This window comes from Rhinoraja longicauda, chromosome 6 (genome assembly GCF_053455715.1).
Source record: "Rhinoraja longicauda isolate Sanriku21f chromosome 6, sRhiLon1.1, whole genome shotgun sequence".
In the NCBI taxonomy this organism is placed as follows: Eukaryota; Metazoa; Chordata; class Chondrichthyes; order Rajiformes; family Arhynchobatidae; genus Rhinoraja; species Rhinoraja longicauda.
In genome coordinates this window covers 48138455-48978454 of record NC_135958.1, presented here as the reverse complement: position 1 = coordinate 48978454, position 840000 = coordinate 48138455, and the positions used below count along the sequence as shown (strand labels likewise).

Genomic DNA, 840000 nt, shown 5'->3' with positions numbered 1-840000 from the left:
GCTGACGTTGATGGAAAGTTTAAGGAAAGTTTTCTCAGCAAACACAGCTTGTAGAGAACCTTGATAGACACAAAATGCAGGAGTAACTCAGCGGGACAGGCAGCATCTCTGGAGAGAAGGAATGGGTGAAGTTTCGGGTCGAGACATTTCTTCAGATGAGAGTCAGGGGAAAGGGAAATGAGAAATGTAGACGGTGAAGCAGAGAGAGATAGAACAAATGAATAAAAGATATGCAAAAAAATAATGATGATAAAGGAAACAGGCCATTGTTAGCTGTGTGCTAGGTGAGAATGAAAAGCTGGTATGACTTGGGTGGGAGAGGGATAGAGAGGGAGGGAATGCAGGGATTACTTGAAGGTAGAGAAATCAATATCGTACCACTGGGCTGTAAGCTGCCCAAGCGAAAAATGAGATGCTGTTCCTCCAATTTGTATTGAGCCTCACTCTGACAATGGAGGAGACCTAGGACAGAAAGGTCTGTGTGGGAATGGGAAGGGGAATTAAAGTGTTTGGCAACCGGGAGACTTCATCGCCCTGCCTTAAATCACTAATGCATGCCATGATGGTCAACTCACCCACAGCAGCCATGTTGGGAATTAGTCCCATGGTGTTTACTTTAGGTGTGCTGCCTCCCTATTGAGGATCTGTCTCCATAATTGGCACTAAAGATTATCTGCGTTAAAGGTTGCACTGCACGTTAATGAATTAGAGAACCAGGCTCTCTCACGACGGGACAGTGCTCTAGGGAACCATTCAGAAGCACAGTGGGTAGTGCATTAGAGCCCACCAACAGCAGAGTGCACAGTGGGACAGTGAATTAGAGAGTTGGCCTAGAGCACGTTGCACAATGGGACATTGAATTAGGAGGCAGCCTATAGTGGCGTGCACAGAGAGACAGTGAGTTAGAGTCTGCCTATTGATGAGTGCACAGTGAACTGGTGAATTCGAGTCTGCCTATTGCAGAGTGCACAGTGGGATAGGGAATTAAAGTCTGCCTTTATTATAGAGTGTGCAGGAGGCTGTGGGTTAGAGTGTGTGTGCTGCAGAGTGCACGCTAGGCTCCAGCCGCACACCACACCCACGTTCCCAAACCCGGCATCTGGACGCACACTTGCCCATTGGCCAGGCAGCACCCCAACTCCACACCAGACCAACTGCGGTTTGATCCTCGGAATGATTGGGTTTGACGGCACTGGGCCTAGTATGTAGGTTAATGTAGGTATGTAGGTATATAGGTTAATTGACTGGGTAAATGTAAAAAATTGTCCCTAGTGGGTGTAGGATAGTGTTAATGTGCGGGGATCGCTGGGCGGCGCGGACTTGGTGGGCCGAAAAGGCCTGTTTCCGCGCTGTATATATATGATATATGATATGATATATTTGCTGCAGTTTAGAAGATTGAGGAGGGACCTCATTGAAACTAAGACAATTGACAATGGACAATAGGTGCAGGATTTGGCCCTTCGAGCCAGCAACGCCATTCAATGTGATCATGGCTGATCATTCACAATCAGTACCCCGTTCCTGCCTTCTCCCGATACCCCCTGACTCTGCTATCATTAAGAGCTCTATCTAACTCATTCTTGAAAGCATCCAGAGAATTGGCCTCCACTGCCTTCTGAGGCAGAGAATTCCACAGATTTACAACTCTCTGAGTGAAAACGTTTTTCCTCATCTCTGTTCTAAATGGCCGACACCTTATTCTTAAACTGTGGCCCCTTGTTCTGGACTCCCGCAACTTAATGAATAGTGAAAGGACTGGATAGGGTGGATGTGGAGAAGATGTTTTCAGTAGTGAGAGAATCTAGGACCAGAAGCCATAGCCTCAGAATAAAAGGACGTTCCTTTAGAAAGGAAATGATCAGCCATGATCACATTGAATGGCGGTGCTGGCTCGAAGGGCCGAATGGCCTCCTCCTGCACCTATTGTCTATTGTCTATTGAGATGAGGAGGCATTTCTTTAGTCAGAGGGTGGTGAATCTGTGGAATTAATTGCCACAGAAGACTCTGGTTGTCAAGTCAATGAATATTTTTACGCCAGAGATTCTTAGATTCTTGATTAGAATGGGTGTCAGGGGTAATGACAGGAGAATGTGGTTGAAAGGGAACGTTAGATCAGCCATGATTGAATGGCAGAGTAGACAATAGACCTAATCCTGCTCCTATAACTTATGAACAATCAGGATGGTGCTGTATACTCCCATGTTATGGACAGGTTGCATTTGCAGTAAATCATCCATATCATGATTTTCCGTAACGCGAGGCCTCAACACAAATTGACAACGTTTTTTGCAACTTTATCATTTTGCATTTGCTTAGCTTTTTCTTCACACCTGAACTCGGTGAAGGGTGAACTTTTATTCTCAGTTATGCTACGGCAATGTGCCGATATGTCTCTCCTTCGAAGGCAGTCTCCATGGTTGGAAGATGACATGCTTCCCCTCTGTTTTGTTGGTTCTGAAGTGGGGGCGGAGCAGGGGGCAGCTGACGGGGTGGATGGGTGGGTGCACAGTTTGTGCTGCCCGTGTGGAGTTTGCATGTCCTCCTATGACCGCGTGGGTTTCCTCCGGGTGCTCCCGCATTCTCCCATGTCCCAAAGCCATGCGGGTTGGTTGGTCAATTGGCCTCTGTGAATTACCCCTGGTGTGTAGGGAGTGGATGAGAAAGTTGGAGTAGCAGAGAATTTGCATGAAGATGGACACTAAAAGCTGGAGTAACTCAGCGGGTCAGACAGCATCTCTGGAGAGAAGGAACAGGTGATCTTTTGGGTCAACCCAAAACATCACTTATTCCTTTACTCCAGATTTTTTAGATTTTAGATTTAGAGATACAGCGCGGAAACAGGCTCTTCGGCCCACCGGGTCCGTGCCGCCCAGCGATCCCCGCACATTAACACTATCCTACACACACTAGGGACAATTTTTACATTTAATTAATCCAGCCAATTAACCTACATACCTGTATGTCTTTGGAGTGTGGGAGGAAACCGAAGATCTCGGAGAAAACCCACGCAGGTCACGGGGAGAACGTACAAACTCCGTACAGACGGTGCCCGTAGTCAGGATCGAACCTGAGTCTCCGGCGCTGCATTCGCTGTAAGGCAGCAACTCTACCGCTGCGCTACCGTGCCGTAGCAGATGCTGCCTGACCTACTGAGTTACTCCAGCTTTTTGTGTCTATCTTCGGTTTAAACCAGCATCTGCATTTCCTTCCTGCACATAGAATTAGTATGAACGGGTGGTCACAATGGGCCAAAGGGCTCGTTTCCATGCTGTGTCTCTAAAGGAAAGTAAACTAACATAAACTAAATTAAAACACATTATCCTGCTTCTGCTCATCGAATTATTCTCCTATTCACTGCAGATCAGAGATTGAGGCAACAATGAACAGTTTCCATTTGGTTCGGAGAATTTCTGCATGTCAATGAAGTTCAAATATTTAGTGTAGAAAAAATTAATAAATATAAATTAGATTTATATATGCGGGATCATGAATGTTTTTGAACCTTTTATAATTTGAAATTATAAAACAATTGGATTATTTCAGCATCTGAATTTACAGATGGACCTCTAGGGAGAGTTTGGCTCATTTTCAGCCTGATAATGTGACTAGATATTCCTTTGTTAATGATTTTTAACCCTCAGCCAAAGTCAGGAATAAGGTGAAAGGATTTTATTAAACAGAAGTCTCCAAATCTCCTCCCTGTAGGCTGGGTTAATAATCAAAACACTGCAGTTGATTCCAATAAAGGCCATATTTTTAGGGGGGGCAGATATAACTGACATCACAGCTCAAAGAATTGTACAAATTATTTGATCTTGACATGTACACTCTATATATTATTGTCTTCATTGCTGCATGGTTGCTATATATACACCAATATTGAGTTATTTGTTAAAAGAGGAACAGGAGGTGGCAACTTGAAAGCATGTATCCCATTGAAAGTAGGTGCATGAGCTCCAACATTGTCCACATGTTACATCAACTATTCCAGAAGCCATGAACTGCCTTTCATCCAGCAGAGAGTTTAAGCAAAAATCAAACTGTTGGAGGAACTCGGCATGTCACACCTCATACGTGAATCGAACAGACAACATTCTCTGAATGGCGGGACTATCATATGTTGAAAGACTGGAGCGACTAGGCTTGTATACACTGGAATTTAGAAGGATGAGAGGAGATCTTATCGAAACGTATAAGATTGTTAAGGGGTTGGACACGTTAGAGGCAGGAAACATGTTCCCAATGTTGGGGGAGTCCAGAACAAGGGGCCACAGTTTAAGAATAAGGGGTAGGCCATTTAGAACTGAGATGAGGAAAAACTTTTTCAGTCAGAGAGTTGTGAATCTGTGGAATTCTCTGCCTCAGAAGGCAGTGGAGGCCAATTCTCTGAATGCATTCAAGAGAGAGCTGGATAGAGCTCTTAAGGATAGCGGAGTCAGGGGGTATGGGAAGAAGGTAGGAACGGGGTACTGATTGAGAATGATCAGCCATGATCACTTTGAATGGCGGTGCTTGCTCGAAGGGCCGAATGGCCTCCTCCTGCACCTATTGTCTATCTATTGACAACGTTTCAGTGTGGGAGATAGACACGCAATGCTGGAGCAACTCAGCGGGTCAGGCTCTGGAGAAAAGGACCAGGTGACATTTTAGGTTGGAGCCCTTCTTAGGGGACTCTTCTTCCAAGTCTAGAATGGATAGAAGAAAGAAAATGGTGAGGGGGGAAGGGTACGCCAAGAGCTGATAGTTGATAGGTAGATCAAGTTAAGGAGGGGTTCTTTGGCAGGTGAGGGAGATAAAGGTGGAGATAGGTTTTAAGGCAGGAGGTGATGAGTGCAGAAACAAAGGGCTGCAGATGGTGGAATCTGATAACCAAAGAAGGTGAGGCTTGAATATAGTTGAGAACGGTGGGGGGGAGAGAGTAGTGGACCAGAGAGGGGCGGTGGTGTGATGGGCAATGGGAGGATGTGAAGGAGAGGAAAGGAGCAAGGTGATAGAGAAGTGGGGTCGCGGGGCGAGTGGAAGAAAGGTTTGTGTGAGAGCACCTGGGTAAATCAGAAGGAGAGAGATGGGAGGGTTGGCGGGTTGACCTGAAACTGGCAAATTCAATATTCATGCCTTTTTGGGTTGTAGTCTCCCCAAGTGGAACACGAGGTGCTGTTCTTCCAGTTGTCTCGCGGCCACACACTGGCAATGGAGGGGAGTCAGACAAGAAGATGCCACCATCAGCTCTTTGTCTTCTCCACTTATCACCTCCAGCCTTTGTGACTATCTCTACCATTCTCTCCTCCACTTGACTAATCTGCCAATTAACCCCTCCTTACCTGGATCTACCTCACACCAGTTCTCGCCCTTGCCCCGCTCCTTCCCCTCAGTCTTTTCTACCAGCTATCTCCCCTCCACTCCAGTCTTGAAAAAGGGGTGCCAAACTGGAAATGCCATGGTTTCTTCTCCCTTACCAGACCCGACGAGTTGCTGCAGCAGTTTGTTATTTTTGCTTCTACGGTCTCTTGTGTCTTTAGTCTTTCAAGTAAGTTGTATCTGTACAGGGAAGGAATAATGAATGTGTACTATCAGCTTGAAACAGATTTGCAAACACATTGATCCCTTAGCTCAGCATGACTCTAGCTGTAAAAAGCCTGTGGCTCGCAATGTTTACACAATAGATCTGTAGCAGACAGTAGTTGATGATTTACCCACAATCAGTCAGTTTAATGCTCACTACTGCATAAAAGTTCTCAGATGCCCGCTTCAACCACGCCAAGCATTCAGCAATGGTATCACAAAATGCTGGAGTAACTCAGCGGGTCAGGCAGCAACTCAGGAGAAAAGGAATGGGTGACGTTTCGGGTCGAGACCCTTCTAATCCGGACTGATGTCAGGGGAGGGGGTGGGACAAAGAAAGGATGTAGTGGGAGATAGGAAGACAGTGGGAGAACTGGGAAGGGGGAGGGGAAAGAGAGGGATAGAGGAGCTATCTGAAGTTGGAGAAGTCAATGTTCATACCGCTGGGGTGTAAGCTGCCCAAGTGAAATATGGAGGTGCTGTTCAAGCTGTCAGCCATGACTGGCAGCAGAGACAGTTCCATTATTATGACCTCCCCACCACATTCTGACCACTCTAGTTCATGCTCCACTCCACAATCCCCAGGCAAAAACACACAGGCAACAGCTGGTAAAAGGTCAGAAAGAGACCACCATCAGAAAATGCCAACATCTCCACGGTTTGCAGAAATATACTTGTTAGACTTCTTCTTTCGTATGTCAACGACACCAATCAAAAGTGACAATTGGTGCTTCAGAGTACCGTAGTCGATGCTTTGCTGCAGATTTTACCAGTTCCGTAGAACTACCCAGGGTGGACGAGGAGGACATAGAGCAGCTCCCACCCCACCTGTTAGACAGTCCTCTTGGATTAATGATAGGGGTCTGAGGAAAATTATTAACCAATGTGCTCATGATGAGCAGTACCTAGGTACAGATCTGCATTTTAGCAGCCAACTACATGGACAAGAAACCTGTCCAAGCAAGTTTTCACTTGCAATCCGAACGGACAAAGGAATAACAAAGGAAAAGAGATCAACTCTCTGAAGCACCGGTTATAATGATCTTATTTAAACGATGGAACAAAATTCGTAAGCAAAAGAAGGATTTTTTGCAATAAGAAATATGACGCACACCAATCAAGATCCCTCAGAATAATAAACCTCCCACGAGACGTCGACAGAAACCTAATATAGAACTGAAAAAATTAAAAAATGCAGACGTGGGACCACTGAAATTGAAAAAAAAATACTGGAGGTACTCATCAAACCAGGCTGAGTCTGGAGAGGGAGAGAGAGAGAGAGAGAGAGAGAGAGAGAGAGAGAGAGAGAGAGAGAGAGAGAGAGAGAGAGAGAGAGAGAGAGAGAGAGAGAGAGAGAGAGAGAGAGAGAGAGAGAGAGAGAGAGAGAGAGAGAGAGAGAGAGAGAGAGAGAGAGAGAGAGAGAGAGAGAGAGAGAGAGAGAGAGAGAGAGAGAGAGAGAGAGAGAGAGAGAGAGAGAGAGAGAGAGAAATGGAGAGAGAGAGAAATGGAGAGAGAGAGAGAGAGAGAGAAATGGAGAGAGCGAGAGAGAAATGGAGAGAGAGAGAGAGAAATGGAGAGAGAAATGGAGAGAGAGAGAGAGAGAGAGAGAGAGAGAGAGAGAAATGGAGAGAGAGAGAGAGAGAGAGAGAGAGAGAGAGAGAGAGAGAGAGAAATGGAGAGAGAGAGAGAGAAATGGAGAGAGAGAGAGAGAAATGGAGTTCATGTTCCAAAACATTGTAGTTGTATCTGCCAATATCCTAGGTGGAATCATTAATTCCTTCCAATTCGCTCTCCCATTCATCATTCCAAACCAGCAAATCTTCAATTTCTTGTGCTCCTGCCCAATTACCTCATGAGAATAATGAATGACGTAATATTAACAGAGTGACTTTTATCAAGTAACAATGCATGCAATGAATATTTCTTCATTTGCACAACGATCTTATCGCCTTGTGTCACATGACTTGTATAACATCATTCATCTTGTGTATTAACTTTAAGGGAATGACTTAGAACACAGAACATACTACATGGCAGGAATAGGGCTCTCGGCCCATAATGCTTGTGCCAAACATGAAGCCAAGTTAACTCATTTATCTGCCAGCACATAGAAACATAGAAACATTGAAAATAGGTGCAGGAGTAGGCCATTCGGCCCTTCGATCATCCAACTCAGTATCCCGTACCTGCCTTCTCTCCATACCCCCTGATCCCTTTAGCCACAAGGGCCACATCTAACTCCCTCTTAAATATAGTCAATGAACTGGCCTCAACTACCTTCTGTGGCAGAGAATTCCACAGATTCACCACTCTCTGTGTGAAAAAAAACTTTCTCATCTCGGTCCTAAAAGACTTCCCCCTTATCCTTAAACTGTGACCCCTTGTTCTGGACTTCCCCAACATCGGGAACAATCTTCCTGCATCTAGCTTGTCCAATCCAACATGATCCATACCTCTCCATTCTTGAATATGCATGTGCATATCTAAAAGTCCCTTACATCACTATCATATCTGAGCCCACCACCACCCCCGGGCAGTGTATCCCAGTCCTATACCACCCTCTGTGTAAAAAACATCCCGTACATCACCTTTCAATGTTGCCCCTTTCACCTTAAAGCTATGCTGTCCAGTCTTTGACATTTCCACTCTGGGGAACTGGTTCTGACAGCCCATCTTATCTTTTCCTCTCATCATTTTATATACTGGTATGAAGTCTCCCCTCCAGCCTCTGACACTCCAGGGAAAACAATCCAAGTCTATCCAGTGCCTTCTTTTAGCTAATGCCTCTAATCCATGCAGCTTCCTGCTAAACCTTTTTCTGCACCCTCTCCAATGCCTCTACATCCTTTTATAATGGGGTGACCACAACTGTATGCAATACTCCAAATGCACCCCAATCAATGTCTTATAAAGCAGCATCATGAATTTCTGGCTCCTGTACACAATTCCACGACCAATGATGGCAAGCATACCGCACAACGTCTGTCTACTCGACCTACCCTGTGTTGCCACTATCAGGGTGGAATGGAGATCCCTCCGTACAATAATGCTGTCAAAGATCTTGCCATTAACTGTATATTTTCTCCTTCAATTTAACCTCCCAAAGTGCAATGCCTCACACTTGCTATGATTAAATGTCATCTGCCATTTTTTTCTGCCCATTTTTGTAGCTGATCTGTCCTACTGTATACCTTGGGTGACGTTTCGGGGCGAGACCCTTCTTCAGTCTGAAGAAGGGTCTCAACCCGAAACGTCACCATTTACTTCTCTCCCGAGATGCTGCCTGTCCCGTTGAGTTACTCCGGCACTTTGTGTCTACCTTCGATTTTAACCAGCATCTGCAATTCTTTTCCTACACTTCTGTATACCTTGACAGCCTTCCTCACTGCCTCCAACTCCAGCAAACTCGATGTCATCTACAAACTTACTAACCGACCCATCCACACTTATGTCTAATTCATTTATATATATATCACAATCAACAGATAACAAATTAATATGTGCATTATTTTATGTTTAATTGTGAGGACTAGATAGAGGATAATCTAAATGTTTGTAGGATAATACCTTCAATACCTTTCTCTGTGATGGGTTATTCACTTGTCTGTTACCCCCAGATTCTGTACCATGAGATGCTCCCCATTCAGACTGTTGGACAATGGTCCCTTGTCCACCAGGCTGTGAGTCCACACAGCCCACCACCACCACCAATACAACGTATATGATCATCTGCATGCCATTACTGCAGAACTTGACTGGCCAGCCTCAACATTATCCCCCACCTCAACCATTAGTAAGCCAGTTCTGAATCCACACGACCAAGTCACTGTGAATCCCATACATCTTCATCTTCTGGATCAGCCTATCATGAGCAACTTTATCAATTGCCTTACTAAAATCTATGTAGGCAATGTCCACCGTTTTATCCTTATCGATCACCTTTGTCACCTCCTCAGAAAACTTGATCAAGTCAGGTATAAAGCCAAGCTGATTGTCCCTAATTCGCACATTCACTTCCAAATGGGAGTATATCCTATCCCAAATAATCCTCTCCAAAAGCTTCATTATTCATGAACTTCGTTACTACTGATATGAGGCTATTCCCCAGATTCCCTCGGCTTCCCTTTTTAAACAAAGGAACAACATTGGCTTTGCTCCAGCTCCTCAGAACCTTGTCTGTGACTGGAAAAGATGCAAAGATCTTTGCCAAGGCTCCTGCCCATTGCCCTCCTGCCCTCTTCTCTTGTCCCTCCCGATGACCTGGGATAGATCTCATCAAATCTTACTATCGTACCATATCGTATTAAGCATGGAGATTTATCTACCTAAATGCCCTTCAAATGCACTGACACCACCTCCTTCTTGATTGCAAATTGCCCTTGCATATTAGTATTCTCCACACTTGGCCACAACGTTTATAATCGGCTCTTTTGATATTGGAATAATTTAAATCAGAAAGGCTGTGCATACTCTTTTCATATTCATTTTTGACAAACACAGCATTGATTAACGTGTTCAAATGCTGATTTGATTGTAGAGATGGCCCACTTTCTTGAACCACTGCAGTGCATGTAGTAAATGTATTCTAACAATGTTATTGACTGCATTTAAACCCAGTAATAATGTAGGGAAAGTTAGATACTTCAAAGTGGCCAAAGTTCTGTCTTAGAAAGGCACCTGCAGTTAGTGGCCTTCCTCTCCATCCCCTGCCTTCTTTTACATTGAGCAGGAACAGCAGGCTGCGTTTCCAGCTTGTTGCTTCCTGCAGGGCCAAGGGAGCTCTGTTAACAGGCTACTAGTTGCACTCAAAACGTTTCAACAGCACCAAGAAACCTTGGTCTGATTGTTTCACCATCTGTTGCCATTGCCTTGACTGCCATCCAAACTTCAAGGCAGGTGTGCTTTGCCACTGTGGTTTAATGAACAATGTGAGCAGAATGACAATGGTTGCACACGATATTTCACATGATAGCCTCCAGGGGATGGTGGTTGGCCTCAGACCGACATAAACCAGCCCGTGTTTGATGAACATCTGCAAATGGACCTCTTCCCATTTAGCATTGAGGAGAGCATCATGCCAAAAGCATCTGTTAATATCAACAACTAGATTTCTACACAGAGGCACCATATAGATATTAAACCCCTCGCCCAAAACCTGCATTCGGAAATTGTTCATCGACAACTTCATACATTTTTAAACAAAAATTATATTTTGTGATGCTAATGTTTTTTAATCAGACTAAGAAAACAGGCTGGTCATTATTGGAATCCTTTTAGATAAAAATCTGGAAGAAAACGCAAGGTACATCTGATGCTTTTTCCACCACACCTGATGACAATCGAAGACATCCAATTATCATTACCTCGGTTTATGTTAAAAAATATATATATTTATGTTTCAAAATATTTTTTTTTCAAATTAGCAAATAGCCTCAGATTGAGAAAGGTAGATGAGCTCACTATCCATGCCTCAGTTATTAATGAGGACAATCTAATCTGCAACATTATTGTAAAAGCTTTTCTTTAATTTCTCTGCACATTGAAACACCTCATTTGATTAATCACACATATTAAAGTATCATAATGTCTTAATCCTGTCCTAATGCCTCACGCGGGCAAAAGTTAAATAATATCAGAAACCTGTTAACCGTAGATAATGACTAAGCACAAGCAACCTTGAATTTAGACACGACTTTAGCCAGAGTTGTGGGATCAAAGTCACTGTAATGATTTGAATTAATGTATTTCACCAAGTTTCAAGTCATTTACTGAAAAGAAAACGCATCAATTTGTTGGCACATTGGTGCAGTTAGTAGTGCTGCTGTCTCACAGATCCTGTGACTAGGTACAATTCTAACTTCAGGTACCATCTGCATAAGTTTACATGTTCTCACTGGGACTATGTGGATTACTGGTGGATAATCTGTTTTTTCACCACTTCCGCAAGATGGGTATGTCAGTAGATTACTTGAACATTTGCCCTTAATATGCAAGTGAGTGATGGAACCTAAGGGGAGTATAGTTTAGTTTAGTTTAATTTAGTTTAATTTAGAGATACAGCGTGGAAACAGGCCCTTCGGCCTACCAAGTCCGCACCGACCAGCGATCCCCGCACACTAACGCTATCCTACACACACTGAGGACAATTTACAATTATACCAGGCCAATTAACCTACAAACCTGGACATGTTTGGAATATGGGAGGAAACCGGAGATCCCGGAGAAAACCCACGCAGGTCACGGGGAGAACGTACAGACAGCACCTGTAGTCAGAATCGAACCTGGGTCTCTGGAGCTGTAAGGCAGCAATTCTACCGCTGCGCCACCGTACTGAGGATGAGAATGTTGGAAGAATAATATAGAATTTATAGACAAATGGGTGTTGGTTGATGGCACAGCACAGATTCAATGGGCCGAACCTGGTCATCCCAAGCTCCATGCCTGCATGAGTGGCTTCCTCCAACTCTGTGTCCTCACGCATGCTTGCGACTTCTCCGTCTCCGGATTACTGCGATGCATCTTTATTTGAGCATTGAAGGCTGATATTTTAGTGTTGCCTTCCTGCCCCAGGCAATCCTGACCCAACATCAATATGTCCTCACCTCACCCATCTCATCTTTCAAAAATATCCACAAAATCGAAAAGTCACTCATGTGCTCCCCAACAGTCCACACCCGTCTCTCCCTCCATTTTGTCCACAGTGTCGACCTCTCTTCCTCCAAAGTCAGTGGATGCCTGATTGCTATCAATGCCACAACAGGTAGGAAATACAATATTGCAGGAAAAACAGAAAAAGTTACTGAATTGTTCTCGACTAATACTATCAAACATGTCCGCCAGAGACCTGACAGAAATATAAGTTACTCCTGAAAGTATTTTTACTCAAAACTTTATCATTAGGTTGTCAATTAATAGAATATTTAAAAATAAATTGCAAGTTGACCATTGTTTTATAACATCTAGGTCTTCTCCTCAAGATCGTTTCCTACTTCTACTCTCTCTCATCCTTTCCTCACAACCCCACCTCCCTACCCCCTCTCCCTACCCCACTCTAACTACCCCCCTCTCCCTACCCCCCTCTCCCTACCCCACTTCCTACCCCACTTCCCTTCCCACTCTCCCTACCCCACTCTCCCTACCCCACTCTCCCTACCCCCCTCTCCCTGCCCCCCTCTCCCTACACCCCTCTCCCTACCCCCCTCTCCCTACCCCACTCTAACTACCCCACTCTCCCTACCCCCCTCTCCCTACCCCACTCTCCCTACCCCCCTCTCCCTACCCGCCTCTCCCTACCCCCCTCCCCCTACCCCCCTCCCCCTACCCCCCTCCCCCTACCCCCCTCCCCCTACCCCACTCTCCCTACCCCCCCTCTCCCTACCCCCCTCTCCCTGCCCCCCTCTCCCTACCCCCCTCTCCCTACCCCCCTCTCCCTACCCCCCTCCCCCTACCCCCTCCCCCTACCCCACTCCCCCTACCCCCTTCTCCCTACCCCCCTCTCCCTACCCCACTCTCCCTACCCCCCTCTCCCTACCCGCCTCTCCCTGCCCCCCTCTCCCTACCCCCCTCTCCCTACCCCCCTCCCCCTACCCCCCTCCCCCTACCCCCCTCTCCCTACCCCCCTCTCCCTACCCCACTCTAACTACCCCCCTCCCCCTACCCCCCTCCCCCTACCCCCCTCTCCCTACCCCACTCTAACTACCCCACTCTAACTACCCCCCTCTCCCTACCCCACTCTCCCTACCCCCCTCTCCCTACCCCACTCTCCCTACCCCACCTCCCTACCCCACTCTCCCTACCCCACCCCCTACCCCACCTCCCTATTCCACTTCCCTTCCCCACTCTCCCTACCCCACTCTCCCTACCCCACTCTCCCTACCCCACTCTCCCTACCCCACTCTCCCTACCCCACTCTCCCTACCCCACTCTCCCTACCCCACTCTCCCTACCCCACTCTCCCTACCCCACTCTCCCTACCCCACTCTCCCTACCCCACTCTCCCTACCCCACTCTCCCTACCCCCCTCTCCCTACCCCCTCTCCCTACACCCCTCTCTCTACCCGCCTCTCCCTACCCCCTTCTCCCTACCCCCCTCTCCCTACCCCCCTCTCCCTACCCCCCTCTCCCTACCCCCCTCTCCCTACCCCACTCTCCCTACCCCACTCTCCCTACCCCACTCTCCCTACCCCACTCTCCCTACCCCACTCTCCCTACCCCACTCTCCCTACCCCACTCTCCCTACCAACCCTCTCCCTATCCCACACTCCCTACCCCACTCTCCCTACCCCACTCTCCCTACCCCACTCTCCCTACCCCACTCTCCCTACCCCACTCTCCCTACCCCACTCTCCCTACCCCACTCTCCCTACCCCACTCTCCCTACCAACCCTCTCCCTATCCCACACTCCCTACCCCACTCTCCCTACCCCACTCTCCCTACCCCCCTCTCCCTACCCCACTCTCCCTACCCCACTCTCCCTACCCCACTCTCCCTACCCCACTCTCCCTACCCCACTCTCCCTACCCCACTCTCCCTACCCCACCTCCCTACCCCACTCTCCCTACCCCACTCTCCTTTCTGTCTCTCGCCTCTCTCTCATTTCTCCTCAATTCCCCACATCCCTTTTTTTCTTTCCCGCCTTTTTATTACCTTCTCTGAGGCACCTCCCTTCACTTCTCCCTCTCTCCTCTGCGCTTCCTCTCTTTTTCTTCCCCTTGCGCTTCTCCCTCCCCCCGCCCCTCCCCTCAGCCTTTCACAATATCTTCCTCTCACCTTCTCCCTGTTTCCCTCTCCCTCTCCCTCTCCTGCTCATCATAACATATAACATATAACAACTACAGCATGGAAACAGGCCTGTCCGGCCCTACCAGTCCACGCCGACCATTCTCCCTGACCTAGTCTCATCTACCTGCACTCAGACCATAACCCTCCAATCCCCTCCTATCCATATACCTATCCAATTTACTCTTAAATAATAAAATCGAGCCAGCCTCCACCACTTCCACCGGAAGCCCATTCCATACAGCCACAACCCTCTGAGTAAAGAAGTTCCCCCTCATGTTACCCCTAAACCTTTGTCCCTCAATTCTGAAGCTATGTCCCCTTGTTGGAATCTTCCCCACTCTCAAAGGGAAAAGCCTACCCACGTCAACTCTGTCCGTCCCTCTCATAATTTTAAAAACCTCTATCAAGTCCCCCCTCAACCTTCTACGCTCCAAAGAATAAAGACCCATCCTGTTCAACCTCTCTCTGTAGCCTAAGTGCTGAAACCCAGGCAACATTCTAGTAAATCTCCTCTGTACCCTCTCCATTTTGTCGACATCCTTCCTATAATTTGGCGACCAGAACTGCACACCATACTCCAGATTCGGCCTCACCAATGCCCTGTACAATTTCAACATTACATCCCAACTTCTATACTCGATGCTCTGATTTATAAAGGCAAGCATACCAAACGCCTTCTTCACCACCCTATCCACATGAGATTCCACCTTCAGGGAACAATGCACAGTTATTCCCAGATCCTTCTCTCCACTGCATTCCTCAATTCCCTACCATTTACCCTGTACGTCCTATTTTGATTTGTCCTACCAAAATGCAGCACCTCACACTTATCAGCATTAAACTCCATCTGCCATCTTTCAGCCCACCCTTCCAAAAGGCCCAAGTCTCTCTGTAGACTTTGAAAATCTACCTCACTATCAACTACTCCACCTATCTTAGTATCATCTGCATATTTACTAATCCAATTTGCCACACCATCATCCAGATCATTAATGTAAATGACAAACAACAGTGGACCCAACACAGATCCTTGGGGCACTCCACTAGACACTCCACTAGACATCAGAATCACGTTGGAGCTCAACACCCTACTCTTGCCATTGGGCATCAAAGCAGCAGATGGCACCTCACTCCTGTTCACTGTGGCCACGGGGCACCCTAGTCCAACAGTGTACAGTAATGGCATGCAGATGATCATATACGTTGTATTGGTGGTGGTGGTGGGCTGTGTGGACTCACAGCCTGGTGGGCAAGGGACCATTGTCCAACAGTCTGAATGGGGAGCATCTCATGGTCCAGAATCTGGGGGTAACACACAAGTGAATAACCCATCACAGAGAAAGGTATTGAAGGTATTATCCTACAAACATTTAGATTATCCTCTATCTAGTCCTCACAATTAAACATAAAATAATGCACATATTAATTTGTTATCAAGACATTGATTGCATGTCTAAGCTCCAGTTAACACAAATGCTTCATTGCACTTATGAATGAATGCTTGTGCAATTACTTGTTCAGTGACATGAAATATTATTGACTCACCAATTATATTTGTGCTGAACTTTTCATTTCATGCCAAGACATTTCAAAACTCCTCCATATGTTCACATTCTATGCAAATGTGAGCTAAACCTAGCAGTATTTACAGTAGACTTTTATATCATTCACTTTTGCTAAATCTCCAAGGTGTGAACTGATATTAAAATTCCAAGATATAGTCATAATTCCCTTTAAATTGGTTTATTTCAGGGGGAAAAAAGCAATTTGCAATATAAAAACACCCAGCATTTATCTTGTCCTTAATCTCCACAAATTCATTCAAAGCTCAGGTTCACTATTCATCTGCCAAGTAAACTCTCATTTTCCATAAACAATTCTTGGGGAGAAGAGTGTAGCCATTATTCTTCGGGTTGGCAGAGTGATGCATCGGGTAGTATTGCCACCACACAATTCTATGCAGGTTCAATCCCGACGTCGGTTGCTATCTGTGTGGAGTTTGCACGTTCTCCCTTTAAGTAACCATGTAGGTTTCCTTCGAGTGCTCTGGTTTCCTCCCACATCCCAAAGATGTGCGGTTTTGTAGGTTAATTGGCCTATGTAATGTGCCCCTCGTGTGCAGGGAGCGGGTGAGAAAATGGCCTGGCATAGAATTAGCGTGAAAGGGTGATCGATGGTCAGCATGGACTCAGTTGGCTGAAGGGCAATCTAAACTCTCTAAACTCTAAACTCTAAACCAACTCTTAGTGCACCCCTTATGTGAGTGTTTGCACGTTGACTTCTCCAACTTTAGATAGTTCCTCTGTCCCTCTCTTCCCCTCCCTTTTCCTAGATCTCCCACTGTCTTTCTGTCTCCACCTATATCCTTCCTTTGTCCCGCCCCCCTGACAGCAGTCTGAAGAAGGGTCTCAACCCGAAACGTCACCCATTCTGACCTGCTGAGTTACTCCAGCATTTTGTGAATAAATACCATCGATTTGTACCAGCATCTGCAGTTATTTTCTTACCTTATGTGAGTGTCCTCAGTGAAGCTAGTGTTGTTAATTATCCAGGCCCAGTGCCGATCAGTGCCTTATCAATCGTTCATCACGATTCCTGCCTACAGAATTGCTTTGATAGCCAATTATCACGCATGGCCAAGATTAGCAGCTGTAAGAAGAATTAGAATGTGTTTGAATATCAAACAGTCACAAACATTCATTAAAAATAAAAAAGATTAAAAATAGACCTTTTTAATTCTTAAAAATGGTTTGAAAAATATTTTAAAATAAAACACTTAAAATCAATTAAATTCACTAGAAACAGGAACTGCAGATGCTAGGTTACAAAAAAGAAGCAGTGTGTTGGAGTAGCTCAGCGGATCAGGTACCATCTCAGGAGAACAATTAAATGCTCACATTATATCTATTTTTATAGAAATTAATTATCCTATGTTTACTCTTCACCCTTGCAGTCAATCTCATTTATTCAGTTGAATGATTTCTTAGTTGTTGTTCTGGATCTAACTGAAATACATCATGAACACTGGAATATCAGAAGTTCGCTCCTATTGAATGGAGAGTGCACATATGAAGCTAAATCAAATACTCAGTTCACGTCTATAAATATCTGCCTTTGTGCAGAGGTGCACAACTTTGTATAGGACTGCCAGCATTTCTGGGAAAGATTTAAGACATAGCATTTTTTGCAATCTTAAGAATGTCCAAAAGCACTCAGCAGGTCAATGAATTACTTCAGAAGTAATATTGCTTGTTACCTAATGGATGCCCACAGTGCAAGCATGTTATTTGTAGCATTGTTCTTTTAACAGCTAAGAAATTAATGAACAACTAGTCCACTTCCCTAACTTGAGTTGAAGAACAGATGTTAACCATGGGGCTAAAGAAGGGTCTCGACCAGAAACATCACCCATTCCTTCTCTCCAAAATGCTGCCTGACCTGCTGAGTTACTCCAGCATTTTGTGATACAACAGATGTTATCAGATCACTTGCCAGGCAACTCTCCTCTTCCACAAAATAGTTCCTAGGGAGAAGAGCCTGGCCATTATTCTCATCAATTGGACATCATCTCCTGCAATGCAGGAGACAAGATCCATCACTGAAGAGGGAATATTGTCACCCAGCCATGGCTGATGCTTTAGTGCAACATCTGTGAACATTGCCCATTATCTCCTATCACTTTTATGTTGATATTTTGTGGATTCCATGCACTCCTGGCTGAATTAACTTGATCGCCATTACATCTGTAATCGCTCCAGCTGCGATAAACTGCAAGGTCTAAAGGTTGTTAACCTTGCCCCAGGGCTAGTCGCTTTGCTGCGTGGCCTTCTTCTTTTATGGATGCTCTCTTGTGCACCTGAAAAGAAGATTTGCTTAGTATTGGGAAGAACCAGAATGTTTCAACAGTGCTGAGATAGGAATCTCAATTTACTGGTAACTTGCTGACCAATGAACATAACTGCTAATGCCAAACGTGCAAGAGAACAGCAGAGATGGAGACCTGTAAAGCACAATGGTGTATTGTCTGAATGATCTGACGTAGCCTTGCCTTTTGTATAATTTTACAGAGAAAATAAAAAATGATGAATGAAAGTCGATGATTGTAACATCATAATAGCTGCATTTGTTATGTAAATTTGAAATGTTCATGTTGTATCAAAATGTTGAAAGACTCAATTGATCATTTGGCTCCTTCTGACAAATGATCTACTTTAGTTAAACATTAATGATTCTTCAACCAACCTGAATTCACTAGGTAGCAATTGGGATGGACAACTGAGAATGTATTGGTCTCTAGTTAATATATGGCTCCACTGTATGTATGTGAATTTGTAGAATTTGGTTTGCAAGATTTTGTTGACAGATGAATGCGTTCTGTTTTATTATTTAAATGTGTCCACACGCTGAGCTAAAGAGAAAGGAAGTAGCTTTTAGAGAAGGGCCATTTTAATTCAGATTGCACGTGGTGTTCATATGTCAAATGCCGGCGTTTCCACTTCTGCAACCAGTCAGGGGACTTCAAACCCAAATTGTCCACAGCGTTGTCATCCATTCAATCTGAATAAGCATCTGCTTCACACAAAGCAATCTTGTAGCATCCATGCTCCAAGATTCCCCAGAGACAAAAATCACAATTTTTTTTACTTACTTTTGCAATCATTTACACATATCATAACATTAATACAATCGACAACAAATTGATAACATGGCTATGTTCAGTTATGACATGTTGGTATCTTCAAAAGCACAGTATATATTCTGTATAAATCTGCAAATTTTAAGCAATTAAAATGTTTGTTGGGGGAATAAGTTGCCAGAATTTATTTTTGCTTCACCTCTTTTTTCTTTGTTTCGCAGGTAACCATCACCATAATTACAATCACTTGGGATTGATCAGTCCCACTCAGACCCCCACCAATGGTGAGTGAAAGTATTTAGCGTTTTGAAGGCTAGGGTTCTTCCTCATTCCTTGTTCTTGTTGAGGCAGGTGGGGAAATGACGATGTGCTAGTGCCTGGGAACTCAATGGACCCAGGGACTAATCAACTCATCTCATATTACAATTAAAACAATGGCTGGGAATCGATAATATATCAGTGTTTGCGAAATAGTCTCTTTATTTTCCTCAACGCTGCTACTTCAGCACATCTTTGTGCTAGAATTAGGTAAGTATCATCGACATGGAATGAAGAATGAGTGGCACCATTCTCACTATGTCCCAATCTATTTTACAGCCAAATGATTGCATTTTGAAGTGAAATTATTACTGCATGGCAGGAAAACTTAGCAACCCATCTGTACACAGCAAGTACACAACAGTGAAATTAATACAAAGATAGTTGACAGCCACATTAAGGGAGAAGAATGAAGCTTCTAAATTGCCTTGCTTAAATTACCAGGAAGTTCATTGCACTATGTGCTTGTCGATTCTTGTTCTGGTGGAATCTTAACAGCTTCCTGCATTGATGGATTTGTGTCCTTACCAAGCCACCCATTTCTAATGTTCTTGATGAAGTCTAACTTTCATTGAAAAATAATAATTGGAAACTGCTTCAGCACCTCATGATGGTCAGGTTAATGTTAATAATCAGTTTTAAAGATCACTTCACACTTGAGCTTTTATTTTTTATGTTTATGCAGCAAATTTCTGTACAGGTTGATGTATCCGTGTCATTGTTTTTATTGAGGTATTACTCTCAAAATGTTTATTTGATTTTCCTAGTATAAACACTCGGTGTGAACCAGAGTTAGAAAAGGAGAAATGTATTGAACTACTAGACCAAGTAGACTCGTTGGGCCCAAACCTCTCCTGCATTGGTGCAGCACCTTCTCCTCTCCCTCTCTTCCCCTTCCCCCCTCCCCCTCACCTCCTGCCCCTCCCCTCCCTTCTCCCCCTCTCCCTCTCCCCCCTCCCTCCTCCCCTCTCCCCCCTCCCCTACACCCCCCTCCTCCCCTCAACCCCTCCCCCTTCTCCTCCCTCCCTCCACCCCCTCCCTCCTTCCCCCCTCCCTCTCTAGTAGATTTAAACGTTAAAATGTGAATAACTTAAAAAATATAACAATATTTCAATATGTCATTGAAACTTCTTCCATTAGCACCAAAGGGGTGACGGTGAGTAAGGTGGGCCTAAAATTGTCATGCTATCGTGTACCGTTTTGTTTGTAGTTCAGGAAAAAACAAACAAACAAACGAGAGTTTTAGTATATAGATGGTATAGAGATGAAATTCAACACTTAGATTCATAGATTCATTGAGTTACACAGATCAGAAACAGGACCTTCAGCCCAAAGTATCCATGTTGGCAAGGTACCAAGGTTTTCAGTCAGAGAGTGGTGAAGGTGTGGAATTCTCTGCCTCAGAAGGCAGTGGAGGCCAGTTCGTTGGATGCTTTCAAGAGAGAGCTGGATAGAGCTCTTAAGGATAGCGGAGTGAGGGGGTATGGGGAGAAGGCAGGAACGGGGTGCTGATTGAGAGTGATCAGCCATGATCGCATTGAATGGCGGTGCTGGCTCGAAGGGCTGAATGGCCTACTCCTGCACCTATCGTCTATTGTCTATTGTCTATTGTCTATTGTACCTTTATGCTAATCCTATTTACCTGCATTTGGCCCATATCCGTCTAAACATTTTCTATTTGTACCTATCCAAATGTCTCTAAAATGGTGGAACTCTACCCCCTATAGCAGTGTGTTCCATATACCTAGCTCCGTGTGAAAATATTGTCCCTCAGATTCCTTTTACAACTTTCTCCTTTCACTAGAAAACTTTTCATTCTAGTTTTCGACTACTCTACTTTGGGTAAAATACTGTGACTATCTACCCTATCTATTCCCTTCCTAATTATATAAACCTGTGTAAATGTACCCCTCAGACTCCTTTGCCCCAAGGTAAATAATTCCAGACTATCCAATCTCTCCTCATAACTCAGGCCGTCATTCGGTGAGCTTTTTCTGCACCCTCTCCAGTACAATCAAATCCTCTCTCCAGCACAGCACCCAGAACTGCATGCTATATTCCTAGTGCTGCCTCTGTGATGTTTTGTGTGACTGCAACATGACATTCCAACTCCTGGACACAATACCTCGGCTGATGAAGGCAAGTGTATCATACACCTTCTTCACCACTCAGTCTGCAGGTGTAGCCACTTTCGGGGAATTATTTAGTTGCACCCCAAGGTCTTATTATTCAGTAACACATCGCAGGGTCAGAGCATTTGTGACTATTATTCAACTCAATCTAGCAGTATCAACAGGACTAATATGTTTCCAAGGTCATTATATGGGAATATTTATAATTAAAAAATAATAAGGAACTATTGCTTCAGGGTGAGCACAAACAAATGGTTTATACATAAAAATAATCTATCTTTTCGGTATGCTGGCCTTCATCAGACAGGGTATTGAATTTAGAAGATGGGACGTTATGTTATAGTTGTACAGGACATTGGTGAAACCACAATTGGAGTGTTGTATTCAGGTTTGGTAATCCTGCTATCGGAATGATGTCAATAGACAATAGACAATAGGTGCAGGAGTAGGCCATTCGGCCCTTCGAGCCAGCACCACCATTCAATGTGATCATGGCTGATCATTCTCAATCAGTACCCCGTTCCTGCCTACTCCCCATACCCTCTGACTCCGCTATCCTTAAGAGCTCTATCTAGCTCTCTCTTGAATGCATTCAGAGACTTAGCCTCCACTGCCTTCTGAGGCAGAGAATTCCATTGAATGTCATTAAGCTGGAAAGAGTGCAGAGAAGATTTATGAGGATGTTGCCAGGACTGAGGGCCTGAGCTATACAGGGAGAAATTGGGAAAGCTAGGGCTTTATTCCTTGGAGCGCAGGAGGCCAAGGCGTCATTTTATAGAGGCGTATAAAATAACGAGGGGGAATTGATAAGATGAAGGAAGGCACAGTCTTTTACCCAAGATAGGGAAATCAAACACCAGAGGACATAGGTTCAAGTTGAGAGGAGGAAGGTTTGGTAAGGAACGTGAGGGGCAACTTTTTCACTCAGAGGGTGGTGAGTATATGGAACGAGCTGCCAATGGAAGTAGATGAGGTGGGTACAATAATAGTTATACGATACTTGGACAGGTACATGGAAAGGAAAGGTTTAGAGGAATGTGGACAAAATTTAGGCAAATGGGACTAGCTGAGATGGAGCATCTTGGTCGGCAGGGATAGGGAAATCAAACTGACAGGCCTGGTTCCATCCTGTATGACAATGTAAATTTATCTGAGCAACTTTGCTTTTTCCATCTCTTGTTGCACTGGCAGGGTCATTTTCATTGAAAATCTGGATGAGCGAGGTATGAAAAGTCATTGCCATATTTACGAATCTTCACATCAGAAAATAGAAATCCCTACATGCTCAACTATCTCCTCCGGCAGCTTGTTCCATACACCCACCACCCTTTGTGTAAAAACGTTACCCCCTCAGGTTCCTATTAAATCTTTCACCCCTCACCTTAACACTATGTTCACTGGTTGTCGATTCCCCTACTCTGTGCATTTACCCGATCTATTCCTATCATGATTTTGTACACCTCTCCAAGATCACCCCTCATCCTCCAGTGATCAAAGGAATAGGATCCTAGCCTGCTCAACCTCTCCCTGTAGCTCAGGCCCTTGAGCCCTGGCAACATTCTCGTGAATCTTCTCTGCACCCGCTCCAGCTTGACAGCATCTTTCCCATAAGATGGTGCCCAAAACTGAACACGATCCTCTAAATGTGGTCTCATATATAACTGCAACATGACTCCTCAATGTCTGTCCTCAATACTTTGACTGATGAAGGCCAATGTGCCAAAAGGCCAATGTGCCAAAAGTCTTTTTGACCACCCTATCTACCTGTGATGTCATTTTCAAGGGACTATATACCTGCACTCCTAGATCTCTCTGCTCCACAACCCAGCCAGAAGAATATACTCTGTGCCTTTAGTTCCTTCATAATGCTCCAAACGACATGCCGATTATTCAGTTGTTGGGGAATGGTCAATGTTCCTCATCAGCAGGCTGGCGTGACTTTGTTTGATTTGAAGCAGTGAGGTTTCATGGCACATGGACTCAATGCCAAGGATAAAACATTGCTGTTATCTGTAAAGGTGTGAGCTGTATTCATGGTATGGTGCTGGAGGCATATGAGGCATTGGTTAAACCTGACCTCGCATTCTGTCACACTTTTACTAACCTTTCTAAAATATCTGCAACATTCAAATTTTTTTATTTTTTTTAACAAAGTTTATTTCTGATTTTTATTAATACAGCTTTGATAATTCAATGCATGAACACATTAATGTTGATAAGTATCCCCCCACCCACCACCCCCCACCCGCAATACCATTCAATATACTAAACATAATTATTTTTTTTAAACCCCAGAGAGGAGGGAAGCAGAAAAATCGGAATGTTAAGACATATCAGGGACCATTCTAATATTTCAATTCCACTCTTAATTACATACACACATATCAAAGACGCTACCCAACCATAAAATTATCAGAGCCTAAAGCATCAATACAACTAAGAAAAGGTTGCCATATCAATGTAAACTTGTCAGCTGATTCCCTAACAGTATACCTAATCTTCTCCAATTTAATAAAATACAACATATCCCTAATCCACTGTGCAAATGTTGAAGGGTTACAATCTTTCCATTTGATCAGGATTTGTCGTCTGGCCACCATCGTGGCAAAAGACAAAAGATTTTGTTTATTATTATTTAATGCAAGATTTTGTGTTACCACACCGAATAAAGCAAGGGGGGCTGATGGTTCCAAAGATTCATTGGTAGTTTGGGAGAGCATATCAAATATTAATTGCCAAAAATTAGATAACTTAGGACAATCCCAAAACATGTGAATTAAAGTGGCTTGGTTCTGCCTGCAACGGTCACACGTGGAGTCTATATTGGGTGTAAATTGGGCTAGCTTAGCTTTGGTCCAGTGCAATCGGTGGAAAATCTTAAACTGCATAACAGTATGCTTCATGCATATCGAAGATGTGTATATACCCCCAATCATCTTTGACCAGATAAAGTCTGAAATTGTCATGCCCAGATCCCTTTCCCACTGCTCTTTTAGGGAGTTAAGACTTGTCATGTTTTCTTTTATTAGTAAAGAATAGATGTCACCTATCTTTCCCTTTCTGATTGATGTAATGTTATTAATTGAGTCACGATTAGCAACATCCCCATCAGCTGATGACATTAAAGAACGCCTACTCCTCCAAAAAGAATTTGATCTACTAACCACACAAAAAGCGGAGAACCTCTTGGTTAGGTCCCGCTATACTTACTATGAGCATGGCGATAAAACAGGGAGGGTCCTTGCACACCAACTTCGTCAAAAAGCAGCAAGTCAGGCAATCCCTGAGATCCTGGATGAATCTGGTATGATCTGTATGGATCATTCTGTCATCAACTCACGCTTTATGAGGTTTTACCGTAACTTGTATTCATCTGAATCGCTGAAGGACGACCAATTAATTAAATCATTTTTTGAAAGTGTTGAGATCCCTCATATAGACCCTGTGGCAGCAGCCGAGCTAGTGTCTCCGTTTTCAACAGAAGAAATTGAGATGGCCATTAGGAGTATGCAGTGTGGAAAATCCCCTGGATCAGACGGATATCCAACAGAATTCTTTAAGACATTTTCTAATCAATTGGCTCCCATTTTAAAATCTGTGTATAATGATTCCTTGTCAGTTGGTTCACTGCCTGAAACATTGCCACAAGCTACCATTTCACTTATTCTGAAAAAGGGCAAAAATCAATGGGAATGTGGCTCCTAACGTCCTATCTCTTTGCTCAATGTGGACAGCAAAATATTTGCAAAACTGATCGCTCGCCGTCTTGAAAAGGTTCTTCCAACAATAATCTCACCAGACCAGACGGGCTTCATAAAAAGTCGGCAATCCTCCTTCAACATTAGGCGCCTGTATAACATAATTTATAGCCCTTCCCCACCCGACAGATCTCTTATATCTCTAGATGCTGAAAAGGCTTTTGATCGTGTGGAGTGGGACTATCTATTTCATACTCTTGAGAGATTTGGATTTGGACCAATTTTTTAATCATGGATCAAATTTTTATATAGCTCGCCAATGGCGGCAGTACGTACTAATAATAATATATCACATTATTTCTCACTGACACGAGGGACAAGACAGGGTTGTCCACTGTCCCCCCTCCTTTTTGCGATTACAATTGAGCCGTTGGCTATAGCCTTACGTAGCAATAAAGATATTAAAGGTATTACAAGGGCAGGGTTGGAACATAAAGTTTCGCTATATGCAGACGATATGTTACTTTATTTGTCTGATCCTTCCTTATCTTTTCCTGCAGTTCTTAATCTCTTAAGTAAATTTGGCAAAAATTTCTGGCTACAAAATTAACACACAAAAAAGTGGGTTGATGCCCTTAAATCTGGCAGCAAGAGAATCCCTGTTTATACGTACGGTCCCGTTTAAAGTGTGCATGGACAAAATAAAATATCTCGGTATCTGGGTCACACATAAATTTAAAGACCTTTTTTCAGCAAACTTTCCCCCTCTCCTGTCCTCTATTAAAGAGGATATTGACCGTTGGGATCTTTGGCAGGTAGGATTAGACAATAGACAATAGACAATAGGTGCAGGAGTAGGCCATTCAGCCCTTCGAGCCAGCACCGCCATTCAATGCGATCATGGCTGATCACTCTCAATCAGTACCCCGTTCCTGCCTTCTCCCCATACCCCCTCACTCCGCTATCCTTAAGAGCTCTATCCAGCTCTCTCTTGAAAGCATCCAACGAACTGGCCTCCACTGCCTTCTGAGGCAGAGAATTCCACACCTTCATCACTCTCTGACTGAAAAAGTTCTTCCTCATCTCCGTTCTAAATGGCCTACCCCTTATTCTTAAACTGTGGCCCCTTGTTCTGGACTCCCCCAACATTGGGAACATGTTTCCTGCCTCTAATGTGTCCAATCCCCTAATTATCTTATATGTTTCAATAAGATCCCCCCTCACCCTTCTAAATTCTAACACTATAAAAATGAACATATTGCCCAAGCTTCTTTATATGTTTCAGTGTATACCAGTTTTTTAAACTAAAACGTTCTTCATTTCTCTGGATAGAAAGCTCTCTTCCTTTATTTGGAATAAAAAGAATCCACGTATACGCAAAGCTATACTACAGAGACCTCACCAGCAAGGGAGGGCTTGGACTGCCAAACTTTCAGTTCTACTATTGGGCGGCAAATATTAAAAGTATTAACTATTGGATGGAAAGAAATGTATTAACCACTGTACCTGACTGGCTAATTCTAGAGAGAGACTCTTGTAAGAACACTTCATTAGCCGCCTTATTATGTTCAGGTCTGCCATATCCAGAGCCTATTACCAAATACACTTCTAATCCAGTTGTTATTAATTCTTTAAAAATATGGAAGCAATTCAGACAATCCTTTGATATCTGTAAATTCTCAATACTTGCTCCTGTTGTAACGAACCATGCATTTCTGCCACCTTCGTCAGATGCTTCATTCAGTGCTTGGCTCAATCATGGGGTCTGTTCATTTGAAGACATGTTTATAAATGGTTTGTTTGCATCTTTTGCGCAGATTGTTCAGAAATTCAATATCTCGAGGTCACACGTCTTTAGGTATATGCAAATTCGCAGTTTCATATCTTCTAATATCACTCAATTCCCTTCACAGCCCTCAGACACACTCCTAGACTCAACATTCAAATTTTGACTGCATTTTTTTTTTTGTTATTCGTTTGTAGAATGTGAATGTTGCTTTAAAGGCCAGTTTGAATGTTTTTGAGTTTTTTGTCCATTGATATTTGCATTTGAGATAATGGTACTGTGCATTAATGACCCTGGCAAAGTTCTTCCACAATACTATTAGGCGGTAGCCCCAGGACATAGACGCAGAAATGGCAGATGAATGAGGATATTTTTCTGGATCATGATGATGTGCAGCTTGGAGGGGAATCTGCAGGTGGTGTTTATGCACACACTGCCCTTGTGCTTTGAGGGGTAGATTTTACAGATTTAACAACTGTTGTCCCAGCGACTTTGAGGATAACGACAGCATATTGTTGAAACAATGGCGGTCACGGCGGCGCAGCGGCAGAGTTACTGTCTTTCAGCGAATGCAGCGCCGGAGACTCGGATTCGATCCAGACTGTGTGACCCAGTGGATAACAAAATAAGTTCCCTGCAAATAGTTGATTCTGAATTGATTCCATGGACAGTAGATCACCACATGAGAAGCAGAACGTGCATGAGAGCACCTTCCTTATTTCCAGGTAGTGTAAGAAAATAACTGCAGATGCTGGTACAAATCGAAGGTATTTATTCACAAAATGCTGGAGTAACTCAGCAGGTCAGGCAGCATCTCAGGAGAGAAGGAATGGGTGACATTTCGGGTCGAGACCCTTCTTCAGGGTTCTGAAGAAGGGTCTCGACCCGAAACGTCACCCATTCTTCCTTGTTTCCAGAATACCCTTGCTTACAGATTTTAGCAAAAGTTGTTGTCATATTTTTTGTTCTGTAATAATTGGGTGCTATAGATATGTCACCATTACTGCAGCAAATGGAAGGTCGTTACCTTCACCATTTGTATCCACCCTCTTAGAAGTTCCCCACTCTGTCCCTATCTTATCACACACTCATTATTTTGTTCAGTTTCTATTTCTCAGCAGCCTTATGGAAGTTTAACAAAATAGCTCCCATCATTACCTTTATACTACTTTCCTTTTCTCCTGAAAATCCTTTAACCTGTTCCAGTTCAGTTCAGGCAGCATCTCTGGATAGAAGGAATGGGCGACACCAGTCTCTGAAGAAGGGTCTTGAGCCAAAACGTCACCCATTCCTTCTATGGAGTGATGCTGCCTGTCCCACTGAGTTACTCCAGCATTTTGTGTCTATCTTTGATGTAAACCAGCATGTGCAGTTCCTCCCTACCCAGTTCAATTCAGTGCATTTATTGTCACGTGCACCGGGCACAGTGAAAAGCTTTTGATGCGTGCTAACCAGCCAGTGGATAGACGATACATGTTTACAATCGAGACATTCACAGCGTACGGATACATGATCAGAGAATAATGCTTAGTGCAAGATAAAGCCAGTAAAGTCTGATCAAAGATAGTCCAAGGGTCCCCGATGAGGTAGATAGTAGTACAGGACTGCTCTCTGGTTGCGGTAGGATGGTTCAAATGCCTGATAACAGCTGGGAAGAAACCGTCCCAGAATCTGTACTCTTTACATAATGGGAGAGAGGAGAAGAGGGAGTGGCCAGGGTGTGACCCATCCCTTGATGATGCTGCTGGCCTTGCCAACACAGCGTGAGCTATAAATGGAGTCAATGGAAGGGAGTTTGGTTTGTGTGATGGTCTGGGCTGCGTCCACAATTCGCTGCAATTCCTTGTGGTCTTTGATGGAGCTGTTCCCAAACCAAGCTGCGATGCATCCTGATAAAATGCTTTCTACGGCGCATCTGTAGAAGTTGGTGAGGGTCGTTGGGGATAGGCCGAATTTCCTAAGCCTTCTAAGGTGTGCCTCTTCTTCTTCTTGCATTTGAGGCAGCAGAAGTTATGAAGCTGCTTCTGCTTCTGCCGTCTGTGTTTGTTGTCGTTCGCCTGACTGATGTCAGTTGGCAGGGCTCACCACAGGGAGGTCGACAACATAAGAACTTTCCAAGTCATGCTTCCATTAGACATGACTCACTTTGTACAGTTCATGCTGCCATTTATTTACAGTTCTTGTGCTTCCTCGGCTCTCTGCTCCAAATAATCGTCTGCTAATGTTACCGTGATCCTCTCACATTTCCAAAGCTTGTTCAAACAATAACTGCCAAGTAATATTGCAGCTGAGCTAAAAGAAAAAGGGACTTCATACATGAATAATACAGCAAATTGAGTAATATTCTACACTTTGGAAAGTTTTTCAGTGCTTTATGTTAAAAATTCTGCAATTCCTATTCTTTACATATCAGCATGAATGCTGATTCTTAAATTATATTGGTGCGTAAAAAAATACAAAACTGGTTATTCTCTGAAGTTGAATTGCCTGAGATGCAGTATATTACAATATATCTAATTTAGAGCTTCACTGCATCTCTGATTAAACAAGTCATGGTGTAAGGTAATGTTATGTAACTTCGAAGAGATTTTTTTTCAGCCTAAAAATCTGATTGTGTACTGCAACTTTTCATTGCACTCTGCAATTGATTTTTATCCCAAACCCAATTGCTTTCAGATACGGCAACAAAAATTCCTTGATGCGCAAACTGTGAAACCGAATAACATATGATTAATCTCATTTTTGCAATTTCCTACCGTAAATATACAATGCATAAATACTCCATGTCTTGGCAGAACTAGATCTCAGCAAGAGGTTGTGTAGGAAGGAACTACAGATGCTGGTTTAAACCAAAGATAGACACAAAATGCTGGAGTAACTGAAGAAGAGTAACTGAAGAAAGTTCTGAAGAAGGGACACCCATTCGTCACCCATTCCTTCTCTCCAGGGATGCTGCCTGTCCCGCTGAGTTACTCCTGCTTTTTGTGTCATTCTTCACGCTTGTTGTTCCACTGAGTTACTCTAGTATTTTGTATCTTTCTTCGCAAGAGGTTTATGGTTTTTACCTAAAAGATTGGAAACCCACTGAAGGAGGCATGTTGTGTAAGAAAATAACTGCAGATGCTGGTACAAATCGATGGTATTTATTCACAAAATGATGGAGTAAATCAGCAGGTCAGGCAGCATCTCGGGAGAGAAGGAATGGGTGACATTTCGGGTCGAGACCTTTCTTCAGACTGATGAAGGGTCTGCACCCGAAACATCACCCATTCCTTCTCTCCAGAGATGCTGCCTGACCTGCTGAGTTACTCCAGCATTTTGTGAATAAATACCTTCGAAAGAGGCATGTTCATCACATTCAGATTCCATCAAAATGAGTTGTTGTTGCTTCAGTCATGGTCTTGTTTTCAAAGATCTGTGATAACATACTCAATGATTGACCTCTCTGCCTAACACTGCAATTATTCCATTGCTCTATTGCTTGCCCTCTTGCCTCTTCCAATCTCCTTTAATCATCTCACCTGCTTCAGTCCTTTCTACAATCTCCCACCTCTCCGCCCACAATTTCCCAGCTACTCTCACTCCCTGAACTACTCTCCAGAGACAGTGCATTGCATTCAGCGACAAATGATGTTAGTGTCACAACAAACAATGTGCTGGAGAAACTCAGAGGGTTGAGCAGCATCTCTGAGGGGAGACGAATTGCCGATGTTTCAGCTTAAAGTCGAGTATCAGGTTAATGGTGCATTTGGAGGAGGGGAGCTAAAGATGCAACGCTGTCTTGGTATTAATTTCCGTTACACTCTCCTCCAACTGGCTTGATTATGTTCCCAGATCATTCTCTGTCCCTCTGTTATTAAGTAACACATTCCCCATTTCCCATCGTTTGCTGGTGAAAGAGGATACCCAGTTCTGAGATAAATGTTCACACTGTGAGATCAACTCAGTAAACTCTAACACTTTTTTCAGTCACAAAGCGCTTTCCCTTGGATAGTGTTGAGCATCCCTGACCATACCCTTGGCACTTGTTGTCACCAAAATTGTGGATCACTAATCAATGTAATGGGTAATAATTCTCCAAACTTATCAATGTTATCTGAGCACCAGTTTCTATTGTTATTTTCATCAGCTGAAATGGATGCAGGCTGATCATGCACATGGCAAGTCCAATGGTCATTTATTAGTAGGTAGACACAAAATGCTGGAGTAACTCAGCGGGTCAGGCAGCATCTCTGGAGAGAAGGAATGGGTGACGTTTCCGGTCGAGACTCTTCCTCAGAATGAAGAAGGGTCTCGACCGGAAACGTCACCCATTCCTTCTCTCCCGAGATGCTGCCTGTCCCGCTGAGTTTCTCCAGCTTTTTGTGTCTATCTTCGGTTTAAACCAGCATCTGCAGTTCTTTCCTACATTTTACAAAAGGCCTTATGTATTTAAAATTGTAACTTTGTGGTCAATTGCACTATTTGTGAGCCTTTTTTGAAAAAGGCTAGATTGTATTCTGTGGTCAATTTCATATAAATTACTCTAAACGGATTTTATATCAGAGTTCAAGATGTCTTGTATACCAAACTGAACATTACATTGAATGCCTGATTTTGTTTTTTCATTGTGTAAACTATGTTGTTGCTGCTTGACCTGGTGTGACTGATAAGCAGTCGTTGTTGAGAACTGACTTTCTCAATTCCTTCATGCATTCTGACACTGCTGAGGATGCAATGCTCAATTTTCAAATATGATAATTGGAGGAATAGTGCAGTGGCACCTAAGGATACCCATGCTTCCATGTGAGCTGTTGCAAAGCAACCCCTCAATTGGAAGCACAAGAAACTGCAGATGCTGGTTTACAAAAAAAAAGAGATACAAAGTGCGGCAGTAACTTGGCGGGTCAGGCAGCATCTCTCGAGAACATGGATATGTGACTTTTTGAGTTGGGACCTTTATTCAGACTGATTGTGGTAGTGGGGAGGGAGGGGGGGGTTAGAATGCTGGAAGAAAGTTAGGGACAGAAAACATCTGGTGTGATAGGTGAATGCAGATGAAGGGGGAGGGGGGGGTAGGTAGAAGGATGGACAAAAGCCAGAGATGAAGAGACAAAATGTGTGAGATAAGGATAGAAGAGGTGAGAATTGTGAAGCTGGAGGATGGGATATAAGTGGAGAAGGACGAGGGGAGGGGAAAGGGGAGAAATAGGTCTGTATCCAACTGGAGCACAGCAACGAGGTTGGGGGGAGGAGAAAGATGAGAGAGTTGTTCATAGGTTAGGTACCTGAAATTGGAGAATTTAAGGGCCTGTTCCACTTAGGCGATTTTTTAGGCGACTGCCGGCGATTGTCAAAGTCGTAGCAGATTGCTGAAATTTTCTTTTACCCGACGACAATGACCACGACAATGCCGAGTCAGGTCGAGATTAGACCGTCTTCGGAAACATCGCAAAATTCCCACGCTGTCAATGCTTCTCCGGCGTCCTAATTTACGCTGAAATCACTGACAAGTCGGTAATTACTTGAGAGTTTTGAAATATAACATCTTGCCCGGGTTGCTTGAAAACCAAGCTTCACGGTAACAAGGCATAAACTGGATTTACTTCCAGTTTACTAATAGCAGTATTAAGAAATTTAATTTAAAAAGTGGTTAAATGGATTTTTGAAAATGTACGGGTGATGCATATCTGGTTTCTGGGTTGCATATCTGGGTTGGGAGCCCACTTTAAATGTAATCACTGATGGCCATAAACATCGCGAAAATCCCCACGCTTACCTGACCGTCAAACTGTTGCCTCCAATCTATCTGTCAAATGTCCTGACGGTAAATAAATTGGTTAAACACAAGTATTTTATGTTATCTTCAAATGACTTTACTTAATTTAATATTATGTGCTTCTAAATACATCTAAGAGAACCTAGCAAACCTGGGGACAGCATGCGACAGCGCCCGCAATAAGCAACGATACCTGGCGACAAGCCAGCTGTCGCCGAGAAATTTCACTCCGGATGATTTCTCAGCGACGCGCTGAGATCCACTACGATTCTTGGAAGACTCCTCACGATCATGCCCACGACACCCCAGCGAACTGTCGGCGACAGCCTAGTCACCGGCAGTGGCCTTAAAATCGCCTAAGTGGGGCAGGCCCTTAAATGTTCATACTGTTAGGTTGGAAGCTACCCAAGAGGAATATGAGGTGCTGTTCCTTCAGTTTGCATGTGGCCTCACTCTGGCAGTGGAGGAGACAGAAAGGACAGTATGGGAATGGGAATGGGGGTTAAAATGGTTAGCAACTGGGAGATACAGTAGGCCTTGGTGGATTGAGCACAAATGTTTGGCGAAACTGTGTTTAGGAAACAGTTAGACAGGTGCATGGATAGGACAAGTTTGGGGGTGATATGGACCAAGCGCAGGCAGGTGGCACCAGTGTAGATGGGACATGTTGGCCGGTGTGGGCAAGTTGGGCCCAAGGGCCTGTTTCCACACTGTATCACTCAACGACTCTATGACTCTAATCTACGCTTGATCTCACGGATACAAAGGAAGGCACATCAGGATTACCTCATGCAGAAGATATGGTTAGAGGAGGTGCACATGAACCTCTATCTCACCTCATCTACTGTCCTCCATTGCTGGAGTGAGGCCACACGCAAATTCGCTTGGGTAATGTACAACCTAACAGTATGAACATTCAGTTCTCCAATTTCAGATTACTAACCTACTTCCAACCACCCCCTTGTCCTTTGCCCCCCCCCCCCCCCAACCCCCCACCCCCCTTCACTTCTCTGTCCCCCACTTGGATTCATACCTGTTATTGGTTCTTGGTTCTTGGTCCTCCAAAATATTCCAAATGGAATTTAAACTGGAGGTGGCGGAGTATGGACTTAAACAAGAAGGGCTTCTGGGAGAAGAGCTGCCTTAAATTTAGTTGCGTCTGGTTGAATAACTATAGTGGAGTGAAGACTATTCCATGCTTTAATTGTGCGAGGGAAGAATTAATTGCTGTACACATCTGTCTTGGTAGCTGGTATCTCAAATTGAATCGAATGCCCTCGTCTCCTCCTGATAGGTTTGGGTTTGGTGTAGATGTGGTAATCTATGTCGAGCTGACCAGTTAACGTTTTGTAAAAACAGGTCAAACGGTGGGCTTTACGTCTGGAGAGTGTTCCACCCCAATGAATTTAGAAGTTCGGTAACACTTGCTTCTCTCTCATAGGTATTTGTAACAAAACGAGCTGCCTGTCTTTGGACACGTTCGATAGAAGAAATGTTTTTAATTGTGTATGGGTCCCATGCTGCAACTGCGTAGTCCACATGTGGTCTAACAAGGGTGAAGTATGACTTCTCCTTGATAGAAATTGAACAATGCTCCTCTCCTTCCCTCCCCGCTTGTCCCCTACCGCCTACAATCCTTCCTCTGGATACAAAATGTGAACCTTTTCTATCCACCTATCACTCGCCAGGCTACGTCCTGCCCCCACCTCTCTTCCAGCTTTCTCCATCCCTCCCCCTCCCCCCCCCCCCACACTACAATCAGTCTGAAGAAGGAATGTCACCTATCCATGTTCTCGAGAGATGCTGCCTGACCCACTGAGTTACTGCAGCACTGTGTCCAAAATTGGAATGGCTTCATCGCCTTCGATGTGATTACTTGCAAATGCGTCAATACAAGATATGTCAGATTGTTTTCATGATGAGCGCATCTTTGGCTTTCTATGAACATTGAGGAAGCCTGTCCTTACTTTCACCACAGATCCCACTGCAAGGAGTCTGGGAGATTACAGTGGAACTCAGTCTAAGTCCCATTTTCCATAGATGGCTACAGTCTTATTTCCATTATAAAGTCCTCAAGGCAGTGTAACTGAGCAGGATAGAATGATGCTAAATTTGGTTAAATGGAATTGAAATGCAGCTGCAGATGCTGGTAGCCAGAAATAAAAACAGGGTTATGCTGGAAACACTCAACAGGTCAAGCAGCATCAGTGAAAAGAGAAACAGAATGAAAATTTCAGGCTGAAGACCCTTTGTCTAATTCTTCATTCTCACAAAGAGTTTTCCATCTGATATGTTAACTCAGTTTCATTTTCCACAGACACTGCCTGATCTGAAGAGTGCCTCCAGTATTTTCTGTTTTTATTGTAAATGTGGTCTTACTTCATGTTGAGATACCTTTCACGCAGCACTATTGATAGAGCACAAAACGCTGGAGTAACTCGGGACAGGCAGCATCTCTGGACAATAGACAATAGACAATAGACAATAGGTGCAGGAGTAGGCCATTCAGCCCTTCGAGCCAGCACCGCCATTCAATGCGATCATGGCTGATCACTCTCAATCAGTACCCCGTTCCTGCCTTCTCCCCATACCCCCTCACTCCGCTATCCTTAAGAGCTCTATCCAGCTCTCTCTTGAAAGCATCCAACGAACTGGCCTCCACTGCCTTCTGAGGCAGAGAATTCCACACCTTCATCACTCTCTGACTGAAAAAGTTCTTCCTCTTCTCCGTTCTAAATGGCCTACCCCTTATTCTTAAACCGTGGCCCCTTGTTCTGGACTCCCCCAACATTGGGAACATGTTTCCTGCCTCTAATGTGTCCAATCCCCTAATTATCTTATATGTTTCAATAAGATCCCCCCTCATCCTTCTAAATTCTAGTATATACAAGCCTAATTGCTCCAGCCTTTCAACATACGACAATCCCGCCATTCCGGGAATCAACCTAGTGAACCTACGCTGCACGCCCTCAATACCAAGAATATCCTTCCTCAAATTTGGAGACCAAAACTGCACACAGTACTCCAGGTGCGGTCTCACCAGGGCCCGGTACAACTGTAGAAGGACCTCTTTGCTCCTATACTCAACTCCTCTTGTTACGAAGGCCAACATTCCATTGGCTTTCTTCACTGCCTGCTGTACCTGCATGCTTCCTTTCAGTGACTGATGCACTAGGACACCCAGATCTCGTTGATACACAAGGAATGGCAGATGCTGGGTTCCAAACTGCTAGAGTAACTCAGCAGGTTAGGAGACATATTGCCAGACATGGTGCCTGACCCATAAGTTACTCCAGCACTTTGTGACTTTTTAAAATCAGACATTAATAGATGCCAACAAATATGCCAGGGAGGGTGTCCATCAAATGGAGATGTTCTAAACAGGAGATCATCTCAGAGTTTTGGAATGACTTGCTGACCACAGTTGTCAATAAACAATAGACAATAGGTGCAGGAGTAGGCCATTCGGCCCTTCGAGCCAGCACCGCCATCCAATGTGATCATGGCTGATCATTCTCAATCAGTACCCCGTTCCTGCCTTCTCCGCATACCCACTGACAGGAAATGAATCATTTCACATCACTACATATTTAAAAGGTCTGGTTTGATTTTCAGGTAAATTAAGACTGGACTGAAATGAATATAATATAAACCTGAAAATAGACACAAAAAGCTGGTAGCTCAACGGGACGGGCAGCATCTCTGGATAGAAGGACTGGGTGATGTTTCGGGTCGAGACCCTTCTTCAGAACTCCTGCTTTTTGTGTCTATCTTCGGTTTAAACCAGCATCTGCAGTTCCTTCCCACACATAATATAAACCTGTTTCCTTTATGGTTTAAAGTTCTCAGTTCTTCCATTCATTATGTAGAAAAATTGTGTGTAGCTTAACGTGGCAGCAAGTTGTAAATACAACTAATTAAATGTCCATCAGACATTTTGATTTACACCAGATCGCTCATGTGAAAAGCAAGCAATATGTAATTTCCTTTTGCGAAGACAGGCCATTAATATTTTGATATTAAGTTTATAACATTATTTCACTTCAGTTTTATATGGGGTTTTAGACCATTTCAGTTCTTTGTTTAACTAACTCTACCTGTTGTCATTTAAACAGCTCAGAAGAAGTCTCTACATCTCTCGAAACATATAATGGACAATAGACAATAGACAATAGGTGCAGGAGGAGGCCATTCGCCCTTCGAGCCAGCACCGCCATTCAATGTGATCATGGCTGATCATTCTCAATCAGTACCCCGTTCCTGCCTTCTCCCCATACCCCCTGACTCCACTATCCTTAAGAGCTCTATCCAGCTCTCTCTTGAATGAAGATTATTAAGGGGTTGGACACATTAGAGGCAGGAAACATGTTCCCAATGTTGGGGGAGTCCAGAACCAGGGGCCACAGTTTAAGAATAAGGGGTAGGCCATTTAGAACGGAGATGAGGAAAAACTCTTTCAGTCAGAGAGTTGTAAATCTGTGGAATTCACTGCCTCAGAAGGCAGTGGAGGCCAATTATCTGAATGCATTCAAGAGAGAGCTAGATAGAGCTCTTAAGGATAGCAGAGTCAGGGGGTATGGGGAGAAGGCAGGAACGGGGTGCTGATTGTGAATGATCAGCCATGATCACATTGAATGGTGGTGCTGGCTCGAAGGGGTGAATGGCCTACTCCCGCACCTATTGTTTATTGTCTATTGTCTATTGTCTATTATTTTTAAGTACCATGTCACCGATCAAATGAGTAATGTTTCTATTTGCATTTTAAATAATAATGATGAACAGACAGTGTGAAATCCTAATGCAAAACATCGCAGATTCTGGAAATCTAAATTTAAACAGGAAATAGTGGATATATTCAGCAAGTCAGGCAGCATCTGTGGAGACAACAAAAAAACAACAGAATTAACGTTTCAGGTCAGTGACCTTTCATTGGAACTTGGCAAGGTTAAAAGTTGGGAGGTCAGTAGAGTATAGAAGTTATTATTGTTGTTTTATTGGAAGCATTTGTGTGAAAAAAAACATGACAATTTTGTAGTTTTATGAACAGCTTCAATTTTAACACTTTTCAAAAAGGGCATTTAATTAAAAAGAGAGAGAAAGAAGGAAAACAGAAAGAAAAAAGAAAAAAGAAAAGGGGAGTTATACCCGACAACCCACCCATGTGCCCGCTCACCCAGCCCTACCAGTGATTTTGAATTGTGTTCAAATATTGTATTGTTTGAGAAAATCAATAAAAGGTGACCATATATTTAAAAATTGCTTCAGTTTGTATAGAAGTTGAGAGGTCATGTTGCAGTTGTATAAGACATTGATGAGGCCACATTTAGAGTATTGTGTTCGGTTCTGGACATCATGTTATAGGAAAGATGTTGTCAAGCTGGAAAGGGTACAGAGAAGATTTACGAGGATGTTGCCAGGACTAGAGGGTCTGAGCTATAGGGAGAGGTTGAGTAGGCTGGGACTCTATTCCTTGGAGCGCAGGAGGATGAGGGGTGATCTTATGTGGGTGTATAAAATCATGAGAGGAATAGATCGGGTAGATGCAGAGAGTAGGGGATCAGCTGACATAGGTTTAAGGTGAAGAGGAAATGATTTAATAGGAATTTGAGGAGTAACTTTTTCGCACAAAGGGTGGTGGGTGTATGGAATAAGCTGCCAGAGGAGGCAGTTGAGGCAGGGACAATTTCAACATATAAGAAACAGTTAGACAGGTACACGGAAAGGACAGGGATATGGTCCAAACGCAGGCAGGTGGGACTAGTGCTAGTGTAGCTGGGACATGTGGGCAAGTGGGGCCGAAGGGCCTGTTTCCACACTGTATCAATCTACGACTCTTAAAAAAAAGAAGTTTGAACCTGCATAGCAAAGTGGTAGTGCAGAGAGAAGAGAAGGGAATATCCAGGGAGTATTGAATGATCTGAGTAGTGATGGTGGTGGATAAAGAGGAACAGTAAAGCTGACGAAAAACAAAAAATATGTCTGAGAAATATGCAAGTGGCAGGGAAAAATACAAACAAAATAAATGCCTTGCCTTTGATCTTATTAAGAAATTAGACCAAGTGGACCCATTGGGCCCAAACTTCTCCTGCATGGGTGCAGCACCCTCTCCTCCCCCTCCCCTCTCCCCCCTCCCTCTCCCCCTCCCCTCCTCTCCCTCCCCTTCCTCCCTCCCCCCCTCCTTCCACCTCCCCCAGCTCTCCCCCTCTCCCTCCCCCTCACCCCTACCCCCTTCTCCCTCCCCATCCCCCTCTCCCCCCCTCTCCCACCCTCTCCTCCTCCCCATCCCCCCTCCTTCCTGTCCCCCCTCCTCCCCATCCCTCCCCCTCCACCCTCCCTCCGCCTCCCTCCCCACCTCCCTCCTCCCCTCCTCCCTTCCCCACCTATCCTCCCCCTACCCCTTTCCCCTTACCCTCCCTCCCCCACTCCATCCCCCTCAACCCCCATTATCTTCCCTCCTCCCTCCCTCCATCCCCCTCCCCCCCCTTGGAGATAGATTTAAACTTTAAAACGTGAATAAGTTAAAAAATATAACACCAATTTCAAGGAAACGTCTTCCATTAGCACCAAAGGGACGACGGTGAGTAAGGTGGGCCTAAAATTGCCGTGCTATTGTGTACCATTTTGGCTGTAGTTCAGGAACAAACAAACAAACAAACGAGAGTTTTAGTATATAGATGTCAGTGGAGTCAAACGCCATAGCACAGGAAACTGCTAAGGGTAGAAGAAGCTGAAGATATTTGGATAATGGTCTTTGGGTGATATCTGTCTCAAGGAACTGCTGCATCACTGAGAGCATATCAATGGAGCCATCCAATGCATCTAATCTTCTGAAGAAGGGTTGCAACCTGAAACAACACCTGTCAATTTTCTCCAGAGAAGCTGCCTGACCTGTTGAGTTACTCCAGCATTTCATGTCTATCCTTGGTATAAACCAGCCCCTGCATTTCCTTTTAATTACATCTTAACCTGCTACTTTTGCATTGTGCATCACATCATTCCCTTTCAACCATTTCTATGGAAACAATTCCAGCTCCTCCAGCCTCTTCAAGTATCTGAAGCTCTTCATCATTTTAATAGATGCCTTGTACCTAGTCTTTTGTGCATTCTAAAAACAACTGTTGATCCCATGTGAAGGAGGCAAATACATTTGTTATAATGTCTTCTGAGTTAAGACAGGCAGTGATTTCAATGGAAGACATCTAATCAAAGGCACCTTTGGTTATTTGAAGTGTTATCAATGCTATGCTTCCAAAATTTGTTAACACTAGAAATTGCAACTGATATGGTTTTCCTAAAAGCCTCTGGAAAATCTATTCCTAGGGCCAAGCGTAGGAAAAGTATACAGATCCAATTAAGCAGGTGGTGCAGCGGTAGAGTTACTGCCTTACAGCGCCAGAGACTCGGTTTTGATCCTGACCACGGCTGCTGTCTGCGTGGAGTTTGTATGTTCTCCCCGTGACCACAAGGATTTTCTCCGTGACCTCTTAAACGACCTTGTGCTTGGTCAGAACCCAAACAGTCTCTGAAGCTTTCTGAGTTTCCCACCCGGTAAGATTGCAGCGAGACAAATGGTTACAGGTGTATCCAAGTGGTCCAAAAACCAGAGAGATGTTGGGCAGAACTGCTTCTGATGCACCCAAGTGGAGGACAACTATGTCAGTGACTTACAACCGTAAACATGTTACCAAGAGTGGATTATGTAGGAAGGAACTGCAGATGCTGGTTTGTACCGAAGATAGACACAAAAAGCTGGAGCAACTCAGTGGGTCAGGCAGCATCTCTGGTGAAAAGGAATAGGTGACGTTTCAGGTCGAGACCCTTCTGCAGATTAGTGTGTGAAATATTGATAGAGTCTCAAAGAAAAGCTGGTTATATTTGAAAGCGAACAGGAAATGGGGTAGATGTAATATTGGTCGGGGTCAAATAATTTTTTTCAAGGTTTCACCACTATAATGGCTGTAGTGTGTGATTTCCAGTTCTTAGTGTGATTGCCATGTTAATTTGCGCAGTTCAAAAGGTGGCGCAAAAACTCAAAGTAAGGAATGTGGCTACTGTATGTTTTTTACTTAAAATATCTTTGCTGCTATTTAATTACTTCCTATTCGACAGGATGTTAGATCAAAATACCGAGTCAGGGTAACAGAATTGCTGGTTGATGAAATTATGAAATTTAGACACAGTATCTGAATCAGAATTTTGAATTACTGCCAGTCCAACCTCTCAATCAGATGGTGCAGACAAGATGTAATAAAAATGAAGTCCAGATACTGATTTATACCAAAGAGAGACACAAAATGCTGGGGTAACTCAACGGGTCAGACAGCGTCTCTGAGATGTTGCCTGACTTGCTGAGTTACTCAAGCATTTTGTGTCTATCTCTCGGTTCAGATGATATACATCAGTCAGCAAGCTGTGTGATTCAATTGAGAAAATATACTGCAAAAGAAATGAAAGCACCCAAGGTGCTGGACTTTCAAGCAAGTCACTTATCTGAAGAATTGAAAGAGTGGATGGAAGAATTTATGCCGTATCACGACCATGCCAGACAAATCAGAACAGGAGACGATGAAGGTCTTTACATTTAATTGGTCACACAGGCAGCGAGTTGCATCAGACCATAGAGATCTCAAATGGGAGCCAAGAGTGCAAGCCTATTGCAATCCTTCTTGGAAATGAAACAGTTGATCGTGCAACGAGGAGTAGGGAGAATCATTTATTATTTTCCTCATGGAGCAATGAGCATTAGCAGATGATTGCAATTTTGCCGATTTGAAGAACCAACTGAGCAGAAATCAGATTCTTTGTGGGCAAAAAAGACGCAGCGTGGTGGATTAACTCTGTGGGTCAGGCAGCATCTCTGGAGACACAGATAGGTGAAGTTTCAGGCCGGGATCAATGTTGTCCAGAGATGCTGCCTGGCCCTCTGAGATAGATACGCCAGCATTTTATGTCTTTTTATGTAAGCTCGGCATCTGCAATGCCTTTTGTCCCCAGGTGAGTAGTGGAAACCAGCTTGAGGAATTGCTTAGCGAGGAGATAGATTCAATTCTAGAAAGCGTGAATGGCATGAAAACCTATCTAAACCCAGGCTTTAAGAAGAAGTACAGGTAGTGTACAGGTGTCAACTGTGTACTGCACAGGTAGTTTACAAGAAGAGGTACAGGTAGTCTACAGGTGTCAATTGTGTACTGTACAGGTAGTTTGCAAGAAGAAGTACAGGTAGTGTACAGGTGTCAACTGTGTACTGCACAGGTAGTCTACAAGAAGAGTAAGAAAATAACTGCAGATGCTGGTACAAATCGAAGGTATTTATTCACAAAATGCTGGAGTAACTCAGCAGGTCAGGCAGCATCTCAGGAGAGAAGGAATGGGCGACATTTCTGAAGAAGGGTCTCGACCCGAAACGTCACCCATTTCTTCTCTCCTGAGATGCTGCCTGACCTGCTGAGTTACTCCAGCATTTTATGAATAAATGTCTACAAGAAGAGATATAGGTAGTGAATGATATGTATAAGAAAATAACTGCAGATGCTGTAGTGAATGAAGTGCAGGGTGCAGAATAGGGTATACATAGCCAAGGTGACCTGAATACTAATTAGAGTATTGTGAACAGCAACTTGAGCAGTTGGGAATCAAAAGACCTGCTTATGGGATAAACTGCATTTGGAAGATCATTTCTATAAACACTGCAATGATTAGGACATGGAGTGGATGAGATGAGTTTGTGCCAAGGGTCAAAATCGGAACAACAGCTGAGCACCTTTGTGCCTGCTATCAGATGAGGTCGTCTCCGTAGAAGGAACAGGTATAACCAATGTCACTTCAACTTAAATTGGGTGCAACATGCAAAGTCCCCCGGAAATCTACCATCAATTTCATGGCATTTGGCTAAATTCACTAAGTCATGGGCTACCAATTTATAACAAGACTTCATCAAATCCAGCAGTAAGATGCTCTCCAATGATGGTGAACCAAAGAATCATGAGAACCGAGAAGTAGATTTTGTTATAACCACACTTTAAAATATCGCGGTCTGGCAGATGAGAGGACAAAGGTAGATCGAGACTGCATCAGCACATTGCTTTAACTCAACCAACCACTTGAGTACTGCAACTCAGATTTATTTATTTATTTATTCGTATCATCGCACAGCTGTTTGCCAGTAGGGAGCAAATTTTAGTGCCACGTGGTTGGCCTCTGCATGATCCTTTACAGTGCGTGTGTCATGCAGCATGTCACAGCTCAGGAGATGTTCCATAGTCTGGAGGCCCCGTCTGCACTCGCAGTCTGCCGCATCTTCAGTGTATCCCCACTTCAGCATGTTCGATGTGCTCCTCCCCATGCCTGTCCCCAGTCTGTTGACACTGCGCCAGGTTATCCACGGTTGGTCGGAACCTGGTGGGAGTTTCTCAGCGGGATCGATTGCCGTGTGAATGTCAGATGAATATGCAACTGTGCTACATAGAAGTTGGTGACAGTGCACCTTCATATCATCTTCCAAATGTTCTCAAAGAGAAAATTAAAGCTCAGTTGTAGAGACACATTGAACTCATGATGTTAGTCCAGTGAATGTCAATAGACAATAGACAATAGGTGCAGGAGGAGGCCATTCGGCCCTTCGAGCCAGCACCGCCATTCAATGTGATCATGTCAAGAAATCAAGTGGCAAGCTAAAGATTGCCAAGGAGTGAACAAAACTCTGAAGAGGGGCCATTACCATTTGAAGATGACTTAAGATATTTTTCCCAACCTGAATGGTGTCCTGGATTCATATAGATCTTTAGTTTAGGGATACAGCATGGAAACAGGCCCTTCAGCCCACCGAGTCCATGCTGACCAACGATCACTAGTTATATGTTATCCCACTTTTGCGTTCTAAACACGGGGCAATTTACAGAAGCCAAGTAACCTACGAACCTGCACGACTTTGGAATGTGTGGGGGGGGGGGGGAACCCGAACACCTGGAAAAAACCCACGCAGTCACAGGCAGAACGTACAAACTCCTTACACCCGTAGTCAGGATTGGTACCAGACCTCTGGCGCTGTTATGCAGCAAATCTATGGATGCTGTGCCAGTGTGGAGACTTCACATTTAACCCATTTGTACACATTACTTGGTAGATGTCATTAAAGAGATATGACCTTTGGGATCAAAACACCACCAGAGAGATTTCTGCAAAGATTGGGTACTGCATACAAGGGTCTCCTCACTGGGGTAGACTGAGTTAGGTGAAGAAGAGAACAAGAGAGGGGGCAAAATTAGACTATGGGCAAAAGCTGAACGTCTTGCTCAACATAAGTAAAACATACATTTATATTACTATAGAAAGCTTCAAGAATTTTTCTTCAAATTCCTCTGCATTTTAACAGAGGATTTAATAAGTTGGCTAAAGAACATAATATTCAGTTCACTATTTTAATGAAGGACTTTCAAGTTATTTAATGTCTTTCAGAATTAATAAGCGTTTTGAACCACATTGGAGTTAGTTAATTACTGTTGAATTAAAAAGAAGATATTGAAAGTATTCAACAGATCTAGGGTGGAAAAAAGCAGAATTAATATTTCATCTCAATGAGCTGAAAGGTCACCTACACAGATAATTGTCTTTTTTTTTTCCTTTTCACAGATACTGCCTGAAGTGTAAAGTATTTTCAGCTCATTTTTACTTTTATTTTAGATACCCTGCAACTATATTGCTTTTCCCATTTCTTTAAAAGATGTGTAAGCAGTGGGAGCCACAGCAAACATCCACAAGCACCTAGTAGTCTAATTGACTAGATAATCAGTTGGAGTCATATTAGTTTAAGGGGTAAGTGTTGTCCAAGATAGAGAGAGAACGTCTGATTTTTCATCGTGTACTAAGGGATCTCTTACATCATCTTGAGTAGACAGATAGAGCACAGGGATAAATTGATGAGCACTGAGGTAATCTGACATTGACATCAATAATATGGAAACTAACAAATAGTATCAGGAGGGTTTTATGAGTGCAATAATCCTTTGTTCGCTAATGCCCCAAACTGCTAGTCTTATATCATTTTATATCTTTTATCATTTATTGTATTTATAGTACTGGCTATGAAACTGGATAGAAACATAGAAACATAGAAAATACGTAGGTGCAGGAGTAGGTCATTCGGCACCAAGCCAGCACCGCCATTGAACAGGATCAAAGGTTCAAAGGTCTTTTATTGTCACATGTTCCAATTAAGGGATAGTGATATGTGAATTACCATGCAGCCATACGAACCAAAAAGCAACAAGACACACAACTACATAAAAGTTAACATAAACATCCACCACAGCGGATTCCCCGCATTCCTCACTGTGATGGAAGGCAATAAAGTCCAATCCTCTTCCTCTTTTATTCTCCCGCGGTCGGGGCAGTCGAACCATACATTGAAGCCCCCGTATCGGGGCGGTCGAAGCCCCCGTATCGGGGCGGTCGAAGCCCCCGTATCAGGGTGGTCGAGGCTCCCGCGTCGGGGTGGTCGAAGCTCCTGCGGCTTGGAGTTTCCAAAGTCAGTCTCTGACCAGAGACCACGGGCTCTGTGATGTTAAGTCCGCAAGCACTCGTGGTTGGAGCTCAGAAGTCGATCCCTGGCAAAGGGATCGTGGGCTCTATGATGGTGCGTCCGCAGGCGATTGCAGTGGAGCTCTCAAAAGTCGGTCTCCAGCAAAGGCCGCCAACTCCTCGATGTTAGGCCGCAGTGCAGACGGAGATACAATATGGGAAAAAAATCGCATCTCCGTCGGTAAGAGATTAGAAAAAGTTTCCCTAAACCCCCACCCCCCCACATACAACAAGCTAAAGAACACTAAAAACATACATTTAAAACATACTATTTAAACACAAAGGAGGAAGGGACTGACAGGCTGTATTCGCCATTGCTGGCACCATCCAAAACCAGTACCCAGTTCCTGCTTTCTCCCCATGTCCCTTGATTCTGTGGGTAGGTTTAATAAAGCACTACTAGATGGATGAAAATAGGTTACATAGGATTATGGAATGAGAAAGTAAGATGGAAAAAAGTGGATAAAAGTACTAATAGAACGAGGTGTGAAGGACTGAAAGGTGTTCTACATGTGTCAAAGAGCAGATTATATTTACTTATAACCCAGCAACTTGGCCAGTGAGAATACCACTTCAATTAATAATTTTACCAGGAGCATTTTGCCGAACCTAACCTAAAAATATCTCCGCTGCGTAAAGCTCAGTAGCAGAGAGACCGAGATTCAGCAATATGAAGTTGGAAAGATCAGAAGAGTTGGTTAGGTATAGGATGAAATGCGCGACATCAAGTTTCGGGTTTGAAAGGATGCAGGTGGAATTGGGGCTTGAGATCACTTTCCTGTGTCGATGGGGGCTGAAAGCTCAATTAAATCATTTTGTGGTGATGTGGCTGTCAATCTTTCCTTTCAAATTGCACATCTCTCTCAGGGTGATCTTTTTATGGATAACGAAAATGCTCCATAACCAATCAAGAACAGCTGGGCTATAAACATGAGCATCTGTTAAAACTGTAAGGACTTTCAAGATGCTTCACAGAAGTGATCCTGGACTGAAATATTTACTGCTTTGAAGAAGCGTGAGAGGAAGGGTGGTTTTAACTGCAGCAAGTCAAAGGATCAAGGAGCTGGCAAAGCATTTCAAATGCGTATGCTAAGATGTCTGAAGACTTGGCTGCCTTCAGCTGGATCAGACAAATATAGGAGATTCCCCCCAAAAAAGACACGACGTGCTGGAGTAACTCAGCTGTTCAGGCAGCATCTCTGGAGAACAAGCTGGAAGGGAGGAGGGGGCAGGACAAAGCATGGCAAGTGATAGGTGGATATAGATGAGGGGGGGAGGGGTGTTAATAGGCAGATGGCTAGAAAAAGCCAGAGATGAAAGGCCAAAAAAAACATGAGATGGATAGAGGAGGTGTGAATTGTGAAGCCAGAAGAGGGAAGATAGGTGGAAGGGGACAATGGCGAGGAGAAAGGGGAGAAATGGATGCAAATCCAGATGGGGCTCTAGGAAGAGAAAGTATATAGGGCTTTGTTTGGAGGTTAATTACATGAAATTTGAAAACAGATTGTAAGTTACCCACAATCGGAATATGAGGTGCTGTTCCTCCAGTTTGTGTGCGTGTGGCCTCATCCTGGCAACGGAGGAGGCCCAGGACAGAAAGGATGGTATGGGAACGGGACGGGGAGTTAAATGGTTGGCAATTCGGAGATCCAGTAGGCGTTGGTGGACCGAGCGCAAGTGTTCGGTGAAACAGTCGCCTAGTCTATGGCTTGGTCTCGCTAATGTAAAGGAGCCCACATCTGGGGCACTGAATGCCATAGACGAGGTTAGAGGAGGTGTACGTGACTGTATGTCTCACCTGGAGGGACCACTGGGCTCCCTGGATGGAAGTGAGGGAGGAGGTATAGGGACAGCTGTTACGCATCCTGCGGTTGCAGAGGGAAGCACCTGGTGAGGGGGCAGTTTGGGAGGGAAGGGATGAGTGAACCAATGAGTTGTGGAGGGACCGATCTCTGCGAGAGACAGAAAGGGGGGGGGGATGGGAAATTGTAACAGGTGGTAGTGGGAGATCCCCAAACGACTCGCCAAAGCTGGAGAGTTAAGTGGGGCTGATTGTTTAGGGAGCAGGTGTTACTATCACTATCTCTATTACTATTACAACATTTAAAAGACATTTGGACAGTTACATGGATAGAGAAGGTTTAGAGGGATAGAGGCTGAACATGGGCGGGTAGGACTAGTGTAAATGGGGCATCTTGGTTGGCATGGTCAGGTTGGGCCGAAGGGCCTGTTTTCATGATGTATGACTCTATGACTATATCCTTTAAAACTCAAGATGATATGGGAGATTAAATTTCCCAAAGAAAGGCGTGCTCAAAATAGTTTACTTATTGAAAGTGCAATGCAGACAGAAAGTCTGATCTCTATAGACTACGGCATTTTCAGTCTTCATAGGTGAGAAGTTATTGTGTCATTGTCTACGGGCCAACAGACCCAAGGCTGATTGTAGGACTAGTGTTTCCTACTTGGCTTGTACACGATGGACAGAATGGCCCTCTCCTGTGCAGTGATTTTCAATATTTCTGTAATTATTCTGATTCAATGTACCGGAGTAGATCATGGAGTACTTCAAAACTCTTTGCATTCAAGGAGAGAGATGATAAAAACTAGGGTCGTGTTCCCTGTACAATGCATTAATTGCCATTGATCAAATGAGAGCTCCAGGCACCCACCAGCTATTGTTTCATGAATTATTTCACAAATTCCCTCCGGAAAAGATATGGGACCAGATATCACAGCATGTCTCGAAGATTCCAACTGGCAGCAGTAGTTTTTGTCCCACCCTATCATTTGTCCACAGTTCCTTGAAGATTTTCAGCAGAGCAGAACATAAACTTTTACATTACAGGGAGTGCAAAGCCTAGTTTTCGAACCTCTCTTCAAGACCAAGATTAAATTAGGAAAAGAGATTACATCCTTTCAGTACAACTGCACTAAATTCTCTCCAAGGCCAATATAGCCTTTGTAAGATCTCATGGTCCGCACTGCGTTCAGGTTAAGTTTAACGTGGGGTTCACATAGTTGGACCACACTTTGTACTCATAGCATTCCAGTCCACCAAATACAAAGGGCTTGTCCACTGATAACCGTTTTGCTTAAAGATGTCCATGATTTACAACCATCAATTGTTTAGAACTTCCACTGTTTGTGTTCTTTCACCATTTAGATAGCACTCTCTTTATTGGCCCAAAATGCATGACCTCACATTTCCCAATATTAATATCTATTCAGCACATTTTTTTCCATTTGCTTAATCAATGAATGCCCTGTAATTTAATGCTGCCATCTACTCCATAAGCAATGTCACCCATTTTGCATAATTTGCAAACTTCGACAAGTATCTTACTCTCCATTTGTGCAGGTCATTTGTAAGCATGGTGAATTGCTGTGGCCCACTGTAGAAACTGCTGGGTTACATCTGGTTACATCTTACCAACTCAAGTCAGTACATCTCTAACTCTCAGCCAATTCCCTAACCGGGTCAATAATATGCCTTCAGTTTGATGAATTTTAGGTGTAGCTATTAGCTGTGTTAAAAAAAAAGATGATGTAGGTGTTGAAATTTCACTTACATAACATCCATAAGCTGTCATATGTTTTTAAAAATACATAATTCTATCATATGTTTTAAAAAAATCACCAATCATGATGTGACATTTTTACAAACCATGCTTGCTTTCTCTGATCAGCTGAAAGGTGTTCAGCTGTTCAATGCTTAATTGTAGGCTAGTATACGTTAAGCAAACTGTTCTATAATTCACTTTCTCACCCTCCATGAATGAGTGCGTGTCATGTACAATATTTCAGACTAAACTAGCAATTCCCAAATCACATTAAGGAATTGGCAATGTGGGTAACAGCTGTTTTTAATTTCTAGGATGAAACTGGCCTTGGGGAGTTATTGCTCTTTAACATAGAAACAAAGAAACATAGAAACAGGTGTGATCAGAAGGAAGACAGAGATGCTTAGAGATGAAAGATTCAGCTCAGGGAATGAGTCCGTCTGAAGCCCTGCAGAACCTTGCAAACCTTGTCTGAAATCAGTCTGAAGAAGGGTCTCGACCCGAAATGTCACCCATTCCTTCTCTCCGGAGATGCTGCCTGACCCGCTGAGTTACTCCAACTTTTTTTGTCTACCTTGCAAACCTTGTGACAGCCACAACTCCAGCAGGACTGACAGCCTGGGCCAGGCCGAGACTACAACGAGGAAGGCATAGAAACATAGAGACATAGAAAATAGGTGCAGGAGGAGGCCATTTGGCCCTTCGAGCCAGCACCACCATTCATTGTGATCATGGCTGATCATTCACAATCAGTAACCCGTGCCTGCCTTCTCCCCATATCCCTTTATTCCACTAGCCCCTAGAGGTCTATCTAACTCTATTTTAAATTCGCCCAGTGAATTGGCCTCCACTGCCTTCTGTGGCAGAGAATTCCACAAATTCACAACTCTCTGGGTGAAAACATTTCTTCTCACCTCAGTTTCAAATGGCCTCCCCTTTATTTAGTGGCATTACTTTCTTCATAACCGATATTTTGTTTGCATGGAAATGGATGAATTATCATCCCTGTTTCAACAACAAACTTCGCATGTTCAGCTTGTTACTTTCTTTCTCGATGGTCACTATTGAGGTCGAGTGATTATCCACACATTTGGCATCATTATTTTCACACACAATATCACCATTATCGGTTTTCAGGTTGTTGATGAGAACCTTGTTTCCCTAATATCAAAGTCATCTGTTGATTTAATATCCCGAACAGATCTTGATATGTTTGAGTAGGAAGGAACTGCAGATGCTGGTTTACAACGAAGATAGACACAAAATACTGGAGTAACTCAGGGGGTCAAGCAGCATCTCTGGATAGAAGAAGGGTCTGAAGAAGGGTCTCGACCTGAAACATCACCCATTCCTTCTCTCCAGAGATGCTGCCTGTCCCGCTGAGTTACTCTGGCATTTTGTGTCGATCTTTAATATGTTTGATCCACTTTGGTTGTTCCTCGTGTTGGTCCATTGTTAATATTTGTGTTAGTTTATGAGTGCTTTATCTTTACTTAATTTGATCCTAATTTTGTGGTTGCCTGTTGCAACTTGATTTCTCTTGACGCCGGTACCTGTCGCCGGTTGACGTAGGTAGTCGCCAATGGAATTTACCGAAGTCAGCACCGGCGACAACCTACGTCACCTGGCGACAACCCACTGTCGCCAAAAATCTTTCAACATTCTGAAAATCCAGCGGCGACCAGAAAGACGCCACGACTCTTGGAGACGACTCACGACTGTACAGGTGACACCGCGGCAACCGTGTGGCCACAGCCTGGTCGCCTGTAGTCGCCTAAAAATTTGCTTAAGTGGGACAGACCCTTTACTCAGTTCCTAGTGCTATCCACAATGTCGCCTTTTGCCTAATTATATCTCATTTTATCTTCTCCCATGCTTGAGGACATTTCAGCCTTCTCATTTTGCTCTAACATTTTACCAAACTCCCTTATCGACCTTTCAATCTGGTAAATTTGTTCACACTACAGGCCACTTGCATCTATGCCTCACTAATGGTCACCTTATTCCACCCACCAAGATGACCAGTCCATTCAGTTTGTTCCGTTTATTTAATGGTTCCTACTTGGACCACATCCCCAAATCTATCCTCCTGCACTGATGTTTCACTTGTAGGTTTCTATTTTTCCCTCTCCTTTCATTTGAGCGGGAGAGGTTGGAGACATCTACTAAAGATGGATTGGAGGTGGAGGTATCTTCTATAGATGTGCTCACTTTTGAGAGCTTTGCAATCCATACACTTCCACACTCCACAGTCCAAACACAAAATCCATTTTGCCGTAGCAGCGCTTTCATTATTAATAATTTAGTTTTACGTTTAAAGCATGGATGAAGGATAGACTACTTAAGGTTTAGGTGTAAGTTTTTGGGAAATCATTTCTTCATCTTTCTCCTCAATATACACCAATCAGCAAAAACATTATGACCACTGACAGGCGAAGTGAATAACATTGATTATCTTGTGACAATGGCACCTGTCAAGGGGTGGGATATATTAGGCAGCAAGTTAACAGTCAGTTCTTGAGGTTGATGTGTTGGATGCGGGAGAAATGGGCAGGAGTAAAGACCTGAGCCACTTTGACAAGGAACAAATTGTTATGGCCAGACGACTGGGTCAGAGCATCTCTGAAACGGCAAGGCTTGTGGGGTGCTCCCGGTCAGCAGTGGTGAGCACCTACCGACAGTGGTCCGAGGAGGGACAAACCACAGACCGGCGACAGGGTGTTGGGCGCCCAAGGCGAGGGCAACGAAGGCTATCCCGTCTGATCCGAACCGACAGAAGGTCTACTGTGGCACAAGTCACAGTAAATTTTAATGGTGGTCACGATACACAGAATGTGTCACAATACACAGTGCATCGCACCCTGCTGCGTATGGGGCTGCACACGGAGGACCAACAGCATATTAGGCAGGTGGGCATAATGTTTTGGCTGATCGGTGTATATTGTCATCTTCCTAGATGGAATCCCTCATCCAAATTATTATCAGGTTTAGCTTCCAGGCTGGACATGACCATCTTGACTACCTGAAGATATTCATCTCCTTTTCAGATTCCAGAAAGTTAAACTTGTTTATTATGCATTTAATAAAGTGAGCAAACTCTTGGAATTAACATGGGAATCTATGCACATGTGTGCCTTTAGTTTGACGAGTTTTAGGTGTAGCTAACCAGCCTTGTATGAGGGACTTCATCAAATATATCTTCTAAAATTTCATTCATGTAATGAAGTGGATTCCTAGAGAGAGATAACAATGTGTTTGTTTGCTGTAACACAATTACAATTACAGCAAGCAGGTGCGCTGATTAAGTGATGGAATATTATTTATGTTCAAATGTTTCTGTAGCAAAACATCTAATCAGTGCATATGGTGTTATTCCCCAGCACGCAACCTGGTATCCCATCAAGTATAATAGAGGCATCGTACATCGTCATTCACAGCTCAGATTAGCAGTTGGTATTTATTTGTAATGTTATACTGCAGAGAAAAAGAAAATGACAATCAAAGCTGTAAATGTATTAGAATATAAAACAGTAGACCAGGACCAGACCCTTTGGCCCATCATGACTACGCTGAACATGATGCCAATTTAAACTAATCCTATCTGAGTGCACGTCCATATTCCTCTATTGTCTTTTCATCTCCCTGCCTAAATGCTTCTTAAACTTTGCTATCTATTTCCATTTGATAACATATCATTCCCCCTGGAAATGTAGTCCAGGTACCTATATCTTCTAGTTTTAGACAAACTTTTCTAGGGAAACGGACTCTGGGTATCTACCCAATCTGTGTCTCTCATAATTTTATATGCTTTCATCCAGTCACTTCTCAACTTGCTTTGCTCCAGCGAAAAACAGACCCAAACTATCCCTATCCAATCTCTCTTTATAACTCAAGCAATCCTTGCCAATCTGTATTTCTCAAGCTTAATCACATTTTTCCCCATAGTATGGTAACAAGAACTACACACAATAGTCCCAGTGCGGCCTAAACAACATTTCTGTAAATATAACATGGCGTTCCATGTGCGTATGCATGTGCTTCCACATGTATGCATGCACATATACATTTCAATGGTCGTCTTGACACGTTATTCCACAAAGTCCAACAAGCTTTAGTTATGCAGTGACCAGAATTAGCATTGTTCTTCTCCAACCATTGCACTATTTTACATTAAATGACATGCAAGTAACACAATCTGTTTCCTACACCAACTTCAAAATGATCATACTTGTAATTCTGTTTGTTTAAATTAAGAAAAATGGACTTTCAACTCTGCTGGAGTTCTGACTCCTGGAAGGAACAGAAGTAGTCCCAAAAAGAGGGCACAAAGTGCTGGAGTAACACAGCAGATTAGGACTGGCAATGCTTCGGGTCGGGAAGAAGGGTCCCAACCTGAAATATCATCTATCCATGTTCTCTAGAGATGCTGCCTGACCCGCTGAGTTACTCCAGCATTTGAGCAATATTTTTTCACTAGCAATTGGAGTACCATGTGTTTAGTTTAGTTTAGACTGGAGAAAGGTTTGTTGCCTCCCTGGTGCCATGGTCCAAGATGTTTCGAGAACATCCTCAAGAGGGAAGTAGTTGTGCATGTAGGCACAAATGATGTGGGTGAGAAGAGGATGATGTGGGTGAGAAGAGGAAGGAGGTTCTGCAACATGAGTATAGAGAACTAGGTAGGAGGCTCAAAAGCAGGACTTCCAGGGTGGTTATCTCTGGGTTGCGTCCAATACCTCGTGCTAGTGAGGGTAGGAACAGGGAGATAGGGGATCTGAATGTGTGGCTGAGGAGTTGGTGCAGGGGGCAGGGATTTAGATTTCTAGATCACTGGGATCTCTTCTGGGGCAGGGGTGACCTGTACGAAAGAGGTCACATTAATTTGAAGGGGACCGACATTCAGGCAGCAGGTTTGCCAGTGCTACACGGGTGGGTTTAAACTAGACAGTGGGGGGGGGTGGGGTCAACCATGTGGAAGCAGGTGCATGCAGTTAACGGGAAAGAGTGTGTAGGAAAGGTCACGTTTAAACTAACAGGGCAGGGGATGGGACCCAATGCAAGGAGACAGAGGGACATAAAAGGAGGACAGAAGGAAAAGGTAGAAGGGAGATAAGAAAAACAAACCGGAAAGCTTTGTGCCTTAATGCGAGTTAATTTGTAATAAGGTTGAATGTGCGGTTAGTAGTTAAGGAATATGATATAGTTGCAATTACGGAGAAACGGCTCCATGGTGATCAAGGCTGGCAGCTAAACATGCAGGGGTACTCAATATTCAGGAAGGATAGACAGAAAGGAAGAGGAGATGGGGTGGCATTGCTGGCTAAAGAGGAGATTAATGCAATAGCAAGGATGCTGTAGAATTGTATGGGTAAACCTGCAAAACAGCCAAGGGCAGAAAACGCTTGTTGGATTTGTACACAGACCACCAAACAGCAGTAGGGAGGTTGGGGATAGCATCAAGCAGGAAATTAGGGATGTGTGTAACAAAGGCACAACAGTTATCATGGGTGACTTTAATCTAAATATAGATTGGGCCAACCAAATTGGTAGCATTGCTGAGAGGAGGATTTTCTGGAATGTATACGGGATGGTTTTTTAAACCACCATGTAGAAGAACTGTCTAGAAGACAGGCCATCCTAGACTAGGTATTGTTTAATGAGGAAGGATTAGTTAGTGATCTTGTTGTGCAAAGCCCCTTGGGCAACAGTGACCATAATACGGTGGAATTCTGCATTAGGATGGAGAGTGACGGTTAATTCAGAGACTAGGGTACTGAACTTGAATAAAGGAGACTTTGAAGGTATGAGATGGGAATTGGCTAGAATAGAATGGCTAATTATTCTTAAAGGGTTGACGGTGGAGATGCAATGGCAAAGATTTAAAGACTGCATGGATGACCTCCAGAAATTGTTCATCCCTGTCTGGGGAAAAACTAAAATGGGGAAGGCGGTTCAACCGTGGCCAACGAGGGAAGTCAAGGACAGTGTTAAATCCAAGGAAGAGGCATATAAATTGGCCAGAGGAAGCAGAACACCAGAGGACTGGGAGAAATTTAGAACTCAAAAGAGGAGGGCAAAGTGGTTAATTGAGACGGGGAAAAAAGAGCATGAAAGAAAGCTTGAGGGGAATATAAAAACTGACTCTAAAAGCCTCTGAAGAAATGTAAAAAGGAATAGATTAGTGAAGTCAAATGTAGGTCCCTTCCTATCAGAGACAGGTGAATTTATAATGGCAAACAAACACAGTTAAACAAGTACTTTGGTTCTGTCTTCACTAAGGAAGACATAATCTCACAGAAATACAAGGGGACGGAGGATCTAGTGGGAGGGTGGAACTGAAGGGAATCCACATTAGTCAGGAAATGGAGTTAGGTAAACTGTTGGGACTGAAGACAGATAAATCCCCAGGGCCTGATGGTCTGCATCCCAGAGTACAAGGAGGTGGCCTGAGAAATTGTGGATGCATTGGTGGTCATTGTCCAATGTTCTCTCGACTCTGGATCAGTTCCTGTGGACTGGAAGGTAGCCAATGTTACTCCACTTTTTAAGAAAGGAGGGAGAGAGAAAACAGAGAATTATAGACCAGTTAGCCTTACAGTGGGGAAGATGCTTGAGTCGATTGTTAAAGATGTTATAGCAGCGCATTTGGAAAGCAGTGACAGGATCGGTCAAAGTCAGCATGGATTTATGAAGAGGAAATCATGCTTGACTAATCTTCTGGATTTTTTGTGGATGTAACAAGTAGAATGGATAAGGGAGAGCCAGTGGATGTGGTGTATCTGGACTTACAAAAAGCCTTTGACAAGGTCCAACTCAAGAGATCAGTGTGCAAAATTACAGCACATGGTATTGGGGGCTAGGGTATTGACATGGATAGAGAACTGGTTGGCAGACAGGAAGCAAAGAGTAGGAATTAACTGGTCTTTTTCGGAATGGCAGGCAGTGACTAGTGGGGTGCTGCAAGGCTTGGTGCTGGGACCCCAGTTGTTTACAATATATATTGACGACTTAGACCAGGGAATTAAATGTAACATTTCCGAGTTTGCGGATGACACAAAGCTGGGTGGCAGTGTGAGCTGCAAGGGTGACTTGGATAGATTGGGTGAGTGGGCAGACACATGGCAGATGCAGTATAATGTGGATAAATGTGAGGTTATCCACTTTGATGGCAAGAACAGGAAGGCAGATTATTATTTGAATGGTGTCAGATTAGGAAAAGTGGAACGATATCTGGGCTTGTACATCAGCCACTGAAAGCAAGCGTGCAAGTACAGCAGACAGTGAAGAAAGCTAATGGCATGTTGGCATTCATTACGAGAGGATTTGAGTTTAGGAGTATGGAGGTCCTACTGCAGTTGTACAGGGCCCTGGTGAGACCACACCTGGAGTATTGTGTGCAATTTTGGTTTTCTAATTTGAGGAAGGACATTATTGCTATTGAGGGAGTATAGGTTCACCAGGATAATTCCTGGGATGGCGGGACTGACATATGATGAAAGAATGGTTCAACTGGGCTTATATTCACTGGAATTTAGAAGGATGAGAGGGGATCTTATAGAAACATATAGAATTCTTAAAGGATTGGACAGGCTAGATGCAGGAAAAATGTTCCCGATGTTGGGGCAGCCCAGAACCAGGGGTCACAGTTTAAGAATAAGGGGTAGTCCATTTAGGACTGAGATGAGGAAAAACTTCTTCACCCAGAGATTTGTGAAGCTATGGAATTCTCTGCCACAGAAGGCAGTGGAGGCCAATTCACTGAATGTTTTCAAGAGAGAGTTAGATTTAGCTCTTAGGGCTAATGGAATCAAGGTTTATGGGGAAAAAGCAGGACCGGGGTACTGATTTTAGATGATCAGCCATGATCATATTGAAGGGCTGAATGGCCTACTCCTGCACCTATTTTTCTATGTTTCTATGTTTCTATGTTTCTAGTTTAGTTTAGTTTATTTTAATTTAGTTTAGTTTAGTTTAGTTTCGATACAGTGTGGAAACAGATCCTTCAGCCCACCTATTCCGCACCAACCAGTGATCCCCGTACACTAGCAGTATCCTGCACACTAGGGACAATTTACAATTAACCAATTAACCTGCAAACATATATGTCTTTGGAATGTGTGAGGAAATCAAAGAAAACCCACGACGGGTCACAGGGAAAGCATACAAACTCCGTACAGACTGCATCCATGGTCAGGATCGAACCCGGGTCTCTGGCACTGCAAGACAGCAACTCTACCGCCACGCCACCATGTCTACAGAAGAAATCCTAATCCTGGTTGTCTGCCCAGGGCAGCATGTTCTTATGACAGATTTGTTTGCTTTGCTCACCTAGTTGAGTTATGGGTGTAGTATCCTAATCTCCATGGTCACCAGAGAGCCATGTTGTCTCTACTGTACATCGGATCTATTTGTCATTGTCTGGCTGTTTTCCTTTTGAACCAAAACAAATGCTCTTATCTATAACTTCAGCCAGGGACATTTTGAAGTGCTGTCCATTGGACAGATGCACAATGGTACGATGCCAACTATCTGATGACAGTCTGCATCAGATACAAATATTCTGATATTTAGTAAGTGGCTGTGATGTCTCGATGCAGACATTTCTCACCGATGCACATGTGCTTTGCCATTCATACTGCAACGAGAAAAACATGATAGTCCTTATCACATTACAGTCATTGCGTTATACATGTAGAGTTTTTGGAGGTAGACATAAAAAGCTGGAGTAACTCATCGGGACAGGCAGAATCTCTGGAGAGAAGCAATGGGTGACGTTTCGGGTCAGACTGATGTCAGGGGAGTGGGCAGGACAGAGATAAAATGTAGTCGGAGGCAGTAAGTCTGGTTGGAGAACTGGGAAGGGCGAGGGGATGGAGAGAGAGGGAAAGCAGGGACTGTCTAAAGTTAGAGAAGTCAATGTTCATACCGCTGGCATGTAAACTACCCAAGTGAAATATAAGGTGCTGTTCCTCCAATTTGTGCTGGGCCTCACTCTGACAGTGGAGCAGGCCCAGTACAGACAGGTCAGTGTGGCTTTTTGGAGGTTGCCTTAGTATATATTAATATATTAATATATAATTGTTAATTATTAGCTCATTCATCCTTATGAAACAATGCAAAGTAATATTGAATTTTACCTTGATAGTTTCTGTTTGTCTATCTGCAGAATAGTTACCAATGCCAGTACTGCAATTAAATATCTCAATGTTTAATTAATTCTAAATATAAATAATTTACCGACCTGAATCATAGTTATGATTTGGTTTTCAACTTGTGCTTAATTTCCTGGAGAGGTCTGGGCTGTATTCCCTGAAGCAGAAGAGGTTAAGAGAGGACATGACTGAGATATGTAAAACTGTGAGTGATACAGACAGGATAGACTGCAAGAGAGATTCCCTGCATGAGAAGTAGATAAAACCAGAGGCCACAGATTCAGGGTGTGGGATAAGCACTTAGAAGGGTGGGACTGAGGGGTCCTTTTCACCCAGAGAGTGATGGATAAGTAGCTGGAATACTGAAGGCAATGCCCACCTTTGTTACTCAATGGTTGCAGTTAGTGTAACATAGTGGAAGCTGTGTAGCTGGAAGATTCTCACCAACCCCTCCAGAATCTACCATTCACTGACCCACCAGAGACGATTCACAATGGCCAATTAGCCTGCCAACCCGCGTGCATTTATGACGTGGGAAGGATCTGGAGAACCCAGAGGAAACCCATGCAGTCACTGTGCATTTGCGGCACGGTGGCGCAGCGGTAGAGTTGCTGCCTTACAGCGAATGCAGCGCGGACAACTGGGTTCGATCCCGAGTACGGGTGCTGCCTGTACGGAGTTTGCACCTTTTCCCCGTGACCTGCGTGGGTTTACTCCGAGATCTTCGGTTTCCTCCCACACTCCAAAGACGTACAGGTTTGTATATTAATTGGCTTAGTAAATGTAAAAATTGCCCCTAGTGGGTGTTAATGTGCGGGAACCGCTGGTCGGCGCAGACCCGGTGGGCCGAAAGGCCTGTTTCCGCGCTGTAACTCTAAATTAAACTAAACAGTAGCTGGGAGAACATGCAATCTCCATGCTGCCACATTATGCCATAGTCGATTGCTGCTTGGCAGGTTTGGTTAGAAGTATTTTGTGAGGCCATCAAGAATTAAGCCTTTTGGAACATACTATGTTCTTTCATCCTGCAACAATCCTGTAGAAGGGCGACATCAATTTGCAGTATTTCACCCTGAAGTGGACATCTATCTGAGTTTGTGATGGACTGATATTTGTCATTGTCAGATTCAGAAGGTACCTCCTAACTTTGTTATACAATGGTTGCAGTTAGTAGTATTATAATGACATTTTAAACTAATTAAATAAACGCAAGAGTTAAGATGGAGTTCGTGTCACAGATTATTTTAACCCATCTCCCTTTCGATTTACAAATAAAAATCATAACGTGGTTTAAAAATGTCCAGTGCACAAAGTGAATGAAAGGTTAAAAGGATGGTGAAGGGATCAAACTGCATGTAGATCATGTAGAGCAGAGGCAAATGATGGCAGGCAAGTCAAGCTGAGGATCGGGGCTCATGATTAAGGAAGAATGCCAACTGAGTGGAAGGAGTGTTGGTCACAGGGTGAGGATGGATTGTTCGCTGCTCCTGGGGTAATTGGTTGTCAATAGGGATGGTGTCAGTGGTTGGTGTGCAATGGTAGATATGAAGGTTGTGTCATGTTGGGTCTTTGGATAAATGGAAGACCAAGAAGGAAAACAGTGGACTTCATGCCATGTGCAGTATGCTCATTATTTAGAGATACAGCACGGAAACAGACCCTTTGGCTCACCAAGCCCACGCCGACCAGCGACCCCCGGACATTAACACCATCCTACACACACTAGGGACAATTTACACATACACCAAACCAATTAACCTACATACCTGTACGTCTTTGGAGTGTGGGAGGACACCGAAGATCTCGGAGAAAACCCACACGATCACGGGGAGAACGTACAAACTCCGTACAGTCAGCGCCCGTAGTTGGGATCGAACCCGGGTCTCCAGTGCTGCAAATGCTGTAAGGCAGCAACTCTACCGCTGCGCCACCATTATCTACCGCCCTTCCATTATCTCCCATTAGATTCTAGTTTCATTAAAATCTAATTATGATAGTACATGGAATATGAACAGTGGTTTTCTGGTCCAGAGGAGAGAAAAATTAACCACAATTTCAACTCATAGCTCTTATGAAACGCCACTCTTCAGGATAGGTGGAAATGTGAGTTTGATTAGCTCTGATTAACCATCTTAGTAAAAGAAAATAACTGCAGATGCTGGTACAAATCGAAGGTATTTATTCACAAAATGCTGGAGTAACTCAGCAGGTCAGGCAGCATCTCCCCTGAGATGCTGCCTGACCTGCTGAGTTACGCCAGCATTTTGTGAATAAAAACCATCTTAGTAAGGTCACTTGATCAAGATGACTGCCATGATCATCTGTGTTCATATGTACAATGCCTACCAACAATGGAGCAGAGGAGAGAAAATTGATTTAAATTCTGAACAAGGGTCCTTGACATAGCTTGACTGTTCCCTCCTCAGATGAGCTGCTGAGTTTTAGTTTAGTTCTGTTAGAGATACAGCCTGAGAACAGGCCCTTCAGCCCACCAAGCACATGCTGAACATCGATCAGTTCCATGTCCTACACACTGGGGACAGTTTACAGGAGCCAATTAATCTGCAAAGCTGTACGTCGTTGGAATGCAGGAGGAACTTGGAGCACCTGGAGAAAGCCCACGCGGTCACAGGACAACGTACAAACTCCACACAGACAGCACCCGTAGTCAGGATCCAACCCGGGTCTCTGGTGCAGCAAGGCAGCGACTCTACCGCTGCGCCACTGTGCTGCGCACTGCCCTTCTTCCAGTACTTTGTATTTTGGTATTAATCTAAATACTGTTGGTCTCTCACTTTACACACATCTTTTTTTAAATCTCTCTCCACAGAAAAGCCTCGGATGAATAGCATTCTTACATCTGCAACCGAGCCATACGACCTGTCTTTCTCAAGGTCCTACCAGAGCCTGTCACACCTTCCACCATCTTACGAGACTGCGGTCAAATCTGACATAAGCAAGTATTCTTCACTAAAACGATTAAGTAGGTGTTCCATGATCTGCCATTTGCATTCTTTTGCACCATACCTAGGATCTTGGATCTGGTAATTTGTTTTATTTTTAATTGCGACAAATCTCTTCGTTTTGTTTTGTTCTTTCCATGTCCCATACCTGTCACCACCCAAACATGAGTAGCAACTGTTCAACTTCATGGTGACCCATTTTCCATAGATGGCTACAGTCTTATTTCCATTATAAAGTCCTCAAGGCAGTGTAACTGAGCAGGATAGAATGATGCTAAATTTGGTTAAATGGAATTGAAATGCAGCTGCAGATGCTGGTAGCCAGAAATAAAAACAGGGTTATGCTGGAAACACTCAACAGGTCAAGCAGCATCAGTGAAAAGAGAAACAGAATGAAAATTTCAGGCTGAAGACCCTTTGTCTAATTCTTCATTCTCACAAAGAGTTTTCCATCTGATATGTTAACTCAGTTTCATTTTCCACAGACACTGCCTGATCTGAAGAGTGCCTCCAGTATTTTCTGTTTTTATTGTAAATGTGGTCTTACTTCATGTTGAGATACCTTTCACGCAGCACTATTGATAGAGCACAAAACGCTGGAGTAACTCGGGACAGGCAGCATCTCTGGACAATAGACAATAGACAATAGACAATAGGTGCAGGAGTAGGCCATTCAGCCCTTCGAGCCAGCACCGCCATTCAATGCGATCATGGCTGATCACTCTCAATCAGTACCCCGTTCCTGCCTTCTCCCCATACCCCCTCACTCCGCTATCCTTAAGAGCTCTATCCAGCTCTCTCTTGAAAGCATCCAACGAACTGGCCTCCACTGCCTTCTGAGGCAGAGAATTCCACACCTTCACCACCCTCTGACTGAAAAAGTTCTTCCTCATCTCCGTTCTAAATGGCCTACCCCTTATTCTTAAACTGTGGCCCCTTGTTCTGGACTCCCCCAACATTGGGAACATGTTATCTGCCTCTAATGTGTCCAATCCCCTAATTATCTTATATGTTTCAATAAGATCCCCCCTCATCCTTCTAAATTCCAGTGTACACAAGCCCAATCGCTCCAGCCTTTCAACATACGACAGTCCCGCCATTCCGGGAATTAACCTAGTGAACCTACGCTGCACGCCCTCCATAGCAAGAATATCCTTCCTCAAATTTGGAGACCAAAACTGCACATAGTACTCCAGGTGAGGTCTCACCAGGGCCCGGTACAACTGTAGAAGGACCTCTTTGCTCCTATACTCAACTCCTCTTGTTACGAAGGCCAACATTCCATTGGCTTTCTTCACTGCCTGCTGTACCTGCATGCTTCCTTTCATTGACTGATGCACTAGGACACCCAGATCTCGTTGAACTCCCCCTCCTCCTAACTTGACACCATTCAGATAATAATCTGCCTTTCTATTCTTACTTCCAAAGTGAATAACCTCACACTTATCTACATTAAACTGCATCTGCCATGTATCCGCCCACTCACACAACCTGTCCAAGTCACCCTGCAGCCTTATTGCATCTTCCTCACAATTCACACTACCCCCCAACTTAGTATCATCTGCAAATTTGCTAATGGTACTTTTAATCCCTTCGTCTAAGTCATTAATGTATATCGTAAATAGCTGGGGTCCCAGCACCGAACCTTGCGGTACCCCACTGGTCACTGCCTGCCATTCCGAAAGGGACCCATTTATCCCCACTCTTTGCTTTCTGTCTGTCAACCAATTTTCTATCCATGTCAGTACCCTACCCCCAATACCATGTGCCCTAATTTTGCCCACTAATCTCCTATGTGGGACCTTGTCGAAGGCTTTCTGAAAGTCGAGGTATACCACATCCACTGACTCTCCCTTGTCAATTTTCCTAGTTACATCCTCAAAAAATTCCAGTAGATTTGTCAAGCATGATTTCCCCTTCGTAAATCCATGCTGACTCAGAATGATCCCGTTACTGCTATCCAAATGCTCAGCAATTTCGTCTTTTATAATTGACTCCAGCATCTTCCCCACCACTGATGTCAGACTAACTGGTCTATAATTACCCGTTTTCTCTCTCCCTCCTTTCTTAAAAAGTGGGATAACATTTGCTATCCTCCAATCCACAGGAACTGATCCTGAATCTATAGAACATTGAAAAATGATCTCCAATGCTTCCACTATTTCTAGAGCCACCTCCTTACGTACTCTGGGATGCAGACCATCAGGCCCTGGGGATTTATCAGCCTTCAGTCCCATCAGTCTACCCAAAACCATTTCCTGCCTAATGTGGATTTCCTTCAGTTCCTCCATCACCCTAGGTTCTCCGGCCCCTAGAACATTTGGGAGATTGTGTGTATCTTCCTCAGTGAAGACAGATCCAAAGTAACGGTTTAACTCGTCTGCCATTTCTTTGTTCCCCATAATAAATTCCCCAGCTTCTGTCTTCAAGGGACCCACATTTGCCTTGACAATTTTTTTCCTCTTCACGTACCTAAAAAAACTTTTGCTATCCTCCTTTATATTATTGGCTAGTTTACCCTCGTACCTCATCTTTTCTCCCCGTATTGCCTTTTTAGTTAACTTCAAGGGACCCACATTTGCCTTGACAATTTTTGTCATCACCCATTCCTTCTCTGCAGAGATGCTGCCTGTCCCCGCTGAGTTACTCGAGCGTTTTGTGTCTATCTTCAGTTCTTTCTGCATCTGCAGTTCCTTCCCACACTATTGATTGAGCTCTGATTTTGTCACCCATGTTGCAAGGTTAAGGTGGCATGGCCGCTCAGAGCATACCACTGAAAGGCCCGTCTTTAATAGTGCACAATGTTATTTCCGGAAGCAGAAGCTGCCTGCTGTTGTTCAGTGTGCGGATAAGTTAATGTTCCCATCGCCTTAAAGGGATCAGGGACTCGGTTCCTTGATTTCTGGCCATTGAGGTAGAACCAGTGAGGAAACATCTCTCTGACTATGATGTATAATGGAGTCCATTCTACAATGTGAATGAAGCCCTGCATGGATTGAGGTATTTTAGGATTTTACAAAACCAACTTTCCTTAACGTGGTTCTATCTGGTAAAATATATTTACTCATGCTCATTACTGAATCTAATAAGTTTGAAATAAGGAGTCAAAATATATTAGCTAAAGTGTCTCCAAGAATTCAGCTGTAATAATATTAACAATAAACAGCATAAAACAAGAGGAATATAATATAATATAGAGAAGGAAATGTAAAATTATGAAAATGAAAAATGACATATAACCAAAGATAATTGTCATAGAGAACTGTAGAAAAAAACAGAAGGCGCTAAAGTGAATAATTAGAAGGCAAACAAGTTAAAGACTTCAAATGTTTAGGTTAATAAATATGGAAAGAACTAGAAAAAGTGTTGGAAATGCAGCAAAACCTTCAAAATGTGAAATTTTAGGGCACATAAAAAGGAAATCTTCAATATGTAGAAAGAAAACAAATCAAAGTAGATATCACTTTTTTAAGATAAGATTATCCCACATAATCCCGCAGTTGCCCATAAAATGAATGGACGATAAAAGAAAGATGTCTGCAGGTTCTAACAAATATAAGAAATTAGACCACGCTAACAAGCCAGGTATGGCGTAATCTGAGCTGCTAATAACATAGAAATAACTTCATTATTGCCGCTATTATGCAACCACAACTTTCTGAATTGTGGCTAAATTGTAAAGTTTTCAATTCTCTTATTGGTTTGAGCAGAATGGTCTGAAAGAAAGCAATGTTAGCATAGAAACATAAAAACATAGAAAATAGGTGCAGGAGACCATTCGGCCCTTTGAGCCAGCACCGACATTCAGTATGATCATGGCTGATCATCCTAAATCAGAACCCTGTTCCTGCTTTCTCCCCATATCCCTTGATTCCGTTAGCCCTAAGGGCTATATCCAATTCTCCCTTGAAACCATCCAGTGAATTGGCCCTCACTGCCTGCTGTGCCTGCAATCTGTCCATAAATGTGAATTAATTCAGATCTCTTGCTCAGAGGGGATGAGCAGTCACACGAGATACAAGACCAGCAAACCTTGCAGTACAAGTGTGACTTTACCCTGGAACATGACACCAAACATCTTGGGATTTATAATTGTGCTTTGCTGGCAAATAAATATGCCGATCACCTTTCATGCTGGACCATCAAGGGAGATGTACACTGCAGGAGGCCTGCAGTTATGCTGCTGATGCCTGACTGCATCGGCTATGTTTTTTCGTTTACTGTATATCTGTCCTCATTGGAAGCATTCCTGTCAGTATTTATCTGTTGGAAAGGCAGTTCATGCATCCCACTATCAAATGCACTCAAAGCTGCACATACCACTGCATGAATATCAATGGTAATCAAATCACAAATGACTGATGTATTACAGCAACAAGTCATGCATGTCACATGTGTTGCTTAATACAGTTTTAAATCTATCCAATTTAGACGTTCTGAACAAAATTGCAATTAAAGCTGCTTTCTTTACCACATCTAGAGCTGGGTTGGTAGTTCGTTTGAAAAAGTGGGTTTAAGGCAAGAACGTTTTTTCAGTGCTGTTGAAAATACTACAAACATGATATGGGATTTTATATGACACAGCAAAAGGTGATCTCTTCTTCTGAAGAAGGGTCTCGACCCGAAACGTCACACATTCCTTCTCTCCAGAGATGCTGCTTGTCCCGCTGAGTTACTCCAGCATTTTGTGTCTCTCTTCTTCTGACGATTGGCATCTAGTTTACATCCTTGGAATTTGACGGCCCCTTGTTTGAAATTTGGACCGCCCAGCTGAAAGTTGGATATGTAGCAGCCTTAATTGTAAATTAATACTATTCAGAAATGTCAAATAATTTTTGAGATTGCAATCTAAAATGTGCTTCTAACTCAACCCTACAGGTGAAAAGGAGATGGATGAGTACTACATGAAGAGAAGGCATCTTCCAGACTTGGCAGCAAGAGGAACTTTGGCTCTCCATGTTATCAAAATGAATCAGGAACACAGCAACCATAGAGAGAGGCCTAGACGGCCAATACGGGCCATGTCACAAGACAGGGTCCTGTCTCCAGATAGAGACCAGCCTCAAGAATGTGTCATGTCTTATGAGCGCATCCTATCTGATGAACAACTGTTGTCAGCTGACCGCCTCCAGTCCCAGGACCCTCTGCTCTCTCCGGACAAAGTCATGTCCCTCAAACGCACCGCATTCCACGAGAGGGCCATGTCCAGGGCTCTGTCTCAATCCCACACAGATGTCTTTGTATCCACGCCCATCTTAGATCGTTATAAGATGACAAAAATGCACTCACATCCCAGTGCCTCAAACTCTTCGTCCAATACCTTAAGTACAAATGAGACGAATCACACTGCTGCTAAGCGACATGCCTTTGCTTCTCGTCGACACAACACAGTGGAGCAGCTCCACTATATTCCAGGACATCACCGTAACTACCATACAGCCAGCAAAACAGAAGTAACTGTTTGATGGTTAAAAAGCCCATCGCTGATTCTACAACAACAAGAGTGTGGAGGGTTTGCCAGTAGGCCAAAGGACAATGGCACTGTCAGACTACACTAATTACTCGCACTCTCATTTCTGATATGTTATTTAGGCAAGCGTATTTGTTTATCTAAACAAAATGGCATACTATACAAGGCTTCAGTCTTTTCAGAGATACTTACCATCAATCCCTTGTTTTATTCAAGGTTTTCATTTTAGTTGGTACATTAGCACAACAGAGGGTGGCGAACCATCCCGGCCCACCTGACAGTTTCTATCAAAGGAAGCCATTTGGTATGGTAATCGATTGAATGAGCTCAGAGCAACAAAATCAAGGGTTGAATTTCTAGCCAACTCCTATTGCTACTTTTGGAAATTGAAATCATTTGTGTAGAAGAGACTGATTATTAATTTGGTAATTAGAATTTTTGAGTTTATTCAACTTAAAAGTGAAGGATACCATATCATCCCGAATAGTGTGTTTTAAAAAAAGTCCATCTTCTAAGCATGTACAGTGACATTTAATTAGACCAACACATAGGCGACCTTTTCATGACATAAAAATTAGGGGCAGAGCTGGCTTTTCTTCCATGCTTTATTTTTTGCCCCTTGGAATGGTTGCTTAGAATTCCAGGCCTAGGGTTGGTGAAATAGCTTCATTATAGAGAGAATACAAATTGCCACCATTGAGCATACCTCTCTGCCTCTTCCTACAAGTGGAACGAGTTATATGGTTTTTTTCTCTCTCAATGGTACGAGTTTTTATACGGAGTGGAAGAATTCCCAAGAAATCTGCAGCACTTACAAGATAATAAGTTTATTTCCATGAGCATGGGACTCTGTGAACGGATCTTTGAACCTGGGAGGAACTTCGTTTTTAAATCTCATGCATTATTCGCAAGTTTGCTTCTGACACATGAAATGCCACTCGGATAGGCGTTGAAGTCACTAATCATGCCAAAGAGATAGGCTTAGTGATGGTTTGAAGTGAACCTAACAAAGATTAATTATTTGTTTATGTTAATCACCTGGTGGTGGTACCCAAGAGATTTCAGGCATGCAGACAAGTTCGAGTTTTAGCAAACCATAGTTTGCCGAAGGTGGAGGAAACAGAATTTATCCATTTGTAATGTCATGAATGCCAAGTTGCATTGTTTTCTTGTATTCTGCCACTCCTCTGCCATGTGCAGGCAGAGGAGATTAGCTGATAACTTGGCATTGTGTGTGGCACGGACATTGTGGGCCAAAGGGCCTGTTCCATGTTCTATGTTCTATGTTTCCTATCCTGCTTCGCTTATATTTGTGCACTTTTTGTTCAGAGTATTTATTCTTCTGTGAAACATTGATTATTCATGTTTTAAATACTACCACTTGCCTTCATCGTTCCTCAGTTTTCTAACATGTTCTCCTCATCATTTCCTGCTCAGTTTTCTTCCCCTAGAGCACTAGTGAAGCTTCTAATGGTTCAGGTTGGACAGGCACCACACTCAAACTGTACATGCAGTGCAGTGGTGAGGACACTGGTCTGTACACAGGCACAATCTGATGGTGGAGTTCAGAATAATTAAAAACATATATAGAGTGCACAGGACTCTTGGGGTGGATCAGAAAATTGATATCCCCCACAGATTAGCATGTTAAGTATTCAGATCTACAGTTCACAAAATTGGTGGAGCCTCTGGATCTGTAAAACCAAGTATGTGTTGAAAATTGTGATTTGCAAGTTTGAAGCTATATATAAATATTGGACAAGTGCTGGCCTGCTGAGGCATGTATTGTATAGTGTTGAATGATTTTTAAGTCATTGAATGGCTTGTGGTGACCTTACATACAAGTGGACGAGATCGAATAGTGTAGCAGTGGTGTGATCTGTGTTATATATAGGTGGCCTGGAAATGTACTTGGGAATTTTTGTGCAATGTAGGCCAATAAGTAATAATTACCTAGTTAGCTATGGATTTTATCTTCATTAGCAAGTTCCTAAAAAGTGAATCCATCACTAGTAAGAAATATGATCAGATGATTATGTGAAACCAAATGTTATTGTAACTATCTGGGTACTTTCAGATCATCTTAGGCTCACACACATCTCTTGTCATAATTCCTTTGCATTGTGTATGAAGTTATAAAATATCGGCAACATTACGCACTATCCAGCAATATTAGTGAGATGCCACCTCATTGCAATGCAACCAAATAAGGGATATGAAAGAAAATTTGCATTTGTTTTAAAAGTAAAGGCGGAACAGCTTGCATTGTAGACGGAGAAGTGTGGTCACAGTCTCATAAATCTTGTGACAGACATTTGGCCACTCATTTGCCACGGTCCTGGTTCAAATCTTGGTTTTCACCACTATTTAGAATGACGTCTTTTGTGGAGTTAGACAGGTTAGAAAAGAAAGTTGCTGGCATATTTGATGAATGCATCTTGAAAGGCATGAGGCCCAATGAAGTCATTAAAGATGGTAATAGTCCTGATGCAAAGCCATGTTGACGACAGAGAAAATACATTCATTGTCCAGGCTAGCTGACTCAATGATTTTGTTTAGTCACCAGTAAAGTGGAGGGAGTGCAAAGAAAGGAAGAGTTATTTCTTTTACAAAAGGATTAATCCCCAGACATATTTTCCTCTTTTGTTGATGCTGCTCCATGGGCCAAGTGACTTTTCTTTTTAATACTTTAATTCTTGTGGGTGTAATTAGTCTTGAGGCTGACAGTGTGAGGAGCTAATTACTTATGGTATCAAGATATCGGTCAACTTCGATGTTCAAGTCGTTGCAGTGAAATGGAAGGCCAAGCGTAAAAGCAGCCTGAAAGAGAAGGCCAAAGGTGACAGTGCGATCGGTGTGCACATTGGTGCCCGTGTCATAGTGATTACGCCCTTCACAGATCATGTCAGTCACAAAGCAAGAAAGCAAGGGCAAACTATTAATCAGTTGCTAGCTCATCCAGAGTATCAGTAAGATAAAAATTGCAATGTACATAGCAAAAGCCAAAGTGGGGGAATATACAAAGTTGGAAGAAGATTTGTAGTTTTTAAAGGATCTAATACACTACTGTTATACTTTGTATATTATCTGTAAATAACACAGTGACACCAACTAAATAAAATTGATGCTTTCAAGCTAATGTACATTTTATTGATTAAAGCACAACAAAAGTTACAACTTACTATTTAGAAGATGGTGTTGTAGTCCATCGACGATGTTGAAGTGTCGCAAGTCTTAAGTGAAAGTGTTAAAGGGGCATTTAAGTTGTTCCAGAGTAAAGTATGGAATTTACAGAGAGAAGATTATAGACAGGTGCCGTTGAGAAATAGCATTCCAAACACCAATCTGTGATAAATTTAGCATGAGATGCAGACAGAGTAATCGTTTGATTAATCCCCAAATAATGGAGTCATCCAAACCCGCAGTTGATTTAAAAATTGAATAATTGTATTGTAATTAGTTGGGATCTCTAACCATTATAAATCGGATTCTCGGATAGCTTCTTGCCAGCAAAGGCTGCCAGAATCAGCAAAGGTGACTCCCTGTTGATGTGACCCTGCTTCTCCCAACACTAACAAATAAAGCAAACTGGCACCAGTTGGATGTCTCAGCCCATGAGTGGCTACTCTTGACAATCACAAAAGCTCCAAAGGTCTACGGTGAGAATAACACCCACCTTTCAATGCTTTTGGATGACAACCACCTTTTAAATGATTATTATCCATCCCGTCTTACGGAGATAATTGCAGCATCGATCGTGACTGTAATCAGGGTTTCTACTAGTTAGAAAATGTTGGACTTGGAATGCCTCCAATTTGTTCCAAAACTAAGCCAGCTTCACAACCCACCATTTATTATTTTTAGAGTTCTCTTCACTGAGACATTTACACCATAATGCTGGTTCTTTTTTTTCTTCTTCTTGTTCTTCCAGGACCCCTGTCTTATTTATTGCTTATTCTGTGGGCTGTGGGCTGTGGGCTGTGGGCTGTGGGCTGTGGGCTGTGGGCTGTGGGCTGTGGGCTGTGGGCTGTGCACCTGAGCTCTCCAGTTTCTGGTGGGACCACAATTGCCCTGAGTCATGCACTCATTCAGCTCCAGTGTATTGTTTCCTTCCCCGTTTCAGTTTGGTCTCATGCTTAATGCCATGGCCAAGATCTCCTGGTTACAACAAGGCTGGGATAAGAAGCTCCGAGGGCCAGATAGGTGACCTACATAAAGGACGGCAGATCTTTTTAAAGGGCGGATCAACTCATGGTAAATTCACTGTGGACTGATTCCACCGACGGAGCAGGAAAGAAGAGATGTGATTTCATTATTGAGAGAATATCGCACAGTGATCCAAGCATCAGTGATACCAAGCTGCAAGCTATGACTTGATTCAAAAGAAGCATTGTGGAATGAACTGCAGAGGGAGAGTGCAACATGCTGACACCACAATACTGCAGTCTTGCATGACTGATCAGAGATTAACTTGCTGAACATTGCAAACTGCAGTACAGTCCCGAGGAAGAGTGGGTAGGAAGAGGTACATGAGGCAGATAATTCATTATGATCTCACCACACATATCCAAGCAGTCAACAGTTCGCCATCTGAATGTTACCAACCAGCACATCGCGCACACACACAGGGATCATGAAAGGTAAAGCAAATTAACACCGGAACATCAACATATGCAGCATATCCTGCATTCGCATTGCAATGATCAGTCTCTAAACAGGAGTGGCAGTGAAAGCAAAGTGCCATGGGCTTTTTCACACGGACAGGTTTGTGTGTGACTGGGCTGGCCGCTGTGGTCGGCGTGGTAACTGGGAGGTGGGGGGGGGGGATTGGGGGTCAGGCAGTTGAGCTGTGCCTGATAGGGTACAACATCCTTCCTTGGGATGACCACCTACAGAAATCTGCCTGGGAACCAGGAATATGGAAATAAAGTAGTGGATGATCTCCTCATATAAGGAAAGGTAAGTCTGCAGGGAAAATACTGATCAGTCACTTTTTCAGAAGGTGTTAAATAGTAGATTGTGCAACTTTGTAATCGGACTGTTAAGGGTTCATCTATTTGTGAATTTTATATTACGCTACCATGTAATCTTGTAGATTAGCAAACTAGTTTGATAAAAATTGAAGTAGGTACACCACAGAGAAAATATCCTGTGTGTGGTATAACATTTTGGTGGAGGGTGGGCTAATGAAGGCCTGAATTGTACCTTGAGAGGTGCCGTGATTATGCTGACACAAGGAACTGCAGATGCCAAAATCTTGAGCAAAACACAAAGTGCTGGAGAAACTCAGTGGGTCAGGCAGCCTCTGTGGAGGGGGTAGCGAGGTGACTTTCTCCCCCTCAGATCCTGCCTGACCCGCTGAGTTCCTCCGGCACTTTGCGTTTTGCCACGACTACGGTGTAACATTGGACATGCTGGGAAGCTTTTAGAGTTACTGCTCTAAGTGGATACAGTTCAAACCTGGGCAACACATTTTCTTTCCAAGTCCTGCAATGGATTTGTGGCTTTGTTTGATGGAAACTGTTATCTTTACTACATAGTGGATGCACCCCCACCTTGGGAAATCTGTGACACTTTATGTTCACTCTACTTACTAATAATCCAGTCCAGATGGCTTGTGAGGCCTGCTACAATAGTATTTCTTTCTGCCTACCTTCCCAGTTTAGGATCTGTAGCAACCAATCAGCCTTCTCACCGTATATAAACTTGGGTGAAGTTTTATATCCACAGTTTTGAACTAGCTTCAGAACCAGTTGCAGTGTGATAGCTAATTATCTTGACTAATAAAAATTATACAGATTAGAGTTTTATGCAGCTCGTCTTAAACTGGCTATGAGACAGACCATCGTTACTATTACATTTTTACTTTAGTAGCGACAATGGATTTGCTAAGAGAGAGAGGTGGTGATTTTGTGTTTTTGGTCATTTTATGGATTGTTTATGGTAGTATACATAACAATGTACCTTTGTAACTGTTACTTTGCAAAAACTATTGGTTGAAAATTGAGTAAGCTTCAGGATGAGCAGTACTTCACTATTTCTCTGTAACTTTAATTGTTGTTCAAATTACCTGTAAAAGCACATTCTGTGTGTACTGTATACAAACTGTAACAAGTTTAGTAAAACTTATATAGTCTTAAGGACATTTTTTCACTTTGTCAGTTACAACTATTTATGGATTCAGTAAAAAAAATTAAACCAATTTAAACAAAACAAAAAAGTCTGACGTTTAAATTGTTTCTGTTTCCATTAACGTCTCCGGATTTCACCATTTTGAGGACTCTTTTGGCTCTGCTGATGGATTCTGCTTTCCCAGTCAGGTTCACCCAGGTATCTATTGAGACCGCACTGTTAAACCATCCGTGACTGTGATTTAGGGTTAGGGTTAGAGTCAAGGATTAAACTGCGGTTCAATGGGGTGGAGACAGAGTGCAATGCAAGTTATTTTAACAACATAAAGATTGATCCTTCTAAATAACAGATAAAGGGTTTAGTTTAGTTTAGTTTAGCGATATAGCGTGGGAACAGGCCCTTCAGCCCACCAGGCCCGCACCAACCATTAACACTAGCCTACACCAGGGACAAATTTTTACACTTACACCAAGCCAATTAACATACAAACCCGTATGGCTTTGGAGCGTGGGAGGAAACCGAAGATCTCGGAGAAAACCCACGCAGGTCACGGGGAGAACATACAAACTCTGTACACCCGTAGCCAGGATTGAACCCGGGTCTCTGGCGCTGTAAGCGCTGTAAGGCAGCAACTCTACCGATGCGCCACCGTGCCACCAGGTGTGATTAAAGTTGGCATTTTTGACAGGTCACAACAGCAGTTTAAGTATCGAGTGTGGGTCCCAGCCTGACTATGCAGTGAGACAGCAAGGCTGCCCTGAAGGTGGTGATCTCATTGTACTTAGAATAGATGTGCAGTGTTGCAGTTCTTTGGTAGGGTTTCCAAGCCAGGTGATACAAAGTGCTCACAGACTCCCCTGAGTTGAATGGGTCACGGAAGTATATTTGCATGTCTCGAGATAGTTTTAAATGTAACGATTTTTGTGCAGTAATTTTGTGCGTGAAAATTTTTGATTATGAATTAGTTTTGAGCTAGAAACAAATAGAGCAAGGTCTCCCAGAGTCCCATCACTGTTGCAACCAACCCTGGAAACCCAGATGTCCCATTTCTATTTTAAGTTTGGTGACATCAGCCAAAGCTCATTAAAATTAGTACCTGTGACAAATAAGGTATTTATTCACAAAATGCTGGAGTAACTCAGCAGGTCAGGCAGCATCTCAGGAGAGAAGGAATGGGTGACGTTTCGGGTCGAGACCTTTCTTCAGACTGATGTCAGGAGGGCGGGACAAAGGAAGGATATAGGTGGAGACAGGAAGACAGTGGGAGATCTGGGAAGGAGGAGGGGAAGAGAGGGACAGAGGAACTATCTAAAGTTGGAGAAGTCGATGTTCATACCACTGGGCTGCAAGCTGCCCAGGCAAAATATGAGGAGCTGTTCCTCCAATTTCCGGTGGGCCTCACTATGGCACTGGAGGAGGCACATGACAGAAAGGTCAGACTGGGAATGGGAGGGGGCGTTGAAGTGCTCGGCCACCGGGAGATCAGTTTGGCCAACGCAGACCGAGCGCAGGTGTTGAGCGAAGCGATCGCCGAGCCTGCGCTTGGTTTCGCCGATGTAAATAAGTTGACACCTAGATGAGGTTGGAGGAGGTGCAGGTGAACCTCTGTCTCACCTGTAAAGACTGTGACAAACCTGTGACAAATAAAATCACTATACTCCTTGCAAATGTTCTATTTTGGACCCCTCGGCGCCAATGGGTTAGCATTTTATTCCTTAATGAAAACTGTGATTCCATTTTTCCAAAGAAATGTATTTGTGTATTTCTAATCACAGTATAGGCAGGAGCACATTCACCTTAAACTTGTGGCTTCAAGACACGCTCTCGGCATAAGTATCCAATTCAGGACAGCAATTCATCGCCTCATCGTAGCCATCATTGGACATCAACCCGCAATGAGCTCTCAAAATGAAAGATAGACAACAGCAATAAGAACAACTTTCATTGAAACATTACCTGTAAGAATGCTGTCTCTCACATAAAGCTAGGAGCACAATGTTTAAATTCATTGGAGATTGTTTAATGAATGCAAGGGTACAAGAAATAGAGGTGGGAGTAAGTCATCCATTGGAATCATTTTCCTGTTGTGAAAATGTCAAAGATTAAGGTTGGGTGAGGTTAAAGGGAGGAACGTTTAAAGAAGATGTGCAGGGTGCATTTTTTACATAGAGGGTGGTGTATGCTTGAACGCACTGCCAGGAGTAGTGGCAGAAGTAGACATGGTAGCGGCATTTAAGAGGTTTTTAAGTAGGCGCATGAATATGCAGGGCATGGAGGGACACAGAACACGTCAAAGATTAAGGTTGTGTGAGGTTAAAGGGAGGGACTCTGTGTAAGCAGGGGACAGCTTTAGTCCTAAAGGTGGGATATTTAACAGTGGAGAATCTCACTGACAAAGCACTGAACACAGCAATCAGACAGTGTTGCTGGAATTAACCATGTAGCAGCATGACGAAGCATGCTGGGTGGGTTGAAGGGGCTGCTCCAGTATTGTACTGTGTTCAATGGCTCTGCCATTTAATTAAGACCTTGGCTGATTCTTTCTTCAGCACCACTTTCCTGCACTAAACTCATACCCCTTGATTACTTTAACATCTAAAAATCTATTCATCTTTGTCTTGAAAACACACAAGTGACTGTGCCTCACAAGCCCTGTAAGAGGGAAAATTTCAAAGCTTCTTCATGGTGCTACATGGCTCATTCCAGCAGCACTGTCTGATTGCTGTGTTCAGTCCTTTGTCAGTGAGATTCTCCACTGTTAAATATCCCACCTTTTGGACGAAAGCTGCCCTCTGTTTACACAGCGTTCCTCTCTTTAACCTCACACAACCTAAATCTTTGACATTTCCACACCAGGAAAATGATTCCAATGGATGACTTACTCCCACCTCTATTTCTTGTACTCTTGCATTCATTAAACAATCTCCAATGAATTTAAACATTGTGCTCCTAGCTTTATGTGAGAGAAAGCATTCTTGCAGGTACTGTTTCAATGAAAGTTGTTCTTATTGCTGTTGTCTACCTTTCATTGATTCCCCATTTTGAGAGCTCATTGACGGATGATGTCCAATGATGCTATGATGCCATAAATACTTCTTCACCCTCTGGATGAAGAAATGTATGCTCTCCTCTGTCGTAGATGACTACCCGTTGGTTTGGGACCATAACTCCTGCTTCCAACCAAGGGGAACATCTAACCTGTCAAGTAACATCAGAATTTTGTACACTTCTATGAGATCACCTCTTGTTCTTTTAAACTCCAGTGAGCATACATCCAATTTGCTTACACTTTTCTCCTCATACGACACACCAACTTTCATCGGTTACTGATTGTGCACCCTGCCCAATTTTCATTGCTATTAATTTCAATGGAAGAAAACGACTGGGAGGATGTACAATAGACAGCCAGCCCACTATCATTTTATTCAAAGCTAGTTTATTACAGCTGCTGATACAAACCTTTATTTCTCTAATAAAAAGTATTTATATCAACTGGCACAGCAGTGCTCCACCATTCTGAACTGCAATAAAATTGCAGGCAAAAATAGAAAATACTGGAAAATCTCAGCAGTTCAGGCAGCACCCGTGGAAAGAGAAACAGTCAACGTTTCGTGTCTGTGATTCTTTGTTTCAGGTTTTTGGCATCTGCAGATTTGTGTTCGATTTTCATCAACTATAAAATTGCTCCACACATTCTTGTAAACATGTTTACACCATTGTAGCTTCCCATAGCCCCGCTAACCATTTTTTAACACAGATGTGTTTTATTAGAAATAATAGTGGATCTTTGAATATAGCATGATATATAATCGTGATATTAGGCTACTAAAACTGGTTATAATTTTTAACAAAGATTGACCTTTGAGAAAGCTTCAGCTTGCAAATGAAGATAATACACACATTGATATCATTGCACTGAAATACCTAGAAAATTCAAGTTGATAATTAGTTCACATTCTACAATTGGCTGCACAGTACAATGAGAGGAAAAGGTCAATCTGTGTGTCTCTATATGAGATGTCAGTGTGTTAATGAAACACTTTTTGGACCCAATGATTTCAGCTGGTTAGATGGAAACTAAAGCAGTTTCTGTAGCAATGGTATACCATACCCAGACTTATTTCACAAAATGCTGGAGTAACTCAGCAGGTCAGGCAGCATGTCAGGAGAGAAGGAATGGGTGATGTTTCGGTGACATCTGTCCCACCCCCTGACATCATTCTGAAGAAGGGTCTCGACCTGAAACATCACCCATTCCTTCTTTCCTGAGATGCTGCCTGACCTGCTGAGTTACTCCAGCATTTTGTGAAATAAATACCTTCGATTTGTACCAGCATCTGCAGTTATTTTCTTACCGTACCCAGACTTAGCATTGCTGCTCTTACAGTCAAGTTATGTTTCTTGACCCAAGAGAAAAGGTTGTCAATGTGGCAGTGAGTTATGCCCATATGTATACGTGCTCGCAAGCTGGGCCCACACCATTGAAAATTCACAAAAGAACTTTTTGGGCACCATCCTAATGCCCAATATACCCCTGTGTTGTTGCTTCCAATTGTGATTCCAAGTCAAGTCGAGTTCATTGCCACATGCACAAGAGCGGTGGGTTACAGGTACAATGAAAACATTCCTTGTGGCAACATCGCAGTCTGATAGACTCAGACGAACACGTAAAACATCAGACAGATGTAAATTGTACAAGATAGTGAAAATAAAAACGCAGCAAACATAAGACGTTAATGAAAATCACGATTAGAAAAGAGGTCCATGGTAGTGCAACAGATGATCCTCCGTATCCCGCTACTAATGGAGGATTAGGGTCATGCTGGAGGGACTCTCTGTAAGCAGGGGACAGCTTTAGTCCTAAAGGTGGGATATTTAACAGTGGAGAATCTCACCGACAATGCGCCGAACACAGAAGCTGGCAGCAATCAGACTGTGTTGCCGGAATTAGCCATGTAGCAGCAGGAGGCAGTGTTTGTTCACGTGTATACATCTGCTCCGAGTCTGACCAAACTAGTCCCCTGCTCACAGTTTCCCTCTCCCACTTCCTCCTTCTACTTAAGCTAGACACAATATCCTATCCATGTACCTGTCCAAAAGTTTCATAAACGTTGTGATACTATCTGTCTCAACTACTCCCTTCAGCAGCTCAATCCATACACCCACCACCATCTGTGTGGAAAAGTAACCCCTCAGGTTCCTATTAAATCTTTCCCCCCTCACTTTAACCTATGTCCTCTGATTCTTGATTCCCCTACTCTGATCATGAGACTCTGTACATTCACATGATCTATTCCTCTTATGATTTTCTACACTTCTATAAGATGATCCCTCAACCTCGTGTGCTCCAAGGAATAGAGACCTAGCCTGCTCAACCTCTCCCTAGAGCGTCCTGGCAACATCTTCGTAAATCTTCTCTGCACCCCTTCCAACTTGATGATATCTTTCCTATAACACGGTGCCCAGAACTGAACACAATATTCTAAATGCGGCCTCACCAACGTCTTATATAACCTCCCAACTTCTATAATCAATACCCTGACTGGTGAAAGCCAATGTCCCAAATGCATTTTTGACTGTGGTGCCACGTTCACCAAACTATGTACCTGCATTTCTAGATCCCTCTGCTCGACAACACTCCCCAGAGCCCTACAATTCACTGCATGGGTCCTGCCCATCTTAGACTTCCCAAAATGCAACACCTCACACTTCTCTGTATTAAATTCCATCAACCATTCCTCAGTCCACCTGGCCAATAAATCAAGATCCTGCTGTAATTTTCGACAACTATCTTCACTATCTGCAAAACCACCCACTTTTGCATCATCTGCAAACTTGTTAATCTTGCCATGTACGTTCTCATCCAAAGCATTGATATAGATGACAAACAGTAATGGGCCCAGCACTGAACACTGAGGTACACCACTAGTCACAGGCCTCCAGTCCGAAAAGCAACCTTTCACCATCACCCTCTACTTCCTTCCATGAAGCCAATTTTCTACACATTATTAAAAGTACCATTAGCAAATTTGCAGATGATACAAAGCTGGGTGGTAGTGTGAACTGTGAGGAAGATGCTATGAGCTTGCAGGGTGACTTCAAGAGAGAGCTAGTTAGAGCTCTTAAGGATAGCGGAGTCAGGGGGTATGGGGAGAAGGCAGGAACGGGGTACTGATTGAGAATGATCAGCCATGATCACATTGAATGGCGGTGCTGGCTCGAAGGGCCGAATGGCCTCCTGCTGCACCTATTGTCTATTGTCTATTGTCTATTGACTTGGACAGGTTGTGTGAGTGGACGGATGCATGGCAGATGCAGTTTAATGTGGATAAGTGTGAGGTTATCCATTTTGGTGGTAAGAATAGGAAGGCAGATTATTATCTGAATGGTGTCAAGTTAGGAAAAGGGGACGTACAACGAGATCTGGGTGTCCTAGTGCATCAGTCACTGAAAGGAAGCATGCAGATACAGCAGGCAGTGAAGAAAGCCAATGGAATGTTGGCCTTCATAACAAGAGGAGTTGAGTATTGGAGCAAAGAGGTCCTTCTGCAGTTGTGCAGGGCCCTAGTGAGACCACACCTGGAGTTCTGTGTGCAGTTTTGGTCTCCAAATTTGAGGAAGGATGTTCTTGCTATTGAGGGCGTGCAGCGTAGGTTTACTAGGTTAATTCCTGGAATGGCGGGACTGTCATATGTTGAAAGACTGGAACGGCTAGGCTTGTACACACTGGAATTTAGAAGGATGAGAGGGGATCTTATCAAAACATATAAGATTATTAAGGGGTTGGACACGTTAGAGGCAGGAAACATGTTCCCAATGTTGGGGGAGTCCAGAACCAGGGCCCACAGTTTAAGAATAAGGGGTAGGCCATTCAGAACGGAGATGAGGAAAATCATTTTCAGTCAGAGAGTTGTAAATCTGTGGAATTCTCTGCCTCAGAAGGCAGTGAAGGCCAATTCTCTGAATGCATTCAAGAGAGAGCTAGATAGAGCTCTTAAGGATAGTGGAGTCAGTGGGTATGGGGAGAAGGCAGGAACGGGGTACTAATTGAGAATGATCAGCCATGATCACATTGAATGGTGGTGCTGGCTCTCCTGCACCTATTGTCTATTGTCTATTGTCCATTCAGCTATCTCTCCTTGGATCCCGTGGGATCTAATCTTCCAGTGCAGCTTGCCACGCGGAACCTTGTTGAATGCCCTCAGAAATCCACGTTTACAACGTCTACAGCTCTGCCTCCATCAACCTCTTTGGTCACATCGTCAAAAAACTCAGATTCATAAGACATGATCTCCCAGGTACAAACCCATGCATTTATATATCCTATCCCTCAGAATACTCTCTAGTAATTTGCCAGCCAATGATGTTAAGTTCACTGGCCTGTAGATCCGAGCTTTTTCTCTGCGGTCCTTCCTGAACATGTGCCAGCCTCCAGTCTTCCGGCGCCAGGCCTGTATTTAATGACGACTTATAAATCACAAACATGAATGGGATATCTTTTTCAGTTTCATTACATTCTCACTCATAATTTCAGCCTCGCTGAGATGCCTGAACAATAAAATGGAATTGAAAATCAATGGCATAAAATCCGCCATTATTTCCCTAGGTCCTCCACATGTCTGATTGTGTCACCACATAGAGGAGCCCAGGTTTGCACAGTAACGCAGAAAGCATGTCATGAAGATTGCAACCATTTCCCTAAGGTTTAAATACTTGCATATGACCCATGCCAGAAACCTAGTGTGTGTAGGATAGTGTTGGTGTGCGGGGATCCCTGGTCGGTGCGGACTCGGTGGGCCGAAGGGCCTGTTTCCGCGCTGTATCTTTAAACCAGCGGTCTCCAAACTGTGGCCCGCGGGCCACATCCGGCCCACCACGAGATTTTATCCGGCCCGCAGCAAGCTCAGGCAGCGGGGACTGGAGGCAGAAGCTGCCGGCGAAGGTTCACTCGGAGAGCGGATCACCACCGACCCAGAGCCGGGACAAGGCGAGAGATCGCAGCGCCCCCTCGAAACCTCCCTTCTCGCCGCCGCTCAACATGGGGAGAGGGAGTCGGGGTAGAAGGAACAGCGGGTGAGAGTGGGAGCGCAGGGAGGGGGAGGGTGTCAGCGGGCGCTGCTCCCTCCCTCCCTCCCTCCCTCCATCCCTCCCTCTCTACCAGCGCCAGTGAGATCTGCGCCGCTCCTCCACTCTCTTCCCCGGCCCCGTCTCCCTCTAACGCACCGAAAAACGAACAAACACGAGTGAAACTTCCCTCCTCGTCGCTGCCACCGCCGCTCACCCCGGGGATGCAGGGCTCCTGAACAACAACTACACTTGTGTTTGTTCTTATTTCGCTGCGTTAGAAGGAGACGGGGCCGGGGAAGAGAGTGGAGCAGCGGCACAGATCTCACTGGCGCTGGGAGAGAAGGAGGAAGAGAGAGGGGAAAGAGAGGGAGGGAGCAGCACCCACAAGTGGCGGCATTCCTTCACCGGATCCTCTGACACCCTCCCCGCGCTCCCACTCTCACCCGCTGCTCCCTCTACCCTGACTCTCTCCCCCCCCACTCTCTCCCTTCCTCCCCCCCCACTCTCTCCCCCCTCCCCCCTCTACCCCTCTCTCTCCCCCACTGGTGGTGGCTGCATTTTTTCTGTTTTATAAATAATTGTATACCTACGGTATATATATATTCCAATATTACAAGCTCTTTTTAAAAATTGAATATTATTTATTTGTTGCCATATAAACCTAATGTCAACTAACCTATTCTAACCCAACCTAGTTTAAACTTTCCTAATCTAATCGAACGTAACCTAGTCTAAACTTTTTTGAGTTCATTAGGTTTATAAAACTCACACTTCTTTATTTTTTTCTACGTCCCGCAAAAATGTGCCAAATATGTAATGTGGCCCTCACGCTGAAAAGTTTGGAGGCCCCTGGTCTAAACTAAATTAAACAGGCTACTCTGCTAGAAGCAGGCATTTGTTGTGGGTTTGAGGATGAGGTGAAGAATGAATGCCAGGGCAGCTCTCAGGTAGGCCTCCTTTCAGGTAAGCACTCACCTGGCTCCACCTCAGGCCTCTCACTACTTACTCTCATCGACCTCTAATGCTCTCAGGGTGCAGCTCTTGTCTGATCAGCCAGGCCAACCAAACCACCTCTGACCCAACAAGACCAAACCCAAAAACCGATCTCACCCCTACCCACCAGTTGCATTCCCATTCATTAATCATGTCCCCCCTGACAATGCAACCTAACTCTGCCTACAAATCTATTGACTAGAGACCCTACTCATTGACGTTCAACCCCTCTCCCATCCATACCCACTGCTAACTGATCTTAATCCATGTGTTCTCTGCCATTTTGAGATACTTAATAGGATAACTTTGATTTCCATAGGCCCCTTTACCTGTCAAAAACATCTCCAGTCTACCCTTATGTTTCCTGACTTTTCCACTGTCTCTGGAATCTCTCGTTGATTGTCCATACCCAGGGGGGAGGGGTTAACAAATTGTGAATATGAAGATGAGGTAAAAGGGAATACAGGAGATATTGCAAAAGACTCTCGGAAGAATGGGAACAGAAGTTCTAGAGGGGAATAGAAATTAAGGGCAGGGCCAATTGTGACCGATGTGAGAGGGGAGGTAAATACAGAAGTTAAAGTGTTGTACTTAAATGCGCGTAGTATAAAAAATAAAGTGGATGAGCTTGAGGCTCAGTTAGTCATGGGCAAGTATGATGTTGTAGGGATCACTGAGACATGGCTACAAGAGGACCAGGGCTGGGAACTGAATATTCAGGGGTACACAACGTATAGAAAAGACAGACAGGTGGGCAGAGGGGGTGGGGTTGCTCTGATGGTAAGGAATGATATTCATTCCCTTGCAAGGGGTGACATAGAATCAGGAGATGTTGAATCAGTATGGATAGAAATGAGGAATTGTAAGGGTAAAAAGACCCTAATGGGAGTTATCTATAGGCCCCCAAACAGTAGCCTCGACATAGGGTGCAAGTTGAATCGGGAGATAAAATTGGCGTGTCAAAAATGTAATGCGACGGTGGTTATGGGAGATTTCAACATGCAGGTAGACTGGGAAAATCAGGTTGGAAATGGACCCCAGGAAAGAGAGTTTATAGAGTGCCTTCGAGATGGATTCTTAGAACAGCTTGTACTGGAGCCTACCAGGGAGAAGGCAATTCTGGATTTAGTGTTGTGTAATGATCCTGATCTGATAAGGGGACTAGAGGTAAAAGAGCCATTGGGATGCAGTGATCACAACATGATAAGTTTTACTCTGCAAATGGAAAGGCAGAAGGGAAAATCGGAAGTGTCGGTATTACAGTATAGCAAAGGGGATTACAGAGGCATGAGGCGGGAGCCAGGCAAAATTGACTGGAAGGAGGCCCTAGCAGGGAAGACGGTAGAACAGCAATGGCAGGTATTCCTGGGAATAATGCAGAGGTTGCAGGATCAATTTATTCCAAAGAGGTGGAAAGACTCTAAGGGGAGTAAGAGACACCTGTGGCTGACAAGGGAAGTCAGGGACAGCATAAAAATTAAGGAGAGGAAGTATAACATAGCAAAGAGCAGTGGGAAGACAGAGGATTGGGACTCTTTTAAAGAGCAACAAAAGTTAACTAAAAAGGCAATACGGGGAGAAAAGATGAGGTACGAGGGTAAACTAGCCAATAATATAAAGGAGGATAGCAAAAGTTTTTTTAGGTACGTGAAGAGGAAAAAAATAGTCAAGGCAAATGTGGGTCCCTTGAAGACAGAAGCAGGGGAATTTATTATGGGGAACAAAGAAATGGCAGACGAGTTAAACCGTTACTTTGGATCTGTCTTCACTGAGGAAGATACACACAATCTCCCAAATGTTCTAGGGGCCGGAGAACCTAGGGTGATGGAGGAACTGAAGGAAATCCACATTAGGCAGGAAATGGTTTTGGGTAGACTGATGGGACTGAAAGCTGATAAATCCCCAGGGCCTGATGGTCTGCATCCCAGAGTACTTAAGGAGGTGGCTCTAGAAATAGTGGAAGCATTGGAGATCATTTTTCAATGTTCTATAGATTCAGGATCAGTTCCTGTGGATTGGAGGATAGCAAATGTTATCCCACTTTTTAAGAAAGGAGGGAGAGAGAAAATGGGTAATTATAGACCAGTTAGTCTGACATCAGTGGTGGGGAAGATGCTGGAGTCAATTATAAAAGACGAAATTGCTGAGCATTTGGATAGCAGTAACGGGATCATTCCGAGTCAGCATGGATTTACGAAGGGGAAATCATGCTTGACAAATCTACTGGAATTTTTTGAGGATGTAACTAGGAAAATTGACAAGGGAGAGTCAGTGGATGTGGTGTACCTCGACTTTCAGAAAGCCTTCGACAAGGTCCCACATAGGAGATTAGTGGGCAAAATTAGGGCACATGGTATTGGGGGTAGGGTACTGACATGGATAGAAAATTGGTTGACAGACAGAAAGCAAAGAGTGGGGATAAATGGGTCCCTTTCGGAATGGCAGGCAGTGACCAGTGGGGTACCGCAAGGTTCGGTGCTGGGACCCCAGCTATTTACGATATACATTAATGACTTAGACGAAGGGATTAAAAGTACCATTAGCAAATTTGCAGATGATACTAAGTTGGGGGGTAGTGTGAATTGTGAGGAAGATGCAATAAGGCTGCAGGGTGACTTGGACAGGTTGTGTGAGTGGGCGGATACATGGCAGATGCAGTTTAATGTAGATAAGTGTGAGGTTATTCACTTTGGAAGTAAGAATAGAAAGGCGGATTATTATCTGAATGGTGTCAAGTTAGGAGGAGGGGGAGTTCAACGAGATCTGGGTGTCCTAGTGCATCTGTCAATGAAAGGAAGCATGCAGGTACAGCAGGCAGTGAAGAAAGCCAATGGAATGTTGGCCTTCGTAACAAGAGGAGTTGAGTATAGGAGCAAAGAGGTCCTTCTACAGTTGTACCGGGCCCTGGTGAGGCCGCACCTGGAGTACTGTGTGCAGTTTTGGTCTCCAAATTTGAGGAAGGATATTCTTGCTATGGAGGGCGTGCAGCGTAGATTCACTAGGTTAATTCCCGGAATGTCGGGATTGTCGTATGTTGAAAGGCTGGAGCGATTGGGCTTGTATACACTGGAATTTAGAAGGATGAGGGGGGATCTTATTGAAACATATAAGATAATTAGGGGATTGGACACATTAGAGGCAGATAACATGTTCCCAATGTTGGGGGAGTCCAGAACAAGGGGCCACAGTTTAAGAATAAGGGGTAGGCCATTTAGAACGGAGATGAGGAAGAACTTTTTCAGTCAGAGAGTGGTGAAGGTGTGGAATTCTCTGCCTCAGAAGGCAGTGGAGGCCAGTTCGTTGGATGCTTTCAAGAGAGAGCTGGATAGAGCTCTTAAGGATAGCGGAGTGAGGGGGTATGGGGAGAAGGCAGGAACGGGGTACTGATTGAGAGTGATCAGCCATGATCGCATTGAATGGCGGTGCTGGCTCGAAGGGCTGAATGGCCTACTCCTGCACCTATTGTCTATTGTCTATTGTCTCAGCCCCGCCATTGATCTTACTTGATATCCTTTTGAACATCGAATGTCTCAGGATTTCGGCCCAGGACAGCGAGTGGCTTGGAAGGGAATCTGCAGGGGATGGTACTCCCATGTACCTCCTGTACATCCTGTAGATAGAGTTCAAAGGATTGGATGCTGCTGTTGTAGAGGCCGAGGTGAGTAACTGCAGTGCATTTTAGGAATAGTGTACACTCAAACCACTGTGTGGTGGCAGTGGATGAAATGAACATTTAAGTTAGTTGATGAGCCAAGCAAGGGAACTCCTGTATCCCAGATGGCATTGGGTTTCTTTGTCGGAGCTACACTCACGGCAGATAGTGGAACATTTTGGGGTGGTAAGTGGTGAATCACCTCCGTTTAGTGTAGTTTAGTTTAGAGATACAGCATGGAAACAGGCCCTTCGGCCCACCGAGTCCGCGCCGACCAGCGATCCCCGCACACTAACACGACCCTACACACTGGGGACAATTACAATCTTTGCCAAAGCCACTGAACGGACAAACCTGTACGTCTTTGGTTTGCGGAAGGAAACCGGAGCACCCGGAGAAAACCCACGTGGTCACGGAGAGAATGTACAAACGCCGTAAAGACAGCACCCGTAGTCAGGATCGAACCTGGGTCTCTGGCACTCTAAAGCAGCAACTCTACCAGTGCGCCCCTAAGACTACCTGCCCTCCAACCAATTGTGTAGCCACAATATTTATGGTCTAATTTAGTTTCTAGTGAGTAAGCTTATGATGGAGAACTCAACAATGCCATTGAAATTGTTAGATTCTTGTAGGAAATGGCCATTGCCTATTACATGCCAATTGTTAAGCAATATTTCATTGTTGCTATGAATGACTTTGTTTATGTGGAGTTATAATTGGATTGGAACATTGTACAATTAAGGTCAGAGAGGGAATAGTTAATGGAGACGTGCAGAGTTTTTTACACAGAGTGGTGGGGGCCTGAAAACATTGCCAGAGTGTTGGTGGAGGTAGACACAATAGTGCCGTCTAAAAGGCTTTTAGATAGGTACATAGAAGCGCAGGGGATAGAGAGATATAGATCATGCACAGACTGATGAGAGCAGTTTAACTTGGCATCATGTTCAGCACAAACACTCTGGGCCGAAGGGCCCATTCTGTGCTGTACTATTCTACGCTATATGTAATAACCAGTGAACAACCCCCTGCTTCTCACCTTATGATGGAAGGAATGCCATTGGTGAAGCAGGTGAGAATGGATGGGCCTAGGACACTGCCTTTCGATCCAAAGCAAAATTGAATCTGAATTATAATAGTCTAAAGGCCGAGTCGCAGGTAGATAAGGTGGTCAAAAAGGCTTTAGGCACTTTGGCCTTCATCAGTCAGAGTATTGAGTGTAGAAGTTGAGCGGTCATGTTGCAGTTGTATAAGACGTTGGCGAGACCGCATTTAGAATATTGTATTCAGTTCTGGGCACCATGTTATAGGAAAGATATTGTCAAGCTTGAAAGGGTTCAGAAATGATTTACGAGGATGTTGCCAGGACTAGAGGGTGTGAGCTTTCGGGAGAGGTTGAATAGGCTGGGTCTCTATTCCATGGAGGATGAGGGGTGATCTTATAGAGGTGTATAAGATCATGAGAGGAATAGATCGGGTAGATGCACAGATTCTTTTGCATAGAGTAGGGGAACCAAGGACCAGAGGACATAGGTTCAAGGTGAAGGGGAAAAGATTTAGTAGGAATCCAAGGGGTAACCTTTTCACACAAAGGGTGGTGGGTGTATGGAACGAGCTGCCAGAGGAGGTAGTTGAGGCTGGGACTATCCCATCGTTTAAGAAACTGTTAAACAGGTACATGGATAGGACAGGTTTGGAGGGATATGGACCAAGCGCAGGCAAGTGGGACTAGTGTAGCTGGGACATTGTTGGCTAGTGTGGGCGAGTTGGGCCGAAGGGCCTGTTTCCACACTGTATCACTATAACTCTATGACTCTAAATGAAAACAAATCTTCCAGTCAAATTTAAACTATTCAAATCTATCCATTTGTCTTTTTAGATTTCCTGTAACTTAGTCTCGATTTAAGTCCATTAAGACTTAATGTGGTTATTCACAAAATGCTGGAGTAACTCAGCAGGTCAGGCAGCATCTCAGGAGAGAAGAAATGGGCGATGTTTTGGGTCAAGACCCTTCTTCAGTCTGAAGAAGGGTCTCGACCCGAAACGTCGCCCATTCCTTCTCTCCTGAGATGCTGCCTGACCTGCTGAGTTACTCCAGCATTTTGTGAATAAATACCTTCGATTTGTACCAGCATCTGCAGTTATTTTCTTAAGACTTAATGTGGTAGTCTTTAACTGTCCAATGAGAAACCCAGTACTATCATTAATCATTCCCCATGTTCCTTATCATGATTTACAACATTTCCCTTAAGCCAATAATGTCCATTGTCTACCAGAGTCAGTGTTAATGCCATCTCAATACCTTTTGCACCCACAGTCTATAATGGTTATTAATGTTAACAAGAAAATAACTTGTCAGTAAATATAGTGCGGCTGACTCAGAGTTGGAAATTAGCAAATGGGTAGGCTAGCCAATACATCATGATTAATTTTAAAGATACACCATCTCTGAGCAACCGTCTGTAAAATTCTCACCTTGACACTTGCATCAGAATTAAAATGGGCTTTGGTGTCAAACAAATGATTGGATTTCCAGCTTATATTTCAGATGGGGAAACTGCATCTTAAAGTGTACAAGATTGTTGCCTGGGTTGCTTTGTCCTCGGATGGAATTACAGTAAACGGTTACGAGTGTGGTACACGGTTTATTCCTTGTGAAATATCCTGCCAGACTGTCAAACCTGGTCCCACACCAATTCACACAGATTTCACAGCATGCCACATTTTATACCAGGATTTGTAAACCATTACATTTGGGTCGGTTCAAAAAAGACGAAAGGAAATGACAGCCACGTAGATATAATTGGCCAAGCATATTCTGCTGATATGGATAAAGACAAACATAATTATCTTCCAGTAGTAATGGAAAAGATCTCTTTCTGCACCTGCATCATATACATTTGATATATAGACAGTACCGCTATTATCTGCTTTTTCCATCATCCATCAGGTGTCATTGGAAATTATGAAGCTGGTATCTACACTCTTTAAGTGTCTACATTACCTCTCTTCCTGGTGTTACACTTTTGTCTCATTTCTTTCCTTCGCTGTGTCCTCCATCTCATCACTCAGTACTTGATCTGACCACGAAGTACACTATATTATATTCCTTGGAATGTTGTTGCAGACGCTTTCTGAAAATGAAACAAAGTACTGGAGCACGTTCTGTCCTTTTGTGCATTAACCAGCATCTGCACTTTTTTGGTTCTACTTTCTGGAAATGCTTGTGTGTGTTATTTTGTTTCCATAGAAATTAAAACTAATATGCCCATACTAAAAATGAAATGATCTTTAAATAATACGCCTAATGCAACTGCGAATTTCATTGCAAGAACCTATTTGGTTCAGTTTAGTACATGATAATCTATATACTAAAACTCTCGTTTGTTTGTTTGTTTGTTTGTTCCTGAACTACAGCCAAAATGGTACACATTAGCGCGACAATTTTAGGCCCACCTTACTCACCGTCGTCCCTTTGGTGCTAATGGAAGAAGTTTCATTGAAATCGGTGTTATATTTTTTAAGTTATTCACATTTTAAAGTTTAAATCTATCTCCTAGGGGGGGAGGGAGGAGGTGGGGGGACGGGGGTGGAGGGAGGGATAAGGGGGGTTGAAGGGGATGGAGGGGGAGGGGAAGGGGGGAGGGGAGGGGGAGGCGAGGGGAGGGGAGGGAGAGGGGGAGGGAGGGGGAGGGGAGGATGGGGTAAGGGGGTGAGGGGAGAAGGGGGAGGGTGAGTGGGGAGGGGAGAGGGGGAAGGGGGAGGAGAGGGTGCTGCACTAATGCAGGAGAGGTTTGGGCCCAACGGGTCCACTTGGTCTAGTTACAACTAACATTGCCTCTTCCAACTATGAAGTGTCGCCTTCAATAGACAATAGACAATAGGTGCAGGAGGAGGCCATTCGGCCCTTCGAGCCAGCACCGCCATTCAATGTAATCATGGCTGATCATTCTCAATCAGCCATGCATCAGCATGTTCTTCAACATGCAGCCTGACTCCAAACTCAAGGTTCCTTGTCACTTTAGTTCTCCATCCCAGGTTTCTTTGTTGTTGACCTTCCACAGGTCAATACAGAGGTCAGGAAACAGCATCTCATCTTGTCGAGCACGTTGCAATCTTCTAAACTTAGCACTGCATGTGGGAAATGGTGGAAACATTCAGCAAGTCAGGTGAAGTCAGGCTGGTGGAGAGTAAAAGCAAAGTAATGTTTCAGGTAGTCACCTGTACAAGGCAGTAAGCGATGAAGTGCTTCCTGCAACTGAAATGGTCAATGTTCTGTCACTGCGTGACTAAACCAATTTCTCAGCTGCTTCCATCAGTGTTTAAGCTGAAAATGAAAAGCTTATGAATCAGGTGCAGCGCTTGACTGCGTGGGAACTGCCCTGCTCCGATTTCAAACATCTTTAAGTTCCAGTGCATAACCAATGCACACATATTTCAGATAGTCTCTTCTGCACAGTTCATTGGGACTGCTCAACGCCTGTCCGATGAGGCATTAAAACCACACGCCAACTGCAAGACTGCAGTTCAGAAATTCAAACATCACTGACCAGGAGTAGGTGAAGAGTCAGCATGAGGTGTATACTGTCAACGTACACAACCCAGCCATCAGAGTGATGTTTGTGACCACACTCGGGCATTACAACATGGCCTCACTCATGTAGATGAATGTAATGCTTTTTTTCAACAACGGGTCCATGATGACTTGTTCCGCCCCGTCAATAAATCCTCCCATGGCCAGGACTGACAAGCAAGCCAACATTTAGGCCTCAACTACCTCCACTTAAGAAATGACTGATGATTTATTTAAATCCTGCTTCTGGAATCCCGCTGTGCAGATATTACCATTGTATTTACGATACGATATGATACAATGCAATAGAACTTTATTTATCCCAGGAGTGAACTTGATCTGCCAACAGTCGTAACGACACAAAATACATGAAACATGACATTAAAGTGGCGAGGAAAGACTTTGGGGATGTGCAAAGATTGAGGAGGAGGGGGAAGGGGAGTCAGTCTCAGCGTCAATCCACCCCACGACAGAAGGGGGAGGAGTTGTACACTTTGATAGCCACAGTGAAGAAGGATCTCCTGTGGCGTTCTGTGCTGCATCTTGGTGGAACCAGTTTGTTGCTGAAGGTGCTCCTCAGGTTGATCAATAGACAATAGACAATAGGTGCAGGAGGAGGCCATTCGGCCCTTCAATGTGATCATGGCTGATCATTCTCAATCAGTACCCCGTTCCTGCCTTCTCCCCATACCCCCTGACTCCGCTATCCTTAAGAGCTCTATCTAGCTCTCTCTTGAATGCATTCAGAGAACTGGCCTCCACTGCCTTCTGAGGCAGAGAATTCCACAGATTCACAACTCTCTGACTGAAAAAGTTTTTTCTCATCTCAGTTCTAAATGGCATATCCCTTATTCTTAAACTGTGGCCCCTTGTTCTGGACTCCCCCAACATTGGGAACATGTTTCCTGCCTCTAACGTGTCCAACCCCTTAATAATCTTATACATCCTTAATAATCTTATACCAGTGTGTCATGGAGTAGGTGAGCTGTATTGTCCAGGATGCTCGGCAGTTTGAGGAGCATCCTCCCCTCCAAGACCACCATGAATCCATTCTCCTACGTTAATACAAATGCTACACCTCAAAGTGATAATTGTCAGTGAGGAAATTCTGAAATGATGGAAAGTGTAGTATATATATGCATGTAAAATCCAGGTTTCTTTATAAAGTCCACATAAAACATGGTAGACACAAAATAGTGGTGTAACTCAGCGAGACAGACAGCATCTCTGCAGAGTAGGAATGGGTGACGTTGCGGGTCGAGACCCTCATGAAACGTGGTATTGTTCGAGCGGCCTTTACAGTGCAGAAATTGTAAAGTAATTGCATGAGATATTTCTGAAATGCAATAGTAAACAATATATAATCTGCCTGTTTATATATAATGATCAATAATTCATGGCTGTAGAAACATCATATGCCACAATCCAAAAGCTGCCATAATGTCAATAGCAATGTACATGTAAATATGCAGAGTAATGGAGTTAATTAACATACTGCATGGAATTACTAACAGCCAGGATTTTGCAGTGTTTTATTTTCGAGTTTTCAGAATCTCAGAAACCGATGAAGTATGAATTTTAAACCAGCGTGGTGCTAAGTCAGATTACAACAAAACAAAGCTGGAAATGTTGAAGGCTCTTCATCATCAACCTGGAACTCTAACCTTGTTCCTCTCCCCACAGATGCTGCCTGGCCGACTGAGTATTTCCAGCGTTTTCTGTTTTTATATCAAATTTCCAGTTCCTGCAGATTTTTTTTTGTTTCATTCTGTTGCTCTGAAAAAAGAGGTAGTAAAATGCAATAATTAATTAGAATGGGGCCGTTCTAATATGACGTTTAGAGGAGCTTCTGTAACTAACTTCCAGATTTTGTACTGGAAAATGCTTTGTGCTAATTGAGATGTAGCCATCTTTATTAGATTATTCACCGAACCCGTACTGATAAACACTGGTAAATCTGCAGTAAAGCATAGAAACATAGAAACATAGAAAATAGGTGCAGGAGGAGGCCATTCGGCTATTCGAGCCAACACCGCCATTCATTGTGATCATGGCTGATCACCCATAATCAATAACCCATGCCTGCCTTCTCCCCATATCCCTTGATTCCACTAGCGCCCAGAGCTCTATCTAACACTCTCTTAAATCCATCCAGTGACTTGGCCTCCACTGCCCTCTGTGGCAGAGAATTCCACAAATTCACAACTCTCTGGGTGAAAAAGTTCCTTCTCACCTCAGTTATAAATGGCCTCCCCTTTATTCTTAGACTGTGGCCCCTGGTTCTGGACTCCCCCAAAATTGGGAACATTTTTCCTGCATCTAGCTTGTTCAGTCCTTTTATAATTTTATATATCTCTATAAGATCCCCTCTCATCCTTCTAAACTCCAGTGAATACAACCCTAGTCTATTCAATCTTTCCTCAAATGACAGTCCTGCCATCCCAGGGATCAATCTCGTGAACCTACGCTGCACTGCCTCAATTACAAGGATGTCCTTCCTCAAATTAGGAGACCAAAACTGTACACCATACTCCAGATGTGGTCTTACCATGGCCCTATACAACTGCAGAAGGATCTCTTTACTCCTATACTGAAATACTCTTGTTATGAAGGCCAACATGCCATTAGCTTTCTTCACTGCCTGCTGTACCTGCACGCCAACTTTCAGTGACTGGTGTACAAGGACACCCAGGTCTCACTGCACTTCCCCCTTACCTAACCTGACACCATTGAGATAATAATCTGCCTCCTTGTTTTTGCCGCCAAAGTGGATAACCTCACATTTATCTATATTATACTGCATCTGCCACGCATCTGCCCACTCACTCAATCTGTCCAGGTCACCCTGCAACCTCCTAACATCCTCTTCGCAGTTCACACTGCCACCCAGCTTTGTGTCATCCGCAAACTTGCTAGTGTTACTTCTAATTCCTTCATCCAAATCATTAATATATATGGTAAACAGTTACGGTCCCAACAGCGAGCCTTGCGGCACTCCACTCGCCACTGCATGCCATTCTGAAACTCTTTGCTTCCTGTCTGCCAACCAATTCTCTATCCATGCCAACACCCTACCCCCAATACCATGTGCTCTAATTTTGCTCGCCTATCTCCTGTGTGGGACCTTATCAAAGGCTTTCTGAAAGTTTAGATGCACTACATCCACTGGCTCCCCTTCATCCAATCTACCAACAGGTAGATTAATACCAAAATTACACAAGACAATGCTTTTCTCCCTTGGGTCAAACTTTTCCAAACAAGAACATACTAGTTTTAATTCCTCATATTTGCAGAACATGACAGTTACTAATCCTGGTTTGAAGTAGATTTTACAACCCACAAAAAGTATCCAGGGATTCTTCTTCCCACAAACCTATGAGTCAAATGTGAATGGCCAAGTCATTCTTATGACTTCTGTTGCCACAGCAGGTATCTTCATTCAGAGGTTATATTTGCTGATGAGGTTCGGTAATCTTTAGCATAAGGGCCGAAATGCCTTTTTCCGCGCTTCATCTCTAAAGTCTAAAAGCCTAAAGAGGAGTGCCGTCCTGCTAAGGTTAAATCAAGCAAGGATAGCACACTGCCTTTGCCTTGCCCCCAATGTAATGTTACCACATCAGCGTCACTTACTTTTCGCTGCAACCTGTCCTGGCAATATCACCAGTAGTCAATCGTTACGTGTGGGAAGGAACTGCAAATGCTGGTTTACACCGAAGATAGACACAAAATGCTGGAGTAACTCGGCGGGACAGGCAGCATCTCTGGAGAGAAGGAATGGGTGACGTTCCTGTTTGAGACCCTTCTTCAGACAATCCCCCCATCGTTGACCCACAAGCTCAAGGCCTGGTGATGGATTCATAATGCTTCAAGGCATTTACATTGTCCAAAGTACAGTCAAGAGCAGCTTGTCATCTGTTGAGCTGTTACCAACTTTTTTGACCCCACAGATTATGCTGTGTAGGAAAATAACTGCAGATGCTGGTACAAATCGAAGGTATCACAAAATGCTGGAGTAACTCAGCGGGTCAGGCAGCATCTCAGGAGAGAAGGAATGGGTGACGTTTCGATTTTAGATTTAGAGATTTAGATTTAGAGATACAGCGCGAAAACAGGCCCTTCAGCCCACCGGGTCCGCGCCGCCCAGCGATCCCCGCACATTAACACTATCCTACACCCACTAGGGACAATTTTTACATTTGCCCAGCCAATTAACCTACATTCCTGTACGTCTTTGGGGTGTGGGAGGAAACCAAAGATCTCGGAGAAAACCCACACAGGTCACGAGGAGAACGTACAAACTCCGTACAGATCGCGCCCATAGTCAGGATCGAACCCGAGTCACCGGCGCTGCATTCGCTGTAAGGCAGCAACTCTACCGCTGCGTCACCGTTTCAGTCCGAAAAGTCACCCATTCCTTCTCTCCTGAGATGCTGCCTGACCCGCTGAGTTACGCCAGCATTTTGTGAAACCACAGATTATGTTCAATGTTTCATTTTCAATTTGAAGTTTCACATTACTTCGTGTCGGAATCCTGGAAGCAAAATCGATTGGATGTTCTACACCTGAATTAAATCTCTGCACCATGGCGATGTGAGCTGCATCACCAATGAGTCTCCGAATCCTAATTTGCTCATCACCTGCTATTCAAATGTCAGTGGATCACTGACATTTAGACATGGCCTGCTCCAGGATTGTTAAATGCTCCATTAATGTAGGTGCTAAAACCAGGATATTGCTCATGAAGTTAACAACAAGGCCCAGCCCTTCATGACTTCGTGAGCCCATGCAGATAATGCTGGAACATTGCTAGTGCAGTTGAAACTCATAGGCTAAGCAATGTCATTTGTACAGTGGTGCAGGTTTGACTCTGACTCCGGTCTGTACAGTGCTTTGTGGTTGCTAATGCTAAAGGCTTGGTTCCAATGCCTGGTGTGCAAAGGATAAAACCATTGACTGAGGAAACTTTCATCTACCAAGGTAGAAGCTAAATCCTCTCAATTAGATAATAGATATATCGTATTTTTTGTATTTATTCACAAAATGCTGGAGTAACTCAGCAGGTCAGGCAGCATCTCAGGAGAGAAGGAATGGGTGACGTTTCGGGTCGAGACCCTTCTTCAGACTGAGAGTTAGGGGAGAGGGAATCAGGGTCTCGACCCGAAACGTCACTCATTCCTACTCTCCTGAGATGCTGCCTGACCTGCGGAGTTACTCCAGCATTTTGTGAATAAATACCTAGAGATATGGAAGGATACAAAGAACATGTAAGGTGTTAATAAATACCTTCGATTTGTACCAGCATCTGCAGTTATTTTCTTACATAGATATATCGTAGCTTTGATGCAGTGATTGATCATAACCTTAGGGTCCCCACACACAGCCTCAAAGTTGTGTCTTGGCTTGGGCGCACTACACAAGGAGCTGCATGGCCATTCCTCCTGTGCACAATACAACATCATGTCTCACCACACGATCCAGTTCATTCTTCATCGCTTCATTCACAGTAAAGAGCACAGGACCGGTGGCGCAGCGGTAGAGTTGCTGCCTTACAGCGAATACAGCGCCGGAGACTCAGGTTTGATCCTGACTATGGGCGCCGTCTGTACGGAGTTTGTACGTTCTCCCTGTGACCTGCGTGGGTTTTCTCCGAGATCTTCGGTTTCCTCCCACACTCCAAAGACGTGCAGGTATGTGGGTTAATTGACTGGGTAAAATGTAAAAAATTGTCCCTAGTGTGTGCAGGATAGTGTTAATGTTCGGGGATCGCTGGGCGGCGCGGACTCGGTGGGCCGAAGGGCCTGTTTCCGCGCTGCATCTCTAAATCAAAAAAAAAAAAAAAGCCAAGGCTGAGGAATGATGGGAATGGCCTCAGTGTTATTATGCACCTTTGCCCTGCCGATCCTTTATCTTCACGTAACGGCAGAAGCACAGACAGACACACAAAGCTGGAGTAACTCAGCGGGACAGGCAGCATCTCTGGAGAGAAGGAATGGGTGACGTTTCGGGTCGAGACTCTTCCCCAGTCTGAGCCACTGAGTTACCCCAGCATTTTGTGTCCATCTTCGTGTCCAACACTTCCTACAGCACATGTTGTGGAACACTCTTGCTTTGTGAGGTGAAGATCTTTACCCAGTTGCATTTGATCTTTTCCAGCCAGATTTGCGCCAATAGGTCAGGTTGTCCTCCTTCACTCCCACCAGAGATAAGACCAAACCTCTGCCTCTACGCTTCACTTAGGCTTGAAACTCTCGCACAACAGGAGCTCTGCTTCCTGCAGAGAGCAAGAGGTGAATGCGTGATGGCTGTAAGGGACAAACCATAACTTCTTTATATGTATGACCTCTAGCAAGAGTGACACAGATGCCCAGTATCCAACCTCATGCCCATTGATCTTCCTGTCTGGTGCATCTAGAGGTAACTTCCATCTCTGTGCCTTTGAGCTGTGCAGCGAGTTAATAACCCACGTTGTTCTCAATAGATGTCTAAGACATCAGTCTGAAGAAGGGTCTCGACCTGAAACGTCACCCATTAGACAATAAACAATCAACAATAGGTGCAGGAGTAGGCCATTCGGCCCTTCGAGCCAGCACCGCCTTTCACTGTGATCATGACTGATCATCCAAAATCAGTACCCCGTTCCTGCCTTCTCCCCATACCCCCTGACTCCGCTATCATTAAGAGCTCTATCTAGCTCTCTCTTGAAAGCATCCAGGGAATTGGCCTCCACTGCCTTCTGAGGCAGAGAATTCCACAGCTTCACAACTCTCTGAGTGAAAAAGTTTTTCCTCATCTCCGTTCTAAATGGCCTCCCCGTTATTCTTAAACTGTGGCCCCTGGTTCTGGACTCCCCCAACATCGGGAACATGTTTCCTGCCTCTAGCGTGTCCAATCCCTTAATAATCTTATACATTTCAATAAGATCCCCTCTCATCCCTCCAAATTCCAGAGGATACAAGCCCAGCCGCTCCAGCCTTTCAACATATGGCAGTCCCTCCATCCCAGGAATTTACCTTGTGAACCTATGTATTGGTGGCTGCTTACCCTGTGTTTGCTGATGAAACAGGGTAGGCCCACTTCATGTTTTGGCACTTGGGGTTACCTCCTGGTGCTTTCTTGACTCTTTGAACAACACCCCTGGTTGCGTTAGAATGGCATTCTAACTCCTTGGTATCCTTACACACAAGTTCCAAGCCCAGTGCAAGATTTACAAGCTGCCTTGAAAATCAGATCCTCTTCAGACAACAGTCGTTTCTGATGTGTAGGAAAGAACTGCCGATGCTGGTTTACACCAAAGATAGACACAAAATGCTGGAGTAACTCAACGGGACAGGCAGCATCTCTGGAGAGAAGGAATGGGAGACGTTTCGGGTCGAGACCCTTCTTCAGACTGAGAGTTAGGGAAGAGGGAATCTAGAGATATGGAAGGGTACAAAGAACATGTAAGGTGTTAAAAGGACAGATTAAAGCAGAAGTGTTCAAGGAAATGTAGAATGGTTCATAGTTAGCTGAGGGGAAGCATACAAACAGTAAAAGTAAGCTGGAGGACTGTGAAAATAGTAGGAGAATTAGGATGGGAGAGGGACGGAGAGAGAGGGAAAGCAAGGGTAACTTGATGTTAAAGAAATCAAGATCCATACCGCTGGGTTGTAAGCTGCTCAAGCGAAATATGAGATGCTGTTCCTCCAATTTGTGTTTGACCTCACTCTGACAGTGGAGGAGGCCCAGGACAGCTTTGCGAAGATCACAGGCGAGTTGATATCCACGGATTTCATCTCAGAACCCATCAAAATCACAGGAGCTTGCCAGCTACTGCAAGCAACGATGTAGTCAGCAGGAGTCTCTTCATCCTTTTGGTGCTGACAATGAGATCTGAAACATCTGACAAAGACAATGGGCTTGAGATTGAAATGTTCTGACAGCATTTCAACCAGTTCTGTGTTATATAAATCCACCAATATTGTACTGCAACCAACATTTTGCTAAGTTCAAAATTTGTAGAGCCCAAAACAACAAAGAATGTATTTGCGTAGGAAGGAACTGCAGATGCTGGTTTACACTGAAGATAAACACAAAATGCTGGAGTAACTCAGCAGGACAGGCGGCATCTCTGGAGAGAAGGACTGGGTGATGCTTTGGGTCGAGACCCTTCTCCAGACCCCTCTTCAATGCATTTGTCTGTTTCTCACTTGTTTTTATCATTTATTGCTAATCCACTGGTCACAAATTTCCAAATGAGGATTAAAGTTCTCAGTTGATCCCTCAAATTGTGGCACCCTTCCGGTTGTTACCATTTTATTGCTCTGTACTTTGTTTTTAACAGAGGACTGCAGTCACAAAATGTTGCTGGCTACACGTGCACTCCAGAACAATGGCATCGGTTGTTTGCAGTATCCGTTTTGAGTTCATTCTCCTTCATAACCACTGTAGTAACTTCAGTGGTCGTAATACAGAACAGTGTTGCGGTGCTAATTGTTTAGGTGCCGGAGCTGTCACTGGTGCCAAAGCGGCCGCTGTTAGATTCCCCACTAGTTAAAGTTCCCCACTGTTTATTTTGGCTTTTTTTTACAGAGGTGTCGGAGCGGCGCTCCGCTGAACTCCGGCAACACTGCACTCCGCTGATGCAGAACAAGCCTGATTCGTGTGGTGTGTAATCCAGGATGTAGCCGCCCCACCCCTTAACTGTGCTAAACCGAAGGTAGACACAAAATGGTGGAGTAACTCAGCGGGTCAGGCAGCATCTCTGGAGAGAAGGAATGGGTGGCGTTTCGGGTCGAGACCCTTCTTCAGACTGATGTCAGCGGAGGGGGCGGGACAAAGATAGGATGTAGTCGGAGACAGGAAAACTGGTGGGAGAACTGGGCCTTAACTGTGTTATGCTCCACCTGGTTCAGCCTGAAGAAGGATCTCGACCCGAAGCATCACCCATTCCTTCTCTCCTGAGATGCTGCCTGACCCGCTGAAGTACTCCAGCATTTTGTGAATAAATGCCTTCGGTTTGTACCAGCATCTGCAGTTATTTTCTTATATTACTCCACCTGGTTGCACTGTTTGCAAAAATGAACTTCACTGGACTTCAATACATGTGACAATAAAGTGCCATTAAACCACTGATTACCTCTTTTCCAGCATCCTCCCTGCTACCACTGTCTGAAGAAGGGTCCTAATCCAAAATGTCACCTATCCATATCTTCCAGAGAAGCTGCCTGACCTGCTGAGTAATTTCAGCACTTTGTGATTTCTTTATAGTCACCCTTTTTCTTCTCCTGACTTCCCCCTGCTAGTTCAAGTGACGAGCAGTATGGTAATGTAAAGGCAGTCCAACACACAAATGTACATCAATATACCACAGTCTGCTCGTAATGAACTGCAGGACGCACTATTAGTCCCAGCGTGCTGAAGATGCAGAATCGAGGACCAGAGGACACAGGTTCAAGGTGAAGTGGCAAAGAATTAATAGGAACCTGACAATAGACAATAGACAATAGACAATAGGTGCAGGAGTAGGCCATTCGGCCCTTCGAGCCAGCACCGCCATTCAATGTGATCATGGCTGATCATTCTCAATCAGTACCCTGTTCCTGCCTTCTCCCCATACCCCCTGACTCCGCTATCTTTAAGAGCTCTATCTAGCTCTCTCTTGAAAGCATCCAGAGAATCGGCCTCCACTGCCTTCTGAGGCAGTGAATTCCACAGATTTACAACTCTCTGACTGAAAAAGTTTTTCCTCATCTCGGGTAACTTTTGCACATAAAAGAGTGATGGGTGTATGGAACGAACTGCCAGAGGAGGTGGTGAAGTTGGGTGAACTCTCCCAAAGTTTAAGAAACTTTGAACACACTAAGTACATGGATAGGACAGGTTTGGAGGGATATGCAGCAAACGTGAGCAGGTGGGACTCGTGTAGTGGGGACATGTTGGCCAGTTGGGCCTGTTTCCATCTTGTATCACTCCATGACTCTATGACTCCATGACACTCTCATTTGATGATAAAATATGGAATATGATCTGTCCCTTATGAAAATCCTTACTTCTCCCTGTTCAGCCCTGAATTAACAATTATTTCACAACTATTTTGCAACAAATGTGTGCTCAGTGAATTAGAACCCAGTTTTGCCATAGACGTATACATCTTTTGCCCCCAAGTCCTAATGAATATTCAGGCGCACCATTATTTTAATGACCATTTCATTGTGAACACATGCATTGAGATTCTTCTCACACCCTGCAGAAACTGTACAGGGAATACTGCTGCCGATTTTTCCTACCTTAATATTATATATTTCTACCCTAATTGATCCAAATATGCCCTTCGCTCAAGTAAAACTGTCCTCTTGCAGAATAAAATATTTGCTGATCTTGGTTTAATAAGGTCCCTGCGTCAATGAAATTTCTCCTCCCATTTTAGTTGCCGATCCACCATTCCAACATAACTTTCTTTTCTCAAAATGAATATATGTTGTCACAAGAGTGTTTGGTCAGTCTTAGGTTTTTAATGTAGTTACAAGCACAGAAACCACCGCGTTGGCACCGACCAGCGATCCCCGTACATTAACACTATCCAACACACACTAGGGACAATTTACACTTGTACCAAGACAATTAACCTACAAACCTGTAAGTCTTTGGAGTGTGGGAGGAAACCCAAGACCTGGGAGAAAACCCACGCAGTCACGGGGACAATAGACAATAGACAATAGGTGCAGGAGGAGGCCATTCGGCCCTTCGAGCCAGCACCGCCATTCAATGTGATCATGGCTGATCATTCTCAATCAGTACCCCGTTCCTGCCTTCTCCCCATACCCCCTGACTCCGCTATCCTTAAGAGCTCTATCTAGCTCTCTCTTGAATGCATTAAGAGAATTGCCCTCCACTGCCTTCTGAGGCAGAGAATTCCACAGATTCACAACTCTCTGACTGAAAAAGTTATTCCTCATCTCCGTTCTAAATGGCCTACCCCTTATTCTTAAACTGTGGCCCCTTGTTCTGGACTCCCCCAACATTGGGAACATGTTTCCTGCCTCTAACATGTCCAACCCCTTAATAATCTTATACGTTTCGATAAGATCCCCTCTCATCCTTCTAAATTCCAGTGTATACAATCCTAGTCGCTCCAGTCTTTCAACGGAAGAATGTACAAGCTCCGTACAGACAGCATCCAGAGTCGGGATCGGACCCGGATCACTGGCGCTGCAAGGACTGTAAGGCAACACCTTTATCGTTGTGCCGCCATGCCGCCCAATAAGAATCTGATGAGGGAGAATATAATTGCTTTTACTCCCTGCTGACAGGAGTTAATTGATTTACCCACATCCATCCATACCAGTGCACCTCCAATGCAGTACTCCACTGTAATCCTTCCGGAAATGTATTGCGAGGTTGTAAAACTCCTGTCATTTTTTCATTAATGGAAGACTTTAGGGTGGCACGGTGGCACAGCGGTAGAGTTGCTGCCTTACAGCGATTGCAGCGCCGGAGACCCGGGTTCGATCCCGACTAGAGGTGCTGTCTGTACGGAGTTTGTACATTCTTCCCATGATCTGCGTGGGTTTTCTCCGAGATCTTCGGTTTCCTCCCACACTCCAAAGACGTACAGGTATTAGATTAATTGGCTTGGTAAATGTAAAAATTGTCCCTAGTGTGAGTAGGACGGTGTTAATGTGTGGGGATCGCTGGTCAGCGCGGACCCGGTGAACAGGTTGATTGGTTATTTGACCATTGAAAATTGTCCCGAGCATGTAGATGGGCAGTAGAATATGGAGGGGGGGGGGAGGAGGATCTGATGGGAATGTGGGGAGGATAAAACAGGATTAATTTCAAATTAGTCTCTCTAAACTAAACTAAACTTTCATTATAAAGCAGCCTAATGCTGTATACCTACTGACACTTTCACACTCAGATTAATATCTGGGCTGATTAAACATCAGATCATTCGGCACAATGCAGCTGGTAGTGGCAGAGACCTGGGTTTAACCCCAATCTCTGCTGCTGTCCGCATGGAGTTTGCTTGCTCTCCCTGTGATTTCTTCCAGGGTCTTAGATTTCCTCTCATTCCAAACATGAACAGGTTGATTAGTTATTTGACCATTGAAAATTGTCCCTAGCATGTAGATGGGCAGTAGAATATGGGGGGGGGGGGGGGGGGGAGGGGGATCTGATGGGAATGTGGGGAGGATAAATTTCAAAACAGTCTAAATGGGTGGTTGATTGCTGGCACAGACTCGGTGGTCTGAAGCAGTACTGTTTGACACTCTGACTTTAACTTTATATGCTGTTGTAGGTTGAATCGGATGAAAGAGAGGAGGATTATGGTGGGGATATGTCCGTATCTCATCCCCCCCAGGTCCCAAGGCTGGAGAAGAAGGTCTTCCTCGTTGTAGTCTCGGCCTGGCCCAGGCTGTCAGTCCTGCTGGAGCTGTGGCGGGAGCTGCTGGAGCTGCTGGAGTTGTGGCTGTCACAAGGTTTGCAAGGTAGACACAAAAAGTTGGAGTAACTCAGCGGGTCAGGCAGCATCTCTGGAGAGAAGGAATGGGTGACGTTTCGGGTCGAGACCCTTCTTCAGACTGATTTTCAGACAAGGTTTGCAAGGTTCTGCTAGGCTTCAGACGGACTCATTCCCTGAGCTGAATCTTTCATCTTTGCGCATCTCTGCCTTCCTCCCGACCACACCATGAACTCACCTCTGCTGTTCCCTATTCATCCGTAACATTGCAAACTCACAGGCGATCGCACCTAAACAGAAACAACGCTTCCCAGAGGAGACGAATGAAGACATGATGTCTAACACTACCAAGTACCAGTTCAGACACGGACACATTGGGATTCAAGCAGGCAAGCGTTTAATGTAGAGCAACACCAGGCAGTAGCCGTCTGCCATTTGACCAGAAACGGAACCACTGTGTGATAGTTCCATACAGAGGTCTCACGTTAGAACTAACCTGGTGGACTAATTAAAACTAATTTCACCCAGTTGTAGTGAAGTGTCTTTAACCTGGGATTTTAATTGTTTCCCTTTCCACTGATGATACATGACCTGATGGGCAGCATTTCTATTGTTACTTCAGGTTAAATAATCGTTTGCCATATTTGTAGGGTCACATTTTGTGCAAATTGCATTGCATTTGGCTCTGAGGTGAAGTGAACAGTGACCAAGTCTATACAAAACTCCAAGGTTAAAGCCTTTCAGGATTCTGTCCTTCTGATCTGAGTTTGAAGAATATTCTAATTCACAAACAAGGGAGAAGCCTAGTAACCACGGAAGTTAGAGATTCGACGGAGAAAAACTAATTCCTATTGTGACCTAGATTTGTGAGCATACAGTATGAACCTGTGATGCCAAGGGATTCAATGCATTGTACATGACTTATGGATGACTCAAGCAGTATTTCTGCAACTGAACTGTATCTGCTTCCCGCTCTCCCATGGCTTCACTGTCATCTTACAACATCATCATTCAATATCCAACTTCGACAGTTGCGCCATATAAAGCATTTTATTCAGGATGCATCACAGCACGGTTTGGGAACAGCTCCGCCCAAGACTATCCAAGAAATGTGAGAGAATTGTGGACGCAGCCCAGACCATCACACAAAGCAGCCTCCCTTCCACTGACTCCATTTATACAGTACGCTCGCTTGGCAAGGCAATCAGAGCCTAATCAAGTATTAGTCTCACCCTGGCCACTCTCACTTTTCCCCTCTCCCATCAGGCATGAGGTATAGAAGTGTGAAAATGCACACCTCCAGATTCTGGGACAGTTACTTCCCTGGTGTAATCAGGCGACTGAACCATTCTATCAACAACTGGAGAGGAGTCCTGAACTACCATCTACCTCATTAGAGACCCTCGGACTATCTTTAATCAGACTTTACTGGACTTTATCCTGCACTAAATATTATTTCTGTTTCTGTACACTGTGGACGGCTCGATAGGAAACATGTATTGTCTTTCCGCTGACTGGTTAGCACGCTACAAAAGCTTTTCACTACCTTGGTACATGTGACAATAAACTAAAGTAAACACTAAAACATAAATCTAGCTGCATCTTCTTCAGACCAATAAGCTTATCTCTTTAACAATTAGGCTTGCAAAAACTTGTTGCATTTTGTGTCCTCCCAATTATTTTCAATAAACTCTCCTGAAGAACACACTGGTTTACAGCCAGAGGAACTCTGAAGTAACTCATCGGGTCAGGCAGCTTTCCACAAATACTGCTTGACCCACTGTGTTACTCCAACACACTTTGCTTTCCTCCAGATTCCAGCATCTGCAGTTCCTTTTGTCTCCATTTAAAATATATTTGTTTAGTTTTAGTTTATTTTAGAGATACAGAGCGGAAACAAGCCCACCGAGTCCGCACCGGCCAGCGATCCCCTCACATTAACACTATCCTACACACACTAGGGACAATCTACACATACACCAAGCCAATTAACCTACAAACGTATTTGGAGTGTGGGAGGAAAACGAAGATCTCTGAGAAAACCCACGCGGTCACGGGGAGAACGTACAAGCTCCGTACAGGCAGTACCCATGGTCAGGATCGAACCTGGGTCTCCGGCGCTGCAAGTGCTGTAAGGCAGCAACTCTACCGCTGCACCATACCGCAGGTGTATGGATAGGAAAGGTTTGGGGAAATGGGTCAAACACAGGAAATAATATGAGCTCAGATGGGCATCTTGGTTAACGTTGCCAAGTTGGTCGGTTTCCTTGCTTTATTACTCTATGGCTCCAAAAGTAGGATATAGGTTCTTACAAATTTGCAATTCTATTACTGCAAGGCTGGGGTCAACTTCACTGATTACAAATCCCAGGTTTAAAACAATTGCTGACAGGCAGAGAAAGCCAGTTTTGATTTTAATTTTAATGTTGGGTAATGTAAACAGTTATTTTTCCTCTTCCATAATCCCACCTCAAGAAAAGCAAGAGCAGTATTATTTCGGAAAGCAATTTTCACGTAGCTGTTTGCAAAACACGTGAAGGACTGATGAACTGTTTGCTTCACTAAAGCTCATTGTGCTTTATTATGACACAGAAAGAGGTGAATCAGCCAGTGCTATCCCTCAGCAAAATAATTCTCATGAACGCCTTTCGCCTCTCCCTATTCCCATGCATTCCTGCAACGTATTCTCTCTCACCTGCTCATCAACATCCCTTTGACCACACATACCTGGAGCAAACATTCACACGAGCCAATTAGCCTACTGGCAAATCTGTGAGACTTGAGAGGAATCCAGCAGTAATCCTCTTGTCACAGATTGAACTTACAAAGTCCACACGCGATCAGCATCTGAGATCAGGAATGAACACTGGGTCACTTGAACTGTGAGGTAGCAGAGCTAACTGCTGTACCATTGTGCCACCTTTTGGAATTTGTGAGGTGGGGTATTCTCCCTGATATTCCTTCCTCAGGTGTTTTGTATTTTATCTACCCCCTGCTAGACTTCTGGTCCAGGACTTGCAATGAGCTCAGTATATTTGAAATAGCTAACAACCTATTTCTACTGGCAATCGAGTGGTGATAGAAACATAGAAACATAGAAAGTAGGTGCAGGAGTAGGCCATTCGGCCCTTCGAGCCTGCACCGCCATTCAATATGATCATGGCTGATCAATCAACTCAGTGTGCTGTACCTGCCTTCTCTCCATACCCCCTGATCCCTTTAGCCACAAGGGCCACATCTAACTCCCTCTTAAATATAGCCAATGAACTGGCCTCAACTACCTTCTGTGGCAGAGAATTCCACTCTGTGGCAGAGAATTCCACGATGTTCCACTGGTACAGCTCCTGGCTCTCGGGTGGAAGGTTGCAGCTTTGGGATTCACAAAAAGACCTAAGCCCACAGTTTACTACGATATTCATGCGGTGTGATGGAGAAGGCCTGGAGTAGCACGTACACAGGTCTTGAGCTGAGAAATTAGCCAAGAGTCCTCAGCTTGAAATTGGATGGTAGCGACCTGCAGGTTCAATGCTGTACAACTGAATTGCAATGCTTTCAGAATTAAATTAGTCGGAGGGTGGTTAAACTGTGGAAATCATTGCCACAGAGGACATCAGTGGAAATATTTAAGGCAGAGATAGGCAGATTCTTGATCAGAATGGGTGTCAAGGGTTATGGGGAGAAGGCAGGAAAATGGGATTAGGAGGCAGAGATCAGCCATGGCTGAATGGCAGAGTAGACCCGATGGGCCGAATGGCCTAATTCTACTCCTACAACTTGTGAACTTGTGAAATTACAAAAATTCCTCCATTCATCAAATTCAAACCATTATTTCTCAATGTGGAAAAACAAGAGACTGCATGGCGGAACTGTTATACGTTGAAAGACTGGAGCGACCAGGCTTGTATACGCCGGAATTTAGAAGTATGAGAGGGATCTTATTGAAACATATAAGATTATTAAGGGATTGGACATGTTAGAGGCAGGAAACATGTTCCCAATGTTGGGGGAGTCCAGAACCAGGGGCCACAGTTTAAGAATAAGAGGTCGGCCATTTTGAACTGAGATGAAGAAAAACTTTTTCAGTCAGAGAGTTGTAAATCTGTGGAATTCTCTGCCTCAGAAGGCAGTGGAGGCCAATTCTCTGAATGCATTCAAGAGAGAGCTAGATAGAGCTCTTAAGGAAGCGGAGTCAGGGGGTATGGGGAGAAGGCAGGAACGGGGTACTGATTGAGAATGATCAGCCATGATCACATTCAATGGCGGTGCTGGCTCGAAGGGCCGAATGGCCTACTGCTGCACCTATTGTCTATTGTCAGATACCGGTCGGTCCACCATCGCTTTGCTGGCCACAGGTGATCCGGCACCTCCTTTAATCTGGACAAAATTATGAGAGTGCATTTGAAATCTCCCACGTAAGTCTCCTTGAAAATGTAGCGCGTAGGCCAGGTGAGGCGGCCGATTTCAACCTCATCGGGACTACTGTGCCCATCGTCGGGTTGAATTTGCCTCTTGCGGTCGGGGCTCTTGGAACTCGGGCCTGGCTGGAGCCGGCAGATCCGTTCCCAAAGCCAATTTCCGCGGCCAACCTTGCGGGCCTCTATCTCAGTTCCCCAAGGCCAGGATCTCTATTGGTCCAGCAGAACAGATAATACAGCAAGCCACTGGAACCACGAGTGCCGGAAAATCAGATTCATGGAAAATTATGATGCTATTGTAACCCCTAGTGATTGAAATTTAAATATGTAATTTAAGGTCTCCAGCCTTCATTGTAATTTGCAAACATTTGAATGTACATCTTTGATGCCGTGGTCTGAGTCTTCAGTGATGCACCAAATATATTCATGTTAAAGGAGCTAGCTGTGTTGAAGCCAACAAACTGAAGGAGAAGAAAGGGGCCATGGAAAGGCCAGAACAGCACAAAGAGTGAAGTATCAGATCGTAATGATCTAACATCCCTTCAGGGAGAGAGAGAGTGAAAGAAGGAAACAGCAAATGAATGTAAGAATGGTAGATGGACAGGAGAGTTTAGTTTGGAGATACAGCGCGGAAACAGGCCCTTTCGGCCCACCGGGTCCGCGCCGACCAGCGATCCCCGCACATTAACACTATCCTACACCCACTAGGGACAATGTTTACATTTACCAAGCCAATTAACCTACAAACCTGTACGTCTTTGGAGTGTGGGAGGAAACCGAAGATGTCGGAGAAAACCCACGGGGAGAACGTACAAACTCCGTGGAGACAGCACCCGTAGTCGGGATGGAACCCGGGACTCTGGCGCTACATTCACTGTAAGGCAGCAACTCTACCGCTGCGCCCACCATGCATCATGAAGAGAAATATTGAGAAAATCTTGTACTGTAGATGACACACGAGATTAATTGTATTTTATCATGCATTGCGTGTTCCTTGATTATAACATCTTATCTCTGATATTCAAGATGTCTCCATTTCACCTTCTGCGGAACTGCAGAATGACTCAGCACATCTGGAAAATGAATTTTGTGAAACGTTTTGAGATGTTTTGAAGTTTAAGGCGCAAATCCTTGGCTGAAATACTTTTAAATCGTGTAGTTGTTGCCCAATTATTTCATCTTCTACAGGCAGGATCATACATTAATGCATAAACTCCCCGTTTCCAAAGAAGAGAATCACATTTCTAATAACCAAAGGAACGTTGTAGAAAGAAAATTAAAAAGGAAATAAAACAACTAACAACTGCATGTTTGTTTCCAGGTCACGAACTATCATTTCTGTACTTCTTTTTGAGTAGAAAGACGAAATGAGTGCAAAATTCTTTAACATCTGACAACAGTTTCCATATCACTTATTCAGTGTTCAGTGGTGAATGTTTCTATGAAGGCAAGCATGCAACCAAAATTATATCTTGGGTGCAAATGCAAATATACATTCATATTATTTTATACCTTTCATTGGCTTATAATGACTCCATTATAACAATATGGAAGTGGTAATGCCATAGCTAATGTTCTCAATGTCAGCTGCAGTCTGTACCTTTTATACCTTATAACTGTGGGACCCAGGAGAGGACCCTCTAGCCCTGTGGTTTGACACACGGCTTAGACTCTAAACCTGGATGTTCAAGAAGATGAGTTGAAATTTCAGGTAAGTGCATTTTCCCACTGAATCCATTTACAACAGCAGTGGGTAGGTTTATAACATTTTGGACTACCCATTTAAGTCAACACCTCCAGGGCAGATGAAAACACTGCGAATAAACGGTCATTGACCTCACAAATCGAAGATAGTGGGAGACAAACTGGTATAATTACTATCACAGTGGCAATGGTGGCATGACGGTCGACTTGCTGCCTTACTGCCTTTGCAGCGCAGAAGACCCAACTAAATCCCAACTACCGGTGGTGTCTGTACGGAGTTTGTACGTTCTCCCCGAGACCACATGTGTTTTCTCCAAGATCTTCGGTTTCCTCCCACACTCCAAAGACGTACAGGTATGTAGGTAAATTGGCTTGGTGCATGCAAAGATTGGCCCCAATGTGTGTAGGATAGTGTTAATGTGCGGGGATCGCTGGTCGGCGCGGTCCCGGTGGGCCAAAAGGCCTGTTTCCGTGCTGTATCTCTAAACTAAACTAAGCTAAACGACTGTCATGTGCTGAATAATAATGAATTAAATTCTCTTTTTTTACAATGAAACCAAATCTGTGTATCACTGATTGACAATTAAAAAATAAACGAGAATCACAAAATCCAAATAAACTCATTTTTATCTGTAATCATAATTTTTATAGAAAGCAAACATTTCAGATATTTTGTGACCAACCATTTCCAGACCTAAGGCTCTGGTTTCATTAGATAATAAACAGAAAGTTTCAAGGTCATCTTGAAAGGTTCTACAGTTAGCACTGTCTCATGAGGCAGCCAATGTCATCAAAGACCCAAGCCACCTTGATCACACTCTTTTCTCACTGCTACTATTGGGAAGAAGGTCGCTAGGAATCATAACCATCAGATTCTTGAACCACCATCCACAGTAAGGGGCACGGTGGCGCAACAGTAGAGTTGCTGCCTTACTGCGCTTGCAGCGCCGGAGACCCAGGGTCAATCCCAACTACGGGTGCTGTCCGTACGGAGTTTGTACGTTCTCCTCGTGACCTGCGTGGGTTTTCTCCGAGATCTTCGGTTTCTTTGGTTTCCTCACACACTCCAAAGACGTGCAGGTTTGTAGGTTAATTGGCTTGGTGTATGTGTAAATTGTCCCTCATGTGTGTAGGATAGTGTTAATGTGTGGGGATCGCTGGTCGTTCCGGACGGTGGGCCAAAGGGCCTGTTTCCGCGCTGTATTTCTAAATTAAACTAAACTAAACCCTAACCACAAGTCTACTGGAACACCAAAACACTAATGCATTTTGCACTATTATGTCAGTGTCTTTTTCTCGTGTCAGTACATACCAGTATGACATTGTGACGCCCCTTAAAAGTTAAAAACACGATTTTCATATTTTTAGGATTTTTATCTTACAAAAAGATTACTAAATTTAAGAGATAACGTTGATTAATGAGGTGGTCAGGCCGTTAAACAGTTTAAACAGGTTATACAGCTTGTCTATAATGATCTACTGTAGACACCAGGTGCAAGGAATTAGTGTTCGGGCATCTTTTGGTCTATAACAAAAACACTGCGCTGATTACTATTGATTTATTGTATACTTTATTTATGTTGTTGTTGCGTCCAATGTCCCTGTAAAGCTGGAGCAAGTAAGAATTTCATTGCTCAGCCAGTTATATAGAGCTCTTAAGGATAGCGGAGTCAGGGGGTATTGGGAGAGGGCAGGAATGGGGTACTGATTGTGAATAATCAGCCATGATCACATTGAATGGCGGTGCTAGCTCGAAGGGCCGATTGGCCTCCTGCACCTATTGTCTATTGTCTATTGTCTATTGCCATTGTCCTGGTTCATATCCGGTGCTTTTGACAAGTAAACGCTCTTGAAAAATTGAACCCTGAAACACATTTTAAATGGTAATTAGATGGAGGCACAAGGAACTGCAGATTCGAGAATCTTGAGCAAAAAACAAAGTGTTGAAAGAACTCTGCGGGTCAGGCAACATCTGTGGTTGATGCTGCCTGACTCAGTGAGTTCATCCAGGCCTTTGTTCAATGATGGTTACTTCTTCATTATTGACAATTGTTCCTGCCCACAAGACCAGCAAGCTGGTCCAGGAACTCAATGCTTTTGTGTTCAATTTGACACAGGTTGAAAATAGTCTTGCAATGAATCTGAATTATTTATTGACACAGGATTCTTAATATGTGAACATTCAGTTTCTGTCAACATCTGTCAACATCTCAGCTCCCTCCTCAATGCTGCTGGCTTTGTGAACCATCCATGATGCCGTCCATTTACATTGGTGTGACAAGGTTCAACGTTATCAGCTGCAATGGGTACAATTTCTGCCTTTCCCAATCCCAATTTTGGGAAGTGTGTTTCACCAGGATTATCTTCCATGATGCCACATGTTGAAAATCCATTGGTTGTTATCATTAGCTTCAAAAATGCATGGAAAAAAAGCAAACCTGGATAGTTTCCTGTTTTGCTGCATGTGTGTTTTCTCCAAGATGCTCATTTCTTGAAGCAATGTTTAGACTGGATTCCTGGCAGCTGATTATCTTCTGAGCAAGCATGATGCAATAAAAGCATTCCAAAAAAAAAATATATATATATATATATATACATATAACTTGGTCCTTTGCCTGGCTAATTGCAGGGAAACTGAGTGGGTGAAAAATGTGTGATTTTTAGTCCTTGGATGTTCGGATGAGCTGGGCAGTTACCCATGGGAATAGGATCTAATTACCCATGAGGAATAAGATCTTGCATATCTGGAACCATGAGGAGCAATCAAGATGCTGAAGCCATGAAGTAAAGATTGTTGATGTCGTCCAGGCCTATTGCTTTGCTGTATGACTAGCTGTCAAATGGCTTAAAGCAACTTCGCTATTTAAACCTGCTGAATGATAAATAAACTTATTTTTTCCGATTTCAGGCATGCATGCAACAACAAAACGTGATACCACATAGTTTGATTGGTTCCCTCAGCTGCAATTTAGTCTTTGGCATGGTCAGTTTTGTCTACCGCGCATTTGCAGAAGAAGCCAGTTTTATCTGCATCAAAGATATCAATATGATTCTTGAATATGTTCTCGAATGTGCTTATGCCAAGTCATCTAGACTTGAAGTGCCTCTAGATAAACTATCCTCAGAAAGTTGTTTGCAGAAGAGATTTGGTTACAATTTACATCACAGTAACAAGCCGTGCTGAGGCTGAAGTTGTCAACACCAATTTATTTTGCAAAACATTCAACATTCCCCACCAAATCTATTTTTAATTAAAGCTATGCTGGGTTGGAAATGAATGTATTATTATACTAAGTGAAAATTGTCTTCTCCAGTTCTAGATCTTTGCATGTTTGTATTTTTTTAGTATTGGTATTCCCTTCTCCACTCTGATATTATTCTCTCATCTTCTCCATATGCAACCACTTATGTTTGTCATGGTTTTTATTTTTTTTATGTGTTCTCCCTGTATAAAACGCTCACCAAACTTACTACTTGTTTTCCAGTGATTGAAAGTTAAATTTTCTTTCCCTGCCATGGATAGCTATGATTTGCATCTGTAGTTTAAGGCTTAACTCTGACCCCCCTCCCCACTACTCCCAAAGCAAATTAGCTATATAGAAATTCAATCTCACACAAATGTATTCCATGAAACCTACATTGTACTCCCAAGTGTGGTGAGTTCCATGTGTTGAGAGCTAGTTATTGTATCCAGCTTTGCAGTTTATTCTTACTCGAAGACATTGGGCAGAAGCAAAGACCAATTGTCAAGATATCAAGGTGCAAGTTGAGTGGTCAAATTGGGATGGAGTTTAGATTAGTTTAGTTTAGAGTTTAGGTTAGAGATACAGCGCGGAAACAGACCCTTTGGCCCATCGAGTCCACACCGACCAGCGATCCACGCACATTAACACTATCCTACACACACTTGGGACAATTTTACATTTACACCAAGCCAATTAACCTACAAACCTGTACGTCTTTGAAGTGTGGGAAGAAACACACGCAGATCTTGGAGAAAACCCACGCAGTCATGGGAAGAACGTACAAACTCCATACAGACAGCACCTGTGGTCGGGATCGAACCCAGATCTCTGACACTGTAAGGCAGCAGCTCCACCAATATGCTACGGTGTTGCTCTGGTACTGGGGAGTGTTGTAGAGCAGAGCGATATAGAAGTGCAGGTACATAGTTCCTTGAAAGTGGCATTATTGAAAGTGGGATACTGATTGGGATTTCACTGCATGGCCAACAAAGGCAGGATATTGATATAATACAAATAAAAGAATACTGGAAGAACTTGGCAGTCCAGCAGCATCTGTGGAGAAAAGAGGTGTGAGCTGACATTTTGGGTCGAGACCCTGCATCAGAACTGAGGGGTGGTATAGACATTGGTAAGGTGTTAGGTGGAACCAGATGGGGAAGGGGTTGAAGGGGAGATAGAATTGGGTAGGGGAGGGGATGGAGACATAAACTGGTAGGTAATAGCTGGGACCAGATGGGGAGTTCATAATGGGCAGATGGAATCAGGTGGGGGGGAAGGAACAAGGGAATGAACAAAAGAGGAACAAAAACTAGGTGGAAATACCAGTCTGTACAGGAGGAGAGTACAGGAGGTGCAGGTTATCTGAAATTGGAAGATCCAACATTCAGATCATTGTGTTGTAAACTCACCAAACAGAACATCAGATGCTGTTCTGATCATTTGTATTTGGCCTCTCCATAGCTAGAGTCATAGAGTCATAAAGTTGGACAGCGTGGAAACAGGCCCTTCGGCCCAACTTGTCCACACCAACCAACATGTCCCATCTACACTCGTTCCACCTGCCTGCAGTTGGCCCATGTCCCTCTAAACCTATCCTATTTATGTACCTGTCCAACATTGCGATAGTACTGCCTCAACTACCTCCTCCGGCAGCGCGTTCCATACACCCACCATCCTTGTTGTAAAAATGTTACCCCTCAAGTCTGAAAAACAACCTTCCACAATCACCCTCTGCTTCGTTCCATTAAGCCAATGTTCTATCCATTCAGCTATGGAGAATGGCATGGACAGGTGTATCAGCGTAGGATCGGGAAGAGGAGTTAAAGTGACATGCAACCAAAAGCTTGAGTTGACCATTGTAGACAGAGGATAGATGCTTTGTAAAATGGACTCCTGATCTAAGCTTGTCATCAGTGCAGAGGAGGCCCCATTGTGAGCATCAAAGGCAGTGGACCAGAGATGCTGGTGATCCTTTGCCTCAGCTTGAAAGGCGATTTCTGTCACTGGACGGTGGTGAGGGATGGATGTGTGTAGGTCTTGGTGTTTCATCTACTTTGGTTACAAAGGAAAGTAAATGCCTGGGCATGGGGAGATGTAGGTGGGATGTGTTGAGTGGACCATGAAATCCCAAAGAGAGTGATCCTTGCTGAGAGTAGAAAGAGGGAAGAGGTGAAGACATGACTGGTGGTAGGATCGCAGTGAACCTGGCAGAATTGATGGAGGATGATGCGTTGGATGTGGAGGCTGGTGGGGTGAAACATTGCTCCCGATTTTGCCTCCATAATTTCTGATTATTTTCTTCCAAGCTTTCATCAGATTAATTTCTGTAAGAAAGAAGTGTATCATGAAAGTTTAGCTTGAGTTTCATGCATTTATATTCTGCTCCACAGCAGCCGAGGATTTTTTAACAACCTGAAAGATTAATGTGTCACCTGCAAAGATTTGTGCATTTACGCACTCAGCACTTTCAGTGCGTGCAAGGTCTTCAGAATTTTGCTACTTCATTGATACTGTCTCTCCTTATTCTGGTGATCAAAGTGTATTTTTTTCACAATTCCCTGAGTTAAATTTCATCTGTCTTGTATCTTCCCAGGTTATCTTTAGTTTAGTTTAGAGATACAGCGCGGAAACAGGCCCTTCGGCCCACCAAGACCGCACTGACCAGCGATCCCCAAACATTACCACTACCCTACACACACTAGGGACAATTTTATAATTATACCAAGTCAATTAACCTACAAACCTGTATGTCTTTCAAGTGTTGGAGGAAACCGAAGATCTCGGAGAAAACCCACGCAGGTCACAGGGAGAACATACAAACTCCGTACAGACAAACACCTGTAGTCAGGAACGAACCCGAGTCTCTGGCACTGGAAGGCACCAACTCTACCGCAAGGGGCTAGCGGAATCAAGGGATTTGAGAGAAGGCAGGCACAGGTTACTGATTATGGATGATCAGCCATGATCACAATGAATGGTGGTGCTGGCTCGAAGAGCCAAATGGCCTCCTCCTGCACCTATTTTCTATGTTTCTATGTTTCTATGCCACCATGCCACCATGCCACCCCTCTGTACCTGTCCATCTATGTCACTCTACAGTCTGCTACTCTCCGCCTCATTGTTCAATAAATTTCTGGCGTTGGTGGACTACTTTGATAATCTATCCTGATTACCCAAGTTTAAGTTATTAAAATTAATGAAGAGTCAAGATCAAAGAGTGTTTCATTGTCATATACGGGACGAGAACAATGATATCCTTACTTCCTCCAGCATTATAGGAACAGTAACACAACAACAAAAACAAATAAATATACAATAAACAAATACAATAAAATAAATTATGTTGCGTGTAGGAAAGAACTGCAGATGCTGGTTTAAACTGATGATAGACACAAAAATCTGGAGTAACTCAGTGGGACAGGCAGCGTCTCTGGAGTGAAGAAAGGTCAAGACCCTTCTTCAGACTGGGACGTCTCGACCCGAAACGTCACCCATTCCTTTTCTCCAGAAATTATAATTTATACTCAGTAACTCATACATTTTTGTAGTAGGAATGAAGGCATAGATTATTTTTTATATGGGAAGATAATCCAGAAATCAGAGATGCAAAGGGACTTGGGAGTGCTGGTGCAGGATTCCCAAAAGGTTAATCCGCAAGTCGAATCGGCAGTAAAGAAAGCAAACGCAATGCTCACATTTATTTTGAGAGGACTTGTTTGCAAAAACAGGGATGTAATGCTGAGGCTCTATAAGGCACAGGTCAGGCCGCATTTGGAATATTGTGAGCAATTATGGGCACCATATCTGAGGAAGGATGTGCTGGCTCTGGTGAGGGTCCAGAGGAGGTTTACAAGAATGAGTAGGTTAACCTATGATGAGCGTTTGTCGGCACTGGGCCTGTACTCACTGGAGTTTAGATGAATGAGGGGGGACCTCATTGAAACATACATAATAATGAAAGGCTTGGAGAGAGTGGATGTGGAGAGGATGTTTCCACTAGTGGGAGAGTCTAGGACGAAAGGTCATAGCCTCAGAATTAAAGGACATTCTTTTAGGAAGGAGATGAGGAGGAATTTCTTTAGTCAGATGCTGGTGAATCTGTGGAATTCTTTGCCACAGAAGACTGTGGAGGCCAAGTCAATGGATATTTTGTAAGGCAGAGATAGATAGATCCTTGATTAGTACGGGTGTCAGGGGTTATGGGAGAAGGGACAGGATAATGGGGTTAGGAGGGAGAGATAGTTCAGCCATGTTGGAATGGCGGAGTAGATGTGATGGGCCAAATGGCCTAATTCTGCTCCTATCACACAATCTTATGATCTTGTGAACCAGACCATATTCGAACAAGCTGAAGTACAAAAAGATCAACCCCAGGAAAATACCAATATATTTCTCCCTCGAGTCTTAAAACTAATAATGTTCCAAATCTATTGGCAATATTACATGAACAACAAAGTATGGTGCTTTTATGATGCTTGAAAGTTTTTGATTTTTACAAAAGGCAGACTTTGGACTGAAAGAACTGAAAGGCATCATTTACTGCTGGACTATGAAATGGAATATTAACCTTCAAATGTCACAGAAATATGATGAGGTTTTTCTGTGCAATTTGAAAAGTCTAGAGCCTTTGGTTTGTGACATAATTCTTTCAATAATGATGTTTTACTGCAAATTGCTGTCTTTTGGTCATTTATCACCCATTAATCCCCCCCTAGGATACATTGAATGATTGCATATAATTTTCATGTACTTTTGAATGATCTTCATCTTCAAATTTTAATGTTACTGCGATAAAAGATATATGTGGTCCATAAATCCAATTCTTTCCTGATAGATTGTTGCAGCAGTTTAGATTTCCTCTACACCTTAGTTATTGATTTTGAAGTCCCTAATAATTAAGATGTCCAAGGAAACTAATGTGTGATCTGGAAGGTAATCACGTTTCCTGGCAAACAACAATGTGGTATTCCTCTCCGCCAGCTCAATCACACATGCTGATCGTTCAGCACCTAGAAAGTCACTGCTTGTCATATAATATCATGCATAGGATGCAGCACTTGTAGTAGGTGCGAGCATGTGCAGTGTCTGGTGCAAGGCCAAACATGTAGCCATGTCTTCACTTTACTGAGTTTATAACCATAAGTTTATACCTTCATAAGTGATAGGAGCAGAATTAGGTCATTCACCCCATCAAGTCTACTCTACCATTCAATCATGGCTGATCTATCTTTCCCTCCTAACCCCATTCTCCAGCCCCCTCCCCATAACCCTTGTCACCCATACCAATCAAGAATTTATCTATCTATCTCTGCCTTACAAATATCCATTGACTTGGCCTTCACAACCCTCTGTGGCAATGAATTCCACAGATTCACCACCCTCTGATTAAAGAAATTCCATCTCATCTCCTTATTAAAGGTATGTCCTTTAATTCTGAGGCTACGACCTCTGATCCTACACTCTCCCATTAGTAGGATCATAGAAACATAGAAAATAGATGCAGGAGGAGGTCATTTGGCCCTTTAAGCCAGCACCGCCATTCATTGTGGTCATGGCTGATCATTCACAATCAGTAACCCGTGCCTGCCTTCTCCCCATATCCCTTGATTCCACTAGCCCCTCGAGCTCTATCTAACAAGTGGAAATATCCTCTGTGCATCCACTCTATCCAGGCCTTGCACTATTCGGTCACTTTCAATGAGGTCCACCTCATCCTTCTAAACCATCGTAAAACAAATGGTTGTGGAACACATCCACTCCAGCAAGGTTTGAATACTCCGTTGTCTAAGCATGCTGGGATCAGTAATTGCGTTATCTTTTTTCTCAGAATGCCATCATGGACTAATAAAGAGAACCCCACAAAGAAGAAAAGAGATATAATGTGCAGGAAGGAACAGCAGATGCTGGTTTACACCGAAGTTAGACACAAAATTCTGGAGTAATTCGGTGGGACAGGCAGCATATCTGGGTAGAAGGAATGGGTGACGTACTCAATCCTTCTCTCCAGAGATGCAGCCTGTGCTGCTGAGTTCCTCCAGCATTTTGTGTCCATCTTTAGGAGAACTTTGATTCCATACGCACTGAGCATTGTTTTAATAGAAAGATTGACATCCATCAATTCATGTTGGGTGTAGTTTCAAACCAAGAGTGCCAATCTCATTCTCTCAAGCACAGACACAGGCATTTGCCTCTTTTCTACTTCAGACTCACCTACACACCAGTCCATTCATTCCATTCATCCCATCTCCCCATTGCTATCCCTCGAATCTCTCCCTAAGCATTTCCACATTGTCCTCTTGTGCACTGTGGAGTGATGGGGAGAAATCATTACTGGTAATGCGATTCTTCAACTATTAGTGTTAAACTAAAGTCATAAAGTGTTTCCAATTGATTCTAACCTCAATGCATTTGATTTAAACCTATCTGTCCATCATTTGGCTAATTTCTCACTGTTTAATGGTCAGCTGTAAAGCTGAGAATTTTAAACCTTTTTGAAGCATTTTAAGATTTTAGTTTAACACTAATGGTTTAAATCGAAGGCAGACACAAAATGCTGGAGTAACTCAGCGGGTCAGGCAGCATCTCGGCAGAGAAGGAAGAATGGGTGACATTTTGGGTCAAGACCCTTCTTCAGACTGATTACCTTCAGACAGATTTCAGTCTGAAAGAGGGTCTCGACCCAAAACGTCACCCATTCCTTCTCTCCCGAGATGCTGCCTGACCTGCTGAGTTACTCCAGCATTTTGTGTCTACCTTCGATTTAAACCAGCATCTGCAGTTCTACACAAGGAACTGCAGATGCGGGTTTAAACCAAAGATAGAAGTGTCTCGACCCAAAATGTCACCTATTCCTTTTCTCCAGAGATGCCGTCTGACCTGCTGAGTTACTTCAGCTTTTTGTGTCTATCTTTGCTAGCGACGGTGTTAGGCTGACAATAACACTTTCACCACTTGTTACAGGTAGCATTAGCATTCAGTTCTCTTGACGTCAAGGAATTTCAGGGGGAACTGCTTCTCGTTCACTTGTTGGAGCTCTAGCTCGTGTAGGAATTGCTGGCCTGTATCCTGCAAGGGTAGTGATGGGAGATTGCTGTCTCATGTCTGTTGCAACCAACTCTCACTAATTGTCTCCTGAGCTCTTTGATTGCCTCTTTAAACTCTTTGGAGCAGAGTCCCAAGCAACTGCAAGAGATGAATTAATAATGAAGGCAAGTGCAATCTTCGGTCTGTATGTGACAGGAAACAGTGAGAGAATTGTTCCAATCTATCTGGCAATTTTGTCCCCATTCAAATGAATCTCGAGGAAATATTTAATTTTAAAAATGAATAGGATGAGCATCTTCACCTGTCAGTTTTTGTAAAAGATAAACAGGAAAGAAGAAATTCCATCTTCTCCTCATGATGCAAGGTAGCAGAGTCTCTGGAACATCAGTATTGGTAATACGAGGGTAATTGGTTGAAGGTAAAGCAGAGAGAGAGATGTGAATTATAGTGCAGAGCACATCGTTCTGTTGACATCTAGCAGCAGCACTCAAAGTCGAATGTCACATTAAATTAATTCCTGTTTTTTTTTTAAATGGTCACTGATGCACTCCCATAGCTGAATGTTGAGATGGGAGGTTTGTTCCTACACATTTTAATTTAATAGAAAAGGAATGGAAAGTGATAAGAAAGGAGCTCAACACTGTAGGGAAATAGTTAGATCGCAGTTCCATTTGTAGAAAGTTATACGTTATCGTACCTGGTGGAAAAGGGAAATGAGGATTGGACGGAGAAAATCATCTTGGGGTAAGCTTATAGCTGAGGCCTTAAGATCAACCCAGAACTTGAATGTATTGACAATTTCTAAACTCTAGACGCCAGTAAGCAGGTGGACATTGGTAAATGATGGGAACCATCAATGGTGGTGAAGCCTCACTGTGGCGGCGAAGCCACGCGGGGTCGGTGAGAGCGTGGGGGGACCGCCGTGAAGGAGTGGGACGAAGAATGGACGACCCGGTGTGGGAGAATTGCTGTGTGGGGGGGGGGGGGGTGGGGGGTGGAGGGGGGGAGAGAACAAATGGAGGTGCCGACGTGCTTTGTAACTTCGTCAGTGCCGTAGGTGGCCGCTATTTGTATACCTTGGGTATGCAAGCAAAGTATCTCACTGTGCCTCGTCACATGTAACAATAACGTATTCCATTCCATTCCAACCATAACAATTAATCTTGTTTCAGAACTGGAAGGCATTGCCTTATCAATCAACAACATAAAAAGGACATTCGCTGGTAGATTTGAGAGGATGGTAATAGGACATTTGTAAATTCATCTTCCTTCTTCTACTCCAGTGATTTAAGTGCATGGAGTCACTTGAGTTATTACTGCACAGAGACAGGCACTTGAACCCAACTCATCTATACTGACCAAAATGCCTCTCGAGCTTGCTTGCAATGGGCCCGGAACCCTCCAATCCTTTCCTATTCATGTAGCTGTCCAAATGCCTTTTAAATGTTGTACTTGTATCTGGCTCTGCCACTTCCTCAGCTCTTCACACGGCTCTGCCTTCATCATCATAATCACATCCAAATTCATCTCCAAACTCCTGGACCTAGGAGTCAGTGCCCACCTCTGCCACTGGATCCTCAACGGTCACACCCACAGAGCACAACCAGTGTGGATATGTCACAATACCTCCCCCACAACAACTCTCAGCACCAGTGCCCCAGAGGGATGTATCTTTCACATTGAAGTCTGGCTCAGCCAGTGGCACCTAGGAATCGACTGGGTGACAACCAAGAATAGTTTGGTGACCACTGGAGAGACAGTTGATGGCACAGGAAGACGGCACAGGATGGGTTGGTCTGTGTATTTCGTGAGAAAGAAACCCAATAAGCTACGGAAAGGCCTTGTGCCATCAGGCAAGAATGAAATGCTCGGAGAAGGAGAAAGAGGTGCAGCGCACAGGCCTTGAACGTGGTGAGATGCAGGAGGAGCTAGGCCAGGACTCACCCCACAGAGCCCAGCCCCTCCCCGCACCAGAGTCTCCCAACCCCTGCACAGTGGTTATTAAGAGGCTTGATCCGTGGGCAGTGGCTGCTGGGACGTGTCGGGGCCTGATCAACCCCGGCTGGGTCGCCTGGGCGAGGGGGTCTGATGTTGTGAGACCCGAAACACCTGATGACCCCAGGTCACATCTCTGAGGATGCGTCCCAGCACATCCAGAGGATGTATCTTTCACATTCAGTCCCTGACTCTGCTCCCTGTATAGTCACAACTCTGCTCCCTGTATAGTCACAACTCTGCTCCCTGTATAGTCACAACTCTGCTCCCTGTATAGTCACGACTCTGCTCCCTGTATAGTCACAACTCTGCTCCCTGTATAGTCACTACTCTGCTCCCTGTATAGTCACAACTCTGCTCCCTGTATAGTCACAACTCTGCTCCCTGTATAGTCACGACTCTGCTCCCTGTATAGTCACAACTCTGCTCCCTGTATAGTCACTACTCTGCAGCCACATTCTGCTCCAACCCCATCTACAGGTTTGCAGACGACACCTGGGTGGTGGGCCGGGCAAAATGGAGCAGCGGTCGGAGATAGAGAACTTAGTAACATGGTGTCAGCACAACAACCTCTCCCTCAATGTTAGCAAGATGGAAGAGCTAGTTATGGACTTCAGAAGCACGGTGGAGTATGTGATCCAACCAGCATCAATGGTGCCGAGGAAAAGAAACTGCAGATGCTGGTATAAATCAAATGTAGACACAAAATGCTGGAGTAACTCAGCGGGTCCGGCAGCATCTCAGCAGAGAAGGAATGGGTGACGATTCAGGTCGAGACCCTTCTTCAGTCTGAAGAAGGGTCTCGACCCGAAACGTCACACATTCCTTCTCTCCCGAGATGCTGCCTGACCCGCTGAGTTACTCCAGCATTTTGTGTCTACATTCAATGGCGCTGAAGTGGGAATGGTTGAAAGTTTCAAGTTGCATGACGCAAATATTACCAACAATTTGTCACGGATAAACTACACTGAAGCAACAGACAAGAAGGCACACCATCGCCTTCACTTCCTCGTGAGACTGAGGACATTCACCATGGACTCCATCTAGAATTTATGCTGGCTTGGGAAAGCAGGCAACAAAATGAAAGATCTTTCCCATCCCAATCATTCCTCCTTCCTCCCACTGCCATCAGGCAGCAGTCTGAACGCAGGCACTTCCTGATTCAAGAAACTGCTTCTAGCTCTCTGTTATCAGGCTCATGAATTGTCCCTCCATACACTTGGGTACACCCTCGATGTTCCTCCACTTCATTGTGGACATTGGTCTCTTCATCTGGAACTGTTGCACCATAATGCTGAAAACACTGTCCTACACTCTGCAGCTTCCCCTTTGCTTTATCCATTACACTTGAGTTTGGCTTGATTGTAGTTATATATAGTACTAGACCAAGTGGACCTGTTGGGCCCAAACCTCTCCTGCATTGGTGCAGCACCCTCTCCTCCCCCCTCCCCTCTCCCCCCCCCCCCCCTCCCCTCCCCCTCCCCTTCCCCTCCTCTCCCCCTCCCTCTTCCCTTCCCCATCCCCTCCCCCCCACTCCATCCCCCTCAACCCCCTTATCCCTCCTCCCCTCCCCCCTCCCTCCCCCTTCCTCCCTAGGAGATAGATTTAAACTTTAAAATGTGAATAACTTTAAAAATATACCATCGATTTCAATGAAACTTCTTCCATTAGCACCAAAGAGACTACCGTGTGTAAGGTGGGCCTAAAATTGTCACGCTATCGTGTACCGTTTTGGCTGTAGTTCAGGAACAAACAAACAAACAAACAAGTGTTTTAGTATATCGATTATCCGACATGATTGGGCAGCATGCAAAACAAGACTTTTTGCCCTATTTTAGCGCATGGGGCAATAATAAATGTAAACCTAATAAACCTAAATCTGGCAGCTCAACCAATATAGCCACTACTCTCTGAATTAAAAAAACTTGTCATTATGATTCCCTTTAAATCTTTCCTCTCTTGGTAAAGCAATGTTTCCAAGTGTTGGACTCCCTTATCCTGTCCAGCCCCTCCCATATCTCAAGCCCTCCAGTCCTTGGGAATCTTTTCTACACACTTTTCAGCTGAATGGCATCTCTGCGAGTGGTAATGCATCCTAACAGAATACTTTCCAGAAAAGAAGTTGTTAAGAGTCGGTGGAAACATGCTGAGGAAGTCTTCTTGGTCTCCTTAGGAAGTACAGTTGTTGGTGTGTTTTCTTGTTTTAAAGTAGAGATGTTGGCGTGTTTTCTTGTTTTAACAGGTACTTATAAAACTCATCAAAGCCTCCACTTACTTAGAAGATTGAGGAGATTTAGTCTGTCAACTAATACTCTATTGCACTTCTACTGGTATGTAGTGGAGAGCATATTGACTGATGGTATCATGGCCTGGTTCGGCAACGCGAATGCCCTGGAACGAACGAGACTACAGAGAGTGGTGGACATTGCACGGTCCATTACAGATACTGACTTCCCCACCATCAAAGGGGTATATAGGAGGCATTGCCCCAAAATACAGACAATATTGCAAATTATTATCTGAATGGTGTCAGATTAGGAAAAGGGGAGGTGCAACAAGACTTTGGGTGTGCTCGTACATCAGTCACTGAAAGTAAGCATGCAGGTACAGCAAAGTTGTGAATCTGGGGAATCTTTCTGCCACAGAAGACAGTGGAGGCCAATTCACTGGATGTATTCAAGAGAGAGTTCGATATAGCTCTTAGGGCTAGACGTTAGATATAGCTCATACAGAATCAAGGGATATGGGGAGAAAGCAGGAACGGGGTACTGGTTTTGGATTATCAGCCATGATCATTTTGAATGGTGGTGCTGGCTCGAAGGGCCGAATGGCCTACTCCTGCACCCATTTTCTATGTTTCCATGTCATAGACCTACATCACCCTGGCCACGCTCTCATCTCTTAACTCAGTGAGTAGTGATCTTTTGAAACTTTCTGCTCTGGAGGGATGTGGAGACTTATTTTTCTCCAAGTTCAGATAGAAATGATTGGTTCATGGGAAGGAATATTGGGATAATATAGCAGAATGGCATTAAGGTAGATGGCAAGATGCCTCTTAAATATTGTTGCTGTTCCTGCCTCTACCATCTCCTCTGACTGCTCATTCTAGATACTCACTGACTGTGTATAAAACATTTACTTCTCAGACCTCTTTTAAACCTTCTCCTGCTCACTGTGAGTATATGCCTCTAGTTTTAGACACCCTCATAATTGTATATATGTCATCATGTCACCTCTTAGCTCTTTTGCTTCAGGGAAAACAGATCCAGCCTGTCCAATGTCTCCTGATAACTCAAGCCCTCCAACCCAAGTAAGATACGTGAATTTTTTCTGCACCCTTCCTACCTTAATCATGCCCTTCCCAAGCTGATGCGACTTGAACTGCACACGGTTCTTCAAGGGAAGTCCAAGCGATATTTTGTATATCTGTAACATGATGTCCCAACTCTACCCAACAAAGTACCTTGGCCCATGAAGGTAATCATGCCATGCATCTTGAGCAAAGAGAAAACTACTGGAGGAACTCAGCAGGTCAGGCAGTATCAGTGGGAGTGAATGGACACTCAATGTTTCAGGTAGGCCCTCACTTGCTAAATGTCCCTTTGCAGGCAGGGAGCCTTAACAATCAGGCTCTAGTTATGATGAGATATGATACGATGCCATATGATAGAACTTTATTTATCCCAGGAGGGAAATTGATCTGCCAACAGTCATAAAACACACAATATATGAAACATGAAATGAAAGTGATGAGTGGAAAGGATTGGGGATGTGCAAAGATTGGGGAATGGGGGGGGGGGGGGTCAGTCTACCCCACGACAGAAGGGAGAGGAGTTGTACAGTTTGATAGCCACAGGGAGGAAGGATCTCCTGTGGTGCATCTTGGTGGAACCAGTCTGTTGCTGAAGGTGCTCCTCAGGTTACACTGAGCAGGCACCATAGAGCAGGCCACATCATTCATAAGCACATGACCCGAGTCCCAAAACGGATGACCTCATGGACATGATTACCATTTGGACAAAGGAGTCGACTTATTGACTTTCTCAAATTGGTTTTGAAACAGTGAAACTTTTCCAGTAATTTATGTAAATCCCTGGCCTATGGAGAAGGGAGCAACCAGGAACGGCTCTGGAAACCTCAAATCCATTCCTCGGGCACACACAGACGGCCAGCATAAACAGTGGAAAGAGTCCACTGCCTTCTACTCCACAAACCCCCCACCTCTGGCAACTTTTGACGACGCAAATTGGACTCATCAGTCACCCCAGAACTCTCAGAATTGGTAAAGAAGCAAATCATCTTTGACTCCAAGGAAGAGCCTGAGAAGAGGAGTTCAACAGATCAACTTCCTTGCTTTGGTACAAGAAATTCACCGAAGAAAACTGTGTATGAACTAGATCCTCTGAAACATTTGTTCGCCTGTGCCTAATACACAGGTGTATAGAAATTCATCTCAATCTGATTGAGTTAACCAGGGTAAATAATAGTGGCTACATTATTTTGCTTTTGTATTCGGTTCAATTGAATTCCATGGCACTGAATTTCAGAAGCGAAGTGCGACATGGAACTGCTACAACATGGCACATTTAATGCGGCCAGCTTAATGTTTCCTCTGTGGTTTGGTGTCATTTTCTGTTTGATCATATTCCAGTGAAACGCCTCGAGGCATTTTGCAATATTAAAAGATGCTCTGCAAGTATAAGCTCTCTTTGTTGTTATCACATATTGGGCTATTGATCAGGAGACATGAAATCAATTCCTCCCATGACTACTGGTGAATTTAAATTCAAGTAACCAGATAAAGCTGGAATATATTGCTGGCATCATTAATCATTAGAGGACTTTTGCAAAACCTATTCTGTAATTCTAATGTCCTGCAAGAGAGGTAGCCTGACATTTTATTTCGGAGTCACGTGAGTGACTACGTGAAGACCCCGTCCAGCACGCATGCGCGACATTAGCGTTCAAGCAGTGTAGCGCGACGAACGGGAGTTCAAGGTGCTCCCGCTACAAATTGAAAAGTCGGGCCGACAGGTAAGTTTACTGTGGCCGTGAGTATTTTCCCTGTTTGTCTGCTTTATGTTCCAGACCAAAGGGAAGAAACTTGCAGCTCGCCCCCGTTCGTTTTCCGTTGAGGAACGTTCTTTGGAGGGGGGGCAAGAGGCGGCAGCAACTACCGAGCCGAGCCCAGCACCGCTAGTGCAGCCTGAGCAGCGAGCTGGAGGTACCTGCAGCCAGAACCGGGCGGTAGTATCCGACGATTCGGATGAAGATGCCACACCGCTACAGAGCGGCACTGGCAGCCGCCTAAGCCGAACGGCTTATGGAGCAAATGCTCCAGCGAGATCTGCTGAAGAGCAGCAGCAGACTCGCCAAGGGAGCCCAGGTACTCCCGCAGTGCCCTTTACGGCACTGGCCATTGCCTCACCTTCTTTTGAAGGCAGCATTGGCGACCAGGTCTGGGCTGGTCAAGAAGAGGGGTTGTTGGCTGAAGATGTCCGGAGTAAGCAGAGAGTACAGGATCAGGAAGAGCTGCTGGGTGTGGTCAACCGCTACGTGGTCATACCACGAGGGGGTCGGCCTTTAGAGCCGAAACTTGCAGCCAGCATTGACCACCTGTCCTCAAAACCCCTACAAAAACGGGTGGTCAATGAGGCTCTTAAACTATATTCAGCCCCAGAAAATTGTACATCATTGAATGTACCAGCTGTAAACAGCCAAATTGGGGACATTTGGGGCAGAACATCAGGAACCTGGAGTTGAAGCTCCAGAAAATCCTTAAACCCCTGACTGCAGGGATGACATTATATGCTCGGTCCATTGATGGTGTGGACATCTCCACAAATCAGCAAGATACATTAGCTCTGCTGTGCACCAAGGAAATCATCAAGCCTGCCCTCAACCCTAAGTTTGCGGGACTTTGCAAAACACCGGGTTCAGAACCTCCAATTCTGCTTTTGGAAAGGACCTTCCAAAAAAGGTGAAAAACCTAGAGGAAGAATCGAAGACCTTTGGTCTCGTAAGGGCAGGTTTTGGGACCGAGCAGACCTAACAAACCCAGGCGGCAGTACCTCACGGCGTCCACCAGTCGTAGACCACCATATGGGACTGGTGAAAGCTCGGGGTCCGCAACCATTCCCCGTAAGCCTTTTTAGGCCAGGGCCCAGAGCGGACCCCATGGAAAATGCGCCACCCCCAACAACTTCAACGGCAGACACCTCATCGCCCAGCGAAGAGGCAGAAGTAGCACCAGTAACCATGGAGGTAGGTGGGTCTGGTTCCTCTCAGCATATGAGCAGTAGGGCCTCTATACTATCAGGGGGGAGATTGCACTTGTTTTTAGATGCATGGGAAACCATCACTAATGACAAGTACATACTAAGCTGCATTCATGGCTATAAAATTGACTTTGTTCATGAAAACATTCCGCCAGTTCAGCATATACCCCAAAGGGTATTCACCCTCTCAGTCAAAGAGAAACAAGAGGGTCAAGCTGAACTTGTGAGGCTACTAGCAAAAGGTGTCATTGAAAGAACAAAACATGAACCTTTGGAATTTGTGTCTAATATTTTCACTAAAACTAAAAAAGATGGTGGATGTCGCATCATCATTGACTTAACTACGTTAAACGAGTCAGTTAAGTATACACATTTTAAGATGGAAACTTTTGAAACCGCCAGACTTTGATTTCTAGAGGGTACTTTCTAGCAGGCATTGATTTAAAAAATGCCTACTACTCAGTACCCATACACAAGGAGCATCGTAAATAGCTATGGCAATTTAAAACCTTACCAAATGGACTAACCTCCGCACCAAGGTTGTTCACTAAAATCTTAAAACCCGCCTTCGCATTATTGAGGAAACAAAAGCATATAGTCATGGCGTACTTAGACGACATTTTAATAGTAGCGAAAACCTTGGAGACAGCTATTTTCGCAGTAGCAGCCACCAAACGTTTGTTTGAAACTTTGGGGTTTGTCATACATCCAGATAAATCCAATTTTACACCGTCCACTACCATGGACTATCTTGGATTTACGATTGATACTGTTCGCATGTTGTAACTCTGACGAAGGGGAAAGCATCACAATTGACACTATCATGCCACGAACTACTGCATAAACGTCAGCCAACCATACGGCAGGTAGCTAGAGTATTGGTAAAATGGTAGCAGCTTTTCCAGCTGTTCAATTTGGGCCTTTGCACTACCAAAATTTACAAAGAGCAAAAGTGCACGCACTAAAGCAAAACTCAGGCCACTTTGACCGAGCTATGTATTTAACTGCTGAATCCATTCCACAGTTACAATGGTGGACAAGGAACATTAGGCTCAGTTTCCAGTCCCATAATAATCACCAACCCAGTATTAACCATTCAAACGGATGCAAGTGCTTTGGGCTGGGGAGCAACTAACATGCAATCCAGCACAGGGAGCAGATGGACTAATTCTGAACCATCTTGCCTACAGACACGGGGTATCAACTATTTAGAAATGTTGGGTGCGTTTTATGGTTTAAAAGCATATTCATCTAATACGGATCATGCACATGTCCGGTTGCAATTAGATAATACCACGGTGGTGGCTTATATCAACCACATGGGTGGTGTAAAGTCGATATCGTGTGACAAATTGGTCAACCTAATCTGGCAATGGTGTGTCGAAAGACATACTTGGTTACCAACAACTTACCTACCAGGTAAGCAAAATACAGTGGCAGACACCAGGTCACGCAAATTTAACGATAACATCGAATGGATGTTAAATCCCAAAGTATTTGCCGATATTACAAAGCAATATGGCACACCAGATATCGATCTATTTGCATCCAGGCTGAATCACCAGGCACCAACGTATGTCGCTTGGGAACCAGACCCTGAGGCAGCAGCAGTTGATGCATTCACGCTGTATTGGGGGGAAAATGTTCTTTTATGCCTTTCCTCCCTTCTGCCTCATCAGTCGGGTATTACGCAAGATTCAATTGAATTCCGCTTCAGGAATCTTGACCGTTGGAATTCCCCAGCAGTCCGGAATTATTAATCCACCCAGTGTCAGGCATTAGTCACCCGTGCCATGACAGAGTCAATCTCCTGGCTTGCAGATTCTAAAAAGATCTCTACTGGGCCTGGGACTGTCTGAGGACGCCATCAACATGACGACCGCATCCCACCGGGAGTCCACCAGGAGACAATACCTGACCAACATAAGAAAATGGGAACGGTATTGCTCCAAAACAGGAACTACCTACACTACAGCAACACCCACCAATGTTGTGGAGTTCCTGGTTGGATTACATCGGGAAGGACTCAGCTACAGCGCCATAAATACAGCCAGGAGTGCGTTGTCAGCTTATTTGGTTCCAGCAGCAGGACAACTGGCTTTGGGGTCCCATCCACTAGTAATCAAAATCATGAGGGGCATTTTGAACACTAACTCCCCCAGACCAAGGTACACTCAGATCTGGGATATCAGCATTGTGCTGACGTACCTTAGGGGATGGCCACCGCCCAGGGCACTCACGCTGGAACAACTTACACTGAAATCAGTCATGCTCATGGCACTAGTGTCAGCTCAAAGGGTACAATCCCTCCACCTTCTGAGGCTGGACAGCATGACAGAGTCATTGGACTGTTTCACATTCCATATTCAGGGACTGGTCAAACAAACTAGACCAGGTACCACGCCTCCAGTCATGGAGTTCTGGGCATATTCATCTGACCCACGGCTGTGTGCCAAGACCCATCTCGCCAATTACATAGACACAACATAGAACTTAAGAGGGAGAGAAAAAGCCTTATGGATAAGCCACAAGAAGCCTCATGGTCAGGTGACGAGCCAAACCATTTCAAGGTGGCTCAAGCAGGTGCTTAAGTCCGCGGGAGTCAATACCAATGTTTACAAATCTCACTCCACCAGGGCTGCATCTACGTCGGCGGCTAGTCGAATGGACGTGCCTATGGACCATATTCTGGCCAGAGCAGGATGGTCCTCGGAAAGAACTTTCCAAAGGTTTTATAATAAACCGCTGGCGCAACCTGCTACATTTGCAGACAAAATTTTAGAGTCTGCAGATAATATTTAATTTGAGCCCTGGGGAGCTCTCTGTTTTTTGTTGTCATTAATAAACCTTCTTTGTTCACAAACAGGGTTCTTGATTGCGATAACATACTTCCTCCCTCTAAGGTCTTCAGACAGTGAGTGAAGCATGAGCTGGTACACGGTTCGGAATCACAGAGCTTTGAAGTCTTCACGTAGTCACTCACGTGACTCCGAAATAAAATAGTAAGATTAAATGAGAACTTACCAGTTCGAAGTTTGATCTGTATTTTATGAGGAGTTACGATGAGGGATTACGTGCCCTCCGCTCCCACCCTCTTTTATACAGATCAACTGGTAATTAAGTTCTTATTCTTTCTTTACTATATTTATTTCAATCGTTGTGTTTTTTCTGTGAATCCACACCGCTGCTTTGAAGAATGTCGCGCATGCGTGCTGGACGGGGTCTTCACGTAATCCCTCATCGTAACTCCTCATAAAATACAGATCAAACTTCGAACTGGTAAGTTCTCATTTAATCTTACTATTCTATGTGGCTATAGACACACAGTAAAGTAGTTAAGATCGACACAAAATGCTGGAGTAACTCAGCAGGACAGGCAGCATCTCTGGAGATTTCGGGTCGAGACCCTTCTGTCTGAAGAAGAGTCTCGACCCGAAACTTCACCCAATCCTTCTCTCCAGAGATGCTGCCTGTCCTGCTGAGTTACTCCAGTATTTTGTGTCTATCTTCGGTTTAAACCAGCATCTGCAGTTCCTTTCTACACAGTAATGCAGTTAACTCTTAAATGGGTCTCAGTCATAAGATAAATAACAAAAGAAAATCAGCTTATGTTGATGTCAGTTGAAGGAAAGGTATTGACTAGTACACATAGAAAATCTTGCTACCATTCATTATAATGTGTGCTGTGGGATAATGTAAATACCGAACAATAATGATTGCACTAATCTCAACAAAATTTCCCCAAAATTTTCCAAAAGACGAATCAATGCAATGTTCATTTTCTGCAATGAAAATCTCTTGCAGTGTTCTTCGGAAGAGCAGCTGTGGATATATTGTGAAAACATACTGCTAGTTCCTCAGTCCCTGTCTATTGCCACGGAGATCTTACCAGCCCTTCACAAGTGAGCTTCTGAGAGCTCGGGAGACTTTGTGCCTGCTTTAGCTCCGAAGTTGGTGGGCTAATGTCGTGTTTCCAACCAGCTGACAGCCATTGTTCATTTTAAAAACACTGCCTGCTCTAAGAGTGCCTGCCCTTTTCATGTATCTGTACAATGTGAATGGCTCGATTGTAATCATGTATTGTCTTTCTGTTGACCAGTTAGCATGCAACAACAGCTTTTCACTGTTCCTGACAATAAACAATAAACTAAACCGAAACTGAGACTGAAAGTCATTCACTCCCATGAGTTGAAATCTTTACCTTAATTCCTATTCTATTACTTTTAGTTTTTGCAGAGAATCACTCTTTAACCTACTTCCTCCCAGTATCTGAAATACCCCAGTAAATGAGCATACATGGTCCACTCATTCACTGCTGCTTAGTTCACCTCCTAACAGCTTAGCGCTGGTATTCACTTCGAGCATTGAACATAGAACAGTACGGGTGCTCCTCAGCTTCTGATGGGGTTCCGTTCCGAGAAATCCATCGGAAACCAAAAGTATTGTAAGTCGAAATGCATTGAAAATGCGCGATCACGTGGCCGTAAGCGAGCGGTGGCTCGATTCAGGTCACTGCCGGTTTGCACCATCGTAAAGTTGAACTATCGCAAGTCAAACCATCGCATCCTGGGGAGTACCTGTATAGCACATCATTAAAAGGCCCTTCAGCCCACTATGTCTGCACAGAACATCATGCTGAATTAAACTAACCTCTTTTGCTTGCATGTGATCCATGTCTCTCCAGTCCCTGCATATTCATGCGCCCATCTCTTAATATATCTGCCTTTACCACTACTCCAGCAGTACATTCCAGCCACCTTTCACTGGGATGGCAGGACTTTCATATGAAGAAAGACTGCATAGACTAGGCTTATACTCGCTGGAATTTAGAAGACTGAGGAGGGATCTTAAAGAAACATATAAAATTCTTAAGGGGTTGGAGAGGCTAGATGCGGGAAGATTGTTCCCAATGTTGGGGAAGTCCAGAACTAGGGGTCACAGCTTAAGGATAAGGGGGAAGTCTTTTAGGACCGAGATGAGAAAACATTTTTTCACACAGAGAGTGGTGAGTCTGTGGAATTCTCTACCACAGAAGGTAGTTGAGGCCAGTTCATTGGCTATATTTAAGAGGGAGTTAGATGTGGCCCTTGTGGCTAAAGGGATCAGGGGGTATGGAGAGAAGGCAGGTACAGGATACTGAGTTGGATGATCAGCCATGATCATATTGAATGGTGGTGCAGGCTCGAAGGGCCGAATGACCTACTCCTGCACCTATTTTCTATGGTTCTATGTTTCTATGTAATTGATTCAATGCCATTGGATACCATGCCTGAAAGTGAGAAAATAAGAAATCACATAGAAACCATTATCTGAGTTTTCAGAAAATTGGGAAGTTGCAAGGTGGCACTGGAATGTGATGACTGTGCATGCTGATCCAGAAGAGAACCTCTTGTACTTATGTACAGTGTGATTTGACTGGGTAGCATGCAGAACAAGCAATGCACTGCATCTCTATTCAAATGACTATCTATAAACTAAAATAAACTTGCCCCTGCACATCTTTAAACTTTCTCCCTCTGACCTCGAAGCTATGCTCTTCAATATTTGACATGATCTTCCTGGGACGAAATGTTCCGACCTTCTCTCCTATTTATGCCTCCCATCATTTTCTATACTTCTATTGGGAGGCTCCTCAGCCTATGGGCGGTCACGGTGGCGCAGCGGTAGAGTTGCTGCCTTACAGCGAATGCAGCATCAGAGACCCGGGTTCGATCCTGACTACGGGTGCTGTCTGTACGGAGTTTGTACGTTCTCCCTGTGACCTGCGTGGGTTTTCTCCGAGATCTTCGGTTTCCTCCCGCACTCCAAAGACGTACAGATATATAGGTTAATTGGCTTGGAAAATGTAGAAATTGTCCCCAGTGGGTGCAGGATGGTGCTAATGTGCGGGGATCGCTGGTCGGCACGGACCCAGTGGGCCGAAGGGCCTGTTTCCGCGCTGTATCTCTAAACTAAACTAAACTAAAACAATCCAAGTTTGTCCAACCTCTCCTTCTAGCTGATACCCTCTAATGCAGGTAGCAGACTAGTAAACCTCTTCTACATCTTCTCCAAAGCTTTCACTTTGAAATTCTTCCTTCTATTAATGGAGCAACCAAAACTGCACGCAATCCTCCAAATCTGGTCTAACCAAAGCTTCACAAAGCTGCAACACGCTTCTCAAACCACTGTGGTCTTCAGCCAGATAGACACAAAAAGCTGGAGTAACTCAGCGAGTCAGACAGCATCTCTGGAGAAAAGGAATTGGTGACGTTTTGGGTCGAGACCCTTCTCCAGACTGAGAGCCCAGGAAAACGGAAACGAGAGCTATAGACGGTGATGTAGAGAGATATAGAACAAATGAATGAAAGATATGTAAAAAAGTAACAATAACAAAGGAAACAGTTAGCTGTGGCCTAGGTGAAAATTAGTATAGACAATGAGCCTCAACAAGACTACTTTGAAGCTGGTATGACTTGGGTGGGGGAGGGATGGAGAGAGGGGGGATGCAAGGGTTATTTTTGAAGTTAGATAAATCAATATTCATACCAGTGGGTTGTATGCTTCCCAAGCAAAATGTGAGATGCTGATCCTCCAATTTGCATTTGGCCTCACTCTGACAATGGGTGAGGCCTGGGACAGAAAGGTCAGTGTGGGAATGGGAAGGGGAATTAAAGTGATCAGGAGATCAGGTAGGTGCAGGCGGACTGAGTGAAGGTGTTCAGCGAAACGATCGCCCAGTCTGCGTTTGGTCTCACCGATGTACAAGAGTCCACAGCTTGAACAACAGATACAGTAGATGAGGTTGGAGGAGGTGCAAGTGAACCTCTGCCTAACCTGAAAGGACTGTCGGGGACCCTGGACAGGGTTGAGGGAGGAGGTATGGGGGCAGGAGTTGCATGCCCTGCGGTTGCAGGAGAAGGTTCCTTTTGCCAACTCCTTTTACTTTGGGCCTGGCATCGCATTGTCACTCCCTTTCACACTCCAATTTTCATCACTTTTATCTTCTTCTTAGATCAAGCCCAATATGATCGAAGAATTCCTGATTAGTTTGTCACCTCCACCACGTCTCCCTCACTATTCTTCCCGAGATGGCCAGAAAAATATATTAACAGAGTGAAAAAACCTGAGAGATGCCCCACTCGGCCATAATCAGCATGATTCATCACATCATATCAGGACAGAAACCCTCATGTAATATCCTCAGAGCACTGACACTGTTGTGCGCCAACCATCATTCAAGAAGGGTCTCGACCCGAAACGTCACCCATTCCTTCTCTCCTGAGATGCTGCCTGACCCGCTGAGTTACTCCAGCATTTTGTGATACCTTCGATTTGTACCAGCATCTGCAGTTATTTTCCTACACATCATTCCAGCTGTGATAACCTAATTCACTGCAGGATGAGGACAGACTTGGATCCTTACTTATCTTTAATGGCTCAGTTCCACACTAGATATTAAATTTACCAGGTAAATCAGCAGGGAATTAAAATGGAACTATTTTATAATGGGTAATGAAAAATAGATGCGGTGTAATAGTAGGGAATGTTATAATTTACAATTTTTTTTTTAACAATACTTGCATTGAATGTCCTGATAAAAATCCATTTAATATCACCACAGGGACCAAAGACCAAATTTATTCCATCTGTATGAAAAAAAAATTAGATAATGAATCAGTACAGTTCCAGCTTATTGAAAGACCAAACCAAGCACAAACAATTGAAACAACTTGGGCTGATTGTTGAAGATGCCACAGATGAGTTTGCAGGTATAAAATTACCCGTCTTCAAAATACTTTAAATACAGCAAATATTTTAAATGCAAAGCACTTTAAATGCAGCAAATATTTTCCAGCAGGACAAAATTACTCACTTTCCAGTGTGGCTGAACATTTGAGCAGAAGGTTTCAACAAACAACAGATCTGGAGCTGAGTACTTTTGCTGTGATAGTAAAATGGGGAAGAGATCAGTGTCTGGATGTGACAGTATGCATTTGAAGTTAGAACATGCACAGTAAAGGGCAGTTCAACAGTGATCTGGTCTCTCCTCTCATGGAGCGTGCATCAGCAGGAGATCTACTAACAGTGAGCAAGATCTTCAACCAAGCATGAAAGCAAAATCGTTCCTGTCTGAATGCTTGGCTCTCGCTCATATTGAAGTAGTTTGCAGTTAGGTCTCCTGTTGAAATTATTATTTCTCTGTACACATTCTGGTTATTGAATGGTTTCTCTGCTAAGGGAGTGACATGTTGTTGAAGAAGCAACTCTAACGAGGAGTCAGAGAGTCACAGAGTTACACAGCATGGAAACGGGCCCTTCAGGACAATTAATTCATGCTGACAAAGATATCGGTCTGATATAGTCCCATTTGACTGCGTTTGGCCCATTTATGTTTGCAGAGTTCACACTGAAAATAACTGTAAAAGACATGTGTATATAGCAGGGAAACAAGCCTTTCAGCCCACCTCCTCTGTGTCGACCAAAGTACCCCATCTACTCTTGTCCCAGATGTCCACATTGGGCACATATCACTCTAAACCTTTTCTAGCCATGTATCTGTGCGAATACCTTTTAAAAGATGTTACTTCACCTGCCTCAACTACTTCCTCTGGCAGCTTGTTCCATATATCCAGCCTACTGTGTAAAAGGTTGCCCCTCATGTTTCTATTAACTCTTTCCCCTCTCACCTAACCCTATGCCCTCTAATTCTTGATTCCTCTACCCTGGATAAAAGACTCTGTGAATTCACACTGTCTTGCCCCCCTCATGATTTTATACACATCTGCAAGATCATCCCTCAGCTCCGTGTGCTCCAAGGAATAAAGTCCTAGCCTGCTTAGCTACTCCCTATAGCTCAGGCCCTTCGGTCCTGACAACATCCTTGCAAGCTTTCTCTGGACCCTTTCTTGCTTAATGGTGTACAGCATGGTGACCCCCTAAACCTGAACACCATATTCCATGTCTGGCCTCAAAAATGTTATGTACAAGCATAACATAACATCCTAACTTCTATATTCAATTGCCCACTGGATGGATTTAAGAGAGAGTTAGATAGAGCTCTGGGGGCTAGTGGAATCAAGGGATGTGGGGAGAACACAGGCACGTGTTATTGATTATGGGTGATCAGCCATGATCACAATGAATGGCGGTGCTGGCTCGAAGAGCCGAATGGCCTCCTCCTGCACCTATTTTCTATGTTTCTATGTTTCTATGCTTTACTGCAGCTTTACCAGTGTTTATCAGTGCGGGTTCGGTGAAGAATCTAATAAAGATGGCTACATCTCAATTAGCACAAAACATTATAATTACTGGAATTTCCAGTACAAAATCTGGAAGTTAGTTACAGAAGCTCCTCTAAACGTCACATTAGAACGGCCCCATTCTAATGAATCATCGCATTTTACTACCTCTTTTTTCAGAGCAACAGAATGAAACAAAAGAAAATCTGCAGGAAATGGAAATCTGATATAAAAACAGAAAACACTGGAAATACTCAGTCGGCCAGGCAGCATCTGTGGGGAGAGGAACAAGGTTAGAGTTCCAGGTTGACGATGAAGAGCCTTCAACATTTCCAGCTTTGTTTTGTTGTAATCTGACTTAGCACCACGCTGGTTTAAAATTCATACTTCATCGGTTTCTGAGATTCTGAAAACTCGAAAATAAAACACTGCAAAATCCTGCCTGTTAGTAATTCCATGCAGTATGTTAATTAACTCCATTACTCTGCATATTTACATGTACATTGCTATTGACATTATGGCAGCTTTTGGATTGTGGCATATGATGTTTCTACAGCCATGAATTATTGATCATTATATATAAACAGGCAGATTATATATTGTTTACTATTGCATTTCAGAAATATCTCATGCAATTACTTTACAATCTCTGCACTGTAAAGGCCCTCGAACAATAGCACGTTTTATGAGGGTCTCGACCCGCAACGTCACCCATTCCTTCTCTGCAGAGATGCTGTCTGTCCCGCTGAGTTACACCACTATTTTGTGTCTACCATGTTTTATGTGGACTTTATAAAGAAACCTGGATTTTACATGCATATATATACTACACTTTCCATCATTTCAGAATTTCCTCACTGACAATTATCACTTTGAGGTGTAGCATTTGATTTAACGTAGGAGAACCCACCCCAATAACCTGCTGGGAGATGCACATTGGGGCATAAGGTCAGGGGTCAGAACCAGGGGCCACAGTCTTAGAATAAAGGGGAGGCCATTTAAAACTGAGGTGAGAAGAAACTTATTCACTCAGAGAGTTGTGAATTTGTGGAATTCTCTGCCACAGAGGGCAGTGGAAGCCAAATCACTGGATGGATTTAAGAGAGAGTTAGATAGAGCTCTAGGGGCTGGTGGAATCAAGGGATATGGGGAGAAGGCAGGCACGGATTATTGATTGTGGATGAACAGCCATGATCACAATGAATGGCGGTGCTGGCTCAAAGGGCCGGATGGCCTCCTCCTGCACCTATTTTCTATGTTTCTATGTTGCTATAATGCTAAACCTCATACTTATCTTCCATAAACTCCATTCTGCATTCCTCAGCCCATTTGCCCAACTGATCAAGGACCTATTGTAATTCTTGATAACCTCCTTCACTGTTTACAATACCACCTGTTCTAGTGTCAAGTGCAAACTTACTAATTATGTCTCGTCTCTGTTTGTCATCTATATTAATGATTTGGATGACAATATTGTTAACTTGGTGAGCAAGTTTGAGGATGGCTCCGCAATCTGTGGTGAGGCGGACAGTGAAGAAGATTATCAATGATTAAATCCGAATCTAGATGAGCTGGTGAAGTGGACCAAAAACTGGCAGATGGAATTTAGTTCAGACAAGAGTGAGGTGTTGTATTTGATAAATTAAACCATGACACATGAAATGGTAAGGCCCTGAAAGAGTGTTATAAAACAGAGAGATCCTGGGTATTGTTAGATATTTCACCTGTCTGAAGAAGGGTCTCGACCCAAAACATCACCTGTTCATTTTCTCTAGAGATGCTGCCTGACCTGCTGAGCTACTCCAGGTTTTTGTGACTGTCTTCGGTTTAACCAGCAACTGCAGTTCCTCCACACACATGCAGGTAGATATTTCTCGGAAAGTGGCTTCACAGGTAGACAAATGGCATTGCAGAGTCGCCCAGTAAATCACACTGACCAGCCTCCCCATCGGCTCCACCTGCACATCACACTGCCTCAGGAAAGCAGCCAACAAAATCAAAAGACATTTTCTCCCGGATCATTCCCTCGGTTCCCCTCTCCTGTCAGGCAGGAGATACCAAAGCTTGGAAGCACGTACCACTATATTCAAATACAGCTCCTCCCCTCCTGTTACCAGACTACCTAATGGTCCTCCAATCAACTGGGATGTAGTCCCAATCTATCAACCTACCTCATTGTGGACCTTGCGCTTTTCTTCTGTAACTGTAATGCGATAATGCTGGAACACTATATTCTGCACTCTGGTATTGTTCTCATTCCATCACCTGTTATACTTGCGTACTCATGTGTAATATGACTTGTGTAGGAAGGAATTGCAGATGCTGGTTTAAACCAAAGATAGGCTCAAAAAACTGGAGTAACTCAGCGGAACAGGCAGCATCTCTGGAGAGAAGGCATGGGTGACGTTTCGGGTCGAGACCCTTCTTCACACTAGTTAGGGATAAGGGAAACGAGAGATATAGACGATGATGTAGAGAGATAAAGAACAATGAATGAAAGATATGCAAAAAAGTAACAATGATAAAGGAAACAGGCCATTGTTAGCTGTTTGTTGGCTGATAAAGAGAAGCTGGTGTGACTTGGGTGGGGGAAGGATAGAGAGAGAGGGAATGCCGGGGTTACTTGAAGTTAGAGAAATCAATATTCATACCACTGGGCTGTAAGCTGCCCAAGTGAAATATGAGATGCTGTTCCTCCAATTTGCATTTAGCCTCAGTCTGACAATGGAGGAGTCCTAGGACAGAAAGGTCAGTGTTGGAATGGGAAGGAGAATTAAAGTGTTTAGCAACCGGGAGATCAGGTAGATATGATTGGACTGGGTAGCATTCGAACAATTCTTTTCGCCATATCTCCATCCACAAGACAATAACAAACCAATATCAATAACAATCCCAGATTTCAAATAACACCTTAGGTTTTTAATTCAGTGTTTGCCTCAGTTGTGCTATGCTTAAAAATCAAAGCATGTTCTTTTTTTTGGTGATATTTGCTGAACTAATTCTCCTTGAATGCTGGAAGATATTACAACCCCAATTTCCTGGGCATTCAGTGAGGAAAAGAGCACTTATTTCTTTGGAGATCTTTGTCTTGGAGATCACAGCTCCAGGCCTCAAAATCTTAGGAGAGGAATATGATAAATCTATCTTAAACTCCCAAAACTTACAAGAACTGCCTCACTCATAGTACCAGGCTGGAATTTACAGCATGTGTTGTTGGCACAACAGCGACCTTTCGGTCAATTAAGCAGCACTTTTGAGATTACTAACTTAAGCGTTATTTGTTTCCTGCGCTCTACAGATACTGCCTATTTTCTTTCTTTTTAATCCAAAATCTGCAGAGTTTTGCCAGAATTTAATTTCAGCCAAAATTTGCTAATAATCTATTCTACAAAGAACTAGACTGATGCTCTTTAAAGTCATTTCACTTTGGATTCTTTACAATCGTCAGTGGGCTTCAACTATCTGCACTGAACTAATGTTGGATCAGTATCCTAACAGACAGAACTAAAGGTCTCCGAAATCACAACTAAACAGCCGCCAACAACAAACCAAGTCTCTTTCAACTCCCTGGCGTCCTCGCTAATATTTATACCCCAAACAAAATATCACCAAAACAGATGGTCGGCTCATTATCTCAATGTGCTTCAGGGAGCCCAGTGTGCAGAAATTACTTGATGTGCTTCCTATAGTATACTGTGACTAGATTTGCAAAACTCTTTAACTGGCTGTAAAGTATTTATGCTAATCTGTAGTGAAAGGTGATAGATAAATAAAAATAAACTTTCCTTTTTGATTTCAGTAGAAATAGATCTCTAATCTCACAACCAGGTGTTGTTAAATAGGCCATGTTGAACGCCAGCCAAACTAGTTTACAGTCGGCTGTCCACATTTTCAAGAGGTCAGTTTAACAGCAATTTATCGAAATACTCCACTGTATTTCTTTATGGATTACCCCACAATATTTAGGTGAAATAAGTTTTGCCTAAGTTGCCTTTGTAAGTTTTTAATTTCTAAGTGAGTCCTTTCGTAATTGAGACCTTTACTGCTGTGAATTATTTTATTGGCAATCAAAAACAATCAATATTACTCAGGAACGAGAATTAAAGTGGGGCATATGTTCTGCTGCAAAAACATATTCTCATGACAAAAGGTTGTGGTGGTATTGGCATTGTTTACATTTTCTTTGCATTGTTTACACATTCCTTTCGCCAATATGTTCTGATTCTGTTTTTTCTATTCATTGGCATTCAATTGGAAGGCCAGCATTTATTGTCCATTTGTAATTAGCTTCTTGACTGGTGGCTTGCTCACCCATTTTAGATGGCAGTAGAGAGTCATCAATAGACAGTAGACAATAGGTGCAGGAGGAGGCCATTTGGCCCTTCGAGCCAGCACCGCCCTTCAATGTGATCATGGCTGATCATTCTCAATCAGTACCCCGTTGCTGCCTTCTCCCCATACCCCCTGACTCCACTATCCTTAAAAGCTTTATCTAGCTCTGTCTTGAATGCATTCAGAGACTTGGCCTCCACTGCCTTCCACAGATTCACAACTCTCTGACTGAAAACGTTTTTCCTCATCTCAGTTCTAAATGGCCTACCCCTTATTCTTAAACTGTGGCCCCTTGTTCTGGACTCCCCCAACATTGGGAACATGTTTCCTGCCTCTAACATGTCCAACCCCTCAATAATCTTATACGTTTCGATAAGACCTCCTCTCATCCTTCTAAATTCCAGTGTATACAAACCTAGTCGCTCCAGTCTTTCAACATATGACAGCCCCGCCATTCCGGGAATTAACCTAGTAAACCTACGCTGCATGCCCTCAATAGCAAGAATATCCTTCCTCAAATTTGGAGACCAAAACTGCACACAGTACTCCAGGTGCAGTCTCAATGTTGGTGTGTCTCGAGTTATACATAGGCTAAACCAGGTGTGGACAGTAGGTTTTCGTTCCAGAGTAAGTTAGCATCCATCCATCTACGAAGGATGATGGTGCAGCTTTGATGTTACCTCATCTACTGTATCCACTGTTCCAGGTGTGGACTCCTGTATATCGGTGAGACCAAGCGCAGGCTCGACAATCGTTTCGCTGAACACCCTCGCTCAGTCTGCCCAGACCTACATGATCTCCTGGTTGCTCAACACTTTAACTCCCCCTCCCATTCCCACACTGACCTTTCTGTCCATTGTCAGAGTGAGGCCCAGCACAAATTGGAGGAACAGCACCTCATATTTTACTTGGGCAGCTTACACCCCAGCTGTATGAACATTGACTTCTCTAACTTCAAGTATCCCTTGGTTCCCCTCTCACTCCATCCCCTCCCGCTTTCCAGTTCTCCGACCAGTCTTACTGTCTCTGACTACATTTTATCTCTGTGCTGCCTACTCCCCTGACATCAGTCTGAAGAAGGGTCTCGACCTGAAACATCACCCATTCCTTTTCTCCAGAGATGCTGCCTGTCCCGCTGAGTTGAATTACTCCAGCATTGTGTGTCTATCTGCAGCTTTGATGTTGTTCTGTTTGGAGAGGGGACTGTTTCATCTGTGGTTGCATTCCCTGTGGCTGACGAGGCCGATCCTTGACAAGCAGACTCCCCCACGGCTTCCATGGGTGAAGGTGAATTGGGGAGTGTGTTGCTGTTGCCTTTGACCATTGTGTGGAGTTGGCACGTGACCTCCAGTGCCTTGAAGCACATGCGTCGTGCTGCCTTTCCCTTTTAACTGTATCCCAGTAGTGAAACTTTGATCTTCCTTTTGGCCTCCGTGCATTGCCGTCCTCCCAGTATGGCACATCTTTGGGGGATGCATCCATTTTCCATCCAGTGTACATGACCAAGCCAGTGGAGACTCATCTGCTTGAGTGTCGCAGGGATGCTGGGCATGTTGGTCAGAGAGAGGACAGATGCATTGTGGTGATTTTGTCCTGTTAAGAGACTCCCGGGATGCTGCGAAGACAGCGGAAATGAAAATTTGTTCCCTTTCTATTCTTAATGTAGGTAAGTCGTCCAAGCTTCACTGCTGCACAGTAACATGCTCAACACGTGTGCATTGCAGACAGATATCTTGGTCTTGATTGCGAGTTTCCTGTTCTTCCATGATTAGCTTCCCAAAGGAGGTTGTTGCCGTTCCTATACATGATTTCTCCATCCAGACAGAGTCACTGTCGCTCCTGGTAGGTGAATTTGTTGACAGCACCATCGGAGTGGTAGTTAGGGTGGTATCAAGGGAGAATGAAGTGCCCTGGCCCATAAAACGTCTTTGTAACGCTGATTATTATTGGTATTTGCTGCAAGTATGAGATTGTCTGCCCATCAGTCCATGAGGTCCTTCTTCCATTGAGGTGATGAGTGCAGGAGAGCCCTTACAAGCACAGCTCTTACCACCATCTTTGTCTTAGTAAACCAGATGGAATGTTATCATATGCTGGTAGTTTCATTAATGATGCAAGGTTTTTATTCCAGATGTATTTAATCCCTTGAATTTCAATTCGCCAGATGGTGTGTGGTGATTTCATATCATATCCGTGAATCAATAATCCAAGTCCATGGATACTAGCCAATTAACCAAACCACCACATTAACATACCTCTATCCCGATGTAACCTAAACTCTACAACATACTCTCTTTCCCATTTATTTAATCTCTATAAATCTTGCATAATCTCCTGCATCAATGGCTCAATTTCACCACTTTAACATCGGGAGAATGTTTGCATAATATCCCCAGATCTCCAGATATAATCAGGAAAATCTCTCCAATGGGCATCATGTCCTCATCAGTGTTTATATCTCCAGTGCAGATTCTCCCAAGCACCACTTTCATTCCTGACTTCACCCTGCCACTGAGTGTGCATATTTAGAGCTTTCTTATATCACCGACTGCCTACTGCATTATAAGTAGGCACCGAGATAGCTGAGAAATGGCATTTCTGAATGTTACATAATAGAACACATTGCTTCCTACGGAAGCTGGGTGTGTGTGGGTGATTAAATGTTGGGTACTCTCACATAACGGGCAGCACAGTTACAGAAACTTCCTTTAGTTAATAAAGTAGAGAACAAATGCTCTACATTCTGCAAAAAGGTAAAAATTGTTGGTGATGGAAGAAAGGATGCGAATATTCTCCCTGATTGTCGCAAAGTAACCTCATCAGTGGATTGAAGCAGGCATCAGAACTCAGTGTTTGATCAGCAGTAACATTAGTGGACTCTGTTTGTCCCTGTTCTGACTCCAGGTTTCTCCAGTGAGTTGAATACGTAATCAGTGCCCGTTGTCCAGGTGTTAACAAAATATAAATTTTGATATTTGAGTGCCTCTATTGCACACAGTGGCCAGTCAGCAGGCTAGCCCATTGTACTGTCTCTGAGAGATGCTGCTCTGACTGAGAGATGCTGCTGTGACTGAGAGATGCTGCTATGACTGAGAGATGCTGCTGTGACTGAGAGATGCTGCTCTGACTGAGAGATGCTGCTCTGACTGAGAGATGCTGCTATGACTGAGAGATGCTGCTGTCCGAGGCTGGTCCATTTACATAGGAACATAGGCATCATTCTTTCCTGGAGCCCAGGTGTCGGCAAACAACCTGGCATGACTGCTGTACGTCTTCCTGCTGCCCCCACTCTGTATTTTACCCATGGTCTATCTGTCCATGTCCTGTTCGATGGGCCAGAGTGGATGGAGCCTTACTCTATATCCACTTCGTTCTGCAAATGGACTATTAGCTCAGTTCAGTAGAAACTTAAACTCAAAATTATATATGTCTGGGAAGGAACTGCAGAAGGTGAAGTTTCAAAAGATGAGAGAGTGGCTAATGTTTTACTGTTATTTAAGCAGGACAGTAATGACAAGCCAGAGAATTACAGGCCGGTGAGCCTAACATCAGTGGTAGGAAAGTTCTTAGAGGGGATTCTTAGGGCAGGATCTACCAGTATTTGGATAGGCATGGATTGATTAGGGATAGTCAGCATAGGTTTGTTTGTGGGAAATCATGTCTCAAGAATCTGATAGTTTTTTGAAGAAGTCACCAAGAGAATTTATGAGGGCAGGACAGTAGATGTTGTCTACATGGACTTTACTAAGGCCTTTGACAAGGTCCCACATGGTAAGCTCATCTGGAAGGTCAGAACACATTGTATCCAAAATGAGCTAGCCATTTAGATTCAAAACTGGCTTGGAGGATGGAATCAGAGGGCAGTTGTGAAGGGTTGTGGATGGAGTCCTGTGACCAGTGGAGTGCCTCAGGGGTCAGTGCTAGGCCCAATGTTGTTTGTCATCTACATAAAAAAACTACTTGGATGATAATGTAGCTAACATTGTTAGTAAATTTGCAGATGACACCAAAATTAGCTGTGCAATGTACAGTGAGGAAGAATATCCAAGTTTACAACAGGACCTCGATCAGTTGGGAAGGTGGCCAAGGAATGGCAAACGGAATTTAACTCTGACACAACTTGAGGTGTTGCACTTTGGTGTTTCAGACCAGGACAGGACTCACTGTATATGGTACGTGGTGGAGTGCTGGAGAGTGTTACACAACGGAGAGATCTGAAAGCAAAGGTACATGTTTTCCCTGAAAGTGGCGAGTCAGGTGCACATTATGGTGAGGAAGGTGTATGGCACACTTGCCTTCATGGGAAATGGGACTAAGTGTGATGTTTGGACATCATGATGCAGCTTGGCAAGTCCGTGAGACCGCACTTCACAGCTCACAGTCTTTTTCCCAGGGAAGAAGCTTCTAAAACTAGAGGTTTAAGACGAGAGGGAAGAGATTTAATTGGACCTCCGGACAACTTCTTCACCATATCTGGATTGGATAGTCCATATCCGGAAAGAGCTGCCAAAGGAATCTATAGGAGCAGATAGAAAGAACTATGACTTTTAAAAGACATTTGGACAGATATATGGATGGAAAGCCTTTAGAGGGATATTGTCCAAATGCAGTAAAATAGGACTAACCCTGAATGGTCCTTGGTCAGCAAGGGCAAGCTTGGACAAAGGGCCTGTTTCTGAGCTGTGTAGCCCTGTGATTATGACTCTGTGATTACATAACTGATGATTGTACCCTCGTGAGATGACCATGACTGAGACTGGCCATGTAACCCATCATTTGAAAGTTGCTCAGTCTATCGTCCGACACAGATCTGGGTCCATGCTCCTTTGCAATATCATGTGAAAAGAGTCAAAGTCCCTGGTCACTTGACATCAATGATGTTACTGAAAGCTTCAGTTTGCAGCAGGTGGACTGATCTATAAAACATAGGAAAATGGAAAACTATTTAATTTAAAGGCATGTATTTCAAACAAGTATAATTAATTGCAAATATATTGAAATAGATTTAATCATAGGCACTCGATTAGTTCAACGGTATTCCAGTTACAGATCCCAGAATTAACTCTGTAGGAAAAAAAACTGCAGATGCTGGTTTAAATCGAAGGTAGACACAAAATGCTGGAGTAACTCAGCGGGTCAGGCAGCATCTCTGGAGAGAAGGAATGGGTGATGTTTCGGGTTGAGACCTTTCTTCAGACTGATATCAGGGGAGGGGGCGGGACAAAGACAGGATGTAGTCGGAGTCAGGAAGATTAGTGGGAGAACTGGGAAGAGGGAGGGGATGGAGAGGAACAGCACCTCATATTTCGCTTGGGCAGTTTACACCCCAGCGGTATGAACATTGACTTCTCTAACTTCAGATAATAATAATAATAATAAGCATTTATTTTATATAGCGCCTTATCAGGTGCTCAAAGCGCTTTACAAAAACAATCAACATAAAAACAAACAGACAAACTATCCTAACGGAAAAGCGGCGAATAAACAACGCCAGCGTCCTCTCACGTCAGGGTCCGGCAGTAGACAACAAAAAGCACAGCACACAGATACAATTTTTACACAATCAGCCATCACAGTGATTGCTCTAGGCACACCCTCACTGTGATGGAAGGCAAAGAAAAGTCTTATCTCCTCCTCATTCTTCTCCCGTGGTGCCACGAGGTGATCGAGGCTCCCAACTTTTTGAAGCCCCCACCGGGCGATGGAAAGTCCCAGGGCCGAGCCGAGCAGGCCGATGAAGGTCCTGAGCCCCCACCGGGCGATGGAAAGTGCTGCGGCCGAGCCACGCAGGGTGATGAAGGGCCTGCGAGCGGGTCGATCGTACCTCGCGCTTCGGGGCGGTCGAAGCTGCTACGGCTGGAGCTCCCAAAAGCCGGTCGCCAGCCAGGGACCTGCGAACTCCCGATGTTGCAGTCTGCAGGGCCCACGGCCGAAGCCTCCGAGATGGTAAGTCCAGGCCCTGCGACCGGAGTCTTCAAGGTCGATCCCAGCTGGAGGCCGCCGACTCCACGATGTTAGGCCGTAGCGCGAACGGAGATACGACACGGTAAAGGTCGCATCTCCGTTGAGGAAGAGATTAGAAAAAAGGTTTCCCCCAACCCCCCCACCACCCCCCCACATACACAGAGTTAAAAATAGAACAAAACGTACATTAAACGATGACAATAGACAAAAAAAAAAAAAAAGACAGGGAGACTGCCGGTGAGCCGCAGCTGCAGAACACAGCCACGCCCCTTGATAGTCCCTGCTTTCCCTCTCTATCCCCTCCCCCTTCTCAGTTCTCCCACTAGTCTTCCTGTCTCCGACTACATCCTACCTTTGTTCCGCCCCCTCCCCTGGACATCAGTCTGAAGAAGGGTGTCGACCCGAAACGTCACCCATTCCTTCTCTCCTGAGATGCTGCCTGACCCGCTGAGTTACTCCAGCATTTTGTGTCTACCAGAATTAACTCTGTTCACCATGAAGGTAAAAGACGAGTGAAGCCTTTGGAAAACAGGGAGGGAAGGGTTAATCACCAGTGCAGCAAATGTGGATTCACTGAGCACATCAATTTGAAAAAAAAATCCTCAGTGGAGCAGGCAAGATACAATAGAATGCTTGAGTGACTGCAGAAGTGAGAAAGTTACAGAGGTTGAAAGCAGCCCCAGATTTCATTTAGATGGAGTATAAACAACTACCACAAATATCTTCAACTATTCCCTAATGGCTCAGTTGGGTGCACTTGAGACACCTGCAGACGGATTTACTTTTTATATTCATCCTAAGCTGGAATTGAGTAGGGGTACATCCTTTAATAGTGTCAGAAGCACTTCATATTGCATTTAAGACAGGATGAGTGGGAGCTAAGGTGGTTATGTTATCAGTCAATTTAGAAAGAGCTTTCAGCTGCCCCTGCCCTTGATGACCCAACACGTACTGTATGTGTTTGATGGGATACAAGCCGATGTTGCAAAAAGCCAGCCTGATCTCATTCTCCAATATGTCAAATTAATCGCACTGTAAAACGTGGAGGCCAAACGCCCTGATAACAGAGGAGGATAAACTTTCCGAAGAAAGGTCTCGACACGAAACGTCTGTCCAGATATGCTGCCTGGCCCGCTGAGTTACTCCAGCATTTTGTGTTGATCTTCAGTGTAAACCAGCATCTGCAGTTCCTTCCAACACGGAAACTTTCTGATGAAGGTTTAGGGAAGATTAGATGATGTGACTTGATAATGGAGAATGTATATGTGATACTCTTGGAGTCTGCATTTATTGATGTAGGAAACATGTTCCCAATGTTGGGGGAGTCCAGAAGCAGGAAACATGTTCCCAATGTTGGGGGAGTCCAGAACCAGGGGCCACAGTTTAAGAATAAGGGGTAGGCCATTTAGAACAGAGATGAGGAAAAGCTTTTTCAGTCAGAGAGTTGTGAATCTGTGGAATTTACTACCTCAGAAGGCAGTGGAGGCCAATTCTCTGAATGCTTTCAAGAGGGAACTAGATAGAGCTCTTAAGGATAGCGGAGTCAGGGGGTATGGGGAGAAGGCAGGAACGGGGTACTGATTGAGAATGATCAGCCATAATCACATTGAATGGTGGTGCTGGCTCGAAGGGCCGAATGGCCTACTCCTGCACCTATTATCTATTGTCTATTTTCTATTGTCTATTCCAGTTTTAGTGCAGGACTCAAGGACAAATGATTGATTGTCCTGCCCCTAAACATCCTAATTAAAACAGCTTTCCAACTGCAGAGTGGAGACACAAAAAAAACTGCAGATACTGGAATCTTAAGCAAAAAGCAAAAGGCTGGAGAAAGCCAGGCAGCATCTGCAGAGGAAATGGACAGATGATGCTCTGGATCAGGACCCTCTTCAGATTGATGGAGTGGAGGGAGAATGGGGGAAGAATGCTATTACATAGAATGTAATTTATGCACATGTAGTACTTTACAAATATTAAATATAATTTAAAACTTGCAAAGTAAAGAATAACTATGGACTCTAAAGTTTTTCTCATTTGTCCCATTTACAGATAGATTCCTGAATTATTTTTTATGATTTTGTGAGCTGAAGTGAGTTGTACTTCAGGTAGCAGAAACCACTAAGTTGAATCTCCACGACACTAACTGAGATCGGTTGCTGGATTCACAAACAAACTTACAGCATGATGGAAGGAATGAAACGGGTCATTTAATTGATTATTGAGGTGAGCATCTTACTGAGATTTCAGGCCATGACTTTGGTGAGGTGGGAATTGAGCAAGCCATGAAGTGCAAAATGCTCAGTCTTTGTGTGCAGTCATAGAGGCACAAGGTCTCACAGCACTGAAACTAGACCTTCAACATGGTCCCCTTTTAATAGTGAAAAGAAGCCCTTCCACCCAGCGAGCCTGTGCCAAACTTCAAACAACCATTTGAATTATTTTGTAATTTGGAGTCGGTTTTCCTTGTTCCTCGGCTCAATGCCGGGCAGTAGACGGAAGGAGAAATGGCCGATTACTCCACCTTATATTTAAGATAACAATTAAATCTACTTTGTCAAGTTCAATTAATTCAAAAAGATGTAACTTACCTGAAATGTACTCATCTCTTACTCCCCATTGAAGAGAACAGAAGTCAAAACTGCTGCAGATTTGACAGGCAGGCATCAGCTGGAAAATGAATAAATTGGCATTCTGTCTTTAGACCATGATGGGTCCAATGTCAGAGCCTAATTAGATGGCAGGTTAATGGAGTTTAGAAAAAATATCTACCGTTCAGGCCTTTTCCCAAATAAAAAATTAAACACCTTCTGATTGCCCTAACTATTCTGTTCAGTTTAGTTTAGTTTAATTTCGTTTAGTTTATCATTGTCCTTGTACAGAGGTAGAGTGAAAAACTTTTTTGTTGCATGCCATCCAGTCAGCGAAAAGACTATACATGATTGCAATCAAGCTGTCCACAGTGTACAGATACAGGATAATGGGTATAACATTTGGTGCACCATCAAATCCAGTAAAGTCTGATTAAGATAGTTTGGTCTCCAATGAGGTAGATGGGAGGTCAGGTCTGCTCTCTAGATGGTGACTTGGAGGTTCATCTGCCTGATAACAGCTGGGAAGAAACTCTCCCTGAATCTGGAGGGACAATCTCTGTTTTCAATATTCTGCATCTCTTGCCTGATGTGAGTGGAGAGTGGAGTGAGGCTGGTCTTTGATTATGCCTTGCCGAGGCAGCATGAAGTGTAAATGCAAGGGAGCAAATGAAATCGATCAATTATGAACATTACAAGCTCACTCAGTGCCTCAAGCCTGCCGTGTCATTTAATAAGATCATAGATGATGTGATTGCAACCCCTACTCAGGATAACTTTTCTTATCAAGTTCCAAAGAAACAAGACCTCATTTGCCTGCCTGAAATGAGTGGCATCTTGTTTTTAAAGAATTATCTGCTCATGCTAAATTCTCCCACTAGAGGAAATATCTTCTTCACATCCATCTTGTCAACACCACCTTGACTAAAACTTAGATAGACACAAAATGCTGGAGTAACTCAGCAGGACAGGCAGCGTCTCTGGAGAGAAGGAATGGGTGACGTTTCGGGTCAAGACCTTTCTTCACCAGTCTGAAGAAGGATCTCGACCATGAAACGTCACCCATTCCTTCTCTCCAGAGATGCTGCCTGTCCTGCTGAGTTACTCCAGCATTTTGTGTCTATCTAAGTTTTAAACCAGCATCTGCAGTTCCTTCAGACACTTGACAAAAACTTGTCGACTCTCACTCTTCTTAACTTTGGAGATACAGGAGACTGTGGATGCCTGAATCATCATGGCTAAAATACTGCTGGAGGAGCATGGCGGGCCAAGGGTCCGTGTGGAGGCAAAGGCAACAGACCTGATGTTGGATCTTGACACAAAATGTCGACCATCCCTTTACCCCTCCGCAGGTACTGCCTGACCCCTGACTTCCTCCAGCACCTCGTTTACTCTTCTTCAAAATCTATCTTCGTGAGGAACCTTGCAGTTCTGTTATAAATCTGCTCTGAAGTGCTTTCATTGCACTAATGTGCTTTTCTCAATGAGAAGGCCTTCACTGTACACAGTATTCCAGATGTGGTCTTGCCAATTGACCTATATAACTGAAGTATAACCTCCCTATTTTGTATTCAGTTGGCCCCAGCAGTAAGAAGTGACATTTTGTTAGCTTTACTAATTATGTGCTGTACCTGCATTCTGGCCTTTTGCAAATTGTTCTCCAACACATCCTAATTCTGCTGCATCTCAGGGCTTCCGTAGTCCCTCACCATTTCCTTTTTTAATTTTTCATGCCAAGTATTGTATAGTTTAAATGCCAGATATTTTGGCCACTGACAGACCCATCTGTGAGACCGCACCTGGAGTATTGTGTACAGTTTTGGTCTCCTAATCTGAGGAAAGACATTCTAGCCTTAGAGGGAGTACAGAGAAGGTTGACCAGATTGATCCCTGGGATGGCAGGACTTTCATATGAAGAAAGACTGGATAGGCTAGGCTTATACTCGCTGGAATTTAGAAGACTGAGGGGGGATCTTATAGAAACATATAAAATTCTTAAGGGGTTGGAGAGGCTAGATGCGGGAAGATTGTTCCCGATGTTGGGGAAGTCCAGAACCAGGGGTCACAGCTTAAGGATAAGGGGGAAGTCTTTTAGGACCGAGATGAGAAAACATTTTTTCACACAGAGAGTGGCGAGTCTGTGGAATTCTCTGCCACAGAAGGTAGTTGAGGCCGGTTCATTGGCTATATTAAAGAGGGAGTTAGATGTGGCCCTTGTGGCTAAAGGGATCAGGGGGTATGGAGAGAAGGCAGGTACAGGTTACTTAGTTGGATGATCAGCCATGATCATATTGAATGGCGGTGCAGGCTCGAAGGGCCGAATGGCCTACTCCTGCACCTATTTTCTATGTTTCTATGTTTCTATGTTTCTATCTGAATCCCTTCTTTGGAGGAACATTTATACAAGCTGGTATCATAATTCAGAAAGCTACATTTTCAGGATATTAAGATGAACTGGAAAGGTTGACAGGGAACAACTACAATGGTGGATTCTAGGTTAAAGAACCATTGTCTCAAACTTAGACCAGCTCTCCCATGTGTAGGTAACTAATCTTTCCAAATGCGAGTTTGGTATTCTGACCGATTCATGGTAATTGATCCAAGGCTAATTATTAATTTTAATTCCAAGATTAATATGTATTCGTTAACCGAAGGAATAAGTGAAATGGGACGAATGTCAGTATAAGGAGTTGGACCATAAATTAGTCATATTTTCATTGAATGACAGAACACAGGGCAAGAGGTTCTCATCCTGTTTTTTATCCTGTTTTTTGGGGCCAGATTTTACCGAGAAATGTCCACAGCGCTTTGTGAAAACACTAGCATTCGAATGTCAGTACATATTTTAAAACCTCTTGATGAACCAGCTCCATAACCGAATATAAACCTGTGGTGAGCTGGTGCAGAGAGTTTTCTTAAATGGAGAACGACAAGTTGGCGCAGCAGTAGAGTTGCTGCCTTACAGTGAATGCAGCGCCGGAGACCCGGGTTCAATCCCGACTATGGGTGCTGTCTGTACGGAGTTTGAACGTTCTCCCCGTGACCTGCGTGGGTTTTCTCCGAGATCTTCGGTTTCCTCCCACACTCCAAAGACGTACAGGTATGTATATTAATTGGCTTGGTAAATGTAAAAATTGTCCCAGTGGGTATAGGATAGTGTTAATGTGCGGGGATCGCTGGGCGGCACGGACCCGGTGGGCCGAAGGGCCTGTTTCGCACTGTATCTATAAACTAAGTGATTGAGGTGCAAGTATTTTCAATGTTTCTATTTGTTTCAGTCTATTTAAACAACCAAGTGTGTTAGCTTTTATTTTTCACGCTTTCAATTTTAATTATTGACAGTTCAATTATTTTTTTTATAATTTTTGGAAAGAAAACACTCTGAAATATTAGCTCATTATTTAATTTGTTGACAACTGGCTAAGCCAGAAGTGCAAATGTTCATGTTGTTGACATTTTTCAGCAATTTGGTAGATGGGGTTTGTTTTTAGACTCTCACCTGATGCAATTCACAAAGAGAAGTTGACATGGGACAACAAACCAGGTAATCGGCACGACATGTAGACCATTGGTGACCATGAGTGGTGAACCAGAGACTACAGATACTGAGGGAACTCATGAGTTAGGCAGCATCTCTGGAGAACAAGGATAGATGATGTTTCGAGTCAGGACCCTTCTTCAGATCCCGAAACGTCACCGATCCACGTTCTCCAGAGATGCTGCCTGACCCGTTGAGTTACTCCAGCATTTTGTAGCTATCTTTGGTAAAAACCAGCATCTGCAGTTCCTTTCTAATAGAAATAGTGGACCTAGGGGAGGTAGTCAATCCCCCCACCCCCGCCTCGTATTTGGCACTCGGGAGGCATGGGTGATTCTTCCTACTTTTCTGGTCAAACCTCAATAATAAAACATTGGAAGTTAGAATAGAAATGAACAATAAAAATCACTGCTTCTAACAATATGACAGGGGCAAGACCATTAGTAAGAAAGATAAGGGTGATTAAGACGAGAACATTGCCCTGAAGAATATTTGCAGCAACCTGTTGGAGCTGAGATCATTGGTTTCCAAGAAACATGACCATCTTTGTTGGTGTTGGGTGTTTACTCCATCCAGTACAGAGTATTCCCCGATCCAATTTCACAAAGGCATCCTTGTGCCACATTTCGGTAACTGCTTCTTTGATATCAAGGATAACTTCTCTCCTAACGTCTGGATTCAGCTTTTTGCTCAAGTTCAAACCTCGGCTGACACGATGCTGAGAGCTAAATTGTCCCAGAGGAATTAAAACGGAAGAAACTTGTCATTGTTGTCAGCACCATCTATCACTTTGATTGTGCTTGAAAGTAAGTTGATGGGGTAGTAATTTGCCAGCTTCTGCTTCCCATTAATAGGACATAACTTGGCAATTTTCCACTTTGGAGTGAGGTATGTTGTAGTTGCACTCATCTTATTCAAGTCTTCAGCATTGTAGCTCAACGGCTGTCAGTGTCACATCCTTTGCTGCATCCATTTTTTGATAGATCGTGGATTGAATTAAATTGGTTGGAGGCTTGAATCTGTGTTGATTGAGATGCCACCCTCTCCTTTTGAGGATGGCTATTCCATTAATGCTCATAAATTATGCTTTGCCCTCATTAATGATAAAGTTGGATTATTTTTCTCCCATTGGTTTAATTTAATTCCGTTTTTAGTTAATATATTCAATATATTCCTTTATTCGTCCCACACCTGGGAAATTTACAGTGTTAGGGTTAGGTTGTGACTAGGGTTAAGTTTAGTTTAGTTGAGAGATACAGGGTGGAAACAGACCCTTCGGCCCATCGAGTCCGCACCGACCATCGATCCCTGCACACTAACACTACCCTACACACACTGAGGACAATTTACACTTATACCAAGCCAATTAACCTACAAACCTGTACACCTTTGGAGTGTGGGAGGAAACCGGAGCACCTGGAGAAAACGCATGCAGTCATGGGGAGAACGAACAAACTCCGTACAGACAGCACCTGCAGGATCGACCCAGGTCTCCGGCGCTACAAGGCAGCAACTCTACCGCTACGCCACCGTGCCTCCCTCAGGCCACCCATTAGCTTTCAATCGGTCACTAGTACTTATGACTTCAGTGTGGCGGGACTAGGCTTTGATCCATTGATTTGAACATATTGTTCTGTATTGTTTCCGCAGCAGAGTAAATGCTGTTGCTTTATCCAGGTTTTGACCACATTTCTTGGTGTGCCTGGTGGCGTTCCAGTTTGGATGATTATGATGGCGGATGATAGAGGGGTCCACAGACTACTTTGTTTATAGTGTGGTTGGCATGTGTGAGTGCGGTTAGGTTTGTAATCATTCAAACAAATGGAGAAAATTGCCAAACAAACCTGATCTGTGCGCTGTGGGTGGAAAGATCTGGACAGTCAGGAGATGAGGCACAAAATGTAGAATAATAAGTCACTGGCTAGCATTGTAGAACCATGATTTATGTCCCTTTAATGATTTATGTTTCTGGTCAGTGATGGCCATGGGGAATTGAATAATTAGAGGCATAGAGGTGTACAGTACAGAAACAAGCCCATTTCCCCACCACTTTCATGACAACCTTTTTACCAATCCACATTTATTCCATTTGCCCATACTAGGTCTGTATCAGTTTATGTCTTGTCTATTTCAAGGTCTTCCTAAATGTCTCTTATACATTGAGATTGTAATTGACTTTGGCACCTCTTCCGGCAGCAAGCTTCAAATATCAAATGCATTGTGTCAAGAAAACTTTCCCCTCAAATCTCCTTTAAAACTCCTTCCATTCATCTTAAACATATATCCCCTTGTTTCTGATACCCCTGCCATGGGAAAGGGATTCTGACTATCTAGCCTATCTATGCATCTTATCATTTCTAAGGTGGTTAGACTTCCACGTGTTGGAACTTGTCATTGCCTGGAATTTGGGCAATATAAAGCCAAAGGTTCGGTTGGTGATGATTCAGTAATCAGTCAGTTTATATTTGCTCTGCATTTTATGAGACAATTTCCCATGATATGATAGATGTCTGTGTTTAGTTTGGTTTAGAGATACAATATGGACACAGGCCCTTTGGCCCATCGAGTCCATGCCGGCTATTAATCACCCGTTCACACTGATTTTATCGAAACGTATAAGATTATTAAGGGATTGGACACGTTAGAGGCAGGAAATATGTTCCCAATGTTGGGGGAGTCCAGAACCAGGGGCCACAGTTTAAGAATAAGGGGTAGGCCATTTAGAACTGAGATGAGGAAAAACTTTTTCAGTCAGAGAGTTGTGAATCTGTGGAATTCTCTGCCTCAGAAGGCAGTGGAGGCCAATTCTCTGAATGCATTCAAGAGAGAGCTAGATAGAGCGCTTAAGGATAGCGGAGTCAGGGGGTATGGGGCGAAGGCAGGAACGGGGTACTGATTGAGAATGATCAGCCATGATCACATTGAATGGCGGTGCTGGCTCGAAGGGCCGAATGGCCTCCTCCTGCACCTATTGTCTATTGTCTATTGTCTATAATTTTATGTAATCACATTTTTGCATCCATTTCGTACACACTAGGGGGCAATTTACAGAGGCCACTGAAACTGCAAACCCACATGTCTTTGGGATGTGGGAGGAAACCGTTGCACCCAGAGGAAACCCACACGGTCACAGTGGGAACATGCAAACTCTGCAGACAGCACCCGAGGTCAGGATCGAACTTGGGTTTTGGGCACCTTGCCGTTCACTGTTTGCTTGTACACAATATCACAATACAAGAGTTGTAACTTTACTGGAAATAAATGCAATAGGAGCCCAATCTCTCACTCCACTGTTAGGGTGGTGTTGGGTGCAGTAGCATTACCATCCACGAATATGCTCTGCCATTTCTGGATTAGACATGGTTTGAATAAAATTGGCTCGAGGATAACATCTATGGTGCTGGGGCCAACTGCAGTAGACCAAGTTGAATCATCCAATCTACACACACAGCTGAAGAAGGCTTTTTAACAGTTTTTAGAGATACAGTGCCGATCAGTGATCCCCGCACACCAACACTATCCTACACACGCTGGGACTATTTACAATTTTGCCAAGCCGGTTAGCCTACAAACCTGTACGCCTATGGAGTGTGGGAGGAACCCTGAGCTCCCGGAGAAAACCCACGCAGGTCACAGGAAGATCGTACAAACTCTGTACAGACAGCACCCATAGTCAGGGTTGAACCCAGGTCTCTGGCACTATGAAGCAGCAGCTCTACCACTGGGCCACCGGGCCACCTTGAACACTTTTGAGATGAAGGGCCCGGCTATGCGATCATTGGGAATGGCATTGTTCATGAAGCCTCCTCCTTGTCGGCACTGTTGTTGAGGTGCAGAATTTATGAAGATCTGCCAAGAATACTGAACTTTTGCTCAATTAATTGGATGTGAAAGTAACTCTCAAATGCCCTCCTGCTTATGGAATCAAGAAGTGAGCGACTTGCTTTATGAAACTAGTTTTTAAGAAATAGTATTTTATGACAATCTAAGTAATGTTGAAGTTTAGTTTCTGACCCAGCTTATTTTTATTAGGGTATTTAACAATAATGATTGTTAAGAGTGATAAAGGGATTTAGTTTGGCCTTCCCTTACAGTAGATAATTATTGCCTGTTACTTGTCAGCAAGAATGTCAATGCCCCAACCTAGTCTTTGTTTAGGTCCCTTGGCAAAGAGCCAGAACTGTTTGTTACAGAAGGAATTGTGAATGGAGTTAAACAATAGCAACATCCCCTTTTTGATCTAATGATGGAAGAAAGGTGTCTAGTTGAGAAAAGCCCTGGTGAGAACACCACAACAAAGACATCTTGTTGCAATGTCCTAGGATGAGAAGAATGGTCCCTAAAGCCACCATCATATTCCTTGGTTCTAAGCATAACTCCTACCAATGGAGTTACCTCAATTTTAGTGGGGCCTTGATGTCACATTATTTAATGCTCAGGGCAGTCAGATCTCATCTTTTCCATGGCTTTCGGCTCCTGGTCATAAATGGAGCAAAGCTGCAATGAGCAGAGTGGTCCACACATATGTCAGGGTTTATGGGGAGAAGGCAGGAGAATGGGATTAGGAGTGAGAGACGGATCAGCCATGATTGAATGGCGAAGTAGACTTGATGGGCTGAATGGCCTAATTCTGCCCCTATCACTTAGAAACATAGAAAATAGGTGCAGGAGGAGGCCATTTGGCCCTTCGAGCCAGCAACGCCATTCATTGTGATCATGGCTGATCGTCCCCAATCAATAACCCGTGCCTGCCTTCTCCCCATATCCCTTGATTCCACTAGCCCCTAGAGCTCTATCTAACTCTCTCTTAAATCCATCCAGTGATTTGGCTTCCACTGCCCTCTGTGGCAGAGAATTCCACAAATTCACAACTCTCTGGGTGAAAAAGTTTTTTCTCACTTCAGTTTTAAATGGCCTCCCCTTTATTCTAAGACTGTGGCCCCTGGTTCTGCCCCCTGACCTTATGCCCCAATGTGCATCTCCCAGCAGGTTATTGGGGTGGGTATACGGTGAGTGAAGGCACAGACGCTGATATTTGACACCATATTGCTCTTGATTACCAAAAGGACTACTGCATCAGGACTTGGCCAGCGATGTTTTGTTAAGGGGAAATAAGTGGGAAATGTTACACTTGATTGAGTACATTCCAGTATTGTAGCTGTATGTGAATAGCTTTGGTAGAAACACAGCTGGGCACAGTTCTTCAAATTTACGGCTGAGATGCTGTTCGGGAGCCATTTATTGACATTGTGTAGAGGGAATTGAATTGGCTGACACCCAGGTTTTGTAATGGTGATTGGCTCAAGAGGAGGTTAAAAGGTTTTGCTGGTCAGCAGGCTACAATTCCTTTTTGAATTAAAACAAATGAATGTGGGATTTGACAGAAATAGAAAAATATAACAGATGTAACGGAAATGTTAAAAATGACTTTCTTGACGACAAGTCGAAGAATAAAAAACAACGCAGAAGGATAACGGATAAAATAACAGAGAAATGAAGCCAGATCGGAAGAACATCTGGGATGATAATAACTTATAAAGGAAGTGAAAATAGGAATTGAAAAGGATTGAGATAAAGGGAAAGCAAAACAAGCACGAATAAACCAATCTAAATGAGAAAGGATACCATTATAATGAAAACAAAGGAAAAGTAGATGGACAACTTTGTGAAGGTTTATTGAGAAAGTGATGAGGACCTGACTGATGAGGACTTGTATTCTAACTTCAGATAGTTCCTCTGTCCCTCTCTTTCCCGTCCCCCTTCCCAGTTCTCCCACTAGTCGTCCTGTCTCCTACTACACCCTTTCTTTGTCCCGCCCCCTCCCCTGACATCCCTCGAAACGTCACCCATCCCTTCTCTCCAGAGAAGCTGGCTGGCCAGCTGAGTTACTCCAGCATTTTGTGTCTACCTAGGATCTGTATTGAGACCTATGCAACCAAATGATACAACCCAATTTTCACTGTGTTCCCTTCACTCAGATGCTAGCATTCCTAAATTTGTTGGCCATATGTTGAAATATTCCCGACTACCTTTATGTAAAAAAGCAGACTGACAGCATTCAACATCAACTAAATCCCCCTGTGTATCTTTTGAGCTTGTTCCCCATCTGCCTTTGGAGACACAACAGACCGTAGATGCTGGAATCCAGGGTAAATTACAAACTGAAGATAGACACAAAAAGCTGGAGTAACTCAGCGGGTCAGATAGCATCACTGGAGAAAAGGAACAGGTGACGTTTCCGGTCGAGATCCTATGCAAAATACAGACTGTTGGAAGAACTCATCAGGTCAAACAGTTCTCTGAAGTTATCCAGCAGTTTGCTTTTTGCTGCATTTGCCTTTGTTTGTTGTAAATGAGAAACAAGCAAATCGAGCAGCTTTAAATCTAGCAGGGCTATTTCACATTGCACCTTCTCTGCAGGAAGGGCCATTGTCTGAGCTGACTAATTGATAGATGACAGCCTGGGCACTTGCAGAGGGGTAGGTGTGGAATCACAAATTCTATTGTACTGGGGGAGGTTCGTTCTCCATGGATCCAGTGTCACTTGTGTACGATGGCATCTCACCAAACTTATACACGGTCGGTTGACAGATGGTGAGACTGTTGTGGTCCTTTAAACTCTGCTCAATACCAACATCCACAGTTACAGAGGCAATAATCTGAGCTTCCACGACAGTAGTTTGTTCCAGTTTCCACTGCAGCATGAGAAATTTGGTGGTTGTGAAGATGAAATATCAGCAAACAACACTGTTTAGTGTTTTGCACCAGAACTGTGCTATGGAAGTTTTCCATCAATTCCATGTCACAGAGCATAAGCTCCAAACTTTACTTAAAGATACGATAAAGATTGTGGTGGGCTCAACATTTCTTCTTATAGAGCTCTACAGCACAGAAGCTGGCTTATGCACAAATGGCTGGAGTAACTCAGCGGGACAGGCAGCGTCTCTGGAAAGAAGGAATGGGTGACGTTTCGGATCGAGACCCTTCTTTCTGGCCTGTGGCTAACCGTTACTTACCTGAAGTATTCCCATTTTCCTTTGTTTGGCAATGTCTCTCTAAACAGCATCTTAACCATGTACCTATCCAAAGGTCCCTTAAATATTATTTTACCCATTACTATCACTTTTGCGTTCAATATATCCACCACTCTCTGTGAGAAACTTGCCTTTCAGGCCCCCTTTAAATCTTTCCCCTCAACCATTAAATCTGTGCCCTTTAGTGTGAGACATCCTACCCTGGGAAACAAACACTGTGACTTCGCCATACCCTTCATTTTTTATATAAACCTCTCTAATCACAGCCTATGCTTCAAGTGGAAATCTCTAGACTATCCAGCCTCTACATGTAACTCAAACCCTCCTGTTATGATGCCAATCTTGTGAAGGAGGGAATTTTGTGATTGTATGCATCCTTTCCGGTTTAATGACTTCCTTCCCGATAGCTGGGAAACCTGAACTCCACACAATATTCCCATTTGTAACATGTTGTTCCAACTCTTGTTCTCAAGCCCTTGACTGAAGAAGGCATTATTGAAGGCAGTACCTCCTTCACCATCCTGTCTACTTGCGTCTACACCTTCCAGGAACTATGCACCTGTACCCGTACAACTCTCTATTCGGTAACATTCCCCATGGGTCTACCATTTACTGTGTAAATTCTGCTCTGGTTTCACTTGCCAACGTGCAACACCTTGCATTTTTCTGAGGTGAATTCCATCTGCCATTCTTTGGCACATTTTCTTGTTCATCTAGGTCCCATTGTAATCTCTTCACTGCCCACGATATTACCAATTTTGGGGTCATCCACAAACCGGAGGCATAGACTTTTTAAGGCACGTCTCACTGGCTTCTGCAGTCATGGGGAAAGTAAGCCACTGTGGCCTACCTGTGACAAAATGGCCGATGCATCAGTGCAATGGGTTAAATCAGCAATAACAGAGATACGATGCACCTGGAAGAAACGTAAGTCACTTTCACTGGGCTTCTGCTTGGGATGCCGCAGAAACTGTGATGTCTACAATTAGGGTCATCTGAGAATTAGGTCTAAAGATGGGGCTTGTCACGATATGAATGCAGGCAAGACTGGGCACAGCTCTGTATTGATAACCCTCCTTCATGTTCTCAAGCATCTTATCAGTTTCTCAGATGGCGGGAAAATGTCCCAAGCATCTCAGCACCTGTGTCTAAACGTTTCCCAATCACATTCCTTATCTGTGGCCTGTGGTACAACCTCATCCTCCAAGGAACTCATAAGTTAATGAGTTCATAAGTGATAGGAGCAGAATTAGGCCATTCAGCCCATCAAGTCTGCTCTGCCATTCAATCATGGCTGATCTATCTCTCCGTCTCTACCCCATTCTCCTGCCTTCTCCCCGTAACCCCTGACACCCGTCAACTCTTGCGAGACGTGTTACCCTTGCGTGATTGAAGCTCACTCATCTTTGATGAATTATTGGTTGTTGATCTCACCTCTCAACTCTCGGTTGGACAGAATCAGAGCTGATGGCTGGGACTGTCTTGCTGAAAATTACATCTGAACCATCTTCAAATGCAACGGTAAAGTGTTTGAAAGATGAGGAAGAAGTCAAATGTGAGGAAGAGATTTATGCTTGAGCCTAAACTTATTCTCTTACCACACAAGTTATTATTATTATTATTATTATTATTATTATTATTATTATTATTATTATTATTATTATTATTATTATTATTATTATTATTATTATTATTATTATTATTATTATTATTATTATTATTATTATTATTATTATTATTATTACTACTACTATTATTATTGTTATTATTATTATTATTACTACCACTATATTATTGTTATTATTACTATTATTACTACTACTATTATTATTATTATTATTATTATTATTATTACTACTACTATTATTATTATTACTACTACTATTATTATTATTATTATTATTATTATTATTATTATTATTATTATTATTATTATTATTATTATTATTATTATTATTATTATTATTATTATTGTTATTGTTATTATTATTATTATTATTACTACTACTATTATTATTATTGTTATTATTATTACTATTATTATTATTATTATTATTATTATTATTATTATTATTATTATTATTATTATTATTATTATTATTATTATTATTATTATTATTATTATTATTATATTATTCTCATGGGCTTTAGCACTATGGCACATAACCCGTACAATCACAAACATTTTTCCTTAATGCAAATAAAGGTATATTAATAATAGGGCTTTCCTCACGTGTGATAATCGCTCATTTCTCCCTTGCCCAAGTGCGAGTGAACATATAATTTCCTGTCTTGTTAGTCTCACAGCATCCCTTTTTCTTTACAGGACAATTAAAAAATGGTAGATTGATTGTGGCTTTCAACATGCTGAGAACCTCGAATAGAATACCAAGAAGATACAAGGAACTGCAGATGCTGGTTCTTGAGCAAAACACAAAGTGCTGGAGGAACTCAATGGGGCAGGCATCATCTATGAAGGGAATAGACACATAACATTTCCGGTCAAAACCCTTCTTTCAGACTGATCCATCTTCTTCAGACTGATAATAGGATTCCAATACTTTTCAATGACTCAAAGCAAAAGGCATTATCGTAATTTCAAATATAATTTCAAATTGTTATCTTGTTTAAATTCTTATATTGCTGTCATCTCATTCAATTCCTCAAACTTCAGATCACTATATTCATTTAATTCGGAGCTTCTGTGCACCCCTTGCCACGACTTCATGATCATGTGGCTCAGTATCAAATCGCTGGGCACACACACTGCCCAACATACAATAAGGACAGGGTTTTTTTCCGGGTGAAACTGTTCAAGTCGAAAGGGTCAGGGGACCAGGTCATCAGGTCAAGAATGCTCAGGGATTAACCAATCCTTGCACCCAATTGCTATGCAGGAGAAGGGAGGGAGAGGGAGAAAGCAGGGAAGTAAAATAGATGAAGGGATGTTGAGAGAAAGGGCGGAGGAAGATGAGAGCACGATATCACGAGAGGAGGAGGTGAGAAATGGATGAATATAAGTGGAAAGAGAGAGTGAGCAGTGGAGAGTGATGGAGGGATGAGTCTGTGTTGGTGTCGCTGCATGACCATCTGTACAATACAAAGTCTAAAATATATATTTTTAAACTTCTGTGCAATCTGTTCAATTAAATTATTAACAATATTCATGAGTTAATATGCCATTGCAATAATCACAGATATTGGCACCAATTCAATGACAAATTTAATTTTCACTCATTGCTCAGCTCCTGTCTATGCAATGTGATTAGGTGTGAAGCACAGTGAGACCTCTGCCTCCCTTGCTCATGTATTCTGTCATCCTGGTCATCCATGGACCACTTAGACTGATGGAGGACGACATCTTGGTATTTTGTGCACTCACATCCAGTTACGAAGGGCACTGGAAACCAAGGAATGTGAACAATGCAAAGTGTCACATGGTCAGATGGGGGTAGAACATCAGGGAGAGACTTGCTTTGCAATAAGGTGAACATTGACGAACTGTACACTGCAAGGGCCAGGAAGCGAGCGGGTAAGATCATCTCTGACCCCTCTCACCCTGGCCACAAACTCTTTGAAGCACTTCCCTCTGCAAGGCGACTCTGGACTGTCAAAGCAGCCACAGCCAGACATAAAAACAGCTTTATTCCACGAGCAGTAGCTCTACTCAACAACCAAAAGTCTGTAGCCTCCTTTTGCTCTGGTATTTTATTTCATTCTTCACATGTTTAAATTATAATGTTTTATTCTTAATTGTTTACTGTATATCATGTTGCTACTTGCGAGCAAAGCACCAAGGCAAATTCCTTGTAAGTATACATATTTGGTTAATAAGATTTATTCAATTCAATCCAATTTCAATTCAATTCAATTCAATTCAATTCAATTCAATTCAATTCAATTCAATTCAATTCAATTCAATTCAATTCAATTCAATTCAATTCAATTCAATTCAATACAGATCTACTGGTGGTGTGTATACGTAGAGATAAAGAGGCATATATGGAACTGCAGGGGACATTCCCATCAGGAATGACACACAGGAGCAGGATTCAGCAATAACATTGGAACCATGTACATCAGGATGTAGGTGAAAAGTAATTATATTCCACCGTTACCCAATGAAGTTATTTAACTATTTGTAATCCTAAACCCAGGAGCAGAGATCGCACTTCTGCTGCTGCGGACATCTGTAGCTACCACACAGTGGTGCAGCGGTAGAGTTGCTGCCTTACAGCGCTTGCAGCGCCAGAGACCCGGGTCCAATCACGACTACGGGTGCTGTCTGTACGGAGTTTGTACGTTCTCCCCTTGACCGCATGGGTTTTCTCTGAGATCTTCGGTTTCCTCCCACACACCAAAGACGTACAGGTTTGTAGATTAATTGGCTTGGTATAAGTGTAAATTGTCCATTGTGTGTGTAGGACATTGTTAATATATGGGGATCGCTGGTCGGCACGGACTCGGTGGGCAGAAAGGCCTGTTTCTGCACTGTAGCTCTAAACTAAACTGAACCAAACTACCTCCAACCATGTGTGCTTGGTGTGAGTGCTGGTTTCTCCCTCACATTATCAGGAAAGTCAATCTTCTGGCATGTCCTTACTCACCTCGACCTAGCATCTAACAAGGTCAATCCCCCCCACCCCTTCCCCTTGTATTCGTCCAATAGGTTTTACCAAACCTGTTGACTGGGTTTTGCCATCTGGAAAACCTGACACAAAGAGTCATTAGTGTAAGAAAATAACTGCAGATGCTGGTACAAATCAAAGTTATTTATTCACAAAATGCTGGAGTAACTCAGCAGGTCAGGCAGCATCTCAGGAGAGAAGGAATGGGTGATGTTTTGGGTTGAGACCCTTCTTCAGACCTTTCGGTCATGGGCCTCCTCCAGTGCCATAGTGAGGCCCACCAGAAATTGGAGGAACGACACCTCATATTTCGCCTGGGCAGCTTGCAGCCCAGCGGTATGAACATTGACTTCTCCAACTTTAGATAGTTCCTCTGTCCCTCTCTTCCCCTCCCCCTTCCCAGTTCTCCCTCTATCTTCCTGTCTCCACCTATATCCTTCCTTTGTCCCGCCCCCCTGACATCAGTCTGAAGAAGGGTCTCGACCCTAAAACGTCACCCATTCCTTCTCTCCCGAGATGCTGCCTGACCTGCTGAGTTACTCCAGCAATTTGTGAACAAAGAGTCATTTGGTCATTAATGAATTGATGAGAAACATTAAAAAAATATTCATCATTTAAAAAATGTATCATTTATGAAAACAAAAGCTTTGCAGAAATGCAAATGGTCAGGCTGCATTTTGCAGTATTGAGAGCAAATTTGGGCTCCATATCTGAGGAAGGATGTGCTGACTCTGGAGAGGGTCCAGAGGAGGTTTACAAGAATGATTCCAGGAATGAGTGTGTTAGCATATGATGAGCGTTTGACAGCACTGGGCCTGTACTCGCTGGAGCTGAGAAGGTTGAGGGGGGACCTCATTGAAACTTGCAGAATAATGAAAGGCTTGGATAGAGTGGATGTGGAGAGGATGTTTCCACTGGTGGGAGAGTCTAGGACCAGAGGTCACAGCCTCAGAATTAAAGGGCACTCTTTTAGAATGGAGGTGAGGAGGAACTTCTTTAGTGAATGGGTAGTTAATCTGAGGAACTCATTGAAACAGGGGGCTGGGGAGGCCAGATCAGTGGATATTTTTAAGGCAGAGATAGACAAATTCTTGATTAGAATGGGTGTCAAGGGTTATGGGTAGAAGGTAGGAAAATGGGATTAGGAGGGAGAGATCAGCCATGATTGAATTGCGGAGTAGACTCAATGGCCCGAATGGCCTAATTCCACTCCTATAACTTGTGAACTTGTGTGGGGAATCCCAACAAAATAATGGACTCCATGTAAATTCCAGCATGGGTCATAATTACAGTAGCAATGCTGTCCGAAGGTAATTATTCACAAAATGCTGGAGTAACTCAGCAGGCCAGGCAGCATCTCAGGAGAGAAGGAATGGGTGATGTTTTGGGGTCGAGACCCTTCTTCAGACTGATGTCAGGGGGGCGGGACAAAGGAAGAATATAGATGGAGACAGGAAGATAGGGGAGATCTGTGAAGGAGGAGGGGAAGAGAGGGACAGAGGAACTATCTAAAGTTGGAGAAGTCGATGTTCATATCGCTGGGCTGCAAGCTGTCCAGGCGAAATATGAGGTGCTGTTCCTCCAATTCCCGGTGGGACTCACTGTGGCACTGGAGGAGGCCCATGACAGAAAGGTCAGACTGGGAATGGGAGGGGGAGTTGAAGTGCTCGGCCACCGGGAGATCAGGTTGGTTAAGGCGGACTGAGCGAAGGTGTTGAGTGAAAGGATCGCCGAGCCTGCGCTTGGTCTCGCCGATGTAAATAAGTTGGCATCTAGAGCAGCGGATGCAATAGATGAGGTTGGAGGAGGTGCAGGTGAACCTCTGTCTCACCTGGAAAGACTGTTTGGGTCCTTGGATGGAGTTGAGGGGGGAGGTAAAGGGACAGGTGTTGCATCTCGTGCGGTTGCAGGGGAAAGTGCCCGGGGATGGGGTGGTTTGGGTAGGAAGGGACGAGTGGACCAGGGAGTTACAGAGGGAACGGTCTCTGTGGAATGCAGAAAAGGGAGGGGATGGGAAGATATGGCCAGTAGTGGGGTCCCGTTGTAGTGGAGTTGAGGGGGGAGGTAAAGGGACAGGTGTTTGGAGTTGAGGGGGGAGGTAAAGGGACAGGTGTTTGGAGTTGACGGGGGGAGGTAAAGGGACAGGTGTTTGGAGTTGAGGGGGGATTACGCCAGCATTTTGTGAATAAATACCTTTGATTTGTACCAGCATCTGCAGTTATTTTCTTACACTACCAGTAGCAATGCTGTCTATCACCCAGAACGTCCCGTACTTCTGAGTTTGGTGGCATTTTGGGTGGAAGTCCCAAACTGGTTCCAAAGTATGAAAAATAATGGTCTTTAGTGGGACAGGCAATAACGTAGGAGGATGCGTGTGCTGTGCTGAAATGATATATTTTTACTTCCTGTTGATTTTATAGAGACGCCCCCAAATGTCCACCATGTGTTTCAATAAAAAATGTTGTGGCACTTGCTTTACAGTTTTCTTCATCTCACCTCAGAAGAGTTAGGTGTTATTTGGTTAGTCACCATAGTGACCAGGAATATGTTCATGGATGTTTAAAGCAACTTGAAAGGGCCTGGTTTAAAATTTATCTTTGCTATTTCATTTTAGTGTAATTTGTTGGTGATGCTGACACCACTGAAAGCTCAGCAGCAGCTGTTTAGCAGGAGTTGCCATGGTAACAGTTAGTCCACGTGGGTGATGAAAGCAGTATAAAAGCTGTTTCAAATAAATTATTTCCAAACGCAATGGCTTTGGTTCCAGTCCTGGCGAGGGTGGAAAAGGTACTTAAATGCAGAGGTGTATTGATATATCCTGAGGCTGGATCTAATGCAAATAGGTTCAGCAAGTTTTAGCACCAAGGCCAAGTCAAGTCAAGTCAAGTCAAATTTATTTGTCACATACACATACTCGATGTGCAGTGAAATGAAAGTGGCAATGCCTGCGGGTTGTGCACAAAAATAATTACAGTTACAGCATATAAATAAAGTTAATAAGTTACTAAAGTCTACAGAGAGACTTGGGCCTTTTGGAAGGGTGGCCCAATCCAGTTCAGAGGCCACGCAAAGCTGGATTGCATAAAGCACACTGAAATATTTAGTAAGTTAAGTGCGAAGGATGATGTGCCAATTCAATTAGATGCAGAAGATTTGAATTGCTTAGGAAAAATTAGAGTGTGTTGTGTTACAATTAATCAAAATTAGATGCCAAGTTGTGTTGTAGTGGGGTCATAAATAAATTACAGCATTCTGTGACTGTATGATGGAAGCTGAGATTAATAAAGATTCTTGGCTTTATTGTCATGATTCGCTCTCCAACTGAATTGCTTAAATAATAAAAATGTTTTTTATGCAGTGTTACATCCAGGTCCAGAATTCCTCTCTAAAGCTCTATGCATCACAGAGTACTCAAGGAGGTGGCCCTAGAAATCGTGGATGCATTGGTGATCATTTTCCAATGTTCTATAAGACTCTGGGTCAGTTCCTGTGGACTGGAGGGTAGCCAATGTAACTCCACTTTTTAAGAAAGGAGGGAGAGGGAAAACGGGGAATTATAGACCAGTTAGCCTGACATCAGTAGTGGGGAAGATGCTTGAGTCAATTTTTAAAAATGTAACAGCAGCGCATTTGGAAAGCAGTGACAGGATCGGTCCAAATCAGCATGGATTTATGAAGGGGAAATCATGCTTGACTAATCTTCTGGAATTTTTTGAGGATGTAACAAGTAAAATGGATAAGGGAGAGCCAGTGGATGTGGTGTATCTGGACTTTCAAAAAGCCTTTGACAAAGCCCCACGAGATGTGAGCAAAATTAGAGCACATGGTATTGGGGTAGGGTATTGACATGGATAGAGAACTGGTTGGCAGACAGGAAACAAAGGCCGCAGTGGCTGTCCCACCTACAGTCTGGCTCGTCCTTTTCTTCTTTGTTTGTTAGTATGTGTTTAATGTATGTTTTAGTGCTCTTTAGCTTTGTTTTATGTGGGGGGTGGCGGTGGAGAGGGTTTGGGGGAAACATTTTAAAATCTCTTACCTCGACGGAGATGCGATTTTTTTCCGTATCGTATCTCCATCCGCACTGTGGCCTGACATCGAGGAGCTGGTGGCCTCTTGCTGGGGATCGACTTTGGGAGCTCCAATCGCGGGAGCCTGCGGATTTAACATCGCGGAGCTGGCGGTCCCTGTCGGGGATCGACCTCGGAGCTCCAACCGCGGGACTTTATCATCGCGGTGCTGGCTCGAAGGGCCGAATGGCCTACTCCTGCACCTATTTCTCCATTTCTTTTTCTGTTTCTCAGTCCCAATCAAAGATAATAGAGCAGAGCAAGATAGACCACTCGACCCTAAAAACCGTAGTGTGTCATGGTGCCATTTTAGTAGGCAGAAACTTGCAGAGACATTTAAAAAGAAAAATAACAAAAATCTGTGAATTGATAGATGAGATATATTCTGCATTTTTATGGCATCATCACACATACTGTTCCCCCAAAACACTGATTACACTGCGAGAGGCATAGCGAACAACGGGTTTTGCTTACTAAAATGGTGGACGTTACGCTCCTTTGCGTACTACACTTCAGTGTAGGCCATTTTGATGGAGTGCTTCATCTTGCTCCTCTAGTATCTTTGGTCCCAATCCTACATTAAGTGAGAGGGGCAGAATTAGGCCATGCAGCCCATCAAGTCTACTCTGCCACTCAAACATGGCTGATCTATCTCTCCCTCCTAACTCCAGTCTCCTGCCTTCTCCCCATAACCCCTGACACCCGTACTAATCAAGTAATTGATTACTATATTGCGATATACTATAGCATAGAACACTATATTGCTGATGTTATGCATGGAAGGATGGGTTAGAAAGGATATGTGGGATATAGACACAGCAATTATCATTTAGTGTGTTAAGGACATTCATATTTGTACATCTGTGTAAAATGTGTTTGTTTAATGCTCACTTAAAAAAATTGCAAGCTTTAATTCCTGTGAATACAGCATCTTCTACAAAAGGCACTAGATTTAAGTCTTCTTCTTCTTGCGTTTGAAGCAACAGAAGTTATGAAGCTGCCTCTGCTTGTGCTATCTGTGTTTGTTGTCGTTCGCCTGACTGAGGTCAGTTGACAGGGCTCACCATGGGGAGGTCGACAACACGAGTCCCAGGTTTAAGTCTCTATGTGTAGGAAGGAACTGTAGATGGTTTACACTGAAGATAGACACAAAATGATGGAGTAACCCAGCGGGACAGGCAGCATCTCTGGAGAGAAGGATCCTTCTATCTTTCTATCAGCCTGTCATGCTGAGTTACTCTAGCATTTTGTGCCTATGTTAGGTTTAAGTTTCACATAGATCTCATTCAGAACCCACACCAATGTTAAGTGAGTGGAAATAAGCAGGAATAGGAAGATTTCTTTAAAACTATAAACAATGAACATAATAACAAGGTATTAAATGTACATAAATTCAGAACCTTAAATGTATTATTTTTCCATATAAATCCACGAGAAGAAACAACGTCTAACTTTAAAAATAACTACTAAGAGGACAGAAATTTAAGTTAGTGTTCTGTTTGCCTGAAAATCTTTGACTTTGAAGATTTTAAAAGCACCATAACATGCAAGCAGGAATCTCATAATGAGGTTCTGTAAGCTGGGGATGGTAGGTGCTCTGCCAGTTTAAAGGAGAGTTGTGCTCAGCAAGAAGGATTGGTGGAAGATCATTAAAGATCTTGGAGGTTTAAATGAATTATTCTGTTGTGTGAAACACGCAGCCAAAACCTGTCAGGGATGACAAGCCAAGGATATCCAAAGTAATGTCCCAGGGAAGAATCTTCTTACAATTAAACCAATACGATTAGACAAAAGACAATATAGACAATAGACAATAGGTGCAGGAGGAGGCCATTCGGACCTTCGAGCCAGCACCGCCATTCAATGTGATCATGGCTGATCATTCTTAATCAGTACCCCGTTCCTGCCTTCTCCCCGTACCTCCTGACTCCGCTATCCTTAAGAGCTCTATCCAGCTCTCTCTTGAATGCATTCAGAGAATTGGCCCCCACTGCCTTCTGAGGCAGAGAATTCCACAGATTCACAACTCTCTGACTGAAAAAGTTTTTCCTCATCTCAGTTCTAAATGGCCTACCCCTTATTCTTAAACTGTGGCCCCTTGTTCTGGACTCCCCCAATATTGGGAACATGTTTCCTGCCTCTAACGTGTCCAACCCCTTAATAATCTTATACGTTTCGATAAGATCTCCTCTCATCCTTCTAAATTCCAGTGTATACAAGCCTAGTCGCTCCAGTCTTTCAACATATGATAGTCCCACCATTCCGGGAATTAACCTAGTAAACCTACGCTGCACGCCTTCAATAGCAAGAATATCCTTCCTCAAATTTGGAGACCAAAACTGCATACAGTACTCCAGGTGCGGTCTCACTAGGGCCCTGTACAACTGCAGAAGGACCTCTTTGCTCCTATACTCAACTCCTCTTGTTATGAAGGCCAACATTCCATTAGTTTTCTTCACTGCCTGCTGTACCTGCATGCTTCCTTTCAGTGACTGATGCACTAAGACACCCAGATCTCGTTATACGTCCCCTGTTCCTAACTTGACACCATTCAGATAATACTCTGCCTTCCTATTCTTACCAACAAAGTGGATAACCTCACACTTATCCACATTAAACTGCATCTGCCATGCATCCGCCCACTCACACAACCTGTCCAAGTCACCCTGCAACCTCATAGTCAATAGTCAATAGTCAATAGTCATAGCATCTTCCTCACAGTTCACACTACCACCCAGCTTTGTATCATCTGCAAATTTGCTAATGGTACTTTTAATCCCTTCATCCAAGTCATTAATGTATATTGTAAATAGCTGCGGTCCCAGCACCGAGCCTTGCGGTACCCCATTAGTTACTGCCTGCCATTCTGAAAGGGACCCATTTATCCCCACTCTTTGCTTTCTGTCTGTCAACCAATTTTCTATCCATGTCAGTACCCTACCTCCAATACCATGTGCTCTAATTTTGCCGTCTAATCTCCTATGTGGAACCTTGTCAAATGCTTTTCAATGCTAGTTCAATATTTTATGCACATTTTCATTAGTGACCTCTTTATTTACCCTAGGTTTCAATGCCTCACTCAGTCCTTGCCTGAGCTGAATGTCTGTTAAAATCCTCATTCAAGTCTTTGGGAGGTGGGTTTTGTTCGGTGTAGAATAGGTTATGGGGAAGTTAGTGGGACAGTTTCAGCATGCTCCTGGCTAACGTCCAAACTTCCTTCCATAAAAATGAGGTCAGACTCACAAATTCTATTCATAACATCACCATGTCACCTTTTTCCTTGCTGACCTAAGTAGATCCAATCCCTCCCAACCTATGTCCAAGTACAATCTCTCAAGATCTATGTCCAAGACACCTCTCCTGTGGCGTTCTGTGCTGCATCTTGGTGGAACCAGTCTGTTGCTGAAGGTGCTCCTCAGGTTGACCGGTGTGTCATGGAGGGGGTGAGCTGAATGGTCCAGGATGCTCTGCAGTTTGAGGAGCATCCTCCCCTCCAAAACCACCTCCCATGAATCCAGCTCCACCCCCAGAACGGAGCCAGCCTACCTGATGAGCTTGTTGAGTCTATTGGCATCTGAGGCCTTCGCCCTGCTGCCCCAGCACACGGCAGCCAAGAAGATGGCACTGGCTACCACCGATTGGTAGAACATCTGCAGCATCTTACTGCAGCCGTTGAAGACAGTGAATAACTCTGTAACCTGTACCACACTAACTAACACCCTCCCCCACCCCCCAACTTCCACCAACGCACGAGTGGTAACAAACCTGCATAAGTTCTTGGAATTTGGGAGGAAAATGGAGTATCTGAGGGAGACTCACACTGCTGCATGGAGAACCTCTAAACTCTACAATGGCAGCAGTGAGGGCAAGATGAAGTCCAGGCTGTTGGACCTGTGAGGTAGGGGGTTCCACCAGCTGCAGCCCTGTCGTATCCTTAACTCTGAAATCTTCTCCAACCATTCTCTTCCAATTCTATTTTTTTCATCATCTCCAAGTTTGTTAACTCCATTAAAGTGGCCATGGCTTGGATGCCATTGAGTGGTGCTGCACAATTCCTTCTCTTAACCGTTCCATCTCTTTACTTACTTTCTCTTCTCCTTTAAGATGACTGTTTGAGCAAGCTATTGGTAATTGGCTTTTTGTAAACTAGTAGGGGCTGCCTCGCCTACTGGCTGTCGGTCCTTTTCGAACTTTTCTTTGTTGTTTTGGTAAGTTTTAAAAGTGTGTGTTAATGTTCTCAGGTTTGTTGTTCTCTGGGGGAGGGGGTCAGGGACAAACATTTTTTCAATCTCTTACCTTGCCGGAGATGCGATTGTTTTGCGGGTCGTATCTCCGGTCACTCTGCGGCCTAACATCGTGGAGCTGGAGGACTTGCCTGGGACTGACTTTGAGCCCCACCGCGGGGCGTGGACTTGCAATCTGAGCTTACGATCCCTTGCCTGGGATCGACGTTCTAACTGTAGCCTTCAACATCGCGGAGCTCGCAGTATCGGGTTGAGACCTGTCGGGAGCTCCGAGCTTCACGAGGTTGGACTATCCCCGACCTGGAGTTGATCGCCCGGCACGGGGGAGCTGAGACCCCCCCCCCGATGCAGGAGCTTGATCGCCCCAATGAGGAAGGCCTGCCTCCGGCTACGGGAGTCAAGATCGTCCCGTCAACGGAAGGTTAGAGGTCCTCGACCACTAGAGGACAAAGGAGGGAGAGATTGAACTTTTTTTCGGCTTCCATCACAGTGAGGAATGTGAAGGAGTCACTGTAGTGGATGTTCATGTTTAAATGTATTTTGTGTGTCCTGTTGCTTTTTATTGTTATGAGTGTATGGCAAATGACATTCCTCGTATGTTGCAAAACAATCTTGGCTAATAAAGTATGATTGTGATTGTGATTGTGTTTAATTCTCCTGTGATCCTCGAGAGGCTGTTTTTTTAATGATTAAGGTGATGTACATATCCAAGCTACTGGTGTTTGAGGAAGACTAGTCACAGAATGGTTAGAATGCAGAAGATAACTATTCGATCCGTTGAGTATGTAAAGTACTGGCCCTATTTAAGTGCAATCAAGCTAGATCCAAACTGAGGAAGGGTCTCGATCCAAAACATCACCCATTCCTTCTCTCCAGAGATGCTGCCTGTCCTGTTGAGTTGCTCCAGCTTCTTGTGTCTATCTTTGTAGATCCAATCCTCTCCCCCTAGCAGTGTAAATTCGTTCCTTTCAGTTACTTATTCAGCTCCCCTTTGAACACTGGACTTGAACCTGTCTTTGATAATGCGGCAATCTTTCCAGACTCCAAACACTTGCTGTGCATGAAAGCTTTTCCTCGTGGCACTTTTGGTTCGACATCCCTTGATTCGTGATCTTTCCATCGCTGGGAAGTTTCTCTCTGTGTGCCCCGCCATGCTTTGAGATATCTCAATCAGATCCCCTCGCAACCTCTTCAGTTGCAAGGAGAACAGCACAATGCCACAGCAGTCACTGCCACTGCCCGACAGCTGCAGGGACCCTGGTTCAATCCTGACCTTGGGTGATGTCAGCGCATTCTCTGTCTGGCTGCATGGATTTCCTTCGGTTGCTCCGAATTTTTCTCTCACATCCCGAAGACTTGATGACAAGTTAATTTGCTACAGTGATTTAATTACAAGAAGAATTGAAAGGGGGTGAGACATGTGTGAGATATTATATGTTGCAGAGCACACTGAAAAAAGTAAGGAGAGCAGGTATGAGACTAACGTGATTGCTTGCTCCCCTGAGAGCTATGAGATACACATCGTGCACTGTTGGAGAAATAACTTCCCCACATCATCCACATAACTAGTGTTCCTCCTCCTAGAATCATCTTTAATCAGAGGGTGGTGAATCTGAAGAATACTTTGCCACAGAAGGCTGTGGAGGCCGTCAGTGGATATTTTTAAGACAGAGATAGATAGATTCTTGATTAGTGTCAGGGGTTATGGCAGTAGAATGGGGTTAGGAAGGAGTGATAGATCAGCCATGATTGAATAATAATAATAATAATGCATTACATTTATATAGCGCTTTTCAAACACTCAAAGACGCTTTACAGGGATTTCTAGAACATAGAGAAGTGAATAAATAGATAAATAAGTAAACGAGCAGAAAAAGGAGACAGAAGGTGAGGTGACGGTCAGTGGTTGAAGGCAGTGCTGAACAGGTGGGACTTCAGTGATGTTTTGAATGTGGTGAGTGTGGAGGAGTCTCTGACGGTTTGGGGTAGTGAGTTCCATAGGGTGGGAGCAGCGATGGAGAAAGCCCTGTCCCCCCAGGATCTGAGTTTGGTCCGGATGGGGGGGGGACAGGAGATTGGCAGCGGCAGAGCGGAGGGTGCAGGTGGGAGTGTGCCTGTGGAGGAGGTCAGTCAGGTAGGATGGGGCCAGGTTATGGAGGGCTTTGTAGGTCATGAGGAGGATTTTGTACTGGATTCTCTGGGGGATGGGGAGCCAGTGGAGTTTGTAAAGGACGGGGGTGAATGGCAGAGTAGACTTGATGGGCTGAATGGCCTAATTCTGCTCCTGTCACTTATGACCTTATGATCATATGATCGGCACATATAGCATTTATTGCAAACATTGATGTCAGAGAAATGTGTACTTTGACATGCACCAATGTCTGGAGAAGAGTCTCGACCCGAAACGCCACCCATTCCTTCTCTCCAGAGATGCTGCCTGTTCCGCTGAGTTACTCCAGCATTCTGTGTCTATCTTCGGTTTAAATGGGCCGAATGGCCTAAGTCTGCTGCTATCACTTATGACCGTATGATTTTAATGAAGCACTTGTGCATTCTCTCTGACACTTTCACATTTTTCTCAAACTATGTGCTTCTCTTTTGAAGCCCAGGATTATATATGTTTTTTTGTTAAACCACATTCTTTACTGTACCCTTCCACCTTTAATAAACTGTGAATACACAGCCAAGATGTACCTGCACTGGAACCTCCTGTAGAATTGTGCTCTTTAGCCTCTTCTCATTCTTCCCAGCAAAATATACCCTCCAGACCCTATGGGGCAATAGGGACCAATTTGCAAAATAAATGTGACAAGGACAAACTTAAAGCATTAGTGTGTAAAAACCGTGTGGTGCCGCGATGCCAGCCTCGCCTACAGTCTGTCTGTCTTTTTGTCTTTTTTGTTATTTTTAGTGTGTTTAAAAAGTATGTGTTAATGTTCCTGGTTTGTTTTATGTGGGGGGTCGGGGGAAACATTTTTTCAAACCTCACCGTAGATGCGATTGTTTTCCAGATCATATCTCCGGTCGCTCTGCGGCCTAATGTCGTGGAGCTGGAGGCCTTGCCTGGGACTGACTTGGAGCCCCACTGCGGGGCATGGACCTGCCATCGGAGTCGATTCCTAGCCTGGGATCGACGCTCCAACTGCGGCCTGCGGACTTTAACATCAAGGAGCTGGCAGTCTCGGGTTGAGACCGATGTCGGGAAGCTCCAAAGCCGCACGAGGTTCGATTAGCCCCGACCCGGGGTTGATCGCCCGGCGCGGGGGAGTTAAGATTCCCCCCTGATGCAGGAGCTTGATCGTCCGGACGAGGAAGGCCCAACCGTCGGCTAAGGGAGTCAAGATCATCCTGTCAACGGGTATAGAGGCCCCCGACCGCTGGAGGACAAAGATGGGAAGAGATTGAACTTTTTTCCGCCTTCCATCACAGTGAGGAATGTGGAGGAGTCACTGTGGTGGATGTTCATGTTAAAATGTATTTTGTGTGCCCTGTTGCTTTTTATTGGTATGACTCTATGGCAAATGAAATTCCTCGTGTGTTGCAAAACATACTTGGCTGATAAAGCATGATTATGATCGTGATTATGAAGATTTGAAAAGATCTGATAAAGTTGACAATTTCATAAATATTTCATATCATCCATTACATTTGCTAAAGGAGGGGATTTTGAGGGTAGAAAATAAAACTGCAGATGCTGGTTAAAAATCGAAGGTAGACGCAAAATGCTGGAGTAACTCAGCGGGTCAGGCAGCATCTCAGGAGAGAAGGAATGGGTGACGTTTCGGATCGAGACCCTTCTTCAGACTGATGTCAGGGGAGGGGGCGGGACAAAGATAGGATGTAGTCGGAGACAGGAAGACGAGTGGGAGAACTGGGGAGGGGATAGAGAGGGGAAGCAGGGGCTACCTGAAGTTGGAGAAGTCAATGTTCATACCGCTGGGGTGTAAACTGCCCAAGGGGATTTTGATATTGATTTCAGCAACAAGCAAGAATTTTTTTTGTAAAATAACCGGTTGGTAGTCTGTTCAATAACAGGATGTCAGGAATCAAATAAAGATGGCAGCTTGTTTAGTCACCGCGCCCTCACGGGGCATGAGGCCTGGATAACGGTAAAATGACATTTGGCTTGGAGTGCAGATGAATGTTATTAGGACTCGGTATGCATTAAAAAGAAAAAATCAATGGCAATTACCTTCTTGGCAGTCTGCTCCCTATTACTGAAACTCACCAAAGCCATTTGTATGCAGGTCGAGTGGCGAGATGATGCAATGTTACAGGTAGACACTCGACCCATCCTGCCTGCAACATCTATTGGAAAACACCAAACAATTCATTGCACTAGACTGCAGTTCCACCTTTTTTTATGTATAGATCCAATTTTCTTTTGGACGTTATTCATAATTCCGTTTATTAATAAATTTAGCCCAGGTTCTATCCCGACTTCCATGATTGTTGAGTGGAGTTTGCTCATTCTACCTGTAACTACATGAGTCTCCCCAACCCCCTCCATCACATCCTCCACAACATCGCTAAGATGATGCAGGTTGATTGCTTTGCTGGCTATTGTAAATCTCCCCCAGTACTTGGATGTATGATGGAGAATAAGGGCCGTTCATGAAAATGTGTGGATTAGTGCAGGATTGGTATAGTTTAGTTTAGAGATGCAGCGCGGAAACAGGCCCTTCAGCCCACTGAGTCCGCGCCGACCTGCAATCACTGTACACTTAACACTATCCTGCACACCAGGGACAAATTACAATTATACCAAGCCAATTAACCTACACATCTGTACGTCTTGGGAGTGTAGGAGGAAACTAGAGGTCCCTGAGAAAACCTACACAGGTCATGGGGAGAACATACAACTCTGTACAGACAGTGCCTGGGGTCTAGTCAGGATTAACTCTGGCTTTGCAAGACAGCGATTCTGCCGCTGTGCCAACGTGCTGCCCTGTGCTGATGCTGCCACTGTGCCCGTTTGAAAAGGTGCTTGGTGTTTGTTGCAGGCTCAGTGCGCTGAAGGGCTCTTTCCCTACTATCTGTTACTCTGCTGGTAATTCCACCTGCTTTAACCATCTATGGATTGTTTGATAAATGGAATTACAAACATGGAAACATAGAAACATAGAAAATAGGTGCAGGAGTAGGCCATTCGGCCCTTCGAGCCTGCACTGCCATTCAATATGATCATGGCTGATCATCCAACTCAGTATCCTATACCTGCCTTCTCTCCATACCCGCTGATCCCTTTAGCCACAAGGGCCACATCTAATTCCCTCTTAAATATAGCCAATGAACTGGCCTCAACTATCTTCTGTGGCAGAGAATTCCACAGATTCACCACTCTCTGTGTGAAAAAAACGTTCTCAAGTCAGTCCTAAAAGACTTCCCCCTTATCCTTAAACTGTGACCCCTTGTTCTGGACTTCCCCAACATCGGGAACAATCTTCCTGCATCTAGCCTGTCCAACCCCTTAAGAATTTTGTAAGATCCCCCCTCAATCTTCTAAATTCCAGCGAGTACATGCCGAGTCTATCCAGTCTTTCTTCATATGAAAGTCCTGCCATCCCAGGAATCAATCTGGTGAACCTTCTCTGTACTCCCTCTATGGCAAGAATGTCTTTCCTCAGATTAGGAGACCAAAGCTGTATGCAATACTCCAGGTGTGGTCTCACCAATGCCCTGTACAACTGCAGCAGAACCTCCCTGCTCCTATACTCAAATCCCCTCGCTATGAATGCCAACATACCATTCGCTTTCTTCACTGCCTGCTGCACCTGCATGCCTACTTTCAATGACTGGTGTACCACGACACCCAGGTCTCGTTGCATCTCCCCTTTTCCTAATCGGCCACCATTCAGATAATATTTCCGAATCTCCACCATTCAAACTTTCCGAATGCAAGAAAAGGACAACATTAAGTGTGGCCATCACCAGCAGAAACTATGACATGCCATCACAGATTCTTAATTGCACAATTACTGAGACCATTGAACCATTGGGAGATACCTTCTTTTGATTCTGACAGAATCAGACGAGCTAAAGGGCGACATCTAAGCAAATAATAGTTTTGATAAATTTCTAAGCAAGACTTGAAAATGATACATGTGCAGGAAGGAACTGCAGATGGTTGGTTAAAATCAAAGTGCTGGAGTAACTCAGCGGGACAGGCAGCTTCTCTGGAGAGAAGGAATGGGTGACGTTTCGGGGCGAGACCCTTGTTCAGACCCATTCCTTCTCTCCAGAGATGCGGCCTGTCCCGCTGAGTTACTCCAGCATTTTGAAAATGATACAGTTTACTGTAACTCACCAAAAATGTAAGTCCATTCATAAATACAGCACGAACGATGAAACAGCAACCGCACAATTCTTTGGTGAATGGTGTGGGCAGGTGATGGTAGGGGAAGCCAATTTCAGAAGGATCTAATTACATGGCAAAAGCATCAATATGAAAATGGCAGCAATAGCACAAACATGAATGTTAAAATGAATTAAAGTACAGTCACAATTCCCACCCATATTGAACCTGTGCCAAACTCTGCCAGAAGAGGAATGAAATTTGGATTTTTTTAACGCCAGGAATCTTTTTGATTTCAAGTATTGTGAAGCATGAGATTGATTCTCATGTAATTTTTAAAAAAAACGATCTTAGGTTATTGAATCTGGCAGAAAAATGGAGTCAAAGCCAAGATCAGATCAGCCATGACATGTAGGAAACAACTGCAGATGCTGGTTTAAATCGAAGGTAGACACAAAATCTTTGTCAACTCTATGTTTAAGCATTCAATAATCCTTAAACCCACCAAGATTGTGGCAGTGACAAAACACATTGATATCCCAAAATGCTGGAGTAACTCAGCGGGTCAGGCAGCATCTCTGGAGAGAAGGAATGGGCGATGTTTCAGGCCGAGACCCTTCTTCAGACTCAGGCTTCAGATCAGCCATGATGTTCTTTAATGGGACAGCAAACTTAGGGGATCTTGTGGCCCACATTTGCCCATATATCTTGCACTCATATTTGTATTTTCTTTGCTCAGTTAGCTGGGCATTCCTGAACGAAATCCTCCACTTACCATGTGGATCAGAAATAAATGTATATGTTGAACATTTTATTGTTTCTTTAATGCGGATAAAGGATAACTCCACAAGGGCGGGTGTGATCTGAGATTCCGAAAGTCAATGGAGTCTGCCACACAGAATGTATGGAACGAGGTAGGTAATACCCAGTGGGGCCAATGAGTCAAACGTCACCAGTCCTGTGTGAGGGAAGCATGGTGCAATGAATGAACGGTAGCGCAGCGGTAGAGTTGCTGCTTTACAGCGAATGCAGTGCCGGAGACTCAGGTTCGATCCTGACTACAGGTGCTGCACTGTAAGGAGTTTGTACGTTCTCCCCGTGACCTGCGTGGGTTTTCTCCGAGATCTTCGGTTTCCTCCCACACTCCAAAGACGTACAGGTATGTAGGTTAATTGGCTGGGTAAATGTAAAAATTGTCCCTAGTGGGTGTAGGATAGTGTTAATGTACGGGGATCGCTGGGCGGCACGGACTTGGAGGGCTGAAAAGGCCTGTTTCCGGCTGTATATATATGATATGATATGATATGATAACTGCAAAATGGCAGTGGTCCACTGGATAAATATCACGCCTTTATAAGTACATGTATTTGTGAGTTTGGCATGAGTGCCTGGCAGAGCTCAGCAAAGGATAGAAAGCCTCATTAAGGACGAGGCCGGGTCGGAGCCTTAAGGTCGGGTCGATGACGGGGTCTCGAGGTCCGGCTGCGGTGGGCGGGCCTCTTTGCCGAGAACAATGGGGGACCCAGTGTGGGGGAGGGAGGGGAGAACAATGGGGGTCCCAGTGTGGAGAGGGAGGGGGGGGCACCAAGAACAATGGGGGACCCAGTGTGGGGAGGGAGGGGGGGGCGTCAAGAGGGCGGGCCTCTTTGCCGAGAACAATGGGGGACCCAGTGTGGGGGAGGGAGGGGAGAACAATGGGGGTCCCAGTGTGGAGAGGGAGGGGGGGGCACCAAGAACAATGGGGGACCCAGTGTGGGGGGGGCGAGAACAATGGGGGACACAGTGTGGGGGGGGCGAGAACAATGGGGGACCCAGTGTGGGGAGGAAGGGGGGGGGCACCGAGAACAATGGGGGACCAGGTGTGGGGGGGGGGGGGCGAGAACAAAGGGGGACCTGGTGTGGGGAGAGGGGGGGGCGAGAACAAAGGGGGACCCAATGTGGGGAGGGGGGGGCAAGAATAAAGGGGGGTGCAGTGGAGGGTACAAAAAAGGAACAAGTAGGTTTTGAAACTTTGTTGGCTCTTTTGTGGCGACTCGTTTGTGCACTTTGTATGCAAAAACAAAGAGTTTCACTGGACCTAGCAGCGTACAAGTACAAGTGACAATAAAGTATCATCATTCTGAATGTTCCTTACAATACATGTCCGATAAAACACTAGATAATTTTAATTCTTCATTGTAGATAAATGTTATAATATTTTCTGGAAAGCCTTTATCATCTCAGTTAGACCTTGTAAATCATTCATCATCTTCAAATTTGGATGACAATCCCTTCTCCATTCTGGTCCGTTCTCCAATCATGAATAATATGCTCTTTGAATACAGAAAGGGAAGCTTCAGAAACTGTTAAATCATAACTTATCCTTCTTGGTACTTCTGCCAATCGTAGCATTTCTGAACCATAGGGTAATTAGATAGCAATTCTACCATTAATGGAGAGCTGTTTTCGCTTTGTACATTTGCTAGACTTTGATGGGGTCATTTTGATTGTAGAATCTTGGATCTTGTGTGTGTTCTTGGATAACATGCTCGACATAAATCTCTTCATTTTGACTTCAATGGGAATGAAAATAAAGGGAGATTTACTCCAGAGATTGGCTCACTAGCATTCAATCACAATGTTCAAATTGCCCCTATGTATTACGGTGGAGGCAAGACCCAACAGGTCACCAACGTGAGACTTCCTCCTCTGGGGATCTTATTTTGCTGCCCCTTCAGGCCTGACTCCAGAGTTAATCCGGATTTATACATAAAGATAAGCTTTGTTAAACATTGCATACGAAGCAGAAACATTCTTTGTGGGGATCCAAATCAAGGGCCTGGCAAATTTGAGGCACTTCTAATTTTCTAGGGATAAATTTTATTAACTGGAAAATCATAAGTGTTGTGAATTCGGAGTATTCACAAAATGCTGGAGTAACTCAGCAGGTCAGGCAGCATCTCGGGAGAGAAGGAATGGGTGACGTTTCGGGTCGAGACCCTTCTTCAGTGATGTCGGGGGTGGGACAAAGGAAGGATATAGGTGGAGACAGGAAGATAGAGGGAGCTCTGGGAAGGAGGAGGGGAAGGGATGGACAGAGGAGCTATCTGAAGTTGGAGAAGTCGACGTTCATACCACCGGGCTGCAAACTGCCCAGGCGAAATATGAGGTGCTGCTCCTCCAATTTCCGGCGGGCCTCACTATGGCACTGGAGGAGGCCCATGACAGAGAGGTCAGACTGGGAATGGGAGGGGGAGTTAAAGTGCTGGGCCACCGGGAGATCAGTTGCGTGCTGGAAACCACGAGGCAGAAGATGGAGGCGCAGGCAAGTCCCAAGGAAGCAGATGTGGCTGTGGTAGTATTCGGAGTATTGACTTCTCCAATCCGTGTGCCCTTTAAATGTAACTTTGGAAGTAGAATAATCAAAATGTGCACTAAAATCAAACAAAGTGCAACATAATGTGAAAGCATAAATCCCAACTACATTTTCATCAGCTATTCTGATATTTTCTGGCTAATAATATTTTATCATGAGCCCCAGATTTTATTTGAGACCATATATAAATCAAAACTTGCAAACTTTGTCCACTCGATAGCTCAGGGGTTTCAACTTGGATGAAATGACTCAAAGTTTAAGTTTGTTGTCTTGAGCAGGTAGATATGATATTCTGAGGACAGAAAATTAGGGATTGTGCCTTTGAATCAAAACCTACCTTTCAAAGGCTCAAAGAGAGAGGAAGAACAGAACAATGTACCAGTGATAAAATAGACAGATAAACTTTTTTTAAACTTTTATATTAACAAAGTGCACAACCCAAAAACATGTACAGAATTCAAAATAATATCTTCTTCATTTTAATATTTCCCACATTAATGTATAGCCAGGCTTTCAGCTGAATAAATCTTTATTTATTGACCTTTGCACCTTTCTAAACATTAGGGTAATTTTAAGTTGTTTTTGCAGCATTTTCTGAGTTTTCAGTTGACAGCCAGAGCATAAATGTCTTGAAAAATTTGTTTCCTTGCAAAAGAGCAAAGATCAAAAGAATTGCGATACCATTAAAATGAAAACTGGTCAAGTTTTGACTGGACCTATGATAAAGATTAAAGGCTATTTCATCTTCCAGGACTTAATATGTGGTATGTGGTCATAAACTGATTCAGCTGCCCTCCTGTTGTGAGATCTGAGACTGTTTATGCTGATCTTAGCTGAGGTAATGAGACAAATATGTTAGAATTTTAAATTATATCAATTTGTGTACATCAACTAGATAGAGATGAAAAGAATGGTCAATTATTCCTCATTATATTCTGGTCTAAAAAAATTGTTCTCCCTGATCTTTATTGACCAAAACCTATGGTCTGAACAGTAATTGAGCCCAATTTCTAATCCTTATCCAACACACATTGTTGGGGAGGGAGGTGGAGAGTGTACTTGCCCGAGTCTGCTTGCCCGAGATAATTCAAATGTTTAATAGTTGGATTTGTATTCATGAGTGAAGCTCCCAATCTGCACTTGTATGGCTGGGTGAGTGGAACAGTGGTGCATATCTCACCAGCACTGCCTGAGCTCAGTAATCATCTTTCTGTGCTTGCTGGCCTGAAAGGGTGAAATTGAGCTCTCATTGCAAAGTTACTACTTTGACTTTAAACTAGTTTGGCAGTCATCGTCTCGTGACTCACAAAATATGCCAGGCCAATGAGTGAAGTTGGTTCATTTAGTGACTAATGGGCAGATTTGACCAATGCAAGCTCCAATTTTGTCAAATTAACAGTCCAGCGCAGGCAGAGGCCATTCGGTCTGTTGTGCTTCTTCTGACATTTTGAAAAGGGTCATTCCTCACATATTTTCCTTCACAAGTGTACCTCAAATTCCACTTTGAATTTTACTGGCTCCATCACATTTTCAGGCTGCGCGTACGAGATCATAATCCATCCGTAACAACTTAAAATACCCTCTTTATATCTTTTACCAATTACCTTAATGTTTGTGATCACTTTGCAAGTGGAGACAACCTCTCATTTGTTCTATTAAAGCACGTCAGAATTTTAAGCACCTCTTGCTTCTGTTATTGTTTCAGCTTTGGCAGACATCCTAACTTCAGATGTCATTTGAATTTCGAGGTTTCAAGGTCAAGGTTTCAAGGTCAGGTTATTGTCACATGTACCAATTAAGGTACAGTGAAATTTGGGTTACCATGCAGCCATACGAAATGAAAAGCAACAAGACACACACCCACATAAAAGTTAACATAACCATCCACCACAGTGGATTCCACATTCCTCGCTGTGATGGAAGGCAATAAAGTTCAATCACCTTCCTCTTTATTTTATTTTGCACCCAGATCTCAATATGGTAAATCTCCATTACACCTTCTCTGAGGCCTTGATCTTGTGGACATTGGATTTGATCTATGGAACTGATACACTATAATGTTGAGAAATATATTCTATAGGACCTTGATGGTATTTATGTATGTTATATCTGATCTGTTTGGACAACAAAACTTTTCACTGAACCTCAACCACATGACAATAATAAATTAAACCTAAATATCCATCATAAAATCTGGCATTCAGAACTGGACACATTCTTCCCAAAGATCTGGCTGGAGATCATTGATCTGTAACATCGAACCAGGTTGTGCTTACTTTAGGCTGTCACTCCATGGAACCACCATTGAATCTGAATCTTTGGGCTTTAATCCACGCAGGCCGTGAAACCTGGAATTTTGGAAGTTAGTGATGGATTTTAGGCTGCTCACAAAATTCTCCAGCATTGGGCTGGGAATTGCCACAAGGGTTCTGCAGAGGTCATATCTTGTATAGGACCTAAGGCAGTGTGGATTTCAATGGGAATCGAAAGGTAACTGTTTAAGAGGCAAAGTGAAAGGTAACTTTGGACTTTAGAAAGATAAAGCACTGAGTCGATGCTGCCCAGCGATCACACCAGCACTATCCTACACACGAGGGGCAATTTATAATTTACCGAAGCCAATTAACCTACAAACCTGTACATCTTTGGAGTGTGGGAGGAAACTGGAGCATCTGGAGAAAACCCATGTGGTCATCGGGAGAACGTACAAACTCTGTACAGACAAGCACCCTTGGTCGGGATTGAATCTGGGTCTCTGGTGCTTTAAGGCGATAAGGAGATATTATGGAAATGTATAAGTCTGTACAGTCTGAAGAAGGGTCTTGACCCAAAACGTCACCCATTCCTTCTCTCCAGAGATGCTGCCTGCTCCGCTGAGTTACTCCAGCTTTTTGTGTCTATCTATGAGACGTTGGTTAGGCCGCATTTGGAGTATTGCAGTATTGCATGCAGTTTTGGCTGCAGGAAGATGTGGAGGCTTTCGAGTGGGTGCAGAAGATGTTTACCAGAATGTTGCCTGGATTAGGGGTGTTTGCTACAAGGAGAGATTGGACAGACTTGAGTTGTTTCCTCTGGAGTGTCGGAGGTTGAGGGGAGACCTGATAAAAGTATATAAAATCATGAGAGGAATAGATAGGGTAGTCAGTCATAGCTTTTCCCCAGGATGGAAATGTGAAAGACTAAGGAGCAGAGCTTCATGGAGATGTGTGGGCAAGTCTTTTACATGGAGCACCAGGGGAGCACCAGAAGTAAATGCCAGGGTGGCATTTAAGAGGCTTTTACATGGGCACACAAATATGCAGTGAATTGTGGGATATGGATCATCTGCAGGCAGATGAGATGAGTTTATCTTGACATCATGTTTGACATGGTCGTTGTGAGCTGAAGTGCCCGTTCCGTGCTGCACTGTTCTATGTTCCAAACTTCCACTCAGTTTAACATCTTATCTGAGAGACAGCATCTGAAACCATGATGGGTCTTCATCTTCTTCAGTGAACCCTTGGAGTATGAGCCATCTCCTGCATTCCAATCTCTTGAGTGAGGCAAGCTCACAATTTTATGACCCAGAATGGATGCCATCAACTGGGTCACAGCTGACACAAGCACGGTACCGCAGCGGCAGAGTTGCTGCCTTACAGCGAATGCAGCGCCAGAGACTCAGGTTCGATCCTGACTACGGGTACCGTTTGTACGGAGTTTGTACGTTCTCCCCGTGAACTGCGAGGGTTTTCTCCGAGATCTTCGGTTTCCTCCCACACTCCAAAGACGTACAGGTATGTAGGTTGATTGGCTGGGCAAATGTAAAAATTGTCCCTAGTGGGTGTAGGATAGTGTTAATGTGAGGGGATCGCTGGGCGGCGCGGACCCGGTGGGCCGAAGGGCCTGTTTCTGCGCTGTATCTCTAAATCTAAAAAAATCTAAAATCTAAAAAGCTGGAGTAACTCAGGGGGACAGGCAGCACCTCTGGAGAGAAGGAACGAGTGACATTTTGGGTCGAGACCCTTCTTCAGACTGGAGTCAGGAGAAAGGGAAATGAGAGATATAAACGGTGATGTAGAGAGATATAGAACAAATAAATGAAAGATGTGCAGAAAAGTAACGATGGTAAAGGAAACAGGCTGTGGTTGGCTGTTTGCTAGGTGAGAACGAGAAGCCAGTGCTACTTGAGTGGGGGAGGGATGGACAGGGAGAGGGGATGCAGGGGTTACTTGAAGTGAGAGGAATCAATATTCATACCACTGGGCTGTAACCTGCCCAAGCGAAATGAGATGCTGTTCCTCCAATTTGTGTTTAGCCTCACTCTGACAATGGAGGAGATCTAGGACAGAAAGGTCAGTGTGGGAATGGGAAGGGGAGTTAAAGTGATTGACAACCGGGAAAGTGAATTGACTTTGACCGGTAGAATGTTTACTGCGGTGGTGTCTTTTTGAAGAGACTCTGTCTTAGACAGTAGCAGTCGGTGCTCTCAATGTTGCCCTTTGTGCATCGCAGAGTCACTGGAGCAACAAGAGAACAAACAAGTAGGTTTCCTGTGATGGTAATGGTACAGTTTCAAGAATAACACTCAAGCCTTGAACTCCATTTGATTTCGGTGTTAAACTATACCAATGTATAGGACTTGCAAGTTCTCGGTTGGCCTGTGATCAGAAAGTATGGTGTCCCGCTGATATTCAGCTCACTGTTTATGGGCTCATTTCCCCACGTTTTGCAAAGGAAAGCTGTGTCTCGGTGTGGAACTTAAAGCAGTCAAAGGCACCGATATGCAAGAACAGCAGCAGATAACCTGGTGTGTATATGTACCGTTGCCCAGCATTCTGTGAGTGGTGAAGTTTACAGGACTGGTGAAATTCACTGATAACTGTAATCATTCTCAGCCAGACGTGGAGAACAGCCCAAGGAAAATAGAGAAAGGAGAAAAGTAGTAAATGAGCTGAGCTGCTTCATCTCAAGCAGATCTTCTCATTCACTGTTGATGTAACCGTTTGTATTACAGTCAGTTTCATAGCAGCGACTGTAATCACTGGAGAACAACCACTTAAAAATGAGATTCAGTTAAATGGGCCTCATTATTATTTAGTTGGAACAAATTGATGAATAGTTATGTTTGAGCTGTAAATTCATCACTGCCTACTTTTTTTATAATTACGGCAACCAACTGTAAAACTAATTTCACAACAGACTGACGCTTTATATATATATGTGTCTTACACCAAAGGCAGCATGTTACAATGTAGACAAATGATGGACTGCTCTTACTGAAAATAACATTTAAAAAGATCAGTCAATCTTATTGTTCCTCGTCAGTTTGCATTCTGAAGTGCACTTGTGGATGTCAGCCTGCTAAGAAAAACACATATAATCTAGTTGGTTCAGTAAAACCCTTCCCAGAAAGAACATTGGTCACAACACTCTTGAAAACTCAGGCAGCACGGTGGCGCAGTAGTGGTGTTGCTGCCTTATAGCACCAGAGACTCGGGTTCAATCCCGACTACGGGTGCTGTCTGTAAGTAGTTTATACGTTCTCCCCGTGACCGCGTGGAGTTTCCCCGGGTGCTCCGGTTTCCTCCCACAATTCAAATACGTACAGGTTTGTAGGCCAAAAGGCCTGATATAATTGTAAATTGTCCTAGTGGGCGTAGGATATTGTTAGTGTGCGGGGATCGCTGGTTAGCCCGGAACCGGTGGGCCGAAGGGCCTGTTTCCATGCTGTATCTCTAAACTAAACTAAAGAACTTTCACAGGTGTCAATTTCTGATGGACGATTAGACCATTTCCAACGTCAAAATCCAATGTACGCAATGGGGTAGAGGTGAATCAGACATTACTATGGCCTATGTTATCAGGCTTCTCAACTAGGGAGCAGTGTTCGATTCACTTTGATTTCATTGCAGACATTGGACTCTGTCTATGAAACTGTGGCGCGACAATGCTGAGAACTATATTCTGCCATCCATATCTTCCTCTTTTCTCGTCCTATTGTACTTGCGTTTGCCCTGATTCACCTGTATCCACCTATCACTTGCCAGGGTTTGTCCCGCTCCCACCTCTCTTGCAGTTGTTTGCCACCCCACCCTACAATCAGTCTGAAGGGTGCCAACATGAAATGGCACCTCTCCAAGTTCTCCAGAGATGCTGTCTGACCCCCTGAGTTACTCCAGCATTTTGTGTCTTTTTTGGTATTTATGTATAGTGTTATCTGATTTAAGTGGAGGGCATGCAAAACCAGGCCTTTACTCTACCTCTGTACTCCTCGGTACACCTGACAATAAACCTAAACCTATAAAGGAATGACAATTTGCTTTTACACCCTTTTCCCTCTTCTCACCCTTCCTTTGCTCACCCCTCCCCTCCCCGCCCCTCCCCAACATTACACCCAATGCAAAGGCACGGTGGCGCAGCGGTAGAGTTGCTGCCTTACAGCGAATGCAGCGCCGGAGACTCAGGTTCGATCCTGACTACGGGTGCTGTCTGTACGGAGTTTGTACGTTCTCCCCGTGACCTGCGTGGGTTTTCTCCGAGATCTTCGGTTTCCTCCCACACTCCAAGGACGTACAGGTATGTAGGTTAATTGACTGGGTAAAATGTAAAAATTGTCCCTAGTGTGTGTAGGATAGTGTTAATGTGCGGGGATCGCTGGGCAGTGCGGACTCGGTGGGCCGAAGGGCCTGTTTCCACGCTGTATCTCTAAATCTAAAAAAAATCTAAAACACTTTTGAGGTGTAGTCACATTTATAATGCAGGAACAGCAGTAGAGAGATTCAGTGGCTAATGTTGGGTATGAAAGATTCCCATTGATGCAGGAGGAGATCTACTGCTCAGCAATTGAAGAACAAGCAGCAGATTTAACTTGGGATGGTGTGAGAAGTGTTAGTGACAGAAAAATCTACAGAGATTAATATCGGGGAGAATAAATGGACAGGGATGGAAGAGTGAGTGGAGAAAGGGTGATTGTGGGCAGATTGTGCCAATTAATGCCAACCCTGCCTCCACATCTGCTCATTCCCATTCCTGTGTCATGTTCTAAGTTTGCCAGTGACTCGATGGAGGGAAACAAGAGGCAGCAGATGCTGGAATCTGGAGCACAAAACAGACTGGTTGCTGGAAGAACTCAGTGGGGTCAGGCAATGCCTGTGGAGAGAAACAGATGTCGTTTTGTGTCAGGACCCTTCTTCAGACATGTGTGGGCATATGTTGGAAGATAGACACAAAATGCTGGAATAGCTCAAAGGGGCAGGCAGCATCTCTGGAGAGAAGGAATGGGTGACGTTTTGGGTCGAGACCCTTCTTCAGACTGGAAGGTAAATCTGGTCCCAGAGGAGTTTTTAAATAACCCAAAATCTTGGGGTGAAATGCTATTTGATTACAATAGAACAATGTTGCTCTTCATTGCTTTAATCTGCAGTACAACATAATGACTAGGTTTAATCATTCATGTCCGAAATGATACAATTCTTCTCTGCAATCAGTATTTGGCTGCCATTGCAAGGTCATTATTTTCTTCATTTAAAAGTTTTTTCAATTCAGCCACTGACTGTGAAAACTGAAATCCCTTCATATCCAATCAGAGCAAACATCTGTGATAGAGTACCTGCCAACTAAACCAAATTGGTTAAAAGACCCAGCTCCTTTTTAGCTCCCTCTTCCAGAAGTCCCACTACGGTTCCAAAATCAGGGTATTGGAGAACTCTGTGTTCCACGCTCTCAAAGGACCTGCTTCAATATTATAAATGGGACACAAAATAAATTCAATTTTGAAGTGGTGGAACGATGGCTTTGTTGCCCCTTCATTTGCCTTCCGAGCAGGTGAACTCAACGTTTCAGATATGAGAAGGAAATTAAAATTTCAGATGCCAGAAACCTGGAACAAAAATAGGAAATGCTGAAATTCTCCTGGGGCGGTAGAGTTGCTGCCTTTCAGAGCCAGAGACCCAGGTTCGATCCTGACTGTGGGTGTTATCTGTACGGAGTTTGTACGTTCTCCCTGTGACCTGCGTGGGTTTTCCGGTTTTCTCCCACACTCCAAAGATGTACAGGTTTGCGGGTTAATTGGCTTCGGTAAAAATTGTAAATTGTCCTTAGTGTATGTGTAGAATAGTGCTAGTATACGGGGTGGTCGTTGGTTGGCATGGATCCGGTGGGCTGAAGGACCTGTTCCACACTGTGTCTCTAAACTAAACTACTCAGCATGCCAGAAAGCATCTGAACATGCAGAAACAATATAGACAATAGGTGCAGGAGTAGGCCATTCAGCCCTTCGAGCCAGCACCACCATTCAATGTGATCATGGCTGATCATTCTCAATCAGTACCCCGTTCCTGCCTTCTCCCCATACCCCCTGACTCTGCTATCCTTAAGAGCTCTATCTAGCTCTCTCTTGAATGCATTCAGAGAATTCGCCTCCACTGCCTTCTGCCAGTGAATAATTTAAGTTAAACTCTAATCATTTATCCCCAAACTCAGTATGCAGATATCCTTTAACATATTAGATACACAGTGCTAGGAACAGCCACGTGTGTTTGCGCTGATCGGGAGCAAGTCCACACGTCTGGATGTGATACACTGCCTCTTCAGGCTCCAGCGTTGTGTCATTCGTTATTATGTTCATTCCCCCACACACCGTATCAGTTGGAAGTAAGCTGTGCGCAATGGAATCAAGCAGTCCGACTGAATATTCTGCCATGCTTCTCCCTCAAAAACGCTTTCAAGAAATGGATGAACATTTTAAATTTGAGAATCAGACACCTAGACTTTAAAGATGCAGCGCAGAAACAGGCCCTTCGGCCCACCAAGTCTGCGCCGACCAGAGACTACCCCGTACACTCGCACTATCCTACACACGTGCGACAATTTACAGAAGCCGATTAACCTGCAAACCTGTACGTTTTTGTAGTGTGGGAGGAAACTGTTGGAGTGTGGGAGGAAACATTGGAGTGTGGGAGGAAGACCCAGTTTGAACATCCGCCCGGTGAATCGAGGAGCAGAGGACATACGTTTAAGGTGAAAGAGAAAAGATTTAATAGGATGCTGGCAGTAACCTTTCCACACAAAGGGTGGTGGGTGCATGGAGCAAGCTGCCAGAGGAGGTAGTTGCAACAGGGACTATTCCAATGTTTAAGAAACAGTTAGACAGGTACATGGATAGGACAGGTTTGGATGGAAATGGGCCAAATGCAGGCAGGTGGCACTAGTGTAGCTGGGACATGATGACCGTTGTGGGCAAGTTGGGCCGTAGGGCCTGTTTCCACACTGTGTCACTCTATGACCTGGAGAAAACCCACGCGGTTACGGGGAGAATGTACAAACTCCGTACAGAGCCATTTTCAGGACAAAACCGGGTCTCTGGCGCTGTAAGGCAGCAACTCTACCGCTGGGCCACAGTACCACCATAGCGCTGACACCATTAAAGTAGAGTTTAATGGAGTGAACCCGTTGTGTGGAGGTACCATGATTGAAGCATGGAGGTGTGTACTGTTACATTTACATTCAATCACTGCCTGACGTGCTATATTTGGAAACGTAGGGGGAGCAAAATGCCTCAGCTAGTAGAGCTGCTGCCTCACAACCTCCTCTCTGGGTTCAAGTCCAACCTCTGGTGCTGTTTGTGTGGAGTTTACATGTTCCCTCAATGACTACAAGGGTTTTCTTTCACATTCCAAAGATGTGTCGGTTGATATGTTCAGTGGGCACTGTAGATTTCTCCTAATGTATCAGGGAGTAGCGGAATATTAAAGGAGTTGAAGGGAATATAACATTGGATTAATTGACAATAGGTGCTTAATGGCCAACAAGGGCTCAGTGGTTCAAAGGCCCAGTTTCCATGCTGAATGACCACACAATGCAGCATGTGGATAGGCAGTCTTTTTCCCAGGGTGGTAACATCAAATACTAGAGGGAATTGATTTAAGGTGAAAGGGGGAAAAGTTAAAGGAGATTTGTGAGGTTTTTGTTTTACACAGAGTGTGGAAATGCCTAGGATGCACTGGCAGGGGATGGGGTAGAAGAAGATACAATCGTGACGTTTTAGAGACGTTTAAACAGACCCATGAACAGGCAGGGGACAAACTGATGCGGTTGACTGAAGGGCCAGTTCCTGTGCTGTACTGTTCTATGTTCAATGTATAATTGTGCCATTTGACCAAATCTTGGCACTTCACCCTGGATTCTGCCTGCCATTTTGAGTGAACTGCAGAGAAGAATCCCTGGACATCATCGTCCTGAGTTTTACCTCGCTCGCTCTTAGATTCGTGCTCACGTTTCAGACAAACAACAATGAATGGAACAGGGTGCTGCACTGTTGAGAGAGATATACATCAGATGAAGCTGGACACAAAATGCTGGAGTAACTCGTCAGGACAGGCAGCATCTATGGATAGAAGGAATGGGTGACGTTTCAGGTTGAAAAGTCACCCATTCCTTCTATCCAGAGGTGCTGCCTGTACCACCGAGTTACTCCAGCCGCATTTTGTGTCCATCTATGGTGTAAACCAGCATCTGCAGTTCTTTCCTATACATGTACATCAAATGAATGAATGAATGAATGAATGAATGAATGAATGAATGACTGAATGAATGAATGAATGAATGAATGAATGAATGAATGAATGAATAAGTTTATTGGCCAAGTATGTGCACATACAAGGAATGTGCCTCGGTGCTCCGCTCACAAATGACAACACAAACATACAGTTGACAATTAAGAATAATGCATAACACATCAAAACAATAAGGGTACAACATTACGGTCTAAACATGTGGGTGAAAATAAACCAGAGCAAAAAAGAGACTACAGACTTTGGTTATTGAGTAGAACTATCACTCGTGGGAAAAAGATGTGATGAGGTCTACCTTCAGGGGAACATATAAAACCCCATGGTATTATACACAGAGCAGGTGAGTACTGAACAATAAGTAAATTGCAGATCATCTGGCAATTTAAGCCACTGCTCCCACAGAACTAGCTGTGTTCATCTTGGATGTTGTGTTTCCCAATATTAGTGACCCACTTTGGCATAGTTTATTGGGCAAAAACTAAAGGTAGTCAGCATAGGTGGAACTTTACCTTTAAGCCAAAGTCTTCAGACAGCAAGTGAAATGACAGATGCAAATAAATTTAATTGGTTTCTGAGTAATTTAGATGAAATAAATCAACAGTATATACTTGCATAAGAACATAAGAAGCCCGTGATCAGCCTTTGAATTTATGCTAATGCATTTATTTTGGCCATACATTCTGAGTGTTATCGAATCTTTGATTTGCAGTTTCCTTAATTAACTATTCATATCTGCTTAATTTATGGAAGCTCACAAGTTACGAAGGTGAAATAGTCAACAGTTCAGTCACGGGGTTACACCATCCAAGTAAACCGTATCTTCACACTTTACATAAGCTGATGTCAACATACTGTGTTGTATTTACTCATTAACTTCACAGTGTAAAATCAGCTGAGAGCAAAGATCCAAATGTGCATCTTATAAAAGTACCTTATGAAAAGGCAATTAGAAATGGTTCTTTTTTAGAAAAGACATCTCTGGTGGCATGTCACAGAACATAGCATCAAGTTATATTTGTGCACGGTTCAAACAGGGTAATCACAAATAAAGTGCCATTGCTTGTCCCTAGTGTACAAAGCATACAGTTTTTGTTAGTGTATTTTTATACTAAAAGATATCTATTAATCTTTATACCAAAATAAGTGATCTAGATTGGATTGTGTGAGTTTTTTTTTGTTCTTGTCATTCTATCGACATTTGTGCAAACTCTTCTGCTTAAATTTGCAGTAGGAGGGAGACTCCAGCGAGCACCCACTTGGATGGCTTTTCCTTGGTCTTCAGATTAAAGGTCCAGACGAAGGTTGGGCCTCGGAGGCGCGTTTTGTAAACCGGACATGGATACACGCTGCGAATGTCCTGCTTGTCCACAGGAATGGCTTTGATGAAAATCACTGGCATTGTCGGGGTCAGTTCCTTCAGACGGGCATCGGTAATAATCCCAACCTGTGGGGAAAACAAAGCAGTTCAAATATGCATCACCTTAGGAAGCTAGTGGATATGAGGTACATACGTGCGGCACGGTGGCGCAGCGGTAGAATTGCTGCCCGGGTTCGATCCCGACTACGGGTGCTGTCTGTACGGAGTTTGTACGTTCTCCCTGTGACCTGCGTGGGTTTTCTCCGAGATCTTCGGTTTCCTCCCACACTCCAAAGACGTACAGGTTTGTAGATTAATTGGCTTGGTGAATGTAAAAAAATTCCCTAGGATAGTGTTAATGTGCGGGGATCACTGGTCGGCGCGGACCCGGTAGGCCGAAGGGCCTGTTTCCGCGCTGTATCTCTAAACTAAAACTAAATGACTAATAAGCACATGAATCGGTATTCAGTAAAACACAAAGTGCTGGAGTAACTCAGCGGGTCAGGCAGCATCCATGGAGGGAATAAATAGGTGACGTTTCGGGTAGAACCATTCTTCAGCACTACTCCACTGCAAAACCCCCAAAACACGAAGAAAAGTCCTGACCCAGAACTTCACCTATTCCTTTCCCGCACATATGCTGCCTGACCTGCTGAGTTATTCCAGCACTTTGCTCCAGATTCCAGAACCTGCAGTTCATTGCGCCAACATGAATCTATTTACAGGTACTTGTCAAACAGCCTCTGATCTTCAGAAAACTGGACCATTCTCTCGTTAGGTGTGTTGTAAAAATGTCCCCGTACTACACCAGTGACCACAGTTCCGAAACACCAAATTGGCCTCGAGAGCTTTGAGGCATGCTGAGGTGACGAAATGTACTCAGCAAATGCAATTTATTTCTTTATGTGATAACCTCTGAAGGAACAAGTGACCCCTCCACTTCTACAGGCACGACTCCAGCCAAGTACAGCTGCATCAAAAACGTGCTTCTACCAGGATTGTGCTTCAGAAGTGATTCTTCACACGAGACAGATTGTAAGCACTTGGCCAGGGAAAGGATTGCTCAGTGCTGAGCCACTGATAAGGTGCCAGTGGCTTATCAACAAAGCTGAAGCACATGGGAGAAAAGGGATATTGATGACATGGATAGGTTGGCTGGTTACAGATGCCAGAATGCCATGGTGAATGACTGCTTTTCACATGAGAGGAACGTGGATAGTGCCAACCCAGGAATCAGTGTTAGGGCATTCATTTTTTATATACGCACTACAATACGATAGAACTTTATTTATCCGAGGAGGGAAATTGGTCTGCCATCAGTCATAAAAACACAAAATACATGAAACATGAAATTGAAGTGACGAGTGGAAAGGCTTGGGGGATGCGCAAAGATTGGGGGGGAGGGGGTAGTTGGGAGAGGGGTCTCAGTCTCAGTCGACCCCACGATAGAAGGGGAGGAGTTGTACAGTTTGAGAGTTACAGGGAAGAAGGATCTCCTGTGGCGTTCTGCCCTGCATCCGGGTGGAGTTTTTAGAGATACAGAGTGGAAACAGGCCCTTTGGCCCACCGAGTCCATACCGACCAGTGATCCCTGCACATTGACACTACCCAACAACACTAGGGACAATCCTACGTTTTACACCAAGCCAATTAACCTACAAACCTGTACGTCTTTGGAGCGTGGGTGGAAACCGAAGATCTCGGAGAGAACCCACGCGGTCACGGGGGGAACGTACAATCTCCATACAGATAGCACCCGTGGTCAGGATTGAACCGGGGTCTCTGGCGCTGTCAGGCAGTAGCTCTACTGCTATGCCACCATACCATCCTATATACTGTATTATTGATCTAGACTTGAGGGTGCAAGCAACAATTTCTAAATTTGCAGATAATACAAAATTTGATAGTATTGTGAACTGTGAAGTAGTGATAGAATCTAAAATAACTGGCAAAAAGTTCACATATGTGGCAGATGAACTTTAATGCAGAAAAATGTCAAGTAATACGTTTTGGCAGGAAGAATGATGATAAGCCATATAGAATAAAAGGTATATGGCTTTACCTTTTAAGGATGCAGGGACCTGATGGCATATAAACATAGAAAATAGTTGCAGGAGTATGCTGAATAAGTAAGGCCCTTACTTATAAATAAGGCCCTTAAATAGTTGAATAAGTAAGGCCCTTATTCTTAAACTGTGATCCCTGGTTCGGGACTCCCTCTACAACGGGAACATTTTTCCTGCATGTAGCCTTAAGAATTTTGTATGTTTCTATAAGAATCCCTCTCATTCTTCTGAATTCCAGTAAATACAAGCCCAGTCGAACCATTCTTTCATCATATGTCATTCTCGCCATCCCGGGAATTAACCTGGTGAACCTACGCTGCACTCCCTCAATAGCAATAATGTCCTTCCTCCAATTAGGAGACCAAAACTGCACACAATACTCCAGGTGTGGTCGCACCAGGGCCCTGTACAACTGCAGTAGGACCTCCTTGCTCCTGAACTCAAATCCTCTCACTATGAAGGCCAACATGCCAGTTGCTTTCTTCACTGCCTGCTGTACCTGCATGCTTATTTTCAGTGACACCCAGGTCTTGTTGAACCTCCCCTTTTCCTACTCTGATACCATTCAGATGTATGGATGCATGTGCCGGATGCGGCAGGCAGGTTGAGAAGATGATTAATAAGGCATACACAATTCAGGCCTTCACAATTCAGGCAACTGATATAGGGTTTAAAAATGGAGTTCATGCTGAACTTAATGGAACTTGACTGCCTCAACTGCAATATGTGTTCAATTCTGCTTGCCTCATTATAGGCTGGATGGGAAGGCATTAAAGAGGGTTAAAAAAGATTTGCAAAATTGCTTCCAGGGATGATAAAAGACTACAGTCACAAGGCAACACTTAAGAGACTTGGGCTGCATTCTTTTGAGAAGCAAAGGCTGAGGGGAGTACATAAAATAATAATGAGCTTGGACAGTCAGAGTAGATGGTGGGGAGGCTGTTCCTGTCAGGGGCGAAGGCCTAGAGGCTGCTGGTATAAAACACAGGGGAATAGAATGAAAGACGTACATGGGGAAAGTCCTTCATGTAAAAGGTGTGATTGGAATCGGGAATGGTTGGCTTACAGCCGTTATGCAGTATAAGAAGGGCCCACGGCAATTTTCAAGAATTAATTAAGTTAAAATATAGCAAGGAAAACTTTGCAAGGAGGCAGAGAAATGATAATGCTTTGGAACTAGTGAGTTACTTTGATAGTAAACAGACCCGGACACAATGGGATGAACGGGCTCTTCTTTGCTATGAATCGATTCAGGTCCATTTTGATGGAAACACATGAGACCACAGATGTTGGAAAACTCGAGCAAAAAAACAATTGCTGCAGACTGAAGAAGTGTCCTGACCCGAAATATCATCTGTTCATTTCTTTTCCCCAGATGTCGCCTGACCCGCTGAATTCGTCCGGCCACTTTGTGTTTTGGTCAAGATCAGTTTTAATGTTTATTTACTATCCTAACTGATGGAGGGGTAGGAGAGGGTGCTGCACCAATGCAGGAGAGAGGTTTGGGCCCAATGGGTCCACTTGGTCTAGTTTGTTCTATATCTCTCTACATCACTGTCTATATCACTCATTTCCCTTTCCCCTGACTCTCAGTCTGAAGAAGGGCCTCGACCCGAAATGTCCCCTATTCCTTCTCTCCAGAGATGCTGTCTGACCCGATGAGTTACTCCAGCTCTTTGTGCCTATCTTCGCTTTAAACCAGCATCTGCAGTTCCTTCCTGCACAGTGATACTGTATTCCTACAATGATTATTACATAAGTAACAGTGTGGGACGAGAGAGAAGAATGACATTTCAACTGACACTGAACACTGGGCAACATTCAAGGAATGTACGGCCGAGGCAGCAACAGCCCTATTGTCCCCTCCAGTATCATTACGTGACTCAACCATGGTCCGAAGTTCTCTCAGGGTCAGAAGCGCTGCACAGGAATCTCACATCTTACTTGCACACGTTGACTGACAGGCTGGGATAATCAATGCAGAGGTTTGCAGGATTTCACCTCTGAGAGAATTGGTCATGTGTAACAATGCCTGTGTTTGGAATAAGCAAGTACTGCGAGACACACCGAGTATACGGTTGCACAGTCTCACAGTCTGCATGATGACGCACACTGGAGTCACAGCTGGAAACTGTGCAGCAACTAAAGAGCATGGCCCATCCAAGTGCATTGTGCAGGGATGTCTATTAATTCCCAACTACAGTGTACCGAACGCAATGTGTCATTCTTTAAAAAAAAACATCCATTTCTCTAACATTAAACCTACTAGAACTCTGCTCTTTAGTAATTCCTGCAAACTAGCCTGGTCTTAGTAATAAAAAGCATCAGGCTGACCTACAAATCATCAGTGATGCTGTATACTTTCATTAAATTGATCAGGGTCATGTTACACTGAGTGGGTATTGTTTTAATTGAGACATTTATGATCTATGATTTCAAGTCAACATAAGATTGAATTTCATGCCACTGAAAGCCTGGATCTATCACGCTGGTACATAATCCATGTCCATTAATTTGCCTGCCATGACATGAAATATAATGCTCTTGGAGAATCAGTGGGGAAGCTAGATTATATCAATGAGGAGACGCCAGATTAGTTCCACCAGCTTTGAGCTAAATTGCTGACCACAACCAAGGTGATGACAGAAACATTACTCGTGGCAGGAAATCACTGCAGAGTGTGCCTGGCCGAATGTGTTGCACACGTGGGCATCAACGATGGGGAGAATTGAATCCACTCTCACTCGCCAATTCTGGCCCCACCCATTGCCTTCACCTCTTTCTACAAGCTCTCTCTCTCTCTCTCTCTCTCTCCTCTACTCCTCCACTAGTCTGTGGAAGCATCCTGACCTGAAACGTTATCTGTCTATTTCTCACCACAGATGCTGCCTGAACTGCTGAGTATCTCCAGCAGTTTTTTTTTCTTTATCTCAAGCATTCCAGCAATTGCAGTCTCCGGTGTCTTCAGCTATACTCGCCTTGCCCCTCAAATAATAGAGGGCAGCACGGTGGCGCAGCGGTAGAGTTGCTGCCTTACAGCGAATGCAGCGCCGGAGACCCGGGTTCGATCCTGACTATGGGCGCCGTCTGTACGGAGTTTGCACCTACTCCTCTTGACCTGCGTGGGTTTTCTCCGAGATCTTCGGTTTCCTCCCACACTCCAAAGACGTACAGGTTTGTAGGTTAATTGGCTGGGCAAATGTAAAAAAATTGGCCCTAGTGGGTGTAAGATAGTGTTAATGTGCAGGGATCGCTGGGCGGCGCGGACCCAGTGGGCCGAAGGGCCTGTTTCTGCGCTGTATCTCTAAATCTAAATCTAATCTCCCAACCCTCAGCATAAAGATAATAATGTGGCTGATACGCAGAGAATTATTATCGCTTCTGCATCCCAACAATTTATTCATGTCTTCAAGTGGAGAATAGAGGAAGAAATAGAGGAAGAAACATTGAACGCAGGACAGTGCAGCACAGGAACAGGCTCTTCGGCCCACAATATCTGTGCCAACTATGATGCCAATTGAAACTAATCCCATCTGCCAGCGCATGGTCTAAATCTCCCCATTCCTTGCCTTGTTCATGTGCAATGTTTAAATGCCTCTTAAACGTTGCTATCATGTCTGCTTCCAACTGGATTTCACCTGGCAACACATACTCCTTTCTCAGATAAAAAAACATGCCTTGTAAATCTCTTTTAAACTGACCCCTCTCACCTCAAAGGAGAAATAAGCCTTGGACACCTGTCGGAATGAATCTTTTGACCTGATCCTTGATGTAGACCCTTGCCAGTCATCAGGCAGATTGTAAAATTGTGACTATTTGCTGAATCACAGGTACTGTCTCATTCTATGAATTGTAAAATTCCACCTCTCGTTCGTAAGCACATCCACACACAGTTGCGATAACAGGAAATTGTACACGCTCTTTACCTACTGATCTAGGTACATGCACAGGAACACATTAGTTATCAACTCTCTAGATAGAACACTGTTCAGTGTTTTGCACCAGAACTGTGCTATGGAAGTTTTCCATCAATTCCATATCAAAGAGCATAAGCTCCAAACTTTACTTAAAGATATGTATAAGATTGCGGTGGGCTCCACATTTCTTCTTATAGAGCTCTACGGCACAGAAGCTGGCCTAGACACAAAAAGCTGGAGTAACTCAGCGGGACGGGCAGCATCTCTGGTGAAAAGGAATGGGTGACGATGATCCTTTGATCCGTGTTTTCACACCTTAACCTTCCATGTCTCCATCTCCCCTGACACTCAGTCTGACCGGCAATGTCACCTACTCCTTCTCTCCAGAGGTGCTGAGTTACTCCAGCATTTTGTGTCTACCTTCAGTGTAAAGCAGCATCTGCAGTTCCTTCCTGCACACACTTATCAACTCTTTCAGGCCAAGTTAAAAATACACCTGGCAACAGATAAAAGCCATGGCAGTCCTCAAGATGAATGTGGCTGTAAATGTAACTCTCTCCAATGGACGCCAAGTTCATGCACATCCAAAGTCGGCAGTCCTGGTCGGAAGGAAATTAATGAATCTGTTTCTCCTCTCAGCTGAGGTGATATTATCAGACTTGCCTGTCCCAGACACTTTCTGTCAAAGGCTGAGACACGAGCAACAGTAGTTCTGAGATAGCAAACTGGCATATTTTGTCTAGACGCATTTATATTTCATGGTACTTCGGAGCTGGTGCCAACATGGTCCATGTTTCACTGCAGATCTTGACAACTCTGATCTGGACTGAAATTAATCAAAGTCATTTCAGGCAAGATGTATTGCTGACTGAACGATGTTTACTCACCTCCTTCCCCTCAGCACAACCCAGGGCAGGTAGAGCGATGGATAACTCTTACATCTCTCCAAAGGGATAAATGTCCAATATGGTATGATTTCAGGAAATTAGTTTCCTGCGAATATATCTCAGTGCTGTACCGTTCCCGCCTCGACCCGAAATGTCACCCATTCCGTCTCTCCCGAGATGCTGCCTGACCCGCTGAGTTACTCCAGCATTTTGTGAATAAATACCCTCATTAAATAAAGTCACTGCTTGGCTCATATAGGCACAGGGAACATCTCCATTGTACAGGAAACATTGGATGAAGGAGCTCAGATAGTCAAGTAGGAACATTATAATTCAGATACTCAACACTTGAACTTTGTAAAACAGTACAAAAGTACCATAACATTCTGCAAAGTAACCTTGTTATGAAAACTATAAATGCATTTAAATGATGCAAATACTGGAAAAACTCAGCAGCATTCATGGAGAGAGAAAAAGAGTCAATCTTTCAAAGTGACGATGTTTCCTCCAAAATATATGTTCAGACACCCATCATTGGTTGTGCATGCAGACAATAATGAAAGACATCGAAGGTAGACACAAAATGCTGGAGGGCGGCACGGTGGCGCAGCTGTAGAGCTGCTGCCTTACAGCGAATGCAGCACTGGAGACTCAGGTTCGATCCTGACTACGGGCGCCGTCTGTACGGAGTTTGTACGTTCTCCCCGTGACCTGCGTGGGTTTTCTCTGGGATCTTCGGTTTCCTCCCACACTCCAAAGACGTACAGGTATGTAGGGTAATTGGCTTGGTAAATGTAAAAATTGTCACTATTCACAAGGCAAAATAATCAAGATTACCACTGCCTTGATAACATGCAGGGTGCACTCCTGAGGACCTTCTTCGACACTGTGGTGGCGGCAGCCATTTTCTATGGAGTGGTCTGCTGGAGCAGCAGCAACTCAACTACTGACGGGAAGAGACTGGATAAACTGGTCAGGAAGGCCAGCTCTGTCCTGGGATGCCCCCTCGACTCAGTGCAGGCGGTGGGAGAGAGGAGGATGATGGCAAAGTTATCATCGCTGCTGGACGACTCCTCCCACCCCATGCAGGACACTATCACTGCACTGAGCAGCTCCTTCAGTGACAGACTCCTTCACCTCAAGTGCGTGAAGGAGAGATATCAAAGATCCTTCCTTCCTGCTGCCATCAGACTGCACAATCGGCACTGCTCCCAGAACACCCGTCAATAAAGATAATGCCCGTTATTTTTATTTTTTTAATGAATGCTTATTTATTTTTGCTATCCACTTTGCTGCTGTAACCCTGCAAATTTCCCCGTTATGGGACGAATAAAGTACTTATTATTATTATCATCAGTGAAACAGATGTATGACTTGTAGTTCACAGACACAAAAGGAACTGCAGACTCTGGAATCTTGAGCAAAGGACAAAGTGCTGGAGGAGAGCAGTGGGTAGCTGACAACCCAATAGTATGGACACTGAATTCCCCAGTTTCAAGCAATAACCTCCTCCTTCCCCTCCCCTCCCAACCCAGTGCATATACATTTCTCCCACCTTCTCCCCAACCCCCACCAGTCACCCTGCTCCTTTCACTTGCTCTGTATGTTCATCTCCCATTGCCCTTATCTCCTTCGTCCCCTGTTCCCTTTGACCCATACCCCTCCCTCCGGCTTTACATTTCACTTCTCTTCTTCTTTCCTAACCTGACACGCTTTTGTTCCTTCTCATCCCCAGCCTTTGACACTTGCTCCACCCATCTGCCAATCTACACCCCCTCACCTGTATCTAACTATCAGATTCTGCTCTGCCCCTGCCTCTCCTTTCCAGCTTTCTCCCCCTACTCCTGTCCGCCTGAGGAAGTATACTAATCATATCATCATATCATATCATATATATACAGCCGGAAACAGGCCTTTTCGGCCCTCCAAGTCCGTGCCGCCCAGTGATCCCCGTACATTAACATTATCCTACACCCACTAGGGACAATTTTTTTTTTAATTTTTTTTTTTTACATTTTACCCAGCCAATTAACCTACATACCTGTACGTCTTTGGAATCTAAAACTTGTTCTGCCCATTCCCTCCACAGATGCAGCCTGACCTGCTGAGTTCTTCCATTTTGTGTTTTGCTTAAGACTTGTAGTTCATTAGTTGCTCTGCCCACATCTCCAGCAATCTAAAGTCACCAAAGCCGAAATTGGTTTTGGAAAATTGTATGAAATAGACAACACTTCTGAAGAGGCCAGAATATATTTTTTATAATGGGCGATTGAACATATACCTATATTTTATGGCATTTTCTACTATAACTGTGTTTATATACAATAGTCATAGAACACAGAACAGCACAGTGCAGGAACAAGGCCTTCAGCTCCCCATGTCTGTGTGAAAGATGAGGCCAAGATAAACTAGAGTCATAGACTCATAAATTGATACAGTGCAGTCGCCCACACCAGCCAACAATGTCCCAGCTACCCTAGTCCCACTTGCCTGCGCTTGGTCCATAACCCTCCAAACCTGTCCTATCCATGTACCTGTCCAACTGTTTCTTAAACGATGGGATAGTCCCAGCCTCAACTACCTCCTCTGGCAGCTTGTTCCTTACACCAACCACTGTGTGAAAAAGTTACCCCTCTGATTCCTATTAAATCTTTTCCCCTTCACCCTGAACCTATGTCCTCTGGTCCTCGATTCCCCTACTCCGAGGAAGAGAGTGTGCATCTATTCCACACATTATTTTGTACACCTCTATAAGATCTCCCCTCATCCTCCTGTGCTCCATGGAATAGAGTCCCAGCCTACTCAACCTCTCCCTATAGCTCACACCCTCTAGTCCTGGCAACATCCTCGTAAATCTTTTCTGAACCCTTTCAAGCTGGATAATATCTTTCCTATAACATGGTGCCCAGAACTGAACACAATATTCTAATTGCGGTCCTACCAACGTCTTATACAACTGCAACATGACCTCCCAACTTCTATACTCAATACTCTGACTGACTGACTGACTGATGACTAATCTTATCTGCCTGCGCATGATCCAAATCTCACCATTCCCTGCATATCCATGTGCCGATGCAAAAGCCTCTTAAACCACCACCATCTTATCTGTCTTCACCTGCAGCATGATCCAGGCACCCATCACCCTCTGTGTGAAAAACTTGTCCTCCATATCTCCTTTAAACATCGCCCCTCTCACCTCAAAACTATGACCTCTAGACTTTGATACTTCCACCCTGGACTGTAGACTCACTTGTAGCTCATCAGTGTAGGAAAATAGCTGCAGATGCTGGTTCAAATTGAAGGTAGACACAAAATGCTGGAGTAACTCAGTGGGTCAGGCAGCATCTCAGGAGAGAAGGAATGGGTGACGTTTCGGGTCGAGACCCTGAAACGTCACCCTTTACTTCTTCATCAGTCTGAAGAAGGGTCTCGACCCGAAACATTACCCATTCCTTCTCTCCTGAGATGCTGCCTGACCCGCTGAGTTGTAGCTCATCAGTGCTCACGGCTGAACTATATGAGCGTTGTTCAGCAAATATCAGCTACAGAAGATATAGAAGTGTCGTGTGGCAATGGCAGTATAGCTCAGCAACACCAAAAACAGGTTTCCACTAGCCCACAACAGCAGAATTATCCACACAATACAATGTTAGTATCATAAAACACCATGGTGGCACTTGGAGTTGGATGGCATGACAACAATCTACATCAGCCATGATGCAGGGGAACACAGAACATACCTATTTGGAATGTGGATAGAATCTGCATGTGCCGTGGAACTGAAATACACTCATTTTGGACACAGTTCTATTCTTAAGTTCTATACTTAACAATTGCATAAAGTGCTCAGTTAAATTTTTTAAATAAATAAATGCCAACATTTTTGCAAATCCTCAGAGCGCATTGCTTATGTGCCTAAATGGAGCACCCATACACGCTGTAATTAAAGGTTAATCCATAAATAAATGCAAGCCATGTGCACATTTTTGGTGCAGTTGTGTATAACTAATTAGCTTCCTTCTATCAACTGGGGCTAAATCCTGCTGCTGCAATAGATCCAGTGGATGTGTCACAGCCGGTGAAAAGACAGCCCTTCTCCGAGGCCATTAGAGAAGGTTAGTTACTCAAATCATGCCTCCTCGTGATTTAAGCTCTAGGAAGCAAATGGAAACAAAAGATAATTGGAAGTATGTTTCATTGAAATCTATCAGTTACAGTTTTTGATGTGTATCCCTTTAGCTCAGTGAAGATGATCCATAAAGTTACCTTGGCTGCCTTGAAAGATCAATATTCCCTTTGTCACTTGATTTTAGTGTCAGCCTTCCCTTGGGTATAACAAAACGTTTTACAAGGAGTTTGAGGAAACCGGTTGATCTTTGAATGTACAGAGTATGTTGAAAGTGATTAAATTTAAAGTTTCAAGGAAAACAAAATTGTGGAGTTCTGCTGGCACTGTCGAGCACCAAATTACTAATGGAGTCAGCTAACAACAAGAAATATAAAAGAAAGCGACATGGTTTGGAAGGATATGGACCAAGCGCAGGCAAGTGGGACTGGTGTAGCTGGGACATTGTTGTCTGGTGTGGGCAAGTTGGGCTCATCACTCTATGACTCTATGACACCCATTGCTGAGGTACTGCAGGTTGACTCAAGATGCTGAGCTCCCAAAACCATAATAACCAGATATTCCATGAAGGAATTTATTCTCATATTTAACAGAAGCCCAGCTTTAACATGAGAAATATAACATTGATGCACCAAATAAATGCTATGAATTTAACATTGCTAAATCTACACTCTAGGCAGAGATTTATTCACAAAATGCTGGAGTAACTCAGCAGGTCAGGCAGCATCTCAGGAGAGAAGGAATGGGTGACATTTCGGGTCGAGACCCTTCTTCAGACAGAAGTCTGAACTCCAGCATTTTATGAATAAATACCTTCGATTTGTACCAGCATCTGCAGTTATTTTCTCACACTCTAAGCAGAGATAGTGAATAAATATTTGTTGCTAGGCTAAACACAGCTTTGATCAGTGATGGTGTGACATCAAATCTACCTTTTATCTAGCGCTGCAAATCTCCAATGCAAACATCACAATTTTTTCATAGGGACTTTAATTTGATGTTAAATATTCCTTTGCTTTTCCTGTCATAACCGATGCACAAAGTTCGATTAATACTAATTATTTTACAGCAGGGATAAAGAGTGGAAGCTTCCCCTATACTGAACAACAAGATGGACTTCACTTGCTGTCATGTGCAGTGATTGAGGTTAACAGTTAATGGGCTAGAAATTGCCTTTTAACAACAAAGCAACAACATCAAGGCTCACCCAAACATCAAAAATGTAATTGTGAGGTTCACAGTGTTTTCCTGTGTAACACTGCTCTGAAACTGACAGTGTTGAGTTCATGGAGCCGTATCATAAGCAAAATCACAATCATACTTTATTCGCCAAGTTTGTTTTGCAACATACCAGGAATTTGATTTGCCATACAGTCATACCAATAAAAAGCAACAAGACACACAAAATACATTTTAACATGAACATCCACCACAATGACTCCTCCACATTCCTCACTGGGATGAAAGGTGAAAAAAAGTTAAATCTCTTCCCTTCTTTGTCCTCCAGCGGTCAGGGGCCTCGAACCTTCCGTTGACGGGATGATCTTGACTCCTGTAGCTGGCGGTCTAGCCTTCCGCGTCGGGGCGATCAAGCTCCCTCATCGGGGGGATCTCAGCTCCCTCGCGCCGTTCGATCGGAACCTGGGTCGGGGCTAATCAAACCTCCTGCGACCTTGGAGCTTCCCGACATCAGTCTTTACCCGAGACTGCGAGCTCCTCGATGGTGAAATCCGCAGGCTGCGGTTGGAGCATCGATCCCAGGCAAGGGATCGCAGGCTTCGATGGTAAGTCCACGGCCCCGCAGTGGGGCTCAAAGTCAGTCTCGAGCAAGGCCGCCAGCTCCACGATGTTAGGCCGCAGAGCGACCGGAGATACGATCCGGAAAACAATCGCATCTCCGGCAAGGTAAGAGATTGAAAAAAACGTTTCCCCCGACCCCCTCCCCCACCCCCCACATAAAACAAACCAGAGAACATTAACACAAACTTTTAAAAACACACTAAATATAACAAAAACGACGAAAAGACAGACAGCCTGTTGGCGAGACTGCCATCGGTGACAGCACTATCCGGTGTATAAAATCATACAGCAAGGAAAAAGGCCTTTCAGCCCACTGAGTCCGTGCTGACCATCAAGTAAACTGTTTGCACTAACCCCGTTTTATTCTCCCCACATTCCCATCGACTCCCCTCATTTCTGCCATTCACATGCGTCTTCTGGGCAACCCGTCACCCTACCAACATGTATAGGAGGAACCTGTAGCACACTGGGGAAACCCACCCATTCACAGGAAGAGCGTGCAAACTGGAGATGATGATGATTGAACCCAGGTTGCTGGGCAACATGCAGTGGTCTCTCCTGATGCATTGCAGGTTCTCACTATTGGCAGCTAATTGGACAGGAGTAATCTCAGAAGCCAATTCTTGAAGTGAGCTACACCCCGCAAAGCAAGAAACACTTTTCCAGCCATTGGCGAGTGCTGCTACTGAATGAACGGATGGGAATCACAGAGGGACTGATGGTTTCATTGAAAAAAAAATAATAATAATGTTTTCAATTATTATAAAAATAATCTTTATCAACCAAAGCAGTGATAAACACCTACCACCAGAATATAAAATCACCAAATTATATAATCACTATATTTTCAAGTAACTCTATCAACATCCATGTTGAGGACACATTCCACCCCTCCGATCCTGGAGGGGTGCCCAGCAAAGATACTAGAGGAATAAGATAGACCACTCGACCCTAAAAACCGTAGTATGTCATGGCGCCATTTTAATAGGCAGAAACTTGCAGAAACATTTAAAAAGAAAAATAACAAATAACAAAAATCTGTGAATTGATAGATGAGATATATTCTGCATTTTAATGATACCATCACACATACTGTTCCCCCAAAACACTGATTACACTGCGAGAGCCATAGCGAACGGTGGGTTTTGCCTACTAAAATGGCTCCTTTGCGTACTACACTTCAGTATAGGCGATTTCAACGGAGTGGTCCATCTTGTTCCTCTGGTATCTTTGGTGCCCAGTGATCCCGGAAATCCCAGAGGGTGGCTTGGGAGTGTGGTTTCATGGGGCCAAACGGACTGGGACCCGCAAATGAAAAACAGTGAGCTTAGATGACATTTCCTTTGTGCAATGGGACAATTTCAGGTTGGCAGTCAAATATTATTAGCAACAGACTGCCGTTGATGTTAATAGGAAGACAAGAGGGCGATGCATGAAAGTCTGCACTTTACTGTCTATTGTGGAGGCAAAAGCTTGCCACCACTCTGCTAGTTCCTGTGAAGGAAAACCAGGTGAATCCTTCTCTCCCTGAATATGGATTTGAGGCACTTTCACAATAGAACAGTGGGCAGCAAATTGTAAGATATGACAGCTATTGTTGTGGTTCCCTGATCCTCGAAATTAAGACAGGCAACACGGAGAATTCTTCGAGAAGTTAAAAGCCTTTATTTGCAAACAACGGCTGGAACAATCAGGAAGCCAACCACCTGACTGCCACTTAGTACACCGGGCAGTCTATTTTTATGGGATTATTCCAAACCTTATCTTCATTACATTACCTCATACCCACACTCCTTTCTTCAATCATTCATTCTTTTGAAGTCCCCCTTTCTATCCCGCCACCATTAAATCCCAATTATTACTTTATCCTTATCTTAATGTTTATATCTCTTCACCTTCCGCCACCCATATTTCCCTGCTAGTCCATCCACCACATCCATCCATCACCCCAAGGCATATGTCTTTCCTTATCTTGCCACCATTATCTTTCATCCAACAAAGTTCAAACAATGTCGAAAGTTTTACAATGTAACAAAGTGTAAGGAATGCCTATGCTTAAATTTAACTAATATACAAAATACAACATTATCAGCAGCAGAACGTGTACGAATGCTGACCCACGGTGGATGGGCAGGTAGTGTAGAGAAAGCAGGGACTCTGCAACAGGACTTGGACAGGTTGCGAGAGTGGGCAGAGAAGTGGCAGATGGAATATCGTGCAGCAAAGTGTGGAGTCATGCATTTTAGTTGTAGGAATAAAGGCGTAGGCTATTTTCTAAATGGGGAAAGAATCCAGAAATCGGAGGTGCAAAGGGAGTTGGGAGTTCTGGTACAGGTTCCCCAAATAGTTAATCTGCAAGTCGAGTCAGTAGCAAAGAAGGCAAATGCAATGCTAGCATTTATTTCAAGAGGGCTCGATCACAAACACAGGGATGTAATGCTGAGGCTCTATAAGGTGCTGGTCAGGCTGCATTTGCAATATTGGCAGCTAGATAGATTCTTGATTAGTGCAAGTGTCAGGGGTTATGGGGAGAAGGCAGGAGAATGGGGTTAGGAGGGAGAGATGGATCAGACATGATTGAATGGCGGAGTGGACTTGATCGGCCGAATGGCCTAATTCTGCTCCTATCACTGATGACCTTATGACAAGTGAGCAAAACAGGCCTTGTGGCAGAATGATCGTGGTGCTGTGTCCATCTCCTGGCAGTAGCCTGGGCTCGTCTGCCATGGAACCTGAAGAGGGAAGCTGCCAAGTGCGGCCGCGGCTCATTCTCGAGGACCAGAGAGTGGGGGGTGTCAGCGACGGTTGTCGCAAGAACAAAGTGCCGGTAAGAGGATGTGGAGTCTTGCCTTCCGCGGCCTAAAGGTCGGCTGCAGGAGGCGCCGCCAGGGGCACAATGGCTGAAGGTGGCTTGTGAGGAGACGGGCCACGGTTCGCTGGACGATCTGGATCAAAGCAACGGCTGAGGCCCTGCGGCCAGGACAAGGGCCTGTTATGGTCAGCTACAGCTTGGACTATGAACGGAGATGGGGAAAAACTTTTTCAGTCAGAGAGTTGAAAATCTGTGGAATTCACTGCCTCAGAAGGCAGTGGAGGCCAAGTCTCTGAATGCATTCAAGAGAGAATTAGATAGAGCTCTTAAGGATAGCGGAGTCAGGGGGCATGGGGAGAAGGCAGGAACGGGATACTGATTGTGAATGATCAGCCATGATCATTTTTTTCCTCATCTCTGTTGAATGGTGGTGCAGGCTCAAAGGGCCGAATGGCCTACTCCTGCACCTATTGTCTATTGTCTATTGAAATGGCACCAAAACACAGCGTCTCTTGTATATGGTCTCAGTGGGCTATCCCTGGATGGGTGTGAGTGAGGTGTTGCACTTTGGGAGATTGAATGTAAGGTTGAATACAGTAAATGGTTTCGACCCAATACGTCACCCATTCCTTCTCTCCCGAGATGCTGCCTGACCCGTTGAGTTACTCCAGCATTTTGTGTCTACCTTCGATTTAAACCAGCATCTACAGGTTTTTTTTACTACAACTAATGAAATGCTTGGTGTAAAGCATCGTAAACGTTTGCGAATTCTGATGTTTGTGGAATAGTTTTGCACCAACTGGTCACTTGATTTTGTCCAGAAGCTGGAGATCATCACTTCCACCATGGATATATCGTTAACACCACCCACATACATTTATAGATTCAACCATGATACAGAGTCGATTGGCCAATGTTTCACCACATCCACATCCAAGTAAAGTGAAAGTTTAAGTTTTATCTGGTGTCACAACAAGCCAAGGATCGCTGAACCTATTGGAGTGTGTCGGGTCTCGATGTGGATTGGAGTGTGTCGGGACTCGTGGCACTGCAGTATCTCCAAACTGTAAACTCTAATTGGCTGCCAGCAGCCTTTCAGAACTGCAGCTATTATGGTAGCATTGTGTAAGAGAACTTGGACTGTCTAAGGCACAAAAGGTTGCCATTTGCGGTGTGTACTAGAATAACTAGAGTTTAGTTTGGAGATACAGCGCGGAAAGAAGCCCTTTCGGCCCACCGGGTCCGCGCCGACCAGCGATCCCTGCACATTAACACTGTCCTATAACCATTAGGGACATTTTTTACATTTGCCCAGCGAATTAACCTGCAAACCTATATGTCTTTGGAGTGTTGGAGGAAACCGAAGATCTCGGAGAAAATCCACGCAGGTCACGGGGAGAACGTACAAACTCCGTACAGACAGCACCCGTAGTCGGGATCGAACCCGGGTCTCCAGTGCTGCATTCGCTGTAAGGCAGCAACTCTACCGCTGCGCCACCGTGACCACCCTTTTGTGACATGAGTTAAATGATACATTTGATTTGGAACGTTTATTTTCTGGACATGTTTCTGTTGTCATTGATAGAAGGAAAGGACAATGTGGAACTGCAGGCAAGTTGGGAAGTAAGGATGCTATTACTAAAGTTGGGCTGACCACAGATTGCAGTGTACCAAAGGGCTATCAAGGCTGCCATCTCCCATCTTCTTCCTCAGCTCTGCGCTGTTTGATGGTGAAGTTGTGCCCCATGTATTCTTCCTTCAACCCTGCTAAGCCACATCCTGGTTGAATCAGGGTGAGGTTATTGCAGTGGTTGATCTGTCAGGTTTTATGCGGAAAACTGGCTTTGGTTGTATTTGTTCTCCGTGTGTGTGACTGGAGCAATGAAGAAATTATCACATTGTCAGCATGTTGTCTTTGCTGCCCAGCGGCCATCTTGTTGTTTGCCCTAACGCAAATGCATGCGACACAGTAAAGTGCTGGAGAATGAGGTTACCACGGCTACTGCCAGGAAACCACCCCTGAACTGCCCGGCTCACTATGGTCACCTGGCAGCTGGACAGTGAGGGAATGGAGAGGAAATGTGGATGATTTCAATGACACTCTCTGCCTGGGAAAGCCTTGTAAAAAAGCTAATGGCATGCTGGCCTTCATCACATGAGGAGTTGAGTATAGGAACAAAGAGGTCCTTCTGCAGTTGTACAGGGCCCTGATAGGACCACACCTGGAGTATTGTGTGCAGTTTTGTTCTCCAAATTTGAGGAAGGTCATTCTTGTTATTGAGAGAGTGCAGCGTAGGTTCACAAGGTTAATTCCCGGGATGGCTGGACTGTCATATGTTGAAAAAAATGAAGTGACTGGGCTTGTATACATTGGAATTTAGAAGCAGAAGATGGAGGCTCAGGTAAGTTCAAAAAAAGCAGATGTGGCTCTGGTAGCGAGTCTGAAGAAGGGTCATGGCCCAAAATGTCACCACTTCCTTCCCTCCTGAGATGCTGCCTGACCCGCTGAGTTACTCCAGCATTTTGTGAAATAAATACCTTCGACTTGTACCAGCATCTGCAGTTATTTTCTTACACTTGGAATTTAGAAGGATGAGAGGGGATCTTATTGAAACATATAAAATTATTAAGGGATTCGACACGCAAGAGGCAGGAAACGTGTTCCCGATGTTGGGGGAGTCCAGAACCAGGGGCGACAGTTTAAGAATAAGGTGTAGGCCATTTAGAACGGAGATGAAAGAAAACCTTTTTCACCCAGGGAGTTGTGAAGCTGTGGAAATCTCTGCCTCAGAAGGCAGTGGAGGCCGATTCTCTGGATGCTTTCAAGAGAGAGTTAGATAGAGCTCTTAGGGATGGTGGAGTCAAGGGATATGGGGAGAAGGCAGGAACAGGGTACTGATTATAGATGGTCAGCCATGATCACGATCAATGGTGATGCTGGCTCGAAAGGCCGAATGGGTGACTTTTGCACTTATTGTCTATTGTCTTCAATCTCTGCTTGCAAATCACTGGAAATATAGTAAACATTTTGAACAGCAGCTTCAGTTACCTGCTATATAAAACAGTTCCTTCTTATTATAACATCTCCAGCTCATCCTGGAAGTATTGAAGTTTAGTACAATGGTCACTTTAAGATTTAATGACAATGTAGTCCTTGCCGAAGATAGACACAAAACGCTGGAGTAACTCAGCGGGACAGGCAGCATCTCTGGAGAGAAGGAGTGGGTGACGTTACTCCAGCTTTTTGTGCCTACCTTCGGTTTAAGCCAGCATCTGCAGTTCCTTCCTACACAAGTGGTCCTTGCTCCGTACCCTGGGGCTGCACTTATGGTTTGAACCAGTGACAGATTTCAATGTGAGTGTTCTCAGTGAAGCATATTCTTCCTCACTGGGCTTTAAATAAGGGAATGACCCGTTGCATCTCAGATTGATTTAAAGTCATAAGATTCCTTCTCCCTTTCCTCCTTCGATTTGCTCGTCCGTCTTTGCATGCCCTGCGCTGCCTGTCCCAGTGATACACATTGTAAGGATGATGCTCACGATGTATCTATGTCTGGAAGCAGGGGCTTGTGCAGGCATCTTTAAATCAGCGCACTGTCGTCCAACACTGGCCGCCCTGACTGTAAATTTCTCCAGCTGAAACAACCGGATTCTGAAGCAAAGCAGCAGAAAATAAAATAGAGGAGACATGTCGTGATAAGCCGGGAACATTAGCAATGGCAAGATCAGTAATGGCTGTGGTTTCCACTCACAATCGTTTATGATGCCACACAAATTTGTGCAACAGCAAGATTGCTAAGAAGCTAATCAATAATGTACTGCAGAAAAATCTGCTGATACTCAGGGCATGTACAATGCAAGCTGCATTCAAATTGCCTTCATTATTTAAACTGCGCAACTTTTCACCAATCCCAGATGAGTAACTGTCCCATAAATGCCAACCATTCTTCCCTTGATGTGATCTAAGCATTTTTTTTAATGCCAAAGGTGACCTACTGGGATAATTTTAATTTTTTTTGAACTGTCTCTCAGAGAGTTTAAGTCAGATCTAATACAACACATCACAATTGGCTAATCAATTGAGTAGATTTAAAAAAAATAAAAATTTAACAGAGAAGTCTGAATCTTAGTTCCTACGTGACAATGTTTTATTTTCATTACAACTCACATCACTGCCCACTTCTTTCCGCTTCCCCTGTATAAGACGTTGGTGAGGCCGCATTTAGAGTTCAGTTCAGGGCACCGTGTTATAGGAAAGATGTTGTCAAGCTGGAAAGGGCTTACGAGGATGATTTACGAGGATGTCGCCAGGGCTAGAGGATTTGAGCTACAGGGAGAGGTTGAGCAGGCTGGGACTCTATTCCTTGGAGCACAGGAGGATGAGGGGTGATCTTATAAAGGTGTGTAAAATCATGAGGGGAATAGATTGGGTAGATGCACAGAGTCTCTTGCCCAGAGTATGTGTATCGAGGACCAAGCAACATAGGTCAAGGGGAAAAGATTTAATAGGAATGGTGAGTGTATGGAACAAGCTGCCAGTTGAGGCAGGGACTATCCCAACATTTAAGACACAGTTAGACAGGCACACGGATAGGACAGGTTTGTCGGGATATGGACCATACGTAGGCAGGTGGGACATGTTTGCCAATGTGGGCAAGTTGGGCTGAAGGGCCTGTTTCCACACTCTATGACTTGCCAATTGTATCGCTGTTTTTGGATACAGTCATACTGGTCATTTGCCTTATCTGCTATTATAAAGGTGACTGGTCTCCACGTGTGGCACCTATTTTATGTCAGAAGCTGATGGGATCAAGTGTATATTGTTGGGCATCATCTTTTTGATCGATGAAGGTCAATGGGGTTTTCCACTGAGGCTGAGAAGCAGATTCATCAAGGACAAATTTCCCCTCACTGCCCAGCAGAACAGACACCTCACTGGTTTTAACTCTACGTATGAAAATTGGGTGTGCTCTTGAATAAGCAGACAATCATTCCGCTGGACTGTCGCTCAACACCCATTATGACTAAGAAATATATATTTATTTTAGGACAGACAATGAAGGGAAGAATTTCCACTCTCACATGAGTGTCAAACAGAATGTTTGAAAATTTGGCACAAATAGTAATTAATTTTCCTGGTTTCCTACATTGATACAATTATGCATAATTCCAGGAGCAACCAAATTCAGTTGTAGTGCAATTCAACTTCAAGATATGCCACAGTTTAAAGGAATTAAACATTTTCACAGAAGGTAGACACCAAAAAGCTGGAGTAACTCAGCGGGTCAGGCAGCATCTCTGGAGAAAAGGAATAGGTGACGTTTGGGTCGAGACCCTTCTTCAAACGTCACCTGTTCCTTTTCTCCAGAGATGCTGCCTAAACCCCCTGAGTTACTCCAGCTTTTTGTGTCTATCTTCAGTTTAAACCAGCATCTGCAGTTCCTTCCTGCACTAAAAGTTTTCCCAGCTCCTCGAAAAAATCATTTCAAACTGAAGCCATTGTGAAAGATGGGGCTGGGGAGTAAAGTGTTGTAGAGTAAAGTAGATGCAGTGTATAGGAGCTCCTACAAACACAGGACAGGTGTTCCTGGACCTGATCCTTTGGCCATTTGAGGTGAAATACAGACTTACGACATGACAGGTGCACGAGAAAGATTGCCCTCTTTAGCAGGGAGTGCAAGTCATAATCCACGATTAATTAGCAGTAATGAAGTCAGGGTCAGATTGACCTTCATCCAGTGCCTACAATCCTTTGCTCTTGTACCATGTTAGCATCAATCAGTGTTCCGCGTCACAATGTGTTTGGGATGCAGGTCAGCAGACTATCAGTGCACCATTGCATTAAGCAAAGGATTACAGATCACATTTACATGTTATCTAGGGACTAACAGCCACGGAAACCCGTGATCCAGTGAGTACCAATACATTGCAGTGAATCATCTAGTTAACAAATGTAACAGCCCAGAGGCTCCATGCAATGAATTACAAAAATACATGAAATGTTCTCTGTCAAACCTCATTTAAATAGATTAGAAACTGATATGTCAGTTATAGAGTCATAGAATCATGCAGCATGGAAACAGACACTTCAGCTCAACTTGTCCATGTTGACCAACATGCCCCATCTCAGCTAATCCCTTATGCCCCCATATCCCTCTACGCCTTTCCTATCCACGTACTTGTCCAAGTGTCCTTTAACATAGAAACATAGAAAACATAGAAAATAGGTGCAGGAGTAGGCCATTTGGCCCTTCGAGCCTGCACCGCCATTCAATATGATCATGGCTGATCATCCAGCTCAGTAACCTGTACCTGCCTTCTCTCCATACCCCCTGATCCCTTTAGCCACAAGGGCCACATCTAACTCCCTCTTAAATATAGCCAATGAACTGGCCTCAACTACCTTCTGTGGCAGAGAATTCCACAGACTCACCACTCTCTGTGTGAAGAAATGTTTTCTCATCTCGGTCCTAAAAGACTTCCCCCTTATCCTTAAGCTGTGACCCCTGGTTCTGGACTTCCCCAACATCGGGAACAATCTTCCCGCATCTAGCCTCTCCAACCCCCTAAGAATTTTATGTTTCAATAAGATCCCCCCTCAGTCTTCTAAATTCCAGTGAGTATAAGCTTAAGTTTGGATCTGAACCGTGTGCCCATAGTTGAGTGAAAGAAATTGCATCTCCAAAGTTCAAAGAGCCAGCATATATAGGCCATGGCCACCCAATCAATCCCCTCAATAGTCACCATAACTTCAGGCAGCACATTAACTGGAGTTGGAAACAAACAACAGAAGGGCCTAAACAGATGGATGAGGAGACGTTTTTTTGGAAGAACAAACTTGCAGGCAGTGTTCGAGGGAGGAGTAGATGCCATGAATATTTAATAGCAGGTACGTCAAGCATTGGTAAAACTTCCAGAAATCACATTAATACCAACAGCTCAGCAAGGAGCTTTGGCAATACAGAACTGCCTGCACCACTGAGTGTAGGGGATGTCATTCAATTAAGATTTAATTCCCACAAAGCATGACAAAGAACTCAAGTGCAAGAGACTGTTTTGTTCCTTGCAAGTTTCCAGCCACTGATATGAAAATGATTGAACTCATGGAGCACAAACACTGCTATTAAGATAGCTGAGGACAGACAGTTTTTCTTTTACTTTCAATGTATATTGACTCTGTTTTAAATATTGAACATTTAACACCAACAAGATAAGAGTAGATATTATAAGAAAATAACTGCTGATGCTGGTACGAATCGAAGGTATTTATTCACAAAATGCTGGAGTAACTCAGCAGGTCAGGCAGCATCTCAGGAGAGAAGGAATGGGTGACGTTTCGGGTCGAGACCCTTCTTCAGAGCAGTTATTATGTCTTCTCTTGTCCCCATCAACTAAATATGGTGAGACATAAAGGCACCAAGGCATCCTGGTACAATTACCGTCAGGTGATAAAAACATGGAAGAACATTGAACTACAAAGTCAAAAGAGCTAGAAAAAACGGAATGAAGATGAAAGAATCACGTTAAATAAATATGCAAGGAAGAAGGGGGGAGTACCAGATAATGTCGAGAAAGAAATATATAATTGTTTTCCTTCCATTAAGCTGTTTATGCCTCAATATGTTACGCACCAGGATGCAAATGCTGTGGTCCTATCTAAGAAAGAATGCACGTCAAAAAGGAATTGCAATGACTTACTAGATTTACTGAGATGGTAGGTTAGCCACTGGAGGAGTAAATGAGTAGACTGACGCTGTATTATGTAGAATTTAGAAGAATCAGGGGAGATCTCACTGAATCTTACATAAATCTTAAAGGGTGTGACAGGCTGGTAGCAGGAGGGATTACTTCTGGTTGAGTCCCAACCTGAAACATCACTTATCCATGTTCTCCAGAGATGCTGCCATGACCCGCTGAGTTACTCCAGCATTTTGTATCTTTTTTGTAATTCAGCATCTGCAGTTCCTGATATCTCCTGAGTAGTTTAAGGAGATTTGAGAAATTTGTGAAAAAGGGAGACGCAGTTTAAGACATATGCAGTTTAGGACCTTTAACACTCTATGTCCCAGACAGCTGTGAAGTCTTGGCCATTGTGTTCATTATGGACATAAAGTGAATCATGTGGGGAGAGTACTACAAAATGGTGTTGAGATAAATAAGACATGTCCTTGATGAAAGACTCAATTATCCTGATGACTTACTCTTGCCATTATCTTCTTGTGTAGATGGGCACATCACAGATAGATGTGTTTATGTCTAGGTTTTAATTCATTAGAACAAGTTAAAATTAGAGGACAATCTCAACTCAGCTTTCCTTTGGGTCAATTTACAATACACTCAGGTGGCCAGAGTAGGAAAGAGAATAGACACTAAAAGCTGGAGTAACTTAGCGGGACTGGCAGCATCTCTGGATAGAAGGAATGGGTGATGTTTTGGGTCAAAATCCTTCTTCAGACTCACACACAATGCTGGTGTAACTCAGCAGGACAGGCAGCATCTCTGGATCAAAGGAATGGGTGATGTTTCAGGCCAAAACCCTTCTTCAGACTCACACACAATGCTGGAGTAACTCAGCAGGACAGGCAGCATCTCTGGATAAAAGGAATGGGTGATGTTTCGGGTCGAACCCCTTCTTCAGACACACACAATGCTGGAGTAACTCAGCAGGACAGACAGCATCTCTGGATAGAAGGGATGGGTGACGTTTCGGGTCGAGACCCTTGGTCCACATTGAAGTAGTACAGAGTGTCTTCCTGAGTTCAGGGTTAATCTATATTGTTGGTGAAGAATGAAAAGGGTCTCTCCTTTGCATCTAATTGAGCTTTATCTGCCCTAGGATACGAATACTAGACAATGATTGATGAAAAGTTATTTCAAACCACAACTAAAAATGAATAATGTAATATGATGATATCTGGAAGTAGATTTACATAAAATATGTTGGTTTCATAGGGAATGTCAAAAGGCTCATCATTACTTCAATCAATTTCACAATAGAATTGTGATACAATCTGCGATCTGTGGGAAAGACATCCAAATCGAAGGTAGACACAAAATCCTGGAGTAACTCAGCGGGACAGGCAGCATCTCTGGAGAGAAGGAATGGGTGACGTTCCGGGTCGAGACATCCAAATGTTTGATTTTATGCATTTCAGTCATTAATCAAGAGGCCTCACCAACAAAGATTACTGTGCTTAGATAAGTTAAATGTTGGGTAAATTGGACCAAGGAAACAGAGATGATCAGAAGTACATTGCTGGAGCTAATAACACTGAGCTGACTCATCTGCTGTCCGCTGTGTGATGAGTACCATCCACAGGGCCCATCTTTATACAGACTTTCTCATTAATAGCGGGTCAGGTTTGTATTTGTAGAGGTAAACTCTGTAGCACTTGGAGATGGGAATATTAATTCCCTGAGCAGCAACCAGGCATTTCTTCAATAAACTGATTTGTCTTATTAAGCTGTGATTTTTTTAAAAGAAGCATCTATTCAAAGTTTCATCAATGCACATGAATATTTAACTTAATACCCGATATGAAACAGTGCCATTGCTGTGCTGGCTATTTACTAAGTGATTCTAAATATCACATTGCACAGCACATCCCTCTGAGGAATTGTGTTAATCTGTACACCACAGAATGAATAAATACAATCTTTTGGTTGCTAAATGCTACGTAGAGATGATAAGAATGGATTGTCAAGTAAATTGTTTAAATCATTGTTTAAACATGAAATAAATGCTCAGGGTTACATTAATAAGTGAAAAATCAACACCATCAATGGATAGTGTTGGAGAAGCAACTGATGCACTCCAAGCTGAGAGATAATAGAGTAAGGAACACACAATGGCAGCCGTACTGTGTCGCAAATCACATGTGCTCCAACTTGATATGAATCCTTTAAACACTTCTCATTTACTGCAGATACTCCTGACAAATTCAAACTGAGGAGAATGTAGTTAGATTTAACTAGCAGAGCTCAAACTGGTTGTTAGAGTCAAACCAAATTCAAAGTGAACCATCAAGACATCTCTAAGTCAAGTATCATATCAAAGTTAGTGGGGAGTACACCTCCTTCAAAGCACGATGCCTCTGGCCACTCACAATGCCATCTCCTTCTGCCTCTAGCTGTGTAGCCGCTAGCCTCAGTCGCAAGTCAATAATAGTCGAGGTTCTGAGGCAGGGGGAGTGATAAAGGGGACAGGGTCAGGGTGTAGATAACCTCCTCTGCCTGTCTCTGCATTATGTAACGCTCAAAGATGTGGTGACAACACCACTCACAATCTTTGGAGTTTGGTGGAGTGAACTCCGATCTCTCCACAGATCTCATCAGGAATGACTCGATAGATCCATAACCTTGGGTGAATTTCTGTGGTACATCTTCTCTGATGTTTGAGATGCCTCCAACACCTACTTGGCCCCGGCGAGAGCACGACCGAGAGTGTTCCTGGCGAACGGGGGCCAAGCCCTCCTGTAGGCCCGGCTCGGCCCGGCCACCATGGATGTTGATGGGGGCCGCGCCGCGAGAGTGAGGAGAGACCCACGAGCAACTGCCGAGAACGATGGGACCGTTGGAGAGCGAGGAGGGCCATGGAGAATGATGGGGGACCCAGCAGGAGGGGGGGGGGGGCACTGCCCCATACAGCGGCAGGCAGTAGATAGAATGTTTGGTGAACCTTTGTAACTTTGTGGGCGCCAAAACATGGCCACACTTGTGTACTGCCTCGGTAAGATCTGCTACATGATTTTACCGGGTTGTATGTAAAACAAAGCAGATACTAGCTACCTGTGACAATAAAGTATCATTGAATGTACTGTATTCAAGAGAGAGTTATATATAGCTCTTGGGGCTAACGGAATCAAGGGATATGGGGAGAAAGCAGGAACGGGGTACTGATTTTGTATGATCAGCCATGATCACATTGAATGGCCTATTCCTGCACCTATTTTCTGTATTGCCATTCTACCTTTTTAATTCCCGGCCTTTGCCATGGCATCTCATGGTAACTTTGAAGTCAAAGGAGTGGTTCAAATTTAAGGCAGGTATGGAGAGTTTGGCACATCTCCTACGCTGAAGCAAAGTCTAACATAACATTTACTGGCCTTGAATGCATCTCCAATCAGCATTTAGCACACTGGCAGTAACAGATACACACAAGGAACACCCTTGTCTCAAGCACTCTCTTGACTATTTGGTATAAATCACATATGATATGATGTGTACTGAATACAGCTCTCCGTGGATTGTCACCTTATTGTGGTGGAGAAGCTTGTGTGTGGTCCTGAGATCCTGAGAGTGATGCCGTCTGGAGCTATGCTCCTGGTAGGGTCACCCATGGTGGTAAGGTCGAGGGGGAGGTCCCTGACAAAGAGCAATCCAACCAAGACCTCAACGGTAGAACAGGCGGAGGATGATGGCTGACTTTAGTGGAGCGTCACAGAGGCTGGGAAGGTGGATGAAGGCCGCAGTGGGCAGGTGCTACAGATGGGAAGGTAGACGCTTCCGCGCCCATGAGTCTCGGGCAGATGAGGCTCATCAGCCTGGGAAGACAGTCCATCTAGGAGAGGGAAAACTCTGATCTAAAACCTCCACTGCCTTGTGGCCATGTCCAGTCACGGAAAAGGCTCCAGGAGTAAACCTCAAGAAAAACCCAGTCGGAGTCCCGAAGGCAGTTGGTCATTGTCTACAACCTCGTTCTGGCAGCTCCTGCGATGGCGCTGGTGCCAAACTGTAACGGCTCTGCTGTTCCTTTGGAACGATCAGCGACGTGGAGAGGGGGGACGTGCTGCACGGACAACAGCCTGTCCTTCACATGACATCGCCCAGGCTCACAACCGACCGCACATGGACGCTGCTCTAGCCGAGGCTTGGACCAAGCAGCCAACAACCAGGATGCATCACCCATGGTCAGCCATGACCGAGAGGGGCCTTAGAAGATGTGTACTGAGATTCTTATTTGAATTCCGGTATTTCATACTATTTAGGAGAACGTTTACCATCTCCTCCCAGCCTATTCACCTTCCTCCACTTCCTTACGCTCCATGCTCTATTGTTGTTTATGATTTAGTTGATAACTTTGGCTTCAGCACAGAAGAACCTTTAGTTTGGAGATTCAGCATGTAACCAGGCCCTTTGGCCCACTGAATCCACCGTTCAAACTAGTTCTAGGGTACCCACTTTTGCATCCACTCCCTACGCACCAGGGGCAATTTACCGATTAACCTACAAACCCGCACATCTTTGGGTCGTGGGAGGGAACCAGAGCACCTGAAAGAAACCCCAGAGTCCAGAGGTAAATGTGCAAAACAGCCAGCAGCCACCATCAGGATTGAGCCCAGGTCTCTGGCGCTGTGAGGTAGCAGCTCTACCATCTGCGCCACTGTCCCAGAGGAAATGGCCTGATGGTTCCACAATGTGGCCTGCTTGACCATTCAATAAGATCAAGTCCGATTCTTGAGAATCAGGAAAGATATCGTTAAGCTGGAAAGAGTGCAGAGAAGATTTACAAGGATGTTGCCAGGACTTGAGGGTCTGAGTTGTGAACAAAGGTTGGGCAGGCTAGCACTGTACTCCTTGAAGCACAGGAGAATGAGGGCCAATCTTATGGAGTGCAGATGCTGGTACAAATTGAAGGTATCACAAAATGCTGGAGTAACTCAGCAGGTCAGGTAGCATCTAGGAGAGAAGGAATGGGTGACGTTTCGGGTCGAGACCCGTCTTCAGACTGATGTCGGGGGGGCGGGACAAAAAAAGGATATAGGTGGAGACAGGAAGACAGAGGGAGAACTGGGAGGGGGGAGGGAAAGAGAGATACAGAGGAGCTATCTAAAGTTGGAGAAGTCAATGTTCATACCGTTGGGCTGCAACCTGCCCAAGCGAAATATGAGGTGCTGTTCCTCCAATTTCCAGTGGGCCTCACATCCAACTGTGAATTGGAGGAACAGCACCTCATATTTCGCTTGGGCAGCTTGCAGCCCAGTGGTATGAACATTGACCGCTCCAACTTTAGATAGTTCCTCTGTCTCTCTCTTCCCCCCCCCCCCAGATCAGCCTCCCGGTAGGCCTTCTCATCGTTAGGTTAATTGGCTTGGTAAAATAGTAAATTGTCCCTAGTGTGTGTATGTGTGTGGGATGGTGTTAGTGTACAAGGATTGCTAGTCTGCTTGGACTCGGTGGGCCGAAGTGCCTGTTTCCACGTTGTATCTCTAAACTAAACTATGTCCTATCGTTTGAGAGTTTTCTGCGAGAAGTAATAGGACCTATTGTGCCATTCTCTCTTTGAAACTTTTGTTTACTGTAATCACCTTTCATTTCTCTGAAGTCCAGTAAGTTTGGAGCAATCCAGCTCAATTCCTTTTCACGGGAGAGTAAAATTAGGCCCTCCTGGGATCTGAAGACAAAAACTGTACACAAAACTCTAGACATGGCCCCACCATATCCAAAGCTGTATAATTGCAAGATTTTCAAATAAAGGTCAATGATCACCTGCCTCTGTAATTGTTCTGCATTCACATTCTGCATTTTTTAAACTTTCTAATCACATAGAAACATAGAAAATAGGTGCAGGAGGAGGCCATTCGGCCCTTCGAGCCTGCACCGCCATTCAATATGATCATGGCTGATCATCCAACTCAGTATCCTGTACCTGCCTTCTCTCCATACCCCCTGATCCCTTTAGCCACAAGGGCCACATCTAACTCCTCTTAAATATAGCCAATGAACTGGCCTCAACTACCTTCTGTGGCAGAGAATTCCATCACGATGTGCACCACCATTTAACAGTTGCTTACAATTGCAAATTAATGTTTACTATCCTTAGTATCAAAATGAATAATCTCATATTTTGATATACTTCATATTGTTTCCCAGTCATTTATCCTGTCTATTGCTGTTTGCAGCTGCTTTGTACCCTCCCCATAGCCCACTTTCCCATTGGCATTTGTATTGTTGGCAGAGTTATATTGTCATTACATCTAGGTCATTATATGAATTGTAAATAGCTGATCTCTGTGGCACTCCATGAGTGAAACAATCTGCCAAACTGAGAATTACCCAATTAGTTCCAAATGAAAACAAAAAAATTCAGAAAATATTCAGCGGATCAGGAAGCATTTGTGGCTTTTTTTAAATTTAGAGATAAAGCGCGGAAACAGGCCCTTCGGCCCACCGAGTCCGCGCCGCCCAACGATTCCCACACATTAACACTATCCTACACACACTAGGGACAATTTTTACATTTACCCAGTCAATTAACCTACATACATAGAAACATAGAAAATAGGTGCAGGAGTAGGCCATTCGGCCCTTCGAGCCTGCACCGCCATTCAATATGATCATGGCTGATCATCCAACTCAGTATCCCGTACCTGCCTTCTCTCCATACCCCCTGATCCCTTTAGTCACAAGGGCCACATCTAACTCTCTCTTAAATATAGCCAATGAACTGGCCTCAACGTCTTTGGAGTGTGAGAGGAAACCGAAGATCTCGGAGAAAACCCACGCAGGTCACAGGGGAGAACGTACAAACTCCGTACAGACGGCGCCCGTAGTCAGGATCGAACCTGAGTCTCCGGCGCTGCATTCGCTGTAAGGCAGCAACTCTACCGCTGCGCCACCGTGCCGAACTCACGTTAAGGGAACATGCAGGAAAATTGTCCGTAGAGAAAAATAGGATAGCTCCTTTATATTGGTGCAGACCTGCCACTAGTACAATGAATGAATGAATGCTCTATTGCCACGTGTGACAAGTCACAGTGAAATTTGTCGTTTTGCACAGCCAAGGTATGCAAAGAGTCACTACATAAAGGGTGCCGACAAACTTACAAAGTATCCCACACCAGGTCTTCCTTAATTCCCTCCCACCCCCTCAGCACCGCGCCCCCACGTTGGGTCCTCCTATTCCCCATCTGCTTTCAGTCTTTCAACCAATTGTCGACGATTATTTTCTGTACCAACATATGTTAACTTATTAAATACCTTTTGAAAATGCAAAGATCAAACAGTACATCTCCTGGTAACTCGTTTATGTACATTACTGGTTACATTAACAAAGCATTAGTATCAGATTGAAGTCCCTTTTATTAAACCAAATCATTAGTTATGAATTGTAGAAATTTACAACTAAATATATTTCTCTATCCATCTATCTGTCTGTCTGTCTGTCTGTCTGTCTGTCTGTCTGTCTGTCTGTCTGTCTGTCTGTCTGTCTGTCTGTCTGTCTGTCTGTCTGTCTGTCTGTCTGTCTGTCTGTCTGTCTGTCTGTCTGTCTGTCTGTCTGTCCCATCGGTTCATTTGTCCATCCATCTACAGTATTCTCTCTTTATTAATACTAATTACTTAAGCTCTTTTTATTTCTGGTATTGTCGGTTCCCCACCATGCATTTAATATGCATTAGAAACATAGAAAATAGGTGCAGGAGTAGGCCATTCGGCCCTTCGAGACAGCACCGTCATTCAATACAATCATGGCTGATCATCCAAAATCAGTACCCCATTCCTGCTTTCTCCCCATACCCCTTGATTCCGTTAGCCCGATGAGCTAAATCTAACTCACTCTTGAAAACAGCATTTTACAGTGAAAATGACCAAAATATGTGTTCAGTGGCCTAGTAATTTCTTTATTTGCCATTAAAATCTTCCTGTATCTATAGCTCATACCATCCATGTTACATAGGCAGAAAAGTCCTTGCTTTTTATATTTAAACAGTTTGTCCTCAAAGTCTATTTTCTGTCTGTCTAATAATGGTCTTCTGATACAGTATTCTAAGACTCTCGTAGATCAATCTCGTAGCAGGCTCGAAGGGCCGAATGGCCTACTCCTGCACCTATTTTCTATGTTTCTAAGTCTAATGTAACTGGTGACAAATTTTCTATGTATACTTTCAATACAGTACCTTCTTCACTGTCTTTGGTTAAATATAATTTTTACCTTATTGATAGAATCTGCATTTGTTTAGGGATTTGAATAGTTGTCTAAATATTTTGAATTGCTTACGAACAAACCTTACAACTTGAAGGTATCACAAAATGCTGGAGTAACTCAGCAGGTCAGGCAGCATCTCAGGAGAGAAGGAATGGGTGACTTTTCGGGTCGAGATCCTTCTTCAGACTGATGTCAGGGGGGCGGGACAAAGGAAGGATATAGGTGGAGACAGGAAGATAGAGGGAGAACTGGGAAGGGGGAGGGGAAGAGAGGGACAGAGGAACTATCTAAAGTTGGAGAAGTCAATTTTCATACCATTGGGCTGCAAGCTGCCCAAGCGAAATATGAGGTGCTGTTCCTCCAATTTCCGGTGGGCCTCACTATGGCACTGGAGGAGGCCCATGACAGAAAGGTCAGACTGGGAGTGTGAGGGGGAGTTGAAGTGCTCAGCCACCGGGAGATCAGGTTGGTTAAGGCGGACTGAACGAAGGTGTTGAGCGAAACGATCGCCGAGCCTGCGTTTGGTTTCGCTGATGTATAGAAGTTGACATCTAGAGCAGCGGATACAACAGATGAGGTTGGAGGAGGTGCAGGTGAACCTGTGTCTCACCTGGAAAGACTGTTTGGGTCCTTGGATGGAGTTGAGGGGGGAGGTAAAGGGACAGGTGTTGCATCTCCTGCAGTTGCAGGGGAAAGTGCCCGGGGATGGGGTGGTTTGGGTAGGAAGGGACGAGTGGACCAGGGAGTTAAGGAGGGAACGGTCTCTGCAGAACGCAGAAAGTGGAGGGGATGGGAAGATGGGGCCAGTGGTGGTGTCCCGTTGTAGGTAATGGAAATGTTGGCGGATGATTTGTTGGATAGGCTGGCTGATGGGGTGGAAGGTGAGAACGAGGGGGATTCTGTCCTTGTTACGAATGGGGGGAGGGGGAGCAAGAGCGGAGCTGCGGGATATAGAGGAGGCCCTAGTGAGAGCCTCATCTATAATGGAAGAGGGGAAGCCCCGTTTCCTGAAGAATGAGGACATCTCTGATGCCCTAGTGTGAAACACCTCATCCCGGGCGCAGATGCGGCATAGACGGAGGAATTGGGAGTAGGGGATAGACTTTTTGCAGGAGACAGGGTGGGAAGAAGTGTAGTTCAGATAGCTGTGGGAGTCAGTGGGTTTGTAGTAGATGTCAGTCACCAGTCTGTCTCCTGTGATGGAGATGGTGAGGTCCAGAAACGGGAGGGAGATGTTGGAGATAGTCCAGGTATATTTAAGAGCAGGATGGAAATTGGAGGTGAAGTGTACGAAGTCAGTGAGTTCTACATGGGTGCAAGAGGTAGCACCAATGCAGTCGTCGATGTAGCAGAGGTAGAGTTCGGGGATGGGGCCAGTGTATGCCCGGAACAGGGATTGTTCAACGTACCCGACAAAGAGGCAGGCATAGCTAGGGCCCATGCGAGTGCCCATAGCTAAGCCTCTGGTTTGGAGGAAGTGGGAGGAGTCAAAGGAGAAGTTGTTAAGGGTAAGAACCATCTCTGCTAGGCGGAGGAGTGTGTTGGTAGATGGGGATTGGCTGGTTCTACGATCGTGGAAGAAACGGAGGGCTTCGAGACCATCCTTGTGGGGGATTGAAGTGTAGAGTGACTGGACATCCATGGTAAAGATGAGGGAGTGGGGGCCTGGGAACCGGAAGTTATCGAGGAGATGAAGAGCATGTGAGGTGTCTTGGAGGTAGGTGGGGAGGGTTCTGTCTCCTGTGATGCAGATGGTGAGGTCCAGAAACGATAGGGAGATGTCGGAGATGGTCCAAGTATATTTAAGAGCAGGATGGAAATTGGTAGTGAAGTGTATGAAGTCAGTGAGTTCTGCATGAGTACAAGAGGTAGCAACCTTACAACATTTTCATCTTCTATAGTCATCTAGACGGCACAGTGGCACAATGGCAGAGTTGCTGCCTTACAGCGCCACAGACCAGGGGTTCGATCCTGACTATGGTGCTGTCTGTATGGAGTTTATACGTTCTCCCAGTGACCTGCGTGGGTTTTCTCTGTGTGCTCCGGTTTCCTCCCACACTCCGAAGACGTACAGGTTTGTAGGCTAATTGGCTTGGTAAAATTGTAAATTGTTACTAGTGTGTGTAGGATAGTGTTAGTATATGGGGATCGCTGGGCGGCATGAACTTAGTGGGCCGAAAGGCCTGTTTCCATCCCGTATCCCTAAACTAAACTAGCCCTTTACAACAACCTTATACCTGTAACAGCATGAACAGAAGGAAGGTATTCATCCCAACTTGCCCATGTCTGCTCCCAGGGGAAGAATCCTTTTCATCTCATTTCCTATTTCCTTATTTTCCTATACCCCTGCAATTAATTCTCTCAACTCAAGCCCATCAATTCCCCTTTTGATTTATGTTGCCATTAATCTACCTCAAGTGTAATTTACTAAAGACAATTAACCTACAAGCATATCTTTGGGTATCAGAGTACTAGGGAGAAATCAATGCAAATAGAAAGTGCAAACTCTGTGTAGTCAATACGTAAGATCAAGATCAAACTTGGCATCCAGCAGCAAGAACCAACAGTGTCTTAGCTTTAATTAAAGTTGTTTTCAGCTTCTGACTGAAATGTGGCGCTCTCAGACCCGATGCAAACTTTAGTCAGAGTTCGATCACGTTCCATAATTATGCAAGATTACTAATGAATCTAATCTCATTATGAAAGCAAGATTTAAACTTTCACATTTATTGGAATATTTATTGATGGACTTTCTATTCAACAAGTGCTGTTCAGACAAGTGGGTAATGATCTAACTGATGAGTCACATGGATGAAAAGTTGAAATCACATCAATTAATTAGCCCATTAAAAGGGGACCTTTACAAATATGTTAAACGCAATGCAATGGACATGTGTGAAACATAAACTTTGGATCTCAAACAAATGATGCATTAAACTAGCCAGCTGCTGAATTATCACACTGCAAATATATGTACATCTCACAACTGACAAGAAAAAAGGTTTAGAATGCAAAACAAATGGCCTTTGCTTTCCAATTAAATCCTGCTACGTGGACATCACTGGCAAGATGAGGATTTATTGCCGACACACAATTTCCCTTAGGAAATTGGTGTAAATCCACATTCTTGATCCCCTGCTGGGAAGATACTCACAGTGGTGCTACAAAGAGACTTATTTCTGAGCTACATTAGATAGTGTGTGACTTGAAGGTAGTGCAGTTTTCACTTGTCTTCAGCTCCATTCTTTTAGATGGTAAAAGTCAAAGGTTTGGGTGGTGCTGTTGGAGAAGGCTTGCTGAGTTTCAAAGGAGATGGTGGATAAAGTGAAGACCTAATGGCTGTTTTGCTGTAAACGTTGTTAAGCTGTCCGCATTAATGGAGCTGCATTCATCCAGGTAAGTGGTAACTGTTCTATCACCCTTGATTTGTGCCTTGTACATGATCGAAACGCTTTGAGCAGTCTTGGAGGTGAGTCATTCACTGAAGGATGCTTGGACTTTTTTTTACTGTTCTTGTAGCAACTGTTTTTTTAATATTATTGTTCTAGCTAAGTTTGTGATCAATAACTTCACAGGGGAGGGAGGGCGAGTTGGACACCCAATAGAGAGCTGGAAAATTAATTTTGTTTTGCTGACTTCTGCAAGATTTTCAATCTTTTTTTCATTTACTTATATCCACTAGCAAAATGCTAAAAGGTATAGACTGCGGTAAATATTGAGTAAGTGTCACAAGAAACAGCATTATCACATTGTAATACGCAGCATGAATGGAGGTGGGCATTTGCAGTGATAGACAAACAGCACTGGCCATAATCTCCCCAAAAATCAATTTAAGCCTATTGAGGATTTGTCTATTGTCTATTCTATACAGTATGCTGCAAAATGAGAAATAAGAATAAATACATTTTATTTTTGCATAAAGTAGACATCCTTCAACATGGGCTCTGAATCAAGCAAAAGAAATTCAGAATCAAGTACCCATATTAAAAGGCCCAGAAGCAATGTTGGTACTTATAAAGTGATTCCTATTGTAGTCCCTCCGTACTCAATTGATCTGTACCAATATGCAAAGAGTTCTCAGTTGCTTTAGTTGAACAGGATTTAAACTTCCAAATAAAGCCGGGTTAGTTACATACCCATTCAGAAAAACAGTGATGGTATTTCAACTTAATGGAAACAGTAGGGAAATGTTGCTGAGTACCTGTGAATCCCAGCGGGCACCCTCCATAAACAGGCCGTGTACGTAGGCACCTTCACGCGGAGGGCTGTTACAATCCTCACGGGTTTTCTTGGTAACATCACACTGCAGACACATCTTGTCTAAAGGCCACTCATTCTTCCGTGCCATAGATTGCATGATAGCTGTGAGGAAGGACTGTGGGTTGAAGAAGCCGGCAAGCCATACTGCAGAAGGGAGAGCAAAATCAGACGTCCAGGTTTCCAGTTCCTTAATACGACTGAGGAGATCAACGAACCAGTTGGCGAGCCCAGTCATCGTTGGGTAGGCTCGCTTACTCCACGAATCTGGTACTTGATCAAAGAAGATAGCATTTTGCAAGCTCTCCATGTCACTTGTCATGGTCAGCTCTCCCTAGATAAGATAAGGAAAGTTAAGGAGAAATCTAGTGGTAGTAGTTGACTAAGTATCATACAACAGCCTCATATTTATTTGCACTGTTTGTCACCAAAAAAGTGGCTCAAACTACAATGATGTTTGAAGGTATTTTCAGTTTTTGTTTTTGGCAATTCACCATTATACTATTTTACTTCTGTAACGTTGCGTTACATGGTGCCTTTATGAGACCACATCTGAAGTGTTGTCCACTGGCTTGGCATTATCTAAAGACAGGCTACACTTGCTAAGGGATTACAATTAAGATTCACCAAACTGATTGCAGGTTTGTCATACGAGAGGCTGAGTAAACTGGGCCTCCACTCTCCGGAGTTTCAAAGAAACTCATCGAAACGGACAAAATTATTATGTTCCCTTCACAAAACAGTACTTTTCACTGGTGGAGTACCCACTACAAGTAGTTACATTCTAAGAATGAGAAGCATGCTATTTAGGATAGAGAATTTTTCACGCCGTGTGGCAAGGTTTTGGAGAACTCAACGTAGACAGCACCCGTGGTCAGGATGGAATCTGGGTCTCTGGCACAGTGAGTGGGCAGCTCTACCAGCTGCACCACTGTACCCGTCGACAAGTGTCTTGATGCCTCTAAAACAGAATACTTTATGCCCTGATCATGCAGAGCAAAACACTGCAAATATGATTTTGCCCAGCTGGAACTTAAAAGCAGTCAGCACACTAAAAATGGTTTATATACGCCTGGGTCATACGAGTAAATGGTGATTCATAATTAAATCATCACTCTCTACCCATCTCAATGGGTGCAAACATGAGACTTGTTAAGTTAACAAGTGCAGAAGCCCAAAATGTGCTGAAAACATGTATGAGCTTGCACGGAGCTGGACTCCATGTGGGCTCCTGTAGCAAAGGGTCATCTTGCTGAAATCTTGCTACTTTGCACCCAGATAGTTGTGAATCTGTGGTTTTTCACCCAGTGAGTTGTGAATCTGTGGAAATCTCTGCCACAGAAGGCAGTGGAGGCCAATTCACTGAATGTTTTCAAGAGAAAGTTAGATTTAGGTCTTAGGGCCGACAGATTCAAGGGATATGAGGAGAAAGCAGGGAAAGGGTACTGATTTTGAATGATCAGCCATGATCACAATGAATGGCGGTGCTGGCTCGAAGGGCCTAATGATCTCCTCCTGCACCTATTTTCTATGTTTCTATGTTCCTATGAAATCTCCAAATGCTTAGGCTGGGGCAATCGCCTAGATCTCAGACCCAGTGTCGGATCTGTTATTCCTTTGATGTCAATGAGTTTGTGGAGCTGGGATTGAGAAAAAAAAATGGAAGGCAAGTTTCCATTCTTTGTTATTTTGGTTTAGTTTGAGAAAAAGGAAAAAAAACTGCAGATGCTGGTTTAAATCGAAGGTAGACACAAAATGCTGGAGTAACTCAGCGGGTCAGGCAGCATCTTTGGAGAGAAGGAATGGGTGACGTTTCGGGTCGAGACCCTTCTTCAGACTGATGTCAGGAGAGGGGGCGGAACAAAGATAGGATGTAGTCGGAGACAGGAAGACTAGTGGGAGAACTGGGGAGGGGGAGGGGATAGAGAGGGAAAGCAGGGACTATCTGAGGTTAGAGGTCAATGTTCATACCGCTGGGGCGTAAACTGCCCAAGCGAAATATGAGGTGCTGTTCCTCCAATTTGCGCTGGGCCTCACTGTGACAAATTCACCCTGACTGATGTCACAAATCACTTTCTAAAAATTAGAGATACAAACTAAGATTCACTCTAATAGGATTTATGTGACAAAAAGTAAATGAATACACTCGGAATGTATTTATTGTCACATTGTATTTCTTTATCCATGCACAAATGATGCAGCTTCACATTATATACAATCGTGAAACACACAACCTTCTAGGAACACAACATTCTTTCACCTCTCCTCACCTACAATGCAGGAGATGCCTCAATTTTAAAAATGAGTTTCAGCTTCATACTCCCATATCGGAGATTGGTTCCAGGTATTCAGCACTTCAGGAGAAGGCTCTCAGGTGCTGAACCATTGGAGTGTCTAACCAAGGCTCTACCTCAGTGTTCAGACTGATGTGGAAGAAACATGGCATTATGTAGCAATCTCTATCCGAATAAAACATTAATTTTCATGTCATTGAGGCATAGAGTGATACAGTGTGGAAACAAGCCCTTCGGCCCAAGTTGCCCACACCGGCCAACATGTCCCAGCTACACTAGTCCCACCTGCCCGCATCTGGCCCATATCCCTCCAAACCTGTCCTATCCATGTACCTGTCTAACTGTTTCTTAAATGTTGAGATTCATAAATGTTGTCTTTTCCCCTTTTCCTCCTCTGACCATCATACCAAATAGTCTGATTTAAACATTGTTTAAACTCGCTTTTAAACGTACCTTCTGTCCCAAGTCCAGCTCCTTGAGTGAGCGTTTGATTTCCGATGTAAGAATATTCATTCGTTCACACTCTTGAAAAGCCACCAGGATGTAAGGCGTCCTCTCCTCAGCCTTGCTCATCAGTTCTGTGACGTTAAACTCATCCGGTAACTTTTCCACTATCTCGTCCAAAGTTGCCTTTACCTGGAATGTTGGGGAGGGGAACTGTGAAAATCTCCACAAGATTGAACAGTGGTGGTTCACTGAATTACAGGCATGACTTTGGCTTTGCTGAAACCATTGGAACTTACTGCTTCAAAGGTGACCCACATTCTCCTTTTCACTTGATGCTGATGTATAACAATGGGATTATTGGCTTTTTTCTAGAGATACCGCACGGAAACAGGCCCTTTGGCCCACTGAGTCCGTTCCGACCGGCAATCACCCTGCACACTAGCACTATCCCACTCACTAAGCACAATTTACACTTATACCAAGCCAATTAACCTACAAAACTGTATGTTCTGGAGTGTGGGAGAAAACCGGAGCACCCGGAGAAAACCCATGTGGTCACAGGGAGAACGTACAAACTCCGTACAGACAGCAGCCGTGATCAGGATCGAACCCGGGGCTCTGGCGCTGTGAGGCAGCAACTCTACCGCTGCGCCACCGTGCCGTCTATTTCATAACAATTCATGAGTCAGTGCGATAGATTGTACAGGGGCTCTCCAGCTGCCCAGTCACACTCTATACATGGCCACATGCACTCACATTTTCTGGACGTACAAGAAAGACTGTCAGCCCTTAACGGGCACTTAGAGGGATTTCTATAGTTTGAATGTTGGCTAACCATTTTTTTTTTTAATGAGAAAGGGAAAAAGCATTAGCATGCCTTGACAATGTTAGCAGGATCTTATGATATGGAAATCATGCTTGCCCCAAACCTTTTGAAATTGTCGAGACTGTGTAGAATACATAAGCAAGAAAGGGCGATATGGTAAATTTGGACTTTTGAAAAGGTCTTGCCGAAGAGGTGAGGAAAATTGAATGCACATGGTATTGGGAGTAATATACTGGCACGGTTTGAGATGTGGTTGACAAACAGGAAGCAGGGTGAAGGAAGAAATTGGTTTTAGAGCAGGCAGTGTCTAGTGGAATGCCACAAGAATCACACTTGGGCTCCAAGCATTCAAATTATACATAATTGACATAAATGAGGGAACTGAATGAACAATGCTGAGCTTGCAGATGACAGAAAGTGAGGAGGTTATATGAGCTGTGAGGAAGATGCAGAGGGAGTGGTCTGATTTAGATCAGTGGAATGAGTAGACATGCATGCACAGCTAATGCTGTTTAATGTGAATGCATGCGAGGTTGTCCACTTTGGTTTCTAAAATAAAAAAAGATAGATTGTGATCTGCACGGCAAACGACTGGGACAAAGGAAGCAGAATCAAGACCTGGGTCCCCTTGGCCACCAATCACTGAAAATGAGCATTCAGGTGCAATCTAATAGGGAGGAATCAAATGTTATCTTGGCCTTCATTGCAAGCGGATTTGAGTAAGGGGAAAGGATGTCTTGTGCAGCTGGAAAGTGCTTTGGTGAAACCCCATTTGCAATTTTGCGTGCAGTTTTGGTCACCATATCTGAATGAGGGTGTTGCTGTCATGGAGGTGGTGTACAAGACCAATACATGGGATGGCAGATAGACATGGGTGAAGGTTAGAGTCTTAGATTCATGTGGCACAGAAACAAGACCCTTGACCCAACTCATCCACACTGACCAAGATGTCTAAGCAAGCTAAACACATTTGCTTAGGGGCTGGGCGGAGCCAGAGTACGGGCAGTTGGGTACGTGCGGGCATAGTGGGTGAACTGGGAGGTGCTGACAGAGGGTCAGCTAGAAGCTCCGCCAAAAGATTTATCAGCCATGATGTAATCGCCTGTAACTAGAAGATTAATACAAACTGTGTCGAAGTTATATCTGGCAATTCGTAACGATCGCATAGACTGTGGTAAGATATGGAATTTTACCTAGCAATTAATAACCAGTCGATGACAAGAGATATGCCAATATGTTTATTGCACCTTCAAATAAAGAAGACTAACTATTAAACGTCTGGGAGGATCTCTGTTATTAGTTGTTCGAGTTATTACGCTTATCGCTGACCCGGTCTATGCAAGTGGCAGCTTGGGAGCTAATTGAGATAGACGAGAAGCTGGCCGCTACACCAGGATTGAGCAAATAACCAATTTAGTTTGCATCTGACATGATGAAGTGTGATTTGCTGGAATCGCCGTAGACCTTTGGAAACACCAACTTTAGCTGATTAAACGAGTCGTTTACCTTTTCTTCTCGTGTGGCGCCGCCACCCTCTCCACCACTGTTGTCCCTGGGCTGCATCTCCAGCACGGTGCGGAAGAGCTTGTCCGACGTCAGCGTGAGGAACCCAATCTCCGCGTTGGGATGGAGGCCGTACAGGTAGGGAGACTCAGGTGGAAGCACATCATCGATGTACTGATGAGGAAAAGGAGCATTCAAAACAACCATCAGTGTCACACTCTGGATCATAATATCAATATTTAGAAAATCCAATAGTGAGGCCCACTGGAAATTGGAGGAACAGCACCTCATATTTCGCCTGGGCAGCTCACAGCCCAGTGGTATGAACATTGACTTCTCCAACTTTAGATAGGTCCTCTGTCCCTCTCTTCCCCTCCCCCTTCCCAGATCTCCCACTGTCTTCCTGTCTCCACCTATATCCTTCCTTTGTCCCGCCCTCCTGACATCAGTCTGAAGAAGGGTCTCGACCCGAAACGTCACCCATTCCTTCTCTCCTGAGATGCTGCCTGACCTGCTGAGTTACTCCAGCATTTTGTGAATAAATACCTTTGTTTAGGAAATCAGTAAACATAAAATCCAAAAAAAGCTGCAGAGGGTGGAAATCTGAAATAAAAACAGAAAATACTGGAAACACACAGTGGGGCAGGCAGTATCTCGGCAAAGAGCAACAGAGATTAATATTTAGGATCGAAGACCTTTCTAAGAGAAACCATTAAAATAGTTCTAAAGGGTCTCAGATGTAAAACATTGACTTTGTCTTTCTTTCGACAGATGATGAAAGTTTGCTGCTGAAAGTTTCCTGCACTTTCTGTTTTCATTTCATAAAACATTTAAACTGATTTAACATGGTGTTATCCAGGAGAGTACTTGAGTGGGAATGCTATCTTCCCTGGTTGTTTTAGTTTTAGTTTTTAGTTTTAGTGGTAGGCTTGCAGCATGGAAACAAGCCCTTCGGCCCGCTGAGTCCCTGTCACCCATCAATAACCGTTCGCAGCAACAGTTCTCTGTTATCCCACTTTAGCACCCTCTCCCTACAACACTAGGGGCAATTTAGAGTGGCCAATTAGATTTAGATATATTTTTTTGAGATTTGAGATTTTTTAGATTTTAGATACAGCGCGGAAACAGGCCCTTCAGCCCAGCGATCCCCGCACATTAACACTATCCTACACACACTAAGGACAATTTTTACATTTACCCAGTCAATTAACCTACATACCTGTACGTCTTTGGAGTGTGGGAGGAAACCGAAGATCTCGGAGAAAACCCACGCAGGTCACGGGGAGAACGTACAAACTCCGTACAGACGGCCCCCGTAGCCAGGATCGAACCTGAGTCTCCGGCGCTGACATTCGCTGTAAGGCAGCAACTCTACCGCTGCGCCACCGTGCCACCATAACTTACAAACCACACGTCTTTGGGATGTGGGAGGAAATCAGAGCAGCCAGAGGAAACCCACGAGGTTACAGGGAGAAGGTGCAAACCAGTGTCCAAGGTGAGGATTGAACCTGGGTCTCTGGCACTGTGAGGCAGCTGGTGGAGCTGCCACGGTACTCTCTCTCTGTATTGGTTGTGGCTGTATTAGCTGTGCAGTTTGCATTCCTTATTTAGGTATTTACTGAAGAGGTACATTCCGAGTTGACATTACACAGGTTGATGAGGGAAGTCATGCAGCTTTTTTAACAAATTCCCAGTCTGTTCCCATTTGCAGCAGCAAATCTCCAGCAGCCAATCTCCAGCAGCCAATCTCCAGCAGCCAAGCTGCAGCCTTACAGCTCTTTGCAAAAGCCCTTGTACAATCAGAGAGCAATTCAGCCTCATCATTCTGTCCTGGAGCTGGACCCACAGAGGCCGGTGTGTTATTGCATTTATGTGGATACAAGCTGTTGGAATGATGTCTGACTGTGCAAACGATGCAGGTTGATGTGCACCATTGCTATCCTCCATTAATTGGCCCATTATCAGTCGTTTGTGCCTCTGCTCCTTCGCCTTGTGAGCCAGAATTCATGAAAAAAACAATTAGAATACAAGAATCATAGGGGGGCTAAGTTTGTTAAGATCTAAAGGGAGGCGGCGTGGGAGGGTGTTGTGTGATGTGCAATTAACCTGCACTAACAGCATGCTGTCTGCTCATTTACATGACTTCAGTGGGCCGTCTAGTTCTAATCATCCTGCCCTTTGAGTGGGCTGAGCAGCAGCGGGCCAACATCACGAGTGGCTGACTGAGAGATGGCTCGCAAAGTTTAAAGACAGCCTCAACCTTTTAAGGAAGAACGGCAGCATGGTGGCGCAGTGGTAGAGTTGCTGCCTTACAGCGCCAGGGACCCGGGTTTGATCCTGACTACAGGCGCTGTCTGTACGGAGTTTGTACGTTCTCCCTGTGACCTGCGTGGGTTTTCTCCGAGATCTTCGGTTTCCTCCCACACTCTAAAAACGTACAGGTCTTTTAGGTTAATAGGCTTGGCAAAAATGTAAATTGTCCCTCGTGTGTGTAGGATAGTGTTAGTGTACAGGGATCGCTGGTCAGTGCGGGCGCGGTGGGTGGAAGGGCTTGTTTCTGCACTGTGTCTCTAAACTAAACTGCGATGATGCTGTTCAAAAAGCAAACCTGACCTGAGACACTGTATAACATGAGAGAGAGCAAGCTCTGCTGTGGGACTGAATGGAGGGGTTAAAAATTAGGAGAGACGTGCTCGGAAATCAGTTGTAACATTTGACTGTGAAGGTTAATGCTAAAGTCAAGCTTGGAATGGAGGGGCGGTATTGCAAGGAGTCCTCTGACCACACAGGAGTAGACAAGGTCACCATGTACGTTCAAACACCACATCCTGTCAACTACAATCAGAAGATAGACACAAAATGCTGGTGTAACTCAGCGGGACAGGCAGCATCTCTGGAGAAAAGGAATGGGTGACATTTCGGGTCGAGATCCTTCTTGTCCTGCTGAGTTATTCCAGCATTTTGCGTCTATCTTCGGTGTAAACTAGCATCTGCAGTTCCTTCCTATACAACTATCCAATTAGCCTTGGGTACTGCTCAGTGAGCTAAATCCATTTCATTTACCCAGGAAGGCTTTATAAAACAGGACTGACACGATACAAATCATTCATGTTTGGCATCACCCTCTCACATTCACACAGTTGCGTGTCTTTCAATAGATCTCACAACCGGCACATATTGTCAGGAATCTATGGAAGATGAGTCACCCAAATAGCATATTCCTCTGACTGAAAATGAGAGCCCAAATCAGGAGGAGAAGTGTACTGAGAGTCGTAACTCAGTGTCCCAACAGGCCTGGTGGGCTACTGGGATGGCAGTGCTGGGGTCACGGCTGCAGCCGCTGAAAACTGCTGACAAAATTTAAAGGGCGGCACGGTGGTGCAGCGGTAGAGTTGCTGCCTTACAGCGATTGCGGCGCCGGAGACTCAGGTTCGATCCTGACTACGGGCGCCGTCTGTACGGAGTTTGTACGTTCTCCCCGTGACCTGCGTGGGTTTTCTCCGAGATCTTCGGTTTCCTCCCACACTCCAAAGACGTGCAGGTATGTAGGTTAATTGGCTGGGCAAATGTAAAAATTGTCCCTAGTGTGTGTGGGATAGTTTTAGTGTGCGGGGATCGCTGGGCGGGGTGGACTCGGTGGGCCGAAGGGCCTGTTTCCACGCTGTATTTCTAAATCTAAATCTAAATCTAAAACCCAACAACCAGGGCATCACCTAAACCTCACTGGGATAACGCACCTAGTTCTCCTTTTCACATCAACTCTCCATCAATCCACTCTCTCTACCGTGCGGCACAGAGGGGCGTGGCAGTAGATTTGCCGCCTTACAGCGCTAGGGGCCTGAGTTCAATCCTGACTTCGGGTGGTGTCTGTACAAAGTTTGTACGTTCTCCCCGTGACCTGCGTGAGGTTTTTCTCGGGTGCTCTGGTTTCCTCCCGCACTCCAAAGACGTGCAGGTTTGTAGGTTAGTTGGCTTTGGCAAGTTGTAACAAAATTGTCCCTGGTGTATAGGATGGTACTAATGTATGCGGGGATCACTGGGCAGCGCAGACTCAGTGGGCTAAAGGGTTTATTTCCACGCTGTATCTCTAAAGTGTAAAACTGAAAGTGCAGATGATGGAAACGTGCACATTTTGCATATCAGCCTGGGCCACAACCTCATTTTACTTTTATGCTCAGAACTAGTGGCAGGAAAAATGCCCGTCCATTATTAATGGTAAAGCATCTGAAAAATGGTGTCCTATATATCAGTCAATTAAAGTAAACACAAGCGGTTAATATGGAGGAAATTGTACCTTGGCCTTCAAAGAGAGACCAGACTTTAAATATTATGTACAGAGAGGGAGTTGAGGCCAAATAATTAAGTATATTATTAAGGGATTGGACAAGCTAGATGCAGAAAACATGTTCCCGATGTTGAGGGAGTCCAGAACCAGGGGCCACAGTTTAAGAATAAGGGGTAGGCCATTTAGAACTGAGATGAGGAAAAACTTTTTCAGTCAGAGAGTTGTGAATCTGTGTAATTCTCTGCCTCAGAAGGCGGTGGAGGCCGATTCACAGGAAGCATTCAAAAGAGAGTTAGATAGAGCTCTTGGGGCTAGCGGAATCAAGGGATATGGGGAGAAGGCAGGCACAGGTTACTGATTGTGGATGATCAGCCATGATCACATTGAATGGCGGTGCTGGCTCGAAGGACCGAATGGCCTCTTCCTGCACCTAATTTCTATATATCTATGTATAATCATGAAGAAGATAGATATGGCTGAAAGCTAAAATGAGCAAGAGATATGGGGAGAAAACAGTAAGGTGTCACGGCTGCAGCCGCTGAAAACTGCTGACAAAATTTAAAGGGCGGCACGGTGGTGCAGCGGTAGAGTTGCTGCCTTACAGCGATTGCGGCGCCGGAGACTCAGGTTCGATCCTGACTATGGGCGCCGTCTGTACGGAGTTTGTACGTTCTCCCCGTGACCTGCGTGGGTTTTCTCCGAGATCTTCGGTTTCCTCCCACACCCTAAAAACGTACAGGTCTTTTAGGTTAATAGGCTTGGCAAAAATGTAAATTGTCCCTCGTGTGTGTAGGATAGTGTTAGTGTACAGGGATCGCTGGTCAGTGCGGGCGCGGTGGGTGGAAGGGCTTGTTTCTGCACTGTGTCTCTAAACTAAACTGCGATGATGCTGTTCAAAAAGCAAACCTGACCTGAGACACTGTATAACATGAGAGAGAGCAAGCTCTGCTGTGGGACTTAATGGAGGGGTTAAAAATTAGGAGAGACGTGCTCGGAAATCAGTTGTAACATTTGACTGTGAAGGTTAATGCTAAGGAATGTAGGGGCGGTATTGCAAGGAGTCCACTGACCACACAGGAGTAGACAAGGTCACCATGTACGTTCGAACACCACATCCTGTCAACTGCAATCAGAAGATAGACACAAAATGCTGGTGTAACTCAGCGGGACAGGCAGCATCTCTGGAGAAAAGGAATGGGTGACATTTCGGGTCGAGATCCTTCTTGTCCTGCTGAGTTATTCCAGCATTTTGTGTCTATCTTCGGTGTAAACTAGCATCTGCAGTTCCCTCCTACACAACTATCCAATTAGCCTTGGGTACTGCTCAGTGAGCTAAATCCATTTCATTTACCCAGGAAGGCTTTATAAAACAGGACTGACACGATACAAATCATTCATGTTTGGCATCACCCTCTCACATTCACACAGTTGCGTGTCTTTCAATAGATCTCACAACCGGCACATATTGTCAGGAATCTATGGAAGATGAGTCACCCAAATAGCATATTCCTCTGACTGAAAATGAGAGCCCAAATCAGGAGGAGAAGTGTACTGAGAGTCGTAACTCAGTGTCCCAACAGGCCTGGTGGGCTACTGGGATGGCAGTGCTGGGGTCACGGCTGCAGCCGCTGAAAATGTTAGAGGCAGGAAACATGTTCCCAATGTTGAGGGAGTCCAGAACAAGAGGCCACCGTTTAAGAATAAGGGGTAGGCCATTTAGAACTGAGATGAGGAAAAACATTTTCACCCAGAGAGTTGTGAATTTGTGGAATTCTCTGCCTCAGAAGGCAGTGGAGGCCAATTCACAGGATGCAATCAAAAGAGAGTTAGATAGAGCTCTTGGGGCTAGCGGAATCAAGGGATATGGGGAGAAGGCAGGACTGGGGTACTGATTGTGCCATGATCACATTGAATGGCGGTGTTGGCTCGAAGGGCTGAATGGCCTCTTCCTGCACCTATTTTCTATGTTTCTATGTATAATCATGAAGAAGATAGATATGGCTCTGAAAGCTAAAATGAGCAAGGGTTATGGGGAGAAAACAGTAAGGTGGCACTGAATTTGGATGATCAGCTCTAATCGTATTGAATAGCAGGGCCGGCGTACACTATTTTCTGTTTGCATGTTTCCATACTTTTCAGTTTAGATGCAGTTGAATAGCAACCTATTCAGGCCTGGGGTATCACTGGACTTGTCTTCACACCAACAGAAAACTACTTAGAATTTAGAGGATAACACGGAGGCAGGAACTGCAAGTGGTAAACAGTGGGCATAACTGGTCTTCAGCCAGGGAAGGAGGGCAGGAAGATTTAGGTTGTTGCTTTCCAGAGGACAAGGTAACAGATGACATCTGCTGCCCAGTATTTGGTGTGGAAAATCTCAATCGACTGAAGGAGTCTGATGTGTGTACATGGTGTTGGCACTCTGGAAAATCTATTAGAAAGCCTGTGTCCACAGAGTTAAGGAACACTAGACCAGGTGGCCCCGTTGGGCCCAAACCTCTCCTGCATTGGTGCAGCACCCTCTCCTCTCCTCCTCTCCTCCCCATCTCCCCTACCCCTCCTCCCCACTCCATCCCCCTCAATCCCCCTTATTCTCCCTCCTCCCCCCTCCCTCCCCCCATTCCCTAGGAGATAGATTTAAACTTTAAAATGTGAATAACTTAAAAAATATAACAACGATTTCAATGAAATTTCTTCCATTCGCACCAAAGGGACGACGGTGAGTAAGGTGGGCCTAAATTTGTCGCGCTATCGGGTACCGTTTTGGCTGTAGTTCAGGAACAAACAAACAAACAAACGAACGAGAGTTTTAATATATAGATGGCGTGGTCCAACACCATGTTGGCCTGAGCTTGGAGACCTTCCAGTATGATCAACTTCCTCGCACACCTGTGGGCGAGCTCTAGAGATGGTCACATGATGTCTGACTGCTGTGGCCAAGAAAACTCAAGACAGGTGAACTCCGATTCCCGCCATGATGGCTAAGGACTAACATGAACAATGGGAAGATGGACACAAAATGCTGGAGTAACTCAGCGGGGCAGGCAGCATCTTTGGAGAGAAGGAATGGGTGACGTTTTGGGTCGAGACCCTTCTTCAGACTCAACGATGGGGCTTACACAGTCTTGCGACAGATTAGTAGAACTTTTTAGCCACTGACCTGGCCAGTAACTCCATAGACAAACTGTTGTTCTCCTTCAAGAAGTCAATATTCATCCACCCAACCCCAGCATATCTTCAAATGATCAATCAGCCCTATTAGGCCAGTTCACGATGAAGCAGTGTGGCTTTGAGTCATGTTCTTTAGGGCCCAGCTGCTGGATGCAATCTTTGAAAGACTGTCAGCAATCTCCAGCACTGAACACGAGTGGATTGTCTTTAACCACAGGAGGAAAACTAGCAAGAATATTTCCCGGCACGAGTGACGCATGTAACCGTTGTCGACAAACACCTGCCGACTTGATTCACATGTTTTGGACGTGCCTCCGCCTGTCTAAATTTTGGACGGGGATTTTAAAATCCTTTAGGGATATATCCGGTATAGATATTCTACCCAATCCTCTTACAGCTCTTTTTGGTGTCCCTTCCGGAACTAATACCCCCCCCCCCCGATATCTAAAAGTAATTATGTCTTTTACTTCTCTTTTGGCTAGACGTCTTATACTTCTTAATTGGAAGCATGTATTGCCACCCACTCATAATAGATGGATCAAGGATGTGTTATATCACTTAAAGCTAGAGAAGATTAGATTCTCTCTCAAAGGTTCACAGGAAAGCTTTAAAGAAACATGGTTACCGTTTCTAAATTATGCAAAAACTTGAATGATTGTTTTAGAGAATGGGGATAAACCAAAGTGTTGACTGCTTATATGTCTGCCTACACTCTTCCTCCCTTTTTTTAAAACTTTGTATTTGTTTTACTAATGTCAATGTTTATCTCTGCATCTGGGATGGGGCGGGGGGCGGGGGGTGGGGGTGTATCTTTACGCGTATTGTTTGTTCATTGTTGAAATAATTGTAAAAACTAATAAACAGATTAAAATTTTAAAAAAGAAGTCAATATTCATCCACCCAACCCCAGCATATCTTCTTATTCACAAAATGCTGGAGTAACTCAGCAGGTCAGGCAGCATCTCGGGAGAGAAGGAATGGGTGACGTTTCGGGTCGAGACCCTTCTTCAGACTGATGTCGGGGGTGGGACAAAGGAAGGATATAGGTGGAGACAGGAAGATAGAGGGAGATCTGGGAAGGAGGAGGGGAAGGGAGGGACAGAGGAGCTATCTGAAGTTGGAGAAGTCAACGTTCATACCACCGGGCCGCAAACTGCCCAGGCGAAATATGAGGTGCTGCTCCTCCAATTTCCGGCGGGCCTCACTATGGCACTGGAGGAGGCCCATGACAGAGAGGTCAGACTGGGAATGGGAGGGGGAGTTGAAGTGCTGGGCCACCGGGAGATCAGTGGCGTTAATGCGGACCGAGCGCAGGTGTTCAGCGAAGCGATCGCCGAGCCTGCGCTTGGTTTCGCCGATATAGATGAGTTGACATCTAGAGCAGCGGATGCAATAGATGAGGTTGGAGGAGGTGCAGGTGAACCTCTGTCTCACCTGGAAAGAATGTTTGGGTCCTTTGATGGAGTTGAGGGGGGAGGTAAAGGGACAGGTGTTGCATCTCGTGCGGTTGCAAGGGAAAGTGCCCGGGGTTAGGGTGGTTTGGGTAGGAAGGGACGAGTGGACCAGGGAGTTGCGGAGGGAACGGTCTCTGCGGAATGCAGAGAGGGGAGGGGATGGGAAGATATGGCCAGTGGTGGGGTCCTGTTGTAGGTGACGGAAATGTTGGTGGATGATATGTTGGATCCGCTGGCTGGTGGGGTGGAAGGTGAGAACGAGGGGGATCCTGTCCTTGTTGCGAGTGGGGGGATGGGGAGCAAGAGCGGAGCTGCGGGATGTAGAAGAGCCTCCCAGCATATCTTCAAATGATCAATCAGCCCTATTAGGCCAGTTCACGATGAAGCAGTGTGGCCTTGAGTCATGTTCTTTAGGGCCCAGCTGCTGGATGCAATCTTTGAAAGACTGTCAGCAATCTCCAGCACTGAACACGAGTGGATTGTCTTTAACCACAGGAGGAAAACTGGCTCACGGCATTCGGGCAAGCAAAGGCACAATTGCAATACATGTGACAAGTCACAGTGAAATTCTTTGCTTGCATACCCAAGGTATGCAAATAGTCGCCCATGAAGGACGCTTACAAAGTTACAATTCCCCGCCCCCCCCCCCCCCCCCCCCCCCGTGCCAGGTTGTTGTTTTGTGATGTTCATGTTTGTTCTTAGCCATCATGCCGGTAAACAGTTTTCACTTGTCTTGAGTCTTCTTGACCGCAGCAACGTGTGATTACTTAACTTTAGTCATTCATGAGTTGTTTTAGTTTGATATATTTATTTTGTGATGGCTTTGACTTTTGCATTATGGACAAGTTATCAATGTGATGGTCATTAAGGGAGCAAGCTCAGCGTAGTGAATTGGTTTCAGCTTCTGACATTGCACTCAACAGTATTGCCAGCGTAACTAAGAGCCTGCTAAGGGAAATTAATCGTTGTCAACGTAGTAATACAGAGGAAATAACTGTGTACCTGATGGTAGCCATTGTAGTCGGAGTTTGGAGGGAGAGGGAATCCAGCTGCCAGTAGAACTTCTCCTTCCATCATCTCTGGTTTAATGAACTCCTCCAAGTATGTTCTGCACAGCCGCCTATCCCAGTCATCTGTGATGTGCCCACCATACATAATTTCACCAAACAGATAGCGCAAGTCATCATAGGGAACCTGCAATACAAGTCAATATTTATCCGAAATGGAAATTGCCGGAAATGTGCACCAAACGCACCAGCAGCTGCAGAGATAAAAGATTAATTTGTATCGCATTTGAAAATCAACCAAACATTACTCTGTCTTTCCTCTCCAGAAAAGCTATACGCCCACAGTGATTTTAATATTCAGCGTAGCACAATGTTCATTTCCATCAAAACAATTTTCTCTTCCATCCATTTTGAGCTCAGTGTTGCATCTCACAGCAACCATGTAGTTGTGATTGATATTGTCCCCTGAACATGATGCCAATGGCACAACTCAATCTATTTGCCTTTCGTCTCCAGCCTCAGATATGGAAGACGCATCTTTAAAAGAGGGGTTGAATCAATTTCCGAAGATGAGAGAGACTTATTTATTTCACAGACATTCGATGGGTCATCCATATTAGATTAAGGAAAGTAGCAGACTGCCCACTGTTCTTTCTACCAGCTAAAACCTCTCAATGAGACACACACATCTTCCTTCATTCAAGTTTGGTCTCTAATGTAGTACTAGACCAAGTGGACCCGTTGGGCCCCAATCTCTCCTGCATTGGTGCAGCACCCTCTTCTCCCCCCCCCCCCTCCCCTCTCCCCCCCTCCCTCCTTCCCCTCCCCCCACTCTATCCCCCTCAACCTCCCTCCTCCCCCTCCCTCCCCCCCTCCCTCCCCTTCCCTCCCTAGGAGATAGATTTAAACTTTAAAATGTAAATAACTTTAAAAATATAACACCAATTTCAATGAAACTTCTTCCATTAGCACCAAAGGGACGAAGGTGAGTACGGTGGGCCTAAAATTGTTGCGCTATCGTGTACCGTTTTGGCTGTAGTTCAGGAACAAACAAACAAACAAACGAGGGTTTTAGTATGCAGATGCAGTGAATAAAACTACACGTTTAGATTTTTCAGAGAAAGAAAAATGGATTATCGACCCTAATTTCCAAACACATTCAAAGGACGTTCCAGAGTGCCATGTGATAAAATGTGAACTGAATTCAGTCACCATAAACTAAATGGTCTGGTAATAAAATAGATCATTAAATATAACCATTTTCAGTAACGTTCTTTTTCAAAAGCATCAAAATGTCAGGTGCTTAATAGTAATTTTATTGGAGTTCAGTTCATCGATAAGGTTGTGAAAAAGAACAATACAAGGATCTGAATCCTTGTTTCCCCACAGAGTAGAAGTGTTCAGGTTTGGCTGAAACACAATATCCAGCATGTGTGGACACGATAAAAAGAAGGTTTCAAGATGTGTTATCAATGCTATGAGCACCTTCTTCATTCTGATTTATTTTTATCTTTGATTGTCATTCAGTGGGAAAAAGATTGAAACCATTTGTCCCCTCTTCCTGTATATGGATCAATCCATTAATCTTTCATTTCTAGGCCTCCCTGGGAAATGATCGGGGCAATCCTCTGCTGGCATTTGAGAAACAAATGGACAAATTTCACACCATGCACCTTTTATTGCTCAACTTGGTACAGATCAAAAAAAGATGAAATGCATTAAGAAAATAATATTCTCATCTTAACCAGAAATTGTAATGTACTCTGCTGCAGCAACAGCCCAGCAGACTGCACACGTTCTATCACATACTGCAGCCAGCGCTGATGAAGGACTGGATATTTTTATGAGAATAGTGATAAATAAAACATCAAAGTTTTCATTAAGAAAGTTTCGCGTGCGCACGCACGCACGCACGCACGCACACACACACCCCCAAAAGATCACAAGATCATGATAGGAGCAGAATTCGGCCCATCCAGTCTGCACTACCATTCAATCATGGCCGATCTATCTCTCCCTCCTGACCCCATTCTCCTGCCTTCTCCCCATGATCCCAGACACCCGTACTAATCAAGAGATTCCTCCACCAGGTGGCGCCAACAATGGCTGCCTCGCCAACAGTCTTCTTTGTTTTTTTAGTATGTTTTAAATGTATGTTTTTAGTGTTCCTTAGCTCGTTTTATGTGGGGTGTTTGGGGGTGGGGGTTTGGGGGAAACATTTTCTAATCTCTAACCTCGAAGGAGAAGTTATTTTTTTCTGTATTGTATCTCCGTCCGTACTGCGGCCTGACATCGAGGAGTTGGCGGCCTTTGCTGGAGGCCAACTGTGAGAGCTCCACCGCGGGTGCCTACGGGACTTTAACATCGCGGAGCCCGCGATCCCTTTGCCAGGGATCGACCGCTGAGCTCTACCGTGGGTGCCTGCGGACTTTAACATCACGGAGCTTGCGGTACTTGGTCAGAGACCGACTTTGGGAACCAAGCCGCAGAAGCTTCGATCGCCCCGACGCGGGGGCTTCGATCACCCCGACGCAGGGGCTTTGATCGCCCCGACGTGGGGGCTTTGATCACCCCGACGTGGGGGCTTTGATCACCCCGACGCGGGGGCTTCGACCGCCCCGACATGGGGGCTTTGATCACCCCGACGCGGGGGCTTTGATCGCCCCGACGCGGGGGCTTTGATCACCCCGACGTGGGGGCTTTGATCACCCCGACGCGGGGGCTTCGATCGCCGGCTGCGAGAGCTTCGATCGCCCCGATGGATGGCTCGAATGCCCCGACCGCATCCATTTTAAAATAAGGCTGTAACGTACCAAAATGTGGAAAAGGTGAAGGGGTCTGAATACTTTCTGAATGCACTATATCCCTGCCTAAAAAATATCCACTGACTTGGCCTCCGCAGTCTTCCGTGGCAAATAATTCCACAGATTCACCACCCTCTGACTAAAGAAACTCCTCCTCATCTCCTTCCGAAAGGAACATCCTTTAATTCTGAGGCTATGACCTCTAGTCCTAGACTCTTCCACTAGTAGAAACATCTTCTCTACATCCACTCTATCTAAGCCTTTCACTGTCCGGTAAGTTTCAATGAGGTCCCCCCTCATCCTTCTAAACTCAGATCTTCACAGATGTTACAACCTGTCACAAACACAGATCAGATTGTCTGATATTTTTTTTAGGTGCTTACTAAAAAAAAAAGTGTTGTCCATTTGCTTCTCTTTAAATAATCTTATGGTTACACGTCAGTTAAATAGATTCTGCGTTCAACATCTCATCCAAATCACAAACACAAAGCTGACCCATTTCTGCACTTTGTACCTTACATACACATGCTAGCTCACACCATGGCCAACATCAAGCTGAACTTCACTCAGGGCTATAACTGGCCCAAAGAGACATTAATGCAGCCAAGGTAAGAGGCTGTGTATTGCCATTATAAACCTTTGTCGTGTGCAGAAATGCAATGATATAAACACAAATATTTGGAGAACACCTTCCATTGATGCTTCCATGGAGTTCACATCATACCAGAACACAAATTTGAATGTTAATTTCACTCTCTACTAACAAGAAGAGTGCTTGCTGTTACTTGAAAGTAACTTATGTTACTTGACAGAAGTAAAGCATTCTGACCTTCAAAAGCAGACAAGGGCAATAAGAAAGCACATTTGCAAAGCACACGTGTTTACATGCATATATTTTTTAACATCCTTATTCTTGAAACCCAGGCTTGTATATTAACTGTGGAGATATGAAAACACATGCATGTTATAACTATGTATAAGGTTTTGTGACGGTCACACTGAGAAGCAAGATACAAATGTGCCCCTCAGCACACAGCATGTTAGCTTGTTGTGTTAATTATGCATGCTCTCTACTTAGTTAAGTAGGCAAATGAATGCCTGAGCAGCAAATGGCATTTGCCATGCTGGACTGATTAGGATGCATTAGGACACTGCTTTGGAACATTATTTCACAGCACTTTAGCTTCTCAGTTTTAGTGAAGTCCATAATGATTAGGATTTTCAGTATGCTCAAACCTCTGCTGTGGAATTCATCATTGACATGAAAAGCTTCCGAAAATATAAAAGCAGTTATCAGGTAATTAAGATGAGAAAAATTGAACTGAAATACAGTACTAGTATGCAAAAGGGATATATAAATTGATCGAGACTACATTGATCAATAGGTCCAACACCATTTCTTGCATCTATCCATTTCACAAACGGAAGTATTTTTGTAATTATTCAAACATTTCCTGAGATGAAATGATTCATACAATGACACAGCGGTAGAGTTGCTGCCTCACAGCGCCAATGGCCCGTGTTCGATCCTGACTACAGGAACTGTCTGTACGGAGTTTGTGTGTTCTCCCCGTGACCTGCGTGGGTTTTCTCCGAGATCATCAGTTTCCTCCCACACTCCAAAGATGTACAGGTTTGTGGGTTAATTGGCTTGGTATAATTGTAAATTGTCCCTAGAGTGTGTAGGATAGTGTTAATGTGTGGGGATCACTGGTCAGTACGAACTCGGTGGGCCGAAGGGCCTGTTTCCGTGCTGTATCTCTAAATTAAACTAAAACAACAGTGGCAAAATAAAGCAACATGTGCACACTTCAAAAAATTACATTAAAAAAAATGATACCCATTGAAATGTACAACATGTTCAAGAAGAGTTGCTGTGATAGTTACTGCGATACTGAGATGCACTTTCCCTTGATGCAGAGTGCATAACTAGTACATGATAAACTCAGGATAAGGGATCAACTGTCCAGGGCTGTATGAGGAGATCGTGATTCGCTCAGTGACTTGTGGCACATTGGAATTCTATAATCCAGAATATTGTAGATATTCTTTCATTAGGTCGCGTAGGGAAAAAAAAGGAAGGTAGACACAAAATGCTGGAGTAACTCAGTGGGTCAGGCAGTATCTCGGGAGAGAAGGAATGGGTGACGTTTCGGGTCGAGACCCTTCTTCAGAACTGCTGGTCATTAAATCAATCGGAGGATTTACGGCCACCACAAGAACGTACAGACCTTTAGACATGTTCTTGCGAAGTGGCAAACCAAATTCGACTGACCGAACAGCCCTTCCATGCTCCTGTTTTACACTGTCTGTTGACAGACTGCAAACAAAATCATCTCCATTCCAAAGTCATACTCTTGGATCATTGAGTGGCGACACACACCCATAATCAAAGGCAATGAAGATATCTCCTAAGTTCAGGTTCACTTACATTTATTACAGACATCAAAAGCAGCTGCATTTCATGGCTGTCGCTGAGAGTTTCACTGTGTCCCTCCATGAGGAAACCTTACCTAAGAAACCTGAAATTATAATGACATTGTCTGCCTGGGGAACTGCAGCATCTTAGACGCTTTTAAAAGGATTGCCACAGTCCAAGGTGCAAACTCGTTATTTTCATACCTTATGAATGTTTGCCTATCTCCCAAGGGCCTAGAAATTGAACAACACATTGTTAATTTTTTCAACATTATGTAATGAAATATTGATTATTTTCCCTCCAGAGTGAAACATGATAATGGCTTCTTTGGTTTGTTTATTTGTTCCAAGAACTTTGATCTGGGTCAGTAACCCTATTGTCTCTGACATGATTTACATTGTTGGGTCTTTCTGAGATAGACAATAGACAATAGGTGCAGGAGGAGGCCATTCGGCCCTTTGAGCCAGCACCGCCATTCAATGTGATCATGGCTGATCATTCTCAATCAGTACCCCGTTCCTGCCTTCTCCCCACAGCCTCCTCTATGGCTCACCCTCAAAAATCATCAGTAAACTTCAATACATTCAAAACTCCGCTGCCCGTCTACTCACCCACTCCCCGATCCATGACCATATCACCCCCGTCCTTTACAAACTCCACTGGCTCCCCATCCCCCAGAGAATCCAATACAAAATCCTCCTCATGACCTACAAAGCCCTCCATAACCTGGCCCCATCCTACCTGACTGACCTCCTCCACAGGCACACTCCCACCTGCACCCTCCGCTCTGCTGCTGCCAATCTCCTGTCCCCCCCCATCCGGACCAAACTCAGATCCTGGGGGGACAGGGCTTTCTCCATCGCTGCTCCCACCCTATGGAACTCACTACCCCAAACCGTCAGAGACTCCTCCTCACTCACCACATTCAAAACATCACTGAAGTCTCACCTCTTCAGCACTGCCTTCAACCACTGAAGGTCACCTCACCTTCTGTCTCCTTTCTCTGTTCGTTTACTTATTTATCTATTTATTCACTTCTCTATCTTCTAAAAAAAATCCCTGTAAAGCGTCTTTGAGTGTTTGAAAAGCGCTATATAAATGTAATGCATTATTATTATTATTATTATCTTTAAGAGCTCTATCTATCTCTCTCTTGAATGCATTCAGAGAATTGGCCTCCACTGCCTTCTGAGGCAGAGAATTCCACAGATTCACAACTCTCTGACTGAAAAAGGTTTTTCCTCATCTCAGTTCTAAATGGCCTACCCCTTATTCTTAAACTGTGGCCCCTTGTTCTGGACTCCCCCAACATTGGGAACATGTTTCCTGCCTCTAACGTGTCCAACCCCTTAATAATCTTATATGTTTTGATAAGATCGCCTCTCATCCTTCTAAATTCCAGCGTATACAAGCCTAGTCGCTCCAGTCTTTCAACATATGACAGTCCCGCCATTCCGGGAATTAACCTAGTAAACCTACGCTGCACGCCCTCAATAGCAAGAATATCCTTCCTCAAATTTGGAGACCAAAACTGCACACAGTACTCCAGGTGCGGTCTCACTAGGGCCCTGTACAACTGCAGAAGGACCTCTTTGCTCCTGTACTCAACTCCTCTTGTTATGAAGGCCAGATGACATGGACTCACTGCCAAAAACAGGACTAGGATGTTTACCAGGTATGTCCATGACTTATTGTCATCCTCTTGGCCTTCTGTGCATTGCAACAACTCTGCATCATCCCCAACCATCAGTCCGCACCACGCCCTGCTGAAAATGCCCATCCCTGATTCCCCACACCACTGATATGTGGTTTGTCCCCATCGCCCACTGATGTACAGCCTGTCCAAACCCTAAATCTAATCCAAAATGGCCGTTAGCATCCTACTGCGGTGCCCTTCCAGCATAATATCCATGCCGAACACAATGCCAAGTTGAACTAATTTCCTGCGCTTGATCCATACCCCTCCATTCCCTGCAACCACAAATTCACTTCAAAATGCTGAATTAGTTCTGAAGCACTTTATGATATTTTGAATGGCATCAAATCAATTTCAGGTCCTTTCTTCAGTGTTTGGTTAAACATTTCAAGTTCATTTTCTGAACTACAAATCTGTAATGGAATTACCAAGAAAGGATGGATTAATGGGGAGGGATAAAACGTACGAAAGATTTTATCTCATATCCAATGGGTTTCTCAAATAATATAATTGCTTTGCAAATAAAAAAGCCCTTACGTTTTGGATTATTTTCATGCTGAGGCTATGTGCTCAACCCTCAGTAACTCAGAAGGCTAACCTTCCTCATTGTATTAATGAATTAAAAGTTCACCAACCATTTTAAGTGTGCAGTGCAGTGAAGCCACTGCAGCCAGTGCCTGTGAAAATGGACTTCTATGTTATTGTTGCTCCCACATTCCTTCTGCTATTAATCATCTCACAGCTAAAGAGAACAAAGCTCCCTCTTGGTTGTCACTGATTACATTCGCTGGATGACTTCAAGTCTGCTCCCACAGAATAAAAACAATACAGAGTTATTTTATTTTTCACTTTAAGATGCCCATTGCAATAATACTCCATCATGGAAAACATCGAGACATTAAACTCGGAATTTGAACACAATAAAAAAACATTCTCGTCAGATATGTCCAGGCATATATTTGATCTGCTATCACAAACTTAATAGCTGGATTTAAACAAGTTAAAATCTTTGCACAAGATGTACCAGACACAGTTCTTTTAATGAACTTACTTATTCCACCTCAGTAATGCATAAAATAGCTATTTTAATCAAAATCAAACTCATCCCTGTCACCTGAGAAGAGAAGGGAGTGATATGAAGGATTAATAGCTCAGTAAAAATTATTTAGCATGCAAAATCAAAATCTCTCTGCTAACCACACAAAGATTTATTGAAGCTAAAAGTGAATGCAATGTTGCTAACATGTACTGTATAACATCATTCTAATAATGATATTACAATTCTTATTACACTGACTTGCATAGCTATCTAGACTACCATTCTTCCCACCCTGCTTCCTGTAAAGACTCTATCCCCTACTCCCAATACCTCCGTCTACGCCAAGGTGAGGTTTTCCATACCAGGGCATCGGAGATGTCCTAATTCTTTAGAAAATGGGGTTCCCCTCTTCCATTATAGAAGAGGCTCTCACTAGGGTCTCGATATCCTGCAGCTCCGCTCTTGCTCCCCCTCCCCCCATTCATAATGACAGAGTCCCCCTTGTCCTCACCTTCCACCCCATCAGCCGTCACATACAGCATATAATCCTCCAACATTTCCGCCACCTCCAATGGCATCCCACTACTGGCCACATCTTCCCTTCTCCAACCCTTTCTGCTTTCCGCAGAGACTGTTCCCTCCACAACTCCCTGGTTAACTCATCCCTTCCCACCCAAACTACCCCCTCCCCAGGTACTTTCCTCAGCAACCGCCGGAGATGCAACACCTGTTCCTTTACCTCCCCCCTCGATTCCATCCAAGGACCTCGACAGTCTTTCCAGGCGAGGCAGAGGTTCACCTGCACCTCCTCCAACCTCATCTACTGTATCTGCTGTTCTAGGTGTCAACTCCTGTACATTGGCGAGACCAAGCGCAGGCTCGGCGATCGTTTCGCTGAACATCTACGCTCAGTCCTTCTTAACCTACCTGATATCCCAGTTGCTCAGCACTTTAACTCCCCCTCCCATTCCCAATCTGACCTTTCTGTCCTGGGCCTCCTCCATTGTCAGAGTGAGGCCCAGTGCAAGTTGGAGGTACAGGACCTCATATTTCGCTTGGGTGGCTTACACCCCAGTGGTATGAACATTGACTTCTCTAACTTCAAATAGCCCTTGCTTTCCCTCTCTCTCCATCCCCTCCCCCTTCTCCCACCAGTCTTACTGTCTCCGACTACATTCTATCTCTGTACCGCCCACTCCCCTGACATCAGCCTCAAGAAGGGTCTCGACCCGAAACGTCACCAATTCCTTCTCTCCAGCAATGCTGCCTTCTGAGTTACTCCAGCATTTTGTGTCTGCACTCATTCTCATAACTCCATGTCCTGGGAAAAGTAAGTTCAATTGTCCCTCGGAGTTATGCATTAATTTTTATTGGTTACCTCAAATTTCTTTAGTTGTTATTTTAGCACATTATTTTACATAATTATATCTGTTTAAGAATCAATAGAAGAAATAGGGAGATAGTTTAGAAACTTCTCCAAGCTATAAAATGAGGGACTGAAACCATGCCCCATAAATGTTTATATAGTTGAGCCTTCAGACCCTCAGTTTATGGCTCGTGTTAAGGGAGTGCACTGTGAAAAGTACAGCATTTGTAGTGCAATTTTATACAACACAATCTTGTGAATGGGGGGACAGGCAGGATCTCTAGATAGAAGGAATGTGTGACGTTTCGGGTCGAGACCCTTCTCCTAACGTCACCCATTCCTTCTCTCCAGAGATGCTGCCTGTCCCGCTGAGTTACTCCAGCATTTTGTGTCTATCTTCGGTGTAAACCGGCATCTGCAGTTCCTTCCAACACAATCTTGTGCATCTTGAGATCTGTAAAATTAAAGCCCAGAAGATAATAGGCAGAAAGTTCCAGAAACTCGACAGTTCATTAGGATCTGAGAAGTGAAGGTATGGCATATGATTTTATATTATCTAGAAATTCTCCAGGGGAACAAAAAAATGTTCTCACTAACTCTCATCAATCATGATATTTGGATCATCGATTGTTCTCTGTTCTCTTTGAAGGTAATCTTCAGACATTGAATTCTTGAAGCGATCCCATAATTGTCGAGAAGAGTTGATCTCAGCAATCGTCAGCAAAACAAACAAATCTCTCATTGCTTCGGGGAGTCTTGTCCGCTCAGCATCTTCCATCGGCTGTTGCCAATGGTCGTCAGTTTGCAACAAACCTCTTTCTATGTAGACGTCTTTGAAGGAAGGAAGAATATGTCCGTCATGTGTCCTCGATGAATCGAAGGATACTGGCCCTTTTACGTGATGGAGAAGCAGTCTCAAGTAGTAGAGGTCACCGCATCTTGGAGAAACGGTATACACTCAAACGTTGGCTTCAAACATACCTGGAAGATCTTCCACTATCTTCCCAACCTTCCTTCTTTGCCATTTCTTATTGTTCCATGTGTAAAATTGGGGTACATCAGCGTAGTACAATAGACAATAGACAGTGTTCTTGCAAATTGATCTCGAGAACACAATTCCATGAATTCAGTTAAAGTTGTTCTTGTGATATCCTCATTTCTCACCAGCCGACCAGCATCGACTCTGATGACGACTTGTTGTTCTTGTGGTGGATGTACCTGGAGTCGGATGACAGCGGGGCGTCTCTCATGAGTTGGAAATCCAAGGAATGATCCCACTGCTTCCGACGGACCAATGTATCTGCCAGTAAAGTACTGTGCAATTTCATCATCCCTGTTAACTCCAAAAACTGTTTGCTCACTCCCCTTCAAGGTGTACTTGAACACGTATTTGACCGACTTTCCAGAGGAGCATATCTCAACGTTGATGTGACATTTGAACAACTTCAAGAGTTGAGCATTACAGGGCACCACCCATTCAGAAGTAATAGGTTGATCCCGGCGTCCTTCTTGATGTCCCTGAATCCTCCCATATCCGGAGATCGTCTCCTGTACAGAGGATGTGACTCATCTCCACACCTTGTGCTTTCGATAAACGGCTTTGGGAATCTCTTTCTGCATCTTCCATTCTTCCAACATGGAGAGGTGTGGTCACAGTCTGGTTCATGAACAGACCGCCCAACATTTGGTTTTACAAATTCATAATTTTGATGTCCAAAATTCAGAATTTTACATCAAATTTATAATATGGCACGTAATGCAACTTTTCAGCAAAAAAAGTACGCAAACCAAATGCTCATAGGCGATGTGTTACATTCATGTGTGAAAAACGACTATTATTTCCATTATTATTTCTTGGACTACATGTACAATGTAGGGAGGAGAGGGGGAGGGAGGAGTGGGGAAGGAGAGGGGAGATGGGGGGAGGGGGAGAGTGGGGAGAGGGGGAAAGGGGGGAGAGGAGAGGGGGGAGAGGAGAGGGGGGGAGAGGAGGAAGGGGGAGAGGAGGAAGAGGAGAGGAGGAAGGGGGAGAGGAGGAAGGGGAGAGAGGAGGAAGGGGTAGAGGAGGGGGGGAGAGGAGGAAGGGGGAGAGGAGGAAGGGGAGAGGAGGAAGGGGAGAGAGGAGGAAGGGGAGAGAGGAGGAAGGGGTAGAGGAGGAAGGGGTAGAGGAGGGGGGGAGAGGAGGAAGGGGTAGAGGAGGGGGGGAGAGGAGGAAGGGGTAGAGGAGGGGGGGAGAGGAGGAAGGGGTAGAGGAGGGGGGGAGAGGAGGAAGGGGGAGAGGAGGAAGGGGAGAGGAGGAAGGGGAGAGGAGGGGGGGAGAGGAGGAAGGGGGAGAGGAGGAAGGGGAGAGGAGGAAGGGGAGAGGAGGAAGGGGGAGAGGAGGAAGGGGTAGAGGAGGGGGGGAGAGGAGGAAGGGGTAGAGGAGGGGGAGAAGGAGGGGTGGAGGAGAGGGGGAGAGGAGGAAGGGGGAGAGGAGGAAGGGGGAGAGGAGGAAGGGGGAGAGGAGGAAGGGGGGAGAGGAGGAAGGGGGAGAGGAGGGGTGGCGGAGGAAGGGGGAGAGGAGAGGAAGAAGGGGGAGAGGAGAGGAAGAAGGGGGAGAGGAGGAAGGCGGGTAGAGGAGTGGGGGCCGGAGGGGGGTCGGGCGCTGCGCAAATGCGGGAGGGGTTTGGGCCCAGCTGGTCCGCCAGGTCTAATTAGTCTGTCCTTTACCTGCTCGGCAGCGGCTCCGGGGCTGAGCGGTGAAGGAGACGCCCGGGGTTTAGAGCGGGAAGATGAAGCAGCGGCAGCTCCAGGGCTGAGCGGTGAAGGAGACGCCCGGGGTTTAGAGCGGTGGCGGCGGCGGTGATGGCGGGGTGAGGGCTCCGGGGTTGAGTGGCGGCCATGATGGAGACGCCCGGGGTTTGGAATGGCGATGACGCTCCCCCCACTCGGGCCGCGGAAGCAAACGGGCGTCTGGCGGGAAGTGGGATGGCGAAAATGACGACCTTCCGCCCCCCCCAAATGCGCACGTTTTTTCTCCGAGATCTTCAGTTTCCTCCCACACTCCAAAGACGTACAGATATGTAGGTTAATTGGCTTGGTAAATGTAAAAATTGTCCCTAGTGAGTGTAGGATGGCGTTAATGTGCGGGGATCGCTGGTCGGCGCGGACCGGGTGAGCCGAAGGCTGTATCTCCAAACTAATCTAAACTAAACATCTTTGGCATTTAATGGGCGATTAGAAGATGAACAAAAATCAATGCCACGTTTACGCTTCACAATAACATCCATCCATCTTTCTGCACCTCACTCAATCAACATATTTCAGATTATAGGCTAAAGAACCAGAGGTGACAAAGTCACTGTGATCCGGAGTCCATGCCGGGAAGACTGGCGGATGCAGGCTCAATTATAACTCACAAGTCTCATTATAACATTGCAAGTTCTCTCATGATGAAATCGGTGTTTCATTATCCCGAGAGATTTTTGCAAAAAGCACGAATGTACAATTGGCACAAGAAAATGTGAACTAAATGTTAGAACTTACTTTTATTATTAAATTCATTTATTACACCCTGCAATGAATGATATAAAACAGAGGTGAGATTAGTAGGACAGCTGTTTTGAAGAATTAGCAAGGACATAATGGGACAAATAGCATAATTCCATGCACATGCTTTTATCCCCTCCTTTAAAATGCTATTTACCATATGTATATATATATATATTTTTTAATTTTTAGTAAGAAAATATCAGGGCAGCACAGCTAATAAAGCTGCTGTTATCAGGCAACTGAACCATCCTACCACAATTAGAGAGCAGTCCTGAACTACTATTGATCTCATTGAAGACCCCCGGACTATCTTTGATCGGACTTTACTGGCTTTACTTTGCACTAAACGTTATTCCCTTATGATATATCTGTACACAGTGAATAACTCGATTGTAATCCTGCATTGTCTTTCTGCTGACTGGTTTGCACTCAACAAAAGCTTTTCACTGTACCTCGCTCGGTACACGTGACAATAAACTGAAAAAAACTAACTAACTAACTACTGCCTCACAGCACCAGGGACCCGGGTTCAATCCTGACCTCTGGTGCTGTCTGTGTGAATTTTGGAAGATCTCCCTGTGAATGTGTGGGTTTTCTCTAGATGTCTCTCACGCCCCCAAAGACGTGCAGGTTTTTGTAGGTTACTTATCTACTGTAAAATTGCCCTGAATCGTTGGAGCATAAATGGAGTAACATAGAACTAGTAATGAAGGGGCGATGAGTGGCCTGCATGGACTTGGTGGACTGAAGGGCTTGTTTCCATACTGTATCTCTAAACCAAAATGTATCTTTACTTGTTTATTCTTTGGGTGTCAATGTGGATGGGAAGACTGACATTTATGGTCCACTCCTAATTATCCTCTGAAATGAGTGTACTGTTGGGAACAATCAACTCTTTTCTGATTTCTGTGTTCAGAGGGCAAATACGAGTTAATCAAATTGCTATCCCTGAAGTCGCATATAATACAAGGTAAGAATAGCAGAGTTCCTTCTCTGAGGGACCTTAATGAACCAGACTCGTTTGATGACATTTTTCTAGTTTATTGTCACCATTACTGGGATTCCTTTTCTTTACAGTTAAATTTAATTAAATTGCCAAGCCAAAGCATGATTGGAACTTGTGTATCTGGTCCCCAATTACTAGTCCAATACTATGTTCTGTTCTTCCACACCACCCTATTAATGTTATAGTTTAATATTGATACCAGAAATCAATTTGATGACTTGCGATGAGAACAAAATAGTAGGGTTTTTTTTAAAGGGAAGTAGTTAAATTGTTTATAACGCCTTTAAATTCCCTTTGTAACATCCCAAAGCATTCTCTAGCCAATAAAGTAATTTGAAGTGCAGTCACTGTTTGTAATATACAAAATACAATCGTTATTTTACAAGGCAAGCTCTCACACATTGAAGCCTTCTTCACAATCCACTCTACTCAACATAGATCTCAGCTGATAATAACAATTTTGCATCTTAGATCGGCACAATGCATGTTGTTATCAATAGAGTTAAAAGACATGCCAACCCTCCGCTACCTTTGTATCATTACCAAAAAATGAATTTCCATCCATTGGTATTTAATGAGGAAAAATCATCACTTTCTGATTTCTGTGCTCTGGATTCTGACATCTATATACTAAAACACTCGTTTGTTTGTTTGTTTGTTCCTGAACTACAGCCAAAACGGTACACGATAGCGCGACAATTTTAGGCCCACCTTACACACCGTCATCTCTTTGGTGCTAATGGAAGTAGTTTCATTGAAATTGGTGTTATATTTTTAAAGTTATTCACATTTTAAAGTTTAAATCTATCTCCTAGGGAGGGAGGGAGGGAGGGAGGGAGGGCGGGAGGGAGGGAGGGAGGGGGGTGGAGGGAGGTAGGATACGGAGGGTTGAGGGGGATGGAGTGGGGGGGAGGGGAAGGGGGGAGGGAGGAAGAGGGGTGGGGGAGGGGAGAGGGAGGGGGAGGAGAGAGGGAGGGGGTTGGAGGGGGGGTGGAGGTGGTGGGGGGAGAGGGGGAGAGGGGAGGGGGTGCTGCACCAATGCAGGAGAAGTTTGGGCCCAACGGGTCCACTTGGTCTAGTTCTTGATAGACAGCTGGATTTCTCAGGAGAAATAGGATAGGCTAAGACGTTTCCCCTTTGGAGCAAAGGAGGCTGAAAAGTGACATGGTGGAGTTATGAGAGACAGAGGCAGGGTAGATGGCCAAAGTATGTTTCCCATGGTGAGGGTATCTAAAACTCGAGGCCAGGTGTCTAAGGTGAGAGGGAAGAGGTTTAAAGGTGACCTTGAAGGTAAGTATTTTAGCAAAGTGCTGGTAGTACCGGGCCCTGGTGAGACCGCACCTGGAGTACTGTGTGCAGTTTTGGTCTCCAAATTTGAGGAAGGATATTCTTGCTATTGAGGGCGTGCAGCGTAGGTTCACTAGGTTAATTCCCGGAATGGCGGGACTGTCGTATGTTGAAAGGCTGGAGCGATTGGGCTTGTATACACTGGAATTTAGAAGGATGAGGGGGGATCTTATTGAAACATATAAGATAATTAGGGGATTGGACACATTAGAGGCAGATAACATGTTCCCAATGTTGGGGGAGTCCAGAACAAGGGGCCACAGTTTAAGAATAAGGGGTAGGCCATTTAGAACGGAGATGAGGAAGAACTTTTTCAGTCAGAGGGTGGTGAAGGTGTGGAATTCTCTGCCTCAGAAGGCAGTGGAGGCCAGTTCGTTGGATGCTTTCAAGAGAGAGCTGGATAGAGCTCTTAAGGATAGCGGAGTGAGGGGGTATGGGGAGAAGGCAGGAACGGGGTACTGATTGAGAGTGATCAGCCATGATCGCATTGAATGGCGGTGCTGGCTCGAAGGGCTGAATGGCCTACTCCTGCACCTATTGTCTATTGTCTATTGTCTATTGTAACTGGAATGATCTGCCAGAGGAGATGGTGGAGACTGGAATAGAGTAGAACTGGAAGAGTCAAAAGAAATCATGGTAGTCAGCATAGACACAATGGGCCGAAGGGCCTGTTTTTCTGCTGTGACTCCACAATTCCAAATCAAAATCAATGCAACTGTGAACTGGTCCCATGTTAAATAAGAGGGGGGAAATAAATAATGGAAAGGTGTTTCAATGGAGACCAAACACTGAACAGGTAAATTAGGAAAAAGGCTTAACAATCTCCTTCTAAATCTACTGCTAATATTTTCCAAGTACTGTAGAAAGAGTAACAACCCTGGGCCTCCATTCAAGAGATCATATTGCAGTTCACAATTGTGTTATGCTGTTACGTACAGAATGTGAAGAGGAGAAATCAGCCTAAAACAGCGACATTGAGGGGAAAGGAAAGGATACAACTTATTGAACAGGGAACTGTACAACAAGGAACGGCACAATGCCAAGGGAAAATGCTATTTGAAACCGTGTCTCACGTTTTCTCCTGAAGGAAGTAAGATGCATGAAATAAATATGACCATGTATAATTAATACAATGTCAACTGAAGGAGTAATTAATTTATATTCCAGATAAAAAGATTACAGCCAAGAGTTCATACCAAATATATAAATATACTGGTAGTTTTATATAGTAGACACCATTTCTTTGCACCAGATATCCAAATCATAGTCCATTTTTCATTTATGCCACTGGCAAAACAATTCAATACCATTAGGCAGAATTAGTACCAGCCGTGGCTCAGTGGGGACAGCATCTTCTGGGTTAAGAGAGCCAGGACTTCAAATCCTACTCCAGAGATTTGAAACAGATGTCAAGGCCGACAGTCCAAATTTAGTTTAGACCCGAAATGTCACCCATTCCTTCTCTCCCGAGATGCTGCCTGACCTGCTGAGTTACTCCAGCATTTTGTGAATAAATCGATTTATACCAGCATCTGCAGTTATTTCCTTATAGTCCAAATTTAGTCCTGTGTGGTGCACTGTCACAGCTGCTGTCTTCAGGTGCAAAGCCAAGTTGTTGTCTGCTCTCTCAAATGACTGGAAAAGATTCCAAAGCACCGAGTGGAAGAGGAACAGATGAGTTTCTCCAGAGAGGGATGGCCACCTATCATGGAGGTGCATAAGAATCCCTTCCATCAGAGAGTTGTGATTGTTTGGGATTCTCCTCCCAGAAAGCTGTGGAGGCCTAATCCTGGAATATATTCAAGGCTAAGATAGATTTCTTTTCTATCTGTAAATGTATCAGAGTAAATAGGGAATGGAATGGACAATTACACACATCCACAACCTTACTGCATGGTGGGACAGGTTTGAGGAGCCATTTAGATGCCTCTTACCTTCTTACGTACTCATGATCAGTGGTCTGGCCAATATTTTTATTTGATTAACATCCCCAAAACAGATTAGCCTGTTCGCTGATAAATGGCAGCTGTTCCATGCGGAACAACCAGAAATTCTCCTCATAAGTAGCAGCATGTTTGAACACATTCAGATGACTGCCAGCTTTTCATAATTCAGTTTAGTTTTAGCTTAGTTTAGTTTCTTATCACGTGTGCCGAGGTACAGTGAAAAGATTTTGTTGAATGCTAAACCAGTCAGCAGAAAGACAATGCCTGATTACAATCGAGCCATTTACAGTGTGTAGATACATGAGAAGGGAATAACGTTTAGTGCAAGGTAACACCAGCAAAGGCCAATCAAGGATAGTCCGAGGGTCACTAAAGAAGTAGATAGTAGTTCAGCACTGCTCTCAGGTTGTGATAGGATGAATCAGTTGCTTGATAACAGCTGGGAAGAAACTGACCCTGAATCTGGAGGTGTGCATTTTCACACTGCTATACCTTTTCCCTGATGGGAGAGGGGAGACGAGGGAGTGGCCAGGGTGCGACTCATCCTTGATTATGCTGCTGGCCTTGCCGAGGCAGCGTGAGGTATAAATGGAGTCAATGGAAGGCTGCGTCCACAATTTGCTGCATTTTCTTGCGGTCTTGGATGGAGCTGTTCCCAAACCAAGCTGTGATGCTTCCTGATAAAATGCTTTCTATGGTGCATCTGTAGAAGTTGGTGAGAGCTGTAGGGGACATGCCGAACTTCCTAAGCCTTCTAAGGAAGTAGAGGCGTTGGTGTGCTGTCTTGGTCGCTTCTTCAATGTGGGTGGTCCAGGAGAGGTTGTTGGTGATATTGACTCCAAGAATTTGATGTTTTCAACCATCTCTACTTCGGCACTGTCAGTGCACACTGGGGCGTGTGTACCACTTCACTTCCTGAAGTCCATCACTATCTCCTTTGTCTTGCTGACATTGAGAGAAAGGTTATTGTCCCGACACCAGGACACGAGCCTCTCAAATGTTGGCACATCCAAAGACCTCATTGGATTTTGACTACCACAGGAGATCACGGAGTAAAATATTAATAGAAAATTGCATGCTCTTAATATATCTTGCAGATGCAAAATCATTTTAACATAGCTACAGGCCTTTGAGTTACAGTCCAGACCTGAGAAGCACATTTCAATCAGCAATGTTCCCTGACCAGATAATTAAATTTTGAATGTCCTTGGGCTGTGTTCATTTGCAGCAGTTAGACGTTGTGCCTTGAAAGGCTCAGACTAGATTAAACAGTTTCACCTGAGTAGCACAATAATGCATGCCACATTGCAAGTTATAATTCTTCTGTCATTATAAAGCAGAATTAGCATTTGATTTACCTTGTATCATGTATAGTAAGATCCTCTAATGGAGAGAGAATGAGAGAGAGACTTTTTAAACAGAGGGTACGGTAGCTTTCTTACACTGTAATTTCATGGTTAGGATGTCAACTATGACATTTTTTTTTAAACTTATCAGTGATATTAGTGCTAGATATCCATTGCTCTCGAGGTAATTGCTCCAACATACGTTGCAGCAGCAGTTTGCGATGTTCAATGATATGCAGGATGTCTTTCTGAAACTGTGATAATTACAACAAATTATTGAGGAGACACAAGGCAGCAGTTGGCGTGTTCACTTGTGCTGTTTATGTTACTGAGCTTTCAACATACGCATACAGTTACTATTTTCAACGCTCATCTCGCTTTGAGTTTTTTTCTGAGCCAATGCAACAAAGATCTCTTGCAGCACTGATGGAAGTGTACTAAAACTCCAGTGTGCAAGCAGGCACAGCCTTGTGATGTGGAGAGGGTGTGCGTTTTATTTTCAGCAGACACATGCCATGTCAATGTTACAGGATGCATCTGTCTCTAAAGTAAAAGGCAGCATGTCTTGTTGATAATTACATAAGAGATACATTTTTAGGAATCAACTGAGCGTAGAGATAAAGCGCGGCACAGGCCCTTCGGCCCACCGAGTCCGCACCGACCAGCGATCCCCACACACAAACACAAGCCTACACACACTAGGAACAATTTACACTTGTACATAGAACATAGACATAGAAAATAGGTGCAGGAGGAGGCCATTTGGCCCTTTGAGCCAGCACCGCCATTCATTGTGATCATGGCTGATCATCCACAGTCAGTAACCCATGCCTGCCTTCTCCCCATATCCCTTTATTTCATTATCCCTTGGAGCTCTATCTAACTCTCTTTTAAATTCATCCAGTGAATTGACCTCTACTGACTTCGGTGGCAGAGAATTCCACAAATCCACAACTCTCTGGGTGAAAAGGTTTTTTCTCATCACAGTTTTAAATGGCCTCCCCTTTATTCTTAGACTGTGGCCCCGGTTCTGGATTCCCCCAACATTGGGAACATTTTTCCTGTGGATTAATTGACTTGGGTTTGTATACCAAGTATACAAACCAAGTCAATTAACCTACAAACCTGTCTGTCTTTGGAGTGTGGGAGAAAACCAAAGATCTCTGAGAAAACCCACGTGGCTCTGGGGAGAATGCACAAGCTCCATACAGACAGCACCCGTAGTTAGGATCGGACCTGGGTCTCCGGCGCTGCAAGGCAGCAACTCTACCACGCCACCCTTTAGTTGACAGGATGCTGATGTCATGCACTAGGCTCTGTACCTATTCTTGAAATGATGGTGACATGTTCTTAAGCTGTTGAAGTCTGTTATAACTGAATGGAATACTGGACTATTTCAGAGGGTCATGCACAATGAGTTTGTAGGATTCACATACAGACAGGTATTTCCTTTTCTAACTGATTTTCTGATGTTCTTCAGAGTAGAACACCATCCCATCCTTACTGATTCTATTTTACCACACACCTCCAAACCTTCTGAAGAGGGGTAACAGGCTATTATTTCATCTGTTCATGGTCTATCAATGCCAATGTTAATGCTGGCAGTTCCTGTACATCCCTAAGTCAAGGATCCAGTTAGGATTCACTGACATTGGCAGATCAGAAAAGGATAAGGGCAGAATTCCTTCCCTGGAGGATATTAAATGTATCAATGGGTTTTTATCTCTGTACTTGCAATGCTTCGACAAGCAAGTTTTCAATTGGACTTGTACCTTCCATTGTAAGGAATTTTGCCGAGTGATAGGTGGATACAGATGAGGGAGGATTTGATTCTGAATGGCCATGGATGAAAAGACAAAGGTATTGAGATGAGGAGGCAAGGTCACAAGGGGCATGAAATGTGGCAAGAGGAAGGAATATAGGTGGTAGTGATCGGGGTGAAGAGGAAGGGGAAAAATGTGTGTGCACTCAGGTGGAACACAGGGAAGAGAGCATAATTTGAGGGTCTGTGTGTGGCCTCACTCTGGCAACGGAGGAGGCCCAGGACACAAAGGTTTGGGGCCTGCTCCATGGGAACGGGGTGGAGGGAGAAATAAAATGTTTAGCAACTGGAAGATCCAGAAGGCCCTGGTAGACACAGCGCAATCGTTCAGCAAAACGATCGCCTAGTCTACGCTTGGTCTCGCCGACGTATAGAAGGCCACACCGGGAACACTAGATGCTGTAGACGAGGTCACTGGAGGTACATGTCAACCTCGGTCTCACCTGGAAGGACTGCTGCGGTCCCTGGAGGGAGTCAAAGTAGGAGGAAAGGGGACAGGTGTGACATCTCCTGCAGTTGTAGGGAACAGTACCTGTCACGATTCATTCCGAGCAGCTCCGTCACAGAGGACTCTGTGATCTACGGACTGTTCCCAGGGAAGCATTCGGAGACCGACATCGAGTGCTGCTGGATGGTCATCAACTCGGTGAAAGACGTTCTTTGGTCTGCCCGAGCTTTGTTGGCCTCCCAGCGGAGCGAGCTGTCCGTCAAGGAATGTTGCCGACTGGCCCGCTGCAGACTGCAGGAGTACGTGCTGAGGGACGCACTGAAGCTTGGTGCAGCCAACGCCAAGGCCCTGTGGGGGAGGACCACAGTCTAGGGGCCTTCCGCTGCTGGACATGGGGGGCAGGGTGTGGTGGAGATGCCCCTCCAAATAAGGGATACTGGGTTAATGTCTGTAAATGTAAGTAAATGTCTGTAAATTTGGAAGTGAATGCCTGTATCGAATGTGTAACCTCCGGAAATGTCGGATGGGTTTATTAAAAAAGAAGATGTTTTGTAAGCGATATTTATTACTTGAATAAAGTATTTTTTGATATAAAAACCCCCCCAAAAAACCCAGTACCTGTGGAGGGGGTGTGGGAAGGGATTGGTGAATGCTAATCATTTATCAATACTAATCAGTATCCATCTATTTTTCTCTCTCAACCCAATTCTCTTGCCTTCTCCCCATAACCTCTGACACCCGTACAAATCATGATTCTGTCCATCTCTAGTTTAAAAATATCCATTGACTTGGCCTCCACTGTCTTCTGTGGCAATGAATTCCACAGATTCACCACCCTCTGACTAAAAAAAATCTTCCTCATCTCCTTTCTGAAGGTATGTCCTTTTATTCTGAGCCTATGGCCTCTGGTCCTAGACTCTCCCACTAGTGGAAACATCCTCTCCACATCCACTCTACCCCAGCCTTTCACTATTCAGTAAGTTTTAATGAAGTCCCCCTCATCCTTCTAAACTCCAGCGAGTACAGGCCCTGTGCCTTCAAATGCTCTTCGTATGTTAACCGAATCATTTCTGGGATTATTCTCGTAAACCTCCTCTGGACCCTCTCTAACGCCAGCACATCCTTCCTCAGATATGGGGCCCAAAATTGCTCACAATACTCCAAATGCAGCCTGACCAAATGACAATGTTACTCCATATTTAACCTTTTGAGGAGGCTACTGTAATTGATCTTTATTTCCAGATTCAAGGTAGAGAAAAAAGGAATTTATTAGATATTTGTAAATATCATGAAAATATCTCATTTGATAACAGACTGCACACCAAAAAAAAACAAATGTATGTCTTTTGTATCTATGTTTAAAGTTATCTTCACTTATTCACTTATTTATCTTCACTTATTTAAAATTGGGTTAACTCGATGAATGTGGCATAGAGTCTTGGCTTGGTGATATCATCTTCTATTTTGTCGAGTTAATACAACCACTTCTAAATATAACAAATAACATTTTAATCCAAAAGTTTTTCCATATTAATTCCCCAATGACACTTATTCAATGAAAAATCATACGTCAATGATATTCAAATAAGTTGGCGCAGAAAATGAAATTCCTGAAATAAGCACAGGCTGGCAATCTCCAATAAAAGTGTAATTTTAAGTTGCAGCTTTCTGAACTCAAGCATAAATTTCTTCAACTTTAGGTTACTTGCTATTTATGTCGTTATTTCTGCTGTAAATGAGCCACTTGTGAGTTTGGCTCAGTCTACCGACTTGAATGCACTGTCAGGGGTGGTGGTGGAAACGGATACCTATAGTGGCGTTTAAGCAACTTCTACATAGGCACATGGATGTGCAGGGAACGGAGGGGTACGGATTATGCACAGGCGGAGGAGATTAACTTGACATCATGTTTGACATAGACATTCGAGAGGGGGGGAGGACCTGTTCTTCTGCTGTACTGTTCTATATTTTAGGTTAAGAGTGGACTTGATCGTGGTACATATAATTATGGGTGATGTAGACTGTAGGAAATGTTTCCCAATATGAGAGGTGGACAAAACTAGAAGAGATAGATTTAGATAAAGGGGCAAGAGATTAAGAAGTGATGCAAGGAGGACCTTTTTCATCCAAAGAGTCATGAATACCTGGAATAAACTGCCTCGGGGAGTGGAAGTAAAGCCGCTGATCGCATTCAAGAAAGCTGTAGTTGAGCACTTGAATTACATGGGCTTTGAGGGTTAAAGGCTGGGATGTGAGATTAATATGGTTGGGTGGCCATTTGTTGGATTCAATATGGTGGGCTGAATGGCCCGCTTGTCTGCTTTATGGCTCCATACGTGCACGAGTCTTCTTGCAGCTGCAGTCTAAACCTGATTAATGTTTTCTTGTACTTTGTTCTTACATCATTTGCTGCAGAACGTTGAGTAAAAGAGTCAAAGTTTGAAAATTCTTTCACTCAACTTTCTGCACCAAATCTTTTGCAGAAATGATTGAGTGAAATTTAGGCCTGGACTACATGAGGCCAAGGTGGAAACTTGAACACCAAATACTAGATTAAATGTTATTTACACAATTTATATTGTCTGAATATTATGCCTGAATTCCTGAAAACCTGGGGGGTGTCAATGTGATGGATGTCAGTGGCATGGAGTGAAGCAAATCCAAGCACAGATGTGCTGGATGAAAAGTCACATCCCTACTGTCAACCTCTGAATGACAGACTTACAGGAGCAATCCTCTCCCCCTAATCCCACCTGCAAAAATATGACTTAGACGAAGGGATTAAAAGTACCATTAGCAAATTTGCAGATGATACTAAGTTGGGGGGTAGTGTGAATTGTGAGGAAGATGCAATAAGGCTGCAGGGTGACCTGGACAGGTTGTGTGAGTGGGCGGATACATGGCAGATGCAGTTTAATGTAGATAAGTGTGAGGTTATTCACTTTGGAAGTAAGAATAGAAAGGCAGATTATTATCTGAATGGTGTCAAGTTAGGAGGAGGGGGAGTTCAACGAGATCTGGGTGTCCTAGTGCATCAGTCAATGAAAGGAAGCATGCAGGTTCAGCAGGCAGTGAAGAAAGCCAATGGAATGTTGGCCTTCGTAACAAGAGGAGTTGAGTATAGGAGCAAAGAGGTCCTTCTACAGTTGTACCGGGCCCTGGTGAGACCGCACCTGGAGTACTGTGTGCAGTTTTGGTCTCCAAATTTGAGGAAGGATATTCTTGCTATGGAGGGCGTGCAGCGTAGGTTCACTAGATTAATTCCCGGAATGGCGGGACTGTCGTATGTTGAAAGGCTGGAGCGATTGGGCTTGTATACACTGGAATTTAGAAGGATGAGGGGGGATCTTATTGAAACATATAAGATAATTAGGGGATTGGACACATTAGAGGCAGATAACATGTTCCCAATGTTGGGGGAGTCCAGAACAAGGGGCCACAGTTTGAGAATAAGGGGTAGGCCATTTAGAACGGAGATGAGGAAGAACTTTTTCAGTCAGAGGGTGGTGAAGGTGTGGAATTCTCTGCCTCAGAAGGCAGTGGAGGCCAGTTCGTTGGATGCTTTCAAGAGAGAGCTGGATAGAGCTCTTAAGGATAGCGGAGTGAGGGGGTATGGGGAGAAGGCAGGAACGGGGTACTGATTGATAGTGATCAGCCATGATCGCATTGAATGGCGGTGCTGGCTCGAAGGGCTGAATGGCCTACTCCTGCACCTATTGTCTATTGTCTATTGTCTATTGTCTATTAATAATGTGTGAGCAAGAACACATAACATTGAATTATGGACAATATTGTCTGGATTTTGGCAGCTAAGATCACACTGCGGAGAGCAAAAAAGGGGCTTTCATCCCACTCAACTACAGGTGCTCCTCAACTTACAATGGGGTGACAATCCGAGAAACCAATCGGAAACCAAAAATATCGAAAGCCGAAATGCATTTAACACGCGCGATCGCGTGGTCGGAAGCGAGCGGCGGCTCGCCATGGGTCGCTGCCGTTTGCACCGTTGCAAAGTCGAAATATCGCAAGTCGAAGCATCGTAAGCGGGGGAGCACAATGGTTGCTGGATTCAGTATCTGGTTCCACTATCTGGATTTCTCTTTAAACTTGAAATGATAATGTGCCAGCCCCACGACATACCCATTCCCCTCATACCATGCATTCATGTTTTACCTTTGCGTTCGCCTCCAGGTAATTATACAGCACGTTGACTGAGATGGTGAGATCGCCGGTGTTGAATGGATAAGAACGGTTCCAACCCTGCGGCCCAAATTTCCGTCTCTCTGCCACGACGGCATGGAAGTAGCAAAGAGCAAAGAGAATGCTCTTGAATTCATTTTCCCGTGCACACATTTCCAACGTGTCCTAGGATGAAGAATAAATACAAATTCACAGGGTATGCATTCTCAAATAATTACACTTTTCCAGGGAGTTTTGCCTGCTTTATCAAATGCATATAAGTCAGTACATCACTACTTACTGAAGACAAGAACATTTCACACCATTCTCTGAAAGATGCACGTCCCACTATATACAGACATTCTAAATATCTGCCACGGTAATAATCAATCATAATAGATAAAAAACAGAAATGGCCATTTCCTTGGATCTTATTTCCTTTTCCCAAGAGTATAGGAATCAAGAACCAGAGGACATCGGTTTAAGGTGAGAGGGGAAAGATTTAAAAGAAACTTGAGGGGTAATTTTTTTTTCCACACAGAGGGTGGTGGGTGTATGGAACGAGCTGTCAGAGGAGGCAGTTATTGGTACCGAGGCATGTTTAACAACTAAAAGACATTTGGACGTGTATATGGGTAGAAAAGGTTTAGAGCAGGAAGGTGGGGCTAGCTTAGATGGAACATCTTGGTCAGCATGGTCAAGTTATGCCACAGGTAGGGTTGCCAACTGTCCCGTATTAGCCGGGACATCCCGTATTTTGGGTTGAATTGGTTTGTCCCATATGGGACCACCCTTGTCCAATGTAGGTCCGGACAGTGTAGGTCCGGACAGTGTAGGTCCGGACAGTATAGGCCCAGACACCGTAGGTCTGGACCGTGTAGGCCGGACACTCTAGGCCCGGACAGTGTAGGTCCGGACAGTGTAGGTCCGGACAGTGTAGGCCCGGACAGTGTAGGCCCGGACAGTGTAGGCCCGGACAGTGTAGGCCCGGACAGTGTAGGCCCGGACAGTGTAGGCCCGGACAGTGTAGGCCCGGACAATGTAGGCCCGGACAATGTAGGCCCGGACAGTGTAGGCCCGGACAGTGTAGGCCCGAACAGTGTAGGCCCGGACAGTTTAGGTCCGGACAGTGTAGGTCCGGACAGTGTAGGTCCGGAGGCCCGGGCGCCGCCTAATGGAGGTTGCATAGCAACCCGCCTCCCGGCCCGGGCGTCCACCATTGGTGGAGCGGGAGCACGTGGCCGCTGGCTGGGTGAGATCACGTGGTCCGTGGGGTGGTGACGTCACCTTGTCCCTTATTTGGGAGTGAGATAGTTGGCAACCCTCACCACAGTGCCTGTTTCCGGGCTGTAAGACTCAAATCACTTCATCTCTTCTTGATGAATTACAAGACATAACATGTAACATGGGAGAGAGAGTTAAAAAGTGTCATACAGCTTATCAAACACCTTCTTACACAGAACATGTCCGATCATATGTACTTTTTGAAGAAAACTTTGGTAAAACATTTCTATTATCCCTATAGGTAATCAAACAACCTGTAAAAATCCCAGCTGTTCCAACATCCCCAGCATTTAAACCTGGTCCATTCCCTTTCACCATTAGGATTTACTTGATTTCTGCAATCAAATGCAGTAATCTACCATCTTCCATTTCTGCATAATCATCAATAAATGAAGACCTTTTTTTGTACTTGCTGGGAGTATCAAAAAGATCCACTCACATCATCTTCTACCTAGTGCAGGCATGTATTGAAAGAAGACAGAACTCAGTTTAACAGCAGAACGTTGGTTGGAATGGATCGATGGTGGACTAATTTATCAGACACAATCTGTTCTCAATTGCCAGCAAATAATGAGCTTTGCAGAAATCCGAACTTCCACCGTGGCCGAGCTGGAAGTATTTTAGCGTGCAATCATGATTTTTAAGTGGAGCAAGGATATGTGAGATTGAATGCTCACTGCATCCACAGAGAGCACAGAGGCCATCTTCACCCAGCAAGCGAGCAGAAAAAAAACAATCAAAATGCCTCTTCATTTTGTCCTATGTCATAAATGCACAAGTGTGCCTTGGATCAAATTTGGTTCTGATTTGCCTCAAAGTTAAGATTTTGCCAGACAGGAGGTCAAATGCACCCAGAGTACAAACTTAGGGTTCCGGTGTAGAAACATGATGTTGATGCAGGGCACCAGAGGACGAATAATCATTGTGAATTCATAGCCAGGCACGGGTTAGCACCTCACAGATGCTGGGGGGGAAATTGGAAGGATAAAAATTAATTGAGTCCAGAAAAAACATCGAAATAAAAATCAAAAGTCGAGACTTTATCCATCAATGTTATCTGTTATCTTCGGTGTTGGGGTGAGGGCATTCAAGGGCAAATGGCATTAAATTAAGGAAATAACAAAATGAAAGTTAGAAGGGAGAAGCAAATGATGGATTCTTAAACAGCAAAACATGTACTGCATAGATCAATGTAATGGCCTGGTGGAATGTGGAGACACCAACAGCATAATGATATGCTGGAACAAAGACGCACAAAGTACTGATATAGTAAAGTGTGTTCACACGGGCACAGTGCATCAATATATAAAGAGGAGACACCAAGAAATTGCAGATGCAGGAATCTTGAGCAAAACACACAGCGCTGGAGGAAATCAGCAGGTCAGTCAGTATCTGTAGAGGGTCATGAACAGATGACATTTCGGGTTCAGAACCTTCTTCACACTTGAGGGTCCCAACCCGAAATGTCGTCAGTCCATTCCCTCCACAGATGCCGTCTGATACTTTGAGTTTCTGCACTGCTTTGTATTTTGGTAATGATACACAAGTACACCGATCAGCCAAAACATTATGACCTGATGAGCCAAAACATTATGACCACCTGCCTAATATGCTGTTGGTCCTCCGTGTGCAGCCCCATACGCAGCAGGGTGCGATGCACTGTGTATTGTGACACATTCCTCCCGTGACCACCATTAAAATTTTCTGTGACTTGTGCCACAGTGGACCTTCTGTCGGTTTGGACCAGACGGCATAGCCTTTTCATTGCCCTCGCGCATCGATGAGCCTTGGGCACCCAACACCCTGTCGCTGGTTTGTGGTTTGTCCCTCCTCGGACCACTGTCGGTAGGTACTCACCACTGCTGACCGGGAGCACCCCACAAGCCTTGCCGTTTCAGAGATGCTCTGACCCACTCGTCTGGCCATAACAATTTGGCCCTTGTCAAAGTCGCTCAGGTCTTTACTCCTGCCCATTTGTCCTGCATCCAACACATCAACTTCAAGAACTGACTGTTCACTTGCTGCCTGATATATCCCACCCCTTGACAGGTGCCATTGTAACAAGATAATCAATGTTATTCACCTCGCCTGTCAGTGGTCATAATGTTTTGGCTGATTGGTGTATGTTCTTCCAGGTGTAAAGGACTTGCATTCTGTAATGTATTCACACCTGCTCAGCATATTAATACCCTAGAGCTTTCAGCATGTTAGATTAGCTAACTGGAGCAGTTTGTCAAAGGCCATCCAACTTGTGTCACTTTTGACACATGTAAAAGACTACATAGAGTTCAGCAACACCAGACAATAATGCTAATCAAACTGTCAAGGTAAGCTTAAATGATTCAGTATTCTTACGAGAGAGAAGAGGAATTACTGTGTCTGTGGCATAAGTTACCTGATTGAAGTTATCAAGGGCTTTGTGCAAGTTGGCATGCATTCCAGTTGGGGGCTCATTGGTGATTTTGATGGAGTTCTCCAAGATACCCTGGGGGATAATGTGCCCATCGGGTGAGGGGGCTGGCTCAGCACTGATGAACACACGGAAGTTCTCGTTACTGCCCTCGCTGTGTTCTTCCATTTTCTTCTCCAAGTTACTGAGCCACTTTGCAACCAGATGGATATTCTGCACAGAGAAATATTTAATCCGCAAGCATTAATTGGAAGGTCATATTTACATGTTCTCTAACAGTGTGAAAACGCACAGCTCCAGATTCAGGAGAAACACGTAGCTTCTTCCCAGCCATTATCAGTCAACTGAATCATCCTACCACAACTAGAGAGCAGTCCTGAACTTCTATCTACCACATTGGTGACCCTCGGACTATCTTTGATCGGACTTTGCTGGCTTCACCTTGCAATAAACGCTCTGGGGCAGCGGTAGAGTTGCTGCCTTGCAGCGAATGCCGCGCCGGAGACTCAGGTTCGATCCTGACTACGGGCGCCGTCTGTACAGAGTTTGTACGTTCTCCCCGTGACCTGCGTGGGTTTTCTCCGAGATCTTCGGTTTCCTCCCACACTCCAAAGACGTACAGGTATGTAGGTTAATTGGCTGGGCAAATTTTTTTTTTTTAATTGTCCCTAGGGTGTAGGATAGTGTTAATGTGCGGGGATCGCTGGGCGGCGCGGTCCCGGTGGGCCGAAGGGCCTGTTTCCGCGCTGTATCTCTAAAAAAAAAACAGAAGATTTTCACTGTACCTCAGTACATGTGACAATAAACTAAACAAGAACTTAATTAAAATGGAGCAGCTTCATAGAAATTGAGGTCACAGGATACCATATATGGGATGTTCATCCGTATACGTGAAATATTATGACTGTTTCTGCCTAACCCAGCCTCTCAGGCAGTAAGTACCAGCCACCACCATGGGCATGCAAATGGCTTCCAATCCCCTCTATTTCTTCAAATAACTAACTGAAGCCCCTTAGTTGATGATGTCACTGCCAAGGGAAATAGAATCTTGAATCCTTCCGATATACTAAGCCCCTTATAGTTTTATCCACCTCAATTACATTTTTATTGCCTTTTTTCTACATTCCAGAGAAAACCTCCACAGAGCAGTTAATCATGCTTCATAACTAAACTTCTCCAGCCTTACAATTTCACAGAAAATGAAGCAACATAAATATGAAAGTTACATTCCCTTTTTAATTCCCATTTTTATAAATGGAATTATTGCTTGTACACCAGCCACTCAATCATGAAGCAGGGAGGCCAGGTGTGGAGGTACATCTGGCTTCTCAGCTAAGCACAGTCCAGACCGTCAATGGGCACAGCGTGGAGTCCAGCCTTGCATGGGGAAGATAAGTGTGCTGGCATCTTACCTCGAGTATCTTTCCAGCTTCCAAGTTACAGCTCATAGATACAGAAGTTGAAGACACACTGTGCTTAGGACGGTTGAAGTGAAGTGAATCTCCAGAGCACTGCCACCACTAAGGAGTTTAGTATTTCCTCTTCACATTTAAAGTGCATGGCCCAGCTGGTAAAGCACCAGAGACCCAGGTTTAATCCTGACCTTGGGTGGTGTCTGTGTGGAATTTGCATGTTCTTGCTGAGACTGCGTCAGTTCTCTCCGGCTTCCTCCCCCATCCCAAAGACGTGCGGGTTTGTAGGTTAATTGGCCTCTGTAAAGTTCCCCCAAATGTGTAGTGTGTGGATGAGAAAGTGGGGTAACATGGAACCAGTGTGAATGGGTGATCGATGGTCACTGTGGACCCGGTAGGCCGATGGGCCTGTTTCCATGTTGTATCTCTCAACTAAACTAAGCCATCCAACATTTCATACAAGTGTTAATTCAGAAACCCAATGGTACAGTGTACATGCTTCACTTAAACATGGCTGTAAAGGTCTGATGGGGCAACATTGAACTACTTTGGTATTTGAATGGCCGCTCAAAAAGTATAGATTCACACCAGTACACACAGAAGGTAAGGACACAGTTGGAGTTATAGTTAGTTGCGTATTTTCTCACTTTCTTCTTATATAGAATGGTTACAGCGCAGAGAGAGGCCATTTGGCCCATCACTGGTTGTCTAACAGAGCAATTCACTGATCCTATCCACAGGCCCCTTCTCTGTCGCATTGGAGTTGTTTCTTTCCATCTACTTGTCTAATTCATTCTTGACGACCACAATGGAACTGCCTCTACACCTGCAGGCAGTGCATTCCAGATTCCAACCACACACTGCACAAAGAAGGGGTTTTCCACATGTCATCATTAATTATTTTCCTTTTTCGTTTATGTTTGTGGCCGCTAGACCTCAACTCATCCACCAATGGGAACAGCTTCCCACGATCCACTCTCTCCTTACCTCTCATCATTTTATATTCTAATACACCTCACCTCAATTTTCCCCATCTTCAAAGAAAACAATGGCAGCCTTTCTAATCATCTCTTTGTAACAATAATCCTTCATCCAAAAAAGACATTGTTGTAAATCTCCCCTGGACCCTCCAGCATGGCAGAATATAATTCCTATCATGAGCAGAATCGAATACAAGACTCTAGTTGAAGCTGGATCAGTGATTCATAAAGGCCCATGGGTTCCCTGGTTTTATACTTTGTACCTCCATTGATATCGGCCTGAGTGGTGAACATCTTCATCACTTGCTTCCCTGCCTCTTCCTCTCACCCATACTCCAGGTCCCCTGCATCTGCACTCCTTTTGGAACAGTACCTGTTATTCTACAATGACTCTCCTGGTTCTTCCCAGCAAAATGCATCACCTCACACTTCTCCTCATTTAACCTCATTGCCACTAATCTACCCATTCCACTAACTGCTGCAAATGGTCACAATAGACAATAGACAATAGGTGCAGGAGTAGGCCATTCGGCCCTTCGAGCCAGCACCGCCATTCAATGTGATCATGGCTGATCATTCTCAATCAGTACCCCGTTCCTGCCTTCTCCCCATACCCCCTGACTCCGCTATCCTTAAGAGCTCTAGCTCTCTCTTGAATGCATTCAGAGAATTGGCCTTCTGAGGCAGAGAATTCCACAGATTCACAACTGTCTGACTGAAAAAGTTTTTCCTCATCTCCGTTCTAAATGGCCTACCCCATATTCTTAAACTGTGGCCCCTTGTTCTGGACTCCCCCAACATTGGGAACATGTTTCTTGCCTCTAACTTGTCCAACCCCTTGATAATCGTATACTTTTCGATAAGATCCCCTCTCATCCTTCTAAATTCCAGTGTTCCACAATCTTCTTTACAGCCACAACAGCCTCAACCTTTGTGTCATTCACAACTTTAGAAACGATGACTTGCACCACTAAATTTAGGTGATTAATATAGCATAAACAAACAATGCATCTGACACTGATCTTTGGGGTTACTCTGATATTCACCTTCGTCCAGCCTGAATATCAACCATCATCATGATCCTCCATATCCCCATTCCTTCTCGCCTGTCCCGCTGAGTTACTCCAGCATTTTGTGCCTATCTTCGGTGTAAACCAGTATCTGCAATTCCTTCCTCCACATATCTTAATTTATCTGTTACTTAGCCGGCTTTGTTTTCAATGATATCAATGTCCCGTACAGTTCACCATTGATTATCTGCCTGCTCGGTGGGACTAGAACAAAGTCCATCTTACCACCTCTACCTCTCACTGAAACAATTGTCCATTCAGGCATTGTTTTTAATCATCCCACATATGATTGGACAAATGGATTGAAGTATTTTCAACATCGGAGTTTCAATTAAACAGACAGATTGCCAATTTACAAGTGACTCTGTGAGAGGTTTTCAGTTACGAGTTAATTACCAGATACTTATTCCAGTGCCAACCTATTTAACTGCCTCCAACTGCATCCAGAACATATGCTGGATGCTTGGACATTTCAATAACTCATCTTTTTTTCTCCAACCTATTTCCTCCTCTTTCATTTCTCCCTTTGCTGTCTTTTCATTTTGGGATCTGAGTGTCGATGACATGCAAGGCAATAAAAGAGCATCTGCAGCAATAATGAAACAACCTCTATGTTTTACCAACTCATAAAGCTGCAGGTCACAAAGGAATTGCCAAGAATTACATACTGATCCAATACATCAAAGGCTGCTTTTATGAGTTGACTGATGGGAGGTTACAGCCTAATAAATTGTCTTTCATGTAACGTGGAAGTGGATGTCAGTAGGCCTGACTTTTTCCTTGCTAACCTGGCATTAACATCTCTCATCATTCACACCCACTCACCCCTCTGGAAACCAAAAGACTTTGTCTAAGGTGCTGTCCCAGCATGTGATTCTTCATATTAATCAGTGGTTGGAGTGGTTGTAAAGTTAGCTACGGTGATATGGCCATGTGTCAACTCTGGTAGTTTCTCAGTTCATGCAGAAGACATTGTAGTGGTCCTTGCAGAGGTCTCTCAGGGTTAGCTTCAGTCTGAAGCTTTCATTCATTGTGTACATGAACAATGTATAGGAAGGAACTAACTGCAGATGCTGGTTTAAACCAAAGATAGACACAAAAAGCTGGAGCAACTCAGCGGGACAGGCAGCATCTCTACAGAAAGAACTACTCCTTTTCTGCAGAGATGATGTCTGACCGGCTGAGTTACACCAGCTAATTATATCTATCTTCTTCAAACTGAAGGGTCTCGACCTGAAACGTCACCTGTTCTACATAAACAACGTTGGTATCGCTGCTGGGAGATGATTAAGCTTTGGTGACGAGGCCATTTGGTTTTGATATCGCTTTTACCAGGAATGCAGTAACATAGAACACTGAACTGTTCTGCACTAGCAAAATGTTTGTGCTGAATGTGATGCCTCGTTAAACTGATCTCACCTACCTGCCCATGTTCCTCTATTCCCTGCACTTCCACATACTATCTACAAGTCTCTTAAACGGCACTACTGTATCTGCCTTCCTCAGCATCCCAGGCAATGTGCCAGGTCCCCAGCACTCTTTGTGTAAAAGACTTGCCCCAGCCATCTCCATTAAACTTCCCCCCTCACACTTTACAGCTTCAACCTCCAGAGTTGGACATTTACCATACGATAGAACTTCATTTATCCCAGGAGGGAAATTGATCTACCAACAGTCATAAAACACAAAATACACGAAACATGAAATTAAAGCAACAAGTGGACAGGATTGGGAATGTGCAAAGATTGGGGGGGGAGTCAGTCTACCCCATGACAGAAGGGGGAGGAGTTGTACAGTTTGATAGCCACAGGGAGGAAGAATCTCCTGTGGCGTTCTGTGCAGCATCTTGGTGGAATCAGTCCGTTGCTGAAGGTACTCCTCAGGTTGACCAGTGTGTCATGGAGGGGGTGAGCTGTATTGTCCAAGATGTTCCACAGTTCGAGGAGCATCCTCCCCTCCAAGACCCCCTCCCATGAATCCAACCCAAAAGATGCAAACCGTGACAATCACCGTGAGGGACTGCACATATCCAGAGACCTCTGAGGCGTTTCTATTAGTTGCATTAATTAGCATGCAACATGGGACAACCAAGTGGAGATAAGGGGGCGATCACTTTCTGAATTGGGTTCAGTGATAAATTGTTTGGTTTTCCATGTTTCACTGGAAACTATATTTTTCCTAAGGGCTTGTATACTCTGGAATTTAGAAGGATGAGGAGGGATCTTATTGAAACATATAAGATTATTAAGGGATTGACACGCTAGAGGCAGGAAACATGTTCCCGATGTTGGGGGAGTCCCGAACCAGGGGCCACAGTTTAAGAATAAGGGGTAGGTCATTTAGAACGGAGCTGAGGAAAAATGTTTCACTCAGAGAGTTGTGAAGCTGTGGAACTCCCTGCCTCAGAAGGCAGTGGACGCCAATTCCCTGGATGCTTTCAAGAGAGAGTTAGATAGAGCTCTTAATGATAGTGGAGTTAGGGGATATGGGGAGAAGGCAGGAACGGGGTACTGATTGTGGATGACCAGCCATGATCACGGTGAATGGCGGTGCTGGCTCGAAGGGCTGAATGGCCTACTCCTGCCATTCGACCTATTGTCTATTGTCTATTGCGTTTAGGGTAGGATTACAGTACAATGTATTGTGTGACAATGCAGATTGCTTCCAAAGGATCCACTTATGGGAAAGAGCACAGGCCTAAATTTTAATGCTGTTGCAAGCTCTGACTGGAAATTGCAATATGAACTAAATGGCCTATATAATCAATGGAGAACTCAGCGGACTTCTGATCATTCCCATAAGAAACCAAAGTTTCTGCACAAAGCATCAAAGAGCAAACAAGTAAACAAGAAGGAGTATTTTCTCTGTGATACTGCAAAGGCAGGCATGAATTTGAGCATGTTCAAAGCATCAGAAACTAATAAATCATTGAATTTTAACATTCATTTTCTTGAAATAAGGCAGACAAAATGTAGCAAATAAAGAACTAAAAACCTAAAAAGGATCTAAGGTTTTACAGAATATGGTGACAGAAAACATGGATGTCATTTGGACCATTGCAACAGTGGTAGCTCCATCTAAAAGGAAAATGCAATTAGTTCGACCCACGTTTTTTTCTGCACCCTATTTTCAGCAAGCATTTGCAATTTTCCATTCGCTACACACCATCTGAATCTATTGAAGTTCAGAAGATTATGACCAAAGTTTCTGTCATTTCCTCTCTTATCTCCTTCAAAAATGTACAGTGTATTCTATCTGAACAGAGTGACTTTAAGTACAATCCAAAGAATGAGTCTGAAGAAGGGTCCCAACCCAAAACATCACCTACCCATTGTCTCCAGAGACGTTGCCAAATTCGCTGATTTACTCCAGAATTTTGTGTTTGTCATTTGACCTTTCTGGGACCGATATTTATCAACTTTTATCCCGTCCAGAATCTCAACTATATCTTCCTTTGCTGACACTCCGATATCATCTTCCTCATTGTTAGAATTGGAATGAAACCTCTTTTGTATATAAAAATATAGGAACGGTTTCTGAGCCTTACAGGGCAATATGCCATTGTAAGGAGTTTGCCCAGAGCAACCTAATCAATCTGTTCATTTGCAGTGGAATACAATCTGAATTTAGAAAGATAAAATGCAAAGACCAACAACCCAACTAGAACTGCGACAATAGTTAAAATTGGTTTAGCCTTCCTAGTTTCTAATTTATCAATTGTTCTGGAGATAATTGTTGTTCATATGATCATCTTTTATTTGGACTTGGGTTCCATTTCTGGCAGCGCATCCACTTTGTGACTTTCCTGATCCAACCCTCCCCAACCTCTAGCCTCACACAACGATGGCCTCAGCCATATACACTAAAACATGAAACATCCTTCTTGTTATGGCCAGGTTTGTTTACTCCAGTGCACATCCACCCTGGTTCTCATCCTCCAACCTCCATAAACTTCAGCTCAACCTCAGCTCCATCAGCTGTGGAATATTTTGCCCTGTCTCAGCCAGCTATTTTGTTGATTGAAAGATACAGCATGGAATCAGACCCTTTGGCCCACCGAGTCCACGCTGTAGCTGCAAACTGGCCCCAGAGCAGAAGCATCCGCGGGCTGGAAACTGGAAGTGTTCTGAGCTAATTCTGCTACCACCATCGTCTACTGTACAAGTGATGGCTCCCACTGATTGTCGGCGGGAGCTTGCGCCCTTTTCAGGACAGACGATGACAGTGATGTAACATTTAAAACATAGAAGATGGACACGAAAGAAGAAGTAACTGCAAACTTGGAAATTAATTTCCCGAACCCTTGCATCTCTGTTTCTCCCTCCACTCCTTCGAGACTTTGCGTAATACTCTGTCTCTGTCTAAGATTTTGACTACACCTCCTCGTTTACCTCAGGTTTCATGTTGCACCATTTCCTATACTAAAGGCTTCATATAAATGCACATTTAGTTTTTTTAGTTTTAGAGATACAGCAAGGAAACTGGCCCTTCGGCCCACCGAGTCCGCACCGACCAGCGATCCCTGCACATTAACACTATTAACACAAGCGACAATTTACATTTATACCATCCCAATTAACCTACAAACCTGCACGTCTTTGGAGTGTGGGAGGAAACCGAAGATCTCGGAGAAAACCCACGCAGGTCACGGGGAGAACGTACAAACTCCGTACAGACAGCACACATAGTCTGGATGGAACCCGGGCGTCTGGCACTTTAAGGTAGTACTTCTATTGAGACACAGTGATATTATCCACATGATGGTTAAGTTCATGTTTTAATTCGTTAAGTACCTAATTACATGGAGGTTAGTAATGAGGGATAATGCTTCACTGTCACACCATATTACTGAACCTTTGGTCACCCCATTCTTTCCCACACTCAATGGGTAACTGGTTCTGGGCCAATTTCTCAGAATCATTTCCAAGCTGCTTATCTATTCAGAGACAGTTTTTCCATTTATATTTCTTCGGATTCATTCTTACAAGAAAAACCACTTCTCTGAACTGAATCAAATGCCTGGATGAGCAGAAAATCACAACACAAATTATAGAACATTTTCTAAACTAAGCACCCATTTTGAACAATCCTGGAAACTGAACAGACAAATGCCAGACAAAGGAAGTGCCCATTACAGTTTTAAACAGCAATTTAACTCAGAAAATATCCCTCCCGAGCAACACGGAGTGAAATGCTTAACTTCAATGAGCTTCTCTATCTAAAAGAACAACAAACTATTACGACGGATAATTGCAATGAGAGTTTGAGAATGGCTGCAATCTCCCCACTTTACAAGATAATACAACAGATTCGAAGCTTGGCAGCATGAACGAGGAGATGAATTGCACAGATTTTGCTGCAAAAACCTGATTAACAACTATCTTCCAACTGGCAGTTTGCAGTTGTTTAATTTACTTCTAACTAAGCAACAACATGTGGACAATTTAGCTACTCACGTAATGAATTGAATTGATTGTGAAATAATTGAACGGGTATTTCTGATAATGAACTTAAATTCCTGTATTCTGGTTTAGCACTTTCTTTCCATCGGCCACGTCGTTCTATTTAGTTGAGTTTAGTTTAGGGATGCCGTGTGGAAACACGCCCTTCGGCCCACCGACTCCACGCCGACCAGCAATCCCCGGACACTAGCTCTATCCTACACACGAGGGACAATTTACAATTCTTATCCAAGCCAATTTAACATACAAACCTGTACGTCTTTGGAATGTGGGAGGAAACCGGAGAACCTGGCGAAACCCACGCTATCACGGGGAGAACGTACAAACTCCGTACAGACAGCGCACTTAGTCAGGATCGAATGCAGGTCTCTTGTGCTGTGCCACTGTTATTCCGTGGTCGATATTTATCAAATGTTCAGGTTTGGTCTTTGCAAGCATTTCTCGGACTGCATTTGGAATTAGATTCTTTACACTAGAACTACAGCGCGGACACAAGGGTTTGTGTGCATCATATTGCACAGATCTGCACATGATCAGCTTGAGAAATTAGCAGTAACTAAATTGGAGGAAAGTACAGGTGTCTGAGGGATGGATCAATATGGATTCACAGAGTGTCAATTCTAAGGAACACGACGGTTCAAATTAAATGAATATCGTCCAGATTTCAATGCTATTGAGCAGATAGGGTGGTGGGTGTATGGAACAAGCTGCCAGAGGAGGTAGTTGAGGCGGGGACTATCCCCACGTTTAAGAAACAGTTAACAGGTACATGGATAGGACAGGTTTGGAGAGATTTGGCCAAACGCAGGCAGGTGGGACAAGTGTAACTGGGACATCTTGAGTAGTATGGGTATCAGAGGCTATGGGGAGAAGGCAGGAGAATGGGGTTAGGAGGGAGAGATAGATCAGCCATGGTTGAATGGCGGAGTAGACTTGATGGGCCGAATGGCCTAATTTTACTCCTATTCCTTGTGACCTTTTGAAATGTTGGCTGGAGTGGGCAAGTTGAGCCAAAAGGCCTGTTTCCACACCCTTTGGCTCTAAATCAAAATTGTATTCCATAGAGTAAAACAGTTAATTAGATAAAGCCTGGAGAACCAGTCTGTCATAATATGTTGGAACAGCAGGAATGTCTGATACGTACCTGCAAAATGACCCAGTGGCCCTCTTTGGCTGCCAGGTCAAGAGCCTGCTCAGCTACAACCTCCTGGCCCTGGCCAAGTGACACGTTGTGGAGGTTTCTGTTGTCAAATGTAAAACCCAGCTTTTTGCCTGCAGTTGAAGAAGAAATAATGAGAGGGCAGTACTCCATCCTTTTCCAATTCACTCATGCTAAAGTGATGACTCAGCATTTTGGTGTACACTCTCTCAAATAAAGATATTAAACACAAAAATATTAATGTGAAAACATTACTAAACATTACTGAACATTACACAAACAGAAAGTAAGGATGCAATATACTTTATGAAACTTTGAGAAATTATTAACTTTCATCGAAAATGATGCTGCCTGACCTGTTGAGTTACTCCAGCATTTTGTAAATTCTCCCCATGTATGTTCGTTCTTAGTTCCTGAACTGATGTACAGCACTTTGGTCAACGTGGGTTGTTTTTAAATGTGCTATACAAATAAAATTGACTTGACTTGACTTGACTTGAATGTAGACACAAAATGCTGGAGTAACTCAGCGGGACAGGCAGCATCTCTGGAGAGAAGGAATGGGTGACATTTCGGGTTGAGACCAATACTTTGTACGTAACTTTGGCAACTCATTGAAATCTGCCATTGGCTAAATTACAAAAGAGACACAAAGTGCTGGAGTAACTCAGCGGGTCAGGCAGCATCCCTGGATGGATGACCACTTGACCTTCTTCAGACTGATTGCGATGAGGGGGGGGGGGGGGAGAAAGTTGGAAGAGAGGATGGGCAGGACAAAGCCCGGTGAGTGATAGGTGGATACAGGTGAGGGGTGGTTGTTTCGAAGGCCGGAAGATGAAAAGATAAAAAGTGTGAGCTAAGGCTGGAAGGGTTACGGATTGTGAAGCCAGAGGAAGGAATATAGGGGGAAGAGCAAGGCGGGGAGGGGGAGAAATGGGTGAGAGTCCAAGTGGGGCACAGGGAAGAGAGGGAGGGGATGAGAAAAAACATAAAAAAATTAAAAAAGGTGGGGGGCATTGTTTGTAGGTTAATGACCTAAAATTGGATAATCCTATGCTTCTACCATTAGGTGTAACCTACTGCAATGGAATATGAGCTGCAGTTCCTCCAGTTTGTATGTAACCTCATGCTGGCAATGGAGAAGGCCCAGGACAGAAAGATCAGTTTGGGAATGGGAAGGGGAGATGAAATGGTTAGCGACCGGGAGATCCAGCAGGCCCTGGTGGACCGAGTTCAAGTGTTTGGCGAAACGGTCGGCGAGTCTACGATTGGTCTCACCAACGTAAACGAGGCCACATCGGGAACACTGATTGCAGTAAACGAGGACAGAGGAGGTGAATGTTCACCTCCGCCTCACCCGGAAGGACTTCTGGGGTCTCTGGATGGAGGTAAGGGAAGAGGTGTAGGGACAGGTGCTACATCTCTTGCAGTTGCAGGGGAAAGTACCTGGGCAGCAGGTACTTTGGGTGGGAAGGGATGACTGAACCAAGGAGTTGCCGAGGGATCGGTCTCTGTGGAATGTGGAAAGGGGTGGGGATGGGAAGATGTGACTGGTGTGGGGATCGCATTGGAAGTGGTGTTTATACTGGCGAATGATATGTTGGATGCGGAGGCTGGTGGGGTGAAAAGTAATGACCAGTGGAACTCTATCCTAGTTCCATTTCAGGGGGGAGTGGCAGCAAGAGTAGAACTGCGAGACACAGGGGAGACGTGGGTGAGGTATCTCTCTCCGACAGTAGGTGGGAATCCATGTTTACTAAAGAAAAAGGACATCTTGAATGTCCCAGAATGGAAAGCCATACCTTAGAAACATAGTAAATAGGAGTAGGCCATTCAGCCATTCGAGCCGGCACTGACATTCAATATGATCATGGCTGAACATCCAAAATCAGTACCTCTTTCCGGATTTTTCCCCATATCCCTTGATTCCGTTAGCCCTAAGAGCTAAATCTAACTCTCTCTTGAAAACATCCAGTGAATTGGCCTCCACTGCCTCCTGCCATCCCAGGAATTCCTAGTGAACCTACGCTGCACTCCCTCAATAGCAAGAATGTCCTTCCTCAAATTAGGAAACCAAAATTGCACACAATACTCCAGGTGTGGTCTCACCAGGGCCCTGTACAACTGCTGTTGGACCTCCTTGCTCCTAAACTCAAATCCTTTCGCTATGAAGGCCAACATGCCATTAGCTTTCTTCACTGCCTGCTGTACCTGCATGCTTACTTTCAGTGACTGATGCACAAGCACACCCAGGTCTCGTTGCATCTCCCCTTCTCCTAATCTGACACCATTCAGATAATAATCTGCCTTCCTGTTCTTGCCACCAAAGTGGATAACCTCACATTTATCCACATTATACTGCATCTGCCATGTATCTGCCCACTCACCCAACCTATCCAAGTCACCCTGCAGACTCATAGCATCCTCCTTGCAGCTCACACTGCCACCCAGCTTTGTGTCATCCACAAACTTGGAGATGTTACATTTAATTCCTTCATCTAAATCGCTAATGTATATTTGTAAACAACTGGGGTCCCAGCACCGAGCCTTGCAGCCTTGCACTCCCTCAATAGCAATAATGTCCTTCCTCTTGAAAGAAAACAAGTCACTTTTTCACATTCTCCAGAGGTGCTGCCTGACCTGCTAAGTTACTCCAGCTCTTTGTGCCTTTTTTTGTAAACCAGCATCTGCAGTTCCTGTGTCTACAATAACCAAATTACAAACTGATAAAACTTAGTTTTATAGAAAATTCAACATTCTTTACTTCCTCATTTAAGCCAGGAATATCTCCAGAGGTCAGTGTTCATGTACATGTATCGAAACATCCCAACTCAGACTTGACGGTCTGTAGATTTAATGCTGGGTTCTGAGCTTTACATACTATTCTTTTGAAGCAAAGTACAAGGATGGAGCACAATTGTTCAATTAGAACAAGTGCGCAGTTTACAACTGTCAAAAGCAAATTGTGGACAACCAAAATATGTTCAAAACTTTGAAGTGGATTTAAATCACAGCACTTTCAATCAGTCCAGAATTAAGACTTCGTGATGGTAGGAGATGCTCCACCTTCCCACCATTCTTCCCTTCCCACCATTCTGCGAGCCAGTCTTTCCAACTGAACAGTGATTCACTTGCACTCCTTTCAATCTACTGCACCACAATGTGACCTCCTCTACACTTGAATGAATGAATGAATGAATGAATGAATAAGTTTATTGGCCAAGTATGTGCATATACAAGGAATGTGCCTCGGTGCTCCGCTCACAAATGACAACACAAACAAACAGTTAACAATTAAGAATAAAGCATAACCACATCAAAACAATAAGGATACAACATTACGGTCTAAACATGTGGGTGAAAATAAACCAGAGCAAAAAAGAGACTACAGACTTTGGTTATTGAGTAGAACTATCACTCGTGGGAAAAAAAGCTGTTTTTATGTCTGGCTGTGGCTGCTTTGACAGTCCGGAGTCACCTTCCAGAAGGAAGTGCTTCAAAGAGTTTGTGGCCCGGGTGAGAGGGGTCAGAGATGATCTTGCCCGCTCGCTTCCTGGCCCTTGCAGTGTACTTGAGAAACAAAATGCAGATTGGGTGATCACTTTGTAGAGCACCTGCATTCAGTACATATATAAGGCCATAAGTGACAGTAGAATCAGGCCATTCGGCCCATCAAGTCTATTCTGCTATTCAGTCATGGCTGATCCATCTCTCCCTCCTAACCCCATTCTCCTGCCTTTTCCCTATAACCTCTGACACCTGGTACTAATCAAGAATCTATCTATCTCTGCCTTAAAAATATCCACTGACTTGGCCTCCACAGCCGTCTGTGGCAAAGAATCACACATTCTCCTCATCAAACAGGTGGCCTTGAGCTTACCATTGCCTGTAACTTAATTCACCGTCCCACTCCCACCTTACTGTGGCCCCCCACACTAATGCCACAAGGCCCGCTGCTTTACAGCGAATGCAGCGCCGGAGACTCAGGTTCGATCCTGACTACGGGTGCTGCACTGTAAGGAGTTTGTACGTTCTCCCCGTGACCTGCGTGGGTTTTCTCCGAGATCTTCGGTTTCCTCCCACACTCCAAAGACGTACAGGTATGTAGGTTAATTGGCTGGGTAAAGTAAAAATTGTCCCTAGTGGGTGTAGGATAGTGTTAATGTACGGGGATCGCTGGGCGGCACGGACTTGGTGGGCCGAAAAGGCCTGTTTCCGGCTGTATATATATGATATGATAACACCTCATCATCCAAGTGGGCACAACAAAGTCTTTTACATTCATTGCTGACTGTTTGAAATTTGGATAACTTGCTCTTTCTTTTTTTGTCCATATCAGAATTGGCTACCTCTACCATCTTGGCTCAGTATTTCCCTTTCTATTTGTATTGTGAAATGTGCTGGGCATATGCACAGCCTTGCAATTAGAACTCATTACCCACACGAAGAACCATAACCTGATCCAAACAGCTAGTCCAATTACTACATTAAGTCATTTGAATTCCCACTCTTGGAGATATTCCCTTTATTGCTGCCTGGGGTAGGTGGTGTGAGCTCCAAGGAGAGATTGGACATTTAGATCGTTTTCTGTGGAACGCTGCAGATTGTGGGAGACCTGAGAAAAGTACATAAAATTATGAGAAGCAGAGAAAAGATAGAGAGTTAGACCTTTTTTTCCCCAGGATGGTAATATCAAAGACTAGAGGGCGTAGTTTTAATGTAAGAGAGACAGGTTTAGAGATGTGCAGAACAAGTGTTTTTTTTACACAGAGGATGATGGATGTCTGAACTCACTGCCAGGAGTGGTGGTGGAGTCAGATACCATACGACACTGTACGATAAAACTTTATTCATCCTCAGAGGGAAGTTGGACACCCAACAGTCACAACGCACAAGGTACACGAAAACATGAAATTAAAAGTGCCAAAACAAAGAAAAGACCAAGTGACTGTTGTCTGGCTGCCGTGTGCACAGCGCCTTCACCGGAACAAACCGGAATGAGCAACAAACAAACAAACAAACAAACACAGACTTATCCCCAGGGCAGGGGATTCTAAAACTAAAGTTGTTCCCCCCCACCGGGTTGCCCTTTGTTCTCCCACCGTCCCTCACGCTGGCTCCCCATTGTCTCCCCCCCCCCCCCCCCCACGTTCCACCGCCGCCGAGGCTTCCCGCTGCCAGCGAAGCTCCATCACTGCCGAGGCTCCCATTGTCACTGAGGCTCCATCACTGCCGATGCTCCCGCTGCCGGCGAGGCTCAAGCTGCCACTGGGTCTCCCGCTGCCGAGGCTCCACTCGCCGCCACCGCCGCTGAGGTTCCTTCGACCCAGGCAGGCCTCGCCGCCCGGCTTCTCCGCAGTCCCCTGAGAGGCCTGTGGGCCGAGACCGGCCTACCGGGGCATGTTGAGGTCGTCGGTCGTCGCTCTGGGCGTCGGCGCTGTGGTTGTTCGTCGGGTGGATCGGGCCTGCGTGGCTCCCCAGAACACGGTGCCATTTAAACTTAAGGATGGTAGCATGGATATGCAGGGAATGGAGGTATATGGATCACATGTAGGCAGATGAGATTAGTTTATGTATTTAAGAGAGAGCTACTATAGATAGAGTTCTTCGGGCTAACGGAATCAAGGGATATGGGGAGAAAACAGGAACGGGGTACTGATTTTAGATGATCTGCCGTGATCATATTGATGGCTCGAAGGGCCGAATGGCCTACTCCTACACCTATTTTCTATATTTCTAGTGTAAGAAAAAAACTGCAGATGCTGGTACAAATCGAAGGTATTTATTTCACAAAATGCTGGAGTAACTCAGCAGGTCAGTCTGAAGAAGGGTCTCGACCCGAAATGTTATCGATTCCTTCTCTCTTGAGATGCAACCTGACCTGCTGAGTTACTCCAACATTTTATGAAATAAATTCTATATTTCGATGTTTATCGTGACAGCATATTTGGCATGGACTGATGAGCCTGTTCCTGTGCTGTACTTTATTTGCTCTATGTTATATTCTACCCCACCATCTCTGTTACTGAAAGATAACTTATTTTCTCTCTTTCCAATTCCAAATAAAGCGACTTAAAATATCAGTGACAAATCAGACTTGAAATATTAACCGAATATTCAAGATTCAAGATTCAAGATAGCTTTATTTGTCATCCAAAAAAGTTTTTTGGACGAAATTCAGTCACCCACAGTCCAACAATAAAAGCACTAAAATAGGCAGATTACACAATAAAGCATTAAAATAGGCAAATTACACAACCCCAAAAACACACAAAAAAAGAAACATCCATCACAGTGAGTCTCCTCCAGTCCTCTCCTCACTGTGATGGAAGGCCACAATGTCTTTTCCCTTCCCCTGCCGTCTTCTCCCGTGGTCAGGCTGTTGTGGTTCCAGGCCGCGCCGGACGGTCCGCAGCGGGCCGACCCAAGCCCCGCGATCCGGAGCGGGCGAACACGCTGCCGCTGTTGCTGCACATCGGGACGGTCGTGGCTCCCGACATTGAAGCCCCCGCCCAGCAGAGAAAAATCCTGCGGCCTATTTTAGGCCGCGCCGGACGGTGAAATGTCCGCGACCCAAGCCCCGCGATCCGGGGCGGGCGAACACGCTGCCGCTGCCGGAACTCCCGATGTCGGCATCCACGCGGCCCGAGCCTAAGGCGAGTCGCAGCCACTCCCGCAGCCTCCGAAGACGGCCGGCTCCGCTGATGGTAAGTCCGATCCGCGGGCTCTGCGAACCAGAGCCCTGGAGGCCGCCAGCTCCAGGAGTTGGGCCGATGGTAGGCCGCAGCAGGAACGGAGACAACACCCAGAAAACAAAGGTCGGGTCTCCGTTCGGAAGGGACACATATTTACAATTTTACAGTTCCCCCCCTCCCCCCCCCCACACCCACACATAGTACACAAACACAAAAACACAACATCACATCGACAATTAAGACACAAAAAAACAACAAAACACAAAGACAAATGGACCAGCCGCAGCTGCTATGGCAGCGCCGCCATTTTATGCCCAGCCTTCTAACTGTTTCGAGCATTTTTGTTTTTTTCTAACAATTCACTTCAAAGTTTTGAAGATGTTTTTAACACATTGATTGGGAAAGGTGGACAACTGAGGTAGACAACAGCCACTACTGCTGACACCTGCATGGAATATTGCACCAGCACATAACACGGTAGAACAGATGTCTGACAGATAAGCTGGGGAAGATGGTCAAATATCTGCAGCTTATCCAGTTAACCACTAAACAAACACATTTCATTGCTATATAATGCTTTCAAATTGTTTTGTTTTTTCCAGTAATTAACATTTATTTGTTCGGCTTTATTTCAGTTTTATCTCATGAGGAATTGGCAACAGAGATGCGTGAAACATTACCATGTCTTTCTACGTCCTTGAGCGGATCGACACCAGGAGACAGGATGAAAAACATCGGGATGGCCGGACCAGATTCATCAAAGGAGGTTGCAAAATCCAATGGCCTCCCCACAACATACTTGGTGCCCAGTCTTTCTTCAACAAAATCGCTGGGGAGATGAGGAGAAGTTTTTATTATTGTGTCACGCCACCCACCAACTCTGATGTTCGCCAGCGATCAAAAATGAATTCACATCTGTCAAACCTCCATCCACTGAAGGTATTGATCTATCAGTGTGGAGGTGACCTACATTCAAAGCTCAGTTCACTTGCTTGTTTCAGTCTGAGAATGTGCTTTTATTCCAAGGAACTGGTACAAGCAGAAAGTGCCGAATGATGCAAGTGTTGTCTTTCCTACTTTCTGAGGCTACCTTCCATGGATAATGATCAGAATTAGAGTGTCAAGAGGATGTACGTTATTGAATTAAGTCAAAGTATTTTCTCTGGATTTCTCATTGAATTAATCCCTCTGCATTCCATGAAATATTGCAGATTGTGCCTGTCAGCAGGTAAAGAGCCATTAAGGTATATCCATCACGTTTGCCAAATTCACGGTAAGCATAAGCAACTAACATCAGTGTTCTCTTGCATAACATAACATAACATAACATAACAACACTTTATTGTCACTCGGCACAACACCGAGCGAAATTTCAGCAGTCACACAAAATACAGCAAAAAGAAAAGAACACAGGACACCCGACCCCAACACAAACATCCATCACAGTGACTCCAAACACCCCCTCACTGTGATGGAGGCAACAAAAACGTCCCCTCTCTTCCCCCCGCACCCACGGACAGGCAGCTCGACCCCTACCGAGGCAAACGACACGCACAGCCCCCGCAAGGGGATGGAAGGCCCCCCGGCCGAGCCGCCCCGGGCACCGAAACGTCCCGCGGCCGCACCGGGCGATGTTAAGTCCAACGGCCGAGCCGCACCGGGCACTGAAACGTCCCGCGGCCGAACAGCGCTGACGATGTTAAGTCCAGCGGCCAAGCCGCACCGGGCACTGAAACGTCCCGCGGCCACACCGGGCGATGTTAAGTCCAGCGGCCAAGCCACACCGGGCACTGAAACGTCCCGCGGCCACACCGGGCGATGTTAAGTCCAGCGGCCAAGCACCGGGCAGTCAGCATTCTCAGCACTGAGGCCCCAGTCAGTCCCTGTTAGCCTCATTGTGCAGGCCATGTTGTTCAGTAGCCTGACACCAGATTTCTGAAACAAGTGATCCATTCCAGACTTTGTCATGGAAGAAGATTACACAGAGGAAAGTGAAAAAAAGATTGAAGGATGCTGAAAACTTCATTGAAGAAATGGACCATTCTCACTGATTCTTGAAATCCTCTGGCTGATGTGTGCTCCAAGAGGAGATGAAGCTTGCAGGATAGCATTATAGATCATGCATTGAGAGCACAAGGAAACCTTGCATGAGGGGCAGCAGCAGTGTACCACCTCACCCGTCACTCATCCTCCCCATCCCATGATCGGCCTTCTGCTCCATCCATGGAAGAACCTACAGTTCCCACATTGGCCTCACCTCAGAACTCAAAACATCAGGATGGAACTATGTTATCCTTGAACTGTGGGACTGCCTCAGAAAGGATAGTGGGATGAATTCTCAGACTAGTAAACGTTACTGGCAAATGGACCCGACCTTAATGTACGTCCATGAAATTGCCCACGGTCAGACACCAGGTCTACACCTAGGTTGTTTCAACAGACTCCTCCCTCTAGTTCCAAGGGGAATTGGGGTGGCATGCTGGCTCAGCGGTAGAGTTGCTGCCTTACAGCGCCAGTGACCTGGGTTCGATCCTGACTATGGGAACTGTCCACCTAGAGTTTGCACGTTCTGTGACCTTGTGGCTTTTCTCTGGGTGCTCCAGTTTCCTCCTACATTCCAAAGACATACATTTTTGTAGGTTAATTGGCTTCTGTAAGTTGTAAATTGTCCCTTGTGTGTAAGATAGTGCTAGTCTACGGGGAGCTTGCTGGTCGGTGAGGACTCGGTGGGCCGAAGAGCCTGCTTCCATGCAGTATCTCTAAACTAAACTACAAAAAGTACACTACAAAGTCTGATTAAAAAAATCCATCCCACCACTCTCGGTATGATCTCCAGTTGTGCTCAGCATCTGAGACAATCCACTAACAGTAAGTCAGTCTCTCAGACTGGCTAGGCCGGGCAAGGTAATGTATATCATAAATGCAAGGGTATTGATATAGTTGTAGAATCCTCATCCACATTTGAAATGCCACTTAATCAACCCTGTTATTATTGATGCCATTGTCTGCGTTATGAAGTGTTTGCAGAACCCAAGACGAAATTTAGTTTTGTACCAAAACGGAAGAATTGCATCAAAATAATCAGCAAAGCAATAGACAATAGACAATAGACAATAGGTGCAGGAGTAGGCCATTCAGCCCTTCGAGCCAGCACCGCCATTCAATGCGATCATGGCTGATCACTATCAATCAGTACCCCGTTCCTGCCTTCTCCCCATACCCCCTCACTCCGCTATCCTTAAGAGCTCTATCCAGCTCTCTCTTGAAAGCATCCAACGAACTGGCCTCCACTGCCTTCTGAGGCAGAGAATTCCACACCTTCACCACCCTCTGACTGAAAAAGTTCTTCCTCATCTCCGTTCTAAATGGCCTACCCCTTATTCTCAAACTGTGGCCCCTTGTTCTGGACTCCCCCAACATTGGGAACATGTTATCTGCCTCTAATGTGTCCAATCCCCTAATTATCTTATATGTTTCAATAAGATCCCCCCTCATCCTTCTAAATTCCAGTGTATACAAGCCCATGTTGTTTCAGAATTTTGGGGCACATAGTTTAACACTGTTTACCCATAATTTGAAATCACATTCATCTTAAGCTTTTGGGTTAAATAGTCATCAGCTCTTTCATTTCTTCATCTAATTAAGCTCCAAGGCCAAATCAACAATGAAGATTTGAGAAACCTCAACCCATAAACCATCATCAGTAAGGCATTATTGGCGAGGTTCATTAACAATGAAAGCCCCTGGTGCCTTTGATCTTACCGGACTGCATAGGTCATCCGGTCAGGGCGCAGAGCCCGCATCATGCACAGCTGCTGCAATGTTGACTTGTTCTTCCATTCTTGCGGAAACTTCTCTTTCTCTGGACATTCACACTCCACAAACTTCTTCCATCGCTTGGCAGAGCCTTCAATGTCACGGTCAAGGTTTCGAAACTCCTCCATCGATGCAAGAGCCTAACAACATAAACAGGTGTTTACTTGGTCCAGCAACAGCTTGAACTAGTTAAAGGGCCGCAGCGGTAGAGTTGCTGCCTTACAGCGCCAGAGACCCGGGTTTGATCTTGGCTACGGGTGCTGTCTGTACGGAGTTTGCACATTCTCCCCGTGATCGCATAGGTTTTCTTCGAGAACTTCAATTTCCTCCCACACTCCAAAGACGTGCAGATTTGAAGGTTAATTGGCTTGGTATAAATATTTTAAAATTGTCCCTAGTGTGTGTAGGATAGTGTTAAAGTGCGGGGATCACCGGTTGGTGTGGACTTGTTGGGATGAAGGGCCTGTTTACGCGCTGTATCTCTGAAAAAAGAATTACCAACAAGCAGATGATGCCAAAATATTGTGACACTCTTCTGCTGGATTTGCAAGATTGGGTTTTTAATGGCTGCCTGATCAGCGACTTGCACACGCTCCGTGAAGTTGCTACGTTTGCACAATACATAAGAACTAAAATCATTGCTCGCAGTTTGATCTATTAACAGGACACCTAAGGACGATTTTAACAGTACGGTAAGTGTAAGTGACTGGCAATAAAACTCATTGACACTTAACAATAATAAGTGCACTCATTGCTTTAATTAGTGAATTATTTTATGAGATGAAAAACTTTTTGTTATCACTGCTGTCTCTTTCCTCTCTCTCGGAACTTAATAGTTGACCTCCCTTCATTTTGTTTTAGTGTTTGTATCCTATTTAATAGAAAATTCAAACCTTTCTGTATCTCCTTCCTTCTCAGTTCTTCTGAGTTATCCAACATCTAATCAATACCCTTGTATTTATGGTAAAGATTAACTTGGTTGAGGAGATGTCCCTTTCACCCTTATCAGCTCCCACTGAATTAAAGCTGGAGCCCCTCTGACTAACAGCACTTGAACCTTGTAATCTTTGATTAGGTTGATATAAAGTTCTTGAGAAAATCTGGGTAACAGGGAGAGGTTTAAAAGGAATAATCACAAAATGATTTGCTGGCCTTGGAGCTTAATTAGATGAAGAAATGAAAGAGTTGATGACTATTTAACCCAAAAGCTTAAGATGAATGTGATTTCAAATTGATTAAAAAATACAGCTAGTTTTGGATATGTGTATAGTAATGATTTAATTGCCGAAGTGTAAAATTGGTAATTGTTTAATCTGCTTCAAGAGGCAGTCATCTATCATAACACAATATGCTTCCACAAACAGCTATGTAATAATGTCTAAAAAATATGTTTGCTGCTCAAAACACAAGGCGCTGGTGCAATTCAGCGGGTCAGGCGGCATCTGTGGAGGGAATAGATAAGTGACATTTTGGATCAGGACCCTTCTTCAGACTTCTAATGAAGGGTCCCAACTCCAAACGCTGTATTTCCATTCCCTCCAGCTGACCAGCTGAGTTACTCCAGCACTTTATATTTTGTTCAAGGTTGCAATATCTGCATTTCCTTGTGCCTCCATGTTTGCTGTTCGATTGATTTCCTGGTGTACTTCCTCAATTTCTAATCCTCAAGTAAATTTGGTAAAATCAATATACATTAACAACTAAAAAGAATCACCATGTGCTTAACTGCAGACAAGGAATGGTCATCAGCTAACGTTTAAAAGACTGAACTATTATTGGAGCAAGACGGACACAAAATGCTGGAGTAACTCAGCGGGATAGGCAGCATCTCTGAAGAGATGAAATGGGCTACATTTAATAATAATAATAATATTCATTTATTGTCGTTGCAACAAGTGCAACGAAATTAAAAAATAGCAATCCTGACGGTGCGTAAAAAACATATATGCAATAAATGCAAAACAAATAAATACCAATATATTAAATACAAAAGTTTTAACAGTCGGGTCGAGACCCTTCTTCAGACCAATACAGACCCCAGTCTGAAGAAGGGTCTCGACCCAAAACGTCACCCATTCTTTCTCTCCCGAGAGGCTGCCTTTCCCGCTGAGTTACTATAGCACTTTGTTCCTATCTTCAGTTTAAACCAGCATCTGCAGTTCCTTCCTACACTATAATTGGAGCAATGCAGTCCAAACATTTATCTTCTTTTATTCATAGAAAGTGAAAGTGGGGAAAATATGAAAAAAACATTTAGCAGAGTCTTATTTTAGGTTTTTTTTAAATCAACTATATTTTTTAAGAAACTGAGAATTCCCCCAAATATTTGTCACTAAGTTGTCTGTAAATCTTTGCAACTCTTTCCCCTCTTTCTTCTTTCCCCTGTCACCTTAAACCAATGTCTTCTGGTTTTTTATTCCCCCTACTGCATGCAAAAGATTCTGTGCATTCTCAGTGCATTTCCCTGTCTATTCCCCTCATGATCTCATACAGCTCTATAAGATGACCCTCAGCTTCCAGTGCTCCACGTTATAAAGCCCTAGCCTGCCCAACCTCCCCATATAGCTCAGGCCCTCAAGTCCTGGCAACATCCTTGTAAAACATTTGTCCTTCTCATGAACTCAGAATCATCCAAGCCTTCCTTGTTTGTCAAACTCATGTACAGTATCCTCAATATCCCGCAGCTCCGCTCTTGCTCCACCTCCCCCCCATTCGTAACAAGGACAGAGTCCCCCTTGTCCTCACCTTCCACCCCATCAGCCGTTGCATGCAGCATATAATCCTCTGACAGTTTCACCACCTCCAACGGGACCCCACTACCGGCCACATCTTCCCATCTCCACCCCTTTCTGCTTTCCGCAGAGACCGTTCCCTCCTTAACTCCCTGGTCCACTCGTCCCCTCCCACCCAAACCGCCCCCTCCCCAGGTACTTTCCCCTGCAACCACAGGAGATGCAATACCTGTCCATTTACCTCCCCCCTCGACTCCATTCAAGGACCCAAACAGTCTTTCCAGGTGAGGCAGAGGTTCACCTGCACCTCCTCCAGCCTCATTTATTGTATCCGCTGTTCCAGCTGTCAACCTCTCTACATTGGTGAGACCAAGTGCAGGCTAGGCGATCGTTTCGCTGAACACATCTGCTCAGTCCGTCTCAACCAAACTGATTTCCTGATGGCTCAGCACTTCAACTCCCCCTCCCATTCCCAATCTGACCTTTCTGTCCTGGGCCTCCTCCATTGTCAGAGTGAGGCCCAGCGCAAATTGGAGAAACAGCATCTCATATTTTGCTTGGGTAGTTTACACCCCAGCGGTTTGAACATTGACTTCTCCAACTTCAGGTAGTCCCTGCTTCCCCTCTCTATCCCCTCCCCCTTCCCAGTTCTCCCACTAGTCTTCCTGTCCCCTACTACATCCTATCTTTGTCCCGCCCCCTCCCCTGACATCAGTCAGAAGAAGGGTCTCGCCCCAAAAGGTCACCCATTCCTTCTCCCCTGAGATGCTGCCTGACCCGCTGAGTTACTCCAGCATTTTGTGTCTACCTTCATGTACAGTATGATTTGCTATATCTCTCAGTATGTGTAGCAATAATAAACCAGTACCAATATCAGTAAACCAACATCACATTTAGCCCACTGAAGTCTCGAAAAACCAGTTTATCTTCTGCAGTATACAATATGCAATAAATAAGTAGAGACCGCTGAAGAAATTGATGATGTTAGATCTGCTACAAGCTCAATGGTTGGATAATTTGGTGGGTATCACTGTTTATATATAAAAAACAAACAAAATAATCTAAATCTAACAAAGGCATCCTGTATCCTTGCAAAGAATTACATGACATCAAGGAAATCAGGGACAAAGGGGTGAGGGAGAGGCTGATGAAAGCGTTTCTTCTATTTCGGTAACTAAAATGGGAAAATGGAGTTTTGAATTAATGCCGATTAATCAAATCAGCAGTGTAAGTACGAATGAAGGGAGCTGATGTATCCAGTTTAATGAGTGTACATTGCTGGGATGATTTTAACTACTTATCATTGAGGAAATTTGGCAAAATCAATACACATTAACAACTACAAGAATGATTTGCTTGTGCTTTTCTGAAGAAACAAGGTCTGATCTTCAACTAACATTGTGTTGGGGGGGGGGGGGGGAACAAAGGAAGACCGGGCGTGGGGGACTGCCATGGGGGGAGGGGAGGTGGAGGGGGGAGGAGAATAAAGGAGGACCAGGCACAGGATATTTTGCCCTTTATGAGGTGACTCTTTGCATACCTTGGGTAAACAAGACAAAGGATTTCACTGTGACTCAGGTCCCCTTCAAATCTTTTCTCTCTCACCTTAAAACCATGCATCCTAGTTTTAGTCTCCTCTATCACTGAAAAAAAAGACTGATCATTCATCTTACCTTTGCCCCTCATGATTTAATATTCCTCTGTAAGCTTACCCCGCACGCTCCTGTGCTCCTGGGAGAAAAGCCCCAGTCAATCCAGTTTCTCCTAATAACTCAAGCTCATCAGGCCTGGTACCATCCTTAGTAAAACTTTCCTGAATCGATGCCAGCTTATTGAGCCAAGCAACCATAACTTCACACAATCCTCTCAGTGCAGCCTTACCAAAGTCTTGTACATCTGCAACTGTACTTAATTAGTTCATTTTATTTTTAATATCCCACAATCAATTCAGTTTTGTTTTGCACATACTTTAAAAAGTATGCCTGGATTACAAGGCCCTTGAGAAAGCTCAGTTATAACCTTCTCAATGCATTTGTACTGTCAGGGTCTGATTTCTGTCAGACTGCCATTGATGGAAGAAAAGTTTCTCCAAACACCCACCATCCACTTCCTAAATTTGTTTTTATTTTTCAGGAACTGGTCATTCCTATTGTCCATTAATAAACTATCAAATGAATTTCAGTACAATTTTAAATGGTCTGCATTATGTCTTGCTGCAAAGCTATTTTCCAAAAATCGAAAGCAAAATATTGAAAATATTTCATGTTTTGCATTATCTTAGCTTCTTGAGGGAATGTGGTACCCAATGCTGATGAGTTAAAATAAACTCTAAAATGTAACATGCAGCGACAGATTAATTACTGAGGGTCAATTATCCTAAATAAATTACACAAGATACATTGTCAAAACACTTACTGGAATCTGCAAACTCACTGAAATGAAAAGCTGGAGGTGCATTTTTATGGATCATTGACTAAACTCACCACCATCCATCCCTTGACTCTTCTACAGCAAGCTGGGAAATATATGCTGCTTTAATTGTGGCTGTACATCAGCCCTGTATTTTATTGCTGCAACATTGGTGACAATGTACTCATCTGTCAAGTCTCCAAGCTCAGGAATTCACTCCCTAAATCTCTCAGGTTCTGTACCTCTCTTTCTTCTGAAAGGCACTTCTGAAATCCTGTTTTTGACCAAATTATCATCACTTGCCCTACTCCCTCCCCACAGCTGGGAGGCAAATGTTGTTCCTGCGAAGTTGTATGATATTAAAAAATATTCTATAAATTCCAGCTCTAATTATGGTTTGGTGTCTCTGGGCCAATTCTATTTTTCTTCATTCTTTAATATAAAAATGATTTAAAGTGCTGCTTTGACATCACATTTTTTTAATCATCCATTACAATTTCCTCCAATTTGTTTTTAATAGACCCATATTCACCTTTTCTGCCTTTCGCTCATTATATATTTATTAAAAAATAGATGCTGTTAGCTTTCAGGTCATTTGCAAGATTTCTTTTCATATTTCCTTTCTGTATACCTTATTACTTTTCTGCAAATACCTGGCTGTGGTGAAATTACAGTCATAGAGGTGAAATCGTGACCTAGAAAGAGAGTTCTATGGTATATAAATTGGTTTTCACTTTCTTTAATGCAGTTAATAGAGGTGAATGCAAAGCGGGTATGTTTTAAATTTTTACATCAACATCATAAAGTTTATGTGTGCACAACAAAACACTATGATTGGATTATAGGTCTTTCAGTAATAACTGTGGAAGCAGGTTATGAAATTGAATTGATTAATTATATTCATACCATGTGAATATATGGATGAGATCAGGAATAAAGTAAGTGTGGGTTCTATATTCTAAGGATGAAACAACTTTGATGATGAGAAACATAAGGTGACAAGGTGGTGCAACTCTGACATATAAGGCCGCACGGTGGCGCAGTGGTAGAGTTGCTGCCTTACAGCGCTTGCAGCACCGGAGACCCGGGTTCGATCCCTACTACGGGTGCTTTCTATACGGAGATTGTACGTTCTCCCCGTGACCTGCGTGGGTTTTCTCCAAGGTCTTCGGTTTCCTCCCACACTCCAAAGACGCACAGGTATGTAGGTAAATTGTCTTAATATAAGAAAATAACTGCAGATGCTGGTACAAATCGAAGGTATTTATTCACAAAATGCTGGAGTAACTCAGCAGGTCAGGCAGCATCTCAGGAGAGAAGGAATGGGTGACGTTTCGGGTCGAGACACATCCTGAGATGCTGCCTGACCTGCTGAGTTACTCCAGCATTTTGTGAATAGGTAAATTGTCTTGGTAAATGTGTAAATTGTCCCTAGAGTATGTCAGGTAGTGCTAATATGCAAGGATCACTGGTCGGCACGGACCCGGTGGGCTGAAGGGCCTGTTTCTGCGCTGTATATCTCTAAACTGAACATAGAAGAAATGATATTTGATTGTTGCTGTTACAATGATGGTGCTTGTAAATTGACGGAGTTTTTTTACGATGCAGTGTTTGACAAACAAAGAAAATTACCAAACACCACCAAAAATAATAACATTAATATTTAATAAAGTGCATTTGTGGTTGTGTTAACATTTTCAGCTTTTGTTTAATAAATAACTCATGCCCTGCGCTATCCCAAAGCAAACAGCGATAATCACTGTGGGAATAATTGGATTACATCGCCTTTAATGCAGCTGAAAGAGGCTACTTTTATTTACAGTTGTGTCATAGAGTTGAATTGAACTGACTGCATGTACACAACAAATTGCTTCAATTACATTGCAGCTAATTCAGTAACATCTAGCCATGAATGCTTAAGGATGTAACTTATTCTCTGTGATTTGTTCTGGTATTTTTAACTATCTTGAAGAATAAGAATAAGGGCGGCACGGTGGCGCAGCAGTAGAGTTGCTGTCTGACAGCGAATGCAGCGCCAGAGACTCAGGTTCGATCCTGACCACGGGCGCCATCTGTACGGAGTTTGTACGTTCACCCCGTGACCTGCGTGGGTTTTCTCCGAGATCTTCGGTTTCCTCCCACACTCCAAAGACGTACAGGTATGTAGGTTAATTGACTGGGTAAATGTAAAAATTGTCCCTAGTGTGTGTAGGATAGTGTTAATGTGCGGGGATCGCTGGGCGGTGCGGGGACTCGTTGGGCCGAAGGGCCTGTTTCCGCGCTGTATCTCTAAATCTAAAAAAAATCTAAAAATTGTTTTGAAAGAAGGCACAAAGTGCCGGAGTAACCAAGTGGGTCATAAAGGCATACATCATAAAAGCAGGCCCTTCGGCCCAAATTGCCAACACTGACCAACAAAACTGATTGTTTTTTTGAAGACATGACTAAAAAGATCGATGAGAGCAGAGCTGTAGATGGCGTATATATGGATTTCAGCAAAGCATTTGACAATGTTCCGCATGGTAGGCTGCTCTGGAGGGTTCAATCTCATGGGATTCAAGGAGAGATAGCTGACTGGATAGAAATTTGGCTTCATGGAAAGAAGCAGAGGGTGATGGTGGAAGGTTCCTTCTTGGACTGGATGCATGTGACTAGTGGTGTGCCTCAGGGTTCGGTGCTGGGCCCGTTACTGTTTGTCATCGATATCAATGACTTGGATGGGAACATACAGTACATGGCAAGATTAGCAAGTTTGCTGATGACACAAAAGTGGGTGATATTGCAGACAGTGGAGCGAGTTGTGAAAAATTGCAGCAGGATCTTGATCGATTGGCTGAGGAATGGTTGATGGAATTTAATACAGAGAAATGTGAAGTGTTGCATTTTGGGTAGTCTAATATGTGCAGGACCTACACAGTGAATGGTAGGGCTCTGGGGAGTGTAGCAGAGCAGAGGGATCTAGGAGTGCAGGTGCATGTTTCCTGGAAGGTGGAGTCGCAGGTAGATAGGGTGGTCAAAAAGGCTTTTGGCACATTGGTCTTCATCAGTCACAGAGTATTGGGTATAGAAGTTGGGAGGTCATGTTACAATTGTATGAGACTTTGATGAGGCCGCATTTAGAGTACTGCCTTCAGTTCTGGGCACCAAGTTATAGGAAAGATGTTGTCAAGCTGGAAAGAGTACAGAAAACATTTACGAGGATGTTGCCAGGACTAGAGGGTGTGAGCTATAGGGAGAGGTTGAGTAGGCTGGGACTCTGGGGTGATCTTATAGAAGTGTATAAAATCATGATAGGAATAGAACGGGTAAATGCACAGAATCTCTTACTCAGAGTGGGTGAATCGAGGACCAGAGGACATAGGTTTGAAATGAAAGGGAAAAGATTTAATAGGAATCTGAGGGGTACCATTTTCAAAAAAAGGGTGGTGGGTGTATGGAACAAGCTGGCAGAGGAGATTGTTGAGGCCGGGACTATCCTAACGTTTAAGAAACAGTTAGACAGGTTCATGGATAGGACATGGACCAAATGTGGACAGGTGGGACCAGTGTAGCTGGGACACGTTGGCCGGTGTGGGCAAGTTGGGCCGAAAGGCCTCTCTCTACACTGTATCACTCCATGTCCCATCTACACCACACTAGGATTAAACCTTGCTGAACATATAAACATCCCCAGCTATGCCCTCGTCAAATCTTTTGGTCACATCTTTAAAAACTCAATCAGATTTGTGAGACACGACCTCCCACATACAAAACCTTGTTGACTATCCCTAATCAGCCCTTGTCCATGCATGTATATCCTATCCCTGAGAACACTTTCTAACTACAGATGTTCAGCTCACCGGCCTTTTATTCCCAGCCATCAGCCCTTCTTGAATAGCAGCCCTATATTTGCCACCCCCCAGTCTTCCGGCACCTTGGCTGTAGTTAATGACGACTCGTACATTTCAGCCAGGACTTCTGCAATTTCCTCTCTAGTTTTCCATAGTGTCTGCAGACATATCTGATCGGGTCTAGGAGTCCTGCCTGCTTTCATACACGTCAGGACCGTCAGCACCTCTTTGACTGTAATACTGACTACTCTCAAGGCACTTCCACTGACTGTCCCAAGTTCCTCAGTCCTCTTGTGCTTCTCCACAGTAAATACAGAGGAGCAATACTCATTGAGGATAGTTTCCCAACTCATGTGTCTCCACACAGAGTTGACTGCTCTGATTCCTGAGCGGTCCCACTCTCTCTCTCATTACCTTTTTTTCCCGTTTACGTACATATAAAATCTCTTTGGGATTGTCCTTAATGCTGTCTGCCAGAGCTATCTCCTGGCCCCCTTTTGCCCTTCTGTTTTCCTTTTCAGCTTGCTCCTTAGTTCCTGAAACTCCTCCAGGATACACTTGATCCCAGCTGCCCATACCTGTCCCATGCATCTTCAATTTCCCGCCGTTCAAGCTTCCTCACGTTTGCCTGTCTTGTCCTTCACGTGCATGTCTTCAGGTCTTGTCGGCACATGTTTAAAAACACCCCACATTCCTGACGTTCCTTAAGGGCCTGTCCCACTGAGACGATTATTTAGGCGACTGCCGGCGACTGTCAAAGTCGTAGCAGATCGCCAAAATTTTCTTTTACCCTACGACAATGACCACGACAATCCCAAGTCAGGTCGATACAAGTTACTTTTTTTGTGAAACTAGCACCTGGCTAAGAGATTACACCGTCTTCGGAAACATCGCGAAATTCCCACGCTTACCTGAACGTCAAACTGTCGCCTCCAATCTACCCGTCAAATGTCCTGACGGTAAATAAATTGGTTAAACAAAACTATCTTCTGGTATCTTCAAATGCCTTTTCTTAATTTAACATTACGTGCTTCTAAATGCATCTGCGACAACCTAGCAAACCTGGGGACAGCGTGCGACAACGCCCGCAATAAGCAACGATACCTGGCGACAAGCCAGCTGTCCCCGAGAAATTTCTATCTGGAATTTTTTTCCGCGACGCGCCGAGATCCGCTACAATTCATTGAAGACTCATCACGATCATGCCCGCGACACCCCGGCGAACATTCAGCGACAGCCTAGTCACCGGCAGTCGCCTTAAAATCGCCTAAGTGGGACAGGGCCTTTTTTCTTCAAACAACTGACACCAAACAACTTGAGCGAATCCCTTTCTCATTCCCTCAAATTTTGCTCTGCCCCAATTTAGCATTTTAACATGTGAGCCCTCTCGTGCCCTCTCCATAACTATCCTCAACATAATCAGAAACGGTCACTGGCCCCAATAGGCTCCACCACCACGAACACTTCATCCACTTGCTCCTCCCAATTTCCCAAGAGTAGATCAAGCGTTTAGATTTAGATTTAGAGATACAGCGCGGAAACAGGCCCTTCAGCCCACCGGGTCCGTGCCGCCCAGCGATCCCCGCACATTAACACTATCCTACACACACTAGGAACAATTTATAATATTTATTTTTTACATCTGCCCAGCCAATTAACCTACATACCTGTACGTCTTTGGAGTGTGGGAGGAAACCGAAGATCTCGGAGAAAACCCACACAGGTCAAGGGGAGAACGTACAAACTCTGTACAGACGGCGCCCGTAGTCAGGATCGAACCTGAGTCTCCGGCGCTGCATTCGCTGTAAGGCAGCAACTCTACCGCTGCGCCACCGTGCCGCTTGCCCTCTCACTTGTGGGGGCCTCTACATATTGCCGGAGAAAGCTCTCCAGAAACCTTTGAGGAATTGCACCCCATCTAAACCATGATCTAACACTATGATTTTCCCAGTCAATATTGGGAAAGTTAAAATCCTCTTCTACAACAACCTTACTTGACCTGCAGCTGTCTGCAATATCCTGGCACATTTGTTCTTCTAATTCCCGTTGACTATTCGGGGGTCTACACCCCCAACAATGCGACCATCCCTTTCTTGTTCCTCAGCTCCACCCATTTAGCCTCACTAGACGAACCGTCCGTAATGTCACCTCTGACACTGCCGTGACATCCTCCTGAACCAGCAATGCAACCCCCCTCCTCTTTGTTCCTCACCCCTGTCTCTCCTGAAGCTCCTGTACACCGGAACATTGAGCTGCCAGTCCTGCCCCTCCCTTAACTAGGTTTCAGTCATGGCTACAATGTCCCAGCCGCTCGTACCTATCCACGCCCTAAGCTCATCTGCCTTACCCGTCAGGCCCCTTGCATTAATGTAAGTGCATTTTAAACTAACATTCCTTCTTTGTTCTATCTTTCTCCTGCCTATTCTGTCCTCTAAACTTTCTCTCACCCTCCATACCAACTTCTAGCCTCTCACCTGCCTCTATCCTGTATAAGATCCCATTCCCCACCAAACCAGTTTAAAACCACCAGTGTAGCATTAGCGAACCTGCCTAAGATATTGCCACCCCTCCAGTTAAGGTGCAACCCATCCCTTGTACAGATATCCCTGCCCCAGAAGAGAGCCCAATAGTCTAGAAATCTGAATCCCTACCCCCTGCACCAATTCCTCAACCACACATTCATCTCCCCTATCATCCCGTTCTTACCCTCACCAGCATGTGGCAGTGGAACCAACTCAGAGATAACTACCTTGGAGTTCCTACTTTTCAGCCTTTGACCTAACTCCCTATACTGAAACTGACAACTTGCTTCCTTCTCTTATGTGTATCATTTGTGCCAACATGCACGACAACTTCCCGCTGCTCCCCCTCCCTTTTGAGCATGTCATCCAGCCGCTCCGAGACATCCTGGACCCTGGCACCAGACGGTCAGCACACCATCCTGGCGTCTTGACTGCTGCTGCAGAATTTCCCGTCTGCACCCCTGACTATAACCGGCACGGTGGCGCAGCGGTAGAGTTGCTGCCTTACAGCGAATGCAGCGCCGGAGACTCAGGTTCGATCCTGACTACAGGTGCTGTCTGTACGGAGTTTGTACGTTCTCCCCGTGACCTGCGTGGGTTTTCTCCGAGATCTTTGGTTTCCTCCCACACTCCAAAGACGTACAGGTTTGTAGGTTAATTGGCTGGGCAAATGTAAAAATTGTCCCTGGGGGGTGTAAGATAGTGTTAATGTGCGGGGATCGCTGGGCGGCGCGGATCCGGTGGGCCGAAGGGCCTTTTTCTGCGCTGTATCTCTAAAATCTAAAAAAAATCTAAAAAATCTATAGTCACCCACCACTATTGCCTTGCCTGACGTTGCCCTTCCTTGCTGAGCCTCAGTGCCAGGGTTGGTGTCACAGTCCTGCCTGCTTCCGTTAATCAACCTTGATGTGTCATCGTGAGCTTTTAAAATACTAACAAGGAAGTATAGATGCTGGTTTACAAAAGAAGACACAAAGTGCTGGAGTATCTCAGCGGGTCAGGCAGATCGATGGAGAACAGGGATAGGGGAAGTTTTGGGTCGGGACCTTTCTTTCTTCAGAATGAGGAAATCTGAGGGAGTCCGAAGAAGTGCCACGACCTGAAATGTCACATATCCATATTTTCCAGAGATATGAAGGAAAATAACTGCAGATGCTGGTACAAATCGAAGATATCACAAAATGCTGGCGTAACTCAGCAGGTCAGGCAGCATCTTCGAGAGAAGGAATGGGTGACGTTTCGGGTCGAGACCCTTCTTCAGACCCTTCCAGAGATTCTGCCTGGCCCGTTGAGATAGCCAGGCATTTTGTGTCCTCTTTTGTAAACCAGCATCTGCACTTCCTTGTTACTATTTTAAAAGTTCATTTGGAATTTCTTATTCCACCTTAAGCTAAGATCCAAGGTGGTTATCTTTCATATTATATATAACATAATGTTATATTAACACTGAGTAACTGCATCTCGTCTGTTCCAACACAGAATACGGGCGGGTGGCGCGGTGGCGCAGGAGTAGAGTTGCTGCCTTTCAGCACTTGCAGTGCCAGAGACCCAGGTTCCATCCCGACTACGGGTGCTGTCTGTACGGAGTGACCATGTGGGTTTCCTCCGAGATTTTCGGTTTCCTCCTACACTCCAAAGACATACAGGTATGTAGGTTAATTGGCTCGGTACAAAATGTAATATTGTCCCTAGTGTGTGTAGGATAGCGCTAATGTGCGGGGATCGCTGGTCGGCGCAGACTCGGTGGGCCGAAAGGCCCTGTTTCTGCGTTGTATCTCTAAAGTCTAAACTAAACTAAACTAAACATATACAGTGTGTTGGAAAGAACTGCAGATGCTGGTTTAAATCAAAGGTAGGGACTTCTTTACCCACAACGTCACCCATTCCTTCTCTCCAGAGATGCTGCCTGTCCCACTGAGTTACTCCAGCATTCTGGGTCTACCATATGAGAGTACAGCTCAGGAACACAATGCCTATGCCGAGCATTATACAAGGACCAGCTCATATCTGCCTGCACATAGATCCATATCCCACCATTTCTAATACTTTGAGTCAACAACAATAAATGCCAATGATATAAGACAGGACGGTGTGAAAGTTGCAGAAGGTTCTGCAGCAGTTGATTTAACTCTGTGTTTGTTGCTCTTGCCTTTTCTTGATGATGTGTTTGGGAATAGATGGCATGTACTGAAGCTAGTAGCTGCACAGTCTGGCAGCGGAAGAGTTGCTGCCTTACAGCGAATGCAGCGCCGGAGACCCAGGTTCGATCCCGACTACGTGTGCTGTCTGTATGGAGTTTGTACGTTCTCCCCGTGACCTGCGTGGGTTTTCTCCGAGATCTTTGGTTTCCTCCCACACTCCAAAGACGTACAGGTTTGTAGGTTAATTGGCTGGGCAAATGTAAAAATTGTCCCTAGTGGGTGTAGGATAGTGTTAATGTGCGGGGATCGCTGGGCGGCGTGGACCCGGTGGGCCGAAAGGGCCTGTTTCCGCGCTGTATCCCCAAACTAAACTAAACTAAACTAATGATGGAGGGAGTAAATTTCAAAGATAATGTGAGCGGAAGTGTGATGAACTGGGAACATTTCTGAGGAAACTCTTGACTTATATGTAAGGTACATGATTAGAAATAAATTAGAGGTCATTTAACTTTTTTTGCCAAGCCAAGACTTAATAATAGCAATCAGTTTCCCTACACGTACCTCACTATTTTCCTTTCCAATAGCTTAAAAGAGAAACTAGTTTTTGATGTTTTATAATTCTTTGTGCATCCAACTTTACAATGACCCCCTTCTCAAAGTCATAGTCAAGCAGCATGGAACTAGGCCCTTCGGCCCAACTTGTCCATACCAACCAAGATGCCCCATGTGGTGCTGGCTCGAAGGGCCAAATGGCCTCCTCTTGCACCTATTTTCTATCTGCATTAATCCCACTTGCCTGCATTTGGTCCATATCCCTCTTAACCTTTGCTATCAAGCATCCATTATCTTCTTGCAACTGTTTATACACGAAATCAATATGTTTTGTTGAGCATTCATCTTGGATCTTAAAAACAATTTCATGTAATATTTCAGTCAAGCGCCAAAGAAAATCTCTTTGACCTTTGAAACACAGGAGGATGAGTGGTGATCTTATAGAGTGTATCAGACCATGAGGGGAATAGATAGGGTAAATGTACTGAGCATTTTGCCCAGAGTAGGGAAATCATGAACTAGTGGACATAGGTTTAAGGTGAGGGGGGGGCAAGATTTAATATGAACATGAGGAGCAACCTTTTTTGCACTAAGGCTGGTAGGTATCGGTAGATAAGGTAGGAGAGGCTGGTACTCTAACAACAACATAAAATACATTTAGACAGGCACATGGATAGGAAAAGTTTAGAAGGATAGTGGGCAAACGCAGGCAGGCGTTATTAGTTTAGATCGAGCATGGGTACCGGAGACGGATAGATTGGTACCGGAGGTGGCACGGGCCGGAGGCCGGCTGAAGATGCAATGCCGAGAACAAACGAGGATCCGGCGTGGGGGAGGGTGGGAGTGAGGGCTGAGAACAAGGAGGGACCCGGCAGGTGGGGGCCATCGAGAACAAGGAGGGACCCAGCGTCTGGGGGGTGGGGCGAGAGCAACAAGGGACAATAAAATACATTGTAACATTGTCTTCTTTGCATACCTTGTGCATAGAATGCACATGTGCATGGAATGCACAACACGAATTTCACTGCGACATGCCACATGTGATAATAAAGAAACAATCAATAAACCAATCAATCAATCAATCAATCAATCAATGTTGGTCGGCATCGGCAAGTTGGGCTGAAGGACCTGCTTCCATGCTCTGCAACTCCATGAATGTGACAGCAACCTTTGGAGAAGGCATAACCAAGAAGGCCAGGTCTGGCTGATATTCTGGTTGATATTAATTGTCACGGATCTTATTCAAAGAGCACTGGCACCTTGCCTCAGTCCCAACCAGTGTTGCCGTGCTAATGGTTTAGGTGCCGGAGCTGTCACTGGTGTCGGGGCGGCCGCTGTTACTTTTCCCCGCTGGTTAAAATTCCCCGCTGTTTATTTTGGCTTTTTTTTAACAGAGGTGTCGGAGCGGCTCTCCGGTGAGCTCCTCTGATCAACACTGCACCCCTGATCCCAACTTCAATAAATACAATGAAATAAATGAACCGATCACTCAAGTCACTGTAACGTGTGAAAATTGTACATTTTGTCACTGGTTAAGGTCCCAATTGGGAAAGCAATCCTTAGTTTTGGTTTTTAATTGGTACACTGCGATAAAGGCACCTGTAGTTTGGGCCCAATAATGAGAGAGGAACACAGACACAAAATGCTGGAGTAACTCAGTGGGACAGGCAGCATGAGGTGAGTTACTCCAGCATTTTGTGTCCACCTTCGATTTAAACCAGCATCTGTGTTTTTTTCCCACACACGAGAGAGGAACAGCTACATATTTAGGATGGCCTGAGACTTGGAGGGCCTGCAGAAATTGGCGATCCCATCCATCTACTGTCTTTATTCCAATAGTGCATGGTAGAGACAGTGCATTTGGAAGCAGAGGGATTTAGGGAGTTGCCACAGTGGATTTTGGAGATGACACACATCACAGGCATGTTCTGGTGGGGCAGCTCAGTGTGTGTGTCTACGGCATTGGATGTAGAAGCAAATCCACTTCTTGACTGATGTTGAAGACACATTTATCCAGGTAAGTGAAAAGCACTACAGACTTGCCATGACTTGTCCTTCTCAGGTTTAAGGACATTTAAAGGGGAGTCACTCTGACCGCTTTAGTCAGTGGGTGGTGAATCTCTGGAAGCTGCAACAGAAGACTGTGGAGGCCAAGTCATTTGATATTTTTATCCCCAGGGCCATAGCTGCTATGAACCGGTCCTGCTGAGCCGGATGGCCACAACACATAGATCAACTTGCACTTTACCCTGTCCAAAACTGTTACAACTGTTTCGTTTCGTTGGGTTGCTGCTGTCTAAATTACTTAAATTATTGCATCGTATGGGAGGCGCATTCCCAATCTCGTTGTACCCCTGGGTACAATGACAATAAAGATATATTGTATTGTATTGTATTGTAAGGACGAGATAGATATATTCTTGATTAGTGCGGGTGGCAGGGGTTATGGGGAGAAGGCAGGAGATTGGGGTTAGGAGGGAGAGGTAAATCAGACATGATTGAATGGCAGAGTAGACTTGATGGCCTAATTCTACTCCTATCACTTATGACCTGCTCTTGTATCCACAATATTTTAACTGACTGATACAGGTAGATTTCTGGTTTAGATTTAGATTTAGATTTAGAGATACAGCGTGGAAACAGGCCCTTCGGCCCACCGGGTCCGCGCCGCCCAGCGATCCCCGCATATTAACACTATCCTACACACACCAGGGACAATTCTTTTACATTTGCCCAGCCAATTAACCTACATACCTGTACGTCTTTGGGAGGAAACCGAAGATCTCGGAGAAAACCCACGCAGGTCACGGGGAGAACGTACAAACTCCGTACAGACGGCGCCCGTAGTCAGGATCGAACCTCAGTCTCCGGCGCACCATTCCCTGTAAGGCAGCAACTCTACCGCTGCGCCACATGGTTAACTTCAGATGTTGATTCTGAGGGCGTCAACATTGGTAATATTGTTGAAGGTGAGATGGGGAGGAAGGAAGGAGGAAAGTACTCTCTTTTTGAAGATGGCTCTTGGATGGCATGAATGTAACTTGCCATTTGTAAGACCACCCTGACTGATGGCTTGGTCTTGGCATACACAAATTAGAGCAATGCATTTTATAAGGAGCGGTTAATGAGTTGTAGGAAAAGTGACTTTTACATCGGTCTGCGTACCTCAAAATAAACTTCATTGCTTTTAAATATCTGCTTGTTGTAAACGTAAAAGAAAATCCAGGTCTCTTTATTTGCAGAAGACACATGTTCCAAACAAAATGGCTCGCCCTCACCGATTCTTGTGTTGACAGTTTTTCCAGTTTCTAACTACTCGAAGAGCAGCAAGTCGTTGAAATTGGTCACAGATAAATAGCTGTTGGCATCATTGTGTAAAATAAAGAGACGGCGCTGTCAGTGAACAGATGTACAAGTCTAACCCTGTGTCTCCAAGGAACCTAAACACCTGGCAGTTGCTCATACAGATTAGTGTCAAGCCTGCACATCTACACAGCCAGACAAAACCTGCTAATTTTTAGCCACCGGGGAAATGCATACTTGTCTACCAATTTATCTTGGCTCCTAAAGATCTCCATATTAGAAAAATAAAACACATTTTTGTTTTCAAAACCAAAATATCAAATTTCTATCCTCAAAATTGGCCCTAAACTGCAGGTCAAGGTTTGGCTTTGGAGTTAACTCACCAAATTCTCAATATGAGAATTCCTCCACCAACCCATTTTTCTTATCAGCCTCATGTAGAAATGAGCACTCAGCAAGGCAACAAAACACAAGGCAAGATCAATATTAGGCTGGCTGGACCTGTTCTCCCATTCTACACGCTCTCCCCTTTACAAAACGGGACTGTTAAGCTCGCATGAAAAAAAACACTTGAAACATTGGCAAGTAGCACAAAACTAGTCTCTTTTTGCTCTGGTTTGTTTCACTCCCATGTTTAAACCATATTCTTAATGTTTTAATGTTTTATGCTTTATTCCTAATTATTTACTGTTTGTTCGAGCGGAGCACCAAGGCACATTCCTTGTTTGTGTACATACTTGGCCAATAAACGTATTCATTCATTCATTCAGCTAAGAACCCAACCCAATGACGGTGCAGTCCGAGGAAGTGTCTCGACCCGAAACGTCACCCATTCCCTCTCTCCTAGATGCTGCCTGACCTGCTGAGTTACTCCGGCATTTTGTGATACCTTCGATTTGTATCAGTATCTGCAGTTATTTTCCTACACCACAGTGCAGAAGTGGTTCAGTCACCTAGTTTAGAGATACAGCACAGAAACAGGCCCTTCAACCCAATGAGTCCATGCGACTATTGACCACCTGTTGGCACTCGCTCTATGTTATCTCACTTTTGCATCCGCTCCCTACACACTGGGAACAATTTTACAGAGGCCAATTAACCAACAAACCCATATATCTTTGGGATGCGGGTATCCTGCAGGATACCCACATGGTCACAGGGAGAACGTGCAAACTCCAGACAGATAACTCCAAGGTCAGGATTGAACCCGTGTCTCTGGTGCCGTGAGGCAGCTGCATTACCATCGTTCAAATTTAAGAAAATATATTTCTTGGGTCCTGAAGTCATTACGAAAGACTGCTGTCTGATAGGGAAGTTGAAAGAGTTACAATTACAACAAGTTTTAGAGGGATATGGGCTAAACATGGGTGGATGGGACTAGCTTAGATGGGCCATCTTGGCCAGCATGGGCAATTTAGACCGAAGGGCCTATTTCTGTGCTGCTTGACTCCAATTTTGCACCGAGTGTTATGCATGGTACCAGCACCCAGTCTTATGACCCATAAAATACTGAGAAAGTCATTGAAAACTGGTTGAGAAATTGTTAAGAAGACAAACACAAAATGCTGGAGTAACTGAGCGGGACAGACATCATCTCTGGTATAGAGGGAATGGGTGACGTTTCGGGTCAAGACCCTACTTCAGACTGAGAGTCAGAGGAGAGGGAGACACAGAGACTGCTTTCCTACCCAAACCACCCTAACCCCGGGCACTTTCCCTTGCAACCGCACGAGATGCAACACCTGTCCCTTTACCTCCCCCCTCAACTCCATCAAAGGACCCAAACATTCTTTCCAGGTGAGACAGAGGTTCACCTGCACCTCCTCCAACCTCATCTATTGCATCCGCTGCTCTAGATGTCAACTTATCTATATCGGCGAAACCAAGCGCAGGCTCGGCGATCGCTTCGCTGAACACCTGCGCTCGGTCCGCATTAACGCAACTGATCTCCCGGTGGCCCAGCACTTTAACTCCCCCTCCCATTCCCAGTCTGACCTCTCTGTCATGGGCCTCCTCCAGTGCCATAGTGAGGCCCGCCGGAAATTGGAGGAGCAGCACCTCATATTTCGCCTGGGCAGTTTGCAGCCCGGTGGTATGAACGTCGACTTCTCCAACTTCAGATAGCTCCTCTGTCCCTCCCTTCCCCTCCTCCTTCCCAGAGCTCCCTCTATCTTCCTGTCTCCACCTATATCCTTCCTTTGTCCCACCCCCGACATCAGTCTGAAGAAGGGTCTCGACCCGAAACGTCACCCATTCCTTCTCTCCCGAGATGCTGCCTGACCTGCTGAGTTACTCCAGCATTTTGTGAATAAATCGATTTGTACCAGCATCTGCAGTTATTTTCTTATATATTGCTAAGGCTGTTTTCATTTTGTGTGAAATGTAACTGCATGTTTCCCACTGGCTACTGCTTGTCGTTGCCTTGTTATTTAAGCACTGACTAATGTGACGCCTGTCAGATCTGATCTATGGCAGCTTACACACATCAGCATGAAGGGCCATCATGGTGGCGAGGGAACATTGGGGATGGGAGTTGGTGACAAGGGCGATCACGTAGAGTTGCTGCCTTACAGCGAATGCAGCGCCGGAGACCCGGGTTCAATCCCGACTGCAGGCGCTGTCTGTACGTTCCCCCATGACCTGCGTGGGTTTTCTCCGAGATCTTCAGTTTCCTCCCACACTCCAAAGACGTGCAGGTTTGTAGGTTAATTGGCTTGGTAAATGTAAAAATTGTCCCTGGTGTGTGTAGGATAGTGTTAATGTGCGGGGATCGCTGGTCGGCGCAGACCTGGTGGACCGAAGGGACTATTTCTGCTATATCTCTAAACCAAATTAAACTAAACAAAACTCTAGAGGTCCTGGGCAGTGCACCTCCGTGTGATGGCCAGCTCTGGGTGATCCCCACATCTTGAGAGATCCCTGGGCACAACAAGTATGGCCTAATGATTGCAATATCCAGTCACGAGGTGCAGAATACAGAGATGTTGCTACAATTATTGTCAGTAATGCTATGGACAAAAAGTAGAGTTTAGAAAAATGTGTCAAGCAGAAGATGTGGACAAAACATTGACATCCCAGCGAGGACTTTTGTAAGACAACTCTGTCAACTTGCTACAAGATTCACTCTTTGCTTTTTATGTTAGTGGAAAATGCAAGTCACAGGGTGCATCTTTAATAACCAGTTTCTGTTGACAACTGCTATACACTGGATGAAGTCACTTAATGCACATCTAATGATGGCCAAGCATCGGGTACACTAAGGTGAATCACACTTCACAATGCAAAGGCCAATTACCCAATGTCAGTCCACTGGGAGATGAACCCTAGTTCAATGTAAAGAGAGCAACACAACGTTTCTGCACAATGCACACACAGGCATGGCTGTAAATAAGTCCCGCTTCTAGGCAATCGATTGCAGTTCAACAGCACACGTGCCAGTATTTATCACAATCACTGACGTTTTGGATCAATGTAAGCTGCATATAAAAGTAAATTGTACAGGGCCTGCATAAATATTTAAACGTGAATGAAATGCCACTTACATTTTTAAAGGAGTGCAGTGAAGGCATCTTTTCTGTTGATTTTAGAGTTCACAGGACAAGTGCATGTTGACAACCTATAGGATTATGGGAGAACGGGGCATTCTGTGGTCAACCAACATCCTCACAGTCATTGTTTGCAGCAGGGGAGGCACACAATGCTGGAGTAACTCAGCGGGTCAGGCAGCATCTTGGGAGAGGAGGAATGGGTGAGGTTTTGGGTCGAGACCCTTCCTTGCAGCAGGGGAATTCATTAGATCATGATCAAGTGGCGGACCATTGGTCATTTAGTTCCTTCTTTGTCCACGAGTGCTGACGTCAAACTGTTGCTCATGCCCCTATTGAACATTGGCCAATTTAGACAATAGACAATAGACAATAGGTGCAGGAGTAGGCCATTCGGCCCTTCGAGCCAGCACCACCATTCAATGTGATCATGGCTGATCATTCTCAATCAGTACCCCGTTCCTGCCTTCTCCCCATACCCCCTGACTCTGCTATCCTTAGAGCTCTATCTAGCTCTCTCTTGAATGCATTCAGAGAATTGGCCTCCACTGCCTTCTGAGGCAGAGAATTACACAGATTCACAATTCTCTGACTGAAAAAAAGTTTTTCATCATCTCCGTTCTAAATGGCCTACCCTTTATTCTTAAACTGTGGCCCCTTGTTCTGGACTCCCCCAACATTGGGAACATGTTTCCTGCCTCTAACGTGTCCAACCCCTTAATAATCTTATACGTTTCGATAAGATCTCCTCTCATCCTTCTAAATTCCAGTGTATACAAGCCTAGTCGCTCCAGTCTTTCAACATATGACAGTCCCGCCATTCCGGGAATTAACCTAGTAAACCTACGTTGCACGCCCTCAATAGCAAGAATATCCTTCCTCAAATTTAGCATGATAAATCTAAGGTGCTCAGGTCTTCGGACCTGATCTATTTATTAGCCATGTGCTGAGTCTTTGTGCTTCACTGATCAATCTCTCACGACACTGGGAAATAATTTCAGCAGGCTAAGGGATTAATATATGAGTGTGGCCACTGTTTGCAATTATGCAAATCAGACAGGGACTGATGGAGCAAATATCAAAATGTTAAATATTATCTTGAAATGGGAGTGCTGCATGGTGTTAAGTCACTGAATTGCAGTTAGATGCCGAGCTTGATGGCGCAGCGGTGAGATTTTGAATTCTGGCCTGGCAGCAAGTTTACAACTTAATTTGGAACCATTTACTGGTCCCTGTAGCCATGAAACACCTAGGTGGCTGCAAAAATAAAGTCCTAGGGTCGCTCATGCCCTTTAAGAAAGAAAATCTACTCGCTGGCCTGAGGCTTGTATTCACTGGAGTTTAGAAGGATGAGAGGGGATCTTATAGAGACATATAATATTATAAAGGGACTGGACACGCTAGATGCAGGAAAAATATTCCCAATGTTGGGGGAGTCCAGAACCAGGGGACACAGTCCTAGAATAAAGGGGAGGCCATTTAAAACTGAGGTGAGAAGGAACTTTTTCACCCAGAGAGTTGTGAATTTGTGGAATTCTCTGCCACGGAGGGCAGTGGAGGCCAAATCACTGGAAGAATTTAAGAGAGAGTTAGATAGAGCTCTGAGGGCTAGGGGAATCAAGGGATATGGGGAGAAGGCAGGCACGGGTTACTGATTGTGGATGATCAGCCATGATCACAATGAATGGCGGTGCTGGCTCGAAGGGCCGAATGGCCTCCTCCTGCACATATTTTCTATGTTCCTATGTGACTCCATGCCCACCAATGCGATCAACCATTTCCCTGAAATATGTGCCCACATGGGGTAAGGAAAGCCGGTCATTATCAGTGGAGGAATGGGATGAACAATAGACGGTGGCCCTGCCAACAGTAGTGCCATACTCTGGGTGGATGCAGACGGAGATTGTAACTGAAACTGGAGGGCTGTGTGGATCATATTGCCATTACTGTTGTGAAAACAACAGGCTCTACAATAGGCTGGGAATTCTCTCCGCCCCACTGTCCCTCGAGAGGGGAAGATGAAAACTGACCCCATTGGGTTCTAGGGAATCGCTCTCCTCTTCAGAACTTGATGCACTTTTTGGAGAAAAAAAATGGAAATGCAGTGAAAATAGTCAAAGGCATTAAATTATCTATTAAAGGTTAGAAATGTGTACCTTAATGCCACCCCACGACTGGTTGGAAAGGAAATCGACGGGCGTGGACACTCCTGGTTGCGCTGGGTAGCGGAGCAGGAAGTCAAACTCTTTTGGGTTAATTTCTTTATTTGTCAGAAGTATCTGTCAAATTGAGGAAACAGAGAAAGACAGGCTTATGAATTAATGATACCATTTCATCTCACTGCTTAAAAAAAAAACCATCAACAGCGAGCAAAACTAACGGCTCCCAAGAACAGTTCATGTAAATTCACACCTAGTTGGATAAATCTCAGTTCCAGTCAGCTTTGAAGTAGGCTTGTTCCCATAGTGCTGTTGCTTTATATTACCATAATGACTAATATTCATAAATCTCGGATACTTGTACTCTGTTCCCTTGTGCATATCTTTTCATATTTCATTGTATCAGAGATATGCTTCCCAGCAACAGCATATCTCTGATACCATCTCATGGTATCAGAGAAATCAGTGAAATTAGGTTGTAAACTTGAATTTAAATTGTCTTGCTACCAAGGCCAGAATTCATAATCTTACCGCTGCATCATCAAGCTAAATGTCAGGCCTCTCGCACTGCTTCTAATGAGATTGTTCAGAGCAGCCACCCAGAACTAGGCAAGGTGGAAACACCACTAATTATCTCAAAGGCTCTCCGTTATTTTTGTGGATCAGAACATTCTAAAACACTATATTTTTGCACAATGTCATGTTTAAAAGTCGGAATTCGAGTGGAAATATCATTGGTCTTGCTGCATCAGAACCAGACATTTATGTACCCATCCAAGCAGTCCGAAGATGAGAGTCTTTTATTTTGGTTGCCGATCAAAATTAAACAACCATTGAATTATATAGGTGTTGAATTTCTCATGTTAATCCACTCTACTCTCACATCCCATCTTCTTATCTCACAATGAAGATAAGCACAAAAACCTGGAGTGACTCAGCGGGACTGGCAGCATCTCCGGAGAGAAGGAGTGGGTGACATTTCGGGTCGAGACTTTTCTTCGTACTGAGAGTCAGGGGAGAGGGAGGCGTAAGATATGGACGGGTAAGGTGTGAAAACGACAGATCAAAGCAGACGATGATCAAAGAAATGTAGAATGGTTCATAGTTAGCTGAGGGGAAGTGACAACGAGGCATACACACACTAGGTGACAAGGGGCAGCGTTTCTGACAGATTTGTAATACCCTTAAGACTGGGATAATGATGCCAATGTTGTGACTGCAACTGCAAATATTCAAAGACAGGTCCATTGAAACATTATCCTCACCTCCTGTTTCAGGTGAAGCTTGGTCTGCTATTTACTTCCATCATGACCTATTTTGTTATTATTTCAGATTTTCAGCTTTGCCATTTTACTCATGATTCAACACCATTCTGTCCAAACTCACAATAGGAGCTGACACATTTTGACAGTAAACATTGCTGAATTCCCAGTCTTGTCAAACCACTGCACACTGAACAACAAAATTGCATAACTCTATTTGATGCTGGGATTTCTATAACGGCTACAAACGACAGAGTTACACGTTGCTGTCCATGCCCGGAATCCCCAGTGTCCACACCCTCCTACGGAAAGCCCAAGCCAGATGGGCAGGCCATGTCATCAGAATGCCCGAGAGTCGACTGCCAAAACAGCTTCTGTAAGGAGAACTGTGTCAGGGCAAGCGCTCAGTAGGAGGACAGAAGAAACGGTTTAAGGACAGCCTCAAAGTGTCCTTCAAAGACATGGACATCAACCTCAGCACTTGGGAGTCTCTTGCTCTGAACCGTCCAACCTGGCATAGCAAGCTCACCACAGGAGCCCGTGCAGCAGAGAACAGACACACTGCAGAGGCCCAGAGCAAAAGCTACATGAATCTGGAATTCCACATTTTAAGAAAGGAGGGAGAGAGAAAACGGGTAATTATAGACCAGTTAGTCTGACATCAGTGGTGGGGAAGATGCTGGAGTCAATTATAAAAGACGAAATTGCTGAGCATTTGGATAGCAGTAACGGGATCATTCCGAGTCAGCATGGATTTACGAAGGGGAAATCATGCTTGACAAATCTACTGGAATTTTTTGAGGATGTAACTAGGAAAATTGACAAGGGAGAGTCAGTGGATGTGGTGTACCTCGACTTTCAGAAAGCCTTCGACAAGGTCCCACATAGGAGATTAGTGGGCAAAATTAGGGCACATGGTATTGGGGGTAGGGTACTGACATGGATAGAAAATTGGTTGACAGACAGAAAGCAAAGAGTGGGGATAAATGGGTCCCTTTCGGAATGGCAGGCAGTGACCAGTGGGGTACCGCAAGGTTCGGTGCTGGGACCCCAGCTATTTACAATATACATTAATGACTTAGACGAAGGGATTAAAAGTACCATTAGCAAATTTGCAGATGATACTAAGTTGGGGGGTAGTGTGAATTGTGAGGAAGATGCAATAAGGCTGCAGGGTGACTTGGACAGGTTGTGTGAGTGGGCGGATACATGGCAGATGCAGTTTAATGTAGATAAGTGTGAGGTTATTCACTTTGGAAGTAAGAATAGAAAGGCGGATTATTATCTGAATGGTGTCAAGTTAGGAGGAGGGGGAGTTCAACGAGATCTGGGTGTCCTAGTGCATCAGTCAATGAAAGGAAGCATGCAGGTACAGCAGGCAGTGAAGAAAGCCAATGGAATGTTGGCCTTTGTAACAAGAGGAGTTGAGTATAGGAGCAAAGAGGTCCTTCTACAGTTGTACCGGGCCCTGGTGAGACCGCCCCTGGAGTACTGTGTGCAGTTTTGGTCTCCAAATTTGAGGAAGGATATTCTTGCTATGGAGGGCGTGCAGCGTAGGTTCACAAGGTTAATTCCCGGAATGGCGGGACTGTCGTATGTTGAAAGGCTGGAGCGATTGGGCTTGTATACACTGGAATTTAGAAGGATGAGGGGGGATCTTATTGAAACATATAAGATAATTAGGGGATTGGACACATTAGAGGCAGATAACATGTTCCCAATGTTGGGGGAGTCCAGAACAAGGGGCCACAGTTTAAGAATAAGGGGTAGGCCATTTAGAACGGAGATGAGGAAGAACTTTTTCAGTCAGAGGGTGGTGAAGGTGTGGAATTCTCTGCCTCAGAAGGCAGTGGAGGCCAGTTCGTTGGATGCTTTCAAGAGAGAGCTGGATAGAGCTCTTAAGGATAGAGGAGTGAGGGGGTATGGGGAGAAGGCAGGAACGGGGTACTGATTGAGAGTGATCAGCCATGATCGCATTGAATGGCGGTGCTGGCTCGAAGGGCTGAATGGCCTACTCCTGCACCTATTGTCTATTGTCTATTGTCTATTGTCACACAATTAGGTTCAGAAAACCAACAATCTTCAGGTTTTTCCAATCAACCCGCACAAACTCTAATTCCACCTCAGCAACAGACTCAAAAGACGAATTTTTGCACTACCACAGACTTGTTTTCCAATTATCTTTTTTCATTATTGTCTTGTTTCTTTGTAAAGTCTTTTTTCTTTTTGCTGCCTTGGATCATTTATGTATAAATGATCACGGCGAATGGTGGCGCTGGCTTGAAGGGCCGAATGGCCTACGCCTGCGCCTATTGTCTATTGATGTTTTTGTGTATTGTCAGAGTCTATGTGTCTGTGATGCTCCCCAAGCAAAATGTTCATTGTAACTGTACCACATGGTACATTTAGAGTCATACAGCGTGGAAACAGGCCCTTTGGCCCAATATGTCCCAGCTACACTAGTCCCACCTGCCTGTGTTTGGTCCACATCCCTCCAAACCTGTCCTATCCATGTACCTGTTTAACTGTTTCTTAAATGTTGGAATAGTCCCTGCCTCAACTACCACCTCTGGCAGCTCGTTCCATACACCCACCCACCCTGTGTGTGAAAATGTTACCCCTCAGATTCTTATCAAGTCTTTCCCGCCCCTCACCTTAAACCTGTGTTTGTCAATAAATACTTGACAATTCCTTTCCGTCTAAACATCGTTGGTTACTTCAGAATTAATCAGTTGGGAATGCTGGGAATGGAGTGGTATCGATCATGTAGTGGCAGATGAGGTTCGTCTATCTTGGCATCATGTCCAATACAGACATTGTCGGTCGTGAGGAATGTTTCTGTGCTGTACAATTCTATGTTCTACTTTCTGCACAAATCCAAAATTTGACAGCAAGCACACACAATGTCATCGGAATTTGTTGTTAGGAAGAATAACCAAAATTTCACAGTGAAAAGGGCAGAACAGACAATAATAGATTCCCTGAAACTCTGAAGGTTAATGCTTGTGTCCTGCGCTTGATTAATTTGGACCAGGGGCTCAGTATTTCCCCTGTTATTTCATCCACATTCTAAATTAGGACAGAGGAGTTTTCTCCATAAAGGACCGTAGGATTGAAATCCAGGTTAATAGGGTAAGATTGAGAGCTGGAATATAGGTTAATGTTATTCGGGCTCTTTAGTCAAGCTTAAATAAGTCATTCAGGTTTGCTATAATTTAGACTGTTATAAAACGGGGAAGTGAGTAGGGAGCATGAATATGGGTCAGTGCAGAGGGGAACCCTACACTGAATCAGTGTTTGTTGTCATCCATTAACGACATGCCTTTGCACATTCTTCGCATACCGATGGGAAGAAGAGGAAGAATATTGAGGCTGAACACTTGTGTTGAGGAACCACTGTGGCGGTGGATTGATGAAGTACATTGAAGATAAGATTTTCAGCAAAGGACTGAATTCAGTGTCAGTAAATTTTTGAGAACACTATTTTTTATGCTGACGTGCCCTAGGCAATGTAACATGCTCCTCCATTTTAAACACTCCCGGCTCGACTACAGAGGCAGCTAAATGAGCATCACATTTCCTTTTGGACACATCTTTAATTTAATTTAAAGTACAATTTGCACTTTACCCTGTCCAAAACTGTTACAACTGTTTTGTTTTGTTGGGTTGCTGCTGTCTAAATTACTAAATTACTTAAATTATTGCATCGTATGGGAGGCGCATTCCCAATCTCGTTGTACCCCTGGGTACAAAGACAATAAAGATATATTGTATTGTATTGTGTTGTACAAGTACCTCTCTCCCTGTGCTGCTTTTCCAGTTTGATTTCAGCTGTGAAAATAGCCCTTGATAGTGTGGCAATTTAATTAGTATTGAATCATGGCTGATCTGTGCTGGACTGAACTCCTCAGCTGTGACTCAATTTTTCAAATAGACATCTATCTCTACTTTGAAACCATTTAAGGATCTCACCTCCATTATCTTCAAGCAATTCAGTACCCTCTTGGAGAAGATATTTCTCAAGGCATCGTTTTAAACTCTAGGCCCATTGTTTTGTAACTATGTTCCCTTGTTCATGACTCACCTACCAGTGAAAATACCTCAACACCCACCCTATCATATCCTCACAAGTTTGAATACGGTCACCCTCAATACTTTTAAACTCCAAGGAATACAGAACCAAACCTTCCAGTCTCCCTTGATAACATAATCTCCCATTGCAGTGATTAGCGTGGAGATCTTCCTTTGAACTGTCTCCAATGCCACCACACACGTCCGTTGGTGAGGAGCCACAACAATGCATACTGTTTCAATTGTGGTCTCACCAGCACCCTGTACAATGGTAATGAACCATTCAGCAAAACACAAAGTGCTGGAGGAACTCAATGGGTCGGACAGCATCTGTGGAGGGGATGAGCAGACAGTGTTTCAGGTCGGGACCATTTTTCAGGCTGATTGCAGCCGGGGAGAAAGCTGGAAAAGAGAGGTGCAGGAGGAACAAAAGCTGGCACGTTTGGTGGTTCAGATGAGGTAATGGAGGGTGGAGTAAGTGACAAATGCTAGAGGTGAAATGGAGACAAAGGGGTGCCAGATATGGAGAGAAGGGGAGTGGAATGTTTAGCCAGAGGGTGTGGCAGGGGAGAGGAATGTTTAGCCAGAGGGTGTGGCAGGGGAGAGGGGAAGGAGGGCAGATAAAAGGGAAGAGCACTTTTATTCACAAAATGCTGGAGTAACTCAGCAGGTCAGGCAGCATCTCAGGAGAGAAGGAATGGGTGACGTTTCGGGTCGAGACCCTTCTTCAGACTGATGTCAGGGGGGGCGGGACAAAGGAAGGATATAGGTGGAGACAGGAAGACAGTGGGAGAACTGGGAAGGGGGAGGGGAAGAGAGGGACAGAGGAACTATCTAAAGTTAGAGAAGTCAACTTGGGGATGGGAGCTCAGTGTATGAAGGAGGGTAAATGACAGGGTGACTAGGGTGGTGGGAGATGGTGAGAGACATGAGTGCAAACTGGGGTGGGATGGAGCACGAGAAGGGGGAGGCAATGGAGGAAGTCCAGGACAAAAACGCCAATATGGGAATGGGAAGTGGAGTTGAAGGGAATGGTCTCCATGGAAAGCTGGAAGTGATGGGAATGGGAGAGTGACTGGTGGTGTGATCACGTTGGAAGTGGTGGAAATGTCAGAGAACGACATGTAGGGTGCCAAGGCTGGTGGAGGGAAAGGTGAGGACCGGGGGAATCTCTATCCTGTCCCATCTCGGAGAGGGGGGAGAGGAATCAAGAACTGAACAGTGGGACACAGTGGAGACATGAATGTGGGCTCCGTCCACAACAGTTGCCAGGGTTTGAGGAGGTGAAACCTGTACTATAAATGCCCCCCCAGATATCTACCTGCAATTCATGCTTAATACAGAATGTCAACGGGCAAAGAGAAATGTGACTGAATAGTGTTCTCACATTGCAGCCTGGCTGAGATGGGCAAGATTTAGCATCGAATGGAAAAACGTTCTGGGCTTTAGTCAGAGGGTGGTGAATCTGTGGAATTCTTTGCCACAGAAGGCTGTGGAGGCCAAGTCAATGGATATTTTTAAAGGCAGAAATAGATTCTTGTTTAGTACGGGTGTCAGGGGTTATGGTGTTAAGCGGGAGAGATACAGATCAGCCATGATTGAATGGCGGAGTAGACTTGATGGGCTGAATGGCCAAATTCTGGTCCTATCATTTATGTAATATCTGACAGTGCATTTATCCAACAAGCCATTGGGAAAACCAAACTGCATCTTAAAGGACAACTAGTATGTAAGGAGAGTTCTGATGAGCTATCTGAATGCTGAAACATTGAATCTAATTCTTTCTTCACAGATGCTGCCCAACTCATTGGATAATTCAAGCAAATTTCTCCTTTTATTCTAGGATTCCAGCATCTGCAGTGCTGTTTCTTCCCAAGATTACACAAAGGGTGGTGGGTGTATGGAACAAGCTGCCAGAGGAGGTAGTTGTGGCTGGGACTATCCTAATGTTTAAGAAACAGTTAGACAGGTACATGGATAGGACAGATTTGGAGGGATATGGACCAAACGCATGCAGGTGGGACTAATGCAGCTGGGACATGTTGGCCGATGTGGGCAAGTTGGGCCGAAGGGCCTGTCTCCACACAGTATCACTCTATGACTCCATGACAAGGATTGCCTTGTTTGGAAAAGTGTTTAAATGAATAAGAATTAATAGACAATAGGTGCAGGAGGAGGCCATTCGGCCCTTTGAGCCAGCACCGCCATTCAATGTGATCATGGCTGATCATTCTCAATCAGTACCCCCATTCCTGCCTTCTCCCCATACCCCCTGACTCTGCTATCCTTAAGAGCTCTATCTAGCTCTCTCTTGACTGCATTCAGAGAATTGGCCTCCACTGCCTTCTGAGGCAGAGAACTCCACAGATTCACAACTCTCTAACTGAAAAAGGTTTTTCCTCATATCAGTTCTAAATGGCCTACCCTTTATTCTTAAACTGTGGCCCCTTGTTCTGGACTCCCCCAACATTGGGAACATGTTTCCTGCCTCTAACGTGTCCAACCCCTTAATAATCTTATACGTTTCGATAAGATCTCCTCTCATCCTTCTAAATTCCAGTGTATACAAGCCTAGTCGCTCCAGTCTTTCAACATATGACAGTCCCACCATTCCGGGAATTAACCTAGTAAACCTACGCCGCACGCCCTCAATAGCAAGAATGAGAGTTGCAGATCAATTCTTACATACCTGGAAGGTAATCTGAGCTGTGTAGATGAGTTTATCACATTCAAACAAGCCTCTTGTTGTGTACTGAAACACGGAAAATGTGATGCTGTCGATCAAGTGGACAACTCTCTGCTTGAGGACCTCATCAGTGGGTGCTCGTTTCACAGCCATTTGGAAAACCACGTTAAAAGCCTGGCAAAGACAGCAACAACTTATTCAAAACTTATGCCCCCAATGAACATTGTATTGCCATCTTTTCTGTAAACACATCAAACATCACAATATATTTCGCTTCATTTTCTTTGCTTGAATTTTATATCAAAATGTGTTTTTTTTAAAAAACATTCAATGAATAGCATGAAATCTCTTGGAATTAATTTTTGGAATCAAATTTCTAGAAATCACGAGCAGTCCTGAACTACTATCTACATCATCAGGACCCTCAGACTATCTTTGATCGGACTTTACAGGCTTTACCTTGCACTAAATGATATTTCCCTATCATGTATCCCGTGCAATGTGTACGCCTAAATTGGAATCATGGATGGTCTTTCCACTGGCTGGTTAGCGCGCAACAAAAGCTTTTTCACTGTACATCAGCACATGTGACAATATTGTATAAGTATAGTATAGTATAAAGTGCCCTTATTGTTATCCAAAAACATGTTTTTGGATGAAATTCCATTACCCACAGTCAACAATGAGAGGCAATAAAAAAGAAAGCAATAAAACACACAATCACAAAAACCGACATAAAACAAAATACATCCATCACAGTGAGTCTCCTCCAGTCACCTCCTCACTGTGATGGAAGGCCAGAATGTCTTCTCTCTTCCCTGCCGTCTACTAAACTAAACTGAAGTGATTTATTCACAAAATGCTGGAGTAACTCAGCGGATCAGGCAGCATCTCAGGAGAGAAGGAATGGGTGACGTTTCGGGTCGAGACCCTTCTTCAGAAGTGAACTCATTCTCTCTCCCATTGCAGTTCTGGTTTTCCGATTTCAACTATTTCCTATTTCCTTATTTCAGCTTATGCTTTCAATATAATTTTGTGAAAGGATTTAGAGATAAGGGGGAAGGGGGAAGGGGGGGGGGGGGGTGGACACCTTTAAAAAATCAGGATAGTTTACTGAAGTAGTTCATCAGCTAAATAGAACAGCAGGGAGCAAGGGAAATGCGTTGAGCTTGTACAGACATACCTTCAAGGAGAACTGGTACATGGGGTGGATTTTATTCAGGTCATTCATGATGAAGTATAAGAGGGAGGCTCGGCCAGCAGCTGGGCGGTAATGCTCACGTGCCTCATTGATCTTCAGCTCTGTTACCTTGGCTTCTTTTACCTGCATGAGAAAGGAGATGATTAATTGGTAACAACATGGTTTTTAATGAACAAAACAAACACATGGAATCTGTGAAGAGTCATTTGGGGATCACACTTGGAATACCACGTGCAAAGGCAAGGCTTAACAAACCCTCAGGATTTTATAATGCTATGCAGAAGGAATTGGTAAAAGCTGTGTCTCCAGGAACGCTTTAATGTTCACAGACCTATCTGGAAGAGCAGTGAAACGGAGGTAACAACCCAAAGCTGCACAGCCCTGTTTCCAAATCCCGCCCCCTCCCCTGACATCAGTCTGAAGAAGGGTCTCGACCTAAAACGTCACCCATTCCTTCTCCCCAGAGATGCTGCCTGAACCGCTGAGTTACTCCAGCATCTTGTGTCTACCTTCTCTCCAGAGATGTTGTCTGACCTGCTGAGTTACTCCAGCACTTGGTGTCTATCTTTGGTGTAAACCAGCATCTGCAGTTCCTTCCTAAACATTTTGGTAGAACTTACGGGCTGAAGATAACAAGATCTTATCTTGCTCAAAGGCTCTTTTCCTTAAGATCTGCATAAAATCACTCTTACAAATGATAACTTGTGGCTGGCACGTATTCTGATCTGGAAATAATCAGTGTGCTTAAGGAAAGCGGTCACCTCTGTGTGGAGCCACAGGAGATGGGCAAGGTCCTCAATGAGTATTTCTCCTCTGTATTTACCGAGGAAATTGATGAGGGCAGAGCTGTAGATGTTGTGTACATGGACTTCAGTAAGGCATTCAACAAGGTTCTGCATGGTAGGCTGCTCTGGAAGGTTAGATCGCATGGGATCCAAGGAGCGATAGCTGAATGGATAGCAAATTGGCTCCATGGAAGGAAGCAGAGGGTGATGGGGGAAGGTTGCTTCTCAGACTAGATGCCTGTGACTAGTGGTGTGCCACAGGGTTCATGCTGGGTCTGTTACTGTTTGTCATCTACATCAATGGTTTGGATGAGAACATACAGGGCAAGATTAGCAAGTTTGCTGTTGATACAAAAGTTAGGGATTTTGCAAATAGTGAAGATGGTTGTGAACGATTGCAGCAGGATCTGGATTGATAGACCAGGTGGGCGGAGGAATGGTTGATGGAATTTAATCCATAAAAGTGTGAGGTGTTGCATTTTGGGACGTCAAACAAGGGCAGGACCTACACAGTAAATTGTAGATCTCTGGGTAGTGTTGTAGAGCAGAGGGATCTAGGAGTACATGGATCTAGGAGTACTAGGAGTAGCATGGTTCCTTGACGGTCGAGTTGCAGGTACATAAGGTGGTCAAAAAGGCTTTTTGCACTTTAGCCTTCATCTGTCAGAGTATTGACATAGAAGTTGGGAGGTCATGTTGCAGTTGTATAAGATGTTGGTGAGACCGCATTTAGAATATTGTGCTCAGTTCTGGGCACCATGTTATAGGAAAGATATTGTCAAACTAGAAAGGATTCAGAAAAGATTTACGAGGATGTTGCCAGGACTAGAGGGTGTGAGCTATAGGGAGAGGTTGAGTAGGCTGGGTCTCCATTCCTTGGAGAGAAGGAGGATGAGGGGGGATCTTATAGAGGTGTACAAAATCAGGAGAGGAATAGATCGGGTAGATGCACAGTCTCTTGCCCAGAGTAGAGGAATCGAGGACCAGAGGACATAGGTGAAGGGGAAAAGATTTAATGGGAATCCGAGGGGTAACATTTTCACACAGAGGGTGGTGGGTGTATGGAACAAGCTGCCTGATGAGGTAGTTGAGGCTGGGACTATCCCATCGTTTAAGAAACGATTAGACAGGCACATGGATGGGACAGGTTTGGAGGGAGATGGACCAAGTGCAGGCAAGTGGGACTAGTATAGCTGGGACATTGTTGGCCGGTGTGAGCGAGCTGGGCTGAAGGCCCAGTTTCCACACTGTATCACTCTATGACTCTATGTTTGTCCATAAAAGTCTATGCATTTCTATCTAAGCATTCCTAATTTATATATTAATCTCGACTTGTAAACACCCTTTTTCCTCCTTGTCATTTCTATCTTTTGTCATTTACTCCATCCATCTACAAATCAAACCCCCCTCATCTGTAACCCCCATCATGTGTAACCCCCATCATGTGTAACCCCCATCATGTGTAATCCCCATCATGTGTAACCCCCATCATGTGTAACCCCCATCATGTGTAATCCCCATCATGTGTAACCCCCATCATGTAATCCCCATCATGTGTATCCCCCATCATGTGTATCCCCCATCATGTGTAACCCCCATCATGTGTATCCCCCATCATGTGTATCCCCATCATGTGTAACCCCCATCATGTGTAACCCCCATCATCTGTAACCCCCATCATGTGTAACCCCCATCATGTGTAACCCCCATCATGTGTAACCCCCATCATGTGTAACCCCCATCATGTGTAACCTGCATCATGTGTAACCCCCATCATCTGTAACCCCCATCATGTGTAACCCCCATCATGTGTAACCCCTATCATGTGTAACCCACATCATCTGTAACCCACATCATCTGTATCCAGCTTACCAGGCTTTGTCCTATCCCTACCTCTCTTTTCTAGCTTTCTCCACACCCCCCCCTCCCCCACTGCAATCAGTCTGAAGAAGGGTCCTGACCCAAATTGTCACCTGTCGATTCCCTCCACAGATGCTGCCTGACCCTCTTTGTTCTTCCAACATTTCTTGTTTTACTCTTCATCAATCGGCTGTTTGCTAAACGGAGCTCTGAGGGATATGGTAATAGGCTTTGGCAGAAGCGAAGGTAAATAACATGTTTAATTCCTTCCAGACTGGCTATAGTATTCATCCAAGTTCTCCAGAGGTGCTGCCTGACCCAGTATTTTATGTTTTTTTTGTATACTAGCAGTTGCAGTTCCTTTTTTACTACTAAGTATTCAACAAGTTTTTTTTACAAACAGACTGACATTTAATACATTCCCTTTCTCATCATAAGTCGCACATACAGGTCTGAAAGCATGGCTATTCAAATAACTTTCACTGTAGCTAGATTTGGCCTAACCTTCTCTTCAATCTCAGAAGCAGTCCTTTTAGTTGTCTCCAGGTTTTCTACCAAGGCCGTGTCTCCGAGGAAGTTTCCAGAGGCGGAGGAGAGGCGGGAAAGTAGGTTGTCCTCCAAGGTCTTCAAGGTGATTTTGAAGCCATTTTGCTGCTTTGTGAGGTTGGACTACACAGAGAGAGAAGAATACCACAGGGATCTCAGTCATATATTAAGACCATCAATTGTACCACAAGCGCAAAAGTTGCAGGAGAGCAAATCTTTTATGAAAGCCTCAGTCAATTAAAATTACAAATGACTGCAAAAATGAGGTTACTACATCTTTACCATTATATATCCATAAACAGAACTGTCCCGGCAGACCCATTGTTTCTGCCTGTTCATGTCCCACCAAACTTATTTCCACCTACCTCGACTCCATCCTACCCCCCCTGGTCAAATCCCTCCCCACCTACGTCCAAGACACCTCACATGCTCTCCGTCTCCTCGATAACTTCCGGTTTCCAGGCCCCCACTCCCTCATCTTTACCATTATATAAACCTTTGTCCCGCCCCCCTGACATCAGTCTGAAGAAAGGTCTCGACCCGAAACGTCACCCATTCCTTCTCTCCTGAGATGCTGCCTGACCCGCTGAGTTACTCCAGCATTTTGTGAAATAAATACCTTCGGTCTGTACTTTCATTCTACCATCACTCCTGTGACCTAATTAGAAGATCACTGCAATTATAGAGTGCAGAGTTTTTATTACTTTTGCTAATTAGAATGGGGTTAATAATATATTATTCATATCCTCATTGGAGTGGAATAACACTTTGGGGAGAAACAAAGCCATTAGTTTACATCTGTTCCAATATTAAAAATATTGAATGAGCCACAAATGACATTACCCAACAGTATATTTGAATTATTGCCTCTTCGGATTAAGAGAGGAGACAAAGGGAGTCCGACACAAAATCTACAACACAGACATGAACAATTTGTTCCAAATGGTCTATATTGGGATGCATTCTCCACATGAGCTTGCTCCTACACTAATTGCATGTTCATACACTACATCTGTAACCCACCATTATTACCTTTACTCTCATACATCAAGCTTCTTAAATGCATTAGTAATATCTGCTTCAAACAATCCTTGTGGCAGCACATTGACCTCCTTCTTGTGCAAAGAAGTTCATTCTAAATGTTTTTATTTGATCCGTTACTGATTATCTTACATTTATGGCCCTTTGTTCAGGAATAATACACAGGGGGGAAAAGGCTTGTTCAGTTTCTCTGATGTGCCAGTTCTAAATGTTAAAAGTTGCTATTGTGGCTTCTCAGTCTTCCTTTCCCTGGTAAAAGGAGTCCCAATCTGATTAATCTCGCAATTTTGGTTACTTCATGTTACATCTTTTCTGCTCTGTTTCAATTTCCTCTTTGTAGAGAGATCATAACTCCACATCATAGGCCAAAACTTGACATTATCTTTCTGCTTTTATATCTAATTGTATCTCGGAAAAAAAATGCTATCTTTCTTACACTCTTAATTAAAAGAAGCATGCTGCTAATTTTGGAGATTCCTGTTTCTGTATTTCTGCGTCTCATTAATGAAATCCCAGTAAAATGAATTTAGATACAACCTAATCACATTAACATGCCCTTAAGTAAAGGCATTTATATGATACCCGGAATATTTTATAATTAGTTCTGCTTCTGGATTCTTACCAGAACAGGGAGCCGAGGTATTGCTGGAAGCATTGACTGAGGCTTAATAAAGTCCCCAACAATTATTAGGTGGCTTTCGCAGATATGGAAGTAAGTGATGTGAAACACTGATTATCATTTTCCTTTTTGTACAGAAGCAACCCATCGCTGAAAATTAATTCAGCTTGTTAAAGCATCCAGGAGACCCAATTGCTGCCCAACGCTATTCCCACCAGATTGCTGGTCTCACAATAGACAATAGACAATAGGGGCAGGAGGAGGCCATTCGGCCCTTCGAGCCAGCACTGCCATTCAATGTGATCATGGCTGATCATTCTCAATCAGTACCCCGTTCCTGCCTTTTCCCCATACCCCCTGACTCCGCTATCCTTAAGAACTCTATCTAGCTCTCTCTTGAATGCATTCAGAGAATTGGCCTCCACTGCCTTCTGAGGCAGAGAATTCCACAGATTCACAACTCTCTGACTGAAAAAGTTTTTCCTCATCTCAGTTCTAAATGACCTACCCCTTATTCTTAAACTGTGGCCCCTTGTTCTGGACTCCCCCAACATTGGGAGTTTCTTAGTTATTAATGGTTTATCTCCTTGGGTAACATCCTTTGCCCCCACCAATGGGTAGGTTTGCTCTTCCTGGTATCATTCTTGTCCATCCCGATGTATTCAGAGAAACCTTCAATATCTTTTATCCCTGGAGCATACCCAAAATCTAACCTGGATCCCTTCTACCCTTAACTATGAGCTGCTCCTCAATAAAACCATTAGTAACTTATCAGTTTCCTTTGCACGCACAGGAAGTGCATCAATTTTGTTTTGCATTTCAAGAATAAGAGATTTAATAGATGAACTGAAATTTCCCCTAATTAAATATTTGATAACAAATAATAATCCCTGCAAACTCTACAGCAAATTTCTTTGCCATCTACTTTCTGGCAACAGTTTGAAGCTGATCGAGACCATTTGTAACCTCATACTTTACAGAATTGAGAATCCATTCTCTACTGAAGAGAAGAGGTTCACTATCCCACAATATGTCCTATTGTGGGGCATAATCACACAACCACATAACCCAGCATGTGCCTGCCTCAATTCCTTTTCTGGTTCTGATTTTAGTATAGGAGCAAGGAGGTCCTACTAAAGTTGTACAGGGCCCTAGCGAGACCGTACCTGGAGTATTGTGTGCAGTTTTGGACTCCTAATTTGAGGAAGGACATTCTTGCTATTGAGGGAGTGCAGCGTAGGTTCACCAGGTTAATTCCCGGAATGGTGGGACTGACATGTGATGAAAGAATGGGTTGACAGGGCTTGTATTCACTGGAATTTAGAAGGATGAGAGGGGATCTAAAAGAAACATAAAATTCCTAAGGGATTGAACAGGCTAGATGCAGGAAAAATGTTCCCGGTGTTGGGGGAGTCCAGAACCAGGGGGTCACAGTTTAAGAATAAGGGGTAGGGCATTTAGGACTGAGATGAGGAAAAACTTTTCACCCTGAGAGTTGTGAATCTGTGGAATTCTCTGCCACAGAAGGCAGTGGAGGGCAATTCACTGGATGTTTTCAAGGGAGATTTAGATTCAGCTCTTAGGGCTAAAGGAATCAAGGGACATGGAGAGAAAGCAGGAACGGGGTTCTGATTGAGAATGATCAGCCATGATTGTATTGAACGGCGGTGCTGGCTCGAAGGGCCGAATGGCTTACTCCTGCACCTGTTTTCTATGTTTTATGTTTCTAAACCAGGGTGACCAACCTCGTCCCTGACCACTGTAATATACTCCACCCTACATGTACATACCCCCGAGAGCTGGCTCCATTGCCATGTTTACATCCATACAGGCCTGGATTATGGAGACTTTGCTCATTATTACTTCAAAGTTACAACATGATGAAACTGACAGCAACCGCAGCATATCAACAAAAGTGCAGTGGATAAGGAAGGTTCAAATTGGTTAACAGTGATTCAATCAACTGTAGCAAGTTGCTGCCTTCTCCAGCTGAATCAAATGAAATCATTTGAGCAGATACGGACTTAAGCTAATAAAAAATCTGCCCTGCAATAAAGTACGTGTATAAGCCTACATTTTCTGACAAGATAAACGTTTATTTTTGTATTAACACCATTATTATTTACAGCAAGCTGCCTCTAACAAATGTCTTGTCTGCATGTGAATGTGTGTGTGTCTGTGTGTGTGTGTGTGTCTGTCACTGTGTATGTCTACATATGTGCACACACGCGCACAATAATTCTTCAATAAATATTTTGAAATGTTTGCCTTTTCCTTCCTACATTGCCGCCTTTGAAAAGACCATCATCTGATGAGCCATCTTATTAAGATCAGGGCCACTGGGTTTGGCAACATGTTTAACTTGCCTTAATGCAGCAAATATCCAAAAGAGGATATTCTTGTTACAGGTTGTTAGATCTACGTGTGCGGCTTGTTAGAAAATCAGCAACAGGTTCCAGAAGTTTGCTGCCGAAATAAATGAGGAGCTTCAGAGTTGCATGTTAATGCGACTGAATTCATTTATACATATCAGTCCAAGTACAAGCTACGCATTTGTAAAAAAACTGCAAGCCATTAGGACTGTAAGGAAAATGTATTCATGTCATCTGCCAACGTGTCATATTCTAATGGTTGTTGAATACATTAAGAAGCTGGCATTTGCTGCAATTCAAAAATAGAGGGATATGTAAATAGATGAAATGTTATGCTCAATGGAATGCCATTAGAAGAACATTTTAATTGAATTGGATATGAATTTGAAAAAATAAACATATTTATCCCACGTAATTGAAGAACTGTATTCAAGAAATGTGCAAGGTGACTGTACCTTAAGATGGCCATGTTCATTAGAGAGAATAAATTAATTTCAAATCAGTCTTAAATGTATTCCTTTCTAAATAGAATTATATTACACAGGGATAATGCCCGTCACATAGATGAAATATTGCCAGAGGCCATATCCAATCCTTTCATATTGCTTTTAACATATTCCTACTGCAACACTAGCAAGTTTGCGGATGACACAAAGCTGGGTGGCAGTGTGAACTGTGAAGAGGATGTTAGGAGGTTGCAAGGTGACCTGGACAGGTTGAGTGAGTGGGCAGATGCGTGGCGGATGCAGTATAATATAGATAAATGTGAGGTTATCCACTTTGGCGGCAAAAACAAGGAGGCAGATTATTATCTCAATGATGTCAGGTTAGGTAAGGGGGAGGTGCAGCGAGACCTGGGTGTCCTTGTACACCAGTCACTGAAAGTTGGCGTGCAGGTACAGCAGGCAGTGAAGAAAGCTAATGGAATGTTGGCCTTCATAACAAGAGGATTTCAGTATAGGAGTAAAGAGGTTCTTCTGCAGTTGTATAGGGCCCTGGTAAGACCACATCTGGAGTATTGTGTACAGTTTTGGTCTCCTAATTTGAGGAAGGACATCCTTGTAATTGAGGCAGTGTTGCGTAGGTTCACGAGATTGATCCCTGGGATGGCGGGACTGACATATAAGGAAAGATTGAAAAGACTAGGCTTGTATTCACTGGAGTTTAGAAGGATGAGAGGGAATCTTATAGAAACATATAAAATTATAAAAGGACTGGACACGCTAGATGCAGGAAAAATGTTCCCAATGTTGGGTGAGTCCAGAACCAGGGGCCACAGGCTTAGAATAAAGGGGAGGCCATTTAAAACTGAGGTGAGAAGGAACTTTTTCACCCAGAGAGTTGTGAATTTGTGGAATTCTCTGCCACAGAGGGCAGTGGAAGCCAAATCACTGGATGGATTTAAGAGAGAGTTAGATAGAGCTCTAGGGGCTAGTGGAATCAAGGGATATGGGGAGAAGACAGGCACGAGTTATTGATTGGGGACGATCAGCCATGATCACAATGAATGGCGTTGCTGGCTTGAAGGGCCGAATGGCCTACTCCTGAACCTATTTTCTATGTTTCTATGTTTACTGCGAAGATATAATGTTAAATGCATGCTATCTATCTCAACCTTGCTATTCTAGCATGGGCTGCATTAACTAAAGTACACTCTTGGCTTATTATCAAATCCATTTTCTCCCTAGAGTGTCCATGAAGAGATGATATTGATAGGAACATTTTGATTATCTTCACATGAATAAAACATCCTGGAATATCCACAAGTCATGATAAAGTGCATAAAAGTCGGTCTTATAACTGCAAAGGAAATGTGAAGCAATATATTTTTAAAGTGTCTCTTGTAGATCAAAATTATTCCATTATGAAACATTCCTTTCCACCTTTACATATTGAGGAACAGCTCTATCACCAACGTGGAGATTCTGGAATAGATTAGCCTGTATTGGTAGCTTAATCTATTGTACCACTGTCAGTGATAGCTTTGTTGACAAAGACTGCTCTGAAATTTATTCCTTGATCACCTTAGCCCAAAGATCCCCACTTTTGGATGCTGTGCACCAAGACCCCCTTAACTTCTAGCTTCTGAAGAACTTCCCATTCCGCTCTTGTGAGATATTTTCCACTTACCATTGCAAGTAGAATTTCTTGGTAGTATTGATAATTTAAAGCAAAGATTGTCAGCATCATTATTGTTCGGATAGAAACCTATTATGAACTGGAACAAAACTGCTCACACTTAAAGGGTAGGAAGCAACTGCAGATGCTGGTTTACACCGAAGATAGACACAAAAAGCCGGAGTAACTCAGTGGGTCAGGCTGCATCTCTGGAGAGAAGGAAAGGGTGATTTTTCGGGTCAAGACCCTTCTTCAGACCTGAAACATCACCCATTCCATCTCTCCAGAGATGCTGCCTGTCCTGCTGAGTTACTCCAGCATTTTGTGTCGATCTTCCTCATTTGTATCCACCTATCACTAGCCAGGCTTTGTCCTATCTCCACCTGTTTCCGTTTCTCCTCCTACTACGATCTATCTGAAGAAGAGTCCTGACCCAAAATGTCACCTCTCCATGTATCTCCAGAGAAGCTGACTTACCCACGAAGTCACTCCAGCACTTTGTGTTTTACATTTGATCAGTTCTGCTGGCAGTTCAGTCTGTCACCAGCATTCTTCAGCTTCAAGCGCTGAAAAGTCAGTTGTTCAGATGCAGTGGTCTGGAATTTACTGATGAACCCAGTGACTATTGCCTGGCTGTGCTCCATCACTGTACTCTGTATGGAGTGCCACGACATGGCAGAAGCTTGATCAGACCCCCTCATGCTTACACAAGGGAATCAGTGCACATGATCCGTGAGCATATTTATTTGAATGTATTGCCTGGCTGTGAGGAAGGCAGGCTGTAATCAGGCAAATCTTTATTTTTTCAATTACTTTTTTTTAAATGTAATGATCTTAAATACGTGTTTCAGTTGATTTCACTTCCTTTAAAAAAAAAATTATACTTTTTTAAAAATTTCCAATTTTGAAAATGCTTCTTCAAAACAAAGGGCCTCTTCCACGATCATTGGAAGACTCTGACGGGGGAGGAAGCCCAGGACAGAAAGAGATGCTGCCTGACCCGCTGAGTTACTCCACCATTTTGTGTCTATCTTCAAATCAAAGATGTTTAAGAACATTGAAAAAACATTGATAGCTTTCACTGGTGGTAAAGGTTGTGATCTGGGCTTTTCTACGTATTAAAGACTTCCAGGGAAGCTTCCTGGAATGAGATGTGGGATTCATTGTAACAGAAGGCTCTGGAGGACAAGTCAATGGATATTTTTAAGACAGAGATAGAGAGATTCTTGATTAGTACGAGTGTCAGGGGTTATGGGGAGAAGGCAGGAGCATGGGGTTAAGAGGGAAAGATAGATCAGCCATGATTGAATGGTGGAGTAGACTTGATGGGCCAAATAGCATAATTCTGCTCCCATCACTTATGAACAGATGAGATCGGTCTGAAATGATTGCTCTGAGTATTGCTGCTGGGTCAGTGAGGTCAGCCTTCTGGAGGTGGATAGGGAAAGGGGTGGTGAATGGGGTGGTGAAAGGGGTGGTGAATGGGGTGGTGAATGGGGTGGCGAATGGGGTGGCGAATGGGGTGGCGAATGGGGTGGCGAATGGGGTGGCGAATGGGGTGGCGAATGGGGTGGTGAATGGGGTGGTGAATGGGGTGGTGAATGGGGTGGTGAATGGGGTGGTGAATGGGGTGCCTCCCAGGAAAATCCCACCCTGTTCTCCATTTTTCATGGGTACATCCTGCACAACCAACAGGTGTCTCTTTACTTCTCATGCCTGCATCTGAAACCAGATCATAATTTGAGCTCATGCATCAATAAAGCAATGACACTTTAATCTGTCACAACAGAACAGCCACTGTTTCGTTCGAATAGGCTGAGAAGTAGCCAACTTTGACATTCCTCATTGTGAAAAACCAATTAAATTGTTATTGCCAGTTCCAGACATCAGGAGTAGATATGTCGTGGGAATGATAAAAAGCAATGTGTCTGCTTGGGGTGGGAACTAATTGGAGATCATCAGAACACTGGAAAAGTTATAAATCAAATCTGTTTTAAGCTGAAGGGAAAGGGAAGATAGGACAATGGGAATATCCATGGTATGGTTGAGAATGAAAGAGCCTGAATAGAACAAGTGATATTGGCAAAGCCTCAGGGAAGGTTCAGTGCTGGTAAATTGTTATAAAAGGTCATTGACCTGTAATTGTTATTCTCTCCAAAGATGCTCCCTGACTTGCTGTGTATTTCCAGCGTACACTGTTTAGGTTTCCAATTTCCAACACCTGCACCGTTTTGCATGTCTGGTGTTCCTGCATTTCCCCCCTTTTTTCCCATTTTTTCTTCCTTTCCTTCTCTTTCATTCACATCCTTCCATATAGGTCTCCTCAGGACAGATCAGTAATGATTAACACATCTTCACCACCCTCTCTCAGCCACTATTACTTGTGTGATTCAGTCATCGGTTTCCATCCATCGACGACATTCCTTTGTAAACACAAGAGACTGCAAATACCAGAATCTTCAGCAAAACGCAAAGTGTTTGGAGTGTTGGAGGAACTCAGCGGGCCAGGCAACTTCTGAGGAGGGAATTGACAGGCGATGTTTCTGATCGTAGACACAAAATGCTGAGGGTAACTCAGTGGGTCAGGCAGCATCTCTGGATAGAAGGAATGGGTGACGTTTTGGATCGAGACAACTTCTTCAGATCCTTCTGAGTTACTCACTGAGTCCTGTTGAGTTACTCCAGCATTTTGTGTCTATCTTCGGTGTAAACCAGCATCATCAGTAAACTTCAATACATTCAAAACTCCGCTGCCCGTCTACTCACCCACTCCCCGATCCGTGACCATATCACCCCCGTCCTTTACAAGCTCCACTGGCTCCCCATCCCCCAGAGAATCCAGTACAAAAGCCCTCCATAACCTGACCCCATCCTACCTGACTGACCTCCTCCACAGACACACTCCCACCTGCACCCTCCGCTCTGCTGCTGCCAACCTCCTGTCCCCCCCCCATCCGGACCAAACTCAGATCCTGGGGGGACAGGGCTTTCTCCATCGCTGCTCCCACCCTCTGGAACTCACTACCCCAAACCGTCAGAGACTCCTCCTCACTCACCACATTCAAAACATCACTGAAGTCTCACCTGTTCAGCACTGCCTTCAACCACTGACCGTCACCTCACCTTCTGTCTCCTTTTTCTGTTCGTTTACTTATTTATCTATTTATTTTCTTCTCTATGTTCTAGTAATCCCTGTAAAGCGTCTTTGAGTGTTTGAAAAGCGCTATATAAATGTAATGCATTATTATTATTATTATTATTTATTCTTACTGCCATGAACAGAGTTTTGAAAGAGCACGGTTAGATTACTTTACCTTCAACTCTTCCAAGTCTGGTCTTTCCATACTGACCACAGCAGCCAAAAGCTGATCCTCCAAGCCATCTCTCGTCACAGTGAAGTTAATGAGGGTACACTGTGCCTGCATTTCAGGCTGGTAATGGGGGTTCGCCAGCTTTGTGTGTAGAATAAGACGGAAGTTGGAATTGTATTCACATTCCTTGTCTCCAATTTTGATACACCTAGGTTGGAAAAGGCACACCATCAGTTCACGCACAACATCAGTAACATCAGTGTAATTGAATGCGAAGATACCAGCCAGAAAATCCATCCACCACTACCCTATCCTGTCCTGTCCCCAAGCACCAAAGCCAGTTATGGATCCAGTTGCCAACATGCTTCAGACTCTTTTACCTTCTCTCACCAAACCACACGGGACCTTGTCAAAAGTTCCGCTGAAGTCCATTTAAGCAATGCTTGCAAAACCATCGATTTTCTTTGTTGACTCTTCAAAAAAATGAGTCAGATTATAAGACATAATCACACCTGCACAAAACCTTGCTGACTCCTTCTAATTAACCCAGGCCTTTCCAAGTAAATAAGTTTCCCCAAGTAAACTTAGGGTGGCACGGTGGCGCAGCGGTAGAGTTGCTGCCTTACAGCGAATGCAGCGCCGGAGATCCGGGTTCGATCCCGACTACGGGTGCTATCTGTACGGAGTTTGTACGTTCTCCCCGTGACCTGCGTGGGTTTTCTCCGACACTCCAAAGACGTTTGTAGGTTGATTGGCTTGATAAATGTTAAAACATTGTCCCGAGTGGGTATAGGATGGTGTTAATGTGTGGAGATCGCTGGTCGGCGCAGACCCAGTGGGCCGAAGGGCCTGTATCTCTAAGCTAAACTAAATGTAAATGCTGTCCCTCAGAATCTTCTCCAACACCCTCTACACCCCTGATGTAAGTCCCACCGACTTGTAGTTTCCAGGCTTTTCCCTACTGTGGACTATTAGCTATCCTCCAGTCTTCTGGTACCTCTTGCATAGCTGAGGATGATCCAAAAATCTCAGTCATTTGCAACGTTTAAGAAGCAGTTAGACAGGTACATGGATACGACAGGTTTAGAGGGATATAGGCCACATGCAAGCAAGTGGGACTAGTGTAGATGGGACTTGTTGGTCAGTGTGGGCATGTTGGGCTGTCGGGCCTGTTTCCACACTGTATGACTCTATAATTCGTTGTCCCAGAAATCTCATCCCTTGCTACCTTAATATCCTGGGATAGATCACGTCAGACTTTGAGGATTTCTCCACCCTGTTGTGCTCCAATATTCTCTCACATTTCTTCCTTCCTGATACATAGTGCTCCAGAATAACAGCCTTAAATCCCTTCCTCCCTGTCCTGCTCCCTGGTGAACACTGATCAGAAGTATTAATATGGGACCTTGCTCTACATATAGCATATCATGTTGGTTCATGAGGGCAACTATTCTTTCTCTTACTTTAAATAAACTCAAAAGGTTCAAAGATTCTCCTTAATCCTCTTTGCCAAGGTCCTTCATGGCCCATTTTTGCCCCTGCAATTTCTTTCCTATCTTCTCTCCAATATCACGTATCAACTTCAAAGGACTCATTTGATATGCCTTTGCTTCCCTGATCAAACTTTCAATATTCTTTGTTAACAAATCTTGCCCTTTTGCTTCTTACTCTTGCAAGGATATGCTGATAAAGTTACCTCTGTGGCTCAGCACTTCAACTCCCCCTCCCACTCCCAGTCTGACCTTTCTGTCATGGGCCTCCTCCATTGTCATAGTGAGGCCCAGCGCAAGTTGGAGGAGCAGCATCTCATATTTTGCCTGGGGAGCTTACAGCCCAGCGGTATGAACATTGACTTCTCCAACTTCAGATAGTTCCTCTGTCCCTCTTTTTCCCCTCCCCCTTCCCAGTTCTCCCACTGTCTTCCTGTCTCCTACTACATCCTATCTTTGTCCCACCCCCTCCCCTGACATCAGTCTGAAGAAGGGTCTCGACCCGAAACGTCACCCATTCCTTCTCCCCTGAGATGCTGCCTGACCCGCTGAGTTACTCCAGCATTTTGTGTCTACCTTCAATTTGAACCAGCATCTGCAGTTATTTTCCTACAAAGGATTTTGATATCTATTATGTAAACGTTCAGCACAAAGGTTCAGAGCTCAAGTAGTTTTAATGACAAGATTGGGAGCTCAATTTATCCCACTTTTGTCTTGTGCTAGCAATCTTCTTGAAATAGATTTTGATGGATTCTGACAGAATTTGAGGTTGAAATGTTCTACACTAATCACCAAAGATGATTAAGAATGAAAAATATGTTCTTCTTAAACCTTTACCTGCCCTTTTTAATGGTTTCTCGGCCCAATAAAGGTCCCAGCACATGATCCACTGTTTCTTCAAGGTTTTCAATCAGAACCACTTCACCTGCTCCAAGGGCATTTTCCATTATGTCGAGGTAACTTAAAATAGAAAAACAGAAGCATTTATATATTTCTCTTCATTCATTGCGGTAGGAATCTACACACTCATTATAATGCCTATTGAGCTGCTATTATTCCTAACATAACAATTGGGTAGGCAGATCTCGAATGTGCGCAGGAGTGCAGAAGGATGAGGGGTGATCTTATAGAGGTGTATAAAATCATGGGAGGAATAGATCCGGTAAATGCACAGAGTCTCTTGCCCAGAGTACGGGAATCGAGGACCAGAGGACATAGGTTTAAGGTGAAGGGGAAAAGATTTAATTGGAATCTGAGAGGTAACTTTTTCACACAAAGGGTGGTGGGTGTATGGAACAAGCTGCCAGAGGAGGTAGTTGAGGCTGGGACTATCTCAATGTTCAAGAAACAGTTGGACAGGTACATGGATAGGATAGGTTTGGAGGGATCTGGATCAAACCCAGGTAGGTGGGACTAGTGTAGCTGTGACATGTTGGCCAGTGTGGGCAAGTTGGGCCGAAGGGCCTGTTTCCACACTATATCACTCTATGACTATGTTTGAATCTGACAAATATGTTCATTATAGTTTTAAATAGATAAATCTCTTTGCCTCGAGGTCTTTGAAAACATATCAACATTACAATATCTCAAGAAAACCACAATGAATCTTTTGGATTGGTTTAGAACAAATAGTTTGAAGCCATACCAATCTCACAGAAAACCAGTGCTGTACTTTCAAAATGTTCCCCGATTTCAATCAGTAAATATTCTGCAAAAAGTTCATAATTTTTTGGATGATCAAACCACTATCATCTATTGAAATTCCAGCTTTTAAGACAAATCAGTTTGATAGATTTTTTGGTATTAAGATAATCAAGGATGTGGGCTCAGTGCAAGAATATGGCACCAAGACAAAAGATCAGACATGACCTTATTGATGACAGAGCAGAGACGAACAATCTTTCAAGGAGAAGGAGCGGTTCATTTGTGCTTCTTCCAATTTGGTGTACTGCATTTGGTATTCACAATGCAGTCTCCCCTAAATTGGTGAAACCAAATGCAGATCGGGGGGGGGAATGTTTTGCAGAACTCGTGTTCAGTCATAAGGTCAAAAGGGTCTAGGAGTAGAATTAGGCCTTTCGGCCCATCACATTTACTACACCATTCAGTCATGGCTGATCTATCTCTCCCTCCTAACCCCATTCTTCTGCCTTCTCCCCATAACCTCTGACACCAGTACTAATCAAGAATCTATCTATCGAAGGTATCACAAAATGCTGGAGTAACTCAGCAGGTCAGGCAGCATCTAGGAGAGAGGGAATGGGTGACGTTTCGGGTCGAGACCATGCTTCTCGACCCGAAACGTCACCCATTCCCTCTCTCCTAGCTGCTGCCTGACCTACTGAGTTACTCCAGCATTTTGTGATACCTTCGATTTGTACCAGCATCTGCAGTTATTTTCCTACAAGAATCTATCTATCTCTGCCTTAAAAATATCCACTGACTTGGCCTCCACAGCCTTCTGTGGCAAAGAATTCCACAGATTCACCACCCTCTGACTAAAGAACTGCAGGTGCAACCATTGCCTACCACTTTGCCACCAAACTTCCCATTGCCTGCCACTTTAATTCTACATCCCGCTCTCTCCCTGACCCATTGTTCTATGGCCTCCTGCGCCACAAAACAAAACAATGAGGACAAATGCAAGCTTAGGAACAGCACTTTAGCCTCCACCTGTCCATGTTACAGCCTCTTGGACTTAATATTGAATTCTACAGCTTCAGGTCTCTTGAGCTCTCTGTCAGCATCGGTAGTTCATTGTGATAATGGCTTGTTTAGACTCAAGGGCCTGCAAAAGTCGGTTTACCAAAAATGGACACAAAGTGTTGAGTAACTCAGCGGGTCAGGCAGCATCTCTGGAGACTATGGATAGGTAACATTTTGGGTCAGGACCCTTAGTCAGATTCAATGCAAAGAGAATAAAATGGGTTAGAGTAGTATTAATGTAAACATGATCTCCAAAGACGTACAGGTATGTAGGTTAATTGGCTGGGTAAATGTTAAAAAAAAAATTTTTTTTAATTGTCCCTAGTGGGTGTAGGATAGTGTTAATGTACGGGGATCGCTGGGCGGCACGGACTTGGTGGGCCGAAAAAAAGACCTGTTTCCGGCTGTATATATATGATATGATATGATTGATTGTGCTTGATGGTTGTTGTGGATTGAAAGGCCGAAGGGCCTGTTCATGAGCTGCCTCCCTTATTTCCATTTTAATCTCTGACTCTTATTGTTGGCAGTGAATCCTACTAATTAGAAATATTTACGCCACTTAAGAACATCCACAAAAATATTTACTAGTTCATTTTCAATCTCAGTTTTGATAAGGCTATTTCACTCAGCAACCACAGAATTTTGGAGAGAATTCCACATTTTTCCTCCCCAATGTTCAAATGTGCGTCTTTATTTAACATTAATACCACTTCTTTCCCCGCAGATATTGCCCGCCCGTCTCAATTTTCGGTCCTTATTTCAGATTGCAACATCTGCAGTTTTTCAATTTTCTACATTTGTAATCCTTTGTCTGAAACTGTCCCCACCATACCAAAACAGATTTATCATTTGAAAGACTTTGATTAGATCACTCCTCATCCATTTCATCGCAGTAAGAGCAACCATAAAATGAATGCGCAGAGACTGATAAAAGGGCGATGAGCATCAACATTTCACTTTGCTCTGAGCTGGACAGGAAGCCAAGTCACATAAACATGAACCGCATGTCTGTCTTGGCGTGTGACAGGCACACCTCCTGGTGGCTGACAATGGTGAAGCATGTAGCATCTTCACCAGCCAGAGAACACTTCTTGCTGAAGGAGGAACAAGGAAGCCGTGAAGGGGCATCTCCCAAATTTGTACAAAGGACAACATTTCTCCAAGCTCCGCTGCCTGCCAGCAATGCACAAAAGTCCAATTGATTAATAAAGTACATATCGGCACAAGTGAGAAGGCAAGGCAATGTAAGCGCTGGGCAGGGGGCACAGCTGGCAGTGCTGCTGCTTCATAGCACCAGGCAATGGGGTTTGATCCTGACCTCGGGTGCTGTCTGTGTGCAGTTTGCACATTTGCGAGGGTTTCTTCCCACTGCTATGGTTTCCTCCCACATAAGGTTATAGGGGATAGAAACATAGAAAATAGGTGCTGGAGGAGGCCATTTGGCCCTTCGAGATTAGAACTAGGCCATTCAGCCCATCAAGTCTTCTCCGCCGTTCAATCGAAGACTAGACACAAAAGGCTGGAGTATCTCCACGCCTATTGAGGGCGTGCAGCGTAGGTTCACTAGGTTAATTCCCGGAATGGCGGGACTGTCGTATTTTGAAAGGCTGGAGCAATTAGGCTTGTATACACTGGAATTTAGAAGGATGAGGGGGGATCTTATTGAAACATATAAGATAATTAGGGGATTGGACACATTAGAGGCAGGAAACATGTTCCCAATGTTGGGAGAGTCCAGAACAAAGGGCCACAGTTTAAGAATAAGGGGTAGGCCATTTAGAACGGAGATGAGGAAGAACTTTTTCAGTCAGAGAGTGGTGAAGGTGTGGAATTCTCTGCTTCAGAAGGCAGTGGAGGCCAGTTCGTTGGATGCTTTCAAGAGAGAGCTGGATAGAGCTCTTAAGGATAGCGGAGTGAGGGGGTATGGGGAGAAGGCAGGAACGGGGTACTGATTGAGAGTGATCAGCCATGATCGCATTGAATGGCGGTGCTGGCTCGAAGGGCTGAATGGCCTCCTCCTGCACCTATTGTCTATTGTCTATCTCAGTGGGTCAGGCAGCATCTCTGGAGAAAAGGAATAGGTGACATTTTGGGTCGAGACCGAAAGGTCTGAAGAAGGGTCTCGACCCAAAATGTCACCTATTTCTTTTTTCCAGAGTTGATGCCTGACCCATTAAGTTACTCTAGTATTTTGTGCATGTCTTCATTTCACATTGTGTTCAGTGTCTGTGCTTTCCAGTAAAGTTTACAGTTTTTAACCTATTTGTTTAATGAGAAAAAGCAACCACTAATGTATATAATAATGTACAAGGACACATAAATTGTCTGACTACTCAAAGTCAGTATTAGAGAATGCCCACATCTTTTCCATTTTTGTTCTTTTCTGTGAATGAGAATGAGATAAAATCTTTTGTCCAGAATGTAATTACTTTGTACAAATGGAAGAAAATTACATGTAGGGCTGTTTTTAGAGGTTTTCATTTGGTACCCAAGCCTGCAAAACAATTTCATGCACAGTTTTAATTCTCCTTGTGACATATATAGTTCTCCAGATGCTCGGAGTTCATTTGCAGAGAGCAAAAAGAATCATTTTGAAACATCTTCTCGACATTTGCATTGCAGTGATTGATAATGAAATAGGTTAGGTTTATTATTATCATGCGTACTGAAGTGCAGTAAAAAGCTTTTGTTTGCATGCTGTCCAATCAAATCAGATAATATTATGTTTGAATATAATCAAGTCAACATAAGTAAAAAAGGCGGAGCGTAGAGAAAGATACCTGAATGCACAATGCAGTGAGACTTACACGTGGAAAAGAGACGATCAGCACGGTGGCGCCGCGTTAAAGTTGCTGCTTTACAGCACCTGCAGCGCCGGAGACCCGGGATCGATCCTAACTACAGTTGCTGTCTGTACGGTGTTTACATTCTCCGAGTTTTTCTCCGAGTTTTTCGGCTTCCTCCCACACTCCAAAGACGTACAGGTTTGTAATTGGCTCGATATAAACGTAAATTGTCCCCAGTGTGTGTCGGATAGTGTTAATGTGCGGGGATCGCTGGTCAGCACGCACTCAGTGGGCCGAAGGGCCTGTTTCCGCTTTGTATCTCCATACAAAACTAAACTAAGATTTTAAAGAGTAGGGCGATTGCCGTAGACGATAGTAGAGCCACCTTTGGGAACAGCATGCAGAGTTGCCATCTTCCAGTCCCATCCTACAGGTAAAATACTATACTTGATATCAACATTGTTACCACTGTCCATGCACTGTGTTGTCCATTTCTGATGAACCATGAGTTGGTTCATTTAAAATGCCCTAATATTAGTTAGAAACATAGAAAATAGGTGCAGGTGGACGCCATTTGGCCCTTCGAGCCAGCACCGCCATTCATTGTGATCATGGCTGATCGTCCACAATCAGTAAGCTGTGCCTGCCTTCTCCCCATATCCCTTGATTCCACTAGCCCCTAGAGCTCTATCTAACTCTCTCTTAAACCCATCCAATGATTTGGCCTCCACTGCCCTCTGTGGCAGAGAATTCCACAAATTCACAACTCTCTGGGTGAAAAAGTTCCTTCTCACAGTTTTAAATGGCCTCCCCTTTATTCTAAGACTGTGGCCCCTGGTTCTGGACTCGCCCAACATTGGGAACATTTTTCCTGCATCTAGCTTGTCCAGTCCTTTTATAATTTTATATGTGTCTGTAAGATCCCCTCTCATCCTTCTAAACTCCAGTGAATACAAGCCTAGTCTTTTCAATCTTTCCTCATATGACAGTCCCGCCATCCCAGGGATCAATCTCGTGAACCTATGCTGCACTGCCTCAATTACTAACCTCCATGTAATTAGGTACTTAACGAATTAAAACATGAACTTAACCATCATGTGGATAATATCACTGTGTCTCAATAGAAGTACTACCTTAAAGTGCCAGACGCCCGGGTTCAATCCAGACTATGTGTGCTGTCTGTACGGAGTTTGTACGTTCTCCCCGTGACCTGCGTGGGTTTTCTCCGAGATCTTCGGTTTCCTCCCACACTCCAAAGACGTGCAGGTTTGTAGGTTAATTGGGATGGTATAAATGTAAATTGTCCCTAGTGTTAATAGTGTTAATGTGCAGGGATCGCTGGTCGGTGCGGACTCGGTGGGCCGAAGGGCCAGTTTCCTTGCTGTATCTCTAAAACTAAAAAAACTAAATGTGCATTTATATGAAGCCTTTAGAATAGGAAATGGTGCAACATGAAACCTGAGGTAAACGAGGAGGTGTAGTCAAAATCTTAGACAGAGACAGAGTATTACGCAAAGTCTCGAAGGAGTGGAGGGAGAAACAGAGATGCAAGGGTTCGGGAAATTAATTTCCAAGTTTGCAGTTACTTCTTCTTTCGTGTCCATCTTCTATGTTTTAAATGTTACATCACTGTCATCGTCCGTCCTGAAAAGGGCGCAAGCTTCCGGCGACAATCAGTGGGAGCCATCACTTGTACAGTAAATGATGGTGGTAGCAGAATTAGCTCAGGACACTTCCAGTTTCCAGCCCCACGACGTGGACACTTCTGCTCTGGGGCCAGTTTGCAGCTACAGCGTGGACTCGGTGGGCCAAAGGGTCTGATTCCATGCTGTATCTTTCAATCAACAAAATAGCTGGCTGAGACAGGGCAAAATATTCCACAGCTGATGGAGCTTAGGATGAGCTGAAGTTTATGGAGGTTGGAGGATGAGAACCAGGGTGGATGTGCACTGGAGTAAACAAACCTGTGCGTGACAAGAAGGATGTTTCAGGTTTTAGTGCATATGGCTGAGGCCATCGTTGTTTCAGGCTAGAGGGTGGGGAGGGTTGGATCAGGAAAGTCACAAAGTGGATGCGCTTTGGACCCTCTCCAGAGCCAACACATCCTTCCTCAAATATAGTGCCCAAAATTGCTCACAATATTCCAAACGCGACCTTACCAGTGCCTAAGAGACTGAGCATTACATCCCTGTTTTTGTATAGAGGCCCTTTGAAATAAATGTTAGCATTGAGTTTGCTTTCTTTACTACCGAATCCTACACCAGCACTCCCAAGTCCCTTTACACCTCCGATTTCTGGATTCTCTCCCCATGTGGAAAACAGTCTATGGCTTTATTCTTACTACCAAAATGCATGACTCCACACTTTGCTACACTATATTCCATCTGCCACTTCTCTGCCCACTCTCCTACCCTGTCCAAGTCCTTCTGCAGAGTCCCTGTTTTCTCTACACTTCCTGCCTTCCACCTATTATCGTATCATCCGTAAACTTGGCCATAAAGCCTTCAATCCCCTCGCCCAAATCATTAATATACAACTTGGAGTAGCGGCCCCAGCACCGACCCCTGAGGAATGGCAGCCAACCAGAAAAAGCCCCCTTTATTGCCTCCCTTTGTCTTCTGCCATCCAGCCAGCCTGCTATCCATGTTCGTATCTGCCCTGTGATACCATGGGTTCTCATCGTCCTTAGCAGCCTAATGTGTGGCACCTGATTAAAGGCTTTCTGAAAATCTAAATAAACAACATCTACTGACTCTCCTTTGTCTCTCCTCGTTCAAAATTTCAAACATCTCAAAATTATGCGGGTTTGTATCTGGTTCAAAGGGCTTGTTTCCCTCCTGTATCTTTCAATTCAATTCAATTCAATACATTATGATGCAAAGAGGAGTTATAGTTATAAGGACAAAATTGGCCACCACATGTCAAAAAGCACCTCAGGTAAAAGTTTACAAGAAGTTCACCTTTTGACTTCTGCTGCAGGAAAAGTCCGGAAATTGTTATCTGTGGAATTCTCTGCCTCAGAAGGCAGTGGAGGCCAATTCTCTGAATGCATTCAAGAGAGAGCTAGATAGAGCTCTTAAGGATAGCGGAGTCAGGGGGTATGGGGAGAAGGCAGGAACGGGGTACTGATTGAGAATGATCAGTGACCGGCGACCGGAGGGGGTCGGCGACCGGAGGGACCGACCACCCGCGGAGGCGCGGCGACCGGTAAGGCCGAGGCACTGCGTACTCACCCAGGCACGGCGACCGGAGAGTCGGGACTGCCCTGGGCCCGAGGCAACGGCAGGGAGCACCTGTGGGCGGGGCCAGCGTGCACTGCAGCCAAGGCCCGATCGCACCGCGGTTACAGCAGCTGGGAGCTGCATAGTGGGAGCCCAGCGTTGCAGGCCCAGCAGTGCCAGCCCAACAGTGCCAGCCCAGCAATGCCAGCCAAATCATGGTGGTGGAGCATCTAGAGCCTACACTACGTTTGATCTCCACAGCAAGTCTTCTTGAAGGGAAGATAGGGACTGAAAAAATGAATAATTTGTGTTAATTATCTGTGTAATCTGTGTGTACTAAAAGATTGTTGTATTGCATTTGATGCTCTGGTATATATATATATATATGTATATATCTGTGGAGTGACCACCCGGAGATGGGTGACCGCCCGGAGATGAGTGACCACCCGGAGATGGGTGACCGCCCGGAGATGAGTGACCACACGGAGATGGGTGAACTCCCGCTGAGGCGTGACCACCACGAAGGCGAAAAAAACCAATTGTGTTTTAGTTGTGTTTAATAAATATATTTTAGCCCTAGAAAGATAAAGGAAAAACCCAAGCAAACAAAAGTAGACAGAACAAAGATTTTATATAAGACAAGGGGGATGTTGTGATATTGTAGGGACTACTTTATTGTATCACAAGGACTACTTTGTTTGCCTGTGTAGTAATGTGTATATAAGGTAATGATGTGATTAGGTGGCCACTGGTTCCAGGTGGCCACGGAATAAACAGCCTGGAGTTAAGCTCCAGCATTGTAACCTTTTACACACGTGTACTTGTGGTCCGTCCAGAGTCTCAACAAAGGTACAACAGGTACCGGACCACGAAGTACAACAATGATCACATTGAATGGTGGTGCTGGCTTGAAGGGCCGAATGGCCTACTCCTGCACCTTTTGTCTATTGTCTATTGTTAAGCATACGGAAAAACGAATAACTATAATAAAAAATAAAGTCCAGTGAAATAACAACTCGGGAGCATGCAGATTAAAAAAATGGAGATTTCGAGGAAGGGCTGTGTTAAGAAACAACAGACAGAAAGAAGTACAATGAACAAATGGTGTTAAAGCATATTCCTCTGTGATCAGTGTCAGGATCCGTCCACTGCCTTCTCTGACAGCTCACAGTGCACTTGTGAAATAATTTTAATTTGTTCTTGGCTCTTGCGATCAAAAGTTTCACTGAACAAACCAGCAAGGATTTGGAGTGCTGATGTCTCAAAATGTCATCCTGTGGCACTGGGATTTTAATTATCACCTGTCTGAAAATCAATATTATCCACAATTATGGATTTATTTTTGTATTGAGTTGCGCCACTCCAGAAGTTCAACCACGCACTTCCTGTCAGGTTTGTGCATGTGACATGTTTCCCTCAATGAATATGCAATAATGTAATGATGCCGTATAAGATTATTAAGGGGTTGGACACGTTAGAGGCAGGAAACATGTTCCCAATGTTGGGGGAGTCCAGAACTAGGGGCCACAGTTTAAGAATAAGGGGTAGGTCATTTAGAACTGAGATGAGGAAAAACCTTTTTCAGTCAGAGAGTTGTGAATCTGTGGAATTCTCTGCCTCAGAAGGCAGTGGAGGCCAATTCTCTGAATGCATTCAAGAGAGAGCTAGATAGAGCTCTTAAGGATAGCAGAGTCAGGGGGTATGGGGAGAAGGCAGGAACGGGGTACTGATTGAGAATGATCAGCCATGATCACATTGAATGGCGGTGCTGGCTCGAATGGCCTCCTCCTGCACCTATTGTTTATTGTCTATTGTCTATTGCCATTCCCATCGCAATGCTTGTTTTGAAATGCTGAGGATTTGAGTATAGGAGTAAAGAGGTCCTTCTGTAGTTGTACAGGGCCCCGGTGAGATCACATTTGGAATATTGTGTGCAGTTTTGGTCTCCTAATTTGAGGAAGGACGTCCTTGCTACTGAGGCAGTCCAACATATGTTCACGAGGTTAATCCCTGGGATGGCGGGACTGTCATATGAGGAAAGATTGGAAAGACTGGGTTTGTTTATTCACTGGAGTTTAGAATGAGAGGGGATCTGAAAGAGACATATAAAATTATAAAAGGACTGGACAAGCTAGATGCAGGAAAAATGTTCCCAATGTTGGGGGAGACAATGTTGGGGTTCCCAGGGGACACAGTCTGAGAATAAAGGGGAGGCCATTTAAAACTGAGGTGAGAAGAAACTTTTTCACCCAGAGAGTTGTGAATTTGTGGAATTCTCTGCCACAGAGGGCAGTGGAGGCCAATTCACTGGATGAATTTAAAAGATAGTTAGCTAGAGGTCTAGAGGCTAGTGGAATCAAGGGATATGGGGAGAAGGCAGGCACAGGTTACTGATTGTGGATGATCAGCCATGATCACAATGAATGGCGGTGCTGGCTCGAAGGGCCAAAAGGCCTCCTCCTGCACCTATTTTCTAGATTTCCATGTCTCTATGTTTAGGATACTGCAAGGAGAGACAAGATAATGTCCATCCACCGCTCATATACCTTTGGTCCAAACCTGACTCCAGTGGGTCCCCTTTAAGCTATTTACAATTTGGTTTCCTATGGGGCAACAAGAGCGCATGTCTGCACCATTGTCACAAGCCTCAGACAAACCCCCTTCCATCTACTGATCACCCATCCCACATCATTGCCCAACTCTCTACTGACTATCAGGCATCCAAAATGATTCCCAAAACAACCATTTGTGGAATTCTCTGCCACGGAGGGCAGTGGAGGCCAATGCACTGGATGAATTTAAAGAAGAGTTAGACAGAGCTCTAGGGGCTAGCAGAATCAAGGGATATGGGGAGAAGGCAGGCACAGGTTACTGATTGTGGATGATCAGCCATGATCACAATGAATGGCGGTGCTGGCTCGAAGGGCTGAATGGCCTCCTCCTGCACCTATTTTCTATGTAACTGCCCATCAGCACCGGAAACCCAAGTCAAGCCACCCCTTGAGCGATCTACTACGTGACAGAAGCATCTCTCCCACCAATCACATCAGTACTCAGATAAAAAGCCCCGAGCTAGTGCTGAACAGAGTCTCCCAGCTCCTAAACCCAGTCGGCAGTCCCAAGCTCCATCATCAGCAGGTGAGCCAAACTCAAACACTCTTCCAATTCATCACCTGCCCTCTGCATGTCATTGCCTCTCTTCCCCACAACCCCCAAAGATCTGCAGGCTCTCGTGTTTTGCATTGTGTGCATTGTATTGGTACAGCATTCCAAGTTAAAGCCTGAGGTGATACTGAAGTTCATGGTTATTGGTGCACCCTACAGTGACAGATTAGCATGCTGTTAAACACTCAAAGCAAAGCCTAGGCCTGGATGACGTTAGAACTTGCGTGCACTTGTGCTGTCAAAAACAATATTACAGAAACTGAAGAGGTTTTCCTTTTCCTTAATAATGTGAACCACTTAAATGGCAGTTTTACCTCAAAAGGTGAGGAAGGTTCTGGAAACAATAATCAAAGCCGAAATTATCAGTGACTTGAGTCGCATGTGTCAGAATGAACGGCAGATGCCGGTTTACACCGATGATAGACACAAAATGCTGGAGTAACTCAGCGGGACAGGCAGCATCTCTGGAGAGAAGGAATGGGTGACGTTTTGGGTCGAGACCCTTCTTCAGATCCATCTTCTGAGTCTGAAGAGTCTTGACCCGAAATGTCACCCATTCCTTCTATCCAGAGATGCTGCCTGTCCCGCTGAGTTACTCCAGCATTTTGTGTCTATCTTTGTAATACAATGTACTCTCAGTGTCCACAGCCGATGGATCCCCGTAATTACACTTCCATTGACACTATTTCCTATGCTTATGGTTCACATTTTGGAGAATGACTACCCTTATTGCTACATAGAAACATAGAAAACATAGAAAATAGGTGCAGGAGTAGGCCATTCGGCCCTTCGAGCCTGCACCGCCATTCAATATGATCATGGCTGATCATCCAACTCAGTATCCCATACCTGCCTTCTCTCCATACCCCCTGATCCCTTTAGCCACAAGGGCCACATCTAACTCCCTCTTAAATATAGCCAATGAACTGGCCTCAACTACCCTCTGTGGCAGAGAATTCCACAGATTCACCACTCTCTGTGTGAAAAAAAACGTTCTCATCTCGGTCCTAAAAGACTTCCCCCTTATCCTTAAACTGTGACCCCTTGATCTGGACTTCCCCAACATCAGGAACAATCTTCCTGCATCTAGCCTGTCCAACCCCTTCAAAACATCCCCACTACGGGCGCCGTCTGTACGGAGTTTGTACGTTCTCCCCGTGACCTGCGTGGGTTTTCTCCGAGATCTTCGGTTTCCTCCCACATTCCAAAGACGTACAGGTTTGCAGGTTAATTGGCTTGGTAAATGTAAAAAATGGCCCTAGTGGGTGTAGGATAGTGTTAATATGCGGCAATCGCTGGTCGGCGCGGACCCGTTGGGCCGAAGGGCCTGTTGGAAACATAGAAAATAGGTGCCCTTTGAGCCAGCACCGCCATTCATTGTGATCATGGCTGATCATCTATGATCACAATGAATGTTTGTGCTGTTTCCGCACTGTATCTCCAAACTAAACCATGCTCCCTGTCCGGGTTCATAGAGTCCCATGTCCAGATGTAACAGATTAAGAACATGCACGAGATATGGTTGATTGAACTCCTTCTGCACTTAATTTTATTTGATTACATTTTCCTGCACCACACGACGAAGGCAGGGACATCCTTAATCCTCATATTAGTTGAGCGTTTAAGCTGTTTGAACAATTACAGCCTGCGTGATCAGAATCAACACATTAAGTGACACATATTAAAAGATAATTAATTTAATTTTGTTTATGTTTATTGTACCAATTATAGATTGCTTCATTAATTAAAGAGACTCAACAAACAACAGGTTGGCAGTGGCAAAGGCAACCTGTACACAAAACAGGAATTCTCAAGGACAAAAAGGACTGGTTTGGTTAATACCTGGCCACACACCTACAAGCAAATACTTTTTTTCCAATTGCCCGATGTTCTTCAATAGTTTTAATCTCAACTGTATTTTAAAAGAAATTAACTTAAAATGGAAGGACACTAACACAGTGAAATACAATATGACAGGATTTAATTTAGAGTTGTCATAAACATCTGAATTACAATAAAATAACCCCCAAAAAAAGATCCAATTTTGGAATGTGCGAGGAAAATTCATAATGGATTCAGTCCACATTATGACAAGTATCTGAGGTATTTTATTCACAAAATGCTGGAGTAACTCAGCAGGTCAGGCAGCGTCTCAGGAGAGAAGGAATGGGTGACGTTTCGGGTCGAGACCCTTCTTCAGACTCGACCCGAAACGTCACCCATTCCTTCTCTCCCGAGATGCTGCCTGACCTGCTGAGTTACTCCAGCATTTTGTGAATAAATACCTTTGATTTGTACCAGCATCTGCAGTTATTTTCTTACAGTATCTGAGGTCTAGTCATTTCATTCATGTCCAATGGTTGAAGCTATTAGATGGACAAATTTTAAGGTAAATGAGCTTGAGGTAACTACGAACATTCACCAGGGCGTGAGACTGAAACACTAATTCCACTTCATTCTTCAATGATGGCGACCAGATAGAAACAGATTTTCACGACAAAGAAGATGAAAAAAAGGAAATTACTGACCCTCTCTGTCCAATCCGCACAACTCGAAGGCCTTCCCCATACTTGTTTTTGATCCACTTGATACCTTGCAGCTGGGGGTCGATCATAAGTGGCCAGCGTTCACAACTGGTGAGGATTGTGGCGTTCTCAGTGGACATTCTGTCGGCCGGCAGGCTCTCGTTCTGCCAGGTCGCCACGTCGGCATCATCCGTCAGCATCGTCAAGGGATCCAGTCCCGTGGTCACGGGGATTGGAACCTTGACAAAGGAAAACTGTCTTGAGAATCACGGCAACAACGCACACGACAAAACCTTTACATAAGCCTCTTCAATGATTTTCAATTCAGCTCAAAAAGCCGTGCACTACTAAAATCGTTTTTTCCTCTGAAGTCGCTAACTTTTGCCACTGCTCCATATTCTCAAATAACCCCTATTCGTGAATGCCCGCAGTCAGAACAGTCAGTCAGTGCACAGCTTCCAGTGATGATCATGACCTAAGGAACTCCAACTTACTTCACCAACTGAGAAAAATAAGGCGATATTATTAAAACACAGAGATTAAGAGAATGCAATAGATGCAATGTGTATGGTTTTCCGGAAAATGTTTTTATAAGAAAAGCATTTGAAAGTAATAAGTTGGCCTCTGAAAATGAATGTCAAGGAAAGGCCCACTGGTTGTTGAGGCCTATCCTGGACAATTGTGAAGGTTTATCCGTGCATCCCAACACCACCTTGTGTCAAACGTGAATTCTTAGGAGATTCATTATGACTCTCTGGAGATGCAGTGCATTCAGAAAGTATTCAGACCCCTTCACGTTTTCCACATTTTGTTACGTTACAGCCTTATTTTTAAATGGGTTAAATTCATCATTTTGTTATCATCAATCTACACACAATACACCATAATAAAAAAGCAAAAACAGGTGTTTAGAAATTTTTGCAAAGTATTTAAAAATAAATAACTGAAATATCACATTTACATAAGTACTCAGACCCTTTACTCAGTACTTTGTTGAGCCACCTTCGGCAGCGATTACAGCCTCAAGTCTTCTTGGGTATGACGCTACAAGCTTGGCACACCTGTATTTGGGTCATTTCTCCCATTCTTCTCTGCAGATCCTCTCAAGCTCTTTCAGGTTGGATGGGGAGTGTCGATGCACAGCTATTTTCAGGTCCCTCCAGAGATGTTCGATTGGGTTCAAGTCCGGGCTCTGGCTGGGCCACTCGAGGACATTCACAGACTTGTCACGAAGCCATTCCTGCGGTGTCTTGGCTGTGTGCTTAGAGTTGTTGTCCTGTTGGAAGATGAACCTCTGCCCCAGTCTGAGGTTCAGAACGCTCTGGAGCAGGTTTTCATCAAAGATCTCTCTGTGATTTGCTCCGTTCATCTTTCCCTCGATCCTGCCTAGTCTCCCAGTTCCTGCCGCTGAAAAACATCCCCACAGCATGATGCTGCCACCACCATGCTTCACCGTAGGTATGGTATTGGCCAGGTGATGAGCATTCAGGCCAAAGAGTTCAATCTTGGTTTCATCAGACCAGAGAATCTTGTTTCTCATGGTCTGATAGTCTTTTAGGTGCCTTTTGGCAAACTCCAAGCGGGCTGTCATGTGCCTTTTTCTGAGGAGTGGCTTCCGTCTGGCCACTCTACCATAAAGGCCTGATTGGTGGAGTGCTACAAATATAGTTATCCTTCTGGAAGGTTCTCCCATCTTCACAGAGGAACTCTGGAGCTCTGTCAGAGTGACCATTGGGTTCTTGGTCACCTCCCTGACCAAGGCCCTCCTCCCCGATTGCTCAGTTTGGCCGGGCGGCCAGCTCTATGAAGAGTCCCAGTGATTCCTGCTTTCCATTTAAGAATGACGGAGGCCACTGTGGTCTTCGGGACCTGCAATACTGCAGAAATTGTTTTATGCCCATCCCCAGATCTGTGTCTCGAAACAATCCTGTCTCGGAGGTCTACGGACAATTCCTTCGTCTTCATGGCTTGGTTTTTGCTCTGACATGCACTGTCAACTGTGGGACCTTATAGACAGGTGTGTGCCTTTCAAAATCATGTCTAATCAATTTACTTTAACACTGATGGACTCCAATCAAGTTGTAGAACCATCTCAAGGATAATCAATGGAAACAGGATGAACATAAGCTCAATTTTGAGTGTCGTAGCAAAGGCTCTGAATACCAAAGTAAATGTGATATTTCAGTTATTTCTTTTTAATTACTTTGCAAAAATTTCTAAACACCTGTTTTTGCTTTTTTATTATGGGGTATTGTGTCTAGATTGGTGATTAAAAAAAAAGAATTTAATCCATTTTAAAATAAGGCTGTAACGTAGCAAAATGTGGAAAAGGTGAAGGGGTCTGAATACTTTCTGAATGCACTGTATATTACATCCTCCAATTGAAAAGACTTATGAGGAAGAACTTTTTCAGTCAGAGAGTGGTGAAGGTGTGGAATTCTCTGCCTCAGAAGGCAGTGGAGGCCAGTTTGTTGGATGCTTTCAAGAGAGAGCTGGATAGAGCTCTTAAGGATAGCGGAGTGAGGGGGTATGGGGAGAAGGCAGGAACGGGGTACTGATTGAGAGTGATCAGCCATGATCGCATTGAATGGCGGTGCTGGCTCGAAGGGCTGAATGGCCTACTCCTGCACCTATTGTCTATTGTCTATTGTCTATTATATTAAAAAATATATCATCTAAAATTAGTACCCTGTTCCTGCTTTTTCCCCATATAGTCCTAGCACGAAGAGCTAAATCTAATTCTCTCTTGAAAACATCCAGTGAATTGCCCTCCACTGTCTCTGCGGCATGGAATTCCACAGATTTACAACTCTCTGGGTGAATTTTTTTTTCCGCATCTCAGTCCTAAATGGCCTTCCTCTTATTCTTAAACTGTGACCCCTGGTTCTGGACTCCCCCAACATCAGGAACATTTTTCCTGCATCTAGCCTGTCCAATCCTTTAAGAATTTTATATACACTATAAGATCCCCTCTCATCCTTCTAAATTCCAGTGAATACAAGCCCAATTGACCAATATTTTCATCATATGTCAGTCCCGCCATCCTGGGAATTAACCTGGTGAACCTATGCTGCTCTCCCTCAATAGCAATAATGTCCTTCCTCAAATTAGGAGACCAAAATTGCTTAGTACTCCAAGCGCAATCTCAATAGGGCCCTGTACAATTGCAGTAGGACCTCCTTGTTCCTAAACTCAAATCCTCTCTCAATGAAGGCCAACATGCCATTAGCTTTCCTAGGAGAGCTCATTGGCAATGCTTAATATTACATAGTAGGTACAAAAAAAAGCCTTATGGCAAAGGATGAAATGTAGCACAATGGATAGAAAAATGACTGATGCACTAAAAACGAGGGCAAACTGTCACAACACTGATTTAATAACAGGAAGCGTTGTACCATAAGAGCCAATATTGGGTTTGATTTAGCTCTTAGATCATGAGATGTTTACAAAACAAGGAACACAAGGAAAGGATTGATGAGCACAAAATAAATATAAATCAGTCTGAAGAAGGGTCTCAATCTTAAACGTCACCCATTCCTTCTCTCCAGAGATGCTCCCTGAGTTACTCCAGCATTTTGTGCCTGTCTTCGATTTAAACCAGCATCTGCAGTTCTTTCCTACACAGAAATAAATTAGTTTGGTGGTTCAGCTCGAAGGAGTTATAATTTAGCGTGAACAAATATCGGTGATGAAATTTAAGAAAGGTAGGGGCTAGCGGAATCAAGGGATATGGGGAGAAGGCAGGCACGGGTTACTGATTGTGGATGATCAGCCATGATCACAATGAATGGCTGTGCTGGCTCGAAGGGCCGAATGGCCTCCTCCTGCACCTATTTTCTATGTTTCTGTAACATGGAAGGAAAAAGAACAATTAATAGAGAGCGAGGAGTTTGAAGTATGGCTCTCGTTAGATGAAGAACAACATTTTCTTTTCATCAATGAGAAGTAATGATATTCTATCTAACGCTATGTAAAACAATTGTGTCCATTGGAGAAAGGGAGTTTGGGGTCAGTGAGTTTCAGACTTACAAAAACAACGTTATTTTTTTTAAATAAAGGATTTTCAAAGAGAAAGATGTTTTTAATAGCCATAAGTTTATTTTCTGTTACTGCAAACTAAAATCACTAAAGGTTGCATGTTCCATGGTTTAATTGAATATTATTGCATTATTGCCTATAGAGGCGATTATTTTTAATCTCAATGGCCTCCTGCAGTGAAGTGTGCCCTCAAGAGACTGGTTATTCTGGGGAAGTTACATGGAAGCAGTTTATTTTCCCTAGACTGTTATTTTTTCCGAGACAGCTTTGTTCTGTTCGTCAATTTCAAAAGTAACTTTTAAGTGGTTCTCTACTTTTAATAAATATTGCATTATAACCAATGTGGCCCGCATAATACAAATAGTGTTCCCTAATTCATTAACTGTGTTATATCCAATTCACATAATGAAAACACGTATTACATTAGAATTACCTGTAATTATAAAATGATGTAACTCACTGGTTAGAGATAGTTTATTTTAGTTGAGAGATACAATGTGGAAACAGGCCCATCGGCCCACCGAGTTCACGCCATCCAGCGATTACTCCATACACTAACATAATCGTACACACTAGGGACAATTTATAATTTGACTGAAGCCAATTAACCTACAAACCTGTACATCTTTGGAGTGTGGGAGGAAACAAGAGGAGCTGAGTATCGCAAGAGGAGTTGAGTATAGGAGCAAAGAGGTCCTTCTGCAGTTGTACAGGGCCCTAGTGAGACCGCACCTGGAGTACTGTGTGCAGTTTTGGTCTCCAAATTTGACGAAGGATATTCTTGCTATTGAGGGCGTGCAGCGTAGGTTTACTAGGGTAATTCCCGGAATGGCGGGACTGTCATATGTTGAAAGACTGGAGCGACTAGGTTTGTATACACTGGAATTTAGAAGAATGAGAGGGGATCTTATCGAAACGTATAAGATTATTAAGGGGTTGGATACGTTAGAGGCAGGAAACATGTTCCCAATGTTGGGGGAGTCCAGAACAAAGGGCCACAGTTTAAGAATAAGGAGTAGGCCATTTAGAACTGAGATGAGGAAAAACTTTTTCAGTCAGAGAGTTGTGAATCTGTGGAATTCTCTGCCTCAGAAGGCAGTGGAGGCCAATTCTCTGAATGCATTCAAGAGAGAGCCGGATAGAGCTCTTAAGGATAGCGGAGTCAGGGGGTATGGGGAGAAGGCAGGAACGGGGTGCTGATTGAGAATGATCAGCCATGATCACATTGAATGGCGGTGCTGGCTCGAAGGGCCGAATGGCCTCCTCCTGCACCTATAGTCTATTGTCTATTGTCTATTGAAACCAGAGCACCTGAAGAAAATGCATGTGGTCACAGGGAGAACATACCCCGTTCCTGCAGTACCCCATTCCTGCAGTACCCCGTTCCTGCCTTCTCCCCATACCCCCTGACTCCGCTATCCTTAAGAGCTCTATCCGGCTCTCTCTTGAATGCATTCAGAGAATTGGCCTCCACTGCCTTCTGAGGCAGAGAATTCCACAGATTCACAACTCTCTGACTCCATACAGACTGCACCGATAGTCAGGATCAAACCCGGGTCTAGGGCGCCGTAAGGCAGCAGCTCCACCTTTACGCCAGTTCTCCTGCCCTGGGTAAAAGCATTATCTGCAGTTTTAGGAAACTTACATTTTAATTCATTAGGATGGTGCAAGAGATAGGAAGTAACAGACATAAGAGGTAACTGGAGGGAAGCAGAGAAGGCCAAGAAAAAAAATTATCAGAGGCAGTTTAAAGTTATAAAGCATTTTGATGGTTTGAGAGTGACATATTTCCTATGGGTGGGAGGTCTGTGCTGAAAAATTCAAAACCATCGCTAACAGATTGAGGAAATAGATGAGTAGACTGTTTTTTGAAGAGGGTTATTAGAGCTTTACCATTCAATGCAGTAACATCGCAGAAAACAACACTGCTCAGATAAAATTAAGCATGGATTTGTGAGTTTTTCAGTACTTTACGTGACTAAAGAGAGCTACAAGACCCAGGTGGTGGGAATAGTTTTATACAGCTCTAAGGAAAAGCCAGCCAAGATCTGACAGGCAAATTACCTGGTCCAATATTCAACCTTCCAATACCACAAATGAGATCAGCGATCTTGGCACACAATGGGGATGAAACAATCAAACCTGATTAATCTGCATGGTTCAGGAATTTCATGGGCACGAAGTTCACGGCTAAGCCACTTGAAGGAGTTTTATTTTTACTTTCAATTAATGTAAACGCAGCATTGATCTTTTACTACCTGGTGTAAGGACAATGTCATTTAAGAGGAGCACAAAGAAAATCCACACAACATGCACATTTTGCTCACGGCTGAATTATTTTCTAAAATCTTACATCCCATGCCTGCCGGAAAGCAAGCTGTGTAACAGTGTTGTACTGGTTTTGCTAAGAAGACTGGGCTGTATGGCAGACATGTGCAAAATACTCAGTGCAGCAAAGACAGCATCATCACAGTTTGGCTCCCTGATCACATCAGTAAGGTGATTTCAATGCATTTCTTGGGTTGAGGGTATCACCGACATTTAGGCTTTATTGACCATCCTTAATCGTCCCTGAAAAGATGATAGCTTGAACTGATATTCCCCTGCAACAAGGTATTTATTCACAAAATGCTGGAGTAACTCAGCAGGTCAGGCAGCATCTCAGGAGAGAAGGAATGGGTGACGTTTCAGGTCGAGACCCTACTTCAGACTGAGGAAGGGTCTTGACCTGAAACGTCACCCATTCCTTCTCTCCTGAGATGCTGCCTGACCTGCTGAGTTACTCCAGCATTTTGTGAATAAATACCTTCGATTTGTACCAGCATCTGCAGTTATTTTCTTATATTATATATATGCCCCTGCAACAAAGGATTTTCCACTTTTCACCTTTTTCCCTTTCCACAGATACTACTGTATGACTTTCCAATCATTTCTGTTTTTTTATCTCAGATGTTCAGCTTCTGCAGTATTTTTTACTTTTCCTTTCCTGAATGCTATTGGAGAGGGACCTCCAGGAGGTAGAAGAGCAGAACATAGAGAAATCAATATTCACACCTCTGGGTTTAGTTTAGCTTAGTTTAGTTTAGAGATACAGCACAGAAACAGGCCCTTTCGGCCCACTGGGTCTGCGCTGACCAGCGATTACCGCACATTTAACACTATCCTATACCCACTAGGGACAATTTTTTTAAACATTCACCAAGCCAATTAACCTACAAACCTGTACGTCTTTGGAGTGCGGGAGGAAACTGAAGATCACAGAGAAACCCACGCAGGTCACGGGGAGAAGGTACAATAGTCAATAGTCAATTTTATGTGTCACATACACATAAATGCACAGTGAAATGAAAGATTACCCACAGTCCAACAATAAGAGCAATAAAAATAAGCAATAACACACACAATCATAAACCAACACCAAACAAAAGCACCCTTAGTCGGGATGGAACCCGGGTCTCCGGCACTGCATTCGCAGTAAGGCAGCAACTCTACCGCTGCGCCACCGTGCCGCTCTCAAAGTTGTAAGCTGCCCAAGCAAAATATGAGGTGCTGTTCGTCCAATTTGCGTTTGGCCTGACTCTGAGGAAGTAGAAGGTGATGATGAAGGAAGTACAATGCATTTACACGTGAGGGTGGTGTGGAACTTCTTGGGGAACGTGCAGGTGGTGGTATTACCCTGCAGCTGCTGCCCTTGCCTTTCCTGGCAGGTCATGGATTGAGTGGTGATGCTGAGGGGAGTGTGCGGTATATAAAGCAGCCACTGTGCGCACATGGTGGAGGGAATCCATGGACAGTGTGGCGATCAAATAGACCTCTATTACAGATGACTTGCAGCTGCCCTCACTCATTCAGGTGAAGACAACACGTCCTCATGCCCGACATGTGATTTGTGGAATATGGAAAGACTTTGAGGCATCAGGAGGTGAAACAATCGACCCGAAACGTCACCCATTCCTTCTCTCCACAGATGCAGCCTGTCCTGCTGAGTTACTCTAGTGTTTGGTGTCTATCTTTGATGTGAGCCAGCATCTGCAGTTCCTTCCTGCATATATACAAGTGAGGGAGGTTTCATTGGCAGATGGGTGGACAGAGGCTAGAGTTTGAAAAGAGACAAAAAGGATGTCAGATAAGACATGAAGAGTAGTGAAATGTAAAGCCAGACGATCATTACTCATACTTTATTAGCCAAGTATGTTTTGCAACATACAAGGAATTTGATTTGCCATAGCCATACCAATAAAAAGCAACAAAACACACTCCTATACTCAAATCCTCTCGTTATGAAGGCCAACATGCCATTAGCTTTCTTCACTGCCTGCTGTACCTGCACGCCTACTTTCAGTGACTGGTGTACAATGACACCCAGGTCTCGTTGCACTTCCCCTTTACCTAATCTGACACCATTGAGATAATAGTGATGCTATTGAACCACTGTTTTTTAATTTCACAAAATGCTGGAGTAAATCAGCAGGTCAGGCAGCATCTCAGGAAAGAAGGAATGGGTGACGTTTCGGGTCTCAACCCGAAATGTCACCCATTCCTTCTCTCCTGAGATGCTGCCTGACCTGCTGAGTTACTCCAGCATTTTGTGAAATAAATACCTTCGATTTGTACCAGCATCTGCAGTTATTTTCTTACACTATTGAACCATTGTAGTTAGTGTTTCCACATTCTATCATTACAGGCGATCGATACATACTTCTGCAACATTAATGTTCCTTGTTGCTTATCAGCCTATGAATGAACATTATGTAGGTGCTATTGTATGCAGTCATTAACTGCTTCATTCATTACAAATGGAATTTAAAACACTGGTGACATTAGCACAAATCCTCCATGATGATTTTACACCAATAAATGATCTTTGATGAAACATGAAGATTGTAGGATTTCTGCACGAATATCCCGGGGCACACATTATCGACTCCAACAACTAAATTGTGCCCTTTGCGTAGGGAATGACTTCAACCATCGGTGTGTTTTCCCCTCAAAACCCAACACATATGTTGTTTTGATCATTTGTCGACAAAAATAATATCATGGGGAGTCACTCCTATCTTGCTTTTGGAATTCAGCTCTTTGGTCTTTTTTTAACCAAAGCTACGATGAGGCCTGGAGAAGCATGGCCCTGCGAAACCCAACCCCAGCAGATGATTAGTGAAGAAACAAAGAAGCACAGGTGCCGATTTATACCAAAGACAGACACAAAGTGCTGGAGCAATCAGCGGGTCAGGCAGCATCTCTGGAGAAAAAGGAAAGGTGTCTGAAGAAGGGTCCCAACCCGAAACATCACCTACCCTTTCTCTCTAGAGATGCTGCCTTACCTGATGAGCTACTCCAGCTCTTCATGTCCATCTTTAGATTATTAGTGAATATGCGCTTTGTGAAAGGACTGTTGATAACCACTTTTGTCACTCTGCAGATAGCTGATTGTGGACTTCAGGAAGGCTAAGATCAAAGCAAAGGTTCCTTGGACCTGCCTTCATTGGTGATAGTGGTGGAGAGAGTCAGATTTCTGGGTGTGCACATCTCTGAAGATTTGTCCTGTTGCAATCACAAAGAAAGCTCATGGGTGCCTTCATTTCCTCAAAGATTAGAGGAGATTCAGCCTGCTGCTGATGACTCTATTGAGCTTCTATGGGTGTACGATAGAGAGCACACTGACTGGTTGCTTCACACCCCAGTTCAGTAATTTGAATGCCCAAGAAGGAAGGTGGCTGCAGAAAGTGGTGGATATTGGTCAATCCATCACGTATTGACCTCCACACCATTGATGGGATCGACAGGAATCACTGCCTGAAAGTAACAGCTAATATCATCAAAGACTCGCCCACCCTGGCTATGCTCCCGTCTCACTGCTACCATCAGGATGAAGGTTCAGGAGCCAGAGAATCTGACCTCCGGGTTTAACAACGGCATCAAGTTCTTGAACCACACTGCACATGACCACAGCCCAACCTCAGCAATGAACTACTATGGACTTTTTAAAGGTTGCACCAAGTACTTCGGGGCCTTAACTATTACTAGACCAAGTGGACCCATTGGGCCCAAACCTGTCCTGCATTGATGCAGCACCCTCTCCACCTCCCCCTCCTTCCCCATCCCATTCCCTTCCCCCCTCCCCCCCTCCCCCCCCTCCCTCCCCCTCAGCCCCCCTTATCCTCCTCCCCCCTCCCTCTCACCATCCTTTATCAAATGTAACAAGCCCAATGTCGCATAGTCAGCTGTACTTTGTGTCCTCTTTACATTGGAGGTCATCACTGTTTGTTGGCAGTATCTCAACTGGCATCCAAGTGTTGTGAGTTACTCGTATGCAAGGTCACTCCCTGGCACCTGATTCAAAAGAAAGGTCACTGATCTGAAACATTATTCTCTCCACAGATACAGCCTGACCACCTGAATATTTCCATCCCTTTTCGTTCCATTGAGGGTTTTTTTTTCGCCTTCTGTCAACCTGATTACAATCTGATTACAAATAAAATGAAGCATTAAAAAATTACAGAAACGTGGTTAAAAAAAAATAGAAAAACTAAAATGCAAAACACCAGTTAAAGATTATTGAACAAGCTTCAATTGCTTTGAGTGTCAGAGGTTGAGGGGGGACTTGATAGAAGTATTTCAAAAAATAAGCAACGACTGTCAGAACCATTTTTCCCCAGGGTGGAAAAGTCAAAGACAAGGGGAATTGCTTTAAGGAGATAGGAGCAAACTTTGAGTGGTGGGTGCCTGGAACATGCTGCTGGGTGTGGTGGTGGAAACAGATACCAATGTGGCATTTGAGAAGCTTTTAGATAGGCACATGGATGGAGGATATCGATCACATGCAGGCAGAGAACTTTAGTTGTATTTGACATCAGGTGGGCCCAAAGGCCTTTTCTGTGCCCTATGCTCACTGATAAGTGGTGGTGATAAGATGCAAATTTACAAGCAAATTATAGAAATATAGATTATAGAACTGCAAATGCTGGTTTACACCGAAGATTGACACAAAATGCTGGGGTAACTCAGCAAGACAGACAGCATCTCTGGATGGAGGGAATGGGTCGAGACCCTTCTTCAGACTGAAGGCTCGTTGTCACCTTCCCCTCATCCGATAATAAACCATTGTACATTTCCGTGAACATTGTCTGATTTGATCAAAGGTATCACAAAATGCTGGAGTAACTCAGCAGGTCAGGCAGCATCTCAGGAGAGAAGGAATGGGTGACGTTTCGGGTCGAGATCCTTCTTCAGACTCTGATTTGATCAGTTCTTTTCACACCTTACACGTTCCATATCTCTCATTACCCTCTCCCCTGAGGCTTGGTGTGAAGAAGGGTCTCGACCCGATACATCACCCATTCCTTCTCTCCAGAGATGCTGCCTGTCCTGCTAAGTTACTCCAGCATTTAGTGTCTATCTTTGAAAGAAATATAGGGTTTGTCAATTACGCAATATATTCAGAGAATATTGGTATCTACAGGGCAAAAGAACAACCTTGCCTTGAATGAAGGTGGCAAGCTGGGCTGAATCCGAGGCAGGGAAATGAGCTGGGACAACTGTAGCTGGTATCAGAGGGAGAAATGTTAGGAGAAGACCATCACCAGTTTGAAGAAGTGTGTAGCTTATGGACAACCTAACAAACAATCTCAGGTAAAAAGACATGTAAGTGGAAGAGGGATAACATCAGTGAAGTACAGAAGTCTCCACCACAAGTGGTTTCTGGTTTATAACATATAACAACATATAACAACTACAGCATGGAAACAGGCCTGTCCGGCCCTACCAGTCCACGCCGACCATTCTCCCTGACCTAGTCTCATCTACCTGCACTCAGACCATAACCCTCTAATCCCCTCTTATCCATATACCTATCCAATTTACTCTTAAATAATAAAATCGAGCCAGCCTCCACCACTTCCACCGGAAGCCCATTCCATACAGCCACAACCCTCTGAGTAAAGAAGTTCCCCCTCATGTTACCCCTAAACCTTTGTCCCTCAATTCTGAAGCTATGTCCCCTTGTTGGAATCTTCCCCACTCTCAAAGGGAAAAGCCTACCCACGTCAACTCTGTCCGTCCCTCTCAAAATTTTAAAAACCTCTATCAAGTCCCCCCTCAACCTTCTACGCTCCAAAGAATAAAGACCCAACCTGTTCAACCTCTCTCTGTAGCCTAAGTGCTGAAACCCAGGCAACATTCTAGTAAATCTCCTCTGTACCCTCTCCATTTTGTCGACATCCTTCCTATAATTTGGTGACCAGAACTGCACACCATACTCCAGATTCGGCCTCACCAATGCCCTGTACAATTTCAACATTACATCCCAACTTCTATACTCGATGCTCTGATTTATAAAGGCAAGCATACCAAACGCCTTCTTCACCACCCTATCCTCATGAGATTCCACCTTCAGGGAACAATGCACAGTTATTCCCAGATCCCTCTGTTCCACTGCATTCCTCAATTCCCTACCATTTACCCTGTACGTCCTATTTTGATTTGTCCTACCAAAATGCAGCACCTCACACTTATCAGCATTAAACTCCATCTGCCATCTTTCAGCCCACCCTTCCAAAAGGCCCAAGTCTCTCTGTAGACTTTGAAAATCTACCTCACTATCAACTACTCCACCTATCTTAGTATCATCTGCATATTTACTAATCCAATTTGCCACACCATCATCCAGATCATTAATGTAAATGACAAACAACAGTGGACCCAACACAGATCCTTGGGGCACTCCACTAGACACTGGCCTCCAACCTGACATACAATTGTCAACCGTTACCCTCTGGTATCTCCCATTCAGCCATTGTTGAATCCATCTTGCAACCTCACTATTAATACCCAACGATTTAACCTTCTTAATCAACCTTCCATGTGGAACCTTGTCAAATGCCTTACTGAAGTCCATATAGACAACATCCACAGCCTTGCCCTTATCAATTTCCCTGGTAACCTCTTCAAAAAATTCAAGAAGATTAGTCAAACATGACCTTCCAGGCACAAATCCATGTTGACTGTTTCTAATCAGGCCTTGATTATCCAAATAATTATATATATTGTCCCTAAGTATCTTTTCCATTAATTTTCCCACCACAGACGTCAAACTAATAGGTCTATAATTGCTAGGTTTACTTTTAGAACCTTTTTTAAACAAAGGCACAACATGCGCAATGCGCCAATCTTCCGGCACCATCCCTGTTTCTAATGACGTTTGAAATATTTCCGTCATAGCCCCTGCTATTTCTGCACTAACTTCCCTCAATGTCCTAGGGAATATCCTATCAGGACCTGGAGACTTATCCACTTTTATATTCTTCAAAAGTGTCCGTACCTCCTCTTCTTTAATCCTCCTAATTTCCATCACTACTCTACTTGTTTCGCTTACCTCACATAATTCAATATCCTTCTCCTCGGTAAATACCGAAGAAAAGAAATTGTTTAATATCTCCCCCATTTCTTCCGGCTCAGCACATAGCTGTCCACTCTGACTCTCTAATGGACCAATTTTATCCCTCACTATCCTTTTGCTATTGACATATCTGTAGAACCCCTTGGGGTTTACTTTTACATTACTTGCCAAAGCAGCCTCATATCTTTTTTTCGCTTTTCTAATTTCCTTTTTAAGATTCCTTTTACATTCTTTATATTCCTCAAGAACCTCATTTACTCCTTGCCGCTTATATTTATTGTATATCTCCCTCTTTTTCCGAACCAAGTGTCCAATTTCCCTGGAAAACCACGGCTCTTTCAAATTATTATTCTTTCCTTTCCACCGAACAGGGACATAAAGACTCTGTACTCTCAAAATTTCACCTTTAAATATCCTCCATTTCTCTATTATATCCTTTTCATAAAACAACAATTTCCATTTCACTCCTTTTAAATCCTTTCTCATCTCCTCAAAATTAGCCTTTCTCCAATCCAAAATCTCAACCCTTGGTCCAGATTTGACCTTCTCCATAATGATATTGAAACTAATGGCATTATGATCACTAGACCCAAAGTGCTCCTCAACACATACCTCCGTCACCTGACCCATCTCATTTCCTAACAGGAGGTCCAACACTGCCCCTTCTCTGGTAGGCACCTCTACGTATTGCTGTAAAAAATCAAAAATCAAAAATCCGTACGCCAGACGTTCTCAAACAATGAGAGTTTCTAAAAGGGAGATGACATTTGCACGAAGATAAGAATGGGCATTCAAAACCCCCTGGATGGCTTAAGATATAAAGGTTAACATGAGATAGAAGAAAAAAAGATCCAACACACACTAAAGTAACAGTTTGAGAATAGTAGAGGCCAACATAAAATGAAGCAAATGGCAAGTCTTTCATAAACACACAAACATTCGAAGGGCATTCAAAGAAAAGTCGATAACATCAGGGGCCATAAATGCTATTTGTTTCTGGAGACAGAATATGGCTGAGATAACCAGAGTCCACTAGAGGAGAAGATGTAGGTTAATGCAGCTGCAAAGGGGAGGCGGTGGCAGTGTGGAGAGGAAAATACACAGACAAAATAGCATGTGACTAAAGGTTAGCTATCTCATGATGTTAGGAGGCCAAAGTGATGGAAGTGTTACAGCGTCGTTTGAAAAGGGCAGCTGGATAAATCCAGCACCTGCAGAGGAGCCAGCTCAATGGCAACAGAGGGGTACAATTCAATCTTCCAGAGCAGGAGATAATGATCTGGGCAAAATTCATTGGTGCTTGTAAATGTATGAGCTGGCAAATGAAAATAATCACAGATTTGTTGCAGGTACTAATTAAGGAACAGTGAGGATTAACGAGGGTAATGCAGTTGATGACCTTCAGTGGGTCAGGCAGCTTCTAATGGTGAGCGTAACGGAGATAACATTTCAGGTTGATGACCTGACAATAAAGGTTCCATTCAATTACATATTTACAATCAGAGCACTGTGTAATGGTCAAAACACTTCTGAATCTTCAGAGTAGATATAAGGAAATGCAGATAGACCCAAAATGCTGGAGTAACTCTGCTGGACAGGCAGCATCTCTGGTGAGAAGGAATGGGTGACGTATCGGATCGAAACACTTCTTCAGACTGATGTCAGGAGAGTGGGCGGTACAGAGATAAAATGTAGTCGGAGACAGTAAAGACTGGTGGGAGAACTGGGAAGGGCGAGGGGATGGAGAGAGAGGGAAAGCAAGGGCCACTTGAAGTTAGAGTTAGAAAAAGCCTGAATAATTGCTCTCATGATCCATGGTGCTACTAATCAGTTAAATATATATTAAAGTCACGATGAACACCCCTGAATAATAATTAATGAAGGTAGCGCATATCTCTTTTAAAAGAGAGTTAGTTAGAGCTCTAGGGGCAAGTGGAATCAAGGGATATGGGGAGAAGGCAGGGACAGGTTACTGATTGTGGATGATCAGCCATGATCACAATGAATGGCGGTGTTGGCTCGAAGGGCCAAATGGCCTCCTCCTACACCTATTTTCGCTGTTTCTATGTTTCTTGTATCGAAGGTTCAACAAGAAAGTTGATATGGTCAAAGGTTGAGAGTAGTCAATCTCTTCTGCCATCAATTGGATCACTAAACAAAATAATTGTATCACTTGTGACTCTGGTGCGACACTTCTATATTACTGACCTGCACAGTGTGATAGTTTTACTCGGTATTGGGAGGAGATTTAAGTAATGTAACCTTGAGTGAAGTCAGGACAGAGTACAGTTGCTTATATAACCTCAGAACATAAAACACATGGAGGTTTGTGAGCAATGTGACAATTAACATTTTTAATATGTCTGCTTTTAAGGCATCAGCCTTTGGAGCCATGGCCTTAGGCTATGATGGTTTCTGCCATATTATTTTTTTCCATTTCACTGCCAAATAATGTGATAGAGCTATGATTTATTTCAAAATATGAAATTTACTTTTCCAAAAAGTTAGATTAAAATATATTATTACAATAAATATATTGTGAAATATATTGTATTTATTTATTTTTCCAGGTGGCCATTGTCGATCCATTATTTTCACTGCTCGTAATTGTGTATCTCAACACTTACCAACTACGTCCCCATAGGAACTACCACTGTATCTCGTAGTGGTTTCTGAAACAGTTTATCCAGAATAATGAACTCACTCCAAACTTATTACATCCATAAATCTCAGTTGATCACCAAAGCTGATGGTTGGTACACCACACAATATAGGGACAAATATTTTAACACTGTACAGTCAGTACATTGCAGAAGTAAATCAACTCTGCCTTTACAAGCTTTCAAATTGCATCAGTTTAATAATACTCTCTAACATATGCTCTGCAGGTTTATCCATGTAGAATAGAGTCAAGAGTGTTTTATTGTCATATGTCCCTGATCGAACAATGAAATTCTTACTTTATTTATTTATTTTTTTATTTATTTTTTCATATTTCAGATACAGCGCGGAAACAGGCCTTTTCGGCCCACCAAGTCCGCACCGCCCAGTGATCCCCGCACACTAACACTATCCTACACACACTAGGGACAATTTTTACATTTGCCCAGTCAATTAACCTACATACCTTACTTTAGCTCAGTTGTGGACATTTCCAAGTATTCATGTGTAGGAAGGAACTGCAGGTTAGTTTATTTTTAGTTTAGTTTAGAAATACAGCTTGGAAATAGTCCCTTCGGCCCACCGAGCCCACACGAACCAGCGATCCCCACACGTTAACACTATCCTACACACATTTGGGACAATCTAACTTTAAAAAAAAATATCAAGCCAATTTACTTACAAACCTGCATGTCTTTGAGGAAACCGAAGATATCGGAGAAAACCAACGCAGGTCACGGGGAGAAAGTACAAACTCTGTACAGACAAAGCACCCGTGGTCAGGATCGAACCCGGGTCCCTGGCTCTGTAAGGCAGTAACTCGACTGTTGCAACACCGTGCCCCCTGGTTTACATTGAAGATAGCACAGAAATGCTGGAGTAACTCAGCGGGACACGCAGCATCACTGGATAGAAGGAATGGGTGATATTTTGGGTTGAGACCCTTCTTACCTTTTTGCAAACATCACTATGTATCAAGAATAAGTACACCATGACAGCCTATGTTGGGCATTAACATAATTGAACGTAGATAAAACATCACACAAACCAAATAGCATTTATTCCTTCTAATAGAAAACCACCAGGAGGTTGAGCTCAAACCTGACGTCTAATCACACCTTTTGCCGACAGTTACAAACAATTTCTGACATCATCTGAAAAGCTTGATTAGATAAGGACCTTCCAACTTGTTATCAGTTGCCCATTTTTGCTGCCTGCTGAAGTAAAGTTAAATGGTTTGCAACAAGATTTTGAACCAAGGACTACATTATTCAGCTTGTCGGACTCCCAATAACAGCTTTAAAGCAATGTTATTTAGCTGTTTCAGTTTTAAAAAACCACACTCCATTATTCAGAAATTGGTACCTATTCAAATGGAGAGTGAGAGGTGCAATATGTATGGTAACTATGGTAACTATGGCAACCCAACAAGAGTCAATGAACACAAACAGAAACCTGTCAATTAACAGGCTCCATGAGAGCCCAACAATGACATCAGGTACAAATACAACCTAAAGTCCAATTATTGACGTTCTCTCGATAGAAAACAAACCCTGTAGAATTAGTTCTATTCTAAGGGTTAGTATCTATGTTGGCCAATTTGCATTTTGGCAGACTTACTGCAACCAGAACTATAAAAATACTTGGTAATCACTCAATATACTATTCCCTGTCACATTCTGCAACAATGATCTGTTTATACATTTTCTTTCTACCCAACCAAGGCAGATATTTGTCAGGAAATTATTCAGTGAGAATTTTAAACTTCAACAAAGCCACCAATTCAGCCTGATATCACTAAACTGGTTAAAATGATTGTGTCTTCTAAGAACGCTATAGAACAAATTAACTACAGTGTATTCAGAAAGTATTCAGACCCCTTCACTTTTCCCAATTTTTGGTACGTTACAGCCTAATTTTAAAATGGATTAAATTATTATTTTTTAATCATCAATCTACACGCAATACCCCAGAATGAAGAAGCAAAAACAGGTGTTTAGAAATTTTTGCAAAGTAATTAAAAAGAAAACTGAAATATCACATTTACATAAGTTTTCAGACCCTTTACTCAGTACTTTGTTGAGCCACCTTTGGCAGCGATTACAGCCTCAAGTCTTCTTGGGTATGATGCTACAAGCTTGGTACACCTGTATTTGAGAAATTTCTCCCATTCTTCTCTGCAGATCCTCTCAAGCTCTGTCAGGTTGGATGGGGAGCGTCGATGCACAGCTATTTTCAGGTCCCTCCAGAGATGTTCGATCGGGATCAAGTCCGGGCTCTGGCTGGGCCACTCAAGGACATTCACAGACGTCACAAAACCACTCCTACGTTGTCTTAGCTGTGTACTTAGGGTCGTTGTCCTGTTGGAAGGTGAATCTCCGCCCCAGTCTGAGGTCCAGAACGCTCAGGAGCAGGTTTTCATCAAGAATCTCTCTGCACTTTGCTCCATTCATCGTTCCTTCGATCCTGACTAGTCTCCAAGTTCCTGCTGCTGAAAAACATCCCCACAGCATGATGCCATCACCACCATGCTTCACCATGGTATTGGCCAGGTGATGAGCAGTGTCTAATTTCCTCCTACATTGGAGTCCTACAGTGGTAAATTAAATTGATTGGACATGATTTGGAAAGGCACACACCTGTATATATAAGGTCCCACAGTTTGACTGTGCATGTCCAATCAATTTAATTTACCACTGGTGGACTCCAATCAAGTTGTAGAAACATCTCATGGATAATCAATGGAAACATGATGAACATAACTTAATTTTGAGTGTCATAGCAAAGGTTCTGAATACTTATGTAAATGTGATATTTCAGGTTATTTCTTTTTAATTACTTTGCAAACATTTCTAAACACCTGTTTTCGCTTCTTCATTCTGGTGTATTGTGTGTAGATTGATGATAAAAAATGAATTTAATCCATTTTAAAATAAGGCTGTAACATATCACAAACATGGAAAAAGTGAAGGGGTCTGAATACTTTCTAAATGCACTGTATGTACTGACTATTAAGGGAGAATGCTATTATTTAAATGATTGGCAGAAATAATATGGGCGGCACGGTAGCGCAGCGGTAGAGTTGCTGCTTTACAGCGAATGCAGCACCGGAGACTCAGGTTCGATCCTGACTACGGGTGCTGCACTGTAAGGAGTTTGTACGTTCTCCCCGTGACCTGCGTGGGTTTTCTCCGAGATCTTCGGTTTCCTCCCACACTCCAAAGACGTACAGGTATGTAGGTTGATTGGCTGGGTAAATGTAAAAATTGTCCCTAGTGGGTGTAGGATAGTGTTAATGTACGGGGATCGCTGGGCGGCACGGACTTGGTGGGCCGAAAAGGCCTGTTTCCGGCTGTATATATATGATATGATATGATAATACTCCTTGAGTTTGTGACACCTGCATTTATTTATGACTTTACACTTTAGCTAATGGTGGAGCCCATATTTCAAACACAATCAGTCTCCCAGTTGAGATTTTTAACATTTTATCTTATACCTTATGCAAAACCATCTATTTGTGTGGGTTAAAATTCCTTCCTACTCTTTGTGATAGACTATTTATTCATTGAACATTTCTCATATTCCTTCATGCCTATAGTGGAACGGTCTATTCAATGGAAATTATGTGTCATTTACCCATGTCTGCTTCTAAAAAGATGTTTCTCCATGAATGTGTTCCAAACCAATGCAGTGAAATGATTAGGAGTGTGTAGGAAGGAACTGCAGATGCTGGCTTAAACCGAAGATAGACACAATGTGCTGGAGTAACTCAGTGGGACAGGCAGCATCTCTGGAGAGAAGGAATGGGTGACGTTTCGAGTCAAGACCCTTCTTCAGTGGAAGTCACAGGAATGGGAAATGAGAGATATAGACAATGTAGAGAGATACAGAACAATGAATGAAAGATATGCAAAAAAGTAACAATGATAAAGGAAACAGGTCATTGTTAGCTGTAGCTAGGTGAGAACGAGAAACTGGTGTGACTTGGGTGGGGAACAGATGGAGAGAGAGGGAATGCCGGGAATGCTAGAGAAATCAATATTCATACCACTGGGCTGTAAGCTGCCTAAGTGAAATATGAGATGCTGTTCCACCAAATTATGTTCAGCCTCACTCTGACAATGAAGGAGCCCTCGGACAGAAAGGTCAGTGTAGGATTGTTAAGGAGAATTAAAGTGTTTAGCAACCGGGAGATCAGGTAGGTCCAGGAAGACTGAGCGAAGGTGTTCAGCAAAATGATCGCCCAATCTACGTTTGGTCTTGCCAATTTACAGGTTTGCATTCTCCAATGAAAGATGATATCATGCAATCTTTTCTGAATCTACCAGGTACAGGAGGGTGCTGGGTTGACAGGTTCAGATGTTTCAGATTAACAAGAAAACGAAGGAAGCACCATTGACCATTTCCCCTCACAAGCCAGTCATTTTCATACGCTGAAGATAGACACAAAATGCTGGAGTAACTCGGCAGGACAGGCAACATCTCTGGAAAGAAGGAATGGGTGACGTTTCAGGTCAAGATCTTTCTTCCAGATATGTCGCCCATTCCTTCTATCCAGAGGTGCTGCCTGTCCCGCTGAGTTACTCCAGCATTTTGTGTCTATCTTCAGTGTAAAACAACATCTGCAGTTCCTTCCTACACATTTTCATATGTTTATGCCTATTATACACAGAAATATGAATCCAAGTCATGAAAAATTAAATTAATAAAGTATCAGAAAATTCTCCACCCCAAGATTTTAAATAGAGCGATGGAACTAATAATCAAATCATTATTCAAACAGATTGAAGCAAAACCCAGTCCTTTCAGATGGAGAAAAAAGAATTAAGATTGGTTGACTAGACCGTTGTCTGACCTTATATTTTGTTTGCACTGCCAGCAAGGATGAGCTGTTCATTACATTCGGTCCAGCCCGTTAAACAGAAAGTTCAAAGAAATATAGCAAAAAGCTCAAGTAGTGATCTAGGAAAATAACTGCAGATGCTGGTACAAATCGAAGGTATTTATTCACAAAATGCTGGAGTAACTCAGCAGGTCAGGCAGCATCTCAGGAGAGAAGGAATGGGTGACGTTTCGGGTCGGGACCCTTCTTCAGACTGATGTCAGGGGGGCGGGACAAAGGAAGGATATAGGTGGAGACAGGAAGATAGAAGGAGATCTGGGAAGGGGGAAGAGGAAGAGTTCGACAAATCATCCTCCAACATTTCCGTCACCTCCAACGGGACCCCACCACTGGCCACATCTTCCTATCCCCTCCCCTTTCTGCGTTCCGCAGAGACCGTTCCCTCCGTAACTCCCTGGTCCACTCGTCCCTTCCTACCCAAACCACCCCATCCCTGAGCACTTTCCTCTGCAACCGCAGGAGATGCAACTTTACCTTCCCCCTCAACTCCATCCAAGGACACAAACAGTCTTTCCAGGTGAGACTGAGGTTCACCTGCACCTACTCCAACCTCATCTATTGTATCCGCTGCTCTAGATGTCAACTTCTTTACATCGGCGAAACCAAACGCAGGCTCGGCGATCGTTTCGCTCAACACCTTCGCTCAGTCCGCCTTAACCAACCTGATCTCCCGGTGGCTGAGCACTTCAACTCCCGCTCCCACTCCCAGTCTGACCTTTATGTCATGGGCCTCCTCCAGTGCCATAGTGAGGCTCGAAAATTGGAGGAACAGCACCTCATATTTCGCTTGGGCAGCTTGCAGCCCAGCGGTATGAACATTGACTTCTCCAACTTTAGATAGTTCCTCTGTCCCTCTCTTCCCCTCCCCCTTCCCAGTTCTCCCTCTATCTTCCTGTCTCCACCTATATCCTTCCTTTGTCCCGCCCCCCTGACATCAGTCTGAAGAAGGGTCTCGACCCGAAACGTCACCCATTCCTTCTCTCCTGAGATGCTGCCTGACCCGCTGAGTTACTCCAGCATTTTGTGAATGAATACCTTCGATTAAGAAGTGATCTGGCATTGTGCTTTTGTTTGCAACATTCAGGTTACATGAAATCAGAATCGTGTTTAGTACAAGTATTCTGAAGCCAAGAATTCTAACATGAGAGCATGAATGTCTAGAAATTCCAGTGTGCCTCAGTGTATGAATGAGTAGTGGAAGTCTGAGCACACCTCAGATTAGTTTAGTTTATTGTCACCTGTACCGAGGTACAGTGAAAAGCCTTTGTGCATGCTAACCAGTTAGCGGAAAGACAATACATGATTGCAATCGAGCCATCCACAGTGTACAGATACATGATAAAGGGGATTACGTAATTAACCTTTAGTACATTCCAGTGCATAAAGTCCAGATTAAAGATAGTGTGAGGGTCTCCAATGAGAGTCTCCAGCTTTGTGCTAGGCTTGTCACTCCTAGTCTCAGTAATGCTTGAGGATCACAGCCTCAGCTGCCACACGAAGGGCTTTGCACCTTTGAGTTTTGTTTAGTTTAGTTTAGAGATATAACATGGAAACAGGCCCTTCGGCCCACCGAATCCGTGCTGACCAACAATCCCCGCACATTAACACTATCCTACACACACGGGACAATTTTACATTTTATACCAAACCGATTAACCTACAAACCTGTCCGTTTTTGGAGTGTGGGAGGAAACCAAAGATCTCGGAGAAAACCCACGCAGGTCACGGGGAGAACGTACAAACTCCGTACAGACGGCGCCCGTAGTCAGGATCGAACCCGGGTCCCAGGGACTCTGAGGCAGTAGCTCTACTGCTATGCCACAGTGCTACCCACAAATGAAAATGAGAACAGCACTGAAGCTGGATCTGTTGAGGGCCAGCCGTCTGGTCATCATAAGCCCATGAGGCCTGGGGCTACATTGGACTGGTAAAGAGATAAGCTTCAGGTAGAGATCCCAGCTCCTGTGGGAGTTCAGGGAAATCACTGGGTTAGGATTAGGGAAGAAGATTGACGTCGGCATACTTTGAGGAGATTTCACAGTGGAGCAGTAAAGGAAGGGGGTAGAGAGTTTCGCCGTGTGGTGCCAAAATGGCAACCTCTTCCACAATGTCAGCAAAATGAAGGAGCTGGTCATCAATTACAGGAAACGGGGTCGAGCACACATACCAGAGTCTGTATCAATGGTGGGCAAATGGAGATGATCGAGAGCTTTATGTTTCTCGGGGTAAATATCACAAATATGCCATGATCCAATTATATGTGACATCTGTCGAGGGGATGAACACACAATGGTTTGGTTCCGGATCCCTCTTCAGACTAATCTGAGTTTAGGGAAGAAACCTGGAAAAGAGAGGTGGGGAGGGTCAAAGCCTAGGGAGCCTAGGGAGCCTAGGGAGCCTAGGGAGCCTAGGGAGCCTAGGAAGTGAGAGGTAAGGGACGGGGGTAGGGGAGATTGGCTGGTGGATAGTTCGCTGACAAACGCTAAAGGTGAGAAGGAGAAAAAAGAACGTCAGAGAGGGAGAGAAGAGGATTGGAATATAAAGCTAGAGGTAGGGATATGGCTGAAAGGAAGGGGGAGTGAAAAAGGTTTTCCTCATCTCAGTTATAAATGGCCTCCCCTTTATTCTTAAACTGTGGCCCCTGGTTCTGGACTGCCCCAACATCGGGAACATGATTCCTGCATTCAGCATGTCCAATCCCTTAATAATTTTATATGTTTCTATAAGATCCCCTCTCATCCATCTAATTTCCAGTGAATAGATGCCCAGCCGCTCCATTCTTTCATCATATGACAGTCCCGCCATCCCGGGAATTAACCTGGTGAACCTACGCTGCACTCCCTCAATAGCAAGAATGTCCTTCCTCAAATTAGGAGGACTGGGAAATGTCCTCATTAGTCGGTGCACCACAATGATACAATTCAGTCATACAATTGTCACATCCACTGTATATATGCACTCTCACCATATGCGCAGTTCGAAAGCTAATTTTCAATGATATAACACTTCAGAAAGGGAAGCAAAGTTACATTTCAGGTCATCGATCTTTCATTAGAACTAGCTCCATTTCTCTCTTCTGATCTGCTGAGTATTTCCAGCATTTCTCATGTTTGCAGGTATGCAAGACTAGTGATTATGATTTAGGACATCACCCAAAGAGTTGGTTTAGTTGTCACCTGGCCATCTATCAGTATGCTCAATTTTTTTGCTGATGCATCCTTTCGCTGATATGAATAATGAAACACAGTAGCCGTTTGAAGTAATGTGCCAACCAAAAAGCCGAATTAATAAAGAATACATCTTCCAGGGAAATAAATAGATGATAGTGCCAGAGAAGAATAAATGAGATTTTTTGAATTATTAAAAAGGTATTGCACAGTCTATGATGCATTCTCATCTTTATTTCCATTTATCTGAATGATATGGTTTGGTAAAAGATTCATAACAAGCGAATTACACATATACTTAAAACAACGAATGGCTTTTCTCTTGATCGTGGCAGTTAATCTACTTACTAAAAGTCTTTGTTGCACTAGAATGTAACCGGCTTTATAAATAATTTCTTAATATCTGTGGTACAGTTTACAAATACTGCGTAGGTGTCAATGGTTTAAATTGCAAAGCCACTTTAAGTGCCGTTCCTCAATGGGAATACATTATGTGGTGAAGCAGAAATGACCACATTCCCATCATCCTCAGACTAACTTAATGAAGGTTTCCACACTCAGCTTCGGTGAGCACTGACAACTGGAACAGCCAGTCTTCTTCCAAATAAACACAATTCCACAGGATAATGCTGCCTAGGATTCAGCAAAATTGATAACTGCAAGGTAGCAACATGAGTAGTTCAGGTAATTGGATACCAATATCAGCATGGGAGAATACTGATTGTTCTGAGTCTGAAGAAGGGTCTTCATCAGTCTGAAGAAGGGTCTCGACCCGAAACGTCGCCTATTTCTTCTCTCCCGAGATGCTGCCTGACCTGCTGAGTTACTCCAGCATTTTGTGAATAAATACCTTAGTTCTGAGTCAAAAGCAATTAGCTGCCATAGAAATATAGAAAATAGGTGCAGGTGTAAGCCATTCAGCCCTTCGAGCCAGCACCGCCAATCAATATGATCATGGCTGATCATCCAAAATCAGTACCCCATTCCGGCTTTTTCCCCATATCCCTTGATTCCCTTAGCCCGAAGAGCTCATAGCCGATAGAGACTGGCATCCAAGATGGGTCATGGTGTTATTTCTTCTAAGAGGATATGATCACAAGTCAAGCAGGTCCAGTTGATAACCACACATTTCTCCTGGTATTTGGAACATGCTGATACCAACATCTACAAATCATCTCTCTACATTTTCAATGAGCAACTCTCCATTAGCACAATGCTCCATTAGCACAATGATAGATACTACTTTTTTGGAGTCTAATTAGATTAGTTTAGAGATACAGCATGGAAACAGGCCCTTCGGCCCACCGTTCACACCGACCAACGATCCCCGCACATTAACACTATCCGACACATACTAGGAACTATTTAGACTTATACCAAGTCAATTAACCTATATACCGTGAGGCAGGAATCCTACCGCTGCGCAGCCCTTCTTGGTTTTAAAAATGTACCATCAGAAACAAGGTGACAGATTTAACCGAGGGTGTTGCAATGTTACTTTTCCTTAAGTATTAAAACAAAAAGGTGAAGAATTGTGAAAAAAACATTGAAATCCAACTTAAGTCTCCAGGCATTTAAAACAAACATGTGTGCTGCTTCAATGTGCTGCTGCAGTCCATCAGTTGTCAGTATTAAATTTAGATTCCATAAATCTATTATGACGAGGAAACTACTGCAGATGCTGGTTTAAATCGAAGATAGACACAAATGCCGGAGTAACTCAGCAGGACAGGCAGCATCTCTGGAGAGAAGGAATGGGTGACGTTTCAGGTCGTGGCCCTTCATCAGACTGAAGAAGGGTCTCAACCTGAAACATCATAAAATCATTTATGACTCTCCGATTGGAAGTGCAGGTGCATGTTTCCTTGAAGGTCGAGTCGCAGGTAGATAAGGTGGTCAAAAAAGCTTTTGGCACATTGGCCTTCAATATGTCAGAGTATTGAGTATACAAGTTGGGAGGTCATGTTGCAGTTGTATAAGACGTTGGTGAGACCGCATTTAGAATATTGTGTTCAGTTCTGGGCACTATGTTGTAGGAAAGATATTGTCAAGCTTGAAAGGGTTCAGAAAAGATTTATGAGGATGTTGCCAGGACTAGAGGGTGTGAGCTATAGGGAGAGGTTGAGTTGGCTGGGTCTCTATTCCTTGGAGCGCAGGAGGATGAGGGATGATCATAGAGGTATACAAAATCATGAGAGGAATGGATTGGGTAGATGCACAGAGTCTCTTGCCCAGAGTAGGGGAATCGAGGACCAGAGGACATAGGTTCAAGGTGTAGCTGGGACATTGTTGGCCGGTGTGGACAAGTTGGGCCGAAGGGCCTGTTTCCACACTGTATCACTCTATGACTCTATAATGGAGATAATTCCCAGCGTGGACGCTGGAGACATCTCACAAATGGAAATCTCTCAGAGGAAAAATAAAAAAATACGTAAATAAGCTGTTAATAATGAAAATAGGCACAAAAACTGGAGTAACTCAGGACAGGCAACATCTCTGGAGACAAGGAATGGTTGACGTTTCATGTCCAGACCCTTCTTCAGTTAATAAGGAAAATGGATATCAATTATATTTGTCAGAATTTAACATCTACCAAGGAAGATTTGGGTAACTGCAACTAAATTACTGAACCACTCTTTTTGCAATGGAAACCCTAGAACAAGTCAAAGAAGATCAAAACAATCAACCCTAATGTCCTGGAAAGATAACACTTGTGTGTACCAACGATCCTTTCATGAACAAGCAACTCTAATTTTGCTGTAAGGCAGTGATAGAGGTGCTGCGAATGCAGCGCCGGAGACCCGGGTTCGATCCCGACTACGGGTGCTGTCTGTACGGAGTTTGTACGTTCTCCCCGTGATCTGCGTAGGTTTTCTCCGAGAACTTTGGTTTCCTCCCACACTCCAAAGACGTACAGGTTTGTAAGTTAATTGGGTTGGTAAATGTTAAAATTCTCCCTAGTGGGTGTAGGATGGTGTTAATGTGCGAAGATCGCTGGTTGGCGTGGACCTGGTGGGCCAAAGGGTCTGTTTACGCGCTGTATCTCTAAACTAACTAAACTAAACTAAACAAAACATCTGCTTGATATATAGACTATGTATAAAGGCTGATTCAACATAAAGATTCATCATGTAACATATTATTCACATTCACTTGACAAGGCAACAAGTGCATTTATATATTAACTATCGTCTGGGTTGCAATGCAATCAAAGTATTATTACATAGAACTTTCCAACTTCTACTTGAATAGTGAAAGGCTTGGATAGAGTGGATGTGGAGAGGATGTTTCCACTAGTGGGAGAGTCTAGGACTAGAGGTCATAGCCTCAGAATTAAAGGACGTACATTTAGGAAGGAGATAAGGAAGAATTTCTTTAGTCAGAGGGTGGTGAATCTGTGGAATTCTTTGCTACTGAGGCTGTGGAGGCCAAGCCAGTAGATATTTTAAAGGTAGAGATAGCTAGGTTCTTGATGAGTACGGGTGTCAGGGGTTGTGGGGAGAAGGCAGGAGAATGAGGTTCGGGTTTGGAGGGAGAGATAGATCAGGCATGACTGAATGCCGGAGTAGACTTGATGGGCCGAATGGCCTAATTCTGCACCTATCACTTATGACTTTACTCAATCTGTTCCTTACTTTGAGCTGCCCAAGATAAGGTTTCCACATTCCATCCATGAGATCTTGTCTGTACTTCTTGGTGAAGTAGCCGAGGTAGGAGACAAAGGCAGTGATGAGGAGCACATCCCCACAAAGCATGCTCTCCTGCTGCTTAAAGCTGGACACAGCCTCGGCCCAACGCACGTTTTCTGAAGCCAGACCGCCAACCTGAGGAGAACATACAGGATTAATAAAGAATACATTTCTAAACGAACAAACCAAAGCTCGACACAAGATGCTGGAGTAACTCAGCGGGTCAGGCAGCGTCTCCGGAGAGAAGGAATGGGTGACGTTTCGTGTCGAGACCTTTCTTCAGTCTATGCCCGAAACGTCACCCATTCCTTCTCTCCGGAGGTGCTGCCTGACCCGCTGAGTTACTCCAGCATTTTGTGTCTTAAACCAGCATCTGCAGTTACTTCCTACAGTTCCTTTTACCATTGAACCTGACAAAACCACACGTGGGCAATGAAAAACAAAAGTGCATTAACACAACAACCCAACCCTCATTGCAAGATGGAAATCATAAGTTCTTAGATTATTTATTTTTTTAGATTTAGATTTAGGACTTCCTTCAGATCTAAGAAAGGAATTAATTTGCACAAGTTTGGAAAGCACGTTGCAAAATCTATGGTTCCTCAATGCACTTTACAGCTAGCTGCAACTAAATCAGTTTCAGCACGGAATATTTATAACATTAAACAACAATAATACGGTTTAATTTTCATGATAAAGTTAATTTATGACTGCTAAAAGTCATAAAGTTAATTTATGACTGCTATTCTGAGATGAATGTTTTGATATTCTCGTTATAAAATCAGTAATGTTCATATTAAATACAGCAGTTGGTTAATAATCTGCACAATAACGTTTGCATTAGTTACCCTCTTAAACTGCTGATCATAAGTAGAGGAGCATGGTTTCTCTTTATTTCCTGTAAAGAATTTGGTACAAAGGTAAATCTGTACTTAGAGACATAGACTGATACCGTGTGGAAACTGGCCCTTCGGCCCAACTTGCCCACGCCTGCCAACATGTCCCAGCGACACTAGTCCCACCTGCCCGCGTATGGTCCATATCCCACCAAACCTGTCTATCCACGTACCTGTCTAACTGTTCTTTAAACGTTGGGGTAGTCCCTGCCTCAATTACCTCCTCTGACAGCTTGTTCCATTCCCCCACCACTCTTTGTATGAAAACGTTACTCCTCAGATTCCAATTAATTTTTTTCCCCTTAAACCCATGTCCTCTGGTCCTCGATTCACCAAATCTGGGCAAGAGACTCTGTGCATTTACCCGATCTATTCCTCTCATGATTTTATACACCTCCATAAGATCTCCCATCATCCTCCAGCACTCCAGCCCACTCATCCTCTCCCTATAGCTCAGTCCCGCCAGTCCCATCAACATCCTCGTAAATCTTGGATGGAGTGAGTGAGTGGAGGGGGGGGGAGGGGGGTGGGAGGGGAAGAGGGGAGGGGAGGGAGGTGGGGTGGAGGGATAGGGGTGGAGGGAGGGGGAGGGGAGGGGGGAGAGGGGTGGATGGGAGGGGGGGAGGGGGAGGGAGCGAGGCTGAGGGAGGGGGAGGGAGGGGGGTTGGGGGAGGGAGGGGGGAAAGGGGGGAGGGGAGGGAGGTGGGGAGGAGAGGGGTGGGGGGAGTGGGGGAGGAGAGGGTGCTTCACCAATGCAGAAGAGGTTTAGGCCCAACGGGTCCACTAGGTCTAGTTTATTCTAAAACTGAGCTCCGCCTTTTCCTTGTCAAATAATTTCTCTTACCTTACTACTATTTTGTACTTAACATATATCTCTGTTCTGGATGCTGTACTGAAAACATATTTTCATCTTGCAGTGAAACATTACACGTTAGAATTACATTATAATTTAGTAATATTTGAGAGTAAAATGAAATCTAATTCAGTCATAATAAATTGTAATTCCATATCTGTAGCAACTGAATTTTATGATGGTAATTAAACTCAACGTAAATTGCAGGGTTGAGTTTCTTGGCCAGTTACAACTATTCATTGCATCGTTTCGGCAAGCTATTGCCAAAATGATACGTCTTTTGAACTTTAAAGAAATTATCCCAGTGATTTTTGTGCCGAACGAAGATTATGAAATGGCAGGGCTTATTGGTTTATCAATACAAGCTTTACCACGATCAAAAGTGCCCTTGCGAATTCTAGTCTTGCCTTGATTAAGTCAATGTAATTCAGAAGCTTTTGCAACATGCCTCTTGTTCCATCTCAATCTCATCAAAGTGTTGGCAGCTGTACTACAAGAGGGTTTGAATCATAAATTCTGTGATTGTGACCTCTTGGATAGAAGACACTGCAGCGTTTTTGCTGCAGATCTGAGGGAATAAAGTGTGTGATTGCCATTATTCTTTTGGGACAAAGGTTCTCACTGGGATCACTCATCACTACTAGGGGCTTAAAGCTCCGGTCACTATTTTGAGCAAGGAGCAATTCACACTGTAATTGGAGTTAAAGGAGCTGGCAGAATCTATTCCCCAACAGGTTAAAAGGACACAGAATTCTGCCTCTCATGTTTGATCATGTGTGAACACTGCAATGTCAGCACATTGGAACCCAATTAAAAGTTATGTAGAAATGTAACAGTTTGTAGGATGCAGTAAAGTTCACCTGAATTCACCTCCTCTGAGCAGTGGCCAAGCATTTTATTGTGCAATCGAGTAAGAGAATACTCATCACAGAACTACTCTTCAAAGTCCAATGGTCCTGTATGGTCATGTGTGCCATGAAATTTGATTTACCATACAATACCAGAAAAAAGCAACAAGACACAAAACTACATAAAAGTTAACATAAACATCCACCACAGCGGCTCCCCCACATTGCTCACTGTGATGGAAGGCAATAAAGTCTTATCTTCGTTCCTCCTTATTCTCCTGTGGATGGGGCAGTCGAATCATCCACAGTCAGGCGTTCGAAGCTCCCACGTCGGGGTGATCGCAGCTCCCGCGTTGGGACGGTCAAAGTTCCTGCGGTTGGAGCTCCCAAAGTCGGTCCCTAACGAAGGGGCCGCAGGCTCCACGATGTGAAGTCCACAGGCTCCCGCGGTTGGAGCTCCCAAAGTCGATCCTTAACGAAGGGGCCGCAGGCTCCTCGATGTTAGGCTGCAGCGTGGACGGTGATACGATATGGAAAAAAAATCGCATCTCCATCGAGGAAAGAGATTTTAAAAAGTTTCCCCACACCCGTGAACCATTGAACCATCTTTAAAGCCAAATTTTTCAATGCAATATGAGTAGAAAAATAGACATAGAAACATAGAAAATAGGTGCAGGAGTAGGCCATTCGGCCCTTCGAGCCAGCACTGCCATTAAACATGATCATGGCTAATCATCCAAAATCAGTACCCCGTTCCTGCTTTCTCCCCATATCCCTTGATTCCGTTAGCCCTAAGAGCTATATCTATCTTTCACTTGAATACATCTGTAATTCCTGTGTCCATCGGGGTAGGCAGGTTTACTCATCAGGTGTTCATGAATCTCGGATGTCCATCGCATTGCTGCACAGCCAAGTGTTGATGATCAATAGCTGTGTTGAATTACCGACATCACTGTTTGTAGTCCCACCGGCAACACTAATAACTCTGAGCGTGTACCTGTGCAGCCGTGGAGTGCACAGGAGTAGAAGGGAAATGTATTGTACTCACGTCAATAATTGAGAACGAGGCAGAAATGCATCAAAGTTCTTCCACAGAAAAGCAAAAGTCCAAAAAGGCTTCAAAACCAACCATGTGGAAGAAGTTGTCCAATTTGAACAGATGTAGCAACTTTTCAGTCACACGGTCGATTTCTGACACCCCTGAATGTGGTTGTGACTGTCAATTATATTAAATTGCTACATGTGGTGTGCAAGTGCCAACTATCATATGTCTGCTTGCTCACAATCTACCGTTTTCAATTGCAATAACAATTGGGAGCTTGGAATGCACAGACATTTCAGGTACGAAGGACTTTTAAGTCTCCGCCTGAGGGAGGGAAGAATAAAAGTTATCTCCAAAACTGTGGTCCTGTTGACAGGCAAGAGACAGGGCCACCAATGTTAGATTGTCACGGCTGAATGTCAGCTAAATTAATCTGCAGTAGCTGAGCAGTCCAGGAAACATACACGTTACTGATGCGCGCAGAATCCTCGGGACAATAAAAGTTTTAGGAAGGAAGAGAGACACAAAATGCTGGAGTAACTCAGCGAGTCAGGCAGCATCTCTGGAGAAAAGGAATAGGTGACGTTTTGGGTAGAAACCCTTCTTCAGACTGAGAGTCAGGGGAGAGGGAAACTAGAGGTATCAAAAGGTTCAGAGCAAATCATAGCCGGCACCAATGACCAGGGAAAGGTGGAGCCCACAATGGTCCATTGTTGGCCGTGGAAGAGGTGATAACGGAGGGATATATGGATGCGAACAGTGGAACTGGCAGGACGACCAGGGTGGGGGTGGGGTGGGGAGAGAGAGAGGGAATGCAAGGGTTACTTGAAATTAGAGAAATCAAATCTCATGCCGCTGGGTTGCCGGCTGACCAAGCAAAATATGAGGTGTTGTTCCTCCAGTTTGCATGTGGCCGCACTCTGACAGTGGAGGAGGACCATGACAGCAAGATCAGAATGGGAGGGAGAGTTAAAATGTTTGACAACTGGGAGATAGAAACATAGAAACAAAGAAAAGCAGACATATTAAAAATGTTAATTGTCACATTGCTCACAAACCTCCATGCGTTTTATGTTCTGAGGTTATATAAGCAACTGTACTCTGTCCTGACTTCACTCAAGGTTACATTCCTGAAATCCCCTCCCAATACCGAGTGAAATTATCACACTGTGCAGGTCAGTAATATAGAAGTGTCGCACCAGAGTCACAGGTGATACAATTATTTTGCTTAGTGATCCAATTGATGGCAGAAGAGATTGACTACTCTCAACCCTTGACCATATCAACTTTCTTGTTGAACCTTCAATACAAGAAACATAGAAACAGCAAAAATAGGTGCAGGAGGAGTGCAACAGGTCCTTCGAGCCAACACCGCCATTCATTGTGATCATGGCTGATCATCTACAATCAATAACCCGTGCCTGCCTTCTCCCCATATCCCTTGATTCCACTAATCCCTAGAGCTCTATCTAACTCTCTTTTAAATTCATCCAGTGAATTGGCCTCCACTGCCCTCTGTGGCAGATTGTGTCAGCCAAGGCGGACTGAGCGTATGTGTTCAGCGAAACGATCATCTAGTCTGCGCTTGGTCTCACCGATATACAGGAGTCAAATCATAGAGTCAAATCATCATCCCCCTGACTCTCAGTCTAAAGAAGGGTTTCAACCCGAAACGTCACCGATTCCTTTTCTCCAGAGATGCTGGCCAACCCACTAAGTTACTCCAGCATTTTGTGTCGATCCTCCTTGTAAACCAGCATCTGCAGTTATTTTCTACATAAGGATATGGATGCTGAAGATATCTGCAGATGGTGTTCTATCCAGGCTGTGCAAAGGTTTAATGGAGCTTAGAATTGTGCAGCATTGAAACAGGTCCTTTGGTCCAATTTGCCTATGGTGAGCAAGATGCCTCATCTACGCTAGTCCCACCAGCCCACATCTGGTCCATGTCCCTCTAAACCTTTACTATCCATACACCCATCCTCAAGTCTGATGAAATGCCATGTAGTCATTTAAGAAAATGAAGAAGTGTGTCGCAGTTTGAGGTTAGGATCAATTCAACATGTGTTGATTGCAAACTGACCTCCAGTGATACAACTAGTTTTCTCTGGAGATGCATTGCTCAGAGATCTTGATGGTGGGGAAATGAAAGTGATAGCTGATTATCATGAAGAATGCTGTGAAAAACTGGCTTGAGCTAAAATCAATAATGATTTCAAACGTACAATGTAATCCCATTTACATGATCAGTATTCCAATCAGGGCATCTTGTTGAAACAGCACTTTGCATGTAACAAATCTCAGGAGGAGTATGTTCATCCAAACATTTTTTTGAAAATGAACTTGACACAAAGTTTATTTTTCCCTTTTTAGCAAATATTCATTCGTGGGAAGAAGGTGTCACTGCAAAATAGCATACATTTCCCATCCCCATATAATTTTAGGTTTGTAATACCCCACTATTTTGAACTTACATAACAGGTATGGAGAGGAGCTTCGTAAGTTAGTTAGTTAACAAGGTTAGTTAGTTAGTTCAGTTTGTTGTCATGTGTACCGAGGTACAGTGAAAAGCTTTTGTTGCGTGCTAACCAGTCAGCGGAAAGACAATACATGATTACAATCGAGACATTCTCTGTGTACAGATAAATAATAAATGGGTTAACGTGAATAACGTTCAATGCAAGATAAAACCAGTAAAGTCCGATCAATGATAGTCCAAGGGTCTCCAATGAGGTAGGTAGTAGTTCAGGACTGCTCTCTAGTTGGTGGAAGGATGGTTCAGTTGCCTGATAACAGCTGGGAAGAAACAGTCCCTGAATCTGGAGGTGTGCGTTTTCACACTTCTATACCTTTTGCCTGATGGGAGAGGGGAGAATAGTGAGTGGCCAGGGTGCGACTCGTCTTTGATTATGCTGCTGGCCTTCGTAGGTCGGTAGGTCTGGGATGAAGAAGGGCAGCAACACATATACAAGTCAGAATAGTGGCCTAGAGAGGAGTTTGCAGGTGGTGGATCCCCTTGACCTACGAGGCAGGTGATCTCAGGCTTCGGAGAACTCTTAAAGGATGCCTTGGTGATTTACTTCAGTGGATCTTGTAAATGCAGCCAAAGATGCAAGTACATCATCACCCATTCTTTCTATTCCATCCAACTATTTTATCTTCCTTTAAATTCGGTGGCAGACATTACCATAGATTTGGGTTCAGAAAACAAAAGATAACAAGCATCTCTCCCACCACTGACCTTCCTTCCACAACTATTTCCTCTGTGTAATTATCAATATAATTATCAATATAACTTTAAACTCTTTGTTCCTTTCAACACTGAAATATGGCATTTTATAGCCACAGTTTAAGAATAAGGGGTAGGCCATTTAGAACTGAGATGAGGAAAAACTTTTTCAGTCAGAGAGTTGTGAATCTGTGGAATTCTCTGCCTCAGAAGGCAGTGGAGGCCAATTCTCTGAATGCATTCAAGAGAGAGCTAGATAGAGCTCTTAAGGATAGCGGAGTCAGGGGGTATGGGGAGAAGGCGGGAACGGGGTACTGATTGAGAATGATCAGCCATGATCACATTGAATGGTGGTGCTGGCTCAAAGGGCCGAATGGCCTCCTCCTGCACCCATTGTCTATTGTTAATTTCTATACCAAATTCTACACTACTTCTCACCTTTCTAATCACCACCCAGTTACTTGTTCAGACTTAACCAAATAATTACAACTTTAACACTCTTCTTTACCGGGAGAGTGGGAGCCTTGGCGGCCATGGGGGCCACGACGGCAGTGGGAGCCTTGGCGGCCATGGGGGCCACGATGGCAGTGGGAGCCTCGGTGGCGGTGGGGCCTCACAGTTGATGATCGTGAGGGGGAGGGGAAGATAATCATAATCACATCATAATCATGATCATACTTTATTAGCCAAGTATGTTTTGCATTGGGGACCCGGCTTGGGGGACCGCCATGAAGAACAATGGGGACCCGGCTTGGGGGGACCACCATGAAGAACAATGGGGACCCAGCGTGGGGGGGGCATCATGAAGAACAATGGGGACCCAGCGTGGGGGGGCATCATGAAGAACAATGGGGACCCAGCGTGGGGGGACCGCCATGAAGAACAATGGGGACCCGGCTTGGGGGACCGCCATAAAGAACAATGGGGACCCGGCTTGGGGGACCGCTGTGAGGGACGGTGGGAGAACAAAGAGGGACCTGGCATGGGGACTGGAGGGAGGGGGGAGGCACTCTAGTTTGGAATCCCCTGACCGGGGGTTAAGTCTGTGTTTGTTTGTTTGTTTGTTTGTTTGTTCCGGTGAAGGCGCCGTGCACACGGCAGCCAGCCCACAGTCGCTTGTGTTTTCCTTTTTGTTTTGACTTTCAATTTCAAGTTTTTGTGTACCTTGTTGTGTTGTGGCTGTCTGCAGACCAATTTCCCTCCGGGGATGAATAAAGTTTTATCGGGTGGTATGGTACCACGAGATCCGCATGAAAAGCTACGAACATGTCCTCTTACATCTAGCTCCAGCTATTTGTCCATAAGTCTGAAGTTGCTTAACTTTCACTCATACCTTCCTCAAGACCCTATAGGGTACAAAGTCTAAACACAATCACATATAATCCTATGTGTAAACCTGCAGTACCTGGTATCACCTGCAAGACTTTGCAACAAGCTCCACTTATTCCAATCCTCCTTCTTCACACTCCTTTCCTTCAAGAGCACATCTGCCTTCCTAATCCTCTCATTAACTTGCAATCTGCACAAAGTCTATCCTTTTTGATAAGTTTCAATCTTCTCTCCTAATGCCTGCACTATAAATAATGCCCATGATCTATGAGTGGCTTTAAGACATTTATTAGATAAAAGCCAGTTAGTACTTGACAGGTATTTTCATTAAAAGCATTTATGTAAGAAATTATCATTCAGAATGCATCTGACTGTTTTTTGCCAACAATTTCATTTTACTTCTAGTTAACCCCCTTGCAAATATAAATCAGGGTTATATCACTGAAGTGAAATCTGGTTAGTCGATCACAATTAGAATGACCCCCCTTATCAGTGGCACAGTGGCACAGAGAGGTGGCACAAGGGGTGCACATGGGCACAGTGGTGCAATGGTGGAGTTGGTGCCTTGCAGCTCCAGAGACGCAGGTTTGATCCCAACCATGGGCGCTGTCCGAAAGGAGTTTGTACGTTCCGCCTGTGAACGTGTGGGTTTTCTCCGGGTGCTCCGGTTTCCTCCCACATTCCAAAGATGTGCAGGCTTGTAGGTGAACTGGTTTCTGTAAGCTGTCCCTGGTGTGTAGGATGAGAAATTGGGATAACATAGAACTAGTGTACAGGTGATCATTGGTCTATGCAGACTTGGTGGGTCGAAGGGCCTGTTTCCACGCAGTATCTCTAAACTAACCTAAACTAAGCATAACCAGAAAAGTATTAATGATGATGAATTTCTAGTCAATTACCGATTATGGTCAGAACTGATGATTTCTGTGTTCAGAGCATGAAGCTAGAATTTCTTCTGGTGTCTAATACATTGCTGTGCATAGAACATCATGGTCAATATCACTTTTTTTTTCACTCACTTTACTGACCGATACCACTTCATTGATCATGACCATAATTCTTCCAATTACTCTTTGATAGGAATAGTAAAAAAAAGGTTACAATATTGAAACAATTCAAACAGAATCAATACTGAAACCTCTTTCAAGGTATTAATATTCTGATAAATTGCTTTTTCCTGACTTCTATAGATTCTTTTAAAGCTTACAATATTAAATCATTCAAATAATATTGATGAGTCACTGTAGACTTGTTATGTTTCAGAAAATTCTGTGAGATGGCTATCAATGAATGGTTTCATTCACAAAGCAGTTTAAATGACCTCAGTTTCTTACTCATTATCTCTTCTTCCAGGGTGGTGAATGTAGATTAGTGTAATGGTGTCACTCATGTTATGTGTCGTGCTTTTGTAGTTACGCCCCATTAGCTTTTGAGTGACCACTGCTTGCGAGATTCGGGTTAGTGTAAGTGGAACGTGTAGGCGTGAGGTCGTGCTTGCTATGTAGTTAATAACGTCTTTGGATCATTATCCAGGTGTAAGGCTTCTGTTATTATACGGTCACCACAACATGGTGTCAGAAGTGGGATTCGAACCCACACCACCAGTTGGAGACTGTGGAATTCTTTGTCACTGAAGGCTGTGGAGGCAAAGTCAGTGGGTATATTTAAGGCAGAGATAGATAGATTCGTGATTAGTACGGGTGTGAGAGGTTGTGGGGAGAAGGCAGGAGAATGGGGTTAGGAGAGAGAGATAGATCAGCCATGATTGAATGGCGGAGTAGACTTGATGGGGCAAATGGCCAAATTCTGCTCCTATCACTTATGACTTTATTCTGATCATATTTCGTTTTACATTCCCTGCAACTGGATCCTCGACTTCATCATCAACAGACCATAATAAAGTACAAATAGGCAGCAATACGTCCTCTTCGATAACCATCAGCACGGGAGTGCCTCAAGGCAGTGTGCTCACCCACCTGTTCTACTCACTCTCTACCCATGACTGTTTTGCCAGACCAATTTAGTTCCAATTCCATCTTCAAAGTAGCCGACCACACCACCCATTGTTGGACGACAAATATAGATGACGATAAGTCAGAGTGTAGGAGGGATAGCGATCGACCGACCAAATGGTGCCAGAACAACAACCTTGCTTCGAACATCAGTAAAACCAGAGAACTGATTGTTGACTTTGGAAGGTTGAGGATCCATAAACGGATCCATAATCAATGGGACGGTGGTAGAGAGAGTCAAAAACGTAAAATTCCTGGGCGTGCATATTTCTGAAGATCTATCCAGGACCCAGCACATTGATGCAATCATAAAGAAAGCCGATCAACGCCTCTACTTCTTTAGAAGATTGAGGAGATTCAGTATGTCAATGAATTCTCTCTTGAATTTCTAAAGGTGTACAGTAGAGAGCATATTGACTGATTCTTTGAGATGGCATCTATGGATAGCACGGTGGCGCAGCGGTAGAGTTGCTGCCTTACAGTGCTTGCAGCGCCGGAGACCGGGGTTCCATCCTGACTACGGGTGCTGTTTGTACGGAGTTTGTACTTTCTCCTCTTGACCGCGTGGGTTTTATCCGAGATCTTCGATTTCCTCCCACACTCTAAAGACGCACGGGTTTGTAGATTAATTGGCTTGGTATAAGTATAAATTGTCCCTCATGTGTGTAGGATAGTGTTAATATGCAGGGGTTGCAGATGGGTGTGGACGCGGTGGGCCAAAGGGCCAATTTCCGCACTGTATTGTATATCTAAACTAAACTAAACTAAACCATCTGTTGTATAATTGTAAAAACATAGCATTCAACATAATCCGTTTCAGAACGCGTTGCCCAGCACCTGTTGTGGTTGAGGCTCGGCTAAATACACCCAGTGAGCACAGAAATGTTTGCAGGGAGGGAACCTTACCAGTCGATTAGCGAGGCCAATGGTCCGTGCTGTCGACTCGGCTTCTTGCTGACACTTCAGTTTATCTGCAGTGGCCTGTTCAAATTTTCCTGTTAGTTTAGCCAGATTTTCATTCAGTTGCTATTGAAGAACAAGGAAATAGACGTCAATCAGCATTACATCACTACAAAACAGGAATTCAGCAATGGAACAAAGCCTGCCTGATATTTTCTTCCCTCAATTTTTCATCACGTTTTAGAGAAACACAACTGTCCTCCATGAAACTGATTCTTATTATTTCATTCAAACCGAATGGCTGAAGTAGTCTTCGTATCACTTCCACCCCTTTACTTTGCCCTATATCGAAGATCACAGCTTCCTTTTCCATTACAATATGATCATAGGAAGAATGAAGGCAGCAGCAACATGATGGGCAGAGAGGCCTCTTTTGGTTTGGTTGGGTTGAGGTTCATTCTTGTCACATGTACCGAGGTACAGTGAAAAAGTTTTACTATTTGTAAACTCTGATTTACTATCCAATCAAATCAGATAATACCATATATAAATACAATCAAATCAAACTCAAGTATAATAAGATAGACCAAAAATGCAGGAGTAACTCAGCAGGACAGGCAGCATCTCTGGAGAGAAGGAATGGGTGACGTTTCAGGTCGAGACCCTTCTTCGGTATAATAGGTAGAGTGAAGTGAAAGTCTGATTGTATGGATGATAGTAGATCCTCCCTGGGGCCCTTTAATTGATCACCGCATTTATAATAAACAATGATGAAATGATTAAAATTCTTAAATTAATATTATTCTTATATTTCCCAGAGCAGCATGCTACAGAGGATCACCATTAAAAGCAGGCTGGACCTGCTGTGAAATGGAAGCAATACTGCACCAAAGCCCAGGCGTTTCTCCATGTATTGATGGGTTTAGGATTCCCACTCAAACGCAGATGTGCTGAGCTTGTTGGGCGGTTATTCCTGGCAATGTCCAGACGACCATCAAAAACCTGCAGCAATCCCCCCTCACTCACAGAGTGGGATCTGCCACCTAAACCTGCCACAGTAAAGCTGGCACAGCAACTATGAGTGCAAGGGGTTCAATAGAGGGGGATGACTACAACAGGCAAGGGAAACTATTAACTATTTCATATGTTTATTCTTTACTTCAATGTTTTTTTTATTGCTTTTATGTTTTCTCCAAATGATTTGAATTTTTTATAATTTTTAAAAATTGTAGTTTTGAATTGATATCTAATAGTTTTCAGTGTAAGAAAATAACTGCAGATGCTGGTACAAATCGAAGGTATTTATTCACAAAATGCTGGAGTAACTCAGCAGGTCAGGCAGCATCTCAGGAGAGAAGTAATGGGTGACGTTTCTGGTCGAGACCCTTCTTCAGACTGATGTCAGGGGGGCGGGACCAAGGAAGGATATAGGTGGAGACAGGAAGATAGAGGGAGATCTGGGAAGGGGGAGGGGAAGAGAGGGACAGAGGAACTATCTAAAGTTGGAGAAGTCAATGTTCATACCACTGGGCTGCAAGCTGCCCAGGCGAAATATGAGGTGCTGTTCCTCCAATTTCCAGTGGGCCTCACTATGGCACTGGAGGAGGCCCATGATAGAAAGGTCAGACTGGGAGTGGGAGGGGGAGTTGAAGTGCTCAGCCACCGGGAGATCAGGTTGGTTAAGGCGGACTTAGCGAAGGTGTTGAGCGAAGCGATCGCCGAGCCTGCGTTTTCAAATGCTTCTAAAGTCAGTGGTACTCAAACATTGGTGATAATCAAATGTCAGGGATATTGAGACAAGTGGCTGAATCTTAAGGGTTGTTTCATGGGGTCCGCTTGTTCCAGTCCCCTTAGGATGAAGCAACGTCACCCAAAAGCCCACTGTTGTGGTGTGGGCGAGTTGGGCCGAAGGGCCTGTTTCCACACTGTATCACTCTCTAAGTTGCGCAGGGCTGGGCTATTCAGGGGTGGCGTGGCTGGGAGTAGGCTTGCAATCATCTGCAAAACTGTGCTCTCACTGCACAGGTGGCACCAAGCACGCAGGCAGCAGCAGATGCAAGTTGCATTAATTCAACAGGACAGACAGCATCTCTGGAGAGAAGGAATGACTGACGTTTCGAAAAGTCACCCCTTCCTTCTCTCCAGAGATGCTGCCTGTCCCACTGAGTTACTCCAGCATTTTGTGTCTATCTTCGGTTTAAACCAGCATCTGCAGTTCCTTCCTACACGAACTGCATTAATGCGGGTGGCCAGTTTTGCAGCTTATGAAAAGTGCAGGCAGCAGCAAGCACAGCAGGTGCGAATGTTAAGTTTTGCTTAGTTTAGTTTGGAGATACAGCGCGGAAACAGGCACTTCAGCCCACCGGGCCCACGCCGACCAGCGATCCCCACACATTAATTAACACTATCCTACACACGGACAATTTGCAATTTTACCCAGCCAATTAACCTACAAACATGTACATCTCTGGTGTACGGGAGGAAATCGAAGATCTCACTATGGCACAAAACATATAAGATTATTAAGGGGTTGGACACGTTAGAGGCAGGAAACATGTTCCCAATGTTAGGGGAGTCCAGAACAAGGGGCCACAGTTTAAGAATAAGTGGTAAGCCATTTAGAACTGAGATGAGGAAAAACTTTTTCAGTCAGAGAGTTGTGAATCTGTGGAACTCTCTGCCTCAGAAGGCAGTGGAGGTCAATTCTCTGAATGCATTCAAGAGAGAGCTGGATAGAGCTCTTAAGGATAGCGGAGTCAGGGGGTATGGGGAGAAGGCAGGAACGGGGTACTGATTAAGAATGATCAGCCATTATCACATTGAATGGCGGTGCTGGCTCGAAGGGCCGAATGGCCTCCTCCTACACCTATTGTCTATTATCTCAGAGAAAACCCACGCAGGTCACGGGGAGAACGTACAAACTCCGTACAGACAGCACCCGTAGTCAGGATCGAACCCGGGTCTCTGGCGCTGTAAGGCAGCAACTCTACTGCTGCGCCATCGTGCTGCCCTCATCTTATGTCAAAGATGGTGGATACAATCATCAGACGGTGCAGAGATTTTCAACAGACCTTTACTAATGTTTAGAGCTTTTAAATGTTTCGATATAGCTTTTGTTTGAAGCCTCTGCATTAATTAGGTAGCACTGTCGAGGAATACAGTCCTGCACTCTGTGTCTATCCATGTGGTACTGTGATACATGTAAACATTGCCCTTTCTTTCTACTTACATTTATCTTGGCTTTTATGATAGTCAGCTTCTCCTTGGCAGCAGCTAGTTCTGCATTGGCTTTGCTTAAGGCTTTACGCTTGGGCTCAACATCACAGAAGACTTCATAAAACCTCACAATGTTGACAACCCAGGAGCAAAGGCCAGCAGCAGCAAGCGACTTGGATGAAATGAACTCCTGGTTGAATTCAGGATCGAGCATGTACGGCTGAATAGCTTTACGGCAGTTGTCATGGATGTTCTCCTTATCGAAGCTGATCAGGGACTCGAGGAAAGCATCCACTTTGGCCATCATAACCTTCGCTGCCTTCCAGCTACGGTCTTTGGGTATCTTGCCCCCGACAGCTGTGAGGACCAGCACGGCAGCTGTGACATTAGTCACTGCCGAGGGGGGAGAACCAAAACTCTTCAATTCGGTCAGGTTATTCTGGAAGAAAATGAGGTCGCAGATAAAACAGAATGGATTTTACTTTGTATCGAAACATTATGATCAATCTGAATGGGTTGCTTTGAGGTTCGGAAAGACAATCTGAATGTTGTATAACACGAATCACAAAAGCATGGTGCAATGAACCCCTCTAGTGGTAAGCCAAACCTCGACCGGCTTGTAAACTGAAATTGCCAAATCTCCACTCTATCTGACGGCCATTGATTACATCAAGATCAAGGAAATCAGAGACAAATGGTTAGTGAGCAAGCTTGTGACAACACCTGTACAAATGACCTAGTTTACTGCATCCAAAATCCTTTCCAAGCAAAATTAGTTTATATGAATATTGGGACAAAACATGACAAATATTTTGTGACATTGCAAATTAAACAGCAGTTAAAGAATATGATACAGTTGGAGTTACGGAGACATGGCTCCATGGTGACCAAGGCTGGGAGCTAAACATGCAGGGGTACTCAATATTCAGGAAGGATGGACAGAAAGGAAGAGGAGGTGGGGTGGCATTGCTGGTTAAAGAGGAGATTAATGCAATAAATAGTAAGGAGAAACATTAGCTTGGATGCTGTAGAATTGGTATGGGTAGAACTGCGAAACAGCCAAGGGCAGAAAACGCTTGTTGGAGTTGTACACAGACCACCAAACAGCAGTAGGGAGGTTGGGGATAGCACCAAGCAGGAAATTAGGGATGTGTGTGGCAAAGGTACAGCAGTTATCACGGGTGACTTTAATCTACATTTAGATTGGGCCAACCAAATTGGTAGCAGCACTGAGGAGGAGGATTTCCTGGAATGTCTAAGGGATATTTTTTTAAACCACTATGTAGAGGAACTGACTAGAGGGCAGACCATCCTAGACTGGGTATTGTGTAATGAGGAAGGATTAGTTGGTGATCTTGTTGTGCAAAGGCCTTTGGGCAACAGTGACCATAATACGGTGGAATTCTGCATTAGGATGGAGAGTGACACGGTTAATTCAGAGACTAGGGTACTGAACTTAAAGAAAGGAGACTTTGAAGGTATGAGATGGGAATTGGCTAGGATAGACTAGCTAATTATTCTTAAAGGGTTGACGGTGGAGATGCAATGCCAAAGATTTAAAGACTGCATGGATGAACTCCAGAAATTGTTCATCCCTGTCTGGGGAAAAAGTAAAACGGGGAAGGCAGCTCAACCGAGGCTAACGAGGGAAGTCAAGGATTGTGTTAAATCCAAGGAAGAGGCATATAAATTGGCCAGAGGAAGCGGCAAACTGGAAGACTGGGAGAAATTTAGAACTCAACAGAGGAGGACAAAGGGGTTAATTAAGAGGGGGAAAAAAGAGCATGAAAGAAAGCTTGTGGGGAATATAAAAACTGACTGTAAAAGCTTCTTTAGATATGTGAAGAGGAAAAGATTAGTGAAGACAAATGTAGGTCCCTTATAGTCAGAGACAAGTGAATTTATAATGGGAAAGAAGGAAATGGCAGAACAGTTAAACAAGTACTTTGGCTTTGTCTTCACTAAGGAAGACACAAACGTTCTCCCAGAAATACTAGGGGACCGAGGATCTAGTGGGAGGGAAGAACTGAAGGGAATCCACATCAGTCAGGAAATGGTGTCACGTAAACTGTTGGGACTGAAGGCAGATAAATCCCCAGGGCCTGATGGTCTGCATCCCAGAGTACTCAAGGAGATGGCCTTAGAAATCGTGGACGCATTGGTGATCATTGTCCCATGTTCTATAGACTCAGGATCAGTTCCTGTGGACTGGAGGGTAGCCAATGTAACTCCACTTTTTAAGAAAGGAGGGAGAGAGAAAAATGGGAATTATAGGCCAGTTAGCCTGACATCGGTTGTGGGGAAGATGCTTGGGTCGATTATTAAAGATGTTATAGCAGCGTATTTGGAAAGCAGCGATAGGATCGATCAAAATCAGCATGGATTTATGAAGGGGAAATCATGCTTGACTAATCTTCTGTAATTTTTTGAGGATGTAACAAGTAGAATGGATAAGGGAGAGCCAGTGGATGTGGTGTATCTGGACTTACAAAAAGCCTTTGACAAGGTCTCACACAAGAGATTAATGTGCAAAATTGGAGCACATGGTATTGTGGGGTAGGGTATTGACATGGGGGGGTTGGGTAGGGTATAGAACACATAATTTACTGTTACACAAGCTAATTTGATGTAAGAAGGTTTTATTCCGTTTCAAAGGTAAATTAAAACAAAAGTAACTAGGATAAGGTCAATTGGAAAAATCCCCTACTCTGCGTGCGTGTGTTACAATTACGACGATTATTGTAATGTGGAACTGAATGCAAGGTATGTTACACAGTGTGTCTGCAGTGAAGAAGATTGTAATCTTAATGCAACAACACTGACAGAGCACATTGATATTCCAGTCAAATGGCAAATGTCATTAGATGCCAATTTGTTCCTGATTGAACTGATACTTATATTATGCTTAACAATGTCCTTAGTTTGTCTTACTCTTGGAGATACATGGACTTTAAAAAATAAGTAATACAGGTTCCCGCAGGTGTATGTACAAACAGTTTTTGAACAGAGTAATGTCTCACAGGACAGGAAAGATTGAAGGGGCCCATAATCTCTCTCTGTCTTTTACTTAAGCTATGACACTGCCATTTTACTTAATCTCAGGAGACGTAGAATCACACAGCAAGGAAACAGGCCCCTCAGCCCAACTTGCCCATGCCGACCGAGGTGCCCATCTACACTAGTCCCATCTACCCATATGTGGCCCATATCACTCCAAATCAATGGCTCAATGGTTCCTTTATCATCGCATGTACCAAGGTACAGTGGGATTCCTGTTTTGCATACAGATCAGTAAGATCATTGCCGTACGCAGGTACAATGCCCATTAGGTACATAATGCATAGAAGCACACGGTGAGCCTATATGCATTAGTTGCCAGGTTTTAGTGCTATTTCGCACTCCCGACAGGCCATAAAGGCCCATTGCAGCCGTCGCCTCCATCCGAACATCCCTGGCCTGTTGTCCCACTCCCCGCCCAGGCGGTCCAACCTTCGTGCCCTGGGGCCGCCTCCCGCAGCCCACCACGAAGGCATGAAAGGTAAGACACCTCCCCCCCCCGGTCTTTCCTATACATGTACCTGTCCAAATGATCTTTAAATGTCGTTATAGTACCTGCCTCAAAGGAAGAGGAGAATGAAAGTGGCCTGACGAATAATGACTCTGTGGTGACTCCTGAGAGTTAGGCCACTCCTTGGCCGAACCCCCGGCACTGAGACTGACAGGGTCTGGGCACTGTCCAGTCCATGGGGTTTCCCAGCAGGGGTTTGTGGAGAGAGAGGAGAGTGAACATGTGTGCTGGCAGCTTCTTGCATTAATAAAGCCATCCCGACTGGACTAACCTGACGTCTAGCCTTATTTCAGGCTGAACCGATCACTCCCGCTACAACTCCACACTGAAGCAGTTATTCCCTGCCAATGCCCAGCTCAGGCAACATTACCCGACCCTCCATTCCAACTCATCTGCATCTTTATTGGATCGCTGTCCCTTTCCCCACTTATCATTCTGATTTGTCCCTTGGGATCGTTTTCTACCTCCAAACCATGAAGTAATTTCAAGGTGCCTTTCTTTTAAATTATTTTAACTTCTTACCTTATTCAGAGTGTTAAGTGCTTCCTGAGCTGCTAGAAGGGCAGGCTCAGCTTTTGTTAAATCCTCTTCACAGTCTTTCTGCGTTCGAGTGACTTCCCGGGCAATGTCAGCCACCTTCATTTCCTCCTGATCAGCAATGACTTTTTCTTTGCTTACTTTTTCTGTTTCAACTCCAACTACTTCAATCAGTTTATCGGCATCTTCATTCTTCTGCTTTAACTCAACCTCCTGGGCTGCCAGTTTAGCTTTGAGATCATCCACCTATTTATTGGAAATGAATAAAGGGATCATTATCAGGTGCAGTCACAGAGCACAGAAACCCTTCAAATATCAAAGACCCATTTGCATTAATGCAAACATCATTCTGAATGTTTTGCCATTCGTTGCCCTGACCAATATACTGTCTATTGTTCTCCTGCTATCTGTCCACGTCTATTGCTTTCCAAATGAATATTAGTATCTGGAGTTCATTGACACCAAACAGCCCCGGAACGACTCTCATCTCCATCACAACTGCAACAGGCATCCAATTGCTCATTAAATGATTTCCACTTCTATGATTGTACATCTTCATTGGATCTGCGATTGGGTTCAACTGGTAATCCCACCACCCAAATTATCCTGGATCAGCCAAACAATCTACTGCCTATTTTTTCCCCTGCTTTCTGTTCTATCAGTCTATGATATTCCAATGTTAGACAGTTGAAATATATTGTTACAGCATCTATTATCACTTCATATTCAACCTATGGCCAGAATTTCACCAATTCACTGTCTGATGAAGGGTCTCAACCCAAAACATTATCCATTCTTTCTATCCAGAGATGCTGCCTGTCCCGCTGAGTTACTCTGGCATTTTGTGTCTATTTTCACAAATCCATTTTTTGAATTTTGAATCATTGAGGTGTACAGCACAGAAACTGACCCTTAAAGCCTGCCTCATCCATGTACACTCCACCTACACTAATCCCAATCACTCGCCTTTTCTATACCTTTTCTTTCCAAGTACCTGTCCACGTGCTTTCTAAATGTTGTAATAGTCTCTGCTGCTATGACCTCTGTTGGTAGCACACTCCAAATGTTCACCACCCTCTATGTGGAAACCTTACCCCTCTCATTTCCTTTCATTTTCTTCGCCTCTCACCTTAAACCCGCGCCACCTTCTACCAACTCCTCTACTCTGAGACTGAGATATCTGGTGTATCAATGACCCTCATAATTTTGAAAGCCTCTTAAAGGTCATCCCTCAGCATCTTATTTTCCAGCTAGAATAGACACAAACAATACAATATAACTCTGATGTGTGGGAAGGAACTGCAGATGCTGGTTTACACACTGAAGATAGATACAAAATGTTGGAGTAACTCAGCAGGTCAGGCAGCATCTCTGGAGAGAAGGAATGGGTGACGTTTCGGGTCGAGACCCTTCTTCAGACTGAGAGTCGGGGAGGGGGTGTCTAGAGATATGGAAGGGTAAGGTGTGAAAATGACAGATGAAACGAGATGGTTGAAGGAAATGTGAAATGGTCCTTAGTTAGGGGAAGGTGACAAGGCAGTATACAAACAGTAAAATTAACCCGAAGGACAGTGAAACTCGTTGGAGAACGAGGGTGGGGGAGGGACAGCGTCCAACCCAGCATGGATATTGATTTCTCTAACTTTCTGCAAGTAACCCTTGCTTTCCCTCTTCCTCCATCCCTCCCCCACCCCAGTTCTCCGACTAGATCTCCCACAGACAAGGTACCCAGCCAGCCAATGCAGACTCCCATCTCCCATTCCCTTCCACCTTTAGGGGTACATCCAACAGCCTACACCACTGCTGAACAGCCAGGACAATCTTTAAACCAATGGTTTTGAACAGAATTCTCAATTAAATATAAGTACAGTAACGTAGACTGCAGTGATTTTGGACGTTCACTTAACAAATGCAGAGCATACTTCAATGTATGGACGTACATAGTAATCCATTCATATATGAAACCACGTGCTGACATAGTGCTACATGAGGCGCCCATGCCAGTTTGTCTAGTTGGCAATGGCAAAAGGTGAATGCTGTGTACTTTATGCTAGAATCCATGCACATTAGCAGCATGACTGGTGACCTTTTCCACATTGTCCGTGTTTTTCATGGCACAGAAAACTAACTTACACTCTTTGATGCAAAATCATGACCTCTTAAAGTTGTGCTGCCAGTTACTGTCAACGTGGGTGACCTGTGTGGAATGGTGGCAAGGCAGCCATTCTGTTACTCTGCTTTTCCAATGAAGACCTATGGAGATAGCAACATGCCCAAGACAGACACAAAATGCTGGAGTAACTCAGCGGGACAGGCAGCATCTCTGGAGAGAAGGAATGGGTGACGTTTAGGGTTGAGACCATTCTTCAGACTGAGTTTTGTTCCCGTTCAGTTACTCCGGCATTTGTGTCTATCTTTGGTGTAAACCAGCATCTGCAGTTCTTTCCTCAACATACCCAAGGCCCTCTCCAAACAAAGCTCCACAGGCATTACTCCAATCATAACTAAAAATGTTCTTTATTGCAATCAGATGTAACATCAAGAGAACTCAAACAAACAGACGAACAAAGACTTATGTAATGACATAGCATGAGTCTGGATGCTTCTTACTGGAAATACCCACTTTCTTGTATGTGGTCCATACATATAAGACTTGATTGCTTCATATGTACACCCATTTTGTCAGCAGAGATTAAATATGAATGTTATCACTTCTGTGCGCCAAATGGAGTTTGGGTGTACGGACACTCGATGCATGGAACTATGGGGCCAATGGTTTCATGACATACCATACACATTATAAGGTACAGATCACATTTAATGGTCGATTTTATGCCACACTTGTGCTATATCATTCATCTACCACTCGATTGATCTAACTTCATCTTGTGTTGTTCGTGTAAAAATGACTTGTGCACGATCTTTCACATGAAAGACTCAATGGCAAAGCAGTGTGAATATATTTCAAGACTTTCAGACCTTTACTTGAATTATTAGACATGGTAAGCATTTTTGTTCCCGAGATCACCACTACTTGGTTGTTTTAATTTCTTCTTTATCTCATTCACCTTTCATTTTCATACTTCAATAGTTTTGTTTTACCCTCAGCTCTCCACTCCTTGCACCACAGAGATGTTACCATGGAAACAACCAAAGTCTTTCTCTGAGGCACCAATTGTAAGAAAACATATTTTTAATAAGCACACCCACTACCAATAATTACAGTGCCCTCCATAATGTTTGGGACAAAGACCCATCATTTATTTATTTGCCTCTGTACTCCACAATTTGAGATTTGTAATAGAAAAAATCACATGTGGTTAAAGTGCTCATTGTCAGATTTTATTAAAGGCTATTTTTATACATTTTCGTTTCACCGTGTAGAAATTACAGCTGTGTTTATACATAGTCCCCCCATTTCAGGTCACCATAATGTTTGGGACATTCTGATTTATTCACAAAATGCTGGAGTAACTCAGCAGGTCAGGCAGCATCTCGGGAGAGAAGGAATGGGTGACGTTTCGGGTCGAGACCCTTCTTCATTCTGATTTTGTGAATAAATCAATTTGTACCAGCATCTGCAGTTATTTTCTTATAATAATGTTTGGGACACATGGCTTCACAGGCGCTGGTAATTGCTCAGGTGTGTTTAAATGCCTCCTTAAAGCAGGTATAAGAGAGCTCTCAGCACCTAGACTTTCCTCCAGTCTTTCCATCACCTTTGGAAACTTTTATTGATGTTTATCAAAATGAGGACCAAAATTGTGCTAATGAAAGTCAAAGAAGCCATAATGAGACTGAGAAACAAGAATAAAACGGTTAGAGACATCAGCCAAATCTGAGGCTTACCAAAATCAACTGTTTGGAACATCATTAAGAAGAAAGAGAGCACTGGTGAGCTTACTAATCGCAAGGGGACTGGTAGGCCAAGGAAGACCTCCACAGCTGATGACAGAAGAATTCTTTCGAAAATAAAGAAAAATCCCCAAACACCTGTCCGACAGATCAGAAATACTCTTCAGGAGTCAGATGCAGATTTGTCAATGACCACTGTCCACAGAAAACGTCATGAACAGAAATACAGAGGCTACACTGCAAGATGCAAACCACTGGTTAGCTGCAAAAATAGGATTGCCAAGTTACAGGTTGCCAAGAAGTACTTAAAAGGGCAACCACAGTTCTGGAAAAAGGTCTTGTGGACAGATGAGCCGAAGATTAACTTATATCAAAGTGATGGCAAGACCAAAGTATGGAGGAGAGAAGGAAGTGCCCAAAATCCAAAGCACACCACGGATTTACAGAGTTCTTTTGAGAAAGTCTTGGCAATGCATGATCTTGACAGTAGACACTAGGGCCGTGATAGCCACTGCAGCAAACAGTGAAGGGCCTGGTCGTGTCTAGTAGAGATTATTAAGGGGTTGGAAACATTAGAGGCAGGAAACATGTTCCCAATGTTGGGGGAGTCCAGAACAAGGGGCCACAGTTTAAGAATAAGGGGTAGGCCATTTAGAACTGAGATGAGGAAAAACTTTTTCAGTCAGAGAGTTGTGAATCTGTGGAATTCTCTGCCTCAGAAGGCAGTGGAGGCCAATTCTCTGAATGCATTCAAGAGAGAGCTAGATAGAGCTCTTAAGAATAGTGGAGTCAGGGGGTATGGGGAGAAGGCAGGAACGGGGTACTGATTGAAAATGATCAGCCATGATCACATTGAATGACGGTGCTGGCTCGAAGGGCCGAATGGCCTCCTCCTACACCTATTGTCTATTGTCTATTGTCTATAGAGCAATGCAGTTCTTGTATGGTGGGCTGCATTAACCTGGACCGTGAGTGCAGTTCCATTACATCCCCTTGTATTTTTAGTATTTTTTTTCTTCCAATAACCATTTCCAGTCGAGATGTATTAAATACAGAACAAAAGAAATACACAGATTAAAATAGTCCCTGACATGTTAATTCACCATATTTGTAATCAAGAAAGGAAACACAAGAGTGGTAGTAAAGGGCAACATGGGCAAATAGCCAGAGCAAGCAATACCAGAAGGCAGAACATGAATAAATTATGGGAATTAAAACTATTGAATCGATCAATCTGAACAACATCAGGCCAAGGTTATCAACAAATTATACCAGAGTAAAACTGTTCATCCTATCATCCGGATCTTTGATGGTGTTGGTCCGCCAGATCTTGCAGACTGATAGATGTTATTTCTCTTAATACCCTAATGCACTTTTAATTTACTCTTCTGTTAGGTGTTACACAGTAGTATAATAGGTTTTCCAGTAAACGTAATGAGATTCAATGGATTGGAGGAAATTGGGCCCCAGAAAGTTTCAAGGGAGTTCAGGAACTGGGGCCCTGGCATGTTTCTAGGGAGTGTGGTAATGGGGCCCGGGCCCCAGTGAATTTCAAAAGAGTGCAGGACCTGGGGCCTTGATAAGTTTCAAGGGAGCACAAGAACCAGGGTCCTGATGTGGTAAAGGGAGTAATTGTAGGAAGGTACTGCAGATGCTGGTTCACAGCGAAGATAGACACAAAATACTGGAGTGTTCAGCAGGTCAGGCAGCATCTCTGGAGAGAAGGAATGGGCGACGTCTCGGATCGAGACTCTTCTTCAGATTTAGAGTCAGGTGAGAGGGAGACTAGAGATATGTGGAAGGGTTAGGTGTGAAAACGACAGATCAAAGCCGACGGTGATCAAGGAAATGGAGAATGGATGATTGTTAGCTGCGGGGAAGGTAACAATGAGGCATACAATCAGCAAAATTAATCAGAACAGTGAAACTAGGGGGGAGGGGGAGAGAAGGGAGGGAGGGGGAGGGAGAGGGAAGAGGGAAGAGGGAAGAGGGAAAGAGGGAAGAGGGGGAGAGGGAGAGGGGGAGAGGGAGAGGGAGAGGGAGAGGGAGAGGGAGAGGGAGAGGGAGAGGGAGAGGGAGAGGGAGAGGGAGAGGGAGAGGGAGAGGGAGAGGGAGAGGGAGAGGGAGAGGGAGAGGGAGAGGGAGAGGGAGAGGGAGAGGGAGAGGGAGAGGGAGAGGGAGAGGGAGAGGGAGAGGGAGAGGGAGAGGGAGAGGGAGAGGGAGAGGGAGAGGGAGAGGGAGAGGGAGAGGGAGAGGGAGAGGGAGAGGGAGAGGGAGAGGGAGAGGGAGAGGGAGAGAAAAACAAGGGTTACTTGATGTTAGATACATCAATATTCATACTGCTGGGCTGTAAGCCGCCCAAGCGAAATATGAGATGCTGTTCCTCCAATTTGAGTTGGGCCTCACTGACAGAAAGGTCAGTGTGGGACTGGGAGTTAAAGTGTTTAGCAACCGGGAGGTCGCGTAGGCCCAGACGGACTGAGCTGCTGAGTCATCACCCGGTGAACGAGATGCAGAAGCATTGGGATTCCAAAACAATGAAAGAGCTGATAGCCACAGTCGGACATAGTTGCACAAGCAAATAATCAGCACAAAATTGAAGAGGGCAGTTTATTGTAAATTGATTTAACTTTTCTCTTTCGTTAATATGGAATGTTGATGATTCTTACTGCTATTTTTCTTTTCTAAAAGGAAAATAATTGAATATGCACCACCCCCTCCCCCGCCACCAAGTCAACATTTCAATCATCATCATGCTGCTGGCAAAATCCATTTTAACATTAATTACTAACAATAGGATGTCTAATCAAAGATTCATCAAACAGATAGCAAAAAAAAATCATGAGGACTTGTTTGGAGGACATCAGAAAGATAATACGAATGGCTGAAAATGTTAAAATAATGAAAGTAAGTTAATTTAAAGGCCTGATTTCTGGAAAACTGCACCTCTGTAAAACATCTACACTTTTACCATGATCCTAATACATTCACAGACATGAAATCAAAAAGCTGAGGTGGGTGCAAGACAATGCATATGAACAGATAACATTCAATAGAGTTCTGACTATAGTTTCACTCATGTAAAGGTGGATGAGGAGATACCTTCACTTTTGTCAGCAATGTAAGAGGATTGACATTGGATCAACTGCTCTGCCTGACTATATTGGTAACAATCAAAAGGAAAATCAAGTGATGTGTCCACTGGGCAGTGTTTTAAAATCATAGAGCTCAGAGGACCATCGGAACACAGCTACCAGCCTTGGAGGGCATCTACAACACACGATGCCTCAGAAAAGCTACCAGCATCCACAAAGACTCTTCACACCCCTGCAACAGTCTGACATCTCCCTCCCGTTTCTGGACCCTTAAATATACCTGGACTATCTCTGATATCACCCTCCCGTTTCTGGACTTCACCATCTCCATCACAGGAGAAAAACTAGTGACGGACATTTACTACAAGCCCACCGACTCGCACAGCTATCTGGACTACACTTCTTCCCACCCGGTCCCCTGCAAAAAGTCTATCCCCTACTCCCAATTCCTCCGTCTACGCCGCATCTGCGCCCGGGATGAGGTGTTTCAGACTAGGGCTTCCGAGATGTCCTCGTTTTTCAGAAAACGGGGCTTCCCCTCCTCCATCATAGATGAGGCTCTCACTAGGGTTTTTTCTACATCCCGCAGCTCCGCTCTTGCTCCCCCTCCCCCCACTCGCAACAAGGACAGGATCCCCCTCGTTCTCACCTTCCACCCCACCAGCCAGCGGATCCAACATATCATCCACCAACATTTCCGTCACCTACAACAGGACCCCACCACTGGCCATATCTTCCCATCCCCTCCCCTCTCTGCGTTCCGCAGAGACCGTTCCCTCCGCAACTCCCTGGTCCACTCGTCCCTTCCTACCCAAACCACCCTAACCCCGGGCACTTTCCCTTGCAACCGCACGAGATGCAACACCTGTCCCTTTACCTCCCCCCTCAACTCCATCAAAGGACCCAAACAGTCTTTCCAGGTGAGACAGAGGTTCACCTGCACCTCCTCCAACCTCATCTATTGCATCCGCTGCTCTAGATGTCAACTTATTTATATCGGCGAAACCAAGCGCAGGCTCGGCGATCGCTTCGCTGAACACCTGCGCTCGGTCCGCATTAACGCAACTGATCTCCCGGTGGCCCAGCACTTTAACTCCCCCTCCCATTCCCAGTCTGACCTCTCTGTCATGGGCCTCCTCCAGTGCCACAGTGAGGCCCGCCGGAAATTGGAGGAGCAGCACCTCATATTTCGCCTGGGCAGTTTGCGGCCCGGTGGTATGAACGTCGACTTCTCCAACTTCAGATAGCTCCTCTGTCCCTCCCTTCCCCTCCTCCTTCCCAGATCTCCCTCTATCTTCCTGTCTCCACCTATATCCTTCCTTTGTCCCACCCCCGACATCAGTCTGAAGAAGGGTCTCGACCTGAAACGTCACCCATTCCTTCTCTCCCGAGATGCTGCCTGACCTGCTGAGTTACTCCAGCATTTTGTGAATAAATCGATTTGTACCAGCATCTGCAGTTATTTTCTTATTCTACTTGTATTTTATTCTGTTTTAAAGCTGTTCCAATTTGTTTCATTGGGTTGTTTAAATTAATACTGACTAGCTAATTAATTTATTGCATCGTATGGGAGGCGCATTCCCAATCTCGTTGTACCCCTGTACAATGACAATAAAGATATATTGTATTGTATTGTATTGTATTGTATTGTATTGTATGAAGAAGCAAGGCTATCCATGTACTGAAAATCCAAAACAAATGCCGAAAGCTATGAAAGTAGCACATCAGACAGCGTCTGTGTAGAGAAATAAAGTTAAGAGTGATGGTCAACGACCTTTCATCACAAGCCCATTACTCAGTGACAGCCAGTAGACAGGTCTCTGTGCCATAAGGGGAGAGTTGCTGAAATAGATAGTCTGTGTTCCAATCTGAAAACCTTTCTCCAGACTGAAACAGTCAATGTGAAGTAGTCCGTGTGAGAAGGTGGGCGGAGGGGGTGGGGCACGAGCTCGCAAGCGATACAGGTGAACACAGGTGAGGAAAGGTTGATTAGTGTAGCATTATTCATCCTCCACCATTGGGCTGCAGATTATTCAAGCACAGCACGAGGAACAGCACACTAACACTCGTGAGAGAGACACAAAATGTTGAAGTAACTCAGCAGGACAGGCAGCATCTCTGGATAGAAGGAATGGACCCATTCCTTCCCTCCAGAGATGCTGTCTGACCCGCTGAGTTACTCAGCATTTTGTGTCTATCTTTGGTGTAAACCAGCGTCTGCAGTTACGTACTTCCTATACACCCTATCACACATTCCGCCTGGGTAGTCTACAATCCAAAGGCACGCAGTCAGATTTCTCCAATGTCAGGAAGCCTGCACACCCTCTGTCTCCTATTGACGCTGGTCCTCTGACACACACTCTTCTTCCCAAAACAGTCCCCGGCCCCATCTCCCCATTTATTTGCCCCTCGTCCCACTACTCCGACTGCTCAACATCCAATCCCTGCTCCCTCCGGATCCCCTCAGCATTCCCCCCCCCCCCCCCCCCCCCCCCCCTCCTGTCATTCCCATCTGCCACCATCTTCTACATTCAGTTCCGTTCTTCACCTTTGTTTCTGATGTGATCCCATAAGCTGCAGCCTTTTGTTCTCCAATCATCAGCTCTGAAACTCCCTAACTCCATTTTCCCCTCTCCAGCATGACCGTCTGCTTAATCAAGGGACTGCAGCACGGTGGCGCAGCGGTAGAGTTGCTGCCTTACAACGCCAGAGACCCGGGTTTGATCCTGACTAAGCATGCTGTCTGTACGGAGCTTGTACGTTCTCCTGATAAACTGCGTGGGTTTTCCCCGGGAGCTCCGGTTTCCACCCACACTCCAAAGACGTACAGGTTTGTAGGTTAATTGGCTTCGTAAAATTGTAAATTGTCCCTAGTGGGTGAGGGATAGTGTTAGCGCGCGGGGATCACTGGTCGGTGTGGACTTGGTTGGGCCGAAGGGCCTGTTTCCACGCTGTATCTCTAAACTAATTTAAACTAAGCCCTTCCTCATCTGTACCCACCTATCACTTGCAAGCCCCACCCCTCCTCCCACCTCCTTACACTTCCCCTTTATTCTGCCACTTCTTCTCTCCTCCTTTGTACCCCGGTCCTCTCACGCACACCCTTTTTAGATTTAGATATACAGCGCGGAAACAGGCCCTTCGGCCCAACGGGTCCGCGCCGCCCAGCGATCCCCGCACATTAACACTATCCTACACACACTAGGGACAATTTTTACATTTTACCCAGCCAATTAACCTACATACCTGTACGTCTTTGGAGTGTGGGAGGAAACCGAAGATCTCGGAGAAAACCCACGCAGGTCACGGGGAGAACGTACAAACTCCGTACAGACGGCGCCCGTAGTCAGGATCGAACCTGAGTCTCCGGCGCTGCATTCGTTGTAAGGCAGCAACTCTACTGCTGCGCCACCGTGCCTCCCTTCTTCCCACAATGGCCTCCTATCACCTGTTTCTCCCCCCACCCCCCACACTCCTCTGATTGGATCCCCTCCCCCCACAGCTGCCACCCCTCCCACCCTTCTGTGACCTTATCACCTTATTCAGTTCCTCTTCACACCAATCTGCAGCCTGTTATTCCGTGCTTTTCACCTCCCAACCTCTGTCCCCATCCCCTCCGTCCCCATCCCTGCCCTGTGTTTTGCCAATCATCCTCTCCCCATCCTCGCTCACTATCTCTTGCTCAACCGCTCCACCTGTCTCTTTATACTGGCTATTTCTCCTCTTCTTTTTCAGTTTAGACGAAGGGTGTTGACCTTAAACGCCAACATATTTTGGTATGAAGTATGAAGAACAATAATACAAAAACATTAATACAACTGGGTGCACTAGAGAAGACCAGAGGAAACGCACACTGAAGAATTTAGGAACAATTGAGAAGGTTGCTGAAACAATAAGAGCTTTATTGAAAGTTTAGTTTAGTTTAGTTTAGAGATACAGCGAGGAAACAGGCCCTTCGGCCCACCGAATCCGCAACGACCAGTGATCCTTGCATATAAATGCTATCCTACATATGCTAGGGACGATTTACACTTATACCAAGCCAATTAACCCGTAAACCTGTACGTCTTTGGAGTGTGGGGGGAAACCGAAGGTCCTGGAGAAAACCCACACTGTCACGGGGAGAACGTACAAACTCCGTACAGACAGCGGGATCGAACACAGGTCTCGAACACAAGCGCAGTAAGGCAGCAACTCTACCGCTGGGCCACCATGCCATAGTTTAGTTCAGTTTATTACTGTCATGTGTACCGAGACACATCTAAAAGCGTTTTGGTGCGTGCTATCCAGTCAATGGAACAACTATACATGATTACAATCAAGCCGTTCACAATGTACAGATGCAGGATACACATAAACAAATAGAGTACACGAGGCCCCACTACATTCTAAGGAGAGTGTCAAAGATGAACTATGGGCAAATATGTCAGAATCAAAGCTGAAAATGTAGTTATTTGGAGATAATGCAGAAACTGGGACTGTACTCACAGTGGAGATTCAGGAGATATTTGATAGAGCGTTCAAAACTAGGAAGTATTTCATGAAGTATATAAAGAGGAACTATTTCCAGCAGCAAAATGGCCAATACCCAGGGGGTGCAGATTTGAGATAATTAGTAAGAGATCCGAAGCAGCAGGATTGAATAATAATGTTTACACATCGTTAATATGGCCTGCACTGGGTCAAAGTAGTAATGGAAACAAATGGTGCATTTGGATCAGTTCTTGAATGGAAAAAAAATGCAGGATTGTGACAGGAATTAATTAAATGACCTCGTTCTGCCCTGTTTTGTTCCAACTTGCTTTATCGACATCACTTCGGGCTCTCTATGTACATCACTTGTGCTTTACAATTTGTTGTGGTATCTTGTCTGGAGCTCATGTGATAATTAGATACAACAGAATTTTAAGTAGCATGTTAATGATAAGGTAACACAGACTAATCCAGCACACTCTTATTAATGTAATCGTATGCAGGCTGTAATTATTGTATTCAAGGTCTGCTTCTCTTGCTGTTAAAATAAGCCTTGGGAGATTTTAGTACGTCAACGACACTATATAAATTGCATAAGAAGATAACTGCAGATGCTGGTACAAATCGAAGGTATTTATTCACAAAATGCTGGAGTAACTCAGCAGGTCAGGCAGCATCTCGGGAGAGAAGGAATGGGTGACGTCACCCATTCCTTCTCTCCCGAGATGCTGCCTGACCTGCTGAGTTACTCCAGCATTTTGTGACTATATAAATTGCAGCGGTTCTAGCAGAATGTGCAAGTGGAAGCTTGATAAATTGTGAAACCAAAATATAGAAATCCAGTGTTCAACAAAACAATAAACACTCATGGGATTCGAGTGTCAAGTATCAGGACATACATGAGAATGCACTCTGCTGGTGTGGATATTTCTTCTCCCCAGTTGAAAAAGAATTAGGGAGGCCACCCAAGTAATGATATCCTCGGACAATGAGGTAAACAATGTGATTAACAAAAAAAAGAATTCAAGATAAATTTGAAATCCAACATCCACGCATTTGGAAAAAGAAATGCAAGACTTTCATTCGCATTTCTCATGACTAAAGGATATTCTGGCCCTTTACAACTAAATTAAATATTCTGAAGTGCAGTCATTGTAAGGTCTGAAACATGGAAGCGCACAGGAAGTTCCCACAAATAACTATATAATAGGATGATAATTTATTTATATGACGATAGATGAGGCAACGTTGTAGAGTTTTACATCAACCCAAGAAGATGGAAGTGATCTTGGTTTAACCTTTTTTCCAATAGACAATAGACAATAGGTGCAGGAGGTGCAGAGAGTAGTGCGTTCGGCAGAACGCACCATGGGAACTACACTCGTCCCCCTGCAGGACCTATACATCAGGAGGTGCAGATCCAGAGCAAGCAAGATTATGAGGGACCCCTGCCACCCCAGTAACGGACTGTTCCAGATGCTACGGTCAGGCAAACGCCTCCGCTGTCACGCTGTGAAAACGGAGAGGATGAGACGGAGCTTCTTCCCACAGGCCATCAGGACTGTCAACTTTGATAACCCCAGAGACTAAATTTTTGTCGACACTTTTTGTGCTACGTTTAGTAACTTATTAACTTTATTTATATGCTGTAACTGTAATTCTTTTTGTGCACAACCCGCAGGCATTGCCACTTTCATTTCACTGCACATCGAGTATGTGTATGTGACAAATAAATTTGACTTGACTTGACTTGAGTAGGCCATTCGGCCCTTTGAGCCAGCACCGCCATTCAATGTGATCATGGCTAATCATCCACAATCAGTACCCCGTTCCTGCCTTCTCCCCATACCCCCTGACTCTGCTCTATCTAACTCCCTCTTGAAATTATCCAGAGAATTGGCCTCCACTGCCTTCTGAGGCAGAGAATTCCACAGATTTACAATTCTCTGAGTGAAAACGTTTTTCCTCGTCTCCGTTCTAAATGGCCTAGCCCTTAGGGAGGGAACTCCTTTGGAAGGACAGAGTGGAATGTCAGTGTAAATGTTCTGCTCAAGTCAATGTGGTGGAACTAAAGCCCAAAATGCTGACTAGGTCCGGCAAGCGATAGCTAACATGTACAACATTTCCCCAAGGGCTACTAACAGAGAGAATCATCAAAATAATGGACCTCTCAAACAATCAGAATGGGTTTTACCAACGATACGATACGATTCGCTATAATACAATAAAACATTATTCATCTCCGGAGGGAAATTGGACTGCCAACAGTCACAACACACAACCAGCTACACGAAAAATTGAAATTAAAAATGCAAAACAAGGACAAGCGACTGTTGGCTGGCTGCCATGTGCCGAGCGCCTAAACCTGAACGCACAACAAACAAACAGATGCAGACTCATCCCCATGGCAGAGGATTCTAACACTAAAGTGCCCCCCCCCCCACGCCGGATGTGTTTGTTTTAATCAATGAGTATAAGAAAATAACTGCAGATGCTGGTACAAATCGAAGGTATTTATTCACAAAATGCTGGACTAACTCAGCAGGTCAGGCAGCATCTCAGGAGGGAAGGAATGAGTGACGTTTCGGGTCGAGACCCTTCTTCAGATTTAATCAATGAGATCAGCTGCTGGATAAAATATTCACTCTACATTGGTGGAGTCAAATTACCTCCCTGAGTTCTGTGTGCCGATGTGTTTGGCCTATAACACTAAACACAAAAGGAGAAAGATGGCTCCGTATCGCAGTGCAAACGGGTCGCATTGTAACGTGTGCAAGCGTAGGGTTAAAATAATGAATTTTGCTGAAGAACCAAAACTTTAGTTCTTTGACGCAACAACCCATCAAAAGAACAGAAGGATAATTCACAAAATGCTGGAGTAACTCAGCTGGTCTGGCAGCATCTCTGGAGAAAAAGGATTGGTGATGTTTCGAGTTCCGACCCAAAACGTCACCTATATTTTCCTCCAGAGAAGTTGCCTGACACGCTGAGGTACTCCAGCAACTTGTGCCTATGTAAGGAACAGAAGGAGATGGCTTGGTTGTTGTGTGCTCTTTAAATGCGACTGGTTTCTCTAAATAAATGGGAGAATATCGAAGCTATTCTAGAGCCTGGAACACAACATCTCAACTGGATGTATAGTGCGACCTACCAATCTAAAAGCTCAAACCTGTGTTCCATTTGATGCTGTGCACATCTGCGCATTCAAAACTGTATTGCTCTACATTATTTCAATTTGTTATTAGATATATCCCTCATTTTACGAGAAGACCATACCAGGGGTAATGCCATGTCTGTTAAATTGGTTCAGGAGTCACAAGAAACTCTGCGGCACGGTGGCGCAGCAGTTGAGTTGCTGCCTTACAGCGAATGCAGCGCCGGAGACCCGGGTTCGATCCCAACTACAGGTGCTGTCTGTACAGAGTTTGTACGTTCTCCCCGTGACCTGCGTGGGTTTTCTCCGAGTTCTTCGGTTTCCTACCACACTCCAAAGACGTACGGTATGTAGGTTAATTGACTGGGTAAATGTACAAATTGTCCCTAGTGTGTGTTGGATAGTGTTAATATGCAGGGATCGCTGGTCGGCGCTGACCCGGTGGGCCGAAGGGCCTGTTTTCGCGCTGTATCTCTAAACTAAAACTAAACTGCAGATGGTGAAACCTTCAGCACAAACCTCTGACCTGCTGAGTTCCCTCAGCAGCTGGCTTTTGGTTAAGGAGTCCCCGACTGTACTGTGAAATGTCACTTACAAATAAACTGCTCAGCAACACTCACTTTAGATTCCACCTGGAGCACTGGGATCTCATCGTGAAATCATACAAGCACAGTGAAAAGAGTTATGTTCTTTGTGGGAGATGAGAGTAAGTGCTCTTTACATCAAAGCAGCATTTGATCAATTGTAGCATCAGGGAGCCATAGCAAAAGTAACAACAATAGGTAGCATGGGTAAAATTCGAGTTATATTTATCACAAATTTATCACATTTATCACTACTTCTGAGTGCTGAAGATCCATTTCAACCCCAAAGCCCAAGTTTCCATTTATTTCATCGCTGATCTTTCTTCCCTCATAAGATCAGCAACAGAGATGTTTGTTTATAGTTACAGTCTTCAGCTTTGCTGGGAATTCCTGAGGCATGAAAGCAGAACCATACAACATCCACTTCCGTCTGATGTGTGGCATGCTACAAGCGGGACACACCGTGCCACATGTTGATAGACACAAGAAGCCGGAGTAACACAGCGGGACAGGCAGCATCTCAGGAGAGAAGGAATGGGTGAGGTTTCGGGTCGAGACCCTTCTTCAGACCACACATTTAGTTTACAGATACAACATGCAAACAGGCCCACTGAGACCATGCTGACCATCGATCACCTGTTCCCCCTACATCTATGTTAATCTACTTTCTCATACACTCCCTACACACTATGGTCCATTTACAGAGGCCAATTAACCTACAGACCCGTATTTCTGTGAGATGTGGGAAGAAGAAACCGGAGCACCCGGAGAAAACCCGGAGTCACGGGGAGAACATACAAACTCCACAGAGACAGAACCCGTAGTCAGGATCAAACCCGGGCCTCTGACGCTGTATGGCAGAAAATCTACCACTGAGCCACCCACTATGCCTACCAATAGTGAAAGACTTTGCACATCTAAAGACATAATCTTCATCTATTGGTAGTAAAGAAAGCAAACTCAATGCTAGCATTTATTTCAAGAGGGCTTATATGCCAACATTCCCCAGGGCCCTCCATTTATTGTGTAATTCATGCCCTGGTTTGTCTTACCAAAATGCAACGCCTTGCATCTATCTGAATTAATCAGATCTCCATCTGCCATTCCTCATTTCATTGTCCCACTTAATCACGGTTCGCATTATCATCTTAGATAACCTTCTTCACTGTCCACTATATCACCAATTTTAGTAATCTGAAAATGTATTATCTATGCCACCTGCATTCTCATCTACATTCAAGATTCAAGATTCAAGATTCAATTTATTGTCACATGTACCAATTAAGGTGCAGTGAAATTTGAGTTACCATACAGCCAGACTAAGTAAAAAACAAGCAACAAGACACACAGCCACATAAAATAAAATTTAACCTAAACATCCACCACAGCAGATTCCACATTCCTCACTGTGATGGAAGGTAATAAAGTTCAATCATCTTCCTCTTTGTTCACCCGCGGTCGGGGCTGTTGAACCGTCCGCAGTCGCCGCTGCTGATGTCCAAGGCCCTTGCGTCGGGATGATCGAAACTCCGGCAGCGGGACGGATTGAATCTCTCCGCGGTATGGAGCTCCCGAGTCGGCCTCGTCTTACCAGAGACCCCGGGCTTCGCCGTGTTAGAGTCCGTAGGCCCCGTGGTTGGAGCTCTCCGCAGTCGATCCTCGGCAAAGGATCACAGCTCCACGATGTTAAACTCCGCGCTCGCAGCTTGAAGTGCCGGGCCGGTCTCCAGGAAAGCCCACCAACTCCTTGATGTTAGGCCACATTGGGGACGGAGATACGATACGGAGAAAAATCGCATCTCCATCGAGATAAGAGATTGAAAAAAAGTTGTTTCCCCCAATTCCCCCCACCCACCCTCCCACATAAAACAAACCAAGGAACACTAAAACATACTTTAACACATACTTCAAATAATAAAAGCAACAGAAGGACAGACAGACTGTTGGCGAGGCAGCCACTGCTGGTGGCGCCACCTGGTGATCTAAATTGTTACCATAATGACCAACAATGGACCCACAGCACCAACCATGCGTTACAAACTTCCAGTTTGTAAAACAAACCCTCCTCTACCACCACCCTCTTTTTCCTACTTCCAAACTAATGTTGTATCCAATTGTTAGCTCGGCCTGGCTCTCAAGTCATCAAACCTTTCAGAGCAGCCTGCCATGAGGTTTCTCATCAAAGACCTTTCTAAAGTCCATGTAGACAACGTCTAGCATACTGCCCTCAACAATCAACCTGGTCAATTCTTCAAAACAAATCAACCAAATTCATGAGGCCCAATTTCCCACACACAAAGCCATGCTGACTATCCCTAATCATGCTGGCTCATCCCTTGGAACCTTTCCAAATGCCTATAGATCCTGACTCTCGGGATCTATGAGAGATAGATCTCATAGATCCTGAGATACCCACAACTGATGTTAAGCTCACCGGCCTGTCGTTCCTTGGCTTTTTGCTGCAGCCTTTCTTAAATTGAGGCCTCTCATCAATAGCCTTCATTCCTTTGGCACCGCACCCTTAACTATCGATGATACAGAAATCGCTGTCAAGCACCCCACAATTTATTTCCTAGATTCCCACAACAACCAAGGATATGCCTGATCAAGTTCCTGGGATTTGTTTATCAGGCTCCTGGGGCCAATTTTATTGTCCAATATTGGACCTGAGGGTGGAAATTAATGATGCTCTGTCTGCAGAAGTCAAGAGTAAGCTTTATACGTAATATGACTTCTCTGTACTGATGGCTTGGTGGGAGTGAAGACTTAGCTGCAGCAGAATATCTTTGGAGTATGTGACTCACAGGCTGTCAGGAAGGTTGTGTCCAGTTGCTGATACATACTCCAAAAAGTGCACAAAGTGCAGAAACACCAGTGACCAAAAGAGTCTCCGGCTATCCATGCTACTGGTCAATGATCAATGTTCCCAAAATACAATCAGATACTGTAATCCACAGTGAGCGGCCATGGCAGTAAACAAGGAAGTCAGAGACGGGGAAAAAAGCGAGCACGAAATAACCTCGCTAAAAATACGTTAAGACCGCAAAATAAACACCCAAACGTCAAACACGGTATCGCAGTGAATGTAAACGTAACACGGGTGACATACACAAAAAAAAAAGAGATATAAAAACTACTCTACGAGCCGGCCGGTCACCGTACGAGCAGTGACCTGGAAGTTGTCAGCAACTGTTGACTTCAATGTTGGGAGACTCCACTCCCCACATTTCTACTATGACCACACCTGCTCTCTGCCAGAGCAAGGATCACCTGTCCTCCCCTTCCAAACTGCCATCCTCCACCTTTAATGAAAGATCCTCTGTGATTTCCACCACTTCTAACATCTCGCCACCACATACCTCCGATTTCAACATCATGAAGGGAAGATAGATTCCCACTAGCTTGATCTCGGTAACTCATCCATTCGTACCAAAAACAATTCCACATCTCCTGGATGTTTGCCCACATGTCCCTCCTCACTCTCACAGCGTGTTTCCTGTCAGCGAGCCGGACACACCGGGCAGGTCCGATGTCCACCTTTGGTGAGCCGGACCTACCTAAGGGGTTTGTTCCACTCGTCTGCAACACTCCCAGCCCTGCTGCTCGCTGGGAACTGGCGTGGGTGGATAAGGTGGTCAAAAAGTGCTTTTGGCACATCGGCCTTCATCAGTCAGAATATTGAGTGTAGAAATTGGGAAGTCATGTTGCAATTACGTAAGACGTTGGTGGGGCCGCATTTAGAATATTGTGTTCAGTTCTGGGCACCATGTTATAGGAAAGATGTTGTCAAGCTGTAAAGAGTGCAGAGGAGATTTACGAGGATGTTGCCAGGACTCGAGGGTCTGAGCTATCGGGACAGGTTGAGTAGGCTGGGACTCTATTCCTTGGAGAGCAGGAGGATGAAGGATGATTTTAGAGGTGTATAAAATCATGAGAGGAATAGATGCACAGAGTCGCTTGCCCGGAACAGGTGAATCGAGGACCAGACATTGGTTTAAGGTGAAGGAGAAAAGATTTAGTAGGAATCTGAAGGGTAATTTTTTCACACAAAGGGTGGCGGGTGTATGGAACAAGCTACCAGAGGAGATAGTTGAGGCTGGGACTATCACAATGTTTAAGAAACAATTAGACAGGTACATAGATAGGAAAGGTTTAGAGGATAATGGGCCAAACGCAGGCAGGTGGGACTAGTGTAGATGGGACATGTAGATCGGTGTGGGCACGTTGGGCCATAGGGCCTGTTTCCACGCTGTGTGACTCAATGAGGAAACGGGCAGACAAAGTTTACGATCGGGACCCATCTTCACGGGATCCCAACACGTCAATTCCCTCCACAGAAGCTGCCTGACACCTCCGGCACTTTGTGTTTTTTCTCAAGATTCCTTTTGCCTCCACATCACTTTATGAAGTAGGTGAGATTCAAGATAGTGAAAAGTTATTTCAGAACTGATGCCATGAAGTTCATTTTTTAAAGGAAAACAATCAATTTCTGGAATGGATAACTGTGCAATCCTTAAAAGAAGAGTTGGATACTTAATAGGAGAGTTTGGGATCTTTATGGATGGCTGAGTTGAGGTGGTCTTATGTGTCTCTATATATCTTTGCGTGTGCTGTGATCAGATGGCAGGTTGGAATGAGAAATATTGATTTTCCTTTACCCATTCAACAACCAGCACATTCAGGAATTATTTCAACATTTCTAAAAAATACTGCCATAGAATTTCAAAACAATTTAACAGGCTAATTGTGGAAAGTGTACAAACTTCTAATTTAAAAGCAAAGCAGCTGGAGTTCAGAGCCTTGAAATTAGGCTCTCCAAATATTAGTGCAAGAATATTTAACATGTGCGATACATTCTCCAAGGGCTATTTTGATGGAACCATTGGTGCATTTAAAGTAAGCTTGCTTACATCTGTTCGATGACGGAGGAAAGTGGAAAATAGTAACTCTTCAGCATTCAGTCACATTCAATAATGACAATTGGAGTCCAACTTGTCCACACCAGCCAACGGGTCCCAGCTACACTCGTCCCACCTGCCCGCATTTGGCCCATATCCCTCAAAACCTGTCCTATCCATGTACCTGTCTAACTGTTTCTTAAATGTTGGGATATTCCCAGCCTCAACTACCTCCTCTGGCAGCTCGTTCCATATACACCCACCACCTTTTGTGTGAAAAAGTTACCCCTCAGATTCCTATTAAATCTTCTCCCCTTCACATTAAACCTTTGTCCTCTGGTCCTCAATTCACCTGCTCTGGGCAAGAGGCTCTGTGCGTTTACATGATCTATTCTCTCATGATTTTATACATCTCTGTCAGATGCCCCCTCATCCTCTTGCACACTTTCAAGATATGTTTACTTAATGTTATGTTAGGAAAAATAGCAGCTCAATTGGCATTATCAAATATTATCAGTGGTTCTTCCAGACAGCTAAGATCATTACTTAATAGGGAAAACTGGGGAGAAAAGTTAAAACATATTTAGTATAAGGCGAGCAATAAAGTCAATTTACACCGATCAGCCAAAACATTATGACCTGATGAGCTAAAACATTATGACCACCTGCCTAATATGCTGTTGGTCCTCCGTGTGCAGCCCCATACGCAGCAGGGTGCGATGCACTGTGTATTGTGACACATTCCTCCCGTGACCACCATTAACATTCTCTGTGACTTGTGCCACAGTGGACCTTCTGTCGGTTCGGACCAGACGGGATAGCCTTCGTTGCCCTCGCGCATCGATGAGCATTGGGCGCCCAACACCCTGTCACCGGTTTGTGGTTTGTCCCTCCTTGGACCACTGTCGGTAGGTACTCACCACTGCTGACCGGGAGCACCCCACAAGCCTTGCCGTTTCAGAGATGCTCTGACCCAGTCGGCTAGCCATAACAATTTGGCCCTTGTCAAAGTCGCCCAGGTCTTTACTCCTGCCCATTTCTCCTGCATCCAACACATCAACTTCAAGAACTGACTGTTCACTTGCTGCCTAATGTATCCCACCCCTTGACAGGTGCCATTGTAACAAGATAACCAATGTTATTCACTTCACCTGTCAGTGGTCATAATGTTTTGGCTGATTGGTGTAGTTTGCATCATGTTTTGCTCCACAAAATGGAGTTCAGCAGTCTGTAAGGAGACTCAAAAATATGCAGAATATCTTAATCTATGTTCAATTATTGAATTATATTTGTTAACTGCAAAAGAAATGATATGTTTCCAAGGATCCAAAACACATTTTGGATAGCTTTCAGAAGTTAGAATGAGGGTCCCAGAGATTGGATCACATTGGTAATGAGATACTAATAAATGTTAATCTTTCAGTTGTTCATATACACAGAAAGATTGTAAGCTCACATGTTACAGAAGGTTACAGAAAGACATAATGCTCATATAATCGACATGTGAACAGGATTGTATATAGGAAGAGCAAAATTGAAAGTTCTGGAGAAACTCAGCAGGCCAAACAGTTTCTGGAGAGGGAATGGACAATGTTTTGGGTCAGGATCCTTCTTCAGATTGATTGTAATGGGAGGCAGTAGAGAAATGGGGGCGGGACAAGGCCTGGCAGGTGATAGTGGAACTGCAGATGCCGGTGTAAACCAAAGATGGGCACAAGATGCTGGAATAGCTCAGCGGGACAGGCAGCATCTCTGGAGAGAAGGAATGAGTAACTTTATTGCATCAGTCTTCACGGTGGAAGACACCAGCAACGTGCCCGAAATTCAAGAGAGTCAGGGGGTGGAAGTTAGTGGAGTGGCTATTACTAGGGAGATGCTTGGGAAGCTTAAAGGGCTGAAGGTGGATAAGTCACGTCTGATGGATGGACTGCACCCTACGGTTCTGAAGGAGGTGGCTTCAGAGATTGTGGAGGCATTGACAGTGATGGTGTTGTCCAATGAACCAGATTTGATAAAGAGAACTCGACATAAAGGAACCGCTTGGAGGTAGTGATCATAATATGATTAGTTTTAATCTGCAATTTGAGAAGGAGAAGGTTAAATTGGAAGTGTCAGTGTTGCAGTTGAACAAAGGGGACTATGAAGGCATGAGAGAGGAGCTGGCCAAGGTAGACTGGAAAGGGATCCTAGCACGAATGACGGTGGAACAGCAATGGCAGGAATTTCTGGGCAAAATCCGGAAGACGCAGGATCATTTCATTCCAAAAAGGAAGAAAGATTCTAAGGGGAGGAGGAGGCAACCGTGGCTGACAAGGGAAGTTAGGGATGGAGTAAAACTAAAAGAAAAGATGTATAACACAGCAAAGAGTAGCGGGAATCCAGAGGATTGGGAAACTTTCATAGGACAACAGAAGGTAACAAAACGGGCAATATGGGCTGAAAAGGTGAAGTACGAGGGGAAGCTGGCCGAGAATATAAAGGACAGTAAAAACTTCTTTAGATATGTTAAGAGAAAAAGAGTAACAAAGTCAAATGTGGGTCCCTTGAAGGCAGGCCCAGGTGAAATTATTATGGATAACAAGGAAATGGCAGAAGAGTTGAACAGGTACTTCGGATCTGTCTTCACTAAGGAAGACACAAACAATCTCCCAGATGTACTGGAGGACAGAGGATCTGGGGGGGGGGGGGGGGTAGAGGAACTGAAATCAATTTTCATTAGGTGAGAAATAGTATTGGGTAGACTAATGGGACTGAAGGATGACAAATCCCCTGGGCCTGATGGTCTCCATCCCAGGATCCTCAGGGAGGTGGCTCTAGAAATAGTGGACGCATTGGTGATCATTTTCCAATGTTCAATAGATTCAGGATCAGTTCCTGTGGATTGGAGGATAGCTAATGTTATCCCACTTTTCAAGAAAGGTGCGAAAGAGAAAACGGGGAATTACAGACCAGTTAGCCTGACGTCGGTGGTGGGAAAGATGCTGGAGTCAATTATTAAAGAGGTAATAACGGTGCATTTGGATAGCAGTAAAAGGATAAGTCCAAGTCAGCATGGATTTATGAAAGGGAAATCATGTTTGACTAATCCTCTGGAATTTTTTGAGGATGTGACAAGCAAAATGGATGAAGGGGAGCCAGTGGATGTAATGTATCTAAACTTTCAGAAAGCCTTTGATAAGGTCCCGCACGGGAGATTGGTGACTAAAATTAGAGCACATGGTATTGGGGGTAGGGTGATGACATGGATAGAAAATTGGTTGGCAGACAGGAAGCAAAGAGTAGGAGTAAACGGGTCCTTTTCAGAATGGCAGGCAGTGGCGAGTGGAGTGCTGCAAGGCTCAGTGTTGGGGCTGCAAGGCTCAGTGTTGGGGCCGCAACTGTTTACCATATATATTAATGATTTGGTAGAGGGAATTAGAAGAAACACTAGCAAGTTTGCGGATGACACAAAGCTGGGTGGCAGTGTAAACTGTGAAGAGGATGTTAGGAGGTTGCAGGGTGACCTGGACAGGTTGAGTGAGTGGGCAGATGCGTGGCAGATGCAGTATAATATAGATAAATGTGAGGTTATCCACTTTGGCGGCAGAAACAAGGAGGCAGATTATTATCTCAATGGTGTTAGGTTAGATAAGGGGGAAGTGCAGTGAGGCCTGGGTGTCCTTGTACACCAGTCACTGAAAGTTGGCGTGCAGGTACAGCAGGCAGTGAAGAAAGCTAATGGAATGTTGGCCTTCATAACAAGAGGATTTCAGTATAGGAGTAAAGAGGTTCTTCTGCAGTTGTATAGGGCCCTGGTAAGACCACATCTGGAGTATTGTGTACAGTTGTGGTCTCTTAATCACTGGAGTTTAGAAGGATGAGAGGGGATCTTATAGAAACATATAAAATTATAAAAGGACTGGACAAGCTAGATGCAGGAAAAATGTTCCCAATGTTGGGCGAGTCCAGAACCAGGGGCCTGTTTTAGAATAAAGGGGAGGCCATTTAAAACTGAGGTGAGAAGAAACTTTTTCACCCAGAGTTGTGAATTTGTGGCATTCTCTGCCACAGAGGGTAGTGGAAGCCCAATCACTGGATGAATTTAAGAGAGAGTTAGATAGAGCTGTAGGGGCTAGTGGAATCAAGGGATATGGGGAGAAGGCAGGCACGGATTATTGATTGTGGACGATCAACCATGATCACAATGAATGGCAGTGCTGGCTCGAAGCGTCGAATGGCCTTCTCCTGCACCTATTTTCTATGTTTCTTTGTTTCTATGATATTTCAAGAATCACTAGTCAGCAGAGGTCCAAATTGCCAATATTACCCTGCTGCACAAAAAGGCAGAATAGTGGGAACAATAGGCCGGTTAACCTGACCTCGGTGGCTGGTAATATTTTAGAGTCCATTATAATGGATGAGGTTACACAGTACTTAGAAGTTCACGATAAAAAAGGCCAAAGTCAGCATGGCTTTGTGAAGGGCAGGTCTTGCTTGACACATTTGCTGGAATTCTTTGAAGATAAGGAGCCACACGTTAGCCTGCAAGGAAGATGAGAGCCCACAGTATCAAAGGGCAGATACTAGCATGGATAGCAAGTTGGCTGGATGGCAGAAGATAAAGAGTGGCAATAAAGGGGGCTTTTTCTGCTTGGCTGCCAGTGACTAGCAGAGTTCCACAGGGGTCGGTGCTGGGGCCGCTACTCTTCACGTTGTGTATTAATGATTTGGACGAGGGGATTGAAGCCTTTGTGGCCAACTTTGCTGATGATCCAAATTAGGTGGAGGGGCAGGTAGTGTAGAGAAAGCAGGGACTCTGCAGAAGAACTTGGACAGGTTGGGATTGTGAGTAGAGAAGTGGAAGATGGAATATAGTGTAGTGTTGAGTCATGCATTTTGGTAGTAGGAATTATTTTCTAATTATTTACTCTCTTGAGACAGAGGTTGGTGAATCGGTGGAATTCTTTGATGTGAAGGCCAAGGCAGAAGATATATTTAAGGTGGAGATAGATAGATTCTTGATTAGTACAGATGTCAGAGATTATAGGAAGAAGGCAGGAGAATGGGGTTAGGAGGGAGAGATAGATCAGCCATGATTGAATGGCGGAGTAGGCGATGGGCCAAACGGCCTAATTCTTCTCGTATCCTTTATGACTTTATGACCTTATGAACGGGGTGACATTTCGGCTCGAGCCTCCTTCTTTAGGCAGACAGTCTGAAGAAGGGTCTTGACCCGAAATATCACCCATTCCTTCTCTCCAGAGATGCTGCTCCAGAATGTTGTGTTGAGCTTCATGCTGCCAGTCCCACTGAGTTACTCCAGCATTTTGTGTCTCTCTTCAGGTGATAGTGGAGGCAGGTGAGGGATTTGATTGGCAGATGGATGAAGTAAATAACAGAGGCTTGAGATAAAAAAGAGATAAAAGAGTGTCAGATAAGGAGCGAAGTGGTGGAGTGAAATGTAAAGCCAGAGGTAGAGATCTTGGTGGAAGGGTAAAGAGGGTGAATAAAAAGAAAATGAAGGACCCAGGGATGAGAGATAAGTGTCTCTCAGAAGGAGGTGAAAGAAATAGGGTAACTGGGGCAGGATTGTGGGTGAAATGTTTGGAGGGGGGCACAAGAAAGAGAGAGGGAGTGGGGTGGGTTTAGTTAAATCTTTAGAATTCAATGTTCATACCATTGGTTTCAATATTGTTCATGTATATAGGTGGACATTACTTTATGGATGGCAATGTGTGGAAGTGAGGGATGTCAGGAAAGTATCTTCATGGTAAAATGACGTGAAGGTGGTGGGTGTATAACTATAGCAAAATTGGCCTGTAACCTACCTAACACAGAATAACAATACTTTGCAAATAGGATGCACAAAGAAGTCCTACAGCACCATCTGGGATCAGGAGACATATTTTTGCATCTGAATGTAGGTGACAAAAAGGACAAAGTAACCTGTGTCAGCCGCACTCACACGAAGCACCAATGCTACTAAAGACAACTATGTTGAACCACATAAAAAGTCAGGTACTAAAATCTGATGGTCTTGTGTCACAGATCAGCTGTGCCCGCAGGCAGATCTAAGAAACGAGCCGATGACATGATACATTTGCAAAATTCCATCAACAGGCAAGGAAATGAATCGTGATGATGGAGTTGATAATTACTTGGTTTAAGTGGGAATGTAGTAATGTATAGAATGCATTCAGAGAAATTTACTGCCATACTCCTTAAAAATAACCGACTTACTGCACAAAATCATAATTCAACACAAAAATAAACTCAGAGCATACTCCTAAAATTAATTATTCTTTAAAATTCCTCCCTTATGTTTTGTCCGAGTTCTGTTTGAAATCCATTTACTCGGAACGAGAAACGCTTTCCTGGAAATTTGACTGCTCAGAAGATTTTCTTCAGTGCTGCAGCTGAAGGTCGTTCCCCGCTTACTCCTCGCTCTCCATCTCCAAGAGTGACACACGACAACGACCATTTCGAGGTCTGCTCACCTTCACCTTGGAACCTTGAGAAGAACCAACTGGCATCATTCACCCTCGTGACCCTGACATAATGTCTGGGTCTGGGTGCTCAGCCTGAGGTATTACACCGATCAGCCAAAACATTATGACCACTGACAGGTGAAGTGAATAACATTGGTTATCTTGTGACAATGACACCCGTCAAGGGGTGGGATATATTAGGCAGCAAGTGAAGTCAGTTCTTGAAGTTGATGTGTGGGATGCAGGAGAGATGGGCAGGGGTAAAGACCTGAGCGACTTTGACAAGGGCCAGCCTTGAGGAGTCTGAAGAAGGGTCTCAACCCCATCAGTCTGAAGAAGGGAATTGACCCGAAATGTCACCCATTCCTTCTCTCCTAGATGCTGCCTGACCTGCTAAGTTACTCCAGCATTTTGTGATACCTTTGACAAGGGCCAAATTGTTATAGCCAGACGACTGGGTCAGAGCATCTCTGAAACGGCAAGGCTTGTAGGGTGCTCCCGGTCAGCAGTGGTGAGTGCCTAACGACAGTGGTCCGAGGAGGGACAAACCACAAACCGGCGACAGACAGGGTGTTGGGCGCCCAAGGCTCATCGATGCGCGAGGGCAACGAAGGCTATCCCGTCTGGTCCGAACCGACAGAAGGTCTACTGTGGCACAAGTCACAGAAAATTGGTCACGGGAGGAATGTGTCACAATACACAGTGCATCGCACCCTGCTGCGTATGGGGCTGCACACGGAGGACCAACAGCATATTGGGCAGGTGGTCATAATGTTTTGGCTGATTGGTGTACTTTGATCTCCTTGTGGAACACCTCATTCTGGGGCATCAGGGAAGTTGCAGCACATTGCCCTGCGAGGGCCTGTTATAGTGCACTCCTGGGATACCACCATCTTCCCAGCACAGCATCGCCTTTGCAGGTTTGACAACTAAACAAATTTGTAATACTGAGCAAAAACCTAAATGCTGGACGAACACAGTGAATTATATAGCCATGCAGTATAGACCCTTTGTCCCAACTGATCCATGCCAACCAAGTTGCCCCATATAAGCAAGGCCCCTTTACCCAGATTTTGCCCATTGCCCTCTAAACCTTTCCTATCCAATTACCTGTCCCAATGTCCAAGGGTCAAGCAGCATCTGGGGTAGGAAATGGACAGAGAACATTTTCGGGTCAGGACTTTTCATCACACCGAAGAGATTCTAACATTTGCAGTCTCTTGTGTCTTCAAATTCTTTATCTACAGAAATGGGAGCCCCCAGCAGCACTGCCCCTCTGGTCACGATTGCAAACCCATGTAATGTGCTGCTGGACTCCTGTTCCCACTGTTATCCAACATGCTATCAGTGCCAATTCTATCCGCCATTCCATCACTCACTCTGATCTTATACAATCTCAACAGATGTAAAGCATAATAGACAATAGACAATAGGTGCAGGAGGAGGCCATTTGGCCCTTCGAGCCAGCACCGCCATTCAATATGATCATGGCTGATCATTCACAATCAGTACCCCGTTCCTGCCTTCTCCCCATACCCCCTGACTCCGCTGTCATTAAGAGCTCTATCTAGCCCTCTCTTCAAAGCATCCAGAGAATTGGCCTCCACTGCCTTCTGAGGCAGAGAATTCCACAGATTTATAACTCTCTGACTGAAAAGGTTTTTCCTCATCTCAGTTCTAAATGGCCTACCCCTTATTCTTAAATTGTGGTCCCTGGTTCTGGACTCCCCCAACATTGGGAACATGTTTCCTGCCTCTAACATATCCAATCCCTTAATAATCTTATATGTTTCAATAAGATCCCTCTCATCCCTCTCATCCTGGGCGGCACGGTAGCGCAGCGGTAGAGTTGCTGCTTTACAGCGAATGCAGCGCCGGAGACTCAGGTTCGATCCTGACTACGGATGCTGCACTGTAAGGAGTTTGTACGTTCTCCCCGTGACCTGCGTGGGTTTTCTCCGAGATCTTCGGTTTCCTCCCACACTCCAAAGACGTACGGGTATGTAGGTTAATTGGCTGGGTAAATGTAAAAATTGTCCCTAGTGGGTGTAGGATAGTGTTAATGTACGGGGATCACTGGGCGGCACGGACTTGGAGGGCCGAAAAGGCCTGTTTCCGGCTGTATGTATATGATATGATAAGCCTAGTCACTCCAGTCTTTCAACGTGACAATTCCGCCATTCCGGGAATTAACCTAGTGAACCTACGCTGCATGCCCTCAATAGCAAGAATATCCTTTCTCAAATTTGGAGACCAAAACTGCACACAGTACTCCAGGTGCGGTCTCACTAGGGCCCTGTACAACTGCAGAAGGACCTCTTTGCCCCTATACTCAACTCCTCTGGTCATAAAGGCCATCATGCCATTAGCTTTCTTCACTGCCTGCTGTACCTGCATGCTAACTTTAAGTGACTGATAAACAAGGACACCCAGATCTCTTTGTACTTCCCCATTTCCTAACTTGACACCATTCAGATAATAATCTGCCTTCCTGTTCTTACCACCAAAGTGGATAACCTCACATTTATCCACATTAAAGTGCATCTGCCATGCATCCGCCCACTCACACAACCTGTCCAAGTCACCCTGCATCCTCAAAGCATCCTCCTCTCAGTTCACACTGCCACCAAGTTTTGTGTCATCCGTATATTTGCTAGTTACTTTTAATCCCTTCATCCAAGTCATTAATGTATAATGTAAATAGCTGCGGTCCCAGCACCGAGCCTTGCGGTACCCCACTTGTCACTGCCTGCCATTTTGAAAGGGACCCGTTAATCCCTACTCTTTGTTTCCTGTCTGCCAACCAAGTTTCTATCCATGTCAGCACCCCACCCCCAATACCCATGTGCTCTAATCTTGCCCACTAAGCTCCTATGTAGGACTTTATCAAAGGCTTTCTGAAAATCCAGGTACACTACATCCACTGGCTCTCCCTTGTCCATTTTCCTAGTTACATCCTCAAAAAATTCCAGAAGATTAGTCAGCATGATTTCCCTTCGTAAATCCATGCTGACTTGGAATGAACCTGTTATTGGTATCCAAATGTTCCGCAATTTTTTCTTTTATAATTGACTCCAGCATCTACCCCACCACTGATATCAGGCTAACAGGTCTATAATTTCCCGTTTTCTCTCTCGCTCCTTTCTTAAAAAGTGTGATAACATTAGCTACCCTCCAATTCCACAGGAACTGATCCTGGATCTATAGAACTTTGGAAAATGATCACCAATGCATCCACGATTTCTAGAGCCATAAGTTGTAGACTAAGCTACAAAGCATTTATCCCAGTTTTGAAGATAGACACAAAATGCTGGAGTAACTCAGCGGGTCAGGCAGCATCTCTGGAGAGAAGGAATGGGTGATATTTCGGGTCGAGACCCTTCTTCAGACTGTATCTATCATTTTTATCCCCTTTTTCAGGCTGTACTATTGTATGCTTTCACTAAAGTGCAATGTCACTGAATCTAATGTATGCTAGTTAATAATTCTTTACAGAAGTCTTGTGGAATCCAACAACAGTTGGGTTAGCAGTGCCAATTGTCACTCAGTAAGTGTGGAACTGGGATAATAACTGCCAAAGAGATCGAAAGGCACATTACAGCAAGGAAACAGGACCTTCGGCCCACCGTGTTGGCCCCGCCCAGCGATCACCCGTACACTAGTTCTATCCTATCCACTGTGGATAATGTACAGAACATAATTAACCTACCAGCCTGCACCTCTTTGGTGTGTGTGAGGAAACCGGAGCACCCGGAGAAAGCCCACGCACACAGTCCCCTTAGTCTGGATGGAACCAGAGACTCTGGCTCTGTAAGGCAGCAACTCTGCCGTGAAGCCACTGTGCGCCCTCTTGTCTCTGGGCATTTCCAAACACTTTTAAAAAACTGCAACATGAACTCTTTTCTCCATGAACTATCTATGAAGGTAAGCCATCGGAAGCTCAAACAGACCCATGTTGTGCTTCAACTTTCAATTGTGGGATGTGTTAGAAAGATACAGTTTGAGCACATAGCTTCCATCTAGTACCAAAATAGAGTTAATGACAGTCATTTTGGGGGACTTTACAGTCACTGAGAAGTTTGCTTGAAAATCTCTGCTTTTAACCTTGGTCCTCCCAATAAAGTAGCTTGATCATAATCATGCAACATGTTAGTCAGAGACCAGCCGAAAATATTTTTGCCCTAACTTTCCAGTCCATGTTATTACATGAATTTACTGAGAGTTCAGGGTCAATGATACCAATGGAAGCTCTTACAAAAACATTCTTTCATAATTTTAAGCAAGAAACAGGGGAAGTTGTAATGTGGCAACAAGAATATCCAATCTTACCAGTGTAGGAAGTGAAGTTCTTGTCGACATGATTACCCATGCTCATCCTCTTGTACATGGACAACAGCAGCCCAGATCCATTTTGGAACAGAATTTGGACAGTTATTTGATTTGATTGTGTCTAAGATTTGTGCCAGGCAGCTCCCAAAATCCACAAGACATATTAAGGCATATTTACCATTTAAGGAGAGAGCTTGATTTTGCTGGCAATATTTAAAGGAGCTATGTTTTACCTGTGCTGAGGTGCTGTTCAGTTTCTCCAGCCCATTCTCCAAACGTTCCATCTTAGCCGTCAGCTCTTTACTCTTCTTCGCCAACAGGTTCTGATACAGCTTGATTTGTTCAAGGAATGACTTGGGTGTAGTATAATTGTATCGCCGGTCATTAATTAAATAGGACTTTGATGTCTCATTGACACTGGTGTGAACGAATGCCATAAACTTGCTGACAGATTCTTTAATGGAAGGCTGAAGAAAGAGGAAACGTTGTGAAAGAAGCATGTTATGACAATGTCTCCAAATGACAAGGAATTAGGTACGGACTTTATCAAGATATTATCATGAGGTGGGAAACTACTCAGCACCCACACATCCATGTATAATTCACACATAACCATGACTCATAGAGAAGGCACCTTCTTTCTCCAACTAGATAGCATCTTCGAAATCAAAGACAGAACCATTTCCAACCATGGAGGTTGAGGCATTGTAACATTTTTAATAAAGAGTTAAGCTGTACTGAGCTAATGGACAATATGTTTTCCTATTCAATATTTACATTTACAGTGTTTCATCCTCTTAAACGTTAACAGAATCATAATTTCAATATAGTTCTTAAAGAATGTGGCATACCTGGTCTAGATAAACCAGATAGCCATCATGTTATAGCTTTATTAACTTATCCCAAAGCAGAAACTGAGAAATTAAATCAAATTTGAAGAATAAATATCACTGAAAGCATATCTTCTAAAATTAAATCATTAAAGTGTTCATTTGTTGCTATTTTTTTGGTTTAAATATTGAATGTTTGATATGTTATCAAAGGAGGAACGTCCATCTTTACTCAAACAAACATATCTGCCCATGCACATAAGGCATACAAACTGGTTCATTGCAATGAAAGATGCTGTTGGAAAGCAACATGATCATGGAAGCAGTCAAAAAGGTGATAAGCCAGCTGCACCTATAATGGACAATGTCTATGTGCTTTGGAGATACAGTGCGGAAACCTGCCCTTCTGAACACCAATTCCTCGCCGGCCACACACATTAAGACCGTCCTACACACTCGGGACAATTTACAGTTTTACCAAGCCAATCAGCCTACAAACTGGTACGTCTTTGGAGTGTGGGAGGAAACCGGAGCACCCAAAGAAAACCCACTCAGTCACAGCACGAACGTACAAACTCCATACAGTCAGCATCCATAGTCAGGATCGACCCCAGGTCTCTGGCACTGTAAGGCAGCAACTCTATTGCTGCGCCACCATGCCGTTGTCAAAGAACAAAGGCTGAAAACATTACAAGAGTGGGAAACACTGCAATAAATGTGTTTACCTCAAATAAAAGGTCATATTTGTATTCATTTTCATGATCAATCCGACTAAACGATGGTTGCAGCTAGCCCTGTCTCTGAGTTGATTTTTATGGATCTAAAGCCCAGACTATAAGTCAGAAGTACATAAAGCTGCCTGTATGTGAGTGAACATATTGTGCAGAGAATAGAAATTGTTAGATATAAAAGATCAGTGTCCCTCTGGTCTGTCATTTATCACTGTGTTGCTCAGTCATACGACACAATTGCAATTGAGAAATTGAGAGTTTATAGCAGTCAATTTCTAATAAATTAGACTACAAAGAAAATGCTCATAATGGAAAGCTGTAGGAAGCACAGATTAGACAAAAGAACACAACATGCTGGAGTAACTCAGCAAGCCAGCCAGCATCTCTGGAGAACATGGATAGGTCATGTTTCGGGTTGGGACCCTTCTTCGGACACAGATTAGACATCTGGATATCACAAAAAGCTGGAGCAACTCAGCGGGTCAGGCAGCATCTCAGGAGAGAAGGAATGGGTGAGGTTTTGGGTCGAGACCCTTCTTCAGACTGAAGATGCTGCCTGACCCGCTGAGTTACTCCAGCTTTTTGTGATACCTGCGATTTGTACCAGCATCTGCAGTTACTTGTGGAATTCTCTGTCACAGAAGGTAGTTGAGGCCAGTTCATTGGCTATATTTAAGAGGGAGCTAGATGTGGCCCTTGTGGCTAAAGGGATCAGGGGGTATGGAGAGAAGGCAGGTACGGGGTACTGAGTTGGATGATCAGCCATGATCATATTGAATGGCGGTGCAGGCTCGAAGGGCCAAATGGCCTACTCCTGCACCTATTTTCTATGTTTCTATGTTACTTTCCTAGACATTTGGATATAGTCTCCTTCTTTTCCCCTGCAGATTGTGTCCACATGTTTTATTTTAATCGGCAAAGTAACCTACACATTTATTTTAAACTGCAAATTTATTCTATACAAAAATGTCATTTCCTGTAATCATTTATCCAAATTTAGATATAAATGAATCCTCTGTGATGTATTGCTCCATCACTCCACATCTCACCGAAATAATGCTCCTGCATTTTTTAGTTTGCGTTTACTCTTCTCAAAGAACACGCTCTGTTTTTGTTGTTGTGGAAGAGCGAAATAGGCAACGACAGTCTGTATCATTAAGTTTCAATTAGAATCCTAACAACACATCATTGATCAATTTGCCCTTCTCCGTAGATGAGAAGTCCCATTCATATAATTGCTCCTCATAATCCAGATATTTTCATCGCTCCTATCAATATCGTTGCTTTTCTTTCATCCTTTGAATTGGTGTAATATTCTTTTCTCTACTCTAATGACCAGAACAGTGTGCAGTATTTACAAGTGATTATTAAATTCAATGTGAATGTTTAACCTAAATATGTACTGTTGATGTCTTCCGCCAGTCTTCGGCTACTTTAACTGCAACAATATGGATTCAATTTGCTGGTAGTTATACAAACATGTTGCCTTGTTTAAAAAAGCAGTTCTGCTGGAAAGATACAAACATCGTCAATAGGAAACACAATTCCTAGACCATTCTCCTACTTTTTTTTGTAAATGTTCAGCTTTTTGTTAAAGCTGAGCGCTGCAAAACAATTAATCTTCAAATGAAAATCCGGGAATTATGTAATAGGCATCAGATGTCCACTTATTGCACTTGTGTGCAACTGTGCAATAGAGTCCTAATTAGATCACACAAAGTCTTGATTCCTGAAATTTACCCAGAGGATATGTTAAAACTGCTGAGTTTCTTTTCACATTGTTTCTATACCGTGCAAGTGACCATTATGCACAGTAATGGCTTTTAAGTTTCAATACATTTTACTGTTTCAATACATTATTTTGTCCATAAATTTTAGTCTCCATGCAGATTCTAACAATTCAACCCTGGAGATGACCTGAGAAGTGGACCTGCAGTTTCAGATAAGTTAGTCTATGTAGACTACATTGACTGTTCTATGTAAGAAGGAACTGCAGATGCTGGTTTACATCAAAAATAGACACAAAATGCTGAAGTAACTAAGCAGGCCTGGCAGCATCTGTGGAGAGAAGGAATGGGTGACGTTTTGGATCAAGACCCTTCTTCAAACCTATGATCTACAGTAACTGATATATGGTGGTTAATAAAAATGTAGCTTTCAGTTCTTATGATAAAGTTATCTGCTGAGGGACAGATCATCAGCTAGGAGGGAAGCTTCTGTAGCCAAGCTCACATGCTAACGCCAACCACATGCATTGCACCGACGGACTTTGTGAATGGTGTCAGCCACTCTTAATGATCTTACATCAACGTAATCAGTCTCCTGGAGGAAGCGCAGGCTGACGGACTCCAAAGCTTCCTGAGGCCACTCGTGAAACCAGTCTATGGCAGTGCAGTTGACCACAGCCGGGAACTTCCTTCCTCGAACCCGCAGCTTGTTACCGACAGGTGAGAAACACAAAGCGACCTACACAAGGGAAACAACAGGAAAACCAGCTTGCTGGAGTTCAAAACATTACAACGTTTATTGTAGGTCTATTTGCTGAAAATGAGCTTTTGTTTCCAGCGTCTTTGCTTATTAATACTCCGTCTGATGTGACAGAGCACAGGTTTAAAGTAAGTCACTGTTCATTGATTTTCGCGGTCTGGGGTCAGTTACGTAAAAATTCTCAGCTGAACAATTTAAAAAAGAATTAATGTTACATGATTACTTGTCCCACATGGCAGAGGCAGATTGGTTGATAGGTGAGGCCGACAGTCTTCAGTTGTTTCATACATGACAGGTAGTGGGCAGCACGGTGGCGCAGCGGTAGAGTTGCTGCCTTACAGCGCCAGAGACTCAGGTTCGATCCTGACCATGGGTGCTGTCTGTATGGAGTTTGTACATTCTCCCCGTGACCTGCATAGGTTTTTTCTAGGATATCCGGTTTCCTCCCACAGGTCAAGGACATGCAGGTTTGCAGGTTAATTGACTTGGTAAAATTGTAAATTGTCCCTAGTATGTATAGGATAGTGCTAGTGTGTGGAGATCGCTGGTTGGCATGGGCTCGGTGGGCCAAAGGGCCCGTTTCCATGCCCCAACATAGCAACCTTATTTCATTTAAGTGTTCTAGCTGATATTTTCAAATGTTAATAGATTTAAATATTAATATTTTTCGATGTTTCTCATTGATGTAAGTATTCAGTAACATTTGCAACTTTACTCAGCTGACAAAGCTGGAGAGAAACTTTGTTGAATGACAAAGAAAGACACAAAGTGCTGGAGTAATTCAGCAGGTCAGGCAGCATCCTCAGGAAAGGTGACACTTTTGGTTGGGTCCCGTACTGAGTCCGAGTTTGAAAAGGGTCCCGATCAAGGTTTTAAATGTTTCTGAGTACTTATATCAATGAGAAACATTGAAAAATATTAAAATGTAGATAGCGCTGTAAGGCAGCAACTCTACCGCTGTGCCACTATGCCACCACGTCTCTCTCTTTCCCTCTGTCACTGTGTTCTTTGGGAAATTGCTTATGCCGTGAATCAACTCGTGCCTCAGACATAACTTGAATCTGCTTCCATTTGTCAAATGCAGTGTTGGTCTTCCATCCCCTGCCTTACAGCGGCAGAGACCCAAGTTCGATCCTGACTACGGGTGCTGTCTGTATGGAGTTTGTACGTTTGTATGTTCTCCCCGTGGCCTGCGTGGGTTTCCCAGTCTGAAGAAGTGTCACGACCCAAAACGTCACCCATTCCTTCTCTCCAGAGATGCTGCCTGTCCCGCTGAGTTTCTCCCAACATTTTGTGTCTACCCCTGAAACACTGCTGCATTGCTCTGGTGACAATTTGCCCTTGTGGATCCCAGCAATTCTACAATATTTTATAGAAAACACAATCTATTTACTGAGTTAATTGTTGATTGCTGGCATGAGATGTGCTGAAATTAGTTGCAAGCACAAGGATTGTAAAACTCAGTAGCACCGTCCAGCTGATACCATTCATGATGCAGAACCTTTACTAATTACATTAGCAGAATGGGCAACTTCTATTTCCCAATTATCCAACTAATTATCTGTATGTGTGTTTGAATTTAACAGAGAAATCCACTAAATTACAAACATTCTGCTGTCCTTCCTTGAACTAAGTTTTACATTTTCCTCCCCAGCTCAATAAGTACTTTAGCTCAATTCCTATTCTGACATGTTTTTGCGTCTATTGTTTGGTAATACGTTTGATGTTTAGTTTAGAGATACGGTATGGTAACAGGCACTTCGGCCCACTGAGTACGCACCAACCAGTTATCACCTGTACAATAATTCTATCCTACCCACTAGGGACAATTAGATAACCAATTAACCAACAAACCTGCACGTCTTTGGAATGTGGGAGGAATTCAGAGCACCCACAGAAAACCCACGCAGGTCACGGGAGGAGCATACAAACTCCGTACAGACAGCACCCGTAGTCAGGATTGTACCCAGGTCTTTGGCGCTGTAAGGCAGCAACTCTACCGCTGCACCACCGTGCACAGTAACAGTCATCATTTTGAATGGCATTCAAGGAGATCCACTAATTGCAACGGATTAATTTATTTCAACAAGAGTTCAGGTAAGAAGCCAATTCAATGAAATCGCACATTTATAGTTGGATGCATTCTCGGCAAGAAAATAGTAATATCAAAATGTTTCTAGCACTTATTTTTGCCAACAAACAAGCTAATCTCATTTGATATACCATGTGTTAAATCTTAAATGTGTTCAACATTTCAAATCTGATTTGAAATACCATGTGTTAATGGACAACTGCTGAATATTAGTACTTCTAAAAGCTTGTTGAAATAAATTCAAATACTGAGTCTCTATTTTAAGATTATGTGAATACCACATGGACTATCAGAATCCACAGATACCTTCTATCTCTCTCTGTCACTGTCACACATTCTCATTGATTGTACATTTATAGAGTCTACTTTCTCTCAAAGCATGCTGGAATACTCTTATCTTTGGTCATTTTCTGGAATTTATGGAGGATAAACCCTCTTGTGGTACAAGAAGGTACTATCAAGGTATAATCACCTAGCCCCATTGTAGTGGATATTGGTGTAACTAGTTGGCACTAGTCACTGGATTCCATGAGGCCTGATGTTGGACCAGTCAGATTGAAACCATTCATCAACTCTGGGGAAGCTTGTGACTTCAATGCTCATGTGTGTTTTGATTTTTTACTTTAGTTTAGAGATACAGCGCGGAAACAGGTCGCTTACGGCCAACCGGGTCCGCGCCGACCAGCGATCCCCGCACACTAACACTATCCTACACACACTAGGGACAATGTTTTGACATTTACCAAGCCAATTAACCTAGAAACCTGTGCGTCTTTGGAGTGTGGGACGAAACCGAAGATCTCGGAGAAAAACCACGCAGGTCACGGGGAGAACGTACAAACTCCGTACAGACAGCACCCGTGGTCGGGATCGAACCCGGATCTCTGGCGCTGCATTCGCGGTAAGGCAGCAAATCTACCGCTGCGCCACCGTGCCGCCCGTGTGCTCGAGTGAGAGCCATGAATTTTGCATTACTTACCGAGCTAAATGGCGCCAGTTTCTGCTTTCTAACCAGAAAATTTCTGCCCATTCGATTTTGCACCAATTATTATTGATAACACATGGTATATTGGTTAAACACAAATATTTTTGATGAACCTGATATCATATGATAGAACATCAATATTGCATCAACCCATAAATTATCAGTCCAAATTGAACTCCAATCCTTTTTGTGATATGCATGATTTAGAATTTTATCTATATAGAGTAAATCTGTACAAGCTATGAAGAATCAACGCTCACTTATTTACATACACTAGGATTCTGCATCAACCCGCGTGTTATTTAGTCTAAAGATTCGAATGTCTTTGCATGTGGGAAACTAATTATATTTTCTTCCCTTGATTGATAAAATTGTTCAAATATGGCTCTTGCCGATGGTTGAAGCCCTTCTCTTTCTGTGTGTTACCAACAGCACAATAGAAAATGAAGTTGAGCAATCTTCACAGTTTTCAGAAAAGACAAATTGCCCCTAAATTGGCACAAATTGGTGCTTTAAATTTGTGGGAGGCAGTTTGGAAAATGGTGTGTCAACCACAACCTTCCCTTAGAAATGTCCTATGCATCTTTTACAAGCCAGGTCGTACTGTGGTGTAACATAGCATTTTCTATTTCAGCTGTCCAAAGGTAGTTTACAATTTGGCAGCTAATGCAAACAATTCTCGATTTAATTGGAATTCCTCCATACCAGTAGTCAATGATAAGCCTAGACATATTTTTCTTCATTTATTAACAAGAAATGCCGCATCAATCAGTTACTGACATTGCTGCATCATCTACAAATGTCGGGTAATTTAGGGAATGGATTAGCATTTTCTTTAGATCAGTGTTACCTTTAGTTGCTTCCTGACGCGATCGATGAAGAACCTCCAGCAATTCTCTCGAGTGTCCATTAATCCCAGACCCTTGACTTCATTCCGCAAACTACCGATGATGTTTTCCACCTCGTCGTCGGCAAACAAGTCGGGAATTTCACCTGAACGTGTGGAGTTGGGGATTGGGATTGGGTGAATGGGGAGGAAGTGGAGATGGGGAAGTTAGACAATAGACATTAGGTGCAGGAGTAGGCCATTTGCCCCTTCGAGCCAACACCGCCATTCAATGTGATCATGGCTGATCATTCTCAATCAGTACCCCGTTCCTGCCTTCTCCCCATACCCCCTGACTCCGCTATCCTTAAGAGCTCTATCTAGTTCCCTCTTGAAAGCATTCAGAGACTTGGCCTCCACTGCCCTCTGAGGCAGAGAATTCCACAGATTTACAACTCTCTGACTGAAAAGGTTTTTCCTCATCTCCGTTCCAAATGGCCTACCCCTTATTCTTAAACTGTGGCCCCTGGTTCTGGACTCCCCCAACATTGGGAACATGTTTCCTGCCTCTAACGTGTCCAACCCCTTAATAATCTTATACGTTTCGATAAGATCCCCTCTCATCCTTCTAAATTCCAGTGCATACAAGCCTAGTCGCTCCAGTCCTTCAACATACGACAGTCCAGCCATCCCGGGAATTAACCTAGTAAACCTATGCTGCACGCCCTCAATAAAGAATATCCTTCCTCAAATTTGAAGACCAAAGTTTGTAGGAGATTTTAGTCATTTGTAACACAACGCCGGATAATGAACAGAACTGAAAATCGATTGAAAAAGAAAACATCTTGCGCGTTCATGCAAATACCTCAACTCCTGTTTCTCAAACAGCACAAACATTTTCATAGTTTTGCCTTTAAGTTGAAATACAGTTATAATGTAGAAAGTTAATTTATAACAGCTTTCTGGCCAAGGGCACCTTGCAAATACAAGACGCAGATTGATGGCAAGTCACACAGATCAGATTGACGCACCGGGTCAACATTTTGAACTGCCTTCCTTATTGCGACTGTCATTTACTAAAAACATTTGCTATTAGTCCATCTCTGCTTACCAAGTTACACCAGTAACGGATGAACAAGCCACATAATTCAGGTTTCTCCATACTTCATACAATCGTAATGCCCTTGACCCAGTAATTCCAGCAAAAGAAAAAAATATCTGTACATAAAGCCAAGCAAAATTCTGTGGATTTTTCTTAGCCAGGCAGGTGGTAGAATATAAAGAAGATCTGTAAATTGGCAGATCGCACGTTCATGGTTAATAAAGTGTCGTGAACTAGTGTCGATTAGGAATGTCAGAGGAAACTTTCCCCAATGGTTTTGGTCCCTTTTAGTGCTAACAATGTTTCTTTGCCTCTCCCATGTGAGACAGCCGAGTTGTGGTCAAAAGCCAGAGAGTGTTTATTCATGATGCTGCAACCATTTTGATTGTGGTTCAGGCTTAATGGGCTATTTGCTTTTTTTTCCCACTTGACATTTTAATAAAACAAAGCAATTCTCCTTTTGAATAAAAAGCAGCAGGCGAGGGTATACGCTTGCAATGCAAGCATCATTTTGAAAAATGCATTTCTTTCCTGCATCTGAGTTCCATGTGCAGCTGATGCGTTACGCTTCCCAATATATTTGAAGGAAAAGTGGTTAAAGTATATTGAAACCACTAGATGTACATGATTATACTATTTGCTCAGATAGATAGTAATTTCTAAGTTTCCCAATGAATGCATTTCCGATGCTGCTGTGCTAACAAGGTTCATTTGAACGCATTATTAGCATTTGCTTTCAAACGAGTTTTGAAATTGTTTTTGATATGGCTTTTCATTTGAAATTACCACCCCTTTAGACATTTTGATAACTTGAAAACAGTGAGTATTTTGCTCTTTTGAGGAAAGGTTGTTGGGTTAGAGATGGAGATTCAGCTTGAAAACAGGCCTTTCGGCTCACCGGATTCATGCCGACAATTGAGCACCCATTTTTACAATAACCCTACCCTAACCTATTAAAGTCAGTGCAGAAACAGGTCATTCGGCCTAAATGTTTCATGCCAACCAAGCTGTCCAACCAAGCTATTCCCACTTGCCTGCACTGTCCCATATCCCTCCAAACCTTTCCTATCCATGTATCTCTCCAAGTATCTTTTAAACATCGCAATGTACCCGCCTCTCACACTTCCTCCTACAGGTCGTTTCTAGGTACACACTACCCTCTGTGTGAAAAAGTTACCCTTTGGGTTTCTTTTAAATATTTCTCCTATCACCTTAGATTTACGCCCTTCCCAGTTTAATTGCATCTTTCCTGTAGCAGGGAGACAAGGCCAGTGGACAGTACTCCAAATGTGTTCGTACCAACATTTTGTACAACTGTGACATGATCTCTCAGATCCTGTTCACAATAGCCAGACCAATGATGGCAAGCAACCACATTGTCTACCTGTGTCACTACTTTCATGGAACTATGTACCTGCATCACCATATCTCTCTGTCCTACCACTCTCCCCACGGCCCTACCATTTACACTATGAACTATGTACCTGCATCACCATATCTCTCTGACCTACCACTCTCCCCACGGCCCTACCATTTACACTATGAACTATGTACCTGCATCACCATATCTCTCTGTCCTACCACTCTCCCCACGGCCCTACCATTTACACTATGAACTATGTACCTGCATCACCATATCTCTCTGTCCTACCACTCTCCCCACGGCCCTACCATTTACACTATGCACTATGTACCTGCATCACCATATCTCTCTGTCCTACCACTCTCCCCACGGCCCTACCATTTACACTATGAACTATGTACCTGCATCACCATATCTCTCTGTCCTACCACTCTCCCCACGGCCCTACCATTTACACTATGCACTATGTACCTGCATCACCATATCTCTCTGTCCTACCACTCTCCCCACGGCCCTACCATTTACAGTGTGAGCCTTGTCATTTGAAAATGCAATACCTCATATTTATCTATATACCAAAACTCTCGTTTGTTTGTTTGTTTGTTCCTGAACTACAGCCAAAACGGTAGACGATAGCGCGACAATTTTAAGCCCACCTTACTCACCGTCGTCCATTTGGTGTTATGTTTTAAAGTTATTCACACTTTAAAGTTTAAATCTATCTCCTAGGGAGGGAGGAAGAGAGGGGGGGGTTGGAGGGAGGGGGGGAGGGAGGGGGGGAGGATAAGGGGGGTTGAGGGTGGATGGAGTGGGGGGAGGGGAAGGGGGAGGAAGGGAGGGAGGGGAGGAGGGAGGGAGGCGTGGAGGGAGGGGGGGAAGGGAGGGGAGGGGAGTTGGGGCAGGGGAGTGGGGGAAAGGGGGGAGGGGGGGAGGGGGGGGAGGAGAGGGTGCTGCACCAATGCAGGAGAGGTTTGGGCCCAACGAGTCCCACTTGGTCTAGTTTGAACTAAATTCCATCTGGCATTCGTTAGCCGATTTGCCCAGTTGATCAAGATCAAGAACCGTGCTTGTATTCTCATCCAAATTACTAATAATATCCATTAGTCTCCACCCCTCCCCCCCCCCCACTGTATAATGATGACTTGTTCTTGTCTATATATACCCCTCTGCAAAGGAATCTCTGGCGTTTGTGAATTGAACAGCCAACAGTAATGCTGTTGAACCAATATGTCAAAGGATTCTTTAATAAAATACACAATGCTGAAGCTCAAAGTCCAACACCAAACGGGTTGGAATCAGGTGAAACTGCAATAAATCAGGCACAGCATTGAAACAAGGCCACTCCCAGTTTTAAAAGAGATTGGGCAGATACAACTTTAATAGTGGCAGTATTTATAATCAGATAATCAATGTGGGTTTCTCAAGCACCAACAATATTGGGCAACCAAAAAGAGGGTAAAAAGGCCTGGATTTTTGAATAATAACGGCAGTTCTTTGTGAGCCAGATGATACTGGAACGTTTTTGCCTCGGTCTAACAAACTCCACATCATTCACACTGCCAAATCTAGTCCAAATCACTGTATTGTCAATCTTCCCACTTTATGAAGTAACAGATCGCTGGGTTTCAACGCTGACTGCTGTGATGGCATTGCTTCTTGGAATATAAAAGTAGACATTAAGAAAATCACATTCCACAGTCCTGATTCTCGCGCTGCCCACCTCTGTTCTAATCACCCTATCACTTACTTAGATACACATTAACCACATTTGAGGTACAAAGGCATTTCTGTTCAGATACTTATTACCCACAACTCAATCTTCCCTTGCAAGGTTTAGTCATTTAGTAGACATCCTCCAATCTTTTTCAACTTGGTAATCAATTATAATGATCTTTTCTAATAAGTTCAATAATACCAATGGTAATGTATAATTGCTTTTACATGAACTTGCTTTGCGCATGGTGTTAACATCGAGCAATTTATTATTAATGTGTTCAGAAATAATTCAAGTATTTTTTTACTCCATTAGAATGAATGGGAGGTCTCACCTGATGCCAACAGGTCATTCACAAGAACCAGAAACTTTTCATCAGCTACTTGAGCATCTGTCATTAAGAAGACTGTGCCCACATTCTTGACTCCAGCCTTTAAGCACAGGTTAGCAAGGTCAATCTGGAAAGAAAGAAGCCAGTCTGTTGCAGTGGTTGGAATTTATGTTACTGGACCATCTCAAGGAAAAAAATCTAGATATGTATAATGCTTCAGAAACAAATGTGACAGTCAAAATATACACATAACAAGTAATAACATAAATGACTTTTACAAAAGGTTATCGGGGTTAGTTGAACAAAGATTGTTGTGACGTTAGGAGCTGCTCTTCAAATGAGACGAGATCATTAACATTCACAGGGGCAATAATGTTCAGGGCTTTGGTATAACACCTTATCTAAACGTAACATTGATGAAGCAGAACTTGCTCAGTATTGTACTGAAATATCTTCCTCAACTCTACGTTTAAGCATTCAATAATCCTTAAACCCACAAGATTGTTGCAGTGACAAAACACATTGATATGACTGCTGATATAGAAAGTAAAAAAATATGGATTGGATTAGAAAGTGGTTAACATTCATGTCAATTAACAGTGAGGCAGGGTTATAAAACAAGTGATTAGAAAACAGAAAATGTTGGACATACTCAATAATTAAGGAAACTGAGAAAATATATTCCCCCTCCCACAGATGCTGTCAGCCAAGCTGAAAATCTCCACCATTTTACGCTTGGAATTTCAGATTTCCAAAAGCAGTGGTATTTTGGCTGCTACAGCAGTGGATTACTTGGTTTTGTACATCAGTGAGGAATGGGTTACAGACAATAACAAATTGAGGGATTCATCTGTCATTGAAACTGGCCAGAATACATTTCCTGCTGTAAATAGTGACACCTGTTTGAAAACGTGTTAATAATGCTTCAATATACACTCACACTCAAGTTATGTGGCATCATACAGACAGAAATGTTGATATATGAAGATGAATCAGGGCAAGGGATGGTCCCATTTAGTATTCAAGTTCAGCTTAACAATACATCTCACCAATCAAGTGACTGACATCGATGACTATAATGTAGGAAAATAACTGCAGATGCTGGTATAAATCGAAGGTATTTATTCACAAAATGTTGGAGTAACTCGGCAGGTCAGGCAGCATCTCAGGAGAGAAGGAATGGCTGACGTTTCGGGTTGAGACCCTTCTTCAGATTGATGACTGTAATACTCAATCAATCCATTGTCATAATTACCATGCCATGGCGGAAATGGGAATGTATTCAGTCTGTAATCTTTTTTTACATAGCTCTCACAATAAGATCACTGTTAGGCGTAGGATTTACACTCATTAAAGGATGAAAATAACATTTCCATTGTGAGTCAGGGATATTTTTCATGTTGAGATCGCACTTAGGTGTTGGGTAAATGTAGAAATGAATGAGCTCAGCTTTACAAGCCTGGCCCATTATGACTACTAAAGGAAGCTGGCTTTGCTTTACTCTTCTTCTCTGATTCTTTCCGCCATCCACCCACATTTGTTGCCTTCTCCTTGGATGGTTTGGGAATTTGATTTTCTAACTGCTGCTTTATTGTCATCTAACTTCTGGCTATATGACCCAACACTCTCCCCACCATTTCCTCCTTCTTAAAGATGAATACTATTATTGCCTTTACTTGGGTACCTGTGATGAGAACTTTCAAAGTTCCAAAAATGAGAAGATGGTGTACATTTGAGGCTGAGATCTCAATTTATCCCAGAAACTAATGTCTTTTACCCATTTAACATTTTAATTCAGGGCAAATACTGCAAATTAATTTAATGTGTGAACTACACATGAATGAGACCAACGGTTTAATATTTGTTGGTGCCCTGATAAATCCAAAGGTCAATGGGCTTTCAAGGGAAAACACTCTAGTGGTTGGACACTAATTATTGCATCCTAAATATTGTAGGAAGGATACAATATCTGAGGAAGGATGTGCTGGTTCTGGAGAGGGTCCAGAGGTGGTTTACAAGAATGATCCCAGGAATGAGTAGGTTAACCTATGATGAGCGTTTGTCGGCACTGGGCCTGTACTCGCTGGAGTTTAGAAGAATTAGGGGGGACCTCATTGAAACATACAGAATAGTGAAAGGCTTGGATAGAGTGGATGTGGAGCGGATGTTTCCACTAGTGGAAGAGCCCAGGACTAGAGGTCATTGCCTCAGAATTAAAGGACGTTGCTTTAGGTAGAAGATGAGGAGGAATTTCTTTAGTCAGAGGGTGGTGAATCTGTGGAATTCTTTGCCACAGAAGGTTGTGGAGGCCAAGTCAGTGGATATTTTTAAGACACAGATAGATTCTTGATTAGTACGGGTGTCAGAGGTTCTGGAGAGAAGGCAGGAGAATGGGGTTAGGAGGGAGAGATAGATCAGCCACGATTGAATGGCGGAGTATACTTGAAGGGCCGAATAGCCTAATTCTACTCCTATCACTTATGATCTTATGATCTCATGATCTTACGTCAGTACATTGCACTTTGCTTCTGCTTTGACAAATGGAATGAATTTCGCAGACAAAGTGCAAGTCAAAGACTAAATTATAAATTCTACTAAATGGCAACTGGGGATGATGTTTTAGACATGTTTACTCAATTCCATGGTAGATTCTTATAATGTATCAAATTTTCATATAAAAATCATGAGCTGCTTTTACGTACCATATATCCTAAAGTGGTAGTTAAATCAATTAATTATAATTGTTTGCATTTGAAGATAGGCACAAAAGGCTGGACTAACTCAACGGGTTAGACAGCATCTCTGAAGCATCCATTCCTTTTCCCCAGAGATGCTGTCTGTCCCGCTGAGTTACTCCAGCTTTTTGTGTCTATCTTCGGCTTTTGAACCAGCATCTGCAGTTCCTTCCGACACAATTGTTTTCATTCGGTGTTTTAAATGAATGAAAGGAATGAGTTATGGTGACTTCCAAAACTTTCAAGAACAATTCATCAACCAGTGGTAAATATGTGTTGAACCTGTGGCAGCCATTTGGTTTATATAAAGATCCCACAATAAATGCATGGATGAATGATAAAGCAAACCAACTTTGGTGCCATTTGTTAACAGAAAACACTGTCCAAGAGATCATATGACTCCTTGGTCACAGTTTCATTGAGTTGTCAATGTCATAGAGATGAAGATCAAAATACAGATTTTAAACCCATTCAAACAGACCAAGATGGATGTGTAGGAAGTAACTGCAGGTGCTGGTTTAAACCGAAGGTAGACACAAAAAGCTGGAGTAACTCAGACTGGACTGATGAAGGGCCTCGACCCGAAAGGTCACCTATTCTTTTTCTCCCGAGATGCTGTTTGACCCGCTGAGTTACTCCAGCTTTTTGTGTCTATCTTCTGACCAAGATAGATGACAGCCCTGCAAAGCTGATTTTCATAACTGAAGGTAATTTTAAACATAAACTGGAGATAGAACTTACTGAGAAAATAAGTATGGGGAATTTATGTTATTTCTACCCTCAAGAAGCAAAATGCGTAAATGAATTAAACAATTATATGTTTAGACAACCTTCTTCTGTTAACTCATCTCACTCAACCTCTTAAACGTGCGATCAACTTTCACAATCTTGGCATTCTGGATTATGTTAGTATAAATTCAATTTAAAGAAGAAAAAAGCTAATCTATAAAATAAACCCAAGCATGGAAACAAACCACAGCAGATTGAACACAGAAGTTACCTTCAAAGTAAATACTCATAAAAATCAAGTTATTCATACACATTAATCATATTCACTCATTTCTATGTCAACTATTGATTAGTTAGTCTCCTCCTTGTACACCACTTTGATGCATTGCTTTTCATCTTCTCAATTACATGACATTCAATCTTTTTTCAATAATTGTCTGTGTTATAAAGCTCAAATTAACTGACATCCTGATCTTATCAAACTGCAGTCCCTTCATATCTAATTGATAGATCACCTTTCTTCAATATTATTCTGCTTCAGAATTCCATGATAAAAATACCTTTCATCTTCTTTGTGAACCAATCCATAACCTTTTCTCAAAACATTGAAGATTCTGCTCTTGAAACAGACTGTTCAATAACTTTAGACACAGTCGCACAGCGGTAGAGTTGCTGCCATGTAGCATCAGCAACCCAGGTTCATTCCTGACTGCGGGTGCTGTCTGCATGGAGTTTCTACATTGTCCCCGTGACCATGTGGATTTTCTCCAGGTGCTCCAGTTTCACCCACATCCTAAAGATGGTGCAGGTTTGTAGACTAATGGGCTTCTGTAAATTGCCTCTAGTGTGGAGGAAAGAACTAGTGCACGAGTGATCGCTGGTCGGCCCGGACTCAGGGGGCAAAAGGGCCTGTTTCCACACTGTATCTCTAAACTAGATTCAAGAATCAAGATTCAATTCTCTGCCACAGAGAGCAATGGAAGCCAAATCATTGGATGGATTTAAGAGAGAGTAACTTTGTAAAATCTGAATTTAATGCACAAAGCATCAAACATTAAAATAGTTTTTTGTACTATAAAGTTCATTATACCAGGGACGTGTGCATTATAAAGGCCAATTTACCAGGGACCCTCTTATTTTATTAAACACAAGAAGAATATAGAATTAATATCAGAGGTTCTGTTATTTGTATTCCTTTGATTTAATGTTCATGATGAATTTATTACAAGCTAGGGCAGCAGGTTAAAACTAATAGATTCTTAGTTCTTGTGTAAATATATGTTTCCCTTTGCTGAAAGAGTACAAAGATGAGATTGGCCCCACTGTCCCTGCATAAGACATTGTGCCCAAATAGGGTTTTTTTTAATCTCTTTTGCCTTTAATTAAAAAAATAATCATGTTCTCCTTCAGTGCCACAGCCATGTGGGGTCTGGCAATGGTTATTCTCCTCCCTTAGGGCATGGGCAGCACATTCTTGTAAGGATCGGAATAAAGCCGAGTACAAATATTTCCATCTGAAGATAGAACAAATCCATTTAACTGATCATTGACGTTGGCATTTAACAAAGATCAACTTGACCTGATTATACGAGTGTCATTTGGGCAAAAAAAGTATTTGACAGGAAGGTTTCTCTGTTGTTGAACCAACATCAATTTAACAGAAAGGCATATGATTCTTCTGCCTTCGAGGCAAAAACAGCTTAAAGCTAAAGTTATTTTCCAAGTAACACTTAACATTTTAATAAATTGCCATTGCAATACTACATCGTACATAGTGTGTGTAGGATAGTGTCAGTGTGCGGGGACTGCTGGCCGGCGTGGACACAGTGGGCCAAAGGGCCTGTTACCTCTAAACTAAGCTAAACCTTCGTACTGAAAGGTTTGAAAAAAAAAACATTGCCTTCTGCAGGGAGATGATCAAAGGAAGAATTTCAGTAACTCCTTCAGTCAATTGGGTTACACTTGTTCCTTTTAAAGCTAACAATAATAGCTGGATATAAGTGAAAGCTACTACTTACTTCACTCTGAAAATGGAATCTCATAAAAATGAAAGAACCAAGCTTTGCAATTTCATTAATGCCTGTTGTAAATCAGATTGACAAGCAGTACAGGACTGGAATTAGTCACAATCCTGAAAAATGACAGCAGGTTATTGATGACTCAGAAATTGCTATAATTACATGCCACTGATAGAGAATATGACATTTTCAGAGCCATTTAACCTCACCGTTTCAATTTCCAAATGTGTAGTTAACATGGGTCTGTGGATATGGGAGAACCATGTATTAGCATTGAAATACAAGCTAACAAAGCTAAAATTTGCACTACCAATCCTCTGGCTTTGTGTTCATCCCATTCTTTGCAATTTGTATCCTGAAGCACACCCAACACCCTGGCTGCTTTGTTAACCAGAATGGTTCTGAGACGAGGTTTTTGTGATATGAAGGGAAATTTAGGAGATCAGGCACATATTTCTCAAACAGAGGAATAAGAGGTGATCTCATTGAAGGTTACAAAATTAGTGCAGGACTTGAGAGTTGGGAAGGTTACCCAAGCTGAGTCCTCTAGAACCAGCGCTCTCAGTCTCAAAATACGATTCAGCTTTCAGGACTAAGATGAATGTAATTTCTTCACCTAGTGCATAAACATTCTTTGGCATTTATTCCCCATGTATGCAATGAACACTCAGTGGTGGAGTTTATTCAAGGCACAGATTGATACATTTTTGGATGTAAAGAGATTTTTGGATCTCAAGTGAGGTGGTGTTAGTACAGGAGAGCGGCAGTGAATGTAAAAGAATGAGACATTGCAAAATTGAATTGCTGAATAGCTTCCTCCTGCTGCCAATTCTTAAATAAGCTCCTTACAATCACCCAGAACACATTGCAGTTGATGAATAATTATTGCTGAGTAAATAAAATATTATTATTGTAATGGGATGTAATTTAGAAACGCAATGAATTAGCTTGGATATAATAAATAGGAGTTTCCCCAGATTGTCCTAGAAACCTAACTACATCACTGCTTAAAATATATACACACACCAAAACATTTGACAAAACATTATGACCACTGACAGGTGAAGTGAATAACATTGGTTATCTTGTTACAATGGCACCTGTCAAGGGGTAGGATATATTAAGCAGCAAGTGAACAGTCAGTTCTTGAAGTTGATGTGTTGGATGCAGGAGAAATGGGCAAGAGTAAAGACCTGAGCGAATTTGACAAGGGCCAAATTGTTATGGCCAGACGACTGGGTCAGAGCATCTCTGAAACGGCAAGGCTTGTGGGGTGCTCCCGGTCAGCAGTGGTGAGTACCTACCGACAGTGGTCCGAGGAGGGACAAACCATAAACCAGCGACAGGGTGTTGGGCACCCAAGGCTCATCGATGCGCGAGGGCAACGAAGGCGATCCCGTCTGGTCCGAACCGACAGAAGGTCTACTGTGGCACAAGTCACAGAAAATGTTCATGGTGGTCACGGGAGGAATGTGTCACAATACACAGTGCATCGCACCCTGCTGCGTCTGGGGATGCACACGGAGGACCAACAGTATATTAGGCAGGTGGTCATAATGTTTTGGCTGATCGGTGTAAATATATATATATATATACATACACCGATAATGTTTTATATACACCGGTCACAATGTTTTATAATGGTCATAATGTTTTGGCTGATCGGTGTATGTATATATATATATACACCGATCAGCCAAAACATTATGACCACCTGCGTAATATGTTGTTGGTCCTCTGTGTGCCGCCAAAACTGCGCAGATGCACCGAGGCATGGACTCTACAAGACCCCTGAAGGTGTCCTGTGGTATCTGGCACCAAAACATTAGCAGCAGATCCTTCAAGTCCTGTAAGTTGCGAGGTGGAGCCGCCATGGATCGGACTTGTCGATCCAGCACATCCCACAGATCGGATTGAGATCGGATTGAGATCTGGAGAATTTGGAGGCCAGGGCAACACCGTGAACACTTCATCATGTTCCTCAAACCATTCCCGAACAATGTGTGCAGTGTGGCAGGGCGCATTATCCTGCTGAAAGAGGCCACTGCCATCAGGGAATACCATTGCCATGAAGGGGTGTACCTGGTCTGCAATGAAGTTTGGGTAGGTGACAGGTGTCAAATTGATGTCCACATGAATGGCCAGACCCAGGGTTTCCCAGCAGAGCATTGCCCAGAGCATCACACTCCCTCCCACAGTCGGTTCAGACGGGATAGCCTTCGTTGCCCTCGCGCATCGATGAGCCTTGGGCGCCCAACACCCTGTCGCCGGTTTGTGGTTTGTCCCTCCTCGGACCACTGTCGGTAGGTACTCACCACTGCTGACCGGGAGCACCCCACAAGCCTTGCCGTTTCAGAGATGCTCTGACCCAGTCGTCTGGCCATAACAATTTGGCCCTTGTCAAATTCGCTCAGGTCTTTACTTCTTTTGCATCAACACATCAATTTCAAGAACTGACTGTGCACTTGCTGCCTAATATATCCCACCCCTTGACAGGTGCCATTGTAACAAGATGACCACTGTTATTCACTTCACCTGTCAGTGGTCATAATGTTTTGGCTGATCTGTGCATATATATATATATACACACATGAAGTGACTTTGCATATATATATATATATATATATATATGCAAACTCACTTCATGTGAGTTTTCAATTTTTCTAGTTTATTACAAGTCAACTGCAATGCAGACAGTCAAATGATAACAGGGGGCACTCCATTTCAAATTTGCAATTTTAACATAATCAGCAGGCAGGAAATGGGAATAAATGGAGTTCAGCAATCTGTATTATAACAGTGGTGCACGCAGCTGAATGTAATTTTAAACTGAGTTAAACTGCAATCACAATGTACAGAACAAATATCTGCTCCAAATCAGAAGAACAACTTCTGTTTCAATTGAAGTGCTATGATTCAAATCCCCTTCATATATGGTTAATTTTTCATTTTGACTCCAGTGATCTTCCTCCTTTCCTATTATTGTAGACTTGTGTGGTGATTCAGCTGCAGAATTGAGGCACTCATTACTTGGTTCAAACAGCTATTCTTCACATCGAAACCCAATGAGGTTTACCAAACTGTTTAACCACAGAGTCCAGATGCACTAAGAGCTGGAATCTCCACTCCAATCACATGCACACATCTACTTTCCTGAGAGTAGCAGAATGTCTGACAGAAGGCCCAGATGTTGCAAGAAATCCCATCAGCTCCATGCATTTCCCCATGTGGCTGCCAGCAATGGTGAGATTCCCATGCATGTGCAGACCTGTGGGGAGCTCTCTCCAGCGTTTCTTCCACGGGACTCAGGAACCTTACAGCGCAAGGAGGCCAGGGTGACATTGCAGATGTCCCCTGACAGTTACGATACGATAGAACTTTATTTATCCCAGGAGGGAAATTGATCTGCCAACAGTCATAAAAAAACACGAGATACATGAAACATGAAATTAAAGTGACCAGTGGAAACGATTGGTGATGTGCAAAGATTGGGAAGTGGGGGGGTGGGGGAGTCAGTCTACCCCACGACAGAAGGGGGAGGAGTTGTACAGTGTGATAGCCACAGGGAAGAAGGATCTCCTGTGGCGTTCTGTGCTGCATCTTGGTGGATACAATAGTCAGCCTGGTGCCAGCACTGCTTCATTGATTTCAAAGGAGGAGAACGTAGTTCATTATAAGTCAACTCCAATGTAGACAGTTAAATGATAACGAACAGAGGACTTTAAAGTCAAATTTGCAATATAAATATGTGTAAATATGTCGTACAAGGAGAGACTTGATGGATTGTGCCTGGATTTACAAAGGATAATAAGAATGAGGGGGAATCTGATAGACATGTACACAATTCTGGTGTTGGAGTAGGACTACGCGCTGTCCACGGGCACCCTGGGGGATTTCCGGGACCGCTTGGCATGGAGGTCATCCTCAATAAGGATTGTAATATAGTTGTATGGTAGTTTAGTTAATATATTTGTTTGTCTTGTATTATGGTGGTGAGTTTTGTTTTCATTTATTTTGTACTGTAATTATTGTTGTTCATAATTGATTAAAATATCTTTGGTGTCCGGGGAGGGTGGGTGAGGGTTATTATTATTATTATTGTTATGTATAAAAAACAAAATGGAGGGGAATAATTTTTTTTTTATTAAAAACATTTTTTTTTTGGTTAAATTTTTTTTTAAAGAGTGACAGCCAGACTTGATGGGAGCACTTGCAGGTGTATATAAAAATGCGGTAGTGTCTGGTAAAGATGTAACACAGGACCTGTGTTTAGCCTGTGTTAAAACAAAGATCACTGTGCCTCCTCTTACTCAATGCCAGTTTTCAGTCCCTTTTCCTTGTTTGCTGCAATTGATTTGACAATAAATTCAATGGACAATCTGATACTCTCTCCCTCAGCCAACCCAGTCATTCTTCAGTATGACCGAATGATGAGATTTACTTGGAAATATAGAAAATAGGCAAAGGAGTAAGTTATTCAGTTCTTGTAGCCTGCTTCACCATTCAAGACAATAAAGGCTGATCCCCATTCTCAACATCATATTCCTCCTCTTTCTCCAAACCACTTGATGCTTTTTGTTCCGATTAAATATATTCAAAGGCTTGGCGTCCACTGTCTTTTGTGGTGAAGAATTCCACTGGCTCACCAACGTTCTCTTCGTCTTTGTTGTAAATGCCTTACATCCATATCTTGATACTGTGATCCCTGCTTCTAGAACCCCCAACCAGGGCAGACAACCTTCTTTGTTCAATCCGTCAAGTCCTGTCAGAATTGTGTATATTTCAATTCGATTCCCTCTCATTCATATTATCACGAGTAAATCCAGCCATAATCAATCAAGTCACTCTTTTACAGTCCTGCCATTCCAGGGGTTGGTCTGGTGGATCTTCGCTTCATTGCCTCTGTGGCAAGTCTATCCTTTCTTAGCAAAACCGAGCAAAACCGCACACTCCAAGGGTCCCCAACCTTCAGGACTTCCTTGCTCCTGTATTCATTAACTTTCCTTACACAGAGTCTGGATTCTCAATAGATCATGCCTGGTTTATTATTACTCTAATTCGCAGTAAGTGAATGAGAACTTCGGAATGCATTATTTTGCAGGGAGCAAAATATGGTCCCGAGAATTTCAACTGCATCGTTAAAATGTGCATTTTAATTCTCAGTCCTTCTTTTATCGATAAGATTCGGACTGATCAGCTCATCATTGTAGGTTATCTTTGAATATCAAAGGCAACAATATTCGTGTTTTAATTTTCATTAAGTTGATGTATGGAGGTCAATGAATAGCTGAACTTTGTTATGGCCACGTCATTCTCATCAGTCAGATATGCGGAGGGCAAGTTGTCAGGTGAATATCCAATTTGAAGAGACGTAAAAACAAGCAGGGGAAGCTTGCACGAACAGAGTGTAGACTTGGGATATTGAAGAGAACACATTCAACCTCAATTTTCCTACAGGGAAAGGAGTCCTTTACTTATCTTGGTAAGCATCCCTCTTTATTGTGAAGGAGTGTAGGAAAATAACTGCAGATGCTGGTACAAATCGAAGGTATCACAAAATGCTGGAGTAACTCAGCGGGTCAGGCAGCATCTAGGAGAGAAGGAATGGGTGACGTTTCGGGTCGAGACCCTTCTTCAGACTGATGTCAGGGGGGCGGGACAAAGGAAGGATATAGGTGGAGACAGGAAGATAGAGGGACTGGTTCACCTGTGAGCAACTCTGCCGGCAGCCACACCCCATCCACTTTCAGCTTGCATTTACTCTTGTTTATTGGCAACGATATAGTTGTTTGTGGTCAGCTCCTGAATGAGCCTCCCGGTCAACTGAAGAGGCTCAAATATCTAACAGAAAATCATGCGAGGAATAGATCGGGTAGATGCACAGAGTCTTTTACCCAGAGTGGTGGAATCGAGGACCAGAGGACATAGGTTCAAGGTGAAGGGGAAAAGATTTAATAGGAATCCGAGAGGTAACTTTTTCACACAGAGGGTGGTGGGTGTATGGAACAAGCTGCCTGAGGTGGTAGTTAAGGCTGGGACTATCCTATCGTTTAAGAAACAGTTGGACAGGTTTGGAGGGTTATGGACCAAGCGCAAGCAAGTGGGACTAGGGTAGCTGGGACATGTTGGCCGGTGTGGGCGAGTTGGGCCGAAGGGCCTGTTTCCAAACTGTATCAATCTATGAATCCATGACTCTGTACCAAACAGACAATGCTCACACAGAAATCCACATAGACGTAACTGTCATTCATACAATAGCCCAGTGCACTGACTCTTTCACACAGATAATTGATATTTCATGCTCAATAACATTTGAAATTGGCCATGAAAATGATTACTATCTGTCTGAATATCAGAGACTCGTGTCAGTGGGTCATCACTCTCTTGAGAAGGGAAAGGCCAGCAAGCCCCATCATTACCTCTGTGATTTATTGACTCACAAAGTTATCCTAAAACTGTCATAAAATCGAACAGGCCTCAGCATGTTTTTGGGCCCTGCTATTCCGCATGGTCGGTCACGTTTGAAACTTGGAGCAGTCTGTCAGTGATACTTGTTCTTTCTGTCAGTTACTGCCAATAAGGACAGTAAATTCTCCCAAATACAATTGACGTACGAAGCCCCGATCTAGGACTTCACATTAAACTGGTTTAGTCAGTAAATGATGTATCTCTGGGAGGTGATAGTGAGTTAGGTCAAGTTCACAGAGTGCCTGGTGGGTGACTGAGTTTCAGATCGAAGTCCATTCGCAGTAAGTGCTCCGGATATCCACACAAAACGATGTGTCTGTTGTCTGAACGGCATCCTTGCTACCTGGGCAGAGCTGGTGAGGTTTGTCATTCTGGGCAACCACTTCTCTCTGTAAAATGAAGCAGATGCCCCAACATCTGAGGGATTTACTGGAGTCGCTGCCTCAAAAAGGCAGCCGGCATCATCACAGACCCACACCACCCTGACCAGGCTCTCATTTCACTCCTGTCTTTGTGAAGAAGGTACAGGAGCTTGAAAACTGTAATATCCACATTCAGGAGCATCTTCTTCCCTACAACCATCAGGCTATTAAGCACTACAACCTCCAAATAAGCTCCGAACTAATTTATATAGGCTTGAGGGCATTATTTTTGACTTTGCACTATTCATTTATTTATAAGGGGCGTGGCTGTGTTCTGCAGCTGCGGCTCACCGGCAGTCTCTCTGTCTTTTTTTTGTTTTTTGTCTATTGTCATCGTTTAATGTACGTTTTGTTCTATTTTTAACTCTGTGTATGTGGGGGGGGTGGTGGGGGGGTTGGGGGAAACCTTTTTTTTCTAATCTCTTCCTCAACGGAGATGCGACCTTTACCGTGTCGTATCTCCGTTCGCGCTACGGCCTAACATCGTGGAGTCGGCGGCCTCCAGCTGGGATCGACCTTGAAGACTCCGGTCGCAGGGCCTGGACTTACCATCTCGGAGGCTTCGGCCGTGGGCCCTGCAGACCGCAACATCGGGAGTTCGCAGGTCCCTGGCTGGCGACCGGTTTTTGGGAGCTCCAGCCGTAGCAGCTTCGACCGCCCCGAAGCGCGAGGTACGATCGACCCGCTCGCAGGCCCTTCATCGCCCTGCATGGCCTGGCCGCAGCACTTTCCATCGCCCGGTGGGGGCTCAGGACTTTCATCGGCCTGCTCGGCTCGGCCCTGGGACTTTCCATCGCCCGGTGTGGGCTCAGGACTTTCATCGGCCTGCTCGGCTCGGCCCTGGGACTTTCCATCGCCCGGTGGGGGCTTCAAAAAGTTGGGAGCCTCGATCACCTCGTGGCACCACGGGAGAAGAATGAGGAGGAGATAAGACTTTGCCTTCCATCACAGTGAGGGTGTGCCTAGAGCAATCACTGTGATGGCTGTTTGTGTAAAAATTGTATCTGTGTGTCCTGTGCTTTTTGTTGTCTACTGCCGGACCCTGACGTGAGAGGACGCTGGCGTTGTTTATTCGCCGCTTTTCCGTTAGGATAGTTTGTCTGTTTGTTTTTATGTTAATTGTTTTTGTAAAGCGCTTTGAGCACCCGATAAGGCGCTATATAAAATAAATGAATTATTATTATTATTATTATTTGTCTGTTTTAAAAGAAAAATCTATTTTCTACTCAACTTTTTGTTGTTGTTTATTACGGGCTTTACAGAGTACCATGTTTACATATCTGTTGTGCTACTGCAGGTAAGAATTTCATTGTTCCGTTTTGAGACATATGACAATAAAATACTCTTGACTCTTGAATTTCTGGTCATGTGGGGTAGCTGTCCATCAGTGAGGTTCTTGTACGTGAAATATTTCTCATGACCCACATAGATTACATGAATGCAGGACGAAATGGGGAGGTGAAATCCTGCTGAAACCGCAGGGATCATTTGCCAACCAATTTGAAGGTCGCCGCGTTACACTTTCTTCACATATTGAGCTCTATATATTCCCATTATCATATCATATCATATCATATATATACAGCCGGAAACAGGCCTTTTCGGCCCACCAAGTCCGTGCCGCCCAGTGATCCCCGCACATTAACACTATCCTACACCCACTAGGGACAATTTTTTTACATTTACCCAGCCAATTAACCTACATACCTGTACGTCTTTGGAGTGTGGGAGGAAACCGAAGATCTCGGAGAAAACCCACGCAGGTCACGGGGAGAACGTACAAACTCCTTACAGTGCAGCACCCGTAGTCAGGATCGAACCTGAGTCTCCGGAGCTGCATTCGCTGTAAAGCAGCAACTCTACCGCTGCGCTACCGTGCCGCATAGAATAATGGTGTTACATCTTGTAAATACAGGTGCTCCTCAACTTACGATGGGGTTACGTTTCGAGAAACCTACCGGAAACCGAAAATATCGTAAGTCGAAATGCCTTTAAATCACCTGATCAGGTGGCCGGAAGCGAGCATCGCAAAGTCGAAATATCGCAAGTCGAAGCATCGTAAGTCGGGGAGCACCTATACGGCAGGTTGTCGGAGGGCAAAGCGTACCTCATTAGATTGGGGCTGAGAGTGAGGATTAGACAGACATCTTTGACCATGAGATGGATCATTGGCAAGAACAAGTGGTTAAAATAGATCAAGCTGGAGTGTGGGAACAATGCCAAGTTTAGACAATAGACAACAGACAATAGGTGCAGGAGGAGGCCATTCGGCCCTTCGAGCGAGCTCCGCCATTCAATGTGATCATGGCTGATCATTCTCAATCAGTATCCCGTTCCTGCCTTCTCCCCATACCCCCTGACTCCGCTATCCTTAAGAGCTCTATCTAGCTCTCTCTTGAATGCATTCAGAGAATTGGCCTCCACTGCCTTCTGAGGCAGAGAATTCCACAGATTTACAGCTCTCTGACTGAAAAAGTTTTTCCTCATCTCAGTTCTAAATGGCCTGCCCCTTATTCTTAAACTGTGGCCCCTTGTTCTGGACTCCCCCAACATTGGGAACATGTTTCCTGCCTCTAACGTGTCCAACCCCTTAATAATCTTATACGTTTCGATAAGATCTCCTCTCATCCTTCTAAATTCGGATTTTGGATTAGTCAGGGGTCCAATATCAGGAGAGAAAAAACCCCAAATGTGATGATTTGTTCAGGGTATGGTGATGCTGGCAAGAGTTAATATATTATCTGAGTGTTATTAAAGTTGCATGCGGTGAGGTGAATGGGTTTATTTACCATATTACTGATGAGCATTACAAACAGTGCAAAAGTATTGAGAGCTCAGCAGACGAGTCCGCCTCTTGTAACCGTGGATAGATATAAAATGCTGCAGTAACTCAGCAGGTCAGGCAGCATCTCTGGAGAGAAGGAATGGGTGACATTTCGGGTCGAGACCCTTCTTCAGTAGCCTTGGCACTGACAAGCTTAACTGGAACAAGTACATGTCCACCCATCGTCTCCAGACTCACAAGTGAAAGTCACACTGAAGATCACTGGAAGGCAGTGGATCAACTCTTTATTGGAGGTGCCCGCGCCTTCCATTTAAGTAGGACCAAGCTTACCTCTCACTTGTCAGCTCAAGCCTAGATGATCCTGCTGCACATGAATCTTACATAATCAATTACAGCAGAGGTTATGAAGTTATGGGCCAAGCAGATTCTTAATAGCAACATGATCCTGTCCCTGTTGTTATGGTGAAGGTACGGTCACAAGCAGCTGGAAGGGAAGTGGTTAAGGACCTGGCTTGAGATAGTCTTGTACTTGAGGTCTGGAACTGCTGTCATTTGCTTTTGACGCCTTAAAAACTGCCTTTTTTTGTATCAAGTTTAATGCGACAACTGTCAAATGTTGTTCTTTGATCACAGTTATCTCCAGGCAACCCGTGAGATATTAAAGTACATGTTTTTTTGATGTTGAGCATAGCCATGCTCACCTCCCTTCAGGCATACAAAAAACAAGTTATTTTAAGACAAAATCGACCACTAGCTTTTGTTAAAATTTCCATTAATTTTGCTGCTGCTTGAGAAGGTTGAGAAGATATGAATTAGCTTTGTTGGGTTTATGCTACATTTCTTTTAAGAATAGGACATAACTGGATAATTATCCTCATTGTAAGAGCATTGACATTAACATAGTTACTTTGAATTAAGTTAAAGGTACTACAGTACCAAAAATAAAACTGCTGGAGGAACTCAGCGGGTCCAGCAGCATCTGTGAATATAATGGGATGGTCAACATTTCAGATCAAGACCTGGCATCAGGGGTGAGGAAGGAGGAAGATAGAGAGGTGAGAGAGAGAGGTGTGAGATGGGGGAGTGGGTAGAGATGGCCAAATAGGGGCAGGTAGGTTAGAGGGTGGGCGGAATTTGGAGACAGAGGGTGTGGAGTGGTAGACGGAAACTGATAAGGAAAAAATATATATTAATAGAGTGGCAAAGATGTGGTGAATAGAGTATTAAGTGGGAAAATGGGAAATGTCTATTTTGGCAGAGAAAAAAAGATTTTATTATCTAATTGCAGAGGGATCACAGTACTTGAGTTGCAGAGTGTAATAGTGAATGATTCACAAAAGGTTTGTCATTGAGAAAGCCAATTGCTTATTGTATATCATTGGGGAAATTGAATAAAGATGTCAGCCTCAGTTATATAAGCTATTGTTGTGACCACATATTGAGTACTGTCACCTGCATTAGTTTCCTTTTTCAAGCAAAGGTGGTGATGGATCGGTAGCAGACAAAAGAAGGTTGATTGGAAGATGGTAGGTGGAAGATAATAATCTTACAATAACAATAAAACTAACGCCTGGAATAAGCAGTATGAGGAAAAGCCAGACAGAATGGACTTGTCGGAATGGCTAGAGGGGAAGGAGACTAGGTTGAAAGGTTGGAAGTCCTGAGTGGTCTTATCAGGTGGATGTGGAGAGAAAATTTCCTCTTACAAGTGAAGCATCTTACTGGTAGCATTCTGCAACCTTCAATCTGATGCATTGATTGCGCACCAGCTTAATTTGCCTTTTGTTGGGTGATTGTTATTTCCTGCCTCTTTCTAAAGCGTACTCAGCCATGGTATTGTCATGGCAATTCCCACCAGACCCCTGGAATTATGCCAAGCCGCAAGGCATAGGTTTTGGTGCTGCCCAAGTTTGTTACTGCTGCTCTTTTGGGTTGCTGGATTTCTTCTTTTTAGCACAGCAGTAGCACCTTGTTAAATGGTGAAAAGTGCCCTCAATGTAGAACTGAGACATAGTTTTCATCAGGAGTGCATAGCTTGCAATTCCCACTCATTCCATCATTTCTGTGACAAGTTCGTTGGAAGGGATGTTTTCCCTGGTGTCGGTTCCATTAGAGCCTGTCAAGGGCCTAGATCCAACAGATATGTCCCTCATTAACCAAACAATTGAACAGATAATCCATGTACTTCCCATAACAGCATTATTCACCTGAAAATACCCACAAGGTCTGGATTTGTACTGCAGAATACTGCATTCTCCATTGTGGAAAATCTACTCCAAACAAACCGCTAGTCAATTAAATAAGTATTACAATTTATTTATTATACAATCTAATAATAAATACCGGCCAGATTAAATACACAGAAATGTTTGCTTTAATATTCTCTCCCTTTTCGTGATCTCTGCAGATATCATATTGTTCTCAGGTCAAGCTTAGTTTCTTCCCATTCCACGTCACCTTACCATACAACTCTCCACAACTCTCAGTAAGATTAAAAGTATATTCTTGCAACACCCATTTCCAATGACTGTGAACAAATCTTAATCTTTCCAAGATGGCGCCATGCTTCCAAGATGGCGCCAAACCCAGGTGACTATTTGCATGCTAGCCACAGAAGCAAATCTACAAACACATATTACAATCGCTCCACACTCTTAAATCTCTATTCCCACAGCAACATTTCTTACTTTGACTATGATACCTTATCATGTATCAAAAAACAGTACATGGTTTGATTGTAAATATGTATTTACCCGCCCCCTGACATCAGTCTGAAGAAGGGTCTCAACACGAAACGTCACCCATTCCTTCTCTCCTGAGATGCTGCCTGACCCGCTGAGTTACTCCAGCATTTTGTGAGTAAATATGCATTGTCTTTCCACTGACTGGATAGCACGCAACAAAAGATTTTCACTGTACAGGTGACAATAAACTAAACTGAAACTGAACCCACGTTTCCAAATCTGTCAACAACATCAGATTGATTCAAAGTGCTGGAGTAACTCAGCAGGTCAGGCAGCATCTCTGGAGAACGTGGATGAGCAACCTTTCAGGTCTCGACCAGTATAGCAGAGGAAATGTGCACAGAATGGCTGGATGGATTATTTCAGTCTGCATTCTCGTGCTGGTGACACCCGTGACGCCAGGAGTAAGATGCTCCCAGTTCCCTCTTACCTTCAAATCAGGAATGCCATAGCCTTTCCTTAAGGTTATCTGGAAGACTTCTAAAGAACTGATGTAGGCCGCCAACCTTGTGAGACTCTGTTTACCACTCCCGCCAACCCCAACAAGCAGTGCGTTTCCTCTGGGAAACTCCAAAATCCGGTTAATTCGGCAGCTGGGACAAACAAAAGAGAGAGTAAAATAAAGGGTCACAGTTTACATTTACTTTGCATTGCTGAGGGCACTGGGAATAATATGTGCGTTCTTACATGTGAGACATGGCGTCCTCAAAAAGAACCAAGCTCATCGCAGCGTTCACTTCATTGTAACTGTCCAGCGTTTCCATCAGGATTTTGTTTAAGGAATCCCAGCTCTGCACTGGCATGTACTTGGGCTCTCCAATCCCACCGGAAAAGTGGCAGTACATGTTCATAATCTTCACCTGCTCCATGATCTCCCCGATGTCCTAGGGGAACAAACACCACAAGTCATTTCTTACCATGTAGTTTGGGCTTTGTCAGTTTGAAAATACTGTTGCTTGTTCAGGTACTTGAGCAATATTGTTAATTGAGATAAATAACGTCATATCACACCTGCATCACTGGCCCCACAAGTCACATCAACAGGCTTCACTCATTTTTACCCCCTGGTAATATCTAACCAGATGTCTACCCTATGATATGCCTAGAGTTTTTTTTCCATAAGAATTAAAAGTAGTCCAACAACAATACAAGTAATTCCATGTGGAAAAAAACAGAACCTGAACTCAGTACAGAGATAAATTTCTGAATTTTGTTTCAAACGAGTTGTAGTATCCATTCTATTTTGTGCACTTGGGATTCACAAACTGTTCTGCAGAATTAATTGCTAATAGTTGTCCTCCAGTCTACTGGTGCTCTGTATAGACCACTGGTGCTCTGTATAGACTACTGGCGCTCTGTATAGACCACTGGTGCTCTGTATGGACCACTGGTACTCTGAAAAAAACACTAGTGCTCTGTATGGACCATTGGTGCTATGTATAGACTATTAGTGCTCTGTATAGACCACTGGTGCTCTGTATAGACCACTGGTACTCTGTATAGACCACTGGTACTCTGTATAGAGTATTAGTGCTCTGTATAGACCACTGGTACTTTGTGTAGACCACTGGTACTCTGTATAGACCACTGGTGCTCTGTATAGACCACTGGTACTCTGTACAGACTATAAGTGCTCTGTTTCAACTACTGGCGCTCTGTATAGACTGTTAGTGCTCTGTATAGTCTACTGGTGCTGTGTTTTGACTACTGGTGCTCTGAGCATGGAGGGCGTGCTGTGGAAAGGGCTTATTTCTGCTCTGTCGTGGTTTGATGGACAAGGCAAAATAGGACATATTTAAACAAATCAATTTCCCGTGACGTCCACGAGTTTAAAGGGAATTTCTTGAATGATTGATGTGCCCTCATTAACACATTTATTTTTCTCAGACCCTGAAGCAATGCACATACATCAAAGAACTTCGTCACTAATTCTGCCTGGATATTATCAAAGATGTTGAAGTCTTTTTCATCCATCATCTTATCCCTGTAGACACGATTAGACTCGTGCAGGTATAGCTTGACCAGATCTTGAGGAGTTTTCAGACAGTCAGGTGTGCTGAAGAGAATGCCCTGTAGAAAGCACATGTAAACATTACATTAGAGACACCAGTGGTACGCTGAAATACAACAAGGTGCACAATTATACACTGCCTTTGATAATCGCAAATGCTTAAAAATGCCTTCTAAGATGGTACTTTTATGGATCAAGGTTAATGGGATTCTGTAACTGATCAAAAATATAGCTTTGCCATTCAGAATCCCCATTAAAATTATGTCATAACTTGAGTAACATTGTTAAAATGCGTAATAGGGTAGAGAGCTGGAGGGAGCCAAGCCAAATAAAACATATCTCTTTAGTTCAAATTTCTTACAGTGCAATTTAGTATTTCCTCACGCTTCAAATGTTAAACACAGATGTCCAAAGGGTTAATTTTGTACTTCCAGGAGAAGTGTTGTGCTCAGGTGATTGGAAGCTCTCTTACCTAAGTCATGAAACAATCTATTGCTTTGGAAGAAGAAACCATGAATATTTCCAAAGTTAAGAGAAAGACCTGTGGCTCGGAAGCCAATGTGGCACGTGTAAAAGCAACGCGGACTCCAGGAGAGTTATTTTTACAACCTTCAAAGAAAATATTTTTGAGCATAATCAGAACAATATATAGTACTAGACCAAGTGGACCCGTTGGGCCCAAACCTCTCCTGCATTGGTGCAGCACCCTGTCCTCCCCCCTTCCCCTCTCTCCTCACTCCCCCCCTCCCCTCTGCCTTCTCCCCCACTCCCCCTTCCCCCCCTCCCCCTCCCCTCCTTTTAAACCTAAAAATGTGAATAGCTTTAAAAATATAACACCGATTTCAATAAAACTACTTGCATTATCACTAAAGTGACAATGGTGAGTAAGGTGGGCCTAAAATTGTCGCGCTATCGTGTACCGTTTTGGCTGAAGTTCAGTCACAAACAAGATAACAAACGAGAGTTTTAGTGTATAGTATAACTAGAAATAAGAAATGGGTTACTCCATTGGGTTGGTCCGCTGAGTTACTCAGCTTTTTGTCTCTATCTTAGAAGTAACAAATGATACTCTTACAGCTGCCAAAATGCACCAAACAAGTAGAATACAGATGAAATGTGTAGGAAGGAACCACGGAATGCAGAATGCAGATGTGTAGGAGGGAACCACGGAATGCAGATGTTCTAGGAAGGAACTGCAGATGCTGGTTTACACCAAGGATAGACAGAAAATGCTGAAGTAACTCAACGGGTCAGGCAGTGTTGCTGGAGAGAAGGAACAGGTGATGTTTTGGGTCAAGACTGTTCTTCAGACTGAAGATGCTGCCAGACCCACTGAGTTACTCCCAGCATTTAATTTCTCTTTTAATTAGATACTAGACTGGGGGAAAGAAAATATTCCTTTGTGGGAAAAGAAACAGCTTCACAGACACCTGAAGGCAGAACTCCTGCAGAATAACGTATAACATAGAATAGCCATGATCACGGTGAATGGCGGTGCTGGCTCGAAGGGCCGAATGGCATACTCCTACATCTATTGTCTATTGTCTAATACAGCACAGACATAGGCCCTTCAGCCCACAATGCCTGTGCTGAACATGATGTTGAGTTACACTATTAACTGCCTGCATGTGATCCATATCCCTCCATTCCTTGCATATCCATGGGCCTATCCAAAAGCCTCTTAAATGTCCCTATCATATCTGTGTCCACCATCACCCCTGGCAGTGTGTTCCAGGCACCCTCCACTCTCTGTGTACAAAGCTTGCCCCACGCATTTCCTCTAAACTTTACCACTGACGACAAAGCTATGCCTCTAGCCTTTGACATTTCCACCCTGGGAAGAAGGTTCTGCCTACTCAATCTATGCCTCTCATAATTCTATGTACCTTTATCAGGTCTTCCTTCAACCTCTGAAACTCCAGAGAAAGCAATCCAAGTTTGTGTTATATTCTTATGAGTAGGTATGAGGGGTTAAACTGCTTGCTTCTATTTCATGTATTCTGATCTATGAGTCCCTGGCATTTACCTTTAAAAGACTGCTAAGTTCCAGCATAGTTCCCAAGGCGGTCACGGTGGCGCAGCGGTAGAGTTGCTGCCTTACAGCGAATGCAGCGCCGGAGACCCAGGTTCGATCCTAACTACGGGCGCTGTCTGTACGGAGTTTGTACGTTCTCCCTGTGACCTGCGTGGGTTTTCTCCGAGATCTTCGGTTTCCTCCCACACTCCAAAGACGTACAGGTTTGTAGATGAATTGGCTTGGTAAATGTAAAAATTGTCCCTAGTGTGTGTGGGGTAGTGTTAATGTGCGGGGTTCGCTGGTCGGCATGGACCCGGTGGGCCGAAGGGCCTGTTTCCATGCTGTATCTCTAAACTAAACTAAGTCAGGGAAATAGAATAGGCAGCCAGAGTGAGTTGGTTTGGCATCATTTCACATTTCCAGATCTCATCATGCCTACACCTAACTTAAATCAGCCGGTATCAGCTGTGATTGAATAAATCAGATAAAGAACCAGGCGACCTGGGGGATGGAGTTGCAAGAACACAAGGCAAGTATACGTGCAAAGAAGCATGTATAAAGAAACCAGGATCAGCAAGAAAAATAGAACCACTTGAGATCAAGATGCAGGAAATGAGCCAGATGCTTTCAGGGGATGGATTCTAAAACTCGCTTAATCCCTTGTAGATCAAGAATATCAGAAACAGATTTCACGATGCAGCCCAAATTGGAGCTTGTGATTTCCACTCTGAATTGTTAACCATTGTTAACTATCACGGTTACAGTTTGTGGAGCATAAATCTTATTGCCTCCAACCACTATGGTGTCATATCCAATCTATTAAAAACTGAGTGAAATTGTGATGTTTTACTTGCAGTGGAACAGATTGACTGTAATTTATGTTCTGCTATTCCAATTTACTGCTGTGTGAAAACAAAATGGGGCATGTCCAATTGTGGGAGAAATAGGAGCAACCCTAACTGGTCTCTCACTAGCTCATCAGTAAAGTATCATTTGTCTGGACTGACCTCTGTACAACATGCGACCTTATCCATCTCTCTGATCAATGCATACAGTTATGTAATCAAAATATACAAAGTTCATATATATAAAAATCTCCATCTAATCCACCCCGCATCAATGTTTTTTCCTGAATAAAACATTTTTAGTCTAATTTATGCAAAATATTTTAATTTAAGTTAAGGAGGGGGGGCGGCATGGTGGCGCAGCGGTAGAGTTGCTGCCTTACAGTGCCAGAGACGCGGGTTCGATCCTGACTACGGGCGCTGCCTGTATGGAGTTTGTACGTTCTCCCCATGACCTGCCTGTGCTTTCTCCGAGATCTTCGGTTTCCTCCCACACTCCAAAGACGTACAGGTTAATAGGATCATTGACTTGGTATGAATGTAAATTGTTCCGAGTGTGCGTAGGGTAGTGTTAAAGTGCGGGGATCGCTGGTCGGTGTGGACTCGGTGGACCAGAGGGCCTGTTTCCGTGCAGTATCACTAAACTAAATCTTCATTTCACACATTATTGTGGATCTTCTCTCAAGGTCATTCATTGTTTCTGTATCTTAAGTGTGACTATAAATTGAGCATTGTTCAGATTATAAAATCTTATGTTCATTTTATTGGCAGGTGAATAAAACATTGTAGTTGTTGGTAGTGGAATAATTATTATAAAACCATTATTCGATTGGAATTCTAATGATTGGAATGTAGGGAAATGACTGACTTCAACTAGGGACCTCTTCTGCCATGCAGACTAACCTGGCAGTGGACTGGCATCTGCCATGCAGACTAACCTGGTAGTGGACTGGCATCTGCCATGCAGACTAACCTGGTAGTGGACTGGCATCTGCCGAGAATGAAACTTGAACTTCCATTTGGACACAGCTAACATTGACTTCTCCAACTTTAGATAGTTCCTCTGTCCCTCTCTTCCCCTCCCCCTTCCCAGTTCTCCCACTGTCTTCCTGTCTCCACCTATATCCTTCCTTTGTCCCCCCCCCCTGACATCAGTCTGAAGAAGGGTCTCGACCCGAAACGTCACCCATTCCTTCTCTCCTGAGATGCTGCCTGACTTGCTGAGTTAATCCAGAATTTTTTGAAAATAAATACCTTCGATTTGTACCAGCATCTTCAGTTATTTTCTTATACTAACTGCTGGACATATTAACTCATCATGTCTATTGGGTTGGAAGACTTGTCTGCCAACAGGAAGGATAAATATGAGTTGAATGTGATTGTCCCAGCATTTAATGAATAATTGTTAAATGTCCACAGAACAAAACCAACGTTCACCTGTGCACAAAGACAGACACAAAATGCTGGAGTAACTCAGCGGGTCAGGCAGCATCTCTGGAGAGAAGGAATGGGTGACGTTTCGGGTCGAGACCCTTCTTCAGACTGAAAGACATGGGAAAGGGAAACGGGGGTTTCCCTGTGCACGGTGGATAAGATGGCAGTTTCATCTTTCACATTGACTATATGATTGCTGAATAATTTATAAGTAAGTTGAGCCAGTTAGTGACAGGTAAAATGGGCTTAACAGAGAAGGAATAACAACAGTTCCTGCCTCCTCATTATCCCAAATTCCCAAGTTCGAATCGATTGAATGCTGAACATTTTGCTGCGACATTTTGCTCCGAGTAACTCCGCGGGTCAGGCAGCATCTCGGGAGAGAAGGAATGGGAGAGAACAGCATCTGCAGTTCTTTTCTTACAAAACCAGCATCTGACCTGTTTTCCTAAAAAAAACAGCATCTGACCTGTTTTCCTACACATTTTGCAAACACGCATCTGCACTTTTTTCCCTATCCATTTTGTTGCTTCTTGTTTGCAATGCCAAATTGTTTTAAGAAGCTGGATTGCATTCAGCTGACTGAAATTTTGCAGCAGAAAGAGCTGTGCCCATATGCACTCTGAAAGGGGTGCACCATTTCAACTTAGCTCAAAGCATTTGCAAAAGACTCGACGAATATGTCCGTTTTTATTAACTCAGAAGATAACAGAATGAAAATCAAACAAAACCTATTTTCCCAATAAATCAGCTGATGTTACACCATTCAAATCAAACTCAGGCAACAAAACACTATGGCAGAGAAGATCCAAATGCCACATGCGCTGGGCAGCAGAATTCCAGATGGGAGTGGAAGGGAACGCTGGACGCTGGAGCAGGGATTGAGTGCTGGGTGGGATGGTCATTCCAAAGAGGGCAGCAGGGTTTTCAGAGATGGATGCGGGTGAGAGAGATGTGGGGCAGGAACCTGCAGAAGTTGATTGGAAGCTCAATGAGAGTCAACACTGGTAATTCGAGTATAGACATAAAGTGCTGGAGTAACTTAAGAACAAGGGGTAGGCCATTTAGGACTGAGATGAGGAAAAATCTTTTCACTCAGAGAGTTGTGAATCTGTGGAATTCTCTGCCACAGAAGGCAGTGGAGGCCAATTCACATGATGTTTTCAAGAGATAGTTAAATATAGCTCCTAGGGCTAACAGAATCATGAGAGGAGAAAGCAGGAACAGGGTACTGATTTAGGATGTTCAGCCATGATCATATTGAATGGCGGTGCTGGCTCGAAGGGCCAAATGGCCTACTCCTGCACCTATTTTCAATGTTTCTATGTTTCGAAGTAACTCAGCAGGACAGGCAGCATCTCTGGAGAGAAGGAATGGGTGACGTTTCAGGTCGAGACTCAACCCGAAACATCACCATTCCTGCTCTCCAGAGATGCTGCCTGTCCCGCTGAGTTACTCCAGCACTTTGTGTCTATCTTTGGTTTAATCCAGCATCTGCAGTTCCTTCCTACACTAGTAATTCGAGTGGTGACTGTTCTATGGTGTTTCAAGGTTTGATTTTATTGGGTGCTGCCATCACCAATAGTGGATGACACTTGGAAAATCAATCTGTTAATGGTCAACTCAAACAATAACTGGGCTCCATATTTACTTATGCCTGTTCCAAACATTGGCATTGTTTGATAATCTCCCTCTGACCATTCCCCTTCCTCCTTCCCATGCCTGTTTGAAATATTTACGAGGTTTGGGGAGAAGGCAGGAACGGGGTACTGATTGTGAATGATCAGCCATGATCACATTGAATGGCGGTGCTGGCTCGAAGGACCGAATGGCCTCCTCCTGCACCTATTGTCTATTGTCTATTGTTTCTGCAGACAGATTGGGAGCTGAAGGTTTAATGCACCAGTTGACATCCAATTTATAAACCATTATATTCAAGACCAAGAGACCAGGAACAAATCTTCATGAAGGCAATTCAAATCTGTGGTGCTGATTGGGAGAATGGTGAAAGGTGTACAGAGATAATAGAACAAATGGAAAACAGAATTGCAATGCTTCAGTCGAAATGAAAGCATGAACAATGGCACGTTCATACAGGTTTTGCAGCTTTTGTACAAATAAAGTGACAGTTAATATTGCAGAGTGGCTGGGCTTAATAATATGAGAAAGATTATCCAACGGAACTGTAAAAATTGCCCCAAAAAATCCCTTGCTCAAAATTCCTTGCTTCAAAAGTCTGAAAAACGTGCTTGCTCTCAATTTTTTTCCAGTCAAAAATCCATGTGGCATTTATCTGGCTCTGCAACTAATAACCAGGATTAACTCTAGCACGTGATACACCTTGTTAACACTGCTGAAGTCTAACTAAAACTCTTCTCAAAACAGGTCTGAGTGCATGCATGCTCATACCCAGAGTTGCAAATTAGTCTTTGCCTCAGTAAGCAGGCAGCGTTCCATACAATCTCATTCCTGAACTACTTCACATCTTATTTCAGGTTAGACGGCACTCAGTGGTACCCCAACTGTCCCCATTTATCTGTTGGTTACCTCAAATATTCCATACAGTGGCAGCCACTCCCTCTTCTCCCCTCTCCTCTCCTCTCTCCCATCGGGCAAAAGGTACAGAAGTGTGAAAATGCATACCTTCAGATTCAGGGACAGTTTCTTCCCAGCCGTGATAAGGCAACTGAACCATCCTACCGCAACTAGAGAGCCATCCTGAACTACTATCTACCCCAATGGTGACTCTCGGACTATCTTTGATCAGACCTTACTGGCTTTATCTTGCACTAAACACTATTCCCCTATCATGTATCTGTACACTGTGAAAAGTTTTTCACTGTACCTCATTACACGTCACAATAAACTAAACTGAGCTAAAACTAAACTAAAATATGAAAAGCTAGCAGGCATCTGAATGTGCTCAAACATGCTGGTACTTATGAGGAGAATTCCTACAGAAATTACTCTATTCATTAAATTACAGCACTGGAGGGTGCAAATAAGAAATCTGTATTGTATGCTGGATAAATTGAGAGTTATTGGTTGGTGAAGAATGAGACCAAACCATAAGTTCCTAGATTTTGTTTGTCAACTTTCTCAGAAGAGTGTCAACAAATCTTTGACTTTAAACTGGAAGATTGGTGACCTAATCAAGTCCTTCCTGACCTATATTCTATGGGATCTACAGAGAACACATTCTTCAATGTGTTCTCTAATGCAAACTGGTGATCACTACCACCTTAAATCATCGCCACAGTGTTGCCCTGTTACTTCAATTGCCCATAGGTCTGCAGTGCCTTACTATTGAACTGGTTAACTTTGGGCTGGTTAACTTTGTTTTCTGTTCTTTTCATTTTGAAAAGGAGAGAACATATTGTATTTTAATCTAATTTTCCTCTCATGTTTCCAAACATAGTGGTACAATATCTTCACAATCAATGAACAGGCTGTCTGAATTATCAGTCATACTCTATTTTTCCCCCCAAAGCATCTTATTTCATTTAAAGCACCTTCGTAAACTTCACTGCACCAGCTGCTGCTACATCTAAATGCCCTGCATTCTTTTGAAAAGTGTAAAAGAAATTACAAATGACACAAAATCAGCTCAAAAGACACACCCTTCCATCAGATGCCGCTGAAAGATATGAGAATGTGTTAGAAACATGGAACCATAGTTAGGGAAAAGGGAAGAGCATGTAAATCACTTGATAGAATGAAAAATAACAAAAACAAGACTGGTAATAAAAATGCAATATGCCAGTTATGTGAATTAACTGGAAGTACCATTGTAATGGTAATCCAACTTGAATGTTACTAAAATAAATCGTAAAATATAATTAGCAAAAGCCCATAAACTCTCAAACATTTCATCTCCATATTTTGTCACCGTTTGATAATAAATAAACCTACTGACGATTAAATTAACTGTTCATTCAACTTCTGCGGAATAAAGTGTGACCCAGTTCTATTTGCCACTGAAAACGATTCCTGCATTTGACCTTGATAGTTGGCAATCTTCCTCAGCGTCCCTTACAAATGCTTCAAGACAGAGTGCCCCTCTAGCTAACGAGAGACCATAATTCTTCTTGTCAACCTGTCTGCACTTTTCAGCAATTTCTTAAGAAATTGTCACGTTGCCAATTCTGCCAGGCTGATCCCTTCATTCTTATTTAATTTAAGTTGTTGTCCAGTGCCTTTGCATCCAATATCTCAAACGATATGTTGATTTATGCCTGCATTTTATTCTTCTGCTGTTAAAATGAGGCTGTGCTTTAATTGGTCTTTAAGCCCACAAGGTGTGCCATTGTCATTAATCATCAGTTGAATTTAGTCAGAATTTATCGATGGTTTAATGGGAGTAATATTGGACGGTATTTTTCCAGATTCATATTAGAACAAAATAGTCTGAAATAACAGCCTTTCCCTCTCTATTATATACACATAATGTAAAAGTATTATGTAAGCTCGCTGTACGCCTTAGAAGGAACAGATTTGAAAATCAAACGAGCAACTCATATTTTGAATTATTTATCCAAATTCTTCATCATTATGAAAATGTACTTATGTTGCTGAATAATGTAATGTTGAGTATGTTTTATAAGCATTAAAACATATGTTGATTTATATATTTGTTTACATATATTATTTATATGTGTTTTATAACCATTATAAGCATTCATTCCTATTTTGAAAACATCCTTTTTAAAGGATGTTTTAACTTTAACTGAGTTCAGAACACATTCTTCATCAGTCTGAAGAAGGGTCTCGACCCGAAACGTCACCCATTCCTTCTCTCCAGAGATGCTGCCTGACCCACTGAGTTACTCCAGCATTTTGTGTCTACCTACAGAACACCTTTTGTTTTGTATCCCCAATAACAATCCACATCCACCTTTGTCTATTTTCGCCTTCAACAATCTCCACTGGCTTCTTCTATTTACTTAACCGAGAGTAATATCCCACAAGTGACAATTTGAAAGGAAGGCTCATTGATATTTACTTTAGAGGCTTTACAGGCTCATGTATTTCTGTTTCCAACTGCACTAGTCATCCCAATGGGCATCACTGAATTTGCACCCTGATGAAAACCTTTGCCCTTGGTGAAAACTCACATCTCATGTGAATAAAATCTGCAACCCCACCCATCCACTGCATATCCACAACTATATGTTGAGAATGTACATCAGCTCCAGCTGCACCCGATGCAGTGCCAGTATTTATTGTATCCACTATTAACACAAGTTAAAAATATGACATCTCTCAATAACATTGTTCAATGATGGCAGATTGTTGGACAAACCGTTAACTGGAGTTAGACTAATGAATGGATGATGTCATTTCACATTGGGTGCTTCTAACCAATAAATCAATGAATCCAAATGAAATTCAAATCCAGGATTGTAAAAGTGAACAATAGCTTGAGGTATCTCCAAGTTCAAAATACTTGCCATTTAATAAAATATTTACAGCCCAATTGAAAAGCATTTTTCTTTAGTGAGAAGCAAAGATGAGTTCATTCCTTTTCTTATTAAAATATTTCGAAGGAAAGCCACAAAATTTAAAATGGGATGCAAGTTCAGATTGGCAGATGTGAAAACAGCATAGGAGTCAAGGTTAAAGAAAAAAATATGTAGATAGATGGAGAAGAAAACATACTTTGATCTGGCCAGCACAGGCTGCTCATATCCAACTTAACATGAAAAATAACAGATGGTTAAGACTGTAACACAATCTCACGGCTCAAACGTTATCAGTAAACGCTTCATGCTTTTCTCAAGTCTTGCTTTTGTGGTTGACCATATTTACAGAACCCTTCAATTGTATTGCAGTCGTTTAATGTCCCGAAGGCAACAGCTTCTAAAGAAGCGTGATCTGAGTTGAAGAAAAGAAAGGACTAAATAGATTAATTAGTAAGTACTTTCATCTCCATATATCTGGGTGGAATATTGTCAGTGCCATTGTAATGAAAGTCTTTTCCTTTCATCTGCTTCATCAGACATGCATGAAATGAGCCAGAAGAAACATAGAAACAGAAAATAGGTGCAGGTGGAGGCCATTCGGCCCTTCGAGCCAGCACCGCCATTCATTGTGATCATGGCTGATCATCTACAATCAGTACCCTGTACCTGCCTTCTCCCCATATCCCTCGATTCCACTCGCCCCTAGAGCTAGACAATAGACAATAAACAATAGACAATAGACAATAGGTCCAGGAGTAGGCCATTCGGACCTTCGAGCCAGCACCGCCATTCAATGTGATCATGGCTGATCATTCTCAATCAGTACCCCGTTCCTGCCCTCTCCCCATACCCCCTGACTCCGCTATCCTTAAGAGCTCTATCTAGCTCTCACTTGAATGCATTCAGAGAATTGGCCTCCACTGCCTTCTGAGGCAGAGAATTCCACAGATTTACAACTCTCTGACTGAAAACGTTTTTCCTCATCTCCGTTCTAAATGGCCTACCCCTTATTCTTAAACTGTGGACCCTGGTTCTGGACTCCCCCAACATTGGGAACATCTTTCCTGCCTCTAACGTGTCCAACCCCTTAATAATCCTATATGTTTCGATAAGATCCCCTCTCATCCTTCTAAATTCAAGTGTATACAAGCCTAGCCGCTCCAGTCTTTCAACATATGACAGTCCCGCCATTCCGGGAATTAACCTAGTAAACCTACGCTGCACGCCCTCAATAGCAAGAATATCCTTCCTCAAAGGATGTGTTCTCCCTACGACTAACTGGGTTTCCACCGGGTGCTATTATTTCTTCTCCTATCCTAGCGACACGTGGGTTCATAGGTTAATTGGCTTCTGTAAATCGCCCCGAGTACGTAAGTACCAAAATAGGAAAACACAGAACTAGTGTGAATAGGTGATCAATGGACGGCATGGACTCAGTGACTGAAGGGCCAATTTCCTTGCTGCATCTTTTAATCAATTTAATAAACATTTCACTAGGTAAGGCTGGCAGGAGGTGGCCTGCTCAAAGATCTAGGTGGTAGGTACACCTTATTCTGGAGGGGCAAACTGGAAGAGGAATAATAGCTTCATTGAATGACCATCATCACGAATGTTTTAGTCTATTGTCTAAGCCACCGTGGTGCAGGGGTAGAGTTGCTGCCTTACAGCGCCAGAGACCCGGGTTCGATCCTGACTTCGGGTTCTTGAATGTACGGAGTTTGTATGTTCTCCCCCTGCGTGGGGTTTCTCTGAGATCTTCGGTTTCCTCCCACACCTCAAAGACGTACAGGTTGGTAGATTAATTGGCTTAGTATAAATGTAAATGGTCCCTAGTACGTGTAGGATAGTGTTAATGTGCAGGGATCGCTGGTCAGTGCGGCTAAAGGGCCTGTTTCCGTGCTGTATCTCTATTCTAAATCTAAAAAAACTAAAAAGGCCCTGCCATCGGTGATATCAGTGAATGGGCCCGGCAGCAGCAGCTAATGGCGGAGAAGCTCCCCGGTCTCGGCCTCTACCTCAGCCCCGGCAACGTACATCTGAGCGGGGGCAGCATGGACGCAAAGAAGCTGCAGGCAAATGGAAAATCATTTGAGAATGTAGAACTTGGAGATGTAGGTATGAAAAAACAAAAGGTTCCTCGGAGAATCATTCACTTTGCAAGTGGTGAAACCATGGAGGAGTACAGCACAGATGAAGAAGAACAGGAGGAAGACAAAAGAGATATGTCGCCTGCAATTGATGTCAGCAAACTTCATTGGGGCCCATTCCTGTGGTTTTACATGCTAAGGTTTGCTACTGGAACACTGTCAGTATGCGACTTCTTAGGAGAAAAGTTAGCTTCCCTTTTTGGTATAATTGCACCGAAGTGCCAATATGCCATTGACGAGTACTATAGGATAAAGAAGGAGGAGGAGGAGGAGGAAGAGGAAGAAAATAAAATGTCAGAAGAAGCTGAAAAGAATTTCCAAGAACAAATAGAAAAGCAGCAAGATGGGGTCAGTGCACAAGATAGCTTGCCAGCAGTTAACGCATCATTTGTAAATGTCAGTTTTGAGATGGAAAACGATCCTACACCTACATCAGAAACCAAACAAAGAGGTGATCCTATCCCAAGTTAGAAGCTCCACAAATGGAAGATAAATAAGATGTTCTGCCCTTTTCTCTAAAAAAATAATTTTTTTTAAAATCATCCTCCGACTCACTCTAGCAGACCAGTTGATGAAATGGCCGAACGCCAACCAAAAAACAGGACCAGGAACAAATGGTATCCCTGTTCAAATGCTAAACTTGGTGATAAGAAATGTAATGAATCCAAAACCCTATTGCCCTCAAAGAGAGGTGGAGCATATAAGTTCACAAGGGATAGGAGCAGAATTAGGCCATTCGGCCCATCAAGTCGACTCTGCCATTCAATAATGGCGGATCTATCTCTCCCTCCTAACCCCATTCTTCTGCTTTCTCCCCATAACTCCTGACATCCATATGCCAGAATCACTATAATTGTGACTATCTACAGGTGACAGACTCGACTGAGGGAAAATACAGAGCCGTCTGCCACGTGGATATTCATCACAAAGTTCCTACTCAACCACCTTGGCTGAAATGCTACTCAATGAACCACATGATGGATTTTGTCCATCTGGAAGCACCATGGACATGCCCTTTACCATGCACCAATTTGAAGAGAAGTAGAACGAATTGCATTAACCATTAAACGTGGCTTTCCTTGTCTTCACACCAGCTTTCAACACTGTCAATTGCAATAGACTGGGAAGCACGCTGCTCAAAATTGATTGCTCATAGTATTCATCTCCATCTTGGTATGGTATAATATCCCAGCCAACCCAGTCTACCTAAGATCTATTCTCATCACAGACCAATGTCACGCAAGGCCACATCATGACTCAAACACTTTTCAAATCCTTCTCACCACAATGTTGCATCTAACTTCAGACAAATAATAATAAGTACTTTATTCGCCCCACAACGGGGAAATTTGCAGGGTTACAGCAGCAGAGTGGATAGCAAAAATAAATAAGCATTCATTAAAAAAATAAAATAACGGGCATTATCTTTATTGACGGGTGTTCTGGGAGCGGTGCTGGTTGTGCAGTCTGACGGCAGCAGGAAGGACCTTTGATATCTCTCCACGCACTTGGGGTGAAGGAGTCTGTCACTGAAAGAGCTGCTCAGTGCAGTGATAGTGTCCTGCATGGGGTGGGAGGAGTCGTCCAGCAGCGATGACAACTTTGCCATCATCCTCCTCTCTCCCACCACCTGCACTGAGTCGAGGGGGCATCCCAGGACAGAGCTGGCCTTCCTGACCAGCTTATCCAGTCTCTTCCTGTCAGCAGTTGAGTTGCTGCTGCTCCAGCAGACCACTCCATAGAAAATGGCTGCCGCCACCACAGTGTCGAAGAAGGTCCTCAGGAGTGTCCCCAACATTGGGAACATTGAGCTGCAGAAAGAGAGCTAATCCATAGGACTGACAGTGAACTGTTCAACCAACAACATCTCTAATCCAAAATTCAGGTCAACCAAGCCTTAGCAGTTAGGTTAAATACACAGATGACACTCGAGTACATGCACATTCAGAGGTCAAACTCCAAGTCACCATTGACTTGTTCAATGGAGCGTATGAGAGGATTGGCCTTGCATTCAAATCAGCAGAATAAGTCAGCTCCCTAACACATTCCTGCTGTAACATGCCACCGTCTGGCAATGAGGAACCACAATGAAACCCTGGGTAACGTGGACCACTACTCACATCTTCACGAGGTTAATCCCAGGGATGGAGGGACTGTCATATGAGAAAAGATTGAAAAGACTAGGCTTGTATTCACTGGAGTTAAGAAGGATGAGAGGGGATCTTACAGAGACGTATAAAACCATAAAAGGACTAGACAGGCTAGATGCAGGAAAAATGTCCCCAATGTTGGGGGAATCCAGAACCAGGGGACACAGTCTAAGAATAAAGGGGAGGCCATTTAAAACTGAGGTGATAAGAAACTTTTTCACCCAGAGTTGTGAATTTGTAGAATGCGCTGCCACAGAGGGCAGTGGAGGCAAATTCACTGGATGAATTTAAGAGAGTTAGATAGAGCTCTAGGGGCTAGTGGAATCAAGGGATAGGGGGAGAAGGCAGGCACAGGTTACTGATTGTAGATGATCAGCCATGATCACAATGAATGGTGGTGCTGGCTCGAAGGGCCAAATGGCCTCCTCCTGCACCTATTTTCTATGTTTCTATGTTTCTATCTGGGAAGCAACTCTCAATGAGAACAAAGATGAAATCCATTAGCACCTTCAACACAGGAGCAGGCCCTATTGGTCAACTGTGCAAAAAGTTGTTTGAAGTTCAACTCCTCGAACTTCAGCAAATTCATAATCTACCAGGTATTTGTGATCCCTTCTTTCCTGTGCATTTCTATGGTTTGGACTACCTACCTACTGCAGGCACTTGAAAGCAATGAAACTGTATCCCCAGTGACTCTACAAATCCTCCACATCCACCAGAAGGATAAATAAACCAACATTGATTTCTCCTGGGCCAATATTTCCAGCACTGAGTACCTAATTACATCAGTCAGCTCTACATTTTTCACATTCCTAAAATCATGTTACCAAAATAAACTCTCCATTGCAGCCTCTGTCATATGAAGAGATGCAGTGGAAAAGATTTACAAATCTTCTCAAATCTCCTTAAAAAGAATACAACGTCCTCACTGACTACTGGGAACATCGAGCCCATGACTGATCAAAGCGGAGAAGAAGCATTTGGGGGGGGGGGGGAAGAAAGAACCTTGTGTCCTTGTAGGGGGGAGCGCACAGAAGTGCAAATGACAGGAGTGCATCACCTTGCAAAGTAAATGCCCAGGTTGGCAAGCACCTCCTGCCCCACCAATGGGAAAATCAGCAGATCACACTTTGGTCACATCAGTCACCTCAGAACAGGAATTGAAGCAAGCCATCCTTTATCCCTGAAGACCAATTAAGAAGAAGAAGGTATTTATTCACAAAATGCTGCAGTAACTTAGCAGGTCAGGCAGCATCTCGGGAGAGAAGGAATGGGTGACGTTTCGGGTCGAGACCCTTCTTCAGACTGAAGAAGGGTCTCGACCCGAAAAGTCACCCATTCCTTCTCTCCCGAGATGCTGCCTGACCTGCTGAGTTACTCCAGCATTGTGTGAATAAATACCTTCGATTTGTACCAGCATCTGCAGTTATTTTCTTATACTAAATTAAGAAGAAGAAGGTACATTGAGAGTTTGATGGCTCCCTCCTTTTCTCTCAGGCTGTTGGTGGGTGTTAATTGCTGATGTGGGTGTGAAGTTCAGTGTTAATTGAGAACTGGTCAAATGCCTCTTCCCTGCAACAGGAGTTTGCAACTGCAGTGAGAGCTTCTTGAGCTCCCAGGCACAGGCTACACAACAGCATGCAATGCCCGGGAATTCTCCTGAAGCAAACGTGCAAACGTGCCATGGGAGAAAAGTAATTTTCTGATCTTGCTCAAGGCATGTTGGTTGCTGCAGGTGCTTTACCCCAGCAAAATTTTCCTTAGAGTGTATAATTTGGTGCTACTTTCATGAATATTGGCACTATTATTGTTTGTTTTTTTGTGTATATGTATGTACGCGCATGTGTGTGTGTGTGTGTGTGTGTGTATATATATATATATTTTTTAAATTATATATATATGAGTGTGTAGGAAAGAACTGCAGAAGGTGGTTTAAATCGAAGATAGACACAAAATGCTGGAGTAACTCAGTGGGACAGGCAGCATCTCTGGAGAGAAGGAATGAACAATCAAAAGTATATATATATATGATCGAAATATATGTGTACTTGTGAGTATTTGTGTATATATTTGTGAGTATGTGTATATATACACACACTGAACTTTTTTTTTCTCTCTCGTTTATCATATTGTTTACAGTGTACTATGTTTACATATTCTGTTGTGCTGCAGCAAGTATGAATTTCATTGTTCTATCTGGGACATATGATAGTAAAACACTCCTGACTCTTGAATGTTGAGAGACACCTCAAGTTGATCGGTGCGAATTGCACAATGTTGAGTTCCATTCCCGGCTCCTCGGCTAGCAGGGCTCCATGCCTGCATGCAGCAAGACCTCAGCTACACTCAGGTGTGGTATCATGTACTGATAAGAAGCATTCATGCCACACAAGCACCAGGTAATAACCAAACGTCTGCACGCATATAGGAGATGATTTTGGCATCATGTTCAGCACAGACATTGTGAACCAGAGGACAGACACAAAATGCTGGAGTAACTCAGAGAGAAGGAATGGGTGAGGTATTGTGTCGCGACCCTTCAGACCTGAACCACAGGGCCTGTTCTTGTGGTGTACTGTTCTATGTTCTATGTGAACGTCAACAAAAGAGAGTCATCCACCCTCGAAGGTATTCAAAGGCATATCATTACAGACATTACTTAGGGGTAGTCATTGCTGACCAAATATTCTTGTGGATGAGTCACATACTGTGAGTACCATGGCTATAAGAGCAGGTCAGATATATGCTGCAGAGCGTGATTTACCACCTGATATCTCCAAGCCTTTCCACCATCTACAAATTACAAGTCAGGATTGTTATGTGATACTCTCCGCTTGCCTGGATGAGTGCCTCTGACAAATCTTAAGAAGTCTGAATCATCAGGTCAAAGCAGTCTACATGACTGGTATTCTATTCAGCACCTTAAACATTCTTCCCATCCACTAACAGGGCACAAGACTTGTTGCACGTGTCATCTATATGAATCTCATCTATGAGCACAAAGGGTAGGGGGAAGAGATCATGAATCACCAACCCATCTCATTGTTTAAAGTGGATCACAAGATTCTGTCTCAGGTCATTGTCAATTGAGTTGCAAAGAATGAGTTTGGTTAATTAGACCAAGCCGTATCAGATGTCCCCTGTAGAAAGGTCCATGCACAAGAACATCATTGGCCAGAGTAGTCTGCAGAGAATGTCCTTGAAGCACTGTGTCACATAATGCCCCATCTTCATGGTGTTCAAGCAACCATTGCCATCATTCTTGGCTGGTGGTGTGAAGAGCCTTCCCTGTCATATCCCCCATGCACAGCTGCCCCTGAGCTGTCTGTATCGTTTTGACACTGCCATTGATTACAATCTGAAGTGTTAGACAATAGACAATAGGTGCAGGAGGAGGCCATTCGGCCCTTCGAGCCAGCACCGCCATTCAATGTGATCATGGCTGATCATTCTCAATCAGTACCCCGTTCCTGCCTTCTCCCCATACCCCCTGACTCCGCTATCCTTAAGAGCTCTATCTAGCTCTCTCTTGAATGCATTCAGAGAATTGGCCTCCACTGCCTTCTGAGGCAGAGAATTCCACAGATTCACAACTCTCTGACTGAAAAGGTTTTCCTCATCTCAGTTCTAAATGGCCTAATCATTATTCTTAAACTGTGGCCCCTTGTTCTGGACTCCCCCAACATTGTGAACATGTTTCCTGCCTCTAACGTGTACAACCCCTTAATAATCTTATACATTTCGATAAGATCTCCTCTCATCCTTTCTTTGCTGAGAAGGTCTGAAAAGTAATGCAGTTGGCTTCATCAAGATTTGTCTGAACAGCCACATAACACAGGACTCTGTGCTCGACAGGCTAGTCCCTGTAAGACCCAATGGGATAAATATCAACTACTACTGGACGGGAGGGATACCCTGTGTGGGAAGGAACTGCAGATGCTGGTTTAAATCGAAGATAGACACAAAATGCTGGAGTAACTCAGCGGGACAGGCAGCATCTCTGGAGAGAAGGAATGGGTGACGTTTCGGGTCGAGACCCTTCTTCAGACTCTCCTATTTAGCTGAAATGTACTGATCTTCCAGTGTAAGCAGCTGTCCACAACAGAAAGTTGCAGACAGCCACATTCCAAAGGATGAGGATGATGTACCCGGAGGTACCCGTATACCTGTTGCAGCTGCACTTTAAGGTTCTCCTGTATTGGCCACCGAGGGCCTGGAACCTGTGTATAAACACTTTGGAATGATCACTCATGGAATGTGTGTCAGAGAAACATTGGAGTCTATTGCAATGATTCCTCTTATTGTGCAAATCTTGTAGGTAAAAAGAACGATATGTCCTGCACAACGAAAGGTGACCAATGAATGTACAGTAACACATATTTGTAAATATTACGAATGAAGCATAATTTGGTAAAAAATACCATCCATTCGTTATGATATGATTCATACATTGTGAGGAGAGAAGACATCCAACAAAATATTTAGCAAACAAATTGTGTTATTTTATACAGGCCCTAAAATGCAAGGTAATCACGCCTCACTGTTAAAGATGCCAGTGATAACATTTGCATCTTTTGCCAGATTGTGCAGCTAATTACAGAGGCAGATGGATATAAAGATTCATGAACTTATTATAACTAGAATTTCATTGGTGCTATTTACAGGTGTAAGAGTTGAATGTCATTCTGCGAAGTTTAAAGAAACCTTGAAGAACAATCTTGTTTTCCTATGAAGTCTGTCCTTAAAAATGCTGCATGGCAGTATCCTTTACTCTCTCGATAAAAAGTGCCACTGGCGTGCATTTCCACTGACGTGAAATGGAAACAACACTACAGATCACCATTGAAGTCTGTGTAGGAAGGAACTGCAGATGCTGGTATACACCGAAGATAGACACAAAAAAGCTGGAGTAACTCAGCGGGACAGGCAGCATCTCTTGAGAGACGGAATGGGTGACGTTTCAGGTCAAGACCTTTCTTCAGACTCTGCATCCTCATTACTACTGAAGCTATTCTAGGATTTCCATCTGCCCTTTTCTACCCACCTATCCCAACTGTGTCTTTTAGATATGCCTTTTATTTATAATCTCTCATTATGCCATTTTATATATTCATGTCTAATTTCAATCCTCATTAACTTAAACATGACCGCATTTGAATTAGAAATTAAAGGACAGTTTTACTCAGCACACAATTAATCCCTGGATCCAATTTTAAATGGTGCTTTTGACCAACCTGACTAGCCCTGATAAAAGAAAGCAGCAAACTGTACTTCTTTCTGTTCAATTCAACTATCATTTTTTACTGTGTAGGAAAGAACTGCAGATGCTGGTTTAAATCGAAGGTAGACACAAAATGCTGGAGTAACTCAGGCAGCATCTCTGGAGAGAAGGAATGGGTGACATTTTGGGTCGAGACACTTCTTCAGACTGATTTTTTTTTTTTTTTTACTGTACTTTGATTCCCTGCTCCAAACGTACATGATTAACAAAAGTTTCCTCCCACAATTGACTGCCTCACATCACAGTGCAACCCAGACATTTACTCTGTGCCGGCTGTCTGTCAGTGACAATGTCAGCCACTGTGACTAATTTCTGTAATCCATCAATTAACACACAATGACAACTTGATGACCATTTTCAAAAGAAGAATCCGACAAGTGAAAACCAATTAAATTTTACTTTAAAGTGCCAAAATGATGCTTCATCATTAGTACTCCAAGCTGCTTCTGATTTACTGTCAAATGAAACAAAAACTATTTAAAGACCCATTTTTGTCATTTTGTTCCAGTCAAACTACTATTATCTGTGTTATGAATGTAGTTGAACAGAATCTAACCCCTTTATAATTGCAACCAGGGGACTTCACAGATAACTGGTTGAAATAATAAATGCAATTCTTTTGGGCTTGTTCCCTGGCAAGCGGGAAAAGCTTTGTAATTCATTTACGCATGCCTTTGGTTCAACACTGAATAAAACCCGGAATGAGAGGATTTTTCTCATGGACTGACCCAAAGCAAAACAGGACATAAACTAATGATGGCATTTGCAATCTAGTGAAACAAGTAATCATTTTACCGTCCTGATCACTATTTATAGTCCATATAGATTTATCAATAGACACAAAATGCTGGAGTAACTCAACGGGACAGGCAGCATCTCTGGAGAGAAGGAATAGGTGACGTTTCAGGTCGAGACCCTTCTTCAGATAACTGAAGGCTGAGGAGGTGATAGGGCAAAGGATGTGAGAAGCTTTTCCTTTTCGCCATGTAGATTGGAGTAAAAAACATGTTTTCCAAATATTTGCAGAGGCTAAATAATTTTGTCTTCCATAGTGAACAAGAAACTATTTTACCATAATGCAGAACCAGAGTGGTTCTATGTCTATCTAAATGGAGAGACAAGAGACCTCAGATGCTGAGATCCTGTCTGGATGATCTGGGATCTCAGTAGCACAGGTGGCATCTATGGATGGAACTGGACAGATGACGTTTCAGGTCGAGGCCCTTCTTCAAGAGTGCAGAAGAAAGCATCTGACCTGAAACGTCATCTGTCCATTTCCCTCCACAGATGCTGCCCGACCCACTGAGTTCCTCTAGCAATGTGTTTCTCTTTTGCTGTAGAATAACGGAGCTTGGTATATTTCTGGGTAGATTCCCTTCACCCACTGGCATTAGTGCAATCAATTGTGCATGGCGTTGAAATGCTTGCTTTATAGGTATCAGATCAGCTCAATTTGTGGGACTCCATAGATTCTGAGTTAACAAAATGTTGATTAATTTCCCGAAACCTCTCCCATTCAAAGAACAGAAATTTTAAAACAACATCACTTCCAATGGATTCACATTTTAAAACTTTTTAGCACAGAACACAATGAGGTGCCTTCTAGCCCAGGCAATGCCGATTCATATAATGACAGCCCACTGCCTCTGGGAAAATAATAGCTATTTTGTTTATTGTTCGAACATTTCATTATATAGTACAATACAAATGACGTATAAAATGATGGTTTGTTTTAGCAACTTCATGTTCAGTATTTCTATATTTAATTTGGAGCAGCATAATAGATGTGTAAAGAGAGACATATGGTTTCAGTGTTATACTTAACCTTATTGCTGGTAAAAACAATAAAAAGAGACCAACAGCAACTGATGTTCTGCCTATTATGTGCCCTTCAGGTTTCAAGGTTTCGAGGTCCTTGAAACCTTGAACCCTAAAGTGTCAGTTTATTGTGACATATACCAATTAAGATACAGTGAAATTCGAATAACCATACAGCCATACTAAAACCAAAGCAACAAGACACACAACTACATCAAAGTCAACATAAACATCCACCACAGCGGATTCCCCACGTTCCTCACTGTGATGGAAGGCAATAAAGTCCAATCTTCTTCCTCTTTATTCTCCGGGGCAGTCGAACCATCCGCAGTCGGGGCAATCAAAGATCCCGCGTCGGGGCGATCAAAGATCCCGCGTCGGGGCGATCGAACCTCTTGCGGCTTGAAGTTCCCGAAGTCGGTCTCTAACCAGAGACCGCGGGCTCCACGATGTCAAAGTCCGCAGGCTCCCGCAGCGGAGCTCAGAGGTCGATCCCTGACAAAGGGATCGCGAGCTCTACGATGGTAAGTCCGCAGGCCCACGAGGTGCAGTGCTTGAAGTCGGTCTGTAGCAAAGGCCGCCAACTCCTCGATGTTAGGCCGCAGTGCGGACAGATATACAATACGGGACAAAATCGCATCTCCGTCGAGGTAAGAAAAAGTTTCCCCCAACACCCCCCCCTCACCCCCACATAAAACAAGTAAAGAACACTAAAACATACATTTAACACAAACAAACAAACACCAAAAGAAGGAATAGACTGACAGACTGTTGGCGAGGCAGCCATTGCTGGCGCCACCCGGTGCTTTGACATTTAGAGGTCAAGGTTCATGATTGCCACCTTTACAGAAAAATAAAGGAAGCACAGCGATGCAATTGGTAGAGCTGCTGCCTCATAGCACAGAGATCTATGTTCAATCTTGACCTCAGATGCTGCCTCTCTGGGATTTATGAGTTTCACTGTGACTGTGTAAGTTTTGTTCTGGATGCTCTGATTTCCTCCCACATTTGGGTTGGTGGTTTAGTTGGACACTGTTCAATTGTCCAACCCCTTGTGTGCAAGTGAATGGTGGAATTTGGAGGCATTGATGAGAACATGGGATGAATGAAGGATTAGTGTAAATAGGTGGTTGAATGGTCAGCACAGACCTGATGGGCAGAAGGGTCTGTTTCTGTGCTGTAACTCTCTATGATTATACGACCTTCCAAAGCATTAGTTGTAAATTCACCAAAAACTGCATTAATGGCATGGTAATGGAACTGTAAATCAGGTATATAATGTGTACATCTACCAAGGAAACAATTTTTGTTTTAAACTGCGAGCCACAGATGTATTTAACTATTGGTAAATTATCATTCCCATAAATCCAAATAGGGTCCAAGTAGAAATTCATTCTCAATCATAGGTCTTCTCCAGGTTACCAATGCCCAATTTATGTGTCCATCAGGCTGAGCATTAGTGAGGCCGGTGGGATGGATTCAACAGCTCCCGCAGGGCTGAAGACATCTTCTCCTGGGTAGGAACGGTTCACGGTGATATCATTGCAGCTTGCAGAGGAATCTGAATGGCTGAGTTAACTGCCCTGTTTTAATATACATTATTTCCAACTTGCAAACTGTTGGGGCTATGAAAAGTTCATCAGAATAAAATCCTGTCGTAACCTGGGTAGGGACTTGTATATTTAAACAGTAGTGTAATCACACCAAACCGATCAGAACTTAACATGTTTGTGCTTTAAAGTCATCTTGTTGAGCCTCATTGTCTGAAACTCACTTTCACGTAGTCCACAGCTGACAATATAAGAAAATAACTGCAGATGCTGGTACAAATCGAAGGTATTTATTCACAGAATGCTGGAATAACTCAGCAGGTCAGGCAGCATCTCGGGAGAGAAGGAATGGGCGACGTTTCGGGTCGAGACTGAAGAAGGGTCTCGACCCGAAACGTCGCCCATTCCTTCTCTCCCGAGATGCTGCCTGACCTGCTGAGTTACTCCAGCATTTTGTGAATAAATACCGCAGCTGACAATGGCCTGTTTCCTTTATCATAGTTACTTTTTTGCATACCTTTCATTCATTTCTTCTATATCACTGTCTATATCTCTCATTTGCCTCTCCCCTGACTCTCAGTCTGAAGAAGGGTCTTGACCTGAAACGTCACCTATTCTATTCCTCCAGAGATGCTGCCTGTCTCGCTGAGTTACCCCAGCTTTTTGTGTCTATACATGTGCACATTTTGCTCAAGCAAACAAAAATGAACTTGGAACCCCAATTTCTCTCATCTTAGATTGGTCAAGTGCAAGACATTCACATTTTGAAATCATTTACCAATATATTTTCAGATGTTATCACAAAATAAATCCACCTAATAAAACTGCACCATTCCTTCTATCACAATTTTTTATGATGCCAAATTTAAGGGATGTATTTTTGATTTATGAATCTATTTTTCATTTTAATTAATTATGCATACTTGGGTTAAATACCACCAATATATCAATAATGCACCTTATCCACCCTTTTCAATTTACAAAGTAAATCTTAACAAGGAATGTATTCCTTTCATAAATTGAAGATGATTGCATCATCTGCTGGCATTAAACAATTATACGCCTGCGCTTTCAACTAACTGCATAATTCTAAATTTGATTTAGCACAAGACCATCTTTTACAATCACTCCCAACCAACATACTTCATTCATTTGTTCTATACCACCGTCTACATCTCTCATTTGTCTCTCCCTTGACTCTCAGTCTGAAGAAGGGTCTCGACCCGGAATGTCACCTATTTTATTTCTCCAGAGATGCTGCTAGACCCGCTGAGTTACCCTAGCCTTTTTCTGTCTATATATGTGCACATTTAGTTTCCATATTTCATACCTTGCAAATCTTACTGTTCCTTCTTCATCCAATATTAACTTAAGTATTGCACCATAACTCTTCAATTTTATTGAAGGGAAAATTACTTATTTTAAAGTTATTTTCTCCTTCTTTAAGCATATCTGTGGTCTCATTCAAGCATTCAAGAGAGAGCTAGATAGAGCTCTTGAGGATAGCGGAGGCAGGGGGTATGGGGAGAAGACAGGAACGGGGTACTGATTGAGAATGATCAGCCATGATCACATTGAATGGTGGTGCTGGCTCGAAGGGCCGAATGGCCTCCTCCTGCACCTATTGTCTATTGTCTCATTCCTAATGTAGAAATGAACTGGCTGATCACAGATTTCTATCCTTTGTAGCCTGCAAGCAGCTAATTCAGAATATATAAGCACCCTCTAATATTGGGAAAGTCTATTTAGCTGCCCATTGTGCAGATTCGACTGAGAGGTACAGAAATGGATGCATGCTCCCATCTTGCCACTTGGTGCCACAACATGAATGCAGTATTTAATTCGCTGGGACAATTTGGCATCCGGTAAGTGTAATGGACAAAATCTTTTAGATCTATCTGGTCAACCCCAAGTTTAGTTTAGATTAGAGGTACAGTGCGGAAACAGGCCTGTCGGCCCACCACATCCGCGCCAACCAGCAATCCCCGCCCACTTACACTACCCTACACACATTAGGGACAGTTTACAATTATACCAAGCCAATTAGCCTATGAACCTGTAGGTCTCTGGAGTGTGGGAGGAAACAAGGAGACCCCAAAGGAAACTCACGCAGGTCACAGGAAGAGCATATAAACTCTGTACAGACAAGCACCCATGGTCAGGATCGAACGCCGGGTCTCTGACGCTGTAAGGCACCAACTCTACTGCTGGGCCACCATGCCGCCCAACTTATAGCTATTGACTGAACTCAGTAAATGCCTATCTATCTCCTTTGCCAGCTTTGCCAAGGATTGTGAAAAATGACTTGTTATCGGTGGAATATCTGGACACCAGAATGGCAAACAAGATTTATCATTTAATGTCAGCAAACTCACCTGAAAGATATTTGAGAGATCTCGCAGGTTAAAGATGTAGTGAAATTTGATGGCTGTTGGCAAAAATGTAGAAGCCACCTTGCTGTGCAGAGCAAGTGCCAGGTTGATTAGCTGTTGTGTCGATTTTTGCAACACCCCAGCAAAGTTATTTTGCTTTAGATGTTGAGTAAGAATTGTGTTGTAGATTGTAGCAAGAGCATCAATGCCTGGAAATGACAGTGCAAACACACAGAAGTGGCGCTGCAATAAAGAACAAGACATCTTTAGTCATACATGGCAAAACACTCAATGGGCAGCTGCACTCAAAATATACTGAATAAGATACGAAATACCATGAATAAGATTCATTTAAATCCAAGATTTACTGGCGTGTTCAAACCCAAAGCTGTGTTTTATATGATATTTCTTCTTGTGGACAAGATTTTATGAATACTATAAAACGTCATAACGCAAAGTGCTGGAGTAACTCAGTACGTCGGGCAGCATCTGTGAAGAAAATGGATCCATATCCTCTGAAAGTGCTGCCTGACCTACTGAGTTACTCCAGCACTTTGTGTTCCATGCAAGATTCCAGCATCTGCATTTCCTTGTGTCTCCTATAGTATGCCAGTACTGATGTTCAATTAGTGTCTGATTAGTGCTAAAATCCTTGTTATTCAAGGCTGTTAACATACAACTTTGTAAATTGAACCAGAAAGAATCAACATCTTCCATTCCTCAAACTGTGAATGTCATTGGGTTATGTAAATCATAATGTCCTAGGTATGATCCTTTGCCCCCCAAAATCCAATGCCACCTCTTTGCATTGATTTAACCAGTGAGGTACTGGTACTGAAGATAGACATAAAATGCTGGAGTAACTCAGCGGGACAGGCAGCATCTCTGGATAGAAGGAATGGGTGATGTTTCAGGTCAAGACCCTTCTTCAGACTGAGAGTCTGGAGAGCCCCTAACTCAGCCTGAAGAAGGGTCTCGACCTGAAACATTCCCCTAACTCTCAGTCTGAAGAAGGGTCTCCATAGTAGTTGCAGCCTCTGAGAATGTCGGAAGAATCTTTGCACAGTTCTTGTTTTGTATATATTTTTTTACTTTGAAAAAGGTTTATTTTGATTTTTTTAAATATCGGCAAAACAGATATAATTTGATACACAGTTAATAGTGGGATAAAACAAGAGTTCTCTGTGCACAAAGAGTGGCCAAATGCTGCTGGTATATTACAGCAGCTCAGTAGAGAACGTATTGATCCCTGAAAGTGGAGGCAAGATGCGGACTTTAGAATACACACAGTCAATTTAGCGTTCCGGACTCAATGCCAGATTCCAAATGGTGAATCTGTCCGTAATTCTGCACGATATCTAACAGTGGAGTATAAACAGTGGAATTAATAAACCAGACTTAGACAAGGATCATTTCACATCGCCTGAGAAAACACGGAACTGTAACTTGACCGGTCTACCTATTTTCTTTCAATGGGGACATTTACAGTTGTGAGAAAGAAAGCCACAAAGAAGGAAAGTTTAATGTTTTATTATTGTGCTTGCTGTGACATTTTCAATTATTTTAAAATATTTCCATGATTTCAGGATATATTTTGTATTTGAAACAAAAAAAAATCTTTAAATTACTTATTTTATTTTGGATTATTTCTGTATATTTCTGAATGTAAGATATGTTCCAACATATTGATGTGACTCCTGGATCCATGCAGATCCTTGCTGCCCAGACACCACAGACAGCAAGTTTGGCCCGAGAGATCTCGATCTGATCAGGTACATTGCTGCAAAGGACAATACAACCTGTGAGTGTGGGCAGCAGGCCCACTCAGGACATCTAGGCAAACGAGGTGGAACCTCAATATCTTTCTTTCATTTCTATGTGTTGAGCTATTACCTAAACAAACTGATTTCACCATCTATGTTGACCTCAACATTGCATTTCGCCTTGAAGTATAATTGTCTTTACTGTGGTTGACAGACAGAAAGCATTAGACTCAACAGGATAGAGATAATCGATGGAGATAGAGATAACCAGTCTGGAGAAAGGTCCTGTCTCGAAATGTCACCTATCCGTGTTCTCCAGGGATGCTGCCTGACTCATTGACATAGAAACATAGAAAATAGGTGCATGAGGAGGCCATTCGGCCCTTCGAGTCAGCACCGCCATTCATTGTGATCATGGCTGATCATCCACCATCAGTAACCCGTGCTTGCCTTCTCCCCATATCCTCTGATTCCACTTGCCCCTGGAGCTCTATCTAACTCTCTCTTAAATTCATCCAGTGACATGGCCTCCAATGCCCTCTGTGGCAGAGAATTCCACAAATTCACAACTCTCTGGGTGAAAAAGTTCCTTCTCACCTCAGTTTGTGTCCTTTGTGTCTTTTCCGAGAATCAAGCCAGTGGAGCAGAAAAACGGCAAATTTAATTTATTCCAGAGATTTAGTGGTGGAGTGAATGTCTCACAGTTCCAAAAGCCCAGGTTCAAGCCTGATCTATTGTGCTGTCTGTGTGGAATTTGTACGCCCTCCTCCAAGTGCTTTGGCATTAGCCCACATTCCAATTACACGAAGGCTAAGTAAGTTAATTAGCCACAATAAATGTCCCCAGTGGTGGAATATGGGAGAGAAGTTTGTGTGATGGGAATCTCGGAACATTAAAACAGATTAGGGCAGAACTTATATAAAAACAGGTGATTGATGTTTGGCACAGGTTTGGTCAGCTAAAGGGCCTGTTGCTGTGCTTTACTTTAGTTTAGAAATATAGCATGAATACAGGCCCTTCGACCCACCGATTCTGTGTCGACCAGCGATCACATCGTACACCAGAACCTTCCTACACACGAGGGACAATTTATAATTTACTGAAGCCAATTAACCTACAAGCCTGTACGTCTTTGGAGTGTGGGAGGAAACCAGAGCATTCCGAGAAAACCCACGCGGTCACAAGGAGAACGTATAAACTCCGTACAGACAGCACCCGTAGTCAGGATTGAACCTGGGTCTCTTGCGCTGCAAAGGCAGCAACTCTACAGCTGTGCTATCATGTGCTGTATGTCCCTATCACTCAAAGTGTGCAGGAATGCAATTGAGGGGGTGCCACAAGGTCAAAGGATATGCGATAAATTAGAGGATACAGAATGTGTGGTAAAAGAGAGAGACTTTGTCCATGAGGCCTTAGAGTTAGATAGAGCTCTAGAGGCTAGTGGAATCGAGGGATATGGGGAGAAGGCAGGCACGGGTTACTGATTGTGGATGATCAGCCATGATCACAATGAATGGCGGTGCTGGCTCGAAGAGCCGAATGGCCTCCTCCTGCACCTATTTTCTACGTCTCTAAAGCTGAGAGGAAATATGTCAATGACACGATCAAAAAAGTATTTGGGACCAAAATCACAAGAGTCAGTTTGTTTGGCTCAACACAAGTTAGATCACAGACTGAATTCTGCCTGCAGATTTACAAGGATGTTGCCTGGACTGGAAATATGTAATGCAAGGTAAGAATTTGATCAACTGGTGTTGGTTTCTGTAGAACAGAGATTTGTTGTGGTATAAAACATATATTAAAGAGATTTAAATGAGATTTTTTAGATTTAGATTTAGAGATACAGCGCGGAAACAGGCCCTTCGGCCCACGCCGCCCAGCGATCCCCGCACATTAACACTATCCTACATACACTAGGGACAATTTTTACATTTACCCAGTCAATTAACCTACAAACCTGTACGTCTTTGGAGTGTGGGAGGAAACCGAAGATCTCGGAGAAAACCCACGCAGGTCACGGGGAGAACGTACAAACTCCGTACAGTACAGCACCCGTAGTCAGGATCGAAGCTGAGTCTCCGGCGCTGCATTCGCTGTAAGGCAGCAACTCTACCGCTGCGCCACCGTGCTGACCTAAATAGTAAGATCTATTTTCCTCAGAGAGGCTTGGATAGAGTGAATGTGGAGAGGATGTTTCCACTAGTGGGTGAGTCTAGGACTAGAGGTCATAGTCTTAACATTTAAGGTGTTCTTTTAGGAAGGAAATGAGGAGGATTTTTTTTATCAGAGGGTGGTGAATCTGTGGAATTCTTTGCCACAGAAGGCTGTGGAGGCAAAGTCAATGGATATATATAAGGCAGCGACAGATAGATTCTTGATTAGTACGGGTGTCAGAGGTTACAGGGAGAAGGCAGGAGAATGGGGTTAGGAGGGAGATAGATCAGCCATGATTGAATGGCAGAGTAGACTTGATGGACCGAATGGCCTAATTCTACCACAATCAATTTTGATCTTATGAATCAAAATTCAGGGTACCAGAAGTGAGGAAGCATGGACTTAAAGTAACTAAAGTGTCTACTAGACTAGAAGAACACTAGAGGTGGTTAGAAATTCAGTGCCTGTAGCAGCAGCAAAGGCTGAAACCCACATCACATTTTAAAAGAAGGCAGGAAACATGTTCCCAATGTTGGGGGAGTCCAGAACCAGGGGCCGCAGTTTAAGAATAAGGGGTAGGCCATTTAGAACGGAGATGAGGAAAACCTTTTTCAGTCAGAGAGTTGTGAATCTGTGGAATTCTCTGCCTCAGAAGGCAGTGGAGGCCAATTCTCTGGATGCATTCAAGAGAGAGCTAGATAAAGCTCTTAAGGATAGCGGAGTCAGGGGGTATGGGGAGAAGGCAGGGTACTGATTGAGAATGATCAGCCATGATCACATTGAATGTCGGTGCTGGCTCGAAGGGCCGAATGGCCTCCTCCTGCACCTATTGTCTATTGTCTATTGCTTCAATTCGCACCTCGGAAGCATACAAACTCCATACAGCCAAGCACCCGTAGTCAGGATCGATCCCGGGTCTCTGGCGCTGTAAGGCAGCAACTCTGTCGTTGCGCCACCGTGCCGCCCTGTTCTGGGACTGGGATTAATTAGGAGCCTTTATTATTAAATGTGAATCGAATGGTCTTGTTCACTGTTGTAGATTTTTTTCCGATTCTATATCTACCTTCTCAGCCACCACATCACCGAATGTACTCACTGTTTGCTGCTAATTCACGTGTGATGTGGTTAAGTCTAGCATTTACTACCAATGGGGCGGAATCTTTAATGACCACATTTCAAGTGGTGAATGATCTGCCACAATACTGCCAGGTTGGGAACTTTGACCAAGCACTCATGAAAGAACTGCAATTTATATCCAAGCTGAGGACATGAAGAGGAATTTGGAAGTTGCCATCAATCTGCAGATTGTGAAGGTTCTGGAATGGAAAGTGTTGCTTTTAATACTAAAACTTTCTCTATCCAAGCACCTCAAAACTTCTCAGTAGCTTCAAGGTCTTCAAAACCAAAGTCGGTATCATTACTTGATTTACTTATTTCTGATCATTTCAATTTCCTTGGAGTCTACACTATGGATCTTACCGTTGGCACTTCAGGGAAGGTGGGAAAGATGCAATCACAATGATTGCAGTCGGTCAACAGCTGACAGCACCTTGACTTGTTGATCAAAATGGGCAATTGATTACAGCACTCAGCAAGCTTCATGCAGCAATCAATTTAGTGTCCATCCTGTAATTTTTTTTTTTTTTTTTTTTTTTATTTATTTTTTTTAAATTTTTTTATTAGAGGTTAAATACATCAATGTACTTCACATATATCTTGTTACAGTCATTGTACCCCATAATTTTATGGCTTTTAAAGAAAAATAGTAGAAAGAAAGAGAGAAAGAGAGAGAAAAAAAAAATTAAAAAAAATAAAAATAAAAAAAATTATCACGCAAAAGGAATCCACCAACTCGATAGTTTTCCGTCCCCCCCCTACCAAGGCCCGAGGTACTCCTCCACCCTATCTTTGTAATAATTCTATAAATGCAGACCACGTCTGATAGAAGCGTTCTGATTTTCCTTCCAGGCGGAGTCTCATATCTTCCAGATGTAGTGTTTCAAACATAGTTGAAATCCACATATTTAATGTTGGTATAGGAGCATTTTTCCAGAATTTTAAGATTAATTTTTTTCCTATTATTAAACCGTAATCAAATAAATTCTTTTGATACGCATTTAATTCCGAACTACCTTCTGTCATTCCGAAAATAATCCATTCTGGCTTTGGTGTCATTTTTATTTTAAACACTTTTGTGAAAATTTCAAAAATTTCAGTCCAAAACTTTTGAATTTTTGTACAAAAGATGAATGAGTGCGCTATAGTAGCTTCTTGACAATGGCATTTATCACAAATTGGTGAAACGTTAGGGAAAAATTTATTTAATTTAGTTTTTGAGTAGTATAATCTATGTATGATTTTAAATTGTATTAAAGTATGTCTTACGTTAATTGAGCATTTATGCACATTTAATAAGTATTGTTTCCACCTTTCAGTGGAAATTTTTATGCTTAGTTCGTTTTCCCACTCACCTCTAATACCTTCCGTTGTTGGTATTACTGCATTTAGTATAATATTATATATATGTGAAATTAAATTTGGTGATTCCGCCTTTGTATTCATTACTTCATCTAGTAAGTCTGATGGGACGTTGTGAAATTCATGCGCATGTTTTTTCAAATAATCACATATTTGGAAATATTTAAAATACTGATTGCTACCCAGATTGTATTTTAGTTGTAATTGTTTAAATGATAATAGTTTTCCCGTATCATACAAATCTCCCAAAGTTTTAATTCCTGCTCTTTCCCAATGTATGAATGCTTTGTCTATAATCGAGGGTTTAAACAAAGGGTTTTTAGCAATAGGAGATAGGAGAGATAAGTTTCTTAATTTTAAATTGTGTTTTATTTGTTTCCAAATTCTGATTGTACTATGTATAATTGGGTTTTTGTTGTAGTTTGTGTTATTCACCGTCATTGGTGAAAGAAGGATTGCACCAATATTAAATGGGGAGCAATCCTCTTTTTCCATAATGATCCATTCCGGTTGATGAAGAGCGTTATCCAACAATTGAATCATGTTTCTAATATTTACCGACCAATAATAATACATAAAATTAGGGAGTGCTAATCCCCCTACTACTTTGGGTTTATTCAGGTGTGATCTTTGTATTCTATGGGTCTTATAATCCCAAATAAAATTTGTAATATCTGAGTCCAATTTTTAAAAAAACTTTTTGGGTAAATATAGTGGGATTGATTGGAACAAGTATAGAATTTGAGGTAGAAAAATCATTTTTATGGCATTTATTCGACCTATTAAAGACATCGGGAGGGTTTTCCAGAATTTAATTAAATTATGTAATTTCTTAAGTATAGGGTTATAGTTTGCTTTAAACATGTCTTGGTATCTTCTAGTAATTTCAATGCCCAAGTATTTAAATTTCCCCCCCGCTATTTTAAAAGGAAATTGTACGAGATGTATAGAATCTTTCGGTTTTATTGACATGATTTCACTTTTACTCCAGTTTATTCTGTAACCTGAAAATGAACCGAAATCCTCAATTAAATTTAAAATATTGGGTATAGTGATATGAGGCTTTGTGATGTACAAAAGTACATCATCAGCGTATAATGATATTTTATTGTCTGAATATTTTGTCTTATATCCATGGATATTCGGATGAGTTCTAATACTTTCCGCTAATGGTTCAATTATGAGGGCAAATAACAGTGGTGATAATGAACAACCTTGTCTATTACCCCTTGACAGTTGAAATTTCGTGGATAAAATATTATTAGTTAATATTCTTGCCGTTGGCTTATTATATATTAATTTAATCCATTGAATGAAATTCTCTCCCAGTTGAAATTTTTGCAATACCTTAACCATATACTTCCATTCAACCTGATCGAATGCTTTCTCTGCATCCAGCAAAATAATTGCGAGATTTGGATCATTAGTTTGGTGTGAGTGCATTATATTAAGCAATCGTCTCAAATTATTAAATGAATGTCTCTTAGGGATAAACCCCGTTTGATCTGGATGTATTAGTTTAGTGGCGTACTTATTTAATCTTCTTGCTAATATTTTTGCTAATATTTTTTGATCTGTATTTAACAACGCGATAGCTCTATAAGATCCAGGTTCTTCCTCATCTTTATCTTTCTTAAGTATTAATGTGATCGTAGATTCAGCTAATGTATCAGGTAATATTTGTTCTCTGAAAGCGTGTGTGTACATTTTCTGTAGACAAGGACTAAATATATCGTAAAAACTTTTATAGAATTCATTACTAAATCCATCGGGACCTGGTGTTTTTCCATTTTTTAATAAGAATATTGTTTCTTCTATTTCCTTATTTGAGATTTGTGCTCCCAATTCCTCTTGTTCCTGCAATTCTAATTTGGGAAGATTGCAATTATCCAGAAACTCATTGATTGCATTGGTGTCCGTTGTCGTTTTGGATGTATACAAATTCTCATAAAATTGCACAAATCTTTTATTAATTTCATTCGGTAATGTTAATACTTCCCCTTTGTCTGATTTAATCTTTGAAATCGAGTGTTCCTTTTCTCGTTTTTTTAATTGGCGTGCGAGAAGTTTGTGAGGCTTCTCCCCAAATTCAAACTGTTCCTGTCTTGTAATTTGGAGTAATCTTATAACTTTCTCTGATAGTAATTTATTTAATTTGAATTTTAGTATTAATATTTTATTGTGTTTATCCATCGACGGGTCTTTAGCATTATCTATATCCAATTGTCTAATTTGTTCCTGTAGCTGCCGTTGTTCACTCTTATTTTTTTTATTCTGAAAAGCTTGGTATGAGATTATAACACCTCTAATAAAAGCTTTGAAAGATTCCCATAATAATGTAGGTGGTGTATCTGGCGTATCATTTATTTCGAAAAAAAGATCCATTTGCTGTCTTAGATATATACTCCCTTGCGGGTCTTTTAAAATTTGGGGGTTATACCTCCAGAACGATGTATTCTTAGACATGCCTTCTATTTTTTTAAAAAAAGTTAAGGGGGAATGATCTGAAATCGTATTTGTGTGGTATTTTGGGTTAAGAGTATACGGAATTAATTTTGTGTCTACCAGGAAATAATCTATACATGAATAAGTCTTGTGTACCGGTGAATAAAACGAATATTCTTTGCCTGTCGGATTTGCAATCCTCCAAACATCGGTTATATTTGTATTTTTTATATATCATATCATATCATATATCTACAGCCGGAAACAGGCCTTGTCGGCCCTCCAAGTCCGTGCCGCCCAGTGATCCCCGTACATTAACACTATCCTACACCCACTAGGGACAATTTTTACATTTACCCAGCCAATTAACCTACATACCTGTACGTCTTTGGAGTGTGGGAGGAAACCGAAGATCTCGGAGAAAACCCACGCAGGTCACGGGGAGAACGTACAAACTCCTTACAGTGCAGCACCCGTAGTCAGGATCGAACCTGAGTCTCCGGCGCTGCATTCGCTGTAAAGCAGCAACTCTACCGCTGCGCTACCGTGCCGCCCATGTGTTTAAAAGTTCACTGGTTTTAGATTTCGTATTACCTCGTTGTTTTTGACTGGATTTATCTAAATAAGGATCTAAGACACAATTAAAGTCTCCCCCAATTATAACATTCTGGTAATTATATTCTGCAATTATATTCAAAATTGCAGAGTGCTGTAATCAATTGCCCATTTTGATCAACAATTACAGAGCATGACAATAGCTTTATAGATCTCTGTCAGTAAGTGATTTACATATTGTAAATCTGGGACCAGCAACTCTGTCCCACTGATCACTGTGGTCATCTAGTGCAGCACCTAAACAAATTGAAATGCAGGACTGATTAGTCTGCAGATTAAGAGTGAAATGCTTTATTGATTGTTTTGAACCTTCAATATGAAGTATTTGCAGATCTTCCGCTCTTTGTGCCAGATGTCTCCACTTGCCCAAGAAGGCTTTGATCTTATCAATCTGCTCCTGGAAGCTAGAGTGCATCAAAATGTTCTTCTGCTGAGTTGCAGAGTGATAGTGGAGATTAAATCTCCTTGTACAGCCATCAAGTACTGCAACTGTGCTTGGCCTTAGTAACAACCCCTAATTATAAAGAATCATTAAGATTCACAAGGTAGCATTGTGATCTGAAGACAGACAGTGTTGGTTATGCAGCACCTCTTCACAGATCTCCCTCTTTCCACAAGTGCTGTCTGACCTGCTGAGAATCGCCTGGAATATCCGTTCATATTTCAGATTTCCCCCCATCTATAGCTTATTTTCCCCCTTCACCAGCCTTGTCATCCTCAAGTTGTTTTGTATTCCACAGACTTTATGCAGAGGGTCTTATTGTTATTTTACGGATTTGGCCATTACCCCCTCATGTTTTCATTGAACCAATTTTGCAAACATCAACCAAAACAAACTCATTCATTGTACCTGTAGACGAGGGTTGATGGTGAAGCTGCCAGATGTGGGATTCATGCAGGAAACATATTGCACATTATGAATCTCTTTGAGGGTAAGTTTAGTTCGATCGTACCTGGTAAAAGATGAAATTTAGTTTGACATTAGTTTGAGTAAGTGGGTGAACAGGCATGAACAAAGTAATGCAGAAACACGGAGAGTGCTTGCAGTTATAGTGTGTCCTTCATAACCTCAGCTTTATCAGAGCTACGTTCATCCTCCTGCGCGCCAAGGAATATAATCCTAGCCTGCTCAACCTCTCCTTATAGCTCAAGCCCTCAAGTACAAACAACATCCCAGTAAATCTTCTCTGCACTCTTTCCAGCTTAATTATATCTTTCATATATAGCAGGGTGCCTAAAACTAAACAGGTTTCTCCAAATATGGCCAAACCAACATCTTGTACAACTGTAACATAACATGCCAACTATACTTAATATCCTGACTGATGAAGGCCAATGTGCCAAACGCCTTCTTTATCGCCCTATCCACCCGTGATGCCACTTTCAAGGAACTTTGTGCATGCACCAAGGAAACCACACTGCTCTACAACACTCCCCAGGGTGCTGCCATTCACTGAAAGTCCTGCCCTAGTTTGACTTCCCAAACAGCAACGACACATCTGCAAAAAACTCCACCAACCATTCCTCAGCCCACTTGCCCAACCGATCAAGATCCTGCTGTAGCTTTTGATCACCATCTTCATTATCTACAATACCACCCACTTTAGTGTCATCGGCAAAGTTACTAATCGTGCCTTGTATATTCTCATCCAAATCATTGAGATAAACCACAAACAGCAATAGGCCCAACACCCATCCCTGAGGCACACGAGGCTGCAAGTCTCAAATTCAACTTTCTCCCATCACCCTCTACTTCCTTCCATGAAGCCGATTCTCTATCCAGTCGGCTAGCTCCCTAGCTTGTTGGCATATCGGTAGTGATTTAGCAAAAGTAATTGGCCTGAAATGTTAACTCTGTTTTTTTTGTTTTTTATTTTTTTTTATTTTTGAAAAGCATATGTACAAATCGAAATTTAAAAAAAAACACATTTGTTACAAAGTTCTTACATAGCTTCAATTTTTAAATTTTTGAAGAGAGAAAGTAAAAATAAAAATATAAAACTATAAACTTGGGGAGAGAGAGTAAGAGGGTTAAAAAAAAAAAAAAGATCTAACAATAAAAATTAACGGGAGTAGATCCGGGAGACAAAAACCACAGCTGTACATCCAACCCCCAACTCAAGTTTCAACTTTTTATTTAAATTTTTTTTTATTTTTTTTAATTTTAGTCCTGTGCCAAACCCATTTACTTTTCTAAAAATTCAATAAATGGAGACCATATTTTTAAGAATAACTCAGGTTTGTCGATTAAGGCAAACCTTATTTTTTCCAAATGCAGGGTCTCTGTCATTTCCATAGTCCACATTTTAATTGTGGGGGTTATTGGTTTTTTCCAAAATTTAAGTATTAGTTTTTTCGCAGTTATTAGACTGTAATCAAGAAAATGTACCTGACTTACTGTAAAATTTGTAGTATGTTCTGATAATCCTAATATAATTAATTTTGGGTCCATATCTAATTTTTTATTAATAACTTTAGAAACTATTTTAAAAATCTCCAACCAGAAGTTTTGCATTTTTATACAAGTTACGAAAATATGAGTTAAATTAGCTTCTTGAAATTGACATTTATCACACATAGGAGAGATACTAGGAAAAATCCTATTTAATTTCGTCTTCGAATAATGTAATCTATGTATTATTTTAAATTGTATTAAGGAATGTCTAGTATTCAATGAACATTGATGTATATGTTGTAAACTTTCATCCCATATATCTTGCATTATAACTTGATTCAATTCGTCCTCCCATGCTCGTCTATAAGATTCTGATGACGGAATGTCAATGTCAAGGAGAATATTGTAAATAAAAGATATTAATTTATTTGAGTTATAATGTCGATTCAGGCATACATCAAGTATTTCTGGACCTCTAAACTTATATTCTTGCATGTGTGATTTTACATAATCTCTAAGTTGTAAATATCTAAAATAATTATTAACATGTAATCCGTACTTCTGCTGTAACTCCTGAAACGAAAGAAAAGTTCCCTTATGATAAAGATCTCCCACCCTTTTGATTCCATAACTTTTCCATTGAGCAAAGCCTCTATCTAAGACAGACGGTTTAAAAGAAGGATTATTCGCAATAGGAAGGAAAACAGATAATTTACTCAATTTTAACGTAAGCTTTAATTGTTTCCAGGTACGGATAACACTATGTATAATGGGATTACCTCCATATGTTTTTTTATTTAAATTTATTGGAGCTAAGAGGATTGCACCAATATCAAATGGTAAACAATCCTCTTTCTCCATCTTTAACCAATCCGATTGTTGATCAGAATCATCCAACCAGCAGGTTATATTTTTAATATTAACCGCCCAATAATAAAATAAAAAGTTAGGTAAAGCAATTCCTCCATTAATTTTAGACTTACATAAGTGTCTTTTATTTATTCTATGAGTCTTGTAGTCCCAAATAAAATTAGTAACAATTGAATCAATTTTTTTTAAAAACTTTTTTGGAAGGTAGATCGGAATTGCTTGAAATAAATATAATAGCTGTGGAAGAAAGATCATCTTTATAGCATTACTACGACCAACTAATGATATAGGAAGTGTTTTCCAAAATTGGATATTTCTGTGTAATTTAGCAAGTAAAGGAGGAAAATTTGATTTAAATAAAGAAGTATATTTCCTAGTCACGTAAATTCCAAGATATTTAAACTTTTCATAGGCAATTTTAAAAGGAAATTGTTGAAGTATGGCCGGATTATGCTCCATTATTGGCATAATTTCACTTTTATACCAGTTAATTCTATAACCTGAAAATGAACCAAATTGAGTTATGAGATTTAATAAATTCGGAATGCTAATTTCTGGCTTTGTAATATATATTAATACATCATCCGCATATAAAGAAATTTTATTGGTTGTATATTTAGTATTGTAGCCATAAATATCTGAATTTGATCTAATACTCTCAGCAAGTGGTTCTATAATAAGGGCAAATAAAAGTGGTGATAGTGGACATCCTTGTCTACAACCCCTAGCTAAATGAAATTTAGATGACAGCATTTGATTAGTTAATATTCTAGCTGTTGGGGATGTATATAAAAGTTTCACCCATGCACAAAAATTTTCACCTAGTTGAAATTTTTCCATCACTGAGAAAAGATAGGGCCATTCTACTTGATCAAATGCTTTTTCAGCATCTAGCGAGATGATTGCTAAATCTTCATTTAATAGTCTATTTGAATAAATTATATTAAACAAGCGTCTCAAGTTGAAAAATGAATATCGTTTGGCTATAAAGCCTGATTGATCGGGGTGTATCAATTTGTCTATAACTAGACTTAATCTCTGAGCTAAGATTTTCGCTAATATCTTCTGATCAGTATTTAAAAGAGCTATCGCCCTATACGAACCAGGGTCTTCAGAATCCTTATCTTTTTTAGGAATGAGGATTATTGTTGATTCAGTCAGAGTTTGTGGCAATCTCTGTTGTTTAAAGGCGTGACTATATACAGTTTGCAAACGTGGAGAGATCAAACCACTGAATTTTTTATAAAACTCTGTCTGCTTGTAGGTGACTCGCAGTTTGGCCGGGTACAACATTCCGAATCTGAGCGATGGGATCTTCCTCAGAATTGATCTTGTCTCATTAAAAAGTGCTCTTTTCTTAACCACCTCAGCAGGATAATCTCTAAAAATACGGATATTGTCGCCTTGGAATGATAAGTTTCTGTTGATAGAAAACAACTCAAAGGAAAACAAAATCCAAGTCGTGTGAATTATTAAACTCTTATATAAATAATGCAAATATAAAAGATGTTTGGAGGATTGATAATCCTTCAGGCCGAGAGTATTCATTTTATTCACCTGTGCATAAAACTTATTCAAGAATTGATTATTTCTTGGTGGACTCCAAACTTATTCCTTATACGTATAATTCAAAATATCATAATATTATTATATCCGATCATGCCCCTTTAACATTTAGGGTAAAACTCCAAGGAGTAACGGGGAAACAGACTAATTGGAGATTTAATCCGCAAATCTTAAATGAAAAAGCATGTTATGATTATCTTAAATCGCAATTTGAGATTTTTTTTAACGCAAATGACCTTCCTGAAACACCTGCGTCCCTGCTTTGGGAAACATTTAAAGCGTTTGTGAGAGGATGTATTATTGCTTTTCAAGCGTCTCAAAACAAGAAGAACCGAGCTGAACAGAATGACCTGGAAAGTCAGATAAGACAGTTAGACATAACAAATGCCATCGCTCCCTCTATTGAAATACATAATAAAATTGCAGTTCTCAAATATAAGTTAAATTATATCCTTTCAGCTCATATTTTAAGGCTTTTTCAATATACTAAACAAAAACATTTTGAATTTGGAGATAAACCACAGAAATTGCTAGCACGTCAACTCCGTAAATTAGAAGATGATTCTACAATTCATAAAATTAGATCAGAAAATGGAGATTTGCTTAAACTACCTAAGGATATTAATCAGAGATTTTTGCAATTTTATCAGTCATTATATTCATCAAAAATAACAGATACTTCTGCGCAGATGCAAAAGTTTTTGCAGGAATGTAACCTTCCTGGTTTGAATGTGAGTGATAGAAATTTACTGGGCGCAGAAATAACTATGAAAGACGTTGAAGAGACTATTAAATCCATGAAAAATGGGAAGACTCCTGGCCCTGATGGCTTAAATAATGAGTTTTAACTCTGTTTTTTGACTCCAAAAATGCCACCTGATCTTCTGAGCATTTCTTGTTTGCATTGAGAATTTCCACCATATGCAGCAATTGGCATTGCAGCAGTTGCAGTTGGTGCCATAATGAGGAGGCATGATTCTAACACTGGCTCTGTACTATCATGTCCTTCCATGTGTTCAAGCTGTTTCTTTGTTACTCTAAACGTTCAAGTTCACCAATGTTAGACTTTGTTCTAATACCCACCATATCCACATAGGTCCATCAATAGGTTTCAGGATGAGACCAGAGGATATAAGTTTGAGGTGAAGGGGAGAAGATTTAATAGGAATCTGAGGGGTAATTTTTTCACATAAAGGGTGGTGGGGGTATGAAACAAGTTGCCGGAGGAGGTATTTAAGGTAGGAACAATCCCAACATTTAAGAAACAAGAAATATGGATAGGACAGGTTTGGAGGGATATGGGCCAAACATGGGAAGTGTAGCTGGGACATGTTGGCTGGTATGGGCACGTTTCCACTGTGTATCACTCTATGACTCTATGACTATGACTCGGCAGTATTTTTTTTATGGATATGAATGAATCTTTTGAAAGAAACTAGGAGTTTCTCAACATCGTTGTTGAATTTAAAACTTGTATCTCTTAAATATCTTATCACATCCTCAAGTCCAAACTGTTTTGCAAACAATAAATATATTTTCAGGACGTGTTCTCAATTATTGGGCCTGGCAAATACACCTGAAAAGAACAATTAAATGAATTCATAATTTGGTAATGTTGGTTTAAAAAGGAATATTAGTGTGGATAGAGTGATTTAAACTAATAAATGAAGATAAACCTGATTATTTTCTGTATGTACAAAATGAAAAAATTTGCACTCTCACACAAAATTTACATGAAAATGTCCCTCGTCTACTTACACGAAGTGCTGGGGAAAAAAGGCCTTAACTCCATGTCCAATGCTACTGGTATTTGGAAAATTGTCACGGAAAACCAGAACTCAACAGGTTAATATCATGTTTGCCCATTCTGTTTGCCCATTCTAATCTCCGGAAGCCAATTTAAAATATGCACCATAATTTGGGTATATCTCAGCAAACTTACAAGGCTGGAAGGAATTTAGTGCCATTTATAAACTTGACAGATTCCTATGATACAAGTTTCATACCAGATTTGGTAAGCTTTTTCAATCAATTTCCAGCTTTTCCAATCAATTTCTCTCATTACAATTCATAAAAACATTTAGATATAACTCAGTTAAATCTTGCTCTGAAATATTAATTAGAAATATTCCAATAAATGTTCAAATGAATATTATGTCAAATATAGGCTTTATTTTGAGTCCGATGTCAGTTTTAAAATGAAGTTGATCAAGTCTACCCAGCATATCTAGCCTGCTTTCCTCAGTAATGCAAACAGATTTCAATCTGGATCAATGGTCAATTTATGAAATCAAAAGTCACAACTCTGTCAGATATCATGGGGTTTTTCATAAGATCATTAGTGATAGGAGCAGAATTGAGCCATTCGGCCCATCAAGTCTACGCCGCCATTCAATCATGGCTGATCTATCTCTCCCTCCTAACCCCATTCTCCTGCCTTCTCTCCATAACCTCTGACACCCGTACTAATCAAGAATCTATCTATCTCTGCCGTAAAAATATCCAGTGACCTTCGCCTCCACAGCCTTCTGTGGCAAAGAATTCCACAGATTCACCACCCTCTGACTAAAGAAATTCCTCCCAATCTCTTTCCTAAAAGAACGTCCTTTAATTCTGAGGCTATGACCTCTAGTCCTGGGGTCTCCCACTAGTGGAAACATCCTCTCAACATCCATTCTCTCCAAGCCTTTCATTATTCTGTACATTTCAATGAGGTCCCCCCCATTCTTCTAAACTCCAGCGAGTACAGGCCCAGTGCCAACAAACGCTCATCATAGGTTAACCTACTCATTCCTGGGATAATTCTTATAAACCTCCTCTGGACCCTCTTCAGAGCCAGCACATCCTTCCTCAGATATGGGGCCGAATATTGCTCACAATATTCTAATTGCGGCCTGACCAGCGCCTTATAGAGCCTCAGCATTACATCCCTGTTTTTGTACACAAAGCCCTCTCGAAATAGATGCAAGCATTGCGCTTTTGGACAACATGGAACTCACGCCACTTCACGCAATCGAATGTATACCATGAAACTTCACAGAAAGCAGAGTTAAAAAGCTGCAGTGAACAAGTACTGGTAATCCTCAAAATGAAAAGCACTGTAAGGAGTTTGTACGTTCTCCCCGTGACCTGCGTGGGTTTTCTCCGAGATCTTCGGTTTCCTCCCACACTCCAAAGACGTACAGGTATGTAGGTTAATTGGCTGGGTAAATGTAAAAATTGTCCCTAGTGGGTGTAGGATAGTGTTAATGTGCGGGGATCGCTGGGCGGCACGGACTTGGAGGGCCGAAAAGGCCTGTTTCCGGCTGTATATATATGATATGATATGATATGAAATGACTGGGACATAATTTTCTCTTGGAAATGAATTCAGGTGTTCGTGATCCGAATAAGCAGCCTAGATTGCATTCAACATAATGTCGAGCAAACATTATAAGTTTCCGCCAATTGATTAACGCACATTTTGTTCACAAAATGCTGGAGTAACTCAGCAGGTCAGGCAGCATCTCAGGAGAGAAGGAATGGGTGACGTTTCGGGTCGAGACCCTTCTTCAGTCTGAAGAAGGGTCTCGACCCGAAACGTCACCCATTCCTTCTCTCCTGAGATGCTGCCTGACCTGCTGAGTTACTCCAGCATTTTGTGAATAAATACCTTCGATTTGTACCAGCATCTGCAGTTATTTTCTTATCGCACATTTTGTCCTACCCTCCCGAGACAAACTCATACATCGTTCATCTCTACTACTTCATCTTCCATGATCTACAAAGATAGGATGCATTAAGTAACTGCGTAGCACATACCAATGGCTGTAGTCCAAATGCTGCCTGATGAGTGTATGCGGCTGGACAGTGCCGTAAGTGTCAACTTCAGGCATGTTCATGTCATCAATAAAGTAGACCAGTCTCCTGTTGCCGGGTGGCCCGTAGTTCCTGCCAGCCTTCTTCTCGAGCGGCTTTTCCAGTATGGCTACAAAATATAAACAGCAAATATTATTACAGGTAGCATGAGATTTAATCTCAGGAGAACAAGTGTGCAACCACACAGCTAGAGTTATCAACGTTATCCTTTGTAGTTCTGGTATTAAGACTGCCTTTCCGGTAAGATGATGTACTCATGCCAATGAATGCTGAGGACCATCTGACCCTTAATAGAGTTTAGAGTCATGCAATATGGAAACAGGCCCTTCGGCTCAACTTGGCCACACTGACCAACATGTCACATCTACACTAGTCCCACCTACCCATGTTTGGCCCATATCCCTCTAAACCTATCCTATCCACGTACCTGCCTAAATGTTTCTTGAACATTGTGATAGCACCTATCGGCATGGTGGAACAACGGTTTGTAGGTTTAATGGTAAAATTGTTTAAAAACTGTCTCTAGTGTGTGTGGGATAGTTTTAGGATGCTGGGATCGTTGGTCGACGTGGACTCGGTGGGCCGAAGGGCCTGTTTCCGCGCTGTATAAACGAAACTATCTGCTTCAACTACCTCCTCCGGCAGCTCGTTCCATATACTCACCGCCCTTCTTATTAAATCTTCCCCCCCATCACCTGAACCTATGTCTTCTGGTTCTTGATTCCCCTACTTTTAATCTCACACACTTTGTTACAGTTTCTTTCTATTTAATTTGACAACTTTCATACAATTGCCTCTCTGTCGTTTTGTATGAATAGAAAAAAAGAAAAAATTATGAAATGGTATTTTAGGTCACTTGTTCCATTTCCCCATAACGATGCCATTACAATTACAGCAGAGTTTCAGACCACTGATGGGGAAGTCCAGAACAAGGGGTCACAGTTTAAGGATAAGGGGGAAGTCTTTTAGGACCGAGATGAGAACGTTTTTTTTCACACAGAGAGTGGTGAATCTGTGGAATTCTCTGCCACAGAAGGTAGTTGAGGCCAGTTCATTGGCTATATTTAAGAGGGAGTTAGATGTGGCCCTTGTGGCTAAAGGGATCAGTGGGTATGGAGAGAAGGCAGGTACGGGATACTGAGTTGGATGATTAGCCATGGTCATATTGAATGGCCGAATGACCTACTCCTGCACCTATTTTCTATGTTTCTATGTTTCTAAAACAGAATAATGTCAATACTGGTGCTGTTCACTTGGTTTCTATGAAATCAGAATCAAGCTCTGAAATCTTCCTTCCAAAGTAAATGGTATGGCGTGGCAATTAATGGTTAGAATTTCCTCAGTCATTTATTGTTTACAGCTCTGCCTTTGACATTGATGGAGAGCTGAGGCCAGCCCCTTTCCAACAAGAATGGGATATCCATACAAATTTGTTTTACTTCTTCTACTGCTCTATTTGCTGTGTGCAGTGAATTTGTAAGCCAAGTTCTTTGACAGCATGTTCCTTGTCACAGCCCAAGACAGCTGAGTGATTTTCCTGCCAAAATGTTCTCTTCTATTATCAAGCATGTTGTGCGAACTGTGGCAGCCATCAGAAATGTTCTTTCCTTTCCTTTCGTTGCTTGCCGATGTTGATGCTCATTGATCTTCGAAATCCCACGTTAGTCATTTATTCACGGTGAGGCTTGGACTACCTGCCAGCAGCTGCTCAACCATAATAGGCATCAGACTGAGTCCTGATCCTCTCATCATGCGAGGATCAACAAGGGACACTGGAGCATGGACTAACTGCATCTGATTTTACCTTGCCCTGTGGAAGGGGCAGTACATGGGTAGAAGAGGTCCTTCTGCAGTTGTACAGGGCCCTAGTGAGACCTCACCTGGAGTACTGTGTGCAGTTTTGGTCTCCAAATTTGAGGAAGGATATTCTTGCTATTGAGGGCGTGCAGCGTAGGTTTACTAGATTAATTCCCGGAATGGCGGGACTGTCATATGTTGAAAGACTGGAGCGACTAGGCTTGTATACGCTGGAATTTAGAAGGATGAGAGGAGATCTTATCGAAACGTATAAGATTATTAAGGGGTTGGACATGTTAGAGGCAGGAAACATGTTCCCAATGTTGGGGGAGTCCAGAACAAGGGGCCACAGTTTAAGAATAAGGGGTAGGCCATTTAGAACTGAGATGAGGAAAAACTTTTTCAGTCAGAGAGTTGTGAATCTGTGGAATTCTCTGCCTCAGAATGCAGTCGAGGCCAATTCTCTGAATGCATTCAAGAGAGAGCTAGATAGAGCTCTTAAGGATAGCGGAGTCAGGGGGTATGGGGAGAAGGCAGGAACGGGGTACTGATTGAGAATGATCAGCCATGATCACATTGAATGTCGGTGCTGGCTCGAAGGGCCGAATGGCCTCCTCCTGCACCTATTGTCTATTGTCTAAGAGGTGAATGGAGAAACGTTCTAGTGCCACAACCCTTCTAACCCCGCTCAGTCCGCCTACACCTGCCTGATCTCCCGCTTGCTAAATACTTTAACTCCCCCTTCTATTCCCACACTGACGTTACTGTCCTGGGCCTCCTCCATTGTCAGTGAGGCCCAGCACAAACTGGAGGAACAGCACCTCATATTTCGCTTGGGCAGCTTACACCCCCGCAGTATGAACATTGACTTCTCTAATCCTTGCGTTCCCTCTCTCTCCATCCCTCCCCCTTCCCAATTCTCCGACCAGTCTGACTGTCACGGACAACATTGTATCTCTGTTTGCTTTGTTGTTACCTTCTCCCAGCTAACAATGATGTATCATGGTCTGCTTCTGTCCTTTGGCCTTTTCAGTGACCTAGTCTACATTTTCCTTGAGCCTCATCCCCATTGTCTTTTTTTCACACCTTACACTTCCTTATCTTTGTATCTCCCTCTCCCCTGACATCAGTCTGAAGAAGGGTCTCACCCGTGACGTCACCCATTCCTTCTATCCAGAGATGTTGCCCGTCCCGCTGAGTTACTCCAACATTTTGTGTCTATCTTCTGCTAATACATGACCTCTATAAAAACCTGCCTTTGTGAACGTAATATTCAAGTGTTGACATTTTGCTGTGAGGTCAGAAGGTCCCATCTTTTTCCAACATAACTAACAGTCAAATGACACATTGAATGGAAATAAAATGACAAAATAATCACAGATAGTATGGCGTAGGAAGGAACTGCAGATGCTGGTTTAAACCGAAGATAGACACAAAAAGCTGGAGTATCTCAGTGGGACAGGCAGCATCTCTGGAGAGAAGGGATGGGTGACGTTTCGTATCAAGACCCTTCTTCAGATAGTATGATGTTAGATTTTCATAACTGAAAATTAATTGCCAACCACACACTTATTAGACTTAACAGAACAGAAAGTACTGTTACAATTGTTTGGTGATTTTGGAGTGCGGTGCAGGCTGTGATTTTATTATAAGTCTCATTGCTTTGAGTGCTGACAACTCAATAGCCACCTAAAGCTGGCATTTTCAAATTTCTCCTCTGTTTCATCTTTTCAATTTTTAGTTGCTATTGAATTATTATTTCAGCCGTTGCAGCTTTGGGCCATCTTCCGTTCTCTGTTCAGGTCATGGTCTGCTTCTGTGCTTTGGCCTTTTAATGGGCTCGCTAATTGTGCCTTTCACTCTATTTTACTGCTTGTTCTTCTTCAATTTATTTTTTTGCAGTGAAACAAAACTCATGGAAAGACATGCAGGTTTGCAGGTTAATTGACATCTGTACAATTGTAAATTGTTCCATATGGAATAGGTAACGTTTCGGGTCAAGACCCTTCTTCAGACAGATGAAGTACGAAGATGATTCCTATTGAAAACCAAGCTCACCACACATCGTAGCAGTTTGCATGTGTATAGTTTGCAAACATGGCCACACATCAAAATGTCAAAGGGAAAATATTCAAAACGTGAGCTCCCGTAGCCAACACTAAAGAATGCAACTGAATGCTTTGGGAAATAAAGCATTCACAGTGGCACAACAGGTAGAGCTGCTGCCTCACAGCGCCAGAGACCTGGGTTCCATCATCATCTCGGGTGCTGTCTGTGTGGTGTTTGAATGTTCTTCCTGTGACCACATGGATTTGCCCCAGGTGCTGCAGTCTCTTCTCATATCACAAAGACATGTGAGTTTGTAGGTTAATTGGTCCCTGGAAAATGGCCCCTAAAGTATAAGGAGTGAATGAGAAAGCAGGGTAACATAGAACTAAAGTGAACTAGTGATCGATGATCGGCGTGGACTCGGTGGGCCGATGGGGCTGTTCCCATGCTGTATCTCCAATAGTGTTCTGCATTTTGGAACATCGTTTATCGTGTATTGTGTGTTAGTCTGGACTGGTGAACAAATACATTGGCGTTATCACGCTGAGAGTGCATTCCCTGATTTAGGGGCGCCAGTCATGTGTTGCCTGTGTACTGCATGTTTTTAAATGGTTATTCAAACTGCTTTTCAGCCACTTTAAAATTAAAAGAACTCCTACAGAAATGGCAACTGGATGCGTCACCACTTAATGAGGTTCTGTGATGAGATAGTAAATGCATAGAGCATTTTTGAGCCACTGGAAAGCTGAATAAATTATTTCCCAAAAGCACAAATAAATTACTTTAATAAAGAGCAGAGTATGTCATCTGCACTTCAGGGAATAGAAATGACTGAATTTAGACCACATAAAAATGGGGCAAGTTCATTACATGAGTGTGTGCTCCTTTTATACCTAAAGTATTTTACCTCACCTAAGAGAGCAGTTAAAGATCTGCTTCTCAAACATATACCTTTTTATCTACGCAAGCTTGCTTAATCTTATTTCCCAAGTGTGATATGCATGAGAACCAAAAAAAAACAGTGAACTCATTTTTTTGCCAGGCCAAACGATGTTTCCTTCCTGAGTCCACCCAGTGCAAGAGCATCCGTCTGGCTAACAGGCGCTGGGAATTGCTGGAAGGCACTCGTCTCCTATGGATTCTTCTGAAATCCCACACCTAATTTAAGACCAGTGTCATTATGAAGCCACAGAAGTGAGAGGAAATGATGGTGCACAGATTATATCATCATTTACTTCACTTTGCCTCATTATTGCAGGAAATATATCCCGCTCTGCGAAGAGAATCCCAGAAACATCTACAGCGAGACTGCACATGAATAAATAATTGGGAATGTGCTGCCAACAGTTACATTGGAACTAAATTGCACTGTTGGACTCAGAGATGTTAAGGTCATCAATCAGAAGGTTACCTCCATCTGAGGAGTCAATGTCGGTGTTGCCTTATCTTTGAAGGATATCTTCTTTACTAACCTTCATAACGAGAGGATTTCAGTATAGGAGTAAAGAGGTTCTTCTGCAGTTGTATAGGGCCCTGGTAAGACCACAACTGGAGTATTGTGTACAGTTTTGGTCTCCTAATTTGAGGAAGGACATCCTTGTAATTGAGGCAGTGCAGCGTAGGCTCACGAGATTGATCCCTGGGCCCGTGACCTGCGTGGGTTTTCTCCGAGATCTTCGGTTTCCTCCCACACTCCAAAGACGTACAGGTATGTAGGTTAATTGGCTGGGTAAATGTAAAAATTGTCCCTAGTGGGTGTAGGATAGTGTTAATGTACGGGGATCACTGGGCGGCACGGACTTGGAGGGCCGAAAAGGCCTGTTTCCGGCTGTAGATATATGATATATGATATGATATGGCGGGACTGTCAAATGAGGAAAGATTGAAAAGACTAGGCTGGAGTTAGAAGGATGAGAGGGGATCTTATAGAGACATAAAATTATAAAAGGACTGGACAAGCTAGATGCAAAAAAAATGTTCCCAATGTTGGGGGAGTCCAGAACCAGGGGCCACAGTCTTAGAGTATATGGGAGGCCATTTAAAACTGAGGTGAGAAGAAACTTTTTCACCCAGAGAGTTGTGAATTTGTGGAATTCTTTGCCACAGAGGGCAGTGGAAGCCAAATCACTGGATGGATTTAAGAGAGAGTTAGATAGAGCTCTAGGGGGCTAGTGGAATCAGGGGATATGGGGAGAAGTTGGGCACAGGTAACTGATTGTGGATGATCAGCCATGATCACAATGAATGGCGGTGCTGGCTCGAAGAGCCGAATGGCTTCCTCCTGCACCTATTATCTATGTTTCCATGTTTCTATGACCTTTCTTGACTTTCCCTGAAACCCTTCAAGTAATAACTATTTTGACACGGGGCATATTTGAGCTGGTGCACTAGCAGTACTGATCTATTGTCACAGTTATCCTGTCTGGAAGCTGTGCAGCAGAGAGGTTAAGGCAATAAGGTGTAAGAAAGCCTTGTCCATCAATCTTTTAAAATGAATATGATGCTTTTGAAATGTGTTGACCCCATTTTGGTTACTCGATGATTACCAATTATTCCGATCAAACATCCACATCAAAGATCAAACAAACGATCACCCTGACATGAAGCACAATCAGAAAAATAGACAACCAAGAAATGCACATCGCAGCACAGCGCAACAAGAGACAGACACAATCACATCACCCCTTTCAACTTTCAATAGAGATATCTGACTACAATTCATTTCTCGATTAGGCAAAGTTCACTATCTGTCCCGAATCTGTAGCATTGCAAAATAAAACTCCAATGCCCAACTAGATCACAAATATCATTAGATCAGGAATTATTTATCCCAAATTCATGCATTTCTCCTTTTATTGACCACGATACTAATTTAGTAATATCATATAGAATATTGTGGGAATATCACAATTTGGCCTCGCCAATTTGTCCCTGTGTTAATACTGTGCATGACTCATCCTACATTATTTTATCCAGTTAATCCTTCTATTCACCATCTGTTGTCATCTAGGTCCTTATTTAATTAATGGGAAATCTTACAATATACTCGCAGAGTCAGTTTTGCCTCTCATATTTTACTCACAACAGTCAGATCTCCAATATAGTAACATGAAATGCAGGACATTATGCACAAGGCATGAGTGGTCTAGCCAAGATATACTGTCAAGACAGAGGGAACTGTCAATAATGATACGTCTGTTAATCTAGGATGATGCTCCAAGGTCACCACGTTTTGATACGGCTTTCAGTGATGTGCTAATCAAGAGGGTTGTGCAAACATGACCTGTGTTTTAATTATTCATCGTGCTGCAGTTCTTGCAGGATTTCAAAAATGCCCTCAGCATACTTTTCGAGCAATAGCACTGAAAAAAAAAGCTTCTGTGAACATTTGCACGCAAGAATTTCCTGAGTGTAGGATACTAGTTAGTGTCCAAGTTAGACTAGTTAGATACCAGTCTGAAGAAGGGTCTAGACCGGAAACGTCACCCAATCCTTCTTTCCAGAGATGCTGCCTATCCCGTTGAGTTACCCCAACATTTTGTGTCTATCTTCGATGTAAACCAGCATCTAGAGTTCCTTCCTACACATACTAGTCAGTGCCTTGTGAAGGACCAGAACAAGCTGGGAAACACAAATTGGTGTGCAAAGATTTCATTTTGTATAGAGGCTACATAAAGGAATTTTGCTATGCAATAATGTAACGTACAAGACTTGTAATCCTGAGACTTGAAATTCCAATTACTTCAAATTAAACCAAATAATAACTATTACGGATATCGCAGTGCACGTCATCTTACCTCATCTTGTCTAGAATTTTGCACGTGTAATTGTACAAATATTTACCATTGTAAATTGTTCAACAAACATTGACATTTCACTTTTTCAGATATCATAATTTTTGCTGAAGTTAGGTATTGAATTTCTAGTCTCTCTCTGCATACTCAATGCCATTTCGCATTATTAAGATTTTATGTAGCCATTTGGATGACATTGGCAATTCCAAGGTATATTTACTCATCTGTAAGTTTCTCATCCATTTCAATAACCAGCCCCGTGCTCTGAGTAGAAGGGATCATCTCACCTTGCAGCATGGCAGATGTGGTGTAGTAGTTAAATGGCACATTCTTCACAATGTGCTCATCGGGATCCAGTGATCCGAGTTTCTCCCCGACGAGCACAGATTTCCCCGTCCCTGCATTGCCAACAAGCATGACCGGCCTGCGTCTGTCCAGCAGCCTGTCCATGAAGTAGCGGATGCGAATCGTCTCTATTGTATGCACCAAACAAGCCTAAAAAAAAGGAATAATAGTCACAAAAAGCTGCAGTAACTCAGCGGGTCGGACAGCATCTCTGGAGAAAAGGAATAGATGACGTTTCGGGTCGAGACCCTTCCTCGGCATTGTCTACATTAGGAGTAGCAAACTACAATCTTCTCTGAAAAGTAGTGTGAATTTTGTTCAACTTGCCACAAAGTAAAATTTACCACTTTCACTGTGGTAAATTTTATTCTGCATTCATGTTGAAGAAAATACCATTTCCAATATGTTCACAGAGCACAGTTTAGAATCACCTCATAGAAACCTGGATACATAACACTGGTCACAGCAGAGAGAGGCAGAAGGTTGTAGAGGATGTGTGAGAAGGTTCGGGTTACAAGTCGGGATGCTGGTTTAAACCAAAGGTAGACACAAATTGCTGTAGTAACTCAACGGGACAGGCAGCATCTCTGGAGGGAAGGAATGGGTGATGATTTAGGACTAGACCCTTCTTCTGACCCATTCCTTCTCTCCAGAGATGCTGCCTGTCCCGCTGAGTTACTCCAGCTCTTTGCGTGATGTGATCATATTACTGGGGAAGCGAGTCGTTGGTTGCCGGGGTGATAGGTGGCGGTGGGTAAGTTAGGTCGTAGTCAGCAGTTTTGGGAAGGTGTGAGGTGAGCTTCAATGGAGAATAGCTGTATGGAATATGTCTTTACACATAGACCACCAAAGCTCAGCCAGTTCCAGAGCCATAGAAATGGGTTTAAAACTACAAAGGCATTATTTAGGGCGGCACAGAGGTGCAGCATTAGAGATGCTGCCTCACGATGCCAGAGACCGTGTTTGATCCTTCAATAGCAAGAATGTCCTTTGTCTAATTAGACCAAAACTGCACACAATACCCCTCACATCCGGAATCTTGGAATCATCTTTGATCAAACCCTCTCCTTCGACAAACACATCAAACACATCACAAAGACAGCCTTCTTCCACCTCAAAAACATTGCCCGTCTCCGTCCATCCCTCTCCTCCACAGCTGCAGAAACCCTCATCCACGCCTTCATCACCTCCCGTCTGGACTACTGCAACAGCCTCCTCTATGGCTCACCCTCAAAAATCATCAGTAAACTTCAATACATTCAAAACTCCGCTGCCCGTCTACTCACCCACTCCCCGATCCGTGACCATATCACCCCCGTCCTTTACAAACTCCACTGGCTCCCCATCCCCCAGAGAATCCAGTACAAAATCCTCCTCATGACCTACAAAGCCCTCCATAACCTGGCCCCTTCCTACCTGACCGACCTCCTCCACAGACACACTCCCACCTGCACCCTCCGCTCTGCTGCTGCCAATCTCCTGTCCCCCCCCCCCCCCCATCCGGACCAAACTCAGATCCTGGGGGGACAGGGCTTTCTCCATCGCTGCTCCCACCCTATGGAACTCACTACCCCAAACCGTCAGAGACTCCTCCTCACTCACCACATTCAAAACATCACTGAAGTCTCACCTGTTCAGCACTGCCTTCAACCACTGACCGTCACCTCACCTTCTGCCTCCTTTTTCTGTTCGTTTACTTATTTATCTATTTATTCAATTCTCTATGTTCTAGAAATCCCTGTAAAGCGTCTTTGAGTGTTTGAAAAGCGCTATATAAATGTAATGCATTATTATTATTATTATTATGTGTGGTCTCACTACCTGCATGCTTACTTTGAGTGACTGATGTACAAGGACACCCAGGTCTCGTTGCACCTCCGCTTTTCCTAATCTGACACCATTCAGATAATAATCTGCCTTCTTGTTCTTGCCACCAAAGTGGATAACCTCACACTTATCCACATTCTACTGCATCTCCCCTGCATCTGCCCACTCACCCAACCTATCCAAGTCACCCTGCAGCATCATAGCATCCTCCTCGCAGCTCACACTGCCACCCAGCTTTGTGTCATCCGCAAACTTGGAGATGTTACATTTAATTCCCTCGTCTAAATCGTTAATATATATTGTAACTAACTGGGGTCCCAGCATTGAGCCTTGTGGCACCCCACTAGTCACTGCCTGCCATTCTGAAAAGAACCCGTTAATTCCTACTCTTTGCTTCCGGTCTGCCAACCAGTTCTCTATCCATGTCAATGCCCTACCCCCGAATACCATGTGCTCTAATTTTGCACACTTGTGTGGGTCTTTGTCAAAGGCTTTTTTGAAAGTCCAGATACACCACATCCACTGGCTCTCCCTTAGCCATTCTACTTGTTACATTCTCAAAAAATTCCAGAAGATTGGTCAAGCATGATTTTCCCTTCATAAATCCATGCTGACTTTGACCGATCCTGCAAATGATGGGAAGCCAATGTGCATTTCCATGGGCCTCCATGCTATAGAGTCATAGAGAGTTATAGAGTAATAGAATAATACAGTGTGGAAACAGGCCCTACGGCCCAACTTGCCCACACCGGCCAACATGTCCCAGCCCACCAGCCAGCGCTTGGCCCATTTCCCTCGAAACCTATCCTATCCATGTACCTTCCTGTTTCTTAAACATTGCGATAGTCCCTGCCTCCACTACCTCCTCTGGAAGTTCGTTCCATACACCCATCACCCTTTGTGTGAAAAAGTTACCCCTCAGATTCCTATTAAATCTCTTGCCCTTCACCTTAAACTATGTCCTCTGATCCTCGATCACCCTACGCTGGGCAAGAGTCTCTGTGTGTTTACCTGATCTATTCCTCTTCTTTGGGAACAAAAGATAGAGGTGAGATTTAAGTAAAATATTATATAAATAAAAAGTTATCGTAGAGTTAGAAGGATGAGTGGGAAAATTTATCTGGCCAAGATTGATGATAAAAGAACATTGATTTAAGATCAATGGTGGAAGAAACTGGAGGGAATTGAGGGAAAATCTTTTCATCCGAAGTGTAGTGGGGGTTAGAACTCACTGTTTTCATTGTGATGCAAACAGAAAACACTCTGGAAAAGCAGGGATTCTCTGAATAGGCACTCACAGAGTTACACAAACCAACAGTTTTGCAGGGGAACTGACTACCAACCTCATGTACTGCTGGCTTTTTGGACTCAATGGAGCAGATGGCCTCTGATTAAATTTCTGTTACTTTATAATTAGCACAATGTATATCAACAAATATGTCAAGACTAACAAGCAAGTTAAAATCCATTTACAGAGCAGCAGACAAGTGAGATTTCAATGCAAGCAGAACATGTACTTTCCAAATTAATAAGTATTTAATCTATAATTGATTAGTTACCTGCAGAGGGATGTCTGGGTCAAGATCAAATTTGGGAATAAGTTTTGACCAGGGCTCAAACTTCTTTGTCTCTGTGTCGATATAGTAGTCGAAGACCGTGCCTTGTGATGGGAATTTGATGGTCTTGAACTCTGAGGTCCACCACTTGTTGAACTCCACTCTGTAGTCTATGAGCTGAGGGAGAACAGGAATGGCAATGAGCGCAGGTTTCCAGTTTACTGTTCAGGAACACGATCTTTGGGTTCACAACATCAGAAAGATGTAACCGAAGCTGCCATTTAATCCTTTCCCTTCCACTGACAACAATCTACCAATTACACCTTACAACATTTTAACATTTGAACTGTCCCAGTATTCAATTTACAGCCTTTCGAGAAAAGTTCCAGGTTTTAACCTTCTCCACAAATCTGAATTTTATTCTTGCAATTTTAAGGCCGTTTCTTCTTGGTCTGGATTTTGCAACAAGAGGGAAGAGTTTCAGTAACCTACTCACTCAATACCTTAGATGGACACAAAATGCTGGGGTAACTCAGCGGGTCAAGCAGCATCTCTGGAGGAAAGCCTGTATCCATGCTGTATCTATAAAGTCTAACGTCTATAATCTCATAATAATGTCTCTGATGATGTCTTCCAGTTCATCAGGGATTGATAGAGACCAACGGTATCCCGTGACTGGGAATGGCAGGTAGCAAAAGGACACAGAGTGTTGGAAACACAAAGAACTGCTGATGTTTGAATCAGAAGCAAACCACAAAATGCTGGAGGACTCAGTGGGTGAGGCAGCACCTGTGGAGGGAATGGAGACGATGTTTCAGGTCAGGACCCTTCTTCAGAGTGCCCGATCTTACCCTGAAGATAGACACAAAATGCTGGAGTAACTCAGTGGAACAGGCAGCATCTCTGGTGTCTTTCCTCTGGTGAGAAGGAATGGGTGATGTTTCGGGTCGAGACCCTTCTTCAGATGCCTTATCTTACCCGCTGAGTTCCTCCAGCACTTTATATTTTATGTAGAGAGATGATTAGGGAAACGCGGTGGGCATGCAGCAAAAGAGTTCAAGAAGCTTTGTGAGCCATGCACCACTAATGGATGTGAAGGCAATGGCGAAGGTATTAGAATCTACAGATTTAGCCAGTTTGAAGGGTATTGAATAATATTTCTAATTCCAAACCAGCCATTGTTCTGATGTAAAGAATAGAATAAAGCAATGTGTGAAGCCAAATTTACAAATAGGTTTCCCGTCAACAGAGAACGTAAAGCTTATTTCATTCACTTCAGGCTACAGAGAGGTCGGACGGTATTTTTCTACCTGTTATTAGCAAGTTCTATGGTGCTTTATTCTCACATGTGCAAAATGCAAATTCACAGTGAAATTACTTTCTTACAAACGGTCCAGTCGAGTATCACCAAACCATCCCTGATTACCAATTGTACAGAAATTGTCTACTGAGCCCGAATGCAAGAGGCTGCATGTTTGGCACCATTTTCCAAGTCCAGTCCACGCTCCAGTTGTTAAGAGCGGTGTCCGATCCAGGCGAGCCCCAGGTTGCTGCTGGGCCTCCAGCCATCGCCTTCCTTGGTCGACCAGCAAATTACGTCCTCTCCTCGCCCATCCACCTTTGATCCCGGTGGAACGGTGGCGCAGCTGTAGGGTTGCTGCCTTAGGGTTGGGTCGATCCCAACTACGGGTGCTGTCTGTACGGAGTTTGTACATTCTCCCCGTGACCGCATGCGTTTTCTCTGAGATCTTCGGTTTCTTCCCACAGTCCAAACGCATAGAGGTTTGTAGATTAATTGGCTTGGTATAAGTGTAATTTGTCTCTTGTGTGTAGGATAGTGTTAATGCTCGGGGATCGCTGGTCGGCGCGGACCCGATAGGCCAAAGGGCCTGTTTCCGTGCTGTATCTCTAAACTAAACTAATCTAAACTACTGGTTTGAAAATTAAAACATTCTGCAGGGAGAACCGGCAGCTGGCTAGGTAGGGGTAGCACAGAGGGGCAGCACAGAGGGGCAGCACAGAGGGGCAGCACAGAGGGGCAGCACAGAGGGGCAGCACAGAGGGGCAGCACAGAGGGATAACATAGAGGGGCAGCACAGAGGGGCAGCACAGAGGGGTAGCACAGAGGGGTAGCACAGAGGGGTAGCACAGAGGGGCAGCACAGAGGGGCAGCACAGAGGGGTAGCACAGAGGGGCAGCACAGAGGGGCAGCACAGAGGGGCAGCACAGAGGGGTAGCACAGAGGGGCAGCACAGAGGGGCAGCACAGAGGGGCAGCACAGAGGGGTAGCACAGAGGGGTAGCACAGAGGGGTAGCACAGAGGGATAACATAGAGGGGCAGCACAGAGGGGCAGCACAGAGGGGCAGCACAGAGGGGCAGCACAGAGGGGCAGCACAGAGGGGCAGCACAGAGGGATAACATAGAGGGGCAGCACAGAGGGGCAGCACAGAGGGGTAGCACAGAGGGGTAGCACAGAGGGGTAGCACAGAGGGGCAGCACAGAGGGGCAGCACAGAGGGGTAGCACAGAGGGGCAGCACAGAGGGGCAGCACAGAGGGGCAGCACAGAGGGGTAGCACAGAGGGGCAGCACAGAGGGGCAGCACAGAGGGATAACATAGAGGGGCAGCACAGAGGGGCAGCACAGAGGGGCAGCACAGAGGGATAACATAGAGGGGCAGCACAGAGGGGCAGCACAGAGGGGCAGCACAGAGGGGTAGCACAGAGGGGTAGCACAGAGGGGTAGCACAGAGGGGCAGCACAGAGGGGCAGCACAGAGGGGCAGCACAGAGGGGCAGCACAGAGGGGCAGCACAGAGTGGCAGCACCGAGGGGCAGCACAGACGGGCAGCACAGAGGGGCAGCACAGAGGGGCAGCACAGAGGGGTAGCACAGAGGGGCAGCACAGAGGGGCAACACAGAGGGGTAGCACAGAGGGGCAGCACAGAGGGGCAGCACAGAGGGGTAGCACAGAGGGGTAACACAGAGGGGTAGCACAGAGGGGCAGCACAGAGGGGCAGCACAGAGGGGCAGCACAGAGGGGCAGCACAGAGGGGCAGCACAGAGGGGCAGCACAGAGGGGCAGCACAGAGGGGTAGCACAGAGGGGTAACATAGAGGGGCAGCACAGAGGGGTAGCACAGAGGGGTAGCACAGAGGGGCAGCACAGAGGGGCAGCACAGAGGGGCAGCACAGAGGGGTAGCACAGAGGGGTAGCACAGAGGGGTAGCACAGAGGGATAACATAGAGGGGCAGCACAGAGGGGCAGCACAGAGGGGCAGCACAGAGGGGTAGCACAGAGGGGTAGCACAGAGGGGTAGCACAGAGGGGTAGCTGGTTGAGCTGCTGCCTCACAGCGCCAGAGACCCGGGCTCGATCCTGACATCAGGTGTTGTCAGTGCGGAGTTTGCCTCTTCTCCCTTTGAGTTTCTTCCAGGTGCCCAGGTTTTCTCCCACATCCCAAAGACATGTGGGAATTGTAGGTTAATTGGCCTCTAATGTGTGAGGACTGGATGCAAAGGTGAAATAGCCGAGAACATGTGAACGGGTGATGGATGGCCGGTGGGCTCGATGAAACAAAGGGCCTGTTTCTCTGCTGTATCTCTAAACTAAACTAAATTAAATAAGCACAAACACTCAACAGATCAGAGTGTCTGTAAAAAGAGAAAGCAAGTTAACATTTCAGATCAATCACCTCACATCAGACTGAGAGAAACTTTCAAATGCCAAACACAGTTTAAGATGTAGAGTATGAGGGAGGGGAGAACAGAAGGGGAAGTCTGTGACACTGAGAAAGACAAAAGAGATTAAATGTCAAAAGGGATAAAGGTGAGGGGCAGAAAATAGAGAGTGAATTAACAAGTAAGAATTGGAATGAGAGAACTATTTATTTGAATTTACTGTTGAATCCACAAGGCTGTAATATGTCAGGTCGAGAGATTTATACTTGCTGTAATTTTAAGCCGGTAGAGCATCTTTCAACAGAATCATTCTTATTTGGGTGACATTTAAACTCAGTCAATCTCTTCATACACTTTCAAAGAACCAGAACCAAAAGGACAAGCTGCCTTGGGATTTGGAAAAACAGCTATTGCTCTAAGATAGGTCATCATCTCCAACTTCACAAAATACCTGCAGCAAGTATTGATAGTATCGTGACCAGGCAGAATTTGTTCAGAAAAGGTCTTATGGAATAAAGTCAGGAATATTAACAATTACCTGCTCCTCCTGATAAAGAGTTTACAGATAAAAAAGATTTAACATGAATAAAAATGTAAAAAACATTGCAAAAATTGGCAACCTGAAGTAAAACTGGAAAAAAAAAAGTATGATAATCTCACAAAAGACAGGTAAACATTTCAGAAGCAGCAGTGACAGATAACAGTGTTCTTTTAGATGATGATAAAAATTGTTTCTCAAATTTTGCTCCATGGAGAATACTTTCAGTCAAATCTCCAAACATCAAAGTTCATTTAAATTCCTGAATGTTCAATCAGTTAATTTTCCCTTTCCAAATTCAAAATAAACACTTATATTAATTTTAGTGGAAGCAGAGGACCAAAGATATTGAGATAATAGACACTGTTCATTCAGTAGACATATTCATGATTATTAAAGAAAGCAAATAAGAATTATCTGAAATAAAAAGCAAACTATGGAAATTCACTCCAGTATATCTGCACTCAGAATGGTTAAAAGATTCCAGCTAAAATCTTTAAGTAGACATTTTGTTTAGCAGTTCCTGATGATGTGCATATTCCCAATTACCTGGAAATGTAATTACCTAGAATTGAGCCGAAAGAAGGGTCCTAACCTGAAACGTTACCTATCCATTTTCTCCCAAGATGCAGCCTGACCCGCTGTTAATTCAGCATTTTGTGTACATCTTGGTATAAACCAGCATCTGCAGTTCCTTATTATTGCGTAGATATGTAACTCCCTAACCATAACTAGAAATCAATGTTATCTTGAATCGAGCATCATTACAATTTTTAGGTATCACAAAATGCTGGAGTAACTCAGCGGGTCAGGCAGCATCTAGGAGAGAGGGAATGGGTGACGTTTCGGGTCGAGACCCTTCTTCAGACTGATGTCAGGGGGGCGGGACAAAGAAAGGGTATAGGTGGAAACAGGAAGACAGTGGGAGAACTGGGAAGGGGAGGGGGGAAAGAGAGGAACAGAGGAACTATCTAAAGTTGGAGAAGTCAATGTTCATACTGCTGGGCTGCAAGCTGCCCAAGCGAAATATGAGGTGCTGTTCCTCCAATTTCCAGTCAGCCTCACTATGACACTGGAGGAGGCCCATGACAGAAAGGTCAGACTGGGAGTGGGAGGGGGAGTTGAAGTGCTCAGCCACCGGGAGATCAGGTTGGTTAAGGCAGACTGAGCAAAGGTGTTGAGCGAAACGATCGCCGAGCCTGCGTTTGGTCGCACCGATGTACAGAAGCTGACATTTAGAGCAGCAGATACAATAGATGAGGTTGGAGGAGGTGCAGGTGAACCTCTGTCTCACCTGGAAAGACTGTTTGGGTCCTTGGATGGAGTTGAGGGGGGAGGTAAAGGGACAGGTGTTGCATCTCCTGTGGTTGCAGGGGAAAGTGCCCGGGGAGGGGGGGGGGGTTGGGGGGGGTTTGGGTAGGAAGGGACGAGTGGACCAGGGAGTTACGGAGGGAACGGTCTCTATGATCCACTACGATTCTTGGAAGATTCCTCACGATCATGCCCGCGACACCTGGCGAACTGTCGGCCCTTTATTTAATCGCATAATTGTGCATACCTCAGTCTTGCTCCCTCTTAATCTTCCCTTCTCCAGGACCTATTTCACCAACATACCAATATCACCCAGACTACCCTCCAGGCTGGCTACAATGCCACCATTCTTAGCTTCATTGGTGATTTAATGATCATGCCATTTACATCCAAATCATTCACAGGAATAGTCCCAGCACTTTCACAAAACCAAACAGCTCACAGCTCAAGGAATAAAGCTGCCGATATGCTGTCTTTAATGCCAGTGTCTGGATTTATTATAAGTATCCACAAATCTTCAAAGAGCTCTTTCCCCCAAGTTCCACATTGTCTTTTTGTTTTCTGACTGCAACCAAATTAAAAAGGAAAGTTCTCAAGGTGCCTGTACGTTACATTTGGAAAAATCCTTTTAGAAACTAATTGCCTTCACACTTTTTGTCACTGGTTTAAAGTCTTTATCATCTTCTCCAGGGGGAAAAGGGTCAGTTAAAAAAAATATATATATATATACAAAAATCACAAAATCTATTGTAAATTGCGTGTGATATTCCAGTGGCCATTACATTACTGCTAACTTTATTTAATTTGTTCACTTTGCCATCAGCTCTAAGGATAATATCAGGCAACTAACCCTTATTAATTTTAGTATAGGAAAATAACTGCAGATGCTGGTACAAATCGAAGGTATCACAAAATGCTGGAGTAACTCAGCGGGCCAGGCAGCATCTCAGGAGAGAAGGAATGGGTGACGTTTCGGGTCGAGACCCTTCTTCACTTATTAAATTTAGATTCGGTAGGATGTTCTCACCTGATCCTGAAACAAAGCACCACCGAATGCCCAGATCGTGGCAAAAATGAAATAGAGTTCATAGAGTTCTTTGGGAGAGTCTGCGGGGGTATTTTCCTTCGTCAGCAGACACTCCAGCAAGTAGCAAAGCATCTGGACCATGCTCTGTTCTGGCACTGGGATGATCTTCTTAAACCTGCAGACATCAGGTGAAGAATAATAAGAAAATCCTTGTCCTCTGCAAGATACGAACAAGCTCCAAAGAACCTGCAAGCATGGATTTAGATCATAAAACTGCACAGATGGCGGCGCGCACGGACGCAGCGGCTCACAGCTCTCCCTTTCGGTGCGTTTTATGTGTGTTATCTGTGTTATGTCTGTTAGTCAATTTTAGTCATGCAAACCAGGAAAATCAGGCAAATCCTACCTACAACCGAAAGGATCTTCTGATCATAGGATTCCAGTGCAATCGGGACCTTGTGCGCGAATTTCCACACCCGCGAAATATACCGGAAGAGATAGCCAGGACACCGGGCGCTCCGTGGATAGTTGTCGGCGCGAACAGGCGTCGCAGGCGGAGGAGAAACAGGAAGCAAAAGCGAGGATGCCGGTCCGGTATACTTGCCAAGCTAAAGAGACAGCCACACAAACCACCGCTACCCAGCATGTTTCTCACCAACGCCAGATCCATCATCAACAAAATGGACGAACTAAAACTACAGATATCAGCAAACAAACTCGTGGAGGACTGTTGCATTCTCTTAGTAACAGAGACATGGCTTCATCCACTTATCCCAGACGGAGCCATTGAGCTAGCCGGGCGTACAGCGTTTCGTTGGGACAGAAACATCGACTCCGGTAAGAGCAAGGGGGGGGGGGTTATGCATTTACGTGCACAACAGCTGGTGCACTAACATCCAAATCATAGATAGCCACTGTTCTCCTGATCTGGAGTCCCTAACAGTTAAATGCAGGCCTTTTTACCTTCCTCGCGAATTTACAGGGGTTATAGTAACAGCAGTCAACATCCCACCGAATGCTAACGCTAGCACAGCTTTAGGCTACCTGCTCGGTGCAATAAACTTACAACAGAGCACATATCCAGAAGCAGCCCACATCATAGCCGGGGACTTCAACCATGCAGACCTAAAGTCAGTTCTCCCGAAACTTGAACAACACATAAGATGTGCTACCAGGGGGGAAAACACACTAGACAAGGTTTACTCAAATATTAAGAAAGGTTTCAGGTCAGCACCACTACCACACCTGGGGCAGTCAGATCACCTGTCCATATTCCTAACTCCAGCATACACCCCACTCAGGAGGAAAGCTCCAGTCACCATAAAGACTGTTAAGACATGGCCTGAAGGAGCTTCCTCGCAGCTGCAGGATTGCTTCGAAAGGACCAACTGGGATATTTTTGAGGATCAGGACTTGGAGGAGTACACATCAACTGTACTTTGCTACATCCAAAACTGTGTTGACAATGTCACCGTCGACAAACGCATCCGGTTGTATCCCAATCAAAAACCCTGGATGACAAAGGATGTCAGGTCTCTCCTCAAGGACCGTAACACCGCCTTCAGGTCTAGTGATAGAGCTCTATACAGTGCTGCTAGAACCAACCTGAAGAGAGGCATCAAGGATGCCAAAGCGTCCTACAAGAGGAAGATTGAGGACCACTTTTCCAACAATGACCCACGGCGGGTATGGCAAGGCATCCAGCACATCACCAACTACAAGACCAGCAACCGCACGACTGCCGACGGCGACGCCTCGCTGGCAGAGGAACTTAACTGTTTCTTTGCTCGTTTCGAGGTGAAAGCTACAGTGGCAGACATAACACCCTCTCCAGCACCTGACAGCAACACCTTCACTGTGCAGGAGTATGATGTTAAGCGCGTGCTCAGAGCAGTGAATCCCAGGAAAGCTGCAGGCCCCGATGGTGTGACGGGCAGTGCTGAGGGAATGTGCAGACCAATTATCTGAGGTCTTCACAAAAATCTTCAACCTATCCCTTTTAAAATCCACCATCCCTCCCTGCCTGAAGTCCGCCATAATCATCCCACTGCCGAAAAAGTCTGTCATCAGCGGTCTTAACGACTACCGTCCGGTAGCACTCACACCGGTCATCACAAAGTGCTTCGAGAGACTGGTCCTGCAGCACATCAAAGCCAGCCTCCCACCCACCTTCGACCCACACCAGTTTGCCTACAGAGCAAATAGGTCTACAGGGGATGCCATCGACACTGCTCTTCACACTGCACTGACCCACCTTGAACACCAGGGGAGCTATGTGAGGATGCTCTTCCTCGACTTCAGCTCTGCCTTTAACACGGTCATCCCGAGCAGACTGGTCACCAAACTTTCCGACCTTGGATTTTCCCAAACCATCTGCCAATGGATCAAGGACTTCCTGACCAACCGCCCCCAGACCGTCAAAATAGGCCCTCACCTCTCCTCCACCATTACACTGAGCACCGGCTCACCACAGGGCTGTGTGTTGAGCCCCATCCTTTACTCCCTCTACACTCACGACTGCGCCCCCACCCATCCCACCAACACCATCATCAAGTTCGCGGATGACACGACTGTGGTTGGACTCATCTCAGAAGGAGATGAGACAGCCTATAGGGATGAAATCCAAAGGCTGGCAGCATGGTGTTCAGTGAACAATCTGGTCCTGAACTCCTCCAAAACAAAGGAACTTATAATTGACTTTAGAAAAACCAGTGGAGATTACAACCCACTCTACATCAATGGGGTCTGTGTGGAAAGGGTACCAGCTTTCAGGTTCCTGGGTACGCACATCGCAGAGGATCTTACCTGGTCTACCAACACCATCACCACAGTAAAGAAGGCACAGCAGAGACTCCACTTCCTGAGGATCCTCAGGAAGACCAACCTGCAGGAGAAGCTCATGTTGTCCTTCTATCGCTGCTCCATCGAGAGTGTGCTGGCATACTGTATAACCACATGGTATGCCAGCTGCTCAGAAAAGGACAGGAAGGCCCTTCAGAGGGTCATCACGATGGCCCAGAAGATCATCGGCTGCTCACTGCCCTCCCTGGAGCACCTGTTCAGCCTACGCTGCCTCAGTAGAGCAGGCAAAATAATAAAAGATCCATCCCACCCCGGCCACCGTCTGTTTGTTCATCTGCCCTCTGGTCGACGTTTCAGGTCGATCAAATCCCGAACAAACAGACTTAAGAACAGTTTTTACCCCAGGGCCATACGAGAACTGAACACTACCTTTGCACTAGGCAACACCGTTAAAAAATCTTGTACTTAATATAATTGTATTTAATTGTATTTATGTATTTATTTGTTTTTGCATTTATTGCATGTATGTTTGTACGCACCGTCAGGATTGGCTATTTTTTAATTTCGTTGTACTCGTTGCAATGACAATAAATGAATATTATTATTATTATTATTATTATTATTATAACAGGCCATTTAGCCCACAATGCTTGTGCCAACCATGATGCAAATTTAAACAGCACTTCTGCCTGCACATGATCTATATCCTCCAATTCACAGCCTGCTCATCTGTCTGTCTAAATGCATAACATTTGTTGCTATTCTTTTCAACTTTCCAATTTTCTTGATAGAGCAAATGCCGAAGGTCATGGAGCTTGAAGGACATCAAAGTCAGTCTCGCATTCCAACAAAGAAACTGAACTAATCAGTGGTACAATTCCTTCAATCGTAGAGTGTTACTAATGTGTCACATTCATTTCTGGAATTATTTGATAGCATGCACTATTTTAAGTAACATTCACTTTCAAAAAGACATCAGAAGGATTCCAAGTCAAGTCAAATTTAGTTTATAGTCATATGCACAAGTACAGTGAAGTACAGGTACTATGAAAGTCTTGCTTGAAGCACATGGACAACACGCAGAACACACATTATTCATAAATTACATGACAGTGAATAGGGAAAAGACTATATCTTCTTAAATTCCAGGAGAAGAATTAGGCCATTTGGCCCATCAAGTCTACTCCGCCATTCGATCATGGCTGATCTATCTCTCCCTCCTAACCCCATTCTCCTGCCTTCTACCCCATGACTCCTGACACCCTTGCAAAACCCAATGAGGAAGCACGCCCATGGTAGTACAAGAGGTATGGTTCTGTTACTGAGGTAGGATTAGGGATGTGCAGGTCAGTTCCACGGTGCATATAAAAACACAATTCAGATGGTGATGTAAAAGTCAAGAAGTTTTTTACTGGCTGCCAAGAGAAATCAAACAAAATGCCACTTCAGCACATTAAACAATGTTGGATCTGCTCCAGCAGAATGCAATAAGTCACACTCTATTCAGATTCCTACATTCAACAGTTTACAGTTTGGGCTTTCTCTCCTCCTCCCTGTTTTATATAATCACAATGAGCCTACTGTAAATTATCACGCACCCTCTACCAAACCCCTTACCCTTTAATTTCCTCACCTTGTCCTCAGTGTGTCCAGGCACAAAGGGAGATACTTGTCAAACAAGATGGTCAGGTTTGCTTTCTCCGACTGTATCTCTCGCTTGTCGATCCAGCTACTAACTGGAGGATTCCACCCGAGGTCAGCAGGGTTAATGTACAAGATCCCTGAAAATCACAGAAGAGGTGCGTCATTCTTCATTTCCAAATGTTTGAGATTAAGTGTGGGGAAACGATGGCAACGTCGGGGAAAATAGGCAATGGCAGCAATAAAATCACTCATGAGAACAGAACCCGCTTGCATGGATTGTGTGACCATTGGTTTAAACAAGGATAGCGATATCTGAAGAAGGGATTTATTCACAAAATGCTGGAGTAACTCAGCAGGTCAGGCAGCATCTCAGGAGGGAAGGAATGGGTGACGTTTTGGGTCGAGACCCTTCTTCAGACTAGTATCAGGGGGGCGGGACAAAGGAAGGATATAGGTGGAGACAGGAAGATAAAGGGAGATCTGGGAAGGATGAGGGGAAGAGAGGGACAGAGGAACTATCTAAAGTTGGAGAAGTCAATGTTCATACCACTGGGCTGCAAGCTGCCCAGGCGAGATATGGGTCTCGACCTGAAACGTCACCTATTCCTTATCTCCAGAGATGTTGCCTGTCCGGCTGAGTTACGCCAGCATTTTGTGTCTATCTTGTTGATATTATAATATCGAGTTGAGTATAGGAGCAAAGAGGTCCTTCTACAGTTGTACCGGGCCCTGGTGAGACCGCACCTGGAGTACTGTGTGCAGTTTTGGTCTCCAAATTTGAGGAAGGATATTCTTGCTATTGAGGGCGTGCAGCGTAGGTTCACTAGGTTAATTCCCGGAATGGCGGGACTGTCGTATGTTGAAAGGCTGGAGCAATTAGGCTTGTATACACTGGAATTTAGAAGGATGAGGGGGGATCTTATTGAAACATATAAGATAATTAGGGGATTGGACACATTAGAGGCAGGAAACATGTTCCCAATGTTGGGGGAGTCCAGAACAAGGAGCCACAGTTTAAGAATAAGGGGTAGGCCATTTAGAACGGAGATGAGGAAGAACTTTTTCAGTCAGAGAGTGGTGAAGGTGTGGAATTCTCTGCCTCAGAAGGCAGTGGAGGCCAGTTTGTTGGATGCTTTCAAGAGAGAGCTGGATAGAGCTCTTAAGGATAGCGGAGTGAGGGGGTATGGGGAGAAGGCAGAAACGGGGTACTGATTGAGAGTGATCAGCCATGATCGCATTGAATGGCGGTGCTGGCTCGAAGGGCTGAATGGCCTACTCCTGCACCTATTGTCTATTGTCTATAATATCACTCTGATATTGTACAATGTAACCTGCAGGTCTTCTAAATATCTTTTTAACCGAGACTGGGGTGTAATTGACGGTGACCTGTGAGCCACTCTTGTGGTACTGTCAAGTACCATCTATAAAAATCTCCAGGAGACACTAGGAACTTCAGACCTTTATCGCAGGCGACCAACCACCAAGTGTACTCATGTCTGATAATGTTGTTACATCACTTGTACACATGACTTACACAAAAATATCAAACTAGGAAATTTAAAAGAACTACGAAAGGAAACAGGAAAAATATGAGAAGCTAAAGTAATCTCTACAAATATTTGTTTCATTGCAAATACTTGGTTCCTTGCATTGATTCCTATCAAATATGATTAGTCATAGAGTCGTGCAGTGTGAAAACCCTTCAGCCCAGCTGACCAAAGTGCCCCATCTACACTAGTCCCACTTGCCTGCGTTTGGACCATATTCCTCCGTTGTTTCTTTGACTGGAGAGTACACAATAGACAATAGACAATAGGTGCAGGAGGAGGCCATTCGGCCCCTCGAGCCAGCACCGCCATTCAATGTGATCATGGCTGATCATTCTCAATCAGTACCCCGTTCCTGCCTTCTCCCCAAACCCCCTGACTTCGCTATCCTTAAGAGCTCTATCTAGCTCTCTCTTGAATGCATTCAGAGAATTGGCCTCCACTGCCTTCTGAGGCAGAGAATTCCACAGATTCACAACTCTCTGACTGAAAAAGTTTTTCCTCATCTCAGTTCTAAATGGCCTACCCCTTATTCTTAAACTGTGGCCCCTGGTTCTGGACTCGTCATTGGGAACATGTTTCCTGCCTCTAACGTGTCCAACCCCGTAATAATCTTATACGTTTCGATAAGATCTCCTCACAACAAAAGCTTTTCACTGTACCTCGACACACGTCATAATAATAAATCAATCTAATCTAATCTATCCATGTACCTGTCCAAATGTCTTTTAATTCTTGTGAATGAATTAAATTAAGTAATGCCACAGCTACTGAAGCACCACAGATGGTTTACAAGAGATTTTGATGACTACCCTCTCCTGATTTAGTTACCACTTCAGAATGGGCTGAATGGGCATTTTAAATACTTTCTAATGGACCATTCTGCCAATTAATGACTCGGTGTTCAAATTAATTTAAGACGTTAGGCTGTTCAATTTTCATTGCATTCTCTTAACAAATGATCGATGAACAAGCTTTCAGACACAACGACTCCGAATATTTTTGTGGCTAATCAGAGGTAATATTTCAGGTTGAAGATCTTTTATCAGACAAGAGGTCATTGAGCTGAAATGTTAAACCTAGTTCTCTTTTCACAGATATTGCCTGACCTACTTAAGATTCTTTCCATTTTGTTTATTTCAGGCTTACTGCAGATGTAGCAGTTTGCTTCTGTCAATGTCCTCTGTAGCTACTTGAGCAAGGCTTTGTGACAATGATTCACTAAACTCCAAATGTGCTCTACCCAAGGTTCTAGGCCTTCATCAGTCAGAGATCAAAAGACATTTGGACAAGTACATTAATAGGAAAGGTTTAGAAGGGTATGGGCCAAACACAGGCAGATGGGGCTACTGTAGATGGGCCATCTTGGTCTGCATGACCAAGTTGGGCCAAAGGCTTCTTCCCATGCCATCCGACTCTGACTCTATCCACTATTTATGCAGTCCTTGTTGAGTTTACCCAGAGCAGCTTTCAATGAAATATCAATTGCACATCACATATATATTTACTTCTATTATAAAACACCACTGGCTTCAAGCAAATTCTATGTGAAAACAGAAAAATAAGAAACTGTAGTCAATTCCATGCTCACCTGCTCTTGATACAGTGGCTGGTGTAGCAGTCCGCAAGTGGCTAATTTCAAACAGAAGCCTCATGGTGGGATTTAGAGGAATCCGTTCATTGCTAGCCAGAGTCAAAACCTATAACGGAATATTAGCACCATCAGTGAGGAAAACGCATCTTTTTCTGTGCGTCCAACTTCCTCAGGCTGATAATATTCAGACAACAACGTCCTATTTGTTTTTCTTACAGAAATGTAACAAGCAAGTTAAAAAGCAATAAAAGATATAGATGCAAGAACGAGAGAGGGGATGAAGGGAAAGACGGATATTGCCGAACAAATGCTTTTTTGGGAAACGAGCAAAGGCAGAGTTTGCAAGGACATGACAATGATAGGCAGAGGAGGTATAGTGAATGTTGAGCATCCACTATAGGATGCTCATAGTCTGCTTGAAGGGAAGGAACCTGAAACTGGTGGAATTCATTAATAAGGGACGAAGGCCAAGTAACGATATGAAGTTACAGGTGACAATCAAAATATCAATTTCCCAGGTACTCCCAGGCACGGCGGCGCAGTGGTAAAGTTGCTGCCTTACAGCTTCAAGGACCCGGGTTCGATCATGACTACGGGTACTTGCTGTTACGGAGTTTGTATGTTCTCCCTGTGACCTGTGTGGGTTTTCCCCGGGAGCTCCAGTTTCCACCCAAACTCCAAGGACGTACAGGTGTGTCGGCTAATTGGCCTGGTAAATTTGTAAATTGTCCCGAGTATGTGTATAATAGTGTTAGTGTGCGGGGATTGCTGGTCGGCGCAGACTCGGTGGGCCAAAGAGCCTGTTTCCACACTGTATCTCTAAACTAAACTAAAGTAAACACTAGTTTTCACAAGCACACATTGGTGATAGATAAGGGATAAGGCTCTGTCCAAATCAAACCTTATCTGTTTAAACCCCGATCACAGCCTGTGGTGGCATTGGGAAGGCACTGACAGAACAGTCTACAAATAGAAGATAGACACAAAAAGCTGGAGTAACTCAGCGGGTCACACAGCATCTCAGGAGAGAAGGAATAGGTGATGACTCTGGTCGAGACCCTTCTTCAGACTGAGAGTCAGGGGAAAGGGAAACAAGAGATATAGATGGTGATATGGAGAGATATAGAACAAATGAATGAAAGATATGCAGAAAAGTTACATGGATCAAGGAAATGGTTCATTGTTGGCTGTGGGCATTGACTGGGCATTCTGCTCCATTGTGAAATTCCACCAATGGCTCTAAATTGCAGAGCAGAGTTCAATTAGTATGTGTTGTTATTCCATACAATGAGCTGATGGGACCAAGGATGAATTTCGACCCTAAATCACGTTTATCACACAAAATATTTTGGAAGTGCTAACCAATCAGACCTATGGGAGGATGCTAGGTTAGGCTGATTGAGTCAAAGCAGGAAGGAGAGGACAAACTTCAACTGAGGCAAGGACTAGTTGGACCAAATAGCTTGCTTCTGTCCTAATATTCTATGAAACATTTAATCTACATTTAAAGCAGATCCAATATAATGCAGATAAACGTAAAGTCATGCATCACAGTAGGAAGATAAGGAGAAGCCGTACAAAATAAATCCCTGTGCATAAAGGGACTTAAGGCGTAAATATAATATCTTTTAGGGAAGCATGGATCAATAAGTTATTTAAAAGTCATATGGGATCCTTGCATTTATATAAACAAAGGCGAGCGAGTGGTAACGCAAGGAAATGATTAAAATAGCTGAAGAAATCATTTGTTAGTCTTCAGCTGATGGCGTGTCCTTTCTTGGGTACCATCATATGGGAAAGTCAGAGAGGTGCAGAGGGGGTTTAACGGAGTTTTACATTGAACGTAGGACCCCAGTTGTATGCAGTCAGAGGTGAAGAAGTTTCATCTCCCTGAAGTAGAGCAGGTTAATGGCAGATATAATAGAAGTGTGTGGTTTTAACAAAACAATAGGAGATGGTGTCCTGTGCAAAGGTGTCTGTCTCTACATCACCCAAATTCAAGGCAACTGGCAAAGAATAGATTTTGCACAAATGTTGAATCTTTAGAGAGATGTTTAGAGATGCAGCGTGGAAAAAGGCCCTTCGGCCCATGAAGTCCATGCCAACCAACGATCACTCATACACTGGTTTTAGCTACACACCAGGAACAATTTACAGAGGCCAATTAACCTGCAAGCCCGCATGTTTTTGGAACATTGGAGGAAACCGGAGCACCAGGGGAAATTCCAGGTGGTCCCAGGGAAAAGGTACAAACTCCGCACAGACAGCAGCACTAATCAGGATCAAACGCAAGTCTCTGGTCTGTGACGCACCACCTCTCGCACTGCGCCACCGTGCCTCTTACTACTTGGAAATAAATTCAGCAATAATGCCTAAAGGAACAAGATAAATATTGAGAAGAAAATTTCCAGGGCTTTGAGGAAAAAAAAGAGGGATTGGGGAAAATGGATAGCTTTCACAACATGGAAACACTGGGATGAAGTGCCAAATGATGCCTTCTAGGCCCAGCAGGGTGGGGCTTAATTGTTGAAAATTGTAACACTTGGAAATTTTAAATACTGACAGATAGTTCATAATAGGAAGTACAATGGTCACTCGTGTCTTCGGAGGATAAGTAAAGTTGAGTGTGAAACTATGTCACCACTGTTTTATGTTCACAAATGCACAAAATTAATATTGGCCTTGTCGAATATAGGACATGTTTGGTGTATGAAAAAATCTGATCAGTAAATGTTCAATAATTGTTCCACATAATAATCATAATCTTCATAATCATACTTTATTAGCCAAGTATGTTTTGCAACATACGAGGAATTTCATTTGCCATACAGTCATACCAATAAAAAGCAACAGAACACGTGAAATACATTTTAACATGAACATCCACCACAGTGACTCCTCCACATTCCTCACTATGATGGAAGGCGAAAAAAAAAAGTTCAATCTCTCCCTTCGTTGATTGAAAGATACAACAGGTAAAGATACAGCAGAGTCCGCGCCGATCATCGATAACTCATTCACACTCATTCTACTCTATCGCACTTTCTCATCCATTCCCCAAACAAGAGAGGCAAGTCATAGAGGCTACGTAACGTGGAAACCCGCATGTCCTTGGGATGTGGGAGGAAACCGGAGCACCCAGTGGAAACCCACAAGATCATAGGAAAAACGTGCAAACTCCACACAGACAGCATGCAAAGTCAGGATGAAACCCAGGCCTCTGGGCTACGAGGCAGCAGCTCCACCAGCTGCACCACTGTGCTGCCCGGAAACAGTTTTGCAGCAGGTGTGAAATTTGATTGTACATTCCTGTGAGATAAAAATGGATTTCAAATATAGCTTTAAAGAAAAGGTGATGCAAAGTTTGTGCCTGAAACTTCAGAGACATTCACAAGGTATAAGACAAGCTTCTTTTAAGACTGAAAATTAAGCAAAGTAAAGCACTGAAATTCAAGACCAGGCAGTGCATTAGGCAGATGTATATTGATTACAATAAGTTCCATGGCAATGGGAACTTTCACCCGGGTATTGTGCATTGCTCACTCAAATAGTGACTCTGGTTTGGGAGACTGAAAAAAACTAATTCACCTTCAGAATAACCCAGTAAAGACCCACGTCTTTCCCAGTAAGTGGCAGCACAGAGCATTCAGCTCTTAGCCCTTTATGATTTATCTGACCATTACTGGAATTATTCTATCAGGATGCTTTAGATTAATTATGTAGCAGCCCTTTTTTTAGAATAGTTAACCTATTATTAATCAGCTTTCCTTCGGCATTTGTTCTTCAAACATCGGCCCGGATCCGGATGCCGATATCGACTTACCTTATTATCATCCATGACAGTGTTTAAAGATTCGATCCACATTGGATCAATGTCACCATCCAGCACAATCCACTTGGGGCCATCATGGGTTATGTTTGCCAGTTCACGCATTATGTTTGAAAACAGCCCTAAGAATTTAACAGAAAGAAAAGCATTTACATTTGATAAAGCAGGTGAGTCAAAGACATATGTGGGGCTACGATAATATCACCTGCCAGTTCCGAATTGAATTAGATTTTGTTTTCTTCTCACAACAATGTTGCTCTTAATCCCTCCTTGATAAAGGAGGTTTACCGAACAAATGATAGCTGCACTCCAGTATCTTGCATACATTCCCTTCACACATGCAAACTTGGATAATCAGTGTATGGATCTCTTTAACGGCAAGATCGGGCATGAACAGTTAAGGTATTTCACATTGGTTACTTGGATCAAATGCTCACGAGGCTATCAACTATGTTGTCATACCAAGACTTAGATTAAATGCAGAAACACTGGCAAAACTGAATGTTGAATTTCAAAATATCTCTCGTTCATTCTCTGCCTCAGAAGGCAGTGGAGGCCAGTTCTCTGCATGCATTCAAGAGAGAGCTAGATAGAGCTCTTAAGGATAGCAGAGTCAGGGGATATGGGGAGAAGGCAGGAACGGGGTACTGATTGAGAATGATCAGCCACGGTCACATTGAATGGTGGTGCTGGCTCGAAGGGCCGAATGGCCTCCTCCTGCACCTATTGTCTATTGTCATTCATTCAATAAATAAAACAGGCAGCTGGCTTAATTCTACTGAAGTCAGTGCTCAGTTGCAATGGTGGCATAGGATGGAACCAAATTATTTTTTTTCGGGATTGTTACCCACCATCTTTCCATTCCCTGGTTGTCGGGTTGATGATCCCAAAGAGTTCATCATTAGTGACAGCCTTGGGATTAAGATCAGTCCAGACGGGTCGCCGTTTCATATTCTGGTAAGTCTTGAACAGAGACTTCAGGACCTGAGTCTTGCCAGTTCCAGCATTTCCCACAACAAACACAGAGTGCCTCACTTCAAGCATCTCTTCCAACTGGACGACCTGCAATAATAAGCCAGAAAACAAAGATTATACATATAAATAACATTTTATCATTGAAATCTCAATACTGAGTTGAAGACGCAACTGATGGTCTTTTAAAATCATACATTTGCACCACATAGTTTCCTGTTACCCAATCCTCTATGCATGTTTATCTGTTTCCCACACTCTATGAGGTCTTACCTTGTCTATTAATCTGTTACATGGCACGTTACCTTTTAGAAAATCAAATATACCACATGCACAGGTTTCATTTTGTCCAATCCTACTGCTTGCTTCCTCAAAGAACACCAACAAAGAATATCACTCCTTTCATAACCATGTTGACTCTGCTAAACTGTATATATTTTTAATATCCTGACATTTTCCTTAGTAATAGATTCTAGCACTTTTACGATGGCAGCTATTAGGCTAACTGTCCATAGTTTCTTGTTTTCTGTCTCCCTCCCTTCTTGAATAGGAGCATTGGTTTTCCTGTTTTCCAAATCCAGTGGTCTGAGCAGAATCTGAGGAATTTGGAAGATCTCAGTTAATGATTCCACCTTAGCCACCGTGCCTCACCCTAAACAGTCCCATAGGATCAAGTTGACCAATTATGCCAATGTGGAACCTACAGAGCCTTCCATAGATAGACAATAGACATGATGGGCCAAGTGGTGTCCAAAGGACAACGACTGTGTAGTTTATGAGGCCATTGAGCCGTAGAGGCATACGGCATTGAAACAGGATCTTCAGTCCAACTTGGCCATGCTGACCAAGATGCCCATCTACACTAGTGCTACCTGCCCAGAATTGCCCCATATCCCTCTAAACATTTCTTATCCATGTACCTGTCCAAATGTCTTTTAAAACGTCTAATAGCAGCTGCCTCAACTACCTCCACTGGCATCTTATTCCAGATACCTACCAACCTCTGTATAAAAATGTTGTCCTCAAGTTCCTATTAAATTTTTAGATTTTTTTTTAGATTTAGAGATACAGCGCGGAAACAAGCCCTTCGGCCCACCGAGTCCGCACCGCCCAGCGATCCCCGCACATTAACACTATCCTACACACACTAGGGACAATTTTTACATTTACCCAGTCAATTAACCTACATACCTGTACGTCTTTGGAGTGTGGGAGGAAACCGAAGATCTCGGAGAAAACCCACGCAGGTCACGGGGAGAACGTACAAACTCCGTACAGACGGCGCCCATAGTCAGGATCGAACCTGAGTCTCCGGCGCTGCATTCGCTGTAAGGCAGCAACTCTACCGCTGCGCCACCGTGCCGCACGATCTTTCCCCTCTCACCTTAAACCTATGCTTCTTGATTCCCCGACTCTGGGTAAAAGACTGTGCATTCACCTGAACTATTCCCCTCGTGATTTTATACACCTCTGTAAGATCATCCCTCAGCCTCCCACGCCACAAGGAATGAGGTCCAGGCACATTAATTCTGCCATTGACACTGGGGTTCCATGTGCTCCCAGTGCATGGGCCTGGGCTTCTCAGTGCTCTTCCAAACGTTCCTTCTCCTCAACGAGGGACATGTAGGAGATAAACTCAGGAATCAATGGCGCTGCTGCTTTTCAGACTCTTGGTCCTTATTCAGGGCCTTAATTTATAAATGCTCATTACTATGTGGACGAGTACACAGGTACATCATTATATAACCCATCACGTTGACTCCATCTGCTTCCACAGATGCTGCCTGACCTGCTGACTTCCTTGATCAGTTTGCCTTTTGTGCTAAATTATAGCATCTACAGTCCCTTGTGCGGTAGACACAAAATGCTGGAGTAACTCAGCGGGTCAAGCAGCATCTCAGGAGAGGAGGAATGGGTGACGTTTCGGGTTGAGACCCTCCATCAGTCTGAAGAAGGGTCTCGACCCGAAACGTCGCCCATTCCTTCTCTCCTGAGATGCTGCCTGACCCGCTGAGTTACTCCAGCATTTTGTGTCTACCTTCAATTTGAACCAGCATCTGCAGTTATTTTCCTACACAGTCTCGTGTGCACTCACCCCGTTCTGATCAATGGACCTTCAACCACCACTTTCAGCTGAAACTTTCGGACAAACAAAATAAAGAAAATGAATGCAAGAAACTTTTACTTACTTTTAAAATAAAGTTGTCCTCAGGCTGCAACTTAAGGTCCACGATGGACTGCTTCACATGCCCTTCAAACTCAAGGTTTCTCTTCCTAGGAACATCCAGGGCAGGGAAGAGATCGCTGATGAGACCCATGAAAATGGGCACATCATCCGATACTATCTTCGGTATGTTAAAGTCTCGAAGGGCTCGCATCAGGACCTGATCTTCGGGGCGATCTGGGTCGCCCCTCTTCAGTGAGCCGGCCACAACCAGCACAGACTTGATGGCACGAAGCCCCCAGTCATAGTGATCCTAGCAAAGGACAATGGCTGAGTGCATTTGATGTTAAAAAATCAATCACAAGGAAGACAACTAAATACAAGGAACTGCAGGTGTTGGGTTTTTTCTAAAATGCCAAGTGCTGGAGTAACTCAACAGGTCAGACAGCATCTCTGGAGAACATGGTTAGCCAATGTTTCAGGTCAGGACCCTTCTTCAGTTCTTAAGGATCATATTGAATGGTGGTGCTGGCTTGAAGGGCCGAATGGCCCACTCCTGCACCTATGTTTCTATGTTTCAGACTGATTGTGGTTTGTTTGGGGGTCTGAGTCAGCTATTCTCTTCTGGACAAATGGTGGCCTGGGACAGCTAAAGCTCATTATCTAGGATGGAGACCAATTCAAAGCTGCTTGGAATGATCCTTAGAAACAATACAAACGGTGTGGAGTTTAGGGCTGCACAGTGGTAGTGTTGCTGCTTTTCAGCGCCAGAGACCCGGGTTCGATCCTGACTACTAGTACTGGCTGTAAGGAATTTGTACATTCGCCCAGTGATCATGTGGGTTTTTACCAGGTGCTCCAGTTTCCTCCCACACTCCAAAGACGTACAGGTTTGTATGTTAATTGGCTTTGGTAAAATTGTAAATTGTCTCTAGTGTGTAGGATAGTGTCTGTGTGTACAGGGTGACTGATGGTCGGCACAGACTCGGTGAGCCAAAGGGTCTGCTTCCGCCTGCTGTATGTCTAAAGTCTGAAGTTCTCACGGATGCTTGTTGATGATGCTAGTCTATAAAGGCATTGCAAGTTTATTTCCTAAGTGAATTATAACTTGCAATTGCAATATGTAGCACTGGCAACCACCACTTTTGTTTGAAAGTCTTTGTCCATTATTTTGATAAAGGAAGATAGACACAAAATGCTGGAGTCACTCAGCGGGTCAGGCAGCATCTCTGGAGAAAAGGAATAGGTGACGTCTTGGGTCGAGGCCCTTCTTCACACTGAGAGTCGGGGGGAATGGGAACGGTCTCTGCAGTAAAGCGGAAAGGAGTGGAGGGGAGATGTGGTTAGTGGTGTAATCCTCATTATCACCTCCTCCACAGCTAACAATGGACAATTGTGCACTCCTTGGCCATCGGTACCCGCTCTGATCTGCACGGCACCTTTTCATAGTTGTAGTTTCCCTCTCCCCTGTCTCTCAGTCTGAAGAAGGGACTTGACCAGAAACGTCACCTATTCCTTCCTTTTCTCCAGAGAAGCTGTCTGACCCACTGAGTTACTCCAGCATGTTGTGCCTGTCTTCCATGTAAACCAGCATCTGCAGTTCCTTCCTGCACATTTTAATAAAGGAATTTGGTAATGTATATAATATTTGTATAGACAATAGACAATAGGCAACAGACAATAGATTTTTGTTTTAAATTCGTTGATGCCTTATGCATACAGCAAGTAAACATCGTGCAAACATGTTAATGGGTTCACTATGACTATCACACAAAACCATTTTACTACAGAGATGAAACAGGTCTCATGAAGAATTTAAAAGCTTTCATCTATAATTTCTTTGCCTCATTGCTCCTTTAATCGTGAAAATCCTTTCCACATTGTGATTTTATCAGAGTTAACACTAAGCTTGTCTTCTGAATTGTTAATTTCATCAATAATAGATTACATTTGCTTTTGGGATTTCTTTTAAGTGGTACAACTTCAGTGAAAATAAAATCAATAATGATAAATGTAAAAGTACGTCACTGAATTCTCAGGTGTGCCGGGACGGGAGACGGCAATCAATATCTGCTTTCATTAGTGTAAGACTCTTGATGGCCCCACACCTTATTATTCTGCATTAGCATCAGTGAAGAGTCAAGTACATTTGTGCAATTCAAGCAGGTTCAGGGATCTCACTGCCAGGCAAAACCCCATCTCGACAATTGGCTCAAAATGCATTTGCTTCAAAGGAATATCAAAGGATATTCATTGAAAACAGCTTTAAAGCATTTATTGATTTTTAAAAAATCATTCCTTTGTGAAGAGTCTTTGTCATTATAAAGGGTTTAGTTTAGGCATACAGCCTTAATAATGTTGAGCCTGAGTCCTACATTAGCAATCAGTTTTTGAAGACTTTAATGATATCTGTTTGGAACTAAAGCTTCTAATTGCAGATATTCCAGTTCAGAGGATCTTCTGACCTCAATCAGTTATAAATGCTGGAAATATCGCAAACAAAAACATTAAATCAATTTGTGATGGGATCGATAGTACTGCTTATATTATTGAGTTGCGTTTTACGTTAGGCCTTGACAGCCCTCAGTTATCCGTGGTGGGGAGCGGGGGTGTGGTGGGAGGAGGAAGGGGAGATGGTGGTGCCAGAAATTACATCCAGTGTCAATGGAAAATAAGAGAAAGGGTTCTGGAGAAATTATAAAGCTTGCTAAAGACATCGGGCCAACTCAATCTCATATTGCAGTGTCTCAAACAATGACATAGTCACAGAGCCGCAGGGAGGAATACATCAAGGAGAGTCTAAATTATAAACTACTTAAGTGTGAAAGACAGTAACACCAAGTCTAATTTGTGTGCTTGAGTTGTTCTCACTGATACATTATTGCAGTTAGACTCCAAGGTAGAGACAAAGTGCTGGAGTAACTAAGCGGGACAGGCAGCATCCCTGGAGAGAAGGAATGGGTGACGTTTCGGGTCGAGACCCTTCTTCAGACTGTTAGGCTGTTCAGTGAGAGGAACTAGGGAAGTATTCCGAATAATTATCAAAGAGGCACAAGATGAACCTAACTATTTTCCCCATCATATATGCTCCAAATCACATTTACATTTTGTAAGCTACGAGCCGCACACTGAGATCAGCTGTAAGTACTGTAAGTGTTCAGCTATCTTGATTACACTTCTTCCCACCCGGTCTCCTGCAAAAAATCTATCCCCTACTCCCAATTCCTCAGTCTACGCCGCATCTGCGCCCAGGATGAGGTGTTTCACACTAGGGCATCAGAGATGTCCTCAAACAGGGCTTCCCCTCTTCCATTATAGATGAGGCCTCCTCTATATCTTGCAGCTCCGCTCTTGCTCCCCCTTCCCCCCATTCGTAACAAAGACAGAATCCCCCTTGTTCTCACCTTCCACCCCATCAGCCAGCGTATCTAACAAATCATCCTCCAACATTTCCGTCACCTACAACGGGACCCCACCACTGGCCACATCTTCCCATCCCCTCCCCTTTCTGTGTTCCGCAGAGACCGTTACCTCCGTAGCTCCCTGGTCCACTCGTCCCTTCCTACCCAAATCATGCCCTCCCCAGGTACTTTCCCCTGCAACGGCACGAGATGCAACACCTGTCCCTTTACCTCCCCCCTCGACTCCATCCAAGGACCCAAACAGTCTTTCCAGGTGAGACAGAGGTTCACCTGCGCCTCCTCCAACCTCATCTATTGTATCCGCTGCTCCAGATGTCAACTTCTCTACATCGGCGAGACCAAATGCAGGCTCGGCGATCGTTTCGCTCAACACCTTCGCTCAGTCCGCCTTAACCAACCTGATCTCCCGGTGGCTCAGCATTTCAACTCCCCCTCCCACTCCCAGTCTGACCTTTCTGTCCTGGGCCTCCTCCATTGTCATAGTGAGGCCCACCGCAAATTGGAGGAACAGCACCTCATATTTCGCTTGGGCAGCTTACAGCCCAGCGGAATGAACATTGATTTCTCTAACTTCAGATAGCTCCTCTGGCCCTCTCTTTCCCCTCCCCCTTCCCAGTTCTCCCACTGTCTTCCTGTCTCCAACTACATCCTTTCTTTATCCCGTCCCCTCCCCTGACATCAGTCTGAAGAAGTGTCTCGACCCGAAACGTCACCCATGCCTTCTCTCCTGAGATGCTGCCTGACCTGCTGAGTTACTCCAGCATTTTGTGATACCTTCATAAGTGTTCAGAAAATCAGTTCATGTAAAAAAAATAATATAACACAATTCTTTCAACACCACAAACCATTCTGCCATACCTGTTTGGAAAGCAGTTCTTTGCACAGTTGATACAGAGTGAGGAACTTCCTGGCTAACAGCCTGGCTTCGATGAAACCTTCAGCAACCAACATGATTTCACAAATCAATTCAAAGTCTGGGACCACCATGGCACAGGGTCTGGAAAACAAGTTCATGGTGTTAAATGACCTGCCTTATCACAGCGTGGAGGTGACAGAAATGCATATCAATTGCAATATTCTAGGTCGGCACTACGAACAAAAGGGGGAAAGATGTAATAGGTATCTGAGGGGTAACTTTTTCACACAGAGGGTGGTGGGTGTATGGAACAAGCTGCCAGAGGAGGTAGTTGAGGCAGGGACTATCCCAACATTTTAACCCACGCATTTAGATAGGTACATGGATAGGACAGTTTTGGAGGGATATGGACCAAATGCTGGCAGGTGGCACTAGTGAAACTGGGGCATGTTGGCCAGCGTGGGCAAGTTGGGCCAAAGGGCCTGCTTCCATCACTCTACCACTCTCTATGACTCTAAATGAACTGTTAACCCACATTTGATACTTCAGAATAGTATGAGTTTAAGATGATTCCTATGTATCGTGCGGCACGGTGGCACAGCGGTAGAGTTGCTGCCTTACAGCGAATGCAGCGCCGGAGACTCAGGTTCGATCCTGACTACAGGTGCTGTCTGTACGGAGTTTGTACGTTCTCCCCGTGACCTACATGGGTTTTCTCCGAGATCTTCGGTTTCCTCCCACACTCCAAAGACGTACAGGTTTGTAGGCTAATTGGCTGGGCAAATGTAAAAATTGTCCCTAATGGGTGTAGGATAGTGTTAGCGTGCGGGGATCGGTGGGCGGCGCGGACCCGGTGGGCCGAAAGGCCTGTTTCTGCGCTGTATCTCTTTAAATCTAAAAATCTAAAAAATCTAAAATCAAGTTAGTTATCAGTTATAACTCCCTTTTTCCTTGTCCTTTTCACATTTGTAAACCATAATACTCAACCTCGCTGGTTAGAAATGCACAGGAACTTGAACCTTGAGACCTTGTGTGCATGATTTGTCCATCACCTTGAGTTCCCCCGCAAAAATGAATTTGACTTGTTTTACCCTTATGACATTTCTGAGCACTGATACTCACAGGTGTCACCCAGAATGATACACCACCTTCCAAATCACGCAGTGGAATTGACTTGGTCCCCTTGAATACAGTGTACAAAGCAGCAAATACTGAGTACAGATAGAATACAGTATAGATCATTGAAAACAAGCCGTTTAGAATCATTTGAAAAAACTGTCACATTGCAGCTCTTTCATATCCAACACATTTCTACACTGTTATATTTTATTAAAAATCAATTACTAAAAGTATGCCTCAAGCAATATCAGGATATATTGGAAAATTTATACTGTAGAAGTATTGTTCTTCTGAAATATGATACAAGAGGTGAGGATGTAGTTTGTTACATGGATAGGGTACAGCTTGCTTAAACGGTGTTATCGTGGGATAAATCATCTTCCAAACCAGCGGCATTTCCAATATAAATGAAACACAGAGCTGCAATGAAGAGATCTTGATAGTGTATAAATATTTGCTGTTTTCATGACATCACTCATATTGATATGGCACCTTTAACAAAGTAAAACATTCTATGCTTAATTAGGATTGTAGATGGCCAAAAATTTAGTCAACAGAAGGATTAAAGAAGTGAAGAGGAGGAGAGAGGAGCAGGAAGGAAATTCCAGTGAGCATTGAGGATCTCATTCAAAATAATAAAATCATTCAGACAAGAACTCCCCATAATAAACCATGCTGAATTTCTTTGGTTAATCCCTGACTTTTCACGTGTAGATTTATCCTCACACTCAGGATTTTTTCCCTCAATAACTCCCGCACCACTGATATTAGTCACAGGTGTGCGATGATAGGGTTTATTCCCGCTGCCCTTCTTGAAGGGACAACATTTGCTGTCCTCACATAACCTGGCAACTTACATATGGCCAGTGATAAGATGGATGCAATTTAGCTTTGCTTTGTACATTCGCCCTGAGACCGCGTGGGTTTTCTCCGGGCGCTCTGGTTTCCTCCCACACTCCAAAGATGCGCAGGTTTGGAGGTTAATTAGCTTTGGTAAAAATTGTAAATTGTTCCTGGTGCGTAGGATAGTGTTTACTGTGTACGGGGTAATCGCTGGTCACGTGAACCCTGTTTCCACGCTGCGTCTCTGAAGTCTGACATTCTCAAGGAAGCCTGTTGATGATGTTAGACTATAACGGCATTGCAAATTTATTTCTTAAGTGAATTATAAACTGCAATCACAACTTGTAGCGCTGCCAACCACCACTCTTGTAGTGGAAAGTAAATGATCACATTTACTGCCCTCATGTCACCTCGCACCTTACCTATGGCCCGCGATAATTATGATGGATGTGTATCTCCCATCACCGTCTCCATGTGCATCTCCCATCACCGTCTGTCCACTGCACATACCAACTACTTCTCCTCTTGGTGACTGTCACCGCCCATCTGAATACCAGCATCTGCAGTTATTTTCTTACACTACCTGTTGCTCCACTGCGATTTCTCCTCAAGGTATATCCACTTTGAAGAAGTTCTCCTCCGACGAGCTCTCTCGCTGCTCCCCCTCTGTGATTTCTCCTGCCCTCCTACTCTACGGCTCCCACTGTCTTCCTGTCTCCACCTATATCCTTCCTTTGTCCCGCCCCCCTGACATCAGTCTGAAGAAGGGTCCCGACCCGAAACGTCGCCCATTCCTTCTCTCCTGAGATGCTGCCTGACCTGCTGATTTACTCCGGCATTTTGTGAATAAATACCTTCGATTTGTACCAGCATCTGCAGTTATTTTCTTACATCTACACTGACCCAGTTCTCCGGCGAACTCAGTTTAAAGCTTTGCAATAGCATGAGCAAACTTTCCCTCTTGGATATTGGTCCCAGGGGGTACCAGGGGGTATGGGGAGAAGGCAAGAACGGGGTACTGATTGAGAATGATCAGCCATGATCACATTGAATGGCGGTGCTGGCTCGAAGGGCCGAATGGCCTACTCCTGCACCTATTGTCTATTGTCTCATTCTAACGTAGGTGCAAGTCATCTCTCTGATGCAGGTAGCCTCTCCCCCACAAACTATCCCTACGACCCAGGAACCTGTAGCCCACGTCCTGCACCAGCTCAGTATCTAGCTTCATCCATGCAGCTTCTATACTCACCACCTTGCCACACCAGCAGCAATCTAGAGATTGCAAACTTGAAGCACTGCTCTTTAAAAGGTTACCTAGTTCCCTAAACACATTTTGCAGCACTTTGTCCCTTCCCCTACCAATGTTGTCAATGCCAATAGCTGCCACACCCTACAATAACCACTACACCCTACAATAGCCACTACAACCTACAATAGCCACTACAACCTACAATAGCTACTACACTCTAGAATAGCTACCACACCCTAGAATAGCCACTACAACCTACAATAGCTACTACACTCTAGAATAGCTACTACACTCTAGAATAGCCACTACAACCTACAATAGCCACTACAACCTACAATAGCTACTACACCCTACAATAGCTACTACACCCTACAATAGCTACTACAACCTCTGGCTGTTTTTCCTCCCCTTCAGAATGTCCTGCAGCCACTTGGAGACGTCCTTGACCCAAGCACCACAGAGGCAACATACCATCCTCGAGTCTTCTTTGCAGCCACAATGTGCCTCTCTCTGTCTCATGAGAAATGCCCTGACGTTATCACTTTCACAGTCATTTTATTCTACTCACATTGCCTCTTTCAAAGAGCCTTCTAGTATATCTTCATTATTTCAGTAATGGAACCTTTAATCGATACTGCAGTGCCATCTCCTCTTTTACATCTGCGTTCATGACTTAAGATTCTGTACCCTGAACTGTCGAGTTACCAAGCCTGTCTTTCAATTAACTGTGTCGATGTGATGGCAACAACATCATATTATAACATTCTGATCAATATTCTAAGTTCATCGTCATTACTAATCAGACTCCATGCATTAAAACAGATGCCGTTTTGCATTATATTCCTCCAATGTGCCTAATCACATCTAGATAGTAAATGGCATAGACCTTGCAGTACAAGTACACAATTCCCTGACAGTGGCGATATGGGGAGACAAAGGGGTGAAAAATGCTTCCCTTCGGTTATGCTTCCCTTCATCGGCTGAGGCATTGAGTCCAGGAATCACAAAGTCATGTTACAAGTGTGCAGATCACTGGTAAGCTGCATTTGGAATATTGTGTACAGATCTGGTTGCCACGCTGTGGGAATAATGTGATTAAGCTAAATGTTGTAGAAAAGATTTACAGGAATGTTCCATTGCCTAGGCAGTTTTGGTTATGAGGAGAAATTGGCTAGGTTGGGACTATTTTTCCACAAGGGAAGAGGGTTGAGGGTGACCTTGTAAAGGTTCATAAAATACGAGGGGCTTTAGGCAAGGTGAATTCTCCCAGGGTATGGAAATCTAAAACTTGAAGGCATAGGTTTGGGGTGAGGTGGAAGGATTGAATGGGAACCTGAGGGGCAAGCTTTTCACACAGAGAGTGGTGCAAATACTGAACAAGTTGTGAGAGGAGATGCTAGAGACAGGTAGAATCACAACATTGCAAAGACATTTGGAAAAGTACGTGGCTGGGAAAGGATTGCATGGATAATCACAGAGGCAAATGGGATTAGCATACATACGCATCTTGCTCAGCATGGATGAGTTGATTCGAAGGGCCTGTTTCCTTGCTGTATAACTCTGTTAATCTATGTCTGCTCTGCCCACTGGACTGACGTAGTTTTCTTTCTACATATCTTTATATATTCTCCCTACTCCCATCCTCACCAAATCTGCTGCCAAGGCTCCTCACTCTGATCCTTTCCTCGGTCCCTCCCTGACACCCCAGCTAATCTCTCAGTCTGTCCCCATCCTCAATCTAAACAGCCCTGCAAGCCCAGTCACCATGATCTTCCTGATCTCCTCAATGATCTTCCCATTGCCATCCACAAGCTCATGATCCCACCACGCCCTGCTTCTGAACTCCTTGCCTCCACAAGCTCTATTCTGTAACAATGATGGAAGGTCGTGGATGAGGAGGATATTTCTATTATCCAGCCTGCCTTATTCCAGACCAAACATCTTCAGCAAAAAACGTACAAAACTCCCATGATTCCATATTTTGTCCCTTCCTCCTCCTCCACTCAGCTCACTTTAAAAGTCCAATACCCCATTTTAATTTACCCCATACTAACTTCAAGCAACTCTTACTTTCCCTCTCTCTCCACCCCCCCTTCCCAGTTTTCCGACCAGTCTTACTGTCTCCGACTACATTTTATCTCTGTTTGCTTTCTTGTTACCTTCTCCCAACTAACAATGATCTATTCTACATTTTCCTTGATCTCCATTCCCTTTGTCCTGTTTTCACACCTTACACTTCCTTATCTATGTACCACCCACTCCCCTGACATCAGTCTGAAGAAGGGTCACGACTCGAAACGTCACCCATTCCTTCTCTCCAGAGATGCTGCCTGTCCTGCTGAGTTACTCCAGCATTTTGTGTCTGTCCCCATTGTAATAGCACCCCATCTTGCGAGCCAACTGGGGGTGTATAAGAATGAGGCTGATCCCTTACACAAGAACCTCATTAGATAGACACAGATAGACACTATATGTAGTGATACTAACTTTAGCTATAAATGGAGTCACTGCAGAAAGGTTGGCACAGACATGAGAAAAGTACAAAGTGAATCAATTGGAACGTCCTTATGAAGTCTGGAGAACAGAGGTTGGGAAAATGGTGATTATATTCAGCATTAATGATAATCACAAAATCCAAGTCATATATTAGAAACATAGAAAATAGGTGCAGGAGGAGGCCATTCGGTGCAGCGGTAGAGTTGCTGCCTTACAGCGAATGCAGCGCCAGAGACTCAGGTTCGATCCTGACTACGGGCGCCGTCTGTACGGAGTTTGTACGTTCTCCCAGTAACCTACGTGGGTTTTCTCCGAGATCTTCGGTTTCCTCCCACACTCCAAAGACGTACAGGTATGTAGGTTAATTGACTGGGTAAATGTAAAAATTGTCCCTAGTGTGTGTAGGATAGTGTTAATGTGCGGGGATCGCTGGGCGGCGCGGACTCGGTGGGCCGAAGGGCCTGTTTCCGCGCAGTATCTCTAAAATCTAAATTCAAGCCAGCACCGCCATTCATTGTGATCATGGCTGATCATCCACAACCTGTGACCAACTTCTCCCCATATCCCTTGATTCCAGTAGCCCCCAGAACTCTATCTAACTCTCTCTTAACTTCATATTATGCAATCTTGTGCCTTAAATGGCCTGGTAGTTAACAGCAGTTTCTTGCGGGCATTCCATGGCATTCTCCACGAGATGCGGTGAAGCGATTTCATGGGTTGCAAGACAATTTGCAACGCAACGTTCACAATCCCGATGTCCCTGCTTAGTTTAGTTTAGTTTAGAGATACAGTGCGGAAACAGGCCCTTCGGCCGACCAGCGATCCCCGCGCATTAATACAATTTACACTGATACCAAGCCAATTAACCTACAAACCTGTACGTTTTTGGAGTGTGCTAGAAAACTGAAGATCTTGGAGAAAACCCACCCGGTCACGGGGAGAACGTACAAACTCCGTACAACAGCGCTCGTAGTCGGGGTCTCTGCCGCTGCAAGTGCTGTAAGGCAGCAAATCTACCGCTGCGCCACCGTGCCGCCCTAATGAGCCCAGTCCGTCTGCTAAATGTGGACACTTACCGGAACAAGGCTTTCAAATTCTCAGGTAGTTCTGTACGTCCTGCGTATCCAGGGTTCATCGTGATAAAGATCCCAACGGACATGGTCAGGTTGATTTCTTCACCCATGAAGTTGAAGCGGGATTTTTTGTCACGGATTGCATCCTGAATGGACTTCACCTGCGGGAACAACACAAGGACCTGAAGAAGGTCTGAAGGGTCTCGACCCGAAACGTCACCCATTCCTTCTCTCCCGAGATGCTGCCTGACCCGCTGAGTTACTCCAGCATTTTGTGTCTACCTTCAATTTAACCCAGCATCTGCAGTTTTGTTTTCCTACACAGGGACCTGACAACTTGCTCCAAATTTGGGACTCCACAAAACAGCAAGAAAGCACAAGGAGATCTTCTATTCGTACTTGAGGATTGATGTCTCATCTAGCACCTCCACTTGAGTAACACTTCCTCAGTCCTGCTCCAGGTTAACTCTCGACATTTTGGATCTCGTATCAGAAGTGGGACTTTTGCACAACTTTTTGATGCTGAAACAAGCGTTCCTCTAATTCGCACCTATTTTGAGACTTAAAACTTGCCTGTCTCAGTGTGGGAGATGTTCTCTCCCAAAGTGTGGTGGTGTAGCGGTAGAGTTGCTGCCTTACATCGCCAGAGACCTGGGTTCAATCCTGACTACGGGTGCTGCTGTTTGTACATTCTCACTATGACCTGCGCGGGTTTTCTCCGAGATCTTCGGTTTCCTCCCACACTCCAAAGACGTACAGGCTTGTAGGTTAATTGGCGTGGTATAACTGTATAAATGTAACATTGTCCCTAGTGTGTGTAGGGTAGTATTAATGTGCGGGGATCGCTGGTTGGTGCGGACTCAGTGGGCCGAAGGGCCTGTTTCCGCACTGTATCTTTAAACTAAAACCAAAGTCAGTGTCTGCTAGTGACCCAACTAGGCGGCAAAAGCTAGGAATGTAGGTGGACAGGACATCTGGAAATGTTTAATGCTTTTGTCCAAAACACATCTTATGCCTGGTACCGGTCAGGAGTCTGAGGCCTTTTGTCACAATGGGGCAGGCAGAGGATTTCTGAGCCACACAGGGGTGTGGAGGAACACAGTGGGCTTGTATACTCTGGAATTTAGAAGGATGAGAGGGGATCTTATTGAAACATATAAGATTATTAAGGGATTGGACACGCTAGAGGCAGGAAACATGTTGGTCCTGAACCAGGGGCCACAGTTTAAGAATAAGGGATAGGCCATTTAGAACGGAGATGAGGAAAAACTTTTTCACTCAGAGAGTTGTGAAGCTGTGGAATTCTCTGCCTCAGAAGGCAGTGGAGGACAATTCCCTGGATGCTTTCAAGAGAGAGTTAGATAGAGCTCTTAATGATAGCGGAGTCAAGGGATATAGGGAGAAGGCAGGAACGTGGTACTGATTGTGGATGATCAGCCATGATCACGGTGAATGGCGGTGCTGGCTCGAAGGGCCGAATGGCCTCCTCCTGCACCTATTGTCTATTGTCTATTTCAAAACTGCTTTTGTTGCTAAAATTTGATGTCAGCAAACTTGGGTATTCAAGGTACGCATTGGAGAAATTGGAATTGAATTTGGAATGGAATGGAATACTTTATTGTCACGTGTGACAAGACACAGTGACATTCTTTGCTTGCATACCCAATTTAAGCAGCGTGCGGATTTTTCGAACCTCTGTGCCAAACTAATAGAAACTGAGAAATGCTATTTGAAGACGTGGTAAGAACAGAAAATGCTCAAAGTTCTCAGCTTAGGTAGATACCTTTCTTCAGATCTCAATTGAACTCTAATAAAAGATCCCAGTGGTACAACTCAGTGGTATAGAAACATAGAAAATAGGTGCAGGAGTAGGCCATTCGGCCCTTCGAGCCTGCACCGCCATTCAATATGATCATGGCTGATCATCCAGCTCAGTAACCTGTACCTGCCTTCTCTCCATACCCCCTGATCCCTTTAGCCACAAGGGCCACATCTAACTCCCTCTTAAATATAGCCAATGAACTGGTCTCAACTACCTTCTGTGGCAGAGAATTCCACAGACTCACCACTCTCTGTGTAAAGAAATGTTTCTCATCTCGGTCCTAAAAGACTTCCCCCTTATCCTTAAGCTGTGACCCCTGGTTCTGGACTTCCCCAACATCGGGAACAATCTTCCCGCATCTAGCCTCTCCAACCCCTTAAGAATTTTATATGTTTCAATAAGATCCCCCCTCAGTCTTCTAAATTCCATTTATGATTATTGATTTATCTAACTTCATGTAACCCATTGCATTCCCGCTCTCTCCATCCCCCCCCCCCCCCCCTCCACCCTAGTGGTACCAGCTTTGAAGTCGTCTTGTTGAGTTTCATTGTCTGTACTCGTTCTAACCCAGCACACAGCTAACATTGGCCTGTTTCCTTTATCATCGTTACTTTTTGCACATCTTTCATTCATTTGTTCTATATCTCTCCACATCACTGTCTATATCTCTCGTTTCCCTTTCCCCTGACTCTCAGTCTGAAGAAGTGTCTCGACCAGAAACGTCACCTATTCCTTCTCACCAGAGATGCTGCCTGTCCCGCTGAGTTACTCCAACCTTTTGTGTCTATCTTCCAAATAAAAGATCACTGACTTGAAATGCTAATGCTTGACATTTCTCTCTCCAGACCCTGCCTCACCTGTCGAGCATCTCCGGCACTTCCTGTTTTTATTTTGGATTTTCAGCATCTGAATGGTTTCCCTCAATTACTTAAATGTGTGTTTGCTGAGCAGCAGTACACAGCTCCCTCTGGCGATCGTTTTAAACACAGCCTCACCAGAATGACTGTAAACGCAGTGCACAGCCAACTGCTCAGAGCTGTGCTGGAAACACCATCAACCTCACCACAATGACAGGATTTTAATTATCTCAGTTTTACAGCTTTCGGAAAATATACACACTTTTTAAATTATTCTTCACATTGCTCTGCATTCTAGCAAGTACAACGAAGCTTGCAATTTGCTCAAACTTATATGTTATGGTATAAACCTCAGCATTGACACCTGTCATAACAATCTGGCCAAATGCAACCCCATAGATCCAAAAAGGAGAGTTTTTATCTGACCAACTTTCTGGGCAATCAGACAAGTTGTCAGAGAACAGAATGCACTGTTTAGAAGGATGGTGGAAACAAATTTGATGAGAACTTTCGAAATATAACTGGACAAAACTGGACATAGGGATGGGAATAAATTAATAGGACTAATAAGGTATACCTTTCAAACAGATGTCATTGGCACAATGGGCTAAAATGATCTCAATGAGTCAGGCTCACAGAGACATACAACAGGAAACAGGCTCTTCATCCCATCAAGTCCACACCAACCACCAAAAGCTCATTTACACCAATCCTGTATTAATCCCTTTTATTTTTTCTCCCCACGTTCCTAATTCACCCATTGTTTCTCCCACTCACCTAGGCATTAGGGGGAGTTTAATGTGGCCAATTAATCTACAAACCCCCATAACTTTGAGATGTGGAGGCAAACCAGACATTCTGAGGAGAATCTGCAAACTCCACATGGAACATAGAACATAGAAAAAAGGTGCAGGAGGCCATTCGGCCCTTTGAGCCAGCACCGCCATTCATTGTGATCATGGCTGATCGTCCCCAATCAATACCCCGTCCCTGCCTTCTCCCCATATCCCTTGATTCCACTAGCCTCTAGAGCTCTATCTAACTCATAGATAGCACCTGTCTCTGTTTCTGAAGAAGGATCTTGACCCGAAACGTCACCCTTTCCTCCTCAACCCAAGATTCAGAGGTGGTTCTCGGATGTCCTCAATAATGTAATCCATGTTCTTCAGTCATGGTCACTGGTTCATATCAAAATATTGATAATCATCATATTAGTAAGTCATATGATGAGAAATATATATTGCACAGCAACCATCCATTAGCCTTTTCAGCCCTAGGGTGGCACAGTGGTGCAGATTCTGTCCCGCCCCCTTCCCTGACATCAATAGACAATAGACCATAGACAATAGGTGCAGGAGGAGGCCATTCGGCCCTTCGAGCCAGCACCACCATTCAATGTGATCATGGCTGATCATTCTCAATCAGTACCCCCTTCCTGCCTTCTCCCCATATCCCCTGACTCCGCTATCCTTAACTCATCATCAGTCTGAAGAAGGGTCTCGACCAGAAACATCACCCATTCCTTCTCTCCCGAGATGCTGCCTGACCCGCTGAGTTACTCCAGCATTTTGTGTCTACCTTCAATTTTAACCAGCATCTGCAATTTTTTTCCCTAAGCAGATTCTTCAGCTACATCAGAAACACCATTTTATAGGAGGGAGATTCATTGGGATTTGAGGATCCCACAGGTGCTAGGAGATAACTATATTACTTTCAGCCATGCTGTGTCAGGATTAGTTGCTCACCACAGCCAAACACCTCAGCACCCCTTATTTCTTTCAGGGCGTTGAGTTTGATTTTGATCAAAGAGGGTGTTGTTTTCTGTATGAGCAGCTCCCCCCTGAATTTGTTACTCCACAGTAATTTATACAACAATAAATCTGCTGCCAATGTAAATCAGAAGCTCCTAATGCACAGTCAGCAATGCTGTTGGATGCAGCTTTGATTTATTAGACAGCACTCAATTCAGTGTCAAATAAAGGGTCGAAGATATCAATCCTGAACATCACCAGTGGCAATAAATTTACATTTCAGTCACACTGTCAGGTGTAACAGAACTGGTCCTGCAAATGAGTTAGGCGACAATGCACTATCAGCAGATCCCAGCCTGTATGTCACACACAATATTGAGCTGGGATCTTCCTTCTCAATCTGTCAGCAATCAGAACTCTAACTCGCTGTCACAAACCTTGGAGAATGCAAAACAATCAGGATGTTTTGGTGAACTTGCTTCTACTTCCCATCTGTTCGAGCACCAGTTCCGTGAAAATTAATTTCTGGATGCTTGCCTGCTGCTTCATCTTTGCTCCTGGAGACCCCTCATAGTCCACAGTTCCTCTGGATGGAAATTACTTCTACTGCAGACACAAAATGCTGGAGTAACTCAGCGGGACAGGCAGGCAGCATCTCTGGAGAGAAGGAATGGGTGACGTTTCGGGTCGAGAGCCTTCTTCAGACTGAAGAAGGGTCTCGACCCGAAACAACACCCATTCCCTCTCTCCAGAGACACTTTCTGGCCCGCTGAGTTAATCCAGCATCTTGCGTCTACCTTCGGTTTAAACCAGCATCTGCAGTTCTCTCCTACACAATACCTCTAGTGTGTTTCTTACCATCCCACCCTTACAATCCACTCCCTTTTACAAATGCCTGCAAATCAAGATCACCAGTCTCTCCGGAATTTTGTTTGCTCCACTGCTTTCCCTTCTCCCCCTCTCCATTCCTCCCATCTTAAAACTATCACTCTTCCCACTCTATTAGCACAAAAGAAAGCAAAAATGCTACTGCCTGTACTTATCACATTTTCAGAGACATGTTCCTGCTCTCAATATTACAAGATATGCAATTTCCAAATGTGCGGTTTCAATTTTGTTTACAGCAGCTCAACCCCGTCAGCATCAATAACTCATCACATTTAGAATGATCATCTTCCGACTGTTTCCCATCAACTCAAGTATTCCAAATGCTCCTGCTCTTTCCCTCACTCCGGTTCCCCTTATTCTTCCACGCCAATCATCAAAGTAATAGCATCAGCAAGCAAATGATACTGAAATGAATTGAACATCGGTGGGTCAAATAACAACCTCCGGCGAAAGATGGCAACACCAATACACCGAGACCCTTCCTCAACCCAACATTTTGTGTCTATCATCTGCAAATTCGCTAACCATGAACTCATCGAAATCAATGATGTAGATAACAAACAACAATAGGCCCAATATCCAACCCTGAGGCACGCCTAGGGTTGCCAACTGTCCTGTATTAGCAGGGACATCCCAGACATTGGGCTAAATTGGTTTGTCCCATACGGGACCGCCCTTGTCCCATATTAGGCCCGGGGGGTGGTGTAAGCCCGGACATTCTAGGCCCGGACACTGTAGACCCGGATAGTGTAGGCCCGGAGGCCGCGTAACAGAGGTTGCGTAGCAACCCGCCTCCCGGCCTGGGCGACCGCTATTGGTGGAGCGGGAGCACATGGTCGCTGGCTGGGTGAGGTCACGCGGAGCGGTGATGTCACCTTTTGTCCCTTATTTGGGAGTGAGAAAGTTGGCAACCCTGAGGCAGGCCACTAGTCACAGGCCTCCAGTCCGAAAAGCAACCTTCCACCATTACCCTTTGCTTCCTTCAATTAAGCTAATTTTCTATCCATTCAGCTATCTCTCCTTAACTTCCATGGGATCTAACCTTCCAGAGCATCCTACCATGTGGAACCTTATCAAATGCCTTAGTAAAATTCTCCAGTAAAATAGTCTTCCCTATTTTATGTTTGTGCACAATGTGTTTGAGAAGGCAGAGGAGAGTCCCATGACACACAGAGAGCATGGATCTTTCATTTATTTCCCTTATTTAATATTTTACCAGGAGCCTATTTTGTTTGTGTTCAAACTCAGAGTAATTCCATCAATCCCATTCCTATGGTTTATTTCCCTGTAACCTATTCTCTCTCGCATGCTTATTAACTTTCTCTGGTTCTCCTGCTGCCCACCCACGCTAGAGAAGATAATTAACCCACCAAGCAGCTCATTTTGATATGTGGGAAGAAGTTCAAGCATCATGGGAGAAACCCATTCAGTGACATAAAGAAGTCCACACGCACTGCACTGGAGGTTAGGATCAAAACTCAGTCACTGGAACCGAGGCGGCCACACTAACTGCTGTGCCATCTATCAGTGATATTTAAGCATGGCTGCCCAGCCCCTCAGTTCGGTTGACAGGGAGGCAGTTCTGGAAATTATAACATGTAGGATGAAACTGCAGTTGCTGGTTTAAACCGAAGACAGACGCAAAAAGCTGGAGTAACTCAGTGGGTCAGAAAGCATCTCTGGAGAAAAGGAATAGGTATCATTTTCGGGTCAAGACCCTTCTTCGGGTCTTGACCCGAAAAGGATACCGATTCCTTTTCTCCAGAGATGCTGCCTGATCCATCAATACTCCAGTTTTTTGTGTCTATCTCTGTAATACACGGCTGAAACTAATGCTGCTGGCTCAGTGTGATGTACTGTGTTGATGCGTGGCACTTAATGGCTCACCACTTAATTGTGCAAATCTTTGCAGTAACTTCTTAAAGGGACAGGCAACAATGTCATCTACAGGTGAGTATTAATTTTGACAAGAGTGGATGGTGAAATAATAAGGGTGGTTGTAATAGTGATCTGGCAGGGCTGAAAGAGGCCTGAATAAGCTGGAGTAGGCTGTGGGAGGATGTTCTTTGAGAAAGGGAGTTTCGAGAGACCTCCTGGTCCTGGTCTCTAGGGAAGTCTCGGCCAATACACGTGCAGTCTCTGAATGCCTGCACTTTGAGTTCGACTACAAATACTAGGGCAGTGATGCAGCAGTAGAGCTTTCAATGCTTTCTGTGCCAGAGACGCAGGTTCGATCCCGACTACGGGTGCTGTCTGTACAGAGTTTGTACGTTCTCCCCGTGACCTGCGTGGGTTTTCCCGAGATCTTTGGTTTCCTCCCACTCTCCAAAGAAGCACAGGTTTGTTGGTTAATTTGCTTGGTATAAACGTAAAATGTCCCTGGTGTGTGTAGGATAGTGGGGATCGCTAGTCGGTGCTGACTCGGTGGGCCGAAGGGCCTGTCTTCTTGCTGTATCTCTAAACTAAACTAAAGTAAACTAAACAAAGCTGAGGGCCACGCGCGGCACAAGCTCCCAGGGGGCCACGGCCATTGCCCCGCCGAACGCTAGACCCAGCAGACCGCGACAACAGGGGGAAGCTGCCAAGCCAGACCCTGCTCTTAGGACCAGGCAAACTGCAGCCTGATAGGGGGAGGCCCCTCCGAGCCCATCCCCCAGAGACCAGGAGGATGGGGCCGATGATGACAAAGGACGCAACAGGCGAGGAACAAGGAGAGGGGACCGGGGTCTGGCCTACCACGCCCTCAAGATCGCCTGTGGGAGATGTCTCCAGGGAACAAAGTTGGACGGGCAAGGGGAGGACACCGGTTCGCTGGTCCATCCAAATGTTCAAGGAAGGCGATGACTGAAGGCTCACAGTAGCCTGGGGCTTGCCTAGATCTGGCACCGCTCATAAGAACTAGAGCGCGGACTGGACTTTACCAATGGCGCCAAGACATGGCGCCTCTTGCATGCAGTCTCAGTGGACTATTTCTGTACAATTTGCTAATTGGAAATGGGGTTGTGCTTAGCTATTACAATACTGTACTGGGCTCTTTGTAAGAAAAGAATTTCACAGTGCGTTTGCACATGACAATAAAAGCACCATTCAACCATTGGACCATTGAACCATTGAATGTTTGCCCCTGCTCTTCCTGTTCCTGTGCGCTGCAGGAAAAGTAGATGATGTCTCCTCTTGTTGAGTGTAGAGTTTAGGTGACCAGCCGAACACAATAGAGACACATGAACAGTGAGACGTGCCAGAAAGAAGCAGCAGCAGAAAAGCTTCATATGCTCCTGAGACTTGAAGGCTGAGAGTGCTCAAGGCTCATGTGCGAATTACCTTTGAAATCATTGGGGTTACAGACCTTCATGAGAATGTAACCCGAATGGTTCCAGGTTGCAGGGAATTTCAGGGAGATCAGGGTTTGTATAAGATGGTTATTCTGTGCATCAATAATGACTGTCATTTTCAGATCAGTTAAGTTAAAAATCTCAAATAATATATATTTTTAAAAATTTCATGTTGCATGACAGTTGACATAATTTGGGGGAATTTTCAGCAAGAAAGAGGAGATAAATTCCCCAATTAACATCCTGAAATGTGCTCTCCCCGAGACAACATGATGTTCAACTGCACTGCATCGTTTCTCTTGAAGTAGTGGGAATGAATTTCCAGCACTCGAGGGTACTTAATGAAGATCCATAGAGACTATTGAACTGCATTTGCAGCCTGCCAATGGTCTGTATAACCATTGCTAACAATGGGCCTACCAGGCACCGTCCTGCCTGAGCTCATTTGTTGCCAGACCTAATTGGTCCTGTTTTTTTCTAGCCTCCAGCTCTTCACAACCCCCCCCCCCACCACCCCCCCCACCCCCTCCTTTCAGTCTGAAAGGGCCCCTACCCGAAAAGTCACCCGCTCTGTTTCTCCAGAGAACATGCCTGACCCACTGAGTTACTCCAGCACCTTGTGTCTATCTTTGGTATAAACCAGAATCTGCAGGCCTTGTTTCTACTTAAATCAGGAACACAAGAGTGTACACACATTGCATGAGGATGGGGTCCACAATCACATCAAAGGCTGAGGACAGAGTGAGAAGGCAAGAAGAAAATTGCACTGAGATTGTAAGCGTTGTGGGGCTCCCAAGGGTCGGGCCATACCACTACCGACCCCTCGGCACGGGAATGGACCGGTCCAGGGGGGCGGCCCTTTGCTACGGTTATAAAGGACGAGGTTTTGGGCGCGATTTCACTCGGGCAGACTTGACCGGTCTAGCAAACGTATTAAATTCAAACCTCCCGAAATACCCGGCTCCTTGCCTTTATTTCGAGCTTTTTTCGACGCGCCACAGCGTATTGTTTGCGACTTGGTTAATGGCTGTTTCAGTCCTCAAGCAGGATCAAAAACTGAGTTGGAAGACAACTTCAAGCATATTTCAAGTTATAGGAAAGACTGACATAGATTTTGGAGATTACATGGATTTTAAGTGGAATATCCCCATTCCAAAAGTTTGAAATAAAATGGGTGAATGTCTTTTCCACCAGTATCGTGCAAATTACATTAGACTACATTTGAACCAGTTTTAAATCCTTCAATCCTAAATTTAAATCCTTCAATTTAGACTAACAAAAGTGGGTGGTTTTGCATAGTGAAGATGGTTGTGAAAAATTGCAGCAAGATCTTAATTGATTGGCCAGGTGGGCTGAGGAATGGCTGATGGAATTTGATGCAGAAAAATGTGAGGTGTTGCATTTTGGGAAGCCTAACATGGGCAGAACCTACACAGTGAATGGTTGGACTCGGGAGTGTTGTGGAGCAGAGGGATCTAGGAGTACAGGTGCATGGTTCCCTGAAGGTGGGGTCGCAAGAAGATAAGGTGGTCAAAAATGCTTTTGGCACATTGGCGTTCATCAGCCAGCGTATTGAGTATAGACGTTGGGAGGTCATGTTGCAGTTGTACAAGACGTTGGTGAGGCGGCATTTAGAATATTGTGATCAGTTCTGAGCACCATGTTATAGGAAAAATGTTGTCAAGCTGGAAAGGGTACAGAGAAGATTTACGAGAATGTTGCCAGGACTAGAGGCTCTGAGCTATAGGCAGAGGTTGAGTAGGCTGGGACTCTATTCATTCGAGCGCAGAAGGATGAGGTGTATAAGATCATGAGAGGAATAGATTGGGTAGATGCGCAGAGTCTCTTGCCCGGAGTAAGTGAATCAAGGACCAGAGGACATAGGTTTAAGGTGAAGGGGAAAAGATTTAATAGGAATCTGAGGGGTGACTTTTTCACACAAAGTGTGGAGGGTGTATGGAACAAGCTTCCAGAGGAGGCAGTTGAGCCAAGGATTATCCCAACATTTAAGAAACAGTTAGACAGAAACATGGATAGGATGGGTTTGGAGGGATTTGGACCAAATGCTGGCATGTGGGACTAGTGTAGCTGGGACATGTCGGCCGATGTGGGCAAGTTGGGCCGAAGGGCCTGTTTTCACACTGAATCACTCTATGACTATGTCAGTGTGCAGGATGTATTGGGGCTTTCTTTGGTTAATAACAAGGGAAGAAATGCACACCTACTCTGGTGAACAAAGCGGATTAGTGCAGATTACTAATACGTGAATGCAGGTTGCCGTAATTACAGTGATGCTAGCTTCTGAAAAATAAAACAAGTCTAGACTTGAAGAGTGATGGAGCTCCAGCAACAGCTGGTAAATCATAAACCTATGCAAAATACCACAACGCAGCAACTGCAGTATCACGAGTGTCATTCATTCTCTCCTGGTCAGTTTGCTTCGAAGGTTCTCCTGCTGCTTCACTCTCTCCAAAAGGCAACGAATGAAAAAGAGTCTGCTACAAAGTTGTGACTCATCCAAAATGACTTTTAAAATCTACAGGACCCCGTTACGCCAAAGCGAATCTGAACTCTTTTTGTGAGAGGTGACCTTTCAGAGATATTTCCAAATATTACAGTGGAACTTGCACTTTGACATTTTAATTTTAATCCTTTAATGACCACACACACTTTCTGGCAGGCAATAATACGTCGTACCTAATGGTACTTCTAATTATTTCAACAGCCATTACCATTTATCCAAATTCAAATATTTATCAAAGATAAATACCACACAGTAAAACAGGTGAAATATAGTCTTCAGATACAATACGGTGCAATTACAACTCAAGTGTTTCAACAACATTGTCTCACACTGCTGGACTCTGGGAGGTGTACTGCAGATCAGAGGGCGGTTAATGAGATCCAATATTCAAGTGAGGTGGGAAAGAGGAGAGAGGGAATTTTTGACCTGTTGGTCTTAGATGAATTTCAACAGCCACACTAAAACAATTACCACCACAGTACCAGCATCTGCAGTTATTTTCTTACACTACCTGAGGTTCATTAATTAATCGTTGCTTTGCACCTTAAATGGGCTATGACACTGAGATCTGTGTCTCCCCAACTCTCCCTTCTGAATGTGTCCCATGGACCTCGATCATCCTGCTTTGAATGAGGCTGTACCAGAATCTGTCTCCAAAATCCTACTGTTTGTGCAGAGAAGAATTACTGCTTATGTGGAATCCTGCTTGTGGCCTCTCACAAGCACACCACCGTGACCGCAACCTCAGTCATCCTTTCAAAGCAGGTGGAATAACATCTGACAGTAAATATTTTGTAATGACCCTTGGAGTGCTGGTGAAACCCAGGAATAATGATTAGCATCCAGTTAGCGTTGTGCAAGATGTTGAACAATGTATGACAATAGCACAACAAAGAGGCAAGGTTCTCAGGGGTTGAGAAGCATGTTGTTTCCTACTGTACTTCAGGATCTAACCAGAAAGGTTTTTTTTAAGTTAGTGTGGCCATGGTGCTTCCTGCCAGGTGTTTATGGTAGTGTGATACTAAGACGCCTAAAGTCACACTGGGGTACTAGCAATGAAATTTTCTATCTTTGCTTGACTGGAGTAGACTTTAAAGGACGGTGTCAAATGGGAACATGGGACATGGATTCGTCGTGATCTTGATCTCCACACTGTCAATGGACTGTGAAATTTGAAATCAAGGCCCCTTTCAGAAAACCTGATGATGATTCTCAGGAGGATAATAATTTGTTGAAACATTTCAGGCCAAAGGCACAGTACAAAATATCCATACTTTTACAATAAACATATATTTATAACAGACACCTGACTACATTAGATGGAGGATAATTTGTCCGTACACTTTTCCTTGAAGGATTTCATAAGCATGAGGGTGAGAATTAAGAAATGTAGCCTGCAGATTTGGTGCTACCACCTTCCAATGTGATTAAGAGTATTATGGACCAATCTAGTGCTGCTTCAGGGATTTTCCAGAGATCATTGGGTTGGAATGCTCAGGTGCACAGGGCAGCATGGTTAGGTTTCCTTGTGTAAGGCCATGCTGAGCCAGTCCTAGCACTGTGTATACTACTGACACGTTGCAAACTCTCTCAATTGCTGACATTGAATCTCACAAGTGCAATCTCTGCAGCCAGCCCTTAAAGGGACATGCCAGAAAGCACACAACTGACCATTCAGGCCCGAGTCCAGGCATCGCCAACAAAGAACAGATTTATAACAGGGCACTGAACGACGTTAGACTGCTGGTAAAATGTCCAAACACCTACCCAAGGAGGTTGATTTTTCTAGAGTTTCAGCTGCAAAGGAGTATCGCTAATTATTAAATGTCTGCTGCAATGATTGGGCAGGAGGATGGGGAAAGAGTGGTCATCGAAATATTAAAGCATCCAGATAGACAGGTGAAATACAGTGGCCGCAGGAGACTCGTTCGATTTGAAAGGGAACGCAAGAGTCCCTCTCGGGTACGTACAGCTCTGGCAAGGGTGTCTGTCTGTGAGCAACATGATGGTTCAATGAATGAAAACTCTCAACTTACCTGTACAGCTACAACAGAGAGAACCTCAACGGAAATCCGGTTGAACTCATCAAAACAACCCCAGGCACCCGTCTGTGCTAGGCCTTTGTAAATATTGCCACATGACTGGAGTACAAACAACACAAAAACACAAAATTAACATTGTGTCGTCTTTACTACCTTTTTATACGGTTTCACAGCACTAGCCAAAGCCAGGCAGGAAGCTGCTACCTGGGCAACCCAGAATTCCATCGGGAGCAAATGTTACCCTAGCACATGAAATGAACATTTATCCCATTATTCCGACATGTTGCAAGGGTGAAATTCACCGTATGACACACTTTTCTTATTTGATCTCCTCGTTCGTCTGATCATTTGTTTGGTGGTTTCTCTGATATATTCAGTGTTGCAGTGCTAGTTTTTTAGGTGACGGAGCTGTCATTGGTGCTGGAACGGCTGCTGTTAAATTGCCTGCTAGTTAAAATTCCCTGCTGGTTATTTTGGGGGTTTTTTTCCAGATGTGCCGGAGAGGCAATCCAGTGAGCTCCGGCAGCACTGCAACCCCTGGATATATTAAGCTGAGCTTTGGAAGAATATTCACTGGAGCCTCAGAGTATGGTGGGCTCCTGGCAATCTGAAAAATCTTCCTGTCATAAGAGAAAAAAATTAAGCTCAGGCAAAAGCTGGCTTCTTACACTCTTCAACCTGAGTTTAATTACTGTTGTGGCTTAGTGGTAACATTGGCAGTTAGAACGTTATGGGTCTGAACCTCACCACAGACTCAATGTCTATGTTGACACAACAGTGAAGTACTAAGGGAGCTCCGTGCAACTGAAAGTTACATATTTTTGAGAAGATGATAAACAGATATTAAATCACTCTCACATGGATGCAAAAGATGCGAGCCTAGAATTAATTGCTAATTGAAGCTCCGATTAATTAGATCAGTAATTAGACACGACTGTGCAGCAGTCTATGTGCTGCTTAAGACCTTTTTTAGTTTTAAAGTACAAGTGTTGGCTGGTCCTCAAAAATATTTAATTACGATTCCCACAGCGACTGTTGCAAACATTAATATTAAAACAAAAAAAGCTTTTATGTTGACTATTTTTAACATTTAAAAATCAAGATTATACATTTGGATAACTGCCACAATATCAACAAAATGTTATAGTTATGGTGTTAATTGTGTCTTTATCAGAGTGTTAAAAACAACGTTTTGACATTATCTGTAACTATATCATACCAAACATTTCATATCTTCAAAACAATATTTTTGCAGGGCAATTCAGCAGAGGAATTAACGAGCTATAAATAAGTTGTCAAATGCCTGCTATAATAACAAGTACAAGAATGTGATATAAAATGTGTCCCTCAAACAGTTATTAAAATGTTTGATTTCTGAATTCTGGCACGATGTAACACTGCGACAATCATTGTATTGTAAAGACTCGGCTTCCTTGATTCTAGTTTGTTCATTATTCATACCAATCTGTTCATTGTACAGTGCCTGGCCCAACTGGAAAATTATGTAAATAGATATAATGGAAATGGCTGTATAAAGTTGTCAAAATATATCATAAATATCGAATGTCAAACATTTAATTATCTTGGACTGATGCAGTAACACTGAAGCACCCTCATTTTAATCTGCATGGAAGCCAGTCCTTTCATTCTGCAATGAATCACCTGATTTTTACTTCACAAGAAAATGATTATCTGGCAGCAATTGACAGTAGAACCTGGAAAAAACTTTCAAACTATCTGAGTAAGTAAAAATTACTTTTTAGACTTTCTTAAAGTCTGGAGTACTCCACCATGTTTTCAGAACACGGAACAGTACAGCACAGCAACAGACCATGTCTATGCCCACCATGATGTAAATCCCAAACCCATCAGCCTGCACAGATCATGTCCCTCCACTCCCCGCCTGTTCATGTGAGTGTTTAAAAGTCTTTTAAATATAGCTATTGCATTGCTTCTACTACATTCCCTACACAGCCTGGTCTAGGCAACAACCACCGTGTAAAACATAAGTATTTCTCGGTGAGCATCTTTTACACCCTCATAAATCTACTTTAAACGTTCCCCCTCTCATCTGAAATCTATTCCTTCTTTTATTTGATATTTCTATCTTGGGAAAAAAGATTCTGACTCGCTGCCCTGTCTATCCCTCTCACAATTTTCCATCACTCCTTCCATTAGGTTGCACTTCAGCTGCTGATGCTCGAACCTCACCTTGTAGCCGAGCAACATCCTGGTTCACCCTACGCAAAGCTTCTATATCCTTCCTGTGGTGTGGCAACCAGAACTCTACACAGTACTCCAAATGTGGCCTCATAAATGATTTTTTTATAGCTGCAGTATGATTTCACAACTTTTAAACCCAATGCCTGACTAGTGAAGGCAAGCCTTCTTCACCACCCGATCCGCCTTGTGTTGTCCCTTTCAGAGAATATGGACTAGCACCTCAAGATTCCTCTCTACATCAATGCTGCTAAGGGTCTTGCTATTTACTGTATAATCTACTCTTACATCTAACCTCCCAAAATTCATCATCTCATACTTGTCCAAATGAAGCTCCGAATGCCATTTCTCCGCCCAAATTTCCAAGTGATCTCTATCCTGCTATATCATTTGACAATCCCCCTCGCCATCTACAATTCCACCAATTGCAGTGTAATCTGTAAAATAACTATTTGAACCATCTACATTTTCATCCATACCATTAATATATCTTACAAACAACGGAGGTCCCACTACTGATCGATGGGAAACATCGCTAGCCACAGACGTCCAGTCAGAAATGCGCCCCTCTACCACGGCTATCTGTCTTCTACAATAAAGCACGTTCTGGATCCAACACCATGGATCTCATGTGGCATGATCTTCAGGACCAACTTACCATGAGGGACCTTGCCAAACACTTTGCTGATGTATGTGTAGACAACAACCACTATCCGACCCTCATCATTCACCTTTGTCACTTCCTCAACAACCATACTCAAAGGGGTGGAACATTATAAAACTATACTCCAAAACTATTTTCCTCGTGGATGTTGTGGTTCCAATCTTCCATCGCTCCCAATGCCTCACAACCTTCCTCTTCCTCACAACACATTTTCATTCAACTGCGGATGCCACATTTTCACTTTCTTCTCCTTTCCCACCTTCTGTCTTTCCAATGGAAGTGCAATTTACTTGTACATTTCCCTATTTATTGTACTAGCTTAGATTTATTATCGTCGCGTTTACTGAGGTACAGTGAAAAGCTTTGTTTTGCCTGCTATCCGTTCAGATCAGACAATACTATACATAAATACAATTAAACTAAACTCAAGTACAATAGATAGAGCAAAGGAGAAGGTAGCGAGTGGAGAATACAGAGCACCAGTTCCATGGACAGTGTCCAATGTCCTCAATGGAGTAGATGTGAATCGGACAGTACCCTAGCTTATGGAAGGGCCGTTCAGAAGCCTGATAACAGAGGTGTTCCAGAATACTGCTCTCACTGTTCACTAGATGGTCTCTCTACATTGATAATATTGAGTTCAGAGCAAAGGACTACTTTCCAGAACACCTTCTTTCTGTCTGTAATCTTGTGCTCCATGCCCAAGGATTCCTGTTGTCAGTCACCTTTATTTTCCACCCTTCTCCCATCCCAATGTCTCTATGTTTAATCATTGTTCCAACCAAGCCCAATGCAAGCTTCTGACTAGGTATTTTACAGCCTTCTTGTCTCAACATCGAGCTCAACAATTTCAAACAGTCACCAATCCTAAGCTTGTGGTTCATCTTGACAGCACTCAGATAGTTTATTCCTTTTCTCCTTCCCCTTTCTGCTCCTGCTCACACATTTATTCATCTGCTCTTATTTACACCTCCTCCAGACCTACATTCTGTTATTCACGATTGCCTCACCACTACTCTTTTCCCCCGGCTCCATCATTCTGTCAATGGGGGTGATATTGTCCCTCCTTGACAGCAGATATCCTATCCATTGTATCAAAGATCTAATCTTACCTCTAAGTTTTCCCAGTTCTGATGAAAGGTCAATGTTTGAATATTAATTATTTTTCTCTCTCCATCTGCGCTGTCAAACCTGCTGAGCATTCAAAGTATTGCATTGTTTAGGTTTCAGGCTTCTTAACAATTTGATTTGAGAAAAATACTTAGTCTCCATGGAACAGTATGAAGGCACTCATGTGAGTATTACAGTGGGAAATGTGAAACTGTATTAGCCAGCTCAGTCCAAATGTTATCACTTTGCAGGGATTGGTAATTTTAGTAGAACTATCATAGGGTGAAGTGGTTTATGATTTCAGTTTAATTTACAAGATCACAAACATGGTTCAATTTTGACAGAAGCAATACAATACATAAATAACTCCCTCTCTTTGTGTACCAGGCTGTTGTAACTACAGGCAGACTGATTTGTGCCTTTAATTCAGTTCAATAAAGTAGCAGAGCAAACTCATCTGTACATATACAAACTCGCTAGTGATTCTTCAATTACAATTGTTTCCCCAGAGGAAGGTTACAATAAAGATCTGTCACAAACTCCTTAGGGACTGGAACCAGATGGAATACAGTACAGCAAAGTGTGGAGTCATGCATTTTGGTAGTAAGAGTAATGGCGTAGACTATTTTCTAAATGGAGAGAGAATACAGAAATCAGAGGCACAATGGGACTTGGGAATGCTGGTGCAAGTTAATCTGCAAGTCGAATCGACAGTAAAGAAAGCAAAGGCAATGCTAGCATTTATTTTAAGAGGGCTAGAATACAAAAACAGGGATGTAATGCTGAGGCTCTATAAGGTGCTGGTCAGGCCACAATTGGAGTATTGTGAGCAATCTTGAGCACCATATGTGAGGATGGATGTGGTGGCTCTGGGGAGGGTTCAAAGGAGGTTTACAAGAATGATCCCAGGGATGAGTGGGTTAACATATGATGGACGTTTGATGGCACTGGGCCTGTACTCGCTGGAGTTTAGAAGAATGAGGGGGGACCTCATTGAAATGTACAGAATAGTGAAAGGCTTGGATAGAGCAGATGCGGAGAGGATGTTTCCACTATTGAAAGATCTAGGACTAGAGGTGATAGCCTCAGAATTAAAGGACTTTCCTTTAGGAAAGAGATGAGGAGGAATTTCTTTAGTCAGAGGGTGGTGACCCTCTTTGCCACAGAAGGCTGTGGAGGCCAAGACAATGTATATTTTTAAGGCAGGGTGTCAGGGGTTATGGGGAGAAGGCAGGAGAATGGGGTCAGGAGGGAGATAGATCAGCCGTGATTGAATGGCGGTCGACTTGATGGGCCGAATGGCCTAATTCTGCTCCTAGCACTTATGACCTTATGGAGTGGGAGAGAATGAACGGTATAATCAGAAAGTTGTTCGTCCCAAAAGGGTGTGTGGTTGGGAGTTGCTCACTGACTCACGCGGTGTATTACTCAGAAAGATCTGTAGCACCAGAAAGAAGAGAGGTGTTATATATTAAAATAAATCTTAAAATGAAAATCCAGGAGAGGTACAATTCGAAAAGAAGGGTACGTTTCAGATGGAGGATGACCAACAGCAACGTTAAACTGGCAAAAATAGAATCTCTGCACAACAATGACCAATTTCTCACTACTTTGTAAGACTGAAACAATCATATTTAATGACCTTGCAAGAAAGGCTTTATTGCCAGCATGGCAAAAATGTGTTTTGTAAACCTATGCTTCCTCAGCTGTACCTTCAGTTTGATATCGAGGACTTCACCAATCAGATGAATATTGTGGTGCTAATTAGTCTGGCTTCCAAAGTGTTGCTTTCTTAATACTGCTGCCTCCCATGCAATGCACATTTTAGCATCGTAAAACCTGAGCAAGTCTCACCTCCAACGGAGCTTAGAATCTAGCTGTGTGATTTATAAACCAAGTTTGTTACTTTTGCATTTGAACGCGGTACAAAGATTACAGGCATATCATACTGGGTGCTTGGAATGCACTGTCCGGGAAGGTGGTGGAGGCAGATGTAATAATGGTGTTTAAGAGGCTTTTAAAAAAGCGCATGGAAGTGCAAGGAATAGTGGGATATGGATCATGTACAGGCAAATGAGATCAGTTTAACCTGGCATCATGTTCGGCACAAACATTGTGGGCCGAAGGGCCTGTGCCTGTGCTGTAGTATTCTATGTTCTATGAAATAATTGCCTGCTACAAAGAAAATATGGGCGGCACGGTGGTGCAGCGGTAGAGTTGCTGCCTTACAGCGAATGCAGCGCCAGAGATCCGGGTTCGATCCTGACTACGTGTGCTGTCTGTACAGAGTTTGTACGTTCTCCCTGTGACCTGCGTGGATTTTCTCTGAGATCTTCGGTTTCCTCCTACACTCCAAAGACGTACAGGTTTGTAGGTTAATTGGCTTGGCAAATGTAAACAAATTGTCCCGAGTGCATATAGGATAGTGTTAATGTGTGGGGATCGCTGGTCGGCGCGGACCCGGTGGGCCGAAAGGGCCTGTTTCTGCGCTGTATCTCTAAACTAAAAATAAATGAAAGTTACATTAGGTAAGATTAATAAGGATGAAATGTGAGTGGTTGTTTCGGGATGAGACCATACCTTGTAATCCATCTGCTCAGAGCAGTTGAATACATAAACCATGATTCCCAGGGCTCGGCCTAAATCTTTCGTGGTTTCAGTCTTCCCTGTTCCAGCAGGTCCTGCTGGTGCTCCACTCATGGTCAGGTGTAGAGACTGGGTCAACGTGATATAACATCTGAAACCAAACAATGAAATGCACACATGGATCAACGTTCAGAATAAAGCATATAAACATGAGGTCATGTGATAGGAGCAGAATTAGGCCATTTGGCACATCGTCTACTCCGTCATTCAATCATGGCTGATCTATCCCCCCCTCCTAACCCCATTCTCCTGTCTTCTCCCTGTAACCCCTGACACCCCAAGGCACCACAATATGCCAAGATAACCAAAGGATTCTTTTCAACGGCTGATTCCATGCAGACAAATTGTGTTCAGCCTCAAGAACATGGCCATGAACATGGTTAACGCGCATTAAACTGGTGTTGGACCAAACCAATCAATGTGCGATGAGCATTAGAATTATCTCAAATATAAATTAGGTGTGGGAGTAAAAACCTAGATTATTTTTCAATGATGTCTTAAAACATGGAAACATAACGAGCCAGAATTGTCAATGCATCCTGCTTTGTCGTTCAGTAAGGTCACGTCAGACCTGACCTTGGACTCAGCTCTCTTCCCAACTGGTCCCCATTATCCTCGATTCCCCGCAAGTCAGAAATTCTATTGAGTTCAGCATAGAATATAATTAAAGAAACAGCCTCCACATCTCTCTGGTGCAAAATTCAAAACGTTCACGACTCTTTTCCTTTGAGACCCGTTATCACTTCATCCTTTTGAGCTTTTAGCCTGAAAAACCTCTCGAAATCTCATATATACTTCAATAAGATTACCTCCCATTCTTCTCAAGTCCTGGGAACATCGTCCCAACCTGCTAAATGGTTCTTCATAAGATAATCTCCTCTTACTTGGAATCAATCACGGTAACTCTTTGAACTCCCCCTTATCCATCCCCAAGTCCTAAAATCAGAACTGTTTACAGTACCTCCGCTGTGGCCTAACTGAACTTCTGTACACTTCCAGCAAAACTTTATGACTTTTGTGCTTCATCCTCTTGCAAAGAAGGCCCTTCCTGACTACATGCTCCCTCTGCACATTAGCCTTCTGTGCTCCTTTCCCAAGGGCACCTAGGTCGTCCTGAAAACCAAGATTTATTGTCATCCTTATTTTAATTAATATCCTGTGTAACATTTCTTCTTACAAAGTGGATAACTTCACACGTCTCCATATCAGCCATAGTTTTGTCTACGCACTTGACCTGCTTGTAGCTAGGAGGATCCAACTACATTCTTAGACCAATGACTCCATTGCTGTATATTTTCCTTCAGTGTTTCAGTGATGATCAGCAACCAAATTAAAAGAACATAGAAAGAGAGGAAGAAATAAAGATCAAAACCCTTCATGAAGGTCTGGTAGCAGCAAAACATCAGCTGATGTGCCTCTAATCTACCACCTCATCTACTGCCAACTAGATACTGTATTACATTGGGAGATGTCTGATGATAACTGGACTTCACTGTGTACATTCTGGTTGGATATCTGGTTCTGTTACTTATGTACTTTTGTGACATCTAACTAATGTGTTGCTGTAGTCATGAAACATTGCATGAAATTTGTGTGAAGGGAACTATCAATGAAAAAACATTTCACCGCAGTAAACTGATTCCCAGAGATACCAACATTGTGCTTCAAAGGTGCAAACTTCCTCATCTTAATGGGAGAGAGGGTGGTGGGAGGCAAATACTGCTTTCACTGCATGGAACCTCTCCCTTTCCCAGCAGATGTGAGCCCATTTTTTAGATAAGAATACTTGCATCAGGTTATAATTTAGATTGCAATATGATGTCATTGTGAGTGTATTACTGGATGTGGTATGAGAACAAAGAGAATATCAGTGTCCCATTTCTGCTCTGGACTGAACTACATTGTGCCACCCACAGCAGTGAAAGAAAAGACCCGCAAATGTTCTTGGTCATTTTCCAGCAACCATTTATTAAGAATGCACTGATCCATATTAATCAGCAGGTTGTCCCTGGTTTTACACCCCACCACTTAACAACTTTAATCACCGGGTGGCGCCACCAGCAGTGGCTGCCTCGCCAACTGTCTGTCTGTCCTTTCTTCTTTTTTGTTATTATAAGTATGTGTTAAAAAGTATGTTTTAGTGTTCCTTGGTTTGTTTTATGTGGGGGGGTGGGGGGGGCTGGGGGAAACATTTTCTCAATCTCTTACCTGGACAGAGATGTGATTTTTCTCTGTGTAGTATCTCCGTCCCCACTGCGGTCTAACATTGTGGAGTTGGCGGCCTGGCCCGGCGCCAGGGATCGAAGCTCCACCCGCGGGGACTGTGGACTTTAACATGGTGAAGCCCGCGGCCTCTGGTAAGTAGAGGCCGACTCGGGAGCTCCGTGCCGCGGAGAGTTTCGACTGCCCCGACGCGGGAGTTTCGATCACCCCGACGGGTACTTCGATCATCAGCTGCGGGGGCTTTGATCGCCCCGACTGCAGATGGTTTGACTGCCTCGACCGCGGGAGAACAAAGAGGAAGTTTGAACCTTCCATCACAGTAAGGATTGTGGAATCCCCTGTGGTGGATGTTTATGGTAACTTTTATGTGGTTGTGCGTCTTGTTGCTTTTCACTTGGTATGGCTGTATGGTAACTCAAAGTTCACTGTACCTTAACTGGTACATGTGACAATAAACCGACCTTGAGACCGTGAAATAATAGCTGTTGTCAACACTCAGGATATTTAGAGATTACTGGAGGGTGGATATCATGACTACAACATTTAGCTGCAATGGGACTTGGTGGCCAGCTGTAGCTGGGTGTGTACAATGGTGTAAAAATGGCACCTCTTGTACATGGACTCAGTGGGCTGCTCTGTGCATTCTGTACTGACTGGGGTGATTGTACTTATGTACGGGGATAGTTTTGCTGAGCTGTATGCAAAAAATGTATTTCACTCCACCTGGTACACTCGACAATAAAGAACTCACTGAGATATGGAATAAGTGGAAAGTAACCTGCATTCCACACCAGAGCCCGCCAACGACCATATCCAACAAGGGTATCTCAATATCCACCTCAGACAAAAACTATCAAACCCTCTAATTCTGCCATCAAGCACGTGGGCAGCAGGTGCCAGGGGCATCACCACCTGCAGGCCCCTCTCCAAGTCACACAGCCTCATCATTGGTTCACCATTGCCGAGTCTGAATCCTGGAACTCATTGGTCAACAGCACTATGGAAGTATCTCCAACAGAAGACGTTCAGTTGAAGAAAGTGGCTCACCATCACCTTCCCAAGGACAATGAGGGACAGGCAATAAATCTTGACCTTGCCAGCAATAGTCATGTCTTACAAAGTTACAGCTGACCCTAAGAAGACAAGAGAAGCCGATGTTTCAGAGGTAAATGTATTATACTAGAAATCTGAGTAAACCAAATATAGAGAAGGGCACTCAAATAGGCCCTTTTTAGAGCATGGCATATCTGAAGGACATTTCTTGTGTGCCATTACTCTTAATGATGAGCAAATCAACTGTGCTCCAGAGACCACACATACGTTTTGCCTCCCATTTAGCATAACATGACCACATTTCCAGGTTGCCACTTGCTCAAATCATAATGAGAGTTTGAGACATCCTTCATATGTCAAAATGTTGCTGAATGAAACAAAACTATTTGTTTCAATGGTCATGTCTTATAAATGCTATTGAGGGTCATTTGTTTCTATTTGTTTCAAAAGGCAGTAGATGTTGTTGATCAATGAGGCTAGGACGGTGGATGTTGTCTACACGGACTTTCGTAGGGCATTTGACAAAGTCCCGCATGCTAGGCTGACCCAGAAGATTCAGATGTACAAGATTTAGCAGAGACTTAGTCATATGGATTTGGTCACTATCTTACGGATGGAAGACAAAGGGTTGTGGTAGAAGGACGATACTCAGGCAGGAGGTCTGTGACCAGTGGAGTTCTGCAGGGAACTGTGCTGGGACCTCTGCTGTTTGGTATCATGTATATATATATATATATATATATATATATATATATATAACTTGGACGTAAATGTAGATGGATTGCTTAGGAAGTTTGTAGATGACATCAAGATTGCTGGGGTCATGGACTGTTAGGTGGGCTGTTAAGATACACAGCAAAATATAGATCAGCTACAGAAATGGGCAGAGGAATGGCAGATGGAGTTTAATCCAAACAAGTGGAAGGTCAAATATAAGGGGAAAATATACAATTAATGGCATGACCCTCAATAGCATTGATCTACAGAAGGATCTTGGGGTCCAAGTCCATAGTTCCCTGAAAGTGGAAACATAAGTAGATGGAGTGGTGAATAAGGCATACGGTATGCTTGCCTTCATGGGTCGGGGCATTGAGTATAAGAGTCAGGAAGTCATGATGCATCTTATAGGGCTCTGGTTAGGCCATTGTTGTAATATTGCATGCAGTTCTGATTGCCCCATCACAGCACGGATGTAGGGGCTTTGGAAAGGGTGCAGAGAAGGTTTACCAGATTGCTGCCCGGATTAGGAGGTGGTAGCTACAGGCAGAGGTTAGACGGACTTGGATTGTCTTCTCTGGAATGCCGGAGGCTGCAGGCAGACCTGATAGTATGTAAAATTATGAGAGGCAGAGATGGGGTAGACAGTCACAACCTTTTTTTCCCTAGATTGAAAAACAAAATACTCGAGGGCATAGCCTTAGGATGAGAGGGGCAAAGTTTAATATTTAATGGGGGAAACTATTTATTTTACAGGGATTGGTGAGCACATGGAACTCGGTGCCAGAGTTGAGGCAGATGCCATAGTGGCATTTCATGAGGTTTTTGGATAGATATATGGATATGCATGGAATGCAGGGATATGGATTATGTGCAGGTAGATAGGAGCTGGTCTTAGCATCATGTTCGGCACAGGCGTCATTGGCTGAAGGCCCTGTTCTTGTGTTGTATTGTTCTATATTCTACGTTCTTATGTTCTACTACCATTACAAAATATAAAACTGTCCAAATTAAAGAGCCATGATCCACTGCAATGCATTCATGTTCTCTACTCATCCCTTCTCTCCCACAATGCAGCTCATTCCTCAGTGAGATTAACTTGGGCAGGGCTCGCTGTGCAACAGGACAAGCAATGGGGTGAAATGGGCCCATTGTACAGCCTACAAACCAATAACTAAGTTCAGCAACAGCAGGATGGGTCTTTGACTACAAATCTCAGGTTCCCAATCTGACAATAGATTTTATATCAAATGAAAACAAACACTGGATGTTTGAGAATCGAATCTAATTTCCATTTCACACGTGAAGCTGTAGCTGATCGTTACACAGAACCAATGGACACTATCCTAAACGTGAGAAAAAGCAAAGATTAAAACAAATCTGCTTTCACAAGGGATAAGCTTTAAGCCACGCAGTGCAACACAGTGAGGGGATAAATCATAACTTAAAACAATTTAATTCCTCACTTAAACTGGTTTCAAGACACATCTGGCATCATTTTATTGAGTTATCGAAGCCATAATCTATTGAACTGCAGAGACTTTACTAACAAGTTGACATTAAATTAATGCATTGTCAACAGGATAAATAAATAGAGATATCAGGCAGGGAAGCTCGAGGCAGTAAGCACGCACTGTGGTGCACTGCAGAACCTGTGCAGAATGTCAGTGCACAGAGAGATGTCTGAATACATTAGCAAACATGTCACATGAATGTAATCAATTTATAGCTGAAAGTAAGATAATCGTGGAGTAGCAACTACACAGCGAGGCACGTATTTGGACCAATACTTCATCAGGGATGTTGTGTAACTCTATCCCTGTGGAGAGGTACAGATTTAAGTGTCATTCGACTTGCAAATGATTTGTCTCCAAGCAAGAGTGAGCCTGAAAGAAACCCTCCAAGCTAAGTTCACAGAATGCAGAATACGCAGACTGAATTACACCAATACGGCTTTGCCGACTTTCAAAGAATTTAAAAAAACACAAAAAATAATTATTGACTAAGGTTACTACTATGTTTTCTGAGCTGCTGAAATTATAATTGTGTAAGGATTGAGGATGTGCAATTATACAGCTCTCCTTGTGAGTCTTTGATCTCATTTATGTTAAATGGACAATTTGTAACATCTTGCTGCAAGTCTCCACACGATCCCGTAGCAAGTCTATGTAAAGATCAAACCCTGCCGTTCTCCAAGTCTCTTTCAGATGGATCTTGGCAGGAAGGTACTCAAGAAGGCAAGAAGGCGCCGAGCAGCAGTGAGGAAGCTCAGCTTTTGGAGCAGAAGCACAAATGCCAATGATCATTAGGATATCGCAGGGACTGGATGAATGAAGTGCTTCACCTTTCCTTAATTCCATACTCCAGGCATTGTGTTAATTTTACATATTTTCAATCAATGAGGCTCGATATAAATGTTGATCGACCAAGCACTGCATGCCCAGGTCGTTAAGTTCAAAGCTGCCCAATTTTGAGATATGGTTATGTACCTTTTATGTCTATTCCCAGGGCTTAACAAATATTATCCAGAGTCATTGAGACATAGTTTTATACAGCACTAGACCAAGTGGACTCGTTGGGCCCAAACCTCTCCTGCATTGATGCAGCACCCTCTCCCACCCCCCCCCCCCTCTCCCTCCCCCTCCCCTTTTCCCCCCCTCCCTCCCTCCCTCTTTCCCCCTCCACACCCTCTCCCTCTTCCCCCCCTTTCCCTCCCCCCCTTTCCCTCCCCCCCCCCTTTCCCTCCCCCCCACTCCATCCCCTCCCCCCCCCTTTCCCTCCCCCCCACTCCATCCCCTCAACCCCCATTATCCTCCCCCCTCCCTCCCTCTCCCCCCTCACTCCCTTCACCCCACTCCCCCCTCCCTCCCCCCTCCCTCCCTAGGAGATAGATTTAAACTTTAAAATGTGAATAACCTTAAAAACATAACACCAATTTGCATGTACAGTCCTGGTTTGACTTACCAAAATTACATGCTTTGCACTTGTGTGAGTGGATTCCCATCTTCTATTCCTTTGCCCACTCCCCCCCCCCCCCCCCCCCCACCATATCAAAAATCTTCTAACCCACCACTCTATCTCCAGGTCCCTCAGGTCGGCCGACTTGGGGCTACTGACTATCCCGCGGTCTAGGCTTAAGCTCAGGGGTGACCGCGCTTTTGCAGTTGCAGCTCCTAGACTGTGGAACAGCATCCCTCTCCCCATCAGAACTGCCCCCTCCCTCGACTCCTTTAAGTCCAGGCTCAAAACCTGTTTCTACTCCCTAGTGTTTGAGGCCCTCTGAGGGGGGCGCTGTGAACTGTTTATGTATGTGCTGTTATGTTTGTGTGCCATTGTACGTTTGTTCTCAGTACCTGAACTGATGTACAGCACTTTGGTCCACGTGGGTTGTTTTTAAATGTGCTATACAAATACAATTGACTTGATCTAGATCCTGTTGTAATCTGATCACCTTGACTGTAGCACCAATTTTAGCGTCATTCCAAAACTTTCTAACCATGCCAACTACATTCATATCCAGCACATTGATAAGGATGATGAACGACATTAGACGCAGCAACAATCCCCGCAGAACACCACTGGTCATAGGCCTCCAACATGAAGTCCTGTGTTGCTACTCCCTGACTCCTACCATCCAGTGAGAAACTTGGACATTTCTTCATCATTACTCTTGCTGGATGCTAACCTCATCAGATAAAATTCTGGACACCTGTTCTTCAATCTATGGCCAATAAAATGTTTCTGCCAAATTGTGGAGGCAGCCATGGATGTTAAATTATATTTAATATTATATTTATGGTTAATAAATTTGGTATGCTATATTCACAAAATGCTGGAGTAACTCAGCAGGTCAGGCAGCATCTCGGGAGAGAAGGAATGGGTGACGTTTCGGGTCGAGACCCTTCTTGGTATGCTATATGTTTGATCAGCACCCATGGCGTTTTAAGCCTTGCACATACCTGTCTGTCAAAGGTGTGATAACCAGTCGAGGCGTGTTGCCCAGATATTCATAGGAGTACAAAAATTGTGCGTCACAAATGTTGGCAAAGCAGTGTTTCCTTTCATCATCCCAGCGATGGCGAAGCTGGGAGAGCCAGACAAAAGCTTGGGAGTTTTCAACCTGTCAAAGGAAGTGCACACTCTTCAATAACCACACAACGTGGCGATGAAATAGAAAGAAATACTCCACTTTAAATAAACTATTTCCCACCCTTGCAGAAACAACACTGAAAATACATTTTCTGTGCCAAAACCAGTGAATTGACCCCGGACAAGTAAGTCTCCCAGTTTCCCAAGCCGGTTGTGACATTTCCTGATGTAATGATGATAATCATGTATGAAAAGCTGTTCTAGCCATCCAAGTGCTAAAGAAGTCCATTTGGTGCACTCTGAACTGGCAAAATATCAATCAGGTGTTTTTTAATTACTGTATAAATATTTACAGTTAATCGCACAGGATATGTTATCTCATTGGGGATAATTTTGATATTGGCCAATAGACAATATCAAATTTCCCACCAAGTATCTAAAGTCTCAAAAAGTTTTTGTTTCCATATCAGTCCATGGAAATGAAAATCACAAGAAGTGTACAATAATTCTGTTAAACTGATACATTGAGATGTAAAGGAACTACCTATAAAGGTTCGAAATTATAGGGATAGGATGAGCTTTAAATGAACCTCAAAGTGTGAAAAAAATACTGCAATAAAACTCAAAAATAAAATGGGATTTGTGGGTGAATATCCGACGGTACTTGGTGGCACCAACCTTCTGAGCAATTATCTTTGCAACAACGTCGCGTGCATGCACATCGATTGTGCAGATTGTCATGATCTTCTGCCGATCTCCTTTCGAGAGCTGGCCAATTAGCATGGTAATAAGTGTATTCAACTGGTTAATCTGCTTTTTGTAGTAGTCCTTCATGGCATTCTCATACCCTTCTTCCAGTCTGGCAAAACAAATCCCAACTTCCGTAGTCCACCAAATCTGAGTGCAAGTAAGTGCGACCTGGTTCAGGAAAAGCAGGGACAGCTTTGAATCAATTGCCTCAATATTAATGTACAGGTTATTTTGCTGAAATAGGACGCACCAAGTGGTGTACCATTAAAGTGCAAGTAGTGAACAATACATGAAATGGAAATAAGTGAAAACTGCAAATGCTGGAAATCTGAAACTGAACAGAAAATGCTGGACGCACCCAGCAAGTCAGATAGTACCGTTGAAAAAGAAATAGAAGTAACATTTCAGATCAAAGACCATTTCAACAGTATGCACCTCTAACCAGGAAGCAATAATTGTCTTGCGGAATACAGTAACCAGATTAAGATTAACAACATCAGTTTTATACAAGAACGTGGTATAGCTAAGCTGACTTTTGTAATGCAGTTACTTAGTTCATCAACAAAAGGACCGCAGAAGAGATAGATTTATTGCCTGCATCCTAGATTCAACAAATCCCTTGGACAAATGATGCAATTAGGTGGTGAGGATCAAGTGCATTTGAGAGTGATAATCTGATTTAGTGTCAATTTAATTGCATTATTATATAATCAATTGAACTCTGCTCATCAGTCTCCACAAGATTTTCTTCTCCGGTTTCTGAGCGATAAAGACAAAATCTACGCTGCATTTCAGTGCTCCAGAACACAACTACTGGCTGGTGGAAATACATCAAATAATTACAAATGCAAGTGGAGGCAAGTGATGAAGCTGGTTTTGCAGTTAGTTCAGGCTTACCTGAGCTGGATAATCGAAAAGCCACTGATCTCTTGGTTTCTCTTCATACGCCACGACACCTTCAGTCATTTCATGCCTCACTGTATCTCTCATGGTGTCTAGCACCCGATTCAACCAAATTTCAACCTAGGACATAAAATAAATGAGACTTTCATCATTACGACGCAAACAAACCTACAATCTTATAAACCAAATAAATGGTCTTGGTCAGATTAGAAACTTGAGAGAAATGCTGTTGGATATTAGCACATAACAAAAACAGCGTTTTGGTATGTTGACATTTGCCAAATGTAGTTAATGATTCCATCAACTTCACAGCTGCAGCCATATTGTCATTCCACCAATGGAAGTGAACAAACTGCATTTGCTTCCCAATAGCTCAAGTATGCTGACTAATTAATCTCCGAATCCCTTTACATAAACCGCACAACAACAACATAAGCTTAAGATAGACACAAAAACCTGGAGTTACTCAGCAGGTCAGACAGCATCTCAGACATAAGCTTGTCCAACTCAGAACTATAACCCGTATAGTGGGAGGCTTGAAAGAATTAGCCACAAAGATTTTGGAGTTAGAATTGTGACACCCAAAATTAGTCGCACTCAGGAAAGATCAGTTGACTGGGAAACTGCAGAGGAAGATACTTAATCAAGAAAAGAGTGTGAAAAATCAGGAAACCTTTCGCAAGACAGCATGAATGTCGCCGGGGAAATTCAGGGTTTTATTATTAAGGAGGATGCAGTGGAATATTGAGATAATTGTGTGAATAAGTAGACGTTATGGGTTTCTGAATGTATAAATTGTATGTCACAGAGTTGCTTTTCCTTAGAGGATCACACTCTGGGATTCTGGATAGCATGGACATTTTGAACAATTTATGTTTACTGTGGAATAAATTAAAACACTTCAATAATCGTTGAAAATAATGGATAAAAAGTTAAATGAAAGTAGTCATTGTACAGTTTATAAAACATATTATTTGATCGGCAGTGAGTTGAATGAAGAGTTGAAGACACATGGCCTGAAATGTTTTTGTAAACAGACTGTCAGTTGAACAATTAAAATATAATGCTAAATTATCAATTGGTTTTGGAAAATGTTGGAATATGAATTGCCAGATTTATGCTGTGTTACGATCCATTACAGAGAAATTAATGCCAGTGAATTATTGAATATATTGGAATAACGAGTGTCAGAGCAATGAGAATTGATTGTACTTGAATTGCCGAAGCACAGAAGGCGATGGACTAAGTACTGGTAAATGGGGTGAGTATGGATGGCTAATTGATAGCCAGCATTGTCATTATGGGCCAAAGGGCCTGTTTCTGTGCTCTAATACTTTACAACACAAGGATTTAAAAACTAATTGCTAGCGCCAAGCAAAATAGAAAAGTAATCTAATGAGAAACCTGAAAACTGCAAAACATTCTACAGATATGTTAAAAGCAATTTGCATTCATTATTACACACGACATTACTCTTGATCTTCTGCTGTGCATCAGTTGATGTTTCCTTTACAGCATCACACCCAATTTATCTGGATGTAATGGGTCTAAGCGAGGTCATTTCCGTTCATATACACATTTGGATACCTTCAGCAGGCACCGAGGTCACGCATTACCTACCTGCCCATTGCAGTCGCATGGCTCTCTGAAGTCCACATATTCATCCTCCTTGCTGTACATCCCCAGGGCCATTTTAGTTGATTGATCATCGCCTTCAGTCTGGAATTTCATGCTGGCCATGTTGTCAAAGAGTTTAGACAAGTGACGTTGAACCTACGATTCGAATTTTTACACAAAGACAACATGATTCACAACATGGTTCACCTTTCATCAGCAAATATTTTGAAACTGATCCGAACCTGACAAGTCAATTCTGCTTCCCATGTGGAATTTTGAAATGTTCCGCTGCTGCTCCATGTACAAGTCCTTCCGATGAATAAACATGTCAGGCTAGACATAGGAGCTAAATGTGCAATACATCTTTACACACTGCTTGCAATATTCAGTTCCACTGATTTAATTTCAGTTTCACATATTGTGTAAGAAAATAACTGCAGATGCTGGTACAAATCGAAGGTATTTATTTCACAAAATGCTGGAGTAACTCAGCAGGTCAGGCAGCATCTCAGGAGAGAAGGAATGGGTGACGTTTCGGGTCCCATTCCTTCTCTCCTGAGATGCTGCCTGACCTGCTGAGTTACTCCAGCATTTTGTGAAACAAATACCTTCAGTTTCACATATGTTTGCTTCTATATAAACCAAGGACAAATTCATTCCCAGTTTTTAGGGTTATGAAAGATGCTTACGGAAAAGCATTTCAAAAGTTGTTTCTTTTCAACATTTCATTCATTGATTTGTAGATAGAGGAAATAGTTGAGGCATGCACAATAGCAACATTTTAAAACATTTGGACAGGTACATGAATTAGAAAGGTTTAGAAGGATATTAATAAAACACAGGCAAATGGAACTAGCTTATTAGTCAGATGCTAGTTTAGCATCTTGGTCAGCATTGATGAATTGGGCCAAAGGACTGATTCTCTGCCGTATGACTCTGACTATATAATATAGGAAGCATGGCATAAAATTCTCAACAGGACTGCTCCTTATTCAATTAAAGGTTATGGGCTTTACATTTATTCATTTTTCAGGATATAGGATTGCCCAGCTTTTATTGTCCATCCAGATTTGCCATTTGGAAGGTGGTGGTGAGCCACTTTCATGAATCACTGCAATCCTTTAGCCAGCAAAATGTGGTGAACACTGCCCAGTCCATCACGGGTTCTAATCTCCCCACCATTGAAGGGATTCACAGGAGTCAAAAAGACAGCCAGCATCATCAGAGACCCACACAACTCTGGCCACACTCTCATTTCACTTCTGCCAACAGGAAAATAAATATGAGCCTGAAATCTGTAACATCCAGGTTCAGGAGCTGTTTCCTCTCTACAGCCATCAGCCACACCAAACAACCAAACACCACAACCTCCAAATAAGCTCTGAACTGCATAGACTTGGGGGCATTGGTTTTGTCTTTTGCACTATGCTTGTTTCTTTTTATGTGTATGTGTGCGTATATATATATATATCGGTGTACATATATATATATATCAGCCAAAACATTAAAACATTCACTGACATGCAAAATGAATAACATTGATTATCTTGTGACAATGGCACCGGTCAAGGGGTGGGATATATTAGGCACCAAGTGAACAGTCAGTTCTTGAAGTTGATGTGTTGGATGCAGGAGAAATGGGCAGGAGTAAAGACCTGAGCGACTTTGACAAGGGCCAAATTGCTATGGCCAGACGACTGGGTCAGAGCATCCCTGAAACGGCAAGGCTTGTGGGGTGCTCCCGGTCAGCAGTGGTGAGTACCTACCGACAGTGGTCCGAGGAGGGACAAACCACAAACCGGCGACAGGGTGTTGGGCGCCCAAGGCTCATCGATGCTGAAACAATAAACCCTTATACAACTATCTTACACTCCTTGTCAAGGATGCATTTAACCACCCCCGTGGTCCCGGAAATCCCCCAGGGAGCCCGTGGACAGCGTGTAGTCCCTCTCTAACACCACCCGGGCGCGGACTTAACCCTGGAAAAGGGGCAGTAAGTGGAATCTGGTGGCAATGTCACCAATTTACTCCATCCCTCTGCCAGTAATCTAAAGTAGGCTGATTGAGCAATAACGAGATGGATTGTGTTCCTCCTGGGTTTTTTGTTAAAAGGAAATGTTTGGGTAATTTTCAACATCGTCAGGTTGTAATTGAACTAAAACAGTTTGGCTGGTGCACGTCCTCATTACTGCCGTTGGGATGGTGCCTGGTTTAAAAGCCTTTGCTGGTTTCACTGCTTGCAGACAGTTCATGGTATCACTTTGATTGAATCGAATTGGCAGAGAATTGGATTCTGTGAAGGTGAGTTTCCCAGGAGGAAGTCAAGATTGATTGCCCACTCAACAATTCTGAAATAGATCCATGTGCAGCTTACGGCTTTATGACCCAGAAAACTTTACTCTCACAATTCAATATGGGGCTGCACCAGTCCTTACCAGCAGCTCAGCAGCATTACGGTGTGTGTCAAACGTAAGTGATTCCCCACAGCGAATACATTATGGATCACAAATGACTGGTATAACTTCTGCCGTCTTAATTCTCTCGTGAAAAGCTATGCTTGAGTAAAATGAGAGTGACTTTCTTGACCTCTGCTAGACCAGTACAGCTTATTCACAAAAGATAGACACAAAATGCTCGAAGGTATTTATTCACAAAATGCTGGAGTAACTCAGCAGGTCAGGCAGCATCTCAGCAGGTCAGGCAGCACCCATTCCTTCTCTCCTGAGATGCTGCCTGACCTGCTGAGTTTCTCCAGCATTTTGTGAATAAATACCTTCGATTTGTACCAGCATCTGCAGTTATTTTCTGACACAAAATGCTCGAGTAATTCAGCAGGACAAGCAGCATCTCTGGAGAGAAGGAATGTGTGACATTTCGGGTCGAGACCCTCCTTCAATCTCGAACTGAAAGGTCACCCATTCCTTCTCTCCAGAGATGCTGCCTGTCCTGTTGAGTTACTCCAGCATTTTGTGTCTATCTTCGATGTAAACCTGCATCTGCAGTTCCTTTCTTCAGCTTATTCACAAACTTTGTAGACCAGAGGAAATTCATACCTTACCATACCCTTCATATATCCATTATTGCAACCCATATCTGCTGTTCAGATTGTAAGATGCTCTGATCATTATAAACTGTTTGCTTATTTTACGGCAAGTGAAATTAGGATTGTGGTACACACACGGGATTAAGATTGATGTCAAGGTTCTGATAACAAAATTCAAATGCTGAGAGCTACGACATCCAAACAACTGTGCATGGTGTCGGTAAATTAATCCCTTCTTGCTATTGAGCTGTCTATCTCCCTTAAGTCAATACACCAGAACATCTAATAGCGTCAGCAAAGCAAAGGGTTGGGGAAAGAGAAAAAGCACAGGTCTATCAGAGGGATCATGGATGACAAATTCTCAACCGATCGCTGTCATTTTGCTATGTATAATAAATTATATTGAAGGACCACTTACATTTTTTTTTAAGAATCTGACTCTAAAATGCTTAGTATAAAATTGTTTAAAATCCAGTTAATGCAAGATACCAAGTGAAAAAGTAATTTTTCATACAATAAGCACTTCAACTCCCCCTCCCATTCCCAATCTGACCTTTCTGTCCTGGGCCTCCTCCATGGTCACAGTGAAGCCCAGCGCAAATTGGAGGAGCAGCACCTCATATTTCACTTGGGTAGTTTACACCCCAGTGGTATGAACATTGACTTCTCTAACTTCAGATAGTCCCTGCTTTCCCTCTCTATCCCCTCCCCTTCCCAGTTCTCCCACTAGTCTTCCTGACTCCGACTACATCCAACTTTGTCCCGCCCCCTCCCCTGCCATCAGTCTGAAGAAGGGTCTCGACCCGAAACGTCACCCCTTCCTTCTCTCCAGTGATGCTGCCTGACCCGCTGAGTTACTCCAGCATTTTGTGTCTACCTTCGATTTAAACCCCAGCATCTGCAGTTATCTTTTCTCTAAACATTCAAGTCTTGATATTAGGAGGGTATATTGACCAAGGTACTGAGACATCTGCAATGAATTGGGCCGTGCTATCATTATATTTAGAGTGGAGATCGATAGATTCTTGATTTGTAAGGGATCCAGAGTTAAGGGGAGAAGGCAGGTGAATGGGGTTGAGAGGGAAAAATAGAATAGCCATAATCAAATGGCGGAGCAGGCTCGATAGGCCAAATGGCCTACTTCTAGTCCTATGGCTTATGGTCTATTTACCATTCATCCAAAATACCTGCGGCTGCCTCAGCACCAGCAAAAAATAAATTGCTGGAAGAACTCAGCAGGTTGAGAGCCAGATGTGAAGACAAAGGGAGGGGTAACATTTCAGCTCAACCCCCTGCATTAGAACATGATTAGACCTGATTAGCAGCTTCTTGACCTGAAATATCCAATATCCGTGTGCCTCCATAGATGCAGATTGAAACACTGAGTTCTTCCAGCAGTTTAGTTTTTTGCTCTCTCAACTCCACAATAAACGATAGATTTCAGCATCTGCAGTTACTTGTGTCATCTGCCTTGGCATTGCATGTTAACGCCCGATCTAAAGGACAACATCGCCGCAATGCAGACCATCAACAATGCATCACGACTTACATAGAAACATAGAAAATAGCTGCAGGAGGAGGCCATTCGGCCCTTCGAGCCAGCACCGCCATTCATTGTGATCATGGCTGATCATCCACAATCAGTAACCCGTGCCAGTCTTCTCCCCGTATCCCTTGATTCTGCTAGCCCCTAGAGCTCTAGCTAACTCTCTCTTGGATGCAGCTATTTTCATCCAATGAATTGGCCTCCACTGCCTTCTGTGGCAGAGAATTCCACAAATTCACAACTCTCTGGGTGAAAACGTTTTTCTTACCTCAGTTTTAAATGGCCTCCCCCTTTATTCTTATAGCGTGGCCCCTGGTTCTGGACTCTAGCCTGTCCAGTCCTTTTTATAATTTTATAAGTCTCTATAAGATCCCCTCTCGTCCTTCTAAACTCCAGTGAATACAAGCCCAGTGTCTCCAATCTTTCCTCATATGACAGTCCCGCCATCCCGGGGATTAACCTTGTGAACCTACGCTGCACTGCCTCAATAGCAAGAATGTCCTTCCTCAAATTAGGAGACCAAAACTGTACACAATCTTGAGATATATGATGCAACCAAATAATCTGAACAAGTAACAACCAAGATAACGTCTGATCATAATTCAAGGTTCTCAATAACATAAAGTTAAAGCAAACCAGTGCAACAGTAGGATTTTCCCCACCTGTCAACTTTTTTACTTAGTTCATGCATCCTTTATAAAGACGATGGACAAATTTGGGTTATTTGTGCAATGTTAGCAACTCCAGCCTTTTTTAATCTTCCAACAGTTTCACCAGCAAAGTAAGATGCTCACCTGTACAGGGTTTGTTCCATTGGAGAGAATATCCAACAAATCAGCCGAGGAAATAAAATAGAACCGGGGAAACGCCAATCTTTTGGTGTCAAGATATTCTGCCAATGCTTTCTCACAGAGAGCCAGTCTGTGCAGGAAGAAAATGAAAAGGTTGCATCCATTTATGTAACACTTGTGATTTACTGAATAGTAGTCCCCGTAAAATCTGATATCATGGCATTCTCACGTCTCTGGTGCCATATTTTGTGGACCATTGGATATAGCTTCTCGTAATACACCAACACACTTGAAATTCACTTTTTTAAATAATAGGCACCAGTTTAGCAAGTTTTCCAGTCACGGTCAACTCCAGATGTGGAGTTAACCAGATTATAACCCACTCATCTTCCTTATCATTTTCAAAATTCCTGACAACAGCAAGTTGAAAACAAGTAATAGAAACAGGGTGCTGACATGCCTACAAGGGGCGTAGATAACACAACCATCTGAGCCAGATGCCAAAGCAATGGGACTTCCAAACAATGGGCAAGGCAGATCATCAGAGTTTTACTGTAATGAACAGCAAGTGTAATTAACTTTTTTTTTGTTGACCTGTTCTATGATATTTGCAAATATCACCCTGTCCCATGATGATTTATTTGCCAAAAATCAAATCAAATAAAATTAATGTACTTCCAGACTGTGTAACAGAAATGTAAATCATTCTCGAACAATTGATTGGTGAGAATATATCTTGGGACTTTCAAATTCTTGTGGGTCTTGCCCAGTGCAAACTTATATTTGCATATTTTACTGAAGGCACTAACACCTCAGAAAGGACACAGCCTTTGTAAAGGTCAACATATCACTGCTGCTGTTCTGAATAGGTTATTTACTTAGAATTCTCAGTTCCATTGTGTGTTTCTCAGTAGCTGAATGCCACTAAAATCGAAAAATATATTTTTAAGCCAATTAAACTGGTTTCATTCATTTGTTCTATATCTCTCTATATCACCGTCTATATCTCTCCTTTCCCTTTCCCCCCGACTCTCAGTCTGAAGAAGGGTCTCGACGCGAAACATCACCCATTCCTTTTCTCCGGAGATGGTGTCTGACCCGCTGAGTTACTCCAGCTTTTTGTGTCTATCTTCACTCACATCCATCTGTGTACACAAAGGCAATTACGGACCACAAGCCCTGCATCACACTGCCTGAACCACCGGTTTTGCTCATTTCTTTACTGAAAAGTGGTTAATTTGGCCGAGGCCTATAATTGTCATTATCCTTCCCTAGCAGTTTTGATACTGGCATGGAAATCAATGCAACTAATAGCTAAACAGTGCAGGGGCAACTGATTTCATTCTCTGAAGAGCTTCTATAAACCATATGTGTATGAGGGAACTGCATTCCTTCTCTCCAGAGATGCTGCCTGTCCCGCTGAGTTACTCCAGCATTTTGTGTCCATCTTCTATAAACCAGAATCGCCTTGATGATAATTTAGAGTTCCATGGTCACCATACTAACAAGTTTTTTTCTACTCCAGATTTACTGAAATGACTTTATATTCACCACTTGTTGTGAAAGGTTTTCAACATGCCTCTGGATGCATTGGAAAGGAAATGCAGATGCTGGTTTACACCAAAGATTTATCACAAAATGCTGGAGGAACTCAGCGGGACAGGCAGCATCTCTGGATAGAAGGAGTGGGTGACTTTTCGGGTTGAGCCCATTAGAGTTACTCCAGCATTTTGTATCAATCTTCATGCCCCCGGTCTTGAGACACAACCAGAATCTTACTGTATTACTTAATTTCCTATAATAACTAACTTTGCCCCTGCAATTGCATTCTCTAATATGTAGAAGGGATTTCTTTGATCCTTTCCAATCTTGAGGAGCACAGTAGACATAACATAGCCATACTAATGTTGAACTCCAAGAACTTTCAGTGGAAGACAGAGGTTAAAACTTCTCTGATGAATCAGTTGCCTTAGCCAGTTGCTTTAGCAACGGGGGTGGCACAGTGATACAGCAGTAGAGTTGTTGCCTTACAGCGCCAGAGACCCGGGTTCGATCCTGACCTGTCGGTATGGAGTGTATACCTTCTCACCGTGACCACGTAGCTTTTCTCTGAGTACTCCGTTTTCCTCCCACACTCCAAAGACATACAAGTTTGCAGGTTAATCGGCTTTGTTAAAAATTTGTAAATTGTGCCAAGAGTGTGTTGGATAGTGTTACTGTGCGGGGATTGCTGGTCGGTGCAGACTTGGTGGGCCAAAGGGCCTATTTCCGCACTGTATCTCGAAACTAAACTAAATGAAACTAAGCCCTCAATGTTTTACTTAGTTTATTCAATGAAATGAGAGGAGTTCCACCTTACCTAACCTGGATGCCCTCCAGCTTTTCACACAAACCCGGTTTGTTTGTGGCCTCCACCACATTTGGAGTTCTCTCAGCATCCCATGTCAGCTCCTTAAAATCTGCATCAATTCCATCAAAGCGTTTGGAGTCCTACATGACACACGACACAACAGTAAATTTCCCAACACTTGCGCATCCTCTATTAATATAAAATACAAATAAAACTTCTCAAAATCCAAAGTGTCATTTATAACTGCAATGTAGCCTTGAAATATGCCTAAACAGAGGAAATGGAATAAGGTTCCTGAAGCTACTTTTCTCAATTGAATTAATTTAATTGATCAGGCCCCACCACTGATCTATGTTCCTTTACAGCGTTACCTGATAAATTCTGTCCATCTCAAACTTGAACATTTCAATTGATTCATTTGATGAAAGAATGGGTCGACTGGCCTAGTATCCACTGGAATTTAGAAGGATGAAGGAAGAAACATGTAAAAGCTCGATACAGGAAACATGTTCCCGATGTTGGTGGAGTCCAGAACCAGGAGCCACAGTTTAAGAATAGGGGGTAGGCCATTTAGAACTGAGATGAGGAAAAACCTTTTCGCCCAGAGTTGTGAATCTGTGGAATTCACTGGATGTTTCCAAAAGAGAGTTAGATAGAGCTCAGTCCTAGAGGAATCAAGGGATATGGGGAGAAGGTTGTACTGATTGTGGATGATCAGCCATGATCATATTGAATGGCGGTGCTGGCCTGAAGGGCTGAACAGCCTACTCCTGCACCTATTTTCTATGTTTCTATGTTAACCATAATCTTTGAGGGAAGTCCAGATTTCTACATACTTTGTGGGTAAAGGTGCTCCCAAATATCACTTAATCTGCATTTCACCCCCATCCCAGAGGAGATGGCTTTTCTACATCCATCTGAACTAAAGTACTTAACATTTTATCATTTAATTAGCTGTTAATAATGCAACCTGGTGTATTTAAAGTATCTTCACAATTTAGCCCTTTATTTCATAACCTTACACTGGTGAACATGTTATACCACATCTGCGGTCAATATTTCCTGTGCCAAACCTTTATTTCATTACGTCAAATTGGTGAACATGTTATAGCACATTTATGGTTAATATTCCTGCATACACAACTCCATTAAACGTGGACCAAACTCCACGCATTTAAAACATCACTTCCATCTCTTTGTATTTCACATCTGTTGAATCAAAAATATTCCATGATCTTCTTGATTAGCTTTTGTACCTGTGTCTAGTTTTATGATGTGTGCATCTGAACACTCAAATTATTATTTTCCCTACCATGCTTCAGTTTAACATCAGTCGAGAAACTGAGACATGGGTTTTGATTTATAATTGCAAATTCAAGTGTCATCGTTTCATCACACTGAAATGTCCATTGTCATAGTGAGGCCCAGCGCAAATTCGAGGAACACCATCTCATATTTCGCTTGGGCAGTTTACACTCCAGCGCTATGAACATTGACTTCTCTAACTTTAGATAGTTCCTTTGTCCCTCTCTTTCCCCTCCCCCTTCCCAGTTCTCCCACTGTCTTCCTGTCTCCTACTACATCCTATCTACGTCCCGCCCCCTCCCCTGACATCAGTCTGAAGAAGGGTCTCAACCCAAAACGTCACCCATTCCTTCTCTCCTGAGATGCTGCCTGTCCCGCTGAGTTACTCCAGCATTTTGTGTCTACCTATAGAAAGTAAATGTTCGCTCTACCTCAGGCAACTGACAGCGAATGTCCTCAGATCCAATGAAGATGCTTTCAAGATGTGACCAGGTCCGTTGCACCTCGAACCAAACTGATATCACAGAGTCAGCAATGGACAACTTCTTCTGCCAGCTGGATACTTCTTCCAAGAAAAAGGCAATATACTTGGAAGTCATTAGGTTCTGCAGCTGGACCTGGTTGTCCTCCAAGGTCTCAACAAGCTCCTCATCTGATTTGATCAGTGGCACCGATGTGCGTGAGTGTGGTTCGTACTGAAATTGCATGGTGCTCCACGTTGTGTCCAGCTCCTTCAACACCTTCTCCATGCCCATCTCTTTCACCGCTTTGTCCACAATTCCACAAACCTCTTCTTCAAAGTTGTGCAGGTTCAGTTGCAAGAGGTCAGCCAGAGTTGTGCTTTCATCCATGGTGAATGTTACATTTGTGGCTTGCATCAGCTGGTACCAATGTCGATCCCGGATAGCTGGATTCTGAAGTTCAGTCACAGCCCGTAATGAAGTCAAAATATTCTTCACTGTGTTGTCCAATCCAGTGAAAGCATCCCACGCCCGTACTTCTTTGTCCAAGGCACGGATATCTTTAGCAAACTTTTTACATTCCATATCCATGTTTTCAACATTGATCTCTCTCCACTTTGTAGTCTTCCAATCATCCATGCTCGATTTCACCAACAAAATCATATCCCAAAGTCCTTTCAGAAGGTATACTTCCTTTCTGCATTGTTTTAATTGTTTATAGTCTGGTACATTGACTTCAAATAAACTTGCAGACTCATTAATGGCTCCCATTGTAGCTTCCATTTGTCTGATCTGAGTGTGGACAGTATCTAATACCTGATATGGTTGCACGCTATCAAACCTAATGAAAAGAAAAGATAATGGATCAATGTAGTAATTGCAGCTTCCCTTCATTTCGATGTATATTTAACAATTACAGACTCAGGAAAGGTCACCAAAGCCACAGCATTATGGATAGATCATAATAATCACAGTAATCGATAAACGAGAGAGGGAGAACATTATATCAAAGGACGCTAAGTGCTTGAGTAACTCAGCAGGTCAGACAGCATCTCTGGCGATCATGGATAGGTGACTTTTCAGGTCAGGACCCTTCTTCAGGCCGAGCCGACCCAAAACGTCACCTTTCCATGTTCTCGAGAGATGCTGCCTCACCCGCTGAGTTACTCCAGCATTTTGCGTCTTTTTTTGTAAACCAGCAGCTGCAGTTCCTTTTTTCTCCATTACATGAAAAGAGTTTCTTAGCCGATGCCAAGAGATCTCTGGAATGATGGTTGACAACTCCAAGGGCTATTCCCTCCCATTTGTATACCCCGTGTGGCTATCTCTTCTGGGTCTATCCTGCAAGTGGGGCATTATTAACCAAAGGGCTGTGATGGAGAAGTCTGGCAGGTTACCTGTAAGATCTGATTCAATGAATATAGGGATGTTAGGATGCTACTTGACAAGTCTGCAGGACAGCTCTGCAAGTTTAGACACCACTCTCCAAGTGTGTGTGAAGAGGACTTCACAAGGTCAATTGGGCTGGAGAGATGCCTGAATTCTGAGCCTCTCACAATGCCAGGTGGATTGTCCAGTTTTATTCTTTCTGAAAGTCACAGTAGTGGTCTAACTAAGTGGCTTGCTAAACCCTTTCAGAAGGTGTGTAAGAGTCACAATGGGTTTTGGAGTCACACAGATAAAACCAGAGGTAATCATTGGTTAATTGTTCCTTGAATTCAAAGATTCTGTGGCACAGTGCAGATTCTGTGGCACAGTGCAGATAATTAGGATTGCTGACAGTGTTAACTGGCACCAGTACATAGAACAGTTGTTCCAACGTTCCAACAGTTGAACAGCAACTCTCCAAATGTACAATCTCACCCACCTCGATGGAAATTAATATCAAGGGATAGATAGGATGCAACCACACTGATGTTGCCCAAAGTTAATATTACTCCCATCATATCCATAATCCTAGCAATAAGAAATCTATTCCTATAAATGTTTCTGTCAAAGCATTAAAGCATAGCAAAGCATTATAAGGCATTACAAGGCATGAAATTGAGGCAGTCCTCTCATCATTAAGCTACATTACAATACATAACTCTAAGTGACTCTTCAAGGAAAACAACATTAATGGAAGAATCTGTACAGAATGCACTATTAGGGAGATTGTTTTGCAGGAGATGTGAGAATTGTCAGCTGCTCCATTAAACTGCTTGCAATTCTCATTAGAAAGTCTATCTCATTCCTTTCTGCCAGCTCTTCATGCAGTGTATTAGGCTAGCCTGAAGTGAAGTAGAACAGCCAGTTCAGCCTGAGTATGAAGCAATTTCACCTGAACATCATGACCATATTCGATCCATCACTTAACCTTTCTCTGCCAGTGAAGTGGAATAAGATTCACATCAAGAAAGGAGTCTTTTACCTGGGGTTTGAGATTATTGAAATATAATTCAAGTCTGATGTGAAAGAGAACTGTAGAGTCACATAGCACAGAAACAGGCCCTTCAGCCCAACTCATTCATGCCGACCATGATGTCAATTTACCCTAGTCCTATTTGCCTACATTTGGCCCATATCCATCTAAGCTTTTCTTATCCATGTGCCTGTCCAAGTTTCTTTTAAATGCTGTAAAAGTACCAGCCTCAACTACCTCCTCTGATAGTTTGCTTCTTATACCTGCTACCCTCTGAATGAAAAAAGTTGTCCCTCGGGTTCCTATGAAACCTTGCCCCTCTCACATTAAACCTGTGACTCACTTATCCTGGGCAAAAAAACACTCTTTGCATTCACTCTACCTATTACGCGCATGATTTTTTACATCTCTAAAAGATCACCACTCATCCTCTTGCACTCCAAAGAATAGTCCTGGCCTGCCCAAACTCCCACTGTAGCTCAGCCTCACCACTCCTGGCCATATCCTCATAAATCATCTGAGCACTCTTTCCAGCTTAATAACATGCTTTCTGTGGCAGAGTGATGTAAACTGAATACAGTACTCCAAATGTGGCCTCACCAATGTCTTGTACATCTGTAACATAATGTCCCAACTTCTACACTTAATATCCTGAATCTCTAACTGGGGGGTGGGGGGGAGGGGGGTTGTGGGTGGGGAGATAATACAGAACAATACATGTATAATCGAATTTATAATGTAGGTATCATTGGGTACGATGAGCTGTAACATGTACGTGTTTGGAAAAAATTTAAATAAAATTAATTAAAAAAAATATATATCCTGAATCATGAAGGCCAATGTGCCAAAGCCATATAACAGAGAGGCCGCTTCCAGGGAACGCTGAACCTGTACTCCTGAACCAAATCTGTTATTCAAAGTGCTATTTGGACATTCTGGGCACTTTGCAAACCTAGCATACCATAATTCAAATACTCAGAGCAGTATAAACTCCAACTTAAATCTTATGCTTACTGACTGGCACACAACTCTATGCGTGTGCTTTCAATGTATTTGAGACTCCAAAGACATACAGGTATGTAGGTTGAAGGTATTTATTCACAAAATGCTGGAGTAACTCAGCAGGTCAGGCAGCATCTCGGGAGAGAAGGAATGGGTGACGTTTCGGGTCGAGACCCTTCTTCAGACTGAAGAAGGGTCTCGTCCCGAAACGTCACCCATTCCTTCTCTCCCGAGATGCTGCCTGACCTGCTGAGTTACTCCAGCATTTTGTGAATAAATACCTTCGATTTGTACCAGCATCTGCAGTTATGTTCTTATACAGGTATGTAGGCTAATTGGCTGGGCAAATGTAAAAATTGTCCCTAGGGTGTAGGATAGTGTTAATGTGCGGGGATCGCTGGGCGGCGCGGACCCGGTGGACCGAAGGGCCTGTTTCTGCGCTGTATCTCTAAATCTAACTGATCCCAAAACGGGACAGTGATAGTTCCAAATAAGTAGGAGGCAAATACTTAGATTCCAGGCAAGCCCAAGTCATAAGTGGGATTCAGGTCAATAATGACTAGAACACAGGGAGTTGTCACCCCTCACCTGAATGGCGCATCTTTGCGAAACTGTTCCCGGAACTTGTGCTGCTCCACATCAAAACTGGCACATTTCTTGCGAAGAATTGTGACTTCGTTGGCCTGCAAAGGAGCCACCTGCTGCTTTGTTGTTATTGCTAGTTTCTTAGTATTGTTCCACTTCTCTGGTAGTTCCTGTACACACAAGCACCGACATATATACGTCAATACATTTTGCACAATCCTGTACGTTAATAATAGTTCTGGACCCAGAGTGAGGTATGTGAAAGCACCCTCTTGTAAAAATATATCTTGCCTTTCTTCTATCACTTTCCCCCAACTCTGCTCCACAGGGATAGTTTCTTCCCGGCTGTTATCAGGCAACTGATTCATCCTACCACATCCAGAGAGCAGTGCTGAACTACTATCCAGCCCTTTGATGACCCTCGGACTATCCTTGATTGGACTTTGCTGGCTTTACCTTGCACTAAACGTTGTTCCCTTATCATGTATCTATACACTGTAAATGGATCGATTGTAATCATGTATTGTCTTTCTGCTGACTGGTTAACACGCAACAAAAGCTTTTCACTGTACATCGGTATATGTGACAATAAACGAAACTAAGAGCTATATCCAACACTCTCTTGAATACATCCAGTGAATTGGCCTCCACTACCTTCTGTGGCAGAGAATTCCACAGGTTCACACAGTATTTGAAGTATTAATGCACATGAACACTTTCAGGGATGATGGGGAGAAGGAAGGAAAATGGGATTAGGAGGGAGAGATAGATGAGCCATGAGAGTAGATTTGATGGGCCGAATGGCCTAATTCTACTCCTATCCCTTATGACCTTATGCACAGCTTCCAATCAACTGCACATTGCAATCAAAAACACCTGAATATTGTACAACATATTGTAGATGCAAGACCAGTACAACAGGAACACAAACGTTTTTAGAGCAGGCATAAAGTTAAGTAAATTTCACTGCTGAAAATTATAGCAAAGGTAAAAAGATTTTTAATCATAAAAATCTAAAATTAGGAACTGCTCCAGAAATATAACATTATTTCAAGAGAGGATGCAAGAAGTTGAAGATCACAATAATTTTATCGGTTCTAGCCGAGTGATCATTTTAGACTCATTTAGCCATGCACCAAATTAACACATGAAGATTTCCAATAATTTGAGGAATTCATCAATAATCCACTGACCTCCAACTGCTTGTGCACTTCTTCAGGTAATTCCTGCTCGTAGGTCTTCAGGAGCTCAATGGTTTGTTTAAAGGGCTCAAACATGGCATCAGTTGTAGCCTGTCTCTCTTTGATAGCCATGAGATGACCCATTATGCCAACCAGGCCGTTGAAGTCACCTTCTTCAACCTTCTGACATAAACCTCCTTCTGCTAATTTAATAAACCCGTTGAGATCAGCCAAACTAGAAAAAGGAAATGAGATGAAAAATGAGCACTGTAGCTCACAATATAATGTCACTTTATAGCATTAGCAAAATGTAACTTACACTGAATTAATTAGTTACTATATAGTTCTGGGAAAGGTCACACAAAAGTAACTCATCTGTTACAATTGATAAATGAAACAAAACTCTTGCTATTCCCTCTACCTTTTCTCAGCCATCCTGCAGCTTTTCTATTTCCTTTCTCTGATGTGCACACATAGTTTCCATTTAGAACCATTTAAGTTGTATCTAATTTCATATTATCCCTAAATCTTCTGAAGATAAAACCCTAATCCATTCATGACCAATGGTGTACCACAGTTCTGAAACCCTTACAGTTTGTTATTTTCATTAATAATTTGGATACAAATGTAGGAGGTATGATTATCATGTTTGCAGGTGATGTAAAAACCAGTGGTCTTGACAGCAAGGAAGAGAGAATTAGCCCAATGATGATGTTGATCATAATATTGACAAAGAAATGGCCGATGGAATTTAATCTTAATATGTATGAGAAAGGATAGTCTGTGAGACTTTAAAATAGAGAAGAATGCACACTCTGACTATTAGGGTCCTTGGTTGCAATGAGAAACAGAGTGTATTTGGTATGCAAGAGTCTCTGAAGGTGGTAATGTAGGAAGATAATATGGTGAAGTAAGAACACTGGATTCTTGCCTTCATATGCTGTGGCATAGAATACAAGAGTAGGGAAGTTGTAGTGGAAGTTTATGATGTATTGGTTGGTACTGGTACATTTCTGGCACCACGATATAGGACAGGCATGACTGAACTGAAGATAGGTCAAAAGAGGTTAACCAGTATGTTACACAAAAGGAACCGTAGTGAACGGGTCAGGCAGCATCTGTGGAGAACATGGATCGGTCACGTTTCAGGTTGTGACCCTTCCTCAGACTAATGTTAACCAGTAATTAATCAGTATGTTGCCTGAAATGGAGCATTTCAGTTGTTAGGGTAGACTGGATAGGATGTGTTTCCTTTTCTGGGAGCAGACAAGGTTGGGGGGAGGGGGCATTGATGGAGATGTAGGTCATAAGGTCATAAGTGATAGGAGTAGAATTAGGCCATTCAGCCCATCAAGTCTACTCTGCCATTCAATCATGGTTGATCGATGTCTCCCTCCTAACCCCATTCTCCTGCCTTCTCCCCATAACCTCTGACACCTGTACTAATCAAAACCCCCCGCCTTAAAAATATCCCCGCCTTAAAAATATCCACTGACTTGGCCTCCACAGCCTTCTGTGGCAAAGAATTCCACAGATTCACCACCTATGTATAACAAACATTATAAGGAGTGTGGATAGGGTAGATAATAGAAAACATAACCCGATATCAGAAGAAAACAACTAGAAAGTTTGGGTTTAAAATAAAGGGTAAGAGGCCAATTTCTCGTCAGCATGGATTTGGTGAGTCAATAGGCTAAGCGACTGGTTGAGGATTTATGTGCACTATGTTTCTGCAAACTGCTCTACAATTACTCGGGATAGGGATCTGTGGACCTTGTGGAAGGTACTAAAATTGGAGTAAGGTAAATTACGACATTATTAGACAGGAGCTTAAGAGGGTACATTGTGAGCAGTTGTTTGTTGGGTTAGAAGACATCTGAAATCTGGGGTATTTATTCACAAAATGCTGGAGTAACTCAGCAGGTCAGGCAGCATCTCAGGAGGGAAGGAATGGGTGACGTTTCGGGTCGAGACCCTTCTTCAGACGTCTGGGAGTCATTTAAAGTCCAGTTGATCAAAGTTCAGGACCAGCATGGGAAACTTAGATGACCAAAGAAGTTGTAAATTTGATCAAAAGCTAAAAGGAACCAAATGCAAGGTTTAGGAAGATTAAATCAGACAGGGCCTTTGAGAAAAATAAAGCATGGAGGAAGGAACAAACGGGCGATTAGAAAGGCCAAAAGGAACCACAAAATTATTGTGGCGAGTTGGATTAAAGAAAATCCCAATTCTTTTTATAACGAGATTAAATAAAAGAGAGAAAGCAGGACAGTTCAAGGATAAAGGAGGGAATTTGTGTTTGGAGTCAGTGGATGTAGGCAAGTCACTAAATAAGTACGTTGCATCTGTTTTTATCAAGGAGAAGGTCATGGAGGACAGTGAGATAGATTTGAGAATACTAATATTCAAGGGGAGTTTTAGATTAAGAAGGAGGAGTATGGGGACTCGTGAAAAGCAATAAAATGCATAAATCCCTGGAGCCTCAGGGGATCTATCCCAGGTTATTGAGAGAGGCGGGAGAGGAGATTGCAGGAGTGTTGGATTGCATCTTCTCTGGCCACCGGAGAGGTCCCGGAGGACTGGAGAGTAGCTAATGAAGGGCGGAATGGCCTACCCCTGCACCTATTGTCTATTGTCTATTAATGTTTAAAAAGGGGAGAGAATCCAAGCCTGTGAGTCTTGCATCAGTGCGAGGGAAGCTATTGGAGAGCATTCTTCAGGTCGGGTTTACTCCCATTTGGAAGAGAATGCGTTAATGAGGGACAGTGTGTGGCAGAGCTTGTCTTCCAAACTTGGATGAGTTCCTTGAGGAGGTGGCAAAGGTGATTGATGAGGGTAGGGCGGTAGATGTCTCGATGTTGTTGTTTTTAGTTGGGCATTTGATAAGGTTCCTCATGATAGGCTGATCCAGAAGATTAAGATGCACGGGATTAACAGTGACTTGGTGGGATGGATTCAAAACTGGCTCACTGACAGAAGACAGAGTTTTGTGGTGAAAGATTAGTATTCAGGCAGGAGATTTGTGACAGTGGCGTTCCTCAGGGATCTGTGTTGGGACCTCTGCTGCTTGTAATTCATATCAATGACTTGGACATGAATGTAGATGGACGGGTTGGTTGGTAAGTTTGCAGATGACACCAAGATTGGTGCGATCATGGGCAGTGAAGAAGGCTGACAAAAGATACAGTGAGATATAGATCAGCTATAGAAATAGGCACAGAAATCGTAGATGGAGTTTAGTCCAAGCAAGTGAGGCGTGTTGCTCTTAGAAAGGTTGATTGTAAGGGCAAAATATACAATTAAAAGACAAGACCCTTAACAATATTAATGTGCAGAGTGATCATTGGGTTACTTTATAATTCCCTGAAAGTACCAACACAAGCAGATACAGTGGTAAAGAAGGCATATGGTATGCTTGCCATATCCACAGTTTAAGAGTAAGGGGAAGGCCATTTAGAACAAAGATGAGGAAAAACTTTTTCAGTCAGAGAGTTGTAAATCTGTGGAATTCTCAGCCTCAGAAGGCAGTGGAGGCCAATTATCTGAATGCATTCAAGAGAGAGCTAGATAGAGCTCTTAAGGGTAGCGGAGTCAGGGGGTATGGGGAGAAGGCAGGAAAGGGGTACCTATTGAGAATGATCAGCCATGATCACATTGAATGGTGGTGTTGGCTCAAAGGGTCGAATGGCTTACTCCTGCACTTATTGTCTATTGTCTATTTCCCTCATTGGTTGAGGTATTGAGTATAAGTCAGGAAGTCATGATACAGCTGGATGGAACTTTGGTTAAGGTGAGAGGGGTGAAATTTAAAGGAGATATGCAGGCAGGTTTTGTTTTGCCACACAGAGGGTGGTAAGCCCCTGGGACACATTACTGGGGGTGGTGGTGGAGGCAGGAACGATAGTATTTAAGAGACTTTCGGAGAGACACATGGATATGCAGGGAACGGAGGGGTATGGTTTATGTGCAGGCAGATGAGAATTGGTCTTGGCATCATGTTCAGCACGGACATTGTCGCCTGAAGGGTCTGTTCCTGTGCTGCACTGTTCTATTAAACAATAGCTCAATGTTAAGATTCTAAAGCTTGTTTTCAAATCTCTGTGACGTTAAATCTTCTCATCTCCAAATCTTCAACTCTCTGAGATAATTTTCTCTGCAAGATAAGTCTTGCGTATTCTTGAATGTAATCAATTCACTAATAATCGAGCCCCAACAGTTAATTAGCTTCCTAAACCAGCCAATGTGTCAACTTTGCTTTCCACCTGAAGGACGTCAGGAAAGTTACATGTTTAACCAATGTTTGTTCTCCTGGCCAAAGAGGTAGAGAGAGAGAGAGGCAGAGAGAAAGGGGTAGAGAGATAGAGTATATGTGTATGTGGTGTATTTGCATTTGTGTATCTATCTTGGCACTGTAGCAAGTAAGAATTTCAATGTTCTATCTGGGACATATGACAATAAAACACTCTTGACTCTTGACTCTATCTGGAAATTGCTTATAGGTCTTTTCAGCAAACTGTAGGTTGCTAATTTCTGTGCAATTAATACTCGATAATAACTTTGTGCTAAACAAATAGGAGTCTAAACAAATCAAAATTATAAGATTTTAACACAAATTAAGGTTTAGCACCATTCGAGAGAATAAACACGGTGGCAGTTAAATTTCTCATTTTCATTTCCAACAAAATAAATACTTGAAAGACACTATTATTTGAAACCCTTGCTGTATAACAATGTACAACAGTTTTCAAGAATTAACCTGAAATAAAGAGTGTCTTAGAGTCAGATTCTTACAGCACGGAAACCGACCATTCGGCCCACCGTGTCCAGCCTGACCAGTGGGCACTCATCCGTATTAATCCCATCTTCCAGCACTTGGACATTGCCCACTATACCTAACCAATTCAAGTTGAAGAGTTTCTTTTGGGGTCCGTTGCAGGTGTGCGTGAGTGAGTGAAGAAGGCTCTCGACCCGAAACGTCACCCATTCCTTCTCTCCAAAGATGCTGCCTGGCCCGCTGAGTTACTCCAGCATTTTTTGTCCAACCAATTCAAGTGTTCATCTAAACATTTCGAAATGCTGGCAGCAACTGTGCTTCCACCACTCTCTTGCGCAGTGTATTCCAGGTACTCCCCACTCTCTGGGCAGAAAATGGTCCCCTCAGATCCTTTCTTCATTTCTTATCCCTTATCCTAAATCTACGTCCTTTACATATATCAAATGGGGAAAGGTTTCCTAAAGTCTCCCCTAACTTTCTGCATCATGTCCCTACTAATCTCTGCTCCAGGGAAAACATGCATCTACAATCTCTCTTCATAACTGAAACTCTCCATTCCAGGCAACATCCTGGTGAATCTCTTCTGCAACCTCCCCTGTCCTATCATAAATTCATAACCATCCATTCCCGGACCAGAATTAGGCCATTCAGCCCTTCAAGTCTACTCCGTCATTCAATCATGACTGATCTATCTTTTCCTCTCAACCCCATTCTCCTGCCTTCGCCCCATAACCCCTGACACCCATAGTAATCAAGAATCTGTCAATCTCCGCCTTAAAAATATCCATTGACTTGGCCTCCACAACCTCTGTGGCAATGAATTCCACAGATTCACCACCCTCCTACGAAAGAGATTCCTTCTCTTCTCCTTTCTAAAGGTGCATCCTTTTATTCTGAGGCTATGGCCTCATCTTCCCTCCAGTGTCTTACCTGTGTGTTACGTGGTCAATCAGGTGCTGTTTGAACATAAGGCTCCACTTCTTGATGATATTCAACAGGGCAGACTTAAAGGGCCTGCCATCAATTCGCATCCAGCTGTCAAAAATGTTGATGGGTTCCAGAGAGTTCACTTCATCGTAGATCTTTTCATAGGAGTCCATCTGCTCCTTGTACTGCTGGAGTGTTGGAGGGCTCTCTGGAACACCGTCTTCCGCATGGGCCTCGACGTCTTCAGCCGTGAGAACGTGGCCATACAGGAGGAATTGCCGCATAAATTCCTTCCGATCGTCAACCCAAAGGTAGGCATACTGGTCGAAGGAGTTTCGATACCCACAGCACTTTGCCATCACATGCTGAACATTGTCCATCAGCTGCTGCCGCATGTCTGCCAGGTCAGCCATGTCTTCCATGTCAGCCTGCAACAGAAGGGAGAGAGGGGAGAGAGGGAAGAAAGACAGGGAGGAAATGAAGGAAAGAAAAGACAGGAAAAACAGGAACGAAGGAAGGAAAGGAAGGAAAAGAGGGAGGGTGGGAGGAGGTGGGAAGGAAAGAAGGAGAAAAGGAGGGAAAGAGGGAAAGAGGGAAAGAGGGAAAGAGGGAAAGAGGGAAAAGGAGGGAAAAGGAGGGAGAGAGAGAGAGAGAGAGAGAGAGAGGGGAGAGAGAGGGGAGAGAGGGGGGAGAGAGGGGGGAGAGAGGGGGGAGAGAGGGGGGAGAGAGGGGGGAGAGAGGGGGGAGAGAGGGGGGAGAGAGGGGGGAGAGAGGGGGGAGAGAGGGGGGAGAGAGGGGGGAGAGAGGGGGGAGAGAGGGGGGAGAGAGGGGGGAGAGAGGGGGGAGAGAGGGGGGGAGAGGGGGGAGAGAGGGGGGAGAGAGGGGGGAGAGAGGGGGGAGAGAGGGGGGAGAGAGGGGGGAGAGAGGGGGGAGAGAGGGGGGGAGAGAGGGGGGAGAGAGGGGGGAGAGAGGGGGGAGAGAGGGGGGAGAGAGGGGGGAGAGAGGGGGGGAGAGAGGGGGGAGAGAGGGGGGGGAGAGAGGGGGGAGAGAGGGGGGGAGAGAGGGGGGAGAGAGGGGGGAGAGAGGGGGGAGAGAGGGGGGAGAGAGGGGGGAGAGAGGGGGGAGAGAGGGGGGAGAGAGGGGGGAGAGAGGGGGAGAGAGGGGGGGAGAGAGGGGGGAGAGAGGGGGGAGAGTGGGGGGAGAGAGGGGGAGAGAGGGGGGAGAGAGGGGGAGAGAGGGGGGAGAGAGGGGGAGAGAGGGGGAGAGAGGGGGAGAGAGGGGGAGAGAGGGGGAGAGAGGGGGAGAGAGGGGGAGAGAGGGGGAGAGAGGGGGGAGAGAGAGAGAGAGGGGGAGAGAGAGAGAGAGAGAAAGAAAGAAAGAAAAAAAGAAAGAAAAAAAGAAAGAAAAAAAGAGAGAGAATGAGAATGATTCCAGGAATGAATGGGTTAACATATGATGACCGTTTGATGCCGCTCGGCCTCTACTGGCTGGAGTTTAGAATAATGAGGAGGAACCTTATTGAAACTTACCGAGCAGTGAAAGGCTTGGAGAGAGTGGATGTGGAGAGGTTCTAGGACTGGAGGCCACAGCCTCAGAATTAAAGGACATTTCTTTAGGAAGGAGATGAGGAGGAATTTCTTTAGTCAGAGGGTGGTGAATCTGTGGAATTATTTGCCACAGAAGGCTGTGGGGGCCACACGTCAGTGGATATTTTTAAGACAGAGTTCAATTCTTGATTTGTACGGGTGTCAGGGGTTATGGAGAGAAGGCAGGAGAATGGGGTTGGGAGGGGAAGACAGATCAGCCATCATTGCATGGCGGAGTATACTTGATGGGCCGAATGGCCTAATTCTGCTCCTATCACTAATGAACTAATGAAGCGGCAACACATAATAAACTCAGAAGAACAAACTTATGGAAAATGCAGCAGTGAAACAATGCATATAGAGAGTATAAGAAAATAACTGCAGATGCTGGAACAAATCGAAGGTGTTTATTCACAAAATGCTGGAGTAACTCAGCAGGTCAGGCAGCATCTCAGGAGAGAAGGAATGAGTGACGTTTCAGGTCGAGACCCTTCTTCAGACTGAGATATGCATATGGACAGCGTAGGTATCAAAAACAAATGGGTCTAGTTTAAAGGTGACAGGTAGGATATTTAAAGAGCATCGTAAGGTAGGTTTTTTTTAAACACAAAGAAAGGTATACAGTATATCTGCAAAGTGCCGCTGGAAGAGGTGGAGGAATGAGATACAATCACTATGTTTGCAAGGCATTTAGATAGATACGTGAATAAGCAAGGCATCAAAGGGTGCAGGCAAATGGGATTAACGTAAATGGGTAAAAAGGTCGGAATGGAAGTGGTGGACCAAAGGAACAATTTATGCCTCTGCAACTCCATGAAAGCAACTATGAAACCCGCCATCTCCCATTGGTAATGTTTACTCCAATGTTCTTACCACTGTTTGAAATAATGCAACCATTTGAGTGGGGAGAAAATGCCCATACTTCACCTCTAACATCAAAATAAGAACGACTTTTAATACTTCCTACTTATGGCCCAGTGTGTAGTAATCTACAATGATCATGTCCAATTTTACAGGTTAATGGGTAGCGGAGTGATGCAGTGGTGGAGTTGCTGCCTTACAGTGCAGGAGTCCCAGGTTCCACCCTGACTGCGGATGCTATCTGTATGGAGTTTGTACGTTCCCTTGGTAGACATAAAATGCTGGAGTAACTCAGCGGGACAGGCAGCATCTCTGGAGAGAAGGAATGGGTGACATTTCGGGTCGAGATCCTTGGCTTCAGACTTTGAAGATTGTCTCTGAAGACAAGTCTGAAGAAGGGTCTCAACCCGAAACGTCTCCCATTCCGTTTCTCCAGAGATGCTACCTGTCCCGCTGAGTTACTCCAGCATTTTGTGTCTACCTTTGATTTAAACCAGCATCTGCAGTTCATTCCTGCACATTTTGTACGTTCCCCTTGTGACAGGGTGGGGTTTCCCCGGTACTCCGGTTCCCTCCTGCACTCCAAAGAAGTACAGGTTTTTAGGTTAATTGCTTCTATAAATTGTTAATTGTCCCTAATGCGCTAGTATCCGGGGTAATTCCTGATTGGACTCGGTGGGCCGAAGTGGCCTGTTTCCACGCTGTATCTCTAAAGCAGAGTTTCTCAACCTTTTTTACCCTTGCGGAACCCTTGAAATAATTTTCATGTCTCAGGGAATCCCTACATAAAAACAGCTCCTGACTACTGACTAAAGGCCGTTTCACACTGGCCCCATACAGAGGTCACTAAATGTATTCCCGATGATTATTATACTTTTAAATGACATAACAGGTTGAAGAATTTATTATAATCCCCAAGAATCTTCCAAGAATAGCCGATTATGTGTGTAATAAAATTACGAATATGAAGTTAAACACAAAAATGACTCAAAATGCATTTGCATATGATGAGCAAGGATGTGCATTTCTGCTCTACATTGGTTCCAGTCTTGGGGAACACAAACCCACATATGTCCACTAATCGCAGTAATTTAGAGCATAATGTCATCTTGCTTATTGAAGTACATACTGAAGTACTTGTTGAAGTAAATTCGCACATAAATTGATAATCAGCCCAAAAAGATGGCAATTGGCTTTTCTGCTGTGTTTTATATTTTAACCACGTCTTAATTAATTAATTTAGTTGTATAATCTTGCACTTAAATTTAATATTTACTCATTACAGTTCCACCACTGATTTTCTGGCACTCTTGGTTCCAGAAAATCAGAAAATGGTTTATCCATTTTATCTGACCAAAGAAGGTCCGAGAGGGGTACAACGGTACTTGGACGGTCCACCTAGGCTGCTGGGGGGGCCGATATACCGGCCTGTAAAGCCGGCCAAGGAAGCCGGCTATGAGGATAGATGTGCTGACTCCAGCTGGGCTGAAGTTCCAGGAGCCCAGGCCGCAGGTTGCAAATTCAACCCACCGATCGGCCATGGAAGTCCCGATGAGGTCGAGATTGGCTGCCTTGCCCAGCCTAGGTGCCACATTTTCGGGGAGACTTCCAGGGCGGGGGAATTCTCGCGGAACCTCTAGCGACCTCTAGCGGAACCGTAGTGTTCTGGGGAACCCCGGTTGAGAAACGCTGCTCTAAAGTCTAAAGTCTAAAGTAAAGTCTAATTCAAAAAGGCCCCACAAAGTCTTAATTTTTTTACTCTAATCATTTTGATTTCTGACCGAAAAGTATAAAGCAAAAGCTATATTTTCCGTCTCTTGAATCTATTGCTTTCAGACAAAAGAATAAGAAATATAATTTTAAAAACTTCAAGGGTAATTTTAATCTACCAGCTATCAGAAATCTGACGAACAAGTCTAATGTGTGTTTTACAAACTTCTAAAGCACTTGGCTTCTCCATTAAAGTCAAGATATACAGCTGACATTGCAAGGAAAATGTTGAGTTTCCTCTCTGGGGATTGGGATGAAATTGTTTATTTACAAGCATTTATTAAACATCAGTCAGCAGAGAGACTTACCTGATAGTGAGGATAATTGGTGTGTTCTGCCAACCTGGGTACTAAAGATGAAATCTTGAAAACGTCGTTAATCAGCCCATCGATCATATCATAGAAACTGTCACTGCTGCCGATCTCAAGGGACGGACGGAAGATCAAATCTGGAGAGACTAGGTCTAACTGGGCTTCAAACAGTGGTGCAAAACCAGCTTTCGGATCTATGAAAAAATAAGAGAATAATGAAGGCAGTCTGTGTGATCTCCACTAAAAATGAGAAGACTAAACATGAAGGTAGACACAACATGCCAGAGTAACTCAGCAGGACAGGCAGCATCTCTGGAGAGAGGTGGGTCAACTACCAGCCACATCTCCCCATCTCCACCCCTTTCTGCTTTCCGCAGAGACCATTCCCTCCGCAACTCCCTGGTACGCTCGTCCCTTCCCACCCAAACCTCCCCAGGTACTTTCCCCTGCAACCGCAGGAGATGCAACACCTGTCCCTTTACCTTCCCCCTCGACTCCATCCAAGGACCCCAACAGTCTTTTCAGGTAAGACAGAGGTTCACTTGCACCTCCTCCAACCTCATCTACTGTATCCGCTGTTCCAGGTGTCAACTCCTGTACATCGGCGAGACCAAGCGCAGGCTCGGCGTTCGTTTCGCTGAACACCTCCATTCAATACGTCTTAACCAACCTGATCTCCCGGCTGCTCAGCACTTTAACTCCCCCTCCCATTCCCAATCTGACCTTTCTGTCCTGGGCCTTCTCCATTGTCAGAGTGTGGCCCAGTGCAAATTGGAGGAACAGCACCTCATATTTCGCTTGGGTAGCTTACACCCCAGTGGTATGAACATTGACTTCTCTAACTACAAGTAGACCTTGCTTTCCCCCTCTCTCCATCCCCTCCCCCTTCCCAGTTCTCCCACCAGTCTTACTGTCTCCAACAACATTCTGTCTCTGCCCCGCCCACTCACCTGGCATCAGTCTGAATAACAAGACATTTGGGCTGATACGAGACCTATGGGGCAAATGGGGCTGGTCAGACGGGCATCTTGGCCATCATGGATGAGTTGGGCCAAAGCGTCTGTTCAGCGCTGTATTACGCTATGGCTCTAAAACCCTGGCTCTGACCACAAACAATCCCATCATCTGAACCCTGATGTTAAATACCTGACCTCTGCCCACAACTCCCACTTGATTCAGGACCACCAGCTAATGAGTGAGCTGGATATCTGATTTCTAAACAATCAGGTGCCTGATTAACAGAGTTTTCCTTGTGCTCTCAAATCTAATTGTCCTTGACACATCCAAACTTCCACTCAGCTCACAATCTGAAGCTGCAAATCATTACTAAATGCACCTTGATTTCTCACTTTACTCTTTCATGCCTTTTTCTTTTCAGGGCTCCAGGAGATGCAACTTAACAGGCACTTATGAAAAAACTAAATGGGAGCGACAGTAGAAATAAAACTCTATTCAATCCACACATACAGCATCAACTCAGATGCAGACACTGCATGTGGAAGCGAGATAACTTTCTCCTCAGCAAGTGATCATTGCACTTCGATGATTAACTATATTGTCACGTTATTCTTACCAGTGTTATCTATAAGGTAATTCAGAGAGGCTTCAATGGCATTGAAGAAACCATCGATGACCATTTCATCAATGTAGTCAACATATGCCTTCCACACACTCGATGTTACATCAGCTTGGAAGAGACTCAGATTTTCCTTGTGATTTAAAATAATATAGGTTACACATAACAAGACATATTAACCAGCAATTCATAGATGTAAATTGAGACAAATTTGAACATTGTAAAATCCATCACTAAAAACAAAATGTATTAATCCACATACACTTCAATGCATTTTTGAAGTAATTGCAATTGTTAAATATAATGTAGTTATATTCGACACACTTAAGAAGAGAAACCAGCTGAGTAAGAGGCTGGTTTCACAAAAAGGGTGTATGGAACAAACTGCCAGAGGAGGTAGTTGAGGCTGAGACTATCCCAACGTTTAAGAAACAGTTAGACAGGTACATGGATAGGACAGGTTTGGAGGGATATGGACCAAACGGGCAGGTGGGACAGGTTGGCCAGTGTGGGCAGGTTTGGCCGAAGGGCCTGTTTCCACACTGTATCACTCTATGACTCTATTCCTGCAGATTCCTCAGCATTAATGGAATCTCTGGTTTAGTTCTTGAACCTGTTATGTCCCAGCATGGTAGATACTCCAGCTTTGAATCTGGAGCTTCAAGGTGCTTCTGCCTCATTTAAACGATACTTAACCTACTGAAACAGCCACGCTTTTGATCTTGTTCCTCTTTGGTGGTCCCCTCAGAACTCAATCGGCCTGCCTACATCCGTGCCCCTGGTGCTTGTATCAGTGCTGCAGTGGGTTTAAGATCTCTCCCTCCAATTGAAGAAGGGTCTCAACCCGAAATGTCACATATTCATTTTCTTCAGAGATGCTGCCTGACCCGCTGAGTTACTCCAGCTTCTAGTGTCTATCTTTGGTTTAAACCAGCATCTGCAGTTCCTTCCTATACATTTTTTAAATCTGATAGTTTTTAACCATTTCCTTTTAGACTCCCCTCAAACGTTTCCAGTTTCTCACTAATCTCACTAATTAGTGGCGCAGCGGTAGAGTTGCTGCCTTACAGCGTTTGTAGCGCCAGACACCCGGGTTCCATCCCGACTACAGATTCTGTCTGTACGGAGTTTGTACGTTCTCCCCGTGACCTGCGTGAGTTTTCTCCGAGATCTTCGGTTTCCTCCCACACACCAAAAATGTACAGGTTTGTAGGTTCATCATCATATCATCATATATATACAGCCGGAAACAGGCCTTTTCGGCCCACCAAGTCCGTGCCGCCCAGTGATCCCCGTACATTAACACTATCCTACACCCACTAGGGACAATTTTTACATTTACCCAGCCAATTAACCTACATACCTGTACGTCTTTGGAGTGTGGGAGGAAACCGAAGATCTCGGAGAAAACCCACGCAGGTCACGGGGAGAACGTACAAACTCCTTACAGTACAGCACCCGTAGTCAGGATCGAACCTGAGTCTCCGGCGCTGCATTCGCTGTAAAGCAGCAACTCTACCGCTGCGCTACCGTGCCGCCCTAATTGGCTTTGGGTTTGTTCACGTGGTATAAGTGTAAATTGTCCCTGGTGTGTGTAGGATTGTGTTAGTGGTGCGGGGATCACTGGTCGGTGTGGACTCAGTGGGCCGAAGGGCCTGTTTCCAATCTGTATCTCTAAACTAAACTGAACTAAACTAAACTAAACCACTGACTTAAATCGAAAGGCAAAACAATGCAGATGCTGGAAATTCGAAATAAAATGCCGAAGGTTCTCAGAAGGTCAAACTGCATCTGTGGGGAAAGACAAAGGAGTTAACATTTCACTCACCGCCTTTTCCTCAAAATGGTAAAAATGATCTAGCAAATTTTGTAAGTTCTGACGGCCCAACTTACTTTGTTTTGCTCTTTGTCAGTTTTGATAAAGAGTCTCAGACCTGAAGTGTTTATTGTTTCTCTTTTCACATACACTACCTGATTAGCTGAGTAATTCCGACATTTTCCATTTCTGTTACTTAATATGACAAAAAAGGTTATTCAGCCCATGAAGGTCAAGTGGGCCTCCAGAAGAACAATCCTATCAGTCCTATTACTTCTCTCTTTTTCTGTAACTTATTCTCCCTAATATGCCCATCAACTCTTTGATTCTTTGCCCACTTGCTTTCACCATGGGTAGCTTCCTAATGAACCTACCAGCACATTACAAACAAACTTTGACCTACTTGATAGTTGGCTTTTCCATTAATTGCTATAAATTTCCCATAACGTCTTCCAAATTTAGCCAGGTATATCTGTCAGAAATGCAGGGAGCAGAGGATGGTTAAATAGGAATTATGGGCTTTGATTTTGATTTTGATTTTGAAATATTAGGTGCAGGAGGAGGCCATTTGGACCTTTGAGCCAGCACCGCCATTCTTTGTGATCATGGCTGATCATCCACAATCAGTATCCTGTGCCTCCCTTCTCCCCATATCCCTTGATTCCACTAGCCCCTAGAGCTCTATCTAACTCTCTTTTAAATTCATCCAGTGAAATGGCCTCCGCTGCCTTCTGTGGCAGAGAATTCCACAAATTCACAACTCTCTGGGTGAAAAGGTTTCTTCTCACCTCAGTTTTAAATGGCCTCCCCTTTATTCTTAGACTGTGTCCCCTGGTTCTGGACTCCCCCAACATTGGGAAGATTTTTCCTGCATCATGCTTGTCTAGTCCATTTATGATTTTGTACGTCTCTATAAGATCCTCTCTCATGCTTCTAAACTCCAGTGAATACAAGCCTAGTCTTTCCAATCTTCCCACATTTGACAGTCCCTCCATCCCAGGGATCAACCTTGTGAACCTACGCTGCACTGCCTCAATAGCAAGGACATCCTTCCTCAAATTAGGAGACCAAAACTGCACACAATACTCCAGATGTGGTCTCACCAAGGCCCTATACAACTGCAGAAGGACTTCTATGCTCCTGTACTCAAATCCTCTCGTTGTGAAGGCCAGCATGCCATTAGCTATTATCAATTTGTGACTCAACAGTCATGCTTGGCTGAAACATCCTACGGCAACCAGTGAGCAGTCCTGAACTACTATCTACCTCATCGGTGACCCTCGGACGATCTTTGAACGGACTATACTGGCTTTACCTTGCATTAAATGTTATTCTCTTATCATGTATCTGTACACTGTGAACGGCTCGAATGTAATCATGTATTGTCTTTCCACTTGCTGGTTTGTACGCAACACAAGCTTTTCACTGTCCCTCGGTACACGTGACAATAAACTAAACTGAAACTGATCATGGAATTACCCAGTCACATCCAATTCATCTGTAAAAGCAGTGGCACGATATGCATCCGTAACATTTTCACAATACGACTAGACAGTCCTAAGTTTTGGCTGGAAAGCTGTGCATTCTGTTGAGCAGTCCCTTAAAGGTTATAATTACAATTTTATTATACCTTCACCAACGCATGTATTTTTTCACCAGTTTGCGCTATAAAACGGAAGCGTTTCTCAAGCCTTTCATTCTTCTCATCCAGACTAAGTAGTGCGTCCTTTTTCCCTTCTTTTCTTTCAAAAACAGGAGATATCCACGTCTTCATAACATCTTGCATGGCACCCACATTATCTTTTGCTTTCTGCATACGGCTCTCCAAGCCTTGCACCATATCCCGAAGCGTCTGGATGTACTCCCAAATGCCTTGCAAAATATTAACAAGAATGTAGTGAGCACAGGGACATTCCGACACAATATTATTTAGTAGGCTTCTTCAGTGAAGAGCTCCCATTTATCTTGATTGCATTCTACGAGCTTGTTAATTACTAGTCCACATAACGAGGAGTTTTTCACATCCTTTATAATTTGCCTTTAATATCTTAACATGCTAAAGCCAAGCGCTGGCAAGTTTTTTTGATCAATTTCATTGAAGTAGCTATTAATCTTATTAGAGGTTAGACAAGGGGAAAGCAAGCTCTTGGAAGAAACACAAAATGAACGGTTCATTTAAACAGCGCAGCACAACATTATGACTAGGATTCCAACATATTCAAGGATACAAACAACTGCTCATTAAGTCTGGAATTGGGAATTGTCCAAAAATCTTAGTACGCCACGGTGTCTTGCTTAATCACATGATTTTCATTGGTACTTTCGATAATTAAATGTTAAATAATTTCTTCCTGAAAAGTTACATTTTTAAAAAAACTACCTTATTGAAGAAGTTAAAGACTTGTTAAAAATCCCCAATCCTTCTCTCTCCGTTACTTCATTTTTGAGCAAGCAGCTTTCAATATATCAAGTACAGCAGACATAAGGAACTGCTGACGCTGGTTTACAAAATAAAATGACGCAAAGCGCTGGAGTAATTCAGCGGCTCAGGCAGCATCTCTGGAGAACATGGATGGGTGATGTTTCGGGTCAGGACCCTTCTTTAGTGAGACAGAGTAGTGAGCCTTTAATGAATGTCATGTATATTATATGAGAAGCAATGCAAATTAATTCATTACCTTCATTCTTCCAGTTCAATAATTCTTCTGCCTCCTTCATTTTGGAGTCAATCTGTTGTACCTGTTCCGTTATGAGAGGAAATTCCACCCCAAGGACAGACTTTCGGACTTTGTTGTACCAAATGGCAGTCAGCTCCAAGGTTGCCACATACTGGCGGTAGGATTCTCTTGAGGCATAAATTTCAGATGCAGTTTCTGGAATCTTCTCTGTGTGCTGTGATTCTAAATATCTCACTTCTCGTAACACTGAGACCAGCTGTAAATTGCACAAAACAACCAAGGTGATGAGGCAAATAAAGCACATAATGGTACATTAATGCTGTTCCCTCAAGTATTTTTTTCCATGGAGAATTCAATTTGAAACAGAAATGCTTTAATTAAGATTATATCACTTTATCAATTTTAAATCAACAATGATTATTCTATCTTTACATTAGCCTGCACCAGGTTCAGATTCTGATTTTGAGATTAAACCTGCTCACAACTGCCTCTAGATAAATCAATTGCCAGGCCTGATGATACAACTCTTAGCCATCAAGTACCAGCACTTAATTATTCCACACAGACATAAGTTGTTGGAAAAAGAAGATGGTCGAGATAAAATACAATTAAGGAGATAATAGAGTACAGTACTTTGCCACATCATTTCTGAGATTTATAACTATGAATTCAGGGCTAAATTTTAGTTCATACGCAAGAGCTATCCAACCTTAACAACTAATTTTCTCGAATGACTTACCTGAGGCTCAAAATTGACAGAGATTAGTTTTGTTTCTGGGTCTCGTTTGAGGAGAGGTTGAGTGAGATTATATTGCGATTTTTGAGACACAGTCTTGGACCATTCCACATACAGCTTTGCTTCATACCTGGTATAAATTAAGGAATTCCAAATAAGAACAAGCCCATGCTGGTTGAAGACTTCGCTAAAGAATTGTATACTTAATAGATTCTGTATTAGCCTGAGAGCGCAGGAAGCACTAAAATTGAGAAGGGTAGATTTCATAAACCTACCATGCAAAGATCAAAGCAGCAGTGGTTATTGTAACCGGCCTAATGACCAAAGTTGATGGACATACATTTAATAACATGCTGTTTAAATGGTGTACAAACAGTATTGAGGATCATCCTACAGCGACTGGTGAAAGTTCAAGATCCACCAGTGCTTTTTGCACGGTTGCTGCATAGCAAACTGAATATCATCTCCACAGACCATCTCACAATCCATCTATTTTTCATCGGCTCAGCAAATGTCATCTATTTTCTCCTTGAAATATCATAAAGTCAGTGCCATAAACTTGGACGCAAGAAAAAAATATGCTTGTCGTGGGGGGAGTGTACAAATTGATGCACCTGCTAAGGTTCGTAATTCTTTCAGGAGGCATGAAGCATTGGAGACCAACACCAACACAAAAAGAAAATTATCTCGATCAAAATCCAGACTGCAACCCTCATCCTTGAGGTTTGCGGCCGAAAACATGACCAGAATCACCACAATGATGTTCTGGATCGGTGATCTCATGAAATCCAGATCACAGCTGCACATCCATGGCGGACACTAAATACCTATGGATGGCAAGAGAAAGAAAAAAGTGCAGAGAAAGAGGAATCCATGGGCCAAGTACACCGCGGTGGTGAAACCAAAGCTGCTGGAAATGCAGATGTTCTAACCAACCTAGGCCCGTTCTGGAGGATGTGCTAAATTGCTGATGAAATTGGACAGACCTCATGATACCATCAGGTCACAGTCTGTCTCAGCTTCCCAGACCTAGGACCATTCCAGGCTGCTGCCACTCCTTTCTGCCACATCTCACACTTTATTGCTTGCTGTTGCATTGGAGAAGTCACCCAAAATCCACTCGAGGAAGGAAGACCTGACTTATTTTATTTTAACTCACAGCTGCAGCAAGTGGATTACCAATAAGGCGTTGATAGATTGCACTGTGCTTACTGAGACCTCCCTGGCCATCTCCTTCCAGGACCACCTGCCTGCGGCCCTGGGGGTCAGTCTGGATCCCCTTGCACAAAACACATGCCATCTTTGGACACTGTTTGTCACCTGCTTGTCCAGATTCTACTAGCCCGCTGAAGGAGCTCAACAATTCCTTCAATCTGTAACAAACTTCCCTTATGGCCAAATGAGTGTTGCTTGCTTTGTTGTATGCCCCTCAAAGAGAAGGTACTATAAACATCACACTCCAAGGTAAATAATGGAGGTGGCAAAACATGCAATGGATCAATTGAAACACTCTACAGAATTGTTCAAATCAGTTTCAGCACAATGTTACACAGGGAAACCCATCAAGATTCCACATTGAACTTCACAGTTGGATCTCAAACTTTCACAAACAGCAGTAGGATGAGCCTCAATACTGCCTTTACACCATTTAAAGGCAGTAAAGTAATTTCCAAACTTTGAGTATTTTGACCCAACACAATTATGATTGTAAAATAAAGGAAATTCTTATGAATAATGAAAATCAGAAATGAATATAACATCTGCTAGCTTAGTATAAAAAGCCTTGTGAAAAATGTGTGATATTTTGTCTATGAAAACCAGTTTCCCATTCCCCTGACTCTCAGTCTGAAGAAGGGTCTTGATCCGAAACGTCACCTATTCCTTTTCTCCAGAGATGCTGTCTGACCCGTTGAGTTACTCCAGCTGTTTGAGTCTATCTTCTGTTATCATCAATTCAGAGTTAAGATTGCAGTGGATGAAGCAAAATAATGACTTAACCAGTCTGTATGAAACTTAAACTAATATATGAGCTTTTGTTGGTGAAAAAATTCAAACCATTAGGTGTACAGAATAACACATTTGCAGCAGCTCATTTAGGTGAATGAAAAGACAGTTATTCATCAAGTGAATGTTGCATTGTGTGTACAATGCTTACTGTGCACAAGCCGTTTAATTAACTGGAATTAGATTTGATTTCTGTTTAATTCCTGTGATTCATAGCAAATTCTCCATTTAAAATGTAATACATTACCTTTTCTATGAGTGCATAGTTAATGGCTATAAAATGCAGTAACAGCTTTTGTGCAGAGATAACACACAGCTAAATCAAGGCAGTAGTTCTCAATTCATCACTTTGCATCAAAGCATTCAATGGTCACAATCACTTTCACCTCATCAGTTCGAGACAATAGCAGGAATCGGAAGACTGCCAAGCCAAACTATGCTCAATAAAATCCCTTTAAAGGATTATTAATTGTAATTGTAATTGTAATTAATTTATTAGCCAAGTATGTAAACATACATACATAATCAGGAGTGAACAGAAAAAGCCTGCCGATTTCAGAGAGGCAGTGAGCGTTCTCAAAAGTAATGGAAAAGCTACGACGATGACATTCATTCTGAAGTCTAAACCCAGCGTAACTGCAGTTGCCATGAAGTCTTCCGATTCCATATGGTTTGAAGTGGATCCTTGTGTTCCAATGCATTCACATACATATTTCTTTGCAGAATGCCAACAGATTAAGAATTTGTCCATCCTGAAAATCTTACAGTTCCACCATTATGAGCCTACTTGTTTCTTACATTATATACCTGCACTATCCACCTACGAAACCCATTGTCTTTGTCCATCAACACTTACAGGAAGAGAATTGCACATCTCTCTACACACAGATTCCTCATAAGCCATTTTTCTGCCGTACCTATTGTATGCAACTGGGCTTCACAGCACTGATCATTTCCCACCAGTGGCTCAGAAAGAACTGTTTAAGAAACAGCATATCCACCTTCTACAATGTTGAGGTTTTTACGCTGTTACACATTGTGGACCATAGCCACTTCTTTAATCACTATTAATTGAGTTAAAACACCAGGAAACATTGGGGTGGTACAGTAAAAATGGGTAGTAGAGGTGCCACCTCACGGCTCCAGTAACCTGGGTTCAATCCTGACTTCTGGTGCTGTCTGTGTGGAGTTTGGCAATTGTTTCCTGTAAAGGGCAGCACGGTGGTGTAGCGGTGGAGTTGCCGTCTTACAGCGAATGCAGCGCCGGAGACCCGGGTTCGATCCCGACTATGGGCGCCGTCTGTACGGAGTTTGTACGTTCTCCTCGTGACCTGCGTGGGTTTTCTCCGGGATCTTCAGTTTCCTCCCACACTCCAAGTCGTACAGGTATGTAGGTTAATTGGCTTGGTAAATGTAAAAATTGTCCCTAATGTGTGTAGAATAGTGTTAATGTGCGGGGATCGCTGGTTGATGCGGACCCGGTGGGCCGAAGGGCCTGTTTCTGCGCTGTATCTCTAAACTAAACTAACTACATGGATATCCCTTAGATGCACCAAATTCCTCCCACATCCCAAAGAAAAGCACTTTGTAGGCCAATTGACCGCTGCAAGTTGCCCCTAGTGTTAAGGTGGGTGCATGATGAGAAACAAATGGATGGCTGATGGGAATTAGGGAAAATAAAATGGGATTAGTGTAACATTAGTGATGTGGGTTTTTGATGATTGTCATGGACTCAGTGGGCTGAATGGCCATTTCCATGCCAAATGACTCTGACTCAACAATGCAGTTTGACATTATCATCAGATATATTTTACACTGAACATTAGAAAATCAGACTTGTTACAGAATCAGACATGTGTCTGGGAACAAAAAGCTGGAGTAACTCAGCGGGTCAGACAGCAACTCTGGAGAAAAGAAATAGGCGACATTTCGGGTCGAGACCGTTCTTCGGACTAAAGAAGGGTCTCGACCCAAAACATCACCTATTCCTTTTCTCCAGAGATGCTGTCTGACCTGCTGAGTTACTCCAGCTTTTTGTGTCCATCTTCAGTTTAAAACAGCATTTGCAGTTCCTTCCTACACATTTATCTAGGTCCAATCAGGCTTGCAAAAGAGCAATGTGCAATAATGGTGAGACTACTTGTGGGTTCCAGTTATAGGCCCACTATAACTGATTAATTAAAACTTTTAAATCTGTGTTTCAGATGACTTCAAACTATTTCAATGTCCGAATATCTGTTTATTCATAATTAATGTGCAGAGACATATACTTACTGATCCAAAAGTTCCATCATCTCCTGATACATCTGATTCATTCTTTGACCTTCCGAGGAGTCCATACGCCTGTAGAAATTTATGTTTATATTATTAGTGTTTATATTATGTTTATATTATTCAAAAACCAATATTCACCCACCATTAGAGTAATTTCAAACTGCATTGTATGTAGCCTTGCATCTACAGCTGCTGCATACGTCAAATGAGTACATACAAGAGAACACCAAATGATTCTAAGCTGAATATGTACATAGAGTACATGATTCTAAGCTGATTCTTAGCTGAATATGTACATAGAGGCTCACTGATATAGCTACTGCCTCACAGATCCAGAAACCCAGGGTCAATCCTCACATGCTGCCTGTGCAGAGTTTGCTTGTTTTCCCTGTGTGTTTCCACATGGTGCTCCGGTTTCATCCCACATCCAAAAGAAGTGCAGGTTAGTAGGTAAATTGGCTGCGGTCATTTGCCACTAGTGTGTGTGCAAATGGTAGAATCTGGGAGTTGTTGGTGAGAATGTGAGGACAATCACATGGGTTTAATGTCGGATTAGTGTAAATGGGTGTTGGTGGCTGGCATGGACTACATGGTCTGAATGGCCTGTTCTTACACTGCCTCTCTCTATATCGTGTGCGGCACGGTGGTGCAGCGGTAGAGTTGCTGCCTTACAGCGAATGCAGCGTCGGAGACTCAGGTTCGATCCTGACTACGGGCGCCGTCTGTACGGAGTTTGTACGTTCTCCCCGTGACCTGCGTGGGTTTTCTCCGAGATCTTCGGTTTCCTCCCACACTCCAAAGAGGTACAGGTATGTAGGTTAATTGGCTGGGCAAATGTAAAAATTGTCCCGAGTGGGTGTAGGATAGTGTTAATGTGCGGGGATCGCTGGGCGGCGCGGACCCAGTGGGCCGAAGGGCCTGTTTCTGCGCTGTATCTCTAAATCTCAAAAAAATCTAAATCTATAACTCCATAGATTGGCACAATCCAATCCAATCTTCTTTAATTATTTACTTTAGTTCCCCAAATCACAAACAGTGGTGGATTGGAGGCAAATGTTCCATCGTAAATCCCTCCTTTAAGCTACATTCAGTGACTCTGGAGAGAACTTCCAATAGCATAATGATTCCACATGAGATGAAAGAGGAGCACATTACAATCACATACAGGGATTACACTGCAAATGTACATTGATGGACCCTCTCAAAGGCTAATTTTGTAGTCCATTTCATAGTCATCGCATTGAATCTGTAACACCAGAGTTGAGAATCTGCATGGTGGCGCAGCGGTAGAGTTGCTGCCTTACAGCACCAGAGACCCGGATTTGATCCTGATGCGAGTGCTGTCAGCACGGTGTTTGTCCGTTCTCCCCGTGACCTTGTGGCTTTTCTCCGTGTGCTCCGGTTTCCTCCCACACTCCAAAGACGTAAAGGTTTGTAGGTTAATTGGCTTCTGTAAAGTGTAAATTGTCCCTAGTGTGTGTACGACTGTCCTAGTGTGCCAGGTGATCGCTGGTCGGCGTGGACGCGGTGGGTCGAAGGGCCTGTTTCCATGCTGTATCTCTACATTCTAAAGTCGAAAGAAGCAGCTCGGCCTATTCTTGCGATATTGGCTTTCCAAAAGAGTTAAAAATCTGGTTGTCATTTAAATTTCTTTGTGATATTCTCTTAAAATATTGATATACTTCCTTTTCCAATTGATTCCATTTTCACTACTATCTAAATCAGCATAATTTGCACCAGTTACTGTATTTGATGGTTCTGATTGAAATATAAATATTTGGGCTTGACACTGAGAGAGCACCACCCTCCTTCTACGTAGGGTATCAAAGATCAACAACGATCATCCAAGCAGATGGTTTTGATAATATTGCTGCTGTATAGAGTATGATGTCTGAAAAGTTTGAATAAAGATTAGGAGCGATTCCAAGCAACCTGCCAGGTATCTACCAAGACAATCGCCATGTCGGTGTACATGAGCTACCCAGTGATCATTCTCTGTCCAATCTTCCTTCCTTATCAGCAAATACAATCTACTTCTGGTTAGAACAAAGTCACATTGGAATAACAAAACTACAATCTCAGAAATAAAGGCTTTGACGATACTTCAGACCCAATGTAAACGCATGCCATCGCCCCAAGATGTCACCCTTGTGGAACCCTGAGAAGATGGCTGAACTGATAGAAACATCAGAGCCCGTTGGAATTTATCTTCTGGCCTTTCAAGTCCTGTCAAAGCCAGTTACTTTTTATCTTGAGAAGCAGAAATCGATACAAGATTTTGTACAAAAGTCTCGATTCTTTCCTATATAATGCCTAATGTGCGAAGCAAAATACCTACAGCTGTGCGACTTGTTTGAAGTTATTGAATGGGATTCGAATGCGTTCCCTTAACTCCTGAGCCCAGCGCAACCCACCACTTACAATCGGCATGTTCTTGTTCAATGGCGGGCAGCCTACAAAACAGAAAACAGGGTCTTATTCACTGGTGAATAGTGTAACCATACTTGCAGCAAAAACAAATTTAAATCTTAAAGCAAAGCTGTGTAGTTCATGGGAAGTACGGTCATGCTACAGTCTTCTATGTGGTACAAGAAACAGGGAGAGGGAGGGGGGAGTAATGTGGGATAAATGCAGCGTTACAACAGAAAAAGATGAGAATCAGCTCAGCTGCAATCTGCAATCAGTGCAAGAGACCTTTGAACAATATGATCACAAGCAGGCTACAATGATGAAGAATTGTCACCTTCTGCACAATGGGTGTTCGCTCCAATACTTGAAACTCCTTCAGGCATTAGAAAAACGATTGGCAATAAAATAATTGCTGCAAACAGTAATGTTAAAACAACCATATGTAACATTCTGAAGAAGGGTCTTGACCCGAAACTGCCCATTCCAGTCTGAAGAAGGGTCTCAACCCGAAATGTCACCCATTCTTTCTCTCCTGAGATGCTGCCTGACCCACTGAGTTACTCCAGCATTTTGTGTCTACCTTCGATTTAACCAGCATCTGCAGGGTTTTTTCCTAAAATAGACAATAGACAATAGGTGCAGGAGGCAGCCATTCAGCCCTTCGAGCCAGCATCGCCATTCAATGTGATCATGGCTGATCATTCTCCATCAGTACCCCGTTTTTGCCTTCTCCCCATACCCCCTGACTCCACTATCCTTAAGAGCTCTATCTAGCTCTCTCTTGAATGCATTCAGAGAATTGGCCTCCACTGCCTTCTGAGGCAGAGAATTCCACAGATTCACAACTCTCTGACTGAAAAGGTTTTTCCTCATCTCAGTTCTAAATGGCCTACCCCTTATTCTTAAACTGTCCTCCTTCTATCCAGAGATGCTGCCTTTTCCCCGAGTTACTCCAGCATTTTGTGTCTATTAACTGCTTCTAATAGGTATCATTTCGGGTGACTTGCAAAAGAACCAAAGGTAATAGGAAGTCAAGGCAAGCATTTGTACGCATCGAATTGCTATGACCCTCGAACGCACAACCTGATACGGTGGTGAATACAGATTAAATGATGGTTTCCTGGAAAGAATGGCATAAACACTATCAGAGGCAAAAATTGCATTAATATGAGAAAAGCAAGGGAATGAGACGAAAATGGACTGTGCTGTGAAAGAGTCCGTGTATACTCAATTGCTCAAAAGGTTCCTTCTGTAAGATAACAATTTTATGATTCAACTATTTATTTAAGTTTGTTGCACACTTTTCCTCAAGTTACATCTTTTAATCAAAGCAGGATGTTCTCTTTAATTTGGACAAAGGACAATATTTCTCAAAAACGATGTTTTTTTTCTTGACATTGTTAGATTGAAATACGTGCATGAAGTGACTGGGAATTTTTTTTTCTGCAGGCATATTCAGCTGCTCTTGGAGTGTTGGACTGGAAGAAAGGTTATGAGAAACATATCTTACACAACAAATTGCCTGGGTACTCTCTCGTTATCTCATTGTGAACACGAATTAAAAAGGATAAGCAGGCTGCATAAATCAGTGATGCATTCCAACCACTTCAGTTTAAAACATCCCAACACAATAGTTGCAAACCAGCGCGGTTAAATTCAGCATCTAATTTAATTTATTTTGTTTTCCTCCTATCTCTTCCTGGAGGAGATTAATATGAGGACATGCCTTAATTTATCCATTTTTAAAGCACCAAGTGCAACCTTTATCAGCAAATTGAATGACATTATTCACTCCAAGGCACCCACATAGCATGACGTACAAACTGTTTTTGCTCGAAACTTAATGAGATTTCCTGTGCAGTGTGATATGTCCAAGTACTAAATGGCAGAAGGAATGGATTTTAGAATGACTCATCGGATTTGAAATAATTTAAAATTACTATTCAGGGAAGCACGCAGCTCCAGACAGCACTTGCACTGGACAGATGGAAAGGGGAGAAACTATTCACTATCACATCTAATTTACCAGGCATAGAAGGATCAGAAATGGCAAAATATGTTGCATAGTTTCCCAAAGGCATATAATATGATCATTGGACATTATAATTGGACATACAGGACACAGGTTAGCTTTGTGTCAAAGGATACCATAAATAGAAAGAAGTTGTAATAGTTAATTAAAGGACAGTGAGGGGGTATGGGGAGAAGGCAGGAACGGGGTACTGATGGAGAGTGATCAGCCATGATCGCATTGAATGACGGTGCTGGCTCGAAGGGCTGAATGGCCTACTCCTGCACCTATTGTCTATTGTCTATTGTCTGTTGACACCAAAACTCTGGAATCAGAGCAGCATGGTGGCACAGCGGTAGAGTTGCTGCCTTACAGCGCTTGCAGCGCCAGACGCCCGGGTTCCATCCCGACTATGGACGCTGTCCATACAGAGTTTGTACGTTCTCCCCTTGGGTTTTCTCCGAGATCTTCGGTTTCCTCCCACACTCCACAGACGTGCAGGTTTGTAGGTTAATTGCCTTGGTACAGTTGTAAATTGTTCCTATTGTGCGTTGGGTAGTATTAATGTGCACAGATCGCTGGTCGGTGCGGACCTGTTAAATCTATCATGGCAAACTCGTCTCTCCGTCCTGATCCTCTGATCTTTGAGTCTGACATTGCTGAACACTGGCGCCTTTTCGAGTGCGACTACACCCACTACATTCGCATCGTGCATCGCGACGATCCTCCAGATGTTCGTGCTTCCGTGCTGCTAAACCTGGCTGGTCCTGAGGCAATGACACGTACAGCCCGTTTCACATTTCAGCCTGCTGTTTTACGCAGACGGACAGAGTCAAGTGCCTGCAGAGACGTTGATGACCCTGCTGCTCTACTTGCAAAGTTTAGACAGTTGTGTGACCTTCCCTCGAACTCTATTATCAAATGTACCAAGTTTTTTGCTCGTATGCAACAAGTTGGCGAGCCGATAGAGTGTTTTATCAGTGACTTGAAACACATGGCTGCACGCTGTCAATTGTGAGATTTATGCGATGAAGTGGTCCATGACAAGCTCGTTGGTGGTTTGCTCAATGACAAGGTGAGAGACGAACTACTCCGTAACACTGAACTAACTGTAAATCAAGCCGAACACGCCTGTCGCATTGCTGAAATAACGGCTTCTCACACTACGTCTGTGCTCTCCAGCCAGTGTGCCCAGTAGAGTGCCAACCTCACAGACACCTCTTGTTGGAACAATCGTCCCCAGCCTTCCCCGCCCTGGCAGCGGACAAGGTCTGCCGCTCGATGTCCTAGTTGTAGCTATTCTCACGCTCCGGCTCGGGAGTTCTGTATTGCTTATGGAAAAGTTTGCAATTTCTGCAAGCCGTCTGACTGGGTTTCGCAACGATGAAAAACAAGGAGGAAATCCGTATCTGCATCAACCCCAGGGACCTCAACACGGCTATCAGACACCCGCACTACCCTTTGCGAACGGTAGAGGAAGTTGCTGCTCAAATAGGCAACGCATCGGTGTTCTCCATTCTGGATTCCAGAAATTCGTTCTGGCAGATTCCGCTGGACCCAGACTCGTCCAACCTTACTACGTTCGGCACCCCCTTCGGCCGTTACAAATTCCTGAGGATGCCCTTTGGCATCAACGCTGCCAGCGAGGGTTTCCAGCGCACGATGGAACAACTGTTTGCGGGGTATCCATGCGCCATCATTGTTGATGACATTCTCGTCTACGGGCGCGACTTGGCTGAGCATGACGCCAATCTGAAGAAAGTACTGGACCGTGCCAAAGTCATTCAGCTCAAACTCAATCCCCTGGGAGGAGTTGGCTGCGCCTAACGGCTGCGGCTCTCTGGCAGTCTGTTGTCTTTTTTTCTTTTTTTTTGTTTGTGTCGGTGTTGGGATGGTTTTTGTTTCTGTTTTTGGCTGTGTATGTGTGGTGGGGGTGTGTGGTGGGGGTGTGGGGTGGGGTGGGGGGGTGGGGCGGGGGGAAACCTTTATTTTATTAGGTCTCTTCCCCGGGGCGCGGCTCGGCTGCGGGCCTTAACATTGCCGGCGCAGCTCGGCTGCGGGACGTTTCAGTGCCCGGTGCGGCTCGGCTGCGGGCCTTAACATTGCCGGCGCAGCTCGGCTGCGGGACGTTTCAATGCCCGGTGCGGCTCGGGTGCGGGCCTTAACATTGCCGGCGCAGCTCGGCCGCGGGACGTTTCAGTGCCCGGTGCGGCTCGGCCGCTGGACTTAACATCGCCCGGTGCGGCCGCGGGACGTTTCAGTGCCCGGTGCGGCTCGGCCGCGGGACGCTTCAGTGCCCGGTGCGGCTCGGCCGCTGGACTTAACATCGCCCGGTGTGGCCGCGGGACGTTTCAGTGCCCGGTGTGGCCGCGGGACGTTTCAGTGCCCGGTGCGGCTCGGCCGCGGGACGTTTCAATGCCCGGTGCGGCTTGGCCGCTGGACTTAACATCGCCCGGTGTGGCCGCGGGACGTTTCAGTGCCCGGTGCGGCTTGGCCGCTGGACTTAACATCGTCAGCGCTGTTCGGCCGCGGGACGTTTCAGTGCCCGGTGCGGCTCGGCCGTTGGACTTAACATCGCCCGGTGTGGCCGCGGGACGTTTCGGTGCCCGGGGCGGCTCGGCCGGGGGGCCTTCCATCCCCTTGCGGGGGCTGTGCGTGTCGTTTGCCTCGGTAGGGGTCGAGCTGCCTGTCCGTGGGTGCGGGGGGAAGAGAGGGGAAGTTTTGTTGCCTCCATCACAGTGAGGGGGTGTTTGGAGTCACTGTGATGGATGTTTGTGTTGGGGTCGGGTGTCCTGTGTTCTTTTCTTTTTGCTGTATTTTGTGTGACTGCTGAAATTTCGCTCGGTGTTGTGCCGAGTGACAATAAAGTGTTGTTATGTTGTTATGTTATGAAGTTTCGGTTCCCGGAACTTACCTACGTCGGCCATGTTTCCACGAGTGATGGCCTCAGACCAGACCTTTCAAAGACTGCTGCAATCAATGAAATTTAGATTTTTAAAAAATGTTTTTAGATTTAGAGATACAGCGCAGAAAGTCCGCGCCGCCCAGCGATCCCCGAACACTAACACTATCCTACACACACTAGGGACAATTTTTACATTTACCCAGTCAATTAACCTACAAACCTGTACATCTTTGGACATGTGGGAGGAAACCGAAGATCTCGGAGAAATCCCTCGCAGGTCACGGGGAGAACGTACAAACTCCGTACAGACGGTGCCTGTAGTCAGGATTGAACCTGAATCTCCGGCGTTGCATTCGCTGTAAGGCAGCAACTCTATGCCGGCTCCTACTGACATTACGACTCTACAAAGGTTCCTTGGGATGGTCAACTACCTAGGACAATTCATTCCGAACCTCAGCGATATATCTGCCCCCCTGTGGGAGCTGACACACAAAGACGCTGCATGGTCCTGGTATCCGTAGCACCAAAGAGCTTTTGATATCCTTAAGTTACAACTGGCCGGCGCACCCACCCTCGCATAGTTCGCTTTAGAGTTGCCGGTCACGCTCACATGTGATGCGTCCCAATACGGACTTGGTGCTGCTTGCCCACTGCAGATGGCGACTGCAAGCCTGTTCCTTATACCTCTCGCACGCTAACCAACACTGAACAACGTAACGCACAGATCGGAAAAGAATTGCTTGCGGTGGTTTTCGAAATTCATAGACTTTATTTTTGGAAAGTCTGTGACAGTAGAAATGGCCCACCAGCCGCTGGTCACCATCTTGAACAAACCCATTCACGCTGCCCCAGCTCGCCTGCAGCGAATGATGATGCAGCTGCAGCGTTTTGATTTCGACATCGTCTACAAAAAAGGCAAGGACATGCTCATTGCTGACACGCTATCAAGGGCGCCACGCAAAACCAGCGAACAACAGCCCTCTGAACAGGATCAGTTCTCCGTAATGAAGGTATCGTTTGTTCCTACTGTTTGCCGAAGCGACCTGGCTGAGCACACAGCTGCTGACGAGACTTTACAACTGCTGTCCGCAGTCATCCGGCGTGGTTGGCCGGATAAACAACACAGCACCCCGCTCGCGATCCGCCCGTACTTCCTGGTTCGCGACGAGCTGATGTTACAGGACGGGATTATAGTCAAAGGCCACAAGGCAGTTGTCCCAGCTGTCCTCCGAGACAAGTACTTCGACGCCGTCCACAGGGCCCACCCCAGTGTGGAGGCAACCTTACAACGGGCACAGAGCATGTTTTACTGGCCTGGTATGACCAAGTACATACGTGAAAAACTGAAGTCTGCGCCATCTGCAACAGCCTAACGCCACACCAGCAGAAGCAGCCCTTACTGCCTGCCGCACGCGGTCCCTCCTCTACTGTGGCCCACTGTAGCCACAGACAGATTCCAATGGCATGGGAAACAGTATCTGGTTCTTGTCGACTCTTACTCGGGCTGGTTTGACATCGATCTACTCCACACCGTCACATCTGAAGCAGTTATCCAGAAGCTGCAACGCTATTTCTCCATGCACGGCTCCCCAGCACGCCTTCTGTCCGACAACGGCAGCCAGTTCACCAGCCAGCTTTTCAAACACTTTGCACAATGATGGGACTTTTGGCAGTTCACCAGCAGCCCTGAGTTTCCACAGTCCAACGGACTCGCCGAGCGAGCTGTCCGAAGTGTAAAACAACTAATGGAGCGTTCCTACCTCGCTAAATCTGACATCTACCTGGACCTACTCAATTTAAGGAACATTGCCAGGGATCCCATACTGGGTTCCACAGCCCAGCATCTGCTGTCTCGCCAAACCCGTGCTGCCCTGCCTGTACCCCAGCGGCTTTGGCAGCCGCAGGTCCGTTCTCCGCCCGCGGTCCAGAAACGACAACAATTCAAGCACAATGCACAATAGTCAATAGATAGACAATAGACAATAGGTGCAGGAGTAGACCATTCGGCCCTTCGAGCCAGCACCGCCATTCAATGTGATCATGGCTGATCATCCACAATCAGTACCCCGTTCCTGCCTTCTCTCCATATCCCTTGACTCCGCTATCAGTACGAGCTCTATCTAACTCTCTCTTGAAAGCATCCAGGGAATTGGCCTCCACTGCCTTCTGAGGCAGAGAATTCCACAGATTCACAACTCTCTGAGGAAAAAGTTTTTCCTCATCTCCGTTCTAAATGGCCTACCCCTTATTCTTAAACTGTGGCCCCTGGTTCTGGACTCCCCCAACATCAGGAACATGTTTCCTGCCTCTAGCGTGTCCAATCCCTTAATAATCTTATATGTTTCAATAAGATCCCCTCTCATCCTTCAAAAGCCCAGTGTATACAAGCCTAGTTGCTCCAGTCTGTCAACATATGACAGTCCTGCCATTCCGGGAATTAACCTCTTGAACCTATGCCGCACTCCCTCAATAGCAAGAAGGTCCTTCCTCAAATTTGCAGACCAAAACTGCACACATTCAGAGAAATAGAGAGAAACAGCGTCAGACGGCGCTTGGTCACATGGGATCAGGGTGGGGGTAAATACCGTCACAGTTACAACCCCTCCAGTGCAGCGGCAAAGCTGCCTCATTCCCTGCTCGTCCTCCAGCGCTCACAAAAAAGTCTTTTCGACAAATCCAATAAGCCGCTTAAACCTCTCTCTAGTGGACAGGTCGTTCGCCTCCAGGGCTACGGCCGTCTGGGTCACATCCACAGCCCTGAACCGCCAATGAACCGCGCTCCTGCCTGGTTAGCGTGGAAGGAGCCATTTACGGACGCAACCATCAACATCTCCTTCCAGTGAAGTAACCGCGTCCTGCGACTCCACATCCAGAGATCTCGCGTTTTGCATACACTCCCATTACCGTGCTAGCTTCTCCACTACCGGAGACTGGTTCCCCCCCCGCCCCTCCACGGCGTTCAGCGCCCAACTCGACTGCTTCACCACTTACACCTGACGGGTCTCCGGTGCCGTCCCCGGTCACACCCCCGGTCCTCTCCCCATTCACTTCACCCGTGAAGGGAGGAGATGCGGATTCTTGCCGCACACGCGCCGGTCGGGTCAGCAGGCCACCCATTAGATACGGCGGTTTTGTGTAACCATCTATCTTCCCCGTGTGCGATATTAACGTTTCAGCTACTATAGTGTTTAGCCACCATGTTTCCACGTATCTATGCTTTATTTGTTTCTACAAGGAAAGATGTAGATTGGTTATTTTCTACTAACCAATGGTCGCGCTTGTTAGTAGTTGCTCCGCCTAATATGTGATATATATTACCAAGAGCTTGCTTACGTAGGGCAGTGGGAGTGGCTGTTAGTCACTGTGACGTCTGCTGTAAGTGGACTTTAATAAATGTGTGTTGCATTTTCGACGTGTGTACGACTCCAATCATTACATAAACCAAGTTGAAATTTAAACCAAAGGCATTTATACCAATTCTTTTTAAACTGGCAAAATCACCTCAATGATGAAAGGGAAAAATAATGAAAAAAGCAATATATTAGCAGGCTCAATTAAAAATATCCAAACATGCATGCATTTTGGCAGTACGAATAAACATAGAAACATAGTAAATAGGTGCAGGAGTAGGCCATTCGGCCCTTCGAGCCAGCACCGCCATTCAATATCATCATGGCTGATCATCCACAATCAGTACCCCGTTCCTGCTTTCTCCCCATATCCCCTGATTCCATTTGCCCTAAGAGCTATATCTAACACTCTCTTGAAAACAACCAGTGAATTGACCTCCACTGTCTTCTGTGGCAGAGAATTCCACAGATTCCCAACTCTCTGGCTTAAAAAGTTTTTCCTCATCTCATTCCTAAATGGCCCACCCCTTATTCTTAAACTGTTTCACCTGGTTCTGGACTCCCCCAACATCGGGACAATTTTTCCTGCATCCACTCAGTCCAATCCCTTAAGAATTTTATATGTCTCTCTAAGATTCCCTCTCATCCTTCTAAATTCCAGTGAATACAAGCCCAGTCGACCAATTCTTTCATCATGTCAGTCCCGCCATCCCAGGAATTAACGTCGTGAACCTACGCTGCACTCCCTCAATAGCAAGAATGTCCTTCCTCAAATTTGGAGACCACAACTGCACACAATACTCCAGGTGCGGTCTCACCAGGGCCTTGTACAACTACAGTAGGACCTCCTTGCTCCTATACTCAAATCGTCTTGCTATAATAATAATAATAATAATAATAATGCATTACATTTATATAGCGCTTTTCATATACTCAAAGACGCTTTACAGGGATTTAAAGAACATAGGGAAGTGAATAAATAGATAAATAAGTAAACGAACAGAGAAAGGAGACAGAAGGTGAGGTGACCTTCAGTGGTTGAAGGCAGTACTGAACAGGTGAGACTTCAGTGATGTTTTGAATGTGGTGAGTGAGGAGGAGTCTCTGACGGTTTGGGGTAGTGAGTTCCATAGGGTGGGGGCAGCGATGGAGAAAGCCATGAAGGCGAACATGCCATTAGCTTTCTTCACTGCCTGCTGTACCTGCGTGGTTACTTTCAGTGACTGATATTCAAGGACACCCAGGTCTCGTTGCCCTCCCCTTTTCCTAATCTGACACCATTCAGATAATAACCTGCCTTCTTGTTCTTCCCACCAAAGTGGATAACCTCACATTTATCCACATTATACTGCATCTGCCATGCATCTGCCCACTCACCCAACCTATCCAAGTCACCCTGCAGCCTCATGGCATCCTCCTCGCAGCTCACACTGCCACCCAGCTTTGTGTCATCTGCAAACTTGGAGATGTTACATTCAATTCCTTCGTCTTAATCGTTAATATATATTGTAAACAACTGGGGGCACCCCACTAGTCACTGCCTGCCATTTAGAAAAGGGCCCGCTAATTCCTGCTCTTTGCTTCCTGTCTGCCAACCAGTTCTCTACCCTACCCCCAATACCATGTCTGTCACTACCCTACCCCCAATACCATGTGCTCTAATTTTGCACACTAATCTCTTGTGTGGGACCTTGTCAAAGGCTTTTTGAAAGTCGATACACCACATCCACTGGCTCTCCCTTACATTGTTACATTCTCAAAAAATTCCAGAAGATTAGTCAAGAATGATTTCCTCTTCATAAATCCATGCTGACTTTGACCGATCCCATCACTGTTTTCCAAATGCGCTGCTATTACATCTTTAATAATTGACTCAAGCATCTTCCCCACTACCAATGTCAGGCTAACTGGTCTATAATTCAATGTTTTCTCTCTCCCTCCTTTCTTAAAAAGTGGGTTACATTAGCTACCCTCCAGTCCACAGGAACTGATCCAGAATCGAGAGAACATTGGAAAATGTTCACCAATGCATCCACGATTTCTAGGGCCACCTCCTTGAGTACTCTGGGATGCAGACCATCAGACCCTGGGGATTTATCTGCCTTCAGTCCCAACAGTTTACGTAACACCATTTCCTGACTAATGTGGATTTCCTTCAGTTCCTCCTTCCCACTAGATCCTCGGTCCCCTAGTATTTCTGGGAGATTGTTTGTGTCTTCCTTAGTGAAGACAAAGCCAAAGTATTTGTTTAACTGGTCTGCCATTTCCTTGTTTCCCCATTATAAATTCACCTGTTTCTGACTGTAAGGGACCTACATTTGTCTTCACTAATTGTTTCCTCTTCACATACCTATAGAAGCTTTTACAGTCAGGTTTTATATTCCCCGCAAGCTTTCTTTCATGCTCTATTTCCCCCTCTTAATTAACCCCTTTGTCCTCCTCTGTTGAATTCTAAATTTCTCCCAGTCCTCTGGTTTGCTGCTTCCTCTGGCAATTTATATGCCTCTTCCTTGGATTTAACACTGTCCTTGATTTCCCTCGTTAGCCACGGTTGAGCCGCCTTCCCCGTTATATTTTACACCAGACAGGGATGAAGTTTTTGGAGTTCATCCATGCGGTCTTTAAATCTTTGCCATTGCATATCCACCGTCAACCCTCTAAGTATCATTTGCCAGCCTATCCTAGCCAAATCCCATCTCATGCCATCAAAGGTACCTTTCTTTAAGTTCAGGACCCGTGTCTCTGAATTAACCATGTCACTCTCCACCTTAATGCAGAATTCCACCATATTATGGTCACTGTTGCTCAAGGGGCTTTGCACAACAAGATTGCTAACTAATCCTTCCTCATTACACAATGATCAGTCTAGGATGGTCTGCCCTCTAGTAGGTTGCTCTACTTATTGGTTTAAATTAAAGGAGTAGACTATTTTCTAAATGGGATGGGAATCCGGAAATAGGATGAGCAAAGGGACTTGGGAGTGCTGGTGCACGATTCCCCAAAAGTTAATCTGCAAGTCGAATCGGCAGTAAATAAAGCAAACTGAATGCTAGCATTTATTTTGAGAGGGCTTGTGTACAAAAACAGGGATGTGATGCTGAGGCTCTATAAGGCACTGGTCAGGCTGCATTTGGAGTATTGTGAGCAATTTTGGGCACCGTATCTGAGGAAGGATGTATAAGAAAATAACTGCAGATGCTGGTACAAATCGATTTATTCACAAAATGCTGGAGTAACTCAGCAGGTCAGGCAGCATCTCGGGAGAGAAGGAATGGGTGACGTTTCGGGTCGAGACCCTTCTTCAGAGGAAGGGTGTGCTGGCTCTGGAGAGGGTCCAGAGGCGGTTTACAAGAATGATCCCAGGAATGAGTGGGTGATGATATGATGATTGTATGGCAAATCAAATTGTTGCTAAACATACTTGGCTAATAAAGTATGATTATGATTATTATGATTATGATGATTATGATACATTATATCTCGCGTTATATCTCAAGTTCCCTTACAAGCATGAGGTCATTCAACATATCACGTCAATGCTGGCTCTCAGAGTTTAGATTCCTTGCATAACGTTTACAGGGCATTTACACTCTTTAGCTTTCACTGTCCATTTGCTTTCCGATCTCCTGCTGCACCCTTCAGCTATCTGCACCTCCCCATCCCCACCCCTGTGGGCATGGTGGCGCTGCACCCTTGGGACCAGAGAACCACGTGCTCTCTCCCGTTTCCAGACAGAACCTGAAACACTCTTTCCCTGAGTGCCTGGCCATAATATCCAACAGTGAAACAAAGGGCAAGTGTCACTGCAATCATTGAGACCAAAACAAGCCACTTAATGTGAAGAAGAGTGTCCACATTGCACGCCATATTGCATCCTTGGTAATTTGCTCCAACATACTGCCTTTAAGAAATAGTCTGAAATAGTCTACATATATAAGGTTTAAGGTGAAGAGGAAAAGATTTAATAGGAATCTGAGGGGTAGCTTTTTCACACAAAGTGTGACGGGTGTAGTGAACAAGCTGCCAGAGGAAGTAGTTGAGGCTGGGACTATCCCAACGTTTGAGAAACAGTTAGACAGGTACATGGATAGGAGCGGGTTGGAGGGATATGGACCAAACGAGGGCAGGTGGGACTAGTGTAGCTGGAGATAGACACAAAAAGCTGCAGTAACTCAGCGGGACAGGCAGCATCTCTGGAGAGAAGGAATGGGTGATGTTTCGGGTCGAGACCCTTCTTCAGACGTGTAGCTGCGAGCCTTTGGCTGATGTGGACAGGTTGGGCCGAAGGGCCTGTTTCCACACTGTATCACTCTATGACTCTATATTCATTCTATCAAGGTTGAACTGCAGCACTTTGATACCATTTTTATTTTTACGTTTCTAAACAAGTAACACGTGACACTAAGGAAAATGCCAGGTGAGGGCATTAAATATTAACTGCTCCTATCACTCATTCATCCTTTGAAATATTCAACCTTTGTCAAACTCTTACTGAATGGATGAGTATGGATTTAATTATTTATTATTTATTTAACAGACTTGTTTAATTAATGAAGTGCCAGTTTCTTCACCTCTAGAATTTGTGCTGAGTCAGCAATCCCGTGGTTAATTGGTGGCCTGTGATATTTGTAGTAATACGAAGCAATTGAACATTTCCGAGAAGCCCAGCAAGGAGGAGGTCCCATCTAGCTAACAACATGGCTGCATTTCATAGCCTTGCATCCATTCTCGTTCTGCAGCCAGCCAAATAATCAACCTGATCGAAGGTAGACACAAAATGCTGGAGTAACTCAGCGGGTCAGGCAGCATCTCTGGAGAGAAGGAATGGGTGACGTTTCGGGTCTCGACCCGCTGAGTTACTCCAGCATTTTGTGTCTACCTTCGATTTAAACCAGCATCTGCAGTTTTCTTTCCTACTAATCAACCTGATCAGTTCCTAAGTGGACAAAACACCTAAAAACACTGAGCTGTGATATCTTTCTGTATCCCAAGCTACAGGGATCCCTGCGGAACGTTCCCAGCAAGCAAGTCAGTGGGAGTTGGGAAAGACGTCGGATGTCTGGCAAAGTCTCTGACAGCTGCAATGGTTCGCATTTTTCACATAAACAAAAAGTTTTCTTTGCTGCTGTTGTGCAAGAACGTTACTGCAAAGCATGAATTGTATAGATGGGTTGAAATAAGTCTCGGCAGTGAAATAGGAAAGCCAACAACACAGGTCTCCATCTCTACGATGACTGATCACAACACATTTGCACAATATAATCATAGCTTTGATGCCAATCCAGCTAATATCCTCCTAAGACCCAATACACAACAACATTTAGATGACACAAGACGACCCGTGGGCCCGTTGTTACTAAAGGTTATCTAGTAACTGAGCAGCAGGCGGAGCGGGCTGTGCGGCGGCCGGTTGCGGCCTCCCCCCACCAGGATGGCGCGGGCCAGCTTCTGCAGCTCCACCGGCACCACAGCGCGGGCAACGGGAGGAGGTGGGGGAAGAGAGGAAAGGGGAGAGGGTGCCACTCATCTCGGCCCCGGGCGGCCATCGCGGCGGCCAGCAGCAGGAGAGCGGCCGCAAGGCACTGCCACATGTTTGTCCTGCCGGTAGCCATCTTCCTTGACCCTCTGCTGCCGCACTGCACCATGGGAGGAAGGTCAGGCGCGGAGCTCACCAGGACGGGCGCCGGTCCCCCCGGCGCTGCTGCACAGGCGCGCCGCCGCCGGGCCAAGGACCCCTCCCCCATTGTGACGCCGTATTAGATCAAAATGGCGATCTCAAAATGGCGATCTCAAAATGGCGATCTCATATATGACCCGTTGGGTTCCCATTGTGATGCTGAACACGGAGGTATCACTGCGCAGGCACGGCTTGCAGGCACGGCAAGTGGGAGAGGTTTATTAAAGTTTAAAAAGTGAATAACTTTTAAAATATAACAACAGTTTGAACAAAACTTGCTGCTGCACACCACAGGCCAATGTTGAGTAAGGTGCCCCTAAAATCGTGCACTGTTTTGGCTGTATTTTGGGAACTCACATACATACATACAAGATGCGAGTTTCAGTAATTTTTCGATCAATAACACCAAACAGGCTGAATTGTTGCAACTGTTGATTTCTACTTCCAATCAGAGCCTTGCTTTCCCAATATTTCAGAAATTATTTAGACATTGTAGGTTTACTCAAATTTAGCTCAAAACTAATGAGAGTATTTTAGACAAAAGCTCTTGAACTTTAAGTACTCACCAAATAGTTTGATTTACAGAGTTACATTAGTGCCATTTAAAAGACTTTTGAATAGGCATATGGATAAGCATGGAATGGAGGGATATACGTTTTGTGCAGTAGATAAGTGATGGTCTTGGCATCATCGAAGGTATCACAGAATGCTAGAGTAACTCAGCAGGTCAGGCAGCATCTCTGGAGAGAAGAAATTTGTGACGTTTCAGGTCGAGACCCTTCTTCAGACATTATGGTCTTGGCATGACGATCGGCACAGATATCGTGGGCAGCAGGGCTTGTTCTGGTGCTGTGTTGTTGTTCTATGTTCTATTAACATACAACTACAAATAATCCTGAATAATACTTACCTTGGGAGAGGAAACGTAAACAGGAAATAAAACTGGCTGGGAAATAAAACATAACACATAAAAAGATCCAACAGTGGAATGGGGTAAATAATTTGAATGTAAAAACAAACCAGGCTGAACGAGCATAATCATGTGCATTAGAAAGAGAAAACAGTTAACAGCAACTAAAGTTCTTCACTTGAACCATGATTTCTCTCTCGCAAAATGGAAAGCCCATGCAGACTTGCTGTTCGAAGTAATGGGCGATTCATTAAACTGGTGTACACCAGGTGGCAGTCGAAGCTGACCTGTCAAGTGTGACTCTGGTACATTTTTATATTCTCAGATGACAAGATTACTCCGAAACTTGATTAACAGTACAACAGTCTTAATTACAGAACAGAACCCAGGAAGGCTTAATTAGGTCACAAACAGAATGAGATGATTATCCCCGTGTTTCCTGCTGAGATCTACATTTCTGTTGTGCACGCATAATCAATGACATTCCTGTTAAGCTCCGTCTGTGTTTTCCTGCCACCACATTAGCACAATCCACATCCCTATTCACTAACTCTACAATACAATACAATACAATATATCTTTATTGTCATTGGACAGGGGTACAACGAGATTGGGAATGCGCCTCCCATATGATGCAATAATTTAATTAGATCGTCAGTATTAATTTAAACAACACAGCCGTCTAAAAAATCATCTAAGTGGGACAGGGCCTTAAAACAGTACCCTTGTTTGACCTTCTAAACCAGGGATCTCCAAACTATGGCCCGCAGGCCACATCCGGCCCGCCACGAGATTTTATCCGGCCCGCAGCAAGCCCTTAGGCGGTGGGGACTGGAGGCAGAAGCTGCCGGTGAAGGTTCACCGGGGAGTGGATCACCACCGTCCCAGAGCCGGGACAAGGCGAGAGATCACAGCGCCCCCTCGCACACAACAAACCCAAGGAAACTTCCATCCTCGCCGCCGCCGCTGCTCACCCCAGGGGGGGGGAGGAAGAGGAAGGGGGGGGAAGAGAGAGATGGGAGGAGAGAGTCGGAGTAGAGGGAGCAGCGGGGGTAGAGGGAGCAGTGGGTGAGAGCGGGAGCGTGGGGAGGGGGAGGGTGTCAGAGGGTCCGGTGAAGGAGCGCCGCCACTTGCGGGCGCTGCTCCCTCCCTCTCTCCCTCTCCCAGAGCCAGTGAGATCTGCACCGTTCCTCCACTCTCTTCCCCGGCCCCGTCTCCCTCGAACGCAGTGAAATAAGAACAAACACGAGTAAAACGTCCCTCCTCGTCGCTGCCACCGCCCCTCACCCCGGGGATGCGGGGCTCCTGAACAACAACTACACTCGTGTTTGTTCTTATTTCGCTGCGTTAGAGGGAGACGAGGCCGAGGAAGAGAGTGGAGCAGCGGCACAGATATCACTGGCGCTGGGAGAGAGGGAGGGAGCAGCCCCCCGCAAGTGGCGGCGCTCCTTCACCGGACCCTCTGACACCCTCCCCCTCCCCGCGCTCCCGCTCTCACCCGCTGCTCCCTCTCCCCCAACTCTCTCACCCCCCTCTCCCCCTCTCTCTCTCCCCCCCCACTCTCTCTCTTCCCCCCTCTCTCTCTTCCCCCCACTCTCTCTCTTCCCCCCCACTCGCTCCCCCCTCCCACTTCCCCCCCACTTTCTCTCCCCCCCACTCTCTCTCCCCCCACTCTCTCCCCCCCACTCTCTCTCCCCCCCACTCTCTCTCCCCCCCACTCTCTCTCTCCCCCCCCACGCTCTCTCCACCACCCACTCTCTCCCCCCCCCACTCTCTCTTCCCTCTCACCCCCACTTTCTCTTCCCCCCCCCCTCTCTCTCCCCCACTGGTGGTCACTGTATTACTGTATTTTCTGTTTTATAAATAATTGTATACCTGCGGTATATGCATATTCCAATATTTCAAGCTCTTTTTAAAAATTGAATATTATTTATTTGTTGCCATATAAACCTAATGTAAACTAACTTAACCTAACCTAACCTTTCCTAATCTAATTTAACATAACCTAGTCTAAACTTTGAGTTCATTAAATTTATAAAACTCACACTTCTTTAATTTTTCCTACGACCCGCAAACATAAGCCAAATATGTAATGTGGCCCTCACGCTGAAATGTTTGGAGGCCCCTGCTCTAAACAATTGTCCCCAGAACGCTAACATTTTTTTACACAATAGGTGCAGGAGGAGGCCATTCGGCCCTTCGAGCCAGCACCACCATTCAATGTGATCATGGCTGATCATTCTCAATCAGTACCCCGTTCCTGCCTTCTCCCTATACCCCTGACTCCGCTATCCTTAAGAGCTCTATCTAGCTCTCTCTTGAATGCATTCAGATAACTGGCCTCCACTGCCTTCTGAGGCAGAGAATTCCACAGATTCACAACTCTCTGACTGACAAAGTTTTCCCTCATCTCCGTTCTAAATGGCCTACCCCTTATTCTTAAACTGTGGCCCCTTGTTCTGGACTCCCCCAACATTGGGAACATGTTTCCTGCCTCTAACGTGTCCAACCCCTTAATAATCTTATATGTTTCAATAAGATTTTTATCTGTTGCAGTACACCAACTTAAATAATAATCATCAATAAAACAATCAGCTGGTCAATCAACTCTGAATGGTCTTCCCATTTTGCTCCTACACCCACCAAGATATCAATTTTTGCAGCCAGAATTTATAAAAATGAATTAATACCTAATTCTGCTTTCTGCATGTGCCTGTTATAAATGTGTTTTGCATCATCCAGGTCCTTAGTGAACATCACAATGAGGTGAGGGTATTTGTCACATGCGCTGGTTGCAATGAGGGGCCGGTCAAGGAGGCTGCCAAACATATCCAGCAACTGGAGAGAAACAGAGACACAGCTTAGAATGCAGGAAAACATTTCACCTTCAAATTGATTCTGTCTAGACAATTCTTTACATTGAATAGCATGTATTAATTACAGCAACAACACCCCTCTGAATTGAAAAGACCAATAACAGGTTACACATTCCTAATGAATGCAGTAGCATAATAAAGTAATTTAAAGAAACAGGCTGAATCTATTTAAATTATTTAATCAGTTCCTGTAAGCAGGTTTACTGTAGATCGACACAAAAAGCAGGAGTAACTCAGTGGGTCAGACAGCATCTCTGGAGAAAAGGAGTAGGCAAAATTTCGGGTTAAGACCCTTCTTCAGACACCTACAGTATTCCTTTTCTCCAGAGATGCTGCCTGACCTGCTGAGTTACTCCAGCTTTTTGTGTCTATCTTCACTTTAAAACAGCATTTGCAGTTTGTTCCTACACATTTATCTAGGACCAATCAGGCTTGCAAAAGAGCAATGTGCAATAATGGTGAGACTACTTGTGGGTTCCAGTTATAGGCCCACTATAACTGATTCATCAAAACCATTATTTTTAAAAACTGTATTTCAGATGACTTCAAACTATTTCAATGTTCGAAAATCTGTTTATTCATCTCTGGAGTAATGGAAGAGGTGACGTTTTGGGTTCAGCCCCTTCTTCAGACACCTATTCCTTATCTCCAGAGATACTGCCTGGCCTGCTGAGTTACTCCAGCTTTTTGTATCTATCTTCGGTTTAAACCAGCACCTGCAGTTCCTTCCTGCACAGCAGTGTCCTATTTTAATATGTGTTACTCAGATTCCGATTAGAGCATGGACTGACCCCAGTCTGAGCTGAATACACTCTTTAGATCTCAAATCTTCATTTGTGGCAGAGAAAAGCAAAATTTGGGCACCGAAAAAAATCTTAATGAGTGACATGATATAATTACGTTATTTTCTTTCAACTTGCTATCCCTTTCCTTGTCTCACGGCCAACTTACATTTGGATGCATTCTAATGAGTTTGAAAGAATTCTTGGCCATAACTTGTTATCTGCGATCAGCAGATAGAGCTCTTAAGGATAGCGGAGTCAGGGGGTATGGGGAGAAGGCAGGAACGGGGTACTGATTGAGAATGATCAGCCATGATCACATTGAATGGCGGTGCTGGCTCGAAGGGCCGAATGGCCGCCTCCTGCACCTATTGTCTATTGTCTAATTGGAACTCAGTTTCAGCATCAGGAAGAATTTTATGGATTTAAGATGATCTAGAATTATTCATGACCTGAATTAGAAGAACAAGTCATGTTCTACTTTGTCCACAACCCAAGACAAAAATAAGGCACATTGCTTTGCTAGGTATTTGTAAAGTTTCTGACAATACCGTGGAGTTACAAGAACCTGCAGATGCAGGACTGCTTGGTCTGAACAAGGTCTGTACTTCACCTATCCAACCCTTCCACAGATCCTGCCTGACCCACTGAGTTACTCCACCAATTTGTGTTTTGCCAACAATGCCATGTTTTGCCCTGAAGACTCAAAATTATTGCTGGTAAGCAGGCTATTTGCCAGGCAGGAACAACCACCGGCAGGAACAACCATCTTAGATGATATTACTTCCAAAATAAGGTGCACTGTCCCAAGTCTCTAAGTGACCCAGTCAGCAGCCAGGATGGCAAGACGCCCTCCAGGAGGGTCTTTCAGTCAGTCCTTCAATCAATTGACTCTCCATAATCTATTCAAGTGTTCAGAGCTTGTGCTGTTCAAAAAGATTCACTGTGATACACATTTGGCTTGCTCCAGTCTGCACACTGGGCAACAGCAAGTCATCAAGCAGTCTAATCTTTAACCAAACTTTGTCTTAAGGTCCCAAGGTCATAAGGAATAGTAGAATTAGGCCATTTGGCCCATCATGTCTACTCCGCCATTCAATCATGGCTGATTTATCTCTCCCTCCTAACCCCATTCTCCTGCCTTCTCCCCATAACCTTGTTCTACAGCCTAAAGGGCCTGACCCACTTTAGGTGATTTTAAGGCGACTGCCGGTGACTAGGCTGTCGCCGACAGTTCGCCGGGTGTCGCGGGCATGATCGTGAGGAGGCTTCCAAAAATCGTAGTGGATCTCAGCGTGTCGCTGAGAAATCATCCGGAGTGAAATTTCTCGGTGACAGCTGGCTTGTCGCCAGGTATCGTTGCTTATTGCGGGCGCTGTCGCATGCTGTCCCCAGGTTTGCTAGGTTGTCTTAAATGCATTTAGAAGCACATAATATTAAAATAAGTAAAGTAATTTGAAGATACCATAAAATGCTTGTGTTTAACCAATTTATTTACCGTCAGGACATTTGACAGGTAGATTGGAGGCGACAGTTTGACGGTCAGGTAAGGGTGGGGATTTTTGCGATGTTTATGGCCATCAGCGATTACATTTAAAGTAGGCTCCCAACCCAGATATGCAACCCAGAAACCAGATATGCACCTCCCGTACATTTTCAAAGAATGGCCACACTCCGCACAAAAATCCATTTGACCATTTTTAAAATTAAATTTCTTAATACTGCTATTAGTAAACTGGAAGTGAATCCAGTTTATTCCTTGTTACCGTGAAGCTTGGTTTTCAAGTAACCCGGGCAAGATGTTATATTTCAAAACTCTCAAGTAATTACCGACTTGTCAGTGATTTCAGTGAAAATGAGGACGCCGGAGAAGCATTGACAGCGTGGGAATTTTCGCAATGTTTCCGAAGACGGTGTAATCTCGACCTGACTCGGCATTGTCGTGGTCATTGTCGTCGGGTAAAAGAAAATTTTGGCGAACTGCTACGACTTTGACAGTCGCCGGGAGTCGCCTAAAAAATCGCCTAAGTGGGACAGGCCCTTAAGACTTTAAGGTATTACATCAGCAAATGGTTCATATCCGTCACAAGCCCAACTAGGGTTGCCAACTGTCGCATATTAGCCGGGACATCCCGTATATTGGGCTAAATTGGTTTGGCCCATACAGGACCGCCCTTGTCCCGTATTAGGCCCGGGGGGCACTGTAGGCCCTGACACTGTAGGCCTGGATACTGTAGGCCCGGGAGCCACTGTAGGCCCGGGAGCCCCCTAACGGAGGTTGCGTGGCAACCCACCTCCCGGCCCGGGCGGCCGCCATTGGTGGAGCGGGACCATGTGGCCGCTGGCTGGGTGAGGTCACGTGGGGTGGTGACGTCGCCTTTTGTCCCTTATTTGGGAGTGAAGAAGTTGGCAACCCTCAGCCCAACAGACCTTGAATGCATGCTCCAAACTACAGGCATCGTCAAAGGCCTGACCGAAAATGGTGGCCAACCGTCGATCAATGTCCTCAATCTTCGTCTTGTAATTCAGAAAATTTGCTTCAAATTCCTATGAATAAAGAAAATTATTTTAAAAACTAATTGTCAGAATCTCCCAGCCAAAATACTGTCAGTATTTCCTGCTGAACAGTGGGGTAATAGAGATTTAGTTCACTGGTCGACACGATGACAAGAAACAGGGAATAAACATCCTTTTAACGATTTGAACCAAGAAAGCAGATCAGTGCCAGTTTGTGAAGGTTAATTTGCGATGGGCAATTAAATGCTGGTTTAGCCTGCACGACCCTTGATGAATAAAACAATGTATTTAGAAGGATGAGAGGGGATCTTATCGAAACGTATAAGATTATTAAGGGGTTGGACACGTTAGAGGCAGGAAACATGTTCCCAATGTTGGGGGAGTCCAGAACAAGGGGCCACAGTTTAAGAATAAGAGGTAGGCCATTTAGAACTGAGATGAGGAAAAACTTTTTCAGTCAGAGAGTTGTGAATCTGTGGAATTCTCTGCCTCAGAAGGCAGTGGAGGCCAATTCTCTGAATGCATTCAAGAGAGAGCTAGATAGAGCTCTTAAGGATAGCGGAGTCAGGGGGTATGGGGAGAAGGCAGGAACGGGGTACTGATTGAGAATGATCAGCCATGATCACATTGAATGGCGGTGCTGGCTCGAAGGGCCGAATGGCCTCCTCCTGCACCTATTGTCTATTGTATGACTCTCAGGGTAGTGACGTTTATACAATCAGCTGCCATCTAAACTAAAACCATTGCACAATTTTGTGCATGCATACATCAAGCAAGATCTACCCCAGTTCACTGGCCAAAGCTATTATTGTAGATTTGACGATTTAGCAGAACATGAGTTTACTGGGAACACTTAGACATAGAGCTATGTAGTCACAGGGCATGGAAACAGGCCCTTTGGCCCGACTCTAACTTAGCCAGCAGATAGGAATAATGGCAATTAGGAGTTGATCTTTTAAAATAAATACAAACTGATTAATTTTGATATGAGTGACTACTGATGGGCAGCGATAATCTCAATGGCTTATCTTTTTAACTCATATGCACAGACAGCCACAATTATTGGGACACTAAATTATTACGAAAAACTGACATTTTTCAGCAGATCAGGTCAGGCAGCACTTGTGGAAAGAGAAACAATTAATATTTCTGGTCAGGACTTACATTAAAGGTTTCTTTCTCTCATGGGTGCAGCCGAGGGTTGCCAACCTCCTCACCTCCAAATGCAGGACAAGGTGACGTCACCACCCCGCGCCCCACGTGACCTCACCCAGCCAGCGGCCACGTGCTCCCGCTCCACCAATGGCGGCCGCCATTGGTGGAGCGGGAGCACATGGCCGCTGGCTGGGCGAGGTCATGTGGGGCGCGGGGCGGTGACGTCACCCTTTGTCCCTTATTTGGGAGTGACGAAGTTGGCAACCCTACTAATACGGGACAAGGGCGGTCTTGTAAGGGACAAACTAATTTAGCCCAAAATACGGGATGACCCGGTTAATACGGGACAGTTGGCCTGACCCTATGGATTTTTCAGCATTTGTGTTTTTATTTTAGAATTCCAGCATTTTTTTGATTATCTAGTACAGTGGGAAGGAACAGAAAACCTCTCCACAATGACTAGTTGACCACTGTAATGTTGTAGACTGGCAGCAGCCAAAGTACAACTCTCAAGTCTGTTAGTGCCTGTGCCTCAGTTATGTTTCCACTCGTTAGAACATTTCACGGTATTTTCCTACTCAAAGTTTGCTAAATACAACCGTAGCTAAATGCAAACTGTACAATCAGGTCCATGCGTTCTATACTGGAGAGAATTTCAGAAGTAGAATACAATGTGTTCTCATAAATATTTGGTGCATTTAGCCCTGCTGACTGCAGTTGAATTTTAGCTGTATATATATTTTATGTATAGATTATTTTATAATTTTAGTTATATATTCCTAAAAGGATAACTTGCAGTCCTAAGCTTCCTGTTTAAAATAAACCAAATCAGCATTAGAAACCAAATGCAGGCTCGACGATCGCTTCGCTCAACACCTGCGCTCAGTCCACCTTAACCAACCTGATCTCCCGGTGGCTGAGCACTTCAACTCCCCCTCCCACTCCCAGTCTGACCTTTCTGTCATGGGCCTCCTCCAGTGCCATAGTGAGGCCCACCGGAAATTGGAGGAACAGCACCTCATATTTCGCCTGGGCAGCTTGCAGCCCAAAGGTATGAACATTGACTTCTCCAACTTTAGATAGTTCCTCTATCCCTCTCTACCCCCTCCCCCTTCCCAGATCTCCCACCGTCTTCCTGTCTCCACCTATATCCTTCCTTTGTCCCGCTCCCCTGACATCAGTCTGAAGAAGGATCTCGACCCGAAACGTCACCCATTCCTTCTCTCCTGAGATGCTGCCTGACCTGCTGAGTTACTCCAGCATTTTGTGAATTAGTACCTTAGAATTCATCACATCATCTTCACTTTCCTAATTTATGAACGGTCGGGTAAAATAGATTTTTCTCCTCTGGTTGTATCACATAACAGTAGATAACTTCCTACCTGGTTGGCTGGATCCAAACAGTCGTAGGTGTGGTCTGTAAACACTTTGTACAGCTCCTGGAATTCCTCGTACATCTGTGTCACCTGCTGGCTTAAGGACTTGCCCCGAATCCCTCCAAACTCAACTTTTTCTAGTTTAAATATATCTTGTGCTGTCACCAAGAAATCCTTTAAAAATAAGCAAAGGGCAAAAGCAGTTGCATGAGTTATTGCCGCTTCAGCTTCGCACTTGGTTGTGAAGGCACAACATTAGCGCCGAATTATAATCATCCCCTTGGTAAATGTCTCCAGTGCACAGATTATAAAAAGAAAAAACCTTGCCAATTAAGAGAGCAGTGGACACATTTGTGTTTAGTTTATTAAAACTGTCAGCTTTTAACAAAGGTTAAGTTCCTCCTGAATATGCTATCCTGTCACATTTGTCCCACATAATTTTGATCTGTTCACTGCAGTTACAATAAGGTCTGTGTGTGTTCATTTCTGTCCCTGGGAAACTGAATGAAGGGTTAATGATCCATGCTGCACAAGAAGGCTAAAATAAATGATAGATAAAACATTTGTGATTTCACAGAAGATATGAAATACAAAGGAAACCAGGGGGCAGAGGTCTAAGAGGTCAGAAATTAATCTTCAGTGATGAAGGGAGTAGACTCTTGGGTGGAGAACATTCCCTGGATGATTTAAGTGCAATGTCGCACATTTGGAGCAAGGGAATCTAAACATGTTGCTTCAAGCAAGTGTTTCTGTTCAGGTTTACAGATCAAAAAAATGAACGAAGACTTTACACATACAAGAAGAAAATATGCTTGTACTTCTTTTCTGAAAAGATATTGCCCGTGAGAACAAGTTCCCAAGTTATCTGAAGGATTTCAGAACTTGATAATTCCTCGATATATCCAATTATTAAGGATAAATGTGCTAATTGGCTGCCTTTTAGTAAATGATGAGCACCTGCAGGCTCCTGCACTTTATACCATTGCCCAAGGACATTCATAGAATTGTAGACTAACAAGAGTACAGAGAGTACATTTATCCCTTCATGCTGATGCAGATCCTTGGAACCGTTTTGATATTTCCGCTCTTATACTTTCTTCAAAACCATGTAACCATGTTTAAGTTTTTCACTAATTAGATTTTAGATCTTACCATTGCATCTGCCATTATCAGCTTATTAAGAATTGTGATCCTATTCACAACAATTCTATGTGTAAAAGAATGGTTTCTCATCTTAGATCTCAGACTAGGCAGCAGAAGAGTTGGGCTGACATAGAAAGATTCACTGGAGAGAGTGCATAAGATCAGAAACCCAGGAGACGTGAGGAGGATGGATGGGAAGACTGCATCAGGTGAGTTAGTCCAACAATGGGGAACATGTCACGTGTGGCTGCGCCTAACGGCTGCGGCTCGCTGGCAATCTGTTTGTCTTTTTTCCTTTTTTGTTTGTGTGTTGGTGTTGGGATGGTTTTTGTTTTTGTTTTTGGCTGTGTATGTGTGGGGGGTGCGGTGGGGTGGGGTGGGGTGGGGGGTGGTGGGGTGGGGTGGGGGAAACCTTTCTTTTTTTAGGTCTCTTCCTCAGGGCGCGGCTCGGCCGCGGGGCTTTCCATCGCCCGTGGGGCTTTCCGTCGCCCTGTGTAGCTCGGCCGCTGGACTTAACATCGCCGGCGCGGCTCGGCCGCGGGACTTAGTAGCGCCCAGTGCGGCTCGGCCGCTGAACTTAACATCGCCGGCTCGGCCGCGGGGCCTTCCATCGCCCGGTATGGCTCGGCCGTGGGACGTTTCAGTGCCCGGTGCGGCTCGGCCGCGGGGACTTCCATCCCCTTGCGGGTCGGTCACCTCGGTAGGGGTCGAGCTGGCTGTCTGTGGGCGTGGGGGGAAGAGAAAGGAAGTTTTGTTGCCTTCCATCACAGTGAGGAGGTGTTTGGAGTCACTGTGATGGATGTTTGTGTTGGGGTCGTGTGTCTTGTGTTCTTTTCTTTTTTGTTGGGTTCTGTGACTGCTGGAAATGTAATTTCGTTCGGTATCTCAGTACCGAATGACAATACACCTCTGTATTGTACTGGGGTATAAGCGAAACAAGTGGACCGAATCCAGCAGAAAAATTAAAATGCATTTACCCTCACCAACAGTCTCACTTTTCATTAGCCTATAACTTTACCCAAGCCCAGGAAATCAATCTATTGTTTAATAGATTAGGAGCAGCAGACATCATTTTTATTATTATTTTTCAGAAGACATTGTTAATTCCTGTTTATATGAGAAGCACATCCTTTGTGATCGACCCCATAATTATAAATACGTCTCACGACACAAGCTCAAGTCTAACTCTATTATTCAACCGAAGGAGCAACTGAAGCCCACTAATAATTTAAGTTATATCTCTTCATAATGCCACTGCAAAATAATGCAACAGAACTTCACGTTCTGCCAAGGCACAGCGATAGAGTTGCTGCCTTACAGCGAATGCAACGCCAGAGACCTGGGTTCCATCCCGACTACGGGTGCTGTCTGTACGGAGATTGTACGTTCTCCCCGTGACCTGCGTGGGTTTTCTCCGAGATCTTCAGTTTCCTCCCACATTCCAAAGACGTACATGTATGTAGGTTAATTGGCTTGGTAAAAATGTAAAATTGACCCTAGTGGGTGTAGGATAGTGTTAATGTGCGGGGATCGCTGGTCGGCGCGGACCCAGTGGGCCGAAAGGGCCTGTTTCCACGCTGTATCTCTAAACTAAACTAAACTACATTCAGTAGCGTTTCCTATTCAAAAGTGACCTCAAAGATGGCTTAATCACAAATGGTCAAGCACTCAATGGAAAACAGTGGTTTATCTGCTGTTGATACCACAGGTGCCATCGAGGAGTTGGAATAATCCATATTATAAACATACATTTTCTGCATTTTAACTTAATTACTTCCAAGAATTATAGGAACGTTTGCCAGAGCTTTGGAGATTACAAATAAATAACAGACCATTTAGCTCTGCAGCAAGAATGACCCTCAGTGTCCTGTACTTTATCTTCCAAGTATTTCATTACCTCCAGTCATTGACTTCATTGAACAGCTCTGCATGATTGTCATTCATTTGCTTGCACCATGAAAATTCTGAAATACATGTGAGGAGCTTCACTGCCGTTTTAGCATCCACACAGCACAACTTTAACCACAAACTCTTAAGCTTACTAGAAAAATAAAAGTCCTCAATGCATTAATAAGATAAACGAGGGGAAAGAATAACAGTGGTTTTCCGCGCAGGCTGCCTGCATCGTTAACTGAAGCCATTAACTCAAATGCTCCGACAAGTTTGATTAAAAAAAATTACAAGAAACTAGATATCATTAACATATTTTGCAAAAATGGTTTCTGAAAAGAAACCTAAGGATACAAGGTTCATTTTATTCCACGTGTAGATCTGTGCCATTAACAAAAGTGATCATCTTACCTCGATCTGCTCAAGTCTCTTGAGGTGACAGTTCATTCGGGCAAAGATTAGCAGTGAATTAAAGTCCCACTCTCTCACTCTCTCATCCTCCTTGTAATAGCTCCGCAGATTTTCACGCTTTTCTTCAAAGATTTGCTTGAAAAAACACAGGATGGCGATGGCTTCCCGCACCTTGCTCAAGTTTTCGTCCACTTCACCCTTCAGGATGTCCTCCGGGTTGATATAAGTGCGTGCCTGTGCCATGTGGGGGACAGCATACATACAATGAAGAAGCAGGAGGCCCTCTCAAGCACACTGATGCCTGAGCTAGGTAGAGCTCTTAATGAGAGCGGAGTCAGGGGGTATGGGGAGAGGGCAGGAACGGGGTACTGATTGTGAATGATCAGTCAAGATCATGGTGAATGGCAGTGCTGACTTGAAGGGCTTAATGGCCTACTCCTATTGCCTATTGTCTATTGTCTATGTCTATTGATGCAGACTTTCACGTTGGACGAATGTGGAAGCAGTCCAAGCACACACAATGCTCGGTCTTCGGTGAGCTCAGTTACCCATCCCAGCAGAGTTCAATGAATCACCTTCTTAAACAAAAGGGAAGGGCACAACTAAAGGGAGTGCAGCAATCAGGGCATGCTGAGCTGCTGTTGGAGCAGTGATAGGACGCTACATTGGAACATGGCTCACGGGCATACTGGCCTGACTTGAAGAACAACATAATCACATGGAAGGGCAGAGTCATGGTCAACTATTCAATATCTTTTGCCATAGAATCATACCCCACAGGCACAGGCACTTCAGCCCAACGTGACCAAGATGCCCCATTTAAGCTAGTCCCAGAGGATGACATTTAGCTCATATCCCTTTAAACCTTCCCTTTCCATGTCCCTGTCCAAATCTTTCCTGTCCCTGTCCAAATTTTAAATGTTGTTATAGTTCCTGCCTCAACTACTTTCTCTGGCAGCTCATTCCATAAACCCACCACCCTCTGTGAAAAAGTTGCTCCTCGGGTTCCTATTAAATCTTTCCAGATCTAACAGGGCATAATCTGTCAGAATGGCAGATTTTCCAGATCAACTCAATACCCTTAATTCACTCTTTTATTATCGATGCAACACAGTATTAAAATACATTTTCCAATTAATCAGCTATGTTGGAAAGGAGCATGTCAACTGGAGTTGCATAGAGGTCAAAGGGAGCATGGGGTCAGGGCCCAAATATGTTAAACAGATTGCAGGGACCAGGGCAACAGTGAGGGAAAAGTGAGAGCGGGAACTGGGGGCCCAGCGAGTGGAAAGGCCATCGGGAACAGGGACTCCATAAGTGAAGAGCACCGCGGGCTCCACTGAGTGAAAAGGGAGAAAGAGTATATATAGTGACTCAGCGGTAGAGTTGCTGCCTTTCAGCACCAGAGACACGGGTTCAACCCTGACTATGGGTGCTGTCTGTACTGAGTTTGTACGTTCTCCCTGTGACCACATGGGTTTTCTCCGGGTGCTCAGGTTTCCTCCCACATGCAAATGACATACAGGTTCGTAGGTTAATTTGGCTTCGGGAAAAATTGTAAATTCCCTGGTATTTATGATAGAACTAGTGTACGGGGCATTAGATCGCTGGTCGGCGCGGACTCGGTGGGCCGAAGGGCCTGTTTCCGCGCTGTATCTCTGAACTAAACTGAGAATGTGGATTCCAGTGAACGGACAGGGAGCATGGGAACTGGGTGTCCAGTCAGTCACCCCACTGAGTCAGAAACCAAACCACCTAGATTTCCAAATAGTCATGTAACGTTTCATCAGCGTTTTGCTGTTGTTACAGTGTCTGTCCTGCCCAGCCCACTGCCATTGACGGTACCTGCTGAATGAGAAGGTTGCAGCTCTCCTGCAACAGGACTATGATACGAGCCGGGGTGTTGTAGTACTTAGATCTGGTCCAGACCAGGCACACCAGATGCATGAAGCAGCTGATCAAAGGCTTCAGCTCATTGAAGTCCGCATTCTCAATATCCTCGAAATGGCACTGGAGCGGCTTCAAGTGCAAATGGACATCCCTTGCTTCAGTCAGAGCTGGCAGGAGACAGTGACAAACACAAGTTACATGATGCTAAACCTTTTCAAGCAGACGTGGATGTATTGCGGTGAAAATTTACCAATTTTGAATTGCTCAGTTACATCTTCTTATCCAGCTGACCACAAACTCAAGTACTTAGCAAATCAACTCATAACCTGCAGCGAATTCACCCTATCTGCCTACATATGCACACACCTGGCAAATTCACCCTTCCAACTGAGGTGGACATTTACTATCTGCCTACATATGCACACACCTGGCAAATTCCAACACCTACTTTGTATGTAGAAAAACAGGAGAAAAGTATGCAGGTGAAAATAGCGATATAACTCCATTAAAGTATTAGGACATCATTTTAATATAGTTATTGCTGCAACTGTACACTCTGACATTTTGCTCTATCTACTGGGAAATCATTTGTATATCCCCTAGACATTATATTGGAAGAATATTCAGAGGAAGGGAAGTGAAAGAGCAAAGCACATATCAATGGTACATAAACCGATCAGCCAAAACATTAGACCTGATGAGCCAAAACATTATGACCACTGACAGGCGAAGTGAATAACATTGATTATCTTGTTACAATGGCACCTGTCAAGGGGTGGAATATATTAGGCAGCAATTGAACAGTCAGTTGTTGAAGTTGATGCGTTGGATGCAGGAGAAATGGGCAGGAGTAAAGACCTGAGCGACTTTGACAAGGGCCAAATTGTTATGGCCAGACGACTGGGTCAGAGCATCTCTGAAACGGCAAGGCTTGTGGGGTGCTCCCGGTCAGCAGTGGTGAGTACCTACCGACAGTGGTCCGAGGAGGGACAAACCACAAACCGGCGACAGGGTGTTGGGCGCCCAAGGCTCATCGATGCGCGAGGGCAACGGAGGCTATCCCATCTGGTTCGAATCTGGCACAAGTCACGGAAGATTTTAATGGTGGTCACGGGAGGAATGTGACACAATACACAGTGCATCACACCCTGCTGCGTATGGGGCTGCACACGGAGGACCAACAGCATATTAGGCAGGTGGTCATAATGTTGTGGCTCATCAGGTCAAAAAGTTTTGTCTGATCGGTGTATAATAAAACTTGCTACTTATAGCATCTCTGGAGAGAAGGAATGGATGATGTTTTGGGTTGAGTTCCGACTTCAGACTTCTTCAGAGTCTGAAGAAGGGTCTTGTCCCGAAACGTCACCCATTCCTTCTCTCCGGAGATGCTGCCTGTCCCACTGAGGTACTCCAGCATTTTGTGTCTATCTTTGTTGTATAAGCAGCATCTTTAGTTCCTTCCCACACATTGCTATTTATATCCATGTTAATCCTTTTGACCAGAACCCAGGTCCATTAAGTAATATCACTGCCCTTAAACAAAAAGAAATAAAATACCACAAATAGTAATAAATAAACACTTGAAACACTCAACAGTAATTGTGGAGAGAGGAAAAGAAAGAGTTAATATTCTGGGTGAGAGCTGAGCAGATGAGGAGTCATTAAACTGAAACATTAACTGTGTTTCATTCTCCAGATATTGAGTCTTTCCATCATTCTGTATTTAACTCACTGAAATGGTTCTACAAAGTAATATCTACCCATCATCATATGATTCCTATCTTGCCTCCATTAATGTGACCAGAAAAGTGAAACTTAACTGCATAAAATAATGAATGTACAATATTGGAAATAAAAGAATAATTCACAGTGCGACTGACTTAATTGGAAAGTTTTTGATTTCCTGATTTATCTTACGAATTGGAGCTCATACCTGCAACAACATCACTGTACATGGTTTTGAACACTGGGAAGTAGCTGCTCTCCATCCTGTCCAGCAACTCCACCATCTTCCTCACTTTTCTTGACCTCAGCTGATCATAAATGCATTTCAAGTTACTGCACCTGAGGCAGATAGAAATGGTCAAAGAATAGGGATTAGTAAATACATCAGCGCAATGCATCTGAATGGCAGTACATTACAGGCAATGCGAGTGGTTAAATAGTCTTACAGAAACACAACTTCACTGCTCTCCAATTAAATGCAGGGGGTTTCAACAGTGGCAGCAATGTGCGACAATTAACCTGCTTATTCACAAAATGCTGGAGTAACTCAGCAGGTCAGTTAGTCTGACATCAGTGGTGGGGAAAATGCTGGAGTCAATTATAAAAGACGAAATTGCTGAGCATTTGGATAGCAGTAACGGGATCGTTCCGAGTCAGCATGGATTTACGAAGGGGAAATCATGCTTGACAAATCTACTGGAATTTTTTGAGGATGTAACTAGGAAAATTGACAAGGGAGAGTCAGTGGATGTGGTGTACCTCGACTTTCAGAAAGCCTTCGACAAGGTCCCACATAGGAGATTAGTGGGCAAAATTAGGGCACATGGTATTGGGGGTAGGGTACTGACATGGATAGAAAATTGGTTAACAGACAGAAAGCAAAGAGTGGGGATAAATGGGTCCCTTTCGGAATGGCAGGCAGTGACCAGTGGGGTACCGCAAGGTTCGGTGCTGGGACCCCAGCTATTTACGATATACATTAATGACTTAGACGAAGGGATTAAAAGTACCATTAGCAAATTTGCAGATGATACTAAGTTGGGGGGTAGTGTGAATTGTGAGGAAGATGCAATAAGGCTGCAGGGTGACCTGGACAGGTTGTGTGAGTGGGCGGATACATGGCAGATGCAGTTTAATGTAGATAAGTGTGAGGTTATTCACTTTGGAAGTAAGAATAGAAAGGCAGATTATTATCTGAATGGTGTCAAGTTAGGAGGAGGGGGAGTTCAACGAGATCTGGGTGTCCTAGTGCATCAGTCAATGAAAGGAAGCATGCAGGTTCAGCAGGCAGTGAAGAAAGCCAATGGAATGTTGGCCTTCGTAACAAGAGGAGTTGAGTATAGGAGCAAAGAGGTCCTTCTACAGTTGTACCGGGCCCTGGTGAGACCGCACCTGGAGAACTGTGTGCAGTTTTGGTCTCCAAATTTGAGGAAGGATATTCTTGCTATGGAGGGCGTGCAGCGTAGGTTCACTAGATTAATTCCCGGAATGGCGGGACTGTCGTATGTTGAAAGGCTGGAGCGATTGGGCTTGTATACACTGGAATTTAGAAGGATGAGGGGGGATCTTATTGAAACATATAAGATAATTAGGGGATTGGACACATTAGAGGCAGATAACATGTTCCCAATGTTGGGGGAGTCCAGAACAAGGGGCCACAGTTTGAGAATAAGGGGTAGGCCATTTAGAACGGAGATGAGGAAGAACTTTTTCAGTCAGAGGGTGGTGAAGGTGTGGAATTCTCTGCCTCAGAAGGCAGTGGAGGCCAGTTCGTTGGATGCTTTCAAGAGAGAGCTGGATAGAGCTCTTAAGGATAGCGGAGTGAGGGGGTATGGGGAGAAGGCAGGAACGGGGTACTGATTGATAGTGATCAGCCATGATCGCATTGAATGGCGGTGCTGGCTCGAAGGGCTGAATGGCCTACTCCTGCACCTATTGTCTATTGTCTATTGTCTATTGTCAGGCAGCATCTTGGGAGAGAAGGAATGGGTGACGTTTCGGGTCGAGACCCTTCTTCAGACTGACCTGCTGAGTTACTCCAGCATTTTGTGAATATATACCTTCGATTTGTACCAGCATCTGCAGTTATTTTCTTATATTAATGAACCTGCTTACATTGCCATTAGTTTTATAACCTCTTATGATGTTAAAACTTTTCAAACACAATGCGTTACCTTCCCAAATTACTCCTTTTAGCAATGCCTCCTTCCCAATGAGTGTTGGTACGTCAGATGAGTATGATCAATCTGGATTTTAGTTTCATTGCAACTTTTCTTCATGTTTGAGTCTTGTCTGCGAACATCAACCAATTGTTTTCCTCTCAGATTTCTGCCCGGTCACACAGGTAGTCTCACTAGCTAACAGTAGGGAGTGGATCCTTGCCTTCAGATTCACCAATCTGGGACAGCAAAAGTTTGTTTTCATGATCCAAACGCTTGCCCGAGATTGGAATGTGAATAGAACAGTATTTCTCCCTGTGGAAAATATTTACTGCTCGTTTTATTGGCCACATTTATGCAAAGCGAATGTTTTTCACTTGACATTAAAGTTCACTTTTGCTGGGTTTCTGATGTGGAAAATCATCCACACCAAAAATTAAAACAGTCAAAGTAACCCAGAAACAAATAGTTGAAGAATGACAAGAGGTAGCTCCACAACTGGAATAATCTCTGTGGCGCATCACTGACCCAAGATGGAAGGAGTTGGCATCAAGTAAAGCATCAGAACTTCCCAGGGTTACATTTAATTCATTAAACATCAGGTTGACTCTTGTAATTTCTTCTGGATTTGTTATATTTTGTAAAAGAAATATATGGATATAACTGTGGAAATAATACCAAAACTATGAAACTATGTTTTCTGGTGAATATTACATGGCAGAATTAAATAGGTTTATCTCTGCATAACTGGGGCAGCACGGTGGAGCAGTGGGGGGGGCTCGGTGGCACATTGGTAGAGTTGCTGCCTTACAATGTCAGAGATCCGGGTTCGATCCCGACTACGGGTGCTGTCTGTACAGAGTTTGTACGTTCTCCCTGTGACCGCGTGGGTTTTCTCCGAGATCTTCAGTCTCCTCACACACTCCAAAGACGTACATGTATATAGGTTAATTGGCTTGGTATAAATATAAAATTGTCCCCGGTGTGCGTTAGTGTGCGGGGATCGCTGGTCGGTCGGGACTCGGTGGGCCGAAGGAATCTCTAAACTAAACAGCGATACTCGCTATATCTCTAAATTAGTTCTGTGGGCTTGCACAAGTATTGTTGTTGGCTACAACCCAACAGTAGGATCATTGAATTCTCAGATTTCTGGTAATTTCTAACAACCCCCCCATACCTTCCACTTTCTCCCCCACGCCCCTTCTTGCTCCCTGTTCCTCCACCACCTCACCCCGAAGGTTCACACCTATTTCAACCTATGTCATTGGCAACTTCTAAAATTCAGAATATTACATAGAAATTAGAAGTAAAGACCGTAACTGATTTCCAACAAAAACAGATTTGAACAACCTCACTGGACAACTCTTCTATCTCAAATCAGCTCCACAAGGACCTTTACAAAGCCGGTCACATACTCTGGCCCTTGCAGCTCGGCTCCTCACCGGCTAAGCTGGCAGTCATTGGGTAAACTCACTGCGGGCATTGTCATCATGAAAACATAACATTGCAAACGGGTGCTTGTTAGGAAGCAACAAAACCAAATGCAGCAATTTATCCACTATAATACATGCTGACTCTGATCATTTTCTCAACGTGAACACAGCAAATTATGGCCAAACACTCCTCCACAAAAAATAATGCTTGTGAAGATTTTTTAAATATCACGTACAAAGAAAGAATTCCTTATTACAGTATTTTTGAGATTCTCAGGATTCTCATTCTACAGCACTTGCAGCGTCAGAGACCTGGGTTCGATCCCGATTATGGGTGTGCTGTCTGTACGGAGTTTGTACGTTCCCCCCGTGACCATGTGGGTTTTCTCCGAGATCTTTGGTTTCCCCCCACTCCAAAGACGTACAGGTTAATTGACTTGGTGTATGTGTAAATTGTCCCTAGTGCGTGTAGTGTAGTGTTAATAGAGTCATAGAGTGATACAGTGTGGAAACAGGCCTTTCGGCCCAACTTGCCCACACCAGCCAACAATGTCCCAGCTACACTAGTCCCACTTGCCTGCGCTTGGTCCATATCCCTCCAAACCTGTCCTATCCATGTACCTGTCTAACTGTTTCTTAAACAATGGGATAGTCCCAGCCTCAGCTACCTCCTCTGGCAGCTTGTTCCATACACCCACCACCCTTTGTGTGAAAACGATACCCCTCGGAACCCTATTAAATCTTTTCCCCTTCACCTTTCACCTGTCCTCTGGTCCTCGATTCCCCTACTCTAGGCAAGAGTGTGCATCTACCCGATCTATTCCTCTCATGATTTTGTATACCTCTATAAGATCTCCCCCTCATCCTCCTGCGCTCCATGGAATAGAGACCCAGCCTACTCAACCTCTCCCTATAGCTCACCCCCTCTAGTCCTGGCAACATCCTCGTAAATCATTTCTGAACTCTTTGAAGCTTGACAATATCTTTCCTATAACAAGGTGCCCAGAACTGAACACAATATTCTAAATGTGGTCTCACCAACGTCTTATACAACTGCAACATGACCTTCCAACGTCTTTACTCAATACTCTGACTGATGAAGGCCAAAGTGCCTAAAGCCTTTTTGACCACCTTATCTACCTGCGACTCGACCTTCAAGGAACCATGCACCTGCACACCTAGATCCCTCTGCCCTAATGTGCAGGGATCGCTGGTTGGTGCGGACCCGGTGGGCAGAAGGGTCTGTTTCCGCGCTGTATCTCTAAACTAAACAAATGTCTCTCCAAATCCAGGTAGTTTTGAAGGGATGGTACCTGTTTTTCCAGAACTCCAGTTCCACATTTGGGTTGGGATTGTGGCCAGCCAGCAAAGGTTCAGAAGAGTCTCTCTTGAGCACCTCGTTGATCTGGTGGCTCCAGTCAATTATCACAGATTCCACAGCGTGTGCCACCCCTTTATCCAGGCTGCTACCACTGCAAGGAGATCAGGGAAATGTATTAAATACAATATCGGAGATCATCCATTATCCCAAACACTGGATTTTTTTTAAGTGTTGCAAATTCTGTTAGATTGCAGTTGAGTTCCCCAGGAAATATTCCATACCCATTGGAATTTTTGTACAGGCTTCCAAACACCATGCTCCATCATTCCTGCCTGTACCAAACATATATATTTAGGACAATTTGTAAAATGTGTCTGCATTCCCAACCCACCCAACTGCCAGCCACCATACCATCCTGTGCCTAGCATTACCAAAAGGTAGCCATAAATACATGATTTATTCCCATCATCACTTTAGAAGCGGAAGTGGTACATACGAAGCAATTTTCTGATTGTGGCCATCACATCCCTTGGATTGTCCAGAATCTTGCAAATGGCGCCATAGAGAGTACACTTCATGCCCTCAGTGGCTCCAGTTAGAGTTGTAAATCTTTCCCAGAACCCAGGGTGTTGGACTAAGCCAGCGACACAGGCAACATCTCTGGAGAACATGGATAGGCAATGTTTCGGACGGGATATTTCTGCTGTTGGAAGAAGGGTCCAAACCCAATAAGTCACCCATCCACGTCCTCTAGATATGCTGCCTGACCCTCTGAGTTGCTCCAACACTTTGGGTTTTGCGTAAATTTCAAGCATCTGCAGTTCCTTGTGTCTGCAAATCTTTCCTAACTGAATAGCTAAAAGGTAGCAGGCATGTCAGGACACCAATTCGCTTGGCTTATCTTCCTGCTTTCCTTTGTCACAACGTGTGAAACATTCCCAGTGCCCTGCAGAGTGGACAATTGTCATCATTCAGCACTTTTGAAATTGCAGAATAAAAGGAAAGTGCAAAGTTGATGCGTTTTAATTTGACAGGACTGTTTGGATTCCAATAAAGATCCATCCAAACAATACTGCTAAAATGAAGGGTGCGGAGGAAAACTAAAAATAAATCAAATATATTGACAATAAATCAATCTGAATAAATCAAATCATTCTACTGGAGCCTGAACAACTGACCCAGGTTAGGAGACAGTGAAGTTTTATAATTTGCTCAGAAAAAAATATCGTCCTAACATTGTGGCATGCAATCTCAGTTTTGTTTAAGCATTAAGCTATTTTTCTTAAACTGTTATCTAATCTTAATGGAATTAAATGTCTTTGAATTAATCTTTATCAGAAGCACTTAATGGACACAAATTGCTTGAGAAACTCAGCAGATCAAGCAGCATTGCTGGAGGGCAGAGGCGGGAGGCACGGTGGCACAGCGCTGGCTGCCTTACAGTGCTTGCAGCGCCAGAGATCCAGGTTCGATCCTGACTACAGATGCTGTCGGTACGGAGTTTGTACATTCTCCTCGTGATCTGCGTGCATTTTCTCCAGGGCCTCCGGTTTTCTCTCACACTCCAAAGACGTACAGGTTTGTAGGCTAATTGGCTTGGTAAAAGTGTAAATTGTCCCTAGTGTTAGGATAGATCTTTTAGATTTAGAGATACAGCGTGGAAACAGGCCCTTCGGCCCACCTAGTCCGCACCGCCCAGCGATCCCCGCACATTAACACTATCCTACACACACTAGGGACAATTTTTACATTTACCCAGTCAATTAACCTACATACCTGTACGTCTTTGGAGTGTGGGAGGAAACCGAAGATCTCGGAAGAAAACCCACGCAGGTCACGGGGAGAACGTACAAACTCCGTACAGACAGCGCCCGTAGTCAGGATCAAACCTGAGTCTCCGGCGCTGCATTCGCTGTAAGGCAGCAACTCTACTGCTGCGCCACCGTGCCGCTTGTCAAGGATAGTGTGCAGGATGGTGTTAGTTTGCAGGGATTGCTGGTTGGCGTGTACTCGATGGGCCAAAGGACCTGTTTCCACGCTGTATCTCTAAACTAAACTAAACAGAGATAGGTGACATTTCTAATCGGGAGCTTTCTTCAGACCCGATCCAAAACATCATCTGTCCATGTTCTCCAGAGATGCTGCCCGGCCCACTGACTGTGTTTTATTTGTAATCAGTATCTGCAGTTCTTTGTGTCTACACTAAATGGGCTCAGTACATTCACTAGAAAGATCACAGTAATTAGATGAACTAGAGAGGATAGGCAGCTGAAGAGGATAGGCAGCAGAAGGATAGGAGACAACAAGGAGAATGAATCAACAGAAGCTAAAAAAGGACGGAAAACATCTTAAAAAGAGTTTAGTGATGTATGTAATGATGTTATTAACAAAGAGTTAGAACGAGTAGGTTAACCGAGGATGAGCGTTTGTCGGCACTGGGCCTGTACTCACTGGAGTTTAGAGGAATGAGGGGGGGGCCACATTGAAACATACAGAATAGTGAAAGGCTTGGATAGAGTGGATGTGGAGAGGATGTTTCCACTAGTGGGAGAGTCTAGGACTAGAGGTCATAGCCTCAGAATTAAAGGACGTTCTTTTAGGAATGAGATGCGGAGAGATTTCTTTCGTCAGAGGGTGGTGAATCTGCGGAATTCTTGGGCACAGAAGGCTGTGGAGGCCAAGTATGTGGATATTTTTAAGGCAGAGATAGATAGATTCTTGATTAGTGCAGGTGTCAGAGGTTATGGGGAGAAGGCAGGAGAATAACAACATAACATAACATAACAACACTTTATTGTCACTCGGCACAACACCGAGCGAAATTTCAGCAGTCACACAAAATACAGCAAAAAATAAAAGAACACAGGACACCCGACCCCAACACAAACATCCATCACAGTGACTCCAAACTCCCCTCACTGTGATGGAGGCAACAAAACTTCCCCTCTCTTCCCCCCGCACCCACGGACAGGCAGCTCGACCCCTACCGAGGCAAACGACACGCACAGCCCCCGCAAGGGGATGGAAGGCCCCCCGGCCGAGCCGCCCCGGGCACCGAAACGTCCCGCAGCCACACCGGGCGATGTTAAGTCCAACGGCCGAGCCACACCGGGCACTGATACGTCCCGCGGCCGCACCGGGCGATGTTAAGTCCAGCGGCCAAGCCACACCGGGCACTGAAACGTCCCGCAGCCGAGCCGCACCGGGCACTGAAACGTCCCGCAGCCACACCGGGCACTGAAACGTCCCGCTGCCGAGCCGCACCGGGCACTGAAACGTCCCGCAGCCACACCGGGCACTGAAACGTCCCGCAGCCACACCGGGCACTGAAACGTCCCGCAGCCACACCGGGCACTGAAACGTCCCGCAGCCACACCGGGCACTGAAACGTCCCGCAGCCACACCGGGCACTGAAACGTCCCGCAGCCACACCGGGCACTGAAACGTCCCGCAGCCACACCGGGCGATGTTAAGTCCAGCGGCCAAGCCACACCGGGCACTGAAACGTCCCGCACCCGAGCCGCACCGGGCACTGAAACGTCCCGCAGCCACACCGGGCGATGTTAAGTCCAGCGGCCGAGCCGCACCGGGCACTGAAATGTCCCGCGGCCGAGCCGCGCCTGCGATGTTAAGGCCCACAGCCGAGCCGCGCCCCGGGGAAGAGACCCAATAAAAGAAAGGTTTCCCCCCGCCCCCCCCCCACCACACATACACAGCCAAAAACAGAAACAAAAACCATCCCAACACCGACACAAACAAAAAAAAAAGAAAAAAAGACAACAGACTGCCAGAGAGCCGCAGCCGTTAGGGGTTAGGAGGGAGAGATAGATCAGCCATGATTGAATGGTGGAGTAGACTTGATGGGCCAAATGGCCTAATTCTACCCATATTCCTTATGACCTTATGACCTTAAAGCAAGTGGCCTTTTATTCAGAAACATTTTTAGATCAGTCCTTACTTTTTGCGCAAGTCAATAGCAGCTCTCTCTGCTCTGACTGGCAAAGGCAGCATTGTCTTGCCCTGGACTTGCCCCACAACTACATAGATACTGCTCTTTAGGCTGTGGACGTGGCGTACGACATCTTGGGACACAACCTGCGGCCAATGGCCGTGATTCCTGCTGTTGGTCAAAACCGGCACCACCACCTGGGGAGAACAACAGAGAGCACTGGTCAACGTAGAGCCGAGCACATCACCCACTATCCCATAGGTCATTGAAGATTTACATACATTTACTCTCTTCATACTTACAATTAGGTCATGGAGTGATACAGCATGGAAACAAACCCTTTGGCCCATCTTGCCCACACCGACCAACATGTCCCATCTACACTAGTCCCACCTGCTTGTGTTTGGCCCATATACCTTTAAATGTGACCTAATTGTTTCTTAAAACATCGCCATAGTCCCTGCCTCAACCAGCTACCCTGGCAGCTCGTTCCATACACCCACCACCCTTTGTGTGAAAACGTTACCCCTCAGGTTCCTATTAAGTCTTTCCCCTCACCTTAAACCTGTGTCACCTGGTTCTTGACTGCCCTCCTCTGGTTACAAGACACCGTGCATTCACCCTATTTCGCCCTATTTATTTCTCTCATGAATTTGTACACCTCTATAAGAACACAATCCTCAGCCTCTTGTGCTGCGTATTGCTGCCGTTCAGGAACATTTCATTCCAAAGAGGAAGAAAGATTCCAGGGGGAGAGTAAGAGGATTATGGCTGACAAGGGAGGTGACGGGCAACATAACAGCAAAGGGGAAGGCATATAACATTGCAAAGATTAGTGGGAAGACAGAGGATTGGGGTGTTTTTGAAAGAATGACAAAAGGCACCTAAAAGGACCACATGGAGAGAAAAGATAGCCAATAATATAAAAGAGGATAGCAAGAGTTTCTACGGATATATAAAGAATAAAAAAGAGGCAAGAGTGGATGTTGGGCCGCTGGAGAATGATGCAGGGGAAGCGATAACATGAAATCAAGAAATGGCAGAGGAATTTAATAACATTTTTGCATCAGTCTTCACAGTGGAAATGTACCTGCAATCCTAGAGAGTCAGGGGGTGGAAGTTAGTGGAGTGGCGATTACTAAGGAGAAGGTGCTAGGAAAACTGAAAGGTCTGAGGGTGGATAAGTCACCTGGACTGGATGGACTGCACCCCAGGGTTCTGAAGGAGATGGCGTCACAGAATGTGGAGGCATTAGTTGTAGGGTTGCCAACTGTCCCGTATTAGCCGGGACATCCCGTATTTTGGGCTAAATGGGTTTGTCCTGCACGGGACCGCATTTGTCCCGTATTAGGCCCGGGGGCGCTATAGGCCCAGACACCGTAGGCCCGGACACTGTAGGCCCGTGGGCAGCTGTAGGCCCGGACAGTGTAGGCTAACGGAGTGTGTTCGGGGAGCAGTGTCGAGTGAATTCGCCTAATGGAGGTTGCATAGCAACCCGCCTCCCGGCCCGGGCGGGCGGCCGCCATTGGTGGAGCGGGAGCATGTGGCTGCTGGCTGTGTGAGGTCACATGAGGCGCGGGTGGTGATGTCACCTTTTGTCCCTTATTTGGGAGTGAGAAAGTTGGCAATGCTAATTAGTTGTGATCTTTAAAGAATCACTAGAGTTTGGAGTGGTTCCTCAAGATTGGAAAATTACAAATATCACCCCGATGTACAAGAAAGGGAGCAAAGCAGAAGAGCGGAAAGTATAGGCCAATTAGGCTGACTTCGGTGGTTGGTAAGATTTTAGAGACAACTAGACCAAGTGGACCCGTTGGGCCCAAACCTCTCCTGCATTGGTGCAGCACCCTGTCCTCCCCCCTCCCCTCTCTCCTCAACCCCCCCTCCCTTCTCCCCCACTCCCCCCTTCCCCCTCCCTCCCTCCTCCCTCCTACCCTCCCCCTCCCCTCCTTTTAAACTTTAAAATGTGAATAACTTTAAAAATATAACACCGATTTCAATAAAACTACTTGCATTATCACTAAAGCGACAATGGTGAGTAAGGTGGGCCTAAAATTGTTGCGCTATCGTGTACCATTTTGGCTGAAGTTTAGTCACAAACAAGATAACAAACGAGTGTTTTAGTATATAGATTATAAAGGATAAAGACAATTATAAACTAAGTTACACAGTACTTAGTTCACGATAAAATAGGCCAAAGTCAGCATGGGTTTGTGAAGGGAAGATTTTGCCTGACGAATCTACAAGAGTTCTTTGAGGAAGTTAATGGCAGGACAGACAGAGGGGAGGTTGTATATGTTGTTTACCTAGATTTTCAGAAGGCCTTCGATGGGGTGCCGTACGTCAGGCTGCGAGGGATGATGAGAGCCCATGGTATTGAAGGAAAGATACTAGCATCGATAGCCTGCATACAATACTCCAGATGCTGCCTAACCCGTAGAGCTGCATCATAACTTCCTGACTCTGAGAGTCAATGCCCCTCGCAATAAACACACGCGTACCTACTATATGCCTTCTTCACCACCCTTTCTACTTGTGCTGACACCTCCAATGAGCTATGAACTTGGACTCCATGTCCCACTGCATGTCAATGCTGCCAAGGGTTTTGCCATTAACTGTACATTCTCTCTCTACATTCAACCTCCCAAAGTGCAAGATAGTCATAGAGTGATAGTATGGAAACAGGCCCTTCAGCCCAACTCGCCCACACCGGCCAACAATGTCCCAGCTACACTAGTCCCACTTGCCTGCGCTTGGTCCATAACCCTCCAAACCTGTCCTATCCATGTGCCTGTCTAATTGTTTCTTAAACAATGGGATAGTCCCAGCCTCAACTACCTCCTCTGGCAGCTTGTTCCATGCACCCATCACTCTTTGTGTGAAAAAGTTACCCCTCAGATTCCTATTAAATCTTTTCCCCTTCACCTTGAACCTATGTCCTCCGGTCCTCGATTCCCCTGCTCTGGGCAAAAGAATATGTGTATCTACCCGATCTATTCCTCTCATGATTTTGTATACCTCCATAAGATCTCCCCTCATCCTCCTACGCTCCATCTCATACTTGCTAGGGGTAAACTCCATCAGCCATTTCTCTGCCCATTTCGGCATCTGATCTATAACCCGCTGTGCTCTCTGATAGCCTTCCCCACTGCCTGCAACTTCTCCAAATTTGGTACCATCAGGATACTCACCATCCCATTCACATTAGACACAAAATGCTGGAGTAACTCAGCAGGTCAGGCAGCGTCTCAGTCTCAGTGGCGAGTGGAGTGCCGCAAGGCTCGGTGTTGGGGCCGCAACTGTTTATCATATATATTAATGATTTGGAAGAGGGAATTAGAAGCAACGCTAGCAAGTTTGCAGATGACACAAAGCTGGGTGGCAGTGTAAACTGTGAAGAGGATGTTAGGAGGTTGCAGGGTGACCTGGACAGGTTGAGTGAGTGGGCAGATGCGTGGCAGATGTAGTATAATATAGATAAATGTGAGGTTATCCACTTTGGCAGCAAAAACAAGGATTGTCTCAATGGTGTTAGGTTAGGTAAGGGGGAGGTGCAGCGAGACCTGGGTGTCCTTGTACACCAGTCACTGGAAGTTGGCGTGCAGGTACAGCAGGCAGTGAAGAAAGCTAATGGAATGTTGGCCTTCATAACAAGAGGATTTCAGTATAGGAGTAAAGAGTTTCTTCTGCAGTTGTATAGGGCCCTGGTAAGACCACATCTGGAGTATTGTGTACAGTTTTGGTCTCCTAATTTGAGGAAGGACATCCTTGTAATTGAGGCAGTGCAGCGTAGGTTCACGAGATTGATCCCTGTGATGGCCGGACTGTCATATGAGGAAAGATTGAAAAGACTGGGCTTGTATTCACTGGAGTTTAGAAGGATGGGAGGGGATCTTATAGAAACATATAAAATTATAAAAGGACTGGACAAGCTAGATGCAGGAAAAATGTTCCCAATGTTGGGCGAGTCCAGAACCAGGGGCTACAGTCTAAGAATAAAGGGGAGGCCATTTAAAACTGAGGTAAGAAAAAACGTTTTCACCCAGAGAGTTGTGAATTTGTGGAATTCTATGCCACAGAGGGCAGTGGAGGCCAAATCACTGGATGGATTTAAGAGAGAGTTAGATAGAGCTCTAGGGGCTAGTGGAATCAAGGGATATGGGGAGAAGGCAGGCACGGGTTATTGATTGGGGACGATCAGCCATGATCACAATGAATGGCGGTGATGGCTCGAAGGGCCGAATGGCCTCCTCTTGCACCTATTTTCTATGTTTCTATGTTTCTATGTTTCTAGGACATGTGGGAGATGTTTCAAGACCAGCTGATCAAAGTGCAGGATCAGCATGTTCCGGGAAGGAGGAAAGAAAAAGACAGCAAGGTAAGGGAACTGTGGATGACCAAGGAGGCTGTAAACTTGGTCAGAAAGAAAAAGGAGGTGTACATCCAGTTTAAGAAGGTGGCATTAGACGGGGCTTAGAAGGGATATAAAGCGAGTAGGAAAGAACACAAGCAGGCGATGACCCAGGCTACAAGGGGCATGAATATTTGTTATCACAATTTTTTTTAAATCTCCCTCCTAACAAATCAATCACTTGCACCTCCTCCAACCTAATTTATTGTATCTGCTGTTCCAGGTGTGGACTCCTATATATCGGCGAGACCAAGCCCAGGCTTGGCCATCGTTTCGCTGAACACCTCCGCTCAGTCCGCCTAAACCTATCTCATCTCCCTTTGCTAAACAGTTTAACTCCCCCTCCCATTCCCACACTGACCTTTCTGTCCTGGGCCTCCTCCATTGGTAGAGTGAGACCCAGCGCAAATTGGAGGAACAGCACCTCATATTTCGCTAGGGCAGCTTACACCCCAGCGGTATGAACATCGACCTCTCTAACTTCAAGTAATCCTTGCTTTCCCTCTTTCTCCCCCTTCCCAGTTCTCCAACCAGTCTGACTGTCTCGGATTACATTTTATCTCCGTTTGCTTTGTTGTTACCTTCTCCAAGCTAACAATGATCTATTCTACATGTTCCTTGATCTCCATTCCCTTTGTCCTGCTTTCACACCTTACACTTCCTTATCTATGTATCTCCCTGTCCCCCGAAGGATCTCGACCCGAAACGTCACCCCTTCCTTCTCTGCAGAGATGCTGCTGCTGCCTGTCCCGCTGAGTTACTTCAGCATTTTGTGTCCATCTAGGGTACAAATCATACTCTGTCTCTTGACTTGCTGCTTGACTTTTGCACTCAATGGGTTCGAATCAGGAAGCTTTTTCAGCGATATGTTGGCAGCCAAATATTTCAGGGCAATTATCACATTGCTGTCAATGAAGCAGCCTTTTTCAAAGCATTTGCTAAGCAACAGGAAACAAAGGTAACAATTCATTTAACCATTATAAACACAGTGTCATATAAACTGTCACTAAGCAGCTCAATTTGTACACAATGAGTAATGGCACCTGATATATTATAACTCCTCGATCCTCTCTTCCATATATCCCTTGTTCCAAATGATTTATGATGTTAACCAACACTAGGAATATCCTAATACACAATTTACCAAGCAACAGGACTCAAAACAAACTGGCAGCTACCCAGTTCTTTTGTTGGTTTAAAAAGCTTCGCATGGTAACATGATGACCAATTTTAAACCTGCTAATCCTGAAGCTTAAGGTGCAAAATTTTATCTCCATTGATTAATTTTGCAGATTTCTACCTTCTACCTAATGCTATCATTTTTTCTAGGTGCTTATTAAAGCAGAACAGATGCAATAACTTGTGGAATTCTCTGCCTCAGAAGGCAGTGGAGGCCAGTTCTCTGAATGCTTTCAAGAGAGAGCTAGATAGAGCTCTTAAGGAAGCGGAGTCAGGGGGTATGGGGAGAAGGCAGGAACGGGGTACTGATTGAGAATGATCAGCCATGATCACATTGAATGGTGGTGCTGGCTCGAAGGGCAGAATGGCCTACTCCTGCACCTATTGTCTATTGTCTATTGTCGTCCAGTGTAGTTCTTGTTTGCAGGGTTGGATATTATATGTCACAAAGCAATTCAACTGTGGAAGCATCACAAAAACAAGTCCCATCCACGTTTGCATTTTTCATTTTAAGACTTGTTAGATAATCGGTCGACAGCTTCGTAGCTCAGTGACTCTGGCATGAATTCTATTCACATCCCTGCTCACTCAGTCCTGTCTGGGATATCCCTTGTGTGTCTGGTCAAGGCCGCAATTAGTTCCATTGCTTTAATGAATTTATACAGAAATGCCCTTTCTTAAATTCCAAGAACTAGACAAAGTGTTCTGCTTTACAGTGAGTGGAGGTAGGGTTGCCAACTTCCTCGCTCCCAAATAAGGGACAAAAGGTGACATCACCGCCTGCGCCCCACATGACCTCACCCAGGCAGCGGCACGTGCTCCTGCTCCACCAATGGCGACCCCCTGGGCAGGGAGGCGGGTTGCTACGCAACCTCCATTAGGCAAAAAAACTCAACCCCGCTCTCCAAACACACTCCGTTAGCCTAAACTGTCCAGGCCTACAGTGGCCCTAGGGCCTGCAGCGGCCCCTGGGCCTACAGTGTCTGGGCCTACAGGGGCCCCGTGCCTAACACGGGACAAGGACAGTCCCGTACGGGACAAACAAACTTAGTTCAATATACGGGATGTCCAGGCTAATACGGAACAGTTGCCAACCCTAAATGGAGGCCATTATCTAAGTTGAAAAGCAGAGGTGAACAGATTTGCTTTCCAGTTCTGTTGAAGGGTCATCAGTCTGAAACACTAACTCTTTCAGTTTCTACGATGCTGCCTGGCCCCAAGGGCTTCCAGCTTTTTATGGTTTTATTATTGAAAGATGGAAGAGACGAAACAGACACAAAGCTGTCATTGCAAATCCTCATCTACACTGCTCTCCATAATGTTTGAGACAAAGACCCATCATTTATTTATTTGCCTCTGTACTCCACAATTTGACATTTGTAATAGAAAAAAATCACATGTGGTTAAAGTAGTGTAGGAAAATAACTGCACATGCTGGTACAAATGGAAGGTATCACAAAATGCTGGAGTAACTCAGCAGGTCAGGCAGCATCTCAGGAGAGAAGGAATGGGTGACGTTTGGGGTCGAGACGTCTGAAGTCTGAAGAAGGGTCTCGACCCGAAACGTCACCCATTCCTTCTCTCCTGAGATGTGCTTAAAGTACACATTGTCAGATTTTAATAAAGGCCATTTTTATACATTTTGGTTTCACCATGTAGAAATTACAGCAGTGTTTATACATAGTCCCCCCCCATTTCAGGGCACCATAATGTTTGGGACACAGCAATGTCATGTAAATATAAGTAGTCATGTTTAGCATTTTGTTGCATATCCTTTGCATGCAATGACTGCTTGAAGTCTGCGATTCATGGACATCACCAGTTGCTGGGTGTCTTCTCTGGTGATGCTCTGCCAGGCCTGTATTGCAGCCATCTTTAGCTTATGCTTGTTTTGGGGGCTAGTCCCCTTCAGTTTTCTCTTCAGCATATAAAAGGCATGCTCAATTGGGTTCAGATCGGGTGATTGACTTGGCCACTCAAGAATTGACCATTTTTTAACTTTGAAAAACTGCTTTGTTGCTTTAACAGTGTGTTTGGGATCATTGTCTTGCTGTAGAATGAACTGCCGGCCAATGAGTTTTGAAGCATTTGTTTGAACTTGAGCAGATAGGATGTGTCTATACACTTCCTATGCAATTCATTATGCTACTACCATCAGCAGTTGTATCATCAATGAAGATAAGTGAGCCAGTACCTTCAGCAGCCATACATGCCCAGACCATAACACCCCCACCACCGTGTTTCACAGATGAGGTGGTTTGTTTTGGATCTTTGGCAGTTCCTTCTCTCCTCCATAGTTTGCTCTTGCCATCACTGATGTAAGTTAATCTTCATCTCATCTGTCCACAAGAACTGTTGCCAGAACTGTGGTTGCTCTTTTAAGTACTGTAGATAACCATATTAGATAACCTCACTTATTATGCATGCTGCACATTCCGCATGTGATCCAGTCCGGATCTTCATCCCTACCTAGACTATGTAAGCTGTCTTACGCTGTCTCTCAGCAGACTAGACACTGACTACGGAGACAATAGCATGTAATGTTTCCTCCGCTTGTGTGACAATAAAACTATGAGTTGTTACTCCCGTGTGTGGGTTTGATTCTAACAACACGGTGTCAGAAGTTTTGAACCTTTTCACTGCCTAGTTTGGTACCGATTTATTTGACCTAGTTTATTTCTGTTCGGTTTGTTATCTCGCTGTAGCTGCTACGTTTCGGAAGCCCGATCCGCTCATATTTGATGGAGACATCACTGAGCGCTGGCACATCTTCGAAGACTTTAACATATATATCCGTGCAGCCCATCATACTGCACCACCAGAAATTCGTGCATCTATCCTTCTCAACGTGGCTGGTACAGAAGCCATTCGACGTGCACACCGGTTCCACTGCGCTCCAGCCCAGTTACATGACGTGGGGGCAGAGGCCATCCCGGCAGAATCTATAGACGATCCAGCCCGCCTCATTAAAAAGTTCAGACAGCTGTGTGAGCTACGCACCAATCTCGGAATAGAGCGCCACAGATTTTCTGCGCACAGCCAGATGCAAGGTGAGCCAGTCGAAGCCTATATCAGCTCTTTAAAACATATTGCTAGCCAATGCGCATTCGAAAACTTGTGCGACAGTCTCATTCGTGACAGACTGGTATATGGTAGTCTTAATGACAAGGTGCGGGATGAACATCTATGTGATGCTGACCTCACACTGAAAAGGGCCACAAAGCTGTAACTCCTGCTTCCCTACACAGCAAATGCTTTGATACTGTCCATGGGGGACACCCAGGCACAGTGACAACTATTCTAAGGGCGAACAGCATGTTCTTCTGGCTTGGAATAACTGATTATATACGTGAGAAGGTAGAGTCATGCGCAGTGTGCAACAGCTTAGCCCCTCACCAACCAAAGCAACCACTTCTCTCACACCCAGTTCCTGACTTCCCTTGGTCCACCGTAGCAACCGGCATTATTGATTGGCACGGCAAGCCATACATGGTCTTAGTCGACTCGTACTCCGGATGGTTTGAGATTGATCTACTCCCGAGCCCCACCTCCGCAGCAGTAACCCAGAAACTGGCACGCCACTTCTCTGTCCACGGGGCTCCCTATCAGTTACTTTCCGACAACGGCAGTCAGTTTACCAGCCAACACTTCAGAGACTTTGCTACACGCTGGGACTTTCGTCATATCACCAGCAGCCCTGAGTGCCCACAGTCGAACGGGCTGGCTGAACGTGCTGTCAGGAGCGCCAAACAGCTGATGGAACGATCCCACAGAGCAGGATCTGACGTTTTCCTTGACTTGCTCAACCTGCACAACATCTCCCGTGATCCGATACTGGGTTCACCCGCCCAACGCCTGACGTCACGACAGACCCGGGCCACACTACCTGTTGCGAAACAGACTTTGGAGCCGCAGGTTCGAACTCCATCCGAAATCCATTCCAAGCTGCAACAAAAACGAGACACTCAAAGACGGCTGGGAAGGCGGGTGGATGAAGGCTGCAGTGGGCAGGTGCTACAGATGGGAAGGTAGACGCTCCCACCCCCACGAGTCTGGGGCAGATGAGGCTCGTCAGCCTGGGAAGGCAGTCCATCTAGGAGAGGGAACACTCTGATCTAAAACCTCCACTGCCTTGTGGCCATGTCCAGTCATGGAAAATGCTCCAGTTGTAAACCTCAAGAACAATCCGGAGTCGGAGTCCCTCAGGCAGTTGGTCGTTGTCTACAACCTCGTTCTGGCAGCTCCTGCGACGGCGCTGGTGCCAAACTGTAATGGCTCTGCTGTTCCATTGGATGGATCAGCGACGTGGAGAGGACGGGCAACAGCACGTGCAACAGCCTGTCCTTCATATGACATCGCCCAGGCTTGCATCCGACCCACACATCCACGCTGCTCTAGCCGAGGTTTGGAGCAAGCAGCCAACAACCAGGATGCATCACTCATGGTCAGCCATGACCAAGAGGGGCCTTAGACCTAGACTTAGACTCCAGACCTGGTCTCACCAGGGCCCTGTACAACTGCAGTAAGACCTCCATGCTCCGAAACTCAAATCCTCTCGCTATGAAGGCCAACAAGCCAACATAGGTTTAGAAGGTCTGAAGAAGGGTCTCGACCCGAAACGTCACCCATTCCTTCTCTCCAGAGATGCTGCTTGTCCCACTGAGTTACTCCAGCATTTTGTATCTATCTTCAACATAGTTTTAGACATGGCACAGATAATGCAATAATAAAGAAAGTAAATGCATAACATGCATGTAGTCGTGATATGTAACTAAAATGTCAAGACTCCTATACAGTGAAGTGCAGTAACACTTGTGTCAAGTGTTCTCAATGAGATTCTCAATCTTGTTCTCAATTATATAAGAAACGAAATGAAATGGTTTGGCCTCGATAAAAACATTTATATAAAAGTGAATTAATTTGCCTTAATTCTCAATCAAGTTCTTGAGGAAGTCACAAAGTGTCCTTCTTCAGCAAAAACATGCAAGAGATAAAGTATCTTAACACCAACTTTGAGAGTTTTAAAAACATTTTAGAGAAAAAGAGGCCTGAGGGTGAAATGGAAAATAATGAGTGAACCAGACAACAATACAGTAAGCCTTGACGTAATAGAGTAAGCAGGGGCATTTACAACATCAAAGTCACCACAGAAGGAACAAACATAAGAAACTATGCAAGGCTACTGACTCGAAGGAAGAGTATCAAGGCCTGAAGAGTGAGTCATATTACGTTTTCGTGCATTGAACTTCAGAAGAGTAACTGCAAATATATACAGAGACCCCCTGGGTTACTGATCACCTGACTTACAGAAACCTGACTACGCGATTCTCTGATACATTGCTAAAGCATTTCTCAAGATAGTAATATCTTGAATTATTTATTGTCTATTAATATTTATAATAATAATATGTTTAATGGTATTTACTAATGAATGGATACAGTTACATATTACATTACTTCAGTTAAGGATATTATGGGGTGAATATTCAATGAAATGAGAGAATTACAGCAAGTGTATGTAGTGCAATATGATCTGGGTAACTTTGGAAAACAGATTTTTTTGCCTTACGGAGAAATCAGCTTATGCATAGTTCTTGGGATCAAAAATGGCTTGCTTCCACTTTAGTTCTCCTGCGGTGACTGATGTGGCCAATGTGGGTACCATAGACATTTGCCACAAATGGGGAATGTGATTGGTAAGGGGAAAGGTAGATGATCTATTTCAACTGCTGTTCATGCTGGGCTGCAGGGTGATCCTGATAGATGGCCCCAAAGCACTGAGTACCAGCCTGAATGCTTCTTCTCCTGACGGAGCAGTCATGAGCTAACGATTCCCAGGAGTTAGTGGGAATTTCTTCAAAGATGCTTAAAACATATCCCCAAACCGTTTACTCTGTAACCTGGCAAAATCTTCCCATGACAGAACTTTGGAATGGAATATCTCTTTCTGGACTCTTGGTGTAGGACAGGCAAGTGAAGTGACCTGTTCAATAACATTAGCTGAACGTAGGTATAGCCTCAATACTGGAGATATCACAAAAGCGGGTCAGGCAGCATCTCTGGAGAGAAGGATTGTGTGACGTTTCGTGTCGAGACCCTTCTTCAGACTGATGTCAGGGGGGGCGGGACAAAGAAAGGATATAGGTGGAGACAGGAAGACAGTGGGAGAACTGGGAAGGGGGAGGGGAAGAGAGGGACAGAGGAACTATCTAAAGTTAGAGAAGTCAATGTTCATACCGCTGGGCTGCAAGCTGCCCGAGCAAAATATGAGGTGCTGTTCCTCCAATTTGCGGCGGGCCTCACTATGACACTGGAGGAGGCCCATGACAGAAAGGTCAGACTGGGAGTGGGAGGGGGAGTTGAAGTGCTCAGCCACCGGGAGATCAGGTTGGTTAAGGCGGACCAAGCGAAGTTGTTGAGCGAAACGCCGAGCCTGCGTTTGGTTTCGCTAATGTAGAGAAGTTGACATCTGGAACAGCGGATACAATAGATGAGGTTGGAGGAGGTGCAGGTGAACCTCTGCCTCACCTGGAAAGACTGTTTGGGTCCTTCGATGGAGTCGAGGGGGGAGGTAAAGGGACAGGTGTTGCATCTCCTGCAGTTGCAGGGGAAAGTGCCTGGGGAGGGGGTGGTTTGGGTGGGAAGGGACGAGTGGACCAGGAAGTTACGGAGGGAACGGTCTCTGCGGAAAGCAGAAAGGGGAGGGGATGGGAAGATGTGGCCAGTAGTGGGATCCCGTTGGAAGTGACGGAAATGTTGGAGGATAATTTGTTGGATACGTTGGCTGATGGGGTGGAAGGTGAGGACAAGGGGGATTCTGTCCTTGTTACGAATGGGGGGAGGGGGAGCAAGAGCAGAGCTGCGGGATATAGAGGAGGCCCTAGTGAGAGCCTCATCTATAATGGAACAGGGGAAGCCCCATTTCCTAAAGAATGAGTTCATCTCTGATGCCCTAATGTGAAACACCTCATCCTGGGCACAGATGCGGCATAGACGGAGGAATCGGGAGTAGGGGATAGACTTTTTGCAGGAGACAGGGTGGGAAGAAGTGTAGTCCAGATAGCTGTGCGAGTTGGTGGGCTTGTAGTAAATGTCCGTCACTAGTCTGTCTCCTGTGATGGAGATGGTGAGGTCCAGAAACGGGAGGGAGATGTCGGAAATGGTCCAAGTATATTTAAGAGCAGGATGGTCTTAAGTCAGTGAGCTCTGCATGGGTACAAGAGGTAGCACCAATGCAGTCGTCGATGTAGCGGAGGTAGAGTTCGGGGATGGGGCCGGTGTACGTCTGGAACAAGGATTGTTCGACGTACTCGACAAATAGGCAGGCGTAGCTAGGGCCCATGCGAGTGCCCATAGCTACGCCTCTGGTTTGGAGGAAGTGGGAGGAGTCAAAGAAGAAGTTGTTGAGATTAAGAACCAGCTCTGCCAGGCGGAGGAGTTAGTAGATGGAGATTGGCTGGTTCTACGGTCGAGGAAGAAACGGAGGGCTTCAAGACCATCCTTGTGGGGGATGGAAGTGTAGAGTGACTGGACATCCATGGTAAAGATGAGGGAGTGGGGGCCTGGAAACCGGAAGTTATTGAGGAGACGGAGTGCATGTGAGGTGTCTTGGATGTAGGTGGGGAGGGATTTGACCAGGGGGATAGGATGGAGTCGAGGTAGGTGGAAATTAATTTGGTTGGACATGAACAGGCAGAAACAATGGGTCTGGCAGGACTCTTCTGTTTGTGGATTTTAGGGAGAAGGTAAAATCGTGCGGGGCTGGGGAACGATAAGGTTGGAGGCATTAGAGGGAAGAGGGCAGGAATTGGTGAGATCAGTCATGGTGTTAGTGATTAAGGTCTACGACCTCAATACTGGAGATGTTGGTAGGGCTTCACTCGTTCTACCAGGTGTTAACATTAGTTTAGTTTAGTTTAGTTTAGATACAGCGCGGAAACAGGCCCTTTCGGCCCACGCTAACCAGCGATACCCGCACATTAACACTAACCTATACCCACTAGGGACAATCTTTACAGTTACCAAGCCACTTAACCTACCAACCTGTACGTCTTTGGAGAGTGGGAGGAAACCGAAGATTTTGGAGAAAACCCACACAGGCCACGGGGAGAAAGTACAAACTCCGTACAGACAGCACCCGTAGTCGGGATCAAACCTGGGTCTCCGGGCGCTGCATTCGCTGTAAGGCAGCAACTCTACCGCTGCGCCACCGTGATGCCCTAACATCCTTCCCATGCTTTCAGATGCCTGCTGTACATAATCCAGAATCAGAAGCATGTGAGATGGCCGGGATTAATGCTGTACAATTGACCATGGGCTGAGGTTCAGAGATTCTTTTCCACAATTGGCCAAAGACGCAGTGAATGAAGGCGGCGGTGAGTTTTATCATCAGTGTCTGCATTTGTAGTGGCGCGGCTTCCAAGATATGGGATATGGTTCTCATTTTCCAGGGTCTCGCCAGGAACCTTTATTATCGTTCGATTGTCAACGTTCCTGAATCCTCAGAGGGCGAGCTGGAGGACACAGACACCACTTGTGTCTGCACATGCCCAGTGACCGAGCTCCATGCAGTCATTGATGTTTTGAGGCCAGTGCCATAATTTACTTTGGTCAACTCATTAATTAAATTAAATAGGAGCTATCAGTGAGGATGGCGTGACTAAAGCAATATTCCACATATATGGACCCACAAAGTGACTCTCCCCTCATTATCATTTACTGAACTATAACAATCTAATCAACCAGGTCACCCTTCCCTTCTTTTTTGATCTCTCTCCTTTTCATCCTTTGAAAATATTCATTGTTTGACAAGCAAGTTTGTGGAGACACCTATGTATCACGAACCTCCAACTTGCAGGCAAGACCAAAATGCATGCGAACTAAAAGAACACTTCTATAACACTTGAAGCCTGGTTAGTTTTTCCCTTTCCAAGCAGAGGCTAAATGTTACAAACTTTACTGCCGAAACCAGTCAACTGGGCAGGGACAAGGCATTGAACCCACAATATTCACCAGGTAACCTTGGGGATGATTGTAAATGCCTTTCTTCCTGGCTTTGCAATCTGAAGAAGGGTCTTGACCCTAAACGTCACCCATTCCTTCTCTCCAGAGATGCTGCCTCTCCCGCTGAGTTACTCCAGCTTTTTGTGTCTATTTTCACAAGGAACATTGTGTAGGGATTAGTGAGATCCTGCTGTTCCGTGATGGGGTGCGATCTGCAAATGAGAGTTCAACTGTAGAGGGTATCATGGGCAAGTTTAAACCTGCCTTCAACACTTCTGCTTTAAAAGCAAGACCACTGCATCGTAAATAAATGAACACTGAATTATTCATCACCTCTGACCCAAGAACTTCAAGGGTTATAAATAAACAGATTATTTCACTGGTGCACTGGTTAGTATGCTGTACTAATTTATCAGATGCAATGGATATAAATACAAGGTGAGACCTTTTTATGTGGTCTTTAAGTCTGGCTGCAATGAACTTTGATTTAAGGTCTCCCGTTAAATATATTACAGGTTCAGGTCAAAGACTGAGCGAAGTTAGAGTACACCATGACAGGAGTACAAGATATGTACGGTCTAGGGTTGCCAACTGTTCCGTATTAGCCGGGACATCCTGTATTTTGGGCTAAATTGGTTTGCCCCGTACGAGACCGCCCTTGTCCCGTATTAGGCCCAGGGGGCGCTGTAGGCCCGGACGCTGTAGGCCCGGACAGTGTAGGCCCGGACAGTGTAGGCCCGGACAGTGTAGGCCCGGACAGTGTAGCTCCCGACACTGTAGGCCCGGACAGTGTAGGTCCGGACAGTGTAGCTCCGGAGGCCCGGGCACCGCCTAACGGAGGTTGCGTAGCAACCTGCCTCCCGGCCCGGGCGACCGCCATTGGTGGAGCGGGAGCACGTGACCGTTGGCTGGGTGAGGTCACATGGGGCGCAGGGTGGTGACATCACCTTGTTCCGCATTTGGGAGTGAGATAGTTGGCAACCCTAGCACGGTCATACTACACTCATCTCTATATTATCATTTCAATGGGGGGAAAATATAATTGAATGGCATTCCCAGAGCACTGGAATAACAACCAAATGTGAATAAATGCAGAATTTGACAGCATTTATTACAAAAAAGACTACTTCTAACTCTGGTAACGAATAAAACAATATAATGCTCTAAATGGTATACATGTTAATTAAAAGCAAAATCTGAGCTACTCTACCATCTCAAACCTGCAAACTTGATACTGTGCGGAATTACACCTTCCAGGTGATTTGTAACCACTTTTATTTAAGGATATGTTATTAATTTTACTATGAATCAAGGGTTTTGCATATTTGTAATTCTAATCCCATCAATTAACTGAAGTAAAATTAGCATGATGACTTTTAATGAGAAGTCATTAAAATCTGACCTTGAGTGAAGACATATCAAGACACAGTATCAGACACCAAAGTTACATTAATTATTTAGATTTTAAATTAATTAGATGGCTATCAGTGTATTTAAGAAAGCAATGCACTGCAATGTGGATCTATTCTGAAGCTATCTCAAGATGAGGTTGTTCCTGTGAGACTTTGACCAAAATCTTTTGACCTGGACTTACGTAACTTACCGAAATAAAATCTGCAAGCAGATTGAGCTTTTATATATTACTGCAAAATGTTAAAGTAGATTTAAATTCCAGGCAGCAGAGATGAGTTGAAACAGAAAATAATAAAATATGCAAAATTGCAAAAATAGAAGAGCAGGCCATTCGGCCCATCAAGTCTGCTCCACCACTAAACAGGGTCAAGACAGATCTCGAAATGTGAATCAAAAATACTGCAGATGCTGGAAATCTGAAATAAAATAGAAAATGCACTAAACACTAAACTCGTGTCTGCTGTAAGATTTTCCACCCTGAACCGCAGTGTGTACAGTCTCTAGCACTATTCACTGTACATTCATGTCTGTGTAACAGTGCAACCTCCAACTGTGGGCGGCACGGTGGTGCAGCGGTAGAGTTGCTGCCTTACAGCGAATGCAGCGCCGGAGACTCAGGTTCGATCCTGACTACAGGTGCCGTCTGTACGGAGTTTGTACGTTCTCCCCGTGGCCTGCGTGGGTTTTCGCCGAGATCCTCGGTTTCCTCCCACACTCCAAAGATGTACAGGTTTGTAGGTTAATTGACTGGGTAAAATGTTAAAAAAATTGTCCCTAGTGTGTGTAGGATAGTGTTAATGTGCGGGGATCGCTGGGCAGCGCGGACTCGGTGGTCCGAAGGGCCTGTTTCCGTGCTGTATCTCTAAATCTAAACTCAATCTTCATTTTCGCAGACTGTCCCACTATTGGCAGTCAAATCAACAATGATGAGATGAAGGTATTTATTCACAAAATGCTGGAGTAACTCAGCAGGTCAGGCAGCATCTCAGGAGAGAAGGAATGGGTGACGTTTCGGGTCGAGACCCTTCTTCAGACTGAACAGGAAAGAGACTTTGAACTTTGTCTCTCATGGTATCATGACAACTGAGCCCTTAATGGCGGCACTGCCCTAGCAGCTGCGGCTCACCTGCGGTCCATTTGTCTTTGTGTTTTTGTTGTTTTTTTGTCTTAATTGTAGTTGTGATGTGGTGTTTTTGTGTTTGTGTACTATGTGTGTATGTGGGGGGGAGGGGGAAACTGTAACATTGTAAATATGTGTCCCTTCCGAACGGAGACCCGACCTTTGTTTTCTGGGCCGTGTCTCCGTTCCTGCTGCGGCCTACCATCGGCCTAACTCCTGGAGCTGTCGGCCTCCAGGGCTCTGGTTCGCAGAGCCCGCGGATCGGACTTACCACCACCGGAGCCGGCCGTCTTCGGAGGCTGCGGGAGCGGCTGCGACTCGCCTTAGGCTCGGGCCGCGTGGATGCCGACATCGGGAGCTCCGGCAGCGGCAGCGGGTTCGCCCGCCCCGGATCACGGGGCTTGGGTCGCGGACATTTCACCGTCCGGCGCGGCCTAAGATATGCCGCGGGATATTTCTCTGCTGGGCGGGGGCTTCAATGTCGGGAGCCACGACCGCCCCGACGTGCAGCAACAGCGGCAGCAGCGTGTTCGCCCGCCCCGGATCGGACTTATCATCGGCGGAGCCGGCCGTCTTCGGAGGCTGCGGGAGCGGCTGCGACGCGACGCGCCTTGGGCTTGGCCCGCTGTGGACCGTCCGGTGCGGCCTGCAACCACAACAACCTGACTGCGGGCGAGGACAGCGGGAGAAGGGAAAGACATTGTGGCCTTCCATCACAGTGAGGAGAGGACTGGAGGAGACTCACTGTGATGGATGTTTCTTTGATGGATGTTTCTTTTTTTTGTGTGTTTTTGGGGTTGGGTGGTTTGAGTGCCTGTTTGATGCTTTTATTGTTGGACTGTGTTTTTGGGGGTTTTGGGGTTGTGTAATTTGAATGCCTGTTTAGCGCTTTTATTGTTGGACTGTGTTTTTGGGGGTTTTGGGGTTGTGTGATTTGAATGCCTATTTAATGCTTTTATTGTTGGACTGTGTTTTGGGGGTTTTTGGGGTTGGGTAATTTGGGTGCCTGTTTAGTGCTTTTATTGTTGGACTGTGTTTTTGGGGGTTTTTTGGGGGTGTAATTTTGATGCTTATTTAATGCTTTTGTTGTTGGACTGTGGGTGATTGAATTAACATTTTGTTCAAGATGGCCGCGCCGTTGTGTTTGGCTGCCTGCCACTGTATGTTTTTTTTTTTTCCTGGTCAGATGTGCAGCACTTTGGTCAACGTGGGTTGTTTTTAAATGTGCTATACAAATAAATTGACTTGACTTGACTTGACTTAATGTCAGCACGGTGAAATATTTGTTTATTGATCTATAGAACCGAGAGGGTGAACACAACTTTGCCTTTGTCAATGGAACTGCTGTAGTGATGGTCGGCAGCCTCAGGTTCTCAGGCGTCCATATCATCAACTGTCCGAAGAAGGGTCTTGACCAAAAATCACCCTTTCCTTCTCTCCAGAGATGCTGCCTGTCCCGCTGAGTTACTCCAGCATTGTGTGTCTGTCTGCACCAACAACTTAATCTGATCCCTTCATACTGATGCAGTGATCAAGAAAACGCATCAATGTATTTCCTTTCTTCCACATCTGGGAAGATTTGGCATGTCCATGATGCAATATGGAATGTATTCTGATGGGATGCATCTTGGCCTGGTGTGGCAACTCGTTCACCTGAACCTGTAGATAGTGGCGAGCACAGCTCAATTTATCACAGGTAGGAAGAAAACTGTAAAAGCTGGTTTAAATCAAAGGTAGACACAAATTGCTGGAGTAATTCAGCGGGTCAGGCAGCATCTCGGGAGAGATGGAATGGGTAACGTTTCGGGTCGTCACCCATTCCTTCTCTCCCAAGATGTTGCCTGACCCGCTGAGGTACTCCAGCATTTTGTGTCCACCAATCTATTGCAGGCTCATCAATTCCCTCCATCCAGTCCATTTCCACTGTGTTTTTGCGTCAGGAAGGCTGGAAGTATCGACAAGGATGTCTGCCACCCTGGCCTTTCCATTTTCTCTCTTCTACCTTCTGGGAGAAGGTACAGGAGCTTGAAAATCTGCACACCTAGACTACAGGACAGCTACTTCCACACTGATATCAGAACAATCACTTCCTTCGTACCCCGACCTAGATGCGCTGCCACATACTGTTAAGTCTTCCTCATTCGGTTATTCGGTTATTAGACTTTAATATTTTTTGAACTCCCTGCAAAAGATATTAAAGTATTTTTAATATTAAAATAGTGCTGGCTCAAAGGGCCAAATGGACTCCTCCTGCATTTATTTTCTATGTTTACCTTGGGCTGTGCTATGTTGTGCTCTACTATCTTGCATCATTCTGATGTTTCGCACTTGTCACTGTATTTATGGTTGTGTTTATCATTACTGTATTTTATACTGTTTTTACTTTGCGAGCTTCTTGTGAACATGTTATTCCATTGCACCCGGTGTATAATACAATAAACTAATCTGAATCTGAAGAGAAATAGATGTCATATTTCAGGTCAAATACCTTCCCTCCCAATCTCAATCCGAAACATTCATGTTTTTTCTCTGTCCAATATTCCGCCAAATCTGTTGTGTTTCCAGCATTTTTTGTTCCCGTGATCAGTTCAATCCAGTGACCTTTTACTCACTCAATTATCAAGAATCACGCAATTATCAATTGTCAAGGACTATCCCATCAGGCAAAAGTGTGAAAATGCACACCTCCAGATTCGGGGAGTTTCTTCCCAGCTGTTATCAGGCAACTGAATCATCCTACCACAACCAGAGAGCAGGTGCTAAACTACTATCTACCTCTTTGATGACCTTGGACTATCCTTGATCGGACTTTGCTGGCTTTAACTTGCACTAAACGTTATTCCCTAATCATGTATCTTTACATTGTAAATGGCTGGATGGTAATCATGTATTGTCTTTCCGCTGAGTGGTTAGCATGCAACAAAAAGTTTTTCACGGTACCTCGGTACACGTGACAATAAACTCAACTCAACTGAACTGAATAACCCTGCAGTAAAACCCAGTTAATGTGGCATACATAGAATTGATGTTATTCGATTAATACTCCGATGGTCTTTTAATTCACATTGTTATGGTACACAGTGGAATAATACACATTCTACAGAAGCCTAAAGAGGGAGCAAGAAGCAGAACTGAGCGGGGCGGGCTTCAAGGAAACGCAGGAAACACAGGCAGATGAGTTTCGAAGGGACACAGGTACTGGACCCCAGTGAATGAAAGGAAGTACAGGAGTGAGTTTAGAGTCAACATGGGAATGGGAACTCCCTGTGTCAGCACTAAGTGATCCAGATGGGTGTCGGATAGTGTTAAAAATTGTCCCTAGTGGGTATAGGACACTTTCAGTACAGTCCCTGGTGGACTCCTCGGAAGTGATGGCCAGAAGATACAAGATGATCATCAAGATTTCCAAAGAGTTGAATAGCAGATTGTTGTGGGTTGGAAAAAAAAAAAGTTCCCGGACTCCACTTCCAAGCGTTTTGGGGAGACAATCCCAGAGACTCACAAATAATATCTCATCAGCTCTGCCTCAAATAGGTCAAAAGTAATAGGAGCGGAATTAGGCCATTCGGCCCATCAAGTCTACTCTGCCATTCAAATATGCCCAATCTATCTCAACCCATTCTCCTGCCTTCTCCCCATCATCCCTGACACCCGTACTGATCAGGAATCTAGCAAATAGGATGCCCTTCCTTGAGTTTTGGACTCTGATCCTAAGTTGTCCCACAGAGCCTCTTTTTGCCATGGTTTATTTCACTCACATGTTTAAACTACAATGTTTTATTCTTAACGTTTTAATGTTTTATACTTTATTCCTAATTGTTTACAGTATGTTCGTGTTGTTACTTGTGAGCGGAGGACCAAGGCACATTCCTTGTATGTGTAGGAAAATAACTGCAGATGCTGGTACAAATCGAAGGTACCGCAAAATGCTGGAGTAACTCAGGCAGCATCTCTGGAGAGAAGGAATGGGTGACGTTTCGGGTCGAGACCCTTGCTGGAGAAACTCAGCGGGTCATGCAGCATCTCTGGAGAGAAGGAATGGGTGACATTTCGGGTCGAGACCCTTGCTGGAGTAACTCAGCGGGTCAGGCAGCATCTCTGGAGAGAAGGAATGGGTGACGTTTCGGGTCGAGACCCTTGCTGGAGAAACTCAGAGGGTCAGGCAGCATCTCTGGAGAGAAGGAATGGGTTACGTTTCGGGTCGAGACCCTTGCTGGAGTAACTCAGAGGGTCAGGCAGCATCCCTTAGGGTCTCGACCCGAAACGTCACCCATTCCTTCTCTCCAGAGATGCTGCCTGACCCGCTGAGTTACTCCAGCATTTTGTCATACCATTTCTTGTATGTGTACATACTTCGCCAATAAACCTGTGTAGGAAAATAACTGCAGATGCTGGTACAAATCGAAGGGACCACAAAAAGCTGGAGTAACTCAGGGGGTCAGGCAGCATCACTGGAGAGAAGGAATGGGTGAAGTTTCGGGTCAAGCCCCTTGCTGGAGTAACTCAGGGGGTCAGGCAGCATCTCTGGAGAGAAGGATTGTCTGACCTGCTGAGTTACTCCAGCATTTTGTGATACCTTTCTTGTACGTGTACATACTTGGCCAACCAACTTATTGAGAGTAGATGTTGTGCATCCTGTGCCAGTGGAGGGGGGGGGGGGGGGGGGGTGGTGAAGAAACCTTACCTCGTCCACCAGGGCTGAGAACTGTTCCAGGGGACAGTAAGCCAGGTCCCCGAACACCAGGTTGGTCTTCATGGAGTCGGCGCTCAGCTTCTCCCGGCGGCGCTTGGAGAAGAAGACGGCTTTGTTCCTGGCCAGGCTGGGGAAGTGAGGGGAGGGCAGCAGCAGCCCGGCGGCACTGAGGGATAGCACCAGCAGCGGCCGCTCGGCGCAGTCCAGGAACTCCTGGATGCACAGGCGGTGGTCCTCGGTGCCCACACACTTGTGCCAGCGCTCAGCCTTCAGCTTCATGGTCTTCAGCACATAGTCCTGTAGGAAAGCCCAGCGCCCGTCACACACCTTCACCTCCTGCTCCATCGCCCGCCCTCCACTCACTGTGTGTGTGTTGTGGCCGGACTGCTCAACACCCTCTCACTCCCGGCAGCCCCGGCAGCCCAGGGAGGCGGGAGGCGCAGTGTGGGGTGGGGGGGGGTGCCCATGGCAACAGCTTGTTTGCCGGCTGTGCTCACACGTGGAGCTTCAGAGAGACGGGGAGAGGGAGGGAGAGAGAGAGAGAGAGGGAGGGAGAGAGGGAGGGAGGGAGGGAGGGAGGGAGGGAGGGAGGGAGGGAGGGAGGGAGGGAGAGGGAGGGAGGGAGGGGGAGGGAGAGGGGGGGGAGGGAGGGAGGGAGGGAGGGAGGGGGGGAGGGGGAAGGAGAGAGAACTGAGGGAGAACAGAGGGAGGGTGAGGGAAGGAGAACAGAAGGAGAGAGAGAGGGAGGAACAGAGGGAGGGAGGGAGGAGGGAGGGAGAACTGAGGGAGAACAGAGGGAGGAACAGGGAGAGGGAAAAGGAGGGAGAGAGAGATTGAGGGAGAACAGAGGGAGAGGGAGAGAGGAAGAACAGAGAGAGAGGGAAAGGGAGGGAGAACAGAGGGAAGGAGGGAGGGAGGACGGAGGGAGGGTGGGAGAACATGGTTGGCAACTACAGCTAGCTACAGCTACAGCTCCTGAGTGCAAACAACGCCCCCTCCACACTGTCCCAAGAACAAGTCAACTACGAAGGTTGACACAAAATGCTGGAGTAACTCAATGGGTCAGGCAGCATCTCGGGAGAGAAGGAATGGGTGACATTTCTTCTGAAGAAGAAGGGTCTCGACCCAAAACATCACCCATTCCTTCTCTCCAGAGATGCTGCCTGTCCCGCTGAGTTACTCCAGCATTTTTCATCTACCTTCGATTTTAACCAGCATCTGCAGTTTTTTTCCGAAACAAGTCAACTACAAATCACCCCTCACCTCCAACCTCACCTTCCCCTGTCCATCAACTGCAAGCTACACTCCCCCACCCCCCATTACCAAAAGCTTCCTCTAAAAGTTTACCTCATGTTCCCTTCAACCTCCCCAAACTGTCCCATTAACTACAATTCTCCCTCCCCACCAACTTCACCTTCCCCTGTTCCATCAACTGCAAGCTCCAACACACCCCACTACCGACACCTCTCCCTCCATCTCCCCCACTGTCCCCAACTGATGCTGACTGCAAACCTCCACTGCAGGTAGTTCCCCACTCTCATAGACTGCATTGGACTACAGTCCTCCAGCGTAAACGGTTCCCCCTCTTCACCAACACAGTCCTTCACTGTTCCATCAACTGAAGCCAATTACAATCCCCCCAATACAGACACAACTCCCCTCCCCACCGCCCCATCGACTGTAGCCGACTGTGCAGCAAGTACCCATCACCACCGTCCCATCAACAGCAACCAACTACAACCCTCTAGTACAAACAACTCAACTCCAACTCACCTTGTCCTCCACCACCCCATCAATTGCAGCCAACAACACCCACACACACACAAATAAATCCCAACCCCCTAGGATTGATAACGCCAATGTCACGGGTCAGAGATAGATAGATTCTTGATTAGTGTGGGTGTCAGAGGTTACGGGGAGGAGGCAGGAGACTGGGGCTAGGAGGAAGAGATAGATCAGCCATGAATGAATGGCGGAGTAGACTCGATGGGCCGAAAGGCCTAATTCTACTCCTATTCCCTCTGACCCTAAAACAGCTCAATCCACCATCCCTCTACTTTCCCAGGAATTGAAACTCATTTTCGAGCCCCCCCCACCACTCCCAGCCCCCCACAGGAGCCATCTTCCTTACCACTTCTCATCCCCCGAAAATATCGCTAATTCCTCCCACCAGACCAAGAACCATCAACTCCCCATCCATCTGTCCACCAACTAATTGTGGCAATTCGTAAATCCCTCTCCACTGCCCCTCAACTGTGACGAAGCTCTACCAGACCTGCAACATTACCAATGCTTTACCCCCACCCACCTTGGTCTGTAATCAGTTTTTTCCCACACTTGTCTAGTTAATTTCCCTCTGTTCTTCCAACTTTGGAGGCAACCATTTGGCCCATTGTTTCTATGTCAGGTCTCAGAGAAATTCCATTCTCCCTTAAATTTTACCTCTAAAAGTTTACCTCATGTTCCCTTCAACCTCCCCAAACCCAATTCTTCCACTCTGGTAGTCCAGCATTTTAATTGACTGTAAAATAACAAGAAATCGTTCTGGTAGAAACATGCATGTATTTCATTTCAAAATTGCAATGCTAACCGCGCAGTACAAGAAGCTACTAAACTCAGCGGAAGATTTTATTTTCATGTGCCACACGAGACTGAACAGACATGCTTTCCCTCACAATTAAGGAGTTTGATGTTCCATGTCAAGGCGTCTCATCATTTATTTTTTATCAGGGTTGATCCTCCGTGGACAGAGTGCTGAAGACGACTCTAAAATCAAGCTGTTAAATGTCACATTTGCAGGTTGCTCTGGGGGATAGCTGGCAAGGAGGAGGGGTCCAGACGATAAAATGACACTGACAGAAAACATGAACACCAATTCCCTCTCCATACTGCCCGATGTGATCCCAACATTTTTGTTTTCCCAACTTTTACAATTTCTTGATTTTCTTTTGTTATCTTGACAAGCTCAATCAGGCCATCTCACAGCCCCCTCTTCTCTAAATAAAAATAATATTACAACTGGAATAAGATGAAGACAAATTTTCATTGGATACACAGTACCTGGGAACATGTCTTCATTCTTCTTCATTTATCCCAACCAGCAAGGCCCCTTGCTCCCTTCTCTCATGTGTCTAATTTTCCCTAAGTATGAAAATCTTAATCACCTCAACATCCTCTGTGATAGCAAGTTCCACATTCCAACAACTCTCAGGGTAAGGATTTACTGTTTGGATTCTCAGCTGGATGTGTATCATTTGCAACCTTTTATACACATCTTTGGTACTTTTCCCAAATGAAAACAATTTCTCCACAATTATTCGTATCCTGACAACTTCTAACAGGTCACCTCTGGTCACTTCTGAAGAAGGGTCTCGACCCAAAACGTCACCTATTCCTTTTCCCCAGAGATGCTGTCTGACCCGCTGAGTTACTACAACTTTTTTGAGTCTATCTTCACCTCTAGTGATACCCTTTTTAAAAAGAATTTCAATTCAATGTTTCAAATTGTTCAGTTTTTCTGTTCAGTAGAACTTTAGTTCTGGCATTTTTCAATTCCTTTATAATGTGTACATCAGAATTGCCCTAGAAATACGAGATAACCAAGCCTCCATGTGCACTTGACATTACTTTCTGTGTTTCTGAATTTTATCCAATTGGTAATAAATAAAGGCAGCACCTTGTACAGTATTTGCTTTATGACCTTGTTAATCCGAACACTATTCTGAATAACAAATAGAGCAAGCCTCCTTGTTCCTATATCACATTTGGACACTTATTTTAGGACTATGCCTCCTTCAATTGTTTTATGCCCCATCAATTGTTTAATGTAACTAACAACACTCAAAAGGCAATTGGAGTGGCATTAATGCCAAGATACTGCACATAGAAATGTCAATGTGTTTCAATCAATGACCCAATTACAAATTGAAACAAATGCCCTTATTCGTTGATCATGTTTTATTACCACAAGTCAGAGAGTGGGGGTGGGGGTGGGGGTGAGTTGGGGGACTTTGGGGAGGAGTTTGTAGAAGTCAGTTTTTAATTTTTTTAAATTATTTTATTGAGCTTCACAAAAATACAAATGAGAATTCATTTTACAATTATGCACAGTATAAGGGGAAGAAAAGAAAACGACAAAAAAAAAGATTTTCGAGAGTTATATGGTTTGATTGACAGTTTTGATAGTAGGTAAGTTGTACCATACCACATTACAATTACACTGGATGCCAAACATTGCTATATATGGCCACAGACAGGAAATACATTGTAACGTGACAAATCTGCCAATAGTCCCTAAAGCTGCCCTTCCTGCCTATATGTGGTTGCCATATTTTAAAAAAGTCCGTTTTATTAAGAGATCACAATGTCCCCACCCTTCATCGCTTTAGTGCTGGAATGATTTGATAAGACTGAAAAGTGAAATATTTATTAAAAACTAATTTTTGGTAAATCCATGGCCCATATTTTGTGGTCACAGTGAAGCAGCCCTCTAAATTCCTACTTAGATTCCTAAATTCTGCCCTCTAAATTCCTACTTCTCTTTATCATGTTCCCAGGGTTTCCTAAGCCTAGCTGCCTGCAACCTCTGTGTGGCACCTAAGCCACAACAGGCTTTTCCAAGCAGAACTCCTGCCACATGTGCGTTCAATTCACAAAACTGACTTTCGGAACCATCCAAAAATCATGACAAATACAAAAGAAAATTAAAGGACTTAAGAAGAATCTGAAGCACTTACAGAAATTTAAATTAACTCAAACAATACTGAAACGCCCATTAATCTCTCAGTCCATTCCAGCATAAACAGTTAATGATCAACATCGTTTCAAGGAAGTTGAAAGGGAAAATGCGGAGCTGAGGCTTGGCCTGAAGTGTCTTCAACCCAGGATTCTGGAGTCAACATATCACAGCGAGCTAGTCTGAAAAATATGAGTTTCTTCACCCAGAGATATAAACTCTTTGGAATGCACTGTACAAATGGGTCATGGAGCCACAGTCATCAAATATATACAAACAGAGCAATAATTTGTAGACCTTAAGGCAATTAATGGATATGAGGTCATTACAAGGAAGTGCCAATGACATATAGTAAGATCTTTTACACAATAAAGCAGAGATGAACAGCAAAATGACCTAATCCTGCATCTATTTCTTACATTCATGGTTAGCGGCAAAAATAATATCGCTTCGTGACAGAATTTTGCTTTCGGTTACATGCTATTCAATACTAAAGTAATAAAGTTAAACTTGGAGCCTTTTTACTTATGAAACTAACTGAACAAAATAAATTACATTTTACAAAGAGGTACTGGTTATATTATGCTAGTAAATCATAAGCATCTCTTGTATTTGTTGAATTATGATGACACTTGCATTGATATCTTAACCATTAATAGAAATGCAACCTTTTAAATACGTCTTGACCTTATAAGTGAATGGAGTAATTTTGCTGAAACAGGATTGCTAACAATATCAGTTTTGTTAATTAAAATTACTTGCACATTTCATTTGTGTCTGTGGCATTATTGTAAAGAGGCTGTTTGAAGTAAATAGCAAAGCAACAATTGATTGTTAAAAAAATCAATACACTTAACAACACCAAGTCACCAAGCGCCCACCAGTGCTGTTATTTTCCAGTCTTAATAGCAGCAAGAATAAATATAGCATTACTGATGTTCCAACGGTCATTAATGTTAATTAAAATAGGACTGTCTTAATAATGTTGTTTTCTTATCAGCAAACATGGAGCAGAAGAATCCAGAAGTGCCAGGAGAATGGTATGAAGAAAGTTGGTATGAAGAAAGTTACAGACAACTGGTGCCTCAGTGTACTGTGAGACCCACAGCACATCTCCTCAGTAAATGCAATGTTTAAGCCAGCAAAGGGAGAAGGAATGGGTGATGTTTCGGCTCGAGACCCTTCTTCAGAAATGTCACGCATTCCTTCTCTTCCGAGATGCTGCCTGCCCCGCTGAGTTACTCCAGCATCTTGTGTCTGTAAAGCAGCATCCGCAGTTCCTTCCAACACAGAGAGAATGGATGAATTACAATGGACAAGTAACAATTAAATGCAAAAAGAGAATCAAAGCAGGAAAAGTTATTTAAGAAATAATGAATGTTCAATTTACCTGTTTTAAATAAAACATGTACCTATGGAAATGAAACTGAACACTAAAATAGTTATCAAACCAGAAAGCGTTGGTAATATTCAGCACATCCAACAGTAACTGTAGAGAAAGACACCGAGTTAATGTTTTGAGTTAATGACCCTTCTGCAGTTTAATGTAGATAAGTGTGAGGTTATTCACTTTGGAAGCAAGAATAGAAAGGCAGATTATTATCTGAATGGTGTCAAGTTAGGAGGAGGGGGAGTTCAACGAGATCTGGGTGTCCTAGTGCATCAGTCAATGAAAGGAAGCATGCAGGTACAGCAGGCAGTGAAGAAAGCCAATGGAATGTTGGCCTTCGTAACAAGAGGAGTTGAGTATAGGAGCAAAGAGGTCCTTCTGCAGTTGTACCGGGCCCTGGTGAGACCGCACCTGGAGTACTGTGTGCAGTTTTGGTCTCCAAATTCTTGCTATGGAGGGCGTGCAGCGTAGGTTCACTAGGTTAATTCCCGGAATGGCGGGACTGTCGTATGTTGAAAGGCTGGAGCGATTGGGCTTGTATACACTGGAATTTAGAAGGATGAGGGGGGATCTTATTGAAACATTTAAGATAATTAGGGGATTGGACACATTAGAGGCAGATAACATGTTCCCAATGTTGGGGGAGTCCAGAACAAGGGGCCACAGTTTAAGAATAAGGGGTAGGCCATTTAGAACGGAGATGAGGAAGAACCTTTTCAGTCAGAGGGTGGTGAAGGTGTGGAATTCTCTGCCTCAGAAGGCAGTGGAGGCCAGTTCGTTGGATGCTTTCAAGAGAGAGCTGGATAGAGCTCTTAAGGATAGCGGAGTTAGGGGGTATGGGGAGAAGGCAGGAACGGGGTACTGATTGAGAGTGATCAGCCATGATCGCATTGAATGGCGGTGCTGGCTCGAAGGGCTGAATGGCCTACTCCTGCACCTATTGTCTATTGTCTATTGTCTATTGTCTAGAACATTAAAACTGCTAATTTTCTCAACCAGATTGACTTGAATTATGTCATTGAATTATGTCATTGAAAGAATAATTTTCAATTATGAGATTTAGCTTCCTGTGCTAAGTTTACCACAAGCCTTGCGTCTGAAGAAGGGACCCAAAACATCACCTATCCATGTTTTCCAAAGATGCTGCCTGACCAGCTGAGTTACTCCAGCACCTTGTGTTTCCCAGCTCCGGTTTTACCTTCTCCCCAAAATCCATAAAGTCCCAAAGTCCCCAAAGTCTGCCCTGGCAGACCCATTGTTTCTGCCTGCTCCTGCCCCACTGAATTGATTTCCATGTACCTTGACTCCATCCTATCCCCCCTGGTCCAATCTCTCCCGACCTTTGTCCAAGATACCTCACATGCCCTTCGGCTCTTTAATGACTTCCGCTTTCCGAGCCCCCACTTCCTCATCGTTACTATGAACGTCCCATCACTCTAGACCTCCATCCCCCACAAGGAAGGCCTTAAAGCCCTCCATTTCTTCCTCGATCACAGAACCATCTAATTTACCTCTACTCACACTTTACTCCGCCAAGCAGAGCTGGTCCTCACCCTCAACAACTTCTTCCTCCAAGTCCAAGGCATGGCTATGGGCACCCGCATGGGCCCCAACTATGCCTGCTCTTTTGTAGGGTTCGTTGAACAATCCCTGTTCCAGGCATACACTGGCCCTATTCCCGAACTTTATCTCCATTCGTTGATGACTGCATCGGTGCTACCTCCTGCACCCATGCAGAACTCATGGACTTCATCAACTTCACCACCAATTTCCATCCTGCACTCAAATTCACTTGGACCATCTCCGACACCTCCCTCCCCTTTTTTTTAATCTCACAGTCTCCATTGCAGGATATTGACCGATGTCTATTTCAAACCCACTGACTCCCACAACTATCTCGACTACACTTCTTCCCACCCTGCTTCTTGCAAAGACTCTATCCCCTACTTCCAATTCCTACACCCAAGATAAGGTGTTCCATACCAGGACATCCGAGATGTCCTCATTATTTAGGGAATGGGGATTCCTCTCTCCCATTATAGATGAGGGCCTCATTCGTGTCTCCTCCATACCCCGCAGCGCCCCCTACCCTAGTCGCAACAGGGAGGCACGGTGGCGCAGCGGTAGAGTTGCTGCCTTACAGCGAATGCAGCGCCGGAGACTCAGGTTGGATCCTGACTACGGGCGCCATTTGTACGTTCTCGCCGTGACCTGCGTGGGTTTTCTCCGAGATCTTCTGTTTCCTCCCACACTCCAAAGACGTACAGGTTTGTAGGTTAATTGACTGGGTAAATGTTTTAAAAAAATTGTCCCTAGTGTGTGTAGGATAGTGTTAATGTGCGGTGATCGCTGGGCGGCGCGGACCCGGTGGGCCGGAGTGCTTGTTTCCGCGCTGTATCTCTAAATCTAAATCTAAAACAGAGACAGCCCCCCTAGCCCTCACCTTTAACTCCATCAGCCGTCGCACACAGCACATAATCCTCCAACATTTTCACCACCTCCAACGGGATCCCAACACTAGTCACATCTTCCCATCTCCACCCCTTTCCACCTTCTGCAGAGACCGTTCCCTCCGCAACTCCCTGGTTAACTCATCACTTCCCACCCAAACCCCTCTCCCCCCTCCCCAGGTACCTTCCCCTGCAACCGCAGCAGATGCAACACCTGTCGCTCTTCCTCCTCCCTCGACTCTGTCCAGGGACCCCAACAGTCCTTTCAGGTTAGGCAGAGGTTCACTTACACCTGCCCCCAACCTCATCTACTGCATCCGCTGTTCAATATGTGGACTCTTATACATCGGCAAGACCAAACGCAGACTGGGCGATCTTTTCGCTGAACACCTTCGCTCAGCCCGCGTGAACCAATCTCATCTCCCGATTGCTAAAAATTTTAATTCTCCTTCCCATTCCCACACTGACCGTTCTGTCCTAGGTCTCCTCCATTGTCAGAGTGCGGCTAAACGCAAACTGGAAGAACAGCATCTCATATTTCGCTTGGGCAGCTTACAGCCCAGTGGTATGAATATTGATTTCTCTAACTTCAAGTAACTCCAGCATTCCCTCTCTTCATTCCTCCCCCACCCAAGTCACACCAGCTACTCATTTTCACCCAACAAACAGCTAACAATGGCCTGTTTCCTTTATCATCGTTACTTTTTTGCACATCTTTCATTCATTGTTCTATATCTCTCCATTTCATCGTCGATATCTCTCGTTTCCCTTTCACGACTAGTCTGAAGGGTCTCGACACGAAATGTCTCCCATGCCTTCTCTCCAGAGAACATGCCTGTCCGCAGTTAATCCAGCCTTTTGTGTCTACCTTGTGTCTTCCTTTGTGTTTGAATACCCCCAGATGCTCCTCGACTTACAATGCTTCGACTTACGATATTTCGACTTTACGATGTTGCAGAAGTGATACACATTTAGTAGAAACCGTTCTTCGAATTTTGAATTTTGATATTTTCCCAGGCTAATGTAAGTGTTCTGAGCACGTTTAAGTGTGCGCACGGTGGCGCAGCGGTAGAGTTGCTGTCTTACAGCGAATGCAGCGCCGGAGACCCGGGTTCCATCCAACTACGGGTGCTGTCTGTATGAAGTTTGTACGTTCTCCCCGTGACCAGAGTGGATTTTCTCCGAGATCTTCGGTTTCCTCCCACACTCCAAAGACGTACAGGTTTGTAGGTTAATTGGCTTGGTAAATGTAAAAATCGTCCCAAGTGGGTATAGGATAGTGTTAATGTGCGGGGATCGCTGGTCGGTGCGGACCCGGTGGGCCGAAATGGCTATGATGTTTGGTAGGTTAGGTGTATTCAATGCATTTTCGACTTACGATATTTTCGATTTACAATGGGTTTATCAAAACGTAACCCCATCATGTCTATCACAGACTAAGGGTACAGCTAACAAAAAGTAAATAAAGAGAAAAAGGGGCATGATTAGCATCTGGCCATTTAACTCAGTTCTGCTAGCCAATGCGATCGTGGTTGATCATCCAATTTCTATATTATGCTCTCGTTTTCACCCCATATTGCTTGATACTTAGACTTAGAAAAAAAAAATCTAAAGCCTTCAACAGCAGAAATACTATGAGAGAACTTCTTTCTCTTCATTAGTGTTAAATGGCTCATCCTTAGATTACAACTCATGGTCTGAAGAAGGGTTCGACCCAAAACATCACCTTCCTTCTCTCCCGAGATGCTGCCTGCCCCGCTGCATTACTCCATCATTTCGTGTCTATCGTAGTCTTGAGTTCCCTTGTCATCAGGAGCATCCTTCTGTCCAGTCATATTTCAGTTAAATTCAAAGACTGCTTTAAGGTGAGGTGGGGGTGGGGTGTGGGGGGTGGGGTTCAAAGTTTAAAGATGTGCAGGGCAACTATTTTACAGAGCAGGTAATGAGTGCCTGGAACACACTCTGGTGCATCGGTGGTTGAGGCAGATACAACAGTGGAGTTTAAGAAGATTTTGGATAGGTATATGGATATGCCAGGAATAGAGGGATATGGATGGTGTGCAGATAGATAAGAGTTGGTCTTGGAATCATGTTTGACAGAGACTTTGTGGGGCAAAGGGCCTGTCTTGTTCTAAGTTTCTATGTTCTAATTTTCTCTGTTCTGTGTTCTTCTTTCAATCTTCTATACTATAGTGAGCACATGCCCAAATTGACTGAAGTCTGAAGAAGGTTTCCGATCCGAAATACCTATCCTTTTACTCGAAAGATGCTGCCTGACCTGCTGAGTTATTTTGTCAACCCAATTGACCCAGCCTCCCTTTCATAAATCAGTCCCGCCAACCCAGGAATCAGTTTGCCTATCAACGGGCAGAGATGGGTGGAGCAAGAGTTGAGGCGGTATGATTGACTGTTCAGGTGTGGAGATACACAATACAAACAGTTCACTTACTCCTACAAATTTGAGTTTCCACATTGGTCTGTGTGCTGCTACGTTTTTCCAAGAAAATCTAAACTAGCGAGTTAGACTTTTTGCAATGCCGATTCATGCCTCAACTTAAAAGCTTGAAAATATTAATATTGTTTTAAGGATAAGAAAATTAGGTTCAACCTTAGCAGTAGAAAGCAAAGTACACGTTACTGTTACATTAACAATAACATTAGCTAAATCACTCTGAATCAGTACCATTATAAACTGCTCAAAAATTGTAGAAAGACTAAATGGGCATTGTGAAACTATATCCTCTGTCAATTTATCTCACAAGGAGTAATGAAAGAATGGATCGACACGGCTTGTATTCACTGGAATTTAGGACGAGGGGATCTTATAGAAACAGATAACATTTCTTAAGAGATTGGACAAGCTAGCTGCAGGAAAAATGTTCCCGATGTTGCAGGAAGTCCAGAACCAGAATAAAGAGTAGGCCATTTAGGACTGAGATGAGGAAAAGCTTTTTCACCCATAAAGTTGTGAATCTGTGGAATTCTCTATCGCAGAAGACAGTGGAGGCCAAGTCACTGGATGTTTTCAAGAGAGAGTTAGATTTAGTTCTTAAGACTAACGGAATCAAGGGATATGGGGAGAAAGCAGGAACGGGGTACTCACTTTGGATGTTCAGACATGATCATATTGAATGGCGGTATTGGCTTGAATGGCCAACTCCTGCACCTATTTTCTATCTTTCCATTATAGAACAAGATGAAATCAACTGGAGAGCGATCTGCCTTCCTCCACCCCAATGAATTGAACTCTTCTTGCTGAGAACTGGGACTGGATGTGGATAGACATCACACAAGAGCTTGGAAACTGCAACTCTTCCATCGCTGATATTCTTTAATTTTCCAATTGCGCCTAATTTTGCATTTTGCCTTGAATTCATTGGCATACTGTATAAATCCTCTCAACAACCACAGCTGGCAATTATCTTTCAGGATCACCCGTGACTGAAAATGTAATCTACCATTCCCACATCCCTTCACACAGAGAGGTGTCTCTTCAAATTCACTTCCCAGACCCCTACCCTTGACCTGGCATGGTGACCTCCATACCTGCTTTAGGACCAAATCACAATATGTTGGAAGAGCCGATCCAGGCACAGTGGCGGCAAATTGCTCACTGGGAACACTTTAGCTGGTTATAGCTTTTAATTCATTTTAAAGTAAATGTATCAAAAGTCATGGTATATCACAGGATAAGAGTTAGGAGATGAGACATAAAATGGTTTGGTATGGATTTTTAATTCATTTAACACAGTATTTGATCTCATACGCAAAAGTCTTTAGACATAGCATTTCAACAGATTTACTCAAGAATTGTATCCATTTTGGGAAGATTTGCCATAGCATTGTTCTCGTCGAGCTAGTCTTTTTGTTTTGCATTTGTCATAGGCGCTGTTTATGTCTGTGAATACTGCCAGAAACATTACTTTCTCGTCACAAGCTGCTAACCCTCGTAAACCCACTGAAGATCCTAATTTCTGTACCCCTCCATGGAATCGCAGGAATGAGCGGGTTAACACATTGATGGCACTGGGCCTGTACTCGCTGGAGTTTAGAAGGAGTTTAAGAGGGGGAGCTCATTGAAACGTACTGAATAGTGAAAGGCTTGGGTAGATTGGATGTGGAGAGGATATTTCCACTAGTGGGAAAGTCTAGGACCTCAGAATTAAAGGATGTTCTTTTAGGAAGGAGATGAGGAGGAATTTCTTTAGTCAGAGGATGGTGACCCTGGTGAATTCTTTGCCACAGAAGGCTGTGGGGGCCATCAATGGATACTTTTAAGGCGTTATGGGGAGAAGGCAGGAGGATGGGGTTAGGAGGGAGAGATAGATCAGCCATGTTTGAATGGCAGAGTAGATTTGATGGGCTGAATGGCCTAATTCAGCTCCAATCACTTACGATCTTATGGCTCCCAATTTTCAATTAAAAAGCCTTCCCCACAAGGGTTCACTTACAGCTTTAATTTACATTATTAATGTATACATTTTTGGGTTAGTTCACATGATGTCATGATCAGCCATGATCACAATGAATGGCGGTGCTGGCTTGAAGGGCCGAATGGCCTCCTCCTGCACCTATTTTCTATGTTTCTATGTCATATCCTAGAGCACAAGGTCATTACTTCAGCACCCTCACACTCTCCAGTTCTTGAATGCATCCCAAGCAAACTCCTATTAAAGATGGCCCTCACCAGTTTAATTAGCACATTCAATCTAAACTTCTTGGACCAATGTGGTCATCGCAAGAGTGAAACACTGCCCTGTCAGGACTAATTAGATATGAACAAAGATAAAATGTGAATTGAAATAAATCCTTTCAGCACTTAAAATTAATATACCAGCATTTCAAATTTCCCTTCACATTCCTGGAAGAAATGCTGGCAGGGAAATAACTTTCACAGAAATGGGGATTCCAGGACAATATCCAGAGCATCAAAATCTCCAATCAGTTTATTATTCTAAACATTCAATCCTAAATTCAAAATAAATTAGGTACGCAGTACAATCAGTAATCAAGAAAAAGTTGTGGTACATGTTCTTTCTATGAAGTGTGCAGGAAGGAACTGCAGATGCTGGTTTAAACCGAAGATAGATACAAAAGCCTGGAGTAACGCAGCAGGGCAGGCATCTCTGGAGAAAAGGAACAGGTGATGTTTCGGGCCGAGTCCCTTCTTCAGACTCTGACATTTCGGGTCACAGCCTTTCTTCAGACTGAAGAAGGGTCTCAACCCGAAATGTCACCTATTCTTTCTTTCCAGAGATGCTGCCTGACCCGCTGAGTTACTCCAGCTTTTTGTGTCCATCTTCTTACTATGAAGATTGTTTGAGCCATTGAATCCCTGGACTGCCAAATAATTACTTCACCAACAGCAGCATCTCAAGTCAGTTTTATTCTTCTGCGGCCTACATCTTAATCAGACCATTCATCCTGTTTCATTTTGTTGGCCATCTCACTGACCCTTGGAACTGATGGTGGTCTTCAGGCAAGAAACCTTTTTTTAAATGTGGAAATTGCTGAACACGAAGTGAAGCAAGTCCCATCATTCCCATCAAAACATGAGAGTTCCTCATTTGAACTGGAATAGTTGTTGAACATGGTTGCGGATTTCCAAGGCCTAAGTTAACAAACTCATTCTTACTGCTTTGCAGCTTTCTAGGTCGGCTTAGCAATGGCAGAGGTGTGGGGCAAACCAAGAGGCGAGGAGTGGAGATGGCAATGGCTATGGGTAGCCCATTTCAGGCATAAATCCAAAAACGCGATTGAAAATCAAAAAGGTACAAGCAAAAGGCAGACTTCTATAATATTCCTTCCAAATACTTAATTATTTGCCTTTCACATTTAGAGCAACTGAAGAATGGATTTGTGTTGCTTCTGCCTTTTGGTATTTGCAGGAAGCAGAGACGCTGGAAGGATAACGCTGCAACATGAAGTAGGATGGTCGAGGATGTCGTTGTCTGAGCTAGTACTGACCAGTGCACAGGGGAACTGCTGCGTAATGTTCAAACTTAAAATATAAAAGCAAATATAATCCGATCCACTCCAAACCCCCCATTTTCAGCCCGTTCACAATAATTCTGTACAATAGCCTCATCTGTGCAACAATATTTTCTCAAATGTGGAAGATTGGCTTTGCCATCAGAATACCGCTCCAGGATCTCAAATGACGATTTCATCGCCAGCAGTATCTCAAGTCAGTTTTATTCTTTTGTGGTCCACATCTTGATCAGACCCCTCCAGCTCCCGTTTCATGCCATCAGCCGTGTCACTGATCCTCGGAACTGTAGGCTGCCCCGGAGCCCCTGGTCCATTTGTGCTGAGAGAGCCATGGACCTCCAACAACTGTCGTAGCTCTCGCTTCTCACGCCGCTCCTCCATCTCTTCAATCTCATCCGCAAATAGGGTTTTCAGGGATGGAATGAGTTTAGGCACCACCTTAAAGTCACCAAACCGAACCTGTGTGGAAATGGGTTCGTTTGTTTACAGTAAGTAGTGTACGGTGTTGAAATCTCATTATTACAACAGTGTATCACTATTTGGAACAGTCGGCTGCACTAAACAGATATTGTGCAAGGAGTCCAAGTTCATTCCTTAAGTTTAGTTCGGCTAACGGCAATGGAACCAAACAACAATGGTGGTACAGTGGCAAAAGAAAATTCTAGCAATCACTTGCAACTAACATTGAAAGTCAAATTTCTAGCTCACATCTTGGTCAAACTACAAATGCCAGCTACACAAAGTGCTGGAGTAACTCAGCCAACCAGGCTGCATCTCTGGGGAACATGGATAGGTTAGATAGGTCATTCCTTCAGACTGATTGTAAGGGAGGAGGGGGGCGGGGGGATTGGGGGAGGAACGTTGGAAGGGAGGATGGGCCAGACAAAGTCAGGCAGGCAATAGGTTGGTACAAGTGAGGAGGGTTTCTTGATAGGCAAATGTTTGGACAAAGGCCAGAGATGAAAAGACAAAATATGCACGTCAAAAGAATTGAAGAGTGGCAAAATGTGAAGCTAGAGGAAGGTATGCAGATGGAAAGGGAGGGGGAGAAATAGCTGCAAATTCACGTGGAGCAGGGGGGTGGAGTATGTGGGGGTAGAAGGGAGAAGAGGGGGGTTATGTAGTTACCTACAATTGGAGAATCAATGATCATACCCAAGTCACCCAAGCCAAATATATGAGGCATTGTTCATCCAGTTTGCACGTGACCTCACCCTGGCAATGGAGGAAGCCCAGGATAGGAAGGCCAGTGTGGGAATGGGAAGAGGAGTTAAAATGGTTAGCAACTGGAAGATCAAGCAGGCCTTGGCAGACCGTAGCAAAATGGTCACCAAGTCTATGCTTGGTCTTGCCGAGCTACCGGAGGCCACATCAGGAACGCCAGATGCAGTAGATGAGGTTACACGTGGGGGGCACATAAACCTCTGTCTAACCTAGAACAACCCAACAGTATGAACATTGAACCGCATGTAAACTGGAGGAGCAGCACCTCATATTTCACTTGGGTAGCTCACAACCCAACAGTATGAACATTGAATTTTCTAAATTTTAGGTAAATACATAACCTTCAGCAGTATGTAAACGCTTAGGTAGTAGTTTACACCCCAGCAGTATGTAAACCCATTCCCAATCTAATCTTTCTGTCCTGGGCCTCCTCCATTGTCAGAGTGAGGCCCAGCGCAAATTGGAGGAACAGCACCTCATATTTCGCTTGGGTAGTTTACACCCCAGCGGTATGAACATTGACTTCTATAACTTCAGATATTCCCTGCTTTCCCTCTATCCCCACCTCCTTCCCAGTTCTCCCACTAGTCTTCCCGTCTCCGACCACATCCTTTCTTTGTCCCGCCCCCTCCCCTGACATCAGTCTGAAGAAGGGTCTCGACCCAAAACATCACCCATTCCTTCTCTCCTGAGATGCTGCCTGACCCATTGAGTTACTCCAGCATTTTGTGTCTACCTTCCCTCCCTCCCTTCTTCGTCCACATATCCTCACTTCTTCCCCTCCTCTCCTCCCCCGTATGGATGCACACCTACTTCTCCCCTCCCCCTCCCCTTCCACCTACATTCCTTCCTCTAGCTTCCCAATTCACGACTCTTTTCATCCCTGGCCTTTGTCCAACCACCTGCCTGTCAAAAACCCCTCTTTACACGTATCAACCTATAACCTGCCAGATTTGTCCCGGACCTCCTCTCTTCCAGCACAGTCCCCCACCCCACAATCAGTCTGAAGAAGGGTTCCAACCCAAAACAACATCTATTCATGTTCTCCAGATATGCTGCCTGACCTGCAGAGTTACTCCAGCAATTTGTGCTGTTTCTTTTGTAAACAAGCACCTAGTTCCTTGTTTTTACCATTGAGAGTTCTTGTGCAGGTATTTTTATTACCAGACACAACATCTGTTGCATAGATTAAAATGCAATTTAAAAAGCAATGTTGTGACAACCAGTAGCATTAGATACCAGTATCACAAACTTTCTCAGTGCCCCTCTACTGGACTGGTGTGAATCATCTCAAGGAGTTCAGTATAGTTTACAGATACAGCGTGGAAACAGGCCCTTCGACCCACCGAGTCTGCACTGACCAGCGATCCTTGCACATTAACACTACCCTACACACACTAGGGACAATTTACAATTACACCAAGCCAATTGGCACGTCTTTGGAGTGTGGGAGGAAACCGAAGATCTCGGAGAAAACCCACGCAGGTCACGGGACTCTACCACTGCGCCACCTTCTTCAAATGTTTGGACAAAAGCCAGAGTTACTCAGGGAATTTTCACTGCCCAAGCAACCTAGTGGCTGTGAAGAAGTCAGAAGTGGCTGGCAATACTGTGGATGCAAGCCATTCACCACCTGTCCACAGTTTGCCCTGTGAATTATTTTTTCTCTCTGTATTTGTGAAGTGATTTCACCTCAGGGGGTAAGGGGAGAAGGCAGGAACGGGGTACTGATAGTGTATGATCGGCCATGATCACATTGAATGGCGGTGCTGGCTCGAAGGGCCGAATGGCATACTCCTGCACCTATTGTCAAATGTAAAACAGTACGTACCCTCATATGGTCGAAAGCTATCCCAACTTTTTCATTGAAGTCCGCACTGAACAGGGGGATCTTTGCATATCTCTGGCTGAAATGGTTTAACATTATGAATTCTGCATTCATCTTCATGCCCACATCAATGGCTTGAGAGGTTGTGCTGGTGCAGAGACAACAAACAAGATTGTTTAAATACAACTTTAACAAGTGATTTGGAAAGTTCTGTACAAACACAGACAATCACAAGAATATGTGGATGAAAGAAGTGCCACATTCTAGGTGAATAAGTGCAAATAATGTCCTGCGATACAAATTCTCAATATTCTAGAGCAGTCAAAATGGTGTGGGGGTGGGTGAGAGAGGGAAACGGCTTCGCCATGGCAGGGTTTAATCATTACAATTAAAAAAGAAAACAGTGAGCATACTCATCATGGCAAGAGGCATCTGTGATAAAAGAAACAAAGTTAACATTTCACATTCAAGAGCACCAAACCCTTATTCACTGTGTCTGTCCAGCAAAGTTTCTTCAGCATGAAATATTAAAACCAAGAAAACAATTGCAAAATCCAGAAGACAACCAATTTACAATCAGTGGTGAAGGAGTTTCCCTCTCTCACTACAGATGCTACTCTTAAAGATAGCGGAGTCAAGGGATATGGGGAGAAGGCAGGAGCGGGGTACTGATTGTGCATGATCAGCCATGATCACAGTGAATGGCGGTGCTAGCTCAAAGGGCTGAATGGCCTCCACCTGCACCTATTGTCTATTGATCTACTGAGTATTTCTGGTTGTGCACCTGGAGCTGATTGGACCCATGTCAATGGAGATGTGCAGCGTGGGTTGTGGAGGTCCAGAATCCCTGCTCAAGGTTGTTAATCGAGTTTGACTGAAAGTATCATTTCTCAGCTTGCTGGAGGACAGGCAAGTTAAAGCCTGGCCCTTTACTCGAGCAGGCCGTTGCCCCTTTGGTGAAGGCTTGCGGCCCACACCATTCAGAAGAATATGCCTCAGAAAAGGGGAAAACTCCACAGGCATCAACAAAATGTCCCAGGCCGACTGTCATGGCTGCACACGCCCAGCAATCTCACACCCACATGTATGGAGCACAAAGACAAGTGTTTTCCTCAGCTTGCTTGGGGGAGTGCAGAACCAGGGGCCACAGTCTTAGAATAAAGGGGAGGCCATTTAAAGCTGAGGTGAGAAGGAACCTTTTCACCCAGAGAGTTGTGAATTTGTGGAATTCTCTGCCACAGAGGGCAGTGGAGGCCAAATCACTGGATGGATTTAAGAGAGGGTTAGATAGGGCTCTAGGAGCTAGTGGAATCAAGGGATATGGGGAGAAGGCAGGCACGGGTTACTGATTGTGGATGATCAGCCCTGATCACAATGAATGGCGGTGCTGGCTCGAAGGGCCAAATGGCCTCCTCCTGCACCTATTTTCTATGTTTCTATGCTTGGTGCACACAAGATACCAAACCAGCTCTAGCAGTTGAATTGGACAGCCCTTTAATCACTGGGCGCATTGAAACTGGTTCGGATTTCAACAGTCAACTTTCACAACTGCTTTGAGAATTTAGATTTTTGGAAAATGTTTCCAAATGTAAGCTCAAAGTTACCCTAGACTCCTGCGACTCCCCTCTAAGAATGAATGATTGTTCTCTTATTCAGATCAAGTGCCCTGCATAGACACACAATGCTGGAGTAACTCAGCGGGACAGGCAGCATCTCTGGAGAGAAGGAATGGGTGAGTATTCAGGTCGAGAGCCTTCTTCAGACTGATGTCAGGAGAGTTGGCGGGACCGAGATAGAATGTAGTTGGAGACAGTAAGACTGGTGGGAGAACTGGGAAGGGATGGAGAGAGAGAGGGAAAGCAAGGGCTATTTGAAGTTAGAGAAGTCAATGTTCATACCGCTGGGGTGTAAGCTACCCAGGCGAAATATGAGGTGCTGTTCCTCCAATTTGTGCTGGTCCTCACTCTAACAATGGAGGAGGTCCAGGACAGAAAGGTCAGATTGGGAATGGGAGGGGGAGTTAAATTGCTGAGCAACCGGGATATCAGGTGGGTTGAGGCAGACTGAGCGGAGATGTTCAGCGAAACGATCGCCGAGCCTGCGCTTGGTCTCACTGATGGACAGGAGTTGACACCTGGAACAGCAGATACAGTGGATGAGGTTGGAGGAGGTACAAGTGAAGCTCTGCCTCACCTGGAAAGCCTGTCGTCGTCCTTGGATGGAGTCGAAGGGGGAGGTAAAGGGACACGTGTTGCATCTCCGGCGGTTGCAGGGGAAAGTACCTGGGGAGGGGGTGGTTTGGGTGGGGAGAGACGAGTGGTGCAGGGAGTTGCGGAGGGAACGGTCTCTGTGGAAAGCAGAAAGGGGTGGAGATGGGAAGATGTGGCCGGTAGTGGGATCCCGTTGGAGGTGGCAAAAATGTCAGAGGGTTATATGCTGTATGCGACGGCTGGTGGGGTGGAAGGTGAGGACAAGGGGGACTCTATCCTTGTTACGAGTGGGGAGAGGGGGAGCAAGAGTGGAGCTACGGGATATTGAGGAGACCCTAGTGAGAACCTCATCTATATTGGAAGAGGGGACCCCCCGTTTCCTAAAGAATGAGGACATCTCTGATGACCTGGTGAGATGAAGATCGGTGAGCTATTTTGTAGTGTTTTAAAGTGATTAACAACGGGGAGATCAGGTAGGTTCGGTGGACTGAGCGAAGTTGTTCAGCGAAACTCCCAGTTGCCAAACGCTAATCCCCCTTCCCATCCCCACACTGACTTTTCTGCCATAGGTCTCATCCACCGAGTGTCAGAGTGAGGCCAAATTCGAGGAACAGCATCTCATATTTCGCTTGGGCAGCTTACAACCCAGTGGTATAAAACTTGATTTCTCTAACTTCCAGTAACCCTTTCTCTCCATCCCTCCCCCACCCAAGTCGTACCAGCTTCAAAGTTGTTGTCTCATTGACTGTGCTCGTTCTCACCTGGCACACAGCTAACAATAGCCTGTTTCCTTGATCATCGTTACAGTTTGCATATCTTTCATCCATTTGTTCTATATCACTACATGTCTTTATCTCTCTATATCTCTCGTTTCCCTTTTCCCTGCCTGTCTGAAGAAGGGCCTTGACCCAAAACGTCACCTGTTTATTTTCTCGAAAGATGCTGTCTGACCCACTGAGTTAGGTGGTTATTTAGTTCAAGTCTATGCCAGATTTTGAAGATTTCCATCAGCACTATTCCTAAACTTATTTCACCTAGAAACTTATTCTCTCACGTCCTGTAGCTCATCCCTGCCAACAACCTCTTTGTAGTGTACGTTGAACAATCTCTGTTCCAGGCGTACATCCCTATCCCCAAATTCTACCTCCATTACATTGACCCATGCAGAACACATGGACTTCATTAACTTCACCAATTTCCATCCTGAACTCAAATTCATTTGAAACATCTCCGACACCTCCCTCCCCTTTCTTTATCTCAGTCTCCATCACAGAAGATAGACCATTGACTGACGTCTATTACAAACCCACTGACTCCCACAACTATCTCAACAACATTTCAACTCACCCTGCTTCCTGCAAAGACTCAATCCCCCACTCCCATTTCCTCCGTCTACGCCGCATCTATGCCCAAGATGAGGTGTTCCATACCAGGACATCCGCGATGTCCTCATTCTTTAAGGAACGGGGAGGTTCCCTCCTCCATCATAGATGAGCCCCACACACGTGTCTCCTCGGTACCCCGCAGCTCCGCCCTTGCACCCCCTCCTCCTAGTCGCAACAGAGGCAGGGTCCCCCTAGTAGTTCTCTTTCACCCCATCAGTCATCGCAAACAACACATAATCCTCCGACGTTTTCACCAACTCCAACGGGAGTCATTGTCAGTGAGGCTAAACGCACTTGAGGAACAGCATCTCATATTTCGCTTGGGCAACTTAAAGCTCAGTGGTATTGATTTCTCTAAATTTTAACTAACCCCAGCATTCCCTCTCTCTCCCTCCCCCACCCAAGTCACACCAGCTTCTCGTTTTCACCTAACAATGCCTTGTTTCCTTTATAATCGTTACTTTTTTGCATATCTTTCATTCATTGTTCTTTATCTCTCTACATTGTCATCTATATCTCTCGTTTCCCTTTCACTTCACTAGTCTGAAGAAAGGTCTTGACTCGAAACGTCACCCATTCCTTCTATCCAGAGACGCTGCCTGTCCCGCTGTGTTACTCCAGCTTTTTGTATCTATGGTTTTTATTTGCAATAATCATCCATCTGTGATATTGGCTTAGCTTGTGTGCTGGTTCTTTTGGCCCTGCATTTTTAACCTTTGGAGAATATGTCCATCCTGACCTGCTGGCTATGTCTTCATTTTGCAACTCCCCACTCATCCCGATATATATATATATATATAATTAATACCACAACAATTCACTGGCAGCAGCAGGGTGTTATTTGAAAGCTGTGGTCTTTCTATTAGGAAAAATGAAAAGATATTAACAATGTCAATAAAAGGTTTGAACTTTGTCTGACCGTGTGAACATTTAAATGTAGATGAACTAAAAGCTTTACAGTAAGAGGAATGAACTTTTAGATGATGAATGAGAGATCAGTGCATGATTTTACTGTACCACATATATGCTTGACTACTGTATGGGTTTGTTAAAATTTACTGACGGATACCGTATCTCCACACAGCAGAATGAAACTGCTCTTAATTACCACAGAGTAATTAAATCTAATCAATTCTAGCCCCTTTTTTGTACCAATGCCATTCAATCACTAGAAAAGAAAAGAAACATCAGTTGTGCTTCTTTAGAAAGTAGGTGCAGTAGGCCTTTCTGCCCTTCGAACCAGCACCCCCATTCAATAGGATCATGGCTGCTCATCCAGAAGAAGCACCCCGTTCCTGCTTTTTCCCCATATCCCTTGATTCCTTTAGGCCTAAGAGCTCCATCTAACTCTCTTTTGAACACATCCAGTGAATTAGCCTCCACTGCCTTCTGTGGCAGAGAATTCCACAGATTCACAACTCTCTGGGTGAAAAAGTTTTTCCTCATCTCAGTCCTAAATGGCCTACCACTTCTTAAGCTGTGACCCCTGGTTCTGGACTCCCTCAACATCGGGAACATTTTTCCTGCATCTAGCCTGTCCAATCCCTTAAGATTTAAAGTGCTAATAGCTCCTCTGGGATGAAACGGATAGGTTCAGAAATCGTTTGCTAGATTTTGAGGATTTTATAGATTAAAAGATAAAGTAGCATCAGAGTTTGGTCATTACCTGTGCGTTTTCTCAATAGCTTCTTCCTCAAGTCCATCTTCCAGTGTGGCCTCGTGAATCAACAGATTTGCATTCTGCCCTGTTCAGTAAAAAAGACAATTCAAGTGGGAATCAGCGCTGCCCTTTAAATCTAAAGATATATTTGTATTCCATTAGTTCGTGCAAATGCAGTTCACCATTTGACAGTAGTTTGCCAAAATTCCAGTCATTCGAAATGCGTCATTGAGCAGATCGTCGGCTCCTGAGAATGAAGACTGGAGCACCACCGAAAGCAACTGCCTGCCACCCCAGCTACATGGACTGAGCCACACCCTGCCAACAACCTCACTGGAGGCTGGCTCCTGGACAAAGTACAGAAAGCTCCAACAACACTACTTGTGAAAGCACACGGAACTAGTTCAGTTTAGTTTAATTTAGAGATACAGCGCGGAAACAGGCCCTTCGGCCCACCAAGCCCACACTGACCAGCGATCCCCGCGCATTAACACACTGGGGACAAATGTGCATCTATACCAACCTAATTAACCTACAAACCCGCACGTCTTTGGTGTGTGGGAGGAAACCCAAGGTCTCGGAGAAAACCCACGTGGTCTCAGGGAGAAGGTAGAAACTCCGTACAAACGGCACCCGCAGTCGGGATCGAACTCTGAGCTTATTTGGAAGCTGTAACGTTTAATAGTCTGATGGTTGTAGGGAGGAAGCTGCCCCTGAACCTGGACATTACAGTTTTCAGGCCCCTGCACCTTCTTCCCAATGGTAAGAGTGAAATGAGAGTGTGGCCAGGGGGGTGTGGGTCTTTGATGATGGCTGCCCTTTTTGAGGCAGCGACTGCTGCAGATCCCCTCGACAGTGGTGATGTCAGTGATGTCATTACCCGTGATGTCAGTGCCGTTATGTCGGTGCCCGTGATGTCGGTGCCCGTAGAAATTCAAGAAAGTATTCCTTGACAGACCGAATCTCCACAATTTTGTAAGGAAGTGGAGGCCTTTTTAAACCAAATCCTACACACTACAGGCTCAAGCTACACAACCTTTCCTTACAGGAGTGCATTTCACCCTGAGAACTAAGCCAATCGATCATGTTGCTTTCTCTTCAGAGCAAGTATATCCATCCTTAGCCAAGGAGACAAACACTGTGCACTTTAACCAGAATTGTTTTTATTTAATTCTCTCATATCTACTTACAACATGTGTAGATGACCTGCCTTGCTTGTTTAATTACTTGTTGCAGCTGTGTGTTAATCACTTTTATGTGCAACATTCTGTGATGTAAGCACAAGTGCAGTGCAGTGCATTCATCCACTCAGCAACAAATACAGGCCTCTCACTATCAGGAATTATTCTGATTTTCCATTCTTCCTCTCCCAGGGGATAATGTTACACGTTACTACATTGCAGTGCATCTTTCATCGCCAAGGTTAATTCCACCAAAAAGGTCCAAATCCATGAGCTGGATAGTTAATGTTCTCTTCCAGACCAAGCTCCCCATCATCAAGGCTCGGAAGCTCAGCGGGCTCTCATGTCTGGGCCCTACCACTGTAAGAGCATCATTGAACTTCAGCAGATGCTAATCAGAGCCCTGTAACTACAGTCGCCCCTCACCTTATGATGGGGTTACGTTCTGATAAACCCATCGTAAACCGAAAATATCGTAAGTGGGAAATGCATTTAATGCTGCCAGAAGCCTCCTCGCTGACCGGCCGGCGCATGCCCCCAGGAGGCCGTTTGAGTAACGCTGTTGCAGCCACGGCGGCAGGTAGACGTTGATCCTGTGGCCGGGCTGAGGAGATAACGGGGCGGACAGGTCTGCCAATCCGGGAAAAGCCCAGGAAAAGATCAAAATTCAAAATACGTTTTCTACTAATGCTTTTGCACCATCGTAAAGTCAAAATATCGTAAGTCGAAGCGTCGTAAGTCGAGGAGCATCTGTACTAAAAGGAGCAGGACACATTTAGGATATTCCTCCTTGATCAGGCGAGGCCCTGCAGCACTGAGTGAGTGAGTGAGTGGGTGGGTGAGTGTGTGAGTGAGTGTGTGAGTGAGTGAGTGGGTGGGTGAGTGTGTGAGTGTGTGAGTGAGTGAGTGAGTGTGTGAGTGAGTGTGTGAGTGAGTGAGTGAGTGAGTGAGTGAGTGAGTGAGTGTGTGAGTGAGTGTGTGAGTGAGTGAGCGTGAGTGTGTGAGTGAGTGGATGAGCACAGCCTGCCACAGCCTCACAGTGCGGTGGTGGGAGGAGCCGACGGTATCCCGCTGGGCAAGGCCGACACCTACATCACTGATCCAGTGCCGCCAAGACACCGTGCCTTAGAGTGCGATACACAAGAATCGCACGTCTTCTTAGACCCAGATTGGACATTTAAGACTTGGATGTTGCAAGGTGGCGGCAGAACGTCACGACTCTCTGCGTGTCCTTCAGAAGAGGATCGACTGTATCAACGTATGATATGATTTACTGACAGCGTGCAGAACAAGCATTTCTTTAGGTTTTTTTTAGTGGAACAGGCAGCATCTCTGGAGAGAAGGAATGGGTGACGTTTCGGGTCGAGACCCTTCTTCAGAATATAATTTCCAAAGAAATTATCCTTGCCGGTACCAGTAACACTGGGCTTTCTAATATGACCCTAATAATTAGGGCAGCACTATGGCGTAGCTGATGGAGCTGCTGCCTCCAAGCACCAGAGACCCAGGTTCAATTCTGACCTCGGATGCTGTCTGTGTGGAGTTTGCAAATTCTTCCTGCGACTGTATGAGTTTCCTTTGGGTGCTCGGGGTTTCCTCCCACATCCCAAAGAAGTGTGGGTTTGTAGCTTAATTACCTTCTGTAAAATAATTACCCCTAATGCCTAGGGAGTGGATGAGAAAGCGAGATAACATAGAACTAGTGATCAAGAGTCAGAGTACACTTGGTGGTCTGAAAGGCTTGTTTCCAAGCTGGAGTTTTAAATTAAACTTAACGAAAACTAAACTAAAATAATTGCTAACCTCTTGTCTTCTGTCCCTTAACCAATCTTTACTTCGTATTAATTTATCCTCAAGTTTTTACAATAATTCATGACACGTCAGTAATTCTAAGTCATAGCAAAGCGTTTATCATCTCTCCCACTCATTAATTGCCCATTATAATTTCTCTTGACCTAGACTCTCAGAATGTAAATTGCAGCTAATCTTTTTCTGATTTTACATACTGACAACCTAAGGTTCTACCATTTTCTTGACCACTTTTTCCAGAAGATCCCTTAATACAACATTTATTTACTGTGTTCAAGGCATCAGAAACAGCAGATGCTCCATCTGGCTGCTCAACATGTTGTCCTTGAAAATTCTCCTGATTAGTTTCCACTAATGCATCCTCCAAGCTAATGATACTACAGGTGCCCCTCAACTTACGACGGGGTTACGTTCCGATAAACCCACTGGAAACCAAAAATATCGCACGTCGAAATGCATTTAAATACACCTGATCACGTGGCCGGAAGCAAGCTATGGGTCGCCTAGCGTTTGCACCTCTGTAAAGTTGAAATATCGTATGTCGAAGCATTGTTAGTCGGGGAGCACCTGTAATGTGATCTAACCAGTCCATGTACAGTCCTTGCATTATCCTCATTATTACATTATTATTGACATATACATATACATATTCTAGAGCAGTGGCTTTGACATTTAGTTTTTCAAGCAATCCACTTTCATTCATGATTCACCCAAATCGCCTGATAGAATTCAGTAATTCTCTGATCTTTGAACTTTGATCTTAGACCAATTTCTACCATCCCCTGAAAGCAATGTTCCAAAGAACACTGAAAGACCATGTTATTCCTGGTGTCTGCAGCCATATATTTGGATTAAATCTCCTTTTCCATTTTGCCCATGTTTCTAAAAGTTAAGGTGCTAGAAAATGTTGGTTTTACTGGCGTGTAACCATGTCTCTGAAATGGCCACAGAGTCTAAGAAATGGAACAATCTCTTGTCAACAATCTCTTGAACATCTTAGATAGATGCAATCTTAGATAGATGCAAGAATAACATGGATAAAGATCAATTTTGGTGAGTGGAGTTTAGGGAGCTGTTGTGATCCCCTGGAGTGGCGGGACTGTCGGAAGTTGAAAGACTGGAGCGACTAGGCTTGTATACACTGGAATTTAGAAGGATGAGAGGGGATCTTATCAAAACATATAAGATTATTAAGGGATTATTAAATAGCCTACTCCTGTTCCTTATAACTGTAGAGAATTTAGAACAGAGACTCAAGAAACTGCAGATGCTGGAATCCTCAGCAAAAAAATAGTGCTGGAGGAACTCAGCGGGCCAGGCAGAATCTGTAAAGGGAAATGGACAGATGACATTTCGGGTTGGAGTCCTAGTTCAGATTCGATGTTCTAATCCCACTTGGAGTAGAACAATGCTTGTTCATTGCATTCTCAAGTTCACTCACCTGTCAGAATGAGGTTTGTACAAGGCATGGTATCTCCTGAGTATACAATTTTCCAGCCTGAATTGTGCTGTAGGATGCAACCGAAGGCATTTCTGCAGTGACGCACCACGCAGGTCTGAAACTGAGAGAAACAAGTAGATAGAAGAAAATAGCACAATGTTAGTATCCAAAACGCACTGTTGCAGATGCCAAAAATAAAAAACATCCAATTTCACTCAGAGAGTTGTGAATCTGTGGAATTCTCTGCCTCAGAAGGCAATGGAGGACAATTCTCTGGATGCTTTCAAGAGCGAGTTAGATAGAGCTCTTCAAGGTAGCAGATTCAAGGGATATGGGGAGAAGGCAGGAACGGGGTACTGATTGTGGATGATCAGCCATGATCACATTGAATAGCGGTGCTGGCTCGAAGGGCTGAATGGCCTACTCCTGCACCTATTGTCTTCACCAACCTTATTTTCTATTTTCAAGCAGAATCCTAATTATTTCCCTCTGTTCAGCCAAAACAATACCCCACACTAGTGACCCCACATTTACACTGGTATTGTATGTCGTCTAATGCAAACTCCAGCTATAGTGACTGTTGCTTCAATACAAAACCTGCATCGCCCTGGTGTGACTTTAAATTTTCAAGCTAATAGGTGATTTAAAAAAAAAAATCGTAATAACACCCTCTTGCAGAGAGGGTGCAAAGTTTGCAGAGAGCAGTAGATGTCGCCAAGCCCATCACACAGTCCACCATTGACTCCATGTACACTTCACGCTGTCTTGGAGAATCAAAGACTTGGCCATTCCTTTTTCCTGCTCCTGTCAGGCAGAAGATGCAGAAGCTTAAAAGTGCACATCACCAGACTCAGGAACAGCTTCTTCCCCTCTGTTATCAGGCTTCTCTATGGTCTTTCCATAAGCTTTCGATCAAACTCTACCCTATTGAGGACATTGGACTTTGGCGAGGGAATCAATGCGCTACAATGCTGAGAACTATATTGTACACTCTGTATTTTCCCCATTACTCTATTCATTGTACTGGAGTTTGACTTGATTGTATTTATGTATAGTATATCGGATCTGTTTGGATAGCATGCAAAAAAAGCGGAAGTGGCGGCGCCTAACGGCAGCGGCTCGCTAGCAGTCTGTTCGTCTTTTTTCCTTTTTTTTTGGTTGTGTGTCGGTGTTGGGATGGTTTTTGTGTTTTTTTTGGTTGTGTATGTGTGGGGGGTGGTGGTGTGGGTGGGGGAAACTTTTCTCTTCCTCACGGCGCGGGGTGCGGCTCGGCTGCGGGGCCTAACATCGCCCGGTGCAGCTCGACCACGGGACTTTTCATTGCTGGTGCGGCTCGGCTGCGGGACTTAACATCGCCCGGTGCGGCTCGGCTGCGGGACTTTACATCGCCCGGTGCGGCTCGGCTGCGGGACTTTACATCGCCCGGTGCGGCTCGGCTGCGGGACTTTACATCGCTGGTGCGGCTCGACCACGGGACTTTACATCGCCCGGTGCGGCTCGGCTACGGGACTTAACATCGCCCGGTGCGGCTCGGCTGCGGAACTTTACATCGCTGGTGCGGCTCGACCACGGGACTTAGCTGCGCAAGGCTTGGTCGCGGGGCCTTTCATCGCCCGGCTCGGCCGCGAGACGTTTCAGCGCCCGGTGCGATTCGGCCGGGGGGACTTCCATCCCCTTGCGGGGACTGTGCGGGTCGGTCGGGGACGAGCTGTCTGTCCGTGGGCGTGGGGAAGAGAGTGGAAGTTTTGTTGCCTCCATCACAGTGAGGGGGTGTTTGGAGTCACTGTGATGGACGTTTGTGTTGGGGCTATAACATATAACATATAACAACTACAGCATGGAAACAGGCCTGTCCGGCCCTACCAGTCCACGCCGACCATTCTCCCTGACCTAGTCTCATCTACCTGCACTCAGACCATAACCCTCTAATCCCCTCTTATCCATATACCTATCCAATTTACTCTTAAATAATAAAATCGAGCCAGCCTCCACCACTTCCACCGGAAGCCCATTCCATACAGCCACAACCCTCTGAGTAAAGAAGTTCCCCCTCATGTTACCCCTAAACCTTTGTCCCTCAATTCTGAAGCTATGTCCCCTTGTTGGAATCTTCCCCACTCTCAAAGGGAAAAGCCTACCCACGTCAACTCTGTCCGTCCCTCTCAAAATTTAAAAAACCTCTATCAAGTCCCCCCTCAACCTTCTACGCTCCAAAGAATAAAGACCCAACCTGTTCAACCTCTCTCTGTAGCCTAAGTGCTGAAACCCAGGCAACATTCTAGTAAATCTCCTCTGTACCCTCTCCATTTTGTCGACATCCTTCCTATAATTTGGCGACCAGAACTGCACACCATACTCCAGATTTGGCCTCACCAATGCCCTGTACAATTTCAACATTACATCCCAACTTCTATACTCGATGCTCTGATTTATAAAGGCAAGCATACCAAACGCCTTCTTCACCACCCTATCCACATGAGATTCCACCTTCAGGGAACAATGCAGTTATTCCCAGATCCCTCTGTTCCACTGCATTCCTCAATTCCCTACCATTTACCCTGTACGTCCTATTTTGATTTGTCCTACCAAAATGCAGCACCTCACACTTATCAGCATTAAACTCCATCTGCCATCTTTCAGCCCACCCTTCCAAAAGGCCCAAGTCTCTCTGTAGACTTTGAAAATCTACCTCACTATCAACTACTCCACCTATCTTAGTATCATCTGCATATTTACTAATCCAATTTGCCACACCATCATCCAGATCATTAATGTAAATGACAAACAACAGTGGACCCAACACAGATCCTTGGGGCACTCCACTAGACACTGGCCTCCAACCTGACATACAATTGTCAACCGTTACCCTCTGGTATCTCCCATTCAGCCATTGTTGAATCCATCTTGCAACCTCACTATTAATACCCAACGATTTAACCTTCTTAATCAACCTTCCATGTGGAACCTTGTCAAATGCCTTACTGAAGTCCATATAGACAACATCCACAGCCTTGCCCTTATCAATTTCCCTGGTAACCTCTTCAAAAAATTCAAGAAGATTAGTCAAACATGACCTTCCAGGCACAAATCCATGTTGACTGTTTCTAATCAGGCCTTGATTATCCAAATAATTATATATATTGTCCCTAAGTATCTTTTCCATTAATTTTCCCACCACAGACGTCAAACTAATAGGTCTATAATTGCTAGGTTTACTTTTAGAACCTTTTTTAAACAAAGGCACAACATGCGCAATGCGCCAATCTTCCGGCACCATCCCTGCTTCTAATGACGTTTGAAATATTTCCGTCATGGCCCCTGCTATTTCTGCACTAACTTCCCTCAATGTCCTAGGGAATATCCTATCAGGACCTGGAGACTTATCCACTTTTATATTCTTCAAAAGTGTCCGTACCTCCTCTTCTTTAATCCTCCTAATTTCCATCACTACTCTACTTGTTTCGCTTACCTCACATAATTCAATATCCTTCTCCTCGGTAAATACCGAAGAAAAGAAATTGTTTAATATCTCCCCCATTTCTTCCGACTCAGCACATAGCTGTCCACTCTGACTCTCTAATGGACCAATTTTATCCCTCACTATCCTTTTGCTATTGACATATCTGTAGAACCCCTTGGGGTTTACTTTTACATTACTTGCCAAAGCAGCCTCATATCTTTTTTTCGCTTTTCTAATTTCCTTTTTAAGATTCCTTTTACATTCTTTATATTCCTCAAGAACCTCATTTACTCCCTGCCGCTTATATTTATTGTATATCTCCCTCTTTTTCCGAACCAAGTGTCCAATTTCCCTGGAAAACCACGGCTCTTTCAAATTATTATTCTTTCCTTTCCACCGAACAGGGACATAAAGACTCTACTCTCAAAATTTCACCTTTAAATATCCTCCATTTCTCTATTATATCCTTTTCATAAAACAACAATTTCCATTTCACTCCTTTTAAATCCTTTCTCATCTCCTCAAAATTAGCCTTTCTCCAATCCAAAATCTCAACCCTTGGTCCAGATTTGACCTTCTCCATAATGATATTGAAACTAATGGCATTATGATCACTAGACCCAAAGTGCTCCTCAACACATACCTCCGTCACCTGACCCATCTCATTTCCTAACAGGAGGTCCAACACTGCCCCTTCTCTGGTAGGCACCTCTACGTATTGCTGCAAAAAACTATCCTGCACACATTTTACAAACTCCAAACCATCCAGCCCTTTAACAGAATGTGATTCCCAGTCTATATACGGAAAATTGAAATCACCCACAATCACCACTCTGTGCTTACTACTAATATCTGCTATCTCCTTACATATTTGCTCTTCCAATTCTCGTTCCCTATTTGGCGGTCTATAATACACCCCTATAAGTGTTGCTAAACCTTTCTCATTTCTGAGTTCCACCCAAACAGCCTCCTTAATCGAGCCTTCTAGTCTGTCCTGCCAAAGCACTGCTGTGATATCCCCCCTGACAAGCAATGCAACACCCCCACCTCTTGCCCCTCCGATTCTATCACATCTGAAACAATGAAATCCTGGAATATTTAATTGCCAATCGCAACCCTCCTGCAACCATGTTTCACTGATCGCCACAACATCATACTTCCAGATGTCAATCCAGGCTCTAAGCTCATCCACCTTTCTTACAATGCTCCTAGCATTAAAATATACACATTTAAGGGACCCATCATTTTTTATTCTCAGTTTATTTCTTTTCCCTTCTTTCTCTCCTACATATTGGGTCTGAGTGTTTCCCTTTTCTGCCTCCTGCCTCACACACTGCCTATTAGCTATCTGTGTTTGAGTCCCTCCCCCCAACCGTACTAGTTTAAAGTCTCCGCAGTTATTTTAGCAAATCTCCCCGCCAGGATATTGTGTCTTGTGTTCTTTTTTTCTATGACTGCTATGTAGTTTCCTTCGGTACTTCAGTACCGAACGACAAATAAAGCTCTGTTATACTGTTACACTGTTATACACAAGGCGTTTCACATTCCTCGGTAGATGTGACAATAATGAACTTAAACCTGAATCTTTTGTTCATGGCAGCGCGTCACTCAAATTAGATCGATTAGCTTAGTTCTCAGGGTGAAATGCACTCCTGTAAGGGAAGGTTATGTAGCTTGAGCCTGTAGTGTTTAGGATTTGGTTTAAAAACTCCTCCACTTCCTTAGAAAATTGTGGCGATTCGGTCTGTCAAGAAATACTTTGAATTTCTACGGGTGTACAGTAGAGAGCATATTGTCTGGTTCGAACACCCAGGAGTGAAGAAGACTGCAAGTGGGTCACTCGGTAGTTATTGTGTGTGTAGAGATTTGGGAGGGGAAGAAAGGAAATGGACTAACGACCAAAGTGTTAAATTAATGAAAAAATCCCTCTCTTGGTGTTGATGTTCTGGTGGGATCTCAGCTATTTGGTTTTGTTCACATTGGCACTTCCCTTTCTCATTTTAACTGCAATTTCAAGCTTGTTGCAAGTTCCTTCATTTGCTCTCTCAATGCTTTTTGATTTATTTTCAGGAGTTTTATTGCAAACTCAAAGCTAGCATTTATTTCAAGAGGGCTTGTATACAAAAACAGGGAAGCAATGCTGAGGTTCTACAAGGCGTTGGTTGGTGAGGCTGCATTTGGAATATTGTGAGCAATTTTGGGCATCGGGGGAATATCTGGGGAAGGATGTGCTGGTTCTGAAGAGGGTCCAGAGGAGGTTTACAAGAATGATCCCAGCAATGAGTAGGTTAACCTATGATGAGCGTTTGACGGCACTAGGCCTGTACTCGCTGGAGTTTAGAAGAATGAGGGGGGGGGGGGCCTCATTGAAACATACAGAATAGTGAAAGGCTTGGATAGAGTGGATGTGGAGAGGATTTTTACACTAGTGGGAGAGTCCAGGACTAGAGGTCATTGACTCAGAATTAAAGGACGTTCTTTTTGGGAGGAGATGAGGAGAAATTTCTTTACTCAGAGGGTGGTGAATCTGTGGAATTCATCGCCACAGAAGGCTGTGGAGGACAAGTCAGTGGATATTTTTAAGGCAGAGATAGATAGATTCTTGATTAGTGCAGGTGTCAGAGGTTATGGGGAGAAGAAGGCAGGAGAATGGGGTGAGGAGGGAGAGATAGATCAGCCATGATTGAATGACGGAGTAGAATTGAATGACCTAATTCTACTCCTATTCCTTATGACCTTATCTCGCCATTCACATCAATTCAGTGATAGCTGTATTTTTTGTTTGCGTCCTTTCGATCAGCAATGTGAGATTAATTTAACTCCAAATGTTGCCAATGGACCTGCCACACAGCCCCATGTCAGAGTGTACGGACCTCCATGCTTGAGCGAAGCCAGCATCAACTCGAGCCTGACACGCCAGGATTATTTGTTAAAAGACCTCAGCTCCAATTCTCAGAGCACTTGTGAATGATGGGGCAGGGAGGGAGGGGAAAGGCCAAGATTGCAACAAGGTGGCAGGAAAGCAGTGTCCAGGTTCAGCTCCAGGGCGGCAAGGTGGCACAGCGGTAGAGTTGCTGCCTTACAGCGAATGCAGCGCCTGAGACCCGGGTTCCATCCAGACTACGGGTCCTGTCTAGTACGGAGTTTGTACGTTCTCCCCGTGACCTGCGTGGGTTTTCTCCGAGATCTTCGGTTTCCTCCCACACTCCAAAGACATACAGGTTTGTAGGTTAATTGGCTTGGTAAATGTAAAAATTGTCCCTAGTGTGTGTAGGATAGTGTTAATGCGTGGGGATCGCTGGTCGACGTGGTTGGCCGAAGGGCCTGTTTCTGCATTGTATCTCTAAACAAAACTAAACTAATCCTCTTTGATCAAAAACCTTGCACTATTCAGTGCCCGGTCTCCCGCCACTGGCTTGGGCAGTACGTGCCTCCCTTCCTCTTTCCTTCCTCCTTTTAGCTTAGTTTAGAGATACTGCACAGAAATAGGCCCTTCGACCCTGAGTCCACACCGACCAGCAATCCCCGCACATTAACACACACTGGGGACCAAGCCAATTAATCTACAAACCTCTACGTCTTTGGAGTGTGGGATGAAACCTGAGCACCTGGGGAAATTCCACATGGTAAAGGGCAGAACGTACAAACTCCGTACAGACAGCACCTGTGGTCAGGATCAAACGCAGGTCTCTGGCGCTGTAAGGCAGCAACTCTCACTGTAACTTCTCCCCTGAACTACTCAAACGTATTAAAATTCTGTAAATTTTCAATTATGCCTTTTAGTTAAGCCTTTTATTTTTATAACATATTTTTTGATAAAAAATTGTGCAATTACTCAGCAATCATAGTTTTACATATTATCGATGCTGACTTGCAAGCATCTGCTTGACGCAACAGATGAGTTTAGTTTAGTTTAGAGATACAGCGCGGAAACTGGCCCTTTCGGCCCACCGGGTCCGCGCCGCCCAGCGACTCCTGCACATTTAACACTATCCTACACCCACTAGGGACAATTTTTTTAACATTTACCCAATCAATTAACCTACAAACCTATACGTCTTTGGAGGTTGGGCGGAAACCAAAGATCTCGGAAAAAACCCACGCAGGTCACGGAGAGAACGTACAAACTCCGTACAGACAGCACCTGTAGTTGGGATTGAATCCGGGTCTCTGGCGCTGCATTCGCTGTAAGGCAGCAACTCTACCGCTGTGCCACCGTGCCGACCAAAGTAAACTGAATTCTTCATACAGAGTTCAGCAGCCAAATGAGACACAAGATCTTCGCCCAAGATATTACCAATGTACAAGCAACAAGTATTCTCAGTTGCAGATTCTAAAGCCCAGGGCTTCATGAAGCACCAAATACTTTGCTCAGATTAGAAAGTTACAAGTAATTCTTTCACTAAACTCGGTTTTCTTTGCAAAGATGATATTAGAGGGAATTAATGGGGGGAATTTTCTTGCATCATTATGGGACAAACGACTGACCACTCACTCTGTGTGTATTAAATTAGTCTGAGCAACAACGCAGAATTCCAACCAATTTTCTTTCGAATTACGGAATTTGAAAAGAAAATTGTGTGGACCCCAAAAAATGATACCAATTCACTGTTGTCCACTTGGTGCTAACGAAGACCATTTTAACCTTCAGGAATGCCTCCCGTTCCAGCACAACTCAGGAGAAATACAACGGGACAACAGTCAAACAGGGTCTGTACCCTGCAGGATACTCCAATTCTCTTTGGTAAAAAAACTAACACTTAAGGCAGTCAACAGATTGACATGATGAAATGCTCCTTTACCTTTTCCAGTTCAAGCTGCTTTAACAAAGAGTGGATCAAGTCCTGAGTGTTGAACTTGGTAACTTCGGTACCTTCTACAAGATGCCATGCAGGAATGAGACTGAAAACACAAAGGTTCACCTGGTTGCCAAGTACAGTCCAGTGACAGAACAGCCCCGAACAAGACCCCTCGAGATCCAATGTCAAATTCCCCAGACTTTGGCCTCATGAGCCCGCTTTTCATGTCATTGTCCCTCATTACCACACTTCCCATTACCATCATCGCTCCACATCCTCAACACCCATACCATCCAATAATTAAGTCACCTCATCCTTGAACATTTCATTAAACTCTGTCGACAGACTTTTGTGGAGAGAAACTGAAGATTTAATTTACTCTTCCAGGAATAAAGTTCAGTCTTTGAATGGTCTGCAGTGGATTTAAGTATTTTATTGGGCTTAGTTCAGTTTAGTTTAGAGATACAGCGCGGAAACAGGCCCTTCGGCCCAGAGAGCCAGCGATCCCCACATATTAACACTATCCTACACACACTAAGGATAATTTACACTTGTACCAAGCCAATTAACCTACAAACCTGTACATCTTTGGAGTGTGGGAGGAAACCGAAGATCTCAGGGAAAACCCACGCGGTCACGGGGAGAACGTACAAACCCCCTACAGACAGCGCCCGTAGTCGGGATCGAACCCAGGTCTCTGCCGCTGCAAGCACTGTAAGGCAGTAACTCTACCGTGCATGGAAGCAGTTCCCCTGATTTCCTTTGGACTTAACAATTCCAGGGACATTGCTCCTTTCAACTTCTACACGTAAAAAACAGAGCTCAGTAAACAAGCCAATCCTCCAAATGCAGACTCACTTGATATGGCGCAGGATCTTCTGGCAATGACTGTGGTACTGTTTCAACCAGTTCATGATGTGTGCTGGAGCCACAAGTGTAACCGGGCTGAAGGCCTCACCCAGGGCAGCCTGGAAACAGAACACATTAACTCCTGTCAACAAGGGATCAAAACAAAACAGCAATGTATCGATGTAAGCTGTCAATATTAAAGGTTGGCAGCAACATAATGGAACAAGGGACAGAAAGTTGGGTGAAGACACAAGGAACAGCAGATGCTGCAATTATCTGCAGTCCCTTGAGCCCAATTGTCAACAGCTATTCTTGGAATGAGATGAAACATACAGAGGCTCAGTACTGGGACCTTGGTCATTGGTCATTCAAGGCATAATAGTAACACAAACTTGGGAGTACAGGAAATACTTTCAGTTTACCAATGTAAAGCATGGCTACCTAACCCAAGCCTACCTACACATGCTATGTTTGGGTTGTGTTGGTTTTGGTTCAGGTTGGCTAAGCCGAGTGCTTTCCCTGGTCCTCAGGTCCCCAGCGGAGCATCTTGGACAGAGATGTTGCCCGGCCCGTTGTATTACTCCAGCTTTTTGAATCGATCTTTGATTTAAACCAGCATCTGCCGTTCTTTCCTACACCAATAGTTTAGTCGAGTTTTGAGATACAGCACGGAAACAGGCCCTTCGGCCCACCGGGTCCAGAACCGACTAGCGATCCCCGCACATTAACACTATCCGAAACACACACAAGGGACAATTTACACTTATACCAATCCAATTAACCTACAGACCTGTACGTCTTTCGAGTGTGGGAGGAAACCGAAGATCTCAGAGAAAACCCACGCAGGTCACGGGGAGAAGGTAGAAACTCTGTACAGACAGCACCCGTAGTTGGGATTGAACCCGGGTCTTCGATGCTGCAAGCGCTGTAAGGCAGCAACTCTACTGCTGTGGCAACGTGTCGCAAATGATGAGGGATCATTTATTGAGTCAGAGGGAAAATATACCAATCCAGATACTCAAATAAACAAAGAACATTTCCAAATGTAAAATGATTGATTTTAGTACGAAGAAAAAATATAAATGAAATGGTGCCATCTCAAATTAGAAACATAGAAAACAGGTGCAGTAGGAGGCCATTCGGCCCTTCGAGCAGGCACCGCCATTCATGTGATCATGGCTGATCGTCCCCAATCAATAACTCGTGCCTGCCTTCTCCCCAAATCCCTTGATTCCACTATCCCCTAGAGCTCTATCTAACTCTCTCTTAAATTCATCCAGTGATTTGGCTTCCACTGCCCTCTGTGGTAGAGAATTCCACAAATTCACAACTGGGTGAAAAGGTTTCTCCTCACCTCAGTTTTAAATGGCCTCCCCTTTATTCTAAGACTGTGGCCCCTGGTTCTGGATGCCCAACATTGGGAACATTTTTCCTGCATCCAGCTTGTCCAGTCCTTTTATAATTATATAGGAGATCCCCTCTCATCCTTCTAAACTCCAGTGAATGCAAGCCTAGTCTTTTCAATCTTTCCTCATATGACAGTCCTGCCATCCCAGGGATCAATCTTGTGAACCTACGCTGCACTGCCTCAATTACAAGGATGTCCTTCCTCAAATTAGGAGACCAAAACTGTACACAATACTCCAGGTGTGGTCTTACCAGGGCCCTATACAATTGCAGAAGAACCTCTTTACTCCTATATTGAAATCCTCTTGTTATGAAGGCCAACATTCCATTAGCTTTCTTCACTGCCTGCTGTACCTGCATGCCAACTTTCAGTGACTGGTGTACAAGGACACCCAGGTCTCGCTGCACCTCCCCCTTACCTAACTTAACTCCATTGAGAAAATAATTTGAAAAAAAGCCTTTTTGACCACTAAATGCTGGCATGTGGGACTAGTGTAGCTGGGACATGTTGGCTGGTGTGGGCAAGATGGGCCAAAGGCCCTGTTTCCACACTGTTATCACTATGACTATTATCTAAACTCTTGTAATACAATGTTTTTTTATTCTGAGATGCATGCCTAAAAGGGAACTTGTGTACATTGGCTATGCAAGCAAAGAATTTCACTGTGCCTAGTCACATGTGACAATAAAGTATTCCATTCCATTCCAAATCCAAGTTTTCAATATTCAGAATTTTTCAATTGCGAATTTCAGGTCATTGTTCTCCTTTCACCATTCACGCTTCTAGACTGACCTTTTGTTCCTTTATTCAGTCCATTTGCACATAGTTTCACTCTCTCTTATCACCTCTTTGTGTTTGCATCTCTCCCTACCCCTGATAAAAGATCTTTCCAGCAATCCTCATCCTCCCCTCAGCTACACTCTTGAATCCTCAAGCCAATTTTATCTTTTACTTTTCACTATTCTGTTGGAATGTCATCAACCCAAAACATTTACTGTTTTTCCCCCTGCAGGTGCTGCCTGATCTTCAGAGTAATCCCAACATTTCTTTTACGCAATCTTTAATTGTGCACATGTGTGTTAGATCAGTGCTTCTTAAACTATTTCAGTGCCATTCACCCATGAGTCTTTATCACAAAATTTCATTCACCCTCGACTAAATTTTGTAATGTTTTTTTGGTAACTTTCGTCCTATTCTATTCTTGTGAGAAAAAGTATATATAAATATCTGAATAAATTAAGTCTTCATCCCTCTAGCTTAATTCACCCCAAAATAATTTCATTCACCCTTGGGGGAACCATTCACCAGTTTAAGAAGCACTGTGTTAGATAATAAAAATTCAAACATTAGAAAATAGGGTTTAACTTACCAAAGCCTTTCCTCGTTCCAACAATATATTTATCAAGCCCTGCAACATAACAAGATGTTACTATGGAAACAGTAAATTTCAACAATGCACTGATTACTGCAGTAATGCAATGCCCCACAGCGTTGAAATGCAACCCCCCTCACCGTCCCCTCAGGCAGAAGGTATCATGTAAAATCCCCGCAGCTCCCACCCAATCTAGGCAGGAATTTAATACAGCAGATCAGAGGGATTTACTGGAAGTTCCACACAATGCTGGAATCCTGAGCAAAAAATAAACTCCTGTAGGAACTGAGCAAAGTCAGGCAACATCAGTGGAGGGGAATGCACAGACGGTCAGGTTCCTTCTTCAGACTTGTTCAGGATAGGATTTACTTTCATTTGGAAGAGACTGGTGTAACTCAGGACAGATAACATGTTCCAAATGTTGGGGCAGTCCAGAACCAGGGGCCACAGTTTAAGAATAAGGGGTAGGCCATTTAGAACGGAGATGAGGAAAAACATTTTCAGTCAGAGAGTTGTAAATCTGTGGAATTCTCTGCCTCAGAGGGCAGTGGAGGCCAATTCTCTGAATGCATTCAAGAGAGAGCTAGATAGAGCTCTTAAGGATAGCGGAGTCACGGGGGTATGGGGAGAAGGCAGGAACGGGGTACTGATTGAGAATGATCAGCCATGATCACATTGAATGGCGATGCTGGCTCGAAGGGCCGAATGGCCTACTCCTGCACCTATTGTCTATTGTCTATAACATGGATTTGTCCACGGTGGAGCACGCCTTACCTGATTGAGCTTTTTGAGGAGATGACAAAGGTGATGGATGAGGGTAGGGCAGTGGATGTTGGATGCATGGGTTTTAGCACGGCATTTGATAAAGTCCCCCATGCTGGATTGATCCAGAAAATTAATGCACGAGACCAACTGCGACTTCGTCGTTTGTAGACATGACTTGGACGCACATGTAGAGGGCTTGGTCAGTAAGTTTGCAGACAATACCAAAATTGGTGAAGTTGTGGGCAGGGAGGAAAACTGTCCAAGAATATAATTGGGTAGAGATCAGTTACAGATTCAGGTCAGGCGAGTTAGCAGGACAGTTCAAGGCCAACAGAAGGGGATAGGTTGGCTTGGACTGGCCTGATAACTCGCCTGACCTGAATCCGATGAAGAATTTGTGGTTATTTATCAAGGAGAGATTGAAAGGAAAGGACTGTACCCGAGACACAAGCTCACCGAGCCTATAATTCAGCTGTGGTATTGAGATGAAAAAAGTCCTCAGAAACAGTCAGAATCTGGTCAGTTTCATGCCAAATCACGACAAAGACTTGACAAAGAACTGTGGTGGACATATAATGTACTAATGACATAAAGGTGCGATGATAATGAACAGAAGGTAGCCCTACAACATGTATATTGACTTGTTATATCCAAGTGCATACTTGATTCAATTAATTTGCACAAGGATGTCGCGTGGCGATCAAAGCTACATATCGTACTCCAACTGTTGCTTAACCAATGATCTATGTAGTTAATGTAATTTATGGACTATAACCTCCACCCCTTTGTATTATCTGCCCAGCTAATGAAGGCAAGTGTTGCATCTACCTTCTTAACCACCTTATCTACATGTTCTGCTGCCTTCAGGGTTCCTTGGACAAAGACACAAAGATCCCTCTGTTCCTCAGAACCTCCTAGGGCATTATCAAATATTGCCTCTATCCCAGCCTTGGTAGTCCTTCCAAATTACAACAACTCCCTTTTTTCAGCATTATATCCATTGTCACCGCTCATCTTTCCAACTAATCAATATTATTCTTCAGCCAAAGCCAACCTACTTCGCTTTCAACATCACCACCAATTTTCCTGTCCCGTGCGAACACATTAAACATAATGTTAACATTGACATCAGATAACCAAATATATACATCATACAAACAGGAAGGTTTTCAGCACCAACCCTTGCTGTAAATCAGCAGTCAGTCTTCTAATTGTGAAACAATCTTCCACCACTACCCTATGCTTGCAATCACCAAACAAAGTTCAGATGCACTTTTGCAAATTGCTTTGGATCCATTGGGCTCTATTTTAAATTAGTAGGACAGATCCACCCCATAAAGATATGCTGGCCATTTTACATTAGTCCCTGCCATTTCAAGTACAGATTAATTTTGCCCGTCAGTTTTTATTTGAAACTAACACCATTCCACTTGCTATTTTCCTGTAGGTTCTCTCTTGATCTCTTAACTCATATTTTTCCTGCGTTATCTCAAGTACCCTGATTTCTTTCATATCATGAAATCTAGCAATCTGTGTATTGAACGTATTTCCTCAGGCTTCCAGGATCGAGAAATCCTGAGATTCTCCATCCTCTGCATGGCGAAATTGCTCATCAGTCAGTTACAGCCTGCATTTATTCTGAGACTGTAAGGCCTGGTCATAAACTCCACAGCTGGGGGAAAAAACAACCCGCTCTTCAAGATGCAAGAATTTTGTACGATTAAATGAGAATTGCGTGCAGTTCTCATCGCCCCATTACAGGAAAGATGTGGAGGCTTTGGAGAGGGTGCAGAGGAGATTTTCCAGAATGCTGCCTGGATTAGAGGCTTTCAGCTGCTGGGAAAGGATGGATAGTCTTGGATTGTCTTCTCTAGAATGTCGGAGGTTGAAGGGAGACAAGATAGAAGTATATAAATGGAATCTTTCTCACATGGTGGAAATGTCCAACACTGGGGGGCATAGCCATGAAGGAAAGTTTAATGGAGATGTATGGGACAAGTTTTTTTTTTTTACACAGTGTAGTGGGGCTTGGAATGGATTGTCAGGGGTGCAGTGGAGACAGATACAATGATGGCATTTAAAAGGGTTTTACAAAGATACATGGGAGTGCAGGGAAGAGATGGATATGAATCATGTACAGGTTGATGAGATCAGTTTAACGGCATCATGTTCAGCACAAGCACCATGGGCCTAAGGGCATAATCCTGTGCTGCACTGTTCCATGTTGTTCATCTCATTCGTCTACTCAATCTCTTCTTCGATGGCCTCTGCTGGAACTGGTCCATTAACCCTTTACTGCGTTCTTTCTTTGGTAAATATATTCCTTCGAAAGTTTAGTTTAGAGATAGCATGGAAAAAAGCCCTTCGGCCCACCGAGTCCTCATCGACTATCCATCACCGATTCACACGAGTTCTCCGTTGATCCCACTTCCTCATCCATTCCCTGCACACATGGGGCAATTTACAGAGGGCCAATTAACATTCAAACCCCCACGTCTTTGGGGTGTGGGAAGAAACCAGAGCACCCGGAGAAAGTCTACGTGGTGAAAGGGAGAACGTACAAACTCCACAGACAGCAGCGGAGGTCAGGATGGAACCCGGGTCTCCGGCGCTGTGAGACAGCAGCTCTGCCAGTTGCACTACTGAACCGTCCACAGTAGAGGGGCCACTACTGTACACAGTACTCCAGGTGTGGTCTCCACAAAGGCTATACTTATAATAAGGCATCGTTGCTCTTGGTTTCAAATAATCTCACAAGAAAAGTCACTGTCCTATCTGCAAGCTGCATCTACATAACAGTTTTCAGTGATTTGTTTACATGGACATGTGTACAAGTTACCTTGGAAGACTGAGAAATTATTATTACCCAATCTCTCGCTATTTAAAAAATATTTTGATTTTCTGTTGCCATATTCTGTCGCTCTCCCAGCTTGACCCTTCCCCCTGGAAATCTCTTTACATCTCCTTCCTTCCTACTTACAAAGCTACCTCTGTACCGTTCATAAGTGATAGGAGCAGAATTAGGCCATTCGGTCCATCAAGTCCACTCCGCCATTCAATCATGGCTGATCTATCTCTCCCTCCTAACCCCATTCTCCTGCCTTCTCCCCATAACCCGTGACACCCTTACTGATCAAACATCTATCGATCTCTGCCTTACAAATATCCATTAACGGCCTCCACAGCCTTCTCTGGCAATGAATTCCACAGATTCACCACCCTCTGATTGAAGAAATTCCTCCTCATCTCCTTCCTAAAGGAATGTCCTTTAATTCTGAGGCTATGACCTCTGTTCCTCTAGTCTTATCATATCATATATATACAGCCGGAAACAGGCCTTTTCGGCCCTCCAAGTCCGTGCCGCCCAGCGATCCCCGTACATTAACACTATCCTACACCCACTAGGGACAATTTTTACATTTACCCAGCCAATTAACCTACATACCTGTACGTCTTTGGAGTATGGGAGGAAACCGAAGATCTCGGAGAAAACCCACGCAGGTCACGGGGAGAACGTACAAACTCCTTACAGTGCAGCACCCGTAGTCAGGATCGAACCTGAGTCTCCGGCGCTGCATTCGCTGTAAAGCAGCAACTCTACCGCTGCGCCTCCTATAGATTCAGATTGTGAAAAGCTGGGGCTCAAAATAGAGCTCTTAATGATAGCGGAGTCAGGGGGAATGGGGAGAGGGCAGGAACGGGGTACTGATTGTGGATGATCAGCCATGATCACATTGAATGGCAGTGCTGGCTTGAAGGGCCGAATGGCCCCCTCCTGCACCTATTGTCTATTGTCTGTCTAAGTTCTGAATCTTGTGGTCCCCCACTACCTGCCTGCTAGACAGAGAACTACCCATGTATTGCTACTCTTTGGTTTTTGTCCTATAAATACTTTTAAAATCTCAGTCAGTACAATAGCCCAAATAGCTTTATTGGCAATATGAAAATGCAGAGAGACCGCATCCACTGGTTCAAAGGTAGAGTAATCCAAAACTAAACCCACCATTAATTGTCTGAAGAAGGGTCTCGAACCGAAATGCTGGTCTGAAGAAGGGTCTCTACTCGAAAAGCCACCTACCTATGTTCTCCAGGGATGCTGCCTGACCTGCTGAGTGATTCCAGCACTTTGTGTCCTTTTGTGTGGTCACCAGCATCTGCAGTTCTTAGCTTCTAGATTAATTGCCCATCCTTCACATCAGATATTTGTGCAATGCTCTCTTAACAAGGACAATGCTCAGTGACAAAACCTTCCTGCTCCAAAGTGAAGCAGTTAGTGAAGCCACTGTCTCATTGCGGCAGAGGCCCAGGTTCAATCTTAACCTTGGGTGCTGTCCAAGTAGAACTTGCACATTCTCTCTGTGACCGCGTGAGTTTCCTCGGCTGATCCCATTTCCTAACAAGTTCTAAAAATGTATGTTAATTGGTTGATGGTTCCTCATGTGTAGGCGAGTGGTAGAATTTGAGGGTTTATGAGAATGTGGGGAGAAAAATAAATAAGATTGACGTAGGATTAGTGTGAACGGTTAGTTCAATCAGAATGGACTGTGGGCAGAAGGGTTTGCTTCCGTACTGTTTTAGCATGTCTCTATAACACCACTGCATGGAAACACATATTTCCCCAACAACATCCTTACTTTCATTAAAAAAAAATTACAGCTGTTATCATTTAATGTATTCATAGAAACATAGACAGAAACATTGAAAATAGATGAAGGAGGCCATTCGGCCCTTTGAGCCAGCACCACCATTCATTGTGATCATGGCTGATCATCCACAATCAGTAACCCGTGCCTGCCTTCTCCCCATATCCCTTGATTCCACCAGCCCCTAGAGCTCTTTCTAACTCTCTTTTAAATTCACCCAGTGAATTGGCCTCTACTGACCTTCTGCAGCAGAGAATTCCACAAATTCACAATTCTCTGGGTGAAAAAGTTTCTTTCTCATCTCAGTTTCAAATGGCCTTCCCTTTATTCTTAGACTGTGGCCCCTGATACTGGACTCCCCCAACAAGGGAACATTTTTTCTGCATCTAGCTTGTCCAGTCCTTTTATAATTTTATACATTTCTATAAGATCCCCTTCTAAATTCCAGTGAATACAATATTCAAGAGAGAGTTAGATATAGCTCTAAGGGCTAACGGAATCAAGGGATATGGGGAGAAAGCAGGAACAGGGTACTGATTTTGGATGATCAGCCATGGTATTATTGAATGGCGGTGCTGGCTCAAAGGGCCAAATGGCCTACTGCTGCACCTATTTTCTATGTTTAAGCCCAACCAGAGGAAAGTTGTTTCCTATTCAGTCCATCATTGGGAGACAATGAACATGGGAGATCTAGAGACCAACAATTTACCAAAGACACCCTTCCTCATCTTTAGTGCAATAAATCCAGACCAGGCCAGGTTAGTTATATTATTAATGCAGAGCTTGAACATGAAACAAGCAGAAATGATACTACTAATACTCACTGTGTGATGATCAGCATGCATGTGGGACACAAAGATGGCTGACAAATTACAGAGGACCCTGTCCACATCGTTACCATAGTGGCGACAGAGTTGTCCAAAGGTGCCTTCACCGCAGTCCAATAATATTGAACGCGTAGAGCTAATAACAGTGCAAAACACAAGTCACTGAGAAGATACTTGTAATATTACCTTAACTGTTTTTTCCCCCATCTTACTCTCTTCAAGAGAAATTTGCTAATCTTATTCCTTTTCTTCAGATCATCAGCAAAGAAAAAAATCACCAATTCTAGCACTCTTTTTGAGTCACAGATAGAAAAATTGCACTGAGCTCCAATCACACGTCCTTACTAAGGGCAAAACTAACACAATTTTATTTTATAAAATAGTGCATTCATGCTTTTAAAGAACCCCTTTAACATAATAAAACAGCCAGAGTCACCTTACACATGAATCATAAGGTCATAAAATTGTAAGATCATTAAGCAAGAATCAAAGCTTGCTTGAAAATTAAAACAAAGAATATAAAACATAAACACGATTCTTGTCGATTGCCACAGAATGCTTCCTTCTCAACTTGCAGCACTTCTATTGAATAAAGCTGCCATGATCAAGTGAAACAGACTTACTCTATATTGAGAATGATGGAGCTAACATTTCGGATCTTCATTGGGATCGCAGAACCCGTTCCAAGGAAAACTACCTCTGGATATTTGTCCACATTATCTGGCAATACAAGTCAAAGATAATTTAACTTCCAATATCAATAACTAGTCGATCTGAACAGTTGAAAAATACATGGACATTTGTATTTAAATTTATATAAAAGGAAGATCACATTGCAAACCATAGTACCAAAGGTACATCTAACGCAAATACCTAGCAGTTAAAATAATTTCATATATCCTGAAAACATATTCAGTCCATTCAGTCTGTGTTCGGGGGGGGGGGGGGGGAGGAGGGGAGGGGGGGGGGGGGGAGGAGGGGAGGGGGGAGAAGAGGGTGCTGCACCAATGCAGGAGAAGTTTGGGCCCAACGGGTCCACTTGGTCTAGTAGTACATATATACAATCAAGTCAAACTCAAGTACAATAACTAGAGCAAAGGGGAAGATGCAGGGTGCAGGATATAGTTCTCAGCATTGTAGTGCATCAGATCCATGGACAAAGTCCAATGTCAACGATGGGGAAGAGGTGAATCGAACAGTATTCTGGTTGGACTGTTCAGAACCCTAATAATAGAGGGGAAGAAGCTGTTTCTGAGTCTGGTGGTGCATGCTTTCAGGGGTCTGTACCTTCTGCTGAACGAGAACAGGGAGAATGAGCGAGATGGGACAAGTCTTTGATGATATTGATTACTTTTCCAGCGTGAAACCCATACACAGAGAGAATGTGCAAACTTCACACAGACAGGAGATCAGGACTGAAGCCGACAGCTGTACCACCCTCGTCTTAAATAAAAACAGAAAATGCTCAGCAGTGGGTGCATGATCAGAGAACATCTTTGAGAAAGTTAATGTTTCAGGTGCATGACATTTCATCAAAATTGGAAAAAGTCAAAAAGGTAACGAGGATTAGCAGGCACTGCAGTTGGGAAAGAGATGGGGAGAACATCAGAGATAAGGTGGAAAACAAAAGGTGATGAAACGAGAAAAGGACAGTGATGGAAGACAATGAATGTGGTGAAACGCATTAAACCAATGCATGCCTGAGCTGGTTCAGGATTTTTTAATGAATATCTGTAAAGAGCATTTTAAGACCAATTATTAGCCCATCGGCTCTAGTTGTTTAATTTTTGTTTTTTTAAGTTTACAGCGTGGAAACAGGCCCTTCGGCCCACCGAGTCTGCACCGACCAGTGATCCCTGAGCATTAACACTGTCCCATACGCATTAGGGACAATTTTACATTTATACTAAGCAAATTTACCTACAAACCTGTACGTCTTTGGAGTGCGCGAGGTCATGGGGAGAACGTACAAACTCCGCACAGACAGCACCCGCAGTCGGGATGGAACCCGGGTCTCTGGAGCTGTCAGCGCTGTGAGGAAGGCAGCAACTCTACCGCTGCGTCACTTTGTGTAGATGTGTTACAGCGTCGATGCAGACTGGTTAACAGAAATGCCAGAATAAAGTGCGATCACTGCAGGCGTTCTACATTTTTTAAATAATAGCCTCCTCCTGCTGAAATGGACAAGTTCCCTGAGGAACAAATGACTATTGAACGATGAAGTAACCAGACCACAGTACTTTCCAGAGAGGAGTTCCCAAAGCACCAGGGAAACCCCTTCTCACTCTTGTGAAAGTGGCTCTTAGTGATATTGTTTAAAGACTGCAATTGCCATGCCAGAAGATCAGGAATAAACAGACTAGCCAAAAAGCAAGGCAATGAAATCTGAAGGTGGGAATCCAACAGAGCAGTTAAGGTAGCCATGCATTTAATTATTTCAACCCAGTTCAGGTACACCCCCGAGAAACAACACGGGCGGATTAATAGAACAAGGGAGAATGTTTTTAAACAGGGACTTCCTTTGCAATGTTAACAACGCAATATTTGCAATGATTTACCTGACGGAGGAGCTGGGTTTGCAGCTAAAACTCGCTTGAACTCTTCAACCTGCGCCATGAAGCCTGGGATTTCCATTGCCTCGTTAATAAATTCCCTTGGGTCAACTTCAACCACAGCATCCCTGCTTGCACAAAGTGGAGAAAGTGCAGCTTAAAATCAATCATGAAGTCACGCAGGAGGGAAGCAGCCCTTCAGCCCACCAGTCTACACCCACTGTCAACGACACAAACACTGGAAATTATCATTCTTATTCTCCCCATGTTCCCAATGTGGAAGTAAAATATCTCATTTGCCATTCGTATCACGGGCAGTACTCCAACATGGCAACCCCCTGTTTTTTGTTTTCTGCAACATTATCAAAGTGACATGGAGTTAGAGTCGTAGAACTCCACAGCACAAAACCAGGCCCTTCACCCACCTCCATGCCAACCAAGTGGCCTAACCAGATTGTTCCCACTTGCCTGCACCTGACCCATACTCCTCTAAACTTATCCTAACCAAATATCTCGTCCAAGTGTCTTTTCAATGTCATAATTGTATCCACCTCTCCTCCACCTTCTGGCTGTTTGTTCCATTTATTTAATTTGCCTACTGTGACTGGGGTTCCAGGAAGTCCCGCCTGGCCAGAGCTGGCAGATCCATTCCCATAGCCGACGTCAGAGGCCATTAGACTCCTCTCGCAGGACATGACCTCTGTTGGCCCGGCAAGTTGGACAATCCAGAAAGGCACTGGATTTACGGATGCCAGAGAAGCGGTGGTGGATCTGTACTTCTATAAAATCGTCCCCTAGCCTCCTACACCCCGGGGGGGGGGGGGGGGGGGAGGGGAGTCCTAGCCTTCCAGTCCTGACACCATCCTTTTACATTTAAAAAGGCGCTGTTGCAGTTGAATGACATCTTTTGCAGGGCGACCAGAAATATACGCAGTACTCCAAACGTGACTTTACCAACATCTCGGTATCGAATGACAATAAAAGAATACAATACAATACAATCCAATCTTTCACTGTTGAAACATGACATCCCAACTTCTGTATCCAATAGCCTACCTGATGCAAGTGAACTGGCTTCACCATCCTTGTGATGCCACATTCATGGAATTGTGTGTCTGCACCTCTGTCCCACAGCACTCCCCAGGACTCCACCAGGTAGTGTGTAGATCCTGCCCTGATACATCTTACCAAAATGCAATATCTCTCATTTATCTGAAATAAACTCCATCTGGCATTCCTTAGCCTATCGGATCAAGAGGGATAATGAAGATAACCCTCTTCATTATCCACAATACCATCAATTTTGTCATCCAAAAACTTACTGACCATGCCATTACATTCACATCCAATTCATTAATATAATGAACAACAGCCAAACCAGCAATGATCTCCACGGTACACCACTTAATACAAGCCCTCTGTTTGATAAACAATCCCTAACTCCCACTGTATTTCTCCTTTCTCCAATGTAATTTTGTATCCAACTGACTTGCCCGACCTAGATCTCATGTGATATACACTTCCAAACCATCCTACGATGCAGTATGTTGTTAAAAGCCTCCCTTAGGTACATGTGGAAAACGTGCATTCCACTGCCCTCACCAATCTCCATGGTCACCTCGTCAAACAATTTAATCCAATTTGAGAGATGTGATTTCCCCCACACAAAGCCATGCTGACCATCCCCACTAGTCTTCCTGTCTCCATCTACATCCTATCTTTGTCCCGAGCCCTCACCCCTACTAGTCTTCCTGTCTCCATCTACATCCTATCTTTGTCCCACCCCCTCCCCTGACATCAGTTTGAAGAAGGGTCTCGAAGAAACGTCACCCATTCCTTCTCTCCTGAGATGCTGCCTGACCTGCTGAGTTACTCCAGCATTTTGTGTCTACCTTCGATTTAAACCAGCATCTACAGTTCCTTTTCCTACCCAATCAGTCCTTGCTTTTCCAAATGCTGGGAAAAACTAATCTCAAAATCCCCTCCAACAACTTACCCACCACCGATGTTAGGCTCACAGGCTTGTAGCTCATAGGGTTTTCATGGCAGCCTCTTAAATAGAGGCACAACATTATGCACCTCCCAGTCTTCCAGCACCTCACCCGTGGCTATCGACGATGCAACTATCTCGACCAATAGTCCCACAATTACTTCCCACAATGTTCCAGGATACACTTGATCAGGTCCCAAGGATTTATCTACCTTTGTGTTTTAAGAACTCCAGCATCTCTTCTTCAGTGATGTGGACTCTCTTCAAGACTCCCAAGAAACGAAAGAGGGTTTTGTAATGACCTAAAATTGGTGAAGTCAATGTTCATTGCAATGGGTTCTGAGCTACCCAAGGGGAATGTGAGGTTCTATTTGCGTGTGGCCTCACTCTGGCAATGGAGGAGGCCCAGGACAAAAAGGTCAGTATGGGAATGGGAAATGGAGTTAAAAGGGTTAGCGATGGGGAGAGCCAGTAGGTCTTGGCACAGCGAGCGCAAGTGTTGGCAAAATGGTCGGCAAGTCTACACATGGATGAGTACACCGTTTACTGCTACTCCAAAATGACTTGCATAGAATGAGCAGCATAAAAACAGGCCATTCAAGGCAACTAGTCATGACTGGTGGTACTGCTTGAACAGCCCCTATACGTGACAAATAACTCACTTGATCCCAGCTACTCAGACCTGAAATAGGGGATGGAGGTAACGAAGACCACCTGACCAAGTGAGTTATATGGCGAGTCCCACATTTTAGCTGCTATTTAATCATATTATTCTATTGCATTTGTCCTTGCAATTGTCTTTGCAAATTATTCATTTTGCCATTTGCCTACTAGATTTGGTTCAGGTTATAATCAAAAGTTTCTGAATGAAAACATCATTGAAGGGTGCGACACAAGTTCCCAAACAAATGTATAAATTGGAAAAGCTCAGCTGCCTGGGTTTCAACAGACCGTTTACATACCATCAGTTCTGGTGAACAACCACAGTAAATATATCTAACTTACATGAACTGACCTTTGCCATTCACATTTGGGCCGTAGTTGATACTTCAGCAGACAGTGACCTCGAACAATTGGCACAGAGAGGGAGGCAGGCTCGTCCTGTAATCAAAAGGAAGCTCACCAAACTCATGCATTATTCTTTTCAATCTGCTAAAAGGTCATGAACTAGAATGATACTAGAAATTTACTAAGACCACCATAGAAATTTACTAAGACAGAAAATATGTGTCTGTTTTCGTTGTGAACAGTTAATACAACCATGAATGAATGATTAGCCCCAAATAACCCAAGCTGGAAGAACGATATACTAGCAAATGCACACTGAATCCACTTCTGTAATTTGATTCTATTAAACCTTACGAACCCAAATGTCCAGGAGTAAGATTGGCCTACACTGATAATAATCACCGTTAGTGCCTGGACTGAGGACATCATTCCAACGATGACTTTGTAATTAAGGTAGACACAAAATGCTGGTGTAACTCAGCGGGTCAGGCAGCATCTCTGGAGAGAAGGAATGGGTGACGTTTCGGGTCGAGACCCTTCTTCAGACTGATGACAGGGGAGGGGACGGGACAAAGATAGGATGTAGTCGGAGACAGGAAGACTTGTGGGAGATCTGGGAAGGGGGAGGGGAAAGAGAGGGAAAGCGGGGACTATCTGAAGTTAGAGAAGTCAATGTTCATACCGCTGGGGTGTAAACTGCCCAAGCGAAATATGAGGTGCTGTTCCTCCAATTTGTGCTGGGCCTCACTCTGACAATGGAGGAGGCCCAGGACAGAAAGGTCAGATTGGGAATGGGAGTTGAAGTGCTGAGACACTGGGAAATCAGGTTGATCAGGGTTTCCTACACATATTAACTTTGTAATTATTCAGGTGGCTTCCCTTCATGATGGTGGAGAGGCCAACACAGCAGCTCAGTGGAGGACAAGCAGCAAACATGACAATTACTTGCTCAACTATATACATGGAGCTCGCAAAGGTGCAGTCAGCTCCATGGACCAGGTTGGCAAAAGCCAAAGGTTGTCATTATTACTAATGCAAAACCCAAACCTTTGAATCATGCACCTACCTTGGTCTGAAAGGTTTTCAATAGCGGGAAGATGTCTGGATGAATTAGGTTTAGTTGCGTCTGGATCTTGTGGCTGCGTAGATTGTGAACGGTTTGATTGTTTTCATTGAGGATTAGGTGCTCTGTGGTCGGCCCAAACCTGTGGTGAGGTTAAAGGTCATGATGCTGAGATGACCAAAGAAATGAAGCATGCACAATCACAATTAAAAGTTCAATGGGGATGAGGTCATGTAGGTATACATCAAGTCCAAGATACAATTGCAAGCTGCATCACAGGTTTTTGAACAAAGAGTCTCAAGTTCCATTGAACAATATAGCATATCTAAAGTCAGGTCAAGTTAAACCAATCTCCTCTGCATGCACATGATCTATTTACCTCCGTTCCCTGCAATATCCACGTGTCTTCCTAAAAGCCACTAAAATGCCACTATCATAACTGCTTCCACTACAACCCCTGGCACTGCATTGTGGTTGGTGTCTTGGCCCGCACTTCTCCTTCAGATTTTTCCCCTTTGACTGTAAAGCTATACCCCCTACCTTTGACGTTTCCACCGTAGAAAAAAAAGTGTCTGACAGACTATCCTATCTATGTCTTTCATAACTTTTTATGCTTCTGTCAGGGTCTCCCCTCAGCTCCAGAGAAAACGATCCAAGTTTGACTAGCCTCTCCTTTTTGCCAATAACCTCTAAAAATGCAGGCAGCATTCTGATAAGCCTCTTCTGCACTCTCTCTAAATCGAAAACAACCACTTTAAAAGTTGGTGCACCGTTCACTGAGCCAAGCTGACAACTCAAACAAACCGTTTGGACATTTCTGGAGCAAACTCCCAAGCCCACAAGACTAATTCATGGACACATCACAGCAGGAACGTTTCAGAAACGATTGCAAGAGTGCACATTGAATTATTTTTAAATTTAAAATACTTACTACACTGAACAGAACACTTCACAAACACAAAATATAAAGTGAGCTTTATATTACGGGACCCAGAACAGTAACAAAGAGTACAATGTGGACAATAAATTTCAAGGGATTTCAAGGAATTATTGACTCATTGCCGCAGTTCTAGATTTCCAAACATTGATTAATGGGAAGAATTTAACAAGGAATGGAGTTTAAAAAAATAACTCAGTGTTGCAAATAACCCCAAGGCAACTTTTGCATTGATATTTATTTCTTGGTTGAATAATGACTAGTCGCTAAACCCCGTACAGCAACTAGATGGCACTGTAAATGTGCCTGTACAGCAGGCTTCACAGAATGTAATCACCTTGCCATCCACGATTTATATACATCGTCTGCCAAAACCGACTCAGGCACCATGTGGACCACTAATGCAGTGGGGCCTTCACTCCCACCAGCCAAGTACCTGGGAAAAATACAATTTTAATAAGATCACTGGAGGGAAGAGAAAATAATGTTGTTTTAATAAAATATCAAGAGTCCTCTGCCCAGGCAGTGCACAGTTGGAATAAAACTACACTACATACCATTTCGAAGACACATAGAATAGAATAATCGTTAGCGTCATCCAAAAACATGTTTTTGGATGAAATTCCGTACCCACAGTCAACAATGAGAGGCAATAAAAAAGAAACCAATAAAACACACAATCACAAAAACCAACATAAAACAAAATACATCCATCACAGTGAGTCAGTCTCCTCCAGTCACCTCCTCACTGTGATGGGAGGCCAGAATGTCTTTCTCTTCTCTGCTGTCTTTGGAAAGTACAATGAGGTACTTTCCAAATGCCAGCCAATTCTTACAAGGGAGGTAATCAAGTCATCAAGCAAAACACCTGGCAAAACACGGTGCAACTTTTCTAATCGCCTTTGATTGAGGAAGGAAGCACCCCAGACCAGAAAAATAATGCATTTGCCCATGATGGATGGACTACAGTAGGAGAGGTCAGTTACAAACTAGTCTGTAATGGATATGGACGATTAGCACAGAGAGTGGTGGGTGTGTGGAATGTGCTGCCAGGGGTGGTGGTGGAAGCAGGTTTGATGGTGCTATTGAAGAGGCTTTTGGATAAGCATTTGTATATGCAAGGAATGGAGGGATTATGGATCAAATACAGGCAGAGGAGATTAGTTTAACATGGCATCACGTTCAGCACGGACATAGTGCTGGTTTAAACGGAAGATAGACACAAAAAGATGGAGTAACTCAGCGGTTCAGACAGCATTCCTGGAATAAAGAAATAGGGGGAATGGGAAACGAGAGATATAGACGGTAGAGGACAAACGAATGAAAGATATGCAAAATTAATGATGTTAAAGGAAACAGGCCATTGTAGGCTGCTGGCTAGGTAAAAACGAGTTGCAGACAACCTGCTACTGTAGTGTCCTGTTCAATAATGTTGGTAAGCCATGTTTTGGAATCAATATTTCAGCAACTTAGATAAAAGGGAAGAAACGGGATTTATTGCATTCTTTCAGTTCTCTTTGGATGTGGCTAACATGCTTGAGAAATGGAAGTTTGCTGATATTTATTCACACTAAAGAGGGTGACATGAAAGAGCAAATTACAGGGATAAAACACTTCACTTGGAAAGGCGTGGGATAATTAAAAGCCAGAATGGATTTCCTAAAGGCAAATTACAGCCAACTAACTTCACTGAATTGGTAAGATCACAGGGAGAACTGATCAAAGTAGTACAATAAATGATATATTCATGGACTTTTGGAAGCCATTTGAATAATTGACATAAAGGAGACTTTAAGAAAGTGGAAGTTTAGGGTTTAGGGAAAATAACAGTATTGTGTGAAATAACACATTTTGGAATTATTAAAATATGAAAATGGAGCAAAAAATTCTGTCAGGTTTTACGATGTTTTTGTGCACTACCTAACAGTTACGCAGTTTAAGAGAATTTCAGTTGGGAACTGTGATCAGGTTCTTTGCATGCACGCATCCATACATTATGGAATGATGACGTTGTAGGAGCTGTTTTGCGTTTATTAGTTATTTTTGCATATTATTATATTACTTTATATTCTGCTGTATTTTGGACACTGAGAAGTTAATGCTACGTTAACATATGGGCTGGGCCGAGTCAGAGAGCGTCCAGCTTCGACGTGTTTTCGGCAGTTCAAGCCAAGAAGTGGCTGATAGAAGTGCAGCCAAAAGAAGTAGCCGATATCTAATCGGCTGAAGATCTTACTGACAAGAAGTTCTGTGAGAAATGTCTGCCGAAGATAAGATCTGGCAGTTCGTATTAATTACATAGATTACGGTATGATACAGATTTTTACCAAGTGAATCAATAACAAGTCGATGACAAGACATTGTGATCAGCCATGATCACAATGAATGGCAAGTGCTGGCTCGAAGGGCCGAATGGCCTCCTCCTGTACCGATTTTCTATGTTTCTGTGTTTCTTAAGAGACATGCCAATTTGCTATATTGAAACTTCAACTAAAACAACTAATTTAAACATCCTGGAGGTCTGTTATTGTTATTGCTTGGGTCAGAAACTATCGTCCCACCTAATTTACGTCAGCGGCAGCTTGGAGCAAGTTTGATAGACGAGTAGCTGGCTGTAAAAGACGTGAACCTGTCCCGTGGCATGTGCAGTTACATTAATGTGCTTAACATGATTGTCACTACCTATATGATTTCCAACTGTTCTTACGTGATTATAAATGGTGTACATCATTAATCATAGAAGAAAGCCTTAATCAGAATGTCAAGCCATGGAGCTGACCCATTCATGCTTGAATGATGAAGAGTCTGGGCCCTTCTTCCTTCAGGCCAGTTTCCGTTTCCTCAAAATCTTTTATGGTCACCTCCATCCAGTTGCCAAACATCACTTCCTTCGATGTCTCTGAATTCCCACTTACTTTGCCAGAACTTTCCAACAGCCTTCACCCATTCAATCATCTCTCTGCCCTTCAACACCATTGTGTTCTTATATTGCCAATCCATTGCCACTCCAATACTGGCCCTGCATTCATCCCCCTGCTAAGTTCACCAGCCCCTTTCCCAAACTCCTCCATACACCTTGATCATTGTCAGAATCATAGAGCAAAGAAACAGGCCCCTTGGTCCCGTGAGTCTGTGCCGACCATAAAACATCCACTTTCATCATTTTATTCTCTTCACATTTCCATCTACTGCCCAGACTCCACCACTCTGCCACTCATCGACACACCATGGACAATGTACAGAGTGGAGGAAGGAACTGCAGATGCTGGTTTAAATCAAAGGTAGACACAAAATTCTGGAGTAACTCAGCGGGACAGGCAGCATCTCTGGAGAGAAGGAATGGGTGACGTTTCAGGTCGAGACCCAAAGAGTCTCGACTCGAAACGTCACTCATTCCTTCTCTCCAGAGATGCTGCCTGTCCCGCTGAGTTACTCCAGCTTTTTGTGTCAATCTTCAGATAATACACAGTGGCCAATTAACCTAAGCACAGCCATTGGGATGCGAACAGAAACTGAAGTACCCAGAGGAAAGCCATGTGATCACAGGGAGAATGTGCAAACTCCACACGGACATCACTGAAGGTCCAGGATTGAACCCATGTCTCTGGCACAGTGAGGTTGCAGCGAGCAAGATCCCTGTGATCTGGAACACACGATGGAATTTTTTTTTTGTTGGAAACCAATTCTATGAATAATATTACGAGAAATTTTATGGACGGCATGGTGGCGCAGCGGTAGAGTTGTTGCCTTACAGTGCTTGCAGTGCCAGAGACCCGGGTTCGATCCCAACTATGGGTCCTGTCTGTAAGGACTTTGTACGTTCTCCCCGTGGGTTTTCTCCGAGATCTTCGGTTTCCTCCCACACTCCAAAGACTTACAGGTTTGTAGGTTAATTGGCTTGGTAAATGTAAAAATTGTCCTTAGTGGGTATAGGATAGTGTTAATGTGCGGGGATCGCTGGTCGGCGCAGACCTGGTGGGCCGAAGGGCCTGTTTCCGCCCTGTATCTCTAAACTAAACTGAACCAAATCAGAGACACACTCGAGAATCAGGACCCGAGACTGAAGACGAATGTTCTTTCAGGACCATGACAGGCACGTGGGTTCAATGGTCTCACATTTGTATAATGGCATTTACTGGGGGTGGAGTTTAACAACATCAACAATTCGATCAGAGAAAATCCAACAAGTAAAATTATACAAGGACTGGACAAGCTAGATGCAGGAAAAATGTTCCCAATGTTGGTGGAGTCCTGAACCAGGAGCCACTGTCTTAGAATAAAGGGGAGGCCATTTAAAACTGAGGTGAGAAGGAACTTTTTCACCCAGAGAGTTGTGAATTTGTGGAATTCTCTGCCACAGAAGGCAGTGGAGGCCAAATCACTGGATGAATTTAAGAGAGAGTTAGATTGAGCTCTGGGGGGCTAGTGGAATCAAGGGATATGGGGAGAAGTTGGGAACAGGCTACTGATTATGGATGATCAGCCATGATCACAATGAATGGCGGTGCTGGCTCAAAGGGCTGAATGGCATCCTCTTGTACCTATTTTCTATGTTTCTAAGTACGCATCAGTTCTATATTCTCCACCGAGCAAGCCGCTAATATTTATTGACAAGGGTTTAGAAGATAGTGATTGACTCACTTTTGGAGCTGTTCGTTCTCACACAGGGGTTGAATAAACTCCTGACTGGGGCATTCCAGGACAAGGAAAGTGGGCCCCGGATCAGCCGGCGTGCACACGTCCTCCGGCCGGATCTGCAAAACAGACGGATAGGAAAAAACTGCAGATGCTGCTTTAAATCGAAGGTAGGCACAAAATGCTGGAGTAACTCAGCGGGTCAGGCAGCCTCTCGGGAGAGATGGAATTGGTCACGTTTCGGGTCGAGACCCTTCTTCAGACTGATGTCAGGGGAGGGGGCGAGACATATTGTCTCGCCCCCTCCCCTAACATCAGTCTGAAGGGTCTCGACCCAAAACATCACCCAATCCTTCTCTCCCGAGACGCTGCCTGACCAGCTGAGTTACTCCAGCATTTTGTGTCTACCAAACATACGGATAGCTCAGGGGTGCAAGCAACGACATTGCCTTGCATCTACTCAGCGAGCAACAGTCTGCACTGACCATTCACCACAGCCCATTGAAGTGGGATCGGAATAGGGTCAAGTGAAGGCCGACCAAGAATTCAAATGCAGACTGATTCCAGCTTTGCAATGCAACAGGACGCAATTAAGATTTTTAATTGGATAACATGCAAATAAATGGGGATGGTCTCAGGAACACTAACCAGGGAATAATCAGAGGGTGGTGAATCTGTGGAATTCTTTGCCACAGAAGGCTGTGGAGGCCGTCAGTGGATATTCCTACGGCAGAGATAGATAGAATCTTGATTGGTACGGGTATCAGGGGTTATGGGGAGAAGGTAGGAGAATGGGGTTGAGGGGGAGAGGTACATCAGCCATGATTGAATGGCGGAGTAGACTCGAAGGGTCAAATGGCCTAATTCTGCTCCCATCACTTATGAAAAATTGAAAAGGCTCTGAGAGATGTTAATGAAACACCATCATCACAATTTGACAAACTGTTAAACTTTTTGATGAGGTGGCAAAGAAGGTTTGTGAAGGGAATGCAGTACATTGGTTGTGTATGGATTTTCAGAAGGCATTTGACAAAATTCTCACATGAATGCCCATGCAAAGGTCAGGGGCAGTACTGAAAATAAGCTGATTGTCCATTCAGAAAGCAGAGAATTTAGTAAGTCATAGCTTTCCAGACCACAGGGTGAAGTGTTCTTTGAGGCATCTGTTCAAATCACTGTGTTTTTGATATAGATGAATGAAATGGATATGCACATACAAGAAAACTCAATGGGTGAAATAAGTAGTAGGAAAGAAAACAATAGATTGGAAGAAAGCATGGTCTGAAAATTAACTGCCATGTGACATGACATTGAACACAGGTAAGTGATCTGTGACATTAAATGAGAGCCAAGAGGCCAGAAACATAACATGAAGTGGAGTCTACTAATTGGACAGAGGCGAGAGAGTTTGGGCTCAAAAGACTTTAGGAAAAGAGGAAGTCACCTTAAGGAGGAAGGACCCGTTGGCAGAAAGAATGAAAAAAGAAAATATATGCTAAATGGCACATTTATTAAAGATGTGCAGGAACAAAGTGTGCATGGGCATTAATGTTTGAAATGCTCCCATCCTGCTTAAAATCGGCTACTATTATCCCTGTCCCCAAAAAAACTGCTGTCAGTAGTCTAAATGACTACAGACCAATAGCCCTCACATCTGTTGTGATGAAATGTTTTGAAAAGCTTGTGGCACAACACATCAACGCCATCCTTCCTCCCAGCTTTGACCCTCATCAGTTTGCCTATCGAGCAAACAGATCTACAGAAGACGCCATCAATACTGCCCTCTACACTGCACTGAGCCACCTGGAGCGCCCGGGGACCTATGTAAGAATGCTTTTCATAGACTATAGCTCGGCATTCAATACGATCATCCCAGGCATACTAGTGGACAAGCTGTACAATAACCTGGGTTTCTCCCCATCCATTTGCGCCTGGATAAGAGACTTCCTCACAAACCGCCCACAATCTGTTAAGATCGGCCCCCACAGCTCCTCCACCATTACGCTTAGCATTGGCTCCCCGCAGGGCTGTGTGCTGAGCCCCCTCGTCTATGCTCTGTACACACACGACTGCACTCCTATCCACCCCCCCAATTCGATCATCAAATTTGCAGACGACACAACTGTGGCCGGTCTGATCACTGGAGGGGATGAGTCTGCGTACAGAGACGAGGTCCGTGCTCTGTCCGGATGGTGCGAGGCAAATAATCTAGCACTAAACACTAGCAAGACAAAAGAAATAGTGCTGGACTTCAGGAAACAAAGAGCGGCTCCCACCCCACTTCATATAAATGGGGAGGAAGTGGAGAGGGTCTCCACCTTCAAGTTCCTAGGGACCACCATCTCCCAGGACCTCTCCTGGACTGCAAATACCAAAGCGGTAGTGAAAAAGTCACAGCAGAGACTGCATTTCCTAAGATTACTTCGGAAAAACAGACTGAAGGAGAATCTGCTGGTGACCTTCTACCGCTCCACCGTCGAGAGCGTACTGGCATACTGCACCATTGTGTGGTATGCTGGCTGCTCGGCTGCAGACCAGAAGGCCCTCCAAAAGGTCATCAGGACAGCAGAGAAAATCATCGGCTGTCATCGGATGTTCTGAAGAACATCACCAGCTCGCGCTGTCTGAACATGGCCAGAGTCATAATCAAGGTCAGCACTCACCCGGGACACAAATTGTTTGTTCTCCTGCCCTCTGGGGGGCGCTATAGGAGCCTAAGGGCCAGGACAAATCGACTCAAGAACAGTTTCTTTCCCTGGGCAATACGAACAGTGAACGGAAGCACATGATTCGGCTACTATCATTTTCAAAAAATAAACTTTCTTTTAGGAATTTTTAAGTGTTTAACCCACTCATTATTTATTAGGATTTTAAATCGGTTTTTATATGATACTGGCATTTGTTGTGTTGGTTCGTATGTCTGTGCAATTGTCTCTGCACTGTCGCACTGTTATCAGTTGTAGCATTTCTAATTTTGTTGTACCTTGTGTACAATGACAATAAAGGCATATTATTAAATGGCAGGAAATGTTCAGAGTATGTGGCAAAGAACATGTTAAATAAATATTTGAACCTTTTGTACATGTGTAAATTATTATGTTTTATTCTTAATTGTTTACTCTATGTCGTGTTGTTACTTGCGAGCAAAGCACCAAGGCACATTCCTTGTATGTAGACAGTACAACTGGAGTTTTCCCAGCCACAGTTCCCATGTACAGTGGCATTGAATTGAATTGAATAAATTTTATTAGCCAAGTATGTATACAAAGAAGGAATTTGCCTTGGTGCTTTGCTCGCATGTAACAACACGACACACAGTAAACAATGAAGAATAAAACATTATAATTTACACGTGAAGAATGAAATAAAATACCAGAGCAAAAGGAGGCTACAAAAGGAGGCTTAGTGGTAGAGCTATTGCCTTACAGAGCCAGGGACCCGGGTTCAATCCTGACTACGGGTGCTGTCTGTACAGTTTGCACGTTCTCCCCGTGACCTGCGTGGGTTTTCTCAGAGATCTTCGGTTTCCTCCCGCACTCCAAAGACGTACAGGTTTGTAAGTTAATTGGCTTGGATATAAATGTTAAACTGTCCCGAGTGTGTGTAGGATAGTGTTAATGTGCGAGGATCGCTGGTCGGTGCGGACTCGGTGGGCCGAAGGGATTGTTTCCGCGCTGCACCTCTAAACTAACCTAAACTAAACTATTGCTGCTCAACCTGGCAATAGAAAAGACGTTAATATCTTACCGAGTGCGCACAAGTGAAATATACTGGAACGGTTTGCGGGTGAGGTCGCTAAGCTGCAAGGTTCGACTGGAATTGGGGTTATTCTCCTTGCAGCACAGAAGGATAAGAGGTCACGACGGACGTGAACAAGATCACGACGGATTTAGAGAGGGTAAATTAAGAGAAACTGTCTCCATTCAAGGACTGTGACACAAAGTTAACAGGAGGGATAAAGATACAAAAGGGAAATGTGGAGTACTTACGATGTGGAACTCAGAGTATAGAGCTGCTGTAAACTTTCTATAAATAGTACAATAGATGGGAAGTCAACCTTGAGTGTGAAAAGGGAATTAATTGTTCAGGTGCTCAAATGAAACTAATTTGTCAGACTCTGGGGAAGAGACCTTTAGGATTGACTCGAATTCCCCATGGGGTCAGTTTGGATTGGATGCTTCAATAGTTTCCTTCAGTGTGATAAGCCTCTGATTAAGAATGGATGACACTTGAAGGGACCATGTAATATTAAGAGGCTGTGCTTGAAAAATTCAAATAATTTTCCTCATCAAAACAAAATTGAATGAATTTTACCGAGGGAGATTTGAGGCACTGCTTTATACGGGGAACATCAGCACACCACCCCTTCCTACACCCACCACACCTCCACGAATAGCAGCTTGCTCTCCACCCGCCTCATTCACCCTCCCCGAGGTTTATGTGCAAAACATGCCCGTGACATACACCAATTTGAGCCTCCTGCTTCCGCCAAGTTTAAACAAAGAACCCGAGGGGGCTGCCATTTTGTACTCGCTTCGACTTCTGCATTAAAAATGAATGACACCAATATCTCAGACCCCAAGCAAACTAATTCCAATGAATTAATTGAACCATTCAATTTGCGCCCAGGCTCTCCCTTATCGCAAAGTTCAACATAATCGAAAAACAAGTAATTTGCAATTTAAGTGGTTTTGTTGGTGCACAAATAGTAAACATGGCCCAAAGCAATGCCTTTCAGAGGCAGCGCACGTCTTCCATGCTGCTGGCTCGTGCCTTTCCTTAAACTTGCCGAACTGTTGAATCGTGTGCCGTCCCCTGAACAAGCAAATAATCTTCATGAGCACCATTAAATTTGATAAAGATTCAAGAGCTTCAAGTAATAATATTGACAAACCTCCTTCCCCTCAAACACAACACTCTTTCCTGCCTTCAAAGCAACAACAATTGGACCGATCGCCGAGGTGCCTCTGAAACACAAAAAGTACAAACATTGCTGTCAAATAAATGAGTCCATAAAACGGCGAATAAACAAGGAAATAAAACCAGAATTTTAAATCAAAGGTGATCACATTCGAGCATGCAATGCGACAAGCTACATGATAGCCTTCCTCAACTCCCTGGTGCAAATATTGACCTATCTGGAATTTGCTGGTTTACCAGCAATAATGTTTTAAAGTATAGATCTCACTTTAACAGTCATCATTGGCCCTGCCCTGCCAGTCTCAGTAGCCTGTGTGAATCCTGCATGTCTGCATTCAATCTGCACTCACACATGGCTGAAACTTTTGAGTTTCCTTACACGCTTTTTAATGACGGTGCTTCAAAGTTCCAGATCTAAAGCTCAGTAAATACCTTGAGAGGTTTCTCTGCTCCACCACACCCTTCCTTTCGTTGCTTACAGTCTTCCTCTTTGCCCAAATGCTTGCCCTCGTTTCCCCGTGGCCCGGATAATGCTAGTTAGGTGTGCACTGGCACAGGACTTTGAGCCATTACCCACCTCAGTGTCCAGCTCATTCATCACTGATGCCCCACACACAGTTTCTTGGTCATGCTCAGGCACTGGACTCCAACAATTGAACAGCAGCTTACCGAGATACCCACCTGCTCACACTAGCAAGCCAGTTCAGACCCTGCGCCAGGTTACACCTGTCCGATAATCCCAAAGCACTCTCACTTCAACAGCAAGAGAGAAAGACAAACTACTTTACCTAAATGTATAGGAAAGAACTGCAGATGCTGGTTCAAATCGAAGATGGACATAAAATGCTGGAGTAACTCAGCGGGACAGGCAGCATCTCTGGAGAGAAGAAATAGGTGACGTTTCGGGTCGAGACCCTTCTTCAGACTGATGTCAGGGGAATGTGCGGGACAGAGATAGACGGTAGTTGGAGACAGTAAGACTGGTGGGAGAACTGGGAAGGGATGGAGAGAGAGGGAAAGCAAGGGCTATTTGAAGTTAGAGAAGTCAATGTTCATACGACTGGGGTGTAAGCTACCCAGGCGAAATACGAGGTCCTGTTCCTCCAATTTGCGCTGGGCCTCACTCTGACAATGGAGGAGGCCCAGGACAGAAAGGTCAGATTGGGAATGGGAGGGAGAGTTAAAGTGCTTAGCAACTGGGAGATCAGGTAGGTTAAGGCGGACTGAGTGGAGGTGTTCAGCGGGACAGGCAGCATCTGAAGAAGGATCTCAACCCGAAACATCACCCATTACTTCTCTCCAGAGATGCTGCCTGACCTGCTAAGTTACTCCAGCATTTTGTGTCTCTCTTCTACTTTACTTAAAATTTGTTTTTTGGAATATCTTGCTTGAGTTACATTTACTATTTTAACTTTAATGAATTCAATTTTGATAGTTTTAAGTGTTTTTACGTCAAAGATATTTTGAAGCCGTAAAAAACATCAGAGTGACAAAGCTGGGGGTGAGGTCACGCTTACTGGGGGGTGAGGTCACGCTGACTGGGGGCGAGTCACGCTGACTGGGGGCGAGGTCACGCTTACTGTCAAACGTTTCCAAAGGAGCTGAGTTGATCAATGCGAATGCTCAAGTACATAGGCTGCAGAAAGTGGTTGACATTGCCTGGAAGATCATAGGGGCTGACCACCTCACCAACAGAGGAATCTACAGGAGGCACTGCCTCAAGAAGGCAGCTAATGTCATCAAAGACCCACACCACCTGGCCATGCTCTTACCTTGCTGCTGCCATTAGAAAGAAGCAAGAGAACCGTAACCACAACTCCCCCTCCCACTCCCAGTCTGACCTTTCTGTCATGGGCCTCCTCCAGTGCCATAGTGAGGCCCACCGCAAATTGGAGGAACAGCACCTCATATTTCGTTTGGGCAGCTTGCAGCGGTATGAACATTGACTTCTCCAACTTTAGATAGTTCCTCTGTCCCTCTCTTCCCCTCCCCCTTCCCAGTTCTCCCACTATCTTCCTGTCTCCACCTAGATCCTTCCTTTGTCCCGCCCCGACATCAGTCTGAAGAAGCGTCTCGACCCGAAACGTCACCCATTCCTTCTCTCCCGAGATGCTGCCTGACCTGCTGAGTTACTCCAGCATTTTGTGAATAAATACCTTCGAAAGAGAACCGTAATTGTCAGGTTCAGGAACAACTTCATCGCTCTCTCTCTCATCTGGACAGCCAGGGGGGCTATGTGAGGATGCTGTTCATTGACTTTAGTTCAGCATTCAACACAGGAGTCCCCAGCAGACTGGTTGAGAAGCTGCTGGATGGAACTGGGGCTTAGCACCCCTCTGTGTGCCTGGGTCCTGGACTTTCTCACTGCCAGGCCCCAAGTGGTCAGGATGGGGGAACACACATCTAGCTCCCTCACCCTGAACATAGGATCCCCCCAGGGCTGCGTCCTTAGCCCCCTACTGTACTCCCTGTACACACATGACTGTGGGGCCAGGTTCAGCTCAAACTCCATCATCAAGTTTGCTGATGACACTGTGGTGGTGGGCCGGATCTCCAACAACGATGAGAAGGCCTACCGGGAGGAGGTGTCACTCTGATGTCAGGACAATAGCCTCCTCTTGAATGTCACTAAAACAAAGGAGCTGATTGTGGACTTCAGAAGGGCTAAACATCCAAGGACGTACACGCCACTGGAGATAAATGGGTCTATTGTGGATAGGGTGAGCAGTTTTAAATACTTGGGAGTCCGCATCGCAGAGGATCTGACGTGGGCAACGCACATTGCCGCACTGGTGGGTAAGGCTAAGCAGCGCCTTTACCACCTTAGACAACTGAGGAAATTCAGAGTGTCTCTGAGGATCCTTCATTGCTTCTACTCTGGGGCTGTAGAGAACATCCTGTCCGGCAACATTACAGTCTGGTTTGGGAACAGCTCTGCCCAGGACAGGATGGCCCTGCAGAGAGTAGTGCGTTCGGCAGAACGCACCATGGGAACTACACTCGTCCCCCTGCAGGACCTATACATCAGGAGGTGCAGATCCAGAGCAAGCAAGATCATGAGGGACCCCTGCCACCCCAGTAACGGACTGTTCCAGATGCTTCGATCAGGCAAACGCCTCCGCTGTCACGCTGTGAAAACGGAGAGGATGAGACGGAGCTTCTTCCCACAGGCCATCAGGACTGTCAACTTTTATAACCCCAGAGACTAAATTTTTGTCGACACTAATAGTAACTTATTAACTTTATTTATATGCTGTAACTGTAATTCTTTTTGTGCACAACCCGCAGGCATTGCCACTTTCATTTCACTGCACATCGTGTATGTGTATGTGACAAATAAATTTGACTTGACTTGACTTGAACTTCTTCCCATCAACTATTCAGTTCTTGAACTACACTGCACAACCCTCCCTCAGCACCAAAACCACTAAGGACTTTGTGTTACTACGGTTATTCCACATATCTAGTTTACTTTAGAATAACTGATAACTTAATGTACATTCATTACTCTTGGTGAATATAATGTGCCTGTAAAGCTGTAGCAGGTAAGAATTTAATTGTTTCGGTTGAAATCCAGTGCATCTGACAAGTAAACACTCTTGACCCTTGAGGTTTGCGGCCGAGGCTTGCTCTTGCCCACTCACAAAACCAGGCCCAAGTACCAACAAGGCCTCGCCATCTACTGCATCTCCAGGAGCACCTTGGTCAGCAAATCAGCCACATGGATCAGCCCTGGAAAATTTGGAGCCAGGCCGAGAGCAAATAGTGAATATTGACGCTATACCTAGGACAATATCTCAAGTGGCTCAACCATTGTTTGATGGTGGTCCTGTGGGCCAGTGTTTGCTATGCTAAAGAAGCAGCAGAAGGACAAGCCCTTGTTTTCATAAGTGTGTTGGAAGAAACTGCAGATACGGGTTTACACCGAAGATAGACACAAAATGCTGGAGTAACTCAGCGAGGCAGACAGCATCTCCCTGGAGAAATGGAATAGGTGATGTTTCGGGTCAAGATCCTTCTTCAGGGTACATGGGCGGGAGAGCCGGAGGCCATTGGCAGTGCAGTGAAACCAGGCAGGTGAGCATCTTGCTCCTTCAAGATGTTGACCAGATTTGCTGAATGTCACAAAGTATTTGTAAAAGATCTTCACTGAAACAATGTGTCCACCTGGTGGCGCCGTACGATGGCAGCCTCACCAACAGTCTGTCTCGTCCTTTTCATTTTTGGGTGTTTTTAGTCTGTTGTTAAATGCATGTTTTAGTGTTTTCTCTCTTTCTTCAACGGAGTTGCGACTTTTCAGTGTCGTATCTTTGCGGCCCAACATCGTGGAGCTGGCCGTCCCTTTGCTGGGGATCGACTTCAGGAGCTCCAACTGCGGGAGCCTGCGGACTTAACATCGTGGAGCTGGCGGTCCCTTGTCAGGCACTGGCTTTGGGAGCTTCAACCACGGGAGCTACGATCGCCCCGATCGCAGGAGCTTCGACAATGGATGGTTTGACTGCCCCGACCGCGGGAGAAAAGGATGGAAGACGATAATGCGTTATTGCCTTCTATCACAGTGCGCTATGGTGGATGTTTATGGTCATTTCTATGTAGTTGTGTATTTTGTTGCTTTTTTGGTATGACTGTGTGGCAAATCATGTCATTTGTATGTTTTTACATACCTGGCTAATAAATTAATTACAATTACAATTTAATATTGTAATGAATACAAATTTGTGCTGTCAGCATTTCAGAGGTGAAAGAAATAAAGGTACAAAAGATTAAATCCTTACTACTTACACTGGAAGACCAAGCTCCTTTGCCTTCATAACAAGGAAATTTCCTTTCTTCGGATGAAGCTGCAAATGAACAGAGTTTCAAGGCTGAGTAAAGTTCATAATGATAGGAACAGAAGTAGGCCATTCAGCCCATCAAGTCTGTCCTGCCATTCAATCATGGCTGATCTATCTCTCCCTCCTAACCCCATTCACCAGCCTTCTCCCCATAACCGCTGACACCCGTACTAATCAAAGGCCCTTTCTGTTCCTGATGATCGTTGCCCTAAGTCTGTGCACCCAGAATCAGTGAATGATTCACTTTGACCCACTTTGTCAGTGCTTGCTCTGTGAAAGGGACAACCAATTAATGTTATTCCTTCCCTCCTACCCTACAGCTCTGACTGATTGAAAGCATGGAACCTGGCCCTTCAGCCCACCGAGTCCATGCCGACTGTTGATCCCTTGTTCACACTAATTCTATGCTATCCCACTTTCTCAGCCACTCCCTACACATTTGGGACAAATTACAGCAGTCAATTAACCTTCTAACCTGGAAAGCAGAAGCAAGGAACTGCAGACGCTGGTTTACAAAAGACACAGAATGCTGGAGTAGCTCAGCGGGTCAGGTGGCATCTCAGAACAAAGAGAGCGACGTTTAGGGTTGGGATCCTTCTTCAGAAACCTTCAGATCTTAAGCCTGAAGGAGGGTCCCGCCCATCTATATTCTCCTGAGATGCCACCTGACCCGCTGGGCTACTCCAGCACTCTGTGTCTTCCAACAAATAAACCCACGTCTTAGAATATAGGAGAAAACTGGAGCACCCGGAAGAAACCCACACGGTTACAGGAAGAACGTGCAAACTCTGCACATACAGCACCCAAGGTCAGGATCGAACCCAGGTCTGGAGCACTCTAAACCAGCGGCTCTACCAACTGTGCCACTGGTAATCATTCCTTTTCCAGTTTCAATCCACATCCCTTTTGAAAGTGACACTGAATATGCTTCCACCCATTCTTTCAGATGGTATGCTGCAGATTACACCAAATGCCTGCACATATATTTGTTAAAAAGAATCACTACATCTTGCCTCTGGTATTTTGGAAGAAGTCTTAAATCTCTGTTGCCTGAGTGATTACAAACTCCTTTGCCAGATCTGCTTCATCAACTTCCTCCACTCGGAGGAGGTCCACCAAAACTTCTCCAGTCCTACTGAAGGATATTACCCCTGGTACAAACCTCGGAGAAAACACCTACCTTGCAAACAAAAGCCACTACCAGGGAAGGATCTCTTGATTTTTTGGGGCTTCTTTCTAGAAGAAAATAGACACACTAAGAGTAAGCATTTCAGAATGACATGTAGGCCATTACATCCCTTCCCAAACCACCACCTTCTCAGTGCTGCCGTCCGATAGAGTTGCTGCCTTACAGCGCCAGAGACCCGGGTTCAATCCCGACTACGGGTGCTGTCTGTACGGAGTTTTACGTTCTCCCTGTGACCGCGTGGGTTTTCTCCGAGATCTTCGGTTTCCTCCCACACTCCAAAGAAGTACATGTTTACCAAATTGGCTTGGTAAATGTAAAAATTGTCCCGAGTGTGTGTGGGATAGTGTTAATATGCGGGGGTAGCTAGTCGGCGCGGGCTCGGTGGGCCGAAGGGCCAGCTTCCGCGCTGTATCAGAAACAAGATGGGTTCAAGAGATAAATTGGGTTAATTTTTTGCTGCCACGTTTACTCTGTAAAGGACCATCTCTCCACCACTGCCTCACTTTGATCTATTCCCAACACACTTCCCAACAGTAACTGCTCTCGCATTCCTGGGTCCACCTATGGAGCTGGAGACCATAACGGATCATTTGTCACCAGATCTAGACTCAAGAAGCAGGTTTATTCGGCACATGTTATTACAACACAGAGACACAACGACCCTCAGAAGTCATCATTTTCTGAGTAGGCTCGTTTACTAGCCGAGAAAAAGCAGCTCTGGAAAAACAAACGATCGATTGTTTTTAATAAAAGATAAAAGAAAAGAAAATACAGCAAAGTCTACAGATTCTAAACTTCTAAAATAAAGAAAAGATTTACGAGGATGTTGCCAGGACTAGAGGGTGTGAGCTTATAGGGAGAGTTTGAGTAGGCTGGGTCTCTATTCCTTGGAGCGCAGGAGGATGAGGGCAGATCTTATAGAGGTGTACAAAATCGAGAGGAATAGATCGGGTAGATGCACAGAGTCTCTTGCCCAGAGTAGGGGAATCGAGGACCAGAGGACATAGGTTCAAGGTGAAGGGGAAAAAAATTAATAGGAATCCGAGGGGTAACTTTTTCACACAGAGGGTGGTGGGTAGATGGAACAAGTTGCCAGAAGAAGTAGTTGAGGCTGGGACTATCCCATTGTTTAAGAAACAGTTGGACAGGTACATGGATAGGACAGGTTTGGAGGGATATGGACCAAGCGCAGGGTAGCTGGTACATTGTTGGCCGGTGTGCCTGTTTCCACACTGTATCATTCTATGACTCTAAAGAAAAAAGTTGCTCAGCTGGTCGGGCAGCATTTGGAGTGGAAACAGCATCTATCATTTAGGCAAATATTATCGCAAATGACTAGTGACATGGTAATTCTAAGAGCACATTGCATAAAGGGTCAACAAATCATCCAATAGACAATAGGTGCAGGAGGAGGGCATTCGGCCCTTCGAGCCAACACCGCCATTCAATGTGATCATGGCTGATCATTCTCAATCAGTACCCCGTTACTACCTTCTCCCATACCCCCTGACTCTGCTATCCTTAAGAGCTCTATCTATCTCTCTCTTGAATGCATTCAGAGAATTGGCCTCTACTGCCTTCTGAGGCAAAGAATTCCACAGATTCACAACTCTCTGACTGAAAAAGTTTTTCCTCATCTCAGTTCTAAATGGCCTACCCCTTATTCTTAAACTGTGGCCCCTTGTTCTGGACTCCCCCAACATTGGGAACATGTTTCCTGCCTCTAACGTGTCCAACCCCTTTATAATCTTATACGTTTCAATAAGATCTCCTGTCATCCTTCTAAATTCCAGTGTATACAAGCCTAGTCGCTCCAGTCTTTCAACATATGACAGTCCCGCCATTCCGGGAATTAACCTAGTAAACCTATGCTGCACACCCTCAATAGCAAGAATATCCTTCCTCAAATTTGGAGACCAAAAGTACACACAGTACTCCAGGTGCGCTCTCACTAGGGCCCTGTACAACTGCAGAAGGACCTCTTTGCTCCTATACTCAACTCCTCTTGTTATGAAGGCCAACATTCCATTGGCTTTCTTCACTGCCTGCTGTACCTGCATGCTTCCTTTCAGTAACTGATGCACTAGGACACCCAGATCTCGTTGTACGTCCCCTTTTCCTAACTTGACACCATTCAGATAATACTCTGCCTTCCTATTCTTACCACCAAAGTGGATAACCTCACACTTATCCACATTAAACTGCATCTGCCAAGCATCCGCCCACTCACACATGTCCAAGTCACCCTGCAACCTCATAGCATTTTCCTCACAGTTCACACTACCACCCAGCTTTGTACCATCTGCAAATTTGCTAATGGTACTTTTAATCCCTTCATCCAAGTCATTACAATTAATTACTCAGTTCCCAATCTTATCAAAGATGCTTTACAAAAAAAAACACACACAATTCTGTGGAGAGTTTGGTGCATGCACAGATGTTATACCTGGCTTTTCATCTTGTTTTTCCTGCAGATGATCCTCAGAATCTTTCCGTTGCCGCTTTGCAGATTTTGGTGAACGTGATTGACCGGGTGACCCTGGGCTAGCTGGGGAGTTCCTGAAGTCCAGTTTGGCTGCAATTAAAGAATAGACCGTTGTACACACTTTGAGCATTTGTTGGCTGCCAGTGGACATAAGGATCTATAAAACTGAGCTACTACCAAGTCCCACACAGTTCTACAATGCTGGGCGTTTGTCACCCTGCTGTGGAGTGAGCTGACACGTTAAGGACCCAGATATATTGGAGCTTTAACAAAAGATCGATATGAAATAATTTGTAAGTTGCACTTAATCCAAGCTGCAGTAAATGTCAAAAATAAAAATCCGCAAAACAACCGCAAAGTTTGAAGAAGAACATGGGGCTAACGTTCATTTATCATAACATCCCACAGCTCCTGGTACACAAATATGGTCCTTCTCAGTCTATTCGTCCCCTGTGTGAGATGTACACCCATGAATTTTTCATACATATAGAAGATAACCGAGTCCATTGGGTTCATGTTGGCTTCAAGCAAAGCAATCCCATCAGCCTCATTGCCATTTCACTCCTCCACCACTTCCAATTTATTCTCCCACACCTACCCAACAACTCCCCTTTTCCACCATTAACCTAGGGATAATTTCCAATCAGTAATTAACCAACCAGAGTTGGTTTAAGACAGTGCAGCATAGGTTCACAAGGTTAATCCCTGTCATACGAGGAAAGATTGGAAGGACTAGGCTTGTATTCACTGGAGTTTAGAAGGATGAGAGGGGATCTTATAGAAACGTATAAAATTATAAAAGGACTCGACAAGCTAGATGCAGGAAAAATGTTCACAATGTTGGGGGAGTCCAGAACCAGGGGCCACAGTCTAAGAATAAAGGGGAGGCCATTTAAAATTGAGGTGAGAAGAAACTTTTTCACCCAGAGAGTTGTGAATTTGTGGAATTCTCTGCCACAGAGGGCAGTGGAGGCCAATTCACTGGATGAATTTAAAAGAGAGGCAGATAGAGCTCTAGGGGCCTAGCGGAATCAAGGGATATGGAGAGAAGGCAGGCACGGTTTACTGATTGTGGATGATCAGCCATGATCACAGTGAATGGCAGTGCTGGCTCGAAGGGCCAAACGACCTCCTACTGCACCAATTTTCTATGTTTCTATGTCATTAGCATGCAAGGGGAATTCAACGCATGAATAGACACATGGCGTCAGAGCGCCCATGCATACACCACATGGACAACACCCTCGCTCAGGATTGAACCTGGGTCCCTACAGCTCTGAGGCAGCAGCACTAACGGCTGCTCAATAAGGGGGTCTTCCCAGTCCTCCTTCACCCCTCTCCTGAACGCCCATGAATGCAGAATATACAAACCATACGGGCAGGTTGGACCAACAGGTAGAAATTGCATGGAACACATTCACAACAAACAAGTCATTGCAATCACACAACTCTTTATGTTTTCCATATTGACAAAGGTGTCAATACTTTGCGCAATAAAAAATCAGCAGCTAAGACATCACAAATTAATTCACCACCAACACGAGTCAAATGCAATCTCTAAAGAAATAAATGTTACGTTACTCAGATTGCGGCTTTGCTTTAACATTGCAGAATCCGTCACTGCCACCTCTGCCACAATGGAAAAGGTGTTGTCTTCCATTTGAAATGTCCCGCCTTTTGTATCCATGTTCCTATCCAAATGTCCTTTAAACATTGTGATGGCACTTGCCTAAACCACTTGTGTAGGAAGGAACTGCAGATGCTGGTTTAAACCCAAGGTAGACACAAATTGCCGGAGTAACTCAGCGGGACAGGCAGCATCTCTGGAGAGAAGGAATGGGTGATGTTTCGGGTCGAGACCCGTAGCGAAATCTCCTCTTGCTCTCGATTCCCCAACCCTGGATAACTGAGCTGCGTTCAGTCACTTATATTCAGCTTTTGTAATTTGGTCATAGGGCATGCAATGGGTCCGCGGGGGGGAGTGGGCGTGGGGGCCGAGTGGGTGGAGGGGAGGGGAGAGAGTGGGGAAGGAGGGGGTGGGGGAGGAGAGCGTGGGAGTGAGGGGGAAAGGGGTGGTGCAGAAAGGGGGGTGGGGAGGGAACATTGGGGTGGGGAGGAGAGTGGGGTGCGGAGAGGGAGAGTGGGGGAGGGGGGAATAGGGGTGGGGAGGGGGGAATGGGGTGCAGGCAGGGCTGGGGGGAGTGGGGGTGTGGGCATGGGAGGGGCAAGTGGGGGTGGGGGCAGGGGAGGTGCAAGTGCGGGTGCGTAGGGGGGATGGAGTGGGTCAGTGGGGGGAGGAGGGGGTGGGATAAGGGGGATTGAGTGGGGGGTTGAGGGTGCTACACCAATACAGGAGAGGCTTTGGGTCCAGGGCTCCTCAGTCACATCCTCTCCCCTTCCCTGTCCCCCCTCTATGAGGAATGGACCCAACGGGCTCACTTGGTCTAGTATATTATTAAAAACTCTCATCTTGTATGGTTGTGGGGTTGTGGATATATTTGCTCTCGAAATACAGCCAAAACGATACACTATAGTGCAACAACTTTAGGCCCACCTTACTCACCACTGGCATTTGGTTCAAATGGTTGTTATATTTTAAAAGTTATTCATTTTTTAAACTTTAAAAATCACCCTTTTAAACTTTAATAAATCCCTTTTCCACTTATCCTGGCCGTCAGCCACGTTCGACGTCACAATGGGATCCGCCCGAGTGACGGGAGTGGCGACCAATGGGGACGGGGGGGGGCCCATCTTCTCGCTCAAAGCAATGGCCGTCGCCGCCGAGCTTCTGCTGCCGCTGAATGAGGGGACTCCAAGATCCTGGGTACCCGGGTTGAGGGGGGATGGAGTGGGTGAGGGGTTGGCGGGAGGGGAGGATAAAAGGGGTTGAGGGGGAATGGAGTGGGTGAGTGGGGGGGGGAAGTGCCAGAGTGGAAGGGGGGGTGAGTGGAGGAGGGGGGCTAAGGGAGGTTGAGGGCGGATGGAGTGGATGAGGGGGAGGGGAGGAGGGGGGAAAGGGGGGTTGAGGGGGCATGGAGTGGGTGAGTGAGGGGGGAGGGGAGGGTGCTACACCGATGCAGGAGAGCTTTGGGCCCAACGGGTCCTCCCTGTTCTAGTCTATTTTTAAAAGCACATGCTATGAATTAAACCTACCGACCATTAAATAAAAGGTGCATAGAATCTCAACTATAATCGAGTATAGAGGAAGCAATTCAATTTGCCCTGAGGGCAACAATTGAAGCTGTTCTAGGCTGGGTTAATCCAGATTAACGAGCGTCCAACTGACTGAGTTGCCATCTCTTCTTATTCAAAAGGGCCCAAGTTAAGGAACACAAGATACAGCTGGAAGTGCAACAGCAGGAATAACTTACCAAATATGGGCACCTGATGCACTGCCATGGTGTCATCAACGTAGTGGGGCTCTCTGTAAGGCCGTACAGCTGAAGCGACAGAGAGAATGTGTTACGCAGGTGAATATTGGTACCGGCAGCAGTACAGCAATCATTATATCCATACGTCCTACCTAAATCTATTCCTTGTAGCGAGCCAGAGAATGTTCTTATTGCCGCCAAGTATTTCTCCTTTCCAGGGGAAAGAAAAGGAAAATGGTATTAATTGATTTACAGTTATTAGTTTTTAGTAGAACGTAGAGTCAGAGTCTTACAATGTGGAAACAGACCCTTGGGCCCAACTTGACTAGACCGGCCAACATGTCCCATCTACGCTAGTCTCACCTGCCTGTGTTTGGCCCATATCCCTCTAAACCTGCCCTATCCATGTACCTGTCGAAATATTTCTAAAACATTGCAATAATTCTTGCCTCAACTATATCCTCCAGCAGGTCGTTCCATACACCCACCACACTTTGTGTGAAAAGGTTACCCTCGTGAACCTACGCTGCACTCCCTCAATAGCAAGAATGTCCTTCCTCAAGTTTGGAGACCAAAACTGCACACAGTACTCCAGGTGTGGTCTCACGAGGGTCCTGTACAACTGCAGAAGGACCTCTTTGCTCTTATACTCAACACCTCTTGTTATGAAGGCCAACAGTCCATTGGCTTTCTTCACTACCTGCTGTACCTGCATGCTTCCTTTCAATCTGAAGAAGGGTCTCGACCCGAAACGTCACCCATTCCTTCTCTCCCGAGATGCTGCCTGACCTGCTGAGTTACTCCAGCATTTTGTGAATAAATGCTTCCTTTCAATGACTGATGAACTAGGACACCCAGACCTTGTTATACTTCCCTTTTTCCTAACTTGACACCATTCAGATAATAATCTGCCTTCCTGTTCTTACCACCAAAGTGGATAACCTCACATTTATCCACATTAAACTGCATCTGCCATGCATCCGCCCACTCACACAACCTGTCCAAATCACCCTGCATCCTCATAGCATCTTCCTCACAGTTCACACTGCCACCCAGCTTTGTGTCATCTGCAAATTTGCTAATGTTACTTTCAATCCCTTCATCCAAATCATTAATGTACATTGTAAATAGCTGCAGTCCCAACACCGAGCCTTGCGGTACCCCACTAGTTACTGCCTGCCATTCTGAAAGGGACCCATTTATCCCTACTCTTTGTTTCCTGTCGCCAACCAATTTTCTATCCATGTCGGTACCCTACCTCCAATACCATGTGCTCTAATCTTGCCCACTAATCTCATATGTGGGACCTTGTCGAAGGCTTTCTGAAAGTCCAGGTACACCACATCCACTGGCTCTCCCCTGTCCATTTTCTGAGTTACATCCTCAAAAAATTCCAGAAGATTAGTCAAGCATGATTTCCCCTTCGTAAATCCATGCTGACCCGGAACAATCCTGTTACTGCTATCCAGATGCTCCGCAATTTCGTCTTTTATAACTGACTCCAGCATCTTCCCCACCATTGATGTCAGACTAACTGGTCTATAATTTCCTGTTTTCTCTCTCCCTCCTTTCTTAAAAAGTGGGATAACATTAGCTACCCTCCAATCCACAGGAACTGATCCTGAATCTATAGAACATTGGAAAATGATCACCAATGCGTACACGATTTCTAGAGCCACATCCTTAAGTACCCTGGGATGCAGACCATCAGGCCCTGGGGATTTATCAGCCTTAAGTCCCATCAGTCTACCCATCACCATTTCCTGCCTAATGTGAATTCACTTCAGTTCCTCCGTCACCCTAGATCTCTGGCCACTAGAACATCTGGGAGATTGTTGGTGTCTTCCTTAGTGAAGACAGATGCAAAGTACCGGTTCAACTTGTCTGCCATTTCCTTGTTCCCCACAATAAATTCACCTGCTTCTGTCTTCGAGGGACCCACATTTGCCGTAACTATTTTTTTCCTCTTCACGTACCTAAAGGAGCTTTTACTATCCTCCTTTATATTCTTGGCTAGCTTACCTTCGTACCTCATCTTTTCTCCCCGTATTGCCTTTTTAGTTATCTTCTGTTGCCCTTTAAAAGAATCCCAATCCTCTGGCTTCCCGCTCTTCTTTGCTATGTTATACTTCTTCTCTTTTATTTTTATACTGTCCTTGACTTCCCTTGTCAGCCACAGGTACCTCTTACTCCCCTTTGAATCTTTCTTCCTCTTTGGGATGAACTGATCCTGCACCTTCTATATTATTCCCAGAAATACCTGCCATTGCTGTTCCACCGTCTTCCCTGCCAGGGTCTCTTTCCAGTCAACTCTGGCCAGCTCCTCTCTCATGCCTCCATAGTCCCCTTTGCTCAACTGTAATACTGCCACTTCCGATTTTCCCTTCTCCCTCTCAAATTGTAGATTAAAACTTATCATATTATGATCACTGCCTCCTAATGGCTCTTTTACATTGAGTTCCCTTTATCAAAACCGGTTCATTACACAACACTAAATCCAGAATTGCCTTCTCCCTGGTCTGCTCCAGTACAAGCTGCTCTAAGAATCCATCTCGGAGGCACTCCACAAACTCCCTTTCGTGGGGTCCAGTACCAACCTGATTTTCCCAGTCTACCTGCATGTTGAAATAACCCATAACCACCGTAGCATTACATTTGCGACATGCCAATTTTAGCTCTTCATTCAACTTGCACCCTGTACGCAGGCTATGTGAAAAGAATCAAAGGATGCACAACAGAACATGAAATAGTAGAATTTAAGGGGTGAGGGGGAGCTAAGTTCACAGGTTGTTAAGAGATAATATTGGAGCCAAGGAAGGCGCTGGTTGAGATGAATATCCTGGATGGTTAGTGCTAGTGGCAAGGATTTGGTGGCTACCAGAGGAAGCTTTGTGAATGTCTTGCCATGCAGCGATGAAGTGCGGAAGAGGATTTCAATCGGAGATTAGAAAGTAAATATCAAGCAATGGTGAAGATGTGAAACAGAGCATGGGCTAAATGAAGGAAACAGCAAGGAATTGTTAGGCCGCATGAACTATTCATGGTATACAAGGACTCAAATGACAAATAACAGCAATCGAGGAGGTGGAAAAGCTATTCAGGAGACAGAAAAGCCGGAAAACTCCAGGATCGGACAATGTTTCCCCCTCCACCCTCAAGCTCTGTGCTGAACAACTGGCACCAGTCTACACAGACATTTTCAATCGGTCCCTGCAAACCTGCACTGTCCCTGCCTGCTTCAAAGTCTCTACTATTGTCCCTGTACCCCAAAAGACAAGGATCACTGGTCTTAATGACTACAGGCCTGTCACACTGACCTCTGTAATCATGAAGACCCTTGAAAGACTTGGCCCAGCTGAAAAATATCACAAACCCCCTGCTGGACCCCCTGCAGTTTACATACCGGGCCAATAGATCGGTGGATGACGCAGTCAACCTAGGCCTGCACTTCATCCTCCAGCACCTAGACCGCCAGGGGACCTATGCAAGGATTTTGTTTGTGGATTTTAGCTCTGCATTCAACACCATTGTGCCAGAGCTACTACACTCCAAACTCTCCCGCTACTACACTCCAAACTCTCCCAGCTGACTGACCCCTCTGTCAGTGAATCATCAACTTCCTGACAGACAGGAAGCAGCATGTGAGGCTGGGAAAGCACATCTCGGACCCGCAGACCCTCAGCATAGGAGCACCGCAAGGCTGCGTACTTTCCCCTCTCCTTTACTCTCTCTACACCAACGACTGCACCTCCACAGACCCCTCTGTCAAGCTCCTCAAGTTTGCGGATGACACAACCCTGATTGGACTGATCCAGGATGGGGAGGAATCTGCCTACAGACAGGAAGTGACACAGCTGGCATCCTGGTGCCATCGCAACAACCTAGAGCTCAATGATCTTAAGACAGTGGAATTGATTATAGACTTTAGGAGAGCTCCCCCTCCCCTCACTCACCAACAACAACACCACAGTCACATCTGTGGAGTCATTTAAGTTCCTTAAATGATCCAGTTTTATACTGGCATCATAGAGTCTGTCCTCACCTTCTCCATCATGGTCTGGTTTGGCTCAGCCACCAAGCACGACATCCGGAGACTGCAGCACATCGTTCGATCAGCTGAGAAGGTTGTTGGCTGCAACCTTCCCCCCATTTACGAACTCTACACTGCAAGGACCAGGAAGCGAGCGGGCAAGATCATCTCTGACCCCTCTCACCCTGGCCACAAACTCTTTGAAGCACTTCCCTCTGGAAGGCGACTCCAGACTGTCAAAGCAGCCACAGCCAGACATAAAAACAGCTTTTGTTCCACGAGTAGTAGCTCTACTCAACAACCAAAAGTCTGTAGCCTCCTTTTGCTCTGGTATTTTATTTCATTCTTCACATGTTTAAATTATAATGTTTTATTTTTAATTGTTTACTGTATATCGTGTTGTTACTTGCGAGCAAAGCACCAAGGCAAATTCCTTGTATGTAGACATACTTGGCTAATAAAATGTATTAAATTCAAATTCAAGTCAATTCAATAAATAACACCATATGCCAAGTCCTCCGTTCAGCCTTCAGAACGAGAAGCAAGTAGTAAAGTTAGTTAAGATACCAAAGAGTAACCATATACAACACCACCTTGAATAATTCCAAGTCTTCAATTGATGAGCAGATGAACATGTTGAATGGCCAACAACCCATGTTTGTATCCTCTCTGACAAGACTGCCAACTAAGAATGAAGTGCATCCTGGGAATTCTGCCCCACTGCTTCATTTGCTCACAATAATCCAATTCCTACTCACCAATTGTGGTGGTCCAGAAAACACACATTTGGGAACCCCAGTGTCCTTCAATGTTAGAATCAAACCTGGAGAAAACATGTTTAAAAAGACGGCATTAGTCCTTGCAGTAGTTGGAAGCAAAGGATGCCTACTGATTTTGTCTGTTCCCAGATCAAGAGATTCAAGATTCAAGATAGCTTTATTTGTCATCCAATATTGGACGAAATTCAGTCACCCACAGTCCAACAATAAAAGCATTAAATAAGCATTAAAATTACACAACCCCAAAAAAAACCCAAAACACAGTCCAACAATAAAAGCATTAAATAGGCATTCAAATTACACAACCCCAAAAACCCCCAAAACACAGTCCAACAATAAAAGCATTAAATAGGCATTCAAATTACACAACCCCAAAACCCCCAAAAACACAGTCCAACAATAAAAGCATTAAATAGGCATTCAAATTACCCAACCCCAAAAACACACAAAAAAGAAACATCCATCACAGTGAGTCTCCCCCAGTCCTCTCTCTCCTCACTGTGATGGAAGGCCACAATGTCTTTCCCTTCTCCTGCTGTCCTCGCCCGCAGTCAGGTTGTTGTGGTTGCAGGCCGCACCGGACGGTCCACAGCGGGCCAAGCCCAAGGCGAGTCGCAGCCGCTCCCGCAGCCTCCGAAGACGGCCGGCTCCGCCGATGATAAGTCCGATCCGGGGCGGGCGAACACGCTGCTGCTGCTGCTCGTCGGGGCGGTCGTGGCTCCCGACATTGAAGCCCCCGCTCAGCAGAGAAATATCCCGCGGCATATCTTAGGCCGCGCCGGACGGTGAAATGTCCTCGACCCAAGCCCCGCGATCCGGGGCGGGCGAACCCGCTGCCGCTGCCGGAGCTCCCGATGTCGGCATCCACGCGGCCCGAGCCTAAGGCAAGTCGCAGCCGCTCCCGCAGCCTCCGAAGACGGCCGGCTCCGGTGATGGTAAGTCCGATCCGCGGGCTCTGCGAACCAGAGCCCTGGAGGCCGACAGCTCCAGGAGTTGGGCCAATGGTAGGCCGCAGCAGGAACGGAGACACCACCCAGAAAACAAAGGTCGGGTCTCCGTTCGGAAGGGACACATATTTACAATTTTACAGTTCCCCCCCTCCCCCCCACATACACACATAGTACACAAACACAAAAACACCACATCACAACTACAATTAAGACAAAAAAAACAACAAAAACACAAAGACAAATGGACCGCAGGTGAGCCGCAGCTGCTAGGGCAGCGCCGCCTACAACACAAGCTTAAGCTAAGCAAATTACTTAGATGGAATCAATCCCACTCAGGACAACTCAGAAAGGCTTTTTAAAAGGGGTTTTTTTAAGCGATACAGCGCGGAAACAGGCCCTTCGACCCACCGAGTCCACGCCAACACTCGGGATAATTTCACATTTAGAAACATAGAAAGTAGGTGCAGGAGGAGGCCATTTGGCCCATCGAGCTAGCGTAATCACGGCTGATCATCTACAATCAGTAACCTGTGCCTGCCTTCTCCCCATATCCCCTGATTCCACTAGCCTCAGAGCTCTATCTAACTCTCTTTTAAATTCATCCAGTGAATTGGCCTCCACTGCCTTCTGTGGCAGAGGGAATTCCACAAATTCACAACTCTCTGGGTGAAAAAGTTTCTTCTGACCTCAGTTTTAAACGGCCTCCCCTTTATTCTTAGACTGTGTCCCCTGGTTCTTTACACCGTCTATTAACCTACAAACTCTGCGTCTTTGGAGTGTGGGAGAAAACCTAATTTCTCAGAGAAAACCCACGCAGGTCACTGGGAGAACGTACAAACTCCGTACAGACAAGCACACGTAGTCAGGATCAAACCCGGGTCTCCGGCGCTGTAAGGCGGTAGCTCTACCACTGCGCCACCGTGTGTATAAAAAGTTATGCACACAATAAATGAACAAAACAGTGAAGTCTTCACCCACACAACCACCCGATTTCCTTGTTACAGCACAGGAGCCTCATGGCTAATGGAATCAAGGGATATGGGGAGAAAGCCACAGGGAGAACGGGGTACTGATTGTGGATGATCAGCCATGATCATATTGAATGGCGGTGCAGGCTCGAATGGCCTACTCCTGCACCTATTTTCTATGGTTCTATACATTTCCATTGTACTCCTCTGGATTGGCACACCAGAGGACCTGGCCCTGAAGTAATTTGGCACAAACAATTCAGCTTTCTGAAACATCTTCTCAATCCTGGTGTCAAAGTCATCAAGGCAGTTGCTAGAAATCAAAATTCGTAAATCCCTTTCCTTTCAAACAAAAATCTTGCCACTCAAATTCAAAATGAATTCTTACAGAACGTCCAATTTCCTACCAGACAATCCTCCAACATGGCTCCAACTCATCCTGGTCACAAACACATTGTCGAGACGGGAAATCTTTAGCCTGTAAGTGAGGACAAAATTATTTTGTAAATAATTCGTCACTCGTTCTCAAATACAGTGATGTTTGCGCCAAGTGTTTGATCAGACCAAGAGAGAGTCAGTCAGCGCTCCTTACTTGTGTTCCTGCATCAGTCTCTGCGTCCCTTCACCACAGTTGAAGAGGTATCTGCAATGCAAGCACAGATCACAATGGTCACTGGAGCCAAAGTTGCCTTAATGCACCTTGATAATTATCAATCATAACTCTCCATCAGTAAAAATAAATTGGCGGCATAAAAACGTTCAATCGCTCCAAGTAAAAAGTAAATTGATTTCCTTGAAAACACCAGGGTAGAATCATGTCACAGCCTCCTTTATGCTTCAATAAGTTTGAAAAACAGCACCAGTTTCTGCATCCTTTAACAAAAGTAATAAACAATAGACAATAGGTGCAGTAGGCCATTCGGCCCTTCGAGCCAGCACCACCATTCAATGTGATCATGGCTGATCATTCTCAATCAGTACCCCGTTCCTGCCTTCTCCCCATACCCCCTGACTCCGCTATCCTTAAGAGCTGTACCGAGCTCTCTCTTGAATGCATTCAGAGAATTGGCCTCCACTGCCTTCCGAGGCAGTGAATTCCACAGATTTACAACTCTCTGACTGAAAAAGTTTTTCCTCATCTCCGTTCTAAATGGCCTACCCCTTATTCTTAAACTGTGGCCTCTGGTTCTGGACTCCCCCAACACTGGGAACATGTTTCCTGCCGCTAACGTGTCCAACCCCTTAATAATCTTATATGTTTCAATAAGATCCCCTCTCATCCTTCTACAGAACGTCCAATTTTGTCCGTGGTAAGTACACCACTGACATCCAGTGGCAGTTCAGCTGCATGCACCCATTCTCCCAGCAGAATTCACAACGTAGTTTTTCACTCCAGCATGCTGTTATTCATGTCTTTGGCAATGCATCTTATTTCTGTTATCTTGCCATAAATTTGTAATGAGCCTTTGAAATGGGTTACAGCCTCGCCAGTTTATAAATGCTGGATCAGCAAGATGTTCCCATCCAAGGTTGTGTGTATTTCCTCTGGGATTCTGATGCACCCGGCAAGCCCACTGGCAAAAGTACCTGCGCTACTCTCAAATCTGACTATTGTCAGCTAACTACACATACAAATGTCTCTTTTTTTTTTGATTTTGGGACATCAGGGAAATATAAAAAACTCAACCTCGCTGCCATCCATCGGCCCAGGCAGAGTGCAATATGCACCACACTTGTGCAGTTAGAATCAGGCGAGTCTCATGCATGAGAAATCACTCAATTCGAATTTTGGTTATGGGCCATTCTTAGTCACATGTGTGACCAAAAATGTGAAAAATTGTGGAACACATCTCTTCTAATTCTGAAAGCATTGCAGACAGGTATATTGTTTTGTACTGTTTATATGACTTATATATGTCAAAGTTTATCAAGTGAATTTTTTATGTTATGCTGACAATGTTTGTTTAGGGTCAGAGGTCAAATATGACTGGTCATGTGTGTGACCACCCGAGGTCACACATGTGACTAAAAATGGCCCTAATGCAGAAGCGTGTGACGTGCATACACACGGGTGTTGCCAGAACGAGAGGGTCTGAGCTATCGGGAGAGGTTAAGCAGACTGGGGATTTATCTAACTTTAAGCTTTTTAAGACTTCCAGCATCACCTCTTCTGTAAAGTGGAATTTCTTCAACACTTTGCTATTAACCACCAAGTCCCTTGCATTTATGTCTTTATGGTAAATGCAGATAATAAATATTTACCACCTCACTCACCCCCCCCCCCCCCCCCCCCGTCAACTATGCCAGTTCCTCCTATACCATCAAAATTGCCCTTGCCCCAATGTACATAGAAGATAGAATGATACAGCACAAGAGCAGGCCCTTCGGCCCACGATGTCTGTGCTGAAGATGACGTCAAGACCTATTCTTGTCGACCTGCACTAAATCCATATCGCTCTACATCCTGCACAGCCATTTGCTGAACAAGAAGTCTCTTTAATACAATGATCGTGTCTGCCTCAAACACCACCCCTGGCAGTCGGTTCCAGATACCCAAGGCCTACAAACTTGCCCAACACATCTCCTTTAAACTTTACCCCCCCTCACCTTAAAGCTACATGCTCTTGTATTTATTATTTCTATCCTGAGAAAAAGAGTCGGTTTGTCTATGCCTCTCATAATTTTATACACCTCTATCATGTCTCCCCTCAACCTCCGGTGCGCCAGAGAAAACAATCCGTGACAATAATAAACTACACGAAACTGAAGGGAATCCACATTGGTCAGGAAATGGTGTTTGGTAAACTGTTGGGACTGAAGACAGATAAATCCCCAGGGCCTGATGGTCTGCATCACAGAGTACTCAAGTAGGTGGCCCTAGAAATTGTGGATGCATTGGTGTTCATTTTCCAATATTCTCTCGACTCAGGATCAGTTCCTGTGGACTGGAGGGTAGCCAATGCAACTACATTGGTGTGAGTGGCTTTTTAATAGACATTCGTGGATAGTCCATCTCCTGTGATGAAGGGGCGATATCAAGAACGGGGAAGGAGGTGTCGCAGATGGTTGGACAGGTGTTGTACCTCCTGCGGTTTCAGGGGAAGGTGCCCGGGGAGGGGGTGGTTTAGGTGGGAAGGGATGAGTTAACCAGGAAGTTGCGGTTATACCTCCTCCCTCGACTCTGTCCAGGAACCCCGACAGTCCTTTCAGGTTAGGCAGAGGTTCACTTGCACCTCCTCCAACCTCATCTACTGTATCCGTTGCTCAAGATGTGGACTCTTATACATCGGCGAGACCAAACGTAGACTGGGTGATCGTTTCACTGAACACCTTCGCTCAGTCCGCCTGCACCTACCTGATCTCCTGATTGCCACCACTTTAATTCTCCTTCCCATTCCCCCACTGACCGTTCTGTCCTAACTCTCCTCCATTGTCAGAGTGAAGTTAATCGCAAATTGGAGGAACAGCATCTCATATTTCTCTTCGGCACCTTACAGCCCAGTGGTATGACATTGATTTCTCTAACTTCATGTAATCCCTGCACTCCCTCCCTACCTCTCCATCCGTCCCCACCCAAGTCAACCAGTTGACAATGGCCTGTTTCCTTGATTATCATTACTTTTTTGCATTTCTTTCATTCATTGTTCTTTTTCTCTCCACATCACTGTCTATAACTCTCGTTTCCCCTTCCCTCGACTGGTCTGAAGAAGGGCCTCAACCCGAAACGTCACCCATTCCTTCTCTCCAGCGATGCTGCCTGTCCTGCTGAGTTACTCCAGCACTTTGTGTCTAACTACAGTCACCTGCCCTGCTTTATATTTCAAGAGAAGTTCAGGTTGTGTCCCTACTCTAGTTAGGCTATTTATTTATTTATTTATTTATTTAGTGAGAATATTTTTCTTAACACACTTGTGTAGAAAGGAACTGCAGGTGCTGGTTTACACCAAAGATAGACACAAAATGCTGTAGTAATTCAGCAGGTCAGGCAGCATCTCAGCAGAAAGGAAATAGGTGACTTATCGGGTGGAGACCCTTCTTCAGACTGAGAGTCATGGAAGAAGGAAACTAGAGGTATGCTAAGGTACAGAACAAATCAGGGCCTGCACTGATGACTCAAGAAAGGTGAAGCCCACAATGATCCATTGTTGGCAGTGGAAGAGGTGATAATGAAGGAAACAGTGTAACTAGCAAGACGACTGATGGGGGAGTGTCGGGGAGAGAGGGCAGGCAATGGCTATTGAAAATTAGAGAAATCAATATTCATATTGCTGAGGTGTAAACTGTCTAAGCAAAATATGAGGTGCTATTCCTCCAAATAGCACGTGGCCTCACTCTGACAGTGGCAGAGGCCCAGGACAGAGAACTCAGTACAGGAATGGGAAGGGGATTTGAAATGTTTGGCAAATGGGAGATCGAGTGGGCCAAGGCGGACTGAGCGGAGGTGTTCAGCGAAACGAACGCCCAGTCCGCGTTTGGTCTCGCCGATGTATAGGAGTCCACACCGAGAACAGCGGATACAGTAGATGAGGTTGGAGGAGGTGCAAGTGAACCTCTGCCTCACCTGAAAGGACTGTTAGGGTCCTTGGATGGAGTCGAGGGAGGAGGTAAAGGGACAGGTGCTGCATCTCCTGTGGTTGCGGGGGAAAGTTCCTGGGGAGGGGGTGGTTTGGATGGGAAGGGACAAGTGAACCAGGGATTTGTAAACACACTTAACAAATTTGATGGAGATATTCAAAATTATTAAGGATTGTATTAAACAGAAAGCATTTTCAATAGTCGGAAGGCTGGTAACACAAAAGTATAAAAGCTAACTCTGACCAATTCTGAAAACGTGACCAAAATGTATTGAACATACTCAGTCCCATTGTTCAGGTTATTAACTTTTCATTGGAACCAGTTCTTTATCCGCAGAAACTGCCCGACGTACTGAATATTTCCATCATAACCAGTTCAGAAAATTATAAGCAAAAACAAAATCAGCAGATCAGGCAGAATCTGTGTAAAGAGAAACAGTTAACATTTTAAGACAAGTTTCAATGAAGGGTCTGGACCTGAAATGATGTCTGTCCTTTTCAATTCACAAAATGCTGGAGTAACTCAGCAGGTCAGGCAGCATCTCAGGAGAGAAGGAATGGGTGATGTTTCGGGTCGAGACCCTTCTTCAAACTCTTTTTGTTGCTTTTGGTAAGTTTTAAAAGTTTGTGTCAATGTTCTCTGGTTTGTTTTATGTGGGGGTTGGGGTCGCGGGGAAACTTTTTTCCAATCTCTTACTCGCTGCAGATGCGATTGTTTTCCGGATCGTATCCCCGGTCGCTCTGCGGCCTAACATCACGGAGCTGGAAGTCTTACCCGGGACTGACCTTGAGTCCCCGCGGGGGCGTGGACTGAGCGGGCGATCCCTTGCCTGGGATCGATGCTCCAACGCGGCCTGTGGACTTAACATCAAGGAGCTCGCAGTCTCGGGTTGAGACCGGTCAGGAGCTCCAAGCTACACAAGGTTTGACTAGCCCCGACCTCGGGTCAGATTGCCGGCATGGGGGAGCTGAGATCCCCCCCACTCCCGATGCAGGAACTTGATCGCCCCAACGAGGAAGGACCGCCGCCAGCTAAGGGAGTCAAGATCGTCCCGTCAACGGAAGGTTAGAGGCTCCCGACCGCTGGAGGACAAAGAAGGAAGAGATTGAACTTTTTTCGTCTTCCATCAGTGAGGAATGTGGAGGAGTCACTGTGGAGGATGTTCACGTTAAAATGTATTTTGTGTGTCCTGTTGCTTTTTATTGTTGACTGTATGGCAAATGAAGTTCCTCACGTGTTGCAAAACATACTTGGCTAATAAAGTATTATTGTGATTGTGATGACTATGTCACTTTGTTCATAAATGCTCACTGATCACTGGAATTTAGAAGGAAGAGAGGGGATCTCATAGAAATGTATACAATTATAAAAGGACTGGACAAGCTAGATGCAGGAAAATTTTCCCTAATGTTGGAGGAGCCCAGAACCAGGGGCCACAGTCTAAGAATAAAGGGGAGGCTATTTAAAACTGAGATGAGAAAAAAAAATGTCACCCGGAGAGTTGTGCATTTGTGGAATTCTGTGCCACAGAAGGCAGTAAAGGCCAATTCACTGGACGAATTTAAAAGAAAGTTAGATAGAGCTCTGGGGGCTAGTGGAATCGAGGTATATGGGGAGAAGGCAGGCAGAGGTTATTGATTGTGGATGATCAGCCATGATCACAATGAATGGCGGTGCAGGCTCGAAGGGCCAAATGGCCTCCTCCTGCACCTATATTCTATGTTTCTATGTTGCCACACACAAATAGGAGGAACAGCACCTCATATTCCACTTGGGCAGCTTACAGCCCAGCGGTATGGATAATGATTGTTCTAACTTCAAGTAACCCTTGCTTTCCCTCTCTCTCTGTTCCCCCCCGTTAATTTTACTGTTTGTATTCCTTCGTTATCACCGTGTCATCAGCCAACAATGGATCATTGTGGACTCCACCTTTCTTTCCTCTGCTTTGTTTTGCACCTCCCCTTACCTCTAGTGTCCTCCACCCTGACTCTCAGTCTGAAGAAGGGCCTCCACCCGAAACGTCACCTATTTCTTTTCACCAGACATGTTGCCTGAACCGCTGAGTTACTCCAGCATTTTGAGTCTCCAGCACTCTGGTGTAAACCACCAACTGCAGTTCCTTCACACACATTTCTTTTAAAGAGATGGATATAAAAATGTGTAGTCCCGAATCCATCACTAAATTAAGCAACTATAATTGATAGACTTCCAGAAACCAATCAAGAAATCATTGGCTAAACCATAACACCACCCTCTAAACACTACAATACTGACTGCACTTCAAGAAAAATACATTTGCTGGCTGTAAGGTGATCTAAAAAAATGTGAAAAGTATTGTGTAGGAAAAAACTACAGATGCTGGTTTAAATCAAAGGTAGACACAAAATGCTGGAATAACTCAGCGGGACAGGCAACATCTCTGGGGAGAAGGAATGGGCAACGTTTCGGATGACGACCCTTCTTCAGATGCTGCCTGTCCCGCTGAACACCTCCGTTCAGTCCACCTTAACCTACCTGATCTCCCAGTTGCTCAGTACTTTAACTCCCCTCCCCATTCCCACACTGACCTTTCTGTCCTGGGCCTCCTCCATTGACAGAGTGAGGCCCAGCACAAATTGGAGGAACAGCACCTCATATTTCTCCTGGGCAGCTTACACATATTACAGTGGTATGAACATTGACTTCTCTAACTTCAGGTCGAGGTCAAGACCCTTCTTCAGACTGATGCCAGGGGAGTGGTCGGCACAGAGATAGAATGTAGTCGGAGACAGTGAGACTGGTGGGAGAACAGGGAAGGGGGAGGGGATGGAGAGAGAGGGAAAGCAAGGGCTACTTGAAGTTAGAGAAGTCAATGTTCATACCACTGGGGTGTAAGCCCACTCCTCTGACATCACATCAGTCTGAAGAAGGGTCTCGACCCGAAACGTCACCCATTCCTTCTCTCCAGAGATGCTGCCTGACCTGCTGAGTTACTCCAGCATTTTGTGTCTACCATTCTTATTGCCATTCAGACCCCCTAGATCAGAAGAAGGGTCTCGACCCGAAACGTCACCGATTCCTTCTCTCCAGAGATGCTGCCTGTCCCGCTGAGTTACTCCAACATCTTGTGTCCAAACATATATTGGCAAGGAAGGGAACTGGCCAGGTTTGTGCAGAACACATGGCGATGCAGACACGAGGCGAACATGGTTGAAGGAGGATTAACACAGGAAGAGTTGGCCATTGCAAGTCCTTGCAGGGGATGGTCTACCTGTTGTACTCGGAGAAGACGTAGAGGGAGGCGCCGCCGTCCCTGCTGCCCGCGCCCACCACCTGCAGGTACACAGTGGCGGGTCCGTGCACGTCCCCAAGGCCGTGCTTCCTCTTCTCCCTGGACTTCAGGTGTCGCAGCGTGTCCCGGGGGGGCTTGTCCCGCCTGCGATGGCCGGCCGGCCGCAGCGACGTGTCCGTGCTCATGTCCATGGCCATGTCCATGCTGAGGCTGAGGGGCCCGTGCCGCGGGCTGCAACCCCACAGGTACAGGCAGCGCCGCGTCCACACGGACACGGACACAGACACAGCCTGCAATAGGCCGCGGCCCGGGGACATCCAGCCCCCCCCCTCACTGCCCCTCACACACCCGCTCTCACACCTCACACCGCCTGCAGGCCGCGGCCCGGGGACATCCAGCCCCCCCCCCCTCACTGCCCCTCACACACCCGCTCTCACACCTCACACCGCCTACAGGCCGCGGACATCCAGCCGCTCCCCCCCCTCACCTGCTCCCACACACCTCACACCGCTCCCTCACACACCCACCCGCCCAGAGCCTGCAGGCCGCCGTCACACCACACACACACACGCCGCTCTCTCTCTCTCCCCGTGCCCGGCGCGGCCCACAGTGCCGGCAAGTTCCGTCGCTGCTTCTGACAACTTCTGGTGCTACCCGTGAAGCCCCGCCCCGCCCCTCCCCTCCCCGCCCCTCCCCGCCCCGCCCCGCCCCGCCCCTCCCCGCCCCTCCCCTCCCCGCCCCGCCCCGCCCCGCCCCGCCCCTCCCCTCCCCGCCCCGCCCCTCCCCTCCCCTCCCCGCCCCGCCCCTCCCCTCCCCTCCCCGCCCCGCCCCACCCCTCCCCCCACACAAGGCTGCAGTTCCACTGATTGCCAGCAAGTGGAGCTATTTGCAGCAGCTGTGCTCCGTGGTGCCACCAGTAGGATTTTAAACAGTACTGCAGTTGTTAGTGATCTGGAATGTGTTGTTGCTGAAGTGTAGGAGGAGACTGACTGCAGAAGCTGACTTAAACCGAAGATAGACCCAAAATGCTGGAGTAACTCAGCGGGAATGAAAGATATGCATCTGTTCTATATCCTATCCCCCCCCATCCGGACCAAACTCAGATCCTGGGGGGACAGGGCTTTCTCCATCGCTGCTCCCACCCTATGGAACTCACTACCTCAAACCGTCAGAGACTCCTCCACACTCACCACATTCAAAACATCGCTGAAGTCTCACCTGTTCAGTACTGCCTTCAACCACTGAAGGACACCCCAGCTTCTGTCTCCTTTCTCTGTTCGTTTACTTATTTATCTATTTATTCACTTCCCTATGTTCTCTAAATCCCTGTAAAGCGTCTTTGAGTATATGAAAAGCGCTATATAAATGTAATGTATTATTATTATTATTATTATTATTATTATCTCTCCAAATCACAGCCTATACCTCTCATTTCCCTCTCCCCAGACTCTAGTCTGAAAAAGGGTCTCGACCCGAAACGTCACCCATTACTTCTCTCCATAGATGCTGGCTGGCCCTCTGACTTACTCCAGCATTTTGTGTCCATCTGCGTGTTATTGCTAATATCAATTCACAAAATATCAGCTGCGGGGATGTTTAGTTTAGTTTAGACATACAGCACGGAAACAGATCCTTTGGCCCACCGAATCCGGACCGACCAGCGAACCCTGCACATTAACACGATCTACACACGAGGGACTATTTTACATTTATACCAAGCCAATTACGTCTTTGAAGTGAGGAGGAAACGGAAGATCTCAGAGAAAACCTACACAGGTCATGGGGAGAACGTACAAACTCCAAACGGACAAGCTCCAAAGTCAGGATCGAACTCGGCGCTATGGCGCTGTAAGGCAGCAACTCTACTGCTGCGCCACCGTGCCACTAGGCTGTTATTTACATTTACATTGGCTATTATTTATTCTATAGGTATGTAAAAAGGAAACAATTAGTGAAGACATATGTAGGTCCCTTACAGTCCCTCACAGATGAATTTATAATGGGAAACAAGGAGATGGCAAACCAGATAAATGGGTACTTTGGTTTTGTCCTCACTGAGGAAGACACAAACAATCACCCAGAAATACTAGGGGACCAAGGATCTAGTGGGAGGGAAGAACTGAAGGGAATCCACATTAAATGATGTTAGGTAAACTGTTGGACTGAAGGCAGATAGATCCCCAGGGCCTGATGGTCTGCATCCCAGAGTACTCAAGGAGGTGGCCCTAGAAATCGTGGATGCATTAGTGATCATTTTCCAATGTTCTATCGACTCTGGATCAGTTCCTGTGGACTGGAGGATAGCTAATATAACCCCACTTTTTAAGAAAGGAGGTAGAGAGAAAACAGGGAATTATATACCAGTTAGCCTGACATCGGTAGTGGGGAAGATGCTTGAGTCGATTATTAAAGATGTAATAGCAGCGCATTTGGAAAACAGTGATGGGATCGGTCAAAGTCAGCATGGATTTATGAAGGGGAAATCATGCTTGACTAATCTTCTGGGATTTTTTGTGGATGTAACAAGTAGAATGGATAAGGGAGAACCAGTGGATGTGGTGTATCTGGACTTTCAAAAAGCCTTTGACAAGGTCCCACACGAGATTAGTGTGCAAAATTGGAGCACATGGTACTGGAGGTAGGGTATTGACAAGGATAGAAAACTAGTTAGCAGACAGGAAGCAAAGAGTAGGAATTAACTTGTCCTTTTCAGAATGGCAGGCAGTGACTAGTGGGGTGCTGCAAGGCTCGGTGCTGGGACCCCAGTTATTTACAATATATATTAACGATTTAGATGATGGGATTAAAAGTAACATCTCCAGGTTTGTGGATGACACAAAGCTGGGTGGCAGTGTGAGCTGCGAGGAGGATGCTATGAGGCTGCAGGGTGACTTGGATGTTTGGGTGAGTGGACAGATGCATGGCAGATGCAGTATAATATGGATAAATGTGAGGTTATCCACTTTGGTGGCAAGAACAAGAAGGCAGATTACAATGTGAATGGCCTCACAAAAAGCTGGAGTAACTCAGCGGGTCAGGAGAGAAGGAATGTGTGACTTTTCGGGTCGAGACCCTTCAGATTGATGACAAGGGAAGGGACGGGACAAAGAAAGGATGTAGTTGGAGACAGGAAGACAGTGGGAGAACTGGGAAGGGGGAGGGGAAAGAGAGGGACAGAGGAGCTATCTAAAGTTAGAGAAGTTAATGGTCATACCGCTGGGGTGTAAGCTGCCCAAGCAAAATATGAGGTGATGCTCCTCCAATTTGCGGTGGGCCTCACTATGACACTGGAGGAGGCCGATGACTGAGCGAAGGTGTTGAACGAAATGATCGCCGAGCCTGCGTTTGGTCTCGCCGATGCAGAGAAGTTGACATCTGGAACAGCGGATACAATAGATGAGGTTGGAGGAGATGCAGGTGAACCTCTGTCTCACCTGGAAAGACTGTTTGGGTCCTTGGATGGAGTCGAGGGGGGAGGTAAAGGGACAGGTGTTGCATCCCCTGTGGTTGCAGGAGAAAGTGCCTGGGGAGGGGGTGGTTTGGGTGGGAAGGGACGAGTGGACCAGGGAGTTACGGAGGAACGCTGAGTCTGTGAGCTGGGTAAGGCGATGGCTGCGGTCTGCTGCTGGGCGGTGGAGTGCTGAGGGTCGGCACAGTCGCTGGTGGAGGCCCACGGGGAACTGGAGCCCGGGTAAGCAGCGGTCCCCTCGGTCAGCGGATGGCTGGGGAGGAAGCGAGCGTTGGCGCCATCAAGGAGGCGATGAAGGTCGGTGATCCTGGTGAGGTGGTGGAGGTCGGTGGCAGCGGCAGTGGTCAGACTCAGCGCCGGGCCCACATCGCCCAGCATTTAACTTCCCTTTGCAATAAAGGAGGGTTCAGGCTAACGAAATGGATCAGCAACAGTCGTGCTGTACTGGAAACTATTCCACTCCAATAGAGACTCGGGAGTTGGACTTGGATAAGGACGATCTGCCCATGGAAAAAGCACTGGGATTGCACTGGTGCGTCGAAAGAGACGTGTTCAAATTCAGAATTTCGATTCAGGAGAGACCATGTACAAGACGGGGCATCCTGTCTGTGATTGGTTCTGTTTATGACCCTTTGGGATTTCTTGCACCATTTACACCACCAGCCAAGTTAATTTTGCAGGATCTCTGTAAGAAGAAACTTGGATGGGATGTGCGGGGGTAAACATTGGTGAGGGCCTTGAACATGTGATGGGCCGTGGTGAAGGCAGATATAGAGGTGGCATTGAAGAAGCGTTTCGATGGGCACATGGACATGCAATCAATGGAAGGACATGGATCACATATGGATCACAGAGAAGATCAGTTGAAGATTGATTGTAATCACGGTGGTCATAGACTCTGTGGCCAAAGGACCTGTTCCTGTGTAGGACTGTTCAATGTTCTATCTGAATGTAGTTAAATGGAATCAACGTGGTTTTACGAAAGGAAATCATGTTTGACAAATTTGCTCAAATTTGTTTGCATCATAAAAAGCATTTCATCAGGATGCCACACAGCTTGGTTTGGGAACAGCTCCATCCAGGACCGTAAGAAATTGTAGCAAATTGAGGACGCGGCCCAGGCCAATTCACAAGCCAAGCTCCCTTCTATTGACTCCAATTATACCTCACGCTGCCTCGGCAAGGCCAGCAGCATAATCAAGGACGAGTCACACCCTGGCCACTCCCTCTTCTCCCCTCTCCCATCAGGCAAAAGGTATAGAAGTGTGAAATCGCACACCTCAGGGACAGTTTCCTCCCAGCTGTTATCAGGCAACTGAATCATCCTACCACAACCAGAGAGCAGTGCTGAACAGTAGTTTCAGCTACCTCTGATGTCCCTCTGACTATCCATGACCGGACTTTGCTGGCTTTATCTTCCACGAAACGTTACTCCCGTATCATGTATCTATACACTGTAAATGGATTGATTGTAATCATGTATTGTCTTTCTGCTGACTGGTTAGCACGCAACAAAAAGCTTTTCAATAAACAAAACTGAACTGAAGGATATACCAGGCAGAGTGGATAGAGGAGACCTTGCAGATGTAGTGTACATAGATTTCCAAAAGGCATTTGAGATGGTGCCATGCAAGAGGCTGGTACACAAGTTAAAAGCCCAGATTATCAGAGCAATTATACTAGAGTGGATTGAAAACTGGCCGTTTCAAAACAACAGACAATTGAAACAAATGGGTCTTCGTCAGATTGGTTGGGAGGTGAGTGGTGGAATACCACATCGATCTGTTTTAGTGCCACAGATGTTCATTATTTATTTTATTGACATTATGTATGGTTCCCAAATATGCCAATGATATGAAAATAGGTGGAAGAACATACTGGAGAATGGAGTATAATCTGGGGAGGCGCGATGTCATGATCTTCACTAAGAGAATTCAAAAAGCAGATTATTGTCGAAATGTACAGAGACTCCAAGTGAGTGAAGTGCAGAGGGATTCTAGTGTCCTGGTGCAGTGCTTCTTAAACTGGTGAATGGTTCACCCAAGGGTGAATGAAACTAGAGGGGTGCATGAAGAGTGAATGACTTCATATATACATACAATTATACACAAGGAAGAATTCAGCGGGTAGTCCATAGAGCTCAGAGGACCATCGGAACACAGCTACCAGCCTTGGAGGGCATCTACAACACACGATGCCTCAGAAAAGCCACCAGCATCCACAAAGACTCTTCACACCCCTGCAACAGTCTGTTCGAACTTCTACCATCGGGCAGACGATACAAGGCCTTCTACGCCCGCACCTCCAGGCTCAGGAACAGCTTCATCCCCAGGGCCATAGCTGCCATGAGCCGGAGTCCTGCTGAGCCGGATGGTCACATCGCACAGCGAACCGGCACAGATCTACTTGCACTTTATTCTGTTTTAAAACTGTTCTAATTTGTTTCATTGGGTTGTTTAAATTAATACTGACTAGCTAATTAATTTATTGCATTGTATGGGAGGTGCATTCCCAATCTCATTGTACCCCTGTACAATGACAATAAAGATATATTGTATTGTATAAGATGGAAATTACCAAAAAACATAAGAAAATTTAGTCGAGGGTGCATTAAAGTTTGTGATAAAGATCAAGGGTGAATGAGTTTAAGAAGCACTGTAATCTAGTGTATCAATCACAAAATGGTGCTGGCAGGTCCAACAAGTGGTTCAGGCAAACAACATTTTGGCTTTCATTGCAAAATGGTTGAAGATTAAAAGCTGAGATGTTGCTGCCACTGTATCGGGTATCGATGAGGCCTCACCTGGAATAGTATGTACAGTTTTGGTCCCTCAGCCAAAATGAAAAAAATAGTAACATTAGAGGCAGCACAGAGGATATTCCAAGAGGCTTATCCCTGGGATCAGAGAGATGCTCTAGCAAGAGAGATAAATAGAAGATAGACACAAAAAAACGGAGTAACTCAGCGGGACAGGCAGCATCTTTGGATAGAAGGAATGGGTGACTTTTCAGGTCGAGACCCTTCTCGCCCAGAAACGTCACCCATTCCTTCTCTCCAGAGATGCTGCCTGTCCCACTGAGTTACTCCAATATTTTGTGTCTCTCTTCGGTGTAAACCAGCATCTGCAGTTCCTTCCTAAACAAGAGAGATAAATAGTTTGGGCCTGTGTTTCTTGGAGTTTAGAAGAATGAAGGGTGAACTTATTAAAACATATAGGATCCTAAGGGTAATAAGCAAACTGCTGGAGGAACTCAGCGGATCAGGAAGCTTCTCTGGAGGTTAATGGAATGTCGATGTGTCAGCTTGAGAAACATCTGTACCGTTTGACCTTTGCTGTCAAAAGGTACAGACGTGGCTAGTTGAGGCTAATATAGAGCAACCAAGTTCATATGAAACAGCAGAGAAGGCTTGAAGGGCCTGACAGTCCACTCGTGGTCCTATTTTCATTTCTTCTTGTGTATCTAATCAATTTTCACATCAATGCCAAAGTAAAGGTTTTGCACAGATGTTCTCTCTGAGAGAAATGAGGACATCTGTCGCCACAAGAGACCAGCTGATTTAGGATAGTAACCACACATGTAATCTTGATCTGCAAGGTTTAGTATCAAATGGATAAAACTTTATAGGCTGCATATGTAGTTTCTGGCAAATAAGTCTATTGAGAATTAGGAGGTGAAAATTAAAGGCAAAAATGTGTTTGTGAAACTGCAGCCCGGAGAAAAACATTTAGGTCAACTTGAAGAATAGAAAAGTTTGCATTTTGGTCAAATTAACTCTGGCATTTGAACAGTGAAATAAGTAAAACCTGTGATCAGGTTTCATTTCGAGCTGAATGTCACTCTGAACTCATTAATATTTCGCATCGGTCTGTAAATGATATTTATCGTGCATTTGAATTTCAAACTTGCAAACATTGGATGAATATTTTGTCCGAGGTTAGTCTGGGGTGTTACTAAACAGACTGGAAAGGGGGTGGTTTATTGCGTCACACGTTAACACTCTTTACAAGGCCAGCAACAGGATGACTTTGGCTAATGTGCATTGCTGCATTTGAAGTCGTTCCAGAAATTGTGTTAGATTTCTTTTCATTTTAATTTCAAGTGTGATTATCTAGGATGTTTGGTTTTCAATTTTCAAATGAATGTAAATAGCTGTCAAATATGAATTAAGCCCATTTTAATGGACGAGGAAATAAACTTCACAGCCTGCGAAACCACTGGCATTTACAATTGAAGAGTAGCATTTAGAATATTGTGTTCAGTTCTGTGCACCATGTTATAGGAAAGATATTGTCAAGCTTGAAAGGGTTCAGAAAAGATTTACAAGGATGTTGTCAGGACTAGAGGGTGTGAGCTATAGGGAGAGGTTGAGTAGGCTGGGCCTCTATTCCATGGAGCCTAGGAGGATGAGGGGAGATCTTGTAGAGGTGTACAAAATCATGAGAGGAATAGATCGGGTAGATGCACAGTCTTTTACGCAGAGTAGGGTAATCGAGGACCAGAGGACATAGGTTCAAGGTGAAGGGGAAAAGATTCAGTAGGAATCCGAGGGGTAACTTTTTCCACAAAGAGGGTGGTGGGTGTATGGAATGAGCTGCCAGAGGAGGTAGTTGAGGCTGGGACTATCCCATCGTTTAAGAAACAGTTGGACAGGTACATGGATAGGACAGGTTTGGAGGGATATGGACCAAGCGCAGGCAAGTGGGACTAGTGTAGCTGGGACATTGTTGGCCGGTGTGGGCGAGTCGGGCTGAAGGGCCTGTTTCCACGCTGTATCACTTTATGACTCTTTGACTCCGTTAGAAACAATTTGGGTGTGTCTAACATTCTTCACTGTGCATGTTGACCTGGTTACCCTTTTTAATTTGGACTCAAGGTAATATTTTTACCCAAGGGATGACAGGCTCCATTTGGAATGCTTCTTTGGAGGGAGTTTCACTCAGCGTTTATAGTTTGCGTTGGTAACAAGCAAACAAATGTGTATTTCCATCAGTGCTTCCATTTTTCAATAGTTGCATAGTTGGTGATTCATCACAGCGTAGGATTCTGCTGAGCTTTGTGGCATCACAAAAGCGAGTCGTCAGGCCAGTCAGCTCATCAAAGTGATTCCATAAAGAAGCTGAATGCCATATACATGGCAGAGGCTTTGAATCTCAATGGAAAGTTGGGTGCAGCAGTGAAGACTGGCGTTCCAGAACCAAGGATGGGTTGTCCCAGTACATCTATGTCTTATTTTACTTTCAAGTCCCACTTACCCATCAATATCTAAGCTCCCTGATGTTCAATTTTGGTGCTCCCACCTTATATAATCAAGAACAAAAACTCTGAAATCTACAAGTGAGAGAAAAGTGAGTGACCTTGATCTTGGTTTACAGATGCCAGGCCAGAACAATACCATCTACTCAACCCTCCATGACCTTTAATGACATTACCATTATCAAATCTATCCCACCAATGCTCTCGAGTTCATGTGTAGCAAGGAACCGCAGATGTTGATTTAAACCGAAGATCGTTTGGAGAAGGGTCTCGACCCGAAACGTCACCCATTCCTTCTCTCCAGAGATGCTGCCTGTCCCGCTGAGTTACTCCAGCATTTTGTGTCTATCTTCGATACGACAGAATGTTTTCCACTTGCCTGGAAGAGTGCAAGATCCAAAAACAATTAAGAGGCAATGAAACAAAACAGCCCATGATTTCCTCTTCATTGATGATATTAAGCAGTCAGCCCATCCATAACCAGCACTGTATTATCTACCAACTCCAAGAGATAGTGTAGACAAGGAATCTCTGCCAGCTCTTCAGTTATCTCTGACATCTATTGCTTCAAAGGAGAGGTACATTCGGCAGTTCCAATGTACCTGTACACCTTGCCCTGGTTTTGATATATATCTGTTTCTTTTTTTAAAAGATTTTTTTAGATTTAGAGATACAGCCCTTCGGCCCACCGGGTCCACGCCGCCCAGCGATCCCCGCACATAAACACTATCCTACACACACTAGGAACAATTTTTTACATTTGCCCAGCCAATTAACCTACATACCTGCACGTCTTTGGAGTGTGGGAGGAAACCGAAGATCTCGGAGAAAACCCACGCAGGTCACGGGGAGAACGTACAAACTCCGTACAGACGGCGCCCGTAGTCAGGATCGAACCTGAGTCTCCGGCGCTGCATTCGTTGTAAGGCAGCAACTCTACCGCTGCGCCACCGTGCCGCGATTTGTCGTGATTTGGTCAAAGCCCTGGACCTCCTCACTTTATAGGAACGGGGGTACCCCCCTCGTCAGAAGGACTACAGCAGTACCTGCAGGCAATCGCCTCTCACAGGCAACTAAGGATGGGAGGTGCATACAAGCCTTGCAACTGTTTCCCATCTCCCACAATGAACAAAACATATTATTTAAGGAAACTGACATTATATTATCAGTTGATATGAAACTGCCACCGATAAGACTAAAGAATTAAAATCAAAGCCATCTACACTGAAATAAGGTTGAAGCTGGTTATTGTAATTGGTCGTAATTTATTAGTCTTCCCAAGGATAAGATTAACGAGGACAGTTTAGGTCATTGTTCTTCAGAAGGCACCGAAGATGTGAGAAGAGTTTGCGAAGAAAGGCTAGGATTGTCTTGTAACCTGAAATTACAAGCAATGAAAAGAGACTTCACAAGCCAGGTCTGTTTTCATTGGAAAAGGAATTGGAACTGGATGTGACCCAGCTCCTTAGCCCGATCAGCAGCACGGATGATGCAGATGAAAGCAAGCTATTTACCTTGGATTGTGATCGCAAGACTGGGAGACCCAAGCACAAAATCAAAAGAGCTGCATAAATATCTGCTTAATGTGGGATTGAAAGTTATTTGAAGAACCCATAAATTAAATGCAGTGCAGAAACCAATCATTCCTGTACTTCGCAAACCAGAAAGGTGGCGGCAGATAAAAGCAAGCCACCCATTGTTGAACGTCATGGGTTTAAACATAGAAAGAGACTCAAATCCATAAGCCTTGGGCTGCGTTTGCCACATTCCCTCAGGAAATCAAATCCGCAACTTTGAGTCCATGAAAGGGCAAATAGCATATGAGCCACAGAAAGAATGGTCCTGGGCAGCCAACTGGCTTTCTTGTTGGTCGTTATCTTTTATTTTCTTAAAACTAGGGGCATAATGTCAATCAGTAAAAATGAGTGCTGCAAAGTCTTTTTTATTGTTTCCTTATATGTCCAAGCACATGGCTGTGTGATTTTAATTGGTGTTATCATAAAGCTGGGGAGGCTTAAATCAAAGCAACATTTTGTGTTCTTGTTGGAAGTTTCCAATGGTCTTTCCAACATGGGTTAAATAATACCATGTTATTGCTTTAGTTATTGTTTTTTTGCAGCTTGCCATTTGCCAAGTTTTTTATCCTTATCATCTATTCATCCATAAGTATTGATGAGCTGCAGATTTCAATGTATGTTTTACCTTAATCGGGTAAGGGAATGTCCAGCACAGAGATATAAACAGATAACATACGGAAATGAAGACAGAAAATGTTGGAGATATTCAGCAGGTCAGGCAGCAACTCTGGCGACAGAAACAAAATTCCGATAAAAGAATCTTAAACATTCACTTCATTTGTCACTGAAAGGAAGCATGCAGGTATAGCAGGCAGTGAAGAAAGCTAATGGAATGTTGGCCTTCATAACAAGAGGAGTTGAGTATAGGAGCAAAGAAGTCCTTCTGCAGTTGTACAGCCCGCACCTGGAGTACTGTGTGCAGTTTTGGTCTCCAAATTTGAGGAAGGATATTCTTGCTATTGAGGGCGTGCAGCGTAGGTTTACTAGGTTAATTCCCGGAATGGCGGGACTATCATATGTTGAAAGACTGGAGCGACTAGGCTTGTATACAGTGGAATTTAGAAGGATGAGAGGAGATCTTATCGAAACGTATAAGATTATTAAGGGGTTGGGCACGTTAGAGGCAGGAAACATGTTCCCAATGTTGGGGGAGTCCAGAACAAGGGGCCACAGTTTAAGAATAAGGGATAGGCCATTTAGAACTGAGATGAGGAAAAACTTTTTCAGTCAGAGAGTTGTGAATCTGTGGAATTCTCTGCCAATTCTCTGAATGCATTCAAGAGAGAGCTAGATAGAGCTCTTAAGGATAGCGGAGTCAGGGGGTATGGGGGGAAGGCAGAAACGGGGTACTGATTGAGAATGATCAGCCATGATCACATTGAATGGCAGTGCTGGCTCGAAGGGCCGAAGGGTCGAATGGCCTCCTCCTGCACCTATTGTCTATTGTCTATTTCTCTTTCAACAGATACTGCTTGACCTGCTGAATATATCCAGCATTTTCTATTCGTATTTCAGATTTGTGACTGTAGCTGTCGAGGAAATCCTCTGTGCAACGTTGAGTTCCAGGAGGGTTTTCAATAGAACTCTGTGTTGCGACACTTACCATTTCATAGGAACTGACCAGAAACATGTATAGAAACATTTTCCATACCAGAACTGACTAGAAACAGCTGCGTAGTTTGTTTTCACGTGGCTCAATGTGTCTGATGAGACCATGAGAAAGGAACCGTGTTGATTACCACTTTGTTTTTAGTTTAGAGATACAGCGCGGAAACAGGCCCTTCGGCCCACCGAGTCCGCACCGACCAGCGATCCTCACACATTAATACTATCCAACACTCGAGGGACAATTTACACACACACAAAGCCAATTAACCTACATACCTGCACGTCTTTGGAGTGTGGGAGGAAACCAAAGATCTCGGAGAAAACCCTTGTGGTCACGGGGAGAACGTACAAACTCCGTACAGACGGCACCCATTGTCGAGATTGAACCTAGGTCACTGGCGCTGCAAGCACTGTAAGGCAGTAACTCTGCCGCTGCGCCACCGTGGCCACCCACCTTCTGCTCTCCTTCAGCTGATGATGTGGCCCTTTTTGCTAAAGGGATCAGGGGGTATGGAGAGAAGGCAGGTACAGGCTACTGAGCTGAATGATCAGCCATGATCATATTGAATGGCGGTGCAGGCTCGAAGGGCCGAATGGCCTATTCCTGCACCTATTTTCTATGTTTCTATGTCTATGTTTCTATGATTCACTATTTCTCCACACCACATTGAATGAACCCGGGTAGCAGATATCCTGGTCTATTATCAACTAACAAGGATAGCCAGAGGGTCATACCACATGGACACAGTCCCTTCAGCCCAACTTGTCCACGCTGACCAAGATGCCCCATCTATACCCGTCACAAATGCCCACTTTGGCCCACATCCCTCTAAACCTTTCTTATCCATGTTACCTGTCCAAATGTCTTTTAAATATTGTTAGAACACTTGCCTCAACTACCTCCTCTGTTAACTCGTTCCACATACCCACCTTCCTTGTTTATGACCACCTATTACATGCCATGCTTTGTCCACCAACTCTCCTTTCCAGCTTTCTTCTCACCCCCCCATCCAGTCAGTCTGAAGAAGGGTCCCGACCTGAAACATTACTTATCCATGTTCTCCAGAGATACTGCCTGCCCTGCTGAGGTACTCTAGAACGTTGTCCTTTTGTCCTAGTGAGATCACACCAACCATCTACACCTATTTACTTTAATCCTACTCTACCCCCAATTTATTCTCCCCACATCAACACCTCCAGATTCTACTACTTATCTAGACACTGGGAACAAATAAGCAGTGGCTAATTGAAAGTCTTTGAAATATGAGATGAAACCCCAGGGCACTTGGAGAAAACACATGTGGTTACTGGGAGAACATGCAAAGCAGACACAGGTAGAACCACCTATATCCATTCTTTATCCCGCCCCCCCTGACATCAGTCTGAAGAAGGGTCTCGACCCGAAACATCACCCATTCCTTCTCTCCAGAGATGCTGCCTGACCTGCTGAGTTACTCCAGCACATTGTGTTCCATGGGAAGGAGTCCTCACCCCCCACTGATGACCCCTTCTCCCATCTCCAGCGGACCCCCTCCTCTTGGACTCCCCCAGTTGGCCAACTACCCTCACTGGAACTTATCATCTCCAACTGCCGGCGTGACATTAACCGCCTCACATTCTCCACTCGCCTGGCTAACTCTAACCTCTCCCCTCCTGAACGTACAGCCCTCCACTCACTCTGCATCAACCCTGACTTAGTCATCAAACCTGCTGACAAGGGAGGTGCTGTGGTAGTCTGGCGTGCTGCCCTCTACTGGACCGAGGCCAGACGACAACTCTCGGACACCTCCTCCTACTTATCCCTGGACCATGACCCCACCGACGAACACCAGACCTTTATCATCAGCACCATCACTGACCTCACCATTTCCGGCGATCTACCCTCTAATGCCTCCAACCTTATCGTTCCCCAGACCCGCACGGCCCGATTTTACCTTCTCCCTAAAATCCATAAACAGAACTGTCCTGGCAGACCCATTGTCTCTGCCTGCTCATGTCCCACCAAACTTATTTCCACCAACCTCGACTCCATCCTATCCCCCCTGGTCAAATCCCTCCCCACCTACGTCCAAGACACCTCACACGCTCTCCATCTCCTCGATAACTTCCAGTTCCCAGGCCCCCACTCCCTCATCTTTACCATGGATGTCCAGTCACTCTACACTTCCATCCCCCACAAGGATGGTCTCGAAGCCCTCCGTTTCTTCCTCGACCGCAGAACCAGCCAATCTCCATCTACTAACACTCTCCTCCGCCGAGCAGAGCTGGTTCTTAATCTCAACAACTTCTCTTTTGACTCCTCCCACTTCCTCCAAACCAGAGGCGTAGCTATGGGCACTCACATGGGCCCTAGCTACGCCTGCCTCTTTGTCGGGTACATTGAACGATCGCTGTCCCAGACATACAACGGCCCCATCCCCGAACTCTACCTCCACTACATCGACGACTGCATTGGTGCTACTTCTTGTACCCATGCAGAACTCATTGACCTTATACATTTCACCACTAATTTCCATCCTGCTCTTAAATATACTTGGACCATCTCCGACATCTCCCTACCATTTCTGGATCTCACCATCTCCATCACAGGAGACAGACTAGTGACTGACATCTACTACAAACCCACTGACTCGCACAGCTATCTGGACTACACTTCTTCCCACCCTGTCTCCTGCAAAAAGTCAATCCCCTACTCCCAATTCCTCTGTCTATGCCGCATCTGCGCCCAGGATGAGGTGTTTCACACTAGGGCTTCCGAGATGTCCTTGTTCTTTAGGAAACGGGGCTTCCCCTCTTCCATTATAGATGAGGCTCTCACTAGGGTCTCTTCTACATCCCGCAGCTCCGCTCTTGCTCCCCCTCCCCCCACTCGTAACAAGGACAGAATCCCCCTTGCCCTCACTTTCCACCCCATCAGCCAGCGGATTAAACAAATTATCCTCCAACATTCCCGTCACCTCCAACGGGACCCCACTACTGGCCACATCTTCCCATCCCCTCCCCTTTCTGCGTTCCGCAGACTGTTCCCTCCGTAACTCCCTGGTCCACTCGTCCCTTCCCACCCAAACCACCCCCTCCCCAGGCACCTTCCCCTGCAACCGCAGTAGATGCAACACCTGTCCCTTTACCTCCCCCCTCGACTCCATCCAAGGACCCAAACAGTCTTTCCAGGTGAGGCAGAGGTTCACCTGCACCTCCTCCAACCTCATCTATTGTATCCGCTGTTCCAGATGTCAACTTCTCTACATCGGCGAGACCAAACGCAGGCTCGGCGATCGTTTCGCTCAACACCTTCGCTCAGTCCGCTTTAACCAACCTGATCTCCCGGTGGATGAGCACCTCAACTCCCCCTCCCACTCCCAGTCTGACCTTTCTGTCATGGGCCTCATCCAGTGCCATAATGAGGCCCACCACAAATTGGAGGAACAGCACCTCATATTTCGCTTGGGCAGTTTGCAGCCCAGCGGTATGAACATTGACTTCTCTTACTTTAGATAGTTCCTCTGTCCCTCTCTTCCCCTCCCCCTTCCCAGTTCTCCCACTGTCTTCCTGTCTCCACCTATATCCTTTCTTTTCCCGCCCTTCCTGACATCAGTCTGAAGAAAGGTCTCGACCCGAAACGTCACCCATTCCTTCTCTCCAGAGATGCTGCCTGACCTGCTGAGTTACTCCAGCATTTTGTGATACCCCAGATAGAAGCAGAGGTCAGGATCGATCCTGCCTCACTGGAGATGTGAGGCAGCAGCACTACTTGCTGCACCATTGTATAGCCAATGCTCTGCCCCATCTAGCCGTGACCGATGCTACATTGTGAACTGGAGCAGTAAGCTGCAAGTGCATCCACCTGCTCAATGATGGCAGATGCAAGCACCGGAATGCAAAGGTTCCCATGCCAAAGGCAAGATCCACATCAGTCTCCTCCCAACATCACTCATACAGCCATGTGATATCAAGGAGGACAGCCTTCAGTGAAGACTTTGCCTGTACAGTAGCAATGTGGTTACGCAAAAATACAACTCTTGTATTAATAACTGTGAAAAGCTGACTTGATGCCCAGCGTTAAGAAAAAAAGCTAGCAGTAATCAGGATGTAAAGACGAATTCATGATGAATCTTTGCTTTGGCTTATTTTGGTAGGAGATAATAATATATTCCTTTATTCGTCCCACACCGGGGAAATTTACAAGGAGATAGTGGAATCAAGGGGTATGGGGAGAAGGCAGGCAAATGTTACTGATTGCGGATGATCAGCCATGATCACAATGAATGGCGGTGCTGGCTCGAAGGGCCAAATGACCTCCTCCTGCACCTATTTTCTATGTTGCTATGTTTCTATGAGATGCAGCGTTAGTTTAAGAGGTTGTTGAGGAGGTTATTGTTCAACAAACAAACAAAAAGCATTTGATGGATCTTGTGTGTTGTTGATTGAGAAGGTGATCAATGCTAGAAAATGAATAGGTCTCAGAGAGAAGTGAAAGGCACTTGCAACTGAGAATGAATGATTTCAATAGAACCACCCAACAAGATGAAGCCTTTGACAGTTGTGATGTACGTAACGCTTAGATTTTTTGTTTTTGTTGCAGTAGAGGTTGAAAAGTCCAGATCATTCCCGGTTTTGTTCAGCTTCTGAGCCATGTATAATGTAATGAATGTGACACACACAGACTGGATTCTCTACACAAACAACCCCAATGCTGGAGTCTTGGTGACACGCACAGTTGGCTTACAACTATCAAAGTACAGAGTAAATAATCTGACCCATCTCTTTGGCACCGAATATCTCAGTACATTAGAAGGATTATCCCTTTGCTGCATTACTCTGAGTCACTGTCAGACGGCCTCTGTTCATTCTCAGCTGAACCACACAGATACTTATTGGTCATTCTGAGTTTTTCTGATAGATGTTCCGAGATCAAAGAGAGGAGCTGGTATATTTGGCTTGCTGTCTGTGATCCTAACTACCGCTGTATGTCCCTGGAGACAGATGTAGAGGCATCTATGATGACTTCATACACGTTCAATCTGAATCAGCAAAAGGATAGGTTGACCTTTGATTAGAAAATTGAATTCAGATATGTGGACAATTAATTATAGTCCAATCAGACTTCTCTTAATAAGCAGCAATGTGACTGCAGATGTCATCAGCAGTATTATCACTGGGTCCTATTCACCAATAACCACCATGTGCTGTTCCTCTTTTGGCGTTTGGTTGATATTAGAGTCATGCTGCACAGAAACAGGCCCTTTACACACAGTTTGCTGATTCATCGTCATTTGAACCACTTGACCTTTGCCAGTGACTGCACTCTTACAGAACATGCACTCCAGTAGACAAAGATTGGTATCTGCATTCAAAGCTGCAGGAATATCACTCTCTTGGTGCTCTGCAATTGGGAGAAGATTTTGGAAATTGCCATAAAACCATTGAGGAAAGCAGGATAACGACAGGGATGCAGGCACTTCATGAAAGATGGCATATTATAGACAATAGACAATAGGTGCAGGAGTAGGCCATTCGGCCCCTCGAGCCAGCATCGCCATTCAATGTGATCATGGCTGATCATTCTCAATCAGTACCCCGTTCCTGCCTTCTCCCCATACCCCCTGACTCCACTATCCTTAAGAGCTCTATCTAGCTCTCTCTTGAATGCATTCAGAGAATTGGCCTCCACTGCCTTCTGAGGCAGAGAATGCCACAGATTCACAACTCTCTGACTGAAAAAGTTTTTCCTCATCTCCGTTCTAAATGGCCTCTCCCTTATTTGTAGTCAGTGTGTAATATCCAAAGTGGGGTGATAATGAGCCACATAGGGTTGGCAAAGGAAGGGAAATGACTCATATTTGATGGGAACATTCTGAACATGAACATCATTAAAAAGATTTTTTTTAGTTTAGTTGGCTTTGTGGAATGCCAAAATAAACCGATGTGGAAGAATTTTCTTTGTGGATGGTACTTGTTATTTTTGACTGATGAGGAATGCCCTCTGTGCATTTATATTGTTGCGACAAATAGTAATCATCCCGACTTATCTTTGGTTTATTAACTCCAGGCTGTACCAAGGTGGAGTTTCTTGGTATCTGCTTTCAACGCTGCTCTAATCGTGAAGTTTGAACCTACTGGGTACAGATGGTCCAGCCAAAACTTTCTTAAACACCACGGGCTTTGAGATGTGTGCAAGATCCTGCACTACCAGTTGATTTGTGGGTATTGAACAAAAAAAAAGCTGTCTGACAGTTAATTAAGTCAAAACCCCGGGCTTAATCAGCTGTCAATCCAGTCAAACAATATGGTGGTTATGAATGTTTCTGATATTTACAAACATTAAGAAAACATTGAAAGGCTATGGAAAATCAATCCTACAATAAATAAATAATGTAGAATTCTTTCCCACACTGAACTCCGCATGCCACAATTTTAAACGTTAATTTAGTCGATTAGTGTTTGTTTGTGACGTTCTCCTTGTCCTATTTGTACCATAGTTTCTGTGGCAAAATAAAAAAAGTCATTCACAGACACAGTGAAAGTAATTCACTGGCTAAGGACACCAAACAATAAACACATGATTTAAAATACAGATCAGCTCTGGACAGAAAATATTCCAAATATTTAAGGAAAGGTCTGAACAATTTTGTGTAGGAAAAAAACTGCACATGCTGGTTAAAATCGAAGGTAGACACAAAATGCTGGTGTAACTCAGCGGGTCAGGCAGCATCACGGGAGAGAAGGAATGGGTGACGTTTCAGGCTGAAGAAGGGTCTCGATCCGAAACATCACCCATTCCTTCTTTCCCGAGATGCTGCCTGACCCACTGAGTTACTCCAGCATTTTGTGTCTACCGTATGGACAATTTTGTTTGCTAAACAGTAATAATGGCTCAGTAGCCTCTTGAAACTCACTCACAGATTGTGTAATTATACAAGTATATGTGTAAGTATGTAATTTGGCAGATTTATTTTACAGTGAGAGACATTTGAAAAAACTTGAAGTTGTCTGATCACAGTTGTGAAAATTTAGCACTTTGGGTTGCATTCTATTGTACGAGAAGTGCTTTACAAATAAAGTTATTATTATTATTATTATTATTATTGTTATCATTATTATTAGGTGAACAGGACAATTGCTGGTATTGGCTTTGGTGCCAAATTAGCTTCCTTTTCTTTCCAAAATGCAAAAGATGCTTTTAACTTTAATTTTCCATCTGCCTTAAAATGTAATTGAAATCCTTTTTATTTTATTGTATCTACGCACATATGTATACAAGATATTCTAGGGGTGGGGGCTGTTGAGGGGGTTTGATTGTAGGTTAGTTACCTACAATTGGAGAATTCCATGTTCATATTGTCAGGGTGTGAGCTTCCCAAGGGGATATGAGGTGCTGTTCCTCCAGTTTGCGAGTGGGGCCATTCTGGCCATGGAGGAGGCCCAGCCCAAAGAGATCAGTCCCTTCCTTCTTTGTTATTTTTTTAGTATGTGTTAAATGTATGTTTTAGTCTTCTTTAGCTTGCTTCATGTGGGGCGGGGGGGGAGGGGGGGGTTGGGGGAAACTTTTTCTAGTCTCTTACCTCGACGGAGATGCGATTTTTCTCCATATCGTATCTCCGTCCTCACTGCGGCCTAACATCGAGGAGCTGGCGGTCTCTTGCTGGAGGCCGACTTCGGGAGCTCCAACCGTGGGAGCCTGTGGACTTAACATCGTGGAGATGGCGGTCCTTGTCTGGGATCGACCTCGGAAGCTCGGGGCCTGCGGACTTTAACATCATGGAGCTCGCAGTCCCTGGTTAGAGATCGACTTTGGGAGCTCCAAGCCACAGGAGCTTCGATCGCGCGACTGCGGATGGTTCGACTGTGAGTCCAGATAGCTGTGGGAGTCAGGTGGGTCTACACTTCTTCCCACCCTGTCTCCTGCAAAATGTCTATCCCCTACTCCCAATTCCTCCGTTTACGCCGCATCTGCGCCCAGGATGAGGTGTTTCACACTAGGGCATCAGAGATGTCCTCATTCTTTAGGAAACGGGGCTTCCCCTCTTTCATTATAGATGAGGCTTTCACTAGAGCCTCCTCTATATTCCGCAGCTCCGCTCTTGCTCCCCCTCCCCCCATTCGTAACAAGGACAGAATCCCCCTTGCCCTCACCTTCCACCCCATTAGCCAGCGTATACAACAAATCATCCTCCAACATTTCCGTCACATTTCCGTCACCTCCAACGGACCCCACTACTGGCCACATCTTCCCATCCCCTCCCCTTTCTGCGTTCCGCAGAGACCGTTCCCTCCGTAACTCCCTGGTCCACTCGTTCCTTCCCACCCAAACCACCCCCTCCCCGGGCACTTTCCCCCGCAACCACAGGAGATGCAACACCTGTCCCTTTACCTCCCCCCTCGACTCCATCCAAGAACCCAAACAGTCTTTCCAGGTGAGGCAGAGGTTCACCTGCACCTCCTCCAACCTCATCTATTGTATCTGCTGCTCTAGATGTCAACTTCTCTACATCGGTGAAACCAAACGCAGGCTCGGCGATCGTTTCGCTCAACACCTTCGCTCAGTCTGCCTTAACCAACCCTTCCCCATCTAGCCAGGCGACAAAACACTTCCGAGCCCTGCTATTAACCAACCTGATTTCCCGGTGGCTGAGCACTTCAACTCCCAATCCCACTCCCAGTCTGACCTTTCTGTCATGGGCCTCCTCCAGTGTCATAGTGAGGCCCACCGCAAATTGGAGGAACAGCACCTCATATTTCGCTTGGGCAGCTTACAGCCCAGCAGTATGAACATTGACTTCTCTAACTTTAGACAGCTCCTCTGTCCCTCTCTTCTCCTCCCCCTTCGCAGTTCTCCCACTGTCTTCCTGTCTCCACCTATATCCTTTCTTTGTACCCCCCCTAACGTCAGTCTGAAGAAGGGTCTCGACCCGAAACGTCACCCATTCCTTCTCTCCTGAGATGCTGCCTGACCCGCTGAGTTATGCCAGCATTTTGCATCTAACTATACTAACATATTGTTCCCCTATTGATATGCAGCAGCTTCAGCCTCTCAAGTCTATATCCTATTTTAAAAGGAACTGAACTTAACTTTAATAGGCAGTCAAAAATGGTCCTATTCAGGTGATTATGTCATCTTATTGTGATGGGAATTATTTAATGCCATAATGGCTGGATATTGTTTATAATCTTTCCTCACATCAGTCCCACGATGAGACCGCAGTGTAAACAGGGCATCACAGATCGTTTTCAGTGACTACATTTGAATTGGACTTTATGCTTGCGCCAAAATAAGCAGAACAAAAGTGTTTACAAGACCAGGCTCTCAGCCTTGTTTATACATTTTAGATCCAGTGGGATTTTAGAATTAGCTTCCATCAAAGTAAACCAAATTTAATTCCCCAGAGTCAATACAAGGCTTTGCATTAATTTGCATCGTATTCTGTAAAGGCACTGCACAGATGCACTTTACTCTTATTTAATAATTATCAGAAGATGTGGATTTAGGGATTTGCTGCATCTATGGAGTCTGAAAACAAAAGAAAAAGAAAACACTGCGAGGAAGCCAAACTCACAAGCTTCCTACTTGAGCAAAACAGTGCATAAAGCACCAAGTTAACATCAATTATTGTATTAATTCTTAAGATCCACTAACATCCTTTATGATCAAACTATCCCAGCTCAGCAGTTTCTCTCCCTGTAGCCTTTAACATGGTCCAACATAGAGCTCTCCATCTTCTACTCCTCTCTGATATCCAGCAAATGAAATGCAAGTCCTGCATGAAATTTAACACTTCATATTTGTTAGAGTAAAATTCCATCTGCCTTTCCTTAGCACAATTTCCCAGTTGATTTCGATCCTATTGTAATCATAGATAACCTTCACGGTCCACTGTACCATCAATCTTGCGATAATTTCAAACTTACTAACTACGGGTAGATGCACAGAGTCTCTTGCCCAGAGTAGAGGAATTGAGGACCAGAGGACATAGGTTCAAGGTGAAGGGGGAAAAATTTAATCGGAATCCAAGGGATTACTTTTTCACACAAAGGGTGGTGGGTGCATGGAACGAGCTGCCAGAGGAGGTAGTTGAGGCTGGGACTTTCCCATCGCTTAAGAAACAGTTGGACAGGTACTAGGATAGGTTTGGAGGCTTATAGACCAAGCGCAGGCAAGTGGGACTAGTGTAGCTGGGACATTATTGGCCGGTGTGGGTGAGTTGGGCCGAAGGGCCTGTTTCCACACTGTATCAATCTGACTCTATGACTCTATGCAAACTGCATTCTCATCCAAATCATGAATGTAGATTGGGAGGGATGGTGGCATAGCAGTAGAGCTGCTGCCTTACAGCGCCAGAGACCCGAGCTCCATCCTGACTAAGAGTGTTTGTCTGTACAGAATTTGCACATTCTCCCCGTGACCTGCGTGAGTTTTTTTTCCAAGATCTTTGGTTTTTCCCCACACTGCAAAGACGTACAGGTTTGTAATTGGCTTGGTATAAAATGTAAAATTGTCCCAAGTGTGTGCAGGATAGCATTGGTGTGCAAAGATCGCTGGTCAGTGTGGACTCGATGGGCGGAAGGAAGGGCCTGTTTCTGCGCTGTATCTCTAAACTAAACTGAAAGTAGATGATGAGCAACAATGAATCCAACATCGATCCCTGTGGCATACTGCTGACCTCAGTCCTCCAATCTGAAAAACATCGCTCCCCTACAACTGTTTCGACTCCTATCATACATACTTTATCATTCCCAAAACACTGCTTCAATCTCTCTGACCCTATCACAGTACAGTTCACATCGTAGATATTAATAACATGTAACAAAGCTTGCAGAGCAGAACAGCCACGATTACCCAGCTTCATCCTTTGAGCTAGTTGACCATGTCACCCTCTCCTCATTGTCCAACTAGGTGAGATATTTCTCACCTCACTTCATTCTCATCTATTGAAGCAGAGCCAATATTACCAGCCGATGCATCTCCTCCCATACCTCTGGATGTTGTTACCTCTGGTCATCCCAAGGACCTATCCAATCTCCCAGCTACTTTTCCTGCAGCAGGAAATGTGAGGCTGAGCATTAACTCACCCGTGTTATGGTCTCATTGATGTCAATGGCAGCATCCAAGAAACTCTCACTCAGTTCACCGTACATAATTTCAGGGCAGAGACACAAAAAGCTGGAGTAACTCAGCGGGTCAGGCAGCATCTCTGGAGAAAAAGAATAGGTGACGTTGCAGGACAAGACTCTTCTTCAGAAGTCTGAAGAAGGGTCTCAACCCAAAATGTCACCTATTCCTTTTCTCCAGGAATGCTGTCTGACCCGCTGAGTTACTCCAGCTTTTTGTGTCTATCTTTGGTTTAAATCAGCAACTGCAGTTCCTTGTTTCACATAATTTCAGGGCACATTGCTCCAAATGCTAGAAAATATAGATAAAGGATATCTCATCCTTCCTTAGTTGCTTGAGGATCTAATGAAAAGTTCTTATTGAACTCAACATAGTGGTTGCCTCAAGTAGTATAAGAAAATAACTGCAGATGCTGGTACAAATCGATTTATTCACAAAATGCTGGAGTAACTCAGCAGGTCAGGCAGCATCTCGGGAGAGAAGGAATGGGTGACGTTTCGGGTCGAGACCCTTCTTCAGACTGATGTCAGGGGGGCGGGACAAAGGAAGGATATAGGTGGAGACAGGAAGATAGAGGGAGATCTGGGAAGGAGGAGGGGAAGGGAGGGACAGAGGAACTATCTAAAGTTGGAGAAGTCGACGTTCATACCACTGGGCTGCAAACTGCCCAGGCGAAATATGAGGTGCTGTTCCTCCAATTTCCGGTGGGCCTCACTCCCCTGTTGAGGGCTCTGGAAACGTGGGTCACAGTTTCCGAATTATGGGGAGGACATTTAGGACAGATTTCTTTTCCTATGAATTCTCCAATGCAAAGGGATGTGTTGGATAACGCAATCGACTAAAGAAAGAGATAGGTTCCTGGACACGAACAGCATTGAGAAACTTTGGGAGAGTGCAGGAATTTGTTCATTAGATAAAAGATCAACCGTGATAATAGTGAACGGCAGAACAGGCTCAAAAGGCAGAATTCTGATGTTATGCTTCCATGTGCTTCTTGCTACTAAATTGTGGCATTCACTCGTCCATACAGCAGTGATGCACTAATGGGAACCCTGCTGTGTCCCAATTGAGACCGCAAAAAGAACATATATGTCATGTAAATGTGCGCAGTGTTAATATAGACAGTGAGGTGAATGTTGAAATCCCAGTGTTTGCATTTGTGCCGTCTGCTAACCAGCATACCACAAGCAGTTAGATTCCATTGCAAGGATGCTTGATGCTGAAAGCCTGTCAAAAAAAAAAGAATGTCAGGGAAATGTGTTTGAAATATGTCCTGTTGTGGCACGGTGACAATTAGCAATCAATGCCATTGTTACATTGAGTGTTTTGTTTGGCACAGAAGTGCCATTATATCTAATTGAGAAGCAAGAATTTGTGACAGGCACTTTGGTATGAGGCACCGATTTTGAGTTGGCTAATCGTTATACTTTTAATTTGGATGTAGGTTCTGGACGAGTGGGCACTAGATTAACTGTTGCAGTGGCCTCCGCAGCAGTATGCACTGCTCCTCCATGGACATTGTACAGGATGCACACCACAGATATAGCCTTTTGGTCTATTTTGGTGACTATATTCCACATATCTTCCTTTCACCTTACTTTAACTGAGCCTGTTGCAATATCCTTCCGGCCCTTTCTCTGTCATGTTCTTATCCAGCTTCCCCCATAAAATAGCATCTATGTAACTCATCTATTCCATCTTTCCCACCACGGACATCTTTAATCCTCCCCCCCTCTGTTCTGAGGTCCCCACCTGCTTCAAAAAGGCTGCTATCATCCCGGTGCCCAAGAAAAGCAAGATCTCATGCTTTAATGACCAGCGTCCAGTGGCATTGATATCCACCACCGTGAATATCTCCAAACACATGGAACTTGGAGTCAACACTCCACTCTGCAACTGGATCCTCGACTTCCTGACCAACAACCACAATCGGTGAGGATTGGTTACAAATCATCCTCTACAACGGTCCACAACACTGGTGTCCCAGAGGGATGCGTTATCAGCCCCCAACTGTACTCCTTATGCACTCATGACAGTGCAGCCCAACACCAATCCAACTCAACGAGTTACCACAGTGGGCTGAATATCCAATAATGACAAGACCGAGTCCAGAAAGGAGATTGAGAACCTTTAAACCACGTGCCAAGCCAACAACCTCTCCCTCAAGATAAATTAGATAGTGATCGACTTCAGGAAGTGATGTGGTATTCACACCCATTGATAGTACCGATGCAGAGTTGGTCGAAAGCTTCAAATTCCTAAGAATAAATATCACCACCAATTTGTATTGGATTAGCCACATTAAAGCAATGGCCAAGAAAGCACACCAATACTTCTACTACTGTAAAAGGCTTAGGAGGTTCGCCATGTCTGATCAACCCTTTCCAACTTCTACTGATGCGCCACAGAAAGCATTTTATTAGGTTGCAACATCTCATTGTTTGGGAACAGCTCCATTCAAGACCACAGGAAATTGCAGAGTTGTGGATGTAGCCCAGCCCATCACACAAACCAACCTCCCTTCCATTGACTCCACCTACACTTGATGCTGCCTCCTGCACAATGAAGGACCACATGTGGACACAAAATGCTGGAGTAACTCAGTGGGCCAGGTAGTATCTCTGGAGAGAAGGGATGGGTGACGTTTTGGGTCGAGACCCTTCGTCAGACCTGTCAAGGACCAGTCTCACCCCGGACACTCCCTCTTCTCCCCCCTTCCACCAGGCAAGAGGTACAGAAGTTTGAAAACACGTACCTCCAAATTCAGGGACAGTTTCTACCCAGCTGTTATCAGGCAACTGAACCAAACCATCCTCTCGCATCTAGAGTGCGGTCCTGACCTCCCATCTATCTTGTTGGAGACCTTTGAACTATCATTAATCAGACTTTATTGGACTACACTATCATCATACTGCTACCAGCATGGGTCAAGGTACAGGAGTCTTTTTCTCATCAACCATCAGGATTTTAAATCATGCTCACAAAGTATTTAAATTGGAACTTCCTAGTTTAGTTTAGTTTAGTATTGTCACATGTAATGAGTTAGTTCAAAGTTTTTTTGTTGTATACTATCCAGTCAAAGGAAAGACTATACGATTACAATCAAGCCGTCCGCAGCGTACAGATAAAGAGTAAAACATTTTGTGCAAGATAAAGTCGGATAAAGCAAGCATAGAGCTAATCTGGGAGTGACACATTGCTGTCACTTGAGCGACTTTGTTTCACCTTGCAGGAAGTGATGGTGTGCCAAGCCCTGCCCTGCCACAGCTACCCAGCATGCATCTCATCCTCAAGATTAGAGCAAAAGTGTCTCTTTACCTTTCTGATGGCCTTATCGAAGTCGTACCCGACCTTCCGACCTCAACCTGCATCACCAGGCTTGAATGCCTAAGATCTGGTCCTCAGTAGATTGTGGACCTCTTGGTTCACCCAAGGTTTCTGGCTAAGGATTATTCAAATGGTCATGGTGGGAACACACTCCTCCACACATTTCCTTATGAAATCAATAACAACTGTGGCAAATTTGATCTGGTACGTTGGCAAGTGTAATGATTCCAAGCAGTTACCCAGTCCTTTGCCTCTCCTGACCAGCTCTGTACAGTCCTTACCAATGGAGCTTTGGTCTTTAGTCACTGCCGATAAGGAGGGTGAAGATGTTCTGATTTTGAACGTGGATATGTGAGGAATTTATTGGACTGAGAGTACTGGTGAAAACTTTTAATATTACACTTACTTCGAAGAGCACTTTGATCTTTTATAACCATTCCTTTGTAATGCATTTGTTTTCATTCTAATTCCACATGGCTCATGTTTTCCATCCTTGAATGTTTTAAATATTTGCTTCATGAGAAATGAAACTTGAACTCATTCTTCTGAACCTATTCTATTTCCAATCTAGGAAGGATGTGGAGCCTTTGGAGAGGGTGCCGAGGAGGTTTATCAGAATCCTCCCTGGATTAGAGGGTATTAGCCACAAGGAGAGATAGGACAAACTTGGACCGTTTTCTCTGAAACATTAGTGGTTGAGGGAAGACCTGATAGAGGTATATTAAATTATGAGAAGCATAGATAGGGTGGAAATTAAAACCTCTCTCTCAGGGTGTTAATGTCAAAGACCAGAGGACATGGCTTTAAGGTGAGAGAGTTGAACTTGGTTTCATGTTCAGCACAGACAACGTGGACCATTCTGAGGCCCCACCTGCTCAAGAAGACTGCGATCATTCCAATGTCAACGGAAAGCAAAGGCAGCATGCCTTAATGGCTGCCATCCAGTGGCTCTGACATCCACCATCATGAAGTGCTTCAAGACACTCGCGATGGAGCATATCAACTACATCGACCCAGACAGCCTTGATCCACCATCTCCCTCACCCTCAACTCATCCGCGAAACATCTGAACAACAAGGACTCCTACATTAGACTCTTATTTAACAACTATACTTCTGCAAGCTAGCTATTTATATTAGTTATATGAGGAAAAATGGTGGAGTACATGCCCCAATCAGAATCAATGGTCCCATTGTGGAAGTGGCTGAGAGCTTCAAGTTCCGAGGCGTTAATATTACCAATGATCTGCAACTCAATGGTGCGACAGGCAAGAAGGCACAGCTACACTTTTACCGATGAAATTTAGCTCGTCTCCAATGACATTTACAAAATTTTACTGATATACCAGAGAAAACATTCTAACAGGTTACATCACAACTTGGTTTGGGAACAGCTCTGCCATAGACGGCAAGAAATGGCAGAGAACTGGCAGAAGGAACGGAAGCTTGAAAGCATGCACCACCAGACTCAGGGAAAGCCTCTTCCCCTCTGTTATCAGCTTTGTGAACAGTCCTTCCATAAACTGGGTGGCACAGTGGCATTGCAGTAGAACTGCTGCCTTACAGCACCAGAGAACCGGGTTCGATCCTGACTACGGGTGCTGTCTGTACGGAGTTTGCACAATCTCCCTCTGACTGTAGGTTTTCTCCAGGTGCTTCGGTTTCCTTCCACACTCCGAAGACGTACAGGTTTGTAGATTAATTGGTTTTGGTTAAAAAATTGTAAATTGTTTCTGGTGTGTAGGATAGTGTTAAGTTTATGGCGTGATCGCTGGTCGGCGTGGACTCTGTGGGCCGAAGGGCCTGTTTCTGCACTGTATCTATAAAGTCTAAAAGTCTAAAGTGTAAACCTCGAGCATTGTCCGATTCACTGTGGACGTTAAGGGCCTGTCCCACTTAGGCGATTTTTTTAGGCGACTGCCGGCGACTGTCAAAATCGTAGCAGTTCGCCGAACTTTTCTTTTACCCGACGACAATGACCACGACAATGCCGAGTCAGGTCGAGATTACACCGTCTTCGGAAACATCGTGAAATTCCCATGCTGTCAATGCTTCTCCGGCGTCCTAATTTTCGCTGAAATCACTGACAAGTCGGTAACTACTTGAGAGTTTTGAAATATAACATCTTGCCCGGGTTACTTGAAAACCAAGCTTCGTGGTAACAAGGCATAAACTGGATTGACTTCCAGTTTACTAATAGCAGTATTAAGAAATTTAATTTTAAAAGTGGTTAAATGGATTTTTGTGCGGAGTGTGGGCATTCTTTGAAAATGTACGGGAGATGCATATCTGGTTTCTGGGTTGCATATCTGGGTTGGGAGCCTACTTTAAATGTAATCGCTGATGGCCATAAACATCGCGAAAATTCCCACGCTTACCTGACCGTCAAACTGTCGCCTCCAATCTACCTGTCAAATGTCCTGACGGTAAATAAATTGGTTAAACACAAGTATTTTATGGTACCTTCAAATGACTTTACTTAATTTAATATTATGTGCTTCTAAATGCATCTAAGAGAATCTAGCAAACCTGGGGACAGCATGCGACAGCGCCCGCAATAAGCAACGATACCTGGCGACAAGCCAGCTGCCGCTGAGAAATTTCACTCCGGTTGATTTCTCAGCGACGCGCTGAGATGCACTAGGATTCTTGGAAGACTCCTCACGATCATGCCCACGACACCCCGGCGAACTGTCGGCGACAGCCTAGTCACCAGCAGTGGCCTTAAAATCGCCTAAGTGGGACAGGCCCTTTAGATTTTGTCGATGGATCTGATGCTCCACAATGCTGAGAACTAAATTTTGCACTTTGTATTTTCCCCTTTGCACAATCTATTGTACTTGAGTTTGACGTGATGGTATTTATGTATCCGATTAGAAAGTATGCAAAATAAAGCTTTTTGCTTTACCTCAGTACACATGACAATAATAAACTTTCCTAATAATATATTCCTTTATTCGTTCCACACCGGGGAAATTTACAGACTGGGGAGATTTACAGTGCTGTGCTGTGTAATTATAATTAAAGTACACGGAAAAACAGCCTTTAAGACAGGAAATAATATTGCAACCTGCTTCCAAATTCCATGAAGTTATATTTCATAAAACAAGATCGATGCTTACCTTTGTTAAAGGTAACAGTTTAGTATAGATTTTACATACACCGATGAGCCAAAACATTATGACCTGATGAGCCAAAGCATTATGACCACCTGCCTAATAGGCTGTTGGTCCTCCGTGTGCAGCCCCATACGCAGCAGGGTGCGATGCACTGTGTATTGTGACACATTCCTCCCGTGACCACCATTAACATTTTCTGTGACTTGTGCCACAGTAGACCTTCTGTCGGTTCGGACCAGACGGGATAGCCTTCGTTGCCCTCGCGCATCGATGAGTCTTGGGCACCCAACACCCTGCCTGTCGCCGGTTTGTCCCTCCTCGGACCACTGTCGGTAGGTACTCACCACTGCTGACCGGGAGCACCCCACAAGCCTTGCCGTTTCAGAGATGCTCTGACCCAGTCATCTGGCCATAACAATTTGGCCCTTGTCAAAGGCGCTCAGGTCTTTACTCCTGCCCATTTCTCCTGCATTGAACACATCATCTTCAAGAACTGACTGTTCACTTGCTGCTTACTATATCCCACCCCTTGACAGGTCCTATTGCAAAAAGATAATCAATGTTATTCATTTCACCTGTCAGTGGTCATAATGTTTTGGCTCATCGGTGTATATGTGCAATTCTGCCTGGGGCTTTCAATTCACAATATTCCTTCTTGATTATTAGAGACATTCCATACTGCTTTGGTTTCATCCTGTAAGAGGACAACTAATTATGCTATAAAAGCATATCAGTAACGTTTAAATTTTCTGAGGATAAATTTAGTTGGAGGAGTGCTCAGTGTAGATAAAGCTTCTTGAATGTAGATAGTTTGATGCCAGGGTGCCAAGAATTTGTGTGATGGAGCAGAAAAATGAATTACAGGGAAGATGCTGTGTGGAGATGAGGGTCCTTCCTGGAATTACAGAGGCCAGCAGAAGGAATCTTCCTCAGGCAATCTTTCAGAGCAACACTACTGCAGTCTTGGATATTTGACCACTTTATCAACTCTGGCCCAGGAATGGTGCACGAGATCTAAAGATGAATATAACTGAAAACAAATGTGTTGCATGTTTTCCTTTGCTGTAGTCTAACCACGTGGGCTGCAGCAACCAGGCTTGCTCTTTCACTCACCCGTCCACTTTGAACAGACCAGATTTTAACAGGTGCCAAACATGTGGTGACTGAACCTTGCAATATCTTGGCCTGGAAGTTTCTTTGTCCCACTTCAAACAAAAGAGTACTATCCCAAGCTGAAAATCTATTTAGCCCAATATGGAGCAGTATTGTTCCCATTTCCAGCAGCCTTAGCATCAGTAAATTTAACTCATGACTTTCCAGGGGGATCTTCGATTGTCCAAATGTTTCACTCAGTTACCGATTTAATCTTTCCCCTCTCACCTTACACCTTACTCCAGGTTCAACCCAGCTGTTATCAGGCAACTGAATCATCCTATCAACAACTAAAGAGTGGTCCTCAGCTTCTATCTACCTCACTGGAGATCTTTGGACTAACTTTAATCGGACTTTACCTTGCACTAAACGTTATTCCCTTCAACATCTATTTTCCACGGTGGAAATGCCCAGATTATGCCAGCAGAAGTGGAATGTCCAGAATTCATCTATGACACAATAACACTACTTATTTACCACACCAAAATTAAACCCGCGTCATTGTTTTGAAGCCAGCTGCCAGGCACATACCTACACATCCATCTGATGCACCAGGTTAAAACTACTTTATCATTTCAGATATGCATGCAAAGTTAAAATGAGGACCATTTTGTTTTGCTAGCTAAGTCGGCTGAGACCAAGCAACATTACTAACCTATAATCCTGAATGATGCTGCCAACATTGAGTCACACAGCACGGAAACAGACCCTTAAGCCCAACTCATCCATCCCAAGCCAGATCCCCTGATGAGCTAATCCCATTTGCCTGCTTTTGGTCCATACTGTCAAAACTTTCCTATCTGTGTACCTGTCCAATTTATTTTTAAATATTCCTGTACCTGCCTCAGCTACTTCCTCTGGCAGCTCATTACCATCGACCCACCTTGCTTGCAAAAAAGTTTCACTCAGTTACCGATTTAATCTTTCCCCTCTCACCTTACACCTTACTCCAGATACAGGGGCAGGTTCAACCCAGCTGTTATCAGGCAACTGAATCATCCTATCAACAACTAAAGAGTGGTCCTCAGCTTCTATCTACCTCACTGGAGACCCTTGGACTAACTTTAATCTGACTTTACCTTGCACTAAACGTTGTTCCCTTCAACATGTATCTGTACACTGTGGGTGGCTCAATTGTAATCATGTACAATCTTTCCACTGGCAGGTTAGCACGTTCAAGTGCTAACAAAAGTGTCTCCTTGTACCTTGGTACACGTGACAATGAACTAAACTAAACCATGCCCCACTACTTTCTCATTGCCTTATCAGATCACCCCTCCGTCTCCTGTATAAGAAATAAAGCTCAGCCTACCCAATCTCTCTCTATAGATCAGGCCCTCGTCCTGTAATCTTGTAAATCCTCTCTGCACTCTTTCCAGCTTAATTACATCCTTCCTATACCAGTGCAACCCAAATTGAACACAACACCCCAAGTGTGGCCTCACCAATATCTGGTTCAACTGTAACATCATGTCCAAACTCAATACCTTGACTAATGAAGGCCAGAATTCCAATGGCCTCCTTTACCACCCTATCTGCCTATGATGCCACCTTCCGAGAACTGAAGGCCTGTACATCCATTACCCTCTGCTTCACAACACTCTCCAGGGTCCTACAACACTCTCTAGGATCTGTGAAGATCCTGCCCTGGTGCGACTTCCCAAAATATAACACCCCACATGCATCTGAATTAATCTCCATTACCCTTCCTCTGCCCACTTGATCAAGATCCTACTGTAATTCTAGATTACCTTCTTCACTATCTACGATGCCACCCATTTCAGTGTCATTTGCAAACTTACTAATCATGCCTTGTACATTCTCATCCAAATCATTGTTTTAGGTGACAAACAACGATGGGCCCAGCAATGATCCCTGAGGCACACCACCAGCCACAAGCCTCCAGTGCAAAAAAAACAACCTACAATGTCTGCTTCCTACCGTAAAGCCAATTCTGTATCCAGTTAGCTTGCTCTCCCCGGATCCCATGCAAGCTAATCTGCTAGAGGAGCACACCACGTAAACCTTCAAGGTCATTGCAGAGGTCCACATAAACTATGTCTATAATGCTTCCCTCATCAACCTTCCTGGTTAGGTCTACTAATCAAAATCAATCAAATACGTGAGACACGACATCCCATGCACAAGACTATGCTGACAACCACAATCAATCGATGTCTGTCCATATCTGATCCCTTAGAATCCTCTCCAGTCACGTGCCTACTGTAGATATTCATCAGTGATCGTGGAAGAATTAGGCCATTCGGTCCATCAAGTCGACTCGGCCATTCAATCATGCAAATCTATCTTTCCCCTATAAACCCCATTCTCCTGCCTTCTCCCCACCACCCCTGACACCCGCACTAATCAAGAATCTATCTATCTCTGCCTTAAAAATATCCATTGACTTGGCTTCTACAGCCTCCTGTGGTAATTAATTCCACAGTTTCACCACCCTCTGACAAAAAGAAATCCTCCTCATCTCCTTCCTAAAGGGACGTCCTTTAACTACTACCTCTGGTCCTAGACTCTCCCACTAGTGGAACCATCCTCTCCACATCCACTCTATCCAAGCCTTTCACAATTCGGTCAGTTTCAATGAGGCCTCCCCTCAGATGTGAGGCTTCTTAGATAGAGGCACAACACTAACCATCCTCCTATATTCCAGGCCCACACCTGTGACTGACGATTAGTCATAAACCTCGGACCCTTCAGCCCAGCTCATTCATCCCAAGCCAGATCCCCTTCTGAGCAAGTCCCACTTGCCTGCATCTCAGAGAGGTACTCATTGAGGATACCCATCTCCGGCAGCTCTACAAATAGATGACCATTTTGGTTTCTATTCCATCTCCAGTTACTCCTTTTCTGTTAACACACTTATAAAAGCTTTTTGGATTCCACTTGACCAAATTTTCCAGTTCCATTTAAAACTGAGGTGAGAAGAAACTTTTTCAATAGACAATGGACAATAGACAATAGGTGCAGGAGTAGGCCATTCGGCCCTTCGAGCCAGCACCACCATTCAATGTGATCATGGCTGATCATTCTCAATCAGTACCCCGTTCCTGCCTTCTCCCCATACCCCCTGACTCCGCTATCCTTAAGAGCTCTATCTAGCTTTCTCTTGAATGCATTCAGAGAATTGGCCTCCACTGCCTTCTGAGGCAGAGAATTCCACAGATTTACAACTCTCTGACTCTCTTTTCACCCAGAGAGTTGTGAATTTGTGGAATACTCTGCCCCAGAAGGCAGTGGAGGCCAATTCACTGGATGAATTTAAAAGAGAGTTGGATAGAGCTCTAACGGCTAGTGGAATCAATGGATATGGGGAGAAGGCAGGCACAGGTCACTGATTGTGGATGATCAGCCATGATCACAATGAATGGTGGTGCTGGCTCGAAAAGCCAAATGGCCTCCTCCTGCACCTACTTTCTATGTTTCTATGTTTCTATCTCATGCCCTTTTTTGCCCTCCTGATTTGCTTCTTATGTATGCTCTACAATCCCCAAGGATTCACATGATTTCAACAGCCTATATATAAAACTTGCCTCATTTTTCCTGACCAGAGCTTCAACCTTTATCATCCAGCCTTTCTTACTCCTGGCTCTTTACTCTAACGGGATCAGGCAAATGTTGAATTCTCAGGATAATTCTTTTAAAAGCCTTCAACTTTCCTGACATCACTTTGCCCACAAACAACCTACTCCAATCAACCTTTGCAAGTATCTGTCTAATACCAAAATTGGCATTGCCTAAGATATTGTGGGCCAGCCATGTCCATATCCAGAACCATTTAAAACCATTGGTTGTCACTTGTCACAATCTGCTTTCCCACTGACACCTCAGTCAATTACTTGCCTTGCCCCAGTTCCTTAGAGTACTTATGCTTTGCCCACTGCCTTGTTGGGCCTCTATGTATTGGCCAAGAAAAAATGTTCCTGAAGACAATTGATAAATTCCACCCCCATCCGTGCCCTTGGCGGAATGGCAGCTCCAGTCTACAGTACACTCAGCCACAGTACACTCAGTCACAGTACACAGGCCACAGTACACTCAGTCACAGTACACAGGCCACAGTACACTCAGACACAGTACACTCAGACACAGTACACAGTACACTCAGACACGGTACACTCAGACACAGTACACAGTACACTCAGACACAGTACACAGGCCACAGTACACTCAGACACACTACACTCAGACACAGTACACTCAGACACAGTACACTCAGACACAGTACACTCAGACACAGTACACTCAGACACAGTACACAGTACACTCAGACACAGTACACTCAGACACACTACACTCAGACACAGTACACTCAGACACAGTACACTCAGACACAGTACACAGTACACTCAGACACAGTACACTCAGACACAGTACACTCAGACACAGTACACTCAGACACAGTACACTCAGACACAGTACACTCAGACACAGTACACAGTACACTCAGACACAGTACACTCAGACACACTACACTCAGACACAGTACACTCAGACACAGTACACTCAGACACAGTACACAGTACACTCAGACACAGTACACTCAGACGGTCTACACTCAGACACAGTACACCCAGACACAGTACACTCAGACACAGTACACAGTACACTCAGACACAGTACACACAGACATAGTACACTCAGACACGGTACACTCAGACGGTCTACACTCAGACACAGTACACTCAGACACATTACACTCAGACGCAGTATACAGTACACTCAGACACAGTACACAGGCCACAGTACACTCAGACACAGTACACTCAGACACAGTACACCCAGATGCAACCCTTCGAACAAGGAAGGCCATTCCAAAATGGCCGCTCCACCAGCATCTGCCTCCCTTTTACCCTCCACTAGAGGCAGCCACTCCCACAAACTCCCGGCCATTTACAATCTCCCGCGCTGATCCTGGTCCCAGCTGTTTTTAATTTAAACTGAATAAACTCAGCTGGCCTTTAATACTGAACAATAAAAAGCAAATTAAAATTTCCATACAGCAAAGGTTGATGTTATTCCAAATGAAATTTTTGTGGATATTCCTGTCAACAATTTGTATTTACATTCTGTTTTTAATGTGATGAGACGTTCTAATCTGCTTCACCAGAGACTCACAAACACAATTGAGCCCTGCAAAGAGAAACTTGGACTGGTTATCAAACACAATAAAAGCGGTAGGTTTTAAAGGGCAATGTAGAGTTGAAGAGGGAGGTGGAAAGGCAGGGAAATATCAGGGAACAATTCCAGGCCGTGGAGCTGACCGCACTGTTACAAATGACGGAGCGGAGATAATGACAAAAATCAACAACGTTACGCTCATAACAATTATAATATATATTTTTAAATGAGGGAAATATGATATGGCTTCTGAGGTGTTAGTTCTACAACAGCAAAAACACTCTAACATTAAATCAGAAGATTATGCATTCCAGTCATATCCCTGAGATTGGCACAAATAATCTCGGTTAAACCTTGATTGCAGCACTGTGAGGCTGCTGCAACATCAAAGAACCGTCTTTTGAATGATATGCAATGTAGTATCTCCCCGTTGGATTGCAACCTTGTCGTGGTCGGGGAGCCTGTGTGTCTCAGTGACACCTAGAGCTAGGCCAGTGGGAGATTCGTCTCCTGTTAGGGTTTCCCATGCTGGACAGGTGGAAGGGTAGAGACGAGACGAAGAGCGATCCACTGGTCCTCCAGGTTGGGGTTGAGCACAGGGCTAACATCCCGCCTCGTAACATGAATATGTTACGTAAACAACAACTGAAGCAATCAACACTACTGGGCACGACGGACTTCCAGGGCTGAATGTCAATGGTGAAAGCCGAAAGGAAGAGAACCAGACAGCATCCCAAGAATAGCCCTGCACTGGACACCAGAAGGGATGGAATTGACCTGGGGCAGTGTCCAGAAACTAGCCCAGAACAGACAGGAGTGGAGGACCTTCGTTGTTGCCCTACATGCCAGGAGGCATAATGGGCAGTAAGTAAGTAAGTAAGCAATGTAGTATAACTAAGATAGACACAAAATGCTGGAGTAACTCAGCGGGACAGGCAGCATTTCTGGAGTGAAGGAATGGGTGACGATTTTGGTCGAGACCCTTCTTAATCAATTATGAACAATGATTGTCATCTTAATTATTCACAAAATGCTGGAGTAACTCAGCAGGTCAGGCAGCATCTCGGGAGAGAAGGAATGGGTGACGTTTCGGGTCGAGACCCTTCTTCAGACTGATGTCAGGGGGGCGGGACAAAGGAAGGATGTAGGTGGAGGCAGGAAGATAGATGGAGAACTGGGAAGGAGATGGGGAAGGGAGGGACAGAGGAACTATCTAAAGTTGGAGAAGTCGATGTTCATACCACTGGGCTGCAAACTGCCCAGGCGAAATATGAGGTGCTGTTCCTCCAATTTCCGGTGGGCCTCACTATGGCGCTGGAGGAGGCCCATGACGGAAAGGTCAGACTGAGAATGGGAGGGGGAGTTAAAGTGCTCGGCCATCGGGAGATCAGTTTTGTTAATGCGGACCGAGCGCAGGTGTTCAGCGAAGCGATCGCCGAGCCTGCACTTGGTTTCGCCGATGTAAATAAGTTGACATCTAGAGCAGCGGATGCAATAGATGAGGTTGGAGGAGGTGCAGGTGACCCTTTGTCTCACCTGGAAAGACTGTTTGGGTCCTTGGATGGAGTTGAGGGGGGAGGTAAAGGGACAGGTGTTGCATCTCGTGCGGTTGCAGGGGAAAGTGCCCGGGGTTGGGGTGGTTTGGGTAGGAAGGGCCGAGTGGACCAGGGAGTTACGGAGGGATCAGTCTCTGCGGAACGCGGAGAGGGGAGGGGATGGGAAGATATGGCCAGTGGTGGGGTCCCGTTGTAGGTGACCGAAATGTTGGTGGATGATATGTTGGATCCGCTGGCTGGTGGGGTGGAAGGTGAGAACGAGGGGGATTCTGTCCTTGTTGCGAGTGGGGGGAGGGGGAGCAAGAGCGGAGCTGCGGGATGTAGAAGAGACCCTAGTGAGAGCCTCATCTATAATGGAGGAGGGGAAGCCCCGTTTTCTGAAGAACGAGGACATCTCAGAAGCCCTGGTCTGAAACACCTCATCCCGGGCGCAGATGCGGCGTAGACGGAGGAATTGGGACTAGGGGATAGACTTTTTGCAGGGGACCGGGTGGGAAGAAGTGTAGTCCAGATAGCTGTGCGAGCCAGTGGGTTTATAGTAAATGTCCGTCACTAGTCTGTCTCCTGTGATGGAGATGGTGAGGTCCAGAAACGGGAGGGAGATGTCAGAGATAGTCCAGGTATACTTAAGGGCAGGATGGAAATTGGAGGTGAAGTGTATGAAGTCAGTGAGTTCTGCATGGGTACAAGAGGTAGCACCAATGCAGTCATCGATGTAGCGGAGGTAGAGTTCGGGGATGGGGGCAGTGTACGTCTGGAACAGGGATTGTTCGACGTACCCGACAAAGAGGCAGGCGTAGCTAGGGCCCATGCGAGTGCCCATAGCTACGCCTCTGGTTTGGAGGAAGTGGGAGGAGTCAAAGGAGAAGTTGTTGAGGGTAAGAACCAGCTCTGCTAGGCGGAGGAGAGTGTTGGTCGATGGGGATTGGCTGGTTCTACGGTCGAGGAAGAAATGGAGGGCTTCGAGACCATCCTTGTGGGGATGGAAGTGTAGAGTGACTGGAGATCCATGGTGAAGATGAGGGAGTGGGGGCCTGGGAACCGGAAGTTATCCAGGAGGTGGAGAGCGTGTGAGGTGTCTTGGACGTAGGTGGGGAGGGATTTAACCAGGGGGGATAGGATGGAGTCGAGGCAGGTAGAGATAAGTTCGGTGGGGCATGAGCAGGCAGAGACAATGGGTCTGCCGGGACAGTTATGTTTGTGGATTTTGGGTAGGAGGTAGAATCGGGCCTTGCGGGGCCTGGGAACTATGAGTTTGGAAGCACTGGGGGGTAGATCGCCGGAGATGATGAGGTCAGTGATGGTGCTGCTGATAAAGGTCTGGTGTTTATCGGTGGGGTCATGGTCCAGGGATAGGTAGGAAGAGGTGTCTGATAGTTGTCGTCTGGCCTCGGTCCGGTAGAGGTCAGCACGCCAGACTACCACAGCACCTCCCTTGTCAGCGGGTTTAATAATTAAGTCCGGGTTGTTGCGGAGTGAGTGGAGGGCTGTACGTTCAGGAGGGGAGAGGTTGGAGCTCGTCAGGGGAGTGGAGAATTTGAGGCGGCTGATGTCACGCCGGCAGTTCGAGATAAAAAGTTCTAGTGAGGGTAGTTGGCCACACAGGGGGGTCCAAGAGGAGGGGGTCCATTGGAGATGGGAGAAGGGGTCATCAGTGGGGGGTCATCAGTGGGGGGTGAGGACTCCTTCCCGTGGTAAAAGGCTCGGAGGCGGAGGCGGCGGAAGAAGAGCTCCACGTCATGGCGGACGCGGAACTCGTTGATGTGGGGGCGGAGGGGAACAAAGGTAAGGCCTCTGCTGAGGACCGACCGTTCGGTGTCTGAAAGGGGGAGGTCAGGGGGGATGGTGAACACCCGGCAATGGTGGGGGTTGGGGGTTGGGGTCGGATGGAGGCAGGGGTCAGGTGGAGGGGGAGGGGATGTATGGTGAGGGGGTGGTGGGTTAGCAGGGCAGAGGGGGGCATGAGGACCGATGTGGGGGGTACTTGGGGTCGCCTGGCTGGAGGGGGAAGGGGGAGACCCAGTGGAACCCCTGCTGCAGTTACCTGTAGTAGAGGGTGGGCAGTAGGACCCAGCAGTGCTGAGGGGCTCTGCCTGGTGGGGGCTGTGGGCCCACCGCGGTGTGTGTGGGCCGGGTGGAGCTGCAGCCTGTTGTTGGTCCCGGGGGCCGGGTACAGCGACGGCTGTGACCTGCTGTTGGGCGGTGGAGCGGCGCGGGTCGACACGGTCGCTGGGGGAGGCCCGCGGGGACCTGGAGTCCGGGTGAATGACGGTCAGCTCGGTCAGCGGATGGCCGGGGAGGGCGTGGGCGGCGGTGAAGGGGTCGGGAAGGACGTGGGCGGCAGCGGCGGTGCAGAGGCCTCGGTCGTCGGCGGCAGCGGCCCCGGGGAGGCGGTGGAGGTCGGCAGCAGCGGCGGTGGAAGCCTCAGGGGGGCTACGGACGTCGGCGGCAACGACCCCGGGGAGGCGGTGGAGGTCGGCGGCGGTCGCAGCGGACCCGGGGAGGCTGTGGAGGTCGGTGGTGAAGGCCTCAGGTAGGCCTCGGCAGTTAGCGGCCCCGGGGAGGCGGTGGAGGTCGGCGGCGGCAGCCTCAGGTAGGCCTCGGCAGTCAGCGGCCCCGGGGAGGCGGTGGGTGGTGATGGCCTCAGGTAGGCCTCGGCAGTCGGCGGCCCCCTGGGAGGTGGTGAGGAGCGGTACTGCACCTGGTGGCAGTAATGGCGTCGCGGGCCTCTGCCTCGTGGTGTGCCGGCCGGCGGTGCAGACCAGCGGTGGAGTTGCGGGCCTGCGGGCGGTCGAGTCCCTGCCGAGGAGTGTCGGTGGAGGCATCCGTCTGGAGGCGGGTGAGTTTGCGAGCCTTTGTGGAGTCCAGGTAGGTGAAGAATCGAGTGTTGAGGGCGTGGATCCGGCGAAGAATAAAGTATAGTTGGGGTCCGTTGCAGGTGTGGGTTAGTGAGGCCCGGAGCTGTGTGAGAGTCAGAGAGAGGGCCTGCTGGTGCCGGCACATCCCAGCCAGGGTACAACGCAGGGCACGGAAAGAAAACTGTTCAGAGAAGTGGCAGATGGTCTGTTGGAGACGGTAGTCCGGGTTGGGTCCGAATTGGGAGGTCTGAAAACGGAGCTGGAAACCACGAGGCAGTAGATGGAGGCTCGGGCAAGTCCCAAGGAAGCAGATGTGGCTGTGTTACGAGTCTGGGTCAAAATGTGGTCGTAGAGTAGGAGGGCAGGAGAAATCACAGAAGGGGAGCAACGAGAGAGCATGTTGCTAAACTCTCGTCGAAGAGAGGAGGAGAACTTCTTCAAAGTGGACAAACCTCGAAGAGAAATCGCAGTGGAGCAACAAGTAGTATAAGAAAATAACTGCAGATGCTGGTACAAATCGATTTATTCACAAAATGCTGGAGTAACTCAGCACGTCAGGCAGCATCTCGGGAGAGAAGGAATGGGGAACTTTTCGGGTCAAGACGATTGTCATCTTAAGCCTGACATCCGTTTAAGGATTGTGCAATGTACTTAATAACTCTTTGGACTGCAGAAACGCATTGAGGAAAGTTCCAAAGACACTCAGACTGTGAAAATCTTGAATGTGAATGATCCAGCATTGACTCGAGTACAAATATGTATCTTCTGCAATTAAACCTTGTTAGAGATGAGGAAGCCATTGAGCACAAGTGCAATATGTTGGTGCGGAGGATCGTAAACAATTACAGCCAACAAAAGTGACAATGTTCTGAGAGTCTTTGAGTTGCGACTTGACTTTGCAACAAGTCTGAGGTGAAGATTGGATAGGCAGATTGAGAAAAGAAATGGTACCACCAGCAAATAAAAATGTCATACTCACAATTTTTAATTTTTTAAAAAAGTTTTATGCAGGAGGAGGCCATTTGGCCCTTCGAGCCAGCACCACCATTCAATGTGATCATGGCTGATCATTCTCAATCAGTACCCCATTCCTGCTTTCTCCCCATACCCCCTGACTCCGCTATCCTTAAGACCTCTATCTAGCTCTCTCTTGAATGCATTCAGAGAATTGGCCTCCACTGTCTTCTGAGGCAGAGAATTCCACAGATTCACAATTCTCTGACTGAAAAAGTTTTTCCTCATCTCCGTTCTAAATGGCCTACCCCTTATTCTTAAACTGTGGCCCCTGGTTCTGGACTCCCCCAACATTGGGAACATGTTTCCTGCCTCTAACGTGTCCAACCCCTTAATAATCTTATATGTTTCGATAAGATCCCCTCTCATCCTTCTAAATTCCAGTGTATACAAGCCTAGTCGCTCCAGTCTTTCAACATACGACAGTCCCGCCATTCCGGGAATTAACCTAGTAAACCTACGCTGCACGCCCTCAATAGCAAGAATATCCTTCCTCAAATTTGGAGACCAAAACTGCACACAGTACTCCAGGTGCGGTCTCACTAGGGCCCTGTCCAACTGCAGAAGGACCTCTTTGCTCCTATACTCAACTCCTCTTGTTATGAAGGCCAACTTTTCATTGGCTTTCTTCACTGCCTGCTGTACTTGCATGCTTCCTTTCAGTGACTGATGCACTAGGACACCCAGATCTCGTTGTACGTCCCCTTTTCCTAACTTGACACCATTGCTGAAGTGATATTCAATATAGAATTGCAGACCAATCAAAGACAAATTATAGGCTGGCTTCACAGCCAGGTTTAGGGATAGAATACTATGTGTCGGATCGGGTTGGTTTGCATTCTTCTTCTTTCGTGTCCATCACCTATGTTTCAAATGTTGGGCCAGGCTCTTGCACAATGGATAGCCTTCCGATTTGCCACCGCTAGATCTTCCAGGCAGCATTGACCACCCAGAAGTGGGCATCTTAGTAGGTGTGGCATGGATCACACAGAAGTTCCACATTCACATTCTGTGTCTGCCACATCTGCATAGCCCCATCTGCTCATATTGGCCTTGAATCGGCCCATCCCTGTACGAAGCCTATTGAGAGACTTCCAGGTCTTCTAGTCACACCTGTGATCAGGTGGTAGCTGTTCCTTGGTTGGGATTGGCAGCTTTTCGTGGTGGTGGTTTTCACTGCGTTTCTTTTCCCACAAGGCAGGTCTGGTTGCTTGAGGAGACTGTGACAGTGGCTGGACTGTGTGAGGGAAGCTCTTCCTCCATTTCAGGCGGTTTGGGGCTGGGCGATGGGAGTGACAGGAATGGCGGGTGTCCCCAACTTGCCCACTACGTTCAGTTCTACCGGCAACTGATCTGCGGATTCCTGGTGGAGCAATACCGGCCAGACATGCAAGCTATCCACATCCATTGGTTTTAGGCAGCCAGTGATGCATCTGCAGCTGTCATCAACTTTCTTTGCATGAGATGAGGTTTGCATTGGGCCTGCTTACACTCTGCTGTTTAGTGGTGAGCATCCTCTCACTTCATGCACTTCATGTCTCCCCTGTCACTGGGGAAAGCGGCTGCTGAAAGGACCAGGAGGTACAGCGGAGAAGTGCGGCGGACTTGCGCTGACAACGTCTCTGGGCACACACTTGGTCAGCTTGATTGGGAGAAGTAAAGGAAAAGAAAGAAACCTGCTTTGCACAGACAAAGCTTTACTATTTGGAAACATTCGCGGGTTGTGGAATGCTGGGTTCATTCTCTATCTTTAAGACAAGGTACTGTGCCGATGCATTCAGGTGGCACGGTGGCACAGCGGTATTGCTGCCTTACAGCGCCAGAGCCCCGGTTCGATCCTGACTATGGGTGCTGCCTATATGGAGTTTGTACGTTCTCCCCGTGACTGCGTGGGTTTTCTGTCTGTTTGCTCTGGTTTCCTCCCACACTCCAAAGACGTACAGGTTCGTAGGTTAATTGGCTTAGGTACAAAGTGCAAATTGTCCCCAGTGTGTACTAGTGTAACGGCAATCGCTGGTAAGTTTCACAATACTCAAAGCACACCGTTCTAAAGGATATTGAAGATAACTGTGAAAATGAGGGGCGGAACTTTGGTTAGCACAGAACAACGCTGTCAGAGCAGTGTGTGCATCAATGCAGGAGCAACAATGGGCCCTCCGACAATGAATGCAGGGCACACAAGCAGAAGGGTCTGACAGACAGCAATAAGCACACGTGTGTCAGTTCAGAGAAGCAAGAAGATTTGATTGTAAACTGCAAAGACACATGGCCTCTTCTGCTATGAGAAGTTGGCACAGTTCTGACACCACTTCATCTCGGAAAGAAAGATGAGCCAAGGAGATGATGGAAAGATCAGCAAAATGTGAATAATCTACAAGGAAAACATCGGCCACTGGTCATTGTGGTGCATTATATCTGACTGTTATAACTTACTTAAGGCCCTGTCCCAGTTAGGCGTTTTTTAAGACGACTGCCGGCGACTGTCATAGTCGTAGCAGGTCGCCGAAAAACCGGTGACTGGACCCCCCCTACGACAATGTCTACGACAAGCTACAACAACCTACCACCTAGTCGACGTCCAGCTACGGCAAGCTACCGACAACCGGCGACCCAATCGTCGCCAGTAGAACGTCCACCTACGACGACACCTACGGCAATCTACCACCACAGAGGCGACAACCTACGACAACCAAAGTCAACCTACGACAAGCTATGACCCTGAAGACTGAAGACAACTGAAGACAATTCACGTTTCACCCACTTTCCCTATAAAGGGGGTGTACGGTCGGGTTTCCAGTCATTCTGCATCATGACTATTTGAAAGTGATGCCATGAGAAACTACTCTGAAATACAATAACTTCATACATCAATTTTCCGTCAAAATGTCAAGAATTTCCTTTATTGATATACAAACAAAATTTTTGAAAAGGTTGATAAGAACATGCAACAGTGCATACAAAAATATTGTAATACACTTCAATAAATTTCAATAAACTTCAAACTTCAAACTTTAAAATTCAAACTTTAAACGGAATACAAGTGTAAGAACGTACAAAACCTGACATCATTTATGGACACATTACACTGATGGATGATCAGATCAAGTCCACCTGGCGACAACCTACGGCAGCGCCCGCGTCAGGAGACGTCAAGCTACGCTCGTTGGTGAAACAAACCAACAGTCGCAGAAAAATTTCAAGCCTTCGCAAAATCCAGCGACGACCAGAAAAACACTACGACTCTTTGGAGACGACCATGCACACGACACCCTGGCGACCTGTAGTCGCCTAGTCACCCGTAGTCGCCTAAAAAATCGCCGAATTGGGACAGGGCCTTTAAGGTTAGCACTTCCCAAGGAATCCTGTGTCAATATCATCTCAAAGACGCATATATTTCTGCACATATCTATTATCCTGGGTGTGATAATAAAGAAAGTAATCAATATTCCACATTGTGTTTGCAAGCATGTTGTCGAATTAATCCCATCCAGCAAAAGCTTTCTGGCCACATTTATACTGCCAACTAGAGTGAACAATCTGGAAGTCCAGTTGCAGCATCTTTGAACACCTGAGTGTAATGCCACCCAGATTGCACTTTTGCGGTTTGCATTTAACCCATTGTATGACAGCCCTGACAAGCTGTATCTTTAAGTAAGTCAGCCTGCCAGCTGATTCTGTAGCTGCCAGTATTACATCCTTGCGTTTATGTTCTACTCCTCTTGAAATGAATGCTGACATTGAATTTGCCTCCCTGTTTTCCTATCCTTATCAAAATAGATAATCACTGGTTTCTTTCAAAATCAAGGTCCTATCTGCCTTTTCTGATGGAGGCGAAATGCCTCGTGAAATCCACAGGAAAGTTTTACCTCTCTACCCATTTATGAATGAAACAGTGTCAACAAAACAGTTTTCCTTTCATCAATCTTCCCCCTAGATGGAACAAAGATGGAGTTCTGTTGGTCAAAGACAGAGAAACAATTAGTGGAGTAACGGACAGAGTCTTTGCAGGAGGCAAAGTGGGAAGAAGTGTAGTCTAGATAGCTGTGGGAGCGAGTGGGTTTATAATAGATATCAGGAGATAGTCTAAGAAAATAACTGCAGATGCTGGTACAAATCGAAGGTATTTATTCACAAAATGCTGGAGTAACTCAGCAGGTCAGCAGGACAAATTATAGTCTATCTCCTGTGATGGAGACGGTGAGGTCAAGAAAGGAAGCGCTGTGTTGGAGATGGTGCAGGTGAATTTGAGTGCAGGATGGAAATTGGTAGTGAAGTTATTGAAATCAGTGAGTTCTGCATGGGTGCAGGAGGTAGCACCGATGCAGTCATCAATGTAACAGAGATAGAGTTTGGGGATAGGGCCAGTGTACGCATGGAACAGGGATTAGTCGACATACCCTACAAAGAGGCAGGCAGAGCTGGGGCCCATGGCTACTCCTTGGATTTGGAGGAAGTGGGAGGAGTCGAAGGAGAAGTTGTTGAGCATAAGGACCAGCTCTGCTAGGCGGAGGAGAGTGTTGGTAGAAGTGCCAAGACTTCCATATCCCTAGTTTCCCTCACCCTTAACTCTCAATCTGAAGAAGGGTCCTGACCCGTAACATCACCCATCCGTTCTCCCCAGAGAAGCTGCCTGCCCCGCTGAGTTACTCCACCTATCACTTGCCAGGCTTTGCCCACTCCCAAATCTCTTTTACAGAGAGAATGAAGCACAAACAGCAACTAAAGAAATTGCCAGAAATTGTTTTGTTGGACACATAAGAAACTACAGATGCTGGAGTCTTGAGCAAAACACTAAGTGTTGGAGGAACTCAGTGGATCAGGCAAGGACTCTAAGAATACATCTGAAGAATAACAAAGGGTTATTTTAAGAAATGTAATGTCATTTTGTTTTTGATAGAAAGTGAGATAATTATGATGTGATTAAATTTTCTAATAATTACGTTGGATAAATTGTTGTGATTCAATCGGAATTTCATAAAATATTTCCCTTTGCCTTTACTTAACTACAAACTTGGTATGTGAACATTTAATTTTATGCCTGATCTAATTCCTGCACAACATCTCATTGTTTCATGATCTACTGGTATTGTGAGGAATCTCAATTTACTTGTCTTTCCACTGCCTGTAACTTCATGAACAGTACTGCTGAAGCTGGCAGAAAAGTTGATACTCTTTATTGTGGTTGAAAGGCAGGATAATCAGGACCATATGGTCTGTGACCTTATTAAATCAGGCTTGCTTACAAACAAAATCCTTGCAGCTTGACCGAACCAAGGATTACATGAATAGTATTTCATGAGGCATCGCTAAGGAATTTTCACATTTTTGTAAATCCACGTCGTTCAGAAAGAATTTTGTCTAAAATTAGAGCTCGTGTTTACGGCCATTTATCCATCTTCTTGTCACTTCAGTGTTTAATTTGGAAATGAATGCTGTCTCCGTGAAATGGTATTTGCTATCACCAGCATTTCAACTGCCTTCCTCATTGGTGCTGCCCTGCCAGTTCTGTACACCCTTTGTGGAATCAAATGCTGGCCTGCAGAGTCTGGAGAGGGATTCAGGGTGGAGGGGGGCAGGTGGGCTTGGGACGGTGGGTGTGGGAGTGTGTGGAAGATCGTCTGTCTGCTTTGGAGCTGGGTTGCCAGTAGGCAACAGAGTTTCTTGATAAGTCCAAATACATTATTTTGTTCTGTTGACTTGTGCTCCATGCCATGTGCTCCATGCCATGAGGCAGTTAAATGCAAGATGCAGCACAGAACGCCACACGAGATCCTTCTTCCCTGTGGCTATCAGACTTTACAACTCCTCCCCCTTCTGTCCTGGGGTAGACTGAGACTGACACTGACTCCCCCCCACCCCAATCTTTGCACATCCCCCAAGCCTTTCCACTCGTCACTTTAATTTCATGTTTCATGTATTTTGTGTTTTTAATGACTGTTGGCAGATCAATTTCCCTCCTGGGATAAATAAAGTTCTATCGTATGGTATTGTATGGTATCATAAACAGTGTGCTGTGAGCATTGTGACCTGAGGCAGTCTGTGTTTCTTTGAGCAGCTGATGTTTAGTTTAGTTTAGTTTAGTTTAGTTTAGTTTAGTTTAGAGATACAGCGCGGAAACAGGCCCTTCGGCCCACCGAGCCCGCGCTGACCAGCGATCCCCGCACAATAACACCATCCTACACACATTAGGGACAATTTACACATACACTAAGCCAATTAACTTACATACCTGTACGTCTTTGGAGTGTGGGAGGAAACCGAAGATCTTGGAGAAAACCCACGCAGGTCACGGGGAGAACGTACAAACTCCCCACGGACAGCACCCGTAGTCGGGATTGAACCCGAGTCTCTGTTGCTGCAAGCGCTGTAAGGCAGCAATTCTACCGCTGCACCACCATTGTCAGAACATTTTTTTGATTTTTTTTAGAAATGTCTTAGAAAATTGAAAAAGAAGATTACCAGTGGTTGTTGATTGTATCAGCAAGGATTCTCCAGGAATGTATTGGTAATGGCAGTGGTCCCCTCGATTGAATCAGTATTACCAAGGGTTTCTGGAGAGTATCTGCATTAGCAAGGGTTCCCTTCAAAGTTAGTGGCCATAGCAAGAGTTCTCTTGAACCGTGTTGGTATCAGCCGGGTTTCTCTGGAAGAGTGATGGTATTGGCAAAAGATTCTTAGTTTGATTGACCAGGGGTTAACTCGGAATGTTTTGGAATTGGCAGAGATTTTGTTGGATTATACTGATATTAGTACGGACTTCCTTGAGATAGTTCAGTATTAGCAGCGGTTAGGCAAGAGTGTATTGGGTTTAACATAAGGTTCCTTGGTATGTACTGGTATCAGCAGGAGTTTTCTATCAATGTGCCCATATCAGCAGGAGTTCCATTAAAGTATAGTCGGAATCAGCGGGGATCCATTTGGCGTGTGTTGATAACAGAAGGGTTTTTTCTGGTAATACCAGGTGTCAGTATTTGCAAGAATTCCCTACGAATTGGTCAGTGTTATTCCCTTGTCTGCTCAGCTCGGTAAAGTGTCTTCAAATAAGAATTAGACAATAGACAATAGACAATAGGTGCAGGAGTAGGCCATTCAGCCCTTCGAGCCAGCACCGCCATTCAATACGATCATGGCTGATCACTCTCAATTGTGACCTTATTTCACTTTGCAACGGTGCTGGCCAACTAGAATTTTCTGCTTTTATTCCATTGATGAGTTCTGGCATTAGCAGGATTACCTGGGAATTTGTCAATATTTGCAAGGATTCGGTTGGGGGTGTGAGTGTTTTAGTTGAGGTTCCCAAGGAGTGTCAGTGTTAGCAGGAGTTCCCCATGGGGATTTACAACCCTCCATCTGGTTTCAGGAGCTTCCCATGCTACAGAGCTTGTACAGGAAGCCTTATTGGTGAGGAATCACCAGGACACTATCAACGGAAGTGGCATTTTCCCCATCATGTGTCATTAATAGCTTGATTTCTCCTAAAAATGAGTCAGGACTTCCAGGGGTTGTTCAGTAGTGTGTCAATATTTCTAATGAACGGTATTAACAGAGGTACCTGAGGGCTGTGTGGAGGCTTTGCACACAATAAAAAGGTTCTATTCCAAATCAAGTACATGGAAACATGAATAGAGCTAGTGCCAATTAGTTACATCCAAACCATGAGTAACACGTTGCCTTAACTTCATAACTGATGACAAGGGGAGAATGCTAAATTACTGCCATCAATATTTCCTCAACATCATCGACACAAACATGTATTTTCAGTGGATTACAGCACACTGTTAGATTTCTGATTTCATTACATCCTTGATGATTTATGGAACATTTTATGATCTCTGTCAAGAATTCCAGACATTTTGGCCCAGAGTTGCAACTAAAGTACTATCAGATCAACTGCCTTCCACTTTATCCCTATCACTTCCAGGATTTCTTTTGCGAAGAGACTTACTAAAAATATATATATATTAAAGGAAGATCAAATTATCAAGAAATATTTGCAACTGTCTGGAAATCAGTTGCTTTTCTTTGAGATTTAGGTGGCACGTTCTGCTGTAAGGATATCCTTAACCCTGCTTCTCCCTTGCAACATGCACTGCCCGATCTGTTGGGTATTTGTAATGTTTCTCCATTTGGGCTCAGGTCTGAGATACAGCTCCGACCTGCATATTTTTAGCTTTTATTTCCATGGTGGAAATTTAGATTTAGATTTAGAGATACAGCGCGGAAACAGGCCCTTCGGCCCACCGAGTCCGCGCCGCCCTGCGATCCCCGCACATTAACACTATCCTACACACACTAGGGACAATTTTTACATTTACCCAGTCAATTAACCTACATACCTGCACGTCTTTGGAGTGTGGGAGGAAACCGAAGATCTCGGAGAAAACCCACGCAGGTCACGGGGAGAACGTACAAACTCCGTACAGACGGCGCCCGTAGTCGGGATCGAACCTGAGTTTCCGGCGCTGCATTCGCTGTAAGGCGGCAACTCTACCGCTGCGCCACCGTGCCAAATGTCAAAGACCAGAACGTTTTAAGGTGAAGGGGGCAACGTTTAAAAGAGAAGTTCAGGGCAAGTTCTTTTTTTTTGCACAGGGTGTGGTGGGTGCCTGCAATGCATTGTCAGGAGTGGTGGTGGAGGCAGACACATGAGGTACATGGCTACGCAGGGAATAAAGAGATGTGGACATCATGCAGGCAGGGGAGATTAACTTGGGGTTATGTTCTGCACGGGTATTGTGCACCAAAGTGGTTGTTCCTGTACTATGCTGCTCTACTATAAACCCACTGATTCACGCAGTTATCTGGACTACATCTCCTCCCTCTCTGGCTCTTGAAAGGATGCCTTCCCGTGCCCCCAATTTCTCTACTACCTACATCAGCTCTCAGGATGAGCCTTTTTCACTCTAGCATATCCTCTTTCTTTAATAAATAATGTTTCCCCCTGCTGTTGTTGATGGATTCCTCAGCTGTATCTTCTCTGTGTCCTGCAGTTCTGTTCTCATTCCAACTCCAACAAGATGGATCAAAGATATAGTTCCTCTGGTCCTCACCTTTATCCCACCATCCTCAATATCCAACACGTCGTTCTCCAACATTTGCACCCCCTTCAATGAGATTCCGCCACTAGTCACATATCCCCATCCCCACCCCTTTGCACCTTCTGCAGAGACAACTTCATCCGCAACTCCTTGGCTACACATTCCTTCGCACCCAAACCATCCCTTCGCACCCAAACCATCCCCTTCCCAGGTACTTTCCCCTACAACCACAGAAGATGTAACACCTGTCCTACACCTCTTCACTCACACCCATCCAGGCACCCCAGCAGTCTTTCCAGGTGAGACAGACATTCACATGCACGCCCTTTAATCTCATCTACTGCATTCTGTACTCCCGATTACGCCTCCTTTACATCGATGAGACCAAGCATTGACTAGGCCATTGTTTCACTAGGTGTTCAGTCCACCTCGACCTGCTTGATCTCCTGGTCATTCACTGCTATACCTCCCCTTCCCATTCCCAGAACCATCTTTCTCTCCTGGTCCTCCTCTATTGCCAGTGAGGTCTCATGTAAACTGGGAGAACAGCACCTCTTACCCCCCTTAGATAGCTCACAAACCAATGGTATGAACATTGAATTCTCCAATTTTAGATAACTTCAACCCCCCCCCCCTTCTCCTCACGGTTCTGATAACAAAGGCTCACCTATCTGACTCCTCTCTGCTCTCCATGGAGGCAGATAAATTCTAAGAATTTTCTGTTTTTCCTTCATACTTTCAGCTTTGGCACTTTTAATTTGAGACTCCCTGCTGCACAGGATGGTCTTGTGGCAAGTCATTAAGTCCTGGCAGGATCCAATCCCGATCCTAAACCATCCATGCCCACACTTCCCACTCTCCTCGGAGGACCCTGGCAGAAGCCAACATGGTGAAGGATGGATTAAAGCTGAAAGCTCACAGTGGGCACAGGTTCAACTAGGCTGGACCTCAAGGAAGAACAGTAACATCATTAACCTGAAGAGCTGTTACACTGACAACCTACCAGATGTCAGCAGGCAAGTGTTGTCCAATACCAATTCCCAATGTCGATGTGACAATCCAGAAAAACCGCAAACTAACTTTTACTTTGATGTGAAAAGAGATAAAATACTCTTTATTGACAGCATGTTGCATTTAGCCGCTGTGTTTCTTCCACTTTCCCTTTTGAGCTATTTCTACAGTCTCATCACAATTTAAACAAATTAGAAATTCTAAATAAAATAAACTCTTTTGTCAGCTGTTATGCAATTTGTCAGCTTCAACCACTTCAACAGAATGTTCAATTAAACCAAGGAAAAAATGTTCTGCTTTTTACTAAATGCACCTCATAAGAACAGTCAATAAATGGTCTTGTTAAATTCAAAGTCGTGTGTTTTGGACTGCCAAGACTAAATCCTAAACGTTAATGGCAGCACGCAGTTATTCATAACCACTGCAGACACGTGGATGTGCGAGAGATTACAAGACAATTTAAAGAGCACAGATGACATCATAGCTGTAAGGGTAGAACAGATCCGATGGCATCTATTGTTGTTGATAACATGTTCTGTTTTAAATTTATGTTGTGATTATAGTCAGGTTTTGGATCATATATTGGTGCTGGAAGCATTTGGAGTTGCAGACGTTAGCTGTCAAGGCATGGCATGTCCCAGACTCACAAGTAAGGTCACGTGAATAGATTGGCTGTGGTTCCTTTGTAGTAGGCTGGGAAAGAGTAACCTGCTGACCTTCTGTAATGACAGTCTTTTGTAGAACTCAAGTCAAGAGTGTTTTATTGTCTTACTAGACCAAGTGGACCCCTTGGGCCCAAACCTCTCCTGCATTGATGCAGCACCCTCTCCTCCCCCACTCCCTCCTCCCCCCTTCCCCCTTCCCCCCCTCTCCCCCCTTCTCCCCCCTCCCCCTCTCCTCCCTCCCCCTCCCTCTCCCTCCCCTCCCCCTCCACTCCTTCCCTCCCCTTCCCCTCCACCTCCCCCCGTTCCCCTCCCCTTCCCCTTCCCCTCCCCCCCTTCCCCTTCCCCCCTCTCCTCCCCCTCCCCCTCCCCCTCCCCCTCCCTCCCCCTCCCCCTCCCCCTCCCCCTCCCTCCCCCTCCACTCCTCCACTCCCCCTTCCCCTCCACCTCCCACCTCACCATGTTATAGGAAAGATGTTGTCAAGCTGGAAAGGACACAGAGAAGATTTACGAGGATGTTGCCAGGACTAGAGGGTGTGAGCTATAGGGAGAGGTTGAGTCGGCTGGGGCTCTACTCCTTGGAGAGCAGAAGGATGAGGGGGCGATATTTTAGAGGTGTATAAGATCATGAGAGGAATAGATTGGGTAGATGCACAGTCTGTTGCCCAGAGTAGGGGAATCGAAGACCGGAGGACGTAGGTTTAAGGTGAAAGGGAAAACCTTTAATAGGAATCTGAGGGGTAACTTTTTCACACAAAGGGTGGTGGGTGTATGGAACAAGCTGCCAGAGGAGCTAGTTGAGGCTGGGACTATCCCAACGATTAAGAAACAGTTAGATAGGTATATGGATAAGACAGGGTTGGAGGGATATGGACCAAACGCGGGCAGATGGGACTAGTATAGCTGGGACACGTTGGCTGGTGTGGGCAAGTTGGGCCGAAGGGCCTGTTTCCACACTGTCTCATTCTATGACTCTACGATAATCCATTCTGAGGGTATAAGTATTGCCCAAGGCACTAGGAGACTTTTCCCACGCTTTCCCATGCTTGCCCATGCTTTCCCACGCTTGCCCATGCTTTCCCACGCTTGCCTATACTTGCCCACGCTTTGCCACGCCTATGCTTGCCCATGCTTTCTCACGCTGTCCCACGCTTGTTCACGCTTGCTCACGCTTGCTCACACTTGCCCACACCAGCCCACGCTTGCCCACGGTTTCCCACACTTTCCCACACTTGCCAAAACCAGGAACCTCAACTGAGCTTTTCAAGTGGATGTAAAAGGTGAGGTTAATTCAAGGAACCTTGCCTTTTACATGCCCTTGCAAAGCTGTGTTGAGGCCTCTTGGTTTTGGCAAGCATGTAACTGCATCTCCATCCTCATGCTCAAAATTAAGCACTGACAAATTTCTACCCATTGCATTCTTCAGGTAACACGACTGAACAGCCTCTCAAATACAGGAAGAGGATGGGGCAGCGGAATAAATCCCTGTCGCAAATAACACAGTAATGTGAAAAAGCACTTGAAGTTGGTTTGGTTTCACAAAAAAATGGAAGGAACTAAATCCGTTTTATTTATAACACATTTTGAAATAAAATTGGCCTTCATTCTGATGGACCAGACTCAAGCAGGTCAGTAATGCCCAGAGATATACACGGTGATGTAGAGAGACATAGAACATATCTCTCCATATCATGGTCTACAGCTCTTGTTTCTCTTTCCCCGGCGCTGAGAGGGAGCAGTCCTTTTGCAACAATGGCCAGCAGTGAACAGCACTTGAAGAAAAGAGAAAATTGGAAACTTTTATTCTGGACGCTTTTAGCAATCACACAGTATAGACAATGTCTTAAAATATAAGTGCAGAGCCTAGGGTTCACAAAGTGAGCTGTATCTTCCCACTGCCCCTCACCATCACCAGCTTACTTCATTTCAATGATGTCCCGAGGAAGGGGAATAACAAGAGAAAATGTGAATATTTCCTGGTGTCACTAAATACTACACTGACCCATGATGATGGTGTCACTAAATCCAGGATATCACTCCGACATTGTAAATCTATATCATTCAACCAACAGCATTGCACAAATAATATTCCCACAATTGCAATAACAATCACATAGTAAATAAATATTCATGTCCTTTTTTAAATGGAAATTAAAGAACTGCAGATGCTGTAAATGTGAAAAAAACCCCAGAAAATCCTGATGATACTCAGCTGGTCTGGCACCATCTATGGAAAGAGAAACAGAGTTAACGCTTCAGGTCTGAGACCCTCCTTCAAAATAAGTTTATTTTCAGAAGCAGAGAAGGTAGAGGAGGTTGTTTGGAACAAAAGGAGTCTCTGACAAGGTGACTAAATGAGATAATGTGGCAGGTAGACACAAAATGCTGGAGTAACTCAGCGGGTGAGGCAGCATCTCGGGAGAGAAGGAATGGGTGACGTATCGGGTCGAGACCCTTCTTCAGACTGATGTCAGGGGAGGGGGCAGGACAAAGATAGAATGTAGATGGAGACAGTAAGTGGGAGAACTGGGAAGGGGGAGGGGATGGAGAGGGAAAGCAGGGACTATCCGAAGTTTGAGAAGTCAATGTTTATACAGCTGGGGTGTAAGCTGCCCAAGTGAAATATGATGTGCTGTTCCTCCAATTTGCGCTGGGCCTCACTCTGACAATGGAGGAGGCCCAGGTCAGCAAGGTCAGATTGGGAATGGGAGGGGGAGTTGAAGTGCTGAGCCACCGTAGAAGAGTGATAGCTTGGAGAAAGCGGTGAGGGAAAGTCATGGGGCAAGTGGTGGAGTGTGATGGGCACATTCAGGTGAGGAAGGGTTGATAGGCAGGTGAGGCAGGTGGGAGAGAGAAGGGTGTAGATTCTCAAATTTCAGGTAACAATCCCCATGCTCCTCACCTCCCTTTCCTGTCCCATTCCATCATCTGCAGCCCTTTGTCTTCTCCACCCACCACCTCCAGCCTATGTGACTTTCTCCATCTCTCTCCCACCTGACTCATCTGCCTAGCAACCTCTCCTTACCTAGACCATTTCACTTGGACCATCTCCGACATCTCCCTACCATTTCTAGATCTCAGCATCTACCATCACAGGAGACAGACTATTAACTGACATCTACTACAAACCCACTGACTCCCATAGCTACCTTGACTACACTTTTTCCCACCCTGCTTCCTGTAAAGACTATTCCCTACTCCCAATTCCTCCGTCTACACTGCATCAGCGCCCAGGATGAGGTGTTCCATACTCGGGCATCAGAGATGTCCTCATTCTTTAGGAAATGGGGCTTCCCCTCTTCCATTGTAGATGAGGCTCTCACTAGGGTCTCCTCGATATCCTGCAGCTCCGCTCTTGCTCCCCCTCCCCCCGTTCGTAACAAGGACAGAATCCCCCTTGTCCTCACCTTTCACCCCATCAGTTGTCACATACAGCATATAATCCTCCAACATTTTCGCCACCTCCAACGGGATCCCACTGCTGGCCACATCTTCCCTTCTCCACCCCTTTCTGCGTTCCGCAGAGACCGTTCCCTCCGTAACTCCCTGGTCCACTCGTCCCTTCCCACTCAAACCACCTCATCCCCGGGCACTTTCCCCTGTAACCGCAGGAGATGCAACACCTGTCCCTTTACCTCCCCCCTCAACTCCATCCAAGGACCCAAACAGTCTTTCCAGGTGAGGCAGAGGTTCACCTGCACCTCCTCCAACCTCATCTACTGTATCCGCTGCTCTAGATGTCAACTTCTCTACATTGGTGAGACCAAGCGCAGGCTCGGCGATCGTTTCGCTCAACACCTTCGCTCAGTCCACCTTAACAAATCTGATCTCCCAGTTGCTCAGCACTTTAACTCCCCCTCCCATTCCCAATCTGACCTTTCTGTCATGGGCCTCCTCCATTGTCAGAGTGTAGCCCAGCACAAATTGGAGGAGCAGCACCTCATATTTCGGTTGTATGAACATTGACTTCTCTAACTTCAGATAATCCCTGCTTTCCCTCTCCCTCCATCCCCTCCCCTTCCCAGTTCTCCCACTAGTCTTACTGTCTCCGACTACATTCTATCTTTGTCCCGCACTATCCCATGACATCAGGTCTGAAGAAGGATCTCGACCCGAAACGTCACCCATTCCTTCGCTCCAGAGATGCTGCCGGATCCGCTGAGTTACTCCAGCATCTTGTGTCTCCTTACCTGGAACCGCCTATCAATTTCCAGCTCTTGTTTCACCTCTTCCCCTCACCCCTTTCTATGAACTACCCTCCCCCTATTCCAGTCTTGAAGAGGATTCCTGACCCAAAAAAGACCTTCTGTCCATTTCCCTCCACAAACTCTGCCTGAACCACTGAGTTCCTCCAATAGTTTTTTCCCCTCTCCATTGGCAGTGAGATGTAGGCGTTGGGAATTGAGGGGAGAGCGACACTTGAAAAGGTGGCAATGTAGTGGCATCAAGAGAAAATGACAGAACAAAAGAGAAGTGGTAAGACCTGCCTTTCTTGGTTGGTTCTGGCTAGGGTTGCCAACTGTCCCGTATTAGCCGGGACATCCTGTATTTTGAGCTAAATTAGTTTGTTCCGACAGGACCGCCCTTGTCCCCTATTAGTAGGGTTGCCAACTTCCTCACTCACAAATAAGGGACAAGGGGTGATGTCACCGCCCCGCGCCCCACGCCCCACGTGACCTCACCCAGCCAGCGGCCACGTGCTCCCGCTCCACCAATGGCGGCCGCCATTGGTGGAGCGGGAGCACGTGGCCGCTGGCTGGGTGAGGTCACGTGGGGCGTGGGGCGGTGGAAGTTGGCAACCCTAGTGCTGGCTGAGGCAATTTTGCCATCCTGTGGTGCTACTGTGAAGCCATATAACTAAGCCTGCAGGGTTACCATGCTGTGATAAGCCACAACAGCAGGTGTACTGTGCAGAATGCAAGGCCTGGCAGGTAGGGCCTAAAAATGTTAAAATGGACGATTCCCCCTGCCAGAAAGCCCGAAGAATGGTCTCGACCTGAAACGTCACCCACTCCTTCCCTCCAGAGATGCAACGTCTGTCCCACTGAGTTACTCCAGCTTTTTGTGTCTGTCCTCCCATCAGAAATCTGCATTCAATTTACTTAATGCCGGGAACTCCTCTCTTGATTCAGTAGCACTTACATTGATCACAATGAAGTCTTCGATAGGTTGGTTCTAACCAAAGATACTAGAGGAGCAAGATGGACCACTTGACACTAAAATCCGTAGTACGTCACGGCACCATTTTAGTAGGCAGAAATCTGCAGAAACATTTAAAAAGAAAAATAACAAAAATCTGTGAATTGATAGATGTGATTTACGCTGCATTTTTATGGTGTAAGAAAATAACTGCAGATGCTGGTACAAATCAAAGGTATTTATTTCACAAAATGCTGGAGTAACTCAGCAGGTCAGGCAGCATCTCAGGAGAGAAGGAATTTTTATGGCATCATCACACATACTGTTCCCCCACAACACTGATTACACTACGAGAGGCATAGCAAACAGCGGGTTTTGCTTACTAAAATGGCGGACGTTCCGCTCCTTTGCGTACTACACTTCAGTATATGCGAATTCGACGGAGTGGTTCATCTTGCTCCTCTAGTATCTTTGGTTATAATGCAGATCGATTCCTGCCTCAGAAATGACTAGGGTTCGCTTTGATTAGCCTATTGCCACAACAGGTCAACAGCAGATGCCGTCTCACTGACTCTCCACTCTGCTCTGGACCATCTGGATAACAGAAAGACGTACGTCGGGCTGATGTTCATCGACTACAGCTCAACAGTCAACACTATCATCCCCTCCAAACCTATCACCACGCTCCAGGATCTGGTACTCTCTACCTACCTTTGCAACTTGATCCTCGATTTCAAGTCAAGTCAAGTCAAGTTTATTTGTCACACACACATAAATGTGCAGTGAAATGAAAGATTACCCACAGTCCAACAACAAGAACAATAAAAGCAATAAAAGAGCAATAAAAATAAGCAATAACACACACAATCAAACAAAAAGAAACAGAAAGAAACATCCATCACAGTGAGTCTCCTCCAGGCACCTCCTCATCGTGATGGAAGGCCAGAATGTCTTTTCTCTTCCCCTGCCTCATCCTCGTCCTCAGGCAGACCTCAATCGGAGCAGATCATTTGCACCATCTCCTCCTCACTGACCATCATCACTGGTGCATCTCCGGGCGGTGTGCTTTGTCCCCTGCTCTGATCTCTTTACACCTGTGATTTACGGCTAATTGCAACTTCAATTCCATCTATAACTTTGCCACCGACAGTATTGTGCTTGGCCGAGTCACATTTGGTGAGGAGTCAGCTGATAGAGGTAGAACACTTGGATGTATGGTGCCACAACAACAGCTGCCCACTCAACATCTGCAGGTCTGAGGGAATAATCATTCATCTCAGTAAAGGGGAACTCAGGAGGCCACACTCTGGCTTCCTTTGGTGAGTTGGCGGGGAAGAGAGGGAGTCAGCAGTTTCAAATTCTTGTGGGTTAACATCTTGGATGACCTGACCTGAGGCCAGCACATAGATGTAATCAGGAAGAAGAAGTAACAGCGCCTTTACATCTCAGAAGTTTATAGAGGTTCGGCAGGTCACCAAATATTCTAACAATAAATTCAACTTGCCTTGAGTTGACTCGACCTTTCTGCTATGTTTATCTCCTCTGCTCTGTGCAGAATCCAGGAACCTTAGAGTTGTAATGCCATAGGTATTAACCACAACATACTGTAAGTATGTAAAGTCAATAAGGCACCACAAACTACAGGGATATTTGAACAGAAAATTGATTTTTTACACGTTTGACATATCATATCATATCATATATATACAGCCGGAAACAGGCCTTTTCGGCCCTCCAAGTCCGTGCCGCCCAGCGATCCCCGTACATTAACACTATCCTACACCCACTAGGGACAATTTTTACATTTACCCAGCCAATTTACCTACATACCTGTACGTCTTTGGAGTGTGGGAGGAAACCGAAGATCTCGGAGAAAACCCACGCAGGTCACGGGGAGAACGTACAAACTCCTTACAGTGCAGCATCCGTAGTCAGGATCGAACCTGAGTCTCCGGCGCTGCATTCGCTGTAAAGCAGCAACTCTACCGCTGCGCTACCGTGCCGTACCGTACCATTAGAGATACTGTGTGGAAGCAGGCACTTCGGCCCACTGAGTTCGCACCAACCAGTAATCACTCCATACCCAAGTGCTATCCTACTCAGTAGGGAGAATTTTACAATTAACCTACAATCCTGCACATCTTTGGAGTGTGGGAGGAAACCGGAGCACCCGGAGAAAACCCACGCAGTCACAGGGAGAACGTACAAACTCCGTACAGACACCACCTGTAGTCAGGATTAAACACGGGTCTCCAGCGCTGTGAGGCAGCAACTCTACCACGGCGCCACAGTCGTTAATTGATATTCTAGTTTCCAGATGTTGTGCTGAGATACAATCAATAGACTTCATTTAACATTCAGTCACACATTTTGTGGGCATAAAACTAGTTAATGGTAGCCAAAAGGTTGTATGTCTACAGTTTGCTCATGAGTCACGTCCATGGATGATATCATTGTTGACTTATTACCACAAGAATAATTACCGCTGGCAGGACATTGTTACTTTTCAAAATTAGGTGCAATTAGAGATTAGAGAGGGGAGGTAAATACAGAAGTTAAAGTGTTGTACTTAAATGCGCGTAGTATAAAAAATAAAGTGGATGAGCTTGAGCCTCAGTTAGTCATGGGCAAGTATGATGTTGTAGGGATCACTGAGACATGGCTACAAGAGGACCAGGGCTGGGAACTGAATATTCAGGGGTACACAACGTATAGAAAAGACAGACAGGTGGGCAGAGGGGGTGGGGTTGCTCTGCTGGTAAGGAATGATATTCATTCCCTTGCAAGGGGTGACATAGAATCAGGAGATGTTGAATCAGTATGGATAGAAATGAGGAATTGTAAGGGTAAAAAGACCCTAATGGGAGTTATCTATAGGCCCCCAAACAGTAGCCTCGACATAGGGTGCAAGTTGAATCAGGAGATAAAATTGGCGTGTCACAAATGTAATGCTACGGTGGTTATGGGAGATTTCAACATGCAGGTAGACTGGGAAAATCAGGTTGGAAATGGACCCCAGGAAAGAGAGTTTGTAGAGTGCCTTCGAGATGGATTCTTAGAACAGCTTGTACTGGAGCCTACCAGAGAGAAGGCAATTCTGGATTTAGTGTTGTGTAATGATCCTGATCTGATAAGGGGACTAGAGGTAAAAGAGCCCTTAGGAGGCAGTGATCACAACATGATAAGTTTTACTCTGCAAATGGAAAGGCAGAAGGGAAAATCGGAAGTGTCAGTATTACAGTATAGCAAAGGGGATTACAGAGGCATGAGGCAGGAGCTGGCCAAAATTGACTGGAAGGAGGCCCTAGCAGGGAAGACGGTAGAACAGCAATGGCAGGTATTCCTGGGAATAATGCAGAGGTTGCAGGATCAATTTATCCCAAAGAGGCGGAAAGACTCTAAGGGGAGTAAGAAACACCTGTGGCTGACGAGGGAAGTCAAGGACAGCATAAAAATTAAGGAGAGGAAGTATAACATAGCAAAGAAGAGTGGGAAGACAGAGGATTGGGACTCTTTTAAAGAGCAACAAAATTTAACTAAAAAGGCAATACGGGGAGAAAAGATGAGGTACGAGGGTAAACTAGCCAATAATATAAAGGAGGATAGCAAAAGTTTTTTTAGGTACGTGAAGAGGAAAAAAATAGTCAAGGCAAATGTGGGTCCCTTGAAGACAGAAGCAGGGGAATTTATTATGGGGAACAAAGAAATGGCAGACGAGTTAAACCATTACTTTGGATCTGTCTTCACTGAGGAAGATACACACAATCTCCCAAATGTTCTAGGGGCCGGAGAACCTAGGGTGAAGGAGGAACTGAAGGAAATCCACATTAGGCAGGAAATGGTTTTGGGTAGACTGATGGGACTGAAGGCTGATAAATCCCCAGGGCCTGATGGTCTGCATCCCAGGGTACTTAAGGAGGTGGCTCTAGAAATAGTGGAAGCATTGGAGATCATTTTTCAATGTTCTATAGATTCAGGATCAGTTCCTGTGGATTGGAGGATAGCAAATGTTATCCCACTTTTTAAGAAAGGAGGGAGAGAGAAAACGGGTAATTATAGACCAGTTAGTCTGACATCAGTGGTGGGGAAGATGTTGGAGTCAATTATAAAAGACGAAATTGCTGAGCATTTGGATAGCAGTAACAGGATCATTCCGAGTCAGCATGGATTTACGAAAGGGAAATCATGCTTGACAAATTTACTGGAATTTTTTGAGGATGTAACTAGGAAAATTGACAGGGGAGAGTCAGTGGATGTGGTGTACCTCGACTTTCAGAAAGCCTTCGACAAGGTCCCACATAGGAGATTAGTGGGCAAAATTAGAGCACATGGTATTGGGGGTAGGGTACTGACATGGATAGAAAATTGGTTGACAGACAGAAAGCAAAGAGTGGGGATAAATGGGTCCCTTTCGGAATGGCAGGCAGTGACCAGTGGGGTACCGCAAGGTTCGGTGCTGGGACCCCAGCTATTTACGATATACATTAATGACTTAGATGAAGGGATTAAAAGTACCATTGGCAAATTTGCAGATGATACTAAGCTGGGGGGTAGTGTGAATTGTGAGGAAGATGCAATAAGGCTGCAGGGTGACTTGGACAGGTTGTGTGAGTGGGCGGATACATGGCAGATGCAGTTTAATGTAGATAAGTGTGAGGTTATTCACTTTGGAAGTAAGAATAGAAAGGCAGATTATTATCTGAATGGTGTCAAGTTAGGAAGAGGGGATGTTCAACGAGATCTGGGTGTCCTAGTGCAGCAGTCACTGAAAGGAAGCATGCAGGTACAGCAGGCAGTGAAGAAAGCCAATGGAATGTTGGCCTTCGTAACAAGAGGAGTTGAGTATAGGAGCAAAGAGGTCCTTCTACAGTTGTACCGGGGCCTGGTGAGACCGCACCTGGAGTACTGTGTGCAGTTTTGGTCTCCAAATTTGAGGAAGGATATTCTTGCTATTGAGGGCGTGCAACGTAGGTTCACTAGGTTAATTCCCGGAATGGCGGGACTGTCGTATGTTGAAAGGCTGGAGCAATTAGGCTTGTATACACTGGAATTTAGAAGGATGAGGGGGGATCTTATTGAAACATATAAGATAATTAGGGGATTGGACACATTAGAGGCAGGAAACATGTTCCCAATGTTGGGGGAGTCCAGAACAAGGGGCCACAGTTTAAGAATAAGGGGTAGGCCATTTAGAACGGAGATGAGGAAGAACTTTTTCAGTCAGAGAGTGGTGAAGGTGTGGAATTCTCTGCCTCAGAAGGCAGTGGAGGCCAGTTCGTTGGATGCTTTCAAGAGAGAGCTGGATAGAGCTCTTGGGGATAGCGGAGTGAGGGGGTATGGGGAGAAGGCAGGAACGGGGTACTGATTGAGAGTGATCAGCCATGATCGCATTGAATGGCGGTGCTGGCTCGAAGGGCTGAATGGCCTACTCCTGCACCTATTGTCTATTGTCTATTCCAGATTTACCAGATTTGTCGACAGCTTTATTATCCACTTCAATGCTTTCAGTTTTGTTCCTGTGCAGGAAGACAATCCAGACTGCTCAACGATGGAAAACAAGGGAGCTGATGGACACTTGGCACGGGGTACGGGCAGCTGAATCACTCAGCTGATGTGAGAATGGGCGGCACGGTGGCACAGTGGTATATCATATCATATCATATCATATATATACAGCCGGAAACAGGCCCTTTCGGCCCACCAAGTCCGTGCCGCCCAGCGATCCCCGTACATTAACACTATCCTACACCCACTAGGGACAATTTTTTACATTTACCCAGCCAATTAACCTACATACCTGTACGTCTTTGGAGTGTGGGAGGAAACCGAAGATCTCGGAGAAAACCCACGCAGATCACGGGGAGAACATACAAACTCCTTACAGTGCAGCACCCGTAGTCAGGATCGAACCTGAGTCTCCGGCGCTGCATTCGCTGTAAAGCAGCAACTCTACCGCTGCGCTACCGTGCCGTACAGCAAATGCAGCCCGGAAACTCAGGTTCGATCCCGACTACAGGTGCTGTCTGTACGGAGTTTGTACGTTCTCCCCGTGACCTGCGTGGGTTTTCTCCGAGATCTTCGGTTTCCTTCCACACTCCAAAGATGTACAGGTTTGTAGGTTAATTGGCTTGGAAAATGTAAAACCTGTCCCTAGTGGGTGTAGGATAGTGTTAATGTGCGGGGATCGCTGGTCAGCACAGACCCGGTGGGCCGAAGGGCCTGTTTCCGTGCTGTATCTCCAAAGAACTAAAAGCTGGAGGAAGATATTGAAGCAGGAATGGAGACAAAGTTATGTAACCTGGACAAAATGAGCAGCTGCCAATGATGAAGCACCGACTCAGTTAGAAACTTGTAAAGTGAACATTCCTTTCGCCGTTGTACATGAATCTCCATTGTTCAATAGTGCTTGATTTGTCAACTGCACAGTGTAATTATTTTTGTATATATTACACATGGAGGTGCTGCCATTTTTGGCACCATTGTTTGTAACTCTGTTCACAGCGGCTCAATATAAAAGAAGATAGTTTATTTTAGTTTAGTGTTGAGATACAGCGCAGAAACAGGCCCCTTTGGCCCACTGAGTCCGCGCCGACCAGCGATCCCCGCACATTAACACTATCCTACACGCACTGGGGACAATTTTTACATTCACCAAGCCAATTAACCTACAAACCTGTACATCTTTGGAGCGTGGGAGGAAACCAAAGATCTCAGAGAAAACCCACGCAGGTCACGGGGAGAACGTACAAACTCCGTACAGACAGCACCCGTAGTCAGGATCGAACCCAGGTCTCCGGCGCTGCATTCGCTGTAAGGCAGCAACTCTTCCGTTGCGCCACCGTGCCACCCAATCTGAAGGCTGAAGAAGGGTTCTGACCCGAAACGTCACCCATCCTTTTTCTCCAGAGCCGTTGAGTTACTTCAGCACTTTGTGTCTGTCTTCAGTATAAACCAGCATCTGCAGTTCCTTCCTGCACATTTTGTCCGCTCAGTATAACGTTTCCTCCCTGTTACATGATCACTCCCTTTGTTTCAATGATTTTAGTGCCTATTCTACTTACTTAACTATGGGCAAAATCTCCAACAGCACCAAACAGTAATTCAGCTTCAATGAAAAATGGACAGCCTTTGGAGAAACATCTGTTTATCTTGTGCAAACTCAAAACATAACAATCACTGTTTGCTTAAACATTATCATTCCTAAAGGATTATTGTAGTGTCAAGTTTCTGGGAAAGGGAGAAGGTTGTATTGTTTGCAAATGGATGCCCAGGGAAATATGAAGTCATTCAAATAAGCAAATTAAATGTGAACTAAACAGACCACACACTGTTGTGATGCATTAGCATCAACCTCTGTAATGCTGAATGTCTTTTTGTTATTGTTGCTGTCCTGCACCAAGTTGTTTCGGGCTGCTTTCTCACTGGTATGCTTATTGAATGTGTCAGGCACCCATAACCACTCTGCTACTCAGTACAACAGAAAGGAAATGTAAATATGTGGACCATGGGCATATGTCCCCTTAGTCACGCTCAACAGTTCAACAGGGTTACAATTCACAGACCAACAACACGCTAACGGACAATACTGGAGCAACTCAGTGGATCAGGCAGCATCTCTGGAGAGGAGGGTTGGGTGATGTTTCGGGTTGACCCATTCCTTCTCTCCAGGGATGCCGCCTGGCCCGCTGAGTTGCTGCAGCATTTTGCATCTATCTTCGGTGTGAACCAGTATCTGCAGCTCCTTCCTACACGTGCTAACGACACTTTTTTCCCAACATTCATGCACTTGGCCCCATTACAGATGATATTTAGGTTTAAATACAGAATTTCCCAATGCAATAGTCCAACCTTGATCCGTTTCCATTGTTTTCATGAAGAACTGTAATTGCCAGCTGCCTTCCTTTTTGCCTAACCACCGTTTCCCATCCACTGTATTGACAAGGTACTTAATCACTTCTGTTCCAGTTCACTCAGTTCTGCTCTCATCTCTTCTCCTCCCGCCCACGACAAGGATAGTATTCTCCTTGTCTTCACCATCCACCCCAGGGGTTACCACACTTTAATGGCTGTCATTTCCCCCCACATCCAACTTGACACCACTGCTGGAGATATAGACACTGTTGTTGAGGTAGGATGATTCAGTTGCCTGATAACAGCTAGGAAAAAAACTGTCCCTGAATCTGGAGGTGTGCAAAGAGAGACCAGTAACACTACTCTTTGTTTCACTGAAACCTGGTTCACCGCCTGACTCACCTGACCCTACCAGACAACCTGAGGGTTTCTCTATTTATCCAATGGACCATACATAATTCTCAGGCAAGGGGAAAGACGGCTTCATCTGCTCGTGGGTCAGTGTTTCACGGTGTACTGGTGTGATGGGTCTTAGCTCAATTCTGTTCCTCTAACCTGGAATATCTGCTCATAAAACGTCATCCCTTTTATCTACTGAACGAATTCACCTCTACCACTTTGTTGCCAGTCTATATATTACCCCATGCCAACTTCAAGGAGTTATACTAAGTAATCAACTCTCTCTCAAGAGACAGCAAACCCTCATGCCTTGTTCATCCTTTGCTGACAATTTCAATCAAGTTATTGCATGGAAAGTACTCCCCAAATACCACCATGTCCCAGTCCACAAGGAGTGTTAATCCTCTTGACCACCAAGTACACTTAGCGTTCAATTCCTCATCCTCGTTTTGGTTTGTATGATCATCTGCCAGTGCTGCTTCTGAAGGGCTTACAGGGATTGAAGCACACGGCACTGATGTAAAGAGTAATGCAGCCGTGGTCTATGGAGTCTGAGGAACTCCTTCAGAGCTGCCTTGGGTCAGTGGACTGAAACACGAAACAATGACGGGCAGGTGCAATAACCCGAAGAAAATTGAATACATCTTATTAGCCGAGTATGTATATACGTAAAAGGAATTTGCCTTGGTGATTTGCTCACCTGTAACCACACGATATACAGTAGACAATTAAAAATAAAACGTCATAATTTAAACATGTGAAGAACAAAATAAAATACCAGAGCACAAGGAGGCTACAGACTTTTGGCTGATAAGTAGAGGTACTGCTTGTGGAAAAAAGCTGTTTTTATGTCTGGCTGGGGCTGCTTTGACAGTCCGGAGTCGCCTTCCAGAGGGAAGTGCTTCAAATAGTTTGTGGCCAGGGTGAGAGGGGTCAGAGATGATCTTGCCCGCTCGCTTCCTGGCCCTTGCAGTGTACAGTTCGTCAATGGGGGGAAGGTTGCAGCCAACAACCTTCTCGGCTGATGCAAACTTTGGACGTCATGCTTGGTGGCTGAGCCAAACCAGACCATGATGGAGAAGGTGAGGACACACTCTATGATGGCAGTATAGAATTGGACCATCATTGCCTGTGGCAGGTTGTGTTTCCTCAGCTGCTGCTGGAAGTACATCCTCTGTTGGGCCTTTTTGACTGTGGAGTCGATGGTGGAGAGAGTCTGTGGAGTCTGATGGAGTCTGTGGAGGTGCAGTCGTTGGTGTAGAGAGAGTAAAGGAGAGGGGAGAGTACGCAGCCTTGCGGTGCTCCTATGCTGAGGGTCTGCGGCTCCGAGATGTGCTTTCCCAGCCTCACATGCTGCTTCCTGTCTGTCAGGAAGTTGATGATCCACTGACAGAGGGGTTCAGGCATAGTCAGCTGGGAGAGTTTGGAGTGTAGTAGCTCTGGCACAATGGTGTTAAATGTAGAGCTAAAATCCACAAACAAAATCCTGGCTTAGGTCCCCTTGTGGTCTAGGTGCTGGTGGATGAAGTGCAGGCCTAGGTTGACTGCCACCAGGGGGCACCGCACGATGGCTGCCTCGCCTACAGTCTGTCTGTCCTTTTCAAACTCTTTTATTACTTTTGGTAAGTTTTAAAAGTTTATGTAAATGTTCTCTGGTTTGTTTTATGTGGGGGGTGGGGGAGGGGAGTGGGGGAAACCTTTTTCAATCTCTTACCTTGCCGGAGATGTGATTGTTTTCCGGATCGTATCTCCAGTTGCTCTGCGGCCTAACATCACGGAGCTGGAGGTCTTGCCCGGGACTGACCTTGAGTCCCCACGGGGGCGTGGACTTATCATCTGAGCCTGCGATCCCTCGCCTGGGATCAACGCTCCAATGCAGCCTGTGGACTTTAACATCAGGAGCTCGCAGTCTCGGGTTGAGACCGGTCGGGGGCTCCAAAAGATGCACGAGGTACGACTGGTCCCGACCCGGGGTAGATCGCCGGCGCGGGGGTGCTGAGATCCTCCCCCGATGAAGGAGCTTGATCGCCCCGATGAGGAAGGCTCGCCGCCGGCTACGGGAGTCAAGATCGTCCCTCAACGGAAAGTGAGAGGCCCTCGACTGCTGGAGGACAAAGAAGGGAGAGATTGAACTGTTTTTCACCTTCCATCACAGTGAGGAATGTGGAGGAGTCACTGTGGAGGATGTTCATGTTAAAATGTATTTTGTGTCCTGTTGCTTTTTATTGTTATGACTGTGTGGCAAATGGAGTTCCTCGTATGTTGCAAAACATACTTGGCTAATAAAGTTTTATTGTGATTGTGTGATCATCCACCGATCTATTAGCCCGGTTTGCAAACTGCAGGGGGTCCAGCAGGGGGTTTGTGATGTTTTTCAGCTGGGCCAGCACAAGTCTTTCAAGGGTCTTCATGATTACAGAGGTCAGTGCGACAGGCTTGTCATCATTAAGACCAGTAATCCTTGGCTTTTTGGGTACAGGAACAATAGTGGAGACTTTGAATCAGGCAGGGACAGTGCAGGGTTGCAGGGACTGGTTGAAAATGTCTATGTAGACTGGTGCCAGTTGTTTGGCACAGAGCTTGAGGGGAGAGGGGGAAACATTATCTGGTCCTGGAGATTTCTGGCTTTTCTGTCTCCTGAATAGCTTTTCCACCTCCTCAATTGCTATTGTTGGTGATGGAGAAGTGGGCAGACTGATGTTGGGCAGCAACGAGGGGTGGGTAGTGGACGAGGGTCCAGTCTTCACAGGCTGGAGTCAGGCTGTACGTGGGTGTGAAGTGGTGATTGGGGAGGAGTGCGTGAGGAAGGGTCCAGTCATTGCAGACTGAAATCAAGCTGTAATACGTGTGAAGGTGTGGTTGGGGAGGGAGTGGGTGGGGGAGGGGGTACCGGGGTGATGATTCTGTCTATTGAACCTGCAGTAGAACTCGTTCAGGTCGTTGGTCAGCTGACGATTGTCCAAGAGCTTCCCCTTGTAGCTGGTGATTTCTTGCAAGCCCTTCCACACTGAAGAAGCATCATCAGCTGAGAACTTGCTCCTTAGCTTCTCAGACTACCTTTCCTTGGCAGCTCTGATTCCTCTTCTCAGCTTGTACATGGCCTGCCGGTAGAGATCTGCATCCCCGCTCCTGTAGGCCTCATCTTTAGACTGGCGGAGCTGTCTGAGTTCTGCTGTGAACCAGGGCTTGTTGTTGTTGAACCAGATCCGGGTCCTAGTGGGAATGCAACTGTCCTCACAAAAGCTGACATAGGATGCCACAGTATCTGTGTACTCATCGAGGCTTGTGGTTGCTTCCCTGAACACGTTCCAATCAGTGCAGTCAAAGCAGGACTATAGGTTTTCAATGCCCTCACTCGTCCACTTTTTCATTGTTCTGACCACAGGCTTAGCAGATTTTAGTTTCTGCCTGTAGGTCGGAATAAGGTGAACTAAACAATGATCAGAGAGACCCAGAGCTGCCCAGGCAACAGAGCGATATGCGTTCCTGATTGTA

At 44.4% G+C, this 840000-nt stretch overlaps 3 protein-coding genes and 1 pseudogene across 7 annotated transcripts in view; 2 read left to right on the top strand and 2 right to left on the bottom strand.

Annotated features, from left to right (window-relative positions):
- The window catches only part of LOC144594451 (protein shisa-6-like), a 517988-nt gene extending 446820 nt beyond the window's left edge, over nt 1-71168 (top strand). For all 4 annotated transcript variants that reach the window (XM_078400942.1, XM_078400938.1, XM_078400941.1 and 1 more), the window contains 3 exons: nt 19206-19268; nt 60795-60920; nt 65806-71168. In XM_078400942.1, coding sequence (XP_078257068.1) covers nt 19206-19268; nt 60795-60920; nt 65806-66392 — 776 coding nt within the window. In that variant the 3' untranslated portion in view covers nt 66393-71168. The remainder of the gene's footprint in view (nt 1-19205; nt 19269-60794; nt 60921-65805) is intronic.
- A 121749-nt stretch (nt 71169-192917) lies between these two features.
- Nucleotides 192918-660538, bottom strand: dnah9 (dynein, axonemal, heavy chain 9). The gene is made up of 68 exons (XM_078400937.1): nt 660433-660538; nt 656467-656625; nt 651770-651900; nt 649792-650003; nt 647947-648180; nt 644509-644676; nt 641885-642001; nt 638487-638634; nt 620873-620987; nt 618535-618603; nt 614260-614386; nt 613521-613776; nt 612473-612714; nt 609024-609159; nt 607448-607644; nt 602926-603350; nt 597234-597456; nt 596044-596210; nt 592023-592893; nt 590296-590426; nt 587940-588066; nt 582560-582712; nt 580934-581059; nt 579965-580204; nt 579157-579317; nt 571139-571295; nt 564559-564663; nt 551352-551509; nt 544571-544709; nt 540316-540603; nt 538006-538216; nt 537149-537276; nt 533323-533431; nt 530174-530321; nt 525739-525913; nt 519190-519363; nt 515746-515953; nt 507762-507927; nt 499980-500082; nt 489678-489917; nt 464496-464657; nt 463275-463471; nt 463018-463180; nt 444690-444813; nt 440201-440343; nt 436091-436252; nt 432459-432692; nt 401356-401616; nt 397279-397704; nt 394056-394175; nt 382887-383075; nt 355086-355321; nt 341514-341636; nt 339190-339394; nt 329684-329848; nt 326517-326657; nt 325337-325507; nt 317312-317434; nt 294068-294261; nt 290986-291134; nt 283596-283723; nt 273513-273740; nt 269828-270019; nt 244880-245071; nt 234971-235141; nt 232645-232827; nt 229842-230231; nt 192918-194191 (listed from the first exon to the last, which is right to left on the bottom strand). The coding sequence occupies exons 1-68, from the start codon at nt 660483-660485 to the stop codon at nt 193964-193966; spliced, it is 12897 nt and encodes a 4298-aa protein (XP_078257063.1). The 5' UTR covers nt 660486-660538; the 3' UTR covers nt 192918-193963.
- On the top strand, nt 476332-477023 carry LOC144594450 (protein FAM177A1 pseudogene; annotated as a pseudogene).
- Nucleotides 660539-694541: 34003 nt separating the features above from the next.
- elac2 (elaC ribonuclease Z 2) lies at nt 694542-771558 on the bottom strand. Of its 2 annotated transcripts, none has more exons than XM_078400935.1 (24): nt 771207-771558; nt 763974-764024; nt 763789-763859; nt 761443-761507; nt 756807-756864; nt 756655-756723; nt 753245-753373; nt 750790-750845; nt 749557-749615; nt 744749-744821; nt 739861-739973; nt 735557-735655; nt 734286-734424; nt 733227-733312; nt 730228-730352; nt 728293-728389; nt 727667-727805; nt 721432-721470; nt 718664-718773; nt 717809-717908; nt 709547-709667; nt 705122-705200; nt 699864-700008; nt 694542-697267 (listed from the first exon to the last, which is right to left on the bottom strand). In XM_078400935.1, the coding sequence occupies exons 1-24, from the start codon at nt 771542-771544 to the stop codon at nt 697001-697003; spliced, it is 2628 nt and encodes an 875-aa protein (XP_078257061.1). In that variant the 5' UTR covers nt 771545-771558; the 3' UTR covers nt 694542-697000. The 2 variants fall into 2 exon arrangements, with proteins under 2 accessions (XP_078257061.1, XP_078257062.1); XM_078400936.1 differs by having other exon boundaries at nt 730228-730349.
- Between the last annotated feature and the right edge of the window lie 68442 nt (nt 771559-840000).

Bases quoted from the DNA above. Each gene is read 5' to 3' on its own strand.
- dnah9 (XM_078400937.1), bottom strand. From the start codon at position 660,485: ATGCTGCCTTTGCCAGTCAGAGCAGAGAGAGCTGCTATTGACTTGCGC. The intron at 644,677-647,946 runs GTAAGATGATCA...TTATTTTTAAAG, and splicing joins AGAGACTTGAGCAGATCGAG to GATTTCTTGGTGACAGCACA. The intron at 620,988-638,486 runs GTATTAATTCAT...TCTGTTTTGTAG, and splicing joins CATGCAGAAAGCAGAATTAG to GCTGCCCGCCATTGAACAAG.
- elac2 (XM_078400935.1), bottom strand. From the start codon at position 771,544: ATGTCCCCGGGCCGCGGCCTATTGCAGGCTGTGTCTGTGTCCGTGTCC. The intron at 744,822-749,556 runs GTAAGTAGTAAG...TTTGTGTTTCAG, and splicing joins AAGGAGCTTGGTCTTCCAGT to AGGCACCTCGGCGATCGGTC. The intron at 730,353-733,226 runs GTCAGTTCATGT...ACTTTGTGCAAG, and splicing joins CCCAAATGTGAATGGCAAAG to CAGGGATGCTGTGGTTGAAG.